The 987,306-nt window shown below is 52.0% G+C and overlaps 101 protein-coding genes and 7 long non-coding RNA genes across 259 annotated transcripts; 33 read left to right on the forward strand and 75 right to left on the reverse strand.

Annotated features, from left to right (window-relative positions):
* Positions 1–717: 717 nt before the first annotated feature.
* On the reverse strand, positions 718–3,904 carry LOC147189326 (uncharacterized). Its single transcript, XM_086139102.1, has 3 exons — positions 2,571–3,904; positions 2,453–2,499; positions 718–2,366 (listed from the first exon to the last, which is right to left on the reverse strand). Exons 2-3 carry the CDS (start codon positions 2,481–2,483, stop codon positions 1,315–1,317), a joined length of 1,083 nt encoding a protein of 360 aa, XP_085995228.1. The 5' UTR covers positions 2,484–2,499; positions 2,571–3,904; the 3' UTR covers positions 718–1,314.
* Positions 3,905–4,278: 374 nt separating this feature from the next.
* LOC147189327 (uncharacterized) lies at positions 4,279–6,070 on the reverse strand. 4 transcript variants are annotated; one of them, XR_015104142.1, is made up of 4 exons: positions 5,775–6,070; positions 4,746–5,695; positions 4,555–4,591; positions 4,279–4,441 (listed from the first exon to the last, which is right to left on the reverse strand). XR_015104142.1 is itself a non-coding variant. In XM_086139104.1 (2 exons), the coding sequence occupies exons 1-2, from the start codon at positions 5,812–5,814 to the stop codon at positions 5,304–5,306; spliced, it is 432 nt and encodes a 143-aa protein (XP_085995230.1). In that variant the 5' UTR covers positions 5,815–6,070; the 3' UTR covers positions 4,279–5,303. The 4 variants fall into 4 exon arrangements, 1 of the variants encoding a protein (XP_085995230.1); XR_015104143.1 differs by having other exon boundaries at positions 4,555–4,648; XR_015104141.1 differs by having other exon boundaries at positions 4,555–5,695.
* A 159-nt stretch (positions 6,071–6,229) lies between these two features.
* Positions 6,230–10,278, reverse strand: LOC147189328 (uncharacterized). Of its 2 annotated transcripts, XM_086139101.1 has the most exons (5): positions 10,063–10,278; positions 9,642–9,980; positions 8,670–8,915; positions 8,384–8,428; positions 6,230–8,308 (listed from the first exon to the last, which is right to left on the reverse strand). In XM_086139101.1, exons 4-5 carry the CDS (start codon positions 8,421–8,423, stop codon positions 7,002–7,004), a joined length of 1,347 nt encoding a protein of 448 aa, XP_085995227.1. In that variant the 5' UTR covers positions 8,424–8,428; positions 8,670–8,915; positions 9,642–9,980; positions 10,063–10,278; the 3' UTR covers positions 6,230–7,001. The 2 variants fall into 2 exon arrangements, with proteins under 2 accessions (XP_085995227.1, XP_085995226.1); XM_086139100.1 differs by lacking the exon at positions 8,670–8,915.
* A 1,697-nt stretch (positions 10,279–11,975) lies between these two features.
* On the reverse strand, positions 11,976–13,305 carry nog2 (noggin 2). The gene has a single exon (XM_086138481.1). The coding sequence runs from the start codon at positions 13,296–13,298 to the stop codon at positions 12,663–12,665; it is 636 nt and encodes a 211-aa protein (XP_085994607.1). The 5' UTR covers positions 13,299–13,305; the 3' UTR covers positions 11,976–12,662.
* Positions 13,306–16,361: 3,056 nt separating this feature from the next.
* Positions 16,362–63,707, reverse strand: ankfn1b (ankyrin repeat and fibronectin type III domain containing 1b). Of its 5 annotated transcripts, XR_015104051.1 has the most exons (26): positions 58,784–59,441; positions 57,029–57,210; positions 55,748–55,968; positions 40,276–40,316; positions 38,917–39,039; positions 35,899–36,115; positions 35,572–35,773; positions 33,988–34,191; positions 33,395–33,508; positions 33,175–33,272; positions 31,268–31,358; positions 29,530–29,637; positions 28,363–28,462; positions 28,131–28,263; positions 27,809–27,928; positions 27,533–27,748; positions 27,020–27,186; positions 26,787–26,928; positions 26,056–26,224; positions 25,813–25,979; positions 25,525–25,732; positions 24,841–25,364; positions 24,119–24,350; positions 20,087–20,364; positions 19,151–19,243; positions 16,362–17,498 (listed from the first exon to the last, which is right to left on the reverse strand). XR_015104051.1 is itself a non-coding variant. In XM_086138478.1 (25 exons), the coding sequence occupies exons 2-25, from the start codon at positions 60,310–60,312 to the stop codon at positions 23,743–23,745; spliced, it is 4,062 nt and encodes a 1,353-aa protein (XP_085994604.1). In that variant the 5' UTR covers positions 60,313–60,381; positions 63,532–63,707; the 3' UTR covers positions 22,944–23,742. The 5 variants fall into 5 exon arrangements, 4 of the variants coding, with proteins under 4 accessions (XP_085994604.1, XP_085994606.1, XP_085994603.1 ...); XM_086138478.1 differs by lacking the exons at positions 16,362–17,498; positions 19,151–19,243; positions 20,087–20,364; positions 58,784–59,441 and adding exons at positions 22,944–24,008; positions 60,296–60,381; positions 63,532–63,707; XM_086138480.1 differs by lacking the exons at positions 16,362–17,498; positions 19,151–19,243; positions 20,087–20,364; positions 58,784–59,441 and adding exons at positions 22,944–24,008; positions 59,764–60,015.
* A 1,527-nt stretch (positions 63,708–65,234) lies between these two features.
* On the reverse strand, positions 65,235–68,500 carry LOC147189331 (mucin-13-like). Its single transcript, XM_086099512.1, has 11 exons — positions 68,365–68,500; positions 68,151–68,273; positions 67,758–67,867; positions 67,590–67,648; positions 67,345–67,505; positions 67,038–67,169; positions 66,510–66,555; positions 66,397–66,434; positions 66,168–66,255; positions 65,627–65,909; positions 65,235–65,541 (listed from the first exon to the last, which is right to left on the reverse strand). The coding sequence occupies exons 2-11, from the start codon at positions 68,194–68,196 to the stop codon at positions 65,314–65,316; spliced, it is 1,191 nt and encodes a 396-aa protein (XP_085955638.1). The 5' UTR covers positions 68,197–68,273; positions 68,365–68,500; the 3' UTR covers positions 65,235–65,313.
* A 2,209-nt stretch (positions 68,501–70,709) lies between these two features.
* Positions 70,710–79,289, reverse strand: LOC147189332 (zinc finger protein 281-like). Of its 3 annotated transcripts, XM_086099184.1 has the most exons (9): positions 78,954–79,289; positions 77,105–77,602; positions 76,910–77,023; positions 76,609–76,732; positions 76,393–76,485; positions 76,193–76,311; positions 74,007–75,605; positions 71,446–71,508; positions 70,710–71,197 (listed from the first exon to the last, which is right to left on the reverse strand). In XM_086099184.1, exons 2-8 carry the CDS (start codon positions 77,537–77,539, stop codon positions 71,473–71,475), a joined length of 2,520 nt encoding a protein of 839 aa, XP_085955310.1. In that variant the 5' UTR covers positions 77,540–77,602; positions 78,954–79,289; the 3' UTR covers positions 70,710–71,197; positions 71,446–71,472. The 3 variants fall into 3 exon arrangements, with proteins under 3 accessions (XP_085955310.1, XP_085955308.1, XP_085955309.1); XM_086099182.1 differs by lacking the exons at positions 70,710–71,197; positions 71,446–71,508 and having other exon boundaries at positions 71,795–75,605; positions 78,954–79,287; XM_086099183.1 differs by lacking the exons at positions 70,710–71,197; positions 71,446–71,508 and having other exon boundaries at positions 71,795–75,605; positions 76,393–76,476; positions 78,954–79,286.
* Positions 79,290–81,810: 2,521 nt separating this feature from the next.
* Positions 81,811–98,660, reverse strand: LOC147189333 (supervillin-like). Of its 3 annotated transcripts, XM_086137871.1 has the most exons (30): positions 98,296–98,660; positions 95,627–95,782; positions 93,498–93,971; positions 91,368–91,402; positions 91,009–91,061; positions 90,319–90,395; positions 89,622–89,688; positions 88,707–89,083; positions 88,197–88,332; positions 86,980–87,127; positions 86,754–86,837; positions 86,605–86,691; positions 86,339–86,516; positions 86,092–86,264; positions 85,693–85,848; positions 85,466–85,602; positions 85,247–85,394; positions 85,000–85,145; positions 84,741–84,916; positions 84,515–84,650; positions 84,029–84,317; positions 83,801–83,955; positions 83,512–83,614; positions 83,213–83,420; positions 83,004–83,143; positions 82,639–82,794; positions 82,423–82,566; positions 82,224–82,336; positions 81,981–82,136; positions 81,811–81,907 (listed from the first exon to the last, which is right to left on the reverse strand). In XM_086137871.1, the coding sequence occupies exons 3-30, from the start codon at positions 93,857–93,859 to the stop codon at positions 81,821–81,823; spliced, it is 4,227 nt and encodes a 1,408-aa protein (XP_085993997.1). In that variant the 5' UTR covers positions 93,860–93,971; positions 95,627–95,782; positions 98,296–98,660; the 3' UTR covers positions 81,811–81,820. The 3 variants fall into 3 exon arrangements, with proteins under 3 accessions (XP_085993997.1, XP_085993996.1, XP_085993998.1); XM_086137870.1 differs by lacking the exon at positions 95,627–95,782; XM_086137872.1 differs by lacking the exons at positions 95,627–95,782; positions 98,296–98,660 and adding an exon at positions 95,099–95,259.
* A 4,535-nt stretch (positions 98,661–103,195) lies between these two features.
* Positions 103,196–105,353, reverse strand: LOC147189334 (glycylpeptide N-tetradecanoyltransferase 2-like). Of its 3 annotated transcripts, XM_086138266.1 has the most exons (4): positions 104,136–105,352; positions 104,034–104,060; positions 103,672–103,809; positions 103,196–103,449 (listed from the first exon to the last, which is right to left on the reverse strand). In XM_086138266.1, the coding sequence occupies exons 1-4, from the start codon at positions 104,322–104,324 to the stop codon at positions 103,426–103,428; spliced, it is 378 nt and encodes a 125-aa protein (XP_085994392.1). In that variant the 5' UTR covers positions 104,325–105,352; the 3' UTR covers positions 103,196–103,425. The 3 variants fall into 3 exon arrangements, with proteins under 3 accessions (XP_085994392.1, XP_085994391.1, XP_085994393.1); XM_086138265.1 differs by having other exon boundaries at positions 104,034–105,353; XM_086138267.1 differs by lacking the exon at positions 104,034–104,060 and having other exon boundaries at positions 104,136–105,346.
* An 837-nt stretch (positions 105,354–106,190) lies between these two features.
* Positions 106,191–133,371, forward strand: LOC147189335 (protocadherin-15-like). 12 transcript variants are annotated; one of them, XM_086138261.1, is made up of 40 exons: positions 106,571–107,238; positions 108,947–109,094; positions 110,245–110,304; positions 110,407–110,421; positions 110,537–110,602; positions 110,792–110,952; positions 111,057–111,212; positions 111,615–111,734; positions 112,058–112,168; positions 112,245–112,415; positions 112,822–112,930; positions 113,932–114,044; positions 114,332–114,538; positions 115,128–115,262; positions 115,534–115,683; positions 115,762–115,853; positions 116,153–116,254; positions 116,590–116,722; positions 116,941–117,020; positions 118,185–118,278; positions 118,444–118,572; positions 119,127–119,246; positions 119,313–119,498; positions 119,606–119,842; positions 119,917–120,033; positions 120,643–120,783; positions 121,247–121,359; positions 121,852–121,961; positions 122,195–122,335; positions 123,365–123,492; positions 123,782–123,994; positions 124,138–124,226; positions 124,465–124,641; positions 124,723–124,941; positions 126,036–126,146; positions 128,704–128,725; positions 129,109–129,147; positions 129,260–129,333; positions 130,609–130,738; positions 132,426–133,371. In XM_086138261.1, the coding sequence occupies exons 2-40, from the start codon at positions 108,962–108,964 to the stop codon at positions 133,098–133,100; spliced, it is 5,379 nt and encodes a 1,792-aa protein (XP_085994387.1). In that variant the 5' UTR covers positions 106,571–107,238; positions 108,947–108,961; the 3' UTR covers positions 133,101–133,371. The 12 variants fall into 12 exon arrangements, with proteins under 12 accessions (XP_085994383.1, XP_085994387.1, XP_085994380.1 ...); XM_086138254.1 differs by having other exon boundaries at positions 131,011–132,519; XM_086138255.1 differs by having other exon boundaries at positions 131,014–132,519.
* On the reverse strand, positions 122,296–134,643 carry LOC147189336 (uncharacterized). Its single transcript, XR_015103983.1, has 3 exons — positions 133,745–134,643; positions 128,654–128,822; positions 122,296–123,105 (listed from the first exon to the last, which is right to left on the reverse strand). It is a non-coding gene; the product is annotated as an uncharacterized LOC147189336 (long non-coding RNA).
* Positions 134,644–134,979: 336 nt separating this feature from the next.
* LOC147189337 (uncharacterized) lies at positions 134,980–136,621 on the reverse strand. The gene is made up of 2 exons (XR_015103982.1): positions 136,316–136,621; positions 134,980–135,873 (listed from the first exon to the last, which is right to left on the reverse strand). It is a non-coding gene; the product is annotated as an uncharacterized LOC147189337 (long non-coding RNA).
* A 49-nt stretch (positions 136,622–136,670) lies between these two features.
* On the reverse strand, positions 136,671–167,464 carry plce1 (phospholipase C, epsilon 1). 7 transcript variants are annotated; one of them, XM_086138246.1, is made up of 49 exons: positions 167,295–167,464; positions 166,821–166,850; positions 165,741–165,849; positions 163,688–163,842; positions 163,317–163,603; positions 162,613–162,910; positions 161,818–162,334; positions 161,304–161,624; positions 160,975–161,184; positions 155,698–155,912; positions 155,217–155,362; positions 151,133–151,287; positions 150,895–151,053; positions 149,511–149,656; positions 149,289–149,436; positions 148,969–149,079; positions 148,793–148,902; positions 148,605–148,724; positions 147,463–147,591; positions 147,161–147,297; positions 146,875–146,975; positions 146,681–146,805; positions 146,396–146,540; positions 146,124–146,288; positions 145,836–145,950; positions 145,573–145,747; positions 145,377–145,499; positions 145,083–145,219; positions 144,763–145,001; positions 144,608–144,669; positions 144,356–144,521; positions 144,121–144,228; positions 143,902–144,018; positions 143,206–143,364; positions 143,003–143,123; positions 142,798–142,839; positions 141,213–141,334; positions 140,622–140,739; positions 140,241–140,378; positions 139,769–140,059; positions 139,537–139,700; positions 138,954–139,215; positions 138,763–138,881; positions 138,527–138,655; positions 138,266–138,451; positions 137,886–138,074; positions 137,584–137,796; positions 137,287–137,479; positions 136,671–136,818 (listed from the first exon to the last, which is right to left on the reverse strand). In XM_086138246.1, the coding sequence occupies exons 7-48, from the start codon at positions 162,298–162,300 to the stop codon at positions 137,327–137,329; spliced, it is 6,774 nt and encodes a 2,257-aa protein (XP_085994372.1). In that variant the 5' UTR covers positions 162,301–162,334; positions 162,613–162,910; positions 163,317–163,603; positions 163,688–163,842; positions 165,741–165,849; positions 166,821–166,850; positions 167,295–167,464; the 3' UTR covers positions 136,671–136,818; positions 137,287–137,326. The 7 variants fall into 7 exon arrangements, with proteins under 7 accessions (XP_085994372.1, XP_085994373.1, XP_085994374.1 ...); XM_086138247.1 differs by lacking the exon at positions 167,295–167,464 and adding an exon at positions 166,983–167,121; XM_086138248.1 differs by lacking the exons at positions 165,741–165,849; positions 166,821–166,850; positions 167,295–167,464 and having other exon boundaries at positions 163,688–165,071.
* Positions 167,465–169,933: 2,469 nt separating this feature from the next.
* slc35g1 (solute carrier family 35 member G1) lies at positions 169,934–175,659 on the reverse strand. The gene is made up of 5 exons (XM_086099315.1): positions 175,194–175,659; positions 174,254–174,428; positions 173,949–174,083; positions 173,675–173,871; positions 169,934–173,038 (listed from the first exon to the last, which is right to left on the reverse strand). Exons 1-5 carry the CDS (start codon positions 175,498–175,500, stop codon positions 172,626–172,628), a joined length of 1,227 nt encoding a protein of 408 aa, XP_085955441.1. The 5' UTR covers positions 175,501–175,659; the 3' UTR covers positions 169,934–172,625.
* LOC147189340 (uncharacterized) lies at positions 175,379–176,157 on the forward strand. Its single transcript, XR_015097462.1, has 2 exons — positions 175,379–175,501; positions 175,650–176,157. It is a non-coding gene; the product is annotated as an uncharacterized LOC147189340 (long non-coding RNA).
* Positions 176,158–177,498: 1,341 nt separating this feature from the next.
* Positions 177,499–191,462, reverse strand: lgi1b (leucine-rich, glioma inactivated 1b). Of its 5 annotated transcripts, XM_086138352.1 has the most exons (15): positions 190,082–191,462; positions 189,481–189,574; positions 186,843–186,961; positions 185,507–185,619; positions 182,991–183,051; positions 180,896–181,219; positions 180,750–180,821; positions 180,160–180,231; positions 180,012–180,083; positions 179,231–179,302; positions 178,963–179,132; positions 178,716–178,880; positions 178,406–178,626; positions 178,070–178,316; positions 177,499–177,935 (listed from the first exon to the last, which is right to left on the reverse strand). In XM_086138352.1, the coding sequence occupies exons 6-15, from the start codon at positions 181,150–181,152 to the stop codon at positions 177,586–177,588; spliced, it is 1,698 nt and encodes a 565-aa protein (XP_085994478.1). In that variant the 5' UTR covers positions 181,153–181,219; positions 182,991–183,051; positions 185,507–185,619; positions 186,843–186,961; positions 189,481–189,574; positions 190,082–191,462; the 3' UTR covers positions 177,499–177,585. The 5 variants fall into 5 exon arrangements, with proteins under 5 accessions (XP_085994478.1, XP_085994479.1, XP_085994477.1 ...); XM_086138353.1 differs by lacking the exon at positions 186,843–186,961; XM_086138351.1 differs by lacking the exons at positions 189,481–189,574; positions 190,082–191,462 and having other exon boundaries at positions 186,843–187,345.
* On the forward strand, positions 182,348–193,155 carry fra10ac1 (FRA10A associated CGG repeat 1). The gene is made up of 14 exons (XM_086138356.1): positions 182,348–182,432; positions 182,764–182,846; positions 182,938–183,030; positions 183,229–183,274; positions 183,346–183,422; positions 183,489–183,572; positions 183,663–183,747; positions 184,329–184,374; positions 191,457–191,570; positions 192,026–192,068; positions 192,142–192,263; positions 192,365–192,409; positions 192,695–192,779; positions 193,031–193,155. The coding sequence occupies exons 1-14, from the start codon at positions 182,415–182,417 to the stop codon at positions 193,071–193,073; spliced, it is 984 nt and encodes a 327-aa protein (XP_085994482.1). The 5' UTR covers positions 182,348–182,414; the 3' UTR covers positions 193,074–193,155.
* Positions 193,156–194,106: 951 nt separating this feature from the next.
* Positions 194,107–201,575, reverse strand: pde6c (phosphodiesterase 6C, cGMP-specific, cone, alpha prime). Its single transcript, XM_086138151.1, has 22 exons — positions 200,951–201,575; positions 200,204–200,356; positions 200,045–200,134; positions 199,762–199,902; positions 199,620–199,694; positions 199,465–199,529; positions 198,994–199,060; positions 198,824–198,871; positions 198,398–198,547; positions 197,993–198,136; positions 197,844–197,909; positions 197,509–197,664; positions 197,278–197,385; positions 197,090–197,199; positions 196,920–197,007; positions 196,746–196,846; positions 196,442–196,549; positions 196,247–196,310; positions 195,884–195,958; positions 195,730–195,813; positions 195,343–195,496; positions 194,107–195,030 (listed from the first exon to the last, which is right to left on the reverse strand). The coding sequence occupies exons 1-22, from the start codon at positions 201,416–201,418 to the stop codon at positions 194,987–194,989; spliced, it is 2,559 nt and encodes an 852-aa protein (XP_085994277.1). The 5' UTR covers positions 201,419–201,575; the 3' UTR covers positions 194,107–194,986.
* Positions 201,576–204,252: 2,677 nt separating this feature from the next.
* On the forward strand, positions 204,253–206,189 carry rbp4 (retinol binding protein 4, plasma). Of its 2 annotated transcripts, none has more exons than XM_086138157.1 (6): positions 204,253–204,413; positions 204,532–204,634; positions 204,724–204,860; positions 204,931–205,037; positions 205,351–205,563; positions 205,670–206,189. In XM_086138157.1, exons 2-6 carry the CDS (start codon positions 204,533–204,535, stop codon positions 205,720–205,722), a joined length of 612 nt encoding a protein of 203 aa, XP_085994283.1. In that variant the 5' UTR covers positions 204,253–204,413; position 204,532; the 3' UTR covers positions 205,723–206,189. The 2 variants fall into 2 exon arrangements, with proteins under 2 accessions (XP_085994283.1, XP_085994284.1); XM_086138158.1 differs by having other exon boundaries at positions 204,312–204,413; positions 204,529–204,634.
* Positions 206,190–206,443: 254 nt separating this feature from the next.
* Positions 206,444–213,588, reverse strand: cep55l (centrosomal protein 55 like). Of its 4 annotated transcripts, none has more exons than XM_086138154.1 (13): positions 212,737–213,588; positions 212,494–212,601; positions 211,219–211,311; positions 210,898–211,116; positions 210,421–210,620; positions 210,197–210,304; positions 209,756–209,911; positions 208,939–208,992; positions 208,481–208,863; positions 208,187–208,310; positions 208,027–208,098; positions 207,402–207,527; positions 206,444–207,309 (listed from the first exon to the last, which is right to left on the reverse strand). In XM_086138154.1, the coding sequence occupies exons 5-13, from the start codon at positions 210,607–210,609 to the stop codon at positions 207,130–207,132; spliced, it is 1,392 nt and encodes a 463-aa protein (XP_085994280.1). In that variant the 5' UTR covers positions 210,610–210,620; positions 210,898–211,116; positions 211,219–211,311; positions 212,494–212,601; positions 212,737–213,588; the 3' UTR covers positions 206,444–207,129. The 4 variants fall into 4 exon arrangements, with proteins under 4 accessions (XP_085994280.1, XP_085994278.1, XP_085994279.1 ...); XM_086138152.1 differs by having other exon boundaries at positions 208,412–208,863; positions 212,737–213,579; XM_086138155.1 differs by having other exon boundaries at positions 207,159–207,309; positions 207,402–207,634; positions 208,412–208,863; positions 212,737–213,586.
* A 454-nt stretch (positions 213,589–214,042) lies between these two features.
* On the reverse strand, positions 214,043–264,332 carry nrg3b (neuregulin 3b). 2 transcript variants are annotated; one of them, XM_086138931.1, is made up of 9 exons: positions 262,326–264,332; positions 230,138–230,273; positions 224,648–224,721; positions 222,745–222,768; positions 222,092–222,194; positions 220,913–221,033; positions 219,169–219,245; positions 216,994–217,176; positions 214,043–215,003 (listed from the first exon to the last, which is right to left on the reverse strand). In XM_086138931.1, the coding sequence occupies exons 1-9, from the start codon at positions 263,119–263,121 to the stop codon at positions 214,448–214,450; spliced, it is 2,070 nt and encodes a 689-aa protein (XP_085995057.1). In that variant the 5' UTR covers positions 263,122–264,332; the 3' UTR covers positions 214,043–214,447. The 2 variants fall into 2 exon arrangements, with proteins under 2 accessions (XP_085995057.1, XP_085995056.1); XM_086138930.1 differs by having other exon boundaries at positions 222,745–222,771; positions 262,326–264,331.
* An 8,004-nt stretch (positions 264,333–272,336) lies between these two features.
* On the forward strand, positions 272,337–277,633 carry gfra1b (gdnf family receptor alpha 1b). Of its 5 annotated transcripts, XM_086137894.1 has the most exons (9): positions 272,339–273,542; positions 273,715–273,798; positions 274,660–274,838; positions 274,930–275,102; positions 275,184–275,293; positions 275,421–275,555; positions 275,747–275,937; positions 276,338–276,385; positions 276,682–276,971. In XM_086137894.1, the coding sequence occupies exons 1-9, from the start codon at positions 273,116–273,118 to the stop codon at positions 276,817–276,819; spliced, it is 1,485 nt and encodes a 494-aa protein (XP_085994020.1). In that variant the 5' UTR covers positions 272,339–273,115; the 3' UTR covers positions 276,820–276,971. The 5 variants fall into 5 exon arrangements, with proteins under 5 accessions (XP_085994018.1, XP_085994016.1, XP_085994020.1 ...); XM_086137892.1 differs by having other exon boundaries at positions 272,337–273,542; positions 274,930–275,293; XM_086137891.1 differs by having other exon boundaries at positions 275,184–275,555; positions 276,682–277,633.
* A 3,783-nt stretch (positions 277,634–281,416) lies between these two features.
* On the reverse strand, positions 281,417–313,587 carry atrnl1b (attractin-like 1b). 3 transcript variants are annotated; one of them, XM_086137875.1, is made up of 29 exons: positions 313,451–313,587; positions 308,121–308,204; positions 307,659–307,772; positions 306,844–306,972; positions 306,397–306,605; positions 306,126–306,300; positions 305,670–305,757; positions 305,337–305,598; positions 305,052–305,235; positions 304,794–304,948; positions 304,497–304,581; positions 304,210–304,424; positions 303,942–304,060; positions 303,502–303,634; positions 303,011–303,198; positions 302,094–302,307; positions 301,318–301,509; positions 299,560–299,784; positions 299,263–299,400; positions 298,442–298,535; positions 294,621–294,673; positions 293,147–293,241; positions 292,756–292,834; positions 291,115–291,272; positions 289,719–289,780; positions 287,350–287,428; positions 285,520–285,630; positions 282,827–282,941; positions 281,417–282,722 (listed from the first exon to the last, which is right to left on the reverse strand). In XM_086137875.1, exons 3-29 carry the CDS (start codon positions 307,709–307,711, stop codon positions 282,598–282,600), a joined length of 3,735 nt encoding a protein of 1,244 aa, XP_085994001.1. In that variant the 5' UTR covers positions 307,712–307,772; positions 308,121–308,204; positions 313,451–313,587; the 3' UTR covers positions 281,417–282,597. The 3 variants fall into 3 exon arrangements, with proteins under 3 accessions (XP_085994001.1, XP_085993999.1, XP_085994000.1); XM_086137873.1 differs by lacking the exon at positions 313,451–313,587 and adding an exon at positions 309,864–311,012; XM_086137874.1 differs by lacking the exons at positions 285,520–285,630; positions 313,451–313,587 and adding an exon at positions 309,864–311,024.
* On the forward strand, positions 313,536–331,638 carry afap1l2 (actin filament associated protein 1-like 2). Of its 4 annotated transcripts, none has more exons than XM_086137886.1 (20): positions 313,536–313,679; positions 319,020–319,148; positions 320,794–320,859; positions 321,582–321,673; positions 325,263–325,374; positions 325,659–325,736; positions 325,813–326,027; positions 326,197–326,376; positions 326,573–326,659; positions 326,744–326,825; positions 326,899–327,003; positions 327,079–327,290; positions 328,264–328,409; positions 328,519–328,630; positions 328,771–329,028; positions 329,106–329,355; positions 329,741–329,917; positions 330,257–330,444; positions 330,530–330,703; positions 330,889–331,638. In XM_086137886.1, the coding sequence occupies exons 1-20, from the start codon at positions 313,664–313,666 to the stop codon at positions 330,913–330,915; spliced, it is 2,706 nt and encodes a 901-aa protein (XP_085994012.1). In that variant the 5' UTR covers positions 313,536–313,663; the 3' UTR covers positions 330,916–331,638. The 4 variants fall into 4 exon arrangements, with proteins under 4 accessions (XP_085994012.1, XP_085994013.1, XP_085994014.1 ...); XM_086137887.1 differs by having other exon boundaries at positions 329,744–329,917; XM_086137888.1 differs by lacking the exon at positions 325,659–325,736.
* Positions 321,512–325,953, reverse strand: LOC147189350 (kelch repeat and BTB domain-containing protein 13). The gene is made up of 3 exons (XM_086137884.1): positions 325,806–325,953; positions 324,807–324,913; positions 321,512–323,590 (listed from the first exon to the last, which is right to left on the reverse strand). Exons 2-3 carry the CDS (start codon positions 324,861–324,863, stop codon positions 322,106–322,108), a joined length of 1,542 nt encoding a protein of 513 aa, XP_085994010.1. The 5' UTR covers positions 324,864–324,913; positions 325,806–325,953; the 3' UTR covers positions 321,512–322,105.
* Positions 330,588–339,773, reverse strand: tdrd1 (tudor domain containing 1). Of its 2 annotated transcripts, XM_086137883.1 has the most exons (23): positions 339,719–339,772; positions 338,085–338,239; positions 337,961–337,998; positions 337,792–337,846; positions 337,580–337,694; positions 337,088–337,154; positions 336,917–336,994; positions 336,664–336,843; positions 336,444–336,587; positions 335,990–336,155; positions 335,847–335,924; positions 335,572–335,748; positions 335,398–335,505; positions 335,116–335,286; positions 334,562–334,858; positions 334,174–334,290; positions 333,956–334,087; positions 333,581–333,748; positions 333,129–333,509; positions 332,939–332,982; positions 332,265–332,789; positions 331,869–332,046; positions 330,588–330,731 (listed from the first exon to the last, which is right to left on the reverse strand). In XM_086137883.1, exons 2-21 carry the CDS (start codon positions 338,224–338,226, stop codon positions 332,709–332,711), a joined length of 2,739 nt encoding a protein of 912 aa, XP_085994009.1. In that variant the 5' UTR covers positions 338,227–338,239; positions 339,719–339,772; the 3' UTR covers positions 330,588–330,731; positions 331,869–332,046; positions 332,265–332,708. The 2 variants fall into 2 exon arrangements, with proteins under 2 accessions (XP_085994009.1, XP_085994008.1); XM_086137882.1 differs by having other exon boundaries at positions 332,265–332,982; positions 339,719–339,773.
* On the forward strand, positions 339,024–348,655 carry ccdc186 (coiled-coil domain-containing protein 186). Of its 6 annotated transcripts, none has more exons than XM_086137879.1 (17): positions 339,024–339,173; positions 340,390–340,474; positions 340,556–341,273; positions 341,461–341,587; positions 341,986–342,114; positions 342,282–342,494; positions 342,600–342,719; positions 343,245–343,349; positions 343,586–343,684; positions 344,865–344,951; positions 345,024–345,166; positions 345,246–345,501; positions 345,616–345,805; positions 345,976–346,068; positions 346,218–346,434; positions 347,428–347,647; positions 347,743–348,655. In XM_086137879.1, exons 2-17 carry the CDS (start codon positions 340,411–340,413, stop codon positions 347,824–347,826), a joined length of 2,865 nt encoding a protein of 954 aa, XP_085994005.1. In that variant the 5' UTR covers positions 339,024–339,173; positions 340,390–340,410; the 3' UTR covers positions 347,827–348,655. The 6 variants fall into 6 exon arrangements, with proteins under 6 accessions (XP_085994005.1, XP_085994002.1, XP_085994004.1 ...); XM_086137880.1 differs by lacking the exon at positions 339,024–339,173 and adding an exon at positions 339,684–339,815; XM_086137876.1 differs by having other exon boundaries at positions 340,390–341,273.
* Positions 348,597–354,886, reverse strand: LOC147189353 (zinc finger protein Pegasus-like). Of its 2 annotated transcripts, XM_086137897.1 has the most exons (7): positions 354,774–354,886; positions 353,270–353,404; positions 353,131–353,195; positions 352,987–353,049; positions 352,103–352,299; positions 349,882–350,070; positions 348,597–349,808 (listed from the first exon to the last, which is right to left on the reverse strand). In XM_086137897.1, coding segments are annotated over exons 5-7 (1,038 nt in total). In that variant the 5' UTR covers positions 352,104–352,299; positions 352,987–353,049; positions 353,131–353,195; positions 353,270–353,404; positions 354,774–354,886; the 3' UTR covers positions 348,597–348,960. The 2 variants fall into 2 exon arrangements, with proteins under 2 accessions (XP_085994023.1, XP_085994022.1); XM_086137896.1 differs by lacking the exons at positions 352,103–352,299; positions 352,987–353,049; positions 353,131–353,195; positions 353,270–353,404; positions 354,774–354,886 and adding an exon at positions 350,501–351,427.
* Positions 354,887–355,554: 668 nt separating this feature from the next.
* adrb1 (adrenoceptor beta 1) lies at positions 355,555–357,721 on the reverse strand. The gene has a single exon (XM_086138243.1). The coding sequence runs from the start codon at positions 357,437–357,439 to the stop codon at positions 356,258–356,260; it is 1,182 nt and encodes a 393-aa protein (XP_085994369.1). The 5' UTR covers positions 357,440–357,721; the 3' UTR covers positions 355,555–356,257.
* An 833-nt stretch (positions 357,722–358,554) lies between these two features.
* nhlrc2 (NHL repeat containing 2) lies at positions 358,555–369,306 on the reverse strand. 2 transcript variants are annotated; one of them, XM_086138241.1, is made up of 13 exons: positions 369,207–369,306; positions 364,904–365,088; positions 364,284–364,436; positions 363,196–363,245; positions 362,675–363,080; positions 361,931–362,052; positions 361,736–361,865; positions 361,355–361,448; positions 361,051–361,282; positions 360,531–360,653; positions 360,232–360,441; positions 359,941–360,154; positions 358,555–359,497 (listed from the first exon to the last, which is right to left on the reverse strand). In XM_086138241.1, the coding sequence occupies exons 2-13, from the start codon at positions 365,064–365,066 to the stop codon at positions 359,241–359,243; spliced, it is 2,154 nt and encodes a 717-aa protein (XP_085994367.1). In that variant the 5' UTR covers positions 365,067–365,088; positions 369,207–369,306; the 3' UTR covers positions 358,555–359,240. The 2 variants fall into 2 exon arrangements, with proteins under 2 accessions (XP_085994367.1, XP_085994368.1); XM_086138242.1 differs by having other exon boundaries at positions 364,904–365,022; positions 369,207–369,290.
* Positions 364,398–369,019, forward strand: dclre1a (DNA cross-link repair 1A (PSO2 homolog, S. cerevisiae)). 8 transcript variants are annotated; one of them, XM_086138239.1, is made up of 9 exons: positions 365,082–366,121; positions 366,213–367,136; positions 367,291–367,424; positions 367,521–367,639; positions 367,761–367,904; positions 367,972–368,117; positions 368,222–368,376; positions 368,453–368,594; positions 368,753–369,019. In XM_086138239.1, the coding sequence occupies exons 1-9, from the start codon at positions 365,740–365,742 to the stop codon at positions 368,914–368,916; spliced, it is 2,310 nt and encodes a 769-aa protein (XP_085994365.1). In that variant the 5' UTR covers positions 365,082–365,739; the 3' UTR covers positions 368,917–369,019. The 8 variants fall into 8 exon arrangements, with proteins under 8 accessions (XP_085994366.1, XP_085994365.1, XP_085994362.1 ...); XM_086138240.1 differs by adding an exon at positions 364,398–364,538 and having other exon boundaries at positions 365,770–366,121; positions 367,291–367,904; XM_086138236.1 differs by having other exon boundaries at positions 367,291–367,639.
* Positions 369,307–369,863: 557 nt separating the features above from the next.
* Positions 369,864–380,120, reverse strand: casp7 (caspase 7, apoptosis-related cysteine peptidase). Of its 6 annotated transcripts, none has more exons than XR_015103911.1 (8): positions 376,038–376,150; positions 374,747–374,862; positions 372,836–372,987; positions 372,618–372,746; positions 372,151–372,326; positions 371,924–372,062; positions 371,511–371,839; positions 369,864–371,418 (listed from the first exon to the last, which is right to left on the reverse strand). XR_015103911.1 is itself a non-coding variant. In XM_086137991.1 (8 exons), the coding sequence occupies exons 2-8, from the start codon at positions 376,110–376,112 to the stop codon at positions 371,613–371,615; spliced, it is 1,014 nt and encodes a 337-aa protein (XP_085994117.1). In that variant the 5' UTR covers positions 376,113–376,123; positions 379,966–380,120; the 3' UTR covers positions 369,864–371,612. The 6 variants fall into 6 exon arrangements, 5 of the variants coding, with proteins under 5 accessions (XP_085994117.1, XP_085994119.1, XP_085994116.1 ...); XM_086137991.1 differs by adding an exon at positions 379,966–380,120 and having other exon boundaries at positions 369,864–371,839; positions 376,038–376,123; XM_086137993.1 differs by having other exon boundaries at positions 369,864–371,839; positions 376,034–379,500.
* Positions 376,173–390,228, forward strand: nrap (nebulin-related anchoring protein). 2 transcript variants are annotated; one of them, XM_086137998.1, is made up of 43 exons: positions 376,173–376,332; positions 376,601–376,695; positions 376,790–376,877; positions 377,864–377,968; positions 378,149–378,241; positions 378,410–378,505; positions 378,580–378,684; positions 378,938–379,045; positions 379,394–379,501; positions 379,719–379,826; positions 379,998–380,114; positions 380,639–380,743; positions 380,853–380,957; positions 381,137–381,241; positions 381,319–381,417; positions 381,616–381,720; positions 381,799–381,906; positions 381,976–382,083; positions 382,157–382,354; positions 382,536–382,640; positions 382,728–382,826; positions 382,897–383,001; positions 383,353–383,460; positions 383,673–383,830; positions 384,002–384,155; positions 384,235–384,339; positions 384,635–384,733; positions 384,823–384,927; positions 385,011–385,118; positions 385,210–385,323; positions 385,393–385,590; positions 385,656–385,760; positions 385,880–385,978; positions 386,045–386,149; positions 386,224–386,331; positions 386,585–386,896; positions 386,976–387,080; positions 387,450–387,548; positions 387,610–387,714; positions 387,919–388,026; positions 388,234–388,545; positions 388,702–388,857; positions 389,394–390,228. In XM_086137998.1, the coding sequence occupies exons 1-43, from the start codon at positions 376,267–376,269 to the stop codon at positions 389,670–389,672; spliced, it is 5,373 nt and encodes a 1,790-aa protein (XP_085994124.1). In that variant the 5' UTR covers positions 376,173–376,266; the 3' UTR covers positions 389,673–390,228. The 2 variants fall into 2 exon arrangements, with proteins under 2 accessions (XP_085994124.1, XP_085994126.1); XM_086138000.1 differs by lacking the exon at positions 377,864–377,968.
* A 2-nt stretch (positions 390,229–390,230) lies between these two features.
* On the reverse strand, positions 390,231–396,099 carry LOC147189359 (factor VII-activating protease-like). Of its 3 annotated transcripts, XM_086137997.1 has the most exons (11): positions 395,823–396,099; positions 395,288–395,747; positions 395,042–395,137; positions 394,050–394,162; positions 393,668–393,768; positions 393,091–393,204; positions 392,197–392,313; positions 391,765–391,939; positions 391,566–391,655; positions 390,929–391,124; positions 390,231–390,545 (listed from the first exon to the last, which is right to left on the reverse strand). In XM_086137997.1, the coding sequence occupies exons 5-11, from the start codon at positions 393,687–393,689 to the stop codon at positions 390,357–390,359; spliced, it is 903 nt and encodes a 300-aa protein (XP_085994123.1). In that variant the 5' UTR covers positions 393,690–393,768; positions 394,050–394,162; positions 395,042–395,137; positions 395,288–395,747; positions 395,823–396,099; the 3' UTR covers positions 390,231–390,356. The 3 variants fall into 3 exon arrangements, with proteins under 3 accessions (XP_085994123.1, XP_085994121.1, XP_085994122.1); XM_086137995.1 differs by lacking the exon at positions 395,288–395,747; XM_086137996.1 differs by lacking the exons at positions 393,668–393,768; positions 395,288–395,747.
* A 358-nt stretch (positions 396,100–396,457) lies between these two features.
* On the reverse strand, positions 396,458–415,947 carry dnmbp (dynamin binding protein). Of its 5 annotated transcripts, XM_086138358.1 has the most exons (18): positions 415,582–415,947; positions 413,979–414,103; positions 411,516–411,670; positions 411,232–411,354; positions 407,347–409,191; positions 401,936–402,141; positions 401,751–401,850; positions 401,480–401,627; positions 400,584–400,601; positions 399,929–400,128; positions 399,734–399,864; positions 399,531–399,635; positions 399,330–399,458; positions 398,554–398,889; positions 398,280–398,480; positions 397,857–398,059; positions 397,266–397,774; positions 396,458–397,194 (listed from the first exon to the last, which is right to left on the reverse strand). In XM_086138358.1, exons 3-18 carry the CDS (start codon positions 411,658–411,660, stop codon positions 396,938–396,940), a joined length of 4,656 nt encoding a protein of 1,551 aa, XP_085994484.1. In that variant the 5' UTR covers positions 411,661–411,670; positions 413,979–414,103; positions 415,582–415,947; the 3' UTR covers positions 396,458–396,937. The 5 variants fall into 5 exon arrangements, with proteins under 5 accessions (XP_085994484.1, XP_085994485.1, XP_085994483.1 ...); XM_086138359.1 differs by lacking the exon at positions 413,979–414,103 and having other exon boundaries at positions 415,635–415,947; XM_086138357.1 differs by lacking the exon at positions 413,979–414,103.
* Positions 415,948–418,426: 2,479 nt separating this feature from the next.
* On the reverse strand, positions 418,427–426,208 carry cpn1 (carboxypeptidase N, polypeptide 1). Of its 2 annotated transcripts, XM_086138126.1 has the most exons (14): positions 425,933–426,208; positions 425,603–425,791; positions 424,708–424,797; positions 423,329–424,523; positions 423,199–423,272; positions 422,038–422,053; positions 421,857–421,952; positions 421,454–421,609; positions 421,062–421,238; positions 420,868–420,979; positions 420,291–420,430; positions 419,195–419,294; positions 418,986–419,104; positions 418,427–418,743 (listed from the first exon to the last, which is right to left on the reverse strand). In XM_086138126.1, exons 4-14 carry the CDS (start codon positions 423,431–423,433, stop codon positions 418,633–418,635), a joined length of 1,206 nt encoding a protein of 401 aa, XP_085994252.1. In that variant the 5' UTR covers positions 423,434–424,523; positions 424,708–424,797; positions 425,603–425,791; positions 425,933–426,208; the 3' UTR covers positions 418,427–418,632. The 2 variants fall into 2 exon arrangements, with proteins under 2 accessions (XP_085994252.1, XP_085994251.1); XM_086138125.1 differs by lacking the exons at positions 424,708–424,797; positions 425,603–425,791; positions 425,933–426,208 and having other exon boundaries at positions 421,857–422,053; positions 423,199–423,588.
* Positions 426,209–427,154: 946 nt separating this feature from the next.
* Positions 427,155–431,004, reverse strand: LOC147189362 (peptidyl-prolyl cis-trans isomerase FKBP10-like). 2 transcript variants are annotated; one of them, XM_086138124.1, is made up of 10 exons: positions 430,658–431,004; positions 430,354–430,499; positions 430,011–430,200; positions 429,718–429,863; positions 429,090–429,279; positions 428,833–428,978; positions 428,257–428,446; positions 428,048–428,190; positions 427,777–427,940; positions 427,155–427,692 (listed from the first exon to the last, which is right to left on the reverse strand). In XM_086138124.1, exons 1-10 carry the CDS (start codon positions 430,849–430,851, stop codon positions 427,504–427,506), a joined length of 1,698 nt encoding a protein of 565 aa, XP_085994250.1. In that variant the 5' UTR covers positions 430,852–431,004; the 3' UTR covers positions 427,155–427,503. The 2 variants fall into 2 exon arrangements, with proteins under 2 accessions (XP_085994250.1, XP_085994248.1); XM_086138122.1 differs by having other exon boundaries at positions 429,090–429,282.
* Positions 431,005–431,277: 273 nt separating this feature from the next.
* On the reverse strand, positions 431,278–440,180 carry LOC147189363 (disintegrin and metalloproteinase domain-containing protein 11-like). Of its 2 annotated transcripts, XM_086138120.1 has the most exons (27): positions 439,798–440,180; positions 439,346–439,482; positions 439,149–439,225; positions 438,931–438,997; positions 438,022–438,104; positions 437,867–437,924; positions 437,296–437,353; positions 436,932–437,071; positions 436,623–436,697; positions 436,475–436,546; positions 435,900–436,066; positions 435,738–435,822; positions 435,585–435,675; positions 435,317–435,368; positions 435,120–435,219; positions 434,818–434,889; positions 434,640–434,732; positions 434,488–434,568; positions 434,293–434,343; positions 434,157–434,220; positions 433,984–434,089; positions 433,777–433,896; positions 433,518–433,686; positions 433,301–433,415; positions 433,102–433,192; positions 432,858–432,875; positions 431,278–432,088 (listed from the first exon to the last, which is right to left on the reverse strand). In XM_086138120.1, the coding sequence occupies exons 1-27, from the start codon at positions 440,003–440,005 to the stop codon at positions 431,842–431,844; spliced, it is 2,697 nt and encodes an 898-aa protein (XP_085994246.1). In that variant the 5' UTR covers positions 440,006–440,180; the 3' UTR covers positions 431,278–431,841. The 2 variants fall into 2 exon arrangements, with proteins under 2 accessions (XP_085994246.1, XP_085994247.1); XM_086138121.1 differs by lacking the exon at positions 431,278–432,088 and having other exon boundaries at positions 432,218–432,875.
* Positions 440,181–440,521: 341 nt separating this feature from the next.
* On the reverse strand, positions 440,522–445,994 carry dbf4b (DBF4B-CDC7 kinase regulatory subunit). Its single transcript, XM_086099553.1, has 12 exons — positions 445,897–445,994; positions 444,970–445,123; positions 444,698–444,877; positions 444,514–444,564; positions 444,371–444,440; positions 444,125–444,189; positions 443,372–443,411; positions 443,244–443,289; positions 442,518–442,637; positions 442,311–442,434; positions 442,105–442,238; positions 440,522–442,004 (listed from the first exon to the last, which is right to left on the reverse strand). Exons 2-12 carry the CDS (start codon positions 445,114–445,116, stop codon positions 440,882–440,884), a joined length of 2,100 nt encoding a protein of 699 aa, XP_085955679.1. The 5' UTR covers positions 445,117–445,123; positions 445,897–445,994; the 3' UTR covers positions 440,522–440,881.
* A 374-nt stretch (positions 445,995–446,368) lies between these two features.
* LOC147189365 (putative phosphatase phospho1) lies at positions 446,369–450,628 on the reverse strand. 2 transcript variants are annotated; one of them, XM_086099513.1, is made up of 2 exons: positions 450,499–450,628; positions 446,369–448,078 (listed from the first exon to the last, which is right to left on the reverse strand). In XM_086099513.1, the coding sequence occupies exon 2, from the start codon at positions 448,055–448,057 to the stop codon at positions 447,317–447,319; it is 741 nt and encodes a 246-aa protein (XP_085955639.1). In that variant the 5' UTR covers positions 448,058–448,078; positions 450,499–450,628; the 3' UTR covers positions 446,369–447,316. The 2 variants fall into 2 exon arrangements, with proteins under 2 accessions (XP_085955639.1, XP_085955640.1); XM_086099514.1 differs by lacking the exon at positions 450,499–450,628 and adding an exon at positions 448,206–448,395.
* An 852-nt stretch (positions 450,629–451,480) lies between these two features.
* Positions 451,481–454,856, reverse strand: LOC147189366 (NADPH-dependent quinone oxidoreductase VAT1-like). The gene is made up of 6 exons (XM_086099417.1): positions 454,361–454,856; positions 453,156–453,363; positions 452,667–452,837; positions 452,415–452,504; positions 452,004–452,239; positions 451,481–451,837 (listed from the first exon to the last, which is right to left on the reverse strand). The coding sequence occupies exons 1-6, from the start codon at positions 454,655–454,657 to the stop codon at positions 451,733–451,735; spliced, it is 1,107 nt and encodes a 368-aa protein (XP_085955543.1). The 5' UTR covers positions 454,658–454,856; the 3' UTR covers positions 451,481–451,732.
* A 1,007-nt stretch (positions 454,857–455,863) lies between these two features.
* Positions 455,864–465,793, reverse strand: LOC147189367 (uncharacterized). Of its 5 annotated transcripts, none has more exons than XM_086137969.1 (21): positions 465,647–465,793; positions 464,043–464,139; positions 463,892–463,945; positions 463,610–463,690; positions 463,377–463,465; positions 463,261–463,297; positions 463,078–463,169; positions 460,553–462,721; positions 460,340–460,413; positions 459,499–459,595; positions 459,126–459,183; positions 458,958–459,040; positions 458,756–458,883; positions 458,540–458,627; positions 458,295–458,372; positions 458,149–458,189; positions 457,777–457,860; positions 457,345–457,402; positions 457,066–457,139; positions 456,642–456,696; positions 455,864–456,073 (listed from the first exon to the last, which is right to left on the reverse strand). In XM_086137969.1, the coding sequence occupies exons 2-21, from the start codon at positions 464,114–464,116 to the stop codon at positions 455,979–455,981; spliced, it is 3,609 nt and encodes a 1,202-aa protein (XP_085994095.1). In that variant the 5' UTR covers positions 464,117–464,139; positions 465,647–465,793; the 3' UTR covers positions 455,864–455,978. The 5 variants fall into 5 exon arrangements, 3 of the variants coding, with proteins under 3 accessions (XP_085994095.1, XP_085994096.1, XP_085994098.1); XM_086137970.1 differs by lacking the exon at positions 465,647–465,793 and adding an exon at positions 464,421–464,495; XM_086137972.1 differs by lacking the exon at positions 457,777–457,860.
* Positions 465,633–468,738, forward strand: becn1 (beclin 1, autophagy related). 2 transcript variants are annotated; one of them, XM_086137974.1, is made up of 11 exons: positions 465,633–465,782; positions 466,131–466,192; positions 466,276–466,334; positions 466,477–466,570; positions 466,644–466,780; positions 466,958–467,152; positions 467,241–467,387; positions 467,465–467,614; positions 467,699–467,759; positions 467,830–467,972; positions 468,095–468,738. In XM_086137974.1, the coding sequence occupies exons 1-11, from the start codon at positions 465,656–465,658 to the stop codon at positions 468,261–468,263; spliced, it is 1,344 nt and encodes a 447-aa protein (XP_085994100.1). In that variant the 5' UTR covers positions 465,633–465,655; the 3' UTR covers positions 468,264–468,738. The 2 variants fall into 2 exon arrangements, with proteins under 2 accessions (XP_085994100.1, XP_085994101.1); XM_086137975.1 differs by having other exon boundaries at positions 466,480–466,570.
* A 312-nt stretch (positions 468,739–469,050) lies between these two features.
* On the reverse strand, positions 469,051–476,727 carry LOC147189369 (serine/threonine-protein kinase tousled-like 2). Its single transcript, XM_086137973.1, has 21 exons — positions 476,166–476,727; positions 475,046–475,140; positions 474,657–474,722; positions 474,252–474,321; positions 474,125–474,162; positions 473,909–474,004; positions 473,531–473,638; positions 473,059–473,151; positions 472,820–472,930; positions 472,475–472,611; positions 472,251–472,403; positions 472,112–472,178; positions 471,941–472,038; positions 471,783–471,864; positions 471,591–471,682; positions 471,232–471,321; positions 470,783–470,952; positions 470,555–470,693; positions 470,373–470,484; positions 469,961–470,068; positions 469,051–469,861 (listed from the first exon to the last, which is right to left on the reverse strand). Exons 2-21 carry the CDS (start codon positions 475,133–475,135, stop codon positions 469,682–469,684), a joined length of 2,100 nt encoding a protein of 699 aa, XP_085994099.1. The 5' UTR covers positions 475,136–475,140; positions 476,166–476,727; the 3' UTR covers positions 469,051–469,681.
* A 725-nt stretch (positions 476,728–477,452) lies between these two features.
* LOC147189370 (integrin beta-3-like) lies at positions 477,453–486,446 on the reverse strand. Its single transcript, XM_086099297.1, has 15 exons — positions 486,233–486,446; positions 485,756–485,841; positions 485,442–485,646; positions 485,004–485,256; positions 484,745–484,907; positions 484,276–484,437; positions 484,096–484,191; positions 483,278–483,367; positions 482,989–483,123; positions 481,750–482,182; positions 480,008–480,230; positions 479,803–479,903; positions 479,567–479,686; positions 478,551–478,717; positions 477,453–477,766 (listed from the first exon to the last, which is right to left on the reverse strand). The coding sequence occupies exons 1-15, from the start codon at positions 486,285–486,287 to the stop codon at positions 477,698–477,700; spliced, it is 2,358 nt and encodes a 785-aa protein (XP_085955423.1). The 5' UTR covers positions 486,288–486,446; the 3' UTR covers positions 477,453–477,697.
* A 584-nt stretch (positions 486,447–487,030) lies between these two features.
* Positions 487,031–497,914, reverse strand: aclyb (ATP citrate lyase b). Of its 6 annotated transcripts, none has more exons than XM_086099292.1 (30): positions 497,750–497,914; positions 495,837–496,019; positions 495,398–495,520; positions 494,836–494,898; positions 494,447–494,637; positions 494,254–494,333; positions 494,010–494,140; positions 493,618–493,736; positions 493,393–493,529; positions 493,238–493,299; positions 493,020–493,137; positions 492,730–492,884; positions 492,553–492,646; positions 492,317–492,373; positions 491,954–491,983; positions 491,051–491,192; positions 490,810–490,978; positions 490,624–490,728; positions 490,357–490,553; positions 490,190–490,271; positions 489,962–490,072; positions 489,663–489,790; positions 489,506–489,599; positions 489,281–489,435; positions 488,985–489,135; positions 488,769–488,912; positions 488,544–488,657; positions 488,320–488,402; positions 488,109–488,185; positions 487,031–488,028 (listed from the first exon to the last, which is right to left on the reverse strand). In XM_086099292.1, exons 2-30 carry the CDS (start codon positions 495,993–495,995, stop codon positions 487,934–487,936), a joined length of 3,366 nt encoding a protein of 1,121 aa, XP_085955418.1. In that variant the 5' UTR covers positions 495,996–496,019; positions 497,750–497,914; the 3' UTR covers positions 487,031–487,933. The 6 variants fall into 6 exon arrangements, 5 of the variants coding, with proteins under 5 accessions (XP_085955418.1, XP_085955419.1, XP_085955421.1 ...); XM_086099293.1 differs by lacking the exon at positions 497,750–497,914 and adding an exon at positions 496,170–496,299; XM_086099295.1 differs by lacking the exon at positions 492,317–492,373.
* A 320-nt stretch (positions 497,915–498,234) lies between these two features.
* Positions 498,235–503,679, reverse strand: LOC147189372 (dnaJ homolog subfamily C member 7-like). Its single transcript, XM_086099303.1, has 14 exons — positions 503,465–503,679; positions 502,143–502,231; positions 501,851–501,975; positions 501,637–501,750; positions 501,470–501,544; positions 501,164–501,282; positions 500,931–501,084; positions 500,699–500,863; positions 500,495–500,586; positions 500,073–500,146; positions 499,852–499,998; positions 499,613–499,768; positions 499,234–499,308; positions 498,235–499,081 (listed from the first exon to the last, which is right to left on the reverse strand). The coding sequence occupies exons 1-14, from the start codon at positions 503,533–503,535 to the stop codon at positions 499,044–499,046; spliced, it is 1,494 nt and encodes a 497-aa protein (XP_085955429.1). The 5' UTR covers positions 503,536–503,679; the 3' UTR covers positions 498,235–499,043.
* Positions 503,680–503,739: 60 nt separating this feature from the next.
* On the reverse strand, positions 503,740–520,919 carry LOC147189373 (zinc finger protein 385D-like). Of its 5 annotated transcripts, none has more exons than XM_086099298.1 (11): positions 520,802–520,919; positions 520,158–520,448; positions 519,627–519,665; positions 511,567–511,809; positions 508,930–509,081; positions 508,703–508,810; positions 507,493–507,670; positions 505,996–506,313; positions 505,534–505,742; positions 505,118–505,222; positions 503,740–504,941 (listed from the first exon to the last, which is right to left on the reverse strand). In XM_086099298.1, exons 2-11 carry the CDS (start codon positions 520,198–520,200, stop codon positions 504,711–504,713), a joined length of 1,626 nt encoding a protein of 541 aa, XP_085955424.1. In that variant the 5' UTR covers positions 520,201–520,448; positions 520,802–520,919; the 3' UTR covers positions 503,740–504,710. The 5 variants fall into 5 exon arrangements, 4 of the variants coding, with proteins under 4 accessions (XP_085955424.1, XP_085955425.1, XP_085955428.1 ...); XR_015097460.1 differs by having other exon boundaries at positions 504,793–504,941; positions 505,118–505,247; XM_086099299.1 differs by lacking the exon at positions 519,627–519,665 and having other exon boundaries at positions 520,802–520,918.
* Positions 520,920–524,132: 3,213 nt separating this feature from the next.
* LOC147189374 (ras-related protein Rab-5C-like) lies at positions 524,133–527,646 on the reverse strand. The gene is made up of 6 exons (XM_086138999.1): positions 527,485–527,646; positions 526,228–526,521; positions 525,730–525,881; positions 525,402–525,524; positions 525,224–525,317; positions 524,133–524,843 (listed from the first exon to the last, which is right to left on the reverse strand). Exons 2-6 carry the CDS (start codon positions 526,397–526,399, stop codon positions 524,701–524,703), a joined length of 684 nt encoding a protein of 227 aa, XP_085995125.1. The 5' UTR covers positions 526,400–526,521; positions 527,485–527,646; the 3' UTR covers positions 524,133–524,700.
* Positions 527,647–531,791: 4,145 nt separating this feature from the next.
* Positions 531,792–540,708, forward strand: cpxm2 (carboxypeptidase X (M14 family), member 2). The gene is made up of 14 exons (XM_086139193.1): positions 531,792–532,111; positions 533,197–533,298; positions 533,845–533,954; positions 534,082–534,221; positions 534,895–534,979; positions 535,070–535,220; positions 535,306–535,394; positions 536,556–536,679; positions 536,890–537,086; positions 537,452–537,631; positions 538,384–538,681; positions 538,848–538,987; positions 539,534–539,633; positions 540,007–540,708. Exons 1-14 carry the CDS (start codon positions 531,877–531,879, stop codon positions 540,264–540,266), a joined length of 2,211 nt encoding a protein of 736 aa, XP_085995319.1. The 5' UTR covers positions 531,792–531,876; the 3' UTR covers positions 540,267–540,708.
* A 231-nt stretch (positions 540,709–540,939) lies between these two features.
* On the reverse strand, positions 540,940–549,550 carry LOC147189376 (G protein-coupled receptor 26-like). Its single transcript, XM_086139191.1, has 6 exons — positions 549,390–549,550; positions 545,670–545,785; positions 545,478–545,597; positions 542,584–543,662; positions 541,952–542,065; positions 540,940–541,776 (listed from the first exon to the last, which is right to left on the reverse strand). The coding sequence occupies exons 4-6, from the start codon at positions 543,249–543,251 to the stop codon at positions 541,545–541,547; spliced, it is 1,014 nt and encodes a 337-aa protein (XP_085995317.1). The 5' UTR covers positions 543,252–543,662; positions 545,478–545,597; positions 545,670–545,785; positions 549,390–549,550; the 3' UTR covers positions 540,940–541,544.
* A 7,432-nt stretch (positions 549,551–556,982) lies between these two features.
* On the reverse strand, positions 556,983–560,116 carry bub3 (BUB3 mitotic checkpoint protein). The gene is made up of 7 exons (XM_086099518.1): positions 559,942–560,116; positions 559,185–559,379; positions 559,024–559,093; positions 558,678–558,829; positions 558,437–558,595; positions 557,637–557,811; positions 556,983–557,493 (listed from the first exon to the last, which is right to left on the reverse strand). Exons 1-7 carry the CDS (start codon positions 559,942–559,944, stop codon positions 557,273–557,275), a joined length of 975 nt encoding a protein of 324 aa, XP_085955644.1. The 5' UTR covers positions 559,945–560,116; the 3' UTR covers positions 556,983–557,272.
* Positions 560,117–560,640: 524 nt separating this feature from the next.
* hmx3b (H6 family homeobox 3b) lies at positions 560,641–563,763 on the reverse strand. The gene is made up of 2 exons (XM_086099187.1): positions 562,481–563,763; positions 560,641–561,458 (listed from the first exon to the last, which is right to left on the reverse strand). The coding sequence occupies exons 1-2, from the start codon at positions 562,740–562,742 to the stop codon at positions 560,890–560,892; spliced, it is 831 nt and encodes a 276-aa protein (XP_085955313.1). The 5' UTR covers positions 562,743–563,763; the 3' UTR covers positions 560,641–560,889.
* A 345-nt stretch (positions 563,764–564,108) lies between these two features.
* Positions 564,109–567,806, reverse strand: acadsb (acyl-CoA dehydrogenase short/branched chain). The gene is made up of 11 exons (XM_086099186.1): positions 567,638–567,806; positions 567,180–567,330; positions 566,779–566,879; positions 566,480–566,686; positions 566,222–566,392; positions 565,898–566,023; positions 565,713–565,805; positions 565,548–565,637; positions 564,863–565,000; positions 564,493–564,592; positions 564,109–564,418 (listed from the first exon to the last, which is right to left on the reverse strand). Exons 1-11 carry the CDS (start codon positions 567,668–567,670, stop codon positions 564,342–564,344), a joined length of 1,287 nt encoding a protein of 428 aa, XP_085955312.1. The 5' UTR covers positions 567,671–567,806; the 3' UTR covers positions 564,109–564,341.
* A 1,822-nt stretch (positions 567,807–569,628) lies between these two features.
* pstk (phosphoseryl-tRNA kinase) lies at positions 569,629–572,949 on the reverse strand. Its single transcript, XM_086138937.1, has 6 exons — positions 572,342–572,949; positions 571,334–571,586; positions 571,022–571,223; positions 570,873–570,948; positions 570,312–570,405; positions 569,629–570,050 (listed from the first exon to the last, which is right to left on the reverse strand). Exons 1-6 carry the CDS (start codon positions 572,561–572,563, stop codon positions 569,824–569,826), a joined length of 1,074 nt encoding a protein of 357 aa, XP_085995063.1. The 5' UTR covers positions 572,564–572,949; the 3' UTR covers positions 569,629–569,823.
* A 113-nt stretch (positions 572,950–573,062) lies between these two features.
* On the reverse strand, positions 573,063–580,185 carry adam9b (ADAM metallopeptidase domain 9b). 4 transcript variants are annotated; one of them, XM_086138934.1, is made up of 24 exons: positions 580,167–580,185; positions 579,068–579,199; positions 578,240–578,326; positions 578,084–578,148; positions 577,928–578,001; positions 577,771–577,846; positions 577,607–577,683; positions 577,243–577,435; positions 577,066–577,128; positions 576,885–576,956; positions 576,630–576,799; positions 576,429–576,519; positions 576,135–576,265; positions 575,886–576,057; positions 575,678–575,767; positions 575,305–575,500; positions 575,014–575,125; positions 574,737–574,917; positions 574,435–574,521; positions 574,258–574,363; positions 573,967–574,102; positions 573,784–573,874; positions 573,528–573,565; positions 573,063–573,443 (listed from the first exon to the last, which is right to left on the reverse strand). In XM_086138934.1, the coding sequence occupies exons 3-24, from the start codon at positions 578,304–578,306 to the stop codon at positions 573,320–573,322; spliced, it is 2,412 nt and encodes an 803-aa protein (XP_085995060.1). In that variant the 5' UTR covers positions 578,307–578,326; positions 579,068–579,199; positions 580,167–580,185; the 3' UTR covers positions 573,063–573,319. The 4 variants fall into 4 exon arrangements, with proteins under 4 accessions (XP_085995060.1, XP_085995059.1, XP_085995062.1 ...); XM_086138933.1 differs by lacking the exons at positions 579,068–579,199; positions 580,167–580,185 and adding an exon at positions 578,437–578,734; XM_086138935.1 differs by lacking the exons at positions 573,063–573,443; positions 573,528–573,565; positions 573,784–573,874; positions 579,068–579,199; positions 580,167–580,185 and adding an exon at positions 578,437–578,739 and having other exon boundaries at positions 574,219–574,363.
* Positions 580,186–580,584: 399 nt separating this feature from the next.
* Positions 580,585–582,578, reverse strand: LOC147189382 (uncharacterized). Its single transcript, XR_015104024.1, has 2 exons — positions 582,480–582,578; positions 580,585–581,707 (listed from the first exon to the last, which is right to left on the reverse strand). It is a non-coding gene; the product is annotated as an uncharacterized LOC147189382 (long non-coding RNA).
* On the forward strand, positions 581,443–589,998 carry LOC147189383 (cadherin-related family member 1a). 4 transcript variants are annotated; one of them, XM_086138280.1, is made up of 18 exons: positions 581,443–581,500; positions 581,712–581,714; positions 581,798–581,893; positions 582,497–582,642; positions 582,717–582,767; positions 582,841–582,930; positions 583,004–583,090; positions 583,546–583,662; positions 583,948–584,091; positions 584,156–584,234; positions 584,305–584,405; positions 584,614–584,817; positions 585,003–585,155; positions 585,272–585,436; positions 585,674–585,741; positions 586,247–586,475; positions 586,735–586,989; positions 588,134–589,998. In XM_086138280.1, exons 1-18 carry the CDS (start codon positions 581,443–581,445, stop codon positions 588,695–588,697), a joined length of 2,610 nt encoding a protein of 869 aa, XP_085994406.1. In that variant the 3' UTR covers positions 588,698–589,998. The 4 variants fall into 4 exon arrangements, with proteins under 4 accessions (XP_085994406.1, XP_085994405.1, XP_085994408.1 ...); XM_086138279.1 differs by lacking the exon at positions 581,443–581,500 and having other exon boundaries at positions 581,576–581,714; XM_086138282.1 differs by lacking the exon at positions 581,443–581,500 and having other exon boundaries at positions 581,576–581,714; positions 587,330–588,283.
* A 987-nt stretch (positions 589,999–590,985) lies between these two features.
* Positions 590,986–596,525, reverse strand: lrit1b (leucine-rich repeat, immunoglobulin-like and transmembrane domains 1b). Of its 3 annotated transcripts, XM_086138291.1 has the most exons (6): positions 596,378–596,525; positions 595,429–595,546; positions 593,905–594,365; positions 593,482–593,787; positions 591,536–593,346; positions 590,986–591,134 (listed from the first exon to the last, which is right to left on the reverse strand). In XM_086138291.1, the coding sequence occupies exons 1-5, from the start codon at positions 596,400–596,402 to the stop codon at positions 592,301–592,303; spliced, it is 1,956 nt and encodes a 651-aa protein (XP_085994417.1). In that variant the 5' UTR covers positions 596,403–596,525; the 3' UTR covers positions 590,986–591,134; positions 591,536–592,300. The 3 variants fall into 3 exon arrangements, with proteins under 3 accessions (XP_085994417.1, XP_085994419.1, XP_085994418.1); XM_086138293.1 differs by lacking the exon at positions 595,429–595,546 and having other exon boundaries at positions 596,378–596,508; XM_086138292.1 differs by lacking the exons at positions 595,429–595,546; positions 596,378–596,525 and adding an exon at positions 594,810–595,393.
* Positions 590,987–598,751, forward strand: rgrb (retinal G protein coupled receptor b). 2 transcript variants are annotated; one of them, XM_086138296.1, is made up of 9 exons: positions 590,987–591,136; positions 591,234–591,366; positions 595,907–596,434; positions 596,502–596,694; positions 597,550–597,671; positions 597,962–598,115; positions 598,197–598,314; positions 598,403–598,516; positions 598,605–598,751. In XM_086138296.1, exons 3-9 carry the CDS (start codon positions 596,359–596,361, stop codon positions 598,749–598,751), a joined length of 924 nt encoding a protein of 307 aa, XP_085994422.1. In that variant the 5' UTR covers positions 590,987–591,136; positions 591,234–591,366; positions 595,907–596,358. The 2 variants fall into 2 exon arrangements, with proteins under 2 accessions (XP_085994422.1, XP_085994423.1); XM_086138297.1 differs by having other exon boundaries at positions 591,129–591,366; positions 596,502–596,658.
* A 2,325-nt stretch (positions 598,752–601,076) lies between these two features.
* slc18a3b (solute carrier family 18 member 3b) lies at positions 601,077–603,627 on the forward strand. The gene is made up of 2 exons (XM_086138294.1): positions 601,077–601,193; positions 601,348–603,627. The coding sequence occupies exon 2, from the start codon at positions 601,430–601,432 to the stop codon at positions 603,029–603,031; it is 1,602 nt and encodes a 533-aa protein (XP_085994420.1). The 5' UTR covers positions 601,077–601,193; positions 601,348–601,429; the 3' UTR covers positions 603,032–603,627.
* A 382-nt stretch (positions 603,628–604,009) lies between these two features.
* On the forward strand, positions 604,010–611,578 carry chatb (choline O-acetyltransferase b). Of its 6 annotated transcripts, XM_086138287.1 has the most exons (16): positions 604,013–604,292; positions 604,761–604,846; positions 605,752–605,943; positions 606,457–606,567; positions 606,673–606,791; positions 607,752–607,805; positions 607,892–608,072; positions 608,676–608,853; positions 608,918–609,087; positions 609,163–609,263; positions 609,329–609,463; positions 609,530–609,652; positions 609,720–609,861; positions 609,982–610,044; positions 610,219–610,356; positions 610,464–611,578. In XM_086138287.1, exons 2-16 carry the CDS (start codon positions 604,805–604,807, stop codon positions 610,749–610,751), a joined length of 2,037 nt encoding a protein of 678 aa, XP_085994413.1. In that variant the 5' UTR covers positions 604,013–604,292; positions 604,761–604,804; the 3' UTR covers positions 610,752–611,578. The 6 variants fall into 6 exon arrangements, 5 of the variants coding, with proteins under 5 accessions (XP_085994416.1, XP_085994411.1, XP_085994413.1 ...); XR_015104022.1 differs by lacking the exon at positions 610,464–611,578 and having other exon boundaries at positions 604,010–604,292; positions 609,923–610,044; positions 610,219–610,309; XM_086138285.1 differs by having other exon boundaries at positions 604,012–604,292; positions 609,720–610,044.
* Positions 611,579–619,925: 8,347 nt separating this feature from the next.
* LOC147189388 (poly(ADP-ribose) glycohydrolase) lies at positions 619,926–634,373 on the reverse strand. Of its 2 annotated transcripts, XM_086138284.1 has the most exons (18): positions 633,918–634,373; positions 633,760–633,836; positions 633,444–633,692; positions 633,031–633,374; positions 632,650–632,766; positions 632,346–632,432; positions 632,103–632,177; positions 629,038–629,130; positions 628,018–628,172; positions 626,517–626,596; positions 626,373–626,433; positions 626,216–626,291; positions 625,025–625,172; positions 623,248–623,326; positions 622,693–622,801; positions 621,702–621,807; positions 620,645–620,773; positions 619,926–620,569 (listed from the first exon to the last, which is right to left on the reverse strand). In XM_086138284.1, exons 2-18 carry the CDS (start codon positions 633,833–633,835, stop codon positions 620,442–620,444), a joined length of 2,112 nt encoding a protein of 703 aa, XP_085994410.1. In that variant the 5' UTR covers position 633,836; positions 633,918–634,373; the 3' UTR covers positions 619,926–620,441. The 2 variants fall into 2 exon arrangements, with proteins under 2 accessions (XP_085994410.1, XP_085994409.1); XM_086138283.1 differs by having other exon boundaries at positions 633,031–633,692.
* A 115-nt stretch (positions 634,374–634,488) lies between these two features.
* Positions 634,489–637,927, reverse strand: ghitm (growth hormone inducible transmembrane protein). Its single transcript, XM_086138295.1, has 9 exons — positions 637,817–637,927; positions 637,429–637,595; positions 637,065–637,167; positions 636,677–636,788; positions 636,313–636,454; positions 636,137–636,245; positions 635,629–635,817; positions 635,390–635,561; positions 634,489–635,262 (listed from the first exon to the last, which is right to left on the reverse strand). Exons 2-9 carry the CDS (start codon positions 637,573–637,575, stop codon positions 635,178–635,180), a joined length of 1,059 nt encoding a protein of 352 aa, XP_085994421.1. The 5' UTR covers positions 637,576–637,595; positions 637,817–637,927; the 3' UTR covers positions 634,489–635,177.
* A 749-nt stretch (positions 637,928–638,676) lies between these two features.
* chst3b (carbohydrate (chondroitin 6) sulfotransferase 3b) lies at positions 638,677–642,785 on the forward strand. Its single transcript, XM_086099510.1, has 3 exons — positions 638,677–638,879; positions 640,343–640,564; positions 640,878–642,785. The coding sequence occupies exons 2-3, from the start codon at positions 640,485–640,487 to the stop codon at positions 642,085–642,087; spliced, it is 1,290 nt and encodes a 429-aa protein (XP_085955636.1). The 5' UTR covers positions 638,677–638,879; positions 640,343–640,484; the 3' UTR covers positions 642,088–642,785.
* Positions 642,786–646,073: 3,288 nt separating this feature from the next.
* fbxl15 (F-box and leucine-rich repeat protein 15) lies at positions 646,074–714,083 on the reverse strand. Of its 2 annotated transcripts, XM_086138463.1 has the most exons (9): positions 713,469–714,083; positions 712,903–713,056; positions 712,122–712,624; positions 711,130–711,307; positions 700,869–700,977; positions 690,690–690,792; positions 668,417–668,487; positions 650,352–650,514; positions 646,074–646,485 (listed from the first exon to the last, which is right to left on the reverse strand). In XM_086138463.1, exons 1-7 carry the CDS (start codon positions 713,489–713,491, stop codon positions 668,469–668,471), a joined length of 1,089 nt encoding a protein of 362 aa, XP_085994589.1. In that variant the 5' UTR covers positions 713,492–714,083; the 3' UTR covers positions 646,074–646,485; positions 650,352–650,514; positions 668,417–668,468. The 2 variants fall into 2 exon arrangements, with proteins under 2 accessions (XP_085994589.1, XP_085994590.1); XM_086138464.1 differs by lacking the exons at positions 646,074–646,485; positions 650,352–650,514; positions 668,417–668,487; positions 690,690–690,792; positions 700,869–700,977 and having other exon boundaries at positions 710,154–711,307; positions 713,469–714,078.
* Positions 679,876–696,134, forward strand: LOC147189392 (paired box protein Pax-2a-like). 2 transcript variants are annotated; one of them, XM_086138460.1, is made up of 10 exons: positions 679,876–680,312; positions 681,188–681,353; positions 681,895–682,092; positions 683,929–684,008; positions 684,118–684,237; positions 687,660–687,835; positions 690,289–690,403; positions 693,516–693,617; positions 694,374–694,460; positions 694,869–696,134. In XM_086138460.1, the coding sequence occupies exons 1-10, from the start codon at positions 680,270–680,272 to the stop codon at positions 694,943–694,945; spliced, it is 1,164 nt and encodes a 387-aa protein (XP_085994586.1). In that variant the 5' UTR covers positions 679,876–680,269; the 3' UTR covers positions 694,946–696,134. The 2 variants fall into 2 exon arrangements, with proteins under 2 accessions (XP_085994586.1, XP_085994585.1); XM_086138459.1 differs by having other exon boundaries at positions 694,888–696,134.
* Positions 714,084–715,852: 1,769 nt separating the features above from the next.
* tbx6 (T-box transcription factor 6) lies at positions 715,853–719,449 on the forward strand. Its single transcript, XM_086099240.1, has 8 exons — positions 715,853–715,922; positions 716,272–716,491; positions 716,687–716,954; positions 717,223–717,366; positions 717,474–717,544; positions 717,625–717,683; positions 717,815–718,112; positions 718,332–719,449. Exons 1-8 carry the CDS (start codon positions 715,853–715,855, stop codon positions 719,272–719,274), a joined length of 2,073 nt encoding a protein of 690 aa, XP_085955366.1. The 3' UTR covers positions 719,275–719,449.
* Positions 719,450–719,943: 494 nt separating this feature from the next.
* Positions 719,944–725,665, forward strand: prodh2 (proline dehydrogenase 2). Of its 2 annotated transcripts, XM_086138458.1 has the most exons (11): positions 719,944–720,244; positions 720,321–720,687; positions 721,386–721,576; positions 721,724–721,850; positions 722,095–722,247; positions 722,505–722,648; positions 722,724–722,890; positions 723,419–723,529; positions 723,609–723,697; positions 723,764–723,976; positions 725,448–725,665. In XM_086138458.1, the coding sequence occupies exons 2-10, from the start codon at positions 720,448–720,450 to the stop codon at positions 723,934–723,936; spliced, it is 1,395 nt and encodes a 464-aa protein (XP_085994584.1). In that variant the 5' UTR covers positions 719,944–720,244; positions 720,321–720,447; the 3' UTR covers positions 723,937–723,976; positions 725,448–725,665. The 2 variants fall into 2 exon arrangements, with proteins under 2 accessions (XP_085994584.1, XP_085994583.1); XM_086138457.1 differs by lacking the exon at positions 719,944–720,244 and having other exon boundaries at positions 720,251–720,687.
* eif3c (eukaryotic translation initiation factor 3, subunit C) lies at positions 724,391–732,405 on the reverse strand. Its single transcript, XM_086138446.1, has 23 exons — positions 732,273–732,405; positions 731,671–731,788; positions 731,532–731,597; positions 731,242–731,431; positions 730,843–730,968; positions 730,640–730,691; positions 730,340–730,458; positions 730,112–730,242; positions 729,750–729,900; positions 729,551–729,654; positions 728,682–728,823; positions 728,463–728,588; positions 728,299–728,392; positions 728,022–728,209; positions 727,670–727,894; positions 727,384–727,575; positions 726,723–726,894; positions 725,954–726,113; positions 725,806–725,871; positions 725,220–725,307; positions 724,972–725,137; positions 724,684–724,725; positions 724,391–724,614 (listed from the first exon to the last, which is right to left on the reverse strand). The coding sequence occupies exons 2-23, from the start codon at positions 731,766–731,768 to the stop codon at positions 724,532–724,534; spliced, it is 2,781 nt and encodes a 926-aa protein (XP_085994572.1). The 5' UTR covers positions 731,769–731,788; positions 732,273–732,405; the 3' UTR covers positions 724,391–724,531.
* A 261-nt stretch (positions 732,406–732,666) lies between these two features.
* Positions 732,667–737,166, reverse strand: LOC147189396 (uncharacterized). 2 transcript variants are annotated; one of them, XM_086138451.1, is made up of 9 exons: positions 737,032–737,166; positions 734,431–736,402; positions 734,289–734,334; positions 734,065–734,211; positions 733,621–733,710; positions 733,426–733,527; positions 733,239–733,331; positions 732,901–732,951; positions 732,667–732,793 (listed from the first exon to the last, which is right to left on the reverse strand). In XM_086138451.1, exons 2-9 carry the CDS (start codon positions 736,312–736,314, stop codon positions 732,759–732,761), a joined length of 2,448 nt encoding a protein of 815 aa, XP_085994577.1. In that variant the 5' UTR covers positions 736,315–736,402; positions 737,032–737,166; the 3' UTR covers positions 732,667–732,758. The 2 variants fall into 2 exon arrangements, with proteins under 2 accessions (XP_085994577.1, XP_085994576.1); XM_086138450.1 differs by lacking the exon at positions 732,667–732,793 and having other exon boundaries at positions 732,830–732,951.
* Positions 737,167–737,400: 234 nt separating this feature from the next.
* LOC147189397 (uncharacterized) lies at positions 737,401–740,430 on the reverse strand. The gene is made up of 9 exons (XM_086138470.1): positions 740,288–740,430; positions 739,454–739,745; positions 739,304–739,348; positions 739,097–739,170; positions 738,945–739,013; positions 738,265–738,433; positions 738,056–738,163; positions 737,885–737,933; positions 737,401–737,591 (listed from the first exon to the last, which is right to left on the reverse strand). The coding sequence occupies exons 2-9, from the start codon at positions 739,712–739,714 to the stop codon at positions 737,464–737,466; spliced, it is 903 nt and encodes a 300-aa protein (XP_085994596.1). The 5' UTR covers positions 739,715–739,745; positions 740,288–740,430; the 3' UTR covers positions 737,401–737,463.
* Positions 740,431–740,519: 89 nt separating this feature from the next.
* Positions 740,520–745,124, reverse strand: LOC147189398 (uncharacterized). Of its 2 annotated transcripts, none has more exons than XM_086138454.1 (7): positions 744,924–745,124; positions 744,188–744,425; positions 741,618–743,084; positions 741,317–741,486; positions 741,186–741,229; positions 740,752–740,843; positions 740,520–740,683 (listed from the first exon to the last, which is right to left on the reverse strand). In XM_086138454.1, the coding sequence occupies exons 2-7, from the start codon at positions 744,335–744,337 to the stop codon at positions 740,618–740,620; spliced, it is 1,989 nt and encodes a 662-aa protein (XP_085994580.1). In that variant the 5' UTR covers positions 744,338–744,425; positions 744,924–745,124; the 3' UTR covers positions 740,520–740,617. The 2 variants fall into 2 exon arrangements, with proteins under 2 accessions (XP_085994580.1, XP_085994578.1); XM_086138452.1 differs by having other exon boundaries at positions 741,317–741,521.
* Positions 745,125–745,253: 129 nt separating this feature from the next.
* Positions 745,254–752,085, reverse strand: LOC147189399 (uncharacterized). Of its 3 annotated transcripts, none has more exons than XM_086138447.1 (13): positions 751,479–752,070; positions 750,154–750,468; positions 749,587–749,880; positions 748,988–749,293; positions 748,557–748,667; positions 748,096–748,257; positions 747,519–747,833; positions 747,349–747,399; positions 746,843–747,097; positions 746,418–746,741; positions 745,950–746,210; positions 745,590–745,877; positions 745,254–745,478 (listed from the first exon to the last, which is right to left on the reverse strand). In XM_086138447.1, the coding sequence occupies exons 1-13, from the start codon at positions 751,528–751,530 to the stop codon at positions 745,450–745,452; spliced, it is 2,763 nt and encodes a 920-aa protein (XP_085994573.1). In that variant the 5' UTR covers positions 751,531–752,070; the 3' UTR covers positions 745,254–745,449. The 3 variants fall into 3 exon arrangements, with proteins under 3 accessions (XP_085994573.1, XP_085994574.1, XP_085994575.1); XM_086138448.1 differs by having other exon boundaries at positions 747,519–747,749; positions 751,479–752,068; XM_086138449.1 differs by lacking the exons at positions 745,254–745,478; positions 745,590–745,877 and having other exon boundaries at positions 746,174–746,741; positions 751,479–752,085.
* A 1,329-nt stretch (positions 752,086–753,414) lies between these two features.
* Positions 753,415–756,398, forward strand: LOC147189400 (chymotrypsin-like protease CTRL-1). The gene is made up of 6 exons (XM_086138469.1): positions 753,415–753,543; positions 754,184–754,201; positions 754,303–754,465; positions 754,685–754,953; positions 755,572–755,720; positions 755,806–756,398. Exons 1-6 carry the CDS (start codon positions 753,492–753,494, stop codon positions 756,106–756,108), a joined length of 954 nt encoding a protein of 317 aa, XP_085994595.1. The 5' UTR covers positions 753,415–753,491; the 3' UTR covers positions 756,109–756,398.
* A 272-nt stretch (positions 756,399–756,670) lies between these two features.
* Positions 756,671–766,996, reverse strand: aldoab (aldolase a, fructose-bisphosphate, b). The gene is made up of 11 exons (XM_086138461.1): positions 766,878–766,996; positions 766,437–766,535; positions 763,413–763,491; positions 763,005–763,110; positions 759,630–759,868; positions 758,811–758,929; positions 758,312–758,578; positions 758,060–758,220; positions 757,728–757,986; positions 757,130–757,329; positions 756,671–757,024 (listed from the first exon to the last, which is right to left on the reverse strand). Exons 6-11 carry the CDS (start codon positions 758,920–758,922, stop codon positions 756,932–756,934), a joined length of 1,092 nt encoding a protein of 363 aa, XP_085994587.1. The 5' UTR covers positions 758,923–758,929; positions 759,630–759,868; positions 763,005–763,110; positions 763,413–763,491; positions 766,437–766,535; positions 766,878–766,996; the 3' UTR covers positions 756,671–756,931.
* LOC147189402 (integrin alpha-M-like) lies at positions 761,136–770,023 on the forward strand. Its single transcript, XM_086138444.1, has 30 exons — positions 761,136–761,402; positions 761,790–761,892; positions 762,248–762,345; positions 762,446–762,516; positions 762,588–762,702; positions 763,840–763,967; positions 764,037–764,179; positions 764,255–764,405; positions 764,486–764,636; positions 764,767–764,840; positions 764,914–765,028; positions 765,258–765,394; positions 765,541–765,687; positions 765,774–765,983; positions 766,119–766,252; positions 766,464–766,606; positions 766,682–766,836; positions 766,922–767,047; positions 767,131–767,204; positions 767,266–767,407; positions 767,848–767,946; positions 768,139–768,218; positions 768,283–768,369; positions 768,443–768,512; positions 768,594–768,692; positions 768,797–768,877; positions 768,946–769,056; positions 769,153–769,266; positions 769,331–769,441; positions 769,525–770,023. The coding sequence occupies exons 1-30, from the start codon at positions 761,294–761,296 to the stop codon at positions 769,624–769,626; spliced, it is 3,480 nt and encodes a 1,159-aa protein (XP_085994570.1). The 5' UTR covers positions 761,136–761,293; the 3' UTR covers positions 769,627–770,023.
* Positions 770,024–770,040: 17 nt separating this feature from the next.
* On the reverse strand, positions 770,041–781,708 carry LOC147189403 (uncharacterized). Its single transcript, XM_086138473.1, has 30 exons — positions 780,872–781,708; positions 780,070–780,618; positions 779,530–779,550; positions 779,283–779,445; positions 778,943–779,211; positions 778,726–778,871; positions 778,364–778,652; positions 777,901–778,063; positions 777,558–777,826; positions 777,323–777,468; positions 776,985–777,240; positions 776,390–776,552; positions 776,047–776,315; positions 775,805–775,950; positions 775,274–775,728; positions 774,928–775,196; positions 774,679–774,824; positions 774,275–774,593; positions 774,004–774,166; positions 773,661–773,929; positions 773,444–773,589; positions 773,122–773,377; positions 772,721–772,883; positions 772,378–772,646; positions 772,133–772,278; positions 771,753–772,056; positions 771,495–771,666; positions 771,083–771,348; positions 770,878–770,987; positions 770,041–770,479 (listed from the first exon to the last, which is right to left on the reverse strand). The coding sequence occupies exons 2-30, from the start codon at positions 780,122–780,124 to the stop codon at positions 770,201–770,203; spliced, it is 6,087 nt and encodes a 2,028-aa protein (XP_085994599.1). The 5' UTR covers positions 780,125–780,618; positions 780,872–781,708; the 3' UTR covers positions 770,041–770,200.
* A 145-nt stretch (positions 781,709–781,853) lies between these two features.
* On the reverse strand, positions 781,854–783,709 carry vkorc1 (vitamin K epoxide reductase complex, subunit 1). Its single transcript, XM_086138472.1, has 3 exons — positions 783,453–783,709; positions 782,883–782,992; positions 781,854–782,321 (listed from the first exon to the last, which is right to left on the reverse strand). The coding sequence occupies exons 1-3, from the start codon at positions 783,632–783,634 to the stop codon at positions 782,110–782,112; spliced, it is 504 nt and encodes a 167-aa protein (XP_085994598.1). The 5' UTR covers positions 783,635–783,709; the 3' UTR covers positions 781,854–782,109.
* Positions 783,710–784,294: 585 nt separating this feature from the next.
* On the forward strand, positions 784,295–790,421 carry mapk7 (mitogen-activated protein kinase 7). Its single transcript, XM_086138445.1, has 7 exons — positions 784,295–784,584; positions 785,165–785,439; positions 786,072–786,237; positions 786,888–788,320; positions 788,522–789,594; positions 789,739–789,869; positions 790,073–790,421. The coding sequence occupies exons 2-7, from the start codon at positions 785,169–785,171 to the stop codon at positions 790,218–790,220; spliced, it is 3,222 nt and encodes a 1,073-aa protein (XP_085994571.1). The 5' UTR covers positions 784,295–784,584; positions 785,165–785,168; the 3' UTR covers positions 790,221–790,421.
* Positions 785,131–786,189, reverse strand: LOC147189406 (uncharacterized). Its single transcript, XR_015104050.1, has 4 exons — positions 786,046–786,189; positions 785,598–785,717; positions 785,341–785,418; positions 785,131–785,223 (listed from the first exon to the last, which is right to left on the reverse strand). It is a non-coding gene; the product is annotated as an uncharacterized LOC147189406 (long non-coding RNA).
* A 178-nt stretch (positions 790,422–790,599) lies between the features above and the next one.
* Positions 790,600–802,728, reverse strand: LOC147189407 (serine protease 33). Of its 2 annotated transcripts, XM_086138465.1 has the most exons (8): positions 802,611–802,728; positions 802,251–802,410; positions 797,666–797,845; positions 792,607–792,719; positions 792,353–792,429; positions 791,538–791,809; positions 791,183–791,334; positions 790,600–791,059 (listed from the first exon to the last, which is right to left on the reverse strand). In XM_086138465.1, the coding sequence occupies exons 2-8, from the start codon at positions 802,279–802,281 to the stop codon at positions 790,802–790,804; spliced, it is 1,083 nt and encodes a 360-aa protein (XP_085994591.1). In that variant the 5' UTR covers positions 802,282–802,410; positions 802,611–802,728; the 3' UTR covers positions 790,600–790,801. The 2 variants fall into 2 exon arrangements, with proteins under 2 accessions (XP_085994591.1, XP_085994592.1); XM_086138466.1 differs by lacking the exons at positions 797,666–797,845; positions 802,251–802,410; positions 802,611–802,728 and adding an exon at positions 793,219–793,579.
* On the forward strand, positions 797,450–805,174 carry pax10 (paired box 10). Its single transcript, XM_086138471.1, has 8 exons — positions 797,450–797,643; positions 798,443–798,673; positions 798,755–798,973; positions 801,084–801,166; positions 801,877–802,033; positions 802,275–802,348; positions 802,619–802,751; positions 804,026–805,174. The coding sequence occupies exons 2-8, from the start codon at positions 798,568–798,570 to the stop codon at positions 804,124–804,126; spliced, it is 873 nt and encodes a 290-aa protein (XP_085994597.1). The 5' UTR covers positions 797,450–797,643; positions 798,443–798,567; the 3' UTR covers positions 804,127–805,174.
* Positions 805,175–806,485: 1,311 nt separating this feature from the next.
* mmp25b (matrix metallopeptidase 25b) lies at positions 806,486–811,828 on the forward strand. The gene is made up of 11 exons (XM_086138456.1): positions 806,486–806,552; positions 806,626–806,708; positions 807,392–807,524; positions 807,893–808,037; positions 808,290–808,594; positions 809,028–809,210; positions 809,694–809,778; positions 809,996–810,078; positions 810,156–810,308; positions 810,444–810,737; positions 811,265–811,828. The coding sequence occupies exons 2-11, from the start codon at positions 806,634–806,636 to the stop codon at positions 811,525–811,527; spliced, it is 1,719 nt and encodes a 572-aa protein (XP_085994582.1). The 5' UTR covers positions 806,486–806,552; positions 806,626–806,633; the 3' UTR covers positions 811,528–811,828.
* Positions 811,829–812,296: 468 nt separating this feature from the next.
* LOC147189410 (carbonic anhydrase 4-like) lies at positions 812,297–815,498 on the reverse strand. Of its 2 annotated transcripts, XM_086138468.1 has the most exons (9): positions 815,333–815,498; positions 815,170–815,242; positions 814,850–814,876; positions 814,594–814,764; positions 813,515–813,663; positions 813,348–813,443; positions 813,191–813,266; positions 812,954–813,117; positions 812,297–812,872 (listed from the first exon to the last, which is right to left on the reverse strand). In XM_086138468.1, the coding sequence occupies exons 1-9, from the start codon at positions 815,372–815,374 to the stop codon at positions 812,672–812,674; spliced, it is 999 nt and encodes a 332-aa protein (XP_085994594.1). In that variant the 5' UTR covers positions 815,375–815,498; the 3' UTR covers positions 812,297–812,671. The 2 variants fall into 2 exon arrangements, with proteins under 2 accessions (XP_085994594.1, XP_085994593.1); XM_086138467.1 differs by lacking the exon at positions 815,333–815,498 and having other exon boundaries at positions 815,170–815,326.
* An 841-nt stretch (positions 815,499–816,339) lies between these two features.
* On the reverse strand, positions 816,340–824,796 carry LOC147189411 (uncharacterized). The gene is made up of 17 exons (XM_086138455.1): positions 824,334–824,796; positions 824,114–824,162; positions 823,826–823,864; positions 823,567–823,743; positions 823,322–823,473; positions 822,674–822,763; positions 822,530–822,596; positions 821,666–821,829; positions 820,282–820,387; positions 819,981–820,010; positions 819,701–819,877; positions 818,976–819,130; positions 818,808–818,897; positions 818,520–818,567; positions 818,333–818,411; positions 817,986–818,149; positions 816,340–817,270 (listed from the first exon to the last, which is right to left on the reverse strand). The coding sequence occupies exons 2-17, from the start codon at positions 824,160–824,162 to the stop codon at positions 817,115–817,117; spliced, it is 1,743 nt and encodes a 580-aa protein (XP_085994581.1). The 5' UTR covers positions 824,334–824,796; the 3' UTR covers positions 816,340–817,114.
* Positions 824,797–828,479: 3,683 nt separating this feature from the next.
* LOC147189412 (transient receptor potential cation channel subfamily M member 4-like) lies at positions 828,480–840,160 on the reverse strand. 3 transcript variants are annotated; one of them, XM_086138441.1, is made up of 28 exons: positions 839,918–840,160; positions 838,881–838,942; positions 838,627–838,804; positions 838,306–838,486; positions 838,053–838,222; positions 837,713–837,890; positions 837,140–837,204; positions 836,825–837,058; positions 835,474–835,576; positions 835,266–835,387; positions 834,872–835,153; positions 834,659–834,760; positions 833,941–834,069; positions 833,711–833,840; positions 833,403–833,548; positions 833,199–833,311; positions 832,855–832,971; positions 832,718–832,767; positions 832,405–832,643; positions 832,050–832,165; positions 831,041–831,173; positions 830,790–830,964; positions 830,510–830,675; positions 830,252–830,433; positions 830,035–830,167; positions 829,698–829,770; positions 829,026–829,119; positions 828,480–828,938 (listed from the first exon to the last, which is right to left on the reverse strand). In XM_086138441.1, the coding sequence occupies exons 1-28, from the start codon at positions 839,978–839,980 to the stop codon at positions 828,916–828,918; spliced, it is 3,759 nt and encodes a 1,252-aa protein (XP_085994567.1). In that variant the 5' UTR covers positions 839,981–840,160; the 3' UTR covers positions 828,480–828,915. The 3 variants fall into 3 exon arrangements, with proteins under 3 accessions (XP_085994567.1, XP_085994568.1, XP_085994569.1); XM_086138442.1 differs by lacking the exon at positions 839,918–840,160 and having other exon boundaries at positions 838,306–838,544; positions 838,881–839,450; XM_086138443.1 differs by lacking the exons at positions 838,881–838,942; positions 839,918–840,160 and having other exon boundaries at positions 838,306–838,544; positions 838,627–838,794.
* A 314-nt stretch (positions 840,161–840,474) lies between these two features.
* LOC147189413 (uncharacterized) lies at positions 840,475–842,198 on the reverse strand. The gene is made up of 4 exons (XM_086138888.1): positions 841,888–842,198; positions 841,726–841,807; positions 841,491–841,640; positions 840,475–840,834 (listed from the first exon to the last, which is right to left on the reverse strand). Exons 1-4 carry the CDS (start codon positions 842,099–842,101, stop codon positions 840,672–840,674), a joined length of 609 nt encoding a protein of 202 aa, XP_085995014.1. The 5' UTR covers positions 842,102–842,198; the 3' UTR covers positions 840,475–840,671.
* A 2,057-nt stretch (positions 842,199–844,255) lies between these two features.
* LOC147189414 (chaperone Ric-8A-like) lies at positions 844,256–850,074 on the forward strand. Of its 6 annotated transcripts, none has more exons than XM_086099477.1 (14): positions 844,260–844,565; positions 844,759–844,849; positions 844,925–844,972; positions 845,351–845,368; positions 845,640–845,729; positions 845,802–846,304; positions 846,391–846,526; positions 846,812–847,000; positions 847,232–847,326; positions 847,520–847,670; positions 847,873–847,968; positions 848,046–848,190; positions 848,315–848,594; positions 848,982–850,074. In XM_086099477.1, the coding sequence occupies exons 2-14, from the start codon at positions 844,760–844,762 to the stop codon at positions 849,112–849,114; spliced, it is 1,974 nt and encodes a 657-aa protein (XP_085955603.1). In that variant the 5' UTR covers positions 844,260–844,565; position 844,759; the 3' UTR covers positions 849,115–850,074. The 6 variants fall into 6 exon arrangements, with proteins under 6 accessions (XP_085955601.1, XP_085955600.1, XP_085955603.1 ...); XM_086099476.1 differs by having other exon boundaries at positions 844,262–844,565; positions 844,755–844,849; XM_086099475.1 differs by having other exon boundaries at positions 844,256–844,565; positions 844,759–844,972.
* irf3 (interferon regulatory factor 3) lies at positions 850,075–853,924 on the reverse strand. The gene is made up of 11 exons (XM_086099489.1): positions 853,756–853,924; positions 852,848–853,014; positions 852,498–852,669; positions 852,352–852,419; positions 852,215–852,263; positions 852,068–852,133; positions 851,681–851,926; positions 851,363–851,453; positions 850,624–850,913; positions 850,426–850,550; positions 850,075–850,310 (listed from the first exon to the last, which is right to left on the reverse strand). Exons 2-11 carry the CDS (start codon positions 853,010–853,012, stop codon positions 850,200–850,202), a joined length of 1,383 nt encoding a protein of 460 aa, XP_085955615.1. The 5' UTR covers positions 853,013–853,014; positions 853,756–853,924; the 3' UTR covers positions 850,075–850,199.
* A 122-nt stretch (positions 853,925–854,046) lies between these two features.
* Positions 854,047–870,389, reverse strand: prr12a (proline rich 12a). 2 transcript variants are annotated; one of them, XM_086099468.1, is made up of 16 exons: positions 870,106–870,389; positions 868,838–869,936; positions 867,188–867,345; positions 866,311–866,472; positions 861,346–866,069; positions 860,879–861,100; positions 860,067–860,727; positions 859,260–859,807; positions 858,201–858,317; positions 857,957–858,090; positions 857,406–857,824; positions 857,211–857,330; positions 856,816–856,913; positions 856,196–856,327; positions 855,445–855,540; positions 854,047–855,350 (listed from the first exon to the last, which is right to left on the reverse strand). In XM_086099468.1, exons 2-16 carry the CDS (start codon positions 868,918–868,920, stop codon positions 855,216–855,218), a joined length of 7,809 nt encoding a protein of 2,602 aa, XP_085955594.1. In that variant the 5' UTR covers positions 868,921–869,936; positions 870,106–870,389; the 3' UTR covers positions 854,047–855,215. The 2 variants fall into 2 exon arrangements, with proteins under 2 accessions (XP_085955594.1, XP_085955595.1); XM_086099469.1 differs by lacking the exon at positions 870,106–870,389 and having other exon boundaries at positions 868,838–869,991.
* Positions 870,390–870,562: 173 nt separating this feature from the next.
* On the reverse strand, positions 870,563–883,617 carry LOC147189417 (troponin T, slow skeletal muscle-like). Its single transcript, XM_086099492.1, has 16 exons — positions 883,470–883,617; positions 882,374–882,566; positions 880,686–880,715; positions 880,568–880,581; positions 880,471–880,494; positions 880,327–880,342; positions 880,068–880,128; positions 879,763–879,879; positions 879,594–879,671; positions 879,395–879,508; positions 879,048–879,157; positions 878,732–878,822; positions 878,585–878,625; positions 874,679–878,508; positions 872,724–874,094; positions 870,563–870,955 (listed from the first exon to the last, which is right to left on the reverse strand). Exons 1-14 carry the CDS (start codon positions 883,543–883,545, stop codon positions 878,463–878,465), a joined length of 1,011 nt encoding a protein of 336 aa, XP_085955618.1. The 5' UTR covers positions 883,546–883,617; the 3' UTR covers positions 870,563–870,955; positions 872,724–874,094; positions 874,679–878,462.
* syt5b (synaptotagmin Vb) lies at positions 871,197–874,253 on the forward strand. Its single transcript, XM_086099490.1, has 9 exons — positions 871,197–871,346; positions 871,922–872,107; positions 872,227–872,402; positions 872,572–872,670; positions 872,751–872,918; positions 873,015–873,182; positions 873,260–873,374; positions 873,459–873,592; positions 873,807–874,253. Exons 2-9 carry the CDS (start codon positions 871,927–871,929, stop codon positions 874,014–874,016), a joined length of 1,251 nt encoding a protein of 416 aa, XP_085955616.1. The 5' UTR covers positions 871,197–871,346; positions 871,922–871,926; the 3' UTR covers positions 874,017–874,253.
* On the forward strand, positions 874,683–878,072 carry dnaaf3l (dynein axonemal assembly factor 3 like). Of its 7 annotated transcripts, XM_086099488.1 has the most exons (10): positions 874,683–874,825; positions 875,536–875,642; positions 875,709–875,802; positions 875,877–876,031; positions 876,107–876,289; positions 876,513–876,758; positions 876,895–877,036; positions 877,125–877,239; positions 877,621–877,695; positions 877,802–878,072. In XM_086099488.1, the coding sequence occupies exons 1-10, from the start codon at positions 874,744–874,746 to the stop codon at positions 877,944–877,946; spliced, it is 1,344 nt and encodes a 447-aa protein (XP_085955614.1). In that variant the 5' UTR covers positions 874,683–874,743; the 3' UTR covers positions 877,947–878,072. The 7 variants fall into 7 exon arrangements, with proteins under 7 accessions (XP_085955614.1, XP_085955610.1, XP_085955612.1 ...); XM_086099486.1 differs by lacking the exon at positions 874,683–874,825 and having other exon boundaries at positions 875,397–875,642; XM_086099483.1 differs by lacking the exon at positions 874,683–874,825 and having other exon boundaries at positions 875,397–875,642; positions 875,877–876,289.
* On the reverse strand, positions 882,416–891,846 carry LOC147189420 (carnitine O-palmitoyltransferase 1, liver isoform). 3 transcript variants are annotated; one of them, XM_086099473.1, is made up of 19 exons: positions 891,544–891,846; positions 890,206–890,358; positions 889,597–889,736; positions 889,346–889,517; positions 888,893–888,994; positions 888,598–888,735; positions 888,389–888,466; positions 888,099–888,206; positions 887,709–887,796; positions 886,530–886,725; positions 886,247–886,435; positions 885,889–885,994; positions 885,682–885,798; positions 885,195–885,359; positions 884,996–885,124; positions 884,268–884,423; positions 884,056–884,169; positions 883,866–883,958; positions 882,416–882,566 (listed from the first exon to the last, which is right to left on the reverse strand). In XM_086099473.1, exons 2-19 carry the CDS (start codon positions 890,344–890,346, stop codon positions 882,561–882,563), a joined length of 2,238 nt encoding a protein of 745 aa, XP_085955599.1. In that variant the 5' UTR covers positions 890,347–890,358; positions 891,544–891,846; the 3' UTR covers positions 882,416–882,560. The 3 variants fall into 3 exon arrangements, with proteins under 3 accessions (XP_085955599.1, XP_085955598.1, XP_085955597.1); XM_086099472.1 differs by lacking the exons at positions 882,416–882,566; positions 887,709–887,796 and adding exons at positions 882,748–883,751; positions 887,222–887,306; XM_086099471.1 differs by lacking the exon at positions 882,416–882,566 and adding an exon at positions 882,748–883,751.
* Positions 891,847–892,555: 709 nt separating this feature from the next.
* On the reverse strand, positions 892,556–901,996 carry LOC147189421 (serine/threonine-protein kinase BRSK2-like). Its single transcript, XM_086099470.1, has 19 exons — positions 900,953–901,996; positions 900,773–900,867; positions 900,193–900,278; positions 899,748–899,888; positions 899,495–899,611; positions 899,300–899,333; positions 899,123–899,191; positions 898,890–899,036; positions 898,706–898,737; positions 898,457–898,621; positions 897,984–898,081; positions 897,700–897,847; positions 897,553–897,613; positions 896,262–896,895; positions 896,077–896,125; positions 895,866–895,989; positions 895,343–895,553; positions 895,131–895,220; positions 892,556–894,666 (listed from the first exon to the last, which is right to left on the reverse strand). Exons 1-19 carry the CDS (start codon positions 901,035–901,037, stop codon positions 894,455–894,457), a joined length of 2,598 nt encoding a protein of 865 aa, XP_085955596.1. The 5' UTR covers positions 901,038–901,996; the 3' UTR covers positions 892,556–894,454.
* Positions 901,997–902,202: 206 nt separating this feature from the next.
* On the reverse strand, positions 902,203–906,063 carry LOC147189422 (uncharacterized). Of its 4 annotated transcripts, none has more exons than XR_015103972.1 (4): positions 905,926–906,063; positions 903,441–905,382; positions 902,618–902,705; positions 902,203–902,360 (listed from the first exon to the last, which is right to left on the reverse strand). It is a non-coding gene; the product is annotated as an uncharacterized LOC147189422 (long non-coding RNA). The 4 variants fall into 4 exon arrangements; XR_015103973.1 differs by lacking the exon at positions 905,926–906,063 and adding an exon at positions 905,476–905,911; XR_015103974.1 differs by lacking the exon at positions 905,926–906,063 and having other exon boundaries at positions 903,441–903,731; positions 905,131–905,902.
* On the forward strand, positions 906,052–918,838 carry LOC147189423 (liprin-alpha-3-like). Of its 3 annotated transcripts, none has more exons than XM_086138180.1 (30): positions 906,052–906,217; positions 907,577–908,280; positions 909,578–909,679; positions 910,070–910,234; positions 910,506–910,580; positions 910,683–910,742; positions 910,942–911,070; positions 911,800–911,892; positions 912,280–912,332; positions 912,509–912,737; positions 912,939–913,022; positions 913,114–913,245; positions 913,318–913,380; positions 913,500–913,579; positions 913,778–913,922; positions 914,002–914,186; positions 914,279–914,510; positions 914,584–914,723; positions 914,815–914,963; positions 915,051–915,147; positions 915,253–915,334; positions 915,413–915,613; positions 915,690–915,752; positions 916,243–916,269; positions 916,350–916,525; positions 916,599–916,696; positions 916,777–916,952; positions 917,048–917,116; positions 917,305–917,467; positions 917,801–918,838. In XM_086138180.1, the coding sequence occupies exons 2-30, from the start codon at positions 907,936–907,938 to the stop codon at positions 917,851–917,853; spliced, it is 3,666 nt and encodes a 1,221-aa protein (XP_085994306.1). In that variant the 5' UTR covers positions 906,052–906,217; positions 907,577–907,935; the 3' UTR covers positions 917,854–918,838. The 3 variants fall into 3 exon arrangements, with proteins under 3 accessions (XP_085994306.1, XP_085994307.1, XP_085994305.1); XM_086138179.1 differs by having other exon boundaries at positions 906,053–906,217; positions 913,736–913,922; XM_086138181.1 differs by lacking the exons at positions 916,350–916,525; positions 916,599–916,696; positions 916,777–916,952; ... (1 more) ...; positions 917,305–917,467; positions 917,801–918,838 and having other exon boundaries at positions 913,736–913,922; positions 916,037–916,263.
* On the reverse strand, positions 908,197–910,948 carry LOC147189424 (uncharacterized). 3 transcript variants are annotated; one of them, XR_015103977.1, is made up of 5 exons: positions 910,360–910,948; positions 909,967–910,282; positions 908,920–908,990; positions 908,720–908,813; positions 908,197–908,342 (listed from the first exon to the last, which is right to left on the reverse strand). It is a non-coding gene; the product is annotated as an uncharacterized LOC147189424 (long non-coding RNA). The 3 variants fall into 3 exon arrangements; XR_015103976.1 differs by having other exon boundaries at positions 908,720–908,990; XR_015103975.1 differs by having other exon boundaries at positions 908,275–908,990.
* Positions 918,839–921,131: 2,293 nt separating the features above from the next.
* On the forward strand, positions 921,132–924,139 carry fgf21 (fibroblast growth factor 21). The gene is made up of 4 exons (XM_086138316.1): positions 921,132–921,273; positions 921,352–921,429; positions 922,390–922,493; positions 923,518–924,139. Exons 1-4 carry the CDS (start codon positions 921,132–921,134, stop codon positions 923,806–923,808), a joined length of 615 nt encoding a protein of 204 aa, XP_085994442.1. The 3' UTR covers positions 923,809–924,139.
* Positions 924,140–924,931: 792 nt separating this feature from the next.
* LOC147189426 (potassium voltage-gated channel subfamily A member 1-like) lies at positions 924,932–930,183 on the reverse strand. Its single transcript, XM_086138303.1, has 2 exons — positions 927,569–930,183; positions 924,932–926,209 (listed from the first exon to the last, which is right to left on the reverse strand). Exons 1-2 carry the CDS (start codon positions 928,205–928,207, stop codon positions 925,325–925,327), a joined length of 1,524 nt encoding a protein of 507 aa, XP_085994429.1. The 5' UTR covers positions 928,208–930,183; the 3' UTR covers positions 924,932–925,324.
* Positions 930,184–930,328: 145 nt separating this feature from the next.
* Positions 930,329–946,278, reverse strand: LOC147189427 (voltage-gated potassium channel KCNC1-like). Of its 3 annotated transcripts, XM_086138301.1 has the most exons (5): positions 945,570–946,278; positions 935,844–936,825; positions 935,490–935,684; positions 934,774–934,902; positions 930,329–934,489 (listed from the first exon to the last, which is right to left on the reverse strand). In XM_086138301.1, exons 1-4 carry the CDS (start codon positions 946,188–946,190, stop codon positions 934,781–934,783), a joined length of 1,920 nt encoding a protein of 639 aa, XP_085994427.1. In that variant the 5' UTR covers positions 946,191–946,278; the 3' UTR covers positions 930,329–934,489; positions 934,774–934,780. The 3 variants fall into 3 exon arrangements, with proteins under 3 accessions (XP_085994427.1, XP_085994428.1, XP_085994426.1); XM_086138302.1 differs by lacking the exon at positions 934,774–934,902; XM_086138300.1 differs by having other exon boundaries at positions 930,329–934,902.
* Positions 946,279–952,399: 6,121 nt separating this feature from the next.
* Positions 952,400–959,328, reverse strand: rexo4 (RNA exonuclease 4). 4 transcript variants are annotated; one of them, XM_086138306.1, is made up of 11 exons: positions 959,186–959,328; positions 957,027–957,102; positions 956,543–956,826; positions 956,331–956,474; positions 955,757–955,950; positions 955,562–955,650; positions 955,411–955,485; positions 955,236–955,310; positions 953,289–954,726; positions 953,001–953,159; positions 952,400–952,904 (listed from the first exon to the last, which is right to left on the reverse strand). In XM_086138306.1, the coding sequence occupies exons 1-9, from the start codon at positions 959,278–959,280 to the stop codon at positions 954,571–954,573; spliced, it is 1,188 nt and encodes a 395-aa protein (XP_085994432.1). In that variant the 5' UTR covers positions 959,281–959,328; the 3' UTR covers positions 952,400–952,904; positions 953,001–953,159; positions 953,289–954,570. The 4 variants fall into 4 exon arrangements, with proteins under 4 accessions (XP_085994432.1, XP_085994433.1, XP_085994430.1 ...); XM_086138307.1 differs by lacking the exon at positions 959,186–959,328 and adding an exon at positions 957,444–957,491 and having other exon boundaries at positions 952,401–952,904; XM_086138304.1 differs by lacking the exon at positions 959,186–959,328 and having other exon boundaries at positions 952,401–952,904; positions 957,027–957,504.
* On the forward strand, positions 957,714–959,035 carry pigp (phosphatidylinositol glycan anchor biosynthesis, class P). The gene is made up of 5 exons (XM_086138318.1): positions 957,714–957,921; positions 958,055–958,139; positions 958,238–958,310; positions 958,402–958,520; positions 958,615–959,035. The coding sequence occupies exons 1-5, from the start codon at positions 957,919–957,921 to the stop codon at positions 958,728–958,730; spliced, it is 396 nt and encodes a 131-aa protein (XP_085994444.1). The 5' UTR covers positions 957,714–957,918; the 3' UTR covers positions 958,731–959,035.
* Positions 959,329–959,448: 120 nt separating the features above from the next.
* LOC147189430 (putative nuclease HARBI1) lies at positions 959,449–961,464 on the forward strand. Its single transcript, XM_086138315.1, has 2 exons — positions 959,449–960,112; positions 960,248–961,464. The coding sequence occupies exons 1-2, from the start codon at positions 959,449–959,451 to the stop codon at positions 960,637–960,639; spliced, it is 1,056 nt and encodes a 351-aa protein (XP_085994441.1). The 3' UTR covers positions 960,640–961,464.
* On the reverse strand, positions 960,767–975,008 carry LOC147189431 (receptor-type tyrosine-protein phosphatase H). Of its 5 annotated transcripts, none has more exons than XM_086138310.1 (12): positions 974,860–975,008; positions 972,711–972,784; positions 969,328–969,401; positions 965,483–965,581; positions 962,689–962,770; positions 962,531–962,621; positions 962,381–962,451; positions 962,081–962,215; positions 961,872–961,994; positions 961,523–961,683; positions 961,220–961,355; positions 960,767–961,094 (listed from the first exon to the last, which is right to left on the reverse strand). In XM_086138310.1, the coding sequence occupies exons 3-12, from the start codon at positions 969,348–969,350 to the stop codon at positions 960,954–960,956; spliced, it is 1,062 nt and encodes a 353-aa protein (XP_085994436.1). In that variant the 5' UTR covers positions 969,351–969,401; positions 972,711–972,784; positions 974,860–975,008; the 3' UTR covers positions 960,767–960,953. The 5 variants fall into 5 exon arrangements, with proteins under 5 accessions (XP_085994436.1, XP_085994435.1, XP_085994434.1 ...); XM_086138309.1 differs by lacking the exons at positions 972,711–972,784; positions 974,860–975,008 and adding exons at positions 971,738–971,809; positions 971,932–972,072; XM_086138308.1 differs by lacking the exon at positions 972,711–972,784.
* LOC147189432 (ferritin, lower subunit) lies at positions 962,537–965,202 on the forward strand. The gene is made up of 6 exons (XM_086138317.1): positions 962,537–962,666; positions 963,645–963,706; positions 963,843–963,947; positions 964,405–964,551; positions 964,614–964,739; positions 964,838–965,202. Exons 3-6 carry the CDS (start codon positions 963,846–963,848, stop codon positions 964,985–964,987), a joined length of 525 nt encoding a protein of 174 aa, XP_085994443.1. The 5' UTR covers positions 962,537–962,666; positions 963,645–963,706; positions 963,843–963,845; the 3' UTR covers positions 964,988–965,202.
* On the forward strand, positions 966,755–979,608 carry LOC147189433 (myosin-binding protein C, fast-type-like). 2 transcript variants are annotated; one of them, XM_086138299.1, is made up of 28 exons: positions 966,755–966,888; positions 969,880–969,897; positions 971,528–971,590; positions 971,680–971,828; positions 971,920–972,037; positions 972,135–972,183; positions 972,444–972,503; positions 972,608–972,768; positions 972,891–973,023; positions 973,811–973,935; positions 974,027–974,132; positions 974,408–974,577; positions 974,657–974,822; positions 974,907–975,013; positions 975,105–975,134; positions 975,247–975,389; positions 975,908–976,067; positions 976,306–976,410; positions 976,473–976,661; positions 976,755–976,889; positions 977,121–977,288; positions 977,614–977,702; positions 977,789–977,984; positions 978,065–978,204; positions 978,292–978,451; positions 978,567–978,703; positions 978,857–979,043; positions 979,487–979,608. In XM_086138299.1, exons 1-28 carry the CDS (start codon positions 966,867–966,869, stop codon positions 979,510–979,512), a joined length of 3,312 nt encoding a protein of 1,103 aa, XP_085994425.1. In that variant the 5' UTR covers positions 966,755–966,866; the 3' UTR covers positions 979,513–979,608. The 2 variants fall into 2 exon arrangements, with proteins under 2 accessions (XP_085994425.1, XP_085994424.1); XM_086138298.1 differs by having other exon boundaries at positions 978,857–979,608.
* The last annotated feature ends 7,698 nt before the right edge of the window (positions 979,609–987,306 follow it).

The raw sequence follows: 987,306 nt of genomic DNA on the forward strand, positions 1-987,306 counted from the left end.
CTGAGAACATTTAATACAAGTCGGGGCCGGTGGAAATTCTCATCGGTCTCTCCAAGCCGTGGAGCGAAAAAAAAAAGGCGTTCGCGATCGTATGTCCGAGCGCGGGGCGGAGTCTCCAGGTACGGCCTTCATTTGTGTGGAATTCAGCGTGCAAAGCATCATTATGGCAAAGCGTTGCCAGCTGCAAGTTCTTCTTTGAACTCAACGCGCGTTCTGAAAACAGCGACGCGGCAACCTGGAACACCATCGTAAAAAGTTTGCTTTGACACGAGCGGCACCCTCCGGCTGAATGAATGAGTCAAAGCTGGAGACGCGCGCGCACCGTCAAGTTGCAAACTCCCCAAAGCCACGACAAAGCTACAAATTCAAGACACGGAAGGCCTCCCGGAAAACGCAAGCGAAAATAAGCGGCGGAAAGCGCGATCAAGCACGACGACCGCTCATCTATTTCACCCCGATTGGCTCGCATCGCCAAATTCTTTTCCACCCCAAAAGTCGCGGTCATCTCATCTGGAATATCGCCTCGCGTCTATTTTACGACGTTTCGCGTCGGAGGGGAGCCGATCATCTGGACAGAATCCGTTTGCCGAGCGGCGCGTCGACCGAGGCCAATCAATGATCAAAAACAAAAGCCAAACGAGGTCTGAATTTGACAACGCTAACGACGCCCGACGTTTTTCGTCCTCGTCAATTCACGTCACACACAAGCTTTCGGCGTGACTTTGAAATGCATTTATTTGGGCGGCGCCGTCCGTCAAGTACAGGAGACGAAGGTCGACCGCTCATTTACTTTAGTACGCACGACTATTCTTTGTAACTCTGACACTCAAAAACAACAACAAACTAATATTCAATGTCAAATGAAGCACGTTTGAAAAGAAAAACGAACCGAGCCCAAACCGACAAAGCGGCTGAGATGAACAAGAAAAGTCAAATCCAAGAAGAAAGAAAGACCCCGGGGACACACAGAAGAAAGGGATGCGTTCACTCCAACTGTCCAAGTGTCTTTGTGGCGGTGGTAATCCCAATCTTTTTTTCCAGTCTTTCATTCCCTTTCAAAGAAGCGACGAGAACCATTCGGAAGGACGCTCACGCGCCCTTTCTCAAATCGACAAAAAGTCCAATCTCGTAGGCCGAGAGCAACCGGTCGGAAAACCTTCCGGGTCAGGTACGAGGACCGCGGCTAACTCTTTCGATGGCCCCGCCCCGCCCCGCCCGCTCAATCCAGAAATCAATGAAAACTAACCCGTTGCCATCCGCGCCACGTTCTCCCACCCGCTCGGACGACGACCCCGCCGCGGATTTCCTCGGGCGTCACGCGGAGTCGGCGTCCGGTCCGTCCGCCGTCTCCGATCTCTTCCTCGGCGGTGCGAGTCTCGCGGCCGCGCCCGAGAGCGAGTCTTCGGACGTCTCGGCGTCGCATTCCGAGCGCCGACACAAGCGTTTGGTCCGCCTGGTTTCTCGGTCGAGGCCGGCCTCGTCTCTCGACCTCTTCCTGGACGGTCCGGGTAAAGGTCGCGCCTGGGCCCGGGCCTCGTCCGGACGAGGGAGCGAGCCGCCTTCCTCCCGAGCCTCTTCTTCCTCCGGCGCGTCGCGCTCGCAGTCGAGCCGGAGCGCCGCCTTCCTCTCCGGCCCGGCTTCTTGCGCGCTCTCCCGTGTCCTCTTCTCACATCGGGCGGGCGCAGGGTCTTCCTCGTCCACGTCGATGCCGACGCTCTCGGAAAAGTTGTAATCAAAGTCGCGCCACCATCGGAAGGCTTCCTCGTCAATTTCCTCCGCCTTGGATCCGACGGTCGGCGCGGGCGAAGGCGAAGGCGAAGGCGAAGGGCGCTCATCGGCGGGCTCCGAAGCCCGGTCGCCGCCGACCCGTACATCGGCCGCGTCGCGCCCGCCGCCGTCTTCGCCGTCTTCCCAGGCCGCGTTGTAGGCGCGGATGGCCAAGTCTTCCTCGCCGATTCCTTGGAATTCAAAGACAATTTCTTCAAAGACGTCAGCGCACGAGAACGGCCACACCTGCCAAACGAAGCGCAGCCACGCGTACTGGACGCGCGTATCGACAAAAAGTCGCTCGTCGTCGTCGAGCGCGGCATCGCTGTCGCTGTCCCCGAGGTGGCCGTCGCCGACGTCGCGCTCGCTGTCCTCTGCGACGGCATCGTCGTCGTCGTCGTCGTCGCGGCCGCCGCCGCCGCCGTCGGCCTCCTCGTCGACGACGTCTTCGAGATTGGCTCGGTCGTCGTCGTCATTTTCGGCTCGCCGCGGCGCCGCCTCGATGATGAAGGAAATTTCATCGCTGTGCAAGGAAATGCAAAATCGCCGAAATCGCAAATCGGCTTCCCCTCTTCCCACGGCCAGCGGAATACGGTGGCCTGCAACGGGTTCGAGATGGCGTTATAGAAGCGTGCGCTTGAAACGGAAGGCGGTTGACCTCAACGGCAAAAGAAATCTCAAGTACCGGAGTGGCGTCCGTCTCCCCGTCCTTCCATTTCGTCCAAAGGAAGCCTTGAAGGAAAAGCACAAAAGGTCACCCGGGAGGAGGTCGCGCGCAACGCTTCGCGCGCCGACCGACTCACCCGCAGCGCAGGGAAGCCGTCCGCAAAAGCTTTGCGGTTTTACTGAGCGGCCCCGAGTCGGCGACGACGATTTCCTTCGCGGGCTTCGGTTGCTTTCACGCCGACGGAAAGGTAGCGGCCGTGTCCGCGCCGAGCCGTCGGGGCCCCGTCGGGTCCGTGTCATAGCAACGGGGGACGTGAAGCGCAAACGCTTTGAACAAAGGCGCTCGCCGTCATCACACAAGATGACATCGTCGCGATGATGAGCGCATTTTGCGCCCGAGGTTTGTCCCGCCAATGAAAGATGGCTCCAAGAGTCTCTCCCCCCCCAAAGAAAACGTGGCGCTCATTCGACCTTTGACACGTACTGGCCAAATGAGAAAAGACAGCTCCCCGAATGGCGGGCTCTCTGACGGCGGCAACTGGAAGACAAAGAATGGAGCGGCCCCGTTTGCACCGAGACAGCCGCCGAGGCTTTCATGACGACTTGGCGAAGGACGAAAAGTTCACGTGCCAAAGATGCGTTTCGCTTTGCGCACGCCCCCCCCCCCCCCCCACCCGTGGCCCCATGATCAGCGGCCTTGGTTGCAAAGGCCAGTTGTCACCGGCCGAGAGTTTGCCATCAGTGAAGGCGCGTGGGCTCACTTTCCCCTCTCAAGTCTTTGGATGGGAGCGGACGGGATTTTCAGGCCCAACTCACTGCTCGTCACCGGCGTCGGCGCTCAGGGGCCGGTGCGATGGCGCCGGCTCGTCTTCTCGCTCCGAATGGGGCGCTCGCGAAGCGGTTTCCTCCCGGAAGCGGACGGCTTGCCGTTTCCCGACGGGGCCGCTTAAAGTCAGCGGCGCTCGCCGCTTCTCGTCCGGCTTGGCCCTCCGTCGCCGCGGCCGCGCCGCTTCCGAGAGGCGGAGAGACTTCCTCGCCGCGGCCCCGCCGGTCATCTCAAAGTGGCGCCCGGCCTCCTTTCTCCAGATCCGGGCCGCGGCTCTTCGCGGGAAGAAACTCCTCCTTTCCCGGCCGCGCCGCCCGTCCCGGCGTCGGATTCGGGCGCTTCGGAAAAGCCGCGGTCGGCTTCCGACGTCTCTCGCGAATCCGAGTCGTCTCGCGACCGTCGGTCGTTTCCTTCGGGACGGTCCCGGTCGGCGCTTTCCTCGGACACGCGACTCTCGCCGCCGCTTCCCCTTTCCGTCCGGCGGCCGGCCGCACCTTGGGAACGCTTCCCCGACGGAGCGAGCGCCGCCGGCTCGCGCTCCGCCTCTCCTTCGATAAAGTCCTCGGACCTCTCCTCGGAATCGGACGGCTCCCGCGCCGGATGGCGGTCGGTGACGCTTTCGCAAAGGTCGGCGGCGCGGCCCGCGGCTAATTCTGCCGGGGGTTTGGACTCCGCGTCGCCGCTTTCATCTTGCCAATCCGAGCTTCGCTTCCACGCACTAAGTAGAGGGTTGACTTCATAGAAGTCAAAGTCCGGGCTACTGTCGGAACTCTTTGGACGAATCTCGCGCCGGCGCGGGAAACGTCGGTCGGGCCTCGTTTCTTCTTCATCTCCGTCGTCATCTTCGGAGATGAAGAGCCGTCGTTCTCCGTCGGCGCGGCGCGGCCGTCCGAAACGAAACGTCCTCCGCTTCCACGTTCGGCGTCGTCGTTGACGGAAGGCTCCCTCCACCGCTCGAGCGCTTCCGTACGCCCGTCGACTTCCGCCCGCACCTCGGCCCCAAGGGCGGCGTCGCGCGGTCCGTCGTTGGCGCCTTCCGCGTCGTCGATCGGAATCGGGTGACGATTGTCGTCCGGATCCCGCGGCTCGGGATCATTGGCGAAGATGATCTCTCGATTGACAATGAAGTCGAGGATGGCGACGAACTCCACGTCGGGCTCGTCATTCGGGGGGCGGAGACCTCTGGGCGACGGCAAACGGATACCCGCACGGTCACCGCCGCCGACGTGCGCGCCGTTAGCGGGACGCTTTGCGCAAAAGGCCGTCGGACGTCAAGAGCGGAGGGAGCAACTTACCATTGGGAGCGTCGTGCCGGCCGTCGTCCATTTTGCCCTGGAAGACATCCGTCGAGCGGTTACGTGACACGTTTGTCTCGACGCTCTGCGAAGTCTCACGGGAGACCACCCGCCCGAACAAATGTCACCGAATGTACAGAACCTACTGAAACATGAACAGCAAAAACCAAAACCCCAACAAAGATGCTTACCCGTGTTGAGGGAAGCCTCGTATTGAAGAGCGGTCGGTTTGCGTCACGCCCCGGTCGCGATCGCGCCGACCCCGACCGAGCGAGTTGCAACGTCAAAGCCGACGCCGCCGTCTGGAAAGATGTCAGGCACGCACCTCAAACGTCAACGGACGGCGGATAAAGACGTCTCCGCCGGGAGAAACGACGGTGGCGCTCTTGCGTCACGGCGACACGTCTACAAACGGAAGAGGACGCGCTTTGACCAAAGCGCCCGATGACATCGCGGTGATGATCGATGTAGCGGGCGTGATGTCACTTTCCACGTCCACGGCGACGTCCGAAGAAACGCAGCTGCGTTTTCACCCGTCAGTGGAATGGCACGCGTACCGGCCCGGATGCCCCTCGGCGTAGCCCACGCGTCACGCAAAACCCCGTCCGCCTTCTCCCCTACACTCGGGCACGCTCGACAAGGAGGCACTCTCGAGCGGCCGTGCGCGCGCCGCTCCTCCTTCCGGTCCGGCTCCCGGAACGCGTCTCCCCCCCCCACCCCCTCGGAAGCTCCGCCGCCCCGGGCCGAGCTCACGAGGGGCGCGTCGGACTGCGCCTCGGCCCTTCCGCGTCGCCGACGTCCCGCTCGCCGCCGTCGGAACTGTCGCCGTCAAGCTCGTCCCACCAGCGGAAGCCGCCGCCGTCGCCGTCTCCCTCCGCGTCGCCTTTGCGGGAGCAGCCCAGCCCGGGGCGCTCTCCTTCCTCCGCGCTCGCCGCGTCTCCGATCGCCACCTCTCGCGGCCGATTCTCGTCGTCGACGATCATGTCGACGTTCTCGCCGACGTGGGCGTCGACCGGCCACGGCTCGCCCTCGTTCACAAAGATGATCTCCCGGTTGACGATCAAGTCCAGAACGGCGACGTACTCCGCGTTGGGGTCGTCGTCGGGCGGGCGATTTCCGATAATCGGCGGAATACGGAAACCTGAAATTCATCGAGACACGGAAACCGCCGTCAACGTGGAAAAAGGCCCGAAACGGCGAGGCCAAAGGGAACGACTTACTACTCGGGCCGTTGTGCCATCCGTCCCCTTGTCCTTCCATTTGGTCCGAAAGGAATCCAAAATCCGAGACGAGACGGCGCGCGCTCGGAAAACATTTGGAGGCGTCCAAATGTACGCCCCCGATTCCAAACGTTAAAAAGATGGCCCGAGACAGCCAGGGCGGATTCGAGCACGCCCACGACCTTCGTGAGGTCAAGCGCTTCGGATTAGGGATGCAATTTGGGTTTCAAAAAATAGACATGACATCAAAGAAATGCGTTTGCCTTATTCTAAAAGGCGCCTTGTATCGACATACCTTTACTCCAGGAAGCCGCTCTGAAAAACTGCCGTTGATAAGCGAGAAAAACATTCAGGTTAGTAATTTCCAGGTGAATCTTTGCGATTGGAAACAAACCAAAAGGCTCAAAACATCGGCCGAGGAAAAAAGAAGAAGAAAAGATGGCGCTCGGTGCATGCACAATAAAACAAGGGAGGCTTTAATAGTCGGTGTCATCGTCAGCTCTTTGTTACCATTCTTGGCAAATGCTTTGAACAAAGCAACGGATGTCATCGACGCACGAGCGCGCGGACACGCGCGACGTCGCTAGCCAGCGGGACCGTTTGAAACCGACACGCCCCCGTTTGCTCGGTCCGACCATCAAAGAGAAGAGTCGTCGCTTTGAACGCTCGCGGCGCCATCGGGCGGTACGACGGAAAGTCTTTGGATACCCGCCGGTCACGTCCTCGCGGATCGTAGTTGTCGGTTATCGACGATCCGAGCGCGGCCCGTCCCGGCGGAGGCGAACGCCCCCCCCCCCCCGCCGGTGCGTTTCCGCATACTCGGCCGATTCCGATCGGACGGGGACGTGCGAGAAGAAAAGGGGTGAAAAGGGGTCTCGGGCACTTTCCTTCCATTGGGAAAATGGAAAATGTGGATTTAGATATAAATCATAACCTCGCAGCAGCATGCGAGATTTCATCACCGGTCGCTCATCGAGAGCAAAGACGTGTCCGGAGTTCTCTCTCCATCCGGACGGCCGTTCAACGTCGCTACAGTTTGGATCGGCTCCGATTCGGGTCGCGGTCGTGACGTTGCGCCAACAGCGCGACGGGAGCTCAAGTCACGCTGCTCCTCTCGCGGCCGACGAGCGGGGGTGGGGGGCGGGGACCGGCTCGCCGGCGCCGCCTCCGGGCGCCGCGGAGCAGCGCGCGTCACTTTGGCCCCAACCGCTCCGAGCCGCCATCAAATCAGCCATTGCGGGCAATGGGCGGAATTCTCCCCGCCGGACTCGCGGACGGCGCGGGTGCAAAGTCTCTCGGGCCGTCCCTGGTTTCGTCCTCCGGGTCGTCTCCGGACCGCTCCGGGGGGGCCGCGGTCCTCCGGGGCTCGGGCCGGGCGTCGTCCGCGTCGCTGTCGGAGGTGTCGCCGTGTCGGAAGCGCTTCTGGTTTCTTCCCGTCTCGCACGGCGCTCCTCCCTCTCGGCGCCGCCTCTTCCTGGACGATTCCCGCTCGGCGCCGCGGTCGCTGGAGCGGCAGGCAAAGTCCTCGTCCTCAGAGTTGGATAGGAAGTTTTTCTTGCAGGTTTTCTTGCCGCCTTTGTCGTCTTGCGAATCCACGTCGTCGCTCGAGCGCCGCTCGGAGGCGCCGCGGCGGAGGCGGCGCTCCTCTTCTTCGCCGGAGTTGTCGGAAAAAGCGTCCGAATCGGACTCGTCCCACCACTGGAGTCGTTTGCCCCCGCCGGCGTCGTCTCGGTCCGGGACGGCCCTCTCCCCCGACGGTCCGGGCAGAGGATCGTCCGAGTCCCGGCGGGCCGCGGGGCCGAGCGCGTCTTGCGTCTCCTCGTCGGCGACGCTGCCGACGACGGCGCGGTCGCGGACGCTTTCGCCGTCGCGGGCGATGTCTTCAAAGCCCTCGTCGTCACGACAGTCGCCGTCTTCCAAAGCGTCGTCGCCGTCGCCGTCGTCGCTGTTGTCGTTTTCGAATCCGTCGTCGTCGACGTCGACGTTCTCCGCGTTGGCGTCGCCGTTGTGCTCTTCGTTGTTGTCGATCTCGTCAAAGTCGTCGTTGTTCACCAAACGCAACTCCAGGAAGATGTCGTCAAAGACGTCGCCGTGCTGCAGCGGCCTGACCCGGATCCGGAAGAGGAGCACGGCGTTGTCGTCGTTCAGGTGCACGTCGTTGGGGTTGTGATTGTCGGCGTGGTAGTCGGGGTGGGCGTGGCCGCGGCGGTCGTCTTCCGCGTCGCCGTCGTCGTCTTCGGCGTCGCTGTCGCCGTCTTCCGTTTCGTTCTCGTCCTCGACGTTCTCCATGTTTTCCTCCCGCTCGACGTCGTCCTCTTCCACGTCGTCCTCGATGTTTTCGTCCCGCTCGGCGTCGTCGTCCTCGTCCTCGTCGTTGTCTTCCGTGTTGCCGTCGTCGTCGGGCGGGTCGTCGTCGGGCGGCCTGATCATGGCGTGGATGGAAAAGATGATCTCCTGGTTCAAAATGAAAACCCTCAGGCCCAGGGTCTCCATATTGCGCGCGCCGTTCCCTATCGGCAGCGGGATCCGGTAGCCTGCAACAGAGGCCACACGCGCGGATGACGCCGCCGTCGGCGCGGGATCCGACGCAAACGGCGTCGAGTACTCACAATTGGGACCGTTGTGCCGTCCGTCCCCTTGTCCTTCCATTTCGCCTACAAGAGACAAAGGCCGCGGGTCAATCGAGGCGCTCTCGGCGCCGGTTGAAAACAAACCGACGAGGGCAAAAGTGCAAATTCAGATCGGATGCAGATCGCCGCGTCACGGCGGCGCGGCGCTTTCGCAGCCGCGCCTCGGACAAAAACGCTCGGCAAAGAGAAAGGGAGGACGCTCGGGCCCCGCCGCCGCGACGCGGCAAGGGAGGAGCGTTTGCCGGCGGACGTTGGAAGCGCTTACCTCGGCTTCGGGGGAGCTGCGCTCGACTAAGCTCTTTGCCCTCGGCGGTAGCAAAGGGGCTCCCTCTGCGCCGTTTTGGGCCTCGTCATGCCGATGCGGAGCGGGGGAGTCGCTGGCGCCGCCGTTCCCGCGAGGATGGCAACTTGTGAGCGGCGCTGGTGGCGGGCGGACGGGCGGGGAGCCCGGCGGTCGGCGGCGACGGCGCTTTGTTGCTCTGTGACATCGCCGCATCTTGCCGTCAAACGGCTTTGAAACAAAACACGCGGTGACGACGACATAATCGCACGCGCGAGCGCGATGTCACGTCGACAAGTCGGGTCCGGCGTCTCGGTCCGGCCGCCCGTCCTTGCGCGGGCCCGCCGGCGTCCGGAGGCGGCGACGCCCTTCGCTCGCGCCCTCCTCCCGACGTGGGAACGGGTCTCGGCGAAGCCGCCTTCGGTGGTTGGGCGTTTGCCGTTTTGTTCAACGCTCGTCAACGTTCTCGCCCGCCCGCTTCCCGAAAAGCCGCCGCCGATCGTTGGTTTCCCCTCCCTCGCCCAAAAAGCCACACGGGTGACATCGCTGTCAAGCGCAAGCCGGGCTGAAGAGGCGCCTCTTGCCACCGGGTGGCGATGTCGCTTCGCTCGGCCAATATGGCTTTGAATGCGAGCCTCCCGTTGGGCTCCGACGAGTTGACGGAAGGCTTGCGGGGGAGCGCAGCTATTTAGCCTTTGGCAGATTTTGTAGAAGTAGAAGAGAGCTTTTTTCTACGTGTATAGCAAAGCAGCACATGTCGACAGATTGTAAGACAATAGCCACAGGTGGGGGTATTCTTGATCCTTTGCGGGGGGACAATTGACTCCATTCTAATTTGGTGGCGGCTCACCAGATTAGCGGTGACTCCTCTGTTCTGATGCGCTCTGATGATATGTTCTTAAAAAGTACGTTGTTACAACATGCCTTCTTCTGACTTGGGACACACACGCAACTTACCTTTCCTTGTGGGATACAGCTGTCGCACGGTCAGCATTGTGGGCTTTGATCTCGCGGGCGTCCGCTCTTCGCCCCCCGAGGAATGCGGCCACACTTTGCCACGCGGAATCAAGGGGCTCTCGAACCGAGCGTCCGGCGGAGTCCCGGAAGCCAAGAAAGAGCGTCAGGCGTACTTGCGGCTTCATTGGCCTAAGTGGCCGGGGGCGGGGCTTTCCATTCCCATCGGCCCGCGCTCACCCGTTGTGCCGACGTCACGGCGCCAACCCCCGAAATCCGGCTCCGGTCACGGACGTGACGGATCGCGCCGGGCCCGCGCTCACCCGGATCGGCGTCGAAGCGCTGCAAGAGACGCAAAGAGGAGCTTTCGGAACACCGACAAAAGAACCCGCAGACATCAACCGGATCGCCTTTTGATGCTCACCGGGGAGCGGCCGACGCTTCTGCGGGGAAATCACCTTTGGGGGATGGCCGTTGACCAACTTTGACTTTTCCCGGTCATCTCGGTACGTTGGTCATTGGGCCTCCCAAGCGCTCTGGAATATTTGACGCTTGCGCACGCGCACACAAGGCAGCGGAAGACGATCCCCCCGACATTCCGTCAGTCACGGCACTAACTCATGTGGTCTGTGTGTGTGTGTGTGTGAGAACCCCCCCCCCCCCCCCCCGCCCTCCATCTAATACCCTGTCATCATCGATAACCTCAACTGTGCTGACTCACAGGCTTTTCCCGCCATGGGCCTTGGGCCCGAGTTGGAGCCATGCAGCCTCGCCGCCGTCTCTGTCTGCGTTTTTGTGGATGTGCGCTTTGTTTTGTTTTTGCTTGTTTTGAAGGGATGCACCAATCCAATCCCGCTTTTTTTCAGACCGAGTACAAGTTCAAGCGCTCGCCAATATGGTGCGCCGACACTCGTTGACTCCACGGGGCCCCTCCTGCCCAAAAAGGTTTACGCGAACTACCCGGCCCGCAACTCTCTTGGACCCAACTGCGCGCGTGTGCGTTTTGGCACGCGCGCATTCCGGATGATTTGCGCACGCGGGTCCACTCTGAGCCTCGGCCTCGATTCTTAACGTCTGCCGAGTGGACTCGGTTGCGCCCGAAAGACGCGGCGACGGGTTCTTTGCGAGGCCTTTGCCTCCTCCTTTTCCAAGGGTCCGCGTCAAGTCATAAATTAGGCCGCGCGGGCATGTGAAGACGGGAGTCCCTTCGTGGGAGGATGGCCTCCGTCTTCGGCTGGGACAAATTGGCCACGCGCTCCGCATCCGGCGAGCGTCGTTTTCGGTCGCCGCCGCCGGCGCGACTGTCCGTCAATTCTCAGGCTTGATCATTTCATCTTGGGAATTATTCACGGCTGAGATTCCAAAAGGTGCACCCCTCGGCGGCCCATCTTGCCTTTCACACGCTTCTAAAATGCCGAAAGGGTCGCCGTTTGCCAAAGGGCTTCATTCTGCGCGGCGGAGAGGGGGCGGCCGAGTGGCGCCGGCGAGTCACGGACGCGCTTCTGAAAAAAACGGCAAGAAAGAGGCTGACAGTCAGGAAAGCGGCCCGCCCCCACCGCCCCCTCTTGCCTCCCCCTTGGTTTCTTTCATATATTTTTTTCAACTGGCACGCTGCCGTCGCTCTTCCCAGCCTCCCCCCCCCCCATGACTCCCTGTCACAATCACCGGGCGGCAAGTGTCAAATTGAGGCCGCAAATGTGCATTTTACACGCGCGCGTGTCCCGCAGCGCCTCGAAGCTTTTCGGAGTCTATTTCAAGCCGCGATTGCGTCGCTCGCTTAGTCATTCCACATTGAGCTCGTCTCTCTTTCATGTTTCGCTGTTAGAAGGGGGGGGGGGGTGTGTGGGGGGTTGAGCAATGTTTGGCGGCTTTTGTTTGGTTTTGTTTTTTTTCTCCTCTGCCAGCACCCACCCCCTCCCGCCCCGCCCCTCCCCTCGGCGCAGGGTGGTCAGACTAGAATAGGCGCCGGTCTCCAAATACCTCAGTGGAACTTGTGTGCGCCGTCCAGAGCCTGCAGACAGACACCGTTTGAAACGTCTGCATCATATTTGAGCCATTACGTTAACACCTCAGGCGCACGGACGTCGGAGAGGCGGGACGGCTGTGAGGGGTGAGCGTGCACACCCCCCCCCCCCCGCCCCGCTTTGAGACCAACGCATGCCAGTTTTGCTTGCGGTCGTCGAGCTATGCGCGCATTACGCGGCATCGTAAACAGGGAACCTTTCTGCACTCGCTTTGGCCGCGGAGCGTCCGACAGCCAGCCCGCGCAGAAAGGCCCCCCCCGCCCCCCCTCCCCACAGGGTGGATGACCACATCGACATACACGAAAAGCACATGCAGGATGAAAACATGGACTTTATTGCTCCAAACGTGACCACAACATGTACACTGTTTTCAGCTGTTCATTTCTGCGTCCTTTTGGGGCAAATTCAAATAGACATCTCCCATCATTTTTTTTTGCTGGTATATTCCGCTAGTCTCTGTCCTTATGTTCTATACTCACAATCGTTAAAATAATAAATAAAACGTACAGATTTGTTCATTTCTAATATACTATGTATTCCTCAAAGAAAAAAAAAGCTGAGTTCACGCTTTGATATAATCTTTCACCTCAATTTCTGTTTTTTTTTTCCAACTTAATATTGATATGAATATGATACAAAAACTCTGGGCAGCATTGCAGTGAATTAACAGTCAGTTGAAAAAACAAAGTTCACCTGTTGCAGAGGTGGAGCATATGCATCGGCAATGTCTCTTCAAAAAAAAAAAAAAAAGCTCTTCCATATGAGGTGCTGCGACCCCCGCCCCCTTCCAGCCACAACGACAATAAAATATGGTCCTGGTTCAAATTGGGGGCGGAAATTCAAAGTAGCTGCATCCCTCTCGATTCAATATGTACACCGTTGGCATTTGACTTTTGAAAATGGCAGATAAAAAAATAGATTTGCTCCGGCGCCCACCTCCGTCGAGAGTTCACAGTGCAATGGGAAGCGGTCCGGTCCACGCGTCCGTCCGGTCGGAGGATCAGCACGAACACTTGCACTCGGAGATGATGGGGTACTGCACCTGTATCCACGTGCAGTACTTCTGCCTGAGAAAGCCTTGGCAGTACCAGCGCAAGAATATCTTGTTGACCGACTTGACGGGCTTGCAAGACATGCCCTCCGGGAAGGAGCAGGAGCGCTCCGAGAAGCAGTTGCCCTCCTTGATGTAGCGCGGCCAGAAGCGCAGGCCCAAGTCCTTCCAGGCGTACACCACGGGACAGTGCGTGTAGGTCCACAGCCACTGCAGGAACTTCCTGCGCGCCTTCTTGCCCACCTTGACGCGCTTGCCGTAGGGGGTCTCGCCCAGCTCCAGCCTCTTCAGCTCGTTGGGCACGGGCCCCTGCGGCCTGACGTCCGGCGCCGCCGAGTGGTTGCCCGCCGCCGGCGCGCCCACCGACATGAAGTTGGGGTCAAAGTGGCTGCCCAGCTTTTTCCTCAGGGTCCTCTCGGACAAGTCCTGCTCGCGGGGGTCGTAGTCCGGGTCGGGGTCCTCCTTGAGGTCGGACACGGGCAGGTGGTCGCTGGGGGACGGCCGCAGCCGCAGGTAGTGCTGGCACAGGCCGGCGTGCACGCACAGCAGCACGCAGAGCAGCAGCGGGGGCCGAGGGCCGCCCATGTCGCGGGGGGCGGGACTTTTGCGCGCGCGGCCGCCGACCCTCGTCACTTCATCAATTGGCGCTCGGAAGCCGACCGCGCGTGGCGCTCCGCCGCCGCCGGCCTCTTCCCTCGGGAGAAATCGCCGGACGAAGCTCGGGAGGACGCCTGGACTCCGCCGCCCGCTCGGATTCACTCGGGGGTCCTCCCGGTTGCCATGGTAACCGCTGCGACGACGACGACGACCGCTTCCGAAAAGGTGCCCGGCAATGAGGGCTACCCTGGGCCGCCGCCCCCCCCCCCCACTCCCTCTTCCCCTTTGAATTGATTTCTTTCTTCTTCTTTTTTTTCTTTTTCTCACGCACCGACGTGCCCGCCGCGCTCACTTGCTTTCCGCTCACACACGCATTCAGAAGTTGAAGTATTCCAGCCGGTCAAAAGCCCATTTCGCTCCCCCGGAGAAGGCTCCAAATATAGCTCGATCTTATTATTCCACGCACAAAGAGTTGAGCGTTGCCCTTTTCAAGGCGTCGCGCCCACGCAGGGAAGCTCCTCGTCACGCATGGCGAGAGTCCTACCAATGCGCAAGGCTGCAAGCAAAAAATCCCGCTTCTCCTTCTGCTCCGGCGGCTACCACAGAAGCTCCCCCGCTTGGCGAGTGGCGACTGCGTGCGGGAGCGCCAGAGGGAGGGAGGGAGGGAGGGAGGGCGGGAGGAAGGGAGGGAGGGAGGGAGGGAGAGAAAGAGAGAGAGAGAGAGCGAGAGCGTCGGTCGGCGCCCCTTCCTCGGAGCCGAAGCACACAGCGCGCGTGGGTGAGCGTGACTGCGAGCGAGCGGGTGCTCGGTCCCAAGTTAAATATGCCCCTCCGACGTGAGCGAGTGTCACGGGGGAGCGCCCGCCCCTGGGCCACTCTCACTGATTGACAGTCCCCCTTCGGGCCACCCCCTCGCGCCGAGCCCTCCCCTCGCAACGCGCAAAATGTCAGCCGGCCCGCGACTCGGGCGCGCTCTTCAGCTGCGTTCGCCGGAAGCTTGACTTTCAAGTCCGACTCCGGTTGGCTCGCTCTCTGTGACCACCGAGATGCACGCTAATCGTTTCAATACGCTGTCCCCATGCGCCACTCCCAGGGAGCAATGAATGGATGGATGGAGGGATGGACGGATGGGAGAAACGTTTAGGGGGTGGAGGGGGCGGGGGGCGCCTCGCATTCCACCTTTGTTCATCAGGATTTGATCTGCACAGGAATTGGCCCCGGTGAACTCGGAGGTCACAAAATAGGCGCGCAATTAAGGGCTATAAATGGCCAGCGAGACGTTTTCCCATGCTGAGCGTGCACTCAACGCGGCCCCGCTGGCGCATGCGTCGCATCGGGCCAGTAGCGACTCTAATCCAAGGTTTGCAACTCAATTTCTTGATTGCGTCTCGGATGGTCTGCTTTGGGCCGTCCCGGCCCGCCCCCGTTTAGGACTCTCTTGGGTTGGTCACTAGAGGGCGTTCATCCGGCAGGCGGAATAACATTGCCTGATGCGCTTTGGAGTGCCAGCCGCTGCCACACAATTAAAGGACGCCCTAAAATACACAACTTGTATTTTGGGGGGGGGGGGGGGGGGATAGGGAGGGGCAATGGGGACGGTCGGGCTGAGCCGCTGAACGCAGGACGGCGGGTGTCCATTATGTGGCCTCCGCGGGTGTTAGGCTGTCCGCCGAGCAAGCGACCCCCCCCCCCCCTATTCCTCAGCAAATCTCACGACGAGCCGAGGAGTGAGGGGACTGCACGGCGGAGGATCCCCGCAATATTTCACGAGTCCAAGTTCTCTCGGGAAGTGAACAATCAGGACTCCCTCCGGCTCGCCCCCGGGCACACGCCCATCCATCTTATCGCCAAACAAGATTGGGAGTCGGCGTCGGGCGCATTCCTCCAAAATCAGGAGAGCGGGGGCACGCGCGTTCAACCACCGTCGCCAAACCGTGAAAGACGCAAATGTCATTTTTTCGTGCCGTTTGGCATGGGGCGTCATCACGTCTGCGACGACAGTTGGGCCGGGACACGGAGATGAGGAGGAAGGGTGGGGGTGGGGGGGGGGGGGCGCGGGTGCGCCGAATGGCAGTTTACTGCGGCACGGCTCATCAAAGAAGCCCGCCCGGCTCGCTTTAACGAAGGCCGTCAACCTCTGACGAGCGGGGCCGGGAAGCCGGCTGGAAAATTGGGCTTGTACAACAAGGGGACTTAGCTCTTTGCTTTGCCGGCGATTGTTCACGCTCCCTCGGGTCTCAATAGGGCGCACGGCGAGGGTGCGCCGCGTTGCAATGCGGCGGCCCCGAGGCGCCGATAGGACCCCCTCCTCCCCCCTTGGGCTGTGAATGCTCGACACGCGCACGCGCACACTCGAGCCCCCCCCCCCCCCCCGACTGCACACAAAGGGCTCTAGCCAAGGTGCCGGCCGGGGCTTAGCCAGCACGGGGGCACAGCAAGGGGCGGGCCTGGCCAGACTGGCCGGCTATGCCCGCCGGGGATGGCCAAAACGGCGCACGGGAGGTGGCGGGGAGACTGACGGCTTGCGCGAGGGGTCAAAAAAAAAAACCACCCAGCATCGCTTCTCCGAAGAACGAATGCCTGACTAGAAGAGAAGGAATTCAATTGTGGAAAATTGTTGCAACGGTCACGTCGCCCCCCCCCCCCCCCCCCAATTACGCCTGCGCGGCACTCCCAAATATTTGCAACTCCAACTTCACAAACCTTTTTTTTTTTGCATTGCGGCCATTGTGGAATTCTTCATTTTTCTCCCCGTCCCACAACAATTTAAAGCGGGGGTGGGGGGGGGGGGGTCTAGGAGCACAAATCAATGTCATTCCAGCCTTGCCTGTCAATATTGCATTCTCTCTATTCCCCTGTCGCCCTTTCCATGTTGTTCAGTCCTTCACCCGTTCTCCCCCCCCTTCTCGTCTCGTAGCGTTAACCCAAAGCAGATGGCTCGGGAAGCCTGTCAAAAATCTGTCTCCCGTTAACGCTACGTTTCAAGCCGCTTCTACATTTTTGCCTCCTCCTCAAAATGATGGCTCGGTTATTTATCTCTTTTTTTTGGGGGGGGGGGGGCAAAATAGCCAGTAAACAGCATCAAAGTGTTTCTGAGGTCGACGAAAGCACTCGTCCAAGTGGTTGCGAGCCCTCCGCCAGCCTGACGCAATGGTCTCCAAAGCGTGGCAGCGTTTCGTTGAGTTTCCATGCTGTTGGAACGGAGAAAAGCTCGCGTTGCGATTCGCAGTCGTCGCGTCTTTGGCGGCTCGCTGGCCGACGGGCGCCATCGATCACGCGGGAGAGGAGCGCGTGAGCCCGTTCCAAACGGCGCCGAAACATTTCGCCAGGCGGCCGATTTCGGGGGGCACGCGCCGCGCCGTTCACCGCGGTGCGCCGAGTCAACGCCAACGCGCGCGCCGCGGTGAACGTCACGGCGAAAAACGTCCCGCCGTTTCACGGTCCACCCGCTAGAATCGTTTTAGGCCTCGCAAATCACGCCTTTTTCAGACCGGGAAGGGGGGGGGGGGGGCTTCGCCATGGAATAGCAGGTGGTTGAGGTCAAATGACTTCACGTTGTTGCTTTTCCTCGAATGGGCAATGAGCGCTCCGCTCTCGGGAAGCCATACGCGCAATCATCCCGTTTTGGCCGCGGCTCGCATCTCGCTTTTCCCGGCGCCCCCACCCTCGTCACCCCCGGCCCTGGAGCAGGGAGTGATGAGGGTGGAATTAAACTGATCGCCGCCTTCCGGAAAACAACAGGAAAAAAAAAAAAGAGCCATGGCACATTGCGACGCGCCAGGAGGGCGTTGCCGCCGGGCTTCCCTATGGCACCATGACATCATTGGCCCGCTGCCCGATTCCCATCGTTCACAATGGAGTCACTGTTGCCGGCTCCACCGGCCAAAAGGGGAAGAGCGGGCAAGACGGAGAGATAAAAAGCGGGGGGGCATTTTGGGCTTTTGTCACGCGTAGCTTGCCCGCCTTGCGCGAGAGAGAAATCAAAGAGTGGCCTGGTATCAAACTTTGCGTGAGCCACGCGCCGGCGGGCCCGTAGGCCTTCACGTCGCGTCGCGCCGACCATTTGTCGCTCGCTCACCTTTGGCCGAAGGCTCAAAACAGTCACGGAAGTGGGGGCGTTCTCTTTGACGATGTCGGCGGCGATCGACGCCATCTTGGAGAGAGCGGTCAAGCTCATTCGTGCGGCACCTGGAAAAATCGGGAAGACGCAATGAGCGGCGTGAACGAAACGTCCGACGGACAAGTGACTCTGCGCAATCGGAGCGAATCGGGGCTCTTCACGGTCTACTCTCCGAGCTAACGTAGGAGTCGGAGCCGCGCGTTCCGAGGGAACGCGTCTGTCGCCTTTTCCGGGGCGCCGGGGCTGGGAAGGAATTGCCGGGGAATGAAGAAGGACGCCGCCGGCGAACGCCGAGGGCAAGCTAGCTCAACCATTCCGTGCGACCGCTAAGCCGTTGCGCCGCCGCCGCCGCGAGTCGTCGTCGTCGAGGTGTCCAAACAAAAGCGTCCGGCCGCAGCCGCCGACCGCGACAGATGTTCCCTCGCCCGCCCGTGGCTGCGGCATGTGTGTTCTGTTGAGTCTGGAGCCAAGATACTTTGCAGACTGGCACTGGCGAACAAAAACAAAGCCAAGGAAAGTCGGCCACGGCGTCTTTGCGGCGGCTCGAGGCGCTTTTGTTTCAGGCCGGCGCGAAAGGCGTTGAATTTTTTTTTCAATTCTACACACGCGCACGCACACAGCAGCATATGCTCTGAAAGGTTGGCCGGGGGCCGGGTAGGAACGGGCGCGCCCATCCATAGTTTGTCAAAGGGAGGTCGCGGATGTCGACGCGCGTCGGCCCGCTCATCGGGAGCGGCGAGCCGCCGGCAAACACCGGCGTCTGCCTTGGATGAGGGAGGCGGGAACCACCGAAACGCCGACAGACTTCATGCGCGCTCGAGTCCACAAAACGCAGCCTCGCTCGGACATCGAGCGGCTTCCGTCTCAGTCGAGGGCGAAGGCGTCTTTTTGTTTTTTGGGATGGGAACTCGGCGGCAATGGGGAACTCCCATTCCCACCCGCCCGTCATCCTCGATGACAACGTCTCTCATTCGGTGACTTGCGTGGCGGCAAGTACCGAGTCAAGTCAACGTCAAGCAAAAATACACACGCGCGCGCGTACATATGCGTGCCGGACAGTTGATCAGATTTGACCCGGTCAATCCCCGCCGAGCCGCCGACGTGGAAACTTTCTCGGGGCAGCAGACGTACAAAAGAGACCTACGAGGCGGCCGCCGCTCGGCGCTTTGCGTGCGCGGGGCAACAGACGGCGGCCGTTAAACGCACGCGCGCTCCGCTAACTTTCACGAGCGGCGGACAGAAAGAGAGAGCGCGACTCAGAGAGAAGTTGGATCAACAAGGAGCCATTGAGAGCGGAGACTCGCGGCGGTGTCGGTCTCGGAGGCAAACAGAATCACAATTGTGGTTTGTGCCAATAACCTCGTTGACCTTCTTTCACCTGGCATTTGGCCGGTCGAGAGCTCCGACAACAAGAGCGTCCATTCACAAAAGAAAGCCGACGATGCCCGAGTGACTTTGTCCCTTCGCAAAGCGAAATGGATCAAGTACACTCGGGACCTCGGATGGCCTTTCGCCCGGCCGGTGCCGCGGGCGAGCGACAACGGCGAGCGCGTTCCGGCCAATGGGCCCAAGTCCGCGCGCGCAAAGCTTAGCGTTGAGGCGCACGCAGAACCGACGCCATCCGGAAGACGCGTTTTGACATCCGTCAAGTTCGGAGGAGGCGAAAAACACCGCCTTCGTCGGCTCATGCGGCGTGACGGGGAGACAAAGGCATACTCACCGCCGACTTGGGACGTGTGCGGCAACCCCGGTTGGCTTTCCGCCGCCGCCGGCCGGCTCTTTGAGGACGAGGACGGGCGACATTTTCCAACACCTAAAGCAATCATCACAACGGTCAAACGCCACAAAGTGAAAACAAACTAAAAGAAAAACGGGCAATGCTCTTTTGTTGTGCGGAAGTCTCAAGAGAATGATTTATGGGGCCAACTATCAGGAGTCCGCAAAGGCCTTCAAAAAACCACCAAAACAGGCGAATCAAAGATCCACACGGGTGGCTTCCTGCTTTTCAGCGCACATTCCCAAGCGGCTTCTGCGGTGGCATCAGCCCAGAAATCTTGCAATTGAAGTCAATTGAAGGCTCCTTGGAATTTTGGGCTGGAAAAATGGCCGCCGGTGACCCACCGACGGTCTCCGCGGCCTCCCGCCCACGGCATCTATCGCTCAGGTGAACGTGCTCGGCGTGCGTGCGCATTCGCGCCCCCCCCACCCAAGGGATTGATTTGAGCCCTCATTGGCAGCGGCGAGCCTGCGGCGGAGATGAAAGCATGCCTTCCCAGCGTGGCCCCAGTTTCTATAGCTATGGACACAGGCTCACACCGCTCGGGGACAATGGCGGGGGCCCCGACGCTTGCCCCTCCTCGCGCCCCCCATTCATCATCGCAATCATATTTTCAAAACAATAACACAGCCGGGGGAGGGTGGGTGGGGGGGGGGGGGGGGGGGCGAAAGTGCGCATGTGTGCGCGCGTGTTTAAACTGGCGCGGCGACGTGACAATGCGTTGTTATTTTTAGGCGCGCGTTTATTTGGGCCCGGGTGCGAACATGCTTGTTGAACTTGTGTCAGGCTGGCTGTGGGCTCCCACATTCACTTGCGAAGCAACTGTTTGCGTGTCCACTTTTGTTTTTTTCCTGTCTATGTGTGTGTGCGAGCGCTCACCGGGGCGGCTCGGCGCGGATGAAGGCGTTCGGCCTCTTGCCTTGGTCCCGTCGATCCTGCCCCGTGGTCCAAAGGCTCGCCCTGAAAAGAAAAAAAAAAAAAAAAGACCAAAGGAATACGCCCCCCCCCCCCACATGTTTCCAGAAAGACATGACATCATCTGCCGCACAAAGTGGTGAACATGGATGCGTGCTGGTGTGTGTGCGTGCGCAGTTTTCAAACCCCTCCGAATGTTGCGTTCCTCCGTTTTGTTCCGGCTAACTGACTCGCGTTGACATCTGCAAACAATCCAAACTCGTTCATTGTTAGGGAACCGACAAGTCTCATGGAAAAAAAAAAGCCCACTCCCCCTCCTCTTCTTGGAGATTTGGATTCATCGGGGATGAAATTGAACGCAACTCGGGCTTCCACTCGGGACCTTTGCGTGGTCATGTAAGCCAAACGCAGGAGTGGTCCCCAAAACCAAAAGCGCCAACCGCCAAGCAAAAACTCAAGTGGGAAAGTCGAGCACCGTTCGTCTCCGACCCTCGAAGCACTCCAAACACTTTTGTCGCACGGGTGACGTTGGAGGCAAGTCCGCAGGTATGGACGCACGCTCGCATCAGGTGGCTGCCACAAACACGCGCGCACACGCACACACACTCCTCCTGGTGGGCCTGTTTAATGGGCCGTCCCGTTTGCCAACTGTTCCTTTGAGGGGGCCGGCGCGTCGGTTTGTCGGAGCCGGGATTTGGGAGGGAGCGCCGGTGCCGGCGGATCAGACAGATGGAGGGGGGTCCGGCTCCATTCATTGAGCTCGACGAGCCCCACTTCAAACAACAAAGCGCGCAACCTGCTGGCCCCGTCGTCGTCGTCGTCGTCTGCGAACGCACGCGCAGCAGACGCAGACTCCCACGTGGCGCGGCACATGCGCGCTCGCCGCTCCTGCTTGCGCGTTCTTGAAGGCCGTCCGAAACGTTGAAAGGACACGCGGATGTCCCAATGAACCGACGGGGGCCGAGATGCGGTTGTCACACTGCCTCTCGCACGCACGCACATAGACAGAAACACACGCACGCACGCACGCACGCACAGTGGGACGTAAAAACGCAGGCTCCGCCGTGACCCCTCCCCCGATCCCGCAGCCCTTCTTTCCCCGGGACCCGCACCCGGGCCCGGCGAGCTCCCGCCCCCACCCCCTCCCGTATTCACTGGCACCTCCAGAAAGCTCGGAGGCGCCAGCGGAGCGGGGCTCATCTCTTGGGAACAATGAAGCCAGATCTTCATAAAAACTTCAAAAAGGCCTCGCCGAGTGTTTTATAGGTGCTTTAAAGGTTTATGGGCCCCGGGGAGGGGGCGAGGGAGGCTCGAGAAATGACTGATGCCGCGGTGGCAGCCTTCACTTTTCCCACCCACCGCCTTCGCATTCGCACGCACGCGCGCGCGCGCCCAAATAGGCCTCGCAAATCTGCCAGTAAGTCGCGCCGGCGGTAGGCAGGATGGCGATGCGTGCTTTGCCGCGGAGGTGGAAAGTCACGACCCGACCATCGCGGGAAAACATTCGTTTGAAAAAAGACATTCGGCGACTCCCACATGCAAATTTACACTGACTAAAGGGGGGCGGGAGAACGGAGACATTCATCACGGATATACACGGGTGGCCGAGCCAATCCGACCACCTCGCAGGCTTAACATGTGAAGCCGAGACGGCATGATTCCGGGACGCGCGCGACAACGGGCGGCGGCCTGAGGTGACACCGGAGCCATCGTCGTGCCGTCTCGCCACGCGCACCCGCGAGGTGCACGGATCATCTCGGCAAGTGCTCGCTCGTGCAGATTTTGACACAAGTCGGGGGACATTTGCACGGAAGCGGCGTACGGAGAGACCCTTCGATGGACTTTACAAGCCATTGTTGATACGCTCGCTATTGTGATGAGTCATTGAGCTCAGCGGGCTTTGCTCGACTCGCACGTATGACATTATTCCATTGGTTTGTTTTTTTTGGAAGTGGGTTTGCTCAATAGCTGCTCAGATCTATGCCAGGCAGATATATTTAACTTGGGTCCTTCGGGAGTCAGAAGGTTTAAAATTAGGAGGTGCCAGAATTCCAGTACAATTCTTAAGTTACTGTCAATAAACAGCAGAGGGCTGCTCTTAAAGGCGCAGTGTGTGGGAGGGGGGGGGGGGGGGGGGTCCGTTGACAGGGAAGCATGCGACATTTTATTTGCTCAGGAGCGCCAGCTGAAAGCGAGCTGGTCGACGCGCCAACATTTGAACGAGCGCACGCGCGGCAATCGCCTGCCGCGCACTTTCAACAACGGATTGAAAGAACGCCCGCCGCGACGAGATCCGAGCGTTCGGAGCCACCCCGGCCCCGAGCTCGCGGGCGCAACAAACGAACCCTCGAAAGCGGAGCGAATCCGCAAGGATTGCAAAGGCGGCCGCCCCCCAGGGTTCGCTTTTCAGCCGGAGCCGGCGGATTCCGCACCCCGCGCGTTGGATCGCCTTTTCCTTGCGGCCTCCCAAGGAAAAGGCGATCCAACGCGCACTTGCGTCACTTGAGACTGACACAGGAAGTGTTCACATTGCCCCCCCCCCCCCAAAAAAAAAGACTTTAACCCCGGAGAAGCCAAGAAGCCTTTACTTCTTTGGAAAATAATGAATTATCCATGAAATGGCTGCTATATGTTGACTGAACACCGAAATCGATGTTTTTTCAACGATTCAATGCTTTAATCCTAATTTGGGATCCAGCATGGAGGGCAGCATTTGAGGAGCAGAATTTGTAGGGGCCGAATTTGACCGCGTGGGTTCTCCAGGGTTCAAAAAAACTTTTGGGAGAAAGCCACGAGAAAATGGAAGAAAGTGAGCGGGATGTTTTTGCTTGGCCATCTTCATTTATTGTTGAATAAAAATCGCTTCATGACTCCACTCGGAGCCGCTTGTAAACACGGGCTCGGGCTCTCGGGCTCGTCCAGCTTCTTTTTCACAAGATACATTCAACACTTGCTCGTGGCGGCAACTTGACTATTTCAACGTCCTTTTTTCCCCTCGGCCCTCATTTCAAAAACCAAAAACAAGACCGCCACCCGAAACAACAAATGAAGCAAGGCGCCACAACGGGAGAAGAAGCCAACGTTCAAACCAAAGCCGCATTTTGAAAGCATTTTTTTTCCCTTCCACAACATACGGTAGAAGCACATGAGCACTTTTTGTTCTTCTTCCCTACCTCCCGCTCCCGCCGCTACATTTATTTTGCGCCGAGCACGGAAATGCGCGGTCGACGCTCGTTTGAACGGAATGCGAAGAATGTCAGGAGCTTTGTCGCGGTTTCTCTGCGCCTGCCTTGAAGTGACGGCGGGCCCTCCGAAAAGAAAAGCACCTTTCGAGTCCTTTGGTAGGGGAAGGAGGCGCAGCGCTCGCCGGGGCGCCGAGGCTCATATCAAAAGAGCGAGGCACTCTTTAGCACGGCCGGACACGACTGAGAAAGAGCACCGTTCTTGGAAGATGCTTTGTTCCTTGCAGAAAACAAGCAAAGAAGTATTGCTCGTTGTTTTGGAAATGCTAAGCTGCTGGTTGCTTGTTTTTTTGGGGGGGAAAATTGTACAAGAACCTAAGTTTGAGCTACAGCAGCGGGTAGAGGGCGGGGGTTCCCGGAGAGCCCTTTCCTGTCCGTTCAAGCTCGCTCGCTCTCTCTCCCTCCCTCCACTTCAACGCGCCCGATCGGAACCATCATCGCGATGGCCCGAAAACGATCACGACGATCAATAGAAGCCGGCGTGTCGGAGGAGGGGGAGATGAAAGACGTGCGGGGGAGCGGTCCCCGAGGAACCCGAGCTCCCCAACCCCGAGCTGCGGCGCGTCGACGACGCCGGGCTACGAGAGTCTTCCGGGGAAGCCGGCAGAGTTGACCGTCGCCGACGTTCCTTTCCTTCCTTTCGTCTCCGGAAGAAGAAGAAAAAAGTCTTGCAACGGGAAAGGTCACACCGCGGTGGCTCGGCCGTGTTTGAGCGCCAGCGGCGAGTAGGCCTTCATGCGCACGCACAACTTACCCCTCAGCCAGGGGTTTTGCAGCTCCAGGGGGCACAGGCCGTCCCGCAGCCACTTTTCCCGCCGGTCCACCACCAGCACCAGGCCAAAGTGCTTCATCTGTTCGGGGCCGTAGAAGGCGTCTCCGTCGGGACGGCCGCCGCCGCCGCCGAGCGTTCGCCGGGACGCCAGGTTCATCTCTTGCACCACCAGTCGGACCATCTCCCCGGCTGACGTGCGGGGGCTCACGCAAAGCTAGGAGCGAGACCGCAGGACGTCGTCATCGCCGCTCTCCGCGCCTCCCGTCCCCCCAGACCGCCGCCCATCCGTGGATGCGGACGCATCTCCGATGGGAGGCGGCCGCGGGCGCCGCCGTACTGCTCGCTCCCTCCGAGCGGTACGGCGGGGAGGCTCCGGCTTTGGTTTGCGGGAGCCTCTCGAGCGGGGACGTGCGGTCAGGGGAGGCAGGTGAGGCAGAGCCTCACCTCCGAATGCGCATCGCATTGCGCCATCATCGCAAACCGGGTCGATACGTGCAACTGGCTCGTGCCGCTTGCCGTACATCTGCACGTCACAAATATAATGTTTAGCCAATCGAATAAGCGACCCTTTGTGCTTTATATATTTGTAAATGTGACACTAAAGGAGTCAGTGCCTCACCAAGCATGAAGCTCACCGCACGCCACTGCTCTCAAGGGCCTTTTGCTTCACGGCGACATTTGCAAGGAACCCCGAGAAAAGTTACCTGGACGCTGGTCTCCTCGGGAAGTCCCGTGCGGTACTGCGGGTAGACTCGGAGCGTGGCGCGGGAGCCGGCGGCCCGCGGGGACGGGAGCCGCCGGGCGCCGCCGTCCTCCGATCGCGTCCGGGCGGGCGGGCGGCGGGCCGGCCCGCGCTCGGCCCGGCGACCGCGCTCCGCCGACGGGGGCGAGGCGCCCGGCGAAGAAGCCCGGCGGGAGCGCGGCCGGCGGGGGGCCGACGCGGGCGCGGGGAACTCCAGGCTGCTGGTGCGCACGCGGAAAGCCCGCCGCTTCTCCGTGACGTGTAACAGCTCAATCTGCCGACTGGGCAGGACGAAGTCGCCGTCGAAAAGCTCGGGCGGCCCCCGCCGCTCGCGGCCGACGTCCGCCCGCGGGACGTCGGGCGCCGAGTCGCCGCCGCCGCGGGGCTCCGGCTCGCGGGGGCTCTGGGCCCGACTGGAGTCGTAGTCGCTGTCGGTGGCGAGGAAGACCTCGGAGGAGCCCTCCTCGTCCGACGGGCCTGCAAAGTCTGAAGAGCAGAAAGGAGGGTGAGCTTTCCCCACGTCCGGAGGCGGCGAGCCATCGGGGACTCGGACGGAATCCTCGGCTCGCTCGCCCGATCCCGCGATGGCACTTTCGACGCGAGAGGGAACGGGATGGACCGGGTTCTTTCCCGAGTTGCGTCGGACCTGAGTGCTTGCGGCACGGTTCCGGCGACGGCGACGGGGAGGGCGCGAGGTCGGGCCGGGGGGAGGCGCGGGCGGGCTTGCCGGCCGTCTCTTCCTCGGAGGAGCCCATCAAGCGGCCGACGGAGATGCCTCCCGTCGGCTGCTTGTCGCGGGCGTAGCGCAAGGCCTCCGCGATCCACCGGGCGTCACGCCACACCTCCTCCGTTTGCTGGCGGCAAGCGAAAGCAAAGCAAAGCAAAACAAATCAAGACCCCGAAAGTCTCCCGGCCAAGCGCTCGTCCTCCGTACCCGAAGGTGCTCTTGAAGCCGCCGCTGCCGCTCGTTGGCGGCGGCGAGCTCGTCTTCGGAAAGAGCCTCCCGCAGGGCCTGCTGCGACAGCAGCGACTCCAGCTCCAGCAGGGCGGACACCCGGCAGTACTGGCCGATGAAAGCGGGGCGATAGGCCTCAAAGTGGACTGGGGAGAAGCGCAGACGCGGCGGTCAGCGGCTGCGCGGCCGGCGGACGCGGCTCGTCCGACGCCGCGCGCTCACCCAGCTCAAAAATCTGCAGGGGCAAGGTGAGGAAGCCGCAGCGGGGCGAGGAGGGATCGTTCTGGCCGGGGGCTACGCACACGTCGTCGCACGGTGGGAGGAGCAGAAGGAAGGACACCTGGTCCCCAAACTCCAACACTTCCCGCGTGTAGATCCGGAAGCCCCGCGCCTGGCGACCGACACAAAGGCGGCTCCCGTTTCACGGCCTCGCCCCCGTCGCCGCGCTCGTCCGGCGACGAGCGAGCGCGGGCGGGCCGGGCTTTTCCATTTCTCCGCGTCGCCGACCAAAAGCCTCGCGAGCGCGTTGGCTTTCTGCCGCTGCCTTTCGGGCGGCCGGCGGCCGCCCTTCTGTCAAATTTTCCCTCGCCGCGCCCGATTTGCGGCGCTCCTCGTTTGCGAGTTTCAGCCGCTCGGCAAAGGGCCGCGCGCGTGCTCCACCTCGGTCGCCGTCCCAAATCATCCATCCGCGGCCCAGGTGCGATTCCGCGCGCGCTTTGTTTTTACGGGCAGATTGCACCCCGTTCGGCGAAGGTACCCTCCAGCAACTTGAAGCCCCCTCCCCCGTGCCACGCCTCCCGGAGTCATAAGACGAGGCTCTATTTCGACTTCTCGCTTTTGCGAGAAATAGGAGAAGCCCGTTTGCCGGCTTTCCATTCCGCAAGCCGTGAGCGGTCCGGTCTGACCCGCAGTGAGGAATCCCGAGGACGGCGACGAGGACGCCGGGCTCCGACCTGGTCGGCGGGGACGTCGACGTGAGCCGTCAGGTCCTCGATGGCGCTACGCAGGTCGCGCAGCAGGGGCGGCGGGCCGCTCTGCCCCCCGCCCTCCGTCTCCACCGGCGAGCCTGCAGCCTGCAGCCATTGCCACTCCTCTCTGGAACACGCACGCGCACGCAAAATATTCACCGCTCCGAAAATGGACAAAACACGAAGAAACAAAAAAAAAGCCAGCGCCGAATCCCAACCTGGAGACGTTGTGGTTGTCCCTTATCTTGGTGTGACAGAGGACGTTGGGGAGCTTCTGAGGCACCAGCGCTCTGATCTGCTCCACGGAGGTGCACAGCTTCAAATATCCCAGGTACAAGCCCGGAGACAAAAGCTTCCTGCTCCGCCGGTGATAAGCGAGCTTCTCCTATGGGCGGAAGGGGGGAAGGCTTCCATCATCTTCCAATTGCACGGATGCGCTTTGGGGGGGCGGGGGGGTTGGGAAACCGCAGGGCCAAATCGACTCATGCCGGAGACGGTCGAGGATCTGCGGCACCGCCGCCGACGTTAAGAAGTTTGACGGACAAACGAAAAGCGAAGAAGGGAGCCGATCCCAAAGGCGCCCGATTGTCACGTTCGAGCAGCTTTGAAGGAGAAGGACGCAGGGGGGTACGACGACGACCGACGCGGGACTGTTACTCATTCAACAGAAAGCCGATCGGGCGGAGGAAGCCGGCCCGTCTGCCGTCCGCGGCCGCTTTTCCAACACCTACGTGCAGCGTGACGAGGAGCGCGTCCAGAGCGCTGGGCTCCTCGGGGGAAGAAAGGGACTTGCGCTGGAGCTGCAGTTTGCAAAGCCGCATCCAGCGCGCGCCGTCCGGGTTCGGGCAAGCCTCGGCGTCCTTCAGCAGCACCAGCAGGGCGTTCCCGTGCTTGTCCTTGATGGGCTCGAAATACACTTGACCCAGGTCCCGCGTTCCCAGCGCGCCCTGAGGGACGGCCGGGCGTCAGCGAGGCGGCTTCCCGGGCCGAGCGGCAGAGGCTCCTACCTGCAGATGGCCGACGGCTTGAAGCATCTTCACGCGCGTCTGCAGGGTGCAGGAACAGGCCGCCTGCGCGGGATCGAGACGCCGCTGCAACCGGGGAATCTCCTCCCACAGGTGGGACACCTGTTCGATCGGGAACGGCGCACGGGCCAAAGAAAACAAACAACCCCAAAAAATGGGAGAAAGAAAACAATCGGCGCGGCCCGATCGGAGAGACCGGCGTCCCGATTCTGGCCACTTCCGTTGGGGTCACCTCGCGCTCGCTCTCCGCTTTCTGCGCCGCCAAGATGCCTTTTTGGTCACCTCGCGCTCGCCGTACGCGTACCTTTGTAAACCAAAGGAAATCCTGCATCAGGGAGCTGGGGTAGGAATCCTCCACCTCCACGATAGGAATCTGGTCCTCGGGAGTCACCAGGACGCTGTCGTCTCGGTACAAGATGGACGTCAGATAAAGACCCCTGCAAAGGAAACAAATGCGGGCGGCTCGCGGCTCAAAACAGATCTCGACCTTCGTCCGGTGAGGATATTTTGAAAAGGGGCCGGCAAATCTCATTGACCTTTTCAAACTTTTGACAAACTTGCTGTTGGTCTGAAAGAGGTGACGCAGGCTTTTGGACACGGAATGTTTGCGGCCTTGCGCCGGAGCTTTGCACTGCTCTGCAAAGACAAGAAGATTCAATCGATCGCACTGCGCGCGTTCCGAAGCGCTCGGCGCCCGCGACCGCCGCCAATGAAGAGCCGTGTCCCGACGCGTCTCCCGGAGTGACCGGCTGTCACCTACTTGACGACAAAGCCGACACCTTGAACGGCGCGGCGCGCTCAAAGGGACACCTTTTGTTTGGTACGCCGCGGCGGCGCGCCGCCATTTGACGGCCGGCGGCGGACTACGGGCCTTAAGGGAACCGCGAGCTCTCAATTCCCAGAGGGACACTAATTGCGCGCACGCGCGTGTTTACCTGCGCATACTTTAGCCGCTGGAGCGTGGCGCACGTTGAGCTACGGCCATACGAGTGGAGCCGAGGAGCCGGAGTCATTGGTGTGTGCGCGTCTGTGCGTCTTAACCCTTCGCCGCTCGCTGACAGGGAGGTCAGTTAAGTCTGCGGGGACGTGTTTATTTTTAGTGGCTTGGAGGTGAGATGGGGAGGGAGGGAGGCGCGCGTGTGTGTGTGTGTGCGTGTGGGCGCCTGTTCGCGAGACCACGCACCTCCCAACTCACGAGACACCCCGCCCAGATTCCCTCCCCTCCTCCCAGGTGATCACGCTCTTGCCCCCGGGCCACTTGCAGTCAATAAATCCCCTCATTCTGGAGTCCGAGAGAGCTCATTTTCCCTTCAGGTGGAAACGACGAGCCCGCCGCCCCCGATTTCTCCGGGCTGCCAGCGCGCCAGGCTGCGGGCCTCGGGTCTGCGCTTGACAGCCATTAAGACGGACACGTCGGGGCGCCGGCATGAGTCGAGGCCTCTTTCGCCGTTTCATTCATTGTGTCTGGACAAATAAAACGAAGGAGTTCTCGGGCCGGGCTCGACATCAACTGTCAACCGAATGGCACCGCGACTTGGTCCGGCATCGTTCAGCCTACGTGCCCGATGCCTTCGCTCCAAAGGCGACGGCGGGTCGACGTCACGAGCCGCGAAGCGCGGCTCGGGAGAGGCCTTCCCGCGGCGGGCCGACTACATTTAAAGTCGCTTCTTAAATGGAATGCGCGGAAAGGGCTTCTCGGGTACCGTGGCAGACGCAGCTCCGATGGCCGTCTTTGATTTGGGCGAGCAGCCGGTCCAGCGCCTCCTTCGGGCCTCGTTGCCGCGGAGCGCGGCCGTCCACGTCCCGCCAACCTGCGCAAGCGAGAGAGGGGGACGCGCGGGGAGGTCGAGAAAATCAGCTTTGCCGGTTGACATTCATCCGCCCACGCGTCTTTCGAGACGCCCCAACTAAGAGCCCCGGTGATTTTCCACGCGACAGTTTGGTAAGCGGCGCGTCTCATCTGGCAGTGAGATATCATCGGCTCGTTGGCCAAATCGCTCATCCGACTGCGCCGGCACCCAACGGTGGCTTAGGTTGCCGTCGTTGGCGTCGCAAACCGACGAGCCAAAGCCTCAACATTGACGGCAAATGAGAAGAAACAAGTTTTGTTTTGTTTCGCCGTTTCCCTTTCACGCAGCGAGTTGGAGGATTCGCTTGGAAGTCTTTTGGCGGGCCCTCAAGAATAAAGGGAAAGCCGTCGCCTCGGCCTTGAGCCGCTCGCCCGACAGACGGCGCCTGGGGAGCGGCGCGCACGTGCGGCCGCCCGCGAGCCTGCGTTGCCTCCCCGAGCAATCAAAACACAAGTCGTCAAAGGACATTTCTCAACGCGTCAATGACAAGTCTGTACGTCCCGTGAAAAGAATACCGGAAATCTATTCGGCTATCTCGGCCCGCGTTGGAAATCGCACGGACAGACGCACTCTTTCTAACGACCGGCCGCTCGGCACGCAGAAAGTGATCCTTCAGCGCGCCTGGCCTCTTTGCGTCCCCCGCTCGCTCCCCGAAGGATGTGTCGGCAATAAAAGCCACCCGCCTCCTCGTACCGTCACGCGCCACCCTCGCCCCAACTCCCGCTCCCGGAGCCCCCCGGAGGGCGAGCGGCTCCCGAACACGGCGAGCTCTATTCCCGGAAAGGTGCCCGTCCAGACAGGACAAGCCGGCCCTTTAATGGCCGTCCGCGGCCCGGCATAAGGCCCCCACTGTTGGGGCCGCGCCGCCGCCGCGCGCTACGGCGCAGACATGCAAATATTTCCAGCGGTAAGGCCCAAATGGAAAAGGCAAACACGCAACGTCGAAATTAGCTCGCGCGGCGGGAGGGAGGAAGGCGGACGGCCGGGGAAAAGAAAAGAGAGACGGGAGAGCCCGGTCTCTTCCAAAAGACGGCGCGGGGCACGGCCGCCGAGGACAAAGGCCTCGCGCGTCCCCCGGGTGTGCCGCCGCGCCCAAAGAGGGGGGCCAACGCTGCCCTCAACACCTCGACTATTGCTGAACGTGACTTCGCCGCGTGTTGTTGTCCGAGAGCGAGCGTGCTCGCTAGCTAGCTAGCCAGCCGCAAGACCTTCCTCTCTTTGCTAATGTTGGAAATTAGCAAATGACAACAAGTGAAAAAATGTACCTCTGGTTTTTCTTTTTGTTTTTTTCCCCCAGATTCGACGGTGGCCGTTTTTTACACGTTGGCCACGAATCGTTTTGGTGGATTACGACCTTCAACTATTCTTGCTTCTCCAAAGAAACAAAACAAAAAGAGCCCATTTCGACGCAATAGAAAGTAGAGCTAGCGTCTCCAGCACAAGTGAAAAGTCAACAGAAAAAAAGAACTCGAGAACATTGGAGCCAAGCAAGAATTGGTACTTGTCCACGCATCACGCCAATAAACATCCCAACCGCCCGGACCGAGAGGAAGCGGAAGATTGTGTCACGTTGGGTCAAATGGAGACTTACTGGAAGGAGCGGCGGAGGCGGGCGTGGAAGCCAGCGCTGGTCCCCAGCCCTTCATGTTGTAGGCCGACACTCGGACGAAGTAGCGGGTGCCCTGAAAGGACAGCGCACCGGTCACTCAAGCCGTGGATTGCACGTGCACGCACACACAAAATGCTGCTTGGCTACTTCTGCTTTCAGATTTGCTGCTCTGTACACATGCTTTTATATCTCTACACACATACAATGATATTTATTTCTAGAGTTTTTTTGTCTTCTACTTTCTCCCTCTCCTAATTTTGCTGCTGTAAATTGGGAATTTGTCCATCGTGAGACAAATACAGTAAGGCGTAGGAAAAAAAGTAGTGTGTTTCCGGTAACATGAAATTTCAGCATCGGGTCGGTAGGTCGGACAATGTTTTTTTTTTTTCATCAAAAATTTAAACCAAATAACCATAAAACATAAAACAAGAAGACGTTGAACCCGCCGCTCCGCGGCCGGCGCCGCCGCCACCTATTTAGTTTTCTCCCCGCTTCGGACTCGGGGGGCCGGGGCGCGCCGCCGCCTCCGCCGACGTCCTCTTCCGACCTCGGTGTTTGCTGGGCCCGTGGTGTTTATCAAATAGTTTGCCGATTTTTTCATTCACATCATCGGATGCTATTTTCTTAACGTTACGGTGCGAGCATGCAACTGGAACACAGAAAACGCGGTTTAAACCGTCGTCGCAGATCGCGGCCGCCGCCATGTTGTTGACAGACGACGTCAAATGACGCACGCGCTCAACTTGAATATCGCGAGTGTTTGCACCGATATAAACCCTCTACACAAAACGGAGAGGGTCGTGCATGTATTAACAACATGTTCGTTTTGTTTTCTGTTTACTGAGAATTGTATTCTGACCTGTTCAATAAAGATTAAAAAAAATGTAGAGGGTTGTTTGAGAAAAATGACGACCGTAAAGTTTTTTTTTCGACGGAGAAATTCCCGGTCGGTCGGGTTACCGGAAACACACTAGTTTTTTTTCTACGCCTAAAGGATTTTCGTATCCTATCATTTCAATGAACAGAAACGATCAAGGTTGTTGTTGAAAAAGTCACAGCAAGTATGTTGGCGCTGTCCGCTGAAAGGGCATTGAGGCTTTTTGTCAAGCAAATCGGATGAAGATGAAAGGAGGGAATCCTTCCCGATGAGCGCACGCGTGCTCCGAAGGCGTCTTTGCCGCCATCCTTCCCTTTCTCAGCCAGACCTGACCTCGCCTTGACCCCTGCCATGTGACAGCAGTGAGTGAGTTTCGGGGGCTGGGCTCTCGGGAGGAGAAAGAATGGTCTCTCTCTCTCTGGCTCTCCCACAAACAAACGGCCGCCGGGACTGCCCGTGAGTCCGCACGGGCCCGACGTAAATCAGACGGCAGTCGACTAAGCCGCTCTTTTTAGCCTGTTGGTGGCAGGTTGGCAACCGTTGCTTCTCAAATGCTCACCAACCATCCGCGCTGCTCCCAAACTGGCCTTTCACCAATTGTGTGCTTGTGCGGGGTGTTTTTTGTTTTGTTTTGTTTTGGGGGTTTTTTTTGGGGGGGGGGGGGGTGCCAGGTCATAAGTCTTGGGTTGAATGGTTGGAGCGGTGGCGACTTCAGCGGGCCGTTTGATCGAATGGACTTTGGAGATGTTTGTGTTTAAATAATGTGGGACGCTGGCCCCTAAATTGCCGGGGGCGCGGGGGTAGTATTTCAGTGATTTTTTTCCTTTTTTGGGGAGGATTCGGCAGAGACGTCACGTGACCTGACCGATTGCAAGCTGGCGACTTGCGATGTGCCATCGCAAGTACGCGCTTCACTTTCACTTCCGTCATGGTCAAGAATCGTCCTCGCTTTTGTCATTGTGAAAACAGAGTTTCGGTTTGTCGTCGGTCGAGCACGCCGAGCGCAACTCACAGAGGTGAGTCCGGTGATGTGGTAGCGCAACGCAGCGGTGTCCTCCAGCACCGCCTCCCCCAGCACGCGGCTGAAGGACGGCGTGGTGCTCCAGCTCACTGCAAACACAAAACAAAAGCACACGTCCGCGAAAACCGTCGCGTGGGGCGGGGAAGGCATGAGTCAAAAAAAAAACAAAAAACACTGGCCGTCTGCTCGCAAAAGCGGCACGCCGCCTGACCTTTGTATTTGGTCACCACGGCCGAGTCGACGCATGGGGGTTCCTGGAAATCCAGCGTGAGACTGCCGCTGCCGCCGACAGACAAGCGCGCCGCGCCAGGAGGGTCCGGGAGCTCTAAGTGGGGGGACCAAAAAAACAAGTCGGCCAGACGGCCCATCCAGATCTTCCGCATCTTGCGCGCCAATCGACGGAGCCGCGCGGCGGCGGATGGCTTTCACGACGTCGTTTGCTCGCTCTCGTGTGAAATCGCAGCAATCGACGGTCACCATGGCAATGACAGCCGCTCGGCAGGCAAACGCAAGCGGGCGGAGATCGGCGGCGTTTGGGCATTCCGAGAAGGATTTGGGGTTTGGTTTTTTTCCTCGTGCGCAAAACAGAACAAATCAAATGAGTGGGTGCAATGATGAAGCGGGGGCATCATCACTCTCACATCAAAGCGCAAACGTGAACGCGTGCGAGCGAGTGTCTGTTTTTGCGGGGTGGCCGTCTCCCCGGTGACACGCACTCGGCATCCTAGTGGGGAAGTCACGAAGTTGGCCCGGACAAAATAGCGGAGGCCGGCAAAATGAAACGGGGGCGGTCGGCGTCCTTACTTGCGTGCCGGAAGCCCGTCAGCATGCGTCGGAAGAGCCGCAGCCGCCACTCCCAGGCCTTGAGCTGCCGCTCCCGCTCCCGCCGCTCGGCCTCCGGCTCTCCGGGCCCCGCGCCGCGCACTTGGCTCCGCAGCTCCGCCGCGCGCCGCTCGGCCTCCTGCGCCAAGGTGGCCAGGTGCAGCGCGCGGCACGCCGAGCTCACGACTGAGAAACGCACAAAATGAGGATTCGTCAATCGAGCGGCTCCAACGGTCACCTGGAAGAAATCGGCTTGAGATTCGGCAGCCGGTCATCAGCTTCCGCCCACTTGAACCATCGCAAAGAACCCGTCGAGCGCTTTCGAAAGCGGCACCTGCGGCAATTTGCCGCGACGTCGGCAAGACGCCGAGGCGGCGTTTGCCGCTTGTCCGAGAGGGAAGACGTCGGCTCGACGGGCCTCCGCTCGCCGCCGAACTCGACGAGATCACATGACTCCGCACAAATATTTGAAGGCGGCTTTCCTCGTCGAGGCCCGACAGCATCCAGACGGAGAAAAGTGAGAGTGCCGGGTGAGAAAATTGCTCTTCATGGGGAAAACAAAAAAATGCTGGCCAGCCGCATACATTTAAGTCGCCGCGTTAAGGCTTTTTTGTTTTTTTGTTTTTTTTACTCTCACCCCCCCCACCCCTCCGCAAAAGTGGTGGAACATTTTGATCTATTTAAATCATGAACCGCAGCGCCAAAGAGCCTCCACGAGAGGAATGTTTGGTCTCAGAGGGGCTGCAGCTTGACTCAAACAACGTGCACCGTCACAATCGGTTGTTTTTCGCCCCCCCCCCCCCCACCCCAAACCAATCAAGACAAAACAGCCTCGGAGGAGATGCGACACCTCATCAAAGGCGGGAAGCGCCAAGGCCCGCTTTTTATCAGTGAGCCGGCGACGCGAGCGGCTCCGAAAGGCAGAGCGCCGGCCGGCGTCGGGCCGAGGGGAGACAATAGCGGATTGTCCTCCTTTTGGCGGCCCCTCGCCCGCCAAGTATTTCGGGCTGCCGTGAGTCTGTGTTTAGTCTGCGCGGCCTGCGTTTGTTCACAGCGGATTCCGCCGTTGAGCGCGAGATTCCACTGTTGACAGAAAGTTTAAAGCTCTGTGTCAAAATGTCCATCTGGCCGTTTGATTGCGCGCGTCTCCTCGCCGGCTGCCGCGGTCGGTCGGGGCTCCGCCTCGGACTTTGATGCGAGCGTCCGCGCCGCCGGGTCGCTCAGAGCTTTGGTAAAGGCGCGCGCTTCGACTCTGCTCGCTAACGCAACAGCTGGGGGTGAGCGTGAAGGTCGGCGGGGGGGGGGGGGGGGGGGGGGGGGGGGGGGGTCAAGCCGGGACTGCCTCGTTGGAGGCCAGACTCCCAAATGCTCATTTGCAAACGCACACTTGAGCTATTGCCGCTAGCTCAAGGCTAAGCGTGAATGGAAAAGGCCTACTCGGGGCAAGCGAGCGCGTTCATGAGGGAAATTCGGCAGAGAGCAGGAGCGAGCGGACCCCGACGGCCGGTCCGAAGACGGACGGCGCTTTCCGACGACAAATTGGCGGCTCGGCGCGGGAGGACTCACAGTGGGGGCTTTCTTTGGCGCCGGCGCGGAGCAAGAGCTTGGCCACGGGCGCGTCGTTGGTCATGACGGCGATGTCGAGGGGCAGCAGGCCTTCGCCGTTGGGGGCGTTGAGGTCCAGCTCCTCCGAGCTGTGCCGGGAGAGCAGCAGTTGCACCGAGTCCGACTGCTGGTGCTCCACCGCCTCAAAGAGCGCCTCGTTGCTCTGCGACCGGGACACAAAGAGGTTCGAAGAGAATACGGGCGGTGAGGAGCCGCCGATTTGGTTGTTGTTTGCTTGTTTTGAACCCGTGATTATTCGCTTCTATTCCGACATTGGCCGGGACTCACCACGGCGCTCGTGCGCGGCCTCTCCTTGTCTCCCGACGGCACGCCGTCCTCCGAGGCGGAGGAGTGGGGGTTGGTGCTCACGCGGAACTTTCCAGACAAGTTGCGGTAGAGGCGGCGAGCGGCGCTCGGCGAGGAAAGGCCGGCGGACTTGCGGGTCGGGGTCGGCTGCTGGCCCCGCTCCCCCCTCGCGGGCTGCGTCATCTTGCTCGAATCAGCCCTGCCACGCGCAACACAGAAGAAGAAAACAACATCCATGATGCGGGCTGACCGAGACGCGCTCAGCGCAACGCTGCGATCGTCATCGTCCGCGGCCACGACCGCACAACGTCGGGGAGGGCCGGGGGGGGGCGGTGGAACCGAGAAGTGATTCGGACCCGGCCGGCCGAGTCCGGAGTCGGACGCATTTTTGGCTTTCGGCGCGAAAAAGGGGCAGCGACTTTTCGCCATCAATTGGCTTTGTCAATGATCGAATTTCCCTGACCTGACGCAAAATTCTCTCCTTCTTTGGTGTTCGGAAGCGACGCGCCCGTCCGTCCGTCCGTCCGTCCGTCCCGGGGGGCCAAACGCGTCCCGGGTGCGATGTGCGGTGCGGCGATGCGCCGCATCCTCGCGCTCGGTGGCCGCCACAGCTCCTGGGCCCGGTGGCGTCGGCGCGCCCGAGGAAATGTCAGCGGGAGCCAATCTTTCCTTTGAAGGCCACCTCGCACGGACTCAAGCCGAGAGCTCCGAGGGACGAATGAGCGGCGTCTGAGACTCGGGAAAGAAGCCGCCGCTTCGGCATTCAACGGGCACATCCACACGCAAGACGCGCGTCCAACTCCCAAGGCTCAGGAAGGAAAAGCAGACAAAAGCAAGTCTCGAATGCCCAAAATGTCTTGGCAATAAACCCGCCGGTTCTTTGCGCTCCCGCCAGGCTCAACACGGCATTCTGATGGATGAAAAACCGCTTCACTCGGATGTGGTGGGGTCGCGCCGCATCCGACGTTTTTATTTGGGGGGGGGGGGGGTCGACTTCACCTTCAAGATGGCAGACGGGTGAGGGGGCAAACCAAATAGAGCAGAGGAGGAAACCCAAAAGAGCCGTATGCCGAGACAGACCGAATCTCCACAAAGGAGGCAGGGGGGGAAATAAGAAATAAAGAAATAGCAAATTCAGACTCAAGACCGCGCCCAAAACGGACCGAGCGAATCTCGATGGAGAGCTTCGGTCTTGAATGCTGCGGCAATGTCGGCCCCAGAATGAAGGACAAGAGGCCCAATTCTTCAAGCTTAGAACAACTGCCAAGTGGAACAACCAAAAACAAAACAAACAAACAGGCGACCACCAGGGAAGCGCTCGAGTTCATTTGGACTCTTCCCAGTGTTTGATGAAAGGGAAGCCCTCATCACAAACTGAGCCGAGGCAGCGCCGCCGCGTCTTCACTGGCTTATGTTGCAGCAAACAAGAATAGCAAGGAGCAACGCGGGCATCTGTGTTTTTAACCCCCCCCGGCCCCCAACTCCCATAAAAAAATCGCCAATTTTAGGACCGGGCTCGGGCTCGGGCTCAGCCTCTTGGGTAGAATCTTCTCACGGGAGGACCAGTTCAGCTCAAATTTCAGCTGTCAACCTAATCATCCCGTGAAAACGCACCGGCCGACACCCGCAAATCCAATTGGGAGGCCAAAGTGTGCGCGGCCCCACAAGGAATCGACTTTCCCCGGTCGCAAGCCGGTCAAACACCTTGGCCGACGCCGTCGGATGAATGACAAAAGCCAGCGAAAATCGGTCAAGCGGAGCGCGTCGGGGGGAGCGGGGGTTGCTATTTCTATTCCCGCTCGGCGTCGGACGCCACAGCTGACGCCGGGCCCCGAGGCCTCGCCGCAGGCCCTTTTTCGCAGGGGTCGGTCCCATCCACCCAAAATACCCCCCCCCCCCCCCCCGTCGCCGTCCCTTCCCGCTCCGTCCCATCCATCTCCACTCCCTCCCGTAATAGACGCCTTATTTTAGAGCCCCTCGTGTTCCCGGCCGGGCCTAACCTATCGCGGCGTTCCAGATCAAGCGTGGCAGGTATTTGCAATCATTTTTCCATGGGCCTGGCCCGGAAGATAAAACGAGATCTATTTGTAACGCGTGTGCCGGTCTCCCATTTCAAAGAGAAAGCCGCTCGGAATCCGGCCCCGGGCTCATTGTTATTTGCCTGAGATGGAACAGATGACCCCCCCCCCCTCCCCCGCCCAACCTTCTGTCAGTCGGCAGGACGGTGCCCCATCGCTCTCTGACGACACCGGGGAGGACGCATGCATGCGCGCGCGCACGTGGGGTCGAATGTTCAAAGCGATGCGCCGGCCTGCATAAGAGAGTTCCCGGGAAGCGGTTCCCCGACCGAGTGAAAGAGACGCTCTCCGGTACGTGTCGCGAAAGCGGCTACCGCACGTGCGATGCTTCGCAGGCCGGGACGCGCCGCGACCCGGACTTGCAACTGACCCCCGTGACGACCTTTTGCGATTTTTGCTTGCCGTTTGACTTACGAGCAAAAACTGCAAACGGGTGGGACGGCTCCCCTCGCAGGTCGCGAGCAATTCTCAAAATGAGCGCCGCAAGAAAAGTCAAACTTAACACCCGACAAAGGCAATTACATCGAGCGCATCGAAAACAACGGCACCGGCGACGGACGAACCGACGGCACACGTCGCGCCTTTGGCCACGGAGGTCTGAACACAAACGGTGGGGCAACAAACGGACGGAAAGACAAAAATAGGACCGCCGCCTACTGACGTTTATCCGTGCGCCCGCCCCTCCGGGTGGCCATGCCGCGCACGCCGATGAATTCGGCTCGGTCCGGAAACTCCCACTTCCATACGCTCGAATGAATTCTGTTCTTACTCTAAGCTTCGAGCTAATCAAGAAGGTGATTCTAGAGTGCGAGGTTCCCGATACAAACCGTTTGGTAGGCTGCAAGGGATTCACATTTATTTCCACGGGGAAAGACCATTTGAGGTGGCCCCGCCGGACGAACGATCGGGTCTTTGCACTTACCAATCGACGCTAAGAGAGCGTCGCCTGTAGGAATGCGCTCCTTCCGACGCGGTCTTCTCGGCTTTGGCCGGACGTTCTTTGAGGGAGAGACGATGGGTAAACTTGCAGATTCCGGACTCGGACCTTGCCAAAGAAGGGGGGGGGGGGGAAGAGAGCAACGTCTGAGAAAGATTTTTTTCACTCGAGCAGAAATGAAGAAGGAGAATTCTCAAAGTGCTTTTGAAACATGTCATAGGTGTCAAAGTGTGCCCTGCGGGTTTTCCAAGCCTCCCTGTTGCAACGCACAGGATTCAAATGAACAGGTTCAATGTCAGGTTTTCAGGTTGTTCATTTGAATCAGGTGCGTTGCAACAGGGAGACTTGGAAAACGTGCGGGACGGCGGCCCTCCGGGACCGCACTTTGACACCTATGACATGTCCTCCCATCACATGTTCGACGCCATTTACGCGCCCGTGTGCGTGTTCCTTCTCAACGCTTGGGTTGGGATTGCGTTTCAAATACGCAATGTAGAATTCTTCAGTTTGCCGGTCAACTCGGAGGGGGAGCGGCATTCAAGAGTTCTTCGGAGAACCGCTTCCGAGCAGCCGAGCCGCTCTTCTTCGCCCTCCGCGCCCCCAAACTAACCAAACCCCCGGGACAATCTGCCCCCCACACACAAGCGCACCTGTTTCTGGAGGAAGAAGCTGCAATTGGCTCTGGCATCCAGATGACCTCATAGCAAGACTTCTGCCTTTGAACAACCCCAAACAGATTGGCATCAAGGAAAGGAAGCCTTGATGCCAATGTGACCGCAAAACTCCGCAAAGGACGCACGCGGCCATCCGCGCCGGGCCGACGAGCACGCGGGCACGATTCAGGAACAGAAGGCTCAAAATGTTTCACGAGGCCGACAAAAAGCCTTTCAGTGGTCCAATCATAAAAGACAGCAGCCAGGCTATGCGCGTTTTGCTAATTAGCGGGGGCTCAAAGAAAGCCTCGTTTTCCTACGTGCCATACGCTCGGCAGCTAAATGTCGCCCCCCATTTGCGACCGACGTCGGCAGGAGCCATTTCAAAGCGCGCAACTTGCGAATGGCAACGGCGCGTCGGCCGCGAGCCGGTCCGAGAAGCGCTCGGGGGAACGTGAATCTGGATCCAAGTCGCGGCCGGTTTTGGCCTCGTCGAAATCATCGGCGATCAAGAATGCGCTGCCACGAAAAACGGACTTTGCAAATGGAAAACGCTCGAGGGGCTCAAGGAAAACGCAGCGGAAAAGGTGACCCGGGCAAAGGTAATCGCACGCCCGCACGCAGATGAGGGTGGATTTCATTTGTCGCTCAAAGGCTAAAAGGAGAGTGGAGGCGAGTGGACGGGACTCACTTCTTGCGCGGATTCTCCTTGCGATCGACCGAGCCCAGGCTCTGTAAACGAGACAAAATCAACATGAGAAGCGGCAACTTTGATCTCGTCTTCTCTCAAGCGTCACGGAAGCGCGAAGAAGAGGGCGTCGGCGCGCCCGTCGTACGACGGGAGCTCCGACGGGCGTCGGTCGGAAGCTTCGGCCAACGCTCGTCTTTGTACGGCGCCCGAAAATGCGTTTCGCGCAAAGCGAGTCGTCGGGCGAGACACCTGCCCCCCGCCGCCTCATTTGGTTACTCCCCAAATAAAAGATCGTGGGCAGCATTGCAGCCCCGCTGACTCACATGTTCTGCCGCAACTTTGAGGTTTTGCTGAGCCGCCGTGACAATCCACCGGCAGACTCGGCGAGGGCGGACAACAAGTACTTGTGTGGCCCCTTCCGCGGGTTTAGGTAAGTGTGTGTGTGGGGGGGTGGGGGGGGGGGGGGACCAGCAGGCACGCTCTCGTTCAGACACACGCTAAACAAAACAAACATCATCAAAAAGGTCAAGTTTGCTTCGCCCCGCGCCACCCCCGCCTCGGCCCGCCCCCCAATAAAATGCGGCAAGCTTGAAATATTTGCGTAGGCTTCCACAAAATAAATAGCCGTCTATACGATGTCCTCCTGGGTATAGGAAAGTCAACACGCGCGTCTAAGTGTGACCTACGTGATACACTGGCTTCACAGTGACTCGGGCGACTAATGAGAAATGCGAGGGGAGGGGGAGCGAGACAAATCACGTTTCAATGCAAATGACATCACGGCGGCCGTCACGGAGGCGAACGAAAATCTGGGCTCCGAAAGCGCCTCGGCACGATGCCGCGGCTCCGGAGCGCCGGCGCGGCAAGGTCGCGCCCGAGCTCGGCCGGACGCCCGTTCTCTCCCGATGCCGATGCGATTTCTTCCGTTTGAATCCGCCGCGTTTGCTTTGGAGCGCGACACGTATGCGGTGGCGAGACATTCATAGAGTCAAAGACATGTTGAAAAAGGAGCTTGAAAACGCGCGCTCACTGTCAGCGTCTTGAGGCCGTCGCTCAGCCCGGCTCGCAGGGTGGTCCCAACACTGAGCCCTCTTTACTCGCTCGCGCGCACATTCAGGCATACATAGGACACGCACGCACGCACGCACGCAAACAAACACTCCGTAGCGTCCGTGTCACGACACGCATAAGAAAGTCGACATCGATATCTGCGCGTACAGCTGGATCTATGCCAGCGTAACGAAGCCATCCAATAACCTCGGCGCTCGCCCCTCTGCCCGCGTCAAACCAGACGGCTAAATATACCGCCGCCGGCGGCGCTACGCGGCGAGCCTTTCACGCTCGGCCCCCGAAAGGCGAGTGCCCGTGAGCGGCGCGCATCGATGAAGAATTTTCTCCAAGGCGCTAAGTGGCGTTCGCGCGGCGGCAATCGGAAGCTCCACCGAAGCCGGATGGCTCCTTGGCACTTTCGGCGGCATTTGTGCCTCGCCAAAGCAAAAGAAATCAATGGCTGAGTCGGACCGCGACGGGACTGTCGAAACGTCGGCGTCCTTTCACGAGGAAGCATTCAAAAACGGGAAGGCCGCTTTTTCAGCGTTGCCTCGCGAGCGGGCCGGCCGCCGTCAAGGTGTCGGAAGACGCCGCGAGCGCGGGTGTAAAGACACGGCGAGCCCTCATTTGAAAACGCGCGGCCTTAACCGACAAAGCGCATCGGCGGCGCTCGCTAATGACTAGCAGAAGCTGCGGGGAAAAAGCGAGGCCTCGCGCCGGATCGCGCGGGGCCCGGCCGAGCCGCGCCAAAGCGAGAGCCGCCGCCGCCGCCGCCGCAGGAATGTGCCGCAAAACTCGATGGCGTGCCGGTTGTTAACATGTCGAGAGCTGACGTTTCATGGCAGCCCTCGCTAATGAGAAGGGGAAAAAAAGCTTTTGATGTGCGAGCCACAGACCAAGTCCTCATGTCGAGAAAGCGTGCCAAACCGCCACTCCATTGAGCATATAATGTTCATCTCCAGACAACAAGCCGCAGTGTCATTGTTATTTACGAGCGCCATGTGACGTTTTTTCGACATCTCCCGCGGTCGCCTCCGACGCGCCGGTTCCAAAACGACGACGATTCCACGTCAGCCAAACAACAACGATCAGAAGAAGCGAGCCTTGGAGGTGTCGCGAAGGGGCTTTCCGTGTAAAGACAAGTTGGACGTGAAACGCCGCTTCGCCCAGTGCCTCATTCGCTCCCGAAACTTCGCTTTCAATCCGTCACTCTTTTCTCCGAGGCGCCGTTGTGTGCCTGTGGCCTGTTTACAAGGATAACTGATTCACCCTCTGCGGTTTGGCTCGGCCGACCGAGCGCGGGGGACGAGGGGGGTGGGGAATGAATTTACAAACCGCCGATTCCCGAATTTCTCCCATCACGGTTCTACCTCTCGACACGTTCCTTAAACGTCTCCGGTCACACTTTTCCACTGCGAGCGGGAGTCTGTTTGTGTAAAGCCGGAGGGGCGGCCGGCGCCGGCCAGAGGCTCATTTTTGCGGCTCGTCCAATGTGTATCCCGACAGCTCGGAGGCGTCTCGGGGGCCGGCGCTAATTCCCTCGCGCGAAAAAGAAAAAAAAAATCAAATAAAAAGCCTTTGCCACGAGGCCTCGCTTCGTCAACAACAACAACGACAACCGCAACGCAAATCTCAATGGGGTTTCACGGCCGGACTCAATTGTGACAGTATCTTTCCAAAAGCACAAATCGACGTTCTCCGGGCCTTCCCCGCGCACCGGCCGCGGTTGCCGTGGCCACCCGCGACACGACCTCGTCTGCCGGAGCGCCTCATTACGTAAACGCTAAACCGAATGGAACTCAAGGCAGCACGGCAATCTATGGTTAGCCGCAGCAGGCTTTTATTTGAAAAGTCGAGTCCATCGAAAATTGAGTCGAGTCGATGGCTGAGTTTTGCCCCCCCGACGGCCTCTCCGGTTTGGTCCGTTTTGGCCTCGGTATCCGGGTGGCGACATCCAAGATGGCAAAGGACCCCCCGCTGACATCGCAATGCCTCGCGCTGCTCAGAAAACAAACTCAAAAGCTCAGAGCCAACGCCCCCCCCCCCCCCGCCCAATTCCCTTCATGACGCCCTTTTACCACCTCCGAGCCTCTGATTTACACCGTTTGCGATATCAGTGAAGCGCCGGCTATTGCGCAAGGCGGCATCGGCGCCGGATCTCATCGGTGCAATTTGCCGCCCTCTTGGCACCCGGCGACGGGCTCAAATGTCTGAGGCGGGCCGGCAACGGCGCCTGCGAAACATTTGGCTTTGTCAAAGGTTAGGCGAGTGCTAACAGGGGGCCATTAGAGTGCAAACGTTGAAAATGTCAACGCGCGTCGGCCCGGTGGAGCAAAATTGGGGTTTGTGTTAGCAAGCCTGACATCATCGCTCGACTTTTTCTTGAAAAAAACTTGAAATGCAAGACGGACGCGTTTTTTTTTCTTCTTTTGTTGTTGTTGTTGATTTTTTGGAAGGCCTCGGCGCACTAACATCCGAAACGACTCCAAGCAGTCGTCGCGCGAGTGCAATAAATCTTCACGCCTGTGAGAGGAAGTGTATTGAGCTCGCAAAGAAAGAAAGAAAGAAGGAGCGAGGCACCGTCGGAGGAAAAGAGAGCGAGAGACGACGGGCCCGGAGATTCTGCCTTCCCTTTCCAAGGCATTTGGAAGAAGAAATACCACAGTCTGCAGCGCTACGGCTCTTGTAAATAATCCCAGTCTGGGCGCCGCCTCAGAATCCCGAGGCCGGTCTCCTGCCCGCCGGGTGCCGTGTCGGTCGAGCGCGGGGGGGCGGGGGGGGGGGGGGGGGGAAGGAAAGACTGAAGTCAGGAAAGGGTGGGAGGGAAGGGGCCGGCGGGCCCGCAATGTGCTCTCGCATCATCCCTCGACGAGATGCAGAAAGTGGCGCGTCGGCGTCGCATCGAGGACGGAGAGCTTCTCCGCTCGGAGTCAATCTCTTCTTGCAAAGCACAAAGTGTTGCAAAAGCGCTGGCTCCTTCCTCCTTCCTTCCTGCATTTTGGACAAGATGCTCTTTCATCACAAAGCCTTCGCGGCGGCATTTGGATCGGGCTTCCCTGTGGAATTTTGAGACTCCCCGCCTCCCACCTATCGCGGAGGATGCGAGCGCCGTCCGTTGCCGGCGTCCGCTTCATAAATTCCAAAATAGGGAATGTTTATGGGCTCGACAAGGGTCTAATTGAGGGCGGCCGGGAGGTCCCGCTTACCGTTAAAAAGCAGACGGCGAGAGCACGGCGCAGGCAAACGGCTTCAAGGAGGAGACGCCGATCACGTCTGGCGCGGCGCAGCTACCGGAGGTCGTGGGGTGGGGGCGGGGGGGGCATTGTACAGGAGGCCTTTTGAGAGCCCTTTGCAAACACAAAGACACTCACACGGGCCAAGAAAGCGGCACTGTCGGAGGGACGCCGCTATGTCGACTGTTCCCCAGAAATCCACAGCGGACGAAAACAAGGGAAACATTTACGTCGCGGCCGAGGCTAACAAAACAAAAAAGCAGGTCGCATTCTTCAGCTAATAAACCTTTGGAATTTGCAGCGAGCGCTTTACAAAAAGTGCGACCCGGCCCGCCGCCCTCCCACGTAGGCCAACGATGCCGAAGCTTTGCCGCAATGCAATCTAACGTAGTAGATTGCGGCGCCCCCGCCGCCACCTGGCTCTATATCTGCGCGGCTGGGCCCCTGCGTCTGTCCGCACGTGATTTTCAGAGACGGCGGCGGTGGGGGCAAAGAACGGAATGGCGCCGGATGGCCGGCTATCATGGCTCATATTCGCAGAGCATCTCAGCAACTGGCTTCCTTAGTTTGCATGGCTCGCTTTCCACGATGAGATTCTTTCTTGAGTTGTTCCGATGCAGAACGACAAATCCCACTGACGCGGGCCACGTTTTACAAAGCCACCCGCGATAGCTTCAAGACGTCGTTTCAACTCTTGACTGCAATAAAGGTTCACCTCGAGAGACACAAAAGCAACCTCCGACGTTCTATGCGCCAAAGCTTTTTTTTCCTTTGCAACTAGTCATTGATTTGCACCTCAGGAATAGTTTCGAAACAAAGACGGTTAGAAATGGTGGGGGTGGGGGGTCACTGCGCCCGCACCCGCGGCTCGCCACCAGCGGCGCAAATTGCAGCGGCATACCAAAAGCATGCCGACTCATTCTCGAGTGTGGCTCTCGGCACCCGCAGCCAACACGCAGAGCCCTCCTGATCCCGGTGCCGACTGCGGCCTCCGCACGCATGACAGATGCCCCCGCCGCTGCGCTGCGGGCATTCGGGGCATCTCCTCCACCACAAAAGGCACATGACTTTCATAAGCGGGGGGGGGGGGGATCAGGGCCCATCGCAGGAACCGAGCACGTCCGCCGGCCTCAAGCGGCTCGCGGTAAAAAAGCATCCCGAATTGAATCAATAACCGCCAGCCGCCGCCTAATCCCGGCTCGCCTCCGGCAGGCAGCCCGCCCTGCGACCGCCGCCAAAGGCCGAGTCGGCCCGCCCCGCCCCGCCCCGCCCCGCCCCGCCGCGCTCAGGTGAGGGCTCCGAGAGGCGCTCGCATCTGCAGAGCCGAGGGGGAAGCAAACGGCGCGGGCCCAGGTCATCCGCCGGCAGACGGCCCATCTTTGGGCGGGCTGCGCGACGGCTGGCAGCCGGAGAAAAGCCAACAGCTGACGCGGGTCCAGCCCGGCCGCGGCGCGCCAGACAGGATAAAGAGATATAAGCCTCCCCGCCACGCGGCCCTCCTCACAGACTCGTGTCATCCCGCAAAGCCCCTTTCATCTTGGAACCCGGCGGGCGCAAAAGCAAACGTTACACTTTGGCCCTCTGGGAGGGGGGGGGGGGGGCTGCGGCGGACGTAGACGCTGCATCGGTCCCCAACAACCGCTTCGGAGCAAAAACAGAACGACCGCCCCGTCAAGTGAGCCGCGATGCTATATTATTCAAAGCGATGCCCCCCGCCCCATTTTGGAATTTCCGAAAATGGCACGACGCAAGAGCGCATCTTACGGTAACTCGCCCTTCTAATCGTTGGACTTCTCCCGAAGCAAAAGTTCAAACATTGGGAAGTGAAGTTGCGCATCGCTGCAAACCGCACTCCAATTCTGACGTCAGTTGTCAAAACGAGGCATTTGGATTTTCATCCGATTTCATTTCGGGAGGGGGGGGGGGGGGCGAGACGCAACTGTGGAAAAGGAGGCCCATCCTCTCGGCGGGCCAACGGGCTCGAGGCAGGAATGCGGGACGGCCGCCTTCTTTTCCAGCCCGATCGCCATTCGCCTTCATTTGCCGCCGCGCCAAGCTTGAACGAGGGGGGGCAAAGGGTCAAAGTCCAAAAGGAGCGCACGAGGCGGCCGGGCGGTCAACGGGCGACGGAGGCCGACAGAAACGCAGCGAAAACGGGACAGAGGGAGGAAGATGGAGGCGAGAGCCACACACGTCCATGTGAGCGGGCAGACCAAAAGGGGCGGGGGTTAGGGGGGGGGGGGGCGCAGCAGACTTCATTAGCGAGGTCAGCGCCCCGGGCTACTTAGCGCAACACTGGAGGCCTATGCCGCCGGCTCCCCGGCCCGAGGTGGATATTGCATCTTGGCGATAACATCTCCCTCCGCGGGAGGGGGCCCCGCGTCGCGGCATAAAGACCCCTGTTTTCGGCAAGTTTGAAATAAGGCTTTGTCCCCCCCCCCCCCCCCGCCGCACCGCCAACGGCGGTGGCGACGGCACCGCCTCCTCCGAGGCTTCCCTCTTGGGTGGGCCGGAGACGCTCGCCAAAAAGAAAAAAAACGCAACAACTTGAGTCTGGGCTCAGACCAGCGTGCGTGCGTGAGCACGGGGGTGGGGGGGGGATTCTGTCAGTGGGGTCCGCTGGGCTTTCTGACAGATGCGAAGCTCAACGAGCGACCGGCGGTGCGTCTGTGACGCGGGAAGCTCACGTTTCACAACCGGAGGGGGAAAGTCAGAAAGTACAAATACTTTTGACTTGGCCTACTTTAGTCGTGGTCGTTTCTCTCTCTCTCGGGCGGCCATCGTATCGTTTGCGTTTCACGAAAGCAGATCGCCGTGCTTTCCACTCAACTCACTCTTGGAGTGATGAGATGTGTTTCGGAATAGCGTCGACACGTTTGAGGGGTGGGGGGGGGGGGGGGGAATGCGCGAAGACGGCGGCGGGACTTGTGAAGCTGCCGTTCCCGCTTGGGAGCGCCTCCTGGAAAGGCCCGCTGCGGCAAAAACTCGGCCATTGGTTTCGTCCGTTCAAATTTGGCAGCCTTGCGGACAACACGCTTCTCTGTCGCCTGGTCAAAGGTCGAAGATTGTGGGGCTTTTATCCGGTACGCGGTCCGTGGCCCTACTTCAGGACAGAGCGTGGCGTGCTTTTGCCTGGTCTGCTCGGCGCTTTTCATGTTCATTATCACTTGTTTTACGGCGGACTATTTAAGTCGCCGGGCCTCGGCACGGCTGCGGCTATAGTTAGAGAACAAAGGAGAACGCGGGGCGGGGGGGCGGGCATGCCGGAGCTTTTCCGTAAGTGTTGCGCACACACTTCATGGAAAGCCGGGCCGGGGGGGCGCGGCAGACTGAGCTAAATTCAACTCATTCCTGTATTAATGGGAGCTTATGTGGCATTGCGCCTTAGCGAAGGGGGCATGAGCCGGGCCCGGCTCAGCTCCACCTTCAAATATCTCGCTCTTTGATTCTCGCGTGCAGGTGCGCTTCGCCTTCAAGTCAGCGGGGGTGCGACGCTCGTACGGAGAGGGTGAGCGCCGAGGGCTACGCCTTGCTTTTCGACAGGAGGTCAGGCCGAGCTTCCGCTCGCGGATCCGAGTCGGCGGAGAAGAGCCCCCCAAAGCTTCTCGGGAGGGAACCGAGGTCGGCGCAACCTCAAAAGTGAATCCGAGGAAGGAGACCGATTCAGATTCCAGAAAGCGACCGGCCACAACTCCAGGGCGCGAAAGCTTGAGCGGTCCCCCCCGCCCCAAACCAACAAGCAAGATGTTTTGGTTTTCGGGGGGGGGGGGGGGGGCGGAAGAAAGGCATTTCCATTCACTCGCACGCCGAATGAAACTGGTATCTCTAGGCACCGCCGTGGGCAGTTTTCCAGGGGACGATTTCAGGCCGGGCGGGTCCCTATTTTCTTCCCTGGGATTGAAAAGACCCGAGCGAGCGTTGGGAAAGACATGCATTGTACAATACACGTGCGCGCGCGCGCGAGAGCGGCGGAACGAGGCGAGCGGTGATTAGTTGGCGGGGATAATTGGGCTCGATGTAGGTGGCATGACCTCGCTGTCTGCAACAGGAAGGCCCAGAGCTGAGCGCGACCTCCACCGCTGACCTTACAAATGCAATACAGTGACCTTTCACCCCGCCCGCATTAAAGAGAGACAGTGTTGTCTTTCTGTAGTCAGTCAGCCAATTAGGGGACGGGGCCTAAAGAATCTCGCCCTATTCTGCTTGCTCACTCATCGCTGCGGCCTTCCCCTTGTATCTCATTAAACGCGCTTTGGACTTGGCAAGGAGGGAGGCGCGTCTTGAAAATTCCCATTCTCTCCCTCTTGCTCCCACCCCACCGTCCCCGTCGCGTACCAACATTTTTTATTACAACAGTTTTTTGGGGGGTTTTTGCGGTTAGCTAATCTGTCTCACAGTTTTGGGTTCAGGGATTGAACCTCAGACTTGCCCTTTCTGTGTGGCTTTCTCCCACGTTCCAAAAACACGCACAGGCGTGAGCGAATGCTTCATGCATCATCTTCAAAACACCGAGGGCCCCAATCATTGGGGGGAAAAAACTGATTGAATAAAACCCTTTTTTTGTTTGTTTGGGACTTTTTTAGGGGGGGGGGGGGGTATTTCGCTTAGTCTGATCTGCTATCGATGTCGCCGGCAGGGCAAAACCCACAAAAAAGAAACCAAGAAAAAGATCCGGGTGAAAGGGAGTGAGAGTGTGTTGGGTTGCGCAGGGACTACTTGGATGCAATCGTGTGTTTGATTTTGGTGGCTCGTGTGCTGGGTTTGAAAGGAAGTATAACGAGAGCATATGTGGGGGGGTGAATGAGTGGAGAATGTGTACGCGTGTAACTAATGACAGGTGTGTCTGTGTCGCCAAGCGAGTGTCCAGAATGTGTACGTACATATGTACTGGGGGGGGGGGGGGGGGGGTCATTAGTGGCGCTGTAAAGGCTTGCTTGAAAATGTGCAAGAAACCAGAGCTAGTCAACAACTCACAAAGTGGCAGCCGATCCATCGCGGAGACTTCTCAAGCTAACAAAAACACAACAAAACAAACGACAACAACAACAAAAACAAAAGCCGCAGCGTGGCAAATTTCAACACGGGGGTGGGGGGCAATTTGGGAGGCGGCATATGAGCGAAAGCGGTTAGCTGAAAATCAAGAAACGCTTTCGGAGCGCCCGGTGTAGAAATCTAGGTCGGCGCCGCCGCGCGACGGCCTTCGGACGGAGCGGCACCGGGGGAGCAAGCCCGGCCCTCCTCGGCCAATCGCCGTTTGTCGCGAAATGAAGGCGGGCATTCTTGGCTTTCCCGGGGAGCTGGGTGCCTGCCAGTCCCTCGGCCACTGAGCGCCATTTCATGAAGAACAAAATGGAGCCGCTATGAAGGGAGCCTCGCGGTGAGCCCGCCCAGGTCTCACTCCGGCGCGCGCCTTAAAGAGACGGACGGGCCCGCCTGAAAAAATGAGCGAGGCGAGGCCGCGGTCTTCGGCACCAAAGAACGGCGGCGCTCGGCGAAGCGCGGACAAAATCGGACGCGCGCCGTTTGAAAGATCAAGGCTACTGATCGGACTCGATGAAAACGTCTCGGCGGAGGACGTAAACAGCCCTTCGGTGCTCACAAGTGCCGCAAATGGCGTTCCGCGTTCGCCGGCATGCGAACGCGGAACGCGGATGTGCTTCTTTGGCGCGAAAGGCGAGCGAGCTCCAAGTTGGCTGCACTTTTGCAACATATCGCACACCTTTGCAACCTGAGAGACACGCAATATTTCATGCCAAATGTTCTATTCAACAAGCAACCGCTAGGGGTCAGGAGAGCCTCCGATGATGACGAATATCCTCTCCCTCTCTGCCTTTCGCGGCAACGCGCGTGCGCACTGGTATTCTTTGTCTCTCTTTCCGTCCGACACATCATCTCACTGGCACGCGCTCGCAAAAACAGCGTCCCTCTCTCACGCGCAGTCTTGAGCGTATGGCTCACAAATGCCGGCGCGAGTTCGCAAGCTTTTACAGGCACGGGCGGTACGATGGAACCGCAGCCAACATCTGTCTTTGATATGGGGGATGGCGGGAGCCCACCAACGCCAAGGAGGGCGTCGCGTGCGCCGATTAAGTCTTCGGCGCGCATTCAGACAGACGCTTTGGCGGGCCGCCGCCGCCGCGCGCGCCGTCTTTCCGTCCGCGCGGGCGCGTGGGCGTCTACGCGGCCGGTCCGCCGAGCGCGTCTTCGTTTCTGAGCACAGCGCCGTGTTTACGTAGACATGCGAGAAGAGGGCGAGCGCCAGCCGCCCCGTAATGGAAGCCGCAGCCGCCAACCACATCAGAGGCCGCGCGGGAGACGCAACGACAAGGCCGGGAACCGGCCGGCGTCTGCCGGCAGCCACACGCACAGTCGTGCTTACGCATACACGTTCTCGAGGGGGGGTGTTACTGCAAATTTGAAAATTCTAAATGGCCCCCCCTTTTTTTTTAAACTACTGGAGAGTTATTTGTCCAAAAAAAGAGGCTTCAGGCTGTTAATTGCCACTCCCAGTTCAAGTTTAAAATCAAACATTAAAAAGACAATTCGATGTCATGTATTTAATATAAGCACAAAGTGTGCTAGCTTGGTGCTATATGTCCCAAAAACGATTTTCCGTGGTGCCGCTGTCACCGAAGAGCGCACGGGGATGAACGAAGGTGAAAATATTTGCTTGCTGGCTCGCTTTGGGCGCTGGCAGAAAAGAGAGAGGACAAAATATGGGAAAAATGCCGAGGCGCACGCCTGCGTACACTCGCGCACTCGTCACTCACACAATCAAGCACGCCGACTCTCTCCATCGTACCGCCACTCACTCACACTTCATACACAGATACGCACGCGGGCGGGGGCAGGCGGGCGGGCCCGCAAATGAGCATTCGAAGGCACTTCCTCGGTCGATGACAAGGATTCAATTTCAATTCAATTCGTTTCAACGGAGCAAGCACCGATTTCTCCCGCCGGCACGCGCGCACGCCCGAGAAAGGCGGGCCGAGCGGAGGTCAGCCGCGGGTGAGTGAAAGCTCCAAGCGCCGTTCCGCCTTGTGGCGGACGCGCATCCATTTCAAGGAAATTGCTCGCCCCATTATTGGAAAGTGTTACCGGAATGTCAATTGCGGGGGAAGGTTTTAACCTCAACAACAAATAAACAGCCTGCCCCGCTCCCCGCTTTTCTCAGCGCAGACAGAGAGTCTGCGGAGGGGAGGGGGGGGGGGGGGGGAGTCGCCGCTTTCAAAGAAACGCCTTTGCGCCCGAGACTCTGAGAAGTGCTCCCTTTGACCGGCGTCCGCTGCGTCTACTGAGGGGGGGTGTCCAAACGTTTTCGTTGGAGGGCCGCAAACAGAAGAGGGCCACTTTCAAGCTCGTCAACCGTGGGAAACCCACCCCGGCGGGGCCGAGAAACGGTCGATACCGTTTGTGGGCTTTCTGTCGAAGGTGCTCAAGAAAAGAGCCGAGGATTGTTTTTGGGGTGGCCGACAGCCCTCTCGCGGAGCAGATCCGGCTCTGCGCTCGACAGCGGCCGGAAACGCCACAAAAAGCGAGCTACGCTTGTTCGAGCACTTCCTTGAGGAACATTCGTGCGCCGTCTTGCGCAATCGGCACAAAGCGGAGGAAACCTCCAAAACGGAATGATCTTTCTTCACGACGGCGTTTTCAAGAGAACTGCTCTTTTTCTTTTCATCGTCTATCTTGGAATATGGAGAAAGGTTCCACATCCAACCTCCCGCCTCACTCTGCCCACTTTTTGACAATTCACCTTGCGGCCCATGTCAATGTCTTTTTTTTTGGGGGGGGGGGGGGGGGTGTCGGGTCATGTAGCGGGCCCGGGGTTAAAACAGCACCGGCTCGATGCCATCGGTTAGCCCGTCTATGGCGGACTAGCATCCCGCCCGGCCGAGTTACTGTACGGAAGGGCGTTTGTCCCGACTCTAAAAAGTTGGAGCGCGGCACGTCGCCGCCGCCCGCCGGCCATACTTCATCCACAAGTGGGCGCCGAAGCTCAAGAGGGTGACGCCGGAGCCGCCAGACAGAAGCCTCTAAAAGGGGAGCCGCTGCGCCCGAGCGGCTCCGCGCGGACTCAGTCGGCGAGCTCGCCGGCATGCCCAAAGCCCTCGCGCGGCGGCCTCTGGGTGGAAAAGGGCTTGCCGAGAGCCCCCTTCATCAAAAGCCACCGACAGCTGCCGAGGGCCACAAAGCGCGCATTTCACTCTTGACGGGGCGGACGCTCTATTTTTGACAAGAGGCTGGCCGAGTAAGCCCCAAAAGGTTGTCGCTTTGCCACCGACTGCATCATTTGACGCATTTATTGCCCCCCCCCCCCCCATGCTTACTGCACAAGCGCCCTCCATTGGTTCCCGAATGCCGCCCTAATGTCGAAGCGATGATTATTTAATGAAGAGGGACTTCTCGGAGAGGGTCGTTAGTGAACTCCCGACTCCGTAATCCTCCGCGTCAGCAGAAGCGACGACCGCAACAAGCGGTGGCAGAAAGCTGGAAAAAAGAGGCGGGTGGACATTGTTTCCTCCGTCGCCGACGGCAACCAAAGCGGCAGGAGAAAACGTTCCCACGCAAAGTAAAATCGCGACAATGGGGGTTGATGAATGCCTATTCCAAGAGGTCTGCAATTTGTCAGAAAGGTTTGCGGTTGAGCGCTCCAAACTTTTTACGGTCGACACGGTTCCACTCCGGTCCTTCAGATGGCAGTAAGGTGCGATACAAAAAAATGAATCATCAATCAATCAATAAAGTTTCCAATCAATTGCACATTCATCGACGCCACCGTGCAAACTCGCCTAAAAAAGGGACCGTCGAAGGAGAAACGCGACGAAAGGAATGACGCACTTCCATGAAAAACAAGGCGTACTTTGTTTCCGAAACATGGCCGGCGCTAACGCTAGCGGTTCAGGTAAAACGGTCGTGACAAATTCACAGAAAATTAGCATCGCGTTACGGGACTGACATTTGCTCATAAATCACAAATACGCACGCATAAACGCCGCAGTAACACCGCCAGTCGATACGCCGACGGGTTCCTCTTCCAAAAGGCCGAGGCGGGCGCAGCCGGATTGTTTCCTCTTGCTATGACTCAACTCAAGCGCCGCTGTCGACAAAGCGCCGGACACGGAGCAAAAAGCATTCGTACGACCGCAAACGATCACTTCCTAAGGCATAACGAAGGCGGACGGGAGAAGACGCTAAAAACATCAAGTCTCGCGCCGAGTCAAAAGCCAAAGAATAAAAATGACTTTGTCTCGCCGTGAATCCACCACGGGATGAATGAGTCGGCGGAGACGAGGCTCCGCCGCCGTTCAGGTGGCGCGGCGGAGCGCAGACACGGGCTCGCGCGGTCTGCTTTTTGACGGCCTTCTGCTGCCACGCTGTGGCCACCGATGGAAGGAGTACGCTTGCCGGATACGGGCGGCTGACTCCAAACGCACCGACGGCCCTTTCGCTAAGTGCAAGCCGTTGGGGAATTCAGTCATTCGCACTTTGGGGTGAATGACCGAGCCGTGAGACTTACATCAAGTTGGATGACGCTTCTCCACTCCTTCGCTCAACAGCGACAAAACGGGGTCTGCCCCCGACCCCCCCCCCCCCATCACCCAAAAAAATGGCATTCCCCTTTTCAAGGTGGCAACGTGATAACGCCGAGAACGTCAAAGCGTGACTGGGTAGAAAGCAAAAAATTGTCGGGGTGGTCGTTCACGTCCATGATTGCAAGACAACAATTCTGCTCTCTGTATTGGAAGTGAGGCAGCTCTCTTCTCTTTGTCATTTCATGTCAGCCGTGAGCCTTTGGGCTTGATTCGTGATCGCTACTCTCGTCTATTATACTGCAGCTGTGTAAGCTCAAAAAGCAGATTTGTTTTTGCAATTTGGACCGCACGTTACCATGCTTTTTTTTTTCAAATTAAAACTCGACTAAAATGGAGCATTTTCGAAAAAACCAACAGATACAAACGAACACGCCCGCTAAATGAAATGCAAGAAAACTCCAAATGAAAAAACCAACCATCAAACTATGATCCGGGAAGGCTGGTGCTGTGCGGGCTCCCTCTAGCGGTCAGCACGCAAACACTTTTTCAACGATGCCTTTTTTTTTCTTTTTTCTTTTAATCCAGCACTGTAGAGGAAATTTGGGAAGAGCCATTGAGAGGTCTTGAATTCATTTGCAGATCATGTTTGAGCCCTGAATTTATTAGAGGCACAATACACTGGAAGCGAATATTTCTTTCCTTCCAGTTTTGAAGCGCTCGTCACCAAAGCGTTACGGCGGATTCCAATCAAAGTTCCTTTTTAGGAACGCAAAACTGCGTCTTGGGCCGAGTACATTCTGGTGACGCTCTACTGATGGTCACGGCTTTCCGAGCGCCGCCTTCCGCGAGCGGGAAAGTCACCCTCTGCGGACGATTACAAAGAAGGCAGAAGGATGAAACGTGCGCGCGCTTCACTTTCACGCAATCCGTCGCCTCGACGCTTGGAGGGGGGAATTCGGCGACTCCGGCTTTTGAGCCAGGATTTCAACAAATGCGCCACCAATCGCAGACTGCCAAATCAGAGCGCGAGACAGAAGACGGGCGACGGCATTAGGAGCGAGGCCGCGGAGATGCGGCCGTTTCATTTTCGGAACCCGCGGCGAGCCTCGCCCCGAAACGGCCGCGGCTCGGAAGATCCGCGACGGCCGCCGTGGCCGGCGAAAAATCCCGTCCGCCGCCGAGTCCGTCCCCGAGCGGCTAAGCTACGAGATGACTTGTGGATTCGGGACGGGTCGGAGCGAGTCGCGCGGGGAAGACGGCCCACCCGAGCAAAGCCGACGCGACGCGACGCGCGCGCGGGGCTCCGGTTGCGCCCGTGACACCGGAGAAGCAATTAGCGCGCCGGGGCTGCTAACGGGGTCTCGGCTTACCCCGCACAATAGAAAGGCCCTCAATCTTTCATGCCGACCGTCCGCGCGCCGTCTGTCGCCCCCTCCGCCGACCGCGCCGAGCGAGGCGAGTCGGACGAATCCTTTGCGGCCCCCCCAAAACAGACACGGAACCGCGGGCGTTCTCCGGCCGACGGCCCGTACGGCAACGACGCGCTCGACTTTGGAGCCGGCCGAAATCTTCAGTCGCGGCGAGAAACGAAACGCGTCTCCTTGTCAAGCCGGCGCGGTGCGCGGACGCAAAAGGAAAGGGAGCGCTTTGACTCACAAATTTGCGTTTCAGCTTGGCCTTGCCGCCGCGGGCGGCCTTGTCCCCCGAGCTGTCGTCGCAGTTCATGTCCAGGTGGTTGTCGGCGGAGACGCTTTTACGCAGGTGCGCGGCGCGTGCCCGCAAGTGAGAAAAGGGCGACTGGGAGCGGGCTGCGGCTCCCCCCGGCTCCGCTTCGTCTTCGCCCTCCATGTCGTCGTCCTCCGAGCGCCACGCTTCGCCTTGAAAAATCAAATCAAATCTAAATCAACCGCAAATAATCATTCGGCTGGGAGCGATGGCCTCGCTTCCGGAGTCGGTCGGCCACATTGAATTGGACGTGCGGCAAAATTCCATTCGAGGGGTCGATGAACAACGTGGCCGTCTGCTTCTATTCGACGGGGGAAAGGGACAAGTACTCCCCGCCCCCCCCCCCTTCCACATTCACACAGACAACAAATGACGTGGCTACGATTGGCACATTTTTTGCTGCGCGACTCATGTCACGGTCGACGCGCCGAATGAAAATGGCTCTTTTAGCGACGGGGAGAGAGAGGCAGGAAGTCATTCGTTTGCCGCCTCGTCTTCCGGCGGCGAGCGTTGACGCGCGTTCGCTCGCCGGCCGCCGAGTTGACCACAAACGCCGACCTTTGTCAAATCCGCATCCGGTCGGTATCCGTTCCGAGGAGGCCCGCTCCGAACCTTCCCGAATGACACGGCGGTCGTGTCATCAAGCGTCTCGCTTTGGGAAAACGCGCACTTCAACTCGATGGCGTCCGCAATAGACTGCGGGGCCGGCCCGATCCGAACGAGACTCACGGTGCCTCGGCTTTACCGAGTGTCACGCGCGCACAAAAAGACAACGACAACAAAGTTTGAGCGGCGGCGGCGGCAAAATAATGAGCAAGAAGGGGAGACGGAAGCGCAGCGGCATTCTGGTCAATGACGGCGGTTGCTAGGCAACAAGGGGCCACCTTTCCTCTCTCCATTTGGATATTTTTACAAGAGAGCGGTGGCGGCGGGGGGGGGACAAAGACACCCGGCGTAAAATACAAGTCATTCATCAGAGGACGAAGCGCTTTTGCATAATCGCGGTCGTAGGCCAGAACGCCAGGTCGAGGCGCACCTCTGACTTTTGTCCCCTCGGGGCGGTCGTATCGCTGACTTTGGGAGAACGGGAGCTTTTCAGGAAGCCTTAAGAGCCCTTCCAACGTGGAGCGGAGCCCACGCCTACGTGCCGGAAAGCTCTTAAAGCGCACCGGAAAAGGATCGGAAGGCAACAAAAGGCGATCCGGGGCTCACCCGCGGGCGGCGGCGGCGCGCGGGCTTTTGGGCTGCCGGCGGCGGGTGGCTTCTTTCGGCGAGGGGGACTTCCGCCGATGAGGTCCAAAGGCTGGACTCTGGACGCGCGCGGGGACTGGGGGATGCTGGGTAGGGTGCGCGACTTGGCCAGGACGGGTCTCTGCAACTTCCTTTCCAGCGACCTGGTTGGGAACAGAGCAAATGGGATTGCAAACAACGATCCAGACGGAAATAAAAAAAAAAAGAAAAAAGAAATCATCAAGCACGCGGGACGGCTTCTTCCGGCCAGCCGTCAAGCGCCCCTTGCCGGCCCGGCCGGAGGAGTGGCCCGGATGGCCTTCTGGCAGAATGATTAGCAAGCGCTCGCGCGCCTTTTCCCCAGACAGCCCCCACCACCCGCCCCCGCGCAAAAGCAGTTTACTGTTAAGGAGCGACAAGAGAGCAGTTGTACAGATCAATGGCGAAATGGCTTCCACCTCGACATCATCAAGTCGGAGGCCATTTGGGAAAACAAGCAGCGGAAATTGCTTTTCTTTCATGCCACCAAAGCGCCCGGCGGGAAGCCAATCGATCGGCGTCGGCGCTCAGTCCAATCATCTGCGGATGATCGGCAGGCGCGAGACCGTTCGACTGCTCCGGCATAGAAAGCGGACCCCCGACGAATGGAGACGACCCCGCGGCCCATCCGTTTCCAGCGCACCGAGTGAAACGCGCTCAAGCGCTTGCGAGCGCCGTGGCGGCGAGCGCCGCTTTGACTGACGATGGGGCAATTACACACAAGCTGCGTTTGTCCGGGAACAGTGGGGATCGGTCGCCTTCCGTTTGCGAGACGGCCCGCACGCGCCGCGGGGCTTGTGACCTCCGCCGAGCGCGAAAAGCGGGAGGCCGTGTTTTGATGGATGAGAAGAAAAACAAAACAAAACAAGAAGACGACGTCAATTGCCGGGTGCCGCCGAGATTTGCGCAGCGGTTGAGCGGCCGTGACTCGCCGGCTTCGATTTTTGGGGATCCGCGTGGCTACTCCGTTCGGGCGAAAGAAAATCACAGATTTGCCCACGGCACCTTTTCTGAGTCACGAGTCCATTTTTGGGGGGCAGCCTGTCAATTGGAAAAGGAAAACAACACATCGGACACCGCGCCGTCAATTTCGAAATCCGGCTTCTAAGCCTCAAATGACGTCCCGATCCGTTTCTTTGACCTCGTGTCGACACAACGTGATGCGGGGTTTTGGTATGGCTACCGCCCATCGACACTGAACGGCGAAAAGTAGATGACCAGTCGCGTGAAACGAACCGTCGGCTTTGCTTTCCAAGATGGGAGCGCGCCGAATCCAAGCCAGTCACTTTCAAAGGCAGCCACGGCGTGCTACGTATTCAGATATGTGATCCGCAACGCTCGGATACGCGCGTTTCCCTCTTGCGAACGGAACGCGACGCCGCTCGAATCATCGCGGCCGACAGCATTGACCGAGCCGTGCATCCGACCGTCTTTTCTTGGAGGGATGACTTTGAGGCCCCCTCCGGTGTTCCGATTTGACGTCGGCGAGCCTCGACGGGGGCCAATACCAAGCGTCATCGATTCAAGAGCGAGCGGAGATTCGGCGCTCCGTGGAAATCACGAGGGACTCGTCGTGGCCTCGCAGTACTGAGGTTCGGGGTTCCGAGCGCGCATTCGCGTCAGCCTTCTTGGGCTCGAGCCGGCCATTCCGAAGAGCGGCGCTCGCCGAAGACGGACGCGCGCGGGCCGACGGGTTACCTGGCTTCCGCCGCCGTACAGCAGTAGCTGCCGCTCCGCCGCGAGCTCCTGCCGGCGCGCGGCTCCTCCCGAGACTTACGCCGATTAAAGTAGTCTGTGAGTTTCCCGAAAGTGGCCATGGCGGCCGGTTTCGGGGCTTTCCCGTCGCCTCGGGCCGAGCCGCCTCGCCGACCTGCCGACTCGGCGTCCGGACTCACTGGGGCCGGGATGAGGCGGCGCGGCTCGGCGACGGCCGCGACTCGGAGTCCTCCCCTCGCGCAAACCTCTGGATGTAGAGAAAAAAGAGGGAGCAAATCTCCACTCTGCCGCTCTCCTTTGCTACCGCGCACACGGCCGGTGTCTCAAAATAGTCACGTTGGGAAGTGTCTCCCGACGCAAATGGCAGGAGCGCTGCGGTGCCCCCCTGAGGAGGAGGAGGAGCGGGCGGAGGCGGCGAGAAGAAGCCAGACGGGAGGGAGGCGAGGCATCGGCGGCAGTCCTCGCGCGGCGCACTGAAGCCGAGGGGCTGCGACGCTTGCCCGCCCCAACCCCGCCGCTCTTGTTTTTCTCGTCTCCGATTCTTTCGCAGTGCCCTCCGGATGAGCGCGGGCGACGCCTCAACCAATGGGCAGAGTCTTCCGGCCGTCTGACGGCGCGCGAGCTTTTGCACAGCGGCCCCCCCCCCCTCCCCCCCGACGCTTCGCGAGGCCCCCGCCCCCGCCGAGCTGCGCGGTCTCGCTCGTTCTCTTCATCGGCACCAAATGCGCAGAGGCAGCGCTTGGCGGCGAGCGAGCGGACCCAAACGGCCGCCACCCCGGATTGCGCGTCTTCCTCGCGCGGCGGCGCCCATTCTCGACGCCGAAGCAATTCGGACGTGGCTTCGCTTGATCGGCGGCGGACGAGACGGAGGCGAGTCTGAGCAAGGCTCGGGTTCATGTTTACAAGCGACGCCGCGATTCTCAGCCCGATTTCCGGTGCGGCGTAAAAAGGGGTGAGAGGACCTTTTGGATCGAAAAGCCTGGAAAACGGCAGATGTTCACGCCGCTACGCTATGCGCCAGCGTCCCTCTCCTTACAAGCAGACGTAGCAACTAAATCGCCAAGGTGTCGCCGTCGGAGCATCAACCGCCTCCAACTTTTGACCGCAAGTAGGAAATGAAGGGCTGCGTCGCCCTCTAGCGGTCTTTTGGTGCCAACGGGCCTCGGACGCCACGCGGCCGCCCCCCCCCTCGATACGTGAAGCCGAGCGAGCTCATCGGCTTGACGATATCGCCCACACTTGAACGGGCCCGCCGCGCCGCACGGCCAGAGCTCACGGTAGCCACCGGACCAAAAAAAAAAACCCAGACCATTCTCCACTCACGGCGCCATGTCGGCGCTAAAGGACGGGCAACAGCAGCTCCAGGAAACCCCCAAATAGAGTCAGGAAGTACATCTACTAAAGCGCAACGAATACGAGCGCGGTCACAAATATGTCCACTTGTCATCCTAATGACAAGAGCGCCAACGAGCAAAGGCGTGCGATCTCACTTACGCAATGAGTTGCTCCATTCCAGCAAGCCGAGGCGGGAGTGGCCCCCCGGGTTTTTCCGCGTCCTCCTGTGAATTTGGGACCGTCACCTAAGAAAGGCACAAACGGGAGAAATGAACAACGAGAAACAACTTCAACGGTTGAATTGACAGTCCGCGACTTCTCCGGAATGTTCCCGTTCTACGCCGATCGATTTTTGCTTCAACTCGTTGAGACGCGACAGCGCACGGCAAGGAAGAACTTCTTCGCGACCGACAAAGCTTTCGGAACCGCCACCTCGATGACCTCCGGCGAGCAAATGAACGTTGGGGCTCACGATGCGGCAGCGCGGCGCTTGAGCGGGGACGCGGCACCTCTCTCGCTCGGAACCCGCGTCTTCATTAGGCGCGACATCTGGCGAGAGAGGAAACGCCGCGTCCGGTTGCGGGATGCTCCTTTCATCCGCAAGTGCGGACCGATTTCAGTTCGCGACACGCGCCGCCCCTCACTTGTTTGTGAACGAGGTGGGAGTAAATGGCAATACGTGCAACTGTCAAGTCTTAATCTGTAAATTTGGAGCAAGTCTCAAATTTCGGTGGTAAAAATCCAGTCTTGCCTTTATCTTATGTCATTTTCACAAGTCTTGCTCAACTGATCTGGGATCTAGGGGAATGCATTTGGTACGGACCCCCCCCCCCCCAAAAAAAAAGGACAGAAAGACCTTATATCTTTGCGTCGTCGAATTTGGGGAAAGGAAAACTCTGTGAACCCTTGAAAACTTTGCTTTGAATGTAATTTGAAAGGACAAGCATAAAATACATTCGAAGGAAGGTAGATGAGAATATACTACAACTATAGCACCTGGAAAACAACAACAACAAATGCCGTCCGCTTTTGCGCATTTTGGCCTCCTTGGGACACGGATGGAGTAAAGAGAAGACAAGGTGCGATTCAACACTATGACGTGACTCGTTTTTTGTGCCTTTTGAGTCGTGTCATCCTACCCGTCGAGGCGTTTGAATTCACTCCCGACGTGGATGCTAATTTGCCCTTAGCATAAGAACGGGTTCCTCCATTGACTTTGGCGTGAACGCTCGCAGTGTTTTAAAAACGAAGCGCGTTTCGTATTTCAATCATACAATCCGTGTGATTCTTTTGGTTGCGTGCTTAGTTTTAACGTAAACTCCAAATACAGTTCCATGCAACGGGCTGTGGGTGGGCGACACACCTGTTCCGCGAGTACCGTGGCGCATTCGCGGCACTTTCACAAAGTCGGAAATTCATAACGCGACGCGTCAGATGTGTAATTAACAGCGACCCAAAATGGCAAAAGCCACGAGTCGGTCGTTATTTTTGATGAAATGAGGGTTGTTGTTGTTTTTTTTTAATCCCCCAGCAGGACCCCCTGGACTTGAAAGATTTGACAACCCTAACTAGCGCTCAATCAATCCACGTCCTGGAACGTGAGGCTGCGGGAAGCTGCCCGCCTGCCCGTCCCATCAAACATGCAGAAGAAACAGATGGAACTTTGATGTCGGCCCTCGCGCGCGCGCGCTCGTGTTTACGCGCTCGTGTCAATGGGCTCAGAAGGCCCCGCGGCTGCAAACCATAACGCGGCATGCCCGGGCATGCCGCGCCGGGCAAATCATCAATGCCGTGAAATCGTGGCACGCGCGACACGCAACGTACACAAAACAATGGCGGCGTCAGGTACACGTCATGGCTTTCGAGCAACCATGGCATCTAGGACTTTTGTCTTTGTTCTGGAAAACTAATCATTTGAAAACAAACGGATGGCTAACGATACTTGGATTTCGCCTCGAAAAGCCCATTGACGTGCATCAATTTCATGCGGGCGCGGGGAGAAGATGCCAACTCCACGCAGGAAGGCCAGAGATGGAATCGAGCCCAGCATCTCTGCACGGTGAGGCCGATTTGAGATTTGACCGTATATCTAGATAGATAGAGGATGCCGATGAAAAGCGTGGCGCGGCTCATCTTCGAGCAACTTCCCTCGCACAAGAGTACAAACCGCTGTCGATCGCATGAGTCGCCCACTTGGAATGAATCGCACGCATGTCAGCAGCCGATCGATGGGCTTCGCACACGATTGCGTGCAGAAACGTTGCTAGCGGTGACATAAGCAAAGCCTCCCGATTCCCCGCATCAACATACGAATGTTGCTCACGCGAATCTTTGTTTTCCCCCGCCGTTTCCCTTGGGCAGAGAGTACAAACATTTTTGCTCCCCGTCTTCAATTCCGAGTACCGACGCTGGAGTCCAGAAAAACAAGGCTAAAAAGGAACAATGATTTATCAATTCATTGCACTCGTTAATGACGGCGCACGCCGCACGACGCACATTTGATTGGATCAAAGGCTTGTTCAAAGTGACGACAATTTGCAAGCCGCATGAAGTTGACGCAAATGATTTGCCTTCGCGGGCCGAGTCTGGCGCAAGGGCCTCGACTTTGAAACCCCGTTCCACTTTGTCCATCGTTCAAGTCCACGCGCGACGATTATTCGATGAAAAGGACAACTATGCGATTCGTTTCAGCAAGAGCCGTTTCCAAACGTTTCAAAGCCAAAGTCAAAGGATCAAAATTCTGCCAAAATGCAGACAACGCCTGAAAAAATATCGAGCTGAATTTAATTCAGTCAGAAGGTACTCCCGTTCCTTCTTTGTCATTGTGTGCCTGCTAGAAAACAGCAAAGGGCCGACTGAAAGCATCCCTTTCCTGGCCACAGCCGGGTCACAAAGTGTCTCGAATAAACACAGGACACACCTTAGTCCAACACATATTCCTCACACTGGACGACCCCCCCCCAGACCCCCTCCTCCCTCGTTTTGGACCGGAGTCCCTCCCCGTGCTCCTCTTTCCGTTTTGCCAGGAAAACAATGACCAAATCAGACTGTCGTTGCATCCACAACATCAAGCAAAGCACAGCGACTCGGTGTGTTAGTTGTGGAATGTGCACGCTTGTCGGCGGGACGTTGCTTCGGTCGAAAGAGAGATGTTTCACCGCTCAAGCTGCCGTATTTTTGTGTCTCTCCCCCCCCCCCCCCCCCGACGTTCCCTCGGCATTGTCATGACAACAACTTGCACGCGACCACACGAAAGTGCGTTTTCAAGCAACACCGGGGCACGAGTGTGCAAAGTGTCGACGGAATAGTTGCTAAGCGTCCCGGCAAAACAACAAGTGGCGTAACAAGTGTTGACCAACAAAAAAAAAAAGGCGGCGGTGCAGTCCCTTTCGTACCTTTCTTTTCGACGTTGCATTCACTCTTGAAGCGGCGTTCCGATAATATCCCACGCTCCACGGCTTCCACGAGCCGTCCGCTTTCTTTCGGCGAGACTTCTGCACCGGCGTGGACAGACGCCGAGAACCGCAGAGCAGCGCCACGCGTGGGCTCGTTGGGTGAGATTTCCCCGCCCGGGTTGGTCTCAGTTGCCGTAGGAGGATGCTTTGCCCCGCCCGCCTCACTCGCTCCTAGAATGGAAATCACGCCAACCCCGGCGCCGCGTCGTTTGCGTCTGCTGATCGATGGCCACTTTATTCTACCGGGGGTTCAAAGCTCTTCTTCTGAGAATAAATAAAATAAAAATCCGAGTCGATTATGATGAGTGATCGCACAATGGACAATTATCCTAATGAGACGTTTGAGGTTCTCCAAGGGAGCATTTGGGAATTTCGTGGCCAAACCTAATCCTTTGAATTTGACCGGTTCAAACAACCAGGCTATCACCAGCATTAAGAGATAATCCACATGTACGGAATGTTTCACATGTTAAATGACTCTATCCTAATTACATCTAAATTACACCGGGGGCGTGGGCGAAAAAAGACTCTGGGAAATCAAGCTGCATTGTGGTTTATCACAGGTAATACCAATTCCAAAATTAATTTAGACATTTTAGTGTCGCTTGAGTTCATCAAATACCTGGGACTGGACTGCAGAGCAATGATTCTAAAATCGGACTGTGTGTACCGCTCGCGGCACGAGGGCAGACTCGAGTGAGACGCCAAGGAATCGCTGGAAGAAATACGGTATCTATCAAGTTACAATCCAAAAATTATTTTATTAGCATGTTTTTGCCGTCACAGAAAAGTACGCTAATTTGCTTGAATTTTGTTAAAAATGCGCGCCCGCTGCCATCTATTAGAGTGAATGTGAAATTACATTTTATTGTTGTGTCCCCGCACCCCCAAAAAAAGCCAGGCACCAACAAATCCAACCTCCATGTTGTATTTCATCAATTGGATTACAAATTATTCCCATTGCTGATAATGATGTACAACACACACGAACAAACATTTTTCCATTTTGCTTCACAAAAGATAATGCCAGTGTTTACAATCCTAATACTTTTGTGTTACAATTTCTTTCCATATATATATATATATATTTTTTTACATACAAGATAAAATTGTGTCAATTTTTTAATTGGCTAAAAGTTGTGCTCTGTTTTTTTGTATCAATTTACATGGTTTAGTTTTTTTTATGCTTAGGTACATGACATTTCAAACGAAACATGACTTCAGTCAAGATGTTAATCGATATTTAAGACCAGTGTTGATGCTCAAACCGTGTCTCTCAGGAATACTATCCTTTTTGGAATGAAACCTCTCCTCCGCAATAGTTTTTTTTAAAAATCAAAATAGGTGCACATAACGCGACTTGAATTGAGTGGCAGCTCAGCATGTATGGTGTTAGCTTTGAATATCACCCGCAAAAAAAAAAAAAAAAGACCAAACAGAATAGGCATCTCACATTTCTGTGCGGACACAGCAATACATGAATAAATGTGCAAAATGAAAGCACAAAACATGGAAGACATTACGGGGCCAGACGACGTTTAATATCAGATTGAATGTGATTTCACTAAATGAGCTATTTCATTACATTGGCTGGTAAATGAGATTGCAGCGGTGATGAAGCCCCCCCCGCCCACCCCCTTCCCCGGAGCCGCATCTATTGCAAAATCGGAGCCGCATCTATTGCAGAATCCCGGTTTTGTCTCAGATGACAAAACTACAGGCTCAGTAGTTGAATGGCCTTTCGTTGTCATGTGAGAAGTTTGGGTTGTTCTGGCCTTGGTTCCGAGCGTAAGGGTCGGTCTGGGGCCGATCCCGAGCATACGGGTTGTTGGGGGATCGGGATTCCGAGTAAGGGTTGCTCAAGGGCCGGGTTTGGGCGTACGGGTCGGTCTGGTTGCGGGGCCGCGAGTACGGACCGCCGTTCACCTCCTCCAAGTTGTCATTGCGCCACTGTAATTGCAGAATATTGCGTTACCCGCAAATACGGGGAGGCCGTACGTCTCGCTCGGCCTTTGGAATCGACTCGAATACTCACCGAAGTTCTCCCCTGAGCCACCGAGCCGTGGCGGCTACTGCTCGGCGTCATCTCCAGGCCGGTCTCGCCGTCCCAGGCGCCGGCCGCCGTGGCCCGCGGGATCCTGGGCACCCCTGCGCCGGCAAACGGTTTGACGGCCGCGGCCGGCTCGGTCTTGGCCGCGGGTTCCCGCCCGTTGGTCGGCCGGCTCGTCACCAGGGGATCCTTATCGGAGAAGTGGATCACGTCGGGTCTCCCGGCGTCGGGATCGTTCTTCTTTCTCTTGGAGGTCTTCTTTGGAGATCTAAGAGGATCGTTGGAAGAAGGACGTCGCGTTACGGCCTTGAATAACGCCTTTGGATTTCATCCCTGGGATCAGTATGTTCCGGGAAGAGTGGCCATTTCAGCTTTTGGCGCAACGCATTCAACGCAATCGGTAACGCAGGGCGGGTCTCGGATTGGAAACGGGACCGGCCGGGTTGTTGGAATTTCTGCTCGCCAGAAATGACTCGGTCAACGGTTCATCGGCCTACGGAGGGGCTCGAGAATAAATAAAACTCACCGGGTGGACGTGACGATGAGTACGGCGACCGCGATGAGCAGCAGTCCCCCGAGCGCCGAGCCGACGATCACCAAGGCGAGCTTCCATGCTAACGACAGCAACAACAACAAAACGGTTCATGACAACCACAACAGATGGATGGCTTGCACTTCAATGGCGTTTTAGGCTCCTGCATCCACACAGCGGGCTTTTCGAGATTTTCAAAAGTTGTCCAGATGGGCATACTCACATTCGGTGCAGTTAAACCCCGAATACCCAAAGGGGCAACTGAAAAGAAGAGAAAAGAAAAGGTGATTCAAGTGTCATCATTTCAGGGCATTCCATGACAACGAAAGCACCTACTCGATACATTGCCGAGTTCCGTTGGGGGTCTGACCACTTGGACAGGCTGCGGAGGAAAAAAAAACAAACGGTCGCAAATAGATGTGACTGGACACGCACGGTTTGGCAGAGCTGACAAAAGTACTCACGCTGTGCATTTCAAAACAAGTTCAGATAGTTGTGCAAAGTAGCGACTTTCAAGTGGATGTCAAAGTTGACGCGCCTCGAATAAAAAGCCAGATAATTGTGATGGACCAAGATTTCAACAATCGCAACACTTTGCCCACGTTCTATGTGGCCCGGAGTGTGCGAAACAGAAGAGAGAGAGAGAGAGAGATAGATATGACAATGAAGCAGCCACCTTCAAATTCATGACAAGGCCAGCCAATATTTAAAGTGCAGCTGTTCTCATTTGTGGCTTTTCCCCTTGACAGTTTTTGTCTTACCGTCAGCGGTTTGATGCACCCATTTGGCCACAAATCACGACCGGAGCTGGCAAAAGTCAAACAATTGTCTTTATAAGGCCAAGGCTTGACATCTCGCACTTACCAACGCACGCTCTGCGACTGTAGTCCGTCATGACGTAAGCCTCGGAACAGCGGCAGAGGAAATTTCCATCGTCTCCCGCTGAACATGTCGCCGTTTTCTCATCGCAGGGTTGCTTCATACACAGGCTCGTGTCTTGTCGAAGCAAGAAGCAAACGGCAGGGCTCAGATGTAGCTAACTTGCTAGCTAGCGAGCTACCTAGCGAACCGAAACGATCGTCAAAAATATGGATCGTCATCGTGGGAGCCGCGCCGACTACGCCCATTCGATATCCCTATCGAGCTCCCTACGGAATTGCAGGAAACATACATGTGAATGTGGAATCCGCCAGAAGACACGCGTCGCATTCGGAGGCTTTGGCGACGACTTTCACAATGTCCCGTGTTTTGACTCGAGCCGACGTCTGGAAGACCATCTCCACGGAGGCGCCGACGCCAGCCGCGACTCGTCCTTTTGCATTTTCAAGTGACCTGCACGGGCAAAGCCGACGTGAAAAGAAGCAAAACCCGAACGGTGAAGCCAGATCCAAGGAGCCCAATTCTTTGTTGACTTACTTGAGTTCCAACACAATTGAACGCGAGTAGCCAGAACTCTCATTGAAAAGGGAACCAATCTGTGCGGTAGAGAGAAATACGTCATTGATTTATTGATCTATTTTTTTTTTTTTTTTTTTAAAGAGTTTTATCAGCCAATCCCACGTGGATGAGGAAGAGAAATCTGACCTCATCAGAAATTTGCTCCGCGGCACGTTGAAATACCAGCGATGTTTTGTTTCCCATGTCATTTTCGAATGCTATTCCAGGCACTTGCAGTTGTCCGGGAAAGACCTTGGCTGAAAAATGACAATGTATACAGTTCATCAAAACATATATATATATATATATATATACTGTATATAAATGCAATGATATCCATTTCTTGACAACGTCGATTCATTTTCTCAGAATCGGGCATCAAAAAGTGGATCGGAATGCCATTTGTGCTTGTTCACTCAATCCAGTGAACGAACCCCTTGATCGTCACGTTAAGGGCGCTGCCCAGGAACAATGTTGAAGTGTGCGAGGAGCGTCACTAGGATAAAAGTAGTCCTTTGCTGCCATTTCACCAGTACTTGCCAGTCTCACAACGCCGGCTGTCCTCGTCGTAGTAATCACCAGCCATACATAAGCAAACCCGGGTTCGATTGGCACGGGCCTCACACGTGCTTCCGGCAGGACACGGCTGCCGCACGCATATGTCTAGGCGGCAACAAACGATCAGAAAAACATGTCAGCCTTTCCAGCGGTGTTGAAATACTAAAAGCATGGATTACAGTTGTGGTCAAAGAACCTGGATTATCTGTGGGCAGAGGAATTGTGGGTGGACTGACAGAAACGGTTGAGTGCGTAGAATGGTTTTGGCCAGGTGTGGTCGATTGAGCCGGCTCGGGGGTCGTCGATTGAGCCGGGTCGGTCGGACTTGCCGACTCGGGGGTCGTCGGACTTGCCGGGTCGGTCGGACTTGCCGGCTCGGGGGTCGTCGGATGAGCCGGGTCGGTCGGACTTGCAGGCTCGGGGGTCGTCGGATTCCCTGGCTCGGATGCGGTTGGATTTGTTGGGTTCGGTACGACTCGCTGAACCGCATCTGCAAAAATATGGCAACGTCAAAAATGAGAGATTGCGTCGAATCGATTTGGTTCAAAATGCCGCCGAGGTTCCCGGTCGAGCTGTCAAAATGACCACCTGATCCAAAAGAAGGTCTCATTTACAAAAGCATACACGACCGAGCTTAAAACAACGAATGGAACTCTTTCCTGAGCTCGTGTTAGGTGAGGACCTTGTTTTGGTGTGGAGAGGAAGAAAATTGTTTTCTTTTCGCACGCGGTCATAGTTTGCCTTCAGTGGCAGTCTCAAAACACGAGCACCGAACTACACGACGACGATTTTGAGTTTAAAAGGGCGTCAATTACACAACGCGCTTTTCAAGCCCATTGAAAACTAATCAAGCCCCCCAGTCAACCAAACACGATGTCTTGCCTTAAAAAAAAGGCGAGGCTCTAACAAATGGGTCGTAAGGTAGGATTTGATTGCTCTTATCGACACACCGGTCAAATATTTACACGGTGTGCGCTTGTACGAACTCATTCGGATATGGAGTTCCCGGAGAGGGTGCGCAGACCACACCAACCCATTTATTGACTTGCAACGTTTCTTTTGCTTTCCTCTGGAAATGATCAAATTACGAAACATATTGCATCATTATATGATTTATAGAGATGTGCGTGTGTGTGTGTGTGTGTGCAGTTTTTTGTCGATTGTTTTCAGCCAGCTGTCTCACTTCTCCAACAATAAAAAAAAGGAATCGGAGTGAGCTTGAAACCGTCAAGATGAACGCAAGTCAAACATTTGAGCTTTTCTCTGCTTACTCATAAGAAAGCAAAAAAGGAAAGCAGTGGGTACATTTGATTCGATCAAAAAAATCCACCTAAGACAATTCCATTCAAAAAGAAAGGAGTAAGATTACTTACAGGTAGCAAAGAGGCAAAGGACAAAAGCAAGTTTCATTTCTGGCGCCATCAGAGACAAACAACACGTCGAGTTTGTCTCCAAACTCGAGATGATTCTCAAAGGGCCGCGAGTCGGAGAGGTGTCGACGTCCTCTCACCTTGGATGACGACGTGCTGGCCGGGCTACTCACTTTTTAATCATTTGCCACTCCTTCGAGGAGGCTGGGAATGTGTGCACATATCCTCTTTGGGTCCAGGAGACGTCACTTCCTGGATGAACGCGATGTCGCAGCGCACCTGCGCATGCTAATGACAGCCAAGGCAACATTTCACATCCACCAATCCGGTTCGCTAGCTAGCAAGTCGGCAACGGCCGATACATTATACTGTGAAATGATTTGATGCGGTTCCATTCAATGAAAACCCATGTCCCATTTCAAATTGGTTTTCGTAGCATATACACGACGGAGACGGTCTCAACGCTCAGTAAGCCGTAGTGATATTCACCGTTTGAGAATACGTCGTACGTGCCCGGGAGTATGGAGATATTGTCCGCGTCTACGAGTTTCGGAACAGTTTCCCCACATAGGACACATAACAACATAAAGCGTTTTGACCGCTATTTGGCACCGTCTGCTAGCATTACGCTAGCTGGAAAGCAAGAGTTTGCTCATACACGCCGGGGGGTGGGTGGTGGGATTGCCTTCCTTTCTTTTGTCTTTTGATGAATTTACGACAGTTCCCTCAGGTTTTCGTGAAACCCTGAGACCACGCCCTCGACAAACATGATTCACAACACTTAAACGTTGCGACTGGAACCCCTGCTGGCCATTAAGTTTGGGCTGGGACAAAGGTGCGGCAAGTGACCTTTGAGCCCTCACCATCACACTGGATTCGTCCACCCACTTTCTAATAATAAACTCATCATGTCGAGTGCGCCGTAGAGTTGGAGCCGGAACGATCCATGTCACATTTGGTCAATAAAAGTGAATTAGAGCCAAGCTGACATCCCGCCATTTGCCGTTATAATGGCATTATCTCAAAGGGGACTTTGATCCCGGACGCTCTTGTGAAGCAACGCACCCCTTAACTCGAGCCCACGTCATCGGGGAGGGAGGGCGTTGGCGGGGGGGGGGGGGGGGGGGGCGACAACCCAGACAACAAGATAAAACCTGATACACTTTAAATAAATCTGCATCATGTCATCAGGCGAGTACCAAAAGCGCAAAATTCTTTTTTTTTTGGAACCGTTGGCTTCACGTGAAGCAAATTTGCCACGTGACGGCAGCGGACTCTGTTTTTGCTTTCCTCGAACTTAAATATTTTACGAGCATGTTTTACGTCACTAGATTTGCGATAAGGGAGTCTCTTAACATCAGCCCGTGTCACGGCGCCGAGCGACTGACTGGAAGTCCAAAGTCAAAAACGGGCACGGCCTTCCTTCACCCCGCCCAGCCAGTAGAGATGGGCAAACGGCGGAAAAGCAAACGAAGGCCAACGCGCTCTTCTTACCTTGAAGACATTTGGAGCGCTTTCCCCCGCCATCACCATGTTTCCATACTTGCGTGAAGGAGGACAGGCGCTTTAGAAATGCGTCACGGTCGACAAACGGCTCCCGCATCCTGGAAAAAGAGAGCATTGCCGCAAAGACTTGCGCGGCAGCAGAGAGTTGTCGGCCTGGAACGCAAGAGACGTGACGGTTAGGCCTCGTTCGCAAAACATTGCATCGGACAGAAAATTGGGATTTCACAGGTGGTTAAAAACGACCAAGAAATGAGTTAGCGGTTTATCGGTATAGCTGTGACTAAAAAAAAACAAAAGACAATTTCATATCAACATTTTTCACGGTTCCCCACAGCAAGTCACTCGCATGATTTATTAGTATGTATTTTTTCCCCCCAAACCCTTTTCTCGATGCCACTCACCCATGTCCGTGTCCATGTCCAAAACGGTCAAGAAGGGCGTGCAAATCCAATCCTCAAGCCAAACTACGGGGTCAAAATCATGACGCCAACATCGGTCTCAGAACTGTTGATTTTTCAACCATTTAGCTACAACTTTAAAACCATGTGCAAAACATTTGAATTGAATCCTTCATTGAGATTTTCCTATTTTTAAATCTCATTGTTGTCCAAGTGAAAGACACTGGAAAAAAAAAAAGTCTCCTTTGTAGGAACACTACTTCCGTATTTTGAGATTGGCTACTATGGCGAGACAGAGTGGGAAAATATTTGTGGCACATCAATCACTCTTGGCAAATTGCATTTAAAAACGAGAAGCACGTTTTCCTTTTGTAACAAAAAAAAAAGGTTTTTATTGGCTTCTCTAATCCGTTCATCATCTCAATAACAGGTCGAGCCCGGGAAATCATGTCACGAGGGTCTAGTACTAATGAGACAAAGGAAAGGGGAGGCTTCTGCTACAACATTTGGTATTGAGGTGAGCGTCACGAAAAAAAAAAGCCATAAAAATCATGCATACTTGATAAAAATAAAAATAAAAAATCAAAAACAAACGAACCAAAAAAACCCGACACATTTTTAGTGTTTTTGTACGTTTTTGTAAACAATATCCTTCTAGGGTTCATATCAAAAACACGTGATGGCAAGTAACAAAAATAAGGGGGCTATACCATGAGAGAAAGAAAAAGTTCTACAAGGCATCTAGAATGCAACACTGCTTGGCATGGATGTTTTTACATTACAACAACAACAAAAAAAAGCAATGACAAAACATTTTTGAAATCATACCGTTTGCATTTTGACAAGTCACTTGCTCTATCATTGTAAACACGGGCAGTGTAAAAATGATGACACAACATGTCCAAGCTATCCTACAAATATTTCCACTACATACAATGAAACGCGCGTCCCTGCTTTCTTACGCTTTAGTGATATGAGGTATATTTAGTCAATCTTATCGTCTTTTTCTCTCCGTTTCCGTTCAAAGCATAGTGTGTTTGGAGGGAAGCGGCCGGTCGGTCGAGTTTTTTCATTTTTGCTTTTCCGTTTCCGCCTCGCGGCTTCCGAGTCACCGAAAACCGGCGGGGAAGTACGGCCGGGGCAAACCGGGCCGTCGAGGCCAACGGGAAATCAACTCAAACAAATATCAAGCCCGGCCGCCGGGACCGGGAGAACGGCTTGAACCGCGGAAGACAAAGAAGGCCGTCGTTCGTTCTTGGGAGTTCGGGACCGATGCATATTCCGCAGGAGTGTCGGATAAATTAACTCTTCTGCCGCGCCGGTGCTACAAAAGGTGTGTGGCGGCTCGTGGAGAATAAATACAAAAGAAAAAACTGAGCGAGAGAGAAAAGTTCCGGCACGTCAGCCGAGCTCCGGAGAAACACTTAAATACAAAGAGCTACTCTCAAAATATCGTATCACAAAATTATGGCAGATCCATTTTTTACATCACCCGACAAACCGCAAGAAAGTCGACACCCCCCCGCATCCCCAAAAAAACAAACCCCAATGCCCATGAAAATCATCAGCCCGCCCTCTCAAAACCCTCGTTCACAGTTTTCTCCTTTAAAATACGCATTATTTATTTCTACCCCAAGAGTCAAAGAAAATCCAATGGGTTATTGTTTCTGATGATACGTTCGGAGGGGGAAAAAAAGTGCTCGTTTGATTCCATTGACGAAAAAAGAAAAAAAGTGAGGCGACTGTTGCGCTTCGCTTGCTGGCTTTTGTGTTTTCAGTCACGCACGTCTCAATGCAGCTCTTTCGACATGCTGGTTTCACATTGACACGCAACAGTACCATCTTTTGGACTGAAACACGCAGGAGAGCCAAAACATCATCGCCAGGAGTAAAATTGACACAAATCAAAGCTCTGTCGTTTCAAAGTACACCTGTAAAAACTGTGCTAATTGCATCTCATCATACAAAGTCTTATCGCACAATGTTGCCTATTTCCTGAGTTCATGTTTCTTGTAACAGACAATATATACTTTTTTTTTTTTTTTTGCCATGTGAGTTCTGGGCTTTCCCTGCCACAAGTGTTGCGTGTGGTGTTTTTTTTTCTTTTTGTAATTATGAACATTATTACTTTACAAAGGTATGATGATTGGTAAAACGAGGGTTTCGAAAGCAAGAAATGCAAGTTCATCGCCACCCTCCAAAATGTTTTAAATTACATTTAAAATCTACGGTTTATGCCGCCCCACCCCAAAAAACCCCACTACATTTTCCCAACAACATGTAAGCGACAAAAATCATGTCTCATAAAAATAAGAATTAAAAACATTGCATTTGAGGCCATGGAAGACCCTCCCTGGTCATGTTTGCATGAACATTTAATGGCAGTGTTGAAAAAAAAAAAACAACAACAACATTGCTACGAGAACAAAATTGGGATGTGTGTGTGTGCGTGTGGACGGGGAGGGAGATGCAAAAACAGCCCCCCTCCCCTTCCCCACCGGGCTCACCTCATCGGACCCTTATCTGAAACTTTGGCTTGTCGGGGTTTTTGATCCCGTACTCACCGGCTCAGTGACGTCAGCTAACAAGCTGGTAAACCCTGAGAACTCTGAGACCGGCGTCCGTATTCTGTGGTCCACCTCGGCGCCGGGGTCGCCGCCGTAGCTCAGAGGGGTGCGGCGTCCCGACTTGAACTGGGAGCCGAAGGCCTGGGCGAAATTCTCAATCTGGTACGTGGCGGATTCTTTCGGAGGGTTCAGGGGGGACAGGTCCGAGTAGCCGGAAGCGGCGGCGGCGCTCCCTCCGGCCTTGGCCCGTTGCCCCTTGGAGCTTTCCGCCTGGGCGGTCAGATCCTGGGGAGGGAGGCTGAAGGCGCCGGGCGAGTGCTGCTTCTCCAGCTGCTCCGTCAGCTCCTGAGACGGCGTCAGCTGCTGGTGGCCGGCCGGCTCCAGCGTGAGGTGGAAGCCCGCTTGGGAGGGGGAGCCCACCAGCATGCCGTAGTGGGACTTGGACGAGGCGGCGGCGGCGGCAGCCGAGGAGGAGGAGGGGGCGGAGGAGGAGGCGGACGAGGGCGCGACGACGGGCAGCGGCGAGGAAACGGCGGCCGGGTAGCCGCAGTCCAGCGGGGGCGCGCCGTAGACGTGCTTGTCGGCGAACAGCGGCCCCGTGGGACTGGAGCCGCTGGACAGGAGCGGGAAGGGCCCCGCGGCGCCCAGCCCGGCGAAGGGCCCGCTGTGGCTGGTGCGCTCCAGGGCCTGCAGGAGAAACTTGGAGTACTCGCTCATCACCGCCGTTTTATCGCCCCCGGCGCCCGCGTCGTCCTCCAGCTCGGGGGTGACGGGCGCCGCCGGCTGGAGGTCCACGTGGTGCGGGTGGTCCGACAGGTCGAACGCCACGTCGTGGTGCTGCTGGTGGTGGTGGTGGTGGTGCTGGTGGTGGTGGCCCCCGTCGGGCTTGTGGCTGTAGTGGTCCAGCAGGCTTTGCAGAACCTCGTCGGGGATGCCCGACTTGTCGTGCTTGAGTTCCAGGGGGGACGCGTCCAGCATGGCCAGCGTGGGTTCGGGGCCCAGGGAAACCTGGATGACGCCGCCCCCCTGTGACGCCATGTGGAGCGCGCCCGCTCCGTAGTCGCTGTTGACGGCGTGGAGGTATCGCCGCTTTTTCACAAACTGCATAGCGTCGTCGTAGTTGCTGCCGCCGCCGCCGGGACCCAGACCCTGCTTGTTGGCCCCGCCCCCCTGGAGCAGAGCCATGTTATCCAGCCCCGAAGCATCCACGTGATCCAGGGAGCCGGCTTTTTGGCCCAAGGGCTTTTGGCCGTCGGCGCCGTCTTGGAGAGAAAGGAGGCCCTTCTCCAAAGCCTTCCGGCCGGCTTTTTTGAAGAGCAATTTGGGGGCCGAGCCCGAGGGCTGCTCCATGCCGTAGTCCTGCAGGCTCACGTCGCGCGCCGCCGCGTTCTTCTTCCTCTTGCGCTCGCCGCCCTCTCCGTTTTTGGCCCTGGCCCGCTTGCGGCCGGAGGTGCTGGCGTTTCCCTGAGTGAGTGAATAGCTGCCCTGGCCCAGCTCGGCGTCGCCGAGCTCCAGCATGTTGGGGTCCGGGCCCTTCTTTATGGCTTCTCCGCAAGTCCGCTTGTGCTTCAGTAACCGGTCGGTTCTTGAGAAAAACTGAAAGGTTGACAAAGGACGCACCAAAACAATAAGTTTTTAGCAGCCACTTTTTTTTTTGGGAGGGGAGCGGACTCCCCAGTCGTGCTGGCGGCAGAAAAGCTTTTCTTTTTCGTCGTTGTTGTTTGCTAAACCAGAACCCCGCGTCACATTGTGACTAAAGGTAGAATGTGGGTCGGTTATTGTGCATTTTGTAAAATAATGCAACTCCCGCTCCCGGAAAAAAATGTTTTGTTTGTTTTTGGGGGGGGGGGGGGTCCTGCTTCACGCTGCTTTTTTTTTTTGTTTGACAGGTGCGAGCTTACATTTCAGTCATCAACGAATCATTCGGAGACCTCGTTGAACTGACCCGTCCAAATCCCCAGAATGTCAGCCTTTGGACCGAAAACGTCCTGGTTTCCCGAGTCGAGCACAAAAGCCGACCGATTATGCAAAAACAACGGGGCTCCCTCCTAATCCCCCTCACCGTCTGAACGGATTCCCATTTGAAGCCAATCAAAGCGCAACATTCGCTTGGCCGTCTTGACCAAAAGTGCGGGAGGCGAAGAAGGTTCAAAGGAATGGAGAAACAAGGCCGTAAAACCTACTTGTTGGCATGTATCGCATCGGTACGGCTTCTCGCCGCTGTGCGTCCGTTTGTGGCGCTCCATGTGGTACTTCTGGATGAAACGCATGTTGCACTGGTCGCAGCTGAAAGGCTTCTCTCCTGCGACAAAACGCCCGGCGCCGTCCGTCATTTGCGGCCAGCCTTTCGCCCAAAAACCAAAGCAAAAATCGGTCCACTCACCGCTGTGGATCTTCTCGTGCCGCTGGAGCAGGTACTTCTGAATGAAGCTCATGTTACACTGACTGCACCGGAAAGGCCTCTCACCTGTGCGATCAAGAGTACGACCGCCCCCCCCGCAACACATTATTTATCGCTCGGCCTCATGAGACGACACCGGCGGCGGAGCATCCGAGGCGCAAAAATACAAAAGGCAAGAGAGCAGCGAAAGCCTCTCACCTGTGTGTATGAGCACGTGTCTGCGCAAGTGGTAGGAGCTGCGGAAGGCGGCGTTACAGTGCTCGCAGATGTGCGGTTTGGAGTTGGGGGACAGGCAGGCTCCGTCGGCGTCCGGCATCGTGGCCTGTCGGAGGACACGTGACAGCGGCGGGACGGTTACGCCCGGCCCCGCGCCATCCTCTCATGACATTTGCGACGGTTCGTCATTCCCCCCCCCCCCCGTTCGCAAAGTCGCCCGACGGAAAACCCCAACAAAGCCCCGCGGGTCAAAGCGGGATTCTTTTGAAGACGGCCGGCCAACCTTTGCGGCGTCGCTGCGTTTTCTCCGGGCTTTGCCTCCCTGTCCGTCCCCGTTGGTCCTCCTCCCCCTCTTGGCCGAGGCGTCTTTTGGCTCTTTCGCCGCTCGCCCCGACATCTGAGGGCCAACCGCAAGTGAGACGGGTCTCAAAGTGACACAAGAGTCTCGTCTTCCTTTGCGTTTGCGCTCGGGACTCACCGCTTCCCCGAGAGAGCGCACGTTGCTTTGGCCGAGGTCGTGCAGGAGCATGTTGTGGTGATTCTGGTGGTGGTTGCCGTACGACATGTCCGGCACGTCGCCGCCGCTCTTCCCCGCGCCGGCGCAGTTCATCGGCACGCCGCCGCCGCCGTAGAGGGGCATGCGATAGTCCAGCTCGCTGAGCCGCTCCTGCTTGATGCCCATGCTGTGGAGGAAGCCCCCCGCGCCGGCGCTCTGGTGGTCGGGGGGCGAGTCGCGCTCCTTCTTGAGGACCATCTCCTGCGGGAGGTCCCCCATGACCGACTGCGAGGTGAGCCGCGTGAAGCTGGTGACGGGCGGCAGGTGGCTGAACATGAGCATGCCGGGCGCAAAGTTGGGGTCCATGCCGCCGTTGCGCAAAAACTCATTGCCAATTTTGTCTTGGATAATACTCATGGTGGTCGCTTTGCTGTGGGCGGGCCGGGCCGATCAATCTAAAGAGGAATGCGGGAGAACGCCCTGAAAAAGAGGACAGACGTAAACACGCTTGGTAACGCATACAAAGCCAAAAGAGTCTCGTGCGGCTCCTAGTTTGGCGACGGTCATGTGACGAGAAACCTTCCGATATGTACATTTGCTGCGCTTCCCGCCCAAGTGAAGCAAATTCTCTTGCTACAAGCCTTTACAGATGGACAGCCACAGACATGGGATCATCGAGAATACAAATCTTTCTATATCAGTCCAGGGGTCTGTCAACACTTTCAGCTATGGACGCTGGCCTTTATAAAGTGATATGTACCTTGGCCCCAAAAATGGGACCATTCGACCAGTCGTTCGCACCTCGGCCTATCAAACGTTGACGCCAATAAATGGGACTGCAACACTACTAATTAGTCGGTTGGGTAGAATTGCCCAAACAAACGCGATTTAGGTCAAACGCGACTTGACATTTGAGCAACGGAACTCTTGTGCCGAAACGAGCTCGCCTGGGGTTCCCGGACTTGCTCTCGAGCCCTCGTCCCGGCGACACATCGAACAGGGAGCAGATGAGCTTTTGTCATCCGTAACAGTTAGCCAGCGAGTTAGCATAGCAGCCGACTCGCCACAATGAGCCCGACGAGGCATCATCGAGCTCGCACTCCAAACCTGAGAAAAGCAAAACGCTGAGAAAAGCATCACGAGCCGTTCGGCAAAGTCGCATTTGACGATACGGCTTGACAGAAGCGCAAAGTTAACCCCGAGTGTCCCCCGCTTGCTTGGCGTATCCATTGGCTATTTAAAAAAAAAAACGGATCCGCGATTACTCGGCATAATTGCTCATTTCAATAAAGATACGTTGATACAAACTATGCATATTGCTCCGTTCGTGGTTAAATCTGCCACGGGTGGGGTGAATGGCTCATTTCGCGAGCTTTGCCGGCCGAATTAAATGGAGCTGGCTGGCGCTCCGTTGATTGATAGCTAACTTTAGCCGTAATTACGAGCGGATAATCATGACCGAGCGTGCGCGTGGCTGGCACAACAACAAAAAAAAACCTTCTCAAGGCTATTTCGGTTCCACGTCGACTCCGGCTCCAGTGACCCAACACGGGCCATCGCGGCTAAATAAAAACCGAGCTTCGAGCTTTTTCCGCGCAGCTGTGTTTATAACAATCAAAACTAGCCGCGAGCTAGTTAGCCGGCTGCTAACGCGCTAGCAGTTAGCTCCGAGTTGGAAAAAAAAGCCGCATTACGGCCCGTGCATCACAAACAATGATGCTGCCTTTCGGTGCAGCGCCCTTCGGTCGGCGAGCCAGCGAACGCGTCGCGTGGATCTCGACAGAGTCCGGACCGAACCGCGAACCGGGAGCCGGCTTGGGTTCTCGCTCACCGACACATGACCGCAGACGGCTCGGAACGTGCCCGCGGCGCCTCCGTATTCGCAGCTTTGGAGGATTTTATTGCCAAAACACCGTCCTCCGGCAGCGGCTGCTTTCTTCCATCTTGTCGTGGCGCGGGGGATTGTGGGTGCAGGCGGACGGGTCGTGAGAGGAGACAGCCGCAGCCGCAGCCTGCCTGCTGATGCTGCTGCTGATGATGATGACGACGACGACGGCGGAGGGGACTGACTTGCATTCGCATGCGCACATCGTATCATATCATATCATATCATATCATATCATACTACTACCGCTCACGGTTGTTAAATGACTTTTGATTCCGCAACTGTCGGCATTTTCTTTCCGGGGATGGCGAAACGAACGGAGGGACAATACAAGTTAACGACCCCTTCTCAAGGTTCTACAAATTGCCACCCATGTACCCCGAGCTCACTATTTCTCCTTTTCCGAAATGCTGCGTCAAACGTTGCCCACCCACAGGGCATTCAAGTCGCCATCAAAGTCCCACCATCGCCCGGCGTCTTGTGCGGTGACGTCACACTCGCTTCCCCGCAGCAACGCTAGGGGGAACTCGATAGCTTCCAATTGACATGGGGAACGCTCGAGGACCACCGCTTTCCCCCCACCCGAGACACAGCAGGCATTGCTTTGTTAACGTGTCCCAAGACAGATAGAAAAACTGATCCTCTCCTCTTTCATCTATAACTGCTTTAAACAACAAAGAGGATGCAGAAACACAGCATGATGGAGAATTTCAAACCATCTATACTGTTCGACTCAATTGAAGAAAAAGAAAAAAAACATTCTCCAGAGGGGGAAGCAAAATATCTGAAATCATGCGATCGCAGCGTTAAAGGGGAGTCAGCACACACCTGCTGCCATTTCAACTGCCTCTGAGGAACACCATCTCAAGTTTTGACGTCCTAGTTGTCTTTTTTTTTTTTTTTTACATTACTTTGCTTTCTTGCAGGAGCCCAAAGGTTTATTTGTTGACACCGACTGTTATTGGAAAGTGCTTTTGGCTAGCCCCCGTTCTCGTAGCCTCCCTTTTTCAATTGGTTTCTCGCAGAATCCCGAAGAGTGTCACGTAGCGACGTGCTGGTGGACTCCGAAAAGCAGGCAGGAGAGAGGAGCAGGGTATATTTAAAGAAGTGTATTGATAAAACACAGAAAACTAAATCCTAAACAAACAAAGTCCAAAGCAGCAAACAAAAACCATGACTGAAGCTCAAAACGATCAATAACAGAAACATGACAGACAAACAAACAAACAAATAAACAAACATGACAGCAGCGAAAAGCACCAATGACCCGACACTGCGCGTTCGGGCAGGAGTCCTTTGATACAACTCATGATGACATAATGAGCAACAGGTGTGCGACTGCAGGGGGAGCCCAACAGTGCCACCTGTTGGTCCCAAACCATTCATTCATTCATTCATTCATCCTCCGAACCGCTTTATCCTCACTAGGGTCGCGGGGGGAGCTGGAGCCCATCCCAGCTGCCTTCGGGCAGTAGGCGGGGGACACCCCGAATTGGTTGCCAGCCAATCGCAGGGCACACAGAGACAAACAACCATGCACGTCCACACTCACACCTAGGGACAATTTAGAGCGTTCTATTTCATGTTAAGCATATCTAAATTCTATTCTGCTGTTTAATAATTGCTTAGACGTGTTTTTACGTTGATAGGTTCCGATTGGCTGTTGAAGAGAAGCAGGAAGTGATTTTAGTTCCGAGAGGTGTGTCCTCGAACGGGCTGCGGTTTTCCCTTTTAATAAAACTGCATTGAAAGGATTGCATCTCTCCTTTTGTCGTTCGTAAAGTAGAGCCATCCACTAAAAACAAGGAACCGCTCAACTTCCATATGGATCTATCACACTACGTCCAGTACGTTGGCCTACCTGAAAGGCGATGAGCCGCAGCGCGGCGTCAACGAGATCACATATCGCCGCCTGGTGGACACAGGTCAACGTTGCAGCCATCTGCACACAAAACGTCCAGCGAGTGACACACAAACCGGAGGCGGCGCATTCACAATGAGACGCGGACTTACTTGAATTCGTGAGATGGAAAGCCAAAAGAAAGGGACGGCGGAACACCGCGCTCGCGTCCTGGACCAAGGCAGATGTGGATCACGAAAACAATCCGCACGCCGCACTTCAACAGATTGTTTTCACCCGAGGGTGCCTTGCTGGATTCTGCCTCTCTTACAACATCCAAGTCCAAACGATGCATTTTTTGGACAAACATTTTATTCACGTTTGTTTTCATGTGCCAAAAATGATAAAAACTGCCATCCATCTACATACATATATTTTTTTTATACAAACATAATCATAATGCAGAAGTTAGGAAGCCATGCGACATACATGTAAAAAAATAATAAAAAAAGGCTCATGCCTTGCGGAATGTGTGATGACTCAATACACACAAACACACTTACAATGAAAATATTTTGACACAAAAAAATGTGGTCCCAAAGAAGTCGTTCAGTTCGTGAAGGTGGATGAAAATAATCCTCCATTATTTATCACCAAATGAAGCGCGTATAGCGAGAACGCCTTGAGGGCCTAAGGCATGTAACTGAATTCACTTTGCTCACCGCCGACAGTTTAAGGGGGGGGGGGGGGGGGGGGAAGAAGAACCCGCACGTTTTAACCACAAGCATTTTTTTTTTTGACAATTGGAGAGGATATTTCAAACTACGACACGATATGGGCACAAAGCGCTTAGCACAAGAGGAACACAAACAAAGATGAATTAAAAACCGCACATGATTAATTGGCTATCATTAGCATTCGAAAACACTATACACAATTGTACATTTGTTTTACAAAATGAGGTGATTTTTTTTTAGAAGAGACCCTTGCTTTTCTTCAGGTTCTTCTGCTTCCAGTTTGGCAAGGCGTTGAACTCCACCCGACTCATCTCCAGGAGTTTCTGGACAAGAAATTGCAAGAGGAATGTTACAAGCTTGTTCTGGACTCCAAAGTCGCCCCCGCTCCCCCCTTACCTTGAAGTCCTGGTCGGAGAGATAATCCTCCAGTCGGAGAGGGTCCACTCCGTCGGGCAGGGGCGACCCGGTGAGCTCCTCGAGAGAGTACTGGCGCTGACTGAGCTTGGACAGCTCCTCCTTGACTAAGGTCACTTTGTTTTTGGAGCCCTCGGTCTGAACAAACAAAAGGGGTGGGGGGGGGGGGGGGCATGTGAGGCAAGCGTAGAAAGTTGCAGTGACGGCCAAGAAAAGATTCTTCACCTTGGAGCCAATGTCGGGGTCCGTTTGCCAGTAAGGGAAGATATTGGTAAAGGTGAGAGGCTCGCAGCCCGCCGTGACCAGATACGCCTGCGGGGGGCGCCGAGAGCTCTTTTCTACAAGCGGCAAGAGGGGAAGCGCGAGAATAATTGCAGCCGGACGGACGCACGGACACACGGACGGCGACGTAAAGACGGCCGACCTCGGCAGTACTGCAGCGCCGTTTCCATGGCGCACTTCCTCTCGTTGTCCCAGCGCATCTTTGCCGAGCCCGTGCAGCGCTCCTCCTCGGGCTGCCGGCCCTGCCACAGGTACACCTCCATGCGGTTGTCCAGCAGGAAGAGAGCTGGCGCGGGCAACAGGTACGATGGGCAAAAGGCGAGGAGCGGCGTCCGCGCGGACGGACGGCGGGCCTTACCGGGCTGCCGCGCCGAGTAGAGGTTCTCCTGCAGGAAGGGCATGGCCGCGACGCCCTCCGCCACCCTGGCGGGGTACAGCTGCTCCTCGCCTTCGAAGGGGCCCGAGCCGGCGCTCAGCCGGAACAGCCGAGGGGTGTGGTTGTACTTGCCGGGGTCTGAAAGCGGCCGACGCGTTTGTTGATTATTCTTGTGCTCCGCGTGCTTGTGAGCGCCAAGCGTGGCTTTGCCGCCTCCGAAGGCCAACTTGTTTCAGGCGGCGTGGCCATTATTTGCGCACGCTTGACTGGCATGGGCAATATACGGTATATTTGGCCCTGACATTTTTCTCAACGCGTGACTGCACTTTTGGAGGAAGCGTGTAAACCTTGAAGCATGCAGTCGTAGGACTTCCTGTCCTGCAAGCCAAGAACCTTCTTGAATTCCGCAGGCTCACTCCCTTCCTCCACCTCCTCAACTTTGACACGGCCGCCGCTGCCGCCGCTCAGGCCCAACTCGGGAGGACACCTTGAAGCAGAGCGCAAACCCTCAGTCGGCCATCTCGGACCGCGCCACCCCCCACGGCGCGCGTCCTACCCTCGGCTCAGCCGGTCCACGGCCTTTTTGGCCACCCGCCTGGCACCGACATGCGCTTTACAGCCGTGCCAGACGTAGAGACGAGCTTCTGGGGCGTGGAGCAGGACGAGGACGGCCCGCGAGCGCAGGCTGGCGCCGTCGCACTCCACCTCCAACAGCGTGGCCTCCGCCTCCGCTTCGCCGCGAACGCAGAACAACCGCCAACGTTCTGGAGGGCGAGAACAAAAAGACGACGCCGGATCAGTGATCGTCAAAGTCGGGGCGCGCGGGCTCCCCCCGGTGGCCGACGAAGGATTTACCCCATCCGTTGACCGGGTCGTCTCGGCCGCCCTTGTGGATGATCAAGCCACCTTGGAAGAGCTGCAGGAAGCACGGAGGCTCTTTCCCCTGACTCACGAGCACCTGCAAACAAGCGCATTTCGGACCTTCCTTTCCTTCCGCCGCCATTGACGGAAATTGCCGCTCAAGTTCAGTGAACGACGGCGAGCACTTTGAAACGCCAACTCCTTCCGCAAAATGCAACGCGCTCCGGTTGCTCCAACGAGTGTTGGTTGCGGGCGAAAATGCGCGCGGCAGTTGAAGACCCACTTGCGAGCCCCCGAAGCTGCCCAGTTCCACCGTCTTGAGCGCCGAGGTTCCCTTCTCGCCGACGCCGGAGCGGAGGCCCTGCCAGAAAAAGCAAGCCGTCCTCTCCCTGCCCGCGGGGCCGGCGCTCAGCTCTCCGGGTTTCTGCCGCTTCCCCACTGCGGGGACAAAGGAGTGACGCTCGGGTCCCGAGTCGACGGCGGCGATGCCGAGTCTCCGCGGGGGACTCACCGAGCGCGGTGATGGAGTACTTCCATCGGATGATGTACGCGTCCCCTTGGTGGAGCTGGCCCAGGCTCTCCGCAGGCAGCTCCTCCTCGCCGTACTCCTTAATGTGCCAGGCGTCCACGGCCACCGTGGACAACTCGGCCCGCCTGCCGTCCTCCGTCCTCACCGTCCCGTGGCCCCGCTGGACGTCCACGCCCTCCAGGAAGGCGCTGACCGGCGGCGGCTCGTTGCGCAGCAGGGCGCCGGCGTCGCACGGCTGCGGGTCCGGGTCGGGCGCCGAGCGGACCGGGCTCTGAGTAGACCGATATCAACAATATGGCATCGAGCTTTTCTTCAGCCCGGGCACGTCCACGAGACCGAGGTCACGAAAGGAGGAAGTCTCCGTTCGATTCAAAAGCGCAATTAGCCAACCTCAACCTCAACCCGGCGGCTTGCGTTTTGGGGCGGATTTTCAAGAAGATTCTTGTTGAGAAGAAAATCCTCGCGCACCTTGACCTCCTCCGTCACGGCGGCCTCCTCCTTGGCCCTCTCGGCCCAGTCCAGGAACTTCTCTCTGAACAGCGACGTCTCGTTGTGCTCCGACAGGCGGCCAAACAAAGTCCAGCTGGGGCGGCCCTCCCCTCGCCTGCGAACGCCAAGCGGGCGGTTAGCCAGGTTCGCACTTGCCGGCGGGGGGGGGGGGGCCGCGTTAAATCCACTGCCGAACCCACTCAACCGTGGAACGTCGCCGTCTGCGCAGGAGGCATCCAAAGGGTTAACCCTGCAGCCGCTGTAGTCGTAGCCGCCGGCGTAGAGCTGTTTGGCCAGCTTGACCGCAACCTTTCTGTCTCCCAAAGGCACGTCCTTGCCGGTCCACACGTACACCTCGCCGCCAAAGTCAAACACCAAAACCTGAGGGGGATGAGGAAGGAGAAAAGGGAGGGTGGGATGAGAACAAAACGGAGAAGCCGATTCCATGATGACTTTGCGCGCACCTCTTTGGAATCGAGCAAGGTGACACTTGGGATGGAGGCCCACGCGTCTCGGTGAGGCACCAGTTTGTCTCCCTGCAGCCTGTAGACCCCGTTGGAGTCCAGCACGCCGCTCTCGTACAGCTCGTCCTCCTCCGGCTCCCCCGCCCCTGTGACGGCGGGAGCGGAGTGAGCAACCGGTCATGCTTTTCACTCTTTCTACCGAGAAACCCCGTTTCAACCATCTCGGACATCTTTTCCGGACATGCACCTGCATATGGGCTCTTTCCTCCCAGCAGACTCCAGAAGTCTTTGGCCCACTTGCCGTCGGCGTTGACGCCCTCCTCCAGCGCCGTCACCTGGCAGGCTTTGCAACCGAGGTCCCGCTTGGCCTGGACGAAGGACGCCATCTCCGCCGCCTGCCGCCCGCACGGCACATTCGCCAGGTGGCGGCGCCCGTCCCCCGCGCGCTCTTTCGCCGAGGCCTTACCTTGGCTTTCTCAATGACGTTGGCGAACTCGCCGCTCCACACGAAGCAATGCTTGGGCGTGATGAGAAGGAAGCAGTCGCCGCTGTTGAGGGACTTGGACGCGGGCTCCACCAGGCGCACCTGCACGTGCCTCCGACCTACGGAGGAATTGACCAAAAAATGACACCCCCCCCCCCCGCGGGAACGCCTCCCGCCTTGCCCGAGTCACGTCGTCGGCCGTCGCTGACCTTTGATGCGAATGAGCATGAGCTTGTTGAAGGGCAGCGCGCTGTTGTTGGTGACCACGTCGGTGGACTTGACGCTGCGCAGGTTGACCTTGCGGAAGTTCTCCTTGCTGGCCAGGCCCGCCAAGGCCGCGTCGGCCATGTTGGAGTGTTTGGCCACTGGGTGCACAGAAGGCAGGGATGTGGCGGGCCCCGCTTTTGGGATGCCGCAAAAGACCTTTCGGAATGGCCCGGAGTTTTCCGAGACGCTTCGCGGAAGGCGCGATCGGACTCGGCGCGACGCGTTCGATGACTGCGGGTGCGAAGGTGGCGCTTCAGTTTGAACCAAGTCGCTCCGGTCGACTCCCGCGAGGCGGCCTCGCCGTTCGCAAACCGCAATGGCGCCGCGGGCCGGTCTCTTACTGCGCTCCACTTGGATCCGCTTGCTCTCCACATTGGCGATGTTGAGCCTCTGTTCGGTGTACGCCCGGCGGATGTCGCTGCGGGCGGCCAGCGCTCTCAGAGGGTTCCTGGAGCCTCGGTACTTCCTGTAGGGTCGCACGGCGCGCCTGTGCTGGGCCACGGCCGACGTGAGCCTGAGGAAGAACGTCGCGGGTCAACGGCGGCTTTCCCCGCCGCCGTCGCCCTTCCCGCGGCCGGCCGGACCCACTTGGGCGCGTCGGCGCGGACGCGGCTCAGGTCCTCCTCGGTCACGACCGCGTCCCGGAGGGCCGAGGGCGAGGCGGACGCGAAGAAGCCGCCGAAGGTCTCGTCGTCGTCCGGGGCCATCACTTCCTTCTCGGCCTCCGCCGTCACTTCGATGGTGGACGTCGCGCTCTTGCCGGCGCCTGAGGGTGCAAACCGGGCTCTCGCAAATCGATCGGGTCCGAGGAGGAGGACCAAAAACGGAACGGAGGACACGTAGGAAGAGTGCACCTTGACTGTGAAGTTTGTCCAGGAAGGACTCCAGTTTGTCCAGCCTTTTGTCTCCTTCCACCTTGACGTCGGCGCGACTGGAGATTTCTTTGGAGCAGAGCGACGGCGTCACCGCGCGGCGGCGTTTGAGGCGCGCGGCCGTCGATTACCTTCCAGCGGCTTTGCGGGCGCGGCGTTGGACTTCTTCACGGGAGCGAGACGGGACTCGCCCTTCCCCGTTTCCGACACGAGACCTGGCGGAAGACGGCAGACCGTGAAAAGGCATACGCGGCCGCTTTGGGCGCCATCCGGATGTCGATGGGGGGGGGGGGGGGGGGGGGGCTTCTTGTCTCATAGAAACGAGGTGCTCGGCGGGCGCCACCCGGGCAGCGTCACCTCTCTTGGCCATGCGTCCGGCGACGGTGAACTGGACCGAGTCGTTGGCCGCTCCTTTGCCCTTGCTCTTCCACTGCTCCTCTTTGTCCTTGAGGATCTTCATCCTCTCAGCCAGCGACATCTTGGGCGACGCGTCCACGCTGGACTTCTGCGCAAAGAAATGGGTCGCGTCAAACCCACTTTGCGTGAGTAGAGCCCGACGGCGAAGGCGGTCACGACGGCCGAGTACATCAACGCCCCGTTGCCACCAGAGGATCAAATTCAACACGTGATCGTTCCTTTCACCGCCGGCGAAATGATTTGAGTCAACAAGCTATCGAGGCGTAATCGCATCGACGAGGGGCCGCGTCCCACATCGTTGAGTTGCGCGTACGCGACGCGCTTGCGTTGCCGTCTGGAAGTAACTGACGGTCACGAAAGATGTTTGTTGGCGTCCAACTTGCAAACCTTCCCGAGCGCAAAGGCCGGACCAGCCAAGTTAAACATCGACGGATGTCCGCCCTTTTTAAAAGTAGCTGGGGGGGAGATGCGGGGCTCCGAGGAGACAAAAAGGGCCGAGCGAAAAAGTCACCCGTGAACGTGATTTTATTTCAATGCTACGAGTGGAGCGAGCGGCGACACGCTGCGCTTTTGGTGACGGGGGCATCACAAAAACAAGAACTCGTTCGAAATGTTTTTTGGAAAAGGCGCTAGCTGGGCTTCGCCACTTTCGGGGGCGCACGACACGTGTCGTCCACTCACCTCGACGCGCGGGGAAAGGTTGACAGGCAGGATTCAAAGTCAGAGAAAGGGGGTGGAGTCTGCTGCTAGGGAGCGACAGATGTGAGGGGGGGCAGCGGGGAGGAAAGGTGGCGGGAGGAAAAAGTGGAAAAAAATTAGAATGGAACAAGTGCACGAGCGAGGAGGAGAGGAAAATCCAGGGGGGAAGGGATGCGGCCGTTCCGCAAGATTGATCGGCATCCACCCAAAGCCGGATTGGAAATCCTCCCGGGTTTGACGGCGCCCGGGGAAGAGCCGTATTTGCGCCGAGGTAACGGGAAACATCTGGAGCCACCGTGCGCGCCGAGCATCTTACATTTCCCCGCTCGCCCGCCTCTAAACCGAGGAGCAAGAAACGGGGCGGCAGAGACCACCCGCGGGCGAGGCCAAGATGCTTTCTTCAAACGCCTTGAGGTCCCGCTTTCCAATGGAACGGAAACAAAAAGCCAAAAAGGCACCTTTTTCTTCCAGGCGTCCTCGGCATCGTGGAGCTGGGTGAAGCGATCGGCGAGCGATGTCTGAATCACTTCCGACGGTTGGGGCTTCTTTGACCATTCCCTCTTTTGGCCGTCCCCGGCGCCGAACTCCGCCAGTCTGAAAGCAGAGGAAAAAAAAAAAAAAAAACGCTGAAAAGTCCAATTGCGATTGGTCTCAACGTGATTTCTAATCGTGACGCGCCATTTCCTCAGTGATGATCGGCATCCATTTGGGCCGGAGTGAGCAAATACGGTTTGGGCCAAGGGGCCCCGTCCACGTGCCGCGCCGCGCCGCGCCGCGCCGCGCCGCGCCGCGCGCCTCCTTTTCATAAACGAGCTGCGGAGGGGCGCGAACGCTCGAGGCGGAGGCGGAGACCGCCGCACCAAAGCGGCGCCGAGAAGTGAACGTCGAGGATTTTTCCCAGCCCAAATTGCTACTCGAGGCATGATGTCGGGAAAGGCCATTTTGGGTGGCCAGCGAGATTCGCAGACCTCAGTTTGCTGGAGGAGCCCCGGCTTCCGTCCAAGCTGTCCCCTTCCGACACCGAGGACGTCGCGTCCGGGCTCTCGTCCGGCGAGGGGCTGCGCATCTCCTCCGAGCCGCCGCCGCCGCCAAAGTCGCCCTCGTCCGCCACGTCGTCCGGAGACGAGTCGTCGTCTCGCCGGCGTTCCTCCTCGTCGGCGTCTTCCTCCGAGTCCGGCCGACGGCGTTCGTCCGCGTCTCGGCTCTCGGGGCCGCCGCGCGTGACGGCGCTCTGCGGGGGCGCCGCTCCCTCGCTTTGGTCGGACTCCACGCTGGTGGAGCGGCTTTTCTTCAGGATTCCCTTGATGCCTTTGGGCCCGGAGTCCTGGCGCTGCGGCGAGGGCGTCTGCGGAAAAGAAAAGACCCTTTTTACAGCCGGCCGGACGTTGAGGGAAAAGCCGCAACAATGGAGTCTCTCTCCGTCTCTCTCTCTCTCCGCTTCAGTAACTCGAGAGTTTCTGGGTCAGTGGGTTATATGAGTGAGGTGCCGGCACAGGATGGAAGGGGGGGGGGGGGGGGGTGGGATTACAACAGACCCACGGCTGCAGCGCAAATTTTGAAGCATTCTTTTTCAGATGGGATTTTTCTTTTTTTAAGATATCGAGCAAAACCCCCCCAAAAAACGGAGGAATATCGTCTGACGTCCGTTTGCGCCGCTGCCGCTCAAGCGCCGCGCTTTCGGCCCGACGCCCGCCAAATCCGTCCGACTTTCTGAATTGAGCGACTGCGAAATGGAACTTTCCCCCGATATTCGAGTCAAGAGAGCGTCCGATCTTGATGGGGGCGGTCTTCAGAGCAAACGTCAACGGGGCGCCACACAATCGGAAAGGCGATCCGCCGAGAAAAGCACGTGCCGAGACGCGCGAGGCTTCGACGAAACCCACCCTGGTTCCGTGGGGCCGCTCCCGCAACGAAGGCCCCTCGACGCCGTCTTCCTCTTCCATTTCTTGGCTGCGGAGAGACGCGAGGCACAGAAAAAGTCGTGAGCTCTCGCGCGACCCGCTTCAACGGAAACATCGCTGCCGAGACATGACGACGCATCGGAAAAGACGGCAAAGGGGGGGTCGCTTCGGCCCCCTTTTCCGCTACGGCGGCATCTGTTATTTGTTAGTACGTTCCGAGGCTTACAGAAATTCCTCGAGCTACTCGACTAATGAATCACCCCGTGCGCCGCGGGAACGGCAACGGCCGCTCGTCAATGTCGGCGCGGGACCGGGCTGACTGTAAACAGTCCAAACGAGGACAAGCGTCCCGCTGGAGTCTTTTGCAATTGCGCGAGTCATAAAAGAGAAATTCGCGGCGGGACCGGGGGGGAAAGTTGCCCCAACTACGTTCAACTGGAGCCAAACAGCCCAAAAGTCACCATCAGAACGAGAGCGGTCGTGAGGGGGGAGAGAGAGCGAGAAAAAAAAGGAAAAAAAAGGGGGGGGGGCGCAACGGATGGATGACGGTTCAAAAAGTATTTCAGAAAAGATAATACAGGACTTCCTCCATCCTTTTTTTTAATTTGTCACGCAAATGGAGGTCTCGTAGCATGCGCGCAAACTCTCCCGCAGGCTCAACAATCTTTGTCATCTTTACCGGCTCGGGGTTTCCAATCCATCGGCGTCGTCGGCTTGCCGACGCTTCACTCGGCCGCGGCTCGCGTCCTGCCGATCCTTTGGGACGAAAGACACAAAAGGTGAAAAGTGAGAAGCCCGCGGCGGCCGCTCCGAACGGCGGACGGCGGCTGTGAAAAGGCGACGCGCCCCCCCCCTCCCTCTAAAAGAAGGAGACTTCAAGCGAGGGCCCCGCCCTTTCGTCTCAGCCAGGTAGCGGGTTGGCCCCGCTGATCAGAGTTCAAAGGGCGCCCTGGGCAAAGGGATTTCGCGGCCAGATAAAGCCGTGCCGGCGCACTTTGGTTTCAGTTGTTGTCCAAAAGGTCCTCTTCTTTTTGCACGCAGGGTTTGGTGCCCAAATGTCCACGGTGCTCCAGAAGCGCACAGCCTCCTGAAGCTCCACAGCCTGTTTTAGCGCCGAGCGCGCAACGCCTCGGAATGGCTCGATTTGCTCTCTACGGAGCGGTCTCGGGTCGCGGTGGAAATGACCGTCAGGAAAATCAGCTGGCCAATTGCAAATAAGTCTTGCCGTTAACTCGCGCGCGTTCTTTTCACGTTTGCTTGATTGTCATTTACTCCACTCGATTCGCACAAAGTGCGCCACATGGGGAAAAAAATAAAAATCATCAAAAACGTGGCGCTGTGTTCACACGCCGTCCAAAAATGCGCTTACCTTTCCAGACATCTCGGCGGTAGGAGTCGGCCTGTCCCAAGTCTTGCGGTCAACTGAAAGAAATAACAGCGAGAGGGCGTTTCGTGTTCGGACGGCGCCTTCTCGTTCGAGTCCCACGTCCCGGGCCCAGGAGGGCCCGCCGGGCGTCTCGGGTGGACGTCCCCGATTTGGCTGACAAGCGGAGCCGGCCGAGACCGAACAGACTCTCCGCGGAACGGCGCGCGACCTCACATCGGAGCCCAGCAGAGCCAAAACACCTTTTCGCAAGCGCGTCAACGTATCGGGCGCGTTTGAACGAGGCAGAAGCAAGTCCAGCTGCAAAACGGGGAGAATACAAACAAACATTGTGTTCTTCTTACCCTCGGACTCGTCCGTGTCATCGGCGCCCAGATGCCTAGAAGAGAGAGAGAGAGCAAGAAGGCACGTGAGCTCCCTCAAGTGATGACAGTTCATGAGGCAGCAGTCGTAGCATCCAAACTGCACCCCCCCCCCCCCCCCAAAAATAAAAATAAAAAATAGCAGGGCATCCGACAAAGATTTTTGTCTGACTGAAGCTAGCGTCGGTCTCCATTTAACGGGCACCGTTAAATATGCACGCAGACGGCAGCTGCCTGTGGGGTGGCGGCAGTGACGTAACAGGAGGAGGGGCCGGACGCGCCCCGCTTTGAATACAATCGGCTGGGCGGGGTCAGAGGTCACAGAGACTGAGAAAAACAGACCTTCTCCAAATAATGTTTGGGCAGACATCTCCCCTTTTGCTGCTAATAAGAAAGAAAAGAAAAATCAAAGCATGTGATCGTGATGAAGGATTTCAGCCGCAGCCACTGGCGACATAACGACAATAAAGGGGGACGGGCAAGTGAGGAAAGATAAACATTGCATTCAGGGTAAGTGAGTCATCCATCAAGCACTTTCATTTCACTGCCTCCATCCTGTCCTATTTCAGATGATGTCAGCGAAAGTGGAAAGCCGCGCGAGGAAAGCGGGCCAACAGTCGCCGGAAAAAAGCGCGCAGCGGGAGTTTCGGGAGGACTTTGGAGGAATGGCTTCTCTTCTGTCCTTGTTATTGCTGGGCCATGCGACAATGAGTCAACACCACCCAAAAAAAAAGCAGCACTTGACCACGCCGGAGTGATCATGACGCGACACTGCGAGAACAAAACCAAACGTGAGTTTGGACTTCCTCGGGTGACATCCCGCCGCACCGTCGCGGCGCGCTCGGGCGGCTGGCGCGTAGCAAACAATTTAAGAAGCTCCAAATATACCGCCGAGCATCATGCAAATGCCCAATTTTAGACAAGAGCGGGAGCGGCGTTGACTGCGCGCTGCACATAGAAGGATGGCCGTTTGGCGCCGATAAAGCTGTGAACTGACAAGTTTGGATGATCGGCGGGGGAACGGAGCTCCCGTTTCCTCTGTGCTATTTTGGTCGCGCCGGCCCGCAAACATCTGGCCATACAAGGGCCAGTAATTATGCGCGTGGCTGTCATCGCGCGAGTCGACTGGGGGGTGGGCATCGCTCCACTCAATTCGATGGGCCCAAACAGTTGAACGCCGACCAAAAGCGAATTGCGCCCAAAGTGCAGCAGATGTGCCGATCACCGAGGTGTGGCTTCGCACTCGACACAGCTGAGGAAATAGCACCCATGTGAGAAGCCTCTCCTGACTGCGCTTCGTGTCGGGACCCATCTTTCTCAGATTAAGCAGAAAAAAAACAACAACAACAAAACCAAAGTCGGCGGCTCGTCAATCACGCTTCTCCTAATATGGGGCTTGATTAACCAGAGAGCGTGAAGACTTGGCACGATTGTGGTGCCACTCTCCCGGCAAGCTCCAAATGATGTCCCCCCCCCCCATCCAGAACAGACAAGTCGGAATCCGCGATTGCAGCTCAAACAGCCGCGGGGCCGTGACTCAACACGTTTCACTCCACCCAATGTGGAAAAATCTTTCAAGTCGGGACTCCTCGGGGGACATCCGAGTCCAACGGGAGGAGCTTCTGGCATGCGCGTGCGGGAAAACGCGGCGCGGCAAACTAAATAACGCTGCCGGCACATGGCCACTTTAGGAAATGCCAGCAGACGTGTTTACGCCGTTGCGCAACCTCGCATTTCCGAGGGACTCGGCGAGGCGCGCGGCCAAATGCCGAGGCGCGTTGAGCAATCACCCGAAATAATGAGCAAAGCGGCGTTATTGCGGGCGACGTCCGCTCCTTTCCTCATTCAACTTTTGGGAAACGCCACACAAACGAGTCTTGAAATGCTCACGATTGCCAAAGAGCAACGTTTGCACTTTGGCGCGGACTCCCTCACTTCTCGCGTCGGTCAGCCGCAAAGCCGTCGCCGCGCTTTGGAATCGAGATGGGCGCGGCTTTTGAGAAGAAGAGCCAAATTAGGGGGCCAATCGCAGCTCGTCATTTGCTTTTGTCATCGGCAAAAAGTATTTTGCATCCACCCCGGCCGGGCCGCTTAGAAAAGAAACAAACTCACCTCATATCGCTTGAGGTCTCCACGCGAGGCTGAACTTCGCTTTCAGAAGCCACACGGGCGCCGCGCTTCAGGAAAGTGCTTCTCTCCATCCCGCAATCGGCTTTGATATCGGCTCGACTCTCGGGGCCTCTCCTGGCGTCCGTTTGCTCCGACCCGCCGCCCTCCCGTTTTTCCTTCTCCTCGGCCGCCGTTTCGGAGGACTCCGCGATTTTCCTCTCCCGACTGCGCACGTACTTGGAGGCGAATTCGTCAGGGGCGCCGTAGCGCTCGGCCAGCTCCCGCCTGCGCTCGGCTTTGTAGCGGGCGATCCGTTCGGCTTTGGTCTCCGGGGCGGAGCTCTGCAAGGTGTCGATGGCATCCATTTGGCGCTTGGACGATGACGACGATGAAGGTCAGGCAGCGGACGCCAAGACGGCGATTGACGATTCACCAAATCAGACGGAAGCCACGTCTCACTCCATCAAAATGACAGCACTGCAAAAAAAAAAAAAAAAGAAAAAAAGAGAGACATCAATTGTCCGAGCGGGTTTTGAACAGGTGTCGCTCAAAGACTCAAGTCAGACGTTGATCGAAAACGACAGACGCTTGTCCATCGAGCGCAAGTCGGGTCAAGATGCTTTTGGGGCATCGGCGAAGTCGGATATCGCGCATCAGCCGCGTTTTGGGGGGAAAGCGTCTCAACCAGGCCTGCGCAGCGTTCGCCGTGAGAGCGGCTGAGGGAATGAGAGGTCGGCGCACGCGGGGTCGCAAAGACTCGAGCGTGCTCGTGAAGTGGAATCCGTGAGCTCCGCCCCACAACATTTTCTCTTGTGACACGAGTCGAGCTTGAAGAAATCTCACGGGCCCTCGCGCTGACTCGCGGCCACCTGCCGGGGCGGTGAGAACAAGCCAGAATCGGCTTTCGCTCTCTCCCAAGAGCAATAAAGCTGTGAAATGCGTTTCACCCCGACCTCTCGGAATCCTCCCCCACTTGACAAAACACAGCCAGGATAAAGCGCAGCCGCTTTCGCACGGACTTTGTGCAACATCCGAGAGCAACGCTAGATTTGGGATTCGCTGCGTCGCGAGCCCGCGGCCAAACGCGGAACTCAACGCGCGAGGCGGTCGAGTTCGATGACAAACAATGACAGCGAGCGGCCTTTCGACGGGCTGGAAGAGGAAGAGGCATCATCATCATATGCGGTCTCGGGGCAGGCCCGGGCGCACCCCCCTCATTTGCAGGTCAGCATCGACCGGCCAATATTTCCTAAAAAGTAAGAAAGAGGAGTGACGCTGCTACAACGGCGGTGTTGTCAATTGGGGGGCGGCTAACTTTCGCACCCCAAAGGATCCAAATCCAAAAACATGCCGAGCGGCAGTGCAAAGCGTTCGTCGGGAGCCCCGCTGCGTAAAAGCGGCTTTAGCGCAGCGGGGCCTATTTTTTTTTTTCCGTCATGATTTCACCACCAAATATGGTTTCGGCGGCGAGCTCGGCTGGCGTAGCCAAAAGGAGCAAAGCGATCTCAAATGAAGCAGACTCGTTTGGCTCGCGCCTTCCTCACATGGCACTCGTATGCCGGCCAAATGCCTTAAGGAGGCAAACAAGGCGATTTCAGGCTTACGTAAGCCACCGAAGACGACTCCCTAAAAAAGGGAGGGCACGCCAAGCGCAGGAGAGCGATGGCGGCCACAACGTCGATGGCGCTCCTCGCTTGGGGAAGGCGTGCGCCGTCATTCTTTCAAGCAGCCGCCGCCAAAAGTCAGTCATACGTTTGCGGGAATCCAAAAGCGGGACCCGCCGTTGTCGGTTGCCCGACTTGGCTCTCACAAGCGCGCCCGCCCCGCTCGCTACGCGGCCGGACCGGTTCGACCGGCAAATTGGTATTTCTGCTCCTCGAGGGCACGCGGCCTCAACGGGAAACGTCATACTCGACAAATGTCCCGAGGCCTCTTCCGAGGGGGCCGCCGAAGAGGAAATGCCAAAGGCTCGCGCGGACGTGCGCCTGGAAGCTCGACGTGAGTCGGGAAGTCCTTTCCAAAACCACTTGAGTTCCAGGCCAAGGAATGCAACGCGAAGAACGCGGCAAGACGCGACAAGAATTTCAGATGAGAGGATAAGAGGCGAGTGAAGCGCGGCGCCGTCGGGTTACTTGGGCTCAGGTGTCGATGCCGCAGGACGGGAGTTGAAAAGGGAAGGCGCGACGTGCTAACCAGCTCGGGCGGGCGCCAATCGCATCCACGGAGGCCCACCCGGCCGACAGGCCGGAAGGAATGCCGGAGACGCGCCCACTCGTAAACTCTGCTTTCTTTGGAGAAAAAAAAAAAAAACATCATCAGGGGGGGTAGATCGCCATCCCAGTTGTCGCTCCTCTCACGAGCAATGCTTGAAGAGGCCTCGTTGCCGAGCGTGGCGTTTGTGAAATGCGGCGGCCGCGTTCCGCTGCCGATAGGCGCGGCGGCAAACGAGACCTCGACGCTATTTCTTGTCAGGCCCACAAACATCTCGGGGCGTCCGAAGGATCTTCCGGCAAACCGCGTCGAGACGCGCGGCCCCGAAAAGAGAGGATGCGGTCGGGTCCCGACACATTCTTCAAACCGACGACAGTGCGTGGAGAGAGAGAGAGATGGTCGCCACTTCACTTCTGGGGCAAAAGCCATCAATTGCAGAAAGCAGAGTAAACACGAAAAGCCACCTCCCGGACAAGCTCTTCAAGCCGCGGAATGTACCGGCGGGGCGGTGGACTCATGCCGGCATGCGCTTTGCTTTCGAAAGCGACGGCTAAGCGCGTACGGCGCTCGGAGGATCCGACCTGCCGGCTTTTAATGGCGGACGTGGGCCGGAACGCTTTGGCCCCGCTGAAATGCGAGCGGCCCAATAGAATGCTTGAAAAGGCCGTTGCTCCAGATCGCGCGCAAGCACGCGACTCGGCTCTCCCCTGCCTAGGAGTGAGAGCAAAAAGCAGGCGGCGGGGCTTGCGGTGGCAGGAGGAGGGGGGGAGAAAGGGTGCGTATCGGGTCCACCCCGCGAAGGGAAAGGAGACGGGAAGCGGGCCGAAGAGAACGGGCCTTTGCGGGGGCGGATGTGACGGCTTTGCGTCTCCGGGGCGCCGTGCGGGCCGAGCGTGATGTCGCAGGACAGGAAGGTCAAAACAGGGCCCGAGACTAATCCGCCGCTCTGTACTCCCCCAAAGCCGTTTTACCAGAACTCCCGCCGAACGAAGCCGGTCAGCCGTAAGCCGGTTAACACAACGAGGCCCCCCTGCGCTCCTCGTCGAAGCGCCACTGACCTGCTTTTTTTGGGGGGGGGGGGGGGGGCAACGCGACTGCCGGCATGTGGAAAAGGTCTTTCCGCCGGTGTGGCCGCTTGAGAGCGCCTCGTTGTCGCGGGGCACCGCAACAACTCGAATCGACTTTCAAGCTCCAACATTTGGATGTCCTGTATGCGCACGGGGGAGAAACAGCCAAAGGGGTTTTCCTTTTTCCAGGTCGTAGCAGCGCCGTTTGGTTTCAGGTTTCAGCTCCCTCGCGGCATTTGACAAGTGAGAGACGGGCTGGATTTTTCGGGACTTTGATGCCTCACTCGATGTACTTTGGAATCATTCCAAGTTGAAAGGGTTGCGCCTTCAATTCCACTTGACAAAGACCACCGCAATCACCGTGCCGTGCATCACAACAACAGATGGGGGGCGCCACCTGGTATTTTCTTTCCTGGTGGAGGAACAACAATGGAGGCGAAACATCTGTCGGACAAAATACGGTCATGGCAGGTCAATGGAGCTGCGAGCGTTGTGAGCGATTTGCTCGATTTCTATACACAGACCGGCTTCTTTGTCCTCGGTTTCCGGCCTTCTGTTTGCTGCCTTGAGCGGAGCCATTTAATGTGCCCGACGGGAACACCCGCGACGCGCTGACACACAAGTCAAGAGAAGCCGGCGCAAAGGCACGCCGCTTCCGGCTCGAGGATGCAAGTATGACGAGGAGCGCTCTTCATTCCGGACCAACTCAACTGCTCCTCAACATCCTTGTTTCCGTCCGATTGTGGCGCCTGACGGCAGAGCGCTCAAACTACGAAACTCGCCGGCTCTGAACTTAAACGCGCATTCTCGTTAACGCATTCACTCCCAAAGACGATTTTAAACGTCTTTTCAGACTTGGTCCAGAATCGGTTGGTACTGAATGAGTTAACAGTCCGAGGTCTACTTTTTTTTTTTCTTCAGTCAGGCAACTTCCAGGTGAAGGTCGCACTGTATTGATTCACCTCTTCCAAAATGTCCCATCTGGAGCCCAACCTCGCCGTATCAGAACGTGGCATCACTGTCAACGGTCATACGAATGCAAACGTCTCTCAAGTCAACACGGTTTGCATTTCTAACTGCCGTGCTGAAAAAAGCCTTCTGCGAACTCTTCCTCCTTACAGGAGTTCTTTGTTTTCGCAGGTGTTTAAATAGACCGCATTCTCACAGTGTTTCAAGGACTGCCAAAAAGATTTTGCCACACGGCAACATCTTTTTCAACAGGGTGGCTTTGCAACGACCCATTAAGGATGGACAATAGGCCCAACAGACATCACCGTGAGCAAGTGGAAAGTCGGTGTCGCGTATTACACGGGAGATTACGGTAGAAGGCATCCTCCCGAGCGAACGACCGGAACGCGGAGAGAATGCCGATTAAGGAAGGAAACTGTTGCAACTGGTTGAGTCAGGGAATTGCAGCCTTTTAACGCCAATCTTCCACCGCAAGACAACAACGAAAAACAAATCCAAAGCGACGTGCCCATTACTCATTACTGTGAAGAAACAACAAATGATCGGTCACATACCTGCAATGAAGGTCGCCGCCGATGTATCCGCGGGAGCTGTCAGACAAAACACGCCGGCTGACACATTAACCGGGAGATTATGTGTTCAAAATGGAACTTTAAAAGCAAACTTTTAAAAAAAAAATGCAAACGTTGCCAAGCGAGATACTCTACGAAGGGCGGTACGTTTGGCCGCCACGCGACGGACTGACTGACTGACTGATCGAAACAATACAAATGAGAAAAACAGGCTTTGTTCAAATAAGTCGAAAAGCAACACGTTTGAGCCCCTCGCCGGAGCGGAGGTGAGTGCTCCGAGTGGTGCTGACGTCGAGAAGCGAGCGAGAGGTGGCAGACGGTCGCTCGGCAGTTTTGCGGTCATCGCCAGCAGAAATCGCTTTCTCGCTTCTGATTGGCTCACGCCGCTGGAGGGGGGCCGTGTTGCGTTCAGGAACACCCGGAAATGTTGCGAACCGGCGTCGGTCTCAAGACGATTGATTTCCTTCTCAGTACAAAACAAAAGCAACATTCAATTTTGGGGCAAACGATAACATCTGCGCATCGAGCGCAAATATGTATACAAAACATTACAAATACATGTAAATATCAAATGGAAACACACACACGGTGGGAACGTAATATTTGATTAAAAAAACAAAACAAAAAACGACACCAATTTCGAGCCTGCGCTCCATTTAACTTTTGGTCACCGTTTCTTTTTTTAGGTCGGCGTTAGCTGCCATTTCTTTCGAAATGTTTCAGGTGCTCAAAATAGTACAACTGTCCTTTTTGAATTTTAATATGAAGCCAAGCGTTACAGGCTCGCTAACTGACTGGATGCCCATCCATCCATCCATCCATCTTCTACCGCTTATCCGGGGCCGGGTCGCGGGGGCAACAGCTTTAGCAGGGAAGCCCAGACTTCCCTCTCCCTAGCTACTTCTTCCAGCTCTCCCCGGGGGATCCCGAGGCGTTCCCAGGCCAGCTGGGTGACATAGTCACTCCAGCGTGTCCTGGGTCTTCCTCGGGGTCTCCTCCCAGTGGGACATGCCCGGAACACCTCACCAGGGAGGCGTTCAGGAGGCATCCGAATCAGATGCCCAAGCCACCTCATCTGGCTCCTCTCGATGTGGAGGAGAAGCGGCTCGACTCTGAGCCCCTCCCGGATGACCGAGCTTCTCACCTTATCTCTAAGGGAGAGCCCGGACACCCTGCGGAGAAAACTCATTTCGGCCGCTTGTATCCGGGATCTCGTTCTTTCGGTCACGACCCATAGCTCGTGACCATAGATGAGGGTTGGAACGTAGATCGACCGGTAAATTGAGAGCTTCGCCCTTCGGCTCAGCTCCTTCTTCACCACGACAGACCAATACAACGTCCGCATCACAGCAGACGCTGCACCGATCCGCCTGTCGATCTCCCGCTCCCTCCTGCCCCCACTCGTGAACAAGACCCCAAGATACTTGAACTCCTCCACTTGGGGCAAGATCTCCTCCCCGACCCGGAGGGGGCACTCCACCCTTTTCCGACTGAGGACCATGGTTTCAGATTTGGAGGTGCTGATTTTCATCCCAACCGCTTCACACTCGGCTGCGAAACGCTCCAGTGAGAGTTGGAGAGCCCTGTTTGAAGGAGCCAACAGCACCACATCATCTGCAAAAAGCAGGGATGCAATACTGAGGCCACCAAAACGGACGCCCTCAACGCTTCGGCTGCGCCTAGAAATTCTGTCCATAAAGATTATGAACAGAATCGGCGACAAAGGGCAGCCTTGGCGGAGTCCTACCCTCACTGGAAACGATTCCGACTTACTGCCGGCAATGCGAACCAAACTCTGACATCGGTGGTATAGTGACCGAATAGCCCGTATCAGGGGGTTCGGTACCCCATACCCACGAAGCACCCCCCACAGAACTCCCCGAGGGACACGGTCAAACGCCTTCTCCAAGTCCACAAAACACATGTAGACTGGTTGGGCGAATTCCCACATACCCTCGAGGACCCTGCTAAGGGTGTAGAGCTGGTCCACTGTTCCACGGCCGGGACGAAAACCACACTGCTCCTCCTCAATCTGAGGCTCGACTTCCTGACGGACCCTCCTCTCCAGCACCCCTGAATAGACCTTACCAGGGAGGCTGAGGAGTGTGATCCCTCTGTAGTTGGAACACACCCTCCGGTCCCCCTTTTTAAAAAGAGGGACTACCACCCCGGTCTGCCAATCCAGAGGCACTCTCCCCGTTGACCACGCGATGTTGCAGAGGCGTGTCAACCAGGACAGCCCCACAACATCCAGAGCCCTGAGGAACTCCGGGCGGATCTCATCCACCCCTGGGGCCCTGCCACCGAGGAGCTTTTTAACCACATCGGTGACTTCAACCACAGAGATAGGAGAGCCCACCTCAGGGTCCTCAGACTCTGCTTCCTCCAAGGAAGACGTGTTGGTGGAGTTGAGGAGGTCTTCGAAGTACTCTGCCCACCGGTTCACAACGTCCCGAGTCGAAGTCAGCAGTGCCCCATCCCCACTGTACACAGTGTTAGTGGTGCACTGCTTCCCCCTCCTGAGACGTCGGATGGTGGACCAGAATTTCCTCGAAGCCGTCCGGAAGTCGGCTTCCATGGCCTCACCGAACTCTTCCCACGCTCGGGTTTTTGCCTCGGCGACCACCGAAGCTGCGTTCCGCTTGGCCAGTCGATACCCGTCAGCTGCCTCTGGGGTCCCACAGGCCATAAAGGCTCGATAGGACTCCTTCTTCAGCTTGACGGCATCCCTTACTGCTGGTGTCCACCAGCGAGTACGAGGGTTGCCGCCACGACAGGCACCAACCACTTTACGGCCACAACTCAGATTGGCCGCCTCAACAATAGAGGCACGGAACATGGTCCACTCGGACTCAATGTCCCCCGTCTCCCCCGGAACATGGGAAAAGCTCTGTCGGAGGTGGGAGTTGAAACTCCTTCTGACAGGGGATTCCGCCAGACGCTCCCAACAAACCCTCACAATACGTTTGGGTCTGCCAGGACGGACCGGCATCTTTCCCCACCATCGGAGCCTACTCACCACCAGGTGGTGATCAGTTGACAGCTCCGCCCCTCTCTTCACCCGAGTGTCCAAAACATGCGGCCGCAAATCCGATGATACAACCACAAGGTCGATCATCGAACTACGGCCCAGGGTGTCCTGGTGCCAAGTGCACATATGGACACCCTTATGTTTGAACAAGGTGTTCGTTATGGACAGTCCGTGACGAGCACAGAAGTCCAATAACAAAACACCACTCGAGTTCTGATCGGGGGGGCTGTTCCTCCCAATCACGCCCCTCCAGGTCTCACTGTCATTGCCCACGTGAGCATTGAAGTCCCCCAGCAGAACAAGGGAGTCCCCAGCAGGAGTACTCTCCAGCACACCCTCCAAGGACTCCAAAAAGGGTGGGTATGCTGAGCTGCCGTTTGGTGCATATGCACAAACAACAGTCAGGACCCGTCCCCCCACCCGAAGGCGGAGGGAAGCAACCCTCTCGTCTACCGGTGTGAACCCCAATGTACAGGCACAGAGCCGGGGTGCAATGAGTATGCCCACACCTGCTCTGCGCCTCTCACCATGAGCAACTCCAGAGTGGAAGAGAGTCCAACCCCTCTCGAGAGAACTAGTACCAGAACCCAGGCTGTGTGTGGAGGCAAGTCCGACTATATCCAGTCGGAACTTCTCTACCTCACACACCAGCTCGGGCTCCTTCCCTGCCAGAGAGGTGACATTCCATGTCCCAAGAGCTAGCTTCTGCAGCCGAGGATCGGACCGCCAGGGTCCCCGCCTTTGGCTGCCGCCCAGCTCGCATTGCACCCGACCCCTTTGACCCCTCCCACGGGTGGTGAGACTATGAGAAGGAGGACCCACGTTGCCTCTTCGGGCTGAGCCCGGCCGGGCCCCATGGGTGTAGGCCCGGCCACCAGGCGCTCGCCAACGAGCCCCACCTCCAGGCCTGGCTCCAGAGGGGGGCCCCGGTGACCCGCGTCCGGGCAAGGGAAACTGAGTGCCGTCGATTTTGTCTGTCATAAGGGGTTTTGTGAGCCGTGCTTTGTCTGGTCCCTCACCTAGGACCTGTTTGCCATGGGTGACCCTGCCAGGGGCATAAAGCCCCAGACAACTTAGCTCCTAGGATCATTGGGACACACAAACCCCTCCACCACGGTAAGGTGACGGCTCCCGGAGAGGTGGATGCCCATTATCGCTGAAATTCATCTTGCGTGTGAACGATTTACAAAATAACAACCAAAAAGAAGTGAGTGGTGGATACAAATGCTTACCTTTGCAAAGACATTTACATGACGATTTTTGAATGAAGTGTACTTGAGCCTGAGAGCGTAATTGTCGGACTCGTTTTTCAGACATACGTGACATTTGTCTGTGTCCGGTGCTATGAAAAAAAAAACAAACATGCTAAACGGGTCACGTGGCTAATGCGGCTCAGGCCGCTCGTGGAGAACAACGACAACAAAAAACCCCCAACGTTGGTTGAACGTGAGGTCACAGCGACCACTGCTGTTTTCTCTGAGGAGGTGTTTGCACGCTGCAAAAAAAGTTGCATCGCAACGTACACGCTGCACCGAGTCCAATTTTGGATTCACAAAAACTGAAATGACCTTGGTAAAAGAAATACATAAAGAAATACTGAATTCACCCGCTACGTACGGTACATTTTCAGAAACAACATTGGAATTGGTGTGCCATCATTACTTGCCTCCATGCCCCCCCCCCATCCCTGAAATTACGTTCATTTGCTTCGTGCACCATCGTTGAGACTGTGTGAAATGGGTAGGACGATTAATGATCGCGCCCTCTTATCAAATGCACGCACCGCTTGCATCAGAGATGACGCGAATTCAACCGAAGCCCACCGAGATAAACACACACGCACACAAAGAGAACTGCTTATTGTGTTTATTCAATTTGCTGCCGCGCCAATTGTAATCCTTCACTGTGCCGGGAATGCAGACGCCGACAAATAAACAATATTTCATGACAAAAAGGAATTTCACCTTTGTTTGCTTTTATGACTCGCTGCGTTTGGAGCGCAGCAGATGACACGACCGCACACGCACGTTCTTGCCTTTACAGCTTCGTATTGCTCGCTCACGATCCTCCATTCTGATCGGTTAGTTGGGTAACACCATGCCCACCTGAGGGAAAAAAACAAACAAAGAAAGAGTACATCGTTAGGAGTTTCACATTTCATGCCAAAGGATCAAATTTCGAAAAATGATACAACGCGAGACGGCACGTCATTTCCCGTCTTTTATCTGTCGTCTTCCACGGCAGGTATTTCTTTTTTCTTGTTTTTGCATTCCTGGAAACGAGGTGACGGACCATTTTCACTTCTTCCGTTTTCTTTGCAAGCATACCTTGTCCGAACTCAGTCCGGGACACCTCCGGTCGTACAAGTAGTAATGAAGCCACTTGCCGCCGGAACTGAACTTGAGCTTCTCCGGGAAACCATCGTTATCCATCGCATCGGCGGCAATGACGATGTCAAATCCTTTCTGTCGGAAGAGAGAAAAGAAAAAAGCCTTTTCAACACGACACTTCAAACAGGCGTCTCGGCAACCGACGTCAAGCGAGCCACTCGCAGATTTGAGCGGGACCGGCGCGTCCCGCGCCAGCCGGACGAGGTCGCCAGCGGCGGCTGACGTGACGTAGAAAAGGTGAGCCGCTCTCATGCTGCCGTGGAGCTGGTGGTTGAGCAGGCGATCCCGTAGAAGCTCACCACTCCGCTCGGCGCGCCGTCGTCGGCCTGCGAGCGCGAGCGAGTCCCCTCCGCGTTATGACAAATTGGGACAAATACTCCCAAAGGGTGACGCCGACAGACCTCCGCCACGTAGGTGTCAACCACATCCTCCCTGGGCAAAAGCCAGTGCGCCACGTCCTCTCGGGACCGGCCGGCCTTGAGGTGGAACTTGCCGAGGTTGGCTTGGAGAAGCCGCCGCACCCTCTCGATGTGCTCTTTGGTCATGGGACGCAAGCCTGGCGTCTGGGTGTTCTGGAAGACGATGAGCATGGCCGGGAATAGAGGCCCACCCCCCTCCAAAACTCGAAAGGCGCTTAAAAGCGGCCGCCTGCGGGGGGCGGCGTGCACCGACTTCTGGGAGGCGCTAGAATTTGAGGGCTCTCTGCGGGGGCATGTCTCCTCATTTTCAAGCTAAGACCGAGCCGTTTGCCGACACGGCTCTTATCTCGGCCGGCGGCGACTCCGCCCGGCGCGTCGAGTCGCCCGCCCCGACGTGCGCCCCGCCCCGCGCGCAGATAAGACAGCGCCAAAGCGACCGCCGGACCGCTCCGGACGCTCTTGACCAAAAACGCTCCGAGGCGCCGCCGCTTCGTTGGCCGTCTCGCGCCCACAATTGCGCCCGGCAATTGCGCGTCGCCCTCGTCGGGCGATGCGACTGGCAGTTGAGTGGGGCGTGGTTTCAGCACAAGTACAACTATGGTGAAAACGGGTGGGGACAGGGGAGGGGGGTCAATTAATAACACGCATTAGCATTTATTGTTGATTGTTTATGTGGTTGGCTCCAATCTGCATGCTTGCATCCTCCTCCTCATGCCTTTGTTTCTCTCTCTCTTTTTTTTTTTTTTTTTTTAGCGGCAAGCTCGTTCCTAAAACGGGCTTCGAAAATACATTTGTGTGACGTTAATATCTCCTGAAGAATTCAGCGAGCCATTTATATCAGTTAGCCGGCTAACTTTAAGGGGGGGGGGGGGCATTTCACGGAAAGCGGCGTCGCCGAAAAGTAACGGCAGGAAGGCAAACGTGCGCGTTGCATTTAGTGAGGAAGCGGGCGAAAAGCTTGGAGGCGCTTGGTTGTCCTGCCGCAATCAATATGAGGCTTTAATTATTAAGCGGGTGCGCGGGTGCGCATTAGCAGTCGCGGAGGTGCATCAATAATTCAGACCATTTCGACAGACCTGCGCAAATTGAAAGAGGAGAGTCAATCGCAGGAATGGAACTCATTCAAAACTACCTACCAAGTTATGAATCGAGAAATACGATAACAGTTTGGGGGGGGGGGGGGTCGAATTGTTCACCTGACTTCACCCTCTGCCGAATAAAAATGACACGGTCCGTTTGGTTACCTTTACCAGAAGGTAGCACAGCCAATCAAAAGTGATACGGCATCCAAAAAAGAATTTGTTTCCCGCGCCTTCAGGTTGACGCCGAGTTGGTCCACAAAGCCGGTGAACGGCAGACATCGAGATCTCGGCTGATGCGTGAACAAAAGGATTGGTGAAAGGAGCGAGGAAAATGGATGGAGATCAAGAAAAGACAACTGGAAAGTGGGGTGACGGATGAGGCGCAGAAGCGCAAAGAGTCTCCTTCCGCCTTGAGCCGCTCGTACTTTCCCAGTTTATTCCCGTCCACGCTCCAAAATGCGCCGCGCTTTAAGTGTCAAGGTACAGCGCGACAAATGAGGCGGAATGCCTCCCTGGTGGGATGAGAAATCCTTGTTGTCTTAATTAAAGCCGCATCTGAAAGTCGAGCTTTAGCGTGGCCCGCCGCCGACGTGCGCGACACCCCCCCCCCCCCCCACAAAAACACTTTTTAAACTAATAATGATGCTTATTGTGCTTGTTAGTCAGGAAGAGTGTGAAATTTGGAGGAGAACTATGGAAGTTAAAAACAAACCCCCCCCCCCCCCGGTCATGATCTCAAGAGAAGCCAACTGATTGGAGACGCTCGTGAGCGAAATCCAAGTCAACCGAAGCAAAAACAACGGCCTACTTTCCTTTCTTTTGAATGAGGTCATCGCCGGACGCTTTATTTACACCGATTCGAGGTTTGCCACTCTGAACTTGGCGCCACTGATCTTTTGCCGGCCGTTCCCCGCAGCTCAACGGGATTTGTGCCTAATCCCGTCGAGCAGACGGGAGCGGTCGGACGCGCGGGTCAGATCCCGGCGGCGTAGCGCGAGGGCTCTAATTGGCCCGCCCCCGAGTCAGCTGCGCTCGCTCGCCGTCTTTTCAATCAGGCATCGACCGCATCATCCGAATTCTGACGACAGAGTCGGACCGTTGGGGCAAAGGCTTCTTTGAGCTGGCGAGCCCGCGTTTCTCGCAGGCCGATGCGAGAAGGGAGCGAGCCGGGATGACGCAAAACAACGCCGGCGAGGACTTTTTGGGATAGAATGTGCAGAAAGCCTTTTCGCTTCATCTCGGCGGACGTTGCGCCGCCGCTTCCGGTCTGGCCTCCGTGGCCAAGTGGGCCGGTACGACGACAGCCCTGCGGACGCACCGTGAATTCCCACTGAAAATGGAATTGCTCGCTTTTTTCGCAGAGGAAAAGGAAGCCATCCCCGGAAGGATGCCGACATCATCCGGCCGTCTTTGCTTTGACACGCTTGAATTTGACTTCATGTCCAGCACTTTGTATTTTGAAAGTGCTCCGCATTGCGGCCGTCGGTGGCGTCGTCCATTTGCCATTAGCACGCAGCTCGTCGGGGCGTCGGGAAGGCAAAGTGCTTGATTTTCACCTGCAATCACCACGTGACTGCACATGCTTCTTGCCTGGCAGTACATTTAAGACCGACTCTGCCGCCTCTCTCGCTCTCTCGCCCCCCCCCCCCCCCCAACCCAACCCCCAACTCGCCTCCACCGGGTGCCTCCCGTCTCCGGTTGCCAAAGCAGAGGGAGAACACAAGAAGAGGTGTACCGTTACGCCGCCACAGAGCTCACGTATCTCCGCGCGCGGCCGCTTTTCCACGCAAACCCAAAGACCGCCTGTTCATCGGCGCGGCGGGAAGGCGGCACCGCTCGTCTTTTTCCTCGAGGAGTCGCGAAGCCCCCCCGTCGCCGTCGCGCAGGCGCGTCCGGATGAGTTACGTGGATGTCATTCGCCGGACCGTTTTCCCGGATGTCGCGGCGACCGAGTGCGGAAAAGTGGACGTTCGGCCCGTGGCCGCGACGCGGAGGATAACGCGGTGAGTGCGGCCGCGGCGTTAACGCGCCTTCCGAGTGCTCGCTTCCGAGACGGGAGATGTGCCAACGATCGCAGCCAAAAGTCATGCCAAGTGGGCTTCGGGGTCTGACGAGAGCTCGCCTCCAAAAAGTCAGATGACGGCAGTTGCGCTTTTCCGCTCCAATTTGGCGTATGGGGAACAAAAGACCACTCGGCGCGATTTTTTTTTTTCCCAATGGCCGCCGCGCGTGCGTTTTCAACAGGTAAGCGAGCGGGGGTGCGCCGGGCACGCCAACGCAAGCCGGTTACCTGGCGGCAGCCGGCGCCTCGGATTAGGAAGGGGGCGGGCGGGGGGGGGGGGTCATCCGATTAGCTCAATGAGGGCAAGCTGTCGCCGCCTCCTGCTGCCTCCAACAGAAGGAGAAAGTCAAAGGTTGCCGGCGGGGGGAGGGGGGAGCCCGGCGCTGGTGGGCTACGCGGAAAAAAAAACAAGGGTGTCCCGAGACGGCTCCGGAGATGGGTGGCTCGTCAATCCACTACGGGCCGGACAGAGATAGATGCTATCGATGGATGGATGAGCAAGTCCATTCATTCATATTAAGGCTTGACGCGGCGTTAGATGGCCATCGATTGGCCGATTTCAACTTCCGCACGGGTAAAAAGGCCCATAGAAGGATCAATGAACTAAGAATGTGACTTACCGATTGACTGTTAATCCATGGATTGAGAACCTATTTTAGATTCAGGCTAATTCACAAAGATTTTCCTGGCCTTTTTTCCAAATGACATTTTGTCCGCGAACGGACAGCGGCGAGCGGCGAGCGTTGCCGGCGCGCTCACTTCTCATCAGCCTTGCCACGCTCCGGCACGATGTTCAACAAGACCGAAGAGCAGCCATTAGCGAAGCTTACCGGGATGGAAAACACAAATTGCCTCATACGTCACTGACATGTTGTTAGCATCGAGCTAAGCGGACTTGGGGAATGCTTCATTTGCTTCATTGGTCTCAGTTCTTCTGCGTTTCAAAAGCTGCACTTCCACTTTCCATACAATGTTACGATCAACGTGGCGCTTTGCCACCGGTCCGGGCACCCGCTCATGAATGTGACTAACGGCAAATGAGGTCACTTTACGGTTGAAAGCGGAAATAGATGACACTGACGTGACGATTATTAGAGGGGGGGGTCACTTGGCACATTGCAGCTCAAATGCTTCCACAAACCTTTGAGGCATCAGCAGACTGAATTGCTGTTCAGCGAAAGTGCATTCAAGGCCCGGCTGCATTTTTATCTTTAACGTTCCGAATTTGGGGAAGGCGGGTTCTCCCCCCCCCCCCCCCCCCGCCCCGCAATCTGCTCCTCTCAACATTCAACGTTTGGAAAAGAAGAGCGCTCGGAGGCGGGCGCGTGGAAATGCCACAAATTGCTCAAATTATTCGGCGCCGCTTCAAGTGGCGTAAACAGTGACAAGTGTCGGCTGCGTTGACACGAAGCCGTCGCGTCGCCAATTTCGATTCCGGCTGTTGAAAATATTCCAATTATTGCCCAAGTGCGTCGAGAAGGCGAGGCGACCTCCTGGGAAATAGCCGGCAAAGTTAACCCATGAGGTATATGGAGAGGATGGAAACGCAACGGCGGCCGCCTTTTCACTTGGAGCTCAATTCCCTCGGCCACTTGTGACGTTCAAAATGGTCACCGTGGTTGCATTTTTTCTTCCTCCTCCCCGCGCAGAGGAAGGTGGTGAAGATGCTCTTCGCGGGGCCGCCGTCACGCGCCGGGGTCAAACGGCCCGGGACAATGCCGATCCGAGGCGCTTATCAGCTGCTCTCGCTGCTGCTGCTGCTGCTGCTATCAACTTGTCGGGCCCAAGACACTGACGGTAAGCGTATTTTCTGCAGACGATGGCCCTGTCCACTGAATTTAGAGAGTTGTGGCTAAATATATTGCAAATGACAACTGCCGAAAAAGAGTCGTAGCTTGGAGCGCCCGGTTGTTGGCCACAAGTGCACGGAGAGGAGGCGGAAGAAAAAAAAGATCGAGAACTCGAGAGCCCGCGCGTGGACCGGCATAAGGCCGGCGTGGCTGCTTTAGAGCGCCTCGTCGCTGTCAGCAAAGCTCGTTTCTGCGGTGCATCAAATTCCAAAATGCCTTGCCTCTTAAAGCTTGAAACCAAGGGGCCGAGCGACACGAACGAATTTGGAACCGGTCAATCTCCACAAAAAACGTTCCAAGCAGAAAAGAAGCCCTGGCTGCCGGCGGTAGGAAAGCTCAGCGCCGTCCCCGCGCGGCTTTCGGCTCCATTCGTCGGAACGTTCGGATTACGTTAAGCGTTTGGTCCTTGAGATTTATCTGCTTGGCCTTTAGCCGACACCGGTGTGCATGATACGCAGCTGAGGCCACAAAGATGAGGGCATCAAGTGCGTGGTTGGGAGCTGGGGGGCGGGGGGGTTATTTCATTCATTCCCAACTCCTCTCATTGTTGAGTGGAGCCACCTCAAGTTAGTCCCAAATGACGGGGCCTTTAAAAAAAAGGGCAGTGCGGCGCCCACTCCCACAAAACTCTCTTTCCCGAGGCCGAGCGAACTGGCTAGCTTAGCTTTTCCTGCGGCAAGAAGCCCGAAACGTTTCGGAGCGAGAGCGGCGGCGCGATAACGAAAGCAGATGGCGCGCGGCACAGGACGGAGACGCTTCCGAGCGCGGGAGACCCGAGAGTCGGCTTGCGGCTCAGAGACGCCAACGCTTGAATTGGGCTCGCAAATAAGCATCTGCGCTTTTGGAAGCGCCATTGTTTACCGCGCGCATCACTCTGCTGTCGCCGGCCGTCAATTAGCGCCGGCGCGAAGCGGAGGCGTGACTTGGATTCGCATCGCCCGCGCGCCAGACGATGCCGCCTTGCGCAAATTCTAAATTATTGGCGCCGTTAAAACCAAAAAAAGACACCAAAAACGACAAGGCGTTCCAGGTCGGGAATGTCCGGACTGCGGCTCGGCTGCAAAATAAGTTTGCGGCATTTGTCTTTTTTCCAAAAGTGCGGATGCCGCTTCTGAATTCAGGCGGAAAGAACGTCAATGTGGAATGCGCATGTTTTCGTAAGCTCAAAAGCTGTTTATTGCGAATCTTTCCTCCCCCTTTTTGGACTTTTCCTTCATCTGTCCTTTTCTCCCCCCCCCCCGGCGGGTCTCGTGCTGCAGACTGGCAATATGAGGGTGAGAACTATTTGCACTTTTCCTCCTCTCCGTCAATGTCGGCTGGTTGAAATCGTCTTTGAAGCGGAACGGGCCGCACTCATCCGAGGCTACGATCTCTTTTTGTCTCTCTCAGAATGTAAACTTTCTCGATCGGGTCCTCCCGCTACCATCGTGGCCATAGACGAGGAGAGTCCCAACGGTAAGGCCTTCTCTCGGAGTGACGGCCGCTCGCTTGGAGTTGGCGCCCCGCGATCAACAACTTTCACGACAGTCCTCGCCCCCGACGGACCTTTTCGATAGCTGCCAATGAGCAAGGCGCGCGTTAATACTCGCGAGGAGCGAGCGGATGCCTCGCCAGTCATTGCGCTTTGCCCCCCCCCCCCCCCAGGAACGTTGTTGGTGGAGAACATGCAAATCAACGGCGTGGCGGAGGGTCCGGAGCGGACCATCTCCCTGTCTCTGAGGGACAACCACAACCGCTGGGTGATTCTGGACTCTTCCAAACAAGCCCTTTACCTCAACAGCACCGGACGCGTTCTGGACAGAGACGTAAGTTGGCCAACGTCATCGATTTGGACTGCTGTGGCGTGATTGGCAAAGTGAGAAAGGAAAAAAAAAACCCCCGCCCATGGCTCTCGCCTTTTGTTTCGCAGCCTCCCTCGTACATTCAGTCCATTGTGGTTCAGGTGCAGTGTACCAACGAGCTGGTTGGCACGGTGATCCTACACGAGGTGCGAATCGTGGTGCGCGATCGCAACGACAACAAGCCGCGTTTCCGGCAGCCCAGATACTACGTGGCCGTGAGCGAGGTAACGCGGCGCGCGCCCGGCAGACCCTCGCGGCCCGTCCTCCCGCCGCACTTGCGCTACGTCCCGCCGTCGCTCTGTACATGGAGCAACTAGCGCATATACAACAACAGAGCCATCAATCGGTCACCGAGACGCTCAAACCAAGATCGAATCCGAGTCAAACGGCAACGAATACAAGGGAGCTTCGGGGCGCGCGCGGGAGAAGGTCTTTTCTCTGATCGGTCAATCCCGGATGGGCCTTAACTTGTGTGCCGGAAAGGAGCAAAAAGGGGCAAGGCCATTCGGAGAAGGGCCTTTTTCTCGGACGCGGTGTCACTCTCGCCTCGGTTTAGCACGGACCGAATTCTACGGGAATCCGATGGGCGACGACGGCCGGGTGACAAAGGCGTGTCGTGCTTGCAGTTGACTCCGGTGGGCACCACCGTCTTCTCCGGCTTTTCGGGCAACAACGGAGCCACCGACATCGACGACGGTCCGAACGGGCAGATAGAATACACCATCCGGTACAACCCCGCGGACCCGGTGAGTTCTCGACCGGGCCGTTCGTCAGCAAAAATGCGTTTCGCCAAAGGAGCCGAAAGTGACTTTGTTTGTTTGTTTGCGCCGCCTAAAGTGAAACCAAAAGTGACAATCACGCCGCAACTTTTTGAATCGACTTTTCAAAGATCCGCCGATGATTCCGACCAAGAAATTCGCCTCGCACGCCGCGTCTGTTATTTTCTCTTTCGATTTAATTTGGAGGCTCCCGAGCAAAAGTTCACGGGCCTAAACGGCCTCGAAGACGGCGGCGGACGCTTGTCGCGTCATCGGCGGAAGGTCAACGTGCGTTTTGCGTCCCCCTTCAGACGGCCAACGGAAGCTTCGACATCCCGCTGACGTTGTTCGGCGCCGTGGTGCTCAGAGAACGCCTCAACTACGAGGACAAAACGCGCTACCTGCTCGTCATACGCGCTAACGTGAGTGCCGGGGGTAACGGTGAAGGGGGTAACGGTGAAGCGTCGCGACCGATCCGGCAAATGTCGCCCACGGTAGGACCGGGCGCCCGACCCGGGCGAGCGGCGCACGGCCACCGCCACGCTGACCGTGGACGTCCTGGACGGCGACGACCTGGGGCCCGTGTTCCTGCCGTGCACGCCGGTGGGCCGCGGCCGCGACTGCAGCCCCGTCACCTACAAGTCCAACGTGCCGGAGCTGACCGAGCCGGTAAGGGACGCGACGCCGCCGCCGTCGGCCTTTTCGCCTTCGCCTTCGGAACGGGCGCCTTCGCGTCACTTTGCCGCGCCGTCCCGTTTCCCGAGCTGCCCCCGACCGCGCCGGAAGCGAAGCCCACTTTGGAAACATGACAAAGTCGCGAGGACCCGCTCGCGCTCAACAGCCGACGGTCTTTTCGCTCGGACTGGCGTTCGAGTCGCGTCGCTCCAGAACAAGCGGCACTCGCTCATGCCATTGAGCGCAATCGCAACGCATTTCGACGTGTCACGTGTTCTTTCTCCTCAGCGAGGAATTGAACCATCTATACTGTACAAACATGCCCGAACACACGCACGCACAAACCCGTCTGAATACCGTCCGGCATATCTAATCAAAGCCATTGTGCCGGTGTCTCCAGAATAAGGCGAACCCCCTCAATGTGACTCCGCCCATTCGAGCCGCGGATCAAGACCGGAACATCCAACCTCCGTCGGACAGGCCGGGAATTGTCTACTCCATCCTCATTGGTGGGTTGAAAAAACCCCCAACAACAACATCCTAGAATGGTCCGTCACGACCGCGAGAGGTCTCTCGGTTCGTATCGCGGACGTATTTGCCGTCATTGTGTTTCCGCGAAGACGCAGATGCCGATATGGCAGGTCGATTCCGCAGATGACCCGCGACAAAAGTTTGGGCTTTCCCTCCCTGCCGCCAATGCGCAAACGTCTCGACGTGGACCGGCGCGTTGCATTTCCTACAAAGCGAAACTCATCCTGGTCTGAGGCGGGATGAGGAGAGACACGGTCCCAAATACAACAACTGCTGTGATTTCAGCACGAGCGAATGAGTAAACTGAGCGCTTTTCGGGTGATCTGACGCTTCCTTCTTATCGGTAGTCAGCAGCAGGCCGCGGCCGGCCCGCCGACGCGTCAATTCAAACGTTAAAGTCATGCGGTCCATGACTTGACACAAGCGCGCGCGGCTTCATCGCCCCAAGTTTTCATTCTCGCCGACATTTGCCGTGAATTCATTTGCTATTTTTTCCTCTGACAAGACGCATCGATTTGAAACATCTCGGGGGGGGGGGAAGATGCATTAGTAACTCCTAAATGTCACTTGCGTTTGCTTCGGTGGCAGAGACGACGAGGTCAGCATGATTATTGACAGAGTTGAAATGTTTCAGAGAGGGGGGGGGGGGGGGGGGGGCTTTGCACGGTGAACAAACTTTTTTTTTTTTTTCCCCCCTTGACCAAGAAACCATTGGGGGGCGACGTCAAATAAATCCAAGCTATCGAGACGCGGCTCGAGGACGAGCGGGACGATGCGCGCGCGGCGCTTTGGCCGTCGGCGCTCCATTTCCCTGCGGAGCGATGCCGCGTACGTCTTACGAGTGTCCGCGTCCCACCCGCGGAGAGCTGCGTTCGGCGCGTCCACCCCCCGAACTCCGCCCCCCTTTAATATTCCGCGGCGAGACTTTGACATTTCTTTTTGTTGAAACCCATGACTTTTTTTCCCCCTCCCCTCGCAGGCAAACCAGAATCCTACGCAGAATATTTCAGCTTGAACAGAAGCACCGCTGAGCTCTCGCTGCGGAAGCCCGTCGACAGAGAACTGTGCCGCAAATTCGATCTGATTGTGAAGGTGAGAGATTGAACATCGGCCAAGGCTTTTGCGCATCGGAAGACCGGGACTATGCATAGCGTACGGCGTGTCCTTTTCACAAGGCTGCCAACGCTAGGGTTTGAAAGTTCAACACCCCCCGCCCCCCCAAATAAAAAGGACATCTCCTTCGAGGACGTCGTTCCAACAGGGCCACGTTGAGATCCATTCACATGAATCCCAGCGCAGCACCAAGTGGACAAGAGCGCATTTGCCATTGCCATCTGTCAATAGCCCCCCCCCCCCCCCCCCCCCGTTCTGGCTCGCAGGCCGAGCAGGACAACGGGCACCCGTTGCCGGCTTTCGCCAGCCTCCAGATCGAGGTGCTGGACGAGAACAACCGGGCGCCGTACTTCCTGGAGAGCAGTTACCACGGCTACGTGGCGGAGGGCTCGCCGGCGGGAACCAGCGTGGCCGCCGACGCCGGCCTGTCGGAGCCTTTGGCCGTCGTGGCGCTGGATAACGACGTGGAGGAGGTGAGCTTTCGTGCGCCGACGCGGCCGACGAAAAGCCTCTTTTTGTCTCCGTCACATCAAGGAGGAATGCGACGCGCTCGCAAAGAAGCCCGACGCCGAGCAAACTGGACTCGACGCCGCTCGAGTGTATTTCTCGGGCGCAACCGCCGCTCCCTCCAAAGTGCCGCGCCGGCGGCGAAAAGAATTCAGAGCCACAACAAACAAGAAAAGCAGAAAGTCATCGCAAACGAGAGGCGAAAGCACAAACAGGCCTCAACTAAAAAAGCACGCGTGGTGCCCAGTCAGGCTTTCGATCCCGCGGGGCTCCCGCGCCGTGCGCCAAAGTTGCCGTGGATCGGCCTTTCGAGAATGTTCGAGTGAAGAACGCCGCTACAGAAATCGTATTTCTTTGCTCATGCATCAAAGCAAATGGCTGCTACGTGCACATTCCCTGGAACTCCACATTGATGGCGAATCGCACGGAGCATCTCTAATCACGGCAGTCGGTCACGAGATGATTATTCGCGTCTGGTCGCCGCTTAAGTTTCTCCTCAGGAATCAAGACGGGAGCGTTTGCTCATCGTCCCCTACGTCCGCGTCCTTCTACCAGACCAGGGATCCTCAGCTGCGGCTGTCTTTGGACGGCTACTCCGACGTGTTTGCCGTGTCGCCCGGCGGAATCGCAAGATACTTGACTCTGGCGCAGCCGTTGGATCGGGAGGCGCGGGACTCGTACGCCTTCACGGTAAGTCCGATACGGTCGCCCGTCCTCCGAGATGAGTCCCTCCCTTACTTTAGCGACGACGCGAGATGACGGGTCGCATTCGACGCACGCAGATACATTCCGAGGCCCTCTACCGGCCGGCCGCCACCGAGAGTAATGCCGACGACGCGGCGTACGAATGGCTTCTTTTCGACTTGAAACGCTCCCGCGGCGTACGATCGGCCGGCGGCCCGGAGGCGCACGCGGCGATTGTTACGTCCCCGAGCCAAACGGAAGCCTTTTGTCGTCGTAGCTGCGAGCGTCGGACGGCGTCCGGCGGAGCGCTCCGGTGGCCGTGACCGTCACCGTGCTGGACGCAAACGACAACACGCCGACGTTCGCTAACGTGTCCTACCACGTCCACCTGTACACCGACGCGGCGCCCGGAGAAACGGTGCTGCAGGTGCATTTGGACGCGTCCTCGGCACTTTTGGATGCTGGAAATGGGGCGCTCGGGTCAATCCGCCGCGCTTTCTCGCAGCTGTCGGCAGTCGATGAGGACGAGGGTCCCAACGGCCGGGTCGGCTATCGGATCGTGGCGGGGGATCGGGGCCAGTTTCTGCTTGGCAACAGGTAACCGCACCTTTTTTTAATCTCGACAAGGTTTTTTTCCCCCTAATCAGCAGTAGACCGCGGCTTTGATCTCTTTTTTTGCCAATCGTTTTTGCTCACGTGACATCTAAACGATCCTTCCCCCCCCCCCCCCCCCTCTCAAATACCGACGACAATGACGATATGCTTTCAAACCGGCCCGTGCGATAGCTTCTTACAAACACACCATTAAGTAGTTGTAGTATTTGGTAGCGTGCGCATGTATGAATGGCGTTCTTTTTCTCACTTCCCGTCTCTGAAACGTTGTTTTGCGTTTGCAGCACCGGCATCCTGACCGTAGCGGCGGGCGCGGGCCTATCTGTGGGTCGGAGCTACGCGTTGACCGTGGAAGCTTCGGACAACGGGGCAGAACCTCACAGAAGGTCAAAAAAGGCTTTTGTCCGCCATTCTCGTTTTTCTTGCGCCGCGCATTCGAGTCGGACCTCCCCGCACATTGAGCTCTGGGCCGAAGCGACCTTCCCAAAGACTACGCGCCGCATAACGAAGAGAAGGGCCCCGAGCATCGTCACCTTCCGAGGGCTCCGACGCAAATGAAGGAATACGGAGACAAAAGCTTTCCCCGAGCTCGGCCAGAGCACCCAAAAGTTGCTCTCGTTGACTTGATCGATCCAACGCCGAGTGCAAAAACAACAACGGCAAAAGCAAACCCCAAAGCTCAAAGGGCCCATTTGCGGCGGTCTCGTGTCATCCTCTCAAGGTCGTCCGTTACAACGGTCTACATTGAAGTGTTGCCGCCCAACAACCAGAGTCCTCCGCGCTTCCCCCGCCAGCGCTACAGCCTGGAGATTAGCGAAGCAATGAGGACGGGGGCGTCGCTGCTTAACCTGCAGGTAAGCGCATCCGCTCCTCACTAAGTATCGGGGACGGCCACGTTTGGCCGCCGCCGCCGGGCTTCGACCGACGGTCCGCGGTGACTCTCGCTCATCGCGCCGATCAACAAAGGTCGAACTAAGATCGGCCGCCGGGAGCGCCGGCGCCCGCTTTTTGTGCCGAGCGCACAGCCGCGGGAAACAAATCCTAACGCCGCGGCCTTAAATCGTCATCTCAGGCCACCGATCGAGAGGGGGACCCCATCGTCTACAGGATCGACCGCGGGGATCGCCGTGAGCAGTTTTTACTGGAGAGCGGGTAAGCTCGCCGCCTTTGAGGCCGGCGCCTTCCGGATCAAAACGCGACACGACATATCATCAGATCCAATCATAAAGATCCCCGGAGTGCCGTCGGTTATTGGTGAAGCCGGATGGCGTGCCCTCGGGAGCGGGGTGTTACTCATCCCATCCATCCATCGTCTACTTGGGGAGGCCATCATGCGAGCGGCAGTACGAGCGAAAAAGGACAATTTTGCACGAGCGACGGGCTTCACCGAACACCGCCGGAGAGACAATAACGGCTCCAAAAGATCCTTGCGTCAACGATTGCCATCTGAGAGAGCGACATACATTAGCAAAGGCGCACCGCTCTATTTATTCATTTACATGGCGTCAAAAATGCATCGCCGCCACCGGGGAAGGTCTATTTACATTTCTCGGGGGGAGGGGGGCGGGGCAAACCCAGGGAATTATATTCACAAAGAGAAACAGAGGGATGACGTGCGGAGCTAAGAAATAAATAAATGAACAGATCAAATGATGGCCCCTAATGTTGATCGGCGGCCAGGAAGCTAAGACGCAGGATTTCGAATGGCATTGTAAAAATATGGATTCCAAAAAAAAGAAAAAAGCCCACGAAAGCAGCACTTTCATCTCCACGTTGGAGGAAGATTGGATGGGCTTTGTCACACATCGGAGAAGGACTCTTGCTGAGCTTTCGCTGCATTCTCCGATTGCGACGACAAAGGCGTGCTGACTGGCGCTTTGGCGCCAACGCCATCACGCCCTGCGGGGACAAACGTGCGCATCGGCCCATTTTGCAAAAGGGTTGGATTTCAAAAACCTAATTAGAAGATGACACAGTGTAGTCAATGCATCTTTTTTTTGGGGGGGATATAGAGTCAAGAATGACATCAGCGTGCTTCACCTCAGCCCGACAGTTTCCTCAAAAAGTATGACAAGATGCTGCCAAAGGAAGCGCGCAACAACACCATTTCCCAAATGCCGGTGGGCTACTATACCCCTCCCAACTGGACAGCAAAGCCGCTCATGAGCCAGGGTTGACGCGTCCGAGGACAAGATCGCCACGAAAAACACTCAAACGTTGCCGCTTGGCTTCTTTTCTATTTTTGCATTCATGCCCCCCCCCCCCTCCCCCCGGGGATGAATGTCGCTTGATGCATGCGCGTTCCCTCTTCCTCAGCTCGGGGTATTTGGTCCTGGCCAAACCTCTCGACAGGGAGACACTGGACCACTACACCCTGGTGGTCACGGCCTCGGACGAGCGGCCCGATGGGGTAAGAACACTCGCGTCACGTCACGTCATGGACGCTTTCAAGTATTTTCTGAAAAATGATTTGCGTTTTGTTTACATTTTGCTGATAGAGAGGTCGCAACTGAAAAAACTTTTTTTTTTACACACACGCATGTATATAAATATGTGTGTGTGTGCGCGCGCGCAGACCTCCAGCGCGACGGTGAACATTGTGGTGACCGACGTTAACGACAACGACCCGCTGTTCGATCCCTCAATGCCGGTGAATCTGACTGTGAGCGAAAAGCAGGATCACGCATTCGTCGGACAGGTCAAGGTAGCGACGAACGCACAAACACACTCGCACAACTCAATTTCATCTGCCTTTCAAACTTGACAAAGATGAAAGCAAAGGACATCGTTGCTATCGTTGGAGTCAACGCAAGCTAGGGCGGCGGTTGGCACGACTTTCTCTCCGAGCATTTTCTTTGATCGTCTCCAAAAAGAACAACCTGGATAAGGCCATTTTTTTGGGGGCCCCAACTGAGACGTCGCACATAAGTCCCGCCCGCGCGCCTCCGCCGCGACACCTCATTACAGACGCTCTGATCTACTTTCCCGCGTCTCCTCCCGCGCGAGTGCCGCCGAGACTCTCGATTAAATCGAGCCGCCGCCTTTTACGGCGAGGATGGGCGAAAGCCCGCGCAAGGTTCTAATTAGGCCCGCCGGCCGTCAGGCTCGCGTCGGTGCGCGTTTGCAGAGAGCGAGCGCTCTCCTGCGTCGGTGAACGCGGCCGCTTTGAAGTTTTTCACCGCGATGACCGCAAACGACGACGACGCAAGAATTAAACAAAGGTGTCTCGGCACGACTGCCGTCTCGGATCGACACTAGGCCGGCGATCCGGATCTGGGGGCGAGCGGCCAGGTTCACTACCGACTGGTCAACCATCAAAGGCTTTTCTCCATCGACGCCACGGGAGCCATCAGAAGCGCGCTGCCGCTGGACAGGGAGGTAGGCGCTCACGTCGCCCGCCACGCGAAAGGCAAAGCGCAAAACATGCGGGACTCTCCGCCCAAGGTGAAGGCTCACTACTTTCTGACGGTGGAGGCTTGCGACGGCGCCGCCGACCCGCGGCGCTCCAGGCTGACGCTGTCGGTCACGGTCCTCGACGTGGACGACAACAGCCCCGTGTTCGGCCAGCGGGCGTACCGGGCGGAGCTGCCGGAGAACACTCCCGAGGGCACCGTCATCCTCAGGCTGCAGGTGAGCGGGGCGCCCGCTTTCTTGGCGCCGGACCTCGAGGGGGGAAATCGTCCGAGGGGGGCGGGGCCGTCCGTCGCGCTCTCTCAGCCGCGGCGCGTCCCGCGCAGGCCACCGACGCCGATCTGGGCTCCAACCTCACCTATCGCATCCGAAGCGACGGCGCCGGCGAGGAGATCCTCGGGCTCTTTGGCGTGGACCCCGTGACGGGGGAGTTGTCCGTGCGCAAAGCGGTGGACTTTGAGGCCTTGACGCCGTCCAATTCTTCTCACACCTTCACCGTGGAGGCGGTGGACAGCGCGGGGAGCATGCCTCCGGGCGTGGCCTCCGTCACGGTCACCATCACGGTGCGTGGCTCGCCGCCGTTGATCGGAGCGCTCCTTTCTTCTTGTGCGCTGAGGCCGCCTCGCTTTCTCCGCAGGACGTCAACGACTTTGCTCCGGTCTTCGGGCGGCCCGGCTACCGCGGCGCGGTGGCCCCCGACGCCGCCAAGGGGACGGTGGTGGCCACGGTGACGGCCAACGACTCGGACCCCGCGGTGAGCCTCTCCCTCCCGCTCGCCGTTACCGGAGCGAGCCGCCCGGGAACGGCGATGTCACTCGGTCTCCCCCGGCCGCGGCTTCCTTCGCGCCGCGGTCGGCGCCGTTTATGCCGCGCTCGATTTCTACTCGCCCTCCGCTCCGTGGTTTTACTTACTCGGCGCGCGTTCGCGGCGGCTCACGTTCTCGCTCGCCGGGTGGCCCGGCCATAAAAGTCACGGCGGCCGTATGCTTCGCTTCCGGACGTTTTCAAGCGCGCAATGCGAAGCCGCTTGACGACTCGATTTAAAGCGCGTGTACGTGTCCGAAGCGGGGGCGCGTCGACTCGACAAAACGGAAGGGGAAAAAAAAGGAGCGCTTTCACACCGGGCACGGGTACTGTGGAACGGGAAGGCCGCCCCCGAGCCCCCGTAACTGTGACTTGCTTCACCCCCACTGACCTTTGAGCCATCAACGCTTCATTTCAGGTTGAGGTCAGGCGAATCTCTCCTTTGGTCGGCGGGACCGACCATTTTGTTTGATCGCCGCGGAATCCAATTCTTGCGACGACATCGCGATTCATTCTTTGCACGCGAGACACGCCCGAGCGCCGTCTGTCGCGTCCGCAGGGAACGGCGGCCGGCCTGGTGCGCTACAGAGTGGACCGGGGGGCCCGTTCGTACGCGGCCAGCATTTTTGAGGTGGAGGAACGCACGGGCAATGTCGTCACCAGAGTCAACCTCAACGAGGAGCCCAACCTCACATTCACCGTAAGTCCGCGTCGGCCGATCCCGGTCCCATTCAAACTATGCGCTGAGCGGACCACGTTTCGAAGCTTTCGAGTCCTACGCGGCCAATGTAGGACGCGCGATGCAAGTGGCCTTTTCCAAGTCGTCGTCGGTCGCGGGGCTGCGGCCGACGCAAATGCCGTCTTTTCGCTGGGCTTTAATTAACCGCAAGAGATTCAAAATCCTCTCGGCTCTTCCGAGCATTGTGCGATTGCAACTGAAAACGAGATACGAGGGCAGAAAGGCTTCCATTTTAAGAATGGGATCTTTGCTAGGACGAGCGTCCAATAGTCTGTCTGAGAAGGTCCCTCGGCCGGTGCGGCTCGATTGATCATTTCCGACGCGGACCAAACGCGCCTTCTAAACGGCTTGGAAATAACCCTTCGGCCCCAAACCGTTCAAACGAGCGGCCCCGCGACTTTTCCCTGGCGTGTGCGTTTGCCAGCTGCTGGTGGTGGCCTACGACGACGGCGAGCCGGTGAAGGAGAGCACCGCGCCGGTGGAGATCACCGTCCTTCAGCCCTCCGTCATTCCCATCTTTACCCGAGAGGAATACAGGTACGCCGAATCCAGGCGGCGATCGACGGATCGCGCTTTTGCCATTCGGACGGCCTTCGGGCGGGCGACGCGCGTCCGTAGCTTTCACGCCCGCGCGCCGTTCGGGAAGTAGCGATGGGGACATTTGGCCGCTAAGAAACGAGTTTGCAAAGGTGGACGCCGGACCCGAGAGACTAATTAGCTTCGCGCTAACGAGGACGAAGGTAGTAGCGACAACGGAGATGGATTTCAAACGGGGACCAGAGAGAACGAAGCGCTTTGGTTCCGCCGCCGGGCCGGGTACGGCGCGGGACGCTTGACGGGGGTTCGGGGACCCCCGTTTTACACCGTCTGTCGTCACGTTGCCGCTTTAAAGCGAAACGACGGGAAGGTCAACAAAGTAGCCCCCGAGGGAGCCGCGGGCCTTCAGACGAGACGTAAATCAAGTACGAGAGAGAAGGAGGGAAAACGGCGACGGATCATAAGGAATGTGCCGGACCGATGCCTTGCCAGGTTTCCGCCCGTGAGCGAGGAAGCTGCGGTGGGAACCCCCGTGGGAGTCATCCTGGCTGCCGCCGTCAATCAAAGCATCGTGTACTCCATCGTGGAGGGCAACCGAGGAGGTGAGCGCACGCCGCGGCTTGCGAGGCTTAAGCGCGGGCGCCTCGGCGACGCCTTTTGACCTTCCGCCGACGGCGACGACAAAAAGGAGCTCGCCTAACTTCTTCCGACGGAGGCGGCGATTTACACGGGGGAGCCGCATCGGTCCCCGCTCGCCGTTCGTACGGAGTAGCCCAATCGTACCAATCGTCCCTTTGATGCGGGAGCCCCTCCCGACCCGTTCTCTCCCTCGCAGGTGTGTTTGCGTTAAACAATCAAACGGGCTTAATCCGCACGGCCAAAGCGCTGGACTACGAGGCCGACTCCAGCTACGTTCTCAAGGTCCAAGCGGACACCGCCGGGGTGGTCTCCTCCGACCTCCGAGCCCCCTCCAAGAGTACGTGAGTTCCCGGAGCCCGAGGCGGGTCGGCTCGCCGCGGCCGGACGGGACGAGAATGAGCCGGCGTCCGTCGGCGCGTCAGACGGTCCGTGTCCGCGCGGCCGATTAAGGCCGACGTGCCGGCGGGCGCGGCCTCGCTTGGCAGTTCGTTACAATGACAAGGACGCCGTTCGGTACGAAGCAGACGCGGGAGGACGCGTCTTAGCCCGCTACGCCGCGCTCAAATCAATTGCATTTGCGCAGAAGCCACCGCTCGCACAATTCGCATGTTTCACCGGATGGTTGGGTCGCGCACTTTGCTCTCGATGAAACACGCAAGTGACGTACGTCCCTCTCTCTGGAACGACCTCCCGCTGAACATTGGGCGAGCCTCCTCAAAACTCACTTGCGTTCTTTGGCGTTCCACTCAGCGTGACTTTGATTTGGTCTTGCTTTTACTGTTCGGTACTTTCTAGCGTCTTTGTTACCGATTTGTTTTACTCTTTATTGTATATGTTAAATTGCTCCACGTACAGAAATTCAATTGAATTGAATCCGAGTGGACGCGTGAGCCGCTCTCGGCTAGCTGAAGCGTGACGTTGGCCTACCTTGTCCTTGCGGGATGAAGTTCCGCGCCGCCGTCGTCTCTTACTTTGCGTTGCAAAACTTGCCGCTTGCTTGACTTTCCCCCCCCTTGATCCCAAACGGCGTCATCTTCGGCGCCCGGCGAGGTGTCCGTCCCGGTAGCTTGCCAAGACAGTCGTCCTTTGTGCGTCGCGACACGGGATCTGGAGGGGAAAAGAGAGAACAAACCGTGTCAAAATCCACACGCCACACTCACATCGGCCATCAGATCACATTGACCGGGCGCTCGCGTTTTTCTCTCATCAAAAGGAGCCGCAGCCGTGACTCAAATTGCGCCGTTTGCACGCGGACGGCGCTCCGACTATGATTTCCCCACGAGCAACCGATCGGCGGCCTTGTCGCCGCGCGGCGCTGCGGTTTTCCTTCTTATTCCGAACTCGATTCAGCGCGCCTGCGTTTCAGGTAACACGGCGGCGGTGGTGATTGACGTGCGGGACGAGAACGACCACTGGCCGGTTTTCACCAGCCCTCTTTACATCGGGGGAGTGGCGGAGGACGCCAAAACGTTCACTTCCGTCTTGCAAGTGCAGGTACCGCGCCGCCGACGCTCGGATGCACCGTGACCCCGCGTCTCCCTGCCGCGATTGCGACTCGGTCGGTGCGAGAGGGGGCCGCGACGGGGTGGGAAGCGGATCTAAAATCTGGCCGGGACGAAAAGAAAAGAAAGAATTTTTTCAGAAAAATCTCCCCCGCCGTGAGCCCGCCAGAATCGTTTGATCCAAGCTACGATGACGCCACCGACCGAATTGCGACAATCGCGCTATCGACGCCGGCCGCCGCATTGCGAACGTCGCTCATTGAAGCGCGATCGTCTTGCAGGCCCTGGACCGAGACACGGGCAACTACAGCTCCGTCACGTACCGCCTCGTCGACGCCCCCCCGGCCGGGAAAGACGGCTTCGTCATCGAGTCGCTCAGCGGCGTGCTAAAAACGGCCATGGTGTACCGCAACATGCGACGGTCCTACTTCAGGTTGGGGGTGGTCGCCACGGACGACGGCGGGCGAGGGCACAGCGGCGAGGCGGAGATCGTGGCGAGTATTTTCTCCAAAGCGACGGGACGGCGGCGGCCCCGCGTGGGCAAATCGGTGTCCCCGTTGGCTACTTGGCTGCATTTCACCCGAGGTGCTCGTCGCTTCACGCTCAGGATTGTCATTTGCCTTTTTCTCACTCGCAGGTGTCGGTGGTGAACCGATTGGACATGCAGGTGGTCGTGTCAAACGTCCCGCCCGCCTATGTGGACCGAAACAAAGACAAAGTGCTCAGGTAACGACCGGCGCACAACATCTGCGCTCGCGATCTCCTTCTTTCTCGACGGGCGCTTGAGCGGGATATTTTTAGAAAGGCACCTTCCCCGCTGCGAGCAGGTGTTTTGCGGGGTTGCGCAGCAGGGGGTGTGCCCTTGCTTTCAGTATTCTAAATAGTTGAGGGGGGGGGGGGGGGCTCGCGCGTGGGCGCGCATCACCTCATCTGACACGAAAGCCGCGGGCTTTTTCCTCGCCAGGGTTTTGGAGCACTACGTTGGGGAGCAGATTCCCGGCGCTCGGGTTTTCGTGGAAGCCATCGGCCCCCGCCGTCACGGCGACGGGCTGGAGCAAGAGGACTACGCCAAATCGGACCTAACCGTTTACGCTATCGACCCGCTGACCAATAGAGCCGTCTCCACGCAGGAGCTCCGCAAGTAAGAACCGCGCCGAGCGAGAAGCGCGCTCGACGCCAGCGCCGCTTGGAAATGGGCATCTATCTGCGTGCGTTTGGCAAGGTTTCTCCACGGCAAGCTCCTCGACATCAACAAAGCCCTCCGGCCCTTCATGCCCCCCGGAGGGCGCGTTCTGGAGATCCGAACGCCGGAAGCGGCGACCGGCGCGAAGAAGGCCGCGCAGACTGTGGGCTACACGGAGGGGGCGCTGTTGGCCCTGGCGGTCATCATCATCGTCTGCTGCGTGCCCGCCATACTCATCGTGATCGTCACCTACAGGCAGTATGCGCACGCCGAGTGAAGGAATCTGTTGACCTCAACTCAGTTGCGCGCACGCGCACACTCCGGGCCCAAACGCAATCGGTGCCAATCCGTAAGACATCATTTTGATCAAACATTTTCTATGGTCTAGCCCCTCAAAGTACACTTCATTGGAATTGATTCAAACACAGTTGCTGAGCACACGTTGGCACCCTCCTCTCTCGGAGACGCGCGCGGATAACACGGCTTTGACGAAGACTCATCCAAAAGTAAACTAAAGCGGCCCGAACGTGTCGTTTGGTCTCACGGGCGCTCTCGCCTCATGCCAACAGCGAACATGAAACGCCACGATGAAGCGACCGCAAAGTAGCGTCCGGGTTGTGGTCATCCGAAGCCTTCGAACAACCGCTCCCCGAACACGCGCACGCAACAGCAACGCATACAAACACAGCAGATCCTCTTCACAAATGAAGATAATTAACCGAGAGCGGCGCTCACGTTTTGTTTTTCTTTAACAACTCCAACTTGGATATTGGTGTGATTGATGCTCGAAAGCGTCACTAATCTGTCTCCCTGTCGCTCTCTCCACGTTTCCCCACCGAACCGCTCATCGGCAGATTTAAAGAGTGAGTCCAGTTTTTCGTATGTTCACGCGAAAGCACTCGTCACGGCGGTTTTATCGCTAGCGACGAAAGATAAAGAAAGAAATAAAACCTGTCGATTTGAAATTGCATATTTGCAGGCTATCGAGTGTCTGCCGAGGCAGCGGGGGGCGCCGTAAGCCCCCTCGTGGTCATTCGCAACATGACAAATTGGGAAAAAGAATGACAATTCGCTCAAGGTGAAAACAAGCATACTCAAGTAAGGAGATGCGGCATTTGAAACGCAAAGTCGCGGTACCGCTCTTTTCCGGTTTACGGCCGTATTATCGCGAGGCAACGAGAACGGAACTTGTTGGCTGAAATCGCCATGCCGAGTGCCACAATTGTGATCACCCCCGTCGCAGCGCACCATGTCGCTAATTGCCCGCGGTCGGCATGCGGTCTTTGTCAAGGGCGCGTGTGGCGGGGGGGCGGGGGTGCCTCAGATGTCTAACTCTCTACCTTCCTCCGCAGGCGGCAAGAAGAGTGTGCCAAGACCGCCCGCCTCCAGATGGCGCTGCCGAGCGGCAAACCCGGAGGGGGCGCCGCCAACAACTTGTACGAAGAGCTGGGCGACAACGCCATGTAAGTGTGGACGAGACTTTGGGGGGGGTTCTGACTCCCATTTAATTGGGGTGTCATTTCACCGTTGACCACAAGTTCCATCATGTCTGTCATTAATAGTCGTGATCCGCTAGCTCCTTTGTAGCGCGCCGCTTTCAGCCGACAGTATTTGCCGTCGTCATCCCTTAGCCGTGACGTCAATTCCGACAGGATGCCGTCTTCTCGAGCCCCCGCGCGCCCTATCGTAACTCCCAGACTCAAATGCGGACATCCGCCCACCTTCCAAAGACTTGACGTGAATCTTGCTCCATATTCTTGTCGCGACACAATCCCCCCCCCCCCATCTTTCATTTCTACTTTTCCCTCCCCTTCGCCGGCCGCAGCGCGGGAAGTTTGGATGAAAGCGATCGGCGACGACTGATCTCCGATTTCGCCACCCGAGCCATCGCGGCCCATCGGCAGTGCGTGGCTAACGGCGGGGTGCTCAACAAACTTCCCAAGTCCGAGTCCAGCGTCACCTTTCTGTCCGACGAAAACCCCCTGACCATCAAAAATCCCATCTACCGCGAGGACGGAACCTTGAGCAGTCCCGAGACTTTCGGGCGCAGCCGGAGGATGGGGGACCTTCTCGGGCGCTTCTCCCCTTCCGGGAGGGGTCTTCGGGAGGCCTGGTCGAGGATGGGCTCCCCCGGAGGAGAGGCGGGATCCGGCGGGCACGGCGGCGGCGACGGCGGGAGGGGCTCGTGGGGCGGCCGCAGCTGGACCCTCCCTTCCAGGCTACATCGCGGGGAGACGTACGAGGCCTTGAGGAGGCAAGTGGTGATGGATCCCGTGCAGTGGCAACCGGAGCTCCCGAAGGCCCCATTCAAAGACGGCGGCGGCCCGGATTGGGGAAGCCGGCGCGGCTCGCCGCGCGATGGGATGGCGAGCCTGGGCCTCGGACCCAAGCTGACGGTCAAGCAACAGGCCCGCCAGTTTGAGCGGCAGGCCGGCCGGGAAATGAGGCAAAAGCCGGACAGAGAGCCGCCGCCGGCGTCTCCGTCACCCGACGCGCCGCCGTCCGCTTTCGCCGACTCCCCTCGCCGTGCCGAGTGCGTTTCCGACGTCCGGCCGAGTATCGTCATCACCCGAACGGACGGCGGCGCGCCTCCGCCGAGCGGCGAGCCGACCCCGCCCGCGTGGCGTCGCTTTGGGGCCGGTCCCGCGGAAAAGCAGAGTCCGGAAGACGGACTTCAGGTGGATTTCGACGCCATCCCCGATCCCCCTCGCACTCCGCCGCCGCCGCCGCCTCCCCCGTCTGCGCCCGCGCCTTCCCCGCCACCTCCTCCCTCTCCACCTCCTCTTCCTCTTCCTTCAATGCCATCTCCCTCCGGCGGCCGCCCTTTGCCCCCGCCTCCCCCTCCGCCGCCCCTCCCTCCGCCCCTGTCGCCCTCACGCGCGAGACCTTCCGCCTTTGCGCTCCCTTCGTTCTCGGAGGCGCCCGCCCTGCGACCCGTGTCCCTCCGGCCCCCGCCCCCACCCCCGGAGCCTCCCCGCAGGGAGCTGAAAGGCATCTTAAAAAACATCCAGAACATCGCAGACATCGAGAAGTCGGTCGCCAACATGTTCGGCCAGATCGATCGGAAGCGGGCCCCGCTCATAAAGGTCACGAAGAAGCGCGCGTCTAGCGATGCCGCGGACTCGCCGGACTGCTCGGACGCGTCGGCTGAAGGAGGAGCGGCGGAGGGAGAAGGGGGAGGAGAAGTCAAGCCTCCACCTCAACAGATGCGGCCCAACCCAAACATGAACTCGATCGTGGTTGAGCTTGACAAAAGATTCTCCCCTCAGTCCACGGTCCTCTAGCCTTCAGCCCTCGGACACGCCCCAACCGGCGCCGATATACTGGACAGTAAGGATCAGATATCACAGCGTGGCTTTCAAATCGTGTCAGGAGAGCATTTATTTATGATGATGATGATTTTTTTTTTTTCTTCGAATGATTACAGAGCTTCCCTTTCAGCACAACTCACACCGTCGGCCGGGGCTCATTATTTCTTCTCTTATCGCATGGCATCAAGTTATTTTCTAAACGGCGCGCTCAATGGGCCTTCGGTGTCACGTATCAAAGCAAACGTCTCTCCGACTCACGCCAACCGGATTGCTCAGGATTTGCGGAGGTTTTGAAGAAACGAATCTCATGTTTGCCAAATTGCGTTTCTGTCACACGCACGCACGCACAGCGAGTCATGGTGGAAAGGATTTCAAGAGTCAATCATTCCGTGCGTGTTTGTGACAGGAAACAGATTGTCTGCGGGCTTTTTTGCCTCCGGAGGAACTCATAATGAGGGCACAAGGATGGACTCATCTTTGACCCGATACTTTTGGGGGGAAAGAGAGGGGAAAAAAAAAAGCAGGCCTGGATCAGCAGGCACCCCCCCCCCCCCCACTCTGCGCGTGTATTTCAATGCATTTTCAAATTTCAGCCAAAGTCAAATGTCTGAATGGGAACGAAAGGCATCACGTCAAATGTGAAATCCGCATTGACTTACGGTGCGTCTCTGCTCCTCTTCCTTTTTGTCCCCTCGGCGTCGTCCCGCAGTCGCGGGTGCGGGCAACAGGAGGTAGGTGTCGGCTTGCCGTCCGCTCTCCGGCGTGGCATGGGGCTGCTTCTTGGCTTTGCTCGCTCGCATGCTGGCCTCTCTTTTCCGCTCCTTGATGCTGAAAGAAAAGAAAGAAAAAAAAAGTCGATCGTCATTGCCTTTTCCTCATCTTCGTCTTGAGCCGACTCGAACAAAGAACCCGAGGGCACGTTCCTCGTGTGCAAAGTTGACATGCGAGCACAAGCTTGCATTTTTAGCCGCCACTCGTTTTTGTTGCCACCCAAAGTGAAAACGATGACAGAGACGCGTTGAGTTTGGGGACGCGACCGCGTGAGATTTTGCGAGAGGGCGCCGCGCGTCCTCGATTCGGTTCTCATCCGCCGCTTCTTTTTCTCTTCCGGAAGACACGACAACTCCTCCGACCTTCTCTCCTCAGACCTGAGGTACTCTCGCTCGCTTTTCTTTGACCTCTTGCCGCCTCATTGCGGGAAGCGATTCGCGAGCGCGCCCGCCCGTGCGCGTCAGCGTCGTATTAACGGCCCGTCCTTCTGCCAGGAGTTATCCATGGAGTCCGGCATCGATCCGGGTCAGGACCGCTATACGCAAGAGTACTACAACTACGATCAAGGGTCAGTAATCCCGTCCTTATTGTTAATTTCGGGGACAAATTTACGGTGTCCCTCAAGGTCCGGCGCCAAGACCCATCGTGTTCCCACCGTGCCCTCGTGGGCTCCTAGATTGCGCTTTTAAGTAACGACGGTAGTTTCCGTCTGCCGCCCAGTCCAAAGTAAACTCAAACTAGTCGTCGAGGTATCGTGAAAAAGCGACATTGTCCAACAGCGTCGATGCGCGCGCGTTACTGTGAGAAACCTTCTCCGGTTATCTTTTGCCGCAGAAGCGAGGCCGGCGCATTTCTCCATGTGGAAGAGAAGCTCACCAACCGCAAGGCTCGCTCGTTAGTTCTTCAGCGTACGTACGCGCGCTGGGAAGTAGGCGCAAAGCTAATTAGGTCTAGCTAGTGGAGCGACAGCGCTAATCAGGCAGCCTGCAACGCGCGCGCGCGCATCCGCAATTGGCTCGCAGCAAAATCCACCAGCTCATTTTTGAATGTGTACATAAACGGGAGCGGCAAAATTACTGCGGGATTCACATCTAATCGCCGCGTCTGTCGCATTTGTTCGGGTTCGAGCTTTGCCGGAAGACATAGCAATCGACAAAGTTTCCGACAAACGCAGAAGGCTGGCAAAGTCCTTGACGAACAATGCGCAAAACAAAGCAAACAAAGGGGTCACGGTTTCCCTCCGTGAGAATGCGGTCATTGGAGCTGGCGCTCACCTAAGAAATCCAAACGTAATCTCCATGAAATGCAAAGAAGAGGCAACGCCAGCAGTTCCGGTTGAAGTTTATTGTGAAAAGCACACGCAAAACAAAAGACGATGAAACATCGGAGATGGAAACATTCAAATGCTCAAACGATCCATTTCATCCAACAAAAAGGCGAACCTAAATGGCCTCGGGGCAATGAGCACAGAGGTTCCGGGAATGACAAAGACGGACAGCGGCGACACGGCCAAAGGACGCGAGCGCACGGCATGACGCGCTGGACGCGCGGCCGACGCGGCGCCGGAGGAAGCGGGCAACTCTCCCTGAAGCGCACTCCGACAAAAAGAGAAAAATGGATTCCGACCAGGGATTTATTTCTTGCTTTTTGGCGAACAAAATGCCCGCTGGCTCGGAAAGGCTCCCGGCGTGATGAAATGGGGTTTTGTCAGCCGATTCCTCTCGTCTCCCAACCAAAAGCAAAGCAAATCACGTTCCTTTGGGTTTGTTTGGGCACAAATCGGGAACCCGCGGCGTCTTTGCATTTGGCTTCTCTTTGAAGAGGCTTTTGTTTGCGTCTCTAGCTACGACCTTCCTCGCTACGGCAGTCGACGAAAGCTGATCTCGCCCCGCGGCCTCTCCGATGAATACGGAGAGGTGGTCGTCGATGACGACGGCGGCTACTACTACGGCCCGCGGGGACCCGATGCGGAGGTAAGCGCGGCAGGCGAGGACCCAAGACGTCTCTTCATTAGGACCGTTCTGTCAATTTACATGGAAATGTCCCCGCTCCCAACTCCGATGTGCGTCCTGTTGAAAAAGGATGCTTAGTCTATGCGACTCACAATACAAGAGCGCCACCTAAGGCTTAGCCTGTTCGGTTGAGGTCCCTTGCTCCCTAAAAAAAAAAAAAATGTCTGCACGACCGCATGATTTCCTACTCTAAAATATTTGCTCTGTTTTTTGGGACGATGCCCCCATGGCAGCAGGTTCCAAGACAATTTCAAGGAGGCATATTAGCACCCCAGCATCCCTACGGCCGGACTCGTCCGCGGCCTCCGAACGGCACCGCAAAAACAAATCCGACCCCCCTCACGACTGGCGAAACGCAAGCGCCCGAGGACGGCTTCAATTCGGGCCCCGCGGCCAAGCTGAAGGCTCTCGCGCGCTCGCTGCTGCCCCCGGGCGTCCGCCTGCCGCGGAACAAGGCCAGAATCGAACCGGCGCAAGGTGAAGGCGGAGGGGGGTTGGAGGAAAGAGAGGGAAAGGAGTCGGAGAGAGGGGGTCCAGTAAAGAGAAATAACGCCGCCGCTAGAGGACGGGAAGAAAACGAAAGGGTTGGTATCTGGAGGGCCGCAGCGCAGACGGAAACTTGGGCGAGGACGAAGGACGGCGGAGAGGGAGCCGGGCCGGAGCGGCGGGGAGAGCTTCCTGCTTTGGTCCCTCGTGGCGGTCTCGCCATCGACGGGAGTTATCGGCGGAAACAAAAGCCCAGCGAGGCCCTGGGCCTGATCTCCCTGAACAGAAGGCTGCGAGGCCCCCCCGCAGTCTGGCGCAAAGGCGGAGATGGAGGGGGCGGGGGGGGGACGGATGACTCGGCGGTCGGCGAGATGAGCGTCTCTGCATCCGTGGCGGATGCAGAGGGGGGGAGGCGGCGGGGGCGGGGGCGCGGGCGCGGGCGGGGAAGAGGCGAGCGCAGCTCTGCACAGGGATGGCGCGCGACACCAAAACGCTTTCGCCGGCAACGCCGTCCCGACTGCAGCATTTCCACCGAGCGCGAAGAGAGCGAGTCGGACGCGGAGAACCGGTCAAAGAGTGGCGGCCGGGACGGCGAAGGGGAGGCGTCGTCAGAGAGCGGCGGGCCGCGAGACGCCGGCGCTCCAAAAGCCGCGTCCGCGAGAAAAGTAGCGCGGGGTCCCAATATAGGAGGCGGAGCCCGGGAACATCAGAAGAACGGGGCGGAAGGCGCTTCTTCCGCTTTGGAAGCGAAAACGCATGGAGACCTCTCGAACCAAGACCACAAGGAGCGGTCAGCGGCGCAGACCGTCGACCTCTCGGACACCTTGTCGCCCATTATGGAGGACGGCGAGGAGGAGACCAGCGCCTAGAGAGCAGGTCGTGATCGGGACCTTGGCCCGAGCGCGCCCGCTCTCCCTCAGGGTCCGGTTCTTTGCCATGACGTAAGATTTGGAGTGCGCCTGGCTTTTTGGCTTTCTCGCTTTGGGTTCCGTGCGTGTCGCCGACTTTCTGCGGCGCCTGTTGCTTCTTGGTCAAAAAGGAGGTTTTCCGTACTTCTGCTTTTTGGAGTCTTTCCTTGCTCCGACTCTCACTGCGTCACCTTCTTTCCTGACCTCGAAACTCAATCCCTTTCCACCGACTTGCGTTTGTGTCCATTTCGCAGCACGGCAGCCGAAAGCGTCGGATCGAGCTGGTGTCGGAGCGCGAGTACGAGACCGGTTCCAGCGGCGACGACAACGCCGCGGTCGCCCTACGCGGCCGCTCCGCCGCCACATTTAGCCGCGCCGACGTCAACGGCGGCCTCTACGCGGCCCGCAACGGCTCGGCGGTGCGCACGCGCCGCTCCGCCGCGCCCGGCGGGCCCCCGTCGCCCGCCTTCAGCTCGCGGCTGGCCGAGCATTTCAAAAAAGCGGACGAAACGGCGGCCGCGCCGGAGGAGAAATTGCCCCTGAGCAGCCACGGAGCCGCGGCGCTCGGCGTCATCGGAAGCCCGCGCGCCTTGGAGAGCTCGGGGACGGCCGGCCCCGCGAGCCTTTCGTCGGCCAACTCCGACATCCATAAGACAGTCAACGTCTTCGACGCGCGACAAAGCGGCGTTTCCTCCGAGCGCGCCGGCGACGCGGGCGCGGCCGGGGGACTGCGGAACGGCACCGGCGATGACAGAGGACCGGGAGGGGGCGAGAGAGAGTCCGGAGTGGACGGCGGTAACGGCGAGGGAGAGCGAGGCCTGCTCATGAGGGATCTCGCCGGCTGTCCCAGTGGGAGGACGCAGTCGGATGAGGACGAGCTGTGGATGGGGCCCTGGAACAACCTTCACATCCCCATGACCAAACTATGACTGACATCCATGACAACGACAATCTTCGGTGCGCGCTCAATGGCCATTCTTCAAAAAAAGCAAAGCAGCATGTCAGACCCCCCCCCCCCCTACATAGTGCAGTTCATTTTTATGCAACTTTCAGCTGAAAAAGTCATCAAACGTCGCCTTCAATTGGATCTTCCCCAGCTCATCTTGACAACTGTCTTTGCATCGACTCGTGACGTCTGCTTTGGCCTTTTCGTCAAGCTGCTTGGCAAACGGTGTCAACATTAAAATGTCATCCGATGTGCGTCCGTTTCCTTTTAATGGAGCTGAACGGATGAGAATAGCAGCCTTTAGCGAGGAAGCTCCGACTTTGCTCTCCCCGGCGACTTCTTGCAGCTCGCCAAGATTTGTCATCGCATGAGCCCGATAGCGTCTCACGACCAAGTCAAGTGACATGCCGAGTTAGCGGCACGTGAAAAAAGTTCCAACGTGAACACTCGCTCTTCCTTTCACCATATTCGGCCTGGGTGGCAACGCTTGTTTGCACGTCGTTGCAAAGACGCTTTCTTAGGTTGCCGTCAAGTAACGCGACAGTCAGTCAGCCAATATTAAAGACCAGCAAATAAAGTCATGTCCATACACTTGAGACAGAACAACGACAAAGAAAATAGCGTTACCTTGCAGCTGAGCAAAGCGGCGCATTGCTGTCCTGGACGAGGGGGGGGGGGGGGCAACGGTTCAAACCCCAGTCACAAACGATGATATTCCAATGCCAAAAATGTTGAACTTAATCCCAAAGCAGCGCGTGTGCGTTATCCAGTACGGCATCCAGGTAAACACAAACAGGGAAGCACCCGGAAGTGCATTCGGTGTGCAAAGTAGGCCAAACAACACCTGACCTGACCTGCGCCTCATTAGCCTGGAAACTCTCAGGGCTGCAGTGTCAACTTTCCACCAACAGAGGGCGCTAATTGACCTTGAAAAGGTGGTTTCGCTCGAGCCGAGTGACCACAATTTTCACAATGTTGTCAAAGTTATCTTATAGATATATTTACAGATGGGCCTTTTGGAATCGGGATCCGCAGTATATCCCATGCATCCATTTTCCGATCCGCTTTATCCTGACAAGGGTCACGGTTGGGGGGTGAGCCTATCCCAGTCGTCTTCGGACACCCGGTCGCCAGCCATTCGGGGGACAAATCTATATCCTGGCATCGGCGGGGAGGACGCCACGATCGACCTCCTCCGCTCAGTGCCGCTACACCCGGAGAAGGCCGGGAGCACTGTGAGAATCGTGTTCTTTGATTTCTCCGGTGCCTTCAACACCATCCAGCCCAATTTACTGGGAGACAAAGTGCAGAACGCCCGAGTGGACCACCACCTCACAGCATGGATTACAGACTAGCTCGCAAACCGGCCCCGCAGTACGTGAGGGTACAGAGCTGTGAGTCGGACAGGCTTCTCTGCAGCACTGGAGCGCCGCAGGGGACCGTTCTGGCTCCATTCCTGTTCATCCTCTACACCTCGGAGAGAATTACTGCTCTGAGATGGATTGAAGCAGGGATGGCAATGGCTAGTGATGAAAAAAGCGGAAAGGGGCGCGGCCTGAACGGGGCGACCAATCACAACAAGTAAGACATCATACACGTCCAATCGCAGGGCTGTTTACAATCGGAAGATGGAAATACACGGATACAGATACGGTGCCTGAACCCCCCTAGTTTTCGCAACGGATTTAGACGATTCACAAAAATGATCAATTTAAGAAATAAAACGGCGGATTTCCGCGTATCCGCGGAAAATTGCCATCCCCGAATCTGAAATTGCTCTTTTTGGGGGCTAGGCGCAACGCTACAAAGTTGGCCGTTTAGCTTACGAACATGAACACGGGCGTATCCAATACACAACGCAGTTACCATTTGGTATTTTTATTGTGATTCCACCATGCAACAAATCCACAAACATTTATCCAATGAAAAATTCAAGTCAGAAGACAACCTTTGCTGCCATCGTGGTCGACGCTCACGTGACTTCGTGGAAACGACCACTTGCAAGGTCAACAAATTGTCAGTGGAGCTATGTAGCATTAGTGAACAACGAAATCTTCGAAACTCGTGTTACTTTTGTTCAGTTCGTGGACTTATTCAAGAAAAACAATTTGAAACTCCAGAAACAACTGAAGGGGTGAATCGCCGACTTTTCAGATGAATGAAAAATGTGTCACAATTTACACCGTCAATAAAGAATCTTTTTCGATGCATTCAATTAAAAACAACAACACAACCACCAAATAACAGTTCATTGCCAACCAGGGCTTGAAATGTCAAATAAATAACATCCGTCTCAAACAATAAAACACATAATTATAATTATACATCCTGTGGGGAATAAAGAGCTGAAAACCCCCTAAGACAGAATCCCTTCCTCTTTCATGAATAAAATTTGTCTAAAAAAAAAAAGAGGCAAAATTAGAAATGGTGTGGGCCCTTGACTAAATGAACCCAACTATATTCATTCTTTGTGTCTATTCTAGAGCGGATTAAATCAGAATGATAAAACTCACTTTTGAGGAATAAAAATGTTGGAAGTTGGAATGTGAATGACTGCCGAACAACCCTCAAAGTAAAAAGAGACGACATCGCTCGTCTGCCATGAAAGCATTTAGTGTTGTTCTCTTGTCGTGTCTTCTTTTTTTCTCGGACAAAGCATCCAAAATGTGACATTTCTCCAGATCAAAAAGACTCACGTGGCCCCACCCATGTTGAAAAGTCGCTGATTAGATGACAAACATCCTCTTCATCACAATCTGTTCAAACCGAAAAGGGAAACCTTGTCAAGTCAAGCCAAATCAAACGTTTGAGGTTTGGGTACCCAAATCAAACTTTTCACCTGGGCTGAAATCCAAAGAAATAAATCGGGATGATCTTTTTGTTGTTGTTTGGACCATTCCATCACATTCAAGCCTGGGAACCACCCCCCCCCCCCCCCCCAAAAAAAGAAGCCGTTGTGCAAATCTTTGATGCTGCAGTTCTCTCAAAAACTAGCCCTAAAATTGACCGGACATATTTATACTATATTACTTTTGAAATATTTCTTATTATTGTTACAAGAAATACACGGCCATGAAATTAGGGAGAAAAATAGTCAAAAACTACAGAACAAATGCAACATTTTGAGGGCAAACAAACATTCATAGCGAATGAATCCGCTTGTCAGTAAGTGTCAAAAATATTCATTGAAAGGAGCACCTTGAATGCTGATGTTTAGGTTCCGCGTCCCGCTTGAACCTTGAAATGCGCATTTCTTGGACGTGTTTTGCCCGCCCAAAACCTCCTCCGACGGCACGATGCGCCGACGCAGTAAGACAGGAAGTAAAGAAGCCAGCTCGTCTCCAAACTTTGCGTCGGCTTCTCGCGGGCACGGCCTCCGTCGCGCTGAGCCATCCCTGAACGTCCCGGACACAAAGCCGCCGCCGCCGCCGGGTCCAACTCTGCGGCGCGCTCCTTCAAAGCGAGCGAGAAAACAGGGCCGCTAGGATGTCCCCTCCGCGACAATCTCCCTCATTTGTGGACCTTCCAGTTCTGAAGGATGTGAAGCTTCCACGGGCCGAGGGAGGAGGCGGGGATGGCGTCAGGTCTTTGCTGCCCTCCGCTGGATGAGCAGGACCGGGCCTGCGGGCGACATCCCCACCCGCCGACGACCCCTCCCTCTGCCCTCGGCGTCTTCGGCCCCGTGCTCACGCTCGCGTACCCTGCAAAGGTGACGGGTGTTGACCGCCGATGTCGCGGAGGTTCGACGGGTCGGTTAGAGTGGCGGATAAACACTGCACGGCACGGTCAGTGATGAACCCTTCCATACCGCTCATTTTCCACGCACGCATGATACGTAAAGGCTCTGGGGTGGTCACACGGACAGTTCTCGGGACTTTTTCCGAGTTTCCTCGTGACTACTGTTCCATAAAAAAAGACATAAAAAAAAAACGAGAGCTTCAAGATCGATAAATCGAAATCCGAATCCATTTCAGCATCGCAAACTGCGCGGCACTTGACCCAACATAACGAACCTCCCTGCATTTTGGATTTTGGAATGGAAAAGTCACGCCGCTTCAGAGCAAAATGTCCAACGTGAGCCGAACGGTATGTAAGGGTGATGACCTTCCCGCCCACAGCACGCCACTCGGGCCAAGGGAAGAACGTTAGGCAACAACGCGGTCCCATACCTCCGATGCGCTCCCCATGCACGGAGCAGAAGCGCCAAGCTCACTCGTGCAGCTCGCCGAGCGCCACGCAGCATGCAGCCCTCTCGTCCTTACTGTGGGCGGCGCCGTCCACCGCCGCGCCGCGACCGCGGCCGGTCAATTTCTTCAGCTCGCTGGCCAGCGACATCACCTTCCTTTTGTCCTCGCGCAGCACCTGCAGCGGCGTGCGGAGACAAGATGGTTACTCACGGCGGCGCCGCGGCGGCCGGCCGATTCCGAGCGCCGCGTTAGTGCCGAGGAGAGATGAAGCCGCACGACCTGCTCTTTCAGCTTGAGAATGAATTTCCCGGCGCCCCTCCAATGACTCTGCGCGTGATAGACGCACTCCTGATCCGGAAGCACGCGCTGGACGGGCTTGGCGGCGGACGACTTCTTGGAGCAGGCGTCCTTGGTCACCTCCTCCATGAGGACGTAGTCGCCGGGGTTGGGGTTGGACAGGATGCTGCACGAGTATTTGGCCTTGGACAGCGTCTGGTGGGGGCGCGCGGCGGGGGGGGGGGGGGGGGGGGGTCTTGAGAACGCAACGTTCCGGAAAGCAACCTCGGTGTCTGCCTCCTAACCTGCTGGATGATGTCCTGGGCGGAGCTGCAGCGCGGAGCCTTGATGACGGTGTGGGGCTGCTCCGGGGACACCTCGTGCACCTGGACTAAAAACATGTCCTCCTCCGCGACGCCTTGTCCTCCTCTCCCCCCACCAACGGTGACCACTTCCTCCTCACCCTCTGACGCCGCGTTCTTGTCGTTTAGATTCTAACAGCAGAACACGGATCGCATCAGAAGCGGCTCGGGAGCACCGGACACTTTGTTCGGCACGCCCGCGTGATGAAATGCCACCCGAAATGCCCTTTCAAATCAAAGGCGGTGCCCCTCGCGCACTCGGCGATTTGATTGTTTTTTAACTGAAGACACGCAGAAATCGCGGGGCCGATTTGCGCGCGTACCTCCTCTCTGGTCCGCAGAGCCACGCGCCTGACGTGGCCATCTTCGGCGTCCCAGCCCGAGACCGTCCGGAGCAGCGCCTCGTCGGGCGCCAGCGGGCGACGCCGAGCGCAGCCGCGCTCCTTGGACAGGGGAAGCGTCTCCTCGCACAGGAAGTAGTCGGCGAGATTCCCCTCGGAGGTCGCGATCTAGGAGGAAGGGGGGTCAACTGAAATGACGCGAAAAGGGCGCTCGTTTTCATTTCAAGGTAATGTGCCGCCGACCGTGTCTAGCAGCTGTCGGCTGGTGGTGTGCTCTGCGATTGAGAAGACGGTGAAAGGTTCCGGACCAGGAGCTCCGTGTAGCGTCACTCTGTGCTGTTGCGAGGCCTTCTTCTCCTCGGGGTCCGACGGCTGATGGAACGACGCAAGAGAAGACCCAAAACGAATTGACCGTTTCCCCCCCATCCACTCCTGGAGTCGAATGACTCTCAAGACCAAAATGCACGCATCTATCTCACCTGGGACGAAGAACACGTGGCGCCCGCTGGACTTTCTTGGACCCGTTTGCTGTAGATGAACAAAGTGGACACTTCCATGGGCTCGTTGCGTTGCGTTCTCAGCTGCACGTGTCGATAACCTGAAAAGCGGCCGGCGGCAAGCGCGGTCAGAGGACAAAGCGGCGGGCGCGCGAGTCCAACCGGCTCCTGACCTGGTTTGAGGGCCCTCAGGGGCAGCGTCCTCTGAGCGGTGGTCTGCGAGCTGTTGTTCTCCACCACGGCCAAGCGCAGGAAGCACAGCTCCTCCAAGTGCACGCTGAAGTGGAAGCGCTCGCTCCACATGGGGTTGAGCGCGTTGCGGTGGATGGGCTTGGTGCGGAAGTGGCAGCCGTCGCCCGGCGCCCCCAGCACGTCCACCTCCACGCAGGGGCTGCCCGAGCCGTTGGCCGGACACACGTTCTGGCCCGACACGATCTTGGGGAGGGGGGAGGAAGAGCCCGTACGTTCCGTTCTTAGCCACGTGCGCACGCGCGTGTTAAGAGTTGACATTTGTTTTTCGATTCAAAATTGAACGAGGCCGAACAGGCTCATTGAAAAACTCGATGAGGCTCCGGTACCGCTCGCGATGGGACTGCTCAAGTCATCCCGTTTACTTTCGCGGCTGTCAAACGAACGGCGCACCTCATCGTCCGGTTGTCCGAACGCAGCGAAACAAAGCCGACCGGAGCGCTTTGAAGGTGCCGGTGCGGCGTAGGCGGTCGAGTGGATGTCAGCGAAAACCTTTGGCGCGCTCACCGTGAGGGAATAGACGGCCGGGCCGCTCCCGTCCACGTCTCTCTCCGCGGGGCAGACGCGCCGGGCGAGAGGGCGGCTCGGCTCCCGCAGCGCGGCCGGCTTCGGGACGTACCCGCAGCCGCCGTTGGCCTCGAACAGCGCCGCGTTCAAATGCATGGGCAGGTCTGCGGCCAAAGGAGAAGGACTTCAGCGGCCGCCGTTTGTCGGCGTTTCCTCCCGGTCTTTTGCCCACCGTCCGTCTGGTAGTTGAGCGCCACCAGCTGGATGCCGTGCAGCCAGTAGAGGAGCGGATTGGGGTTGGCCGAGTCGATGCGGGTGGCCGCCGGGTAGGTCCGCAGGAGCTGGCACGCCGTGTGGCGGATGAGCCTCTGCGAGTAGCGCCGGCACAGGCGCTTGGCGGCGTTCTCGTTGACCGAGGAGATGTGGTAACACTTTGGCGTGCGGATGATGGCGCTGAGTGACGTCGGCGGCGGCGGCGGCGTCTGCTGCTGCTGCTCGTCCCAGCTCGGACGCTCGGCGCCGCCTAGAGGTGAAAAACCAAAAAGGGAATCTTCATCATTTGAAGGAACACGGCCGGCGCGACGCTTATTTGCCGTTGGCACGTCAACGGCATTTCAACACGGACGTTAGCATTAGCGCCGGCGATGTTTCTAAAACCAAACGGGTCTCGTCTCCGAAGGCCGCGCTTCTCCCGGCCGACCTACTTTTGCCGGGAGCGCGGCTCTGCGTCGAGACCTCCCCCGTCGGGCCGGGGCGCGGCGGAGCCGCGGCGAATATGGACTTCCTGCTCTTGCCGCGGTCCTTCCCCCTGGCCGAACCGGACGGAGACAGCGTGGACAGGCCTGCGTGGGGTCCCGCAAATCAGGAAGATCATCCAAAAATAATGACCGTGCCTATTTCTAATGATAAACTGCGATGGAAAAAACAACATCATTATCCCCGCTCAGTTCAAAATGGTACTTTCGACTTGGCCTGCGCAGGCACTTCGTAAAAGGTTACGAGAGGGCTGGGGGCAGAAGAGAGAGAGAGCGAGCGGTGCGGCTCGGCGCGGAAGAAAGGGGAAAATCCCCCGCAAGTCTGCTCACCTGGAAATTTGACGGCTTGGCAGTAGATGACGAGGTCCGACAGCTCCTGCGCGATTTGCCGACTCTCCTTCTTGTTCTGAGGGAGGTAGAACTCCTCGCCCAGCTCCATGTCAAACACCTGTCAGCGCAGGCAGGGAGATCAGGGGGGGACTGATCAGGAGCAATACAAAGGCGAGGCTGGGGGAGGGGGGGGGGGCTAGCCATCAAAAAAGAAAGAAACAACAATTCTGATCTCTCAAGGCTCACCAAAATGGTGTTTTTGGACCACGTACACATAGAAACGACCAAACGGAAGATGAGACAATGGCGCCCGCAAAGTTGATCAAGAGTTCTACCGTTTGAAGTCGTCGTTTTAATTCACGTGCTTGAAAAGGCCCGAAAAAGGCCGACGCTAACGTGATGGTTTGGACCGCCTCCTCTTCCCTTCTCATGCGGTGGACGATTTCAATCTCGGGGAAACAACTGGATCGACACGCTGCCGAGTTGCTTCCGATTCATTGCGTTGATTTACGGTCTCGGCGACGTGGATAACAAAGAGAATCTCTTCTCACAAGCGCACCAGGGCGTGTCCCCCGGCCAAAGTGCGCTGACCTTTCCTTTACTCGGCGTGCCGCCGCCGTCACCCTTCTTCATACGCTTGGGCACTTCGTCCACAGGCTGCTCCTCTTTGTCCGCCGGGCTCTTCCCTTCTGATTTTTCCTCCAGCAGGTTATCTGTGAACACGAACCATATACAGTATATATATATTTTTTTCCCCCGAGTAAACGCCCAATAGCCGATGTTGACGACGCTAACTCGGCAAGATCTGGATGGCGCAAAATCACACAGACTCAAATAACGGCTTTCTGTTTCAGTCCAAGTATTCAAGCGAGACCCAAAACGAACATGCAAATCCCCCCCCCCCCACCCCAAAACCCTCCAAATGACCCTCATCAGCCCCTCGCTCACTGATATGGAACAGATCCAACTGATGAGAGCAACGGGAGTTAGTTGCGCTCCGTCTTCTCAAGAGATGACCTTACGGTCCGGTTGAGGGCTGATTTTTCAAGGCTCAGTGACTGCTCAGCTGGAGTCGGTTCTTTTCGGTCGTTTTTCCACGACTCAACTGCGAAAAGCGTGCCGCCTTGAAGGCATCGCTCTGCATGAAAATGCGGATTTCTGGGATTTCCTCATTTGCTACAGAGAGCCATTTTATGCGGTGGCCCTCGCTCTCAACTGACATTGTACCCTGCTATGATGCCACGCCACCAACAGCAAGCCCACAGGATGTCACAGGGCCACGCTACGAGGTGTACTTTTCATTAAAAAAAATCAAAGAGACCGCCAGGATTTGGCGACTGGGAACAAAGATGGGAAGGGACGGTGGGAGGGGGGGAGTGTGGCATCAGGAGAGAGTTAGTGCTGAGAGTGGGATCGGGTAGTTTCCCCCGCTCCGCTGTTTAGCGTGGGGGCAGCGGAGGGCCTGAGAAACCAGATGGTTTTGTTTTGTTTCCCCGATGAGTCGAGGTCACAGACGAAAACGGTGCACGGAGGCTAGCAAGAAGGGAGGTGGGTGTGTTTGTGGAAAAAGAAGAAAGCATCCAGACAATGTAAAAAAAAAAGAAAAAAAAAGTTTGGACTGGAAACCACAGGAAACTTTTTTTTTGTTTGTTTACACCTCTATTGAGTCATAAGTTGCATGTCATTCGTAGGATTTCTTTTTTCTTTTGGAGGTCGGGGTGGAGGAAGTGAATGCAGTGAGGCAGGCAAACACACACAGCACTTCAACTACAGAATAAATCACAATCACGTCATGTGCACGCGAGCCCATAAGGATGCACGTACAAAATGCAATTCCATTCAATCCACCCCCCCCCCCGCCACCCCCTCAAAAAAAAAAAAAAAAAAGTGAAGTTAATGACAGTCATTTTGTTTCTCCCCGTAGTCAAAAACCGAATTGAAATATCTGCTGTGTGCATACGGCCATACTTTGAATGTGATCACCCCCCCCACCCCATTGAAATGACTTTGAGCCCCTCCAAAAAATAAACTGATGAATGAATACACTAAGCAATCACACTCTTCTAGCCAAATCCCCTCAAAGGCGACGATAAATAACAGCGGAAGCAAGACGCGGACGGCAGCGAGCAAGGCAAAAGTGAACGCCAAGGCCACGGTGGCGGACATCGAGGATTACCTTCCGGCCCATAGGAGGCAGTAGAGGCATTGAGGACATCAGCTAAGCGAAGAAGAGGTCAACGCAAATGGGACAGACAGGAAGGAAGATGACAACAAGAAAAATGATAACAATAAATCATATCCAAAGGAGAGGCAAACGCCAAAGAACACCAAGTGAGTCAGTCAAGGGGTGACATGACCGCAGGGCAAAAGCGGGCGCTCACCATCCGATAAGGACTCGTAGTCGTAGTCGTAGTCGTCTTCATCCTCCTCCTCCTCCTCGTTGCCGTGGCTTCCGGGCGAGCCGTTGCCGGCTTGGGCCTGCATGTGGGCCAGCTGGTGAGCCTGCAAGAAGAAAGGCAAAGTCGCCAACAAGCACGAGGGAGGGAGGGAGGGAGGGAGGGGGCGCTTGAAATCAGCGCTTCACCTTCTGCTTCAAAAGGTCCACCGGCGCCTGGTGGGCTTTCAGCTTCTTGTTTTTCAGCAGGATCCTCCCGCGAAGCTGCAGCGGCGACGGCAGGCGCGGCTCGTCGCTGAAGTCGCCCTCGAAGAGGAAGCGCGTCACCAGACGGTCCCCGAACACCGACTGGGAATCGCGACGCGGCAAATGAGGAGCCGTAAGGAAACACGTTGCCAAAAAGACGTTTGTCGGGAAGGGAACCGAGATGACTTGCGCAAGTGCGCCGCCGCGCTTTCTGATTTGGGATTTGACGAACTTTGAGGAGTTTGCATTTTAGGGTCGCAGACAGTTCTTCCCGCGACGGTAGAGTGGACGAACGCAAAAAGAAGGGAGCGCATACGCAAAGCGGGCGTGAATGAAAAGAGGGATGACCGTCACGTGGCTTCCCCGGGGTGGGGGCTCGGGGGCGGCGGAGACAGACCGCTGGGAGGGCTTTGCAAGATGAAAGCGTGCGCGCATTCCAGCAAGACACTATCTCGCGTGTGCGCTCTTGAGTAGAGAAAAAAAATAAAGAGAGGCAGGCCTCCGAGTGGAGAAAAGTCAGAAAGTTACAGACTTATCGGTTCCGGGGGAATCGCGCCGCAGGACTGGATGAAAGTGAATTTGCGGGGTTTTTTTAGGGGGGGGGGGGGGGGGTATCCTCTCTTTCTTTCACGGCCGTACCTTAAAGATGTCGGCCATCTTGCGTTGCTGCGGAAGGGAGCAGTGGTTCTCGATGGACAGGATGACCGGCATGTCCGAGTTGACAAAGGCGCTGCGGTTAATGGCTTCCACCACGTCCTGAGGAATCACGGGAGAGAGACGCGCTCCGGCTTCAGTCGTTCGGGAAGATTGCGACGCTCCTTCCGTGGAATCGGAATCCCGTTTTGTCCATTAGTGTACCTTGAAAGGAATTTTGGTGGTGAGCGTGTGTCCGTGATAGATGACCGGCATGCCGTCGTCGCCGTCCCAACAGTCCAGTTCCACACTCCTGCAGCCCTGCAGCAGCACCTTCAAAGCGGACGGCAACAAAGTCACTCGTCCTTCCGCGCCGGCCTCTCAAAGCAAAGCGCGACACGCGTCGGCGGGACGACAAGAAGGGCCGAGGCGTTGCCGCGGCGGACGGCGAGGAACCGACCTGGCTGTAAAGCTCAACGGAGGACTCTCCTTTGAGCTGGTGTCCGGTCAGGTAGGTGTTGTGAGACGACTCGATGTAGTAGTGGGACAGAGGGTAGCGCAGCTCGTCGGGGTTCGCCGGGGATTCGTCGTTCCCACAGGCCGAGTTCTCCTTGTCCATAAGGTACCTGGAGGAGAAGGCCGGGCCGGAGCTTGAACCGGCGCGGACGGATCCGCGGGTGGAAGGCCGCCGCGCCGTTTGCCGCGAGCCTACCTTGCGAAGCCTTCAAACGACATCCAGCCCATCAGCCTCATGTTGGCCGACGGCTCAAACGTCTGCAATGCAAATGCCTTCGTCAGTACGATCGATGGCCGCAAAATCCAAAGCGACCCCGACATCGCGGCTCCCGGGACGGTTGCGCTCCTCACCTGTATCATGCCGAGAATGTCGTCGTAGCTCCGGTGCTCCCTCTGACAGTTGACCAGGAAGTCGTTGAGCTGAGGGATGGCCAAGCCCAAGGCGCCCAGCGAGGCGCTCTCCACGCCCGTCCCGTTGGTCACGATGCTGGCGGCGGCGATGGCGTCCGAGATCTGCTTCTGGTCGTCCAACATTTGCCGCCTGGTCCGGACGAACAGGTTGAGGTCGGAGCCGTTCCGAGTCAGGAGGTCTGCGGGAGGAGTCGGGAGGCCTTGAGAACGGACGGACGGCGCGGACGTTCGCGTCGGCGGAAAATGCTCCCCGAGAGTACCGAGGTCCGGCTGGAGGCCCGCGTCCCCGTCGTCGATCTTCAGGCTGGTGTAGAGGGGTGCCGACTCCGCGGCGGAGCGAGCGCAAGGCACGGCGAAGGTGTCGAAGAGCTCCTTCAGGTCCTTTCTGCTGCGGATACTGGCAGAAAACATCATTCGCTCTCATCTCGAAGCCCCTCAAATGGCCGCCCGCTCTTAAGAACGACGTGTGCAGCCGGCCCCAAAAAAAAAAAGATGGAGCTACTTCAGCGCGTGCGGTCTCGGCGATGCAACTGTTAAAAATGCAAAGCGTCCACCTGAAAGACTTGAAGAGTTCCACAAACTCGCTGAAGCTCATGGTGCTGTCGGAGACGATGAGGTCCTGGAAGCCTTTGAAACAGCCTTTGCCACGCCCGTGCCAGGACCTGCTACTCCACGCCCTGTTCGCCACAAACAGAATGGCCACAGGATGGAACCTTTGGCTGAGCTCGGGCCGACTCCGCGTCAAAGTACCCCGGCTGAGCCTTGGCGCCCCCCGAAAGGAGCGGGGAGGATTGCGGGCGGGACTGGTTGGAGCTGGCCATACTGGAGGAGGACGAGCAGGAGCAGGAGCAGGAGCAGGAAGAAGAGGCGAGCGATGCGGGACTTCCTTTGGAAGCGAGGGAGAACGGTCCGGAGAAGCCATCGTCTGCGCAGGGGGACAAAGATCGAGGCCGACCGTGACTTGGGGTGGCTTCGAATCTTCATCTTAAGACGTCTTAAGATGTCCAGGTCACCTGCATCTTCCTGGTCCACGCCGTCCGACTCTGGTCCATTGCGGTAATGTCCCTCTTTACAGCTGCGCGTTTTCCTGCAAAGCATCTCGTCGTCCGTGGCATCCCCGCTGTCTCCCTGCAGTCAAACAAATGAAATCCATCGCAATCGCGGCAGCTTCCTCGTCGTCGAGATTGCAGGCGGACAAAAAATCCAAAGAAAAAGCGGGCGCGCCGTCCGAGAGGAAGGGGCCGGGGCCGGGGAACGCGAACCATCTGCCGATAAACATTCAACGGCAGAAGAGAACCGACCCGAACGAGGGCCTTCTTCTTCTTCTTGGCCTTGTCATTGATTCCCAGAGGGCTGCTTTTGGGGGCCCCCGATTTATCTCCTCCACTCGCACGCACGTTCCACCTGCGGCCGCCAAACAGCTCGACGGCTTGGGCCAGCGTCGGTCCTTCGTATCGGCCTTCCTCCTGGCAAACGGAGCGACAAAGGCGAAGGCCGGCCAACGTATCGACGCGGTTCTTGAAGGACTGACATCTTTGCGTGGACACGCGACAAAATCAGATGCCGGCCGTACCTGATATAAAGCGACATACTGCCTCCTCAGCCACTGCAGCCGCCGATCCGGAAACTTCTTCAGCTTCCTGCTTGCGTTCACTAACTCCGACAGGCCCTTGTAAAGCATTTGCGCGGTGCGCTTGGGGGCCACGAAGTGCAGTAGCCTGTTGGATGCGGCGCAGGGTCGACATATCAGTAGATGCACCGGACAGGGTGCCCCGAGAGTCGCTTTCCCAGGTAAGTCAAGCCGTGAGGTCCAGAAATGAAAGGGAACGCGCAGCGCTCGAGCCAATGGCGTCCGGACCTGTTGTCGGTGGTACCGAGGCCGTAGAGGAGGCTCAGGCCGTTCTCCTCCGCCGTCATTTGGCTCAGTTTGCTCTGCAAACAAACCGCGTGGATGTCCACTCCCTGATGGCCCAGGAATACAGCCTGGAAGCACAGACGAGCACTCGATTAGGATTCCAATAAGTAACTTCAAGTCACGAGCTGGAGACGAACCTTGACCACCGCGAGGTCCAGCAGACCTTCTGCCAGCCCCGCCACCACAGTCTGTCCCAGCGGCGGCTCCGTGGGGGGGACCCCCCCATTCTGAGCCTTACCTGCCGTACATTTAAAACATGAAATGGATAGCGGCCGCGACTCGGTCTCGACAAGCGCTCAATATATGGACCGAGTTGATATTTGACTCAACAACCGCCGTGGATTGACCTCCCCCCTCCCCCCACCAACGTTAATTGCGACCTTGAAGGCGATGCCAATGCGACACCCGGTTCACGATAATCACCCCAGGTGAGCGTGGTGTTGTCGGGCTGCAGTCTCAGGAGGCAGCGGGCCGACAGGTGGCTGTCCTGCTCGTAGTGGATGACGGTGGCGCCTTGCAGCAGGAACTGGTGAACGTCTGGTGGCAGGGACAGCACGTACCTGGGGGGGGGGAAAAAAATGGAACAGTGTGGCGTCCCGCTGTGCGCGTGCGTGCCGAGACCGGGGGTCAAGCTGATATTCAGAGCGCTTGCGTGTCTGTCCGCGGCTTGGATTTGAGGAGACGTTGAGGAGGGTCAAATTTTTTTCTTTTTCTGCGTCTCTTACCAAGGAATGAGCTCGGTGCCGTGGCAAAAGGCCCGGTGCGTCTCCTGCGTGCCCCGGAACTCCGTCGCGTTAGCCGCGGGCTCGGATGACGGGTCGCCTTCGGAATCGGACGGCTCGCCCACCGCGAACCTGAAAACGCGCAAGGGGAGAACGGAGGGGCGTCCGCGCAAGACCGGGCAAAGTCAACTCGTCTCTCGAAAAACAGCTACAAGATGGCGTCCGCACGCAACACATCAACGCCGGCGGCCAAGCAAGGCAAAAAACAAAAACAAAAAGATTGACGGCTGATTGACTTCATGCCGATGTTAGCTGGCCATGTTCATCAAGCCCAAAGCCGTTTCAAAACAAACCCCCCCCCCCCAAAAAAACCCAACCCTTACGTGACAGGTTTTGATTCTTGCATCGTCCTAAATGTTTGTGAACTGGAGTTGTTTGGGGGCCGGGAGGGGGGAACACAAATAAGATGTGAGAGAAGAGGGACCGTGTAGAAAAAAACTCTTGATAAGACAGGAAAAGAAATCCAACTCAAGTCGGCTTATCCTGTGCGCTAACATAAACAAGAACTCGGAGTCGGAGAAAAGCCTCCAGAAGCGGGGGCCATAAAGCAGGTTTCCTTTGCGCAAACGCCGGCGGCCACGTGCCGACCAAAATGTCGTCAGCCGCGTGCCGTGAAAAGGAGCAGAACTCCCTTCCTTCCTGGGCGCCGCCACTTCTTTTGCCAAAGCCATGGTCATCATCCCATTTGACGTCTCGAGAGGACCCTGGAGTCACTCAAACCAAATCGCGGCCCGCTACGACGGCACACGCAAGTTTTTACGCGTCTGTGAAACTTGGCTACAGAGCGTGAAATGAAAGTGTCGAGCGGTCGATCAACGGAGCCCATCTCGGCGGCGCAACGACGCCTTTTCAATTTTGGACTCCCTCTTCTACGATTATGAGCAAACGTGGATTTTTTTGTTATTATTTTTTTTAAGATCAAGGAGGAACACGATGCAAAGAATGCAACAATTTCTTCTGGTGTGCACCGCTTTGCCATCGGTTGTGACGGTTTGACAGCAGTGCGGGTTGGGGGGAGAGTTGCACAGCGACTGTCGGCGACGCCGTCGGCCGACACTTCCGAAACTGCGACTCAAAATACTGACCGATAGCGGCAGCGATCCCGAAGGGAGTCGTTTCTGGAAGCTGGAGCTGGCCCCGAAGGAGAAGAGGGACCGGCGGAGGCCTCCTCGGGGTCCTCGGCCTCCAAACTGCGATTGCATGACCTGGGAACCGAGAGAGACGAGCCGCTTACGATGCCGCCCGCGCCGGAGCCAAACGGCTTGCGTCCGACCTAATAATCTGCAGGATGTTGCTGACGGTGGCTTCTTTCTCCGGGACGTGAAGACCATCCGGGCCGGCGCGGGACACGAAGTCGCGCTGGCCGCGGTAGTCGGAGACAAACTGGACGGGAAGCGGAGGACGGCGGTGAAGCCCGATGCCCGCCGAGCGCGGCCGGTGGCGGAGTACCTCCAGCGAGTCGTCGGCGTTCTCGGCGGGCCTTCGAAGGCCGATGATGCTGGCGGCTCCGTCCAAGGCCTCGCTCAGCTCCTTGAGGAACACCCCGCAGAAAGGGACCACCTACGTTTGCGGAGAAAACGGCACCGAAATGCAGTCAACCGGGACAAGAGGAAAAGAGCTGGCGCGGGGCCACAGAGAACCCATCGCTCATGAAATCATTGCCTTTTCATGCTTTCAACCGCAACTACAGGCGAGCGCTCCGCCGGAAGTCGCACCAACAACCCGGGCCGGCGCCCGCCCCTCCCCGAAGCGCAACACGGTCCGCTCACTTTGCATCCTGGGATATTCAGCGCTCTGGTGACGAGCTTTTTGTACTCCCGAGAGGTCTCGTGCTGCGCCATGGCATCCTTCAGGCTCCTCATGGTCTCAATGTCCGACTGGTGCATAAACTGCCACATCTTCAGCACCTTGCGGGACCTGCGGGCGATCGCGGCCACGCCACATTTTTCCCCGCGCAACTTTTGAAGTTGCGCTGCGGTGCGGCGCCCGACCTGAGTCCCGCCAGGAATTCCATGACGCCGTTGTAGTTGCCCATGTTCCAACAGCACGTGGCCACGTGGACCAGATAGGAGAACACGTCCCGCTTCTCTTCCATGGAGCTGGCGGTCAGCACCAGCCAGGTGACCCACGAACTCACCTGCAAACAAAAACGGGAATACGCCGCTAGCTTTCCAACTCGGAGTATTGGGGAAGCGTTTTGGGAGCGGGTCGAAATCCCCGTCCACGACGACAAACGCGCCGAAACTCTGCGCGCAGATTTCACCTTGGCTTTACTTCCCGTGATCTATGACTTTCAAAAATAAAATCAATCGATGCAACTGCTAAGGCTTCCGCCAAGGCAGTTCCCAAATGAAAACATGACATCATCATCATCATCATCATCATTTATCAGCTGCATTGCTCTGACTCTCACACACACACGCCAAACTATCGGCTCTCCATCTGTCTGCTGTGTGAATGCCTTTGAGCCTCATGAATGCGCAGCCGCCTGCGCACTTGCTGACCCCCCCCGACAGGCATCGATATCTTTTACCGTTACGTAATAAGACCGCCGCAGTCTCACTTCCAAGGGGCCAAATGAAGGGACGCATGCCCCCCCCCCCCCCCCCCGTGTTCCCTACATTGAAAAATAAGATATCTACTTGACTTGAGTCTTTATTTCGGACCCAAAAGGAATCCGCATAAAAGAGTAAAAAAAAAAAAAAAAAACGACTTCTCGGACTCAGTAAGTGAAAGTGGATCATTTGCTGGAGCGCACCTGCGCTACAAAACGACATGTATCATCGCCGCCTGCTTTCCGAGAAGCGACGCATTCATCCGCGGCTTCCCGGCATGCGTGAGGGGGGGGTGGGGGGGGTGGCGCGCCTCGGCCCAAACGCTCTCTCTCTCGCTTCGACTCTCAATCAGCGGCCGGCTAGCGTTACTCTCGCCATCTCAACTCCTCTGACCGACTGCTGAAAGGGAAGCGCGCCCGCAGCGAGATCCAATGGAGCGCCGAAAAGTAATATGGGGCGGGAGATTCCTCACACGCACATATCGAGGCGAGGCACCGATTCCCCCCCCCCATGACTTTGACGCTGGGCGTCCGTCGCCGTCCGCGCACGTGTTATTTATGAGTCCGACGACAAGGGTCGGGCTCTCTTTGCGTTGCGCCTGCATCACGCGAGCGCTGAAGACGAGCGCGGTTGCAAACGCTGCGGCCATCGGGGGCCAAACAACGTTTGCCAATGTTTACGACCGGACCGGGCCTTCCTCCCTCGCTCACAACCGTTTGGAGTTCCGTTCGTCATCCGCGCCGCACCATTTGAGCCTTTTGTTTCATTGACGAAAAACGCGCTTTCAAGTTTGGTTCCGTCGTCGGCCGCAATTTCTGACCTCATTGAAGCGCGCCACCAGGTCCTCCACGGCGTTCGCGCGCCGCGCCGTCCGGGCGGGCGCCGACAGCGAGGCTTTGAGCTTGGGGTGCCCCCTGCTCCGACTCTCCGGGGTGCCCAGCTCTCGAGTCAGAAAGCGCAAGTAGTCCAAGGCAAACACCTGCGAGGAGCGGGAAAGCCCACATCAACGTCAGATCGTCATTCGGGGCGCGGGAAAGCCGGCCCGCCGAAGGTCCCACCCGCTGGTAGAGCCGCTGCTCCTGCTCAGTGAGGATGCAGGCGATCTCCTCGGGGAACTGCACCAGGTGCCGCAGCTCGGCCAGCTCCTTGCTGATGCCGCTCGCGCTGGCGGGAAGAGCGCCGCCGCTGGTCATGCTGTTGGCCAGCTGGCGCTCTGCAGAGTAGGGGGGGGGGGGGGGGATATATCAATCTAGTTGAGATATAAATACACTCAATAGTTTTTGCATTTTATGGAAAACAGAATGTACGTTTAGGCTAAAAACTATTGGGGGAGAATAGAAATCGTAAGCAAATCCAATTACTTGAAGTGGAAGTTTGTGACGCGACTTCAGTTTAGAGGCGTGGTCCATTTTGGACATTTCATATCATTTAATGACATGCGTTTGGGAATTCCAAACTCAAGTCATTTGGTTGGGGTTAAGCCAAACTTCCAACTTGAGATCCGTAGTTCCAAAAGTGCGAGGCGGCGATCATAAAAAGCAGCAAAACATACTGTGACAAAACGGTCATTCATCCTCGATATCCTGCACAGTTCTTCATCTCAAAGACGCGATTATCATCCATCAGCGCTGCGGGTTCCTGTGTTTACATTTCAAAGCTGCTTCTCCGTTTGTGAAGCACGCAGAGACGAGCGGAGCGCCGCACCAACGTCCGCCCTCCCTTCCAAACGGATGACGCCGCTATTGTCCTCGAGCGCACGTCCATTGTTCTTATTCAGATTCACCATCGGCGCTTTCTGGATGAGCGCTTTGCGCTAATGAGATGCACGTTCAAAAAAAAAAACAAAAAAACAAATGACACGCAGCGCCTTTCTGGTCATTGTCAGCCCACGGGGGCACACGTCCACAATGCAGGCGGGCACAAGTCGCCATGGCGATGGCAGCAGCGCCGCCGCTCCCCGGGAAAACCAAACTTGCTTATTGTCACGATTGTCTGTTTAGTGGATACGAGTTCCTGAAAATTCGAAAAACTTGCGCATTACATTTGTTTTTGTTTTTTTCCACGCAATCTTACTTGATAGTTTTTGGGAAGAGATTCCAGCCGCTGCCGTTCACAACTAGGACAAAATAGAGATTGCATTTTTGGTTGGGCAGATTCAGAATCCGAGCACCGGTGCGATTTGTCTCTCATCGATTCCTCCCGGCCGCAGCCATACGAGCGGCCTTTTGGAGTTGGACGAGAAGGAGAGCGATGAATTTCATCATCGATTTATTCCTTCTTGGCCTCAGGGGGACAATCGACGTCCTCAGCCAAGACGGCGACAAAACGCCGTCGAGAGGCTCAGCGGAAAGGATGAAACGCGCTCGTACATCTCATTTGTCCGAGATGCGGCTCTACTCCTTCCAGCTAATGAATAGAGAGACGCACCTGGACATTCGTATGCGCCACCCTTGACCTTTCCTGGCCAGGAAGCGCGAGCCCTTCCCATGCAAAGAACTGAGAAGAAAGCTGATGTTTATGCATCACGGCCTACCGTGCGCGCAAATACAATGAAATGGGCCCGCCTCCAAACAAGATTGCGGGCCGCTCTCATCGGGGGAACGACGCTCACGTACAAGCGAGTGCGGATATTTCAGAGGCTGTCGCCGCCGTGCGTCGACCGCGGCAGGGACTCCGGGACCCCTCCGCACTTTGCTAGTTTGGAAACGGATTCAGATGAAACTATCATTGGATGCAAAAACGCAAGATAAAGACCGAGAGGACATTTAGCAAGCAAAGCAACTGGGACACAGAGCCTTTAAAAAATAATAATAATAATCAAGCTCCGTGCTCTGGGACACACACACAGAAAAAATGTCCTTCACTAAGATGGATGCACAAATTCTGAAGAGTGAAATGGGGCCACTCATGCAACTCCTGATGGATGCCAAGTGTTTTGTCCACATTGCATATCAACACCAACCAAACACCATCAACTAATCGACTCATCGATCGGACGGGAATTGATGAACCTCGAGACTAAAACCTTGACCAAGAACGAACACGCCATCAATTCCCTGCCACCTCAACAGGTGCGGCTCCGATGCTCAAGCATCGTTGCGTATCGGATTAGCCTCAGCAGGTGGACGCACGCACGTCAGCGCGACCCCCGTCCCAACTCCAGTACCGGGAAAGCTCTCTTTTTTCATCGCAGCTCGACGTGTTGATCTGTCACAGTGTACAGTCAAGTCCTCGGAAGATAACACATGAAAGGAGTCCGCTCGCACGCGCAGCAAAGCATCAACGCAAATATGTCGAAGCGTTGCGAAGCCCCGCATTTGAGTAACGCGCCCGAGGAGAGCGGCTCGACTTACTGAACAGCTTGAGGTCGGTTCTATTTGAGGGCTTCATGAGCGCCCACCGCAGCTGACCGCGCCGCGCGCCGTCCCGCGCTGACGCTTCAGTGGCGAGGTGGCCTTGCCCACTCCAGCCGGCGCGCCGCTTTCCCCCGCGACTGCTCCGGCGCTCTCATCTCCTACGTTGCATTGCGCCTCTCCCTCTCTCTCTCTCACTCACTCGACTACATTGACTCCCTCGCTCTCTTCCCCCCACCGCCATAACCCGCCCACTAGACCCCCCCCCCACCCCCGCCACACATACTTCACAGCCGCGCGCGAGCGTTCCGCCGAGCAGACAACCAATCAAACGACACCGGGACTACGAATCAGCGCGGGCACAAGGAGGGGTCGGCAACGGGAGCATCTCATAGAAAATGGGTCGCATTTCAGGAGCCTCCCAAAAGAAGCCTGAAAGTGTTTTGGAAGAAGAAAAATCACAGTTAAGGTTAACAAGAAGTCGACTTCACCGTGTGGTGCTTTGAAGGGAAATGATGGCGCCCGTTGTAGGCAGTACATTCAAGACAACGTGACTATTATTATCCTCCGTAATGAATTGCATTTTTGAGGGCCTAAACGGAACAAAAAGCCCACCAAAGCTTGCACACGCACGCGGGCCGCACGATTTCATTCTTGGACCCTTTCTTTCATCTCTCAGTGAAGCAAACGCGTGTTTTTGGCCTCTTACGCGAGACGTTTGTCATTCCAATTGAAAAACGGAGCGCCGGACGTTCTTTCCGCATTTGGATTTGACCGACGGTGAACGTATTTGTCGCCGTATCGACGCCGTCGCCATCTTGCTTTCGACAAACGCGAGGACCAAATGAGCAATTGCTTCGCGGAAACCCATGAGACTTTCAAATGGGATATTTTTAGCTGGCGTCAACAATACGTAATCCTTGAGACTTCCCCGGACGACGACTCCCCGCCGCGTCGGCTGTCAGTGGCTCTCAAATGGCTGGCGGGCAACACAATGTCCAACGATGACAGAAGGGCAGACGGAAAAAGGAGGAGGGAAGAAAAGTCGATTGAAAGAGGGCAATATCGAGCTGAGGGAGGGATGGCGGCCCGACCGACTTCCTTTTCAGCAGTGCACTAAATTGTGTTAGCAAGGAAATGAGGCTGAAACCGCTCCCATTTCTATTGGACGGGGTGAAATCTGGGCACACGACGAGCCTAATGGCCTTTCAATGTCCCAAGAAAAGCAAGCGCCTTTACGAATGACATGCCGCCGACGTCCCCGGGTGGAAAGCGAGTCTTTGCGTGCTCATTGACGACACTCGTGTCACCAAAACACACCGTTCCGACGCCGGTATTTGTCTTCGGAGTCGTTTGCTCAGTGGGCCATCCGTCCTCCAAATCACCGCGACTCCAATCGAGTTATTCGACTTTCACGTCCGGCTCAGCTTACGTTCGAGTCATGCGTAACGTCGGCGCGGAGAGGCAGCTGAGTAACCGACTGGACGCCGAGTCACGCGGTCATTTGACTTTTGGGATTACGCGCCGACGCCGGCTTCCTCTGATGTCAGCTGGCTTTTTGGTTTCTCTCTGTCGATAGATTTGAGGCCGGAGGAAAAAGACAACCGAAATGGACACGTTGTTAAGCTACGGGGACACGCGGGGGGGGGGGGGGGGGGGGATCGCCTCCCTTTTGTCAATCAGCGAAATCCCTCTATGGCACGTCGCAGAAAGCAGACCTCAGACCATTGCTCGCTACCTACCGCCGGAACCGGCGTTGTTGTTGTCGCAAGAGCGTTTGGACACCCACCTTTCAGCACGCCGTGGCTGCTGTTGGGGGACTGGCCGAACGGGCAGGGCAAGGCGGAGCGGGCCCCGAGCGCCGCCGTGGCTTCCAGAAGGGCTCCGGTCAGCAAGGAGCAAACAGATGTCCTCCGACCACACGCGAGATAAAACCTAGAAAGAAAAAAAAAAAACCAACAACAAACAGAAAAGGAGGGAGGAACTCAGAGCGGTGACTCATCGAAAGGGAGTATTCCCTCGTAAGCGGGAACGGAAGGAGGAACAAATATCTTGGCTTCATCCGCCAAGAGACGTGACAAAGTTCTTTGATACAAACTCGAGTGAGGAATGACAGACGGGCGAGTCGCTGGCCTGTCGGAGGCGTTTTGCATTTTTGGTTAGCATGCAGCTAAGTGGACTTATGTGATTTGGTTCAATACAACGTGTGGAATTCTCTTTGCTTTTTTGACTGATTATTCACGCAAAAACTAAAATCGTCCGGTACAAACCCGGGTAGGGAAGAAGATCCCTGGCTGGGATGGGGACGGGCGATCCCAGCCGGTCCAGGTGGACGCCCGCTGACGGGGGGCAGTGGCCAGCAAGAAAGCGGCAGGCTGACGCATGCAGACCCGGGCGGCGGCGGCGGCCGCGGCAGGAGCAGGAGCAGCTTCTTGGCAGGGTGAGTCAGGTTAAGTGCAGCGGCATCTTGAACATTGTGTGCCACCTGTTCGAGGAGCACAAGCGGGTCACGTTGAACAAGGTGTCGTGCGAGTCTCCGTGTGCGGCGACTAGCAAAGTAGAGGCGAGGGGAGAAGAAAAAGCACCAATAGATGCAAAAGCGGAACATTTGGACTCTTTTAAACACGGCACTTTTTATGCTAGCAACTCTTAGCGGCTCCGGTACGTGAAAAAAAATTAAAAAAATCCTACCAAGAGCTTCTTCCAAAAGACTGCAACGAAAGACGCTTGCCAAAAAACACTGACATTGGCTTCCTGCGGGTTCATCAGCTCCCGTTGAGCTGCACTCCTCCTCATACTTTCAGCCAGTATTAAACAAACATGGTGGGCCCAACTCCAGGGATGGGCTTCCTGCACGCCGAGTCGCTCGTCCCATCAGATCTGGCGCGTCCCGAGGGGAAACGGGAGCTACCGGCGAGCACGTTTCCAGGCGGCGAGCGGCCGCATTGATGCCAGTGTGCCGTGGCGCATAAAAAATAAAAAAAAGGGGCGGGGGGACAGCGGCTTCCGTGACCATCAGAGCGTTGACCTCCGGTCCCCGAGAAACTATTCCATGCCAAATTGACACAAAGTCCACTGGCTCAACGATGCCTTTTTTTCCACATTCAAGAGATAAGTCGTGAAGCAAAATAGCGCACTTGGCCTGCATTGTGCATAGCCCGCGCGCCTTTCTGAGTCACTCGGTTCGCTGCTCACAATCGTCGCAACTTTCGATCGTCTGCCAGCTCCGACGCAACGGAGGGGCAAAATCATCCGTCGCGGGCGTCTTTGTATTTTGCTGCACAAAGGCCCCCGTGAAACTTTTGTCCCACGTCCATCAACTCACCTCAAGCTAAACGGCCATTTCACCTCAAGTGTTAGCCGGTGGCCAAGCCACGCCCCCGAAACACGGACCGGCCAATCGCAGCACGCAATGACATATTTGAAGATTTGTTTTTGCTGTTCTTGGGCGCTCGCGATGACACTACCGCGAGGAACAGGTTTGGTTTTTACTTCTGATCCAACGGAGCCAAGTAGGAGAGTGTAAGAGGAGAGGTCGGCAACAACAAAGACACCGCGGGGACCGTGTCGCCGCCCCTGACGGACAGCCGGCAGCTGCCTTCACACGCGCGCACCAACAAACATCCGTGCCCTCAAATGCGGGACATACACGCTTGCTTCGCGTCAAAATGACACTTGCGGGCAATATCGCTGCGAGCGAGCTACCAAAGGCCAGCGACGTGCTACATTCGCTGCCACCGGTTCAGATGTACAGTATTAGCAATCCGTGAGATTGCATTTTCTGCCCGGTAACGGCCATTCTGGGAGGGGATTAGCGGAGGGCGCAGTGGGGCGGCGTTCACGTGTACTGAACTTTGAGCTGCAACGCGCACATGCGAGGATGACCGCACACTAAAGGTACAAATGCAGGCTCGCAACTCGCGCCCCGTGCCGACGCGCGCCACGTAGCTCGCAAGTCGGAGCATAAAACCGAGCTCAGCCCGCGGGCCAAAAAAAGACAAGAAGAAAAAAAAAACAAAGCACTCCCGTCCCATCGAACACGCCGTACTCTCCCACCAAGCGCACATTCAAAGAAGGGCCCGCAGCCACGTCACTTCTCCTGAAAACTACTTTTAGACGACTCACGGCAGGAAGGGTGAAAGTTCGCCCCGCTCGGCGGGAGAAGGGGCGGCCATGAAACGAACTCTGTTATTCCGGTCGGCGGTCTCAGAGCCGAGGTCGCAGCGGAGACGTCAGCGCTAACCTTTGACCTCTCGCAGGAGGCCTGCCGGGCGCTCGGTGGCCACGCGCAGTCTATGGACAGACCGGCTTCGACACGTGGGGAAGCACGGTGATCCGCGGGTCCAAGTTCTTCGGATAATCCGGAGATCTTGGACGGCGCGTTTAGTTGCCGATCAGCGGATGAAGGTACGCGGACAACCAAATCAGGGGGAGGGAGACCGAGGGCGCCCACCCAAAAGTGGCTTTCAATCAAAGAGTACCGCGTCGCATTTATTTCAAAAGGCGGCAGGTGTGTTGGGCAGCTTTGGTATTTCAGGAAGCGGACGCTTCGAAGGACTGCGTGCCGACTGGCTGGGGAGGACTTCAACCCGGCGCTGCGGTGGAAATGGATTGCGTGCACCACAATCATTGTGTCAATCTGACCTCGTCTGGTGTTTTTTTTTTTTTTTTTTTTTTTACACCATGTGCTAACCAAGGACTAGCCCAGAAAGGGGAAACAGAAGGCCAGGTTGAGAGCCCAACAAGATGGAAGTCATTACCCGGGAGCAGCCGGCGGGATCCTTTCACTCTTTTACAGTTCTCATGAGGTCAGACGAGACGGAGCTGCGACATAATGGCACAGAAGACCGGTGCGACGGTCCCAGGCTAGTTCTTCCGCTCTATACGCAAGAAACTTCCACCCAAAAAAAAAACCAAAATTAGGCAGAAGTTACTCCAGTGCATCAACGTCACTGAAAAACGGAGCAGAGTCACATTCAACCGTTTTGCCGCGTGGACCTGCGAGAATGCCGAGACCAAGAGCAACGCAACTAAATGCGCAAAACTTGACGAACGCAACTGCAAAAACCGGTAGCAAGCTCCGACTTACAGGTCTGCTACGTTCGAGGACGACTCCGTCCGAATCCCCCGCTGTCTGACAAAGCTGGCCAAAGAGTCAGACTACCTCTGAAAGAGGAAAAGAAAGGGTGGAGGAGAGCAAGAAAGAGTGGGAGTGCGTGCTCTCCGCATCAACAAGGCGAGCCAAAGGGAAGACGGAACGAGAGAGAGAGAGGAGGGAAGCAAATGAGTGCGAGGGCCAAAGCGAGGAGCGGGGGAGAAAGAACAAAAAAGGGGGAGCTGATATCTCTGCCTAGGTTAACCCCCATATTAGGTTAGAATGCAACGGGCCGGCAAGATGCTATCGGTCAGCGCACTCTAAACACAAAGAAGATGGAGGGGGAGACGCCGGCGCTGTCCAGCCTGTTTCAAATCCATCCTCCTCATGTGCGCGTGTCTCACCAAAACATTTGTGTGTTTTCATGGCAAGATGAATCCTAACCGAGAACCTTCGGCTCATGTCAAGTCCCAAAAGCGAGAAATGCGAAATGTCCTGGGGGGGGGGGGGGGGGGGGGTGATGCTCGCACGGCGTGCAGCGTTGCCCTCTAGCGGATCACCAGTGACAGGTTCCTCATTTTCTGCGCACTGCTGAGTTGTCTCCCCCAGGGGGCGCCATGAGATGCCTTTCCATTGGCCACTAGCTCAGCAGCAGCAGGCAGGCGCAGTTCGGTTCAAATGACGTCACGTCATGGAACAGCCGCCTTGGCTCAATGCGGCTTTGAAAGCGGCGCCTCAGAAAGTGAAACGCCTTCAAGACGACACCACCCCACGGCCCCCCCTTGCAGTTCTCCAGTCGGCCAGGCCCCTGAGCTGCCGGCGCATGCGCGCACTGCCACCCAATGAAATTGGGGGTGGGGCCCACACTTGATGACGCAGTTTTGATCTTCCCTTGTCACCACCGTGCGTTTGGGCCAAAACAAACTGCGCGCGCCTCGCCGTTTGAGAGCATGGCAGCGGTTCACGGGGGCGAGCCGCAGTCATCGCACGCGCGCGTGCTAATCTCCGGCTAAGGCGCAACACGCAGCCGAGCGAGAAAACGGCCCGCTCGGCACATTCCTTTGTGGTGGAGAGAAGAAAGGAATGATAATATTCGTCACGAGGCACGCCCCTCGACCGGGACAATTTCCCCAGCAATGAGAAGTGAAAAGTTTTTGTGCGCTTCTTTTGCCAACTCACCGCCGCAAATACGCAGCGGAAGGAAGGTATCCGCTTTACTGGCCACCGGACGTTGGCAATGAAAAGAACGGTGACAGAAATGGCAGAGGATAAAGAATATATGACTGGGAGTATTGTTATACGGCGGGTAATCTCCGCGACTCAAATGGTCAGCACGGGGCATCACTGATGCTCTACGTTAGCGTTTAGCTCGCAGGCTTTAAAGCAGTGCAAGCAATCGCAGACAAGAGGGGATTTTCATTACGTTCCAATGAAAAGGTTGCGACTCTCTCTCAGTCGGACGGCACTTTGGCTCAACTGAAAGGATTCGACGGGGCTGCAATTGGAAATATGAAAAACCACACAAGACGCAGAAAATCAAATCCAAATATATATTGTATGATTTTCCAAACATGGCTTTTGCTCACAAAGTGTCCCGGTTTCTGACTTTTAATTGCGGAAAGGGCTTTCTCGCTGACTTTTTCCACCGCTCCTATGTCATTTTCTTTCTCTGCCGCGCTGCATTTTGCTCCCTGCTCATATTCCACCGCCATAAAATCTTGTATTCTTTGGCTCGCGTCATTAGTTGTACCGATAAACACGCGGCGGCTGCGGGATAGCCCGCAGAGGGGGAAAGCAAACAAACAAACACAAACTTTGCACGGGGAGCCGGTGCACCGAACGTTGTCGAGCGCGAGCGAAAAGGTAGCATCGCGGGGCCGAGGGTTCGCACAAAGCGGGAAATGCCGGCCGCGCCCCCTCATTTGAACGGAAGCGCGAAAGCGGCTCCGCCGGTGCCGAATTGCGGCGACCGCAAAGGCCTCGTAAAAACACTCGGCCAAAGTCAGAAACCGCGCCGCGGGCGCCGTGAATGCCGGCGTGTGTCCCAGTTGCGCGTGCCCGCCCACACGCGCACACAGGGCTCAGTCACTGGGCCCGTCAGTAATACGGGGAGAGCAGAACTAACCGGGGAATAATAAATGACTTTTCCGCAGCCTGAACAAAGAGCCTGTGTGTGCGTGCGCGTTGGTCTATTGACATACTTTGAAAAAACACGGTTCCTCTGTCAAGGCGGCGCAGGCTTTCACATGTCAACGCGCATCGGGGAAAGCAGAAGGGCTTCAAATCGGCCGAGGGCTAAACTAGCGAAAGCGCGGCCACTCTTGTGCGTTGTGCGCCGAGATGTCGGAGCGACGCAAAACACGCGGCGGGGCGTGTCTCATTCCCCATCATCCGCTGCTTTACTTCAAGAAAGAAAGAAAGAAAATCAAGAGGGACTTGGGCTCGTGTTTACCTGCCGCATCTCGGCCCGGACGAAGCGCAACAGCCCTCGGCAGACTCGCAGGTCTTCGCCCGCGCGGCGCGGCGGGATCGGCAGGACGTCCTTCTTGCCGGGTCGCCGCGTCGGGCGGCGGATGAGGTCCCGCCGGGCCTCCTCCGAGATGCGGCCCGAGGGCAGCGTGCGCACGATCGCTCGGGTCCCGGCGCACACCCACTTGGTCACCTTACGGAAAGACAAAGGAGTCCTCTCAGCCCCATTTTTGAGCGAGGCAACGGTGGGAGGCGCTCCAAGAAGACACGGCGCGCACGCGAAAAGGTTCTTCCCCAAAAAGACGGCCGTACCTTCTGATTATTCTTCAAGAAGCGTCTCACCAGGACCGTGCAACGTTCCTTGCGGTTCCGGATAAACTCCGAGTTCTCCGGGTCTTCTTCGGCCCCCCCGTCGGCGCCGCGGCTCCCGCTCGTCCCTCCCGAGGACGAGCTCTGGTCAGGCGTCGCGGATCGGAGAAACGTCTCCGCCGAGCCGGCGTTTCCGCGGAGCCGCCGGAAGACGGAGAAGCCGTCGGCGAGCGGGTGACGGAGGACGTGTCCGTTGCGGCCGGGCTGCCGGGGCGGGGGCGCCAGAGAGTCGGGCTCGCCGGACGGGCTGCGTCGGGGCGACGTCTGCGAGTGGAAAACAGACGGCGGATGAGCGGCCCGACGCGGCTTCGGCCCCACACGAGCGTTTCAGACAGTCGGCCTTTCTTTGGGCTACTACCTAGTCTCCGATCAAGTCAGGTCGGCTGCGGAACCGACCGGGCCGCCTCAGCCTTTACAATTCCAAAGCGCGCGGCCCGGAGGCGCCGCCGTTTGCTACCTGGTGGAAATCCGCCGGCGAGACGGGCAGGCCGCGGCGACGGAGACGCGGCCCCTCCGGCCGGGAGGCGCTGGAGCCGGAGCCCGAGCGGCAGGGGGGACGCCGGCGAGAGTCCGCCGCTCGCTCGCGGCCGGCGACGCCACTTCCGCCTTCTTTCGCGCCCTCAATTATAAAGTCCGGCGGGCACCGAGATCCTTGGCAAAGTCTCGCGGGCTTTGAGGCGATGGCTTCCGTTCCCTTGCCCGGCGGTCGCCCCGGAGAAGGGCCGACCTCTGGGCTGCGCTCGCGAGAGCCGTACGCCGGGCCCAAAACGGTCCGGAGCCGAGTGCCGCGCGACAACTTCCCGTCGTAAAGGAGAGCGGGGATGCTGCGCGGCTTTGGCGGCCACAACCGGACTTCCCGGCCGAGGTCGGAGCGTCCGGGTCCTCCGCCGGGCCGGACGGCGACGGACGGAGGTGCCGCGCGCTTCTCTTCGGCGGCCATCGCGGCTGCCGTCGATGAGTCTCTTCTTTACGAGCTGAAAAAAAAACCCTCAATCAATTGTCCATCTGAAATAGCTCCTCCACGACCGCCCCAACAATGCGGCGGCAACACGATTCCCGGGCCGCTTCCATTCCAATTATTGACGCCATAAAGCAGCAAAAGGAAATGAGCCGCGCGCAGGAAATGAAGTCTGCACTTTTATGATGCGTGGCGGGAGCGAGCGCACTTGCGTGGACTGATCTGGGCCGGCTCGGTGAGAAATGAGCTCTTGAGAAAAAGCGCTTCCGCTAAGATTGCCGGCGTAGTACTCACGCGGAGAATCGGATGGATCCGAGGCAGACGACCACGCACCAAAAGTTTGTTCTTCTTCCTTTACATTTGACAGCGTGTCATGGCGGGCTCGTTTGCGTCCCGCCCGCCGGTCTCCCGAGCGGCCGAGAGCGCTTCAAGCGTGCGTCGTTTGTGGAAACCAAAGTGATGGAGAAAAGCGGGGCTGACCCGGGAGGCCAGAGGAATTTCCTTGAAAGTCAGTCAGGTTCACGGTGGCGGCTTACGAGGAGGCCAAGAGGGAGATGGATCTCGACGAGGAGCAACGTCTTCACTGCAGCTCCTGAAGGGGGGGGGGGGGCAAATGGAGCAGACAAATCCCCGGTTATCAAGAACTACAGTATCTGCATTGAAAGCTGGTTGACATTTACAACTTTTTTTGTTTTGTTTTCAGCACCATGAGATAAATTGCGGATTTCTTCACACACACGTCCAAAAACTTGCTAGGTTTCGCTCACTTCCTGTCATCAGAAACTCCCTCAACGTATGCCGAGTGCAACCAAAACAACCACGGGTGGACTTTCAAACGCTTTATTGAACAAACGGTCAGGAAAAAAAACAACCGACAAACACGGAACGAGGAACTCGACACGCAGACTTTAGCCAGCGCTATGTTTCAAAAACAAATGGAGTGAACAGCCGGCCAAAATTCTCATTCAGCGCCACCCAAGTCACTTACCAAGCCTCACCTTTTAAAGCCATACGCGTTTGAGTCGACAGTTGCTCCAGTGCGAGGTGAGAATGGCGACTCTACCTCAGCGTGCGGTCCATTCGAGCAGTCAGCTAAACAATCCTCCAGTAAAAACATGACAATGAGAATCCACCGTTTGGTCTTTTTACGGAAGACTTTCTTGTAGAACGGCATCCAAACGGAAACACAACACCAATGTTTGTGCGGCATCCGATGATCCATATGAAATGAGGCTCATGTCGCAGCCCTATTTATTCTCCAGCTTATTCAACAATTCCACGGTCACTATTTGAGGAGAAATATTGACATTTGCTGATCAATAACTTGCGCAACGTACAGTAATGTGTCTGACTGCGTGGCGGTACTTACAGCTTGTGCCTGAACTTGTCCAAAGAAAGAGGATGTGATCCCACCTGTCCACTGTGCCCATTCAAAATGGCGACCCCACTGACTTTTGGGGTGCTTTTCACTACTTGCACCACTTGGGGCGCTGCACTGCACTGCACTGCATTGTCAGGCAATCACTGGGGGCAGAAGAGCAAATCTAATACCTGGCCCTCAGATGCGCATCAATCAATTACTTGCTGGGAAAATCAGGAGGATTGGAACAAGCGTAGGAAAAAAAAAATGCTAGCTCACATGAAGAAAGAATTGACTCATTCATTGCTGAGGAGTGTTCCTCGTGCATCGAAATGCACGTGGGAGGATATGTTTGACAGCAACGTTGCTACATACCTGACATAACTCCCATAATTCCTATTTGGACTAATCATTATCTGGATATGGACCCAAAAACAAAAAAACAGGCAGCGGAATCAAAGCAGGAGGCTGAGGGTGAGTGGGAATGTGGCGGAAAGATGTCAGCTGGGGGGGTTCAAAGCTCACACAAGCGCAGTATTCACCAACACTACTTCACGTTTGACAACCTTTGATGAATCACACACCGCAAAAAAATAAAATAAAAATATCAACCGAAACCAATGAACACACTAGAAGACGTTTGGATCGTCTGTGGCGGTTGCACCGTCTGGACAGGAAGCGCAGCACTTGGGAGTGTCGGTTTGGGGTTTTTTTTATTCTTGCCTGCGGCCGCGCTTCCGGGAAACCAATTAACCTCCAACAGCAGGAATTTTGCACTTGTGACGCAAACTGACGACGAGCTTTCGGTCCGACGGTAGGCGGCTCGTCACGCCGGGCTACTCAAAATCACGCCGGCGCATCCGGATGGTCAGCAGGCGCTCGCGACACACGATGAGCGAGCGCACGTCACAATGAAACGCTTATTCTCCTTCTCACGGAACGCGTGCGCGTACCGCAAAGTGCGTTGGTGCGGCCGGAGCGCAGGCGAGTCCGAGCAAAGTGCGCCAAACCAAGAATGCGCCGAGCAGCGACTTCACTTTGTCTTGACGAGGGGTCGTGACATCGCCCGAGGGCGCGGAGGACGCAAAACGCCTTTAAGTGCGAGCCGGCTCAAATAAGGGTGAGCGTTCAACAAAACGGCCGCCTATCGTGTCGCTTTCAATGCGAAATGAGTGACGGACGCACTTGCCGTCGGGCTAAAGGCCAATGTGCCCCGGGGTCAAAGGTAAGCGCTTTTGAGATGAGTTTGACAGCACTTCTACTCCCCCGCAATGATTGTAAACGCTAAGAAATGACATTTCAAGCAAGTTTTGTGTGTACAAGTCTGACTAATTTTGTGACTCCATCAAGTCGTTAAATCACCGACCGAGCTAAGTCATCCAAATATCATGACAAGAAGAAGAATAGTCCGAATCATAATTTGTCCGCTCGGCCTTTATCCAATGACGAGTATGAAGACGTACGACGGCCGCGGCTTCCTTTGGAATCGAGTCGATCCTGATTAACGGAGACCAAAAGAGCACAGAACAGCGTCCAAGCTCGGACTGAAACCACCGCAGCAATTTCGCTATCAGCTCAACTGCAACGCAGAGCAAATAAAGCAAACCAGCGCTGGGGGTAAAATCTCAGCCTGGAGCCAAGAGAGCAGACAAAACACACAAAAGCACCGCCAATCAAGTGACAGGTGCACTGAGCAAGAGACCTGGGGGGCTGGGGGGGGGGGGGGCATTAGTATCAGTGGTTGTTATCGGCAGCCAAAACATTGATGGATTTATTTTTCTAAACGATTGGGCCACGGTCGCACGCATTGTGAATCACCGCCTACGAAAGCATCACCGGCCGGCCCAAGTGGAAAAGAACATCTGCACATTTTGACGATTAGTCGGTGGGAGCACTCCAATGGAACAACATTCAACAAGTGCATTCAACTCCACGGGGAGGCGAGGCGACGTGGTGCTCGGAAGCGCTCCCAAATCTCGACAAGAGCACACAAAAAAGCCTCTTTTTTCGCCGGTGTTCATTCACATGCATCGTCTCCCGATTCATCCCAACGATGACTCACCGCCTGCGATGTTGCGATGAGGTGCCACAGTCCAAAAGAGGCCTCAATGGGATCACATTCCTTAACACTGCTTTGTGCTGCTATGCAAATAGGACCGTCGCATGTCACCCTGAATTAGTGCCCAATCATTTGAAAGTTAGTTCATTAAAAAGAAAAAGACAAAAAAGAAAGAATGTTTCGCTACACATAATATATATAATATAATACACATACCCCATTTTACGCTCAGAGATTTTGCATTGATCTTTTTTTTTATATCATTGAATGATTTGCGTTATTCGATTCATTGTTGCGGCCCGAGATTGAAACACTTTTGCAGTATCATTGGATTGACTTTAGCCTTCCTTGGATTTTTTTTGCAACTCTGATTACAAAAAGAGTTGCCTCAGAAAGTGTGGAAGTAGCCGAGGTGGACTCCGCTCAAACCAAAGCGCTGTTGTCAAACTTATGCTCCGGTGTTTTGTTTTGTTAGCCTAATAGCACCATGGCATAATAGCAAAATGCCAACGTGCTTCCTAGTACATTTGGGATTTGGATTTGGATCAACTTTATTGTCAAATGTACAAATTGTGTTTTTGTTGGTGTACATTCCAAGTCATCCATCCATAAAGCTTGAATCGAGTTTGTTGTTTGAAGACGTTAACAGAACAGAGGAGCAGGATTAAGGTCTCCGTTGACCAGATTGTTAACAAAAACAAAAACATTACTCGTATTTTGGGGGGGTAAAACAGTCATTTGAGTTGGAACGACTTTGAAATACAAGTGATTGACATTTAAGGCAACTATGTTATTTAGCACAACAATGCAAGGTTGTTTGCTCCAAAACAATTTGCTGCGTTGTTTCGGTGAACAAGACGAATTTCACGACGTCAAAAGGAAAAATGGTTTTGTTGTTTTGCCCGACTTCCAATGTTTGCCTTTGTTGTCGCCGAATGGGGATGATACATTTCGAGATGCTGATCACGTCGCGCAAACTCGTGCTTGCTCCAATATGAGCTCGAAAGTAAGCATGCAACCGTCAAATTTTAAGAGCCCATCATTGGAAACAAAACCTCAAGAAAAAGAAAAAAGGTAACTCACAAATGCAATCAAAGTTGAGTCGCTCCACATCTGAAAGCACAACAGCACGTCATGTCGTCTCAACCAAATTCCGGACTCTCCACACTCGTCAACACAAACCCAGCCAGCATGCAAAACCGACAACAGTGTCGGACTTCACAAATAAAATGAACACGGTGTCACCTTTTCAACTTTTTCAGTCCCGCATGATCATCGTTACGTTTGCCATACGTCGTCATTTATTTCAAGTCAACTTTCCCTGCGATAAACTCCCCCGAATCAGCACTCGGTGGTCAAAGGCAACTTCATCACTTAGCCGTTCAAACCAAAGCTGGCAACATGTATTCAACCGAATAAAGACACATGTCAAGTCATGCGATTCTGCCACTTTTTTCCACGAACACTCCAAACAAGCAAGTGCGACGATTAAACAAACAAACGAGGCTCCCGGAAACGTGACCGTTCATACTCGAGGACGTCGGAGCTCAAACTTACCGACGGGTGCAGAAGTTACATCCGGCACGTATTCCGTATCAAATTTGGGTCAGGTGCTCAAGAGTCCAGCGAGTGAGGCAAACCAAAGAGGCGAACGCCTGCCAGCGGCCGGCCGCGAGTTGATTGAAAGGGCTTGACTGACTCGCACCACGCCAAGCGGCAGCCCTGGCTTTCCCTGACGCGTTCAGGGACGCCTCGGGAAGCTGTGCCGCCTGCGCAACTGGCGCGACCTCTTCGTGAATAGCTGACTGCGTGATTGTGTTGCTGTTGTTGTTGTTTTTTTCTTGCTATTCTATACTTTGACGAGACGCCGAATGTTGTCATTATGCTCTGATGTGTACATCTAGTTCCATCATTTGAAGATCAGAGCGTTTTTCGGCTCCTATTTTGCGGTCCCTAAACACCTTCATAAGTACAATAATATGTCCTCCACTGCTACGCTGATGATGTCCAATTGTACACATCCACCAAATCATTTACCCCAACGACAAAAAACAGGATCTAAGAGGATCTTGAAAATGTATGGGGAGCCGGAGGAGGCGTTCTGTGCTCCCTCTTATGAGTAGCAGTCAAGAGGCGGGCGGCGGCCTTCTGGACCGGCTGAAGGCGCTTCACGCTTCACGGAGGCCCGGCTGCAGCGATGGCTGCTCCAAAGTGCTCGAGAAATACAATTGAATTGAATTTCCAATAGCCCATTTCATTTTACATCATAGGATGGTGGTTCTGCCATTCATATTATGTACGGCATTTGATTTCTGATGAATTTTTAGCTTTCTCTTTCTTTTTTACGTTGGACTCCAAATCATTTAAAATGCTTCATCTCACCCCGTAATCTGGCGGGCGGTTGGAATTCATAAAAGCTCGTTTATTTCACTTGACATCATTGGCTGACCTTTTTATTCTATCTTCGTGACAAACGGTGTTGAGGAAAACATTTTGCAAATCGAAATCGAATAAAATACTTTCCATTGAGTGATTTTGCGCCTCGTCAAACATCCGAGTGTACGCGAATGCAGCCTTTCTGTCGTTGCTAAACTGTGGACGGGAAGACAATAAGCGAGTCTGGTCTGTGTCTCAAACGTGAGCGCGCGCACGCGAGTGTGTCACCCGTTTGGAATGTCTGGCAAATGCAATTTACCCACTCGCCAATGCCAGATGTCCATTTTATGCAGTCCTATACATTAGGTGGCAATTACACCGCTGACCTTGTTGCTGGCCTTTTTGCTGCATCTGGTCTACAGCATGTTTGTATGTAGGACTCCGTTTTTTTCTTCTTCTTCTGAACTGACTGCCCACACATACACACAAGTCCTTTCAACCTGACGGCCTGCAAAGGCGCCTATTTCGACTTCATTTTCCTCTCTCCTGCGCACTGATGTGAAGCACGATGCCATTCTGCGGGAATGTGTAATCCCCCCCGGAAAGAAAAAAAATTCTCCCCATGTTTTATGCGCCCAAAATGAACTTAGACTTTAATGACTATAAAAAAACATGTTACAGAAAATTAGGCCTTTGATGCACAGTTCTACAACTGCAGTTCTACCACTGCGAATTTACATTGTTTGGAACACGGCAGAAAGAATTAGCACGTCCGTCAAGTCATTGAACCGATCAAGCGTGATGGAAATTTGTTGGGTGTATTTCATTAAGCTGACCAGTGGCTAAGTGTAAAGATGCGTTTGCATCCTTCGTAAATGAATTTAAACAATTTATATTACGAGCCAGGCAGGTGACGACGCAGCTGAGATTGGTTCGTACAGATTGGTACATTGTTCCCTCTAGTGTCAGAACTGGTGCATTACAGTCAAGTCTCAGGACCGTTTGACCTCATTTCCAAACATTGTACTGTGGTACCTCTACTTAGGAACATCTCTTCATACGAAATTTTCAAGTTACGAAACGTCTCAATAGGAAAAGATTGCCTCTTGTTCCGAAAGAAATGTCAAGATACGAGAGGTAAAAATAAAGTTCGGGCGGCGGCTCGCAGCTCCTAGTTTCCTGAACGCAACATACTTCGAGCTGCTCTGCCATTGGCAAATTACCGAGCATCATCTTGACATTCCATTGGCTAACGGGAAATTGTACCGTCTGAGATCAATAAATCGGATTGCTCTGCGTCTATGCAGCGTCCTCCTCATTAGGTGTTCCGATATCTTTACGTCGCAAATGTGAATCAACTAGAAAGTGTTCACCAATTAATTTCGTAAATCGGGGGCCCACTGTATCTATAGCCCCCCCCCCCTCCCCCCAACCGATTTGTAAGCAAACTTATTGAATGCCCCAGACCGTCACTTGAGGTGCATGTATTCCACTTCAACTGCCCTAAAGCTTAACATCGAATAGTGCTCTCGATTCAGGAAGGATAATGTGTCCATGATGTTGTGCAACCCTGCATCAATGTCTTATGGAGCAGCCCCACCAAAAAAAAAAAGGGCGCTGTTTACAGGGAAGGGGGGAGATAAACAAAGAAGCCTTTGTGCACATGTACGCACACAATGACAACAATCCATCCCAGCGGGGCATTATCCTCTCACCTGACTCAGTGGTTTATTTGACTTTAGTGCTGGGGAACAGTTTGGTTTTTTTTTTTTTTTTTAAACGAGAGAGTCTGTAAAACAACTAAGCCAGTCACATTCACATCAGGTATAATTGAACGAGGTCGTGGGGACTTTATTACTGAGTCTTGTTGGACTAAATAGAATTCATCTGTATGCAGAAATGTACACAATGGCACGACAGAAATGATGACAATCAACAGAAGCAACAGCAGTAGAGCTCTAATTTAAGATTGAAACAAAATTCTTCATTCACTTATCATTGGAAACAATGCGCAATCGGGTCGGCAGAATGACTCCAAAATAATAATGATAAATCAAGCAAGTGAGTAGATAATGTATCATCTGTAGGGCGGGGGTGCCCATTCCGTCGATCGCCATCGACCAGTAGATCAAGGACTGGTCCCAAGTCGATCCAGGGGTGTCAAGGGGGGGGGACAAACATTTGTGTCTCTGTGCATGTTAGTAATATTTTTTGGGCGTCGATGCACACCGCACCCGAATAATTCAATCAGTTTCACTTTCACAAAAAGTACTATTAAAAGAAAGCAGGTCATCTTTAACCTATGGTGACCTGTGTCACCTGAAGTTGTTTGCGCTCAGCAGTCTGCAATTGCAGCTCGTGACAAGAGTTGGTGCGCTATATCTTTTATCGTTATCATTATTCTCATTCAGACTTTGTTTTCTATAATTCACCGAGGGGACGGACAAAGAATGGCAATCTGGAGGGCCGAGAGTAGCATTTTAAAAACGGTACGCGTGAGCTGCCGTCCTGAACGAGCTGCCCAAGTGCGTCACATGCCTCAGGGTCAGGCTATTGCTCATCACGGCATGCGTGCGTGCGCGGTAACGGGTCGATGGCAGCAGGTTGGTTATCCAAAAGTAGAGCTTCGCTCCAAAAAGTTTGGGCACCCCTGCTCTAGGGCTTTAAAATCGGTCAGATTTCTGGGAAAGCGAAAAGCAAAAATATATTTTTGTGGGGTTGAAGACTGACGCTTTCATTACAGCATCGTTTTGGTGTGAATAGGAGCCAGAATCAAGATTGAAAAGGGTATCACTAAATCAAATGTCGCCAGGTCGACTTTGCTCAAGTTCGCGTGACGCCCAGGTTTCGCGAGCGCACCCAAGTTGGACTTGAAGAGACGAGAACAAAAGCGTACAGTACAGGAGCTGTCGTCCAAGTGACACGTGAATAGGTCTGAAGACTTTGCTTTGACATCGAACAATGCTCGTTTTCGCAGAAGCAGAGCGGTGCCTTGAGATACCAGCCGTCCTTCGGATGTATTTTTTTTGGGGGGGGGGGGGCTGAACTTGACTCACAACAAGCACCGTTTGGGCAGATAGCAAACAACTCCTCCCCCACCAAAAAGAGGCTTCAAGCTTTTTAATGCCACTCACGGTCGAACTGTCAAATTTCGCCTCGCTCAAGTCCGCTAGCTTAATGCTAACGCACAAAGTTAAACCGGCGAAAGATGAAACGCGTTCAGCTCATTGTCTCAAGGCACCACTTGTCGCTTTTCGCGCGTTGAGCGATCACAGCATTTTAGTCAACAACAATTCTTCCAAATGGGGGTTTGTACAAGCCTTCGGTGCAAGTGCCGGAACACATCATTCGATATTTGGACCGGACTCCTTGCTTGCTCTTTTACTCCCAGTCAAGGCACAGGTTTCATTTCGGTATCGACTTCCAGTGTATCGTCAGTCACGTGATATCATCTTTTGACAGAGCAAATCAATTCTTGCAGTCGTTCACGAAAAGCGATCCCTGAGAATCCTACTTCACTGAAACCGAGAAATGTTACAAAAATGTCCATAGTTGCTTGGAATTTTTTGGGGAGGTGTCAGGCTGGGGGTGATTGTGCGGAATTGAAGCGATTGAAACAAAATGGGGAGTGCACATTTGTTGGAATAAAAGACTATCCTAGTCTTTTCAAACATGTTTGATCATCTATTAGATTGTTTTTTTTTTGGGGGGGGGGCACAGTGTGAATGGTCCTAATGCTGGCTTTCGTGACTTCATTTAGGCTCGACGAGCTTAGGCTGTCTTTAATCAAACAGTTTCACTGTGGTGATACTCACATTCTCACTTTTTTTTTTTTTGCATTGCACATAAAGAAGAGAGAAAATAAATAAGTGTAAATACAAGTTTCACTCCACAAGACCCAAGGCAGCAGCGGCGGTCTTCACTATAGTGCGCAACAGTACAGAACGTTCCGCTTCATTCGAAAGGTCAAGAAAATGACAACTTCCTGTGACGAGGTCTCGCGCAAGCGCCCAAGTTCAACATAATCCAAATCAGTGACGGTTTGACTTCTAGCGTTGTCGTTTGAAAAACATTCAATCCGGGCTCGTGACCGTTGCCCTCTTAAAGTTTGCCTATGTTCTGAATGACGTTTCATTTGGATTTCTTGTTTTCATGTTCAAGCCGACGTGTTGCTCTGAGCAGCTCGAACCTTCCCTGTTTCAAGTTCGCCCCGTTTCTGAATGGTCGGTTGAAATTAGGCACGCGCCGATACCAAAGTACGAAATTCTCCGATACCGTAAAGACCGAGACCACATCAGTTATGAGCCCAAAGTGTGATGTGTCACCTTTGAAGTCTTTTTTTTTTTTTACGGGACTGGGTTTGAATTTTTATGTGGTTAGACTCGACTTTGGAGGCTTTTGGTTGAATGAGGTTTGATGTTCATGACAAATAGGGTACAGAAGAAATCAAGACAAAGAGTTGCGAGTGAGAGTGAAAACAATAAATAGCAATGAGAGCGAGACTACTTGCTTTCAGCTCTTGCGTGAGTTGATGTACCACTTGCGCAAGGCGACGCCGCTGGTGCTCAACACGATGCACAGGGCCCCCCCGAGGCTCCACCAGCTGGGCGCGCGGCCCAAGAAAACGAACTGGAAGAAAAAGGCCAGCACCACGTCCGCCGTCCTGGTCAGGGCCACGGGGCCGGCCTTCTCCCGCTGGAGGGCTTTGGTCAGGAAGCTTTGGCCGGCGATGCCCAGCACGGCGATCAGCATCAGCATCCAGCGGTCTTGGCCGCACAAGGGGATTTTCCACTCCCCGAGGATGCTGACGGTGATGACGCACTCGATGAAGCCAATGACGGCGTAATACCACACCGAGAGGTAGTAGTGGACGCTCTTCCCGATCTTGCGCAGGACAACCATGGTGCATGCGGCCCCGATCGCTCCTACGGAAAAAATACAAAGATCGGGATCGGGGCTGAACGCTTTTGAAAGATAATTCAATTGCAATTACTTCTTTTCTTTTTTTTTTTTCAACCAGACATTTGAATTGAACTCAATCCAAAATAAATTCTAAAATTGTTTGCAATTCAATTCAAGGAACATTTGATATTTAAAATAATTTCTAAATTGTTGTTTGAATTGAAATCAATTAAAAAAAATAAATTGCATCCATAAGTACTTGATACCTTCATGTCAGGGCAACACTGGCCCGATATTTGAAATCGGTACTACCCATGCCTAATTGTAAACATCATGGAGGGCATTTGGTGTAAAAACTGCACGCCAAAAAAATACACCAATAAAAAATGCAAACCCAGGGGCAACAGATAAAATAAAAACAGCAGGGCCCCCAAATTGGAACCCTGTGGAACAACATATGACAGAAGGGCAGAGGGGACTCGGGATAATTAAACCCTGTGATTTTTATTTTTTTTACATAAACAGGCCATTAAAAGGATATGTAATTTTTGATCGAAGATGAAATCTGGTTGAAAATAAAATAAACCAAAAATGTATCCGTTGACTGGATAACAGATTCTGTTCGGCGTTTCTGTAAACTGTTAAGAGTAAAAACTCACCCGCAAAAGCAGCGATGGTCCCCTTGATGTGGTTTGTGTAGTTTCCCTCAATGCCTTGGATACGTTGCCCAAAGAGGAACGGCGGCCGGGCGATGAGGATGACCCCGGTCAAGGTGAAGACGGTGAACACGCAGTCCCACATTGTACACTTTTCCTTGAGGAAGACCCAGGCCAGCAGCGAGGTGAAGACTGGATTACTGTTTCAAAACAACAAAAAATGTCTTGGTACATTTACCCGAATCCAGCGCGTCCGGATAGGAATGTTTCATCTCACCTGAACATGATGACGGTGGCGTCGGCCAGCGGCATCTGCTGCACAGCGTAGAAGAGCAGGATCATGGCGTTGGAGCCCAGGAAGCCCCGCAGCATCAGATATGGACGTTTGTCCCGGGGACCCAGGAAGCCTGTCCTGCAGGAGCACAGATATGAATGGAAAACAAAATGGATGGCGGGGTGGGGGGTTGTGGATGGCTGACCAGACTGTCGTGGATATACAAGGCGGCAAATATAAACACAGGGTCAATGTTATTCCACAGTCCCGCTTCGAGGGGACGAAAAACCCTTTCATGTCATGCTTACTTGTGGTAAATGAGTAAGGGCACTATGAAGAGCATCTGGAAGAAGCAGCGGATGCCGCTGATCTCGATAGCGTGCACCCCCTGGATGGTCTTCACCAAGAGTGAGATGATGGAAAAGAAGACGGTGGACACAAAGGCGTAGAACAAACCGAGGCCCGGACACCGCTTTTGTTTCCCTGTGGAAAGGAAAGACAACAAAATGGTTTCAAAAACAACTCAAGCCAAGATAACCGATTGTCAAGGTCATATTTCCGCCCTCTTTGTGATCCTGCGCAGCATGACGTCTATTTGCCATCGCTCGTATCGGATTGCTTGTTCCAACCTTTAGGCAGGAAAAAGCCTAATTGTTCACAAAGTGGTAGGAATTACAAGGTACAATGCTACGAGCAGTGTCCAATTTCCTTGTACAGTTCCAAAAAGAACTTCAATACCTTCTCGTTCATTGCAAACGTTATTGTCATTTTCTAACCTTTCCCCCACCCTCAACTCAACAACTTTTCTCCGCTACCTATACACATTTTTACAACTTAAACGGGTTATGAATAAATTACCAAGGTGTGACCCCTCTCCCAAATAATGCTCAATGGTCAGCTCGTCAAACTAGCTAAAATGATGACATCGAGTACATATAACGTAAATTCATTAACGATTTGTAGATTGCCACTGTGCGCTAAATTAAGTGGGGAGCCTCACAGTGATTTCAGTTGCTGTGAGATCGACGAAAACATAAAACATTTCAACGTCCGCGGGGGTAGTGAAACGACCAGTCACGGTTAGGTAATAGCGGTCACGTGACAAGAGCACCGTTATCGCCTGTGTGACGTCACGCGACAGTAAATCAATGCACTTTACAGGCTTTTTTTTTTTTTTTTTTTTTTTTTGCGGAAGGCAACATACAAAATAAATCATTTCAGCACATACGAATTAGAAATGAAGTGAACCTTGGCTGGCGCTCCGGTCGGTGGATGCTGGCTTCCTGGTGACGCGCGCCGCCGGCGACGGGCACAGCGTCTCCCTCTCGCCTTCCTCCGGCGACTTACAAGCGGCCGCGTCCTCTTCAGCATCGCCGTCGAGGTCCCGCCACGCTCGCGAGTGAGTCCCCTCCTTCGTCGGCTCGCCGTCCCCGCACCAGCGGCCGCCGTCGCTGCCGCGATTTTCGCCATGACTGGCAACTTTGTGGAACACCACCGTGACGTGATCGGGCGCGACTAACGCGCTCTCCGGTGGGCAGCGGTCGCGGTCAGCCATGGTAAGATGTGAGCACCGGGCGGCAGCATGCCTCGACACGGCGACTAGCCGGCCCTTGGTTCCCCAGAAGAGGCTGGAAAGGCGAAGTTAATGACTAACCTTGCCTGGCCCGGTCGCCGACTCGCATGCAATGATGACTTTCGCCACAGGGGGGAGAAGAAATGAAGCCTCCCCGTCACCTTGATGGACAACCGAAACAGTCCCCGACGTTCACGCCCCCGGCTTGCTGGAGGCGGGGGGTGGCCAGGACGACGCTCATGTCACGTTTGCACCAACACCTGACGCACAGAACGTTATTTAGGCCCATCAAACGATTGAATAAACGTACCGTTTGTCACGATGCTGACACTTGAATCCCTTAATCGGAGGTGGCAGAGCAGTCACACTCTGTACTTAACCCTCGCGTACTTTTTATTATGTTGCAGGTGACCAAGGCCATGATTATCTTCATTGTAAATGTCCACGTCACATGAAGATCTTTTTTGACTAAAGTGTCGACGATCAAAACTATCTTCTGTTGTATTACCCATTCAAAGAAAAAACAGTTGCAGGTTTCTGGGAAAATGTGGCGCAAATACAGTTTGCAGAACTCTTTCGGTCGCCCCCTTGAGCTGTTACCAATGTCCTGTAAAAACAATAATAAAAACATACACATTATTGCATGTACAGTTTCACCCATCGGGAGTTTTCCATCGCCCCCCTTGATTTAACCCACGCTGATGAATCTTCAATGCAATTTTGTACGCACAGATTAAATCTGAGCTGGAACAGTTACATTTTCTGGGGGTGGGTTGCCATCAAAATGAACCCAAAGTTAAATAAAAGTCAATGATGTCCCGAAAGATCGTAAAGGTCTATAAGGTAGTCATATTTTGAAATTGTTACATCACACTATATTGTCTTTGGTGGAGAGATGCGCACCCCTTGGAAAGGTAAAAGTACTGATTCAACGCCTGTAACGTACACATGAGATATACCCAAAAAGTAGAGAAACTTCCCCGCACACCGAAATTGGATATATATATATATATATATATATACACACACACACACAGAGTAACTGCAAAAAAAAAAGAACATCGTAATTTTCGATTTTTGTTTTAATGACACTCAACATCATACTGTCGCTAACATCACTAAGTGACAAAAAAAAACAGAGTGCGGTCATTTCTACCTCCAAACGCTGTGCGGTATAAATTGCATTATTTGTACAGTGTCATCAAAAAAATGAGTAAAAATCCTATTTGGCCAATTGTTGCGGGTAGTGTGAAGCGTTTTCAGAATTGCATTGTGATTCCCAACGTGAGGACCGCGCGAATGCACAGGTACTGCAACTCCCAACAATGCTTTTGTCAGTGAGGGCGAAAACGGGGCAAGAGTGCAGTGAAAGGGAGCGAGGCGGGTGACACAGTGGGACGCTTCTAGTGAGTCATTCATCCGAAAAGCCCCGCCGCGAGTGTCGGCATCATGCGTCGAGTCTTGCGTAAGCGACGGCCACAGAGTGGATGGAGAGAGAAGAGCTGAGTGGATTCTTCATTGCGCGCTGTGGAAGTGGTGACAAGGGAATGGGTGCCATTCTCACTTTGGAGCATGTTTTTCGGTTGCCAAATTGTAGCAGAGTCCCAATCGTTGGCCCTCCATCAAGCCACACATGGTACGGTACCGTGTGTGAATCGAGTCTGCTCAAGCTCGCGCAGTCGCTCTGACAGCGGCACATCATCCATTATGAGATGCTTGCCAAACTCCAGTGTGTTCGACGGGCCTTTTTTCGGGGTCGCAAGTGAGCTGGATTCTATCCCGGCTGAGGCGGCGTCGACCCCGGTTCAATTACAGGGCACATGGGCAAGACGACTGTTTCTGTTTCGCAGTTCCTCTAAGCCCGGACTACAGCCCCCCCCTCCCCCCCCATGTCCTGTTCTTGAATCTTCCAAGACCCGCTATCCTTATTGACGCCGGCCGCCCCCCAAGCGTTCCCCCCCCCCCCCCCCCCCAGTCATCGGCACCAGATTCCCCTAGCGCGTGCGCTGCCTGCATTCTAAACGAGTCGCAACACACGTCAGATAAACGGTGAGGGGAAGGGCGGATTTAATGGCTAAGATCGATCATGAGATGCTCGTATATCTGCGACTTCCCCTTAAAGCTGGATGCAATCAGGAAGTCCCGCCCGTCGACCGACACCAGAGAAAAGCCCCGCGGCGCCTGGATGCTCAGCTCCTGGGACGGAAGGAACTGGCCCCGCTCGGCGTCCCAGCGGTAGATCTGCGTCAGCGAATAATCACTGCCCAGGATGGCGTACTGCCAGTTGCCGACGGAGACGGGCTGGAAAACCATAGATCCGCGGGAGGGAAAGGTCTGGACCTCCTTGAACATGGCGCCGTCCCAACGCATCACTTTGGAGTCCCCGATAAATCTCGTCAGGCAAATGAACAGCTCACCTTTGGAAAAGGACAAAGGTTCAAAGGGTCGCGAAGCTCACCGCGCACCGAGAGCGGATTCTGCGAATGCGCACCCATCGAGCCGGAGTAGCTCTACCTTCTACAAAGTCGATCGATCAAACTCAAGCTCTTACTCTTGAACAGGAAGTGTCGGACGGCCAAGACGTCCTCCATCTCCGGTAAGTCGGTCCTGCGGTCAAACCTCTCGCGGGCCCTGTTCCACTGATAAACCACGGGCCTCTGGGAGCTGCTGCATAAGATCAGGTGGGGCTTGTCGGAGATCTCCAAGTATTCCACGTCCGTATCTCGGTACCACGGGTGGAGGGACTGGTGAGAGTAGAACCCGTTGCCGTTCCATTTGTAGATGGTGGTGTCGCCGGCCTACAAGAGGAGCCCAAAGTCAGAAAGGCTGGGGCGCGAAAGACCGAAAGGGAGGGAGGGAGGGAACGGGACGGGACGGGACGGGCAACCTTGGAGCTATCCGCGATGACAAAGAACGACTCCCCGTCGATCACGAAGGTCTCGATGTCGTTGGGTTTGCGGATTTTCACGATGTCGATGTCCTGGATCTTGATGAATTTGTCGGCAGAAACGTCCCGCTTGTAAATATGGGAGCCACCGAAGAGCTGCGCCACAATGACGAAAAGGTGGTCGCGGATGGCCAGGGGCTTGCAGACCACGGTGGAAGTGCCTGGAACATGTCGCGCAAGCCTTAGCGTCTCACCGCCGAGCCTCCGTTTGCACTTTGCGCTGCGCTGCGCTGCGCTCGGCCCGACTTACTTTGGATGGCGTCGAAGCTTCGGAAGGTCATCTCGACATGATCCCATTCCAGGAAGCTGCACGTGCCGGCAAACGGCTGCGCAAACACAACGTACTGGTCTTCGCCGAAGGCGAAGGCCTCAATGGAAATGGACTCAAAGTCCAGCGACTGGTAGGCGGCGAACTCTGCGAAGGACAACGTCACAGCCACTCACTCCCGGCATCCTTTTTAGCATCCGTATCAAATGTCATCTTGTCTTTTTGCTACCGGACGCGATGCAGTCAAAGGAGTGCGGCAGCAGGTCATTGATTTTCTCGCCCCGGTGGACGGGCGGCCCGCTGCAGTAGATCTGGTCCAGGGTGGCGTTGGTGTGGCGCATCCACTCGACCAGCCACTTGAGTTTGCAATCGCAGAGCAGGTTGTTGCCTCTCAGGTCCCTTCGCACAATCGCATAACGTATGAGTGCCGCGCCAGATCAAACTTTCGGGCCTTTACGAGCCGGCCGGCGGCAACGACGAAAGAAGGGAATACTCACACTTTGGTCAAAGCGTCCAGTCCCTCAAACACATCTTTCGGCAGCGTCTCAAGGTTGTTGTACGCCAGACTCCTTCAAGGGGAAAGAAGAAACATGCGCAGCGGTGACCGGAGGGACATTTGCTCTCAACCCCAAGAGGATGAAAACCAAAAAGTCAGCTTAATTCATGAGCGCTGCATTATTTATTTGGCTTTTGAGTGGCGCGTTTTTGCATGGCTGCGCTCTTTGAATGCATGATGACAGAGCGGAAAGGGGGAAGGGCTTGGTCGGGGCTGGGGGGGGGGGTGGACGACTGAGCCAGCGTGGCCAATTGAATCATGCATTTGTCAATTCTACCGCAGTTCATCTTCTGGCGTTGGTGAAATAGCCTCTGACATAATTACGCCGATAATGTTTCTGGTGCACGGCGCTCTAAATCCTCTCGGAATGACTCGTGAGAAACCTCGGGAACAGATTATAGGTCACCTGCGTCGGGGGTTATTTGAAGGCACGGTTATTTTTGGTCTCAACCGGCGGGTCGGGTCACGCTATCTTTGCGCGAGGAGGCGCGTGCGTTTGAGGAGGCTGACGGCCAATCGTGTTCAAATCGCGTCGCGGCTCGAGCATTTGCCTTTCTTCCGAATCAAATATGAGGGCAAACGCACCATTTCTCGAGAGCGTAACTTGATATTTTTAGAAGCAAACTGATCCAAAGGACACCCTCAAGCCTCACATGCTGCGGCGCTTTTCATCCCGTGCGATTAGCCATCGATGACTTGGCGTGTTGCTAAATGCTACTCACAGGTGGATCATTGATTTCAGGCCTCGGAATGCAAAGGGGGAGAGTGTCGCAATCTTGTTATTTTCAATGAATCTGAAAAAGATTGTTTGGTTGCTGGGATGCGGCGATTTCACGATACCAAAAAATATATCGACAAAGAAATAGCTACAGATATTCGAGTTGCGGCAGGCCGACGAAGGCATCGTCATCGATGAGGTCAAAGGAGTTGGCCGTGAACAACCTGTCGAGAGAAAATCAACACAAAAGGGAGAGTGAGCGAAAAACGCTGACAAAGTGACGTGGCGCCGCCGCGTGTTGCTCATTATTTATGTATGTTATTTCCATTTGTCCAAATACAAGGTGACAAAATCTAACAGCAAGATGAACCTACATGCCATCGACTGTCTTATTATTTGCACAAGTGCAACGCATCACTTGGGGTAAGGCATTTATTTATTTCTTCTTTTGTTCAAAAGCATGCCCGTAACAACAGCGACTATTGGTCGACAAACTTGACTGCACACAATATCAGCCATTTACTTGCGGGGAAAGGTCGGTCTTCTTTGGTGCGTGCGCATTTTTATAGTACTCGTACATGACACGATGCCACGGATGGGCGAGTGGCAGAAGGAACCAAGTGTCCGGTCGCTGGGTAAGGCTGTGACGATTCCATCATATCAAATGATACGATGTGGAGGGAAAGTCGGATTCACCGCGGCACAAATAAATGACAATAGTGCAAAATAGACATCGACTCACAGTAGTTGCAAGGCAGGCGTATGCACAAAGCTTCCCCCGGCGATTTCGTTGAATCCGGACTTGACAAAAGACCTGAACAGCACGGAGAATATGTGGGTTGAAAATTTGGCGCGACGCCAAGTAAAGCAAAGCAGGCGGCCACTTACAGCGAGAGCACGTCCGATGGGAAGGCGCGAGGCACGGCTCGGACGTTGTCGCACAGGGCGTTCTCTTTGGTGCAAGTACAGCCAGCGGGGCATCGGGGCTGCTTCGCTCTCCGTCCGTTTGCTGCGAGCGAGCACGCAGCGAGCGCCCAAAGCACGAGCGGCCAGCCTCGCGCTCTCCTGCCCGCCGTTGCCATTCTCCCCTCAATTGTCCCGCTTGAGACTCGCAAACACGCAACTTCTCGGTTCACAAGAAGCATGCACCTCGCGAGTCCGTTGTTGCCGTGCGCTGCTTTCGGGTCCGAGACGCCGTTCCAGTATGCGGGACTGCAAATGGGCACAGAGAACAGATTGATGTCCCCCTGCTATAGAGCAATCCCCCCCCCCCCCCCCCCCCCACCCGCTAACCTACTTCTCTCCCGCCTCCCTCCTCAAAATGTTGTCTGGTTCTTATTAGTCTGCTGCATACAAAGAAGTTGGATCCCATGAAAGGGGAGCAAGAGAAGGATGTTGGGCGGTGGGGTGGTGGTGGTGCTGCTCCAAACAAATGCGCGGGGGTGGGGTGGGGGTTCTCTGTCTTATCAGCCGCTCCAGCTTTTATTGTCAGTATTTATGCGCGCTTCGAAGCTGTACGCGGTTATTTAGGAGGCTTCTATTCATTCACGAGGCTTGAAGCAAATGCACCTGCCTCATTGAAGTGATGCCCCAATTTCCCCTTTGCTATGGTAATAAGACACATTAAATATTAATTTGGTGCACGAGACATTTTAATGGGACTCCCAAATCAATTGCATTGTTGTCTAGCTGTAATGCATGATGAAAAAAGAGGCAGAGTATGACATATTTCTTATTAAGGAGACACGTATGCTATTGCATTATTGATAAGATCTTTCAACAGTAACCACTGCCCGTTGTGTCCCACATTGGTGCCTTTGTTCTGTGTGGGTGGGGGAAAAGGGCACAAAACACAAGCCTTCTTTCTTCGCCACCTATAAAAACGGATGGCTTGAAACTTTTTCACACATAATGGCCTCTTTATATTTCAATTCAGAATTTAAACGACGACCTGGATCTCTTTTGTGCACGGAATCCTCGAAATACATCTTCCATTCATTTACTGTTGGACTTCACCAGCCTCGTTTCAGTTTTTTTAAAACATCTTTTCCATGCAGTACGTCCCCGTATGGCAAAAGTGAACATGTATGTAAATAAGAGGCTAAATAAACCAATTTAAGGTCGCCGCTCGACCTTAATGGATCTAAAGTTAGCAAAACGTACACACAATCGTGTATTTAACGCAGAAAAGTGTCATTGACCGGCACTGGTTATAGCGATGCAGATATTTATAGGAAGATTTTTACATTTTCGGGCACAATGCGGTCGTGGTTTTCAAATCTGTCCGACTCATCCGGGAAACTTTGACATCATCGAAGCGCGCTTCCACCGATTTAAGACGTCATTTTCGGGCGCCGTTCATTTGTAAACATTCTCGAGTCGCGTTTTCAGGGCGAATACATAAACCATGGATAATCTCGTCAAAGTCTGTATATTTATTTATTTGTTTATTTATTTAGTTGGGGGGGGGGGGTTGTTGCAATACCGCGTTTCGTTTAAGAATCCAAAACGTATTGATGCGAGGCGATTATCGCTACGTTAATTACATCGTAGCTAAACGAGTACATGTATAGGAAACCGATAAGGCGATTTCTTTGCAAGGCACGATGGAGTTTATCTTAAAAAATGATAAAAATGTTATCATCGCGTTTTTACAGCCTAATATTTTATTGATCTTGTAGTATGTCGTGAAGCAAATTCTTGTGCATGCCCTATTCGGCATAAAACTTACACAAACGTTGTCGTGTATTTCAAAGGTGCACGGTGCCGGTGCCAACTACGACTCAGATTTCAGTGACGATGAGAGACAAGGCGAAACCTCCGAAAGCAGACTTAAAAGGTAAAACATGAGGATATCAGTTACATTTGCCCCTTCAGGTGGATGTGGAAGAAATAAAGGGAACCAAAGTTGATATTCTTGCTAATGTCAGGAAACATGAAGAAGACATTTTACAGAAGCCGTTCCAGAAAGATCGATACTCACAGGTGGCTCACCGCACTTTTCACGCCAATGAACTGGACAGGTATGCTGCGATCAATCCCATCTGAGCACATGTACCGTATCACAAACAATTATTGAACGTGTTTTTGAAGGATGGTTAACGTCAAAATGAAAAAAAAAACGAATCGTCATTCACAATGTATGACTCATTTTAAAGTCCATTCATTTTACATTAGTTTTAAATGTTCATCTCTGCTTTTCTTTCTTTTTTTTTTTGCAGAGAGGAAGCCAGGAATAGAAGAGCCCACTTAATATCACTGACTGCTGTATCCTCTGTGTTTAATTGACCCTCATGCACAATCCATGCCTAGGTTAAGATCCTTAAGCAGCTGCCCAGTTTGAGCGCCATAAGAAGTTTGTCGGCGACTACATACTTTACTATGGAGGACATATGGCTGACTTCAAACGCTCTGTGTATGTATTTCGTCATCGGTTAAAAACAGGCCAGTTCTTCACCATCCTCAATTTACCTCCCTTCAGCGCAAATGACAAAACAGACTCGGATGTCCTACGTGAGAATCATCGCTTCCTCTGGAGGGACGAGGATGAAGAGGACATGACGTGGTAAACACCTTGCAGTCTCCTTTCGTAGATTCTACACTGCTGCATTTTCTCTGGACATTTTCACTTGCCTCTGGTGTTTTTGTTTCCGAGGGAGAAAGAACTGGCAAAGAAGTATTACGACAAGCTGTTTAAGGAGTACTGCATTGCCGATCTCAGTCGATATAAGGAAAACAAGGTGGGCTCAGTTGAAATAGAAATTGGAGCTAAAAGCAAAGTCAAAACACAAACTTTAAAATGAAACCGTACTTAAATGCAGTGTACAAAATGGAAAAAAAAATTGAAGCCATTGTAACATACAGAGTTTGAAAGTTTAATTCAGTGATTCTTTTGTGCATCCAATTAGTACGTGGACCAAACTACATTCTATGGTATCTATTTTTGTCTTTAACATGACACGCATTATCTTATAAAAATGCATTCGTACCAAGCAAGGATGCCGCAACGAAATCAACGATATACAAAGTATCGGGTCATATCCTCCCCCCCCCCGGTGAAGACGGACGGGCTCGCTCGGTGGAGCGTGAGCCGAGGAAAGAGGCCGTTCGATTTTGGGTCAGATCCATTTAACATTACAAATAAACGGATCAAAAAATAATGGCGTTCTATTCATCGACAGAGGTCCGCACTCGACAAAATGCCCTTCCCATTATCTCTGCTCGAATGTCGACGGAGCCGCACCGCATTTGGAAGCGGCGCTTTGAAAAGCAACATAAGTGAAGCGACTCATTGGGATTCTTTCCATTTCTCTTCCAACAGTTTGGATTCCGCTGGCGGACAGAGAGCGAGGTCGTCTCGGGCAAAGGTAGGCAAACGGCACTTTGGGAATATTCGGGTTTATTTGAACCCAAAAAAACGGACATCCAGATCTCCACGGTGGTAGTTGGCGCAATATTGCGGCGGTTTGACACACCGGCATATCATCTGCATCAGAAAGGCTTTTTTTTGGGGGGGGGGGGGGGGGTCATTGTTGGTGAATTTGATGTCGAAAGTATGACAGGTATTGATTGGTACTCCATATTAGTGAGTACTCAAAGAGAGATAACGGTCTGGAAAAAAAAGTGGCACGTAACATAAAAAGTAAATGGAACATTATTGTAAGGCAGCATAACATTCTGCCCCGTTTGAACATTAACACCGTGCGTCTTTAAATCGAGGAGAATAAAACCCAAAGTGCTTGCAGTAAGCGTGGCTTCTTGTGGATGCTAACTCTAAACCCAAAACAGTTCCACAAACGCACAAAAATCAATACGGAACGGAATGAGGGATCAATGAAAGTTTCGAGTTTGAACACCCAAACGTTGGAGTGAGAGTGAGCTTTCCGACCATCACCACTAGATGGTGACGGAGACGAGCCGGTGGACAGCAGCCTGCAGCTCACCCCCAAAAATTCCACTAGTGCGTCATTGGACTGCGGCCTCCGTCTTGACCAAACGGTATCGAAAAGCCATTCACAGCTCTTGACCTTTTCTTGTCAAAGCTTTTCAAACGAGAGACCTCTTCCTCCCCCACCCTTCAACTTTTGCGATGGGGCTCCCCCCGGTTCATCTGCTGGCTTCAGCCTTCGCTTTGCCACAAAAAGGGGCCTGCCGGCGCTCGGATGTTCTCACTCGCCCGCACTTAATATTCACCTGCGACGTGCACGTTTTCTTATTCAACAGCCTCGACGCGCGCGGCGCATCTGAGGAAGCTGACTAAGGCAATATATGGTTTCAGATGAAGTCGGCGTAATCCCGCTCGGTTACATTTCAACCACCAGTGACAAAAACTCGACAGGAAGCGGGATTAAACCTGACCTGAGCGGTCGTGCCTTCCTTGCACCGATTCCGCCGGGGAGCACTTTCATAAGCGCCCTGCAGCTAAATCGACCCTAATCAAATTAGGAGCGCTGCGCGGGGTTTGCAAGTTAAGGGTGGGGGGGGGGGGGATGCGCTGACCTTTTTTGTCAGGGTCGCCGCTTGATTACGAGATGAAGAGCAGTCACGGGCATCGTTGCGCCATGTCATCTTCACCTTGCTTCTGCTCTCTTTTTTTCCCCTTTCACCTTTGTCTGTTTCAGGAGAAAAGACAAAACACGTCAAGTGCGCAGCCTTTAGCTTCTTCAACAGACTCTCGTTCTTATTTTTGCGTTTGACAGAGAAGTGCCGTATTAAGAAAAAAAAGGGGGGCAGCACACACTCACCAATTTCAACAGAAATAGTTCATTGTAAGAAATGTTTGAGCCCCTATATCCCGACGAATACATTTTCGTATGCTTTGTTAAAATGGCGACAGGTCTACTGTATGCTCAATCAACTAATATTAGATTCCTGTCAACGGGCATGAATTACGATGCTTGTTCTTGCCATATTGCCATTTTAAGATCACCACTTAGTCTGATCACCTGGCAAATGGAAAATCCCCACCTCAGGCCCCGCAGAGAAGCTCCACTTTCAAGGCTTTTGATCACAGCGCGACGATCGACCTTGATTTTTAATCCCCACGATCCCCTCATTAAGGGGCAAAAAAAAGTGCAGGGGCCGAGCCGTGTGCTCATTTTAAACTGCGGCTCGAGTCTTTCGGCTAATTTGAATCCGAGCGCGGACCGGATCTATGTCACGTGTTGGAAGAAAAAAGGGAGATCCTGCTGGGTTCTATTGTGCCAGAATAAATCAGCTCTGGAGGGGAACCGGTGTGTCATTTTAGGTGAAGAACTGCTCTCTGGGCATTCCCAATTACGCTCCTTGTGCGGCAATCCTTCAAAAGGCGCAGCTCCTCCGTTTGGTTCCCGCTTCCTAAAAATGACTTTCACAATCCAGTAGAATTTTTAGAAAAATGGTGTGCATAGAGTTCATCCTCCATTATCGGATGCCTCAAAATTCAAACTAAAAAAATGTTTACGACGGATGCTAATCCCCCCCCCCCAAAAAAAAGAAAGAAATCAGTCAATTTATTAAACTGCCACTACTTGGACTCAGCCTGAAAGGGAAACTTAAAAGGCGACCGTGGCTCTACCTTTGTGGCCCTATTCACTCGTTATTGTCTGAAAAGAACCAGACTTTGAATCTTGAGGCGGCGGAGTGACGCGCAGCTCCCGCAGAGTGAGGAAGGAGGCGCACTTTCGAAAGACTTGTCAGATCGCTCAAGAGAGTTCATCGATTGTCTACTTGGTTAATACTGTGTCAAGATAAGACGACGTGGTCTGGGAGAATTTACCCGACAACGATGATTCATTTAAAAAAAACAAATGGAACCGGTGTGGCGATCGGCTGTTTTGGGTAGCCTGAACGGCACCTTTCACTGAGCCCGATGAGAACGGCCTCAAAGATCTGTCCACCCCGACGCTAATATGGCTCCCGTTTGTTGACGGCAGTTGCGTGAAACGGCCTTCGGTCCACCCCGTCAGCTGCTCTCTGCGGAGTCGATAAATGTTACAACACAGAGGCCAAGTGTTGCACACTCCGCTCAGCAGCCTGCCGGGCCTTCCTGTCAGAGGCAAAAACAAACAAACCAGCAAAATAGACCGCTTCTGCTCCACGCTGTCGATTCGCAAGGCGTAACCTCTCGCTTGGAACTTGTGTGACTGACAATATTGGAGCATCGCCGGAAAGATTATCGGGGAGGAGGTCGGCGACCCAAAGACGGTTCGTGTTAATGACTTGAGCTGTTCAAACGGCTCGTAAGATGTCCATACGAGAAATGCGCCTTTTTATTTTTTTTTGCTGGATTGTCTCCTCACGAGGTTGCCTGGCAACCGGTAAAAGACTGCCCCTGGAAACGGAGAGGCCCAGAGCAGACACGATGTAAAATGCTCATTAGCAAGCGAGGGAGGGGGGGGGGGGGTTGATTCATTGTCATCAAACCAAAAGGCTACACCCGGCAACACAATAGCCAATCGCCATGACTCGTTTTTAATACCCCAGCTGTCGACGGGCGCGCCTAATGAATGGCGTGCTCGGAGAGATGATTGAAGGTGGAATTGTGCTCTTTGGTTCACAATTGGAGAGCAAAATTTGCCACCGGCCAGTGAATTTAAGGGTCAGTTTCACGTCAAAATTCATTGGAATGCTTGCAGCCAGAGGAACATTAAGACATTAATATTCCATACGGTCTATGCAAACGTGTCTTTTTTTCAGAATCAGAATCAGAATCATCTTTATTGGCCAAGTATGTAGAACACACAAGGAATTTGTCTCCGGTATAACACGCTGCATTAGTATCATCGTAAACAACAAATCATTGAACCATTTTAGAGTAACCAGTAGCAGTATTTGTAGTACAAGAAGAGTGACTACGTCAGTGACTGTTTAAGGAGTTAATGGCTAGAGGGAAGAAGCTGTTTAAGTGTCTACTGGATTTGGCGCGCATGGATCTGTAGCGTCTGCCTGAGGGGAGTAGCCGGAAAAGGCGGTGGGCAGGGTGCGGGGGATCCAGGAGGATTTTCCGTGCCCTTGTCTTGATTCTTGCAGTGTGCAAGTCCTCAAGAGTGGGTAGGGCGGTGCCAACGATTTTTTCCGCCGTCCTAACTGTCCGTTGAAGTCGGATTTTGTCCTTTTTTGTGGCGGCCCCAAACCAAACCGTGATGGAAGAACACAGGATTGATTCGATGACTGCCGTGTAGAACTGTCGTAGCACCTCCTGTGGCGGGCCACGCTTCCTCAGCAGCCTCGGGAAGTACATCCTCCGCCGGGCCCTTTTCAGGATGGAGATGGTGTTGACTTCCCACTTCATGTCCTGGGAGACTGTGATTCCCAGGAACTTGAAGGTCTCGACGGTTGACGCGGGGCAGTTGGATAGTGTGAGGGGCAACTCACACTTTTTGTTTGTCATGAACAGCTATGTATAACTACGGGGCTTTTCCATGCAATCGAGAGCGGCCGCACCAACGCAAATTCCCGGTCTACATTGCTGGCTGGCACTATGGACTTCCTAGAAAAATAATCTTGACTTTCTCATGGACCTTTTCTCCATGATGCGTGTGCACCCATGACTTGTAGTTGTTTTTGAAGGCGCCTTTAAATGGTGACAGGTTACGGGCCCACCACAATGTCGAGATTAACTCGCACATCTGAGCCACGTGACTCTTTGTTCGACATCTCACGCTTCAAGTCCTCCAGACATGCGATAACGAGCTTCTCCCACTTGCCGACGACCTCCGCGCTGTCAATCACGAATTCACGCGCACGACGCGAAACGCCAAAGAGCATCTACGCCACTCGCTCGGGGGTCACAGCCTCCCCGCGTCACCCGGTTGAATTTTAATCACGCGGCCATCTGCCTCTCTGTGTGTTCGCCTTGATCCGCGCCCGCCGACCGGCAGGAATTAGGAGCCATTGACGTAAGAGGGACGGGAGTTTCCTCGCTTAACGGGTTTACTCGGCCACATCGGCGCCAACACTTTTACCGCCCACAGCACGTGAGGGTCACTCACACTGCGAGCCGGCGTAACAACGTGATCCTTGAGCCCTTGTACTGATGACCAAAAATGTGTTAGCGTGCGGTCAAATATTGATTTGCATCTGTGGTTCAAAAACCGGGATCCATGAGGGTTTTAATTAGCAATAAATTATGCTCTGCCCGTATCTCTATTTCAAATTCACGATCTGCTAATAATCTGTTTCAGCCTACCATAAAAAGAATCATTTGTGCATTTTTTTTTTAAAGAGCACTCATTAAATTTTATAATACAGAAATACTGGTTGACCTGACGGAGAACTTCACAACTGTTCAGTAGGCGTCAGTAATTTTAGTCGCTTTTCACAGAGGATAAATAATATACGTCTGCGAGTATTGTTATATTTCCTGTCAAATACGTCATAGTCATGAATCTTATTTGAACTTTCCCTTTCGGCAATCTCAAAGTAATACAGCGTAAAATATGTTTAAAAAAAAAAGAAAGTTGTGAGTGTGAGCAGGCTACAGCGCCTCCTACCGCACAGGGGGTTCCTTGCAGCATGTGACATGTTCTCGGGGCGATACGCTGGGCTAGCTCACCATCCGTGTCATTTGAGGAACAGGAACCTGATCTGCGTGAAACAGGACCAATTATAAATAACCACCTGCAAATCACATTTCAATCAAATCTCAGTAGTGTGCATACAGTCAAAGCTCAGATAAGCTCCAGTCTACACTCTGTACTCATTTCAGAAGTCAGAAGGCAAAGTACATTCCTCAAGTGCTAATTAAATGGCAACTGGTCATTTAAATACCCAAATGTATGTTACACATACAACAAGTTGTATCCAATCCAATCCAAATAACCAAGAGCATTAGTACACAATGACAATAGATCACAGTCATTTGGGGGCGGGGGGGGGGGTACCAAAGTAGCATCATTTATGTGTTAAACATAAATCAAAGCATCCCAGGACAATTGAGTTCTATCTCCATAATCTGGAGCTAGCGGCTAGCGGCTACAATGCTCATCCAAACAATTGCATGGACTCACGAGTTCCCTCCCCATTTTCTCGGCAGCGCGGCGAACAAAAATGACACTCGTCTGCGGTAGAGTCGCCAAGGAGTTGAGAGCATACCAGTCAGGTCCAACAAACGGGCGAAAAGAGCACTTTGGAAGCAGCCACCCGCAAAAGTTCCCAATGGGACGTCGAGCACACGTGACGTCGCCAACACGCGACGGTGTGCGGCTCGCGCTGTCATTTCACACGGCGATAGAAATGTTCACGTCAAGTATTCGACAAATTTAAGGACGCGCTACAATAAAGTATCAGAGACATACGTGGACAATTATAAAGTAAAACTAAAAATGAATTCGAAAATGATCAATTCTAACATTTCTATAATAGGCAAATTTAGAAGTAACCTGACGTAGTATCAGATTCATGTCCCGCAACACAACTAACATAAATGTGAATTTAGCGTTTCATCATCGGGGTGTGGAACTAAGACAAATGCAATTTAGTGTCATCACACTAAAGCACCAAAGCCTGGAGGGCTTTTTCATTGCTGCCCTTGCTCCTCAATGCAGTCCGGCATGTGAGGAGAAAGTCTGACCCGTGGCCCTACGCCACCATCGGTGTCCGTGGCAGGCGAGTCGAGCGAGAGCGTTGCCCTCCTGCTGTCGCGGGGTCAGGAGCATCGTTAGCCCTTGTGCCAAGTTGGGACCTGTGACGCACTCGCACCCGCTGTTGCAATCTGGAGGAAACCCGAGCTGATCAGTGCCGCCCTAAGCTCGTCTAAGGATCACGGGAGGGCCGGGCGCCGGCCGGAGGGAAGCCTGAAGGGATTGATGATGATGATGATGATGATGATGATGATGAGGCGAGGAGAAGAAAGGGCACTGAGAGCACGTTGAAGGGGGGGGGGCGAGATGGAAGGAGGCGGCTATGAACAGCTGCAGGCAATGGACATTGCTCGGAAAATTGCAACGGCTCCATTTCTCAGCTAACCTTTAGGGAGAATGAAGAAAAATACACAACATGGAGAATGTATCTGGACTGCCCTCTTTTTAAAGATTGAATCGACATGGGAATTGAACTATTCAAATAAGTCTGGAAATAACAGCCGGCGCTTACTTGTGGTGGGAGTTCCGTTTGAAAGAACCTTTCGGTTCAAGTCCTGTTGGACAAAAAGACAATCAAAAAACAACAGAAGTGGGCAAAAGAAAGGAACTCTTACCCCTCACACCTACGGGACGTGTCGTGTCGTCGTAGCCTCTTCTGACAATTTTCCTTCCTTCCTTCCACGCAGAGCATGAAAAACACATCGAGAGTTTGCATTCTCGATTTGTCTTTCTTCAAAGAGAGACGGGACATTACATCCTCGAGGAGTTCCACGTGGCTCAATCCTTTGCCCACTTCTTTCCTCCCTCAGTGTCGTTCAGTTTTGCAGATGAGATGCCGGAAAGCGAAAAGAGAAAGACCAGCTCGGTGATGTGTTGTCATCTTGTAGGTCAGTTTCTGTGCGGGAACAAACGCTGCGAGAAGCAGGACGGCCTGAAAAGCTGGGAGGTGAACTTTGCCTATGTAGAACAGGGCGAGAAGAGGAATGCATTGGTCAAACTGCGTAAGTTCCAGAGATCAATATTCATGTGTGCCCATGTGTGTGTGTTGCCTTCTCCCGAGGTTCTTTTCATAATCGTGAGCTGTTGAGGTACGATACAGCAGAAAATCCTGTTCGAACAATGACATTAACTGGACGACGCGCCGGTCCCAGACACCGCAGACACCGCGCACTCAATGACAATCTTTTCACAAGCTCATTCGTCAACCAAAACTCAAATTCAGTTCATGAAACGAAAACCATTCCCGAGCATGAATCTGATTTGCCGTACGGTTTTGTTGAATCAAAATGCCTTCCCCCCCTTTTGTAAGACCACTTTCATCTCACACAATGACATACAAGTGTGCACATGACATCGCATGACTTGGATGCATACGTCACCATATAAATCGCAACCGACTGCAAAAGGTGAACTCGGGCGTCCGATTTCTTTGCCCGCTTGGCTTTTTGTCTTCCAGGACTTTGCCCGGAATGTTCTTACAAACTCAACTACCTCCACAAGTAAGCATCGCCTTTGAGACATTCTTCAATTTTCGACCGGTCACCTTTTCAGTGACCGCGTTTCCCTTCGCAGACGCAAAGAGGCGAAAGCCAAAAAGACGACGGTGCGAGAAGAGAACCGGGAGCCATCCGGGAAGATGAAGAAAAAGACAAAGAAGAGATCGGCCTCACGCTCCAAGAAGCACAAGCGCGGGGGTAACAACTGCAAAAAATGGCCACCTTTTGCACTTTTCATTTTGTTGGCTTTTCCAAAGCGACCCCCCCGCTGATTGAGACCTACTCGCGTCTTCCCTCAGATGGATCGGCTTCCTCCGGCGGCTCGGAGGAGCGGCGGGGCAAAGGTAAAGGCGCTGGCGAGCGCATCCGCGCGGGCGTTTGTCATCTTCTCAGACAGACGGCGCATGATACGCGCCGCCGGCGGGCCTGCGGGCGCACGCCTCCGAAATTCTTTGGAGTGAAAACGGCCCGCAAAGAAGCCCTCCCGGAAAACGCCGTGCCTGCTTTTTCTCAACCGTCTCACTCCACTTTCCTATGTTGACACACTCCTGTTTCCAAGATTGTGTTTCCGTTGGCCCGCGCTCAAAGAAATGGATGCTTTAACCCTTACGCACGCATTACACTTGCAGACTCCGAAGCGGCGGACGAGCCCGAGTGCCGATCCGAGTCGGACCACTGGCGAGGACCCGCCCCGGCTGTGGAGGAAAAGTCAAGGTGAGGCGTTCGAGTTCGCGTTTAAAACGACCCCCGCTAAGCCACCGTAATCCAATCGCACAAGGCGCGGCGTGCCGAGCGGCTACGGGACCGCCCTCCAAGACGGGAAGGAACGTCTCAATGCCTTCTTGACCTTCTCTTCTTGCCCCTCTTGTTGTTTTTGCGTGTCAAGCGTCTTTTAAGTCGAGCGCTCTTTGTGAGAAGCGCCACATGAACGCGCGCTACATTTTGATGTGTTCTGTCGCCTTCAGGGAGGAAGAGTTTGACGACTACTTTGAAGACTTGTTCCTCTAAACGCCCGCGGGGCCCGCCTCCGCTGAGATTCAAGACTTTCCGTGTTGTTGACGAGTGCCGAAATAAACCCCTTTCAACGTCATCTCGGTTTTCGGTCTGGTCACCGCTATCGTTGCAGTCAAGCGACTGCGCAGATGTGCAAAACATGGAATGCATGTTAGCATCGGTCCTATTTGAGCAAGCGCAGATGCAAGAAAACCTTTGGACGGCACGCTAGCGTGACTGAGCTATTTTTAGAATGGGAACATTTCCAGCGGCCCGCTTTTTTGGCGGACTCTATCTCGGAACGACGGCAGCGTCGCCTTACGGGATGTCGAACGCGGCCAGACGGTGTTGAATCGGGCGGAGATATCAGAAGCAATCCGCCGATCCTCTTTGGCGCCAGGCTCATCCAGCTTTGGAGCGGCTAAGATCCCCGCACGATACGCGACCTAAGAAGGCACGCTTGTTTGTGCTAAGCCCCGCCGATCGTCATCGTTCTTTGTCCGACCTTGACGTGCCTCGGGGCGCGTCATGAAGTGACACCTCCAGCTCCCTCACAACGGGTCAGACACGAAAAGCGCTCGCGGGGGCGATGATGGGGAGTCATGCCATTTTGGACGCGGGCCTCTTTGGCTCCTTGAGAAGCGGGGGGGGCGCTTTCCAGGTAGGTGTAAAGCTCCCCTGATTGGATTAGGAACATTTGATCGATGTTGATTCGAGGTGAAAACATTGCGTAAGAGGAAGAGGGGGAAGCTTCGGGGAAAGTGCAGGGCGACCCGGTTACGGCATCCAGGCGGGGATTGCGCCACCGAAACCGGACTTTGACCTGATCGGTAACACGATGCGCCTGTCACATAATCAACGGGATATATCGATAAGGCGCGGCGAGTCGACCCCCCTGTCCCCCCGCGGCACCGGTCTCCAATCTTTTTGCCGTCACGGACCAACTGAGACAAGTACATGTTGTTCGCCGACCGACCGGCAAACCCTTTTTTTCCCGTTGCTTTTAAATCGCCAATTGTTAAAGCTGCGCTACTAACGACAAAGATAATTAGAGTAATGAAACATTTTATTCACATCTTTTTTCCATTCATTTCAAACAGTGTTATTCTACTGTACAACAAATGCAGAATCAAATCAAATAACAGAGAACCACTAAGAAACGGACCAATCGGGAAGAATAATGACGCCTCGCTACTTGCAAACGAGACCGCGCCGTGCCCCAAACGACACCATCGATCGCTGCCGGCTACTTAAATTGCTAACGTTTACGTGGGCGGGCTGTGCAAACTCTGCTCGCCTTTTTTTTTTTTTTTTCTTGCTTTCCACTTGAGTTTCAAATCATTCGACTCGAGCGGCGCACATTTCCGCCATGTCCGATGGAGCAAATATGCCGACAGAACAGCTCGCGGGTCCGTCGATGTGCCCGGTACCGCTGGTTGGGGACCCTCATGTTTCTAACTTTTCTTTGCTCGTGGTCAATCATACAAACGTTCATGAATGTTTTGGACACACTGACATGTTAACTGTTGTCCATTTGTTTTTGAAACGGCATATGTCCTGGCCGTATGTTAAAAAGGGGCGCATTTGTCTTCCGATTGGACGACTTTTAGTAGCAATTTGAAGCTACAAAAAAACCGAAGGCGACTCAACGTGCTAATTGGCCAGCGAGCATAAACGGGATAACGTCCATGGATGCCGTCCGAAGAAGAAGAGCTTTCTCATGAGAAAAAAATGATTCCATCGTCCGACTTGTCCTGAAAGTTCTCCTATTGTTCATCATTGTTTTTGGAAATTTGCCTCCTGGGGTTGCTAATCCGGGTGGAACTAGGTCAGACTTCAAAAAAAAAAAAAAAGTGGTCGAGACCAGACCTGCTTATAGATCCAGAGAGAAGCTCGAACCAGTCCAGCTGTAGTCCGTAATGTAGAATTTAGCAGATTGTGCATGTTTTTGACTTCCCATCACCGCCACCAGCTAGGCAGAAGAAAAGAAAAGAAAAAAAGGAAGAAAATAAGCATTTTTTTTCTTTTGAGTAACACTATCCAAGAATGTTAATGCTTTTGTGGCAAGATTCCTTGTTTTTTTTAATGCTACATTAAGGAAATGTGAATAGAATATAAAGCCAGCAGGGCGACGGAGGTCTGCATTTCCGGGTTAATTGGTGGAGCCCGGGTTTCAAAGCAAACACGGCGAGGTCACATTTAGCTGTTATATAGATATCCCGTGATCTGAACATGCTCTGTATCCTAAATATTTCTCTTGGAAAAATAGCCACGTGTACGCTACCTCTGCGGGCTTCCTCCTCCTCCAGTTTCTTCTTCTCGTCCTCGATGGCCTTCATCTTGGCGTTGTACACCTCGGCCCGCTCGTTCCAGTGGGCGCGGTTGTTGTTGAGGCCGTCAAACATGGGCGCGATCTCCTTGTGGAAGCGGGAAAACTCCTGACGACACGGACGGAGGATTGGCTTTTGAGTTTGAGTGCAGAGGCCAAATACTGTTGTGATTAACAAATGGTTGGAGTCGTTTGTTTTTTGAACAAGTGCCACCGTAGCATGGGTAAAAAGTTACAATTCTGCATTGGGTGGGAGCGACGAGGCTCCCCGCGACTTTTTTGCGCAAATCCCTTTTCCGCCTTCTCGCTACACGACGCCACCGCCGCGAATGAACTCATTACCTTGTACACAAAGGAGCACACAAAGTCAATGAAGCCGCACTGCATCTTGGGTAGCTGCTCGGCGCAGTTCCTGTCCATCATGGGCTGGAAATCACACAAAGAGCCATTTTGAGCGGGGAGCGCAAAACGTGGGCGGGGACAATTGGACGCCTACAATCGGTTGTTGATCCAAAACGGATCTCTCCAGGTCTCCTTGTTCCCAGAATTCCGCGGCGACCATCAGTGCCACCTGGAAACGCAGACAAGAGTGAGACGGGTGTCGGAAAAAACATCCTTTGCAAAATATTATCGCAAGGGGAAGCCCCGGCGCTCTCTGCACTGCGGCTGTATAGAAATGACAACAGCAGATGACACATACATCATCGGTGAGGAGGACACGTGTTTTGTCAAAGCTGCGCTGCCCGTTTTCTGTTTTTGGGACAAATGGCCTTTTTCTTCTGGGGCAAAATAGAAATCCACTTCCGGCCCCGGGATCGCATTTTATCGACACGATCGGGAGGCCGCGCAAGCCGCCCACCTTGCTTTGCACTTCCCACGGTTTGGTGATGGCGGACAGGTCGCAGCCGGTCATCATCATGGCCCTGGAGCGGCGAGAGCAGGGGGACGGATAGCCGGTCCGGATGGGGATAGGGGGGGGGGGGGGGGGGGGGGATCCAATGAAATGACACGTCAGGCGTGACAAAGACAAGCGCGGCCGCCGCATGAGCCTTACATGACGATCTCCTTTCGTGTGGGGTTGTTGGATATGAAGGCCGTGGCCTCCTTTTCATCCGTCATGGGCTCGGTGGCGTTCACGATGTTTTGGAACATGGTTCTCTTTCTGCGGGGGCGCGCGCGGTGGCAAAAGGAGCAACACTCAATATGTTGAAGACGACTCCAACGTGTCAAGAATAAAACGATTCCTGCGCCGTATCACGCTCGCCAGAAAGAAAAACGATCGCATTCAAAATGAAAGAACAACTACGGCGCCTTCCCGACATTGCGCCGAGCGACGGGCCGCTTCCCCCGTAACGCACTTGAAGTAAAGCGCCAGATCAGTGGCGATGATGCAGACGTCAAACAGGTGCTGCACCGTCTCAAACTGCCGCTTCTGAAGGTTGCAGAAGATGTTCAAACTCTGCAAAAGACGAAACAAAGCGCTGGAAAAGGAAGCGAGGAGCGACGGGATGCAGGAAGCCAACCGCTCGCACCTCCTCGCCCATGAGGGTTTTGCTGTACTCCAAGTGGTGCCTCTCCATGATGGACGAGCCGTGAAGTTTGGCCAGAGGTGATGCGCTCCTGCACGGGAGGCGGGCAATCGCAACACAGCCACTCAGAAAGGAGCGAAAAAGCGCACGCGCGGTGACAGGTTAGGACTTGCTTGGTCTGGTAGAGGTTGTTTGTGCCTCGGTGGTCGATATCGTGGCAGAAAGCGGCGGCCACCATGGCGAAGGCATCCAGGTCCGAGTAGTACTTGCGCAGCTTCCCCGTCTGCGCGAGCAGGACCGAGTGAGGTGTCATCAATCTCTGGATATCTACACGCACGCAAGCACGGGGGGGGGTCGCTACCTGGAGCAGGCAGAACATGGTGTGGCCCACGTTGAAGCCGTGCCGCCAGTTGTGGTAGGTGATGGAGCGGTAGCCCTTCCGCACCGTGTACATCCAGCGGGTCAGCGTCTGAAGGAGGACGCAAATCAAGAAGGGCTCGTTGACTCCTTCCACGCCGCCAAATGAGCACGCGCGGTGGACGGGCGGCGACGCCGAAGCATCCGCGCGACGGCGGCGGCGCTTCGGGCTCACCTCTGCGGGAACTTTGAACTTCTCCACGACGCCGAGCTCAAAGAACATGCGAATGCCGGCCTTGATGAGGTCGAACTCCGAGACGGGGAAGTCGCTGAAGGCGAACGAGTACAAGTTCTCGCCGTTGACGTTGTCGGCCGTCGGGCACGTCGCTCTCTGCGACGCCAAAGGGGACATCGGAAATCTCGGCCGCGCGTCCGAACGACGGCCCTCGGACCAAAAAGCCGGGGCGCCCCCGCTTTAGCCGTTCAAATGTCCCTCGTCATTTGAACGGCTAAAGCGGCACGCTAACATGCTAACAAGCGGCGACGACGACGTCCGGCCGGCAGTCTTACCAAGAGTTTGTACATCTCCTTCGGGTCGCAGTCCTCCGGCTCACAACTGAACTTTTCTTTGGTGTTCTGCGTGCGGGGTCGAAAGCGACACAAAAGAAAAAGTTGAAGGTTTCGGGCCTGCGCGGCGCGGCGCGGGCCGAAGCTCTTACCAGGATGGACTGCAGCTCGTCGGAGGTGCACTTGCTCTGGTACATGAGCATCTCCTGGGCGATGTCTTTCCTGTGCTCCATGTGGTTGAGTTTGTCGTAGGTGTCGCAGTTGAGCACCGACCAGCCCAGGAATTGGGTCAGCGCCTGCACGGCGCGGGACGTCAAAAAGAAAATCCCCGCCACAATACAAGACAAAGAGGAGGGAGGACCACGCCAGGGAGCTCCCTTTCCCCTCCGCGGATGAAACGGCTCGCTCGTGTGCGCCGCGCGGCAATTTCGATCCGCGCGGCCCTTTTCCGAATCGACGGTGGGAAACCAGACCGGAAATAAACGACGCCCGGCCACGCTGCCAATGAAGCTTCCCGTAATCAAAAGCAAAAGGGGCACGATTGGATGGCGACCCACCTCGGTGATCTGCTCGTCGTATTCGTCGAAGGGCTTGCCGTCTTTGCGGTTGAAGAAAGTAGCGATGCCCACGATTTCCTCCTTCTTGTTGACGATGGGCAGAGACAAGACGTTCTTGATGACGAAACCCGTCTCGTCCACCGCTTCTTTCTGGGTTTGGAGCGCACACGCGAGCGACGTTGACGCGACACAAAAACAACGGACTCGTCGCGCTGGCGCGCTACGTTCCGTACCGAGTCCTCGCCCGCATCGAAAACCAATCAAATAGAATCAAACACTCTGACGGGAAAGACCGATGAGTCACCAGTGTGTCAAACTTCCGCGGTATAGCGCCGACTACCGCCAAGGAGGACTTACTCCATGTGAGACGGTATCGGCGGCCTCCGCAAACGCCCGCTAGCTTAAAATTTCCCTCCGAATACGCACCTGAAAAGTGAAGTAGTCATCTCCGGCCACGTTCATCATGTTGCAAATCTGCCAAAAAGAAAAAAAAGATCAAATAAGACGCTCTTTCCAATCTTCCCGGCAAATAATCCAACGGTAGGTCACGTTGGCATCGGCTGCAGTTGCTCATCGATACGCGCGGCGGGACTTACAAAGCCGTTCTCCGCCACGTAGGTGGGAAGTCCGCTAAGCAAAGCCCAATGATCGGCGGGAGGACCGCTGACGGGGAAGAAGGAAACAGCAACTTAGAACAGCGGCTCGCGGCGATGGGACAACGTCGTTTTGCACCGCCGCGGCCAAATGCCACTCGAAAACGTCAACGCGTGAATTCAATTTCTCCGATTTCCCCGTAGGACGCATTCATGGCGGACGAGAACAAACGGACCTCCGTTCAAATCGGTCACCTCCGAACGGAATCCTTCAGAAATGACACCGACAAAGAAGAACTCGTTTGATTTTGCGCTCGCGACTTTGTGTTCATGCCCGACCGAATATTGCAACAAATGAAATTCCCGTTGAAACTCGGCACCAAGCGCCGCTAATTCTCCCGGGGAACGTTTGGCCTTGGAAATAGACGGACGGCCACGTGTGCGAATCTGTGTACAAAAGTCGACTCCACTCACGGTATGACTTTAATTTCCTCTTTGCCCTCCAGGAGGTAGTCAATGATCTTGTAAAAGATGATCTCCTGGGGGGGGGGGGGGGAAGCAAAGATAAATATAAGAGCATGTGGACAAAAAGCAGCGGTTTGCGTGGTGGAGAAGAGTTGGTTGGGTACCCTTCCGTCGGGCGTTTTGGGGCCTTTGTACGGCTCCACGTCTCCCAGTTTGACCGGCCATTCGTCGTAGAATTCCTAATCGGGGCGGAATTGGAGGTTACGCTCTGAAGGCGGCGTCCCGCGTGTGTTCTTCAAGACCGACCTTCTCCTTGGTCATGTCCAGGAGGCCCACGGAGTAGCGCTCGCAGTTCAGGTAGATCCTCACCGTGTAAAGGGCTTTGTGGAACTGCCTCTCAATGTCGGTCAACTCTTCAAAAACTTTACTGGCTGACCAGAGCAGCACCTGGACGGGATGGAGGAAAAAAAAGTTTTCACGTCCATCGAGTACAACTTTCTTGTCAAATGCGCAGCGCGGATGAAACGTCTTCCCCCTCAAACAGACGAGACAACAAATTCTGCGACAATCGCTCGGATGGGCGCTTTACCTGACTCCTCCTGGACTCCACGTTGAACATGTAGGCGGTGTGATGCTGCAGGGCGATGACTTGAGCGAAGGTCATGTACTTGTGGAAGAGCTGAGCGCCACGCGCCGGGACACATTAGAGCCGTCGCGCGGAAGCCGCGGAAAAATGGTTTCGCCTCACCGCTTCATCCTCGGGTGTGAAGTGAGCCGCTCCGATCTTGTTGAGTGCGACGACCACCCCCAGGCACTCTTTGTCAGCCATCAGGGGGTACGTGAGCATGCATTTGGTCTTGTAGCCCGTCTGCTTGTCCACAAAGTCGCAGAATTTTTTATTCTGGGGGGGGGGGGGGGGGGGGGGAGCGGAACATTTGACATCAGTCGTCCGTTTGCGATTTCATGAAGGACGCGACCCAATTCTCCCGCCGCCCGCTCCGCAATTCATGGCCGCGCTTCCCGAATGAATCGCCGCCGAGTCGGCACTCGACCTTGATAACGGACGACGGTGAATGACGAGCCCCGGAATTAATCGCAGCTTGGAATGACTTTTTCCGCGGAAACCGACGGCATCGCGCCCTCCGAGTGATGATGAAGCAGGCGGCGGTATTTTATCGGAGACAAACTGAGGCGTCACCTTCCATATTTGTGGCCGAAATCAACAAAACGGTCCCAAGACGCATTCGGGCGAGCCCGAGCTCCCCTTTTACGGCCCATTTCAGAGCATTAGCCGGCGGACAGAACAGGAAGCGCACACCCCCTGCGTGATACGCAAAGAGAGATGCGACATCTTTCGCAAGTCAAAACGAATCAATCAAATTCCAAGTCCCGAGGTGACCTCGACTTTTGGATCGAGACTCCAGCCTGCCTTCACGCGACATCTACACGGCGACGGCGCTCGCAACGCCGATGGCAAGGGACCGGCGCTTCTCACCTGAGAGACGTCGGCGACGTTTTGCGGCTTCTTGGAGGAGGCGGTAAAGCCCACGATGCCCATTTCCAGGGGGAAGACGATCTCGGTCTGGGGGTGCACCAGGTTGCTCTCGTATTTGGACGTCGGGGTGACGTCGAAGAGCGACGTGGCCAGCTCGGGGATTCCGTTGCGGGACCTGCACTGGTAAAAGCCGACCCTGTCGGCCTGCAGGATGAGGGCCACGCGCCGCAGCACCTTGTGCAGCGACTCCTCCACCGCGCCTTGCTTTTGCATGGCCTGCACCAGATCGAAGATGATGGCGGCCTCCTGCACCGAATCGACATCCTTGAAGGAGGCCGCGTCCTTCACTTGCACGGTGGCGGCGAAGGCGGCGCTCAGGGCCTCCGCCCGCACCTTCTTATCAAAATATTCTTTGGCAAACTGCGGGTTGTTGTCCAGATATTTCTCCACGCTGTCTTTATCTGCCATTCTCACAACTTTTGACAGCTTCTGTCTCGTCCTCCTATTGAAGCATCACCTGTGAGGGAATTTAAACCCCCACCCCCCTCCGAAAAAAAAAAAAAGTCCTAGAGGGGCCAATGCATCCTCCTCCGCGCTGCCCGACGGGAGTCACTGACGGCGTCCCGGGACGCGCCGAGGCTTAGAGGCTGAAAGGATCAACGCGGACGCTAATTAATGTGACGTCACGCCATTAAAAGCCCCGCTCTAAGCGTCCTTAACCCCGGCAAATCCCGCCACTGATCATTTTATATCTGGACGCGCAAGAGGAGAGACGGCAAAAAAAGAGCTAGCTTGCAGCTAAGCGCGTGCTATTAGCAACATGACAAAATGTCCTCAAAATGTCGGCTACCTCGGGTGGATTCATCCGCATTTCGATTCGCGTCGGTTGCCCGAAAAACTCGGAGGAAAAATAGCGCCGGGGGGAGCTGTGCGACCTGGACTTTAGTCATCAAAATTTCTTTCCTCAATTTATTTGTTACGGAGAATTTTAGAGGCCTTTGAAGCGCTCGTTCCAATTGATACCGAACGCGAACACAAAAGAAGTCATGAAATGCAGAATGAAAACGGAAGGCATGTATCAATCGAATAACAGCTGGGCATCCTTTTCAACGACAACACTCAGGAATTTACATTTGACCAAGCACTTAGCTGTGCTTTTTAAACGCTAGGCAAGCACTAAACTCTTGGTGCGTCAAAGTCTTCATGTCTATTCCCTATTTCAACAAAATGACTTCATCAATTACCAACACAAAGTGGTTTTAAATCATCTATTGAAACGGGAGACTAAAACGTTTTCCAAACAAATTGGTAGCCGAGATCTAAAGCATCAGCCGAGCCACTCATGAGCGAAGCCAAGGTGACCGAGGCCATGTTAGCGTACCGAGGCTCGATTAGCCTTCCCAAATGTTAGCTGACTTTAATAGCATTAGCATCGCCACTGAAAATTCGAGCTTGGGGGGCGGGGGTTGTTTGTTGACATACGGACCTCATTTGGTGAGCTTTCCTGAGGCGGACAACGCGAGATGCACTTTTGTTTCACTTTGCCAATCCCGACACAGAGGTTGCACAATTATGAAAACAAATCCAAGCGGAGGAATTCAGAGCTTGGAGAGCTTTCAGCAAACTGTCAGAGATGTTGAGTTATGCACACTCAAGTTGTTTTTTATTTTTACAAAGCTTGCAAGTACAGCTATGAGATTGACTAATTGCACTTGAACGAGCCAACAGACAATGTTTGCGTGTTTTGTTCTTGCAATTTTAGATGCACTTGCATGACAGGTCATGCTACAAAATGAGATGGATGAGGTTTGTTACGCTTCATAATTTGACAAGTATAACAGTGCGGAGTCTCAATGGTTGCGTCAAATATCGCCGGCGCGCTTAATCAAGGTTTAACGGCCCGGCACGTATGTAGTGTCTGCCACTGTTAATTGGCAGAGCCCGCATATAATGAAGTCGTCGCGAAAGTCCCCGTCCTCCGAGTTTAAATTGGCCAATTAAGAGGATGGCGCCGGCGCCCGAGACCTAAACAAAGACGGCCGGCTATTATTACCCGCCCCGCGGGGGCACCCGCTTAAGCGCGTTGGCCGCCTGGCAAGACAAGCGGCGGCTTTCTCTTTCTTCATTTGTTTAGCGGGCGCAGATTAAGGCGAGCTTCCCCGAGGGAGGGCTACGCGAGGTGCGGGGGCGGACGCGAGGAACGCTGCGAGTAAATCAGACGCGGAGGAATCGATGAGACAAAGATTCGCCGCAATCCTGTCGTCTGTGTCGATTTGGCTTCCGGGAGACGATCCCATTGTCGTGCCACCCCAGCCGGCCAAGTTCCATCAAAAATGTCACAGGGAATAGTTTGATCAAAATGAAGCTCCTCAACTCACTTCACTTTTTTTCCCTTGGCACCAAGATGCAACTAGATGGCCCGGGTCGATGTTGTTCGATTCAATTTCGTAACGTCTTTGCGGAGAGGGGGGGGGGGGGGCGGGTATCAACAACTGGAACACATTAATCACAATGTTGGAAACTTTACAGGGAAAAAAAAGCAACTCTCCAACGCAAAGCATGATTAACTCCCTAAAGGATGGCAGGCGGGATTCCAGCCAAGTTGATACATTGGATTGCATAAAATGACCCCCCCCCCCCCCCCCCCATTCCCCCATGAAAAGTAGAGCTCACTTCCTGGCCAACGCTTACGATTGCGAAACGCAGCCCTCGCCTTTGGACGCCTTCCAGCCGCTATTCATTTGACGGAAAATCGGCAGGGAGCCCTCGGGTCACGCGGGGAGCAGAGGTTTGTTTTTTTTTGAAGAGTTGGAAGACAGGGGGGGGGGGGATGTTGCAAAACATCCAATTGGACATGGCTTCGTCAACGAAAAACAATGTGAGCAGGAGGGCGGGGGGCAGGCACGTGGTTTCGGCGCGCTGTCCTCCGCTGTTTACGCGAGAGCGTTTGAGTGCGCGACAAGGCGATAAACGTGCCGGACGGCGAGCCCAAATCGCCGTTGCCTAATCTCGGCGTCGTCCGCTCAGACGCAAGCCGACTTTTGATTTCATCAAGTCGGCGCAACGACCGGAGTCAGTCAAAACCCGCTCGGGTCTTACGGAAGCTTTGCGCAAGCGCGCGGGGCTGTTTGTTTTTAAAAGGGGCCGCACAGGTTAATCAATATCGGACGGGACGCCCCCCCCCCCGCCCCCAGATGCGGCTGCTGGGCCCCGCCGGGTGTTTTCATAAGATGAGATAAGAGCGAAGAAGAGAAACACGTGCGGCCCAACGGGGGTCACCGCAGTGGACCGAGGCACGCGGGCGCGTCCGACTTTGCTCCAATGGAAGGCCGGCTTTGGGGATGCGCCGCCGCGCGGGGGAGGTTCGGTCTCCGCGAGTCGTTGCGCAACCGCCGCCGACAGCATAAAAGCCCCCCGGAGCACCTCGCCGGCGGGAGCTGACTTCCAAGCGCCGGCTCGCGAGGTAGGTATCGATCGCGCATGCAAACCAGTGTCACTTTTCAACTCTTTGCCGACCCCGTCTGGGATCTTCGACTCGAGTGAAGGCAAACGCCGTCGCCGTCCGTCTCGTTTCAAAGCAGAATGCTGCCATACGCGCTGTCCCTGTGTTTCCTGGCCCTGGCTTGGGCGCAGGACTGCCGAGTGTCCAACTTTCCGGTCGTGCAGAATTTCGACAGAAACAGGGTGAGGCGCCGGCCGACGGGATTCTCCCGCGACGGGGCGGGCCGCGCGGTTGACCGAGCGCGGCGCGCCGCGCCATCTTGTGTCCGCAGTACGCGGGGACTTGGTACGCCGTCGCGAAGAAGGACCCCGAAGGTTTGTTCCTGATCGACAACATCGTGGCGGAGTTCGTCGTCGCCCAAGACGGCGCCATGACCGCCACGGCTCAGGGCAGAGTCAACCTTTTCAAGTGAGCGCGTCCCGTCGTCTCGGTCGGCGCGTCCGCGACCGTGTCTAACGTCCTTCCGTCCGGACCCCAGCAACTGGGATACGTGCGCCTTCATGCACGCCACCTTCGAGGAAACCGGAGAGCCGGCTAAATTCAGGATGAGATATTGGGGCGCGGCCGCCTACCTGCAGACCGGAAGTAAGTTTCCGACCCGGACCGAAGCGATCGAGCTTTACTTTCACGCGAACGAGTGCGAAGGGCTTCGTCCGTGAAAACGGAGAGCGTCATTCCTGCCAAAGCTGCGGCCGCAACCACGATTCGATCCGATGCGATCAAAGGCCGATCGGGAGACCCCACGTAAAAGATCAACATTGCCTCGCGGGGTTCGGTCGCAAAGGACCGACGCGCGAAACAACGTCCCATTTGTCTGTCGACCCCGCGTCCGAGGGTCGCGGTTTGCGGAGCGGAGATCTTTGGCAATGACCCCGACCGCGCTCTTTGGCCCTTCCAGATGACAACCACTGGGTCATCGACACAGACTACGACAACTACGCCGTCCATTACTCGTGCCGACTGGTCGACGGGGACGGCAGCTGTCTGGACAGCTACTCCTTCATCTTCTCCAGACACATTACGGGTCTGAGGATGGAGGACCAGCCCAAGGTCACCCAGAAGAAGGGAGAACTGTGCCTGCTGGGCAAGTACAGACGCGTCCCGCACAACGGTGAGTCGGGCGCGGGGCCAAAAACCAGAGAAGCGCTTCCGGGGCGGCGTTTCACGACGGGCCGCGTTCGGGGCTTGACGCTCCCTTTTCCGTCTCCGCTTCACAGGCTTCTGCACGGCCAGCGGTCAATCTATTCCCACCCAGCAACAGGCTTATTGAAGCCCCCGCCGGAGGCGCGGCGGCTCCCTCGACTTCCTCCGTTTCGAGTCGAACCAACGACAGCCTATCGCTTGATCGATACAAAGCAGAAAATGCCACAAGTGTCGCCGTTACCCTTTTCCGACGTCCCCGGTTGTCCTTCTACGTTAGCCTCCGGTCGCACGAAGCTTCTCCTTATCGCCGACGGAGGCCGCAGTCGGGAAAACGTGTCTACTTAAAGAGAAAAGCAATGTTAGCAAACGCCGCATTTTATTGACAGAACCGCGTTTGGTTTTCAAGTCGGGCCGAGCACCCCGCGGGATGAGTCCGCCCACCATGTTTACAAGTGAAGTGCCTCGACATTTTTGCCTCCCCGTTCACAAGCGGACTTGGCTAATCATCGGGCTCGGTATTCTACAGCGTCACCGGTACGCATTTCATTCGACGTACTTGATCATAGTTTTGTGAAATAAAACATGCACACCGTTGGCCGATTCCCTTTTTATCGCGCTGAAATTGTTATTCGGGTTGCGAGGTGCAAAAAAGAATTTCCTGCCTTCGCCTCCGAACCCGATTGAAAAGTGTTCCTTTGAATGTTTAATCACAGCGCGCGGCTCGACCCGCCGGCTACTCGGTCATTGGACGCGGCATCGTCATCACTATGGAAACGAGGAGGACAAAAACAAGTCCGCATCGAATCGGAAAGGGGCCGCTTACGCAAGAAAAGCCCGCAGAGATCCGGTGAAGTTGTTTCACGTTTTTATTGCGCAGGTTGCGAGCGGTACAGTAAGGGGGAAAAAAACAGAGACATGATCAGATGACTTTCACACCAGCGGATGAATATCACCCACTCCTTAAAAAAATAAAAACCCCAACAGCCTCCAAAGTCACATTGCCAAAGGGTGGCGTGGGGTGGGGGTATCCGAGACACCTTTCCCTCGATCGAGTGGACTAAGCCGCTGCCTTAAATAGCTGAGCACAAGGAATTAACTAAACGCAATCTGGTTGCAGCCTCGCAGGGCTGCGGACATGACGAGTCGAGGTGGAATTTAAAAAAAAAACCCAACACCGCAGGTGAAGGTCGGCTGCCTGTCTATTCAGATTTCCACAGCAGCAGCGCGAATAAAAAAAAAAACCCATCCGGGTGCCGATGACGGACGAATGAGCGACTTAAAAATGACGGCGGCGGCTTGGAGTGCTGAATCCTGATGGGCGTCTTGCAATCAATCATACGTCATCACGTGACTAAATAGCTTAAAAAGATCCAAAGAAGTCATCAGCTCACTGGAAAAGAAACACCCGAAAGAATAAATAGGACTAAATAAGGCAAAAGACGCTTGAAGCGGGAAGTCCAACGAAAACAGACGCTCCTTGAAAGAGCAAAAGCGGGCTTCCTGATTTTCAAGCGCTTCCCCCCGTTCCCAAGCGTCAAGCCAAGCAGAAGTCGATGTGGGCCAGCAGGTCCCGGTGACGGCTGGTGGGGTAGTGAGCTCGGCAGCGGGGGCACTCCAGGAAGCTGTCGTCCAGGAGGCCGCCCGCTTTGGAGGGCGACGCGGGCGAGCGCCCGCCGTAGGAGCCGGGCTCGGAGAAACGGCCGTCGGGCTGCTTCTGCGCGGGCCACGGAAAGGCCGAAAGCCAGGAAAGAGAGCTGCGGCAAACGGCTCTTGGATGTTGGGCTTGAACACCCCCCCGCTACTTACGAGCGACTCCAGCTTGGCAATCTGATCGCGGGCCTTGCGGAGCTCCTTCAGGACCTTGTGAAGCTGGTGCTGCACGCTCTGACGGTCCAGCTTCTCCTTCTCAAAGTCTTGGACGGAGAGCTGGATCTTCCGGGGCGGAAAAGAGGGGAAGCCTCGCTAACTCGACTCGGACGGCCCAGCGCAAAAGGTGCGTTCCGCCGGATAGGCGGGACAGAAGGCGTCGCCTTCTCCACCTGCGGCGTCGGGCAACTTGACGGCATCCCGGCAGAGCGCGAGCGACCGAGGGGTTCGCGCGGCTCCGCGGCAACCAATGCGGAAATACGGCGCGTGCGACGACTCCATAAAAGTGCGACGCTATCGGTTGGATTGCTGCGGAGCACATCAAAGCGGGTGGAGAACGCGCGTCGTCCTGACCCCGCTTCCACCTGCTCCGCTCCAAAAGCGCCTTCTTTGCAACGGATCGTTACGCTAACCCAAATGATCAATCGGTTTAAAGCTGCCACTGTCTCTCGTTTGGCGCTCTGAATTGCAAAAACAACACGCTCCTGTTTGGGTGAGTCGTTTGTTTTTTTTCCTCCACTCATGAACCGCGGCCGTGTACGCGAACGGTTTGTTGCGACGTTACCTGCTGCTCCAGCGCCGCGATCCTCCTCTGCTCTTCATTTTGGCTCAGAAGAGACTTCTGCAGCAGGTTGACCTGTTGGATCCGAGTCCATATTTCAGCTCGCGTGCTCATTTTCGACACTGGCGTGCACGTTTGCGTGTACGGGAGAGGGTTCAATTACTTGGAGCAGAAGTTGGGCAGATCTCTCCTTCTCGTCCTCCAGTCTGAGTTCCAGGTTCTCCAGGTCGGCTCTCATCCTGTCGGCTCGCTCCGAGGACAGCCGCCGTTCTTCGGAAACGGCGTGCCTACATTGAAAAACAAGGCGGCATTTTTTTTTTTCTTTTTCAAAGCCAAAACGCCGCGGAGGACCGAACTCCTCCCGGCGCCGCGTATTCCGGCGCGGCACCTGCTGCCGAGCAGCTCCGTCTGCATCCGCAGCCTGGCTTCCTCCAGCTCTTCGGCCCTCTCCTCGTACTTGCTCTGCAGGGACGAAAGCCGGTCGCCCTCGCGGTCCAAGAGCCGGCGCAGCGCCGTCTTCTCCTCCTCCAGCCGGGCGGCGCGCTCCGTCTGGCGCTGCAGCTCGGCCTGACTTTTGAGCGCCAGCTCCTTCTGCGAGAGGAGCTCCCGCCGGGCGGCGGCCAGCTCATCTTCCCGCGAGGCCGACGCGGACCGCTCCTCGCGGCTCTCGAGCCGCGCTTCCTTGTCCGAGCCCTCGGAAGCGGCGGCGGGGGAGGCCGAGTCCCGCCCGTCGGCCCGGCTCGGCCGTCGCTCCGGCTCGCGCGAGCGGGCGAGGACCGACTGGACGAAGGCCTCTCGCTGCTGGTCGTACACCAGCCACTGCCGGTTCTTCTCCAGGGCCTGCCGGAGACAGGTCCCACTTGTACTTTTCTTTGGCCTTCGGCGCCCGCGTTGGCCAGCTCGGGGGCTACTCACGTCTCTCAGCTGATCCCGCACCAAGGCCAAGTCTGCGGAGGGCGCCGGTCCATTCTAAGCACACAAAGACAAAAAAAGAAAAGGAAAAAGTGACAGAGGCATGAAGCGTTTTCATTTTCTGATCGTCTTATTTTACATGTAGTTTGAAATCATTTCTAGCCGTTTCCACCACCCCCCCTTCAGAGAGGGGGTGTTGTGCCGTTTAAAACGCCAGCATGAGTCAGAAAGCGCACACTTGGCGCCTATTTATAACCTGACGAAAATCAAACATGACAAACACAACAAAGTGGAGACACCCGTGTGTTTTGGTGTTGCCCGGCGTTGATGTGTTGACAGACGCTCTGCAGGCTGCTGGGGGGGGGGGAAGCCCGCGTCAACGCCAGCACAGGACGAACAGTGCCGCCTTGTGGTTAGAGCTAGAAGCGCATCTGCAATTGCAGTTAAATGAATTAAGCCGGACGCTGGCATTGACAAATAGGATGTTCCTCTTCATAGCAAATTGTAAAATAAATAAATAAATAAAATACATGGGGGGGCGGGGGGGGGGGGGCACAAGAGCCAGCAGCCTGTCAGGAATTCCCATTTCCAGGAGGAATAAACACCAACACGATCTCACTTTTTTCTTTCCATATCTCTTTTACAAGCAGAGAGGATAATTAAGAGGACATGTCCCGCTGGCTGAAGCGCTGCCCGATTAGTCATCAAAATTGAATTTGCTCAAATGTAAACTCATCTTCATATTATGAATTGAAAAATACCGCACACATGTACATGACCCCCAAAAAGGATTCCTAATGTCATGAACGGATCAACATACCGCCACCTGCGTCTCCAGGGCCTGACAGCGGGTGGACACCGTGGCCAGCTTGTTCTTCAGGTTCTCCGTTTCCCGCGAGAGATTCTGGACGTGGAGGTCCCTCTGCTCCGCATCCTTGCGCCGCTGCTCCAGCTGGGACTGCAGCGCCGCCACCACCTGAGGCGGTTACATTTCACGAGGCGTCATATGAAAGATCCGTTGTATCGGGCTGCAATTAACCCGCACGGTGAGCAGATTAGTTCTTCGGGAACACTGTAGTCGTCTTCGCAAAAATGCTCCGATACTCACACAATGATACCACTTTACCAATCTAACCGATAGGCACGCGGAGTAGGAGCCGCATGGAGGTCATTTGAAGGAAATATCGATTCAGCACTTGGCACGGATGCGGGCGGACCAATTTTTTGCAATACTGCAGTGCAAGCTGCACTAGATACGTGCCTCTCCCCCTTTGGCCGCCAGCTGTTGCCTCACAGTTTCCAACTCTTGCTCCTTGACCAGCAACTGTTGATTGTTCCTCTCACGAAGAGTCTCCAGCGAAACAATCCTCTGCAAAACAGCAGCACAAAAAGGGGAGATCGAAGCAGTCGATACAGTACTGTCCCAGCACCGAGCGAATTTTGCCGATTGCTCAGACGTCCCCCCACGCGTCCCCGGTCCCTCACTTCGAGCAGCTTGCTTTTGTCCACATCGGGCGGCCTAATGTGTCGTTTGGCCAGCTCGTCAATCTTCTTCCTGAGATGGACGTTCTCCTTCCTGACTCGCTCCACTTCGGCTTCGGCTTTGGAGGCAGAGCTGCTGGATTTGAAACCCAGTTTGGCAACAAAGGTGTCCTTTGCCCCTTTGGATGTCATGGCGCTTCTCTCTTTAAGGGGATACAGTGTCAATCTGAAAATACCTTTAAAGCGTCTGCTCATCAGTCGTTTTAGCAACTGCGCATGCACCAAGCACTGTACTGTATTCCCTTTTTATTTCATTCAACGTGCGAGCCGTCCTAACAAGAAGGCATCGGTCATTAGTCAGCAACCAAACGTTGCAAGATCATGGCTTCAAATGTTCGCCTTGCACTTTGATAGTACATATGAGGTCAAACGCTGCTGCTGATTTATTAATATTTTAAACATACACACAAATAGACTCACGCAGGGGTAGAAGAGTGGCTTCTTTTCTGTGTCCGAACAGTCCTTCCGATGTCGGTTCTTTTTGTTTTTTTTAACGACTTCCTCAAACGATTTGAATTGCAGCGCCGTGGCGTCACTTCCGCAACGACGGCCGGGTGCGTTTGCTTCCTCTTCAGGGCTGACGTCAGTCGCTCAGTGCTTGCGACGCGATGCAAAAGTCGTGTCCTTTAAACGCCCATACTTTTAGATATTTAAAGAAAAATATTTTTAAATTACCTTTTTTTGTTATAAGAACGTCAACCTTGGGTCTTACTTGGTTCTAATAATGTCTAACGCCATTACCATTGAACTGGGCCGGGGTGGCGACTGCGAAGAATGAAGCGCACATAAGCCCGGGGGCGGGGGTCTTCTGACTTGATGGTCTGGTTCCTCTGGCTGTCATTCGTCGTCGTCCGAATTCCCGAATGGTCCAAAAATAGTTATTTTATGTAAAGGTCATCAATGAAGTGAACACTACAACTGATATCATGCAAATCAATAAGAAATTACAAATCAAATTAGAAAAGGGTTGTGTAGCCATATCATATGTCTTCATTCATACAAAAGAATATGTCATAGCGTAGCGCACGCCCTCTGAGTAGGTAAAAGGTCATCATTTTTGTTTGGTTTTATGCCGGCAAACTTAAAACTGTTGGCAAACAATCAATATGTACGATAGTCTGGAAGGGAGGAGAACAACAAGGCTTCGTCCTTTAATTTGGATCGTCTACTAAAGCAAGGAATGTAAAAATGTCGCCCCCCCCCCCCCCCAAGAAAAAATAATCATGCATGCGAATGAGGTGATGTACACACTCCTGGACGCGGCTCTATTGCAGTGAAAATATATTTTTTTCCCCCCACAGAAAAAAAAACAACAGCCGGCAAAACACACACAAGGAGGCAGGGAATTTGCGGCCTCATTACAGGAAGGATAAGTTCCATATGCTGTAGTCATTATTGTGCGTGGAAGAAACCACATCTGTCCAACAAATCTTTACCCATCCGAACTGACCATTTATGGCAAATGCTTTTGATTTAGCTCGGCACTCGTGGAGGCTTTTAAAGAAGGAAACGAGTCCCCCGGGAGGACTTTGTGAAGCCAGCGATGCCAAAAGATGAGCTCATAAAAGGGACTCGTGTTAGATAGGGATGAAGGGAAAGAAAATACAAAAAAGGGTATAAAAAAAAATATATATATACATATATTTTTTTCTCCAGTACTACAGGCTACACTAGTATCATCAATAACAAGCAACTACGATAAACAAGGACGTGACAAATAGGTATGGAAAGACTTTCCGTAACGTAACGTAAGGGTCCCATCGCGCAGTCGTACCGCCCAATGACTGCAAAGTATCGAGTACTTTTTGTTACAAAGTGACGCCGGAAAAGTGATTTGGCCCTCACAGGAAAAAGGTTTGGGGACCCCGGCGAAAGTTATTTAAAAAGAAAAAACATTGAGCAAATGGTGACATCGGAGGTTTTGCCTGGATGCCAGCGATATGCCATCCTTTTCTACTTTTCCATTGAGCCTCCATCATTTTCAAAGCCAGCCTAAACACGACCCAAAGCACTGACCTGTATTTCAAACTTAGCTGAAATTGCCTGCCTTTATTTCCAAGAGGCTTTTGTCTTCGTTTCGGAGCGTGCGTCTTGGCTGCACGGCCTCCGTCAACGTCCCGGCGCCTTCAGAAAGAAAAAAAAGACAACGCCGTTGAAATGTCTGGTTCTCCTCTTTACCAATCAGATTTGAGATTCAATGAAGCGTCCTGGAGTCTTTAACTAACAAGTATAACTCTGGCAAAAGTTCTGATCTCGGACCTGGAGTCCGGAGCAGGTTGGGCTCCCGGTGAAGAGCCAAGATCCCGCCAGCGAGGTCGTCCCATCCTTCTGCTCCTGCAAACAAAAGCATCCTGCCCCAAAACAGACGCTCGGCTCGCCCACTCCGACGTTTATCATGAAGCTTTCGGTTGCCTCAAGTGCCACCCCTGAAAACCGCTTGACTTTGCATACCTCCTCCTCTAGCAAACCGGCTGGCAGACCTAAATCAATGGAATCAGACAAGAAACTTGCACAAAAATTATTTTTTCTCCTCCCCTTACTCCTCAACAGACTCGCCTCATCCTGAACTCTGACGAGTATAAAAGCGTGACAGCTCGCGTATCGGGAACGTCCGATTAAAGCAGAGACCAAAGGAGCCGTCGTGTGAGGTCGTGACAAAATCCGTCTGGCTCGGCATCCCCGGAGGACGCCGGTCGGGGGGTCTTGACCCGGCAATCATAGCGGTCGCGGCGCCGACGCCTCTTGCGGGAGAGCCTCGTCAGTGTCACTCACTCTCAATCGGCGGCTCATTTGCGTCTGTTTGAAAAGGACGAGCGTGTGAAAGTGTCTCCTGAAACCTCGCGTGGGAGACGAGCTGGCGAGAAGGGTTTGCGGACATCATCACAAGTCTTGCAGCAGCGCGCGCGCACACACACGAAATCTTGCCATCCTCTTTATAATCTTCAGACCATCTGGCGAGGGGGGAGAAACCTCGCCGTCCCCCGCCGCGTTAGCATTCCTCTCAAGTCGAGCGCTGCGCTGATATGGGAGTCGACGGCGACCTGCTTTGTTGGGCCCGAATCCAACAAACTCGGCTCGTGTGGGGGTGACGAGAACGTTACATTTGGAGTCTGCTGTTCAGAGTCAACTCAACAAGCATCGTCTCTTATCGCCCTGCCTCCTAAAAGTACAATATATGTGCTCTCACACACACACACACACACACGTACAGTATATAAAACATTTGGCATTTGTTAGCAAGCGGGCTACTTTCTGGTTCAAGAGGAATGACTTGGGGTCCCTGTAAAGCGGACTTTAAATTTGACAGGCCACACAGAACAATTTCTCCTACTTTGTCGTGGCGAGCTCGTTGCCCAAACGCATCACAAAACAAGGAGGGCTGAAACGGTAAAAAGCAGGCGCACGCTATCGCTTGAGAATCGTGCACACCGCCGTTCGGTTTGTTCGCGTGTCGGAACAGATGCGCGGGATGGGACCGGCTTCTTTGGGCACGTTGCACTCCTCGGAAGAGGTTGACGTGATCTGGGTGGAAAAAGAGGACTCGAGATGTCCAAAGCTCCCCACGCTTGTTATCTTTGTCTTTATTTTGTCACAATTGGATGTCAAATATATATACGTCTATGTGACATATATTAGATGACGGATACCGTATAATTTCTTGACAATAGAGAAACAACATTGAGACACACTATTTTGGTTTCTAGGTAGAAGCTCCCTTTAAATAGTGTTTTTGTTTTTTTTTGTTGCGGTTTAGCTCCCACTGACATTATTCACAACGTGTGCTTGTTCGGGCTCGTTTGCCGTAATGATCCGACATATTTTTTTCCTTTTTCTTCTTTTGTCGTCCGTCCTTTGCAATTCAATCAGTTTATCAAACGGCCTCCGATATCGGTCCGCGTGGCCCCACAGACGGTCCCGCCGACCCAACGGCAAGAGTATCGGGACCGAATCGGTGGAAACTTGAATCCGATCAACTGGAATTTCCGTTTCCTCCGCAGATGGCCGAGGGGCCGTTTGGGCTCTCGATGGCGGTATGTGGCGTCTTCAAACCTCGCATTGCGGTGCCCGGGCGCTCTCCGGCGGTGCGGCAGCTCCTTTGTCCGGTCCCGACCTCGGTAGCACCCCCGCGGGTGACGCGAGAACCCGAGGACTCGGTCGAGGGACTAGAGGGGTTTTTCCGCTTGAATGCCCGATCGAGTTCTGCGGTCATTTCAATGGCGGAGGAAGAGGGCGTCTGAGGGCGAGCGGCGGTGGGCGGGGCGCTCTGGCAAGGAGGAGAGGAAGGGCCGCCGGCGGGGACGCGACACCCCCCCGGGTTTTGCTCAGTCGTATCCACGCGCCTCCCCTCGAGGTCGCGCGCTTGCAGCGAGGGGATGATGGGGACGCAACGGGCGCGCGGCGAGGGCGGAGGGGGGCTGCTTCCCTCATCCAGGCGAGTGCAAGGCACCTCGGTCCATCCCTTTCTCGCGGCAAAGTCGGAGGTCCTGCTGAGGAGGGCGCCGACCTTTCCCCCGCTGGCATCGCACCTTGGGGAGGGAGAGAATGAAATGGCAATCAGAGGGCCGGTCGTGACCTTGATCATCAGATTAGCGGGGGCGCGCTGAGAAAGCCGCTTCTCTTCGACAAACCACAAATGATCCTCAGTCATTTCCTCTCCTAAGTCGTCTTTGTATTTTGTGGATAGCCCGTGGCACCGCACGGAATTTTGCTTTGGCGGGGTCGCAACTCGTGATTGTCGGCGGAGATTTGGGGCGCCCATCCCGATTCTAAAGCCGTTATGATCTTGACTCCTGACCGGGAGCGATCTCACTTGCACGCGCGAGTCATCCCGCATCATCGTGAAATTATCAGGAGCAGAGAAGTCGGTTCATGCGCGGCACACTTAATGCTAACCCTAACCCCCCCCCCCCCCCCCAGCCCCCTAGAGACAGCCACTGTTATTGGCAGCCTTCAGAGACTGTTTGTAGCATAACCAAGTTTCTCTAATTGAATTACTTCGGCGGTCCCCTCGGTATTCGAAGGGGAAATGCAAGCTTGAGGTAAATCCGGCAGATCAAAAGACATCTAAAAATACACGCCGTTGCAAAGTTGCCGTCAGTTCTGTCCTTATCTGCGGCGGGTAAATATGTTTTGATGCTAGATAATAAAAGTGACAGCGCTCAGCGGGGGTTTTGTTGTCTGGAAATGGGGAAAATGTGGAGGGGCGCTTCCCCAGTTTCGAGCCCCGTCTCGTCTCTAGCCCCCCACCCCCTTTTTTTTTCGCTGCACTATCGTCACAATCTCCCCTCACTTTACCTCCCACCACTGCTATCCAGAGAGGAGACTGTGTATCCATGGCAACTGCGAAGAAGGGAGGAGTGGGGGCCGCTCCGAAGCTCGGCGTTAGTATTGCCGCTCAGTCCAGATATAGGTCACTTAATCCGGCTCGAGGGCCGGCAATCGCCGAGCGCAACTGCCCTGATGGCGAATCAGATCCAAATGTCTTCACCTCAGCAGTTGACCTTCAATGGCCTGGAGTTCATTTTGTTTCGCAGCGAGCGGACATATCGAGTAACCGGGGTTGAGTTTTGTTTTTTGTTTTTTCTAGATCCGGTCCATGAAATTTGAAGGCGGAAAGTAAGGCTGGCTTTCCAGAGCACTCGCGCAAAAGCCATCAGAAGCACGGCAGAACATGACGGCGAGTGTCGGTTGAGTGACTGATGAGAGCACATTTGGCACTAATTCTCTTTCAAATGGAGACAAAGGCCCCGACTTCCATTGGGGAGACCCAGGATGGAGAACTGCTCGGTGCCATGGAGCTTTGTTTCCAAAAAAAAAGGCTGAAAATAGGTCACGTAAAGAGTTTGTCAGCAGGCAGCGTTATCTTTGGAGTTGCCGTGATGTTCAATCAGACCGACTTGCTAACGGGAGCGTGGCGAGGGACAGCGCAGCGCACCGCCGCTCGCTTTAATGACGGCCGTCTTTGATAAAGTGGCACGGGCTGACAGCAAATTAGGCGGATTGTGAGCGACGTGCCGAAAAGCACCCCCGGCTTGCTCGGGCAACCGAGCCAAAACAATCCCCCCCTTCTGGAGTCGGTGCGTCGTGCTTCATAGGGAATTGGAATCTCGTCGCCGGTTCCAAACGCGACGGCTAGCGGGCCGATGCAAAACGAGCTAAAACAACAAAAAACAAGTAGTAGCCATTGATTTTCAGAAACTGTGCGCGCGGGTTATTTTGAAAGCTCCCACGAGACTTGGCAGATTGTCTTTCTATCTCTTCCTGATCCAACTCCAAATCAAAACACTGGCCCGGGTTTGAATCTCTGCCGGAACGTCGGCCGAGATGCCATTTGGCCGTTGAGCGTTTGGGATGGACCCGGTTGTCCCGATGAGTCGTGACAGCGAGACCTGAAGGAGGGCTCGCGAGACCAGGCCTTCGGCCTACGGGGAGGCCGTAAATCCAACCCGACCCGATCTTAATGCGTCAAGCCAACGGAAGACGTGCGGGACGGACCCAGGAAAATGCAAGTTTTACCCGCCGAAGGACTCCGCTTCAGTTGGCTCCTCCTCCCGCAGGTGCTTGTAGACGTGACGGGACGCTCGCGACGCATCCGCGGGATTGGACGGCGGCTTCGACTTTCCTCTGGAAACGGGCGGCGTCCTGAAATGACGGGCCTCCTCGCATCTTTGCGCCAGACTCGGCGACAGGGAATTGCTCCTGCGAGCGTAAGAAGGTGAAAGGTGAAGGGAAAGCGCTAGCTTTGAAAAACAAGACAGACGCTTTGCGTTGAACCACGGTAGCAGCGTGTCGCACGTTCTTTGCCTTGAGGTGAAAAACAAAACGGCAACCGCGTCATTCTTTCAGGAATGTGCCAAACTTTGCCACAATTTTGAAGGCTCCCCCCAATCAACGCGGCCCGCGCTCGGTTGGGCCATCTTTGATTGCGCATTGTGTTTCATCCCCCTTGCCGTTGTTGCAGACACCCCAGGAAGTCTGGACATGCTAAAATCGACCAAAAAGAGCACTTCCCAAAACGAGCGTCCCGATGTGACCTCTTTGCCGGCGGAGCTACGGTCATTCCGCGTGATCCGTTTTACGCGTTTTATCCAACAAACCGGAGCCAAGTGCCACGTTCCCGATAAATACGTTTGTACTCGGCCCCGAGATTAAATTTCACTTCATCGATGAACCCTCACGAGTTCTTCATAATTCAATGATGACTTTGAAATGTTGGGGCGACGCGGGGCGGAGCACCATCGACTGGCGGACGCCGCCGTGATTACGCATCGATCTCGAAAGCGTTACGTGCGGCAAACTTGGCGGGCGAAGCGGCTCGAGAGAGAGAGACGCATCGCACCTTTTGAAACGATTGATGGAGGTACTCATTGATCTGAACGTTTTCTCTGCCGGGTTATGCGTTATGAGACTGAGCGGAACTACTACTCAGCCTCGTCAGTCGCCGGTACGCACATGAGGCACTCTAAAGCGGCTGCGCCAGCATGAAGCTCCTTCAAAATAAAATAAAATAAAATCTTCCATAGCAGGGGTCCTGGAGCCAAAAAGAGGATGCTGCCACGCAGCCTAGCAACAGCTACGTGGTTGTTCTCACTCAGGTCTGGAGCAGGTACGCCCCGGGTCATCGCGACAGCTTTTTATGAGCCTTTTTCTCCGGGATGGCTCACGGCGCGCCGCGCTTTCTCGGGTCAATATCTCCAAATCATCCATCAGAGTCTAATTCGGCTCCGCCGCGTCCGACTCCGACGAGCGGAAACAAATGATTGAGTGTCGGCCGCCCGGGACGAAGCACCTGCGTGACACCGCGTCCCCCCCCGCCCCCCTCGCCGCAGCCGTCGAAGCCCGTGGAAATTTGTTGGCTGTCAGGCGGCGGTCTCCGATCACCGGCGCACCCTGCGCGTCCTTGCCTCATCACGCCCAAAGCTGCACTCATCACGCCGACTTTTAAATAAACGCCTGGCGCTTTATGCAGCGTCTTGTCTTATTTGCATCCCATTACGTGGCAGATTTACGGCCGTCTTTCCGCCGCTGCCTATAATTAGGGCGACGGCGATACATCAAGTGCAAAGCAGACATTTACCGTCACTCATTTCTGGTGATTTGCCAGCAGTGAGTGCAAGCGGCGCCCGCGGGGAGACTCGCGTCTTGCTTGCCTGACACGGATGTCACAAAGTGTCAGAGTCATCCGGCAGACACATTAGATGCTTTTTCTCTCGACTCCCCGTCACCCCCCCGCTCCCTCTTGTCCCGCTAGCTGTTTACAAAGCAGAGCCACCTCCGAGATCCTTCGTACCGAGATTTTGTTCAATATTTTGTCATAAAAAAAAGAACCGACGTTTAACACGACGTACCTTTTTCATCTTTTCCCGCAACAGGAGCATATACTTTTATTTCCGATATGTTGCTTGCTAACGATTTAGAGAGCGGAAAGAAAATCATTTTGAGGTTCTTCTCTTCATGTCAATATGGATTGATGGATGGAGAAAAGAATGCATTCATTTGACCCAAAAGACAGTTTTAAAAAACGCCGGATCCATTTCACACGTAGATATGAGCCGGCGCCCGAGCGCAAACCGCCATGCGATTTATCCGTCACAAATGTCGACATCATCTGCTTAGTGTCGCAAGGTCACGGCCGTATCGTATCGCAGGTCGATCGCTTTGCCGGCGTGAGTGATGCGCGGCCGTTTTCACCTGAGGCGTTTCCCTTTGGACCGCGCGCCGCCGAGAGCGCGCGCCGAGTCGCCGGTGCCGCGCGGGCTGCCGCCGCCCTGCGAAGGAGACACAAAGCGATGGTGGTGAATGCGCGCGCCTCGCGGCATGCCGGGGTTGACGCCGTCGCTCGGGTGACTTTGGGAAGACCGCTTTTGGGCATGGAGAGCGCAAACTAATGACACACTTGGAAAGCCCTCCCGGCTTCCATTTCAGCCAGGATTCAAGTTAACTGCACTTGAGGGAAAAAAAAAAAGAAGAAACTCGATCCATATTTGAAGTTGAAGGGTCATCGTTTCAGGGCACATTTATGAACTAATGTCACGTGTATAATTTGTGGCTTGTTGCAAATTGCTTTTTGGTCTGACTATGAGTGAAGTGCGACTTTTTTTGCCCATCGTAACATCATCCGAGGAAACTAAGCATGTTTTTGTCCAACCCACACGAAAGGCCCAAATTGCAAACAATGATGTTTGTTGCAAATTGCTTTTTGAGCGATTGTATCAAAGTGCACCTGCCAAAAGCTTTCAAAAGCAATCATTGGTTGTTTTGCCCCCCGCCCCCAATATTCAACCAAATTCCCCTCGTCATGTAGTAGTTCAAAACAAACAAAATCGAATCAAATATTTAGCAAACGAGCTTTTACGCAGCGGCTAGGAAGGGAGGGAGCCCCAGAGCACGATAAATGCTATTTTTTCCTCCAGCTCATCTCGGATCCATTTTTAGCGGCGGTCCAAAGAAAAGCATGCTGCAAGTGATGTACGGCGGTGCATCGAAGGAGCTTGAGGAGAGGGAAAGGGGGGGGGGGGGCAAATGCATCGTATGGGCTCACTTCAGAAGGTTGATGTCCGCTTTCAGGGAGAGGAAGTGCTCTCTGGCGTATCCCCCCCCGTGCTCGGGCGCCGTCTTTAATTACGCTTTACATTTTAAAGCTCAGATTAGAAGGGGACGCGCTTGTGCGTGGAGCAGCACACTGGGCCGCGCAAACAACAATGAATCCCACACAAGATTACGTTAATAGCTCCCCTGCCTCGCTCTCCATTCGTCTTTTCCCCCGCTCTTATCAAAACCAAGAACATTATCTGTCGGCAATCCCCGGGAAGCAACCGCGGCGGCGTGAAAAACCGAGCGAATTGAGAAGGGTGACGTGAGGTCTGAAATTTAGGGTGAGCGTACGGTGGAGAATATGAGCGTCATCTTTGGCTCCTGAGAAATCTCCAAAATGTCGCCGTGTCATGTTTTGTCCCCGCTCTGAATAATTCAATCACGTGACTTCATCTCCTTTCGTCCCCGAGAGTCGCTTTTGGTACTTTGGTGCACCTCGCGGTTCTTTGCATTTGCAAGCGACGGATCCATTATTCAAATGCGGTGAATAATGCAACGGCGCTTCAGCGATTGGATCGGACGAGCGTGGCCGCGTGCCCAACCGGCGATGTTGAAACCGAGGCTTCGGCCGGCGAGCGTTTCGCGCTCTTGGCCGCCTCCGCGACTCACGCCGGGAGTTTGCGCCACTATTTGTGGTTCAATCGACAAACGGGTCACAAGTTGTGGTCCGTATCGTTCATGCTCATGAGTACACTTGCATCGAACAGGATCGCGGGAGAGGGAGCGATGGAATTGTGTCAGAGGCGATTTGGCACCTGCATGTTGGAGAGTGGCCATTATTATTTTATTTTGAATTCTTTTTTGGAACAGCGACGATAAGCGATAAACGATAAGTACTTGCCTTTTGGAGGGTGGACTGCGTTCTCGAGGCGGACTTGGACATCAGAGCGGAGGCGTTGATCCCACAGTTCCTCAAGCTACGACTTTCTGACAAATGAGCCTGCAGCTTTTGCCGTTGTCTCCTGCGGACGAAAACGGAGGCAAAAATAGGTGCGAGGGCATGAGCGTCCTACGACCTCAACACAATCAGTCACTGAAGAAAATAACCTCCGAGGAAAGAGTCAGACCGCGGGCTCGCCCGTTGCCCGGTGGCGGCGTGTCATGTTTCCACATGTGAATTTGCGCAAAACGTAAATCAAAGCAAGGCATTGATCCTTTGTTTCCGACGTTATTTCCCCAACTGTGAAAGAAACGTGATCTTAATGTGAGGCCCTTCCTTCCCCTTTGGATTCAACTTTGATGGAATTAAATATGAACCGATTCTTCAAACTTTTGGATTAAATGTTAATTTCCCATTAATAGTTGATCTGTAAAAACATGAAAAACACACACAGGGCTGGCTGCTAAACTCTCGACAGTGCCGCATACTAATTACTTCCTGACTAACGGCCATGAAAACAAGACGGCGTCGAAAATGTTTTACAGTCAAAAACTGAACATTCACGACGTATGAATTTGAGGGCTTTTTTTCCTAACGAATTAACTTCCCATATAAGCTGATTAAACCCAGCAATCGAGCAAAGAAAAGGAAAACACTCAACCGACATTGTGGAGAAGATTAAATTCAAGCCGGGCGAGCCGCGCGCTCGCTCATTCTGACCGATGCCGAGGGAACCGCAGGACAGCAAATGAAACCCCAGCCTTAGTTATCAAGACACATTCAATTAAGACAATTTAGAAGCTGCATTAAGCCCGCCCCCCCCCCCCCCCCCCCCCCCGCCTTCCATCCTTCCTTCCCAGACCGCCGTTAATTCTCTTTGTCCGCATTCCTTTTCTTTGGGCTCCTGCGCATGTGAGCCACTGAGGTCGGCGGGCCGATTCTGCCGCCGTTGGGAAAATCTTTCATTTGGAAGCAATTTGCTCACTGCAAAGATTCAAAATGCGTCACCACGCCGTTATACAGTCCGGTGACCGCGCGGCAGATCTCTCTCTTCAGCGGAACCCCTTTTCAACATGGCCCGCCTCCAGCGTTTGCACCCCTACAACGTCACCGGTTTTCCACGGAGGAGCGGCCGCTTACTTGTTGCGCCGGTAGAGAGCCGTGCACGCCGCGCCGAGAAGACACATCCCCGAGGCGATGCTGAAGATGGACAACACTTGCCTCTGGTAGGTGTCGCCGCTCTCTGCGCACGGGGGGAAAGACGGGCCAGTCAGTAGCCGCAATTGACACGCAGGCTGCAATCAGATGTCGGGCGTGAAGCGGAGGCGAGTCCGTCAGTCCGTCCGCCCGTTCGAGCGGCCCCGCGGGCGGACGGACCGACGGATCGACCCGCCGGCCGCGCGCTCGTCCGCCTGGATTTTGACACGGCCGTCCAAGGCCACGGGCACTCTGCGAATGCTGGCGGGGCCTCTCGTCAAGAATCCCGCGCGGAGGCTTCGGGGTCGCGAGCGGCCGGGACCGGTCGCCGTCCGATCCCGGCGGATAGAAGACGAGGCCACCGACCAAATTGCATCTTTGTATTCCAAACGCCGATTTAGCTCACAACACGTGACCGGCTGTCTTTTTTGCACAAACGCGCCGACAAAGCGGCAACGTAGGCCTAATTCCCCGTTGCCGCGTTGCCATGGCAACTGGCCCGCATTCATTTTTCCAAGGCCAGGTTGATGACGTGCGAGACGTGGTGCGTTTTTCATGAGCGTATTGACAAACGGAGAAACGGCGAGTCGCCTTACCCATGAACTCGATCCCAAGTTCATCTGCTGTTGGATCGGAGGCCAGATGTCAGCGTCGGGAGGGGGGGGGGGGGGGAGAAAAAAAGAGAAGTGAAACGCTACAAAGACGACGACTGAAAATTCACCTTCAGGCTGGCAGATATGCGGTCCGATCCAGCGCATCCGCGCGGTTCCTTTCAATGAAAACAACCATGACGAGGAAGCTGCCAGGATTAGAGTCATGAAAATAAAAATTGTAAAATGACACAACGTAAAGCTGGATGCCACGGCTGCTGCTGCTTCGCGGGGGCTTTCTTTTCTTTCTTTTTTTTGCCAGAGGCATTGCGGTAATTGTTCCCAGTCTATCTCCCAGCGTCGCTTCTCAATACTTGATAGCTTCGAGACTTGTACTATCGCATGCGCGCACACACGCAGGCATGTCTGACACACTTTGACATACGCCCTCAAAGGGGCTAAGTCGAATCCCGGCGCTGCGGGGACTGATAAAAAGCAGCCCCGGTGTTCTCCCTCATTGCGCCGGTGCCCCTTTATTTTTTTTTTTTCCACGTGACTGAAATGCGATGGCATTGAAATGAAAATGGAGGCCCTCGGCAGTAATTGCTTTTCTGACAGAGGTGGGCCCGCTCTTCAATAGAATGCGAGCCGCTGAGCTGCCGACAGATTAGTTGCCGCTTTTGGAACCCCCCCCCCCCCCCCCCCCCAAAAAGACGGATTTTAATCGGGGAAGTCTGTCAGCGACGCGGCTGCCGGCGAGGTGAAGAAGAAGTGAGAAAACGGGATTTGGGCACTTTTGGTCACGTAACAAGTTGACAAAATGGGAGTTCAGCAGCAGGTAAGAAGGTCACGTCGCATCGATTCTTGCGACGTGCCGGGCCGTCAGTTGGGGTACGTTAGCCGGCGCCACATGCCACGACGTGAGAGAATCCTCAGGCAAGGCGCAATGCGAGTAAGCTTTACGTCTGATTTGAGTCTGCCGAGAACATGACAACGGCGGAGTCAAACGGGTGCGGGCGCGCGCGCGCCACCCGAAACGCTCACCGAGGCCGCCGCAATGGATTCCGCTGCTGGTGTGCGCATGTGCGGCGCGTTTGTCCGCCTGCGTTAAGACATGACTCGGCTTTTGAAACAGGATAATCCTCAGGACTATGGGTAATCGCGGTCAATTTACATGACTCTGTATCAACAGAGATATAAAATAGGCCGTCTTTTAAATCTCCCCGGGCACACTCGATCTGTCCCGTTACACGTTACTTTGTTCAACGGATGCACGTCAAGCTCTAAAGTAGGTCCACAGATACGGGATGGCAAACCGCGGGGAGGGATCAAGCGTGGACCGCTTTGTCACACCGACCTTTGACCCCGTAGCTGGCTCTCACCGGGCCCGCTGCTATCAAACACGGGAGGAATTAAGCTCTCGGCGCACCGTCGCATGAAAACGCCGCAAATTCACAAGGCGGCCCTCTCGGGGCTGCCTTGACGCGCTCAAGAAAAGCGCTCTCACGGTGCCCATTTCGGACGAGAGCCGACGCGCCAAAGAGCGCCGATCTGGGAAGGGACGAGCGCGCGTGTAAAAAGAACAGCTGCGACGTCCGGTCGCGGCAATTGGAAATGACCGTCATTCAAGTGTTTGGGGTCGCGGCGGGTCCGATCGTGTCGCGGCGGCGGAGCTCCGAAGAAGAATGTTGAATTGTGACTGCACTTTCATTGCAATATTAGTCACGCCGCTGGACAAACACTGACGACTCTCATTGAGCCGCAGGAGATTCCAAGACTCTGGAATGGCATTTGGAAATCCCGCTGCCAGCATGAAAATGTGAAGAATGTCGGCAATCATTTCAAACATTCGTTGCGTTTTGTCATCGTCATTTTGAGTTTGCAAATCAAGACAAAGGGACGAACGTACTCGGGTCGGACAAGATGGCGTCCGTCTTGGGGACGAACTGGTCGCAGCGGAGACCGTGGTAGCCTTCCTTACACCTGCGGGACGCACAAAAGAAAAAAAGCAAACATGATTTGTGATTAGAAACAAACAAACAAACGAAGCGACGGATTGGATCCCGAACAACGAGTTGACCGACGGGACAAGTTCGACTTGTCAGCGACGCGGGCCGCCTCAAGCGTCTCGATCATCACAAGCCGCCTCGTCTCCAGCGGCTCTCCGGCATGTCGTGAGAGCACATTTTCATCCGCACACAAACATCAAGCATCCCAGCTGGATGAACAATGACGCCCAAAGAGGTTGGAAATCTCTGCGGGGCTGCGGGCGAAAGCACACACAGCTGACGAGTCGCTGTTGGGGGGGGGGGGGGGCCGTCTCCACTTCAGATCCCGGTGCAGTCACGCCATCCATTGTCGCGCCGCCGCCATGAGAACGAGTCCCGCCTTGAACCGAGATCCTTTGAAACAGGCAAACTTTTTGAAGCGAGCGAGACACCTTTTCACGCTAATCGGCGCGTCCGTCGAGCTGCAGGGCGCTTCCGATAAAATGTTCATTTGGCGCCACGCGAATGTACGCTGGGAACTTTCAAGTGACGAAGCGCTCATTATTTCACGGTCGGTCGCACGCCACGGAGAGGAAGGAACCCCGCGTCGACGACTCGAACGGCCCACTTTTCCTCTCGAGCTTGAGGTTCCTCGTTCGCCCGCCCGGCGACATGCGAGGCGTCTGCCGTTGTGTTTCAGAGCGACATCTCCCATCCATCTTTGGACAAGCCCGGCCTTCGGCGACATGCAAACAATGCTCCGTCTGCGTGGCTGCAAACACAAAGTCAGTGGCTGGCAAACAATGCGAGATCGCGGCGCGCTCCGAGTAGCTTTTTGGCTTGCGTTCATGCTACAATAAATAAATAAATAAATAAAAAACGGGGTTGAAATTGTCAATGTGAGGGCAGATTTCGGCGTCAACAGCCTGACGAGGCGCGCAGCTGCTTTGAACACATGTCGGAGACGGCGCGCGAAGCGCACCTCCCGGTCTAGAGTGCCGCCGCCACGGGGGGAGGGAGCAGGGTAAAGCGTTACCGCATCGCTAATTGGCGTTAATTAGCACGGAGGTAAAATGGAGGTCGGCGGAGTAGGACGCCAAGACGTGAGCGCCATGGAGCCCCGTGACTTTTGCAACACACCCCAACTTCCTTCTCTTATTTGATGCCTTTCAGTAGGTCCGCTTTAAGATCGTTTTCCAGACGTGCTCAATAAATGACCAAGTGATATTTAAGAATTAATCACCATTTTATCTCTTCTCCTTTAATGGAGGGATGGTGGGGGCGCGTCATAAAATATGTAATTGTTCTCCTTTATCCTTGAAGACTCGACTGTACACACGGCGCGCTCATAACGGATGGCGGCGATTGGTTCCTTTAATGGTGCGCACAGCGAGCGGCGCTCTCAGTTCGGAAAGCATTTGCAAAGCGGGGGGAGGGGGGGGGGTTGTATTACGCTTCAATTTTTTTCTTCCGCTGCACAACGCCGTCAAGGCAAAAAGAAAAAGCGACAGCGGTTTGAAGCTCCGCAGTGCGGTGCGGCGAAGATCAACAGTGCAGAGCGGCGGAGACGGTGGAAGAAAAGCGAAGGAAATGGTGCAGGCGGGTTGCAACAGCTGGAGAAAAGTGTCAGGAGGGATTTGTGATCGAAGGGTGTCAGCTAAGGTGAAGGGAAAAGTTGACAGAACCGTTGCGAGACCAGCCATGATGCACGGTCTCGAGACACGAGCAATTCCGCCCGTCTTCCCACCAAAACGTCAACGAAAAGGAATTTGAAGGCGGAGCTTCGTTTGTGGCCAAAAGCCGGCGGCTCAGCGACAGTCGCGGCTTGAAAAAGACGGACGACGCGCGCCGAAAACCACTCAGACGCCATTTAATAAGGCACACCCGTGTGTGTGTGTGGGTACTCGTCTCCTTCTGGGACCCAAAGAGGACCAGATGATGTCATGAGTAGACTTTTAAGGCAGATACTTTTGGGGTGAACTTGAGGCTGGAAGTCACTTATTTCTCCAAGTAATGCATGGAAGTCGGTCCTCCACATGACTTTTTTCTCTCCCTCCCTACATGCGCGCGCACACAGTCAAGCGGCTGCCTCTACAAAGACGAGAATCGTGGCGTCAAATCAGAGCAAAACAACGAGGAGTCAATTTCAGGTGCGGGGGTCAACAAAATCCCTTGCAAAGAGTTTTTAGGAATAGATTTTACATTTGGAGGTGAAAAAAGAGGCAGTAGAGCAAACTTTTAATCTGGATGAAAATTGGGAGAGCGGGGGGGTAAAAACAGTCTCTCAGCAGATGTCAGCCAAATGGATTGTCTGAGTGGAAGGTGCGATCTATATTTATTCCACGCTTTGTAAGTATTCCCCATTTGTTATGATTGCTGGGATTCCATGTGAAGTGTTTTTTTTTTTTTTTTTTCCCCTTTTCCCCAACTCGTGAGACAGCTCGGTATTGGTATTGATTGCGCTCTAATTCTCTTCTCGTCATTGTTCTTTGCGAGCGAGGTACGGCGCCGTCCAAGCAGAGAGAGAAGATGGCCTCCGTGACTTGAAAGGGCCGCGCACTTTGCTTGGAAGCGTCCTAAAGATTTTGAACCTGATTTTTCCTTTTCCGCGTTTTGGTAGCGACATGCAAACGAAGGCCCGGGGCACGTATGGAGACGACAAAGCGTACGAAACCGGGCGGAACTCTCCTGCCGCAAAGACCGTCGATGGCTCAAGAATTGGCTTCACCGCAAAAGCCTTTTTGAAACATATTTCGCCTGCCGTTCAACTTGACGCGCCGTCCGGCTTTTGCACAACTTTTTCCTTCCTCGACTCGCCTCGGAACTTTGAACGTCGGGAGCGCAAATACAAACGCACGCAACGCAGCGGTTTAATTCAAGCGACGCAAAGCATCCGATTCGGGCGAAAAGGCTTCGGAAAGGAAAGCCGCATACTTTGTAAGTCCGCGCGTACGGATGCTAATTACTTTTCTGAACGCTGAGCTGATTAGCGCCGCCGCCTCGCGTGTTTGCGGGCGCGGATCCTAATCGCTTGCGTTGCCGCCGTCATGACGAGGTGTCTGCAAAAGCTGTTTAATTGCAGCCAGTAAACGATCAGTCTTTGTGAAGGCGAGCAATGGGGAAAGGACAAAAAAAACAACAACAAAAGAAACCATAAAAACAATGAAAAAAAAAAAGTTTGTATTTCAGCAATGATGACGAATGTTTGATTTTTGCTTTTGGACATTTTTCCATCCATCTTGGATGGTGATCCACATTTGATCCCTTCAGATTTTCAAACTCTTTTTTTCCCGTGAGAAATAATCGAAATGGATATTTATTTTGCCCCGATGTCTTTTCACATTTTTAAATGCCATGCTAGTATATAAAGCTTTTGGCATTTTATCAAGACAATGTTTTTTTCTTTTTTGTATTAACCACACACACAAGTTTAGATCTCAATAACTCTTTGATCGTATTACGCGGCGTCTGCTCTGGAAAATAGGTGGCCTTAATATGGTCGCGCGCGGCTGAGCGCAGAGTCAGATAATCAGTTAATGACTTGCCTAATGCTCATAGAAGGTTTAATTAAAATGTGTGTGTTGTGGGGCGGCGGGGGGTAGAATAAAAGTCGCGCGTCGGAGAAATAGACCATCACGCCGTATTACTTGGGCATTTGACGCCACAGAAGGGAAACAACATTGGACGGTGACAATAAGATCAATTTCACACAATGCTAGCGCTCGGTGGTGAGGGGGGGGGGGGGGGGGGGGGGGATCTGCAAGATACAAGGACACGTCCAGGTGAAATGACGGATTGATAGCGTGTGATGTTTGCGACACATATTGCGAGTTTTCAAGGACGGGGCCACAACGTTCCGGTCGGCGACGTGATGGATCGCGGCGGCCGCTGTAAAAGGCGCGCCGGCATTCGTTTTGCATCCCGACGCCAAAATGACTCAACCCCTCCTCGTTTTGTCTCCGAGTGAAGGCGGATGCATAATTCATCGCAAGCTTTTTGCTATCTACCTTTTGAAGCTGTTGTCAAATCATGCTTTGTTGATCCTACCTGTCGAGGTTCATCATCTCCCCCCCGTTTTGCATAGAGAATCGTGTCAAATAAATACCGGGAATTGATACCGAGAAATACAGAGAACGCGAGCACCCGAAAAAAAACTTGCTAGGTTGTCGTTGCTGGGCGACGGTGGACCCCACGAGTCAAGATCTATTCACTGTTGCGAGGACGCTGAACAACAATAACAGGAGATATTTCAATCAATCTCCGCCGGTCAGTGTTTATGTTTTCAAACGATCGCTCGGACGGCACTCGGAGAAAATCCCAACGTCTCATTCCGAATGAGCTAAATTTAGAACAGCCGTGCGCCGGTGGCCACATTTACCGAACGAGAGACAAACGGGAGAAATTCTCCAATTCTGCCTCATCGAACCTAGAGACGAATACGGATGACATCCCTCGTTTCAACTGCATGGTCTCAAACGATTTCAGCCATATGAGCAAACCTTCCATCTTGGGAGCTGCTGATGATGAGGTGGGAAAAGCCTCCGGCTCGCTTTGGACACCGAGGGACACGGGCAGGGGGAAGTCGGTGACGTCTGGTTTTAGCAAGTGAGGCTCAGAGTCATGCCAGGAAATACGGCGGCAAAAAAAAAAAAAAAAAAAAAAAAACCTCCCTTCGGTTGTTGTCATCAGAAGACGCTCGCTCTCACCCCGGTTCCCGACAATGCCCGCCAGCTATTTCAGGGAAAACACCTCAACAAATAATCTCAGCGCTCTTCAGATACGATGCCCTTGAAATGTTGAGTCAATAGACGTATTGATCAGCGTCTCCGCTGAGTGCGTTTCCCATCTTGCCTTCTGGGAAAGGCCAAATAAGACCGCAACATTGATGCTAACCATCAGCTGGCCGACGGCGTCTTGCATCGCGCGTTCGCGTTAAGTTAGCGGACGTTCCTATGCCGGAGCCCGTGTACGCAGAAGCTACCGACCGGCCAAAGGATCGCCGAGTATTTAGCTCGATGACCCCGTGACCGACAAAAACGACATACGCTAACGGAAATCTTTTTGGTGGCCGTTTAAAAGGAAAACGAAAAAAAAAAAACCTCAAGAGCAAACGGAACCTTCCCCGTTTTGAGCCCGACAGACTTTGCAGATTGGACAGACGAATGAGACGAGAGTGTTCTCGCCGCTCTCGGCCGCCATGGCGCTTTGTGTATTTGTCTCCATTTTTGGGAAGAAACACTATTTGTTGGTGTGGCTCAGCGACTGAGCGCGAGCTAATGCGGCCAAAGCATCTCTGATCCCTCAGTTAGTGGTTGAGGCGATTATGGACTTTGAGCGCGTCGTGTTTGCATGCGTTCGGTGTTGCGATTTCAGCCGGCTTACTCCGGGGAGGAAAGAACACGAGCGCTCACCTGCATTGTCGATGGACCCCGGCCACCGTTTCGATGATGGAGCACTCGCCCTCGTTGAGGCAAAAGGCCAAGTCCTTGTCTTCGACGCAAGGCTTGAAAACCTCCGACCGCAGGCTGGGCTGTGTTGGGGCCATCGCTGAGGGAAACACAAAGTCAAATTTAGAACGATGTGAGAAATGTTAGAATGTTAGAAATGAAATAACATTTCACTTCTGGGTGCTCGGGTCACACAGTAATTCAAAGGGAATCCATCTATCAAAACGTATACATCAGGAAACGTATTTGATGCGGGCCGGAGGGAAATCCGCACAAGCTCAACAGTGAGAAAAGACGTTAGAAAAAGAACACGGCGACGGGCCTCGTGACGCGCACTCAATTGCCTTCGCCGGTCTGGCCCCGAGCAGCCCTTGCAACGACCGGGTGGCATCCTTCAGCGTCGCAATGCAAAGAGCTCCGCCCGGCGATATGCGCGCAGCTGCCGAGCGAGCTGTGGCGGCAACATGTTCAAGTGTTGGGAGCTAGCGAGTGTAGCCACATGCTAGCGCGCGCCGACCCGCAGACTCCGTCATGTAATAATAATAGTAATAATAATAGATTTTATTTATAAGCGCCTTTCAAGACACCCAAGGACACTTTACAATAACAAAAAACACAAAACAATACGGGTTGAGCAGTAATCGTCTCTCGCACTGCAAATGGGATTGACTGGCATTACGCCCAATACCTCGCCATCGCAATTGGATTACACATCATTCGCCTTTCCAACCATCGACATTTTTGCAAAATCCCAGGCGCCGATACTTTCCTAATTGCCATTCTGAGCCCGCGCCCACGGCTTGGCAGACGCGCGATGGCCGCGCGCGTCCGTCGGCCGGTGGGCGCCTCTCGACAGACGCTCCAGCCAACGATCGCCGGTGGCGAAATAAAAACGCCGTAATCGGTTAGTCGTGCCCCGGTGTCTCCTTCAATCTGGGCTTTGTTTCTGGCCGTTGATCGATCAATCTGGGGGCTCATGATGCAAAGGCCCAAGGGATGATGAGAGATCAGATGGAACACAAAAAGAGAAATACGTTGCTCCGGAGAGCAAAAACTGCTGGCTGAAGGTAAACACGGCTATCTAAATACCCCTGCGGTGGACCGTGCAAAGAGATGCTTTTCATGAAATGATGCACGCAGAAGGTTTTCCTGGCGCGCATAACAGGTCTGGCGAATGCGATCCAATACAGCGGCAACTCACTACTCTAATAGTGCTCAGTGTGACGCCTAAAATTTGTTTCTTCTAGTGGCTGCAGTTGGCAAAACAAAATGGGTTTCACCGCAAATTGGACGGAAAAGAGAACCGAAGATGGAACACCGGGTGGCGCCGTGCGTGTTTTGAGCAGAAGAAGAGCAACGACAACATTGAGCTGCTCCAAATTGTGAGCCGCAACACATAAAGCGGCCGGCAAAGGACCTCGAGAGTATGTTTGGCATCGCCAATGTAATTTGCGGGACTAGATTTTGGTGATGAAAACCTGAGGGACAGCGTCTGTGACGTATGCCTGAAGACAGCAAGACAGAAGGCGGCAAATGTCTCGGAGCATGAATCCGTAGTGTTGTAGGAAGAGTACCTTACAAGCCTGCATCCGAGTCAAAATATGCTGGACACAAAATGTTTGACCATCCTACATGGCGAAGCATTAAGTGAACGGAAATTAGGGAGCAATCATAGCGGAAGAGTTTTTTTTAAAATAAGTAAATAACCTGAAATGGTCGCAGCAGCCAATGAAAGTCATTTTTCGCATCTCCATTACTCTGCTTAACTAATTGACGAAGGAAAATATGACAAAGAGCTTTCAGTTGGAGGTATCGCCGTTGCACAGCAACCTCATTTTACGAACCTAACTCGATTTCATTCAATTACCTGATGTTTTTAGCTCCTGAGCATTTGAGGGGATGGGGGAACACATTTCACAAATTCCCACAGGATAACATTTAAAAGCTTTTCTATTCCAAGACGCCGCTTCAAAAATAGAAGGCATGGTTGGTTCTCCCGTGCGCTATAGCGGTCCCCGGCAATAATTGCCATGGCGTTTTGAGTCCCTCTCAGCAGCAGCAGCAGCAGTGACCACATTAGGTATGCAAAAAACCCAACCCCAGACCCTTTAGGTCAGTGGTTTGAAGAGACGCACAACAAGGGAGGTGTTTTTTTTTTCCCACTGTCAACACTAAATAAATAAAAATGTTGATTTCAGACTGTGTTGTCTGATACATTGAGATTGGAAAAGTCAAGGCCTCCAATGAAAGACGGTGCAGCTTTCACAAGATTTCCTGTCAAAACTTTCCTACTCTTCCTTCTCAGTTGCGATTGGAAGCGTCACAAAGGGTGGCAAGGCAAGAAGTGAGCAACGAGCTCGCCGGGCTACCAGTGACGCAGCACTTTGGGAATGGATGATGATGTACGATGTCGCGTCCAAGAAAGAGAAAGAAAGAAATCGGTTTGGACTTGAAGGCACATCTTGGCAGCACTTTTTAGAGGCTCTTCAGCCACAGGGAGGGAGGCTGGCAGGTCGGCCTTAAATTCAGCCTGCGATGGCATATTCTTCCCAAGGCGCTAATCAATCAAACGTGCTGTGGTTTCAAAGACGTGATACATACCCGACCATAAATCATTTTCCCAAGACTCAAGGTAAGACAAAAAATATCTGTAAGATCGAGAGAGGGAGAGAAAATAAGAAGGACATTTCCAATGAACAGCCTGCACTGAAACATTCAAATCTGATGGTGGAGTTTGTCGATGCTGCGGAGAAACAAGTGATATTTCGATACGGTCTTGAGAAATGCTGCCTGTCAATTTTCTACGTGTTTGCATTTGATCAAAGTGACAAATAAGAAAAAGTTACGATGCCGCCGGTGCTCATTTAGAAGCGGCTGCTCCAAGACATGACAAGCACATCCGAGCTCAACGCACCTCTGATTCGAATCCAGCCGCCCCAACGTATCGGATCGGATCGGCGGTGACAGGACAGGAGTGATACGCTGGCATCAAATGTCCACATCTGCATCGTTTCAGCCTTTTTACAGTCGTTACGCTCCAACTGAAGTGCCGAGACAAATTAGAAGTGGCAAACCAGTACAGGACGCTATCGCAGGGGTCCCCAACCTTTTTTGCGCCACGGGCCGGTTTAAGTCAGACAATATTTTCAGGGACCGGCATTTAAGGTGTGGCGGATTAATACAACAAAATCATATGGTATGAAAACGGTGGTGTTTTCGAAATATAATAATAAACACAAGGAGCGTCTCATCTGGTCGCAACACTCTTATCGCTATGGTCATGTTTAATGCCTTCAAAATACGATACAACGCAAATTCAAAGTGCATGAAAATGATGACTCACCGCAGCCCCGAGCTTGGTTTTCTGCAATCAGACAGTCCCATCTCGGGGTAATAGGAGACAATGACACCTCAAGTGTGTAGTTTATGTCCAGCCTACTTCGTCATTTTGTTTTAGTCGCCGTTGCTGCAGAGACTCCCCACTTCACACAGGTAGGATGTCGGAAATGTCGTGTTATCAAATGAGGCACACGTGAGTCCAGCTGTCGTGTTAACGTGGATAACTTTTATTTAGCTTGCTTGCGTGTATTGCATCCTCTCTCTCGTCACTCTCCCGTCTCCCGCTCTAGACGCACACCATGACGTAGTCGCCCCGCGACTCCGTAGTCATGTTGTACACGATTACACCACAGGAAATAGCAACAGTGCTATTGTGGCGATCTCAGAGTATTCAGCCATAACTTGAATCCAGTTGTCTCGAACGTACTTTTAAGGCCGCCGTCATTTGCGATCTCCAGCAGTTTTTTTAACTCATTTTGCGAGCTCCAACGTTTTGTTTTTAGCGTAATCGGTCACGTGACGGAGAAGCGTGGTTTGACGTGAGTCAAGCGTGACACAGACGGATGTAACGGAGAATCCGGTAATTTTTCAAAATAAAAAAAATTCGCATTCCGAAATAAATAAAACGGAAATAAGGCAAGTTCTTTCTGTGCGGCCCGGTACCAAAAAGCGCAAACGATGCCTTGTGGAAAAAAAACGATCTGAAGGATATTCTGGGCCGGCAGCACGTGGATGTCCCGGGTTCTTCGGCGCGGGGCAAACAACACACGGGACGATTCCATTTACAATTGTAGCATTTTTTCCCCCCCCTTTCTAATGCTCTCATTAGTGTGGTCGCGCAGGGCTTTTCGTGCCACCGGAGACAGCAGAACACAGCAAAGTCCCTTTCGAACATCAACCAGAGAGAGAGCTGAAGACTGAGCGGGCGCGCTCTGGGAAGCTGCTGATTGCCGAGCTAACGTGCGCCGCCGCCTTGTGGGCAGACTCACAATCACGGATGTGTTTCGAGCCGCCGGGATGGACAGGACCCATGTTCAGAGTTAGCGAGAAAAAAAATGGGGCGAACTGGCAGGAAGATTTCGCTTTTTCTTCCCGGGCTCTTCTGCCGAAGCGGCGGAAACAGATAACTGAAAAATGAATTCTCTTGTTATTTTGCATTTTTCATCCTGCAAAAAAATCGGGCCTTGTGTGTAGACTTTTGATATCCAACCAGGGTACACACTTCCTGCGAGCGCAGTCGGAGGTGCCGTTCGGAATTCTCAAAATAACCCAACTGTAAAATGATGCGATGCTAATTTGCCTCGCATGCGGCTGGTTGCGCCGGTATGGAAATCAGCGGCCACATAAGTCGTAGTCGCTGATCGCACTCTAATCCAGTTAATACGCCACCGGGAGGGCGAAATCTCGCATCCCGCGTGAAACAAACAATTTGCTTGGCGCGTGTGTTTTTTCCGGATAGATTCGTACGCTTTTGCCCATTAGCGACGAGACTTTGGGGTATTGCTAAGCGCTAAGGCGTTACCCGAATGCCATTATCTTCGTTACTAATCGCAAACGAGCACCGAAGGAATATGTTTTGGAAAATGGCAGGATCTTTTTACAAAAAGAACCCTTTCTCTCAAATGAAGGAGTGAAAGGCGCTGGAGCTGGTGCCGTCTCCTCACTTTTTCCAAATAAATCCTCCCTCCGTCTCTCTATCTGCAGGCATGTCATTATTCAGCCTTGAGAGGAAGCGCGGCGGTGGCGGCTAAGTGCGAGACGGGAAAGACGCAAGACTCCGGAATGGAAATTTTCCAAAATGCGATAGGCAGGACGGTCCCCGCCCACTTTTGCCGCTCCTCTCTTTTTTGTTTTCCGCCTTCTCCGTGTCTTCGGGGACATCCACAATGCGGCGGCGACATTCACGACAAGCGGCTAGTTAAAGGAGCCCGCACAACGTGGAGCGCAGAGTGGCTTCCTGTCGGCACGCTTGATTAAAATTCCGAGGCGCGAGAACGCGGGGCGTGATGTACGACGAGCAGGTGGCGGCGCTTTTTAATATGCATGAGCGCACGGGCTCCTGCATCTGCAGACTGGCAGTCACTGAGCTTGTCTGTCCACTCTCTTGGCAGGTCTCTGGGCACACGGGGGGGGGGGGGGGGGGGTCTGAGAAGGCATGCATTAGCATATGACGAGAGCGAGAGAAAAATCAGCAGAGTGAGGCTGGCGTGGCTTTTTTTTTTAAAGTGTCTCACACTTGTCTGCTTAACGCAGCAAAGATGGCGGGAGAAGGCTGCCGCATCTTTTATTGATTTCACACAAAGAGAGACGGATCAAAATGGGTTCGGAAAATGTGACTGGAGCCTGGCAGGCCGACTTCTATTCAACACTTGCACGTCATTCTCATGTTTTGCTCCCCGGTGGCACAACTGGGCTGCGCATCATATCAGCGGAAACATATGTGTGTGTGTGTGCGTGTGTTTTGCACGAAATAGGATATCCTCAGATGGGAATCAGAAATAGGCTACGATAAGAATAGACGACTTGCCAAATGCAACTGCGGCATAAACAGACAAATCTGATTTGCCCCCGACAATATCAGCCTGATTTTATTCTTGAATGGAGATTGGTGACATACACACACACACACACACGAAGCAAGCTAGCAGCGGTGCGGTGCCTTAAGCGTTTGCTAAAGTCAAAATAGAAACGGGTCGCATGGCGGTGATTTTGACACATTGGATCAGCACGTTTGCAAGATTACTCAGAAATAGCAAGATACAATCATGTGCCATAAAGGAAGCTTTTTTTTTGGCGGGGGGGGGGACCTTCCCTTAATTGGTTTCTGATGGTCAAGCCAGTATTGCTCCCCAGAAACGGAAGGTCCCTGGTGCACGGGGGGCATCATTAGAGCCCGATTCTTCCCTGCAACTCCATTACAGGCTTCTGCTTTTATGTCCTTGTCTCGCACGCGCTTGTTATTTTGATGCCTTGCGCGTACGATGCCGAGAGACGGCGGGGATTCTGGGGATGGCAGCCGAGCGGCGCGCCGCAATTTTTCTGTCAACTCACGCGGCGCCTCCTGTTTGTTTTCCGCCGAGGTCGACAGAGACAGCGAGGTACACACCCACCCGAGCGTTGTTTTAATTTGACAATTGCCCGCGTCTAAAAATGGAGCATTTGGAGTTGCGGATCATGAAACGCGTACGCCGCTAGCGTTTTTCTTGATGTAGCGGCGAGATAAAAATCATACGCTACGTATCAATGTCGTCGCCACTGTTGAAACTGGCGCAAAAAGCAAAAAAAAAAAAAAGCGGGTGCCTCTTTCACATCAGAGTGACTCATTGGCATGGAACAGAATGTAGCAATAGCATCATTTCCATCGCGCTTGCACTATCCAACACATTCAAAGCAGAGAGAGGGACAGGAACCCATTTCGAACAGCATTGCGCACCCTGGCCACTATGTTGCTAGGCAACACACACACACACGCACAAGCGGAACGCAGCATCACGAGTGGTCTCGGCCGGTCGATGGGACCAGAAGTGACGGAAATAATTTGCAGCCCTCGACTGAAGTGAGCGCGGTCAAAATAAACACACGCCCTATTACTGCTGCATTTGAGGCCGCTGGGAAATTCGACACGCGACGCCATTTTGTTTTTTTTTTCCTGGACAAGTCCTGTACCGTCATTTTGTCTGTTTGTCATCAGCCCAAAGTCTGAGTCTTGAGTTGCGGGCCACTTTGGGTTGGTCAAAGCTGATCTTGGACGGGTCAAATCCTGTTCAGCCAAGCCCCCCCCCCCCCTCCCCCCTTCCTCCCACCATGGCCTCGGGACCACGTTTGACTTGTATTCCCGGCCAAATTATGAGCTGTTTAACACCCCGCCACCTGCCGCGTTTCTCTGCCTGCGTGGGAGAGGAGGAGCTTGGGTTTTTTCAAACTGCTAAATACACATGCCACCACGTCGCGGCCCCCGCCCGTCCTTCGTGAGTCGGACGACGGCTCGGAGACATTTTCTTCAGAGACAAAACGAGCGCGAGCGCGTGCAAACATCCAAAGTTTGACTCAACGGGTTCCCATCGAGCCGCCAAGCGGCTGTCGGGCCGGCGCGCGGCGCAGATGGCGGCCGTGGAGATGACAAGGCGCTCGCCGGGGAAAATAGGTCACGAAGTGACACGTTCGGCAACAAAAGCGCTCTCCTCTGACAACGTTTCCATCTCATTCAACGATTAAAGCCGCCGTGGGACCTTGATCCTAAAAGCAACATTTGTGTCTTTTTTTGGGCTACAAGGATTACTTTTGCCGTTAGATCTGTGCAACCGGGGAAGACAAGTCAGAGGATGTTTATGATCGCCGAGCAGATTTCAACTACGGTTATCCCCTTGGGAGAAGCTTTTTGTTGGAGAAAGAGGACAAGCGCAAGTCTGGTGGTCCTCACGGCCGTCGTATCATCATGGCCTTTGTTCCGAATTTTGAAATGAGACCTTCTCTGCTTTGTTGCCGCCCGCCCGGTAAAGCATGAAATGACCAGCGAGTGGGAGGAAGTCATCGGAGGTGCAAGTCGCGTCCCGAGTATTTACCTCCAAGTCCAGTCCGCACTAAATCTCAAAAACGGCGAGTTGTCGGGTGTCAAATGAGACATTAATCAAGTTACACAGTCGCATGTCAGCCATTCGCACTCATTATCTGTGCGGGCGCTATTTAGCTGTGCTAACGCATTCGGAATACATCTGCGGTATTTGAATCATTTCTCGCGTGCAAAATGAAAAAGGTGACTTTTTGTTTGGCAAAGCGACGGCGGGGCCGACGCCTGGGCAACGGCGGCGAGCGCTGCGATCCAAGAGCGCTCCCACCCAAATAATGAATGCGCTTTTGATCGACTTGGGCTCTTAATGACCTTTTGTTTCTTGCCTGCGCACGCGACGGCCGTCCCCCATCCAAATGTTCTCATTAGCCCGAGCGGTTGATGAGGCAAACGCCGGCGGAAAAGTTGTAAAAGTACGATCCATCCCGCGCTTTCATTTGGCCAAAACGACATTTTAATTAGGTGCGGCATCAATCCGGCGCCGCGTGATGAAAAACAAACATTTGTCGTCCTAAATGGCCTTTTATGATCCAATTACTTTGTGGTTTATGTTAGCTAATATACTGTATGGAGTCCGACAACGGCGCCGCGTACAATGACCGGCGGCCGCTTTGAGTGATGAGCGCGCGCGCCTCGACGCGCAAACGCATGCGGAGAGCGTCGTCGAATCAACACAAATGTTGTTTACGTCTGCCTTACGGCCCCCGTTGTAATTCAACACAAATCTGTCACACTCCAAATGACGCGGAATGCGCCCCGCAGTCTAGTGGAGGGAAGTAGCCATCAATTCACGCGAATTCATTTGCGCCGCTGCGGCCGATGCTTTAGCTCTTTGGGAGTTTGATCGCTTGGCATGTTCTCCCTCTAAGCGGGAAGGATTCTTTTCCAGGTCTTGCTGCGATCGGGCTTCTTTGGGGTTTTGTGAAGCATTTGGGCGCGCTCATCGCCACCTCGCTGAGAGCTGCGACATGACAGCCTGCGCGTCAAAGTCACTAAGGCGGAGGGGGGGGGGGGGTATAAGCTCCGCCCCCACTTTGGGCGCGTGGGAGGCAATGGGAAAAATTTGCGAGAGCAAACCAAGTTAATGAGGCCTGAAGGTGGCTTCCCCCTCCTGCGTTCGGTCGATGGCTGCGGGGGAGCACTTCGGCTAGGAAAGGAAGGAGGGCGAATGGCGGGAAAGGAGAATTCGGCCTTTTCTGTGGAGAATTTGCTCGCGACCCCAAATAACCCCAATCATCCATCCATCCATCCATTTTCCGAACCGCTTGATCCTCACTAGGGTCGCGGGGGGTGCCGGAGCCTATCCCAGCTGACTTCGGGCAGTAGGCGGGGGACACCCCGAATCGGTTGCCAGCCAATCGCAGGGCACACAGAGACGAACAACCATCCACGCTCACATTCACACCTAGGGACAATTTAGAGCGTTTAATCAGCCTGCCACGCACGTTTTTGGAATGTGGGAGGAAACCGGAGCACCCGGAGAAAACCCACGCAGGCCCGGGGAGAACATGCAAACTCCACACAGGGAGGCCGGAGCCGGAATCGAACCCGGTACCTCTGCACTGTGAAGTCGACGCGCTAACCGCTGGACTACCGGGCCGCCTCAACCCCAATCATTTCCATGCAAATTTTGGAAGAGTCTTGAAATAAGGCACAGAAATCCTTCGTAATCCTGTCCAAGAAATGGATTGTTGTCGCAACACATTTTAGAGCTCAACCCGGCAGCAAAAGTAAACGACTACTCCCCCCCCCCCAAAAAAGACAACAACCTCCCCGGAAGACATAGTTAGCCAAGTCCAGTTCTCCATCTTCTCCAGCTCGGTTTTATGAGCTACTTATTGCTCCCCGCGTGAGCAAGTCGAGCGCTCTAACGGCGCCACAGTTGTTGTCTGGCTCGCTCGGAGGAGTTTTCAAAAGTCTTTTGCCGGCCGCCGCCGAAAACGACACAACGGGAGCTCGGAGAGCCGAGCCGAGCGGTAAAGTTGCCGGCTGAACAATTAGCTGAAATTTGCCGCGGAGCCGTGCGGGGAGTTCCGGAGAGGACGACTAACCCTCCGTAGACTCGACTCCGTGTCGCGAGCCTTACATAATCACGTCGCGCGTCGTTATTTGATGTGACGTCGGAGTCGACGCGGCTCCCCCGGCGGCTTTGGAAACGATCGCTCCGCTGTTTTTCGACGCGCGTCCTGGCCCGAGTCGACAAATTGGCCGATCGGCGTTCCCCGCATCGGGATATTACGTGACCAACTCAAATAAACAAAAGATAATTACCTCAATAGGGACGCGATTGATTGGTCACCGCTTCCCGCGCATGCTGTGATTTAAGCGAGCCGTACACAAAAGCACAGCGGCAATTTTTCTGCCTTCCAACCATCATTAGCATTTTGATACGGCTAACCTTTCGAGGCCGCCGGGAAATGGCGAGATTAATTACAACCGCTGCTCACGTTGCGATTTGGATTGAAGAGGCCATCGCATGTTTCCTTCGCTTTCCGTTGGGATGCCGTCACGTCCTTAAAATGGCGTCCTCCTTTATTTCTAATGCAGCGGGAGGACGCGCCCGGCCGACCGTGCCTGAGGCCGTCAGGATATCTCGCACGACACCTGCCGTACCTCAGTCATTTCTAATCGCGCACGCTGCAAATGAACAAATTAAAGCGCCAAAAGTCTTTGGATTGGGATTCGTCTAAGCATTTTCAATGAATGCGCACTCAATCGATTCCTCCGCCGCTACTTAGCAAGCGAACTGTGACGCAACACGCAAATCCGTCCGCACGGCGAGTGAAACGTGTTCTGCTCCCACTTGCGCATCCGGAGCGGCGGTTAGCATGCAACACTGACGGTGGCTCTACGCCGCGCCGATGGCTTTTGGCGCTTCCCTATTTAGTTCGGCATGAATATTCATTCGATCGTGGGAGCCAAAATAGGCCGACAGCATAACGCCTCGGTGAGTCCAAGAGCGTGGCTTGACAAAAAATAAGACAGAAAAAAAAAGCTGCTAATTATTGTGTTGATATTTCATACAAGACAAGCTAGCAAATAGCGCCTACGGTGGAATAGCTCGGTGTTCGCTCAGACGTACAAAATAACCTGCAAGTGCTTTATTTGCTATCAGTCATGAAACATGAAATAAAACAACCCCCCCCCCCCCTTGAGTATCAACGCCTTTTCTTGCTTCTTCCCCCGACCGAGTTCAGCGACATACGGTCAAGTCGCTCGTATCTCAGGGCGTCACTGCATCAAATTAAAAACGAGCCCGTCATGGCTCAAGACGAAAAAAACAACGCGCAGCACATTTACCGCACTTGCCTGCCTGTTCGGGGGAATTGAGTCAAGGCAGCCGTCAAATTATGTTCTCGGCGGCGCTTGGAAGCTCAGTCGCACTCCCTGACTCTAGGGGGAGCCCTGGGACCAACACAACTCTCTGGATGTCATGGCTGATTGAGTCACTCGGGGTCCTGTCAGAAGGCCTCTTCGTTTGCCACATCAGCGGGCAAAGGCGCCCGAGGTCATGCCAGTACCAGCCAAGAGGTGAACTTTGCGGTGCCGGGGGTGAAATGCCCCAAAAGGTCTCTTTGGCAATGTGGCCTAGCAAGAGAAGAAGAGGACAAATGACAGGAGCCTTGAAGCAGGCCAGCAGGACTCCACAGCTTGTGAAAACACGAGCGTCCTCCGTCAACACACACACTGACATTTCGCAGCCACGTCCGCCATCAGACGCACGGCGTCGGTTGGACCGTTCTGAGCGCGAGCGCAAACACAGCACAGAGATATGGCGGCGGGAAAACAATTCGATCCGTGCGGCCACTGATTAAAAAGACCTCAAAATGAAAGAATTTCAGGGCAAGCAACCCATCTTTTCTATCACTTGATTCACTTTTCGGGTATGAAGTTGATATATTTAAAAAAAAAAAACGTCTCACAAATGGAAGTGTTGGCAGAACACGGAGCGCTATCGCTTTCATCTCCGACTCCGTTTGAATTCCCACCGAACATGATCGGGTCGGCGCACATCCTGTCTTCAGCGGCTTTCCCACATGCACGCCGCACACGCCGAAGCATCCTATCGCTTTCACCCCCAAAAAGTAGTTCCATCGCTGCATCACCGCAACTTGTTAGCGCTCAGCAGACGGCAAGTGCAACTTGCGAACAGAGGATTGGATTATTCTTCTCATTTCATGTACGATTCACCGATGGCACTGGCAAAGTCGCTCGCGGGTCGATCGCTTGCTTGAAAAGGAGCTCTTTGGCCACCCCCCGCGTTCACGACTGTTATTTTTAGGGCCTGATAAGAAGCCCTCCGCCACCATTTTGGAGCGTCAAGCCGCTTGCACGTTTGCTCCTCGTGAGCACGAAACTCGAGTCTCCAATCGGATGAATCGTTCAATCCCACGGGCGGTTGGGGAAACGGCGCGCGCGAGGCTCCTCGTCCGGCGTGCCAAGCGTAAACAAAATGACCAGTTCTAGCGCCGTCCCCGATGCAAATGATTGTTCGCTACTCCAAAGTATTTACTCTCGCCTTTCATTTCGCCAGTGCTTTCTTTTTTTGTGTCTGTGTGCGTTTTTGTTCTCACATATTCTTGCCGCTGCTGACGAGACACCGCCGGGGCCGGCCCGCTATCACGGGAGCGCGTCCTGACCAATCAAAAGGCCTCATTATTTACCTGAGAGCTGAGTGAGAAGCAGGGATCAGCACCTTCTGATGCTGCCAGAGGTATTTTTAGAGCACACTGGAGATACCACCCCCCCCGCCCCCACTCCCAAAAAAAACAAACATATTTGCAGTTGTGATTGTGACTGGTCGGACGTGGCGTTTGCTTTGCCCCGTCTCTGCGCCGAGTCGCAGAGGGAGGACGACGACTGCACCAGTTGCCCCGCGGCCACCGTCACTTCCTTCACGACGTGAAGAAACCGCCAAAGCTGCGATTTCCCCAAACAGCGCGGCTGTCGGCGTGTTAATTAGACACGCCGCTTTATCGGGGCCGGCCCGCTCGTTACCCAAGCGACCGTATTCGCACCGACGCCTTTTCTAGCGAGACGTTACGGCGCGCCATCTAAATCCGTCATCGTGCGGCTTCATTATGTTTTGCTCGGATCCAAGGGTAGATCCGCGCGGTCTGCTTTTGAAACTTCTTTGCGGTTTGCGACAGACCCGGCCGGCAGCTATTCGTATTGTTGCTGATCTGGTCATCCCGCTCAAGCGCATGAATATACAAAGGGGGCGGGGCAAGCGACAGCAGCGGTGTTTATTCACCCCGAAGACGGTCGATAGAATAATCACCTCGCACCAAAAATGAAGACCTGGGAGAGACAAAAAAAAAAAAAGTAGGGCAATGAATAATTCATGCGCTTGGAGCGCGCGTGTCACCGAGTCAGCATTTAGCTTCGGTGGAAAACTCTGCCAGGGATATTATGGTGGCCCCTTTTATCAGTCGGCGGCCATTTTGACCCAACGACAACAAATGACTAAACATTTTTCGGCGACGCGACAATTCTAGAACAGCAGCGCGGCGAGGCAATGACACCACCTGCTGAATTCACAGATCGGCGCGAATCACAAACCACGCAGGGGAAGAAATGCTGAGCCAAAACTCCTCCCGGCAGCCCCCCCCCCCGCCCCCGAGAGATATCGTCCGCCCCGCTCGCCGAGATTCGCCCGAGTGAAGCGGCGTGGAAAATGAAAGGCAAAATGAATCCCGCTTAAACGGGAGCGTAGGTAGCGGGCGCGCACGAGCGAGCGAGCGAGCCGTGTCTTCATCGATTTCCAGACGCTTTAGCTGACCGCTCCGCCCTTGAGCCCGTTATTTGCCGTGGGAGATAAAACGGGGGCGCCACGGCGCGGGGAGCGGCCCCTCGGAAATACGCGTCCGGCGCCGATGCCGACCTCAAAGAGATGCGAGGAATAGCCGCTCAATCTGGCGCCGCGGCCATTTCCAAAAGTTGCCCGGGAAGGAGGCGGCAATCGACGGACGCCAAGCATTTGCCCCCGCGAGCTGCGCCTTTCGGGAACTAAAAAGGGTGCGTCAAATTGCTCCCTTGTCGAAAAACGGATCATCCTGCCGCCAAAAGTATCGGAACCGAGTCGGCATCTGCCGTTTCCCACCCGCCGCGGGTTATCTTCAAGCGCGCAAACGCATTGGCGCTGTTCTTTGAGCAAGTTGTCAATTGGGGACCGACGCATCGGTCACACTTTGAATTCGCTCGTCCGCCGGCTCGATTTACTTTGGCCGAGCGGATCGGAGCGCGCAAAGTCACGCCGCTTTACGGCAGCCGCGAATCAAGCGTCTTTTTGGACGGCCGCTTTGAGGCGGCCGTCAATCGTCGGCGCGCGCTCGCGACTTCGGACGGACGGCGCCGCCAACGTTCCGTATCCGATGATGAGCGTCCCCCTCCCGCAGGTCGGTGCCACCGTTTCTTCTCTGTTCCCTCGTGTTCTCATTATCTCCGCTCGCATGCGCCACTTTTGCAGCTCGGCGCCAAACAACGTCCCGGCCCGGCTAATATTTCCAAAAAAAAAAAAAAGTCCTTTTGGAGGCAAAATGAAGACGGGCGCCGAGAGTTCGTCAATGACGAGCGCTTTGTTATTTCGGAGGTTTTGGCTCGGGCTCAAAGCGATTGTCGGAATCGCAGCAAGTGCGGCCCCGCTGCTTCTTTTTTTCTTTTTTTTTTCCCCGCATCACCAGCAGCCGCCCACCGCCGGTGACACCTCGTTTCTTACGTCAACTCAACTGCAGCACCCACTCCTATGCACTCCGGCGTCGGAGAAGCAAGAGCGGAGGAGCCGACTGTCCGTGGAGGTTGTGGGAAAAGAAAAAAAAAAAATGCCATCAATCACAAGAATTTTAAAGCGGGTGTTTATTTTCTAATCCCCCCCTTCGGTAGCGCAGGAGCGGACGCTCGATGATGGATGATGATTATTTACTCTGGCAAAGCTGACATTCATCTTACGGGGGCTTCATCTGGCCCGCCCGCGCCCGCCCATTCGTCAGCCGCATTCATTGACGAACGTGTGACAAGCGGCAATTAAGCGCGTTCTTCTCCTCGGCGTGCACGTGCGCGACTTGTCCAGGATGGCCGCCGTTAATGAAAAGCCTGCGAGCGGCGGGCGGCTCGACGGAAGCGGTCCCATCAACGGCGGGTGCGGCTACCCCCCGCCCCCCCCCCCCCCGCCTCCCGCAAAGTACCGGAACGGGTCAATCGCCTCATTTTGTTGGATGCATGATGTCAGAATAAAATGAGCCAAGCTGGAAGGTCTCGAAACAAGAAGGACTACGAGAAGACAATGAGGACCGCTCGGGGACTTCACACGCGGTTCGGCAACTCAAACGGCAGCTGTCGTTACATTCGGCGTCGGCTCCCGCAAGCCGGTAAATCCCCCCCGGAATGGGATGCCGAGCGAGCACTTTGAAGCGACGGAAGAGCGACGGGAAGTCCGAAGTACACTTTTCACAAAGATTTCCACTGGATGCTTCGCAAAGAACAGGAGACGGTGGCCATACGACACCGAAGGATTTTTCCTCCTCCAAATTGCAAAGTCATCCAGGCGGAAGGTTTTCGCGTGAATATGCTCGCCTTTGAACTGGGAGCACAACAAGTCAGTCGTTCTCCCGACGGTACGCGCGACGTGACGAGAGGCTCGATGAGAGGAAGAAAATGGCCGAGCGAAAGGCACCGAGCGCGAGCGGAGCGACCCGGCGGCAGCGTTAGACGGTGCCGGCGCGAAAGCAAAGGTTGCCGGCGACGACGGCGGCCGGCCCGAAGCTGCCAAAGTTGAATGGGAGCTTCCGAGGCAGAGCGAGCGATGGCCGTCGCAAACGCCGCCAGAGCTTCCCATCAGACGGCAAGCGCGCACGTTTGACGGCAAATGAACACGACGGGCGTTTATTTGCCGCTTCTCCGCGAGCGTCGGCCGGGGGGAGACTTGAACCGCGAGGGCGCGACTTCAAAATGCGCGATCGTCCGACGGATGTTTGTTTTGACGTCGAGTCCAAATCAATCGAGTCAAGGTTCCTCCGTAGGGCCGCGACGCAAGCAGACGCGTTTTGCGAACGGCGTTTCCTTCCACTTCTTTTCGCCCTGAAACACGAGCGCAAAAAAAAAAAAACGCAAGCGAAAGCTAATTTGCGAAAGACGGCGGCCCGTTTGAAAAAGGCAGCGCGGACGCGGGCCTTCGGTCGGTTGGCGGCACCGAGGCCTGGAAGTCGACGCTCCGACGAGATGACAAAGGCAGCCAAGTGCCGCATCCTCTCTGAAGGAAAACGTTTGCTTTTCGGCCTCCTCCTGTCGCGCTCCCCCGACGGGGCCGATACCTCCGAATCTGTGCCAAAACGACATCGGGGAGAGCGCCGGCGCAATGGTAAACACGAGATCTGACAAGAGATGAACAACAAAAGCAGGAATCCGGATCAAAACGCCCTCCCCTTTTTTTTTTTTTCCAAACGCATTTTATTCGGTGGTCCTCAGACAGTTTGGGCTTCTTATGAACAAAGGCGCAGGACTTTCATCCGTAGTCTCTCTTTAAAGTCGACTTTCGCTTGCCTCCAACAAATTTGGTCGGAAACGGTTTCTGTCTTTTTGTTTTTTTTCCAAAGGAGGAGGCGGCACGCGGCAAAGAACAATAAAAGGGCCTTGATTGTGAAGCTCCTCATCGAGGCTGACTAACGCTAACAGTCAGCTGACACACAACCTCGGTTAGGATAAGCCGTCTGAGATTTGGGAGCAAGAGCAACAGAACGCCGAGGTGACGCAAACGCGAACCGCGATAATTCGCGCGGTCTGTGGAAAAAACACAAAATCTTTTGACGTGCTTTCCGAACACAAAATCATTGCGATGTGGACCGTTTTGCGGTTCACAGATGATGACAAAACAATGGACCCTTTTTTTTCCCCCTGCAGCACCAAAAGCCAGCTTTTGAATCGTAAAAAGATGAGATCGATTCCTATGCCGTTATTGTCAATTCCGAGATTGTTCTTCTTGACAAATATCCTGCGTGCTACGAAAACGAATCCGACGTGGACGGAAAAGAGAAAGCAAAGAGCCTGCGGCTCAGTCGGTAGGCGACAAGACGAACGGTCGGCCGTCGGCCCCGGATCCCGACCGAGCCGTGCGGCGGAGTTCATCTCGGCAGCGGCGAGCAGACATTAATAACACTCGAGCGGGGGGTCGCTCACACACCTATTTGAAAAGCGAGAGCTACTTCTTGGGGACCCGCTCGGGTGAAGCGCCGCTCACGCTACATTCGCCTCAATGACTTTGCCGCAAATAAATGTGCATTTCCACGACCGGGATTTGAACAAAACGATTGACGAGATCTCCTTGGCGAGTGCTCAGAAAGGCGCTGCGCTGACAACGCGCTAACAAACGCAGGTTTTTGTCATTCGCTTCCGTCTAGCTAGCCGGCCGCGCGTCTGTCCGTGCGACTTGAGCGTGATCAACAGAGAGACGCTAACGCCGCGCGTACTTTCGTTTGCTTTGATAGCAAAAGCGCGTCAGACATAAGAAGCATCTCGCGCCACTTTTGCATCCCACACCACCGGCACTCTGTTGCTATGGTGACCGCATGTGGCCAACGGTGCTTCAATCTGAGGAAAGTAAACGTGTCAAGGGAAGAAAAAAAAAAAAGCACATCAGGGTTAGTAAAAAAAAATTTAAAAAAAGAAAGAGAGATTTTTATATATATTCTTGGGAAAAAAGGCTTCAAGCTGTTTAACAGCACTCAAAGTTGAAGTTTGCCGTCAAGCCAATTATAAAACCAAGGGAATTACACATTGTGTATCGAAAACAAACACACTTTGCCTTGAGGTCCACAAGCTTCACGCCGGCACATAACGGATAACGCTAAAGAGGGGCTGCAGCATCTACAGCGTCCGCTTGAAACGTCGGATATTTGAGCTCAAACTGTGCGACGCCACGTGTAGCTATACTCACGGGCATGTATTCTTTATCATCTGCAAAAAACAACAACTATTAGGGTGGCGAGCCGCGACCGTAAGCAACTGTCCCGTGCTGTGCCGCCACATGGGGTGTGCACGCAATGTACACGGCGTCTCAAAAAGTCCATGGAAGCGCCAAGCGGGGGGGAGGGGGGGGGGGGGTCTGACAGAAGAAGCCGCCGCTCAATAAGATGCGACAAGGTCGGTTCCACGGCCGCGAGCATCAAAGCGTGGAGCCGGAGAGGCGGCACGCTTGATTCTGGGCCTCCTGCCGAGCGCCGATCATCCCTCCCTCCTCCCCCCGACGCCGCCACACCGACTTCCAGGACCCGCCGCTTGGCAGCTTGTCATTTCATGCAATTACATGGCAAAAGCGCCGCTTGTTTCCTGTAAGCCCCAGTCGGGATCGGGTAAACACTTTGCTCCAACTGCATGATTATGATGATGATGATGATAATATGCGGCTATGTACTCGCACTGCTGTGGCATTTACGTCGGTCGCCAGCACAACGGGTTATGCCCCCCCCCCCCCCCCCAAAAAAACTGAGACACACGTTTAGTTTTTTTTCCCTCTCTGGCATAACTCATCTTTGGGCATTTTCGCAACAACCGCATTGGACGATGGAGAGCGCAAACATGGGACTTCCCGCCTTGTCACCGCTGCTCATTTTAGTTAGCAAGTACGCAAGTACGATTTCACGGAGTCCCGGCCGGGGAAAGACATTTTTGACTCAAGGGCAAACGCCTCGTGCAACCACCGGCGATTTATTCAAATCCTGTTTTACGAGCCCATTTTCGATGTTGTCATTCATCGCGCCATATGCTCTTTTATTGCAAGCGGCCAATGACCGTTGAAAAAAAAAAGACGACGGCTTCAGACGCCGGCAGCTCGGTGACAAACGACGCCCGGCGCGAACCACAAACAAAGCCCAGCATTCATTGAAGCCGGTCCACGGGCAAACGGTGGACCGTGACACATTGCGATGACATGACCTCCGCGCATCTCCCCTTTGGGCATCTTGCAGTGAGTACGAGCTCCCACTTACAACGGCGACGGTTCGTTTGCCCTCCCGAGAGGGACTTTATGCCATCCATCCATCCATTCGGTAGGTTGAGCAGGGAAGCCCGGACTTCCCTCTTCCTTTTGAAGTTTCATAAGATTCGTCACAGTCGATGCTAAGTGCGATGTCTTCTCATCATCATCACCATCTGCACTTTGAACTGCCAGTAAAATGCCATCCGGGACAGCGGCTCGCCGCTTCTCCGGTGTCACAGAGAAGAGTGCCTAATGATGACGGCTCTTCAAAGACTGCCGAGATCAAGTCTCGCTTTAAGTCATCCTTTTTTTTTTTTTTTTTAGTACAGCATCCCCGCAGCGAGAGAAAGTGCTCGCGCTGACGCCACAAACTGTCTCAGTATGAAGAAACGGGCCCACGGCCGCCCGCATCTACGCAGCTTGAAACATTGAACAGCGGGAGTCTATTAGAAAAACAGAAGTATATCTATCTAGAAATAAAGGAAAACTCAATGCAGCCGGCGTCGATAAAAACGTCCGCATTTGTGTCACAGTGATGTCAAAGAAGCAACTCAAACAGCAAAACCGCAATCGAGCAGCAGTTGGAAATTTTCACAAACTTCACGCGACGTTGGAGTGCGCTGAAGAAAAAAAGGACAACGCGGCACGGCACCACAACATCATTTTAAATCCGGATTACATAAAACTATGAGCTCATCCTACCTCCGGCAGCCCTTTGCCGTACACTGTACAAATAAACGGTCGCCGTAATCCTGGCGTGATGGAAGGCCGGCTATGTTTGAAGCTTCACTTTGCGCTTTTTAAGGACTTGTCATTTTCCCCACGGTCTTGCGCTCTGCAGCCACCCGACGCCGACACGGGCGGATTATTCTGCGGGAAACGATCGAGCGGGAAAATTGAAAATCATTCGTGTATGCGGCGCATTCAAAAACGGGTGGCGGGGGGCTGGCGAAACAAAGCAAAAAAAAAAAAATGCTCCGAGGGCATTTTTACAAACCGCTCCAAAAGCGTTCACGTGTTGGACAAGCGGATTCTTTTCCATTATGCATGTGTTATGTCACATTGCCTCCGAGTCACGCGTGGGAAGACTCTTGTCAAACGCCGCGCCGGTCGCAGTCATGCGGACGCTTTCACTCGTGTACATTTCAACTCGACTTGAATTCCACTCGAAACAATCACGATGAGCCCAGATCGTTTCCTTTGTTCCGCTTTATTGTCACGGCGAAATTGCGAGGTTAGACTGAATTAGTGTTCTTCCCCGCATGGTAATCTAGTATCATTCCCAATCACTAATCTAAGAGCGCTTGCGGGGACGCGGCGACCATTTTGAGCCAAAACTGGGCATCTGTTGCGTGGAGATTAAAGCAGATCAGAAGATCGCGCACGCGCACGCGCACAAACACACGTTTAATGCTGCACCCGACATGGGCAACTGGCAGCCTGGACACTCTCGACTCTCCCTGAATTAAAAAAGAAAAAAGATACACGTATAGCTGAGAAACCGCCACCAAAAAGCACCGACAAAGAACTAATCTTGATCACCGGCGGCGGCGGTCAATCTCACAGATGACCCCGGCGGCGGCGTGTCGGATGAAGGAAAACCGATTCGAAGTCATTGACGGACGCATCGTCGTCGTCACGCGCGCTCGAAGCGGTCAATGAGGCGCGGCCGTCCTCCGTCACGGGGACGTCGCCGATGAAACGTGAAAGGCAAGCAAACGAGGTGGCGCGTTGACATTTGCAACGACTTCGCGGCGTTCCACCTGAGCCGACACCCGCGCCGGCACGCTCGACGAGCCGAGATGCGGACAAAGAAGGGATGCGCGCAGGCGGTGCGCATTTATTAGCGTCTATCTCGTCTGAAGGCTAAAATAATCACTTGGACGAGATGTGTTCTACCGGCTTACAGACGTCAGAGTATTTTTTTTCAATCGGATGTACATTTTCCGTTTCAATTTCATTTGATAAACACAAAAAACGTCTTTTTCTCATTGCCGGCTTCAAGTCGTCCAATTTGCCGTCGAAAAAGACAGCGCGGAGCATCGGGCTCCCGCTTAGCCACGAAGCTCCCAAAGCCAAAGAGGTGTCGCATTATGATCACGTTGCGCGGCAACCGTGGGAATAATCGCCCGATTAGGAATGCGGCATTCATCCGACCGTCGAGCGCTCCTCGCACGATGAAGCTATCTCGAACGCTAGGCTAGGTCATCGCTCAAGTGCCAGCGACGCATCCAATTTGGAATCTCGGTCATTTGAAAGCGCGGTTGCAGCCGCGTCAGAATTGCACCCGTATCGGCGCGTTAGCGAGCCGCTTGAGGAGATAACGGCTTTCGACGGCTTTGGGAGTGCGCCGGGAAGGACGACGCGGGGCCCGCGGAGCGACGTCGGCGTTGCCGCTCATGAAATCTCAGCTCCGGCCTCAAGTGGCGCCGGCATTTGTCACGCCGGGCTTGTCCATTGCGAAGGCGTGACCTCCGCCCGAGGTGGACGCCGCAATCGGCGCCGGATTCTAAAGGCGCGATCAAAAACATCGCTTTTTCTTTTTAACGATGGCTCGGGAGCGACTTGCGCACCACGCCGCCGCGTCTTAGCTTAGCCGGGTTCCGCTGTTCTTTTTCATCCAAAAGAAATCCTCACGCCGTTGGCACGTCCGTAAGGCCGCTTTAATCGGCGAGGATTTTATCGAAGGCGCGACCGCCGGTGCCCGTACCCGCGGCTAACCGGGCCGTATGCCTTTCTAATCGTCCGTAGCGCCTGCGGATGCCGCCTCACGCCGCTTTCATTCTTTCATCAAATGGATTTCCCCCCCCCCGTGTGATCTTCATTTAGTCACAGTCTGCGATGCTCGCCATCTATCACCGGGACAGCGGCGCGAAGGGCAATCAGTCAGCGCCGGGGCTGAAATGTGCATTTTTTTGGAGTTTTATTTTCCTCCCTGCGTATTTGTTGAGGGTTCCCTCCCGCATGACAAACGCCACGTGCGGGATTCATGAATGCGGCAAACTATGGAATAAAAATGGCTTAATTGCGCACATTGATCGCAAAGCAAGAAACAAATTGCGGTGTTAGTGTAGCATTAGCTCGGAGGCAGGAGCTGATGTGCTCTCAAACTGACAAATGAGCATTAGGATTTTATAGATATTCTTTCTTTATTTTATTTCATAGCAAGAGTTGAAAAACTGCAAGCCGAGCGATCACCCCCCCCCCCCCCCGTCTCTGTTACCGATCACCTTTTAAAAGGTCAGACCGTCATCATTTAAAGGCCCATCGCTCAGCATCACATCATCACTAATTCCCTCTGCTTATTTACTACATTTCTTCCCCTCCCTCCTCCAGTTGCAGGCCCTGGGAGGGGGGGGGGGGGGGTAAATGTCAGCAAACTGCTTTTCGAGTACCTTTGCCGCTAATCAATGAAGGTGACACGAAACGTCTGTGGCTTCGAGCAAAGTCGCAGCTAAACCGGCAGCCGATTTGTGACAAGGGAGCTCGATCTGAAAGTGTGGGGGGGGCACCCTCGACACCTGCCGGAAATGTGCCGCTCGATGCCGCCATTGGTCATCGCTGCGGTTTTGGACTTTGTTGCTGGGATTGGGTCAAAAGCCGCGACGCGATGGCGGCGGATCACAGATATCCCACCCGAGTGTCGCCTTTCGCGCCAGCGAGGCGAAAGAACGGCGATCTCAATGTCGAGACAGTTGAACGACCATCAATTGATCGCGATGAACAAATCATCCATTTTGGAGCAATGGGGTGAGTCGAGACGTTTCCCGCGGCACAGCGGATGATCCGTCACCACACGCACACGCGGCACAGCGCCCGGGAAGACGGCCGAGTGTCCGTTGGCACGTTTTCAAATGGCAACACGGTGGCGGCTTCCCTCCGGCTTATGAGCAGACTTTTCACAACAGCTCGGAGGCATCGCGAGCAATCATAAATGGCGCAGGTATCTCGAGAGCACGCACGCACGCGCGCCCAAACGGCAAAGGGACACGCCAGGTCCCTTTTTGACGTCAGCCTGTGCAAATTTTCAGTCCGACGTTGCTTCAGCAACAGCCGGAGCGCCATCGTTTCACGACGTCGCGCCGCCGACTGATAAAAGCCTTCGCCATTCGAGCGCGCACACTCCCGAGTCAACGTACCCCCCTCGCCCCCACCCCCACCCCCCAAAAAAACAAGAATCCAAAATTCCAAAGATAAAATATGTCTCGTTTACCGACAAGCGCGGACGACATTTAGGAAGAGCTTGATGCTCGGAAAAGAAAAAGGCTCCATATTTGATCATCCCGTCCGCAGTGGCAAAATGCATGACGGGGCTGCCAAATTGGAGGAGCGTTTCTCTTGCCGTCAAAGCTCCCGTTAAAAAGGCGCTTTTCATTCCGAGGCCCGCCGCCAGGAGAGAGCTTCAGGACGGCGAGACGAACCGGCGGTGACAAACGACGAGTGCCGGCGCCTCGCCAAATTGTCGTCTTCAAAAACGATCGCTAGTTTGAATTGAGACATCGCTGAAAAATCCAAAAGCTCTTAAAGTAAGCTCAAAAAGAAGGTCAAATAAGATCAAGTCGAGGATATGGACCGGGCCCGCAAATGCAACCCCCCCCCCCAAAAAAAAAAAAAAAAACGCGCACCAAATTGCCCTTCTCCTTAACGGCGCCATCTTGACTGCTCATCCTTTGATTTTCAAAGCCAATCGACTCCAACGGCTTCCAACTCGACATTTGCCAGGCTAATCAACGGCGGCGTCTCTGGCGACCCGCCGGCACGACACTCGCCGTTGCGTTTGTTTAGGCGACGTCGAGCGGAAACGTCGAGACTCGGACAAGCTAATTAGCTCCCGGTTGCACATTGTTTGAGAAGAAGAGCGAAAGGAGAAGGGGCCGCATAAATAAAGCCGCCACCAAAATTTGTCACGGCTGTCGATTAAAGCCGGCGGGCCTTTTATTTATGATGACTTCATTCACTTGCAATTAAACCTTTTTAGACTAATATTGAAACACAGACTGAAAAAGACGTTCAAGTCGCCTCCGGCGCTCTGCTAAATGATGCTTTGCTTTGTTTTGTTTTGTTTTCCTCCCTTCGCCGATTGCGATTGTACAGCTTTCAGCACCGGACAGTTCCACCGAGAGGCTCGGCGCTGGTTTTCATCGGGCTCGCGGCTGACCTCGGGGTGAGGCGCGGGGGGCGCCCCGGACCGCTTCCCGGACAATCGAGCGTTCGCAAATCCCTCAAAAAGAACGAATGGCGCAACGAGCCGAGCCGGAGCCGCGTAGGCGAGTCCGACGGCGTGCATCTCTAACTCGCCGATTGCCGCGCGCGCGCTCGGGTTCCGCCCGCTGCTAAAATGATCTTCATTCGCTTTGCGCTCGGCTCATTAGCTCCACTTTCACGCCGGAACGACACGTGTCGGACCCGGGGTTTTGCTTTGCCATCACGCGTAATTGCCCGTGTGTGTTTTTACGAGATGGTGCGCGCGGGCGGGGTGGGGGGGCGCCAGGTAGGCCGTTATCACACGAGCGCACTGCGTGGCTGGCGGAGGAACCGCGCAGGGATGGTGTCAATCAACGAGTAGGAGGGACGGCGCGAAGAAGAGAAACGTGTCGTTCGTGGGCCGCGCACGTGTGCGCTTTCGGGCGGGCGACATGTGGAGAGATGGCGAGGGAGGGGGGGGAGGGCGCTCAAGCAGATTCCACCGGCAAGCCTCGGGCCAAGCGCTAGCTGGAGAATCTCAAATCAGATGCGTCGAGTCAACACCGGCGGTGCCGGCACAAGCTGCTGACTACAGAGGAGAGTGGCCCTAAGCAGGGGGCGGGGCGGGGCGGGGGGGGGGGGGGCTCTGTCCCCAAGCACCGCCTCCAGGTTTGACTGGGTACAGAGAGCGGTTCACTCTCGTTCCCCAGCAGGTCATCCGCAAGAGAATAAAGCAGAGGGAAAAGAACATGGCGGCGAATTGAGGCGAGCCAATCCGCTCGAATGCCTTTTTCGCTAGGACGGGGGCGTCGGCGGCACCCCGGGGAGCGGCAAGACAGATTAATGCAGGGGCTTTAATATTTCAGGTGGAAATGCATTCAGAGAAGCGGGCCTCTCTCACTCTCATCCCTTTCTGGCTTCAAGCATGAACGTGTTCTGCTGAAGTGGAAGATTTGCCCACCCCGAAGCTTCTCGCTCAACCGCGGCCAAAAGGAGCGCAGCAAAGTCCACCTTTTGTCCTCATCCGTTCGGGGGGGCCCAGCTTCACCGAAAGTTCCTGACCTCGCACCTGCCGGCTCCGAGTCACCTCGATTGAGACGCGCCCCTCCCCCTTTCCCGCTCTCAGGTTGTGTGCCCCCCCCCCCCGGCAAGCCAAAGCGACCTCATCACGGAGGACAAAATCCATTGTGATCACACGATCTGATCCGACGTGAGGTTGGGGGATTGGGAGCTGGCGGTAAGACTGAAGATGTCGTGTATCATATATGACAGCCTGCTGCGGGAAATCCACACTAAGAAGATTAGAGCAGAGAATGCCTCTCCGGTGCGCCATCGGGCCCACCCGCTTCCACTTGCTCCACTGCCCGTTAAGTCGTCACCATTGTCACATATCTGCCCCACTTTTAGATTGGGGGAGGGAGGAGGGGGGGGGGGGGACGCTACAACAATCAAGGCAAATGCCAAGTGTATTTATTGAAGTGGAACGGAACGGACGTTTTGGCTCTTAGCGATGTGGTGAGCCACCAAGCGCGACGCCCCCCATGATGCGTTTGGACAGCTTCACCCAGCCGTGAGCCGCGTATTGCGCAATCTCAATGGCAACAAGACAGTCCGAGCGCCGCTTCTTCACTCCCTTTCCTGCCGTTTGAACTAAATCATCTGCTGTGCATTTACATCAAGGCTCAACTTCCCAAATAAGTGTGACAATTACACACACACACACACATATGCATACGGTGCGCGGGCATACAGACTGCCGAATACATCCCCCAAGTATATCTGCGACCTATTTGAGAGTAGCAGTCGGAGTACTTCAATGAAGGACTGGAGTGTTCAAGAAATGTCAAAAGCACTTGATTCTTCACCCGCTCTCAATTTTGCCCCCCCCCCCCAACTCTCGGCTCCATCTAGGCCAGCAGCTGGACACGTGTGAGCCCCCCCCCCCCCCCGCTCTGGACTTCTTACTTTGTGGCGCGCACGCGAGCCAGCTGTCGTGGATTAGAGCTTCTCTGCGCGGCGGCGTTGCGTTGCGCTCGACGGCCGTGCCCCGGATGTGACCTAAAGCCAAGATTTATTTCCTTGTTATTCCAAACAGTTTAAGCGTCAGCGCGTGAATACGAACGCAAAGCAAATGCTCTTTATTGGCAAACGCGGCCGTGTTTTTTGCCGGCTTTGCATCGACAAAAAGCAGGCGGGGTGTTCGGGATGCCGCACCGTTTTGGCAGTTTGGCATTTCACTCGATCTCGTTTTCCGTTTCATTATTGGCCTTTCTGGGGGGGGGGGGGGGGGGGGAGTCTCATCTGGACCAACCCCCCCGGCCACAAACCCACAAAGAGGACAAAGGGATCGGTGTTTCATTCAAAAGAAGGCGAGTGTGGATGGATGGCGCCATTTCTGATACCTGGACGAGAAATAAGAAGCGCGAACCCTTGGCCGGATGAAATCAAACATGAAAAAAGACCGCGAAAAGATGGAAAGTGGAACAAACGTAGTGGGTGACAAAAAAGTGGAAGCGAATTGGCCTCACTCTGGCAATACAAATGCAGCCCCCCCCCCTCCCCCCCGGGCATGGCTTTCTCACACACGGCCATCAAATATTCCATCATATCCTGGAGCGTCCCCGACTCCAGCTGCGATCAAAGTACAGACTTGATGACGGTGCACGCAGCGCACGGGAGAGCCTCTCAAGCCGCCCTTCCGCCCCCCCCCCCCCCCCGCGCCCCCACCGCACGCGCTAAGCCCCTCATTCCCTTCCATTAAATCGAGGCCGTGAAAAATACATGATGGGCTTTGTGCTCGGCGAGTCCACATCCGCCAGCGGAGGGGGCGCATTGCGACGGGCCCGTGCGAGAAGAGTGACGCTCGTACGCTCGCAAAATGTCAAGTCGGGTGGAAACGTTAACAGACGTTCACGTTTCACACTCCTGGTCAACGACAAGCGAATGGGCGGTAAGACAAGAAGGGATCCCGACGGTCCGACTCTTCGGCGCCTTCCTCGCGGCTGAGCGACGGCTTGAACTCGAGCGGGTGACGACGGCGCCTCGTTTTCATACAAACGCCGCCTATTTTTATTTTTTATTTTTTAACCTTGAAGCGAGTGGCGCGGCGGGCTGCGCGCACCAACGCGACCCTCACGCCCGCTCAATCATCTCGCAACGAGTAATCATCGGAGCGGGAGCGCCGCGAGTCAAAAAAGGCGAGGAACAATTAAATCCGAGGACACCGTAATGTTCCGTGCCGGCGATTAGTGCGGGATTGTTTCAACAAGTCGAGCGGGTTAAGCCAAGGTTGCGCTCTAAAACCCTCAAAGTCGGCGGCGCGGGGGGAACGCCGGACCGACTCACGCGCCCTGCGGATGTCTGCAGGAAATTTTTGCAGCGCACGCCGGGAGAAGCGGATGAAATGAAGTTCACCGGGTTTTTATTTTATCGTGCGAGAGGGACCGTAACTTCAACTGCTAAAATGGAACCTTTCAAAGTAAAGTGAAACGACGGGGGACGTATAAATTGGAACCGTCCTACTAAATCGCCGCGATGGCTCTTGCGCAGCAAATCATTTGCCGTCCGCTCTCGAAGAGACAAAAATAACTGCGGCTCCTCGGGTCTCATATTCCATTTTAAAATCAGCGGCGGCATAAAAACGTCAAGCAATGGCGGACTTGCTAGCGTGACGGCTAACATGGCTAACCGGCAGCGCTAACAGCAGCTGGTTTCTGCTTTCATCGGGCTTTGGAGTGCAAATGTGTTGAAAGAAGACAACTGCATTGCATTCCAAGTGTTTCATCCGCTCAGGGATTTTCAACGCAGGCATTTTTTTAGAGAGGGGCGTGTCCACGGCACTTCTTCATTCGGACATTCGTCTTCAAGAGTAGCGCAGGCACATGTGAGGGGAAAGTCGAGACGTGGGGAAGAGAAGTGCTCAGAGAGAGAATGAGTGTTAGAAAAAAGGGGGAGTGTGGGGCGGGGTGGGGGGGGGGTCAACTACGACGCGGAGTGGCACGAGAAGTGACCTTCATTTCCACATCCTCGCCAAAAGCACACTTCCGTCAACGGGGGGGGGGGGGGGGGGGGGGGCAGCAGGTGGCGCATTGCGATGAATCAATCAGATGGCTGCGGCCTCCGCAATCCACACGCCCCCCCCCCCCCACCCAGGCTTGTCACATAACCAGATGCTAGGTGTGAATGGGGGCCAGCTGCCGATGACATTCCGCATGCTACGCCGTTCCTCGCGGCGACGCTCTGACGTCAATGACTTTACGTTACGCCAAGTTCTATTTGCGAGCAGCACGTGGGCCTCGCAGCTCTCTACATTTGTGCTCACATCGATACATTTAGAGTGAGCACAAATGACATCGCTAACATAAGCGGTGAAGCGGGCTAATCTGCCACTATCGACTTCCAAATGAGGTGATGCAGGCTAGTCACGGTGAAAGCAAAAAAAAAATAAAAATACAAATTCTTTTTTTTCTCCTACCAACACGGGTTCAACTTCAGCGGTGCCTAGAATCTTGAACAATTCACGGAAATAAGAGGCTTGAAGACGTTCCACGTCACTCCCGGGTCGCTCTCAAACGAAACATTCGCCTTGAATCGGCGAGCTGAGTGCTAATGCTAACGCAGTGAGAAATGCACAACTGACAACCAAGTGACAACATTCAAAGAAACTGGGCAGCAATACATTTCATCTATCATCGCCATGAGTGTTCACAGTCGGGTATTCTTTCTCCTCTGCGAGGAGCTGAGGCCTTTGTTCCATAGAGGCGCCCTTGTACAGGACAGTATATGGGTCCGTCTCGTGCTGCCCCTCCAGGTGGGCGAGGTTGGCAGGAAATGGGGTCGGGCGTGACGATTCTGACGAATTTAATAGAAAACATTCGATTGGATGATTAGAATGGGATAGCCGAAAAAGAGACAGACGAAACCCCCAAACAAACAGGCCGCGCCGCCTCGGCCGTCTCCCCTGCGTCGGTACAAACGGATAACGCGAGCGGCTCCCCGACTTAATCGGGGGAACGGAACGTCTCGGATCCGATTTAATGGCGGGTCATTCGCCGCGCGCCCGCCACGGCCGCGCGCGGGACTTTATTTCAGAGCGCCGCCCCTCGCCACGCCAGCCAGTGGCCGCTTCCGAAGGAATGAGTCAACCGTTTTGGATTTGCGCTTAACAAGCGGGCAAATACGCTTCCTAGAAATCAACGCGCAGCAAGCATTCCGCATCCGCGTCGGTCTTCTCATCGTCAACGGAGACGCAATTTCCAGATGTGTTCCAATTGCAGACGGAGAGGCCCCCCCGCTCTCATTGTGAGGAAACGCCGCCAATCAATAGCTGAACTCCGTTTCTTCATTCCCACAGCTAAAAACGCAGCCCGTTCTGTTATTTCAGAAAGGAAAAAAGAACTTCAAGTGGGACGTGAAACGTTAGCCGAGCGTGTACCCTCGCATCCGACAGCGTGTTCTGGCCGTTACCCCCCTCCCCCCCCCCCACTCGTGCACGGGACATCTCCTGCACTTTACAAATGGGACACGCCATCAATTATTCACGCTTCGTGCAGTACACATTCCTCGTTTCCCTTTCTGTCCATGAATATTTAAAGGGGCAGCGCGACCACCGAGGCGAGGCCGTGTACTTGACGCAACTCCTCGCTCAATCCCGCCGCGCTTTTGTCACTTCCCCGTCGGACCGTTTGTCGACACGACGCGCTGTGATTTGTAGTCGATGGTCTCGTTGTGTACCGACGCCAAGACTTGAGGACTTTGGTTCTATTTCCTCTATGGGATAAGAGTCAAGAAATGAAGGGGGGGGGGGGGGGGGAGAAAAGGCCCTCCCAGGTATACACGCAATACTTTGCAAGTTGAGTTGCGAAGGTGAACGTCAGGGTCACTGCGGAGCTTCGAAACCGCGAGAGGTAGCGGGACTCGGCAAGGGATCGGGTTTCTCATTTGGAGGGGAGGACTTGGTGCGCCGCCAATCGAGTGCCGCACTCTGTCCAAGGATGCGGACCGGAAGCGCAAAAGGGCCCCTCCCGCCTCGCCTTTCCTCATCTCGCCAAGACAGTTGGGACGAGTGCGCGCTGCCCTCCGAGCGTTTGCTCTTTCACTCCATCACGCAAAGCACGGCCCGGAAAGCGCCGCTTTTATCGGCTGATCAATGAAACTACTCATAAACCTCAAAGGGAGACCGAGCCCCTTTTTTTTTTTTGTTCCCGTCAGCCGGGGCTAATTTGTCCGCCGGCTCGCCCCGCCGACGAGGCCGACGCATTCCGCCTCGTAATCGGTGCCCATCGGGGTCAAGCGTCTCCGCCGGCTTATTAGACGTCCGAGGCCGACGGACTCTCGTGCCATCTTCAGGCATTTGCGAGAGGCCGATATGCGCGCATATTTTAACCGGGCCATGTTATGCAAATACTTTGAGATGTTTGGTTTTTTTTTTTGAACGTGTTGATAATCGGGAAGCCAAAGAGCTCCGGTTGGCACGGCGCCGTCACGAGAATTCAGAGCGCAGTGGAGCGGCACGTCCAAAGGCGGCGTTTCTTTTGCGCTTCTTGGGGCTGAGTCATTCCTGATGCATTGTCTAAAGACATTTCCACCCGCTCGATAGCCATATAATCCCCCGAGTAGATAATCAAGCTTCAACTTTCAAGTGAGCAGCACGAGGCGCGCTTTTTGGAGGCTTAGAGGATCGCTTTGGAACTACAAAGGCGGCCGCTCTCGATCTCATCGGGGGAAGTCACGGCAGGGCTTAAAGTTTGCAATCAAAAAGTAGCGGCAAAAGAACCTCGACGCGGGAGTGACGCAGGAGTGACCGAGCGTCCCACCGAACTTTGCGAGCTCGTTCCGGGGCCTCGGAGGCGCAACTTAGCAATTTCGCAAATCAATCGGCTGCGCCGACCGGAGGTGAAAAAAAAAAAAAAAAAAAAAAACACCTGGAGGCGCGTTTTGCACAGCGTTTCATCATCAGCGCAGAGCTCCTATTCTGTTGGGGGTCTTGCATTTTAAACACAGCGCGTTGCACTTAAGTAGAAGAAATGTCAGCCGTGCTTTAAAAGGGAGGCCGATTTATCAACCGTATGAGCGCGTTGGCTTCCGCAGAGGATGGAAGAAAGTTTCTTTTACGAAGAAAAATGACCCGAGGTGAAATTCTTCAGCGCTAAAATGAATCATTGAACAAGTTCATCTGAAGTACATTTAAGTCAGAGGGAATCAATGCATTCAATCAACACATCTTCAAAGGGGGGGGGGGGGCACATCAATTTAAGCAAATTTAAGCTAAATTTAAAAAAAAAAAAAAAACGTGCCAAAATGACAAACATTGTGAAGAACACAATTGCCAATTGGACGACGGCGAGGACGAAACGAAGGAAGGAATCCGAGTCGGACGCCGCTGTGGCGCGTGCGCAACAAAACGGCGTCAAAGAAGAGCACGCGGGTCAAGAGAAGCGCGGCAAAGCGGGCAAGTCAACAACTATTTCCAGACTGAGAGTGCGTTACGCTCGAGGCGAATGGCGGCAAAGCGGCGACGTTTGCCGAAAGCAGTGATGGATTGATGGATGAAAGCACAAGTGAAAGACCAAGAAAAGGGGGTTGAAAGCCCAAAGGATGTCGATCCCCTGCTATCACTTTGGCCCAGTGATTACAATTCATGTTGATTTTTCCCCATGAGGTGAACCAGCGCAAAGCTTTCCATTCTCAGAGCGGGAATCATCTTGAATCCGCTTCCCCCACGAGGAGCCCAAAACAATTGAGAGGCCGGCAGGCGGAAACGGAGGTCGAGGGCCTCCCACCGGAGGAGACGTCAAAGCAAAATCTGGCCGGCTCCGGCACGCGAGGGGTGGCCAGAAGATGTTGTCAGATGATGTCAAAGTGACGTCTCCTCCATCTCCAGCACGTCTCGGAGACGTCGCCAAAGTCGCGGACGGCGCCGCCCTCCGCGACGTCTCCGAAGCCCGCCGGAGACTCGGAAAAAGTCTCCAAAGGTCTACCGAAGGGGCGTGGCTTTTCTGTGACTCCCCGGCGAGTCCGTAGAAGACGTCGCCGAGGCCCGAGTCGGCGGCCGGTCTTCGAAACGGGCCGTTCTGTCAAGAGCGGGCACTCACGTGTTCGGAAGCGGTGCTGCGGTCGAGTCGCCGGAGCCTTCCCTTGACGCCCGTGAGTCCGGCGAGCCGTGGGCTTGGCCGGGGGGGCGGGTGGCTGAGCGGTGCTCGTCTGGACCCGAGTGCTGATCCTCACAGTGGCGGCGGCGGGAGCGCCGGAGGCGGCGGTTGCGGAGGGCGTCTGTCCCGGCTTGGAGTGGCCGGCCCCGTTGCGCCCGCCGCCGCCGCCGCTTCCCTTCCCGACCGCGCCGCGGGGGGTCGCTTCCTCGCCGCCGGGCGGCGGCGTGGGCCGGGGGGCGCGGGTGGCGGACGCCGTCCCGCCGACGCGGGTGCCGAGCCGGTTGTGGAGGTGCGGCGCTCCGGCGCCGCCGCCGTCAGCGGAGCGGTTCGCCGGCGAGCCGGATCGAGTTCTCGGCGCCGGGGCGGTCCCGTCGGCGGCCAGCGGCGTGGTGGTGGAAACGGCGGAGGCGGCGGTGGGAACGTCCGGCCCTTTGGGCGCGGCGCTGGGTTTGGAGAGGAATATGGGGTCCTGTCCCATGCTACCTTTGGGATCCACCAGGTCCGTGGGGACGTAGTCCTGGACGGAGCCCACCACGATCCATTTGAGCAGCATGAGACTGAGGCCCAGGCCCACGAAGCCCATGACCAAGGGCACGGCGCACAGCCAGGTCTGCTGGCGAGGCCAGACGGCGCAGGGGCCGCAGCGGAAGGGGCCCGGGGCCCGGGGGGACGCCTGCTCCGCCCCCGGCTCCTCCAGCGTCATGGCCGCCAGAGGGCCGGCGCCCGAGTGCCGGCTCATCGCGCTTTCCGTCTCTCGGGGGGCTTTTGGAGGTCAAACCCGTCGCCGAAAGACGGACGGGGGTCCCGAAGTAAGAAAGCGGCGCATCTCGCGGGCAGAGCGAGCCGACGTACACGTCTCAAGGCGACGATTTGGATTGACGCGCGCACGCGCGCGCCTTTTGGGCGCTACTCGAGCAGAACTAACGCGTCCGTAGTCATGAAACTCGCATGCAGACGCGAGCTACACAAGTCGCGCGCCCTCTGGTGGACGAGGAAGCAAAAGCACGCACACGCGCGCGCACACGCATCCATGCAAGAACACGCACAAGCTCACGCGCTCTGCACAGGTGAGAAGGAGGGAAGGAAGGTCGCTTGGGGGCGGGGAGGGGGCGCTGTAAACAAAGCGATGAGAAGTGCCAAGATGCTTCACTCCCTCATTGAAAACAAAGCAAAAAGAAAACGGCGGGTATTGATCCGTAGCGAGGTGGTGGAGATCAGAGCTGTAAATCCGTCCGCGCGCCACTCTTGCTTGCTTGAAGATAAGAAAAGTGCCGTTCCCTTGCTCGCTCATCCGACTTCAAGATTGCAAACCCCCCGATTGCCCCTTTTGTTGTTGTTGAGGGGGGGTTGTAGTTGGAGATAATCCACTCAGGAGGTGAAGTCCAAACACGACGATGCCGGTGCTCATCCAATTGATCCGCCAATTGCACTTTTGATTTCCTGGAGTGACAGCTGCGTAGGCTTCGATCGGTGGGCGGATGGCTGACCGTCCGACCGCCCGCAGCCCCGCCGCTCGCCTCTGCAAATGTAGCTCCGCTCCTGGCGTGAGAATCGGTGGACACCTCGACGAGCGCTTCACCTCTGCCGCATTCCCACAGTGGCGCCAGCGGCGGGATGGGAGATGAAGATGAGAGGAGGGGTTGGGAGAGGGGGGGGGGGGGAGAAAAAAAAAACGCGGCGGCGGCGGCTGTTCCGGGAGACTGAGGGACAGACGGCTGGCTCAATCCAGTGATGCGTCCCCGCGCGTCCCAGCCGCCGTCCTCAACCGCCCAAAAGTGTCGCCTGGCGATTGTCCCCTCTCCACCAGAGGAGAGGAGAAAAAAAAAAAAAAAAAAAAAGAACAAATAAGCCGAAAAAGATGACGACGATGACGGAGCCTGGTCGAGATGCGTGTTGGCTAAGCTCTGCAGCAGATGCAGATGGGAGGCGGAAAGAAGGAAGGGAGGGAGGCGGCGGCGGCGCGCGCGTGCGCACACACTCACACACACACACACACTGCATGGGGAGGAGAGGCACAGACACACCCCAGGGAGGGGAAGGATGAAGGGAGGGAGAGAGAAAATGAGGAGGAGGCGCAAAGGCTTCCGATCGGCAAAGCAAACAGCAGCATCAGAAGCCACTTGCAGTCCTACTTCAAGTTGAGACTTCAATACTTGCGAGGGACGCGAGGTTTGATGCTATGGAAATCTCATATGGGGGGGTGGGGGGGTGCCCTCAAGATGGATCTTAATACCCCATGGCAGCACGGCTCCATCCGACCGATGGGGGATGATGATTAAGTTAAGGGAAGTGACCGGCGCAGGAGGAGACCAGGCGGGGCGGGGCCTACGCCGTCATCGTCGGCCTGCGCGTCTCATGCGACTGCCGAGAGGCGAGCGAGTCGGGGGGGGAGAAGACGAGGAAGAAAGTTGGGTCAGAGAACGCAAACATTTCCAACAAACCTCGGCTTGGATCCCATCGCACGGGCCTTTCGTCAACATCCACGCTTGCGGCGACGCCTTCAAAATGCATCGTTGCGGGCGTCGTTACGGTCGACCGACTCGGTCGGCCGGACGGCGTTTGAAAAAAAGCAAACGCCGTCCGGCTGCCGATGGACGGCCGAGACGAGCTCGAGCTAACGACGCTGACGATATGGCCCTCGAGGTGGAACGGGACATCCTTGAACTATTTTCTGCTCTAATTCTTTCCTCTGGTGCCATTGTGATTTCAAGTGAAAAAAAAATACAAATAAAGTGTCGAGCATCTGAAAGGAGGCCAATTATTTATTCTGGAGATGTTCATCGCTGTGCCCTTCACGCTACAGTTGTTTGCTTTCATGCCGCCAAGAGCAGATACAGTACTTGGACTTGCTGTACTTGATGAGCTGACCGTTTAACCCCCCCCCCCCCCCCCCCCCCGCCCACACACACACACACTGAGCTGACCTCCATGGGCTTTATTTCGTTGAATTACTCAAAGGCGAGTTTCGTCGAGGGTTAGTTTAAAAAAAAAACAACAATATCGATATCCATGACCTGACCCCCCCCCCCCCCCCCCGGAGGGTTTTCTCCATACATCCGCATTCGTAGCGTTGCCGCAAAGCTTCGTTGGTTTTTCGTCCGACGTCAGCGGACTTTCTACGTATCGGGGCAAAAACGACTCACAGAAACTCGGTCGGTCTTTGAACGCTCGTAAGCCGCTCGACGCCTTTCCTGGTTTGAAAGCAGCAAAGTCTCGGCCCGCGCCTCATTAATTGGAGCCGCGGGCCGGCGCCATCCAAACACGGCCCAAGAATAATTTGGGAAACACCGGCCTCGATGCATTATTCAGCCCCTTTCTTAATAATGCATGGAGTGACTGCAGCGGTAGATAGTGACGGTGGGATGCTTGTTGTAAATTCTCCTCCTTAATTGGCCGGAGGCGGTCGACGTCTAACCGCCGTCTTATTTATACGAAACGACGTCGGCACATTAAACGATGCGGAGGCTTGTTGACGACATTTTTCCACGCACAAAACAACAAGAAAAAGAGACTGAACGCAGAGCCCGACACCAAACAAACGCCGGGTGGCTCTGCGGGTACTTGACTAGACTTGATGCGACGCGCGTTGTTAGACGGTCACTCAAATATATTTCAAGGCCGCATTAAAAAAAGACAGCCGTCATTTTGGCCGCACCCTTCGGCCCTCCGACCCGACGGTCGAGGCGGATGTCTTCTTTGACACCATTCGCTACTTTCATATTCGCGGGAGCCCCGGCTCCGTCTTCCGGCATCGTTGAGAGTTACGCGGCGCAAAAGCATGAACGGCGTATTTCATTTCACCAACCCACGATGAAACATTTACATCACGCGGCGCACGCACGGCACCGCATTTGCGCCCAAACCGAAGCAGATGGCGGCAAAGCCGACGCCTCGCTAACGACATGCGCTCGGCTGTCCAACCGGGACTGACACGAGCCCCGCCCACACCCCCCCCGTTCCGAGCCGCTAAGTGACCGGCGGCCACCGATACTTTTCCGACGACGGCACGACAACGACAACGACGCGGCCCCTCTCGTTTTGCATTTCGCCGCGGCTTGCCGGACGCTTCTCCTCGCACGCTCCGCCAACCGAAAAGACCGTCAAAAAAGCCGTCTGAGAACTAGTCAACTCGCTTCGAATGGGGAAGGACGACGAGGGGTAAGCTCGGTCGCGCAATGGATTCGACGGACGGATGCATCAGTGGTGTCCAAACGGCCGCCGCGCTCCAAAACGCTGCAACCCCCTCACAGTTCACACAAGTAGCGCCCAGGCTAAGAAGTATGCAGCGGAGAATTAGCGCACTCTGACTCACAGCTTCTCAATCGCCGGTGGCAAATTCTCTTTCGTCTTTTGGCACCCGGCGATGCATCGAGCGCGCGTTTGACTCACACGCAACGTGACCACGCGGCAAAGCGCAGAGCAAAACGGACACTTGCCAAATGTCGGCGCGCGGCCCTCGGGGGAACTTACCGGCCTTCGGCGGCGGCGGCGGCGGCGGCGCCGGAACAAGTCGGTGTTCCTCACGAGGACGCCATGATGGGATGAACTCGCATGAAGTGGCGTGAATGAGGCGGAGGTCGGCCGCATTTGTCACTCCGCTGCAGCGTCTTCGCACTAAGGAGAAAAAAAGCAAAACATAAAATCAGCACACCATCTCCAGTCTGCATCTGCACTTCAAGGGGCTCGGTGAAAAAACTCGTGACTCCAACGGCGTGTCATCCACTTGGACAAACAGAAAATTGCTTTTCTTTCATTGAAGCTTCTGCTTCATGCGCAAGAAGTTTTTTTTTGTTGTTGTTTTTTTTGTAGGAACGGTCTTGGCCAACTCACTTTTCTTGTCATTAAGATGGAAAGTAAAAAAATGAATCAAGAAAAAAAAACACGAGCTATGGCCAACGGATGCCAGCATTGGGTCTCTTTTGGATTCAATCACAGATGAAAGCAAAGCTGGACGCTTGCATGGCAGATCTCTGGAAGTGTGAGCACTCAAAGCAGGTGCGATTGATCAAGGTGTTCATTAAATTGAAAAATATAATGTCACAAAAGAGGCTTCGATGATGTCGAGGGAATGACTTCATGTACATACGGGCACCGTGCGCGCACACGCGCACACACACGACTAAATACTACTACTACATAGTGTGCCAAATGTAAAACTGTTAAAATGGCGATATTTGTAAATGATGTCGATATCAAAAGCGCATTTCCACGGTCGGATCATGTCTCGCCAACTTTCCTTTGTAAAAGATGCTCAAATTCGGCACCGTGACCAAAATGAAGATCCTGCGTCCAGTTTTTGTTTTTGTTTGCGTTCTTCCATAAGTGACACAAATCATTTCTTAGTCCTTCTCGCCATCCCTTTTTAAAACTCGCAGCACGTTCCCAGACACGATGCCTTTCTGACTCCCAAATAAAAAAGCCGGGGCGCCGTCGAGAGGAAGCAGGATTTGAATTTCAAAAATTCACAACTGCCACTTCTCTTCCGAAAGTGCGCGACCTGTGCCGGTGTCCCCAGGACTTGCGCCGGAGGTCTCCCGGCGGACGCGGACCTTCAAACCGGCCGCCGTGAAAAGAGGCCCGAGGCGTCCTCGGGCGGAGGCGGCGGGGGCCCGCGGGGACCGGAGGGCCCCGGCGGCGGCGCAACACGCCGTGGAGAATACTAAACCCGCAGCGCAAAAGAGGCAACAAAGCGGCATCGCTTGCTCTAATTACATCCCGGGCGGCTCGGAATTAATTTCGCCGCATATGCGCAGAGCTGACCCGAAGAGCCGCACAACAATATTTATGTTCGGCCAGCTTGCCGGCCACCTATTTACGCTTCGAATAAGCACAGTTGTTTTCGATCATGTATCGGAAGATATTTGCTACGACGCAAATCGCAAGATAGCCTTTTTGGGGGGTTGGGGTTCGGGGAACAACAACGTCTGCATGATTAACACATTAAAAAATCAGTGAACATTGCGCCGCTCCTTCTGGCCGCCTGGGGGCAGTATAATTCAGACTATCGAAACGGTCACAGCTCTCAAAAAGCCGCAGTCATCGGGGCCCTTTTTGAAATCAAGTCAAAGGAGTCATTTTAAGATGTGATCGTGTCCCTTACTTTCCTCCCAAACATATATACAACTTCATTTATTTACACCATAACCAAAGCGAATGCAACCCCGCCTAAAAGTACATTTCTAATCTTAATTGGATTCCCCTCAGTCTGAATAGACGGCCCAAACGCGCCAGCGGCTATCTTTATTCACTTTTTTTTTCCCCCCCTCGTTAACAGGGGGAGAAAAAAAAGTGGGCAAGTGTCAGGGGTACTTGTTGAAAGTTACAAGAACGGGTTCTCCACATCAAGTGTGTCACGGAGAAGCCGCTCTTATCTTCGGGCGGCACCACGTCCGGTGCGCTTTTTACGGCCGCGATATTTTACCTTTTGCCGACGCGTTCCGTCGGGCTGCGCTTGCCGTAAAAAGGCGTTAATTGAAATGGAATCGGGATTGATTTTCTGCGCGGTTTCATTCGGGCTGGCCTCAAATCGGACGCGGCAGCGCGCGCTTGCGATGGAAACATCGTACGCGAGGGACGGCGAGCGATTTTCATTCAACTGACCGCGGCCGCAAAGGGGGGCCGAATAAAGAATCCGAAGCCAAAAGTACAACGTCGACGTGTCGCGTGGAGGATCTGACTGAAATTCTCAAGCTCTGAAAATATTGGCTACTAGCAACTTGATTTATTCCCCGCGCAGTCCAGATGGAGACCTCAATTGATTTTTCTGTCTGAATTATGCGAAAAGGAAAAAAGAAAAAAAGGCGCGGAGCCGTCTCGCCGCTCTAACGTCGCACCTCTCAAAGCCACGAAAGAATCCATTTTTCCAGACGCGCTCTTGACTTTTGCGGGGGCGACGCCACTCAATTGTAGGCCAACGCGGCCCTCCGCGCCTCCGCAAAGTACGCGCGGGCTTCTTTTGTATTTCGAACGGCGAACGGACGCTCCTTGCGCTTCCCGTGACCGCCGCCGACAAGACCGGAGGGGAAGCGCATTCAAGCATTTGAACGGCGCCAAAACGACAACCGCGATGATGGCGTCTCGCGTGGCTCGTTCGCAGTCTGCGCGGCAAACGTCTTCAACTGGCACCAAACGGCGGAAAGCCTCTTCCGATGAATCCTTCGGCCTCTTTCGAGCGAGGTGAATTTTACCCGTTGTTGGCTGGGCGCTTAAGCTTCACCCAGAAAAATTCAAGGCTTTGATGGAACCCCCCCCGCCCCCTACCTGATCCAAAGTCCGCCGGATCAACCATCAACAGCTGAAGCCGGCTCGCAAATTGAAAGCAGCCGAGGAGATCTGCCTAAAACCCAAAAAGGCGCGACCTCCATTTTTACAAAGCGAGCCGTCGGGCCGCGACGACGGCTGCGCCCCCCCCCCTCCCTCGCTCGCTCCCTCGCATTTTTGGTCACTCGCCAATGTGTCAAGAAAATGGCTTCATCAATTATTCCCGTCGCCGGGTGCAGACATGACCAGGCTGCAAAGGGAAGAAAACAACAAGAAGAAAAACAGGCAGCCGTCACAGGCAAGCAGACAGAAGCGCCTTGCTTGTGGGGGGGGGGGGGGGGGGGGGGGGGGTTCGTATATTGGTGCGAATCCAATCACAAAGCTCAAAGAACAGGTAGCGGTTGCCATGGCGGCCACATCAGCTCGCACAAAAGACGCATTCATGTGTTCCGTCTCTGAAAGTCGGCGGCAGGGATGTCGTTCATGTGCTCAATTTCAGATTAAGGTTGCACAAATTGCAGAGCGAACCGCCCCCCCCCCCGCCCCCCCAAAGAGACACCGTAGCCCGGCTCGCGCTTCTTTTGCCAAGGCTCCTTTCTAGCGAGTGGGGACTCCGAGCTCCCCTTCTTCCACTGCTACTTTTCTCGCTTGGACTCACAGACTAATGGCTAGCGAGCATCACGCCGAGAGCCCAAACACGGCGACATCCCCCCCCCCCCCCATTCTCGACAGAGAGAGGCTGGAACGCAATTCATATTTGCACCGAATGAAGGTTGAATTGAAATTCACAACCGCAATGACGGAGAAAGGCGGAAAAATGGCGAGCGGCGGACCCGGTGGGCTTCTTGGCTTCCCGGCGTCGCGAGGAGCCGTCGATAAGCGGGAGTGACGAGATGAGTCCAGCTTGGCTTTAAAACAAACAAAGCAAAAGAGTTGGAATCACTGCCCGACTCAAGCCAGCTCATGAAAAATGCAGCCCGCCAGCTCTTACATCAGCGGCCGCCGTATTATTTAGCAGGACCGCGACCGGTGGGCCCACGGCCGCGCGCAAATGGCCGCCATGTCTGCGTTGAGATGCGGGGCGGCCTCCCACCGGCGCCAGGCGATTCCCAAGTCATCGGAGGGAAACGTGCCGTGCAAAAAGTGCCGCGTCATTCTTCCAGTCAAATGACGCCAGAGAGGCCGGCCGGCCACTTTGGCGACGCCGTATCGCGTTGTGAAAGCTCAAATGCAATTTCAACGTTCAGACATTGGCTCAAAACTTGCCGGCAAGTGTTTGGCGCAGGTCAATGAGCATTCAACAATTGGCTCGGCTCCCCCCCCCCCCCCCCCCCCCAAACACGACAGCTTTGCAACACATTCCAAAAAAGTGCAGCCTCAACAGAAGATGGCGCTCTGTATTCAGTGTAACAAGTGGAAATGATTCCTTTTGAAGACTAATATTCACGAAAAAAAAAAAAAAAAAAGTAAGACCGGGCGACCTGCCAAGAGATTATTTCCTGGGGGCAAACTTGTCGGCTGGGGCTGTCCTTTGTGGGCTTGCCACCGTCATCGAATCGGATCTTTAATCATCCGGAAAAATTTTTTGGTCTGGCTCGGTAACAATATATTTTATTTTTGAATGCGTGTGCCCAAAATGCTGTGGAAAAAAAAAACATGCCGATAAAGCGAGCATTTATATCGCACCGATCTCACTGGTCTTCCTTCCATGATGCGCGTGCTCGGCGCTTTCAAGGACAAATATTTCATTCGACTGCTGCAGGTGGATGAGAGAAAGCGACAAAAAGATCTCGACTCCCATCCACCGTGATTTGGATTCATCGTAGGATGGAATCAAAGCATTGAATGGAAACGCTCACAATTCATTCCAAAACAGCAGTGCACATGATTGTACTTGACAAGAACATGACCTTTTTTTGGGGGGGGGGCGGCAATGTGCTCTATAAGTTGACTCCATAGCCATATTTCAAGAGTGGCATCAAATGAAAAGCTTTCGATGGTTAATTTGAGGTGATTGGCGAGGCGCAAATGTCAGTGCAGCATCTGTGGCAGTCGCGGCAAACGCAGTGACGGATTCATGCGGCAACACTGACCCCTAGCGGTCGGATTTTTTTATTTGTTTGTTTGTTTGTTTTGTTTTTTAGTTTGACTTATTGCGCAATACGGACTTTCGCACCGTTTGCTGAACCCCCCCCCCCTTGCATAAGTGTTCCGAAATCTTACCGTTTTACATGTACGATTGTCATCTCGTTAAACCGAATGCGTAAGAGAAATAAACGAACACAGATTCTGAATCGGTCCAAAAAAAATATATCGTCTTGGAAAGTTGACTTGGGTCCCTCCCGAAGATCATTTTGGACGAGTGTTATTGCTTTACGACTGACTGTGCTCGCGTTCATGTCGAAATTGGGATTACAACACCGGCGAGTGACTTGGACGTGATGATATCGTCCACTTGGGGGCGCCGTTGCCTCGGCCAAGAAGGTCCACGCTTCAGGACGTCCCAAATGTTGCCCCCCCCCCCCCCCACACACACACACACACACTCAGCGAGACTGTGAGAAGCAAGAACTTTTAGTCGTAGTCGCGAGGGGGTGTGTCTAACATTTGGAAAAAATAGAGCCGATCATGAGCGCTTGAAGGCCTTCCTTTTTGAGCCCATCAAGCACCACCGCGCTCATTTTAGTCGAAAGCAAAGACGGGCGCACGGATGGCGATTTGGATATTTGCTGCCGCGAGAGTGCGACGGCTCCTAACGTGACCGCGGCCGTTTCCTCAAACTGCAGAGAGGACCGGCGATTTATCCGACGATTTGACAAAGCTGGCAAGCGTCAGTCAAAAGAAATCAATGAATACATGGCATGACCACTTTCAAGATTGCTGCCATTTTCCTTGATTGATCTCTCACACACACACACACACACACACACATCCATGTTAGTCGAGCTGCAATTGCTAGCAAGAGCACAAAAGTGACATAAAAAAAGAAATCGAATTTTACAATGCGGGCATCGCGCATGTGTGCCTAATATAGAGTCCGGAAGGAGGTGACCCCGTTTAGTGCGCAGGGAGGGGTGGACTTGATGAACGCCCTCCCTCGCCTCATCCCCAACGAAGCCACTTGGTCCTTTCCAGCCAGCAGAGTCCGGACGCGCTCGTCGCCCTTCGCCAAGCCAACAGGATTTGCGCTCGTCTGCTCGAATCTTTTTTGCGGGGGGGGGGGGATTGTCATCTTGCAAGAAACGGAAGGAGCTTGCAAAAAGGTTGCTTTGAAGAAAACCCGTCATTTTCCAATCTTTACGCGGCGTTGTCGCACGCCGCGGTGAGGACGAGGAGGTGGGGGGGGGGGGCGCGAGGGATGATCGGGGACGGTGCGAAAGGCGTGGAACGGATGCTTGACGAGGATGCCGACGCGCGATGATTTGCGTCTAATCGCCGGAGCGCCGCTTTGAAACAAGAAAAACAAAGGCACGATGATTCTAACAACTTTTGCCATCCTCTTGTCAGTCTGTTTTTGCGCTTGTTTTGAGTTTGAGTCCGGCGCGATAGTGAGTGCCAATGTTCCCCGCGCGCCAGCCGCCGACTTGGCGTCCGCCTCGAAGGGGGTCGGCGTCCAAGGCGACGGCGAAGGCGAAGGCGCCGCGCGCCTGGACTGCGTCAAGGCCAGCGAGCGGTGCCTGAGGGAGGCCCCCTGCAGCACCAAGTACCGCACCATGAGGCAGTGCGTGGCCGGCCGGCACAGCGCCGCCGCCGTCACGGCCCCGGAGGCGCGCGGCGAGTGCCGCAGCGCCATGGAGATCATCAAGCAGAACCCGCTCAACCGCTGCAGGTGCAGGAGGGGCATGAAGAAGGAGAAGAACTGCCTGCGCATCTTCTGGAGCGTTTATCAGAGTTTGCAAGGTACGGCAAGGCGCAAGCTAAGTGCTTATGTTGCGGGGGGGGCGAGTACCTCCACTTGGAGCCGGCTCACATTTTGCATCACGGCGCCAATATCGAGTGTTGACACATCGGAGCGCGCGATGCCGTGCGCGTGCGTACGCGATGCAATGACGCGCCGCCGCCTTCCCCGCAGGTAACGATTTACTGGAATATTCTCCGTACGAGCCGGTCAACAGCCGCCTTTCGGATATCTTTCGCTTGGCCCCCATCATTGCGGGTAAGACCCTCCTTTTGACATTTTTTGCTCGCTTTCACTCGGTCGGCCCACGTCGGTTCCTCGTCAGAACGGCTCCTCGGGGCCGCTATTGGCCCGCGAGCTCTATGTTGCCCCCCCCCACCCCTTTTTTTTTTTCTTTTTAGCGTTGCCTTGGTTTTCTTCACGCGCGGAGCGGGAAAAGAAATGCAATTGGTTGGGAGCTTCTCAGATAAGGCTTGAGGCTAGCCATGAATCAAAACCAAGGACGGTTTGAACGCCAAAGGAGAAAAAAACAGCTCCAAATTCCATCCATCCGTCATCGAGGCAAGCAAACTAAAGAAAGCTTTTCGGGTGTTGATTTGGGCACGCCGGCGTGGATGAAAAGCATCCCCGAGGTAGTCCGCTGAGCTGTTCTGCCAGGGTCAAAGGTCAGATTGCACATCAATGGGCGGAAACGTGAGATTCGTGTTTGGCCCTTAACTGACCGATGAAATTCGAGTCGGGGGGGGGGGGCTAAATAAATAAATAAATGTGACAATTGATATTGCGAAACGGTTGCGGAAGTCACCGGCGGCGACGCCGATTTTACATCGCGGATGACTTGGGAATTGATTTGCGTTTCCATCGAGACGGTAAAACGGAATGAGTCATGAAAGGGACAATCTGACCTCCCGGCGGACTGATTAAGAGCAGAAAATGGCGAAGCTTTTCTTCTGCCGAGGGCGAAAAGTCACTGCGAGCTCCAGCGTCACCGTCTTCGTCACAATCTGAGCTCTTGGCAACCCGCGCGCGCACACGCACGCAGACACGCGGCTTTAAGGAAGCGAAAAACGCGGAAAAGCAAGTCAATGACGGAAAGGCGCGCGCTTGTGCGGCCGTCAGCCGAGCCGGCGTCCGGCAAGGAGAACAACTGCCTGAACGCGGCCAAGGCGTGCAACCTGAACGACACGTGCAAGAAGTACCGCTCGGCCTACATCGGCCCGTGCACGGGCAGGGTGTCGGCCTCCGAGGTGTGCAACAGGCGCAAGTGTCACAAGGCCCTGCGACACTTCTTCGACAAGGTAACGGGGGGGGGGGGGGGGGGGGGGGGGGCGCCGCCGCGCTTTCGCCTCTTTCCCGACGAGCCCGCCCGGGTGCGCTTTGCTCCCGCAGGTGCCGAGCAAATACAGCTACGGCATGCTTTTCTGCTCGTGCCCGGAGGGCGACCGGAAGGCGTGCGCCGAACGCCGCCGGCAGACCATCGTGCCCGCCTGCTCCTACGAGGACAAGGACAAGGCCAACTGCCTGTCTCTGCGGAACGCCTGCAAGACCAACTACATTTGCAGGCGAGTCGAGCCCGACCGGGGCCCGCGCCGCGAACGGCCGCAAAGAAGAGAACGCAGAGCGCCGCGCTGGTTTCCTCGCAGGTCTCGCCTGGCGGATTTCATGAGCAGCTGTCAGCCGGAAGCTCGCTCGGCGTCGGGCTGCCTCCGGGAGAACTACGCCGACTGTCTGCTGGCCTACTCGGGCCTCGTCGGTGAGCGCCGGTCTCGGCTCGATGGCGAATCTCACGTGAGAGGAGGGGCCGCATTCGTTTTTTCTCGAGGAGCAAAAAGATGCGGGGGGGGGGGGTCTGCGCTTTCTGCATTTCTGTCGTGGCTCAGGTACGGTCATCACGCCCAACTACGAGCGGTCGCTGGGAATCAGCCCGTCGCCCTGGTGCGACTGCGCCGGCAGCGGCAACGACAAGCCCGAGTGCCACGGGTTTCTGGACTTGTTCGCCAACAACCGCTGCCTCCGTAAGTTGCCGACGCCGACGACGGAGATTTGACTCGAGTCAAAGTCAAAATGAGGAGAGCACACGAAATTGACTCCAAAGTCCGATTCCTCCAAAAAGTGCAGCCACCTGCGCCTCTCAAATGATTGTTATTTTGCGTGTTCTACGAGCCGCCCCCCCCCCCCCCCAATGGGTTTTTGTGCGTCGGCGCAGGGAACGCCATCCGGGCATTCGGCAACGGCACCGACGCGGGAACGTGGCAACCTCACCCCCCCGTCCGGGCCGGCGCGTCGGCGCCCGGCGCCGGGCGGCGCGGGAAGGACGCGAGCGGCGACGCGGCGGACGCGCTCACCGGCCCGATCCCGGCGGACCCGAAGGCCGACCACGTTTGCCGCACCTTCCGGGTTCGTACCTCTCGGCCATCTGCCGCATTCCGCCCGGCATCACTCCGTCAAGCCGGAAAGTTTGTCGCAGCGCGGCAGTCGGGCCGGACCGACTTACGAGACCTCCAACGGATTTCATACGAAACCGATCCGACTCGCATCTCTTCGGCTCCGTCGGCGCAAAACGCGTCCAAGCCAACACCGAATGAATAAATCCGCTTTAGCGGGTTAAGTCGATTGATTTCTTGCCCGCGGGCCCGCGCCTGCGCTTGTTTTCGGTGAGAGGTTCGGAAAAGTTCAAATGGATTTGTTGGTGTGGCCTCCGGACGAGGTGTTCAAAGCTTCGAAACGTCATTTGGCGGCCTGAACGTTGACATTGCAGATGGATTCCAAAGCAACCCAAAACATTTTCTGCTTCCAGGCCCCAAAACTGGCGTCCAATCGCACGGAGGATTCGACGCTGTGCGCGGTAAGAACGGCTCACGCGTTTTTATTTTGACGCGCAAAGCAACTTTCCTGACTCACGAGGACATCGGCAAGCAGTCATCGACTCGGTGATGTTTGTAGTTGCCATGACAACCCCGGTGTGGCCTCTATTCGGCCGTCTGTAATATCGGCATTATCGGCGGCGCGACCCGTCGCTAACTGTGGCTTCAATTGTAAAAATGGCCGGCCTATCGTCTGTACCCGACAGTCAACTTTCTCTTTTGGTCCTGAAGTACATTGGGGTAGTCTCGCCACCTGTCATTGGTTCCCCCCCCCCAGACGGGCGACTGGAACGCCATCGCGAGAAACTCACCGGCCAAACTCTCCCGTCTGCGCGCGTGGAGTCTGCTCCTGGCTCTGGCCTTGGCTTTCACGCCGGCGACGACGTTCCAGCTCGGAGGAGTCCCGCTCTCGTAGAGCCTGTCAAGGACCGCAAGTTGATCAGGACCTTCCTCTGCACACCCACCCCCATAAAGAAAAAAAAAAGGACATTTACAGATTCTGAGGGCGGACTCGTTTTGGACTTGAACGGGCACCCAATGTGGAAAAACTGTGGATGGCTTTCAAATCTCCGCCTATGTTTGTCCCGTCAATCAAAACCGCAATCGCTCAACAAGACGACAAGGCAAGTTTTGCTGTGCCCCCCCCCCATTTTTTTTTTGAAAAAGACGAGAGCAGCAAAGCGCTCAGGTATAAGGTGTTAGGGTCAGCTCCGTCATCAGAAGCCTTTGTGGGTTGAAAAGGAAGATGACGCGAATATCAAAACATTGAACCCAACTAACTGTTGCAAAACCGCAAACCTTCGATGGATGTGACGTCAAAGTGCACCGTTGGAGTTTCATCATCTCGACAAAAACATTTTTCCAGCCAGCGCTCCTGAAATGTGCGATACTTACGGGAGTGGGGGGGCGGGGGGCATGTCCTCCATTCCACATCTAAAATGTATTCACGGAAATTAACCGGAACTGTTTTGTAACATGAAAACGATGCACACTGTTCATTTCAGAAAGGGCAGTCCTTCATCAAACGATTGCAATCGTTCAAGAAAACAAAACAAATCAACAGACCGCCTCTTCTGAACAACACAGATCGTTCATTCTATGGCGATTAGACGTTGAGGGGGAGAAAAAACATTTGTGTCATTCCTGAAAATGTGTGAAAATCACTTCAATGTAAAGCGCAGCCCCCGAATAGTGTTTGACGGGTCAATTAAAAACAATGTTTGGGCAAATGCGTCGACTCGTTTTGGCGTGTAAGAATGTTCGGACGTCCGACGTGAGGCTGCTACTTTTTCACGTGGGCCTATTCGAATTGAAAACAAGACGCGTCATGACTTACAGGAGATGCCGGGGTCCGTTTTCAAAGTTCCATCTCGAACGAAGGCTTCGGCGAGGACGACGCCGGTGCTCGCACGCACCTGCTCCCGATGGCAATCCAGGAAAGAAACGCGGCCGTCCGGACGACGTGCCGGCTCGGCTCCGGCATGCATTTAGCCCCAAGTCTGCGTCTCGGGTTGTCGCTCTTCCGGTCGCACGCGACCACTCGCGGCAGAAATTCCGGAGCGGCAACAAGCGCTTTGGGGTCACGACACCGTCGCTCCCCGTCGTCGCGCGCGGACGGATGACGTCACGCCACTTTGGGCTCGGTTTCGAGTGGGACGCGACTCACGTCGAACGTCCGACGCCGTTGCGCTTCGCGATCGGTCCGCCGGGAGCGCGTCCCGGCCGGCCCGCGACCACCCCGATGCTCGCAGTGCACATTTGCAAGAAACGTTCGTGTGGAGAAAAAATACATTTGTCAAGAACCACGAAAACATTTTTTTCATTTCCTTGATGCGGCCGCACGCATTTGCGAAACGAAAGCCGGCTGCGGCGCAAACTTTTCAAACGGGTTGGCTTCGGAGTCCGGAGCGGACCGAATACGACGGCCGTTCGGCAAACAATGTCGATTCCAACTAAAAAGAATCCGCAAATGACACCGGCGTGACTTGGAACGGTCGAACTCGCGATGGCACTGCGATGGCACCTTCCGACGACAGCAGAGGGCGGTATCGTGCCAAAATGGCCACCGCCCAGGGCGCATAAAAACAGCTGGATTTTTATGCCAAATTCACATTCTGAACACGTAATACTGAACAGAAACAGCCTTGAAACGACTTTGTGTCAGGTCGAGAATTGGACAGAAAATGTTTCGCTCGACTTCTCACACATGCAACGAGAGCGCGGGGGCCGGACGCACAGGCGTGTTTTCTCTCTTTGGGCTTCATGCCTCCCGTAAAAACAGACTACGCGCTGATTATACGCACACACACACACACACACACACACAGTCTGTTCCGTGCGCTGCTGCGGCTTTTGCCGGGCATCCACAGGGAATTTCGACCATTGCCAGTCTCGTCACATCAAAACGACACAGGCGGCCAAGGACGTCGGCCTGTAGAGGACAAAGCGTGGGGAAGACAGCAAGGAGGAGGCTGTGGGAAGGTGGGGTGGGGTGTGGGGGGGGGGGGGGGCGGGGCTGTCTGCTGGGGAATATGGCCCACCTGTTTTAACACAGTGATGGACTACTCGACCAGGAGAGAGCACATAAGATTTATTAGACGCGCCAGCCGCTCCAAAAAGACACAAAATGTCCTCTACGTGTCAGGCATGGTGACAAGATGGCCGCTCGCACGAGGATGTATTTTAAGCGCGCTGCCCGTGCGTGCTGATGATAAAATCGGTCTCCTTGTCTTCAGTCAACACTCTCAAACTTGGGCCTTAAATCCAGCTTCTTTCACCTGAGACAGCTGGCCAAAGTAAAAGCTCTCCTCTCTCATCAACACTTTGAGACAGTAATTGATGCCTTTGTCACATCCCGGCTGGATGACTTTGGAGTCAGCCGGGCCTCCGCGAAGCGCCTTCGGCCGGTCCAGAAGGCCGCCGCCCGCCTCTTGACTGCTACTCGTGAGAGGGAGCGCAGAACGCCTGCTCCGGCTCCCCATACATTTTCAAGACCCTCTTATTTGTTTTCAAATCGCTAAATGACCTCTCCGAGCTCACCCGCCCCCGCGGACCAGACATGATTAGAAGGAGCAACTAAACTGAGGCTCAGAGGGGAGGGAGCCTTTTCTGTTGCCGGTCCCTCTCCCGCTCAACATTGGGCGAGCCTCCTCAAAACTCACTTGCGTTCTTTGGCATTCCACTCAGCATGACTTCGATTTGTTCTTGCTTTTACTGTTCGGTGCTTTCTAGCGTCCTTGTTACCGATTTGTCTTCCCGTTGATTGTATATGTTCAATTGCTCCGTGTACAGCCACGGAACAGCCATCGCTGCATCCAAAGTGCTCGAGAAATACAATTGAATAGAATCAAATGGCATAACGCTGACACAAAACAAATGCTCACCCATTTCAGAACCGAGAGCCACGCGGCTCTGCGTCAGCTGCTCCACACGAATGACTGAAACCTGGACCGGAGCGACTCTTGTCTGGAGGAGGAGAGCACTTTTTTATTTTTTTTTTGATGATGCAGCTATCTGCCTCTCGAGTGTGGAATCAAACATTTGGATCTCTTCAGTGGCATTCAAGAGCACAGATAAGTGATGAATAAGCCACGACTACAGTCAAAAACATTTGAAAGGACCACTTAAACCCTTCAAATAAGTCGATAAGACGATAACCTTAAAGAGAGCAGCTGGAACTTTCTTTGGATGGCTTTCCTTTCTGAAGTATTGAAACTCTTTCTGCCCGTCAAAACATTTGGGGAAGAAGCGGCCGATGGCCACTCAATCGGGGACTTGGCGCATCAGCATTTACGTCTAGATTTCGCACCAACGCCCTTCAGCTCCGACTCGGGCCGCAGGGAATTACGAACGGTTCAAAAAAACCTAATTCCCCCAAATATCCCGGACGGTCATCTGCGCCACGTCCACAAGACGAGGCGCTAACCGAGCTACGAGCGAGATGGAGGACAACGGTGCAGCACCTCCTGACGCGCGACACATCGAAGGCCCTAAAACGGATCGTTTGCAGCGCAGGCAAACAAAAGTCGGCGATAAGCGGCAGATGCCAATCGTGGCGCAGATGGAAGCCGCGGGGGCGCTTGCCACAATCCTGCAGACAGACACCAAAATCCCTAAAACAGTGGAGATGTAATTATGATATGGAAAAAGGCCCAACACAAACCGTCACATATGGTTGTTGTTGTTTTGGGGGGGGGGGGGGGCTTGTCTGGCGGTGAGTGTACGTTTTGGGAGTGTCAAAAATGATAAATTTCTGCAGCCGAAATGAGAAAGTATTGCCGCAAAGCACGATGGGAGATCTCTGCCCACCCGCTAATCATTTTTTCAGTGCGTGGCGCAAGAAAGTACAACAATCGTCCTGTTTTAACAGGACGGTGCTCACACATTTGTTGATATACAGTAGCCCGCTTTTTTTTTTTTTTTAATTAAATCAGCGATGGAAGTTAACATTTGAAATCCCAAATTGGGAATACTCGCGGTTCGGTGCAGCAACAGGTGCAATTTCTTTCTGGAAACTTGCTGTACTTGACGGCGGGTGTCGATTCTCTCCCGGGTTCTCGCTCAGGCAGGAATGCGCTTGGACGTCACGTGTTTCGTTCACCTTCTGGTTCGTGACTATTAAGACGAGTTGGAAAGGAGACGACTTAACCGCATCGCTTCCTTCCGAGCAGCAGCGCCCGCGTTTGGTTGGGACTTTTTGAAGAGACGGCACCTGAATAAGCAGAAGCCATAGGCCGGCCATGGCGCGGATCGCAATTGGCATCGATGGAAATGGCAGCGCTTGTGTGCTCCTTTTTGCGGAATTACTCAAAGGCAACTTTAGCAATAATAGCATTCCTCTTTTGCATAGAAATCAACAGACATCTTGTACGAACAGAAACACCACAGAATGTTGACATCTGTACTTATGCTTAAATTGGACTGGGCTCTAAAAAAAATAAAAAATGGGGGGGGGGGGGTCTTGAGAAGGGCGCGCATTCCACGACATAAGCAAGCAATGACAAAAAACCCCGCAGCGTTCTTCTTTTCTCTTTTTAATATTCCATCATGTCCTTCATCCTAAAAATACATCGATGATGACTGACAGGCAGCCTCTCATCTCTTGGCTTTTTTCTTTTCATTCCTTTCCTTTGTTTCCAGCGAGACCCCGATTCCTGCGTAATGACACCGGTGTCAGATGAGCGCGAGACAAACACACACGCGCGCACACACAATTAGCTTACAAACTCGGCTCTTAAGAGATGCAACACAGTGACCGTTTTCCGCGATGACAATGCCCGAGTGGTTGGGGAAAAAAAAACAAAAACACAAAGCATTAAAAAAAAAAAAAATCATTGAAACGTGCTATTACGCAGGAATCGCGTTAAATATCAAAACATCAACAGAGAAGCTCTTCTTCACAATTGTGCCGTAAATATAATAAGGGATAAATGAAAATATCTGGATTAGAAAGCGGACAAACGACAGGAAACACCAAGAGCCGAGCGCGATGTTTGTTCAAAAGCAAACACCGTACGGCTCGGAGAACTCGTCCCTCCCTCCGCTCTGGTCCGGCAATACAAAAGGTAACAACGGTGGGATAGAGTCGTAGAAAAACAAAGTCCGCCCGCAGCGGAATGTCCTTGCTTCAAGCGCGTCACGTCGCCCCGTGTCACAAAAGCCAAGCAAACCCCAACACAGGGCGGACATTTTCCAGGTTGGCGCGTTACGTGAAATGCTAAGACCAGACTTATCGGGTGCCGATGTCGCGCGCAGAGTTCCTTCGGGTGGCGAACCGCAGGAGCTTTTAGCACCGTGAAAGACATGTGGCCGTGCAAAAAGAAAAACAACCCAACAACAACAACAAACAGGCAGCACGTAACAGGCGTCGACCAGCTTTAGCTGCAAATGACCTGCATAGCGATTAGCTTCCTTGGACTCGTACCGAGCCAAAGGATGGCGGGGCCGCTGAAATACAAACGAGCGAAGCTCGAAACAAAAGTCCTCCGTTTGCGGTCGGTCCCGCGGTTCCCAAGGTCCTCGGTCGCGGGAAAAGTCAAGTCCAGATGCGCTCGGGCTTCTGCGTTTCTCCCCCCTGGAATTTGACAGTCAGGGCCCAACGGGCCGCCGTGCGCGTGGCCGTCTCTCGGCAAGGGAAGGTCGCCCGCCGGGAACCTGCGGCGGCCGGGGCCCAAGAGAGCGCAAAAGATGGCCCTCAAACGCAGGTGCCCTGATGCGTCGGCGCCGGGGCCTTTCGGTTCTTGAACGCCAGCGATTTCTCCTTGAAATCGCCCGCTTTCTGCTGGGAAACGTCGATCAGGGCGCTGGCGACGATCAGGCCTGCGCGGCGGGTGAAACATAAAAGGAGCGTCATTGCGAGAGCATTGCCCAAAACTACAAACGAGCGAAAATGCCCGTTAGCGTTAGCGTTAAAAGTCCGTTACCCGACTGGCCGGGCGGGGGCGAGTTGGCGGGTCCCGACGGCAGCCGCATGAGGACCGTCAACACGGCAGCTCTGCCTCCGGAACACGGCTCCGTGGCGACGGGTTTTGGCGCGCCCTGCGGAGGAGGTCAATCGACGACATAAGCAGACTTTTCGGGACACGCAAGCGAGCAGCAGTGCAAAATTGAGGCAGACCGCAAGAGGCTCGCCATGTGTTTCGAACGCGCGCGGAAAGAACACAAAGCCGACGTCAATGATTCACCGCTTCGGGATATGGAATTCTTTATCTGCGCGGCGAGCTCAATCCGACGCGAACATTTCTAGTTTTCTAACGGCGTGTTTTTTTTCCCGGCCGGCGAAATGCCTCGCGGCAGAGGGGCGGCGCCCCGCTCCCGGGACAAAGGCTTTAATTGGTCACACGACAAAAACACTTGTCCCCCGCCGCCCCGCCTGACAGTCGGCGCGTCGGGAAAAGCAACACTTAAGACTTGAAAGGCAGCAAAGTGCCGGCGTCTCAAGCGTGAAAAACATGTCACCCTTCCAACGAACGCGGAGGGCCATTTGGGGGAAATTGGGGAATAATAACACGTCTGACCGCAACCGACTTCTTTGCGTCTGCCGGGATCAAATTGCGATGACGGAGGCGGACCGCTCGGAAACTGCCACGCGTGCGGAGGGACTGATTGGAGACTCTTAATTGGAGCGCCTGTCCGCAAGACTCTGCGAGCTCACCGACGGAACGGTCGGCGTGCTGTTTTAGCCGTCACGGAATGTGAACACGGAGGGCGCGCGACGAGAGGAAAACGTGCGCGCGCATCCGCCCGGGCGCAACGGTGGACGGTCTGGCCGAGGGCAATCGGGTTGTCGCTCGGCTTCACGGGCACTCGGGTGATCTGCGGCTAATGAGTAGCTCCGTTCCCGCGGAAAGAAAAGCGGGCCTAAATTGTCTCGTGCTCATCAGACAATGAATGAGAATTGGCTACATTGCGTCGCTTACGTGGTTCAGTGGCGGAGGCGCGATTAAACAAACGCGGCCGCGGATTGTCAAAAGGGAGCCAGCCCGCTTTGCCTTTTCCGGGCTCGCTCGTCACGTTCATGAAAACAAAAGGCCGTTTTCAAGGTTCAACGCGAACGGCGCATATTTTGTTTCGCAAATCAAGTGAGCGGCTAAGCCTCGGCCAGACCGACTCGCTCAGTCAATGAAAAGATTGGAAATGTGCAGTCAGCGTCCTCTTTGACATCAACAAGTGTTTCCAACAGTTAAGTGACGCCGGCCGATTTGCTTCATTTGGGGGAAAAAAAACAACAATTATTGAGATGGTTCACCTTCAGCCGCTGCCAAACGATGCCATCAAATCATCGAAGTGCCCGTTTCACTTGACTCGGCGGCGGTTGCAACGAGCCACTTCCAAAGCGAAAGCGAGCGCGTCCGCGGGCTACGGGAGACGCGCGGCTCAGGTTTGAGGTTTAGCCGATCCCGTTTTATGCCGTGCGAGTCTGAAGCCGAAGAAAGGCGTCCACGTTTGTTGGCGACGCGCGGCCATCCGAGCGAAAGACACTCAGCCGTTTATTATCGGCTCACGCCGCCGCGCCTCGTGAGGGTCGGCAAACGGAGGACACGGGATTTTTCTATTTCTTCCTTTCTGCGGTTATCATTTCCACAACGGCTTGGGAATGCGTTGACCGCAATTGTCTCCAGTGGGCGCAAAGCTTTTTCCCTTAATGCGCTCTGGCAAACAAACAGCTTAGCCGGACGGACACAAACGCGTGGAACTAATTTGGCTAGAATTAATTTTACACTCACGATCAGTTTGCTGTTGTGTTTTTATTTTTCTTTTTTGGGGGGAGGGGGTGGAATTCAAATTCAGAGTGCAGCAAACGAATTGCGGTCTGAGAGCGAAGAACGGTCGTTGCGCTGCTCTCCTGTTCTTTGGGCCGCCCTTGACGAGGGCGTAATGGGCGTCGAGCGTCGCTCAGCAATCCACTAATGGCTAACGTAGTGCCTCCTCGCCGCTTGCCGCGGTGATTTTATTTCTCTCGGCGGCAAGTGACACGGGGGCGGCTTTGGCTGAGGAAACACCGTTGGCTCCTCTGATGTCAATTTGAGCACGTGGCTCCCTTTTTATTGCTTCCAGCGACGCTTTTATCCCCGGTGACATTGAGTCCGACGCTGTACTTGCTTCAAGATTTCCTCTCACTTTTCCGCCGCGTGCGCCACATAATTCAATGATTGGGAGAAAGGTCACTTTTTTTTTTTGGACTTTATATTGACCACGCCACCCCTCCAAATCTAACCATGCCAAGCTCTTGTCTCCCGAATGTACTGATGCTTTTTAATGAACCCCCCCCCCCCCCCCCCCCCTGCAAAACGGGCATGCTGACATCCTTCCTGTCCGCAAAAAAGATCAAAGTGGTAGCGGTGATGGCAGAGGACAATTCAGCTAGAGCGGGCCGATTATTATTTTTCATTTGAAGAAAAGACAATAAAAAGTCAATGTTCTTTCTTTCTAATGAATTGAAATGAATCCACTGGCTCGTCAAATCAAATGACATGAACCAATTATTGAAAGAAAAATAAACAAATGCGAATCTCATTCTTCTAACATGGCGGGGGGGACAGTCTGACCGGCGACGATCCGCAATGACTTCACGCTCTTATGAAGCGATGTCACGTAGCGAAGAAGAAAGACTTACGTCGGCCGCGGCTTGAAGCATCTCCGTTTGTTCTCTTCCCCGAGCGTCCAGCGCGACGGCAGCGGACGCAAAAGGACGACTGGCCATTTGTTGGCGCTCCCTCATCAGTTGCTGGGGAGAGAAAAAGCCGCAAAATAAAGAACGGGCCCCCCAAAAACGGTCTATTCGGTGCAGCCTACGTCGTCGTGGGGAACTTTTGAGACGAGGTGCATCCTAACTCGACTTTCATACGATGAGCAGTTGATCACGCGCTGTTCTTATTCGACACGTGGCTGCATTAAGCGCCGCAAAGGCTGTCATTTATATCCGCGACGCAATTAAAAAGGATTTCAATTTTGTTTGGCATCGAGAGCTCCGCTGATGTTATCAAAAAGAAAAGAAAAAAAAAGGGGGGGTTCGGGGTGAAACGAGGACATCTGCCGCACCGAACCCAGATTGATTTGACTCAACGCTCCTGTTGCGCGTTCAAACTTTAAGCCCCGACATTGTTGCGCTTCTCTGCTATTAAACATCTTACAGCGACATCACATCTATAAATGTAAGCGGCCGGGCTCAGCCCAAGGTCAGCAATGAGGAAATTTGCCCTTCTCGGAAAGATAAAGCAAGATGCGGGGGCCGGCAGGGCTGTTTGGCTCTTTTTTTTTCTTCTACTCCTGTTGCTGTTGTTGTTGTTGTAGTAATTTCCAACACCAAAGCTTCAAATCCAACAACATCCATCCTAAATGTCAGATAGCCGCAATGTTATTTATCACGTCGCGGGGTTAATTTAAAGCGACCGAGAGGGGAAGCAAAGTCGGCCGGCGCCGGTCTACGGCAACGCTGGCAAAAAGACCGGCGTCACAAGAACAGAAAAAGGTGCAAGAAATGAAGAACTTCAGTCAACGACAAAAGGCCAGAATCAAGTCCGTAAAAGCGCTTCCCAAGTGATTTTCGTTAGCCTTTCACCGCCGCAATAAGCTTGCGCACGCGGCGCGTTAATATGCCACCCGATTCATTTGGCAAGCGAGCGCCTAAATTATCCGCCCGGTTTGCCTCCTTTCAATGGGGCGCGAGAAAAAGGCTCGGCCCCGCCCTCTGAGCATTTGCACCACAGCAGGTCACTTTTTTGAAGAACTGAGGTGATCAAGTCGGATCCCATTGAGCAAGCTTCATTAAAACAAAGCGCCTTCAAAGTTGGAATTTACGGAATTGCTACTTGCACCTAGCTGCGTCTGCACTTTGGATTTTCCACTTGCACACTTGCAAAACACATTCGTACAGAGTAGACCGTCTCTTCCTGACCTATCCGTTTTTTTACAACCCCCCCCCCCCCCAAAAAAAAACAACAACAAATGGCCCAAGCATTTGCTCGTCCCGGGTCAGACGCTGGAACGGGCAAGGCGACCGCACCACCGCTGCGGTGGAAAGTGCAAAGATGTTGTGTCAAACACCTTTGAAGGTACGCCGGCGTCTCGCGATGCGAAATGTCGGCGCCTCGGCGTCAAAGAGGTCGGCGTGGACATGCTGCGAGACGTGGCATTTACCGTCGCCGCGTCGCCGCTCGTGATCCGAGACCGGTCGCGCGACCTCTACTCGGTGTCCTCAACACTTTGGATTCATCTCGACAAACTCGATTAAACCAACAACAACAACAAAAATGAAGCGAGCAGCATTTTCACGACGGCGGAGCAGATGCACGCATTTGTTATTTTATAGTCGCGTCTCCATTTGAGTCGGGCGGATAGTGAAACAATCAGTGCGAACTAGCATCGTTACGCGGAACGGGCCAAAGGCGAAACACTTCTTTTCCCGTCCTTGTTAATCCCTGAATTTGGATGAGGGGACACTTACTTCTCGCCGTCGCGATGCCCAGCAGGTCTGCTTGATCTTCCACACCACTGCCGCCACCAGGAGCAGTGACAGAAAACAACTGAAAGCAGACGTCCGGTGCAGGCAGGGATGAGAAGGAGCAAAGAATCATAAACCTCAAATCAGGGCTGTCCGAACCTTTTTTGTCTGAGGGCCGCGTGTGGAAAAAAATAAAATGCAAGGACGAAAGGGGCCACTTTGAAAATGGTCGACTTTTTGAAACGCGCCAAAGTCAGTCGAAAAAGCAATTCTCTCTCGCTTGTATTGTCGAGTTCATTTCATCGGCTTTCTGTCAAAGGCGTGAAGGCAAACGGGGTGGCCGACAGCCGCTATCTCACGGTTGGCCCCGGCTCTGTACTAAAAAAAAAAAAAAAGCCTTGCAACCTTGCAGCCTTAACCAACCTTGCAGCCCATTCCAAATGTCAGTTTTATTGATTTATTTTTGTCATGTCACGGGCCGCTGAAAAATGGACAGAGGGCCACAATTGGCCCCCGTGCCATAGTTTGGCGAGGTCAAATACACAAAACTCATTAGGCCAAAATAATTCTCTTTCTTCCTGTTAAAATTGCTGATAAGACAATATAGCACCCCCCCAAAAAAATCCTCTACTTAATCGACCGCAGTGTTCTGGAAAGGTTTCCCCCCCCCAACATACTGATTAGAGCACAATTGCTGAATTAGCGTGGGGTTGAGCTCATCTCGGATGTTCCACTCCCCGTCGACGACGTCCTTTAAAAATAGGCCGCTAAAGAGGGTCTTTCGGCGAGTCTCGAAATCATCAAATTCTTTTCCGAGTTTGAAGGGAACACGAGCCTGCTCCTGATGCGCGGGGACAAAGATAATCACGCCGCCGCCGCCACGTGAACAACATCCTGTAATTCGAGCAACAAGCCCTCGTCTTTGGAGTGGGTGGGTGGGGGGTCATCTGCTGATGAACCCGCAAGCATTTGTTTGACATGTAGGGCTGAGCGGGCTATCGGTTAAATAGACGGCCCGGATGGGCGCAATGGTATCAGGTGATGGCTGAGTGAAACGTGATCGGCAATGGGGGCTGAGAGAAAAGGTGAAATCCGCTGTAAGCAACGGGAAACATCAAACGGCTTGCGATCACACTTCGCAGCGTGGGAATGCTTTTGCGTTCTTAAAAAAAAAAAAAGATGGAAGAAAAAGGGACCCCCATTGCCTTTGCGCCACTGAGAAGAGGTGATGATTTCCAAATGTGGCGACAGATAGAGACCAAACACACGTGTTGGCAAAAAAAATAAAAAATAAGAATAATAATTTAAAAAACGGATTCCCAGCACAGCGGTGGGAAAAGTGCAACATGGGGAACAAATCAGGGAAGTCCAAGAGGCCTGATGTGAAAATATCGGAATGGCCCTTCCCTCGCATTGTGTGCGGGAGCAGTGAGGTGGGGAAACCCTGCGGGTAGGGGGGAGGGGAGGGTCAGGGGATGTTGTTGACATCAGCCTGATCAGATTTCCCTCTGAAATTACCACACAGGTTCAACTAAGCTCATCGGGGCCAGATGAAAATGTGGTGAGTGGCGGTTGCAGCCAAGCACAAATGTTGCCACAACCGCCCCAAGACGTGATGCGATGAATCGACCTCACGTGTTCCAAAAGTCATCCGAATCCGATGGATGCGGAAAGCTAGAAAGAAGCCAGGGTGCGACCGTTCCCAGAGTACCGTTGTTCATTCATTTCGGCAACGGCCGTCGCTACGGACTGCAAATGAACACAAGTGCGCGTTTGATTCTTTGTTTGGATGGCCATATTGGATGGTCTGCAGGTTCTCTTTGCCGGACTCCCTGAATTCAAGCGGCAATTTGAGCCGAGGCGACAGCTTAGCGGCAGGAAGGTTTTTGTGTACGAGGCAGTGATGGGCGGGTGCCTTGGGCGACGGCGGCTTTCTATTTGCGACCCTGACAGCAGCGACGCGTATCATATGCGAGGCGCTGTCAGCCCGCAAAATGAGCGCCGCAGACCCAAACAACACACCGGCCCGGGTCAGTGGCTACCACGTGACACATGGAGATTTTTTCAGCTTGAAGATAGCCCTGGAAAAGCATTTGTTGTCTCCCCCCCCCCTTTTAGCTAGCCACAAACGATTCCTGATTTCCGACCGTTTTACCGCAAAAAAAAAAAAAAAAAAAAAAAAAAAAACCGACGACTGTCAGCTGGTGAAACAAACTCAACAATACAGTAACTGCTTTCTCGACTGACTTTAGTATGTTTCAAAAAGCTCAAGCGGCCCTCCCATCCTTCCATTTTTCCGTGCGCGGCCATCAAACCAAAAAAAAAGGGTGGACGTCACCTGTCCTAAAGTGTCCAAGAAATATCAGACGCACCTGAAAAAGGTCACAAAGAACTGCACAAGGTCCATGATGCTGTTGTGTTGGGAAAAGGCAATCTAGAGGGGGAAATCACAAAACAGTCAAAAGCAAATCCACGTTTTCAAAATGACCCTTTCTTGATAGTATGTTACAAATGTACATCAAGTGAAAGTGGGGCTCAACCCCCCCCCCCAAAAAAAAACAAATAAAAAGAAGTACAATAAAATCAAGACCACCATTTGAATGAATCGGATATCTGCTGCTTGGTAAGAGTTATTCTGCATTTCTGTGGTTCCGGAATAATCTGTGCAGAGCATGTTTTTTTTTTGACAAATGCGCTGGGGAGGGCGCGTGCGTGTGCGCCAGGCCACATCACGGTGACACATCATTATCTACTGTAGACGCTTCGGAGGCATTCTGCCCCAAAATCATTTAGAGACACACACACACACACACACACACACACACACACACACACACACACACACACACACACACACACACACACACAATGTCAACAGCGGCCCGATTCCCTTCAGCGCTCAAGACAGGAGTCAACTTCAGCTTTGAAATCTTCCTAAAATTCAGCCTCCTTTCATCCTGACATTAAAAAAAAAAAAAGAAGAAGAAGAATTGAGTCAGTGGTGTGATGTGCGGCGACCTGGCTAGCAACAGGCCACAAGCGGCATGCCGTGGGAGCGAGTAGCCATAGTCATGGTGCGGCTGGATTTTCACATCTTGTAGCGGGGGCCAGGGTCAAAGTAATATGTTGAGGGTTAATTCAGTTTCAAGACATCGATGGCGGATCAATGGAATCATTTGTCAAACACTGAAAGCATTGGGGGATGGCGCCAGTTTCTTTATATCGAGCGCTCTCCGAACAACTCCACCGAAATCTCCAAGTGGCTTTGGAAAATACGGTCTGTGTTTTGCCAATTTTTTGGAAGCAATTAGTGGCTTTGGCCCTTTTGGAAAGCTCGAAATTGGACTTTCATCCAGGCACGCAAGAAAAAGAGAGACCTTATCCGACGCCTCGAGCGGCTTTAACGGCTCGAGCCGGTCGGTCCATAAATAAACTATTGTTTGCCACGGAATGGAATAGAAAACGATGATTGGAACACCTCTATAGATAGAGCTGACCCTCGACGTCCTACCCCACCACGGTCCAGCAATCCGGCGCGTGAAAGAGAGGGCCGCGACAAATACAACAATCGGAGGCAAAACGATCTGCGAAAAGAGACCGGCTGCCGTTGAAGAAATTTGAAAACCCACTTTCAACGCGAACAACGCTTCACTCGTCCGTCCTAATTTCTTTTGAAAGAGCGGACTCCAAACGAGCCCGGGGAATATCGAGGATGAAACAAACAAAAATGCGCACCGGGGATCGCGCCGAGGCCGCCGCCAAGCGTACCTGAATCTTGATGGGCCATGAGAAGTTACTGACGTAGACGTAAAAGGTGATGTTGGGGTTGCTCCTGAAGGTAAACTTCTCACAGGAGAAACTGTCTCGGTATTCCTTGATGTTGGTCTTGGACACGATGGGCACCTCCTCGCCCGAGATGGTGCCAGCTGTCGGCCCCAAAGAGCGCACGGTTACGCCGATGCGAAAGCCAGCAATTTAATATCGCACATTCAGTCCGCGGAAGTGGAAAATGGACTCGAGTCAGCGACTTTGACGGGCACGTGTTCGAAGGCCGCGTCGATGAGCCGCAGGCGTCGCCGTTTTAGTTTCCGCGCGGCAAGAGCGACGCGCCGTCGGGTGAGAATACGCTCACGGCCGCGTCCATCGCCGCGACGTGAACGCAAATGAATTGGCGCGCGCGGGCTCTGGCCGACGGCCCACTTGACGTATATGTTTAAGCGTTTGCGGTCGTTTCGTAGTCACGCCGGTGTCAATGGCCTCAAGTCATTGACATTCCAACCCACCGCCGGGAAACAAAGGAACAGAAAAGCACAGCTTGAGCGCGGCGACGTGCGTGTGTTTATCTTAATTGAAATCGCCCTCCTGCGCCGCCACCGCCGCCGCCGCCTCCACCCAAAGGCGCTCGCGGCTCTTGTCAATTGTGGAGAGGCGCCGTCGTGACTTCGGAGACGGAATATCTTTCGCGGGGAGGGGGCACCTCGCTCCAAATATTAATGACAGCACTGTGAAAAAGGTTACGGTGGCTACGGAGGAGCGTCGTGGTCTTCGGGGGGGGGGGGGGGGTCAGGCGTTAATGTGGTGACGGGCTCGGGTGGAGGAAAGAAGGAAGGGCAGGAGATAAACACAGCGGAACTGCACGGCTGCGCTGTCCTTGGCGTGCCCTTACATCGACCGGCAAGATCTGCGACACAACTCGAAAGCAAACGCAAGGTGCGTTAACCCCTCACCATCTCACTATTTTTTTGGTCGAGCTCAAGAAAACGATTCACCACGGAGAGACGCAAATATTCGCCTGTTGACGTGATTTTATTTTTGTTTGGGGCGGGGGTTGGCGTCATGTTTGCAGGGGAAGAAGACACCGGTTGATAACGGAGTAGTAGAGGTCAGCGGGACAGGCGTGGCTCCATATGGTGTTGAGGGCGGTGAAAGCAGAGCGATCAACTTCGTGAGATCGTTATTGGCAACGGTCAAAATCAACAACCGATATGCGGCGATTGGCTAGCTGGGGATGCGTTTGCGTTTATGTTTATTCCGATGGCTCTCCAAGATAAATACTGCCGCGTTGGCGTACGCATTTGGTAACTTTTGAGCGGATCGTTTGAAAAGGATTTTACATGCCGGGCTTCGAACGAGGTGACTCACACCCGATTACCTTGCGAATGAAATCAACGGAGCCGCCCGGCCGTCGGTCGCGAGCTCGCCGCGATCCGGAAATGTTTCGCATTACGTGTAAACCGCGCTTGATTAAATGTTACATTTTCGCGGCGGTTAAAAATGAGACGCATCGGCGCCACTGACCACATTTAGCAGCCCTCCTCGATGGTCGTTAAAGTTAAGAGCGCGTTTTATTGTTTTGGGAGGCGTTAAGATTGAACCGGCGAAGGTGCGCGTATGTTCGGGTTGACGTACCTGTCGATCCCACAGACCAGGTGATGTTGAGGTTGAAGTTGTTGGAGGCATTAATCGACATGTCCAAGTTCTTGTTGGCCTTTGGACAAAGAACAGCGGATATCAGGCAAAAACATGAGGCGGAAGGTTGCGCGGGGAACTTCAAAGTGCGTCATGTGTCAGCGAGCCGAGAACACCATCGGAGCCGCTCTTCGGGGGGGAAAAGAGTGAGCGAGTCATCAAGTCGTCAGCGGTGGCGTTAAATCGGGCGAGAGAGGACGCGCCATTGCTTGCGTTGATGTCACCCAGCCCGAAGGCGACCGGGCGCCCCGCATCACACGGCGGGTGGCCATGTCACGGCCGAGTCACTTCTTGAAAAGCGTGCCCGCGCAAATCGGTCGCTGTGCATTACCTGCTCAGGTGAAGCCATGAAGTTGATGGCCGTGTAGTGATTATCGTCTTCTTGGATGAGACTAAAGGTGAACTGGTAGTCGATCAGCAGGTTGTCTGTTGGAGAAATGCAGAGGACACGGCGCTAAAACTTCCAAAGCCAAACGGCGGCGACCTCTTTGCGCCGAGAAGAGTCGGCCTATGAAGCGGCAAGCCATCGGACCGCCGATACCAAAACAATGGTCCGAGCGCGAGTCCGGACGATGAGAAACGAGTCAAATCAAAACACGATTGTAATCAAATCCATTCGCTGCAATCAGTGTCCAATTTTCTCGTCGAGCCGAGTGCCAAAATGCAACTCGGGCGGCAGGCTCGAAAACCTCTTAGAATTGATTGATCACGATTGGGATCATTTTGGAACCATTTGCGACATGTTGCTGCCATTTCCACACAGGAACTGACAAAGACTCTGAAAATCACGTGCGCAGTCGAAGCTTTCGTAATGCGTTTTGTCTTTTTATTTCTTTCTTTTGTTTGTCAGTCTGACCTCTTGTGGCACTTTCAGCCAACATTCACCACGACATTTTCGGTCCCATTTACACAAGCCCACAAATTCACTCCCTACAAACCGGCATGTAACTTGCTCATTTTTCGACTTAGGAGCGTAAAAGGTAAATCCTCAAACAGAACGACGGCTTGCGTTTGAGTCACGCCGGTCGCGACAGCCATGGAGAAGACGCTGAAGAATAAGGCTCGGCGATGGGGAGAGGTTAACACAAGCTCAGGGCCCCAACCTCTCGTCTTATCATTGAGCTTGTCATCACGCGATGGCATTTCAAAAGGGGACAAAAAGCTCGGCCCAAGCTTTGTTGCCTGGCGCGGAGTGCGAGATGGCAAAAAGATATTTATTTATTTATGACGCGCTCTGAAGGGCAACGGCTCAGTCATCTCCCACTTTTTGTCTGGAACTCTCCCGTCAGACTCCGAGGCCGCTTTTGTTCCCTCCGGAGACCACCCTCAAGTGTCTCCGGGTGGTCCAAAATACCGCTGCTGGACTTGTAAGTGGTGCTCAAAAGAGGGAGCGCTGAATTAATTCTGGCCTCCCTTCACCGACTCCCCGTTGACTTCGGAGTTCATTTTATTTGTTTTTAAATCTTGCCAGACCACCGAAGTAGACTTCAGGCGTACCGTTACGCTGCCCGTGATGAAAGCAAGTGTGACGCCTCAGCTCGAAATGAGCCAAGCGGTAGGGCGGGTGACCGACTGTGCGCACGGCCCTCCGCAACCCTCTTCCCCCTCCCCCTCGATCAGCTCGGATCGCTCACTCCTCGTGATGCGCTTGACATTTGCACGTCAAGTCATTCTGTCAGGGAACGAGCGCGGCGGGTGGCAAAGCGCTAAGACGGCCCATCTGCCGCCGAGAGGGAAGCTTGAAGTCGAGAGGCCGGCCGGGACTGCGCAGACTGCGTGTGGAAGTGCGGCGCAAATGTACTCACAATAACAGGTTCCCCTGAGTGGATTGCCAAGGTAACGGTTTTCTGAGTCACACCTGCAGAGAAGCAAAAAAAGGGAGAAGAGAGAGGCGGATGAGCGTGACACACTCGCGAAGCCTCGGACGCATCGTTTTGTCAACGCGCCGACATGAAAACTTCACAACATCTGCTCTGATCGCAGAGGGAGCTTGGAGCGCCGACGCACGGAGACATCTTTTTGCAGCGCTGCGAGCGAACCGCCTTTCATCCGCCAAGTTAAGCGGCAGGGGAGAGAGAGATCTCGCGAGAGGCTTGCCAGCCCCAAAATGATTGTCAACTCCAAGAGAAATCCAAATGTCCCAGTCAAGGACATTGGCCGAACATCAGCCTCCGGAAAATAAATTGGCCTTCTTAGGTGGTGAGACCAAAATATCAATAAATGCGCTTCTGCTGCGTGGCGTCTCTCGGCGCGTTATGCAAACTCGGCTTTAAATTCAAGTTACCCCGGAAAAGCAATCAGGCAATAGTTAAGTCCGCAATTAACATATGGCCGGCGTGAAAGGACTGTAAACGGCGGGCCAATTCATCTGTGAGCGCCACTAATGAGGCTTCCGGCTCAGGGGGCTAAAAATGGGGCGTTTGCTGGATGGGCAATTACTCGCTTGCGTTCGCCTCGGAGCCATTGTTGTTATTTGACGGACGTGCCGGTTTTCGAGCCGGCGGCGTCTGCGGCATGTCCATCCGAACGGCAAAGATGGAAAGCGGCATGACTAAACGGCGTCGGGCGCGGCGCAAACAGTCACCCGGCATGCGAGCGAGACGAGGACGTGAACGATGACAGCAGCGCTTGCGAGGTTTGATTGCCACCCGAGAGAGAATGTCACATCCCTTTAATCACGCGATGAATCAGCGGCAGTTTTCAGCCTTTCTTTTGCACTGCGCTTGTGGAAGCCAACTCCGTTTCCTCGGCTTTCACTTGTGGAGGGGAGCTACCGTGTGATTTCTTGTTTTCAAGCATTTCTGTCCCCCCCCCCCCCCCCCCCCGACTTGTTTTTGTGTTGGAAATCTCGCTCAATACGCAACGCAGAGCATTTATTTCTTGGCGCACGGTGCCTCTCAAGTCACGTTGTAACATTGCTGCACTTGAACCTGGCAAACGGCTAATTATCGTCGACCGTCCACGTGCGGCGCAATGTGGTCAAAGAGACCATTTGAGCGTGCGGATATCCGTGATCACGATGCGTTTGTGCCACGGTCGTGCTATTTTATGCGGCGTCGGGACGCTAACGCGCAATCGAGGGGTCGTAGAGGAGATCGTGTGCAGGAGGGCAGGCCACCCGAGTTGAAAAGGCGACGCGGTTGTTGCACGGGAGGTGGCAGTTATGAAGCATTAAAGGGCAACTTCTGCTTTTATGCGTATTTCAGAAAGCACCGTCATCACTCAGAAGAATTATTGGCCGCATCCGAGCAGAAACCGGGTTGCGGCCAATGACTGCATCTCATGAAACGGTAACCGGTTCAAGAAGACACACATTTGAGTTTCGCATGGTGAATACAAAAAGCCTTTCAATTTGTTCCGCGTCCCGTCTAGACCGCCGGACGAGCGCCAACGTCCCTCCGGTGGCTTTTAGCAGCCAAAGGACAAACAGATTTGAACGCATGCGTGCCGCGGAACTAGATGCATGCTTTCAGAGTATTAAGTGACATGATCAGGTATCGCTTTGGCATGATATCTAAGTGGCGAATTGAAAAAGGTCACGCAAGCGTCAGCGAGTGGATCGCAGTGACGGCAGCTAACAGGCAGGCGGCGGCCGGAGTGCTCTTTTACGCCCGCGCAAAAAGACAGGGAGACAAACGCTGCCACGCACTTCTCGACCCTCACGCGGCATCACTCGCGTTTGGAGAACAGACAGACAGGCCTGCATGCGGTCCGGGGGGGGGGGTCGAATGCACACTCCTCCCTGCTGTATCTTAATTTAATCTCCGTCTGCATGGACGCGCATCTCGACGGCGGTCCGCCATCGTTACGCTGTATCTTAATTTAATCAAAACGCGCTCGGACCTGTGTGATCCGAGCTGAACGTTTGCGCCACACAAAAACGGGAGGGAATGAGGGGATGGCATCACAGAAATAAACAGAGTGCAAGATCAAGCTAACTGGAAAAGGGGGCACATTTGGTTGATTAAAATAAATGTCTCATAATTGAATCGGTCTTGACTATTGGGGTTATTTTTTTTTTTCGTCGCTTGGTTCTCGACCTCGAATATATGATCTGGTCTGCAGACCGGAGGCAGCGGGCAGGGGCGGGGGAGCTCAGAGAGGTAAGGAGGGACCATTTCAAGATTTGAAAACAAATCATTGGATGTTCCAAAGTCCTCCGAGAGCCAGTGAAGGGATGCCAGAGCAGGAGTGATGTGCTCCCGCTTACGAGGACCAGCCAAGACAAGAGCTGACAAGACCGGTTGGAGCAGCAGAGGTGGGGCGGGGGCGCGGGGGGGCTGATTACAGGCTACGAGATAGCGGGAATGACATCACCAAACAGCACACCGACTCAACTGTTGATCGATAGACCAATTTGATTAGACTCGAAACAGGTAATTACTTGAGCGCGCTCATGTTGGAAGGTGAAAACGCATTTGGATTTTGAAGATTAGAAACGTCAGCATCACTTTGCAGGGAAATAATAGAGCTTGATCGTACCGACCGTGATCTGATGAGTCAGAAACGGTTGCGTCCATGTCGTTTCTATTCCCGGCTTCATTTTAATTTGATCATCAGTAATGGGCACCAGGAAGCGTCCCAAATCTTGTGCGAGGGCAGATCCCTCCACTCAATGGCTTGCGATTGGCCCGCTGCCGTCGGCTTTCATCTTCCAGTCGCGACTGTGAGCCACCCGCTGCCCCGCGGGGTCGCTCCGCATCGCGCTACGACGGGAGGCGCACCAACATTGGGCCAAGGCGCTGTTCATTTTGCTTCCATCTTGGATTTAAATCCATGGAGGTCGGTTGGTTGAAGAGGTCAAATTGACCCTGTCGGCAGTAATCATGCTGGAGGTGCACTTTGTGACCAACACCACCGCACAACAGTTTTCGCTTTTCCAGCAGTCAGGAAAAAGAACGGGAATCCACCTTTGAAGGGTCGTGTCGGGAAGGGCGGCTGATCTCTTAAGGTCAGACAATTACCGCTTATGACAGAGCCATTAAAAAAAAAAAAGTCACAATGAGATGCAAATGTACCTCAGAGGTTATACTTGCAATACGAGTGGCGCTCTTGTCGCTTTCTACTTTGATTACGCAATGAGGAGAAAAAGGTGAGTGAAAGTCAGCGGGCCTTAATGTGATCCAAATCCCATTAATTTCCCCCTAATGTGTGTATGCTTATCTGGAGTGTCCTTCTGACTTCTCCTTGACAGCAATAATGACTCACTGGAACGCCGGCCGACAGTTGCGCAGATACACCCCGCCCCCCACCCCCGTAGTGTTTGAAAGGTGGGGTTAAGAACCCGAACTCATCTCCATTTCTGTTTTGTTTTCACGTGGCTCCATTAATGGCCGCGTCCGATTTCATCAAAAAGAGAACCGACCGGCAGACTCTCATCCAGACAAAGAAATACATGAAAGATGGCATCATTGATCACCGGGGATGAACGTTTCTGAGACGGGACACAATTTGCTTTGGAAACGCACGGCGGAATTTGCCGGAATGTTCTCGACGGCCAAATCCACCGCGCCGATCCGTCCGATCTCACTCTTTCATGATGCTTCTAAAAGCCGAATGATGTTCAGGGCAGCCATTGGAAGAGCTGAGCTGAGCCACGATTGTGTTTTGTGTGTGTGGTACTCACAGCTGGCACTGGTCCCCTTTGATGCCCTTGGTGGTGCAGAAGCACTTGCCAGTTAGCACCTGGCACATACTCGCATGGCCGTTGCACTTACAGGCTGGATGGGGACAGATGGGGAGAAGATGGAAAAGAGTGGATGGGAGACAGACATCAGCAACCACAACAACACAGAAAAGGTGCCCTTTTTCTTTCTGTATTCAGGCGAGGGGGAGGGTCGTGCCAGTCAAGCGCCCTAACATAACCGCGGCCGTGGACCTTCATTGACATACAAGATGAGGATATCCCAAGGGGGCAATCCAGCCGTCTTCTCTGAACCTGCCTTTTTACTCCGCAGCCTTCAACTCGACGTATTGACGTTTAACAGAGAAGGCTCACATTGTGGATTATTCTTTTTTTTAATGTGCGTGGGCCGTAAACATAGCTGCAGCGTCGTCCAACGTGTGAAAGACGAACGCGGCGGCGTCCTTTCGGGTTTCGTGGCTCAGGAGCCCGTTGCGCGTGCTTGGCTCCGCTTTAAAACACTGAGCAGGTGTATTACGGCGGGCTTCAGTGGGCACGGTGTCAACATTGCTGCTTGCTCGAACATCAGCTTAACATTGCGATCCCTGATATTTGCTTGTCTATTGATGACATTTGTGTGGCCATCTGCCCTTCATTGGGCCAAGAAAAAAAACGGTCCGACCCATCTAAGCGAGGTCCAACAGCGCCATCTCTTGGCTAAGACAAGCCATGACAGGAAAGGAATGATGCAGATGTTTGCTTTGTTGCCGCTCACTCAACCAATTGGCCTAACACCAAGAGCGAGGGTTTTGACAGGGACTGACCTTGGCATTTGCCGCCGTTGGTGGGGTCGCCGTGGTAACCGGCCATGCAGGTCTGACAGTGAAGACCCGTGGTCAGGTTGCGGCACTGCTCGCACACGCTGCCGTTCACGCACGTGCTGTGGCCGTTACACTGGCACGCTGTGGGGGGGGGGGGGGGGGGGGGGGGAGAAGACAGAGGTCATATCGCTTCTTCATGTTCACTCATTGTGACATTCACCATATTTGTGGCATTTGTAGACATTTCGAGTCTCGTGTTGAGACGTTCAAATTTTCCCAACGATTTTGCCGAGTTCTCACCGGGGCAATGAATGAAGGACCACTCGTAGCCTCTTTCTTTGGGGCAGATGGCCGGCTCCAGGCTCATGTCGTGGGCCTGCCCCTGCTTGGCCGGCCTCTTCATGGGCCCCCTGTACGAGCCCTCCGTGCAAAGGCCCTTGCCCGTGCTGCTGGGGTCGCCGCACCAGCCGCACTCGGGCTGCTCCAGGCACTGGCCGCACGTCCGCAGACCCGAGCAATTCTGGGCTGAAGGGCAAAAAAAAAAAAAAAAAAAAAAAGGGGGAGGGGGGTTGGGGGGGTGCAGAACAGGGGAGAATTTGAAGGTGAAAGATGTTTGAAACCACTGCGGCTGACCCTCTTTGGACTCCGTTCTAAAATGATGGGTCAAGTCCAGCCTGGCGTGAGCAGGGATTGCGCACGTTTCATTTGCAAGGTCACCTTGGCGGCAAACATCTGCATTGTGAACCCGTGCCGCAATGACAGTGTGAGAGGATTTCATCGAGTAGGATTTCTCAGCCACGGACAGATTAAGGTGCTTTAAAGTGCTTTATGCAGGGGCATTAACGCGTTATCTGTTAAGCTGTCAGAACAACAGATGTGAGAGCAGATACAAGGATAAGTCTTTGGTTTTAAAGCGGCGACGTGGACGATGAAAAAGAGAGAGAGAGAGAGAAACAAAACAAAACAAGGCACCGAATGAGGCCTGAGTGCAAAGCAGCACCCTTACCCTGCCTGAGCTACAAAAGGGCTTCGATCCACTCGCGGAGCCCACTTTGGCTCGCCGCTAAATTGCCGCAGGAGCCGCGGCGTTGCCACTTTGGCCGCCAGACGAAGCGCTCTTGGACAGAAAATGTCGCCGCCATCTTAAAGAGACAAACGCTCAGTGCTTCTTCTTTGATGTCAAGCCAATCTCCAGCTAGTCTGCTAATGGATGTGTAGCCATGACAACACGGCGGCAATCAGCCCAAAGTAAGGCCATTTAATTGCGTTGGGACAGGCGGGGTGGAGGGCTTTGAGTGGTCGACGGGCGCAGGAACGAGGCGGTCCAAGCTTGACGGATGAGGAGCCTGGGGGGGGGGGGGGGTTCCCCCCTTGCCGCGCTTAAAAAAAAAAAGATTTAAAAATACAGAACCCAACTTCAACATGGATTTTGAAGTAAATCAATTCTAGCAAGCAACTAAATGCCATGCTTGGACTGGCCCCCAAAATTGAAGGGCAAGTTTAACAAGCCTGAAGAAACCTTCGCTTACGGCACCGACACCGCTTTCAAATGCATTCGGGAGCCCAAATCTCGGAGCATGATGTTGCGGGCAAAGGTGAACTTGTGCTTCAACCGTCGAGAGTGACTCTCTATAAAATGTTTGTATTTTAAAAAGTGCAAATGACAAGCGATCCGTTTTAGAATATGGTGCGAATAAAAAGGCAAAGAAAAACCACGCGTCATTTTACTTTTGTTCAAATCGAGGTTCTGTCGCCTTTTCCTCGTTGGCGTTCATAAACTTCTCAAAGGCGGCATGTCAATTTGCGACTCGGTCAGCGGGGAAATCAAACGGCGAGAGGGGAGGCTGCGCGCTACTAATTGGCCATAACAAAGCCCCCGAAACACCTCTCGAATCCAATCACAAAACATCAACACAAGAGGTTAGTTTCCCCTTTCTTGTCTGCTGTCGTGAGCATCGACGGGCAACTTGAGGAAGCGACAGAAGGGAAAAGCGATCGCCGCCACACAGACACGGTTGGATTTGGGGGGGGGGGTTCTTTGTTTTGAGGGGCGCTCACCCAGGCAGTCTCCCGTCTGCCACTCCAGACACTGGCCGTACGGGAAGGAGATGACATAGGCGGTGGAGTCCACGCAGCGCCGCGCGCTGCTGCACCACATGCACTCCATGGCCTGGCTGGTGCAGTTGGCACACGTGGTGTGCAGCGAGCACGGCTTCTTGCAGGGGAGGCGGGAGCCCTGATTGGGGTTTCCTGCGGGGGAACAAAACGCGGCAGGGTGTTTATTTCCTGAAATTATTGTCCAGCGCTTCCTCACGTTGGCTACAGCCGCCTTCTTGATTTGCTACGTTCCGCCCCCGCCGGCCCTCTCCATGCTTTGTTTCTATTTTGGCTGCCGCTGCTCAACCCGTATTGTTTTGTGTTTTTTGTTATTGTAAAGTGTCCTTGGGTGTCTTGAAAGGCGCTTATAAATAAAATCTATTATTATTATTATTATTATTTATCAGCTGCCACCAGAGATCACATCGGTGCGTTTGGGAGAAAGCGAGACTGGATTATTCTGTCAATTATTTCATCTGATCAAAATGATTTATTTTTGCAGAGATTGTTCATGACTCAGACTGCGGCTGAAAAACATTTTCTCATCGTTCTTATGTTATGCATTCACAGTTTTCCTTTCATTGACGCGGGGTGCCTACATGACAGCTTTGGGACGATGATTATTTTATTACTGACATCTAACTTCAGTATTTGATGATTAATATGATATCGTTGTGGATTAATCAATGAATTGCGACACAATCGAAAGATGCGGCACGCGTCGCGCGGTCACTCACCCGTGGCTTTTTCGCATATGAGGCCGTGCGCGGTGGCCGTGCACGGGTTGGCCCGGAGGCCCGACACCCGCGGCTCCTCCAGGTAGGCGCAGAAACCCGAGTCGCTGGGCTCGCCGGGCAGCCAGCGCAGGCTGCTGTTGGTGAAAGGCGACATGTCCTCCCAGCCCCAGTACGACACGTTGATCTTCCTCAGGCCCACCCAGGGCGACAAACGCTAAGGGCACACAAGATATTTAAAACACGTCGATGCATATTCATAAGGCGGATAAATAAAAACACAAAGGCTGTGTTGCTCTGTTGCACCGTCCGTTTAAAAAGACGTCACATTTTAGGCTGAATAGGCCATTGAAAAAAGGGGGGCAGAGGAAATCATTTCACAGATGATTTCTTCACTTGCCTTCAGGGCTTGAATCTCAAGTGTAAAAGGGGGGAGGGAGTGTCAGGCTTGCAGACTGATAAACAACATCCCATTTTAACGGAGTTGAAATCAGCATGGGGAGATGACGGTGGGCGCGGGGGCATTCATCACAAGAATTGGGATGTTTACTTGTGCAGGATTGACCCCCCCAGGACAAAAACAGATTTAGGGGTATTTATCTGGGATACTGTCTCTGTTTTAGTGATAATGCAGACAGAGTGTAGAATGTAAAAGTGTCATGGAATATTTGGGCAAGTTATTAGTTATGTACCGAATGACGCCGTGGCTGCACGGTACCTACTCGGCTACGTTCTCCACCTGTTAACCTGCACCCAGAACTGAACAAAAGCTGCTCTTGTTAACTAGAGTAAGACAAGAAGATCAAAAAAAAAAAAAAACCTGCGGGCAGGTGCAAACGCCCAAGTGAGGCAAGGAAAAATACAAAACAACAAAAAGAAGCGGAATGCAACAGAGTGGATCATCGAAAAGGCCCGTCTACCTTGTCCTGCTGCTGCAGCTTCTTCAGCTCATCCAGAACAAAGTCCACCTGCTTGACGGAGGTGAGCGAGGCGATGTTGCCATGGAGATTTTTACAGTAGTGCTTGGCGTTGTCGTAGCTCTCGCGGCTGGAGTTGATCCGCAGGCAGGCCTCGCCCACCTGACTCCAGCCCTCGCTGCACTGCTGGGCTGCCAAATGATGATGCAAAGTATTGACACTTTTTTTTTGTACAGGACAAACAATACAATTCTGCTCAATCGGTGGGGGAAACGAGAGTGAAATTTGATTTGGGTTGAGATTTCGCAATCTCCGTAGCCCTAAAACGCCCACGGTCCGACTCTATAGGAGAGTGTATTGAAGAAAAGAAGAAGAAAAAAAAAAGATTCAAATCTATGGAGATGCTGTACAACACTGACACTTTTGAATATTCTTTGAAAAAATGCATTTCCACCAACGAGGGAGCCTCCACACACCTGCAGTTGCAATCTTACCGGGCAGAGCGTGGCACTCGGACTGGTTCTGGTCCCAGTGACAGTTGAGGTTCAGCGAGCAGCTCTTGCAGTTGGCCAGCTTGCTGCACACCCGCTCGTTGCGCACGGGGCAGGCGGTGAAGTTCCTCACGTTCTAAGGCGAACACAGGAGGGGGCACTTCTATTGAGCCGGTCCTCGATTGTTTGCTATCTACCTAAATCAAGAGTGGCCAGTAAATTGGCGGGATTCTTTGGTGTGAATGTCCCCTGTTGAAAATGTCAAAATGGACAACCTCGGAGGGATTCGCCGGACTATTCACAATAATATTATATGAATATTATTCATATACACTGTGTATTAAACGGAGGCCTAGACGTCAGAAGAAATGCACGAGATCATGAGTTGAGAAGGACCGCGAGGTGAAAAATGCTGCTCTGACGCCCCCTGTTGGCGTACTCACAAGACTACAGTTAGTGTATAACGAGATACACTTCTTGTCGTCGCACCACTGGCACCCGTTGGTGTTTGCCGTGCAGCTGGCGCAGTCGGAGAAGCGGTAGCACAGCTCATCCACGGTGCCTGAACGAAGGAGAGGAAGACGAAACGATGAGCCCGCGCGCGTATCGATTCCCGGGGGTCGATCGATGCCAGAGGAAGCGAGAGAAATATCGACGGGGACGATCACGAAAAAGATGAGGTGGACGTTTCACTATTCAAGCGGTCGCAACCTGGTTTCGGCGGGCAAAAAGGGGCGGGGCTGATGCCGCCCGCGCCGACGCCGGCCTCCCAGGGCAGGCATCGGCCTGCGCTCCAGACGCAGCGCACCCCCGGGCCGGCCTTGGCGCACCGTCCCTCCGTGGAGAAAGCGCGGCAGCTGGGCGGCCGATACAGCAGCACGTCATTGAGGAGGACGCCGGAGAAGCCGCCGAACACGAACATGGACCTGGCGAGGGCGAGGCGGTCAAACCCCCACCCCAAGACGTCTGCGGAGCACGCGCGAGGTTCCGCGACTCACCCGTTGCTGACCGCGGCCGAGTGTCCGAAGCGGTTGACGTCCCTGTGCAGGTCGGGCTTGGGCAGGACACTCCACTCGTCGCACGCTGACGAGAAACCACAAGTCAGGGAGGATGAGGCTAAAGTCACCGCGGGTCGCTCATCCGTTCTTTCGGATGAAACGTGATTGACGCCGATGCTTCCGAAGGTAAGAAGGCGACAAGGAATGAGGGAGGGAAAAGAAAATCCGCACTGGACGGCCGGCAAACGCCCTCCTCCGGTTTCCCCGCTGGCTGCCGGACGCCTCGGCGGGCCTCACCGATGTCGTACGCCAGGAAGTCCGCCGAAAAGCACTTGGCGCCGTTGCTTAGGGACGTGTCGTTGTGCGTGTTGCCGCCGAAGATCAGCAGGGTCCCGCTGAGGAGCACGGCGGAGTGGAGGTAGCGCGGGATCCCGCTTTCTCGCAGGATGAACCTACAACGACAACCGTCCCGAGCCAACAGATTGAAGGCGTGGACAAAACACGGGCTCGGCCGACTCGAAAATGAGAAATCCAGCCGCGCCTCAGCAAACCCACCACGTGCGCGTGTTGACATCGTAGCGATAGAGGTCGTCCACCAGGCCAAATTTGCTGGCCGGCAGCGCCTTGTAGCCTCCGTGGACGTAAACGCTGCCGCCGGCTGGATCGTAGGTGCTGGTGTGGCCGTAGCCTCCCTGCGGGATGGCACCTTTGGTCTCTGGCACCATCCAGGTGTTGCTTCCTGCAGGGTGCAAATCAGCCCCCCCCCCCCCCCCCCCCCAATCGGTCATCCAAATGTGAGCAAGCGGGGGCACGGCTGGCGTTCGAAGCGGGAGGACTCACTCAGATGATACTCCTGAACGTTGCTGATGTAGCTGTACAGGGGCGAGTAGCCGAAGATGACCAGCATGACCGCCTCGCCGCCGTCCAGGACCACGCAGTGCGCCGTGTGACCTTCCACCGCGTACAGCTGCACCTGGGCGGGCGAGCCCGCCACGGGGTTCTTCCGCTGCCAGGCGCGAGCGGGAATGTTGAACACCCACAGCTCGTCGGTCACGTTGGCCCAGCCGGACTCCAGCTTCCCGCCGAACATGAAGATGTCCTCCTGAGTGCGGGAGAAGACGCGCCGGGTGACGCCGGCGCTCGCTTTGGCGGTCCCGCTCAATCGAGTCTTACCTGGTAGGAGGCGAGCGAGTGGCTGTATCTGGGCGTGGGCCCGCTGTTGATCGGCACCGTGTTCCAAATGCCGCTCTCCAGGTTGTAGCTGGAAAGCAACGGCCACTTTAGCGAGCGCATAAACGGAGAACTTTTTGAAATCTAATTTGCCGGACAAAGTTGCGTTTCATGATTTGACTTGGAAATGCTCCAAATGTTTTTAAAGTCTTCTGTCAATGTCGTTGGTCATTTTAGCAAAACACTTTTCTCTTCGGTCAAATTCTTTTTGGAATGTCTGAAATGCATTTGCCTTGAAATGTTGCATTTCGAAACGCAGGCTTTTTGTGAAGCGCATCGAGTTATCCCGAGTACGAAATCGAGCCGCCTCGGGTTCCCTTTGCGAGGGCGGCGCGTTTTCTATAGGATCTCACTCGGGTACCTAAAGACGTGTCTGCCGAGTGTTCCGGCGGGGCTTACTTGAGGATCATCTGGAAGGAGGTGACGTTGAAGGTGTAGCCGCCCACCACCCACATGACCTTATCCTGCACGGCGACCCCGTGGGAGGCCCGGCCCAGCGAGGTGCCGAAGGGCTTGACGCTGGGCAACACCCAGAACGACTCGGCGGACGGCACGCCGAGGGAGCAGTCCGGGCCTGAGAGGGTTAGGAGGGTTGCGTGCCGAGTGTCATGACCGCACGCCCGCTTACGTTCTGCACTTACTACATACATGGCTGGACATACGCTCTCACCTTGCCAGCTGTCGTTGCAAACGCACAGCTTCTCGCCGGTGAGGTCGCAGTAGCCGCGGTCGGGGCTGCCGCAGTTGTTGCGACAGTACGGGATGTCGCAAGCTTCCCCCTTCCAGTACTTGTCGCACTCGCAGTACACGCGGCTGGCCGCCGAGTTGCCCGGCGTGCACTTCCCGTGGCCCGAGCAGTTGCCGGGACACGAGTTGATCCTGGACACACACGCGCAGTGGCCAACATAAACATCCAAAAACCATAAACGCCCCCACTCGGCCATTAGGGAAACAAACGTTGGAATGATTTGAATCTATTCCCTGGATGTTTCGAAACGCCACTCTCCCTTATCTAGCTGCAAGTGAGAAAGTTATCACAGCGTACGGACGACAATCGGCATCGATCAGCTTGCCTGCCGTTGTCGGAAAGGATGGAAAAGTGGAGCGGCGCACTCACGAGTAGAATATTTCAAATCCTGTCAGGTTGTAGGCGGCGTCGCTGAAGAAGTGCAGCAGCGCGTAGCCCGACATCGTCTCCACTTCGGGGACGGTCTCGTTTCCCAGCACCTCCGGTACAATGAGGCCGCTGTGAACAAAAGATGCAAATCGGCTTCATTCCCCCCCCCCCCCCCCTCCAAAATACGCAAAATGTATCACGATGGCGGTGGGGAGATTCGGGAGGAGACTGCAATGATATTTTTGCCGTGGCCGCTCGGCACTTCTGTCGCAAATGTTGTAGCGGTGAAAAAAATTTGCCAGAAGACCACCGCTACTTTTTGGTGTCTCGAGTAATCAAGTACACGGGTGAACGTTTAAAATGCACTTCCATTCGAAATGCAATCGAGAAAAACACTTAGAGAGTCAAACGTTTTTTTACTTGCATCTAAACTATGGGTAGCAGCAAAGCGGGTTTCCTTCTCTAGGAAGATGAGTACAACTTTGGGCTATGAGACAAAGTGACATCGGAACCAGACTAACGATTCTGCTGGCCACAACAGCACAGTTGAGTAAGCTGGGTTTGTTTCAATCCGAAAATGTAACGATTCGTCAGAATTGCAACTGTGCCAGGCAGTCAGCAGAAGTTGTTTTGTGCTGCGGCACGTCGCCTTGGAAGCTTTGTGGTTTCAATGTTGTAATACCGGGGCATTTTAGGAGTACAGACGTACAATAATATTGGTGCACCAGAAGAACAAAAAGTCAACGTGAAAACAAAACACGAGCTAAAATGCTTGGATTGGGAGGTTTTTTTTTTGGGGGGGGGGGGCCCCTCACCTGAAAACAGCAATGAGAGGAGCGTACACGGAGTCTCCGTCGTAAATGTACATGTGGTCCCAGCTACACTCCGTAGCAAAGTGGTTGAAGCGTAAGCGGAGCACGGCGTTCGGGCTGTTGAAGAAAAAAAACGTCGCAGATGAAGCATTTCCCTTCCATCTTTATTGATTGAATGCTGGTAGTAATTGTCAGGACATTTCGTCCGATGTTACGCCAAGAACCAAACGGCAGAAAGGTAAATGAATAGCCACCGAGGCCGGTACACCGTAGATGCAACAATCTTGATGGCAAACGGCCTTGTCCTTGCAATGACTGCGGTTGCCGTGGCAACTCGGCGGAACGCGCACGTTCAGCGATGTTAACGCCTGCGTCTCTCTGAACGGGGGCCAATTAAAAGCCGGCCGTTCAAAAGGGACACGCGCTGTCCGGCCGCACTTATGAACGTCAATCAGAGTTACTCACTAGCCCTCGATAAGCCAGGTGCATTTTGTTTTGTACTTGTAGTTGATCGGCCCGTCCGTCAGGAAGCCCGAGGGCTCGGTCAACCTGAAAAGAAAAGGCAGAAGGAGAGTAGATTAATAGCTCGCGACATTAACTCGGTAATTAGAGGTCGTGGGCGGAGTCACCGCCCGATATCGTGTGCCTGGAAAGTATTTGCAGTTTCATTATGTTGTCAAAGTGGTGTACTGTGAGTAGAATTTTGAGGGGAAAAACAAAGGAACGGGATCCGTTTTGGAATCAGGTTGGAAGGAAAACGTGAAAAGGGCTGCGAATACTTTGCCCATGCAGCGTTCGTATCTCCAGTGATGCGCTTCAATGCTGATTGGTGATAGCGTTTAGCCGCAAAATGTCCCACAGATAGGCCCGGTGCTCCACCCCACCTATCTCCAGCACTGCCGTATGCTCCGAAAAGGATTACCTTCATCCAACTACATTGTGTAAATTAAACGCACTCTAAAGGACATTTATGGTAAGACAAAGAAATAATGCCTCCAATTTGACTTTTTTTTTTTTTACCATTTAAAAAAAAAAGAGGGAAAAAAAAACAATGAAAAAGATTGAAAACAGAGTATGCCCGTTTGCATCGGGAAGGGCATCCAGCGTAAAAACTGCTGAGCCCCTGAGGGACAAAGTCCCAACAACTTGCACTGTGTTAAGCCGTTATTTGTGTTATGTACGTTTTTGGGGGGGGGGGGGGGGGGTTCTGGTATAATTACTTTTGATCTGGCAGCAAAGGACACTTTAATAAAAGTTTGACCAATTGTACACCGGCGGCTATTAGGATCATTTACTTGTCTCTGTTTTCGTCACCCAAAATGAACCCGCGGCCACAGCCAGAAGCCTGCCCAAAAGACTTTCCCCCCCAAGGGGCCGCATGTTTTGGCTTTCCTTGAATTGTGTCTTGAGGCCATGTCCAATGACAAGCCTTTCTAAGGCCAAGGGCATCCACGACTTCCTGTTTCTCAACGTAACCATACTTCCGCGCCATCGTCTTGATATAGAGCTGCCACAAAGTGGGGGTTGGATTTCTTGCCACGACAAACGTAAAATCAAAAGTCAACATAACTACTCCCTTGTGTTTTGACGTGGAGAATGGTGGTATCAGTCACGACCATGACTTGAACAATGAAGGCATTTACGGTGAGAAATTCACTATATTATGGAGCTAACAAAGTTATTTAATATGACCTTAAAAAGGCATTTGTACACACAAAAAGCATCCCACCCAATATTGACTATTGAAAAGTTTATTTTTGTGTGAAAGCAGCAACTGTCATTTAAGTTGTGACAATTTGTTTACATATAAATCCCAAAGGAATTTTTTAACACAGTGGATTTTTTCAATAAAGCTACTGATTTCGTAAAAAAAAAGGAAAAGAAAATCCAGCTGCCATTCCACCTCCCTTGGAAGCAATTTACCCCACATAACATCCTTTTTTTCCGGCTGACACTTCACACATTCAAACTAAGTGAATAAATAAGAAGGCAAAAAACAAAACAAGTCAGTTCCAGTTTTATCAATCACTCCATCTGAGGGGCTTGTTTACTAATGGTGCCATCTGGGCATGTGCCACCCGGAATTTACTACGCGTGACATCAGGGCTTTCGATTAATGGTGATTGGTGTCACCAATCCCTAGCCCGTATTAAAAAAAAAAAAAAAAAAACATGGGTTGCCAAAAACTGGTGAAGCTGAACAACTTACTTGAAGCGGCCCTGGCAATGCTGGCACTGGTCTCCCACCCATCCCGGCTCGCACACGCACGACCCGTTGAGACATTTCCCGGACAGACACGACTTGTCACAGTCTTTGGGCGGCGAAGAGTGGGCGAACACGACCAAGTGGACCAGAACCCACGCCGCCACCAAGTATCTTCCACGGGTTGGTTGATCCGAACATCTCCCGGCCGGATTCATTTTGGGGAAAAATTGCAAAAGTGTTTCAAGTGGGACTAAAAAAAAGTTCTGCATATTTAAATGGAGACTGCGTGCAAAACGTGGGTTGGGGGGGAATCGCCGCTTTCTGGTTTCCGGAGTCAGGTAGGAATTCCAAACGGGGGATGCGAGCGGGTTGAAAGTCTCGTTTAGCGGAGAGCTAACGCATCATCTGTTAGCCCGTTTAGCTTCTGCGCAGCGTCCCAGCATTGATTCATGACCGCTCTCTTTTTTCCCCCCTCGCTCTCTCTCCCTCGTCGTTCAAATCGCAGCCATTTTTAACGCGTCAACTATCCTCAAGACAGGCCACGGGGTGTCGTGCCACGCCGCGAGTCCTTCCACAAGCCGCGGCAACGGAGCCGGACGTCGTCCACGCCAGAACAAAGGCTCGGAACCCCCGGAACCAACGCGAGGGCTGCGGCCGCCAACATGGATGTGGAGGTCGTAGAGGAGGAGGAAAGGAGGAGGAGGAGGAGGAGGAGGAGGAGGAGGAGGATGAGGCTGTCCTCTCGCCGACTGGAACAGTGGAAGCGGGGTTAGGGAGCACTTGAAGCGCTCGTTTGGGCCCACTCCCGCCACGCGTCCGAACGGCGACCTGATTTTGGGTTATTTTAATCCAAGATGGCAAATCGGCGTTGTTGCTGTCTAAACAAAACAAGAACTGACAGCGAACGCGTCCCGAGTCGGCTCCTCAGGTTGGAGAAAGCTAAACACGAAATCCGCATGCGCAATGGAGAACGACTCCCATTTAAAGGGACAGGTCGTCCGTTTAGGTACACGAAACGTGATGAAACATTCTTTTGAAACGCGCCTAACATTTGATCCTCAACGTACGTTGTATATTCGTGCCCTGTATTGGGACCTGAAATTAACTCCAATAAGTGAAGGAATCAATGACTTCTTCCAACATCCGGAGAGCCCTTGTTCGGCGCATGCGCACTCGCTCCAAAACAGATTCTGTATTCTCACCAAAAGATGGCAGTGCAATGCGCTCCGATGGATGACTTACTACGGTATTTTTGAAACATTGTCTGAAGGAAAAAAAAAAAACTGCACCTCCTGTATGCACAGCGCCAATAAGAATGGAGCTGCGGTGTGTTTTGAAGATTCGAGGAAATGCACAGTCAAAGCGCAACGGTAAACTGAGCCATAAAATTCAATATTAAATGTCCACATTTACAGCTCGCCCACGATCATACTGATAAGCAGCACAAATAAAAACAACAAAAAATGCACGTGTTCAAGCCGTTTTATCCGAGTCATCATTCAATAACTCTCCGACTCATTTTAAATAAATGTATCCGTCATATTCGGAACATTATGAGCCGGCATCAACATTTTCACACACGCTTGTACCCCTCGCTATATTCCAGCAGGCTTAACGCTAAAGTAAAACCCATATTATTGCACCGTGGCTCCCTTCCCATCTCCGCAAGGTGTTTTTGCGAGTGCGCCGCGTTTCTCGGCGTTCCCCAAACAACAGGGAGGCAGCCAAAAGAGACGCTCGGCTTGCTTTTCTTTGGAAATTCCCAGACGTAACAGTCAGCCCAGGCACCAGTTTAGATGAAAACGTCTAAACGAAAGGCAGAGGAGGTTGGGAGGACCTTTTCTTTTCAATGTACCAACTTGGCTGCGGCCCAAGAATTGACGAGGGTTCAATTTGGAGTCGATTCAGTGACCTTTGACCTGTGATTCACTGGCGAAGAATGCTCTTTATGTGAATGTCGCGAGCAAAAAATCAGTAACTGACGCGCTTTGCGACTTAAAACATTCAAAGAAGGGTCCCGCTTTTCCCCTTTGCTCCCACATGGACAAACACCAGTGGATCTACAGTAAATCACTGACTGCATTAAAAAGAAAAAAAGTAACAACGCCACCCATGTAGTCCAAGCGCTTCCAAAGGTCTGCTGCACTCCAGGAATTCCCCTTGCCGGATTACTAACAAGACACTTTGTCTGCCGTGGACAGAGCGCGAGGGGGCGAGAATGGCTAAGACCACCCTCCGCTCGGAGCTCACGCCGAGACGTCGTCGTCATCATCATTCCAGTCTGTTCTCTCCTTTGCAGGGAGTGAATAGCTTCTGACAAACTGCACGCGCCGCTTCTTTTTTGTTTTGTTCCTTTTGAACTTTCAAGCGTATACCGGCGATAAACACTTGTGGCTTCAGATCCCTTCAAGTAAAGGACAATTCAACACGTCGACAGATAATGGACAATAACCAGACAAATATTCTTTATCGCCTGCAAAGCAACTGCCTATCCGTTCATATGACACTGAGCCCCGGTGGCCAAGGCGTGCACATCAAACGCAGCAGCGCAAAAATCCACAAGTAGGCTAATTTATGAAAAAGCGCCCCGAGATCATGACACGACAGCTAGGCTGGGACAAGAAGCGCCCTTTTCACGCACTTTTCTGAGCGTCAAAGCCCAAAGCTAAGCAGCTCTGATGAGTGGTACTTTGCGCTGCCTCAATTGAGTAAAAATAGAAATCGATTCTTTTACGTTGACTTTTTTTTCCCTCAACATTCTGAACGAGAAGGAGCCACGAGACTTGGCGCAAATCCGCCGGACGCACTCCTGGTCGTCACGGTAACCAGATACAGTCGGCACCGGCTACACAGGAGAGCGGGAGAGGCGAGCGGGAATTCGATCGATAAATAAAGAAATGAAGACGAATGGGCCGGCATGTCACATTGCGTATTTGTCACGTTTTGTTTGTACAAACCTTTCCAAGCACTTTAAATGCCCAAAACATCCCATCCCGTTTTTTTCCCCTTTTTTTACCATGTGCAAATAACAAAGTGGTGAACCTGAAAGGGAGCCCGTGGGAGAGCAGCGAGCGTGAGGAGGAATGGGAGGAATGCGCTGGAACATAACAAAGCCCGGTTCAAACTTGGGGGGGGGGGGGGGCGTAAAATGGCGACTAACCATAACCAAGTCACTAAAGACTAACTCAAGCAAAGTCAGCCGAACTTTATTTGGGGTTAATCGGAGGCACTTGTGTGCGGACCATTTAACAAGGGCTTGAATGTGCCACAGCTCCAGTTTAAGTGGGTGGGGCAAGCCAGTTTAGATTCAGCTGTTCAGTTTAAAGTCACATCAATACTGGCTTTTTCTTGCTCCAATTTTTGGGGATGGCACAGGGATGTGCTGTTTTTTTTTTTTTTTAATCAACTGTAAAAAACGGTCTCGATGCAAATAAGTAAAAGTACTAAGTCAAGCACATCTTTATTTTCTCATGAGACTTCCTTGGATTTAAAACTAAAAGGGAGTTTCCAAGTGGTTTTGTGTATGTGTGTGTATTCTGCAGGCAGGGAGGAGTAAGCTGGGAAGGGGGTGGGGGGGCAGCGCCACTCACCATATCGCGCAGAGCGCGAGAGGACGTGGAGAGCGGACCTGCCGCTACCCGAGCCAGTCGAGTGTTTTCAGGGGCCGAAAGTAGAGAGCGGCGGGTCCAGGGGGGCGGGCGAGACGCTGCTGGCGGCTGCCGGAGGCACACCGCTCTTGTCTGAAAACTTTTGGGATAGTCGGCTTGTATGAGTTGGAGCGGGACACCTCGGGACAAGAGGGAATGGACAAGCACAAAGGTAAGCGGATGAAGTTTCACATGCAGTCGACAGATGCCGCAGCTCGCGTCGCGTCGCGCGTCGAGGCCGAGCCGTCAAATGTGATTTTCCTGCGCGAGCCGCAACGCGGTTACGGTTTCCCACGAAGGGAAATTACAACTGCGAGGACCGTGTGAGGAAAGTCAAATTCGTGACTTGAATAGCCCCAAAATGTTGCTTCATATTTTATTTCCATACGATTCCACTTGATCTAAACATGCAGGAATATGGAATCGGATGCCACGTTCACCTTCGACGCACGGTGGGCCGCTCCGTTCTGGTGGGCCGACCGGGGGCAGTGCAAGCCGTTCACTGGACATCGTCTCAGCTCCTTTCTCAGCTTCTCAGTACGGCGGTTGTATTCATCGTTCTTGGCAGAAGATCAGGATGAGGCAATATTTCACTCTTGCCTGCGAACGGGAAGAAAAATGACAACTTCAATGTAATCTATTGAGCACGAATCACAAAGCTTGATATTTTGGGAGGGAGACGGCATCAAGCGATGTCGCGGGCCTTGACCATCACTTTTTGTGCAAACTGAAGCTACGCCGGCTGTTGATCGCACACGCTCGGTGGAGCAGTCGCTCCCGTTTTCATGTTGAAAGTAAACATTGGCTAAAGTTGTTTGCACTGTGGCTACTGATCGCTTACGTTGTTCTCAAAGCATTCCTCGCGGTTATTATTTGTCCATTTGGGATGAGCGAGGCCGCCGCTTTTTGTGCCCAGCCCAATCGCAACTCTCCCCGGATGCTTAGAGCGATGGGAAAGCCAAATCTACAACCGGGGACATGACGGCAGAAATGTTGGTTTGTTTGTTTTACTGCCGGCGGGGTGAGGGAGTTATTTTCCGATTGATGCGGTGGTTTTCCTCGTCGCCCTTTATCGGTCGAGAACAATGTCCAGCAGTCAAACTGGACTGGCAGAAGGCTTTGAAAGAAACAAGTGTCGCCGGGTCTGCGTTTCCTCCCACTCGCTGTGCGTGTGTCAATGGAGCAATGTTGGAAGATGCCAAATTCTTCATGTCTTCACGTCATTCCGTTCATGGTGGATTCAGTCCTCTGAGGTTAAATTGGGTCATCTAATGCGAGCGTTCACCGGCTTTTATTCCAAACGATTCCCCAGCAGAAGCGCACGGCGGTCCAGGATCAAAAGCGCTTGGCCGAGCCTCCTTGGCGCCAAATGGTCTTCAAAATCAAAATGCAACTCTCCCTTTTCGAGATTGTCCATCCTCATTGCAGTCGGGGCTGAGCTGGAGAGCGACTCTTGACGACTCGTCGCCATTCAGCGTCGGAGCGGCGACCGTCAACGGACTGGTCATCGGGCAACGGCGTGGCACATCAAGGCAAAGCGATGGCCTGTTTCCAAGCCAAAGAGGCAAGGTCCCACCCGCGCCACTCCAGAAGCTCGCCGGCAACGCCATTTGATCCACTCGTCTGCAGGAGCTCGACACGATTGGCTCTCGGAGAGAAGAGCGTCACTCGTTGCTCCGGCAGCCGAGAGAAACAAACGACGGGAGCTCATGTCAAGGGCAGGAAAGCCAAAGCGCACCTCGAGTTGTGTCATGAGATAATGGCTGAAACGGAAGACGGGGGAATTTTGTTTGGTTTCGTTTTGGGCAGCATGTTGCAGGATGCCGAATTGGATAACGGCGAGAGCGGCAGGCAGTTGGTGCGGGGGAAGTGGGCGGCGGGGTAATGGGGCACGGTGGGGGAAAAGTGGAAAACATTCCGATGGGAGGGAGGGAGGGAGGTGGCGTGGCAGGCAGGTGCTGGGATGACAAGGCCGGCCATTGTTTGGGACGGCAGATGGCGGCTGGCTTCTCGAAAGCTGCGGGTATCGGTGCGGAGGAGGAGGAGAAGGCAGACGTCCACCTGCAGCACGGATGTTGTTTTAGGAGGATCGGGACTTTGCCCGGCATGGAATTAACTCCGCATGCTCATCCCCGTACGTTGGGGGGGGGGGGGACTTTTTGCTCCTTTGGTCCACGAGGCTTTGATGAGGGCAACGCTTCAGGGCGTCCAGCAGATGACACTGTTTCCACTCCAACTTTTTTTTCAAGAATTATTTGGCATTTAATACAGAGCACGATTACAACAAGACAGGCTATTCCGGGGGTCACATTTCATCTCTCTCTGGTTCTGAAGCATTCAGCACAGAGACTCGATTTGCTTGACATTTCGTGCGGACTCTGCGTGCTTTAGCTTTTGACACAGTAAGTTAAGGTACTTTCTTCAAAATTATAGGTTGAGACTTCTCAGCAGAGTAGGCCACAGTCCAAAGCCTTAGCTGAAAGTATGTCAACGCTGCAATGGGTGGGGAGGGCAACGCACAGATCATTTTAAGGAAGCCGGCGCGGCCTGTAAAAATGATGAAAAAGAAGACGTCTTCCCGCTACCCGACGGCGGGTGGCGGGGGCGGGCGAGGACGCACTCCTGCCAGTTTACATGCGGTGTGTTCTTTCTCATGGGGTATTCTTTTGAAGGCGTTCAGATGGCATCCACATTGGCCCGCGGGCCCTGCCGACCACTCGTTAACCTGATAATAAGCGAGTGCGGGAGCTTTTATGCCTCCGTGTGGGTTCGAGGGGGGACGATGCTAGTTAGTTTTTATTTGGCAGCGTTGACTTCCAGTCGAAATGGCCTATTAAAAGGGCATTTTTGAGGCTACCGCTTTGGTCAATCAGACAACCACTCACTCGCGCGCGCACCAAAATGAATCAATCGGGACCTAATACACCTTAAACGGAATGGAAAAGAGTGGAATATGTTTGAGCCTACTGCATAAACTGACAGCGAAGGTCAAACGAGCGTTTCACTTTCCACCGAGCAGGTTTGTCAAGCCAGACGGGAACCGGCACGAGTCAAACAGCGAGGCTAAACTTCTTCTTCTCGGAGATGATCAAAAGCGGCACGTTGATGGCAAAACACACAGAGGACGCGAGCGTCGTGTTTCACTTCTTCTTGTTGTGCCCACTTCCCTTTGACTTTGCATTTTGCAGTTTCATCGGCAGAGTCCCAGAAAGTCACTAATTGCTGGGATCATGACTTCAGTGCAAAAGATCAAATTTTTACGATGCAGCATTTCGTTACTCCATTCCACCGTGTTGCCCATTTGCAGACAATGCAGTCGTATATGGGTCAAAAAGCAACAAAAAAAAAAAAAAATAAGACTCGCCACAAGAGGGAACCTGGCCCGGTTATGGAAACACGACTTGCAGCACCGACGTGACTTGTACCTGAACAAAACTAGGAAACCTGATGAGCAACACGGTAACGAGGCAACAAGGCACACATGGGCAAGACGCGAGCGGCTGGAAGGAGCTGAACCGTTGACACGGGGGAACGGGGCTAACGAGAACAAGTGAAAGCCTGACAAGATATTCAAAGGAACCTCAAAAAGCGTGACGTTGAAAAAGTGAAACAAAACTAAAAGCCAACAAAAACGCATCTCATGACGGGCGGTTTGGAAGCCTAAGGCATCTGGATCTGAAGTTTCCGTATCGAAAACAATCCGAATTTAGTGGGATTTTGCACCAAAAAATAAAATAAATAAAATAACAGCTACGTAAAAATGCTATTCAAAGACGCATACAATGTTTCTGCTTCCGCAAATCCCGACGACTTTCAAATAACGGTCAAATCGAACTGGATACTCTTCCAGGCATGTTTCGGGAGCGTGTTACAGTACATCCCTTTTTTTGGTCGGGTTCACCGATTGTACGATTCCCTGCAAAGTTCTGGTGAAAGGCCAAAGCGCTCAATGAAAACAGACACACTGAGGAGATTAAAAAAAGACAAAGAGGCAGTGTGGCAAGGCCAGATGTGAAAAGAGCCATTTGAGCACATCTGCTGCTATTTTTCCTCATGTGCGCGCCGCATCCTAAAATACAAGTGCGATTCATCCCCAGAGGGCATTTTGGAAGCGTCCGAAAAGCAGCAAAGCTCCTCGCCGGAACGTCTTACACGTGATTGCATCACCGCTCATCAGGAGCACATATCAGTGTGCTTGTAAGAGGCGGGGCTCGGTGCGGCTGGCACGACACGTCATGGGGAAGGACCGGGTCGTGTCCTGAATAGCGAAAAAGTCACCGTAATTGACAACCGCCGTCAAAGTTTTTGTGCTTTCCTCTTCCCGTATTTTGCGCCTCAAACGGGGCCCCGCAACACAAGTTGACCCAGCGTGAGCAGAAGTCATTAAAAACAAGCCGCTGCCGGAGGGGCTCTCGTCATCTGCAACGTGTAAAGCTCGGCATTTGACACCTGGCGCCGCAAAGGCATCTTCCCCGTTTTCTCCCTTTGAAGGCTCGGTCAGCGTGAGGCGGAAGAGCCATTAGAGGAGAGTGACACTTTGAAGAGAGAGCCTCCTTTGAGGTTCTTCTTTGGAAGGCCGGCCCTCGGCTGACTGCGCGGTTGCTTTATTTCAGGATGTCGCAACTCCCTCTCTCTCTCGCTCTCTCCGGTGCTTTCCTTTACTTTGGACTTTGGAGAAGGCGCTGCGGAGCCTTCAAGGAGACATGCATTGAGTGCAGCCACAACTGAATGTTAATGAGGGTTCGATAGGCTTTGACAGCAAACAACAGTTTGCCAAGAGTAACTCACCATTGTGGCGGTTGTTTGTCCGCACTATGTAATTATCCTCACTAGGATCCAGGCATATATTATTTATCCTCTGCGAATGACTTGTACTGCAGCTTAGTGTCATGCAAATGTGACAAGAACTGTTACATTTTTGACACAAACTATTCCTGTACGTTTTTATAAAGTGCAATATACTATCATATTTAAACGACATTATTTGTTAGCTAGACGGCATTTCCGTTCATTTCAATAAGGAAAGACGATTTGAGAGACCGGGGTTTTGAGTTCCGAGCGACTCGGTTAGATGAAATGGTTTGGTTGAACATTTTTGTGATTGTTTTTGTGTCACTTTTACAGAAAATTTGAATCGGGAATGAAAAATAACTCAACTAAGGGGTGCTTATTTGGCCAGGTACGCCGGCGCGAGTCACAAATGTTGACACCGCGGGCCTTGTGGTACAAGAGTACAAGTATATGCTCGACCTTCGCCTTTAAGAACGTCTTGCCTGCTCGCTCCCACTCTGCGGGCCTCCGCATGCTTTGCGCGAGGCCCTCAGACATACACAAAGAGCTCCCCACGCGGCCTGACCCCGAAGGACGTGCGTGGGAGGCACGTCAAGGCTGAAAAGTTGGTCTCTCCCATGCTAAATGCTGGCGTGAAATCCAGGCGCTAGCAGACAAATCCTCCCTTGCTGGTTTATTTTCCATTCCTGTCGAGCCTTCTTTGTTCTGTGCGTCCTCGCAGTGCTGGACCAGCTCCTCATGGAGCTCCACCACTTCCTGCTCATCCTCGACAAAGAGACCCTGAGCGGGAACGCCACCGTCCGCAAGGGATTGCTCTCTGACCTACTCCAGTCCTACACGGTGTCCAACGGTACGAGCAAACAACTCGAGCACATTTTCATGCATCGTTTGGAGGCTTGGCCATGGTCACGCTTGGCCTGAGGCTAAGTTTTAGTCCAAGAATGGATCACTGGCATGTCCATCCATTTCAATGGCTTAAGACGATTTGAGTCACGAGTGTTTTGATTTAAGAGCCTGGTCACAGAACACATTCAACGGATCTCCGTCTATTTTCTATTGAGTTGTCAAGACTTTGTGGACACTGTGTACTTCAAGCAAACGGGCCTTTGGCTTCAACACGAGTGCAATTTGCAATTTCTCAACTCTCGTGAGAACACGTTGAAACAATACACCCCGAAAATTCGCATGCAAACAGCCTTCCAGCCACCATAAATAACATCAGCCCACCAGCAGTTTCGTGTTTTAAGTGTCGGAGCCACGAACAAAGAAAATAAACAAGTACTGTACTACCCGGGGATGAAGTGAGATATTGTCAGCTGCGCTGGTTTTGGCGTCAAAAACGAGCGTCCGCAAACGTACTCCAAATAACTGCGATGGGTTGTCGGGGGGGGGGTTTCACCGTATTGGTAAATGACCACATCAAAGGCTGCGATTTTTTTTTTTCAGGCTGCTCAGATGGTTAGTGCGTGAGAGGCCTTCAAGTTGGCTTTTTTTTTCCAGGCCCACCTTCCAGCTCTAAAAGCAAATGAATCCCCAGGGGAACGCTTATAAAAAGCCCATCATGAATCAATCGCAAGTCCGGTATGGCCCTCTGAGGAATCAATAAAAACTCAACCGTGTCCCCTGAGGTTCCCAACGGATTTTGGGGGTTGAAAGGGTCACAGTGAGTGCCCTTCTCATGCTGCGATACCGACACACTGAAACAGTCTTCCCTTTCCATGTTCAGGTCTTGGATTTGTTCCTGTCCTGGCTCTGAGCTGTATGATTATTCCAAAGCCGCATTCATCCACTGGGGACGCTCACTTCCTTTGAGCCGCAGTTTATAAATAGCACGCCAATCTCTCCACGCACAGGCAGAAACTCTTTACTTTCCGCCCAAGCTCTCAATTTCAAAGGAATCTAACACCCAAAGCTGCCTTTGTGGGTGCCATCTTGGTCAGCAAAAATTAATTCAATTAGGAAAGCTTCTTCTGCAAGGTTATGGCGACCAGCTGCTGCACACTTTTTTTTTTTCCCTCTCTCGCTTTCTGAGAACTGCTTACGGGACATTGTCAAACCCATCTCCTCCCAACCTGCAATTCCTCCTCTACGATGACGACGAAGCCAATTGATAAAATGCTCCTAAATTTAAGGTCACGATTAGGAAACGCATGCTAGGAGGATAAAAGTACGCGCATGGACAATGATTTAAGTGTTTATTCATAGCTTTTGAAAAAGGAACAGAATGGCCAGTGCACTGATCGATCGGGAGAGCAATCCAGTGGCCCTTCTGTTTTTATTTCAAAATCTATGGCTGGAGAGATGATTATTACTTTCAGTCCAATTATTTAAAAATATGAAGACAATACTAACATTTAATTATTTTTTTAAATTATAATGAAATGTATTCAATATTAAATCAATTTCTACTTTTGTAACACATGAGAATACCTCTCATGCATTCTACTTTTGTAGTTGATCGAGTGTTTATGCTTTTTCGGTCTTTCTGGACGCAGGTGCGGATGAGGAGTACATCTACATGAATAAAGTCGTCGTCGGTAGCAAGGAAAATTCGGAGAAAGGTAAACGTTTCAAATTGTTTTATGGGAAACCCGCACTAAAAAAAAAGAAGAGTTTTGCTTCTTGCTCTTTTTTTTTTGTCATCATTTTCATTCATGATACTAATGTGATAAACGTGTAAAACAAAACAAAAAACGCAAATCAAAAACTAAAAATCATATCAGCTTATGATGGACAGCGCATGCGAGCTTCCAGTAATGATGCTCGCCGGACAATTCGTCGCAATTGGGGCGTACCGCGGCATTACATCGAGTAACTCCAGCCAGTTTAACAGAATACATCGACTCCCGATTCATGAAACGGACTCGATCAATTATTCAGCAGACTCAAATCTCACGACTCACGAAACAAAACTCCAAGAAGAACAAAGGGGGGAGAAATCGTCCCCACCTAAATTCTTTCTTGTCGTCCAAACAAAACAAGGCAGCTACAGATGGCGAGGAGCTATGAAGAAACGGACAGGAAACGCTGGTGGGGTCGGGGGGGGGGTTGGAATTTGGGTCGTCTGTGACTGTAGTTTGTGTCTGCTTTTCGCTTCAAAAGAGCAAGGTGCAATAACTCACGTTCGCCGTAACATTTGACCCACTTGGATAACCTCAACGCAGAAGCAACCGAGGAGACAAAAGACGACATTGTTCAGCTGTGATAGAATGGACTCATTTTATTTCAAAATGGCGCGCAAGATCACATGACCGTTCATTTCGATGCTACTTTTACATTGCAGATGACAGAGCAAGCATCCTGGTCAACGGAAAAGCCTCCAAACACGTCCCCGTCCCACTGAAGAACCTTCCCAATCTGCCACCCGCCAGAACAGTAAGTGACTCCCACCAAGATGTCAAACGGTGAAAATGCAGGTTGTTCTCAAAGGCTGGTCTGGGGAGCGAGGGGGTCTGGGATGAAGTCGTATCTTGCTTTCATAGGTGGAGTGGCGCACAAATACAAACCGGTCAAGCAGCGATAGGGGCAACTGGGTGTTCACCATCTTGTTGAAAGGGTTAAACAGTTGGTCCATCTTCAGGTTGAACGGTCCGACAACAATTTAGGGGCGCGCGTTCTGTTGAATTTTGGTTTCTAATGGGACCCTTTTGCCTTGTCGGGGATCTCAGGACCTAAAAGGTTTGAGAGCCCCTGCCTGACAGAAGCATTACTGATCCAAAGGAAGATTTTTCGACACGATGAAATCCTGAGAACAGACGGCGTGTGCCAATGATCGAAGGACTCCTATCGCGGTTCCCTCCAAAAACCTTAGACCGCCAGCATGTCATCGGCCGACCGCACCGTCTTGTCTTTCAAAGGCAGTTCCTTTTGGGGTACCACCGGCCCGGTCTTGGGAAGCCGAAGCAAACACGTCCGCAGCGATCCGCTCTTCGGAAAACCCTTCATCTGCCTTCGGGGCTTCCATTCACGTGCGCCGACGGCATACTCTAGCGTGAGCATGTGTTTCACCGTGAGCGCAGAGTCACCCCTGATCACGGCGGTGAACAGCGCCCCCTTGCTGTTGATGTAGTGCCCCGGCATGGCTGTCCATTGAGCCGTGGTGAGATTGTAGCAGTCCATGAGACAGCGGAGAAAGTCATCGCGGGGCCCGTTGCGCATGACGTACAGATTGTCCCCGTGGGCCACCATACAGTGGCCGTAACTCTGAGGTCTGATCATGGCGGTGGTCAGTTTCCACTGGTCATCGAGCGCCACATACTCGTAAATGTCCGTGGTATCGGGAGGCTTCCAGAAGCAAACGAACATCCGACGCCTGGCGACGGCGCAAGCGGCCGACGCGACCGGCCTCGGCGCCTGTCGTATAAAAGTCCACTCTCCCTTCGGAGGGTCATAACGCTCCGCGCTGGTGATGTGCTTTTTCCGGAACTCGCCTCCGACGGCGTAGAGTCGGCCCTCGTGCCCCAGCAGGGTGAAATCATATCTGGGTCGCTGGGGTCCCGGGAGCGCGGTCCAAACCCCCGATTCGGGGTCAAAGCGGAAGGCGCCGTCAACGGCGTCTTTTCCAGAACCGTAAACTCCCCCGACAATGTACAGGAGGTTGTCCAGCACCGCTACACCGCACATGGAAGTACTGCAGGGGGTCGGGAGGTGCGTCAGATGCTTCCACTGTCCTTCTTTCTCATCGAGGTAGCACGCGACCCGGTGGGCGTCGCCGAGCAGCTCCGTTGAAGGAGAGTGGGTACCGATTGCGACGTAAGATGCGGGGGATAACGACTGACAATACTGCAGCAGACCTTGGGGGAGCGTTGCCCGCGCCGTTTCCTTGAGGTCGTCGAAGGTGTCGCGAAGGAACAGAGCGGCGCTGCGAAAGAGGTCCTCCACCCCAAAGGTGTCGGCGGCGCGGTACAGCAAGAGGCAGTTGTCCGAATCGATGATATCACAAAGATGTCGACTCAAGCACGGCACCTGAAGGAAAGCGGCGCACTCCACGGCGTCGAGCAGCTCCTCCGGGTCGCGCAGGGTGGGAATCTCCCGCTGACAGACGGCAAGAGCGATGAGGAAACCTCTCGCACGCAGCCCTCCTTTCAGGTGCAGCTCCTCCCGTTTACTTTCTCGCATGCCGGACCGAAAGAGGGCCCGGAAGTAGTCGCTGTGGCTCGCGAGCAAGGCCCTCTCCACAACGAAGCAGCTCTCTTCCACCTTCACCCTCAGCCGACCGATCTCTCCCTCCGCCGGATCAAGGGTCGCATTCTTCTCTTGAACGAATCCCAGGCCCCCAGGCAAGGCCATGATCTGGGAAACGCGGGTCTTTGTTTTCTCACAACGGAAACCGTGTCACTCCGGTTGAAACGGACCGACCCATTTGTGCGCGACGTGCGACTGGTAAACAAACGTTTGAAGAGTTCCATTGCGTCGACGCCGCGCGCTCTGAAAATAGAGTCGTTTCTATAGATAGTCACGGTGCCGCTTTGGAAGCAACAAGCTGGGCAAATGAAAGCAGAAGTCCGCAGCGGACCGCACTCGGGCAAATGAAAGCAGAAGTCCGCAGCGGGCCGCACTCGGGCAAAAGAAATCCAGTTTGAGCGGCCGGCATTGGTTCGGGCTAACGTGATCCCACCGTACAATGCAGTCGCTCTTTTTCTACACGCACCGATTCCAAATGTTTCATCCTACGTTTGGGAGCGAGTGTCAAGGATGTTATAAAACATCTTGTTTCAAACTTCTTCCACAACACGCTCCCAGTTTCAGCCTGTTTTTTGCTGTAGCAGATTCTTGGCATGGGAACGGGGGATTTTCCATGTTCCTCTGCCTTTTCGTATTTTTCCCCAGCCCCTCCGCCACACCCCCATTCCTCCCCCGCTACCCCGTTGCTTGCTTTTGTTCATTTTGCTGCATCATGTCGAGGAGGATATCAAAGGAAGGAGTAAAAGAAAAGCAAATTTGACTCCAAAACACACCTGTGCATTTTCAACTTGGCGTCTGTGTGCATGCCGTGTCGATGTCCGCATTAGCCGACTTGCTTTTTTTTTCTTCTGCGTGCCCCTTTTGGGAATATAGCGATACGGTGGGCGTGACAGGAGGCTGCTGCTGCCTAGGAATGCCTCGTTTTAATTAATAGCAGATGCTTCCATTCCTGTGTGATTTACAGTAGAAACAAATCCACCAAATGTCTTAATAAGTTCCTATTAGGTCAAAAGACTTCCATGTTAAAGGGTCCAATATGAAGTCACGGTGCCTCGTCAACAGATTTTTCGGCAATGAAAAAAAGGGCGGACCTGCAGCAGGGTTGAAGTACCGTGTTCCCCTCCGAACCGATTGCACCACTGAGTTTCGAGCTAGGTTACGGAACAAAAATAAACTCGCCGCTGTCCTGTATTAATGTTGTGAGATCAAGTGTTGCAACGTCTTATTGACGGGAAAAACAAATCACCAAAACATTCATTCATTTTTCACATTAAAATGCATTTGGATCATCAACTTTGTAAAAGCTTCCTACTTTTCCACTCACCTCCCCCAGGGCCCGCTTCGTGTGTAACAGGCACCCTCCTCTGCTCATCCGCTCCATCTCGCATTTCTGTGATCTTGTTGGGAAATTGATGCGCCTTGGGAGAGGGCCTGAGAAAGTGGAAGATTTAACATCAGCAGCGGGACGACAATGGTTCTGAATTCAACTCGCCGAATTCTGCGGAGTTCACTTTGCTACAGTCGGGACTCAAGTGACCCGATTTCCTTCGGCGCTCGGTGGAATAGTTGCGATACCTTTTGGTGGATAGATTATCAAAGCAATCCCACATGAAAGCACTTTCATCTTCTGAATTAGAATTTGATCTATCGAAAGAAGACTCCTATCTTGGATTAGTATTCATGTAACAAAGACTTGTTGTTAGTTTGCAGGTGTGTTTCTAATATTCTGGTGATGTCTGGAAAATAATAGATCTATTGTCTTTTTTTCCGAATCCATTAGGGCACCGTGACTCGAGAACCTTTCCCCCTACCCGTGGTCCAGGCGCCGACCTGCTTGGAAGCCTCAGAGAGTTACTACGAGGAGGCTCAGCCGTACGAGGAAACCGTCAATGGTAAGAACGGGCCTTCAATCGCACCGCGCGCGATACTATTCTTCACTCTTATCACCTCATGACAACGCCTTACTTTCTTCATGGACACCTGCACAAGCAAATGAAAGAAAGATCCAAATAGAACCCTAACGTGATGTCCAAACGTGAGCCGAATGTCCCAATCTAGGCACCAAGTTGGCTTCCTTTCAGCTTTGCGGGTGTCCCTGGCCGATGCGCGGCATATCCTCACTGTACATTAACACCATTTTCCTTCTTCTCTTCTGCCGCTTGTGGCGCTTTGTCAGAGCCGCAAAGCCCCCTCTTGAGGCGTTGGCTGCGAGCGGCGAGCTCCGACGGCGTCGTCTATGCCGCTATCACCCGCGGTAGCTACCCGTCTGTCTTCCCGACTTGCTGTTCCATTCCACACGCGTTCATCGCGGTTTCACACTTACTTCCCAGATGATGGCGAGGCGGTCAGCAGCTCGTACGAGTCCTACGACGAGGAAGAAGCGGTGACCAGAGGAAAGTCGCCGTCGGCGCAGCACCAGTGGCCGTCGGCCGAGGCGTCCATTGAGCTGATGAAAGATGCGCGCATCTGTGCCTTCCTGTGGAGGAAGAAGTGGCTCGGCCAATGGGCCAAGCAACTGTGTGTCATCAAAGAGCACCGTCTACTGGTAAAAAAAGAAATCAATACAAAAATCAATGCCGTTAGAATAGCTTGAAGTTTGCTTTTGTTTTCACATCCATGATCAAACCCTTCCCTTTTTGGAGACAAGAAAGGTAGTTTTGGTGAGCAACACTGATTATTGGGAGTGTGAAAAATGCCGTCGTTGCTGCTTTCAGTGCTACAAGAGCTCCAAAGAGCAGACGCCCCTGTTGGACGTGAGCCTGCTGGGCTGCAGCGTGACCTACAAGGAGAAGCAGCTCAAGAGGAAGGAGCACAAGCTGAAGATCGTCCCAGTGGGAGGGGAGGCCATCGTGCTGGGGCTCCAGAGCAAGGAGCAGACGGAGCAGTGGCTCAGGGTAACCTTTGGCTTTTGTTTGGACATTTAACAGCGTCGTTCCACTCCACAAGCAAACTATCAACATGCCCCGATCGAGAATGCTGCATTTTGGGGGAAACCGCACCGTCGTCTTTCCTGAGCAAGTCTTATCGGAATGAACTTAACATGCCTTCAGCGCGTGACGGTGTCGGGACGTGCCGCTTTCTACACATTAGGTGATCCAGGAGATCAGTCCCAAGCCGACAGAAAACGGCGACTTGCAGCATCCTGCCTCCGACTCTCCGAGGCTCATTTGCACTAAGGTCAAAGTAAAATGAATGAATTTGGGCGATTTATCCCACACCAATGCGAGCAGAATTTTTTTAAAATGTTGTTCTTTTTGACAGGCGGACGCAGGCGAGCGACGCTCGGCGGCTTCGGAAAGCGGCAGCAGCACCGACAGTCATGCCGAGACTCCTGAGAAAGATGGTGAGCTTGCGCGCAAAACTTGAACAGAGTCGTGTGCTGATGCTTAGCGTCCTTCTCAACTTTCCTTTGACAGTCAAGAAAAAATACGGTGCCGGTTTGAAGTTCAGCAACCTGATGAACATCGGGAAAAGAAAAGCGTCGGCACTGGAGAGCGCGGAGAAATGCGTTGAAACCTCCGGTGAGTGACTCCGATTTTTATTGCACTATTTGCAATAAGTCCGATTGTGAAACGTTACCTATGCGCTCACATCAGGCTACCTCAACGTGCTGGTGAACAGCCAGTGGCGGACGTGCTGGTGCCTCATCAAGAACGGTCAGTTGTGGTTCTACCAGGACAAGAGCAAGAGCAAAGTGAGCCAACCTGCCGTGAAGCTGGGGGGTTGCCAGGTTTCGCCGGACCCCAGCCCGGAGCACCTCTACACCTTCCGCATCGACATGAGCGGCGCGCAGCTGGCAACCCTGGAGGTATTTGGCACCCACCAACCGCTTTTCATTTCAGAAGCACATGACCTGAGTGGGACATAAAGGTGAAAACAAAGATTTTTTTCAAGTGACTCGATACGGTGCGATTTCTACTAATGATACTGCATAACTTCCCACTGGACAAGCACTGCTCAGTTCATGTTTTGACACGCAACACCCGAGTCCTCTGGCAAGTTCTCATTAAAGCGTCACAAATGCGTAGCCGAAGCGACGGCTTGCGGGACTGGGTCGGGTGCTGATGATATACAAGCTGATGTCGGTCTTGGATGTACATGTATATTTGACCCAGATGAGAACTTGCGTCATACAAGGAGCTGGAATGGGAGGCCGGTGGAGGGGGTGGGGTGGTGACGTCAGCATTTTTCTAAGACAACCGGTGCATGAGGTAAATGGCATCCTGACTGGAGCAAGGGTGGTCCATGTGTTGTGTGCGTGCATCTGGTGCAGGGTGGGGATATCCTGGGATTTGCTCATGGGAAAAGCCCTTCAGCTTCTCCCCGCTGCATGTTTGAGCAGCAACGGCGGTATTTAATGTCTCATCTGTAGGCTTCTTGAGACATATTTCTCGAGGCATTCAGTGTTTGTCCAAAAAATCTCTGGAGATTGGTTTGGCAGACCACACCTAAAGACATCTCGGGGAACACAAGTTAAAAGCTGATAAATGTTCTAAGAGTTCAGACTTTGAAAAGGTCAGACCAAGACTTTCAATCGTCCAAACTGAGTCTCGACAAAAACTGTGAGGATTACTGTACAAGTCAGGACGTTGAGGGGACCAGAGTCAAGACCAAGGCTTTAAAGAAGAGTCCAGTTCAAGTTGAGACAAAAACCTTTCAGAATCCAGAAGAAAGTTAGGATCTCGACATTGGGGAGACGAGATCAGATTTTGACCAAGACTTCGGGGAATCGGGACGAATGAAGACTGCACTGATTCTTTTGCGTGTGTGCATTTGTCCAGGCCAAAACGTCGGCAGTCATGGGCCACTGGCTAGGCCTCTTGCTGTCCCAGACAGGGAGCAAGACAGACCCGGAGGAGCTAACCTACGACTACGTCAATGCCGAGAGGATCACCAGCATCGTCAACGCTGCAAAGACGTCATTCTAGTAAGTCAACGAAAGAAAAAATAAGAATTATCTGCCAAGGTGCCTGGACCCCCCCAAAAAGTCTGAAAATCAGTGTGCTAAGGTTGAAAAGGTTTATTTGTGGCTCCAGCTTGATGCAGCGGCGCTACTCCGAGCCAAACGCCTACATCGACGCCCTGCCCTCCACCCCTCAGAACCCAGATGAGCTGTACGACGACGTGGCGTCAATCGCTGATCCAGAGGTATAAATGGCTTTAGAGTCCTCGCCAGTCTTAACCTTCCCAAGAAAGAATTGTTAGCCCAACTAACAAACTATGGCTTCAGGTGGAGCACTCTACTTTCTGTTTTATTGTATTCCTACCGTTTTGTTTTTTTTCTTCAGGATATTGTTGCTGGCCGTCTTCCACAGAGTGAAGAAAAGGACCCTGACGAACACAATGAAATGTCTGCGCAAGACACAAAAGACCCGATAGCTCAGGATGAGGAACCTGAAAACAGAGTCTACCTCGACCTGGTCCCTGTGAGGTCTTTCCTGTATCCAGCGGCAGGTGGCGGAAAGGAATCCCCTACACAAGAAACATCAGGAGAATCCCCTGAACACTTAGAGGAACACAAGGACCCTTTGCACCCAAATGCAGAGGTAGCCACATACCTGGAAGTAGGTTTTGTGCAATTCCGTGATAAAAGCAGCTGATGAAACTCTGGTGCCATTTCCAGGTGACTCCAAATGACCCGCCGGGACCCGATGCAGCACCAGCTTCAAATGACTCCGGCTCCGCCGAAGCAGAGGAAGCGCACTCCACAACTGAGACACCGCAGCCGACGCCACCAAATTTCAAGACTCAAAGCCAGGAGCCCCCCAAGAGGACGTCGAGTTCCTCAGGGGTCACGAAAGCTTTGACTCTTCAAACAACCTCTGGCTTTCCTCTTAGTCCTCAACCTCTCCGACCTAAAGCGTTTAGCACAGGTGAGTGGGATCAAATGGGGTAAAATAGCACTCGCACCTTTCACCAAGTACAGTATGCAGAATTAGAAAAAAAAATTACAATTAAAAGTTGGCTCCCTCAAGTGGTGGACAAACCTCTTCTACAACAGGAACCTTCACTCACTGGACACGATTTTAGAAACACCTGCGATTTGAAAAACCCAAACTTCATGCCAAAAAAATTCTTCAAAAAAAACAACAAAATAATTACATTTATAATAATCCCTTCTATATCTATCTAAATCGACAGATTTATTTTTTCAAGGAAAACAATTGTAAATTAGTCCTTCAAAGACAATGGCAAAATGATTTTTATGCAAGCATACCTGGGGATCCCAGGCTGACTTTTGGCTCGGATGCTGATTAGCAGGCTGCCCCGGCGCCGTTGAGGGGAAGCTGGGCAAAAAACGCACAGAGGCAGACTTGTTGCGCTACAGCGACGAGCGCGAGCGGCTGGAGAGAGCGCGCGAAGACGTCAGGAGCAGCCTGGCCGGCCTGAAAAAGGAACGGAGAGAAACCAAAGAGGAGCTCAGCACCTGTCAAGGTAAATCACAACTTCTCAGAACTCGGGGTTATGCGACAGGAACAAATACAACTGGAGACGTATGAGGGATGGCTGGCTGACTCCAAAGAAAAGTGCATGTAAAACCCAGCTGAGACGCTGGAAAATTTTGACTCTTCTTCTCGGGATTACCCCAAAATTCATTCTAGAAAAATGACTTGAACGTAATGTTACGACTTTTTCAAAAATATATATTTTTAGAGGGACTTCCAAGTTTTTGTCAAAAAAAAACCCTGACTCATCCCTCTGACTTTGAGGGAGACACGCGGTAGTCACGCTGAATTGGCTGGAGGCTTGTGAAGGAGTCAGTGTTGGTTTCAGATCCCAAGCAGCAGAGCTCACTGGAAATTCGGCTGAAGCAGATTGAGGAGGCCAGTCGGGAAGCTGAGCAGCGGCGTGTGGAGGTGGAGCTGCGGCTGGTGGAAGTGAAGGAGAGTCTCAAGAAGGTGGAGGCCGGGCCCTTCACACTGGGGACCACGCTGGACAGCAACCTCCAGGAGACATATGCGGTCAGCCGCAAGGAACCTGAAAAAGTCTTCACGTACGAACGTGTGGATGAACTCACTTTTTTTTTCCCCTTTTGCTCACCCTCAGACAAAAACAGCGGCGCCGCCTGTTCCCCAAATTGCATCATCGCCACCCTCCTGCGAAGCATCCAGCGGCCCCACCGGGGCAGACGCAGCATCTCCTGTCAATTCGGCGACCGCACTTAAGAACAGGCCAGCGTCCATCATGGCCACCAAAGGCAAAGTGCTGCAGAAAGCCAAAGTGAGGCCTGCTTACGTAACTTAAGTTTCTGTGGAGGAAAAAAAAAAAAAAAATCAATACAGTCCAAAAACATGTAACACAATCTGATGGCGGCTGACTAGCAAGTTGTTTGAACCCCATGACCAATAGTGACTTGTGTTTGAAATCTAAATCATACTTAATTCAATGTTGCTTTGTCCTTACAGGAGTGGGAAAGGAAGTCCACCGCTTAAAGAAGAGAGTCCAGTGTCTTTTTCGGGTCAACCAGTTGAAGCCTGTGCGCTCATCTCTTAACCGATTCCACTAAGTGGTACAGTCCAGGTTAAGTTTGTCATGGTACGGTTGCGTACCCAAACTCATTTGTGTTCTTCCCGTTTCCACCATTGCACACTAGAGACCATTCGGTGTTGACAAGTACAATTGCGTACTGTGGCAGAGGCGTGCTGAAATGTGGCTCATGGTACCCTCCACAAACTTGCAATTTTCTTGTTTGTTTGTTTTTTTGACCGAAGCCAACTGTACTGCTGGGTGGAAACGAGGCATTTTAGTTGGGAAGTGCCGGTTTGTCAGACCAGACAATCAAATAAATCCGCATGCGATCGTCAGCCTTCGCACAAGAGCGTCCTCTCCGCAACCACTGGATACTTTCAAAGACTTGTTGTGCTCCAAATGAAGGGAGGCATTTAAATGCGGTAACATTCTGGCCAGTCGACTAATTGCTCTTGTACACTGAAAAGCGTCTCAAGTTTGAAACCACTGACCGACCGTCTTTAATTGGCTACAAATCATCCTGGAGATTGTAGCTTGGATCAACATTTATGCTGGTAGCCAAATGTAAATATATGCACGTCATTTAATCAGCCTTTTTTGTGTGTGTATGGGTGGGGGAAATCTATTGCTAGGTTAAAAAAAAAAAAAACGCACTTTTTATTCAAATAAATACATACTGTCAACAACGCTGTCCGAGTCTTTTTTATTACGTTGAATCTAATATTTTATGGACATTATGAGTTCAGTTCACTTTACTGGCAAGCTTCTGTTAACAATCAGGGAATTTACAGAAATCCACATTCATAACTTTAGGCGCACAAGCAAATGAGATCAACACATACATTTGATGATGCATTGGACACCTAACGCATTTGCCCCAGTAGCCATAATGTACCTCAAGAAACTGTCATCTGACCTTGAAGCAGCAGCAGCCTCAGAAGAAAACCAGGATGAACGTGAACGAGGAGCATGTTGGAACACCTGCAGCAACCATCCGGGATCAGTGTCAATAAAGTTTTAACTTGAGAGCTTGTAGCAGAAGGAAAATGAAACGGCATTCTTTTGTTTCTCCTTTCACTTCTGTGTCAGTTTACCTGGAAAATTGAGAAAGTACAAAAAAAAATAAAAACTCTGGCAAACAGATGTCATATTCTAATACATGGAATCAATTAATGTTTTGAATGTTAGAAGATGCCCCTCACGTGAAGTGCATTTGGCACAAGAGTGACCTACAACAGGCCATCGCCCCCCCCCCCAAAAAAAATATCGATAGTTAACTTACTTTTAAAATGACTAATTTGTCTGTACTTACCAAAGGCTCGCTTTCCATGGTGTCCTTGTGTCTTTTTTTTCCCCCACCCTCACTGCCGGCTTCACGCCCCTCTTGGCTTCCAAACTGATCGCATCCACACAAGAGAGCCGTTAGCGCGCCTCCTGGCTGTGCCCACCGTTCACTCCACCAAACCGGTGATCCTCTCAGTCCACACACGCCACTTCTTTTTCTACTTTTGCTCAAGTGACGTACTTTGAAATAACACTAAGCTAGACGGACCGGTTTGAAGTGAACTTTTATGTAAAACAAAAAGGGACCACCTGAACAGGCGATAAGAAGCTAACAAAAGGAAGCCATGGCAACACAGTGCACTGATGAAAAACATGCACCTATTAAAAGAGAACAAACGGTATTGTAGCGTAATTAAAGCACCCTAAAAAGAGAGGTGAACAGTGACAACAGCTGCTTTAAATCTGCAAGCGTTCAAGTAAACCGTGTGAGTGAGGAAAGAAGCAGCTCCACCGTGTGCTCCACACGCTCGATCATCCGCTCCAAACGCTGCATCTATACGAGGGGGGAAGGGGGAAATTGAGGTTCTGGGGATATGACTTGAATTTGGGAACTTTGTTTGAATCAACACATGCGCACAACGCAGCAGAGACGGGCTCAGATGGAGTAAGATGCTGAAATAGGTCAAGGAAAGTAGCACAGACCTCTAGCTCCAGGCTCGGGCAGCAACATGCAGAGGCCGGGGCATCTGGAATAGACGAGGGTGGTCAAATACGGAGGAATGGAACCAGGGTCAGCGAACCCTTTTCCTATGTGCAACGCGGAACTCATCATTGATCCTGAACATGACAGCGGTTCTTAAATAGCCGGAAGTACAATTCAAACTGGACCCACTCTTCTGGACCTCGGCTGCTAGGGTTTTTCTCTGCTGCGGGCTTTGGGCGGTCCGCTCGAGGCTTACAGTTTCCTCCGCTGTATTTTCCACAATCTTATTTTCGGCAGGCGTCGTTTGAGGCAGAGTAGCGCCGCTCCTCTCCATCCGCTCGGCCTCGGCGGCAGCGGACCTGCTCGGTGCGCTTGTGATTTTGTGGCTGTCCAGGGCATCGAGGATCAGAGCGCTGAGGTGGACCCCGCCCTTTTCAGCGGGCAGGCTGACGGCGAGGATGTTGCTGAAGCCGTCGAAAGACAGCGCGGTGGCGACGACGCCGTCCAGCAGCAAGCTGAGGAACATCTGCAGCACTTCTCGGGGCCACAGGGCGGGGAAATGCTCCCTGCCTGCGGAGGTAGAGATGTCGCCGGGAACGTAGAATCGAGTCGAAAAAAGCAACGTGCGACTCTCCACTCACCGGTCAGAGCACATCGGGCGATCATGAAGGGCAGCTGCAACAGGCTTTCGGGGATGGGCAGAATGCGGGAGACTGGCAAATTTTCGGTGTTGCCATAGTCTGCGTAGACGACTGCTACCTCATTGTCGCCGACCTCCACAACCACTGCACGGTACCAGGTGTCATCCGCTGGGGAAGAAAAAAAGGCATTTGGGTGAAAGTGAATGCAGCAAAATGATTTCACAGGACACTTAAACTAACAGCCATGGACAATCACATCGTTCACGCCTACATGATGGATCATTTAGAGTCTTTGATGAACCTAACAAGTGAAGACAGAGTATCCATCGCAAGACGACACACACACAGGTAAGACTTTTGACGTGTGCTTTTCACCAGTGAACCGAGCGCAACAGGCGGCCCCGGGGACGAGTTCGCTCTTGTCAGCGCATGAGGACAAAGCGGCCCGGTCGCTAATGCAGAAAGTCGCCAGCTCCTGCATCATCTCCCGGAGCTTCTGCTGATCTGCTGCAACAACGATAAGAACGGAGAGTGGCTGATCAAAGCAAGTCCGAACGCTTTGGGGTCCGAATGACAATGAAAAACGCCCCGACCCTGGCTGGGGCTGAACAGATAGAAGAGGGAAGGACTGGTAACGGCGGCGATGTCAGGCTTGAAGGATTCATCGATGGGCAACTCCACGGTCTTCCAGTGCACTGGGAAGGTCGCACCTGCAGCAGGATACCCACATTCCCATCACGTTCCTAAAGTGTCAATCATTACTACTGGGCCACAGGCAGGTCGTAAAAAAAAACGACGGTCATAAAACATTCTGAGGTGACAAATGGGTATAAATTTGCCACGTGTTTAAAAAGTGTGTTGTAATACGTTTGTGTTCTGGTTCTGTAATTCCCAAAATGTGTCTTTTTTAGTTTTACTGCGGTGTTGTTACAAGAAAGTCATTGAACAAAAGAAAGAAAGAAAGACAGAAAGGAGCCTGACCGCTGTGGCGATAGTCCACTGCATTTGTCTTAGCAGCTGGTTCTGGAGGAGCTTGCTCAGCCTGCGGGTCATTGCGGGCCTTAAGAGATCCAGCAGCGGGAACAGGTGAGGCGTACCCGGCGGAGATGAGCAGCTCGGCGATGTTGTCCTGGGGGTCGCTGGTCTCGTCAACCATGACAACCAGAGCTTTGCCCTCATGCGCCCCTTCAATCTCCACACGCAGGATTCTGTTACACACCCTCTGCTGCAGGGCCAGCAGGGACTCCTCGGACCAGCTCCCTCCGACAGGTTGTATCCCTGAATGGATCCCGAAGACGGACCTCGTTTGAGAATTGAGTGCCTCAAACGCAACACTTTCAGCAGCGGCACATTAATGACCACCGCGGAGTTCAAGAGAGATGCCCATTACAACCGATTTTTAAAAAAATAAAATCGAGCTATTTAGCGACCACTTCTCTCAAAAAGATGCGCTCAAAAAAACAGCAACTGAAGAAAATAACGTAACCTCCATCGTTTTCTGGCCAGGTTATCAAATGATGGACACAGAGACTGACCTGCGAGAACACAAGGAATGGCCTGCATGGGCAAGGTGAGCAGTGAAGGGCTGAGGGGTCTCAAGTGGCCGATATCCACTTCCTCGGAATTGCCGAAGTCAACGTAGCCCACACGGACGCGCTCCTCAGAGGGGTACGCCAGCACTTTGGCCCGGTACCACTGCTTGTCCTCTGGAAGACCGCAAGCGGTCCACGGCGAACGCACCGACAGACGCAAGATGACATTGAGGGTCACCGTGTCCAACTTCAAAGCATCAAATTCACATTGTGCGACTTTGGTACCCGAGAACTGGGCGCAGCAGATGGTGCTGGGTGCTGGTCTGAAGTCTTGAGGCGCAGACAACCGATTGCAATGCTGCCTCAAACTCAGCTTCAACTCCTGAATGACGCCTGCCAAATCAAATCTCTCAGTCTCCAAATGTCACGACTTGTTTGGCGCTTTCACGAAACACTAACCGGCATTGTCCACCTTCTGCACGATCATGTCATCGGGCGAATGGAAGTGCGTAATCACGACAGAGAAGGAGTCCCCCACGGCCTGCGTGAGAGGCTCGGGCGGCTGAGCCCAGGTGTTGTCGTCCTTCCACCGAGATTGACGCCGATAGTTTTCCGAGGAAGCGGTCAACATGGCGTCTGAGGGAGGCCCCAAAAGGATACGGACACGAGATCTTCAGGACCGCAAACCGGTGCGGAGTCGACGAAATGAGAACAAGTCAACGATGCGGGCTTACTTATGTCGTTCACTGTTGGCAAATCAACTGCTTTCTTCACAAAACCGCGATCGATCAGAAATGAGCTCAGACGCTTTCCTAAAAGAAACCTTGATGTCATCTTCATGCCGCGCAGCGCATTGTCCACTCAAGACAGACCGTACCCGTGGGAAGCTCGATGTCCACGGCGTGCGTGTGAACATTCTTCAGTGTTTCCACCAGCTTCACGGTCACGACCCCGCCAGCCAAAAGCGGTTTCACTGCTGAACAGCACTCGGCGGACCAGCTGCCATCCAGCGGTTCGACGCCGGCAACGCGACACTCCATGGCCTGAGGGGAAACGTTCCGAAAAATATGATGAGCTTTACGGCACGCCGTCGCGACACGCACACGCAGACAAGCCGCGGAGACACAGATGCCATGAACTACTTGGTCAAGAGTACATGTGCTGTTCCAGATAGGAAGGACTCGGGTACATCGGTTGAGTTTTGTTTGGTGGTGTGCAATTCGATTTTTCCAATTGTAGAATGCACTGGCTCGAGAACGCCCGGGAACCACTGCCCGACGATCGATAAGACTGTAGCTTTGTGTGTGCGCGCGCGTGTACAGTATACTAACACAAGGATGAAATGGCTCAAGGTCAGCAGGCAGGGGCCTCATTCTGTCCACGGGGACGTCTTCCTCATTTCCGTAGTCGATGTAAAGTATATGAGCAGACTTTTTGTCAGCCGCCAACTTCTGGACCAGGCCTCGGTACCAAATCTAGTCATGACGAAACGGAAGCAAAAAGCATCGTACAGCAAACGGTCGTGTTACGGTGCGAGTCGTCGCTTCTTACCAGATCGGCAGAGAACTGTGCAGCGCAGACCTCTCCGACGCCGGGGACACGAAGGGGTACTGAGGGACAGCTGGGGCTCTTCTGGAGTTGGCTGCTGATACTCTGCAGAGTCTTCAGCAGATCGGGGTTTTGGACAAGGAGAAAAAATCTTCCAGGGCTGTAGAACTCCACGACAGATGCCTAAAACCCCCCAATCAATCACGACTTGACATGAAAGCAAATTTCAATTCTTGGCATTTCAGGTTTCAAGTACCTGCACATCTTTTCCCTGATGAAGCTTAAGGGTATGCAAGTCCTTCAAATAAACCCTGTGGGGATCCACTGCATCTGCCTGCCTCATTTCACAAAAGGAGAGCCATGAGAAAGTACATACAGTATATCGCTGCTGTGCTGCATACATCTGGAAGGCCAGACGTCTAATTACCCTTGAATCCGGAAGGGTGGTGTTGTGTGCCAATGATGGCAACGCGTCTGTCTGATTCGGCTTCTCCCTTTAAGATCGAATTCAAATGGATCTTTTACTGAGGAATACACCGACCGATTCTTTAAAAAAAAAATTAAAAATTGAATGGCTGATAAGGCAATTAAAAGTTTTGGTTAACTTTTTAACAGATGCTGCTGTCCCTGGGAACCTCTGCTCACCTTTTGTTTGAAGTTAAAACAAGAAATGAAACAGTTGTTTTGAAATTTCGGAAAGTGTTATTCACTGCGCAAAATCAAGTGGAGCTCTTTACTCCAAATAGTTTTCGAAACCTTTTAAGACAATACCAATTACCCTTTGACCACCATGAAGTTTTTGTTCGAATCTTTAAAAAAAACTCACCCTCTTAAGATATTTAGATAATATTGGCTCCATAACAGTCTACCCTCTAATCTCGGATTATGAAATGTATGTTCACGGCTGTAGTTGGCTTACTTTGCAGGTTCCGGGCCAGCGGGTATGCACATATGTCTGTGCCCATCCCAATCTTTCGTCTGGCACACCACAGAGCAGTAAATTGCCTTCTTGCAACGAGTACAACGTAAATTCCCTGGCAGATGCATGAGGGAAAACATCACAATTGAGTATCTCACAACAGTGCGGGATGTTTTGAAAATAAAAAAATCACATTCATGTGGAAACGTTACCTTGCTTACCACAAAAGTGGCAGAGGGGCACAGATGATTGCATGGAACCAATTCCCTTTAGGGAGGAAATATATAAAGATATAGAACAGCTCTTTTTTTTTTTTTTTTTAAGAAATTGACAAGAAAGAACATATTATTGAGGGGGAATTATTTTACATGTAATACATACAACTGGTGTATCCCCTCTGGCCGGTGGTAAATCTGGGCCTACAACCGAGGAAACTTGGACTGAAGTTTTGACATATGTGGTTGAAAGTATTTGATTGAGTCAACAAAGTGTTGAAGGTGTTTACCGGCTCCTTGTGACAAGTCCGGCCTGACAGGGCTACCAGCCGGCAAGACGAGTCCAGGAAACGGACACATGACCAGGCTGGATGACGGCTTCCGTAAGGGCTGGTTTGGCTGCACCGAGCTCGGGGAAAATGAGTTGTTCATGGCAAATGCAGTTCTATAATTACAAAAAAAAAAAAAAAAGAACAACATCATATAAATCAACTCAATGAAGTCCTCTGCTAGCATGACGAAGCAAAATTAGCCGTTAGTTTGAGGATTAGCTATGAATTGCTACCAATTGTTAACCGTTCGTTTGGGGAAGTACCAGAGCTAATGCGATGTGACGACACAATATACAACCATACAAGTGCGTCAAATTGATAATAACTCACTAATACTCCAACTTTTTATGACGAACTCGTGCTTCCACCAACACGCACCTGATGGAAAAACCTGCGGCATGCGCGATGACCTAAGTTTCTGATTGGTCGAAAATTTCAGACGGAAATTGTCGATTTTGATTGGATAGCCTGTCACGCGAAATACGTTTACATGATTGAGATACTACTGAAATAGCTCACAAAACGTAAAAAAAACCAGACAAATACACTGCAATAACGTAAGTTTAGAGTAAGATAAAAAAAATAGACCAACATGGTGTAACGTAATTGGCCTTTTCAGGTCTGTGCTACAAAAGCTAAGTTATCATTTCAGTGCAGTGGTGGGAAACAGCGTTTACGTTTGTTATTTGCCATTTTGCCTAAAATTGATGAATAAAAATGCATGCATTATTTTTCATTAATTGGCCAAATTTAAATAAACAAGTTCAGGTATTTTCCATCCACTTTTTCTTTGTAACGCATTTTAAAAATGTTTTCGATGGAGCTACCCTGCGGCTTCCAGTCGACGTCACAGAAGCTTTGCTTTCATTGGTTCACGCCTGCTGTCCTTTCGCCCCCTGCAGTGGCCATGTTTGTTGATGTGTCATAGCAAAAAGGACTCGTTGGGCCGATCAGCTGGCAAGACACACAAGAGTCACGGCTCTAAATTCGCCATTAAATTAATCCGAGCCCAGTGAAAAAATTCCATTTATGGATTTACCACACTCGGTGGGTAAATATAGTCTCACTCTTATCTTCACGCGCTGGTTTCATTCACGGAAATGAGTCGTCATAGCTTAGCTGCCTGCTGTAGGCTAGCCCATTGCTTTCCTTTTCGCTGAAAGCCGAACTAAGCAGCTTGGCGTTACAAATGAACCATCGTCCGATGTTGCTATCTTGAAATACATTAGTCTGACGTTTGCCATTTTATCCGTATTTAATAACGACCGTGTCGGATGCGAACATGCTACGAGCAGGCTGATAACCTTGCGTGCTAATGTCTGCATAATAGGTTGTAACTCGTTTGGAATTGCCACAGTTTGGAACAAAATGCCAGTTGAGCAGCATGCTCCGGTTGGCGATCTCTACGGGATAGTACAAGGCACGGCTGCGACCAAAGCTTTCTTCCATACGGGCTCGAAAGCCGACGGTGTCGCTTGTTATTTGACGGCTGACACCTGTCAAAAGGAGCATCGACGCCTCTTGCTGCTTGAAAAGCCGAGGCTTTTTAGCTGTCTAATTCACACTCTGAAGACAAATCAAGCATTTAACACCTTTAAAATGTGCGAGAAGACTCGCATCGCACCGCGGTGCTCTGTGCCACTTGTCGGAAGTTGAATTGAATTGAAGATGACCACACCTACCTCGGAAGTAAGAGAGGGGCTTTGGGAATTGTCGGCTAGCACTCTTTTGACTCTTTATCAAATGTATTACAAGAGCAAATAAATAGACAAATCCGTGGACATTATGATCAAATGAGGATTAAATGTCAACCTTTTTTGCCTTGTGTAACATTCCTTAATAACAAGATCCCGCGCAATGAACACGAATGATTTATCTCTGGTGTGGTACGACAATAAACAGACCAGTACATCCAAATACACACCGAGTGATACAAGGGATGCAACTGGGAGCATCCCTTCCAATCAACAGGTGTGCAAATGTTTGATTTAGGAACCGACACAGACATCCCTCGTGTGATTGAAAACCTCGGTACAGAGAACAAATCTGACCATTTATTGCCGTTTTCATATCGATTTCACATTGAAAAGAGACTTTGTGGACGTCATTTGTAACGAATATTGCTGGAATTCTGTTCACAAGCCAGCCAAGCAAGTAATACTTGTTTCTTCAAGGTATTATGGGTTGAATAAATAGCCTCAAGTCACGTTTGGCACCCTTCGGTCCCTGATCGTGCTCTTCCTCGCTCTCTTTTTTATATCAGATTTGATGCACAGAAAGCGCCATGGAGCAACCCGACCCGGCCTCGGATGCACATGTGACGGAGGGATCCGACGTGGAATGGAGCGGTGAGTTTTCACCGTTGGAGCAGCTCCAGAACTGTCAATCTCAAGTAGAAAAACAAGAACCCGCGTCTGGTGATTGCGCAGGGGAGGAACGCGTGCAGACAAAAGGTGGCTTTATCAAATCAAATCCAGATGGTTTTGCAAAGACAAAGATAGCAGAAAAAGTAGGAGGGCGCCAGCCGGCCTCTGATGGCAACCGTCACGGTATTCCATGTTTTGCACAAGAGGAAAGGCCAGCACCTCTTTCAAATGAAGGATCTGGGCCGGCCCCGGGTGACGCGGTCGCGAGCCCCCCCGCCCTAGAAGCGGCCGCGACTTTGGACAAGGACGACTCCCCCAACGGCGACGAGGAGCCGTCGCCGGCGAGCCAAAATGGATGCGCCGAGAGCCCGTCGCCCCCGTCCATCCAGAGCGCTTCCAAAAACTCCCCCCCCGGCTCCACGTCCGGCCTCTCCGACGGCCCCTCCAGCCCCACCTCGGACAGCGTCGGCTCCTCGTTCGCCTCCAGCCCGCAAAGGGGCGCCGGCGCGTCGCCACCCTCCGACTCCACGTCCAGTCCGTACGACACGGAGTGCAGCCGCAAGCTGATGTCGCAGATCCGGCGGTCCCTGTCGCAGGAGTCTCTGTTGGACGAGCTGGAGTCGGAGCTGATGGCCTGTCAGCTTCCCGAAGTTGAAAGGGACGGCGGCGGGAAAGGAAGCCCCCCCGTCAACGGGGTCCCTTTGGAGCGGGAGGACTGCATGTTGGTCTTGGAGCATTGTGTCCAGCACAAGTACGCGCAACAGGAAAAGTCCATCCAGAGGTAAACTCTTCATACTTCCGAATAGTACACAAAATGAAGGATCCGTCCCAGTTTTCTCCTCAATTCCTCATTTCCACTGGAAGGCAAAAAAAAAAAAACCCACTCAAATGAGTCACAAAAGGTTCCGCAAAATGTTCAGGTCATTGTTTTTCTGGAACTATTTGTCACATTTGCATGTGTTGTGAAGGTTGCTGGAGGAAAACAAGAGGCATCAGGATCTCATCCTGGGCATCTGTTCTGAGAAGGACGACATGAAGGAGGAGCTGAAAAAGAGAGCGGAGACGCAGAAGCAGCACATGAACACCATCTCGATCGTGAGTGGCGCTTCATCTTCAAACTGCAACAAAAAATTCCATTTTCTTTGACCACAAAGTACAGTGTTGAGGGTATCATTTGCTCATCCCAAATATGGATGCCGAATTCCATTGTTGTCGTTGTGCCTTTTGATCGGCTTTTTTTTGTTTTGTTTTTTAATGGGGCACTAATGAAAAAACACACTCTCCTCTGTGATCCGCAAACGATGCGTTTCTGTTCACCGAGGACACAAGATTGCGTCAGCACAATCAGATTGACACCAATCTCATCCCCGATGCAAAAAAAGTGGAGCAATCAAGGCAGACCCGGGCCAGAATCCGATTTCCCCATCGATTCTCTGGGGTCGCAGGTTAGGCCCAACCGCGGTTTACCGTCCCGTCTGCGTTTGTGTTGTCAGCTGGAGGGCAGGGCGAAGGAGTTGCAGGGGGAGCTGAAGGGCACCCGGGACAAACTCATTCAACAGGAACAGGCGGCCAAGGCGGCCCTGGTGCAAATGCAGAAGGAGACCACCTACCGCCTGGAGCAGGTAAAAGGCAGCCCCCACGCAAAATGCTTCTCCCGTCGACGGGCGGCGCTGCTCCGCTCGTCCTTTCTTCGCCTCGCCGGTCGAAGCCGGAATGGCTTTTCTAAGACCAAGGCTTGACCGTCAAAAGCTGCCCATTTTAGGGGATGAACACTCTTCCTCTGCCGCAGGTGAACAGGAAGTGTGAGGAAGCGCGCCAAGAGAAGGAGACCATGGTGATGAAATATGTGCGCGGGGAGAAGGAGGCCCTGGACTTGAGGCGGGACAAGGAGACTTTGGAGAAGAAGCTTCGGGAGGCCGCAAAGGAAGTGGATCGCCAGGCCCTGCGAGGGAACCAGCTGGCTCAGGACAGAGGCCGCCTGCAGCAGCTGTGCGACGCCAAGGTCTCTCGTCTTTTCCCAAATTCTCACCCCGGCCAGCGACGCCGGTCGCTTGGCGTGCTTTGCTCCCGCACTCGCCGCCTTGCGTGCCATTCGCTTTGTTCTTAGGAAGGCGACGTCAGCCGGCTGACTCGCGAGGTGGAAAAGTTGAAGGAGGAGAACAACTCTCATCTCATCAAGGTCAAATGGGCCCAGAACAAACTCAAGAGTGAGGCCGATGCCCACAAGGCAAGTAGCGTTTTTTTCCGGACGCGCGCGGACATGAAAGAGTTGGTTGGCGCGTGGCCTTCCTTGATGCGCAGATGGCGCGCGAACAACGATTAGCCTCCCGCCGCGTCCCTCCAGCTGTGGTCCCCACGACTTGTGGGTTCATTCGCTCGACTCGACCGTACGTACAGGCGTTGAGAATTAGACTGCAATGAACCTCCGGGAAAGGCATTATTTAGGTTTCGGCTAGTTCGTGATCAAAACGCTTTATTTTGAACTTCCCTCAGGGTAAGGCGGTAGCGGCTTATGTGGAGCAGGGCAAACACGTCGCTCTCACCGTCTGTCTGTCTGTCGCACATCCTCCCCCAAAACTCCCAAAAGATTCCTCAGCCGTCAGATGATGAAACGAAAAATAAGCGACAAACCAAATGCTCGCCGAAGCCATCTATTCGCGTCGCAAAAGTAAATCCAATGAGAAGGAGTGTTTGGCAGAGGCCGGTGCCCGATGAATGATTCATTCGTGCTTCCATCCGTCTCTGCGCGCAGGAGTCCAAAGACAAGTTGAGGGACATCACGTCCAAATTGACGCAAGCCAAAGAAGAGACGGAGCAGATCCGCAAGAACTGCCAGGACATGATCCGAACGTACCAGGTTCTCGTCATTTCATGAATTTGGGGCGAAACGCAATCCGTTCTCTGGCGATGGGGAGGGAGGGAGGGGGGAGACATCTCCGCTGAGCTCCCTCCTATTTTGAAGATTCCTTATCGTTGGCTGGATCACGAAATCACTTTGCTGTAGTTTTGATACGCACCTTGTGGCGGTGCCAAAGAGTCGCTTTCCTCCGCGTCGCAGCGGACGAACTCTTGACTTTCCGGTTTGTCCGACAGGAATCGGAGGAGATCAAATCCAATGAGCTGGATGCCAAACTGAGGGAGACCAAAGGGGAACTGGCCAAACGCAAGCAGGAGCAAACGGACCAATTAGAGGTGACGCCATTTTGTCTTCATGTCATTTTTGGCTTAATCCAAACACAATGGCCCCTTTTGTTTTTTTTCCTTTTCCTTCATCCTCCTCCTTTCCAAGCGGAAGGACACTTTAAAAATAAATGGCCTAGAAAGAACCAAGGCGAAGCGCAGCATCCGAACGGCGGGCCCAAAAGACCTCACCCACTTCCCGCCGCCCCGCTCCTTCCCCCCAAAAGCCTCAAAAGAAAGCGCACGAGTAGCCGAAGCGCGAAGCTGCCGTTGTTTGAGCTCGCCCTCGACATTTCTATTTCACCGCCGCTTTGTCTTCCCCAACCTCGGCGTTTGAGACAAACGTGGCGTTGCTTTTCCTTGCCTTTATAGTGCCTCCGATACTGCCGCGCGCGACTGAACGAGTCATCCGAAGACCTCTGTGATTTTCTTCCTTTTCTCGTTCTTTGCCACGCTCAAGAGACACTCTTCAACGATGCAAAATAAAAGCCCATTAGCCTCGAAAGAAGTCGTGAATTAACGGAGCAAATGGGAAATACATTTTCCTCGCATCTCATTTGGCGGCAGGTTGTCGTGGATACGGCGGCCCGCTAATAGCTTCTCGGAAAAGTTGACTCTCAGCGGTCCCGTTAATGGCTTTGTTTAAAAGATGAGACAAACCATCGTGACACGCCGCTTTCACGTCGCTAACGAGCGCGCCGCGGCGCACAAACAATTTCGCAAGGAGGCGGCGCGGCCGCCAAATAAAAATACAACGGATGACGCTTTTGTCCCGAGCGCTCAAGTCAACGCAGTATTTATTGCAGCTGGAGTCGTGACTCGTTTTCCATTCCATTTTGTTTGTTTGTCGATGGATGAACGTGCGGATTATGGAAAGACGGAGGAGTGGAAATCCAATTGCAAATCAGAATAAAGTGCTATTTTAGAAGCATGATGCAATCAAACAAAATCGAAAGTAAATCTTTTGGTATGGGCACAATGTCAACCTCAATTTGGATCCGGAATCGACACATTGACGGCGTCAGAAGACATTTGGAATGTCAAATTCATCTGAATGGAAACGGACTTTTCTATCCTCCGTCAGATAAGATCATAAAACCTTCATTTGTCTCACAATGGAGAAAATGGAGATGCGATACCTCCAAAGGTCGTCGCTTCTCCCCGAGGTTGAGAGGTTTGCGGCTCGTTGCAGGTGCATCGCGTGAAGGCCAAAGAGCTGGACGACCTGAAGAGGAGTTACAAGGAGAGCATGGATGAGCTCCACACGCTTCGCACCAAGGTTTGTGTCACGCCGCCGCGCCGCGCCGCCGCCGCGCCGGGCCTCCCCCAACGCGCCTGTCGCGCTGTGCAGTTGAAGTGTCTGGAGGACGAGCGTCCGCGCTGGGAGGACGAGCTGAGCGAGTACCGGGAGATCATCAACAGGCAGAAGGCCGAGATCGGACGGCAGAGGGACGAGCTGAACAAGATGGCCGCGCTGCGGGAGCAGCATCAACGGTGGCTTACTTTCTCGGCTCGTCGGAGTAACCCGCGGCTTCCCCATGTGGATCGGCGGTGCGAATGCGGCGTATTGCAGGGACCGGGAGGAGCTGGCGTCTCGACGCGACGAGGCCGACTCCTTGAACAACCAGATGGCCGACCTGCAGCGGGACGTGCGGGGCAGCCGGGAGCGCGAGGCCGAGCTGCTGGGCTTCACCGAGAAGCTCAGCAGCAAGAACGCGCATCTGCAGTCGGAGAGCAACGCCCTGCAGGCCCAGCTGGATCAGCTGGCCGCCCGCTTCGCCGAGCAGCGGGCCAAACTGGAGGAGACCAACGGCGCCCTGGACGACAAGGTCGGTTGGCAGCGCTGGCGTCGAGCCTCGGGGGGCCCGTTTGGCGCTACGGTCTATCGGTCCCGTGGCGGATGCGGGCCGCCCTGATTTGCTCTCCGTCCCCTCATCCCGCAGTCGCGGCGGCTCAAGCGGGAGGAGGCGCTGCGGCAGCAGGAGGTGCGGGACCTGCAGGAGGAGCGCACGGCGCTGCAAGGCCACCTGAGCCGGCTCCAGACGCGAGTGGACGAGCTGAGGGACGAGCTGGCCACTCAGAAGAGGAAACAGGCGGCCAACCTCAAGGACCTGACAAAGCAGCTCACGCAAGGTCAGGAAGCCACCTTGAATCCCTGCCAAAGGAGGACGTGTCCTTTTCGCGCCATCCTTTCGGATCTGGCGACCCCTTAGGGGAGGCACGCGTGCTCGGAAGGGGGTTTGGGGTTTCTCTATTATATTAAAACATGCCCCCCCCCCCCCTGCCTTTCTGTTCTGTCTCAGCCCGGAAGCGACTGGACCAGGTTGAGAACGGAGGCTGCGACCGTGACGGCGGCAGCATGGGCAGCCGATCGAGTTCCTCAGGTGCTTCGCCTGGTTTGTTCCCAATCTTTCATCATAAGCAAAAGGAGTCGACCGCCGTTCGATACGTGACGACTGCCCTCAAAAGTCGCCCGTGCCATTTTGCGGAGCGCCCGTCGCGACGCTCGAGCCGAGCGCTGAAATGAGCCGTTACCTCCCGCAAGGCTCCTTGAACGCGCGGCACGGGGGCGCGGGCGAGGAGCGCTCGCCGGAGGGCCACTCCGCGGCGGTCGGCGCCGACAGCTTCCCGGAAGTGGACAAGGCCGTGCTGGTGGAGCGCATCGTCCGTCTGCAGAAGGCGCTGGCCCGCAAGCAGGAGAAGATCGACTTCGTGGAGGATCACATCAAGCAGCTGGTGGACGAGATCCGCAAAAAGACCAAGTGAGTGTCAACGAGAAATGGATTTGTCCCGCCGTTGCTATTATTAGCATGAGGAGGAATTTTTTTTTTTCCACTGGTGTCTCTGCTTGTTTCGAATTTGAAAATGGTGGTGCAAATACAATGATATTCATCTTAGCACTTTCTTTTGTTTTTTTTAAGATAAGATAAACCTTTATTAGTCTCGCAATGGAGAAATTCCAGATTCACAGCAGCAAAGATATGAAAGGAAGAAGTAGAACAACAAAATATAGGAGCTGCTGGAAAGGCAGCCACTCACGCGGCGCCATTTTGAAGTCAAAATAACACAACACAACACAACACATAGGACACAGATTCACCACTTTTCTGCATACACTTTGTTCTCTGAAGCAGTTATAGATGAAAGAGGAGAGGATCAAAGTGTCCTTTCACCAGTGGATCAGAGACGCCATGCTGAAATTGTGCACACGTCGGCTACAAGCTAAGTTTTGAAAGCAAACACGAAGCAGCATTGTGTAAATAAATGCAACAAATAACGTGCAGGGTTTTCTCAATCGCCTCCATTGACCTTGAAAGGACAGCATGTGCTTTGACGCATTCATGACGAATCCCCCCCTCCCCAACACGCCAAGTCAGACAATTACAAATTCTCAGCCACGCTTCCCCTGTTTTCCAAAATTCATGACAGCTATTTATAGCTCGGGCGCGGGGGTGGCGGGGGGGTCTCACCTAAGAATGAATTAGCAGGCATCTGCGGCGATTCATCCTCACGGCCGTGTGCTCGGAGAATAGAAAGCGTGTGAAGGACGTCGGCACAATCGCACCCGAGCAGGCCGCTGCCAAGACGCGGGGAAGCCGGGGGTCTCCTCCTCTCCGCTAATGGACTCTCGTAGCCATCATCTCGCACCAAGGCGTTTGGTCCTGGAGTCGACCGATAAATGTCCTGCTTCAATACTGTTGGCGTTGGCTCAACAGTATGCTGGCATGTCCGTCAAACGCCGTCTCCTCTCCCAGAATCATCCAGAGCTACGTGCTAAGGGAAGAGTCGGGGGCGCTCTCGTCGGAGGCGTCCGACTTCAACAAGGCCCACCTGAGTCGACGGGGCGGCATCATGGCGTCGCTGTACACCTCCCACCCGGCCGACAGCGGGCTCACGCTGGACTTGTCGCTGGAGATCAACAGGAAGCTGCAGGCGGTGCTGGAGGACACCCTGTTGAAGAACATCACGCTCAAGGTACGCCGGGAGCGGACGAGCTCCCGTTTTGTCTGTGGATTTCAACAATGGCGCCCGTGGGCCAAACTCACCTCGGGGGCTCCGCGTTTCTCCAGGAGAGCCTTCAGACGTTGGGCGCAGAGATCGAGAAGCTGATCAGGCAGCAGCGAGAGCCTGACGACGCGGAGAGGAGGACGTGAGGAAAGCGCCGAAGGACAATCGGCAGGGCGGTCTTCCGAGAACGGGACGCCTCGCGTCGGGCGCGCCAAAGACTGGCACGGATTGTGCCGCGAGCGCCCTTTCGGGAGACCGGCGCCTCTTTTTCTCCTCACCTTCCGACCTACTTGAATTATTCTGTCAACTTTGCACCCGTTTCGGTACAACGGATCTTCCTCGCCATGAGCCATGTTGCCGTCCCTCCGAGGACAGGCCGCCGTTCTGAATGTAGACGCGCTCTTCGGTGGAGACTCGCCACAAGGAAAATTGACCAAGTGTGCGTGCGTGTGTCGGGCCGTCGATTTTGTCTCCCTGTTCTTTGTTCAACAACGCCATCCACAGATGAAATCTCGATGCCAAATGATTTTTGCTAAGTTGAAAAGCTGCTCGCCTGTAAAAACGTAGCACTCCTCCCCGTGTGGAGCGGCAGCCATTTTGTGACGCCGTGCTCGGCAACGCGCAAGCTCTTGAAAATGGAAGGACGTCCACATGAGGCCAATTTGAATGTCATTTATTTCTTTCTCCACCACTTTTGATTTTATTTCGATCGTTCTTGCCTCTTTTTTATTTATTTATTTTTGGGGGGGTGACTTTTTTTCTTCCTGAAGATGTTTTGCAACATTTCTGTGAATTTAAATGGGAAATAATTATCGGTAGCACCAACATTTTGCTTTTCCCACTCACTCGTCACAACAAATCGGTTTCAATCACCTAAAATTTGAATTTTGATTGAAATGATTCCGTTGAAGGCGAATGACAATACCAATATATATTTTTTTTAATAAAAATCAAAAGCAACATTTTTCATCAAAACGGAAGTTTGGTTTGTTTTTCCTTCTTATATTTCCGTGGCCTCTGTCAGTGTGGAAGATTCAAACTGTGATTCAAATATCCACTCGTAGATACATTGCTAAATACTGGATGAGGTGTATGTACTGTAGGCAGCCAGTATGTATATATGTGTATATGGCCCCCCCCCCGCCCTCGCACTTTCAATCCACTACATCGTGATGCAGATTTGAATTTGCGTAATTGTTCACGCCTAAATTTCACAACGGACCAAAGTTTTTCGTGAGTAGTGGATAGTGGCTCCTGACCGATTCCGAATCGCGTCAGAGTCACTTCCTGTGCTGCCCTTGAGCAAAATGGCACGCAAAGTCGTACTTGTCGGTGCACGTGTGGCCGCAGACGTTGCAGCGGAAGGGGTGCTCGTAGACGTGGCAGCCCATGTGGATCGTGTACAGGACGTTGTCGGGGAAATGGATGTCGCAGTGCGGGCACCGCTGCGGCTCGTCGCATTCCGGGGCGTCGGCGGCGAGGGGCGTGGCGGGCCGGCTGCCCCCTGCGCACAAAGGTTCGTCGCGGGCGTCCGAACCGAGGCCGGGCGCGGAACTTCCGGGGTATTCGCTTTTGGCCGTTGAGGTCTGCACGCCGTTGGAACACGGGGTGACTCGCGCACCCGTGACTTCCTGTATCACGATGGGCTTCTCGTTGCCGCTCGGGGCCACGCGAGGGGGCTCGCCGTGGAGGTCGGCCAGCTGCTCCAGCGGGCTGTCGAAAGGGTTGGCTCCTCTGTCAAAGTCACCCTGCGGCAGCCTGGTTGGGTTCCTGTGCTCGGTCATGTTCAAATGGTGGTGATGCTTGTGAGGCATGTCGTCGGCGTAGTCCGACTTGGGCGACGGCGCGAAATTGAGGAGCAGGCGCCTGCCGAAGCCGAGCGGCCCGCTGCGCTTCTGCAGGGTGGTCAGGCCTCGCTTGCCGGCGAAGGGCGGGCGCGCCACGCGGGCGGGCAGCTGCTTGTGGCGCCGCCGGCGGTGGTGCGACAGGTTGCTGCGGTCGCTGCAGCGGAAAGCGCAAAGGTCGCACTTGTAGGGCTTCTCGCCCGTGTGAGAGCGCATGTGGGCCTCCAGGTGGCGCTCGTACGCCGAGGCGAAGGGGCACAGCTGGCAGCGGTGCGGCTTTTCTCCTGTAGGACACGCGGAAGGGAACATGAACACGCAAACTGCTTTGAGTATTTTCACGAAAGAGAGACAGTACACCTGTGTGGATGCGGATGTGCTCGATCAACCGAGCCATGCCCTTGTTGGCGTAGCTGCAGAAGCTGCACTTATATTTGCCGTCACACGTCCTTTCCAGGCCGTCCATTTGCACGTCGGAGCCTTCCTCCAAGGGCAGGCTTACCTCCACGGATGGGGCGTCCAGACCATTATGCTCACTCCTTGGTGCCACTGGTGACAAAAACACAAACAAATAGTAACTCCTCCTGGGATGTCCTGCCAATGAGAACAAAAGGGTGGATATGGATCTTGAGCTGGATATCAAATCAAATACTCAGTTGGCAGATCTCAAAGCATGTATCGATTATCCGAGTGAGGTTGAACTAGTGGTGCAAAAAAAAAGAAAAACCTTACTCGTTAGTAACAGTCGTTCTGCTAGTGGACCCTAATCATTCTACGGCTGTGCTTAATTGTCTTAGATGTACCTCAAGTTAAATATCGAGGATAATCAATAAACGCAGGTTGGGTGGTAGTGGGGGGCGGGCTTTTGTGGATCCTACTAATGCGCCGAACGATCTTCCCGTACAAGTGAGGGCAAAGTGCGTAAGCCGACATCAAGGATTGCTAATAGATGCTCAAACTGTTCGGCATGCATCCACACCTGGGTCCTTTTCCTCACAAATGGAGCCCGAGATCATGTTGACGTGCTGCGTTTGCTGTGTCAAGTACTCTTGAAATTCCCTGACAAAATCCACCGGTTCCGTCTTGATTTCTTCCATGGTGCTCGTTTAGCGCCGCGACCCAAAGAGCATCCCCCAGAAGAACCCAGACTCGGTGCGTCAAATCCAGGATGGGTTTAAAAGGGCACTTTCAACCGGTGCGGATGGTAGCAACTCGGCTAACGTTAGCACGCCATCCCGAGCCCTCGCAGCGGCCCTACCACTTCAGCGTATTCCATTAAGACTCTTTCTAGCATCTACTAAAATGTAACGTTTACTAAAATGTTTCCAAATGACGCGAATATCACAACGTTGACAGGTGAACGCTCAGCAGCTGGTGCTTGGTTTCCCACGCGTCATTGTCGTCAATCGTGGAAATGTTGCATTCAATGAAAATCGGAAATAGGAATAGCCTCTTCTGTTTCCAGAGAATGTTGATCAAATCTCAGATTCTACCTCCAATATAATGGTAACGCGACGTTCACATGTATTTATTGTCGATAGTAAAATATTTTAAAATCACCATACTCCACTCGCAAAATTGAAGTCGAGTGAGCCGCCGCTGCGATTGCAGGTGCTCTGCATTACGGTAGTGTGCCGCCAGCGAGCGGCGTTGGCCACCTTCAAAACAAAAGAGCCACCACTCATGCATAAACGTCATTTGTTCGGGTTAAAAGAAATTAATAAACGTATAAAATAAGTAATTTCTTGGCTGTCAGCACAAACAAGCATTCTCAAGTGGAGATAGAAAATAAAGTCAATGGTAATTCCACATCAATTTCATCTGATATGTTGACATTTTCGATGACCTGCGTTCCTGACAAATTGATGCGAACATGTTGACATTTTCGACCGTTTTGAAAAAATTCCTAAAACTTGAAAGTTTGTTATCCCGTGAAGGCTTTGGGTATCGGGATAACTACAGCTCTTCGGCTTTCCAACGTGACACCTCCCGTCCAAATCTGATTATGCATTTTGGAATAAGAGGCCTCTGAAATGTGGCAAGATGACCTGCGTCCCGACCAGTTGATGTGACCATGTTGACATTTTCGGCCGTTTTGAAAAAAAATCCTAAAAATCAAAAGTTTGTTATCCCGTGAGGGCTGTAGGTCCCCATGACGATAGACGTGGTGGTTTTGTTTTGGGCGGCTAAAAATACCAAACTCTACATGGTCGTTTTTTGGGGCTAAAAACGCCTTACTATACATGGTCGTTTTTTTCGGGTAAAAAATGAATTTGTCGAATTTGCTCTTTTCGCCGGCTGCCAATGACATCAAATGGAACGGGTCCGTGTGCCTTTCGGTGGACGTGGCAGATTTAGAGTCGTCGGCAAAGCTGGAGGTCACGCGGCACAGCGCCTGGTAGGATTCAAGCACGGCAAGAATTTCCTGCGGGACAAGGAGTCCACGCCCACCGATGGGCGTTCGCATGATCAACATTTGACTGAATGATTGCTTGATTGGTATTTTCCTCTGAAATCTTTGGAAAACCGAGCATGTGAAGGTGAATTGCAACATGGCGCCGCCGATGGCCTTTCATCTTACTTTTGGACGGGGGATCCTTTCTCCCTCTCTTCTTTTTTCCTCTCCAGCCGGCTGCAGGCGCAGGTTGATTCTGCGCAACCAGTTCAGGTCACCGGGAGGCTATTCTTAGCCCGCTGATAAAACTCCCCTCCCGGCTTTGCATGACCGCGCCTGCCAATGGCCAAAGCCGCCCGCCCTTCTCTTTGGGGAGGAGCTGCCTGTGGGAACAGATAACCAGCCTGATTAGTGTGCATGCATTTGCTGTGCAGTCATCCCCCACCATAACACGCTGCGTCTTTCCCGGCTTGGCTGTTTCAAGGATTGTTTTTTGCATCCTAATTGACTCAAGGGACTGTGGAACCACTGTCGGCAATCTCGGCGCTTCATCGCTAGACGGCGTGTCAAATTTCCTCCATCACAAAAGCCACCATGTCAACGAAACGTTCTCCACAGTATTTCGAAAAGCCGTCAGTTTGCAAGAAAACATATTTTGGGTTTGTTTTTTAAATGCTTGGTTGAAAAAAAAAAAAAGTTTCTTTGGTTTAATTCGATACAATATACATAATAATGGTAATATATATGTAGCCGAGTCTCTGGAAGGACTAGACTGGACACAAAATAATTTTGATGTGGGCTTTATTCCCGACTGAACAATGAGAAATTGTACAGCTTTAAGATGAAAGTCTGAGATGTAAACTGAATTTTAAAAGAGTTTGAAAAGGGATCTAAGAGATCAAAGAAAATCATCTAACAGATTAAAGACAATTACGCCACAATAGACAACAGCAGTGGCTTGCTTAATAGGGAAACGGAAATAAAAAGACATTATTTCCAAGCCACAATACTTCTTAGCGCAGAACAAATAATCATTACAACCCAATGTTTTGAGATGCAGACACACTTACTCGATATGTTCCGGTGTGTTGGGTGTGTACAAAGCACGTGGACAAACACAAATGATCTCCCCTCTAAAGAACAGATAACACAGTTCATATAACTTCACAGTCAAAAAAGACATATTTACATCTTGTAACATTGCGAACACTTACGCTGTACAGCTGTCCACACGACTCACTAGTGGTAGATTTCAAACTCCACACCACGATATTGTGCTCTACAAATACCATTCAACTAATTAATCATCTGTCCAAAATTAACACCTTACATGCGTCATAGTAAACTAGTTACCAATGTTGGAGGATGATCAAACAGGGGGAAGCGTGTTGTTGTCGACACGGCGGGATCCCTTGACCGTTCTCCACTTCCCCAGGTCCTCCGCGCGTTCGTTTGATTCGGGCTGAGTTGATGTGCAAAAGTCAGAGGCTGGAAATGGAGAAGTTCTTGCAAGATGTTTTACTGAACGTTCAGGGCACAACACGAATCGATTCGGGCTCCTGTGAGTCTCAGATATCATCAGGAAGCCCCGAGCAACTACAGTCACACGTACATATTTGTTTCGCCCGCATAAAGGATGAATCTGCCGGAGGCGGGTCTCCAGCCGATCGATGGCGGTGATGGGCGTGTTTAGGCCGCCTTTTATTGGCCCTTCCTCGGATTGAGGGGAGCAGCGCTGCGACTAGAGAGTCCTGCTCCGCCACCGTGGTCGCTGCCTCTCCCCTGCACCATCGCCAGTTCGCAAGGGGAGCGACCATCGTGCCACGGCCGCCGACGTGTGGTTGTGGAGCTAGGGACGTGGGCCCTCATCTGAGCCTGTCCCCGACACCCCGCGCCATCGCCGCCGGACTTCTTGAGGTTGGGGGATCGGGGGAGGGGGGAAACGGGTTGATGGGGCAGAGGGGAGGGGAAGAGGGGGGGGAGAATCGCCATCCTGGGGGCTATGTAGCGTGAGGGAGGGGGACGGGTCGCAACCCCACCCCCGCACTTCGACCCCGTGGCCAGGGTCCACGGCAGCGCGGTGGCCGACGGTGGTGGTCCAGGGGGTCTGCAGCACCCGAGGTTGGACCGTGGATGCGCCGGGCCCGGTGTTTTATTTTGAAGGGTGGGCATTCCTTCATAACCCATGGGGATGGTCGGCTTGGGGATCCGGTCCGACACCTTGCTAGGCGCTTAACGCCAGGACTGTGGTGGATTTGTATACCGCCGGACGCGGTCCCGCAGGATTTTGCTGACCCGAAGGTCATTACCACTTCGCACCAACTCTCCAGTGATGGAAAGTCCCGTCAATTCGGCGTGGAGGCTCCCTTACGGACTTCACTGCGATCCACTAGGAATTGGCGACGGTTTGATCCGCACCTTTGAGCCTAGGGATCGCAGATCTTTTGCGAAACAACACATACATATAGGCATAGTATGTTAATTCTATTAATTAGGGGCGGGCAGTCCTTCCCCTTATGTAAAAATCAGAAACAAAGAAAGGTCAATGTAGTTCGATCTTGGCATTTTGACAAAGTACAGACCACATCTGCTGGTCCACAAATCTTGAGATTAGGGTTCCTCTTCGAAGGCACTTGACAGCCTTCAGGGACTTTTACGAGGTGGAGGAGGCAAGAAAACCCTCGGGGGGCTGTTAATTAACCAAGTGAAAATAGAATCTAAACTTCACACTACATTCTTTGTTTCAAGTACTTCAGCAGATGTTCAGGACAGAGACTAGTGTCAAAGTCGACCTGTCTATCATACAAAGTTTTAAGCTAAACATATAACATATATAGGTGATATCTTCACCAATTACCTGAATCTCGTTACGACGACGATCATGGGTGTATCAAGTTGGGGACAAGCAGTGGGCACAGTTCTGCGACTACCCTCCTTCACGTGCATGGTCTGATTCTCACACGCTGCATCTGGTCCCGCGTGTTTTGATCTAGTGTGGCTCTTAAAGTGACAGTGCTACATTTGTTAAACAAGGAAGCCTTCACTACAAACGTCTAAGTAAGGTTCACCCGGTTACATATAAGTAAGTCGAGGGGTTCGTAGGTTTTGGATAGATTGCTCTACGTTCGGAATGGGCAAAAAGGTGAGGACGACTACGTTTGAACACAGCTCTTTTCATTTTCCAACGTCCGCCTCGTAACTGTCGAACGAACACACCTTCTTCCGGTAACGACCACACTTCCCGCTTTTCTTCGCCAATCAGGTGTAAGCAACATAAGAATATTTCAGAAAGTATTAAACAGAATATAATTTAGGTAACTAACATAAAAGAATATAATGCTCAAATACAAAATGATAATAATTAACAATTTAACAAAAGCTTACATTTGTCGCGGGGTTCTTTCTCGAAGGTAACGCCCCCTCTCGAACCATAAACGAGGGATTACCGTACTGTATTTTCAAGAGGAGAAACGTCAACAGAAGTGTGGAAGAATATCAGTCCCACTGAATTCTTTTGCCATTTGTACGCCCGGCGCGCTTCCACTTGGGGCTCCTTTCAGCGGGAATTTGGCAGCCATTCCCAAGCATCAGCCGCCAGCCGGGATTTAAATTGAGAAAACCCAAAGAGACAATGAACAGAGGTTTCTTTTGTTTTAATTGCACAGGTCACTCAAAACAGCACGGTAAGCCACATTCGACATTTTCGGGAATTGAAAACGCAACCTCACTGGCAGATATAAATTCACAGGAACAAATTTGGCTGCAATTGCACTGTGAGGTCAAACACAAGGCGGGCTTCAATACAAAAATGAGGCATGTCATTTCAGGGTAGCGGGGTCGGGCTAAATGGAGATTTTGCTTCTGTTGGATTTAAATTAAGGTCAACACCTTGGCAATTCGTTTTTCAGAACTGTTTGTTTTCAACAGTCGAGGTCAACCTTTTCAATGGAATCATGCAGTACAGTGTCTTCTTTCAACTTTTGTTTGGTGGTACGCTGTGAGCTCGTACTCGTGTAAATGATCTGCCTTGGTTTAAAGGTTGAATGACACCTAATTGATCGCTGGAAAGTTGCTCGTGACCAATGTGTCTTTGTGCCAGCAACAAGCAGAGAAAATAAATACAGTATTCGCTCAGCCATTCTCAAAAGTCTGGTACTTCACAGCCTAAGTTTAGTTGTCTTGAACTTAGCAGTTCAATCCATTTCATGTTGTTAAAATGGGCTTTTCAGCGAGCACTTGAGGCTTTGAACCACGTGAACTCCATGATCACCCTTGGGCGCTGAAAAGAAATAAAATGGGGGGGGGGGGGGGGTTGTGGGGTGTCACGTTTGGACTCGGGAGTCAGAAACGGGACTCGGAGCGAGGCGGCTTCCCGCTTCCGGCCAGGCTGCTCTCCATCCCGGCGCGGTCCGCGAGCGTCCCTCCGCTCCCGGCGGGCTCCAGCGAGGAGGCCCCCAGCAAGCCGGCCGAGTAGCGGCTCAGGTCGCAGGAGCTGACGCGCAGCGCGCGCTCCGCCCTCGGCCGCGGCCGGCAGCGCAGCAGCCTCTTGAAGGCCCTGCGGAAGTCCGGGCTCCGGCAGTAGATGACCGGGTTGAAGGCCGAGTTGGCGTAACCCAGCCAGTTGAGGGAGACGAACAGGTCCTCGTCCACCAGCTCGGGTCCGAAAACGCGCACCACGTTGACCACGAAGAAGGGCAGCCAGCAGAGGGTGAAGGTGCCCATGATGATGCCGAGCGTCTTGAGCGCCTTGTGCTCGCGCAGCGCGGCCGAGCGCGGCGGCGGCGGCGGCGGCTTCCTCCCGCAGCGCGCCCCGCCGGCGTGGACGTGGAAGCGGCCCTCGCAGCGGTCGATCTTGCGCAGCTGCTGCTTGGCTTCCCGGTAGACGCGCGCGTACACGAAGGCCATGACCACCAGGGGCAGGTAGAAGGACACGACGGACGACGAGACGGCGTAGGCGCGGTTGGTGACGAAGTCGCAGCACGCCGGGTCCTCGTAGCACGCCGCGTGCGCGCTGTCCCGGGACCAGTGCGTGAGGATGGGCAGGAAGGAGACCAGTCCCGAGACCCCCCACACGGCGCACACCGCCGCCTTGGCCCGGCCTCGGGTGAGCAAGCTCTGGTAGCGAAACGGCGCCGTGATGGCCACGTAGCGGTCCACGGCGATGACGCACAGCGTCTCGATGCTGGCCGTGACGCACAGCACGTCCGCGGAGATCCACAGCTCGCAGAAGAACGAGCCGTAGTCCCAGGCGCCGCGCAGCTGCAGCGCGGCCCCGAAGGGCACCACCAGGACGCCCATGATCAGGTCGGCGCACGCCAGCGACACCACGAACACGTTGGTGCGGGTTTGGAGACGCTGCGTCCGGGCGATGGCCACGATCACCAGCGCGTTGCCCAGCACGATGGCCAGCACGATCAGCGTCATCAGGAGGCTCATTCCCGCCATCCACTGCTCGGACGCCGACGGCCGGACGCCGCCGTCATCGTCGGACTCCGTGGCGTTGCGGGGGTCCGCGGCCCCCATGACGGGCTCCCGTCGCGAGCCAACTCCATCTGGAGCCCCGCGGCTCGAGCTCCGGAGCGCAGCAGCGAGCCGGGACGTCGATCGGCGGGGACGCTTGCGTCACGAGCGCATTGGCCAATCACGAGGCTCTCATCGCATCCCGCACAACAGTCTTTCAAAAGAGTCCGGGGCGCGCAGAGGGTTTGGGCGTCTGCTGGGGGATTGGGGGACCCAACTGATTCAGGGTGTCCCCCGCCTACTGCCCGAAGACGGCTGGGATAGGCTCCAGCACCCCCCCCCCCCCACCCCCGCGACCCTAGTGAGGATCAAGCGGTTCGGATAATGGACGGATGGATGGACGTGACACCTTTCGTCAATGGTGTGACAAGACAAGCCGAAATGAAGAAAAAGCAGTCGAGCTCGCAGTCACGCGGGCAACTTCAAAATAAAAGCTCACGAAAGCTGTCGCCTTGGCAAACAGTACATGTTTGATTTGGTATTTTTATTTTGAAGCTAGCCTTAGCTTTGGCTAAATATGTCAGCATTGTTTCAAAGTATTCAATGGCTGTACCTACCCCCATGTGTGAACAACCTCTATTTTTTTAGCTGATGCGCAGATAGAAAAAGGAAGGGCAGATTTGGGAAGCTTGCATTGAAAGGAGTCGACAAGACGATATGGTCTTGAAAGGTCACATTTGTCACAAAAAAAAAGAGATTTGAATTGATTTTACCAAGCCATATTTCTCTTCATTTCAACCCTTTGAGAGACCACCACCGTGTCCCCGCATGCGTTCTGTTGTTGTTTTGACAGACGGAGTTCTTGCATCCCAAAATCCCTCGGGAGGCGGAGGCACCAGCGTTCCGTTCCGGACTGCCTGCGCGCTTACGTCACACAAAAGATAAACGATTCGGTCGGAGGGCGTGTTGTCCCCCCTTGAGACCATCCTTGCGATTAGGGCAAATTGAAGAACACCAAATACCCACTTGGGTCTTACTTTGCCACAGCAGTGGTTGGTCAACATTTGGGGTTGGGGGAGTTAAACGCAAGGAGTCACGCTATTACCGACCTCACGTGACATTATATTCCTGCTTAATTGGCCAGCTTTGTTCCAAACAAGGAACAAATAGTCAAGAGCTTCTTGGATAAAAAACACTTTATTCTTTCTGTTACGTCGTTAAAGTGCAGTCTTGAGATGTTGAGACTTCTTGACAAAGGAGCCAATGACACAAGAAACCAAAACACCTGCCCCCCCCCCCAAAAAAAAAACATCTAGTTTTGAGCAAGAGAGAACATTCTTATTACATTTACAAAGATTATTGCCAGCTGTTTTTCAAGGCACCTTAGGGCCAAGGTCGCGTATACGCGCTAATACAGGTTAGCTGTGATGCTAACACAAAAGAAGTGCCAGTCTATTTCTTGGAAGCCCGAGTGGCAGAGACGTGATTTCTGAAGTCTTTTTCCCTGTTCCACATTTGACGTCATGTCACTCCTCATTCCACTTAATGCTTGCATACATAAAGCGTTCATATTTCAAGTTGCAGCTCTCGTTCAAGGAGAGTTTGCGCTTTGATTTGTAACAATAAACGTCCATTACGGCCGTGATGTAACGGAGTGCTTTTAGAGTGCTCTCCGAGGCTTATGAAAATCAGGTTGAGAGGCATCCCGCTTTTACCAAATGGACCAACGCCATCAGAAAGCACCTTCGACTCATTCATCAGCCGGCCGACATGAAGAGTATTTTCGTGAGTGAGTTCTTTCCCACTTGCATATTTCATTGATGGCTTTCCAAATTCTTTGTTTTGTTCTTTTTTTTTTTTTTTTTTAAAGGGAATGTGTCAGTGTGACGGTGACCTCGCCTGTTCCGGGAATGTCACTGATCTGAAGAGGCTGGTAGAAGGCCGCCGCTCTCATGGTGCAGGCGCCCCCCTCCGCCGTACAGAAGTACAGCCAGACGCTCAGCGTGAGGCCCGCGCGCGGTTGCTTCGGAGCCTCCGGAAGCTTGGTGGCCACGCGTAGCGGCTTTGACAGATCGGCGATGGCGCCGGTGACCGCCTGAGCGCCGAGGAGCCACTCGTCATCTAAGGGGAGCCAAGAAAGAAGAAAACATTCGATGCATCATATGGAGTCGGAACGAAATAAAAAGTGAACTTGGCTCATTTCACCACACTGTGTGACGCTAACAAAAGAAAAACAAAAAGAATCCGATCGGTCTCATTGAATCGGGAAGCGACGGAGCAGAGTGAACACGGATGGACGGACGGGCGAGGGAGCACTAATTCTTCCGCCGACGCCGATTGCTCAAACGGCGTTAAAAAGCCGCCGTTTCGTCCCGACTGCGTGTGTTGAAATATCGGCTGCGGGCTAACGGGATCAGCTTCAACACTGGCGTGACATAGCCCCGGGCGCTAATTATCTGAAGCGAGTCGCCGCGCTCTTATCGCGCTATCGCGCCAGCTCGCCGCTGGTCCACCGCGCACACCAAACAATAAAGCGCGAAAGAAAGGGGCAACGCGGGTCTCACCTTCGGCGGAGAGGGCCCAGCAGCTCGGCGCCTCGTCTGTGAGTTTGGCACCTTTGGGAAGCGACAGCGCGAGCGACATGACGACGGTCTGCCCGACACACACCGGCACCGGCGGCATGTCTATCCTGACGGCTCCTCGAGGCATTTTGGGGGTGGCGGCGGGAGGCTGAGCTTTGGCGGGTGCCGTGTCCGGGCAGTCCGAGGAAATCACCAACTGGGGGAGGAGGACGTAAAAGGCGGAGGTCGGCGACCGCGGGTGACGCCGGCCGAACCGCGGTCAAAGCGTTTTACCGGCGAGACGGTCTTGGAGCTCAGGTCCAGTACTTTGACTTGGTGGTTGTTGGTGTCGGCGACATAGAGGAGCCGCCCGCCGGCGCCCACGCAGATTCCGCCGGGCTCGTTGAAGCGACAGCTGACAAAATCGGGGCCCGTGGCGTCGCCCGCTTCTCCCGTGCCGGCCAGAGTACTGCACCGCTTGGTGCGGGGGTCCACCACTTTAATCTGCGGCCACGCATCCATTAAAACGCCCTCGGGGGCCTGCTGCACGCGCAGCCTCAAAAGCAAAAACCAACACGGATCAAACCTCCCACCTTGTGATTGTAGGAGTCGGCCACGTAGAGCAAGTTGCGCTGCGGCGACCAGGCCACGCCGAGCGGATGCTGCAGTTTGGCCTCCAAGGCCGTCCCGTCCACGTCCCCGAAAGCAAAGAGGTCCTGGCGCAAGTGAGGCAAAAGCGTGTCAGGCGACTTGACGCAAAACCTCCCGGGTGGCGGCTAAACCGAACGGCAGAGGGGTCTTTGTCAGACCAAGACGCCCAAAACATTCATGGGGCCCCGTGACTCCCACCCCCCCCCCCCCCCCCCCCCCCGGGGCCGGGCCTTATCAGGCGTGCCGCCGGAAAGGACGCAGTTTCGTTTCGTTTCACGGCTGCAAAGTCAAAACGCGAGCGACGGACAGAATGAGTCCATCGAGCCGTTTGACAGGCGCGAACGGTTTCATTTTGGACGCCCTGAAAATGCTTCCGACGGCACGTGGGAGCCACTCGCGGCGCGTCACAATTCCGAAAGGATCCGACAAACGGGAGTTTGGAAAGAGCTTCCTTCCGCCCACCGTGGGGTCCCTCCCGCCGCCGACCAGCGGCTTGACGGCGCCGTCCTTGAGCGCCAGCGTGCGCACGGTGCTGCTTTCGCTGTCGGCCACGAAAAGGCAGCCCCACGGCTCCTCGGGGGCGGCGGCCAAGCCCGAGGGCTGGGCGAAGCCGGCCTTGTGCGGGTAGGCGTTGTTGCGGTTCTCCTCGCTGCCGCTGCCGGCCCATCGCACGCACGTCCCCGCCTTGGACTCGCTGTCGACGTGAGAATGGCGTTATGTAGTTGCGACTCTGCGGGAAAGCCTTTTTCCCCCTCCCCCGTTTCACCTTCCTCTGGGCAGCTTCCCATCGGCAAGAAACAAGGCCCAAATCTGGTGGGTCCCCGCCATGGCCACCCACAGCACGTTGTCCTCCGCGCCACCTACACACAACCGGGACACCCCTGTCACCAAGTCCGGCTCTCGACCACATCTGCTCAATGACAAGTTGTAAAATTGCAACCCCCCCCCCCAAAAAAAGTATCCTTACTTTCCAATGAAATGGTTATACACACACACGGGAAGAGGGCCTTGAACAAAATACTGGAAATAATAATAGTGAGAACCCTGCCTGCCCCAGTTTGACCGACCGACAAGGCTTACGAGAGTCCCTTCGGATGACCGTCGCGGCTCGAAGCAATTACGTTCCGAGAGAGGCCGCCAGACTCACCGGCCGAGCCGAGCGCGACGTCCCAGGGAGAGCTGATTGGCTGCCGATCTCCCACGCGGCCGCCGGCTTTGTCCGCGCCTTGGACGCCCGAGCCGGCCAGCGTGCTCACACGCCCCTCCGACAGGTCGATCTGCGTTGACGGACGGGCGCGCTTCAGCAGGAGGCACAAAAAGGAAAGAAAAGCCAGCGTTCCACCTTTCGGATGAGGTGGTTGTCCGTGTCGGCCACGTAGACCACGTCGCCCTTCATGGCCACGCCCTGAGGGGAGTTGAAGGAGGCTTCGGACAAGGCGCCATCTCGTCTTCCGCTTTCAGGCCCTGGACACCCAAAAAAAAAAAAGACTGAATTAACCACTCATTTCATCAAACGTTTGACTCAGGTTATGTTCTTGCATTCCTTTGAAGAAGTCCATTAAGTGTTTATTTCATGAGAAGAGAAAAAAAAAAAAAGGCCCCCCTCCGCCAGCATGTGTTTGGAGAGCCCAAAGCAAACGGCAGCCACCGAATGAGTTCAGCCGACAGAAATAAAAGTCCCACTGGGCATTTTTGTCCCCGCCACGGAGGTCGGGCCTGTTCCCAGCGTGCGCGTCGGCCCGGGCGCCGCCAATTTGTGCGCCGGCCTGGGAACAGCGGCGGCGGCCGTGTGGCTCCTGCGAGACTTTTTGAAGCATGGGAATGATCTAAAAATATCCCCAAAGTGCTGCGGGGGTTGTTTTTTTTTTTTTTTTTTCTCCTCTGGAGGTTGCGATCATGGTTCCGCACTTTGCGGAAGGCGAAGCAAAACCACATCAAGCACCTTGATCTGGATGAATGTTGCGTAATGTAGATTTCACGCCTACCCAAAAGCTTGATCGCCGCTTTTTTTTCTTTTTAAAGAAGAAACTGAGCAATGTCTGTTGTATTTCTGTTGTCGATCATTGAAGGAAAGAGGGCACGTTACCTCCAACGACGTGCAAGAGCCGACAAGTCGAGGACACCACCAGGACGCGGTGATGTCCCGTGTCCGCAATGGCCAGCCTGTCGCCGGCGTGGTCCGCGCAGACCTTCCCGGGGAATGACAGGATGCTGGGGGGCAGGGAGTCCCGGTAGAGCTTGACGCCCACCGGGTGGGCCCGCAGCAGCCGCTTGTCGCCGTAGTAACGCAGGCAGACGTCGGCGAAGAGCATCAACCTGTGGCGGTGGCCCTCGCCCACCAGCGCCAAGAGCAGGTTGCCGCGCGGGCCCACCAGCGCCAGCGTGGGCCAGCAGGAGACCTCCAGCCGGTTCCAGAGAAGCGCCTCGCCGTCGTTCACCACCGGGTGGCGGAGGTCGTAGCGCAGCACGGCGCTGCGGACGTTGTCCAGGACCTCGGGAGTTGGAAGGAGAACGATGACGTTGACATTCGGAGCCCCGATGCGCGCCCAAAGTCAGCAGCGGCGAGAGTCGCATCGAAATCCGTGTCCATCGTGAGTGTTGCCTTACCTTTTCATTGGGGAATTTGGCTGAATGCACGCCAACAATAACCAGGCCATCTGAGACGACATGAAAAAAAATGATACAATGTGTTAAAAAAAAGTTTTTGTAAATGCATGAAAGGGTTGGAGTATCTTTATTTTCGTTTGCAAAAGAACCCCAACCAACGGTTTGGATCTCTGCCTGCCATTTCTTTTGTTTTGAATGACAACAAATTGCGTACTCCTGCCCAACAACAAGTTGTTGTCGTGTTCTCAATGGTTCCACAGAACTTAACGTGACGACTTCGGTCGCAGTCAAAGGAAGTTACAAATCCCTCGCGACAATTTCCCTGAAATCAGCTGATTGCTCCCATGTTACGCAACTTAATTGCTGTCGAAAACAACATGTTTCGGAACCTCGCGCCAGCCGAGCCCACTCTTGAGAACGAGAGAAGCCGAAGCCGCCAGACATTTGTTTCGAGCTAAGCTGATCCGACCAAACGGTTTTCTCGCCATCGGTACGTAATGGCTTTGTTGATCATTGAGGCGAATGGTGCCATTTTGTGGTCGACCTTCCCTCGCTTCATTCTCTGCCCAAAAACTATTGCACCCGCGATGGACAGGCGAGTGGGGCCGCTTACTGTGGGAGTGGCTGAACTGGGCGGCTCCCGCACCTCACCGAGCGCAGCGGCAGACAGAATGTACCCGAAGCCGTGCCAAAGATAAGGCCGGCGCGATAATGTGTGGCGAGTACATGCCCGCCCGCCTGCGTGCGTGCGTGCGTGCGTGCGTAGCAGCCCATGTCCGGTGGGGCCGGCAGCTGAGTTTCAAGCTCCGACATATTTTTAGGTACTCATCCACCCGCTGCACAGATGACAACGAACGTGACGGTAACACGGTGTCACATTGGGTTAAGTCAAGTTGATTGAATAACACTCTGTGTCATAACGACCGTGATGTTGAGAGCAATACTCTGGACTGTACCACATCTTCCCAAATAGGGTCATCCGTGCATGCAAATGAAAAAATAAACGGCTCACTTCGAAGAAATACACCCCGCACCCTTTTTTTTTTTGTAATAGGTGTTTGGAATGACCTTTACAATGGCATTGGTACCTTGGACTGAGTGCTTCTGCTCAAGATGGTGAAGGTCCGGCAGGATGTGCATGCAGTTGATGCAGCAATAGGTAAAGAAGTCAAGCAGCACCACTTTTCCTGCCAGCTCCCGTTCGAAAGACAGCGGGCCCTCCGTGTTCAGCCATTCCAGACCTGCGGCCAATCCACAAAGGAGAAAATCATCACGCAACTACCGATTCGAGCACGACTGTATTCCTGTGAAACGGTGAAACCACCACCCGCTGGCGTGTTGAGGTAACGCAGCATCGCACTCGCTCAACAAATAGAAAAACATTCTCTGACTTGAAGTCTTTATTTTCGACCTCTATTGCCGTCTTGAAATATCACAATGCATCCCACAGATCTATCTATAACCCTTACCTTGAACACTCGCTTGACGCGACCATAATTTTAAGACTTCATCTCGGTAGCTTGATCGAAATGGTTTGCTTGGGCATGGTCAGTTAGAATGCATTCACTCGGACCTCATCGGAAGACGAAAAACGACTTGGCACGGGAATCCCGAGAGTGAGGCGACGAACGCGTCCCGTCTCGTTCGCACACGGAGCTCTGCGAGCTAAGCCCAAACATCGGCGCGGGTGCCGGCGGCCACGGCTTACCGGTCTCAAAGTCGGGCATCTTGAGGTCTTGCCTCTCGTCCATGTCTCTGAGATAGTCGTAGACGAGAGCTTCCATCGACTCTTGCGTCGCGGCGTCATTTAAGGCGCAGTCGAGCACACTTTGAAGAGGAAACAGAGTTGACAAGCTGCACCCGGAAGCCATGTTCTCGAAACTTCAGCGAGCCCTGTCGGGTAAACGTCAACATGTAGAGCCGTACCGCTGCTTTCGACAAAATATGACTGAAATAAATGGAACTTGTCGCGCGATTAAATGGGTCTCTTTTCACATTAAAGCAAAAACAACGTTGTACTCTCCTGTTTGGATTTACAATTCGTGCAGTTGGTGGCCAAAGCGCAGGCGCGAACGCGTTTCAAGAACTGCATTTACTTAGTTATGCGGAAAGCGGTGACGGCATCGTGTCGATATACTCGGCGGCTTTCGACAAATGTATGTTAAATGTAAGTTAACATTTTAAAAATTCATGATTTTTAAAAATTATGTTGAAAAATCATTTTAAAGTACAACAATGTTTTCCTCTCCTGTTTGGATATTGCCGTCAAATTGTTTGAAAGTGCTGCTTCGTTTCAAGTTCTGCATTTACCTAATTCAACCTGGCATTGCGGCGAGAAGCGCCTGATGTCAACCTCATTCAAGCTTTTCCGATCGGCCGATTACGTCAATTTATTATTATTTCCACCTCATAATTGTTCGGGGGTCTAGTTGTCAAAATTTTATTTTTTCCTGACACTCATCTGAAGCCAAATGGTAATAGCCGTTAATTATCTTCTTATTACGAGAGCTTTGTGCACGACGTGTTGTGTTGTGTGACGCACGGATGTTTTCGCTTTTACCCCAAATGTCCCAGAAAACCGGTTCCGAAAGTGATATTTGGGAGTATAAACCCCTCGCGAAGAAAAAGAAGAGACGCGAATCGTCGTGCACTCGTCGAAATGCGGCCAGGAGAAGATGCACCACGGAGATAAAGTCATGGAACACCCGAGATAGTCCAACCACCCCGAGGGACGTCGCTTCCAATGTAAACAATGGACAATGTGATGCCAGCTCGTCGTCACTTGCAAAGGAGGCGCGAAATGTTGACAGTGAAGCCAAGGAAGCCTATTGTCCCATTTGCCAGATGCCATTCTGTATTTTATTGGTGCAGTCGCAAAGATGGCATGTTGCTGAATGTCTGGACGAGGCAAGGGACACATGCAAAGGTAGGTGTCTAATTGGAACCAAAAAAAAAAACCCAGACTGATGCGTTCAGTGCAGCGTGGGTTTCCCATGTGTGTGTTGTCCCTCTCGTAGAATGTCCTGATGGTCTCCTGTGCTCCTCCTCCATCCCAAACCACTACAAGAAGTTCAAGCACATGCAGTTGGCCAACGCTCGAGCCAACGGCCACGCTTTGCCGAACCACTCGGAGGGCCGCGAGTGCTGTAGTCCGAACCGTTCTGCCTCCGGAGACCGCATGGAGGCGCCACCCTTGCCGCCGCCATCCCAAGCCACGAACGGCCCCCCGTCGCTGCTGCTGCGCTCGCCCGGGCCAGACGACATGAAGAAGAAGAAAGGCTGGTCTTCCAGTGGCCGTTCGTCCGTTACCCCCTCGCAAGGAAATAGGACGGAGACGCCGGCGGAAAAGCAAGCGTCTCAGGACGGGGAGGATCGAATATCTTACTCTCCTCTTTCCGAGCTCCCCGCTGACAAAGACGCGGTTCACGAAGACGCATCCGAAGATGAAGACTCCATGGTTCTCTTCAGCGAAGACGAGCCGCTTCCGGATGTAACGGATCGCCCCGAAGACACCGGTAGAGTCTCGCCGATTGCTGGCGCAAGCCTTGGGTCCCCCCAGAAAATGGTATCGGAGCAATTGAGGGAAAGTCTTCGAGGCTTACCTTTCGGACCCTCCCAGTCCAGCGCGGTGCCTCATCGTAAGGGTCCGAGCGGGGGACTCAAGCAAACGGACATTGGGGTGTTTTTCGGCCTCAAAGCATTGAGGGCGGAGGAGCGAGCGGAGACTTCCGGCAGTGCGGCCGGCGGGGCTTCCTCCAGGAGGAATGGGGTGAGGAACGCGGCCGCTGATGCAGACCGAGGCGGGGACGATGGCGGTCACGGTGGCAATGCGGTGGAGGCGGGAAGGAGGCGGACCAAAGAGCGGGGAAACAAATGGCGGAGCAGAGATCACCATGCGGATGCACAACCACGGCGGTGTCCGTTTTATAAAAAGATTCCAGGTAAGTGGCCCCCTTCTCTGACCGGCACAGCACAACAGCACGATGGCTTCTTCTCCCTCAAGCTCTTTGACCAGCAACTCTTCAGATTGTTGTTGGCTTTTTTTTGTGGGGGGGTGGGGTCCAAACGTGACTTTTTAATATATCCTTTACTCAGGCACAACGTTTGCCATCGACGCCTTCCGGTATGGCGCCATTGAAGGCATCACCGCCTACTTCCTGACCCATTTCCACTCGGACCACTACGGAGGGCTCACCAGGAAGTCCACATTTCCCATCTATTGTAACAAAGTAAGCCAAGATGCCCCCCTCCCCCACCCGTTTTTTTTTTTTTTTTTCTTTTGCGGTAAGTCGCGTGTCTTCATGTTTGGAAGCGTCCGTTTCCAGATCACAGGTAACCTGGTGAAGAGTAAGTTGAAGGTGGCGGAGCAGCACGTGCACATCCTCCCCATGAACACCAGGGTGTGCGTGGAGGGGGCGCAGGTCACCCTACTCGACGCCAACCAGTACGTCAATGTCGTTTCTCGTCTTCTTTTGCGAGCATCGGCCGGCGTAGCTTCTGCCATCTGCGATTTGTGCACGCGCTCAAATTGCGAGCTCTCAAATCTTGAACGGGAATCGATCCAGTTGTCCGGGAGCGGCCATGTTGCTGTTCTTCCTGCCCAACGGACAGACCGTCCTCCACACGGGCGACTTCCGAGCCGATCCCTCCATGGAGGCGTACCCGGAGCTGCTGGCTCGCAGGGTGCACACGCTCTACCTGGACACCACGTACGCAACACTCTCGGTGCGCACCGCCCAAGAAATCGTCGGCTCGCTAACCGCCTGGTCCTCGCAGTTATTGCGGCCCGGCGTACACGTTCCCCCGGCAGCAGGAAGTCATCAACTTCGCCGCCAGCACCAGCTTCGAGTCGGTGACGCTGCACCCCCGCACCCTCGTGGTGTGCGGATCCTACTCTGTGGGGAAGGAGAAGGTCTTCCTGGGTGAGCGTCTCCTTGCTTCCAACATGTGATTGTCAGATTATTTTTTTTCTTCCCCTCTCCAGGAACAAATAAGAAACCGGTGAAATCATTTTTTTTCTCTGTAGCCGCGGCGGAGGTTTTGGGCTCCAAAGTGTGCCTCTCCCGGGACAAGTACAACACCATGTGCTGTCTGGAGTCGGAGCACATCAAGCGCCGCTTGACCACCGACTGGACGGCGGCGCGGGTCCACGTGCTTCCCATGATGCAACTCAACGTCAGAGTAGGCCAACGCGGCGGGAAGGCGTCGCGATCGTTCTTGTCGACCGCGTCTTTGACCGGAAATGATCCCTCCGCAGAAGCTGCAGGAGCACCTGGGGAGGTTCTCCGGCCAGTACGATCGTCTGGTGGCCTTCAAGCCCACCGGCTGGACCTTCGGCCGGCAGACGGCATCGCTGGAAGACATTCGACCCGTCGTCAGTGGCAACGTCTCAATCTATGGTGTGCAGCCTGTCCGGTGCCTTTCCTTGAGCCTGCAAATCTTCTCCTTCTCGGCAGCAAAGCCGACTTCGGCCTCACCTCCCCTCGTCCGTGTTTCGTCGGCATAGTTTCTTCTCCTTTCAAGCGATTGTCATGTATTTTTCTTGTTTCATCTCCAGGGATTCCGTACAGCGAGCACAGCAGCTTTGCGGAGCTGAAGCGTTTTGTCCAATGGCTGCGCCCGCAGCGGATCGTCCCCACGGTGAACAACGGCAGCTGGGCCGCCAGAAAGGCCATGGAGAAGCACTTTAGCGAATGGCTCGGCGGAAACTCAAGCACGTAAATAAACCGGAGCCGTGTTACGATACGATGCACATGTATGATGTTGCCGCAGTGTTTACGATGCACTTTTTTGTTCTCCAACAATAAATGTTTTTAACTTTCAACTCGCATGCGTTTGCCTTTGACATTAAAATTTCTTCGCGTTGTTCTTCCATTCTGTTTTCGTGGGCCGATGTATGCGAATGGGCTCATGAATGTGGTTGCGGTCAAGGCCGCTGGGGAAACGCGGTGGGAGCCATCCGAAGTAACGCGCACACGCACACACGTACAAAGACTTAAAAAAATATGTACCTTCTCTCAAGCGAATCCGATCCATGCAAAAGACAGAACGAAGGTTTTCCATCCGCTCGCGAGTCGCTTCTGTTCGACTTGAACGTCTCTCCCCCTCCGGGACGCCGAGCAAAACAAAACAAAAATATTCCAAAATTCACATCATAAATGTATCAAAACGTCGGGGAACCGACAATAAATAATGTTGATTGGAGGACGAATATTGCGGACACGCGTGCGTCTCACCTCTCCGCAGGAGGCTCGACGCTGGAGCAGCTGCTTCAATCTCAAGTGTCCTCTCAGCGGTGGGCTTTCAGAATCTAAATTCTCAAACACATTTCTTTGATGAAAGTGGATCAATGAATTCCCGACAGTCTCTTGTGTTCATCGGATAGCACCTCAAATATGAATCTCTTTTCTTTGTAACATATTGAATAGGAACTTGTCAGACTGACGGTGACTGCGCACTGACCTTGACGATGAGCCAGATGGAGGAAAAAAAAAAAAAAAGTCATTCACCTCTCCCCAAACCACTCAATATAAAATGTGTGAAATGTATATGTACAATTGTTTACTTTACACACATTACTTTTATTGACAAGAAACAACCAATGATTTAACAAAATAAATAAATGTTAGGATGTAGGTGGTATGATGTGCTACAAACTACTCTGCTCATCACAGAATTAATTCATGTTTAATACAAGAAAGTTTTGCATAAGCATTCTTCTGTTTGGATGTTCTATAATTATTCCTTTTCAACAATCTTTACAATTTAAACACTGGTTCAGATGATATTCTCTTTTTAATTCATGCATGCATCCAAATCCTTTCAAATAAATCAATGAGGACAACAGCATTTAACACCATAAAGCATTTAAAATTGAACCCCGAAATAAAAAAAAATAAAAAAATGGCACAAACACTCCTTTCCGCACAGTTTGGGCACCACGTCACTGATCAGAGATCCATGGGAGGCGAGGGATCAATACTCGGGTTTGGGTTTTAAAATGGCACGTCTGGCATTACTCAGATCAATCGCACTTTCGCCGCTGGCGCTCGGCATGGAAGTGTGTTTTCAAATTCTTAAAAGACTGATGGAAAAAGAAAAGAAATAAAAACAACACGCCGGTTTCGTTTGAGAATGAGTGCGGGAACATGGAGATTGGGTGGTTCACACTTGCCATCGTCAATAGCTGCCTCTGTGAGTGACACGACGACGTTGGGCCATAATTGTGCTATTATCAATTAAAAAATATATATTTTTTTTTCATTTCGATTTTACCTGATATGTTACATGATTTTTTTTTCATTGTGGCACCAAATTGTGCCATAACTGTGTTAATATGATCAATTAAAAATTCTATTAAATGGTTCATTTATACACCGAATGAGCTGGTCCACAGATGCCGATAAATTGCCCTTAAAAAAAAAAAAAAAAAACGACAACAAAACAAACTAACGAATGTTCAGGAGGTAGTTAAGAGTATAATCAGGAGAGACGACACCATCGCTGTGAATTTCAAATGAAGTTGTTGTTCTTCAATACAACTCCGTATGGTATTTTACTAGGTTTCATTGGAGCGCTCCAGAGAAAATCCACAGTCGCTTTGAAATGGAAAAGGATCATTTGAAAACATATCCCAGCACTCGTGTGACCCTTCGGGCCAAAGCCTCGTCCTGCGGCTGCTCATCAGAGACACTTGAAATCGCTTCATTTGGTTCGGCTTTATCCATGCTGGGAAGATCGTGTCATTTTGTTTTTTTGCTATCACCATAACTTGGCAATGGAACAGAGATGTGTCCGCTTTGGATAGCTACTCATGGCTGATCACATCAGGATTATAAACGGAGTGAGAGTTGTTTTCTTTTCTTTTTTTTTAAGTTGATGAGACTTGACCCTTTTCTTGCCATATTGGAGCAGTAAGGGAAGATTTCCTACACTACATTGACTGACTTTATAGGACATGAATGAACCTGAGGATGGTAGTTCCAACTTGAAGCTGCTGGGTTTTTTTTGGGGGGGGGGGGGGGGGGGGTTGGTCGTAAAATGTTAGCCAAGCGCATGAACAGGATTGAAAGCACACTCTCGTTGTGGTCATTTGTGGCACAAGAAAATGGCGGCGACAAGTGCGGCAACAAAAGTGAAGTGGGAGTAGAAGAACATGCATATCTCACGATGCCTGCTGGCAAAGATCCGATCAAACGTGACGCCACTGTTGTGAAGAGAAACCTGAAGAAGATGGGGGGGGGGGGGAGAAGAGGTTTCACTATCAACACGTGAAAGCGGAGTGCCAATGTAAAAAGATTCCGTTTCAGGCCCACTGGACAGGCGCTGTGAAAAGTGCAGCGCTCGTTCCCGCCGGGCCGGAACGATCCCTGAATGGTTCTCGGACTGCCGCGTGGACGGCCCCGTAGAGGCGGCGCTCAGTTGAAATAGAGCTCCTTGGTCAGCATGGAGACCACGCAGGGGATCTGCTTCTTCTCGCTGAAGCGCGGGTCCTCGGACCAGGACTCGAAGCTGGTGGCCACCATGTAGTTGACGCGCGTCAGGATCTGCATGATCTCCAGCTGCTTGCCGAACTCGTTGAGGACGTTGCACAGCGCCTGCACGAACCAGGAGCCGCGCCCGGGGTTCCTCCACGAGTAGTAGCCTGGCCGGGGGTCGGGACGACTCTTGAGAATCGCGGGCGCGGCTCTCGCGTCGGACGTCGGGCGGACGGAACGAAGGGGCTCACCTGGCACGGTGGAGTAGGCAAAGAGGAAATCGGCCTCCACGGGGATCTTATGTCTGGGATTGGCGTCCGTCTCCAGGGTGTCGTTGGGCGGACCCGAATCCGTCTGGATGCCGTCATCGAATTCGGAACCCCGGCAGGCCTGGTGCCGTCAACGCATCAGCCGGAAACTTAAGGGACGAGCGGGGAAGTGCTCCGTACGCCCCGCCCCGTCTTGCCTCGGCTCCTACCTGGATGAAGAAGAGCTTGGGCTTCCCCACCAGGCTTTTGCACATGTCCCCCCTGAAGAGCGAGGTCACGGTCTTGATGGGCATGGCGCCGTCCGTGCCGTAGATCATACCCTCTTCGCCGTGACTCAGCAGGATGCAGGCGAAACACGAGCTGTCGCTGTGGTCTTCCTCTGAAGCTAACGCACACAGACGCACTTCACTCGGATCCGTTTGGGATGGAGCCTGCGATTGCGTCAGCGCGATGGAACTCCCCCCCCCCCACCCCCCACCCCCCCAACTCTTGGTACTCGGCTGCGCATGTGCAGAGTTGCGACGACATTCATAAGGCCGTTCGCTTTTTGAATGGCAGCACGAAGACTGCTACTGCAGCAATGCACGTTTCAAATGGAGCTGGATGGCGAGCGTGCATTTCAAGTTCAATCAACGGCCCAAAGTTTGCGCGTGTTGCCGAGGAGCGCCGCGCTCACCCTCTCTGAGGAGACGCTCCATCTTCTCGCAGGTCTGATCATTGTAGATGAAGACGTTGAAGCCCAGACTCTTGAAGCACTTGAACAGCTCGCCGGCGTCACGGTCCGTCCCGTTGCGTACATTCATTCCTGCCGGCGGGAGGGGAGACACGCGGGTGTGATCGGAAGCCTGGCTTTTTTTGGGGGAGATCAAATGTGTGCTTCTTTTGCTCTTGTACCTGTCTTTTCATCAAAGTTTTTGTTGTTGATGATGATGCACTTGCCCACTCGCCCGTGGCTCATCTTATACTGGAATGTTGGTGAGACAATTCTGTAATGGCTTTCCGAAGATTGCTCCTGCTCCCGCGTCTGGCCATCCTTATTCTTCTTGCTGGAAACAGACACGGCGGGCAGACGTTTCGGTAATCCGACTCGCACGCGGCCAACACGTCGCCTCATTTCCCCTTTTCGGGGTGCTTAAGTGGCCGTCACCGTTGCAATGACGGAGGACCGCAACGCGCAACGGCGGACCGCGTCGCCGCGACACGCTGGTTTCTACATACAACAGCATTTGCTGAATTGGTTTCAAATAAATCCAGCAAAAAATAAAAACGATTGACGCTCCCCCTTGCGGGTCTCAGATTAAGTCATTCAAATGGAAGCAACCTCATTCAAAACGGATGACATCCTTCTTAAACTCGAGTCAAATGATCACTATATAAATCAGCATCTATTGTATTGTTTTGTATTTCAACACAGGAATAATAATAATTCTAAAAACAAACCGGGCAAAGTACTTACTCAGAGACCAAAAAGTACATATGCTTTGCAATAAGGCATTAACCCGATGGCCAAATTTGGTCGCCGTAATGCAGCCTAAAGCTGAATCCAAGAGTCACACATTTCAACGTGCAAAATGGTGGTCGAAGTCCGCGGTTTCGGGATGGAAAGATTAGCACAGCAGATTGAGTGAGAGCAAACGTCCCCGTGGCTATTCTGACGCGGCTGCCATGTTAGCATTCTTTGGCCGATCCATCCAGATGGGCGGCACGTTCCAGAAGGGCCTGGCCACGAGGTCAACAAAGACCTCGCGGCATAGCGCGCTCATATTCTATTAAACTTGTGATTTGACGGCCTTACGCCCCCTCCCACCTCTAAATTGCACCAACGTGCCGTACCGAACAATTGAGGGTGGGCAGCAAAGAGCGGCGGTGGGCAGGGCGCGGCGGTGAAGAGGAGGGCGCCGAGAATCACGTGGCATCCACTTACCTGGGTTCGTCATTGAGCGCTACGCCACTCTGCATCTGCAAAAGAGTTTGTTTCTCCAGCTGATTTTTGGGGGGGGCTGAGTGCTAGGATACCGACATGCTCTCTGTGCTGGATGAAGGACCTGAATGGGCCGCCGCCAGGCCACGGGCCGAGGTGTGTGTGTGTGTGGGGGGGGGGGGGGGGGGATGCTGCCGGGGGGATGGGGAGGGGGCGCGTTGTCAGCCCCCCCCCCTGAGTCAGCAACCTCACCACCGCACCAGCGCTTTCTAACAGCCTATTCAACCCGAGGGCCCCCCGAACCTCACGCCGCCGTGACCACACGTGGGGTCAACGGGGATAGGGCAGAACAATTTTCAATGTAAGCAAATACTTATTCCTGTTCTTTAAGATTTTGCGGATACCCAATAATTTGATCAAAGGTGTCCTGGCAACATGTAGCGATTTGAACCCAATTCGACAAAAAAAAAGAAAAGAGAAAAGTATCGTCCACATACATGCGCTGAAGGCAGTGGAAGGAAGAGATTCAACTGCCGGGAATCAATAAATACATTCGAATGGATAAAATATAGATTGTTGTGCCTTTTTCTGAAGCCATTCACTTTCATGACACAGCCACAGTTAATTTTTGTATTTGTATGTCCAGTCTAATTATACTGGAGGTATCTTTGAATGCATCATGAGGTGAGATGGATTTTTATAAACCTCACCAGGTTTTCTCATCACCTGCACAATTTGAATTGCCAACTTGGTGGCGACCCTTTCATGACCACATTGTTAATAATATCCCCTGCCCCTGCCCCTGCCCCCGCCCCACCCACTGTTGTCTGGAGCTGCGGAGTCACACGAGGGCAGTGAAAAAAGACGTTTTCATGCGCACTTACCCAAAGAGTAAAAACCTTCCCTTGCGGTCAGGTTTGGCGTCTGTTGTGTCCATCGACATCTCCTCTTTCTCTTCTAAATCTCCAAGTTGGGTCTTCTCTGCAGGTTCTCCAGCCATCTGTTGAGCATCATATGACCAAACTTTCACTGTTCCGCTTACATTTTTTCATGAAACGCAATTACAATGCTTCGTATCACGAACAAGGCTGATTCACATTCAGCTATTTCAGGAACGAGACAATAAGTGACTTATTAACGCGAGTGCAATTGGCAAATCTGATTCCATCTTGCTAGTCGTTTACGGAGAAAATGAGTTTTGGAACGCTTATCGAACTATTTTAGGGAAGAGTGACCACGTTATCACAAACTCACGTTGTGTTGTTATAGCGCCAAGACGCCAGGTCAGTCAAGTTGCTGTTAATAAAAATGTCGTTTGTTCACCAGCGACACGTTTTCACTTCCTCAAAAACAACAGCTGGAAACTCTTCGGTCAAGTTTGACGGGGGAATCTCCAAGGAGCGTCACGACGTCTTACGTCACGGCCCAACGTAATCTACGGCTGCCGTATGAGCGACACTTCCTTGTCGTTATACGTGTGCGTTGTTGCCATATTGGAACGGTTCTGGCCGGCATTAAAACAAGCGTTACACTATTGTAAACTATTGAAACAGGATGTTATGCCGAAAAAACAACAAATTAAACTAAATTCTACTTTTTGGGGGAGTTTTACAACGAAAAGTGTCGGGACCACAATGAAAACGAGATAAAACATACAGTAGAATAAACTAGAATTATTTTGTCATTAAAATAGAAAAGTAATTATTCATTTGACATCAATATCCTGAGAATAAAAAATATTTTACAAGAACAAAGTGTTAATATGAGTGTAACTGTCATGTAAAATGTTACATCCATACAACTGGCAATTGTTGAATCCCTTTAATCAAAATGAAGAAAAAAACTCAAATTGATAAAACTCAATTGAATTGAAACCGATTTTCATTTCCGAAGATGTTGCACTTCACAGCTTTTATTAGCTCATGGAACTGGAAGTAAATTAAAAGGAATGCGGTAAATAGAAAATTTGATGTTTTGATTATTTTTGCATTTCTGCGTATACTTGTACCAAAATGATCCGAAGCAATCCATACAGCGTTTCAAGCGATTCCCATAAACGGTGCGGTGGTCTAGTTCCTATCTATAGCTATTGTTTAACATCTAACGCTGTGTCACTCCCGATGTGTCATAACAAGGTTGACCTAATTGTCCAGCAAGGGATCATTACACACCTACATTGCCATGTCCTGCAGATAGGCAGCTGTGTAAGCCAGTGGTCTCGAATGCTTTGGCACAAGGGGGGTGGTCCATCAAGGGAAACCCTGTCAAGTAAGAGAACACAGTAGCACAGTCGCAGAACTAAGTTTACCACCAGCGGAGAAACACGCGGGAGGGACTGCTTCCTGAACTTTGTCTCGAGATTTAATTTTTGAAGGGGCGGAGGGTGAAGACAAAAGGATTTAAAATGCAGTCTTGTGCAAGGTGTGGGTTTGTGGTGTACCCGGCGGAGAAGATCAACTGCATTGATCAGGTATTCAAAGAAGGCCTCGATCGATTGTTGTTTGGCAGAAATGTTTTTGTAATGACTACATTGTTTTACCTTCATTCAAAAGGTCAGAGAAATGTTTCCAAAAAGCATAATAAATGATAATCATGTTACGCAGAGGTAAATCAAAACGGGATGCTAATGGTCAGATCTGCCCCGAAGCTGATGCTAAATTTGTGGTCCTGCCCACATGTCAAACTATGTGGTTAACACGGAGCCTCGCTGAACTAATAATGTGATTTTTCTTCGGCAGAACTGGCACAAAGCATGTTTTCACTGCGACATCTGTAAAATGGTGCTGACGGCCAATAACTTTGTCAGCCACAAGAAGAGGCCTTACTGCTCAGTGTGAGTAGTGCTCAGCCAATAGTCTCCATTTCGAGAGAAAAAAAAAAACATCAATAAAATAAAAGTCGCAACGGTGCGCATTTCCCGCCTGCAGACACAATCCGAGGAACAACACCTTTACCAGCGTGTATGAAGCACCCATCAACATCACCGCGAAAAAGCAGTGCAAGGCCAGCAGTGAGGTGAGATGCTGTCAGGATGGATTTGGGACACAAGCTACTATCTTTGCAAAGAATTTGGAACATGACACAGAGGGCGGTTACAGCACGCTTGCCTCAGGCAGGTGCTCAGAATTTGGTGGTCAGATGACTTCCTTTTTTTTTTTTTTTTTAAGCACTCCATGGCATCTTTTCCCAGAAAGATAGCTATGAGTCTATAGTGACGGCAGCCTTATGGAATGGAGAGGGGAGAGCGTGTCTACGGTTATTTCTGTGTTCTGCCCTCGTCGCCGACCAGCTTTTATGCTTCAGCCGGCTAAAATTAAACTCCACAAAAAGATCCCGGCATCGCTTCCCCTCCTCCACCTGTTCCCGTCTGTTGGATTCCGTCTGCGTCTCAGAGTCCACGCGAGACTCCCGTCTTATATTAGCAGCAGGCTAGCGAGCATATCAGCTCCTGAGAGACGCACCCAAAAAAACTGAGGTCGTCACATGATCCGAGCGTTGACTTGCGACCAACTTACTATTCTTCTTTTAACACATAACTTGTTTTCAATCATTCTTGGGCTGAGACTAAAACGTTTACTGTTGAGCTAAACAACTACTGGACTCTTGGAGAAAAGGGATTTTGTGATCCCGACCGATTGTAAACGCAATCTATATTGTGACAACATATTAGATGAGGCCTCAGTACAGCACATACAGCATCCCGAGGGACTTTACATGGAATCCGGCATCGTTAACACAAGGTTCCTAAATCCTCTTGCATCATATGACAAACACTTGGGGGCCCTAACAGATAATCTTGCATCATCAGTCTAAGTGTTTTCTCGCCGGATCTGAAACGCTCAGTCCCTAAAATCAAGCCATCCGGTCACAATGTTTGACAACAGCCAGATTCGGCAAAATGCCACGCAACCTCGGCAGAGGAGGCACATGTCCAGTGTTGCGCTTGTGCAAACGCGCGCTGGTCTTGGCTTTAACGTTTTGTCGTCTATGTGCAATTGTAGCTGAAGTATCGCGAGGATGGCGATCGTTTTATGTCCACCTTCCACTATGACATGAAGTCCAGGGAGCTGGAGAGTGCTCGTCTAGCCAATCAGATGGCCGGCCAGGTGAGCTCAAAAGGAGAGCAACTGGCCAAAAAAGGGGACTTCCCGTCAGCATTTTATTGGCTATATCTTGAACCTCAATCCTCGGGAATAGGAGACATTTTATACACCAAATCTCATCACTTGGCTTCGCTTTCGTGCCTTAAATGTCTTTTACAAATGACATTATTTGTATTCAAACAGTCCTTCAAGTTTCAGTCAGAGTTCTCCCAGCAGCAGTCTTGGTACAACCAGGAGATGGTGTCCATGTCACAAGCTCAGACAAACCTCAGTGACGTGAGTTGACTTCCTGCCTTTTTTCGGACCATTTCGTCTAAATGCTTTTTTTTTTTTTTAGAAAAAGAGTTGAATGAGTACTTCTACTTTTACCAGAGTCTTACACAATTATCTGTAATTCTACTTCAGTACGGCACGTGCGAGTACTTTTGCCACTTCTGACGGCAGGTCAAATACGACGAGTCCAAAGGCAAAGGCAGCTTCCCGGCCCTGATCACGCCGGGATACCAGGCGGCCAAAATGGCCAACACCCTGGCAAGCAACGTAAGGGAACGTTTGCCGCATTTGCCGCTTGAGTATGCGCCCATATTGAGTTTCTCGTGCTCTGTCTCGAAAAGGTTGAATACAAAAAAGGCCACGAGGAGAGAGTTTCAAAATACGCCGCCTTTGTGGACCCCCCGGAGGTGCTCCTGGCCAAGAAACAAGGGCAGATTGTCAGCGATGTGAGTCTTTTGTCAGTGACTTTCGTGTCGACTCGCACTCGGACGGATAATCATGCGAATGCTGCGGTGCCTCGAATCGAGTTACGATTCGTCATTTGGTCCGTTACTTTTTTTTTGTTTTTGATTTAAGGCTTTTTAATTCATTTCAATGGGGGAAATTGTTGCCGTATCCACCCACCTTCATAAGGGCAGATTTCTTTTCTTCAGTTCTTGCGCCCGTGAGGGCGGCCGCAGTCTAATATTCTTTTTGCAGTATGCCTACAAAGAGGAGTACGAGCAGCACAAAGGCAAAGGTAGCTTCCCCGCACATCTGACACCTGGATACAAGATGTCAAAAAAGGCCTCCGAACAGGCCAGCGACGTAAGCATAAAAATCGGTGCTGTGCCTTGAAGTATCCAAGCACGAATACTTTGTGAGCGTACTTAAGTAGATTCTCAGGTATGTGTACCTTTTTTTTTTTAATACTCCCATCATTTGAAACATTTATCTTGTTCTTTCTATTCCTCTCTTTATCAAAATTAGCGTTTTGTTGTTGTTGTTTTTTTACCTCTGCCGAATACGCCGCCTAAAAAAAATCAATGCAAATAGACCTGGACCTGACCTGAATCAGTAATTCTACTTTTCCACACAAGTATCCGTACTTCTACTTAAATACGCAGTCCGAGTACTTTTCTTCAAGTCAACTGCTGTCTCTGTGGTTTGTGGCAGATAAAGTATCGTCACGTATACGAGCAGGAGATAAAGGGCAAGGCCAGTGCCGACGCGACCTTGGCCGAAATGCTCCATGCCAGAGAGAATGCCGACAACTTCAGCCAGGTTCTTCTTTTTTTTTTTTTTTTTTTGTCATCACAGAAGTCAGCAGAATATTTGCAAGAGACGTAAAAAAGCAAATTCGTACATGCACCCTCAGCTGGATATCTTAAGTAAAACCATCTTTCCAAAGCAACTCGTGCTCATCTAAACTCCAGAATTCAAAAGGCGCGTCTCGTGAATCATCTCCAGCGGATTTAATCACGCGGTGCACTTTCTGTAGATCGCCTACACCGAAGAGTACCAGCAGCAGCGAGGAAAAGGAAGCTTCCCTGCCATGATAACGCCCGGGTACCACCTGGCTAAGAAGGCTCAGGAAAACGCAAGTGATGTGAGCGGAAAGTTCACTTTGTCTTTGGATACGGATTCTTAAAAGTTGCGTCGCTAAAAATAAAACTCGATTTCGGTGCTCGGTGTGTGTTTGGGAGGTTAGCAGAGACCACCGCTTTCAAGGAAAAAAGAAAATATACCCTCAGCTTCGCTTCATCTGTTTTTCTCGCAGCTGAAATACAGAAAAGACTTAAATAAGATGAAGGGCACGTCACATTTCCACAGCCTGACCTCGGAGGACAACCTGGCCTTGATGAACGCCCGCAAGATCAACAAGCTTGTCAGCGAGGTGAGGCGCTCGCTTGGCTTGATGCCATCACGTCTACGCGATGCCAGCAAAAAGCGATGCTCAGCATCCCTCGGCGGCGCATCCGTCCAAAATGATGTCACCGCGCGCTCGATTCTGAACGGTGAACATTTTGGTGTCTATTGCAAGTGGCTCGTGACGGACTGATCATTTTATATTGAATAAAGAGCAAGCTTCGAGATTAGTGACTAAGAGTGTGGAACGTGAAAAAAAAAAAAAAAAACGGTTTTCGAATCCGGCGCAGTACATTTGTTGGGTCCAGTTCAGTTTTGTCGAACGTTTAAGTCGCAAATATTTGCATTTAATATTTGAGAACAGATTGTTTTTGAACATTTATTTTGAGATGTTTTTTTTTTTTTTTTTTTAGTTGGTCATAATTGAAATCGTATTTTAGCAGGAACATTTCTGACTTGTTTTTGAAAATTTGGTCTCGGAGAGCTAAGTCTTTAGAAGTGAGCCGAGTGTTTTTCAGAACCACAAAGTCTATTTCCTCTCCCGGCCAACAGGTAGAGTACAAGAAAGACTTGGAGAACAGCAAAGGCCACAGCATCAATTTCTGCGAGACGCCCCAGTTTCAAAATGCTACCAAAGTAGCCAAGTTCACGAGTGATGTAAGTCCAGAGCAATGATGTTATCGTACCCTGGCGGCAATTACTATCGTACGGGAACTGTGGTGATGGCGATAACACGTGCGCTACTTTTTTCCGTGTGGCGCGCAAGAACAAATACAAGGAGAAGTACATGGACGCGAAGGGCCACTATGAAGGCTCGGGAATGGACAAGCGGACCGCGCACGCCATGAAAGCCCGGACGCTGGCCAGTGACGTAAGCCTTCTCATTTACGGACCCGTCGATTCGAGGTGGCGGTCAGTCAAACGAATGAACGCGTCACCAGTCGTCTTGCGACGAGGTCCTACCTTCCTCTTGCGTCTGGACTTCACAGCCGGCGCTTAGACGTTTGTCCTTCGGGATGAAGAAACTGCGCTCTCTCCTGTGCTCTTCAGATTTCATACAAACAAGGTCGCGAGCAAGATCAAGGCGAGTACACCTACCAAGCCACGCTGACACCAGGCTACCGCAGCCAAAGGAAGCTGGACCCACTGAAAGACGTGAGTTCTCTCGAGTCCGACGACGGCGCCGGCGGAGTCGTTGAGGGATTTGCCCGGTGAAATGTCCGCCTCCGCAGAAGAACTACAGGCAGCACATCGACCGGGTCAAGTACAGTCCAGTGAAGGACACGCCGGCGATCCTCCTGGCCAAGAAAAACGCTCGACTTATCAGCAATGTCAGTACAACGCGCGAGCTCAAAAGTGTGATGTCGAGGGGAAAATGCTCGCAATGAACCTTTTTTCATTTTACGAGAAGCCATTTCGCTCGGATTCTGCCGCACCCCCTGGAGGCTCATTCGAACGACCCTTCTTTTGCTTTGTGTTGCCAAGCAATCCCGTCGTTATGAAAAAGGGCTCTTTTTGCAATCGTTCAGCTCAACTACAAAGCAGACTACGAGAAGACCAAGCATCTGTACACACTTCGCGAGGACTTGCCACAAATCAAGAGGGCCAGAGACAATGCGGCCTTGTGCAGCGACGTAAGCGGGCCCCCCGTTTTCTCCGTCTTCGGTGACATGCGGTCTCCCGGTTACACCGCGCGCTCGCTCTCGTTCTAGATTAAATACAAGGAGGAGTGGGAGAAGACCAAATCGAAGGCGTGCGACATCGGCGCGGACGACCTCGGCGTCAAGGCGGCGAAGGCTTCCCGAGACCTCGCCAGCGATGTGAGGAAAAACGACACCGGCCGAATGATTTGGAAACGCGCGAGTCACTCTGCGTGTGATGTGCCCTAGCTCAAGTACAGAGAAAACTATCTGAAGAACAGGGAAACGGCCGTCGGCATCAACGTGAGCGACTCCAAGACTTTACATTCGCTGCGGGTGGCCAAGATGCACAGCGACGTAAGTCATTCCGAGCCGCCCCGCTCGCGCGGCTCTTCGCGAAGTCACCGGCATCGGTCGGCTTCCCCTGCAGATTGCATACAAGAAGGGCTCCGAGGAGAAGCGGGGCCAGTACAGCCTGTCCGTGGACATGGTCAACCTGAGTCACGCCAAAAAGGCCCAAGCTCTGGCCAGCGACGTGGAATATCGTACCAGGCTGCACGATTACACCGTCATGGCTGATGACGTCAAGGTCCAGCAAGCCAAGAAGGCGTACTCCCTGCAGAGTGAGGTGAGAAACGGGCACGCGAGCTTCAAATAACACTTGGACTCATGAAATCGAAGGGCGTGGCCGGTTGGGCTTGATCGAGAGGATCTCGAAAGTCTCCTCGCCTCAACGCCGTCAGACTTTTGAAGCCACCCTTTTCCAGTCGACTGACCGATGACTTTTCTTTTTTTCTTCCGCTCATCAGAACCGCTATCGCTCAGACTTAAACTGGATGAAGGGGGTGAGCTGGGAGACCGAAGGCTGCCTCAACATCACGCAGGCCAAGAAAGCCGGGGATCTGCTCAGCGACGTCAGTTCTCCGTCGCGCGTTTCATCTCCGAGCGAGCTCCGGATAGATAAACCACGCGTCGTGTCCGGCGTTGTCGCTCTTTTGCAGAATAAATATCGGCAGAAGGTGGATGGCATCAAGTTCACCCAGGTGGCGGACAATCTGTTCATCAAACACGCCAAGAAGAGCCAGGAATTGCAGAGCGACGTAAGGTCATCGCGATGAAGGCAGACGCAGCTCACCGTGGGTCACCGCTTTTGAAAATTGTGCTTTTTAGCTGGCGTACAAAGCAAACGGCGAGCAGATGATCCACCGGTGCACCATGACGAAGGATGCGCCGCTGTTCAGACAAGCCAAGGCAAACGCCGAGCTTCTCAGCGGGGTGAGTGCGCCGACCTTCCTGGATAACGGCGACGACGTGTTATGACCCCAAGACCTCGAATAAGGTCGTTCACGTACAATTAAAAAATGTTTCCTTGACTTAAGTGTTTGCTGGCCGCAAATTAAGGCCGGTGGCCTCGAAGAGCTTTTTTTTTTTTGTTGGCCAAAACTGATAGAGTGCCGCTACTTTGAAAGCAAAGGACATCGGCATAGGATTAAAAATCCTCAGAATCCGTTTGTTGAAGGGGTCATTTGAGGTGCACATTCACCTTCAAGGCAAAGACGGTCGTTCGGGGTTTGCGTTCCTGGCATGCTCAAAAGCAAACCGTCATTCCTCCGATTGTACTTTCAGAAAATCTACAAAAGCCAATGGGAGAAACAGCGGGAAAAGGGCTTTGAGCTCCGATTGGACTCGCTTTCCATTCTCACCGCGAGAGCGAAGAGAGACCTGGCCAGTGATGTGAGTTTTTTTTCCCCACGAACGGCGGACAGATTTAGAAATGAAGGCAGGACCTTTGATTTGTGTGAAATTCAAGAATGAATGGTTAGAACGGGTAAAAGCCGTGCCTCAGTAACAAAGCGACTTTCGTGCCTACCGTTTCCATCACGCATCGGTAGCTTCTGTGACCGGCCCACCTTTCGGTAACACTCCTCCGTCTTGTTCCCTGGCAGGTCAAATACAAAGAGCAATATGAGAAAAACAAAGGCAAGGTGATCGGAATCAAGTCAGTCAGCGACGACTCGCAGATGGCTCACTCGGCTCTGGCCACCAAGCTACAGAGCGGCCGCGACTACAAGAAGAACTATGAGGACACCAAGACCCAATTCAAGTTTGTGAACGCGACGTAGAACGATACACGTGCGCACAGCACATTTGACAAATTGGATTCAATTCAATTCAAATACAGCAGATTCGGTGTGTGCCGATGAAACTCTTCCTTTCCCGACATTGATATCGAGACTGCAAAACACGCCAACGTGCCAATCCATCTCCTCCCCAGTGTTTCTCTGGACATGCTAAATATCAGCCAGGCCAAGAAGGCCCAAGACTTGGCGGCAGACTACAACTACAGAACATTCCTGCACGAGTACACCACGCTGCCAACTGACATGAATGTGGCCTGGGCAAAGAAGGCCTACGGACTCCAGAGCGACGTCAGTCCCATTGACAAAGACTTTCAGAAACTTCTACGTCATCGGTCGGTCAACCGCCCGTCTATGTGTGCGTCTTTAGAAACTCTACCGATCCGATCTGGCCCGGATGAAGGGCGTCGGCTGGGAGGCCTCCAAGTCTCTGGATGTCCAGCAGGCCAAAAAAGCCGGGGAGCTGGTCAGCGAGGTAACGCCCGACCGCGTCGCGTACAAGGCGTCGAAGGTTATCCGACGCAATTGCGTGAAATGCGAACGGCAAACAGCCGCGCCGAAAAAGACCGTTGAGAAAATATACCGTCTACACAGATGAGGTGTACCGCTAAGCAACGATGGCCGACAGAAATTGATAGATGTGGTTGTGGAAAGCACGAGTGAGAGGAGAGAGACGCGGAAGAATAGAACGGGCTCTCTTAGCCAAGGCGGTTGGCCGTCAAAAGCCCAATGACATTCTCAAGTCAAGATTTCGACCCCTCCCGCTTTAGAAAAAGTATCGCCAGAATGTGAGCGCCCTGAAGTTTACCAGTGTTGAAGACACGCCAGAGATGGTTCAGGCCAAACTCAGCAACAAACTGGCCATTGACGTGAGTACTTGCGACTTCCGCGGTCATGCCTTGAATGCGATGAGCGCTTTTGCCAATGCGAAACGGCGCTCGATACGATGTCTCGTCAGAGGTTGTACAGAGAGAAGGGAGAAAACATGAAGCGCAACTACACCCTCGATGAGGAGCTGCCCGAGTTTGCGCAAGCCAAGATCAACGCCTTGAACTTGAGTGAGGTAAACGCACGCCGAAAAATCAATCCCTTCCGCCTCTGTCCGACTTTTACGAGCTAAAAAAAAAAAAAAGTATTTGATTTCAGAGTCGCTACAAGGAATCTTGGACTAAACTACGTGACGGAGGCCATAGACTGCGTCTGGATGCTATTCCTTTCCAGTCGGCCAAAGCCTCCGCCGACATACTGAGTGACGTGAGTGGCCGGAAATCTGACGTCGGAGTCCTCGGAGCCGTCATCGTCTTGCCAATCTATTCATCGCAATGCTGCGTTTGTATGGCGATAGCAAAAATACAAAGGGGAGTTTGAGAAGACCAAAGGGAAGATGACCGGACCGAAAGGGCCGCAAGACGACATGAACATGGCTCACTATGTTTACGCCAACAAGCTGCAAAGCGACGTGGGTGCTTTCCGTCTTTGGTAGGCTTTCTACCCGAATGAAAACACCTTTTCCCCTTCGGCCACCCAGATTACGTACAAGAAGGAGTCGGCCGGCCAGCGCTCCAAGCACCACCTTCCGATGGATATGTTGGAGGTGGCCCACGCCAAGAAGGCTCAGTCTTTGGTCAGCGATCACGACTACAGGCTGACCTCGCATCAGTACACCTCCCTGCCGGACGACATGAAGCTGCAGGCGGCCAAGAAAGCGTACGCTCTGCAAAGCGAGGTCAGGCACACTCAACACTTACAAGGCCTCGCGACGGCTACGTCACGCTTTTCTCCACGTTGCAGAGGCTGTATCGTTCCGATCTCAATTACCTGCGCGGCGCAGCATGGATCGCGACGGGGGCTCTGCAAATCGAAGGCTCCAGGAAAGCTGGTCACCTGATCAGTGACGTAAGACTGATGATTTACCCGACCGCCTGCCAACCGACCTACCTGGCCACAACACATTTCGATAGCGCACCGCCTCTAAACTGGAGCAAAGATGACTCGCAATCTTTGTCCCACCTCAGAAAAAGTATCGCCAGCATCCATACAACTTCAAGCACACCTCTGTGGCGGACTCCCCCGACATGATCCACGCCAAACTCAGTGGACTGATCGCGAATGAGGTGACTATATCGTTTTCCCTCGCGACGCGGTCACGGCGTTATTCGCTAAACTCGCCTCTCGCCTAGCGTCTGTACAAAGAGAAAGGGGCGAGCGACCGGCACAGCTACACCATCACGGCCCAAAGACCGGAGATCACTCAAGCAAAGATCAACGCGGCTAACTTTAGCGAGGTCAGACCGGCTCCCGCCGCCCGTCGACTTGTTGTCGCCGTCGGACATTTGAAGCCGGACGGTTGGTTCTTCAGATCCGATACAGGGACTCCTGGCACAATCTGAGGGCTCGGGGCTACAAGCTGACCATGCAGGACATACCGTTCCAGGCAGCCAAGAGCTCCGCGGGCATCGCCAGTGATGTAAGATTTCCATGACGGATACAGGCGCTCATCTAGCGACGTCATATTCCAGTTACCAACATCGCGGACACAAAACTAATCTGCGGCGTGAGCTCACGTTTTGGTTCAGAACAGAAAAAAAATTGAGCAAGCGACAGTGTGTCATTGAAAAATCTCTGAAGTCGCTGCACTAACAGTCGAGCCAAAATGAAGGTCTTTGGATTTGTGTTGGCACAATTTGAGTACCGTATATTTTGTATGTCGCTCTCTGCAGTACAAGTACAAACACGAGCACCTCGTGGAAAAAGGCAAGCACATTGGCGCCCAGAGCGTTTCGGACGACGCGTACCTGCTGCACTACATGCGGGCAAACCGGCTGGCCAGCGACCAGGAGTACCGCAAGGACGCCTCGGCGGCCAGCGGCCGCTACCACCTGACGCCCGACACGGTCCACTTCGTCACGGCCAAGAACGCTCAGGCCCTGGCCAGCGAGCAGGACTACAGGAAGAGACTTCACGAGTACACGGTGCTTCCCGACGACATGAAGGTCAACTGGGCCAAGAAAGCCTACAACCTGCAGAGCGAGGTGAGGCCGGGTGACCGAAGGATGCGCTCATCGGGTCGGGAGGTGTGACCCAAGTGATTGGAGCGCTTTTCCCGTCTAGACGCTGTACAAGTCGGACCTGAACTTCACGAAGGGCGTGGCGTGGGACGGCGTGGGAGCGCCGCAGCTGGAGTCCGCCAAGAACGCCGGGAGACTCGTTAGTGATGTAAGCGGCCACTTTCAGATGACACCGTGTTGAAAAAGAAGCAAGCCGCGTGAAAGATAAACACGGCAAGGCACTTTTGGAAGGGACGCAGAGAATGGAGAAGTAGTAAATCAGACAAAGCCCAAAGATCAGGAAGAGCTCGGCCGATGTAGCAACACAAACAAACGGACCATCTAACGATGCTCACGGACCGAGTGCATCTCGTGCCTACGATGCGGGAACGGCAACCGCTACTGCGAGTCGGTAGGGGTCCTCCTCCCGCAAACTGGAACAAAACATAAAAACGGTCACGAGGCAGGGCGGAAACGATGAGTCGCGATCTACCGAGAGAATACGACCGTAGAGCGAATGCATTTTTCCGCCATGCAGAAGCGATACCGCCAACTGCCAGACAGCCTGAAGTTCACCTCGGTGACAGACTCCCCAGATATGCTCCACGCCAAGGCCAGCTATCAGCACTGCAGCGAGGTAACGCGAAGAACACGGAAATCCGAGCGGTTTTTGGACACGATTCCGGTTCTCCATCCAGAGGCTGTACAAATCGGGTAGGAACGACGACATGAACAAGTACACCTTACATCCGGATGACCCCGACTTCGTCCGAGCCAGGATGAACGCCCGGCACATCAGCGACGTAAGACCCGCTGAAACTTGAAACGTGCACCGTACTCACACGAGGTTTTCGAGGAACATTGAACAATTTTGTCCGAGGGACCTCCTCGAACCTTTTTGCTTACGTTGATCCCGAAATTTCACTCGAAAGCTGAATATTCCGAGCCTCTCGTAAGCAACGTAGAGCGGACGCTAAGAAATGGGAGCACTAACCGTTTGGGTGCAGAAAGTATACAAGGCATCCGGAGAGCAGCTGAAGACGCTGGGCTACGACTTGCGGCTGGACGCCATCCCCTTCCGAACGGCAAAGGCCTCGAGGGAAATTGCCAGCGATGTGAGTGTTGTCTGCGCTTCTTGGAAATGAACAGAAAAGGGCCCCAAAGTCCTCCAAGCCGAAGACATTTGACAGTCTGGAGGAGTTGACATTGCTAGACGAAGAAAGATCCGTGATTAGTAGTCAATCGGTCCTAATTTACGAAGCGACGAGGTGCAATCCGATTATTTTCGGGGAATGACGCAAGACCACCTGCCCCTCGACTAGGTGCTCTACAAGGACTCTCACTTGCGGGAGAAGGGCCAGCAGGTGGGGCTGCGCTGCGTGGAGGACGACCCGAAAATGATGCACTCGCTGGCGGCCAGCAAGCTCCAGAGCAACCTGGAGTACAAGCGGCGGTCCAAGGAGGAGCGCGCCAACTACAAGATCCACGCCGACCAGCCCGAGTTCCTGCTGGCCAAGAAGAGCCGGGCGCAGGCCAGCGACCTGGCGTACCGAAGCAAGCTCCACGACTACACGTGCGACTCGGAGCAGCTCCAGGTCAAGCACGCCAAGCAGGCCTACCAGCTGCAGAGCGACGTAAGACTCACCGAGCGGTCCGCGGACATTCTGGGTCAAAGTCCACCTTTGTCAATTTCCCTTTTTGCGGACTCACGATCACCATCGTCACGACGACTGTAGTGTCGGTGTCGCCTTTGGTTGACGCTCGAGCTCCTGCCGCGACGTCTGTTGCAGGTGAACTACAAGTCGGACCTGAACCGGATGAGGGGAGCGGGCTGGACCCCTCCCGGCTCCCACAAGGTTGAGCTGGCTCGCCGGGCCGCCGAGCTGGGCTTGGCCGAGGGGGTGACCACAGATGAGGCCATCGCCAAGTACCAGCGCATGATAATGGTGAGACCGAATTGCTGCGTCCGCCTGTTCCGGGGGGAGACAACTCGGGTCCTGGAGAGCCGCACCGCAGTCCCCTTTTCCAACACACCCGATTCAAATGATCAGAATCGTTATTAGGCTTTTACACAGCTCGTTGAGGAGCCGATCGTGCGCGTCACAGAGACAAGGTGGATGATAGTCATTTATTTTTATTAACCAGACATAATAGCCAGTGTGTGGAACAAGGACTTTGTGCATGGCTAACTTTAATTTAGTGCGCCAAGAGAGGGAAACCATCTAACACGCAAAAAAAAAAAAAAAAAAAAAGTTTCCACGGGTTTCATTTGCTCATGATGTAGCCAAAATGAACAGTTCAAGAGTTTAAGTCGCAAAGGGCAAAATTTTAACCAAAGTCCTCACACGCTCTTGTGAATTTTACACATTTGCATTGACACAGATGAAACGGTTCCTGAAAAGTAGTCATTGGCCGCAAATGGCCAACATTGAGCTCAAAGGGTCAATAATCAAGCTTTCAACCAACCTTTTCCATGTTGCAGCTCCACTACCAGCAGCGGATGGAGGAGCAACAAGGGCAACAGTCGTCCGAGCAGGCGCAGAGCAGCGAGGAGATGCGGCAAGGCGTCAACATGGACGCCACGGAGGTGCTTCACGTCAACAGGAACAAGACCTACCAGACCGCGCAGAAAAAGACCACCACAAGTAGCAGCAGCGCCACCTTCAAATCCACGGAGAAGAAATCCAGCGGCGCCTCGTCGGCCGCGCGGCACAGCACGCTCAAGACATCCGGTCAGGCCAAAGCCATTAAAGATACTTAGAAGTTTGGGAGAACACGGCCACGCAGGACTGAGCTAGATGGATGATGAATGAAGGATGCAAGCATGTTGAATGAAGACGGAACTTGCTATGTTTAGCAAAAACAAAAAAAAAATCAACAGCATAGTGGTGGATTTAACAATGACAAAAAGTGAATGTGAATACAGTTTTACAACAAAGAAAGTAAATAGAACATTTACAACAAGAGTGTTGTAAATACAATTGAACCCAGGAAATGTAGGACGTGACATGAAATGATTTTAAGAGCATGAAAGATGAATGTTATGTTTGCATTTAGCAATGTATTCACAGCAGGAAGTGGCCACCCCGCCCCCCCCTCCCCACACACACACACACGCAAACAAGCACGTTTGCCGCAACTTTTAGTTTGGTGCCGATGTTTTAGCTTCGGTTTGATGATGTCGTACACGCGGAGCGAGGCATCAACTCTCAAGTCTGGCAGGTTCAGCTTTTGTGACGTGAAAACTCAAAGCTGGGCTCGGAGTGAACGCTCCATTCGACCGCATTCAAAATAAATCAATCAATCAAAAATCCCAATCTTGAACGTTTCTGTCAATTGTTTAATGGTTCAGGATTTCCTGGTTTCGTAGCTTCACATCACTTGCTATTCACTGGAGTAAAATCGAATTGGAAGCTTATCGCACGACGGTTCACCTCGCCACGGTTCAGCCGATCTCGTGTCGGATCCAGTTGACGAACTTGTAGACGTCGACGTAGACGCCGGGCTTGTTCGGGAGGCCGCAGCCATCTCCCCAACTCCGCACTCCAACCAGGTAATGTATGCCGTTGCGCCGGCACACCAGAGGGCCCCCGTTCCCGGTTCCGGGAACGGCGGGACTTTGGAGCAAGGTCTTCTTTTGGATTTGGAAAGGAATTGAAAGCGTTTCAAACTTCGGACTTATTCTTCAAGATATGACGTCAGACTTCGATTCTTGAAAATGACAACTTCCTTCCTCTCAATATGACGACTTTTTCATTGACATACAACTTTGTTCTCGGAATTTTTTTTTTTCCCCTCCAAGATACATGACGCCGCTCTCTGAAAATGGGCATCTTTTTCCCCAATGTTTTCACAAGTAAATGAGGTGGGAAAAAAAATCACTGCGTTTATGAAAATAAAAATTGTTCTTCCCGTACTAAAGTTTGCTCGGTCCTAATTTCAAGAGTATTAAAAAAATTGAAGAAAAAAAAAAGGCCAAATTTCTTGGACCAAGTAATTTCAGTTCCCGGTACCTACATGCAGTGCGCAGCCGTGATGACCCAGCAGGAGGAGAGCAGGGCACCGCCGCATTTCGGATCGAAGGCCACGTTGGGGTCTTTCGGTCGTTCTCGCAGCGACACCTGCCACGGGTGGGCACCCGGCCATGACTTGATACCCCAGAAGATCCGGTGGAACTCCTTTGGCTGGGAAATACCGCACTGGGAGAACATGGCTTGGATCGGTCGGGCAAGTAAGATGAAGGACGAGAGAGAATGGAAGAGTGAACGCAGAGTTTGTGGTTTTCTCAAAAAGAAAAAACTTTTGGGGGCGCAATACAATATTCTTGAAAACTTTTCAAGGGCACCCCCCCCCCCCCCAAAACTATTAAGACTTTTTCCTCAAACACATACGATTCTATTCTTGGAAACTTTTTTCTTAAAATACAAAAACTTAAGACTCTTTCTCCAGGTTCTTTGAATTTATTCTCTGCAAATTACAACTTTCTTGCCAAAGTTGCAGTATATGAATAAATTCTTGACTTGCTCCCGAGTCTGAGACTTTATTAAAAAAATAAATGAATCAATAAATTGAAAGACCCACGACTGTATTCTTTTTTTTCTTTTCAAGATTGAAGGCTTTCCCTTGCAAACAATGGTTGCGTGTGACTTCTCACCTCGGTGGCACGGCTTGACGTCGCCAGTAGTCCCACTCCACCTTGGCCCTTTTGACATAACACCACGGCTTGCTCTCCCCATCTGGATTCCTAACATGACAACAATCAAATACATGATAAAACATTGATCTCACACACACACGCATACCAACAAAGAATGTAATTTTATGACAAAAAAAAGTAAATGACCATTTGATACCTGCAGTGGTTGTTTTGTCCCAAGCCGCTGAAGTTTGGGTACATGTCGAAAGGACTTTGCTCTTCATTCAGCAGAATGGAGACGGAATGCCAGTTGAGACATTCCTCACTGTGTACCGTGGTACTGACCGTGCCGACGTATGACTTGCCGTTGCCCACGTAGCAGTCATTGGGGGCTACACACACACACACACACACTTTCTCAAATAGTTTCTGGACAAATGTGGTACAGTATATATTTTCAAGAAAAAAAATTGTAATCATGTGGGAACGCAGTCACACATTTTCAAGAAAAAAAAGCTGCAATCTCATGAGAAAAAAGTTGGACACATTTTTTTAGGTCAATTTATTGAAAATGCTGTTGTTTACTGTTCTCAAATCAGGATCTCAAATTGTGGACATTTTAGAGGACAATAGTGCCGATAGCGCGTACCTACTTGGCAGTAGCGTCCTCTGTATCCTTTGCGACAACTGCAATTTGCTTGCCGATTTTGCTCCATACGGACGCCTCCGTTGTGGCAAGGATTTGGACTGCAGGGAACGGCTTGCTCTGCTCGACCGAGGTTCAAAGTTGGCAAACCATACGGTCATTAAAAATCGGAATCCATTGATTTCATTCATGTCTGAGAGGTTCAAATGAATTGTTCTTTCATAATTTCATTGATGATTTATTTGTTTGCAATTCATTCATATTTTAATCATTTCCTAGATTGAATGCATGTTTATTTCATTTTGGCACAAGAAAAAAAGGAATTGCAGGAGTTGACTGGATTAGTCAGTCATTCGTGGCTTATTAATTATGAACTATAAATGATCAATTATGTTTTAGATGTTTTTAATAATTTCTTTTATGGAGTTATACCTAAGACAAAAGTTTCTAGGGCAATTATTTAAAATTATATTCCTCCCTTAACTTAGTCATTCATGCATTCATTAATTATAAATTTGCTATTCTCAGCAATTAATCCACCTTTTAATCTTTTATTTTATTGGCTATTTATTTTCCACCAATATTTTTTTGCCATTACAGTATTTCACATTAAATTCCACATATGTGATAACACCAATCCAACTTTCATATGTATATGCAATAACTATGAATGCATTTTGAGTAATACGTTTGCTTTCTAGCCATTTCATTGTTGAATTATTTCATTTTGACACAGCAACAAACATAACACTCAAAATATGCCAAATCTCTCAATCTAACTGCTGGCGGTCTGTGTAATTTGTCTGCAAGAAATAAAGTATACTTGACTACACTCTTGATGAAGTCGGTGATGCTTTTACAGAAAACAAATTTGAACCAAAATACTTGAAAACTCACGTTGGAGGCAGTTGGGTCCGAGGTAGGTGTATGTGCACTTGCACTCTGGACCTCCAGCCGAGTTCAACACGCAGTCACCAAAATGACAATTCATATCCTTGCAGACATCTTTAGCTGAATATTCAATTTAAAAAAACACAAAAACACAACAAACAAAAAAAAAACATTAGGCGAACACAGGGGTACCTTGGCTGGCAAGATTTTCAAGATACATACTGGCCGACCCCCCCCCCCCCCCCCCCTCACCTTGGCTTGTGAGCAATGATTTGAGTTACGAGTACTGGACGACGGCTGTGGTGAACTTTATAACGAGCGGCAATTTGGCAGGGAGTGAATCCTTTTTTTTTTCAGAAATGAACCCCTTAAGCCTTTTATTGGGCCGACCGGTTAAAGTTTGTTGTAAAACTAAGCCTAAATGAAAGAAAAGCCACACCACTTCTGCGAGCTCACACGATGAAAAAACGACGAAGGCTAACAAAATTAGCAAGGATTATCTGCTCGGTAGAAACGTTGAAACAACTTATGTTTGGACACAATGAGTACAACAGCGCAAGCAGACAAGGCATGAAATACTCACAGGCAGATGCTATATTCGCCATCGTCGAAAAATGACCAATATTCGGCAGGTCATTTCTTTCTCTCTCATCATCACTGTGTAATATGGATGTACACTGCCTCCTGGTGGCCAATACGGGCAAACACGAATGAGCGGCATAATGTGCCATTGAATTATGACGCACGAATTTTCTTTACATTCTATTTAATCATACTATTACGTAGTTTTTATCAAGTAGGATGACATTTTTTCTTGTTTAAAACATGTTTTATTTTTAGGGGATGGTGTTTTAGGGGGCTGGAATAGATCAATGACAATTCGAATAAATCTCGCAAATCAAGGAACCACTGCACAACAACACAATATGTAGCCAGACTACTTTGTAATATTGAAATCGACTGACCTTTTTGACACTTGTCGCCCATGAAAGGCTCACGACACGAACAGTTACTTTGTCAGACAGGACGTTGCATTGGCCGTTGTGAAAACATGGGTTTGGATCACAAAGATCAGGCTCTGAAAGGAAAACAAAACAAAACAAAACAAGAAAACCTTTCCTGGTCAACAACACAGTCGTATTGTTATCACTCCCACGCATTTTAAACACATCCAAATATATTGAAATACACTTGAACTTAATAAAACACCTTTTATTTAAACATTTTCTTTTACACGTTGTCAAGAAATGGGGAGATTATTGCGTAACGTCACTTTGAGGCAGGGGTGTCAAACTCAGGTGTCCCAGGGTTCCAAGTCTCTCTGTTGCAACACGCCTGATTCAAATGATCAGATCATCTGCAAGCTCTGCGGACGCCTGACGTTGAACCTGTTCATTTGAATCAGGTGCGTTGCAACAGGGAGACTTGGAAGACATGCACAGGACGACGGCCCTCCGGGACCGGAGTTTGACACCCCTGCTTCGAGGAGATAAAAAGAAAACCGAATACGCATGTCACGGGATGCGATTCAAGGACAGTCAATTTGAAAATGGAACAATTTGATTTGCTTCGATTCAGTGGTATTATAATTCGATTGACTGTGGCTCCGTTCAAGCCGGTAGAATGCAGCGAGTTTGTTGTCATTTTATAATATGGCAACACGTGTGAAGAAAAGAAATGGGCCATTTGTTTATAAAGGACGTGCATTTTTCCATTAAAAGACAGTTTGATCCATGGTGTATTATTATTTTAAGTGAAATGTTCTGTAAAGCGCTTTGTTACAGCTGCAGCGGTTGTGAAAGCACTCCAGTATTTAAATACAGATGATATGTCATGTAATAGGGTGCAGTATGATTCAAGAATGCCCGAGTTAAAATCTAACAATTGGATTCAGTTCCGATTCGATGCACGTGCGTAAAGTGCTCATCGAATGACTAAAGGGAAAAGAAAAACTCACCTCTGCGGAAAGTTGCTTTTTGACGCAGCCATGAGGTTAGGTTAGAAAACAAGGGCGGGAAACTTTTTGGTATGGGATGTTGTCCATAGTCAGAATCTGACAAAAACAAAGAAAACGCACACACACACAAACACGGTGACATTTCAGGATGACCCTAAAATGCACTGTTGTCACCTCGAATAGGTGAACGACCATAACAAGTGAATTCACATTTGTTTCCAAACACAGGTTTGAAGATAAAGTTACCAGCTTCGCTTGCAAGCTAGCAGCTCCCATCTTGTGGGAAATCTTCCAGCCACCACAGGGTGTAAGCGGACATATTTTCAGAGCTCAAACGTGTACATTCGTATGAGCCCGCTGGCTAGACGAACTCGGAAGCCTTTTTTATGGGCGCGGTTGTATTCGCTCGAGGTTGACAGAAGCACAGCGCAACCGCGGCATACATTTACTTCAATGAGCAAGGTGTCTTTGCGGCTTCATACTTGTCATTTGTTTTTCTATCGTTCGAACGGTGGTAGCGTTCTGAACACAAAAGTAAACAGCCGGACATGAACAGTGAAAAGCTGTTGAACTGTGAAGGTTATTTGAGGTTCATCTTGAATTTTCAAGCGGAAGCCTTTTTCAATTGGATACTTGAGAAGATTTTAGATCGATTCCTAGATGAGTGGCTCCTCACGGCCGCGGCCTATTTAATAGTGCCGTCCAGCTGAAACGCACAAAGCAACAAATGCGTCAGGGCGGATTTCTTTGTGCCGACTTTTGAAAACATCGGGAGACTCACGGATGTCCGGATTCCTCGGACTCCGAGTAGGCTCGCGCAGACAAGCGGGAGGCCCGCACACAACATGGCACGGCGGTCCGGGACAGTACGATGAGAAGCAAAAAAAAAAAAAAAAAAAACGGGCTATTTTTATAGCCCCCGGGGATTGAAGAAGTCAATCTTTAGCCCAACTCATCCACCCCGCTTGCCCAGATTTGTGTGTTTAAGCTGCATGAGGCTCAAACAAACCTTTGTTTTATTGACCCGTACTGGTTATCGCCGAATAACAACCAAAGCGAAAGGACAAATGAAAACGAAAGCATGGCGGTGTCTTGTATCGCAAGTCCTTTTTCCCATTGAAATGGACATTTCAAGATCAAGTTTCTGCCGAGAAACAGAGCATTCCATGGCCGAGGTCCCTCGTCTCTCAAATCATCAAATTGAAACGCAGTTTTTCAAAACAGCTTTCCACAAACGTGCTTGATAAAACCAAACAGTCATGTCAATTTCAATTTGCTCTTTTCACACTTTGCCCTTCACTTATGTTCATTCTGGCGCGCGTCTCGGCTGGTGACCGCATCGCCTCCCTCCAAAGTTAGTCGGACTCCATTGAGGATGAGAAAAAGGGATGAAATAAACACAATTTGTCCAAAGAGTCATTCTCACATGGTTGGTTTAATCAAAAAAGGTGAGATCGCACGCAAATATTCCATATACAACAACATGACATACAGTATGTACACAGGGAGCAAATCTGCTCTCCTTATGGAACATCATTTCACAGTGTCACTCCATCTTTAAAAAAAATAAAAAATAGGCCACTGACATGGAGAGAAGTTAAGGAGTGCAGATTTTCAAAAATAAAATAAATCACACACACACACACACACTCTCCAAGCTCACACTTTGTTGGCCACACCATTCTTATGACGCCAAATGGAGAAAGTGCAATGAACACAGTGGTCGGGTCCCCCCCCCCCAATTTAAAAAAAATGGGTCTCTTTTTAACCTTTCACAATGTGTTATTAATACTCAATGTATTATCCTCATTACTTTACAGGGTTCAATGCAAAGTACTCTTTTTTTTTTTTTTTCTTTAAATCCGGGCACGACGCTAGGAGCAAAAGTCAGTCACTTCAAAAAGAAGCCGCTCGTTTGCGGTTGCGCGGCCTCTGCGCAAACGGTCTCGGCGCCGCGTGACCGACGCTCAGGTGTACTCGGACTTCCGGATGTAATTGGACGGCACGTAGCCTCGTCGGCCGCCGGCCTCGCCGAGCCACCACTCGGCGTTGCCGTTCATATCCTGGAACTCCAGGATGCGCAGACGCTGGTTGGCCGAAATGCTCAGTTCGTTGGCGCAACGAGCGCTGAAGGAGTACAGGGCAAAGTAGATCTGAAAAAGACAATTTCCTGCTTTTCAATACGTTGCCCGGCCATACGACATTTCGCTCGGGCAAAGCTCACCTGGTGCCCGTCCGATTCGGCATCGCGCTCCGATTCGGGCTCGCCGAAGTCGTCGAGAGAGTAGGCCGATTTCTCGGGGCCGCCGTTCCTCCGCCGGTAAGAATCGGAAGCCTCGTCGCCGCGTCTCCGCCGCGAGGAAGAGGAGTCCGTCTCCGACCGGTGGGAAGACTCCGCGTCCCTTTGACCGGAGGCGGCGCGGCGCTCGGCCGACTCCCCGCGGTCGGAGGGGTTCCGCGGCGAGGAGTCGCTCGGACCGGCCGGGTCGGGGCGAAGCCCGCGAGGCGGGGCGGAGCCCGGGGCGGAGCCCGGGGCTCGCGTCGCGGAGAAGCTGACGCTCGCCGTTTCCTGGCTGAACGTTAGCGTGCTGTCGCTGTTCTGGCGGGAGAAAACGGGCGAGGAGCCGCCGTAGCCCGACTCGTTGGACGACTGGCTCTCGATGGAGACGTCCGACTGGCTCCGGCGCGGGTTGTAGGGCTTGAGGAAGGAACTGTAGACGAAGCCCTTCGTGACTGCGGAGCGAGAAGAGGAAAAGTTGAAACGGCGTCACCGGCGTTCGGTTTCTTCCGATCTCAAGCTCGCGAGCGGTCGCACCTACCGCCGTTGTCGATCAGCCAGCGATTGTTGCTACCCATCGGGTCCTGCTGCTTGATGATGCCCACCAGGTCCCCCTCCAGGACGGACACATCCAGATCCTGGGCCGCGTTGAAGTTCCTCTCGGCCCGGAAGAGTTTCCCGGGACCGTAGCGCGCCATCAGGCCGGCTCGATGCTGCTCGGTCTGCAAGATGCAGTTGGGCTGGATGGACGGGAGGGACCGGGTCCGAAGGTTAGGCCGCGCGCCGTGCCACGCACTCGCTCAGGCCCGACCAGCATTTCGACAGCGGAAACTACCCCCTTTAAGTTCTGTTTAGCGAAGACGGACGGCGACTTTGACCCTCCCTGGACACGGAAGACTTTCGGAATGCCAAACCAAATTCAAGCCCGAATGGAGTGAGGGTGCGGGCGGGGCGACTCACGGGTCCTTGGAGTTGCTTTTTGGAGCTGTGCTTCTCCAGGGTTTTCTTGCTGGGGCTAACGGTCGCGGCGGCGGCGTTGGCGGCGGCGGCGGGCAGGTTTTCAGGGCAGAAGCTGAAGCTCTGCAGAAGCTGAAGCACGCGGCCGTACTCTTCTTGGAACTGGGCCACCAAGTGGCCCTCGGTGCCGACCTTGCGAGAAAACTGGAGACAAACGCAAAGAACGTCGCTGCGAAGCCCTCGGCGGGAACGGCCGACCCGACCGAATCCGACTCACGGCTTGAAGGAGAGGTTTCAGCTCCCCGAGGGTGGTCTTCATGAAGTCTTTCTGAGCCTGAGCGAAGGCCTCGACGCAGCCGGCGAGGAGCTCCTCGGCGGCGCCGTGGAACTTTGGCAGCTCGTCCAAAAGTTGGGCGTTGAGCGCCTCGTAGTTGCTGCGCGCCGCCTGCAGCTCGTCCTGAACCCGCCGGTCCTTGAGGCGCTCGGCTCGCTCCTTGCAACTGTCGTAGTCCAGCAGCTTGTCGAAACGCTTCTGGACCAGCTTGTGAGGCCCGGCGAACATGAGCAGGAGCTGCGTGAGCGGGTTGATCACCAAAGCTTCCGTGCGCTCCTTCTGCTCAACGGAAAGCGGAAAGCGACGCGCCGTCACCGGCTGTTCTATCCCCGCGGTCCGCGGGCGACTTAAGGCGCTCGCCGCGCACGCTTCGGCCCCTCTTTGAAAAGAGGAGCTTTGGCACTTCTGCGTACCGTGACACAAGCAAACGAGGACACGAGCCTCGCTTGCCATCGATGGCGGGGTCACGTTAGCACCGTTAGCATTGCTAGCTCGCTTCAAGTCATACACCGCAGCGCTCGCTCGCGCATTCATTCTAGTCACGTTTTTTTGATGAGGCCATTACGATGCAAGTTTGTCTCCCAAAAATGCTTGAAAAACCCTGTTTTGTCAGACCACGGGGCCTATTTTGACCACTTTTCTACGCAAGTATCCGGACTTGTACGTTTGCCATCTCCGATGAATGCAGACGAGACATCCCGAGGCGGGACTTCACTTACAAATTGGGTGAACTGCTTGTCGCTGATGCATCGATGGGCTCTCTGGAAGCGCTCCGGGTCGGGGAGACTTTGCTCGGTGTAGATGTCGCAGAAGCTGATGGCCGCCAGCACCTTCACCGAGGCCGATTCCTGCCCGAGATTCAAAAGCGTCAGTAACCGCGGGCGGCCCGCGTATCGGGAGCCGCGCCAAAATGGAAGTACCCTGATATGCTGCAGGTACAAGGAAATGTCCCGGACGAAAGATTTAATGAGTCTCTCCTGCAGCCGGAACCTCCTTTCGGCCTCGTCGAACGCCTCGTCTTTAATCTGAGCCGGGACGGCAAGTTTAGAAGCGACCGCGGCCCGCCCGCGCGCGCGAGCGGCGCGCGGAATGTGGAGCGCCCGTGAGGAAGCCTCGTTTGTACCTGGGGTGAAATTCCCGTCAGGTGCTTGAGGTGACTGCTGACACGGTTGGACTTCTTGATGATGGAATGCATGCTCAGTTTGGAGATTTTGTCGATGAAGGTGTCCTCGTCGCCCTTCCTGTATTTCACCACTGGGGACGGCGGGCGGGACTGTGAGAAGAACCGTTCGCGTCGGACGCTCGATGAAATTCTCACCCAGGTCCTTCCGACGCTTGCACTCGTTGATGTTGACGTTGATTTCCTTGACGGCCTGCAGAGCCAGAGCGAGCTGGGGCCGGTCGTGGTGGCTCTCGGGCGTGGCCCCCAGCAGCTCCGCGAGCAGCAGCGGGTAGCGCATGACCCGCTGCACCGGCTTGATGAGGAAAGAGCCCAGGTTGATGTAGTTTGTTTTGCCCCTGAAACCGCCCCCCCCCACAAAAATAAATTAGAAGAAAATGGATGAGCGCAACCAAAATTAAAAATTGCCCGGCGGAAATCCGTCACGCGTTGACGGCAACAAATGAAGCCGAGGCAACATGACTGAAGCCGCACGATAAGGAACTCAACGAACGCCCTCTTAACGCCATCGAGCGGACACAAGAAGAGCTCCACTTGAAAACTAAGCAGTGAATTCTTGTTTTGGCCGTTTGAGTCCACAGGATGGCGCTAGTCTCCCACTTCCCAGTCGACGGCGCGCAGAAGCGACCCCGGCCAACGGCCCGCATGCAAAGACCACGACAATTTCCACCCGAGGAGGGCAATGAGACACACGCACACACGCACATGCAGGACACACACAAAAGTCAATCAAAGGGTGTTAGCAATCAGGATGATTGACATGCTCACGGCAACACTCTTTGTGGAGACTTACCACTCTCGATATATGGCCCTGCGGATGTGAGGGGGGGGGGGGAGAGATAACAGGATTCATGAGCCTCTGAATGCCGTTCGCCAGCCCAAAAACTTTCTCAACTATTTTCGCCTCCCTTGAACAGAAAGCCGATGAAATGAACGAGACAATACAAAGGATTTCTTGAGCGCGGACAATGAACCGCTTCAACCGGCGGCCGACGAGTTGCCGTTAGCCTCCGCGTCGAGGTCGGGCGCGGTGCCGTGTAAAGACGCACACTTTTGCCGCCGAGTATTTTTGTTGATGACTTTTCTCGGCGGAAGCGGCGCCGTTCCCGTTCGAAACCAAGCCCGCGTTTCCGACGGCTCGTCGCGTCAACTCAAGTATCGGACTCGGTGCGGGCCAAACAGGCGCAACAGGGTAGGGCGCATTCCTCGACTGTCCCACTTTGAGCTTTTGCTTGCGCTGACAAACCAAAAGCTGAGTGGGAATGCAGGAAGGCGGCTGTAGCGGGGGGGTTATTGATCCACTTTTGTGGTTCGTCTCAGGGCAAAGTCGAAACAAATCAATCGAAACTTGTCATTCATCACACAACTCGCTGGCGTGATTTAGTCCAAAAGCTATCTGGAAAAAGTGACTTCAAATAAATCAAACAAATGTCGCCATGCGGAAAATAAGGTCAATTCATCTGTTCCAGGGTCAAATTCTCCATTTTTTTAAGATGACGTCACACATGGGGACTGTGGAACTTTTGGGGCATTCGCACCAGCGCGCATCACCAATTGGGGGCGCCGACCTCCGTCAACAAAACATCTTTTCTGGCACTTTCACGTCGGACACATTTTAGTCTCGGTGCTCTTCAACAAGCACGATTTGTTTGGGGGGGGGGGGGCGGGGGTTTCCCTCCCCCTTCTTACCTCAGCCTCTCCAGACACTCCAACACATGGCGCTGGATGTTTTCGTCTTTCTCGTAGGTTTCCAGCAGCGAGATGGCGTCGTCGTGGTTCTGGCAATAGACGTTGTACGCCTCCTCCAGCTCGGCTTTAAAGTCCAGGAAGACCTTTCCTGGAGAGTCACGTGACCTTAGGCCCGGCCGACGAAGCGCGAGCGCGTCATCGAGAAAAATGGACATAGGGCGAGGGATTTTCTTCCTTCGATGGCCGACCGCGACGACGTTTTAAGGCTTACCGATGGAGTCCGTTTCCTCCAGCGTTTCAAACAGTCGCTGAGACAGATCGATCACGGAGTTGATGTTGCCAAAAAGTCCGTCAAAGTCCACGTTCTTCACCTTGGAACCAAAATGACATGACGGAAAAACTTCCACCCCCGAAGCGCCGAGTCCGAGTTCCAGGCGGAAGGAAGCGCCTCCTTACCTGCTTCTTCTTCAGAGGCTCGACGATCTCCAGCACGCACATTTGCAGGTCCTTGATGTAGTCCTGCTCCGTCTGCAGCATCTCCTCGATCACCTTGGATCGCTTCTCCAGCATCCTCAGCTCGGGGTCCTCGGCGTCGGCGGCGGCGGGCGCGGCGTCGCCGGCCGAAGCGGGCTTGGAGGGCTCCGACGACAGCCACGTCATTTCTGAGACAATCAAAAAGGAACGCTGAGCGACGCTGACGAGCTTTTCCAGAGTTCATGTAAGATGTTCATCAAAGGCCACCCCCCCCACCCTAGGGTGTCCGCTTGATTGATGCGTCTGATATCAATCTACCAACAAGGCGTCAAAGAGAATCCTTGGAATCTTTCCCACGCTTGAGCGGCGGCAGGCACGGCCGCGCCACATTCGGGGCTGACCCGCTTTCTCATCAAGCGACGCTTTTATTTGCTCCGCCGAGCGGAATCCAAAAGGGGTCGGCGGCCGCGCGCATTTGCATGTGCACAATGCGCTCGGAGACCGTCCAAGTGGGACGGCCTCCAAAAACACCCCCTCCCCCCCGCCTCACAAACTCCCACCGAATGAGCGACACAGGCAACATTTTCACCTCCTTTCCAAACGTCCCGGCACCAGAAGCCCGCCTGCGATCTCGGGCGGGAAGGAGCAGACGGCGAGCGGTCCCGCAGAAGCTCCAGTCAAACTCCAACTCGAAGGCCGACAAAACCAAAGACGCTTTGAAACGTTTCGGTCTGGGATCGGCGCACCGGGCCCCAAATCGGAACTCTTTGACACTCGTCGAAGTGAGTGAAGGAGATGAGGAAGCTTGTTTTTCCGTTGAGGAAAAAGAAACGCAATATGTAAAAGAAAAATCAAAGTTAAAGGCCAGGCAAAATGGAAGCACGCGAGCACGCTTGCCTGTGAGGCTCACGGGAGAATGGCCAGTCGCTCCGGCAACCAGGCCAGCGGGAAAGAGGGGGGGGGGGGGGGCCCTTTTCATAATATGAAGCCAAAGTTGGGGGGAGAGCAGCGAGGGAGTGACTTTTGCTTGCAGCGATCACAAAAAGGTTTCCCTTTTTTTTTTGCTTCATGATATGACACGGGAGACGCTTCAAGCCAGTTGGAGCTTGCGCTTCATTTGTCCTGAACAGGACTGGGACCAACTTCCATTCTGGCAACAGAGCGTTCAAGTATTCTGCAGCCCAACCCCACCTTTTGCTCACTTCATTCACCCCCCCCGCACAAGCCTTCGTCCGGGCCCATCCAGCCCAGCAACCAATGGCGAAGACCGCCGACAGATTAGCCAGGACAACGCGGCATATGCTGCTTGATCACAGCAGCGTGACACAATGGCCACAGACGCTCAACTCAAACACAATTGTACGCCTTGTTTGCGTCCAGGGGGGGTTTAAAAAAAAAAATGAGACCAAGATAAATCATGACGAAGCTATAATCTGACAAGTGCCATTGAATGAAAAAAATCAATTGAAATAATGTGGTTGCACAAGTGCGCACCCCCTCTTCCCACTGCAATGTGGCCGTGTTCACGATTCATATCCAAACTCATGCGAAAAATAGCGACATCTTCTTCCATTCGGTGTCGACAAAAGGTCAATGCACCTTTCAAAACAAGCCGACCCGTGTCTCGGCCACGGCGTCAAAGTCACCGCGACGCACTTTGGAGCCAATACGCGTCGTATCGGGATGGTCAAACGTTCTTTGCCGCGCAATCAAATGCAAACTCCTGACGGAGCTGAAACACTAACGGGATTAAAGGATGACAAGACGGGAAGCGTGCACGGGAGCGTTTTGAAAAATGGCGTCACCTCTCAAAGCAATCCCCCCCCCCCCCCGCCCCCGAGTGCCCGCACACACGCAGTATCAGTCTGACAGAAAAGGAGTCAGGAGCTGAGCTAGCCAGCGCCTGGCACCAGACGGACCCCCGCCATGCTGACGCGAGGGATTACTACCCGGGCTCCGGAAAGGGGGGGCCGCCTCGCAGACTGTGCGCACGTGCGTCTAGGTGACCGGGGGAGGGGGGGGGGCGCCACCTGCTTCTTCTCAGACGCAATGCACACGAGCCGGCTCTCGTTCCCTCAATTACACGCAGAGAGACTTTCAGACGGTTTAGACCAGCAAGTGGTCCCGGACCCGGATGGCTTTATTTGCTTCCATGCCCGATCAACTAACGTAATCAATCCCCCGACTTTCAGGTGCTTTGCTACATGCGGACAAACTCCATGGGCTGAGATGGAATGGGTGTCAGTTTCCCATCGGAGCAAAGTGTTACGCTTGAACCAACCAGACCGGTCAACATACGAAGACGTCTTCGGCAAAGCCGAGGGACAATGACGAGCGCAAAACTGGTCGGGCGGGTGGGCGGAGCCCAGAGCCAAATTGCTCTCTTCCTGCGCATACCGACACGCCGGCTCACGGTGCGCCGTTTACCTCGGTTCGGCCTCCTGTTGGTGGCGAAGGGGGACTTTGCCAGAGAGGCGGGAGCCGTCTTCCCGTAGGAGCCGTTGCGATCCAGAGAGCCCGCGTAAAGGGGCTCGCGGCCGTAGCCCCTCTCCCGCCCCTCGCCGGGATCCTCCAAAGAGCGCATTTGCCGCAGCGCCAGCTTCTTGTTCTGCTCTTCCACCCATTCCTCGCAATGGGTCTTGCGTCGGTGTTGCGGGTCTTCCTCGGCGCACGAATCCACAGACAAAGAGCGCAAATCCCGATATTTGTCCCCGGGTCGGCGCCGGGCAGGTCGGTAGGGTTCCCTTTCTGTCCGGCGGGGGCGCCGTTCGTCGTCGCGACCGTAGGAGTCCCGGGGCTCGGAGCGCTCATCTCTGCGGATATCGCCCGCGTCCTTGTAGCGAGAAGAGCGCTCCCCCCGTCCATGGCCGCCGCTGCTGCGCTCATCCGATTCGGAGTCCCGCCGGCCCCTTTGTCTCTTTGCGTAGTTTTCTTCACTTCTTGGGTTGTAGAGGTCCTCGTCTCCGTAAGCGCGTGCCCTGCGCTCATATTCATCTTCCGAACGCCGATCCTGGTACCGGTCCTTGTATTTTGGTTCCCCGTAACGCTCCCCCTCTCCATATGGGTCTTTTTCCCGATAGTGTTTGTCAACAGCGGAATGGTAATAGTCCGCGTCTCGGGCAGGATGACAATCGCCATATCGGAGATCGTCTCTGCGGTAGCGGTAGTCTCCGTATTGATCGCCGTAGCCGTCACGAGCGTCGCGGTAGTCTCCGTATCGACCGGCGTAGCCGTCCCGTTCGCGATGCGCCCTCTCTTCGTAATGTTCTCTGTCGTGGCGCTTTCTTGGTTGGTAATTCTCCCCGCGCTTGTATTTTTCCTCCCAATCGCACTCCTCCGATTCTCCGCGACGCCCGCGGACGTAACCGTCAGAGTTCCGTCGGCCGTCGATCCCCCTCCGGTCCGGTCTTCTCTCCTCCTGGAATTTGGCGTAGCCTTCACGGACGGCGCCGTCCTTTGCTCGCGGCACTCGGACGCGGTCCCGGTCGTCATCTTCGGGGCCTCGATAGAAGCAATGGTCGCCTTTCCATTGGGAGATCCTCACGTCGAGGTGGCCGTCCTGAGAACCCGGGTGGTAGTAGACGTCGCGTCCGTAGGGCGACTCGCGCCGTCGGTCACGTTCGCCGCCCTGCGGCCAAACGGGCCACGGAAGCGGGAACGCGCCCCCGACGGCGATCGGGCCTCCCTGCGCGGGCATCGTCGGACAACCGGGAATCGGGACGGGGTTAAGAGGCGCGGCGGCCGTCGCGGCTCGCCCCGCTCCGTAGACATACGCATACGCGAGCTGTCGCTGCCGAAGCTGCAGTTGCTGGAAATGTTGCAGATGAGCCAGTCGCTCCCTTTCCTTGGCCCATCCGGCGTCCCCCAGCTCTTCCACGCTCTTGCCCCTTCTCACCGCGGCCTCGGGAGCAAAGTTCCAGTCCGCGGGAGCAAAGGTGACGGGGTCGCCATAAACGGCGGGGCTCTCCATGCTCCTTGCCGGTTTTGGTCTTCAACGGGCTTTATTCCTTTGTCGCCGATTGTGGCGTTCCTTCAAAAAGCGCGGCCGGAGACTCCACCCGTCGGGCATTTTGGCCGGCCGCCGTCTCGCGCTTGTTTTCTCGGTCTGGTCGACATGGCCTCAGCGGGACTGCCTGGCCCGAGCACCTCCCGGCTCTCAGTGTAACAGAATCGGACCCTCCCCGCTGTCGTCTCAGCGAATTGTTGAAGGCGGAGGGCGGGGACCGAAGGAGGGGCTTCCGCGAGTTAATGATTCAGCCCAGTCACATGAGTGGAGGATTAGCCCGGGAGCCCCTCCCACTGTCTCAATTGGCTGCTCCCAGCGCTTCCAGGAAAACACCGTCCCCAGGGGGGGGGGGGGGGGGGGGGGGTTTGCAGTCTTTGACGGCAGATAGAGACAAATTCCACAATATCGCCGAGCACGAGCGCACACGATTGCACGACAACGCTCCCTCCTGCCCTCTATCCTGTTTGAAGTCAATTTCATTTCCTGCTCACTCGCTCATACAGACTGGCCAGAGTGCCTGCGCAAAAATAAAAGGGACTGTTTGACGGCTTGGACCTGGGGGGGGGGGGCTCAGTGTTTGAAACACAAAGTAAAGAAGGCAAGGAACTAAGAGGTCAGACCGCGAGCCTGAAAAAGTAGAATGAGCTGTTGTCGAACACCGCGCTCACTCTCACAACCTCAAACACGTTTGTGTGAGGAAAAGGAAAACAAAAAGGGAGGCCTACTGTATGTTCAACAACAACAACCCCCCCCGCCCTTGCTCTCAATCTCATCTCGTTTGAAGAACTACAAAGACCGGTTTGAATAGCACACAAACGGAAGCGAAAGGACCGTGTCAATTTCCCGGCCACTTCGAAACTCCCAACGGGGACAATTGAGAGGCTTGTTTTTTTCATTTGCTTTCTGTTTGGTTTTGTTTTTTCTCCCAGACAACATAAAACATCTTCAGCGAGGTGCACGATGGGATGCTTCACGTTAAAAAAAAAAACCAAGCTCCTCCTCCGATGTCCTCCCTCTACTTGCATCGGATGGTTGGAATGATCAGCCGAAGACATCTCAGCTTTCCGATCCAAATCACGACCGAAACCGCGTTTGTGCGCGCCGTGCCCTACAGCGTTCCCGCGGGGGTGTTACCTCGTGCCAATGAGGTTGTGGCAATCTCACTTGTTGTAAAAAGGCCCAATGAGGCCCGTGGAATCAGCTCATGTGTCAAACTGTCTGGCGGCTGCCATTGTTTTTTGGTCCCCGCCTCGCTGAAGCGCGGGGGGGGTCGACGAGGTGAAACAAAGTGCGCGTGAAAACAGCAGGCCGGCGACGCTGTGGCCATCGAGCGAGGAAGTCGCGACTCATCCCATTAACGGGTGTCCAAATGGAAGCAGACACTGACCTTGCAACTGCCGCTGCTCCAAAGCCAGCGTCTCCAGCGCGTAGTTGCAGAACTCCAGGTTCTGCAGGACCTGCGCGCGGGCCTCCTCCCCCTCCTCCTCCCCCTCCTCCTCCTCCTCGTCCTCCTCCAGCATGGCCCGGAGCTCCTCTGCGGTGCGCGCGTACGCCTCCATGTCGTTCTCCACCTCTCGGAGCCGCAGCGACAGTCGGTAACTCTCCTCCCGCGGCCCCCGCCCTCGGCTCTCCGGCTCCATCTCCTGATCCGTCTCGGCTTCCTGCCGGAACAGGACCTCGCGTTCCCCGCCGGCCGCCGGGTCGCCGAGATCGGCCGGACCTTCGGCCGTCGGGTCCGAGATGCTTTGAGCGGGCTCGTCGGGGGCGAAGAAGACGGCCTCGTCGTTGAGGGAGGGATGGGCGGCGGGTCTCGGGGTCGGCGGGGGGGGCCGGAGGGCGGGGCGGGCCGGTCCGCTGGCGGGTGCGGCTCGGGGGCGGGGGGGCGGCGGGCGGAGGGCCCCGCGTCTCTCCGAGGAGGAGGAGGAAGCGGAGCCGCGCCCCCCCCGGGAAGGCCGGGAGCCGCGGATGACGTCGCTCTCGTCGCCGTAGCCCACGATGGAGAAGTGTCTGGAGACGGGAGACGCCGTCAGGCTTTTCTCAAATTCAAAGAGCTGCTGGGAGAGTTTGGCCTCCAAGTCGCCGGCCGACGTCAGCCGAGCGTCCGGGGCGTCGGAGCCGGAGCGGCGCCGTCGGCTTCGGCCCCCGCCGAGGCCCGGCTTCTTCCGTTCGGGGTTCTCCGCGAGGCTCGTCGACGCTCGCCCCGGCGCGGCGCCGCCGTTCCCGGCGGGCCGAGCGGAATACGCGCCGGGAAGAGTGAGGCCGGGAGATAATTTGGCCGGAGGCGGGGCGTTCCCGCCAGCGGCGAGCGGGCCGACGTGGCTGCGCGCGGGCCGGCTGGGGCGCGGCGGCGGGAGTCGAGGCCTCGCCGGCGGCCCGCCTTTGGGTCTCTGCGGCCCGCTGCCGGAAGGGCTCTCCCTCCCGCTTTCCTCGGGGGCCGCGTCGGGCCATCTCCGCCGCTCGCTCCTCTCAAAGTAGTCCAGATCCCAGATGGTGTGATCTTCGTAAGAGGTCCCATTCGGGTCGTCGCCGTTGGGGCAGGAAGGATGGGAGCCGTTTTGGAAAGTGCTCTCCTCCTCCTCCTCCTCGGGTTGGCGGCGACCCGTTCCCTTGGCCGTTTTCAGGCCGCAGTCGTCGATTTGGATGAAACGATGCGGAAAGATGCCACGCCGCCCTCTCAGTTCGCCCTCCAGCCAGCCGTCGTCCATGGTGTCCACCACGCGGATGCGGTCGCCCACGTCAAAGTCCAACTCGGCGGGCTCCATGGCTCGGAACTCGTAGAGCGCCACTCCGTACACGGCGCCTTCCGCCTCCGCGTCGACTCGCGGGGCCGACTCTTGCCGCCGCTCCTCCGCATCTTCGTCGCCGAGACGGCGCGCCGGCTCCCGGGGCGACCGAAGAGGACTCAGGAGCTCCACGAAGCCCTCGGGAAAGACGCCCCTGCGGCCGTCCAGCTCCCCCTCAAACCAGCCCGGCTCGGGCAGCCCGGTGATGACGATGGCGTCCCCCCGGCGGAAGTCCAGCTCCTCGTTGAGCTGCGCGCGCAGACTCATGAGAGCCCGGGCCCGGCCCAGGGCGTACGCCGGCAGCTCCCAAGTCCGAGCCCGGGCCGACGGCGTCAGCTCCTTCACGCAAGACGCGGGGAAGACGCCGCGGGCCCCCCGGCCGTTGCGGCCGCAAAGCCAGGAGTCCCCCGAGGCCGCCGACTCCCCCGCTTGGCCGACCAGCACGTCGCCTGTGGAAAGGCACAACGGCCGGCGTTTATTCCAACGTCGAGCGCTCGGCTTCTTCGTGACAATTTGGAGCCGCGGCCATTTTTAGATGACCGCCGCTTGCAATTGAAGCCCCGGAATCCGCTCATCGCCGCGCTCGATAAACAGAACAGAACGTTTCCACTCTTCCTACGTGACGTGACGCAGCCAATCAAACCTCTCATTCCCACCACTTAAGGAAGGAACTTTATTTGCTGCGTTTGGTCGACTTTCATTTTTTTCCTCCGCCCCGACACTGCAGCATCGTACGTTCCGAAGCCCTTCATTGAGCAAATACAACAAAGAGTCGGAGCGAGCAAAAGCTAAAATCTCCTGCATTCTTTTGAAGAACGCCACAGGATAAATGAAATTGAGAATGCGAGCAATGTCACTTATTTTGGTGAATTTTTTTCACGACCCGTGAAAATGCTCGGGCGAGAGAGCCCCGAGCATTTTGCCTCCCGGATCAACTGACCGCGGCGAAGGCGGAGTGAACGGAAGAAACGGAAACCCTCTCATGCTTAAATACGCTCTGTTTATTTTGCGAGAGCGTCGGCGGGGTGACCGCTCAGCCTAAAGTTACGGGGGGGAGGGGGGTCACATTCCAAAGAGCCCGCGGCTCCGCCTCCCCATTGTGTCTGCGGGCAGAACTGGGACGAGGCCAAGAGGAGCGTGGAAATTCCTACTGCAAGTGAACATGCCGCAGACAGCCAGTGCAGTGCGCACCATTTCCCGGGATGCGGGAAATGTCATTTGCTGGATCTCGTTCAAACAAGGACGTGCGGCGATCCCGCGCGATCATTGGGAGGCATTTCTCGAAAAGAATGCATTTGGTGAATCGTCGTGATTCGCGATCGTTTGCAATTTTACCGGTGTGACGTATCGTCGCAAACATCGCCGTCTCTAGATGTGAGCGTGACGGTAAAAGAATGACGCGCGTACACACCCAAAGACTTGGGCTCGTGTCATCACATGAAAAGAATTCCGGGAAACTAAAAATGAAGGAAACACAACAGGTGAGTTCGCGACAGTCTCCGTGAAGCATCTGAGGACATCTAGTGGGGAATTCGGGGAAGCGGCCTGACGCAAGAGAGGATAAGAAAGTGAAGCGCAAACTGAGCATTTTCCTTCTTCGCTCGCGACAAAGTCGACAGAGGCACGATTCTCCGATGTCCCCCGGAAGACACAAAACAAAAGCAATCGCTATGCGTCTATCGCGTTGAAGGAGACTGAAGATATCACCTATGTTATATGTTTAGCTTAAAACTTTGTATCATAGACAGGTCGACTTTGACTATTAGGTCTCTGTCCTGAACATCCGCTACTTAAAACAAAGAATGTAGTGTGAAGCTGGGCTCCTATTTCCCCTTGAGTGATTAACAGCCCCCCAAGTGTTTTCTTTTGCGTCTCCCACCTTGGGAAAGTCCCTGAAGGCTGTCAAGTGCCTTCGAAGAGGAACCCTAATCTCAAGATTTGTGGACCAACAGATATGGTCTGTACTTTGTCAAAATGCCAAAATCGAACTTTGCTTGACTTTCTTTGTTTCAGATTTTTACATGAGGGGAAGGACTGCCCGCCCCTAATTAATATAATTAACATACTATGCCTATATGTACGTGTGACTGTAGTTGCTCGGGGCTTCCTGATGAAATCTTAGACTCACAGGAGCCCGAATCGATTCGTGTTGTGCCCTGAACGTTCAGTAAAACATCTTGCAAGAACTTCTCCATTTCCAGCCTCTGACTTTTGCACATCAACTCAGCCCGAATCAAACGAACACGCGGAGGACCTGGGGAAGTGGAGAACGGTCAAGGGATCCCGCCGTGTCGACAACAACACGCTTCCCCCTGTTTGATCATCCTCCAACAAGACCAAAGTGAAAAGACTCGGTCCGAACTCCATTTGCAGGCAGCTCAGCGGAAGTCATTTCACTCAACGTCCAATCGCCTTTCGATGGAGGGCATTCCTACCGTTGGGTTTCCCTCAACCACCTCGGATAACGGAGCCAAATTTCAATTCCGTACCTCTCATGAGGGAAAGGCCGTCCGGTTGCGTGGAGCAGAAATCATTGACGCACACGTAGAGGGGATCTTCAGGCTCGGAGCTGGGAATGGTCACCTCTTCCACAAAAGTGCTGGGAAACTGACCTGCAGCCAGCACACATTGGGAGGGGGGAAACCCAACTTCCTTAGTTGGCATGACCTTTAGTCATTCGGCTCATATTTTAAGCAACTCCGCGCTCATGTCTAAACATCCCCGCCGTGGCGTCGACTCGAACGCGCCGAACGTTCTCTTGACGTCCGCTTACCGGTGACGCCGTCTTTGTTGCCCAGCAACCAGAACTCGTCCACCACGCCCAGCACCTCGATGACATCGCCGGTGAAGAGGGGCAGCTCCTCGGAGACGCTGGGGAGGAACTCGAACACGGCGCGCACCAGCGTTCCCGCTTCCATGACTCATAACCTGCGCGGACAGCAAAGTCATGTCACTCTTTGGGAAGATCCCTCCACGTGACCCTCGTCCGTTTCAAAGAGAAGAAGACAACGCCGCAGAGGAAAGGCGCAAGGAGACGTCCGAGGCCGGCAGTGTGACAACAAGGGTCTTGTTCACCATTTTTTGTCATGGCGTGAAATGAAAATTGACCTTGCCTAAAAGTACTCATGGCATTGGTACTGAGTAAAGAGGGTTTTTTTTTAACTCTGGAGTCTGTTGTGGCCAAAGTCGGAAAGCCACGCCAGCTCGAGGCGGGCAAGCGTGGCGGAAAGAGCGCGCGAGGAGAACAAACGGAATCTGGCTCATCTTCCTTCACGTTACAAGAGCGGCAGCAGTCGCGAGCCAGAAGCCGTGCGCCCGCCGAAGCGTGTCTTGGCATGCGCAAACCTACACGTGAATCGTCTGCGAGTCTTCGGAACAAGACCTGCAGATGATCCCGGGAGGGCGCGATCGACAAGTTGCAACATTTACAGCTGACGTGCCGAATGGGTTTGCTGTCAAAATGTCAAGTTCAACAACACAAAGCCAGCCTATTTAGGGCGGTGCCCTCGGCTGTATTTTCCAAAAGTGCCCATTGAACCTGGAGGTGGCGTTGACCTGGACTCGCAAAGGGCCGCTGGACTGCTGCAAACGCTTTCTGCCGGCTAATCCGCAGATCTGCATGCAGCCAGACAAGCTCCTTATTGTTATTTATGGGTCTGGGTGAGTGTGTCACCGCGTTGCCTGGTGACTTTTACGCTAGGGCCAGGAAAATGACGTACGAGTCAGTGGGGGGGGGGGGGGGGGCAGCCGGGCCCGGAGTCATCTCTCCCGGTTGGAGTCCGGCGGTTTGCTCCCCCCCCCCCTCCCCGGAACTCACGGAGGGTGTCAGATGCTTCTGACTCACCAAAAGTAGCGGATGGAGGCCACTTTTGTTTGGGTTTGAAGAAAAAAATTGAGGGAAAACATGATCCTGGTTCAAAGACAAAACAATTCGTCAACTTTGCTGTGACCATTCACGCTTGGCATCTCTCATGGGTAGACCAAAACAGGTGTGTCTCCTCCTGCACGGTTTACAAGGTCCTGATAACGAATGAACTTTGCACATTCTAACATGTCCTGGTAGCTCTTTTCTTGCAACGGGGGGGGGGGGGGGGGTTAAAATAGGTGAGAACTAGCGCTGCAAGTCTTCCAGAATGGACCACAGCAGTCTCCACTCAACTGTATTTGAAGAGCACTTGAAAGCAATCGCCGCTGTGGAAAAAGTGCGACACGTGGAGCAACAAGAATTCCTATGGCAACAAACAAGAAAACACTTCATTAAGATCAAAGACAGGAGAAGGCATAAAAACAGTCAAACTAAAACTCTAGTCTCATGCAGTCAAAAGCCAAAGAATAGAAATGAGTTGGAAAGATGGGCAGCGGGGGGGCTCGCCCAACACTTGATTCCAAAGAGAGGGAGACGTTCGCAAGTAGAGGGTACCACTGTACAGTGAGAACAGCAGAGGCCCCAGACTTGAACCCTGTAGAACCCCACACGCCGATGGGGCGGTTCGTGACTCAAAGCAACGAAGGTTAACACAAAAGGTCCAGTAGGAGCCAAATGGGACCTACACTGCTCATGGGCACTACCGCCAATGTCCACCAGGTGCTGCAATTTACTGTGGCAAATGCTTCAGTGAAAGCCAATAAAAGCAGACACGCATAGCAATGAAAGTATTCCTGCAGACAGCTACGTCAACAGTTGACGCGCACACACACAAACACACGACAGCTAACAGCCGTCTACTCGGCGCTTTGAATGTGACGAGATTGGAATGAATTGAGAACGAACAGCTTGAGCTTCAGATTCAAATTCCCCTTTCCCGAGTGTGAACGCCTGCACGACATGGGCTGTTGCCGACGGTCTGCGTCCTTTATTGACCCGACGCCAACAATGTCGACGCGGCAGCTCGTGGCCCATTCGGAGCGCCACAGGGGGCAGACCGGCAGAAGCCTCTGGAGAGGGCTGGATCGGTTTGGATCCAAACTGTTGACTGCGTGGCTGGCTTCATTCACACTGCCGAGTCAGCTGGAAGTCAATACAACGCCCAAAAAACGCCAGCGGACAGTTCTGGATATCAAACAAACAAACAGAAAGAGGGCGTTCACCACGTCCGGTGTGAGCTTGATCACCTTTGGCTGTTGCCCCCTTGACCCGTCACAATTGCCTGCTTTTCTATTGCACCTTTGTATTGACGGTTTCTACGATTGCGACGGGATGGTGGTAGTAAGAGGCGGATTCAGCAAGGCCACGCACCAAATGCAGGGCCCGCCAACGGCGAGGGAACAGAGAATTCCGTCAGTCGTGACGCATCCTCGCGTTGGGTGTCTCGCGGTGAGGCCAAGAGGACGGAGGAGGAAACCCCGGCCCGGGTGCGTCCACTGGAAAAAGCCGGTGCAACACACCGTTTTCATATTTGGTGAGCAAGCGTCAGGGCATTCCACAAGAGGATGCCAGAATCTCACACACTCCTCCTCCTCTTTGTCCATGTCCTTTCCCAAGCACGTGTTGAATATAAATGACAGACGCCCACGCCGAGTGGAGCCGATCCTTTGCATAAACAGGAGAACAGCTCGGATGTCTGAGCCCACATCGCCTCGGAAACGAGGGGCTCGCGTTTGAAAAGGCAAAGGGGGTTTTTCCCACGGGAGGACCGAGGATACGCCACACCCTGAAAACACGCCGGAGGCCCAAATAGGTTGCACGTGAGCCATTACGTAACTACTCTCGTCCTCGACGGGTGTCATCACAACGAGACGGCGTCAGCCTGGATCGATCCAGGGGGAGAAACTGTGCCGACATGTAGACGGTTTCTGCTGATGGACAAACCGAAGCCAGCGTGAAACCTCAATTCACTGTACGGGCCCCTGTCAGTCACCTCCAAGTTCTCAGAGGGAAGATTGTATCTTCTTCGGTGATGTACCGATACCAATACTGGTCAAACCCCCACCCAAAAAAAAATCTGATACTTAATGCACCGATACCACATCATCAGCCTAACGTCCGGGTCGGACACGTGTCAGTTAGGTATGTGTGGCGCAGGATGGGAACTATGTAGTCAGAGGCTCGCCTACCTTCCAAGTAAACTGCTGCTACAGCTACATTATTAGAGTAAAAGCCGCACCCCCCACCTGCCCCGGGCAGGTCCTGAAAAATATTGGCTGGTCGTCCACAGGTTATTCGCCGTTTCGAGGCCTTCATCACGGGATCAAAATGCACGTAATTAGCACATTCACGCAGGATTTATTGGAAGATGTCGGGCCAAAGCCGAGCAATTTAAAGCCAAACATCTCCGGTTCCTTGCTCAATGAGGGCTCAATTGAATACAACCTGCCACTCGATTCTGCCGTATCACATCCCCTCACCTCAGTTGATGAGAGCAGACGCGGGCGGCATACGGACAACTCGAGGAGGCTTTGCACACCTATGAAAACACTCGATCAAACTTTGACGCAGAGATGAGAGACTGCAGGCGGATTATTAGCTCATGAACACTTTTGTTCAAGATCATCACCACCCAGGAGGAAAATAAAAATCACATTCACTTCAATGGCAAATTACAAATAATGTATCTTTAGTTTTCGATCTGTGTCAGCTGCATATAGTGACAGGCAGAACAAAGATACATGCTCGTCCATTCGATGGCAGAACGTACATAATTCATCTGTGCACATTATTTCACTGCCTTTTTTGAAGTCAATATGTCCAGTTTGGTAAACATTGATGTAGACTTCACAGCTTATCGTAAGCAGACGTGATTGTTGTTCTATTGAGCACGATCGCCTGTTCGTGGCAATTTACACACCAAGACAGGCGGAGTCCTCACGTTTTAAGTAAAAATCGGGAAATAAATTCTCACCTATCGGGGTGAATGAAATCCAGCGACGGCGTTCAAGATCCAAGCAGACTCACCAGAAGGCAACTCTTGCACCGCTCCGCTGATGATGTGTTCGTTGGCACGCGTGTCCCCCAGACGCAAGTTGAGCAATTACACTGCGTATCGCCGCAAAGCAATCATCACAAAGCGAGGCACCCCGCTATTTGGGTGTAAAACCATGTTGGCGCAGTCCTTCATGTGTCGCTGCCGGATCAGCTGTCATCTGGTCAGACGTCAGAGGCGTTGGAAGGCGAGCTTGCCTTTTTGCGTGTTTCCTCTCCATGCCTTTTTTTTTTCCACTCACACCACCCATTTTTTTCAGAGCTCCCGTTAGGTGCCCCACCTTGATGCCTGACTGAAAAGAAAGGGAAAGTGCTCTTTTTCCAATCAGCTGTTATAGCTGCCCCACGTTATGCCTGACCGGAAAGATCGTACCTACCGACTCTGTGCGTCGTTTCAAATCCATATTATCATTTTCTTGACGAAATAAATACTGTATTTAGTTTATTTGTACTTCATAAGACACGATTAAAATTCTGTCAAGACTGAATAAAAATACTATGAATAATACGATTTTCTAATGCTAAATAATGCTCATAAACAGCGACTTATTTTAACCAGTTGACAAAACAATATCTACATTAACAAAGGAAATTATTGCTTCAATTTGGAATTTGGACGTTTTTTTTTAAATAAAAGTTCATTCATGAAAATGTTTTCTCCAAAGATGTTCTAATTTACAGTCATGCACAATCATACCTTCGATCTTTTTTTTTGCTCCGATGATTTTCAAAAAAGGCATGTTATAATTTTATTATTTTGGAATTTATCTCTGCATCTCGCACATTACTGATGCAGTCCATGACAAGTTAGGAATGAAATGAATGAGCTCGTGAGTTTGTGAAGCGAGAAAGGCTGTATGGTATGCAGTTTTTGCTGATTCGGCATGACAGCTTCCTCATGTGATCTCGTATGTGCAAAAACAATAGCAGGAAACCGAGGCCACTCTCAAGCGCGAACGTGGAAAAGGAAGGCATTGAAGTGACACTAAAAGTCCTGTGTGGAAATATTCAGGGGTGTCTGGGGAATCTCCAAGGCCCGAACGAGCGTTTGATCCGACTTCACAGGGGCATATTGATCAATGTAAAACTGGCAGTACATCACCATTCCGGCCTCAATATCTTGCTGAAATAGTTCTTTGCATCACGTACAAAGAGGAACGTTCCACAGAACATACCACACCCATTGCACGATGGGATGGGCTTCCATTGGCGCAGGCCTGCCTTGGATCAGCGCTAATAGACAACAGATGGCCTTCTGTAGTCATTCATGTGTTTGCAAAGCGTGGCATAGAACAAAATATGCCGAAGTACTATGCCGAAACCGACCAATTGGTTTAGACATACCCTATCCACTGTGTAAGTTGAGGGCTTCGTTGTTTTAGTGGATAGCTCTACTTTACGAATGACAATATGAGAGATGGAATCCTTTAACGCAGTTTATTAAAAGAGGGGGGGGGGGGGAACATCTGCACCGCAGCACGTTCGAGAACACAACTCTCGTAACGAAAATCACTTACTGCTTCTGTTACTTTAACAGCCAATCAGAACCTATAGACATAAAAACACGTCCAAGCAATTATTAAACAACAGAATATAATTTAGGTATGCTTAACATGAAATAATATGATGCTCAAACATAAAATGATCATTAATAATATAACATAAGCTTACAACTGTATAAATGTTGATCATCTTTTCGCGGGTCACCTAATTCTCATGGTAAATGGTAGATTCCCGGTTCGTGGACGTGCTTCCGAAGAGTGTGGGAGTTGCCTGGCAGCGTAGGTCCACATGAGGGCATCCGTGACGACAACACTTTCTGTCCACAAACGCGACCCAAAGAGATTGTGTCTGCATGAAACGCCGTCTTTGTGTCTCCTCTGGCTGTGGCCACTTTCATTCAAGAGTCATTCTTTGACTTGACTTGATCGGGAGGTCCATTGTTGTCTTCTGAATATTTGGTGCACCGTAGGAGGACACAGTCCGTTTTGTTGTGGAGACGCTGTGACCAGACCGGTCCTTGGGGGGGGGGGGGGGGGGGGGGGGCTTCATAATGAAAGAGAACATGTCAACCCCCGTCTCTCAACCGCCATCATGGCCTCGCAACCACGACTCCACTTTGAAGTCCAGGTGAAAACAAATATGTTGGCCCTTAGCCACGGAGCCCTTTTAGAATGGCGCAGCCTGAAATGTCAAGTGTCCTTTTCCTCTTTCCCGTCCTTCACAGAGGAGCCATTGTTCCATTGTTTACTTTAAGGAAAGCACCGCAAAGTCAAATACTGTAGCTCTGTCACGAAATGAGTCCATTGCCTTTGGACCAAGTCGAGATTGTTCCAATTTGCAGATGGATGTCGTCCCGGTTTGAGCAAAAAGTCACCCCGCTTCGTCACGGTTAATCGTCAGAGGAGACGAGTGGGAGGTGTTTTCCTGCCACCTTGACGCGTGTCACCGTGCGATGGAATTTGAAAGCTGTCAGTTCACCGGCTTTGTCACATCTTGTCCTCTGGCGCCACCGGCTGGAAGACCTCGCGCTTCCGTCTGGCCACAGAAATGACGTTGCCATGGTTTTCATCACCCCCCCCCCCCCCCCCCCCCCCCCCCCGCAACACTTTCCAGCATGTTGGTGCTACGCTTTAGTCAAAATAGACCAGAATCTGTCTGGCTGCAAGTGAGCCAGCCCTTCTTGTGGATTCAAAACAAGGATTCCCGATCACAAAAGATGACGACATAATTAAGAACTAGTGTACAGTGATTGAGTCACGTCACAGGAGAAGAAAACGCAGTCTTTTACTTTTACTTTCAACAAATAACGTCATGGGAAATATCCCCCTCCGCACCGAAAAAAGGACAGCCATCTTCATGATCATCTATAGTGCTACATAAATACACGATTCTTGCAATAATTATTTAATACGGAGCAAAACTCGTTTAAAAAAAAAACAAACAAAACATCAGCACGTGTGCGTGCGTCTCATCTGGGGCCCAGTTTTAAGGTGGACTTGGGAGATGCCGCGTTCCTCCTGCCGTGGTGCTGCTTCGTCTTGACGTTTTGTTTTGGGGGCTTTTTCAAGTAAAAATCATGCTGTCGTGGAGAGAGAGAGAGAGAGAGAGACAGAGAGAGAGAGAGAGAGAGAGAGAGAGCACAAGTGAAAGTCAAGAATGCCCCCTCACATGAGGCACACTTTGTCATCCGCCGCTTCTCTTTGCACCACTAGAGGGAGCACGTGGGTGCCACTACCACACTAGTAATAATGACCGATGTTCCAATTTCAAAACATGACGTGACGCCTTCGAGGATGGTTTTTCGACGAGTGTCGAACCCACCTGGGTGGCTCCAGCCGGTCCCACTGTGATGGTGCTCGAGGAGACGGCGTAACCCGGGGCAGAGGCCGTCACCGCGTACGTGCCGGGCAACAGGAGTCGGAAATAGTCGCCGTGCACTCCTGGGGAGCCATGAACAATCTTTGAGACGAGCGGCGAGACGTTTCATTTCCCAGCACGAAGAGGGAAGCGTCCGAGGGAAAACAACTGACCACTGGTCACGTCGTGGTCGATGCCCGACACCGAGATCTCAGCGTTCTTGATCGGGTTGTTGTTTTCATCATACACCATGCCCTTTATCCCATGATGCACCTGGAACGGAGGGGAAGCCCGCTGTTTATGGTGCTCTCTCCGCTAATTGTAACACACTCGGATCATCATCGCTCTTGTCCGTACGCCCGCATTGAAAGAGTCGGCGACCCCTTTGTCAACCCAAAACAGCAGCCCCCACCTAAGCATGTAAGCAGGACGCAGTCTGATCTGGACTGGCGGCGGGCATTTTGATCCCATGTTTAGGTTGAGGAGAATCCCATTTCTGATGCTGCCGACGACACTCGGTAGGGTCACTTAACTGAATGCTAAATTACAACGGGAAACTCCGTAGCCGCATGGGCTAACAATTAGCATCTACGCGGCGGTGTCACTACCCATCGAGGGGCAGATACCTGAACACAAACGGTGCTGCAACACACGTAGACAAATCATCTATCAATACTCACACTCTCATGAATAAGGTTGACTTCAGAAATGGTTTTGTTGTTGTTTTTTTATGAATGGATCCATTTAGCCTTTTACATGATGTGTTTTCCTCAAGCTAGATTGAATGGCGCCCTGCTGTCCAAGATTTGCTGACTTGCTAGGACCTCCACAAAACAAACACGCACACGTTTTTTTTTTCTTCCGGGGGGGTTGCAACCGTGTTTCCCTGTGCGACCACACATTTAGCACATGCCAGAAACCGCGACTGGCTACGCCTAAAGTCGCCCCTGAAATCACTGCTGGAGAATGCAAACAAGAGCCTTTAATTTAGTAAACAAAGGCCGTATTTGACTCGAGTCTCTTATGTATAATTATAACAAAAGGCGCTCGTCTGACCCTTCTCTCGTGGCTTTCGAAAGCGTATGTTGCCATGCTGCATACTTGACTCGAGTGGGCCCCGCCGCGCCGTTGCCTCCTCACACTTGCGCGAGCTGAAAGTCATCAGCCGATTCCCAAAGCTTGCACGCTCAGTTTGAGCCGTCCGATATTTGAACGCTGCGCGGAGGGTTTCGGCCGACGTGAATTGGCCAGAAAGTAGCAGAAACCGACCTGTTCCAGAAAGGCAACCAGCGCCTCGCGATTGCCCAGCCATTCTCCGGGCAGCGAAGACTCGGGAGGGAACTTGTCGCAGCTCAGCTCCAGCGTGATCTCAAAACAGTTGGTGTGCAAATAGTTGAAGTCCTGCATGCCTGCGACACAGCCAGATTGACGCAAACGCTTTTCGAAAGCCGCAGAGTTCAAGCGTAACGTACAAATTGAGACGTCGCCTCAAACAAAGAAAACGTGACCTTGCTTGCAGAAAAAAAAAAAAAAAAAAGGAAAGAAAGAAAACAACTCGATAGCTTCAAATTCCAGACAAGGACTTTAAGCATGCCAGCAATCAGATGAATGCGGAGTCCGGAGGCTTTTTTTTTTTTTTTTTTTGCGCAAACGCCAAGAAGGATGAGGGCAGGAGGTTTAGCGCCAGTGGTGAAGCTCGAATAAAAAGTCCCCTGATTGATGATAGCCAGGAAATATTCGCTACTTCTACTCTGGATGTGACACCAAATCAATTGAAAAAGATTGAAGGAGTAAAAAACTGGCAGATGGGCTGCGTAGCAGGATTCAAATGGGTTTCTTGACTGACCCTTAGACAGAGAGTACCAGCTGGCTCCGTTGGTGATTCCCTCGTCAAAGTAGTCGCCGCAGTTCCAACCCTTGTGCATCCAGCCATGTGCGTACGAGTAAGTCCTCGCCAGCTGACATCACACACACACACACACACACCGGCCCAGCTCACGGTGACGTTTTGGAAGAGACGCGCTCGTATTGGTGGCTTACGTTTCTGAAGATTTGGTCATCCGGAGTGGCGGCGTAGGTGGTCCTCCCTCGGATGCGGGCGTCCCGCGACTTGTCGAAAGGGTAGTTGGCCACCACCGCGCCGCCATGCAGATTGGCAGACAGGACGAAATTGTAGTTTTGCATCCACTTGATGACTGCCCGGGTCTCTGGTTCCACCTGAGGATGGTATTGAAGTTAACACACACACACACACACACCCCACTTTGTCCGTTTGACCCACAGTCTTGTTCCATGACTTTTTTTTTTTTTTCATTGGCGTTGCGCAAGTTCTACGTCGCATGAAGGACGGAAAGACTTTCAAGTCGATACGGCGCTAAGTGACATCAAGCATGGAAGGCCTTGCCCCGCCCCCTCCCGCGCGCGCATCTGACCTGTTGCTCCCAGTTGTCCGGCAGCGGCAGGTGGTGGTTCCGTCCGTTGCTCTTCTCGTAGTAATACATGAGCGCGTTCAGGTCGGGAAAGTTGCGGTTCAGGTCGACTTCGCGCACGTTGCCTCGGCCAACCAGGTAGCCGTTGAACTCGGGACCCTGCTTGAAAAGCAAGCGCGTCAGAGGTGCGAGCGTTCGTTGGCATTCTTTGCATCGTCCGTCTCAAAACGACACGACAACATGTTGAATGTCACGACGTGATTTCATTGCTGGATGATTTTTTTTTAAATATCACAACTTCATTCCAAGGACATCATCCTCTTTTTCCTCATAAAACGCTGACATTTTTCTCCCCCTGGTGACCTTCGGGAATCCCTCCCGTTTTGTCTCTTCGGGCGTCCGTTACCTGTCTGGCAGCCACCTCGTAGCCGTCGGGGTTCATGGAGGGCATGATGTGGATGCGCGTGTCGTAGACGAGCCTGGCGATGCGCCGGTTTCCGGCCTGGAATTCCTCACAGAGAAATCGGGAGAACTTGATGAGCAGCTCGCGGCCGAGCACCTCGTTGCCGTGCATGTTGCCCACGTACTTGAACTCGGGTTCCACTGGGGAAGAAAAGGCACGAGGGACGGCGACGGGGGGGTCAACGAGGCAAAACGGGGGCGTTCGGGCGTCATCGCCATCGGAAGCGACGGCCGGGGCATCCGCGCGCACGCTCGCGGCACTTGACGGATATGGCCCGCGGGCTCCGTGTCGCCCACCCCGAGTTTAACGGTTCCGAGTCGACGGAGGACTCCCTGCCACAAAGGCCACGCTTGCCGTTTTGCTTCTCCTGTGGCACCTTGCGGCGGAACAGCCGCACGTCCTTCTACTCTGGAAGGAAACCTACGCAACGGGGAGTTGGGAGTTGTTGCGCCAACGCCGGCGGTTTTGCCTCGGCCGGGTGTCAAATAAACATGCGGCGGGCTCATTTTTGTGGTACCTGAAAAATCGCAACCAACCTTCTGGAAAGTGACTTGGAATGAATTGCAGATGTTTTTTTCCTCTCACCCACCCCCCCCCCCCCAAAAAAAAAACAACTCGATGCAAATCTAACATTCTTTGTTTCCTTTTTTGGACCAGGAAAAAGCAACACAGCGCTCCGTCTTGAAGAATGCGCTGGCATGCAACCCAACCCGAAGCGAGCGAGGCGTTCCCCACCCCAAAGGCGTCTCTCGCCACGACCTTGACGCGGATTGTATGTAGCGGATGTAAATAGTCTGCGCAGTCCCCGTTTCAAATGGCAGGCTTTTGTCATTTTTCCACCATTCATGTGACCTTTGACCCGTACAACTTAGCTGAATCTTTTTCGGGGGGTGGGGGGGCCGTCAAAATAAACAAGTGAAATAACGTGGTGGCGGCGCAAGCGTGCGTACCCTCTTCGGAACGAGTGTTCAGAATTGAGCAATCACATTCCCGCTCCGATGAAACCGGAGTCAACACGCAGCCAAAAAGCTAACATTGGAAACGGGGGGTGTCGAGTTTTTACACTCGCCCTCTACGCAAGCGTTTCCGTGTAAAACGTCGCATTGTCTTCCCTCAAAGTAACAAGTCATCGTTTCATCCATGTTTTCATCTTTATGTCGTCCGTTTCCAACCCCCCAAATCAGTTTACCCAACGAGAATGAGCGGGTGACCCATTATAGTGCTGCACTCCCCGCCCCCGTCTGGTGCGCGCGGTCTTAAAGCGGCGGAGCGAGGTGTTACTCACGCGCCTCGTGGATGCCCGGGTTGTCGCTGAACTCCAGCACGTAGAGGTGGCGCGCCTCCACGCTGCGGCCCACGCTGTAGATGCGCGTGATGTAAGGGCACTGGTTGTGCACGGCGAACAAAGCTCTCACCATGTCCTCGTAGCGGTGATGCTGGAACTCGGAGCCGGCCGCCAGGAACCCCGCCAGGAGCGCGGGGAGCCAGGGAAGAAGAAGAGCCCTCCCCCTGCACTGCATGATGGCTGGAGTGGAAGCCCGAGGAAGGGTGGCCTTTTTTTTTTTTTTAATTCCGCCTCTCTCTCACATGCATTCGCCTTTGCACACAGCAAACATAAAATGAGTGAGGCTCCTCTTGAGTCCCTCACTGTGCCCCCTCCCACGCCAAGGAGAGCAAGTAAGGACAGCCCCCCCCCCGTCGCTCCTTTGTCTCACTCTCCTCCTCCGACAGCTGCTTCTCCCCGTGGCTCCTTGTCAAGTACATGTTAGTGGCTGTCGGTCGCGCCGCATGGAATGCTCGGAGGCCCACCTTCGCTTCCCCCCCCCCCCACCCCCCGCACTTGTTGGGGTCTCGGCAAACAGGCAATTTTCATTTCGGGTGCCCCCCTCTCTCTTTTGTCCCCTGTGCTCCCTTCCTGGGAAAAGAGGCTTGTTTCCAAGGCGCTGCTCCCGTTCCAGCTTCCAGTCATCCATTCATTAACTCTTGAGTCAACACACAGTGGCGCTCTGTGTGCGTGTGCTGGGATGTGAATCCCAGTTCTGAAGCAACCCGCTTGCTTGCATACATTCTGCAGTGCAATATCCGCAGATGTGTTCTATCCAGATCGAACGCTGCACTTAAACTCCTGAAAGCCCCACGGCCGTGCCAAGGCTGCGCCCCCTTAGCCTTTCCATACACACACACACACACACACAAACACACAGTGTGCAAGCAAAGCTGTCAGTCAAAGCTGGAGGAGGAGGGAGTTCGGGGAACACTTTCCTCCCTGGGAATTGAGTAACTGCTGTTTGTTGGAACCCCCCCGCCCCCCACACACACACACACAAAAAAAAGACCAGGCTAAGATTTTACACAAGGTCAATTGAGCAAGAGCAAGACAAGCAGACACAAATACCGTGGGGGCGAGGTGGAGCCGTGTTGTTAAGGCTAAAAGTGGTGAGAAGATTGCGGGACGTGAACATCTACTCATTGAAAGGAGACAATTCGTCAATTCTGAGTCAAGTTTTAATCTGGACATCAAATGAGTTGAACTATGACAAGGGAAGACTGTCAATCATTGTAGAACAAATTGCAGTTGTCTGAAAAGGATCCAAAGTCTTTTGGGAAAACCTAGAAAATATTTGGAAAAGATAGAGTTGCGAAAATTTGCTTTCACCAGAATAGCGTTGCCATTTTACCAGAGTAAAAACACGATATGTTGTCACGACATTCCAAATGATAAGTCAGACAACCTTGTCTGAAGGATTGTTGACATGTGCTGTCCCGCAAGGCTCTAAACACGAACCCATTTTACCTCATTTGTTCCTTCGAAGCCTTGACACCGAGGACGTTGACCTTCTCCTGCTACCTCATCTTCTTCTACGGCGCCGCAGCAGCGGACAAACTGGAGAAAAAGTACGTCTTTGTGTAAAAGCAGAACAAGCTCGAGGGAAACAAATTACGGTCGTGGTTTGTTTACCGAGTTGTGTTAAATAAGCAGGTTATCTACCTTATTTTCCGTCAAATTATTACTGTATATATGTTTTATGTTCAATAAACAAACAAACAAATAAATAAATAAATATAAAAGGTCAGAAAAAGGCTCGTTTTCCATTCTTCAATTTCCAAGTTTGAAAGGAAAAACGGGTCTATAGGTCGTTCCCATTAATTGGAGACTGCAACACTGCCCTCCAGCGGACAAAAAAAGGGATCTCAAAGTCAGAAGAAATGCACACACCACATTAAAACACGTGAAAATTGTGCATGGATTTGGGGACCCGAAAACACGTGTGAAAATCACGAGTACATTTGTGGATATGATCAACGCGTATTTTTTTGTAATTTAGTATTTAGTTTGTGAATATCACAAATATATTTCGAAAAACAAGTGAACAAAGTCACGGGTGCATTTGTGTGAATAGTTTTGAAACGAATCTGCCCCCCCCCCCTAATGTGAAGCCATCACACTTTCACTGTGGACAGCAGCTTTGGTGTGGAAAACATACAAAATAACATTCAAGTCTAACGCTCTTATTGATTGGTTTTGGATTGACAGCTGAGGGCTAGCTAACTGGCCACCTTTGTTGATGTTGTTTTTACGATAAACAAGTGAGGACCAATAAACGTCTTAGAGGAGCAGCGTGTCGTGATTATTCTCCTAAATTGTCTACATAAACACACTTACAGTTTCAAATGTTAAAATTACTCACTGAGAACACGCCTTCTGGTCAGCGGAAAAACTTGCTTATTGAACAGGAAGTAGTACCGTTCTTCTTCTTTCACTTGGTGGTTTGGAGCTCCATATCGCCATATCGCCCCCTGCTGTCCAGGAAAGCACAAAGGCATGCGGTTCGCCGATATCGTGAGCCCAGTCGCACAGTTCCTGACGTCATTTTTGGCTGTTTTGTTTCAAAACAAAAACAAATCAAGAAACAATAAGAGTCAATTTGCCACGGTTCACCATTCATAAATAGATTGCCATGACAGAGAATTTACACACGCAGCATGCAAGAAAAATATTTTTGAAACAAATACTTTACCATGGTATTTTGTTGATCTTGTGCGAGTAGAGTGAACGCATACTTGTTTGAAAAAGAGGGTTAAATAAGTAGAACTACTCCTCCGATTCAACTCCTGTCCTGAAGTAAAAGTATACAGTCTGGAATGTATTTAAATGCAGTTTTCCACTTTAATGTTGTACGTGTCATCAAGCCAAGTCCTGCTATTTCGCCACATAACCGGACAACACCCGTTGTGATGCCTTTTACACTTCCGTTTTTTTAATTTTTACAGACAAGGCCTTCTTCGACCATCCGGCCCATTGCCACACTCACTCTTCTCTTCTTCTCTGGCGCCGTCGGACACGTGCTGGAGAAAGCGCTCCCGACGGCACGGCGTCTTCCATCCCAACATACACGTCATCGCCAACCACGGCCACTTTGACCGCGCCGCGAGTCGTCACGTGTCGTACGGCGTAGAGGTGGGTCGACCAACCAGAAAGTGGACTCAAGTTCCTTTCGAACAGGGGTAGGAGCCAGATCCTGCTCTTGAAGGGCAAACATTGGTGTCATTTCCAAAACGAACCAATGAGACAGGAGATACATCAATGAGATTTAAAAAAAAATCATCTACTCGATCACATTAAATGTGTTATAAATCCCAGTTTTATTTACAATAAGTCAATGAACAACTCTGTGGCCCGCGGACCAAACTTTGGGCACCGCGACGTAGCCTCTGATGTCTGCGTTTCCTTCAGGCGGACGCAAGGAGGGAGTCGTACGGCAACTCTTTTGACATTGTTGCGCTGGCGTCCCCAACGCCAGCCTCGAGTTTGTGCTGCCATCGGGAGACCACGGTCGAGACTGACGGGAGGACGGACGCTTCGTCGAAGGCTTTCCTCAAACCACGTTTACATTTTTAATCTCTTAAGAAATTGCAGCATGACAGCGGTGACAGGATAAACAACTCTTAGAATACCATATTGAGTGCATCTGGACATCAATTTGACATCTTCTATAACAAGTCAGAATGCAGTCGGAATGGAGAATTGAATTGGAAATGGTCCCCAAAACAGGATTCAAATTCAGAAATTGAAGGAATGGATTTGAATTCACTTTTGAGTGGAGGTGACATTCGATATCGTAACGGTGCAAAAATATCAGAACAAATGTCAAAGCTTATCCCTTCAAGGTCAAATTACCACGAGATAGTAAAGGTGTCCCTCATTGAGTGGTCGAGGCTCCAACACACTGCACTCCGCCGCTGAATGGAACAGTTGCCGTTTTATTGATCGCAAACTTGAATTACATTTGTATTGAACAAACGCAAAACCTTGAAAAACTCGTGCAAAATGTGCATCGCCAAATTGAAGTTTTGTCCATGAAGACCAAAGCATTTTTCTCCCTGCAACCTGATTGATTGTAATGCTGCATTGAGAAAAACATTTGTGTGTGTGTGTGTGTGTTGAATCCCAACAGTGCATTTCATCAGTCTGACTTGACATTTGAAGTGTGGCTGAAAAAGGAAATCTCAAGTCCGGGTCGTTGTTTTACTTGCAAAACAAGAAGGCTGTACAACACGGGCAAACAAAACTACACCAAAAAAAAATGCATCACAGCTCGTCGTGTTGCGCTCGCTCGATGTCCTCGTCCACCTTGAGCTTCAGCTCTTCGGCCGTGATGCGTCCGTCTTTGTCGCGGTCCTGATTGGCAAACATGTCGGCGATCACCTGCTCCGCGGCCATCCCGGGCCTCAGGCGACCTTTGCCCTCCGACACCTGCAGCTTGATGAAGTCGGCAAACTGCGGAAACACCGTTCACCGCACGTTCACCATTCCGCAACAGTGGAAATTTTTTTAAAAAAGCAGTAGTTCAAGTATGGCCACCTCTTCCTGGGGCACGGCCTCGTCCTTGTTGACGTCCATGGCTTGGAACAAATCTTGGGGCGTCTCCTTCAGCCACACGAAGAGGTAACCCGGCGGCACGCCCTTCTGCACGCGTACCATCTCGATGTCAAACACCAGCACGGCGCTGCTCGGCACGCCCGGGGCTGAAACCGACAAGAAGGCGTCACGCCGGAGGGATTCCCCCCCCCTGCCACTTCTTCAATAGAAGAGGGAAAGTATGCATCGGAAGTGACCACATGCAAGTACTCGCCTCCTTTTTCTCCGTGGCCAAAGTGAGGCGGCACGGTGACCATTCGCCTCTCGCCCTCGCACATGCCCCGCAAGGCCTGCTCCAGCCCGTCGATCACCTTGTCCGAGCCCAGCACCGCGTCCTGGAGGTTCTCGTAATCGTGCCTGTCACAAATCGAGCTTATTATTGCCTGCATTAAAAAAATAATAATTTTTAAAAAAAAGACTGACGAGGAGAAGAGGCGCGTGCCGTCCACCAGGGTGCAGTTGTAGTGGTAGTGGACCAGGTCGTCCACCTCGGTGGTGTGGTTGCAGGCTTCGGGCCGGTGGAGGACCTGCACGTCCACTTGGTCGCTGGGGTTGTGGAAGTCCACGACGTGGATGTCGAAGACCAGCACGGCAGACGGCGGGATCACGTCGCCTAGAAAAACAGTTTGGAGTTTCCAAAACAAAATGAAGGACGTATTCTCCTTTTAGAGGTGGACTTCATTCTTTAGTTTCTTACCTTTTACAAATTTGTTTTGACAGATTTCTAGTTTTGTTGTTGGTCAACTGTATTTTCAGATGTGGCTCGTTAGTGTTGGTTTTCGAGATTAGAGGGGTTGGGCTAAAGGTAGGGTTGCTTTCGGGGTCAGGGTTGGGTAAGGGGCTTGGATTCGGGTTGCGTGAAGGGTTGTTAGCCTTCGGCTAACTCGATTTTGAATACAGACGGTTAAATGTCAAGGCGCATCTCGGCCAGACGCGGTTTCCGCGCCATTCCGGAAACGTCGCCGTACTTTGTCACCGCTTGGACTCAATGGCAAGTACCTGCTCCGTCTTGCCCGTAGGCCAGGTGTGGCGGGATGACGACCCTCCTTCGCTCGCCCATGCAGACCCCGAGCAGGGCCTGGTCCATGCCGGCGATCACGTAGCCCATCCCGATGTAGGTGTTGTACGTGCCGTTCCTCTGGTAGCTGTCCGACACGGCAAATTTCAATGTCACGCTCATTCCCAAACCGGTACGTTGGATAGAAAGGCGCTTTCGAGATTCCCCGGTGGCTCGACAAAACAATCGCCGAGCTGACCTGGTGTCGAAGGTGACGCCGTTGAGAAAGGTTCCGTTGTAATGGTAGCGGATGTAATCGCCCGCCACCGTCCTGCGACGGCACGACTCGGGCACCGCCTGCTCCTCCACGGTGACGTTGTCTTTGGGGTTGTGGATGTCCACCAGCAGCACGTCAAACACCAAAGTGGCATGGGGGGGGACCTCCGCTCCTGCTTCAATCAAATGGCCGTCAAATCGCGGACCGTACGACCGGCCGCTAAAACCTGGAGCAAAATTGCAAACCGGCTTGACTTTTCGTCACTCGGATAGCGGCGGCATTTTCGGGGCAGGGCGGCGACGGCAGCCCTTTTCCCAACTTCACTCAACGAGTTGAACTCACGACTGTCCTCCATCTGGATTTCTAAAGGGCTTAACCGTCAATCGGTCGTGCGTATCTACTACGACGACGAGGCCGCGACACATTTGGAAGGCCAACATTAGCATTTGCTTGCAGAGGTCGTCACGCAATGACATCTCCTTGCGGCACATGAGCAGACTTGAGTCAGGAAGCCAACAAAGCGGGGGAGTGGGCCCTACTTTGCCCACCCATCGTTTCGCCTACGGTACGCCGCCCGCTGATCATCATTATCATCATCGTCATCGTCTACCTGAGCCTTTTTCTCCGTAGCCTTTGAAAGGCGGGATGACGATATTCCGGATCTCGCCCACGCACATGCCCAGCAGGCCCTCGTCCATGCCCTTGACCAGCCAGCCCTCGCCCACCAGGGAGTCGCGCGTCTGCTTCCGCACGTAGCTGCGTGGGGCTCATACAAGCCAAAAAGTCAAACACAGAACAGACAACACCCCTGCGTGACAGAGTACAGACAGCACACACAAGAGCGTCATTCGGACCCGAACGGGAAGCTCGTGGCCGACCGGGCGGGCCGACGCCGGACTTCACCTGGAGTCAAAGGTGGTGCCGTCCAGCAGGGTACCGTTGTAGTGGTAACGCACAAAGTCGCTGCGCATCACCGAACGTCTGCAGTCTTTGGGGGTGCTGATGGTTTTGGTGACCACCAGGTCGGCTTGGTTCCACAAATCCAGCAGAAGGATCTCGAAGACCAGCGTGGTGTCCGGAGGGATCGTTTCACCTGCCGGCAACAAGTCAAGGACTGGCATTTGATTTGATTTTTTTAAGTGCCGGTTGCTGATTGGTATTTACAAACTCGGTAATACACTGGGGAAGAAAAGGAATGTACCTGTACTTGTTTGAATTTTAATCATTTCATCGGAATTGATCCTACCTGCTCCGTTGCTGCCATAGGCCAAGTGCGGAGGGACGGTGAGAGTGCGTCGCTCGTTGACGCACATGCTAAGCAGTCCTTTCTCGATGCCTGCGATCAGGCGACCCTCCCCGAGAAGGCCCACCTTGGCTGCCCCTCGCTGGTGGCTAAACGGGAAGGTGGTGGTGGGGGGGGGGGGGGGGGGGGGGAATGATACGTGTCAAGTCCCAGCAGAAAATTGCTGCAACGACGCCATCTATCGCACACATTTAGAACTTGAGGAAAACTCCCCATGGCAAAGATAGAATAATGCGGATGCTCTTACCTGGAATCAAAGGTTTTCCCGTCGAGAAAAGTGGCGTTGTAGTGATAGCGAACCTGATCTCCGTCTTGGGCTTGCCGCGTACAATTTGGGGGGATGAAGTGTCTGTCCACGACGACATCGCCGAGCGGGCTGGGGTTGCACTCCGCGAAACACACTAACGCGACGAACACGGGGACGATGCAACGGGCGAACATCGTCTTGACCAAAATAAGGCTTGAAAAACAAGAACTGGGCTGTTAATTTCGAGCGGAGGCCTCGGCGCGCAGATGTGTGAGCTGCAAACGTGGACAGCCTCCAGCAGCAATTCCAAGGAAGGAATGTCGGACTTTTTTGCGGGGTGGGGGTGGGGGGTGGGGGGGGGGTAGGCAAAAGCGTCTTTAGTCAAAGCTGCGACCAAGAGAAAGCGCATCGTTTTGGGGAAAACAACTTCCGGCGTCACAACAAAGTGCCGTCATGCGGTCCGTGTCCCAATTTGGTGGTTTGACATTGACACATTGGAAAGTGACATTGAAAATAGAAAAACCCCTGGCTATTTGATTTTCCTTTTAATAGAGAAATCACCCAAACCGAAATAGAGGGCGATTTTCTCATTTGTCTCGAACGAAAAAGTCTCAGAACAGTTTGACTTTAAATATGTTTTTTTTTCGAAAACAAAAATAAATTGAATACATGGGTAGCACGAGACATAAATGGAAAAAAAAGTCTCCTATCTGCTTTGGATTCCCGGAAGTTATCACGGGCAGCATTTCTCCTATTGACCACAAGACGGCGACAAAGCCACCCGAAATTCCACGAACGCTTCATCTCGACGGGGAAAAACGCGTTGGCACCAACGAGAGCAGAAAATATAAACGAGTGATCAGAATCGATATCGTTTTATGAGCAAGCAGAAGAATAAGGGTGGCGTTGATTGGTGGACGTGACGTGTTTGTTCTCAGCTCCGTGAGCACAGGAGCAATAGTTTGTCGTAAATAAACACACTTTAGTGGTAAATGTGTGGGCAACGAGTGGGTTTCCACACGGCAGTCTTCAGCGGCCCCTTCTCGAAACTCAGCGCACCCCCCACTATCGCATCTGTTGAAGTCGCCAGTTAAATCGATCCAATTTTTCTCTTTCCCCAATGTTCAAAGATTCAGCTGAGCCATGTACCGGTCGGGCTCTACTGTGCATGGATTACATACAGACTACGCATACGATGCGCACCTAAAAGCTACATTCATACATGGATGCATATTACATCTGAGAGCAGGAGCGGCTGATGAGGTCTCTGCGCGACTTGCTGATATTTTCCAGATATTGCCATGACACGCGCGGAGGACGGGGCATCGACAGCAGTCTGGCCCAGTGACATCATCGCTTGAAAGAAGAAAAGAAAAAGAAAAGAGGGGTCCCGCAGCGGCCCTGAAAGGCAGGACGGGGCCTCCAAATGTCCTGCAAGCGGAGCAAAAGACGTGATTGAAGATCACACTCGGGAAGATCTGAGGAGGGGATGAGGAAGAGCGCAGAAGGAGAAGGAAAAAGAGAAGCAGGAAGTCATCAGAAATAACAACAACAAGAAAAAAGAAGTACACTGGTGCTTTAATGTAATGAATATGACAAGAATGCCAGTCCTGTCAAGTCTGTCAGACAGAAGGCAGCAAATTGCCATTAGATGTGTGCTATGCCCCATCCAAAAGATTCAAGCCACCAATGCTCAACGTATATTTACGGAAATAAAGCGGACAGAGCCCTGTCCCTATGCCAGCTTTTTGTCATCTGCAAAAATCAAACCAAGACTAAATCATTTCGAAAACCTTTCTACCATTAACGCCACCGATCAAGTCTACGGAAATTTTTTTTTTTTTTTTTTTTGTATTTATATTGCACTTAATTGAACGGTGTTTGGTTTTTTTTCCCTTCTTTCTACCCAAAATCTTGCTGCTGTAGAATGTAAATTATGATGTATGAAGTATGATGGTTGCGCCGTTCCAAATGCTTCCAGTATTGAAAATGAAAACAAAAGGTGGCATTGGAAGAGGCGTGCGCCGACTGGTTGTTGCCCGCTATTTTTTTTTTCCCTCGATTCATTTACGAGGTTTTTTTTATAACGTGGGAAGAGCCAAAACGTCAACATAGAAAGCTGCACTCAGGTGGAATGTTCACAAACGGCCGACTGGTGACTAACTACTTGCGCGCTCAGGACTCAAAGGCGGGGTCGTACCTTCCTCTCCGGATGTTTCTGGATCCGCAAGGACGAAGGCAACAATATGGGGGGAAGGAGGGACACACACACAAACGGGGACAGCGGTGAGGGCTCAAATAAAGCACGCCTCAAGAAGCACCTTTTCGGGCAGCCTCAGAGATGGCGAGAAGCTTTACTCGTGCTACTCGGACGATCATCGATGACAGCATTCCAGGCGCTCGCAAACACCAAAGCACATACACCAAATGGCGAGCGCTCTTACTTGAATCCCCACCCGGTGCCTCCCAGGACGACGGCCGCCAGCAGGATGGCGCCGGCCACCGAGCCGATGATGATGTTGGTGCCGCTCGGACCTGCGCAAATGCGTCCGTGTAAATATCTACGCTCTGCCGTGACACCCCAATTCTTCCTGATGCGTTCAAATCGCAACACGGAACGGACGAGAACGACGCTGAAATGACCTTGATATTTTTCCGGGCCCTCGTTCGGCGTGGGAATGGGAACGGGGTCAAACACGCTGCAGTCTTTCCCGGTGTAGTCGCGATCGCAGATACACTTCACCTCGTTGCTGCACGTCTGCAAGGGGTCAAAAGGTCAAATGCCATTCATTGTCGGGTGGCAAAAAAAAACAAAAAAAAACAACCACGCGAAACCGGAGGGCGTGTCCATCTCACTCACGCCGTGATGGGAGCAGCTGCGCGAGACGGACCAGCCGGGACAGGCGCTGAGGTTGAAGGCGGCCACCGGAAGACAGCGGCGTTCCAGGCACATCATGTTGGGCCCGCACGGCGTTCCGTCCTCCACGTAGCCCAGGTCCGAGCCGTCGTCCAGCACCGCGTGACCGCCCCTTGTATCCGGCCCCCAAAAACAAAGAAGGCTGCACCACCGATGTCTTCATTCATGGATGCGGACGACGGGGAAAGGAGGCGGTGCTCACCTGCAGTCCAGGTATCTGTTGTGATGGTGGATGGTCAAACCGGTCAGTTTGCCCCGCAGCTCGCCCAAGCTTGGCTTTTCGGTCACGTTGGTGCACAGCAGCAGACCGCACAGAACGTCCCTGCATTAGGGAGGGGGGGTGGGGGGGCATTTTGATGACTTTGTTCCAAAATGGATCCAATTCATTCTTGAATAAAGTCTCGCTCACTGCTTGTTACAATGCATCCATCCCTGGCCGCCGGGCGCCGGGCCGCAGTTCCCTTTCTCCGTGCCCTCGGAATTCAGCTTTTCGTAGCAGAACCTGTCGGCAGCGTCTGGGGACGGGGGCGGGGAGGAATGAAAAATAACTCTCGCAAATTGGAGTCTTTGCCATCTCCTTACCGTAGCCCCACAGGCTCCTGCACTGGCTGTCCCTGGTCTTGCAACGGCCTCCGTAGCAGCGGCCCTGGGGGGCGGGGTCATGATTCACGATGGCGCAAAGTGGGGGAGACGCCCGCTGAGCAGGAGGCTGACTTACCTGGCCGGCCTCGCACGTGTAGCCGTCCAGTTTGTGGACGTTGTGGGGGCACTGTCGGGCAGAGAGAGTAGAGTGGAGAGAAAAAGTCTGCACACCCCTCTTCCTGTGTCATGTCTTTGTTGTTTTTAAAAAAAAAAAAAAAAAAAAAGGAACCTAACCCTATTTGAAGATAAGAATATGGTGACATTTTCATACCTGGCTGGAATCCCCTACGCAGGTTTCTGGGATGTCACAGTCATTGACGGCCTGGCGACACGTCACCCCTCTCAGCTCGTACTGCGACGGCGACAGACAAACTCGTGGGACTCTGGATGGTGACTTCACGACAACAAAAGGAACTAACTAACCTTGCAGTCCCTGCAGCAGAGGCCGTTGCTGCACATGGCATTGTGGGTCAGCGTGCACTTCTTGCAGCAGTTCGCCCCGTCGCGGGCGCATTCCTACGAGACCCGAGAGGCAACTTTGGCGTGCGCGGACGATGACAAGAGTGCGGGCTCGCGGGGACGGAGCCAGTGCGGTAGTTACCGCCAGCGTGCCGCAGTCGCACTCCTCGCCCAGCTCCACGTGTCCGTTGCCGCACTCGGGTGGGTCCAGCAGCTGCAACGTTCCATGGCGGTTTTAGTCCCTTCACAACTTCTTTTCCGTTCCACAAGATGGCGCCAAAGGCGGGTCTAATAGAGAAACACTGCTTCGGCGCCATCTTGTGGTACCTCGCCGCCAAGGAACAACCGATCAAGTTGATCGAGGTGAGAAGTGGCGCTTCATTTTGTCAGCCTGTGCTGCGCCGCCACCATTTCACCATGATTTGAAAGAATTTTCTCTCTCACCTTGCTGGGCTTGTTGAACAAGCAGCTGCCGCCGCCTTGCTGCAGAAAGCGCAGGTATTCGTCGACGCTGCAGCGAGAGAACCTCCGGGGCAGGTAATAGCTGAGTGAACCAAAAAAAAAAAAAAAAAAACCCCAGAGCGGTTTGTACTTACACTTGTTGGGCAGAAAAGACGAGAGCTTTTTGTTTGTGTACTCACCCGGTGTCCTCCATGATGCATCCTAACCAAGGGTCTGGACACCTGCAGTCTCCTGGCCAAACAAATCAAAGCCACGTTGCTCTAAACTAGAGCGGTGAGTCAGTCCGCCTCCAATTTTTTTTTCTTATTTTAATTAACAATTCATGGAAAAAGGTGATCTACAATCCGCCGCTTTAAAAACATAATGAAGTAGATCGTACGTTGAAAGTCATCCTTCTAATCCTGCTTTTTATGCCTACAAAAAGTGACGCAAAGCCGCTGAGCTGACCTGCAGCAGGCCTGTCCTTGCTCCTCAGCATTCCGATGTTCTGGCCCAGACTCTGGCACAGCGTGATGGCCATCGGACCCACGCCGCCAAACTGAACACACGAAGCAAGTTAGCTCGGGTTTGGGACAAATAAGGACGTTGGGAAGGCGTCACCTCGTTGATGCCGCCGCCTCTGCTGAGTGAGCAGACTCCGCCGATGTAGGCGGCCTCGCTGCGGCTGCTCATGAAGGTCCTCCCGCTGCGGGGAGACACGAGGAAAGTGAGGCTCGAGCGGGAGAGGTGGGACACGATGGGGGGTCGAGCGCCAAAACCTACGAGAGGAGGTGCGCGGCGTCGCAGCGCTCGCGGACGCTTGCCCCGCGGTACTTCATGAAGTCGCGCAGGGTGAGCAGGGCGTCGTCGCCCACGGAGATGCGGTTTTCAATCGACCAGGTTTCCATGGCGACCAGTACGATGCGCGTGTTGAGCTGATCTTTGTAGATCTGCGCAGGGTTAACCACAGTCAGCATTGTCTTTCGCCATTTGCACCTCTTGTGCGCAGGCCAACGTTGAAATGAGTTGAGGAGTTTCACCGAGACATGAGCAGTGCTTTTTCGTCATCTTGTAGCATCTCAATGCAATGATGAAGCCCCCCCCCGCCCCCCCACGACTATTTATGGCAGGACCGGATCACTCCACTCAGCAATTCTTATTCTTCTAAAAGGCATCAATATATTATCGGGGTTCCGTGTGATATGTCAAGTCACACGGAAGCCGGTTGGCATGGAAACCGCTGAGCTTTCCGGCAGCGGCATCGACTTGTCATGGAGACTTGATCTTCATCTCGGGTGTGAGGTGGTATTTTTGAAACGAAGCGAGCCTTTTGCGCGCGCGCGGGAAAAGCGACTCACCGCGTCAGCCATGTTCACCACCGCCTTGGCGAAGTTCTTGGTCTGAGAGGTCGAGCGACGCTGTTGGACAAACTGCAGCGAAGAAACGGCGCGTTACAAAATGATCAACAACAATCATCTTCATTGGCGAGGCTCCAAAAGCTCTCACCAGTTGGTGATCGTTGACGACCATCAGCTCGATGTATTTGGTCTCGGTCTGCACGGTGCGCTGACCCTGACGAGCCTGCGGGGGACGAAGAGGTTTGAAAGCCGCCGCTCTTAAATTTGGGGAAGGAGGCGGAGCCGCGCAACGGAGCTGAACCATCTTGAAAAGTAATTGTCCAAAAAAGTTGCCCTCAACATTGCCATTTCATGCGTCATAACCGCCCCCTCCCAAAGTCGGCCATTCATTTGTTGCATCGGACCGAAGAGAGACGAATGAAATGAAAAAACAACTTTGAGAATATAAACGACCGACTTGTCGTTTTGCTCGTCCGCCGCCGTTGGCGAGCTTCTCCTTTGCCCCCGGCGCAGGCCGCTCGTCTCCGTCCCGCCTCTTCCCGTCTCCCCCGCCGGCGCCCGTCCGCCCTTTAGGCCGGCTGCCGTTCACGCCGCTCGCTGGGAAACGCAGACGGGATGGCGGCAGAAAGTCATCAGCCGTGTATTTTGGTTGCGCTGGCGAAATCAATAGCACGCGAGCCGCGGAAGAAGGAGGCGGGAACGGGATGGGGGGGATGCCATTGCATTCAAACTAAGGCCAATTCTCTCCGCATGGACGGCGACGGCTCCGGCCGGCCGCCGGGGGGATAACGGGCTTTCGCATTCGGCGGCTGCGGTCCTACCCGGAGGCGGAAACAGGAGGAGGTCTGCGCGAGGCACGCGATACACCACGTGGTCCGCCTGCAAGAGCAAAAGCGGGAGTTGGACTGGATTGGAGGCAAACAGCTCAAATGTTCCCCGAGCGGAAGTCCTCGAAAAGCTTCGGCGAGGCGAGCTGGGCCGATGCATAATTCATTAACCGATCACTCGGCGGCCCGCTCAGAACGGCGCAGATCACTCGCACACTGGCACACTGGAGCCGGGGATGAATACTTGATGGAACTCTGACATGTAAAGAAAGCCAAGGGCACGACTCGGAGTGGGCTGAAGAAGGCCCGCTATTGATCCGCCTCCCCGGTCGATGGGATGGAGCTCCATTACCAAAGCAAAATGGAGCTCTTGCACTCTGTCCCGCCACTTGCTTCCACTTCTCACGAGTGGGCAATCGCACCTCGCCAAAGTACAGCGAAGGACTTAAAAAAAAAAAAAGCCAGCCCTCCTCTTCCTCCTGAAATTCCCACGCCCACTGAAATGACTTCGGAAGACTTCACGCCGCCCGCGGAGCGCTCCGATGCTTATTCGATGCTAACTCACCTCGCCAGTAGCCGCAGGTTCGATAGCGTACGAGACGTTCCCGTCGGAGAACATCCCCCTGAAAGTGGAGAGGGGGTTGCGGCATGAGCATCCAAGCGCATTGTTTGATTTGTTTCTTTGGACAGAGTCCAGCGTCGGGGAGGGGGGGGTCTCACCACAGGCCGCGGCAGGTGGACACAGCCACCCAGGATCGGGGCAGCCCTCGCACGCGCCCGTGATAGTAACAGTGCTCTCCTCCCTGTAGACAAAGAAAAAAAAAAAAAACAGCATTGGTTACTCAAGAAACAAGTGGAATTTGGGCCCCCATGTAAAAATGAACTGATTTGGATCAAGAAGTGATTGATTGTTCATCGGCTTCGCAATGGTGTTCGTTTGGATTCCCCGCCTCTGGCATTTGTTGAGGACGAAAATGATTTTCATCACACAGGAGGGGAAAACGGGCGTAGGGGAGGAGGTGGGGGCAGACAGGTAGGGGGAGGGGGGGGGGGCACGCAGCACTTGGCCAGACAGAGCTAATAAGTCCGACGGTGGGATAAGGTGGCTTTCAAAGGAGGCACTGAAATTGCCCGACGCAGCACTCCTCACTGAATGTGGACAAGGAGAGGCGCGTTGTTCATCTAATGGACGCCGGCAAGGGCAGAAATACATTTCATTGTGATGCACGCTCAGCCCTCGACGCATTGTCAGTGGAGAGGACGGCCATTCCAAGTGCATTAGCATGCGGCGCAAAGAGAAAAGCAACGTAGTCGTGCTTACGTGCCTCGGGGAAGATGTTCTTTCGTCTTCATGATCATTCTACAAGTTGAAAACCTTTTTTTTGTACACCCTGAAGAGGAATGGTCAGATTTGGTGTCGCTCCGGGAAAAATGGAGTCGATTTGAATTCCCCTCACGGCAAGCAGAGCCACTGTTGCTTGCTGCCGATTACCATGACAACCGTCCACCGATTGGTCGGCTGCGCCGGGGCGAGGGGGAACACCCGGGAAGACGGCACTCTCGTTTGTTTGGGTGTCTGTTGCCCATTTGGCCACACGCCGCTTCATGCCCTTGGCGAGGGGCACTTACCTTAATCTGGGACGGCTGCCCGTCCTCTTCAAAGTGTCTCTCCACATAGTCCGTCGACAGGAGATGACTGAAGGACGAGAAGACGGGGGCCCGTGTCATTTGATTACGGCCGTCACTTAACACGCAGTTTTGGCGGCAGTGCAACGATAACGTCAATACTGGGGACACGCCGGCGCACCAAGGACACGCTGTCCAGTCGATGGAGTGACTTGACTTACTGGTTGAGTTCCAGGTCGAGTATAAACGAGCTGCCAAAGGCCTCCACCCGGAAGCTGCTCCGGGCCAAGTGCTCGGGCTGATGGGAGGGCGAGAGGAAGATGGTCAACGGCTACAAAATAGAGGCGGCCCACAAAAAAGGTGAAAGGGATAGTATGTTCCCATGTGCCTGGGGGGGGGGGGGGGGGCGCTCGCCCACCTGAGCCGCCCTGGAGGGGTTCTGGACACGGGTGTCGAGGCAGTTGTGGAGCAGCTCGCCCTGGGAGTGGATCTGCTGCAGGAGCCTCTTGGGTTGCACCAGATCTTTGGTGGGGGGCTGCCAGCCCTCCCTCAGACCTGACAGGGACATCGGTGTCTGTTATTGTTATTTTCTTACAGTGTGAAAAGTGCAGTAGCCAAAATGAAATCCAAGTTCAGAGAAAGAGGTGATAACATCGTAAGCCCTTCAACCTAACCTGCTGGGTCCCCCCCCAAAAAAATGAACCCAAGCTTGGAGAAAAGAAAGTCAATCGATTCAAAATCCACAACGACGCAGCGAGCGGCTTCGGGAAACAACGCAACGTTTTGAACGAGAGTTTGGAATTCATCCGAAACGAAGCACGTCACATCATCAAATACTGTAATGCCATCCCAAAGAAAAGCCACGCTCACCCGTCACGGAACAGCGTGCAAACACCGCGGCGAACAGCAGGCATCTCACAGCCCGCATGGTGCTCACATAGTCCCGCCGCCGTCCTCCTCGGTGGTGCGGGCGCCGTCGAGGGGGCGAGCGGGAGGCGGCGGGCCACCGGAGCGCGGTGGACGGCCGCCAGCCCGAACGAACGCGGTGGCCCGTGGACGCCGTTTGGAGCGGTCGCATCCGGCGCCACAACACTCAAGTGTTGGAGTCCCTGGCAGAAAACTGAAAAGGCTTATTTTAGCTTCGACCGCGCGCGTCCGTCACCGTGTTCAGGAGAGAGACAACGTGAGCGGAGGAAGTTACTTGGAGCTCCTTGTGGAAAGCCCACCGAGCGGCCAGCGGAGTGGCCGTTGGGTTTCGGTACTCCAGCCTCTTGGGGGCAGTAGCGAGTCGAACGCGTCTTGGTGCAGCGCAAGCGAGAAGAGGGCAGGACATGTGAAATTGCTTTCAAAAGCTTCAAATAAACACTTGAATCACAGCGTTTTCTTTTACAACCGCTGTGTTGTTATATAAAGGCAAACCTTTTGATCAAAAGCTATTAGTTGGTCTATTGTACATTTATTCATTTACATGTTTAGTTCTAGCACTTACAAAACACTGATGAGACAAAAAAATCTCGTTCAACGGCCAAAATTCATCAAGATTATTATCATTACTCCCCAGCTGAGTCAGCCATTTTTCTGCAGGTAAATCATGTCTACATTCAGTGGACATTTATTTTGAAAACAGCCGGGAAATCAGTCGTTTAAAAACTATTTATTTAAAAACAACACATGGCATTCCGAATTCCCATAAAGATCCCATCCTATCCTAGGTGCAAGTGCAAGGGGCTGCACTTTTCCAAGCGCTTAAAATGTCGGACCATCAAAACATCGACGCCAAAACACTTCAAGTAACTGAATAATGCCCCTTTCGGGGGGGGGGGGGGGTGCTTCGGTTTCCCGTGAAGCTGCTGGAAGACGGAGGTCAGCATGAGAACACTGGCAGTAGTTTCGCAGATGGCAAAAATGATTTTCAAAAAGAAATGTGCTCCGTTCCAAGTCGGTAAAAGTGCAGTCAGTGAAGTACCTCGACAATTTGCACCACTGTCCTGGAGAAAGTCGAGGGCTCCATGGCGAGGGTGGCCGGCCGCAGGGCGCTGTGCAGCCGCGACTCGTAGCCGCCGTCGCTCATCCACGCGCACGGCCTGTGAATGAAATCCGTGTCCAGGTCGGCGGCGGCGGCCGCGTCGCCCGGGCCCGAGGGCAGCTCGCGGTCCCAGTCCGATTCCGACGAGGACGGGGAGAGGCGGGCTACGTCGGGGATCAGCGCGGGGTCGATGCGCACCGAGGTGGATTGTTGTCCGGAGAAGCGCAAAGGGGTCTTTGAAGCGGGCGACCATCCCGTTTCAACGCTGTGACCCAACAGTTTGAACGGCGAGACGGGTCGTCCGTCTCGCGCGCCGACCATTTGAACAACAGAGGTCATCTCGGAAAAACGCCACTCCTCCCGGGTGAAGACGCGACTTTCCGATTCAGTGCTGTCCTCGCCATCTATTCTTTTCCTTTTGCCGCGGTTGCGGTCGCAGCTGGAACACCGACGCCGTTTGTCGGGGTTTGGGGATTGCTTCAAACAACACGGGGGCTCGGTGGAAACCGGACGGGAGCCCTTCGCTTCTTCCGGACCGGACGCAACCGCAGAAGGAAACGTGAGGAAGGAGATGGGAAGCGATTCAGACCCGCTTTGAGTGGTCTCCGTTTCACTGTCATAATATTGAGGACTGAGGACAGGAGGTTCCGAGTATAGACTTCGCGTCTCCGTGTCGTCGGGAGTGAAGACTTGCGGGCTGAGGACCGGAGGCAGGGAGTACGGGTCAAAGGCTCGATCTTGCGCAGCGGGCCGGGGGGAGGGCGGCAAAGGAGAAAGGCCTTGCGGCGCCGTGTTGAAAAGCGGGAAGGGCCCGGTTGCAGTACGGGCGAGGTCATCGGGTTTGGGGCACTGGATGTCAGCTGATGTCGGGGTCGGATTCGGGACGGGATCCGTTTTGTCGGGTGACTTCCTGGACCGAAGAGGAGAAGAATTCAGAGCTGGGATGGAGGAGGAGGATCGTCTTTTCAAGGCCCGAACTTCACGTTCCATCTCGGCGTCGGTCAGATGCACAAGTTCACAATGCTCCGGGACGGGCGGAGCATCTGGCGGCCTACAAAGGTCACATTTGGACAAATTAGCCGCCGCCTATTTTACAACGAGCTCCGGAGCCGAGGACGGATCCGCTCGGACGTCGGGGCGACACAAGGTACCTATTCGGCACTTCGTCAGCTTGCTCGGAAGAACCGAGGTCAAATGCCGGAACCATTTTGAGCACAAGATGCTCCAAGGCGCCATAATTGGAGCTCTCCGCGGCAAAGGCGCGATGCCGATCGGACCGCAAGTGCTGCGGAAGACAAAAATCGAATTACTCAAGTCTCAAGACGTCACGCCGACGTGTAGGAAACGAGTCGGTCACCTCTGCCAGGTTAGCGAAGGCCTGAAGGCAACATTCACAGTAAGAGATGTTCTTCTTGCGCGGGGGCCACGGCGACAGACTTTGAGACTTGTCCTTACTGCCGCATTCCACTTTGCTCTTTGGCCTGACGGTCGCAAACACAAGCGTCATTACGCATCCGCGGTGGGATTCATCATGAGGTAGGCGAGCAAATTTGCCGGAACCAACCCTGATCGCTGCGCCGTCTTCTCAAGGCGAGTAGGGGGCGGCGGCTCGAAGGGACTGACCCGGCCCAAGTAGCACAAGGAGGGGAAGCGCATGGACTGCACGTGCAGGGGCTTGTACTTCCTGGTTGCATGAAACAAGACCGACTTTCGTCTTGAAACCACTCGAATGACTATCGAACGATGCGGTGAGATTTCACACGACTGAAAACGGCAACTGCTAAGAGGCGCCGCCGCCTTGGTCAATGAATAGCGCCGAGTCAATCTCAATGCACATTTCATGGGAAATCAAGTCCAAATCAAGCCAAGAGTGATTTCTCTCCCTTCCGACCCGCACCGGCAAAAGCGGTCCATCTGCTGAACTATTTCCTTCGCCTCAGTGCACTCGCGTTGGACACGCGTGAGGGGAGAGCGGTTCGATTAGCACGGTCGAGAGGCGAAATGAAAAGAGTTGCGAGTGTACGCGTCCCCGGCGGGAGCACGACGAGAAACGCGATCCGGCCGTGTTCGGCGTTTCGTGGCACCCTGCCGCGGGGCGCGAGGTCGTCACGTTCCGTTCCATTCTGCTCCTTGCCAGCGGGCACACTGAGGAAAGTCGAAACCTCTCCATTCGAGCGCCGCGTGGTCTACTTTTGCACGGGAGGAGCGGCGGGGCCAACTCCTTTCATCTCAAATGGGTTTGGGACTTGCGAGGGGTCCTGTGATCACCGTATGCTCGCATCACACTCACCTGCTGACGTCTTCAATTTTGAGGAAAGGAGATCTCAGAGACGCGGCTGTCAAACGCAAAGCACAAGACATGAACGTAAATCAGATGGCGTTTGACCGCGTGAGCCTATTTAGGACAAATTCGCTGACCTTTGACACCACGGCAAGAGGGCTGCTTGCTGGAAGTCCTCTGCGAAAAAGGCGCACATTCACTTATTTACACACAGCAATCATAAGAACGATTCCCCCGACAGGTCAAGACCTCCATGTTACTCATTTACAGCCAACCGCAGCGGAAGCCGCGAAGTTGGATGGATGGAATGTTGCTTGAATTCCAAATTCCTCCTTTTGCAACTCACGCCCTTGTCACATCTCGGCGGAATGACGGTCATGCACCCGACTTTGGAGTCAGCCAGTCCTCCGTGAGGCGTCTCCAGTTGGCGCAGAACGCTGCTGCGCGCCTCACTCCTACTCCGGCATCCCTTCACTGGCTCCCCATACACTTTAGAGTTCTCGTGTACATCCGACTGTTTGATTTCAAATCTTGAAATGGCCTGGGCTGGGCTGAGCTCCTCCGTGCCCGGTGCCGATTAGCGGTACGGCGAACTAAGCGGAAGCTCAAAAGGGGTGGACCCCTTTTCCGTTGCCGGTCCTTTTCTTTGGAAGGACGTCCCGCCGAACGTTTGCAAGCCCCCCCCTCGCTGCCCCTCTGTAAAACTCGTCTTCAAACTCATTTGGATTCTTTGGCATTTGACGCCGTATGAAGCTTGAGTTTTAGTTTTACCGTCTTCATCTTTAGTGTTTGTTGTTGCTTTGAATAGTTTTTGCTCCGCGCGCAGCACTTTGTACACAGCGCCGGTTGTTTCAAAGAGCTCTAAAAATGTCTTTCACTACTTCGCTTACCTCGGCTCTGCTGGGTTTGACGAGGGCACACTCGCGGTTCAGCTTCTTCAGGTAAATGAGAACATCTACGGCAGGCGGCGTTAAGGGATACTTCATTTCAAAGGCAAATCAAACATTTCACCATCATCATCTTCGACGCCTCAATCTGGCGGATGCCTTGAAATAAGCACTCGCGAGGCGCCGTCTGCCGAAAGTCGGGTTCATTGCCACTCGCATTCATTTGCTCCGTTGCACGGCGAAGGATACCATCCGCATGAACAATGCTCACTCCCCACGAACGGGCGTTTGACAACACGTTGCTCGCCTGCGGCCGCTCCTGCAAAGTAAGAGCGCGTTTCTGTTCAGGACAAAATGGCAACGATGTAAAAGTCTGTTGATCGGCGACTGACGTTGTTGCGAATGGCTTTTTCAAGCAGGGCTTTTCCTCGGCTGCCACAGGCCTGGAGAACACAGTTGGACAATCAAAAACACTGACTGCACGGTGCTCAACACAGACTTGATCTTTTTTAACCCATACAAGTGGTGAGTGACTGGAGTTCTGTCATGAGCATGAGTAAAGAATCGCGGTCGTACCGCTGGCCGAAGAGTTCCCGGTCGGCGCTTGCCGCCGTCATCGAGACCACCTTCTCGCTGCTGGACGGGCAGCTGGGGTTCATCGCTCCTCCTGCTTCCCGCAAGCTTTTTCTCCTCCGTGCCCTCCTGACTTCCCGTAACCACAAAGCTCACATCTCTGTGGAGGAAGCTCTCCACACTCTTTGAGAAGAAGAAAAAAAGAAAGGCTCAGTCGTTTCTGGTGGTGACGGCCCTCTACGCATACGGTGAACATCGTAAGACATGTGACGTACTCCTCCAAGGACAGCGATGGCTTCCAAAAGCAGGGCTCCGAGACGTTTTTTCACATTGTCCAAATAGAAGGTCTTCCCCTCCAGCTTCTTCTCCCCAGGATGAAGTTTTCCCAAAAGTCCTGGCTGCTCTGCACACTGCTGCGGCATGATATTCCTGATGTTGCAGGGTTACGTTAGAAACATTTAACATGATACACAGGGTCATTTGTTAACCCCTGCGCCCTTCTCAAGTTGTTAAAATAATGAACACATTTTGGGGCAAGTCTGAAATTGTAAAACGGATGACGGTACTGAAAAGCGCTCAAATGGAAGACGACAGAAATCTGATCATATTCGCTGATACTGCTTGCTGCTGACAGTCGGAAGATATTCTAAGTTAATGTCTGTTACGGTTAATCGATGATTAAAAATAGCTGTCAATTGATGCGATTGTCAAAAGCTTGTCGACCTTTTGATTTGCGACGCACTTCAAATACAGAGTTACCATTGTTTACATTTTAATCCTCATTATTAGTAATAATGATCAACCGTTTATTAATGACTTGGGAGTTAAAAGAGAAAAAAAATCCTGCAAAATGCCATTCCTCGAGACAACACAGCAGCCAAAGTGGTTGTCAAGTGCTGTAAACTCATCGGACATATTAGGCAAGCAGAATATGACATCCAAGTCACGTCTGTGTGCATGTGAGGGTATTTGGATCATTTTGACGTTTAGTCTGAGATCTAATCTGTGTTAAAAATGTTTTTAAAAAGTAATGCCACGCGACAAATCCAGCCAACTCGGTGCTAGCTTGAGAGCGGCTAAGCTCGTTAGCTTCAACTTCGACAAACCAAGCCCCGTCTGTCAAATTTACAAGACGGAACCGGTCAATTTAGGACCCCGGTATATTCCGTGCCACCAGGAGAAATGAAGTCTGCGCTACTTACCTTTGCCAAGTTTGTATTTAAAGACTTTTGGTTTAGGTAAAGACCCCCCACAAAAATCGACGGACAAACGAGCTACCGCCGATTTTCAAAAAAAAAAAAAAAAACACCGGCGGAGAACGGGTCACTTCCGGCACGATGTTGCATTGGAGTGCCGCCTACAAAAAATGAATTCTCAAAACTTCGGTGACGTGGAAATACTGGATTTATTCTTTGTTGACTCCAAAAAAATATTCAAAATAATGACACAGGTTGAAGTGAATGCAGTGGAAGACTGCTACATATTTGTGACCGTAGTTTGCAGGGAGTAAAGAAAGGTCAACCTATGAATGACACACACACACACACACACACATCTATAACTACAAGTATTATATATATATATATATATACACACACGAGATGTAATAAAAAATTGTGTGTGTGCGTGTTTAGTGGCTGACAAGATGGGAATAAGCACTCAAGAGGGCGTGACTGATGATATGATGGCTTTTATATTCCTGTTACAATGTTGTGTCCCATCCATTTTTGAAATCCAAATACAGCAAGTCAAAGGAAAGGAAAAGTCGAGCAGGGGTACGCGGTGCTTCATTAAAGCCAAAGTAGTGGGGGTGGGAGAAAAAAAAAGCGTTTTCCCTTTTAGATCCAACGTATCGTATCATGCATATCATTTGCATGACTTGAAAGTCGTGTTTCAAACATTGGTCCGATGGAGCAACTTTTTTTTTTCACTCTTCTCCCTGAGAAGCTTCTAAAAGGGACGATTGTGGCGTGTCTTGAATGTAGTGAACTCATTTCAAATAAAATTCATTTGAACTCTCATCTCGAGTCTGCATTTGCAAGAAATCGAAGAAATTGGGCTAACACTGTCTGATTTGTTGTTTCAAGCGCATGACGACAAAAGGTGTTTGCGCTGATTTGCATTTTGTTTTGGGTTTTTTTTGCATTTTTGCCACCCGCTGTTGGGCCAGGTCCCAATGCCCCGTGAACAACGGGGGTCCACTGGATGTGCGTTTCACCTTTAATGTCTTACCAAATCATTTTTAGCATCATAACCAGAACTCTGAATGAAAAAAAAAATCCAAGGACTGAAAAATGTGTGTGTAAAACCAAACCGAACATTTTGAGATGCTGTCACATTTCATAAAAAAACAGAACAAAAAAAAAAAACTAAACGCTAAATTGTTTTATGTTCGTAATTTTAAATAAACATTTTAATGCTTTCTAAAATTCATTGTTTGATTCTGCCACGAGAGGTAAAATTCAAACTCAGTTGGCATATCTGCTTCCGTACATAACACTTGTTCTTGTTTCGACATAGCTTGTTGTTTTTTGTTTTCCAAACACTCTGGAGATTTCTCTCCGATCTATTGCATACGATGACAGCACCCTCGTCGTGGTTCTTCTGCCGTCACGTCCGCGATCATCTCTCCTCCGCGATTTTCTCGAGACGGTCCATGACATCTTGGCCGCTGGTCCAGGGAACCACGTTGGCCTTGAATTTGGCGCCCTCCGACTCCAGCAGCGCGTGCATCGGGTAGTCCTTCCTCGGGAAGACGGTGTCTCGGGGCCCCAGGGCCAGCGAGGGGCACACATCGTTGGCGCCGTCTCCGACGTAAAACACCTGCTGGAAGGGCGCGCCGCGCTCTTTTTGCCTCAGGGCCAGGTACTCCCTCAGAATGACCTGCTTGCACATGTTGTCGGGGCAACGGGGACACGAGTGGGCGTGGAACGGGAGCAGCGCCAGCCGGCCGCCGGCGTCGAAGCTGGCCGGGTTGGTGAAGATCTTCCGGAAGAGGTGGCGCACCCCCGCGCGCTTGAGCCAGGTGTCGATGAAGTACATGTTGGCGTCCGAGACCACCGCCAGCTCAAAGTCGCGCTGGCGGCCCTGGAGGAAGTGCAGCAGGGCGAGGGCGCCGGGCGCCGGCGGGATGCTCTCCACGGTCGAGCGGATGGCGTCGCGCGACACGCCCCGCTCGGCCATGTAGGTCAGAATCTGCCGCATGTGCTCGTTGTAGTGGCCCTCGCGGTAGCCGCTCTTCAACCAGTCGGGGAGCCGCCGGCCCGGCAGAGCCTGCAACACGGCGTCGTCGCTGTTCTCGTTCACGAGGGTCTCGTCAAAGTCGAACAGGACCAGGAAACGCGGTTGAGGCTGCGCGCTCATCTTCGCTCCGCCTTCGGCTCACTGCGAACAAAGTGTTAGCGTTAGATCGGCCGTGAATCCGGCGCTCGCGCCCGAGCGTCAATTGGCAAACGGTGGCGTTACGATGGAGGGCCGCGACTTCTCCCGTGCAACGAGCGGCCACTCAAACCTGCACAAAAAATACGGCATTCCTGGTGACTCGCGTCGCTACGTCTGTTAGCAAGCCAACGCGTAAAATCCATCGGCCGTCACGGGGGCTAAGTCTGGAGCCCCTGAATTCTGCCAAGGAACAAGCGGCCCACCGACCATGTCCAAACGTACTTTAACGGCAAAGTGGTCGATTACGGTTCCTTTGTTTGCTCAAAGAAGCCAAGATTTCATGCAGTTTCGAAATCCATTGGCCTTTGGGGAAGTTAGGACTGACCTCTGGCCTACTTCCATCACGTGTTCGGCAGAAGGGAGAAATAAAGCGATTCCGTTGTCCCGTGATGGGGTTTGCTACACGGCTAAACATTTAAATCTGCTGCGAAATTTGTTGCCCTTTGGGACAGTTATGAGCGAGCCTGACAAATTTTCCCCAGCAACACCCCCCCCCCACACACACACACCTCCCCCCAAAAGGTCTTATTCTTCCTTACTCTGCATATTAACTAGCTACAATTGTACATCTGGTGCCAAGTTCACTGGCAACCATGATAAGCCTTTTTTGGTTAGTCATGACCGAGCTCTATGAAATCTACCAGGCAACATATGTTACCGATCAAATGTTTTGACATGCCAATGGGGGGGGGGGGATCCCTTTTTACTAATGAATGCCATTTGTGTGCTTTCATAACAGCGGAATTGACTACCTAAGCAGCTGGCGCCATGTTCCTCGCAAATACAACTCACCTGAAAAGACCAGTTTTTATTAGTTCAACTCTACAACCACCAGAGGACCACACCTGGCTGAGGACACGTCAAAACATGCAAATTATATTAGAAGGAGTCGTGCTGACACAAGGGGAGGCGAAGGAAAGGAATTTATTAAGATTAATTTATTAAGTGCAATATAAATACAAAAGGGATAAATCGCAGTGCTATTTACAATTGTTTTTCACATGCATATATTTATTTATTTAATGATTATCCAGCCATAACCTCAGTGCCTGAAGAATGCTGGATATGGAATGCGTCTTCTGCCAGTACTTTGTTTTTCTAACAGAAATTAAATGTCGCGCACACCCTTACGCAAGCGGCGGCGCATGTCACAACTGACTCTAGTTTGAGAGCTGTTTTTGCAGATAAGGGGAAGAAGTGGGGCAGAAGATGGACTACATCGGGACCAGAGGGCAACATAAAAACGGGGGCAAGAGCGATAGAGTCAGGGGGTGCGGGGGGGGGGGCGTGGAGGAAAAGGCCATGGAGGGCATGAGGAAAATAATTTAACAGCCTACATATGCCACAAAATGGCGACAAACACTCTTCTCCATTAGATAGGGCTCTGGCGTGACTAAATGAAGCACCTCCCTTAACTTCAGAGTTCCTTGGTCCCAAGATGGCGCCAGAATAACATTTCTATATTAGACAAAGCTTTATTCAGAGTACAAAAACGGAATGGATGAGATTTTCAAAAATGCATATTATTATCTGGTCACTTGACACATACAACTGTAAAGATAATTAATATTAGTTAATGTCAGAACATTTGTTCGCAAGAAATGCGCTGTGGGGGGGTTGAATGACACTCTTTGTCTCATGTTGTATTGTGTTAATGCTTGGGAAAAAAATGAGCAGCACCCCCCCAAAAAAAACACAAACAGAAAAAAAACTAAAATCGGTTGATTAAAATCGGGCAGTGATGAATTGGTCGGGACCTACTTCGTGGAAATTTTGTTAGGTGCACATTCATGATATTTTTATCATTTCAAACTATTGTTGTGAATGTCATTGTAATAATGATGACAGCTCATAAAAAGCATGTTACCGCGTGGGATATGAATGGAATCTGAAAGCTCCATCTCGCTATTCAATAACCGTGATCACTTTCTCAAAGTAATACTACAAACTACTAAGTAACTAAGTATAACTAAGCGTAAGTGCAAGTAAGTAATGGAAAATAATGACGAAATTTAAAGGGTTAAAAATACCTATGGGTGACCCCCCGCCCCCAAAAAATAAAAATAAAAATAAAAATGAACAGAATTGGATGGAGCCCACCCTCGTTTTGACAACCCCTAAGTGAAGATATGATAGTCCACTCGTTCATGAATGAATGACAAGAGAGTATGTCGCGGACATATCTGCACACTCTAATTATAACACAGTGCCGCTATTTTGGCATACGGGGTCACCACTGAAAGTCATCATAAACCGAACGTTGGTCGCTCGGAGGGGGCTCATGCCTCACACACGCAAACGTGTTGGTTTGCTATGGACATTAAAAGCGGAGGCGGTAAGAGACGCGAGAGAGAGGCCCTTACCGACGAGGCAGCAGCCGCATCCCAGTGACAACAGGATCCGTTAACAGGCTCTTTGCCACCGCTGCAGCAGTTCGCTGGAGGGAGGCGGCGGCAGTTCTAAACATACACAAACATCGAGCGTGATAGAGCTCTCCACGATACGTAACTCGTCGACCATGTTGGATGTGCCCAGTCGCCCGGTGAATCGGGACCAAGACACAATTATTTCAACAGCGTTGGACAAGTTACTAGGCAGATGTAGCCAACTAAGTTAAAGGTCATTCTACATTAAATGTAGCATAACTTCAACCAAAACTACAAAGCGCTTTCAGGAAAATAAAAATCCCTTAACTCTTGACAGTGATTTGATAAAGTCACAAAATCAATACATTCTGAAGGCCAAAGGCCGTCCAAAGTAATCGAAAATCACAACTCAGTCTTACCTGTGAAAGATAACATGGTTTTGTGAAAAACGGTTATTTTATGAATGAGACAGTCCAGCGGGCCACTCGGCCACATCCAGGATGGCGGCGACGTCGACGTACGCTACTCCACCCAATGAAGAGTCGACGTAGGTACATCTATGATGACGCCGACGACTCACAGGAGGGAATTCTCTCTTAAAGGCACAGCATCAAGGTCGACGTACAACGGGAAGTCACTTCCAAAATAAAATAATTGAAACTTCCGCTATGGTCCGTAAAGAAGTGGAAACCTTTCGAGGTTACGGACAGCGAGAAATGAGTTCGGTTGCCGCACTTAGTCCCGTTATGTTATGGAAATGGGGGTCCCGCTATGATCAGAAGCATTAAATACAGTTATAGCTTGAAATCAAAATTTCGTTCTACAAAATTGGTTGCACTGGTTACAGGACGTGTATGTGTCTAGTAGATTTTCGCCACAAAGGATAAAGACGGTCGTAGGAATGTCTAAATAAGTGTCAAAATACATCTCAAAACTTTGCCGTCCCAACTGTTTGAGGAAAGGTCATCCGGGACACATATAGTCAAACAACCCTTTATTCACATGTACTGTATGGACAATTTAGGAAAAAAATTGTAGTTACTGCAACACAGTGAAGACATTCAATATGTTTTAGAAATTAAAATACAAATGCTGATAACAACATAGACATTGTGTGATAACTTGTTTTAAAAAAGGGCAAAAACTGTTAAAAGAAAATTCTTATAATTGAGTAGTTGGAGAAAGCATCGCAGGGAAATCCAATATTACCGGTATTCATCCTTCGATGATGTCATTTCTTTGCCGTCGTCTCATCATTCTGCTTTTTGGGCTCTGGGAGAAGGATGACCTTCCCGATATTTTGACGCTCGTGCATGCGCCGCATTGCATCCGTTACCTGCAGAGAAAGACCAGAAACAATAAAAATAAAAGATCTAAAAATGGAACAGATCAATCTTGCATTTCATAAACGACTCTCTTGAGTGGCTAAATTATTCCATAAATTATTGCTGGTGCACGTTTCCCGAGCGGACAAGTTTTCCCGACACTTGCGTTCAACGCACCTCCTCAAAGTGGAAGCAAGAGTCGATGCGAGGCTTGATCTTGCCCTCGGCGTAGAGCTGCAGCAGCGAGGCCATGCCCGCGTCGATGTGCCGGTCGTCCAAGTAGCTCAGGTGGAAGCCGCACACCGCCTTGTTGGTCTGCATCAGCTTCAGCGCGTTGATCGACAGCTGTTTGTACCACGTCTTCGCCAGGGCCAGCAGGCTCCTCTTTTGGCCCGTCACGCAGTTGGCGGCACCTGGCGCGCGCCATTCAATGCGGCAGGCGGTCAGTCCCCCCCGCACCCGCTCTAGTTCTCAGCAAATTGTTTTTCGTCGTCGTCATCTTTGTCAATTGGTGTCATACATGAACTTTCGGGATTGATTCGTGTCGTTGATTTTGCCGTGGCGATTCAAGCCCTTTGTTTTCCTCACCAAATACAACGAGTGAGCCCAAAGGCTTCAGCAAGTTGAAGCCCTTCTGTGTGTCGGCGCCGCCGAGCGGATCCAGGACAATGTCCACTCCTGCAAAGGAGAACACAAGTGGGCCAAAATAGGAAGAAGGCCGAAGGCGAGACGAGATCATGCGCGCCGTCTCGGCTCTTCAATAAAGCACACGCGCAGCATATTATGCAGAAACCGTTTGCAATAAACAGGACAAGAAGTCAGGAAAGGGCAGCGACTGACCTTTTGGGCTAATTTTGTGGATTTCCTCCACATAGTCTCTGGTCCGGTAGTCGATGGGGTGGGTCACGCCCGCCCGGGCGATGACGTCGTGCTTGGAGGCGGACGCCGTGCCAAAGACGGTCACGTCGGGCACCGTCCGACACAGCTGGGTGGCGGCGATGCCCACGCCACCTGCGGGCAGTATGCGAGACTTGACTTTTTACTGACCTCCGCCGGCGTGCGAACCGCGGCTCCGCGCTCATGTGCTCGCTTTCGGGTGACTCGTTGTCCGCTGCGAGCGCATGTGCGTCGGCAGTTTCGGCAGTCAGTGGACACGCCCACTTGATTTGCCACAAGCCTCATTTGATACACCTGGCGTTTCGTGACCAAGAGTCCTCGAAAACAAACATCGACATGTTAGTGTGGCCTGCCAATGATTAATCAAAGCACTATCAGTTATTGGCAGCATAAATCCAAGGCCTCGCGCTTGCGCCGGCCCGTTTGGCTCACCCGCCGCCATGTGAACCAGCACGCTCTTGCCCGGCGTGAGGTTGGCCATGCGGAAGAGCATCAAGTACGCCGTCAGGTAGTTGATGGGCAGCGCGGCGCCCTCCTCGAAGCTCATTCCCTCGGGCATGGGGAAGGCGCGGCCGGCGCTCACCACCACCAGCTGCTGCCACATGCCGCTGCGGCTCATGGCGATCACGCGCTCCCCGACCTAAAGGGTTCCGACGACAAAATACTGTTATTTTCCCCTCACCTACTACGTTTCAAGTGCCATCCGTACGGTCTCAATCGCTTCAAGACACGCGAGAGTTTCGGGGGCTTATGCAAAATAAAGTCCCCGTTTTGTTGTGGATCAGCTCAAATGCGACAGAATAACTGGACTGGCGTCGATGGCACCAAATGGAGAGCGTCTCGCTGCGAGCGCACGTATTTGCGTCTCATTTTATTACCAGAGATAAACACAGCCGTCATCGATCGACTTTGATCACACAGCACTTTTAATTCTCCTTGCCCCGTGACCTTCGTTGTGGCGAAAAGGCTCAGCTGAGGATTCGACGGGATAATAAAGTCAACGAATACAACCGGCGTAAGCAGACATTTCTTAATCCATCGTGTCCAATATTCCGTTTTGGTGATGGAACCGAAAGGAAAAGGCGGCAGACGTTCGTTTTGAAATGGGTCACCTGCCCACTCAATCGTAACACTCGAAAGCAATTCGGCTTCGTTGAAGAACACAAAACGAATCAACATTTAATTATTACACTGAATTGGAAGCAAAGGGGCACATTTATTCACAAATTTAAAATGTCACGGTGGTGTTCAGAAGTACCTTGACTTCCAAGTAGACAACTTTTTCGAACTATAAATTGTCAAGTTCCAACTTGGTCGACCCCCCCCCCCCCCCCCCCATGCAAAACCACAATTTGACTTGCGTTCGGCTCGAGTGAAGTAAAAGCAAAAGCATTTATGAAGGTACTGCAATGCCCTCACCCGTGGGAAAGGAGAGCCGCAGTCGCCGATTGTCGTCTGCCACTGATTGAACAGAAAGTGGACCCGGCTGGCAGCCAAAGCGAATGCATTGAAAAAAAATAACCCCCAAATATTTTCGAAAAGACGGGGTTGCCACCCCTCCTCACAAACATACAGTATATATCAAAAAAATGCCACGCTGTACTTAAGAATGAGCAAAGTCGCTTGTCCGTCCTCACCTTTCGGTCCCGCACCTCTTCTCCGACCGCTTCGATGATCCCGGCCCCCTCCATGCCCAGGGTGACCGGCGGGGCTGGCAGCGGCTCGTACAGGCCCTGCCTGCCCATCAGCTCGGCGAAGTTGAGCCCGCAGGCCTTGACCCGCACCAGGACCTCGTCGGGCTTCAGTCTCGGACGGCCGAGCGGCTTGACCTGCAGCTGGACTTTGTCGTAGCCCCCGTAGCCCGTGAGCACCAGGGACCGGCACGGCAGAGGCCGCTCCCCGGGGGGCGGCTGCGGAGCCTCCTGGGCAGACATGACGACTTTCGGCGATGGATTGCTCGGGCCTGCGCGCGGCTCAGCGAGAAAACATGCAATCGAACTGGTTGTCAGCTTTCGTGTGAGCTGAGGGCGGAGGAAGCGCTCGCGGAACAAAGTTGCCCATTTGAGTGTACGGCGCGTCGTCACGTCAACGTGCGCTCCCAACAAGTGGTCATTCTTCAAAGGCGAGGGGGGTTTGACACCATTTCCGGTTTTCAGAATAAAGGCTTGGTTGAAAGCTTGTCATCAAAACAAGCATCCGATCATCTATTTTCAAAACGAATGGCAACTGTAAAAACAATTTTCGTCTTTTTGAAAAATCTAATGTTAAACGTGACCAAATTCAATGGTTTAAAATGTTAATGGACAGCAACAGCTCAAATTTGAACAAGATCACCTCATTTTCCCTAAAACAAGATTCCCCACATCTTAATGTCGCTAAATTCATATCGTTTCACACAGGGAAGGTGACTTCCAATGGAAGGGGAGGAAAAGGTGGATGTTATCTATGCGACAATGAAATTTAAACAAAAACAAAGATCACCTTGATTTTCCGCATCGCTCCAACTTTTCAACTCTTCAGCTCATTCATATCACAGCGGCTATTTTCTTCCCAAAACTCCCGGCCGTTTCATTCCATTTTGGATGACAACGGTTTACAGACCGACATCCTCCTTCAACCTCCAAATGATCAGCTCAGCCAGGACACTTTGGAACAAGTCGTCAAACCGTTTTCTTCCGAGTGGCTTTCAAATGCAATCAATCCAAGAAGGCTTCAAACGCTCAAGGCAAAGCTCCAGAAGGAATATTTGCGGAGGGGAAGTGAAATGTGTCACGTTGCGCTCTTTTCTCGCCTCGGCCTTGTTTGATGGCTCGAACGCTCTCTTCTTCAGGTTGCAGCCTGTTGAGTTAAAACGTTGGCATGGCAACAGTTCACACATTGCCTTCAAGGCCATATGAATTCTTTTTGCCAGGTGATGACATCTCCTTCACTCCCGGATTGTCCGACACACTAGCAACGCATTAGCATCCTAAGAGTGAACAAAAACAACCCCAAATGATATGAAGCTGATATGATTTTTTTTTTTTGGGGGGGGGGGGGGTGCTACTAACGAATGTATTTCGTAAAAATTCTGAATGAAATTTGAATGGCTAAAAGTCAATCAACTGCACAGCCCGAGTTCCTCATGAAAAAAACTCAGACCATTTCAGTTTTTTTTTAATATAGCTTAATTTGACAGGTTTCTGGTCTTTTAGTGTGTGTGCACGTTTTTACAGAAGATGCAATGATAAAAATGTGGTCAAACATGTTGTTGATTCATATGAGGTAGTTGCCGTAACCTTGGAGGGTGTAGGTGGCCACCGTGTCCAACAACCAACCGCGACTCACCAGCGTGGCCTGCTTTGCCAGACCTGCGCAGTGGATAACAAACAAACTGGTCTCAATACAGCACATCACCGCCATCATACATCAAGCGTTCGTTCGTCTCCAGGTAGGACCCCCCCCCCCCCCCCCCCGCCTCGACTCGTTTCAACAACCATCCCCTTCGCAGACCTTCAAATCTGCCACCTCACCCCACTCGAGCTGACATTTGCTCTCTGCCATTTTTTTCCTGCCCGAATTCTTTCACACTCGCTCTGCGCGGCGAATCTTGGCGGGAAAAAGAAGGTCTGCCACCTTGTCTCTCACGCTCGGTGAGAATTTCACACTTAACGGGAACTGCGTGACGAGACTTGTGGAGAGAGCGGCAGCTTTCTTGTTTGCAAAGTATGAAAAAGAAATACGATTGCGGCGAGTGTCAAGATCAACACATGAACATCTTAACAGCAACGTAAGAGGGACAGAACCAGATACGCGCCAAAAAAATAAATTTTCAGATTTTCACTTGTTGCGGGAAGGTCTGGAAAATATCCGAGACACGTGGAGGTTCGCTGTCGTTGCCGGAATGCGCGTGTGCGCCGAGTGTGATATGAAACTTACCGCTGTACGAGCGTGGATCCGTTCCAGGCTGAACGATAAACAGCTGATTGGATTCCTGCGAGAGCAAAACAAGTGACTTTAAAAAAATGGACGCAGCTCTGATGCCGCTTGTAGCTTTCTTTAGCATCTGCACGCCCAACGCGAGACTGCGAATGAAGCCGGAGGGAGTCCTGAATAGTCATCGTAATTGCAGTGTTGGCATGGGGGGGGGGGCAAGTGCTTCACTGACGCGTACAACGTGCAGCCTTGTACTTGATTTGAATAATACACCATCCTGAACGTGAAGCATATGCGGCGATGGAATCCCGAGTGACAGAGCCACGCTCAAACCATGAAGGACATCCCATAACAGACGGGCGTCGCCAAAGTGCTTTCTTGAGTGGGACAAAATATGAGCGGCCCTTTTGGGCAACGACAGACTCACCCGTTTGCCGTCGAGCACGAGCGGGTCTTTGGCCACCGTGGCTCCGCACTGCCGCACCATCCACTCCATTTCCTCTGGGAGATGAACACAAACGGAGCAACATTCAAAGATTTGGGTGCAATGGAAGCTAACTGTGCTAGCAGGCACAAGGTTCTGAATCATCATGTCGAGCAATTCATGACATGTATCAACTTTTTAAATTCAAACGGAAGCATTCCCGGAACCCGAAAATGCGTGAAAATTGCGGTTTGAGTGGACGTGAGCGCTGAGAGTGTTTACCTGTGGTCATGTTTGCAAAAGGTCCCTGGAAGCAGATTTCGTAGCCCTTCATGAGAAGCTGCGGAGACAGAAGTCACGACGTGAAAAAAAATGCTCTTGAACCCGAATTCTGTTTCCTCCGCTTGAAAAACATAAATGCCAAACAAGCCCCCCCCCAACGAGGGCGCGCACTTTGATGCTTTGAGGGTCAACTCGCTTGACTGGAAACAGCAATGCTCAATGGCTTCCTTGAGCCATGGCGGCCACGCGAGTCCGACAGCGTGTGTGGAGGGGAAACGTGCGTGGAGAAAAAGATCCCCCCCCACCCCCAGTCATGTCGTCGGGGGCTTTGATAGTCGGATCGACGATGCCATATGAAACCACCGGAAAGGGTGACCTGATCCAATGGCGCCCGGGCTTCCATATTTCGTTGGCGCCAAGTGGCGCACTCACATTGTCGTCGGCGGTGGTGCGAGCTCTCTTCGGACCGAGGTGATCGGATCCGTTCACCACGTCTCCTCGGACTTCAAATAAGCTCTGGAGGGAAGGCAAACAACGACACACAACGAGGCAAATGGAGCGAACCGGAGAGAAAATATTGCAAGCGCGCCGCCATTCTAAGAAGGGTACGAGTCGCAAAAACACTTATTTGGTTTTCTAACGAGCACGCTGTGACGCGGCGGAGTGGTCACAGCAGATGCCGTGAATGCAAAAGCAAAAGGGGATGACAAATAACGCAGGAGGGCTATCGTGGCAAACGGCGCGGAAAGCTTCGTCAAGCGGCTTTGATTCAACACGGAAACGCGCGACGGCGCCCGAGCGTACCTCGTCCACCAGTTTCTTTTGCCTGAAGCATTCGTCAATCCCTGCAAGGAGGAAAATGAGAAGCTCGCTTATTTTGACGGGCCCAAGAAATCGCAACAAGCAGGAAGGAGGCACGGAAAAAAGAAATATATCAAGACATTACTTACACTGGAAGCTCACCACCCACTTCCTGCCCGCAATGCCAAGGAAGTACTTAAGTGTACGCTCACATACCAGTTGTTCATCTAGTGGGGGGGGGGGGGGGCAGAGGGGATGAAGGATCAGCATTTTTTTTCCTTTGGGGGAGGGGGGGTGAGTATTTATTTTGTAGGTAAGATTTCTAAATTCTAATCCCGCACACTGTCCGATGATGCGATGACGAAGCTCCGAGCGGCGGGTGCAGATGCGTTACCTGTGCGCATGACAACGTGAGTAACCTCTGCGGTCACCCGGGAAACCACACGAGCGCCGACACTCCGAGCAAACCTCCTCACCGCCATCTGCGAGAAGGACAGGTCTGAATGGCGCACGTCACGCGTCCCTCCACCACCCCCCCCCCCCCACTTATGCCCTCGGGCTGGATCATTGCGCTCTCGCGGAATCAACGCACGCACGCGCGCACGCACACCTGCTCGGCGGGCGCCAACCCAGACGAGACCAGCATCATTTTAGCTCTGGCGCCGTCTCTCTCGGGAGTCGTGTTCTCTTTGTCCTTTGAATGGCCGCAGCTTTTTCCAGCTGGTCCCGCGTGCGGCGCTGAGTGGAAGAACGAAGAAATCATTCAGTCAAATAATGGGCAGCGGAGCGAATGAGAGGGCGATACAACTTACGCGTCTCGACGGCGGGCTGAGACGAGCGTTCTCCATCACGGAGACGCTTCCCGAGATCCTCTGCGCTTCTCCCAAGGTCTTCCCTGCAAAACAACGGTGCGACGCGAGGATACTCGGCAACGTTGGGACGCGCGCCGTTGATCTTCCAAAGCGGCCCGCGTGACCAACCTGTCTGGATCGCAGCTTGCATTTGGGTCACGTGGATCCGATTTCGGCGCATCGGAGCCTAACGCAAGCCACAAACGACAACTCATTAAGAAACAAAATACAGTTAAGAGAGAGAGAACAAGTATTTGGTGTAAAAACATCTGGAAAAGCTTCACTAAAGGCATCTACAGAGCATGTGACATGACGCATCGGTCTACCACCGTCTACAGTACAGTACAGGTCAACTTTATTGTCAAATATTGTTCAGAACAAGGTTGGCGAGACGGGGGAAGAAGCGAAGAGAAAGTCCGCCGGTGGACAATTCCAGCGCCGAAGCCCTTCTGCTTCTATTTAGCGTCTCATTCCGACATGTGAAGCGGCGCGATCTGCTTACACACAGCGGAGTTGGCCTCCTTCTCCTGGAGGACCTCGGTCACCAGCGCCATCAATTTCTCCAGCCTCAGCAGCTCCTTCTGCATCTCCAGCTTTTGCTGGCCAAGGAAGGGACAACAAGAGGAGCCTTTACTATTGATTGAACGGCGGAGAAGGGAAAAGCTCGGAATGCAACCTCGATTTCACGCACGCGCAAGAGTGAGCGTCAATCAGCGGTGGGCGGGAAGGAAACTCGGCTACTCCAAATGTCTTTGTGGCTGTTTTGTTTGGGCTTTTTCCTCTACTGTGTCAGAAAGGAAAAGTGGCATTTATGCAAGATTTGCAGTCGAGTGAGATTTGAAGATCAATTTAGTGAGGCGTGACACTGGAGAGATAAAAGGGAGAACGCAGGATGGATGAGAAGGACAACAAGCATCATCTCCTCTGCGGCCCATGTAAATAAAATGCAATTTAAAACTTGCCGAGAGGGATTTTTAAATTTTTTTTTAAACAAAGCAAAATCATCAGTCATTCTGGAGATGACGGCGCCACTGAGGAAGCCGCGCTCCGTGGGACGGAGGCGGCAATGCACGCAGAGAAGCTGCCAGCGGACACTATTTTGAGTCCCCGGAGAGATAAATAAGAGGAAAAGCCGCGTCATTCAATTTCCATTTTATTTATTAGTCGAGAAAGCCATTTTTTGATCCTTGAGCCTCCTCATTATGGAAAATGCACGCAATAAAACCGACACACACATACTTCCAAAAAATACACTACCTGGAAGACTTGTGGAGTTACACTGTGCTGTTTTAAGTGTTCCCTTCATTTTAGTGAGCAATTGATCTCTACTTGAACATATTTACCTGCGTAACGAGAACCTCGCTTGCGAATTGCGACGACTCAGCAGACACGCTTGCATCGTTCACGGATACGTCACCTGCAAAAAAAAAAGTCACCAAAAAGAAACTGGACTCACTAAATTCGAACTCCGAATGAAGTCTTTTTGCAACCGTTGAAAAAAAAATGACAGAGCAGCTCTAAAAACAAATGTGAACTGTTCTCAGCCTGCTTCTTACATTTTTCCGGAGAGTCAAACAAGTCGACGGACGCCTGGCTGGCGGTAATGCAGTCTGGACTCTCACACGGCACGGCGACATCATCGGCGTTGCGTCGGTGAGCTTCGGCGTCGGCGCGGTGGCCGTGCGGCTGGGCGGCGGCCCCGTGGAAGATCGGCGGCAAAGTGGATGGCGTGTCTCGGGAGCTGCTCAACGACTCCGACGAGTGCCGCGGCCTCCGGGTCCTCCTCCGCGTCCTGCGGCTCGGGTCGCTGCGGGCGGACGAGCGCAGGCTCATTTGGGTTCCGCGGGGCGGCCGGCTCGGCTGAACTCCGAGGCCGTCCGGAGTCAAGGAACAGTCGGCGTTGACGACATGTTGGGATGTGCTTGCTGAACGGTTTCCAGCGGCGGCGGGGTCAAACGGACTCTCTGGAATCTCCTGGCGCTCGTGAAAACGGACGCCGGAATCCACCACCTGAGGCACCATGGATGCGAGAGGACTTTCCGTGTCGCGCGTTGTCACTTTGTTTGGACTGAGGGCACTGCTGAGAGAACTTGAGAGTAGAACGGGGGCGGCCACCGCGTTAGCATCCATTTTCCTCGCGGGCAAATTTGTTGGGGGGAGCAAATCGCTGCAGGTTGATGGGTCAGTGAGGTCCGAACTCTGCGTCGTCTGCTGCTGCTGCTGCTTGGAACGCTGGACTGCCAGTCGAGTAAGGCAGCTCTTTCTCGAGCTGTGCGCAAGCTCCTCATCCTGGCTCCGACTCATCTTCCCACTTTGGCGGGCGAGGCGGAATGACTTCCTTTTGGTGTCCTTGAAGCTCCTTACGATTTGAGAGGTGTCCATCTCACTGTCGTGACAGTCCTCCTTTTCCGCCCGGGCACTCTGCATCGACCGCGGAGCTGCCCCCAAAAGACCCGCACAACGTGGAATCAAGGGGGGCTCACGATCTGCGCCTGCTTCGCTTTCAGAGGGACGAAGGCCCTGAACCGGAGTTTCCAGATGGGAGATGTCCATGTTTTCGATTGCACAGACGTCTTTGTCATATACGCATCCGTTACTTTCGCGGGCCTTTGCGGCCGCAAGATCCGATGTGCCGCCGTCTTTGACGGCCTTCCCGAGTGCTCTCGCCCCCCGGCGAGTCGCATCTTTTTGGGGAGCCGCCCGCCGAACGTTCTGGGAAGACAAGTGAAGTCTCCCGGATCTCCCGGTGCCCGTGGTGACTGCGGCGTCCTGGTCCTCGCTGCTCGGGTAGTTCTCGATATGAACCTGAGCCGCCTCCGATGGAAGCTTACTCTTAGCGTCGCCGCCTCCATCTTGAACTCCGACAAGAACCAGAGGTTGCACAGCTCTGGCCGACTTGCCTCTCTCCGAGGGGCCTCGCCGCCTGTCTGCTTTTTTGGGAGCCGAACTTTCCGCCTCCGCTTTGGCCTGTAAATCAGAGTCGACCTGCTGCAAGGCGCTACGCGACCTCTTTGTTGGCTTGCGTTCCAGTTGAAGGGCTCCGAGGATTGTCATCTCGTCGTTTTCTGGAGGTTTGTCCAGCTCCGTCTTCGGAGTCTCACAATTTCCTGGTTCTACAGAGATGTCCGTGGTTGCGGGCGCTTCCAGATGGACAAGTTTGTCTTCGGTGCCGGTCATCTTCTTTCTTTTCTCGGACGGCTTCTCTGAGGAGTGCGATCGGGATTTGTTGCTGGCTCTTTGGTTACCTCTTTGCTTTCGCGTGTAGGTGACCCCAAAAACGTGCTCCTCGAGCGTTTTGGCGACCTGCTCCTTCTTGCCCAGCGTCTGGAGGTCCAGCGTGGAAGCGGAGCTGTCGGAATCGTCGAAAGCTTGGGCAACCTCTGCGGGCTGCGCCAGCTCGAGGCTCCCCTCGGCGGGAGCCCTCATGAGCCACTCCGCCACCTTCTGCTTACTTTTCTTCTTCCTGTTCTCAAAGATCTGCTCAGGCCCCTCATCCTTTTTCTGCTTTTGCCTGGAGATTCGCGTTAGAGGTTGAATTTCCGAGACAACCGGCACAACTTGGTCCTTTCGCCTTTTCCCACGAGTTGCGAGTCTTGATGCATTGGCTGTTGCCTCCATCGATTTAATGGATTGTGATGTTTGAACAGAGCCATCTTGAACTTCGCCTTCTGTTGCCACAGGATCGGAATCTCCAAACCCCATCACTCTTGCAAATCCATTGAGAGCTAAAAAAATTTAAAAAATGAGTACAAATTGCAACGGTTTTCCAATTTGGAGCAAAAAATACTTCCAGAATGAGCTGATCCATACACTACAAGGATAGTAGTGGCCAAAATCAAACGAACAAATCAACGAGGGCTTGAGATGGACCCCTTGTGTCTCTTTGAATCTGAGATTCCCTCTAATTGTTTATTTGACGCCGATATTTCCAACTTTGTGCAAACAGTTTGGGGAACAGCTATTATTTCTTCTAACTCAGACCTCAAGCAAGGTCCATTCGCTTCCCGTAGGTGCCGCGGCACTTTTGTCCATCTACTTTCATGTGAACAGGACCGACGTTTATCAACTGCCAAGCTTTTACCTGCTATAGTTGATGTGTGAGAACTCGGAGGAGCCTTTTCAACGTCCTCCACATTGTCGGGTGTCCCATCCACCAGTTTGTCATCGTTGAGCCTGCCGGGAAGAAAATGAATCAACGGCAGTCAAAGGTCAAGTGCCAATTGAAAGCAATTGGATTCACAACATGGCGATGGAGCACACTCACCCAGCTCGCCTTCTTTCCTGGGCCAGTCCAGTCAAGTCTGAATGTAGAAATGAAAAAGCATTCAGGTCTCTGCGTTTCTCTTGAGCCACCGAAGAAAAGGACTGCACGGTACTTACAATTTGTGCCGGTGTCATGTTCATATGCCTGGATCATGTCTTGCAGTCCTGTGACGAGTCTCTGAAAACCCGGACTCTCCTGCAAGCTTCTGTGCGGACGAAAAAGGAATGTTTTGAGAGACTTTGAGAGGCCAGGTCTGCCTGTCTAAGTCTCAGGCTTAATCACAGACCTTCCTATTATGAATATTTTTGCAGCGTCTCTCAAAGTTGCTGCTATTGTGAATATGACCAACCTCTTCGTTATCTTTTCTTTACACACCGGGCAGTCGGCTCTGCTCTGCTTGGCGTTGTCCAACAGCTTCAGCATACAAAACCTAAATTGGTGGACAAAAAGTGCTGACTAAAACAATAACAACATGCACGTGTAGAAGTACGGACTACATAGCATTTGAAAGGTAATAAGGGATTAACCTAACTAAATTCCAAACCTAAACATTGAACAAAGTTAATTGAAGGTGCCCCCCTCCCACACACACAACGTCTTTGGAGTGAAAATGACATGAAATGATACTTACTTGCAAAACTGATGGTCACACTTGGTAGAAACTGGTTTAGTCAACAAATCCAAACTATTTATGGAAAGGAAATAAAAAATATGAGCAATATGGTCGAAATCGGCTTTTCTACGCAATGTAATGCCTAAATTAGCTCTTTAATGCCAATTACCATATGGGGCACTGCAGAGTCTCCCACAGGACTGCGATTCCTTTTTTCACCTCGGTGTGTTTGGGTGGTGCCATGAAGTCGTTTTTTGCTTTTTAATCTAAGCGTAACAAAACAAACAGTTACTAAGTTTCTACAACACGTCAGTAGCATTTGAATAAATGAGGACTAATTTCACCAAGCGATGCCGTCACTGTTGTAGTTAAGCGTTATGACATCAGCCACTGCGATTTAGTAAGAGTGTGGCGTTAGCCTGAGGACTTTAACGACACATACTATGTCGGAATTACACGGACGACGCCGATTTAACAAAATGTCAACACAGAATGACGGAAAAACTCGGCGTTTTACAGATATAAATACACTTGGGAACCATTTTACCAGCTTTTCTTGCACTCTTCCGCTGTCACTGTCTTCGCTTTTCCCGCAAACTTTCTTCTTCTGTTATTTGTTGAACAGTAGCTTTCTGTGTGGGATAGCGCCTCCCACTTACTGGTGGGTTGGTGAAACTACAGCGTTTAATCATCAAGGCAAGCGTCGGCTATTTTGACTGTGTATCAAAAATGTTTTTTTTTTCAAATACTGGTAGTCGTAGTACAGTAGTAGAATTTTTTGAGCCAGTTCACAGAAAAGACCACGAAAACAAGTTTGGAACACGGCTCGGTTACAGATACGTTTCGTTCGTTCGGAGGTGCAGACGTTGGAAAAAAAATACAGCAATTGCCGTCTCAATGTTCTGTTTTTCGTCTTACAAAGAATCGACGTTTGCTTTGATGAGGGAACGCCGTAGTTTTCTACCAGAACGTCGTAAAATAAATACAAGATTACGACTTTACTACAATGCAAACAAAACGACTTAACTTACGTTGGATATTTTCGCCACGCAACTAATTATCGAAGGGCGAAAATTAAACACTACCACGGAAAGGCCAAATCATTTTTTTTCTGTATCGGCACAATGCATCGCGGGTTCTGCTTTGCTTTTCTACTGACCATCGGGTGGTCAATGCATCACCTACTACTGTACTTCATTCCTCCCTTCTTTCCTTCCTGTACTGTAGTAACAACCAACTTTATCTCTTTCATTGCTTTGTCCTTCCTTTCGTCCAACCTCGGTTCCTTCCATCCTGACTCAAATAAAATGATTTTAAAAGTCTTTGCCTACTTTTAGAGCACCAATTACAATAAAATCTTTCTTTATTGCTTGTCATCTTGAATCTGTATTATTTCACCAATCTATAGAGGGCGCACTTAAGTTTTCTACGAGTTTTAGGACACGAGGTACAGAACGTAAATAACAACACGGAAGTGGAAAAAGGAAGCGCAAACGTCACGCGCATCGGTTTTATGTTTATTTGTATTTCTTATTCCAACAGCGTGACCGTCGAACCTATCCAGCGATTACGACAGGGGAATAATATTTATACGAGTATAAATCGCTTTAAGGTAACCGCACATCTTTATTGACTGATCTAGCATGTCTTCCTGAGCCACAAGATAACTTTAGCATGGGTTTGGGATTAAAACGCAGCGTCAAAATGATATTTCGGATTGTGGCATTTTGTGATTTTGGCAGGGTTCGATATTTTTCCCCCCCTTCTTTGTACTTGTGAGTGATGGAGGGCTCCAAGACGTCGAGCACGACGATGCAGGTTAGCTTCGTTTGTCAGCGGTGCTGCCAGCCTCTCAAGCTGGACACGTCCTTCAATGCACTGGACCGGGTCACCGTCCACGAACTGACTGGTATGGATTGTCAAACACAAAGATGTAACGCAGAGTTCGTCAAGCATTTCACATCAAGTAACACCTTAAAAAAATACTCAACCATACTGACCAAAATATTTTAACAAGTGCAAGGAAGACACGTCAGCCAAACCACAACAAAATAGCTGTTTTAAGACGTAATTTATTTTATAGTTGTAATGGAAATCGGTCAAAGAGGAGGTTTAAAAGGGCCATTTTAAGTAGATGATGCTCAAGAGCTATTTTGGTGCTTTGTGTGTGCATATACATACACTGCATCTCCAATTCTGTAATGACTCATACGTGACCTTCGATGGCAATGTGCTGCTTCTGCATGACTCCCCGCAGCTCCGTTGGTGACAGTCACGCCCAGCAAACAAGCGGATTGTGGCGGAGACACAACAACAGAAGTAATATAAATGCACATTTAATTAAATGCACTCAACTATGCTGCACTAATTTTAATCTAAAAAAAAATTCAAATGAATTTCAGGAGACCTTTGTAGAAAACAAGCAAGACGGTGTGTCAAGGAAATACATCCCCCCAGCACGGTGAGCATGTTGTCGTAAAAAAATATGAAATATTTTCAATTGAATATTGTTTACATTCTTTAAGTGTCTTTTTTGTATATTTTTAATGCGGACTTTTGATATCCACAGTAGATAAATATGGCCCTCACTGTTTCCTTGTCAGCAGAATGATGTCCACAGAGAGCGCCAACAGCTTCACACTGATCGGAGACGCTTCGGACGGAGGCACCATGGAAAATCTAAGCCGCAGACTCAAGGTGACGGGCCCGCAACATCGCCGCACGGTATGCGATCCGTGCTGCTTTTAAACCATTGTGTTTGTCGTGGCAGGTGACGAGTGACCTGTTTGACATCATGTCCGGTCAGACGGATGTGGATCACCCGCTGTGCGAGGAGTGTACAGACACCCTGTTGGACCACCTGGACACACAGCTCAACATCACTGAGAATGAATGTCAGAATTACAAGTGAGTGACGGCAAAGCGATGATGAGAGGCCAACAAGATACTTTGTGATTTCAATGTAACTATGGAATAATGATCCATACTATTGAAGTTTTAATTGAGTTCGTGTCGGACGAAAAAAAATGTAATGAGAAAAGAAAAAAAAAAACCCTTTGGGTTTATTTTGCGCGGGATGTTCAGGCAGTGCCTGGAGCTCCTGTCGCAGCTGCAGGTTGAGGACGAGGAGACGCTGCTGGGCGAGCTGGAGCATCTGAAGGAGGAGGAGGCGGCGCTGGTGCAGCAGCTGGAGGCCGTGGAGGAGCAGCGGGCCGCCGTGGCCCAGGAGCTGACGCAGAGCCGCGGGCAGGCCCAGCAGCTGGAAAAGGAAGAGCTACAGTGAGTGGCCGTTTGAAGCCAGTGGTAGTACTCGGCGCTCCATTTTGTTTTCAAGCGGGAGCTTGACTAGTGTATTTTGTGTGTCAAGGTACCAGAAGGAGTACAGCGAGTTCAAACGTCAACAGCTGGAGCTGGACGATGAGCTGAAGAGTGTCGACAACCAGATGCGTTACTGCCAGATCCAACTGGATCGACTCAAGAAGACCAACGTCTTCAACGCCACTTTTCACATCTGGTAGGTCCAACGTACGCCGCATGACGTGTCGTGTCCGCTCCGTGTTTCAACGTCGGGAGGGTTCTGGCCCCGCCCAGGCACAGCGGCCAGTTTGGCACCATCAACAACTTCCGTCTGGGTCGACTTCCGAGCGTGCCCGTGGAATGGAACGAGATCAATGCGGCCTGGGGGCAGACGGTGCTGCTGCTGCACGCGCTGGCCAACAAGATGGGGCTGCGCTTCCAGAGGTGAGGCTCGACTGACGAGAGTGCAAATTGTTTAGATCACTCTTTTTCTTTCTTATTGAGAAATCTTATCGTTTCTCTACTTAGGTATCGCCTCGTGCCCTATGGAAATCATTCTTACCTGGAGTCCCTTACAGACAAGTCGAAGGTAATCGGCACTCTGTCAAATTTTCTCCAGGTTCACGCTCTTCACTTTTTGTGGGCGTGTTGTGTTCCAGGAACTTCCATTGTACTGTTCGGGTGGCCTGAGGTTCTTCTGGGACAATAAGTTTGACCACGCCATGGTGGCCTTCCTGGACTGTGTGCAGCAATTCAAAGACGAGGTGGAAAAAGGCGACACCGGCTTCTGCCTTCCGTACAGGTTAGATGATCATCTCTGCCGCATCATAAACTTAACACAAGCAAACCAAAACACCAGCGCGACGTCTCTTCGACTTGAGTAACTACATACTCGGACAATGTGACGGTTGTGCTTGGTGTCAGGATGGACGTGGAGAAGGGCAAGATCGAGGACACGGGCGGCAGCGGCGGCTCGTACTCCATCAAGACTCAGTTCAACTCGGAGGAGCAGTGGACCAAGGCGCTCAAGTTCATGCTCACCAACCTCAAGTGGGGGCTGGCCTGGGTCACCTCGCAGTTCTACAACAGATAAAAAATTAAAAAAGAAACAACAAAGAAACATGGTGATGCAACAGTGTTGGAGAAGGCCTACCTTATGGTGTGGGCTGTGAGACTTGATTGTAAAAATTCCTGAATCATGTTTCTTCATGGGGCACTTCAATGTACATCCTCTCCTGCTATTGGCTGAAAACCATTTTTTTCCACGAGTGTGTAACGTCTATTTTTGCTTAAATGAGCGAGCTTCGGATATCTTGACGCTCGAGCGAAGTGAGGAAAAATTGGAGTCATTAGTACGGAAATGCCGCGCCACGTGGGCAAGGAGACAACGAAAAGCATCCATGAACCGACTCATGTGCAATGTGTCATAATAAGACACATTGCACTGAGAGCTGATACTCGTAACTTTCTAAATATTCTCTGGAAAGAGCTGCTGTCACATGAATAAAAGACACACACATACATAGACTTGATCAAAAATACAACCAATAAAAATCGCGTGAAAATGACAGTGCCTTTGACTGCCCTCCTTTTGGTGAATCCTCAAAATGACACCCTTACTCTGTGCCACTGGCCCAAAATTTAAAAAAAAAAGAGTTTGGCAATACCGTGTCGAATATTTCCAAGCTGGTCAGCGAGCAGGACCGTGAGATTTGTGGAAGTCCTGAAAATACATGAATGTTGAGATCAGGACACACAAACTGTGAGCTTTCAGGTCATCATTCGGAAAGTAAAAAGAAAAAAAAAAAAGCAGTGATCCCAAAAAGCCTGATTTCCACGAATCTGTTTTCAGAGCCATTCCTGTATCAAAACAGTCCAAGTGGGGTAACCAAATATTTCTTTTAATGGTTACATACTATCATTCTGAGAATATTTGCGCTCTGCACAACACTCATACGACCCCCCCCCCCCCCCTCTTTCTTAAAAGCATGATTTGAAGCAGGAGTAGCTTGGTGGGATATTTCATATTCACATCAGCTGACGGCATCCGGTTGAATTGAAATTGAAAATAATCTGCCCCCCGCCACCCCGTTGTCGTCTACTTTGGTCTTCAGTCACTGCTTTGGGAGCCCTTTCAATAAAAGTCAATGGGGCGGCGGGGTAAATACTTGCAACGTCTTCTTAAGATTTGACCTCGTCCTCCTTCCACAGTGCAGATGCGTCGCACTTGAGCAAATTTGGGGGTGCTTTCGAGCAGCGATTCCCACTGGAAACCGTCTCCAAATAACATCTTTGTTCGTCGATCTATGCCAGCGATGTATCGTGACAGGGACAACAATCAAAGGCTCTTCCTTTTTACTTGGTGGCAATGCGGGAGATTTGCCTACTGCAAAATATGTTCCATGGCCCACTAAAAATCGTGAGATGCTGCTTTGCGAAGCCCCTGAAAGTGAGTCGGAGCATCAGTACGAGCGACGCTGGATGCCATCGCCCTCTGTCAAATGTGTGACTTCAGTTAGAAGCGCTGTTTCCGTAGACGCCGGAGGTGGAGGGGAAAGGGGGGGCGCCGGGGGGGGCGGCGCCGCCGCCGAGGGTCTTTCGGATGGCGGGCATCAGGTAAGGTTCCCGCGCTAACTGGAGCACGTCCGCGCGGTCCTCCTTGTGATAAGCGAGGCAGCGACGGATGAACGTCTGCGAAGGCAGAAAATAAAGCCACTGCATCCGAGGGATCGCTGGATGGCTCGACGCGGGTTGGGGAAACACCGCCTCCATCTTATTTGAGCGGCATACCTTCGCTTCCGGGGTGACAACAGGTTTTGGGGGGAACTGCACCTCGGTAGCTTTGAGGATGGTGTTCTCTTGGAGGATGTCCTGCTGGGATTGGTTGTGACCAAATGGCTGGAGGAAAGAAAAACAAACGGCGAACAAAAATCTTGCATTTCTTGCAAAACCTAACATACATTTCTTGAAGAAGAAAAAAAAAGAAAGAATGTTGCGTAATATTTTGGGATATGACGAGTGAGTTTTTCCTTGCCCTCCCGGGGGTTAAGGTCAAGGGATGTCGGGAATATTTGTCAACTGTGGGCGTCCGAAGCCCTCCGAGACCGTCTGAGAAATCTTACTCCTCCGAAATAAACTTTCTTAATATTAACCAGATAAAATCATTGCATGAAAAACAGGATCTCTTGAATATTTGTGTTACCTTGCGTCCGTATAAGCTCTGATAGAAGATGACCCCAAGCGACCAAACGTCCACTTTGTTGGATATCTTCGGAGGCTCCTTGCCGACCGCGAAGCACTCCGGCGGAAGGTACCTGGAGGTCACACGGCACCTCTCTTTGAATACGAGCGGCCGCGTTGCCGCCTGTGGCGAGTGCAAAGTACCAATAGGTGCCCGCCCCCTGCGAGGTCAGCTCCGCGCCCTCGGATGAACCGCGGCCGTCTTCGTCCATGATCTTGGACAGGCCAAAGTCGGCGATCTTAATCTCGCCGCAAGCGGAGCCGTTCACCAACAGGATGTTTCCTGAAACGGTACGCGATGAGCGGCTGTAGCAGAAAAGAAGAAGAAGAAGAACGCACGCGTCGCCGTGCTTTCACGTGGAGACCGAATACCCGGCTTGAGGTCGTAGTGGATGACGGGCGGGCGGATCTGATTGAGGTACTTGAGCGCGTTGACGATTTGCATGACGACGGAGCGGCCCTCCTTCTCTGTCATCAGCTTGTTTTGCTTCAAGTAGAAGTCCAGGTCATTGCCCTCGCAGAACTCCAGCACAGTGCAGAACCTGCAAAACTCACAACCGTTGGTACATTTCAAACGCTGTATCAGACATGATCAGAATTGAGTATTCCGCAGGTGATCGAATCAATTATGACAGGTGCAGGTATTTTTTTTGCCCGTTTGGGGTCGCCATCGATGCCGGATCATATTCATGACCGTATTTGTTATTTCTTTGGGTTGTTTACAGTACAACATGTCGGCAACAAACGTTCAATCGAGGAATCCATCCATTTAAAAAAAAAAAAACAGAATGCCATCACGAATGTGCCGCGAAAGCACTTACGAGTCCGTGTCGACCGAGAAGTAGTCGTACAGTTTGACTATCCGAGGGTGATCCAGTTCTTTGTGGATTCTGTACTCTCGGCAGGCGTGCCTGGAAAAAAAACAAAAAGATGTCCTTTTTTTTTGATTTTGGTTTTAAATGATGGTTACCAGGAAAGTAGTCATTGGTGTTTTTGCAAAAGGTACTCCAACTATGTGTAAAAAGGTTGACAACCACTGATATTAAACAAGCAATTATTTGTACAGAAGAGGCCGCCCCCATTGATTAGGGCGGGGCTGTGAGAAATTTGTTTAGCAGTTGACCGAAATAAAGAGCCAATCACACATGAGGGATCTCCAAAATGGCGGCTTTTTACTCACTTGTGGTAGTTCTGCTTCTTCTCCTCCCGCCAGCTCTTGTTCAGCTGGTGGATTTTAACGGCCACATACCTTTGCTCGGTTAAATCAAAAGCCTGGGGAGGACAAAAAAATAAAAAAAAAGGAAATCATGTCAAGATTAAACAAGAAAAATCTGATGTCATGGAATAAATAGTAAAGTGCTTCCGCTCCCACCTTGTAAACTTCACTGAAGCCCCCTCTTCCAAGTAGATGTAACAGCAGATATCTGTCATTCAGCGTCGGGTGGTCTTTAAATCTACAGCCAGAGCGCTTTTGCGTTAGAAACGTGCGCCTAAAGTGATGGCCGTCCACTCGAGAGACGGGACACGTACTGCGAATTGTCCTCGTTGTGAATTCTCTTCAGCTCCCGGATGTGCAGATTGCGCAGTCGCTCCAGCCGCTCCAGCTCCGTCTGGATCTCCGCCTCTTCCTGCAAAGACGTCATGGATTTGACTTGTGTTTTGGCCTTTGATTGGGTTTTTTTTTTTCTTTTTTAATTCGACCTTTTTTAGATGACCGATCCGGAGTTTGAATATCTCCTCTTGCTCATGATACTCGGCGAGTGACAGCCTGCGGGGGAAAATGTGGAGTCAGATTGAGAGAAAGAAAAAATTTGATGTTCCGTCGTCACATCAGCCTTACGCTTCACTCTCCTGGCCGTTGCTCCTGCCCTTTCGTCTGTTGTGCTCGGCGCCGGGCGGCTGCACGGGAGCCGCGGGCGGCGGCTTTCTTTTCCCCAGCAGCTTCCTCTGCCTCTCGATGTCCTCGCGCTGCGAGTTGATGCGCTCTTGTTGCCTGAAAAGTGCCCAAATCGCATCAGCCCGATGCGCCAAACCGGACCGCGGCGTCGGCGGGCGCGCGCTGACTTGATGAGGTTCTGAAAGGCGATTCCGTCGGCCCACTGCTCGGCGAAGGAGGCGCCGCGGCGAACCGTCGTGAAGTGGCCCAGGCGCAGACGATCCTGCGTGCTCTTGTCCCGCCGGGTCCTCTTCTCGTGCTTTGACTGACATTTGGAGGGAACAAAAGAAGCCCGCGTCAGGAAAGAGGGCTCGGCTCCAAGTGACAGCGGAAACAGCGGTCAAACCAAAAGCAAGTCTCATGCCGAGGGATGAAAATGAGTTTGAAGACGCGTTTGGGGGGGGGGGGGGTTGCCTCCCTTTGAAAGTTGGACTGCTCGGAAGTCAAGGCATCACCACGTGTGCCCCACAAACCTTTTCAACGAGGAGCTTCTTGCTCACGGTGACGCACTTGTAGAGACGCTCCTTGAAGCGCTCCAACATCTTCTGCTGCTCTTCCACCTGCCGCCGCAGGTCGCCGTTCGCCTGCAACGTCAGCAGCTATTCATTCAACCGGGTCTGCCGCGAGAACTGCTACAAAGAATCGGACTCAACTCCATCGCCGACTCGATCGGACCGCAACAACTGCGCGTCGGCCCGAGGCGCCGGCTTACCCTCAGCAGGTCGTCTATCCGCCCCTCTTTCTTCTCCAGGTCGGAGTTCTTGTTCCTCTCCAGCGCCGTCAACTTCAGCAGTGTCAGCTCAGACTTTGGCCGGGACAGCAAAAACACGTCGGTCGCGTTCGGTTCGGTTCAGTCATTCTAGATTCTTGACATGGCCCCGTCGCGTCAGCGGTCTTATTTTAATGCGCCATAAGACCCGTGAGAAGAATGGCATTCGTATTTCAGCTCACTCAAATTTGACTGTCATCATGCGCTGCGGTGCGGAGACGTTTGTGGGAAAATCAATCAATGAGTCCATTTGGCAAGAAGGCCGTAACGTAACCTAATGTGGGAAAAGGCAAAGCGCCGCGAACGCTTCCCGGCCGTAGTCTCACAATCGTAATCCTTTAAAAAGCGGACGAAAAGGTCAAGGTCGTCACCGTCGCATCTTTTGGGGTGAAAATGCGACAGGTGGTCTTGTTACCTGGGTGGCTTTGTGGGAGCTAAAGTGCGCGGGGGCCATCTTGACGGAGCCGCGCGACGACGAGTCGGTGTGGGCCGAGCCCGCCGACGAAGGACTGCTCTGCTGCAACTGGAAAAGGCAAAGACAGAAAATATGAACAAAACATGGATGATTTCAAAATATTGCCATGAAAAAATATTCTGCGATATTCGAGCAGACCCTCTGGAGAAGAGGAGTCCTACACGGAACAAAATACCAAGTCGATGAGTCTAAAGTACAGATGGGAAGTGGAGCATATTCCAGGAAAGGAGGGCGGAAATGTGGAGTCAAAGAAATGAAAAAAGAAAACTCTGCTTGTTGCTCAAAGCGCCCGATCCGAGGGGCAAAGCAGAGTCTCACCGAGGGATAGGACGGCGAGCGCCGGGAAAAGCAGCAGCGCACCAGCACGGGGACGCCGCGGGCCGGACTGGTGCCCGAACCGCCGCTGCCGGCAAACTGGCCGCACGGCGGGCGCGAGGTTTCCAGTCAGAAAGAAAGAAAAAGGGAAGAAAGAAGGCAGGAAGACTTGCGCCTTTAGCGTTGGAAGCTACGAGCGAGACTCGTATTTTGGCTCACCTCAAAATAATCACTCGTCTTGTGTCCTCGTCCCTTTCCTGCAAAGCAAACAAGAAGGGATGTATGAACGTCATGAAAGCTCATCTCGTGTCCGGGTGCGACTGGTTTACTCGCAGATTCCGTTCACCTTGACCGTTGGCGTCACAGGCGTCTGCTTTTCTCTTCCTGCTTCTGTGCTCGGCCTTCTTCTCCGGCAGCTGAAAACGGACATTGGCAATGCGCGCAAAGTGGTTCAAAACGGCCATTTTGTTATTTTACATCACATACAAATTATTGATTGCAATAAAACACATCAAAATATGTGAAGAATTTCCGTTCGTATCGTAATGTAATAATTGTTGGAATAAGCGATTCAGAAAACGTTTGATTGCTGCCGCCATCCTTTCTGTACGCGTCTCGTGTTTTGGCTCTCGCTGGATTGTCCGCGTGTACCCAAACAACGCGGTCATCGCACCTAATTTACGACCGAAGAATGAGCGACAACATGTCTATCTGAAAGTGATCGTCTGCCATCCTACAGGAGCAAACCAACCTCCACTTCCTTGTCGCTAAGGGAGCCCAGGCTGCAAAGAGACTGGCTGGATGATTCACTGTTGATCTGGAAAGCAGAACACAGGACAAGACATTCGATCCCTGCGTCATCTGTCATTTATATTTAGAACACAACAGATGTGCGCCATTCTATTTGCTGTAGTTCTGCTTCTATATGTGACTTCATTGCATCCCTCTGGTGTAGCTCCAAAAACAACAAAAAAAAAAGAAAAAGGGAAGCCAAAACATGATGAGAAAGACACTTCTGAAGTCAGTGCTTGGATCGGGGTGCGTGTTGAAATGTGTAAAAGGAGAGTTTTGAGGCATATACTGTTAGCTGGAGAATGTCCGTTGGCATTGTTCATTTTCGCATGGATTGAGTCCACTGACCCTGGTCACCCCAACTCCAGTGAAGCGAGCTTCGAGCAATTCTTGCCTGCGAGGGTCCAAGCTTAGAGCTTGGCCGTGAAGTCCTTCCATCGCGCCTTGAGAAAAGAAGCCAAAACAAACAAATCGATTAGCCTTTCAAGTTCAGCAACTTGCTCAACTTGTCCGTCCTGTGCAGTCTGACCAACAGTGTTCCCAATTACGTAACTTTCTAATTGGATGCCAATTGCTCGAAATAGAAATTGTGAATTGAGAGCGGCGCCAATTTCCAAAGAATGAGAAAAACTTCAGCTCTTTATTTCAAATGTGACATGATGAACACATTTATTGTACTATGCATAAATAGGTGAAGCAGTCGAGAAAATGGACGAATGATGCGTATGAACAGATGTTTGAGAGTGTTGTATAATTCATCTAAATTGTGATACATCACTCTCAATTATATTATACTGACCACTTGGCACCAAGTACACTCTCCTCTCTGTCTACAATGGATACAAAAGGTCTACACCCCCCCGTTCAAATGACAGGAACGGGCATTGGTATGATTTATATGGGTCTCTTTATTTTTATACTCCTATTTCAAATATTAACCTGGAACTTAGTTTCCGTCTTTCTAATTTTACTTCGCAATGACCATTGGATGAACGAACTAACGAACGAAAAACACAACCCTGGATGACGACATATCAGCTGGTGAACCGATTAGGTTTTAATGAATGACATTTAATCAGACGACGACAGCTTCAGTACAGTATTATGAGCCAACGAGCCAGAAACACTTGCGTGACATACCCTGGCTTCAAACTTTCAAAACACGTTTGAGCCCCTTTTAATGACGCAGGTTGTTTTCACACCCACTATGACATTGCTAACAAACTCGCCGAGGAGGACGTTCGCCAGTGTACAGTGCACAAGTACAGTTACGCAATTTAGCATGCTAATTTACATCTTATGAATTGACAACAAGCTGAAAAACAAGTGTCCGTGCATTGACGAACACTTAGCGGAAAGTTGAACAAGTGTTCGTACGGTCCGTGGGTACGAAAGTCTCCGTTTAGTATCATTATCGAGGTAAACCCTCACTAGTCCGTGTTAGCATTCGCCGTCCAGTTGGTCTCACCTGGGGAGCGTTTAGCTCTTTAAACTGTCAATCACGGCCCGAAGCAGAGGAGCTCCGCGGCTTCCATCCGGCGGCCAAAAGAACCCCCTAACAAGTCCCGCACACTCGCTGCAATGAAAAAAAAAATCCAACAATTCATTTGCTACATTTCTTGCCACTCCTTGGAAGACATTGGTTAGCTTAGCGGACGCTAGCTGAGTCTGGCCGGTGGCCGCCGGTGTCCCGGGCAAGAGGCCGTGATCCTCGGGGTTTCCTCCAGGTCTCGGTGCCTCCGCACGGGTGTCCGGAGACCCCCGAGTCTCGACCATTGATGGCCCTGATCCACCACCACCTCCGACCCCCTACTTCTCCTCCTCCTGTTCGGTGGCACTCGTCACATCACCGCGCTGTCCTTTGAATGTCTCGTCTATCGCAATTTAAAGCCGTCTTCCACAAGGAGTAAAGTTCTCTGTTCTCAGATTCTCTGTGATTCTCAAACTCTTGACACCAATCACCTAAACTAAAACAAAACATACAAACGCCCTCTGTCATGACCAACAGTGTTACTTCAAAACCTTACAGAGGTTTTATTCCTTAAAAGTATGTGTGTATCCATTTTAAACATTAGCAAAGAACTTTATTCAAAGTCGAGACCTCTATAGGATGGAATAAAGCCTTAGTCCTGTAAATTCCTGGAGAAAAGTGAAACGTTCAAAATGTACAAAAAAAACCCGATTTTAAGCTTTAAATTTACTTACAATTCAAATGTGACAGAGGAAAAATGTCACTCCAAAATTATGTTTTAAACAGTAAAATACAGTTGCCCGAATTTCTATTATAATATTTAAAAAACTGCATGAATTAGATTGTTGATAACCGGACTACGGTGCAGTAGCGCTTTATGGCTAGCAGGTGGCAGTCGAGTGTTAAGATTTGTGTTCCGTGTAAATTAACGTGACAGCACAATAGCACAATTGCCTCGGGAATTTTTAGTTTACCGTCACAATTTTACCCCCCACCCCCAAAAGAAAAACTTTTTTTTTCCTGTGTCCATGCCAAAGTAATCTGTAAACGTTAAATCGAGGCAACGGGACTGTGTTTTTGAAAAATGACTGAGGCAATTATGCTATCAGGCTAACGAGGCTGTAGGCACACATTTAAGATGATAAAAACCTTACTGCACAGCACCAGATATGTCAAAAAGATGGCTACACCGGTCAAATATGTACCCTCTTCCATCTCATGGAAGACCTTCAAGAAGCCAGTCACTAAGCCACTGTCAAAGTGAAACGAACAAAGGCGCATGCATTATTTGTAGTACTTTTTTTAATGAACTTTCAATATGTAACTCATTGACAAACACTCACCAAAAACAACCTTTCTAAAAGCCAGAGGGTCGTTTTGTGATCAAGTGCCACACAAGTGGTTTTGACGTATTTACAACATAACAATCATTCTTATTTGTTGCTTTGTGACAGTAGAGACCTGCACATGATTTTGTGCCTTCCCACAGTGGGAGTCCATTTCAACCTTGAAATGTTTCCAAGCCAGCGTCAGTCTTTTCCTCTGTATGTGATGTTTGTGAAGGTGGACGTGGCCCCTTTGTAAAGAGGATTGTGTCCCTGTAAGTGAAACACACACACACAGAAACAAATTCACAGTTAATTCTCCTTGCAGCCTTTGTTCAAGACTTTTTGGGTCTTGTGAAATCAGATTTCAGCCTCTGTGATGCCATGTCAGGGTATTTCTGGCTGGATATGCAATGGAAATCCCTTTTTAAAGAATGTTTCTAAGATCTACGCATGTATGTGTGCTGTTATATTGGGCTTCTGTATGATACGAGTAGTTTCGAGAACTGCGGGATGACAGTGGCGTATTAACTTGGGCGAGTCCGCGCTGAAGGCCCAAGTATCAAATGCACAGCCTGTCGGGGTGGTGGTGGTGGTGGGGGGTCGGGGGGGGGGCTTTAACTGGCGAATGTGTGGCAACTTACCAAGGGAGCGCCTCGAGATGAATTGTTGCCGTTTGGTTGGAGCCACACAGCAGGAAAAGCCACTTAACGTGAGCTCATTTATAGCCAAGCCTTCCGCTGGCTGCCTTTTGTAGCGCTGCGGCGGCTAACAGCAGGGCACCCAAATAATAAAAAGACACCAAGCTACAGCGTGTGCGTGTGCCCCCCCCCCACATGCCGACATTTTTCTCCTTTTCACCTGTTACTACGTGAAGGTTCACCGTGAGCTCATTGAAGGCTGTCATGACCCACAAATGTCCACCCTGTCAGCGAGCTCACAGATTTTGAATGGGGAAGTCAGAAAATATTGCATTGATAAAGGGTGGTGTGGGGGGAGGGGTTGCATCATATGCCTCCTTTTAAGCCTGTCTGCAGTCAAACAACAAAACACCCACCGTGTCCCACTTGGCCCTCGCCCGCTCTTCCTCAAATTTGGCAAACTCCCGCCTGTCGTGAATGGTGATCAGCAGCTTCCAGATGAGCAGCGCCGCCAAGCCCAGGAACAAGACGGCCCCCGCCACCGACAGCAGCGCCACCAAAACGTCCGGTCCCTCGGGACAATCTGACGCGGGTGGTGGGAGATAAAGGAAAGATGGGCCGGGCCAATTGTAGATGAAACGAAGATGGCATTACAAAACGGTTAACATCGAGTCAAATCACAACACGGACTTTGCCCTCATACGCTTTGTTGTTTGAAGTCAGTTTCTCACTCGTGTGCCTTCATGGCGCTGAGCTCGCCCTCTTAATGCGGAGTCAGCGCGTCTCAGAGGAGCCGGAGCGGGATGTTTTACGAGCTCGGCGGGGCGCAAGCGCGTTGGAGGTAAACGTAAGCGCCTTTCCCTGCTCCAAATGCCGAGTCTAAATCAGACGCGTACATTCATTAGAGGCGAGAGATTTCTCTGCGGGCCATTGGGGCCCATTAAACGAGCCCCTTTGCCGCTCCATCACCTCACCACCCAACTAGCAGGATGACTTGAAAGAAGACAAAATGGAGAGTGGCCAAAGTTCGAGGACACTTCGTTGGGATTGAACGATATTCATTCTAATACATGTTTGAAAATGTGTTTCTCATTCGACTCTTCATTTAGGAGATGAATGAAGAAATAGGAGTCCATACATCTGATCGCTATACACCCCCCCGCCATTTTTTTTGAAGTTGTTGTTTGTTTCGATGCTTTTAAAATATTTTTTGAAGAGGCGCTAACCTGGGTTGTCGATATTTGTCCGACGCTACGTGTCTCGCAACAACGCTCACGTGCCACTTTGGTTGTGAACGAAAGTCATTGAACACAAAAAGTCTTCATTGTCTTCATTCATGCTCGTCTTTGTCAATTGTTTGATTTCGAATGAACTTCGTTCTCATGAATGAACCGATTATTTGACGATGAATCAACGGCATTCGGTGAATTACCTGGCTCCTTGACCACAAACAAGATGGACTTGCCGCCGGCGTCCTCGTAGTACTGGAAACGCTGCACGCAGTCGTCCTCGTCCTTGTAGGTGCAGTTGACGGCGTTTGTATCGTGAAGCGCTGGCCGCAACGTCAAAATGCCGCTCGTTAAGGCCTTTTTTAAATGCTCGTCGTTTTCTGATCCACGTGGACTTCCGCCTTGGTCCCGAAGCCCGCACCCGGCGAGGGGTCCTCACCTAATTCCTCCACGAGCACAATCTCGTCCTTGCAGATGCGAGCGCAGGTGTTGTCCTCTGACAGCTTGCCTCTCTTGAAATGTTTACACTCCACGCATTCCCTGTCACGACAACAGACGCGCGCGCACGCGCACCCCCTCCCCCCAATGAGTAAATCAGCCAGGTCGGATCCCAAAGTGTGAATGGAGCGAACGTTGCCGTGTACTTTTTCATGGTGCAGGCGTCGGGGCAGGTGGGACACTTGTCACAGGTGGCCCCGTAGGCGCCGGGCTGGGTGCACTCGCAGGCGCCGCACACGCACTGGCCGCGCCCGCCGCACAGCAAGCCCAGGTGCGACATGCAGGTATCGGTGCGCGTGGAACAGTTGCAGCTCTCCCCCCGCCAGTCGGGGGCGCACTGGCAGAAGCCGCAGTTGCAAACGCCGTGCCCTGCGAGGAGGAGAGGAAGAATTGACAATGCCGTCAGACATCGGCGGCTCCCAAAGGGCTCCCTCTAGCGACAGGATCGAGAATTACAATCAAAGTAGGCTTGCGTTACCGTCAACAAAACAAACAAACCAAAAACAAAGCCTGAAATTAAACAGCCAAGTGAATTTTGAGCTCTTTGCCTTTCTATGAGAATGTGTCGGTTGGAACTGTTGAAAATGGTGACAATACGATCCGTCCATGTTCCTTTCATGGGCAGAGACAATCCTGCTCAAAGGGCCAAAACCAAAGGTTACCACTTTTTTTTTGATGTATTCTCATTTGGTTTTGTCGTTTCACATTCCAGCCCTCAAGAAAAACATCTGTGGCTCCGTGCCGCTTTTATTTTGGCCATCTGTCTCCGCAATAGAGTGACAGTGCAGCGAGCATTGCGGCCACGGTCGCCATAACCCCAACAAGCAACGAACGATCTGGACGAGTCGCCGCTGCACCAAAGAGCCAACCACTGGAAAGACGCTTCCTCTTCTTCAGACAGCAACATTTCCACCAAATCTGCCGCCCCTTTTTCGGCCCAAACACGGCTTTATTTTTAGCGTCGCACCATGAGTAAGCACCAAGGTATTTCGGTGTTGATCTGTCCACTTTTGGGGGGGGGGGGGGGGGATACAGAGCGTCTGGGGAGCCAGGCTAAACATACCATTGAGGTGTCGAGATGCAAATCGCAAAGACCACGGCGACACTAACGCCTCGCATGTGAGCGCAAAACCGCCCTGAGAAGTGGGACCCGTCTTCATTTGGCATTCAAAGACCAAAATACAGCGACGCTGCCGATTCGCCGACCAACTGCCTAACGAGCAGCTGTTCCCTGAAAAACGAATACTGAATACTTGAAACTTGAATACTTTTAGTCCATGTTCCACCTTCTGGCCAATTTCTCACGTGAGAATGTTGTTGGGAGCGGGGAAAATGACCGACGGCATCTCGGAACAGGCCAAAATCCCCCGTTTACTGACTCATCCATGAGGCATGACGTCACGGTGTGGTTTTTTTTTTTCACGCCACTTTTCTGTTCGCGCCGCCTTGAAAAGGGAACCCTGGCGTTCCAAAACTCATCGTGCAGTGCGGGCGAATGCTCGGAGGCCTCGCAGTGAGTGCGGCTGGTGGTTCTTGGGACTGGAGCCCGTGTCCCGGGGCTGAGAAGAGAGAACTGTTTTGGGTTGTAATTCTTACCAGATGAGCTGCGCGGCAAGTTCGCATGCCGTAAGGACGGCTGCCAAGAGACGCACGAGTGCGCGCGTGCGTGCACGCCGTCGTCATTCGGCGTTAACCGTTGCTGGGAATTCCAAATTCCGGGAGCGGATTTTGATCAAATATTATTATTTTTTTTTAAACACACTGGTCGTCATCTTTCGGCTAAATCATCCATTGGCGCGAATGCTCGTTTGTCTATTCCTCTCGGCCAAAGTCAGCCGCGACCCCGTCGAGGACAAGCGCAACGGCAAACGGATAAAAATGCACATACCGGAGCAGAGTTCTCCCTTGTAGCGAAGGCAGTTGAAGTCGTCGCACTCGCACAGCTTCCCCCACACTTTGCCGAAGTCGCTGGCGTGGCACACGCACTGGCCGCACACGCAGTCCCCGCGGCCGCCGCACACGTCCGAGCCGCCGGACGCGGCGCAGCGGTCGCGCTCGTCCGGCCCGTAGTCGCCCTCGGCGCACTCGCAGCGCGGGCCCAGCCGCCCCGGGTGGCAGTCGCAGATGCCGCACCGAAAGGTGCCGTTGCCGTGGTGACACTTGGGGCTGTTCGGCCGAGCCTTGCTCTGGCACTTGCAGTCGCATTCGATGGTGACGGCGACGGACAGCGCGTCCTTGAAGCCGACGGGCTTGATGACGAAGGTCTTTTTTTTCTTCTGTTCGGGGCAGGCTCGCGCTCGCGCCTCCACGCTGAAAGACACCTGCGGCGAGAGCGCAACGGGGGTCACTCGACCCCCGAGTTGGTTTCATTTCAACGACGCTGCGCCGGTCGTCATTTTCAACGGGATTTGTGCTTCGGTAAAAAAAAATAAAAATAAATTGACAGGCCCTCGAAAAGGGGTTTGGGATTGCCTTCAGATGCCACAAGGCAAAGCACGGCAGGGCCCGGTATCTTGAAAGGAAAGACAAAAGCCAAGAATCCAGGGGGTGTACTGGTTTTCATTGAGCGGGTGGGCGGCACAGCATGTCGACGGTATCGCTTTTCCTCAATTAAAACCCCGCAGATGTTTCGTCATTCCTTTTTGTTTGGATGGAATGAAAAGGGTCGATGTAACTTCAAGACCGATGGGCTACGTCGTCAACGACGTCACACGCAGGAATGCCTCCAGACGCACGCGCCTCAATATTTATTCGGCATGACATCCAACTTTGGCACGGGCCCCGAAGCAGGCAAAGACGGCGCGGGGGGGGGGGGGGGGGTCGACCATATAAGGAGAAAATGAAACCCTGAGACAATCCACAAGGGCAGGCCCAAAATTGTCACCTGGGGTGGGAGGAAGAAGCAGCCAAGACAAAAAGAGGAAGAAACAAAAGACAGACCGCAAATAGATACAAGGAAGGTTGCAAACAAGGGGGGGGGGGGGAACTCTTCAAGATCTAATCGTATTCAGGAGACAATCGCTCATTGCTTAGCTTCTCACCACGTGGACATTTGATATCATGCTAACAGATTGTGGATGACTACGTTGCCCAAAGTCACTTTTAGCGCCGCCTCGGACTCGCTCACCGTGTCTCCTATCTTGAGTCCGGAGCAGGACTTGAGGCCCGGGATGACTTCTCCATTCAAGCACGTGGCGTTGAAGGAGAGGGACAGCTCCTCCGGGACGCCCAGAACTTCCAGTTCCACCTTGGAGCGGATTTTCTGCAGCGACACAAGATGGAACAAATCTTTTCACACACACACCTCCCTCCCTGAATCCCCACCGATGCCCCGTGACGGAATTCGGGTCAAGGATCGGCGCCGTGCGCCCCCCCCCCCCCCCCCCCCCGAGCCACAAAGGTGTGGTAACACTTACGGCGTAGGCCTTCAAAATGAGCTGAATGACATTGCCGGAGTCGTTGGACAGCGTTCCCACCGTGGTGCCCGGAATCAGCTCGCTGTAGTTCTACAAACATACAAACGCAAGGGCCGGCAGATTGCTCATGCGATCGAGTCCACGCAACAAATGCCGCAAAACAAAAACCATCAACTATGTCATCGGGTAGAGTTTGGAGCGCACCGCGCCTACACCACTGTACGGTATTTGAACTCACTTTTTTTTTTTAGCAAGTTGCATTTGTACCGTTCCCTTTGATCCCGTCTTGCGCCATTCGTTCGCTTTTGTCTCAAATTGCAACTCGCCGAGTCAGAACACTGCGCGCGGGTGATCAATTTGAGAATTTCCATTCCTCCGGACTGCGCGTTCAAAAATGTCGTTGAAAAGCCAGTGAGGTTTGGAAGCCTCGAGGAAGGCGCCGCATGTTTGGGATTAAGTCAGAACCGACCGGTCAGAGCAGCGATTTGATTTGATTTGATTTTTTTTTTGCCCAGGACTGCCGCTCTCCAGTTTGCAGAAACTTTCCACAACGCTTTCAACTTTGCTCCCGCATCTGCGCCGCGTGCGTGTTGCAAATGACCAAAAAAAAAAAAAACGGCGTTGACACCGAAGAGGCAAAATGACAGACCAAATCGAATTGCGAGGACGTTATTTGATGCGGAGAGACGCGCGACAGCCTCCGGTTGCGATCTCACCAGACAACGGCCGTGACTCGATGGCTTTTCCGTCCATCGTTTCGCCGTAAAATGGCTAAATGTGTCCGGCGCTTTCCGACAACAATCCAAGTGTTGGCTGACCTGGTACAAGGAAACCACGGGGTTGGTGACCGCAAAGATGAGGTTGATGTTGTTCTCGGACATCTTCTCCGTGATGAGAGCGAGAGATGGGTAATCCTGTTGAAAGGAAGCACGGTGACTTGCCTACACGCAAACACACTCCCGCCAAGCGCGAGCGACAAACACACACCGCGCGCTAACCATGGTGGTAGACATGCCGTACAGGTTGGCCGAGTTGAGGTGGCAGCGGCCGTCGTTGGGCCGCACGATGCCGGCGAGGCGCCCGTCCAGCGCCACGTGCGTCTTGGCGTCCGAGGTGAAGATGAGGAGGTGGGAAGCGCCGGGACGCCAGCCGATCTGCTCCTGGTTGAACGGCCAATCGCAGCGTACGAGTCAAAATGGGCACTTGACCATTTGTTGAAAAAAATGTTGTGATGAAATCCAGTCTCTGGCTACACTCTGGCCTTGTTATTTTGCGTCCTTAACCCGGTTAGGGACGATGAAAGGCACGGACGAAAGCCCACCTCTGTCCTTGAAAAAAATAAAACATTCTCATCCTCCATCCCCCAAACCTCCGCGAAGGGAGTGGGATCGACGTGACGAGATGTCCCGCTCACTTCGGAGCTTTGAATTTGCCCTCGGCTAGGTGGGGGAGGAGAAATGCGGGTACCTTGCAGACGGCCGCCTGGAGGATGGCGTCGAAGCCTCCCTCGGGGGCGTCCCGGTTCCTGGACACCATCTGCTTCCTCACTTCTTCGGTGAAGCGGCCGACTTTATCCGTCAGCGACAGAACGTGCTTGTAGCCAAACTGGGGCCGGCAGGTGGCGTTGACGCTGTCCGTCAAAAGCGCAACTGGGTTACGACGGAAGCGGAGGCGTTCGGCCGGATTTCCCGCTCGGCTCGCCTGCGCTCAGTCACCGCCGACGTACCTGTAGCAAGGGTTCCTGATGGCCTCCTTGGGGGAGGTGTACATGTAAGGGGAGATGGGCTTGTCCACAAAGGCGCCAAAGCCCATGCGCAGGTTGCCGGTGGTGCGGTTCATGGCCTCGGCCAGGCCCTTGCCCAGCGTCCTCAGGCGGTACAGGTCGTCGTTCATGGAGTAGGAGAGGTCCATGAGGTAGTACAGGTCCACGGGGTAGTCCTCCACCTGCCGCACCTTGACCGTGAAGCGCTTGGCGTCGTCTAAGAGAGAGACGTACATACGGGAAGAGCCTGGTTGCCATTTCCATTGCGACCCCTCCAAACCGATCCCGGAGGGAGCGACCCAAAAGAGTCGACGACATAGCAACCCATGAAGCAAACGAGCCACACGCTAAATGCGCCGACCGCTCGGGAGTGGTTTCCCTCGAGCATCTCTGCCGGCTCACCGGGCCTGAGGGTGATGTGGAGGCTCTGGGGCTTGATCTGGGTCACCTCCTGCGTGGCCCCCGCCGCCTTCCTGCTGAGCGGCCGGTCCTCGATCACCTGCAGCCTGCTGTGCGGGGACTCCACCGCCGAAGCGGCGCAGCCCGCCGCCACCAGGTTGGCTTTTAGGTCGCAGCGGGACCAGCTGGCCTCGCCGCGACCGAATTCCTGACAGGAAGAGGAGGCGGCGGCGGCATCATCGTTCCGAGTCTAGAATTTTGTCTTCATATTTGACAACACCGGTTCCATTGGGGAAAGGGAACTTCGAGCCACCCACCTCTTGGACGCACCACGCGCAGCTGGGGTGCACAGCCAGACACTGCTTACATGTGCTCGCACCCCTGGAGGTGCACACATTTGAACCTGCAGCGGCAAAACGTCATTAGAAACTCCCAAGTATAATATCGTGACAACTTGTTATAAAAAGGAAAACTCATATCCTCCAATAATTGGACAAGCGTTACACATTTGTTGATGCAAGTATTTCAACGAGATGTAATGATACAAAACCCCGTTCGGAAGATTCCTACGGATAAGGTTACATGAAGTGTGATGTCAGCACAATGTTTGCGATAGACTTTCGACATACAGACGTAGTTTCGTGTAAAACGCATGACAAGAGGGTCACCGTTGCATCAAGAAACACACCAAAACACCATGTTGACAGGCAAATCGAATAGGAATTCACAATCGTAACGCGTGCCTCTTCACTGCATTTCGAGTCAAGTCAAAAGCTGACAAAATCGCCTCCTACCATTCGTTCCAGACAACCCCAAAATGATCCAAAGGCACATCCAAATCGCGTCCATGCTTCTGCCTTCGTGCGTGCACTCCGGGGAGACCCAGCCGAGTGCAAAGACTAATGAGCCCCCCCCCCGACCCCGGCAAAGAAAAAAAAAAACTAATGCAAGAAAAACGTCCACACTCGAGACCAAATGTTTCGAAGCCTCCCCCAAGTCCCACCATCAAGAACAGGGGAGGTGGGGGTGGGCTTGAAACCTCCCGATTGAGTCCCTTTACTCCTCAAGTGCACACTGCCCTCTAGCGGATGTTAAGCGGAGGTGCAACGAGAACCTCGGTGACAGGAGAGATGGACGTCTTCCAAAAACAAGAAAGCCTCCCTTCAACTCAGACAATGCGCTCAGTTGGTGATGGCCAGGCTCCCTCTCGCGGTTATTTACTCGTATCGCACTGAAGAAGACCAGAAGACCGACAGTGAAAGCTTGTCCGTCATGCCACAAAGCTGCAAACAATCGGCACGAAAATGTGGACATCCGTGCACACACCCACTTCAACCGCTGCAATTGTCATACCGTTCATTGGAATATTTCGAATTCTATGACCGTTAAGAGGTTTCCTCATCAAGTTTAGTGAGGGTCCGTGTAGAGAAAAATATATATACCGTCCGATATACCGTACCCGTTTCCGAATGCAAGATGTAAAATACATGCCAACGAATAAAATAAAAGGTACTCAAGAATATCACATTGATAAAAAAAATACATTCAGGTTAAATTGAATCCAGTACTGTATGATTAACACATGAGCCCAATTGGAAAGTAAACCAATAAGGTCTTTATTAAACCACTACGATAGCATGTTACAAAACAAACAAAAAACAGGGGTTTCACAGTAAAATAAAAGCAACACAAGGATCACGCTATGCGAGCTGCCTAAGCACCTCAGGGTTATGGCAACATTTTAAAGTTAAAAGTTTGGGAATCATTCTCCTATGCTGCAATTCATGGTTTTTCTTCCTTCTTTTTTTTGCAAGATTACAGGACCGGTAGTCTACTTTGTCTTCACTTGGCTCATGATTTTGACAAACCGGAGGGAGGTTGGAACTCGGAAGGCGTTTTGAAGCGAGTGTATGAACTAGACCGGTGGTTTTCCAAGTCTTAAGTATTTCCAATTTATGAACGGCCAACACTGTAACAAGGCCCTACGTCGTAGTTCAAAAGAAGAATATTCTTGCAAGTCAGCGTGAATGTTAACGCTGCGCCTAAATCTCGGAAAATCGTACCAAAAACTGAAACGACTGAACTGTACCTGGCCCGTGATTCTTTCAAGGAGCACCAGAGTGAGCCCCGACAAACACTTTGAGAATCGCTGAAGTAAACCTGAAAGGAAGGTAGAAAAGGCGTAGACGGAGCGTCCGGACCAAGGCCTAAACCACCATTTGAATAAATAAGGCGTCATGATAAATAGAAACTAAACTTCACCCGGTACCGTGCGCTCCAAATACAGAAGCGATCCAAATCCCGTTTCTTTGTGCTCTGGCCACAACTGCTAGTCTAAGAGTATACTTCCCCTTTTCATCCAGTCAAAACGAGACCGAATGCTTCGACTCTGAACCGTCAATCAGGATGTACCGTACTTCTTCGTCCGCCAACTTTTCCCAAGGCAGCGAGTGAGCGAGAGAGTAAACGCGGGGTGAGTGAAACGCGCACGTGTGTCACATGGACATGTGTTCGGGGAGCACGTAGGAGATGTCGTCCCAGGGGTGTCTGTACAAGCCCTGCTTGAGCCTCTTCTGGTCCAGGTAGTGGCCTGGAAGGATGACAAAAGCCAAAGGCGAGCCCGTCAAGTCTCCCCACCCAAAAACGAGGACCCGTACAGCGACGACTCACCAATGAAGCCCATACTCCGGCCGAGGACAAAGATGCCATTGAGCGCGCCGATCTCCACAAATTCGTCAGCCTCGCCGCTGCAAGTCACAGGACAAACAATACTCGCCGGTGTGCTCACAAAGCTCCCGTTTGGCGTGGATGTGGCAACTCCTCCGCAGCACCGGGTGGCGCCATTCCAGTCGCGCTTTACGCTTTGCTTATCTGCTCTTACCGCGTGAAGCCGCCGCACGTCCTGAGCAGGTCCACGAAGGCCACGCCGATAAAACCGTCGACGTTAAGGATGAGATTGGGTTTCTAGGATTGGGGGGGACAACAATAAAAGCAAAAATGCAAAATGCAGCCTTTGCGATTTTCAAATAACAGCCAACTACAAGACAAACGTCGTTGAGGATCCGCTTCAATGGTTTGGCCCGACTTGGCGGCAGCCGGTCGTACCTTCGAGGTGGTGATCTTCTCCACATCTAAAGCGTAGTCCAGCAGCTGAGTGGAAGGGAAATGCTGCTTCACAAAGTCCTTCAGAATCTCCACCCGCATGTCCGGATTGTTGATCTGGGACGACAGGCCGACTCGAATGCTTCGCTATGCTCCGTTTCCACTAAGTTGGGATCTCATCTTGAATTGAATTTTTTTTTTTTGCTCAAATAAAGCCACCGCACTTACCGATTTGACACGGTGTCCAATGCCCATGATGAGCTTGCCGTCTTTCTTCATCTTGTTGACAAACTCCATCGGCAGCGTGCCGCTGTCAAAGGCTTTGCTGAACTGCTTGGCGGCGGCGTCCAGGGCGCCTCCAAAACGGTCCCCCTGGAACGCACGAGCACCGGCTTCAAACGGCGGGCTCGACCGACGGAGGGGAGACGCGTGGCGGGTACCGACAATGGTGAGCAGGCCGGACGTGAGGCTGGAGATCAGGTCCTTGCCGGCTCGCGCGCACACGATGGTGTTGTGAGCGCCGGAGACGGCGGGCCCGTGGTCGGCCGTCACCATCAGGCACATTTCGATGAAGTGGCAGGCGTAGCGGGGCAACCTGGAAGCCAAGAAAACATTCCTTGGAAATCACAACGTGCAATCACGGGTAAAGCCGTTTTTAGTATAGGCGCACGAGCTACGCATGTGGTCCTTGGGGGCTACCCGCACACGTTTTTTTAAAGGTCTGTAAAACATCAGCCAACCTGCGCTGGAACCAAAGAAGTCCCAGCACCCCCCCTAAGCCCATCTCCTCTTTGAAGACTTCGGTGATGGGCATGCCGGCGTAGATGAGCTCCTGGCCTCGCTCGTCACAGATGCTGGTCATGAAGGAGGCGGGTTTACGGATCAGGCCCAATTCCTGGACAAAAGGACCGCGGTAAGGCGCTGCAGATCTCAAACTAGGTTACGCCATCCGACGGCGTTCTTACCCTGGCCCACGAGTAATCCATCGGTACCGTCGGGGGCGGAACCTCTTGGGCAGGAACAATTGTGCCACTGGCCACCAGTTCATCAAACACGGTCCTGTTTTTCAGGAACAGTCAGAGAGAGATCCACACTTGGGAGATCTGGAGAGGGTGTTCTCACCTGATGACATCGCCCAGCTCGTCAAAGCTTTTGGGTACATATGCTCCGGCGTCCCTCAGGGCCTGGTTTTTGGCCACCGCCGTTTCGGACGCCTGATTGGCGCATGCCCCGGCATGGCCAAACTGGACCTAATGAGCACGTGGAAAGACCAAAGACCGGGTGGGCTTAAAAACAAGAATCAAGAATAAGAAGGCGATTTGACAAGGAGACGAGGAATAAATGACTCAAGACTCGGTTTTGCCGCCCTGTCGTGTTGAAAGCCAGTGCGGCGATTGACCGAGGCAGCCAACTTACTGTACCTCCGATGCAAACAGGGTGGCGCAGGTTCCGATACACCAGCACACCAGCGGTTTGGTGATCCGGCCCTCCTCGATGCCCCGACAGATCTTGTACTCCTCCGTGCCACCAATCTAAATGAAGGCAGGAAATAGTTCAAGCATTACCCCGACACGGTCATCCGACTCCACCAATTCAGATGGTTGCAATCGCGCAAACGCATCTGGAGAAAATGCCGCGTTTCCTCCCACCTCTCCCAACACCACAATCATTTTAATGCCTGGAGTGTCCTGGTAGCGAAGAACGTGGTCCATAAACGTGGAGCCGGGGTATCTAAACAGAAGGGGGACGGACGGACACCGTGTGAAGGAAGCGCAGCTCTCTGGGGGCGGGGCGCGCGGGAGGAGAGCGAGCGGACCTGTCTCCTCCGATGGCCACGCCTTCGTAGACGCCGTCCGTCGCGCGCGAGATGATGTTGTTGAGCTCGTTGGACATGCCCCCGGAACGCGACACGTACGCCACGCTGCCGGGCCGATAGAGCTTGGAGGCCAGGATGTTGTCCAGCATGCCGCCGGTGTTGCCGATCTTGAAACAGCCCGGCTTAATACCGCCAACCTGGAGGAGAGACGAGAAGAATTCATTGCTCGCCGACTTCGGAAAAGACGCCCCGACCCGAGTCGATTACCGTCGCCGGCCCGATGATGGTGACGCCTTTCTCGTCGGCCATCTTGATCAGCCTCCTGGTCAGCGCTTCGGGGATGCCCTCTGCGATGATGGCGATGGTGTGAATCTGACGGCGGCACGCGGGGGAAAGGCGCTGAGGCGCGGCGCTCGTCGGACCGGCCCGTCCGACGAAGCCCGCTCGCTATACCTGCGGGTGCCGCATGGCCTCCGCCGTGCTGTCGAAGGCCGAGCGCAGCGACGCGAAGCTGATGAGCACGTCCACTTCGGGGTGCTTCTTCATGGCGTCGGCCACGCTCTTGTAGACCGGCACCAGGATCTCCTTGTGTCCCCAGTAGAACTTCTGCTTGTGATCGCCACTGTCCAATCCATCGACATCCAGTCAGACAGCCGGCAGCGACAAGTTAGCCTTTGCGCGGTGAGGAACGCACGTGAAGGGGTAAACCATGGCGGTCACCGAGGGCTCGTCGCGGGAGCACACGTAGTCAAAGTCCAGCATCCCTTGCACGGCTCGCGTCTGCATGCCCCACACCACGGCCTTGGTGCGCTTGCTGAAGAGTGTGGTCGCTTTGGCTGAAAAAGCACACGCGGTACAGAGATTTGCTTTGGGGTTTTTTTTCCCTCTCCGTACTCAGTCATAGAAGGAAGCTTGAAAGGGAAGGGGGGTCTGCTTAGAAGCCACAACACAGCACGGAGGAACGTCACTCTGCAGACAGTTTGGCGACATCGGAAGGGAGGGGTGGGGGTGGGGGGGGGGGGATAATTCATCACAGGAGCCACATTTTGCCTTCCGTGCAACACGATGCACTTTGGATTTTTACACTGCACAAAGGCAAAGAACCACTCCTTGGCGACTCATCTTTTGTTTTATTTTTCTTTTAAATGTGACGCGCACCGAGTTAACTTGCGTGTGAGATGCGCGATATTAAAAAATAAATAAATAAATAGCTGCCTGGACTTATGTCAAAAATGCGCATGAAGAAATGGAATAATCATCATCACTATTGCGTAGCATCTATTTGCTTCAGATTTGTTCCGTTTTAGTTGAGCTAACAAATATTGATGCTGGACTGCTCCCGCTGAAGCATATATTGCATTTTCAAATAATTTCGATGGTTTCCATAAATGCGAGGTAACAATGGTGGATTCGGTCTATAGATAGCCCACCGCTGCTTCGGAGGAACACGAGTCCACCATGTTAGTAATACAAAGTAACACGCCGTCGTCATAAGCCACACTAAAAGGAGAAGGCCGAGGACAAGAAAAAAAAAAAGACAAGGCAGACACGGAAAAGGTGGAATGAACATGAACAGGATTGTCACCCCCTTTCATACCTCCGCCGCAGCCCGATGAGGCCTGCACTTCTACGAGCCCACGGGACCCGACATCAAAAATGAACGGCCACAAAAACAAACAAACAAACAAAAAAAACAATGAGTGCAACTTGAAAACTATTTTCTCCACATTTGACAGCAACGGGACGCGGCAGATGTGAGAGCATGCAAAGCTCAGCGTGGCTGGGCTGAGTGCAACCTTTCAGATTTCCCTTCCAAAAAGCGCAGCTCGAACGGCGCCACAGACAACCAAGCAGCGCGAGAGGCACCGCGATGATGCAATCGCGCCTCTGCCGTGTCAAGTGGAGCGCGTGTGCAGAAACGGCGCAGCTCGGCGCGGGCGGGGGCGCACCCAAAACTTACCTTTCCAACCACCTGTGACCACATTCTTCAGAGGCCACAGTAATGAATGAAGAGGGTCTTAAGAGAAACAAGCACGGAAAAAAAAAAAAGGGGCCAGGGTGAGTGAGTGGACAGTTTGTGCAGCGTGCACACGCACACACAAAAAAAAAAAAAAGGAAGGAAGGAAAAGTGGAAGAGAGACATCGAGGAAGGAAAGCAGACACGAGAGCCAGACGAGACGCAGGCACTTTTAATACCTGCCGAGAGACCCGCTTTGGACTTTTTGCTCGGTGTGACGTCATCGCGCGGCCTGTCTTCCGAGAAGGAGGCTGTCCTCGTGCCGGCCGGCGTCTGGCGCGCCACAGCAAAGACACGTGACACAACTTAACGACACAAATTGACCCCCGAGCTCCCTCTTAGCGTGCTGAAATTACCTTCGTGTCGTTGCTTGAATTTAGCAGGAAGTTAGCGGTATGAGCGTCCATCGGTGGCTGATTGGGGATGGGTTTGTGTCCCAGTGCCATGCCCACTATGGCTGTCATGTGCGTCTCTGTGCCAAACACGTGGATGGGAATACCCGTGGTCTTCCCTGGAGAGAGAAATAAGACAATGAGCGAATGGCTTTTCCACTTGTTAGGATTTACACAAAGGTGACTCGGGTGCATCCGTTTTTTTTTTACATTTATAATTGTAAAGCATCCAAATCAAATCAATAAAAACTCACCCACTTCCCCCATGACCCTGAGACCCTCCTGATAGTTGGGCCCACCCCGTCGAACAAAGATGGTAACCTCGTTTTCCTTGAGAGGACCCCGGTAGTCCCCGATGGCCCTGACGATGCCCTGAGTGAAGATGCAGCAAAGCAAAAGCTCAGAAAGGCGAAAGTCGCAATCCGCGGCGCGTTCCTCCCGTCGGGCCCGGTGTCCCGTGGACCCGGTTCACCTTGAAGGTGGCCGCTACATTGGTGAAGTTGGCGATGCTTCCTCCGATGATCAGCACCTTTCCTGCGGGAGCAACGCAAGATGAAGGCGGCGTCAAGCGGCGTCAAGCGAGCGGCACCGAGTCGCTCGCTCGCCGGCTCCAGACGAGGAACGCACCTTGAGGGTGCTTCTCGCGGGTCATGAGCGAGAGGATGGTTTTGGCGTAGTCGTACGTCTGCTGCTCGCTGGGCGCGCCGGAGTACTCGCCGTAGTTTGCCAGCTCGTCCACGCCGCCCAGGTCGCAGATGGTGTCGCTGGACGGGCAGGACACAGATGTCGACCGCGGCGCCCGATTCATTCTCCTCGGGCCGCAAGTAAAGGAGACATTCTTTCAAAGTCTACCTATAAACCACAGAGGCTCCGCCCCCTGCCACCATCGTCCAGATCCTGCCACGAGGGTTCAGTAACGTCAGCTTCAGACTGGCACCGCTCTTGGCATCCAGATCAGCGATGTAGGCCTCCTGGAAGAGACGCACCACACAAGAACAAACTTTCTTCGTACCACGATCAAACTTTCCTTCATATTCCGGCTCCTGACGCGCCGTAGCTCAGTTGTTTTTTGCTTCTATCGTGACGGCGCCGCTTTATTTTGCCAAGTAAATTGACATTGTTTTAAGGCAAACCGGACACTTCCCATTTAGCGTCACACAGAGAAGCTCACGGTAACTGTGCAAGTCAACCCCACGATAGCTAAAATGATTTTTAAAAGAAAAGGTCACTTTCCACCTTCTCACCTCCGGATAAGCTTCCCTGCCGAAAGGTGGCGGGAAGTCAACGTCGCCCCACTTGGCCTTGCAGATGTAATCGGCCGTGGCGTCGATCTTGGCCGCCATGTCCAGGACGCAGACGCCATCTTGGGTGACGACTGGTGCAAAACGCGATCCAATTCACTCACATGATTATGACGTGAGCGAGCAACTTTTTTTTTTTTTTTTGCATTCGTGAAAAGTCACGGGCAGGCCATCGGGAGACAATTACCTAAAGGGTTGATCTCCAGGTAGGTGAAATACAGATCCTCGTAGACTTTGAAGAGCCCCAGGATAAAGCTGGCCAGGATTCTACAAGGACAACATCAATCTGATGAAAAAAAATACATCAGCTGAGAGGCAAGCAAACTCAGCCAATGACGGCGCTTCAAATGCCGCTTGTCAAAGCGCAGCTCAGTACGCACTCTTTCTTCTCGCGAGGAACGTGCGTGAGCAGCTGCTTGGTCACTCGTTCGCGGCGGAGCTCCTCGTCGACGGCCACCATCAGTCGCTGCGCTTCGGCGTCCACGTCGCCCACCTCCACGCCGCCCCGGTGGTGGAAGAGCACGTGGTCGCCCTCGCGCGTGGCGTACACGCACACGTAAAACTCCTCCTCCTGCGGCAAACGACGAGGACACAGAGGCTTTTCCCGATGCTTGCGTGTGACCCTCCGGCCCAAAAGAGATCGCTCGGCTCAAATTTGAGAAAGTGAGAAAGGGCGCAGTTGTACACCTTTCACTTTTCATGATGGTAACAGCTTGACTGAGCAATATTTCCGAAAGAGGAGAAAAAATAAAGGGTGTGATTTAATGACCTGTTTGTGCGGAACAAAAGGCTCGATGAGGAATTTCTTCAGCACGCCCTTTGCCTTGCCCACCTATTGAAAACAAAGACTTCATATCAACAAACCGTTGCGTCGCTTTCACCTCGCTTGCGTGACCAAATCCCGCCGCGCGCCCGCGCATGTCGACGCGTCAAGGGCAGACACGCTTTGTCCCGCGCTGCTTTCATGCGGCAGAGCACGTTTGCATGTATAGAGGACCGGAATAGACCAGCCTCCTCTACTCATATTACATAACAGGTGACCCGGTGTATGCACACTCGTGCCTGGGGCTGCACGATGAATGCGGTTTGTTTGACCGGAGAGAATTGAACTGAGAAATGACATTTTATTCCCGAACCCAGCAAACCCAAAGGTCAAAAGTTATCGCAGCAACGCAAACCGAGGGTTTGCTCCGGATGAACATCATCCAATACGACTTCAGAATCGGTACTTTCGTCGGATTCTCCCAAATCCCTTCGGATGAGCTTTGGTACAAGAGAGCGCGGATGGAAAAACTCGGGACGGGAATCGAGGAAGGCTGCGGTCGACTCACGGTGGTTTCTCTCATCAGGTGACTTTGGAGCCACTCGCGAACGCCTGCCAGGTCCAAATTGATGCCCACCAGTCCCAGCTTCCCGCGCCGCTTGATCAGCTGGTCCGGCTTCACCACCAATCTCTGTGGCCAGACAGACGAGGGCAAACAATGAAAAGGTCTCCGCAGCAATATTCCAAAATGGATTTTTTTGGGGGGGAATTAGAAACTGCCGTTTTGGGGTAAACCAACCCATTTTGTACGGCTGAGTACTCCAAAACAGAAAAGGCTAGGAACAAACGTTTTTTTTTTTCTCCTGACGAAAGAATATTGATATTGTCACAGACCGCAGTATTTGACGGGATTTGAAAAATCTGGCAAGATGGGGTAGGATAGGTCCACCCGCGTTCCAGGTTCATCCTGCAATTTGTTGCCAACTTTTTGCGCGGACTTTCCTTACCTCTGTGAGCAGCCAAGGGTGCTCCTGTGTCAGGCGAGCCCAGTCGGTCTCGGCGGTAACGCCGGCGTAGCGGAAGCGGTTCTGCACAGCCGCCGAGGGGCAGATGGACTTGAATAAGAGCTCCTTGGCGGTCTGTTCCGAGATGGCCTTCGCCGACATGGCGGCGGTGGATCGCAGAGGAGCCTTTGAGAGATGCCAAATTGTCATTCACATCGTCAAGCCCCCCCGGTACTCCCTCCCAATTTCCAAACAATATTGCCGCGATCGCGTTCTTCGCCAGACTCCCGATTTCCAAGGCACTTACGACATTAGAAAAAAAATCTCCCGACTCACCGCCAAACAAAAAGATCACAGCAAGTACGCCGAAATAATGATCATCACTTCTATTACTACTACTACAACTACTATAAAGAGTGGCCTGACAATCCAGTTTTCAGCGATTCTGCCTGAATGCAGTCAGACCTGCTCAGCCTCTGCCCAACTTCTTCAAGTGTTTGAGCTCTTGTCTGGGAGGAAGCGCAAGAAGCTGAAGGCCGGTGAAACTCGTCTGCGCAACTGTCTCGACTGGCCTCGGACCAACTTTCGCAAGGACGACAAACAAACAGATAAACGCAGCCCGCTAAGCCCGATCCACATATTTGACGACAGAGAAACATTTTTTGCGACTGAACGAACCTCAGGACGCATGTAAAAGATTCACTCAACATTGTTGGAAGGGTTCTTTGCACCGGTGATGAACTAAAGTAAAAGTGGAAATTGATCTTTGGCCAACACAGGAACCTGTTTGACTGCACGACATCAACTCCCATCAAAATGTCCATTTCGTGCAGACGTTTTACCACGAGTTAGTTAGAAGACGCCTCCAAGTTATTTCTTTTCTGTTCTCTGGCCTTGGCGTGTGCTTCGAGCGTCTTCAAAGAGCGAAAAGGTGACTTGATTTTAAATTTACACTAAATGTTAAAAAACATTCCAGGCAAAGTTAAACTGCAACTGTCTTATTGACGCCACGTTGCTTTATTTTTCTGGCTGACTTTGAGGTTGCACTGTTTGTCAACTCATGGATTTGAGTGGACTTAAAGGCAGATGCTCCAGAACTTGGCCAGTTGAGCCCACTGTTTGTGGAGTTATGCAGGCGTAAAATGCATGACGCTGTGGATGAAGGCGACGGGATGAAAAGGGAGCAAAAGGAGGGAGGTTCGGGCATTAACATGGCCTGAACATACAACAGCGCCGTGTGAGCTAATTATTAATAGATGCAATCTTTAGAGGAGGACGTCCATTATTCACCCATTTTTGTTTTTCCTGTCAATGCTTGGTTCCCAACACCCTCAGTTCGAGTCGTTTCACCTGATTACAAAGACGCACAGAGTGAAATGCAAATCATTTGCACGATTTGACTTTATCATTTGAGTATTTTTGAATAGACATGAGATAGGAATTGGCCTAATGAAACCTGTTCCTTCCTATGCCTCCCACCCCATTTTTCCATTCTAATTTATACAGATGCACCAACATGATTGAGATACCTGAACAAACTATAAACGAGTGAGAAGGAACACTGTAAAACTGTCAGCACGGAGCAATTTTAAGTGACTGCGGGAACTATTCTAGCTCCTGTACCTAAGTTTGAGAACCCCGAGAGCGGACGTATATGCCGGGTCCATAATTCGCCTCAAGTTAGGATCTTTTCGGGACTTGCACTCAATGCTGAACAAAGGGAAAATCCAAACGAAAGGGGCTTTGAACGCAATCTTTTTGTGGCTTATAGTAGGATGACATGAATCATAAGGTGCATCCCTGACGTCACGCGAACGCCCGCCCGCTAACCTCGAGCTGTCTCAAAAGCTAACAAGCTAACGTCAACCGACTACCACGAAGCGCGTCGCCAATAGCTTCGGTGTGCGCGCACTTACCTCGACGACCAAGTCAGCTGCTTTTCCCGAGCTAAAACGAAGCCACCCGTTGGGGAGACGACACGGCTCGAGAAAGGCGACTTGTGCTCGTTGACAACCAGCCAGCAGCCGCCAAACTCGCCCGTTGTCTCACCATAATCTGGCGAGTTGAGTTCGACGACATGCGACCTCCCGATTGGCTCGATTGTGGTCACGTGCGGTTTGCCGACCGCGCCCACACTGTCTCTCACGGGACATGCTGAAAAGGCAACCTCGTAATGGACATTTTGAAGTGGACTTTTGGCACTTTCGATGATAAACTGAATTCATGTCACGTCCGTTCTAAATTATACACAATGAGGCGGGCACGTAGATCTCGGATTTAGCACGTCTCACTGTTGAGATTCCGGGTTCAAAGCCACATTCCAAAAGCAGGCATATTAGATACATGATCGATTTTTAAAGATCCATAACGTCCTCAAAAACATTGACACATTCAGCATGACTATAAACGATGAGTTTTTATTTATCAGAACAACATGAACCTTGATAGCATGCAAAAAAAATAAAAGATTCAAAGCGCCAACGGAATTGGGACTTTTTCCACTCACGGTATGAGTGGGCCTTTGAACTGGTGGAAAGAAAAAGTGGTACTTTTCGTTTTCCTGCTATGCGTGTCATCTAGGATATTTGATCATGGTCTACTTTCCCCCCATAGATTTAGTACGACCTTTGAGCAGAAGACACCAAGACAGTCCCCCTCGCTCGTAACCGGCTGTTGAGTAACCTGGTCGCATCACTTCCTTCTGGTAGGGAGCCATTCCAAAAAAGTGAGTTCTTGGGTCACTGTCAAATGACGAACTGAAGAGGAGCCCCCAACCCTTGCCAGAAAAAACGTGGACAGATCCAATCCAAACTCAAGTGGTTAATGAAGAACGGTAAATATAAACAGGCCACATGAAGGACATAGGGAGAGAAAAGAAATATTTATGGACTTTACATTCAGGCGAAATACACATTGCAGCATGATGGAGGAGGAGAGGAAGAAGCCTGAATAGATTTGCACGAGACCTTTTGTTAGGATCTACCGAGGTCTGGTAGTGACAGCTCATTTCACTGGCACACCCCATTTAAAAAAAACAAAAAAAAACGTAACATCTAAAACTAAACAAAATGTTTCCATTTCATGTTATCGAGCACAACAATGTAATGAGGTGTTTTGAGAACAGCGGGAGAGTTTTCAAGTGACTGTGGATCCATCTCGAGGCTGTTCACTGAAGAGCTGTGTTTTGAAATCCTGTGCTCCCTTATGTCTTTAGCCAAACTGGAAGAACATATTCCCAGGTCCAGAATCTTGGGGGGAGGCATGAGGAAAACGTTAGTCTCGAGTGTGCAATTTAAATGTTGAGAACGCACAAAGGAGTGTGAGGGCCACAAAGAAATTATAATAGAAAAAGAATGCCATTGAAGTTATAACGTAACTCTCAAAGAATTTTTTTTTTTACCTGCATTGGAATCAAAAGTAAATCCTCCAGCATGGCCGCCGAAGAAAGCCCTGAAAATGTTGTTGGCGTCGACATCTAAGCAGAAAAACAAAATGGAAAAACAAACAAGTATATTTTTAGCATTCCAACTAGGAAAAGACCCCTGATGACAACAATACCCAAGAGCTGCCTCAAAAATTATACCTTTACAAACAGCACAGTCTGACAGGTAACAACATTTCACATGATATCAGGTCCATTTTTAAAAATGGAAACGTTGGTCCAAAAAAAAAAAAAAAAAAAAAAAAAAAAAGACTCGTGGCGCCATCCAGTGGTTCGCTTTCACAAGAACAGCAAGTCCGAGATGTGAATAAAATGAACACGGAGAGAGAGCACTCGCCTCCGCCGTCGAAGGTGCCGTCGTCACCCAGATCGTGCCCGTTGTCATATCGGGTTTTCTTTTTGGGGTCGGAGAGAACGGTGAAGGCCTCGCCCACTTCCTTGAATTTCTTCTCCTCTTCCTTTTGCACCTCCGGGGTGGCTGCGCTGTGGCGGTCTGCCGAATGCAGAGAGAAGGTGGGCTCGGTGAAAACAAGGGACGGGGCGACCCCCCGCGTTGATCAACGGCCATCGCCGTACCCGGGTGGTGCAACAGGGCACGTTTGCGGTAGGCTTTTTTGATCTCGTCGTCGGTGGCGTTCTTGCCGACACCCAGCACCTTGTAGTAATCTTTCCTCTTGCTCTTCTTCAGCTCCAGCTTGGCCGTCTTCAGCAGATGCTTGTGGTCTGGATGCGGACAGGAAGCTGTATGTAGTCAGTGGCCCCGCGGGTCGACCGCTAAAAGACGGCCAAAGTCTTACCGGACGTTTTTTCGGTCTGATACACTTTCTCGTAGTCTCGGACAGCCTCTTCGTACTGCTCTGTGTTCATGAAACTAAAGCCAGGCAAAGAGTGTGTCAGAAAAGCGCCAATGCGCACGTTGCCTGTAAAAGACGGCGGCATTTCTCTCAATCTGTCGTCATGTTGCGAGACTAACGCCACATTTTGGGGCCGGGTAACCCCCCCCCCCCCAAAAAAAACTGGAACGTTTCAAGAATATCAAATTTAGCGAAGAGTAAAGTATTTTTGGGCGGATAAAAAAATTGAATTTACAGACTAAATTCGCATTTTTGGAGGATGGGGGAAAAAAAGAAAAAAGAAAATAAATGGGACTATGGCGACCAGGTCTTGTGAAGGCTATTTGACGAATTCTCCGTTTAAAAGGGCGGACGATCCAACGTACCACTGTGCTCTTCTCAAGTAGGCCTTGGTGTAAGTGTCATCCAGCTTGATGGCACTGGTGCAGTCTTCAATGGCCTGATCGGGTTTATTCATCTATGGTGGAGCAGGAAGTCAATGAGGACAACAAGGAAGAGGACACAAGAAATCCATTGCTCTGTTCCATTTACCCGCTGCGGCGGGAATCGAGGTTATCTGTAAGTGATACCTTGGCTCCTGCTGCGGCTCTGTTGCAGTAGAGTTTGGCGTTGGTCTTGATGTTGTTGGGGTCTATCCTGAGGGCTTCGCTATACAGCTGATAGGCGGCTTCGTAGCTGTTGTTCTTAAAGGTCAGATTTCCTTCCTCCTTCTTGGCTTTTAAGGCTTTGGCATTCTGAAACAGACGTCGGTCTTGAAGCCGCTCTCGAGACGGCCAACGCACGCCGACGGCAAAAACCCACTCTGCAGGCAAGCCGGGCCTTTTCGTGATCCGGCGCCATGCGCAGCGCCTGCACGAAGAACTGCACGGCCTTATCGATGCAGTCCTCGTAGTAAAGACACAATCCTCGCACGTAGAGCGCATCCGCGTTTGTGGAGTCCATTCTCAAGATATCGCTGCGGAAAAGGAAAGCCAAAGTCACGTGATCCTCGTCAATGTACGGACTTTGCCAACATAATGATGAGAAGTGCCCACCTGGCGACAGACTGAGCTTCGGGGTAGCGTCCTAAGAGAGCCAAACATTCGGCCTTGAGGATTTTGAAGCGATGGCAGGCAGAGGCCAAGGCCAGGGCCCGGTCCATGCAATACACCACCTGGCTCAAGATGACCCAACTTTCACTTTCGGTATATCGTCGTGGTGGAATCAGACAACGTTATTGTGGAGGAAGCAGTAAGCCGAGGATAAAGAATATATGCCCGTGGTTGTATTCAATGCGAATGTGCTATCCTCCATCTACAGTTATGCGTTGTGCTACGAGTTTTGAACCGAGTATAAACGACCTTTCTGAAGTCTCGCTTTTCAAAGCCAAAATCCGCCAGTCGCTCAAACTCCAGCAGAGTTTCGGCATTCTTGTTCTGTCATGAGAGAGGAAAAGCGGATGAGCAACGGCGTACAAAATGTGCCCGGCGTGATTTAATTTAAAAAAAAAAAGCTGATGCTTTCCCACCTCTTGCTGCGCCTCTCGGTTGCTGGGTTCCAGATCCAGAACCTTCTGGAAGCAGCGGGCGGCAGCCATGCCGTTCCCCAGAGACAGGTGGCACTTGCCCTCGCGTAAATGACCCTTGTGGGAGGAAAGAAGGAGGCCACCTCGTTAAAAAAAAAAAAAAAAAACTTGCGCGGTTGAGATTGCGAGTGGGAGGAGGGCGATTGGATAATCCCACCTTCATGAAACAGTCGTCCAGGCGCACGGCCTGCTGGGAATCTTCCAGTGCTTCCCGAAAGCGGCAGAGCATCATGAGGGTGGCCGCCCTGTTGCCGTAATAGCTGGCGTTTTTGGGACATGCATCTCCACGGGAGACGAAAGACAGAATTAGACGGACGATCTGACGCACGCCACTGGACAAATGTTTGGGAACACCCCTACGTTCGATAACATGACAAGGTATCCCTGAACTTCAAATAACTCCTGTCAGTTTCAGTGAAAGTGGTTTGTGATGAATGAAGTCCACTTACCGATGGCCTTGGTGTAGTAATTGAAGGCCTCCGAGTAGTCTTTCTTGCTGTAGAACACATTGCCCTGCTCTTTGAAGCCTTCGGCCTGACTGAGAGGGGAAAGCGGAAGAGCAAAAGTCAAGGAGGAGGTCTTGGCAGGTTCCTTCACCACGAGAATACCGATCACAAATCCAAGAGTGCCAAGTGGCTGCTTTCTAAACTTAGAGGGGCCGACACGCACTTCCTGTAATCCGCGTCACGGGAGTCAAGTGTTAAGTGGCAACAATGTGGACCGACACCCTGCAGGAACTACCTGCTATGCTGCTCCCTAAAATATCACATTATCGTACACTCTCACTCAATCGGGACAGGCCTTGGTTATAACCCTTTAAGCAACCGATCTACGAACATAAAAGGCGCTACAGCACGTAGACAAACAATAAATAACCCCGAAGGGTATATATTCTTTGTACTCTGCGAAGAACAACCGTTGCGCCATCCAATCCTACTGCTCCCGGTGGCCAAGGTATGCACAGAAACGCGCAGGCCATAATGCAAGCATGAAATCATGGCACGAAAATTGGTTACGTCTTATATTCGTTCGTGCTTTTACTGTACACTTTTAAGAACAGAAAGGCACAGTGTTGTTTTTCTTATCAAAAATCAATTCCAAAAAATTGTGGGGGTTGTTATATATATATATATGGAACACGGGCGGTTCACTTTCATGACGATTTGGGTTCATACACATTGTAGGTCAGGGGTGGCCATTATACACGAATGAAAACCATGTCACAAGTACTGTATAAATGTTAATCATTTTGTATTCTAATCAATTGCGGGTTAAATGGTTTGGGGATTTTGCGAGCACGTTCGACGCGCTATTCTGCGGGCTCCTCACTAGCTGCTGAACGAGTATGACGACTGTTGAGTTCCGGTACGTGTATTGAATAACGATTCAATGCTGATATTTGCTTACTGTTAATTTCATTCTAGAACGATGACTGTAACGGACTCAATTACTCTTCAGTCAGCGCGTGATTGTTCTTGTGTAGAACGAAACAAACACGCGATCACAAAACTTGGTGAATCGAGAGAGGGGATAGACTTCCGATTCTGAGTGTACAGTATAGTTACACTTTTACTATAACATGTAAATGCAACGAGTCTGTCGTTGAATACCAAACCAACGCGGTGAACACGTTATTTCAAATCCTGGGACGCGCTGGTGAGGTTAGCATCGAAGATAGCACTGTTGTGGCCAATACTTCTAACTCGGGTTATTATCAACACTATTATTAATATTTGAAGCGCAGTTAAAGCCCAATCATTTCCCATCTCACCGTTCCAGGTCGCCGGCATTGTGAAGCTGGGACTCGGCATCCACCGGCACGTCGATGTCAACAGCAGCCATTTTTTTCCCTCTGGAAAGGACGACGGTGTCGTGACGTCATTTCCGAGTACAAGCCGCCGTTTAAAAAAAGTTTTCACGTGAAACGAGGACAAATTCGGATGCTCACTATAAAAGGGATTGAACGATAATACGCGTCGTATTTTGTTGAGCTAAACACACAAAACATAAAATGAAATAGGTTCATATTCACTGGGTCGAAAAGAATGATAAATAAGAATATTTTAATTTTGATTGTTTCAATGCAGGGAAAATAAACGCAACCATAACTGGGTAATAACAGTACTACAGAAAGATGAATACATTATGCACACTTGAACACATTTATCACATTGTAGCCTACATTATTGCACTTGATGGATAGTTACGCCAAGATGGAAAAGGTACTTAAAAAAACATTTGACAGATACAGTAGAACACAGATCATGAAATTGGATTTTTCTCATCTTGTGTCTCGATATTGTGCAAAAAGCATAACAGGAAAGTATTTGAAGAATTTGGAAAAAGGTTCCCCACCCCTCCTTTAATGGCTCATGTCAAATATAGTTTACACTCTTATTAAATGAAATAAAAAATGCATTTATCAAGTATGGTGAAAGTTCTTGGCTTTGTATTACGGCAGAGAAAGACAGACAGACAAACAGAACTTACCGGTATGTATTTGATGATGACGACCCTACAATGCAAAGTGACTCAGCTATTTTTTATTAATTTCTTTTGCTTTGTAAGACGTGTGATCGATATACGGAGTCTAATCCAGGATTCATACTGTTTTCCCAGAGTACAACTAGAAATCTCTCAAATTTGGCAACAGAAGTATAATTGGTGCACACTCTTGTGTCACGGCAGATTGTTCTGGTAAATAAAACAAAGTAGATTCACTATTATGGCTTCCAATAGGGTCAGACCCCAGGGAACATGCACTCAAACAGTTGAGTGATGGTCCTTCACCTTCACCTTGGCTTAGGAGCTCCATTTTCTCATATATGAAATGAGATTTCCCCCATTGAAATTAGGTCTCAACGTTTGATCAAATTGAAATAGACATTGCAATGTGGTAGAATGCAATTTTCTACTTGTCAATTGGGACACCCATAAGTCAAAGACGCACTGTATTGAGTTGGCGCGTGTGCAGACTGCATTGACGATGTGTCAAATGTGGCATTTTGTCCTCATCGTCAATAAGGAGAGAAAATAATGGACGGGTGTGTGGGCCTGAGGGGTCCCGGAGCAGGCCTAAAAAGGGCGGGGCTTATCAAGGGATTGTGGATGATGGCCGTGGGGCCCTGCGGAAGTCGTAGTGCCAGCGGTGAGGATGCCAAAGTGCACAGGGCAGCGGGATTGAGGCTGCTGCTCAAGAACCCTGCCGGCAGGGCCTTGGACAGCTGCTTCTGCAAGGCCAGCTTCGTCTGCAACACAAAGGTCGTCGTTCAAAATGGACAGCAGAGGGCAGTGGTTGTCTAGATTTTGGACACCAAGTCCCGCGGGGAGAGGGGGGGGGGGGGGGACTTGTCATATCAAAAAATCAAAAACAAAACACAACATATATATGTATGCATGTACAGTATGTATGGGCAATTCTTACCGCTAATGCAGTGCTGGACTGCAGTTTATTATAGGGTGTGATTTTGGCCTTCACCCTCACAGGCTTCCCGGCCAAATGCTCTTTATGTCTCCTGCTGTTCATGTGCTGTGAAACACATATTGAAGACATTCTAAAAAAAAACACGTCCGTGATTTATGACGGGTGAAAAGGACATTTTCTTTCACTACTTACAAAAAGCTAGGGACATTGGGCAGTCCGGTGCGATTTCAGGATGAACCAGATTTGCTGTATAAGCACTGTATAACTTCATTTAACAGTCCAGAAAATGTGGAATGTACATCCAAGCGTCAGTCTTGCAGAACTTTTCGCACAAATCGCTGTTCTCTAATAAGAGCACCCTTTTTGTGAGTAGTGTTTTTTGATGCATTTTGCTGAAAACTCTCGGCGCCATTGACCTGTTTGAGCTGTGACTCCGAGTTGACGGCCACCTGGCACAGTTGACAGTGAAAACGCTGGCCGGCGAAGCCCGTCGCCGCCCCGGCCCGGTTGGTGCCCATCCGCTGCTTAATTATTCGGCAGGGAAGTCTCGGCGAGGGCACCCTCTTCGCCCTGCGGTGCGACTGGCTGCTGTTGGGACTGTGCAGCATCTGCTTGTGTTTGGAGCCTGGTGAGAAGAGACACAAAGGGCATGCAGGACCAGAGTCATGCCCACACGAATGAAATGTAGCATCGGACTCTCTCCGACCCGTCCCAGTTAAGAAAACCCAAAAAACAAACGCAACTCTACTCGTATACTTGTCAATGGAGGAGTTAAAGTGAGACTCGAGTCAGAATTTTGAAAAAGTGAAATGGCCCACAATCGGAGAAAGATTCCCCACCCTTGTGTTGGACGTGTCCAGTCCAGATGTAATACACACCACTGCAGTGAGCTTCCAGTTGGGAGCTGGAGTTCACCGTCACTTTGCATGTGGGACAGTGGAGCTGTCTTTTGTGGGCCTCCTTCTCCTCCACCTCCTTATTCTCTTCCTTGCCAGCAGGAGGCCCCCGAGGGTCGGGCTGCGCCGCCGAAGCGGCAGCCGTTCTGCAGCCTTCCATCGGTGTCTCCTCTCGCGTCGAACGGGGAAGCGGAGGGGACGGCTGAGGAGAGTGGTTTGCAGAAGTGTCTGGACTGGAGAGAGCGGGGTCCGGGGAACGCCCATGACTCTTTTCCGCTCGTGGCGTTACGCTTCGTAAGTCTGAAAACATATACACACACGCACAAGCATAACAAAGAGTCCACCCCGGGTGTATTTGATACGATAAAAAACCAAGAACCGACTGATGCGACTTTTTTTTCCCCACAACCCATCAGTTATATTGTTCTCTCTCTGATTCTTGATGAGTGTGTTTTCAGCTCATCCATCATTCCTGACGTCTGCGTCGTTCATTTACGCTGTTTGGCCAACGGCACATCGATCAAGCGCCATGGCAACCGAGGGAGCTCACCATTATGCGGACGTCGGGAAATGAACGACATTAAAAAAAAATGTGGAGAAAGTTGTAGTCGTGCAGCGTGAAGAACAACGGCGAACCGCTGTGCACGGTGCACTACAAATTAAAAATTAATGATAGAAAACAAAATAAACAACGTTATTATCGAGATCCTGAGGGACATATTTGAGAGATTTTTCTGTTATATTCCTTCCTTTTCATTTATTTAATGTGTTTTCAGATTTACTTCTGACATTTAGATTTGCATCCAAATATTTATCCAAACGTAGCGGTATTTGAGGTGTAGATTTAATACAAACAACTGCATTTAAATCATGAACACAGTACTATTTTCTTGCATTATGTGTGTATTTCTGTTGTTATTCATTCTGATCCCTCGTTGCTTTCAATGTTGATATGGACGCGGCGCAGGAGCGGACAAAAGGCGCGCTTCATTTCAGGATTGTATTCAAACAGCTTTTGCTTGACATATCAAAAAATGTCAAGTTTTTCTTTGAGTTTCAATGTACTCGGCGTTGACACAAGTACCGAATGTAAAATCGGCAATGAACATTTTTAAAAAGCCACATTCGCACCCCGTCGCAAAATCAAAAGCAGATGCGCCAGCGATGAAAGCTAAAAGCGGCCGGCCAGGCTTTCCAGGTGCTCTTTGCGTGCGCTCTAACCCTTCTTTGCAGGGCAGGGCGTCTGTGCCGGATGGGGGCAATTAGCCATGCGACAGAGGCTATGATTGCAGGGCAGGTAATAACTGCTAATCAGTCAGCGGTGGCAGCGACAAGACTTGGCATCTCATCGTCGTCTGCCTCAATTACCTAAAGGAGGGAGAGTGGGTTCTTTCAAAATATGGATATTAGCTTGGGCAGGTGCATGTAATCCGGTTCGCCCTTCAAACCCAAAGTCTGTGTGTGTGTGTACTGTAGTACCTGTTTTGTCGTCTGAATTCAAGCCTGATGGTGTTCCACTTGCTCCCGCCGGCCCCTTCTCCTTTTCCTTTTCCGCTGCGGATGGGTTGCGCTTGTTCTTCTGCCGGTTCCTCTGGTTCTCGATGGCCTTCAGCTTGCGAATGTGTTTGTGACCCTTGTAGTGGGCCTCAGCCTGGTTCTGGTCATGCCACGCACGCACAGACACATTTCAGAGATAGCAAAAGTATGACATTAAGTACAAGTACAGATGTGTGAAAACAATTAGGTATAAATAGGAGTCGTAAGAGTAGGAAAGTACCGACTGAATTAATTGTACAGTTGTTTTTTTTTACCCGTTTATGTTAATTGGACGCTACTTCGCGGATTTTCATTTATCGCGGGTGGTTTTGGTCCCCATTAACCGCGATAAACGAGGGATTACTGTACTTTGTTACTTCCCACCAGTGAGACATACACGCAACAGCAGAGCAAACGTACGCGGGGGTGACTTCGTTGGCCAGGGGCAGCCTGAAATCAGTTAAGTGCAATGGCTCCATCTGCTCCATCTCGTCGGCAAGCCGGGAGACAAATAATAAAAGTCGGCGCTTGAGCGCGAGGGAGCCTCCGCGTGGTCGTCCTGAACATCAACGTCCTCGCAAACGAACCCCCCCCCCGTTGGGCGTCGTGGCATCTCCCGACCGTGCTCGCGAGCTCATCTCTCCACTGATTGGGTGTGACACAAATTGCCTTCACGTCCGTCAACACTCACGTGACCCTCTGAGCTCATCTCGGCGCACGGGCTGGAGCGAAAGCCCGTTTCTCGGTCGCAAGAATGAAAAGATGGAAAAATTCAATCGAAAGGAGGCAGCGCCTCAAAATGCTTCTTCAATATGGATATTTAGGTGACGTTTTCACGCACTTTAGAATACAAAAAAAAAAAAAAGGAGGCAAATGAGGACATCATCGCAAATGTGTCCCCGCTCCTCGCTAAAAAAAGAAGAGGGGCCTTTGTTGGGCGAGCTAACAATATAAATGCAAATATGGATGAAAAAAAATGAACCGTGCTGAATTCACGTGAAGAGGAAGGTGCGATAAGGAGAGGGAAGAGGAACACGCCGATTGGTTTCTTCTCAGAAGCCAGAAAAAGGGAAGAAAGATAAGGAAAGGCTGCCTCAGGAATATTTTTGCGACAGACCGTAGGAGATGCGCAAAAGAGGAGCTGGGCGCTTACAGCCGAGTTAAAGCGCAGGTGACAAATATTACAGGAGATGGCCGTTCTCCTCTTGGGTGGGGCGATGCCGAAGGTGTGGTTGATCACCGCTCTTTGCACCGGATCCATCTGTGGAAAGACATTTTCGGTTGGACTCGTTGAGTATGGGGCGTGGGGGGGCCGACCCCATCGGCGGCCACGTTATTGCCATCTTGCTTCTTACGATTGCACGGGCGACTGAATCTCACCGCGTTGAAATTTGGGAAAAAGCTGAGGGGCGATGAGGCGCCGATCCTGAGGGGCAAGAACTGCTCCAGGCGGTTGTGCGGCCGGAGGCTCGCTCGGCCCGACGGCGGCGGGGAACCCAGCAGCGGGTGGACTTGGTGGTGGGACACAGCACCTGCAAACAAGCACACATCAGCCCGTCGCCGTCGAGCCGGTCCAAAGCGACGCGCGCTCGTCCCGCTGGGCAAACGCGCGCACGGAATCAATGCAAAAGAGCGGCAAAGGATCGGTCCTTCCGCCTGACCGGCTCGTCGCACTTCGCTGGCCTGAGCGCTATTCGATGCTTCATAATTTACACGCGCCGTGACCTTTGTCTCAACTCAAAGCAAACATTCGAGCGCTGACATTTACACAGGGTGGTGTGATACAAAGGTGTGTGTGTGTGTGTGTGGGGGGGGGGGCGAGTCAACATTTTGCATGTTACAAAACGCAATGATCTTCGAGTTGTCGCAGAATAACCGAGGCGTTCATTCGGTGCAGACAAAAGAGAGCGCGCCGCCGATCCAGTCTCAGCGAGTGTGCGGCCTGAAGTGAAAGATGGCTCCGCTCGCACGGATCTCGTCAATGTGACATTGGGTGGGGCGGGGGGTTGACGCATTCTGGAAGACTTTACAACGGTTAATGTATAGAAATATACCAAAGCGATAACTAACCACGAATCTGCATTTGCTCCCTTTTTCGATCCAGGAAGGATCCATTTCCCAGCGTTTAGGTCACAGTGGCCAGCTTTCTCATTTCGAGTGGGTATAAAAGATTATGTGGAAAATAAAGTGCAGTGAAGGGGAGGGGAGGGGAGGGGGGAGGAAAAAAAACAGCACGTAAGGTTTAGTCTCGATTATTTCCAAGATTAGTCTCTGGGTGACTCAACACCACAGAGGGAAAGATGGAGGAAATGAGAAGCTTTGATGGCGGCAGAAATGGCACCCGAGGAAATGGCAGCTTTGCTTCTTTTCACGGCGATCGTCCGTCCGAGTCCGCTTCCCCGTCGGCACTCTCACGGTGGCTCTCGTTTGCCCATCGACTTTTTGTGACTTGCTTTTCAGCATGCGGAGAATTGAAGAACCTAGATCGGGTCGCATGTGACGCGGTGGTGCAAAGCAAGCAAGACCAAATATTTGTTGGTGCACTTGAGTCGACCTTTCGGGGATCTGTGGTTGACTTGACAAGTGCAAGTCACATGACAGAAAATAAGGTCATTGGGCCGACTTTGGACATTTACACGAAGCGGCTTTCCTCACTTTTGTTGCCGTTAATGACCGCGTGTCGAGTTATTTGAAGGGGCCGAATGAGCAACAAGTTTTTTGGGGGTGCAAAAGGGGTATCGGTGGGGCCCAGGTTTCAAAGCAAACACGGTGAAGCGCCATTTGGCTGTTATGCTGCAAGCAAATGGAAAAACGAGTGAAGTCAGCCCCAAGTATAAACGCTTTTCGATCCTGCCGTTGTCAATGCAAGTAATTGAAATAGTTTGAGACCCTCGAAAAAAAATTCGCTTCAATACTTTGCATCTAAATCTGAAGTATGCGGTTTAAAGTTAAGTTTGCCAAAGTAAGCCAGTTCTGAATAGAAAAAGTCCAAATATAATCAGCATTCCATTCCAATTGCTGGCAAAACATACAAATGAATGAGTAATCGCCCCCCCCCCCCCATGCTGCTTTCATCTTTAACAGGCTTCAATTATGCGAGCTAATCTGGCCATATTTCCTCAGGGAGGCATTGGCATAATTGGCAGCAGTCTGCTCTGACAATGACGTGTTTTTTTTTTTTCTTGCCTTGAAATGATGCGACGCATTCGGGGAACGGCATTGTGGGGTCGCCCCCCCCCCACTAGCCCCCGATAAGAGGGGCCAATTAGTCCGAGAAACGGGCCTCAACGGCGCGGCGGAAAAGCAGGCGCTGGCAAGGAAAGCGATGGAAGCGAATAGGCAAAGCGAGCACATTTTTCATGGGGCAGTTGTCCCATCGCTGCCAAGCGCCGCATTCCAGTGAGCTTACCGAAGAGCATCTCCGCTTGTTTTGGGATTCTTCCGCTGGTCACTCAACCTCTGTCATTCGAAGTGCCACCAGGAAGTTTGGGCAAATCCCGAGCTGGTCTACGTGTCTTTGCAGCGTCGCGGGGTGAAATGGCAGTCCTTCCTCATTGTGGCGGGCGCAACCGCGTGGCAATTAAAAAGAGCCATGCTCTGTTGGTCCCCATGACCCCCCCCCCCCCCCAGCTTTTTTTTTTTTTTTTCCACTTAGGGAAAGTGGGATGCTGCGTGTGCGTGAACAGCAAGTGTGTCCTCTTCCCCGTGTGTGAGAACTTAAGAGCGCAAAAGATGGAGCATAGTGAGTGAGAAAGGGGGAAGAGAGAGAGAGAGAGAGAGAGAGAGAGAGAAACATCCTTCATCTCCTCTTTCTCCCCTTCCTGCCAGCGCCGATTTCTATTCAGAATTCCCACCTGCACGCTCCCCTGAGGACACTTGACTAGAATGTCTTTCCTTCCTAGAATTACTCAAAAACAATGCGAATGATTTGCCCGTGTTCTTTTTTTTCTTAGCAGGCCAGCTATGATGTTTTGCCGAATGACGCACAAATATTTGAGAAATGCAAGCAAGGCCTACCCGTGCCGACCACCTTGGCCAGTCTGCGCAGTCTCCTCTGGTGCGTCTTGCCCTTGTAGTGGATCTGGGCCTGGGCCCCGGAGTTGAGACGGATGCTGCACACCTGGCACACGGTGGCACTGGCGCCGCCTTGACGCCGTTCTCGCTTCGCCCTCGGCGCCAGCCTCTTCCCGACTTCCTTTTCCTCTTCTTCGTCTTCCTTCTCCTCCTGACTCTTGGCAGGAAGGCGGGGACACTTTCCATCTGAAGAAAAAAAAAAAAAAAAGGGTGCAATCGAAATAAGACGGTCTGCGTCGCTCAAACGTTCCGCAGCCGAGATTTAGAACTGATAAAGCCTTTTCAAGTGAAAATGCTTTCCAAAACCAACAAGAGTCCCGTCGCCCGGATGACCATCTCCACAGACGAGGCGCGTGTGCGTGTGCGGGTGGTATGTGGCTCAAGTCTCCACAGGGGGGCAACGTGACTCCGCGGGATCGGCGGCATTACCGTGACGGTGGTTCTTTTCCCAAACAGAGATATCACACCGGAGTGATTGCTTCAGCCTTCGATTTATCTGCTAATAATCTGCGGTCGGCACCACCACGTGAACCATCGGGCCAGTAGAGTGAGCTGGACATTAAGAGCTAATAACAGTATCTCCGCCACGTATTCAGGGCAATATATCAGAGACGGTGGTAGGCCAGCTCCAAGAGCTTGTCAAGTTTGGAGTTGGACAAAAAAATGTTCAGGGGGAAGAAAAAAAAAATCTCTCCCTATCTAGCAATATAGATAGCTGCCATATGCTTGAAAAATCAACCTCAAATGGATACATGCACAGTAGGAGATGGCAGTTTTCAAATATTTGGAGAGAGAAAAAAAACCCATTTTGGTTGGTCGCTAGTTGCTATATATTTCTATATAGGGTGGTTTGAAGCCCCAGCATCTGCTGTTCGTGTGCGAACGTTGCTCCAAGTGGAACTCAATTATTTCTTTTCGCCCTCGCCATGCCATAATAGCCGCAATTACAATCCCCAGCGTATTTGATATTTCTCCCCACATCTCCCTTCATTTGCAACTGCCCCCCCCCAACCCTTCTTCCCCCAAAAATCTGTTTGCAGAAATTTCAATTTGTCCGCTGGAGAGATGAAAGCAGAATGGAAATTTGTTTGGGCAGGAATTTATCTGCCTCCGAGCAGCGAGGCGGACTTCAAAGCCAGACATCCGTCACCAAGATTAATTTGAGCGATGGATGCCGCGTCCTGCCGTCCTGCAAGCTGCTTCACAAAGATGGGGACGGAGTCATGGTTGGTAGTCCCGAGCGAGCGGGTGAACATTCACACAGAGGGACAACTTGAAGTCTTCATTTCAGATCATATGCAATATTGAACTCCCCCCATAAAAAAAATATACAGTCACAACAATTAAAATAGAAGGGAAAAAAAAATGGAACACACACACACACAAAGAACATTTGGGAATTGAATTTTGCCTTGTGGTATGAAGGCAAACGTCACTGATTGACACAAAGAATCCACTTGGCACACAGAGGGCTCTTACTTCCACCAGCATCCAGACCCTCCTCAAACCCGACAGTCAGAGCGAATACTGAGAAGCTTGATTAACGCAGAATGACAGGTGGACTATAATTAAAGTTGTCGCTAGGCAACCGGGCGGCTTTTGTGAGAGCACGAGTTTGAAACCCTCGTCGCACACAAACGGCGGCTCCATTACGCTGTAATTTGAGCACAAAAGGCCAAGAAATGGGACGGTTTCGGGCGAACGCGACTTCCCGTGGCCGCTCTCAATACGAGACGTGTGCAGTGCTGGAAAATGGAAAACTTGTTTCGTTTCACACCGGGTGAAAGAAAAAAAAAAACAATTAAATATAACTAGCTTAGAGCTAACACGCAATGCAAAACACCATTGAGGGGCAAACAAAAGTAGCATTGATGTCGAAACCGCGAAATACTTTAAGAGTTTCTACCTGAATTCCGAACACAAGCAGCGGCTGACTCCAGTCACAGTCGTCAATCTCAAGTGGAGAGAATAGAATTGTTAATCCCATCTGTGGCACGACGCATGATATGTTAGCATGAAGATTGTTGACGTTGAACGTAGCCCCCCCCCGCAACAAAGTTGCGGTGACTGGATTTGAATGCTGTTGTACAACGAAGAACGTTACTTAAAACGTGGGCCGTGCAGTGAACAGAGGTTGCAGGATGGCGACAGACTCAAACGCAGCAGTGATTCACACTGTTAGGTCAGCGAGTGGGAGTTGTTAAGTGGATGCGTATTTTTAGTCGCTCCGTTTCCACTGGGACTCTCACCGTTGCGGAAACGCTGCCAAAGAACTCGTTTCTGCCGATAGCGCGAGAGACGGGGGGGGGGGGGGGGCACCCTTCTTGAAGACGCGAGGCTCAACCGTATCGGCGGTGTCCTGGCTCGACATGCATCTGGCGGACACCCCGCGGTCATCGGCAGATAAGGCGCAGCACTGTGCAGCTGCAGATTAGCTGCGGTGTCAAACAAAGAGCCTGAGCAGGTTCGGGACATGCCGGCTCTTTAATTAGACCCCTGCTATCGGACAACATTCACTCACGCACGTGTGTAAAGCCACTCGGGCATGGCAGAGGCCACTATTTTACGATCTATGTGGTAGACTTAATTTGGCTCCTCTCTTACTCCAAACCAAAACTCGCAAGTCGGGTCACTCGCATGTCAAGGCGGCGCTCGCGGTGTATTTTCCAATTCTTTTGGTGCGTCGTTCAAATGTTACTCATTCCCTGTCTGATGCGGCCGCGGCTAAATAGCAAGAGAGGCGTTGCCGTCATGCCGGCTACCCGCCGGTAACGGGATGCACAGCGGGGGGTTAAGCGAGCGGACGCCTCACGGTGGCAAAAACCCCTTGGCGAGCGTCCAGCTGAGTAAAGGACGTGCGACGGAGCCAAGGACAAGAGCGGCGCGACGGCCGAGGGGAGATAAGAGGCTGGCTGGGCAAAGGCGACCAACGCCAAGACGACAATGGCTTTGTGACGAGGGGAAAATACTCGCACAAAGAAGATGATTTATACCGCAATGCAAATAGTGTCTGGAGTGGGCCGGACACACAATGGCTGATTGGTCAGAGATCATTTGAGTAAAAAAAAAAAAAAAACAGGAAAGGGAAAAAGGTGCATGAAAAAGTGGAACGTTGGAGAGGAAGTTTTGTTTGTTTTTAACCGCAGGGAGGGACTGCACTCCGACCAAGGACAACAGCAATTGTGGGCATCTGTCACCGACCATCTGGGCGGACCCCAAGGCCGCTAAAGGGATGTGACCTCTGTTTCAAGTGGAACACGCACACACACACGCGCACACACACACATAGTCCTTCAACTCTCACAAGCCACAACATTAGGAACACCGATACCAGCGCTGAATCAGACAATTTCGCTTTGACAAATTTGTCCTGATCACGGACTCCGGTGAAATCTTGCATCGTTGCATGTTCGCCCGAGTATTTTGGGAACCCAAATGAAGGAAATGCCTCGCAGCTGAATCTTAGCCTCCGCCTATCGAGCGGGATGGAGACGGGCGGCCGTATCGCCGTCAACGCGTCGCACCCGAGACGCGCTCTCCGTTCTCAGCGCGGCACCGTTGCCGTCGCGGGAGCTGTCGAGGTGCGCGGACGAGGCGGGAAGCGTCATAGCCCTGCTCTGCCCTCGGATTGTTTCCAAATGTAAACGCGCGTTCACACCCCGTGTATCGCTGCCAAGAACACTCGACTCCTTCCGCGGGTGGCTTTTTATAGCCAACTCTCTCTGGGATTTACATATTCAGAACTAATAACGGAGCCGGTGTCTATTGACTGCTCGGTATTGACATTGAGCGGCGCGATGGTTGGAGCGTTAATGTGTCCGCTATTAATAATAGGACGGGGACTCACCGGCCACAATATTAGGTACAGGTACGTCTGTATTTGGAGTGCGCAAGGAAGGCAAGAAGGAAGGAAGAGGCGGACGAATGCCGATCGCCTTGAACAGCTGGCCAAAAACAAGCGCCTTGCTCTAATTCCACGGTGCGGCAAACGATACGCGAGGCTTTATCGCCGCCCGAGGCGTTCGTGCGCGCCATACTGAATATCAGAGGTCAAAGGGCATGTCCTCATGAGTCATGTCAGAAGGAGCGCAATTTGGGTTGGCCTTTGAGTCGGCATGCGCGTCTCCGTTGTCGTTTTGAAAACGGATGAAATATTCTTGGAGGATGCCTGAATGAACGTGACTCTAAATGATAAACGTACGGCATATATGTCCAGGCCGTGTTGTTCTCAGCCACCCATTAATTATCCCAAAGATGAAATGACCTTCGCCTTCGGCAAAAAACGCATCGCAAAGGTGAAAAGATCCGATCCAGTCATTTGTTTTCCAGCCCAAATCGTCACAACGCGAGATAAAAATCGCAGGCGTTGCCAGAAAGCCATCCATCCTGCCAGCGTCTTTATCTATGCCGTCTCCTGACGGGCTAAATTGAAGAGATTTTATTGAATTAGGTCCCTCTCTGAGTAAATGGACGCAATTGTCTGAATGATCACGCCGGCTCCATAAGGCGGTTTGGCTTGGGGACAATAAAGCGTTGCTGCCCCGCGACACAAAGCAGTCGCGTTGAATCCAATTCTTATCTGGGCCGAGCAGATTCTTCTCATTAAAAGGCAGGTCCGGCCTCGGCGGCTATTCTGCTTGCGTTTTATCCACACTAAGACCAGCCGGTTTGACTGGTGTACCGACAACAGGCGAGGAAAGACGTCACAGATTAATGTGAGCAAATACACAAAGAGCCCAAACGCAAGACGAACGATTGGCAATTTTGTCGACGGGGTTCAAATTGGCGGCAAAATCTCAAAGGATGAGCTTGTTTGACAGGACCCCTGGAAATAGCCAAGACGAGCCGAAAATGGCTGCTTCACAGCAAAATGGCCGACTTCAGGAGCTTATCAATCATCGCTCTGTGTTTTGACAAAATGCCGGAAGATGGAACGGGTGGGGTCATATTTGTCTTCTTTCCGTCACGCTATTGTTTACGTCGGTGTTGTCACCGCTCGATGTTTTGAAGGTTTAGCCTTGTTTCACGTGCTCGGTCGGTTGAATGGAAACAAAACACGGTGATGGGAATGTAAGTCCTCTCTCCGTATCAAAATTGTTTGCAAAGCCACCAAGTAAATCGGACTTGGTTACTTTGACCCGCAATGTAAATTCAGCCTCGTGATGGGAAGTGGCCATTTCACAAAATTGCCTCCCGACAGAAGCTCCCTCAGCGTGTTTCAGTCACGACCGGGGGGGGGGACATCACAAAAATCAGTCGAGCGGCGAATGCCATAATGGCTCCCTAATTTAACGGCCATTTAATTTGGTCTTCGGGGCGAGTCTTTTGTGTCGGGCGGGCATGGCTTTTAGAAAGGCAATGGAACTCGACGATTAATGACAAAATGAGTTGACAATAGAGGGCACCTGTCAATTTTTCTCTCAATGCCGCGCGCCTACTTTTATCGGGATATTTGGGGGTGATCTTTTTTCGTCCAAACAACAGACAATAATGGTGCAATTTCTGATGTTGGGGAGGGAACGCTCGCATTTGCCGCGCCTCATTTTTCCACCCTGGGTTTCAGCCGGCAGCAGAGGTTTGTTTGGGGGCGGGGGCGGGGTCCCGACACCCCCCACCCCTATCTTTGCTTGTGAGAAGCAGAATAAAGATCACAGTTATCAGTGCGCAGGCAGGCTGTCATGTGACTTGTAATGACACAGTCCAAAGACGAGCCATTACAATCTCTGAAGGGAGCCTCCACGCAAAAATCCATTTGGCCGTGTCTGAGGTGGGGGTGCGCAAGTCTGTCGCGATAAGCCGACGCGCCGTCTCCGTTTGTAATTTCGCGACTCACACACTCCAGTTGAAATGTCGTTTTTGAGATCACAAAGACGAAGGTGGATTTGATTTTTTGGTCTTCATTTTGATAACGACGCCTTTTTTTCTTTTTTTTTTTTTAACCATCAAGACATCCGAGCGGCGGGAGGGCTCGATTCGCAAAGCTGGCCGGCGGCGAAGCACACGCCATGACAGAAAATGGCTGCTCCAGGCACACGGGTGGATGCACAATTCCATCATGGCGTTTCTCCCACGCAAATGTATCCGTGTCGAGCCTTTGTTTGCGTCAGTTCGACAAAATGCCCAATACGCGTCAGAATCGACGTCTGACAACATCTGAGGTTTTGCACAGAAAGCGATCAGATCGGGCAGCGAGTCCATACGTGCGCCGACCGGGGATGAAGGAGCGGCAAGAATGAGCGGGGGTTGACCGCGGCTCAAGCTGCTCCCGTCGCAATCCCGTTCCACTTGGTTAGTCTCAATTTCACAGATGATGTTCCTCACCGAGACCGAGGCTGGAAGTCAAACGGCAAAGTGCCGAGGAGCCGCGGGGAAAATTCAACTTCATCACAACCGCTTGGCTTCGAAGTCATCGGCGAATGTCACCTTTCGGTCGGGGCGGGGCTGCGAGGAATGCGGCGCTCCGCGGCGAAGACAAAGCAAGGACTCGGCCCTGACGCCGACAGACAACTCATTATGTGGTTAAGATTTTTGACCGAATAAATTACATTGAAAGATCCCCCCCACAAAAATGGACATTTGTGCATTTATATTGTATATATCAATTCAGGTGCCACGATATCTATTTGGGGGAAACACAAAAGATCTTATTTTCGATGACAATAAAACAAGATTTGTACTAGTAAAGGTTTATATTCCTTACCCATATGAAATAATATACCGCATTACTTAAATTAGGCATTGTTACGTATTTATGGAAAATGATTGGTTTCATTTAGTCAATAATAGTGTTTTAATCTAAGTCCATGTTATACAACCATGAGCCAAAAGGTTAAATTAAATACCACTTTTTTTTTTTACAGGTTATTCATCCTAATCTTTTTTTCGTTATCACTAAAACGACAGACGTACTCTTCAATAACTGTGTTTCAACACAATCTCCAACACACACACGCGCACACACACGATACAATTAGCAGCCGTGAATTTCTCACGCACATTTTCACAAACCCATTTTGACACAAATGAGCTGGGAAAAGCCCTGCACCAGGACTCACGGATATATTTATGATTTCTGAACGGCAGCAAGTATTAAATCCACAGAGGGGGTATTCATTTGTGAATAAACTCCCAGCGCTATGCTCAAGCTCCAATTGTCACAGCAAAACATAAGAAGAGATTCTGTGCTTTGAGGGGGGGAAAAAATATCTGTACTGTATGTGTCATCTTCAAGTGTTGGGGAGAGAGGCCCTTGTGTGTGCGCACCTACGCCCCAAAAGACGAGCGGCGCGCAGGTGAAGCAGCTGGTGGAAATGACAACATCGCTCGGACGAGTGGGCAGCGGGAGGTGCGGGATTTGATGAATCAAGAACCTTTTGTTCAGTGAACACGGACAGGCGTCGTTTGGAGCCATTTAGCCAAAGCGGAGGAGGACGGGGGGACTGGAAGGTTATTTAAAAGAGGGAAGATGATGATGATGATGTCAATTGTGAGCTCACAGTAATCATAACCACACGACATATATGGAAAAAATCCAGTCTGTTGTTGAGATGATGTATATTTTGGGGTTAAATATTTAAGGCCTTTTCTCACATTTGCTTTTAGAATCAACCGCTCTCATGGTGGCCCACAAGCCTTGCATTGTTCGCCACAGCTCTACGCAAAGCTTGGATTAAAAACATACTCGTCTTACACACACATATACAGTATATATATATATACACACACACACATATACAGTATATATATATATATATATATATATATACATATACACCCACACACACACACACACACATATATACGCACACACACACACACACACCACTTACATATTAGTGTTTTTTTTTTTAATTTAGCTGCAACAACAAAACAAAAAAAGCGCCTATTCCATCTTAAATTGATCATTTTTGTTTGGTAGAATGTAATGGCAAGAAAAGTAATAAAGCAATACACCAAACATGTAATGTTTAGGGAAAAAAAACCTGACAAAAATAGACACGCACCTTCAACGACGACAATTCGGGCCCGACTTTTGCTTTCACCTGCCAAGGCACATTTTCGACACACACGAAAAACAAATGTGTTACCTGACGTAGAAAATAAAATGTGCTCAAATATTAGTAATACTTCTCCATTTTAAACCAATACACGTCTTTACAAGAGAGAACTAGAAAAAACACGTTGTTAATTAAAAAGCTCTCGGTTTGTCAATTAAAAGAACTAACTGAAAACATGAAAACAAGCACTACCATTAACGCCGTTTTTCAGGAAAAAAGTGTCTAGACCAAGTTATCTGACACTGGTAATGTGCACGTAAATTGTATTTTAAATGTAATTCAAATAATTCAGGATTCAGTCAACTAAAAATAAGGTTGTGTTGATTAGTTTGTCGCAGTACCATCAGTCTGTGTTTTTTGTGCTAGTTTTGAGACAATTTCCGCTCCATAAGACCAACTACCGCCGCTCTGGAAATATACTTGCCCCAAAATAAATATAGCCAGTAAGAGAGTATAAATGTGAAAAGTGTCTCCTACCTGGGGGAGGTGGCCCCTCGGCGTCCCCGCTGCTGATGTCCATTTCCTGCCTCTCGACCCGACTGAGTCCGCCGCTCAGCTGCCTCCTCCCGACTCTCTCCCGCTCTCCCTTTCTCGCTCTCGTTGCCACATCCAATATGGCGATGACGTCAACGTGAGATATCGCGCTCCACGCACTCACTAGACATGATTATCGATGTTTTCGACCCACGCCATGAGCGAGTTGGTGTGTGGCTGCGATACGACTGCAAGTCTGCCATTTTGGATGTGTCATATCCGCCCCGTTAAGTACTGGAAACGGACAGAACATATTTGTCCACACAAACTAACACATTTAAGGAAACACATAGGCGCCCCAAAAAGGTATTTCCGTTTGAATCTCAATATTGCAAATATTTACTTCTGTGTATCGGTAGATAGGTGTAAAACAATACTGAGGGGGGCCGTGGTACAGCTGGATGGCAGAAAAATGAATGACATCTGCTGACCTGAATGAAAACGATGACAAAACTTGCCAGATTTACCCCAAAATGTTCTACCCCCAAATCACTGCTGTTATGCCGCACTAATAGAAACCACATGTACCCAATGCAAAAATTTAATCTGACAGCATGCCACAGTGCCACGTTTAGAACCATACTCACCGAAGATGCGGATTCTGATGTATTCACGTGTGCAGATTCCAACACGTTCTTTGCTAGTTGAATTTAGGCGGGACATGCTCTCCTGTCATCAACCAGTCCCAGGATGGGAAAAACGCTGATGTCATCGAGGCCCAGCACTCTGGCCCTGTGAGGATGAATTTGAGATTGGATTGATGAAAGAAACACTCGCTCTGCTCACAGAGTAGTGCATAATTGAAGGTACATTCGTCAGCACTCGTGATTTTGAAGATTTGGGCGGATTAGGGTGACACGGCAATGTTCTCATCGACGTACGCGAAGCAGCGGAGCAGAGAGAAATGCTACGAAATGAAGAGAAAAGACGCTAGGAACAAATATTCCGATTTACTTTGTAAATGTAGGTCAGCAGAAAAGCCAGAGTGTCCACCATTGGATCCTTTCGCCCACCTGGGCAGTTATGTTAACTGGCCTACCAACAATGCCCTGACTTAGGATCAATTAGCTGAGAGGCCAAAGGCAAAAGTCGTGCGACGCTGACGCGTCAAATCCATCGCAGCTGTCAGTCCTATTGTCTGCCTCGGCAAGGCCTGCCAACCAGTCTTCCTGGGCTGATCCCGCCCACTTGAACACCCTCATCCCTCCTCCATTAACAGTGCTGGGCTGTGTTCAAAAGGCACATGCCTGCAGATTAATACAGGAATTAAACTGCCTCGGTGTGCCGCGGCTCAGCTGTCAGACGTTTGCTGATGGATGAGCAGTGGAAACATACTTGGACTTTGAGCTATGTCCTTCTTTGTTGACGTCAGCACATGACCCCGGCGTTCGGCAGCTTACCCTAAAAATAAAGGCCAACGTGTGCTTGTGCAGGCCTGCGAGCGCAGACAAGGGTCTCCGTTTGGTTATATACTGTACATAGAAAAAAAGTCATATTACAATGCTTGCGTGCAGCTCCCCCCACCCACCCCCGCTAAGTCCATTTCAAGAAAGGCAATCAGCGCACTCTTAGCATTGAATTTAGCAAGAGCACTTGGCGCCAACATTAGCATAAGTGCTCTTGCTAAAGGACATTTTTGTTCTTCAAGTTCCGCATGAGTAGCAGGCCCACGACACATTTCAATTAAGCCCGTCGCTGTAGCAACCGTTGCTTCCGCTTTAACAGATGTCGTGGCTGGCCGATAAACACCTCACCTCAAATGAATGCCTCCATTTCTCCTTTGGACAAAACCAAAATTTTTTGCATCAGGTGCCCCCCCCCCCACCCTAAATATTTTACATTCAATCATTTCAATGCAGTTGCACCAATCCAATTTTATCCCGACATAATGACAACTTTTCATTACAATATATATTTACGACATATTATCAGGATCATTATTTATTTCAGGAAAAATACATACAATTATCAGACAAATGCTGCTGGACTTGAAGAAAGGCCTCACCTGGAAATAATCAAATTAATGGTGACCACCGTTTGAGGAAATGCAGTAGCAAGAAAAAAAATCAAATAAACACCTAACCCCATAGCGATGTCCGGTATCAATGTGATGGAGAATATCTACACAATGCAATTTGCACTGAAATATAATTATAATTCCAACACATATCAGATTTGTATTGATTTGAAAACGCATGAGTCTTTACAGAGGCAGCTGCCAAATAAAGGCCTGACTTCAGATGATGGCTGGTATTCTCCGCAGTATATATTAGATTGTGGCATCATGAGGAAAGAGACTTCCCACAAAGAGGAAGGGCTATTCGGCTTTCGGGTGACATTTCAGGGTCAGCCCCAAACGTGCTCGAACAACGTTTTGTACAACTTTCTGTGACTCTGACAGTCTCTCCGTGTATTTTCAATTGAGCAGCTCTTGGGTATATCATTATGAACTGCAATTGTGCAAATAAAGTCGTCTTGGTGGTACTTCCCGCAGTCGAGCAGAAAAATGCCACGAGACGGTAGTTCCCAAGCAAAATGACGATGCGATCATTTGTGTTTCTTGGGCATTTTCCAAGCGCGTCGGTCGTTTGGCGGCGAGGCGAGACGATCTTTCATGATGGATAAGAGACAATTATCGGAGCGCGCTGCCGATGGGAGCGTTATCTGAGCAGGCCGCCGAGTGAGGTGCGCATGCGTGCAATCCAAACGCAGCGTCCTCGTGCCCTTGCTATCCTCACACGGAGCACACAAGGAGGTAAAAGGGGCGCGCGGGTACTCTTCCGCCGCTGCCATTCACACCGGCCAAGCATGAAATGAGTTCCTCTTCCATGACGCATGGTGATTGACAGCGCCGCAAATGAGAAATTATTTACTGTGAACAGAGCCGCATGCTCTTTGGCAGCAAGGCCGCAATATCTTGGAGGCGGGTGATGATGAGGATGCATCATCACAACCACTGCAGTCCAGCGGAGGAGGGAGGGGGTGGGGGGGGCATTCGCAGTCCCATTCCCATGGAGACACGACTTGATTTTGGGTGATGGACATGTGAAGCATTTCCAGGCTTTTTATGAAACTGGTCAACACAATCAGGATTGGGACAGCAACTTGCCACTGCATTTTGAAGGTATTTAAATTATGCAATTCTTAGATACTATATATATATATATATATATATATATATATATATATATATAATTTTTTTTTTTTTACAATCATTCAAAATTGTCATGAACTATAACGCTGAGTTTAAATAAACGCACATCACAAAACACGGTTTAATTATGTGTAATTCAAAATGCAAGAGAAATAAAATAAAAAGAACATTTCAATCACAGCATATTGCTGTGATGAGCATGAATTTGACATTCCGGGGCAATAAAAATCAACATTGACAAGATACATAGTCTTCAATAATTTAAATAAAAATAAAGCTGCTTGGATTTATTCCATACGCGGTTTCCCTGAAACGAATGTATTTTTCAGTACCTAATGGAAGCAACATTTTACTCTCAATCTATTCGAAGAGTGCTACAAAAGCTCGCGGATTGCAATGAGATGGCGCCCCCTAGTGGTCAACGATGGATTCAAGTGCATGTTTGTTTTGTATGTTGTTATGTATGTATGTTACACATACAGTACATTTGACAATAAAGTTGTATCCAATCCAATCCAAAGTGGTTCAAGACTCATTCCGAAAAGACTTCTTTTCAAAAGGTGAATTAAAAATTAGCAAATGAGTGTGGCGCACAATTGAGTTGCACAGGTTACGGGCCACATTATCGGTGGAAACGGTATTAAAATGATTTATCTTGGTCCTATTTTTCCCACGTCACAAAATCAGAGCATTTGAACAGGAGCGTGTTGACTTGTTCTATCCACTGCTAACATAGCAGGAGAAAAAGAACAACCCCAAATAAATGATCTTGCATGAGCTTTATTATATTTCACGTGCACGTCTTATTTCCACCACGCTCAAATCAATGACGATGCCGTCAACCTTCATTAGACTAACTCTCCGTGGAAACAAAATGTCTATTTTTCTGGTGATTGCGGAAGAGGGAAGGCAATGGCAGCTAGGACACACGATATGTAGACATGATATCATATATAGAGTATTCATGTGTGTATATAAATATAGATATACTGTGTTTTTATATACACATAAACATACATATACACACAAAATAGCTATCCACCCCCAAAAAAAAATAAAATTAAAAAATCATTCAAGACAGTTTTGAAACAGGAAGTGATGAAGATGAAGAGGGAGGTAGATAGATGGAAGAAGGAGACCAGTCAGAAGTGATCAGCCCACTTAGCCTGTGATTCTTGTCTTTAAAAAAAAAAAAAAAAAAAGGATCCAGATCTCATCTCAAATATCAGTTTTAGAGCAGAGGAGAAGGAGGAGGGGAAAGAGTAGGGGGGGTGGGGGGGTCTGCCTGTCCTCCAGTGTTACTTTTTCGGAAGTGTTGTCCTCACCCAGGCTCTAGTTGCCGCCGCCACCGCCGGCGCCGCTGCAGCACCGGCCGCTGCGGCTCTGAGAGGCCGTGTCGTGCAGATTCACTCCGGCGCCGGTCCGGCCCGCTTGGCCGCTGCCTGTCTGGGGATCATTCTTTGGTAGCTTGTTGGCTGAGCGGATAAAAGGAGATGCCGTTTACAAAAAAAAGTGCAGAAAACAGCGGTTTGTCAACAGAAATAACGGCGCAACACTCGCCATTCGCCAACTTGCACGTTTGATTGCGGAAGTAAAAATATGAATGAATTCTTCTGAAGCAGCAGTAACAGCAAAATGGAGCGCAGTGGAAGAAAAATTCAACACGAGTTGATGATGTAACGTGGATCGATGATTGCCTCCTTGTTACTGGCTCGGTGTCGATGCTTTATGATCATTTGCTTTTCGTGCTTTGCCGTCATCTTATTTGCAAACTTTTGTTCAGTCTTGATGCCTCGCTGCGAGCAAAGATTCAAGCCCCCCCCCCCCCCACTTATGACAGAAATAAAACGCTTACCAATAGCCATAAAAATATCGTTGACATTGAGAGCGGTCTTGGCTGATGTTTCCATGAAGAGGAGCCCGTTTTCATCAGCGTATTCTTGTGCCTCCTGAAGACAAAAGGTTGTCGGCGTCAACTGAAGGGAAGGCGAGAGCGGCAGATGCTCAGATGTACGGCCCCTCCCTCCTCATACCTGATGCTCCACCGCTCTCTTGTCTGCAATGTCCGCCTTGTTGCCGGCCAGAGCGATCACAATGTTGGGGTTGGCTTGTCTTTGCAACTCCTTCACCCAGTTTTTTGCGCGCACAAACGTGTCCTGAGGAAACCGAAATTGATTTCTTGGGGCAGAGTAAAATTCTGTGAGTCATCAACCTAATCAATAAAAAAATAAAATAAACCACCACCAGCCACAACAACAACTGAATAAAAAAATATATATCTACATTTCCTGGTCAATTCCCATTTCGAAATGAACTAAAATGACTTTGATTGCAGTCTCCAATGCGGCAAGTGCGACTCACGGTGTTGGTGATATCGTAGACCACGATGGCGGCCTGAGCGCCTCGGTAGTACATGGGCGCCAGGCTGTGGTAGCGCTCCTGGCCAGCCGTGTCCCAGATCTCAAACTTGACCGTGACGTCGTCCAGGCTGACCGTCTGAGTCAGGAAGGCCGCTAGCAGAACCGAGTACACACGTCACCGTGTCAACAACATCAAATCCTATTTCATGTCAGATCTATGCAAAAAAAACGTCTGGCCATCATAGGAACTTGGTTGATCTGTAATGTAGCGTTAGCCCGAGCACAGGTGATTAACCTAAATCGACGAACAAATGAATTGATTATTTTAACAATCGATTGTTTTGTGAACAAAAAGACTAAAAACTAGCAAAGTCACTCTAAAAACAAAAGAAAATGAACTACATTTAAAGCAGAAACAGAATTCCCTAAAATGTAAAATCCCAAATGATTATGACCCTGATCTGGACACCCCGCAAAAACAAAGCACTTGGGATCTTACCTCCGATGGTGCTCTCCTGGAATTCATGGAATTGGCCTTTGACAAAGCGCAGCACCAGGCTGGACTTGCCCACCGCCGACTCGCCCAAAAGCACCAGCTTGAACTGGAAGTTCTTATTGGCCGCCGCCGCGCCGTTGGGCCTGCTCGCGCCGCCACCGCCGCGTGCCGCCATTGACACCGAGGGATGAGGCTGTTTACGGAAGGGGTGGCCCCGGGCTTCGATGAAACCAGACTGGCCACTCAGGCACCGGTGGTGAGCAAAGGTCGTCGATCAGACACCAGAAGCTGCGGCACCTTTAACACACAGGAGGAAAAAGAAGAGAAATAAATGAAGATGGAAAGATTTATACTTAAGATTTACAGCTCATAGCTTGAAAAACTCATCTATTGAGGGCCAACTAAATTCTATCCGTGTCATCTGAGTTTGGATTCCTACCAATCATGACAACAAAAACACGCCTTTCTTCAAAAATAAAATACGTACAAAACATTGCATTGAACAGTTGGGGCGCGGGGGGGGGGGGGGGGGGGGGTATCCATGTAAGTTGACCTTTGGGTGCCAGGAAGCTATGGTTCACATGAGGAGCTGAGCGCAACTTGATTGGTTGGAATTTGGATGACTTATGGACCGAGTTGCTTCTTGCTGGTTACCTGGATGTTGATCAAGAAGTATTTCCAGTTTTGGAGTTTGAATTTAAATATCAGACGCCCCCCCCCCCCCCCCCCCACGATGTCGAATTGCTGTGCACTACATTATTTGAAATGTGAAGTCGTTTTTAAACAAATTGACGATTTTGAATTGTTTAACACTGACTGGGGAGGGGGCGGGGGTGGGTTATTGTTTTTCACAGAATGTCTGACATGATCATTTACTTCAACGTTAAAAGTTTTACTTTGTGTACGAGTAATTCAAACTGCACAGATAACCCGAGCGCATTAACGAAGGCCCAGGTTTCCCCAAAGTGTTGTTCTTCCGCCCTAGTGTAAGCAATTTATTTCCTCAATCTTTTTGGAAAGGACGCTTCGACTACTGCTGCGTAAAAATAGCATTCCGGTCATATAAAAACACAAACGTGACCAAATAAAGGCATTTCCATCGTGAACCTGTCTGGTATTTACCCTGTGTTCAGTCCAGGTCGTGTCTAAACAACAGCGTCAAATAGCCGCGAGGCTAAATCCTGTTAGCAGCCCTACTACCTGTCGTCTGACACGAAAAGTTCACCCCACATCAAACTATCAACGCGCCAAAGGTCTTACCAGTAAAGGAAGCTCGGTCAAAATTCAACAACGGCCATGTCAGTCATCGGTGGCAACAGTTGTTCTCGTTTTATCCGTCTCTTGTGGTCAGCCAAGTGTTGACAGCCACAACAATAGCGTTGCACTTCCGCCTTGTGTAATTTCTTCCTTTGCGTCGACTCTATTTACCCGCATTGTGCGCCCACTGTACGCTACTGTCTCCAACTGGTGAATTTGGGCATTGCAAATCCGTCGCTCCTGATTTTATGTCATCAAATGAAGTACTGTAACTTAAAAGTACCAAAATTAAGCCAGTTCGTTACAATTTAATGACAAATCGTCTCAATTCAGCCCTCAACCCCTGCTCATCAAACAATCGAATTGTACAGAAAAGTTGAAAGCTCATCTCTTTACTTCAACGGGCGAACTCCATTGCCAGAGAAATAAACACCTTTGTCTTATGTACTACCGTAACAGGTTCAACAGCCTTAAAACAAAGACCTCTAGCTTCAGCCCCACCCTTTTTTTCACCACTGGGTAGCAATACATGAATAGAAAATGGAAAACGTTCCAATCCAACAGTATACTTATGCTGGGTAAAGCAAAAATGCATACAGTATAAGGCCATCGTCATTATAATTATTTATTTTAGTTCGGTTTGTGCAAAAACTAGCTACTTATTTGTTAGCCTCCTATTTTTATTTATTTATTTTTTTGCCACCAGGTGGCAATACACGGCCAGGAAATATTCCAATCCAGTTACTGCAGAGTACTTGAAAGCGTGGACATAAGAAGTAAATACTCGAGTAGCAACAGTGTGTTTAAAACTAATAATTGTTTCATTTCATTCGGACCAGGTTTGTGTCTAATTACTACAAGTAGAGATGCGGCCACTTTTTCGGCCTGGAGCTCAGGGAAGCTTACCCAGACCAGGGGCCCGGGTCCCAGAAAAAAAAAAAAAAAGTCATTTTGTCTGGTCTACATCTGCCGCAAAGTCTACCACTGCCTTCAAAGTGTCTACGAGAGATTTCTGGCTCAGGAGGCCTGGGAAAAACGTCCACATCTTAAATCCAAATTTTTTGCATATTTTGCGACGTGGACGACTTTTATGCCTTGGAACTCATGAACGCTCTGACGATATCTTTTCTCATCATTCAGCAATGGACATGAATCTGGACCAATGCTATTTGTGTGGCCGGTGTCGAATGTCGGTTGTTAAAACGACAATCGAATTTGACGCCGCTGGGCTTTAACCTCCTCCTACCCATCAGACCAGCGGAGACTTTGTACAGGGGGGGAGCTAGGAATATGAATAGAGTTCCCCTTGGGGGTGGAGGGGAGGACTTTGATTTTGGAGCCACCGGGCCGGATGCACGCGGAGGCCGAGCTTCTGAAATGCCACGGAGGCACAAGTGGGAGGGTGACGCAACGCCAGAGCAAAGATCACGCTGGATCCTGGCGTGAATATCACTCAGCGGGCCTCCGTTTGCATGACAACCTCGCGGCGGTCCTTTTCTTCATCGTGGAAACATGGACGCTCGGCGCATTGTTGTGGTTGCGGTTTGCTGTGAGGCAGAATTACACAAAAAAAAAAAGTCTACACACCCCCGTTCAAATGCCAGATTTTCTGTCCTCTTCCCTAAAGAGGAGACCAAACTAACTCATTCCAAAACTTCCTCTTATGCAACTCGATTAAAAATTTGCTTTCCATCTTTTTGAGAGCTGAAGTAAAAATAAACAACTGAGATCACGCGGTTGCACATGTGCGCACACCCTCTTACAATTGCGCATTCACAACCAACTGATCACATTCCAATTCATGTTCAATGGGAGTCAGCACAAAACGGCCACCGCTGAGAGTGCCTCGAGAGTCAACCCCAAATCAAACTCGGCTCTTCTAATAGGCTTTTCCTGACACTGCTTTCACACACACACGATGGTAATATACAGGCGGGGGGGGGGGGGGGGGGGTGGAGGACAATACGCAAAGTCCCATTCACGAGATTGCTTTTGCGATGACAAAGCAAGTGAGGAATGCTGGCAACTCATGAAAAGTAAACGAGAATTGGATAACACTTGCATTCGGCCTTTACTCATTGCATGTTTTATGCAAACTCGGTTTTTAATAAGCGGCGTGTCCGTCTCGGTTTTGACACATGTGCGTTGTATTAAAAGCAGTCAGCGCCAAACACGTGATGCCGTTTTTATGCATCTTGGAGACGTACGGTACTGAAAGGCCAGTCGGTGCGTGCGTGTCAGTGGCCGTAAACGGTTGGAATCCATTCAACGAATACAAACATTCACGCTCAATGAGTTCACCGATTCATATCGTTGCTTCTCATCCAGTTCCGCTCACGCTAACGAAGAGCGCGACAAATCAGACGCGATCTCCAAAATCGAGTGTTGATGCGGTGGGAATTTTAAGCCTTCAAACATCTGTTCGTGCCGCAACGCACATCTGTCATAGCGGCGCATTCCACAATGCTCGCAGTAAACCTATTTTTCTCCGCTCTGTGGGAAGAATGACTCTTTATGTTAGCGACCGCAGTCTTAGTTGGGGGGCCTCGACTGCCTCATCTTTGCATCCGTGATGCAAATCTGGACGTGCGACCGTTTGTAAGTAGTACAACGATCCACGATATAGCGGTGGAACGCGATGCATCCCGCCCTCACTGCATTTGCGCGCATCTTTCGGATCCGACATCTGTTTCCCTTCTTTCTTTTTGAACTGCAGTCCAAGCGCACGGCACCAATGCGGACACGCGATTACAAAAGCAGGTGTTGGAAGGGGGGGGGGGGCGTGGGCGGCCGTTGACGGACGCCGTTACTGCAGCGACCTGCAGCCGCGGTGTCCACATCAATCAAGTCCAAGCGTGTGATGAAGAAGTCAACAGATAGTTGGGTGGGGCCTTCTCAGTGGGGGCATCCTAAAAAATAAAAAATAAAAAACCCCGGCAACCAAGTTTCACACGGTTTTATATCTTCGACACACGTGTGAGCAAAAAGTACCTGAATTTATACGAGTGGCGTAACCAACATGAAAACCAAAGCGCTGCCCACCGGTGAGAAAAACACAACAATCGTGGAAAAGAAATCAGAGTCATTGCAAATATATTTGTGAGAACAAGCATGCACTCTGGGAGTGTGCCAGAGAAGAAAGAAATAAGACATGGGGGGTGTGGGGGGGGGGGCTGTTTCTCTGCATTGTTGAAACAAATAACAGCAGCAGGCCACGTGTCTCCCGCTTGAAGCTTTATATTGGAAATAAATTGGAACATGATGCACGCTCATCCCCGATGAAAGGAACTGCTGGGAATGTTGACCTCGAAGGAGGCACGGGATCACAATTCTTTGCTTGCGCTTGCACTTTGATGAAAAAGAGCGGAAATCGGCCGCGGAAATCGAGACGATCCGGCATTCTTTTTGGTTTGGGATGTGGCTCGGCGCGGCCCCATTTGAGACTTCAGTGAGCCAACGAGTGCGCCAGTCCGCCCGCTGGCCAATCCGGCGCTTGATCACCTTCGACTTTCAGATGGATTGTTTACTTACTTTGACAAATCATTGCGCGGCAGTTAGGTGCAACGGAAGCAGCGCATTTCATTTCAAGTGAGTCGCGAGCTCTTTGACTCGGGGGCGAGTCGGTCTCGTTTCAGCTCGATGAAGTGTCAAAAGCTACACCCGTTAGTTGGCGAGCTCCTCGCGAGCTCCTCTACGCCCGAGGACGGACGTTCCCTCCGCGTCCAGATAAACGCTCGACAGACACCGATTTGGAGGGATGCAAAACTTTTTGCTTTTGCCAGCTTGTCGGGTGCTCGCCTTCCCAAAAGGAGAGAGAGGAAACATTCCCAGGCTTCGAGCGAGATGGGAAAGGAAAAGCGGCTCTTGAACACTTCCCAGACTCGCGCGTGTGTGTGTAGCCCGCCTGGGGAGAAACGCACGCGCGTGCACACACAAAAGCCTTCTTTTGGAGTCACCTGCCAGCGTCCAAAGTCAAAGCTCTTTCCCTGCTTCTTCTCCCTTTTGCGCCGCTCCCTCCCTCTCTGCATTTTTCACAGTCTGAGGCATCCATGGACCCTCTGGCTCCGCCGCTCTCCTCAGCGACTCGGAAAGCCGGGAGAACTTTGTGAACCGCGCTGAAGAGAAAGCATTGGATGGGACGGCGGCGGCGGCAGCGGCCTAACTCGGGAACGATCTCCAATCGGTGTCGGCTGTGCCTTCGGGCGACAAACAGTTCCCAATCGCTACCCGCCAAGCGGCTTTGGAAGCAACTTTCAGGCCCAGTTGGAGGTTGCTCAACAACAATAACAACAAGCGGCGGCGGCGGCAGAGACGGGAGGCTTCTCGGGAGTCACCGGCGGGACCTTTGAGTGGAGATTCACCCTCCCGCCCCGCCCGCCCCTCCCGGGTGGCGCGATGTGGGGTCGGCGATCCCCCGGCCTCCTCTTCCCCCTGGCTCTGCTGGGACTCCTGGCGGGGCTGGCCCACCTCAGCGCGGGCTCAGCCGGCGATGACGAGGACTACTACATGCAGGAGCTGCTGACGAGGGAGCGGTACGCCCGGGTCCAGATGCCGCAGGGGCCCGACCGGCCGCCCGCACAATACGGCAAGAAGGCGGCCAAAGGCAAGGGAGAGGCCGGCAGGCAGGCGGGTAGGTGAAAAGCGCACCCCGCGCGCTTTGTCGACTGACAGTCACGTTTCGGGTGCGGTGCATTTGCCGCAGTTGGAGGTGGTGGTGGTGGGGGGGGGGGGGGTTCGGGTACGGGGTCAGGCTGAGTTTCGTGGCATGGCTCAGTCGGGAGGGCGCTCGTCTCCTAACCCGGAGGTCACGGCTTCAATCCCGAGGACCACGTCGAGGTGCTCTCGAGCGAGATGCCGAACCTCCGCTCGCTCTCGACGCCGAGTCGTCGGCGGTGTCGAAGCGCTTCGGCTTCCGAGGCCGCGCGCTTTCTGCGCCAAAACAGAGGCAACGGGAGCAGAGCCAAGTCCACTTGGGCTTCTGTTGAAATGACCGCGAATAGCAAGAAGGGGGGGGGGGGGGCTTTGAAGAGCTTCTCTTCCGGCGCGCCGCGACACACGGTAGCGCAAAGAGCTGCCGGCGCGTCCGCTGACGGGCGTCTGGTCATCGAGAGCAGCTGTGCGGCACAACCCGCCCGTCCGCTTCTTCCTTCCGACCTGGTCAACGTCCGTATTGCGGATGCTTGGCCACTTGAATGCAAACATTTCCCGCCAACGATCTTACCCCGCGGACCCCCCCCCCCCCCCCCCCCCCCACCCCCCTCGAACACGTCAATCCAAGAACCGTATCGCCTCCGCGCATCTGGAAGCTGCCAAGCTTAACTTTCTGAATGCGCTTTTGCGGCAGCCGCCGATGACCTGATGCGTTCCTCCGTGCGTGAGTCGGAGGATAAACACTTTCAGATGTCGCTAATCGCATGAGTTTGCTCTTGACGTTTGGCTGAATGAAAGGAGGGGGGGGGGGGAAGAAAAATGTTCCCCTCATTCCATCTTCAGTGGAATGCGACTCCCCGGCCCGGCCGTGCCTCTCGTTTGACGGATGGGCGATGGGCTTGAGGCCGCGAGTAAAATATCTCTGGTCAGTCTCGGGCTCAAGCACGTTCGGCCCATCGCGAGCGTTTCCTTTCTCACGGCCAGAATTCGGTCCCTCAAACGTTCAACCGAAGATAAAAGCCAAAGCAAATGTGCTCACGTGCCAATCTGCATTTTTTCCCTTAGACAAATCGTCCAACAAAAAAGCGGAGAACAACAAGAAGGCGAACCCGAAAAGCCCAAACGGAAGCTCGCAAGGGGGCGGACAGCCGACAGCGTTTAAAGGCGGTAAGAAATGATTCCGGAGGCCAATCCGGATTTCCAACCACGTCCAGACGACAAAGGAGAAAATCCCTCGATGCTAAAATGGCTGCTTCAAGCCAAAATGGGAGACTCCGTGAACGGTCTTTTCTTTGCTTGGCCGCACGCACAAAGCATCTTCTCGGATGTTTCGTCACTCTTGAGCGGGTAAAGCAAGGGGAGAGCCGGGGGGGGGGGGGGGGGAGCGTTGGGCCCAAGCCACAGGGCATTCCGGTGCCCAAAAGCCCATCCGATCTTTCGCTTCTTTTTGGCTTTCTCGTCGCCTCTGCGAGCACTTAATGGCCGACGTCCGCTCCAAACTCCACTTCCAGCTGCAAAATGAAAACATTCCTGCGTGATGTGCAGGTTTTTTTTTTTTCCCCCTCCCCCTCGGATATTTTATGGCGGCTCGAGTTTTCCAAAGCAAATGCATCCAGCGCGCTGCCTCGATCGATGTCGAAAACGACAATACGAACAAACGAACAGGCCCGTTTCTGAGACGGGCGCGCGTCTTCCTCGTGCTACTTTACCCAGAGTGCCCTCCCATGGGACTGGAGACGTTGAAGATCGACGACTTCCAGCTCCACGCCTCCACCACCAAACGCTACGGCCTGGGAGCGCACAGAGGTCGTCTCAACATTCAGGTGAGGCTTGCGACAGAAAGAAAAGAAAGACGTGAGAGGTCGGGCCTTTCGGACGGGCTCGACGCGAGCGCGAGGGGGCGAAACCGCTTCGCTCGAAACGGCTAGCCCATCTGCCTGCGCGCCGCAGGCCGGCCTCTACGAGGACGACCTCTACGACGGGGCCTGGTGCGCCGGCAGGGACGACCCGCTGCAGTGGCTGGAGGTGGACGCCAGGAGGCTGACCAAGTTCACGGGGGTCATCACGCAAGGCCGCAGCTCCCACTGGTCGTGAGTACGCGCGCACGCCGAGCCGCAGATGGTCACGCCGCGAGGATCAAACGTGTCCGCTCGCGCGTGCTTGCTTTAAAGGTGCGCGTGGGTGGGTGAAGGGGGGGGGCTTTTCGAAGACGTACCAGACGAACATCATCCGCGTCTGCATCCGCCGCGGCCGCCGTGACACGGGCGGCGACAATCTCGCTGGACGGTTGTCGGATGATCCGTAACGGCCCCCCCTGCAATATCACAGCAAAGACAAATAGCTGGTTAGCGCCACTATTTCGACCGTTGCTGCGCTCAACGGGAAAAGAATAAAGAACGGAATGGGCCGCCTGCGGCTCGCAGGCCGTACTTTGCCCACCGCCGGAATCCTGCTCTTCAACAATTAACAGCGACGAGGCCCTTTGCTTTGGAGAAGAAGCGCAAGAGACCGAATCTCCCTAGCAATCAGCTCTGCGCTCCGCGTAGCCGTCCGAGCTCGCGCCTTCGTTAGCCGAGCCCGGAATTCTTTATGGGGGGGGGGGGGGGGGGCAGGAATCCCCGCCGAGCTCCGGCTCGCACGTCGACGACAGCATTCCGACGGAGGCGCGACGGGACATCAGATTCTCCGCGCTCTGAATTTGTCCGCGTTTTAGCGCGTCGCGTCGCGCTTTGAAACGGGCGCGCGCTCGGTGTTGTTGAACAGGAGCGACTGGGTGACGTCCTACAAAGTCATGGTGAGCAACGACAGTCACACGTGGGTGACGGTGAAGAACGGCACGGAGGACATGGTGAGGAGCGCGACCGCCATGAAAAGGCTTCCCCGGCGGGACCGAAGGCGCCGAACGCGTCCTGACTCGGCATCTCCTTTGCCTCAGTAGATCTTCAGAGGAAACAGAGAAAAGGAGATCCCGGTGCGCAACATTTTGCCCACCGCGCTGGTGGCTCGCTACATCCGAGTCAACCCTCAGTCCTGGTTCAGCAAAGGCAGCATCTGCATGAGGGCCGAGATACTCGGATGCCCCTTGCCAGGTCAGCCGCCATCGCCGTACGACGTGTCGCCGGAGGCCTGTCGCTCGTCGGCTTTTGAACGGCCATTTTCTCGGGACCCCCGCAGACCCAAATAATTATTACCGCCGGCGCAACGAGGTCATAACCACTGACGAGTTGGACTTCACGCTTCACAGTTACAAGGAGATGAGGCAGGTCAGTCAAAAAGCTCACCGATGACATTTCTTCCCAGGCTCGGTCATTCGACTCCATCGGGCGTAGTTCTCGTGAACCGCCGCGTGCGGGTTTTTCCAAATTGACAACGGCCTCCGTTCGGTGATGCGCTACCCTCCCTAAAAAACAAAATCCACGTGTCAGAATTTAGAAATGCCCTCTCTCACTGCTCGGGTACACCACCCGAATTGTAAACCTCCCGTTCAACCTTTGCTTACCTCCAAAATGATTTATTTTTAATTTTTTAATCCATGTGACAGTTTGAATCCAGCACTTGAAAGCGGACAACAGCTGCGTAGGTCACCGTGCATACACAATGCGAGTGATTGAGAAACACAAGTGCGCCTGAGGTGCTCACAGCGTCCCCAACGGCTGTCGTGGACGACGCTTTACCGCCAGTCGCTTCCTCGCTTTTTTTTTTTCTTTCCGTTTTTGATGTGGCGCCTTGAAACACTCCAGCGGAAGCCATCAAAGGGCAGCGAAATGGACCGCCTCCTTCTTGAATCTGCGGCTTCAAGGGGAGGCCCTGGCAAAAGAAAGCAGGCGCTATTTTTAAACACCCCCCCACCACCACGCCCCCACCGCCACCACCACCTTTCCACCACCTCTTCCCCGCCCAGCCCCTTTGACATTTCTTTTGAGCGCGCAGGTCGCTGATAGCGCGCCTGGCCGCCAAGCTTGCCGCTCGATCTGGCCCATCGTGGCTTCTCCGATGGAGAGCACCCCCCCCCCCCCCCCCGCGCCGGAGTCAAAGATGAGACATGACGTCTTTTGCTGAGCAGGCAGAATAAGAATGTGCTCGGGTGCTTCAACATGAAGGTCCTTCAAGGAAAAAAAAAAAGTGGTGGTGGTGGTGGAGGTCAGGGCCAGCAAGGCCTCTTGTGCAGGGCAAAATTCAAATACTTGCGAAATGAAATGCTACAAATAGAAACGGTCTACTGTCTTTCTTTGAGAGCATTTCTCTTGGCTGCATTGATTCCATAGTTGTTTTTTTTTTTTTTTTAAATCCAATCAGATTTCAGCCGATAAGTTGTCATCTGCTCGGCATTGCCAGCCGACCAACTTGATGAGTCCGTTTTATGCGACACCCGCTTTCATGCAACATGACAGTTTGGGCTTTTTCTTTTTTTGGGGGCCGCACAGCTGATGAAGGTGGTGAACGAAATGTGCCCCAACATCACTCACATCTACAACATCGGCAAAAGCCACGGCGGCCTCAAACTGTACGCCATCGAGATTTCCGACAAGCCGGGGGAGCACGAAGCGGGTGAGTTTCTTTGCACCCGTTTTCCAAGCTGCTCCAAGGGCCATCGAATCGTCGGTGCCAACGCAAAAGCTTCAGGCTTCAGCTAGCGAGCAAAATGAAGAGAGGGGGGGGGAAAAAAAAAGTCAAGGAAACGCCAGTTGGAACTTGCAACTTGAGGTTAAGACCCGAGACTTACTTGCGCCTCCGCCGTCTTTTTTTTTTCCTCTCCAGGTGAGCCCGAGTTCCGCTACACGGCCGGTTCCCACGGCAACGAGGTGCTGGGTCGCGAGCTGCTCCTCCTGCTGATGCAGTTCATGTGTCTGGAGTACCTGTCGGGCAACCGGCGGGTCCGACACCTGGTGGACGAGACCCGCATCCACCTGCTGCCGTCCGTCAACCCCGACGGGTACGAGAAAGCCTTTGAAGCGGTAGGTCCGCCGCGCTGTCGGCCGGGTGGGACGGCGGGGGCTGCGGCCTGTCGCCTGTCATCAAGCAAACGACCGCAACGCGCAATCAAGGCAGCAACTTCAAGCTCAAGCTCGGTTAGGGGGGCGGGCAAAGCGCGGCCCGCGGCGGCCTTTCATCTGGCCCGACTGGCATTGACGTGATCAAGACCCCTGTATTTGTTTCACTCGTGGAGAAGAGGGGCTGGCGGGGGGTGGGGGGGGGGGGTTCTAAATCACAAATGAAAATGCATTTCTTCATTTCATCTGATGAAATCAGTGGTTGGTTATTTTTACATGCGGCCGAGAGTCACGCCGAGCCTTTTGTCGTTGCCCCCATGAAACCGGAGGGTTCCGAGCTGAGCGGCTGGTCTCTGGGCCGGTGGAGCAACGACGGCATCGACATCCACCACAACTTCCCCGACCTCAACTCCATCTTGTGGGAGGCCGAGGCCAAAAAGTGGGTCCCTCGCCGGATGGCCAACCACTACGTGGCCGTTCCCGATTGGTACCGATCCCAAAACGCCTCGGTGAGTCCGGCTTCGACTGGCCGCTTCCTCCGGCCATTAATTGATGGTGGTTTAGTCGAGTTTGCTCGAGAGCATCGCCACGGAATGTGAACTTGCACCGTTCGGCCACTTTTCAACGACAGCGGATCCGGCCAACTGAACACGTTTTTGCTTCCGAAAATGGGGCCTTTCCTTTCAATGGGCGCATTTTCCATCCAATTGGCTGCGACTGAAAAGGATGGAGACATTTTCCTCATTCGGCCCATCGATTCAGACCATTCCAACTGCAGACATCTTTGCAACTCATTTCCCACCAGTTCTTTATGACTCAAGAGTCCCGAGTCAGCCCCTCCCTCCAATTTGGCCGATCCCACAGCAAGCCCGGAGAGGATTTCCAAGTAGAAGAGGGGGGGAAAAAAAAAAAGACGCAGGTGGGCGTCGAAGCGCCGTCTATTTCAGGAGCAGCAGCAGCGTCGTCTGACAGTGACAAGTGGAAGTAGAATCCGGGCGTCGATAAAAAGCTCGTTGGCAGTGACGCGACGTTGTCTGGTGTGAGTCACGCACTTGGGGGGGGGGGGGGGGGGGGGGTGCAAGGATCCCGGCCCAGAGGCATCAGGATCATCGTGCTCTCATCAGAAGGGTGCTTCATGGGGAAAAAAAGTTTCATATGGATCAAAAATGCCAAGAAAGGCCCCACAGCATCACACTTTGTGGTAAAATCCCCCCCCCCTGAATGCTTTCCTAAAAGCCCACCTTCACATCCCCCGCCGCAGGTCGCCGTGGAGACGCGGGCTTTGATCGGCTGGATGGAGAAGGTCCCCTTCGTGCTGGGCGGCAACCTCCAGGGGGGCGAGCTGGTGGTGACCTTCCCTTACGACAAGACCCGCTCGCAGGGCGCCACCCGGGAGCAGACGCCCACGCCGGACGACCACGTCTTCCGCTGGCTGTCCTTCGCCTACGCCTCCACCCACCGCCTCATGACGGCCGCCAATCGGCGGGTGTGTCACAGGGAGGACTTCGCCAAGGAGGACGGGACCATCAACGGCGCGTCCTGGCATACGGCGGCAGGAAGTTAGTCAGCGCAGCCAAATGCGCAAAAAGTATCGGGACACCAGCCGCCGAAAGGGACGTCGCCAACCAGCCGTTCATGCACGAGCAATGTGTCCCGATACTTTTGGTCCGTGTAAGGATGACGCCGTCATGGAGACTGTGTGTGTGTGTGTGTGTGTGTTGGCAGGCATGAACGACTTCAGCTATTTACACACCAACTGCTTTGAGCTGTCCATGTACGTGGGCTGTGACAAATTCCCTCACGAGAGCGAGCTGCCGGAGGAGTGGGAGAACAACCGCGAGTCTCTTCTCGTCTTCATGGAACAGGCAAAACACACACATGCACACGCAAACAAAAAACAAAAACAAAAGACAAACGCACCCGTCTGTGAGGCACGTCGGACGGAGGTTTCTTTTTGCGCGTCTGCCTTCACGTGTGCCTGGCCAGGACACGTCGTTGTCCAGCTCGCGAGGACGACGAGCGTGCTCATACACGGACCAAAGACGACGATCAAGGATATCGAAGAAATGCTCAAGCGGCTTTAAGGAAGGCAGATTGAGCATTTATTCCATGTCAAGGGTATCCATCTTAGTTTTGTACCAGGAGGCCTAAAGTGGCCCTATTAGCGAAATAAATAAGAGTGCCCCCTTCCGCCCCACCAAGCCACCCCCACGCTAACGCCGACTTTGAAGCTAGGTGTGGAAAGAGAAAACAAAGAATAAAAAACATACTGGACAACATACGGTGTAAAAGAAACATCGGAATTGTTAGCTTGCATGAAAGTAGAAAGGGTCGCCAAGGTTGGTGTCTTCTCAAGCCTGGATGGATGTTCGCGAGCTCAAATGGCACTTGTTGTTGCGTCCACGCCACAGGTGCATCGTGGGATCAAAGGCATGGTGAGGGACCTGCAAGGCAACGGAATAGCCAACGCCACCATCGCCGTGGAAGGCATCAGCCACGACGTTCGCACAGGTACGCAAGCGCTGCTCAACTTGTGTTTTTCTTCATCACACCGTCTTTTTTTTTTTTTTTTAGGACAACGCCTAGAAATAAACGCGGCCTTCACTGCCAAAATGCGCTAACATGAGCCATTTTTATTCTGGAAAACATCGCGTTGGAGGCGACGCACTTGCAAGCAGCCACTTCTTATTTCCGATTTTTTGGGGGCATATTGCTGCATGGGGGGAAAAAAAAAATGTCAGTCTGTATTTCATATCTGGAAACGAGACACATTCCGGAGATCCATTCCCGCCTGCGGCATTCGCACCAAGATTGAATTTGGTGCACATTCACGCGGGCACAGCCGTCCCGAGCGCTTTGATCATTTGTGACCGTTGCGCTCCAGCCGCAGACGGCGACTACTGGCGCCTGCTGAACCCGGGCGAGTACCGCGTGACGGCGCGGGCCGAGGGCTACGGCATGGTGAGCAAGAAGTGCGAAGTGGGCTACGAGATGGGGGCCACCCGCTGCGACTTCACGCTGGGCCGCACCAACCTGTCTCGCATCCGGGAGATCGTGGAGAGATTCAACAAGCGAGGCGGCGGCAAAGCGCCCGTCGGGCCGCCGCACGCCCGGCGCTCCCGCGACAGACCATCGGGGACTTAATGGCGGCCGGAAAAGTGGGCGACGTTTGGAACTCGGAGCCGTTTGTCGGTCCCAGGCGACTTTTACTGTCAAACGGACACATCAGACAAAAGAGAATTCAACATTGTGGAGAGCAAAATCATTTCATTGACCAAAAATCCGCTCACTTACGCTAAGAAGAGCAAACGCCGCAGACGGGCTAACGAATATGAGCACGGACGTTGCGTATAGCGAGAAGCCAATGTTAAAGCGCGACGTGGCGGGGGAAGGACGTATGGGACGTACTCGTCACGTTTCCGAAAGCTTTGCTCTTTTCTGTAAATAATAAAAGAGCCAACGGATCGCCTGCCTGACCTCACCTCATGTATGTACATAGAGGGCCCGTTAAGTTATGTAAACCGCGACAGAGGCAATGCAAGCGATAGGCGCGTTGCTTCGCATGAAATAAAGTCCCAAAACTCCACTTCAGATGCTATTTGGCTTTTCATTTCCTCGCAAACGAGTCCAGTGTCGAGGTTGGCGGCGTTCGCGAAATAGAGAAGAAAGCGACTCTTCTAACGTTGGCGGAATCGTTCGTTTTCTTCATTTGATGGAAAGGAATCGCAGCCACCGTCTTACGTGGGACGGCTGGCCAGCATGAAATTTTCCTTCGTTGCAAAAGAGAGAAAAAATAAAACTCTTTCACGCGATGAAGTCGGAAAAGGAATGGCTTTTTATTGAGGTTTTCTTTCTCACGACAACGACCGTCACCAGCTTTTTGGGCGAGTGAAGTTGGACACACACTTCCGAGACAGCCAACTCGCCGTTTGTCAACAATAACGAACGAACAGGACAGGAAGCGGACAAACGTCGGTCTAGAAATCTCTTCATCGCAAATTCAAATGTTCTTGCGGTTCGTCCTTCTTGAGAAGAGAAATAAATAAACAAAGAAATGCTTTTTTTTTTTTTTTTTTAAATAGCATCGAGTCGTCTCCCTGAGGGCCCAGAACGGATCCAATCAGCCCGTCGCAAAGCACAATCAGTGGAGGCAGAAAAAAAAGAAAAAGAAAAAAATCAGATTCGGCATTTTTCCATCCACTTGTAGAGGAAGAAAAATCCTCGTGGCTACCTGCAATCATCTGGATTAAGATGCACTCCAGTCCAATCAAGGGACCTGCTCCGGAGCGTCCAGTGCTCCGTAGCACTCTTCAGGACGGAAGTGACGTGGCGGAAGATTCGGTATAGCTACCCTGGACTCCATGAGGCTCTTGTGAACTTCATCCGCGGCGGTCCTCCGACAACCGCGGCTCCAACCGGGGGTCACCGCGCCCCGGGTAAGGCGGCGCCTCGGCCCTCCGGGCCCGGGCCCGACTCGTCGGAGGAGCGGCAGCGTTTGAGCAGCCGGTCGGCGATGTCGCCGCAGGTCTTGCGGTACTGGTGGCGCAGGAGCGAGTAGACGAAGGGGTCGCAAGCCGCCTTGCTGTACGCCAAGCACTTGGACAGCGCCCCCCAGTGGGGGCTGATGGGCACCCCCGGGAACAACTCCACGATCCTGCGGGCGGCAGACGCAAGGCCGATCGCGAGCACGTCCCGCTTAGAAAATAATGTGACGACTCGCCGAGCGACGCGCTCGCTCACCGACCGGGACTTATTTACGTGCGTTCTTTCACGCTGCCGAGTGCCGGGGGGGACGGACGAGGGGCTCTCCCAAAAGTGTCCTCGCTCACCTTGTGATGACGTAGGGAGCGAAGCAGAGCATGAAGGTGCCGATGAAGGTGCTGATCTTCCTGGTGGCTCGCTGCCGCCGCCGCCTCTGCTCCTCCAGGCAGCGCTGTCGAACGCTGCAAAAACAAACATTTGCTAAGGGCCGAGCGCTCCATCTCGCTAAGGAATAAACGTTGCGCATGGTCACGCGCGTTCTTTGCGTGGAACGGAAACTCCTCGGTGGAGGTAACAAAACAGAAAGGACTGCCGTCACGAAACGGCTCAGTTAACTTCCTTGGTGGCGCGAGCAAAAAAGTCAAAAGGAGCGTCAACATCATTTGCATGATGAAAAACGACACTGTAAAAAAAAAAAAAATCGATTTGGGGGCCTTTGGGGAGGGTGCCATCACAGCAATTTAGGATGGAACAATGTTCAAATATTTCCTTGGCAGAGGCAAACTAAAAAAGTATCAATGTTATTATTTGCGTGCGAGGGGCTTCTTGGCGAGGTAAAGACTTTGTACCATAGAAGGTCCTCTGCCGACTGTCGGCAACGGCTGACGGGACAGAGTTCACCACCACCATCACCAACAACCCCCCCCCCCCCAAAAAAAAGACTCGGGGCGCTATTTGGCGGAGGGCGATGAGCTCGTACCTGGGATGGATGTCCACCAGCAGCACCAGCGTTTGCATGGTGATGACGTCGATCCTCCTGCAGTGGAAGCGGGCCACTTTGAGCACTTTGAAGTAGGCCACGCACAGCACGACGAGGGACAGCAGGAAGGTGAAGGAGTGGAAGAGGACGCTGAAGACGGCAAACTGCGCGCGGCCGCGCGGCGGCGCGCCCAGCGTGCAGGCGGCGTAGAGGCGGTGGTAGCCCAGCCACGAGAGGCCGGCGGCGGCCGCCGAGAAGCCCAGCGAGTGCGCCCAGGTGTAGCCCAGCACCAGGGCGGCGTCGCGGCGCCGCATCTTGGAGTGGTAGCGCAGCGGGAAGACCACGGCGAGCCAGCGGTCCACGCTGAGCGCCGCCATGCTCAGCATGGCGTTGGTGGACAGCAGGGTCTCCAGGAAGCCCGCCGCCCGGCACAGGGCGTCGCCGCCGGGCTGCGCGCGGCTCGCCAGGGCGCCCAGCGTCAGCGGCATGTTGGCCACGGTCAGCAACAGGTTGCACAAGGTCAGGTTGGCGTTCAGGAGCCCCGGAGCCTGCTTGCGGATCTCGGGGCTGTACGCGAAGCAGATCAGCACCAGCGCGTTGGACAGCAGCGACACCACGATGACCGCCAGCACCGAGGCGAACACCAACGCCTCGGCGGCGTCCATCATCCTCCGAAGCCGCGCCGCAAATATATATATATATTTTTTTTAAAAAGAAAAAAGGAGGGGGAGCGCGAGAAGGGGCGACACTCAGCGGCCGCGGTCGACTGCGCGCACCCGCCACGCTCCCCCCGGGTGCGAGGAGAAGCCCCCTGCTCTCCTCGCCGCTACATTGCTTCAAAGACGAGTGAGCGAGCGCGAGAGAGAGAGAGAGAGAGAGAGAGAGAAAGAGAGAGAAGGCTTCCCTGCGTTTTGCTGTTTGTCGTTTGTTTGGGTGAAGAGTCAAGCGAACGCCGCGTCTGGCGGAGGGCTTCTGCGGACCTGTGATGCGCTTCTCCGCTCACTGTGTGGGCTTAGTCCAGCAAAGACTCTCAGACGCAGATGCACACTTTGGCATAGGAGGGTGAAAGCTTTGATGCTCTGTTTTGGCACAAAATGCACAAAGAGGTCATTTATCAGCGAAGAAACGACAAAAAATGTGAATAATCCTCGGTAATGCAACTCTCCCTCGATGCGCAGTGCTTTTGACATCCGTTTGAGGCTAATTCCTCGTGTCAGATGAGTGAAGGAGCGCACTGACTTGACAGCGCGCGAGAGGGCCCGCAGCTCTCCTCCCTTTTCGCCACGCCGGCGTCCGTTTGAACGGGCTGCCGCTTCCCATCCCACACTTGATTTCCCGCCGACCGACGGGCCCGCGCCAACCGGCTGAACGTGAGCCGCGGGCTACGCTCGCCTTTTGAACGTGAGCTCGGGGTTCCCCTCTTGGAGAACGTCGACGACGTTTGCGAAGGTTCGTTTCGAAAGGTGGGGAAAGTGTCTTGACACTTTTATGGGGGAACTGGAAGGAGGAATCAAAGCGTTGACAGTCAGAAGAACCAACAAATGCGACCAAACGAGCGTCAGCCTCTGCGACGTTGTGCAATGTTTGAACAATGAATTTAGTGATTCTTTGGCGTACCACTGTGGGGAACCCGTCCCCTCTCACGGACCGCAGAAGAAAATGTGGGCACAACATACCACATGTTATGAGACTAGACAAGTCAAATCCGATAAACGTAACTTCAACATACAGAAACATTTTCATTCTATGTATTTGTTGTATTTTATCTGCGCGTACGGAGATCCCATTCGACACCGAGATGATTCAATGTACGATTGCATTTATTTTCGGTACCGGTCTTCCCCCTTGATGTTATTTAGCCAGTCAGCATTGCATACGATGATGCCGAATAATTACAATAACTACGCTCGTGTTCCTTATTTTATCAGTTGAGGACTAGCTAACGCATTAAATGCATGATAGACCATTAGACCGCACAGGTTGAATCCATTTTCTCAGGAAGTTTAGGTAATATCAACATAAAGCTATTGTTTATGGACACAAAATGAAGCCCCAAATCAGCCAACATAATACGGTCATAAATGGGTCAATGAAAACGTTACGGTATGATACAAATGACTATTAGTAACATATCACGGGGTTACTAGAGCTTTTTCTGAATTTAATGATGTAAACGGAATGTCCTGTGAAATGACAACTTTTAGCATTTTGACAAAACGGAACATTTTATCATCAGTTCAATAAATATTTTTGAATTCGGTGAATGGTTAGGAAATACACCGCATGTCCTCCAACTCCCTAAACATTTAATGGCAAAACGTAATGTTTGTGGACAGATGTACAGTCGTGGGATTGTCTAATCGGGTCACGTGCTCAAATCGGGTCATTCAATCGCTGTCGCCCTCTCGCGAGGCATTGCGGCATTACCAGCATGAGCAATAAAAAATATATATATACATATATAAAAAAAGACTTCCTGAGAAGAATTTAATCTCTGGCGCACTCTTGTGGCGCACTCGAGTGTCTTAAAAAAACTCGAAACAAATTCGTCTCGAATGCAGTAAGAAGCTTTTTTCTGTAGGTGGCAATATATATTTACAATTACTGGATATGAATGGTCGTTTCTTTCCTCTTCTTTGGCCATAAAACATGCATTCATTCATTTTTCTTTTTAAAAAGAAAGGTGACGTCTCCCAGTCCAAACCTAAGTAAGCATGAACAAACTTGTTTCATGATCAAACCGTGAAGAAAACATTTCCGAAAAACACTCCCGTACTCGAGCCCCTTTTTAATGGTGCCCAAGTCTGTTGTTTGGTTCGAAACGAGAACACGAAGCAGCGCTCACAACTGTGAAGCTTTCATCTAAGTGAAGGCGTTTCAAAACATCTCCTTACTTGTTTAAAAGGTGCTGGTCGGGCATCGTCGTATCTTGTCATCAGTTCAGCAACTTGCATCGCTTCAACAGCAACTCTTCATTTTCCACCCCCATGGACCGTACACTATGTTCCATCCATCTGAGGTTGTCTGAAAGTTAGCAAAGCTCAAAGCAACAACAAAATTAAAAAAAAAAAAAAAAAAAAAACTACCTTGTGATGTGTGGATTTTATGTCACCTCAAAGACAAAGCGTCCGCTTGGACATTTCACTGCCACAGCCTCAGGTTTGGCGTTTTGTTGTTGTTGTTGCAGGAACCGAGTGGTTTTCTAGAAAAGGAGGAATTTCCGTAAATATTTGTGAGCAAGGTCTATGCCGGGGGTGTCCGAAGTCGGTCCTCGCGGGCCGCCGTCCTGCCTGTTTTCCAGGCCTCCCAGGAGCAACACGCCCGATTCAAATCATCAGGATCGTTGGAATGCCGCTTCAGAGGTGGCTGTGAAGCTGATCGTCTGAATCGGGTGTGTTGCAAAACAGGGGGGACGGTGGCCCCCGCGGGCCCGCAGCTGGACACGCCCGGTCCGCGCGAGCACCTCTGTCCAATGGAGTGACATTGACTTCTGCTGTCCTGTACTGCCATTTTGGACTTGCATATCGCACTCTCCCGCCTGCAAGCGGAGGGTGTGTTTTTTGTCCTAAAAATCAACCCGAAACCTCGCGGTCCATTTCATGAGCAAACTCAGGAAATTAGAAAGCGGCGATAAGAGGCCGACAACCTGAGGCGTAGCGGAAGGCATGACCATCCGATTATGAGCCACGTTCATTGTGAATATATTTAGCAAATTAATGGCCAGGAGGGGGGGGGGGGGGGGGTAAAAAATAAAAAATGGAGACGGAAGACCTGATTCATTTGTGGCTTTTTCTGCTAAGAAGTGGATTTGTCAAGTCAAGAATCCCCAAAGGCTGCGGTCTTTTCCGACCACTCTCTTCCCTCCGCTGACATGAAAGGGTCCTTGAAAGTGCAGGTGATTGCGACCCGCTGACAATTTCAGGCCATTTGCTGGAGGTGGCCCGGCCAGCTGCCGACCTCCTCTTACACCTCCCTGACGACTCACGTTTGATTGGGCCGGTGAAGTTCTTTCTTTTTCCTCGCTGTAAATTCAGCCCCGGGGGGTGCCCCCCCCCCCCTCGTGTTAATAATTGAAGGAGTCCAGCGGTAAATGAATGGCGCTATTAGCCCACTTTGCCAAATGAGACACTTGGTTTCAAAGGATGGTTTAAAAATGGAAATGGCGGATTCAACAAGGCGAGACGCCGAGTGTTGGATACAGAAATCCATACGCCTATTATTGTATCAACTATATTCATTCGGTACACTCGCTCCGCTGGCCGCAACATTTATCGGTCCACCAGACCCGCCTACTCTGACGAAGGATGCGAAAAATGCTGCCGCCTTTTTTGGGGTGAGCATCAAGCGTGACCTCTTGTTGTGAGTTTATGTTCAACGTATGCAAATGTTCTGGAACGGATAAGTCAAATCCAACCGAACTGTGGTTAGGAAGTCATACTTTCACGTACCACCCACACTTTGAGATGCTCCAAATAAACAACAATGGTAATTAGTCAGTCCGCCTCTTTTCTCTCTCTCTAATGGTTCGTTACAGCACTGAATCAGTCACGCATTCTAAAATGAACTTCGCATCGTTTGCGCGACTCGAACAAACCGACAAATGCGGCCGCAAATAGCAAAATGATTCCAAAAGGTGTCAATGGCGGACAATATGAAAGCACAGCGCCGCTTTGGTGGTGCACCTCTGGGCCGCTATCGCTTCTGCTTTAATTTAATCTCTCTTTATCTCCCTCCATTGTTTGTCTTTTATTGAGGTTGCGGCTGCATTGCGTTATCGCCGCCGATCTCCAAGATGAATCTTCAAAAGTGAAGGTCAGGAGGAGCAGAGTGGCCTCTTGTTTATTGGCTTGCATTCAGCCCCACGCGCGGCAGCTGATTTGGCTATCTGCTCTCATATTAAGCTCTTTCACGCCCGTATTTGGGGCCGCGCGGATATTGTTTGTAAGCGCATGGAGATACTTGCGGCCGCGAGCGGATTCAAATACGCCACCCTCGCTTTTGTAATATCCTCTCGGCAAGGATGCGAGAATGCTGTTGATCTTTCTGTTGACGAGCAAGTTCAGGCGGGAAGAAGTCAATCTCCTTCTTCATCTCGGCCCCCAAAATATATATTACATTGTAAATGCGAGTCCGTACCAGGGGATTTGTATTGATATTATTTGTCACGAGCCGAGAACAAACAAACGGGAGACCTGCCTGTAAATGCTTTTATGTCCAGGTTGAAAAAAAAAAATGCTCCCGCCCACCTTATAGGGTGTTTGAAGCACTTTGAAATGAATTCATTTCACAGTGTGGTCTTTTCATAATTTTAGAAAGCTCATTTTATTCCGTTACTTCACAAAAACAATGCTCGGTTCTCTCTCTCGATTTTGTCAACGGGACCGACGCCGCCTTCAAGTCAGCGATTTGACGCCTCCATCCACATCCATTTTGGGAGCCAGTCCATTGGCATTTTACTCTTCCCTTAGGTTTCTGTTCGACAGTGACAACATCAAATTAAACAAGCGACAACAACAACGACAAAAACTATTCTAAACTGCATTCTAAAGAGCAAGCCATTTTCAATACTTTGGGGAAGTCGGTCATTTGTTCAAAAACAAATCACGGCGGCGATCCACCCTCTCAATTCTCACCCTTGTCCTCTTTTCAGGCGGCCGGGGCAACCCCGCTTCTCCCTTGTCGCGGCTCAATTAAATCACTGCATTTGTGGACCCACAAGAGTACGCCAGGAGATAGTTTTTTGTCGCACTGACTCGAGGGAGGCAAAGTGATCGAATTTCAAGTTTGATCCGTGCATTCTGCCCTCCCTCCTACCAAGGCAAAGGAATCTTCTGCATCGACATCAAAGCGTGGCGAGGTCTGGTGTCGGCTCACGACCAAAAGTGGCACTTTCAAGTGAAAGAAAAGGATCAGAACTTGAGCAACACCCGCATCGAACAATTTGAAACGACCCTCTCAAGGCCATCACAGTAAAAAAAAAAAAGAACTTTTCAAATAGCTCGTGTCAAACGGGCACACTCGTGTCCGAGGTCCAACCGATTGTCCGGCCAATGGTTTTCATCCAAAGCGCAGGCGGGGTTAAGAGAGTCACCAGGGCAATTTACATGCAAATTTCCAACACTTGTCGGGGCTTCCGAAACTTGCCGAGTGGCTGCTCTTCAATAGAAAGGCCGCAATTATGTTCGCGTTGGGGGGGGGGAAGAGGACAGGTGCCGAAAAACACAGCTGGCTCCTCGTGTGACCCGCTTCATCGACGGAGAGCTTCGCTTCAATCTCCCAACACACATGCAACGTGGGGGGGAAATTGTTTGGAGGAGCCCCTTTAACTTGATTGGTTTACACAAAGTGACGCTAATCGTATGCGGCAATTGTAGATTGTGTAAAATGAGGTGGGGGCGGGGGGGGGGGGGGGTGTTGAGGCATTTCCAATCAAGGATCGTTGCACACCGAATACAGAAAGCGACCAAATTCAACCCCTTCAAAGCAGAATTTCACCAAAGGTGAGCGATACCACTTCAGATTTGCACCGAACATCGGCTGCGCTTTCCATACCATACCATCCATAAATCTGACTATCAACGTACAAGTTGGCATCAAAGTGCTCTCTGGTGAGAGGAGAACGTCATCAAACTTTTTGAACTGAAAGGATGAGTACGGTGGTGTCCAAACTATGGCCCGGGGCCACTTGCCACCCACCAAGAGTTTTCCCAAAATGTACTTTTGACCGCCTGTCCGTAACGTGGCCCCTGAGCACCAAAGTTTGCTGCGTTGAACGGTGACCGAGAGAGTGAAGGTGACGCGCTCACCTCGTGCGTTCGCAGGTCATCTGTCTGGCAGCAGGTCTTGAGGCGCTCGGGGACGTGGGATTCCATGCGGCTTCACGAGGGGTGCGGCTACATTGCGCTGGACCGCAGCCAGACGGGCACGCTGGAGTTCTCCACGCTCAAGACCATGCGGGGGGCTGCTGGAACACACCCCTCAGGTCGGTTCGCCGTGCGGGTTCGACCGAGGGCAGCGCCAGTCACGACAGCAGATAGGCCCGTCGATGGCAAAAGAAGAAGCGATTGTCATTAAAAGGCTTTCGGTAATTCGATTTTCCGGATGAATGCCACGGTGGAAGTAATGTGCCCAAAAGACCAGCAGCGGGGAGGAGCACGTGAAGCCTGGCTTGGTTTGGGAGTGACTGCTGAATTTCTTTCAGGTCACGCTGCAATTCAGATTTTTTTAAAACTTTTGTGGATGTTTTTGCGTGGCGCAAATTAAACATGATGGAAAGAGACAAAAGAAAAAAATGCCGCGAACTGGATGCCTTCAGATTGGAATCGGGCCTCTTCCGAAACCCCGTTATGTCTCACATACGTGGCATTGAGAGTCAAGCGTGAACGCGGTGTTGGAAAATGGCTGAATAAGAAGCATTGGCGCGTTTTGTTTTGTTGGCAAGCTGAAGGGAAACGGTCATTTTGTTGGTGAACTTGTAAAAGGTTAAACAAAGGTCAGCAGCCTTGTTGACGCTCAACTCGGGGCTTTCTTCGCCCTTTAGCCACTTGTGTTGTTGCTCTATGACCCAACGGATCATTCAATGCTCGCCCACGGGGCAAGCACTGACACCAAAAATCGATGACTCCCGAAGAAATATGTGTCAGTGGAAGCGGGTTTTATCCATCTCGTCTTAAGTCGCTCAGAGTAGGACCGAGCATATTTTCGAGCGCAAGGGCCACCTTGGGTTTTGCACAGGTCTTGTGTCGAGGACTACATAGATATCATACATACAAACAAGTCGCCACAGTTCGTTTCCCTTAATGCAGCTGTCTTGAGATACCCGATTTTTAATTTTGTTTTACAAGCCAAAAAATGAGTTGTTATTGCAGCTCGCTGACAAGTTCGGACCTTCTCAAGTCTGTGTGATGCCGCCCCCGGGTGGCCAAGGCGCACACACCAGAAGGAACAGCCCAACGTTCAGTCATCTTGCTTATGCTGCACAAGCTGCCAAAGGGGAGCTGGAGGGCTTTTGCGATTTGGGGTTGGGGGGGGGGGGGGGGGGTCAGTTCTGGAGTCAAAGGAAACCAGATACCTCCCCGAGGCGCATTTTGGAGAGCCCGGGAATAAAGCCTCCTTTTGATTTGTGACTTGTAAACAAACAGGCCGCAAGATGTGCGATACGAGCCCCCTCGCTCGCTCACTCAGCCGTCACTCTGTGTGTGTGTGTGTGTGTGTGGGCTCAAGGTGCGTTTGCAGGGGCGCAGTCAATTACTCTGTGGAGGAGAAAGGGTTGTCTACCCCCTCCCCCAAGTCGCCCAAAGTGGAGAATGATTGAGTAGAGAGGCTGTAATTTATTAATTATGGTCTATATTCTTAGACCACAGCTCTGGCTTCATTCAATTTGAATAGATTGAGCGGTAATTACTGTCTGTGCGCGCGCATGTAAGAGTGTTCGGAATGAGTCAACTGCAGGTTACGTACAGTGTGTTTGTCGTCTCCTATGTCACGTTGTTCAATGGGAAGATTTTGAGAAAAGCGAGCGGATACGTGCTTGCTGTTGGTCTGTGGTTTTATCCTGCGCAGTTCTAGAGAGACAGTGGTGGTGTCTCAAATAAGAGGCGAGTGGAGCTACAAGGGCTATTCTGGCCAATTAATTGGGATTGCTTCTCACGAAGGAAGCAGAAGGCTGATGAAATAAGTTTTGGGTGGGGGAAAAAAGCACTCCAACCGAGTTGATGGATGTCAACATACAACGCTGACAAAAAAAGTTTAGACACTTTCGGATAGGTCTTTAATGAATGCGCTTTGGCTACAAACACATTATTGTAAGGCTGCAACGATGATTCACGAGAGTAATCTGATTATCAACAAAAAAAAAAATCAAAACCCGGAAACAAAATCTCCGCCTTGCATCCCCGTGACTATACCATGTGTGAGACATATCTGCCTTTCGAGTCAAAGCAATGTAACTCTTTCATTCGCTGCAACCGAACGGTCGGCTCTCTCCGCGCCATGAAATTAGCCTCTATTAGCCAAACGGGTTTGCTTAACAAAAATAAATAAATGGAAATTGCGGCCAAAAGTGAGCACGATGCTCAGCTTTGTGTAATTGCAGCGTCGCTCTCGACGGGGAATTGGAAATAATAATTGGAAATAATTTCCCAGCGCGTGTAGGAAGCCAGAGAAGGGCGGCGATCTGCGCAATTACACGCCGCGAAGACGCCGGATGAAGCCGCCAACGAGCCGCTCGAGTGTCCCGGCGTCTGCTCGCGCGCCGATGACTCAATGCTGCTACCGTACGCCTTGCTAGTTGATGCCAGAGGGCCCTTGTGGCTCACTTTTGCTAATTTATGGACACGCGACGTGGTGAGGGTTCATGTTTTGACACATTACTGCTTCACTCGGGTTAAAGAAAACATTAATATTCATTGGGAAATAATTTATTTGACTATGGAATGAAGTGCATTGTGTCAAGACTTCCCCGTTTGAAATCATTGTGGGGGAATCATAACAAAGCGCCCACTCAGAGACAGTGTAGCCAACTAATTTTTAGGATGTTGCTAAAGTGTTGAACTATTTATTTGTTACAGCTGCAGCTGTTGTGAAAGTGCTATATAAATCAGGATGTATTGTATTGTATTTAAACGCCACAGCCTCCCCGCAAGCAGCTGAGTTTGTCTGAAAAGTTGCTCATTTCGGCCACAAGTGCCAGCTTGGCACCTAGATATGCTGTGACAGGCCCACGGGGTACTTTTGGTTAAGAGTGCTCAAGACTGCAGAACCAACTGACTATTTACAACAATGCAGTCAAAGTGCGTTCCCCGTTTGAATTTTGCGTGTTTTCATAGAGCGGAAGCTGCGCGAGATAAGGCTGCGGCCGCGAGATACGATCAATAGGCGGCTATGAATAATGCAGAGGCCGAGCGCGGCAGACACTTAATTACACTTTGGAGAAGCCATTCTGGCTAATTGAGGAGAATAAAGATGGCTCAAGTGGATGAACGCTGAATGCAAACTGAATTTGGTTCTGTCCTCCAAGAGAGGCCTTCTGCTTTATGAGAGCAAATTGTCATTTGTCATTCTGCAATTTGACATTTTCAAATTTGAGTTGGTCCTATGTGCCTCAAGTCATTTCCTCTGACCCGAGTATTGTTCTTTTAATGTAAAGGATAATTGCCGCGCATCCAGACAGTGCCGTGTGCCTGCCATCTGTTACAGTTGGGCGAAATTAGCGCTAAACTACTTAGCAGACACTTTGGCCCATTGTCTGCTGTTGTCATAATCACCCCGAATCACGGGCGGCATCAGTACGGTCTTGAAACCCGATTTGGCAGTTAATGGAGTCGGTTCGGGAGGGGGCGGGCGGGAGCGTGCTTTGTGGTTAACGCTGTTAGAGATGTTGACAGAGAGCAAATTAAATCAGTCATAGATTGAGCCCTCTACACGCAGCCAGACAACCAGAGCCCCCACCCCCCCCCCCCCCCCGCCTCTGTCCCCCTCTCACAGGTTATGGAAATGAAAGTCTGGATGACAGTGGTCATTGAGTCTAATGCGCTTCCTGTCATCCGGGGAAGCAGACGCTATGACACGATTCCGAACTTGGCCTGCCCTCAAGATGCGGTCATGGCTTGGGGCAAGCGCACTTGGTGACAGCTGACGCGGACGCCCGTGTCACCAAGTAAAGTTCGGCCATCTTGAGGTCTCTCAAAACCGGAGTTGATATATGTCTTTAGCGGACCAGGTGATTAATAATGGGAGGCTTCACACCTCGAGCAACATTTTTTCTTTCCATGGATGCTCTTTAGACCGCCTCTTCAAACGCAGGTCATGTAAGTTTGACTGCTGGGGTCAGTTAAACTCAAGTCCTCCCTAATGGTAAGAGCAGCAGTGTTGCGTACCCCGAAGCACACTAAACATAGTCCCTTGTTCTCCTTGGAGCTAAATCGTAGATCATGACGATGGCCAAAAGGCACCGAGACTTCTCAATCACTGAATCAATCCATCAGGTGGATTCCTCTCAGTTTCCTTTTCATTCTCAAAGAATGAAAGTGAAATAACCTGGCCGGTGCTGGCGTTAAGTCAGTCAAAGTCCCTTTGGAATGGGGTCAGTCTTCCCAGAAGAGAACAAGTTACAGCTGCCCAATCGGCTGGCCGGTTCAATCGGTGGGATGCTAGTTCCACGTCGTCAAAATGACAATTTGTCCGAATTCCATCTTCCGCAGTGGGCCACTTTAATATCCAGATGGAATTGACCCAAAAAAGAAAAAATGGGTGCACGCACGCTTTCAATCCAATAGTTGTGCGTCCCAACAAAAAAAACATGCAAGCAGAGTTTTCTGACGGCAAAGTTGACAGTCAACCAGGGGCAAGATTTATGAGCAGCAGCAGAAGGTAAACAAGAGGACGTCTCCTCGCACCGCCAAGATAGATGGCGATGCTCGTCCAGCCGTCGCTTCGAGTCAGAGGTGGACTTGGGCCGGACTGGGGTCACGCAGACCACTCGGTCTCCACCTTGCCCCGCGGGGGTTCGATTCCATTCTCGACCGTGACGGGTGGCCTTCAAGGCGCGCTGGTATCACCTCTCGTGGGCTTCGGCGCGTCGGACTTATGCAGAAGGCAGTCCGGGCGCACGGGGAGGCCGTCGGTTAACATATAAAACAGCCCAACTTTTGGGATTTCAAGAGAAATGGTCCTTTGGGTCATGACATGCCTCAATAGCTTCAAGATGCAATTATTTGATGATGCCGCCGAGCACGTTGTACCAAAAGCGGGCCCTCGGGCAAATGTGGAAGGACTCCACTTTGGTGCCACTCATTACTAATTGTCAACGTCTTTCGCACAAGGCGGCGATCCACGACAACAATGTCTTTGTGCGACTGCGCGCTCCTCTCTGCGAACAGCTGTCATTATTTATAGATTTCTTTCCCGGCCTAGCAAATTAACACACAATGGCCGACCTCTCGAGCGCGCGATTGTCTCCTCTCCGGCTCGCCTCCCTTTCTATTGAACGCTCACTAACAAGTAAATGGTGGGAAAAGGTGTGCACGTGAAATGGTCGCGGCCTTTGTGGCGAGTAATTAGTCACGGCGAGAGGCGTGCAGGCGTCGTGCCAGGGCGCCACGTTGGCCGAGCTTTCCCGACGATTAAAGTGATCACTTTCAATAGCGGACAAAAGGGAAGAGGGAGCATATCTAGCGGCGGGTACGTTCGCCACCTCTAATGCTTTATCTGCCTTTTGATGTGGCGCTCATAAAAGGCCTATTGGGCTCCCACAATGACCCACAAAATGGACGGGGGCCGGCAGCGCGAGCTGCGATCGTCGCCGCCATTAACTAAAAGGCCCGGACATTATCAGACAGACCGGCGGATGAAAGGACATGGAGGGGAGAAAACGAAGAAGAAAAAGAAAAAAAACCAATAATTGAAAAATTGCCTAATGCTAAAGTGAAAGAAAATGGAGCTGTGAAAAGGCACCGTGATAGTCCGTTATCTCCGGTAAATGCGGACAAACAAGACGACGCGGCCAGACATTCTGTTTGAAATGGATATGCTTCAATTACCTGCACGTCTAAATCTAGCCAGGCCGGGCATTGTCCGCAGCTTGGATGGGGTGTCGAAGCGAATTACACCCTGCAACCCTCTCCAAAAACTCCACACACGCAGCCCCCCCTCCCTCAAAAAAGCGCTGCGAACGAGGCTACAAGGCCCGTGAACAATGGTTAGCTCAGATTTAACGTCGCTTTGGGGCTTTTCTTGAAGGAAATATAATTCCGCAAAGTACAGTCTGTTTTGTACGATTAAAAGGTGGATAAAAATCGGGTTGTTTGCGCGGAATGGATTGGATTGGCAGGTTGGCTGGTGAAAGTGTTTAGTCTCGTAACTTCAATTGAGTACCTTTTTTTGTAGGTAGGGGGAAAAAAAAAAGCTTTTACCAATAACTTTAAAATGCTCTCTCTCCACTAATTCCGTTTTTCTTTTAAGTAAGAAAAAAAAATGAAACTGCAAAACCACTCATGACATTGTACTCACTGTTCAGGAGGGACACGCTGACGCTGTTCAGGTCTGTGAAAATAACACGAGTTAGTCCTTTGCACACCCTTGGGATTGAGATGATTACTGTACACCGCTTTTGTTTACTTACCTCAGATTGAGCGTTTTCTACCCCAAACCGCACTTTGATGTTTCTTCATAGTTTTGTAAGGATTGTAGTCCTTTGGGTTGGTTAGTTGCTGTAGTAATGGCTGGTGGGTGCATGCAAGTGTTTGTACTTTTGTGGAGTCATGATACAAATCATTTAAATCACTCCTGAGGGTTTTTTTTTTTTTTTGGGTGACAAAGTGTTTCGGGGCGCCACGGTGTACACATCCAACACAAGTCATCTTTTGTGTCATCTCCTGGACAGGAAATGGACGAGATGAGACCAAGCGCAAGGTTTGACAAGCTAACAAGGTAAAAGTCAAGCCGACTGCTGCTTGTCCTTGTGGAATCGATGAAGGTCAACTTAAATGGGATATGAATCAGCTTGAAGTGAAACGTATGGTGCAATGTCATTAGCAGTGAGCATGCGCAGATCCACAAACAAGCTGTTATGCGGCGAAAAAGCCAAAAGAATAAAAAGTCAATACAGCTTTTCCCGTTTTCTTTATTGCAAGTGGCAACAGCTGACCAGGTTTAGCGGAACACATGTACCAATTGCTCTCCAAGCCGCGGCCCGCAGTGACTTCCTTCAAGCCAATCGGGTCCAAGCTGCAATTGGCCATTCCCAGGTGGTTGCAATTACCTTTCTTGAAACAAACAAAATTTCTGCCATCCCGAGAATATATGACATCGTATTCATGAGTCTAACACATGAGCCCTTTCATGACCGGTGACATCTTAGGATACAATAAATTTGAACAACACTTGGTCAAGAGGTAATCCGTGATCCGTACAATTTGGTGTCCCGAATAAAGGGCAGCGGTGGAAATGGCATTTCATATTAGCCGTCCGCAACCATGGGAATTGACCGACGCGAAAGCCAGCTAATCGTTTCCAGGATGCGGCGGAGGCCCACTGAGCCATTACCCCTGAAATAGAATCACTGACTGTATATCTCCATCTTCTCTGCTGCTTTGGCTGAAGGGCCTCACAAATTCGATTAGGCGCAATTGAAAATCCAAACTGAAGGAGGAAGAAATTGGCTGCCGTACCCATTTTGTTCCGTATCTCGATGATCTGGAATGAAGCATCGTCATCATTTTTGGTGCGAGTTGCTCTGCTAGCCGGCCTACCGGACGCAGACCGCCGCGATTACTTCCTCGCCAATAAAGCGGGATCTGGTTTAGTCCGCCGCCATCTTATCTGAGTCGGGCCACCGTCTGGGTGAAGCGGAGGGAGCACTACACATACCAGAGAGGAGACCTCAAAGTAACCCACGGAAAACGTATTCAAAATGTTTTTAATGAAGATGACGACAGTCGAACAAACAACAGAAGATCACAATAGTCTAACAACCGCGTGACAGAAATACAAAGACGTGGAATAAAAGTTAGACTGGATGCCGGTGGGCAAAGGCTTTGAAACGCGGAGGCGACCGAACAAAGTTAAACTCGACGGGAGGGGGTTTGTGCGCGGCCGGTCACCTTAGTCATACGGCTGAACGATTTCCAGCCGTCTGTCATCCTGGACATATGACGGCAGAGAGGAGCGTCGCCAAAAAGGTGGCAAGGACTCACTTGGGCTTGGTCTCGGCGTCGGTGACCTGGCGGATGTAGACGGCGTCTTCCGGGTGGCTGATGTCGCCCATCTCGTGCATGTAGGAAGCGGCGATGGCGATCAGGCCGCCGTCGCTGTTGAAGGCCAAAGACGCGATGCTGGTCGGATAGCGGTGGAACTGGCACAGGCGCTTCTTGTTGAACGGGTCCCAAATGTTAACAAAGCCGTCAGAGCCGCCTGGAAGGAAAGAAGGGAGAAGGATTGATCGACATCGTTATTATTTGGGCTGTCGAAGCCTTTCACGCACAACTCAAGGCACATGAAAGAGGGCTGTCAGTTTAGAAGCCGAGTCTTGCCCAGAGCCGACCGGGGCGACGTACCCGTTGCAAAGGTGTTGTGCACGCTGTGAAAGGAGATGGCGTTGACGGGGTAGACTTGCTCGACGACGTCCTTCAGCCGGTGGCACTTGAAGGCGTACTTCTTCTTCTGGACCTCCACGCTCGGGTCCAGGTACTCCACGGCCACGCGGCCCTCGATGGAGCTCAAGACGTAGCCCTGCAGGCGGGGAGAAAAGTTGGCGACAGCAATGCGAGCTACGGTTTGGAACATTCGAAATTGCTCTCTTCGGATGGCCACCTTGGCTGCTGCGTTCAAATCAGCTGTGGTCGGCCCTCTTTGTGAAGGAGATCAATTTAGATCTTGACAACTATCAAACTTAACGTTTTTAAGCAAAATGTTGGAAGGGGAAAAAAAATAAAGAAGCTTTTGATTAACTCAATGATTTTTTTTTGACAATTGTAATATTTGTGAAAAGTATCAGTCCATTAAAAAAAAAAAAAAAAAAAAAAGACTGCCCTTGTCAAGATTTTAAAGCAATCTCGTGTCGGTACTGCAGGGTCTAAGATCAGGTTTTGATTTGGTAGACCGCAGCATTCTTTTAAATAGAAGAAAATATCTGGTGCTGCACACAAAACGATTTTTTTCCCAAGCTCACCAAGAGACGTTTTATTCTAAATTTAGTTCCATGCTTCTTCCATATCTACTTGCACCGCTACCGTTTCTTCTGTGTATTTTCCGGCAAATTGCCTTGCGGCACCATTCCGTCTCTCACACGTCAGTCTTGGCACTACGACAGACCGAGACGCGAGTCGAAGGTTTCCCTTGTTTTCCTGGGCCATACCTGCTTGTTGGGGAAGGCTCGTATGCAGCGGGTCTGAAACTTGAGACTGGACTCACGCCTTTGCTGGACGTAGCCCATGTTTCTCAGGTCCCAAACCAGCACACGTCTGCCCGCCGTGCCGACAATCAGCCGGTCGCCCGCTACAGACATGGTGTACACCTTTGAAGAACACGAGCGAATCCAGAGTCAGACACACTGGGGCACTTTTTGGGAACACCTGAAGAATCCCAAGACGACATACCCTATCTGGTTGCGTGAAGGTGCCGGCGTTGCAGGGCGCCCTGGGATCCCAGAGTCGGACTGACCTGTCCCAGCTCCCCGTCACCATGACGTTCACCTCCGGACAGTGTTCTACACAACGGATGGCGGCGTCGTGCTTTCCCACTATGGTGTCTGCAACCAAATTAGAAACCACATTATAAACTTCGACAACCTACATTGCCGGCGTTACAAAAAAACCTTCGGGTATCTTCTCGGGGAAAAAAAACGTCAGGAAAATCCGACGAGAACATCTGAAGTTTTGGGTGGTCGAGAAATTATTCATCTGAAAAAAATCCCAAACAATTACCACCTTGGTTATCACATACCTTGATCCGTGTTCAAGTCATGCATTTTCAAATTTGTATCCAAATCTCCACTCCATGCATGTGTCGGGTCCTGATGGGGCAGAGGGCAAAAATGGACATTGTGTTCTTATGGCAACACGTTAAAACGCAAACATTTAAATGACACAGAGCCTGCTACGTACATAAAAAGCACAATCCAGAACGGGAGCCGTGTGTTGATACTTCATGCGCATGGTGTTGGCCACCACGTCGTAGAGGCGGACGGTGCAGTCCCAGGAGGACACCAGCAGGAAGTGGGCGGTGCTGGGGCTGAACTTGACCGCGGTGATTCCATCTTCTGGGCCCTGGTTCAGTTTGTACTCACTCGTGACCATGCTCTGCAAAACACAAACTCGGGTGACACACTTCAAATACTGATTCTTTTGTCAGCATGATTTAGTTTCATAACCTCTAAGATAATGTTTTTTTTTCAGACCTGACAGTTAGTATACAGCATTGTTACCGTAAGAGTAAAAATACTTAACAGTATTTCGGGCCGGTGTTCACTGGGTAAGGCGGAAAAGAGTGTTTTGTTACCGTGTTGTCGTGAATCAAATCTACGAAGGGCGTTATATGCCATTGTCTTTCTCAAGAAGTGAATAATGAGAGGGGGAAAAGAGTACTTAGTTTATGTTATCGCCGAGCACGACAACAGTTAACATGATACACACACAACTCGCTTAACCCCAAAATTATTCGGTTAAGTACAAAGCAAGGCAGTTACAGTAAATTCAGCTGACAAATATGAGCGTACTGCATCTTAAATGAAGCGATATTTATCTTTCGGAGAACTCGCCCATTCCAGTAAAGCGCATTCGGGAATTAGCCTTAGCCAGGAGCAAACCGACTGTTGTAAATGCTAAAGCTAGTAGCAGTGGTGAGTCGTCACTATGGACTTACCATTTATCCTGGGGGAGGGGGTCCACAGCTAATACAATATTTTATTATCAACTCGAGTCGAGTTTTTTTTTAATATGTCGCAAACAAACATACAAATATTCGTCGAACTGAACGCACTAACCGCATCGGTGAGTGAAGCGGTCCAGCGATTGTTAAGTCGCTGTTGATTGGCCGAAACGAAATGCCCACGTTTCCCGCCTGCTTGTTGATTGGTTGATTTGTTTCGGAGAGTACTTCCGGCCTCTCCACGTGGGTCATGTGACATCGGACGGGAAAATGGTGGTTGGGTTCCCTCGGGTTTGCGCATGCTCATTAGGTCTGTATAGTCTACAGAAATGACCTTTGGCAGATTTAATATGTCGTTCGTCGAGTTGGGAAGTGACTGTATAAATTAGGCACACGAGGGCAAAACATGAACGATGATATGACTGTTGGCATTCGGTGAATTAAAAGAAATTGGTGATCATATTCCTGCACGTTTTTAAAAAAAAATATCACGACTACAGTACTGTACATTCAATTTACCTTTTTCATCTTTACTGGGAACTCGTACGAGATTTCAGTAACAAATCATATTTGGCTCCGTAGTTGGTTTAATTGTCCACAATGTTTTTTAGCTTTGTTGTTGGTTTTTGGACATCATGAGACTTGTAAACAGCTGCACAAGTAAGGTCATGTCAAAACGTTTAATCCCACAATTTTAGAGCGCCACAAGCACAATTAAGAGTCTTCAGAATACGTTATGTCCAACCTTGCACATGAAAATATATGCACTTACACTTTGAGGCAATTGAGGACAATTATGGAGATTGTGCCGAAAACAAATAAAGTAAACGCACGGGATGTGATGGGAGCACAAAGGAATACGTCAAATTTCCAAAATTTAGATTGAAAAATATACAAATGTATTTTTCAAGTCCTACAACATATTCAAGGTGTGCTCAGGGGCTAAACAGGCCTCAGCAAGGGAACCGCGTGTGGGTAGTACATGTGATGAGAAAAGGCCAGGATTGACGCCTGGCCACCGGGCGAGGTCCCCCCCGCACTCCCGCCGCTCTCCGAAGCTCCGCTGTCGTGGTAGAGGATGGGTACCCTCACGATCCTCTGCGCCGCGGCGTGGTTCAGGTTGGCCGCTTCCAGCTCGGCGGCCAGCTGCCTCTTCCACTTGTTCCTTCGGTTCTGGAACCAAATCTTCACCTGAGTCTCGGTCAGGCGCAAGGAGGCGGCCAGGCCGGCGCGCTCCGAGCTGCTCAGGTAGCGCTTGATGTCGAAGGTGGACTCCAGCTGGAACACCTGGCTCCTGGAGAACACGGTGCGGGTCTTCTTTTTCCTGCAGGGCTTCCCGTCAGAGTGGTCGGGTTTCTTTTTCCAGCGGTCCTCTGCGGACTCGGAGTCCTTCTTTGCCTCCTCTGGCTCACTCTCGTCCTCTTCTGCACTTTCTTCTTTGGGGTCCGGCTCACTTTTGGGTCGGTCGGGTGAAGGTCTGTCGCGCGCCAACGCTTGATCCTTCCCCGAAGCTGCAAAAGTAACACAATAAATCGAATTGAATTGAATACAACTTTATTGTCAAATGAGCTGTATGTATGTGTCACATACAGCACGGATGAAATTTCTTCCCTCTCAACATAAAACAAGTTGCACCACCACCTCGTTATGATCATGCAAGACTGAAACTGCTTTAAAATGTTGCGGTATTCGTATTGCGTCTTCACGTGTAGTTTTGTGTGCAATATTGCACATTGTTATTTTTAAGCGACGGAAGGCGGTCACATATTTGCATCTTTACATTTGATTTGTTTCTTCATACAAGCCATTTCATTCTCATCGCACTAAATCGGTCACATGTCGTAGGTAAGACTTTTGAAATTTATCGCAGACATACGTACACATTCAACAGAGCCATATATGCCGTCTTGCATTTTTCTTAATTTTGCAATTTGGATTACGGATATAAAAGCGAAAATATATCCACCTGATCCAATATTAATATATGACTAATATAGGAAGTCAAGACTTCATTTGTCACAGCTGAAGTGCTTCTGATTCCGTTGTCGTCGTCGTCAATGATTTATATTTCATCAAAATAAATGGTATTCTGTCCAAAAAATATTTGGAAATAGACATTAACCTGTTTTTCTTCTTAGCAAATGCATACATTGATGCTCGATACATTTTAAGATATTTACACTTGTAAAATCTGACATTATTGAACGATTCTTTTGTAGGGGAACAACATGCAATAGATGTGTCAATGTTTCCTTATTTTATAATCTCATAAGCAGTGCACTGTAATCCAGCAATAAATAACGGTGCCTCAGTATATCACCATTGTCATGCCGGGCAACTGTCAGAAGGTGATATTTTATAGATAGATGTGCCAAATAGAAGCCAAAGGGGGTTCCGTCTCCCGTGTGCACAGGCAAAAAAACAAAAACAAAAAAAAAACACATTTGGGTTCCACATGTGGAAAGTTTAGTTATTCCGGTTTTTTTTTTTTTTTTTGGAATGAATTCACAATTCAATGAAATATGATGGATACCTTCAGTTTTGAGATGAACACCGAGCGTGTAGGGATGCCACCAAGGGGACGCTGAGGACACAGCAAGCCGCTGTGAGGGCAACTCCAGGCAGGGTAGGGACAAATCGGCAAGCCGGGAGAAGAAGGTGCCCTCCAGGAAGCTTCTGGGCCCGGCGGGCTTTTTGGGATGGTCGTCGATGCTGAGCAGGTTCTTGATGGAAAACTTGATGATGGAGTCTTTGGCGGACTGGCGCGTCTCTTGTTGCGCGTCAGAGTCTGCCATCACCTTTTAGTTCCACACCATCAAATACTATAATTGAAAGTTGAAGAAAACAGCGGTGACCTTGGGGTCGGGGGGGGAGGGGGGGCAGAGTATCCAAAAAGATGTGCTTTCAGTGGTTCTGCAGAGAGAAATAAACGTGCTGGCTTGGTTCTTTATGGAGATGTAATGATGACATAAAAATGACAGCCCAGTTAAAACACACTGGGTCCTTGTGATTGGCCAGAGCGGGGAGCAAATGGGCGTCGAGTCTGCAATCGGACAAGAATAGAGCTCAAAACAAATAGAAAAGGCTCCCCCCCCCCCCCATTCAGGGGGGACAGAAGCCACTTATCCAGTCAGAGCAGAGGTGAGCAACCTAAGGCCCGTGGGCCACATGCAGCCTTCAAGAGGTTTTGATCAAGCCAGTCTTGCAATTCTGAGACAAAATTGAGCTGTGGCAAGACAAACGCCTTAACAGCATCGATAAATCAGAAACAGCGCTCCATCATATTCTAATCAAAGCAAATTGCTCTGATCAACACCGATTTGACAGCCGGCTCATGATATTGCGATCAAGTGCTGTGATATTTATAAAGCAGTCGTTTATAAGAAGTGTAACCATCCTTAAAACGTGCAGATAACGGCCCGAGTGTGAATTAACTTGAACACAATGAGCTTTTTAATCGACTTTTCTTTTGAGTTGCGGAGCACCAGCCAAAGATGAGTTTGGCACGTCGCCCCTTGGAGGCGACGGGTCGCGCTCGGCGTCCGCCGCGACTTTCAAGTGAACCGAGAGGATGATGCTGCCACCTAGTGACACGAAGGAGACAGACCTTCAGACAGGGAGCGGAAAACCTTTTCCCTGCCGGGGCCTGGTTTCTTTTTTTTACTTTTTCCAAGCTCTCTCACCACATTTTGCTCCTTGCTCGCCCCTTCCCGACTCAAGTGTGCAGGAGAAGAAAAGGGGGTCGTCCGTTGCCTCGGATAGGGATCACTTGAAACGATGATTAAGAAAGTTTGACGTGTTTTGGAGTGAACTGAATTCAAGACGAAAGCAATCACATTTGCTTGAAACCAAGGAACACTTTAATAATGGGTTCCCATCGGACCCCACGCAATGGTAAATCTGCCTGCCCCTTGCCGCTTCTGCTCCTTACTTGCCCATTTCAACTCACACTGACATCACTGAACAATTTAGCCTTTTGTAACAGCCACTCCCCCCCCCCCCCCGACTTGTTAGAACAGAATAAAGTCTCATGCGTGCTCGCTCCATATAGACTGCTTGAATTGCAATCTTTGAAAGAAACCGCAAATGAACAGCTACTTACGTGACTGAGCTTGGGGCACGGGACAAAGGCACTGAAACACTCAAATGAAGACACTCAACTAGCTGGGGAGATGGCGGACATTTACGGGTGATCATAATTGCAAAATCCGTACAAAGTGACAAAACAGCACTGCAAGAAAAGGGACATTACAAGTGACAAAGTAACAGTCAGTTGCGGTGCGACTGGACCGTCCTTTGTGGCAAGGTCATGCGACAGACGCAAGAATTGATATCGGGAGTGTAACGTGGCGGTCTCTTGAGTGCAATCTGTCCGGCTCCACTTCGGTATGATATTAAACGTCATACTCCTTATCGATGAATTTGGCCATGGTGGACAGCTGGATGTTTGTCGTGCCCTCGTAGATGCTACCTGCAGAAGAATTCCACTTTGGTTGTACTGTGCGCGCCTCAAATTTTGCGCAGCGTTATAGTGCACGCACGTACCAATTTTACAGTCCCGGTAGTATTTCTCAATGGGGTAGTCTTTGGTGAAGCCCACCCCTCCCATCCATTCGATGCATTTCGACGTGGTCAGCGTTGCCACCTGAGGGAGACAAAAACAACAGTCGACCATTTTGGCCCAAATTCAGTGGCCACACCGAACCCTCAAAACGGTGGCGGAGAAATGGAACTAAAATGAACACGACGGGAAATGATGCAGTGCAAGAGGGAGCACAGCGGCACGCTGGAGGGATCGACATCATTTCCAATGGCCACAGTTCACACTGCGGGTTCCGCTATAGGACGCTCTGATATAACAATAGTTTAAAAAAAACCAACAACAACTAATGTTCTGAGGTGTATGCGGCGTCACCTCTGCAGCAAAGTATTTGGCCATGCAGGCCTCCTTGATGAAGGCTCTGCCGGCTTCCTTCAGACGAGCGGCGTTGTACGTCAGCAGGCGCGCGGCTTCGATCTGCGTCGCCACGTGGGCGATTTGGTGCTGCATCCCCTGGACCGCAAAAGGACCAACAGACGCAGATTTTGTTCAGCCACTCGCCCTTCCAAAGGTTTCTACGGGCTTACTGATTATGATTCCCCTCCCCCTCAATAATTGGGATGTCATATGTTTTTCCAATATCCTTTCACAAATAGAAGCAATACATGATGTGCATTGCAATAAACAAGAGAGGATTGATGACATCTCAGCTGGATTGCTACTTGGAGTCAACCAGTCCTCCCACGAGCGTCTCTAGTTGGTCCAAACCGCTGCTGTGAGTAGGTGCAAGGCCCCCCCTCTGTCTATTTTTAAAACTTGTCTTTCATACACATTTTTATTCGACGACTTTTGACGGCTGCCTCCATGAGTTACAAAGCTTTTCCCGATGAGAGGACGACCTGTACAGTGTACTCATAATTGTTAACACTCGGAAGAAAGTGTGTCTGAGATGTTATTAAGACAACTGGGAACCGTTGTAAATTGTGGGGGGAAATGCACAATATGTCTCCTTGAATATTTTGCTCAGGGGAAAAAGAAGTCTGCTAGGTGTTTGATTTACCTGGAAGTCAAAGACACGTTTTCCAAACTGCATTCTCTGTCTTGTGTAAGGAACTGCGTGGTCAAAGCAGCCTTGCGCAAGCCCCAGCATCTGTCGGAAAATCCATGTTCGATGCAATTCTTTTTCAATGCGTGTGTGTGTGTGAGAGCCTTTTTTTTTTTTAACCTGCGCCGCAATTCCTATCCTGCCTTCATTCAGCATTCCGATAGCGTACTTGTACCCGTGACCTACTTGGCCCAAGATGTTCTTCTCGGGCACCTGCGCAACACACATTAGCAAAGCACGAATGAGCAAAAGTCACGAGATTCATTGGCAAGCCCCCCCCCCCCCCCCACCCCCCGAGTTCGGACCTTGACGTTGTCAAAGTTGAGCGGGCAGGTGGAGGACGCGCGCAGTCCGAGCTTGTTTTCCTTCTTGCCGATGGCCAGGCCTTCCGTTTCCCGGTCGACAATGAAGCACGTGATGCCTCTGTAACCCTGTCGTTCGCAAATCACAAGAGGCGGTGAGCGGTCAAGGCCAGGAAGGCCTTCTCCAACTGGTCTTGACGTGATCAGAAGCCCCCACTTCCATTGACAAATCAAATTTTCCTTGACATTGTGAAAGCGCTCCATCGATAACCATGTTTTGCACTGTACAGTATGAGGTGGCATTTGAGGGAAAACGGCGCCACTCACGGCCGAGGGGTCGACGTTGGCCATCACCAGGAACACACCGGCATTCTCCGCATTGCTGATCCACATCTTGGATCCGTTGATGACGTAGTAATCCTCGTGTTTTTCCGCACGCGTCTTCAGCGCAAAGGCGTCACTGCCCGACTCGGCCTCGGACAGACAGAAGCTGCCGATCTGCGCGTGAAACGTAGCCTTGTAACCGGACCTCGGAATGTGCGGGCTTCGGACGGGGCGTTCCGTTTTGAATGTCAAACCTCCCACCGTGTCCGTGCACAGCCTGCCGAGGTACCGCTCCTTCTGAGCGGCCGTTCCCAGCTGCATCAAGAGCGTGTTGATCAGAGTATTCTGGATGTCGCACAGCACGGCCACAGAGGGGTCCACCTTCGCCAGCTCCTCGATGACCAGGATGGAGGAGAAGAACGTCGAGCCGGTACCGCCGTATTCCGCGTCAATCTCAATGCCCATAAGCTGCACGTGGATGAGGTCATTAGCACAAGAGCGTTAGCCAACCGCACAATTCCTCACTTCAGGAACATTGTTGGGGCAAAGACAGCTCTTACCCCCTGTTCAAAGAGAGATTTGATCACCGCTTCATCCATAAATGAGTGCTCATCCATCTTCGCCACAAGGGGAGCTATACGTTCTTGTGCGTACCTTTTCACTGGGAAGGAAACATTTGAATGAGCGGAAATCCCACGAATCCCTTCCAGCCGCCACCGACAACAACAAAAAAATCGAATATGTTTTTCAAGAAAAAAAAGTAGCACTCAAAAACATTGTACTTTACAAAAACGTACAGTAATGGTTGCAAAGAGTTCAACGGGCTTTGCTGCACTTTTTGATCCACGTCGATGGACAATCAAAAGACCCCAGTTTGAGAACCACCGCTGCGAAGTACGGCTAGAAAAATAATGTTCAACTGATGCATTAGTCCAAGTGTCCGCAAGCAACAGCCACTCACCTGATTCCCTCATCATGCTCTCCTCCTCTGAATACGACTGCAAGGGAGGGAAATTCAACACCCCGGCCGCTTGGATGGAGTTCACATCTAGGGCAGACTTGGTGGACCTGCTCCTCCATCCTGGCTGGCATCCAACCCACGGCCGAGTGAGCTATTAAAACAGAAAAAAAGACACATCGCGAAGGTCATCTTTTGTCAATGTTGTAGCAGCTCTCTCTCTTTATATATATATGTGAATATATACTGTATATCAATTCATATTATGTGATAAGGAATGCGTGAATAATTCCGAACGCAGCCTGTGATTCTCAATGCCAGCTGTTAGCAGCCACCGTGCTAATAACGTTAGCAACGTGGCTATCGTAAGGGCGTGCATTTTCAACGACCAACATGATCAAGACAACAAAATCGGACAAATTTAACGGGCAGTGACATTGTGTCGCCGATCCCGGGTTTACCTTCGACAAAGCCCTCACGAACACGGAAGCCATGATTTGTTATACAATGTTTACATGGGTACTCCGGAGGGTGACGTTGCGTCGAAGAGCGTCTGATATTCCACTGCGGTCAAGCCAGCCTCCACTCGCAAAATCGAAGTCAAGTGAGCCGTCACTGCGATTGTCAATACAGTGCATTACGGTAATCTGTCGCCTGCGAGCGGCGTTGGCCACCTTCAAAATAAAAGAGCCACCACTCATGCATAAACGTCATTTGTTCGGGTTAAAAGAAATTAATAAACGTATAAAATAAGTAATTTCTTGGCTGTCAGCACAAAAAAAGCATTCTCAAGTGGAGATAGAAAATAAAGTCAATGGTAATTCCACATCAATTTCATCTGATATGTTGACATTTTCGACCGTTTTGAAAAAATTCCTAAAACTGATATATATATATATATATTCATATATATATATATATATATATATATAGAGAGAGAGAGAGAGAGCTGCTACAACATTGACAAAAGATGACCTTCGCGATGTGTCTTTTTTTCTGTTTTAATAGTCTTGCAGACAGCTCACTCGGCCGTGGGTTGGATGCCAGCCAGGATGGAGGAGCAGGTCCACCAAGTCTGCCCTAGATGTGAACTCCATCCAAGCGGCCGGGGTGTTGAATTTCCCTCCCTTGCAGTCATATTCAGAGGAGGAGAGCATGATGAGGGAATCAGGTGAGTGGCTGTTGCTTGCGGACACTTGGACTAATGTATCAGTTGAACATTATTTTTCTAGCCGTACTTCGCAGCGGTGGTTCTCAAACTGGGGTCTTTTGATTGTCCATCGACGTGGATCAAAAAGTGCAGCAAAGCCCGTTGAACTCTTTGCAACCATTACTGTACGTTTTTGTAAACTTCGACTCATCGTTCACTTCAAAGAGCCGAAATCCTCAGGCCCGCTCATGAATTATTTAAATTTTTGCAACATTTGTTTATAATTGTATGTATATATTTCAATAGTTCGAGCGTGTTTTTTTCTCCCCCTCTCCCTCCCTTGTGGTTTCTTTTTGACTTCCGGGTTGAGTGAACGCTGGCGCGTTTTGGCTGCCGCTGCTCAACCCGTATTGTTTTGTGTTTTTGGTTATTGTAAAGTGTCCTTGGGTGTCTTGAAAGGCGCTTATAAATAAAATGTATTATTATTATTATTATATGTTGTTGTTTGTGTTATTATCATATGCAATTGAATAAGTAGACCACTTCAGAATTTGAAATTTGGAACTCTCTCAATGCATAATGGGACTCATACTTTTCTGATCAGCGAGTCCCTGGGACTCGCTGCCGGTAAACTTTAAAATGATCACTGCAGAGATGACCGCTTTTTCTGCACTCGGTGATTGACTTCTATGCAAAGTCATTTCTCAACTTGTCTTCCGTGCCATGTCATGCCTGCGGAGTGTTGATTTACTTCACATTAAGAAACGACTGCACTAAAACATTAATTCATAAATGTATATCATATGCTTTTTTGTTTTTCTCAGTATAAATAACACGTACCCCGACTGTTCTACTCTTTGAATAAAAACACTTCATTCCAGCGTTAGAGAGTGCAAGGGGTTATGATGAAGGGGTGTTGCAAATCATGAAGACCTGCCAAGTGGTATCATAGCATTGTTTTATACATGTCCCCGACTAGGCCTGAGCTTCAAAATCAGTCCTTGGCTCGGAAAATTTTCCAAGTCCTTGGCCTTGGCTTGCCGGTCCTTGGACACAACACTGATATACATATATATATATATATATATAGTGTATATGGAGAGGACCTTTAAGATGCCAAAAACTGTCGGCAGTTAAGCACATCAACACTCCTGGTCACTATTTTGAGGAAGGATGTTTGTACTTCTTTGAAGGAATGTAGTTTGGCAAAGGCAGCTGCAGATGAAATTAAACACAGATAAACAGTATTTTACGTAGTTTTTTTTGGAACACCTTGGCTGAATTAGCTTGACACACCAACAGTGCCTGTATCATTGTATCATTTTATTTTTTACATCATGTACAGTATATACTGTAAATTGTAATATGACTTCGGAGTTGTTCTTTTATTTTTACTGTCTGCTTGTTTTATAACTGAAGCAGTATAAAGGTGACCTTAATTGAAACCACCGGTTGGAGGTGGATTTGTTTTTGTTTCTTTTATAACGGACTCAGCGGCTAAAAGTTGGAATGGTGCTGGACTACTTTTAAGAGGATTTCTTGCTTTTCACAGTCAAAACGCATCACCGCCGTCTTCACCACATGATCCACGTCCATGTCGTCCCCTCCCCGACTCAAGTTCAGGTCTTGAACAAAGTGTCTGCGCAGATCTTGGAGGACTCGCTTTTTGGATTGGCTAAGCTGAGTGGCTAAGGACCTCGTGTGTCGAGAGGATACACCGGTTTCTGAAAAATGACAAATGGATCGGAAAAGTGCACAAGCGGAGATGCAAAACCGTGCAATAGCGCGACCTAGCGGATAGGATACGTTATCCTTCTTTTTGGATTTAAACAAACAAACAAAAAAAAAGGCAGAAGTTGGAAGACTTTGAGCCAATGTGAAAATCTAAATTACTGTTACAACATAAAATGTGAAGACGTTCAAACTAAAACAACACGAATTAACACCCCGAAATAAAAGCTCGACCAATGGAGCGGACAACTGACCTCTGGCTTTCTTCATGGCCTCGGAGATGAGACGGCGACAGGCCCGGTCAGCCCGGTGAACCGCGCTTGTGGCGCATCTTTGGCGGTCTGCCTCCTTCAAGGTTGAAGTTCACTACTTCAGTGCTGGACTTTTAAAGTTTGCTCAATACAACGGGACTATTATGAAGGAACGCAGAGAAATGGCAAGGACCGGGAGCTCACGGGGGCTGAGCAGCCGCAATGTTTTTGAAATGTCGGTTTGAACAACAAACAATAGAATGGGAATTTAGGTAATCCCACACAACCTATACAACACCGGTATTAGAAAAAGGCAAAGTCGGCGCCTCGTGCTCCAGCCACATACTTTTAGTTGATAAAGAAACACGGGTCCTGCCGAGAACTCTCGTGGGATGCAAAATAATGCCGCTGGCATAGACGGATTTGTAGAAAAATCATTTGTGTTTTGGCGTAACAATTTGTTTATATTTTTGGGTGTGCTTTTGCACACCTAACAGTCACTCTTAGCAAAAATAGAGTAAGGTGTAAATAAAAGTCATCCTTCACAATCCGTCTTTCAGAAACCTTTTGTTCGACGTCGTCCTCAAATGGGCTCAAAGGGTCGCCGAGTGCGCAGGAGATCAACGCCATCACCCTCTGACTGAAAGGAAAATGAAAACAAGACCGAAACGTTAAAAGACGGAGGACAAAAACAGCTCACGCGCTCATCTTACATGTCGCACTCTGACAAATCGTCCGCCGCGTCCACCGCGATGCTCTTTGCCTCCCACGGGTTTTTCGTTGGGTTCGGAGACTCCAGACGCTTCGCCATCTCCGCAATCACCTCAGCGGGGACGGGACGAGGCCGGCTCTCATTCCGGCTGAAGCACAGATCCAAGCGGCATTGCACGTACACCTGGCAAAACCCCAGCGAATCTGCAACGGTGGCGTGTCGAGGGCGACGGATTTAATCGCATTTCAGACTACCGCGGAATGACGAAGCTGTATTTCTTCAGTTGTCATTAGTCGGTCCAAAATATGCCTACACTTCCGAGCCAGCCGGAAGACCTCATATCTCATGCTCGGGTAGTAGAAGTTGTCATCCAGCAGAATCAAAAGCGGCGCCGCATCGGCCCGGGCGGGGTCGAGAGGCGGCGTCAGTAGAGCGCGGGCGCAGCGTTCCCACGCGGGCCCGTCGATGCCGCTGTCGCCCGGACGCTCGATGGGCATTTCCCGTTTCACCAGGAACTCCTCCAGGCAACGCAACACTGCATTTCGGTGGATCTTCCATTCTGTGCGCTGGAAAAGGTCAAATGGAAACTCAGGCCAAATACGTTCAACAGAAACTTTATTCGGACGGCTGCACGATAGTGTTGCAGAGAGGGGTTTTTTTTTTTACAGCTGGTCATTGTTGAATAGATGTTTTTAACCCTACTTTTAATGTAATGCTCTCATATGTGGCTTGACTTTTCAGCCGTTTATTGAACCCTAACGCTAAGTCTATACTGGACTGACACGGGAGCTGCCGTCAGCCTCAGCTTACACCCTAGACACTCACGCCAAGTAATCAGACATTCACTACACATTCAAACGATTCCAAAATGGCACTCTCACGACGTTACGGATCACACAAAAGCCGGACAAGCAGATTCAGTGACACTTTTTTTCCTAGAGCCATTACTGCAATAAATAACCACAGAAAATAATCAAAGCTACTGCATTTTAAAGCTAAACTCACTTACCTCACTTGTGCAATAATGAGCAATATCTGAGCCATTTCATTTTATGTGCAATATGTGTCCTGCGTGCAATATAAGCCTCTGTTGTTGAGTTTTGCATTTTATTTTTTTACGAAATGCACTAAGGAGTGGCACCCAAATTTCGTATACAATAACAATAAGGCGATTCTGATTCTGATACAGTGCCCCATTCTAGGGCCTAAACACAAATCGATTCGCGTGTTTCACTGCATTCAAGTGACATACACCGGGACAACAAGAAGAGAAGTGGTGAGCTGGAATTGGAAAAACACAAGAGGCCATTTGAAAGCTTACCGCTTCTTGTGACGTAGCGTCGTCGTCTGGCTCTCTGTTTTGAAAAGCCTGGTCGGGGATCAGCCGGTCGTACTGCACCACGGCGGCTCTCCAGCCGCGCCTTCTCGCGGCGAGACAGACGCTGCGGGACAGCGAGGACTTCCCCGCAGCGGGAAGACCGCAGAGGACGCACAGACAGGCCCGAGCTCGGTCCGCGTGCTCGGGCTCGATTGCGGCCGCCATACGTCTGCGGCCAAACTTGAAAGCCGTTCACAATGTTTGCCCCGTGCGGCTTACTTCCGCATTCGCACGAGACCCGCCCACATCCGGTTGTATTTTTATTCGTTTATTTTGCCGCTTACGTCACGTGAAGGTAAAGTTACGCTCTGCGCTTATTAATTGATGATATAGAAACTGCTACATCGCAATTTTCCATTCGTTGAATAAACAATGATTTTAGCGTACGTGTTAGAAACTTTTGACCCGATGTGCGCGCGTGGAAGCCTGCCAACATTTGGCCAAGGATGAATTGATCGACCTGCACAAGTCTCCTTGAGAAAAGAATGTGAAAGTTGGAGCGGGTGCGGCTTGCTCTTCAATTGACTGCCGAGATTATTTTAAGGAAATATTTTGTGGGGGAAGGGAAAAAAGTGTATGAGTATATATATAACATTTTATTTTAAAGCCATATCACCCACTCGCGTATTCCCATATCACTTAAGACTCAACCGTCAAGCGCATATTACAATAGAAGTTTCCTTTAATTCCCCAAAGCATTAAAATCGTTTGGTAAATATACAAATATATACAGTATATCTGATTCAATTCAATGACATACATCGCAGTAATATTCCAATAAACATGATGCCATTTTCCATGATAGAATGATCAGTTTCAAGACTTCAGAGTGCATTTTTTTTTCGTTTGTCCTCAGCTGCAAATAACATTTAACCATCAGCATAACAGAAGAATATACCACCGCAAAAAACAAAACTGAATTTAGTTTGGTGGATGTGGGGCGGGAATCGATTTGGGGACCCCAGGGCCCTGACTGGGAGCTTGGGGACGTGCAGAGGTAGTGTTTGGATCTGTGTTCCAATAATCAAGCTCTCCATACCTGAAACTGAAAGTATGTGGGCGGGGGTGGGGGGTGGTTGTGTAAGAAAACCGTAAGAAATGGGAATGAGTAATAAAACGGAGTCGTTACCCTGATATTGGAGCTGAAGCAGCCGGTGGATATGAAAGCTAAAATGACAGAAAACACACGCCACGTTTCAGGGACTGTATATGACATGGGGGGGGGGGGGGGGGGGAATGACAACACCCCTATTCACCCCTCAACCTACATCCTGAATCTTATTTGCAGACAGAATTCAGCTGTAAATCAAGACCGGTTGTACCTGCTGCTGAATACGTAGCTGATCAAATGCCCTGAGGCTATGAGAATTGAGCAGAATAGTTACCCTCTGTGGGGGGGCTTCTGTTGGACTACGAGAGGTAGCGTGCGTCTCAGTATTGCGGTCCGAGTGTCCGTTGGCGCTGCCGTGATGTGGCCTGGCAAAGTTCAAATATGCGCACTTGCGTATTGCCTTCATACTGAGGGTAGAGTTTTGTTTTTTAACATCATACAGTAAGATTGCGTGTACCTGAAACGGCGAACTTGTCTGAGGCAGGGGTTGAGCGCATCTCTCCGGAAGAGGAACAGCAGCACCAGGATGAGAAGAACAAGCAGTGGAACGACGAGCAGGAAGAAGATCAACAGGCCGTCCCTGAGGGAGTAGTCTTGAGGCGCACCGTGTACATTTGACGAGGGTCCGCAAAAAAGCAAAAAATTAAGTAAATAAATCAACGTCGTTTCCAGAAAATGGTCATTCTCGTCTCGTTTGCGGTTCAAGTACCGGTACACTAAATGCTCAATGTCAAAACGTAGCGTGCACCTATCTTGGGGGGGCCACTGTCAATGCTGCCGCCTATCCCTGCCCGGTTGCAGTTCGGTGGGCTCCACCCGTCGTCGCAGTGGCAGTGCCCTTGGTCGTTGCACACCTGGAGACGGCAAGCGACACGAGTCAGTCTTGAGGCGGGTGTGGGAGATGGGCGGAAAGCGCCGCGCTGACCCCGCGGCCGTTGCACGTCCGAGCGTTGTCGCAGTCCAAGCTGGGCCGCAGGGACGAGGCGTTCACACACTTGAAATCCAGACAGGTCTTCAAAAGAAGAAGATGACAATGACACGTGAGAACCCACATTCGAGACGGGCCATCTTCACCAAAGTTCACTAAAAAGAAGCTAGAACAGAGCAAATTTGCTCGCTTGGTCGACGTCAGGGGCGTCCAAATTATTCTTTTTTTCAGGGGCGCGCAGAACAAAAACGTTTGGGCGCCGGCGGTCTGTGTGAAAATGTTTCCGCGGCGGTCCTTACTTTTCCTTCAGCGCACGGACTCCCGGGGTTGACATAGGCGGGATCCAGCACATCCGGCCCCAAGTTGAAGTCGGCGTTGACGCACGTGGACCCGTTGATGATCTGGATACTGACGTGCGCACCCGGAGGCGGTTGGTTGACGTCCACGTTGGTGCACTGCACCTTCCCGCACATGGCGTCCCTAAAATATTCACACTCACTTGAGCTTTCCAACCCCACCCGCGCACACACCGATTCATATTTCAAGTTTACGGCAGCAGATGACAACGACACTCACGCCAAAGCACATTTGATATGATCTCCGGTGCTGGTGATCCCGCAGTTCCCAAATAGGTTTCCCTGCATGTTGGCATGCAGAAAGCAAACATCTGCCGCCTTCGTTGCCGGATCTGACAACATGAGGGGAGAACACTCGGAAATCGGAAAACTTTCTGCCCGACGCCGCAAGCGCAAGGTCGCCGTAGCAACCAGTCAGACGACCCAAACGCGCAGCATCAAGGCACACCGGCGCGCTTACGGGTAAGGTAACCGACGGGCAACCCCGATTGGCCGCCGGCGAAAAACAGACCTGGTGCAAAGAGGGCTCGACACTGCGAGTCGTACGTCTGGCATCGGCCCTCGTAGCAGTACGCCGCCTTGTCCCGACAGGGCTGGCCATCCATGATGTAGAAGTCGTCGGGGCAGAAGGCGCCGGTGCCGTTACAGAACTCGGGAAGGTCACACGCGTCGGCGGAGCCCCTGCAGGGCGTCCCGGCCACTCTGAGCTAAGAGCGGGACCGAGTGACAATCGCGGTTGAAAAAAAAAAAAAAAACGGAGCTCGGCAAAAAGGCGGCGGCCGCTTTTGGAAAATAAATAAATAAATAAATAAATAAGGATCACAACAACACTGTGCGCTTGTCACGCTAACACGCATCCAACGGGAATAGGACAACGTGCCCACCTGACAGTCACTGCAGCAGCTCCCATGAGCACAAGCCGAGCCGGAGGTGAGTTTGCAAGTGGCGGCGTCACAGCATTTATTCTGGCATTCCTGTGGAACACACGCACACACACACACTTTATTTTCAAATTCAGTCCAGTTCTAAAAAGCGTTGAAATCGGCACGTGGCATCAAATGTTTGTCAAGTGTGGCGGGCGCGCAACGCTACCTCCGGCGTGCCGCAGTCGCACTCCTCGCTTTCTTCCAACAAGCCGTTACCGCACTCGGCGGTGCCGACCACGTCCGAGAGGGAGGGCTGGTTTATCAGACACACCCCTCTTCCGCTGACGACGAGCGCCTGGAAATCTTCGCCGCTACAGCGGCTGAAGCTTGTGGCGCCGCTGACGCATCGCATGTGTAAATAAGACCGTTAGTGGCGAAATACGCAAACTCTTTTGTTGTTGTTGTTGTTTTTAACCTGGCAGTGGCCGCCATGATGCAACTTTTCCCATCGCAGCTGCAGCGGTTGTCGTCGTGATTCATGCCCAGGTTATGACCAATCTCGTGGGCCACAACGCTGGAGGCGTAGATCAGCTCGTCGTCGCCAAACTGGAGAATCGCAATCGACGACCAGATCACGGAGGCAAAGTTTTCCCCAAACATGTCCAATTGTGAAGGGCCGAAAGAAAACGCAGCGATGTATGAAAAGTGACACCAAGCACCGTCTTCGGAGTCAAATCAACCTTGGTGATGCGTTTGGCGTCAAACTAACCACGGCGATTCCCCCGGAGGTGGCGGCCGAGCACGCCGTGCCAACGAAAGCCATCCCCAGCACGCCTCCCGGGTACGAATTGGGCCGACCGCTGAAAGAAAACAAACAACGGCGACGACGACGACGACGACGACGGGAGCGCAAGCGCCATCAGCTGCGGATCGCGCGTCTCGGACGTCGCCTGGGCGGCTGATCACTCACACCACGAGTTGAGCGATGTCGTGCCGGTTCCTCGGCAACAGCTCGGACTTCCTCCACTTCACGAAGCTGCGTAGCACGTTGCCCGCCGAGTCCTCCACTTGGAACGGGTTGGGCTGGCTAAAAATCTCCAGGCCCACGAGCACCACGCGGATGTTCAGCTGCTTGTAATACTACAAGGGCGCAGAAAGGATCATGAAAGAAGTATGGGAACAAACAAAGAATTTTATTTTTCTCCCATCTTTTCAGATGTCTTACCCCATCCAGCAGGTTGGCCATTTCCATCATCTCCTCGAGTATCGCCGTCTCATTTCCTTGCTTGAACTGATACTGTCAAGTCAAAGGAACACAGTGAAGCCCAGCATATTCGCCCTCGGCTCTCCACTAATTCACGATGGACATTTTTTGCCCCGTTCTCTTGCCATTCATTTCGACTCACCCTGAGATAATCCACAACCAAGACCAGCTCCACGTATCTGGTCTGAGGTAAATTGCGTTTCTTCTAGAGAAACAACGGGAAGAAGAAGAAAAAAAAAAGGGACACTTGGGATCCCCTCCTCCCGTTGACACAGCAAGATCACATCGCGAACGGACGGTAAACGTGAGCATCCCGGACCCGCAGCAGAGCAGAGATGGCCTGCGTGGGCTCAAAGGCTTCACGCTTCGGAGCGGCCGCGTCCTCGGGGACCACGCCGCAGGTGACGGGTTCGGTCCGAACGTCGGCCAGTCGGTACAGAAGGTGGTCGTTGGTGGGGGACAGCGGCACAGGCTCCAGTCCATAGCTGTCGTTTGCCAAAAGGATCACGCCCCTGGACAGGAATCACGAGTAAATCCACGCAAAGCAAAAATGACCCCAGTTGTCATTTGGGGCCCTTCACGGGTGGCGGGTTGTCATCCGCGCAATTTCTTTTTAATCGATTTTTTTTTGTTCAATAATCCCGCCAAAATGATCACTAATCTAGGTCGGTCAAGATCCACACCTCAATCCGTAGCACGTGCTGAGCGCAACCACCGAATTCTCGTCGCCTTCCACCTCTCCGTGATAATAACAATGCACCTGTGGGGGGGAAAAAAAAAAATCAAAGCAACCATATTGAGTAACGTTGCCGAAGGACAAAACGTTTCCGGTCAGCCATTCACTTACAGATTTCGGACGTGTTGCCGTGTGATGATCAGCCAAGTTAAAATTATTTCGAACAAAATCCGGATGTAAAAAGTCTCTGAGGAATCAGGAAAAGAACACGATGAGTCACATCAACTGCAGCATTTTAGATGAGGTGAATTGCGAAGTGGTGAAAAACCTGTTTCTCTTCAGATGAAGGATGTGAGGACGATTGCCGATTTTTAGGATATACGATTTATACTCCTCAGATTTCTGAAATTTTGAGGGGGGAAAAAAAAATACTTAAAAGTTCGAGGACTCGTTTTACCTCCTGACACGCTTGACCACCACTTGCCTGTTCGGGAAGCAGCCGAGGTTGCACAATGGAATACTTAGTAAGTTTTAACCCATGATTAATCTCTGGAAGGGAAACGAAAGGGTGACATAGGTGTTGAATTCATTTTTACACATTTCTTAATACCTGACGTAACATCAAACAAACACGACTCACCTTTGCCGTCTACTCCGGAAATGCCAAATAGCAATAAAACAGCGACGATGTGGTATTCTTCGATCATGTTCTCACGACATGTGCCAACTACGCCAAGAGAAACATTTTTAGTGAGTCTTACTTTAATTGAACGGAGCTTCGAACCTCGGTTTCCTTCTACTGAACAGGTGCGTCATGGTGGGCGCGGCTGGACACACCTTTCACTTCTTTGAATACTTTTCTTCTGTTGGATTTGGCAAATGACATCTTCTTCAAACCATACAAGTTGTCATATTTTCAGTCTCTTATTTTTAGTCGAAGGAATATGGTAGAACAATGCGCTAACAATTAGCATGAAGTAATTATTACAAATATAATTAGATAAAGCACGTATTTTTCTTCCCTTGGCGGTATTATTGTTGAAAAATCTCTTAAAATCAGAATTGAAATATGAAAAAGTCAATATTAATGGAATTGAAATTGATTATGTAAAAAATATAATTTCGGTATTTAAATGTCGCGACAACATACGAGATCTCGGTCCGTCCTTTCCGCTTATGCGGCGGTACAAGCGGAAGTGACATCATGGCGGCTGCCGCAATATGCGCTTATCCTTAAATAAAAAACAATAGTAATCTTTATCATAAGGAAAAAGAAAAAAGTACACAACAGTATGTCAAGTTCCTGAACTTATTCAAAACATGAAATAACAGAAAACTAGTGTGCAAAATAGAGAGAAAAAACTCCAACAATGCCAGGGGTTGCATATATATATACTGTATACAGGTGTCAAATAAATTGAAATTTCCTTCACCTTATTACTGAGCAAATGCCCATTTTTGTACATACCAGATCTTCTTCCAGCAGATATCAGTTCCAATGTGACGCAACACGCGGAATGGAGACACAGAGAACGAATCTTCTTGTTCCAATTTGTTTTGTTGTAGCATCAAACAAATACTATCCATCTCCGTCTGTAACCTATCCGGGAGAGAAACAGGATACTGTAGTGCAATAATGCAACAAGTCAAAAGGTGTTTGCAGAGCAACACTGCCGTCTAGTGGTGTATTAACATTGAGACTCCTTTTGCAATAATGCTCATTCATCTTATATTGGAGCAGTATGCATTATTACCAACAAAAATGTTGACTCCCAAAACAATTTCCACCCTTCTGTGCATTTTTAGATTTATTTTTGGTGTTTATAAAGTCAACTCAAAGTACTGATTGCCTTAAACTAAATGTACCAAACATGAAGGGTGTGAGGCCCCCAGAAGAGGTCTTCTTTTGCAACACACAGCCACACGCACGCAGACGTACACCGCGGTGTGTGGTGGAGCAGCAGATGACAAAGGCTTAGAGCACCCACTAATCCTCTTGTCCACCATCTGGTTGCTCCGCTCAAATTAAAGCCTCCCGACCCAGCAAGGACTTTCACAGCAGATGCCCGCATCTGCATGCCATGTTTTGACATCAGCTTCACAATGACGGCATCCACGCGTGACTCTTCACCACCCATTTGCACCCGTTCAAAGAAAAGAAAAAAATGTTTTACTATCAGGATAAACAGCATAAAAACGTATGTGAACACACCATCCAATACAACATCCAAACTACAAAATGAAATCGTACCGATAAAAACTGCATTAAAAAACGACAACATGCAATGAAGTTAGGTAGTCTTTTGTGTGTCTCTAATGCAATCTTTCGAAGCATATCATGCTCTGCGTTGTCTGTTTCCTATCCCGCAGTGATTGGCTGACGTCATCGAGCGTCAAATGCTATTTTTGTTCCGCGCTTGCAAAGTGTCAAACCTGCCTGCCACCAATTTCACATGTTAACACCGTGCCAAGGCTGTAAAACGGTGCACACGCCATCAAGATTTGCCTGCAAGTGAGACCCGTGAATGGGACTTGAATCAAGAAAGTGGAAATTCGTGTCACGTTACCTTGCTTATTTTTCTGTCTGCACCCCCCACGAGTAGATTTTCTTTTTGTCCACTTGTGATCGATGGCTAAGTGAGGGATTGGTTATCAATTTTCTCGACGCCGATACACTTTGTGCGCAGAAGGTCGGCCGGGCTCGAATAGGAAAAGAAAGTAAACATTGGCAAAAGGTTGGCTGGAAAACTTTGGCGTCTTAAGGCGGAATGTGGCCGTTGGACGGCAACTCCAATCTGCCGGCACAGCACCCAACAAAAGTGTCGTCAAAGCACGTGACATACTTCCACGGGAGGGGATCTCCTCTTCACCGACTCTGAATCCGGGCCAGTTTTGTAAATAAAGAAGCATTCACACTCACATTTACACCGATGGACAACGGAGAGTGTTAAACTAACCTCAGAATCATGTTTCTGGAAGGTTCAGTTCAGTTGTATTTAACTTTTATTTTCAACACATTTGCATATCGGTGGGGCGGCCCGGTAATCCAGCGGTTAGCGCGTCGACTTCACAGTGCAGAGGTACCGGGTTCGATTCCAGCTCCGGCCTCCCTGTGTGGAGTTTGCATGTTCTCCCCGGGCCTGCGTGGGTTTTCTCCGGGTGCTCCGGTTTCCTCCCACATTCCAAAAACGTGCGTGGCAGGCTGATTGAACGCTCTAAATTGTCCCTAGGTGTGAGTGCGGGCGTGGATGGTTGTTCGTCTCTGTGTGCCCTGCGATTGGCTGGCAACCGATTCAGGGTGTCCCCCGCCTACTGCCCGAAGACGGCTGGGATAGGCTCCGGCACCCCCCGCGACCCTAGTGAGGATCAAGCGGTTCGGAAAATGGATGGATGGATGGATGCATATCGGTGGTCCTAAGTTTAAGAACCGCCGTTCTGTACATTTTATGCTTGTCGTTTTTTTTTTTTTTTTGCGTGAAACAATAGGTCGAGGCAAAGACGTGTCAAAATCAATCGATGAATTAACAACTGATCCATTATCCAAAAAATCAAACGATTTTCCAAAAAGATGCTTCTTTGTAAAGTGCGGATTTTCACTGTCCGTCCACATTTCCCGCAGTGTAAGAAAAGTGTCATTGACTTTTCTCGATGGCGAGCAACGGCGCGTGCCGCTAGTGGGAAAATGCGCGCGGAGCGAAGGGATGCGTCACCGGATTAGCGCCTTGTGAGTCCCACCCCCTCCCCTTCGCATCTTGAGCTGCTTTGAAGAAGGTCACACGGCTCGCCGCCCGCCCGACGAGAAGCCTTCCACATGAGCCAGCCGGGCCTCGTCGCCCCACCAGGATGAAGAAAGAGAAGAAGTCGGTTTTCACGCTGGTCCTCCTCCTGCACTTCGGCTGGGGTAGGGTTTGTTTTCTTGGACAGGTCTTTGCGCGTGCTTCAGACTTCCTCGGCGCTTCAATGCCTGCGGCCGGGGATGCTCCGTCTCGAGCGCGCCGCCCTTGCATACGTGAAAGAGCTTTTGCTTGCGTTCGCGTGGCATCCTTTCAGACTGAGGAATAATCCCCAATGTTTTTCCTCCCCACTGCGTCCACCTCCTGCCTCGATCCTAGCAAGTAAGTGACAGTTTGAGACAGAAGAAAAAACATTCTCGCTCAACTTGTTGCCGATTCGATGCTCATGTGGCTTTCCGCTGAAGGACAATCGGACTACGCTCCGTATTTCTACGACAATGGACCCGGCAGTACCAACGGGAACATGGCTTTGTTCAGCATCTCTGAGGACACGGCAGTCGGTAGGAGCTTGGAGCTTTCTTCCCATTACAGCCTACCGAAGCTGCAGCGACTGGCTGAAATAACAGCATATGAATTGTGACACTCTGTGACGAGAGATTTTCCTCAATAATGTGACAAAAGTCAAGTTGACGTCGATATTTTTTCCGGGGCGGGCCGACCGCGGGCCAGTCTTTTTTTTTTTTGACTCACCGGCAGGGCAACAAATCCATCTCACCATTACGCTGAATGTAGTTGTAAAAAAAAAAAAAAAAAAAAACCCAAAAAGGGGCCCCATTTGTCCGTTTCTTCATTCCCAATTGACTTGTGCTTTTCGTGTATTTCAGGTTAGGCATTTTTTCAAACAATCATCTCATTTCTGTTAAAGCAATTGTGGCAAAGTATCGCCGTACGTGTACCGGAACCAGCGTTAGGAAGTGAGGAACGAATATTAGCCGGCGATGGCGTTCTCACGGACGAACGCTACGGGCGAGCGGCCCGCAGCGGCGCGGCGAGGCTCTCGTTCACCCGCCGCGCCGATGAGGATGAGCGGTCTAGAGAACGGACGGACGGATGAATCGCGGCGTTGCGCGCGCGCGGACGTCTTACCTGGTTTTCCCACGCAGGAACCCAGATCTATGTCCTCAACGGCAGCGATCCCGAGGGCGATCCCATACGATACGGTCTGACCTTCCAAATGGGCTCCCGAGAGTATTTCAGGGTTGATCCCAAATCCGGAAACGTCACCCTCGTTCTGGAGCTGGATCGAGAGGCGAGTCCTCCGCTGGCGACGTCGTCTCGCGGGAAGTCTGCCGCGACTGACATTTCTTCAAATTCTTTTTGTAGAAACAAGATGAGATTTCCGCGCTCGTGAGCATCACGGACGGGCGTAATAAAGTACGGGAGCAACGGCGGCCTAGCGCTCGCCCGGAAGCCGTCGGCTTGCAGCAGTCTTGCCTTTTCTTTTCAGGTGGTTGAAAACGTGAGAGTGTTTGTCACCGACGCCAACGACGAACCGCCAGAGTTTCAAAACCTTCCTTTTATCGTCAATATCGCGGAGGTGAGGCTCGACCGAAACCATGACGGATGCCGGAAATGCCGTCCAAAGCGGACCTCGTTTTGCTTTTGTCCAGGATGTGGCGGCAGGCAGCAGCATCTACAGGGTGCGGGCGCGGGATAAAGATTTGGGCTCAGGAGGAAGCGTCTCCTATTCCCTGCAGGTGAAGCTCCGGCTTTCGGCGGCGCGCGGGCGACGCGGCGTTCCGTTTGGGCCCCCGGCTGGATCGTTGTTATCGATATTGTGATATCGAGCGCTTCTACGTTGTTGCGCATGTAGAAGCGCTCGATATCCCAAAAATCTTTTCAACGCATGACAAACATTTACCATCTGGAAGCGTTTGCCCAAATGACCGCGTGAAGTGACCGAGCGGGCCGCCAACGGAACGGGGGTGGAAAAAAAGGTCATTTCGCTGATGGAATAGCGTGTCGAGGGAAACCGTTCATCTCATCCCAAACAAATGTGTGACTTGAGTGGATTAAATTTGAAGCGAGGCGCGGGGAGCTTAATAAGGGCTTACGTCGGCTCCGCTCCGGCGAGACAAACGCCCGCCGCCGTCGCCGCCGCCGATCGGAGTAACGGCGACGCGAAGCCCCGGTGTGACGTCTCTGCCATCAGCCGACGGCGGCGTCCAAGTTCACCGTGGACGCCCACGGCGGGATCCTGAGGGTGAAAGCGGGCGAGTGGCTGGACTACGAGAGCGCGCCCGCGCACTTTGTGACGGTGCTCGCCAAGGTGAGAGAGCCCCAAGGTTCACGCACACAAGCCCGATGCCGCCGCCGCGGTGATCCGGGCTCACCTTTTGACATTTGGTCGCATCGTCGAGACGGGCACATCTGCGTCCCGGTTTTTAGGTTTGGGGTTAGAATCTGGGCTGGGATCTTCCTCTGTGCACTTTGCATCTTGCGCGCGCGCGCGGGTTTTCTTCCAAAAGACACGCCCGGGAGGTCAAGTGGAGAACTGGAAATGATCAATCGAACTAGAAGGTGTCCTTCTCTCGCACGCGGCTGTCTTGCTCAGGATGGAGGCGGGAAATACAAGGGCAAACATCAGGTTTTGACCTCCACAGCCACCGTGACGGTTCACGTCCTGGATGCCCAAGACACGCCCCCGTCTTTCGTGGGAAGGCCTTACTTCGGTTACGTCTACGAGGTTTCCGTTCCCGTAAGTTGCCCGCGCCGTCCCGTAAAAGCACGGGCGCCGCTTTGATCCGACGTTTGTCATCTAGGGCTCGGAGATTCTCACCGTGTACGCCAGAGACGGCGATCGAGGCAATCCCAACCCCATCTATTATTCCATCGTTGGCGGTGAGGGCAACGGAAGAGCGCCGGATGGCGCGGATGTCCGGGCCGCGATGACGCCGGCTTTCTCTTCCAGGGGGTGACGGCGTCTTTGACATCAACGGCACCAGCGGGTGCGTCACCCTGACAACGCCGCCCTCCCTGCTGAAAAAGGAACTCTACGAAATTCAAGTCAAGGTAGCGCTTTTTGCCCTCGGGTATCTTCGCTCGGCGTTGCGCCGATATCGACCGGTCGCCGGTTCCGGCGTTGGTCTGGATACGGCCCATCGATTGGCGACCGGTCAAAGGCGGAGCCCGGCCGCAAAGTCGAGGAGGACGAGCGCTCGTGAAAAGCTGACGGGCGGTCGATTTGGGTCTCACGTACCCGTGTGGCGTCGCCGACCAGGCATCTGAGGTGGGAGCCGACGGTCTGCCGCGGGACCACGACACGGCCGTGGTGACGGTACGAGTGGTGGATCTCAACAACCACCCGCCCACCTTCTACGGCGAGAACGGGCCGCAGAGCGAGTTCCGGGTCACCGTGTCCGAGCATCCTCCCTCCGGCGAGATCCTGCGGGGATTCAAGATCACCGTCAACGATTCTGATCAAGTACGTTGGCGCTGGCGTAGCCCTCGGAGTTGCGCGCTCCTCCGCTTTCTTGCATTTTTGTTTTTCGCAGATAGATGGACAGAGAGGCTGACCGATAGAGCGAAGTTATAGATCATAAACACCCTTCCGAAAGGAGGCCTCGATTTTAAAACGGCACCCGATTCACAATCCTCCCTATTTCCAAGGGAGCTAACGCGAAGTTCAAGCTGAGGCTGGTGGGGCCCGGCCGAGTTCTCCGAGTGGTCCCTCAGACGGTCCTGAACGAAGCCCAGGTGACCGTCATCGTGGAGGACACGTCGGGCATCGACTACGAAAAGGGACCCACGCTCTCGTTTAAGGTCGGGACCGAAAGGATGATATCGCGAGCACTTTTATTCGATGCGATTTTCCGTCTTGGCGTTTGGGTCACGACGTCGCAGTTGTCACCGAATAAAAGGAGCGATTATTATTACAGCTGTTGGCGGTAGAGCTCGACACCCCCGAGCGCTTCAGCGCCACGGCAGACATCGTGATCGACCTCCTGGACACCAACGACAACACTCCCAAATTCACGTCGGACTATTACATCGCCAGGGTTGCCGAGAACTCGCCCGGGGGCACCGGCGTTTTTACGGTTGCGGTGAGTCGGCCGAGCGACACGTTTGTCGCCTTTTTGTCCGCTTCGGCGCGTCGGTCCAATCTGCCCGCGGCTCGCGGAATCCGCGCCGTGACTTTGACTATATCCGCAACTTCAAATTGCTCCCCTCAACGGCGCCTAATTGGCCGGTCTGAGCGAAGCGCAAGTTGCAAACTTGAAACGCCTCCGCGACAGCCTTTGTGGCCTCTGACCGCCAGTTTGTCCCGCTTCCTCCGCCAGGCCGACGATCCCGATTCGGGGCCCTGGGGCCAAGTCAAATACAGCATTTATGGACCGGGATCAGATCTGTGAGTAAACCTCCCGCAGCGGCGCGCGTCGAGATCCGCGAGCGAAGACGGCAGAAATCGGCCAGCGCGCTCCACAAACGGGCCTCGCCCTTAAGATGGCGGCTTATTATCATCGCGGCTTATCTCCTAATTGGATCGGAGGGTTAAAAATAGCTGGCGGGGGCCCATCTTGCGTCGGAAGAGCCAATTAACACGGAGGGTGACAGCTGCAGCCCGAGACGTCGCGGCGAGGCGAGGTGAGAACGCGCGCGCGCGGCCGAGGGAAAGTGCAAATTTATGCGCCTCCGCAGGCGCTCGCCGGAGTTAATTGTGTGAAAGTTGGCGGTCTGCGAGGAACTTGCGAGTTATCGCCGTGAATAAAATGCCAGCGAGCGCGGCGTCCACACAAATACACCGCGGGGAAGTATTTCGGCCTGATTTTTCTTCTTCGCGCCGTCGCATTTTTCAGCAACTGCGGACAAAATCCCAATTGCGAGCGGATGAAAAAGTCGTCCCGATTCCGCAGGTTTTCCATCGGGCCGTCGACGGGCCTCATTTCCACGCGGCCGTGGACGTCGCTGGACGCCGAAGTCCGCTCCAAGTTTAACTTTTACGTCAAGGCGCAGGACTCGGAGGGAAAGTACGGACTGGCCGAGGTCTTCGTCACCGTGCTGGACGTGAACGACCACTCGCCCGAATTCGATGACCCGCCGCTGGAGAAGACGATGGTCATCGGAACGCCCATCAAAGTGGAGGTGCGTGACGTACGAGACGCGGCTTACGGCTATTCGGTCACGCCGGGACAAAAAGGGAAGCGAGCGAGCCCTCGCTTGATGAATTTTCTTACGCTTCCTTCCGAAAATTACGGGTGACTCTTTTTTTTTTTCTCATGGTTTCCAGTTGTGTTCAGTGGTAGCGCGTGACTTTTCGGAAACTAGCCGGTTCGTCGCCGAGACGAGAGTCGCTTTGTCGCGTGACACGTTAGCGCGCCGCCTGAAGCCACTTACCTCGCAGGCGGTGGACGAGGACGCGGAGTCTCCCAACAACGTGGTGGAGTACCGCATCATGTCGGCGGATCCCGACGACGCCTTTGAGATGGACGCCCGGACGGGCGAGATCCAGCTGAAGCCGTACATCAAGTCGATGGAGATCGTGCGCAACATCACACTGCAGAAGGGCTGCAAGTGGTCACTGGTGGTGCAGGCGCGAGACCGCGGCTCTCCGTCCTTCAGCGCCACCGCCGTGGTCAACGTCGACATCACCGAGGCGGTAAGGCGTCCACCTGCGCCGTAGACAAATTGCGGCTCATTCCGACGCCAAGACAGACGCGCGGTGAACCCCTTCGCTCTTTGCCCGGGCAAAAAAGGACCGATCGTAGGCAAACTCCGATCAGAAGCGCCGACCGTCGTCTTTAAAAGTGGGACCAATTCCATCCCAGGCGTCGAATCGCTCAATTTCATTTCTAAAAATGAGGCAAATGGCAAAGTGGCGGGGGTTTCACATTTCGCTCGATTTGCACGCAAGCCGATCTGTTTTTTTTTTTTCATCGCGTCGCTCGGCACGTTGACGACTGTTTGTGGTCTTGTGTGTTGTGCATCGTGCTTTCCAGGTCAAGGGACGTATCGTTTCCTATTTCCTGGGCCTCAGCGAGCGTCCGCTGACCGTTTTTGGAATTTGTTTCAGCCTTGTCGTTACCTTCCTTTTGCTCACTGTCTGCATCTCCACAACGCTGTACTGTAACGCGGTGAAAAAGTCCAGAATCAACCCGGACAGTAACTATGTCAAAGTGGTCCGCAGACCCAAGTGAGGGGAGGGATGCCTCCGTGTCACCTTGTGTTTGTTTCTTGCCGGGCCTTGTGAAAGAGGAGCGAGGAGGACTCGTTCGCGTTGCCAAGGGTGAACAAAATCTTATCCTCACAAAATAGCTCGCTCGCGCAGTACCGCGGCACAATTTGTAGGGGCGCATTCGTTGGTGAATTTGGATTCGCAAAAGTTCGGAAGGAGGACCGGTGCGAATCGCATCCGCGGAACAAACTCTGCGCGACGGAACCTTTTTCCCTCTGGCCCGACGCACGTCAAACACGAGACGCGCTCCCGGCCTCCGATTGGCACGTGACGCGGCTTCTCTGATCAGACGATTGCGTGCGGAGCAGGGCCGTCAAACTCTTTTGGAGTTCGGGAGCCACATGCGACCGCCAAATTCGAGGCGAAGGCGCGGAAGCGGTAAATCGGGACGCGTCATGGCACAAATAAGCCCGCTTTTGACCTTTTGGCCGTCCGCTTGACCCCTCCGGTCCGGAGAACGCGGCGGCGTTGTCGTTTGGGCCGCCCCCCCGCCGGTGCTTCGCCGATCGATCTATCGCACGCCGGGAATGACGCTCGCATGCTTCCAATTGTGTGTGCTCTTTTGCAGACTCCTCTCAAGGGGCCTGTGGCGGCCTTTTTAATGAGGAGTCGGGACAACCCCATGAAAGCGTTAGGCGTGCTTACCTTCATTATTAGCTTGTTGGTAGGAGCGACCGTTCTCATCTCCACGGCCATCTACATGCGCAACGCCAAGTCCCAAAACAGGGTGACACCTGCGCGCCGCGTCATCAAGAGGCGACCCGGGCGCCGGCAGCCTCGGACCTTCGACCTGCTCGCCTTCAAATTCGGCAAGCCCTCCGAGAAGTTCCTCGCGCAAGATCCGGAGGGGAGCCCCGAGCAGGAGAGCGGCACCCCGAGAACGAGGCGGCCGCCGCCGCTGCCGCCGCCGCCGCCCCGCGCCCCGCGCCCGCCCCCGCCGGCCCCGACCGCCACCGGAGCCCCCGAGAGGTCCCGCGCTGTCCCCACCATATCGGGAGTCTTGGCCTCCAAAGGCTCCAGGAAAGGCAAGCGGGGCGGTCGCAAAGAGGGCAACGTGAGCTCGGCGCTGGTTTCAGAGTTGAAGATGAGGCTGGAGCAGAAAATGAGAGAAAACAACCAAGGTTACTTTTAGCCGGATGAGGCAAAAGAGTACAAGCACGCAGACTCGTGTCGAAAAACAGACTCCCCATTCATTCACTCGGGTCCCAAAAAAATTACAGACTGAAATCAACGTCATTACAAATGGAAAAAAATGGATCCCTTTAGATGACCGGGGCGTGAAAAATCAAATCGGTCCAAAGTTGAATTAGCCGGTAGAATTTTACCGCTCTCTATTTGCATCTTTTTGAACTTGACCTCATCATCCCTGGAGGTCAAAGCCAGCCAAAAGCCTATTTGGACAGGGCCTAGAAAGGACAGATCAATGTTTTTAAAATATGTAGTGTCAAAGCGAAACCTCCTCAGAAAAATCCAAATAAAAGAAAGAATGCGCCAAAGAGCAGAAGAGCATTACCACACTGCCATCTCGAGGAGGATCCCATCATCTTAACCGCGGAGGTTTGGGGGGTCTGGAAAGAATCGCCTCGGCTCTTACGCTGCTCTGGAGTAAAAAATAAATGAATAAAATGACCCCGTATGAGCAAATCCGGTCATAACGAGGACTGACCCAATCATTAATAACATTGTACATTCGACAGTTGTTTAAAAAAAAAAAAAACACCCATAAAAATCAGCTTGTGATGAAGTGCTAATGTTACTCACCGCTTAAAAGCTAGCACAGGTTCTCATCAAATATTTACTTTGGCGCAGCCGTTTCCTTTTTTGACGACTTGTTTTTTTGAGCGCAATGAACGTAGAAGTTTACATGAGCATGTCAGAGCCTTGATTTAGCCTCAACTGAGTTTCTCACGAGAACATGCCCAAAGCTTGCTCTTTTTGTACCATTACCATGTGCCGCGGTCGCATCGCGCTCGAACAAGCTCGCTCGCAAGGTTGCTTTGGTGTAGCTGTGTTAAAAAAAAACATGCTTTTACAAGATGGGGTTTTTTTCCCTCCATGTGTGGATAAAACAGTGTTCCCAGTGTCGGGGCGTATCAACTAGAACGCTTGTAACTCCGGCGTCAAATTGACATATGTGCTGGGCACGTTGGGATTTCAACCGCACCTACGTTTCCTTTTTGGAGGTACTCAACAGCAATTCAATCAACATCAAAATATTGAAGATTTATGCGCATTCCCGTGTTTCTCATTCATGCCTTCAAATGCGGGCAATTTAGAGGTCATGTAATTATCGTAGTGGAATGTATTTGCTCGACTTTGTAAAATACATGGGGATAAATGGCAGATACGATAAAAGACACCGCCTGGTCTTTGCATGTTACATATTTGTACCGTCTTTGTATTTGATTTTGAATAAATATCTCAACGGAATAAGGCCTCTGGTACTTTTGTGCGAGTGTGCGCGCAGAGGCTGCAGTCGATCGGATTATTAGATTAATGCGAAGCCTTAAACGTCAGCTGTGACACAACGGGATTATGACAAAGGACTCATTCGATCGGGGAGAGGCAAAGAAATATCGATTTTTCTTTCCATTGATGCAATAAGTTAGCATCAGCACAGCAGTGATGGCATAAACATTGCGCTCGTTCGGGATGTTAGCACGGGCTACTAATTAGTGCTTTAATTCGCTGAACTGGTCACGCGTCGTTCAAATATGCACAGAGCACAGAACAGGACAGAACAGATCGATGGCGGTCAATGGAGAGCATCCAAATATGGATTTGTGCGTAACAGCTTTTTCAATCAAATTTGAAAGCATCGGTCAAATTCGGAGGTGTCGAATCCAAATCCCGTCACGGTTTGGCTTTGGCCACACGTGACGATACTCAACGGCTACGGGGGAGCTCCGAGCTCCGTTCACCGGCAAACTGCGGCGGGGTTTTGACCTTCTGGTAACATGACAATATTAAAAAGGAAAAAAAAAAACCACATGGAGAGGATGTTTAAATGGATTTGCCTTCGAAATCAATGCGCAGAACGCGGGCAATGGCACTCGTCATTAAATGGAAATATCATGTCCCGCTGAGGGTGGAGAGAGAAAATCACTCTAATCTGCTTAGCAGTGTATGGATAAAATGCACGGGAATATAGCGCTTATGTAACAAATCCTCTAAGTGATTGTGCAAAAAAAAAACAAAAAAAAAACCTCAACACTTGTGTGGCTTTCTCATTTTAATCCATGAACGATACACACTCAACATTGTTCAGAGGGAAAAAAATCCTAATCCAGTGCTCAACATTCTGTATCAAAATGAAATGACAATCATTCTGTACATTGAAAAGTAAATACAAACCCTTCTTACAATAAGGAAGAATTGAATTTGAATCGAATACAACTTTGTCATCTGTGCTGTATGAAATTTCTTCCCTCTCAACATAAAAGGGTCTCTCTCTCTCTCACACACACACACACACAAATTGTTGGCCAAGCAGGTGTCGAGTCCTCCGTTGGCTCGATGCAGCGCCAGAGCGGAGTTGACAGTCTCCTCGTCCATGGCAGTGACTGGAGCTGTACGGAGAAAATGCAAAACTTGTTCAAGGCGTTTGACGAGCGTTTGCTTGAATTCCGGTTTTGGGACATGGATTTCAGCCCGCTTTTCCCCCACAGCAACAGATGGGTGAAATGGAACAACAAGCTTCGAACTTTACGGAGCAAACATCATTTTGAGCGGTGACGCCGTCTCGAACTGCTCTTGCGCGATTCTGCTGTCCACCGTTTGGTGTTCTGCGGCTGACATACGGTAAGTAGCTTCCTGCCGACCCATCACCCACTGGAAATACAAACCGGACGCTCGTGACGTCAAACTGAACTACACCACTAGCTAGAAATGTGGTTTGAGTGCTCCGACAGTCGATTGACAACGCCGTGTGTGTGTGTGTATATACTGTATGTATCAAAGAAAATCTTACCGGGAAATCCTTTTATAATCCTGCGACTGTACATCCACTCAATGGTTGGGTCCAGCCTGGCCCGGACTAAGCATGAGAGCGTCCCATTTGCACCGGGAGGCGCGCCGATGTTGGCGTCCGGGGCGGAAGCCACAGGCTTTGTGCATGTTTTCAACTGGATCTTGCCGAAAAAAAAGAAGATCCGCTTTAAAAGGGAGGGCCCGAACACATCAAATAAGAGTTCACGAGAACGACGGCCAGGGCCCGTCGTGTAGCGCTAAAACCACATTGGAGGCTAACGGGGTCGATTCCCAAACACATCTTTGGACATAACGCCGAGACGGTGGAAGGATAAATCCAAGTGGGTAAGCAGAGCTAAGTGTTTCAGGGAACGTTGTGGCAGGACAATCGAAATGATTGTATTTCAAGTCCGGAATTTGGAGTTTGGGCGCGTCCCGGAAGGAAAGTCCACGGAACCGAAGACGGCTTGCGACAAGCTGCCGTCGGTCTTTCTAAATGTCATCGATTCATGTCCACGGAGGTTACGCTGGTCGAGGTTGAAAAGATGAACCGCGAGGTCCCAAAAGACATTTGCACGAACGTCGACAACACGCGCACGCCCTTTTTGCAAGACTTGGGATTCCTTCCGCAAGGTCGTTGGGTGATGTCATCCGGCGGCAATTGAGCCGTCGGCGTCCTTCGGAGAGCCCTCAAAGAGGCATCCGGATTCACCGCTCCAGTCCCAAAGTGCATCTGCGGGAAGCGGAGGCCAACGTCGGTCGGGTTCTAACAGAAATACTCGTTCGGCGGCCCCTCGGTCCTCGCCACGGCCTCGGAATCGACGCTCGATCTCGCAGAGAGCAGCCGGTTGGACTCGTCGGGGTTCAAGCGCGTCAGGTACTCGCCTTCCGCGCCTTTGGCTTTGGCCCCGGGGCCCAGAGTCTCAAAGGTGACGTAGGAGTCTTGCATTTCCTTGGAGGGCCGGCCGAGGAGCTTTTGGCAGCGCTTCTTGATGGCGCCGCAGCACACGATCAGAGTGAGGGGCACGGCGATGACGCAGGCGACCGTGATGACCACCACGTTGATGAGTTTCTGGGTGCCGCTGGCGCTGGCCGCCTCGTCGGTGGAGAAGATGACGCACTGCTCCTTTTTCGGGATCAGGCCCTTGACGCAAACGCAAGCGATGTACTTTGTTTTGGGCACCAGGCCGTCAATGGTGATGCGATTTTTGCCCGCTCCCACGTTGATCCGCCGCATGTCGCGTTCGCCGAAGACGGCGTAGAGGACGCTGAACTCGGTGACGTTTGTGGCCGTCGGGGCTCGCCAGTTCAACGACACCGTGTGGTCGGTGTCGCCGATCACCTTCACCGAACGCACGATCCTTTTCTCGGGGGCCTGCTGCAAGGACGAGGCGTTGCCCCAAGCGACCCGCTCCGGCTTTCGAAGGCTCGATCCCCGGCCTCGTCCTCGCGAGCCCGAGGAGACGCCGTAGCTCTCCGCCTCGTACTTCCCGGTGACGCCTTTGCCATCGAGGGCTTCCGCGGGGGGCTCGCCCGCCGAGGCGGTCGGCGGGGGGACGTACCCGGCGACCGGCTTTTCTTGATACGCGGCCCTCCCCACACTCGCGGGCTTCTTCCCTCTGGGCCTCTTGGCGACCGCGCCGCCGGCCTCTTCGGAGCGAAAGCCGTCCGTGATCACCAAGGAGATGACGGCGTCCGCGCTGCCCACAAAGTTGCTGGCCTTGCACGCGTACTTTCCCGAATCCCGGTAGGAGACTGCGGGCACGCTCAAAATGGACCAAATGATGCCTTCCCTCGAGATCTCCTGCTGAACTGAAAATAGAGGAAAAGGTCGGTCGGGTTAAGCAGATCGGCACAAAGAGACCACCTTTAATCCCGCCGACACTCGCTCGGAAATAGGTGCCCTTCTAATCTTAGCGCCTCCGTATTTGGTTCAGGGGAACTCACTAGTGCCGTTGATTTTCTTGCCATCGGCGCGGTTCCAAGACAGCTCGGGGACGGGAACGCCGACGGTGCCGCAACGAAGCAGGACGTTGTTGCCCAGCGAGCTGCGGACGCGCGCGACGGCCGTGTGCACCCGGGGGCCCTGGCACCTCTGCACCTCCGCTTCCGTGAAGAAAACCCCGGACAGGCTCTCCGGGTCCGCGCACCGCAGCCCGGGGTCGATCAGAGCGACCGATGACCGTGGCGATTTCTGGAACTGGACCAAATCATAAAGCCGGCAGTCGCACAACCAGGGGTTGTCATGGAGACCTGAAAACCAGAGACCATGTCGCATGTGAGCTTACGTTAATCACGCGCACAACTACTAAAATGAGATGAATCCACCCCAAATATGGCGACGGAGAAATAAAGGAACAAGAAACTCACCGAGAATAAATTTGGAAGAATCGGCACGCTGAGGCGGTTTCACGCCGAGCCAAAGCGAGAGGACGTTGGCGGGGACGGTGCCGAGAGCGTTGCTGGATAAATCCAGATAGGTGATGTTTTTGAGGTACGCGAGGGCCTCGGCGGGCACGCCGGAGATCTTGTTGTTGTGCAGGTCGAGCAGCCTCAGATTGGGCGTGGAGCTCAGAGACTCCCACGGGAAGCGGGTGAGGGCGTTCCCGTCCAATCTCAGCTCGTTCAGGTTGGCGAGACCCCGGAAACTCCCCGGGCCGAGAGAGCTCAGGGCATTGAAAGACATCCACAGAAACTCCATGCTGCCCAGGTAGCCAAAGTCGCCGCTCGCGATCCGCGCGACGGCCGTCTTCTCGATGCGTATCTTGGAGGTGTCCGGGGGGAAATTTGTCGGAATGACGCTGATCTTGGGATCATTGCACAGGACGCTTCTGCGGGATGAAAGAGCGCAACCGTCGGAATCCCGATGACAACGTAGCCAAAAGATGAGAAATATGGCTCAAGAGAGTGCAATTTGCTAGCGCTGGAACAACCTTCCGCACATTTTGTGGATAACCCAAAAATCAATCAAAATGCAATCGGCAATGAGCTCCGCAGCATTATTTAATGTGCAGTCTTTCTATAAAATGCATCACGCTTTACAAACTGTCAACATGTAAGAGCTTAAAAATAACTTTTATTTGAAATCAGCCAAAATAGTGGCCCATTGTCCCGGAACAAGAAAAGCAGATTAAAGAGCAACTGCAGGTTAATCCTTCACTACTGAATTGATGAAAGCACCGATGGCTCGCCGTTTCTTTTTTTGTGCGCACACACACACACGATACCAACAAGCGAATCAGGAAATCGAGCAAACTATAAAGACTCATCTTTACCTGGCTTTGGAACCGTCGCTTAGTTTGTGGAAGAAGCAGCTGCACTGTGAAGGGCAGGAAGCGGTCATGAGGGGGAAAACCACCAAAGCCACGCAGAAAGCGCAAGACAAACGTCGGCTCATTTTGCTTCCCGCGAGGCTCCGAAATGCTTCGCGCTACTTCGCTGCGGAACACGAGTCCGAAAAGGAGTTGCGGTTTAAGCGGACGCGGGATGCGTGGCGGCCCGTCGGCTCCATTCTGCTCCGCCCGCTGTCAATCCTCGGCTCAAAAGGATGCGCCGGGATTAAAGGAGCGGGGGCGGGGGGGAGGGGGGGAGTTTACTTTGTGGTTATTTCCATTCACACGATTCCACCGGGGCGATCCCGGATGCCGATAGGCTGCACACTTGTCACTCTCATTTTCTTCCCGACGTCGACGCGCAAACGAGGCCCGCAGGACGTCACAAAATTCAAATCATTTGAATTGGGATTTGATCATTGCCGACAGAGGTCGGAGGAAAGCAACCACTGACTGATATTTGCGCGACTTTGTACGTGGGAAAGTTTCGACCACGTCTTTGGTGCGATAAATCTCATCGTGACGGAGTCAAGAATTGACACAATCTTCATGTTTCACTGACCTGCTTTGAATATGTAACGGGCGCCTTTCTTTCCCAGGTGCATTTTTGATCGACGCAAAGAGAAAAAAATCCTTTAATCCAGTCATCTGTGTCTTTTCGTGCCCTTGAACTGTTATCCCTGCAAATACAAGAGGAGTGTTTTGAGAGCATTTGCGCCGAATCGCATGTCTAGAATCTACAATGATGAAAACATCAACCACATTTGATAGTGTTCTTAAGGAGCAGCTGTGACAATGTCTCCTATTTTTATGTATTATATTTATTGAGAATTCCGGGCTAGTGGTCACCAGCATGTGATGCTGCTATACCCCCCCCCCCCCCCAACACACAAGTCATCTGCCGGGAAATGGAATTAATTCATTTGTTGATGAGTTGGTGCTAATCCGTGAACACATTAATGCAATCAGACTCTCGCCGCACAATTTCAAAATAGGTTCCAACTTCCCATCGCAGCCATCCATTTTCGTGTCCTCATTAGGGCCACGGGGGAGTTGGACCCTTTCCCAGCTGACTCTGTGAGAGAAGCGGGATACATCCTGTACCGGATGCCACCCAGTATTGATGGATGGAAGAACTGAAAGATGGAACTTTTGGAATTCTTAATGACAAGGTGACACCGTCGATTCTAGAACTTCATGAAAGTCATGAGAGACGAAGACCCCCACATTTCCGGCTAACTAAAAGCAAAGCCTTCTTGTTCGGACATTCTTGGGGGGATTGGAGCAGCACCGAGTAACAAATCTTAAGCTCATTGTTCTCTTTTTACACCCTCCCCTTCATGTGGCAAGAGAGCAACACAAAGCTTCACTTTTGAAGGGGGGAGGTCAGAGCCAGAAAGGTTGTATTGATTTCGCCTCGGCGAAGTTTGAGGGGGGGAAAAAAGGTTTGAGGGGAAAAGTCCACAGGTTGTTGTGGTCTTCGGTCAACAACATGGCGGGTTACACCTTACCTGAGGGCTTCGGCGACTTCGACATGTTCTTGTTCGGCTCGGCGCTCTTTGTCGGCGGTAAGTCGAAACGAGGAACTCGGTCGGTCCCGTCGGTCGGTCGGTCTCACCCGTGGTCCGTCGACAGGCGTCCTCGGGTTCCTCCTCAACGCCGTCACCGTGGTCTCCTTCCTGCGCGTCCGGGAGCTGAGGACCCCCAGCAACTCCCTGGTCTTCAACTTGGCCCTGGCCGACCTGAGCCTCAACGTCAACGGACTCACGGCAGCCTACGCCAGCTACATCCGGTCCGGCAACCCCCAACACCAACACCTGATCGAACAGTTTGGTCTTAATTTGTACAAGTGATGTTTCTTAACTAGACTAGTTCGGCGGACAAGCCTCTACAACAACAACAACAACAAATCTAGTTAGCTACTACCACCTTCGAGGTTGACTTTTTTTCGGGATTCCCACGGGATGGGAGGCAAACTTGACCTTTAATCACGTGATTGGGAGAATCAGGAAGCAGCCGCGTGCGGGACTATCCCGTGCGCGAATCAACTATTACAAATATCAACAAATCAACAAATAGTTTGCACAACTCTGCGCTTTAAAATGGCTAAAGAAACAAACTCATCCAATTGAAATGTTTTGAACTCAAAAATAAAGACAAAATCTTCTTCATTTTGTAAACTAAAAGACACACCGCAGGGGATGTACTGCATTTGTTCAACTTGGATGTACTGTATCCATAAATCTTTGCAGCAGCGCTTTGACAGCCGGCAGCAAAGCACTTTTCAAAACGTTGAACATGAAATAACAATGATACAGTGGGACACATTTTTTAACGATTACTCCATATAATTTGAAGGTGCTTTCCAATCATGTCCATGAAGACATTTCCGACAACAACCTGGACTATGATTAAATGCCACTTAAACCAGGACACGTCATTTTAGGCTTTCTTATATTACGTTGAAAGCAAGTTGTGTGTAAGATCCCGATGCCAGAAAAACAAAGCAAAACAATGTGATCCAATCACTTCAGCGGATAAAATGAAGTGTTACTTGAAGTCTGCACTCGGGAATATCAATCTAAAATTCTGCAAGAAGATTAGCGGAGAAAATATGTTCAGTTATGTCCATTTCCTGATATGTTTGGATGCGTGCGTCTTTGTCTGCCCTCCCCGCTCGTAGATATTGGCCTTTTGGCCAGAACGGATGCGCCTATCACGGCTTCCAGGGCATGATTGCCGTCCTGGCGTCCATCAGCTTCATGGCGGCCATCGCTTGGGACCGATATCACCAGTATTGCACCAGTGAGTTTCAACTTGAAAAATGAACGCATCAACATGAAGACAGTCGGACGAGATTCAACACGAGAGCTGATCCAAAAGAATCAAAAGTGGACATTTTTGATGCAGCTCTTGTATTGATCTAATATGTGTGTGTGTGTGTGGGGGGGGGGGGTTGTTCTTTAGGTCACCAATATACTAGTAACGGAAATCTCACTCATGCAATGAGAAAAAAATGCAAACGATATTCAGACACGCTTTTGTAGTTACCTTGGCAAAGACGGCCATTTTTGTCCCGCTTCGTCACCACGCAGGACAAAAGCTCTTCTGGAGCACGTCCATCGCGATGAGCGCCATCATCTGGGTCCTGTCCATCTTCTGGGCTGCCGTCCCACTCATGGGCTGGGGCGTGTACGACTTTGAGCCCATGAGGACCTGCTGCACTCTGGACTACACCAGGGGTGACCGGTAGGAGAGACACACTTAGCAAAATGGAACAGCGAGAGAGAGAGAGAGCATGAGGAAAAGGCGATGATCTTCTCTCGTTAGGGACTTTGTCACCTTCATGCTCACCCTGGTGCTGCTCTACTTGACCTTCCCGGCGCTCACCATGCTGTCGTGCTACAGCGCCATCAACAAATACTTCAAGAAGGTCCATCGCCACCGGGTAAACACGCCCGAAAGCGACAGTACGCACTTTGAAATGCGGTTGCGCGACGGACCGTCAATTCCAATTTGGACTTGTTGCTTTTCAGTTCAACACCAGTTTGCCTTTGAGGGTGATGCTCATGTGCTGGGGTCCTTACGTCCTCATGTGCATCTACGCCTGCTTCCAAAACGTCAAGATTATATCCCCTAAGCTGCGAATGGTGAGCCAATCGAATCCTCAAAGCTGACGGGCGGACATTCCGGCGGCCCTGATAAAACGCGCGCGGGTTGCGCTTTCTTCCTCTCGAGGTGCTTCCGGTGGTGGCCAAGACCAACCCCATCTTCAACGCGCTGCTCTACTCCTTCGGCAACGAGTTCTACCGCGGAGGCGTGTGGTACTTCCTCACCGGGCAGAAGATAGCCGAGCCGGATCCCAAGAAGGCCAAGTTGAAATAGGCGGAAAAGTTGACCTTTTTTTTTGGGGGGGGGGGGGGGGGGGGGGTAATTGCTCAATTTAAATGGTCATGTTAATCCATAAATAAATACTGTACATGAAATCGTGTGATTCATTGTAAGTTAAACGACTGCTACCAACAACCAAACGGTCCCCGTTTGGTTTTATTGCTTTTTGTTTTGCTTTCACAAGTGAGAGGTTCCTGAATGCACCTGGCTGATCAGCTTACCTAAGCAGGTCCAGAAACAAGCCACTAGCCAGCCGGTCGTCATACGAGCCAGAAAGCAACAGCGCCAGTGGAGAGGATGCCGCTTCAGGAACCTTTTGGTCTGAAATGAGAACAAAATCACTCCAATTTTCGAATCTAAAGCGATTGTGCGCCTCTGTGATTCCCAACCCGTGTGATGTGACGTTAGGACGTTAGGTGCCGCGCCAGATCAAAGGTTTCTGCTTATGCATCTATGCCGGCGTGCATGCAAAATGGCGTGGCTGTCTCGTGTACCTAATTAAGTGGCCTTCAAATCCAAATCCAAAAGCAGCCTTCGAGAGTGATTGTGCAAAACGTTTCAATTAGGAACGCTCCAAAAAGCCCGCAGAACAGCTTTCAAATATGACATTAGCGCTAAAATAATCCTCGTAGGGAGTTGGCCCGGCGCGCGGTGAGATTAGCGTGTGGCATTCTTGGAACACTTTCGCAAAGCGAGCGGCTGAACTTGTGATCCAATTCGGTCCCGAGCCCGGGTTAGAAGCAGCGCTTAAGAACGCAACGAGGAATCAAAGGAGGACACCTTGTCATGGACAGATATAGCCAGGCTGCAAACACGTACCTGTCGAGTACGCGGACGGATGACGGTACAACACAAGACTACACGAATAATCGCAAAACCAGAGACGGTACTGTAATTACGTCTCACCCAAGTCTCTGAGCGTCATGCTACAGGGAACAAAAAGGTGTCAAAGGTCAAATGACGTCAGCGTCTGCAGGTTGGATCGGTTGACCAGAGATTACGCAACTCTGCTGCTCCCGGAGTCACCGTGGGGACTTTTCTTGAAAGCCTTTGCAAAACGGCTGAGGGGACAAAGGGATTCGACGTCGGTCATGCGTCAGCGGGTCGCGGCCCCTGAAATATCGGTTCAAACCTTCCCCCGCGAATCCTTTTAATGCCACATGGCCTGATGGAACGGGTGCTGGGCCTCTAGTCATTCCATTCCATTTGATTCTATTCTGCCTGGTCTCTTGGATGCTCCCGTTGCCTTGTATGAACTCGTCAGTTGAACACATTCCACTCCTACGTACCTATAGAATGTTTTGTACAATGCGGTCCATCAAATTCCTGTTTATTATTGCTTTCGTCTCAAATTAAAAATCCATCAATATAAACATTTGGAACATCGCCTTGCCTTGCTTGCAAAAATGATGGAACGTTTTGAGTACAGCGCCGTGAGTTTCCACGTCAGGTCTTTGCTTCCCTCTACTGGCTTAAAACGAGTTCTTTCTAACTACGATGGGCATCTGCCATTTTATGCCACAAGGTGGCGCCAGTGTCACGTTCGGGAAATGTAATTTGCCCGGAAAGGTCGGGCTTGCGTTCTCTTTTGGATGGGAGACGAGATCTTCGTGGCATTTCAGTTTGAGTCAAACGGATCCTCGACCCGCTCCTTATTGAAAATGGCACATTTTATATTCAGCTCGTCATACTTTTCAGCGATATAAAAAGGCCGATCGCTCGCTCGGATTTTCACGGCGGCGCACGGTCTTCCGATTTCACGTTGTAAAGGACACGACAGGATCATTCGCAATGGAAAAAAAATAGATCACATTTTTACTTTCGTACAATTCAAAGTCTACTTTTTGGTTTTACTTACGGAGTAGAATCGAAACTTTTTGGAGACACGAGTAGGCCTACCGTACTGAAGACAGATGCGTTCATCATCAGATGGTTGGCGTTAACTGCAGAGTGTGATGAATCACTGGAGAGAAAAAAAAATGTTGGGTGAACTCAACATTCAAAGGCAACACACATTTCAAGTCGGGTGAATCAAAAGACGTTTTGCCGTTGGGCAAATTGGGTTACATAGTTGTCATCAACGTCAAGAATTACTACCCCCCCCCCATCCCAAAATACAACTTGTGATCTTTACAGTGTACTAAATATTTTCCCTTTCCCGGGGCGATATGGGATGATGCCCCCGCATCGCGTCTCTCATTGGCTGAAGTGAGCGCCGCCAGGATAGGAAATTAGCATAAAGGGGGCAAAGTGCTGACCGGGTCCACTAGGCGCAGGTTTTCGAGGCTGATGTCACATTGGTGTGAGGAAGAGGAGGAACAGGGGGTGGGAGAAGGGTGAGGAAGGGGACAAAAAAAAAAAGCGGGTTAACGCGCACCAATGGCCACGGAGGAGGCAGCAGCGACGCCGTCAGAGCCGAGCGCTCAAGTGCCACAGGTGAGGATGGAAGACTCGACGCGTCCTCGGCGGCGCCAGCAAGCTGCAGCCAAGTCGGCAGCGTGAACGGGGGTGGGGGGACGGCGGAACGGGGGAAACGGGCACCGAGAAGCATGGAGGGGTGTGCGTAAATTTCCTCCCCTTTGACGCACAGGCGAGGGGGGCTCGGCGTTGCGCGCCGATGAGAGACTCGCGCACAGTTTGAGCCCAAGAGTCGAAGAAAGCGGCACGTCGCGATGAACGCCGAGGGCGGATCGTCCGGGCTGGCCAGGTCGGCCGCGGTCAAGCTGTCCGAGATGGGCGCGCGCACCAAGCAGCTGGGCACGGCCATGCGGGACCCGCAGCGGCAGCGGCGCGTCATCCTGGTGATCGTGTGCGTGGCGCTGCTGCTGGACAACATGCTTTACATGGTGATCGTGCCCATCATCCCGGACTACCTGGCCGACCTGGAGAACGAGCAGTCGGAGCGCGCCGGCGCCGCGCCGCAGCCCAACGGCAGCGCGTACGGAGGCGGCAGCGGCAACGGCACGGGCGGCAGGGCCGCGAACCTGGACATGCAAATCGGGGTCCTGTTCGCGTCCAAAGCCATCCTGCAGCTGCTGGTCAACCCCCTGAGCGGCACCTTCATCGACCGCGTGGGCTACGACATCCCGCTGCTCATCGGGCTGAGCGTCATGTTCCTCTCCACGTGCATCTTCGCCTTCGGCGAGAACTACGCCACGCTGTTCGCCGCCAGGAGCTTGCAGGGCCTGGGCTCGGCGTTCGCCGACACGTCGGGCCTGGCCATGATCGCCGACAAGTACACGGAGGAGGCCGAGCGCAGCCGGGCGCTGGGCATCGCGCTGGCCTTCATCTCCTTCGGCAGCCTGGTGGCGCCTCCCTTCGGCGGGGTCCTGTACGAGTTCGCCGGCAAGCGGGTGCCCTTCCTGGTGCTCGCCTTCGTGTGCCTGGCGGACGGCTTCCTCTTCCTCACCGTGCTGCGGCCCTTCTCCAACAGGACTCGAGAGAACATGCCGGCGGGCACGCCCATCTACCGGCTCATGGTCGACCCGTACATCGCGGTGGTGGCCGGCGCGCTGACGGTGTGCAACATCCCGCTGGCCTTCCTGGAGCCCACCATCGCCAACTGGATGGAGAGCACCATGCACTCCACGCAGTGGCAGGTGGGCCTGACGTGGCTGCCCGCCTTCTTCCCGCACGTCCTCGGCGTCTACGTCACCGTGCGGCTGGCGGCGCGTCACCCCAACCTGCAGTGGTTCTACGGCGCGCTGGGCATGGTCATCATCGGCGCCAGCTCGTGCACGGTGCCGGCCTGCAAGAGCTTCGGCCAGCTGGTGGCCCCGCTGTGCGGCATCTGCTTCGGCATCGCGCTGGTGGACACGGCGCTGCTGCCCACGCTCGCCTTCCTGGTGGACGTGCGCCACGTCTCCGTCTACGGCAGCGTGTACGCCATCGCGGACATCTCCTACTCGGTGGCGTACGCCATGGGCCCCGTGGTGGCGGGCCAGATCGTGCACAGCCGGGGCTTCGTCCAGCTCAACCTGGGCATGGGCCTGGTCAACGTGCTGTACGCGCCCGCGCTGCTCCTGCTGCGCAACGTCTGCCGGATGAGGCCGTCCTACTCGGAGAGGGACACCCTGCTGGACGAGCCTCCGCAGGGGCTGTACGACGCCATCCGCCTGGAGGAGAGGCGGGCCGACAAGAGCAAGAAGCGCAACAAGAAAAAGGGCGACGGCGACGAGGGGGGCTGCGGCCCGCCGGCCAACTGCCTGCCCGCGGACGAGAACGGCTTCGACGCCTTCGAAGCGCGGCGCTCGCAGTCAGACGAGTTCACTTGAACTCGTCGGACTGAGCTTCGCCGCACCCCCCTCAGCCCCCCCCCCCCCCCCGCTTCCCCGTGTCTCAGTCAAAGTCATGTGCAATATCAAAAAACAAACAAAAAAAAAACAAACAAACCCACCCAATCACCATAATTACAATTGTGTGCGTGTGACCGTTTTTTCTTTCATCATCTTTGTAATTTCATTCCGTTTGATTCTCGTGGGGGGGGGGGGAACTATTGCTAATTGTGGGACCAAATATAAACAGCACACGTCCACGAGCACAAAAAAGCCCATCTATTTTTATGTGTTTTTACTCGAAAGGGTCCGATTTGAGTACATTGTTGGTGAGATTTAATTTTTCATTTCATTTCTTCCTTGTCGTTGGGAAATTCAATGTATCAGCACAACTGGATTTGTACAAATGTGGATAAAATGAGATGCACAAGGTTAAAAAAAAATACACGAGCACAAAAAAAAAAAAAAGCTCAAGTGGCTGTGAGTGTGTGTCAGTCTGGAGCATTTTGTCAAGACGAGTCCGATCTCCTGAAGACAAGTACATCTGTGTGTTCATTTATTGACTGTGGGTTTAATAAATCTGTTTGGATGTGTGAGACCAGCTGTGGCGTCTTTTCTTATCGATTCATAGTTGGGTAATTTTTTGATCCAATTGCTTTATTAGCCTTCTCTCAATGAAAGATGCACGCGGGAAAACTTTGCGTAGACATTGCTTGGTCGCTAACCCATTTTTAATGAGAGGTGGAGGCGTGCAGAAGATAACATTTGTGCAATGTTATTGTTGTATTGTATTGTTGTATTGTGCAATGTAAAAATTCCGATCTCGTTTTTGTTTCCTTTTTTTTTTTTTTTTTAATGAACACATATGCATGGCGCAAGCAAAAGGGTGCGGCTATCGTACCTCGCATTCATATGAGAATTTAACCGTCGGATGTTGAGGAGGGAGATGAATTTGGGATGGTGGGGGCTAAGATAATCTGCCTCACAAATAGATTTCGATGGGAGGAGTTTCATGCCTCCGGTACGGAGGGTGGAGAGAGGGTATAGGTGGAGTCCTGCGGCACACCTTCCTTCGGCATCTTTTTCCACGTGGAGCCTCACAGGACCAGCGTGCACAAGGACGCGGAGAAGCCCGGGTCCCTCCGCCCCACTTTTGCCCTCTCCTCCTCATCTCCCTCCACTTCCAAGCAGGGGACTTGTCTTGATATGGGATACGGCGGCATGGATGCGGGGGTCTCGCTGATCTCGCTCCCCTGAACAGGTAGGGTCACTTTTGATTATGTTCAGAGAAACGACTGCCCCCCCCCCCCCACCCCAATTTCAGTTTTATAAAGTACAATTTTTAAGGTGTTTCCCCCACAACGACATTTCTTTGGATGACTATCGAATTTGCATGATGGGCCCAATTAAACACTCTTGTGGTCCATCTATGACCCACGAGCCAAAGGTTTTCTGCAACGGTCTAAAGTGGATGGCGCATGCAAATGATTTCCTTTTGAAGTGCATTTATTTGTCGTAAGAAACTAGAAGGAAGCTGCCTTTTTAGGTCATCAACATACATCTCATTGTTGCAAAAAAAAAAAAAAAAATCCAAGAAAAGTCAAATCAGAGCGAGAAGGAGAGATGATGACTGCATGCCGTAAATGCCCGACTGACGATGAACCCAAGGTGCATGCTCTCACCATCTTTCGACATGTTACTCTCTTTTGCCTTTGCACGCCGCGCACAGCCGACGGCCTCAACGTTTGCCCCGACCGCTCCTGACGGTCGAAGATGTCTCGTTCGGAGAGCGACGCGGCCACAGCGGGCCCGCAGGTATGCTTAAATTGGACAATTGGATTCCTTTTCCATTTTAAGTTTCACGTGTCGCACGCCGCAGAAACGTCAGCGCTCGGGAGAGCGCCTGCAACCCATCATACAAATAATTAGTACACCTGCACAGTCGCATGCAGTCATTCCCAACAAGCATGTGCGGAGAGCTCATTGGGAACGGCTCACTTTCACTTTAATTGGCCCCCAAAATGATTTGTTTGCAATGTACAGTAACTTCGTTCTGCTGTCGAAGCCTGCGACGGGTAACAACAAGCAGGGCAATCGAAACTGTGCTTTTAATTTTTCCCCATATAAAATAAGTTCCGGGGCTCAATTTAATTCTCTCTCTGTAAAACATCTTTCTCATGCTAAATAAACTATTGCTGAGAAACAAAATCATACCTTGAAAACATTCAAACTAAGCATTATTATCTTTGGAAAAAGCAGACTTCTTGTTTTGGAGGGTGCAAGTGTACCTAATGATTTGACCAGTGGTCGTCTGGCGCACTCTCATGCTGGTTGCTTGGTTAATAAGGGGGGGGAAGCACCAATTTAACTTGAGGAATTCAACGCAAGGGTCAGGCTTAACAGCTGGTCGCCCACGGCAACCGCATGCAAATGATCAAACATCAGACAGAAAAGATCATTCATTTGCATTTGGGGGTTTTTTTTTTAAAGACCATATTCGTATTCCCTATAGGGTGTCGGAATTTATCGCCTAATGGGCCTCGAGGCATTAAGAATGAATTATTAAGTGTCTAATAATGAAGGCGTAAACCGCGCCTCTCTTCCTCATCCGTCTCAGTAATGAAGACTCGCTACAAGAAGGGTCTGGGAGGGTGATGACATTGCGCAGCTGTTCGACTGTCATCAAAGCGGCGGTGCTTTTCCCGTACGATTTTGATCAGGGCTTGCCCAAGGTTCCCGTGCCCCCCCTGAAGCAAACGCTGGACACCTACCTCAAGTGCGTCCGGCATCTGGTGAAGCACGAGCAGTTCCGCAAGACCGAGGCCATCGTGGAGAAGTTTGGAGCGCCCGGTGGCGTTGGCCAAGTTCTGCAGAAGAAGCTCCTGGAGAGGAGGGACAAGACGGAAAATTGGGTATGCAATGAGGGATGGGACAAAATGGAGAAATCACAATGGAGAGCTCTGTTGGTTTTTTTTGGGTTTAATGATACAGTCGCATCATGACAGATGGCCACTTACTCGGGGTGAACTTAAAACAGATGAAATCTGCAACATTGATCATGTTTGCTCCGGCCACCGGTGTTATGCTTTTGTACCCTTTGACGCTTGACTTTTCGGTCCTGGAAACACAAGAAACATTTCATCTGAAAAATTAACCAATGACAGAGATGGACTCTCACCGTACCGGTTTGAGTTTGAATTTCGGCATCCGCTGAAGAGTTAACGTTCACCTTTGCGTTCGTCCGTAGCAGCCGGCCTCCCGTTTTGAAGTTCTCCATTTCGTAGATGAGCCAGGGGCCGTTTTGCATCAACGAGTTGAACACGCTCTCCCTAATTGTGGGCCAAAATGAGAGATACATGTAATGAGACTGAAAAAGGACAAGTAAGTACGATTTATTTGTTGTTGCTGCCTCGATCTCTCTTCAGAGACTCCGGGTGACAGGTCGCAACTCAGCCTTCTCAGTGATATCCATCACGGCGCCTACTCTGGCCGGGCAGCAGCACCCACGCTCTTTTCACATCCAGCAGAAATGCCCCGTAATGGGCTTTTTACTCCACTGCACTTTAACTTCCACTCTGAACGTAATCCCTCAAGTCCCCCTATCATCTTTTCCATTCTTTTTTTTTTTTTAAATCCCGCAGGTGTATGACTACTGGCTGGAGGACATGTACCTGAGCAACAGGTTGGCCCTGCCGGTCAACTCCAGTCCCGCCATGGTGTTTCCTAAGCAGACGTTTAAAGATCAGAAGGATGCTTTGAGGTAGGCGACGCAGCTTTGTTTCCACCTTTTGGCCCCATAAAACCACTTTCAAAACATCCAAAAAGACAATACTCTTGGCAATCCGTCGCCGTCGTTTGTCTCAAAGACTCGCATCGACAGATTTCAACCAAAGTGCTAATTCCTTGCAGCGCAGAAAAGTACCCGACGGCATTCATGGATCCGCAATCCAGTCCAAAGACATCCCGCACCACACTGTTCTTGAAATTGTCATACGCACACAAAAAAGAAGCAAGTTAGAGCTCGAAAGCTGTGACCTGGCACAGTTTACAACACGGTGTGCTTTGTCATCGGCTTAGGGGGCAAATTTGGCGAGAGCACTCGGGCGCCGTTTGAGGGATAAGGTCCATTTGACACTTTGGGGTACAGGACATTGTGCACACGGGCGACAACAAACTGTGGAGAATGAGGTCCCAAATCATGTGCGGCAGCAAGAGCCGAGTGTGGATTTCAAAGCCCGAGCAATGGAAAACCCCATTTGGTCGACAAAAGGCTCGCCAGTGGACTTTCGACAGCTTTGATGCACTAAGTGAATATTTCCAGAGCACCGCGAGCGGCCGGTAGCATCCACCGCCGCAGACGCTCATTTAATTGGGAGTGACACGGCCAAGCTCCCCATCGAGCCCGCCGGTCAGGCCTCATTGAGGGGCGTGGCGCTCAGCGGACGCCCCCCTTCGCACCGATCGGTCTTTGCAACGCAATCACAGCCAAGACGAATGGCTTGCGGGATGGTGGCTGACAAGGCCGCGTGTTTCCCCCGGTTGCCTGTGTCGCCCACTCGCATCAACGCAGATGCGCACACGTGCGCTCTGCTCTCTCTGTGCAGCCCGGTAATTTGCACTAACGTGATTACCGGCGGCCCTTAAAGAGGCGGCAGTGCACCTCGCTCGCATCAAGACTGTTGGCCAGAACCCTAAACGCTCTCATTCGGACTCATTTCAGATATGCTGCACGCCTCGTCGGAGGCGTGTTGGAGTACAAGGCCCTCATTGATACGTGAGTCACCCAGAACGCTGTGAGGAAACGATCGAGTCGGCCTCAAGACGAGTGCTTGCTACTCTCCCTCTCTCTCTCGCTCTCAGGCAGGCGCTCCCTGTGGAGTTCGCCCGAGGCCAGCTGGCCGGGACCCCTCTGTGCATGGAGCAGTACCGCCGCCTGTTTACCTCGTATCGCTACCCGGGTCTGAAGACAGACGCGCTGGCGGTCCGCACGAACGCGGCCCCCGCGGCATCGGAGCACATCATCATGGCGTGCAAGAACCAGGTCAGGGTGCCGACAGTCACGGCTCCGGTTGGCACGAGACAAACGGCGCGACCCTGGGATGCATCAACGTGCACCCACACGTAAAACCCGACATCGGAACGCCCGAACACAGCGGAGGGACAGGAGGAGGCTCTTGTACACAACAGATCAACCCCCCCCCCCCCAGGGAGGTTGAACGATTGAGAATGATCTTTCAAAAGGAACACAACGTTGGCGCGTCATGGCTGGCTGCGGAGCTAATGAATTCATTACACCCTCAACGTTGCTCCTCGCGTTAACTGGGCGCCATTAAACGAGTTTCGATTCTCGCTTGTGAGTGGGGGAAGTGAGCCTTTCTCGACAAATTGTGCCGAGTCAGCCGGTTCTCCCTCGTAAAGTTGGGGTGCCCCGACTCTTTGAGATGAGAGCAAATTTCTCCTCAGAATCAGAATCGCTCAATTGCCAGCGAGTCCATCTGCGGCTTTGTCCGAGCGCTCGCTTGAGTCACGTTGTGGCCCAGGACGTAGACCGACGCATCTCCTTTGGCTGTCCTTGAAGTACGAGGCGACAAAGTGAGATGGCTCAGAACGGCTTGATTTCTGTCGTCCATGTTTGTGGTGGCAGTTTTTCGCACTGGATGTCGTCACCGACAGCAAGCCGCTGAGCGAGGCGGACATCTTATCCCAACTGGAGAAAACCGCGACAATGGCGGGGAACGCCGAAGAGTGGTTTCCGCCTTTTGGTCTCTTGACATCGGATGGCCGAACAGAATGGGCACGAGCCCGGGACATTCTGGCAAAAGGTGCACATCCCCCCCCGGTTCAGCGCCATTGAGACACGAGATAACCAACGCATCTCTCTTCCAGATCAAACCAACATGGACTCTCTGGCCCTGATAGAAAGCTGCCTGTGCGTGTTATGCCTGGATGAGGCCAGCGGGACCGGGGCCACAGACACCGAGCGGGCCCTGCTGATGCTGCACGGCGGCGGGTGGGAAAAGAACGGCGCCAACCGCTGGTATGACAAGTCAATGCAGGTCAGGCCAACGACACCCGCGCCGTCCGCCGACGTCGTTTACAAGCCGGGCTCAAGGCTGTGCCCCGCGTTGTAGTTTGTCGTAGGAATGGACGGAATATGCGGAGTGGTGTGCGAGCATTCCGCCTTTGAGGGGGTCGTTCTGGTCCAATGTTCAGAGCACCTGACTAAACACATGTAAGCGAAATATCGCTACTGCGCCAAATCTGGAGAAGAAATCGAGGTTTCGCTCTCGTCAACAGAGCCGCCGGGACCACCGCGGAGGCTGTGAAGCCGCCGGCCAGTGGCCGAAAGCTTCCGGCCCCAAGGAGACTCCGCTGGAAATGTAACGCCCAAATCCAGGGACTCTTTGCGGGATCCAGAGAGCGACTGCAGAGGTAACATCTCAGTGAAGCTTCTGTGTCCACAGGTTTGGCACAGCGTGTCTTGTGGTTTTCCTCCAGGCTGGTGAAGAATCTGGACATGGACGTTTTCACCTTCAAAGGTTACGGAAAAGAATTTATCAAGAAGCAAAAAATGAGTCCGGACGCATTTGTACAAGTGGCCCTCCAGCTTGCATTTTTCAAGTAAGGAATTCCCCTGCGCAATTAGCCGCCGCCGACATTGCGACGGCTGCGCGCATCTTGTGCTCAGGTGCAGCGGAAAGCTGGTTTCCACCTACGAGAGCGCCTCCATCAGGCGTTTCCGGGACGGCCGGGTGGATAACATTCGCTCGGCAACCGCTGAAGCTTTGGCTTTTGTCAAGTCCATGACGGATGAGAGGAGCCCTCACACAGTGAGCCCCCCCACCCTTTTTTTCCTCCCAGATGTTTGCTCATCAAGCCCTCTCTTCACAGCCAACCAAACCGATGAGAAGATACCCGTGACTGGACTTTGTTTTCCGATTTCCTCGCAGGAAACGGAAAAAATGAAACGACTGAGGGATGCAATAAGTGCCCATACCAAGTACACAATTGCAGTAAGTGAGACAACGCTAAAAACTGTCACGAAATCACAGGCTGCGTTCGGAATCTTGGCACGGAGTTCCCAACGCTGCCGTCATGGAGTGACGCGAGGAAAAAGAGAAATCTCGGGTTCCAGATTGACACCGAAGACTCTGCCTTGATTTGAAACTTCACAATCTGTTGTTAAGGCGATTACAGGAATGGCAATCGACAATCATCTCCTGGGACTGCTGAAGAGCGCCGAGGGACTCAACATGGAGCCTCCGGAGATCTTTTGCGACGAAACGTACCTGGCTAGTAACCGATTCATCCTGTCCACCAGTCAGGTATGGTTCTCTCTTTGCGTCCAAAAAATAAGGTGGAATATTTTCAGGGTCGAGTGTACGTCAACGCAAGCGCTTCACTTACCCGTCTCGACTCTTGTGGTCTTCAGGTCCCGACCGCGGTGGAAATGTTCTGTTGTTACGGTCCGGTGGTGCCCAACGGCTACGGCGCCTGCTACAACCCACAGCCGGACCACATCGTCTTCTGCGTGTCCAGTTTCTGGGAAAGCACGCAGACCAGCTCGGCTGTTTTTGTCAAAGCCCTGAACGAGGGCCTGCTGGAAATCGGGGACCTGTGCGATGCTTCCGCAACCGCCGCCGCCACCAAGATGGCGGCCGGTGGCCAGGGAGGGCAGCGAGCCTCACGGATGGGGGGCGTGGCTATGTCGCTCAAGTGATGTCTAAAAACAAAACAAAGACATTTTAGCCTTGTCAGGATGGATCTTGGTTTTCTGTGCAATCGAGCTCATTTCACCCCAAAATGCAAGGCATGAGCATCACCACAGTATATGTTCTTTGACTGCTCGACTTGGCAGATGAAGCAGTCGGCGCAAGCCATTTACTCTGGTGGATTGTCCAGCCACAGTCTTAGCATAGTCGTGTTGTATGTACAGTAGCGGTGGCCATCTCTGCCTTTTCAGGCACCGACCTTGTTTTTGTGCATACAATGTAGATGATTGCTATTTATATACCAATCAATGAAAACTAAAAGGCATGCCGATTCCAATAGAGGAGCCGCCGTTTTTAGGTCCGAAGCTTCTAATGTGCAACTAAATATATTATTGTACGAGTATGCAGGAAAAAAAAAATGGCGCCTTAAGTGATGCAAAATGTACTTTACAATATCTTCCGGCTACACCGCATAAACATATTGAGAGTTTGACATGTGCTGCTTTATTCGAAGCGACGAAAACTAAAGAATGTCCTGTTTGTGTTGGTGTGTAGTGCATCGAGAAAATAACAATCCAAAAGTTTGATGTTGCAACGTATAGGAACAGAGCACTATATCGAGCCAGTATCCAACGTGCGATGACAGGTCACGAGTCATTCCTTCAATGTTATGTCAGAAAATGTGACAGAACACGTGAATATTTTAGTCAGACAAGAAATATACAATTATCTGTGAGCAAGGTGCATTGTCTTGTCGCGAACGTTCGTGGGCTTGTCGCCCGCGTGCACTCTTCCCCCATTGTGGACAAATAAAGGATAATGATATGGTCAACTACACGGGACAATTGCATTCTACCAGAGCCGGCACACCAAACGCTGCACGGTTAGGGTTTCACAACACCGCTAAAAGAAAATTCGACCGCAAAGATAAATCCCCGAGATGATCACCTTGCAAATCCAACGGGAAGAGGATGCAACGCGTTGTCCGCGTTTAATTGCCGAATTTGGCTCCCAAAAAGTCCACAACCATCAGGTTCCATCATCCCAATGGATTAATTCAACAACTCGGCGTGTTAATTGTCGTCGTCATCACAGCGCACGCCGTCTTTCATCACTCAAGCCATAAAACAAACACCAAAAGCGGGCTGGTTGAAAGTGGATTTGCATCAAAGTACCCGATTCATCAGTGCGCCGCTGCCACCCGCCAATCTGATTTGCATGCTCACATGAGAGAGCGAACACAACGCGCAGTCCAACGCTTCGAAGACGCCGTTGCATTTCGCAGGGGACAAATGACTCCATCGTACACTTGGCGAGCATTCAAGCGCCTATTTCCCGGCGCCTGCTTGGGGGGGGGGGGTGGCGTGACAGCACCCTCGGCTTCCGTGGGGGACGCAAAAGAAAGACTTCATGTCTGATCATGCAGAAAACCTCCCGCAGAAAAGAAGGCATCAAAAAGAGATCCTTGGCTTGAATGACTTCCGCGGTCGACGTTTGCTTCGGGTGGACTTCCTCTTTTGGTCACCAACAAATTGTTGATTGAACCTTGGGAGTCTCGTCCGGTCCGAGCGTCATTATATTGAAGGGACCCGAGGGGTAAACATTGTCCGGCTGTGCACCTTTTGAGTTTATTGACAGAGCGTCGGCCAAGCTCCTCGAAAGCCAACGCCAACGGTGACAACGGGGCAGTGGCGCTTGACGTCCGGATCAATGGCGGATGCCCACCTGGAGACCCTTGACGCCAAGCGGCGCAGGTGGAGCCTTGAACGCTGACCACTATTGACTGAAAAGGCCCCCTCGAGACCTGTTTGCGTCCAGGAAAAAAAGGACTGCGCTTCAACCTCCTAAAGAGGTGGCAGAAAAGGAACAGGTGGCCAAAATGAGTGGCGGCCTTGCATGAGAAGCAAACCCCAACATGGTCACTTTAACACCTTGAAATGGACAGAACTGGAATTTGCCAAATATGCATCTCAACAAGCCGCAAAGGATGGGGGGGGGGGGGGGGGGGGATGTCTTCTGGACCGGTGAGACAGAATGGGAGGCATCCTGGAGCCAAGTCCATGTGTCAGAAAATTAATTCACAGCTACCCCCCCACCCCCCCACGACACACATTAAACATATCAATATAAATGGCTAAGAATAAAACGGAATCATTTCGGAGACAAGTGCTGCGTTGTCCTTCTTTTACAAAGGGTACAAGCAATTTTATCCCCTTGTTTCAGAAAGAGATGACCAGACAACTTCTCGACGAGGAACTTAAAATTCAGACGAGAAAAGTAATGAGGCCAAGAGAAAGGCAAAAAGTTAAACGAAGAAATTTCCCCCACCCCCCCTAGCCTTAATGATATCCAGAAGCAGCCGATTCAGAAGAGGCCAGTGAGCGACGACACGGCTCCCTTTTGAAAAGTTGACATTTTGCCTCCCAAAATGTCCTCCTTGTCTTGTTTCTCCAATATTGACATTTAGGAGGGAATTCATTGCAAGCGCCGCCGCTCTCATTGTTGCAAGCATTCAATTAGGGCCGAATCTACCGTATATTATTAGGATGACTGTTTTCACTCACAAAGGAATTCTGATAATAGCCACCCTGGCATTTGTCGGGCGGGGGGAGGGCTCCATTTAGAAAATATCTTGAAAACTAATTGGGGGAGAAGCGGGGCCCCCATTAAAGGAGAGGTGAGAGCAGAAATTGGACCGATGGACTCCGTTCCAATTCAGCATCGTCTCCATCCAAATGACATTTTCCACTTCTGCAAATAAAACTCTTGCAATGACTCAATGGCAAGATGTTGAGAACACCTGCAGACGAAGCCAACTTCAAACTCTTGGGCCGGCTGTCAGCATTTGCAGCTGTTCGGATTTGTTCTGAGGAGGCTCCGGATGACAACGTGACACTCATCTATCTCAAAGTAGACCCCGCCCCCCCGACTCACTCCCTGAAAGCGTGATACTTTTTGTGCCTCTAAACAACAATCCATCGCTGATGCAAGAGGTGCCGCACTACTGTAAACGGAGCAACTTGTTGGCACCCCAATGATTCATTCTGTAATCGGTGGATCAATAACCAATTTTAAGATGAGGATCCAGATTGCGGTGGCCATATTTCGCCACGCGGCGTAAATCTCGACCGCGACGTGCCGGGCTGCCACAGCCGCCGCTCTCGGGAATGATTTATGGCCCCGCGGTCACGCGACACGTCACGCCTTGCCAGGGCTCTCATCAAACGGACCTCGGGCTCATTTAACTGGCCCCGTGAAAACAGGTTACCTAGGGAAAAGTGAGGGTGTGGAAGCGAGCGGGCCAAGGTGTGATGTCAACATCATAATCACTTGTATTGATGTCTTGCCCATCACCGCAAGCAAAGATGAGTAGAGGGAGGTCAGGCCCAAGTGTAGATCGGACAATTTAAACGGTTGTGCCAGGCATTCATCTCTGACATTAGAGTCAATCATGCACAAAAGCACCACGCAGAGGCAGGAGCATCAACGTTCTCTTCGCATCAGCGTAACGACCGCGAAAACGACCGACTGCCTCCCCGGCTAGCGTTGGGGCCTGCTCGCATCCACGGTGAGTGGATGAGAGGCGACAGTCGGGAGAAAAAGTGAGACGGAATGAATCGGTCGGGAGTGCCGCGCTCTCCTCACAGAACCCGTCTCGGATAACGGCGGGAAAAATTCACGCGCTGGCCGTGGCTTGTGAAGGGACGTCTTATCGGGCTTGACAAGTGAAAAGCGCCACCGGGCGGCTAATGGCGCCGCTTGTCACGGGCTAAATAAGAAGGCCCGAGTTTGCAGCCATTCATATTTGTCGGTGCCAGACGCTTTTCCAGAAGCAGCGTGGCGTGAGTGTTGCCGTTCGGAAAGGAAAGAGGCGCGCTTCAACAAACACTTGCTCCCGAGAGGCCATTTGTCCTCGCATCGGCGGCCCTGCCGAATGCCGTTTTCAGGACGAGAGGTGACAAAACTGACATTTTGCGGCGACTCCTCCCGGAAAATCCAGGCGCTTTCCGCGGAGCCATGTCCGTTTGCCGGCTGTGCCAATTAAATTACGGATCTGCCGGTCTGGTCGATGGAAGAGCAGAGGTGCGCTATGTCGCTTGTTTGGCAAAAGCAAACCTTTTCGTGCCTCAATGTCAGAAAAGACACACGCACGCTTTCTGTCCCCGCGCAACAGACTTAACTTTCAGACTTTATCCAAAAGCGTGAGCGTTCAGAATACAAGACAAAATAAGAAGGCGGTGCCAGGGCACGGCGTGAACGCAACCTTTCAGAATTTTGGTCAAAAGCTCTCCCGATGATGTGGAAAAAGGAAAAAATTCAAGGGAAGCCGTCATTAAACGGAACCCGAGCACGTGGCGGTAAAACGGGAGAGATATGATGAGACAGATTAGGAAGGTAATGAAGCACAGAGCCAAAGTCAAATCCTTCACAGGTTTGGCCCAGGTGCCGCCTGCTCATTCCTGAGCTCATTTATGTTTATTTACTTCCAGGGGGCCGTCAAGGCAGACCGAGCGGCGGCGGCGGCGAGAAGCGAGCCGTGCCCAAAGTAATGGTTGCCATCTTTAATGAGCGGCCGGGGAGCGCAATATCCGGTGACGGAGAGGATCCCTCGGCTCAGACTCTTGTCACGGAGGAGCGGCGGGTCCTAAATCTTGCCATTATGGCTACAGGCGGCGTGACAATCTCTCACTCGGGAGACGCAACTTCAGCTTTTTACGGGCGCTCGGGTAATTGAACAGCTGGAGTGTCTAATCCACTTCTCCGTAAAGAAAGCGTATCCTAATGAAATGATGGGCGAGCCCTCCTTAACCCCTCCCGCTCGGCTTTCCCTCTCCGTTTGTCACCAGGATCCGTGTGCCGACCAGCGGCGCTTGCCTCGAGAAAGATGGCCCTTTCAAGGAAACGTGTGTCCCGGCGTAAATGAGCCTGTCCGATTAGACTCGGGTTCATACATAACCGCAGACAGGTTTGACGCGTTCTCAATTTCCACTTTTCAGAAAAAGCGGCTCGGCCGACAGCTCTCGGAGAAAGACAAAACAACGTATCGCCGAGGGACAAATAGCCTTGTGAGCCGCAAAATAGACTGGACGGGGAGGCCTCCCGCAACTCCAGTTTAACTTCTCACAAATAACGTGACAAATATGACGGTGTATGTGGATGATAAACACGAACTTTTGAAGGACCCGCGTCTGGCCGCTCAGTAAGTGTGAAATGGTTCGGTGCATATTTACCCCAAAAAAATCTCCAGAAGAAGCCACCAGCATTGGCGCTGCTTTTCAGCAGGTCCAACCATCAAATGGTTCCTTTCACTGTGAAATCTGTCAAGAGGCACAGGGCAAGAGCATCTCATTTACTTGTGCCCTTTTGCCGTTATTGGCTGCAAATACATCCCCCTCTAACATGTTAGGAAATAAGGAGGGGGGGGGGGGGGGTCGGCGGCATGAGGGGCGTTGACATTGGGTGCTGTCACCCTAAGCGTGACAGCTCCATAACAACCTCGATGCGAGGTTGAGCCTGGAGGTCCACACTGCCAGAGCACTCATGAGACATTGACAGCTCTCCGCTGAATGGAGACTCGCAAACTGACTGGCCTTTTCCCTGGCCCTGCTTTTTGATATTCATATTGTACTACTGAGCAAAGCAAGGAGGAAAAAAAGCATTTATTCTGATGAATGTCCATGGAGACTCATCTTTGCACAAGCCAGGTACAATGACGCTTCAAATTCCGAAAATCCCAATGTCTCAAATATCGCAATTCACCCCCCCACCCCAAACAAAAAACATTGCAGCAGAGCACTTTGCACAAACTCACAAGACCCGAGCATCCCACAATTCAGCCAGCAACACATTAATGACTTGCGTGATGTCCAATGCGAGCATTCGCAGCCAGCGCGAGCCGCTAAATCGACTGCCAAGTTACAATCCGCTGCCCAGCCAGCATCGGTTTTTAAAGACGGACATTTTCACAAATTTAATGTTGAACTCGGCGCACAATAACGTGGGCAGGAATCGCAGCGTGAAGGGATTATTCACATTGATTCCTATGGGAGGGAAATCGATACATTCTGGAGGTCGAGCAGCAGACCGGAAAGGATTCTATCACAGATGGCGGAATCCAATTCAAGTTTTGCGATTCAGAAAAGCAAAGTTGACGAGGTTTTTACCTTAGCTTGGGAACGCAGCCATGTGTTGGCGCTAATCACCTCGCCATCGGCGCCAAAAGGCTGTAAAATGTGGCCTTTGAAATGAGCGTGAAACATCTGCCTCTGAGCTTCTCCCCGACATCTGCTTGAACACCGCGTGTCAAACGCAATGCCGCCGTCAATGTTTGCATTCACCGCCACTATCCCTACTATTCCTCAAATATTTACAAGCCGCGTCTCTTTGACACACAGCGAGAAGAAAACTTTGAAGTGGGTGCCAAGGAGCAGCATCTATTTTTCTCTTTTTCTAAATCGAGCCGGGTCTTGCGCGGACACCGAGCAGATGGTGTTATCTGCGGCAACTCCGCGTGTGCGAGGAGCAACACGTGTGCAATTAGACGCCCAAGGAGATGCCTGCAGTTCAAAAACAGGAAGCGTCCACCAATCCGCCGTGTGCTGCAAACATCAAGCGTTAATTTCTGGTGAACCGGGAGAAATTCTGACATGCGGGATGCTAATGTGGGCTACGAGGAAATCGGCACGGACGCTAATAATGTGGCCAGCACCATGCGCTATTGTTTCGAAATGACAATAAGTGGCACCGCAGCAACATGCTGATGTCGCCCAATATCCAAATCAAAGAATCGGAAAAGCTTGCAGTCAGGTTGGCCGCCGTAGGGATCGGGCTCCACCTCTCTGTCGGCCTTGTTCCATCTTTCATTCGGGGCGAGTCAGTATCAATCTCACCACGCCGCAATGATAGATCGGCAACCAAGTGATGCCGGGAACAAAAATAACTTCCCTCACTCAATCCTTGACCTTACAGAGACGGCAGTCAGTTTGGTTAAAAGCTACGGCTATCACATAAAAATGGATTTCCCCCCCTTCGGATCAATTGCTGTGGAAGCACTGAAAAAAAAATGGCCATAGCTGTCCCTGATAAATAATGGCTGGTGTGGAGGATTTATACTAAGAACCCCCCCCCACCCTGCAATCCAAGAAGCCGATACTGAAGCGCGTTTTTGACTACAGGGCATTCATGCCGCACACGCCAAAAACAACGCAAGCAAGTTTTTGTGGCTGCGAAGCGAAGCGCCTTCGGATGAGGAAGCATCTCAGCACGCATTAAAGCCACGGGAGGAGACGCAATTACCATCAAATGTTCGTGGCACTGCCTCTGCGGCGCCGCGCTCACAGAAAGTGGACGAGCGTTTAGGGTTCGGACACGCGGGGCAGGGGAGGACACTCCGTTTCCTTCACTGCACCGTGACAATGCAAAACAAAACGCTAAAGTTGAACAGAGAAATTTTAGAGGTTATTTGGAGAGTGATGACCATGAAACGGAATCTGCCGGTGCAGGCGACAGCGTACTGAGGATATCACCGCAAATTAGAACATGGCCTTCCCCGTTATCGGCGGACAAAAAATACTCAACCAAGAGTGTTAAAATGCAAAGAGATTCCGATCGATATATTCTAATTCGCTGGAAGCCTGCAAGACAAAGTGAAAAGAACCTGGAAGACAATCATTCTGTCGAGGAACTCGCTAAATAATTTGTTCATCAGCAGGCTCATGGCTGCAAATCCTATTTTCATCTTTCAGGCCAAAACACATGTAAACCACGGCTCGCAGGGGTTCATCAAGCATATCAATATTCATCCGATAATGCCTTTAATCTGTGGCCAGGAGGTTCTTGGCTACGGGGGGACTTTACGCTAATGACTTTTTTTTTTTTTTTTTTTTTAACAAAGAAGGCCTTCATATTCATAAAGTTGCAGTAGCATAGGTGACCTTCTTGGATGGTGAAGCGAGAAGCTTCAAAAAGACTTAATGTATGTTATTCTCGTCTGCCGTTCATGAATAAGCAATAGGGCATAGCGTACACGCAAGTGAAGAAAGATTGAAAATAATACGACAAGGAGAAGACTCAGCGCAGGTGCGCTACACTGATTCAAAGTTGGTCAAAACGGGATCAAAAGCCGGCGTTGTGTGCAAGACTGCGGGCGACAAACAAAGGTCAAAGACGCACCGGACTCACAGATCAATGCGCAGGGATGCCACCGACGGCGAGTTTTGAACTCAACTGGCTACAAAGACACAGATGCAGCCCTCATCACCATGCGCCCCCTCCCAATGAGAGCCCATGCCGGCAAACATCCCACGGAGCTCATTTACTCCCACCCGGGCTCAACCCACGGTGTCCTTTTGGCACACGCTGCCGACATCGTGGATCACCTTTGGCAAATATGAGTCAAGCAAAGCGCACCTGTCAATTGACACAACTGCTGAATTTGGGACTTAAGAGGCGGCGCATGGAGAGAGGAAGCGCAAACTGTTGGTGGTGTGTCAAATCATCGTGGGCTTCAATATTTGTGGCGGATGGTCAACAGTGACGATTACTCACCACATAAAACGGGACAATGTTGATTGTTGTCGTCGCAGTGGGATGAGACACCCGCGTGGTGGCAGAACTTCACAGCAAGCAGCAGTTTGGAAGATGGTGAACAATTGGTCAAAAAAAAAAAAAGAGGCGTGGCGCTGATTCGCAGCTGCGAAGGATCGATTCTAACGGCCATCAACTAACCTGAACGCCGGATGGTTGAAGGGTGGATCCACGATTCATCCGAGCCCGGTGATGGTTAACGCTGCGCCCTCGGGGTTGCCTCAGTTTCCTTTCGGGGCTTCAGAGCTGCTCCTCGGCTCCCAAAAGCACAACAGAGTCAACCGCTGCCAATGTGTCAACTTGGAACACTTTGCGTCCGCACTGACCTCGACGGCTGGTTTCCCTTTTCCGAATGCTTCTCCGTCATCCATGCGCATCGCAACTTTCCGTTCACCTTTTACAAATTCTGCAACATTTCTCAAGTGTCAAGTCTACGTGGCTCAATCAAGCCGTGTAACTCTCGCTGCTTCGCACTTACCTTTGAGCGGCTCCTCCATGATCCGTTCTTCTCTTAACGAGGTGTCATGTACAGTTTTTAAAAAAGGGGGATGACCTTATTAAGGGATAAACGGCGAGGAAGCACACTTGCCAGCCCACAGAGGCAACCTGTCATTTATTCATGAAATGTGTCAACTTCAAACGCAAGCAGTACAGTTGTGGAAAGGAAGAATTGATCCCGGATTTGTGTACAATCTTCAGTGCATGAACATATTCTCCGCTTTTTGTTTTTCTCTTCGGCCAGCGATGACTCCCAAGCTTTCCGATGCTTGCTCTAGTTAGCCTGGAATGAGATTTCTGACAGCCAATTCAATTAGGTTGCAATCGTGCGGCTGGAACAAGACAAGGCAAACTGACGGGAGACGGACGGCAACCTACGCTTCAAAAATCACACTTGTTGTACTGGCAAATAAACACCGTCAAGTTCGTTGGCATTCATCTGCTGCCGGGGGTCGGCATTTTTGTGAATGACCGTTCTCAACCGAATGCCTTCGAAAGGCAAATTGAGAAGGGGTTTCAATGGTGGATGTGTGTTTCGTAATTTCCAAGGCACAGTGACTCGCGGGTCACCTGACACTAAGAGTCATCCGCAGGGACGCGTCGTCCGGCGGGAGTCACTGGGTGGGCGGGGAGGAGCCCACCTGTCTGTAGATGAAGGAGTAGAGGCTGACGTCGGGGCGCCGATTGCCGCAGCCCTTGCAAATGTCGCTGTGGTACTGCACCATCAGATCGTACACCTCCCCTGCGATGGAAACAAATGTTTTTCTTTTTTTTTTTTTAAAGCAAAAAGTTGCATCTAAACAAGTTGAGCCCTCACCGACAGTGATGCGCCTCTGCGTGAGGAACGAGTGCATGCTGTGGACATCTGTCATGAGCTGGCTGTCTCCGAAGGTGAAATAAGCCAGGTCGCGTCCCGCCTCGGCAGCTGCCAGCATCTGGAGCAGCGCTGGGTCGGGAAGAAAGGAAGTCGGCGTTACAGCTCGGCGCGCCGCAAATTGTTGCGTCAAGAAACTTTAAAACGACTGCCGGCATCTATCGACAAGTACCGTTGTCTGACTTAGTAAATTGGTCATGAATACTTCAGTTGCGTTACCACTAAATTAAAAGGCAACAGGAATTTTTTTTTTGGGGGGGGGGGGGGGATAAACTGGGGAATGGTTTGAACCCCCACTGTGATGTGAATATTTAAAGAGACTGAAAAATACACTCATCAGCCAAATCATGAGCTATGTTACCTTCTTCTTGTTTATTATCGTAGCCCGCAATGTGAAGCAGTAGAAATCGACGCCAAGGTAGATTGCAGCCACAATGATACATTGTTAAATTAATACTGCCACTCTCTGACAATGTCAGTTCGGGGTCTTCATCAATTAGGCACGTCCAATTTATCGTCAAGTGAGTGTTTGGCTGAAACCCCACGCAAAACAAAACAAATCTCACGACCGAGCTCTTTTCCTTCAATTATCACCCAACCAGATTATACGACAGGAAAGCACGGAAGGGGAGAGGAACCGCTATCGCAATTCCAAAGATTTCTTCGGGAGGCGTATCACGGAGCGGACCGTAGTTGAGCGGCCCGTCGCCGCACATAATTAACAAAGATGCACGGAGGTGCGCGCGCACGACGGCAGCTTCCAGCATCGGCTCCCCTCATGGCGGAAAGCTGAGGCAGAAGAGCAAGTAGCGGATTGATGGACTAGCGCTGGCGATCAATTCCACGATTAATGAACCGTATTAGCTCCGTCACTTGATCAATAGGAGGAAGGCGACGAATAGGCCATAAGTAAATGAATGTATTCCCCGAAGACAAACGAGTGCACTCGCGCGCTGGTGCCGCTCGTCCTGACATTTACTGCCTCAGCGTCACCACTTGCCTTTGAGGCGGGCGTCGCCACCAAAAACCCCGCAGCCCCAGTTTCCCGTGGCCACCGCGGAAAGGTTGTCTCTGTGTTCACCTGGGCGGTCAAAGCCGCAGTAGGCCTGCGACAGAGAAAAAAAAAGGGTGGACATATTCAAAGACACAACACCCAATTGAATATGTCGACTAAAATCACACATTTCATGAGCTGCCATATCATCAGCCTAACTGCACGAGTCTATCTTATTCTGGGCTCCGGCCTTCCCGTGTGGAGTTTGCATGCTCTCCCCCGTGCCTGCGTGCGTTTTCTCCGGGTACAGAATGCAGCAATTCTTCAAAATAAAGGAACAAATAAAATCATTCTACTTGCCCGCAGGCTCTCGCTCGAAAAGTCATTCAACGCATGAGCACATATGCAGGTTTGGTCAGGCCGGCTTAACATACATTCAGATCATCTATCAAGAGTGCGTCGGTCCACTTCCACGGCCACGGATGGCAGCACCGTGAGCGGGTCGCGCGGCCCGTTGCTAATAGCAGGCTGACCTCGGCGCGTTTGTTGGCAAGCTGGACTTTTACGCTAATAGACAACATGGACCGCTCATAAATCCGGCAGGCATCTATCCGGACAATCTAGTCGTGCAAAGGGGAGTGATCCTTATGCTGGTGCGTTCCTCACAGAGCTGTCAAAACACCTCCCGAGCAGTCTGAAGGCAGACTCGGATATCGCCGATGTCTTCATTTCCCGTTGCAAGTGGATGCTTCTACTTGGAAAGACTGCTGCGCTCACAAACAAGGTTTCTTTTTTTTTTTTTTTTAACTGAACTCAAAATCCAGACATTTAGTAGACTGCTCAATGATGGGCTGCAGTATCATCTGGACACATGTTACGGGCCCATCTGAGAGCCATAAACATGAGGCAGTGTGCTGGTAGTGCTGCCGCACACACACGCTACTACTAATATTATGTAGAGCAGCACTGGTCCAATATTGAATGAAGGAAAAAGGACCTTATTGAGCTCCCGCTCGATTCCCTCTGGATGAAACTGTTCCAGGTAGTTGCTGAACGGCAGAGCGTCGATCGCCACAATCTCAGTGCATCTTCTTTGCCAGTCGTCTCTGAAACAAATACGTTTGTGACATATCACATCAATGAAAATGTGGGAAAATAGGCAGCAATCATCATCTAGAAGTTTAGAAATCGCTTGTATATTTAAGAACCCCACACCCCCAAGTCATTACAGTATACATGAAGGAAACTAACTCCTTTCCATTTTTGGTACAATGTCATTTCTTAATGTTATGAAAATGAAATGCTGCTAGCTCATAGCTGTTTTGAGATAACATCCATTTCAGTGGCAAAAATTGTACGAGTGTCACAAAGAAATGCCTCGTGGCGAAAACCTAAATCAATGAAGGTGCCTTTTTTTTTTCAGTCTACGCCAAGGTCATACGGATGCACCTAAATCACAGAAATGTACATTGCTCGTGTGTCACATCGTGTCTGAGGTGCAAGGGCTAAAGATTGTGCTTAGAGGGTCCTGACGGGCTTTGGTCAAAAATACCTGGGAGTGGTGTCTTGATGGCTGCCGCCGAATTTGTACGTCTGCGCGTATCCCGTGTATTTACTGTACTGCTGTGTACCTGCAAAGCAAAAGCAGACATGCATTCAGAGTGGCGCTCATCATCGAGAGCTTTTCTTTTTTTTTGGTTAATGCGATCGAGTCAACGACAGTTCCCAGTTGACCTGAGTAATAAAGATGACGGACAAATAGAAATGCTATCTGAAGCCGTCATGGTTAAAACATAAGGGCTGAGTTCTCATTAGAGCTCATTAGGACGCTGGCCGTCGAGAGCACTCGCTGAGACGCCGCACACACTGCAGTGGATAAAGCAAGTGATTAGCAGCGGGGGCTTCATCTGCAAGGGGAGCGGGTCGGGGAGGGGGAGCCAATCTTTCGAGCACAAGGCCCGTGGGACACATTGAGCCGGCCACGTTCGCGTGGTCTGCAAAATGAGCCGAGAGGCATTAAAAACGACGAAGGAGGTTGACAGCAAGTTGAATCCGATACACACTGCCCCCCAAAAATCACGGAGTACTAACATAAAGAAAATGGAAAGACTGTGTGTGTCACGATTGAATTTTTTTTTTTTATCCACTGTATCACCTGCATCGTTTCTGCGATCGAGAGAATCACACGGCTTCTCCTCGGTTACTGCTTCTATGTTTGACCGCCCCGGTGTCGGCCAGTAATCTTCATCAATTTAATTAGAGCTGCAGATTTCATTGAAGCAGTAAGATCCATGACATTGCCCTCCTATGCGTGCCAAAAAAGCATCACGGGGTAATATGATTTAGTGCGCTGCCACAGCGTTAGCTACGGCTCGCATGCCGTAACTGCGACAAGAGACGGGTTTTAATCAAACTGATGGAATGGAAGAGTCCATTAGCGGAGCGGGTCTTGGGCAGCTCTTCCAGATATATTTGATTCCGGGCTGCGGTAATCAAGTTAAGTGGGGGCCGGAGAGCAAGCGCGAGCAGGAGAAACTAGAAAGTCGACTTCCTGAGGGAAACGCCGCGGCCTCAACGCTTTCTGTGACGGTGACGCCTCTGGTGCTTACGCTCGCTGTTTCAGTCAGCACACAATTCCTGATTTTGCTTGGACTTGGCTTTCGAAATTCACCGTTTACTGGCAGAGTGAGGGCCTCGAGTTCTTTACGCCCGTTTTGGTCCCGCCAACTTGCAAAAGCGTTACTCTTCTTTCTGTGACTTGGGTTTCTGGCTGACAGTTGACGCATTATTGGACGAATTGACGTCATTCATCACAGCAGTAGCAGTTTTTTTTTGGGAGGGGGGGGGGTACAATCTTCAAGATTGACAAATATCGATGGCGTCCATCTTTTCGTGGACGCTACAGAGCAGCCGCCAAAGTCTGAATGTGTCACTGACCGACAGCAGCCATAGCGAGCCGGAGGCTTGGGGAGTCCCGGCGCGAGATCGTCAGCCTCCTGCTGAGACTCCAATTTTTGTTTACTCTGTTGTTAATTTGTCCCGAGCCCTGCTCGCCATGTTGCCGCCACTCAATCCTCAAGGACATTCAGTGGGAATGACGCAGCACGACAATCAGGTGAGCTCGATCTTCCCCCCGCCAATCAGCCTCGCCGCAGACAATCAAGAGTAGGCGCGAGACGAAAAAACAGGCAGATGGGGTCAACAGAAGGCCCGAACAAAGTTTCTTCACTCATTAGACGGACGACAACGGTGTGCCTCAATCATCAGGATTAACCGATCCTTTTTTTTCGACGGGTGGATGCCACCGTTCTAGTTCTAGGAGGACTCACCCGTGATGATCAGACACTCGTCGTGATCCAGAGCTTCGGTAAAGAGGCGGGACACGATCAGCTCGGGGTTGATGAGGAAACGGATCTCCTCTTGAACCAGGCCTGAACTGGTGACTCCTCCACCCACGAATTGATTGGCAAAATCGACCTGAAACCCAAAAGGTGACACTTTTGCTTTTTATTTTGCGTATGACATTGACCCTTTTGCGACAAATCACCCGACGAGCCAATCCAGAAGGCCCGATTTATCCTGAGAAAGCCGCTGCCGAGTGGATTATTTGACATCTTTTATAATAATAATAATACATTTTATTTATAAGCGCCTTTCAAGACACCCAAGGACACTTTACAATAACTTTTGTCATGTTTCGAGGAGGACCAGCTCGAGGGGCCATCGTTTCTGCTCAGGCACAGACAAGTCAGAGCAACCCCCGTCACTACTCCTGGAAGGAAGACGTTTTGGGGCCGATGCCCCCAAACTGGTCACTCAACTCGGAGGACAGTCTGCCAGACCGGCAAAGTCAATTTTGACAGGCTGTCAGCCTCACAAGAAACCGCGCCTCCCCTCCGTGCCGCTCCCCCGCCTCACCCCGGCGGAGCGGACATCAATCTGGGCCGCGGCGTTCCCGAGGGCGGCCGGTCATGAGCGCTCGTCAGCTGTCAGCCGGTGGCGACTGAAGGCAAACAAAAGGTGAAAGGCAGAGCGGGCCATCCTGACAAGAGAGCAGGAAGTGCGGCTGATGTGCAAAGCCGAGCGGGCTCCGAGGCCTCGACCCCGGTCCCGACGCGCCCTCTCCGAGGCCTTTTCAGCAGCAGTAAGCATTTTGGATGAAAAAGCTACAGAATGTGGCGACTTTTGCCTGAGATCCCACAAACGTGCCGCATCAGATCTGCAGCAGATGTTTACTGTTGGTGTGAGCCGATGAAACTTTAGGCACAGTTTTAGCATTTTAACATGGGGACCGAAATAATGATTAAAATCAAATGTATCACACATTTTGGGGGGGGGGGGGGGCTGTGATGTCATTTACAGTCAACAGTAGATGGCAAAATGCCCCCCGCCCACCCCGTCTGGATCAGACAGCTTCAACATCTAATTTGGTGATTCTCAAGAAAGAGCTGGCGTACCGCCGGTGCCAGACGCGCCACGCTTTGACAAGCCCCGTTCGAAAATAAGGCCTCCTTGCTTACCTGCAGCATTCCGTAACCATCATCTTCAATGGTCCCTTCGGATGCAATGTAGAGCTTTGTGAGCAGAGTCTCTGAGCTAAAAGGGAGAGGGGGAAAAAAGTTGTCTTAGGAAAGAAAAAAAAAAGATGTTAAAATGATCCAAATCAATGAACGACACCTTTCCCAATCTGGAAGATGATCCAGGCTTTTTCGAGTAAACGTGACCAGGCCAGTCGGCTCTGAAAAGCATCAAATGGAGGGAACACATTTGTTTTCATGTATCGTTCGGCATATCGCTCGTGGACAGAAAAGAAAAACTTACGATGCTCAGTGACGCTTTTGAAGTAGCACATAAGAGTTTTTAACTTCTCAATCTTCCTGGACGAGGACCCTTCAAACAGCCTGCAGGCAAAATGATGGCCTGTCAGATTTTGTTGTATTTGTAAACGTAAAAAAGAAATATTTTAAATATATTGTTTTTTTTGGAAGATATTATGCAAACTAACATTGTCAATCTTTGACATGGTTTTTTGCGTTGCATGCCATTCGACGTGTTTATTTACTCCAACAAAAAGCCTTTTTTTGTTCAACGCGGGGGTTTGCGATATTGCAAATCCACACAATACGCGGGGATGAGTCGTCCACGTGAGTTCAGTCGTGCTTCAACGCTTGACATGAATTCGTCGGCCCCTCGCTCGGCCTCCCTTTCAGTCACCCGCGGATGATGCAGGATCTCCTCCGCCGTGGCCACAATTGAATCGCTTCGGGCTCATTTTGTAGCACTCTCTGACACACAAAAAGCACTAGCTGGGGCTTGGGCCTTTTCCTTGGGGATACATTAAAATGTCGTCCTGCGTCGCTTTGAAAGCAAGGAAGCGTGAGGTCAAGCCTGGTATACACAATGCCGCGAGTGGCAAAGTTCTGAATGCGCATTATAGACGCCATCTCACTCCTGAGCGTCTTGTAAGACTTTTCACAGAGGGGGTGAAATGACAAAAGCTTGATGCTCTGAAAGCCCCTCGGAGGCAGGGTGGTGGAGAGTCTCATTCATCAGAGTCGCATTTTGCGTTCCCACCAGAGGCCCGCAGCAACAACTCTGCATCGTACATTCCTGAGGGTAACGTGTCTTTTGACTCTACTTGTTGGCGAGAGCAGGCTTTTAAGTGATGGCGGAAGGCATCAGGGGAATGTACAATTCATATCGGATGATATAGAGAGGAACTTGGAAAACGTGTGCAATTTGGAATTCAACCAAAATTGCCCGGAAAAAGGGAGGCCTCAAAAGTCAAGCAAAACCATTATGGTGCGTGACTGCAGCTCAATGAATATAAGAGAATAAAAAGATGATGACAACTGGTGCAAGTGTGATGACAACGGCAGCGCTGGAAAAGCGAGATCAAAAGCGTTCCGGTTGGTCTGTAAATAAAAGCTGTTGTTCGGTTGTTTTCCTGCTTTGAATTACAAAACAGAAATTTCAAACAAGTGCTGTATGGTGGCACTCAACTTCACTTGAAGGGCGCCAAGGGAATGCAAACACATCATGGGAAACACCATACGCAGGGTAACAGTAGCCCTATAAGCAACGGATATTGGGAAACAAAAGGTGGAGCAACACAAGTAGACTGGTCACATTACAATACTCAGACCCATAGATATAGGTATAGGCATATTTTCTTTAGTCTAACAACTAATATTACTGCACACATATCAAGAAGGAACCCCCCCTCCCCCCAACCACCATTAAGGCAAACGCCATCAGAGATTGGGGGGCGGGGATTATTTTGCACGACATCTTGCAACCAGCTATTAGGCCTGAGCGTTACCTAAAGAAGTTGATGTCCGGGTAGTTGCCGTACTCGCTGCGTCGGGAGTTGCGGCGCGGGAAGGTGCAAAAGAAGGCGTTGGCCAGCAAGCAGGCCACCTGCTCCTGCGACATGCTGATGGAGTGGCTGCTGCCCCTCTTGAGGAGCGGGATGGGCTGCAAAAAAAGGAGCGGCACGACAGAGGAAGGTCAAGATCGTCTGTTTTGTGCATTTGCCAAATGAGACGCTGAAGGACGCCGCGCACGAGGACCCATTTGGCGCCACTTGCGCACGCCTCTTGAATCACGGTTGAACTGTTTCTAAAAACAATTTATGTGCCGTTTGTTTTCCTCAATATTGCGACTGCGATCAAATTTGCAAATAAGGTGCTCTTCCTGTGCCCTTTTTAAAAGAAAATAATATAAACACAAGTAATAATCGGTATGCCAACAAACATTTTCAGATTGGAACGGATCTAGACACAATGTCAAATAAATAAAACAGATATCCAGAAAAAAATGAATCCTCCTGCCCAACCTGAAAGGAAGCCGTTCTGTTTTGGCTTTTTCCCCCCACAAAGTCGATTTGAATTTAATAAACTGCCCTTCGCGGTAGGATGGTCAATAAAAGCAGCAAGATTTGTATGGGATATTGCGGGTATTGCGCGCTTTCCCAGAGTGTGAAAGGACACCGCTGCCAGCCTATTGCGCATCTGTGCTGCTTCTACGGAGGAGTGGGAACAGATAGTAAAATGCCATCTTGTGCTGGCCGAGCAAAAGGGGCCATTTGATGACAGTTTGACTGTTTCATCAACCCAGCCAGAAACACATTTATGTCAATTTAATTAAGGAATTATCAGCTTCAAATCCCTTCAGGTTAACAAAACGCGACCACAGTGCCCATGAAAGGCGCCAACACGGGAGCGTCGACAGCTCGGCTCTGCAACCTCACGCTTGGACTGCCATTTGGGATTATTGCTGGATGCGCGGCGTGGATGCAGGCCTCGGTCAAGCCGATTCGCCGGTCGGCGACGGTCGTTACCTTGGTGCACAGCTCAGACGCCCTCAGCGCTAATTGCACCAGGTTTGGCAGCAGGGAGCCAAACAGATGCTCGGCGGCGGCAGGCTCCAGGACCTGGTGGAGGAAAAAGAGAGAGCGCAGAAGAGACAAGACGTGGTTTTCTTTGCAGCCTTGCCACTAAAGGCACGTTTGACTTTACAAGCGAGTTGGGGGTGAAATGACTCCGTTCGTGCCAAAAAGGTCTCCTCCAAGCCTGGAAGGTCACTTTAAGTCTACCCGTGTTTCAAAGGATTCCTGACCTTTTCACAGGGGACGGTATTAAGTTATTAAGAAAAACACAAAACAACAAAAAAAAAAAACACCGCAAATGATATTCGTCTCAGATTTTTTCCAAGCGATGCAAATGACCGTTTTCAAGACATCAACCAAGAATCATTCCAGTGCTTTTGAATAAACCTCAAACATGCAAACAAATTGAAAGGCAGTTTTCCAAATCTTTGGGCACAACGCTTCAAGACATTTCACAGGTTGTAAAGAACTGACAACGGTGATGATATTTGGTGAATTTCTTGAAAGCAAAAGCTATTTCAAGCCAAAATATCTTCACAGGTTGAGTCCCATTTCAAAATGGCGCCGCTTGGTCGAATGCTGCATGACAATTCTCCCACCCGTTCAATTTCAGGGAGAGTTTTTCTGACCGTTCTTGGGTGTTTAAATGGAAAATCTCCATGAAACGAGAGCGGAGCCAAGTCTCATTGCACGGCTGTCTGCAGAGAACGCGGCCACCTGTTTGACACGCGCACCAATGTCCAAAAGATCAATCACGGAGCGATCTCGTCAGCGGTGCCACGCCGAGCCAAGTCATTGGAGACTCTTGCGAGTGGTGGGGGTGTGACTGCAAATGGCCAAGGACGGCGGCAAAGGAAGCCTGACCAAACGCTCTCCTACGTAATGAGCTCGGTGTGATGAATGAGGGCACTTGGCGAGGGCGAGGCGGCGCCGAGCCGGTACGAGGCCCGGCCCTTTTAAATCGGCGCCATGCCGTGCATCAAATCAGCTCAACTAACTGTGCAGGCCTTTACATCACGGCAAACTGACAACATAGTCAAGGGAGTTGCGTGCACGAGAGTGTGTGTGTGTGTGTGCGTGTGCACGTGCCTTCTGTTTCTATTCCCCACAGGTCCGGGCAGTAAAACAATCTGCTTGACTGCCTCGGCAAATAACACACGCACGCACACACACACATACACACACGCACCAGCTCGTAAATACGGCCGAGAAAAACTGTCCGTCAACAGCTTTTGTTATGCGTGAAGAGTGCGCGCGCAGAGATGAATATTCAAGCGATGCGCCGGGCCCGTCACTCTGTGCCATTCGTGTCTACTTGCCTCTGACACTCAAACGTTTGCTGCTTCGCTGTCTCCTGGAGTGTGGGAAACCAAACTTGAGAGAAGATACTTCCTGATTATACTCCATGCTATTGATACAGATAATTGTCAACGTTTTTTTGCAAATTTTGAGGAAGTCTAGAAGGAAATGAAGCAGTTGGCGGAGCCAACAAGGCGTCCAGATCTCAGCCTCAATGTGCTGCCATGTCAATCTCATCTGCCCGGGGTCTTCAGAATCAGTCGTGCTGGCCAACGTTACTTAAACTACAGCGGGTATAAAAAGTCGACACACTCGGGCTGCACAATAGATTGAAAAATTTGCATCAGCACGATCACGGCAAAAAGTCGTGTAATCAACTAATGCGGTGGGATTGTTTGCTTCCATCTGCCTTGGCCTAATCAGATGTCATTTTAAATGGGGCATCTTGGGGCACAACTAATACTCAATTGAAAACAAAACAAGCCTGCTTGTTGTGGTGAATCAAACAAATGTATTTATTTCATTATGCCTCTGATTAAGCCCCAATTGACTTCAGCTGTTCTAGTAGGCTGTCTCACATCTAAGGCCCCAGCTCCACCACCATGTTTTAAGATAACCTTTATTTGTCCCAAATTTGCAGTCTACAGCAGCAAATTTGGGGGGAGAAAATTTAAAATATTTCATTGCATTACTGTATTATATTACTATACGGATTTAGTTTGCAGTAAAACACCATTTGGAATTTTGGCCCCAAAATTCGGTCCATCACACGTTTTCCCATGTGTTCAGGAGATTTATACATGTCATCGATTAAGCAAAGCAGATGGCATCACAAATCAAATGAACGTTTACAAATTTTTCATAGCCCCCTCCCCCATCTAACATGATTTACGACATGTGTGCGACGCCCGATTGATTCAACACTAAAAAGGGGGCGGAGTAAAGCGTTTCCTAATGTCAGCCATTTTCCTTCCTGACAACTTACCAAACGTGACCTTTTGGGCAAGAGATTAAATTCCTGCTTCACACACCCACTTTGCTTGTGAAGGGTGGCAACAGTCTTCTCGTGCAAAATCCATTATAGTCCCCCCCCACCCCCTGAGATTGACAGTAACACATTTTTTCATCACCGCATCCATGCGAGGGTATTAAAAAAAAAAAACCCTATCCCTATATATGTATTTTTTCAGCATGTGATGTAGTCTTGATATTTGGGCAGGCGGCCTACTTGTGAATGCCCTCTCTCTCTTAGAGAAAATAAGATTTCTCACGTATACAAGCTCAGAAGAGATTTCTCCCACAGTATGACCGAATATTAATGCACAAAGCCGGTCTGACTGAAAAAATTTAATATTCCCACCACCTTCTCAGTCAGTACTGGTTATCTACACACAATGACGTGGGGACAAATAGGACGGGTGTGTGTGTGTGGGGGCGGGGGTAGGCCTGGTGGAACATCAAACCCTCACATGATGAGTGGCCTTTAATAGGGGTTCGGAAAAAAACACTGTGATGGATTTCACATATTTTGTCGGTCAATCCGTTGCGAGTGGCCTTATATTTACCTTCACAAAAAAAATATTGCATTGGATGACATGCGAGGTACAGTGTATATTAAGGATCAACTGCAGCCAATATTATGCCTTGATGAAGATCATTTTGCTCATTTTTAGAGATTTTTATGTCATGGGCAACAAATACTGTACGATCTTGTTTACCTTCGTGCAGTACAAATGTAATGCAGTGAAGTCCCACTTCTTGGCAGTAGAAGCGCAGTATTTCAATATGGCATTCTGTAACGCGTAAAAAAAATTAATCACTCAACTTGAGCAAAAAAGAGCACCCAACAAATGGAAATCCATTTTATCAGAAATGCCGGGTCAGTCTCGTTTTGTAGAGTACGGCCGCCACCTAAAGGCGTAATTTTGTCATGACAACAACAGCGCGGCCATGAAGCCTACCTTCAGTTCAGGAGTGCTTCGAATTCTTCTCTTCAACGTCTGCTTAATCAGCTCCCACCGACTCTTGTTCTGGAGTTCTCGAGTTTCCTGTGGACATGGAAGCTTGGTTAGATGTGTCTCATGACAAGAATACATTTCATTTCGAAGAACCTCGCAATATCAGTCAATCAAGTACAGATTGTCCATCCATTTTGTAGTGTGAGAGAAAGCTCGAGTACCCAGAAAAAGGCGTTTTGTCTCGTTTGCTTGGATTTCCCATGTGTAGCACGCGATAAGAAAAAGTGGGACATTAGTGGGACATTACCTCGTCTTGTACGGGAAATAGATTTCTGCTTGAACAGGGCATTTTGACATGAATGTCATCCCAGGTATCATCAAATGTGGCAGGATACGGTACAGTTGCGTGACCAACAAGGTCTGTCTGTCAACAAGAGCGAAAGGAAACATGTAGGAAAAAAACAATAGTAACTATACAAGCAACTCACAAAAATTGTGGGATATTCAGCTTTTGGGCAAAATGCATGAAGCTTAATGGGGTAACAACTGAGAGACAGGAACAGAGAAATCACGTGAAATGTTTTGTGCCTTTGAGGTCCCTCCTGAAATCTCACCCAAAAGCTGAATAGCCCAAACTATTTACGAGTCGGAATATGTTTCAACGGTGTGATGAAGTAGCATCTCGAACCCTGATCATCACAGTGTGGACGCCGGGAACGTTCTTTAGCGGAGGAAGTGGTCTGCCGCACTGGGGCATCCGCCGTAGCTCACCGACCGTTGTCCCGAGCCACGTGGCTTCGGGTTCATCTTCCTCATCAGTGTCTTGCTTGTCACGGCGCTTATCATGCTTCTCTCGCCTTGAGCCTGCTGACGAAGCTCCTGAAAAGAAGTCTGTTATTTTGGCTTTGAGAAAGCAGCCTGAACTTGTGGAGCCTGACGCCACTTCCCGTTTCTCGGAACTGCCAGCATGGAGCATGCGTTGACTTTCTGAATCCACTGACATAGCGGGGACAAGGCCGCTGCGGTCCAGGTCTTGAGGGGACAGAGGTTGTGTGTCTTCATCAGAGTCGGAGATAGCACTGCAACCATCGTGAGAGCCACCTTGGGGGCTTCGAGGGTCATCTTGAACCATTGCTTCAGAACTGCTTGGATTTGGAGTGGACTTCAATAACCATCTTTCCAGAGTGCTTCTGGATAGCTGCTGCCTGGAGCCGATCCTGCGATGGGAGGTTTTCGTCCTGACGCCTCGCAAACCATCCATGTCAGCCTTTGTCCTCGAATTCATCTTTTCGCTGGTCTTTTCTCGATCTAATGTCCCATTATTATTGTTGCTGTTGCATAATGTTGAGCCTGTGGCAGAGAAATACAGTACACGTTGTGTTTGAAATGCAAACGAGCGGCTTCTTTGAAAATGTACCTCGGTGGGACGGTTTTGATGGAGACGTTGAGGGTTCAAGCCGGGCTCTCTTTACCTCAGGTTCAAAGTCTGTCATTCTGTCAAATGAGCACAGTAAAAAAAAAACACGTTTCAAACTCACGAAATACGACCCGCCCCGCGTAAGGATTTGTACTCACAAGGAAACTTCACGATGACCAGTTGCTTGGTTTCCAGCCGAATGAACGGTTTACAAAACGCTTGTGTGAGCCGCATTGCTAGGCTCCTCGGACATTTTGTTGACTTCGTCTACGAAATGGTACAATAGCATTGTTCGGCCTGAAGAATGAGGCAGGTTGAGTTGGAGGTTTTTTTTTTCTTCTAGGTGAGAAAACAGCCGAGACGTTGATGTCAGGTGAGCGAACCGAGCTCGCAAGCTATTCTCAAAGCTAGCTTTTCAACAAAGTCACACAGTGAACGCCTGGTTTGGAAGAGACACACGTCAGGTGGAAACTTTATGAAAGACTCTACGCTTTCCGCTCAGACGAGAGCTATTAAGTTGAAACGGAAAGAAAGACCGGGAACACTGCTCGACGTCAGAATCGGAGCAGGCGCATTTTGCGACAGCGACGGATGTCGCGGCAGACGCGCGTCATTTCCGCTTATGCCGCGATCAGTCGAAGCATCAACTCATTTTTATTTTCCTTAGATCCAAGATCTTGTGCCGGAGTTTCCATCTCAGCTCCTAAAATATTACGAAAAATTCCGATGTCAATCAGAGCCATTTATTGAGCGATTCCCGGGTCAAAATAACATATTTCCCTTACAAACTCCGAACATGTCAGTAGTGAACAATAAATACGAAATGTAAATCACAGACAACTGACAATCAGAAAATAAAGAAACCCTCAAAGGGATACTTGACTAATTTTGCCATTTTCAGCAGTACCAAGTTAATATTTTGCCAATCATGAATCCGATAGCCGCATTCTTTTACATGTACAATTAACACCACTCGCTGTCGACTGAAAACGACATCACGTGCACAAGGCTCAGGTATGGACCACTCGCGGCTCAGCTTCTCAACTTCGCATGCGCCGTGATTGGTTGCTCCCTGAGCACATGCGATGTCATTTTCAGTCAAGGGCGAGCGGCAAAATGAGAATTTAGAGCACGGGTGCCCAAGTCCGGTTCTGGAGAGCCCCCATCCCGCCTGCTCGCAATGTCTCCCTCCTCCTTCAAATGATCAGGATCATTGCATCAGGTTTCCGTAAAGCTTGCTGATGATTTGATCATTCGAATCAGGAGTGTTTAGAATCGGACTCGGTCACGCCCGGGTTTCGAGGCTGGTTGTAATGAAGAGCCTAACGCCGTGTTTGTTGCAAACCTATTAGGATAGCATTTAGCATTGTGGAAAGGTTTGAAAAAACAAAGCAAAAACATCCTTCCAGCCTGGTTGTTCACTTCCTTCTGCCACCACCATTTGCCAGGATCATCACCAGTCTGGTGAAGATGTTCAGCGTGTCCATGTAAATGCCCATACAGCTGGTAAAGACAGAAAAACCACTGTTGGTGCGAGTGACAACTTTGACTTTCTTTTTAACGAGCATCAGTTCAAGACGTTCAACGAACAGGAGACAAATCAGTCAGTCATCATTTGGCCTGGACTCACGCGTTAATGGGGTCGTATTTTTGCACCCCGTAGAGCGGCTGCGTCTCGGCCCTCTTGATGACCTTCTGCGTGTCGTAGAGCAGGAACATGCTGAAGAGGACCAGGCCACCGTAGATGGCCACCGAGTACAGGCCGGCTCCGAACGCCGAGGTGGGCGGCAGGAACATGGACCCTGCCGACCAAGGTGGACGTCACCTCCCCGTTTCGAGCGGCCGCCTCAAGCGTTCAATTGTGCTTACCAATAGAGGAAGCAAAGACCACCCCGAAGCCGACAGCCAGGGGTCCGCCCATGTTGAGGAACTTCTCGCTGGGGGCGCACATGGCCACAGTGGACAGGCCGCCCACGATGCCCGCCGTGTACCAGGCGGCCCGGATCATCAGGGGTCCTCCCAGGAGAGTGAGGGGGGCCACCACAGCGCCCATCACACCTTAGACATGGAAATAGGCACACCTTAGACCAGTTTCGCTGGGGAAGCACGTCTGGGAGTTTTTTTTATTAACGTTTTCTGCCATATTTGTTTGATGGTGTGATGTGCGCTTTTTCTCATGTAAAAGATGCGCAGTGGCTCAATAATGGTTGGGAAACTCGCCACGTCATTTTATGTGGCCCACGAAAGGTAATCATTTGTTGCTAAAATCTGTACCGAAATGTCAAATTGTCACGTGTCATAAATAACCTTGAAAAATGAGTTTGAGACCCCTGCTTTAGACCCGACATGGCTGCTCTGTAGCGTCGCATGCACATACCTGCATGCAGCATCCAGGCCAGGTGCTTGGGCACCGGGCTGTGCTCGTACGAGATGGACCGAACCAACATGCCGGCCCCGATCATGGCGGCAAATGTAGCTCCGATAGCCTGGGGGGCAAAGTCTCGATGAGTCCATTTATGCTGATACTATTACTTCCCCTGCAGTGATCCTCACCATCCAGGAGCCTCTCATCATGAGTCCCATGAGCGCCGGGGTTCTGCTCACGGCGACTGCCGACAGAGCCGTCAGCCCGACACTGCCCGCAAAGTACATATAAGTGGAGTGGATTCTGTCCTTCACATACTGAGGCCAGATCCTGTTCACAAGAAGGGGGGGGGGGGGGGGACGGACACACAACAAAGTTATGCACAGAGCTAGGGAAAGCAGTCAACAACATGCTATAAATTATTGAAGGAATGAAAGGAGTGTGTTGGATAATTCTCAGTGTAACGAGGAAGTTAAGGTGAAATCCATTCCACGGAAATCAAAGTACTACACTTTTGACTCTGGGGCATATCAAGAAGCGCCGTAGACTCACATCGCTTTCTCAATGGCACCAATCTCATTGGACATCCCCATGCCGTAGTAGCATAAAGCTCCCAGGCCCACTGCAGCACCTCCAGCGAGAATCATTCTTCCCATGCTGTCAACTGAGAACATATCACATTGTGCAGATGCGGTGAATAACGATAAGAGGAGACGGATGCAACTCATGTCTCGTTTACTCTCCACCCAACACTGACTGTTAAACAGCAAGCAGCAAGCTACTCTCTTTCAACCCTTTGCACTCAGAAACATGTCAACTCCAGCATCTCTCCCTTGTGGGTCACCGCAACATTGGAATTACTGGATGATCCCATTTCTTTTTTTTTTACTTTTCCTTTAATTTATTAATTTTTTGGGCGTGTGTCAATATGCACACTTACTTCTTAATGCCGTGCCTGTGGCTGGCTCGAAAGCCGCCTCCTTGAGTTGATCTCTGGTCGTCCTCGCCCGGCGGAAACCAAATCTGGCCTTTGAGGACAAACCCTAACAAAAACAAAAACAGAAATGAATTAAGATGGTGCAGAAAACACATTTTTAACTGTTTGAAGGTGGAATGGGTGACTTTTTCCAAGGCGAACCTGTAGTATTAGAATGATTTCTTGTCAAGTTATTGTCATCGGGAGTATATCCTGCCTTGCATCAAGGTGTCATTTATGATAAAATGCTGCCACGCTATCAGTCGCTACGCTAACATTCTTTTTCCGTATCCCCCCCCCAGGGATTACAAGCCATCTTCATGAGTACCTTCTGCGGAGTGAAGACGGTCTGGCATGGCTTCAGGTTGAGGGTGGATGACCTCAAGGCGGCGGAGCCGTTGGTCAGCGCGGGACGGAGCCCGGCGGCGAGCGAGGGGATGCTGCTCCTCAGGCATGTCAGCCTTGCCACGAGCATGGTCTCGTTTGTGTCTCAGCCTTGAACGACAACACCCCGCACCATCATTTTGTCACATCATGAACCAAACTACAGTTGAAGCTTCGGCTAACAGGCATTAGCCGACGTTCATTTGCGTAACAGACCTTACGTTGATCCGAACACCACCGATACCATATTCACATTCACCGTAACCATCAAGACATGGTCTGAATACATCAACGGAGTGCTCATTTAAGTTACTTATTCATGACATAGTTACCTGCGGTAATGTGCGTAGCTGCTCAGCCGGACAAGACGCTAACCCAGAAAGATCTTGCGCGAACTTCTGACGCAATTGTTTTGCAAGCGTCCTGACGCTTTATGACGTCATCACGACGCGACGTCGTCGCTGGGAAATGTAGTGCAATAAAGTCGAGGCGATTAAGAACAGGACCAATTAAAAACATTTTAAATGTTCACTTTAGCGAGTTAGTCAATTGAAACCTAACTACCTTTGAGTTCCGTATGTCTTGGATAAAAATACGTAATGCCACTTTTACCATCATGTTCATACAAACTCAAATATCACGTGCCGCCCATTACACTACCGGTGCTTAAAAACGTATAAAAAGTTAAATAAATATTGTTCGACGGATTTTCCCGGGCCAAATTTTGTCCCTTGTCGTAGGTTTTTGTAATAATTTGATGACATGAGAGTGGGCATCGTACCATTGTCAAAGCATGAAAAATACGACTGTTTCATGACATTAAATCGGTTACATTTGGAAAGGTACTTGCTGCTTGCATTAAATCTAATTCGATCGTGCACCATTTCTCCCCGTGCGAGAATTGCAAAACATGAACCACTAGACGGAGCCAATCCGCTTTTGTTGCGATGATGCATCAATGCGAATTAAACGGCTATAAAACTTCAATTTAAGACATGCATTGTGGCACGTTTTGTTAATGGGCATTTTTAATTAGCATAATAATTCTGGTGGCATGTTTACGTACGGTTTATTCATCCTTTTTTGGGACTCATTCATTAATCAATGGGAGGTCTTTTACTACGTCATCCAGCCAGAGGCAAACAGTTGGTCCGAAACCCTTTTTTCATTCAGACCGATGTACAGTCCGACCTGCACCGACCCCGTTGGAAATACGGAACTCCTCGTATATGTCCCCTATTGGAGTCCGAGACAACTTTTTTTGTGCGCGCGCGTGTGTGTGTGAGTGTGTGTGTGTGTGTGCGCGCGCGTGCGTGGTGAGGAAATCATGGGATTAATAATCCGAGTTGGACGCTCTGAATTTGAAGGATTAAACATCGTGGGCACTTCAGCATGGTGGGTACACGACTAACGGAGACCTGATCAAATTGTCGTCGTCAGAATGAAAAATTCAGCCCCATCAAGTTGGTGAAATGCAGTGAGGCGCTCACCACGGGACTCGGTTGCGAGAAGGAGTGACTTCTAATTTAGGATTCTTTATTAGTGTGGCATGACTGCAGTGCGAATCCAATTCTTGATTTATTTGCTTTATTAACCGATCATGTTTCACAAACTGAAAAATGTCCAGTCACAGTTGAAATCAAGATACAACATGTATGCATGGCGTGTTTTAACAAGATGCAAAAGACATTTAATCTACAAAAAAGGTGTATTCACGTATGTACATAACATTAAAAGCCTCAAAGGCTCGGCCTATAAACAGTCAATCTGGAACAAAAATGTGTATGATATAAAATGAATGTTGCATTGTCCTAAAAATGTACATACTATAAAATCTATGAAAATATTTAAATGGCTAAAAAGGCATAAAACAGTCAAATACACCATCCTGTCTTTAAGAGGTACATAATATCAAGTAAATCAAGAGAAAAAAATTTGACAGTTTTACAAAGTTATATTTTTAGATGCTACCTGCCAACTTAGTCAAACTAAATGTGGCAGCAACATTTAATAAAGAGGAAGCATGCATTGCAACAGGGAACTCATGAGTGAACATAACATTTCAATGTACGTTTAACTCATTCAGTACCAGCCAATTCTGGACCATGTCTGAAAAGACGTTTTGAAACGTCTTTGGGAGTGAATGAGTTAAAGAAAAAAAAAGAAGCAGACTGTGACTTGTTCTCACAACGTGTACAGGAAAATACCAAAAGAAGAGCCGTGTCAATTTTGCAGGCTCCCTGCGTGCTTGACTTTTTCTGGCATCTCAAGACCCGAGAGGAAGCTGCGGTCTGGTCACATCTTGACGTGCGAATGACCCCGTGGCGTCTGCCGTTTTGTGGGGGTCACTCCCGCGTGAAAAGGCCTTTTGTGGTCCTGGCATGCGGCAGAGTGGTGCAAGGTGGAGCCGAAAACGTACCCCGCCCAGGACGGTCACACCGGCGATTCCCAATTTGTGTGTATTTATACCTTTGTTCTTTGATCTATCGACGGCAGCGACATATCATGACAGGCCGGACAACGAAATGCTCTCCGTTTGGACGGCAGAAGCTACAGGACATAACAGACGGGTGGATTCACTCTTTGCGAGGTTTTCTTCATAGCGCCGAAGCGCCTCGGCTCATCGAAGGCTGGGAAACGCGTCTCGGAGAATTTCACAAGCGCTGCTCGCGCAGGCCGAGTGTTTAGACTACGTGCAGTCATTTAGAATAAATGCAAACGAAATCCCGGCCGCGGTAATCAGGAAAGGATGCGAGATGCGCTACGTGGAAATCAAGGCGGGATCGATCCGGCCTATTTGCAACGTCTTCGATGCGCGAAATGTCTAACGGCCAGTTTGGCGTTGGTTTCATTCACAGGTTGAGAGATCGCAAGAGTCAGTCTGCTGCAAAGGGCAATTCCGATAAGTGGCAGGCTCTTTAAGGCAACCTTGGCGGCGGGGGCGAGGAGATTGGCCCAACCCATTCCGAGGCAAAGCCGGGCGCCGCCGCAGCCAAGAGGATGAGGATCAAATACAGCCTACCCATCGTCTTCTTTGTGGCGCTGGTGATCATTGAGAAGGAGAACAACATCATCTCCAGGTGACACTCTCAAGTGATACTTTTCCACCTCGTCGTCAAATGGCAAATGGGGGGGGGGGGGGTTAGAATCTGGAGCTATCTGAAAATGCACGTGACAGAGAGGTGTCTCCCCACTTCCCACATGCTTCCAACCCATTTCAAGTGTTTAAAACGCACTTTGTAGAAGTGGTCCTTTGAGTGGCGAGTGGCGTCCTTCGTCCTTCGTCGAAGGACGAAGGACGCCACTCGTCTCCGGACGTTCTCCGCCTTGACTTCTTGCCCTCAGCCTCCTCACTGACACGATGTCGTTGTGCTTCCGTTTCCGCCGTCTCAGGGTGTCGGGTAAACTGGCCTTGAAGCAGACCCCCCAGACCCCGATCCGACCCAGCCGATCCACCGAGCGCGACGTTTCCGTCCCCTCGGCGGGCAAGCTGAGCTCGGCTTTCGCGCCGATGAAGCGGCGCCTGGAGAACTACAGCGACGAGCAGCCGGCGGCGGCGGCGAGCCGCGGGAAAGACATCCTCCTTCTGGCCACCACCAGGACCGGTTCTTCCTTCGTGGGCGAGTTTTTTAACCAGCGGGCGGACAACGTGTTCTATCTGTACGAGCCGCTGTGGCACGTGGAAAAGATGCTGACGCTGGAGACGGGCGGCACCAACGCCACAGCCGCCGCCGGGGCGTACCGCGACGTGCTTCGGCAGCTCTTCCTGTGCGACTTCTCCCTGCTGGAGAGCTTCATCGACCCGCTCCCCGTGGATCACGTCACCGCCTCGCTCTTCCGCAGGGAATCCAGCAGCTCCCTGTGCGGGGAGGCGGTCTGCGGCCCCTTCGTCAAAGGGGTCTTTGAGCGCTACCGCTGCAGGAACAGGCGCTGCGGGCCCCTCAACCTGACGGCGGCGTCCGAGGCCTGCCTGCGCAAGGAGCACCGGGCCATCAAGTCGGTGCGGGTGCGCCAACTGGAAACGCTCCGCCCTCTGGCCGAGGACCCGCGCCTGGACGTGAAATTCATCCAGCTGGTCCGGGATCCTCGGGCGGTGCTGGCCTCCCGCATGGTGGCCTTCGCCGCCAAGTACAGCAACTGGAAGCAGTGGGCCAAGAACCGCGACGTGCCCATCGACGACGACGACGAGGTGAAGAAGCTGAAGAGCAACTGCAACAGCATCAGGACGTCGGCGGAGGTGGGCCTCCGGCGGCCGGCGTGGCTGCGCGGCCGCTACATGCTGGTTCGCTACGAGGACGTGGCGCGCTCCCCCGTCAGGAAGGCGGCCCAGATGTACCGCTTCGCCGGGATCCCCTTCGCGCCGCAGGTCAAAGCCTGGATCCTCAAGAGCACGCGGGCCTCCGAGGAGACCGCCGGCATTTACTCCACGCGGAAAAACTCCAGCCAGCAAGTGGAGAAGTGGCGCTTCAGGTTGCCCTTTGAGATCGTGCAGGTGGTCCAGAAGGTCTGCGGGCCCACCCTCAAACTCTTCGGCTACAAATTGGTCACAAGTGAAGAGATGCTCACGGACAAGTCCGTCAGCTTGATAGAAGATTTTTGGTAGGTCCCGACGGGCACCGGCTAATATTTATTCGCCCCCTTTTCTCGTTGTTATTCTGATATTTAACGCGTTTGTACTTTGTTGGATTATTTAATAGCCAGAGGAGAGATGAATTGAGTCTCGTTCACAAATTGCATCTTTCAAAGCAAGCCCCCGGCCTGTGAAAAGCTTGCCTTCGTAACGCCAACGCCAGCGGACTCGAATTTCTGAGCAAACAGGAGCATTGCGAAAAGAGAAAGTTTAGGGCGAGGGGAGGCGGGGGCTGGCGAGTAAACGCAAACGAGCGGGCTCTGGGAACCTCCAGCGACTGTTTACAGCTCCCGAGTTGGAAACCAAAGAAGCTCCAACGGAAGCGGCAGCCTTGTAGAAATAAAGACCGAGGAGGAAAGTAGTTCCATCTGTATCGAGTCAGTCCGTGGTTGTCGACAGGTTGACGTCCCCGCGGATTGCTGACCGCTCGGGGCGCTACGAGCGACTTTCGGGGTCTGCCGGCGAGCGGCCGTTCGCATTGCTGTCCAAACGCAAACGTCGCGGACCCTGCAGCCGGTTTGCAGATCGGTTCGACGTTCGTTTGCGAGTCTCGCGGCCGCTTGACACGAGCCTCGAGAAGGAGACGGAGGCCTCCGTTCTGCGGTCGGCGCCGCCCGACCGGTCGGGTTGTTTCTTTCAACGTTGCTGGCAATAAAGACGCTTTGACGGCGTCTCGTGAGTCTACTTATTGCGGCGAGGGCGCCGAGTTAGCGCCGCGCCGTTCTGTAGGTTTATGACCTTGTTTGGAAGAGTTTGGCTTCTCTCGCTCACCGAGCGGCGGGCAACGACGACGTACAAGGAACTGCGCAAACACCGTCCGAGAGGCGGGGCTGGCGACAAAACGCCTTCACTGGCAGTCTGACGCCTTCATCCACATCATTGCCCGAACAGGATGGCTTTTAACTGCGCTCTTCAGAGCAAACTTTGTGGAACCACATCGGGCAGAAAGCCTGCCGCAGACGTGCCGATGCTATTTGCTCATCCTAAAATGAGTCGATTGTTTTAGTCACGCTATAATGAGCCGATTGAATTACGGTGTCCACAATGAGGACAAACTCTTGCTTTTGGGTCGATCCGATCGTTAGCGATCATGCTACGCTACTGCCTGGCGCAAACATCACGGCCATCTGAACAGATGTGAGGAGGTTTGTGTTGGATTGGACGAAATGGCATCCTGCGGAGGTGCAACCTTCCGCTGGCGCTCGTAAAAAAAAAAAAAAAAAACGTCCTCAAAAATGTCCGCGTAGCAATGAAGCGCTCTCTTCTTTGCACACTGGCTGCTTTGTGCGGCCAAGGAAGGGACGCTGCCTGGGCGCACTCTGTGTTTAGCGCCGCGGCCTCGGCTATTTCAGTTACTCAAGGTTGCAATTAGCCCGACTTTACATATCATGCGGTCGGCTCGGGTCCTTTTGACCCGCCCTGTCGCACGCCCACCATATCGTTTTCCGACTCACTCCCTTTACTCATTCATCCATTTAAAAAAAAAAAGTAGATGTCATACTTCAATAAAAGAAGTTAAGCTTGTCCAAACTGTGTTTGGAATCGCTCGCTCTCCACTTGAAAGGGACTTTGCTACATATAGCTCACAAGGTTCAAACATAAGCTTCATGTGGAGGCAAGGTGGAGTCACTCCAAATATCAAATAAAAGCATTCACCATTTCCACCCCCCCAACCTAAAAAAAAAAAAAAAAAAAGCACATGAAGTGACCCCACCCTCCTGCTTCATCACCACATCAACCAGCGTGACCCAAAACAGCATATGACTGTGCTGCGCAGTCATTGTGGGAAGGCTGCGCTCAATGATTAAGCCACTGGCGGGGGGGGGGTTGTGTTTTTTTTTTGACCCAGTCCACTGAAGGCGTGGCCCCGTCACAAAATGCATCCAACATATTTTGGACGTTTGCCATGAAAAGGAACACACGATGCCACGAGTGGGCAAAGTATCGCCAAATTCCTCCAGTGATCAAGACTCCCGTCGTATTTGTGGCAATGCAAACAAGTTAGTTGTCAGTTGTCACGTTTTCAGCCAAAAGAGGAACCGGTCGTTTGCGTACGGCCGTTTCCCCTTTCCGCGCTCGCACGACGCTTCCAAACTCGGATGAAACGACGCATTGAAAGTGACGGCGCGCTTCAAGTCAACGCCCGATCTTGGAACGGAGAGTTTCTGGGCCGCGGGTTCCCTGTCTGTGATGTCATCTTTGAGAAGGTTTTATAAATCAATCGAGAAATAAATATATTATTGTTGTGCTTATGACCTCATTCGAATTTGCCCCGGGCTGCCCACGGCTTGTTGGGACTTTATTTTATTTTATTTTATTTTTTAAATTGTAGTTTGCGGGACTGGCCGGTGGCGAACGTGACAAACGAAAAGCCGCGGGGGTGTTCAACCCAGACGCTCAAGCCACAATGTATTTTCTGCTATTAATGCCGACCGTGACGCCCGGTGATGATTAGGATTTAAAAAGATCCGGTCAGTCTTCAAGCGCAGACGGCGCAGCAAGCCACCAAGTGTGGAAAGACATCTGCTGCGGCCGCGAAACGACCGCCGCCACCGTGACGGACCCAAAGCAGTTTGAGCCCAAATCATCTGTCGTCACGGAAACCGCTCGCCGACCGATGACGTCGCACGTGTGATTTCGGCCACCGAGGCTCACCCGGACTGCCGTTACGCGGTCGAAAAGTCAGCGGCTTTATCGGCTTTTCCGAAAGGCGCCGAGAATTGGGAGTTCCTTTGCGCTCGGCCTCTCGAAGAGAGAAAGCGGCGCCATTTTGGGGCTCGCGGAGGAGCGGCACAAAAAAAAAGCTTCAGTCTTTGCTCGCATCAATAGCTCCTTTTGTCGACGCTGCTCAAAAGAATCGGGGGTGGCAACCCCCGCCCCCCCGCCACACATTTCGAGGCACCGAATGGACGTTTCCCATTGACGGCGCGCTTGCTGTGCTCCAAGCGGCGTGTCGGAGTGACACGTTGACACAAAAAAAGAACGCGGCTTCGACCGCCATCTTGCCCTCTGCTTGCTCCGCGCGGGTGTGGGAAAGTGCTTTGGACGCGCTCGCCTCAACAAACAATTGCCCCTCGCGTTCCCATTCGCTCGTCCCGCTTGCGAAGCCGACCCGGTGACTTTTTTTTTCTTCCCCTTCTTGCGCGCCAACGTTTATTTTGAAGGTGGCCTGTTGCGAAAGGCCGCCGGCTCTTGTTTGAAGCCGTCATGGAGGAAATGTTGGGGGCGTTATCGTTTCAGGATGTTCGATTTCAAACTCACGGCTGAGTAAAATAAACAAACAAACCCGAGAGTGGCGATTGCCGTCTTAGTGTTGTGTGTCCACTGGGACGCGCGTCTCTCAAATAAGACAGAGCGGCCCAGCGCACACGCGCGCACTGGAATGAGCCCGCTTAGACGTTTGACGGCAAGAAAAAGGTCCGACGGTTTACGTTTGGTGACGGCGACTCCACACGGATGGTGATCTCGCCCAAGCGGGAGCAAAGCTCTTCCGCTTTGCTCCCGCCCTTTCATTTCCTTTTCTTGTCTTTGGCCTCATGATCGCCCCTCCTGCCCTCTTTCTCTTTTCCCATCCGGACATTTTCCTTTTTCTGGGCAAAGCCTTTCTTTCTCCTTCCTTTTCACTTTCTCCCCGGATTCTATTTTTTTTTTAAATTCTTTTTTGCCCCCTTCCCCCCCTCCTGATCCTTCTTGTCCTTTCCCCTTCCCGCCCCTCCTCATGGTCTTATTTTCCTTTTGGTCGCGATCTGGGGATTGGCGTAGGGAAACGGAGGGAACGTGTCGATACAGTCGACACAAAGCCGCTCTCTCTGCGTGCGCACGGCATCAACACACAGCAGCGGGCCAACGCCTCGCGCAGGCCAACGTTTCTTGTCAGCTCAAAGGCCCCCCCCCCCCGGGCAAGATCCGACTCGAAACTAAAGACCGCACTTCAACGTGAAATCAAGGTCACGGTCATCTTTGTTGTCAAATATGCTTTATGTATGACATGCAGCATAGATGAAATGTCTTCCTCTCCATCCTCAGTGCAAACATGCTGTGCATGAAACACACACACAGCTAAGACAAGTTAGCAGCTACACTGTATAGAAGACATCATCTGTCATCTGAACAGTATCAACGGTTTCGACAATGTAAACGGCATAAACAATGCCACTTGTGGGTCAAGTGAGGTCGTGCATTGCGAAATTGCGCAAGACGCAGATGTCAGAGGATGAGGGGAGGAAATGCAGAAGTGCGAGTGAAGCGCACTTACGCAGTGAGCCTTTCCACCGTTTGATGTCACGCCCTCCCCATTGATCGATGGCCACTTCGATGGCAGTTTCATTCAACAGCAGGTGGCGGCGCAGGCCATAACGGCAGCTCCCTCAACTGGATGAAAACAAAACAAACAAACGGATGTGTTATTTTAGAAGGGGAACCAAAAAATTGTTGGGTAGACTCAACGCTTCAAGACAAGAAAACGCAAACTACATCTCCGAAAAAGTTCCTCGCAAAAAAATAAGAAAGAATCAGAAGAGCGCGTGTCGGTGTGATCATGCTGAAGGGGGGGGGGGGGGGGGGGGGGTGCGAGCATGTCAGCCATCGAGTGCGTATTAGCGCCGCGGGCTGCCTTCGCTGCCCTCGGACGTCCGGGTAAGCGATGGCGCCCGGAAGCGTGCGCGAGGAGGAGAGCCGGAGAGCAAAGCCCCGAGGCTCTTTTGGGCCGCCGGGCCGGCTTCTTTTCAGCCTCCTCCGGCAATTAGCGGCCGGAGACGCCCCGGTGCCCAGCTGGAATGTTCAAAGGCATCCAACTCCACATGCGGCCAGAGCGGGAGGGGGGGGAAGGTCACTTCAATTCCGGAGGGCGCCGGAAACCAGTTGTTTCTGTTCCGTGTGTGCGCGTGAACAATGCCTGCGCACCGTGTTAATAATTCAAAAGCAAAGATCATTCCTCCAACACGCCGATTGCTCATTTCCAGATGTTTTTGTTCTCCTGTTGCAACATTAATGCAAACACCCGCGGTTATTGAATTTCCTTTTTTTTTTTTTGAAGCCGATGCTTTCCCAAACGGAGTTAAGAGAAGGTCAAAGTAAAATTGCTCCACTTTTAATTCCTTTCGGGGCATGATTCATAATTTAAAGGCATTCAGCGTCTTGTGATGACGTGAAATGATGTGGAAAGTGGGAGGGCGTGAACCTGTGGCACGTGTCTCTGATGATCGGATTGAAGACGGAGATTCTCCCCCCCGCCCGAGACATTTTATTCATTTACATGTTTTGATAAGATGCTTGCAATAACAATCGCGAATAAAATGCATGAGTAATGGGGGATCCTTGCTGTAAAATCTTGCACTACCACTGGCGGCTGCGACCAAAGCGCATTTTAAGCTTTGATACAAATTGAGGCCCAGTTAAGTTACTTTTTCATGACATTGTAGATTGCAGAACCACCCCCCACCCGCCATCATCACGACTGCCACCCCCCACCACTATTCCATCCGTCAATTGTCGCCACTCTCGGGGGCATTTAGCATTTGACAGTTGCAGATCAGGCAGTTATTTTCCCGCAGCGAGTACAAGCTGTCGACAAATGTGCTGCTCTGACCCCGCGTCTCTTTGAGGGCACCCCCCCCCCCCCCCCCCCGCTTGCGATCAGCCGAGGGAGAATGGAGTCCTGCAAATAAATGCAAGATCCGGACTTCGGACACTTGGACACAAGCCAAAGACGAGTCGCGCGGAAAGCCTGCAATCTGTCTTTTTCCCACTAGAGGGCAGCAGAAGACCAGTTGAGACTTGGGGGGGGGGGCCAATTTCGGTTCGAGCATCGCCCGCCGAGAAAGACGTCTCTTAAAAAGAAATTAAGGATTTAAGATTGCAATTATTTTTTTAGAATGGAGTCCTAATTTTATATATATATGAATCCAGGGTGAGGATGATGTCAGTCTGAGCTTGGTTCTGTCATCAGATCAAAAAAAAAAAGAAAAAAGAATGGGGGTGGTAAGATGGCCCTCCCGTGGCTGTCAGCACATTTTAATGATCGCCCAAGCCAGGTCCACCCCACCCCGCCCCACCATCCAGTCCCGTCGCAACTTTCCCATGCAAACGTTATTGTTGAAGAAAAAAAGGGCAGTTCGTGCAGAATTTTGTCAACACGGTTCACATAAAAAGTGACTTTCTGCTCATAAACGGCCCTCTTCTCGCTTGTGATTTCAGAGGCCAACTCGATGGCATATGTTTTCATCACGAATATCGAAAAGGATCCAAACAACAAAACAAACTTTAAAAAGGTCCGTTTTGATGAACTCGCCTTCCTTTTTGTCGGAAATTGGACGAAACGTCTAAGCGTTTTGGAGCAAATTGTCGTCCGAGACGGACGACTGTTGCTGTCAAACGTAAAAAAGGAAGTCCGACGAAATGCTGCTATCTTTTGCGTTCTCTCCATTGGTCCAATTTCCAGATGAAAGACTCAAGCGTCAAGTCCTGCTTTGGGCCTCCCCTGCGTGGAGTCGGGTGACCTTCAACCAAAATGAGCCCATCGGGACTCCCGAGCATTTGGAGCGCCATTTTCAAGCGCATGAGCAAATGCCAACGGATCCCTCCGAACGCCAACGTTGGACTGACGAGGGCTCGCCGAGACCGAGCGCCGTGAAAAGAAGGCCCGAGGCCATGATTGGGGGCGTGGCCATATCTCCAGCACATCACATCACGGCGGGCGTCATGTTGCCGCCTGCGTTGGACGGCGAAGATCAATGGCACCTGCCTTCCCTTCTACCTCAAGACCAAAATGGAGTCTTGCTCTCATTTTTGGGAGGGACGCGTCGCGTGGCGTCGCAGCGCCCGCGGTCGTGCAAGGAAGTGGTCGGCCGGCAGCACAAAAGGCAGTTCCCTCCCCTGCTGCTGCTGCTCCTTTTCTGCGCTCAACGGCGAAAGCGTTGCTTCCGCACGTTGAAGCTGAGAAAAGAGCCCCGTCCAATCTCAGTTGCGCTGGAAATGACTCCGAAGCGGAGCTCCCGCGCCGTGTTATGACACCAGGCGGCGGGTGTCCTTTGATACCGTCACGGCCCCTTTTGCCTCATTAGTTAAACACACTTTCTTCGTTTTGAACAATACCGTAGCTTGGCGTCTCCCTCGGCCCCCCCCACCCCCCCCCCCCTCCTCCCTTCTGCGCGGATGCTCGCAGGGCCTGCAGCGGAGTCGCAGAGAGGCCCCCCTCTGGTCCTAACAGCTTTAATACTTGTAATTATCTCTTGCTGGGGGAGGCTGGAAATTGGATTAGGATGGTGAGTCTCAGCTGAATGAATTACCTCCATCTCCCCACTTGGTGGGCCGCACACTGATAAAGTGCAGCGGGGTTGGGGGCGGGGGGGCAACGGGATTTTGGATTGAGCCTTAGCATTCATGGCTTCCTTGTGGAAAAATGACATTTTCCAAGAGAAGGCAGCGGCGTGCCGGCGGTATCTGCCCGACACATGTTTCATCTGCTCCCGCTCTCCTGGAAAGGCAATTACCGGCGGCGTTATCGCCCCCCAAATGGTGACGACTTTGGCAGCGCGGCAGGCCAAGCGTCGCAGCCGCCGTGTTTTAGCGGCGCCGCGCCTTCACTTTTCTTTCCAAAAGTTCAAATCCGACATCACCGTTTCAAAGCGGAACTCTGGCAAATAACAAATCGGAATGCAAAGTGTACGCTTTCCATCGTTTGGGAGCGCCAAATCTGACACGTGCAAGCTAACCGAGCTAAGAAGCTAATGTCTTGCCTTAGCCGTAGCAAAGCCCCGCGCTCGTCATCAAGAGCGCCGCGCAAACCGATGCCTCAATTTTGGGATTGATTGGCCGCCATTTTTTTTTTTCTTTTCATCCCTTCTTGCCAAAGTTGCATAGCGACAGGCGGAACAAGTAAATGTCGCTTCCGCTTGCGGGTCTGCCAGATGACGCGAAGGCAGCCCCGCATTGATCTCAACGGAGCATGAGAAAGATGAGCATGTTGCCCACGAGGGCTTTTGAATGGATTTTCTCCGCAGGCCACGTCGCTCGACACTGAAAAGCCTCGCCGGCGCAGCGCTGCGAGTCTGCGTACGTTTTGCGGGCTAACTGCTTTGAAATGAGCATTTTATTTGAGATCGTCAAACACGGACGGCCCCCTTTAAATGAAACCAAAACGACCTCAACTAAGCTGAACTAAAGAGACGTTGCCCTCGGCGGGGCCGTTAAAGACCCTCATTTCATTTGGAACGGCGCCAATGTTGCTTTGCACTTACTTTCTTTCTTTCTCTCTTTATTTAAGGGCGCCGTTCCTTTGGAATTGGAAGTTCCCGCTGTGCCGTGGCGAGAACGGAGGGCAAACTAGGCCCGGCGCGGGCGCTCAGACACCCCCTCGTCTTTTCCACTTCCCATTCCTTTAACCCCCCACCGAGGACAATCCTGGAAGGTAGATAAAAAGAACAACAAAAGATAATTAAATGGGGGGCGGGGGGGAAGGGAGGGAAACAGTCGGGGTTGGATTTGGGCACAGTGAGGGTTTGGGCTCAGCCCTCCAAACATTTACACTCCGCATTTGGACCGTCTTATCACAATAAAAGACGCTCTCATTTGCATTTGTCCAATTGCAAAAGCGGCCCCCTTTTTTTTTTCTGCCTCTCTTAACATTTACGACGGGATTATCACTTTATCGCTCGGACGCGCCCTGTTGACAAAATCTGAAATTAGAATACAGTCATGGCTCACGTCGACGGCGCTGCAGCTATTTAGACTCGCCGGGATTTAATATTCATTGCTTTTGCAGCTTGGTTGGTTTTAGGGCGCTATCACCCTTATCCACCCTCCTCCCGACCCCGCCCACTCGCGCACCCGCCACCGCCTTCTATGACTGGGACAGCGGCCCGCTGCAGCCCCCCCCCCCCCATGGTCCCCGAAAAACATCCCCCCCCCCTTGCGCGCTGTCCCCAATCACTCTCCCCGTCCTTGTTTTTGATCTTCAAACGCCGGTCGGTATAATGACTACAAATCAGGGATGAAGGTGAGTGATCACAACGTGGCCCACCCATCCCAGCTGGCCTTTTTACTCCCCTCCCATGATGCACGGCGCCCCGCTCTTCCCCGGAGTGAGCGAGAGCAAGAGAGAGAGAGAGAGAGAAACGGCTCCAAAGCGGGAATGAACTTGAAAACATGAATGGCAACAACACGCACTCATCAAGAGGCCAAGACGGCGAGGAATATTTTGGGGGGGGATCTTGACAATATGCGGGTCGGCGTTCGAAGCCGAGTCTCATCACACATTCCCGAAACGCGCGTTCATCAAAGATGCGCACGCGAGCGGCGGTTTGCGGACGTGTGGCGCGCGTGAAAACGGGCAAGCTCGCCCGGACCGCCGTCGTCCAGCTATTCCGCGGTCAAACAAACACGCCGGCAAAGTTCGGTCTTGTCGTGCGGACGTTTTCGAGAGTTGTCCAAAGTTGGCGGGTTTAACGGCCGTGCAGGTTGCAAGAATTAAAAAGTGTCCCGGGCACGCTGCGCCGGCGTCCTTTCACATCATAACTTCCTAATGGCTTGTTTAGATGATCGACGCCAATCAAACATCTGTTCGGCACGGCGCTTTATCAAGAGGAGCGCCTGCCGACCTCCGACTGACCTCCACGGCGGCCGCTATGTTTTGAAGCCCAGCATAAGCGAGAGTTACTTTTATGAGGACCGTTTACCTTGGTGGAGGTCTGGCCTGTCGCCACTTCTTTCTCCTTAAAGTGCCCGGCAAGAAAAAATGTTTCGCTAGGGAGCGGGGGGGTGACATTTTTTTCTCCTCCAAATGGATGGCAATTTCCCACCATTTAGCACCTGAAGGTAATTAGCTAGAAGAGATTGCGGAGTGAGAAACACGTTCACGGCACATTAACTCTCGTACATTCTCCAGTTGCAGCGAATTAATAGGAAAGATTAAAGTTTAAAGAGAGCAAATGCCATTAGCGCAGGCGCGCGCCCAACCGCCCCGCGCCGTCCTCCGCCTTTTTTACGAGAAGTCTGGATCTTTGCGCGGCGGCGGCGGCCCGGCGGTACGACGGCAGAGGGTAATAAGTGGCGCAAATGAGAGCGAGGCGCGGCTCGGCAAAGCGCGGCCATGAAGAGCTCCCGCGGGCCGGGCCGGCATTTTTCATCGCCCGCCGACGCGCCGTTAAGCCGAGCCCGCGTCGGCTTTCCCTTCGACCGACCCACGCGCAATTCTATTTCCGTTGACGTGAAATGAAAAGCCATCCGTCCGGCCGTTCAAGCGCCCCCCCCCCCCCTCGTCTTTCAAGAAACAAAGACCGGCCCAACCAGAAAGGGCCCCGTGGGTGACATCAGACTTTGATGTCGTCTGCGTGTGAGCGCGAGCCGTGGCCGACAGCAGCCGCTCGTAATCGCGCTCATTTTCTCCGTGTGTCCCGTTCAATAAAGGGCCGAGCGTGCTCAGCGGCGGCCTGCAAAAACACGGCCGGTGGGTAAACAAGGCGCGGCCTCGGCTATGGCGAGCGTCGTTTCCTCAGAAGAAGGCGGACGACAGTATGCATGTTGCGCTTTGTTCTATCCTCGTGAATTGAAATTCTGCGTTTATTCTGTGCGCGCAAATTCCACGTGAGGAAAAAGTTTGCCACATCGTAACGACGGCCTGCGTTACAGTGCCCCCCCCCCCCGCTTTTTTTTTTTAAATTCTGAGATCTGCAGCAAATTTTGCTGGGGGATCCTATAGGCCGTTAAGCATGGAGTAATTTTATCCTAGTTTCCTTAATGACGCCATAATGGCGAGTGAATTTCTTAACTAAAGAGCAGAGAACATTGTGAAGGTCAACTTCATCTGTCGACTCCCTCATGCGCTTCTCCCGGAGATTGGAAAAGTCGGGCGTTTTTGGAGGCGTCATTAATAACGCTAAAGCTGAAGGCCTATTTGCGTCCTGGCTTTCTACCTTTTAATGGCGCTCTGTCGCTCGCGCTCTCTTTTGCGCAGGCCTCTCATGCAGAGAGAATGAAGAAAGAGAGGCAGGAAATGGCAGCTCGCTGACATATAGATCGCAGACGCGGCGCCGCACTGATTTCGACGCCATGCCTTCATCGTCACTTTCATCATTTCGCCTTAGTGCTTTTATTTCGCCAATGGATGAAACACTTGACGGGACAAAATGCCAACTGGAACCCCCCCGCCCCCCTTCTCACAGTCTAATGAGAATTACCATCTTGCCGAGCCTTGAAATGCTCGCCGCTTTGTCCCGATCGCCTTACGTATTGTTCCGAGTCAGTCATTTGTCACAGCCGGGCATGGCGGCGCGCTAATCAACGCCGCGCGCTCTGCGGGCGACTCCTTTCTTTCCTATGCTGCCATGGCAACTCCGGCCCGAGAAAGGTTGCAGGCCGCGGGACGGCGCCGCTGGCACCGAGCACTCGGGCGTCTTCTGAAAGCTCTTCATTCAATCTGATTTATTTGGGGGAATCCCGATAACTTTGAACCACAATCGATGTCGCTGGAGTTGAAAAGTCTCAAATAGTCATCTCATGCGGTCCCAAACTGATCTTTGTCAACCCGCCTCGGGTCTCATAGCGAAGGGCGGGTTTCGAGGAAGACAAGGTGAAGCGGCATTTCGCCGCTCTGCTGAGCGCCAAATGGAATACGTTCCCGAGAGAGGTGAAGCCAATCCGGGTTGAAAGCCAAGCTTCTCTTCAGTTTTTTTCCATCGAGGCTTTTGCGCATTTTGAAAGTCAATTTCAATCTCCGCGGTCTCTTGGCCATTCCAAAAAGCGACTTTTGCTGGCCATCTTTCGGTTGGAAAAGACGCCGTTAAGAGGATAGAATCGCAATTTAGGAGATTAAAGTGAACGAGGCAAAAATAAATAAAAATCATAATAATTATGATTAACCCCCCCCCCCCACACACACACAATCACAATATTAAAAGAGACGTTACGAGAACTAAGAGGGAATATTTGTGCTGGTATCGGTTTGTAAAAACAAAACAAAAATAAAAGTGCTATCCAACATCCCTCGTCGCGACAATGCAAAAAAAGTGAGAGTAAAATCGGACCGCTTTCAGAGTCTCATTTCTTCCAGATGAAATGCGAATAACAATCCACGCAGAGGGCTATTTAGGCAGCAATTCTTTGGAGTGCCACCAGAGGGAGCCTGCGCACCACTCATCCTCGGCGAAGCGCACTTTGACGATCACTGACCTCCAGCGTTTCATTGACTGACACAGACGGAATTGATCCCGCGCACGCCAAACAAGTCACTCTCTGAAGTGTTTTTTTTTTTTTGCATTGGAATACGGAGGCATCCTTGCGCCATTATTGATGGTTGCGTTACGCAGCGTACGGACCGGCTCGACGCCGACTAAAGCGTCGTCTCGGCTTTTCTTTGCCCTCTCTTTTTGTCACCGCTTGCCGCAAAGGTGAGGCAATTTGTTTCCATCTAAAAAGCGGCGGACGCCGACCGTTCGCACTCCGATTGCCGTTGAACTCTTTTAACGAGCCGCTGATGTGACAACATCGGGCCCGATCGGACCCGGCGAGTGAACTTTAACTGGGAGCGCTTCGCCGAGCGGTTTCACTGAGATATCCGAGCGGACCGAAAAAAAACTGGCCGGTGTATCCTCCCGGCTGGGGACGGAAGGGAGCGGGGGGAAAAAAAAAAAGTGAGGCGTGCTGAGGCATGTGCACGCTTGAGTGCATTCAAATCTCCCCAAAGTCTCCGCTTGACAGTGATCAATGTTACAATATGCTAAATGCACGCCGCCGTCACGTATACGTTTCTATTCCGGCGCCGTGCGTGAGACAGTCGCGGTTCTGAGGGGGGGGGGCAGCGGGGGCCAGTGCCCCTGTAGCACCGATTCTGGCCCCCCCTGTGGCCCCCCCTCCGAGCGCAGATTACGCAGTCGTGCCGAGTCGCCGACGCGAAAGGTGGAACCAAAGTGCGTGATTTAACATTCTAGTCGGACCCTTTAGTGCGCTGCGCCATTTAAAAATGAGCGGGAAAATGAGAAGCAGTCCGCAGAGAAGGAAATTACCACCACATGAGTGCTATTTGCGTGTGCGTGTGTGCGCGCGCGCGCGCGTGTGTGTGTGCGCGTGTGTGTAACTTTTTTAGTCTCCCTTTTTATTTAACAGGATCAATATATAAGGCATTGCCTTTTAAAAATTGGATAATTATATGCATGTAAAACATCGAGCTTCAGTGTATTTGCAATTTTTGTCCCCGGCAGGCTGGTACCATATCATCCCCTGGCTTGAATATTCTCAACAGACGTCTTGTTACGCTTGCAGACATTTTAGCCCTCCTAATACTGTTTTTTTCTCATCACTGTAATGTTATGACTACAATTTCAAAGTCTGAAGAAATAAAAAGTCAAATAAGATTTCGAATCTGTCTTTTTAGCCCTGGGGTGAATGCGCCCCCCCCCATCAAAACCCCTGGCCCCAGCCCGGCCCCCTCAGTGAAATTGATCCAGAACCGCCCCTGGCGTGAGACGCAGCTCGAAAGCTGCGACCCCGGAATAAGACCGGCGCGGAGAAACTTTGGGTTTGCCTCACGCATCCCTTTTGGACTAAAAGCTTTGAAGATGGCGGACAGCGCGCCAGCGTGCGTTGGGCGTGGCTCGCGCTACTATCGAGTGCGGCACCTGACTTGACATGGACGCAAACGGCACTCGGGGCCATTCATGATCACCTCTACGCACTGCAAATGCCTTGGTGAGCGCGCGCGGGAGACGGCATAGTGGCATGTAAGCAGCGAGGTCGAGCGATTAGCCGCTTCATGCATAATAAAATCAGCTGGGGCGAGGGCGCCACCGGCATCATGTCGAGAACTCCAAGTCAACGACCCCCTTTTATGACCTTGATGCCGATATAAACGGCGCGACGCTCGTGTAAATACAATTAAAACGGTGACTGCACAGTTAAGTGCGTCGGTGGAGCAAAGTTTTGCTGACTGTAAGCCGTCACAGGCATCAATTCGGGTTTTTTTTTTGGGGGGGGGGGGTTAGGAATGCAAGTCTCGGCATCGCTAACACCGTGAGCGGCGAGTGTATCGGTGAAGCAGATGTCTCTCGGCTGACGCGGAGCTTCTTTGGTTTTATGAGCCGAGGCAGGCAAGGCGATGACGCAAGGACAGGCCGACAAATGTCAACAGCGAGCGGAGAGGATTGACGGCCCCCGTGGAGGCAGAGCGCAACCTGCGGACCGTCAGCCAAATGCGGCCCGCCGGACAATTGGAAAAACCGGCAAATCGTTCGACCCAAGTCCCTCAAACACCGACGGTGAGAACCGAGTCCTCAATCATCCCTTAGGACCCAAAGCTTGAACGCAGATCCTTAAAAGTAAGCCGTTGCGACATCACCGACTTTGATCGACTCCACTCGCATCACATTGTGAGCGAGGAGGGAAGTGGCGCTTCCACTGCGAGCAGTCTTGCCTTGGCGCAAGGAGCAACTCGTGCCGCCTCTGCCCATTGCCCGTGCCGGGGGCGGGTTCCTCCAACTGCTTGAAAGCGCTCATTTTTCAGCCCCCCCCCCCCCCCCCACCACCAATCGGACGGCTGCTTTTCGACAGGATCTTTGCTCATTCGACCTGATCCGCCGTTGCTTTGGCCATCCCTCATCATTTTTGGGCCTCATTGACTATTTTTTCCCCGAGAAGATATGAAGCATTCAGACCTCATTTACATCCTTATTTTTCAATTTGCTGCCGCACTAGTTTAATTTATTCCATATAATTTCTCCTTGTGAGAGGGACATTAATCATTGCCTGTTCCTTTTCGTGCCTCTGGGATTTCCCCCCCCCCCCCTCCCCTCGAAATCAATAAAATAAAGGCTCTTCCTCTGCTGAATATGATAAAACAGTTTTGCCAAGGGATAGCGCTGTCCTAGCACCAACCGCACCCCCCCCCCCCCCCCCGCCCGGGCCCCCTCCTTGTTTTATTCATTTGGACTTCCGCGCTTGTTTATGTGTCTCTCTGTGCTTGTCGCTAACAAAGGAAAAGAGCTGCGACCGTCCGTCCGTCCGTCCGCCCGGCGCAGCCATTCGTTTTATCATCTGCTCACCAGTGGCCTTCTTCTTCATCATCTCCATAAGACGCCTTTTTTTTTATTTTTTACATTTTATCTTTTAATGGCCGACGTGAGATCATCAGGTGTGAAGAAAGGGGAGGTTGTTCTAGAAATTTAACTGTCCTTTGCAAATTGATTCACACTCGAGCGGCGCACAAGGTCCAGTAGGTAAATTAGCGGGAGGGACGCGGTCTTCATCCTCGTGTCTTTTGCGGCCTTAAAATGGACGCTTGCTTTACGAAGAACATTTCCCGATCTTACTTTTAGTGGCGGCCTTGCTCATTACCACGGGGCGTTAATCTATATTAAATTATTACCGAGGGGGGGGGGAAGGTCTCCAAGAAGAGTTCAAGTGCCCGACATCAACTCTTAATGACATCATTCTTCTGCTGTCATTAAGGATATTAAAAATGCATTAAAGAGGAAAAAGTACTGCTGAGTGGCGACAAATCGGCTCGCGTTCGCCCCTCAAGATTTCCGACGACAAAAGTACTCCCATTGTCTTTTTTTTTTGGAAACCCTCACACACTTTTTCTGCAGTTTGGGAAACGGTGCCCAAAGATTGATGCTCGGGCTTTTTTTGGGACTTTTATGGGCCCCCGGGCCCCGCAAGCGGCTTTTCTAATGCTCTGGGCTTCCAAAAGTGAAGATTGCTCACACGGGCTCTGCTTTCCGGTGTTTTATAAGCTACGAGCTGCCCTTCGTGTTCGTTGCACTTTACATCCTGCCACTACTTAACGTTCGCACTCCATTTTGTCGCTCGGTCAAGGCCCAGTGACCACGTACAACAATTTCATTTGCGCGAGAGGTGTTTGAATGGCTTCTGGTTGGATGGTTGGAAATCGAAGCATCCGAGCACGCATTTGATCGACGTCGGCCCACGTTCGGCGCCCTCGCGGCCCATTGCTCTCCCGCATTTGCCACCGAGTTGTTGTCGTCGCTTGTTCAATTCATCTGAAACGCGAGGCCTTAGGCGACCCCGTGTAGCTTCGCGGCGCATCTTGTTGCGGCCGCTTTACCCCCAAATAGGCTCCAAAAGTTGCCAGAAACGAGTCGGGGATGTTTTTTATTGAGCACACAAGAGCATTGCACCTACTGAAAATGAGTTTTTTTTTTTTTTTTTTTTTTAGCACCGAGTCCTGTTATTTCTCGATACAATGGAATGAATGTTCCAATGGCGAGTCGATTTGATGAAAAATGCGGCCGAAAAATCGTGGAATGGAACCGGTACGCTTTGCAAACTCCCCTCCCTCCCCCCCAAGCGCTCGGCATCGGTCGGGCCGGTGGGAAATGAAAAGGAGGAGCGCTAATGGCGACGCGCGACGGCGGAGGCCCGCCCGGCTCAACGGGACACCCGCGGCCGGGCCGGCCGGGCCCGGCGCTCGTAAAACTGATGAGGTCTTAGCGGGGCGATCGGATTCTAATGTGAATCCGAGTGAAAGGGAGCTCCCTGCCAAGGCTCTCCCACTCTGGACAATCCAAGATGACATCCCCCGCCACGGCGGCTAATAATCATCGCAGAGGGAGGGGTCTTTTATGGCGGCGGGCCCCATCAAGAAAGGCGGCAATTCTGCCTTTTGCTTAATGCTCATCTCTTGGGAGCGCCACGCGATCAGACTTTCCCGGCATTCTCTTTGCGGGTTGTTGACAAAGGATGTGCAAAGAAATACGGAGGGATGACAAGCTTGGGATGAGGAGGAGGAGGCCCGCTCCACAACTCTTTCTGAACCTCGCTAGCGCCGTGCGCCAAGGGGACAAAAGCCAGCGCTCATCGGCGCTGGGTCAAAGCTGCTCTCGAAACCAACCAAGCGCGGTTCTCCCCCCTGAAAGAACGGCAAGACATTATTCGGCTTCCTACTTGTGATCTCGAGGCCGCGAGAAAGCGCGCAAAGCCGCGGCTGACCGCTTCGAGCGGGAAGAAAGACTAAAGGAGGGACACAATGCGCTCTTGCGGTGGGCCTGCGGGTCCCGAGGCCGACAAACGGGGTCGCCGGGGCGACGCTTCCACCGCGGCGGCCTGTGACCCCCATCACACACTCACGAGCCTTCAACCCGAAGCCTTTCCAAAGTCGGGTGCTCAAAAGAAGTAAAAATGGAGGAATCCAGCTAAAGGAACTGGATGAGTTATCGGCCCGCTCCCTTTTGGGAAGTGATTTTGCGTGCTGTTTCGGGAAAAAAAATAATAATACAAGAGAGGAAAAAAAAAAAAAAGAATCAAATATTGTTCATATTTAAAAAAAATGAACGAAAGCTGCCCTGCCGTGCCTCACCAAGGGCAGCTTTTTGAAACTCGACGAGCTGCAACGCAATTTCTACGACGTTTGACTAAAATGAAGACTAAAACTAGACCCAAAATAGCCAAGCTAAAAGGTTGTACCAAATACGAAATCGAAATAAATTGTTCCATCAAAACGTGAGCACTTCAATGAAGAGGTCTTGGTCATAATACAAGGGGAAAAAGTGGCATGGGAAAATCAACCCCCCCCCCCCCAAAAAAAAGGGCATCATTTTTTTTCTAGAGTTCTTCCTGGCAGCGAATGTTAAACGGCCGTGAGCCGCGTGGTATTGCCCCCCCTCCCCCGTTAGCCCTATTTGGCCACTCTGGCTCACGCTCATAATGGAGCGCCTCCTGCTGGGATTAGAAATGAGCCCGCAATCAATAGCGATGGAAAGGAAGAAAAGAGAGCGGCGCGGCGAGCGCCGCTGGCCTCGCTTGGGGGGCAAACGATAGCGTTTGAGGGAGAGAAAAAAAAAGCGCTTTTCACTGTGACAACGTTGTAATTGTCCCTCGGGGGAGCGCCGGCGCGCTTGTTATTCCAAAACAAACTCTCCCCGTTGGCCACTTGTGTCGAACGGCGACTACGCGCGCACGCGCGGCGTCAGGAAGTAACGCTCCACAGAGGCGCACATCAATGAATACGATGGACTTTTTTTGCTCCGGATGGACTGCGGATCAAAAAAACAAACAAACAAAAAAAAAAAAAAACAAACTCGAATGGCAGCAGGTGCGCGTTGACTGCGAGTTTGAATGCGACCGGCTCTTTTTGACCACAGCCTCATTTCAATGAGGAGAGGCTGAGCGCATCTGATTTTTCGCTCCAAACGACGCACCGCTCGGTTTTGGAAAGACTTTGACTTGGTCTCCTTTTCTTTCCGCCTGGCATTTGAGCAGCGGTGTGTAGACTTTGGATCGGTCCGCGCGAGTCGAGTTGGTGACACGAGCGAGACAACGGGGCCGGTCGGCCGTATGGGGAACAGAAGGACGTCCCGTCGGGCGATCGCTCGGAGGTTGGCCCTTTTTAGCATAACAAGCGAGGCACAAGGGGGGGGGCGTCGTCGATGCGCGCGACGCGACGTAAGGAGCGGGAGATTGATGGCCTTTGAACAAAAGTCAACACGCCAAGCGAGGCTGACGGGCGAGTTAATGGCGCCGCGTCGTGTTCATCAAATCAACATTATGTCAGCGGGCCTCCCGGGGCCGCCGCGTCACGCTCGCATTCGTCTTCCCGGACGCGCAATGGAGCCGCGCGACGCCGTCCCGCACTTGCAGGCGCTGCGGAAAAACCAAAGCGCCAGCAAATATCATCTGGACGTCAAGGCTGATGGGCAGTGCGCCCGATGCTCGCTTTACATCCACAAATGCTCTTTTTTTTTTTTTTGCGGGTCTGGCCCTCCGCCCGAACACGGCGCAAAACAAAACACGTCAGAGACCATTTGCATCGCGCAACACTCCGAAGAAGGCGAAAAAAAGATGAATTCCAAAAACAAAGCTGCAAAAGGGAGCGGTCGCAGGTGTGTTGCGCCTCAAGTCAGGCGGGGCTCTCCTTGCAGAAGATGGAAGTCGCCCCCCCCCCCCCCCTTTTCCCCGCTGGCAATTTTGACATGTTATCATTGAAGTCAATGAGCCAATCGGCAATTGACGGCGGCGAGAGCGGGATGAGTGTATTGAGAACGCGGTCACACAGCCAATCTCCCGCTAAAGAGCGGCGATAATGTAATAACGCCGGCCGAACGGCTCCCATTCATCCCGACGCCACCTGATCATTGCTTGAATGGAATCGCGCCTGACGAGGCCGCAAACGGACGCAAACCTCCGGCAATATCGCCGGGATGTGCTTTTTTTTTTTGCTTATTGTTCCACGTTGCTGTCGGCGAGTCATAAAAGGCGGAGGCGTCGGGACCCAAATGGCAAAAGAGATTGAAGCCCCCTTCTCGCCCGCGCTTCCGAAGGCTGTTTGGAAACGCCGCCAAACAACAGCGCGGCCCTTGCCAGCGCAAAGCGCTTTGGATCGCTCACCCCAAATCACACTTTGCCGTCCGTCCGTCAATCGAATGCGCTTAAATGGCCGCCAGCCGTCGACGGTGGAGAAATGACTCGTCCGCCTTCCATCCCCCCCGCTCGCCCCCCTCCCACCTCAAAGATGCCATAAGAAGGGAGCCCGGCAGTTAAGGACGTGGGAAATACGTGAGGGTGCAAACAAAGCTGAACGCTAATTGAGAAAAGAGAGCGACGCCAAGAGGTGCCGTCCGCCATTAACCTTCTGCAAGGGGGGGGGGGGGGCCGTTTTGGACGTCAACGTCGGCCGCTGCGACGAGAATAAGCGCCAAAGAGAAGAAAGGCCTTTTGGGCGGCCGCGGAGAAAGTTCTGCGGGCGACGAGGCGCGCGCGCCTGCCGCGGCATTTGGGAGGCGGGAGCATCTACTTGACCACGCCGGCCACGTTCGGGCAAGAGGAGACCGATAAAACGGCTTCGACCGTTTGCTCACCGACACCAAAAGTGCCGTCAATTCTGGAGATCTGCCATTAAGGTGGCGCGGGAAACAAATGAGGCCAATTTCCACTCCAATGTCCCAACTGATATGTCAATAAAAAGGCCCTGCGGCCGCAGGATGCTCGCAGATGGATTTTTCCCTCACTGGGAGACAATCTGGTGAAGGGAGGAAGGGGGGGGGGGCGGGGGAGATTGCTCGGACCAGCCAATGTCTGGTTTCTCATTCGCGCAGCCTGCAAAAGCCCAAACTCGCTGCTTTCCCTCCCGTTCTTTATCGGCTCGCCTGGAAAAATACGGCCCATGCGATGCACTGAAAAATGATTGCAACCCTCACGGGGAATAAACGATTGACGGAGAGAAATGAGAGTCAATCCCAATCAGAGGCCGAGATTACGAGCTCACGCGCGCACTTGCCGGCCGCGATGCTTGCGCATAGAATTATGGCGTCATCTGCCGTCGATGGGGGCTCGTTAAGAACGCCGCTCATAAAGTCGCGCGTTTTCCGATAAATATCAGCCGCAACGAGGCTCGGAGACGCGCCGCGCGGGCCCGGCGACCGATGGCGATCTCGCTCGATTCTTTTGGCTCTCGGCCGCGGATGATAAATCGCCTCGGCTATTTTTTTTTTTTTACGTTCATCAAAACGCTCGCCACACGCGCGACGATGATCGGACCGCGGGCGGAAAAGCCTTAATCGATGGCAAACGGGCGTTTCGGGCACGGCGGCGGCCATTCCGACAGCCGCTCGTCGTGTTCCGCATGCCGCGCGCAAACCAGCGGGACAAATGACAAAGGATTTTTCCCTTTGACAAAACAAGTGCGCCGGCGCGCAAGACCCAAACGATTCTGGCCAAAACAGCAAAAACACGTCCGTATAATACTGATGAGTTGGTTTTTGTTTTTTTTTTTTTTAGGTGACATGACGGTGGCGGCGTTTCACGGCGGATTGAGTCGAGTTAGCCCCACGTGGCAAATACACGCGCTGCCCCCCCCCCCCCACACCCCCGTCTTAAATTTTCAAGGTTGCACCCAACGTCCCCGTCGGACGTCCTTGACTGGAGCCAGAGCAGACGTGAGTCGAGAACGGAGCGTTTGGCTAACAATGTCATGGTTATGGCCGCCGTCGCCTCAATTAGCGGGCCGGCGCTAAAACACCAGAGCTTTAAAACGGTGACATGGCCGTTAACGCGGGACACGGCGCCATTCTCCTTCGGCGAGGTGAAATCTTGTTGGCCAGCGCGTTCCGGACGGATTCGTAAAGTAGCTCCCAAATGAAAGCCAAGCGCTCATTTTTCTCGCGTTGTTTTTTTTTTTCGCCCTCCCCTTCGCTATGGAAGTGACCTCATCCAGACAGACCAAGAGCGCGAACGGCGGCGGAATAAAACCCGGCGCGAACATTAGAGCGGCTCGCCGCCATCGTCTGCGCTATCAGCGGCGCACGGCGAGATTCCGGCGGGGCTCGAAAAATACGTGGCCCGGACCGCATGCGGCTCGCGCATCATCTCTAATGTCTTTTTGCCGCTCGCCAAACAATCGAGTGAGACAAGTCGCGCGTCCATTTAGAACGCGTCGGCAAATGATCGATGACGGACGTCTCGATCGTCCGGTCGATTGCCGCCGCGACTCGCCCAAATGCAAAAAAGGCGGCTCCGTCGGAATTCCCGATCGGACGGATCGACGTCTTAGGTGGAGCCGCGAGGACGGCGTTTGGATGGCGGCGCAAATATCCATCATGAAATGTTGACGCTTCATTTTTTTTTCCCCGACGCAAAGTAAGAAAAATGCGGCCCGGAATTGAGCAGTTTGCGGCCATTTGCGCCGGCGGCTACTGCCGGGGGTGGGGGGCAAACGGTGAACTTTACAGACATGACAAATGGGGCGACGGAGGACAAGTAGCGCACGTTCTGCTACCTTCCGATGTCTTGATTGTAATGGCGCAACGAATTATTTCAGCATTTGTTGAATTACGGTTTTACCGGAAGATTTTTCTGATCTTACGACCCTCGTGCTTCACTCTATTTTACGATTGGCTTTTACTGTTGCATTCTTTTCATCATTCTCGCTCATATTGCTTTTGATTCAACTCTTCCTTTTTTTTTTACATTTCATTTTTATTGAACCATTTAACAGTTTTTGGCAGATCATCTTTTTCACACATTTATCGATTTGGCTCTCCCGGGAAACTCCAGGAGTACCTAATGTAGCGTCCACCGACTCCCGTAATAGATAATACGCCCCCCCCCCCCCCCCCCCATCACCCTCTCGCGCGCGCGCCTCGCCTCCCTCCATAGATTCTGTTTGCTTTGCTATCGATTGCGAGCAGGGGAGCCCATCATTCACCGGGCTTCAATCCATTTACATTTAAGCACAGCTCGCCGGGACTCGGCCTAATTAGCTCCACGGCTCCATTAGTCTACATTCTGCCGCGATCCATTCGTCACTTGCAAAGCGCGATCTCGGACGATCACTCGGGCGCCAATCCAGCAGCCGCGAACGGGCCTAAAACAAAGGAGCGGCGGAAGACACGCGATGGCTAACCCGGAAGCGGGCGCGGCGATCCGAGCGTCGCCTTGGCTGCGTCGCGAAGCGCTTGCAAACAGAATTTGACCAAAGCGCGCCGTTTTTGATCTGCATCGCGCGTTCAAAGCGTTTTGTTCCACTCGGCCGTCAATCAGTTCTCATCACGAGAAATGAAATCCAACCCGGAGCAAATGTGGGGCAGCAACATTTATTTGGCACTTCCCAGATAATTTGCTGGCGAGCCCGCTGGCCTCTCTCTCGCTTCCTTTTCAACAGGAATTCTCCATTTCCCTATAAAATGAAAATTCATCTGGAATTACATCTTATGTCATCATTATGTTTATTAAGCGTGGATGATGTATATGAACGGCGCCGGCTTGCCGCCGAGCGCTTAATGATGCATAAGATTAAGCCGAGGCTCTCGGCTGCGCCGCGACTCCCCTCCGCGACGCCGGGAGTCGGCGCGCCCGACGGCCATCGGGTGAACGCCAGCCACCGCCGCCGCCTCCCGCCGCCTACGACGCGCGACTTCCTATCCGAGCCCTTACCCGGTTCCTCTGACCAAAAAAAAAAAACAACAACAACAACAACCCCCCCCCCCCCCCCCCCCGGAACTTTCTTCCGCGCCACGCCGGATTCAAATCGTCAGTCTCCCACAAACGTCCGCGAGCAAAGAGGCTGAAATATGAAGGCAGAAATTGCCGCGGAAAGACGCCGGCAGAGGCTTTCGCCAAACTTCGCAGTAAACAACTACGTGGGAAACGAAGGCGGCCTCCGCGAGTCCCCCATATCGACGAGAAATACGGCCAGCGTCGGCCCGACACCAAAGAACTCGAGGAAGAAAGCGAATCATCGGTCAACGTCAAAGTCATCTTAAATGGTCATTGACCCACTTTCACACCGCTTTGAGCGTGTCGCGTTGATCAATAGAGGCTGTTTTGGGGAATATTGCGGGGAACAGAGTCATTGGATTTGCGTCTGGAATGGATTGAGGGGGGGGGGGAAGCGAGATTTCGCCGTCATCACGTGGTGAGCGCGAAAACCATCGCCGACCTTCACCGGAGAACAAGTGACAAAGGTCAGCCGCCAAGCAGGCCCGCCCCGGGTCTCCAACCGCATTGCGGGTCTTCGGAGCCTCACTCGCCCCCCCAAAAGCGAGACGCGGGTTGATCCGGGTACGTTGGGGGGGGGGGGGCGGCCTCCGTCCATACCTCCGCAAACTATCGACACGCATGATCGCGCTCGCCGCTCAAGAACAATCTCCGTCGGGCGACAGCTTGATGAATGCGCGGCGTCCGACGGGAAGCCGCGGCCTCAAATAAAGAGGCATGTTCCAACAAGTCCTGTCCAAACGCCATCGATCCAATCATCCCGAGAGACGCACGCGCGGCCGTCCGGCGTCGCGTGCCGACTCAGCCGGGACGGAGGCTGCCGCCGCCCCTCCTCGGCTCATTTTTCTCCTCCGCCCCGCGTTGGGATCACATGCTGCCACCGGGAAAAAGGCCCAGCCTAGGCCGTCCTGCGACTTCAAGTACGCGAAGCGCGCGGGAGCGGGAAATGCCGCACGCGAGGACCGAGCTCAAAATCAAACGGTGGCCGTCCGGCGCGTGTGGCGGCCTCGCGACAAAATGCGCACCCAACTGAATCGCGTCGCTCGACTTATTCCCTCGTCGGAGCCGTCAAATGTTTTTCAGCGCGGCATCCCAAGAAAAGCCGCATGCGACCGCAAAGAGCGAGCGCGTGGGCGCGCTGAGCGGGTGCGCACGCGGGGCGCCAGCCTCCCGTTTTCGCCCGCAATCGTCGTCATGTAGAAGGTGAAAGAGACAATTACGAGTAGCCCCTGCGCAGCCCCATCTGAGCAGTGATGAGGTGAGCGTCCCCCCCCAACCCCCCTTTCATGGCAAGAAGACGCAGAGAGAGAAAGCGAGCGAGAGAGGATGCCGTCCGCGGTGACCCGACCTTGACACGCGCGAGCACAACGGCTGCCGAGGCTAATACCTCATCATCTCCACTTTGACTTTGAGCTTGCACGCGCTTTGCCGCCATAAAACAAAGGAGAGCAGTGCGGACAAACACTCGTAAACTACGACAATGAACATAGGCGCCCCCCCCCCCCCCACCATCGCCCCCGCCCCGAGAAGGAAAGCGTGTGGTTTGTTCCGCTCTGAAAATGGAATTGTAAATCCAAAGCTAAAGCTGCAGCGCGCGATTTTTTTTCTTCCGAGCCCCCGCAAAACGGGCGCCTGAGGGGAAGATCTGGAACGGTACCAAGCAGTGGGGTGGATGCATGCATATAGATAAATATAGATATGCTCAAAATAATCGAGAAAAAAAAGTACACTTTGGTGGGGTGGGACGTTAAAAAAAAAATTAAAATTAAAAAGTGAGCTCGAAGCATAAACGGCAACCATTTTCAAAAAGTGTCACAGAGAAGTCGGCAAATGCTTCGAAAGATGGAAAGAGGGCAGTTAGCGCCTGGATCAAAAAGCGCCAAGAGCAAGTTAGTGGAAACGGGAAGCTGGGCAAGCGGCGCCGGCAGCGCAAGCGGCGCCGGCAGCGCAAGCGGCGCCGGCAGCGCAACCGGCGAGTCGCGACTCCGACAAAAAGGACAGCGCAAGTCAGTGAGCAGAGCAGGAACTGAAAACTGCAAACGTGTCGCCGGCGGGAAAGTTGGCGACTTTTTTTACGTCGCCGACTATCGCAAAAGAAGCCGAAATGCAAAGTGAGAGACTGCGCTCCAAACAGGAAGTTGGTCAACATAAACTATGAAGTTGGTCAACTAAAAAAACCCCGTTCGTGACCATATCCAAAAGCGCTTGCGGAAAGTTCCACCAAAGTGGACTAAAGTACAACGAAACTCTGAAGGCCGTCGGAACGTTAATCACGAAGACGTGCGCGGGAGCCGTCAGGCTAATGAGCAGCGGCGGCATATTAATGGCGCCGCACGTACCATCCGTTCAGCCTAAATGGCGCTTTGTGACAAGGCCTTTTAATTACAGCTCGCGCAGAAGAAGCCGAAAGGAGCGCGCGGCCTTCGTGGCGCCAACGTCGCCATCTGGCCCTTTCCGCCCCTTCTCGTCCTCACCTCCCGTTTTGCTACCAAAGAGCTTTGGATTGACGGGGCCTTCCGCGGCCCACTCGGTACGGAAAACAGACCGGACGTACGAACGCAAGCGCCGGCGAACGTTTCGTTTATTCGCTCGGGCCGTCGCACTCGCCGAACCTTGGCCGTCCGTCGCCGTCAACGATGAGCGACGGACTTTGCGTTTCGCGGCCCGCCGACGCCTCTCCGGTTTTCATGTCAGCTCCTCCTCTAACCGGTATAAATGGCGTCTTGAAAGCCAAAGCGAGTCGAAGCATTCGCTCCTACCGCCGCTCTGCGGGATGACGGAAAGCGATAAATCTCAACCGATGCCGACGCCGAAACGCGACACCGACGGAACGCGGCGGACTCACGGGGAAATCGAGAGCCTTTGCCAAGCGTGACCTTTATTGTGCGCGCGTGTGCGCGTCCAGTAACGTGAATCATCCGTTAGGTGTGGTTAAGACGAGGTTCCCTCAAGGCGGAGTGGAGGATCAAGACAAATCCTCCCTTCTTCTCCATCGACTCTGAGATGAAATATAAATCGAGATGGTGGGGCGGGTGGTGACTGGGAGTAGAACGTTGCGGGGGCGCGCGCGCGCGTGATCGAATTGCGCTCAGGGCCGAGGGCTAACGCTAGCGTCGCGCGGACAAGGTCGCAGTCGTATGGGGGGGAAGTGGCCCGGGCACATCATCCCGCAGTTCCCGAGCGAGGCTGCCGCAAAATGCATCGAAAGTTGCTTGGGGACTAAAAGCGTGGCGAGACGGATCCGCTCGGCAAAAAAGTTCCCCCTCGCCATGGCGGCGACGACTGGTTTGAAAATAGCTATCTCAACTCTCTCTCTTTTTTTGGAAACGGTAGGCAGGCAAATCCGAATGCGGTCGTTACTCACCTTGAGCGTCATCAGGCAGGAGCATGAAAATGAGGCAGAGAAGGTCCCCAACTCAACTCCGGTGGACATTCCTGCAAGGCAGAAAGGAAAATGGCTTCAGAATCAACAAATCCCATTCGCACTCATGTGATGATTTGGATCAATAGTCACAAAATGCTGCGCTTGGCTGCACGTGAATATTTGATCAATGTTGATCGGGAGCTTCTTTCAGAACCCCCCCGGCCGAAGTTATTTGCACACATTGTTTCCTTTTGATCATGCGTTAATGACGCGAGCGTGCTTTGGAGGAGGTCATTCTTTCCATTTGTTATGTTTGGACAAATCATTAACATGATCATTTGTTATCATTAAGCACTATTTTTTTCCTTGGGGGAGGAAAGGGAGGGGGGGGGGGCGGTCATTTTCTCCCGCATCGCTTTGGATGGAAACTAATGCGGACCCGCTAATGCATCAGCTGAATATTACAGCTCGAAAACTTGTCTTCACCGAGGGTGGGAGGGGGCGGGGGGACAGGCTGCATCGTAACGGTTCCAAATGATTGCAAAGTTTTCAGGATGAAGATGAGCGAAAAACAACATTCCTCATTGCGATCAATTACACACCAAAATAACGCGAGCTCAAAAGAGGTTCGTAATCCCGGCGGCCCTCTGGAAGAACCAAGAAACATTTTTTTTTCTCCCCGCTTTCAAACGTCCTCCTTGGAGAAGCCTTCGCTGCCATTTGCGCCACGATTGATATTTGGGTAATTGATTATCCCTTTGCGAGCGGCGCGTGGCACCTCAATCCTATTTTGGCGGCCATCTGGGCTCGGCAAATTGCTCCCCGGAGAGGCCGGAGTTGATAGGAAGTAATTATTCCCAAGTCATTTTGCTTTGCAGGTGCTCAGCATTGACCTGCCCCCCCCCCCCCAAATAAATAAATCAAAATCTCTCTACTGTAGACAGAGCCGGTCACCTTTAGAACACAACGGCTTTTATTTCGACTGAAACTCCAAGTTGGTTTCTTTTCTCCCCCCGCCCAACCCCCCTTCGGTGCTTTCACTCAGCCCCTTGCTGCGAAGCACTTCGTCAAATTGATGATCCAGTCAACTAATTCCCAGTCTATGTTTAGCCAAAGTATGATAGACTGATTGGATCCCCGGGGGTGCGATTCTCTCGCTTGTGTCCGGGAGGAAGCACTGATGTCAGACCGACTGGAGCCCGTCAACAAAAGAGGGCCGTCGGGGCGGCGTTCAGCAACCCGGGAGACTCGCGGGTCCCTTTTGGGGGGGGGGGGGGGCACTCCGACTCTGTCCCGCTTTTTCCAAAATGCTCCTCTTCGGGCCACGCCGCATGGATGTGAAAATAGGATGGCGGCGTTAAGCTAATAGATGACGAGGGACGCTTTCTATTCGGAACCAACGCAAGTTCCTTAAAAAAAAACATATCCAATTATCGGCCGGCGTGGAATTCTGCAATCGACCTGGAATTTGGTGGGCGTGTCTATCACAATTGGATGCAGGGGAAAAAGGAAGAAAAAGAAAAAAGCTGTCATTTTGCTTTGCGGCACCTTTTTCGCTGAGCAAAAGCTTTCAATTTGGGAATTTTTACCCAGAGTTTATGTTCATTCCGCAAGCCTCCAGACACAAGGCTTGCGCGCTTTGGAATAATTGTTGCTCCGAGGAGGGTAAATCTCAGGAGGTGAGGGGGAAAAAAAAAAAAGATTTGAGTCAATGACTGTGTCAGTTTCTATTTATTTGCCGCAGGCGGCACTCGTAGACGGCCATTAGCGGGCGGCGCAATAAAGACGAGCGCACGTTAGCCGAAAAAGTTATCACTGGAGCGCTCCCCGCGGAGGGGCGGGGGGGGGGGGGGGGGCACGACGGGGGAACCAATTACCGCGCCTCGGCAGAGGGACGCGCCATAAAGTGCCACGACGGTCGGCCGCGGTGGCCGTAGATCAGTCCTTATGGAGGCGCGCGCGCCGCGTGCCATTAACGCAAACGGCCTTTCTTACATGAAGGCCGTACGCTAAAAAGCGCCGAGCGTGACAAAACACTAACAAAGTTCTAAACAAAAACGAGCAAGTGGCTAATTTGATGGCGTCGTGCGGCGAAGCTTCCCGCTTTCCTTCCGAGTCAACTCGTCGCGGAAACAACCGAAGAATTCTTTTGAAAGCCACAGCGGTCGTTGTCAAACGCGGTGCGGTGCGCCTTGGAAGGAGCGCTCGGGCCGCACCTGAACGTCGACAACAACAAAAATCTTTGCAAATGCCGAATCGAAACAACGCGTACTAACCAGGAAGTCACCGTGCGATTTCAAAAAGATTGTCGCTCTCTGTTAAGTGCTATTTTTTCATTGTATCCATTTAGTTTGAAAGAAGAGCAACACGGTTTCTCCCCGGCGAGCTATTTTTAGAACAGCCCCCCCCCCCCCCAGCACCGTCAACATCCCAGACGGAGTTTCGCAAGCGCCGACGCCGAGCCGAGCGTCTCCGAAGCAATGAATACGTGCAAGTCATCATCCGCTATTTTAATCCCCAGATAGCCACTCAAACAGAGGGGGTGGGGGGGGGGGGGCGACTTTCCCGCTTTCAATCTGGGATTAAAGCCGCTGCAGCTCCGACAATGCACAGGAAGCGGGGATGAAAAGCGTTCGGGAGGCGCCGGGCAAAAGGCTACTGCGGCGCGGACAAGGCGAGGGAGGAGAGCCTGCCAAAGAAACGGCGCGGGGGGGAAGAGATTATCACGGCTTCTATGTCGGTCAAACACGGCCAACACAAAGAAGGGGGACGGGGGGGGCCGGGGGGCCAGGGGGCGGGCACCCTTCCGAGGGCCGCGAGGACCTCTCCGCGGTAACTGCGGCCCTGTTGAAGAATGTCTGTAATCCGCCAGCCTTTCAAACAATTTCTGCGGGGGGGGGGTTGCCATGTTTTGCTCACCCACTTTTTCCAGCTAATGAGAGCCGGCTGCCATTGTCCGAAAATGACAATTGCACTTTTCTGATCTTTTGTGCACTCTTGTTGACAGTGCTACTTGACTAAGCAGTCGGACATGGAGAGGATATGACACCCCCCCCCCCCCCCCTCAGTGCCCCTTTTCGTGTATGTTCAAAGGGAGGAGGAAGCGGGTCCCAGGTTTACATGGAGAATTAGACTTAAAAGGGCTTCGAGAGAGGCGACGACCTTAGAGGAAAGTTCCAAGAAGAAGGAAAGCTCGATTTTGGTTTCCACCCCCCACCCCTCTCTTTTTCTTCCGCCCCTGGCCGACAGATGCTCGGGGCAGATGGCCTTGAAATTAGCCCAAAATGGCCAAAGGAGAAATGAGCGCACATACGAGAGGTCTGGGGAGGATGAACGCGGTGAAATAAAGATTAAAAATGCCACGGCGGACGAGGGCTTCGGGCGCGAGCGGCGGGAGGTCCGCGGCGTCGCCTCGCCAACGCAACGCGACAAAAGGACCCCGGCGTGCCATCGAAACAACTTATTCATAAATCGACCGGGTCCGTCCGTCCGGCGGGAGCCAAACGGGGAGGCCAGGCGGGAATTTGGCTCCAGCAAAATAATGCGGGCATTTTGTGTGCATTTTGACACGGCGGCTTTTTGTTTGAGTTGTGGTTTGAATCTCTTGTGTCTTTTAACATGCGCGGGCAGAAAAATGAGTCAAATCAACAAGCTGCTCAAAAAACCCCCCAAAAGGCTGAATCGTCATGATTTCAGGTTTCCATTGCAGTTACAATTGAAATGATAGTCGTGGTAGACATCTAAAAAAAAGAACGAAAGAGTGCAAGATTACCAGCGGCAATCGTCTGCGTCTGCTGGATTTATCGGTGGCGGGCTGCCAGCGAGCGCGCACTCGTCAAAGTCAGCATCTCAAGTGCTGCAAGGGGGGAAAAAATGGCGGCGTTTACATTTTGCTATCATTGCCCCCCCCCCCCCCCGCCACCTTTGCCCATAAGGAATATGGATAACAAATGAAATATTCCACCACCCCGGTCTGATTTATTTCTGGCATTATCTGCAACTATCACCCTGGCAATTTAAAGGATAGCTGGCCTCGTTCGAGAAAGGAGGAGGGAGGGGGGGGGGCTTCTCTCGCCGGGGGCCTGACAGCCTATCATCATCTTCGGCGCTCGGCATAAACAGGTCAGGACTGAGAGAGGGTCTTCCGGATCCTTTAAGGATTGCGGCCCGCAGAATTTCTAAATAGGAATCCGAGGCCGAAAAGGCAAAGAGAAAAAAGAAAAAAACGGGGACAATCCTTTCGGCGACGCCGCCCCAAGAAAGGAGAAAGCGGCGGCAATTGAGAGCGCCGCATCCAAACGTTCTCCGAGTTGAAGTAACAACACGACATCGGACACCGACCGCCGCAATCCCATTTCTGTCTGGATTGTCGGGGAAGCCGTGACCACAGGACACACACATGAGGCGAAATAGTTGTATTAGCTAAACTCTACTGTCGGGGGTGGTCCATTATAGAATTCTCCAAAAAAATAATAATAATTTTGTACGGCCGCACACATTTGCTGAGATGTGTCAATTCAGAGAAAATGTGTTTTTGTCATACACGCTAACTCCGTCACGTCGGTGCCACATTTAGAAAGTTGCCATCCACACTTTTTTTTTTTTTTTTTTTTTTTTTATCGTTGCAAAGCAAAGATGGTTGTTGTGGTCCCCCGAGGGCCCCGGCCCCGCCCCCGCGCCGACGCAGCGGTTCCGAGTACCTAAAAGGGGAATTGAGCGGCGAGGGAGGGAGCGAGCCGGGAGGGAGGATGACGGGGCCGCTTGCTTGCAAATGTTGGGGACCGAGAAAAAAATAAAAAATAAAAAAATCACCTTAAATCAAGATAAAAGACTGAAATGGAAACTAAGAGCGGCCACAACCCCGTGGACCACCGCGGGGGCCCCTAATGGAAACACATGGCTGACACTTGCTGGTGTTGTCAGCAGACAGTGGGACAGGCTTTTTGGGCCCCCCCCCCCCCCCCCCGCTTTTTAATCATTTGAAATGAGAACGGAGCATATGTGGTGACAAAGACGCACCATCTTTCTCCATTTCAGGTACGGTGGTGGGGGAGAAAAAAATCGCCAGATTGTATGGCCGGGAAATTCCATTTAAAAAGAAGTGGCGCTAACCTATTACACTTCAATTCCCTTTTAGGAATATTCTCCCTGGGGAAAAGCGGCGGCATCGCCGGGGGGGGGGGGGCAGACAAGATAGAAATTTAAAAAAGATAAATAGCGTCATTAATCTGCAACGTTTCTCTTCCATTATCCCTGAAAATGAGCATTTTGTTTTTTGTTTTTTTTTGCTCGTCGTCGTCTTTCCTCTCCATCCATAATTAGCTCCTTCCGCACGATTCGCAAGCTGGAAAATGGCCGCGTTTGGAAAATCCAAAGCGCGTCATTAAGTGGGATTTGGCATCATATCATTTATCTTTATATACAGGAACGGCGGCCTCTGGATCTTGATTGCGTTTTTTGTTTCGCCAGCAGGAGGAAGAAGAGGAGGAGGAGGAGGAGGGGGGGGGGGAGAGCTCGAACGCCGACTGCGTGAGCAGGAAAAGTCTTGGCTCTTACTCATGCCGCGGTCATTTCGAGCAATTTGTCTCCCAGTGACAAAAGGAGCGTTCTTTGTGACGTGGCGCTATTACGGCTACTTTGCTGCTAAAGTGGCAACGGCGATTCTGACAGAAAAACAAATCATTGAGACGCTACAGGAAATGATGCCGCTAAGCTTTCAAATGTCTTTCACTTTAATTTCGCATTCTTCTCATCGCATTCACAGCAACGGGTTGACGGCGACCCAGAAACGGTGCATTGCTTTGCACTGCCATTCTCATCATCATCCTCATCATCATCCTGCTTTAGTAGGGGGGGGGGGGGGGTCGAACTCGGCCGTGAGCGCTTTAGCATAAAAATGCCATTTTGCCGGCAAAGCGCAGCGAGCACTTTTGGACACGGGCCATGACGGGAGCGCACGATCAAAGCCGGCGAGCATCCAAGATGGAGCCCATCCCGCTGAGCCGCGCGACAATCCGACGGCGGCGAGCAGAAGGCGGCAAGGAGGCACGCGACTGGGATTGCAGGGGGGGGGGGGGGGTCTCGTTCGACACCATTCAGGGCCAATTTGTAAGGCCGGCTGTTGAAGACGGGCCAAAGAGCGGCGAACAGCTGGAGCCCCGCCGTGATTGATCAGCGCGGGCCTCCGAGAACTTCATTTGGAGATGAATGCAGACAAAACGTCGGTGTTGAGCGCAAGCGCCATTGAGCGCCGACAAACGACCTCACCTCGAGCTGACGCCCAAAGGGAGGTCCTCGCCTCCCGCTCATTAGCATTTTTATGACAAAATTATCCTCGACTGTATTTATGTCAACAACGTGCCATTGAGGTGGCGGGGACTCAGCCTGGCAAAGGCGTTGTTGATTTTGGTTGCCGAGCGAGGACATCATATGCATGCCGGGCCACTAGGTGACAGTGTCACGTTGAAAACAAACGCGAAGCGCATGCGCCATAAATATCGGCCTGGGGCGTTCCGACAAGGCTGGCGTGTAATCGGAGGCACCGATGGGTCGGCGATAAGGCCTTTATATAAAAAAAAAAAGCCATAAAAATCTTATTTCCACTTTTAATCAAGTTTTGACGCGGCGCCACCTAATGGTGCGTTTGAAAACCGAAGCCCCTCTGCTTTGGACAAGCACTGATCAAACGAGACGGCTGCCCGTTTGTCACGCTAATGGCGCGGCAACAGGCCCGTTTTCGACACATGCCGACAAGCGGTTTGGCGGCGTCCCCGTCACGGGGCTCTGCCGGTGTCGCCGACGCACGCCCGCGTCTGACGCGGGTCAGTGACGAGGCGGAAGGTGGCCGGCCGCCTCTGACCGGCCGCCGGAGATGACCTCATCACCGTTGGTGGGAAATTTCGTCGGCGCGGTTTGAGGTTTTTGTTGTTGTTGTTTTGGGAGGGGGGAGGTGGGGGCTGCTTTATTGTTTTTGATGATGCACGGGCACCTTTTATCAACACGACGCCGTCACCTAAACGAAGGTCACAAAAGGCCGAGCGGTGCGACCAAGGCTGGCCGCTGCGGACCCCAAAACAGCCGAGATACTCCAAGCATGGGCGATCTGAATCATGAAGAATAATGTTTAGCCGGGCACATGATTACAATGTCTTTTGTTTTTGTTTTTTTGGTGGGGGGTGGGGGGGGGGGGGATTGCAGAGACTGGCATTTTTTGTGGCTTTTGGCAGCCCGAGTCCGGGCGCTCGGGCTCCATTTGCTAGCACGCTGTGTTTAATTTTACAATAGACAGAAGAAAAAAAAATCGGGGAAAAAAAATACCCAACGCCAGATTGATATGACACAGATGTAAATATGCCCCCCCCGTCCCAGCCCCCCCCCTTCCTGCCTCCTTTCCATCTGGCAGACAATACTTGAAAATTCTTAATCCATGAGCAGCCACCAAACATCACAAATGAAACATGCTTTACTGTCTCTCCCCCCCCCCCCCCCCTCTCATTGCCGTTTTCTTGGGATGGCGCCTTCGCTCAAACGACGCGCTCGCTTCCCACCTCGCGTTCATTAGCCGCCCCGGCACCATACGACACAGTCATCATTTGGTAATTAAACCTTTGCTCGTTTGAATATGAAAAGCTGGCGAGGGGGCCGTCATAAAAAAAAAAAAATCCTTTTTTCCTGCCGCACCGCACGTCGAGAAAAATGAGAAATCGAGTGGAGGGGCAAAACAACAACAACAACAACTTGTGGGGAAGGCTTCACTCGTGCCAAACGAACGCCGCTGTGGATTGTCAAATTCCAAGCCGGCAGATAAGCCAAGAAATCATGTCACTTTTTTCACACCGTGCAGTGATTACATCGCAAAATAATTTCCTTTTTTTTTTGGGGGGGGGGGATGATTTCCTCCGTTTGCTGTATGAAATTTGCGCGGCCATCCTATTTTCGTGGTTGACGGGCCCATTCGTTGGTTTGGGATGGAAGATCGAGAAAGAGCGGCACGGAATGCCGTCGGAAACGAGAGATGTTTTTTATGGCCTCGGCCCTTTCGAGCGCAGAAGTAAGCAACGACAATAAAGCAGGAACGGACATCGAGAGGTGGCGATAACATGGCAGTGGCGCGGAGGGGATTTTTTTAAAGTTCAACCTGACGTGATAAGCGCGGCGCATCACATCGGCGTCTGCGTGCACTAAACACTCTTATGGGGCTGCCAGACAACGGGGTCGGCTCGCTCGCCCGCCCGCCCCAGGACAAGGAAGCGCAAACGCACACACGCAGCCGAGAGCAGAGCGTCATTCCAAAGTAGTGGCTTCTTCTTTACGAGCACTAAACAATCCGGCGACGTCGCCCTCACAGTGAAGAAAAGCATCGATAGGCTCAAGCATTCTTGAGATTCATAAGTGCCTTTTATGAAGAACTAATAACATGAATGTGAAGACTAATGATTGCGCGCGGTAATCGGGAAACAAACGTCAAGACGCAAGACCGGCATTTCCAGAAATCCCTTCCATCCTTGATCACTTATATTTGGGATGGCGCGAGCGGGACTCAGGCTCCCTCTAGTGGCACGTGAAAGAATCGCCGAATGAAATCTTCAAACTGTCGCTTGTTCTTTTGAAACTGGTACAGTACGTGCGCCGAGTACGGCTCAGTTGGGGCTCACTCGTCAATGCGTTTCCATGCGACCCATTTAGAAATGTTTCAACATTTAGCTCCAACTTTGATTTGAACTTCTAAAAATGTTTGCAATTTCCCCACATTGAAGCACACACAGTGGCGATGTCCAAGCTGTGCGTGACGCCACCGTGGCTCAGCAGAGACAAAGGAAGGTTCGCAATAGCGGGGACGAGTGGGAACATGAAGTGGGTTGGGAGCCCCCCCGGGTCTTTATTATGCGCCCACATGGACACGAGCCGCGCTTCCCATATTGCCGCCGTGTGACTGGAAGCTGTTGGCTGTCTGCTCGGGACGCGGGCGGCGGGCCGGGACGGCCCCTCGGGCTCGTCCGCGGCGGGACGCCATTCCGACCTGCCGTTGGGGGGCGGCCGCAGCCCCGCTGCCTCCGCGTATTTCCCTTCTTACCAGGGCAAAATGGAGACGTTCCGAGCGGGTGTGACATTGAAACGAAAAAAAAGAAAAGAAGGGGGTGGGGGGAACGATAACAAAGCGGCGCACAAGGCGAAAGTATCCACGTGGAAACGGGGGTTGACCTTCTGTTCCCGGCAGTACCATCACTCCTACTGCACGTAAAGAAGTTTTTGACGGCCTAGTTTGAATCCAGCACTGCAGGGCACGTTTCATAATTAGCCGCAAATCTGCATAACGAATGACTGATTTCCAGTCTTCGGGTGCTCTTCGCTCCTTTCAGGGGAGTGCTGGGACTTGGTCCCGCGATTGCATGTTGATCTGACAGGGACATTCGCCGAGACTTGCGCGACGTGTGTTTTACGTCGAGGCTCATGTCGGTGTCGCAAATGAGGGCGTTGTACCCGGGGGGGGATCCCAAACTCCACAAGTGTGCTCAGGGTGCCAATCATAACAATAATATCAAATGAAACATTTTTCTTGTCTCACCCAAAAACATTGGTGTCAAAGTCAGGTCCCGGAGGGCCGCTGTGCTGCATGTTTTCCAAGTCTCGCTGTTGCAACGCACCTGATTCAAATGAACAGCTCATCAGCAAGCTCTGCGCAAGCCTGACATTGAACCTGTTTACTTGAATCAGGTGTGTCGCAACAGGGAGACTTGGAAGACATGCAGGACAGCGGCCCCCCAGGACCTGAGCTTGACACCTATGCAAAAAGCACATTTTATGGGGGCCCAAGAAGGGGTGGGGTGGGGGTTGCTACAAGAGAAGGGGGCCCTTTAGGATGGGGGGGGGGGGAGTTTGAATAATTTTAAAAAAAAAAGGGGGGGTTGCTTTAAGGGAAATGTGCAACCAGTCGTGAAATTACAGCCTATAGTGCAACATATTGTAGCACAAGCTCTGTCCAAAAACACTAACAATGAAATCATCATTAAAAAAAAAATAAATACATCCCCCAACCTCCCCAGGAGGCGGCAATTACAGGCTCTCACCCCGGCCAATATGAAAATATGAAGGTTAAACTATCCGACAACGTCAGTGTTATTTCCACATCGGGCGGGGAGATTTTCTTTTTTTTTTTTTTTCGGCCGTTGCATTCCTCCCCCATTTGCATGCGCACCTTGGCGCCAAAGTGCAGCCCGATCAGCGCCTCAGCTCCGGGCCTAACGTCCAGTTGCAATTGCTCTCGGGAGCGAATCAAGCGGCGCCGAGTTGGGACCGGAGTGAGCGACGGCGCCATCTGCAGGCCAAGGACGGCGCTGCGGCGAGAGCCTCGCTCCTCGCGCAAGAGTCGGCCGGGTGGTCTTTCACGACCATTGCAAGATTTCGGGAATGCACCGAGACGCTATTTTTCACGCTCCGTTTTCGTTTCGATGGAGGGTTTATTCTGGCGAGGTTTGCGACGTGCTTTTTTTTTTCCAGCTTTTGCAACGCTCGTCATTGGGAGGATTTATTGATGTCGTGTTAAGAGAATTTCTCTCACGTGAAATGGAGCCATTCAAATACGAGCTGAAATTTTTTGGCGAGATTCATTTTGCAAAGTTTCCTTGCCCACTGGCAATATTTGGGGGGATGATGCTGTCATTTTTTTTTTTTGGAAATCTTGATGATAAAAATACTTAATTTTAATTACAGGTGATTTTTGCGCGCGTGTGTGTGTGTGGGGGGGGGGGGTTATATTTACATGACAAGCATATTTTATTTTCGGGCTCTATACCATGAGCGTAAAAGACGAAAAAAAGGAGCATTGGTGATAAATATACAAAGATTTAACAAGTCAATTTCCAGAAAAATGTCTGCTTGATGGCCAATATGATCTTTTGCCCCCGCGTGCCCCCGCCACCAAATGACACATTGAACCCATTTCGGCTCTATTTGGGACCTCCTCCTGTTCGACGACAAATACAGAAAGAAAAGTGATTTTAAAATGCATCATTGATGGAGCTTTTGAACTCCAAATATTTTCTCATCAACGGCCTTCGATTGAGTTGAAGAAAATGTTGCGCCTAATTGGCAGAGAGCAATTTGGCCCTGAATATTTTTTTCTTTCCAAACATTCCCACGTTTCATTTCGATGTTTGGAACGCTGGCCGAGGTTCCTTATTTGGACATGCACTTCCTGGAAGAGTCAGACCTCCTCATCTGGACTTTTTTTTTTCCGGTCTGCGAGTGTGCGTGTGTGCGTGTGTCGGGATGTACAGCCTTTGTCTGACAAGTCAAGCATGGGGGGAGTGCGGGGGGGGGGGGGATGTACAGGGAAGGTGGGTGTGGGGTACTCGTCTTGTGTGTGTGTCGGTTTGTCGCTTTTAGAAGCACACACACACCGACACGGGCTTCATTCCCGGTGCAAACCCTCCACGGAAGCACACCACAACTGCACTGGGAGGGGGGTGGGGGCGGCCGCCGCGTACGGATCGTGGGGAGCTACAACCGAACCGAGCCTAGCCGAGCCGAGCTTCCCAACGCACGCCGGAGCCCCTTTTTCGCCCTCCCGCGATGAGCTTCCCGCTCGTTCTGCGGTGCTGAACCCCAAAGGGGGCAGGGGGGGGGGGCGGTGGCGACGCACCTGCCAGCCCCTGGAGCGGACTGCACCCCGGCAGCGGGGCAACTTTCATCCCGAGGACTGGGGCGGGGGTGCAAAGTTGGCCCTCATCTGTGCTCCTGTGGCCGACGAAAGCATCGTCATTTCATTTCTTTTTTTTTTTGTGTATTCGGCGACATTGGTAAGCAGGCGACACGGCGGCTTGGGTTGATTTGTTTTCTTTCCTTTGCTATCCGATGGATATTCACTGCAAGGCGGACCCCTTCGCCGCCATGCACCGTAAGTAGCCCAACGCCGCTTTGGCCGATTCTTCGTAGCATCGCGACGATGATGATGATGATGATGATTATTATTATTATCGTGCAGGGAAACGCTGCAGCAAAGTGCATTTTTTTAAGTTGCATGGAGCACGCAAGCTTTGAGCGTGCACGGGGAAAAATTCGGGGCTGTGTTGGAGTCAAATGAACGACCATTTGGATGTGCAACATTTACGACTCTGCTCGCACGTGCACCTCCATCCCATTTAACTGGAGTGAATAACGGATGCTTTTGGGGTGCCCCCCTCCCCCCTTTTCTGCAAAATAATCTGCGCTGTAGGTTGAGTTCTTCAAGATGCATCATTCTTGAACGTTAAAACGTGAAAGGGAATCGAAGCTGTTGCGTGTGGACGGGAAAGTTGTTTTTTGGGGAGAAAAAAAATGGAATGAAAAGAGAAGTCACTTGACTTGGATTTCTTTTCGTGGTCGGAGGTCCGAAAATAGGAAGCCCTTTTAATCAATTGCAATTATAGGAAGAGAGACTGGCCTTTCGCAGACGATTTTTGTCAACAATGGTTGGGGGTTTTTTTTTGTTTGTTTGTTTGTTTGTTTTGTCGGGGGGGGGGGGGGTACTTGGGGACACGTGGCCTTCTTCCAAATTGTGAATGAATTTAATGAGTCATTCATAATGAGCGCGAAGCTTTCATCAAAAACCGCTTGGCTTCTCGTGCTATTTTCGACTCACATGGTCACGCAAATTTAGATGTAAAAAATTTAATTAATAAAAAATGTGCATTTGGTGGCGGGGGGGGGGGGGTGTCGCATCTCTGACGGCTTTTATGTAATGTTAGGCCGCCGGTGTGTGCGCGCGTGTTGCTGCTGTCGTCTCCCACGTAGGGCACGGGGGTGTGAACCAGCTCGGCGGGGTGTTCGTCAACGGAAGACCCCTCCCGGACGTGGTGCGCCAGCGCATCGTGGAGCTGGCCCACCAGGGGGTTCGACCGTGCGACATCTCCCGGCAGCTGCGCGTCAGCCACGGCTGCGTCAGCAAGATCCTCGGCAGGTACGCCGAAAAATGCACTCTCTTTTTTTTTTTTTCTCGAATCGGTTCGGGTTTTTTTCTCCAAAAAGCCCGCTGCAATTGCGTGGGCTCCCGAAAACGAATCCGTGTCGTCAAGTCCGTTTTTAATCTTCAAGCGGCACTCGTGTGCGCGCGTCGGTCAGGAAAACAATAAAAGGCGGCTTTTGTGTGGCCGCATGACTTCAACGTCAACGGTTGATGGAAATCGTTGGGCATTTGCACGAATTTGCACGTTCGTCATCGAATTGATTAATGTCGGATTTTATTTTATTTTTGTTTGAAATAATGTTTTGACCAAGCTATTGCCGCCGCAGCTTTTTTTTTCCCCCTCGTCAATTCTGCTCCGAAAACAAAGGCGCGAAATCAACACCCGCTATGAGTCAAAACATTTCTCGCTGTGGTTCTATTTGATTAGATTCGATTTTTCTCCGTCTCCAATTGTTTCCGGCCGATCTGCGGTCACATCATTTGCGCGTGAGAACGGCCATCAAGGCGAGTCCTATTTTGTGCGCCGCGCGCGCAGGTACTACGAGACGGGCAGCATCAAACCGGGCGTGATCGGAGGCTCCAAGCCCAAAGTGGCCACGCCGAAGGTGGTGGACAAGATCGCGGACTACAAGAGGCAGAACCCCACCATGTTCGCGTGGGAGATCCGCGACAGGCTGCTGGCGGAGGGCATCTGCGACAACGACACCGTGCCCAGCGTCTCCTCCATTAACCGGTAAGAGCGAGCAATTTGGCCCGCGGCCTACATTCTTCTCGATTTATTCATAAATAGATCTCGATATATATATTTTTTTGACCGCGTGGCAAAATTGCGATCGTTAATCGGAAATGATGGCCGTGAGATGCACGGCCAGTGGAAACCTTTAACAGGACTAAAATTGGCTGACCGTTGGTGTTTCTAATATTTTGACCCTGCGGCTTCGCAACCTCAATCGGCTCACAATGCCCAGTTTTGGATGAACGTAGTCATTCAATTTATTCTGGTGGTTTTCAACCCTGAGAGGTGCTTCGAACGTTTTCTAGAAAACATGAGCAAAGGAACGCAAACGTCTACGCGCGAGTTTTTCGAATCTGTTCTTGGCCTTATCTGGCAACACCGGAGGCGAGGCGAGGCTCAGCAAATGAGGAAGGGCCCGAGTACAACGCAAACGCAATAAACAGAGCTCAAATGAGGGGGGGGGGGGGGGGGGGGGGTAGGTATGGCGAGCTTGATTTACTCTCAAAAAACGAGGCCTGGAATGGGCCACAAGAGGGGAGGGGAGGGGAGGGGGGGTCAATACCGCTACGAAAATAGATGACTATTTTACATCAATCTAATGTGCAACATACAATTGTCCCCATGTAAATAAGTAGGAATAGTGTCTCGCAAACTGATGTATTTTCCTCACGCACACCCCCCCCCCCCCCCCCTAGTGATGAACTTTGCTGAAGACGCACTGTTCCATAGAGGCATTACATTTTAATGAGCTGATGGGCGAGTGCGCACGCACACAAGCAGGTCTTTTAAATAAGAAAGGGCGGAAGAAAATTCATTTCATGCTCCGTGCTCACTTAAAAAGGCGACAGACACGTGCACGCGCGATAAATGAAAAATGTATGTATTAATGGCACGAACCAAAAGACGAATAAAAAGATTCTTTACTCTCCTTTTTCAATTCCAATTAAAGGCGTCTAGTTGGGGGTCTCTTTATGTTTTAGGTGGGAAATTGAATCGAGAAGAGTTTTCATTCCATCCGTGGCTTTCAGCTTTTATCGGGGTGGCCGGCTCCAACGGTGGAATTCATTTGGAGGTATCGCCGGGTCAAGGTTTCACGTCGTTTGAATAAAAACAGAGCGCTAGCCCAACAGCGGAATTGCCGATGCCATTTTGGACGGTTTCCAGAAAACCCAACCATCACTCGACAAACAAAGAGAGTCCACTTGCGTCCCTACCATTCTTGCAACTTCCTGTGGCTTGGATGATTGAGAATCAATAGAGCAAGAAAGAACACTTTTTTTTTTCCACCCAGAAAATATGTAGAGTATATATAGCAATAATAGTACATCATAGGAGGTCTGCCTGTCTGAAATGATCCAAACGATGCGTTCAGCAAAATTCAGTGCCTCAAGTTGTGTTCGAGGTCACAAGAAAGCAAAGCAAAGTCCAGAAGAAGAAGAAGAAGCGTTTCCAAATGACGTTGACGGGCCACCTTCTCTCGCCAGGGCTGCCACTCAGACGGAACAAATCTAAGGGCAGCTCGCGCGGAAGAAGGGGCCAAATAGCAACTATTGCTTTCCTGTCACGTGTCATTTATAGCAGCGCATTTGCATCTCTTTGCCTATCGATGAGGCCTCACCCGCGTTGGCGTGCTGGGAGGTCGGGGGGGGGGGGGGGGGGGCGGCGCCGGAGGGGGATGCTCGTCCTGCGGAGGGTGGAGGCTCACCTCTAAAGTCGGGGAAAAGGCCTCGTCCCCGAGGACTGGCGAGATAGAAAATGGACGCATGCAAATCTCGCTCCTTCCAAATTCACGTTTTCAGCGAGGGGGGGGGGCGGTCCAACTTCCTTTTGCAGGATCATCCGAACAAAAGTGCAGCAGCCCTTCCATCCGTCGCCCGACGGGACGTCCCTGTCGACGGCGGGCCATACCTTAGGTAGGCAGCGCGGCCGCCACCGTGACCGTTTTCATCAGCGGCGTCAGCGGGAGCTTGAAATGGACTCGCAGCGGGTCTTGATGAGCTTTTTTTTTTTTCTCCCTCTCAGTGCCAAACACAGCGTCTCCACCAGTAACCAGCGCCTCCAATGACCCCGCGGGGTCCTACTCCATTAACGGCATTCTGGGTATTCCGCGATCCAACGGTGAAAAGAGGAAAAGAGATGAAGGTAGGCTAAGTTTACTGAAAGAAAAAAAAAAAAAAAAGCTGTCAAGGCTCACCAGTGGGGGCGTCTGACATTTTCACAACTTGGTTTGGCCGAGGGCGGCCCGGTAGTCCAGTGGTTAGCACGTCAGCTTCACAGTGCAGAGGTACCGGGTTCGATTCCAGCTCCGGCCTCCCTGTGTGGAGTTTGCATGTTCTCCCCGGGCCTGCGTGGGTTTTCTCCGGGTGCTCCGGTTTCCTCCCACATTCCAAAAACATGCATGGCAGGCTGATTGGACGCTCTAAATTGTCCCTAGGTGTGAGTGTGGGCGTGAATGGTTGTTCGTCTCTGTGTGCCCTGCGATTGGCTGGCAACTGATTCAGGGTGTCCCCCGCCTACTGCCCGAAGACGGCTGGGATAGGATCCAGCACCCCCGCGACCCTAGTGAGGATCAAGCGGTTCGGAAAATGGATGGATGGATGGATGGTTTGGCCGACAGCTCGGTGTCTCCTCCTGTAGGCCGACGGCGAGATGACGGGCATTTTTCACTTTTGCACCCCGGGGGTGTCGCTGGCGCGGTGTCCTCAGAGGTTCCGCTTTTGATCCCTTGATACGGTCATCTCGGTCTCGCGCCGGTCGGCCACCTCCAAGTGGAGCGCATTGTCCCCGCGGGGGTGCGTCGGGTCGGACGAGTTTTGAGAGAGGAATCCGCCCGCGATGCGATGCCCGGCGGCGGGGGGTCGGACATTCCGAGATCCCTTGGCCTGTGACTGGGGTGGAACCCCCGACGCTTGTGCTTCGGGTGCCCGGACATTTCCGGCTCGGTCTTGATACGCGGCTTGCGAAACCTTCTGCGACCAAGTGGTTCTGTCCCCCGCGAGACTACACTTTGGCGCCGTTTTGAGGACTCTGCTTGATTCTGATCCATTGGCCCCAAAAGGGTGCGGTAGGCGAGCGGTTGTCCCGTTGGAGATTTGAGGGGTGCCAATGGATGGCGGCACAATCCGTTTCTCCCAAAGAAAGCTGAAAGATTCCAATTTGCGGCTGGGTCATGCTCAGCCTCGGTCCCAAGAAGCCTTCGGGTGTCCACGAGTCCACCTCCATTGGTCTATATTTCAGGGACTCCTCCCGCAGAGCGATTCCCAACGGCGCAGAACTGGTCCGTGCCACCCCCCCCCCCCAAAAAAAAAAAGTGAGCATCATTCTTTCCGCGCCGTGCTGAAGTTGCAACTCCAGCTGGAACAGGCGCCAGCGTTGCAGGCGATGACCCTTCATAAACCCCCCCGAACTCGGCCGCGCCGCTGTGTCAATCCGCCAGGGAGTCTTTTTGATTTGAAGGCGCGACCTCTGCTCTTGTCTGCCGCAATTAATCTTTATGGAAGCGATTAAAGGCCTTTAGATAATTACGTGTCAAGATGATGTAGCCGACCACCCAGGTCAGTCAAGAAATGCGCGACAGCTCTGGGGTTGTTTTTTTTTTTGTTTTTACTTCACCCCCCCCCCCCCTTTCCTCCCCCTGTAACAAAAGTGCCTTCAATGGCGGCAAGAAGGCCCGGGGGCCTTGAATAGATGATCGCTTCCGTAAGCAAGAGACTTCCCGAGTGCCGCTCCGCACGCGAGCGGCTGATGACAACGGCTGAAGAGATGCGAGCTGCGTTTGGGAACGGCGCAAAATGCCTCCTTTCCAGAGCGAGCGCGCCTTGACGTCGCGCCGTCTTTGTTTTCTGCGATGCCGAGGGAGGAATTGATGTTTTGATGCGTGCGCGCGCGAGGCGGCTTGAGGAGGCGGGGATGACTAATGAGCCGTCAGAGGTAGATTTCCTGGCAGAGATATCAAAGCCAGCATGACGTGGGCACGGCAAACGACATCATCAAGGCAACGAGAGGCGGCGGCGGCGGCGGCGAGGGCATCGTGCGAACGGCCACTGCTTTCCGGAGTTCATTGGCAGCGGCCCTCATATTCAGCGCAACGTCTCCGATGACGGAAGGTGCACGTTTTCGCGCCGATGGCTCCTGAAGGGCGCAAGCCTCTTAGAGGGCACAGAGAGGAAGCCGGCGCCATTGTTTTTAGTCGGCCAACAACATACAAGGCGCCACTTTTCGGAGGACAACACGCCCAAAACCTTAAAGATGGCAAATTTTTGTTCCATTTCGGTGTCAAAGCACTCAATCATCCCGATACGAGTCCTCATTTTTTTTTGCCTCCGCCGATCAGTCGTAATCGGCGGCACTGAATGAATGGCGCGTTGAAGCAAATTCTCATCAAGCGCCGCCGCTCTCGGCTAATGTCTCTGCGTGGCCTCGTTTGCGATTCGTACATATTTATTTGTGCACCGCTCGCTAGGCTGTAGTCCACAGTCGGTAAATGCCGCCAGCGCATTTCCTCGCAGCGAGGCCTCATTTAACGCGGTAAGCCGCGTCATGATTATGGCGAAAGTCATTATCAAGCACCGAGGAGGGAGGGAAAAACACACGCACGCACACACACACACAAGGCAACCGAGTATTTGCTCCCGCGGCGCTCTGCCAAGTACGTTTCCTAGTCGGCGGTGCCCTTAAAACGAAATGTCCCAAATGACGGCGGCCATGTGCAGATCATGCGCGGCGACGCGCGTTTATGTACGCCGGGGCCGGGCCGGAGGTGTCGCGATAAAGCGACGCGGATTAGAATGCGCGGCGCCGCCGAGAAGAGCTATTCGCGGCTGGCTTTGAATCCTCGATACTCGCTCGAACGGTTTCTAAAAGCGCAGAACCACGCGCGAAGTCGACTTCGCCCGCCGCCGCCGGCCTGCGTTTGCGCAGTTAGCTCGTTAGCGTACTTATCTGAGCGTCCGATATGAGAAGCTGCCTGCCAAAAAGGCAAATTTTGGCTCATGAAAAATGTCGGGGCAGACGATTCATCTCTTACTCATCCCTTCCAAATGACTATCGGTGCAGAACAAACAAAGGATTCAATTAGGGTGGGTGGGGGGGGGGGGGTTGTAATCTGATTCAAATGAGTTTTGATTGGATTTTCCTTTTGGGGAAAGGACAACAATATATCAGGGGTAGGCGAGCATATGCGCGTTGACATGTTATTTAAACAAGGATCAAAGCCTTCATCCGAGGGCAGGGGTCGCGACCTTCAAGCGTGACGACTCCCGTTTGATTGTGTCGACACTTTTAGGAGGAAATTGTGAGGGAAAGGAGCACCTCTCGCTGGGTTTGGGCAGGACTTTGGGAAACTTTGGGCGGGACGCAGCGCTCGGCTCGGAAGCTCCCGCCGTGGGTCACGCCGGTCAGGCCTGCGCGCCGAGGGAGGCGGGGCGTACGACCATTCTCCCAACCCGCGATGAGTCGACTCGACAAACACGCTTGCGGGAAGGACGGTTTTGACAAAGGCGTCGGGGTGAGGCGCTCGCGTTCGCGGGGGCAAGCGTGTCGACTGTCGCTCTCTCTCCTTGTAGATGGCTCAGACGGTTCTGGCCCAAACAGTGATTCTCAGGGTAGCGTGGAGAGTTTACGGAAACACCTGAGGGCCGACGCCTTCACCCAGCAGCAGCTGGAAGCGCTGGACCGTGTCTTTGAACGCCCCCCGTACCCGGACGTCTTCCCGACGTCGGAGCACGTCAAACCGGAACAGGTTAGTGGAGCCGTTTCCTCTTTGCTCGCACGTCTGCACTCGCGCTAATTCAAGAGACGGGGAAACGCGGCGGAGGATTCCTGCCGGGGAAACTCCCGCGCGGTCTTGATTTTGACACGAAAAAACACATTCCTGGCATCGTCGTGAACCGACACTAACGGCATGGCAACGGCGACGTCTTGCCTTCACGCGCCGGCAAAATTTCAAGTGATGACGCGGCAAAATTCCGCTCGCTTATTCCTTCGTGATTCATTTGCTGAGCGGATGATGGGCAAGCCGAGCGCTTTCTTCTGATTTACGGCGACATGAATGTCCTTCCCAAAAGCTACTCAGAAAAATAGAAAGTTGCCATTTTAACACAAAAATGGCCCCGCCGTCTCGTCGAGAAAGAAGGTGGCGAGAATACAACAAAAAAAAAATGAAAGCAGTGACGGGAATGAAAAAATCAAATCCAAATTTCCAAAAGAAAGGTTGTCACGGACCAAAGGCGCGGACGGCATCACCGTTTCCGCCGCTACAGGCTGCCGGGACGCATTTTCAACTAAATGCTCGTCACCGGGTGGTCTGCCTCGCTCGCCTCCATCCTCTCAAAGCGAGGACGCGTTTTGGAAACGGTGGCGTGGTCACCGCGGCTAGCCTTCCTTTACATCCCCGACGCAACGAGAGACGATCCGCGTTCAAACTCCGCGTCGGCGCCATAAAAAGCGGCGGCCTAATTGAGTGCATTTTCATTTCTCTCCAATCGCGCCGAATTAGGCGGGCGATAAATCAGTGGGACAGGCCTCACCTCCAGAAGAGGGCCTAATTTGCAGCTAATTACAAAACTGATTTCTACTGGAAGATCAATACCAAAACCAATTGGAAATGACTCACAATCACAAAGAGCGTCAGGGGGAGGATTAAAAGGCTCGGCGCGAAGGCACCGAGGGGGGACGCTGGTTGCACTTCAAAAAAAAAAGGAACCGTTCAGAAAAATCCGTTTTAATTTAACGCAATATTAATCAGAGCGCTTCCCCTTTCATGGGGGGCCTCCTCCGACCCCCCCCCCTCCTCCCCGTGCAAAACGCGGCCCTATTAGCCAAGTGTCTGTGCGCTGTAGTGACGCATTAAAAAGCCATTGTGGCGACGGAGCCCTCCCACACTTCTGCCTGCCATGTGGTCGTCCCCTTTTCACGCCGCGGCCTCCCATCTGCATGAGAAAACGTCTGCCCGACAGAGCCAAACAGCCCACCTTGTGCCAGCCAACAGTTTTGAGTTTAGCGGAGATAGGAGCCGACAAGGGGGGGGGGGGGGGGGTCACGGGCGTAGAGCCCCCTCAGGGGATCGGGGCCCACAGAGACACAACCGGGCCTCGGACAAGCTTTGTCCCACTCCGGAAGTCTCATCTCATTAAGGAGGGAGGGGGGAAAAAAAAAAAAACACGCCAGCAGCTGCTATCACAACAAAGTCATTCTTTTGTGCTGGATTTAGGATCTCAATGGAAAACAACGTGAAAGCAATCAAGAGATATATCTTTTAAATATTGGGCTGAACCCCCCCCCCCCCCCCCCATAATTTTAAACCTTTTAGAATTTGACTCCAAAAATAGTGCGGCAAAAAAACATAAGACTTTCTTCTTATCACATCATAACAAATCTTAATTTTCAGTGGGGCCCCGATATGGTCCAACACTTTTTTTTTTTTCTCACGGAATTCACCGTCTCCTCGTCCTCGGAAATGAAAGCACAGAGCAAAAGCAAACATGAAGTTCCACCCCAAAAAACAAAACAAAAAAAAAAAAGCATAATCGGCCCACAGACAAAAACTTTGGACTCATTCAACGGACGCAAGAGCGAAGCTCAGCCGTGACTTCCTCTCTAGGTTGCTTTGCTTTGACTTTTTTGCTGGGTGGGGCATTTGCGTCCAATTCTGAAACGCGCATTATTTTTTGGGAGCTGCCATCGCACCACCTAACTTTGTCTCATGTCAAGTTCTTCCTCGATTTGGGTTCAGAAGGAAAGCAAAACCTCCGACGTGGCCCTCAACGGGCAAACCCGGAAACCAGCCGAGCCATGACTGCGAAACGGCCGGCTTTCTTTGCCAACTCCCTACTCCGCAAGGACATTATTATTGTCATGTTTTGATTTTTTTTTTTTTTTTTTTTTTTTTTTTGCCGGTCATTTCGCTGAAAAACTCAATTGTCGCCGCGCAACAAACGGGTTGTGCAAACTCCCCCTTAAAAGGCATGACCAAAGCATTAAAAATGCGGGTCATCGGGAGGGCAGTCTAATATTTTTAAAAGGCGGGCGGGCGACACGCGCGCTCCCTCGAGACGAAGAGCGGCCGAGGCCCGGGCTCGCCCTCGGACGAGACGCAAATCCGGTGGCGATACGCTTCGGCGGCGGCCTCGATCCGGCATGGAGGTATTGTCTGGTTGCGTAACCCCTCCGTTGTGCGCCCCCCCCCCCCCTCAGGCTAATGAGTACGCGCCGCCCGGCCTCAATTCCAGCCTGGACGAAGTCAAGCCCAGTTTGTCGGCCAACGCCAACCCGGAGCTGGGCCCCAGCGTGTCGCAAAGCTTCGCCGTAGGTAAGATCGAGCCCCGCCGTATGGCAACGCGTCAACATTCCAAAGCCAAACAATCAAGTCATGGGGAAAGGCCGCCCCCACACCCACCCCCTCGGAGCTTTGGCGCCGGCCCTCGGAGGGTGCCGTGGCTTCGTTCTGCCGCTGGTTGGCTGCCCGTGCGATTTGCTCACTTTGCCGCCTAGAGGCGGAAAACGGGCAACGCGCCTCGCGAAATACGCCGCGGCACTTGGGCCGCCTCGCTCTAACAGCGGCATCGTTTAGTTGACGAGCGCGGCCGTCAGCTCACCTCTCTCCTTGTCGCGGTCTTGGAAATCCTGTTTTCTCGCGGCCGGTTGAGCTTGGCTCCGAGGTGACGACGACTCCTTTGCCGGTCACCGCGCCGCGATGGGCTGAAATAAAAGATTTGCAGTTACGAGGCCGTAACTCTTCGAGCAGCTTGGAATGAGCTTGGCTTCTAAATAGGAGGGGGGCATGAAACCCAGAATTTGCGTGTCTGAGTCCCTGCCCCTTTCATGACATCCGAAAGACGGCAAATGAAAAGGCGACGCTGGCGCTGACAGTTTTAATGCACAGGTTTTTCTTGTCTTGTCGAAAAAAGTGAACATTTGGACGTCAAAGTTGGCGGGCTGCCGTCGTGCCAAATCTGAAGAAGGTCTCGGGTGGCTTTGCGTTACTCACCAGAGATTTGGTCCAAGCCAACTCGATGAGGCGCGGATATTCCGGCCGGGATGCGATTTGTGCATTAACGAGGAGGAGGAAAACTTGCGATTTCACATCCCACATTGGAATGTGAGGCGCGCGGATGGAATTTGCATCATCTATCGGGCCGGATTCACGAAGTCACGGCCGGAGTTCGGGATGGTGACGCCAGCCATAGAAATCTTTTGTGTCCTGCGCCGATCCTATTAGGCGCTTGAAAAGCGGCAGGCGCCGCGAAGAAAGGAGTGAAGGCCATTGTGCCCAGCATCGAAATTCAGAGGCCAGGTCTTCTCCCCCCCCCCCTTTTTTTTGCTCCACAGTCGCTGCTAAATAGTCCCGCTTACCCTGAGAAAACTCCACCGAGGATAATTGCATATTGTCGGGTCATTTCTATTGTTGAGATGGGAAGACATTTTATTTGATGAATCTCGGCTGAGGTGCGCCGTCTTCCGCTTCAAATTCAAATGGGCTCCATTTGTGAAGGACCTTTTTTTTTTTTTTTTCTTCCCCAAGTAGTCAATGGCGAGATGGCTTCGATACGGCCGATTGTCCGCGCCTTCTGTTGCGAGTTCCTGAGCTGAGCTGTTTTTCTTCTCGCCGATCAAGGGGAAGTTTGGAACTTCTCGAACGATGCAAAGTGAGGGGGGGGGGGGGTGCCGTCCTTCCCCGCCGAAAGGCCGTAGCCGCGGGTGCGAATGACACGAACCGCAATCCTTTGACTTCAAATTTTTTCGTCTGCAAACGACGCGACCGAAAGTGACGTGCAACAAAGTTGATCGTTGAACGTTTGATCATGAGCGACTTTCAGCCGGCGTTTGGGGATTTCAAGTCATTTGGCGAGCCAAACATTCTTTACTCCCTTGTAATTAATTAGGAGCCCCCCCCCCCCGCCCCCCGTTTTCTGGCTTGCGAACGCCTCAAAGATGGAGGTCAAAGATTTGCGGTTGTTGCGGCGAACATGAAGGTGTCCCCGACACGCTCGACTGGCCGGCGCTAAAGAGGCAGGCGCTAATGGCCTTGCGCCGCTGCCAAATGAAGATGAAGTTTTGCCGCTGCGCTCGTTGTCGTCATGCTCAAAAACTTCCCGCGATTGTTTCGTCTTTGCCAAAGCGTTGCGATTGCGAGTCCAAAACGGAGCTCCGCGCCGGAGGGGGGAACGGCCCCCATTTGTAGGGAGCTCAACTCCTGACCGTGTTTTAGGGATCATTTGCAGTCGCCGAGGACCGTCCGTCTCGGCGGCGCGCGCGGGAGGTTGGGACGAGGGCCGAGATGATTGCAATTTCTCTTGCTTTGATATTGTGTCCGGTTCCTCCGCAGAGACGAAGAGCCGGCTTTGCAAAAGTTGCCCGCCGCCCGATCGGCTTTGTGAGGTCATACGACTTTAAGACGATTTGAGGTTTTCGGATGCGACGTGAGCACTTGGGAAACTTGACGTTTTCATCACCTGAAAAGCGGGACAATCGCCAAAACGGGATTCTTTCAATCAATCAAAAGTATCGCTGCATTTCACAAGTCGTGTTGAGCTACGCATCTACTCGCTCAATGATTTCAAATGTTCTTCAACGCCGAGGCTTCATACAGAGATGAGCCTTTTTTTTTTTTTTTCTTGAATGGCATCCTGTCCTCATTAAAGTTCCATGGAGAGAGTCTTCCCCCCCCCCCCCACAACCCCTTTCTCGTTACCCCTTTTGGAGCCCTCGCCGCCACAATCTAGCGGGGCCACCGGTCCACAATGGCGCCTGTGCAGATTGAGGTTACGCGCCGCGCTCCCAAAAACCTCCCCCGCGGGCCAGCCAGGACGACCCGAACCGTCACTCTCAATTACCGAGCTGAATATGCGCGCTCGGCAGAGGGGGCCCGCGGCCGGGCTCGATCCCCCGAAAGGCCGAAAGCCGCAGCGGAGCCGAATCGGCAAAGAGTGCAACGGACGAAACGGCGTTCGCAAAATTGTCCTGACGCGGAGCACTTTTTTGCAGTGGTATTGAACATGTGAATCTGTTCTCGGGCACTTGTGCTTGTTCAAGGCGTGATCATTTCATTCGTTCTGGGGTTGTTGTTGTTTTTTTCATTTTTACTTCCTTTAGTTTCCTAAAAAAAAAAAAAAAAAAAGATAGCATTCGTTTTGTTGTGATTCCGATCAATGTTTGACAAGCAACATATGAAAAAAGAAATGCTCATAGAAAGACTATTTGTCCATCTTTTGCAAAAAACACTCCAGTTATCATGCCCCCCACCCCTGCCCTCCTCCAAAAAAAAAAAAAAAATAGTTTGTAGCCTCAAGTAGCTCCCGGCCTGGGAAGAAAAAAACCAAACACGCTCCGGTATGGTTTTCCAGATTTCAAACTTTCTGGCTACGTCCCGACGTACTAACGAGGCGGATGTCGTTCTTTTGTGTCGTTTCTGTTGTGCTCAGGTCGCGACATGGCCAACACAACGTTACCCGGGTATCCCCCTCACGTTCCACCCGCAGGCCAGGGCAGTTACCCGACTTCCACGCTGGCTGGAATGGTTCCTGGTAAGTCACGATGGCAAAACGGACTCGCGCTCCATTTTCTGTCCCTTTTATGCCGACTTTTCATTTTTCGCCATTCAGTCCGTGCAAAAACAACCGCGCTGTCGCCCGGGAAGTAGCAACGTCCTGAATTGGATTTGCGGGACTTTGACGAATAAAATGCAGCCAACGCACTCCCCTCCAGCACCCCAAAGACAAACGCACCTCAACATTGTCGCCGCGCTCCGGTTGTCGCGCGACGTTCCGGCTCGTTCACCCCGCACGCAAGGAAGGAGATTTAGCGTCGGGCGCCAAACACTGTTAAAGCAAAGCCATTCCTCAGCGGCTCCGTATAAACGACGGCCTTTATTGTCTCGTAAAGGAAGCCGAGGTGTCGACGCGTCGCTCGCCGCGGCGCTCGCCTTTCTCCCGTGAAATTCTGCGCTGAAAAGGCGCACGGCGAGATTGATGGCACCGAATCCAAAATGTACGCGCGAAACGGTTTATTAATAACGCCGGGCGTTTATTAGCGGACTGGCTCGGAATTAAAAACGAGGCAAGAAGAATGGGGAGATGGCCATAAAGGGGACGCGCAAAGGCGGCCTGGGCGTCGCCTCCCGTGTTGTTCGCCGTTGCGTAACTTCAAGCAAAGGAAAAAGAAAGACATGAGGCGCCCGAACGCTCTCACGTCGACGGCTATCGACGGCCCTCCGCCTCGGCCGTGAGAAATGGCGAAAAAAAAAAGGAAACGCTAATGGATTCGCGCTGATGTTTTTGCAGGGAGTGAGTTTTCGGGGAACCCCTACAGTCATCCGCAGTACACCGCCTACAACGAAGCTTGGCGATTCGGCAATCCGGCCTTACTAAGTGAGTACCGCGGACAGCTCGGCGCGCCGAGTCGCTTACGGCTCGCTGCGCATTCTTTTCGGCGAGTGGCAGGCGACTGTGTAACGGAAAGCCTTAAGGACTGACCGCTCGATGTTGAAGGCATCCGCCGCACTTCCAACGACAACAATAGGTTGACAAATGTATCGCACGCATATTGCAAAATCTTATACATCTTTAGATTGAGATGAGCCGCTAACAAGATTGCTCAGCTCGTGCTTCACCCAAAAAACATTATTCAGAAAACTATTCATGATGGCAAAAAGTTCATTTTGGTCCTTGGCAGTCTCGCAAAAAACAAACAAAAAAAAGACATTTTTTTTAAAGCCCCCAAAACAACGTTGCTGTCACTCCTTGTTTGAAATGGTGCGTTCTTCTGTTAACTTTCAGGTTCCCCTTATTATTATAGTGCCGCGTCGAGAGGCTCCGTCCCACCCGCCGCCGCCGCCGCCTATGACCGCCCCTAGTTACCATGGAAACCAAATCAGCCTGCAGCACCGCCGCCTCAGCCTCCAGATTTGAGCACGGCGAACTCACACCACGAGGCCACTTTTTTGGGCCGTTCTGCTTTGTTCTATTTTTAGATCGTCTTCGACTTGCCGAACAGTCGAGGCTTGCAGAGAAGTGAGAGGAAAAAAAAAAAAAATTGGAATCCGCCATCGTGGACCAATACTGTACATTCCTTTGCTTGGCAGCTCTCAGCGGGACTGTTTGGGGCTACAAAATGGAGCGGCGGCCTTTCCTTTTTTGTTTTTTTCCTATTTCTCCTCTCTTAAAATGCGAACGCCGCGAGATGAGCCGGCCGCATAGTCATTATTCATCCATCATCCGGCATGGCGGAATGCCGTGAGAAGATTACGACTGTGATACACAATCAACGTGTTTTTAAAAAAAAAAAGTGCAGTGCATTGCCACGGAAGCAAGTGGATGTCTTCCCATTGATATATGATTTTTTTTTTTTCAATCACTAAAGTGCTGCGTCAGGATTTGAAAGGTAACATTTTGTGTCCTTTTTCTTACGTTTGCCGTTGATTTTGCACTATTTTCAGAGGTTTTCTAACACTGGAGCGTTGTTGGATCTGCGGGAATCCTTAAATGCGTACGTGCGTTCGGTTTGGCACTTAAAGCGACACGTCTCGACAACATGCACTAAAAACACACTCGTAAGGAATGACGAAAAAGTCGGCGCTCGCGGCGAGAGTCAAAAAGCGGGCCGTCCATGCCTTAAAAACAAATTCGAAAGCTTCTGCGTCAACAGGTCTTGTTTTTTTTCATTTTCTTTTGACTGAATGTAGTTTACGTTCGCCAAAGACTTCTCGTTTATTTTTATTTCCGGGCCGCCTATCGCCGAGATTGGCGTCGGGAACGTGATGCCGATTATTTTCATGGTTATGATGATTCATATTTTTAGGGACAAGCCACACGCTTCCAAGGAAGGCCAAATGTATACGTTCTATGCAGCGCAGACGGTCGTCATATGCATATGAAGCTGTTCAAGGTACAGTGGGTGGAGTTGATGTCATGTTCATTCGTGCGAGTGTGCGCGCGCGCGTGCGAAAACACTGTAAATACAGGAAGGACTGTCTTTCATGTTCATGGGTATTTTGTCTTTCATTCATGCTGGTCACACTTGTATAATAATAATAAAAAAGTGTCTGAAATCTTTTACCTAAAACATGGTTGTTATTTAATAAATTATGATTTTCTAGTTTTAGGCATAAATATATATTTGTATGTATGTATATACACACACACACACAGAGGCCCTCCAAAGTAAATAATATTGGGCGGTTTTAGACAATTTAAATTATTATCTTGACCATTATTTTGACACATCTGTAATGTATTTCCAAGCAAATGCTCCATTTTACTTGACATTGTCTCGAACAAAATCCCTTTCTGATGTTTTGGTGCTTTTTCTAACCGTTCCTCTATGGTTCGTAGAATGTCACGTGAGGCCGCATCAGATGCTCTGACGGTCCAGATTTTGCCCACGCGCCGTAGGTTGCCGAACCCCGAATTAGAAGGCCAAAAGGCAGATGTGGCGATCTATTCTGCGCTCCTTCGGAGTATCAATCCGTTTTGAAAATGTCTGCGCCTAACGAGCCTGTTTGGAGACAAACGAAGCGACTTCTCAGGTGTAAGCGCCATCACGCGCCTCAGAGGCGGGAGCCGTGGAATGTTTTCTCCGACGCGGATCAGCAAGCAGCGAATCAAGTGTTTAACCTCTCTCTCTCACCGCTTTTTTGTAAAGCCGAATTAATTTTTTTTCCTCTCTCTCGTCGCCTCGGAATTCAATTTGCGCTTCGGTTGCAGCCGCGAGATTTATGCGCGAAATCCTTCCATGACCAACCCCCTCCCCTCTTCCTCTCCCTCCCTCTCTCTCTCTCTCTGGAAGCTTATTTTCACTCTTTTCTTCTCACCGTAATCCCCGCGCCTGGTATGACTTAGTTACGTCCTTATTGATTTACAGCCGGCGGACAGCGTCTCGATTAGCCGCGAGCAATAGGCGAAGGATTTGGGCAGGCGATAAAGCGCACGGCGTACATGTAACGGCACGTCGGGGCCGCTAATGGGACATTTCCTGCGTCGTTGGAAAATAAGTGGACAATGGACGAGTCCATTTTCTCGCCCTCAAAAGCACACGCGGGGCGAAGCGACCCATTGCCAATTCCCACCGGCGCCTTCGTTACCGACGCTCAGGCCAAAACCGGTACGGCCTTTCGATAGCAGCGTAACGTTTGGCATTTTGGTTCGTGCCGCTACGCTAACGCTACACGTACAAAAGCTCTTCATTTTTGACCGATTCAACGAAAAATGCTTTGTATGGCGATACAATCTCCTTTTGCTTCGTGTTGCCGGGAGGTAGACGCCACAAGCACGGAAGGAAGTCGGGGACGACGGCGGAACCGCTGTTGACCTTTCGAACCGCTGACTGCACACGCCGCGTGGACGACAGTGCGCTCTGAAGATGCTGCCGCGGCCAAATGCTAATTTGGTTAGTGGCGTGTCAAATGCACAATAAATCCTCGAGCTGTTATCTCTTTTTTTTTTTTCTCTTCCCTCTCTTAGCGCCCATGACACGGCGAGATGGCGGCGTGGAACTATGAAAATGCATTTCACATCTTTTCATATTCCTCGAGCGGCCGTTGGGTGGGAAGGGCGGAATGGATGTGCCGCTTTAAGCGCCGTATCTAATCGGAGGTGGCAAAATGTCACACCATTCTCCGCCATCCATCAATCGGCGCCTTCGACCCGTTTGTGCCGACGGGGCGGCCGAGCTTGTTTATGAGATTCTTTCACCTGTCATAAAATCCAAGGAAATACGAAAAGAAAAAGGATGCCTTTTTCATCAGGTCGAGGTCAGGCGAACCCCAAGATCACGAATAACCAGCCTAATGGCATCATGGCTTGCGACGGGGCGCATTTAAGGCCTCGCTTGATTCCGCGCTTACGACCTGACGGGCTAGCAGATGAAGTCGCGGGGGAGGGGGGGGGGGGGGGGGGGTAGTCTCCAAAACAGAGAGGGCCGGCCCTCTAATCGGCTGTCAGCCCCGGCGTTAGGCCCTGGCAAGCGAGGGGGGGGGGGGGGGCAGCCGGGGAAAACATTACGAGAGGAGAGACACTGCCCGCGGTAAGCGCAGACTTGCACCTTCCTCCGCCGCGCTCGCTGTGGAGTCAAAGGCATGATGAATTGCCCTGTCAACGCAATTCATTCGGGGAGCAATTAATTGGGCAGAAATGAACTTGAGCCATCAGTCGCTGCAAAACGGGCGGCGAGGCGTCTCTCGTCAGAAAGAAAGCTGCGATACGGGCGCGTGGGCACGTGGTGGTGGGTTGGGGGGGTTGATCTGAGAAGGAATTGGTCATTTAATGCTTTAGCGCACCGGAGTCCTAAGAGGAAGCCATGACAGGACTCCCCTGGTACTTTATTTATGAGTTATCCAAAGCGGCGAGGGGCCATTTAACTGCCTCGCTCGGGGCCCGTCAACTCGACTTCTTGTCATGGAGTCTCCGCAAACAGGTCCTCCAGGCAGCAAGCGCGGTCCAAGCGGGAAAAGACAAATATTTTGGTTTGCAATCACTTGTCACGCCGGCGCTTGCCAAAACAACTCGACGGGCTGTCGCGTCGCCTCTCATTGGACCGTTGCCTTGAAAACTGCATTTTACAAACACCCCGCCAGCATCCCCTCGCACTCCCACTGCCAATTTTTTTTAGGGGTCACTTAAGAAATCCTCTTCGAGCTGGCGATTTTTTTTTTTCTTTCAAAAATAAGCTCATTTCCAAGTGACCCCTCCCCCTCTTTTTTTAACATCGGCCTAACGCTTGGTCCCGTCCCTCGCGCGGCTGTACCTAATGAAGTGGCCTTTCCTCCAAAGTCCTCGCCGGCGATCAGACGAGGCGCATCGTTAATTAAACGCGACTAATTGGGAACATGAGAGCAGGTGCCAGGCTACGGGCTGACAGCGCAGACAACAGGAGGGAGGAGCGGAACGTGACAAGCGGCGCAGACAAAGCAACTTTCAAGTGCTTTGTCGCACGAACCCTCCGAGGAATTGACGTGACGGAGCAAGAGTAGGCCGGGGCAGCGTGGAAGAAAGGCTGGGGTGGGGGGGTTATTTTGCAGTGAGGAGGGGGTGATGGCGCTCCTCTTGTCGGAGACCCCAGTTTCCCCAATTTGACGCCGATGCCGACAAGCGACTTTTCTCCTCATTATGCGCGCGAGTCGGGTGCACCTCGTGAGCGAGTGAACTCCGGGTCACCATGTGATGTTTTTTCTTTCTTTTTTTTTTTTTTAAATATTGATCTTTTGTATTGCGGTGACTTAGGATCAAGTGGAATGTATTGCCACACACACACACACACACACACACAACTCCAAAGCTGATAACGCTCATAGTCAATTACTCAAAATGTGTATCGGACCATCTGGGCGCCTTCATTTTTTGACGTTGTCGTTTTATCGAACTGAAACTCCTCATTTGATGAAGAGGACCGAAAGTAAGTTTGGAAGCATAGAAATAAATGGCATTTTTGCTAATAGCACGTTGACCCCAAACACATGACAGCGATTGTATTTTAAAAAGCATCAGAAAACGGAGCTTTCTTTCTACTTTCTTGTGGCCTGCAGAGGAACTGACTGAGGCAACTTGCTGCGGACTATTCCCCAAACTTTCAATATGCGGATGATGATGTCGCAAATGGGCGCGGGATGAACCCCTTCGCGATGCAACGTGTGCATTTTATACGACAAGAAATGTGTTGATGAGCGAGCGCACCTGCCCGAACCCCCAAAACAAGGATGTCAGGTTGGCATCATCAATAACAAGTGACAGGAAATGGATTTTGGAAGAGGTTCACCTAATTTCCCAGCTCACAACACCACCAGTAATTTAAAGGAACTAAGTGACTCGATTTGTTCTCCTGCACGACTGTTAATTTGCTACCCGCCCCCCCCCCAAAAAAAAACAAACACTAATACCGAAGAAGAGATGGAGCCCTGGTTTAATTATCAGGGGATGACTCTGACTGTGCATCATCATTAGTTTGACTAAATGGTGGCGGTCAGCGACTCAAGTGCTGGTAAATGGCACAATTAGCGGGCCGGGCGGGGGAGAGCTCCGTTCAATTTGAAAGCCGCCTTTCCTAATCCATCTCCGGTGATCACCAGAAATCCCGAGCGGTGCGTTTCCACGCCGGCCGCCGACATTCATCAGTAAAATGTCAACGTTGTCATGGAGGAGGAGCAGGCGAGGGCAAAACGCACGCCCGACTCTCAACCGACGGCGGGCTTTTTGTTCTCCGCCGCACACCGTTTCCAAATCCACCCGATTCACTGAGATTTTGCCGCGCCTCCTTCACACCGGGCCTGGCACTCCCGCCCTCTTTACCCCCCCCCCCCCCCGCTGCCCCTGCGCTTAATCCCTAAGCGCACTCGCCGGGTAACCCCGCCAGGTGCGGCGGGAGTCCATAAACACAGCTGGTGCGCCTCAGCGCCGGAACGCCGGGAGCGAGCTTCACCTCGCAACCTCACTCGGGCCGGTCTTTACGGGAAAACCGCACATAACGTGAGACGCGAGTCTTTTTTTCTTCTTCTTCCCCACACACAGTTGTATCTTTGAGTTTCACAAATGGCCTATAGAAGAAGGCGGGGTTTTGCGAAAGCCAAGCCCTTTGCGATTGGCGGCTTCACTCATCTGCGTGGACGACGAGGCTTCGCAATGTTTCGCAAAGATGCTGAGCCGGAACATGGCCGCTTGCGGACCGACCGAGAAGCGCAACTCGAATTTCTGGCTAAACGTGGGCAATAAAACCATTTTGTACGACTGAAAGATACCGTGACCCGACGACGGCATTCCGATGCGCTGCAGTGGTCACGTTGAGCTTACCTTCCCGTAAGATCTCGTCCGAGGCCTCCGGTGGAGCGGCGGCGACTCCGCGTTCACGCGTCTGCCGCCGTACGTCTCGATTGGCCGGGAAATCCACCGCCTCCCGTCCCTGATGAAAGTGGGCACAGGTTAGAACAGCTCCATTAAAAGAGACGAGCAGCCTTTGATCCAAACATTCCCGCCAACAGTGGGTTGCAAAACGTCCCGTCGGGAATTTGGGCTTTTAAATCAGACCTGATGAAAGCTGACGCGGGAAAACTTTGGCCGACTTGGGCGGAACGCAAACACGGGGTGGAGTTTGTCGCATTGTAACTGAAATGCTAAACATGTGGCAATTTCGGCCTTCTTGGTGTTGAGGGACCTCTCTTTTTTTTTTTTTTTACCGTACGCAGCTGTCATTCAAATCCGCACGACACCGTGCAGAAGCGCGGCAACAGACTTTGCTGATCAAGATCAGTGAGCGGACTCGTGTCTGCAGATGTCTGCTTGCGCGTCAGGAGGAAAAACGTCTCGCTGGGAAACCGCGAGGCGCTTTCACCAAAGCGACGTTGGCATCCGAATGGCGGCGGGGGGAGGGACCCGCGAACGACTCCTTCAGGTGAAGTCAAAGCCGAAAGGTTTTCCATCGGCGTGTCGGTGCCCGAAAAAGGAGACTTTTCAGAGACTGCGTTGACGCGAGCCAACGCGCACACAATTGGAGAAAGATTACAGTGGTGCTTAAATATTCCCGATCAGTTCAATTACACTCCCCGCAGAATTTATTTAGTGGAGCAAGCTAATGTTAATCAGCATTGTATTGGGGTTAATCTAGCCGGTTATTACCAATTTGCTCGGCGCGACCGATGCGACCGTGACGAAAAGAAAAAGGCGCTAAAGGGGGAGCCATCATTTCCCCGATCACGAGCGCGATGGCTGATAGACACGAAATGTTTGAGAGCAAAGCATTTTCTCTCCAGCTGGCCTCTTTATAGATCATCATGAAAATATACGACTTAAATCAAAGGGGGACACGCAATGGCGGCCCTGCTGTTCAATAACGACTTTTGTATTGGAGATCATCGACCGAGGCCATCCGTCTTGTCGAGCATCCTCCACTCTGGAGGCCAAAGCACTGACATATAAACTCCCCCCCTGCGCCCCCTCCTCGGTATTTTTCCCTAATACGTACAAACGGCGGCGTCTCACTTGGCACTAAAGTGAGTCGATGGGGCAAATTGTTGCAAATTCACCGTCGGGCATTTTCGCGGAGGCGGAAATGTACAATCGACCCCGTCCGCCTCGCCGGGAACGCCGCGCCATTCCGACCCGAGGCGACGTGTTGTCATCCAAATGAGATGAGTTTATTTCCCGCCACCCGGCCGGCGTCCGTCCCATCGCTCGGGAGGCCATCGAGCTGGAAAGGAGCGGCGGCGGCGGCGGCGGCGGTCCAGGTTCCACACGTGCGCTCGGGAAAGCTTGGCCGCCGCCCAAACGTCTGGCCCTGCCTTCTGTGCAGGCGCAGGCTTGGAAAGCGGGAGGTGGACAATATTGCGCGACAAATTTCCTCTAATCGCGGCGCGATGGTCGACAGGCTCCAGAGGGAAGGCGAACCGCCGCCAACGCTCGGCAAGACGGATGCGACGGCAGCCGGCGGCGGGACGGTTGGCGGGAGCGCGGGGGACGTTTGGAGGGATCGGGGCGGAGCGCTCGCGCGCGCTCTCGGCCCGCCGCCCGCTTGCACCGCATTGACCTTTCTGGCCAACGGCCGTTCGGTAACCGGCGCCGGCGCGCGACTGCAACGATTTGCCTTCGCGCTAACGCGGTTTCCCGGTTTGCAAGTAGCGGGTGCAATGAAAAGATCAAAAAGATGAAGACGTTCATGAGAGCAATTACTTTGACTTAATGCCCATTTTTCACGGGGGCTTACGGTCATGAGCGTAAAAGAGCCTCCGACTCATCCGCCCGGGAGATGCGCTCCGATGCGGCGGCCTTGCGGCTCGAGCAATTTCAACATTCAGCGCATACTTGATGTCTTGCCATGATCCTTTCATTACGCCGCCCCAAATTTGAGTGGGGAGCCGAGACTCACGGGTCGCAAGGAGAACGCCAACGCAAAGCTTTAAAGATTTCAAGGTTGGAGAAAGTCCAAAATTTGCTTTTGTGTTTTTTGGGTTTTAATGAGCGCAATTGTCAATTGACCGCCACACACGAATACCATCACCCTTCACCCATCGGCCCAGTGAAAAGCCAATCCCGAAAAACGAGGTCGCATGCAAGCGACTCCAAGCTGCCGTTTGGTGGAAGCGAGCGCAGAATATCCCAAAAGAATAGCCAACTCGAGTTCTCGTTGTGAGCGCACTGTTACCCAAACAGTCTTTTTCATTTTCTTTTCCCGGTTGTTAGGCATGGCACCGGAGCCCATTCTAGGAAATGTTCCAGCTCCAAATCCGAGCTAAGCGTGTGAGTACACCCGGAGCCATTTTCCGTGCACTCTGAAACGGGGCAGAACAACACCCAAGTTGACGCCTTAACACGGAAAAGAAGCCAGCGGGGAGGACTTGTATGGTCTCAAATGAGCAGTTGGGGGGCATTTGCAAGAGGAGGAGGAGGAGGAGGGATTGGGGGGGGGGATCCATAGCAACAGTCAAGTCCCCAGCTGTCATGTTTGGGCTGAGATGGGTGCCGCGAGCCCAGGGACCACTTAACCTCGACTGCACTTCAACTCGGGAAGTGAAGATGCCGCACTGCGCCTCACTTAAAATGCAAACTTTATGTGCCCCCCCCCCCCCACCCCGACCCCCTGCACAAGGGAAACACTTTTGGGGGGAATTAACCCGAGGAGCTCGGCAAAGAAGTCTCTGAGAAATAATTAACCATCAAAGCTGTCGTTTGGAAAAAAAAAAAAATGATGATGACGCCATCAAGCGAAGCATCCGAACACAAACTGGAATGTCAGAATAAAAGCCTACTTTGTAACCGTTTCTACAAAACAGTGAAATAAAGTGCTTGGAACTTCCACGGCACATTTGAAAGAACTCTTTCGAGCCAATTCCAGTTTACTCGAAGCTGCCGTGCAGCCAGAGAGAGAAACGTTCTTCCGAAATGTCAAGCTAATTTTTAAAGCGTGTAACACGGCGAGCCCGCTAATTGGGGTGCTGGATTCTTCAGAACTTGCGAAACTTCATGAAGTGCGCTTGCACAATCCAAATTAGGTTTAAATCCAGATTGCACGTTCTGATTGCGTCTGAAAAATTGCCACTCTTATGTTCAGAGCTTCCGATCGTGTCCAAGCGAGCGAAACCTCGGGGTCTGGCCTACTCTCAGTTGAGGCTGCGTCTTTCCCAATTTGGACCGGCTCCGACGAGACGCTCCCTCACGTTGCGGCGGGTGGGAAAAGTGGACGGATGAAGTCTCAAATCCAAATTGGAATGCCCAGGCCCCGGTCGGGCAGATTACGGGTCCCTGCGCGTAGCCCCCCCGATTCCTCTCCACGGGCCGAGCAAAACGACGCCTGCCGTTTTGCGATGGAAACCGCGGCATTGTCCCCGCACGGCGGGTCCCCTTCTGGCCGTCTAATCAAGCTCCCGCTTTCACTGCAGCTGCTTTACGGCGAGCGGCGACGCTGACCTCTGAGGGGGCCCCGCCTTCCAACCCCCACCCCCGCATCCCTCTGGTCCTTTGGGACCCTTCAACAAGCTTTAGAGGCCAAATGAGGTGTAAGTCTATTAAAAGGGAGTTTGTGTGCGGATCACACTCCCTCTGGGGGCGGCACGGTTTTTTTTGCCTCGTCATTCAGGTGCGGCTCATTTCCGTCTGCTCGGCGAGGCCTCGCCCACCCTCAAACCAGGGCCCGCCGCTCCGATTTCAAATGGCCAGCGTCTCTGCGCAGGAGGAGGAGGAGACAGCTGATTTATTATTACGGCGCAAAGGGATGCGGTTTTAATTTCATGGCGCGGATTCTTATTCCATTCCGCGCCGCGGTGCCATGCTCGCCGATTCATTGACGAGACAATAAATATGGCCGCATGCAAATGAGTCGGGCGGGCACTTTAAGGAGTCCCTTTAAGAATCCAAGACTGGACTGCCGGTCCCATCAGTTGGAGCAATTCTGTGACCTAGCTTGCAATTGGTGGGCCTCATTTTTCTCGATCTCTCTTTTGAGCTGAGGAGCATCGTTTCCCCATCAAGCGGTGACAGAGTTTGTCAGAAGGGGAACGGTGTCAGCGGTGCAGCATTAACCTCGGGGAGGCCATCTCTTTGTGCGGTGCATTAGTCACACTGGGGACGGGGGGGGGGGGGGGGGGTTGCTTCGTCATAGATTATTGACTGGCAGGCAGAGGCCTGCGCCGCACCGTGTGGACCTAAACCTGCACGGACCAGGGAGAGGCCCGTCCACCCGTAGAAAAGCCACGGAAATGCACGAAACATTTCCATGGTAAACAGTGCTTACGTGTGTCTGTGTTATCAAGACGATAAAAAGAAAAAAGAAGAATATTCACGAATGCTATAAAATTGGCAGTCGCGGGCTCATCAAACGGAAAGTGCTGAGGGGGGGAGAAAAAAAAAAAAACAATTGCTTCCACCAACTTAGACGAGCTAATTAAAAAGGCAGGCAATTTCTCTCCAACAGTCACACTCAGGATCTTTAATTGAAATCAAAATGAATGGCGCTCGGAAGGAAAACGGCGAGCGGGGTGGCGGAGGAGGAACGCGGAGGTGGCGCCATTTTACCGGTCTCGCCTGGAAATGGTGTTTGATGATCATTCGATCGGGTTTGGCTTTTTCTTGTGAAGGCAAAAGCAAGAGATGCGTGGGCATGTTACAGCGACCACAAAAGTCAAGGCCTTGCGTACTTTGGGTTCCAGGTCCACACTGGGTCTAGTTCTGGAACAAAATGCGAAACATACTGGAGGAGAATCCGAGCTCTCATCAACGATGGGTACGAGTGCAAGAAAAACGAGCGGTGTGCTGAACCTGCCATCAGAGAACTACTTTCGTGTTCTTCAAGACGCCACCGACTTGTCAAGATGCGGCCAGAAGGGAATACGAGGATATCGGCGGGCCGTACGCCACGATGAGTCGAGTGGAGTGGAGTGGAGGTCTTTGCTGTTCAAGTGGGGAGCTGCCCCGCTGAGGCTTTTCCCTCCTCGAAGAGCGCTAAGTGGCGGTGATGAGACACCCCCCCCCCCCCCACCCTTGCCTCCTTCGGCTGCCGTTCCCTTCAAATTGAAACGCAGCCACATTCCGAGGCGCTTATGTTGTTATGTGCTGAAGGGAGAGGGCCGCGCGGGGGGGGGTCGGCGGGCGTTCATTTCTCTTTCTATGTTGCGCAGTAAGTTGAGCCGCTGCGGTCAAAAGCATCAAATTCCGCAACGTAGAGCGAGTCGTGATCAACGTGCGTTGGTTTTACTCCCTGCTCATTAGCTTTAAATGGCATCCCTCTTGAAGATTAATGCAAAGCGGGATAAGAGAGGATGGCTCCCAAGTGCGTCCCGCCGTTTGTTATTCCCGCCGCCCTCTGCAAAAAGAAAACATTTTTAAAAAACGGTCACGGTAAATTCTCAGAGTTGTTGTTCAACTGGCGGCATTACCATATGTGTGCCATTTCCATCGAGTGACATCCAGCCCAACAACCCCCCCCCCCCCCCCCAGATCAAATGGGGACTATTGATCCCGCAGCACTCCATTTCAAGTTAATTGTGCTTGAAATGAGGCGCACATACTCAAGTCTACCTGCGCCTGGAAGCTTTTATTTATTTATATTTGTCAGGGAAGCCCCCGTGACAAATAAACACAAAATACTCCATTCACTCTCCCGCCAAAAAGGAAAAAAAAAAAAAACACAGAAGCCAATTAGTCGACATCTGGATCCAACTTTTAAGTTGGCTCATACATAGATGACTGGATTTTTTTTAACCAACACCCCCATATAGAGCTCTCTGGTGGCTACACCAAGGATAAACGTCCAGTACTATTTCCAATTCTGAAGAACCAAAGTGGTAGCAATGCGCAAGTTGGCTTCAATATTTGTGCGTAGCGATGTCGGGTGTGTGGCAGCACCACTTCAAACATTTGGGAACAAGCTGCCCCCAATGAACGCCTGCTCCGAGGAGCCATATTTCAAGGGAAGAAAACGCTTGCAAGGCCGCATATATCAGAGCGCAAACCCCTCCCCTCTGTTTGGTTTTAAGATGATTCTTTTCGAATAGTATATATATATAAATAAGCGGAAACGCCTTAATGGATCGCATAAACTGGCGGGACACGCACACACAAACGCACTCGTGCGCGCGGAGGCAGGATTTAATTTGCATGGCAGATTAGCTTGCTCTCGGGTCGGGCCGGCGCCTCAGGGTTGCTTGTTCATTAATAGGATCTAGTCTCTTTATATGCATTAAGTCAATTGAGCCCATACATAATCTGATTTCAGCAACGCTGTGTAAATGTTGAAGCGCGCTCCCTTAAGTGCACCGCTGGTGTTATTTGGAGTGGGAGAGGAGCTTATCTAAGCACTCATAAATAAAGACAGCATAATACCATGGGGAAGGCTTGTGTCTTTCTTTCAAACATTTACTTAAACAAAAAGAAGACCATTCGCATCATTGTAAAGGTGGCTTCTTTTTTTTTTTGGTTCCCTTTTAAGACGAGTTGACGGGTGTTTATCTGGGTGGCAGCTAGCATTCACCGCCAACCACGAGAAACCAGGAAAGTTTGATCTTTTTGTTTCACTTCAGATGGGAAAAGTGTATTGGGGTGCCACTAAATGTGCATTTTGACCGGCAAATACAAGGCCATAAAAGTCGGGCTGCAAACACGAGTGCATGTTAAATGTTACCGCCGGCAAATTACATTTAACGGTTGAGCTCACTGCCTCGACTTTTGACCCAAAGTCTGAAATTCATCGCTCCAGCCTGAGAAAAACGTGCAGATTTGTTTTATCACGTGGGAGATTCAAAAATCAATGAAAGAGGGTAAAAAATAGATGTAAGAATAACAACAACAATACACGTTGTTTGAATGAGTCAAGGCCGCCGAAAACGCTTGGCTGCAGAGGGGAAAAAAAATTGAAAAGACAAAAAGGATGCAAATGCCTCAACAAACAGACAAGTGAAGTTCAGGCTTGAAAAGGGTTCCTCGAGGGAATTTGAATATCATTTGTCACTTCTGCCGCAAGGTCTTTCCAAAACACACAAGTGAAGGAAAATTCAATCCCTTGTGGCGGATTTGGACAGCGATATAATCCCCCAAATAAATGTTGCTCTCTCGCCAAAGCTCGGCGCCCTCCCTTCCGTTTCCAGGACTCTCAAAGCTCCAACACTCAAGTGTGTTGCACGCCACGGCAGCCGGCCTCATGACTGCAGAAGAGCCTCTTTTACTTTCTGCCCGACTGCGTACGGCATAATGGGCGAGAGGGGGGGTCGGCGGGCTTCGAGCGGCGCACGCCGTCTTGACAAAGCCCCGGCGGCCTGCCGGGGAGCCCGCGGCGCATCCGAGAAGGCTGCCGCGAGAAACTCATTTTCAAGAGCACTCGGCATGCTCTTAAAGCCGTCGAGTGGAAGTGGAGACGCAGGCTGGACGTAAAAAGCGCCAGCAAGTTTCCGCCGGTGCAATTTGGTGAGCAAGCTTTTTTTTGTTTCCCACAATGAAAAATGGGACCGCGGCACGTGCATGGGGATCACTCGGCAGAGGTGCCCTGCCCCGGTCGCGGGACCACCTCACCTGCCACGAGATGGGCTATTATACCTTCTAGCCGACAGTGCTTCCTCCATACTCGCCTGACTGTGGAAAATCATAACGCAGGGCTTCATGATGGAGCCCGTGCGTATCAAGCCTCCAAAAGTATGCGAAACACGCCGAGGAACAAAAGGCCGCCTCTGGGCCCCGGGAGAGGGCCCGGAGGATGTCTTTCGGCAGCCGCAGATTGCCCTGTGTCTTCTTAATTGACAGACTCTGAGCACGTTGGCAGGGGGCCCAAGCTCCTTACAGGTGGACCGCCTCGCAGCGGGAAAACCATCCGCAATAGAGTTCGCTTCGTGGAGGTCTTTTAGTCTGGGTCACGATGGGGTTCGGCTCGTTCCAAATTACATTCCTAATCCACCTGCATTGGGGGGTGGGGGGGGGGGCACCCTCCCCCTCCTTTTCATCTGCTTTCCAGATCTAGTATCGACAGTCAAGAATCCAAAGCCTAGCTTGGAGAATGACGCCCCGGGTCCAGCCCTCTGTGATATGACGCACATATCGTAGATCAGGCTATCGAGCCGGGCACACGGTCGGGTGAGAAGTGAGCAACACCCGAAAATATTCCCACAGAGAAAGCACATCCTCGATGCGGCAGTGCATCCTTGCATTGCAAGAGTCAAGTCAAGTCTGTGGGATGGAGCTGTTCGTTCACTGCTCAAGGCTTCCACCCTGCACCACCTCAGATAGCCAAGACCAGACACAGACGACGACGTCCTGCGCCGCAAACGGCCGCACAAAACCGAGACGCCCGTATCTCAAGTCCCGGTGATCCACTCGGTCTTATCTGCTGTCCAATGTTGGTCAAGGGCTTTCGGGAGCTCAAGGCTGTGGATGGCGGCTGACCCCCCCCCCCCCCCCCCCCCCCCCGTGGATCCGAGCAGACTGTCGAGGGAACGCCATCGCAGACAGCTCATTCCGTGAGCCGATGAGCGGGATATTGCGCTTCGACCGAGAATCTCCTCTAATCCGGAGGTAGCAAAAACGCTCCTAATCAGGAAGATCTTTTGGGCCCCGCTGCCATTCCGCATCGGAAACTTTCTCTAGAAAGCATGATGGGAGGGGTCAGAACCTCCCACCCATGGGCTAAAGCCGCTCGGTTCATGAAACAACAACAAATTGGGCCGAGAACGAATTTGGACCGGCGTCAGCCTGTGGGGATGCGTTACATTTTGTGTGATCAGCGACACCGTTGGGCGGCTTTACGCACGGACGCCTCCGTCTCACCCTCTCAAAGTGTTCATGGAAACTTTGAGGTTCAGTCTAAAAATTCCATACTCAATTGCAATTGACTATCAGACACTGAACTGTAAAGAACTATGTTTGAGAGCAAGCTTGTCCTTTACAAGATGTGATCTGTCATTATGGCTCTACGCTGACCTCTGCTGGTAGCGAGACACCAGTTCACCAACTCTGGATTTAGCAGGACTTGGTACAAAATCAAAGGCAGATGATTTTGTGCTCATTGCGCTGCTGTGTGACAAATGCAGCCTGGAAGGTTTTCAAGTCGGCAACTCCTTTCTTGAGAGTGACGAATTAAAAAAAAAAAAAAAAAAGAGAAGTCTCAAAGCAATTCTTTGCAATTTATTGTTTGTGAAGAATGCATGTGCATCAAAACGACCTTGTACAATTTGGTCATTGGTAAGCTTAACTTTCACAAAAAGCCCATCGAATGGGTTCATCCTATTTGCCAAAACATTGTTTTCGCGAAGAGCGAGTGCAATCTCAACAGTGTTACACACACAGACACACAAAATAAAATCATTCTTGAAAAGTCAGAGAGTATATCCATGAATGGAAAAAATTGTGTCCAATGCAAAAGACAGAGACACTCTTTTCTTCAATGTGATGACTGTAAACTAAGCTCTTCTCCCAAGTTTTCTATGAAGAAATATATTGATCTGATCATGATTGTCGTTCCATCTATTCCCTCCTGCTCTGCTGCTCATTTAGTTGCCGCCGATCTCAGCTAACACTGGGCGAGAGGCAGGGTACAACCTGGATTTCCCCTCCCGCGTTTTCTGTCTACTGAATGTTGATTCACGTTTTTGGGAAATTTTTTTGAGTTTAAATGTTTTTTTATTTCACGCCCAACCTCCCCAATGCATTTCAACATGCTTCCATTTAACGCTAATTTTGGCTATTGGACAGTAAATAAATAATTCGGGATCAGTGACCGGTTATTATAAATATATATACCGGTATATATATATATATATATATATAATTTCTTTTAAACTCACTGATTGATCAACAGTCTCGGCACGCAAAAAGCACATCGGTGGTCAAAGTAACTTCCAAAAGCCATTTTAGAATCAGAGGTTAGGAGGAAGTCATTTGTAGAAAGGTGGAGTCACAGTGAAATGAACCTTTACGTGTCAACAAAACTAAATACGATCGCATCTGCTCATGATATGACCTTTTTTTTTGCAATGGTTTTGACACGTTTACATTTTCAATGAGTTTGAATGTGAAAGATGTCGGTGAAAGGCCAAACACAAACGAGCATCAAATATTCCTTAAACGGTGTGGACGTGGCTTATACCTGGATATTGACATAAGGACCAGAGCGCACGGCGAGGGAAAGCCGCTCCCTTCCCAGCGGCGGATGAACGTCCATGAGCACGTTGCGCTTGCGCAGCAGCTCCAGGCTGGACTCGGTCACACGGTGGCAGTGTTTCACCTTCAAGGACTGCAGCTTGGGGCAGTATTCGGCAACCGTCCTGCGAACGGCAGAGGACTTTCAGATTACGGAGGCATCCGGCATTGAGGGGCAACCAGTTCATATCCGCATTTGTCAATGTATTCATCTTTTCATTCAATATGGTCAGACTCTCAACTTGAATTCACCTTAAGAGACTTGTTTTTCAGCGCATTCCTTTGGTATGCGCTTCTGTTTTGGTTCGCGACAGATGGCACGTCAATTATCTTGTTTAATGCTTTGTAAGGGACCTAGTTCATAACAGAGATTTATGACTGTTACTGGTGTATTTCTTTGAGGGAGTTTATTGTTGACGAAGTAGATGAAAAGAAGTTTGGTACCTAAAGTGGAGGTCATGACTTGCTCCCAGTGCACGGGTAGGGAACTCGGTTGCTCGAGAGCCATACGCTGCCTGTTTTTGATCCCCCCACCCCTACTCCAATACACCAGGATTCAATTGTTCATGATCGCGTCAGGCCTCTTCCGAGCTTGCTGATGAGCTGATCGTTTCAATCAGGTGTGTTGGGAGAAGGGAGGGATCGAAAACAGGCAGGGCGTGGCTCTCGAGCAACCGCCAATGTCGAATGGCTATGCGTTTAAATACACAGGCCCACCCGGGTACGTTTGTGAGCAGACATCCTCATTCCAGTATACACTTATTACTTTTTTTTTTTGTTTGGTGCTGTGAGATGTTTGATCCGAAACAAGGCAACAGGGAAACACTGACGTCCTGAAACATCCAAGAACATTTACCATTCTACTCCTTGAGTTTTCAAAGATGATGTGTGTGTTTTTGTTGTTTGTTTGTTTTTAACTCAAAACAAAAGATGCAATACCTAATGGCCTGGTCCCTGACCCGCAGACAGCAACTGAGGTCCAGATGCTCGAGGCCCCTGCAGTTCTTGGCCACCTCCTCCACTGACTCACTTGTGATATTTTCATTTACAGCCAAAGACAGAAACGTTAACCGCGTGCACTTCTTGGCCAGGTAGCAGATGGCGTCGTCCTTCAGCCGGCAGCATCCGCTGAGGTCGAGCGAGCGCAGCGCCCCGCAGTGGTCGGCCAGGCTGCGCAGGGACAGACCGTCCGCGAGGACGCAACGGGCCACGGCGAGCTGACGCAGGTGTACGCAGGTCAAAGACAAGGCCACCAGCGAGTGGCGAGTAAGGCCCACGCAGCCACTCATGTCCACTGTCATCAGACGCTGGTTCCGGCTGACCAGGGGCAGCAGGTCCTCATCCGTCAGCCAGGAGGAGCAGCTCTCAAGTGACAGCTTGCGGAGAACCGCATTGTCCTTCACCAGCGAGCAAAAGGCCTCCTTTGGAACACGCAATCCAACCTGTGCGTAGTCAACAGATTTGGAGAGTTATTATTGTTTGAACAATACAGTACTATATTGCAAGACCCGACTGATAAGTCTACCAAGAAATTAGCTCTTTCGAGCTTCTCAAAAATAAACGTTTTACGTGTTATTGAAAAAAAATTATTGCAAAAAATGTTTCAAGAATGCATGATTTATGTCTACTGAGAGAAAGTATTGTCCACGCACGACTTTGTACAGCCCAGCTGGACAGTCACGGAGAGGAAAACAAAATCACAGCGTGGTTTAATACTCACTGCCTCAAAACTCGTGCATTTGGCAAAGAAGAGTCGGATGAGCGTGCGGAATCGCTTGCTCACTCGTTGCAAGGCGACAAGCTGTCTCAAAGGTAACTGGCATAAAATATGTGAAACCAGTACGTCCTCCCACGGTAACGTCAACAGGCGACACCTGCTGGAGAACACCATATTAGGGCAGGACAGTCCAGGATTGTACTTTAAAACTTTGAACTCCATGCAATGAGTTTTCAGTAGTGGGGAGTAACTCCTTACAAATACTTCGTTACAAGGATAATTACTTTGATACTGTGGTTAAGGTTTATTTTTTCAAATGTGCTTTATGCGAATATTCATTGGGCTGACTACTTTTTTACGTTTACTCCTTACATTTAAAAACAGACGTGTATATATTTTTTTTCACGTTTGTACTTCCATTTCAGAGTCTGCACATATTTTCCGTAGCTACTTGGGAGGATTTGCTTCAGTGCGTCCAAGTTTACCAGTCTTCAATGTATGTAAACGGGACCGACAGATTGGGCGACGTGCTCGGAAGCTTCCCAAAGTATAAATGAATCATTTCTTACGTTACTTCCGCCCCGTCCTCCATGCCAAGCTGAATGGCTTTTTTTAAAAAAAAAAATCCAGTTTCAGAGAACGGACAAAATCACTTCCTTAACGTCACCGCCATTTTCTTCTTCGGTCATTAGCATCCTGATTATTGTGCTTGCGCCGCCTGCAGTTGGGCTCCCGCGACCGCCACCCCTCGACTTTGAATCAGCGTTTCAGAAATTCATTTTTTCTTTTCAAATTATTCCACGGTGTCCGTTTGCACAGCTCCAAAGACATTTAACAAATTCACCGAAACCATTTAAATTCAATTAAGCCACCCCCCCATCTCACATTCAACATTTCTTTCATTTAGTTTGTTTTCTGACGCCACAAAAATTGCACTTTTGGTAACACTATTGCTTATCATTACTTTACGAGTAGTGATGGGATTTAAATTTATTTATTTATCCCTGACAGAGAGAGAGAGAGCTACATAGTTCACCATAAAAAGTGACTTTGGATTTTCAGACCGAGTTTGACGATGTATGATTCCACTGATTCACAGAGCTGTGTGTTTTTAGTCTGACTGATGACCCTTCGACCTCAATAATGAAACAAAGATTCACTTCAAACAACTTAGCACTTCATCGTCAAGGAGCAGGATAGTGCCAATGATGAATGCACTGAAATCCCCCCCCCCCCCCCAAGCTCTTTTCTCTCTCTATGCAAGCAGCATTAAGACAACAACGCAAGTTGCAACCACATTCATTACTGGCCGTTACAGGGATCCACCTGTTAGTTTGTAAAAGCATGAGTAAAATACACTTAACACCTCAACTTCCCCTCAAGCCTTTAAACACACACACAAATGGACAAAGAAAACAACAACTAGAACAACACTGACTCTGTTGGCTGTTACCCGACTCCAGTTGTCACCGGTGCACAAAGCAACAAGTTTGATGGACTTTGCTTTCCTGAAAATTAATCACTGGTCATACAATGTTTTACACGGCGTTATCCCAGGAAGCAGCTGTGAACCTTCTAGTTTGAAGACCCGGTGTGGGGTATCTGAAGAAAACAAATCTGGCAAGTTGAATATAAACCTTCACATCCAGCAGAATATACATAAGAAGATCTAACCGGAGTTAACACATTCGCTTCAGTGACAGAAGCAAAGCAAATAAAACCAGAGATGCATTTGGTGATGAAGAAGGCACACATTCATGAGGTACATCGGCAAAATCGAAAACAAGACATTCCTTCACAAGTATGACAATGACCGTGACTGTTTGACACAAAACATTGCAGTGAAGTGGCTTTAAAAAGTCCAAGCACCCTTGTTCAAAGGCTCGATTTATATGATAAAAAGAAAATAACAATTATTATAATCAGATTTGTTCAAGACTGAGTTTGCCGTTGCTGATTGAAAATATTCCTAAAAGCTAAGTTTGACGTGGTTCTCGCGAGCGTGCACACCAGTCCGATTAGAATGTGATGCCAAACTTTGAGTCTCATTGTAAGAATTCAAACGTCGCCCATCAACTTTTCAACGCTGTTGTTTGTGTGGCCAAATTGTCAGTCAGCTGGCCAATTGGCTTCCTCGCCGACTAACATCCTCAGACTCCCCACTGACCGAGGACTCAACAGGCACACAGCTGAGAGGAAGAGACGTGTCATCGGGCCATCAGTGAGTTGCAGGGGATCTGCTTGTAAATGAGCTCCCGCCCCCCATCAGCTGTCCTGCGTCTTCAAAACAGCACCAGGGGGCATTACGAGTATTTTTGTATTTCGCAATTGCAGCTTGGATTGTTTTGAACCCGCCGCTCGCAGACTGTATTGCAATACCCGTAAAGGGGAAGTCAACCCAAAAAATATTCTACAATGGTACGTTCCGTGTGCCTCCACGAGTCTAAAGAAGGCATTCTGATGAATGAAGTTGCTCGCGGCTCAGGTATTTGCCAATTGTGACTCGGCTTCAGAGAACGGGGGATTTTGCTGCTTAGCTCATGGAAATGTTTGATCATGTCACAAAGAATCTGAGGAACTTCCGCGAAAAAAGACAATTTGCTAATAGTTGTTTGATATTAGATCGTCATTGATCCCAAAGGACGAGAGGCCTTCATGTCCAATTAATCAGTTATTGAATGAATTGATTGGGGTAGATGGACACAATAGATGGATAGGGTGCAGGGTGTCAAGAAGGTTGGTGTGAAAATGTGACCATTTGGCCTCCACGCGTTAACAGCCACACACCTATTTAGTCGAGCGCAGGCAGGTTGGAGGCAGTGACTGAAGACCGGGCCAGCAGACGAACTGGAGCGGAAGCAAAAAGGAAGAATTAGTCAAAGGAAAAGAGCAGCGGGTAGAGGTACGACGACGGCTTCGACTTTTCCCCAGCTGAAGAGCGCCGAGCCACAGTATGCTTGGAGTGGACGTGTACCCCGGTTTGGCTGTGGGCCCTCAGCGAATCGGAGACCGCTTCTACAGAGGTGAGAGGATCTGCACATTCAAAATTTACGGATATAAAACTCAAACGTCAGACAATTAACAATAGAAAAAAAACAACCTCTTCGGCTTCGACCTCCAAGAGCAATTGGTCAGCTGAACGGAGGTGCAGGGTCGAAAGTGTACGGATGGAGCAGCTCAGTGAGGCGAGGCGAGACCATTCAGAGATTTGAAAACAAAACAAAATCTTAATATCACCTTGAAAGCAGCCAGCGGACAGGGGCCAGAATATGAGTTACCTCGTTTACGCTCCAGTTTCGAGGCGACCAGCACTTTTTTTTTTTTTTTTTTTAATGTCAGCTCATTGCCAACGTTTCTCCGCAATTCGCCAAGATCGAGAGCCCGCCGCCCACATGCCGCTGTTCCCTTCTACGTGTGACGGGGGGGCCAAAGCCCTGCCCCCCGCGAGGCTTTTGGCGCCCCCAGCCGTCATCCGCGGCGAGCCGACGTCCCAAGTGCAAAAAGACGACGTGAAGATGGACCTGGAGAACTCATCCCTGTGGAAGCAGTTCAGCACAGTGGGAACGGAGATGATTATCACCAAAAAGGGCAGGTGAGTGGAGTAAGGAGCTGACGATTCACACCGTCGTCGGACACCGATCTTCTTGTAGTGCGGCAGGACCGCGGTATGACTACCTCCGCGCGTCCGGTTAGATACATTCTGCATCCGTTCCCGTGTATTTGTGACGTGTGAATCAACCCTCATCTCAAGCCGGACCTAACATGGCACCTTCCTCTCCCTACCTAGACGGATGTTTCCCGGTCTGAAGTTGAAGCTGTCGGGCCTGAACCCGTGCCTACGCTACATCCTCCTCCTGGACATCATCCCGATGGACAACTCGCGCTATCGCTTCCAAGGAGGTGGATGGCAGGCTGTGGGCGGGGCCGAAGCCAGGCTGCCGGACCGCGTGTTCATCCACCCGGATTCCCCCGCCACCGGTGCTCACTGGCAGAGCCGCGCCATTTCCTTTCACTATGCCAAGCTCACCAACAACACACTGGACACGCAGGGACACGTAGGTAGCGCACAAGACTCCACAGAGCACTCGGTCGGTAGGGAGATTGCGCAAGATAGGTAGGTAGCGATAGACCGGTGGGTGGGCGAATTGATAGAATGCTGGGGACAGACAGCGAGCCGTTGAAGCGGCCCTATTTGCCATGTAGGTAGATGGGACTCGCGCGATGTCCGGGAAGCGTTTATCTCAGCGACAATGGAGGGTTGCGATACCAAAGCATCGTAAATGGAAAACAATGTCACATTCCAACCTTTCTTCTTCTTTCCAGATCATCCTCCACTCACTTCATCGCTACCAGCCTCGAGTGCACGTGATCGAGGCCAGGGACATGCTGAGTTGGGGCGGAGGGCAGCACTCCTTTGTCTTCCCCGAGACCCAGTTTGTCACCGTCACTGCCTACCAGAACAGCAAAGTACTTGCACACAATGCGCTCGCCATCACCTTTTATTTGCTTCCTCAAACTATTCATCAAAATATGATTGATGGTTAGATCTCGAATTGCTTTCTTTTTGTTTGCAGATCACAGAGATGAAGATCAACTCCAACCCCTTTGCCAAAGGATTCCGGGAGGAAGGCATGAATAGCAAAAAGTAATTGACGATCGGGGCACACTTGCGCGCGCTCTGTTTCAAATTCTTCCCAAAATGTTTTTCCCCCCCTCCCTCGACAGACAAAGAGAAGCAAGACATAAGCGAAAACTAGCGGACATGCCGGAAACCGTGGCTATAGGTCAGTGGGATTTGTCTCAAACCTTTTGGCTCCAGACCCCCCTGAGAAAGCAGATATTTGAGACATTCTGAGCAAATCCAATACCCCGCCCCCTTTTGTCATATGTCAAGCGTGGCCCATGTCCTCCACAGGGAACTGCGACGCATGTGACTCCACTCAGCACCTTCCCACTGTCCCCGCCGCCACCCCCAACATGAGCGGAGCAGACCTGCAGGCCCTGGCTTTGGCCGCTCTGCACCCCCTGCCCGCTGACCCCTCGTGCGGCTTTACCCCAGAGGACGGCGCCTTCCAGGACAGTCTCGTCCCAGAGCCGCCTCTGGACCTCGACGAGGCCTTCATGGCCTCCCAGATTCCAGACATAAGTCTCTCCATGAGTGCCGGGATGCAAAACACGGCAGGAAGTGAGGTCACAAATACACTCGTTGAAAGGTAAGATAAGATAAGATATCCTTTATTTGTCCCACACTGGGGAAATTTACAGCCTCCAGCAGCAAGAATGTAGGCAGAAAGAAGAAGAAAAAACAAACAAACACCATTCAATTAAGTGCAATATTAATATTAAGCCTTTGAGGAAGCAAAAAGTTGGGTATTGCTCCTGATTAAGCCCATGTCAGACAATGTCATCTGTTACGCGTGCTCTCCCCACAGTTGCGACTCCTTGAGTGAGACGGCATTCACCTCCACCTTCCGCGCATCTCAGGCCAGCTCGCCCGCGTTCGTTGCGCTCCCTCAGCCCTCCACCTTCGCCTCAAACCCACCTGAGCCTCCCATGGACTACCCCGCCGTCCTTTCCTCCTCCCCCACCCTCTCCGCCACCGCCTCGCCCTCTTTGCAGCAGAGCGCCTTCACCTTCCCCACTCCACCCGAATCCTCCTCCTCCTCCTCCTCTTCACCCTCCTATCACACCGAATCGCCATCCAAGCCGGAACCCGACACCTCTCTTTCCTCATGTCAGTCCCAGCGCCAAATGTCCCTGCTGATGCAGCAAGATGACAGCCTTTCCAGTGGCCACAGTCCCCCCCCCTCTCAGCAAACTTCAGAAGCCTTCATTTATCCAAACGGCCTGCCTCCAAACCCAGAGCTGCAGCCCCCACCGGGTGCCCCCCCAGCACCATTCGCTTTACCACCACCCGCGCAGATGCAGAGCCTGTCCTTCCCGAGCCATTTCTCCAATATGAGCCCACCACATCAAGCCTCCGGCCTCTCCGGCGCCTTCCCCCGTCCATCTTGCGCCCTGCCTTTCCCACCTTCCTCTTGCTTCGCTTCCACTCCTCACCCTCCAAACCTGAACAATGGGACCCCCTCACACGCCTCGGTGGAGCTGGGCGCCATCCCCCAGTACCCCGCCGCCGGCCCCTACCGCTCGGACATGCTGCTGCACCACCCCTCCCTGTTGCCCCAGCTGGAGCCACCCCTCCCCATCCCAGCTGCCGCCCCAACCATGTACCCGGGGGCCTTTTCCTCCTACCCGATCCGGCTACGGCAGGACCCTCACCCATCTCTCACCATCCCCCTCAGGCCACTCTACAGACACCAGCACGCCCACGCCCAAGGGTCCTTCCTGGATGTGAGCAGCAGGGCTGTGTTCTAAAACAAAAATGGATGTTTTAGTGATCAATTGCATTTTGGCTTCATGGCGCTTCGAGAGGGGAAATTAGCAATGTGTAGCATTGACAAAGTTCGTCGTGATCTTTAAGTGTGTGTTCTCAGACAAATTAACTTGTAAATAGTGCTTCGGCTGAACTAGCCATTGCAATGGAGGAAATAAAAAAAAATATATACGATTCCCATCTTGTACATCATGCTTCGGAACATTGAGTAAGTCCCTTTGCAGACGTGACGAAGCTACACGGTTAATCATTTCCTCGGCAAACTTACTGATTGTCTCTCTCTCTCTCTCACTCACTCTCTCAATATGTAACTCAACCCAAAAACGGTGTGTTGAGAATTAACCCCAAATTTTAGGTCTTAACAAGTTTAGAGAAGTTAAGCAGATGGACGCCTTACGCAACAGCTAACCTAATTTAACAGCACAGGTAATTACAAAAAAAATGACTTTGTATCGGCAATGGTTAAAATGTCAGAAGTGATATAGAAGTTCTTGAACCCAAATTAGATTTGAATTCTAAAATAACATTTTTGTGGGAAGCCAAAAAAGTTCAAATTGACTGTTGTTTTTACGTCTCCATGAAGATGTCCAATTCCAGTTGAATACAATTTACTTGTGTGACTGAACGCCCTCCCAAAAGTGCATTTTAATGGATCTTTTGTTTAATTCGCTCCAGACTTCTCCGAGGAATCCAGTTCGCTCGGTGCAAAGGGTTAAAATGTGAAATTTGGAACTATTCTAATCATTCTGGTCTACATTTTGAGCGAATGTTACAGAGGGTACGCTTTTTGGTCGATGCCAAGGGTCAACGTGGGTGGTTGCTCTAATTTCCACAGTCACTCATTAACCAGTAGGTGGGCGCAAAGATGACCTTTTTTTATTCTTTGGGGGCGGTGTTGCGATTCTACAAAACCAAGAGTTGCACAGCTATCCGAATTTACATGAACCACAGGTAAGGTGGCCCGAGGCGAAGTGAATTAATCATCAGTCTTACTCACTGCAAAGACACAACTCTCTTTTTCTGACAGGACCGGTTCTGACAAAGCGCATACTTTTTTGGAGCCCGCCTGCGTGTTGCCATTGGAACACACCTAAAATTCTGTAAACAAGCAACACTCACTTGAGGAATCCTTACGTGAACTTCACACAGCGAAGATGACGTGCACTCGCATGTGCTCCTCGCGCCTCTACCTGCTCTCCACGAGGCTCATGTCCACCGCTGCCCCCAGAATCGTGCAGGCTGCGGCCGCAGGCAAGCCGCCCGACCACCTGGCTGCCTCTTTGACCTTCGAGGATCCCAGCGCATTCCGGGTGAAGAGCCTGAGAGAGTTGTGTCGCGCCTTGGCCGTGTTCCGATTTTGCTCCTTCCCCGTGCTTGTCAACAACTGCAACAAGGTGAGGCAAACAATCAATTATTTTTTCCCCCCCAAATGTTTATTTAGCGACGGATCGGTTCAACTCACGTGTTCACCGTTCTCAAAATGTCAAGTACTAAAGACAGTGGCAAAAAAAAGAGGTCACGTTCAATAGGTTCACTTCATTTAAAATATGTTAGGATGAAAGCCCCCCAAAAAAAGGAAGCATGACCACAAATATCATGCATTACTATTTGAGATTTATCTGACGGAGTGCCGTTATTACCTCGTGCGGTGGAAAAGGCAAATTTACTCAAGAAGATATTTTTCATGCAAGCCTTTGTACTTCAAACTACAAACTAAAAGGCAATGGATACAAGAAGTCCACACACCCCTGTTGAAAGGGCGTTTTTTTCAGATTAAAAAAAAAAAAAAAAAGATATATGAATAAATAAATGACTGAAATTGTGTCTATGGGGGTGTCTCTTCCACCTGCGGAAGTGGCTGTTTCCAGAAAACCCCCGTTAAAACGGGAGCCAGCGCGCACTTGGCCACCATTTCAAGCGCCTCTGTGATGAAATGCTTCACACGTTATCGGTGAGCTGTGCCTGGGGGAATATTTGGGCCACGAGCCTTCCGTTCCAATTCTCCTAACCTAAAACTAAAAGCCACCTTGTATCAGATTGACCTTAGGAACTTGGAAGGTGAGCATAACCCGGTCATGCGTCTCTTTGGCAGCTGATGCCAGCGGCCCGCAGCATTCTGGGCAGGCGCGTGTTCTCCTCGCTGATGAGATCCACGGTCTACGCTCAGTTTGTGGCCGGCGAGAACGAGAAGGAGATTTCGGAGTCCATGGAGAAGATGAGCACGCTGGGACTGAGGCCCATGCTGGCGGTTCCCATCGAGGAAGACCTGGGGGAGAGCACGGGGTCAGAAGCACCTTTTTTTTCAGCTCTTAGCTCATCATCTGTCACATACAAAATATCCCAGAAGAAACAATGACCAGGAGGAACGATTTCCTTGGCGATTAAGAGCCGGCACCAATGATTCTCAGCCAATACGTGTGTGCCACCTAGAGAGAAGAGATACGACCAGAACATGGACGCCATGTTGGAATGCGTGCGAATGTCCCACAGCAACGCTTGGAGCAAAGATCCCATGATGCAACTGAAGGTCACGGCCCTGCTCAGTCCTGAGCTCTGTGTAAGTGTGGCTGGTTCGCCTCAAGACCTTTCGTGCCCTACGATAGCCACAAATGAGCATTTATCTGTACCTGTGACATAGATTGACAGGCAAAACAATGAAATGTTCTTCCACTAGATAGCAGAATTAACCAATCTGAAGAGATTTCGCATGTGCTTTTATGCGTTGCTCACCAAGGAGGGGGAAAAAAAAAAAAAAAAAAAAGAACGGTTATTGAAAGACGTGATTTGTTGTGTCCATCAAGGTCAAACTCACCAAGGTCATTTCGAAACAAGCGTATGACTTGGACCTCCTGGTCCGAGCCATGGACGGCGAGGAGGTGAAGTTCCCCAGTTTGGAGGAGAGCGAGGCGACGCATTTCCGCTGCAGCCTGCGGAGACTCAACAGGATAGCCGAGGTAGCCGCCGGGAGCACTGAGGCGTGCGCGCTCGGTCAACGATGATCAATCCAATTTGGACAGTCTTTCTTATTTCACGCTCAAGATTCTTTTGCCAACTCGAGCTGTACTCAAGGTCTCCCCAAGGCATAAGCCAACGAGGCACCGGCTAGAGTAGATTGAGAGCATTGGGAAAGAACAGACCAACATCATCAACGTTAAACAAGCGGTAGTCCTCGTTGAAAAGGCGGTCAAGCGCAGTGGCTCGTGTCCCTCAGGCTAGCGTGAACAAAGTGCGGGTGCTGGTCGATGCCGAGTACACCTACATGAACCCTGCGCTGTCCCTCGTTACCATGGCAATGATGAAGAAGTTCAACAAAGACGGCGTCTGGATCTGGTACACGTTCCAGTGTTACCTGAAGGTAAAAAAAATAAAAAAAATCAATGCTCCGAATACTTGATGTGCCGGCAAAAGGAAATCAAATACTCGCTTTCAGGAGACCAGGACGCTCCTGCTGGAGGCGATCAGTCGATCTCGGGAAGGAGGGTTCTGTCTGGGGGTCAAGCTGGTGCGAGGAGCTTACATGGACAAAGAGAGGAAGCTGGCGGCGAAGGAGGGCCGGCCGGACCCCGTCCAAGACCGCTGGGAGGACACAAATGACAAGTTAAGACATTTGTGACCTCCGCCAGGGAGCCCGTTTGCATCCAATTGTACATTTTCACTTGTCGTTCATCCGGTGGCTTGCTTTTTTTCAGCTAAATCGCCAATACCGCACAAATGCGGACGGCCGTCGCGCCACCGCCGGAGGACTGTAGTTGAGAATTAATCATCTGATCACGTGACAGCACTTGAAAATTTTTGAATAAAACACGTAACACTCACCAGAGGAGCTGATTAGGAATGTGCACAGGCAGGTTTGGCTCATAACCCCTTTTGAATTTCTCCAACCAATCTCAGGATGGCAGAAGGAAGCCGCACTGCGTGCGAGTTAGACTGAGGTGGCAACAATGAGGTTGAAATCTGACTGGACAAATAACAACAACAATAATGCATCTTTCTGCACTTGTCTTGGGTTCCAAAATATTTCTCAACTTTGAACCTCTTTTGGTGTGCTGTACTAGACTGTCGCGGTTCACTTAGAAAGTCCCTAGTGCATATATCGTCTCATTTCATGAATCCTCCCCGAGACAGTTATAACAGCTTGCTGGAGGTGCTGCTGAGGCACATCGCCGAGGACCCGCAAAGCTACAGGATCATCGTCGCCACACACAACGAAGAGTCTGTCAGGCGGGCGGCCGAATGGTGAGTCTGCTGAGATGTCCAAAGTGCGAGTCATGTTGCGCGCTGGCTCAACGTATGCCTTACTTTTTCTCACCGCCAGGGTTGAGGAACTGGGCATCGACAAAGCATGCGGCTCCGTGTGCTTTGGTCAGCTCCTGGGGATGTGTGATCACGTTTCTCTCACTTTAGGTGAGATGCCGCCGTCCAAATCTGCGGTTGTCATCGCAACCGATTCCCCATGCCTCTCCTCCGCAGCCAAGGAGGGTTACGCCGTGTACAAGTCGGTCCCGTACGGCTCCGTGGACGACACCCTGCCCTACCTGGTGCGCAGGGCCCAGGAGAACCAAACGGTGCTGAAGGGCATCCGCAAGGAGAGGGACCTGCTCAGGAAGGAGCTCCACAGGAGACTCATGTTAAGAGGGCGCTAGACGCGTCTCGAGTTAAGCGGCGTGGCCCAGGGACAAACGCGTGAGCTTATTTTCTTTTCACTCACATTTGTACACACCCGAATCCAAACAAAATACACGAGCCATTGCCAACAAATGCGTCTATTTTGGGGACATTGCGGAATTGGCAAAAGGAGCGATTCGCGGGAAAAATCTGAACACGCCGGCCCTTTGGGCACTTCAACTTCTCAGCATTTTTCTGTGCCACTTTTCAATCGAGACTCTCATCTCGAGGCAGTCATTCGACAACACTGCGCCATGAGAAGTCATCAGCTGTTCCGTTGGAAATGATCTCATTTCGCTTCATCGTACTTTTCGTACTATTCTTCTTTGTGCCGTGATGTGATTTGTTTTGATTTTTTTCTTCTCGTGCCAATTGTGCGTCGTTGCGACCCTGCTATTGAAGAGCGCCAAAAACAATAGGAAGATAAGTAAGCACGATGGAAGAATGTTTATTATAACTGATCAGACAGGACAGGCTCACTTCAAACAAATGAATTGATATAGGATCAGGCTATAGAGGCTCTTGCAGCCCAGAGGGTGCTTATTGTCAAAACGGAATGTAACCTTTTCAAAATCAATAGTTGCCTTGGTTCTGATTCCTGTAGCCTCCTCGCTGGTAGCCGCCCTGCTTGGATTGGTAACCGCCCTTGCCTCCGTCTGCGTCAGGGGCACATGATCAACGATTATTCGGGAACAAACGAAAAGCTCATTTGCGCGACAACATACCTCTCTGGTACGACTGTTTCTGGTGATATCCGCCTTTCTGATCTGTAATGCAAGGGGCAGCCAATGAGCAGAACAGTCAACAGCACCACAACTGAAATGTGACATTCGATCTCTAAAACGAAGGCATAATAATACGCCTTTTTTTTTGGTTTTGTCCGCCGAGATACTTCTTCCCGTGGAAAACGCATGACTGAAGGAAACGTGTTTGTTTCTCGTTTTTAAATCGAATGGGAAGTCAACGTTCCACAATTGAGTCTTTTACGCTAGCTCGAGAGCGGCCGAGCTGACCTCTATTGAAGTATCCGCCGTAGACGCCCTGCTTGAGGTCGAAGACGCGCTCGTTGTTCTCCACCAGGCTGCCCAGTTTCTCGGCCAGCTGCAGCGCCATGTTCTGCAGGGAGGTGGGCTCCGTGCGGTGCATCACCACCGTCTGCGTGGGCTGGTCCAGAGAGGCCTGGCAGCGGGCGGATGCCGATATTCATAAATACCTCCCCAAAACAAATTCCAAGGAATCTTCCTACGCCGTGCAGCGTTACCATGAGCTCCTCGTTGATGATCATTTTGCTGATGATGCTATGAACTGTTGCTATCTCCAACTCAAACATGTCAGACAGTGTCGCCATGCTAGGAAAAAAAAAGAGGATTTGGATGAAAAGCTTTCACAGGGTGGGTTGCAGAAAAAAGCATTCTAGTAAATACTTGCTTACTCGCTATTCATTGATTTTTTTTAAAAATGTGCATTTTGTGTGGTTTCTGTTCCTAAGGTACCACTAGATGGTGCCAAAGCGACAGCTGATAAAGCAGAAACTGATGTCGAGGAAGTACACCTGAAATTTCGGACGTTCCAATGTTTTTTGTTTTTTTTGGACGCCATCAATTACTTGTTGGCCCCTATTATGTTAGATAAATGAACTGTCTAATTGTGTAGCGGTTTATATTTTGTGAGGCTGAGAATAAAATTGACTTTAGTCGTCAGAAGTGAGATGGAATGTGTACAGAATTGCGCATTCATGTGTCAAACGACAACTTTGAGTATGTATTCCGGGATGCTTGAAAGAAATATTTTGGCATTTCTAAACCGCGAAATCACACGCGGCCGGCGACATCAATAAAACGACTGACCTGATGGAGTCATACACGCTGCTGTAAGTGAAGAGGTACGTCCTCAGCGACTCCTCTTGGATCTTCCTACTCAAAGCAACGTATCACAGTCACCAAGCGAACAGCGGCAGAACGGTGGATGACCAACATGCGGACTTCTGAAGCCAACCTGACGAGCATCTCGCGCACTCGCTGCGTCTCGGGGAAGAGGTCCCACACTTTGCTGTTCATTTTCTCGTTGATGATGAAGGAGTGGCAGGTGCGCCAGTCGCCCATCTTCATGGCCTTGCTGGCCGCCACCACGTGCTCGCGCATGCTTTCCGGGGGGCCTGGGCGGAACGTGAAGATACTTCTACGTGTCTGCGTATTTCGAATGCACAGATGGTGTGAAGCCATCTTTGTTGAGCGCGTGTAGCAGGGATGGCAATGGCTAGTGATGAAAAAAGCGGAAAGGGGCGTGGCCTGGACGGGGCGACCAATCACAACAAGTAAGACATCATACACGTCCAATCGCAGGGCTGTTTACAATCGGAAGATGTGGAAAGACTGATCGGGAGAGCTCGTGAAAACTCGACAATAAGGTACCTGACCCCCCCCTAAAATTTTCTCAACGGATGTAGACGATTCACAAAAATGATCAATTTAAGAAATAAAACGGCGGATTTTCGCGTATCCGCGGAAAATTGCCATCCCTGGTGTAGCGCCCCACTCGATGTGAAAAAGTCAATTCTCGCCGAGATACAATTCAGGTAGCCCACTAGCCTATTGCGATGCGGCCAAATTATTACTCAAGTGGCTGTGTGTTAGCGCACCAATGGAATCGATCCAATTTCATTTGCATTGAACACAAATGCATCTTTGGACATCTCTCCATACCAGCAGCGTACGTACGTGCTCTCTGACTCGACGCAATAAATAGTAAATGGTTGTCGACTTACCAAGTAGCGGCTGCCGCTCCCCCACTCGCAGCTGATGGTGGAACTGCTTGCTGATCATGCGGCGGCGGGCGTCAAACTCGTGGGCGGCCATGTAGGGGATTTCCAGCAACATGGCCGACACCAGGTACACGCACTCCAGCAGCTCGAGGTTGATGTGCATGTGGAAGGGCACCTGTGATGGGCACACAACTGATGACGAGCACACGATGGAATTCCGCCGCGTCGCCATATTTTTGCCGACATTTCCTCGCACAAAAAATGATTTCAAAAAGCTGGGAATTTCCTGTCTGTCTGGCTTTTTCATGCGTTACTCGAGTTTGCTTTTACTTTTAAACTAAATCAGTTGTAATTAGTTTTAGAGCAAGTTTGTCCGTTTTTTTTAATGCCTTTATTTATTTTTCAAGACATGGAGTGTTTGTCATGTGCAAGATCAAAAAGCAACTAGTTGACTCACGAAGCGTCGTGTTATCACGCAAAAGACAATCCTCAAACAACTGATGTTCCTTCTCCTTGAGTCACACCAAAATAAATGTATCCAAAATGAAAAACAAAACCTTTTTGCGATGATTAGGTACTTTTCATTTATAAACGAGATGATTTTTTCCCCCTTAATTTTGGTTAACTATGACCACCGTGAGGGGTGCACACTGTGCTGACTGACTTGTCTTCGCTTCTCGATCTTCTCCTGCTCGGCGTTCCTCTCCTGCATGTTCCTCATGAGTAAACCCTGACCCAGCAGCTCCTTGGCACGGCCCGAGGACTGGATGTCCAACAAGGCGTTGTGGGCGTCTTTGATCATGCCTTGGCGGAAGGCACAGATGCCCAGTTGGACCATGGTTCTGTTGTAGAGGATCTGGGAGGAAGGAAAGCAAACACCGGACGTCGAGTCATCACGTCGCCGGCTTTGGACCGAGCGTCGCTGGGGTCCGAGGGACTTGCGTGTTCACCTGAACGGGTGGGTCGGCGTGCTGGATGTTGTCCTGCAGGTGGCTCATGAGCATCAGGTCGCGGGCCTGGTACCAACGCGAATGCAGCGCGTGGTGGTAGATGTGGCAGAGGATGGCGCACGTACGGATGCGGTCGGTGCGGTCCTTGGCGTAGATGAACTTGCAGAGGCGGTCCATGATGATGGCGCTGTCCTCTGCCTCGCTCTCCTCCTGGTCCTGCTGGGACTGCACGACGACGGCAAGCGGAAGCACTTGTAAGAGCCTCCGTCAAGCTTGTCCGACGGCGTACGGCGGTGGCGAAGCATCGGCCAATTTTGCGCGCCGTAGCCCGCTTTCACACGACTCTTCTCACCTTTGTTTCCGCCTGCATGGCCAGGCTATTCCGGTGAGCCTTGTAATCAAACTTGTAGTAGGTGTGCATGATTCGACGCAGATAGATGCGGCAAATCTCCTCTGTGGTGCCCTTGTTCTCCAAGTAGGTGAGCAGGCGGTCCATGATGCCGCAAACGCGCTCCTCGTCTTTGAGATTATCCACGTATTCTGCAGGCCGAGGTTGGACCGTTATGACAGTCCTTGCGTATTTGTGATTCGGGTTTGCCATATCATTTCTCAAACTGTGGTAAACTTACCTTGTGAATGAGGATCTGTGTTCTGCATGATCTTGGTGAACTCTTCGTCCATCCTCTCCACCAAAGTTAAAATGCAGCCGCGCACTCTGAAAGGCTGAAACGGTCAAGGGAAATAGTCAAGGCTTGGGTTCTCTCTTAAAAAGGTTAGAAGAGAGATCAGATACCTGATCTGAGATGGCCAAGTTCTCACTGTCCTCTGCGATGTTCTCCCCGATGAACATATTGCTGTTGTCATACAGGACGTTCTGCAGCTCATCTATGCAGTCCAGACACTTCTTCCACATATCCGGCTGAAGAGGGTTAAAAAAAAAAAAAAAATAGGCGGGGCAAGTGAAGTATCAGCCAAATCGAGAGCATCCTTGCTGTATAAAGGACTATCCTACCTTCATAAAGGTTGCCATGTTAGGATTGTAGTCGTACAGCGATGCAATGATGTTGAATTTAATTTTCACCAGGACGCCCTCACCCAGGTTATGCTCTGCGGAGATGGCAGTGAGGGCATGGAGCAGCTCAATCTGGCCAGTCCTGCAAACGAACAACTTACATTTATGACTGAGCATACAATGCAAACTCTTATTTTTTGGGATTTATCAGATTTTTTAAAAATTTTTTTTATTAATCATAGGATTGTGCATGTGTACCTAATGTTGTGTGCCATTACTTCAATTCGGCCAATTCTAATACTGTACACATGGCTTTGGCAAAGCATCATGTCCCGGGTTGCAGCGAGTGAGTATTTTTAGATGATGATCATTCCATCCGTTGATTAGATTAAAAAATAAAAATAAAAAAATAACCACCACCGGCAACACATTAACCCTAACAAAATGCATTTTAGTCCACTGGTGGACCGTACAAGCAAGTGTGCGCTTAATACATTAATATTTCTTTTGTTCAAGATGATTGAAAGTGCACCGGTGCTCGGTCTGTCCTTGACAACTTGCACAGGCATTAAAATACGCTCCGACTCGAGGTGGGAGGCTACATTAAATTAACTAGCAATACGTCACCCTGCATATTGTTACACAAACTGGTATGTGCGACTGCAGCCATCTTAGTGCATGTGGGAAGAAAAATGATTCCAGCGAAGCTTTGAGGCAGATATTGCGGACCTTCCCCACCCCCCCTTTTTAATTGGAATTATGGCAGTTCTTCAATTCATCGTTGCAGCCTTGTCACCGCAGAATGAATTCTGGGATGTTGACCGGTGGAGACCGAGCGCACAATTCTTGAAGATGCCGAGTGTGAATACCGGTCGGTGCCCTTTTTGCCTCTGGCTTGCAGGATCTCGTGGAGCTTCTTGACCACCACAGCCGTGTTGATCTCGGTACCCTTGGCAAACATCTTGGGCTTCTCCTGATGGTTTCAATCAAAGGGAAAAGGAAAAGCCTGTGTTTTATGCCTTTCTTGCAGCACATCTTAGAAGGTGGCTGTATCCATCTTTTCCTTACCTTGACGAGAGGGACGCCTCCCCTCACCTTCTCCCAGCCTCCCTCGACCTCCTCACCTCCCTCTTCCTCAGCCTCTTCGTCCAGCTTCTCTTTCTTCTTCAGCTTCTTCTTCTTCCCCACCTTTTCGGAGCTCTTGTCAGGTGCATGGGCCCTGAACGCATCGTGACACGGTTTAACTCATTTCATGCCAAAACGTAAAATTAACTTTGCAAAAACCCGATCGTGTAGTGCCAAAATCTAAAATTATGTTTTTTTTTATTGTAAAAAAATTATAAATGAATGAAGGGCTTTGCGCAGCTCCCCAGTAAATATCAGGGTACGGTGCGAGGTACAGAATTAACTGCGGATTGGCGGCAACTCACTTCTTGAGGAAGACCATGGCGAGAGACGCACTCTTCCCCTCTCCGTCGTCAGAGCTGTCACTGCCGGTGTCCACAGTGTCCGAGCCCCAGTCTTCGTCGTCTTCGTCATCGTCACTGGAGGATGACTCATCCTGTCAAAAGGGACAAAATTAAAAGTGTGAATGCAGTCCGACCACAGCCGTTGACATAATTACTAACAACCAATGAAACATCCTTCCGGCTCCTTACCCCGGATCCTTTGGCGGACTTGAGGAACTTGCTCGCATCTGGCGCGGCCTCTGGTTTTTTCTTCAAGAAGGACTTAGCGGACACACCGTCATCATCCCCATCGCTGTCAGAGGATGAACCTGATGACAAAAAGAATGGCTCGTATTAATCACCGTCTCTTGTACATGTGACTTTCTCACAGGAGTCAAACTTTAGCTTGTCACATGACAACTTGTCCAAAATATTGAGAAGAAGTGTCAAAAAACAAAAAAAAAACAAAAAAAAAAAAACCCACTCCACACAAAAAGTGGTTTCCAGTACCCGAATCATCTGGGCCCTTGTCCTCCTCTTCATCTGCAGACTCTTGGGGATTCTATAACATTTATATTGAGAGGTTAATGTCCTCCTCTCGTGAGACAAGAACACCAACATTCACAGCTGATGCTATTCACGTAAAAGTACAAATGTGAGTGGTAGATCATCATTTAAAGATGAATGTGTGGCAATGTGTGTCATTTCATCACCTCCTTGTAAGCAGTGATTTCTGTCTCGTAATCCCGGTTGTACTTGCGGATCTTCTGGCGCAATGTGCTGAGGGCTTTTGCGTTGTTCTTGTTCATCTTCTTCTTCCCCTCTTTGTCCTCCCATAGCTGGAACATCATCCAGTAGAAAACATGACATGAATTTTATATTTCGTTTTTTTAAAAAAAGGCTGCGAATAAAAGTTAGTTAGTTTTCACGACCGCAGCGGGAGTACAAATGACTGCACAGCCTACTCACTCGCACGGACATGCCGTCTGTATCGAAAGACTAAGTTTTACTCTCAAACACTACCTGTAATTGAAGCACATTTCAAACCCTGAAAATTCAACCTAGATTGAAGCATGAAATAATTTCAGGCAGAGGGAAATGAAAGGACTGACCTGATTCAAGTAGTCCTCCAGGTCTGCCAAAAGACGGATGTAGAAAGGTGGAACGCCCTCTTTGTCCACTATATTCTTGCTTTTGAGGAACGCTCGACACAACTGCTCAAACTCCTCCAGACACTTGGCCATGTCGCGGATCTTCATGGCATTGCGGATAGTCTTGATGAGATTGGTCAACTCCTCAAACCTATGACACAGGACACATTCAAGCAACACGGTTAATGCATGAAGCCGAGAGGACCAAAGTCAAGTTTACCTTGACATTTATATATGGGGGGGGGACGAACCGTTTGTCTTTGGCACTGCGCACAACTCTCTTGGTGTCCTCCTCATCATCACTGAGCAGCAGCGACCTGTGGGATCAGACACACGTGTGAGATGGCTTCAACTTAAAATGCAACGCTATAATTCATTCATTGCACTGACTGCTTGAGCGTGGTCCCGGGTGCTTTGGGTGCAATCTCATCTGCTGACGAGGACTCCTCTGACTCGCTGTCAGACCCGGTGGCAAAGAAACGAGACATTGCTGAAAAAAGGGCTCAACCTAAAAAAAAATAAAAATCACAACAATAAAATTAAAAATACAGACAATTACAATCACACAACCTTAGCCACATTGCCGTGTGTGTAAGTGTGTTTCAATATTGACCGTGTGAAGCCCTTTGCGAGTGCGATCTTTGAAAAGCGCTACATACAGTATAAAATTTCACTTTGCTAAGATGGATAACTGTCGTGGGGGAACCTAAAAGAGCGTTAGCAGATGCTTATCATCTTAGTTAAGATGTTTAGAAATACACCGCGTATGTAAACGATAAATGGTTGCGAGGTGATTTCTAGTTTGACACAGCATATGTCGTCGTCCCAAAGTTGTCTGAATCATCAACTACACCGTTGGCATCCAAACAGGATGCGAGCTAACGTGTCCCGGGGCTAATGCTAAGGAAAGCTTCCGCTAGCATTCGGGCCTCACAGGGCAAAAAGGAACAAGAGTCGACCGGTGAGAAACGTTATTACGACCTGAAACTCACCTACGTCCTTGTGAAATGAGCTCTGTGGTGCTTCTGTGTTGTTTCAATGTTTACAAAATCCAGTTTTGCTGTTGAGGTGACACGGAGAGAACGTGCGACGGTCCGTGCGGATCACTCGCGCCGGGAAAGGAAGTGACGCACAAATCGGAGTTTTGGGCGAGCCACCGCTACAGCGCCCTTTACCGTCGAAATTCGGTATTTTTTTTATTTATTTATTATTTTTTTTGGTGTTCCAAGTTTAAGATAAGAAAACCTTTATTATCTTAAGTTTTTGTGTTTTTAATATATGGAGTGAGAGTTTTGGTGAGCGGCCCGGTGATTGACTTCGGCACCTTATTCTCAGAATGAGGTCAGGCGGATTAACCCCCCCCCCCCCAAGAACTCAGCTCCGAAATGCAACGTCACACCAATTTTATTATTGTACATAGTGTTTAAAATACATTAACATTTACAGTGGGACAATGACAAGTTTATTTCAGTGCATTTTCACACATCCTTTTCTTCCTTGCGCCTCTGTAGTTCTGGAAGAAAACGGGGTATGATTAGCAGGATAGACAGAATAATACTGTCCTGGAGATTGTGATCATATTTTATGTATGCACGTTGTCCCAGACATAGACAGTCATACCCTCTTTCAGTCGCTGTATTTCAGCTTCCAGCACCACACATTTAGCACAACCTGTAATGTAACAAAGGAATCAACATCGTGTTTGACTTTATACTGTGCGAAACACTCCGAATGGCCCTCACCAAAACCAATTCAAAAATCAACAACTGCAGTGAGCAGCGAGCATTTGACTGAGGAACAGCACAGATCTTCAACCGTACCTGGACAAAATCTGGTTGCTTTCGTCGCAAGTAAGAGCCAACCCACAAATGTGAAAATGTCTCATGACAAGTTTCCGACATTGAGCATTCCCGAAAGCCGAACTGTATTGCGCCGACATCTTAGTAACCAACCCGAACCTTTGGCCAAGTGAGTTCTCTGACTCTTCACCGGTGGTTTTAGGATTGTGGTTCTGCTGGCAGAATTTCTAGCTGCTGATGACACTGCAGCATCTGAAGGAGGAGGAAGGGAAAAAAATCATATCAAGGGGCCAGTAAGGCGATGAAGTTGTGCATGATCCCGCCATTTCAATTGATTCCAACCAACCGTCTTTTGCCGTTTTCGACGTCGGCCTCAAGCTTTTCACGGCGCTTGACGCATCGACGGGGGGCTTCGGCGCTACAATGGCGCTGGACGCTGCGGGGACGTCTGAAATAGCACACGGGAGCAGCCACGCGGGCCTTCGTCAAAGGCGTCTGTTGTGCCGTGTGAGGAACTGACCTTTTTTTCCCCCATTTTTACCCGTCTTTGCCTTCTTCTTCACAACTAATTGCGCATCTCTGCTCAAGTTGCGCTTCCTGGTTTGGAGAACGGGAACTGCAGAGTTAGACGCTAAGGAGGAAAACAATGCGTTCGTTTATCTATTTTATTTTATTTTTTTAAATGTCATGATTCTAAACATGACCAACAGAAAGAGCCTTTGTGGAACGATGAGTTTGATGACCCTACTCTCAAAAGTTGGGGCTAATCGGTTTTTGGGTTGGCATTTCAGGATGAACCTAAAATGCACAAGATTCTTCACAGCGGAACCTTCTCCAAATTTAATCACGGTGCCTGACCAACTCCTGAATGATTTTCTAACCAAGAGTTAAATGGCAAATCCATCAAAGTTTCACCCCGAACCCGTGGCCACATACGAGTCTTCTACTTTCGAATGATGCCAGCGTCCCGCATCCTCGTAATTACGTTTGTCATCAGCACTTGAAGCCAGCGCGCTGCTTCTGGTCGATGGCGGCTGGAGAAGTGAGGGCCCTTTGGGGATGCCCGATGGTCTTGCGGTTATCTGTGGCTTCTCCGCTGCCGTCTTTGGCTGCTGCGCGGCTGGCCTCAATCCTGGCGTCGCATGCCCAGATGAGCTTTTGGCATCCAGCTATCAGCGTCACACCGCTAGAAGAATCGAGTCTACTTACCTGTGGTTGTGGATCGCAGCTTGTATGAGCTGGACACTGCTGAGCTCTGGAGGGGGGGGGGGGGGGGGGGGGGGGGGCGACAAACAAACAGAAAAAGCAAAAGTCATTCTTGAACGGGGTTCTTCCAATGGACCCATTTTACCTCCTGAAGCGTGCGAGGCGCCAAACTTGGTTTTGGCAAACGGAGACCCGATGGCGGCATGGCGCCTCGTCTTGGAAGCAACGTCGACGGCTTGAACTTCTGCAGCAGCGATGGCGCTTTGGAGAAAGGCGGCAGCGATTTGGTGGCCGCCAATAGTTTTGGAGTACAGATTTCTGATGCAACGTCGGGTGTCGCCTGTACTTCTGGCCTACCGACGGTCTCCCCGTCAGGTTTTTGGTCAGACACCGGCAATTTGCCCTCATCTGGCGAGGCGCAGAAGGTCATTTTACAATTGGTCAACGGCGTCGACGTGATGAAATTTCCGCGCCTTAAATCGAGCGTGTCGTCAAAATGAAAGCCTCTGCTGTTATCGGGATCCAAGCTTTGGTCGTGGGTCGGCAACGTGGAATGATGCTCGGCTTCACGTTGCCCCGCCCTGGATGCCGACGCTTCGCCTTGAGGCGGCTCGACCGCCCCGGCGTCTGCCCGGGCATCAAGTGGTTTGCGCTGGCCGTCACTTGAGTAGCTTTCTGACATGGTGAAGGTGCCGTGGGACTTGGCAAGTTGAGCGTCAAAGGTGTTTTGATGGCCTTGACTTGAGCCGCTTTCCAGCATGGTGATGGTGCCGCTGGACTGAGAGGGAGGCTTCGCATCGTCCTGAGAGTGCGGGTTTGTCTCCGGGGCGCCATTTGAGGTTCTGTCGGGCAAGGCCGTCGCGCGACTGGATCGAGGCGCTTCCGCATCGCAGGTATCACGGCAACAGTCGTTCGGGCCCGGTTCGAACATCGAAAACGTGCTCGTCGACTGAGAGGGAGGATTTCCATCCGGGGTATCCCGAGAGCCGCTTTTGCCCCCGTTGCAGTGAGATGGCGGTTGCACATCAAAGGTGTTGTGGTGACCGTTACTCAAACTGCTTTCCGGAGGCGTTACGGTTCCACTGGACGCAGACGGAAGCTTGGCGTCAAAGGTCTCGTGGTGGCGGTCAGCGGAAGCGCTGTCCGACAACGTTATCGTTCCGCCGGCCCAACGGGGAGGTTTCGCGTCAAAGGTGTTGTGCCGAATGCCGCTGGCGTTGCTTTCTGACGGAGCTCCGTTCGCCTGAGAGGGAGGAGTCTCCACGACACCTTTGACGCAAACCTCAAAGGTGTCGTGGTGGCCGCGGTCCGTCGAGCGAGAAATTGTGCCGGTATCTCCCGTCGCGCTGGTCGGACGCTCGGCCGTGTTGCCAGAGGCCAGGCCGTCCTGTTCCGCAGGTCCTCTCCCCAGGGAGGGATCTTTATCCTGGGATGTCGACGCATCGCATTCGTCGCTTTGCGTGAAGCTGAGCTGCGATGCGGCTAAGGGGGAAGGCTTGGACGATTCATCAAGAGTTGCCGCCCTTGCTGAATTCGACTCAACGCTCGCCTTCGGTGCACCGTTGCAAAGCAATTCAATGTCGGGAGATGCGCCGATGGAGAAGTTTACACTCTGCCCAATGAAGGAATCAAATGAGTAATCGGTACAGTCCGGTAAGCTCTCATTGCACACCCAGAAGATGGAAGCATTTGTCTGCGGTTTGCGTGCTTGGCTGCCGCTCGCGTTTCCCTCCAACCTTGGCGTCTGGAAGGAAGCCAATTTAGAGCGGTTGTTCATGAATTCCACGATCGTACCAGGCTTTCTGAACAATGTCCTTGAAATCAGAGGCGTTGCCGGCAGGTCTTTAAGTCGCGAGATCTCCTCCATTGTGCGATGAAGCATGTCGTCAGTGAGTTCAAGGAGAGTGATATCTGGGAAGTCGTGCTCGTCCAAATAGTGCCTCTTAGCTGAGGGAATGTTTTCTTTCGTTTCATACACTTCTGGACTATCCGCAAAAGATGAGGAACACCCCGTCGTCAGATCAGCCATCGTCGACGTCTTGCCGTCGTAATTAGACTTCAATTGGGCCCGACGGGACTGAGCGACGGGCAGATACTTCTCCTCAAATATCTGCAGCCTGCAGATGAAAAGCACAATGCTTCATTTTAATTTATATGCCACAATTATAACGACAGGTAGCGCTTAAAAAAAAAAAGGAAAAAAAAGAATCAGGTGTGTTGCAGCAGGCAGCCATGGAAAACATGCAGGTCACCGGCCGCCGAGGACCGGACTTGACAGCGGTGCTGAGTCCAGTCAAATGTTGGTGATAACAGTCAAGTTATTCCTGCGGACATCCCCACAGTGACAACTCAAGGCCAAGCAAACTTTTGCGAGTGTTTGGTAGATTATGGAAGAATGCACTGGCATTTTTTCACGATACATGTGTATTTCTATTTGCCGAGGCATTATATTTTTTATTTCTCTCAACAGTGTCTGTGAGCCATAATCATACATTGGCTAAGACTAGAGGCCTTAAATAGGAATATTTCATTCTGGATGGAGTCACATGGGTTTCACATTATGAAATCAGTTTCGAAAAAGATTTTTCCACGTTATTTTTAGATGCCGGCTGTATCGCGCGCACACGCACTCACAAATGAAGATGTACGTGTCTCAAAAGATAACAAGTGGAAACGTTTGTTGTCAGAACCGTGACAACCGTTAAAAGATGTCTTTGGGACGTCCGTTGTCAGAAAAAACACGTACCCAACACAATTGACGCCTCGAGGTTGATCTTCGACTCGCTGACTCGTCAAGGATGCAAAACATCTGTACGGGTACAGCCTGACATCCACAAAAGAAAAAACCCAAGTGGCTTTGGGCTCGCTGAAACTTTTAACAGGAAATCATCAACGTTCCTCGCGTTTGAAACGACTTTCAATAAGTTTCCAACCAATCACAGCAGCGAGTATCTTCTTCGCGTACGTGAGATCAGTTTGCCTACACCGCCCTCGTTCGCCTTGGTGGGTAAACTGCACAAATGCGTCGAAAAATGTGACAAAGGCGCCCCTCAGTGGACTGATTGGGAGCATGTTTGCGCGGAAGCATTTTCGCGCTGAAATGAGGGTTCCGATGTTTTATTGGAAAATTTTATTGAATCTTGAAGAAACGGAATGAAGGACCCCAGAAGGTGTCTGCTTAAAGCATCAACTCCAGCATCACTCGAAGCTGCTTTTGGTGTTTGGCGCCCCTGTGATGACTTTCCTGCTTGATTGCGTGCGTCGCATCGCTCGTCACGTCCGGGCTTGAGGCCTGCCAAGTGTCCTCTAAGGGTGATCAAACAACACAAATAGAAAGGAGAATTCACTTGTGCTCCGTCTTCTACCGTTGTTCCCGATACAAAATACAGGATCATTTGTGCCGTGGTAGTCTTCCAGAATATTTCGATTTCCATTCATATCGATCGATGGCGCGGCCCTCCATCAAAGCGCAAGTACGTGCTCGCCTCTTTTCTCGGTTGGTCGTGTGACGTTTGCAAAGCGAGTCCGAGGGCACGCTTCTGTCCGTTTCAGTCGACAGCAGAGGGGGGTGAGATTGCACATTTCACACAATGTCTTACCTTGACCTTTGCCATGAACTTTGACCCTTTGCCTCTTTCGCTTCTTCCCCTGAAACACACACACAAGTTAAGTGTGCTTTGTTTGTGATCCCTCCAAATATTTGTTCTTCGTTACTTGCCGCCAGCGGTGCTCGGGAGGCGTGGCGGGGCGCCGCGGTCACGTCGACTTACGTAGTTTTCAGTGCAGGACCAATCGGGATGCTGCTGGCTGTGGAGGAGTTTGGCAGCGTCGGCGAGCTCGTAGTATTTCCTCTGCTGCTTTTTGCTCAGCGACTTCCACTGCGCACGTGCGACAGACATCATCACTCGGTGGCGCGTCGGCCGCGCGAGCGCATTTGCGCCCCTCGGCGGGATTTCGGGAGCTCGTGTCGCACACTCACCATCTGTCCGACCACTTTGTTGACATCGGCGCTGTTTCGAATGTTGAGCAAAGCGACGACCTTTGGCCTCTGCTCCTGCCGGAACAGCATGAAGGCGTTGAGCGGCTTCTTGATGTAGCCTCCTCCCTTTTTCTTTTCATCCCGTTGCTCTTCGCCCTCCGCTCCCCGACTAGAGCGGTTCAGGCAGGGGGGTGGGGGGGGGGGGGGTGAAACGCAGCAACTTAAGACTTCAATCTCAATCGACCGTCGTCATCCCTTGTAGGATTTGCGGTTCACGATTTTTTCTGAACCACCTCGCCCAATGGCATTTTGTACTCTTCCTAGAACGTTCTGAGGTGCCACCAGATAGCGCCTCAGCCCGTCCAATTCAACCAACTTAATGCCGTGTTGTCGAAGCCGCGTTCGCTCCCACATTCCGACAATGGAATGAGTTGATAAGACGACCCCGGGGTTGCGGGTTCGATTCCCTGGCCTATCCGACTACGTCGGAGTGTCCTTGAGCGAGATGCTGTCAGCGCGCAGCGCTTGAAGCTCCTCGTACGTGGAAAAAGCGAGAAGCAGCCGAAAGCCCACTTGGGCGAGAGCTCGAACTCATGAAAACTCTTTTGTTTGCAAAATTATAGTTCAACGGCGACATTCAACTTTTCGAAGGGGGTGCCTGTGGACTAAGTAGTACTTACAGTGCTGCGGAGGAGTTGGATGAGGCGGCGGCACAAGGCAACGCACTTCTTGGTGGGATATTTCTGTTTCTATTTTGGGAAGAGACGCATTGGGTGAATAGCCAACACAATAAGCAGAGGATGCAGACGGTGGCACTTTTTTTTGAACCTACACATGCCCTGCGGCGGTCAAGCTCTCCGCCCCCGGTTGCATCATCATCATCATCATCATGGCTGGCTCTTCTCCCTGAAGAGTTGCAGATGGGAGAAATGAGGCCAACATAATAGGAATATTCGACCTGGAAACATTTCTGAAAACAAGTCGACATCACGAGTTAGCTAGCCTCAAATAAAATGGAAAACAAAACACCGTCTCTTACCAGTTGAGAGTCAAAGGGATTTGCGTACCATTCATAGGGAAGAGACTGGAGGAAGAAGAGCAGAGCCGACAAAGCACACTCGAGTCATTTTTTTAATTTCTCAGAGGTAGCATTGTATCAACATTGGGGGTTTTCTCCCCCGCCCCCCACCAGGCCTTGGCCGGAAGGCAGCATCAAACCCGGAGGAGAGTACAGCGGGTCCAAGGCGGGAATCATCGTCATCATCGGAGCCGGGACCTCCAGCATCTTCCCGAGGGGGAACCAGACACCCGAGCCGTCCACCTCGCCTTCGACCGTCCGAAGCTCCGCGTAGACGCTTCCTGCCGGCGCCTCGCAGAGCGAAGGAAGATTTGGGCACGGGGACAAGTTGGGCCTGGCCCGGGGCCGCTCCGAGAGCTGGTCTCGATCCATTGGACGGCGCCGACGTTTGATGAAGAAAAGCCTGCGCGAGAGTCCCCCCCGATCCCCTTTTCAGAAGGCCAACAATGGACTTTTCCTTGATATTCAACTTTTTGGGGGACGCGACTAAATCCAACGTGCGTTACGTCAACAGTGACGGATTCATGAATTCAATCGACCTTCATCGAACGTCAATACTTCGAAAGAGGCTTTATCCCGCAGTGCATTTTTCTCGAGAGGTTATTGCTCGGGCTCGTCCTTAAACCGAACACCAAATTAAATTCATAAGTCAGACAACGAAACATGCCGAAATATAACTTGAAGACGTGAAATCTTGACCTTATGCGACGCTCGCTACTTTCATTCCCTTCTTTACCTTACCATGTAAAAAAAAAAAAAGTAAAATACTTCAATATGGAGCTTGGATTAAACGCCTGCATTCTTAAAACATGGAGAAAAAAAAAAGTCCTTGGCATTGAGTGAGTTGAATTGGGTGCAAAGACGTATCAACTTCGCAACCATTAAATTCTCTGAGCGTTGAGCATTTTTACAAGGAAGCTTTCCAGACAAATTTTTCATACTTACTCCGCAAAGTTGTGCTGTGAATGAGCCGTCGCCTGAAGACTTTGCTAGCACATGTTGAAGCAACCCGCCTCGCTGGTGTCTTTCATCCCTTTGGTCTCTTTGTGACATCATTAGCTGCCACGACAATCACCGTGGCAGCGACAACAACTTTTCTTTTTTTTTTTTAAACTCGGATTTTTAGGGCGCTTCTGCGCCCGAATTTTGGCCTCTTACTCCAAAAGAAAAGTGTCAGTTAAGAGCTTGCTTTTGACTTTATTACAATCAGAATAATAATGGCGATATTCATCTTGGCACAAACGTAATCTCCGGATATTCACCGGAAATTTGAGTTCATCTCAGTTTTTGGTGGCTTTCTTCAATTTGGTCTTGAGCTCCGACATGAATGGATTTCCCAATCTAAAAACAACACCAAATGTCAACCACTGCACCGCGTTGAAAGAAAAACAACAAGACTTCGGATTCACCCCGCTTGTCTCGGCGGCATCCGTTTTGGTTGAGGCGGCCCGGCGGCTCGTTTGGCGGCGTCGGCCTTCGGCGGCGCTTTGAGCTCGGCTTCCTGTTGGCGCGACGCCCCTCAATGAGTCCACGGCAAACATTTCAAGCTCAAATCAACCCGGCTGAATTTTCAGAGCGCTTGAAAACAAGCGGCGTCGTACGCGGAGCGCAAATCATTCAGCCAACGACAAATTCATCGCCAAGACGGTAGAACGCGCAAGAAGAGTCCAACGGAAAATCAAGTCTCAAAAGCGGAGTTTGAAAGACGGCCAGCGAAGGGGCCTCGCTCGACCCTCCACGGAGGACCGGCAGACTCCGAATCCGAGCGCGTGACAGTCGTTCGGCAGAGATGCGACGAAGCGTTTCAACAATGGTCCCAAAACTCCGCTTCAGCGTCACTTACCATCTTTGGCGACTTTTTTGCGACAGGAAACGCTGCACCAAGCCCTAAAAACACCGACAACGCGACGACCTTTAAGCGACTGTCGAAAATCAACCCAAACAGGCGGGCGTCATCCATGGCGCGAAACCTACCGGGCAGTTGGATTCCGAACCTGAAACCTCCCAACACGTGAACGCCGACGGGGATTTTGGATGGCGGCTGGGGCGGCGGAGAGCTTCCGGCAGGCGCCGAGGGCCTTTGGAGAAGCGAGCGGCGATCTTTCGGTGGCCTGACGCGGGGGTTCTTCACAGCCATCCTTGACCTTTGGGGGGCAAAGTTCAGCACCGAGCCGCTCACCTGCAATGAAAATAGCGGGGCTTCCGGTCGCTCTGCTATTTTAAGGCAGGTGGAAAACAAACAAAAGAAATCAAACGTTGCCGAATCATCTCGTACCTCAAGTTGACACTCGGGCTTGTCCGCCGATTGCGCGATCGTCTTCTTGCCGGAAAAGCTGGCCGGTTCCTCCTCGGAATCGCTCTTCGGGATTTCCAAGGACTTCATCTCAAGAACTTCTTGAGCGGCGGCTCGCTCGACCGCAAAAGCGGCCGTGCGGGACTCGCCGAAGGAGCGGTCCGAGAAGCCCGACTCGGGGGACGATATTATGGTGAAGCTTTCTGCGTCGTAGCGAGACTCATTTGAGAAGTCGTCTCGTTTGGAGTCAAAGTGGCCTTCCGGGCGAGCGGTCGGCATCCCCGTATCGAGAACGGCCTCTCGACGTCGGCCGTCTGAGCGGAGCGTCGTTTCCTCGGTTCTCGTCGTCGTCGTCCGGAGATCCGAAGCGGTCGTGGTCTCATTCGGCCCCCGGTTGACCTCGGGCGCAAGCGGATCCTTTCCGTATTTTGTGACCTCCTCTGACCTCTGGTCCCTCACGGCGCAGCTTTCGGGTTTCATCTCTCCTCCGGCCGGCGACCGTCCGCCGAGGCCGCCCCCCGCCCCCATCCGCTCTTCGTCACGGGAGAATCCGAGCGTTTCCCCCCCGGTCTCGTCGTCGTGCGACCGGCGAGCGCGTTCCGGCGCAAGCGCTTCCATGTCCTCCTGAAGGTCTTCCGCGTCGCCGGCAGTCGGGCTGCGAGGCGCGCCCGATTCCCCCTCCGGGAGTTTGACTCCCATCTTTGAAGTGGCGCGAGCGGCCTCGGTTTCTCCGGCAAGGATGACGGGGCCTTTCGCTCGGCTCTCCGCCTCTTCGCGTGAATCCCGCCGGGGCAGGTTTTCCTGCGACTTCTCGACTGGCGGGGGGCCTTGCATTTTATTTCCCCGTGCGAAAGCCTCACCGTCGTGCTCGGGAAGCGGCTCCTCGCGGGTCGGAGGATGCGGCCGCCGTGACACCTCGCAGACACGGGAGGGCAGATTTCTGAAGGCTTTGCCGATTTCCCGCGCCGGCTCGGCCTCCGCTTCTTCCTCGTAAGCGTCTTCGTCCGCCCCAACTTGTTCGCCCGTCACCGCGTCGGACCGTCCGTTGACGTTTGTTGATTTGATTTGCCTCTCGCTACCATAAGCGCGGCGGTTCAGGTCGACCGCGATGGTCGCCGTGTCCATCTCGGTCGCGTGCGTTGGCGCGTCGTCTTCTCCGTCGACGTCCGACGTGGTTATTCTTGCGCGGTGCTCATCTGTTGGTCGATGGTCTGCGGACAAGTTCTCTTCGCCCTCCATTGCAGCGTTTTGGGTTTTTTCACCGGCCCGAGCGGGCAGCGGTGCGCTCGGCTCACGTGCCGCCTCGTCAGACTGATCCTGACAGAGGCCCGCGGCGTGACCGTCGCCACCGAAGCCACTTTCAGCCACGGATTCTTGGAGCAGATCATGACTGGTGATGTTAAAAGGTACCGGCCTGAGGAATCGGTTGACCGCTCCGGCTAAATAGTACTGACGAGCAGGCACACAGATAAAACAAAGTCATAATTTTGTTCATTTCAGACTTTTTTTTTTTCTCTATCGGGAACAAGTCGCACAAAGTCCAAATCTACTGGGACAAAAAGCAAAATCACCAATACTCTGCAGAGAACTCCATTACAACTTCAGGTAAGGCTAGACAATTGACCCAAATTCATTTTGAACGCGTAAATAAGCCCCAAAACGATGCCCAAATACGTTGACGTGACTTCAAATCCATCTCGCGTTACCTTTCAAAATGATCCATGATCTCAACTAAGTGATTAAGACGTTTGCACGAAGAGGCCGGAAGAAGCTAATTTTTGCCCGGGTTGTTGACAGAGTATTGTAGTCATCCAAAAATAAAAATAATTAGAACAAACTTGGACAAGGACTGGACAAGGGTAATGGAAGTTTTAAATATAGTAAAACATTTTATGATCATAGCTTGTGCCATATTTGTACAATGAAACATTAAAGGGCATGTCAATTATTCGCAGTGTTGTTTCGATTGTTTCAACATATGATCTTTTTCATGTCAGAACCGCACACCGCGAGAAGGAAAACGAAACGGCGCAATCCCACGAATAGCATGCAAAGACGCCACCTCGTGTCCGCGTCGAAAACGAAGCGACAATGAGCACATCAAAGTACAGATTTGTTTTAGTAAGCGCAACAGACAACGGGGCGCGCTTTATTCGCTGAGTTTCTTCTTTTTAGCGTCTTATTTTGAAACTTCCTGTGGCGGCGGAAGTTACATTCGGTCGGGATGCGGAAAAGAAAACGGCTGACTTGACGGCAAAGTGACTTCACGCAAATAGCATGAAGGTTAAAAAAAAAAGTGTGTACGCATGTAAATATTTCTGCTTGTGATCGATCATTCATGACACCTTATTTTTATGGAGATAAGTGCTAAAAATTCAAAACAAATGAATGTTTTTTTGTTTTGTTTTGTGATCGTGAAAATCACAAAATTCACTGTGTGAAAAGAGAATAAAAACCATTAAAAAAAACGCGTTGCTTCCATCCTTTCAAGTGATCCAGCAGCGGTAACCCAAATGCGAACGAACACGCCCGAGTGCATCGCGGCCGCTCACCAAAACATTCCACAGCGTCCCCGCGACTCTGGCTGGATCCATCGGCAAAAACCACAACTTTTCCAGCGAAAGAAACTTTCTCGCTCGTTTCAACGAGTCGTAATGCAAGCACAAATGTTCTCCCGGCTGGCCACAGGTCGGCATCGGCATCAAAAAAGTTGCTTCTCCTCACCACGGCCTGGGTTCCTCATAATGCAAACAAAGCCTTCCGGCCAACGAGGAGCGTGATTAGACGCAGCTGAGAAGGAGAAAAAAAAAAAAAACAATTTCGACGGACTTTCTCTTGATTGTCCATCACGAGTCTTTTATTCAAGAATCAACCTTTTCCCATCGAAATGAAAGATCCAGAATGAATGCAAAGACCAATTATGATCATAGTTTGGCAAGGTTTCCAAATCCAAGCACGCCGGGCCACGTGCAGTCTTCCAAGACGATTTATGTCGGTCATCAAATCGATGGGATGTTGGAACAAAACCCAGTGTATGGAAATGTGTGCATACATGTCCACATTTTAATGTATCGATCGAACCTCATGATAAAATGTATTTTTCAAAAAGGTGTATCTGAAATCGTTTTTAATATTTGACAACAAATCAACGTGTTAAGACTCATCACTAGGTGAATTAAAAAAAGAAAAAAAGGGGGGAAAGCAAATCTTACTCAAAAAGTGATTGCAATGACCTGTAGGAAATAGTTTCAAATTGGAACTCCACCGCATGCGATGAGCCCAAAATACTTTTTAGAGCTTTTCAACCTCGAGCGCCGCTCACGCGGCGGCCGGCGAGTTTGTTCGGAGAGAACGCCGATAGCTGCGACCGCATCCTCGTAACGCTCGGCATTGCGTTGCGCAGCCGGCCGTCCTTTGGGCAAGAGGAACGTCGACCGACATCCTGTCTTTCGATCGCTGCGAAAGGACGGCGCCGCTTCGATGCGTTCGAATGACATCAACAAATACAAAGAGAGAAGTCGAATTGGAGAAATGGGGAAGGGCTCGCCGGCCGACGTCATTTTCGCAGGGCGGCTTATTTCCGCTTTTTCAAAACCGCCGCAGAAAACAGTCGGAGACTTCATGCGGCCCCGAGCCGAAAGCAGACATATTTTATTTGATGAACTTGATGGGATTTGATCATTTGCCAACGACCGAGCGGCCGAAAGAAACATCCGAATAAATAAAGGCCCCAAAGTGGCGGAAGGCAAACGCCTTTCTCAACGAGCGGTAGAAAAACGCTGACATCTTGGAATTGGATGACGCTTCTTGAATTTCACATGAAAGACGTCTCCTCGTTAGGCTCTGAAAGAAAGGACCAAGTGACCAAAATAAGAAGACCTCTCTTGGCGTGACGTGCCACAAAAGCCCCGCCCCCCACGCCCAAACTCTTGTCGACGGCCCGTGTTGTCTTGCCTGTCCAGCTCCTGTAAACGGGCAGCGCGAGCGCCGGGTGCGTGAGCTCCACCAGGACTCGGAGGCGAGCTCTCTCGCTTTCCCCGCTCCCCGTCGTCAAATGAACTCTGTTGATGTACAAGGCTCCGGAGTCGTCCTCTCGTTCGTCGTCGTCGTCGCCGCTGCCCTCGTCCCCGTCCGACGACTTGCTTTCTTCGCATTTCTCTCGGTTGTCGTTCTCTCGGTCCGTTTTCTCGTCGATGTACGCCATCCCTTCGGCGTCCGGGTACGCGACGGCCGCTTCGGTTTCTGGAAGGGAAACGTCAAGCTGAGAGCGGACGGCGGCGCAGGGCGGAAGGGGGTCGGCGGATGCGCCGTTACTTGTCGGGCGGGCCTTCCTCCGTTCGCGGCTCCGCCCGGGCGCTCGCTCGGACCTCTCGAGGGCGCACACGCTTTTCAGCTCCCTCCGCCCGTCATCTCCGATCTCCTCCGTCTCATCGGACCGGAGCGGCGAGAGGGTGGCCCCGCCCGCCGTCCACAGTAACTTGACCTTGGGGTGACCCCCCTTCAACAGCAGCGAGAACACGCCCACTCCTTCGCTGCTCCAACACACCGAAATGGAGGCGGGGACGGCGGGAGCAACTGCACAAAATGCCAAACGTTCGCCATTGCCGTCTTGGCGCCAAGTGGCCGAGACGGATGACGGCTGATTCTGCCGTTTCTTTCTTTCTTTAAAGTGTCGACACCTCGCATACCGCGTTCAGCGATTGTTGGAATGCGGCGGGCCCTCCTTGTATACAGAAAAGGCCGAGAGGAAACATAAAGAGCCGGCCGGCGATTCGTTCTTACCGATGTCAACATTCCTCCAAAGTCTCTCGATGGGTTCTTGCAGGGACAGGTGCTGGACTCGGCATTTAATCCCTCCCCCCCGCCGTCGTTCGGCGGCGGTCAAGGTGGCCGTGGCCCGATAGAGTCTGGGGCGAATCTCCACGGGGCCCCACAGCCGGCCCCCCTCCATCACCTCGTCCTCGCTGTCGTCCCGCTCGCCGCCTCTCACCCTCAGCCAAGTGACCGTCACCTCGGGCGGGTAGAAATCGCTGATCTGGCAGCCCAGCGTCAGCGACCGGTCGGCCGCGCGCGAGATGTCGGACACGCGGGGCTGCTTGATGAAGCCTGCGGGGGGGGGGGGGGGGGGGGGACGAGTCACGTGACTCGCGACTCGTCGGACTCATTGGCTCGACTCGCTTGAAATCTCAACGGCGACGGGCTCCGACCTCTGGTCTCTCGAGTGACGGGCTGCTTGAGGGCGACGTGATGGACGCTGACCCACACTCTGGTGCCTCCCTGTTCCAATTCCGTCCGGGGCAGTTTGCACTGACTGGAGGCCGAAAAAAAGCCCTCGCCGTCGGGTCGGGGGCAGGTGGAGGCCTGCGAAGCCACCGGGCTCAGCTCCCCCCCTTGACAGAACCAGCGGAAAGTGATGACGTCCGGGTGGAAATGGGAGGCGCGCACCGTCATGCTGATGACCTCTGCAAAAGAAGCGAAGGCGACGCGGAAACATTTTGAGGCTAAAAGCTAAGATATCTGTTTTTTTAGGATTATCAAGGACATCTAAAGCGGTGGCGGGCAACCCAAACGGAGCAGGCCGTACATGCGAAGCTAATACGTGTAAATGTTGTCCCCGCTCATTCAAAAGAGCTGAATTGAGCGCGTCGCGGCAGATTTGAAAAGGATTCCGGCCTTGCCGGCATGAACACGTTTTGTTTAAGGTCCGCCTCACCCGAGTTGTTCGGTGTTTCCGCCAGCTGAATTTCGGAAACCTCTGGTGCAGCTGAAAGCAACAACAACAACAACAACAACAAAAATTTTGTGCAGATGTCTTCCGTCGACCCCGAAACCCGACACGCGCATCTCTCAGCATTGACGCGCCGATGAATCCAAAGTCCTTACAAAGAACGGTGAACCTCTCGGAGACTCTCTCCATCACGATCTTGTCCTTGCCCGCGTAGGACACCTGACACTTGAACACGGCCCCCTTGTGGACGGAGATCTGCGGGATGAACGTCAGCGACGAGACCAGCTGCTGGACGCCGCTCCCCGTCGAGTGCAGGGGGCCCTGCGAATGCAGCTTGTAGTAACACGTCTCTCCTCTGGAGGGCAGCAAAGGGCCTTTCTCCGGAGCTGGCGGGGGGAGAGGGAGGCCGGAGGGCAGATGGGGGCCGGTTAGTCGGTTGGAGAGGCGCGCCGAGGTCGCTCCGGAGGCGCCTCCAGTCGGACGATGTTTGAGGAATGGCAACAGAGCAAAGAGCAGAGAGCAGAGAGTCGGTGATGCTGAGCCAGACAAAAACGGCAGTCCTCTCCATTTCCCATAACGGGGGGGGCTGCCTTTTTCTTCTTCTTTTTTTAATCCAGGTACGCTCGATTGAGTCCAGATTGTCATTTGCAATGCCAAACAATCAGCAAAAGTAAAGCGAAAGACGCGGACAGCAAATATTCGCTCGACACAAACGGGGCCTGACTTTGCTACCTGTGAGGGAGGTGTCGGAGATGGGCGCGTCGTTGAGGAACCACGCCGTCTGGACTCGCTCCACCCGCCTTCCTTCGATGCTCACGCTCACCCTGCCCTTTTGACCCACGACGATGCGAGGGGGGAGGAGGATTCCCGACACCGCCAAAGACTTTTGCTTCTCTGACAAAATGGAAATGGGGACGTACGTCAGTCAAAACACAACACGTCTTTTTGTTGATGAATCATTGAGGAAAGGTAAAAAAAATAAAAAAAATCTTTGGAACATCCTGGCCTCTTTTCTGACATGTTGGGGACCAAACTGGTAACCGAAGGAACATTTATGCCAATGGCCCATTTTTGAAGAAAGGTATTGGGAATGAAAAGGGGTTTTATTCAAAATAGGCTTCATCTGGGGAAAACCTCATGGACCGCCCGAAGGCGGTCTCTCGATTCGTCTGTAGAACGAAGGCCGCCCTCACCGTCTCTTCGCCTCCAGGAAAAGCCAAAGCACAAGAGGAAGACGAGCACCAGGGAGATACACATCATCGCCACGGATGCCTTCGCGGATTTCGTCAGAACCGGTTCCTCATCTGGAGAACGAAAAATAATACAGATCATCATCCGATAACGTGAGACGAGGTGAGATAAAAGCCGCGTTTTGATGGACGCGCACAGACAGAAGTCATGCGAGGTGCTTTTTTTTTTTGTCGTTTCTTTGTTTGCTCAAACGCCCTCTTGTGAACTCGGCCTTGTGCGACCCGGCCCGGAATGTTGTGCCATCCTAAGTTGCGCAAAAAGGACGGAACGTGTTTTGTCGTCAGTCGCCGACCTGCGTGGACGCCACGCCAAAAAAAAAAAAAAGCGCGATTCCCCGAAAGGATGCTCCCGGACGGCCAACGGCGAGCGTCACCTCGTGGATCCAGTTCTCGCAGGTGCGCGGCGGCCCGGGCGGGCGGCGCCGCCCCGGGCTGCCGAACCGCACACTCCACTTCCCCGCCTCGCCGGCGCTGCTGGCGGCTCAGCGTGAAGTAGCGCGTGCTTCGGAAGCTCCCGTCCGGGTTGCGCTCGGGGTCCGGCGGCTCGGGCAGGGCCGTGCCGTTTTGCAGCCAGGAGACGGACGTCTCCTCCGGGAAGAAGCTTTCCAGGTGGCAGCAGAGGGTGAGCGGACCGTCGGGCGTCGGCGACGGGATGGCTGAGAGTCTGACGGCGGGGGTGTCTGAAGGGGGCACACGTCAACTCGTCGCTCTTCGGAATAAAACCGTGAAATGATGTTCGGCAATGGTCTACGCTCCAGGGCCAAATATGACGCTGGAATTGAGCAGACGTCATATAAGTGCACGTTTGCGCATGAAACGCGAGGTTTTGACTCGCCCGGCTGTCAACCGTCAATCAAACGGTCCCGCGACAACCCGGAAAAAGGGCATCTTTCTTCGGCCCGCCCCTAACAAACATGGCCGCTCCGAGCCGTCGGGGCTTTTCCTCGGAAAAATCGAAAAAGGGGGCACTCACGGGTGATGTTGAGTTGAAACTTGAGCTCCTGGTCGACGCCGTTGTGACTCACTCGGCAGCCGAACGTCGCGTTCCGGTCCCATCGACTCGGGTAGTAGGTGAGGTTGGCCGCCGCTCTGTAGAAGCCGTCGGCCGTCCTCTCCCCATCCAGCCGGGCGGCGGAGCGAATGACCTGGCCGTCTCTGGTCCAGGCGAAGGCCACGGGCGGAGGGTAGAAGCCGTCCGCGCGGCATTCCAGCTGGCTCGCCGCCCCCAACGCCGTCCAATGTTGAGGTGCCGACACAGTGGGCGGGGCTTGGGAGACCAAAAAGAAGGGACGCAAAAGCAACCGCTTGACATTTGCCTCGCTCCCCTCCGATTTCCACAGCAATGGGAAACGTGCCATCTCCGATGCCAAATCATTTCAAAAGGCTTTTCTTCATTCCCGTGACCTACGACCTGTCCGACTCAATCGAGAGAGAATGGCGACGGACACGTTTGTCATCCGCGCAAAATCTGCCCTTTGGTTCCGTTTGCGCTGTCGCCTGTGGAAAAAAGAAAAGAAAAGAACAAGCGGCGCCAACATACCAATGACCCTGAGCGTCACCGCGCTCGCGTGCAGCGTCGACGAGTTGCGGCGGACGGTGCATCGGTACAGCCCCTGCAGGCTCAGGCCCACCCCGACGACGGTCACCGAAAAGTCTCCGGCGAGGAAACGGCCCGTGGTCCAAAAGAAGCCGTCTTTTGTCCGAGCGGTGGCGTTCCTGAACGAGGCCACGGCGGAGCCGTTGCGCAGCCAGTCGACTTCCAGCAGCGCCTCGTCGGCTTCGTCCAACTTGAGGCTGGCGTTGCAAGGGAGGCTGGCGTTCGCATCGGGGCCGGCTCGTATTTCGCCGCAGGACGCTAAGACCGAGGCCGTTTGGGGTCGAGGGAAGACGCAAAAGAGAAAGAGAGAGCACTTCACACTTTTCTGACGAAAGACTGCCGCCCACGTGGAAAGAACAACATCGTGTTCCAAACATCTTGGAGGGCGCGCTGCGTAAACACGCGCCAAGAGCGCGGATGGCGTTCTTTCAGAAATTCTTTCTTTTGAAGTGGCTGCAACGAGTGCCCGTTCTTGAGGGGAACATAAAGCCGTTCGGTCGAGCCTTTTCGCCCGACGGGCTTAATTAGTAACCGGCGCAATAAATACCTGTCAGCAAACATAAAAGCGTGCCGTGGAAAAGTTTGCGTGTCCCCTGACCTCATCGTTTGCCAGCCACAAAGCGAGCGAGTGACGGCTGACACCTTGGAGGCCAATGTTGTTGAACTTTTAAAAGGCCGCGCCCGCGCGAGGTGTGGGGGGGCGTCGACCGTCCGAGCGATCCTTCCGTTACTCCTTAAACATGCCGATATATGGATATAGTTGGATATATTTAACCGCTGACGGTGGTAGTTTACCATCAAAGTAAACATAAAACTAAGAGAACGTTATAGTTTGAAAGGCACGGCATGGTTTTGCCTTCAGATAAAGTCCGTTGACATGTCGTGCTGTCATGTTCATGAAACTAAGTGTCAATTTTTAATCGGGGAAGAATCAAAATGTCGCTCGACATTCAGCATCAAGCACACGCGGCCACTCGCGAGATGATTCAAAGCGGCGCCGCAGCATCTCAACATCGATTAGCCCGACGCTAAGAACCCCGATCGGGACATGAGCGCACCAAAGACTGATCACAGCATTTCTAGCGGGAACAAAAACACACACAAACGCGCACACGCGGCCGAGTGCCAGAGACTCGGCATCAAACGTGCCTCCTGAACAGAAAAGGCCATCTTCTGATGTCAGACGCTACCTGCTCACTTCACTGGAATTTGGCGGCATAAAATCAAGCGACGCGGCAGGCTTTGCGCCAGGAGGACACGATACTCACCCTTGTTTATGAGGTGCAAGGAGAGCAGGAAGGCAAGGACTTTACACCGCATGGCCGGGCCGGTCTCGAGAAGGGCTTCTTACGGCGGGGCCCTCTTGCGCTCTTATATAGGGAGCCGCTAGGCGACGGGGCGTGGGCTGCACTTGCCGCACGGGAAAGAAGAAGTACGTATAGTCCCCCCGGGCAGCAAAACGTGAAATGCGGAGCCGTCCCCGGCGGAGTGAGAAGGAGCTGGATGAACTGGGAGGGACAAGCCGAGTGGCCAAAGCGCTCACTTAAAATTCAAAGTGGCGCGGGGCCAAGGTTGCGGGCCTACTTGCCATTGGCGCGGCGTTGCCGTCAACAAAAGGGAATCCCGCTGAGCTTCAGTGGCCGATCGCTCTTGTGAGACTGCAACTCCTTCCGACCTGCTCTTACGGTTCAGATTCTTTTCTCAGGCACTCTACGTATGGCTCAGAAACTATTTTCGGAAAAAACAAATCCCTGAAGCCGGTCTTCTTGGGGAACGTCAAATGCGGTGTCAGTAAGTTTGCATTTTTGGCGAGAGCGCTTTTAGCTTGCGTTAGTTTGTTAGTTGCCTGAACTATTCGGGCCTTGTGCCCGTCATGAGAACGTGTGGAAAATGTCGATTGCATGGCGCCCCCCCCCCCCCCCCCCCAGCTCAGCTTGACTTGAAAAAACACCCAAAAGTGAAACTACACGCTAGGCACCAAAAACAAACCATCTTTCCAAAACTAATTAGTCTGAGCTGATGGTTAGTTTTTTTTTTTCATGCATGGCGGTTCACTTGTTCCACTTGACTTTGAAGGGCCGCACCTCGAAGCAGTTTCAGGGGGCACTTGTGTTTCGCACGATTGTTTGCGCTTGCTATCTTGAGCTGGCATGCCAAGCTGCCACGCAATCTCTTTGTCTTTCCTCCTCCTTTCTTTGTCTGAAAAATCTTGCTCCTTTCAAAGGCTCGATCGTGAGTCAACATGCAGAGCGGAAAGGATTCCCGCTAACTGCATTTTGTCACTTGTCAAGATCTTGATGGGACACCTATTTACAGTCAACAGGAGATGGAAAGAAAGAAAGACCAATCCTAAATCGTAATAAATATGAACAAATACCGAACCAAAAAAAAACAGGCAATATGCAAATCCGCAAGTTCCGAACCTCAAGAAGACGGGCTTCCAACTAACAGGCCTATTGAATTGCCGACATGAGTCATTTCAAGCAAAAAGATGTCCCAAAATTTTGATCCTTTAGCCTTTTTCAGACAGTCAGCCAATAGCTTTTCGCTGTTCGCGCCACCCGTGAAAGAGCCCGAGCGAGAGATGTCAAAGTACGACGGACGCACACGCACGCAGGCCCATTTCAAAAACAAAAGTCATTTCACAATACGTGACGGATGCGGGACAACTTTGAGTGAGCCACACTGAATGCGGGCATGTGTGCATTGGAAAAGGCGGTTGAGTGTTTTACAGAGAAAACCAAGATAAGATTGTCTCGCGAGGCCCGATAAAAGGTGCCCGTACAAAGATCCGTCGCAGGAAAAAATAAATAAAAAATCATGTTGACTCCCGCATGTACCGAAGGGTGCTTTGACTTGAACTTAGCGCATGGCTATTTCTACTTCTCACCAGAGTGTCTTCGTTCGAAAGAGAGCGCGGATCCTTTTTTTTTTTTTCTTCCCGTCTCCGCCGGCAACGTGGAGAGAACAGAGAACCGCAATGATGACAGAGCACATTGTCGCGACGTGATTGGGGACAGACAGTCGAGACCGGTCGGAGCGCATTCCAAAGTTGGGCCATTGACATCGGATTGATTACAAAAGTCCTTAAACGCATCGCTGGAAAAACACGACCCGTTCAGATGATGTGCCATTGTGCTCGGCGCAAATATCGCACGGCGTGACAACGCACGTCGGGGTAACACAAACCGGTTTCGCAGGAGTGGCTATTGTATAAATAGACGCGGGAGGGCCAGCAAATAAAACGGCAAGCGAGCTTCCTCCTGCACTTGAACGACACGATGCTGCGGACAACGCGGGCTCTCCTCTGGGCTCTGCTACTCACAATTCACGGTGGGCGCACGCGCGGCCGCGGGGGGTCTCTCGGTTTCCGTTCCGAAAGGTCATTGGGAGAAAGCGGGTGCTCGCAATGGTCCGAGATCAGCTTGCCCGGGAAATATTGGATGACTCTTTTAAAAATGATTCGGCGCAGGGATCGCACACCGTGTCCCAAAATTCAAAGGGGAGCAAAAACGTCGCTTGACCGGGAATTTGTAGTCATTCTTCAGGTTAAAAAGAAAAAAAGAATCTGCTCCGATTTTATGGGTCAACTTTTCCTTGAAGCGTGGATGCGCTCTAATTTTGTCCAAAATTCGGGGTTCACGTTCAATTTTTTTTGGGGGGGGGGGGGGCAAAATAAAGCGACATCACTTGTTTTGAAGAATGAGGGCAACGGTTGGTGTCTGTTAAGGTTTTTTTGGTCTTTTCCTGGTCTTCACTGTTGTTTTCCTTTCGAGTCCAAGGTCTAGGGGGCACTAAAGAGCCAACCGCCAGGCTTCCCGTTCGGTCTCCCTCTGTTGGTCGTTTCCTTGTCATTTTTGTTTCAATTGGTCCGAACGTTGGACAAGCCGTCCGACGTCAAATGAACGCCGTCAAACGTGCCCCGAAAAGTGAATCGTGCCACTGACTCACTTTGTTGTTCTCTTTCCAATAGGTGGCTCAAAAGCTCAAGGTAGGTTGCGCATCGCGCTCGGCCCCCCCTCCTCCCCTCCCGCAAGTTCCGGCCATCGCCGAATCCCAGAGCCACCAATGCCCCCGCCCCCGCTGCCCTAGAGTGCGGAACGGCGCCGCTCAACCCGAGGATCGTGGGAGGCGAGGATGCCCCGGCGGGCTCGTGGCCCTGGCAGGTCAGCTTGCACGTCAACGGGAGTCACACTTGCGGAGGGAGCGTGATCAGCGAGGAATGGGTGCTCACCGCGGCCCACTGCATTTCCACGTAAGGCCCCCCCCCCCCCGGCAGAGCGGAGTCACAGGTGGCTGGCTGGCAAACGCGCTCCCGCGGGCCCTCTCCGGAATGAGCTCAAGTTCAAGTCAAGTCACGACTGACATCATTTCATATTCCGTCCATTCAAATTCTTTGTTGCACGAGACTGCGCAAGTGCACAATAAATGGCGAATTGACCCTTTCCCCCTCCACCCCCCTTCTCAAACTTAGCACGGACCTTCGACTTTGGCGCCTGTTCTTTGGAAAACAGAATCAAAGCACCACGGGTCCGAACGAGGTCAGCCGAACGTTGGCCCGAATCATCGTTCACCCGGACTACAACGATGACAACTTTCAAAACGACATTGCGCTGATGAGGCTGAGCAGCCCCGTCACGTACAGCGACTTCATCAGGCCCATCTGCATGGCGAGCAACTCCAGCCGGTTCCACAACGGCACCAGGTGCTGGGGCACCGGATGGGGCAGACTGAGCAGTGACGGCGAGTATTACCGTCACACTTTCCTTCAACATTCACTCGCATTGACCGGAATCGCTCACCAGAGTTCAAAAAGGCAGCGAGCAATAATCGACTCAAAAACAACCGTCTGGGGAGCACTTTTTCAGAAACGCAAAAAGGCTCCCACCCTTTCTCTCCAGGACATGTGTGCACTCACAGCCAACAATAAGGCAAGCACCCAAGCCTGGGGGGCAGGGGGCATTTATTGAGAGGACGCCGGAGCAATGGCACCAACAAAAATGTACTAATCCCTCCCTTTGTTGATTTGCCCCATTACAATCGTCATCAATAATGAAGGCCAAACATGAACTTGCAGCCATTGCTTCCTATCGGGGTACAAAGCAGCATTGAAGATTTGCCATCCAATAATCCTCAGCAAAAGCGAGGACGAGGCGAAATACTCTACTTGCTCTTTTTAGGCCGGTTCTTTCAAACGGAGTGTCCCACAAAAACCAGCATGCCGCCATCTGGTGCTCGACAGTGGAATTGCTTTGAAAGCAAATCAAGGCGAGGCTCCGGAGCAAAAGGGCGGTCCCGAGTCATCGGTGTCGGGTATTGGCGTCCCGTCGATGGCCGAAATGACTTTTCCTTCTCCCGCAGAGCCACTCGTGGCCTTTGAAAGGCTGCAAGAGGTTGAAATTCCCATCATTGGAAACGGGCAGTGCAGCTGCGTCTACAGCCTGGTGGAAAACGTAGACGTCACCAGCAATATGATCTGCGCAGGGGAGCGGGACAGAGGAATCTGCCAGGTTTCTGTCTTATGACGCGGCCGGCTCTGACCGGTTTGATGGCTCGCTCTCGGCGTCGCGGCTCAGCCGCGAAATGTGCTTTCAGGGCGATTCGGGCGGCCCGGTGCAGTGCAAGCAAGGCTCGGTGTGGATCCAGGCGGGTCTGGCCAGTTTCGGCGTCCCCTGCGCCACGGGGCTTTTCCCCGAGGTCTTCGCTCGCTTGTCCTTTTACCAAGACTGGATTACGGCGCAAGTGGCGGGGGCCACCGTTAGTTTTGTCACCTACACCTCCACCGGCGTGGACCAGGACGCCGGCTTTGTGTGCCCGCTCGACACCGGCAGCTCCTCGGCCGCGGCGACTCTTTCCAGCCTCGGCGTCTTGCCCTTGCTGCTGGCCATTTGGATCTAACTGCATCGGAAGGATAGCTGCGGGTTTTGTTTTTTTTTCCTCCGTCTTGAAATATGGATTCTTCAATCGCATCCCATGAAATTTCTTTCCACGTGCTTTGCGTCCAGCGATTGAGCTTTGCCGTTGCGACGACGGCGTGCGGGCGCTTCGCCTTCCTGTTTTACATTTCTTATTTTATCACGAGTGTGGAATGCATCGAACGTGACTCCTTGTGCAAAAGCCACAATTGCGCTCTGCCATCTGTTTGATTTGATTCACGGGCTTGAAATAAAGAACGGGTGATTCAAGGATGAAGTCGACGTTCATTTGCTCAATGATGGGGAATTTCTCGGAACGATGACGCTGAAAACAAGGGATGGCCGCGTCGCGACAGCGCGGACTGTTTCGGGACGATATTTCGAGGTTTCGGGTACCCATGAAGGATACTTAACATATCGGTACTTCTCTGCATATTTCCAGGTTCCCCCCCCCCCACATTGTGTAAAAAAAAAAGGCACTCTGACATTTGATTTTGAAATGACTAAATCCATGCACTTCTTCAAGAAGGATGTCAAACAGGACAGAAGGGTAAACGCTTTATTCCATTGAACCGCTATCAAGGACAGGACTGCGCTTGATGGGATGGATCCGATGAAAAGTAGGGCAACTTGTGGAGGGGGGGGGAAAAAAAAAAAAAAAAAAAAAAAAGAAACAGCGTGGAAATATTCACCTGAGAAAAGGTGTCGAATCATCGGCGCACGGTCTAGGGAACGGAGGCGAATGGAGGAGCCTCGAGGCCAGCGGTGAGGTGACGAAAGGGCGGCGTGGCCGTGGCGCAAGCGCCTTAATAAGCGTGATTTGCCACAAACAGGGACTCTCCGCCGGCGGCGCTGGCTGCAGAGGAACTGTATTTGCCCTGGCACGCTTGGCTGTTGGCCTGCCAGAGGAAAAAAAAAACACCACCCAACCGGGACGGAGGTGCTGCTCAGCAACACTCGACGGCTATTTTGACATTTGCACCCAGGCGCCGACAGCCACGCACCAGAGCTCTCTTGATGAACTCCTCCTGGCACGCCTTTGCGTTCTCCGGTTTGCCGCCCCAGGCCTTGAGCGCCGACGCCTGCAGGGCACGTCCGTACGAGAAGGTCAGGGCCCAGGGCCTGTGCAGGGGGCACTGGTTCATGGCGTTCAGGTTGACCGAGGCCTCCTCCTCGCTCTGACCGCCGGACAGGAAGGTGATGCCTGAGCGGGGGGGGGGTCACAAACAACCGTTTCAGTCGCGGCGACGCACCCGTGTCAGACCCCGCAAACGTATTTGTAACAGAGTCGCACCCATTTTTGCAAGACCCCCACCCCTGACACGGCCACCCCGCGCACCCCCACGTGAAACGACGAGAACGACCGAGAGAATGAAGTCCTGGACCCAACCCAAAAAGTCATCTCCACGCACGTTTTGGCGGGAGGAAAAGTACAACGGTCACCTCGCGAGGAGAATAAATAAACGTGGGGTCGATTCTCCTCACGTGGCGACTTTTCCGCTTGAAAACGAGGCCTTCGGCGGACGCGCAAATACCGTCATGTACCGCAAAAGCACAGCGGGTCGGCGCCTTTGGGAGGAAAAGGGGAGGCGTATGTCGCACCGGGGACGGCGGGGGGCACGGCGCGGCGCAGGGCGGTCACGGTGGCCATGGCGATCTCCTGGTTGCTGAACTTCACCGAGCAGGAGTGGCCGGCGGTGACCATGTTGGGCTTGAGCAGCGTGCCCTCCAGGTAGACGTGGTGGTCCGACAGAGCCTTGTAAACGGCGGCCAGGACCTTCTCCGTCACGTACTGGCAGCGCTTCAAGTCGTGGTCGCCGTCGGGGAGGATCTCGGGCTCCACGATGGGCACGATGCCGTGCTGAGAAAAGGCGGCGGCGTTAAAGCCGCGTCGGTTCGGAGCCCGGCGGGAGCGGGAGCGAGGTCGGCCGTACCATTTGGCAGATGCTGGCGTAGCGGGCCAGGACGTTGGCGTTCTCCACGATGGCCAGTCTGGAGGGAGTGGTGGGGGTGATCTTCAGCACGCAGCGCCACTTGGCAAAGTCGGCGCCGTCCTTCTTGTACTGGGCGCAGCGCTCGTACAGCCCGTCCAGACCTGGAGCGAAGGAAGAAGAGACATTTTTTAAAATGAGCTACCCCGCAAGAACAAACGAGCCGACGTTGGCCCACTGCGGTTGGGGGCTCACCCTGAGTGGTGGTCTCGCCGTTGGTTCCCGCCAGGGGGACCACCCCTTTGTCGACCTTGATGCCCACCACCATGCCTCTCTCCTTGAGGTGCCGGGGGAAGGGCACGCCGCCGTCCGTCTTCTGGTACATGGTCTCGTGGAAGAGGATGACGCCGCCGATGCAGGGGGCGGCGCGATCGTCGGCGGTGAACAGGAGCTGGCGGTACAGCCTCCGGTTCTCCTCCGTGTTCTCGGCGTTGATGCTCTGGAAGCGCTTGGCGACGCTACCTGCACAGGACCCCGTTGACAAATGACCCTCGGCATTTCCGGGGGGGAGTTTTGGACTTTTGATTCCGATTCGTTTTCTGCCAAATTGGCTGACGGTTTTACGACATTCACTCGTTGCTCAAAGGCCTTCGGAAAAGACTTGGTTCGAGGATGACGCGTTGACGCTCGTTTGCGTCCGATTCCAAAGAAAATACCTGCGCGGGGTGTGTAAGGACGCGTCGGTCATCTTTACCGGTAGACTCGTCGGCGGCCAGGATTCCCTTGCCGGGAGCGACGATCCTGTGAGCGATATCGCTGAGCTCCTTCTTCTGCTCAGGAGTGAGGAAGGGGTACGCGTGAGGCATCTTGACTCTGCTCAGGGAGAGCACAGACGGAGCACATTTAAATGCCGAGGGAGCGCCGACGCCTCGTCGAGGCGCAACACATCCTGCCCGGGCGACAAACGGCGCTCGGCTTGTTCATTCTTCTGGAAGCCCCCCCCCCCCCCCCCCCCACCCCACCCCACCCCGCGCATGCGCAACAACCACAAGCAGGCCTCTGACCGATTGCGTTTCCTTTCCCCGGAGCCGTGACCTTTCGTGCGCCTGCCTGGGTCGGTCTGGCCTGGCTTCCCCCTGCCGCCCCCCCCGACAACACCACACCGCTCTAAATATAGACAGCGGCAGCCATGGGCGCATTCTGACTTAGCACCTGAGTGAGTGTGACACGGTGCATGCAACTGGAGGTGGGAAAACCATTGACTCGATACAAGACAGGAAAGCAGCAACCAAGGTACCACGCGGTTGACAGTCAGGGCTTACATGAACGACTCATAGACGAGAAATCTTGCACTCGAGTCAATATTGGCGGTCGCCGTCGAAAACCGAGAGATGCACCTCACCAACTAGCCTGCTTGCGTCGGAACGATTCAGGCAGCGAGACGTGCATAAAAGAGGTTTGGCTTTGGGAGTGAGTGCGTGGGAGGTAAAAAATGAGCTGACGTGGCAAGTGGAACGCAAAAGTACTGAAAAACGGACACAAAAGACAGAAAAGTGACTCCGTCCACCTTTACCTTGGAGGTGAGAAGGAGAGCTGGGAGAAGAACGCGGGAGGTAGAGAAGCGGCCTTCGTCTGCGACAGCCTCTGGGCTGGCTGCCCCCTCGTATTTATCCTCCCGGCGTCGTGACCCTTCACATTTCAGCTGCCGGGCTATAAAAAGAACGGGACGCAACCGGAGATGGCTCGTGACATTCAGCGCGTCTCGGGGTGGAGCGCGGCGGTGGCCAAAGCTCGGGTGAGGGCGAGACGGCACTGGTGGAAAGGAGCAAAAGGAAGGTCATATTTTGGACAAGGAGCTTCTCGGCGTTTGGGTCAGACGACAGGGACCCCCCCCCCCCACAGCCCCACTCAAACAGAACTGCCGGGCGTACGGCACAATCCCATCGATTCAATGGCTACTGGGACTGCTACGCGGGCTCCCTCTAGTGGCACGAGAAAGAAGCGCCATCACAGCAACATAGTTGCATTTCGTCTTTCAATGGGCCAAAAGCTTTGCGATCGGTCGATACGGCAAAGACACGCAAGTGGCAGACGAGCTTTGAGTACGCGTCGTCGACTGCGAGAGGCGCGGCGGCACCTCATTGACGAAGCGGCGAGCTCGCGTTACGTGCGAGACGCTCCATGTTCCTTTTGTAATCCTAACCCGCTTGCGGAGCCAGCTGACCCTTGACCTTTCCGTGCCCTTTCCCCATCGTCCTTTTTCGGCGGGAAGAAGTCGGGGTCAGCTGCCGCGCACGGTAAAGGTCACGCTCGCGCCCCCATCCAGTTGAGGGAGCTTCAATCGGCCAGTCGCCGAGCAGAACGCTGCACGTGAAGATTTGCAACACGGACATGGCCGTTCTGTTAGTTTGTTTTTTTTTTTTATTCTCCCCCCCCCACCCCCCGACGTGTTACATGCTTTTACGGGCGGAAGAAAAAGTACAATATTATGGTGACGGCAGGGATGGGGAAAAATGTGCGCGTGCCTCACTTTCGCAGAAAAGATAGCAAGCCCTACTTGACAAAATGTCGCTGTGGTTTTGACCAGAGAGCGTGCGCAGCTCTGATCATTTCCAGGACAACCACCACAAGCCAATTTCCTCTCTGACATTTCACTTGACATTTTCCATCGGGTCAGCCCCTAGTGGACATTTGTTGCGGCCACCCCCGTTTGAAGGACCTTTCACAGCCACAGATCAGGCATGAGTGCAATAACGCATCGTTGTGTCCTCAAATTCTGTGGCGGGGAGGGAAAGGGAAAGAAATGGGGGGGGGGTGGTCTGCACATCACCACGCATCATCGATGGGCCTACAAGGGAGGTCCGTACCGTTTGAAATAAGTCACGAGAAAATGACTAGGGGGGATCTTGCACAAGCGTCTGCCCTACGCGCAGCTGGCGCAACGCGTGACTTCTCGCTCCCACAGCGGAATGAGACCACGCAGGGGAAGTAAAAGCAAAAAGGAGAAACGAAGCGAGTCATTTTGCTATTTTTGGTGATGAATGAAACAATCATGAGTCAGTTTCAATCTTTTTCTGGCAACGCTCTATCAGCGAGATCAAACGCTGAATGTTGAAAACAAAACAAAACAAAAACAAGAGCAGAAGCGGCAGGTTGATTTCAGAGAGTTCTCACGAAGCGGTTGCCGAGCGACGACGGCGGCGGCCGTGAGAGTTCCCCTTCGCGCCTCTTGTGGCGATGATGGCATGTTTTGCCTTGGACACCTTCCTGTCTTGTTGTTGCCTCACAGCGTTTCGGTGCAGTCACACGATGGACTGGCTCACTTTGACGGCAATTTTCATGACGGGTAAGAGAAGTGTCTCCTTATTTGAATGCACAGAAACTTGCTGGCTGTTTTGAGATGTATATACCCCCCCCCCCCCCCCCCCGACCCCCTCTTATGGCACATACTGGTCGTGAGCTATTGGCAATGATGCGGAGACCACCAGCAGAAGTTGTTTCTTCTGTTACATGCAGATTCGAAACAATATCGATCCATCTCGAGTATTTGTCTCTCTGGCTGTCGTATCTGTCAGACTGTGGTATGGACATGATGGTCGCTACTATCCATCCGCCCGTCCGTGATTCTTATCTTTTCAACAGTTTCTCTTGCCGGTGGCAGGAGCCTTCACCACACCATATATGGAGCGATGTGCAGCAACGACACAATTGGTTCTTGTTTTCTTCTCCGCAGTGTTGAAAAGTACACTTGGTTTCAATATTGACCCCGTGGCTTGGAAGACCCTGAGGAACCCTGCGGAAAGTTTCGGATACCAGATCGTGCAAAGACAAGCCGAGTGAGTGAAGCAATTGGATCCAAACGTCTTCTCCTTTTGATGCGTTGCCATCTCGCTCGCGCGGTCCGTCGGCTTGCTGCTCTTGTTGACTTATCGCCGTCTCATCAATGCGTTTCCTATGTGCGGAGTCCTTTGTATTGATTGATTTCTTTTTCCAGTCATGTCATAGTCATCGCTCTGTGGGTACCCGCTTGGGGTTGGAGTACCGCAGTAGCTCATTTGCAAGAGGGCTGGCATGAAATAGCAGACGCGCCGCTCCCTTTCCTGCAAAAACGGACTTTTGTTGCCAATTTGCTCTTGCCTGAAACTAGAAAAAAAAAAACCTGAGAATGAATGGTTCTACGTATTTGAACAGCTTGCTGGTCAGCGCACCCCTTGATCAGTATTCACAAGACAGAAGAGGGAAAATCTGGAAATGCTCCACGGAGTCCTGCACCGCGCTGCCAATTTCAGGTGAGCGAGCCCCGCAACGTGGGGCCGTTCGATCCGAGACCGCCCATCAGTGCTGCCTTCACATAGCGTAGCTCTGAACTCATGACTCCCTTCCTCACAGTGCCCGCTTATGCCGTCAACATGTCTCTCGGTTTGACCGTGACGCTGGATCCGTCCACGGGAGCCGCCATGGTGAGCACGTCGGCGCCCGTGTATTTGTCCTTTTTCCGCCCGATGGAGCCACTGATCCGGTCCCCTCGCAGGCATGCGGTCCGACCATCCCCAAAGACTGCGGAAGCATCACCATGTACAACGGCGCGTGCTTGCAGATCGACCGTATGGATGGCGTCGGAGCTCCCCTGCCGCCTTCTCTGGACGGTGCTTGACTTTTTGCTCAAATGGCTCGCGAGCATTTGGAAGGGGGGCCTCACTTGACTCATCCCTGTCTCGGACCAAAGCCGCCCCCTCGATAAGACGAGCAAGCATCCATGTCAAACATGGCCGTTTGCAGAGAAACCTTTGACAATTGCGCTGCTGGCAAGAGCACTAGAAACAAGCCATCGGTAGCCGATTGGCACAGGAGTTGCTACAACGCCAAATGTTATCCGTTTCAAGTTTTCTTTTTGGGAAACCTGCTAAAATCATCCAAAAAAATAATAAAAAAAGCAGCGATAATGTACCCGTTGAGCTAATTGCGCGTCACTGCCGAATCCTCTTTGGCCGTCTGAGGTCCCTTCGGGCTGAGACGTGCTCGTGCGGTGAATTTGATCAGGTGCCCTCTTCGTCCTGGAAAAGATGACGGCCGGATGTTGAAAAGGGCAACGAAAGACCCCGTTCACGTTGGCTAAAAATGATTTGATCTCGATCAAGCCTTGCATTCAAAACCCTTCTGGCATGAGAGCCACCTCGCTAGTGTTTGATCTTTGCCGAACGGCCTTTCGAGTCCTGTCCCTGCTCATATACGAGCCATAAATGTTTATGACATCAACTCAAGGAGTGCGCTAGATATGTTTAGTTTACGACGACAACACTTGAGCATTTTAACACACAGTGGCTACAGACTAGTGCTCAATATATGAACGATTTACCTCACGAATCCAATGCCCAGTTGTTGGCACACCAGGGAGGGGTTTCCCTGAATATTCCAAATTATGTTCAGCAAAGCTCCTGAAACCCAAGAAAAAGGAACCGGTCAGCGCGAGGTGGTTTGGCACCTCGTTCGTCACGCCCCCGCTGCCCTGGATCAGGTCGTCTTTCCTTTGGTACAGCGGTTTCTTGCAAATTCTATTTGAGGCACAAGAGGGTGCTAGAGAGGGAGTCGTTCCGCCACCCCACAGATCATTCCACCAATGCATCCCGATGACAAAAGCCATTTTGGGGAAACAAATAAAGGAAATCGATTGTTGGGTGGACCCCGCCCGCCCCGTTCGGATTCATTTGAAGACCAAACGTGGAGTCGAATGCTACGGTTTTTCAGTGTGATTCTAAACGAGCGTTGTTCTTTTTCTTGACAAGCGTGCCAAAATCAAGCAGACATCGCATTTCTCCTGGACGGCTCGGGGAGTGTGGCCGCGGAAAGTTTTAGACAAATGAAGACGTTTGTCAGTAATCTCATCGGCTCCTTTTTGGGCAAAGATTCCCAGGTGAGAGACGCTTTGGTTATTTTGGGATGGATATGTTTTCATTGATGTCTTTTTTTTTCTCCTCCCAAGTTTGCTGTCGTCCAATTCTCCAACAATCCCACCATCCATAATTATTTTTATAACTTCAACGTGAACAGCTGGAGAAATGACATTAATGGAATCAAACAGATCAGCGGAGGGACAAACACAGCCCGAGCCATCAAAAGCGTTGTGTATGTTTGTTGTTGAGTGTTTCTCTCCATTGCAAAGGAATCTTTCTTGAAAGGTGCTATTCGTGTTGGTTACAGGGACCACGTATTTGTGGCAAGCGGAGGTTCCAGGCCCAACGTGAAGAAGATTCTGATCGTCATTACAGACGGAGAATCTGGCGACCGTGAGAACTTGCGGTCGGCGCTAACTGCAGCCGAAAGGAAAAACATCGGTCGATTTGCCATCGGAGTGAGTTGGATTTCACACGTGACGACTGTTGGTTCAAATGCTGCCACATTATTGACATTTTGTTTGATTTTTTGGGTAAGGTGGGCCGCGCGTTTAAGAAGGAGAAGGCGAAGCAGGAGCTGAACGCCATCGCATCTTCTCCCTCAGCAAAGCATGTCTTTCAAGTGGAGAACTTTGCCGCGCTCGACGCAATACGGGAGACTTTGCAGGACAGCATCTTCGCTATTGAAGGTACCGACGGAAATTTTGCATCGCGGCATGTTTTGTTTTTTCCTTCCGTTCCACGACCTGGGCGGCTATCTGTCCTCCGGACGATGCAATGTTGAAAGGACAAGATGCCACGTTGATGTCATTCCGGCAGGCTCTCAATCGAGCGGCGAGACCCTCAAACTGGAGATGGCTCAGGAGGGATTCAGCGCCACCTACGTGCCCGGGGTACGACAAAGCCGGCCCGCGCGCGACGCTCAATGGCTTCGGGCCTTTCCGACCATTTCCGCGGCCTTTGCAGGGAATGCAGATCGCGGCTGTCGGGGCCAACGAATGGAGAGGAGGCTTCCGAACGTACACCGACCAGGGAGCGAGCGCCTATTTGCCCACGAGCATTGCGCCGGACAGCTATCTCGGTACGAACGGGAGAAGATTTTTTGAAGCTGGATTCATTGCGCCGCCGTTTAAATTGCTGGCAACATTCTTTCGACTTGCCCGCTTCTCGCTGAGCAAAGTTCACGGTGCGACTCGACATGCACTTTAGATTTGGAGCCGTGTTTACATCTCTTCACCACTCGGTACGAGCTATTAAGCAAGAGCAAAATGATCACGGCACCGTCTGCCGGATCCTGGTCTCAATTTCAGGCTATTCGCTAACAGTCGCCCAAACGCGCAACGCGAGGTTGACGGTCGTCGGTGCTCCGAGGTATCGACACAGAGGAGTTGTGATGGTGATTTCCCAAAACAGGCTTGAACAAACGATAGACCCCTTCAAATGGCAGGTAAGGTACACTCACGGCGTTCTCTGATGCCGGCGACAGAAAAAGAAAAAGAGTTCGGCTCACCGACGAATCGAAAAAAAATGATTCGATGACTTCAAAGAGCGCGCACATGCGCCGTATGACAACAGTCGGCGTTGTCGCTGCAGTATCAGATCGGAGAATATTTCGGGGCGGTGGTCTGCGCCATGGACGTGAACGGGGACGCACGCACGGATGTCATCCTCATCTCTGCCCCCATGTTTGCGGAGGAGGACCGAGAGGGGAGGGTTTACGCTTGCACCATGATTGGTTTGGTGAGCCACCTCCACGTGCTCTTATTTGGCACCCGCCCTCGAAAATCAATCCCGGCGATCCCGACTCATCTTCCGGTATCGAGCAGAAAGTTGAATGTCGCTTCGACTCTCCGGTCGTCCTCCGAGGAGTGCGGTCCCCCAGAGCGCGTTTTGGCTCCTCCCTCGCCATACTGCCCGACCTTAACTCGGACGGACTCAACGACTTGGCGGTCGGGGCGCCGTTGGAGGATGACGGTCGAGGCGCCGTCTACGTATTTCATAGCGAGCGAACGGGGATCTCGACGACTTTCTCACAGGTGAATGACAAAGTCCATCGATGATTTGTTTTTCCTAGGGCACTTGGTCAAAGTGCTGGCACTCTGCGCCCCGTCCGTGTCTTTGGAATGATGACCAAAAAATAAAAAACGCTTTTCACTTTTGCACTCAACTAGAGGATCGCCGGCTCAGAGTTGAAGTCGGGACTCAGGTTCTTCGGCATGTCCATTAGCCAGTCCTCCGCGGACCTCAGCGGGGACAACCTGCCCGACTTTGCCGTGGGTTCGAAAGGAACCGTCACCTTACTCAGGTACGGGATTCTCCTTTGTCGCTTCCATGTTTTACGGTAGCGGCTTCTGGGCAAGTTATGAATCGCAGCGTTGATTTAATGTGACGCGTTCAAGTGCGCGCATGAGAGACCCCCCACCCCCATTTCCCACCGAGCTGAGGCCGGAAGCGGGGACATGATCACACCGCGAAGCAGACCTACTCACCCTCGGCTCACCGGACCGCCCATACAGATCCAAGCCCATCGTAACGGTGGAAAGCATGCTGTCCTACGCGCCGAAACAGGTCTCGACGAAAAACGCAGACTGTAACAAGCCAAAGAACTTTGTGGCAGAGATCTGCTTTGTGATGATCGCACTCTCCAGCGTGCCAACAGGTGCCTAATTCTCCGGTCTCGGTCAGACCGCTCGCGCGCGCATCACGTTAACGTTTCAACTCCAAAATGTCACAGCCGAGGCCAGAGTTAATTACACTCTAACGCTGGATGCGACCCGCAAGGCGCCCAACAACCGAGCTTACATCAGCGAGGAGAAACGAGAAAAGTGCGGGACCCTCACTCTGGATTTGGCAGCGGCAAATTGTTTCAGTGTCAACTTCTTCATCGAGGTGAGTTGTCGGACGGCGGCGACGGCTCGTTGAAAGCTCACCCGCCTCTCGCCGGTCTCTCTGCTCACGGCGCCGGCGTCCGCAGCCCTGCCCGGAAGACGCCTTGAATCCTCTCGACAATGAGCTCCGATTCACTTTTGAAGGCTTGCCCGCCGCCAACGCCCTGAGCCCCAGTCTGGCCGGCCAGGCCCAGACGGTCAACATTCATCCGGTGAGTCGCCTCGTTTCGTCCGTGCCTTACCGGCTTTGCGGATCCCATGCGCGCTTTTTCACCCGCCGTCCGCTATCTTCCAGTTGGCCTTTGAGATCGACTGCGGCCTCGACAAAACATGTGTGGATAACCTCCAGCTGGACTTCAATTTTAGCAGGTGAGATGCTCGTTGTGAGTTCTGCTTCTGCCGTGCTGGAACCTCTCTCATCGCGGAGCAGATCGTCGGAGGTCCGAGTGGGCATTGACGAGCTCTTGAACGTCACCGTATCTGTGGAGAACCTGGGTGAAGACGCGTACAACGCCCTCGTTGTTCTCACGTACCCGGCAGAGTTCTCCTTCAGGAAGTTTGGCGTCTTGCAGGTAGGCGTCGACATCAGCTTGACTTCTTCCGCTCCGGCTCCTTGCGATTGTAGATTTTTCGCAAAACGGAAGCGCTTTTGCTTGGGGGAAGATTGCGGAGCTCCAATCCAAAGCGGCTTCTTCGGTTCTAAATTTTGAGTGAGGCGTAACTGCGGCCGTGCCTTTGGAGGGTGCGTTCACCTGGGAGTCGTTGCTCTTGCGGTCGCCCGGCGTGACTGCTGAACGGCCGTCGTGGCGCATCTGCCTGCTGGAGAAAGAGCCCGCTGGTCTTTCGTCATCCCCGGCATTTGGACAGCATTGCGCCTTCTTAAAATCTGCAACTGAAGAAGCCTTTTCGATCAATGATCAAATGATCAACAAAGGGGAAGACTCTCTTCTACCTTTGAGACGGCCCACGACCCGGGTGACTGGGAATCCACACATTTCTTTTCTCCACAAAGGGCCGAATTGAGTGCAACTCCTTGGACAGCGACAGTGGCCTATTTCGGGGAAAGACAGACTGCACCGTTGACAAGCCCATTCTCAGAAGCAACGCAACGGTGAGTTCGGTGCCATGTAAAAATGTCGAGGCGACCCCGCGTTGCGTAGCGCACGCCTTTCGAAATGACGACAACATGGATGAATGTAGCTGCCCCCGTTCTTCTAATGGCCGATGGTACTCTCTGCGAGAACCATACGTGGCGGTATTCGAAATGCTCCAAACAAATCGCTCTTATCCGCTGACATTTCAGGCCGTCTTTGTGGTGTCGTACGGCATCGAAACCAACAGCCAGCTGGACACCAGAATTTTGGTCACAGCAAATGCAACAAGGTGGAGTTCCTCAACCCGTGCGCATGTTCTATGTTGCGCGATTCAACTGTTGTCTCCCTTACAGTGGGAACCAGCGGCACTCGGCTTTAAGCCAACTTTACAAAGCCAAAGACATTGGCGTCAAGTACAGCATTTTTGTCACGATGGAAAGGTGCGTATTTGGACGGTCGTGACAAGCGGAGAGGATTCCTTGAGCGTACCACTCATCAGACATTTCTTTTCAGTTCCCTAAGCTACGTCAATTTCACCTTTGGAAAGAGTGAAGTGCAGAAAACGGTCGAGCAAACCGTTCTGGTACCGTAATTATCGAAGGGCTTTTGGGGGGTGGGGGGCGAGGGGCGGCTTTGAGTTGATTTCTTACTTGGTTTGTGTTAGGTTTCCAACAACGTCCGAGCCTTTCAGGTCACAGTGGTGATCAGGGTGCCCGTGAAGCTTGGCGAAAAGGACATCTGGGCCAATCTGAGCTCTTTGCAGGTCGCACGTCGCATTGCTACTCCAAAGAGGGCTGTTTGCGCTGATCCTTCACTTTCAAGGGTGAGCACTTTTGGTTGACGTGACATCAACTGTCTTCACTTCAGGTTCAAGACTGTCAGTACAGCAACGACGAACAAGCCAATGTCTCCGATTGGCGTGGTAACCTGCAAAAAAATAAGATTTTGGTAAGACAAACGGCGCGACCCTTGATTTTGGGCACCCGGTTCGAATGGTGTGCTTGAATGTCCCGCAGGACTGCTCGGTGGCCACATGCAGGGTGTTCAAGTGTCCTCGCTTTATGGGAAGGCTGGAGGGCAAACGGTACAAAATATCAGCCAATATGAGTTCGGCTTGGATCCAGCAGGTAGCGCCTTAGCGTGGGGGGGGGGGGGGGGGTCAATCAAGGCACGCAAAGCCCTTTCATGGCACCGCCCATCTGTCTGCTCTGCTGCTCAAACAGATCGGACTCGACAGGGCCAAGTTCATCTTGACCACCACAGCCAGTCTGGAGTATGACGAAAACCAGTATATCTTCTTTTCGCCATCATCTCATAACGACCCTCCGGCGCGCAAGGTAATTTTACGCCAAGAACGGAACGGCTCCGATGTATGGACGCAAATGCTATTGGGAATTTCAGATTGAGACAGAGGTGGAAGTGTACCCTCAACCGGACTTCACCAAAGAGATTGTTGGCGGTTCCTTAGGCGGGCTGGCTATACTGGTTCTCCTCTCAGTCGTCCTTTATAAGGTGAGAAAATAAGGCCATGAAAAGAAATGGCTATCATCTCACAAATACACCCTGATAATATTCCAATCTTTTTGTATTCATAGGCTGGATTTTTCAAAAGTAAATACAAGGAAATGATTAACGATGCCGACGGCGCAGACACAGGTGGCCCGGTGCATGACGAGGCCGCACTCACTCAGTACTAACAAAATTGCTGCCCTTTTTTTGGGGGGAGGAGGGAGGGGTTTTTTTTTTTTTTGTACAGGCTTTTGCTTGAAGCGGCCCAAAACACTGAGATCATTCGTCCTGTCGGCGATGCCCAAACGACACGTTCAAGAGAATTTCATGAGAACACACAGAATGACATTTGTACACTATTTTGTGTTGAAGAGCTGAAACAAATGGCTGCATTTATATTTGGATTGGACACAACTTTATTGTCAAATGTGCTGTATGTGCAAGATACAGCACAGATGAAATATGACATCAAGAACATATTTGTTCAAGCAAAGTCTTGAAAATATGTCGAGTATGTTTTTCATACGTTAAGGATGCATTTTATTTCATTGTTAAAACGAGCCACAATAAAACAATTCAAAGGTACTTGAATTACTTTGGCTTGACAACACGTTTCCACAAAGCAGTTTGGGACTCCAGAGGAGCCAAATTGTCTCATAACGCTTTTTTTTAGCACACTTGAAGCTCCAAGTCATGACCTGATCAGCGCAGTAAGTGCTTTTGCGTGGCGACATTGTATACTAAGAGCAGCAATGAAAAGTTTCAAGCTGCTCCATGACACACGCGTAAGGCCAGGCAGACGGAGGTCCAAGCCACAGAGACGGAAAGGAACGAGCGCCCGTAGGAACTCGGAGCTCCTGCCGAGGAGGGAGCCGCAGGAGACGGCAGCTCGCCGACCGTTTCCCTCAAGAAGCATCCAAAACGCACCATTTTGGAAAAGACCTGAATGTCGGCGAGGGGGGGTCGACCACTTGTTGCAACGACGGCTGCCAGGAACCAAGATGAGTCTGCCTTGCAGATCAGAGGGCCACCAACATCCCCCTAACAAAGAGGATCACGCCAGGGAAGGGCATCATACATGCAATCCAAACGTGCGTAAAAAACGTAAATTCACAGTTTTTTCACAGTACACTTGATGGGAAATGAGCTCATCAGAAGTAAAGCCCAGACGGGAGAGTTAGCGGAGAAAGCCAGAGAGGCCACGCTGAGCTGGTTTGGACATTTTCAGAGGAGCAACGTTTGCTCGAAATGCTGCCACCGGGTAGGAAGCAAAGAGGAGATGATGACTGCAGACGGGGAAGGCTTGCAGACAGTTGGACCAAGAGCAGAAGATGCTGAGGACAAGCCCGGCCCGAAGGGGAATATTTGTCGCTGCGATCCCTGGATCGGGTTTAGCCCAAAGCGAAAGAAGGCCGGAAAAGGGGACAAAAGGAATGCACCTGTTGAAGGTCCAAAGAAGAGGTACAAATGTTCTCCTGATCGGAAGCGGCACTCCCGCAACTGACGACCGCAGTTTCACGTTCTCTTAGACTGGCAGATTTCTCAACGCCTGCAGAGAGGACACAAGCTCGCGTGGATATATTTCGGGCCATTTTGAGAGAATCCAAGCCCCGTACAAATTTTGCACGCCAACGGCGTCCTCACTCGGATATTGGTTTGCCTGCCCCCAGCCAGCCGTCCAGCACCGGGTTCCGAAAGGGAAGAATATGGCGCTGCTGATGTCCAAACACGCAGGCTGCAGGTAATCGCCGAAGCGGACGTCTTCCCTTAGCTGCAGCACGGCCACGTTGGAACCTTGCAGTTCGCTTACAGCGATACTGACAATCGCTGAAAAGACTTGGAACTCCTCCACGCCGTTGACAACTTTTTGTCCCAGATATGCGGTCCAGTCACTGGCATTTGGAGCGGGGCTGTACGCAGCGCATAAAGCCGTAGAACAAAAGCATTCCAGCGCAAACCCTCCGAATTTGAACAGATCGCGAAACGCGGCACCTCTGTTTTCAAGTCAACTATGTCACTCAGAGAGTCCACTACTTTGCTCAAAGGCAGCACGTACTTGGAGAAGCACTCGGCAGAAGTGAGGACGAAGCTCCAAGAGATGAGAGTTCCCGCACAGGTGTACGCCCCGTTTTTGCGGAGACTGACGAGCCAAGGCCACGTTCCGCCCGCCACCAATCCACGGTCACTTTTTACGCGATTGTTCAAAGGTGCAGTGCCGCACACGTGACCTAAATGAGACAAACGAAGAGTGAATGAATGTCACGGGTAGTGAGGAAAGACCACAAGTGTGGCATATACGGGAAAAGATGTTCACCGGTGGGACTTGGTAGTGTTGGGCTTGGCGTTTTTGAGATGGGATCCGGTTCTTCTGAAGGAGCAACCTCAGGAGCAGGTGGGGGGCAAGCGGAGTTGCTGTCAACGTCCGGCCCGCCGGAGTTGAAGCGCACAAAGCCCGGCTCGTCCGAGCCGATGTGGGAGCTGATCCACGACTGGTAGCGGGACACTCTGGAGTAGACTGCGGGCAGATCGGGCCGAGCGCAGCCAAGGCCAAAACTGCCGATTCCAGATTGGATCCAGACACCGCCCTGCTCGTTCACCATTGGACCTCCTGAGTTGCCCTGAAGGAATCGTGTTACTTTTGAAACGTGCAAAACCGCTTCCAGAGCCAAGAGGGAATGAGAATAAGTAGTCTACCCGACAAAAGTCTCTCCCTTGTTTCAGGACCCCCACACAGATCATATTGTCTGTGACCGAGCTGCCTTCAGTCCGGCAATTACACTGTCTATTTCCCAGAACCGGGACTTGCACTTCTTGGAGCCTTATAGGGAAGGGGAGGGACTCTACAAAGTACAGTGGCAGTAGATTAGACACATCTGACAAAGGTCATCCTCGCGTCTTATTTGAGAAAATATTACTTTATTGTCCGTGACATGCCTTACCTCCTTCCTGAACTCTTCCCCAACCAGTGACCCAGCTGTCGGTGCCACTGTTGAACACACTGCCATTGGCTGCCAGGCACACAGGTCTGATGTAATCTGTGAATGTGACTGCTGAGGAGAGCCTGAGAAGAGCGATGTCATTGTCATGGCTGGAGCGGTTGTGGTTTGGATGCAAAACGATGGTGGCGACAGTCTTGGTCACGTCGTTTGGGTTGCTTGCTCGCAGGTTCTGACGACCGAGAGAAACTTCCCATCCAAAGGTACTTGTGCTGCAGGGAGAGTGTCAAAGGTTAGCTGGCCAAAGCGGAAGAAATGTGTGTGCATTCACATTAGGATGACCCACCTGGTGAAGCAGTGGGCGGCAGACATCACCCACTCTCTGTTAATGAGTGAACCGCCACAAACGTGGTGACCAAAAGCCTGCAGGCTAGCCTGCCAGGGCCAATTTCCCTCTTGGGCATCTTCACCACCGACAATCTTTGCGCTGAGCGCCGGGCTGCCGCACACTGCCAAACGATAACTCATGAGAATCAGACAGAGAAAATTTTCAACCACACTGACGAAATGCTGCGTGTCCTACAGTGGGAATGAGACCAGGATTGATTGACCATTCCCAGTTGTAGCACGGGGGCAGGGTTCAATTCTTACTCTTGGCACTTTGGGTGCCACATCAAGTAAATAAAACTCATGTGTTCTTGTCATGTTAACCTCGATTGCAATGTATGCGGTTGCTGCGGAACGCACATTCAGCACTGGGCACGACAACGGGAGGTGGTAGAGGACAAGAGTAGTTGCTGTCAGCGTCCGGTCCACTGGAGTTGAACTGCACAAAGCCCGGCTTATCGGAGCCCACGTGAGAGTTGATCCACGACTGGTAGCGGGACACTCTCGCATTTACCCCTGGGTCATTTGGCCCAGCGCAGCCAGATCCAACTCTGATGATTCCAGACTGGATCCAGATGCCATCCTGCTTGCTCACCATCGGGCCTCCCGAGTCTCCCTGAGAGAAAATGTCTGTCAAAAAATATATTTTGAACAAACAAATCGGAAAGGATAAGCAGTCTACCAGACAAGTGTCTTTCTTTCCATCTGGAAAACCAGCGCAGATAATATTGTCGGTGACCAAATCCACTCCGATTAGGCAGCTACACTGTCTGTTTCCCAGAACTGGGACTTCCACTTCTTGTAACGCTCCAGGGAAAGGAATAGGCACTAAACAAGACAATGGCAGTGCATCAGGAATACATTTGATTCCAAATTTGATCTAAGGCACAGCGCCTCACCTCCTCCCTGGACTGTGCCCCAACCAGTGACCCAGCTGCGAGTAGCGTTGTTGAACACGCTGCCGTTGGCAGCCAGGCACACGGGCCTGACGTAGTCTGAGAAGGCGACTGGCGAGGAGAGTCTGAGCAGAGCGATGTCATTGTCCAGGGTGAAAATGTTGAAGCCCGGATGCAAAACGATGGTGGCGACAGTCTTGGTCACTTCGTTTGAGTCGTCTCCTTGCAGGTTCCGACGACCGAGAGAAACCGACCATCCGAAGGTACTTGCGCTGCAGAGAGAGTGTCAAAGGTTAGCTGGCCAAAGCAGAAGAAATGCGCGTGCATTCACATGAGGATGACCCACCTGGAGAAGCAGTGGGCGGCAGACATCACCCACTCCCTGTTAATGAGTGAACCGCCACAAACATGAGCAGCAAAAATTTGCACGCTGGCCTGCCAGGGCCAAACCCCTTCAGAAGCATTTAGACCTCCGACTATCTTTGAGTTCACCGTTTGGTTGCCGCACACTGCAAAACACACGACCGCATGAGAACCCAAGACCATTTCTGTGTGGAATATTCCGAAAATGTCCCATTCGTGTGTGCACGCGTGATGCAGTGGGGATTGAGACGCACGTTCAGCACTTGACATGACGGACACCGTATCTTCGGTGACGGCTGCAGCTGTTGTGAAAGTGCTCAACGGTCCTTCCGTAACAGGACGAGTCAGACCGGGACAAGTGTAGTTGCTGTCAGCGTCCATCCCACTGAAGTTGAACTGCACAAAGCCCGGCTTATCGGAGCCCAGGTGAGAGTTGATCCACGACTGGTAGCGGGACACTCTGGTATGAACCCCTGGGTTGTTGGGCCGAGCACAGCCAAATCCAAAACTGACGATTCCAGACTGGATCCAGATGGAATCCTGCTCACTCACCATCGGACCCCCTGAGTCGCCCTGGGAACAGGAAAAAGAAATGCCTGTCAAAACGGATTTCAACATTTGATCACTGAGTGGGGGGGGGAATGATAAAGTACTCTACCAGACAGGTGTCTTTCCCTCCTTCTAGAAAACCAGCACAGATCATATTGTCCGTGACTAAACCAACTCCGTTCAGGCAGTTACATTGCCTGTTTCCCAGAACCGGGACTTGCACTTCTTGCAGTATTCCGCGGAAGGAGGGGGACACTAAATAATACAATGTCGGTGTATCAGGTACGTTTCAGAAATGAGTGCGCTACATGACACAATGGTTGAGAAAGTATGTCGTCTTACAAGGATAGTGCCTCACCTCTGCGCTGAACGGTTCCCCAACCAGTCACCCAGCTGCGAGTACCATTGTTGAACACGCTGCTGTTGGCAGCCAGGCACACTGGTCTGACGTACTCCGAGAACGTCACTGGCGAGGAGAGTCTGAGCAGAGCGATGTCATTGTCCAAGCTGAAGATGTCGAAGCCAGGATGTAAAATGATGGTGTGCACATTTCTGGACACTTTGTTTGAATCGTTTCCCTTCAGGTTCTGCAGACCAAGAGAAGCCGACCATCCGAGGACACTTGTGCTACGGAGAGAATCCCAATGTGTGTTAAATGGTGAAAGTAGAAGACATGAGGTGTTTTCAATGTTCTGCTGATGCACCTGGAGAAGCACTGGGCAGCAGAGAGTACCCACTCTCTGTTTATGAGTGAACCACCGCAAACATGGGTACCAAAATTCTGCAGACTCGCCTGCCAGGGCCAACTTCCTTCTTGAGCAGCTCCACCCCTGACAATCTTTGTCTTCGGGAGCGGGATGCCACACCCAACACTTGATATGCTGGGCACGGCCTCTGTGGTTGTCGCGGGACCTTCAGTAACAGGAGGAGGTAGACCAGGACAAGTGTAGTCGCTATCAGCGTCCCTTCCGCTGGAGTCGATGCGCACAAAGCCCGGCTTATCAGAGCCGATGTGGGCGTTGATCCACGACTGGTAGCGGGACACTCGCACATAAACGCCTGGATTGTTTGGCCGCGCGCAGCCAAAGCCAAAACTCACGATTCCAGACTGGATCCAGACGTCATCATGCCGACTCACCATCGGACCTCCCGAGTCCCCCTGAGGATATCGAGAGGAATCGTCTGTCATCGCGTCATTGCCGTCTTTCAGCAGGAAAGCGGCGGGGGCGGCCTACCTGACAAGCGTCTTTCCCTCCTTCTGGAAAACCAGCACAGATCATATTGTCGGTGATCAAACCCACTCCGTTTAAGCAGTTACACTGCCCGTTTCCTACGACTGGGACGTTGACTTCTTGTAGCGTTGCAGGGAAGGGAAGAAGCACTGAACAAGACATTGGCAGCGTATTAGTTCTACCCTCATTTTGTTCCAATCTTTTATGAAAGAAAATGGAATTTCGCCGCAGGTTCAGTGACTCACCTCCGCTCTGGATGGTTCCCCAACCAGTGACCCAGCTGTGAGTGCCAGTGTTGATTGCACTGCCGTTGGCAGCCAGACACACGGGCCGGATGTAGTCTGAGAAGGTGACAGGCGAGGAGAGTCTGAGCAGAGCGATGTCATTGTCCAGGGTGAAAATGTTGAAGCCCGGATGCAAAACGATGGTGGCGACAGTCTTGGTCACTTCGTTTGGGTTGCTTGCTCGCAGGTTCTGACGACCGAGAGAAACTTCCCATCCAAAGGTACTTGTGCTGCAGGGAGAAGGTTAAAGGTTAACTGGCCAAAGCAGAAGAAATGCGTGTGCATTCACATTAGGATGACCCACCTGGAGAAGCAGTGGGCGGCAGACATCACCCACTCTCTGTTAATGAGTGAACCGCCACAAACATGAGTCGCAAAAATCTGCACGCTGGCCTGCCAGGGCCAACTTCCCTCTTGAGCATCTTCGCCACCGACAATCTTTGTGCTGAGCGCCGGGCTGCCGCACACTGCCGAACGATAACTCATGAGAATACAAGAATGCAGTTCCACGTTGTTGAGAAACAGTTTGACCGGACGCAGGTAATGCCACACTTTGGACAAACACAAATGTCTTTTTGACGACAGAATAGCTGCTTCCGACTCAAAGAGTAGTTGAGCTCTGTACATTACATTTGAGAAATCTTCACAACATTGGCCATCTTTCGGAAGCGGGCCGTTGGCGGAGGAAGCACAGTGGCACCGGTGCGTGCCTAAAGGATCTTGCTCCGTAAATACCGAAATGCTGCATGCTTCACAGTGGAAACGAGATCGGGATTTACCCTCGCCAACTGTACCACAGGGGCTGGCTTGAACGCACACGCTTGGCGGTTTCGGTGTCATGTCGAGTACAGAAAATTCATGTGTGCTTGTCATGTTGTTGTGGTTACGGTGGAACGCACATTCAGCACTGGACAGATCCTCAGGAGGCGGTCGAGGACAAGAGTAGTTGCTGTCAGCGTCGGGCCCTCTGGAGTCAAAGTGCACAAAGCCCGGCTTATCGGAGCCGATGCGAGAGGCGATCCACGGCTGGTAGCGGGACACTCTGGTGTAAACCCCTGGGTTGTTCTGCTGAGCACAGCCGAATCCAAAACTCACGATTCCGGACTGGACCCAGATGCCGTCCTGCTCACTCATCATTGGACCTCCTGAGTCTCCCTGAGGGCGTGGTGGTGAGGACTCGTCTGTCAAAACGTCGTTTCACATTGAAAAACTAAAGAGAAAATGAGAAGTGGTCTACCTGACAAGTATCTTTTCCTCCTCCGAGAAAACCAGCACAGATCATATTGTCCGTGACTACACCTTCTCCGTTGAGGCAGTTACACTGTCTGTTTCCCAGAACTGGAACTTGCACTTCTCGTAGCGTTTGAGGGGAGGGGAGGGGCACTAAAACATCCAGCAAAAGCAGAAAAGGGACATTCAACCAACATCATTGCAAGTTTTTGCTTTCCGCTACTACATAAGAAGTACCTCACCTCCCTGCTGCACTGATCCCCAACCGGTGACCCAGCTCTCTGTACCGTTGTTAAACACGCTGGTGTTGGCCGCCAGACACACAGGTCTGACGTAGGCGTTGAACTCGACCGCAGACGAGAGTCTGAGCAGAGCAATGTCATTGTCGAAAATTTGATTGTCAAATAAAGGATGCGGAATGATTTCGGCAACAGGCAGGGCCACTTCGTTTGGTTCAATGCCCTCCAGGTTCCTACGGCCGAGAGAAACTGACCACCCAGTGGTACTTGTGCTGTTGAGGGAATGCCAGAGGTTAGATGGTCAAATTCGAGGCAATTGGTATGTTTTCATGTTGGGGTGACCCACCTGGTGAAGCAATGGGCAGCGGACAGCACCCACTCACTGTTGATGAGAGTACCACCACAAACATGGCTACCAAACGTCTGCAGACTAGCTTGCCAAGGCCAACTTCCGGCTGCAACAACATCTCCCCCAACTATCTTGTTCCTCTGTGATGGTATTCCACACACTGTAAACACGGCACTTCATGATAATCCGGGAGGACTGGTCCGTCACTAAGAAAATGTCAGACTTTTCTCATTGCTTTACAACGCCAGCCGCATCAAAAGTGTGTCTTAAAACAACGCAATTTTTTTTGTTGTCGTTAGTTTCCTGCACCATTTGTTGCTAGCCTAACCTTGAGGTTGGAACCACATCGATAGCATATTTCAAAAGGCTGAGAATAGATGTATTCTGGACGTTTTAAGTGTTGTAAGGTTTGCTTGAAACTCCGACTCTATTTGCCAGTGGGATGGTGACCGTGACGCACGTTCGGCACTTGATAGGCTGGGCACGAGATCTTCGGCTTCAGCCGGTCCTTGGGTGGACGGTGGACCACGGCAAGTGAAGTCACTGTCCGCATCCAGCCCGCTGGAGTTGAACTGCACAAAGCCCGGCTTATCGGAGCCCACGTGAGAGTTGATCCACGACTGGTAGCGGGACACTCTGGTATGAACCCCTGGGTTGTTGGGCCGAGCACAGCCAAATCCAAATCTGACGATTCCAGACTGGATCCAGATGGAATCCTGCTCACTCACCATCGGACCTCCCGCGTCGCCCTGAGGATGCCGCGACAAATTGTCTGTCATCGCGTCATTGCCATCTTTAAGCGGGAAAGCAGCAGCAGCCTACCTGACAAGCGTCTTTGCCTCCCTCTGGAAAACCAGCGCAGATGATATTGTCGGTGACCAAATCCACTCCGATTAGGCAGCTACACTGTCTGTTTCCCAGAACTGAAACTTCCACTTCTCGTAATGTTCCAGGGAACGGGACAGGCACTAAACAAGGCAATGGCAGTGCATCAGGGATACATTTGATTCCAAATTTGATCTAAGGCACAGCGCCTCACCTCCTCCCTGGACTGTGCCCCAACCAGTGACCCAGCTGCGAGTAGCGTTGTTGAACACGCTGCCGTTGGCAGCCAGGCACACGGGCCTGACGTAGTCTGAGAAGGCGACTGGCGAGGAGAGTCTGAGCAGAGCGATGTCATTGTCCAGGGTGAAAATGTTGAAGCCTGGATGCAAAATGATGGTGGCGACAGTCTTGGTCACTTCGTTTGAATTGTTTCCTTGCAGGTTCTGACGACCGAGGGAAACCGACCATCCGTAGGCACTTGTGCTGTGGAGTAAAATTGCCCAAGGTTAGACGGTGGAAACAGAAGAAACGTCTCGGATGTTCGGGCGACCTACCCATAAAAACAGTGGGCCGCAGACAAAATCCATTCCTTGTTGATGAGGGAACCACCACAAACATGGCTGCCAAAATTCTGCAGACTAGCCTGCCAGGGCCAACTTCCTTCCTGGGCATCTCCGCCACCGACAAGCTTGCTGTTCAGTGGTGGGCTGCCACACACTGGGAAAAACAGGTTACGATGAATCCACGAAGAGAGTGTTGAACGGGCTCAGACAAATCTTTGTATTTACACCGAGAGCTTACCATCCGGCTGAGCATGAGACGCTGGGGAAACACACAAACACAAAATTCATTCCTTATCCCAAACAGGTCGGTTGACATGAAATAGCTCAACACGCACTCCTATGAGTGACTTCCTTTTCTGAAAATTTCATCAGCAGGTCACCCCTACCAAAAAATCTAAACTTTGACGATGGCAAAAACGTCATCTTTGCCAATATTAAACAAATGGCCTCTATAGATTGGTGTGTGGTCTCTCATACAGAAATGAAACTAGAGTGAAAATTACGTATACTTATACTTATTTTCACCAAAAATGAATTTATAAAATTCATCATGCAGTACTAGAAAAAAAAAACTATCGCAAAATGTTGGATTAAACGATTGTGTATGAGTAGAATCGGCACTTGCGCATAAATTACACGAAACGCAACCTCGGCTTGCTTCGTCTACTTGAAAGTACTCCAACGTCACCCGATCATCAAATTGACCATATTTTGGGTGACTTTTGAATATTTCGAAGCAGAACAGCATACACAAGTTCAGAATTTCAGGGCGACTTACTTGCCGTGAAAAAGCCGAGCAGAGCCAATATGTTGAGCTGTTGCTTCCGAGCCATTGTGGATAATGCACAAATCTTACACGGTTCGCCGTAATTAAGCTTGAGTGGGCCCCGTCACCTGTTAGGAGGCGAGCCCCTCCCACATGCACAACCACCCCCCACAATTATCATCACTTGCCTTACGATCACCGCTTCCTATGAAGTGAATACTGCAAATACTTGAAATCTCAGACAGTTGACAAACAACATTTTTCAAAAGTGACGTTTCTGCCCAGAAAGAGGCAATCCTAGAGGCCTTTTGAAAAGTGCAGTGATTGACTGACTACCTGCTACTGACATACCACATCAGACTTCTTTTTGCTTCCCCTCGCTATTCCGCCTTCTCTCCATGATGGGTGTACACTCAGGGCCGACCCACGAGGCACTCTGAATTTGGCCCCTCCAGCATGAAGCCCTGCTGCTCACACACTGGCTGTCAAGTTAGACGGTCTCCCGTCTGCACACTCTTCCGACTTTCTCTGCGGGGCCTTTCCATGCCACGATGAGGAACTCTAAAGTCAAGTCAAAATGTTTTGCATATCCATTTGTCACAAAAGCGTCTCAAATACATTTTACTACATCTTGAATGAGTTTCACAAGCATGCCGTAATTACATTTTCACTTTACATTTGACTTTTTCTATTCAGCCGCCTTCTCCTCGGTTAGGCACTGCGAAAATAACTATGTTGATGTGCAAATAGGGTGTGAGGAAGCAACCGGTTTGGTGTAAACACTATTAAAGCTGGGAGGAAAATGCAGACAGACCTCTCCAAGTTCCTTTTCAGCCAAGTCAAGGTGTGCTGAAAAGAATGCATATTCTTTTTCACTCAGTGGCAGGGGAGCTTTGGAGCCAGGAGAGCATCGGATACGGCCGGCCAAGCAATTCTGTTGGCAAATACAAAGCAGAAGAAGCCCCAAAACATTGTACACACAAAAGCTCATCACCTACAACATGCTCATTTTATATTTATTGGATCACATCGTTTTTCTTTCCCCTCATACATTCAGTATGGCCCTTGAGGAGTAACTGAAATGGTCTCCATGTAAGAAAAGATTTCCCCACTTGTATTTTGAGGATCATAATGGCAGGTCATTTAAGGCACCATTTTCTTTTGGATGACAATTAACTTCATATTTGGTCATGCGTTGAATATAAACAGAACAATGAAAGGCATGAAGGCTTTGTACAACACTGTCAGTGGATGCAGCAGAAACTCACACAAAAAGTTGTCTGGGTGCATTCAAGTGATAAATCTTTGCAACCCCCCCCCCCCCCCCCCATTATTGCAAGTGCTCTGATTCATAATTGGTCATCTTATTCCTTGCTTTTAGGGCCATGGGTTGGATCAATTCCTGCTGTTTTGAACATGGAAACGTTTTTCATTCTCAATTTTAAAAAATCTAATAACCCAATTTCTAAATAACGCTCTCATAAATAGCCCTGATCTCCCCGATAGACGTAAAAGTTAGTTGCTAAAGTCTACTTGCATACAAATAACCGTATAAGACAGCCTTCATCCCAAAACGACCTTTAGGGATTTGTCGCCGTCTTGTGGGGCCTTTGCGAAAGTGCCACAAAATATAGCGAGGGGGAAAAAAGTGTGTGCGTGCGTGTGTGTTTGCATCAGCTTCCTGGTTAGACTCCACAAGAGAAAAAACAAGTTTTAGCGAAATTTTCATTACCTTTCATCTGCTGTGATTTTTATGATTAGTTTTGTTTAAGATTAGTTTTGAGTCTTCTCACAAATCACAGTAACATCTGTCAACTTTATTATTCACCACTATATTATCAATCGTACGAGGACAGGCAACAATTATGTTAAAAACAGCTAACTGAATAATGAAAAAGTGAGACGAATCCTGTTTTTTGTAAAAAAAAAAAAAAAAAAAGCAGCAGGGGTAAACAAAGCAGTCACGTCGGAGTTGCTGCTTCGGGTCAGGAGGGAAGGAGAGGGAGGGTGGGGGGCGGGGTGTAGAATGACACTTGTTTTTTGGAATGATTATTATCCTGCCTTCTCCTTCTTCCCTTTGATGGCGCTCCTTCGCTTGAGGTTGGTGTAGAGCAAGGCAAAGTTCACGATGTATGTTGACACGCAGACCATGCAAAAATCTCCCAGGACAAAAGCCAGAATGGAGGCGAGGTAGAGCGAGCCGGCCAACGACACCCAGGAGGACAACACCAAGAACAGAGCGGCCTTTTTGGACAGGGTTAGACCTGTGAGAAAAACAGACACACAACTAAGTGAGAGCAATTTTTTGTGTGTTTGTGTCTCACATAAATAATTTTCATAATTAAGTCCATTCCAGCACTACTATAAAACAAAAAGAAACCAAAGACTCCTCCCTACCTTAGATTTGAGCCAATTAAAAGCTCGGATATGATTGTGATGCATCATCACCGAAATCTGACATCACTAGATGAATAAAGTTGGACCTTTTTTTAAGACAAAAAGTTGTATTATGACAGAAATAGAGTCCTATCCCCCCACAGCCCCTAGAACAAAATTAGTATTTTGGGGAGAAAGCTTCTACCGTGGTGATACATTTGTTTGTACCTTTCACAGCTACAGCACAAAGCCAATGACAAAAAAAAAATACCCCCCCACAAAAAAGAAATTGTCGGGTATAAGATTCTCTTGCATCCAAACTATTGTGCAGTGAATTTGGGTGGAATGCAGACCAACATTCCGGCTTTCGCTTTTTGTTGTTGCTGCTGCTGCTTACAACCAACCGCACACAGTATTTGCAAACTGTCATTAGGAGAAGGCAAACTAACCCAGGACAAGCTGCAACGTGTAAAATAGGATTCCAAGAACACTGTTGGGCTGGTTCAGAGGGCTATCTTGGGCAACAAAGAACTGGACCAAGCCAAAACCACGTCCCCATCTGCAAAAAGATAAAATGAAGACTGTACATATAAATACTGGAGGCAAAATACCGTCTAGTGAAAAAATGTTTGACATCGGTCAAACATTCTCAGGAAGCGAAGTCGCATTTCACAATTTGGGGTCAACGACTCCAACTCTCTGTCACCAAATGCAAAAATGACGCGCGCGCACACACAGGCGCGCACACACACGCACACGACATGATTGCCCCCTTAAAATCTTGCAGACGCTAATGATGGAATTTCGGTGGTGGTGACCCGAGATAAGCACGCATGATTTGAATTTAGGCGAGAAGCCGTCCACGAGAACGGGGGCTGTAAAACGTGGCAGAAAAAGAGGGGTGGGTGGATTCCGGCCACGAGGACCAACCGAGTTAAACCTCCAACACGGCATCACAGTGGCCCGTGGGCCACTTCTTTAAATGAGTGGCAAAGTACAATAAAAACAACGAACACCACCTGGATGTAAAAACTTTGGAGCAGCTGACAGACTCTCCCAAGTCGCACATCGCTCTGTAGTCTGGGTCGTGCTCGCGGGACAATTCCACGTGAAGCGCGTAAACTGACAAAATCAAACCGAAGACGCACAAAAGCACGCGCACTGTCCTCTCCCACTTGGGCATGCCTTCTGCCGATGCCATGTCTGTATCCTCGCAAATAAACCACGTCCAAACTTTCCCCCAGTGAGGAAGAAAACGACGATGAGCGGCCGTCACGGGCCGGGACGAAAGCGTCAACGCATTTCGCTTGTTAATTGGCTCGTGGGGTTGTAGCCCCGCCTTTTCGCTTGTTGATTGGCTCTGGGTTTCTCAGCCCCTCCTTCGCCAGATTGTGAAGCAGACCAGGGAACAACAGTGGCGTCATTCTATTGATTTTGCGAGTTCGAATAAGAAAATATGTCCAAGCAAAAGTCATGAATTTTCAGACTCTCTAATGATCACTCCAATAAGCAGTTTTGTGTGCAGCGTTCACCACTTGGTGTCAAAATAGCTACCCAAATGAATGCATTAAGAGTCAGTGTGCTCCAACTCAACCGTGAAATAAATACATCATAATAAAGTTATAGTCTCATGGTTGATCATTAAATTGTAAATTAAAAATAGAGCAAAAGACAATCTAGTATAACAGAATGATTATCCCGCCTCCTATATTCCTATTGGACAGACTAACGTGTCATCACATACCATTTGATTGGCTAGTCACAGGCCAATCACAATGCCACGTGCAGTATTTTTTTCCCGTTAAGAGACCTCCCCGACACGCACAAATTCTGCCTCCGACTTGATGCGATGCTTCGAAAAAGAACTCCTCAACTTTTTCGGCCATTTGCTGCAGTAACAAAAAAGCGACTACAAATCAGGCCGGACTGTTGTCGCTTCCGCCGTAAACTCGCCCGTGTCGCAAAACGATGCGAACGCCTCAAACTCGCGAGTGTATTTTTGTCCGACAGAGGGCGGTCGTGCAAGTTGGTGGCTGGCAACCGCCGTGAAAGGACACAGTCGAAGAAGACAAAGACAAGGAAACGCCAGACAAAAACAAGACGCTGACATGCTACCGAGGGGTTGAAAAGACCCAATTGACGGACGTTTAGGTGAGTTCGCAAGGTGAACGTCCGTTACGTGACGCTGAAACATACCCGCACGGTTGGTTACGTTACGTCAAAAATGACAGCGACTTACATTATTTGTCGTTGACAAGGCTACGCCCCTGCCATGAGAGATGGGGAAATAATGTAGTGTAGGACGACGCAGTACGATGCATTCTTTGGCTTGTTGCTCAGCATTGCAATTGTACCTCACTTGCTTGTACGGGAATTTCAGTTCAGAGAGTGCGTCGTATGTCAAGGTGTCTCCCTCACTACTGTCAACGAATACCCGATTATTTCATCATCTATCGGTCATTTAAATGATCACGGTTGCTTAGCTTGTTATTGAATGAGCCAAGGAGGGCCCGGAGATACATATTTTACATTTGGAAACATCTAACCACAAACCACCCAAACCAAAATGTCACAAAGTATACATTCTGAAATGATGATCTAGTCTGAATTTACTCACAAATCCACTTGGTGTGCAAGAAGGAATTTCTGCCCAAAGCAACAATTAAATCATCCAAAACGTTGCAATTTGTATTTTACCTTTGCTCATAATGCATCCCTCCCATTTCCACAGAGAGATGTCATCTGAAGAGCATGGGGATGGTCAAAAGTGTCAACCTGCGGCCGTGGCGCCTGCAAGAATGACAGCGGGAAAAGGCGATGAGAACCAGCACGCGGTCAGATTGATGAGCGGCAGTACGAACACCAGTACAACTGCCAAAAACTTGGCTTTGCTTAAAAAGCACTCACTGGATGTGAAGTTTGATGTGGGCGAGGAGTACGATGTCATTGAAACCATCGGCACCGGTGCCTACGGCGTCGTGTCATCTGCCAGGAGACGAGATAATGGTGCGGCTTATTTGACATGAAATCAACCTATTTTTTCTGCACAGCAAACACCCCATTTATTGCAGTTGATGGGTTTCAGACCTACCCGTGATGTGTTTTGGTCAAGGTGGTCAAGACCATACATGTGTTAAAACACATTTCAACTTATAACCACTCACTTTTTAAGTTTTCCTTGAGTCTGGTCTGCATTTACTCTTTGACTCGCACAGTTCCACAAATGAGAGGAGAAGCCTGCTTGCTTCAAGCCGTTTGTCACTCAGTGGCAGATTACTGTCAAACTGGCACATCAAGCAAATGAATCAATCTTTGTATCCACAAACATTCCAATGTTCAACTAAACCATAGCACACAAAATTTATCTCTCATAAGCTATTCTCTCTGGGAACAATGACTGTTACTAAAACCTCTGTCTCCCGTCACAGCGCGTCTACATCCAGGATGTTGCAGCCTGACGTACGAGACTCAATGCGCGCAACTCTAAATTTACACTTACCTGTATGCTCTAAAAATCCACTCATTAAAAATCAGCGAGAGCTCAACTTCATTCACCACAAGCTCATTGTCATTGTCATGCTTTTCGGAGAAGATGTGCAAGACTGTACTCACGCTTTCATGTGCTTGATGGAACTCAGGCCAACAGGTGGCGATAAAGAAGATCTCCAATGCCTTTGAAGTGGTGACAAACGCCAAACGCACCTTGAGGGAACTGAAAATTCTCAAGCACTTCAAACATGACAACATCATCGCCATCAAAGACATCCTGCAGCCTAACCTTCCTCACTCGGCCTTCAAGTCTGTGTATGTGCTGTTATTTAATAATAATAATAATAATAGATTTTATTTATAAGCGCCTTTCAAGACACCCAAGGACACTTTACAATAACAAAAAACACAAAACAATACGGGTTGAGCAGCGGCAGCCAAAACGCGCCAGCGTTCACTCAACCCGAAAGTCAGAAAGAAACAAGGGAGGGAGAGGGGGAGAAAAAAACCCACGCTCGAACTACCCTCATTTGAGGATAATTTGAGTGAGGCAAAAAACTCCTGCACAAGCATTTAGACGCAAATGCATGAAAATGCAATGACAAAAAAGGTTGGAAATTAGTAGAGATGGCACAAGTACTCGCACTCATAAGGAAAAGTACGAGATGTAAAATGGTAACATTTGTGAAGGCCCATTCCTTTGTTCTTGTTACAATTATTAGCAGAGACTGAACTCCTTTACCTAAAAAGACTGAAACGTACTTAAATACAGACGTTAAAAAAAATCAATGCTTACTCTTAATGATATAAAATAGCAGTTTTCAAAACTTTCCTTACCTGTCATACTGCTTGTACCACAGTCTTTAATGCCGTGAGCTAAATAACAAAAACAAACAAACAAAAAAAAAAAGCTGGCATTGTATCAACTGGCTCCGGTTCACTTTCTCTTCTTCGTCCCTTTGCAGGTATGTGGTGCTGGACCTCATGGAGAGCGACTTGCACCAGATCATCCACTCGGCCCAAGCGCTCACGCCGGAGCACACGCGCTACTTCCTGTACCAGCTTCTCCGCGGTCTTAAGTACGTGCACTCCGCCAACGTCATCCACCGCGACCTCAAGCCCTCCAACTTGCTGGTGAATGAGAACTGCGAGCTAAAAATCGGCGACTTTGGCATGGCCAGGGGTCTGAGCTCCCACCCCGAGGAATCGCACTCCTTCATGACTGAATACGTGGCGACCCGATGGTACCGAGCTCCCGAGCTGCTCCTGTCCCTGAATCACTACACGTTGGCCATCGACATGTGGTCCGTGGGCTGCATCTTTGCCGAAATGTTGGGGCGTAAGCAGCTTTTTCCCGGCAAGCACTACGTCCACCAGCTCCAGCTCATCTTGTCTGTACTGGGCACCCCTCCCAAGGGACTAATTGGTGCTATTAGAGCCGACAGGGTGCGCTCCTATGTTCAGAGTCTTCCGTCCCAATCGGCAGTGCCCTTAGCCAAACTGTATCCCCAAGCTGAGCCGGGGGCTTTGGACCTGCTCGCGTCCATGCTCCGCTTTGACCCACGTGAGCGAATCGGTGTGACTCAAGCATTGGAACATGCGTACCTGGCCAAGTACCACGATCCCGACGACGAGCCCATCTGCGTGCCGGCGTTTGACTTTGAATTTGACAAGCTTCCCATGAGCAAGGAGCAGATCAAAGAGGAAATTCTCATGGAGATCCAGGACTTTCATCGGAACAAGCAGGGCTCGCGTCAGAGGCTTCAGTTCAGGCCCTTGGTGAAAGCGAATGGCGGGGGCGACAGAGGAGCCGCGACGCAAAGCAGCCAGCGTGTCGCTCGGGTTTCCTCGACCAGTCTGAGCGAATCCACGCAGGTTCCTGGCGAACACAACCAGAAAACCTCACAAACGAGAGACACCGAGTCAACGTGGCAACGAGGGCCAGCCGAGGTGAACCAGACGTTCACCAATCAAATGGACACGTGTGGCAAGGATGACGTCAATTTGCCTCGCCTGACAAAAAGCGAAAGCGGCCCGGTCGACGTGGACATGCCCAGCGCCAACTCGGACAGCGGCCAGCCAGAGACCATCGATCTAACCACACCCGTGTCCGGTCACGATGCTGAACCAATGCGGGGCAGTGAAGGGCAGGAAAGGCGGCCTCCGCCCAGCCAGGGCCGGCCTTCGTCCTCCATGACACCTCAAGCCAGTACCGTGCCTTCCCTTTCGCTGTCAGCTGCCCAAGCGCAGTCACTGTCCCACAGCCTCTCGCAGTCCCTGGCAACAAACCAGAAGCCGCCCCACGGTGCCTCCGAGGGGCCCAGGAAAGATGGGGCCATATCAGAAGACACCAAAGCAGCTCTGAAAGCAGCTTTATTCCGAAATAAAGCCAGGGGCGGTACGTTTGTGTGTTTGTTGTTTAATTGTGGCTCCAAAATGATTTTCTTGTAACATTCAACTTTGGTTATTTTGAAACAAATATTCTTTCAACATTCGTTACTTTTAATGCGGGCTGGATTTTATTTAATTTAGAAAATGTAGCAGGCGACAAACGACTTGGATCTCGGTCGTAATTTCATTTCTACGATTTCCATTGCAGATGGAGTTGTCGCTGCACTAGGGACAGAGGTGGCCACCGGAGGAGGAGGAACATCGTCGGCCGTTTCCACTCCAGAGTCGCGACGCCCCGTCACTGCTCAGGAGCGCCAGCGAGAGCGTGAGGAGAAGAGGAGGAAGAGGCAGGAACGAGCCAGAGAGAGGGAGAAGAAACTGAAGGAGAAGGAGAAGCGAGAGGGGAGGCGCGGGGACTCGCTGGGCGGGGTCCTGCTGAGTGACAACGACAAGAGCCTCTTGCAGCGCTGGACAAAGATGATGGACAGCCGCAATGACAAATCCCACACGTCTAACAGTGAGGGAGGGAGGACTCGAGACTTTAATGTGAACGCCGCTACGGGTGACAACACTCAAGGGTCAGCCAATAACGCACCTGAAAAGGAAACAAAGTTTCCATCTCACGGGCAGCTAATCTCTCAAGTCCGAGCCAGTCCGTCCGGTTTGCTCCAGCCTCCCGGCAAAAGCCAACAGTTGCTCTTTTCAATGAGTCAGAAGAAACCGGCAGATATTGTCCTTGCCGTAAACGGCTGCGTGGACCTGATGGCCGTCTCTGGAAGTTTTGTGAAGAACAACACGCTCAAAGCTCAAGACGAGAGCGGCGGCCCGAGCGGGTTCAACTGCTTCGATAATTGGAGCGGACAGCAATTAGAGAGCAGGCCATCACAACATGCAAAATCGCACAAGACACCGCCACAGCAGAACTTTCTCCCGACACAAAGTCAAGCTTTGGCCGACTCTCGGACGCAGCTGCTCCCGCTGGAGACTTTTTTAACCCAAGGTCAGACCACACTAAGCACCAGCGAAGCCAACGGGGAAATCGGCGGCCACGATCACCTCAACCATCACGTCACGCCCTCGGCCGCTAAGGCCGGGCCCGTGGAGAAGCCGTGTTCCGCCGGTGGGGGCAGATTAGGGCCGCAGGCCACAAACTCCCTCTGCGAGGCCTTAGGACTCCCCTCGCGAGTTCATCCCAGTTTGGTGTTCACAGATACAGGAGAGCAGGGCCCCTCCATCGCCCCCGACATCCACACAGTAACACTCCAGCTCTCCAAGTCTCAGGTGCGTCAAAGTGCGGGGGTTTCTTCGGGTGACTGCTGTGGCCAATTGATTTAAGTCCGACCTAGAAGGGGTCATTGAGGTGTGTGGGCGGGGGGCAGCTCGGCATGACAAAGGTGGGTTCAATTTTGTGTTCTTCCGTCTCAGGTTGAGGACGTGTTGCCCCCGGTGTTCTCCGTCACCCCCAAAGGCAGCGGGGCGGGCTATGGCGTGGGCTTCGACCTGGACGATCTTCTCACGCAGTCGCTCACAGAGCTGCAACACTGCGACCGAGACAGGTGAGTCCTTGTTGAATGCTACTGACCAAATGTTTGGGATTTGGAGCTTTTGAGTAAATTGGCAGACTTGACCGAAAAATGCCACTCGGCTCTGAAAATATCCCGTTGAACTCCATTTTCACCTGTTCAGGTTATCCTGCACTTGTAAATTCATATTGTTTCATTTTTCAATATCAATTCAACTTTTTGTTTGCCCTCAACAGTTACGACTCGGCCCCGCTCTCGGCCTCGCTCTTATCCGATTGGAGCGAAGTTCACCGAATGACTCCGGCCGACCTGGAATCACTGCAACAGGAGCTCCAGCTCGGGTCTCCCATGATCCTCACGGATTCCATTCCACCTGACACCTGACTGAGTGCCCGCGCTTGTCTCAATGTCCAAATCGGTAATTTCTGACTGAATTAATTTAAGAGTCGCCTCAGTTTTTTGAACTGCATTACTAAGCATCTTATTTTTACATCGGTCTCTTTGACCTAACAACACAAAATCAACTGCCAGACTGTGAATGTTAATGATTAAAATACAAGTTCTTTTTCATAGAAAAGTGTTGGGTTTTTTCAAAGCACCATACACAAAATTAGTTTGTCTCCTAGCTAAGGCATTATGAGAATCAAACAGTATTTGAAATATGTGTAATGATCAAAAACATTATGAGCATTTGTGGCTCAAAGGTTTTTAACTTTAGACCACAGTTCCTTTGAAAAATTGTTTTAGCCCACGAGCCGTTGGCTCACAGTATTGAAATTACATTTATTACAAAAACCAAACTCTCACAGTTGCCATTTAAAGTACAAATGTATCAAAAACATTTTAAATCAAACGTCATTCCTTGACTACACATTTAAAAATTATATTACGTTTCTTGGTGCTTCATGATTTGCAAGCAGAGAGAATTTCTTCATTTGGCCCGGTTTTACCTTCCCGAAGCTTACTTACAGCCAACGCAGGACCAGAATGGCAGACAAACAGCAAAGCAGCGCCGCCGCAGCCCCCTCTAACCGGTGGCGCTGAGCTCGGCCGTACAGTCTGACCTCTGGTATGTTGTCGCGAATGAAACTGGAGTAGCTGGTGAGCCTGGCGTACACACCTGGCTGGTTGGCCTCAGCGCAGCCCAGCCCGAAACTCACCACACCCGCCTGTACCCAGGTGCCGTTCACCATCTGGCAGACGAGGGGCCCTCCCGAGTCGCCCTGATGGCAGAGGTACGAGTGAAAACAAATACAACTCAGGGCACTTGTCATTCAAGGTATCACCGTAGCCGAGAGTGTACGTGCAGCTAATTGTGTCAACGTAAAGTGCGAATCCAACAGTACCTGGCACGAGTCCCTGCCGCCCTCCTGGTAGCCGGCACAGATCATGTCATACAAAATGTCCACCTCCTCCATCTGGTACATCTCACGACATATACCCTCCGAGATGATTGGCACCTGCACCTCCTGCAGAGGCCCCGCCCCTGGCAGCGGGACTGCGCAGAGAGGCACATGAGGAACTTTGTTTTTGACAACAGTGGAGTATTCACCTAAGTTGTCAGTACGGCATTTCTCCTTTAACCTACATTTTCTTTTTCCTATTTGTTTGCACCTTAGAATGTCCTTAGCATGCAACATTGCAAATGCTCCCCGCCCCCACAAAATTAATCCATACAAAAAAATACGAAGCGAGCCTCACCGCTGTTGCGGATGTCCCCCCAGCCGGTGACGTAGCACAGCATGCCACCAGGAAAAAGGGTGCCAGAGGCAGGCAGGCAAACGGGACGGATCCAATCCGACCAGGTCAGGGGGGTGGCGAGGCGCACCAGGGCTACATCCTTACCACTGTGAGGCTCCACATATCCGGACGGGATCACCACGTAGTTGACGCGGTGCACCGACTGGTGCGGGTTGAAACTGTTCAGGAAGTACCAGCCGGCGTAGATGGTGTACGAGCTCACGTCGGATGGACTGAAAGGAGATTAGCAATGTGCACTCAGTGTGCAGCTCTTAAAATGTAATCAATAAGAGAACTGTGTCCAACATGGTGCCTTTATCAAGCGACAAGCCCTTTTTAACTGACCTTTAACATTTATCGAGCAAAGAACCTCACAGCACACAGCCAAAAGGAGGTCATTTTATGAACACTGTATATTGCTCATCAATAGACAACGTGAGGCTGTATTTCACAGACTTACCTTGTTAGCCGTGTACGTTGTACAAGTATATTGACAGACGCTTTAAATTGTCGTCTGGTGAACATCAGTGCCCACTAGCTAAACTTGTTAGGGGATAAATCAATAAACTGCCTATGATTAAATAAATGTTCTTCTCATCCAAAAGGGACATCAACGCATTGCCACGGATGCAATTTGAAGATCTCGGGTGACTACGTATTTTGAACTGTCAAAATTGCATATTTTCTCCAGACGAAGAGGGAAAATGGATGAAATGAAATTCCATACTTTCCAGGAACTTGGACAAATAAGTTTGTGTGCATGCGTGCGTTCTTACTTGGGGATACAGTGAGCCGCTGATAGGATCCAGTACTCTGTGATAATGGACCCGCCGCAGACGTGACCATTATCTTTCTGGAGGCCAAAGAGGAAATTGTAAAAACTCATCCACACAGTGAGTCACGTCAGCATCACAAGCGGATGCGTCCAATCACTACAATACTTTCACACCACTTGGAAAGGCACACACGATAAGAGAGCGCGGGGGATAGGTGGAAGAGGATCACCTGTGGCTAGTCTACTGGGACCCACCTGTACAGATACCTGCCACGGCCACACCCCATCCGAGGCGTCCATCCCTCCAACAATCCTGTTCTCCTGCAGTGTCGGTCTCCCGCATTCTTCGGCGTACGAGAACAAGAAACCTACACGGCCATACCAAGGATAGTTTAGTTGTTGTTGTGGTTTTTTTTATTTATTAGGAAAATCAAGAACTCTTACTTCCCTCTGTACAAGACAAACACGACAAGATATCGATAAATACAGAGACAGATCACCTTCAGGATGTAACAACCTGTATTGTAGCTATGTTAATCAATGACACATCACACTACCCATTGCATTTTATGAATGTGTTTCTGAAACGGTGACTTATACATTGGAAAATGAAATGGGTTAATTCATGTCAGGAAAAAGCATAATAATAATAGTACTCTTTCGTGGGCTACTGAGTGGCTGTCTTAGTCATAGTAGGCGTCTTTCCTCGTTCAATTTCACTTGTATTTTCATACAACTTACAACCAAACCCCATAATTCTCATTCAATGGTAAAAATGCCCCGTTTCTGTTTTTAAACAGCAGATATGGAGAGGGACAAAGAAAGTGACATGGCGACGACCAGGAAGATGCGGAGGGGTGCACTCACCTGTTACGCCCAGAAAAGTGGCAATCAAACAGGACTTTAGTGACATTTTCCACGTGTTTTTCGTGTCACGGGTCGTAGTTCAGCCCAGACAGAAGCGAACCTCTAACAGCACAGGCGTCGAAAAAAATAAAAACGTGGCAAATGGCGTTCATGTACGACGACCTTCCCGCCCGGCGACCGATCAACGAGCAATTGAGGACAGTCGTTCTTTGAAAGAAAATAATAATAAAGAATGAACGCTAACTCCCGGTTCCGTTGATGTTGTTTAGTAGTGTTGTAACATCGAGTAACGGGGGCCAGACTGAATCGGTTTCGGCCACATTCCACAGTAAAACGTTAGCGCTCAATCGTCAAGCTACCTGCTTGAGCGACGGACGGACCAATAAAAAGTCGCCTTCAGAGTCCACCTGAGCCAATGGAATTCGAGGAATGCGAGCGGAAGCCCCGCCCCCGGAAAACATCAAGGGGCAGTGTGGTATTTGGGTCAAAATAAAGCTATAAAGTGTCCTCATCTCACCCAATTACAGTCTGTGTGATAAGCGCTTGATTGGGGGGGGGGGGGGGGGGGAATCCACGTCATTTGGTTTTATTGTCCACAAAAAGTTGAGTGGACGCTGGCGCGTCTGGCTGCAGCTGCTCACCTGCAATTTTTTAGTGTCTTTTACGGTTGACCGTTTACTGTCTTCATACATGAATCTTTACACTCCAATCCCCAATCCATTTTTGATTTTAAACCATCAATCGTCATACGACTGTTTTCAATTGCTTTGTCCTGTGCGGAGGAGGAAGGCCCAAGCCAGAATCGAACCCTGTACCTCTGCACTGTGAGGCCGACGTGCTAACCAAGTGACAGCCGGGCTGCCTGTGTAATGATTTAATTAGATTAAATCAAAACCGAGTTTCCAATTTAACGATCCTAACAAAAAAGAATCCCCCCCCCCCATATACATGGAACGGATAAACGCAATTCAAGCTTGCAAGTCACCGTCTCACTGTTGCATCCTAAATCTCCCTCGGTGGGCTTTTGCGAAGGAAGATGACATATTGACGATTTTGCTCTGCGGGTCACTTCCTTTATTCACATGACACCAAATGCGTATTCATTGTGTCTGTCTTTAAAGCTGTCTCTCTCTCTCTGTCTCTCTCTCCCTCCCTTTCTTTTGCTCTCCTGCCCTGCTCCGTCGCTCGGCGGCTCTCTCGTGCCCCCAGGCAGTGTGTCTAGTTTCACAGAGCAATTGAAGGTGACAGGGACAGAGAGAGAGGGAGGGAGGGAGGGAGGGACAGAGGGAGGACACATCACACTGTGGCCTGCGGCTACACAACAGTAGCGGAAGAGCAAGAGATGGAGGTGGGTGGGATGGTGGTTGAGGGGGGTGGGGGGGGGGGCACCAAAGGAAACGAGCGTCCTCATCGGGAATTCCATAGGCAGGTAAATAACACAACAAGTTGGAATTAGTGTGCCACGTGGCCACAGGTGAGCCGTGATTGCATCAACACACGCGGGCGTCCTACTTGCTCCTCTTACTCATTTAAATGTGACTGCATTACAGGAGCCGGCAATTATAATGCACTCCCGTTTGTTTTTATTTTAACGTCTTGATGAATATTTGTCGTGGCATTGTAACCATGGCGACTGCCTCCACACGCACACGTCGTCCTCCCCCCAACCCCCGCCCCTTCCGCATCCCCCCTTCAGCGCCGAAAAAGCAAGGGATGGTGAGGGAGAGAGAGAGGTGACAGGAATGAACTAACAAGATGCACTAAAAAAAAAAAAAAAAAAAAAGCATGTCCCGGAGCTACATGAATCTTTGCAGCGAAGCACGCGCCGTCACACACACTCACACGCTCACACATTATTGCACTCAGCACATAGGGATCACATAGGTTAGGCCACATTCCAACAACTGGAACACAATAGGATGCTGCAATGAGTTGAGAAGAAAGGAAAAGGTTGAGCTACTCAACCTCTCTTTACTTTTGGAACAAAGTCGATTTCATTAATTGTCCGCTGTGGAGGAGTTTGGCTTTCTCGCTCTGTTCAATAGCTTGCGATTGAATCAACAAAACCACCGCTGCCATCCAATATCGCATTCCTCTGCTTTTCCTGCAAATGTGGGTAGGACGCGGACCTCCGCCAAGGCCGAACGGTCCTAATTGGGATCAGCACCTCCTGCGTATGCCTCAATGTTGTCGTCATCATTCCTTGTTTAGTGAGGAAGTTCAGGAAAAAAGTTACAAAAGCAAATTGAAATGTTGGTCCTGCACTTTGATCCTGATATCATGTTCTTATTTTTGGGTGGGGTGCAGACTCCCACAAAGATCCATGGCTAATTATGTTACGGGGATATTCCCAATTTGGAAAAGTCGCCGATCCCCATCTGAATTCTCTGCGGCTGTGTTTTTGTGTTCAAACTGCAGATGGTTACATTGTGTACACATTCAAGGAATAAAACGACCCCGTTACTGCATCGTTGATGTCGTCATGATGGTGGTCATTTTGAGGCGGCATTTGGTGTAAAAGGTTTGACAACCACCGGCCTGCTGGACGGAAGGCCTTGGCAGAGATGACATGACTCGATCACGCCATGCAAAATACTGGCCAGCTCCAACAATATCTTCTGGTGGTTTTTTTTCCCTTTGTTTGGAGAATGTTCTATAATTTGGAAGTGATTTAAGTGAGTGAGAAAGAGGTAGAAGAGAGCAACGTGGCTGGGCGGAGGCGGCCAAAGAATAGGCGAGCATGAAAGAGAGAGGGAGCGACAGAGAGAAAGGGAGCGCAAAGTCTTGTCAACCGGAAATAAAACAAGCTGGCATCCTCCCCATCCCTGAGCCCCCGCACCCACCCCAAAGTCACATACTTCCTCTTCACTCCCTCCATCTTCCAGCAAAGAGATATATTTAAACCAGGCTTCCACGCCGCTTCCTGCTGCATACAAACCGTCATACCTGCGTCATGAGGCGCACCTCGTGTCAGGCCTTCGCCTGGGCCTTTCTGCGTGCGCGTGCGTGTACCAATGAAGCAAAAATAACGTGAAGGGCCTTTAAGAAAAATGTCTAAAAATCACAGTAAACTCCAAGTCCCCTGATTGCTGGCTCGCCGCGTTGGCGTGCGTGTGGCCCGGTGTCCGTGGCGTGCGCTTCATTTCGGGCTAACATGTTTTTATTTCTCTTCACCGTCGGCTATCAACTGAGCCCTAACAGGGCTTTTTAAGACGAAAAAAAATGTTTTCAATGTTCACGCAGACTTCACCTGCACTTCAAAGGCATCTTTCATTGCTGTGCTTGAATGACGTCACACCGCATCGAAGAGGCCCAAACGGGACCGGCACAAGGGCCTCGTACCGCATCTGTTAGTTGTGGTTATTGTGCAATTCGATCACTTTCGGAGTCATTCACCGAATAGCGTCGCTCGACTTGCTGGTCAATTTATCCAAATATGTTAGTTGCTAACGATTGACTGTGTTTGCCTTCTCTTGTGGGCACGGTATAATCGTAGATTTGACAAAATGAATCATCACCTTGATGTCATTTGACACTCACTCAGGAGAATGTGCGATTCTCACCATCGGGACTAAATAATGGCCGATGATGAAACACGAAGTTGCAGGTTTATTTCTCGATTTTTACTCCGCTCATTGCAATCAAATTCAAGTCGCGCGCTTGCGTATACTCGCGCTGCACACCGCACGGCAAAGTGAACCACATCTTGCACGCGTGCATTTTGTTTCTTTGACGATCAGGCTCGTCACGTTGGTGAATCGGCCGGAATGAAATTAAAGTGATACGCTGTTTGTTAATCCTGTAAATTTGGAGAGACCGTAACAATCCCACTGCTCGTGTCATCCATCGTAATCGTTTGCCCTTCTAATGACTGGATGGATCCCGCTGAATCGGTATTGTCAATATTTTCAGTGCCGACCTGCCCTCAGTCAAGCAAAAAGCGTCGTCTCCTCGGTCAATATTGACACGGCTTTTTCATGTGGAAATTGGGCTTCCTCGTCATGTATTTCTCCTCATCTGCGTCCCTCCATTCTGTGCGCCTCATGCTGGACTCTGGATGCGCGCGCCTCCCCTCCTCCTCTCCCTGGCATTAAGTTCAAACTTGACACTGATGTTGACTCACTTTGTCACCCCTCGGTGGCCCTCTACCTCCTTTCCCCTCCTCTCTCTCGCTCGCTCTCTCTCTCTCGCCATCGCTCCGAGGACAAGAGCGCCCGCAGACGCATTTCTCTCCAGAGCACACCCCCCTCATGTCACCCCCTCCCATACACACCACCTCTTTCTCTCCGTCGCTCCCTCCATCTCTCCTCCACTCTCGCCTTTACGCACACAGTATTGTCAACAAAGCTGGAGAACAAGGGACGAGGAGGCAACAGGGGAATCAAAGTACACGGGACCCCCGGCGTCGACCCACCTTGATGCTGTGTAAGTTGAAAACTTGACTTACTTTTTTGGGGAGGTGTGGGGTCGTTTTCCCCCCGAATGGCTGTCGTTTGGAGATGGGACGATGCGTTGGAAATATAACGTCGGTTCTCGAAGGGCTCGGCGTAGGGATGGGTGACCTGTGACCTTTTGCCGTTGTGGGCACTTGGTTGTTGTGGTGCAAAGTCAGTTCTTGTGAAATCTCCTAAAAACGAGGGAAAGGAAAAAAAAAAAGAAATGAGGGCAAACAATTGAATGGATGCATAGGCTGCCGCACTTTCTGCTCTTCTTGAAGAGGTTTCATCAAAAATGGACATTTATTTAGCGATTGCAGTCAAGATTTCCAGACCGAACTGGATTCATTCGGCCATTAATTGTTGAAGGACAAACTTCAGCTCTTTGTTGTCCTTTCATGCGCTTCAAGAGAAGCGCCGTGCCTGTGCGCGTCAGCGTCCAAATTCAGCATCTTTCCGTGTACTTGTGTGTGTGTGCGCGCGCGCGCGCGCATACATGCTGGGCGTTATCAGCGAAGCTAAAAGCGTGTAGCATAATAAATGTCATGGCTCTCCGAGTGGCTTCTAATGTACCTTGGTTCCCAAAGGTATACCAGCATTCCAATGTATAACACACACAGACACACACACGCACACACACACACACAACGACAGCCGGCATGTAACTAACTCCATTTCTGTCTGTCATGGTGAGGCTAATTCGCCACAATGCCGGCCATGTGTGAACTCATGCGATATGAACCCCTCCTTCTTTCGCTCCTCCTCCTCCTCTTCGCTTCTTCCCTTAGGAGGAAGAGGTGGTAGGATCGAAGGACAGCGCGAGGAGCCCAAAGTGACAGGAAAAGGGGGCAAGCACGCACGCACACAGCAGGACCGCTGCCTTGGTCTTCATGGTGCTTGGGACACTTGGAGTATGTATGAAAAGTTAACCATGCTGAACCTGCAGAGCGGTTCCAACTGGAGCGGGCCCAACAACTGGTACCACGACCCCACTGGTGTACAAACTCAACACAGCACAGGTGAGAGTTAAAAAAAAACAACCAAAAATCCACATTCGATTTCCTCGCGACCGACTTTCCGTGGCTCTCGCCGCACCTCAGTGTCCGAGGGCTGCCTGCTGGATGCGGAGGGCGGCATGGTAGGCGACGCGGTTGTCGGAGGCCGAGGAGGAGGAGGAGGAGGAGGCGCGGGCCGAGGGGGAGGCGTGCCCGCGGATAGGGACGAGAGCGAGGAGTCTCAGCTGAGGCTGCAGCTCAAGAGGAAGCTGCAGAGGAACCGCACCAGCTTCACGCAGGAGCAGATCGAGGCGCTGGAGAAAGGTCAGGGCACGCCTGCGTGCCAACCAAACGCCGGCATTGTTTTACGGCCAGTCACAGGACGACACGCAGTGCCGAATGATCGGTGGCCTGGATACAGCCTGCATTTTTTTTTTGTTTTTAACCCCAATTTTAACCGAAACGTTTGACATTTCTGGGAGTAATGTTAGCACCACGTGGCCAATGCGTTGTATTGCGATGACACAGAATATAAAATGGCGCTCAACACATTTATGTGAGCACCACATAATGATCGTGTTCATTCGGCCCAACAACTGCCCAATTCAAAACACTGGGAAACACTCAAGTCAGACTTGATGTTTCCACAATGGTCAATACACCAGTGGGCAGAAGCGCTTAAACTCAAATGATTATTTTTTTAAATGCATTAATATAATCCATCCATCCATTTTCTGAACCGCTTTATTCTCACAAGGGTCGCGGGGCATGCTGGAGCCTATCCCAGCTGTTTTCGGGCAGTAGGCGGGGGACACCCTGAACCGGTTGCCAGCCAATTGCAGCATTAATATCATTCCGCATGGATTTTCATGCATGGATCCAATCAAAATAGCATATCCCGTTGTGATTTCTTACTTTACATAAAGTCTCTATTCAAAAAGTCTTTTTGTCGCTCAGAAAAAAGTGAGCGCAATCAGCTTTACGCCAGAAGAGCCCCGAAAGTATTGTCATTCGATTGTACTGGTGTAGCTAATAAAGGGTCCGGGGAGTGTGTTTTCCCTCCGTTTGCAGCAATGAGCCCTGATTGCTGAACACAGATGATGAGATCAAATTAAGACCGCAACTATATCCTCCAAAATGGCCTCTGGCCGCATAAACAGGGGAGTTTTGATCATGCATCATTACTGTGCATGCGTTATGCAGTCAGATAAGTCAGCTGTGCACACGCGCAGGCACGCACACACACACACACGCGCGCACACAAACACACGCCGGCATCACAACGCCACTCTTGACTGGATATGGCTGCAGCGGGCCCTTGAGCGAAATAAGGACGCAATGTCCACTGCGCAGCCGAGTGGAAGTGTATCACTGTGGTCACTCTGCGCAAATGACATTAATGAGGTACACTGACCTCAGCGCATGGCCACGGCACAATAACAATCATGTGTTGACACAGATGCCAATTAGAGCAATTTGCCAGACAGGTTTAATTCGTGCGGTCCGTGTTGCTATCTTGTGCAATATGGATCTGCGAAGGACGCGTTAAACGGCCAACCCAGCGATGGGCAACGCACAAGTACTGACCTCATTTTAATGAAATAGTGTCGTATTCAAGAGATAACCGGGAGAACAAAACTGGACGGTATGATGCGGTATTCATTCGGCAATACAGCGGAGCCTCGGTTTAGGTGCGACTCCGTTCACGGCAACTTCGACGAATAAACTCCATTCTCCGGCTCGCATTTTAACGCGCTGTCTTTAAGCACGCAACCTTAGATACAACTCGGCAAAAAAATTGCGCCACATCCCACAATGCAATGCGGTTAGTTTTTGTATCCACTTTTTTCACATGCATCTCTGATTTTGAGTGCGCCTCTGAACCTACCGATGTGACCCTGATGGCAGCAAACCTGAAACTTCTTTAGAATTAGCGAGGCTGTCCCTTTGGATTTGCCAATTCGGAATTTGATGAAGTCACCGAGGAGAAAACATGTTTGATGCGAGAGGAAAGGTTTCGGACCACCGAATGTCATTGCTGGTATGCGGGGTCCTGACTTTGGTGAATAAGACTTGACAAAACTCGAACCTGTGGGGATTTGCCAAGTCGGCCTACTTTGAAATCAAAAATGCTTAGGCAGCTTCTCAACACGAATCCTTTCGTTTGAACTTTCGGCGTGTTCCATCACCATCAATAATTCAGATAAAGTGCAACGGATAAATATTTCAAAAATGGTTGTAAGGATACATCGCTCCGCCTCCTTGATTTGCGTTTCCCATGGAAAGTTGAATTAGTCAACACCAATACGACGCGGGGAATTCAAAAAGATGCAGTGCGGATGGCAGCTGACTGATTACAATTTCACGTATTACCTTTGAGACGCATCCATAGTTTTTCCTAAAACACCCACGAGATGTTCCATTTCCTCCACAGAATTTGAAAGGACGCATTACCCGGACGTCTTTGCGAGGGAGAGACTGGCCAATAAGATTGACTTACCGGAGGCCAGGATACAGGTGAGCAGACCGGAACCTTCCCTTTCATGACAACGAGGCTGTCAAAACAAGTGCTGAGTGCCACTTTGTCATTCTTCAACTAACACTTGAATTCAGCTTTTATTTGTTTATTGTTTATTTGTTGTCGTTATTTGAAAACAAATGCTACGTCACTGCTTTTTGTTGAAGTGATGAGGCAAATAGCTGATGCTTTTGGGGTGGGCAGTAGCCCCCGCACTCCCCTACAATCGATCGGCCCAATCTATTGCATTGAAGAGGATCCACGGTTCATGTCAAAGTTTGATTGTGGGTTCTGGGTTAAGATTTTCATCATTAATACATCACTAAAGTAGACAGCAGAAATGAATGAAGTAAAATTCACTCATCATTAGCTATCTACATAGGTAATGTCCTGCTCATCTAATGACAGTACTTATGTCATTTGTCGGAAATGGAAAAAAAAAAAAGGGTCACCGTGTTTAGGAATCGTCACTCTATGTAAAGCCTATTTATTATTTTGAAAAGGAGTTATAGTCGGACGTGTTGTCACCACGGGGCTGTGGATGTTGCTTTTCTTTTGTCCGAAATAGCAGGTAAAAATGTTTTTTATATTAAAACAATCATAATAATAATTTTTAAAAAAACAAGGCAGCGTTCTGTCGCTTCTTTACGGTCATCATCAACATCATAGATGTGATCTCGTGATGAGATGACCCCTCTGCTCGGCCAAGGTGTGGTTCTCCAACCGGAGAGCCAAGTGGAGGCGGGAGGAGAAGCTGCGCAACCAAAGGAGGTCGGGAGGAGTGACTTCCTGTTCGCAGAGTCAAGCCCCCCTAACCACTTCCTTTAACACGTCCGTCTACCATCAGCAGCACGGCAGCAGTTCGGGTAAGCTTAATTCACTTGGTGTTCAAAACAAATAAAACAATTTTTTTAAAAAACAATGCTACCTTGACTTGTGTTTGGCTGGGCCAAGTACAGTCAGATATGGCCCTAGCTTGAATGGCGCCCGAGCAAAGCCCCCTTTGGGCTCTGGCCCATTTGTGCAGATTTTCAAAGACTCCTGAGTGTGTGTGTGTGTGTGTGTGCGTTTGCGTGCACTCACTCTTTGGTTTCTCTTCTCCTGCAGGGTCCATGTTGAGTCAGGCCGAGTCGTCGCTACCAAGCTACAGCTCGCTGTCAGTCTTCTCATCTGGAGTCCAGGTTAGTCCTGACAACTGCATCAGCACGACTTCATCCAAGAGCATACCTGGATAGATCGACAGCTAGACAGATGGACAGATAGACAGATATACAATCAGGAAAACTACAATTTGCCCTTCCTATCTCCTCCTCCTAAATTAAAACATTCAAGGTAAATTGGATCATTTCCCACGAGCAGGCAATTATTCAAATAAACAAGACTGATTTCTCTCTGACCGACAGTAATTGACCGGTCTTCTCCTCCTCTCCCTCTGCCGTTTACCTTCTCAGTCCATCCCTCCGCAGTCGGCCTCCTCGTACTCTTGCATGTTGCCTCCATCTCCATCTGCCCCACGCAGCTTTGACTCTTCAGCATATTCCTCCCCTCACCTCCAGACTGCACCTTCGGCCAACTCCAACACCGGTGAGTACTTCTGATTGATTGGCAGAGCCGGGCCACGCTTTCATGGGGCCTAAGTGAAATCAAATCATTGGTACACGCTATTCCTGCCAATAATATTGATTATTGACAACATATACGCCGAATATATACTCGATTGTGCAGCACTGTCAGTTTTTGACAGTTCCCTCGAGTGGTACACATGCGCCCTCTAGTGGCATACGAAAGAATAACTGCCGAAATTCAGTTCAGTTCATTTGCATTATCTGTATGAACTGTTTGTTTCTTGACGTACAGTAAGGTTCATAATCATCTTGGTAACTGGCAGGATGAGGATTTTTAAGAATGGTACTTGATAGATCTCAGCCGACGAAATAAAAAAATAAAGCAGGCCAAACTTTATGTATTGGCTGTAAAATTGTCCTCTGGTTTGTTACTTTGGGTTTAAAAGACCGCGATTGCCATTTGCAAAACTCTCGTGTGGCAATGTAGTGAGTGAATACAGTCTATTAAAAAACCCCAATAAACAAGTACATACAAAGCAAATACTGAAATAAGATGTGTCTGAACAGAAGGTCCTAAAAGTTGACCAAAATATTTTCATAAAACAAATATAAAGTTGAATTATTAAAACTGTGTACAAATGTAGAAAGGTTGAGTTAAAAAGAGAGAGCGAGAGAAAATTAACTACCTAAATCCAGACATTTAAAGGGGGCGTTAGCAGTTTTAAAACACCTAAGCCATTCGTAAGACTGAGTTACCATTACCACTGTAGACAGGCCAAAGTTAGCCAACGCTGCTACGTTGATTAAGACAGACTACTACATTTAAACGGTCGGGTTTAAGTTTAATTCTTCTAAATGTACAATCAATTACAATTCAAAAAGAGGTGATAAACTTACCTGTGGAGCAGAAATGTCGCCAATTCCGCATTGCTTCTGAATCCTCTCGGCAATCGTAGGTCCGTTTGCTGTGTTCTGGTGGCTAGTCTGATAAACAGGCGGACATTTTCTTTAGTTTCCACAGGTATTTATTCCAAAATGGTTTCCTAAAAGCCCCTGACAAACTCCCGCTTTATTTTTAGTGGTAATATTATTATAATTCGTATGATTGTTTTATGCTGCGCTGCACTGTTAATTGCTCTTGCAGGCCCCCTGGTGGTCAGATTTTTAGTTGGTTATGCCTTGGGCCGTCTCTATTGATGTGGTATTAGTGGGCATGCCTCACACAGACCCCCGACACACACACACTCACACGCATTGAGGTCATGCACACTGACTCCATCTTTTTCCCACTAGGCCTCATATCACCCGGCGTCTCGGTGCCGGTGCAAGTTCCAGGAACCGACCCGCAGGGCATGAGCCAGAACCTGGGCCAGTACTGGGCCAGATTACAGTGAACGACAACCATCGTAGGAGAAGTACAAAAAAAGAAGACAGAAGAGAAATAAAGGATAACACAGGACTGAGCTTCCCAAAATAAGCTGAAGAAACCTGATATGCATCAAATGTTTACAAACGTATCCAAGAACAGCTTTGGTTACACACGACGATACTCTACTGCTATTTGCATTGTATTTACTTGCCCGGCAGAGTCGGATTAAAACTAGTGTAGGATTAGATTTCAATCGAGGTGCGGACAATTTCACTGGATGATTCAAGTAAATGCCAGCAAATGTTTGTAGTGTATTGTGAAGTCGAATCACAGTTCCTTGTTCCAAAAGTGGTAGAAACTACATGCCCATTTGGCTTCAGGTCAATTGAAAACCATTAAAAAAACCAAACAGACACACACACATATACAAAACGAAGGTTCTTTTTGCTCAGAATGTGTGTTTCTGTACATGCATCTGCATGTGATGACGTGGACTTTTGTCAGATGTTGCCGGAGAGATGAATGTAGCATTTTATGCTAATATCTTCATCCAAAATGAACTATATGGCAAAACACGCAGATACCTGACAGGGATTTCTAGACCAAAAAAAAAAAAAAAAAATCTGACAAATGGAAAAAATAACGTTTTTATATCACTAGTGAAGCTTCTATGAGCTGCTGACAATCAAAGCTGCCTGCGTCTACTTCAGGCGGACAATCAAAGTGGGGCAGAGAGGAAATACTGTGAAATCATACCGCAACACTGCGATGGCAACATGAGAAACCGTGCATGACCAAACGTAACCATGAGACAATCAGCCACATTGTTTCCGTGCAAAATGCGTCGCTCACTCTCCTCTGACCGCTGGTTTTCGGGGATGTAACTCAGTTTGAGCTTCTTGGCGCCAATGTCTCTGTTTGCAATTATTTATTTGTCTTTTCACTTCACAGGTCCTCATGTAGTTTCCGTTGCTGTGTGTATTGTGTTAGTGCCGTTTAGCTGCCAAGAGTCAACCCTTTTCGTGAAGGCCTTGGATCCCTTTAATCAAAATAAAACTGCGTCATCCATGCAAGTTCAGCACTCCTCATTTGTGACACGATGGGTGATGAGGATTTGAAGTATTTTCAGAAAAAAAGATTCACACTTATTTAGTAGCGTCTCACTAAGGTGCTTGCTCAAAGAAAATGCAAATAAATTGTCATGACATCAAAAAGTATGTTGGTGGATGGGAGGAGTGGGGAATGACAAAGGAGGGCCTCGCGCAGGGTGCCCCCTCCAAACTAGGACCGCCGCTGGGCATACATTCACATTTAATACAGACATGACGCAAACTGGCGCACCATTAGTAGGATGGCGTCGTACGCCGATGGTATGCATGACTCACACGAGGCCCTGAGGAATTAAAGATGAGGAAGAAGGCGGGGGGATGGAGGAAGATAACACAGCGCTGGGGCACACTAGCATACGGTAATGGACTTCTGAGAAGGGAACGTGAGTGGCCTGAGCTGTGCTACTTCATGCAGCATCATCAATTTAGCTTAGTCAATGTATGGACAGAAATAGTGGGACACTAATATGAATTAAAAATACAAGGAAATACGCAGTCTCCCTGCCCGTGTAAGAAAAAAAACCCCACACAAACGCAGGAAGGAGGTGGTGCTCTTTTTTTCAACTAAATTGTAGTTTTGAAGAACACAAGTCCCAATGTTACAACAGAAAATACTTTAAGTGGAGCATCATGAGAAAATAATTGTGAAAAAATGCTTTCGAAAATTCTGCATAATTTTAGTGATGTCAGTCGACACAACTGTCACATTGCATATTTTGTCACGGCTATGTCCAAACTTCACAAACGTTGCAATTTTACAATATGAATACCTCTTGGTAAAAGATTGAACGCAGTGCGAAGCGAGCTCTTCTTTGCTCCCCTTCATGGGATCCCGTCCACAGCTGCATACACCTTGAGACCACCAACGGGCCACTGGTGGAACTGCAGGCGGCCAACAGAAGAACTGTGACAGATTAGGTTGGCACAAGACACAGCAGAGGTGTTGCGGGGCTTTGCATTTCAAAAAGCGTATTTCAACCAAAATCACAATCATCTATATGATTATTATTCTGGTCAGGTTTTATTCCTTTTATGCTGAGCACTGTCAGAGAAGTGCCGTATAATTAGCAACGTTTTTATCATTCTGCTTGTAGTTTGCAGCGGTTTTGTACTTTCATGCTGAGAGCTGTTTCTAATGAGTCTGAATGATCAAAACTTGGGTGGAGTGTGTTGTGGTCGTGAGCTGGGTTGTCCCAGCCCAGATGAATTTGAGTCAGACAGGGGTGGGGGGGAAGAGAGAGAGAGAGAGAGAGAGAGAGAGAGAGAGAGAGAGACGCTTTATTGATTAGCCCATCCTAGTCTCAGGAGAGCCGACTGAAGCTTCAGAGGAGACCCCACGCGGGTGAGCGTGTCTGTTTGCTTTTTGTTGGCTTTTGTGGGATGTTTATTTATTCCTTTGTTTATTTGCATTGCAGCCAGTGTGATGGGAGTGATTTGGATGGTTTTGACTTTGGCCGCGTGCACATCAGCAATGCCCGAGCAGTACAGCAGAGCAGTGGTGAGTCTTGATCAAATTTGTGAATGGGACCGAGATGTACCATCAATTCCGTTGGTACAATGATACCGCCGCTTCTTTTTTATAGACAGAATTCATGTGCAAAGTCCGTCTGATACTTTGGTGAAATCAAGTCACCAAAGTATCCTCAAGGTAAACTGTTTTGCCCACAACAAAGAGAGCTTGTAAACCGCTGCATCTGACAACTGAAACAAATATCATGTCCCTGAACATTGTGGCATTGTCGAAAAGGGGTCATTTGTAACAACGCCTTTGCGGTTGACGGCTTCCTCTCAACTATACGCTGGTGGCGGAACCGCGCGGGGAAGGGCTCCTTTCGAAATCGCTTCTAAGAGATGCACATCTTTCCTGTTTTGACAGAGATTCATGAACACATCGCACCAAATCAGTTTATTTCGGCCGGCGTTTCGCTTATGGTGACGGCCCAACGCCACAGCAATTCAACAACCCGCTCAACAGGCACACGATCGTGCGATATTAATCCGTGCCGAGAACATGGTTCAATCACATGTGGGAAAGGAAGTTGAAATCATGCGCCGAGGACGGAATCACATATTGTTGTTTTTCCATGTAACTATGTTCTGCTGCGCTAATCATGTTTGGAGGAAACCACGTATCACCGCAAGTTCCTCTTTTCTGCCTCTTCTCGGTTTTGCCCGCTTCAGGACTGGTTGAGCAGGTATGGCTACCTCCCTCCGCCCGACCCCCGGACGAGCAAGCTGCAGACCAAGGAGGGCATCGAGAAGGCCATACGGGTCATGCAGAGATTCGGCGGCGTGCGAGAAACCGGCGTGCTTGGTAAAATGCTGCTCACGTCAGGCCTCTGACTTCCTGTTAGCTTCTGTCCCTCGGCGCAACGCCGCTTCATGCGGGATGGGACGCAAAACAATCCTACTTCCCACTCGATGCGAATATTGACATCACCGGTTCATGATTTTCATGATTAAAAAAAAAAACATGTGACCCACCGGGTCGTCATGGGACTTTTCCACACCGCCACAACCGGCCGTAACGCGCGTGAGCGCACGCTGGCTGTTAAGTCGCCCTATAACCACGCGCGACAAGTTCGGCACTCAAGTTCTTTTGGCGCGGAAGGGCGACCTGCAAAATGTACGAAAGCTACGACGCCAGTACCCGCAGCTGTGTTCCTTCCTACCAACCTGTAGACGGAGAAACGCTGAAGCTCATGTCCACGCCACGATGCTCCCTTCCCGATATCGTCGGGAGTGAGGACATGTTGAAGAAGAGGAGGAGGAGAAGAAGATACGCACTGTCAGGACTTAAGTGGCACAAGAGCGATCTCACGTGGAGGTGTGTTACAGTTAATTCAATTGCAAAATCAATGCTCACCGGTCAGCGAGTCTCATTCGGAGTCCTTTTCTGAGTCCGCCGCCTGTGGGCTTCCTCCCCGAAGGCAAGTCGCCGTCGGCCCTTTGTTTCAAACGGAGAGATGAAATTGAATTTTACATGGGCATGAAACCGCAATGCCCTCCGCCGGACCTGGCGGGGCACTGTCCAACTTGCCCCCGAACCTGAACTCACCAGTCAGTTTCCCCTTTGCAGCGTCCACAGCTATCCGTCGCCGTCGCTCTCCCCCGGCCTGCCGTCCACCACGGTGGACGGCATCCTGACGCATGCCTTCAAAGCCTGGAGTGACGCGGCCCCTTTGACTTTCCGCCAGCAGCCGGGCGGCGGCGGGAGCGCGCCGAGCGGCGGCGACATCAGGGTGTCCTTCAACAGCTTGCTGCACGATGACGGCTACCCCTTTGACGGGCCGGGGGGCACCTTAGCCCACGCCTTCTTTCCCGGCAGGGATGACGTGTCCGGAGACACGCATTTTGATGACCATGAGAGGTGGAGCTACGGAGGTACGGGTGTGGCGGACGGCGATATCACGCTTCACTGTAGGACAGCTTTTTGCGCAACATGCAGCAGAAATTCCGGGGATTGTTTTGAATGAGCTCGCGAAGCCTTCTCAGATGCGAGGCATTACGTCTCATGAACTACGAACCCGGTAGAACACCGAGATCCGCACACTCGGGTCAATTTGTGCAGCCCGGAGTTCAAAACAAATACGGTGAAGCAGCCTTGCGCTGCTGTGCTGCACACAAACGCAATGAGGGGTCAACAAAAGTGAAGCAAGCCCCAAAGTGTGAATGATTTGAAATCCAGGTTCAAAACGACGTTTTTCTTCTCATTCCGTGAACTCAGGTCTCGTAAAGCATTTCATGGCGCTTTGTTTAAGCCGCAGCTGTTGTGAAAGCGCTACGTTGACAAAGTCCCGTACGATTCCAACCGCAGGGGAGAGCAGCGGCACCACCGACTTGTTCACGGTGGCAGTGCACGAGTTTGGCCACGCACTGGGCCTGTCGCATTCCTCGTCGGACCCGTCCATTATGAGGCCGTATTACCAGGGTCCCGTGGGAGACATTCGCAACTACCGGCTGGCGCTGGATGACAGACTGGCCATTCAGCAGCTTTATGGTGAGTCACCAAGGCCAACTGCTCTTAGAAAAGAAAAAGCCAAAAAAGATGAAAAGAGAAATCTCTCTCTCGACGATGTCATGATTTGAGGATGCTGATCTCCAGTGAGTTCCGCTGAGTCATCCAATGATGAAGAGGCCCAGTCTAGACGCGCACGGGCTGCCGCGGGCGTCGCAGGTGTCGGGCAGCCCGCGGCGGTCCGCGGTTCACGGCCGTTCTTTGTACTTTCGGCATTCGTCTTGGTTTCCCACGATGATTCACTGGCCCCCTTTGGAAAAGTCGTCCTGAACCGGCTACAATTATTTGCTCACGCGGTGTGTTCCTTTCATGACTTCGTGGTTGCAGAAAACACATCCCGCGAATATGTTGGAAACTGTTCAAGTGAAACTCCGGAAACGTACAAAGCGCAGACATTGACAGCATTTGCTTTTGACATGACGAGGCGTCCGCATCCTGTGTGATAACGCCTTGTTCTTTTTACAGGCAGCAAGGGGGGGCAACAACCAGGAGGTGTTGACCCCAACCTCCCTCGTTTGCCCAGCCCTCCTCCGACCAAACCGACAAAGCCGTGAGTTCGCCTACACCGACGTACAAACTACTGCTTTGCATTTGGGAAAGATAGAGAGATGGATGGATGGATGGATGGATGGATGGATGGAGTCGCACTCAATTCTTTGAGTGATGGAGAAAAAGGCTCATGTGGCGCCCTCTTGCGGATGTCTTTCAAACTCCTCCCAATGCAACACGGCAAGCTGAGCAGCTGGTTTTGGCCTCTCCTCTCCCAGGTCCGACCCTTCCGTCCACGACCGTTGTCACGGGGGATTTGACGCTGTGGCAAACATCAGAGGGGAAGTCTTCTTCTTTAAAGGTAAAGGAAAAAAAAACTCTCCAACGTGACGCCCACGTCCGACTTCTAACGCTGCATCTGTGGTCTTCTGAGAAAAGGTGCTCATTTCTGGAGGACCACGCGAGACGGCTCCCTGGTGTCGCTTAATCCAGCTCAGATCCAAAACTTTTGGATGGGATTTCCTCCGCGGACGAATAAGATCGACGCCGTGTATGAGCGCAAGAGCGACAGCGGCATCATCTTCTTTGTCGGTGAGAAACCTGGCCAGAATTGAAGATGAGGGCCGGGGCCAAAATTCCACTTGTACTTCTTCCCGCCTTTGTGAATGGGCAGCAGGCGTCGATGGCTTGAGGCACATCCTTGACTCGTAGTCTACCCTCCAACAGGATCTCAGTACTGGGTCTTCAAGGACACGGTGGCCATGAGCGGCTATCCTCGCCCGCTCTCTGAATGGGGGATGAAGAGGAAGAGCGGCGCGCTCGTGGACAGAGTGGACGCCGCCTTCATCTGGGCCCATAACGGCAAGACCTACCTGTTCAGCCAGGGCGAGTTCTGGAGGTTCGACGAGAGTCGAAAAGGCCAGCGCGGGACCCCGCGGCCGGAGCCGGGCTATCCGCGTGACAACGGCCTTTGGACCGGAGTTCCCTCCCGCATGGATGACATCATCAGCTGGGGCGAAGGTACCGTTCAACTCACGATGCGGCCTCGCTCGTCCGGATGTGGTACTCATCGGATTAATCTTGCGTCTGTGGAACGTGAGTCAAGCGGCAAAATCCGCCTGTTTTGATTCATCTCGGGCGGGGGCGGCCATTTTGACATCATACCGCCCCCTGCTGTCGACTGAAAACGACAACGCAGTGGCGGACGGGCTCGGGCAACGAGCGATGGCGGCTCACCTCTTTGCCGGGTTCCGTCACGTGACGATGAGCCCCGAGGCACTGTGATGTCATTTTCAGTCGGCGGCAGAGGACGCTCTCATCTCAAAATGGTCCCGGATGACTCCCAGCAGGTGGATTTTGCTGCGGGCAACATTCATCATGTTTAGACAAGTGAGGCCGCATCGAAGAAAGATATCATTGTGAAGACAATGTCGGACTTTGTGTGGTGAACTTACGCATTGATATGGGGCCTCGTTTCCCGGAAGCGCTTTTACCTCCACGCATCCAGTTTTGCGAGGGCAATCACGGGGCTTCTTCTTTCTCTTTAGGCGACGCCCATTTCTTTAAGGACAACCACTATTGGGTGCTCAAGAGCGGAGGCATGAACCAAGACGCGGTGGAGCCAAAATCCATCGGCGTGGACTGGCTCCGTTGTCCCGTTCCGCCGTCCACCTCGGCTCCGGCCAATCCCGACGACCCACGCCGATGCCGCTGCGACCTCACAGACGCGTCTTCATCTCTCGCCAGCAACTACCTCCTGGTGTCTCTTTTACTGGCCGTGAGGGAATTGGTGGATAAAATAGCAAGTTGAGTTTTTCCGCGGTTTGCCGTGTGTGTGTGTGTGTGTGTGTGTGTGTGTGCGCTCCATATTTGCGTGAATCCTCACAATGTTCAACTATTTTAGACATTGACTTTATATTTGTCCTAATGATCTACCATAAAAGTATTAGCACCTGTATAGTTTGCATACACAGCGTCGTTGAAAACAAACAAACAAACAAAGAACCCCTGCGACATTGCCAATCGAAACTGAGCCATGTTTTCTTGTTCAGCGATTGTTTTGGGAAGTCATCCCGGTATGCAAATGTTGTCTTTAAAGTGTATGGAACAAGTTTTAAATTGCGCTTTATTGAGTAACATCTTCGGTTACAACCAACCAAAGAATTTATCGCGTGTCATCAGTGCGGGATATTGGCAAGGGACGCTTCCTTAATCGCAGGGTGGGTAGGAGCACCGCCCCGAATAATATGGTAAGCCCGAACGAGCACATTAAGGACTTTACGAAAGAGGAACTAGATGACAACCGAAACAGCGTGGGCCGGCTCCTCCCATCCCTAAATGACTTTGTGGGACGGGAGGAGCTCGCTGCAGTTCAAGCCTTCATTTCAGAAACAAATCCACAACAAAAACACCCTTTTCTGTGCGATCAACCCAAAAACACACCGGTCGTCTTTTTTTTTCTTTTCTCACAAAATATGAGCGCACCATTTTTTAATGGACGGTTGACATACGATCAACCTGACAGAAAAACAAAAAGTTGCAGTCAACATCGCAATGGGACCTCCGAGCGAACAGCTGGCTCCTTCATCAAGTTTTTATTAACCTTCATGATTTCCGGTATTCCTGCATCAGAGAACACATTCACATCGACTTAAGATCATAAATAGTAGGTTAGGTCTCGGTGGCAGCTGCCGTTAAAAAGCTTAAATTATACATTGTGTGTGTGTGTGTGTGTGTATGCGTGCGTACACACACACACACACACACACCCCGCATCAAAAAATGCAGAATTTACAAGACAGAATGTTGCATTCATTCATTACCGTCGATTCGGTTACTCGCACATATTGGGGTAGGGGCAGAAAAAACAAACCAAAACAGCCGGGGATGATTACGCGCCGGCGAAGGCAGGCCACTTTGGCAGGCCACTTTGGCAAACTGGTTTCACAACCGGGTTAGCAACTGCTCCCCAGGAACAAGCTGACAGCCAGCAGGCCCAGGGACACGCAAGAGCCGATGGCGCCGCTGGATCCGCCGGAGCCCGAATTGGACAAACGAGTGGTGACGGGCTGTGCGGTCTGGACGCCCCTGAAGACGTTGACCATGATTTCCGATGTTTGGTTTCCGATACGCAGCATTGTGCTGAACATGTCGATCTAGGGAGGAAGGCAGGCATTGGCAAGTTTGCAGCTTGGAGGAATGGGTTTTCTCTCTCTCGCTCATCCCGCAAAGCTCACCAAGTCTTCGCTGACTTTAATGGAGTCCTTAAACACAGTCCAGACCACGGCTTCGAAGCACTTGGGTGTCGTGAGCGAGCCCAGATAGCGATAATATTGGCTGCGATCCACTCCATCCAGCAAATCATTCAGGGAGAGTCCTTGCATCATATTGACAATGTCACCTGAAGACAAATGTCGCTCATTGGACAGGGAACACCCAGAACGTCATCAAGTTGGGGTCGGGCATCGCCTTACCACCCAACGTGATGTTCTGCAGGTGGTTGGTGAGCGTCTTCCAGCTGGCAGGCTGGCCCGTCGTGTTTGGCAGTACCTGCGGCGTACGTGTTTTGGTTTCGTTTGACATCAAATGGAATCTCGAGGACACCGTCGTAAACGCATGACAATATCTCACCTCGATGAAGAAGCCGAGAGCGGCGACTCCCATGGGGTCATTGACGGCTGGGGTCGTGTTCCCGTTGAAGCTGGACTTGATGTTGACAATGTGCAACTGCGGGCGGAGTCAAAACTTGACACGCATGCGTGGTTGGAGACGTGTGCGGCAAAAAATGTCCAGCTCACCTCCATGGGGTAGCGGACTCCATTCACGGTGTGCTCGGAGCCAGGTACGTTGCTGCGGTTGCCCCAGTGCAAGTGGAACTGCAGGCTGTCGTAGGTCTCGGAGAGACCTCCGCCGGAAACCTGCACCCCTGATTTGAAGTTCACTTTCACTGAAAGGCAGCGGGGGAGGAAACGGGTCAAAGGCTGGCAGCCCATCGTCTGGGAGGCCGCTCAGCTCAATCCACCAGTTAATGCCACGACTATCACACTGCCCCCTTACCCCCCCCCCCAAATAACGCAATGTAACAGTAATGGCATATTTCAAGAATGAATAAAAAGAATGAAACCGTTTTTGTCATGCTCCATCAATTGTACGGCCATCGGGCTGCTCCCTCCACCTTGGCCAACTGGAGGCATCATACAATTGTGCTCATGGAGACGTCTCTACTACTCTCAGCTTATCAGTACGGCACTAATATAGGTTTTTCAAGACAGAGGCTAACGACCATCTGTCTTAGTACCGACACTGTATATTGTCGATCTACATGTGTTGCTGCAGCGCTTACGATCAATCCCTGCTTTAAAGCGCGCCACAACATTGATACGTTAGCGTGAAGCTTGCGGACTGAAAGGCTCGGATATGTATTTATTTATTTAGGTTTAATGCACGAGGAGTAAATGTTTTCATTTGGTTTGACTTGTCTCAAAAAAAAACCATTAAGAATTAAGTATATTTTCTCAGGCACCGGCGTATTTGTGCAGAAAGCAACAGGCGTGTTTCACTGAAGTTGGCTGTAACCAGTTTTGCTCTAGGCAGTCAATCAGAGGGCTGTCAAATGCCGATGTCAATTTGAAATATGACACAAAGTGGCCCGGTGCTAATGCAGTTTAAGTTACATCAATCAACACGGACAGCGCAAAGGCTGGAATCTGATTCCCCCCCCCCCCCCCCCCAAAAAAAATCAAACACACATCCTGCTGAGAGAGAGAGAGAGGGAAAAAAAGACGAAAGAAAGAAAATCGACCTTCGGGAATGAAATGTTACCATTTTGTGGAGGCAATATTCCAATTTAAGACGGAAATGAGGGTCAGGTCCTCACCAGTTTTGCCAGTGTTGGTGATATTGTCCAGCATGTTCGTATTGCCGAAGTTTGTGAAGGCGAAATCATTCAGGCTTTCATTGACTGTGACCGCCGAGGTCACAATATTAATGGGCGATTGTCTGCTCCCGTTGCAAAATTCCGCGGAAATTGTTGGCCATTGGGGGTAATCTGTGAGGAGAAACGAGAGGTTGAGGGTTCCCACCGAAGAGCAATGACAAAGCAAAGATCAGCGGAGATAACGCTGGCTACTTACTGCACGATGGGAGGTGGTAACACCAAGCTGGTCCAAAGGTGAAAAGGAAATAGACAGACTTAAGTTAGCGACTCGGTCATGGAACGTAGGTGTCGCCGGCGGTTCCTTCTCTCTGGTGCTAAAAGTTGCATTTGTGTGATGATGACAGAACATGACGTCGTATTTGTTTGTTGCCGTTTAGTGCGGGGAAAGCCAATTTACACAGCAGCAAAAGAGACAACTCTTGAAGTGAATGAACTTTGTTGCCTTGAATGCAACCATTCAATCGCGGAGATGTGTTCGGACCGAAGAGGACTGCAAAAAGGTCAAGAAATTCTTACCAATTGTGTCGTCGGCACAGTAGACATCCGCCACGAAGCCGCAAGCAGCAAAGGCAACGACGAGCCACCTCATCTTCAAAACAATCAAATGAAGTGAACAAACGGCGACACGCGACATAGCGTAATAGTGCCCCCCGCCCCCTTGACGGTAGTTGTGTCTCACATTGAAGGAAACCGTGTGCGCGCAGCAGAAGACTTGTGCCATTCATCATTCCTTCCTCGCATTTTATACGCGTGGCGTGCCAGTCTCTATTATCATCTCTCCACCACCAAGCCCGTCCCACAAGTTTGTCTTCGATACCAGCGCATTCTTTTCTGGCTTGACATCACATGCAGATTCCTGAGCAAGAGATACACATCTGCGGTCTGCTTTCAATGTCGCTGTTCAAATGTGATAGATTAGGAAGCCAACCTGTCGTTTGTTAGGTGAACAAAAAAAAAAGAGATGTACCACAAAAGCAGATTATTATCATACTTTTCTTCCCGTCATTTACATAAAAGAGGTTATTGAGATCACTTGGAACAACAGCAACAACAGACCTCTCCGATGGTGTAGCGGTCCACTCACCTGACTGCCCACTGAGTGATGGTGCGGATACGGGCGGGAATGCTTCTTGCCTCTACACGTGGCCTGCGACTGACTGGCGACCAGTTCAGGGTGTAGTCCGCCTGAAGGCCGTGTAGTCGGCCTGAGGCTCCGGGAACAGCCCCGCCCCCCCACACTTCTCACACGATACAAGAACTCCCGTAAGCGGTTTTCTTCTGCACACGAGCTAGCGCCTTTTGTCTTACCGCGCAAGGAAACTAAAGGCCGCGTGCGTTGCAAAAGAAGGTCTGCAGTCGGGTTTTGGGAGTCCGACATTGTCATTAAGATTCAAAGCGCCGAGTCAAAGCAATCAGCGGTGACCGAGTTGGCTCAGGCGTACGTCATGACAAGTCCTTCTCATCTCAGCTGTATTTATAGAGCACTTGAAAACAACCGTGGGAGAAAATAAACTACCGTATAGCTTAGCGAGATGCCAACCATGATGTCGAAAGTGCCGATCCTCACAATTGGCAACAATGGTGTCTCCATTCGAATCGAATCTTCTTAGCCCTCGTCCTCTGCGAGGGACTTTGAAACGTAATCCGTTTGGCCCGTTTGGGAATTGGAAGACAATTGAAGCACCGTCGCTTTTTGAGAACGGAACCTTTATTTTATCCATTTTATTCATTCAACAGTCATTTGCTTTGATTTGTCCAGCTCATCTACCAACCGCACACGATTATTAGAGAGAGAGATATTTTGCCATCGGTGGGCACCTAAAAAACATTCCCATTTCAAAAAGATCGCTGAATAAATCCTTTCCAACTCAATAAAGAAAGTTAGATTGGATTTGAATTTTAGTTTTACTCCAACTACAGCTGCTGGTTTGGCGATCATGCTCATTTTTTAGCTTAGCGACAAATAAAATGCATGTGGAGAGATTCACCCTGGATGAAAAAGAAGGCGGTTTACCGGGGAGTTGGGGCAGCACAATCAGAAGCGAGCTAGAAAGAATTTGTTTGCTGACTTGAGCCATTTTTAAGCGACGTTGTGCATGAATATTGATTCCGAAGGCCCCGAGCAGACGACACTGGCGCGGCAAGGCTGAAATCTGATCGGGCCGAGAACGCATCTTGGAAGCGGTGCAAGTCAAAGAGAAAGGTGACCAAATGAAAAGTATCTGAAACGTTGCCCTACCCTGCACTATATTTCAATCATTGCATACGATTTTATGAATCGTGGCCCATCACACCCGCGGAAGATTTGTCAGCATCCGTAACAATCGCAGGTCTTGATGCGATCGACCGATCGAGTGCGCAAACGGTCCCGATAATTCACCCGCTATCCTGACGCTGACTGCCGCGAGCCGCGAAGACCCTCGCGATACTCTACGTGGGGGAAGTACACGGGAGTTTGCGATCACAGGAGAAAGCCACAGAGTTGGACCAGCGTCAGAAAGAAGACTGCGGGTGCGAGGGCGCCGCCCGTCGCCGTGGTGTAAATTTCCCTGCCGCGAAGACTCTGCGGGGGCCGGAAGACGTCGCCAAAGCCGCTGCGGTTCGGGAACATGGTCAGCTGGAGGCGGGCGTGACAGACAGCGAGAGAGAGAGACGGGGGGGGGTGGTCAAGGCAAACGCGGTCTCCGACTTCATCGGTTGGATTGAGTCCAACACGAGCTTCCGCCGGGCGTTGCGGGAAGAACAAAGCGTTTGCCATTTTGGACCCAAGTTTGTCACTTGCGAGGACGGCCTTTTGCAATGGGCCAAATCGGCTCTTTGGACCGCGGAATGCGTCGCGAATGTTTTGGATTCGCCTTCGCGTGTAGCTCAGGCACATACTCGGCCGTTCGATAGCAGGTCGGCAGGCGCTTGCGAGGGAACGTCGGTCGTAGGAGCCGGTCGGAGTACATTAGCACTTGTCCGTACTGCACATATTTTGCAATTACTTTGGAGGCGTTGCTTTGGAAGGCTTCACGTGGGGCAGAAGCGACTCGACTTACCCGTCAGACCTGAGAGGAGCTACAAAATATGCCCGCTCGCACTTTGCCCAACGGCCCACGGACGGAGCTTTGCCGTCAGCGGGCGGTTTTTGCGTCCGAGAATTTCACTTGCTGCCCCTTCCAAATCTTTTTCAAAAACTTTTCGGACCGGCGACGGAGAATTATTTGACATATTTGATCAACACGCGCGCTGGAAGGCAGGCATCATTTTTAATCCGATAATTGGGCCAATTGTTTCCGAGTCACATCTCGCACTCACGCCCACATGCACTCCCTTCGTGACGATCTTACCAGGCTGCGTTCCACCTTAACCGAATCTTTAAAGACGCTCCAGATCACCGCTTGGTTGCAGGAGGGGGTGGTTAAGGAGCCGTTGTAGCGGTAGTAAGAGGCCAGGTCCACGTCGCCGAGGAGCCCGGCGAGAGACAGCTCCTCCGTCACCTCCACCCGGGAGCCTGTATCGCGGCAAAAAACAGGCGCTTCGGTCTCGTCCGTTCCTTTTCCATTTCCCGAGAGGACGGAAAATCATTTTGCGTCGGGAGTACAAAGATGTAAAGTCGTACAAAGACGTTTTTACTCAGAGGCCACACACACACACACACACACGCACCCAAATACAAGGAAATAGTTGTACGCACCGATGCTTTGTATCTCTGCCAGGTAGCTGCTCAGTGTTTTCCAGGAGCCGGTCACCGACTCATCAGAGGAGTCATGGGACTATATTGAAAATTGTTGGGGGGGTTTTTTAATCCGAGACATCAACATTATTTGAACAATTCAGTGGCTTGCAGTATGGCGGAGAAACATTTTTTTTTCTGGACTCACATCTTCATGTTGCTCAGCAGCATCCCGACTTTTGGGAATTGTTGCAGCCTAGAAAGAAAATGCACGTAACTGATTCTGTAGCATACAATGAATAAGTACCCCCCAAAAATGGGGGGGGGGGGGACACAACCAAAACCTTTGCAATGTATAGAAGGAAAATAGCACTTGAGCAAAAAAAATATGGTGGGAAAATAACTGATCAGAATTTGGAAAGTTTCACTTGGGGTCAAGTGGGGTGTGCTCGCTTTTGTGTGATTGTCCCGCCCCCTTCCGATCGTCACGCGTTACCTCAATAAAGAATCCCAACACCGCCAGGCCAGTTGTGGTGTTTACCGCCTCCTCCAGAGTTAAATCCTTCCTCTTGTTCACTATGTGCACCTTCCAAAAAAAAAGAGAGAGAGAGCTGTCAGAAAACAACAAATGTCAGTCAACGTTTGGGATGAGATTTCGAAGCACCTCCATGGGGAATCTTTTGGAATCGAGCGTGTGCTCGGAGCCTTCCGAGTTGGGGGTTGAGGAACCCCAGTGGAAGTGGAACTGGAGAGCGGAGTAGACGTGACCCAGGCCTCCGCCGGACACCTCCATCGCCCCCTCCTTCAGTACCAACTTGACTGAAAAGGGAAACGACACGCATTGTTACAACATTGCGAATGAACATGACAAAAGCGACAGCCGTAGCACGTGGAGCGGAATCGTCGCGGCGCTGAATCGAATCGTTGCATTTTAAAACGGTGGACGCGAGAACCTCATGCAGTGGTCTTTTGCGAAGAGATGCACGCCTTTATTTTGCTCGTCTTACTTTGTACGAGCGTTACGGAAAGAAATGTTTGGTTATGTCCGGCTTCATCCGTTTCTGTGGGCAACATGTTGATGAGTGTATCATTGCATTGGGGGGATAGCATTCATTTGCAAGCAAATACAACCGCACCTAATGTTACGGACGACGAGTGAACGCTCATCAAGATTGATAGCGTGCTTTCCACGAAAAAAAAAAAAAAAAGAACATGACGAGAGCAACGGCAATAGGTGTGACAGGACAACCACAACCATTAAACCTCAATAAATTCTGATTCTTGTCGAGGCAGATGTTTTTTTTTTCTTCCCGTAATGTCGCCAATTACTTTTCGCACTTCCAAACCATCCTCACAAGTTTCAGATGAGTGGGAGGAGCATTTTGCAACCTGTATGGCCTGTATTTGTGATGTACTCGACGACATGTTTGTCGTCAAACTTGGTGAAGGCGAAGCCGTCGAGGCGCTCGTCCTTCACGGCTTTCTTTGCTTCGATGTTGACCGGCGACTGGCGCTCGCCGTCGCATTGCGAGTTGGGCAGAAGGTGCCACTTGGAAGGACTGAACTCTGGGGACATGGGGGGGGGGGGGTGATGAGCCTTCCCACTTGGGCTAAATAACCATCCTGCGCTCGGCACACGCAGATTCGGGCGACTTTGATGACGTCTTACCGCAGTTGTCGTCGTAGCACCAAACGTGACCTGAGGAAGGAGAAAGCAGGGCAACGCATTCAGCTCTTTGATGAATGTAAACTTGAAGCATTGTCTCGCGAAAGGTTGGGAAACGCTGAAATATCAGAAACGCTCTCTCCGAAGGGAGCGCGACCAAGTTCAAGGCCCCGTGAAGCGAAAGTCAATGTCTTGGGAGATTTGACACGCCCTTCTAAAGCCTTCTGCTCTTGGGAAAACATTAGCAAAGAGGTTGGGAAGCGCCGCGTTGAAATGTCATTTTATCTTCCGCGTTCCAACTCACTGGGCGGTAGAAGAAGAGCGGCGGAAGAAAATACTTGGCGTCCGTGGAGGTCTTGCGCCGGGCGGTAGACATCGGTGAGGCCCGTCTTGAGCGGAAACTGTTGGAGCTGAAAGCAGATCGGGAGGAACAAATGGAAAGGGAATTGGCGTCAGCATCGCACAACAGCCGTCACCATCCATCGAGCCGCGTGTCACTCACACGTTCGCCGTTGACTTTGGCGAACGAGAGGGAAACCTACGTGAAGAATCGGGTGCTTGGGCGTGCGCGATAGTTTAGCCATTGACTCGACCGCTACAGAGGCTTCACACGTGTATGCCCCCCCCCCCCCCCCCATACACGTGTGAGGACGGCTGTCGCCATCAGAGGATGACACGGATGGCACGAGGATCTTATCTTTTTGTTTTTACCCGCATCTTCACACGGAGTCGATCCACCGAGATGGTTCTGAAGCATTGTCGAAAGGTGACATGAACTCAGCACCTGTGCGTGCAAAATATTTGGAGAATTCTCTCGAGGCGGCATCGCGACGCCTGTGAAAAGCGCAAAATCTGCACAGTCACGGCTTCCGAGGTCAAATCTGGGCTAGTCTTCCTACGTGGCCCAATTTTGCCCCTTCCCAGCTTACGCTACCTTCGCCATCAATTTTGTTTTTCGGAAAAGACAATTGGGAGATTCCACTTGAGTTTTTCAAATTCCTCTAACAGGTAAAACAGACGAGAGAAACTCCCACAAAGGTCAAAAGTTGCAGTTGTTGACACAAGTTGTCATTGAGCTGCGATAGCGAGACAAGCGCAACGCGGCCTCTGGCTTATCACCAACTTGTGTCAATGCCCAAAATAAGAGAGGTTGTACCTGCTGGGAATGACGCACGGCGATCAGCATTCGCGTGCAAATGAAAGTGCAGGACACTGCAAAAACTGGAATGGAGCCAAGATGAAATGACATCTGCCAGGTCGGTTTTTGTGCAAGAGCATTTTACTCGCTTTAATCACCCCGAGACAATTGACACATCGCGAAATTAGTGTAACATTTGTTTTGAAAAAGCTACGCGGACCATCTTTTGGATTTTCCACTGAGTGATTATTCCAAAATAGTCAGACTTCAAAGCCGTCCGGCTTAGCGTCGGACCGACGCCCCCGTTCGAGAAGGCGTCGCAGCCGCGGCGAACGTGCCGTCGTTTCTTGCCAGCGCTGCAATTTTGATGCGAGCTCTCGAGCCACTTTCAAAATTGCAGGCAACTGCGAACGTTCATGTCGGTGAGCGGCACGAGTTCCGATACTTGAAAGAAGGCCCGTGGAAATGAGGCCACGTTCAAATCTTGCCGGTGGCCCGCCATGAGCGGGATACTCATTCGGAGCCCGACTTGTCAGTCTTCCCGACTCACCAGAATTTTATTCACGCCGATAGGCTCCTGAAATACCGTCCAGGCTACCACTTGATGGCAGGAGGGCGTGGTCAGCGAGCCCATGTAGCGGAAGTATTTGGTCAGATTCACATCCCCGATGAGGTCGTCGATGGAGATGGCGTGCGTCACGTTGACTTCGGTGCCTGTGGGGAAAGGCAAAATACCCCGACGTCAGGTTGCCACGACAACGCTCCTCGATCAAATTCTTCTTTTGTTTTGATCTGGCAATATCGGTTAAAAAGAGTCTTTCAAGAGCTTTGGGTGCGATTCGGCGGCGCAGCCCGTGCCGACCGGCACGCTTCTTTCTGCAACAAAGCATGACGGCCGCTCTCAAATGTATCTCGTCAAAGTGTTTTCACTCGATACCGTCTCAAAGCAAAACAGCCAAACACTTATCTTGTGGTGGCATAATGAGGAACTGATTGAGTCATACGACAACTGAAGCGCCCAAGGGAGTTACTTGGGTTGCTCTCAAGTTATTTTCAGCGCTTGAACTTGGTTGCCAATGCATACGAAGAACAGCTCACATCGGGACAGTCCAATAGAAGCGATACAAATCGAATCGAGGCGTTTTGCTTGATCGCTCGTCTGCATTTCAAGAACGTTGTGCGTCTTCCAAATTCTTTCGGGAGATATCAACTTCACAGGTTGGCTTTTGAAAATGCTTTCAGATGAATTTGCTGCGACGGCAAAGGGCCGAACTTCAATCCCAGTGACGGCTTTTCGAAAAATGTGCAGCGCCTCACGATGGCCACGGTAGGGTCAAATGATTGACACCTTGCAAACATAATAACCCGTACAAGTTTGGTTCTTTCTTTCTTTCTTTCAAGCCACTTGCCGCACCTGTGTTTTTCAGAAGGTAAGAGGTCAAGGCACTCCAAGGATTTGACAAGTTTTCATCTTCGGTCGCCTAGGAGGGACAGTCATCATCAGCAAGTTGAGTGAGTCGGGAGGCTTTTGGGAAAATTGCTGCTTAGCTGCACAAACCCCGATGAAGAAGCCAAGAACGGCGATGCCGGCTGAATCTTGCAGGGCTTGCGCCACTGACAGACCTTTCTTCAGACTCACAATGTGCATCTGGGAGGGGAAAAAGGATCATTTTCGCTCCAAAGTCGCGCCATCGGCAAAAGCGCTTTAAATTCCTTCAAAAGGACCTCCCTTGAGAGAGAGTTGCTGGACCGCATTTCACTGGTCAATGTTGTTCGGCAGCATTTGCAAGTTGGGGAGTGACCGTTTGAGACGGAGATCCAATTCGGGGCCGGGGAGTGGGGGGGTGTTGATTTATGATGAAATGCGTTTCATTTGACAACGTGAATGAACTCGTCAGTGCGGCAGACGCGGCGTAGCGCCCACATATTAGATAGCTATTATATACACTCACGCGTACAGTCCGTCGATCAATCGATTCAATGAATCTTGCACAGGACAAGAAGAAACACCGTGTATTCCAAAAGAAAACGAAAAAAGACTCAACTGATTTGAAGCATAGTTAGGGGGGAAAACCCCCCAAAAAAGAATGAAAAACTAACTCCAAACACACACACACACACAAAGAAAAATCTGGAGTGACCCTTTGGATGTTTTTGAAGCCAATTGGATGTCATTTAAACGAGGAGCCACGCACGCAGAGGGCACCTCCATTGAGTGTCTGTGGCCGTCGACGGTGTGCTCTGAGCCGGGATGGTGCTCGGTGTCGCCCCAGTGGAAATGGAGTTGGATGGTGGAATAGGTGCCGTTGAGTCCACCCCCGCTCAGTTCCACCTCATTGTCCTTCAGTAAGAATTTGGCTGAGCAAAAGAAGCGGAAGGCGAGACGCATCACTTGCGGAAGGAACCGGTGACCGATTGAAAGGGGCGACGTCAGCGGAGCTCCGATTGTACCTGTATGTCCGGTGTTGACGACTGCCTTGAAGGCATTCCGAGACGAGAAGTTCACAAAAGAGAAGCTGCCGAGCGTCGCGTCCCTCTCGACGTGGCCGCTCAGGATGTTGACGGGGGACTGCCTTTGACCGCCGCAGAAAGAGCCGTCCAGATCTTGCCAGTGGTCGGGCGTGCGCTCTGTTCAGAAGGGGGCGGCCGGGATAACGTTCAAAGCCGTTCGCCGTTGCCCCTTTTCGACACTCGGTCACAACTTACTCACCGCAGCCCGTGTAGCACCAGCTATCTGCGCTTGTAGCAGCTGATTGGGGCGGGGGGGGATGGAAAAATACAATGACCCTCTGGTGACAGTCCTCTCAAGAAAAAAACTCAACACCGTGCACACCGTCAATAGAAAGCGCGCGTACGATGAGGCTCATCTCATTTCTAAATAAGGGCCACTTCAGAAGAAGCCATTGCAAATTGCATTCGTTGGACGAGAAAAGCCAAAATCCGATCACAGTCGATTTTGTCGATTGTTGACCCTGAAACGATGATGAAATTCACTCACCGTGGTTGATGATCACATTCAGGCACAGCGCAATCAGGGAGCGACGCATCTTCGCGGAGAAAGAAACAAGTTTAGTGTGCCGTCCCCTGCGGCCTTGGTGGTCACGCGCCCCCAATGCGGATGAAATCACAAAGCCCCATGGCGACTCGATGAACATCCCATCGTTCTATTTCACAAAATCCAGTTGGCAAATGCTGACCCGGAGGAGCGAGCATCTTACCTCGGCAATCGGGCCTCCAGCCCCGATGTTGGGAAACAAGGATATATCGCCCACGCGGATCTATTCGGGAACGCGAACGCAGGCCCAAATGGAAAACGTGTGGCGATCCGGCGATGCGATCGAGAGTAGGAGGGATGTTGAAGGGAGGGGTCCCTCAACTGTGTACAATGACAACATTTAACCTGGATGGGGGAGACGCGAAACCTGACCAGGGCTTTTTAGTTGCTTTTTTTCCTTCGGGCAGAGCTTTGCTGTCACAATAAAGTTGGGGAGGTGGAGGGGGGGTTGCTTTGTTTTGAAGTGAGACAATGACCCAAGCTGGAATTGGACTCTGTCGTCGAACAACATCCGATAACAACGCTCATTCCGATCACGCCGTCAAACTTGATTGGGAGAGTGCTTTTTGCACACCAGCTGCAACGCAAAGTGCATGACGTGACTCAAAAATCAAGCAAACACGCCCAAAACAAAACGATTCCGTCTGAAATTGAAAGTGAACGTTTGGGCCGTCGTGACCAAGTTTGGCTTCAAACCAAGAACGGCATCGGCGGCGCTTGCGGCCGCAAGTGTTGCTTCGGCGACGGGACGCATTTGCCCTTTTGCCTTCTCTTTTGAAAGGCACTTTTTTACACGGCGCGCGGAGGTTGCGTTTGGCGCATTCGGGCCACGCGGGCGGACCTCGTGCTTGGACAAGCGTGTTAACCACTCACTTGACCGGTTCGGCTTTGATGGTCTCGCACAAATGACGGCAAAGCCTTTTTCAAGCGCAATAAAGCCAGCGCCGTCTCGCGCTTCCTTTGAGGCGAGCGCGAGCAATAGGCCGCACAAACAACCGTGAAATCCCGCTAAAGCCGCGTCTTCCAGCGCACCGGACCGTGTTCAAACACAAAACTACTCTTTAAGTTCTTTCGTAAACTGACACCCGAGAAGCCAAACGATACTCTCGGGATTACGCCCGGGCCCAACAACAGGACGGACGTGGCTTGCGAAAAGGGGACGCGTTGCATAGCGTGTCATGCTGATATTTCTCCGCTGAGCTGTATTTCTAAAACAAGCGCCACTCTCTCCGACGTGCTGTACATGGAGCAAAGCCAAGTCGCTCAACGACAAACAATAAAACGCCAGTCCCATGCCGAGTCCGAAGGAGTGATGCGCTCCCTCTTACGAACACCAGTCAACTGAGGAAAACCATCACTGATTTTGTCGCAGGTATTCATCCCGGATGGCCACCTCCATAATTGGAACTTTTTGGGAGGACAGTCTTTGAACTCAGCCACGTTAAACGCCACGTATCTGACGTTGAGGCGGTATTCAGTGGAACCTCCCTCTGCTCTCCACAACAAGTCGTTCTGGTTCGTTTGTTAGTTAGTTAGTTAGTTAGTTCCGCCCGCTCCTATTTGGAACATCGGGCGACGAGCCTCCTCCATTTGTTCCGGTCACTGGCGACCTTTCTTGCTCCATGCCAGCTGACACCCATCTCACTGAGGTCTTCTTTGGCAGTCTGTCTCCACGTCTTCTTTGGCCTACCTCTCTTCCTCTTTCCACCCTCCGGCATCCAGTCCATGGCCACACTTGCCGGTCTCTCTCTTGGCAGCCGGAGTACGTGGCCGATCATTTTCCTTCTCCTTTCAGAGACAATGTCTGACAGTTCAGCCACTCCTGCCCTCTTCATCACCTCCTCGTTGGTGATGTGGTCTCTCCATGAGATCCTCAGGATGGATCTCAGGCAACGCCGATGAAAGACATCTAACTTGTTGGTAATGTTGGCTGTCTTCATCCATGTCTCACAGGCGTAAATCGCTGTTGGGATAACCACTGACATATAGAGGCGTAGCTTGGTGGTCGTAGTGATGGCTTTCGATGACCAGATGTTGCGGAGGCGTTGGAACACTCCCGCAGCTTTACCAAGTCTACTGTTGACGTCTTTCTCCACACCACCTGTATTTGAGATGTTACTCCCAAGATATGTGAAGCTGTCAATGTACTCTATGTCATGTTGGTGTAGAGTGAGTGGTTGAAGGTGTTGGTGCTGTCCGACGGCCATGGCCTTGGTCTTTTCCCGGCTAAAGGTTCGTTTGTACAAACTCCAAAACTTCAACATCAGATTAGCGAGCTTTCGGAGCGCACATCCGAATTGGTCAGCACTTCTGGGCAGCCGCCGACAAAACATTTTAAGCATCACACACACACGCACGCAAACATAACCGGAGGACGGCGAAAACTTGACGTGGCCACAAACGGAGGGCGTTGTGACCGGCCAGGCCGCTCATTTCCATTGTGCGACGCATTCCATTGATGGCGAGGATTAAGTGACGCCTCGGTGCCAGCGTCTCGACACGCTCTGACATCAAGACGGATACAACAAAACCGGTTTGCGAAGCACGCGTGGCACCTGCTAGCCACATTTTCAACTCAAAAGGTCAATTCATGAAGCGCGACGGGAACTTCTTTGGGCCCAATAAAATCACCCGAAGTCGGAATCGGCCGGGGCGCGCAAAAAGCAGAAACGGATGCCTCCGTTTTCAACAAAAGGGGACTTACCCGTCCGTCCGTGTTCTTTTTCCTTTCCTATAGAAACAAAACAGGAGGAGAGGCATTAGATGCTGACAGAGAAGCGTTAGAGAAGAACGGAAAAGAAAAACATCAGTCATAACGTTGCAGGAATAAAGTGAAATCACGTGTTCTGATCATAAAGTCCTTATTTCAAAAAGTTACAAATCCCACAAATGTCAATGTAACACCGCCAGTTTTCAGAAATGCTTCTTCCTGTATGATTGACATTAGATTTTTTTTTCCTTCTACCATCTAAAATCATTGTGCTGCAACATCAAATACAAGCAGTGTTTTTTTTATTGGCATTGTCACGCCGTCGAGCTCTTCAATATAGAAATATTCAATCCTCATCGCACCCCCCAACCCCACCCTTTTGCAAAGTGTGCCTGATCTCACCACAGGGTGGAGTGACATGTCCGAGTCAAAACGCCGCCCGGCTGCGCTGACAGCAAAGAGGCCGCGGTCCTGAAAAGCAACAAAGAGAGCTTCGGTCCCGAGCGGGGATTTGCATTGAATCAACAGGAGAAGCGAGTTGATTTACGTACACAGCCGTTTGTTTTTGCACGGAAGCCATTAGAAGAAGGAGCGGCAAGCTCATCCACAAGACCACCTCGAAAGAACAAAACAGGAGGAGGGGATTCAATTCTTACAGAGTGTTTGTTTGTTTGGAATCTAGAAAGTCTACACACCCCTCTTCAATTGCCACGTATTTGTGGTCGAGATCAATGAAAGCAACAGACATCATTTCCTCACCCACCATTTCCGCCAGCTTATTCTCATTTTCAGCGGCTTCTCCGGCTCGATGTTAAGGGCGGTCAGAGAACATCTGGTCATGAGGGCCCGTCACAAGGTGACGCATTACAACCTGACGACAGTCACACCAGCAGAACGCCATTCGAGCCAATGCAAGAGTTGCATCGTAAATGCTATCTTCACAACACGAGCGCAACAAACAGTGATGACAGAGGATGAGTAGTATGACTTCAAAAGCTATTCCAGAAAGACTTGATTGCTTGGGGATACACACGCGCACACACACACTCTCATCAGTTTGTCGAGTTTGCATTCCCCCAAAGCCTGGCCTGAGAAGCCCCTTAAAGTGACATTCACTGGCCACAACATTAGGTACACCTGTGCAGTCCATCCATCCATCCATCCTAATGCGGCTCTCTTCACGAGGGTCGTGGGCTTTGTTATTGTCCGTTATACTTTTATTCTGAATTCATTTTATTGTTGTTCATTGCATAATTGTGCAGCACTTTGGAAACAGCGGCGGTTGTTTTCAAGTGCCCTATAAATACAGTTGAGTTGAGATCGTGCCGAGAGACAATTTAGAAGGCTACATTGACCTGCCATGCGTGTTTTGGGAACGAGGGAGGAAACCAGAGAACCTGGGGGGAAAAAAAAAGAAAAAAAAGGAACATGCAAACTCCACACGGCAAGGCCCGAGCCAGAATCGAACCTTGCACTTCTGCACTGTGATGCCGGTGATGGTAGACCATTCTCAAAAGGGTTTATGATTCTGACAAATAATGTGTCTTTGTTGATCTATGGCAGCCGCGGTGAGACGAACAGGTCCAAATTCCACACCAATAAATTGTGATAGCTTTTATTCTAAAACAACTGCGCCTCACATGGTAAAAACCAAAAAGGTTTTCCTCAAGTCGTGTGACTCGATGGACAATATAAAAGTGACAACAAATAGTACACGCTCAGCATCAAAAGTGAATTAACATGCAGTACGTTTAGCCCCCCCCCCCCCATCAGATTTGGATCGGTATTAATTCTATCCATTATCCAGTTGCAGACTATAAAATAGGATTTGCCATTTGAACGGCAAACATTGCACTTTAAAAAGAGGAACAAGTCCAACATTCGATACTGGAGCAACGTCGCGATGGCCGAGTTTCCTCCCCCTACCGAGGCCGCTCATAATCCGGGTCTGGCAGGCCGTTGGCATGGCAACAGCCAAGGTGAAGCCGTTTTGTCGTGCCCCCCCCGCTTCACCCGAGGCCTCATCAAAGCCGCATCAAGAACAAGATGTGAACGAATCTGTTTAAAAAAAAAATAGATAGATAGCAATATGAAAGGGAGGTGAAATACCGTCAGCAGTATAACCGGTGCAATTTTAGGACGTACCTCTCAGGTTTGGGGGAGGGCGAGGTGGCTTAAATGAGCTGCCTTGCGCCAAAGTATCGACGATCCAGCTGAGTGCGCTGGAGCAATATTCCATCTGCGAGATAGTCATGTTCATCGTGACAATCGCACCAATCGCCGCTCGAGATAATTCCGATCAGAACATTGCGAGGATGAGCTTCACAGGCATCACGACCTTGAACGTGGACTTCATTTGACTCATGGGTTCAGTGCTTCTTGCGCAACTTGCTGTTCTCCAACAAGGTGCCGAACGCTAAAATCCCCCTCGCCCCCTGCGGCCTCAATTTTACTCCTGGATTCTGGAATTTCGGAAATTTGGGGAGATTGGGAAATTTGGATCGATTTCTGTCAGCAAAGAGGTGTCGCCGTGCCGGGGGTCCCCGACTAGCCTGCACGAGGAAATGGAACTGGCAATTAGGTGCAACGCTGCTTGTAATAAGAACAGCAAATTGTGCAAACAAGTCCTCAAACGTTCCAGAGTTGGAAAAGTGCCTTCCAAAGTTTTGACGGAGTCAAATGAAGTTCAGCCCAACACCCTTGGAACTGGTGGTCTCCACGCACACATTCAGACATGAGCTTCTAAGCTTGTATTCATGACAGGTACAACTTGTATATGTGTGTGTGTGTTGGGGTGGGGGGGGGGGGCAGTTTTACCTCACTCTCCAAAGTCCTGAGCCTGTGGTCAAAGTCTCTGTTTTCACTCAGATGTTTGATCACACCGTCCACCCTACAAAAGAAGCCATTTGACTTCATCTTCAGCATACGAAAAAAAAGCAAATCGGCACTGACGTGATCTAATCCAAGACTTGGATCTCGCCATCTGCTTTGACGTGCAGTGATTGAACATGTCAAACGGCGACGACAAAAGGGAAAAGGTCCAAATTGTGTCAAGATTTTGGGGTGGCCGCCGTGATGGGATCGGATCCGTTCTAAGCCTACGCGGGTTTCCTCGGGAGCATTTCGGTCGAGCGAATCAAAAGGCCGTCCTCACTTGGCCGACATGCGCTTGAGCCTCTCCGAGTCGCTGCTCTTCTGGATTTTGTTCTGAGCGGTGAGGAAGTCCTCCTTCTGAATGGTTTCCCACGTCATGAGTCTGTTTGCCGCCTTGCCTTTGAGCTGCAACACTGGCGAGACGCAAACACAGGCGGCCGCTCACCCTCGCCGACTTTGCAAGGACCGGACGTCGGCGGAAAGGGACAAAGACTGACCGAAGTGGTGGATCTTGACGGAGGACACCTTGCGGATGTTCCTCTTGATGAAGAGGTTGAGGTGAGAGAGGATGATGAAGGGCGGCGCCAACGAGGGCCGCGAGTGGTACTGGACGACGAGGTTGTAGCGCTGGAACTTCCAGTAAATGTCGCTGTTGGCCTGCACCTCGGAGAAGGTGTAACTGCAAAAACGATGAAGAGTCTCGGAAGGGGGGCCGTGAAGTTTGAGAAGCCCCGATTCGGGGCACACGCATCTACCTGAACATGGCGATGAGAAGATTGATGAGCAGGATGTTGGTGACCAGCAGATAAATCATCAGCAGGATGACGACCAGCCAGTTGCTGTACGTAACTCGACACGGCTCTGCGCCGCCATCGATCAGCGTCACGTTGCTGGTGCAGGCCATGTCCCAGTGCTTCCCCACTGACAAGAATGCAGACAAGAGACAATTCCTTTCAGGTCCAGAATTGCAACGTCTTCTCACAGTCGGTAAGACCTGTACTCGGGCGCGCCCCCCGCCCCCCCCACAGCCCCTACCGTCCATTTCTTCGACGGGGATCTGTCCAAAAATGTGCAAATATGGCCTGTAGAAAACCCGGCGGAAGATGCGATCCAGTCGCGGGTCGTAGGAATACAGCAAAGCCTGGTTGGCCACGCCGTAGGCCATGAGCCAGACCCCCAGGAAGAAGAGGAAGAAGAAGACATCCTTCATCTGAACAACATTGAAAAAAAAAATATGTGAAAGCTGGTCATTCATAGATTGTTCCTTGTCATCTTTTTTTGCACACCATCTTTCCCACGATGATGATTTTGGGTCCCAGCTGTTTGTGAATGGCGAAGATGTGAATGAGGCGCAGCGTGAAGACCATGTAGTCCACGCACATCACGTCTCGGCCAAATTCGTAGGACGCGTTGAACATCCTGAAACAGCAGCAGACCGGATTGCAAGTGATAAGCAACCGCCAGGCCGCGTGTGGTGGAAAATTGGCCAGATTTAATTGACTTAATTAGCACTAGAAATGCAAGCATCATGGCCAACATTAGAATCCAACGGCAAAGGCTCGAGTGCTCGTCAAAAACGAGCCATTTCCTGAAAGTGCATTTCGTATAATTGTCAGCCATCATAACAGTATGCAGACTTTCAAAAGTAACACCGCGCCAATTTAAAAAAAAACAACAAAAAAAAACTCACAACTCAACACCATGATTACAACAATGAACCTGTAAGTTCAATAAAAATTGTAACTAAATAAATATTTTGACACAAAAAGTTCTTTGTGATGAAATGCAAATCCTGTATCTTGTACCAAGCGAGTGTGTGAGCGGGGTGTGGACTTGTTTTGTTTTTCTGTGGCGATGTTATTTTGATTTCGATGAGCAAGCCGTGGACACGTTATCGTCTCACCCGGAAAGCCATTGTTTGCTCAGATGTGGACCTGTCATGTTAGCATGTCACGGCTGTTATTCTAACCTCACAAGCAGAAGTGACGTGATGACTGCTGTTGTCTGAACTCTTGAATTAGAAAAATGCGGCATACAATTATGTCTGCTTGTCTTTATCCTTGATTGAAAAAAACATTTAAAAAGTCACACCCATTTAAGAGGGTGTCACAAAGGCATCCAGGTGCAAAGCCAAGATGGAACAGATCCAAGTATGAAAATGAGTCAACATCAAGGATGCCAAAAACTGGTGTGGCCGGGACTTGAGAAAGAGTGACGAGAGAGAGCGCCTTAGTACAGGTGGAAAGGATCACGATTTTAACAAACTGCGGTGCAAAGGCATGAATGAGCCATTACCTGCAAATCAGGCCAATGACAAAGAGGATGATGGCGGTGAGGTCGCACTTGTTCCACACATCCTGAATGTAGACCCTGACTCTCTGGCGCAAAGTCATCGTCCCTAAAAAGAAGGTCTGGGAAAGAGAAATTGCATCAAAGTCACTGTGGACATTGTAATGGTATACCTTGGCGTGTCCAAAGTTGTTTGACTGAGGGCCACAAAAAAAAAAAAAAATCATAATTTTATTCACTTCAATAAAAAAAAGAATATTGTGTTGTGTAGTATAAATGGGGATTTTACTAAAAGATGTATCAGACAGGCAACAAAAAAAAAGATGTAAATGGCCACCGGAGCAAACTCGACATCATTTACCTCTCGTATCTCCTCGCAGACAATGGTGAAGACCCAGAAATAGAGCACCAGCTCAGTAATGGCGGGGCCCGCGGGGGGCGGCGGCTTGAAATCCACCAGCAGCACGTAGGCGAAAAGCAGCAGGAAGAGGAAGTACATGAGGACGTTGCCCAAGAAGGCCGTGACTGGGGCGAACCAGAACTGACGCCATCTCGACACGATGAACGGCCGCTCGGGAGGTTTCGGCGAGAGGGGCCGGCCTGAACAAAACGTCGGCTCGCATCCTCAATCGGCATTTGGGGCCGCGTTGACCCGATGATGGGCGGTGACTCACCTTTGATGGTGGCAGTCCTGGGAGTGTACACTCCTTGGGAATCTGCTTCACTGGGGGTGGGAGCACAACGCCAGTTCAGTGCGGTGAAACTCGCCATCAAGACCAATGTCAAATGAGGAACGAGGAAGACCGATTACATGTGCTTAATGTCGGAGAAGGAAAAGATGGTGGTGCCATAGAGGCTGTCGCTGTCCCGGCCCACGGTGTCCTCGGTGGGCTTCGCATCTTTCTCCTGCTGGTGCTCCTCCGGTACCCTGCAAGATGGGGGAAGAGACGCCGACACGTGAGTAAGTAGTGTGACATCATACCAACCTAGCAATGCATTCAATTCTGATGACTATCGCGGTTCTGGATTGTTGTCCTTTGCGGACAACAATCCCAGGTTTTGGGGCGGGCGGCCGATAATTTGGAATTTTGAGCGTCCGCCGGCTAGGGAAGACCGATCCTGTAGTTCGAAACGAGAATGTTGACTTGATGTTACCTGAAGGAGATCAAGTTGGTGTAGCAGAGGACAGGGCAGAAGAAGGTGAGCAACAATTTCCACACCTCTGTGTTCCTCTTCATGTCGCCCCACCAGATCTGGGACAACAGAGACTGGGGGGGACGGGACAAAAAGAGTCCCTTCACCACTCACCAAGTGATATGCTCGTTCGGAATTGAGCTCCGCGGAAACAAAGCGAGCCACCTGAACGCCATCGTGGCTGAAGAAAAGGCGCGCGTCGGCACTCATTCCCATTTGGAGGCAAGTGGTCCCGCCCCAGACCGGCGACTTGCGAATCAGCAAGGTGAACGACCGACTTTCGTTGCTACGGTAACAAGAACTGAAGACATCTGAAAGTCAGAAAGCAAACGAGAAGGCTAAGGTATATAAAAGACAGGAGACAATCATCGCAAAAAAATAAGCTACTCGGCTTTCGGGTCAACCTTCATGAGAGAAGGTCAAAGTTCAGCTGTAGCGCATCAGTCCGGTAGGACCGGATTCCTGCTTTTTACCATGTGCCAGGTTCTCAAACTTCTGGGCCAACTCTTTCATGGAGAGTTTGGTTTCGGTCTCAACTTCCAGTTTGGAAAGTTCCCTGAGCATCTTGCAGCCACTCAGCGCGCTCAGCACCGACTCTCCTGCCTGGAAACAAGTAGAAAAGTCCTTCCGATTCAACGCCCAGAGTGTTTTGCGCATCAAACGAGTCCATCTTCCGAACTTCAATCTTTTTTTCTTGAGCTACCATCTCCCAGAAGAAAGTGGCCATCTCGCTGCGGTTCTGGAGGACGGCCCAGATGAAGAGCGAAGCCCAGGGGAAAAGGCAGCGCTTCTCTCGATACAGACAGTCTCCACGCAGCAGCTTACTGGCGCGCTGGCGAGAGAGAAATCGGCTTGGCGATCAAATCGAGGAGACGGGCCCTTCCCACAGCCTTAGCGCATTCAAATGCATCGGAAACATATTCGGACACACCAACATTTCCAAGCATTTGTACAATGAAAATTTGTACAGGACTGTACTGCCGAGCGCCGTGTGCTACGAGTTCCGCTAGATGGCAGTCCTGCCCGAGGTGCGGCGTTCCACAGTGGTGTGTGTCGGCAGGAATGCAAACAACGTGCTCGCAACTCAACAGCCGGAAGCCGCTTTACGGATAGTTACAAGTTGGACTCGTTTTAATGACTAAAACAATGTGGGAAGTTGTCACAGTGTTTAATTTCAAGGACGTCGTCTTAAAAGCCCACTCAAAAGGCTTCTGTCCCAAAAATGTGCAATGTCGTTGCCGACCGTGTGTGACGTTACCACTCAGAGCCCAAATGAATGGAAATCCCGCAGAAGCGTTTCAATGTTCATGATTATACTGAGACAAGGACTCCTACTGCAGTGTAAGGTGTACGCTTTCAGTTCTGCGCAGTATTCCCGCTCACGTATAAAGCCAGCAGAAAATGGGAGAGTTGGAGAGTACCCTCATTGCCCTCCTTTTGGACGTGATCTGTTCCAAATCCAATGGGGAATAGTAGAATGGCTGGCAGACGTCACCCATTAGCAGTTCGAGCACTCTTGACACCTGTGTTGGGGGTACGGGGGGGGGGGGGGTGGACGAGGACCAAATAACAGTCAATTTAAAACAATGACGATCGACACACGTTCCAGAAGGAGTGACAGGTAAATCAATCACCTCGAAAAGACTGAGCTCAGCCACCGGCCCACTGTGAATTTTCCCAGCCATGCCTTTGCCGGGGGTCTCCTGCAGGGGCGACGGCGTACCGAGTCTCTCCAGCAGGCGGCGCTGGAGTAGCTGGTAGAGAAGCGTCCCGTCGGCCACCGATCTGTAGAGGCTTTCCAGGCGGCCGTAGGTCAGGTAGTCCAGGATGTTGAGGCCGTTCTCGGTGAAGAGGCGCACAAATTGAGGCTTGTCGTTGACCAGGGCGTCGGTCATGGAGTCCTCCAGTTCTTCATACTGTCGGAAGGACGCGCAACTTTAGGGCTTGGCTAAAACTCGGGAAAGACTCAACTTGACTTTGAAGGTGGCGTTGACCTCGTCTATGGAGAAGTAGTGCATCTCTACTCACCCTCCACTGGATGTCTCCGTTGAAGAGTTCGCTCTTGGCAATGTCGACCCTGTTCCACGTGACCGCCAGCTTCAGCTCTTCGTTGTACGGGCTGTGGTCGGCGGACACGCGCTGCTTGGACGCTGTGAAGTGGCACAGCATTTTAAATTCGCTTGCCACCCGCAACACGTCCGACGTCTTCCTCGAGGACTGCGGATTTGGACTCTACCTCCCACCAGAGCTTTGAGCAGCACCGTGTCAAAGTCGTTGGGGCCCTCCTGCTCGCCGTGGTAAACGGTGATCAAGTCTTTGTTCTGGTAGATGCTCAGAGCCTGCGGAGGTCCACAAAGAGGCGGGCGGACACGCGGCGTCAGCGAGATTCGGTGGAGGATAAACTATAGACGGTACATGTTTAAAAGACAGACGAGAGATGATGTGCTCAGCGGCGAGAAATAACGACAGTTTGGGAAAAGCGTACGATTTTCACATTGCTCCGAAGGGCACATCGCTTTGGAGACAGACACACACACACAAAAAAAATAAAAAACAGTCAGTACTGCAGCACTCTTTGGCACCCTTTAATAATAACTAAGGGACAATTGTACCGCGTGATATCTTGTGAGCGTGGATGCCCTCTGCAAATTACTTGGCAAGGCTCCACAACCGTTATGAAATATCCCGTCTGTGCTGCGATGGAATTTTGAGCCCAGCGGCATGAGAAGAAAGATCAAGCAAAACCCCGAGACCAACTGTTGTAAGCACAGGCGGTTACACCGCTGGGAAACGGCAAAACTTTGGCGCTCATGGATCCCAATCAATATATATCAGAGGACAGATGTATATAGATAGAATTTAAATGTGAAAAAAATAATAATTTCAATAAGACAATAACAATTGATGCTCATTGTTTTTGCATCACTGAATATTTTCAAATAAAATTAAGATTAAGATACCCTTTATTTGTCCCCCATTAATGAGCTAATTAGCTATTTAACAAAGAAAAAGATATTTTACTCATATGTATGTGTTTTATGTACAATTGTTTTATTTTGATAATAATCAAAATCCATTTTTTATTGGATTTATATCAATAAACTAACTAAATTCTCAATAAATGACATGTTATTAAAATGAACACATTTTTAATTTTATGTAAAATACTAAACTAGTAAAATTATTGTACTTTATTTCATGAATCTGTTATTTCGTTTCATTATAAAGTGATCATCGTTTTTTTTTACTATTTTATGATCTTTATAAAATCATTGAGATTTTCTATTCCTAAATATTTCAATGACAACCGGGTTTAATGTTACTTTATTTTTTTTATTTTTTTACAAAAACCTGTTTATTCAATAATAAACATGATAAAAAAAAATGCATACACCTTCCAAGTTTCGGGGGGAAAAAAAAGCGGCTACAAATATTACTCTGGGTAATATAAATGCTTGGTGCTCCAAATGAAGGAATGCGTGTAGTATTTGGGCCATGAGCCATATTTGGCCCACTTCTGGGATGCGTCCATGACAGCAAACAAAAACAACAACAACAAAACACACACACGTAGGTGTTGATCTTACATGCTCAACAAGTTTGTCCGTCTCGGCTTCTGACGGAAAGTATTTGCGAACCCGTTCTGCCACTCTGTCTTTCAGGTCCACGCTGGGCCCCGCCTCACCGTCGCACTCGCCGGAAGAGGGGACGACCGGCGCCGACGACACGTTCTTCACGATGTCACTCAGGAAGTCGGCCGTGCCTCCCGAGCCCGCCAGCACCAACCAGGGCATGGAGCTCTTCAGAGAGAGATCCACCCTCTGGGACCAAAGGGAAGAGGGACACAAGTCTTGAGGGTCCCTCGTTGTTTGGACACGCTCACGAAAGTGACAAAGCTTTACCTCCAGTAGACTGGCGTCCCCGGAGACCAGCATGCAAAGAACTGGGATGTCGATACTGCCGCTGCCTAAAAAGAGGGAATTATGGAGAGAGGGGGGGAAAAAAAAAAAAAAATCGCTCCGACTCTTACAACAGCCTGCGTCTATCTTATGGGTCCTGTATGTCAATGATGCATTTTTCTTTGTCAGACAAGAGTTGAAGCAGTTGAGGCATCTCGTTCTTTACATGTCGAGAAGCAACGTGTTCAATGCATGCATGGGCATGCAGCGGCTGCCGGTAGATACCAAAGGATCATCGAATGCCTTCAGTTGAAGAATCGACGCAACAGAGTTCAACAGCGCTCAGCCGATGCTGCAGAACATGTTATGATAGTGAGGTTGATTCATGAGGGAGTTCATACTTTCTTTTCATTCAGGTTGTTTCGTTTTGAAAAATACTTGCAATCATAATAGCGTGGGGGAGGGGGTGGAACTACAAACAATGGAGGCAGCCGACCTTCAGCTCACCGATTGTTAAAAAAATAAAAATAAAAATCAGCCCACACAATGGGTCGGCTTTAAGAGCAAAGCAGTTACCCCAAATGCCTGTGCGCTGGTGGGAGATGTAGTCCTCCAGTTTGGCCCTGAAGCCCGTCTCGCCCCCTCTACGCCCCATGCTGCCGTCATCCACCAGCAGGAAAGCCTGGTAGTTGTTATCCAGGCAGCACGAGTCCCGGGTTGTGTTGTGGACGTAATACTTGGCAGGGAAACTGCCCTGCAAGAAGAAGAATGACGGGAAAACTTTGCGGCGGCTGTTCTTTGATTAAAGGTCAAGAAACTCTGTTTTGTCGATCCCAAGATAGATAACAAGGACACAAGTATGGGGACAGCTCCAGAAGGTGAAAATTGTCTGCGTGCCATGCGGCGAGAGGCCAACCTGTTCATTGACCAGCTGCTGCCGGTTGTGGACCAGGCCCCAGGGGGCGACGCCCAGAGCCACCACCTTGTTGAGAGAGACCGAAGAAGCCGCAGTGGCGTGATCCCTCACCGCCTCTCCGACGCACCTGCTGACCCCTTCGCGCAAGCCCGCTGTCAAAATCCAAGCTCCTGAAGAGGCACGAAAACGTTGCTCCACGCACTCGCCATTAGCAACGGACGGCAATTTGCATTTTGCAGAATGACGATGTTACCTGTGCTTTGGGAGGCTTTGACCAGACCCTGCCTGAGGACCTCCCGCACCCACGTCTTCACCTTGGTCCTGCCTTCGCCGCCCACCACGGACACCACCAGGTTAGGTGCGGGCAGACCCCAGTGGGCGGTCATCAGGGTGTAGACCATCGACGGCGGCGTGTCCCACGACAGCCGCAAGAACTGCAGTCGCCGTGAGGGATCCAAATAACAATACAGGTGAAAGGCGGCGGTTCCTAAACTGCCGGACCACAGGGGGCAGGGCGGGGGACACCCATTGATCCAGTAATAGTCATCCATCAGAATGATGGAAAGTGACCTACGTAGCTGTGCCTCTTGCTGGCGCCGGCAAACTGCAGCTCCCCGAAGGCATCCGTCGGGTACTCGGAGGAGTGCTGGCCGCTGTCCCAGTGATTGACAATGGCCGTGCTGAAATAGTCGCCGAGGGCCACGGAGGCGTGGGTATCTCTGGTCCCCCCGCACTGGCACAAGGCGCCATTGCTAAGAGAAACGGAGGAATTCAAGTCAATCAAAGCGCACGGGTTACCAACTGGGGGCTGTGCCAATGTCACAGTACCTTAAAGAATCTTCCACAAAGGTGCTGCAAATTCTTTTCTTGAAGATTTTGGGGATCCAGCTCTGGAATCAGACTCAGAATCATCTTGATTGGCCCAGTATGTAGAACGCACAAGGAATTGGTCTCCGGTAGACAGTATAGGCTCCACTCGTATTGCAAGAACAAGCAAAATCATTTCAGACTATTTCCGACTGAGCATGTTGGCGATGGAAACTCAAACCTTGGCACCTTGGCTTCAGTTCTTTGAAAATAGCTGCCGTTACGCTGGTGAGGCATGCAGAGGTAAAGCACTTGACTGTGACTTATGGCAAGGTGCTGTGCAGTTTGGCCCAGTGTGTGGATGTGAAGACGGTGTGAAGGTTTGAGACGTGTGAAGGTTAAACGCGTTATAAATTGCAAAATGGACCTCTTCTTCGCTCGAAAGTTACAAACTATGATCATAGGAGTGCGAAGAACGCATTGTTCCATTTAGTTGTTTCAACTAGTCCAACCGGGCGACACCAGTGCACTGCATCTGAGCAACGAGCCTAACAAAGCAACATGGAACGCGGCAACCGTGTTGATACACTCCCGTACTGAAGCGAACCGCTTACTTTAGTGTTCGAAGAACACGGCGTCACGTTTTTCGCGTAGTTGAACCTGTTGCCGATTCAAGACTACAAGTCGGGTCACGTTTGGCGGAAAAAAACTCACGCGGCGCTGAAAGCAGTTGACGGGTTAAAATGACCAAAAAGCACCTCCGTTCCGAGTAAATACCGATAGCCGCTATTGTTAAGCTAGCACGTGACGCTATCCGGTCGCTAACTCCTGCCGCTTTACACGACACGCGAAAATCGGAAGCGCGCTGGCGCGTGGCCAGCGTTTAGCCGAATATATTTTACGATGAAATTGCCCTCGTGTTTGATAAGGAAGACGTAATTGTGCGAGTGGAATGGTTTGCTGGATGCTAGCGAGGCGTGGACGACGCGTCGTTGTGACTCACTTTCACGTCTGCCAACTTTCACAACTCCACAACAATTGCAAAACTCCCCCCTCACCTGGTCCTTTTCAGATTTGTTGTTTTTGTGTCCGCCTTCTGCCGCGTCTCCGGTGTCTCTCATGCTTCCTTTTTTTTTTACTCCCTCGATTCAAAGGAAGATGCCAGTAGAAACACTCAATTCCGCGTCTTTTCTGACCATGATTCACTGACTAGTTCCCCTTCCGAGTGTATCCTAGTTTCTCAGTCGGTCCAGATGGAGGAAGGAAGGAAGGAAGGAAGGAAGGAAGGTGCAGAGCAAGAAAAACTCTCAGGTGAGGGTGTGGCTGGAAGAGGCAAATACTGTCCCTCCTCCAAACTCTAAATAGGAGTGGTGACTGCCTGCCACACAAACGTCACTTGGTCCTGGATCTCGGGGAGATCAGTTTCATGTCGAGCACCACTGATGTTCGCCCTTATGAAACGCTCTCCCGGTGAACGTCTTGGAGCAAAAATGCCACCGATCTATGCTGACAAACGTTTGAACAGCAAGAAGACTCTTGCACAAGAATAAAAATATCACAGCCACAGCTTAGGTTGCATGCAGAGGGAGGGACAATCACTTAGCGGCAGAAGATGTCATGTTTTGGCATGAATTTAATCTCAACGTAAATATATTACTGTAAATACAATTAAATAATACAATATTTCTTTGAAACCATGATTAAAATATACTTGCAGATAGCATACATAACAAGTACCAGACAATCAGTACACACAGGTGTTTGAAACATAACAGAGGAGTTTGGTATGTCCCCCTCCGCACCCCCCAACGTCTATCTGCCGTATCCCTGGGGGTCATTCGCATTCTTGGATTTTTCTTTTCCGCTCGTTTTGCTCATGTGGTATAAAGTGTTGGCCAAGTTGTGGACGTGGCAGGTTCCCAACTTGCATCCGGCCTGGGGCGCGCGCCTCTGACGAAGTTGTCGCACTGCCCGGCTGTTGGCGAAAAGGGGGAAAGCCATTCATATCATGTAAGACTAAAAGAAAGATTTCAACTGGCAATGTGTGGTGGTGGGCAAGCGGACCACCTCACCCGTATTCTGGTGGGATACATTGACATTGAAGTGAGCATATTTGAATACTGTACTGTGCAAAAGGCATCCTTCGAGCGGTGCGCCAGCATAATTCAAAATGAATAATAATAACAGTCAAAAACAGCTGGCTGAAGTGACGAGTGAACTTGTCTCGCACGAAACCTCTGTGTCGGCCGAGTACAGAATGAAAGAAAATGCAGCCGTTGTTGCTGCCGACACCTGCGACATGACAATGACGATGAAGTAACTCGGATGAGGACACAAAACTGTTGCGCAGTCCTGAACAGCGGTTCTCAGACTTTTTACACCGACTGAAAAAAAAAAAAGGCTCGGCTCTCCCAAGTACCGACCATCATCACGGCAACGTAGTAGGCGCTAAATTGTACTTCCCCCCAAAAAAAAACAACAACAAAAAAGTTCTAGAAATACAAGCGAACTGTCCTGGATGAAAACGAAATGAAGGCCGCCTCACGTGACGTAACGTTATGCACAGTTGCGAATGTGGTGCCGAACGGCCGCGCCGGAGCAGAGCAGCAAAGCTTCCTATTGATTGAATACCTTTGTTTGCTTGCGTCCATGTCTAGATGTTGGCCCGTTGTGCCGAAAGGGACAATCTTCAGGAACGGAAGGCGCCGCTGCTCCCGTGCCTCCTCTGACCTTCCCAAGCCAGACGCCTTGACCACTGCGACCGAGGTGTCTTTGTCGAAGCTGGGATTCAGACAAAATGAGGTATGCGTTCAATTGAAGAAGAAAAAAAAGCACATCACGAGTGTGCAGGCGTCTTTTTAGTCACCTGGGAGCGGGTCCAAGTGGCGAGGTCGCGGTCAAAGGTACAGTCAGTAGCAGCAGAACAGCTATCTCCATACCGCAGTGCTCTGCGCTTGAGAAAGCATCGAGTGAAGCCGTGCCCGGGAAGTATTTTGCAAAAGTCCACCGACCGCGGGATGAAACGTACCACAGAGAAAATGGCGAAATCCGCTCTTGCTTTTGGAGTCAACGAATCGATCCGGCGTCGGCGTTGTCGTCGCTGTTTGATTGCCAAGTGGCTCCCGTCTGTCATGCTTTGGCCCCTTCGGGCCTTTTATAGGATGTGAGGGCAAAGGAGGCGTGTCCGGGCTCTGGACCGGAGTCACGTTCACTCGAGGCCACGCAACTCCCGTGCTCGTCATCCGTTGACATTCTCATTTCTCGCGCGGCTCCACGTCAACAACATTGCACCAGATGATACTCAAATTGACCTTGTAGCTTTTTTGATGTTTACATTGATTGTAATGCCGCCCCCCCCCCTCCCCCGTTTCCCCGCTGCGCACCTCCCCTCCCCCCTTTTCCGCCACATCCTCCTCCATCCCACCTCTCACGGTCCACTTGCTGCTGAGCAATTGTTCCGCAGATCTTTCTTTCTTTTCCTTCACCTGCAGGAAGCGCGCCCAAAATAACGCCGATTCTGAGCTGCGGCCTTTTCTTTATCGCCCCATTTTTCCTGTGCCTTTTCCCCTTGAGTCACATTTGCCGTCAAGCGTGTTTATTTCTGAAACGTCCTTCGCTCCCAGCGATCCCCAAAGAGGAGCGTGAGGAAAAACAACCGACGGCCGCTTTGCGGCTTTTCCAAGCGTCTGATTGACTCGCCCGCGACCCGCCAATCGACCTTGGAATCAAACAGTTGCGTCCACGACTGCAGTTTAGCGCCGGTTTGAGAAGCCTCAATGCTTACTCTTCTTTCGCACAAAGAATGCCCGTCGATGACAGGAGGTGACTCGAGCTGGGCTCTTGTATCGCTGGAACTTCGCGCTTGCCACTTCTCAGAGCTTCCGCAAACTCATAGCGACACCTCCTTGAAAAAAAAAACCAAGCCCAATTTGGATGACGCTATTGCGCCTGGAAGCAGTCCAGCATTTTCCCTCGGGCGCTTTTCCCTTCGGGAATGGATTGTTTACCTCCACGGCAAGTAGCATCTGGTCGGGCCGTGTCGTCATTGCGAGGTAGCGTGATTGGCTCGTATGGCGTGATGAAGAAGGAGTGACGTGTGGTTTTGATGACACTCTTGTCGTTTCCTCGTTGACTCGCTGACACATCGGGGCAAGGGAAAGGACTACGTGCCGTACGAAAGCAAACCCTCTTCGGCCGACCGGCTCCTGAACTGCGCTCCCGCTCCCGCCGGCCGTTCAGAAAGGGGAGCCATTTTGCTTGAAAGGTGCCCCGTGGTCAGCCGTCTCTTTTGAACTCGCTTGATATCCAGCCTCAAAGTGTCCCGTTCATTTTCAAGAACGATATGTTGGGAGCACTTGGTGGGGACCCTTCTCCCACCCCCCCCCCCCCTCCCCACACACATTTCTCCCCCTGTCATCTTGCACATCCTGTTGTTGTCAGGCCGTAGCCGCCGCTCGGACACTTAAGAGCCTCTCGGCCTGGCTTCCTCTCGCCAGCGGGCACAAGTGTGAGCATCCTGCCAGGAAAGCCCGTCATTCCCTCTCACATGATGATCTTCTTTTAGGAACTCTCAAGACACCTCGGTGAGCGCGCGTGTAAACATCCTCTTCATTGCGCCAATCCCATCGGAAATGAGTTGATCAAGTCCCATCGCTTTTGAAGCCATCGTCGAGCGGGCTTTCTCGGGGGCCCCGGCTTTTGTCTTCGTTTGTCTCACGAAGTAACTGCTTCATGGCACTTCTGAAAATGCATCATTTTGCTTCGTTCGATGCCCATCCATCTATCCATCCATTTTCTTTCCGCTCAAGTCTCACCCAGCTGACGTCAGGTGACGTCGGTCTGTCGTAGCGGTTGACCTCGTGGCATCATTTGCTGTCACAATCACTAAAAAAAAAAAAAAAAAAAAAAAAAAAAGACCGATGTGCTCGTTAGAAATGGCGTGTTTCCCAAAAATGAACAAAATCCTGCTCTCTGAGCTCAGGTCAGCGGACACACACACTTGCTCGCATTGTTTCAAAGCATGAGCCAGCGTTTTTCGGTGTGGAATTGTCCAAACGTGGATTTGCTATTTTGCGAAAATAGCGCCATCTGCTGGGGGTCAACATGGTAAAAAGCAAAAACAGGACAAGCACGGCCCTTGGTAGGGCCCATCCAAACTCGCTCACATGTCTCAGGGCAGTTGGCCAAGTTTAGGAACATCCAGACTCCGTTCAGCAAGGCCGAAGCCCGGATTCGAACCGAGAACCTCGGCGCCGTCAGGCGGATGTACCAACCACGAGTGGAACGTGCCGCTCCGTTTCGGCATCCTTTGCGTCCTAATGTTTTTTTTTTTTGTTATTCTTTGTCTTTTCTTTCTGACACATTTAGCCCTGGTTACGCGAGTTCCATGATGCAACAGGTCGTTTGGGAGCGAGCGATTTGGAGCCCGCAAAAACCTCGAAAAGGTCAGCCGCTCATCACAGAGATACAAACTCGGGAGTCCATTAGTGGATTATCAACCCCGCGGCCCCTTCATCTCTCTCGGCTTAACGGGAGAGAGAGTGAGAAAGAGTGAGCGGGGAAGCGCAGCGCCGCCGCAACTGTGCGCAACCCATCACAACTCTGCACGCCGCGCACGACGTACGAGGGGCTCAGAAACGCCGAAGCTTCCGCTACCGCGACGACGCGCCTTCAAACGATCGTCCCGTCCGTTTAAAAAGAAAACAGGTAGGTTAAAGGTCAGGGGTCGGTCCAAGCGAACTCCATCTGCGGGGTCTGAACGCGCACCGGCAGCGATTTGGGCTTTCCATTGGGGGATTGCACGGCAGCCCTTTGTCAATCCATCGGCGCGTCATCTCCGCCTCTCCTTGCGATTATTGTGTAACGTCCATTTGAACGATGGCTGTGCGCCGGCAGGAAGCATGGTCGTGGACGTGGAGGGGATTATCCGCTCGATCGGGCGCGGGGATGTGAGCGGCGTTCAGAGCCGGCTGCAGGAATTCAACGCCGAGGTACTCGAAAGGCGCTGGCGTTGCTCATTTTGCGGCCTGTGTGACGAGGGGCCGCGTGTGGCCGTCTTCCAACAGTACGCCCGCTGTTTCTTCTTTGACGCGGAGGAGAGGGACAGGAGGAACGTAAGCATCTTTGCGCTCGGTCTCCGCATCCACCGGCTGAACGTCACCCCCCCCCCCCCCGCCCCCCGCCCTTCTCTTTCCTGTACGTCACCCGGCCTTCTCCCTCAACCCGTTTGCGGCCGCTCTCCTCCGCAGTCCGTCTCCGATTAGTAATTCTGCTGTATCAGTCGTCCCTGATCCTGTGTTTGCACGCTCAGGCAGATTGCACCCCGCCACATAAGCGGCGTCCTGGAGCCCGATCATCTTTTCCGCACTCACTCGCAGCCTCTGAGTAGCACTCTGCGTGAAGAGCTCTCTTTTGTTTGTGCGCTGATCTTGTTTTCTTTGTTCTGTCCTCTGCTTTTCTTTTCTTTTCTTCTTGTTTTTGCTCGCCTAAAGCAAAGAAAACTGGAAGAGGTACAGACGTGTTACGTTCAAGAATCGCTTGTCGCGCTCTGATATTTTTCTCATGTGCAATATCAGCCTCGGCTCCAAAACGGTTGGGAAACACGATGCCCCCCCCCCCCCCCGCCCCCCGTCACTTTCATTGTCTGTAAATTGCTCTTGAAAGAGAAATTGGAAGTCTTGCAGAGCGCAGTTTATCGGTGGTTTTCCTGGCGCGTTGTGGAAACGCCGTTGGTTGCAATCGTGACCATCAGCTGTTTTCATCTTTGCCTTGTTCTCCCAGTTCAGGAAGAATAAAGTGAGGGAGAGCAGCGATTCCAATTCCGACGGCGACGAGAGTGACCGGGAAGACCGAGGTCTGCTCCTCAGACGGGTACGGGCCGCACGTTCGTCGGGTCATTCGTGAACGGCCCGGATGCGACCGTGCGCACGGCTTTGTCTTCAGAGTTTGGCTGCGGTGCTGGTGAGGTTCATAGGAACGGGAATCCCGTGTCATCTGCTGCAAGTGGCTCTGCGAAGCCTGCGGATCCTCTCCCGCGATAAGAGGGTCCTGGGCCCCTTGGTGACCGACGACGCTCTCCTCACTCTGGCCCAAGCGGCCGGGTTGAGCGCGACCCGGCCAAACGACGACGGCGCCGGCGAACCCGACTCGGATTTCTACGGCGACGTCATCTCTTCCGTCGCCCGGGACGCCGACGACCCGAGCCCAGAGCGCTCCGTCTTTGACGACGATGCCGACCGGGCGGACCTCGGCGGCGATTCGCACAGAGGCAGCATCCACCACAAGGAGCTGGAGCAAGGGAGGAAGGACCGCCGAGAAAGCAAAATGGAAGGCGAGGAGGAGGACGGTGTGCCGGGCGAGGAGGTGCAGAGGAAGGAGGCTTTGAAGGTGTTGTGTAACGTGGTGTACAACAGCACCTGGGCGCAGGAGCGCTTCAGCGCCCTCAGGTGGGACTCCTCATTTCTCGCGAGTCAGAGATGGCAAAGCGAAGGTGGGTCACGCAGCTCCCCTCTTGTCGACTTCCTTGTTTCAGGCTGATCTGCGGCCTCCGAGAGCGTCTCTCCTCCAGCGCCGCTTCCTCGGCTCCCTCCGGTGTTCACTTCTACCAATTACGACTCACCTTCCTCGTGACTGCATTGCGGCCCGAGCTCAGCGCTCAGCTTCAGCAGGTGACCCGAGCTTTTCCTTAGAAAGACCGGCCCCTAAGACAAACTAAGGATTTAGGAATAAAATATGCTTTGGGATGAACGCGTGTGCCTACTATGTGACTGTATTTGGATGTCGGTCATGAGGTTGATAGCAGAAAAGCGACACCAAGCATTTTTGAGGCCGGTTTAAAGGGTGGAAAAACCACTGCTCGAAAACAACAAGGAGACAGGAGTTACTTTACATGACGGTACATCACCAGGAGTTGACTTGTTCCACTTTTAGCAGTCTCTCGATTCCTCCCTCAGGACGGCGGCGTCTCCGTCCTCTCGGCCGCTCTGCAGGGCTGCCTGGAGGTGCGGTGGAAGGAGCAGTACGAGTGCGTGCTGGACCCTGCGGCGCCACCCGTTTCTCTGGAGGCCTCCCAGCGCGTCGTCGAGATCCTCAAAATCCTTTTCAACATCACGCACAGATCCCACAGGCAGGCGCCCACTGAGGTGAATTGGAAGCTTGTCTGGGAATTCGTGTGCTATTCATTATTGTTTTGGGTACTCTCGCTCTGTTCTTACTGTAATTCCTTGAGCAAAAGAATGTTATTTTCTTGCGGAACTGCGCTAAGAAGTACAAATGCAGGTGTGAAAGCCAAAAAAAGGGGGCCTTCCAAAAATGTATTATTATTATTATTATTATCAGCGTAACTTACTCATCAGTGTTGGTGCCTTCTTCAGGTTGACGCAGATCTCTACCGCCACCTTGTGGCAATTCTGCGTCTCTGCCTGATGCGGAAATGCGTGACGCCTGAGGACACTGATGAACTGCAAGGGTAACCCCCCCCCTTCCCTTCCCCCCTCTTTCATCTCTTCTCACAATCAACTAGATTCACATGGCTACTGTTGTGATAATCACGCTCCGTTCTACAGTCCGGCCCAACGAGGATTTGGACTATCAAGTCTATGTGACTGTACTCTTATCCAAATGTTCCCCAACTTTTTTTTGGTTTTGTTTTTGTCGCATAGTCACACAGTCAACCTGTTGTCAGCGCTGCCTCTCCAGTGTCTGGATGTTCTCCTGACGGTGCCTTTGGAGCCCGACTCGGAGCAGTGCCGCGGCGTCAACATGGACTGCGTCCAAATCCTGCTGCTGTTTATGGAGAGGCGCCTGGAATCGGTAGTCTGTTCGTAGTCGATTGAATACAAGGGAGCGTGCGATCACAATTCTGCCGGTTCTTCGGGGTGTTTAGATACGGCACTGGTGCTTTTTGGTTTTTAGGCTAGCTCTGGTTAAATTAGCATAAAAAAAATCTTACCCAAAAGGCCCGAGTTTTGTAGTGTGGAGGGCGGTCACGTGACAGTGCTTTTCTTCTCCAAAGGGGGATAAAATCAAAGAGAAAGTGACGCCAATCCTCAATCTGCTGACTGAGAGCTGCCGGGCACACAAAGAAACGCGCCACTTCATCAGGACATACGTAATGAGCGTGACGAAATCATGCTAACATCGACCAAAGCGGCCAAATTCTTTGGCAAATGACTTGGACCTCTGCAGGTTCTGCCTCCTCTGAGAGATGTTTCCCAGAGGCCGGAGGAAGGCCGCACCGTCAAGAGCCGTCTGATCCGTCTCATGACTCACCTGGACACGGACCTTAAACACTGTGCCGCCGACCTCATTTTTGTCCTCTGCAAGGAAAATGGTAACTATTGTCACTGTGGAAAAACACAGCGTGTGCCACTCTGAAAAATGCAAGCCTGGATTGTCTGAAAGTTCACATCTTGTAAAATGCCAGAAAAGTCCCGTTTATAACTTTTCTCTTGCAGTCAGGCGTTTTGTCAAGTACACAGGCTACGGCAATGCGGCGGGGCTGCTGGCCACCAGGGGTCTTTTGGGTGGCCCGACAGCCAGAACCTCCTGCGGCGAGACGCCCTACTCCAGCGACTCGGACTCCGATACCGAGGAATACCGTCGCGTTAAAGACAGAGTCAATCCGGTGACCGGGCGGGTCGAAGCGCAGCTGCCGGACCCCATGGAGGGCATGACGGAGGAGGAGAAGGAGGAGGAGGCCAAGAGGCTCATTAAAATCTTCAACAAGCTTTCCAGGTCTGCGCACAGTACAGCAATCCCCCCCCCCCTCAATAATTCAAAGCGGATCGGGACGATGGATTTGGCCTGACGAAGAGAAGCTGGTTCACTCACTTCAATCTGATTCCTTTGCACCGATAGGCCACAAAATGACGCCAAAGCACTACATTACTACTATATGTGGCAGGGCTTTGGCACCACCTTGTGGTATTTGCGGGAATTTCAGAAACAGCAAATAGCGGTTGGTTATTTACGCATTTGTGGCTTTGAGACATTTTTTGTTGTTGCTAATTTCAACCCGTTCGGTACTGCTAAGATGCCACGAGACCAAGGGCGGATTACAGTCGATCTTCAGGGCAGTTTCACTGTCTGCATGCACCATTAAATCATGTCAAACGACTGCAGGGATAACATCATTCAGCCAATGGGAGTGGACGCGGACGGGAAGCTGGTCCCGATGGCAGGACTGCGGGACGAAAGCCTTACTGAAGAATCGGCCTCAGACAGTGACACCGCTGAACTTGAGGAGAATCAATGAAGTACGGTACTCCATTCTTTCATTCGGATGTCCTTTTACTGCAGCGCTTCTCAAAGTCAGGGCCGGGGATCCTTCACAACATCATTTTCAATCAACTATTATGAACTCGAAAAAGTACTCGCCAACATGCGGGGATCAGCACGCGAGTAGAAGAAATCCAATCACGCAAACACCGCTTAGCTTAGCCTGGGGCCAATTCAAAGCTCAGACACACACGTGACGTCGTCGCATCAATTTGAACGAAAGGCAAAATGTAACCAGACTAAAGTTGTACTTTTGAAATTCGCTTGTGAACATTGTATATCCTGAATAATATGACGATTTTTTATCTTGGAACGCTTTGACTTTCCCGTAATATCTCGACTTTTTATCACGACAAAATTCATTCTTATAAAAATGTTTCCTTTAAATCATCATCATAGCGCAAATAATTCTAAAACCATTTCACAACTTTTCCCCCTTGGAAAATGGGAGTTTGTCCTCGGAAGCGTTTACTCCTTTCTTTGCCATTTATTCGAACACGTCTTGGCGTTATGAAAGGGAAAAATATTTCTCCCCTGTGAGGGGCCCCCGGTCCCCCCAAATTTGAGAAGGCCCGTTTTCAAAAGGTTTAACGCTGACACCCGAGAGGCAACGGTAGTTTTGAGACGTTTTCCTCCCCTTTAGAAGCACGAACCTTGATCTTTTTTTTCTGAACTTCCCATCACATTAGGCATGTATACCCCCCGCCCCCCCAAAAAAAAAAAAAGATCTCACGGCACACACACGAGACACCGAATTGGCGATTTCATCTTACTCTGTTCGATGACAACTGGAGGTGAGACGAGAGCACAGCCGTTGTGACTTGCGCGGACGCGCCTTCAACACCCGACGCTCGTTGAGCGTCGTGCGCTCGTGGATTGCCAGTCAGTCCTCACCTGAAATGTGCTGATAGCGATTAAAGAAATGATGACAATGGGATGACTGGCGGTCTTCTTTATTGCGCTTGCGCACAAAGCCGTTATTTGCGGAGGCGCGAGGAAAGCCAAGGGGAAAAAAATGCCAGCCGAGAGCACGCGTGGAGCGCGGAAGAGCAAAGCCCGGCGTCAGCCGATGACCATCTCTTCCAGCGACAATTGCAGGTCGACGGACCTCAAGGAGGACGCGCCGCCCTCCGTGGCCATATTCTTCAAGAGCTCCAAAGACGTGAGCACCACCTGAAGGAAAACGAAGGAGCGATCACGACAAAGGCCATACTTCCTTGACACCGGTCCCACTTAGACGGGGCCTCGGAGCGCGGCGGATGCCTGTTCATGTCACGGTGGAGCTCACCTCCACGATGATGAGTTTCTTGGTCCAAGGCCAGTTTTGCGGGTCGGGCCACTTCTCACCCAGGCACAGGAAAAGGGAGCAGGGGCCGCACTCTTTGCTTTCAAGTGTTATAAAGTCCAGTATCCCTGGAGGAGACGGACGGCACTCTCAATCCAACCCTCGAGGCAAATAGCAGATGAGAAAGAAACCAAACCGTACCGTGGATAAAGTCCCGGAAGGGGTAAAGCGGCTGCGGCCGCTGTTTGGAGATTTCCTGCGGGCGTCCGCTGAGGTCAAACTTGGAGAAGCTCCAAAAAGCTTTGATTTCTCCTCGTCTCTGGCTGTAGACCACATCGCCCGACACGCCGACGTCCAAGCCCTCGCCCAGCTTGTCCAGGATGCACTGGGTCAGCTTGGCTTGTTTTTGATCCTTGATGGTGACGGGACTTGGCAGGGAGACCAAAGACAGGCCCGACTCCCGGTCCAAGACGGCCTCCGCCTGCTCGGGCCTGAAGTGGAGACAATCGTTTTCATTCTTGTGCTCTTCGGGGGCATTTTTGTCCCTTTTTGACGTTTTGGAGCGTAGCTTCCCTTCGCTCGTCAACCGAAAATACTCATCGCAGAAAAAAAACACACTAAATTCTTTTGACATCAAAAGTGAGGCTAATACTTGGAATAAATAGTTGAGAGAAAAAAAGCAGTCTGAAAAACAAAAAAGGCATTATTCTTTCAAATTGGGGGGGTGGGGACATAAAGTCAACATGACCAGAATTGAAGTAGATCAATGAGGAGCTTTACTCAACTACTCTTAAGTGGCTCATCTGCAGTAACAGAAAAAAAAATGGCCGGTCGTGAATACCGTTGTTGCGGTGTTGGACACGGCCACGTCGATGCTATTCGTTAGCCGTCTGTGGCCATTCACATGCTACGTTAGCCCCAAGCTCTCTTTTCAAGTTACCTGTAAATTAAGCGGAATCCAGCTTCGTTGGCAACCAGCTGCTCCGACACCTTCCGCCCTCTGTAGTGCACAATTATCCGGAATTCGGTCTCTGAACATGCAAGGGAAACGGTGCATCGATTCACTCAATATTCATCGTTGCTTTAACAGGAAATCATCTACATTGATGTCTAAATTGTCATCATAGCAAATACATTTAACGACACCGCGCGCTACACACCTACGAATATACACCACGTGTGTGAGACGCATACTTGGAGATACCGCGCAACCAATTTTGTCATCATCAGTGCAATGTTTCAATTGAATTCCACTCACTGAAATGATTTCCATCCTTGGTCTTATGAATGTTGTCTAGAAACTGCTTGGCTAATTGGCCCCCGCACGCCTCACCGACGGCTCCCTCCATCGGGTGCGCCGGTTGCCCCGGCGACCCGGCTCCGCCGACTTCATCCTCGGCCGCGACTGGATGCGGCTGTTGCCACGGCAACGTTTGGCCGCCAATCACGATCGGATGCCGGCGCTCCCGTCGCTCGGGAGGAAACTCGAAGGCCGCCGCTTCTTCTGCGGAGGGAAAAAGTTGGCAGGGATTAAAAAAAGTCGACGGCGCAAAGGTGCCTGAACTTGATGCGTCACGTGATAATTTTTCACCCCCATTCGGTCATTTTAAGACGGCGGTTTTAAGGGTGAATGAATTCTGGGTACCTGCTTGAGGCCCAATGTTGAGCTGCTTCAGACAGGTTTGCAGAAGGTCCTCGTTGGGGGAGGATTCTGTCAGCGGATTTGGAGTTGAGAAGCAAGGAAGCAAATCTCTTCTCACAAGCTGCCATATGAAATATTAGCGATGTTCACCTTGGATAGGACAGTAGAGACACTCGTCCACGAATGGGACAACGTAGCTCTAAAAGGTGGACGGGCACAACGTGAACATTTGGGTGCGTCTGTCGAGAAGGCAAACACACATTTGCGCACGCGACACGGGCACGTACTTCTTGTATGGGAGGGCTTTCGTGGCAATCCGGCTCATGTTGGCCGGGTGGTGTAGCGGAAGAGTTCTCTTGGAAAGAAAAATAAAAAGAGGTCACTTCGCGAACGTCATCCATCAGGAATAGTGCCGCGCGTGAGCACGGCTCACCTCCTGGCGTCGACTCATCTGGCCAGCGGTAGACTTTGTGAGGGTTTGCCGTGTCGTTCTTCTTGTCTGCTATCACTTGGAACTTTTTGGCTCGCAGCGCGCATCGGAAGTTCCTCTTCCACACGGAGGGCTCTCCCTGGATGCGGCCATTGCCGCTCACCTTTGCCCAGGCCTGGAGTGCACCAAGAGAAAACAAAACGGCGCCGTGACACCGGAACGACTATTCACGGCGAGGGTGAGGCAGCTCCAGCGGGAGAAAAAGAGCCCCGAAGCATGACACTTGGAAGTTTCAGTTTTGTTATTCTTTTTTTTAATTTATTTTTTTTGGGGGGGGGGGGGCTGGGGGGTACCTTGAAGATGAGAATGTCAGAATCAGAAGAGTCTTGTCTCAAAGCGTGTTTCCAAGGGATGCAAAATTCCGTTTGCTGCTGGTTGGTCCACTGAACACCGGGAAACGCGCCGCTGTCAATTTGAGCCCGAAGCCACTGGACGAGCAGAGGTTTGGAATGAGCCATCTCTAAAGGAGCCAGGAAACAACATTTTAAAAGCAAACATGGACAGCATACACCTCGCTTTTAGTGGAGTTCCAATAGTTTGAATTACAACTGAAAACCGCGATGGTTTTGACTTTACTTAAGCCTCTGCCATAAATAGTAAAATAGTTTTTTTTGTTTTTTTTTAAACGAGAGCTCGATTGGTAAACTGAAGATATAAAATCTGCACTCCCCTGCTCAAGAGATATTTTGGAGGGGTGGTACAAAAAATATCAAAACAACAAATTCATTCTAAACCTTTTACACCATCTATTGACCGTATCTTCCCTTTTTCCCCCACTTCCTCACTTTACAACATTATCTATTGTGACCCCTAGAGGGCAGCATTGTATCATAGACGTGAAAATGTCTTTAAAACAATCAATGAAGAATAATTAAAAAGGAAAATCCCCGTGTACGTGCAGCAGTTCGAAGTTCACAATCGTAAACTTTTGTGAGCAAACAGTCATATGACAACTGCAATTGTACATTCCCGCGCAACAAGCAGATAGTCGTGAAACTCTTTCCGTTTTCTTCGTTTGAAAATGTAATCGAGCCGTCTTCGAAAAGCGAACGTGGAAAATCGCACGTACCGGTACTCGATTAGACGAACGGGTGTTCGATTCAATCTTGCGAACTCGAAAACAATTGTGGCTTTAACAAAGAAGCGCACGTCAGCAACTACCGATGCATGCATAGACGACGTAGGTTTTAGTTTACAGTACCCGGAAAAGTGTTCCGACCCGTGGTTGCGTTGAGTTGCCGTCGTTCTCCGAGTGCCGACGGGAGCTGCTGAAGTGTCAGTGGCAGCACAGAGTGGGCAGTGCCGCTGTTTCGTTTACTCGAAACAGCCTGGGAATTTACTTTCGTTTTCCAAACGCGGTTGGGAGTTTCGAGTTCCCAGTTCTCGAGCCCTCCTGCGCGCAGCTGGACGCCGACACTCACGGTGACGAGAATGAAATTCGGATTCGGGTTGACCCAAGAGGGTCACTCACAGGGAAGCGAACCACGCAGTGTGATCTTTGCAGTTTTTATTTGTTTCTCAAATACAGGAGAGTTAAATGTACAGAATGACAAAGAATATCATCAAGAACTGTACAATATTTACACGCCTTATGTCCTTTTTTTAAAATGGAAAATTAGATTGTTTTCAAAATAAGTATGCACATACATCAAAATGATAAAAATGACATGACTATTTCCTCTTTAAATATCACTTATTTATACTCCTTCTTCCCACACAGGAAATGGACAGTTTACTTTTTTCTTTGCATTTCCATGAGTGATGATTGAACTGAAGCACAACAATGTAAAGTTTCAAATATCCCGCGCCCCCCCACGCTTTTCTTTCTTAACATTATTTTACACCCACTGTATTTGATACATAATGTCGGTCTTAATGTTGTCTGTTCTTCAGTGGAGAGAGGAAGACAGCTTGAATATGCGGGTCACGGTTGGATACTGAAGGTATGGACGATAAAAAGTAGTTCAAATGTTAGGGCAGCAATCCAGCGCTTGTTAAGTTAAAAACCTCATATAAATAATAAAAATGTGTTTATATATTATCACACCGCTGAGTCGCGCTGCCCTTCATGTCGTACAGGATGAGAGAGAGAGAGCATTGATGAACACATCGATTGGTTCGAGTCCATGTTTACGCTGCCCACGGCACACTCCACGCGCAGTTTAAAAAGCATTCGCGCCCTCTTTCGGTCTTTCCCGAAGCCAACGGCTGATGTTAGTCTTTTCAAAAAAATAATTTATGTAAAAACTAAGCGGTAATCGTTTCTCTTTGAGCTATTGTCTTAGTGACGCACAGTTAACGAGATGTTAGTGGCTCCTCTGAGGACTTGGCGTTCTCCTCACTTTCCAACCTGACGCGGGTGGTCAAATTCCTCTTGACCCGCTCGTGACCCCTAATCCGGTGGGGTCCCACCCCTCACAATGAAACATGTTTCTTTAGTCATTGATCAAGAAGAAGAAGAAGAAGAACAAAAAAAAAAAAGGTGGCCATTGTTGGCGCCCCGCCCCTCAAGTTCACAATGGGCCGTGAAAATACATCCTCAGATCTTTGAGATTTGAAGAAAATTGACGGTTTGGCGGAAAGGGGCTCTGTACAGTGGGATCCACGGTGTTCCTTATTTTTCTTTTTCATATCCCCTGACTTGAATTCATCTCATCCATCTCAGGCTTTGGTGCTGAGCGTGAGCAGCTCGATGAAGGAGCCGAAGAGCGTGTCCAGCCAACCCTGGTTGGCCATGCATTGCTGCACCACTTCCTCCTGGCCCGGGTCCTCAGCCGCCTGCTCGATCGTGTTGGTCTGCAAAAAAAAAAAAAAAAAAGGAGGGGGGGGGGGCTGAGACTCAAGTACGTGGGCAGGTTAGCTCCGCAAGATACGAGACGTCTGAGCTTACCTCTTTCTTGCACTGTAAGAAGGTGTGGTATTTATAGTGATGCAGGGAGTGGTACAGACTGTAGATCCGATAGGAGTCGGATGACAGCTTAAGGTCCTGGAGAAAAAGCAAAGTCGGATTAAGATGGTGCGGATTTGAACGATGTTCCATCGAGTCAAGTATTATTTCTTATTATTGTGAGCCGCTGTAAAGTTAAGCAGTTCGAACATGAGCACTGCCCTGAAATACAGAATTAAATAAATCAAATTAAAATAAATACTTGACTCACGATTCAAATGAAATGTATTGCAAAAAAAAAAATAAATAAAAAAACCCATTAAAATTCTTACAAACAAACCAATCTGAAAGATTCAATGTTCATTGATTGAACTGAAAAGCTTTCGAAGTGAAGTGCACTTTGAGAATCACTGGAAGAGCAAAATCTGACAGGTCATGATCAGTTCTGCTTTCTGCTGTGAAGATTTTTTTTTTTTGGGGAGGAGGAGCACTTTTGTTCCTTTTGCAAGACAGGGAGAAGAAGAATATCTCGAGAATGTCATTTTGCGCATGACTGCAGAAGCGCTAAAGGGGAAGTAAAATTCTGAGGCATCGATTAAACGCTCGCAATAATGGGCGTGAGACCCGACGTGGGAATGGTTTGAAACTCTGGGTCCACGTCCTTCGGCGCCCCGTAAATGTCAACGAATTTGTGTGTTCAGTACAAAAATGGCAATGTCGGCACCTTTTCATAGCCTAAAACTTGAAAAGACACCTGTGGTTTAGGCAGGGTTTTCTTGACTCTGTTGAGGGTCTTGCGGTTGTAGGCGTCGCCGCTGAGCCGCACCCTCACCGCTCCCGAGTCCAAGGGGTCCACGATGATCTGGGGGTATGCGTGCACAACCTCCTGAGGAAGAGGACGCGCCAAAAATCAGGAGTCGCGAGACACATTTTCATCAACTGCTCCCACGCTTCCGCAGACGCGAGTTAAGACGATTCGATTTTTCAGTGCTGTTTGACAGCACCCCTATTAATCGGAAATCGCAGCCAATCACGTCATTTTCACATGAAGGGTCTCGGCTGAAAAAGAGGTTTGGGTTACAAAACCGCGACATAATTCTGAGGTGAAAAGATTTTGCCAAATGAAGTAGCAATCGCTTCGTGGTGTGCTTTGTATTAAACAACAACTTTTTTTTTTTTTGGGGGGGGGGCGTCAGTCAGGCATGTCAGCGCCCTATACAGCGGGGGAAAAAAAGCACATTGTCAGGTGACAGCATTTTGGTTGCACAGCTAAGAATTAGACAGTTACATTTTTTTTTTTTTTAAAAAGTTTTTCCCAGACAGACGGGGACGACGACGTCAAGTAGACCACGAGAGCAGTGGGGCGCAGATTACCTGATGCTGAGAGCTCATGCTGACTCTCCTCAGCAACCTCCGCTTCTGTTCGCTGAGGATGCTGTCGATCTTCCTCATGGGGGGGAGGTAAAGCTCATCTGCCGGCCGGTCAAGGTAGAGCGGCTGTCATTAGTCATCCTACGCCAGAGCTGCCGCTCGCTTTCATAACACGCGCAGATTCTATTTCCGTCTCACGCGTAGAACCGCTCCTCCGCCAAGGAGATGATGCGGTTGTCTTGTCGTCGGCGTTGGCTTGTTAGTCAGCGGGATTGCACAAAAAAAAAACCTCGGCGGAGCGTAAATGCTTGACCGAGTGCCGATGTGCGGATTCCGTTGCCTCGTGATAATATTCCACCGCGATGACATGTCGGGAGGCGGCGAGCGGGCATTCTTACCGTCCGTGTCCTCCAAGGCCTGGATCATGTCGGGGTCCAGAGCGGTGCTGACGAGCATTTCCACGTAGCTGCGGAACATTTCCCTCATGGCTCGGTTGTTCACGCCGCCTTTCACGGGCACTGAGAACAGGAGGCGGAAGGAGGTGAACGCGGAGCGTGACGGCGGCGCTAAGCCGCTACAAGCTAAGGCCTTACTTTCATTCTCGCTGGCGGCGTCGTCCGACGAGTCCGAGTCGGAAGAGGAGGGAGCTTCCTTCAGCCACTTCTTGCGCTTCTTGGGGGGAGGCTCCGCCTTCACCCTGGCCGCTTTGGACTTTGGCGGGCGCTCGGTTTTCTCCTTCCTCTCCGGCGCTTTCTTCTCGTCCTTGGGCCTCCCACGCTCGGCGGCGCGCCGCTCCGCCGCTTGCGCTCGCTTGTCTTTGTCCGCCTCCGGCTCTTTCTCCTTGGCCTTGGCCGGGGCCTCCTTTTTCTCCCGCTGTTCTTTCAGAGCCGGCGGGGTTGTTCGCCATTTCTCCTTCTGCTCCTTCTCACGCTGGCTGGACGGAGTCAATCGCTCCTCCTTGGGTTGAGCTTGGTTAGCGGGAGGAGAAGCCATTCTGGGGAAGGACTGGCGCCTGTGACATGTCGACAAATTGCACCGAAAGGCCCGAAAATGAGCCATCTCGATTCTACAAGAGCTTGCTTAGATTAAGACCGTAAGAAGGAAGTCAAGGTGGCCGAATCGTCACGATGAGCAAGTTGGGTACCTGAGGGCGGGCGTGGCCCTGCGCCACGGCCTTCGAGAGCAGACTCTGACGTAGTCCTTCTTGTTGACGTTCTCCAAAAACTTGACGTAGATGCGCTGGTAACGTCTTTTGGCATCTCCAAAGTAGCCCAGGTACTGAGGGGGAGGAGGGGGCACATGTGACATCAGGCAAAGGGCTTCCGCACCGCTGGACAAACAGCAAGACGGTCACGCGATGAGAGCGCGCCTTCCTGAGGCCAACTCACGTTGCTCGTGGCGCAGAACTGTCTCTGTCCATCTTTGATCTCCGGGCTGAACTTCTGCAGCAGGGCTTTCTGCACCCTCCAGATGGGCGGAGGCTCCCGGCCCGTCTGCAAGGCCAGCTGGAGCGAAAACACACGAGCCCACTTAGTAGCTCGCAAAGTCAGTCTGCGTCGGACAAAGGTTCAGATCTCGAGAGGGCATTCCGGAAGACGGGATGCAAACGAGCATCAAGCCCCCGGTCTACCTGCGACGTGCTGTCACAGACGCTCCCTACGCGTTTGTCTTCTGACTTCCTCATTTCTTTTATTTTGGCGGTGCGCTTTCCGGGGACTTTGTGTCTGCTTGCACTCATGATCAGGCTGAGCCGGAAGGCGCCGCCGCGCTTTTCCCAGTGCCCCCCCCCCCCACCCCCCCAGGGCCCATGTGATCCCACAATTATCCTGCTTCCCCTTCGCTCTTGGATCCACTGCCGCCTTGACCTCTGCTGTACCTTAACACGACCTGCCTATCTTAAGTTTCAACGGTAAATAGAGCAGAGGCCCTGACCGGTCAACACTTGAATATCTTTTCCAAGTCATCTTTCCCATAGCCGTAAAAAGAAAGCGCTTTGAGATGATTTGATCGTCGAGTGCGCTCAACAGGGGCATGTGGCGAAGACTCGTAACTTTCCCGAACAACCCGAGCTGAACTTCGCTCCACCCGGGCACACAAAGGTCTTTGTCTCCCGCTTCAAGATGCTTCCTTGCGCCAATGACTTTCCTTTTAGTGGGTGCTTTGGCACCATCTTGTGGCGTCTTGGAGCATTGAAGAAAGAGCCAGAAAGAAATCAAAAGAAAATGAGCTGTAAAATACTGAATGGAATCTGTCCGAGTGACACAAATACACCCTCCTTTTGTAGTGCTTCGATGATGTCAGGTGCGAGCTTGTGCCCTCTGTGAAGGAGGAGACACTCAAAGACGTGTGCAGACGGAGTGCTCTCCGCACAGCGCGGAAGTTGCACCGCCACAGACCACGACACAAAATTCACGAGGCGCGACGAGCCGGGTCACCACTGCACCCACCTTGAGTGTTCCGATGTCCTCCACCCTCACGACAAACTCATCCCTCTCCCTGAAGATGCCCTCCCCGCCGCTCTCACTGTCGTCCTCCTCACTCTCGCCCGCGACGGCCGCGTCCTCCTGCTTCTGCGCCAGGTGCAAGTTGGTGTTCTTTGGGGGCGGTCGCTCTTCTTCAGGAGAGGGGGCAGACTCGGGGGAGGGTGTTGGAGACTCCTTTTGAGGAGAAGCTTGAGCAGGAGGAGGTGGGCTTGAAGAGGTGGGAGGAGGAGAAGGAGGAGGAGGAGGAGGAGTGTCAGGCGGCGGCAGAGTAGCAGTCAGGGGAGGCGGCGGCGTCTGAGATTTGGCGGCAACGGGGCTCGAGGGCTTCGAGGCCTCCCGTTGTTCCTCTGGGGGCGGAGGAGGAAGAGGCGAGGGCAGTGAGAGCGGCGGAAGCGGGGAGGGAGGAGGGGAGGAGGAGGAAGAGGATGAGGAAGAGGAGGCAGGAGAGGGAGGGACCGAGGGAGGGAGGGGACTTGTTGCTTCAGCAGGAGCGGGAAGCTCCGGCAGGGACACTGCAAAAAAAAAAAAAAAAAAAAAAGAGATCAAGCCTGAGAACCATTTGACAGACCGATGGAAAACTGTTCTTCAAACCAACACCGGCAGAATTGGACCGCGTCTTTAACTGTGATGTAACCGTGTGCCGAGTCTTGATGAAAATGTATGCCAAACAGATACCCGTTCTTTCTCTCTCTCTTCTTTTTTTTCCCCCAAATCCAAAGATGACACCCCCAACATGAAAAAACAGCACCCGCAGCTCGAGTTTGGCCGTACCTTCAAGCTTCGGGGCACCCAGTGTCTCCAGCTGCGGTTCTCTGTCCTCCATCATCTCAGTCTCCTCATCCCCCGCGGTCCTCCTCTCCCGGTCATTCTCCTCATCCACGTTTTCGTCCTCCGGCTGGAGGACGCAGGGCTCATTGGGCGGGGGTTGCGCGTGGGGCGCGTGAATGTCCGTCTGAGGGCTAAGGGTGGGGGGCTGCAACGGGGGCGTCAGAGGGGAGTGACAAGGCTGCGGCTGAGGAGGCGGCAACGCGTGATGGATGTTAGCGGTCAGCTGAGGAGTGTCGTACAGGGCGGAAATGGCCGAGGAGATGCTCTTCTGGAGGTCCTGGTTCTTTCCGACCGAGTCCTCCTCATCCGAGGAGAACGAGGGCAGGGTCTCCAGGTTTCTCTTGAGCTCGTCCTCCAAGCGCTTGGGGCTGGGGCAGCCGCCCAGGGCGAGAGTGCCGTTACCTTCGCCGTCCCCGAACGGGGGCGGGGGCGGAGGAGGCGCCGGGGAGAGCGGCCGCAAGCCGGATTTACACGGGGAGCTTTCGCCGTTGTCCGCTTCCATTCCGGGGGAAATGTCCAAGCTTGGAGGTCTCTTCCCTGTCTTGAGGAAGTCCAAGAAAGAAGCAACCAGGCCAGCTTTGGACTCTGGGTCCTTCTCATCACCCTAGGAGAGTCACATCGAGCAAATTGGAGATGAGATCAATTCATGGGGAAATTACTCGAAAGCGCCGCTGGCCAAAAAAAAAAAAAAAAAAAAAAACGCGACGCAAATGTGCTTCAATGCAATCGAGCGGCCATTGACCAGGACCTCTTACCCTTTCCTCGAGGCCGTCCCCATCTATTCCTTCGTTGGCCATCTGGCTTTTCTGCTTGTTTTTGTCCTGCGCCCTGGCGCTCTCAGTGCCGCAAGGACCAGGACTGAGACCAAGTGAAGGGGCCGAGCCTACTGAGCCATCAGACAAAGCAGGGTCTGTGCCAGACAGAGAGTCTGCCCTCAGCAAGGCATCGGAGGACGACATGGGAATTGGCAACTTGATCTATTTCAAAGAAATAGAGAACAAATATGATTCGGGGCGTACGTCAGACAGGAAAGCATCAAATTGTGGAACGATTCTCTTATCGTTTAGGTTTGTTAGCGTCACCAATGGATCTGAATTAACTTTTCGAGCCGTGAACCGGGAGTCCACGACAACGTTTGAAATCGGTGCCTACGTACCGTGAATGTGGCATACCGATTGGTCAACTATACGAATCCTTGGGGGACTGATGTCGAGCTACTCACCTTCAATGGTGGAATGGGTTCATGCTGTTGCGACTGATGATGGAGTTGCTGCTGCTGCTGCTGATGGTGGTGTTGGTGTTGGTGTTGGTGATGGTGATGCATCTGCTCCTGCTCCTTCCCGCTCATTTCCATGTACATGTCCTCTCTCCGACCTCCTCTTCCTCTGCTCCCGCGGCCTCGGCCCCTGCCTCGCCCCTCCACGCTGAATCCCCCTGCGCCGCCGCCAACCGTCCCGCCCATTTCGCCCATCATTCCTCGTGGCGTGTAAGGTTCGGGCATGGGGCGAATGCGAGGCCTGCCTCTGGGTCGAGGGGGGCCCTCTCTCTTGGGCCGCGTAGGCTTCCGGCCTCTCTTCTTCGGGCCGTCCTGAGGCAAAAGAGAGTGCGCGCCCATTGATGGGTAGCCGGAGGCGTGGTAGAAGTCAATGTCACTCATTAAAGGGCTGAGAGAGCCGCTTCCTCCTCCTCCTCCTCCTTTCCTGCAGCTGGACACCAAATCTGGCAGGAGATCCGGAAGCCTCCGACTGTTCAACCTGATGTCAGCAGGCTGGTCAGCTTTATCCTCATCGTCTTCAAACTCGTACTCCTGAGCGTAACTTTTCTTCGGCAGCGTGTTCGGGTCTCTGCGCTCCTTCAAGAGGTGAAATGAGCTCGACTTGAGGAGCTTTTTGGGACGAGACGAGCAGAAAATTGGCGATTGGAGGCCTCCCGAAGCTGCCCCCGCGCTCGTTCCTCCGGGTCCGGAGGACATCTTTGCAGCGGAGTTGTTAGCTCCGGTGTTATTGGAGCTCATACCCAGCGCTGGGTTCTGGGACTGAATTAAACCGAGCTGTTCGGTGTTCACCGTGGAGGGCAGCTCGTGGCTTTTAAGGGAGTCAAGATCCAGAGTCATCGTATTGTTGCCGGGCTCTTCCAAGCTGTGACAATAAGGCTCGTAACCCTGATCTCCATGGTGACCCATCATATCATAGCCAGCGCCGCTGCCGGCCCCCCCGGGTCCGCCGCCACTCTGTCCGGCTTTCATGGAGCCCATTGCCTCTTGCCCAGTATGGCTTTCATTCATCGCCTCCTGCCCTGGTCCGGCAGCACCGGCGCAACTCGACTTGTAGTCCTCTGCGCAAAACATGTCCTCCATGCCTGGAAAAAAGGAGCGGTCCTCATCCTGGAGAAGGGAGTCGGGAAAGCAGATGGATGTCAGGGGAACAAAGCGATTACTCTGTTGGCTTTGGTCTGCTTTCTCCACCGGGCTGACCGTGTCAAACTGGTGCTGCTCTGAGCGCTGTTGGTCTAACTGGCTCTGCTGGGGGGTGAGCTGGGACGACAGTGGCTGCTGCGGATCGGGCTGAGATTGGGGGTGGGCCGGGGCAGACGCCGGGGGCATGTGGTGAGGGTGGTGAGAATGGGCTTGCTGGTGTTGAGAGCTGGGGTGCTGCTGCTGCTGCTGGGGGTGGTGCTGCGAAAGGTGGTGCATGTGGGAAGGGGCGGGCATGGCGATTTCAGGCTCCGAGAGGAAAGAGTGGAGTTCAGGGGCCGAGTGCGGTTGTGGGTGATGGTGAGACGGGTGCTGCCTCTGCTGCTGTTGCTGCTGCTGCTCCTGCTGTTGCTGTCGGTGGCGCTCGCCGCTTCCTCCGCTGCGTCCGCCGCGTCCGTCCTCTGCGATCGCCACATCGGTGCTGGAGGTCTGGGAAAGAGAGCGCTCCAGCATGTCCAAAGATGAAGCCACCGAGCTTTGTTTGACTTGGCCTTGTTCGTGCGGGTGCGACGAGGGGCCGTGGTTGTAATGAGCCGCCGCCACCTCTAAAGCCTGCGACTGCAGTTGGAGCTGGAGCTGGCTGGTCTGCGACTGAGCTTGAGCTGGATGTTTAGTCGAGCCCAGTCGTCCGCCGGCACTCTCCATCGCAGCTTGTTGTTGACCCATGGCGCGCTGCTGCTGCTGCTGCTGTTGGGGGTGAGAGTCCATCTTGTGGTGCTGCTGATGGTGGGAGTCCATTTTTGGGTGCTGCTGATGTGATTGGTGGGAGTCCATTTTATGGTGCTGTTGGTGTTGCCGATGCGTTTCCATTTTGTGGTGTTGCTGCGGATGTTGTGGGTGCGTGTCCATCTTGTGGTGCTGCGTATGAGCCTCCAGTTTGTTCCGGGTCGTGTGGGACAACACGGACTGCAGGAGGTGCGGCGGCTGGTGCGACTGATCGCTGGGGGAGTCCATAAGGGACGCGGCGCTTTGAGACTGAGAATGTTGTGGCTGGACCTCCGGCGTTTTACGAGGATAGGGGATTTCGGCGCGCTCTTTTTTCTGCAGCTCCATCTGGGCGTGGGGTGCTATCTGCGAATGTGACGACACGTGCTGATTATGGGAGGAGTGTTGGGGAGCGAGGGAGTGCTGCGTGTACGGGTCCCCTCGTCCGTAGTGGACTACTGAGCCCAAGTTGTCATGGTGAAGAAGGTGCGAGTGCACCTGTTCGGCACTGCCTCGTCCCCCACTACTCCTGCTGCTCCCCGCAGGCCTTTCGTTCCTTTGCTGTTGTTGGTGATGGTGCTGCTGCTGCTGCTGCTGTTGATGATGATGTTGCTGCTGTTTCTTTAATGACATCTCCAGCTGGCTGTCCAGGCCAGAGATTGACCCTCCAGAGTTTGGATTTCCGACCCCAGAAGAGGATGTGGCAGTGTGGGTGCGTATGACGCTTTGGGGGTGGTACCTTTCTTCAGAGGACTTTCCCATTTCATAGCCGAGCCCTTTGCCAGAATCAGAGGTCGGCGGCGCCGACTGAGACTGAGGCTGGCTTTGCTGGGGTGTCTGTTGGGGCTGCTGTTGGGAATGGTGATGAGAAGCCTGGGGAGCGGGACTCGCTTGCGCCTGCAGCAAGTGCTGGATCAAGAACTCGTCGTCGTCGTCGACTTCCTCTTGGGATCTCTGCGAAGCAACTCCGAGCATTGACGTGTCCGCCTTTGTTTTGGAGGGGGCGGCGTGATAAGACTGAGGTTGGGAGCTCGGACCTCTGGTGTCAGGGTAGCCCTGCGGGGAGCTGAGGAAAGTGGGAGAGAGAACAGACGAGATGTATTTATTGGTACCCGCGCCCCCGGGGGATTGCGTGGGGCACGCCGGCACCGGGGAGTGCAGCCCTGGGCGGATAATGCCCGAGTTTCCGGATGGGGAGGGGCTAGAATCGGGAATATGATAAGACGCTCCTCCGCTACCTCCTCCACCTCTCTCGCTGGCCATGCCATTTCCTGCCGCTCCTCCTGACGAAGAGTTTCCACTCGCCGGACCGCTGCCGCTTCCTCCGCCAGATGCTCCGCTACCCGATGAACCACTTGATCTTAAAAGCGCAGGGGAATGGCCCGGGGCACCGTAACCCAGTGATGGGCTTCCGGCCCCACCTAGAGAAGGGGGAAGCGATCCGTAAGCGGAATCGGCCCCGTACAGATCGGTGGGGTATGACTGACTCCGCCCTCCTAGGCTCCCGTAGCCTTTTCCACCGGTACCTGAGCTCAGGTCCTGGGCTTGCGGGGAACTGAAGCCGCCATAGGATTGAGCGAGGTGAGAAGTAGGGGGCTGATTTGGAGAATATGACTGTGCCTGCTGCTGGGGCGGAGTCTGACCAGTAAGAGCGGAGGTGGGGGTTTTGACGGGCGGCACGGGAGAACCGTAGCCAGAGAGGCAGGATTTGGGAAGGGATTGAGGTGTCGAAGTGGAAGTGGGAGGGGGCTGTTGCTGCTGAGGGGCCGGGGCCGGTGGGGCTGGTTGAGTGGGGGGTTGCTGCCTGGAGGGGGCCGCGCCGGAGTTCGAAGTGGGGACCGAGTTGGGAGGGTGAGCGGCAGAAGAGGAGGACGAGGAGGAGGAGGACGACGACGAGGTGGAGGAGGTAGAGGATGCAGAAGGAGGTGTGAGAGGAGTTCTTGAGGACGATGCTGAACTCGCAGAGGAGTAGCCACTGCTGGAGCTACCTTTGGTACCTTTCCCGGCAGAGGAGGAAGAGGAGGAGGAAGATGAAGAATACGGGGGCTGGATGATGGGCCGATATTGCTCCGTACGAGAGGAGGCTTTGTGGTCCGACGAAGGGCTCTGGTCACCCAGCGGGCTGCAGGAAAGGCCAGCGTGCCTGTGATGGCTGGCTATTTGTTGATAGCCCGCCCCTCCGCAGCTGAGGTAGTGCTGTAGGGAGTGGGCGGCCGAGGACGAGAGCTGCGGCTGCGACGCCGTGGGCCGCTGGTAGTGCTTGATGACGCTGTCCTGTCTGGGCACGGCCCGCTCCTGAGCAGAGTTGGACTGGGACTGGGACTGAGCTTGCGGCTGGGCCGAGGAGAATACCGAGGCGTTATACAGCTGGGACGACTGGTCTTGGAGCTGTGACGACAGCAGGTTAAATTGGTGAGACTGCAGGTGTCGAGCAGAGGACGCCTGGGCTGATGAGGCACCTGTAGGGTCTTGGCTGCCCCGATAGGCGGCCGCTGCAGCCCCTTGCGACGACAGGAGTCTGTCGAAACCCAGGCTGGACTGGGAGGGGGCTTTGATGTGTAGTAAGGGGTCGTGCGGGGACAGCAGACCGTTGGACGTGGGGCTGAACGTGGGCGTGTCCTGGAGCGAAAGTGAGGCACCGGGAAAGGAGCGGCTGGAAAAGGAAGCTGGGTGCTGATAGGCTGAGAGAGCGGAGGAGGAGGGGAAGGAGCCCGAGCCAGGAAGAGCTCCAGAAATGAATAATTCCGCAGGAGCAGGCGTGTGCATCGCTGTTCAGCAGGGGGACAAAAAAAAGAATGGCAAATGACTTTCGTCGTCCATTTCATGCAAATCGGAACCCTGACCTATCAACCTTTGCTTTGTTCTTCACATTAAAAAACAACAACAATGACATCCAACACAACGCAAGCAGAATGATACTAGAACCGACCGCAGGTTATTTCAACGTCATATTGACAGCAGGCCACGTTTGAATGTCAACACATAAGGGAAGAGCAAACGCAGTCCTACCTGTCTGCCAAGATGGTGTGCGGAACTGGGAGAGTAAGGAAGAGGCCGAGGGGGGGGCCTGAGGACCCCGAGACTCCAATGCCGAAATCAGATTCATGACTGAGGCGTCGGGGGCCGAGGGGCTGGCGTGGTGCAGGCCAGTGTCAAACAGCCCCGACAGACCTTTTAGAAAGAAATACGCAGCCATGAAAAATGCTGCCAAAGGCACTTGCATATTTTGATCATGTATCAACAAATAATAATTACCGGTGCCTCGGCTTGACAACTTTGCTAGAGCGAAGAGTGAGCGTAACAACAAAAGCCCAAGATATGATATGTTGTTAATACTTGGCTCAGGTTACTCTACGGTACCGTGTGTTGAAATTCTGCCTACTTAAACAACAAAGTGATATTGCAAGGTAGCGGGCGGTAAATATAGTCCTCAGACTCCATCCATCTTGGGTTGAATATTTTTAACTATCAGCACTTGTCATGCCAGTGCTTCAGTAATGGATTTCACCCCCCACTTGTAGCCTGCAAACTAATTCAGCGACAGTGAATTATTTTCACTCTTTGATTTGTAGCTCACGACAAAGTGACGTAATATCACAGAAAATCACATTTGCAACATAACTTTCCCCTCGGAGGACAAACTCAGCGCTCGGGCTTTTAATTGCGTTTACAGGAAATGACAAAAATTGCGTAGATAATACTCCCGTGGTCTTCAAGTGAAGAAGTGTACCGCTGTTTGATTTTTATTTATTTTTTTAATCCCAACTGAATTTATTCAGGTTGCGCGCATTGTTCACGCACACGTCTAGACTAGGACTTACATGGCCATAATTCATTCCTGCGGCCCCTAATGTTGGGGACACGGGAGGTATGACATTTATCTCACCCAAACTCCGTCCAGCTGCTCCCCAAGCCCCGCCTTGGCCGGAGCTCCCTGGGTGGTGATTGGTGGCATAGCCCTGCAGAGGGTGTGGGGTGGCGTAGGCTTGGCGGTGGAGGAGCTCAGAATCAGGGTGGGATGATCTGGAACTCCCATAGACAAGACTAGGAGGAGGAGGAGGAACGATGAAGTGTCATTAATTTCTGAGTACATTTGCATAAACATCAGCTGGAAACTAAAAAAAAGGTGACAGCCGCTTTCCAGAATCCCATCCCATTTAAGTGAGTTAAAAACTCAAATCTTCCCACGATGAAAGTCATCGACACTTGATTTCGTTGCAACTACGACAGTCATTCAATGTCAGCATCAAAATGAAACTCAAGAATGGGATTTACATGAGACATGTCATGTTTTTATAGAAAATGAATCGTGATGATGCCGGAGTACTGCAACAAAAATGCACACGTGACTAATATGACATGCCTGAGGTGAACATGCAATGGTTGGCTTGCTGGCCGTTGGTGAACATGTTAGCAATTTGTGCCGGCTTGCGGGGAGCTCTCCACAGCAGCGATGAGCGCAAAGCACACACGCGGCCTTATGTGTGTGCAAGGTCAACATTTTGGGGTGAAAAGAAACCACATTTGTGCAGTGCTGTACATCACAACTACCTCGTACAATTGAAGGGACGAGCTGTTCAATGATTACGTCGACGAGGCTCACAACCGGGCGCTACTCATCGACGTATGGAGAGTGACAAATATCAGCACCGATGCCATCATTTGGACATGGCATCGCGTCTAAAACGAGACACCAAAACGTTTCGTGTTCGAGTAGCGGGGTGGGAAAATGTGCTAGAAGCGGCTAGGTAAGTGATGCTAGCAGGCCGCAATTGACTTCCTTGCAAAGCTAGCTCGCGTGCTAACGCAAAAGGTAACAGGTCTCGTGAATGATTCCGGCTTTTTTCACATTATAAGCACGTCAGCATCAAACTTATCATTCTTAGCATCAAATCATGATGTCTCCTTGCCCTTGCTATTTTTACCGAAACAACTGAATGTGGTTCGAATGGTCGCATTTCATTATGCAAATGAGGCTGCAAGAAGCCCACCGCAAATCATCTCCAATCATGTCTGGGGCCAAATGCTGCAAAAATTTGGAATATTTTCATTGCAATCGAACTAACCCCCCCACCCACCCACCCCTTTAACGATGGCTCCACCAATGCACCTCCAATTTTAGTTGATGTCTGTCAGGAGGGGGCTGCTGTGGAGCTTTTTAGCACCATTCGAACCCATTTATTTATCAGAGCATGCCCAAGCCTGCAAAGTGAAAAAAAAAGCCCGTGGAGACGCCACCACCACTTCCCATCCACCATCTCCAACATCCACGTCTAGCTAAAAAAAAAACACCGTCTGTCAATCGCATTCAATTCAACCCCCCCCCCCCCGCACCCCGCCCACCCCCACGACACGCACACCGCTCCATTGCTGTTGATAATGTTATTACTATGCAACTCTTTGGGATGACAATGCATCGGCGTAGCGAGTGCGTGTGTGGAGCGCGAAGCCAATGGCGACAATGTGTTTACACGGGTCAATGTAAGCACTGATGCATGCATGCGTGCATGCACATTGTCTGGCTTGTGCCGATTACCTTGCTTTGGCCGATCTCTCGTAACTCCATCCTGCTCCAGCGCCCAAATCGCCGAACCCTGTTCCCGGGTAATTTCTATCCATCTATGTGGAGGGGGGCGCATGCGAAAGCGACGTCGCAAGGCGGGGGAGGAAAAAAATCCAGTCTTTCCCGAGCTCCGTTTCAGGCAATTTTCCCCGGTTTCATAAGCCAGTCCTCCGGAGTGGAAAACAGCATATTGAAAGAGAAATGGAGGGGAGGAGGAAAAAACTGGATGAAAAAAGAGGGGGGTCTACGGGTTTATAATCCAACCAGCTCGATAAAAGACACTCTTCCTCATTTTCCTCCTTCCACGTTTATCATTTCCACGAAGGTAGTCCGAATTCAGTCCGGCTCATGATGAAGATGTCGCGGATTTGGCCGCCAATGGGCGAAACGCTGATGAACATTTGATTTCCAACGCGTCCCCTCTTTTTCCTCTCTCTCTCTCACTCTCTGTCTCTCTCTCTCTGTCTCTCTCTCTCTCCGTGGTGCCTCCTCCCCTTTCTTTGGGCTAGTTTTTTAGGCTACGCAGCCTAGCGCCATATAAAAATATGGCAAAGGACAGGAGACATCCACGTTGGTAGCGAGCGTTCTCACTATACACACGCGCACACCACAAGCGGAGAAATCCCTAATTTGAATGTTTGTCCTTTTCATGCAAATGTCCACGGCCATGAAGCACCCCTCCTCCTCCTCTGTCAGGATGCTAACAGCTAGCCGCATAAGAATAAAGGGGGTGTTATTTCGCCCTCAGTGCATGCCAACTGCGTACGTTCACGCCTTCTGGTATTCAATTAAAAAGCGCCCACATATAGAGGAAGTGGTTATAAAGTACAAAGCGAGCGAGGAAGATTAACCAAAAAAGCAGGCCGCGTTTAAAAAAAAACAAACATCTTTACTCATTTTCATCGGGGACGCCATTTTTGAAGGCGGCTCTCTCTTCGTCCTCCCCTTTCCTTTCGTCGTCTCTCCTCGCTGCAACACTCCGCTCCGCGTTCGAGCTGGCCTCCCCTCCGTTCGCCAACTCGTCTGCTAACCAGCTCGGCATGCTTTTCCACATTTCCAGCTCATTGTTAGGCTAATGATGCGAAAGAGACAAAACGGGACAACACACGGCAACTCGATATGAGGTGTTGTGCTAAATATTTGGACTCGGACAAATCTGTGCCATTGCGCAGACAATTTTGTAAACAGTTCTTAACACAAGAAGTCGAATGTATGCAACGATTGGTCCATTTAATACATACAGTGGTCATAAATGGCAAAGTATGCCGAAGCATCATCTCACGGGGGACTGCTGACTACTGTACCGTATTTCTCCCGATACTACATGCAATTCAGGCATACGTCAGTAGACGGCACACTTGAGAACGATCAAGGTGCTGTACGAACGGGACAAAACAATAGGAACACCTGCAAGACCTATGAGACCCAAAACAAGAGCCGTCATTTCCGCCAGTGGATGACAACTACATATTTATATTAACGCATACGACTATTGCTCTACTTAAGTGGTAAGAAGCACTGACCAACATTTATTGTTTCCGCCGAAGGCCCAGGTACCAAATACACTGCTCACCACTGCCAGAATACGTTGATATCGATGAGCCGGAGGCTATAAGTACAATATTTCTGTACTACATTGAATCAATAGTATTTTTTGTCACACGGCGCCTGGGAAAAAACACAATCTTAATGCAAAAATATACTTAAGATAAAATAACCTTTATTTGTCCCACACTGGGGAAATTTGCAATCCACAGCAGCAAAATGGGATCTCCACGTTAGCCTGCAAGCTATTTTTGAGAATCCACTTTTATTACCGGTGAAGAGTAAACACTACTGTAGTTGATCGAGAAGTGAATGGCTAACAGAGTGTGATTGTCAACTCATGTTAGGAACCTGAAAAAAACTATCCATCCATTTTCCGATCTGCTTATCCACCCACGTTTCTCTCGATTGTTGGCGATCAAAGGGGGTGAGAGCGGACGCATGAAAAACTGACCAATCGAACTCGGCGAGGCAATCTGGCCAACCGCATCCAGCGGTGAACTGTCTGGCTGTCAAAATCGAGCAGGAGAGAAGCCTCTTCGACGCCTTGTGGTTGAATGATGGAGGAAGGAAAAACAAAACGCACATTGTTCAGCATGGGTGATGTCGTTCACGTGCAAAAAGCAGAGAGTTCCCTCGTCTCGTGTGTGTGTTCACATTCGGCTAAACAGAAAGCAACAGATGTGTGGTCGGCGTATTAATATGACAAGGAGGGGGAAGTGGTGATGGCGATGGGGGTGGGGGGGGGGGGATTAAGTCCCAATGTTGCTCTAGTGATTTGCCAGGGCTTTAGCTTTGATGGAAACGGGCACAGGGAGTCTGCCAGTCGTGTCGAGGGAATGACGGCCATCTGACGCCTTCCGGGTGCAAAACCAAAGAAAAAGTGGCTCGCAAACTTGTGACATCAGGGGAATAAAGCAAGGATCCCATCTGCAAGGTAAGATTGATTGGGTTTCGTCGAGATGGAGTTCATCCCCAAAAGGGCGAAGAAAGAGTGGCTTCCGCATGACGTAAAGAAACACTTTGAAAATGGCTTGCATACGTTAAATACAAGTGAACCGCACCGGTGGTTGATGGTTGCAAGGATGCTTGCTTTGCTTGTCGGGGACATGTTGACTAGTGATGTCACATCCCGACAAAAAGCCACTTGCCTCATCGGTTTACATGATTTGTCAAATTGTGCCGCGGGAGCATCCAATGATGGAGGAAGCCATTTCATCTTAAATTTTCAGGGATCCGCCGTCCGGATTCATTTTGTCCAGTTACTGGAATTCCAAAGACACCTGCGTGCAGAGGGTGCGCAAAAAGCAGAGAGTTGGGGGGAGGGGGGGGGGAGTGAGTGTGTGGATTGGTTGGTAGCAAACAGAGGGATTAGGGTCAGCCATGTCGAGCTTGGAGCTTAGAGATGTTCTCCGCTCCTCCGCTGCGGTGCAACAAGCGGATGCGAGGGATTACAGCGGCGGCGCACGTACGCAGCCCGCAGCTGCGCCGTATACTTTCTGTATTTGGCAGCCGACATGCGGCCGGTCAGGAGCGGCGGCGGCTTTCGGGTCCGAAGGGCCGCCGAGCTGCCCCATAAGGAGTCCGAGGAGGAGGTCCGCCACCAGCACCCCCCCGCGGAAGACCACGGCCGCTCCGAGCATCACGACTACAACCGCGTGAAGGACAAGTTCATGAACGAGCTTGACCGGCTACCTGGTGAGTGAGCATCTCCCCAAGTCGCTGCTCTCAGTTAGGCAAAGAAAGAAAAAAAAAGCGCATGAACCGGAGGACCCGAAATGTATTCCTCACGCTTTTCTTTTTGAATCGTACGGCAGTTCCCGTGTGGGCGGTGGGCGCCATTGTGGTGGTGATCTTGCTGTTGGTGGCGTGCTTCGTCTTTTGCCTTTTCAAAAAATGCTTGGGGAAGAAGAAAAAGCCAATGAAAGTGAGAGAGAGGAAGACGGGGCGGCGCAGGAAGGCCAAGGAAGGCCAAGGCGAGACGGGAGACAAGGTACGAGAGCGTGCGCTCAGTCCTTTGGTTTTTCATTCAACCGGCAAATATCCCCGTCGAGATTGACAACGGAGAGTCGACGCCCTGAAGGAAAGAGCTGCTACTTGGCGGTAAATAAGAGTCTGGAGGGCGACTCGCCGCGATGATGATGATGATGTCGTCCTGGTAGGAAGGGGAGGTGAAGAAGGAAGGCGAGGAAGCGGAGAAAGAGCAGGAGAAGTTGGGCAAATTGGAGTTCTCTCTGGACTACAACTTCACAGATTCCCAGGTGGCTCCCCTGCGACACAAAGCGGTACGAGTCAAACGCAACACGTCACTCACCCGCTGATTGTTCTCCTTCCCGTGAAGCTCATCGTGGGAATCCTTCAGGCTCAGGATCTGGCTGCGATGGACATGGGGGGCACCTCGGACCCTTACGTCAAAGTCTTCCTGCTGCCTGACAAAAAGAAGAAGTACGAAACCAAGGTTCAGCGCAAGAATTTGTGTCCGGTTTTTAACGAGACTTTCTTCTTCAAGGTACACACAGGCAGGGTGGGATTCATTTGGTGCTGGGGGGGGGGGGGGGGGGGTTGCCCCTCTTGTCCCCGGCGGTGATCATTCGGTTCTCTCTAGATCCCCTACGCGGAGTTGGGCGGAAAAACGTTGGTGCTTCAGGTCTTCGATTTCGATCGTTTCTCCAAGCACGACATGATCGGCGATATCAAGATCCCGATGAACAGCGTCGATTTGGGTCAACCCATCCAACAGTGGAGGGACTTGGAGAGCGCGGAGAAGGAAGAGGTACATTCTCATGTCCTTCCGCACGCCTTCGTCCTCATTCTGGCGAGCCTCGTTTTCACACGGGCTTCTCTCGGCAGGAGAAACTGGGCGACGTCTGCATCTCTCTGAGATACGTGCCCACTGCCGGGAAACTGACGGTGAACATCATGGAGGCAAAGAATTTGAAGAAAATGGATGTCGGCGGCTTATCGGGTAACGCGCGAGGGACTCCCGCCGCCGAAAGAGGGAATTGACCGAATTGACTGTTGACATCTGGCTCCGTCCTTCCTTTTCAAGATCCCTACGTGAAGATCGTCCTCCAGCAAAACGGAAAACGTATCAAGAAGAAGAAGACGACGGTCAAGAAAAACACGCTCAATCCTTACTTCAACGAGAGTTTCAGCTTCGAAGTCCCCTTTGAACAGATACAGGTCAGCTTCCACCGTCCCGGCAAAAAGGGAATCCACGTAGCCTGAGCCATGACAAGAGAGGTAGAGCGGGCGCACAAAGCGCCGACTCGTGGCCAAGAAATGGGTCAAACGTACACGCAAATTTGCAATCCAACCGAATTGCCGCAAAGGATGTTTTATGGGGGTCGAAGAGGATGGAACAAATAAATGGGACCGTTTGTCTTTCCCGATTCAGAAAGTGCAGGTGGTGATCACAGTGTACGACTACGATAAACTGGGCAGCAACGACCCCATCGGAAAGACCTTCATGGGTTACGGAGCGACGGGCGTGGGCCTGCGCCACTGGTCGGACATGCTGGCCAATCCCAGACGTCCGGTAGCCCAGTGGCACACGCTGTTGCCCGAGGAGGAAGTTGATGCGGCGGTCAAAGCCAAACCTCGCTGAAGACGACGTGCTGGGTTGTGGGCAGTGGTGGGTTTTTGTTTTTTTTCCCCTTTGGTGTGTGTCTCTGTTGTGTTTTCACTGCAAAAAACAAAATCGAATCAGCATCAAATGCTTTGTTGATATGATTTTATTTTGATGCATTTGCTGACTGTGCTGTTTTCCATGCGTAATGTTTCCTTTGATACACTTTGAACAAGCGTAGATGTCAAATACAGATTAAAAAAAAAAGACATTTCAGACTTTTTTTTTTTTACCCTTGTATGTCACTCAAGTTAAAACAAATGTCATGTGCTGTGTATATGCGCTGTGTGCAACTCTATAAATTTGAATAGCGTGGAGAATGTTCTTTATCGCCATGATTCAAACAGTCAAACGCGTATACAGACCTCTTTTTTATAATTTCTTGTTTTATATATCTTTTTGAATGTCCAGCTACTTTGCAGCAAATATAAACCAATCTTCCAACGGCAGAAATACTTCGTGGACACCGTTTCCGATTTAAAGGTGAAAACGCGACGCAAAACGGACACGTTGAAACATTTGACGCCTTCGTGCGCATGTGTACAAAACAGAGTCGCCGTTGCCTAGCAACAAAAGCACAACTCAAGTTGCGCTCGCTTGTAGGCTAACTTGTGCCTTAAAACTCGCTCCAAGACACTCACGGTTGTTTGTTTGGCGAGGAGCTTCTCCTCTCACCGAGCCTCCACCGAAGTCCTCCCGGGACACGATGAGCGCCGGACGGCCGTCAGAAGGCGCGGGCTGCATCAACTGGTGGGGCTTCAGCCCAGCTCGAGACCTCATCGGTGCAGGTGAGCACAGTTGCACGATTGCCTGCAACGGCTTTGAAAACGTTCCGACGTTCATACGTTACCCAGTTTTATTTTATTTTTTTCCCCCTCCTCTCGGGTATTTGAACAAGCTCACTTGAACGAAAGAAAAGAGCGACGGTACGTATGTCTGTAATCAATTGCGACCAGTTCTCACGAGAAGGGGAAACTAAAAGCTTGCTGGCGACTGGAGCTGTGAACTCTCGCGAGACCGTGACAATTAAAGATGGAGAACGTGTATGATTAAAGTCAATACATTTTTGAAGAGCCAGACGACCAACAACAACTCAAAAAAGTGGCATTCAAAGAACAGAATACAATCAAATAAGTACCGGTATGTAAAAATCATGTGGAAAAGGCCATACTGACGAGTTTAAAACATTTATGATAACCACTAATAAAACAAGTAAAGCATGGACAGGACTAGATTTAGTTTTGGAGCCTTTTAAAAAATGTAATATTTGATTGTCAATGACTAATAAGAGTCAGTAAAACTAGAATTACAAAAGGAAATAAAATCATGTGAAAAACGGCAGTTTGAGATCATCAATTCATGAAGTGCTTTATACAATTAAAAATAAATTTGCCGAAAGACTTCATCAAATACAATAGAGTAAGACAAGTGAACGGAAAGTGTCCCTCGCAATACATTTGTCATTCTAGTGGATACTTGCAGTCTCTATCGTCATCAGGCCCCGTGAGACACGAAGGGGAAGTCAACGTCTTACTGGTCGGCAGCGGAGACCCGAGACATGTCCTGAAGACCTTGTCGGGTCTGAAGGACGAGGACATCCTGAACGTGAGCCTAACGTCTTCTAACCCCCCCCCCAAACGATGTGCGGCAAACATGTCTGCTCCACTGCAGGTATGGCTGTTTGAAAACAGCATGGAGGTGGTCGCCAGACAGATGCTGCTGCTTTACATGGCGCTGACCCCCCAAGAAAGGATGGGACTTAACGGTGCGCGTGTCTTTTGCACATTCAGCCAAAGTATAGAAGGGGGTGCTGACCGTGGCGTTTCCGCCCTCTCTTAGAAAAGACCGAGCTGTTCCTGGAGGTGTTCGGCAACAGCGTGATCCGCAGTCAGACGGCCGAGACCCTGAAACGCGCGGCATCGCAGCTTTTGCTCCACGTCAGCGACATCCCAGAGTCCGACGCGCACCCCTGCCTCAACGTGTCTCTTCTTAAGGTGCGCACGTCAGCGGAGCTGATGTCACACATCCCATCCTGCCCACAAAAGGCTGACTTGTCACAATGCGTCCAGTTTAAGGAGCGGGACGAGCTGGCCGGGATTTTTAAATCCTGGATGCGGCGCTCTTCCTCGGCTGCTCCCGTCTCCATTTCCAAAGCTTGGGATTACCGGGTCAGGCAGCACCTTGGGACGCGCTACGACTCCAAGAAAGGCTGTTTTGACTGGGACCTGACTATGAAGCTACATGAGAAGGGGGTAACGCGCGCGCACACACACGTACTACTTTGTGCTGGCCATTTGTGGCCACCTTAACATTAATGCAAACGTAATGAAACTCCAGATGTTTGAATGTATCAAGAACACTGGTCAATATATCAATTTTTTTTTTTTTTGCGCCGATTCAGAATCTGCCTGTTTTTTTTTCTCTCTTACACGTCCGTTTTTTTTGGTTTGGCTTCTTCTTCTACCGTATCTACAGTGCAGCGTCATTAACAAGCATCAGTATGTCCGGTGGAGGGAGTGCGGCCTGGCCTTTGAGCTGAGGGAAGGCGTCTACCAAATAAGCAACCCCAGCTTGCTGTCCTCTCGGGTTTTCAATCAGAGAGGCGACAGAGTGGCGCTCAGGGGCTACTGGGGGGACATTGTGTCCAGTCCTTACCTGGCCTTCGGCATCGAGACTCAAGACAAGAGCTTGCTCAAGACACAGAACGGCCACCACATGAAGGTAAAAAGGAAGCAACGCCATCATTTCGGATTCAGGTGGCGAAAGTACTCGCACTTCAGTCAAAGTGTGCAACCCCCCCACCCCCTCCCTCAAACGAAATCAGATCGTTATTTGGGGTTCCTTTTTCTATCCGCAGACGGCACAGGACATTTCCTTTGCAAACGTGCAGGAGTTGGTCCAATCTCTGTCCAGGAGACAAGAATGCCACGAGACTCGTCAGTCAAGCACAGAGGAGGAACACGCAGCCACAACTCTTGAGCACTCTGTGCCAGTCAATGGTAGGCGCAGTCTTGGGCTGGTTGAGCGAGTCAACGGGCTGGCGACAATGTGCTTTTTTTTGGGGGGGGGGGGGGGTGTCTTTTGCAGACCTGATGCGTCTCAAAGGGGTCTCCGTCAACTTTCTGCCTCTGGATTCCCTCCAGAAGTTGCCAGAAAAAGAGAAATATGCCAATTTCTACCACATCATCCACTTCTCGGCCAGGTGACAAAACAACAACAAATACCGCACGCGCCCAAGAAACCTCAGCAGAACCGAAAACATTAGATTCCCAAGAAGGTCATCCAATGATTATTACGCTGAATTATATGGACAGCCGATTGCAATATTTCTATCCCATGAGCAAAAGGGTGATTTTTGATCTGACGAATTAGCAAAAGATGCTAACTGAGGAATAAGATACACCTCGCCTCCGCGTTGTCGCCAAACGAGATTTGCGATTGCGGCGCCAATATTGGGCCCCGCTAGATCGCGAAGGGGCGGGGAGGGCATCGTGTCATCCGTCTTAATTCACCACGCCAGCATTTGAACAGCCGTATGTCGCTGACCATGTTTTTGGGCTTTCTTCCGTGAAACGCCGTCAAGCTGCGTGCACCGTTTGGGCCCGAATATCCGGCAGATTACCACGCCGGACGCCGTGCTCATCGTGGAGTTGGCCAAGTGAGTTTTTTTTTCCCTCTGGGTGTTGTCATCGAGGCTTGTTACCATGGTGACAACATTGTCGAATGCAGCGCCGCAGCTTGAGCAGCCCTTTCTGCCCCCTCAGGTACATATTGGACCTGACTAAAGAGCAAGAAGCTGCTTTTGCCGAGCGAGTGTCCGGCTTGTGCCTGGAAGCTGGATTTCTCCCATTGTCTGGAGCAAAGACTGATGACATTCACGCTCTTTTTCAAGCTCGTCAGGACAAGTGACGCCGTTTTGTACTCGGTCGTACTTGGTCTGGGGTTGTTTTGTCGCCTCACCCCGTTCCCTCAGTGATGTTTTATCTTTTCTTTTCATTTGTGAAAATGGGGCGCGATAAAAGGAGTTTTGCATCACCCGGTTGCTCAATATTTTTCGACGTCTCTTCGGCAGGTAGTGTCTTTTCCATTTGTTGCCCCGTAATAATACAAGGACAAGAAAGCGATTCTGAGTCAAATGGGGTTTTTTTTGGGAGGGGGGAATGATTGAATCTCATTGTCATTTGTTGCAATGAGTTGCATTTGTTTTTGCCACTTTTCAAAGAGTCAACCTGGTTGGATTAAATGGCCAGCCACTGAAATCGGTGGGGCCCTCGTACGACACGGTCTATGAAAAATTCAACCGCAGATTTTTAACATGCAACACAGCAATTTATTCTTGTCGGTTTCCACTGCAATTTTTTCCCCCCCACTTCCAACAAGACCATTGCCACCTTCGTTTTTTTGGGGTCACTTGAGGGTGTTGACTCACTTCCAGCGTCCTCCGACCTTCCCCTTGCCGTGGCCCTTTTTGCTGCTCCAAGACAAGAGAAGATCTTTGAGCATTTTGCCGCCGGTCGCACGTACACCGCCGCGTGCCATCAACTCACAACTTTTGAGCATGTTGGATTCTGTTCAGCAGGACGGTGATCTGGAGTTGGCAACGGGGGGGGGGGAAAAAGTCACAATTTTAACAGGTGACACCTTGCCATTAGCTGAAATGTAGTCTTGCTCGTATTGGGCGAAAGGGCTCACACCTCATACTTTTGTCTCTTCATCTTCTCAGCCAGGTCAAATTTCTCAGACTCCAGCTGGTAGATGCATTGCCACATTTCCCCGGCTCTTTTTCTAAAAAAGACAATTGAATGGACCGTTGACAGGATGTTGAAAAAGTAAAATGTGCATTAGGCAGGCTTGGACCAAAGATGATAATACACAGCTTGATTGGTCAAATATCTTCTGTAGTTTGCAGTGCAATGGAGGGCCAAATCGGACGATATGGGCAAAATTGGAGGGACTGTAGTTCGTCTCGGTCCAAGAGCACAGAATGGCCAAATGATGTTCGAAAGTGACCTGAGGGCGTCCTCTCTCAGGTCGTCAATGGCTAGCGGCTGCTTCCTCTCCGACAGCGTCTTCTTCTTGATCTCCCTGCCCGTTTGTTTCTTGCCCCGCCTCTGCTCCACCTGCACCCATCAAGAAGCCAGCCGGCATCACGTTCTCCGCTGGCTTTTAACTTGTCACCCTGGGAATCGTTGCCAAGACTCAAGCGCAGGTTAAGAAAAATGGAAGTTCTTCCCAAATCGCCTTTGAAAGCATCAACTGAGGATAAACGATTGCATAAAATACATCCACGCACCCGCCCATGACGTCTTTTGAGAAAAGAGCAACATTATTGATAGCTTGTCTCCAGCACGACTGACCTTGGCCAGGAATCCTCCAAAGTGAGCCCCCATGTTGGAGAGCACTTTCTTCTTCTTGGCCTCATCTTCCGCCCTCTTCTTGGCCTCCTCGTCCTCCTTCCTCTGCCTCTCCTCCTGCGGACGCCACCGCCAAAAGTTCACCGCCCGGGGGTTTTTCGATACGGCGACGTGTCGTTCAAAGCTCATGCCGGGACATCACCGCAATCCTGGACTGTCGGTCACGCTCTTTTTCCGCTCTCACGCGCTGCTGCTCAGCTCTTTCTGCCCGGCGACTCTCCTGAGGTACAAAAAGACAGTTATCTGGGATTCTGATGGTGTATTTTCTATCCCGCATAACAGTTGCAAAAAAAAAAAAAAAAAAGTATTACAATCCTTGACTTGAGGCCAATGAGCTCCTCCTCTTCTTTTTTCCTCTGCTCAAAGTGCACATCAATCAAAGTTTGAAGCTCCAGGAGGTCTTTCTCCATCCGCTTTCTGTGGATGTCCTGATGGCAAACCGACGAAAGCACTTTTATTCTCACACCCCCTGCCCCCTCCTCACAGGAATACCAAAGCTCAGACTCCCAACTGAATCAAACTCAAACGAACCGCAGAACTGCCAGGCCGACGTCTTTGTCACTTTATCACAATGCTGCAATGACTTCAAATGGAAAAGAAAATGAGGGGAACGTACGTCAAAGTCCACTCTTTCGCCTTCTGGGATCTTTGGGGGTGCGAGCTGCGTGGCCAACGGCCTGCGAAACATAGATATGAATTTTTGAAGCGCCGTGTCACGGCTCACTTCGTTAGGCACACCGGCCAATACGCCGCAGCTCAATAATGGGAGGCTAACACTGTCCAAAACATTGCCAAATCAGGACGCATCTTAAGCTGAAAATCAAATGCGAGACTTCTGCTGAGGACTGAACGTGATGCAAATGGGTGATACTCACTTGTGCTTGGGCCGTTCTTCCACGCGTTCAGTTCAAAACAGCGGAAGATGTCAATGAATAACCAAATACAGTCAAGTCGAATCGCAGCACACCGCGAAAATCAACATTTGACACGAACAAAGAAATCCCCACACACATCCTTACCTCCTTCTCCTTGCTCATCTTCCTCTGTGGAGGAAAAGGGCCTCGACGGTGACAAAAAGGATTTCTTTATTTCTTTCTTTGAATTGACGTGACTTACCCTCGTGATGCACTCTAGATAGGAAAGAAAAGTACAAATACATCGCAGCAGATGCATTTAAAGGTGGAAGATCACGCTTGGTGAAAATTTGTCGGGAGAGATGAGGCAATTTACTCACCCATGATCTTCTAAGTCAGACATTGTGACACTGAAACAGAAATAAGAAACGAAATACTGATCGGAGTGAAAAACGGAGCACCTCCAAACATTCTCATTGCAAGTCTTTTTTTTTTTTCTTTTAACAGTAGATGCAAAACTTTTTTTTAATGATGTCCAGAAAATCAAATCAAGATAAAGCATTTCAACACCCCCATTCATTTGGCTGCCGATGACATACTTTTGAACATGGATGTGTCAAATTTTTATTTCCAATTTATATGGTCTCAAAAGGTCTTTAACATTCGCCCGCATACACATGAAAATCTGCAAAATAGACCGAAGGCCATCATTAGGCAGCAACGGACCGGCGTGACATGTCGTGATGCCGCCTTTGTTCAAAGGCAACGCAGCAAGTCAAAATAGCATTTGTCGTTAATGATCTCGGAATAGAAGAGAGGCCGCGGATGAGTCGCGTCTCCCAGGATAAAAGCGAGGTATTACACGGCCCGTCATTCTTGTTTAATTTGATTTACTCCAAAGGAACGCGCGGCGGAGGGCTTAGAAGCGGTCGTCGGGCAGCTCTTAACACCCGTCGGCTCCCCAATTACCGTCTAATCTACTTGACCATCTCACACTTTCAACATTTGGGGAAAGGAGTCGAAATGCTCACGGAGCTCACACACAAACTATGCAGAAATGTTGACACAGCTCTTGAATTGGATTGGACAGAGTTTGTCTCCCAAAATGCAATGATTAAAAAAAAACAAAAAACAAACAGCACTCTTTTGTTCTCACATACTAGATGTTGACTGCGGTCACCTAAACAATAACAGGGACGTATCCGGACACGAGTGCATTACACATGATGGATGGAGGCCCCGCACGGTTCGGACCGCGCCGACGGGAATAAACGTGGCAAAAGGCCAGCACGCGACGGATCGGCCACGGAATTCCTCACGTCGCTCCCTTGTTATGATTGATGGGGCCGAATAGTCAGCGCAGCGGTTGGAGAACGGAGCCTCGACTAAGGGGTCGATTTCACTTCCTCTCCACCACCCCAAATCAGCTTTTCCCATTGAAATGAATGGAAATGACGTGAATCTGTTCAACACCCACATAAAAAGAGGAACACGCCCCCCCACCCCCCAATTTGTTTTTAGTAAGATAAACACCACAATGTGGTCTTGTGCTGTAGAAAACATCAGTGTTGACAACATTGATGACAAATTTGCAGAATAACAGAGTTTGTGCCTCACGGTCATGCTTCAGTGCCCATTGATGTCTAGTCCCATCACTCCTCAATGGAGGTAGCGCCGTGGAGCCCTCAATAGCGATACTTGTCGTAGCTCGGGGGGTCCGCAAAACAACTTCTAATAAATGCGCTGTCCAAAAAAGTGCAGACCCACGTCGAGTGTGGCTAAATGCGGCCAATAGAACAACAACCCGTTCCTCTCACGCAAGTGCATTTTCCCTGAAGCGAAACAGTTTGACAATCTACTCTTTAACGAGACCTTGTAAGCACCAACTGATTGATCCAAGTCCAATTAACCCCCTCTTTTTGTTTGACTGCATAGCCCCCACCCCACACTTCATTCTGATTACTTGCCATTTAAAGAGGAAAAGGATGTAATACATGAGGCGGTTCGTGCAAAAGGATTCCAAAAAGTACCGGTAAACACACCGATGTGTATAAGTCATCGTTCTTACCGGTTTGGCGGACGTTGAGGTGGAATAAGCGGACTGCCTGGGGCTCTGGCTCTTTTATAAAAGGCTCCGGTGGGGTGACACGAAGGGGACGCGGAATAAAAATGAGCGAGCGGATTATTGGCGGCTTTTGGGAGCTGAAGCCCGAGTCTGGCAGAGCGGCTCGTGAGCGAGCGCCTCGTTGCTGAGCTCACAGCTGAAATGAGAAGACAAAAAAAGACAGGTGGTGACAGCGCGGAACAAAAGAACCATTTCATTTTTTTCCCCTTTGAACATTTGAATCCAGAGATTGCCTCCGTCCCCTCGGGCACGGTGCTCGGTCACCATCGGTTTTGGTGCAGTGGAACACACATTTTTAAAAAGCACACGACAAGCACTTCTTTCTTCGACAATGTCTTTATGTTAACTTCAGGTTAAAAGTTTGGATTAAAGTCATGTGACACAGTCTGAGCAGGACCTGTGGTGAAAACAGAACAACATCAATCAAGGAGCTTCTGTCCGGGTTGGCCTTGACCACAACTGCTTGAACCAAAAAGTCCACATTTGACCTGCACATGTTCAAAAACATATGTTGCATTGCTTTGGTGCTTTTCAAGAACTGGACAGATGAAAAGAAAAGAAAAGAAAACCCAAACAAGCATAGGGATGGATACAAGGAGTGAACGTGCTTCACCATCATTTCAAATGCCTGAATGCACTCGAAAGTCAAAAGCCTTTGGCACATAAAGAAGAAGCACATTTTACTCGAGAGCAAAGCAAAATGTTTTAAGTGAAGGAATGTTTCAGGCGCCTTCCTGGTTATATATCTTAATGTGTGTGTGTGTGTGTGTACGCGCGTGTACATTTGTGTCTTTGCGTGCACGTTGTCACTGCACAATGCCCAAGCAAACACAAGCGCAAATACTTGAGCATTCAATTGTATCAAAACAAACATGCCCCTGTGCAAAAATCAAAACAAAAAAACTTTGTATCCACCGTGGGAATAAATACACATTTAAAAAAGAAAAAAGGAGTATTAATTCCTAGTGGGACTGAATGACACGTTCTTCTGTGAACAACCCCGGCAAATATATAAAGGCAGGTAAAAACATCAGCTCACTTGGACTGGTTTCCCTCAACTGAGCGGTCTTTTGATCTGGCTGCTTCGATTCTTGTCTGATTTCTTTTCTTCTCATGTCCACACTGCCCTCAATCTGTAACGCTGCTTAAAACACCTTCCCTTCAACGATCCCTTTTCTCCCTGCGGCGAAAGCATCTACAAGTTCTTCTTGAGCTCGGGCCGACCCTCCTCGGTTTTGCTGGGCTCTTTCTGGCCGGGGCTCATCAGCTCCAGCAGGTCGTGCAAGGCTTTTGTGATCTGAGTACCAAACTTATGGGCATCCTTGAAGGGACATAAAAAAAAATTTTAAAAAATCAATAAAGGCGATGGTGCGGGGCGGGGGGTAATTTTACCAACTCGATAACACGTGGCTCCCATGAAAGGTTGCGAACTCACAGTATCAGGACAAGAGTGCTTGCAGGAGATGTGGAAGTTGATCAGGCTGTCTCCCACAATGTAGTAGGACACCCCGTAGCCATCATCAGCCACCTGAAAAGACAACTCTCATCTTTTTAAACTCTTCCCAAAGGTGAAGCTCAAACGCACGACATCCACCTCTGCACCCGCCAGACAAAGTTGGACTAACCGGACCAAAGCCTCCCCCGCAGGAAATGTACTCTGGGTGGTTCACGAGGTCAAACAGCTCCACCTGCTGGATGGATGTCTGACTGGTGGACAGTCTCCAGGGCTCTGATAAAACCTGAAGGGACCCAACACACTCTTGGATCCAAATAACTGAAGAGACTGATTGCGACGATGTCATGTGAGCGTTTCAAAAAAAAAAAAAAAAAAAAGGACCTCTTTCAAGAAAGGCGATTCCACTCCGAGGTACTGGGACACGACGTAGAGGCAAAAGAGGTGTCTGTCGATGCCGGCGCCGGTCATCGCCATGCGGTAAAGGTTCTGGTGCGTTTCGGATGTCGCGCGGAACAGGCGCCTGCAGACGTCTGCCGACTGATGGAAGGAAAAAACAGCTGCTTTTGGTTTTGTGTGCAAAATAGGGCTGAATGATTTGTGTGGGGGGGGGGGGGACCGCTGTTTTTTTTCCCTCCACGGTATTGCAATTGCAAATGAAGGTGTGATTATTATATGATTGTATGGATCTAAATTAAGCCTACCGACTGCCTTAAATCAATGAGATTTTTTTCTCCCCTCCCCAAACTGCCGAATTTTTTAGGTGCACTCTATTGCCGGCACATTGTGATGTCAATTTGAATTTGAATTCATTGCTCAGCCCTTCTGGGAATTCAAAGGCGGGGACTCAAGTCGCATGACTTGAATGAAGTCGCCAGTCTGAGGACATTTAGAAATGTCAAGTGGCACCCTAAAACACACCGCAAACTCGAGATGCACGATAAATATTGGAATGACGACGTCTTGTCAACAACGTGTTTATTTATTTATTTTTTAAAGGGCCGACGGTCATGGGTACGACGGCTTTCTGAAGGCCAACAAAGAAGGAAACCCCCCCCGCTGCTTGTCAGGACAAGTTAAGCATTCCGTCGACAGAAAGCGGACAATCTCACCTCACCACCCACGAGCGCTTTGACAAAGGCACTGCTCTCGTTGGTGCAGGAGCGAACCGTCTCGGTCCTGCCTTCCCTGAACAGACGAGTCATGGAGGCCTCGTAGGTCAGGCAAAACGTTTTCCGATTCTGGAACGTCACAAGAAGAACTGCAGCCAAAGTCCACGGCAGTAAAGCACCGAGAGGCATCAAGGCTCACCCTGAAGTAGGCCAACTGAAGAGCCACCTGGATGAAGGCGTCTGGACTGACTCGACACTTCTTGATCTTTCCCTTGCCGAAATCTCGGAACGATATCACGTGGAAGTCGATGTCGTCGGCTAGGGCTTGGGCCACTGCCAGGGACTGAGAGATCCGCTCCTCGCACTGCGACACGCGGGGTTCAACGTCAACTCGGTCCCAAAAAACTTTTGTGCTCCAAATAGAGCATCATTGTTCACGTATCTACGCTCGTGACAAAGAGTCAAGGGCAGAACACGGCAATGCTTCTTCACTTTCATCGATTTTTTTTGACTTAACAGAGAGGACGGCATCATTTTTTTCAGTGAGCACTGATTATCACCGGAATTACAATCCAGACACACCACCGAGTTATGAGTGCTTTTTGTGACATTTTGGTGGTATACTGAGAGATATTTTTAAGCCATAGAACTGCATTGCACTCAATCCCTTGACTAGACCGACTAACCTCAGGCGGAATTTTCCATGTGAGCTTCTGAGGTTCTGCGAGTGATGGGTCCACATCACCTTTGCAGTGACCTTCACTGTTGTAACCCAGCTGGAAACAGTCTGTGGCCACGACGTACTGAAAAAAATACATATATTTTTAAATGTCAAAGGCGTCGGGATTCGTCGAGGGCCGAGCGGCTCTCGGATGATCCCCCCCCCCCCTCACCTCCCACAGGTGCGCGATCACCGGTGCGTCGGCCCACGAGTGCTCCGCGTTGATTCCGTTCTTCCCGTTCTTGAAGATGACCACTGAGAAAGACTTATCGAACCACCTGCATGACAGAGAAAAGACGGATGTTGTGAGAGGGGGAAAATAAGAAAGGCGACATTAGGGGTGTCCAAAGTATAACCGGTCGACTGCTGGCTTCTCGCTCCAAAGAGAATTTGGACGTTCTGTATCTTTACCCACACTGATGGACAGGCGTCCGTGTTTAGTAAGAGATGCACCGTTTTTCCCCCCATACCTTTATACGCGCCTCGGCTACACGGTTGTCAAGGCAGAGTTCACTTTGGACGAGAATTACCTGTCGTAACACTTCCCGTGCAACAGGCACTTAGCGTAGCGGTCCAGAGTCCCCGCCGGGTCGTAGTCCATCATGCCCTGCACGTCGTCATCCAGGGTTACGAAAAACGCGGCTTTCTCGATGCAGTCCAGCGAGCGCTTGTTGAGCCCGCTGCTGAAGTACTTGCTCCTGGCTTGCGCCCACGGAATTCTGGGTTGAAAAGCGAGCGACATTTGAAAACCAATCCACTTTCCCTCACATTGCCTTCGATACAAAAATAAAAGAGCGGTCGCTTCTCACAGACCTATCGCCGGCGGTCAGAGCGCCAAGTTTGGCTTCTCCCGTGCAGGGTGCCGAAGGGTCATCGAGGATCCTCTGAATCTGGAATTCGATCTCCCTCGGGGAAAGGAGTCTGCCCGCCTGGTACGCCCTCAGCCGAAAGTAGCGTCCTCTGTGGTACACGGCCACGTAGTCGCTGTCCTGCCAGTGCTGAACGGTGTCTTCAAGAGGCAAAACGGGCATGCATTTTGGACTTGAAGCGGCTCGAGCATATCCGGTGCTGTTGGTTGTGTTGGCAATGTTCCGTTTGGTATCAGGACCCGTCTATTTAGGGCCGCGTTCCCCATGGCGGACTTGATTCAGCCCACCGAGCTATTGGGAAATCCCACATTAACAGCTGGCGTTTGCCAAAGCCACCAAAATAATTTACGGGGAAACTCGCCCGTGACTACATGTGAAGGCCAGTCTGGAATTTCTGCCTGAGGAGACGGAGGAGCGAAGCCATAAGTAACGGGCCTGAGTGAAAGAATGCGACGTGTGCTTTTGGTTTCAAATTCCAAATGAATGACGAGAGTAAAACGGACGGGCCACTTTTAGTTGTCTGCTAAAGTGATACGAGGGAATAACTATGGCAGCGAGGGGTCGTGTTCTACATCTACAGCTCTAAAATGAGGGACGATCTGGCTTGAAAGAAAAAAAAAAAAGCATCAATACTACCTGTTCGCGTTCCAGGGATTCGACATGTGTCAAACATCCTCTCAAACTGATAGGAGCAGCAAGGAACCGCAGACCTCAACAACCACTGAGTCAGAGGAAGAAGACAACAACGAAGTACGGACCGCAGAAACACCAGTGAGCAGAACGGTAGAAAACCCAAAACCAATATGGATGGAAAAAGAAACCGAGGAGAGATGAGAGAAGGTGATGTGCAGGCAGAAAAGAAAAAAAGACGTTAGTCAAGTCAACGGCCTGGCTCACAAAAACAGACGCAGCTCAACGGGACGAAAGGTGACAGGCGAGGGATGACAGGACTCGCACACAACTTGAGATGCTCAACAGTGACTAACTTTTTTTTCCCCCCGACCCCAGCATTGTGGATCAGCCATGTGGACAAGCGGCCATTTTGAGGGGATGTTGACGCAATATGTGCGTACCTATGTGGAAGAGTGTATGCGTGCGTGTGTGTCCATGTCTTTCTCTTTACCCGTCTCCTCTCCAGGAGTGCGTGTGGTGTTGAACATCCTCTCACACTGAGCCGCACACAGAGGAATGACAGTGCCGGGTATACGACTCTGAGAGGTGAGGAGGGGGGGAAGACATATTGTAAAGCAAATAGAGTAAGAGTGGCGTGTGTGTGTGTGTGTGTGTGTGTGTGTGGGGGGACACAAGCGTGGTATGAGAACACGAGGGTCTTAAGGAGATGCACATCACATGTAATAAAACTCCACAGATTGATGGATGTTTATGTGATGGATTACAAAAAAAAAAAAAAAAGACAGATATGGTGCCTCAAATATTGACAGATTGCATTTCAAGGGACCGCAGTCGTTATTGGCGCGACTCTTGTTGCCGAGGCAACAGTGGCTAAACTCACGGGTTTGAGCTCTTCTCTGTTGAGCTTGCGGCGGTACAGGAACATTGCGTGGATGGTGTTACCGGCTCGGGCTGCCTGGATGGGTGTGGGGGTCACATAGAGGAAGTCCTTGCGGCAGAGAAAAGGGAGAGACGGGAAATCAGGAGATTCACACAACTTGAGAGAGACGATAAAAACCACGAAAACAAAACTATGCCGAGCAGATAATCTGGAGCAGTACTGAATCGTTATTGTTCTAATAACAAGTCACCGACGAAGTCAAATAGAGTTGCACCAAAAGGGGTAAATACCATGCCGTAATAGTTACTGTTGACCATAATGGGGCTCCTTCCTCGCAAATACACGTATTCCTCCCACCAGTCGCTGACCTAAAACACATGAAAAACATGATAGAGAGGAGGGGGGAAAAAAAGCCAAGCGCTTAAATCACCTCAGAAACACAGAAACATTGCTCATGCCATTTTCCCTAAGTGCAAGTTTTTGAAATGTGGTGACTCACGTAGTTGGCGGCCCAGAGCGATTTAAGTTTGAGGTACCACTGCAGGCGATTTCCAAGGCGGCTCTCAAATTCGCCGGCCAGTTTGGTCATCCGCTCGTACTGGGTGTCATCCATCAGCGGGCGCACTGACTCCAAGTACTGAACAGGACAGACAGGCCGGATAACAGGAAACGCGCGTCAGAGTCGACAAGCCAGTCTTATATGTGGAACACAATTGAGTATAGATGCAGGACCAAAAATAAATAAATAAAAACACCTAAAATGATGACCACGCGATCTACAGGTGGCAACCTACCCTCTTGAGCGTGTCCTTGATGGCCGGCACAGGCAGGTTTGGCAAGGAGCCCTGGTAACTGTAGAGCAGAGGCTTTCTGCCGGAGAAGATGCGCACCAGCGCCTGGCATACGGACACATTCATGTGGTTAACGGCGTTCAAGTCACTTGGGGAATTTTAATTTAGAGTTTTTAGTTTTGAAATGGAGTGATTCACCAATAGTTTTGCGGAGCTGCTTTGTTCGTTTTTATTTGGGTCTTTTTTGTTTTACTTTAGATTTTATGTACCAGTACCAATCACAACAGAAATATTATTCTAAAAACAACCATCCCCAAACCAAATGCAGGTACTGTATAACAATGCACAGACTTTGCAGTACAAAATGTGGCGTGCAAAACACCGCTTCTAAAGTGAGCTTGGTTGGTCTCACGTTCCCTCCCTTGGTGTGCTATGGGGCAGGAAACAAGCACTGACCACCCAGACTTTCGTGGTGGTGGACATCTTGCCGTGCTGCTCGAAGATCCAGCGGTGATAGGAGAGGAGCTGCTTGAGGCACAGGCGCATGGTGAAGATGAGCAGGAGCCACAGCAAAGTGCTGAAGAGCACTGCCGAAACCACCGTCTGACATTGGCTGCTCATGGACTGGCTGCGCGAGAAGCGCAGGAAAAATATTTCGCTCAATGACTGCTCGGAGCAGATTGTCCGCCGAGTGCGCTTTTTCTTACCTGACGGGCAGATGCTCTTGTATCTTGGCTATGAGTCCCATGGAGGGGTCGGAGCGAGTGTACATGGTGGCCAGGATGGCGATGACCACAAAGAGCCAGGAGGACGGGCTGGCGGGATACACTCCCGTGATCACGCTGTTCTATTTGTCAGGAAGGGAGGGGGGAATTGTTTCCATTCATCCGATTCCATCCGCTTTTCCGTGCCACATGCGTACATGATTTACAGAATGAGGAACTACAACGCAACATTATCCATACACTGCTGGGTAAGAGTGAGCTGCGCTTATTGATCCTTTATTCATGCAGGGGGGTCATATTGATATCGGCTTTTAATGGGCCAAAAGCCATGCTTTCTTGTGGCCCATTACGTAAGTATGCTCTTTTTCCACCGATGATACAACATAACTGATTGTAAATGAGTTTACCCACTCCCCACCCCCAAGCGTAACCACGGCTTTATTGATTGACCGTGTCCAAAAATGGCACGCGCTAGCAAGCCATCTGCTGTGAAGCGTTCATATTGAGTATCCACTGATTAACTTATGAAGTGAGCCCGCACGGCCGAATCACCGAACAAGCGATGACCCAAAATCACGGAGGCGGACATACCTTGAGTCGAATGATACGTTTCTTCCAGGAGCGAAGGCCCGAGCGGTAGATCTCTGTGAGGGCCTGATGGGACAGCTGCAGATCGATGCCTTCCGGGGTGACGGTGAACTGGAAGGCCACTGCCTGGTGGGCCTCCGCCATGACGGCTGTGCGCTGGGCAAAAGAAGAGAGGAGCTTGGGGTGACGGGTCAATGTCGCGATTGCGATACAATGTGCAATTCTTTTTTTTTTTTCACCATCGTCTTCCCACAATTTTTTTTTTAAACAAACACAAGCAATACATGAATCTGGATTACAATAATCAATGTCAGATTTGTTTTACAAATACATTTTGGTGTGATAGGCTGGGCTTTCCCGAAAATAAACCGTGAATTCATATGAAAGACAGTTTCTCGACTTGCAGTCTTTGACGCGTTCACTACCGTAACTTCACCTCTATTGCATCGACTTACACATGCAAGTCTCTTGCAGGTTTCAAGTTATTGCGGAGTACCTCAACATACAATTAATATCATTTGATTGGTACATGGCCAACAGGGAATTCAGGTTTTGTCAGGTGTTGAGATGAACCGGAGTCCAACTCCAACGACATCCCGGTGTACGTCTCTTCCTCAAACACAACACAGATTCAAATGCCAGCGGTTACTGTAAACATTTAAAGGCAATGATTTTCTTTCACAGGTACCATTTAGATTATGTCAGATCAAATGGAGAATATGCGTAAAACCCATTAGGTTTATGTGTGTGTCTGTGTATATACATACATACATATACACACACACACACACATTTATTTTTATACACACATATGCACAGACCACAACTTGAAGTTAGTGTCGACGTTGAGCATAGCGAGGTAGCGTATGATTTTAAACGCAAAAGCACACAAAACTAAATTTGAAGTCGTCGCGAACAACGAGTGACGAAAAAGACTGAGTAATGGAGGTTTTCAGGGACTTGCATAACATCGCTGCTGGGAAACTCGTTTTTTGTAACGGTAAACATTCAAAACGTGTTTGTTTGCAACATGTTATGCAAGTACCACACTGGCGTTAACACGTTTTAAGACATTTGACGCTAGCTTAAAGCTAGTTCCTGTTTGGCACTTTGGAATTTCTTTCTTCTTCACATCAAGATTTTCTCTTTTTCAATCATTATATTGGCGTATTTTGCCAGGAATTGGTGGGCAACGTAAGTGAGCTAAATGGAGAAAACCCCTGCAATCGTCATTGGTCCACGCCACTCGAACTGGAACTAGCCGCATTATTGTCACGTTAGCCACAGTCGTCACGTCAGCCTCATCGTGACACATTTCACGCCACGCCCGTGCCGTCATACCTGCTGTTGGCCTTTACGGGGTACAAAACGGAGTTGCTGGATCAAGTGTTTCACTTAGAACATCGACAAAAGCCGTCGGCGTGGTCCGGTCGGCCCTCCTCGGTGGTAAATTGTACAACCGAACCGTTGCCCTCCGGAATAGACTTGATGATGCCTTCACAGACTGTCGGAAACATCAACATCATGTGAAGGGTTAGGGAGTTCACCGTTGCAAGTCGCAATCACAACTTGGTTAGAACAGTGAAACATTTATTTAATTGCTCAAAAGTAAAACTGATAGTAATTTAGTTATGTGACATTGACATTATTTTAATCAATATGATTATCAAAGCGCAAGTGAATTATTCTGTACTGTACATACTGCGCCGAACAGATTCATGCACAAATTGAGACAATAAAAAAATGTTCGTATCAAACACCGTCAAAAATATACTTCGCGAGTTGCACTAATTCGCTTTTTTTGAATGCATTTTATTTACAACTGCACACCACCAAAGCATAATTTTCACCCAAAGTATATACTGTACATACAGTATACAGTAAGTTGTGAATCATTTCATTTTATTCTCAAATGTGATATTTGAGCCTGGATGGCTGAAAGCAAAGCTATTTATTCTGTTGTATGAGCGACAAGTGGGTACAGGCTCATCTTCTGCCATCTAGTAGAAGAGCATCTCATCGTTCCGCTTGTCACGCCACAGAAATCAGCACTGGTGTCACGGAACACTCACCTGACTTCAGTGCAGGGTAGCAAGGGTTCAGTTCCCACCTTAGTGAGGGTGTAAATGCGAACGGCCTTTTGTCCCTGTGTTTCCTGGGATTGACTGGACCAGTCTAGGTTGGACTGTGCCTTCTCCTAAAGTCAGCTGGGATACACTGAACGGGGTTAAGCACGACCCAAAAAGACAATACGACCGGGCCTCAGAAATGCGAGGAGCCACGTACACAGATTTAGGGTTTATTATTGTAACTATAACAAGAAAGTGGATCGCTCTTTATTTTTGACCCTCAATTCAATTGTAATTCTTTTTTTATTTTTTTTAAATCACAGGCAATAGTTATAAGAGTGCACTTTTCATATTTAAATTATGATACAGACATTTTTTTGAACACCTTTTTCTACTGACCCTTGATGGATGGAGGATAGTTTACAATCTTGGCCACAGTTGGGTCAATGACAGTGAACGTGGCGTATAGAAGAGAAAGATGAATCGGATGGCGGCGAGCAACCATAAAGCGAGTGCAGAGAGTGAAGCGAACGACGGTTTCTCGCACGGCACGTGAGGGGGCGGACAAACGGGTCAGAGTGACCCGGGGAGGAAATGAAAAGTTGGAGTAAATTGGCACGTGTGGGCTGGCGGAGGAATGGGCAAAATGCCTGTTCTGGTTTGGTGGTTTGGTTGCGTATCTGTCAAGTTACTCTGCCATCAAGCACCACTCTCCCACGCATACCGGCGCCAAGCCTAATGAATTCAACCTCAGATAAACTGAGCTCACGCTGTACTGCCATTGACTGTTCACGTGATGGAAAAAGTTAATCTGCGGACAACCAATCGTGAAAATAAGTGAAAGATGAACAAATGGCTGCGTGCTTGAATAAATAGGTTAAAAAAAAAAGGCAGAAATGAGCACTGTCCTGCACGTTTGTTGCATATTGTGCCGCATGGAAGACTGGTGATGCGCATCAGCTAGTCTATTCGAGAACTGGAGTAACACTACGACATGACTGTGTGCGGGGCAGGATGAGAGGATCTGCTTACTTCCCCTTTCCAAAGTCCAGCTCAACCGGGAATCTGACACAGAGAGCCGCGAAACCATGAACGTGTGCCTTTTGTGTGTCCGTCTGGTCGGAATACTCTGGCGAGAGTTTGACAAGTAAAGGAGGCTGCGGTCTGAAGCGTCGCAGGCCAGGAATGTCATTCTCTGACAATGTGGGACAAACAGCTGTGATGAGATTCATGGACATATTAACATGTCGGTTTTTTTCCTCTCTTTCTCTCTCTCTTTTCATCGAGTAACGTTGCTATTTCTGTCGAAATCAAACAATAATTTCCCTCAGAGTAACGGGAGTCCAAAGACATGAGTTCATCTCGTTCGTCTCTGAAGAGAAATGAAAAAAGAAGGAAAAGAAAGAGGCAGCTTCCTCTCCCCAGCACTGCCACGTATGTTGTCCTTGCCGCTACCGCCGCGCGTCCTCAAAGGAAAATAAATAAGGACCAAATAAAAAAATAATTTCTCACATTCACTGACATAGCTTACTTTGTTGGTTTTCTTTGAGTCGGAGTAGGACGCTGCCTTCCTGAGAAGATCAGGCCCGCTTTTTTTTTTTCTCAGCTCGCTCCCACTCAGCGAGGAGGATGCTTCAGGTTTAATCCGCCTCCGACATACACGATGTCGCGAGCCGACGAGCCGTCCGCACATCACCCGAGAGTGACGTGGAAGACGCAGCGGTTCGTTTTCCATCCAAGCTCGAGAGCCGTCGCGGCGCGCCTAATTCTTTTTGGTATCAGATCTTGTAGTACGATGCTTACGGAGGACGAGCTATCGGGTTTCGTCGGCATCCTTGAGCAGGCTTATTTGCTAACCGGCATGCACATGAGCACTTCAAAATTCCTACTCTTGATTTTGAGAAACTGCAGCCACGGCGGGAGACCAAACTACTCATTCATGTGTTATGTTGTCACCAAAGGGCCATTCCGTCGCTCTCGTTTAAGGGTTGCAGTCCGGGTCGGCCGAAGGATCCAGACAATTGTTAAAAAGCAAGATGGGGGAAGGCTCAATTCTTGCTCTGATCAAAGCATCTCCGACTTAGTCGAGAGAGGAGCTTGTGTTTTGCGGGGACGCTCGAAGATGGAAGTCAAAGAATGCGGAAGCCGCTGCGGCATCCCGTGGCGCGGCGTCTCGTTTCAACCTACGGTTGCGATTGTGTTCCGTTGGTGGACAGAATTCGGGTTCTCTCCTTCGCCGAGCCCCTGCGCTGCAGAACTCCCCCGCTGCCTCCGAGGCCGCCGCCATCTGCTCGCTCGCCCCACTCGCACCTGTCGCCCCCACCTTCTGAGCGCCTGGAATTTTGCCGGGTGGGGGTCCGGTGGGGTCGGCCGTTCTTCTCATCTGGGAAAGGATCTGGAGACGAGAACGGGAAAGTCACTGACTGTCGTTAGCAGGAGAGAGAATAATTGATTTTTGAGGATGACATTAGACACTGTCAGTCTAAACCAAGTCAGCTTCTTGCGATGTTTGTGTTGATACTAAATAGCCAAATGGTTGGAAAACAAAAACAAAAAACAAGCGTACAGGACATTTGATCAAAATCACAGCAGGGTTTTTTTTTCTACAGACACTCCACTCTCGTGCATTTTCTCTATTGTTGCCAAGTTGCCAGCTACTTTTATAGAAGGGAAGAATGATGGACAGAATGCAGCTTTTAAAAAAAGTGTGTGTGTGTGTGTGTGTGTATACAGTGTGTAACCTCAAAAAGTTAGACAGCGGTACCGTTGTAAACCCAGGATCCCCGGTCATTTTTTTTCCTCGACTTGTCTGCCCCCCCGCCATTGAGAACTCAAGTTTGCACGAGACCTGGATCTCACCAGATAGGGCTTGCACCAGGGGTTGATCATGGGAGCTGAGAAGCTGGGCTTGAATCGTTTCCACCACTCGTCTGAACCTGCGACTCGGACCTAAGGAAGCGCGACGGAAACGGCGGCGGTTATCGTCGCTCCGTCACCACTGTCCTCAAAGAACGGCCGTTGCGATTCAGCGCCGATGCGTTCCAATCCATGGATGCGACCAACCAACTTGCCTGATATGAGGGTGAAGGTCACGCTGTAGATTCCCGTCTCCCTCCTGCCGTCCCTCTCGGCCCTCTCCCTGTCCCGCTCCTTCTCGGCCTCGGAGAAGGCAATATCCACCTGAAACTTGACGGGCTTCTGGAAGACGGAGGGGCCGCCGGAGGACTTGTATTCGGCCCTGAAGCTTGTCTGCGAGATGACGCTGTGACTGAGCGACGGGATCTGTGCGGGGGGGAGACAGAGAAGAAGCAGAGAGACCGACAGACTTACGAGGCGGGAGAGGTACGGGGGATCCGACGTGAGTGCGGGGGAGACAAAAGGTGAGGGCGAGGGTGTGGAGAGGAGAGAAAGAGTGAGCCACGGGCCAAAGCAAAGGCATTCATCCAATGTGCCGCCGGCGAGCAGAACTGAACCGAAAGAAAGAGGACGGAAATGACGTACGCACCTCAAAAGAGTCCGAGTTTGAACACGCGCCTCGAAAACAGGCCCGCCGCCTCTGAGAGGCGGGGCGGACAGCGCACGCGGCATACTTACAGACAGGAAGGCGTGGACGATGTCGGCTTTGACGGAGCTCAGAGGTTTGTCTCTGATCACCACAAAGATCTGCTCCTCTTTCTCCAGGCCGATGAAGTTCCCAAACCACGACTTCTTGGCCAGCCTGCCACGGCGCAAGGCCAGACACTCAGGAGGCGAGCCTTGGGATTTCGCCACGCGTACTCTTGTTCGTGCGCAAATGAGGACTTACTCAGGGCTGGATTCCGGTGTTAAACTGGACATGTCCTCCGACGTGGGCACTAAAAGAGACCGCTACTCGGTTAGTCTGGCGGGACACATCGCTGGCAGAATGTGACTTTTCTCAGGTCGGCCACATTCCATCGATCGACTCGATTTGAGACGCGTGAATCTCAACGTCGCCGACCACTCGCTCACCTTGCAGTTTGCGCCGATGGAACCGAGGTGAGCCCAGCAGGTTGTTCTTGAAAGAATTGAGGCGAGTCCTCCAGTGGGCGGAGCCGCTGGCCGCCATCCCGCTTCCCCCTGCGGGGCTGGAGGGCGGGGTGAGCGACAGGGAGCCCACCCCGCCCCCTCCCTCGGCCCGCGAGGAGGAGGAGGACGAGGAGGAGGAGGGCGGGGTGGAGGAGGGGTGCTGAGGGTGGTGGACGGGGGTGCCCAAGGGCGTGGGCAAAGGAGAGCCCTGGGGAGTGACCTGCGGCACAGAGCGGGCAGAGTTTGGGTACATGCTCTTGGTCACGGACTTTAGGACAGAGGACGACGGGAAGAAGAAACGGGGGACGGGCGAGAGCAGGGGCGAGGGAGAGGGCGAGCGGGAGGATGGGTTGTGCAGAGGCAGGGATTTGACGGGCTGGAGGTGAAGCCGTTCGGCGGGTCCCTTGGTGGGCAGGGTCTGGGTCTTTGGATGGGGGGGAGCTTTGGGCCTGTCGTGAGCCCGCGCTGGGCGAGGTGTCGTGGCGCATCCCTGTTTGGGCTCCTTTGTTTGGGGGGACGCGGCGGCGGCGGAGGTGACGTCTGATTGGCTGAAAGTGAAAATGGGACTTTGATAGGACTGGGGAGCAGGGGGGGGGGGGGGGGGGGGGCGTATGGAAAAACAAGAAAGAGAAGGGATGGAACACGGAGAAAGAAGGATGGAAATGAATATCATGCTTCATGACAAGAGACTGCATCTTGTGAGGTACGTGAACGTGTGCAGCTGAGATGTGCCCAAACGGCCCCAACTTCCAGCGAGAGGCTTCGTGAACGCTGTGACGAGACGCAAGCGCAATGATTCCAATTCTTTCCTGCATATTCATGTACACATTTATTGGCTCATGCAGGATGTGGACGAGAAGTGGACAATAGAAAAGTGGAAATGGCACACAAACCTGCCGCGTGAGGTGAACTCGGAGGAGCTTGATTTGTGGTAATGTTCCAAAAAAAACAAAAAATGATTAGAGGAGACGGACAAAAGGATATTTGTGGGAGTTATGGCTGGTGGTTTGGGACTGAGATTTTAGAGAACGTCTTGGAATTTAGGATCGAGCCTACTGCAAAACACACACCAATTTAGTGTTCTTTTTGTCCCTAAAACAAATGAACAGTTGACTTTAATGGGAATAATAACAATCACGAGTACATGATCCCGGTGCGGGTCATCAATGGAATCTGCAGTCACGGTGAGCGATATCGTGTTCAGCCATTGCCAGTAACTACAGCAGCAACTTACCCTGGGACTACTGAGAGGGCTGGAGGAGAGACCGGTGGAAGCTCCGCTCACCGAGCGAGACCTGACAAAGGAGCAAAAATGGCACTCGCCAACATGATCGTCACAGCCCACAGACAATCCCAAGCGAGTCCGCTTGAGTTGACGCACCTCTGGCTGTGTGCGGCGTCCAGAGCCCGGCGAGGAGGCGTGGGAGAGCCCTGTTCCGTCACGCTCAGCACCTCCAGGCTCTTCCTCTCGGGACGGCAGCGACCGTGACGCGTCAGCATGGGTGAGTCCACGCGCTTCCGGGGAGGATCTGCACACCGGGGGTGGAAAATGTGGCGAGTTGAGCTACCGACCGTGTCCGATGTCAAGGTTTTTAAAAAAAACCCGCAAGCTTCAACTGCAGCCTTCCTTGAGTGAAGAACTAACGCTGCCACCTAAGGACTGACCGGCGTCGTTGCGCTGAGGCAAGTACTCGTCCTCGAAGCTGGGGTACCGCTCTTTCCTGTCCAACAGCAGGTAATAAATCATCTTTTCCTGGTTTTCCCTGAGCAACGTAAGATCAACACAAGGAGCACAGCGGATGCGGAGTTAAGGTAGGGAAAGGCAACAAAGAAAGGAGTACATTAGAAAGCCCAAAATCAAAGACCAACCGTGAAGTGCGAATTATCATTATGATTTTTAATTTTTTTTTTTTTTTTTTTTTATCACGTGGCCCGGGAGCACTCAGAAGACACCAATGGCACCAACAGTTGTGCCATCACACTCTAACGTGCAACCTGAAATTCTTCAATCCTCTCAAACACGAGTGCAACTTAAAGCATCCTAAAACATGACATAAGGTCTGATGGGACCTGAAGAAACATATTTGTCTTTTATGGGGTAAGGGAATTAAAAAAAGAAAGGAAAAAAAAAGGCTTACTCTTCACATTGCAAATCTCGCGTGAGCTTGACGCGGTCTCTGAAACAGCCCAGTGAGTGCATGCTGTCCAACACATCCGGGTCCAGCTCAGTCAGGGATAAGATTCGCCTCACGCACACTCTTCTAGGAGGGGGCTGCTCAGGACAAGGCTCGTTGCGCCCACCCCTGCAAACGCACGCACAAAAGGTATCGATAATAAATGTGACGAAATAAGATGTGGCGTCGTACTCCACAGACGAGTATACTCACAAATACCAGGCATGTTTCTGAATGGTCTCCAGCTGTAGGAGAGACAAGAAGTAAGGTCGGTTTACGGTCTTGGACAAGTGAAAACTGAGTTTTGTCACTTATTCAGTGAAGCGCTGATGGGCACCAGTGACGATACAGAGCCAATGTAGAAAACATGGATGTCGGCAAGAGAGCAATCGTGTACCGTGAGACGCTTTTCGGGGTTGACCTCAATCATGCCCTTCAGCAGGGACTGGCAGTCCGGGGGGATGAAGTGCGGCATGTGGAACACGCCGCTCTTCACTTTTTCCAGTAGCTGGCGTAAATTGTCATGGTCGAATGGCAGGGCGCCCTGGCAAAGAAGGAGACGTATTAAAAAAAAAAAAGGTCAAAAAGAAGGACAAAGAGTCGTCATCCTCGTCGGTCAGATGTATTTACCACGAGCAGAGCAAAAAGAATGACCCCACAGCTCCACACGTCTGCTCTCCTTCCATCATACTTCTCCCCCTACCAAAAACAGAATCCCAAAGGTCCCAGAAAATCAACACCGACTGTGAAAACAAAACATCACCTGGCTCATCGAACATCAACGTCAATGTCTGAGTGGTGACTTACCCGTATGACCTCAGGGCACGCATAATGCGGTGACCTGAAATAAGATAATTGTATGACATGCATTCGTACGACTGGCAGCTTTGAGGACTCTGCACTGAAACTGTGTAACCTGTAATCAGCTAATCTTTCAAAAGAAAAAAAAAATATAACCATCCGATGTGTGTTTATGGGCAAATTGAAGACACAGGCACTCACCCGCAGCTGGTCTCTAACAGGCTGTCACCCACCTGGAGTGATGCCATACCAAAGTCAGCGATACGGATGTTGTTCTTCTCATCCAGCAGCAGGTTCTCCGGCTTCAAGTCCCTGTGGCTGCACCAATGCAGGAGGGATGTTCGTTGAGCGCATCCACAGGACGCCATCAGAGGGAATATGGCGTCAGTGATCAACTGTACAAATGACTCGAACCCAAGAGTGCAAGAATGAGCACTTGGATGTCAGAACCAACCAGATGGAGTGACTGTGGCAGAAATCCAATGCGGAAATGATCTGCCTGAAGAACTTCCTGGCTTCTTTGGGAGTCAAACGGCCTTTCTTTACCAGGTAATCGAAGAGCTCTCCTCCTGACACGTGCTCCAATACCAGGTATCTATCGATGGACAGAGATCTGACCTCACCAACTCCAATACGCGAGGGCACCTTTGTAAACTAATGAGAGCCAACACAAGAGCTCGATGCAAACGCTGCCTTGAAATGAAGGCAAATAGTCACGTGGCCAAGGTATCAGGATCCATTCACATTCTTGAATAAATCTTTGGGAGCATTATTAATTTGAACCTAGCGTCGAGGCGGAACTTTTATATCTTCTTGTGTCAGAGCTCATTCGGTTTGGCGGGCGTTCCTTGGATCGAGCATACATCGATGCCGATCGTGCCAACGGCATCGGAACTCACAGGTACTTGTTGTTCTCGTATACATCGTGCAGCTTCAACACGTGCGGATGCTCGATGAGTTTCAGGATGGCGATCTCCCTCTCGACCTGTTCAGAGCGAAACGAAAGAATGGCCATGAGTTGAAAATGAAGCGCACAACAGCGCAGCACCGTATACGGTTGAGGCACCCGACTCATGGAGGCTAATCAGGTCATCAGAATATCAGAACCGGTTGTCAATAGTATACGCTGCACTGCGGTTGGTGCATCACTTTGGTTTTGTTATTCCGTGGAGCCGCCAATGTCAAATACCCCCAAAGTGGGACATTTTCGCCAGCCAATCGCAGGTCGCGTGTCGCAGAGCAACCTCTCTCGCTAACATTCACTCCAAAGGACAGTTTAGAATCTTCGTTGAACCGCACATGCACGTTTTAAGAAAGCGTTAACGGTGGACCGTGTGCAAACTGTGCGCCGGGAAGTCTGAGCTGCGATGTATATCACGGCAGTGCTCAGAAGTATGAGGCACTGTGCTGTAAATTGGGCTGCCTTGACGTCATTTCCAATGGCAAAGAGTTTCGAAATGGACGAGAAAGTCAGCATACCTTCATTAACACCGATTCAGACAGCTTCTCCCTGTTGACGATTTTGATGGCGACCTTCTGACCGGTGATGCAGTGGACGCCAAGCTTGACCAGTCCTAAAAGGGGGCCAAGAGGAACAACTTTTGTTCAGTCATTTGGACGTAAAATTGTGATGTGAAGCTTCCGTTATCCTCTACTCACCCGTCTGTCCCTTTCCCAGTGTTTTTTCCAGCCGAAAGGGTCCGACATACTGAGCGGACTGACTCAAAGGCAGTTCCTTACTCATACTGCTGTTACTTGGGGAACACTGGACTACAAGTGCGGCAATTATTGCAATTACTGTACTATTCTACAGCTTATGCGGGTGTTATTGTGGCACACACAGCACTCACACTTGAAGACACTCAACACACGGGGAGGGTAGTCAGTCAAAGCCTCCATTTAAACCTGACTAATTAGTGATTTCTTTTTGTTATTTTTGGGGGGATTTACGAAACAGGTCATTGGTGCTAAAGAAAAGCAATAAACATGGCAAACTCATCAATTCAAGCGTATTTGCATAACATCTTGTCACATATTTGACGAGAGCGACATGACGGCTATTCAAAGACGAGTGTGAGGAAAAAAATTACAGAGAAAGGTGCGGAGTGAATCTGAATGTTATTTCTCTCGCTGTCGGGCCTCAGGGGTGTAGCGACATGCTAAACGTAGCCTCGCCGCCGCTCTCCCACACAGCAGCGAGGCTAGCTTGTAGCTTTAGCTTCGGCGCCTTGAACCAGCGGCGGGTCCTGTCAAAATAAGCCCCGCCGCCTCGACTCGTCGGCCACCGAGAAACGCTTGGTACACTGCTCCGACGGGCGCCTCATTCTCTCGACAGGTGGATGGATGCTGCGCGTAGCCGGCGTCGGCTCGAAGTCCTTCCCCCGCCTGTCCTGTCCTCCCTTCGGCCAGCGCTCGGCTCTACATCCCTGCGAGGAGGCAGCCGATATCACAGCAGCATCTTCTCCGAAGCAGGTGCAAAAAAAAAAAAAAAGCGACACAGTCTATGCCCTGTTTAGCGCAACCTCCCCACGGGTGCCTCTTTAGCTGTCGGTGATAGTTGGCGCAGGGTTAATAGGCCCCGTTGTATTACACTGCATTCGCTTTTCTTGCCGTAAACCGATCTTTTTTCTTCTCCCTCTCTTGTTTCGCATCAGTCGCATCAGCATCCGGGTCCTTCTCCATCCTCGAGTTTCGCTCCGCCGCCCCGCCCTCCTCCCCTTCCTCTTCCTCCCCCTCCTCCGGCATCCAGGCCAGAAACAGCCCCGACAAGCCGGAGGGGGGGGGGGGGGGGGGCGGGGGGGGGGGGCTGTTACTCTTTCAATGTAAAAACGCCAGTTACACTGCACTACACTAAACCAAGTCTGATCCGGACAGACTCAGTGAACACAAAACAATAATAGAGGCTGGAGTTTAAGTTATTTGAGTTTATTATAAAAAATAGGCCCACACAAAGACTACATTGCCAACTTTCACAAACCACGGCTGGCATTGACAAGTTAATTGTGCAGACATGTCTCCTCTTCTCCGGTTTTTGAGATGATTCAGTCCATGCACTTCCGGCTGGAAACTGTTAGGGGGAAAAAAAATGAAGGAAAAAAACCCCAATAAACATCAAATGAAACAATTAAAATAACAATAAGAAATATTCACCTGTATGATGAACATTGAGACTGACAATTTATTTGTGGGGAACACATTTTTAGTTCAACACAAGTTCACTAGTTAGTTGCTTTGTGACAAAAAAAGGTTAATGCACTTTACTTTGGAGTCCAGCCCACCTATTTTTTTTAAACTTTCATATTAAAGATACTGTACTATACCCACATGTCACGATCCTTCAGACAGGGTCTTTGCACAGGCATGAAAGGCGTCTACAAGGTCTTTGCACTCCGCTGCGTCCTTCTCTCTGACACTGAAACACAAATCCAGATGACAGATGAAATCACATTTTAAATCATTTATACAATGTGTTGCATGTCTCACTCTGTAATAACGCACACCAAAAGCACCACAAACACTGCATGGGATCATCTCTAAAGTGAGGCAAAATCAGCACCAAGGATTATTCCAACCGTCCCACTGTACTTTGATGTGTGCTGAGTGATTACACGTGAGTTAACAGTACACCACGAATCACCTCAGCATGTGCAACAAATGTCTCTGGCCCCATATGTTTACGTACCGTAACACGAACCGGCAGCCTCGAATGCGCGGGCCAGGTCATAAGCGTCAAAGGCTATTTTAAACCTTTTAATACCTCTCAAGACATTTTTGTTACATAACAGTCCGGTGTAAACAAGTGAGTGTGTGAATGGAAGGGACGCTTACGCTCCAGTCTTAATTTACCGCTGGGAAAAAGAAACCAAAACAAAAGACAAAAAACAACTATCCACTCTCTGCGAGATGAGGTATACAGTGTATGTGTTAGCAGATGTTTGAAAATTAAATTTCCCTCACGGGATGAATCTTTGAGTGTATCTATTTGGCTACTCTTGAATATGACAACAACGTACATTGGTTTGCGACGACGACCTAGGATGTGATGGAACTCTGAACATACTGACTCCCAACTCACAAAAGACTCATCAAACGTGACAACAACGATGCATTTGTATGAACATTTCCAGCAGTCGTTATCAAAACTCACCACTTGCCAACGTTCGCTTTTATAAGCTGACACGGTGCCGGCGCAGCTTCGTCAGAGCTCGGCATGTTGACAGGACAGCTGCGCTGCGTCGAGAGCGTGCTCCTGCAGGAGGTTGCGGTCAAGTGCACATCTGCTATGCAAAGACACGAAGAAGGGAGCCGCCGCATGGACTGGGCGGGGAGAGGGAAGGCAGACCCTTCTGAAGCATGATGGTCTCATGTACTGGCAGCTTAGTGGTGGGGAAAATCCAGTGCATCTAAAAAGTCTCCACCCCGGTGTTCAAATGCCAGACTTTTGTGTGAGGAAAGAAATAAGACAGATCCAGCATCTGTACGAGAACAACTGAACTTTATTCTGCAGTTAACCTGAGGCACTTGAAATGGCGGCAGGTGCGCGCCGCCTCCCATTTAACGTGAGTTTAAATGTGATTGGTCGGTTCTGAACGCAGCCACCGTTTCCAGTTAAAAAAGGGTGGGCAGACTTGTGCAAGCACATTACCACAGTTTTTTATTTTTGCGGACCCTCTCAAAAAGATGTCTGCCATTTTTAGTTGTTTGCTTTTTTTCCAGTTGAGTTGTGCAGGTTCTAGCTTTGGAAAAAGTTTCAAAAATATTTCCATTAATATTATATACTCTTTTTTTTTTTAATACAAAAACCTGACATTTGAACAGGGTGTGTAGACTTTATATTATACCCACTGTAGTTCGACAAGGGTTGTTAAATACTTTGATTCTCCTTTCTTTTGTTTTGGGAGTCTTCCTAATGAATATTCAGAGAATAGACCTTTTGAGGCAAATATTGTGCATTATAAAGGGCCCTTAATGCAGCTCAAATACCCTCCGTTTTTTTTTTTGCTGAGACGACTGGAGATTCCTGATTTTGTGTCTCAGTGGTTTTGTTGGCTTTAGAAGTTTCAGCATTTGTTCAAGCAACAATATTGTATTGTCATTGAATCTGACATTACAACTGACGCACCATCTTTACGAAAGACACATCTTAGTTTTTTTTCATCCCCCTCCTACTTTCCGAAGACGGCTGGAATAGGCTCCAGCACCCCCCGCGACCAACAAAAACCTGCAAGTATCCACTAGAATGACAAATGTATTGCGAGGGACACTTTCCGTTCACTTGTCTTACTCTATTGTATTTGATGAAGTCTTTCGGCGAATTTATTTTTAATTGTATAAAGCACTTCATGAATTGATGAAGATCTCAAACTGCCGTTTTTCACATGATTTTATTTCCTTTTGTAATTCTAGTTTTACTGACTCTTATTAGTCATTGACAATCAAATATTACATTTTTTAAAAGGCTCCAAAACTAAATCTAGTCCTGTCCATGCTTTACTTGTTTTATGCATGGTTATCATAAAATTACATATCATAAATGTTTTAAACTCGTCAGTATAGCCTTTTCCACATGATTTTTACATACTTATTTGATTGTATTCTGTTCTTTAAATGTCACTTTTTTGAGTTGTTGTTGGTCGTCTGGCTCTTCAAAAATGTATTGACTTTAATCATACACGTTCTCCATCTTTAATTGCTCTTTCCCAAAGGCCCAAAGTCAGCATTTTCAGCACCGGTTTGTAAAAAGAGCCGTCGGATTTGTCCAAGGCAAATGGAAGAAAGATGAGGTTCCTCATCCCAAATGTCGAGGTCTCGATTGGTTTCAGCGACGCCACACTCACCTGACTTCAGGTCAAGGTGGCGTGGATTTTGTTCTCCGAGTCACTGATGCGAATTGTTCTCGTCACACTTCCAGCATCCACGTCAAGTCGCCGGATGGATGTCATTGTTAGAAACTTCCTTGTGGATCAAGTGGCTGTGTTCCACACGCAAGCCACCCGAGCTTATTATAAGTCTTCCGTTTTGGGTTTTTTTCCTGAAAAGGCGTCCCAGAGTGCAGCTGTTGCTCCCTGAAAAGACCTGACCGTGTGCCGCTGAGAAGAAAAAGCAGAAAGAAAAAACACCTTTGTCACTTTAAATCCTTGCCGAGTCTTCGGCGATGACATCATTGTCTGTGAGCACATTACATCATCCCTTCCCAGGCTCGCTCTCTTAAAGACGACGCCGCTTCTGTTTCCCCGAGCCGCACACGTCACGTCTCACAAAAAATGATGGGTGCCGGGTTATTATTAGACGGGATGCGTCATTTTTCTTTCTGGACAGAGTACCCACTGTAATGTGACAATGAAAAAAAATGACGATGCAAGGACACCATTCAAACTTCTTGGCAAGTTAAGAGTGAATATTCCGGTTCTCGTTCGAATTGGGCCTGCAGCGGTTTGTTATTCACATCTTACAAGCCCCCTCCTCCTCCCACTCCCAGTGTTGTAATGGTGGCGTGCACAAGGCACCTCACTGGAATGCATTCTCGCCTGTCTTGCAAATAAAATGTCTGTCACTCGCTTTGCCGCTTCAGCACCGGCGTGGACGCGCGTAAATCACAGAGATGCAGAGAATGTTTCTTTAAGAACCATTACCTTCCAATTCCGCTGGAGGGGGAGGGGGCTGTGCTTAGGTGCCGTAACGTCACTCTCCCTCCCTCCCCGCTCCTCTTCCTTGCCGTCGTTTACATGTGTGTGTGTGTGTGGGGGGAGGGGAAGCGGGGGGGGGGGGGGTGTTGTCTCTCACACACGCACAGGCGCGCGCCCATACACACACACACACACTCAAGGAAGAGTGGGGCTTTTCTCGGATCGGATGAGGGGCGCCGACCCACGCAGAAATGGACTCGAGGACTATTTAACGGCAAACATATCCACGACGGCTATGGTAAGGATGCAACTTTGCTGCGGGAGACAAAACAAAGGTTGCATGCACACACTTAAAAAAAAAACAAAAACAAGCAAAGGCAGCAAGGCTATCGCGAGCGAGCAAGCGTGCGTGTTTGGGTGTGATGCGACCAAACCACCGACTGACAGGTGTGCTGCGCTGCGTGCACGCTTTCTTCACCGTGTGTCGGCTCCAGCCTTCGGCGACTTCGACGATAACCGCCTAATCTCGAGCAATTGCACTCGGCATAGTTGCCAGCGCTTGCGGCGTTCGAGGCTTGGCGGTCCTGTTCGCGAGACAGTCAAAGGAAATCGGGGCCTTTAGCAAAATTTAATTGAATGCATGGGGGCGGGGGGGTATGCATTTTTTTCCGTCCAACTCGTGACGTGCGCTGCGCATGTATCGCGTGTATGGGTTTGCCTTTTTTTTTTATTGCGATGCCCCCCCCCCCCCCACGCGACACACACGCCCGCGCTGGACGTTTTACTGTAAGAATGTCTTCAAGGGCTGCTTTCTCCATCCTCGACCTGCCATCTCGTCATTCTCTCCATCAGTGCCCGCACGCAATCGTGGATTCTCGCGGAAAATGTGTGGACGAGAAAAAGAAAAAGGCGCGCTTGGTTCGGTTCCGGGTGTTTTCATCTCCGCATAGCAGCTGCCGACAGTCACTTATCGATTCCGATGATGCGTTTCTTCACTCTTGGGTGGAAGGAGCGGGGGTGGAGTGAGTGGGTGGGGGCGTTTCATGGCATTAGAAGTGGACCAAAGGTGGTGTCCGTCCTAGTTTTTGCTCTTTTAAGTTTCATCGAGTTGCGGGTGTCGTTGGCTGTAGAGGATTGGCAACCGCCGCCACCAGCAGCACCCCGCTGTTTACTCAGCCCCACTGTACGGGCGCACTCCACTACATCATCATTTTCACTGTGGGTGACACGAGATCACCCATTTAACAACTACAACTTGAAATGGAGTTGTATGCAGCAGCCCCCCCACCCCCGCCCCGAAAAAAAAGTAGAGAACAGATGGGCTTTTCAGGACTTTGTGTTTTGGGGTTTAGTTCTAACAGTGGACGCCTGCAAGTCATTTTTGTTCAGCACTGCCTGGATCTTCCGCCTCGCTGCTTTTTGGGGTCCAAAACATGACAGAAATGAATAATGCGCGACTAAAAATGAGCAGCGTTAGAGTGATGAACTCCAGACAAAGTGAACATGTTTCCAAAAATATGACTCACCACTGAGAAGAGGTTTGCCGGCGCAGCACCTCCCCCCCCCCCCCCCCCCCCCACAACAAACAAAAAGTTTGCATCTTCTCATTGCAGCAGGTTGGTCCTCGTGTCAGACTGACATGTTCTTTCTTTCGCAGCGTGCTGTGAAAAGTGCTTCCTTGCGGACACAGCCAAGGAGCGCAAGTCCAAGATTTCTCCACAGACTCTCGCCCTCGGCCCGGCGCAACCACCCGCAGAACGGCCTCCGTGTAGGAAGCGGCCGGTCCCGCGCCCTCCCGGCTCATTCGGACCACTGAGCATGCCGAGACCTGAAAGGGGAATCTGAAGCAAGAAAAACAGGAAAACAATGGTCACCAAAGGGATTATATTTCTTCAGAAATGTAAACTTTTACATTTCCCTCATCGTATGCTCATTGTCATCTCGTAAAAAGCCAAGACTTTTTCCCCCCGGGGGGTTTGAAAAGCCTCCTGTCGTTGACCCACACTCGGCAGTCTCATGATGATGTGCGAGGTGATGCCCACCATTTCCGAGGACGGGAGAAGCGGCACCGCCGGCGGGGGGTCCTCCTCCCCCGCCGGGGGCGGGGCGGGAGGCCCCGGCGGTGCCGCGGGAGCCGGAGCAGGAGGAGCGGGAGCCTTGGGCGGGGCGGGGGGCGGAGACGAAGGAGGCAGCACGGGCAACCTGGAGTCTCTGATGGTCAACATGCTGACGGAGAGGGAGAGGCTGCTGGACAACCTGAGGGAGACGCAGGAGAGTCTGGCCACGGCGCAGCTGCGCCTGCGAGAGCTCAGCCACGAGAAGGAGTCTCTTCAGAGGCAACTCTCCATCGCCCTGCCGCAGGTGCGGCGCCACGCCAGCCACACTTTACAAAACGGCCGCCGGCCATCCAAATCCACGTCGCACTGTAGTAGAAGGCCATTTGCAAACATTTAGTAGCATTGGCAAACAAGACGTGCGGAAGGTGAAGAGACGGGTGGGCCGTGGGCTTTTCTTTTCTTTTTATACATATTTACAGTACCTGTAAATGAACAGTTGATTCAGTTCTACAGTAACAAGATAAGCTGAGCGCTTAAGAAGTATGTTTCCTTCAACATCCGTAAAACTTTGAGAGGATTTGTTTGTGTTCTTGTTGGCATTGACCTGATGACCGGCCTTGTGTAAATGCCACACTCGAATTTTGTCAAGTCAAATCGATTCGTAGTAGTTGGGGGGTGGAAACACAATCGGTTTTTCAAATTAATTGACCATTCATTGGCCTTTACTTTCGCGCAAGACTTACCCGAAACAGTTCAGTTCATGAGAGTGAGTGAGAAGTAAAATCCCCCTTGCTCATTTCTGCGATTTACACAAACGGAGTAGTGGATTGATTCCGTCTGAGTTTGGGTGAAATGGAAAAAGACAAAAAAGAACCAGGAATGCCAACTGAGAATCTGAGCGTGATCCAACCCAGAAACAATCCCATCGGTCCCAGAGACCCACTGTGTCGCCATCTGCAGCCACCTCTCTTTGGCTCCTTTCTCTTCTCTCGTTGAGCCATCGCGTCTGTCCATCTTTGCAAGCACAAAAACATCAGATGTCACACGTAGCGCATTGCTTTTTGGTTTTGGCATCGCCGTGCAGCGAGACTCGTGAATCAACTGCATTGCTGACGCACGCGTGCGCTACGGCTTGCAGTGGGAGATAAGACGCGGCGTCGTGCCCTGCTTCAAAGCTGCAAATGCATCCTCGGTGGCGTTGTCAAGTGACACGTCGACGCGGCGTTGGTCGGGTTTGTATTGGGTTGGGTGGGGGGGGGGGGGTTCTCTTGTGCATTCCGGTGTAGGCCCATTGTGTAACTGTGTGATGTAATGCTCCCATGTGTTCACAAGACCAGTGGCGGAAAGTGTGTCAGCGATTTACATGACAGTGAAGGATGTCGTCGTACATCCTGGACTTCCTCGCGGTCGCGGCCGGCCTTTGTTCCCCATTGTGTGCCTGTATCGCTGCGTACGTCGTAAACTCTATGAAATTTCTATTTTTATCTTTGGCCTGCCTTGTTTTTACCCCACCCAAAACACACACGCAAGCTCCGAAAGGACGCACCGTTGAGACAGTTTGTTTGTACTCGGCCCCTGAAAGCATCTCTTGTGATCTGCAGGAGTTTGCCGTGTTGACAAAAGAGCTCAACGTTTGCCGGGAGCAGCTTCTGGAGAGGGAGGAGGAGATTGCCGAGCTCAAGGCGGAGAGAAACAACACGCGTGTAAGATGTCAAGGAGCCCTTGGGCTTTCACTCTCAAAACGGTTGGGTCAAAACTAACCCCGTCTGCCTTCATTTGAACACCAATGACTGGGTCACCGATGCACACTTGGGTCAATTGGAAGCACCCGTTGGGTTCTTCCTTTGACCCGACCGCCCAATGTACGCTTGAAGTTTTTCAGATGCGCGCATGAACTCAAAAAGGGGACTCAAGACTAACCCAAGAACCGGGTTGATAAATAACCCGGCTGTTTTTTGGCAGCGTTTTAGCACAGTGTCATCTTTCTCACCTGTTGTGGTTGGGACACCGATGGGCTTGGTCGCTCCGTGTCCTTTTTCTGCGCCGTCCTTCATCTGTTTGGCTTTTCCCTCATCTTCTCCTCACTCCGACAGTTGTTGCTGGAGCACCTGGAATGCTTAGTGTCACGGCACGAGCGCAGTTTGAGGATGACGGTGGTCAAGAGGCAAGCCCAGTCGCCAGCGGGGGTCTCCAGTGAGGTGGAAGTCCTCAAGGCCCTCAAGTCTCTCTTTGAGCACCACAAGGCTTTGGATGAGAAGGTACCTCAAAACAGCGAAGCTCTGACATTGAGACTGACAGCACTTTGACTGAAAAAGAAAGCAGAAGCAAACATAACACGTGGAAAAGACGCTCGTGGTCTCACGTGCAAGGATTTGTCGGTCACCTCGGTATTCGGATCGGGTCCAAAGTTTGGGCGTCCGCCGTCCCACAATTCCTTTTTTGCCCGCCAGTCTTCTCATCCACGAGAAAAGCAAATGAATGACCCCAAATGAAGACCGAAGCCGACGCCACCCCTGTCCTCTCCTGCAGGTTCGAGAGCGTCTCCGAGTGGCCCTCGAGAGGGTGTCCATGTTGGAGGATCAACTCGCGGCGTCTTCTCAAGAGGTAAAGTCACATCAATTTGCCTCCCTCCCTGATACGTTCGCTCCTTGTGACAATCTAACGTTGACAGTTGTCCGCTGGCCTGCTTTGTGTCCTCCTTTCTAGGTAATCTCTTTAAGAGACCAAATTAAAAGGCGTCAACAAGGGGTGGACGGCGGGAAAGATGTAAGGGAGGGTTTTATGGATGTCGGTTCCAGTTTTTCTGTTTTGTCTCTGTACACGTGTTAGTGACCCAAAGTCAAGTAGAAAAGTCGTTGCACAGTCTGGGTACCATGCGTGTGACGACTTGTGACTTCTCAGCGAATATTGCATTCCCAGCACCGTGCTCACTCTCGTTTTTGGGTTGCTGTTTTGGCCACATCAGCGACTGCCCAACGGACCCGCGTCGGGCCTGGAGGACGGCGAGCTGGAGAGGCAGCGGGAGGTCGAAATCGAGCGTCAGAGAGCCGAACTGTCCCAGCTAAGAGAGAGGCTGGCCCTCATGTGCCGGCAGGTGAGCGGACGCAGATGGCTGAGATTCCGATCTTCATCTCTTTTGACGCTGAGAGGCCACTTTTCTTGCTTGCCATCGCGGAATTTCAAGTTGGATACGCTCCACTTTGACTTCCGTGAAAAGTGTAGTCCTCCATCACCCAAGCACTCGATGGCGGTCAAACAATTTACGTCCCGGTCGCATGTTAGCATCGCTGTGTCTTCCCATACAGTCTCTTACCGTGCCGACTTGGCAGCGACTCCGCAACATGTTTAGCCGTGCTAGCGAGCCAGCCGAAGCTCGCTGCGAGCCAGCCGGTGTGGCGTAAATAGCACCGAGCTGGCCTCGACCTCCTACTCCATGCACCGAGGTGACGGAAGCGCGTTGCACTCCATTAGTGCGCGTGCGTCAAAAGCAGACAGCTTTTTGGGACCGCCGTACCGTTATTGGAAAAAAAAAAGTACAAATCGGTGAGTCTCAATTTTGCGAGTCAGTGTGTTTTGATGAGGCGCAAAAAGCCAATTTCAACTTGCAAAACCGCTTAGTTGGAGCCTTTCGGTCACACCGAGGAATGGCTACTTGGTCGGGGCTTGAATTTGCACGCGGTGGATGTGAAAGGTCTCGCCAACGCTATCGAGTGACGCGCTCTCGGAATGAGCGTCTTGGTGGTGCGACCTGCTCAAGTCGGCGTGTGTCGACGGTTGACTCACCTCGGTTATCGCGCCGTGGCCATTTGTGGCGTCTCGCCAGGTTGGGGAAATAGAGGAGCAGCTCGCGGGCGCCAGGAGGGAAGTGACCAAGTCGGAGGAGGCCAATCAGAAGCTCCAACGGGAAGTCAAAGAGGTGTGTTGAACTCCTTTCACTGCAGGGGTTCCCAGTGTATAGCCTAACAGGATGGGCAGACGTTTGAGGTTACATCACTCTTTGCAAGGAGACATACTGTGCATTTTGCTCACAGCTAAAAAGATTCGCCGTAAGCGCGAACGCATCTGCGACATGCTTCGATCAGAATACCTCAAGGATCACGAATGACATGAATCTTATTGTGTGTCAAATTTTCGGTTTAATGGCTTGACCACACACACGCACACACAATCTCTTAGCTGTCTGTTTCTGAAATCACGTGGGTGGGAATTCTGTGACGCGAGACAAACTCGGAAAACGGTCCACTGCCACCAGAACCTGGCATACTGTACCAGCATGTGTTCCGTACATCTCTTCCTCTTTCAGGCCCTTTGCCAAAGGGAAGACATGGAGGAAAGGATTACCACACTGGAACGCAGGTAACCGGTATTGACATTCGCTTTCACGGGCAGCCCCACAAAATTGGAAGCACAGAATTGTACAAAGTGTTTTGCTAAGATCCAGATCGAGCCTCTCATTGAAGAATTCGATAGGAGCCCCGCTACTTTGCTCCACGTGACGCGGTTACATTCGTGTCTGTCGCGGTGGTGCGCAGGTACCTGAGTGCCCAAAGGGAGGCCACTTCCCTCCACGACATCAAGGACAAGCTGGAAAACGAGCTGGCCAGCAAGGAGTCCCTCCATAGGCAAAGTGAAGAGAAGAACCGACAACTGCAGGAGCGTCTCGATGAAGCCAAACAGAAGCTCCAGCAAACCCTGCAAAGAGCCGAGACCTTGCCCGAGATCGAAGCGCAGCTCGCGCAGAGGGTCGCTGCGCTCAATAAGGTAGGGAGGAGCAATCTTGACGCTGGAACCGCTCTTAGACTTTACTCATAGCTTTTGTCGGATGATCGAACTCTGGCAGGGGGGACAAAAAATAAATAAAAAAGCCTCGTCACTGGGGTTATCGCCTCAATGCGGACAATTTAGTCCCTTTGAGAGCAGATCAAACGCACAAGCGATTTTCTGACTGAAGCCTTCTTTTAGGCGGAGGAGCGCCACGGGAACTTTGAGGAGCGACTACGGCAAATGGAAGCTCACCTCGAAGAGAAGAACCAAGAGCTACAAAGAGTATATACATCGTGTTGCCGCATCAAGACCGTCAGACGATCAAAACGGGTTTGCTGTCCAGTCACACGCAGCTTCTGCTTGGTCCAATCAGGCGAGGCAGAGGGAAAAAATGAACGACGAACACAACAAACGGCTCTCAGATACCGTCGACAAACTTCTCTCCGAGTCCAACGAGAGACTGCAGCTGCATCTGAAAGAGAGGATGGCAGCGCTGGAAGAAAAGGTAATCCAACGGACGCTTTGGCGGCACCAACAAGCACGTACCGAGGATGTATTTCCTTTGCGCGCCTTCTAGAATGCTCTCTCGGAAGAACTGGCCAATATGAAGAAAATCCAGGATGACCTTCTGGCGAATAAGGTATTCAGCTGTCATGTTTAGGGTGTTTTGCGAATCCGAACTGGACGCTCAACATTCTTGCTGAGAAACACGGGAATCTCCAAGAGTATGCGTCTGCAACTCCCTCCTTTGCGTTCCAGGAGCAGCTCCTTGCTGAGCTGGAGCGGATCCAACTGGAACTGGACCAGCTGAGGGGCCGGCCTGGCTCATCTTATTCCAGGTTCGTCGTCATGATCCCCGGAGAGAAAAAGAAAAAGGGCGTGACAGCATCGATTTCGCCCACAATCAGCCTAAGCTAGAAGATAACGTATCGCCTGGACGCATTCGAAGCGAGGAGTACAATGAAATGACAGGAGAATTCTGGCTCTCACTGTAGGGCGGGCAGCGTGAGCTCACTTCCATCCACCTTGTTTCGAAGATCTCTTCCGGGGAGCGCCTCGGAGCTGCGCTACCCCCAGGGCGGGGGCTCCCTGCCGGCCGGCTACAGCAGCTCCTCCGGCGGGGCGGTGGTCAGGCGCACTCACCGTGGCCGCTGGGGGCAAGCGAGGGACGACTGTAACAAGGTGGTCGCCTCACGTTGAGATGACACGTCGGTTCTTTGCGCTCCTCACTTCCTATCCTTCGCCGCTTCTCTCCTTGCAGTACGGCGAATGGGACGGCGGCACCGCGATGGGTCCGGGCTTTGAGGGCGTGGGCTCTGATGACGAAGACGACAGGGAGACTCTCTTTGGCTCGGAGCTGCTATCGCCGAGCGGCGGGCAGACAGATGTCCAGACTTTGGCCATTATGCTCCAGGAGCAACTGGAGGCCATCAACAAGGAGATCAAGTACGCGGCTTCCAACCGCCCCCGATCGGGGACCGATGGCGACATGCCGGCGGCATCCCGGAGACGCCGTCTCATTGCGATGGTCCTCTCAGGCTCATCCAGGAGGAGAAGGAGAGCACCGAGTTGAGGGCGGAGGAGATCGAGAGTCGGGTGAGCAGCGTGGCCCTAGACGCTCCCTCTTCACTCGGAGGACGGGACGGTGTCGGTCGGGGATACATGACGCCCTCCATCACATCCTCCACGCTGGCGTCTCCCTCACCGCCGAGCTCTGGCCGCTCCACTCCCTGCCTGCCGCATTCTCCCGCCAGGGAGAACGAGCGACAGGTACAAAGAAAAAGCTGGCTCCGTCGTCGCGAGGACCGACGTTCCCAATGCAACGAACTCTTCCCTCGTGCAGAACAGCAAAGAGGGCGAAGAATGCCGAGCGCTAGCCGTGATCGATTCCCACCCTCCCGCCGTCCCTCGAGCCCTGCGACTGGAGCGAATGACGCACACTCACCCGGGAGCGGGCCTCGACGATCACCGGGAATTTCGCAGGTAAGAAACGCGGACTCCTCGACACGCTTGCCTCCCGAGAAACAGAAGGCGTTGCGCTGACTTCAGCGCCGTCTTTCTTCGATACTTGAAGTCTATCGGCCGATGGGGCCATCACCGCCAGCCAGGATTCCCTCCACAAAGCCAGCAAAAAGAAAAGCATCAAGTCCTCCATCGGCCGTCTCTTTGGGAAAAAGGAAAAGGGGAGGATGGGTGCGCCTGGACGCGAGTCGACCTCTCTGGGTGGGTGTCTTCGCGGACAACGTTGCGCCCGTGAGTTTCTTTTGCTTCGGTCTTGGCCACTGAACATTCTATCTGCAAACAATCCAGCCTCAACACCGTCAGACGACTTGGGCCCAGCAGACCCGTTGGCACTGGCTAAACTCGGTACTGGGACAGTCGAAAAAGACCGTCGAAGCAAAAAGAAGTGAGGTTTTTTTTTTCTCCCTTCCCACCACCAAATCACCTTCTCTTCTAAAATTGGCAGAGAACTTTTCGATGTTCCACTTTTAACGTTGCACTCCCTTGCCAGGCATGACCTGCTCGAGGAGGCTTGTCGTCAGGGTTTGCCTTTTGCCTCATGGGATGGTCCAACGGTTGTCACGTGGCTTGAGGTATGCTTCTTGGGGGGGGGGGTCGTTAGTTTCCCGATAGTTTGTATGGCCGAGCCAACGTTTGTGTGGTTTACGCAGTTGTGGGTAGGAATGCCGGCATGGTACGTCGCGGCGTGCCGCGCCAACGTGAAGAGCGGCGCCATCATGGCCAACCTATCGGACACGGAGATCCAGCGGGAGATTGGCATCAGCAACCCACTGCACAGGCTCAAACTCCGCCTGGCCATCCAGGAAATGGTTTCCCTCACCAGCCCGTCTGCGCCGGCGAGCACGCGCTCCGTAAGACTTCCGCAAACTACCTCAAACGTGAAGTCGCTGTCAAGAGAGCGAAGGGCTTATTTGGAATTCATTGCAGTCGACCAGCAATATCTGGATGACACATGCAGAGATGGAGTCACTCGCTGCTGCCACCAAGCCAGTAAGACTGATTTTACGTCGATGTCAAGTTCCGAGCAAACGCTTGCGATCCAACAAATGAGGTTGCTCCAGTCTGAATCAGGCCCTCCTCCAACGGGCCTGATTCAAATGATCGGCAAGTTCTGATTCGATGAATCGGGTCTGTTAGAGGAGGAAAACATGCAGGCTGGTGCCCCTCCCCCGGGACCGGAGTTGGACACCATTCTGCCAGAATATCGTTGGAGTTTCATCAAGTTGACTTTTTTTTTTTTGCCTCCCCCCCCTCCCCCTCTTGTCTTGTATTAGGCCTGTTTGGCTCCACCTTCCTTTTCCCGGTCCCTTCAAATCTGTGCTGATGTCGTGTTTTGTTCCAACTAATTCTCACTAACAAAAACGTTTCCTTCTTCTGCCTTCCCTCTCCTCAAATGTTTTTCACCCTAACGCGCACTCTTCCTCCGTGCACCTTTCCATCTCTCTTCTCTTTTCCTACTTCCCCGTCTCGAACCGCCAAGGAGCAGAAAGAGTTCAGCTGGGATCAGGTGAGTTCAAGATCTCAACGTGGAGAAGGTGCCATTCTTTCAGTCTCGTAGGTGTGGTTATTGCCGTTTGCCATCTCCAGATCCTGGCTTACGGTGATATGAACCACGAATGGGTAGGAAATGAGTGGCTGCCCAGTTTAGGTTTGCCCCAGTATCGCTCCTACTTCATGGAGTCACTGGTGGACGCCCGGATGCTCGATCACCTCACCAAGAAGGAGTTGAGGGGCCAGCTCAAGATGGTGGACAGTTTCCACAGGTGAATTCTTGGCCGGTCTCCGGAGGCTTCTCGGCCCGTTTGTTCTTCACCCGCGCACTCTGAATTTGCCCAGGGTGAGCCTTCACTATGGAATCATGTGCCTGAAGCGCTTGAACTACGACCGCAAGGAGCTGGAGAGGCGGAGGGAGGAGAGTCAGCATCGGCACCAAGGTGACGAGGGCGCGCTTCTCTGGCCGCAATGCGCTTTTCGTACGCCGCGCGCGTCCATCTGAGCCTGTGCCCCTCCTCAGACGTGATGGTGTGGTCCAACGAGCGTGTGATGTGCTGGGTGCAGTCCATCGGCCTCAAAGAGTTTGCAGACAACCTGTTAGAAAGCGGAGTTCACGGGGCCCTGCTGGCTCTCGACGACACCTTTGACTACACCGACTTGGCCCTTCTCCTCCAGATACCCAATCAGAACACGCAGGTATGCTCTTCTCCGCCTCAGAGCGCATCCATTTTAGTCCGTGAGAAACGGGCTCTCCTTCAAGGGCGACGTCATCTCATGGCCTCGGTTTGCAGGCAAGGCAGCTCTTGGAAAAGGAGTACAATGCTCTCATCTCCATGGGAACGGAGAGGAGGCCAGAGGAGGTACTGCCCCTAGCAGACTCACGTGAGATGACGCGTTGATTTTCCCTCCCTCCGTTCCGCTCGCGGCGTGTCGAGTCAAAGCGCCCACGGCGCATTGACGCAACAGACGGCACCCGATCCGCCCTCCCCATGCGACGGGGGAGGCCGCGACAGTTCATGACTGCCATTACCACAGCGTGTCTTCGTAGGACGGCACCAAATCTTTCACGCGCTCACCCTCGTGGAGAAAGATGTTCCGGGAGAAAGACCTCCGAGGCGTGACCTCAGACTCTTCGGAAACGCTCCCGGCCAACTTCCGCGCCTCCGCGATCTCCACCCCTTCGGTCACCCTGAGGAAAGTCCAGAGTGAAGGTGAGGAAAGGGCCTGAAAACGTCACCATCTCAAATGACTTGGTCAATGAACCGACGGAGTCACGTTTTCAGGATTGCCGACAGGGTTTACAGTCGCGTAGACCGGCGATCGATAAACGTGGGGTGGGGGGGGGGGGGGGGGGGGGGCTGAATCTTTTTGTTGACCTTACTGAAGTATCTGAGATGGTAGACATTAAGAAGCGAGATGCGGTGCAATTCAAGTTTGCCGAACGCGTCAGGCCACGCCGGTGTTTCAAGCTTTCAGCTTAAATCACAGCAAAGCGAGACGTGCCGGATAGTTGAGAAATAACGTCTTTACCTTCTCGCCGACAGTGAACTCGGGTCAAAGAGGGGAGTCGGCCTCGGTGAGGACATATTCCTGCTGAGGACAAAAGCACATGATCATCATCGTCATCCCCGACGGAGGCCAAGCTTACGCTGCGGCGCGTCCCCAGCCCATCATTTTGCAGACCTCCACCACCATCCCGACCTGAGGAAAGAGACACAAAGCGGCGGTGGACGACATCCGAGTCGTCGGACATCTCCGAGACGCTCGAGCGAGCGGGCTCAAAAGATCATTCTTGCGAACGGATGGATGCCTTCGTAGTCATCGCGTCTTTCTCTCTTCAATCCATTGTTGTGGCATGATGCTGATGTTAAATTCTGTCGAAAGCGACCAACGCCTGTTGTGACTTCCACTTCTGTTTTTTTGGAGTGTGCAATGGCAACACTGACACACTGAACTCATCATTTTGTGCGGGAAAATCCACTCACATTCTTTTGGGCGAATTGCAGAACAATTTGATCAACGAGAAGCAACTGTTAGGAAGTTCACAGTGTAGTGCGGGGTTTTTTTTCTTCATTTTTTTGGCTGGTAAAACGTATGTTCCGAAGCCATAAAATATCGGCAAGAGGCACAAATGTGAGCGGGACAGACAAATCATGAGCAAAGTGCTTTTTGACCCATGTCAAGCGGAAAATAAGAGGTGACGCATTTGTGTTCGTATGCATGCCAAAATCAACCATTTTAGAGTTTGTCATCTAATGATGTGGAAGCTTGGATGTAAGAACTTTGTAAAACGTGTGCATTTTTTTTTAATGACAATTGCTATTGTATGTATGTACAGTTGTGTGCGTATAAACCGATATGTTCATTTCATACTTTTCAGATGGATGGTAACTTCATTTGAGTTTCAAAACATAGCGTTTTAAAATGATGGACAGTCAAGATATGCTACTTGTATGTGTACATTTTGGAAAAACAAATTGTCTTATAGGTTTTACTGGAGAATAGTTATGGTAATTGAATATTACATGAAACAAATCATGAACATGATTGTAAAAGCTGGAATTAAAACAAACAAAAATGTACGAGGCTTCTGAAAGTGATTTGACTGCCTCTTAATTTCCGGCTGGAGTTAGCTACCAGGAAGAGTCCGTTTTAGAGCCACTTCCAGGTTAATTCGCCATCGCGTTAAGAAATCTACTTGTGGCAATGGGTAGACGTTTAATGTCAGTTTTGTTTTTTAAAGTCAAGCTTATGAGAGAAACAGCGTCAGCGCAGACAAAACAACCTTGCCACTCATAGGCAAGAAGGGGCCATTGCGCTCGTTTTGGGTGGAACGTGGAACCGAGTGAACAAACGCAAGCGGACACGGAGCCAGCCGGAGACGATACTCAGTTATCAATGGGATGTAAACGGCCATCAATATTTGGGACACTTTTATTGGGCGCAACCTGAGTATATAGCCCCGGGAGGGCAGAATGGGTCTTAAAACTGCCTCCCAAACTCTTTGGTGATCTCTGCTATGTCGTCTTTGGAACGTAACGTTTTAATGATAACCTAACGTCATGCACTAGTCACTCTTCCTTCTCGGAACCAGGCTCCACATTCGCAATGTATCAACAACTCCCCAAGCCCTTCAAGAGCTAAAAAATTTTAAGAACTCAATTTAAAAAAAAAAAAAAAAAAAAAAAAACATTTGGTGGAAAAAATGTTCTCTTTTTTCATGCATGACTTCTGAAATAACGCAGACAAAAATGCTGTCTGCGGCAAAAGGTAAGATCCAATCATTGAAGAGAGCACTCTCAAATCGGGACAGAATTTTTTTTAAATCAAAACAAACATTGTCATCTATGGAACACTGCATTTCATGATACAGTGCATTATTTTAGCACCATCTAAAACTTGACGGCATGGACTTTTTTCCCTTGTTGTTTTACTACTTTTGGCTGGATGCCCTCAAACTTTGAACACCAAACGCAGCCTCAACAAATACCGAGAAGTCATTCTTCATGTCCCACGATGATGACCAACAGTAAAATACATTGGCGTCGTGGACCTGAATGTTAACGACGAGGAGAGGATTTTAATTTTGTTTTTTTTTCATGACTATTCCTAAAAAGTACAACTCCAATCAAAAGTTTGGAGACAAAAGTGCAAGACAACTGAAGCTTCGCCAGTGATTCTCAAATATACCACAAGAGGGAGCCCATGTGGCACCAGCGGTACTCGTTTTGTTTCAGCGTGCTTTAAGAATCACCGCCTAAGGGCCACCTGGTCTGAAGTGCCAAGATAATAACCCCGAATCGACATGGCGCAGAATGAAATTTGGTTTGGGTTACAGCACGCTAGACTAATTAGACGCCCAAAGAAATGTTTGGTTGGACGACGCAACGATGAGTCCTTTGGAATGGTTTTCAAATCCTCGCGCGCCAAGGCGCGTCCCTGTCTTTTATGCTCTTTGGCGTTTGAATGGAGGTGACGGTTTACAAGAAGGTCCATTTACCGGCAGACCTGCAAGTCATTGCACAGCTGCGCTCACGTAAACACTGTTTGCTCTCGTGCTCATGAATCCTTTCGCCCACTCTTCCTCTTTAAAACAAACAGCCATCAAACTAAGATAAACACGCGCCACGTTAAAAACACCATTGGACGTCTCGTAATTGATGCAGAGGATGACGCAGTGGGATGCGTTTGTTTTGTCCATTTTGGGGGGAGTGGGGGGGGGGGGGATACAGCGAACACAATGCGGTCTACAGTAAATGAGGTGGCTTGTGACAAAGGAAAAATAGGTAACGCTTAGACTCGATTCATTTGATTAAGAGACCGGCACCGATGTACTAGTCAAGTGCGGGCGGGACAGGAACTGTTGCAAAAGATTTGATTTAATTCCTTTCATTCATCATAGCCAAATGTCAGATTGCATTCTTTTGAAGGAATGTTAGAAATTGTCCAAATAGCAAACATTCCAAAGTTTCATTTCATTCTGCTTCAGAAAATGTGGGAGGAAAGAATGAAAACCCAGTGTGACGTCACTGGCAATTCGACTTTTTTGAACGCATTGCATTAAAGAGAAAGGAAGAAACAAGGAAGAGGGCCATATATAGTCGGAGAAGTTCCACTGACACTTTAAATGTCTGAGTCACGAAGACAACCCTCCTTCCCCGGCTCCTTTATAAACGGCGCCAACTTCTTTCGAATTAGGACAACGCAACTTGCTTGACAGGAGCCTGAATAGTTCTTATTTAAGTTCACTCATTTTTGCAGGCTTTTTTTCCCTTTGGAATTTATTTATTTGTTATTTTTGTATTTATTGGCATCATTGTATTCATCAGGTACCCGTCTAAAATATCTGGAACATTATTTTGTTGTTGTCTCCAAATGTTTTGGTTAGCAAACAAGACTTTGGGGTGTTTTTTCCTCCTGGCAATCCTCCTTCCTGCCTCTCTGTCTTTCTACCTTGCCGACTCCAACCCACTTTTAGCCTTTCACAGCCAAGTCAGGGAGGGCCATCTTTACACAGGTGCGGTCGTTCAAATGAGATCCTCGGGTTCAATTGAAGACCCAACGTGGTATGTTGACCGATATTTTTCTTTTACAGAAAATCACAGACGAGGGATGTACCTGCAGATCAGCCAGGATGGAAGCGTGTCCGGAAGCGACGTGCAGACCCCTTTCAGTGAGTGTTGGGTTTGGGTTTTTTGCCGAGAATCTTCATAGGCAAGCACAGTGTAGGTAGTGGCTGGCACTTCTGCCTCACAGCTCAGCGGTTCAGGGTTGGAATCTCTGCTCCGGCCCTTCTTGGTGGGCACGGCATGTTCTTCCCATGCTCTGCCAGTTAAGCTTGCTGGCTTCCAATTCCCAAAAACATGCACGTTCCGTTCAAACTTGTTGGGTGCTCTGCTGTAAACAAACCAAAATAAATAAATAAATGCAGAAATAAAATCAAAAACCATAAAGTGTATTTGTTTAGGCTAAAAGACTCATTTGCATCAGAACAACTTCAAAATACAAATGACAGTGTTGGCAAGCAAAAATTTTTTCTGACTTGTTTGTACTTTCTTTTTCAATAACTCTAAGTTGGGGGACCATATGGAAGACAATTTGTTCTGTCAACTCATATATCTTTGTCGTGAAATGCTGGAAAGACATTTTTTTTTTTTACAACAGCAAAACTATAAAACAAATGAAACAAAATATTTTGTTCAATTGCTCAACTTACAATTTGGAGTTCATCCAACTTTTGATTTTATGGAGTACAACAGTGAATTAAAATGCTACATTCTTAAATTAAATTTACACAACGTTTGTGTCCAAAACGTCAACGAGCTTCACCCTATCAACCCAAAATAATGAACACAACATTAGGTACAAATAAGCAGATCTGCTCAAAAACCACAGCGGAGGGTTGGCAAAACAAACAAGCACTTTTAGTGCGGAGAAATTCCAAGACAAGGGTGGAAATGAAAACGGCAGTGCAAAAAAAAAAAAAAAAACTCTATGCAATACTTTACTTAGCATCTGTCTTTCATTAAAAAAATTAAATAAAAATTGTGAAATCATGGCAAAAAACTAGATGACTGGATGAATTGTAATCATTCAAGGCCTTCATGTTCATAGTGTGGTTGAATATTTCCAGGTGTGCTGCAGTTACAGTCGGTGCAAGCCGGCCACATCGCCATCAAAGGTCAGAGGTCGTCTCTGTTTCTGTGCACCGACAGTGGGGGCTCCCTGAGGGGGCAGGTAAGCAGAGTGTGTCTGGCTGGACAAGAATCATCTGTCAAGAAACATCAAAAGTGAATCAAGACAACGGGAATCCAAAAGAATTTTCCAAATTTGAGCTGTGGAGTCCGCTCATTTGTGCCTCTGGTGCTTGTATTCCCCCGGGCAGTGTCCATTTTGCAGACCAAAACCTCATTGACATGCTTGTGGAGGGTGTGGGATGGGGGAGTTGTGACCACTTTTCTCTATTCTGTATGAGGTGTGGAAGGGAACGTCAAACTAGAAAGGGAATCTCGAAACAGAAAAGTTTTGGTGTTCATTAATGTGTACTGTCCCGAGGAAATCAATTCCAACAAACAAACATAAATGAGAGCCCTTAAAAGCATGTAAAGAGTAATTTAACACAACTTCAAAGGGACGCGAGAAAATGTTAGCTCGTACCGAAAGCTAGCAACACCACAGGATAACTAACGAGAGGCTACCATTAGCGAAACCGCAAAAGTAAAGAACACAACATACAAAACACTTTTCGATGGCGAAGTCACATCATAGGAAATAATAAAGAAACAACGTAAATACTTTGTTTCCAGCCAGGTGCTTGCATCAAGGAATAAATTCGTTAGCTCGAACGGCAACTACGTACAACGCCGTCTCAATCAACGTCACGTTAGACCGCCAATTTTTTGGGGTGGGTGGGGGGGGGGGGGGGATACGAAGTGTCTCCAAGTCAAGAGATCTTGAGTGTGGGTCGGCACTTCCTAAACTACCGGAAAAGCGCCAAAATAAAATCCCACTGGAGAAACATCCAATACAAAAATAAAGCACGCCAAGAGGATTTTAACAGTAGAAAAGAAAAACTTCGCCCGAATAGACAGATGACCATTTATGTGAGTACTTTACAGGGGACACCCACCCACCAGAAACATAAATAGGGGGACTCTGCACCGAAAATATAGAAGCTAAGAAGCGTTTGGGATTGTGCCTACAACAATCAACAGTTTATCAGCTTGCCTCGTTCTTACCCGACGCCTTGTCTCTCCCGTAGACGCGCTTCTCAGGGGACGACTGCACCTTCCGAGAGTTACTGCTGGCGGACGGCTACACCCGCTTCTTGTCCGTGTGGCACGGATTTCCCGTGTCGCTGGCTTCCAGGCGTTCCCCGGACCAGCGCGCCGTGCCCTTCACTCGATTCCTGCCGCTCAAGGACAGCCTGCCGAGGATGGCCGCGTCCCAGCCGGCGCCGCTCAGGCTCACATTCTTCAACCTGGACTCCGATGACCCGCTGAGAATGTCTCAGGATTCCGTGCTCAGTCCTCAGTTCGCGGTGGAAAAGTGAAGGCGACGGGATGCACTGAACAATGAATTGTTTTCATGGAGAAAAAAAAAAATCCAAAATGTTCGCTTTTGCCGGACTTGAAATAAGCAGGAAAATGAATGCCTCGATGGGTTAGAAATCGTGAAGCGTTTGATTGTAACGGACCCATTTTCCAGTCGGAATGTAAATATTATTTTACTTTATTTATTTCAGTGAGTGTGTCTTGGGAAAAATGTGTGCGTTGAAGTGTGACCGTGTGTTTTTGAGTAATAAAGATGACACAATGAGGTGTTTGTCCCTCGCAGGCATTTTGTCAGACTGGAAACACTTGAATGAAAATAAACTATTTTGGTACGTTTGTTTTTTTCCTCCTCAGTCTTTTTTTAGCATTATCTTTGGAATCAGTGTTACTCTGGTCGATAGAAATGAGAGATCAGTCCCGATAATTGAGTGGCACTTTGTATCGTGGTACCTTGAGATCGCACTTTAGCCACGTTTGTAGCTTGCAAATGTTGTGATTTCATGTGAGAAAATTCGACCATGTTGTAATAGCAGCTCCTTCTGGCGTGTGCGCGACTTGACCACCGGGTGACAGTATAACACGTTCTTGCCGTCAAATAAAGACCACTTTTCTCAACGACAGTACACCGTTTTGTTTTTTGTTTTTTTTTGGGGGGGGGGGGGTGAAGAATATATGCCTTGTTGCATTGTCTATCAACGTGTGTTGCTGCCCCCCCCCCCTTCCCTCCAATTGATAAGCGGTTCAGCTCATGGATGGATGAATGGGCTGTTTTCAGAAAAAGTGAAAAACTGACCATGAGCTACACGTTGAATGTATTTTTTGAAACTGACGTGTGCAGCACGCTATTCCGTGCGCGACAGTGACACCAACACAGAGCAGCATGTGTACGCATGCCTTCCGTGGGTCATCACTCTCATGCTATGGAAAGAAAGGCTTCGGTGTTCCAGGAACACGGAGGATAAAAACAGCTTGTAGCGTAGCACCGCAGCTATGCAAAAGGCCGGTCCTAAAGGTGTCACTTGCGGCGTAACTAAGCGGCCGATCAACGTGCGATGTGTTATTTCACAAATAAGCACTGCTCCATTCTACAAACGTAGCAAAATAGAGAATTTATTAAACCGGTGGAAGAGTAGCATTCACGTCCTGAACAAATCACAAAATCACGGTCGCTTGCTCTCTCAATAGACGGCACGATGAGGTCACCAAGCGGCGCCGCCCCGAGCACCGCGATCTTTCGGTCAAAGATCGCCAAGGATGTCGGCTTTGGTTGACGGGAGGTTCGCAACACGAGCTTTTCAACATGCGGAGCGTCTCAATGTTTCCGGGGGTGAACATGCGCAAAGTGGCAAAGTAAGACGTCATAGTGTCAGCGCACGCACATTGTCAAAAGTCCAGCGTAAAATGAAAGGCTTGTTTGGATGAGTGAACTTGAGAATATACAAATTCTCCAAGTTCTGTAAGACCCTTTACCAAATGATCCAGTCAACATTTTTTTAATCTGGAAGAACCTCCTTTTCACACCTGGGTGACCAGTGGTTCCCTTCCTTCGAACTCAGCACTCCGCCCCTCGTCACCCAGAAGAGTCCCATTGAGATTATTATAGGCGCCTCCGACAGCATAATAATCCCCCTCGGGGTCCAGGTTGCCCTCTTGCGCCTCTTCCCCCCCCGGGTCCTCGTCCTCCCAAGGCAAGCTCGCGATATGCTTGTAATGGGATCGATCCTCACATTCCGTCTCCCGGCGGTAGAAGTAGCTGAAGTTGGACACGATGACGGGCACCGGTAGCGAAATGGTGAGCACGCCGGCGATGGCGCACATGGAGCCCACCAGTTTACCCCACACCGTCTCCGGGTGCATGTCTCCGTAGCCCACCGTTGTCATGGTGACCACAGCCCACCAGAAAGCGTGCGGTATGCTGACAAAGGCCGTGTCGTTGTGGTCGGCCTCGGCGAAGTAGATGGCGCTGGAGAAAAGGATGACGCCGATGAAAAGGAAAAAAATGAGGAGGCCGAGCTCACGCATGCTCGCCCTCAGCGTTTGACCCAGGATCTGGAGACCTTTGGAGTGACGAGACAGCTTGAAGATCCTGAACACCCTGACGAGCCGGATGACTCGGATGATGGCCAAGGAGGTGGCCGGGCTGGTTTCGCTTTCCTTGGCCAGCTCCGTTCCCAGAGTGACGAAATAGGGCAAAATGGCGCTAAAGTCGATGATATTCATGACGTCTTTGAAGAAGCCCATCTTGCTGGGACAGCAACCAAAGCGCACGATGAGCTCAAAAGAGAACCAGAAGATACACACGGTTTCCACCACGAAGAAGGGGTCGTGGAAAACGTGGGCCGGCGGAGCCACGGTGCCCGACGTGTTCTTTCCTTGGGCGCGGTGCTTGGCAAAGTAGTCCTGAGCGGACGACAAAACCACAGATCAGAACATTGTGTGCACATTTTCCAATCGACCTTAATCGCGACCTCGCAAATGAGCAGGATCCATTCAACAAATAGCCAAACACATCAATAAATGACCTCCCAACTCATGTTATGGTGGATAAAGAAAAATGGCAGGTTAAAGGTTTCAATTGTTTTTGCGATGAAACTTAACGAAAGATGCGAAAATGGCCACTGTTCACCGTCAACACGCCCTTTCCTAGCCTCAGTTCAGACAACACGAGACGAGCTGCAGCGCAAGGTCACCTTCTCGTCTGACTCATTCCCAGAAGTCGAATCAACATGTTTGGCAAACGTAGCAATCGCTTTCAAAAGCCGGGCTATATTTCACGCGCATCTCCCGCCATCCCGTTCTCTCAGTATTGTGACGACCACGACTTCAGTATGTTCGCCATCTCATTGGCCGTCACTTTCGGCAGTTGACATTTGCGGCATGACATATCAATCCTAGCTGGCCCCGATCCCTCTCGCGCTGCACCTGTCTTTCCATTTTGCCTGACGGTTAGCGTCGCATTCGCGGACGGTGGCGATTTGCATTGAAGAAGACGGCGTGAAAACGGACGGGGGGGGGGGGGGGGGGGGGATTTCATCCCAGCCAGACGGGTTAAGCGCTCGCTCCGACGTCGAGGCGCAATTCGCACGGGCGTTTTTCCCAAATGGCATTCCGTCGTCGGTCAGCGACTGCGTTTCCCGACCAAAGATGTGCATTTGGTCCGCGATCATCGGCGCCGAGGGCTCTCCTCAAGCTAAATATAACCTTGCGAGATGTCTGAAGAGAAATCCGAGAGCGTCTCGCTATCGCGCTTCCCCTCCATCTCCGTATTCATGGGCAGCCCGTCGCCCAGACCGCCGTCGCGGTTTAGCGGGGCTGCGACTGGGACCGGACAGAGTTACTGTACTTCCCGAAAGCAGAGGCGAGCGGCCCGGCGCCGTCGCCCCGAAAGAACGCTTGAACACGACCCCGTGCATTCCACTTGTCGGGCGAGCCCTTTTCGTCTTCTGTTCTAAGACGGCAGAAGACTTTGGTCACGGCGCGCGACCTTTTCGCTCCGAGCCGCACCCTTTTCTCCTTTTACACGTTACGAAATTCGGGGCACGGCAAATGTAACACGGCCGAGGTCCGGGGGACGAGCGTCACTATTTTCCTCGCTTGGAGAGTCGACGTAAGCAACGAGACGTTCCCAAATGCGATCGGCGGTTGCACAACTTTAGCTAGCGCATAGTAGCGCTCCCATCCAAAGCGACGGGAAAGGCATCACTCGAGCCGAACGTCATCGGCACCGGGCCGCATCCCATTTCCGCTCGCATCGCGTACCTGCGTCGTCTCTTTCTCAACGCGGAAGTCCGGCAGCGTCTCCAGGCAGAAGATGAGGATGGACACCACAATCACCACGACGCTGACGATGGCTACGATGCGAGCGGCGGACGAGGACTCCGGGTGCTCAAACAGCATCCACAGTCTTTTCTGCATTTGGTTGGAGGGCAAGGGCCTCTCTTCCTCTTTGGAAAAGCCTTCGTCGTCCTTGAAGCGGTTCACGATGTCCTCTCCCAGCTCGTAGAAGCGGAGCTCGTCCATGAAGATGTCCAGGGGGATGTTGGCGGGCCTCCGAAGTCTGCCGCCTGACTGGTAAAAGTAGAGGATGGCGTCAAAGCAGGCCCGGTTGCGGTCCAAGAAGAGCTCCTTTCGCATGGGGTCAAAGTAGGGCGACCTTCTCTGGGGGTCGCCCAGCAGGGAGTCCGGGAACTGGGCTAAGGTGCGAAGTTGGGTTTCGTAGCGCATCCCCGAGACGTTGATGGCCAGTCTCTCGCTCAGTGCCCCGCCCCGCCGCGTCCTCTTCTCTCCGTCTGTTTTTTTCATCTCCGCCGCACCTCTTTCCACGCCGCCCGGCTGCTTTTCGGTCTCTTTGTGCTTCGGCGCTCCTTTTTCCTCGTCCCGTGGGTCGCTGCTGTCCATCGCCTTCGGTGTCCCCAGGGTCGGGCTGCGCCTCTCTCCCGAGGACCTGCTGAACAGCCAGACTAAATTGCCTGAAACCAGAGTGACGTCCCATGAGGGGCTCGATTAGCGGCGCTCGTGGCTTTAGGAGGAGAAAAGGTGAGAGCGGATGGGGGGGAGGGACCAAACCAAAAACAATCCACGCAATTGATCCCAGTCAGAAAAAGTGGATTCAACTCACCGAAAGCCAACTGCAACTATCTCATTGTTGCTCTCCCGTCGCTGAGCGAGCTCTCCGTCGGTGGCGCCGTCATGGCCGTTGGTGGATCTGTCCCGGACGGAGACTCCCCCCCCCTCGCTGTCAGTCTGCTGAAGGCGGAGCAGGTCGCGCACCGACTCCAGCTCCGCTCGTGTGCTCAGGGAACATCAACAATCTTGTTCGCCCGTCTTGCCTCGTGTTTGTCCAGTCTCAAAATTTTTCGGGAATGCTGTTCTGAGGAAATCCAATCTCAGTCCGGCCCCCCGCCCCCCTCCTCCGCACACACACACCTCCCATTTTAGCGATGGGGCAACACGACCTCCAGTCTCAGCTATCGAATGTCACGTCTGCATGGGAGCCCTTTGGCGTTGGCTTGACTAACAAGCTCAATACCTTGGCCGGAGTCCCTCACAGCCCTCCTACGGGATCCGCTGCGGAGGGGTCCCTGGCACTTGATTGGCGCTCAACTCCACGACATGCCCCCCCGCCCCCAACGTGCTTTCTTCAACCTCAACCTCAAAGAGCACCAAGCGTCCTATGTCTGTGGTTGTGAAGACGCCGTGCCTTCTATCAGTTCACTGACGTCATCGACCGCAAATAAACAACACGGCGATACGTTGAACTCGGTCAGTCCGTTTCAAGCAAGGGTGTGGTGTCGTCATACATGAAAAAAACCCAAACGGAGTCAACTTGGCGCCGGTACGTTGAGCACACCTGCGCGCCAGTTCCCCCCCTTGGACTCACTTCGGCTCGCAGATAGTTGTTCATATTTGCCCACTAGATGGAGATGATGTTGTTTCAGACCGCAACAGAAAGAATCTCTGCCAACATTTGCTGCATTTCGTGGGGGGGGGGGGGCAAAACGGGCCGTTCCGTTTTGTCGTCCGTGTTCACACATTTGAAAGAATGTGCTTACTGAGTTGGAGGGATGGAGGGCAGAAGCTGCAACTGTCTGCTTCAAAATGGCTCTTCGGGTTGGAAGAATGAAGTGAATGAGAAGCAATCACGACATATTGTGCCTTCCCTCGAGAAACGATGCCGTGTCATCTTAGCAGGGACATAAAACAGTCACGGAGAGGGATCGATGTCATTGTGTCACGTAGCAAGGTGGTGGTGGACCCCAAAAAGCAGGCAGGAGGGAGGAGCGGGGTGAACTTGACGAATTAAATTGAATAAAACAGAGAAAACTGAATCCAAAACAAACAAAGTGCTAACAACCAAAACTAATCCAAAGAAGCAAAACAAAAGCATGACCGTGGCAAAAAACGAACAGGAACAGAACCATGACAGAAACAAACAAAACGCAACGAAGAAACATGACGGTAGCCAAGAGCGACAATGAGCGGTCGGGCTGGGAGTCCTTTTAAAGCACTAATTACCTAATGACCAACAGGTGTGCAGCTGCAGGGGGAGCCCTACATCGCCACCTGTTGGTCCCAACCCGAATCATGACACATTGTTTCTGATCAACCCCAAATAAAGTTCAGATATTCCGGGAGGAGTCCCAACCACTGAGAATTGCTTCAACACAGCCACGTCCATCTACGAGGCGTGTGCACACTTTTGCAACCGCGTGTTTTTTTTTAACTTCCCCTCTTTGCGAAGCTTAAAAAGACACCTCAGTCGAGTCGCACGGGCTATGGGGTCACATTGGGTCCCAACGTGTCAAGACCTGGGCCGTGTCGGCAAAGATTCCGCGTCGGTTTTAAAATGTCCGACCGAAACGGTAACCGGCATCCGGCGTCCGTCCGCGGTGGCGCTTGCTTGACTTGATCTTTCTCGGATATCGCCGGTCCCGTTCTTTCCTTTCATTCGATTCGGCGGAGACATTTGGGAACGAGACTTTGGCAGCGGGTCACGAACAAAGGAAGACAGAGGTCAGCCAATTTTCTCCCCCATTTTATTGAAGTTCATCGCATCGAAGCAATTTTCAACGTCTCTGGGAGGAAAAAAACAAACAAACGAAAAGCATCTCATGACTTCCAACCAGTTAATTCGTTCAAGCTGCTATGGAGATTGGTTTCACATTAGTTCGTATTGACATTCATACATTTTAAGTCTCAGTAGTAGAAATCTGTTCAACGATGACACTTTTCTTGATATGTTTCTATTTTCTCTCTCTCTTCAAAATATAAAAAGATAGATCGCAAACGTCCTGTTGAAACATACTCTGTACAGTTCTGGATGAGTTAGCGCCTTTGAAAAATAAAATGCGGAAACCCCGGCGTCCACTTTATCGTCCCGTTCGTCCGCCGCGCAGTCCGGTGAGATCGACTGAACAATGAACAAACATCTTTGATCTTTGGAAAAACTTGCGTGGATGCATGACGTCGGTCGGCAAGATGTGATGGAAAACAATCTGACGACGGGGCGTCTTTCCGACACGCTCCCCCAAAACGGTCGGTGTCAATCGGAGGCATCGCACGATCAAACGGGCAACCGGACAAAAACTGGATTTGTGTTTTGGTTTCTTTTTTTTGCATGACACATTACACCCCGAAGTTCGCTGTAAAGCATCCAGGAAAGAAAAAGAACCCGTGATTCGAATTGAGAAAAGAAAAAGGACGTACGGCGGACAGGGGGCAGTAGTACACACTAAAAACGGAGACATCTTTTCTTTTTTTTTCCCCAGGACCTGAACGACGATAATGATGCGGCCAAAATGTGACGATTAAACGACAAAGGAACAAGTCTTGGCCTTAAACACACACACACACACACAGACGTGGGTGAGGAGTTTCCGTATGCAGCGTTTTGACCCCGTGACCGCCGCAGCTCTGTCTTTCCAGATGAAAACTGTGTTGAAATAAAAACCCAAGCAATCAGTGCCGCTTACAGAGTGCTGTCCAGGAGGCCCAATTGAGGCTTTTTGTTTCAATCAGAGCCAAGGCGGACGAGGTCGACGAGGGAGCCTTAACGGTGAGCGTCGCACACCCCCGGCCGGCCTCCCGGCTTGCAACCGGAGCGCCGCGAGCCCCGAACCAGCGGGGCTTCCACGCGGAGAAGAAGGCGGCTTCGTTCGGGACTCAATCGATCACCAAACAGCCATTTGCCATCTCGACATCGTTTTCGGAAGCTCCGACTCCCTCTCGACTGCGCTGCGCGGACCGATGAAGTCGCTCGGGATGCTGGATGCGTCGCGGCCGATGCTGGCTAGACCATCTCCCCAAAAAGACGACGGTACTAAATAAGACAAGCTACCTTGGCACACTCCAAGTGTCTTGCCATTTGCCTCTGGGAAGGAAGACGTTTTTGCCCGACGACACGGCACAGTGGTCAGTGTTTTGTTGCGGAGTCTTCAACCAACAGCGGCGGCCAAGAGGCTTTGTCAAAACTCTGCTCTTGCCCCCTCCCGCCTTGATTGACATGAGGCATGCGCTGAGTTTTGTTTTGTTTTTTTTGTTCGTTTTCTCTCCACATCACTGTTGGGTCTTCATGACTTCAGTTGATCAGAAATAAAAGCGCTGAACACCGACCGCGCGGCCACACATGCCATCAACACAACCTGAGTCCTTTAAAAACAAACTTTGGAATGACAGTTGCTTCCATGCAAACCTGAAATCTCGCCTGACATCACTTTTGATTAAACTGCGAGATGAGATATATATAGATATAGCTATCTATCTATATATATATAGATGTGTGTGTATATAGATATAGATATATAGATAGATAGCTATAGATATATGTTGCACAAACAATGAACCCCAAAGGCCAAAGAATTCTGACACCAATGACAACGTTCGGAAAAAAAAAACAGAAGCATGAAGAGAAAGGAATGGAATCGGGAAAGCTACTCCGCCCGCTTGGCCCTGCAACAGTCAGCTCTCAACTTCTCTTGTATTATTGCCAAAGGGGGGGGGGGAAAGAGAGAAGTAATGCAGTGAAAGAGTCTTACTGAAGCAGACAACGTACGGAGAGCTTTTTTTTGTTTTTGAATTGCTGCTGCTGCTGCTGCTACGGTCACCGCGCAAACTTTGCACGCAAGCTCACGGTCGGCAAAGTCTGGGATGATGACGACGGGTGATGAGATTCTCAACTCAACTGTATTTATAGAGCACTTCCAAACAGATGTTTGCATTTCCAACCACGTCGCTCTGGATGCCAAACTGCGGAATGAGGACGGGAGGGCAGCAGAAGCGGAGAGATTTCATTCGACAAAACAGTTCCGGGCGTACGTTGCAACCACACACACACACACACACACGTTTCAAGATTCACATTTTTTTTTTCACCTTTTCAAAACAAAATATATCTTCTCTTTCATTAGAATCTCTCTTTTTTTTAAACATGAATTGCATATAACATTTTCTTTTCAACTCATTTTGTATATATCTATGTTCTTGTATCTCTAGCACCCTTGTCTTCAACGAAGGGCTTGCAGAAAAGACAGTCATGCAAAGGAGTCATGCTGGTAAACAAAGTTAGAAAAATGCACCACCCCCCCACGCCACCGCCGCCCCTCGTTTGTTGAAGTCAGGGTGGTGGTGGGGGGGGGGGGTATATCCCTTGCCATCCATGCATGAGGATGTCTTTGCTGTGCCTCGGAGCCAACTTTAGTCAGCCGAAACTTGTCCTTTTTTTCCCGGCCCCCCAGGATTTTTGTTTTGTTTTGTTTTTTTCATGGCAAATTTTCACATTGTGCATCCGTTAAGACTTTTTCTCTCATTCCGTCCAATGCCATAGCTAGATGTGTTTTATCAAAATATATATATTTGTTCTGTCTCTCCCTCTTTTTATTTTATTTTTTTTGGGGGGGGGGGGGGGGAGACGCTAGATTTAGACTCTGTCCACTTCTGCTTGTTGCATGACATCGACTCGCCAGTGAAGTGGCCCGCTGGCGGCAAGAGGGACCACAGGGACATTCTGGGCAGTATTCATCTGCGGCTTCTTGTGCCTTGTTGGCAGTGTAGGCCTTTGTGTGCGCTGGCGGCGGGGCTTGGTCAGATTGGTTCCTTTAATCATTAAAAAAAATAATAAAATATCCTTGTGGCGGGGGGGGGGGGGGGGGGCTGAGGAGGGGTGGGGGTGTGATGTCCATTCCTCCTCCTCATCATACTTGAAGCAGACTTGCGATCGGACCAAAGACCGACGAGAGTCGTCCGGAGCTCCTCGAGTGCATTTTCCGCTCCGGCGGGAAAAAGTTCTCCTTTCGCTTCTGTGTGCTTGATTTGAAGAGGCGAGCGGATGCGAGCGGCTCCTTTCTGGATGACGTGGCGAGAAGGCGGTCGGGCGGGAGCCTCCCTCCTCCTCCACCCCCGTTTAGAGTGCATGAGCGGAAAACGTCAGGAGGGGCTCAAGGTCAAACGGCGTGGAATGCGGATGCTGCTACATGGGCTTCGGTGAGTTACGCTAGCTTTTCAATCGCCGCCTTTTTGAGGAGGGAATGGAAGACAACGTTTCAGTGGCGAGTGCTAAACTCCATCCTGATGCGGCTCGTCGGCTCGAAGGTGAAGACGTCGGTCTCTCGTGGACCGTCGAGGTGTTTTACTCAGGAACGGAAGGTCACGACCTCCACACTGTCCAAACGTCTCGCTCTTCCGTCAGCTCAAGTCGTTTCCCGGCCAAGTGATGCTACGGCGTTAGCAGAGATGCTACATTGCTCATTCAGTCCCTTGTGAGGACAAGTTTGTTTTGGTTCCGGAAACATGTCCATGGTGATGTTTTCCGAGCGACGTCATCTGGAATGTGTCGTGAGGGAGTCCCCCCCCCCCCCCCACCCCCCTGTCCCAAAGTGTGTCAGTGCAATGTGCAGTCAATCGGCCCAAAAGGGGTGGAAGAAAAAAAAAAAATGCGGTCAGCGGAGTTCCGAGAGGCTACTTTGGTAACGACGTGAGCAGGAGCAGAGCGTGTGAATTTTGGGAAGTGGTGCTTTAAAGGTGAGGCCTCTCCCTCTCTCTCCCTCTCTCTGGTCACCCAAAGAGCTCCTTTCAAAACGTCCATCCACGTCACGCTCGCCGCTTATGTGGCTCCCGCCGCAAATATGTGTGAACGGCTTAAGGGCTCCTCGTTACACGGAGAAGGCCAACGCTAGAAACTTAACACTGTGAAGACAAGAGCGGAAAGTCGTGAATAATCCCACTCCTCTGACAATCAATTAATCACTCAATCCAAGCGGAACGCGAGACGATCCGATTTGGTGGCTCGCTTGATGCCGCAAGCAAGTTGCGCGTGCGCATTTTGCGTTCGAGCGGCGCCGCGCCGTAGCGCAACGGCGCGCTAACGTGATGGGAGAGCCAGATGGAGTTGAATGGAGAGCGGAAGCCGAACCCGGAGCGTGGGGCTCTTTTGGCTTTTGCTTTTGACGGGTTTGCTTTTGCACGGTTACCTCTGCTCTACGGTTTGATCCAGGAGGAGGTGGAGTTTGCATTGAGGTCCTGCTGTAACAGAGACCCTTCCATCTTATACCAGTCCTCCGTCAGAGGGGAGTCTGGGCTGGGCGCCAGGGCTGCTGCCTCTAGTTTGTTGTCAACAAGGGGAGGGGCAGGGGAGGGGGTGTTGAAAAGTTTGGAGGGAGTGTTTGGGTGTAGGTTGGCGGCAGCGGTGGTTTGATTGCCACGATGGATGGGTGAAGGCGTCGGGTTGCCGTGGGCACAAAGAGGATGGCAGAAATTAAACGGGGGGAGGAGGGGTTCATGTGGCACAAAGGAGAAAAGGGGGATGCGATATGGGGGCGTGGATTCATGCCAGGGAAGGAGGGGGGAAGGAAATGACCAAATAAGGGGGAAGGGGGGGGAGAGAGAAGTGACGAGAAGTAAATTAATGCATGGTCAACTGTCTGAGTCCAGAAGACAGAGAAAGACCGTTCATGAGCATGGATGGATGCCGCGCTACGGACAACCAAACGCACGGACGCCGATGGGAAAATGGAGCCGCCATCAAACGAGGAACAAAGCGAGGAGACGCGCCGAAAGCTTCGCCGGCCGCAAGGCGGCGCCAACAAACGAGAGCGGCGCCCGAGAGCCCACCGAGTGCGCGCGCGAGGCCGCCGCGCCGTCCTTTCCGCCGAGCGACCGAAAGCAAAACGGCGGTTTCCGCACGTACCTTTCCGCACGTTCCCGTCGGTGGCTCGGAATTCCCTGGTGTTGAGCAGGAAGCAGGCGCGGTCCTGCTGGTAGCGCTCCCGGGTGGGACCCCGCCCGATGGGGCTCCTCTCGTCGGGGCTCAGCACCTGGTCGATGGCGGGGCAGTCTTCGTTGGCCAGCGCGGCCGAGGCCGCGTCGCCGTTCTGCTTGGAATCTGTGCGGGGAGGGGCGGCGGGGAACGGTGAAAACACCGCGCCAAAACGGAAACTATCCGGGGCGCGCGCGCGCGAGCAAGACTCGACGGGAAGACTCGCAAAGGCGGGCCAGATTTTGCCAAAGGGGGGCTGGCGTTGACAAAAGCCAAGGAGCTCACCTCTGTTGATCTCGATAATTTCTTCCTGGGCGAGAGGACAGTCGCCCCCCGGGCCTCCGGAGCCCATCACTCCGCCGAGGACGTTTCCCAGGAGCCTTTGCGGCGAGGCGGTGGCCATGGCCAGGGCGTCGGGCTTGCAGTAGTTGGGCGAGCCCGGCTGAGGCGCTCGGGGAATGTGTTTGTTCTTCTTTTTGGGCAACTTCTGCTTGGCCATGGCCAGCGAGTAGTACATGCCGAAGTTGTTGACGATGACGGGGACGGGCATGGCGATGGTCAGCACGCCGGCCAGGGCGCACAGGGCCCCCACCAGCATCCCGGACCAGGTCTCCGGGTACATGTCGCCGTAGCCCAGCGTGGTCATGGTCACCACGGCCCACCAGAAGCCGATGGGGATGTTCTTGAAGTTGGTGTGGGCGTTGGCCGCCGGGTCGTCGGGGTGGGCGCCGATCCTCTCGGCGTAGTAGATCATGGTGGCGAAGATGAGCACGCCCAGCGCCAGGAAGATGATGAGCAGGAGGAATTCGTTGGTGCTGGCGCGCAGGGTGTGGCCCAGCACGCGCAGACCCACAAAGTGGCGGGTCAGCTTGAAAATTCGCAGGATGCGCACGAAGCGCACCACCCGCAGGAATCCCAGGACGTCCTTGGCGGCTTTGGAGGAGAGCCCGCTCAGGCCCACCTCCAGGTAGAAGGGCAGGATGGCCACAAAGTCGATGATGTTGAGGGTGCTCTTGAAGAACTCCACCTTGTCGGGGCAGAAGATGACTCGCAGCAGGACCTCGATGGTGAACCAGATGACGCACACGCCCTCCACGTACGTCAGCCAGCTGTCCGTCACCACCTCGTAGACGATCTCCTCGCGCGTGGTGCTGCCCACCGTCACGTTCTCCGTCTTGTTGAGGATGGTGTTGAAGGCCTCGTGCGTCTCCATGCAGAAGGTGGAGATGGAGATGAGGATGAAGAAGAGCGAGCCGAACGCCACGTACTGCAAAGAGGAACCGGCGGGGCGTCAGTCGGAAGATGCCGCTCGGCCCGACCGCGTTCCCGCGTTCGATTAGCCTCCGTCGAGTTCCTTTCTGCGGGCACGCAGACTTCCGCCGTGACCGCCGAAGGCAAATTTTCTGCGTCAACTGCGAGCGCACTTCCGACGTGCGCCCGAGCAATGGCCGATGAATCGATTTCGTCGTGCGCGCGGTCAGCGCGCCATCTTTCCCCCGGTGCAGTCCGTTTCCGGTGGGGCCGCGGCGTGCGTGCGTGCGTGTGTATTTATAGATGCGCTATACTTTGTGCTTCATCAAATAAATAATAAAAGAGACGTGGCCCGCAGCGCAAAAAGAGAAAGGTAATTCCGACTTAAGTGCAGCCCATATATCCCGTTCGGGAGCCTGAGTGCCTTCCGCGTATTGTGCGGGCCACCGCGTCCTTCAAAGAGCCCGAAGCCATTTGGGCGGCGTCCACGGGAAACGCCATCGACGTTTCTTCATAGAAGCCCCGAGCTAACGGCGAGCCCAAAAAAGAGTCCCGCAGTCACGGGTGTCCCGCAGGCGCATACGGAGGAGGCCGCATTAAAATCCTCCACTTTTGTCAGCCAAAGAATTCTGCTTTCCTTATTGCCTCTCCGTCTCTTTTCCTGTAGCTCTTTTTCTCCTCTGCCATGTCTGACCTACTTTCTCAGATTGCTGCAGTGCCCCCCCCACCCCCTCCTCAATCGCCCAAACACACACACATGCAGGCAGAGCTTCTCAATCGGCCTCCTCCCACCGCTACCCCCCGTGCCGGCGTGTCTCGGGGAAGCGAGCGGGATAGCACCGGCCCGGACCCGCCGCTCATTGCGCATCCTCGTCGGCTGCGAATGACACGCGTGCAAGTGAGGGCGCGCAGAAGGAAAAGAAGAACAAGTATGACCCGCCGGCGCCGCATCGCGGCATCTTCCGGGCGATGGAAGCCGGACAGCCGCGTGTGGCACAAACAATAGGGACGTTGACTGACCACTTCCTACCACATTTTTGTCTTTTTGTCCGCTAAAGGTTGGACGCGGTTGCCGTCGGGCAAAAAGAATCCCTTTTTTTTTTTCATAAATGGAACATGATGGATCGGCGCCAATGTTGTGGAACTCATTCAAGGTGTTGAAAATAGCTTCCAAAGCAATCCGTCAATTGTTCTCTTGTGACTTTCCGTGCCAAGTTGTAAAACGCCGCCGGCCCGTTCAACCGCTCGGTCAGCCGGGAGCTCCAAGACCCGCTTGGCGAGATGATCGCGTCTTTTCAAACACGGCCGCGGCGCCACATCAGTCCAGATGCGTTGCTGTGACTTTGGAGCCTCATCTTTTAGCTCACCGTTGATTCGCTGATCTCTCGGCGGTACAACGACCCCCCCCCCCCCTGCCCTGTTGCGTTTGCGTCCGAATTTTGCAGAAAATGACACAAACGAGAAAAAGAGCCAAGCGCTTGAACGGCAACGCGCGCGTGACCGCGTCTGCGTCAACTCTTGCCTCGGACACCGGCGCCGCCGATGCTATTAATATCCGGACAAATACAACAAAAAGAAGCGCCCGAAATAACACAGCGTTCTGCTTGTGACAGAGAGTTACTTTTTTGTCCCGAATCCCACTGAATTCTCAGGAGGGCAGGCTCAACGCAAGCACAAAGGAGAGGAGGGGGGGGGGGGAAGAAAAGAAAAAGCAGCGGCCAAGCTACAGAAACACACAAAAGAGAACCGCGTGGCAAGGCTACAGTAGCATCTTCTCTGTCGGCTATGCGGGTGGAGGTGTGGGGGGGGGGGGGCAGGTGAGACCGGACCACGCTTTTGTGCAGATGCGTGAAGGTCAAAGTTGACGGGGACAAAACGCGTGATGAGAAGGGAATGGAACCCTGCCTCCAAAAATGTCAACGTGCAAACTCAAGGCTTGGGAGGACGGCGAAGGCCGCGCCAAGTCGAGTGGCTTTGGTTTCTTTGAACCGAAGGCGCTCGAGATCAACGCTACCGCCATCGAGGCTGCGTTCGTTTTCGTTTTCAAACGGCCGTGGCGTTCAGCTTGGGTGGGAATTTTGGCCAACACGGTGGCCAACTTGAGCCCGGTTTGACTTGCCACGGCGTCGACTGTTTGCGGCGGTCGTTCGGTTGGACGTTTTCAGCAAAAAAGTCAGAATGCAACGGCTGGAGTGGAGCGAAGCACCACGTCGACAACATGTCACGCGGAACCGGTCGTTTCTTCTGAATGAACACCGGAAAGGAGGCAGGCACGTTTTAAAGTGGGATTTGATTCGAAACGGTTTTCGTGTCGCCGGACGTGATCACAAACGTGGACGGAACGGAGGCGCCGCTGCAGCGGAGGACGTGCACGCTCACCTCGGCGACAGAAACAAAGTCATCTCCCGAACAAAACGCCAGCCAGACAAACAGTCGAGCGGTCAAACCCCCCCCCCCCTTCTCTTTCTCTCACACACACACACACACACACACACACACACCGTGCCGCATTGAGGGGATGTCGACAAAATAATTTTGGAGGACGACGATAAAAAGGAGGAGTTGCAATGTGTCATACTTATTTATCTCCTATGTGGGGCCCCCTTCCATCCGCTCCCCCCGCGCGCATCATGAGTGTGTGCATGTGCTGCTGCGAATATACGATCCGCTGGTGCGCCGCTGAAGCCTATCATGCGCTCCATTCTCTCCAGTCAAGCCCGACGCGTGTGACACCTGCAGCCAGAATGACCTTCAAGGCCCGACGGAGTCTCCCTCGCGCGCTCCACTCTCAAATTAGATTCCAGGAGATCATCAACATACATTTCAAAAGGTTGAGAGTCAGAGAGAAAATGAGTGTGAGAGAGAGAGAGAGAGAGAGACGGCAAAAGTGAACGAGTGAAGGGGAGGGGGGGGAGGTTTGAGGACAACAAAAGGGGGGTAAGCGGCGGACAGGGTGTACGCGATGCATTCGCGCACGTGGAGACGGCGGCGGCGCCAGGCTCCTCCTTCACGGGACCCTTGCGGTGCTGCGTTGACTGCGGCAGCATCCAGAAGAGCTTTATCATTACAGTATTACACACAGAACCCCCGAGCCCCTCCTTCTCCCATCCCCACCCCCAGCCTGGCTCCCGGTCGCCATGGCAACCGCTGCGTTAGCCTCCGCTTTCAGGCACCAAGGACAGAACTGAGCCAAATAGCGTTCGGCAAATGAGGAGCCGCTCCGAACGCGTCCGGAGCCGGTGACCTTGACAAAGATGCGCCTCGGCGTCCAAATAACACCGAAGGGACCGGGACAAGTCACCATCCGCAATCTTCCCCAAACGTCAAGTCACGTGGCGGAAACGAGCCACTTTCAGTGAACTGTGAGCAGATGCCGGTGACGTCTCGCGCTGGGCAGAGCAATTTCATGCGCCTCGACTTCCCCTCGCCAAGCAAGATCGAGATCAAGATCAAACGGGAACAATCAACATGCTCCAAACAGTCCAAGCGGTTGTGAGCCGAGAGGAAATTAGCAGCCGGGAGAGGGGGGACATTTGACATAAACGCAATCAAACACGGCGAACCGAAAAAGAGTGTCCCGTTGTCTCCCCTTTTCGACTTACTTTCCCAACGGCAATAAAAACACGCGCTTGCTGCGTTTCTCCGACTTTCCGAAAACCTTCACGTACGACTTAGCCGACGACGCTATTTGGCTAACGACGTTTCAAGCTAAGGATGAAAGAACGAAATGCTTGAAGCGAGCGAAAAACCTCCGAAGCAAAAAAACATTTCTTGTCTGCGTCTAAAGCGTAACACACGCGGAAGACCGAGATTGAAATCGTTGGGCAAATGAAAAGGGGACGAGTGAAATTTCAAAAGGGAGACGGACGGCTTCCTTCAGGACGTAGCGTACCGAGCGGAGCACTTTTGGGCATCCCCGGCCGCTTTCCTTGAAGGGAGCATTTGCCCGGGCGGTAACGAGCGCATTCAACCGCCATTAGATTTGTCCAAATGACTTTGCTGACAGATCGCGTTGGCACTGCCCCCCCCCCCCCCCCCTGCTTTTTTGGCTCAACTCCACCGCATGCCAAGATGCCTTTGCCTCGTGCATGCGGCTTTGTTTGGACTCCGGATCCCAGAATGCTGCCAGATCACGTGTCATGATCACCGCGCTCTATCTAATGCCCGCCCCCCCCCCTACCCCCCAAAAAAGGGAGTCGTTCTAAAGTGGCAGCTGAATGACGATTCGCCAGTACGTCTCCGTTGTTGGAGGAGCGGAAAGACAAAGAGTCGTTCGTTGACGTTCAGAGATTCCCTGAATGACTCGACTCCTCGCTGGCTCTCTCCCCTGCGCGCGCACGCATACATGCCAGTGGATAACGTCACAGCCTTATCGGCGCTGCAGTATTCGCAAGCCGTCCTCCCCCCGCCGCCGCCGTTGCATTTGCACTGCAGTCCTGTCAAAACGTTTGCGAGGACAAGCAAATAGTAGCAGTGAGCTGCATGTGTCCTTTCTGTCTCTCTCATCTGCTTTGTATTCAGCGCAATTACTGCAGCATATTATGTGCACTTGTCCTTGCGACGCAGCCCCCCCCCCACATCCCCCCCTCCTCTTTCTCAACCAATCCCTCCTTTTCTTTTCGAGCTCCATCTCTGGCGCTCACTCGCTCTGCACCGTTTGTCGTGTCCGACACACGCCAAAAGTCATGGTATCGCTGCAATGGCTGCCGTTTGAGGAGGCTGCTGGACTGCGACAAGAAGATCTTTGAGCCTGGGGTGGGAGCAGAAGTTACGGAGAGGCTTTGTTGCCAGCGAGTCGTCTGTCGGCCGGTTATTTTCACCGAGACGTTGGAAGATCAAATGAAAAATTGGGGGGTGGGGGGCTCATAGTATGTGGGCCACGCTTTCAAATGCAAATAGAGGCCGGTCCAAACAAGATCGGCCACCCCCGATCCGCCGTCACCCGGGATAGGCCCCCAAGAGGATAAACGCTTTGTCAAATGACATTTGACAAAGTAAGGCGCGAAAAGTAAAGCGACCTATTTTCTAACGGGAGCGCGATCAAAAACGACGTCAGAAAAGCGCCGATCCCTCAACAATCTCCCAAAGTACAATCAAGTATTTGTACTTGCAACCGCTTCCTGCCAGCCTCCAAACGATGGATCGACTTTGGTGCCGGCCAAGCATTCGTTCGCTTTCCGTTTGGCTTCATTATTCATGAATTATTCCCAAGCGGTGCGAGTTAAGGCCGATTTGCGACAGAAAACCTCAAGATCGGATGCGCGGGGGTCCAAAGCGGTGAGTCATCGGTGGCCGCCGCGGCTCCGACAGGAGGCGCGATGGAGAGAAAGCAGATGGCCGCACAGGAACCGACACATGGCCGTCCTCCGAGCGACCGAGCGCCAACGCGCCCGATCGCCGGCTTTATTTGACTTCGGATGGCAATCTGGAATCAGGTTTGGCTACTCCTAGAAAGACACTCTCAAAGTCGAACGAATGTGCAACGTATGCGGGCGCCTTTTGTCACGCAAGTGCATCGTGGCGGTCAAGTGACACGGTGGGCCGCGCACTCCTCCTGAATCATTCATTGAAGCTGCCATGGAACCAAAACCAAGTTTGGTTGCGCAGCAGTCAGTCAAATTGAAGCAGCACGTCTACCCCAAAGATGTCAGAGGGATGAGGACTGTGTCTCTTTTCGAGAAGAAATTTCAAAATATATCGATTGGAGTTTAGGCGCGAGTCAGCCGATCATTTTGTTTGCAAAGGACCGATTTGGAGGCCTCGCACCCCCGCAAGCCGCCGTTGCTTGTCCGGGTCCCGAGAAGGAGAGCTCCGAAGTGACTGGAAGCAGAAGGCTGACTCAGCACTTAACCAGCAAGGCCAACTTGATCTCGGTGCAGAGGAGGAGGAGGAAAGTACGTCCAGATGACATGAGCGATACTTTGCCTTGTTATTATTGTTTCTTTTGCTTTTTTTTTTTGAACATAAAAGGTTTGAAAAAGTTTTTTGGATGAAATGCAAATGTATATCGCTTCAGCTCAATACAACTCAACTGTACTCTTCCACATTTATCGCATGTAACTTCATAATAATAATAAAAATACTAAATGCATGACCGCAAGCGCTCCCACTACGAATAACATTAATGGCAATAATAATGTTATTTTCGACACAAAATTTTGGGATTTTGTTTTTTCCGCATGCTTTTCACCGGACGCCGACATTGTGTCGATTCGGACTTTGAGCTTGTATTACACGCGTCAAACCCGGCAATGCTTTTGCCGACTGAGACAGAAATGTAAGCTCGCCCCCCCCCCCCCCCCCACCCCACCCCTTCCTTTTTGCTGTGTTCAGAAGCGGCCCACGGAGAGTGGAGCACGCATGGGAGTGGGAGGCAGTGTTGACGAGCCGGGCTTTTCCGGCAGCCGCAACTGGGAACGCAAATACAAGCAAAAGGAACCGCCGTTTCATTCCACAACGCTTGAGCGCACGTCATCGCGGGGACACTTGAGAGCGAGAAAGAAAGCCACGTTTGCACTCCAAGAAGACGAAGCCTTGCTTTTTAGGGTCACGAGGGCTGTTTGCCTGCAGTGCAGCGGGGACACGCGCGGATCCACAAAGCAATAAAGATCGCACGACGTTTAGCCCGTGCACGGACTGGATATGAACGACAACCCGAATGCTGATTTTTTTGTTTTGTTTTGTTTGTTGAACGGCAAAATAGACGCTTCGGCATAAAAGGAGATTTGATTGGTTAACTCCATGGACGGGGAAGCCCCTTTTGGGAGTTTTAACCCCCCTTCAATAAATGACCGAAAAGTGCATCGTGACGGCGGCTCTCCTTTCCCTCACGCAAGTACAGGTAGCGGTACGCAGAGTATACGGGATATATATTGATGCTCGTTTCGAATCAACAACATAGCGTGGGCGCGATTGATGAACAACAACGACGACGACGACAACGGCAGCTGCTACCGGCGCTCTCATTTGCTCATGCGGACGTCACTCGCCGGGCCAGGCGCCGCCTTTCAAAGCCGCACACATTCACCGTCACGGACGCGACAGTGGAGATGGCGAGGACGGTGACCCCAAGTGGACAAAAAGAATACCCGCGCCTCAGCTGCGGATCGCCGTTCAACCCTGCAACATTTGCAGAAAGGCCTTTTGGGGTCGCCAGCGGTTTTCGATGGCCAAAGGAAGCGCGGCTTACGGCTCGCCGTCCCGTGAAGGGAGCCTGGCGCCGCAAGCGCATGAAAACAAGTTCACGACTGCTCCGAAGGGAAAGTGACAAACATTCGCCGGCCGATCAGCTCAATGACACCGAGGAGCTATTATATATTATATTACTATTCAAGACGGCGCTTTCGGATGGAAATGCCGTCGTCCTTTTAAAAATTGCACGTCCGTCCGTCGTCGCCGTTAAAATAAGTCAAAGTATTTGCCGGCCTTTCGACTCTCCCCACTCCACAGAAGATAATCATTAAAAGAGCAATCGATGAGCTCGGGCATGAGATTGGATGGCTGAAGCCTTCAAAGATAATCAGAGGTGCAAAGACGAGCCCCCCTTCTCCCGCCCCCAGTCACGTGTGTCACATCCTCCTTTGCCCCCCCCCCCCCGCACTCCATTTTCCCATGCACCATCTCTCTCCGCTCTCTCACCCCTTCTCCATTTCCCTCTCGGCTGCCTATCTGTGCGCCCCCCCCCCCCCACCCGCTGCCACCCCAGCAGCAGCAGCAGTAGCACCCTCTGCACACCCCCCCCCCCACCCCCCGGCATTGACTGCAGCAGAAAAGCCAGCATAAGACGTGTGCGTGTGTGTGTATGCGCGTTGCTACGGTACACTGACAACACATGAATCTAATTTGTGTGTGGATGTGCGCACGTTTCTCTCAAATGAAGACATTGATTGGTTTGATTCCTCCCCCTACAATGTCCCTCCTCGCGTCTCCCTCTGCTTGTCATCTGCCACTTGGAACATCTCCGGCATCTCCTCGTGTCGTTTGTATCTCGCAGAGGGTTCGGGGGGGGGGGGGGGGTCAATTGAAAGCCAAAAAACCAACGTGAGAGAACTGGATCACGTCGCCGTTTGAGGCCGACGGCTCGGAGCCGGGACAAAACGCAGAAATGCATCTCGGCCACAATACCCGCCGTTGCACTCTGCAGAATCACCCACACGCACACGCACGCGCACGCACGCGACTTCAAGAGGGAATGGCCAGTATTGCACCCGCCACGTGGAACCACGACCCGAGCCCGCCGTCCGAAACCCAAATTGGAATTGTGCCGCCGGCGTCTCCGGCTTTCGTTCGTGCTTTGAGCTCTTCCGAAGTCACGGGCCGCGACATTTCGCGAGAGCGGAGGACGACCGTTGAGACAACGAAGTTGCACGAGCCGCCGTCCTAACTGGCCTCGGAGGCTTGAGGTGAGACCGCCGCCGCCTTAAGCGGGATGGAATCCGCGGGAGGAGACGCCACGCTTGGATTTGGGTGAGCAAATCCCCACGCCGGCAATCGAGGAGGCGCTAAACTCGACCGCAGCGGATGACCGCCCGCGCGATGCGCCTTCTGTTCTTACTAAAAACGGCACCGCGCGCAACAAAAACGTCACGCGGCGTCGAAACGGACGACGCGGAGGCCGTCAAAACAAAAAACATACCAACGAGCCACCCGCCCGAATGAGCGGCTATCGCGGAAACTCCAAGCGGGAGTCGGGTGTAGCGACGGCGGCGGCGACGGCGGTTTGTTTTGTTTTTGTTGGGAAAGTCGCGAGGGTCAACTCACCCGGGCGTACTTGGACGAGTAGGGGTCCTCGAAGAGCGCCCAGATCTTGGGCTGCCAGGTCTTCCACCAGCCCGCCCTCCTGGCGTCCTCCTGCAGGCAGAGTCTCTTCAGGTCGCCGTCGGCGCCGCCCAGGGCCGGGTCGTCGTCGGGCGCGTCGGGCTCGGGCGTCTCGAAGCTGTCCAGCGCCTCCTCGGCGTCCCGGTGCTGGCGGTAGTTCATCCAGCAGCAGGCCTCCACGTCCGTCTCGTCGATGCCCCAGAAGGCCAGCTCCTCCTCGAACAGCGGCCCGCACACGTCGTTGGGGCAGTGCAGCTTGCCCGTGCGGTAGTAGTTGAGGATGAACGAGAAGACGGACGGGTGGCGGTCGAAGAAGAACTCGTCCAATTTGGGGTCGTAGTCAAAGTTGCTGAAGGCGTCCGGCTCGGTGAGCCACGACAGCCGCGTGCCGGGCAAGGTCTTCAGCGTGCTCCGGTACGTCTCGTGGCGCACCCCGCCGCAGTTGATGACGATTTTCTCGCTTTCCGACGGGCAAGTCATGTCGGCGCTGTAACATGCTTTGTTGGACGACTTGTTCCCACCCTTGCGCCCTTTGAAAGACGAGACGCACACCGAACTGAGCATAGAGGACCGGAGGGGGGCGGCGGCGGAGGAGGGCGGGAGAAGATGAGAGCGACCGGAGGGAGGTGGAGGAGGAGTCTGCGGGAAAGACAGAGAGGAGGGGGGAGGGGAGGAGGGGAGGGGAGGGGGGGGGGGGGCAGAAAAGGGAAACGCTTTAGCGCAACGTGCGGGATTCTCCGCCGTGTCAACGAGCACGTCAAAAATGGAAAAAAGGTCACCGAATAACCTTGGGATGCCCACTGGCTGATGAAGAAAAAAAAAAGAAAGCCCTCACTCTATTATCAGGGCTGCGCGAGGCTGATGCATGACCAAAAAAAACAACAACTGAAAACTCAGCATACAAGAGCACTTTTCATCACAGTCAAAGACGCCTGCTGGCTATCAAAAGCCATCGACACCCCTGGCCACATTTTTGCACAATGCCAAATCATTTTCCCACCAACAATCTGACATCTATTGAAAACATCCATCCATCCGTTTTCCCATGCGCGTTATCCTCACAAGGGTCGCAGGGTCGCAGTAGGCGGGGACACCCTGAACCGCTCGCCAGCCAATCGCAGGGCACACCGCGCCGAACAACCATCCGCGCTTACACTCGCACCTCGCGAAAATTTTGAGTGTTCCATGAACCTGCCATGCATGTTTTTGTCACGTGGGAAGAAACCGGAGTACCCGGAGAAAACCCACGCAGGCACGGGGAGAACATGCAAACGCCACACAGGGAGGCCGGAGCTCGGATCGAACCCTGCACTGCTGCACTGTGAAGTCTGCAAAATATGGTGAAAACGACACAGCAAAAACATTTCACAGAAAGTCTGCTTGCATAAGTGCGCACACCCTAAATCAGAATCAAGCTCGTGTTAAAAAGATCGATTAAAAAAAAAAAAAAAAAGATCTACACTTGGAGGTCGATTGCACCCTGCAGTGCTGGCTGCACACTCCCGCTTCAGCATGATTTCGAATGTAATGAGAGGGTGTGAACACTTGCGCAACCCCATTATGGTGAATTCATGCATGCACTTGAATCGCCAACTTTCGGGGCGTAATGCAACAAATATCGCACAAGTCCTGATTGTGTGCTGTCATTCTTCGGTGGGCCAGCGTCAAGAAGGCCCCTCGGCCTGGACAAGTATACAGCCCGCCCCCTTCGCTATACTTGTCCCCTCCTTGTTTGATGATGAAGGCACTTGATTGTCCGACACCATTATGCCCCCCCCCACACACACACACTCATGGCGCAATCTCTAAATTGATCCGACTGATGCTCGAGTCGGTGCTCCTTCAAATCCGAGCCCTAATTAGGCCACCGTGCACCGTGCAAATGCGCGGACACACTCTTGTGAGTGAGCGAGTGAGAGAGAAGAGTGCAAAACTGGTGAGGAAAGGGAGGCGCGCGCGCACGCACGCACACACCTTTGGCTCCGGATCCCAAACCCATCCGTGACGTCAGGTGCCGCAGCACCGGGCACGCATGCGGATGTGCGTGTGCGTTAATTGGCTCCCAGGAGTGTGGCGTGTCCGTGCTTACGTTACACACACTTTCGATTCATGCCATGCACAATTAGGTCGCGTTCTGTCACGCGGCGGTGTGTTACCAACAAGATGAAAAAAATAATCAGACTCATTCCATTTGGATACAGTCTGGACGGACGGCAAAAGAAGAAGGGCGAAGGGGAGCAAAAGGGAGACAGTGAATGCACCATCGTGGACGTCTTCGGTCATGGAGGGAAGACGCGGAAGGGGAGCGCGCCATAAAAGTCAATGAATCGGGCCAGGCAGAGTGAGGTGAAAGCTCTCAGCCGCAAGAGCCCTTCACAGAGCACATGCGCGTGTGCATCCGCGTTAAGCGCCACGAGAGTCAAAGTTTAAAAAAAAGAAAAAGAAAAGAACCCCCCCTTTGAACGCCCTCGCCACCCCTGCTTCCTTTCTCTCTCTGTCTCTCCTGCACTTTCCCTTCCACGCTCGCTCTCACGCTCCGCATCAAGGAAATCACCTTGAAGGAGAGACAGTCGAGACTTTGGTCAAAAGAGTCTCAAGTTTCCAATGAGCTCGGTCAGGAAGTCCGCTGCGCGCTTTTGCCCAACTTGGCGTCGCGGCGGAGGGAGGGCTGGAGTTCAGCACCGCGGAGAGTTCCTCTCCGGCTTCAGTTGGGAATCGAATCGAGGGCGGACTTGAAGGCTTTTGGTTGATTTGGGGTTTTGGGTTTTTTTCGCTGGCAATTTGGGCTGCGAACGAGTTTGCCCTAAGCGAGCCGCTGCACTTGAATGCCGAGGAGGGAGGACAGGTGTGGGCTGCAGGAAGCGCACAAAAGGGAGGCGGAGCGGCTCTTCGACGCATTGCAAACTGGCGCAAACCGGGGGGTGATTTTTTTTTCCCTCTCTCCCCTTCTCTTTAGCTCGCCCTCTCTCCTTCTCCTGCAGCATTTCCTGACTTGGCCACCGTGTACTGCGCCACCCCCCCCCCGCCCCCTCGCCAACCCAAGCACCCCCCTCACCCACTTCCGACCGAGTGGCACGCTCACCTGGCCCAACGTGGCAAGAAACGCAGCCTGGGGAGGGGAAGTGTGTGCGTGTGTGGAGGGGGGGGGGGGGCAAGAAAACGCTTCGCCGGAGGAGTGCAAACACTGCGGCGAGAAAAGAGGAATGGGTTGGTGCAGATAGGGTGGGCAGCGCGGGATTATGGGATGCATTGACTGCAAGGGGGAGGGGAGAGGAATTCGGAGGAGTGCTGACTATGCGGAACTAACCTGGCTGTTGGCAGGAAAAGCCCCAAAGAAAAATCACGGAGGGAAGGGACAGGATGACAGGGGGGGGGGGTGAGAAGGAGGAAAAGACATTAGGGGACAATTGTGTAAAGGGGGCAGCTATGAATGATTGTTAAGTGGTTAGAGAGGAAGGAAAACAAGCATCTGGGGTGTCAATGCAGGAAATAGTCGTTGTCATGCATGCATGCACGCGTGCAATTGATTTGTGTTTCCATGCGCCCCCCCCTTCTCCGCCACCCGCTCCCTCATCAAAGGATGTAACCACAAGGCGTCATGCTGTTCCATCCAGATCACTTCTCTCGCTCCTCTCTTCTCCTCTCCTCTGCGACACCATTTTCGGTGCGCAGGAGCCCTCTGCGGGCGAAACTGAGGAAGTGCAGCCAAGCACTGCGGTCAACTCCATCCCTCAATGCGCCCCGCCTCAAGTGTCTCTTTTGAACCTTCCTCATGAACGTTCCTTCATCATTTGAGATGGAGGATGCATGCAAAACGCATTTCAAAACGGCACTCGGTGGAGAACAAAAAAAAAAAAAAAAAACAAGGCGTTGCTCATCCGAAGAAAGCTCGCCCCGTGGCCAGTTGCCACCACATGAATGAAATAAAAAGGCAATCAATTAGCTAAGCTATTAATTTCTTATCAACATGACAGAAACACAAAAAATTGATTTTGCCAACTGTGGCAAAAACATTTCATTCATCCATTATGCACCAGACATAATTTTTGTTTTTAAAAGGTCTACACACCCCTAGCCAAGTGACATGTATCTGTGTAAAACCTTTCAGACCTTGGTCCACCATGAATGTGACCTTCAATTAAATTGCAAAAAAAAAATAGCGCTCTCTCGCTCTCTACATATACTGTACATATATCCTTTTTTTAAAAAATGGGGGTCAGGTGTACGCTGAATCCCATTCGACATGCGCGTGACTGTCCTTTGTTGATTCTGAACACATGAAGAGGGCGTGCGCACCATCATGCAGCCACAGGGCTTTGCTTTTGCCTCCCCGCACCAATATCTCCATTTTTTTGTTTGTTTGTTCTCAATTGTGCCGTACGGCTCAACGGTCGCATTCATAGTTGGGAAAAGTTCTGAAATGAGTTAATGCGGTCACCTGAACAGGGGTGTGGAGACTTTTAGAGCAATTGTGCATCAATGGTTTCTTTCTTTATGGTTGCCATCCTCAAATTTTGTGATTATCTTCGAAACATTCGACTGTTTCATCAACAATCTATTGGATTTTGAGAGCCAGGGAGCTTTTTTTTTTTGTCCTTCTCATCCAGTCATTGGCCCGAGATATTACATGAGTGTAGAGAACACCTTCAGGGCTCCAAATGGACTGGTAACGTAGCCCATTTCAGCCCCTCAAGCCAAAACCGAGGGGCGGGAGAGAGAGAGAGAGAGAGACGAGCCAACGGGGGATATAAAGGGGGACTTGAGAAGGAAGCAACGGTGGACTGGATGAAAGGTTAACGTCAAGGTCAAGGTCTCGCGGGTTTTCAAAGGAGCCGTTCGGACGCCACAGCAACACGCCAACATCCGCCTCCAAAATTCAGTCATCTGCCTCGAAAACACATTCATTTTCTCACTCTCCCTCGCGCGTCCTTTACAGCCACGGCATATCGACTGCCAGGTGGGCTCATTTTGGGTGGAAGCGAGTGGAGGATGGGGGATGTGGTGGGGGGGGGGGGGTGTTTCTGGGTTACCCTCAGCCTAAAAATAGCACCAGCTGTAGATTTATAATGCAGGACCAGTGAGTGAGCGTGCGAGTACGAGAGTGAAGGGGTGGGGAGCAAATGGAGGAAAGCGAGTCGAGAGCGTTACGGGAAAAAGAGGACGACGGAGCCAGTTGGCAGGCAGGAAGTGACGGGAGGAAGCGAGCGAGCGGCGTTATGAAACCAGAGACTTGACGTGAATGCGTGTGTGACATGATGCTGCGGAATGCAGAAGATGGAGCAAGTTGGCAGAGGTGATGCCGTGTATGTGTGAGAGAGAGAGGAAGCGGAGACATTCAACTGCCAAACCGAGACTTCCTGAATGAGGTCCGAGCCAATGATGGACACTCAATCCATCCTTGCCCATGTGTGTGCGCGCTCTGATATCATTCCCCTGTCAAACGTTTCCTCCCGGGCCTTGACACCAAAACGTGCAGACTGCAGAGTGCAGGAAGCATGGCCAACTGCAGCCTACAGCACATGGGGGAAACACCCGCCACTCAAATATACCGTTTATATATATGCACGCGCACACCCTAGGCGCCGTGCAACAGTGTGGGGGGTGGGGGGGGGGGGGTGGGGGGGGTCGTGTGAATCGAGCAGCGGCAAGGACAAAACGCGACTTGTTGAATGTGCCTCGCTGCTGCCAAATGGAGGCTGCAATCCGAACGCCGCCGCTGCTAATGACACGAACGCTCCTAAATCAATCGCAGGCATGCACGCTCGATTAGCGGACACGGTTAATACTCACTTGGCTCGTGCGGGTTGCGTGCGCCAAACCCGGAGAGAGAGAGGGGGGGGGGGGGGTTTCTTTGTTGGCGGAGGATTTCACACCGTATCCAGTTGCTCGCACGACGTCAGATCAATCTTTTTGGTGGGGGGGGGGGGTGAGGGCGGGGATTTTTTCCCCCACAATTTTTGGAGAGGGTGTCCCAGTGAATGCAGAAAAGCAGGTTGGTTACTTAGATGGAAATGAAGCGAGGGGGGGGGGGCTGCCGCTCTTGTCTATTTGGAGTATTTTTGTGTTCGTCGGCAGCCAGCATCAGTCTGTCCGTCTTCTTGGCCAATGTTTCAATGGAGATGCAGCCGGGCTCCGTTCGCCTTGCGCCTCTTCGTGTGTTCCTTGGGAGGAGCGTCACCTCCCGCACGAGTTCCCCTCCCTCAGACGACACATGTGGGCGGATTAGAGCCAAGACGGGAAGGGTGGCGGGCGGCGGGCGCTCAGACTCTCAACTTCGGCAAATGACGCCAATTGAGCCCGAAATGAAATTGGGAAAGGGGGGGGGGGGGCGAGAGCGCCGCGTAGGGGTTGCGCCGATGGATTGCCACGCTGCTTTCTTTCTCTCGCTCCCTTGGACGGATGCACAAACACCATTTTGTCGAGCGACAGCCAGGCAGCAAAAAGCGACATCCACTGGGCTCTTCGAATACTCCCGTTGCCTCGAGCAATTCTTTTTTTTTGGGGGGGGCGCTAATAAATACAGGTACAGTATTACATTTAGATAATTGCTCCCAACCACTGGCGCATATGATGCGCGAGCTTCCTAATAACTGGCTTCATTCAACATTACTTCGCCACATGAAAAAAATCGGGTGGGGGAAGACTATGACAAATATTCACTGACATCGATATGACATTTTACACACACGCACACCTCCAAGAAGATGACTTTTCAGGAGATGCCAGAAACGGCATATTTGTGCAAGCATGAAGAGCGCATCATCAAGGAACACAAGCCATTTATTGATTTCACCTTTGGTCAATCATTTGCACAAATGCCGCCTCCACATTGACGAATTGGATCAACTTTGTCAAATGTACTGTATGTGTAACATACAGCATAGATGACATTTCTTCCCTACGGTGACATGGGGGCTCGGGGCCTGACAGCAGCAATACCAAATGAGAGCCAGCTTGTGAGGAGTCCAAGGGTCAGCGGGGCCGCTAATGCACTTCTCGACAGGACACTCCAAGAGTGAGCGCTTCATATCATCTCATGAAAATTGCAGTAGTTGTAAAAGGACAAAAGGGCTAGCGAGCGCTCGCGTGCGCGGCCGCAAGTGCACGCGGGGCAAAGATGAGCCGGGGAAACTCGACCAGCCAGAGGAGTTGTGTGGCGACGATGGGGGGGGGGGGGGCCCCCGAGCAGCTTGCGTTATTGTTCAGTGAGGCTTCGGCAGCTCGCTTGTACTCGTCGAGCCTACAGAGGAAGCTCATTAGGGAAGGGAACGGGGAGGGCTGCAAAAACAGTTTGCCGTCGCTCAGCGAGTGCAGAAACGCAAAACGGAACGGGTCAAATGAGGCGAATCACTGTTTTTGTTTCAGCGCGCATACCTTGAACCTCATGGCGACCACCGACATCAGGGAGGTCAAGGGCTGGAGCAAGGGGGACACTCCTTGGCGCCGGGCAAGCACCAAGGCCCGGCGCCTCAGGAACCTCCAGAACCGGAGCCCCACCGCCGCCAATCAGATCAAGGAGGAAGCTGACCACCCCTGTTGCAGTGAGGCAAGCTTTAAAAATTCGGACATTTCAAATGTACACATCTACCTAAGAGCAGATGCTAGATCTTGTGGATTTGAATTGATGCTTTAAAACCCAAAACAACATGCAAATCAACCTACGAGATGGCAGCTTGACTTGTCCCTCGTTTGTGGCGTTTGCACGCGTCTCCATTCTGAAGACGTCCAGTTTCGGGAGCTGGACCTGCTCCTGCAGTCGGTTCCAGTCTACGGTTCACCTTTTCAAGTCAGCTCAAAGATTTTCTTGTCATTATGTATCATTTTATAGACTGAAAGAACCATAAATATTCACAGGAATCAAATAAGCATTTTCTCACAAACATAAATTTACTGTCATTAAAAAAAAAAAAAAAATTCCAGACGGGAATAAAAAGTGTCAAGTGAGCACAGCGACTTCCCTGGCAAAAAAAAAAAAAGTGGTCAGCGTCGCCTGAAGGCTCTGGAGATCCTCCGGGCGTTGGGCTCCTCGTAGCGGTTGTAGAGCGGCTCCAGGCGCTGCCGAGGCGCGTCGGCTCGAACACCTTGAAGAAAGCGGGCGCAAACTCCACCAGCCGGCGCGGGTCGATGGTGGTCACCTGGCGCATGTACTCCTCGGTGGTCAGCACCAACTCGTGGTAGACGACCCCGAGGACGAAAAGGGAATATTACAGATGTCCAATCGAGGCAAAACATGTTTATGAAAAAAAGCTCAGAAAGAAAAAAAAGCTGAGAATTTTATCTTGAAAAAAGTGACATTAAAAAGATGTGTAGCACGTAAATGAGGGAAGTCAACTGCAGTCGTTTTTTATTATTCCGAATATGTATGAGATGCCATCAAATAAAACACAAAACCGGAAAATATAAGCAATATAAAAATGCAAACAATTTTTTTTCCATACAACAGTTTCCAATTTCCATAAGAGGAAATGAATCACATTTCATATTTGTTTTGGAAAATCGAAATAGTCTCGTTTTAAAATACCTGACAAATATTTCAGAGAAAAAAAACTATTTGAACCCTCTCGCCGCCTCCCTCCGCTCACCATTCGGGCTGGCGATTGAACAAAGCACTGGAAGGGCGGATGTAGACCGCCTGCTGGTCAATGAGGGTCCTGTCGCCCTCCTGAGGGTCCTTCTTGGCGGCGTTGCGAAAGAAACCATCACCTTCCTTTCTTTAGTTTTAAGGGAAGGGAGGTGGCTTCGCGACAAAAAAATGTGTCATTCTGTGCTCTCTGCTCACTTGTGTTGCCGAGCTGCAACTCGAGTGAGTTGCTTCGTTGGCGTTCTTTTTTTATCCTTCTTTGTTTGGGGGTCTTTCCCCTCATAAGCCCATCGGGAAAAATGTCCTCAGTCACGACTCGGTTTCAGGATCAAGCAACACAGACCATGGCGGGTCCTTTTCACCTTAAGACGAAGAACCTGCGCCAGGCCGCTTTTTGCCGTTCTCGGGAGCCTTGGGCTTGCGCTTTTGGCATCTCTCCGCCGCGCTCCCCTTGATGTCGGCTTCCCACCGTTTCTTCACCAGCGTGTACAGCCTCATGGCGGCCTGCGCATCCTGGACCTGCAACGTGGCAACAACGGACACCTTAGAGCGGGACTCGTGCGCGGCGGGCACTTCTGGAGGGACTGCGCGCCACGATGCATGGATAATAACGCTGACAGTTATTGCGCGGCAGGTTACGTTCTTGTGTGCCTTTATTATTCTTTTTTTGACTAACTAACAAACAAGAGGACCTTGACAAAAATAAAAGCACATTCATTTGATTCACTTCTCAGCCCGAATGGAAGCATGAGCTCCATTTTGAAGCCACCGTGGTCGATATGGAATTGGTCAAAAGCAGGAACTTGGGGCAATGTGAGGTGAACATTTGGACATCTGTAAAGAAATGGATTCATGGAAAACAGCCAAAGTTGGTAGAAGGATGACCCAAAATAAAAGAAACAAAGGAAGGAAGGAAGAAAAAAAAAAGACAGAACAAACGAATGAACTTTGGTGCATCACATGACACGGGAGTGATTTTTGGCATTCAGACCTTGCGGCCCCTTATCGTGCAGACGTTGACAACTCACCGAGGAATGTTCACCTTGTTGGACCTTGACATTGAGAACTGCTTCACAAAGCGCACGAAGGGAGGGCCGCTTTGTCTGAAAGGAGCAATCATCATCATCATCCTCCTCCTCCTCTTCAATTGCTAACTTTCTGTCTGACAATGACGACAAGATTGCGTTTGACTTTGTACGGCACCTTGGTCATTTTCTTGAAAGGTTTATACTTCTGAGTGTCTCGGATTTTCTTTTTGGGGTGATCCAGGAGCAAGACCTGAAAGACATGACGAGGAGATGTCACCAGAGCACAGCAAAGCATTTGCTGGTAGATTTCGGAGCTATCCGGGTACCTTGAAGTCATTGTGTATCGCGTGGCCCACCACGATTCTCCCGTGCAGGATGTCAGCAACTTCCTTGCGCACGGTCGCGACATCCTCGCCTGGAATTCAGAGACAAATACTTTGACATTTACAATGGGGTTTTTTTTTCTTTCGGGGAGTGGGGCGCCTTTTGACCGAACGAGCAAAACTCGCGCGTGGCCTCACCCTCTGCGATGTCTTTCGGCCGGATGCCGCTGACGGCCGTGCGGTAGTCGGTCACAAACTCGCTGGGCTTCACGTACTTGTCGTAGATGCACTTGCCAAAGTGGTTAACCAGGGACACGCGTGCCAAGATGCTGTCCTCCCCGTCGGGACCCACGCCGACCATCTCGCAGTCGATGGCGACCACCTTGGTGAGGCTGAGGGCAAACACAAATAAACGTCTTTTCCAGCCAATGCGATCAACAATACTGATGGCTTCTACAAATACTTGCCAGTCGCAGCCCGGGCAAACATCTCTCATCAGCAATGTATTCAATCGTAAATATGGTGAGAGTGTGTTTCACGGGCATGTTCTTGTCAAATGTTTGCAGTTTGGCAAACGCGATGGCAGCGTGGACCAGAATAGCAAATCCAAACACTTTGGGTATCAAATAGACACCATACACTCTCTGTTGAGTTTTTTTTTTTTGTCTGAGATATTGAATCCTTGTGTCGAATATCTGCAGCATTTAAACACGCATCTTTGCGGCCAAGGTTCCAAATTAGCGAATGACAGGATCTTGCGCTGGTCACTCACCCCTCGAAAGAGTTCTCCTTGACCAACATGTTCGCCGTCGCTTTCTTGCAAACGCCCTGCCTCTTCCTCATGATCTCCGCCGCCTCTGCCCCCATCGTGGCCTCAATGTCATCGGGGTCCACGTCGTCGAACCAAATGTCCACTCTGCAAGAGCGCAAAACAATCACATCATGTTTGCATTTCGAGTACGACAAGCACACTGTTACACGCACTCTGTAGGTTTGGACTCTTTTGCCTCCACTTTCCGCTTCTTGGCCGCTTGCTTGCCGTTTGCTTTCAGCCGGCTTTTCCTTTCAGCCGCGACGGGCTGCTTTGCGTCCGCCGCAACGGGTCTTTTAGCCTTGGGGTCAACGGTTCTGTGTTTGGCTTTTGGTCCTGAATCAGTCTTAGCTTTGGAGACACTGCTCTGATGTGCGTTTTGGGATGCTTTGTCTTTCCGTTCTTGTGAAGGGCCGTTCGGTTCTTGCTTATTTGTCATCTGACTGGACTTGAAAGTCTGTGGATGAGATGGTAGTGGTGAACATGACAGATGGTATGTTCACACTTTCGAAATGTTCTTTTTCATGCACACGGTATTTTTCGATGTCAAACGTGGAAATTGTTTAAGCGCTCTCTTAAACACCGTTACCACTGACCAGAGGAGGAAAAAAAACTCAAACAAAAAAACATTTATGGCATGTACTCAACAAGGCTTACCTTTTGTAATGCTTTCCAGTTGGCAGAAAAGCGTTCGCCATCGTTTGGAGGTATTGTGAGGTTCTCGGGGGGGAGGCTAAGGAGGAAGGTTTTCTTGAATAAATTCGATTGTATGTTATTTTCTTTTCTTATCTTTTTCAAAGAATTGTATCTTCCAGCTTCGGAGGGGGTTCGCTTTTTTTCCTTCGGCTTCATCTTAGATATTGCGACCACTTGAAGTTGAACACTGTCAATCAAATTCGGTGTGAGAAGTAAATTCTCATCCACGCGGCTACTGTCGTCTCGAAGTCATGGATAGATTTCTATGACACGCTCATAAAATGGCTTCGCTCGTGCAAAATTGGTGAGTAAACGGGTCAAAAGCGGATAAATTGTTCAAATAAGCGTGTTATGTTCGCGGAGAAACGCTCACATTACCTCGTTTGCTAACCCATGCGTCAAAACCACGCAGAAAGTGACTTCCGGTTAGTGTAACAGTCAAATGTGTTTGACAGAAACACAAATTTGAACTTTGCTTCGACAAACACGCCTCCAACGGTGGATGGCAGATAATAGCTACTCACGGATGTTTGTAAAAAAATACGTATTTGTATTTATTATGAGTTTGTGGGACCAAAAAATTAGAACGTTTTGTATTTTTATCAAACATTTAAACGGGCAAGCTTTTCGCTTCATGTTTCCAGCCGTGTCGAGTATTACAGGCACAAAACTAGGCTAAAGCAATCGAATGACACTATTCCTGTAAACAAAATGACAAATATGTAAAAGAAGACAGGCCTTGTTTTTTTTTCACATTAGTAGGATTTGGTGTAAAAAAAATCCTTTTTGCGTCGCCTTAAAGGATTCGTTCACTTGAGTGCGTCAAGTGTCACGTTATGATCGATCGATATTGATGGTAATGTATCGTTTCTGACGAGGCGTATCGAAGCCTCTTGAAATCAAATGTTTGTTGTTTTTTGTTAAACCCGTCGTATTACAATTTCACGATATTTAGTTACTTCCGTTAGTGATCTTTATGTCTGTTTCAGATAATGGTGGAAAACACTCCCTCTCCTCTGCCTGAGAGGGCCATCTGTGGCTTTGTTTTATTCCTCGGCTCGCAGTTTGGCTTCTGTAAGTTGTTTCCATGTTATAGTGGAGCAGATCATCAAATTGTGTTGCTGATGTCTCTGTGTGTCATGACTTATTTTTTTCTGAATTTCCACCCAAAGTTTTATATTGTGTGTGGGCATACATACCAGAGGAGTGGCTTCATTCAGTCGGACTCACTTACTGGCCTCAAAAGTAAACAGATATTCAGTCGTTTTAATGAAGTTTCCCCCTCGTGCTACATGAATTGATGTTCTTTTTTTGCAATTTGTATCACGTCTTGTAGATATTGGGCCCTTGCTGCGCCAATCTATTTGCTGGTGGCAATAACCGTCTCTGTGGTATTGCTATTTGGAATTAATATGTACAATACAGCTCCACTCGACTCTGTGGACAACATTACAGGTATGCACCTTTGGAGAGTTTTTTTTTCTTTTTTCACGATGAGTTAAAGAGTGAAATGACACCTTCTCTCTTTTCCCACGGGGTAATATTTCAGATGGGTTTGCGCAAAGCCAGTTGAGTGAAGTCGCCAAGAAGGGTCAAATTCCAAGACTAAAGGATGTTCCTATCAGTGACGTCAACAAAATGTTCCACTTGTCAACAAAGTTGTAACTAACAATCTGTTTTGGGGGTTGTTTTGTGTTTGTGACTCTAACTGAATACTGATAATTGGGGCATTGTTTGGTTCTGTGTCAGTGAACCCAACATGGATGTGTTTGGAATGTGGGAGGAGAAAATCCCAACAAGCACAATGGAACTTGAGAAATGACATTTAAATAATCGTATATGTGTTGAGTCTGTCATGCATTGTACAGATACATTTGATGATAACGTGACTGGTTCCTGCTCAAAGTGCACCTGATTAAGTTGAGGAATGGATACAAATTACAATAGAAATGCATTTGCACTCACGACAAGTCAGTTTGTCCTTTTTTCAGTCCTTATTTTATGGGAGTGTTGAATAGCTGTACTTCTGCTTGTTACAGGGTGTGAGTAGGAAGAATAACAACAGTTATAATGAAATTGCCTTGACAAACCTTTCAGTTTTTTAAAAAACTTTTACGTACCGTAGTAACGTGGTTGAATTAGCGCATATTGTTTTAGTATCCGGCCTTCCGCTTCCTCGCAAACGGTGCTTTTGGCACCTCTGTTCAGACTCCATCCACGAGGCGGCGGAATCGAGCAGTTATAGTCGTCGACGAGGAAGAATGTAAACACCGCTGCCATTCGGAACTTGACGCTCCTGTAAACATCACGGAACAGACAGATACTAGGAGCATCCCGATGTGCCTTTGGAGTTTGTTTTGGGCGTTCTGTTAGCGGCGAAGAGATGTCGGACCCTCTGCCGGTGTGGTTCGCGGTGCAGGCGGAGCTGCTGGGCCACGAGGAGGAGCTGGACTCGCAGTCTCGGAGCTGTTTCGACTGTTACGACGACGCCACTTTGTTCGAGTTGTTCCACCTCACGCGCGCTTGCGTCGAGTTCGTGGCCGACATCGTGCGCGGCCGCATGAAGAAATTCCTGCTCACCTCGTTGTCCTTGGACGCGATGATCATGACGACGCTCAACTTTTACGCGCGCGGCTCTCATTCCACCGCCCTGAAGAAGCGCTTCGACCTCAAGACGGACTGCGACGACGTCGTGTTCACCGTGTCTGAGGTGGTCGCCGCCATGTCCGATCAGTTCATCTCCTTCCCGCAGACGCGCAAAGCCAAAATCGACATGGCCCACATGGTGGAGGACTTCTGCGGGATCCCGGACGTGCTGGGCTTGCTGGCCCCGGCTCACTTCAAGATCACCCAAGGACCGCTGGACTTGCACTTCAACTCGCTGGGCTACGCGTCCGTGGTGTGCCAGATGATTTGCGACCTGGACGGAAACATCCTGAGCGTGGAGCAGTGTTGCGCGGGCGGCACGCGCGAGCAAGATTTGTGGGGCACGTCCATTAGGGGACGAGAGATCGAGGAAGAACTCTATGGACAATACTGGGTCATAGGTAAGGATGCTGAATGTGTGCTCCCCAACATCTCAGTATATTGTTGTTCTCTGCGCCGATTGTCAGGTAACGCCCTGAATCGTTAATCCTCTTTTGTCCTCGGATGCCCAATCGTCTCCCATTATTTCTTGACAGGAGGGGACGGCTACGACTTAAGCAAACGCGTCCTGACCCCCGTGCCTGAACCTCAAGACGAGGCGCAGAGGAACTTCAACGTGGCCCACGCCAAGATCCACGCCGCGGCCCAGAGCACGCTGCGCTCCCTGAAATGGCGTTTCAGGTGCTTAACGCAACTTGGCTTCGAGCAGCACAAGTTGACCAACATCATCAAGGCCTGCTGCGTCTTGCACAACATTGCCAAGAAGTTCTCGGTCCCCCTGCCGCTGGGAGAGGACCAATTTGAGGACCCCCAGCCGAGGAACCCGCGCAGCGATTCGGCCGGGATTTGCCCAGACGTTCTGAGGGCTCGACAGGAACTCATCGATTATCACTTCTCCGTGATAGCTTGTCAAGAGGAACTAGAATGATGACGCCGCATTGAAGGAAAATGTTTTTTTCCCCCCCCAATGTGGGAAGGACATTTACGTCATTCTTATGACACCAGAAGGATTTCTGGCGCATCTTACGCCAGGCAATTCATTAGGTCCACCAAGATCCAGTAGAGGAATCGATTTATTTTCTCTTTGTAAAAATGAATTTCTTGTCTTGGATTTCAGGTTGAGGTGAGACAGTTTTATGCTGATCTAGCTTCTCCCCAAGTGGAAAAATGTTTCCAAAGCTCATGTCATTGTCAATAGAAGATTTGGAAACGCTCTTTGGTGTGTCATTACACATCCAAGTGCTATCCTGTTTCAGAGTGCCGTTTTGTGAAACTCTCGCGGTTGGCATAAATGACATCCACGTTCTGGGAGATGTTTTCATCGCTCTCCCCTCGAGACTGCAGACAGTCCACGATGCACCGGTGCAGGAAAACATACTGGGACTGCAAAGAGAGCAGACCGAGAATCCGTTGGAAACAAGCGCTCTCCCACATTTTTGCACCACGGACTGGGTGAACATGAAGACGGGAACGTGAAAACGGGCGCTGCGGCCGAGGACCGGCCTTACCTCGGTCTGCACCATGTGCGGCCGCCGCAGTCTCATGTTGTGTACGAAGGCGTTGATACCAACTTCCTTGTCTCTGTGCAGCTGCTGAAGCAGAACATCCAAGGCAATAATGGTGCCGGTCCTGCCCACGCCCGCACTAAAAGACAAATACTGGATGTGTCATCTCGTTGACACCCCATCCGCCCCCACCCCACCCTTGTGTGTTCCACATCGATGGCCAATAAAGATTCCGATTCAAGTCACAATTTGGCGTGCCTGTATTTTTGCCCTCACGTCATGTCTCTTTTTTGACAAGCGTCATACCTGCAGTGAACCACAGTCGGAGCTCCGGTCCCGTTGGCTTCTATGTGCTGCCGAACGAGCCCCCTGAACTGGACCAGGACGTCCGTACACTGAGGGACTCCGTGGTCGGGCCAGGCGGTGAAGTGGAAATGTTTCACCGTCCTCTCGCCGGTGCCGTTTTTCTATCAAACGTCACAATCAGAGGCGTCGGAGTGGATTGGAATGGGAAAAGCAAACCGGAGCTGGAAGCGCACGGCCATCGATGACCACATTCGGCAAAAATGATCTCGTGCGTTGCTATCACTACCGCTAATTCAGTTCCGTGGGCATTATGCGCACATTTGAGAGCCTGGCATAAAGTATCGTGTACATGTTTGACTCGGAATTCCCTTAACGTCCAGTCGGTGTGTTGCCGTTCCGAGGCGGTGGTGATGGTCAGCCCTCTCTGGAGACAAGTCTCTCCCCGCGCGGGCCAGTAATGTTCGCATTTAGTCTGCAAAGACGTGAAAACGTGCAGTCGGGAATGAGGTTGTGAAAAAGGCTCACCTGCGTGCCCCTTTTTTGCCTGACGGAACCTACCCATCTTCCTTCCGTGCAGTTGGTTACCATCACAACGGCGGTGACTCTCAGCTCCCAGATCATTCTCCAGAAGTCGCTGACCGTGGAGGGCAGAGGACCCTGAGCGGCGACGTACTCTCGGCTCTTGCTGTAACCCTGTCAGGAATATCGGATCATTGTGCAGATGTTCCTTGCGTTAGAGCGCATATAACACCCCCCCCCCACCTGTTTCCACGTGTGCGCAAGTCTATTCCAGTCGTTTTGTCGCGCGTCTTCCATTCGGGTGGTGGCTGCGTGCTGAGGTTTTTCGGCAGGACTTACCGGCATGTAAGAGGCGTTGATGTAGTCCGAGTTCCCGTTTGTAGTCTGTAGCTTGACTCGGCTCCAGTCATCTGGCCCAGTGAGAAAGAAAGACGTGAAAGGAAGGCCCATAGAGGGAAGCTTTTGCTGAGCGGCGGTCACGCAACTTACACGGCAGGACGTCGGTGAAGCGATTTTTCTCCATGTTTTCAGGCACCAGAGCGGCATTCTGAGTGTGCCCGATGCCGACAACAGCGAGGCCCTGCATGACAAGCTCGGACGCTTACACTCGACATACGCATTCCGGGTGGGTTGTAAATTGTCAGCACCTCGTATTCCTCGCTGAAACCTCTGTTCTTATCCATACTCAATGTGGAGAAGTGGCCAGGGAAATCTGCAAGAGAAACATCTCTGGAAGCAGAGCAGAACAAGCATTTCACCCGACCGTTTCCAAGACAGGAGTAAACCGATCCCATGCATCGGTGCTTAGTGCCTTGCGCTGATCGCAACAATCGCCGCCTCACCCTTTGGGCTTTGAGCGGTAATATCAGAGCAATGTCAGAGGGCGGGGCTTTGAGGTGATGTCATGACATCATTGCTTTTCCGTCCATGAGCTCACGTTTGATGATGAGGGAAAATCCCACCTTTTAATCAACGGGTGTCTTTTGAATCGAGAAGCCATAAAAACACGGAAAGCAAAATGTGCCACAATGACATTTCTGTTTAGTTTGACAGTAAACTGAAAGATGGCTTTTGAAAAACTTGGGGCTCACTGGTTTCCCAAGGCAACGCTGTCCACAAAAATGTCTCTTAGCCTGGCAATAACATGCTCAAACCTTTGCTCCCAATCTCAGAAGAGGAATTTGGAAGATATTTGGCTGGTTTGCAATTTTAGGGGGGGGAAACAAATGCTTGCTTGGATTTTTTTTAGTTGAGATGGTCCTGCCTCCAACTAATGACTTTTTCTTCCTTAAAACTATTTACGAATCAATCGCTTGATTGACTGGATAGTTTCAACGATTTGACACATGTTTGCTGTGTAATTAAGTGCAGTGGACCAGTTAAGAGTTTATTCGATTGGATAAACGAGTGACAATGCTCAACGAAAAGTCTTCAGAGTCATCTTTTCAGAAGGTCGCGCAACGGATTGCAATGAGCCCTAACGACGACAGGCGGCGGTAGAGATCGACGCACGAGAGCCCCAAGCTAACCAGCCAATGCTAGGTGCGGAAGGCTAACTAGTCCTTTCCTCCCCCCCCCCTCTTTTGCTCTTTTTTCAAAAAAGGGGCAGTCAGTCACACGGCGGACGCGACGCACGGAACAACTCCAAGCTAAAAGAATTGAGGAGTAAGTGTGAAAAACGATCGCAAGTTTTTAAGTGAGCGCGCTTAGCCTTTTCGCTCCTCTCTCTATTGACCTTAACATACGCGCGTCTACGCTAACGTCATCGGATGCGCATTGTCTATGTTTGAAATGTCTTTAGGAAATGCAGTCGGTGGTCCGGCAAAACCTCCACGCCGAGTGTGAAGGCGACATCAACAAACTCATCAACCTCAAGCTAAATGCGTCCTACACTTATCTTTCTTTGGTAACTTTGCCATTGCACTGACGGTTTGCCTTTGGAAAATCGAGAAATGTGCGACTTTTGCCTGAAATTAAAAAAAATATATATATGCGTGACAACCTTTGACAGGTGAACTTTGACCTTTTCGGTGCGCGTGTTGTTGTTCAAAGACTGTGCTTCTTGCCCAACTTGCTGTTACAAAAAACAAGAAGCTGAACGGCCAAAATAGACAACGTGGGAAAGTTCGATGCCGCAAATCAATTTAAATTCACCTGAAAAGGTTCACGTGCTCTTTAGGTTATTTTTAAAAAAACAATATTAATCATTAAATTTGGGGGTGGGGGGAGTGGTGTCGTACTGACGAGCCTGAACTTAGATCACGAACCACTCCTGTTATTATTAAGATTTATTGATTACATTGAGACAGTGCACCTTCATCAACACAAGAATAAACAGTTAATAAACATGTTGTCTCCTACAGGGCACGTACTTTGACAGGGATGATGTTGCCCTGAAGAAATTTTCCAGTTTTTTCTTGGAGCTCTCTCAAAAGGAACAAGAGCACGCCGAGAAGCTGCTCGAGTATCAGAACATGCGAGGGGGTCGCATTTTGCTGCAGACTATCACTGTAAGTTTGCATTTTGTGGCGATGTAGCCCAGTGACGTTTATGCAAGCATGACATGCTGCAGAAACCAACTCGGGAGGATTGGAGAGGTGGCTTGGATGCAATGTCTTTCTCGCTGGACTACCAGAAGGCAATGAACACTTGTATTCTGGACGTACACCGCCAGGCTGACACCCATAATGACCCCAATGTAAGTATGAAAGATGAAGCAAAGCGGACTCGAAATTCAGTTTGAAATGCGCATCTGACAGCGCACTCTCTTTGGCCCGATTTTCTGTTTGTTGGTAGTTTTGCGACTTCCTCGAGCAGAACTTCCTCAACGACAGCCACGACACCATCAAGAAGTTGGGCGACCACGTGGGCAGCCTGAAACGCATGGCGGCGCCGGAAAGCAACGGCTCCATGGGAGAATACCTCTTTGACAAGCACACCTTGTAAAGACCTCGCTCGTCAAAGCGGCGCCGTCTCCTGCATTCGTTCCGTCAAGAAAGCGCAACCGCGTTGTCCCGGTTGAAGGCAATCTAGCGTACTGCGGGAGCCGAGTCTTCAGGAATACCTCACACTAGCTCTGGTGCTCGCAAGTAGCGTTTTCCTGCTCTCGCGTTTTCTACATTCCTACGAGTCAGACATTGAATAAAGCACACTTGATGCCAGCACCTGCGTTTCTGTTCTGATGGCATTTTTACACCTGTGCGACAGAGGAAAGAGAACGAGCGAGATTTTGCTTTGTCACCATCGAGTGGCCGCTTCAAGTTGGACGTTGGGCCGGCAGCTCTGCAAATTCTCCAAAACCACGTGTTTCAGCAAAGATAAGGGCGGATACAAGGGCCTTCGCGGCCGCACCTTGTAATCTCGTCGTGCAAGTGCACAAGTATTTAAAAACACACGCAGATAGACATATACATATATATCCTCGTCCAAGCAGGGGTTTACCTCAAGCCAATGTGGCGCCCCCTTCCGTCGGCGACTTCCATTACGCTTCCACCAGAAATGGAGTGCCACCGTTTTCCCCGTTGCCTCTTGTCGTCCAATCTAAAACAGAAAAATAACATTTTGACATCATTTCAAATACAAAACTGCCAAAGCTCATTGATTGACGCCGTCTCCCGTGCTTGCATAACATGCAACCTCTACTCTATCTGCAGCCAGGTCGGCATGGCAAATCAAGGTGACTTAAGAAATATGCAACTTCATTGGCGCCACTTTGAAATGTTGAGGAGCAGACGCAAAGAAAAGGTGACACTGAACTTTAATACGGCCCTCCGCTACTAGAGGAGGCCCCAACTGAGGTGTCCAGATGTGGCAGGTGCCAGTGGATTACATCCCACACTTGTTAAAATGTGCGCCGCCTGCTGCAGCGGCAGCAGCAGCTGCATGGGACGCTCCGAATGAAACTTGTTGCTGGATTGGAGCGAGACCTCTTGCGAAGCGTCGCTGAGGAGATGAGCGGAGGCTTGGGTGCACTCCGAGTGGTCAGTCTAACGGATAAACGCAGGTATTTGTCAAGCACGGCAATTTCTCGCGCAGCCTCAATAAGGCCGATAAGACTTGGGGTCAGTTTGACCCCAGAGAAGCGGGTTGCTCTATTTTCTGCATTCATTTCTTTTTTTTTAACCAAGAGCGGGTTATTTTTGAGCCGGCAGTTTTAAGAGTGTATATTTGGTTACACGGGATGATGCCCTCCCTGACACAAGCCACCCATTTGACACCAACATTTTCTACACGCGTTACACTGCCGGGTCAAAATTTGGGTTTAAATGACAGAAGACCAATTCACAACTTGGGTCAACCGAACCCCATTTACTGGCTGATTTTGTTTGTGCACAAGCCATTTTTATTTACTTTTTTTTTTTTTTTGGTGTTGGACAAAACAATCCAGAAAGTGATGTGAAATTGACCCAAGCGGTGGCTGGTTGCTTTTTGGGACCCAAATTGGGCGATGTTTGAAAGGGCAAGAACATTCAATGACTCGAACGTAGAAACTGCAAGAAGATTGGGCTCGTCAAGCCCGCTGGATCAAACGGATGAACGATTCTGAGAGCCCAGAGCCTCGCAAGACTTTGCTCGAGCACCGCCCCCACACTTTAATTTTTTTTTTGGGGGGTGGGGGGGCACCTTTCTTGTGCTCTCAGTCTGACTTGAAAGTGCTTTCGGGTGACAGCAGCCTCCTCGCTTCTCGCTTACGGCGCGGGGTGTGGGTAACTCGAGTGCCACGAGAGCTTCGAATAACAGCGTGCGAGGGGACAAATAAAGGGGAATACGCGACCCACCCGCGAACAGTCTTCCGGCAGCGAAGAGAAGACACAGGAATTAAAGCATGGCTAAGCCGGTCCCTGCAGGTACGCCGATGCGCAAGAGATTTGGTTGCATGTCGGGGAAGTTGGAAACTTCAAATATTGCTGGAAATACGGTTGGATATCGCTGTCATTTTTGTGTATTTATACATTTTTGGGAAATCGGGACAATCATGACATGAACTTCTCAAAAACGAGCTGCTGTGATAGAAGGAATGAGAGTTTCCTAAACTTGGGCTTAGGTTTTTTTTAAACTGGCTGTCCCTCTACTTGAAAATCTATCTGGAACCAGAGGATTTTATTGTGTGCGACCACCTGACAAAATAAAATTGAGTAAAAGCAACACAGCAGGGTTTTTTTTTTCAGCTGTTCATGCTATGGAAGCCATAGTTGATCATGTGACCCGTCACGATGACATCATTGGGGTCACTTTGTGCTATCTCGTAAAGATGATCGAGATCAACAGGAAGTGAATCCAAATGGAAATGTGATTGATTTTTTTTTTGGTCTCTGATATTATCGTGACGGAATGGGGTACACAATCGGTGATGCAACAACTTCCTTGGACAAGTGCCAGTCAGCTGTTGTCACAGTGGCCACCGGCACTTTGACCCAAAGGGGTTCGAAGTCATTAAATATGAGAAATGGTCATGTGGGATGACTCCAGCTTGACAGGCCAGGGTTGCGTTCAAACTGTTGGGCCCCCCCAGCATCCCGCATCTAATCCTTCCAACATGCGCTCTACTATGAACATAAAACATTATATCACCCACGTACCGACTTTTCGGTCATGTCCATTATAATCGCGTCTGAAATCTAACCGCATGCTTCCGTACCATATGAGGCCAAACGAGTTTTGAATGTAGCCGACTGGACATCTGCACCACCTGCCGTAACTGAGCCAAGTTCAACTGCCAAGCTGACAAAGGATCAGCCGCCAATCTTTGATTCCCGCGTGACACCATTGGATGTTTGCCACGTGCGCTAAATGTGATATTGAACCAAAAGATTAGCTCATTAGCATGAGAATGCTATCATGTTTTTTTTTAAATCATCCATCACGCTTCCTTCCTTTTACAGCCAGCTGCAACCCTCAAGGCGCAGCCAAAAATAATCCCCAGTAAGGTGTGACCTTTTTGTCTTTTTTTCCCCCCTCACCATCCCCTTTAGTTGAGAGAGTTTCACACGCGCAGAGTATTTAGCAACTGTAACACTTGCGCACTCACGGCGGAGCTCAATTGGGATGTAAAATGGCATTCTCGGCTCCAAAGGTTCCCATCAAGCTCAGCGAGCCTTTGATTCATCTCCATTTCAATAATTGGTCCACTTTGGGGTCATCAATGCGTACGTTTGACGTGCGCGAGACATCAAAGCGTGCAGAGGGCGGTTCCACTTCACCAAGTTGAACATACAGGAGCATCGAAACGCTTTCCCCGCTTGCCTGACCGAGCCCGGCGGTGGACGTCAATCTATATTTAGATGATTAAGAAGATCATTTTAAGCGAAATTCATTTTCTCACATTAAGCCCCACAATGTCAAATTGCATTAGTGCCTTCGTTTGTTTCGTCCGCAAAGGGTCGCCCGCAGCTGAGCTGCGTACTTCAAAGCGATGCACAAATAGAAAGGCAATTAACTCCTATTTAATCATTTCCGCGAACAATCGGCAGGTCCAGTTGCACTCAACTGGCCGCGATTACGCTGCAAGTAACGTCGGTTCCGACGCGCGTTGACACCATTTCTATTTTTGCAGATTTGTGCGAATGGTTTTTGGAAGAGGAGAATTGCGTAGTTTGAACAAGTGGATGGTGGTTCAGATTTTGATTTCAGAGTGGGGGATTAACAACCCTGCCGCAAAAATGATGAGACTGAAAAACGTCCACTGTTGTTAATTCTTACACGAAGGCCGCAGCGTCAGTTGATACCCCGAAGGAGAACATTTTTCCATCCGCGTGTCAAGCAGCTGTTTCACCTCAAATAAACATCACGGTCGCCAATGGGAATCGTTGGAATAGACTGATGTCCATTTGCAACCGCAAAGGCTTCAATTGATACATGAGGTCAAATGTGTGCGGCTATTTAAGGAAAGCCGCCCCCCCCGCAACCCCCCAAAAAAGTAAGACATGCAAGCTCATCTTCAGGAAAGTCATGAGACACCGTCGCTGGCCTTTACGAGCGCAAGTCCTCAAACCCTGGGAGGGAAGTTTGCTATTTCATATGTTTCCATTTGCAGCTTACTTCAGCTTCGACAGTCAGTCGCGCCCAGCGTGGTGAATTGGACTATGAAACCTTTCATGAATAGCGCCCAAATCCCCAAGTCACAGCACTGCAGCTCACGACGAGCCGTCATATGGTCTCGTGTCACAGGTTAAGGCAATAAAAAAGGTGCACATTTTCTCGAATGTCCGCTGGGTTTACGAGCAGATACAATGTCGGAGTTCACTCGAGCGTCGTGTTATTCAAGACAAGAGATGAACATGTCTCACCTTGCGAAAGCGACGGACCCCATCTAGGATCGGATGAGGTCTTCTGGATCGAACGCAGCAAAACGCCACCAGATCTGCGTTAGCATAAGCAATTCCAATATTTGACATTTCAACAGTCGAAAAACAACAACAAACAACAACTATAAACAGTGAGCCACCGAATATTGGACATTTGGCATTTGCAAATTTGTTTGCTGACCCGTTAGCTTTTTTATTTGGTATGTGTTCAGGCCAAAGCCATGTCTGATGTAAAAATTCTGCCTTGGTCTCATTTTGAGGTGAGGAGCTTGATGTCATCAGGCTAAAGCCTGATGCAAGAGAAAAGTTGCTCTGGCGCCATCTTGTGGCATTTATAGGCAATTACAAATCACTTTGGGTGGGAGGAAATGACGGACTTTGGTGATTTGGTCCCTATTCAGTATTCAGGTAGCGTGGTTTCAGTGGATACTTGAAAATGATTTGCAGAGCTTTCTTGGGCTATTTGCGCAATATTAGGAAGCATAAGAACGGCATCCTAATCACGTGCTGCCGCCTGTGTTTCTCCTCCTGCAGCGACAGTGGAGGTGCAGGGTAAGTCAGCCGCACGCCGCCATTTACCTTCTGACCTTTTGTGTGCGCCTTTCATTATCACCTCGTCACTCGATAATCGCTCGTGCCTTTTCACTTTTGCACTTGGGCCGCGTCGGGCCACGCGCCGGCTCCGGTCGGTGGCTCTCTGACCGCGTTAATTGACTGCCGCCAGTCTTGTTTATTTGCCAGCTCGTCAGCGACTTATCCCTTCTATTCGGTGAATCTGTCAGACTTCAAATCCATAATAAGAGCCATCAGGTGGTAGGAGCGCACAGAAGGTCGACGACACAAATGGTGCTAAGGCTCGTGTGATACTTGGCGAGACGTTCTACTCATTTCTTGTGTGTGTGCGTGTTCCTCTTTGAACTCTATTTGTTCAGCTGTTGAAGCCTCTTGACTTGTGTTTATCGCATTGCACGTTGCATTACATTTGCTTTGCAGTGTTCGCTAGAAAAAAAACAAATCAGCTAATTCGAGAGCCAAATCGGGTGAGGGCCAGTTATTTTTATTTTTTTCTTTTTCCTGTAGAACATGAGTGAGGAGTGTTCATATTAGAGATGCACCGCGTGTTCCAAAAAGCATTTGTACTTATGAGTCACGGTAATTATTTGAATAATGCCAACAACATGTGGAGTAAATTACAGAGTGAAGAGGAAGAGGCAAAGGTCAATGATTTCCTTTGCCGCCAATGACAGGCAGAATGCAGTGACCAAGTCACTTTGCTTGCGCATGTTTGCATTTGTTTGAGCGACGGCCGCTTGCATGATTTCAGTTCCTATCCCTTTGTGTTGAGTTACCTTCACCTTGCATAGATTACTCCTTACGTTTTTTTATTTTTATTTTTAACTCAACTCGACTCTCAGCTGTATTTTTGGGGTCCTTGAAAACAACCACCGCTGTTTACCAAGTGCTGGAGATGGAGCAAAAAGAATTCATACGACAGCAAACAAATGAATAATGAAGACGGTAGGAAAGCACAAGAACAGTCCCAAAAAAAATCAAGTCACAACGCTGAGTCAAAAGTCAAAGAATAGAAATGAGCTTTAAGACTAGTTTGAAAGATGGGCAGTGAGAGGACTTGCCCAACGTTCGTTCAAAAGACAGGGAGCGGCGACAGAAAAGGCTCGGTCCCCTCGCTTAGTTCTCAGTCCCTCTAATAGTGTCTGGTCGGCAGACCTGAGGCGGTGGGGAGGCGCATAGGGGCTCAGAGAGGTACGGTGGGGCCAGGCCATTCAAAGATTGCCAGCGAAGGGATGCCAGAGTAGGAGTGAGGCGCTCCCTCCGACCAGGACCAGTCAAGAGGCGAGCGGCGGCATTTTGGAGCAACTGGAATGGAGGATTGGCCGACTCCATGGTAACATGCGTCACAGCCATCCAGCCGGGATGTGACGAAGGCAGAGAAAGGGGAGGCTTCACAAAGACGTCGAAATCACCATCTGTGTGGCGTTTCTTTCTCGGTCACTCATGTCACCGTGTGCTGCATTCACTCCTAAAATGTCACACTTGCTCTTAGCGCCGAGACCGCTGCAAATTGTTTCTCTCATTTTAAGATTGATTTTTGCAGACAGTGTGGCCAAGGTCAGTGATCACCTCAAAATCAAAGGCCTGGACTTTTTTGGTTTTGTTTCAGAGGTGACAGAGCTCACCGGGCTCTTCTTGGAGAAGCCGCCAGATCATGTGACCACTGTCACAGGTTAGGCCTGCAAACGGATGCGCAGAAGCCACTGCGGTCGTGCGCGCGTTCACATCCTGACACTCCTGACTGCTGTTTGTCGACGACAGGCAAGGATTTGATCCTCGTCGCTAAGGTCGACTCGAGCGCCCTGGTAAAGAAACCCACCATGAAATGGATGAAGGGAAAGTGGCTGGACTTGAGCAGCAAGGCTGGCGCACACATGCAGTTCAAAGAAACCTATGACAGGAATTCAAAGGTGTGTCAAAAACTCGAAACGGGGAATGGGTTCGGTTGTATCTGCACAAAAGCGTGCCGATCGAGCCTTCCCATCGTCTTCATCTGAAAAGATCTACACTTACGAGATGATGATCCACAAAGTGGTCCTGGGAGACGCCGGCGCATACAGGTGCGAGGTGACGTCCAAAGACAAATGTGACAGCTCCAGCTTTGGGATCTCCGTGGAGGGTGAGCGAAAGCCGAGCCTGCCGCGCATTCCACGCGCGCCGAGGTTTTGCTTCGATCCGGCTCTCATGTGCCATCTCGGCGACTTCTCTCATTTCAGCCGCCCAGCAAGACCAGCATGTGGACATTTTGTCTGCCTTCAAGAGAACGCAAGTGCATTTCATACGTGTTTCTCTCAACGTGCCCAGGGCATGTGTTTGAGCTTTGTGCCTTTGCCGGAGTTTAGAGCGAGTCATGTTTGTTCAAGTCAGAAGGCTCAGATCTTAAACTTCAAGTCTGGAGCAAGCCCCAAGTTAGCAACAGCCCAGTCTCATGAATACTAAGTTCAAGTCGAGTTTGAGCCGAGTGCGAAAATAGGCGCCTCAATCGAGTCTCCTGCTGACTGAGAGTGCGTTTTCCTTTCACACAGCGATGCCGGCGAGGACGAGGGTGATCTGGATTTCAGCGCTCTTCTCAAAGCTGCCAAGAAGTGAGAACATCTTTGCTTACACGAGCGAGCATATCCTCACACTCTGTATAATCGTTTCATTCAAATGCCTTTTTGGCCCCCCCCCCCCCGCCCCCGACTGACAGGAAACCGGAGAAGGTGGAGGAGGAGGTGGACGTATGGGAATTGCTGAAGAACGCCCACCCGAGCGAATATGAGAAAATCGCTTTCAAGTACGGCATTACCGACCTGAGGGGCATGCTGAGGCGTCTGAAAAAGATGAAGGTGGAGCCCAAGCACAGCGAGGGTGAGTCAGGTGGAGGCTGAAAAGGCAATAGAAGAGCGTCCGAAATGAGCGCAATCAGACCAAGGACAGCCGGAGGAGAAGCAAGACAATTGAACCCCCCCCCCCCCCCCCCCCATTCCTAGCTTTCCTGACAAAGCTGGAATCGTGCTACACAGTGGACAAAGGCAAGAGAATTATTCTCAAGTGTGAGGTGATGGATCCCAACGCCCAGGTCAAATGGTTGAAGAATGGCCAAGAGATCAAACCCTCTGCCAAGTAAAGAGCTTTTTTTATTTTATTTTATTTTTTAAAAGACTGCGCCTGGTAAACTACCAGCGGGAAATATACTCAGAGACGGATGGCAAAATTAGGTTGTAAATTAGCCACTGAGCTCGGATGATAGGCGGCGAGTGAAAAATGCGCAGCTAAAATTATCGACACCGCAAAGTCAAACTTTGGACCGTTGCTGCCATCCACACATTTTATTTTTAGGCCGTCGTAAGAAGCCTCCGAGAGGGCTCAATAAGTCAAACTGCCAACACATAATGTAGGTTAATGCTGTTAAAATAAGGCCCGTAATTCAACCATGAGCCTTGAATGTGTGAAGAAACGCAAGCGACGAGAAATGTTCGAGTCACCGCCGTGGACGATCAGTGGCTCCCAATAAAATTCTACGGTTTGATTTATGGCCGTAAATTAAGCGCGTATGACAACTGTTTTCTAATAGTATAGTGTCATTCATACCGTGAGCTCCCATGCTTGCGCTACCTGCCACAAAACACGACACTTTCACCACAATTCTTTTTCATAGACAGCCAACAATTATTTTGGATTAGGATGTTCGTTATCTTGCTACAAGAATCGCGTTCCGTCAAGTAAGAGATTTCTGTGTTTCAAACACAGAAAGTGGCGGGACAAGCAAACAGTCAAATTAGAAACGGACACTTGAAAAATCAGCTAAAGTAGAGCGACGTTTTAATTTTTTTTGGTTTGTTTTTTAACTTTGTTGCTTGCTCGCATTGCGTATAACGCACTGACCGGCTTCTCGTGTGCTATTTTCTAGATATTTGATGGAGACAAATGGGAACATCAGAACGCTCACCATCAACAAGACCACCCTGGCTGACGACGCCGCATACGAGTGTGTGGTCGGCGAAGACAAGTGTTTCACTGAGGTTTTTGTTAAAGGTACGTCAGACTTGCCTCGACGACGCCCCGGGAAAAAGGCAATCCGCGGTCAGATTGCAAAGCTCCTCCCCAATGTCTCGTCCACCCCCAGAGCCTCCCGTGACCATCACAAAGCTTATGGATGACTACCACGTGGTGGTAGGGGAAAGAGTGGAGTTTGAGGTCGAGGTGTCCGAGGAGGGCGGCCATGTAATGTGGTCAGTACGACTCCCGTCTCAGTCAAGTTTGATACGGGCTGCAATGTAGAATGGAATTGAAGCAATTTGATTCGGCAAAACCGTGTGATGACGTGTAAAAGACCGTAAGCCACTCATATTAATATTAATCTGCATATTATTAATTAATTAATTATTCATGTGCATATTAATGTTTCGACAAATAGCTCCTAAATGTGTGTGACATTATTAAATATTTACCCCAAACGCGACTGATTGAAATAATACCATTACATGTGCGCGTTATGTCCTTCCAGGTTTTATGAGGATCAGGAAATTGTAAAAGACACCGCCTCCACAAAATATCGCTTCAAGAAAGAAGGGAAGAAGCACACGCTCATTATCCAGGAAGCGACACTGGACGACATCGGAATGTACCACGCTTGGACAAATGGGGGCCATACCAAGGGAGAGCTGGAGGTGGAAGGTACTGCTGGGAACATTTTCACTTGATTTCTTTCAAAGGGACTCACACGTGGAGGGTCAACCTTTTCCACTGCGTCCAGAAAAACAACTGCAGGTGTTGCAGGACATTGCTGATCTAACAGTGAAGGCAAGCGAGCAGGCTTTGTTCAAGTGTGAGGTGTCCGATGACAAGGTCACCGGCAAGTGGTACAAGGACGGAGTGGAAGTGATGCCCAGCGAGCGCATCAAAATTACGCACGAAGGAAGGTAGAGAGGATAGAAATGCGGGGGGGAAGAAGCACACCTTCACGAATCGTCCTTTCATCAGAGCGTCTCCGCCACTCCTTCCAGGTTTCACCGTCTGATCATTAACGATGTGAGGCCGGGGGATGCCGGAGACTACACTTTCGTTCCTGACGGTTACGCTCTGTCACTTTCGGCCAAGCTCAACTTCCTGGGTGAGGGAAACGGAAACATTACTGGGGTGAAGTGGGTGCATTCATCATCAGCAAGCAGCATTAAACCTTCTCTTTTTCTCCCCCGATACAGAAATCAAGATCGACTATGTGCCCAGACAGGGTAAATACACTCACCTCAAATCAGAGGAAAAAGCTTTTGATGACTCTTACACGTAGATCCTAATTATGGAGGTGAAAAAAAAGATTTGCCTTCTCCAAACAAACCTTTTAAGATCCTCCGAAGATCCACCTGGACACCACCGGAAACATGGTGTCCCGAAACACCATCATTTTGGTGGCTGGCAACAAGCTGAGACTGGACGTGCCGATCACTGGAGAACCGGCACCCACGGTGGTCTGGTCCAAAGGAGGCCAGGTGAGGATGTCACGGCTCACCCGCTACAAAAACCACTGGGAGAAAATAATGCTTGTTTTCCACCGACGCCGTCATTTACCCGAGCGATGAGATTGAAAAAATAAGGAGCTCTGCAAGTAATCATTTCCCCCCGCATCGCTCTGGACTGAAGCTCTACAGCATGTTGGCGCACTAGCATTAAGCCAAGAGGCAGGAGATCTAACTAACGTTCCACAACAACATATCTACGGTGGCGAACACAAGGTATCAATGCTAGCTAATAGTGCTGCAGCACACTAACACCCCCACCAGTAGTCAAAAAACAAGATGGAAATAGCGTCAGGGACAAACATGAGCTGGGCTTCTCACCTTACGAATGGCATTTTCACCCGTGGCCCTCCGAGACTTGCAGCACGACAACAGCGTTCAACGTCTGTGGGCGCCGCATACCACGGAGGCCGTTCGATGAAAACAAAAGCAACCGTACCCTCGTACTCACAAGTCGATGGAATCAACATCAGCGATTTGCTGTGCGTTAGCCAATCACAGAGACGTCGGGGCGCGTGAGGGTGGAGAGCAGGAAGGACTTGAGCTGCTTCGTCATCGAGGGTGCGGAGCGGGAAGATGAGGGCAACTACACCATTGTTGTGACCAACCCCGCCGGAGAAGACAAGGCCGTGCTGAACGTGAAGGTGGTCGGTACGTCAAAGCCATATTGGCTGCTGGGGTGGCAAAAAGCAGTCACCCCACTTACTATCAAAACAACTTTTGCTGCTGTTGGAAGGCAAATTTCTCAACCCCGTTCAATCGAAAGATTGACAGGATCTCTGCACATTGCCAAAAATGCCACTTTTTTTTTTTTTTTTTTTTGCAATCAAGTTCCCAACGTCAAAAGGGCAGTGTCTAGTAGCAAACCTTGTTGGCCCTTGAATTCCAGATGTGCCCGATGCTCCCGAGCACGTCAAGTGCACGTCAGTGGGAGAGGACTGCGCCACTATCACTTGGGAGCCTCCCAAATTCGACGGCGGCGCACAAATCAAGGGTAAAGGACTCGAAACACGCAGGCGCGCTGCGTCTCGTCTCTTCACGCTGTGAATCCACCAGGCTATCTGATGGAGAGAAAGAAGAAAGGTTCATCCAGATGGACAAAGCTGAACTTCGACGTGTACGAATCAACCACGTACGAGGCCAAGAGGATGATCGAAGGCGTCGTGTACGAGATGCACGTGTTTGCCGTCAACAGCATCGGCCTGTCCCCGCCAAGTCTCACCTCCAAGCCCTTCATGCCTATCGGTAGGCGTCACGGCCGACCCGCTTCCTTTCCTCAGGGGGCCCCCCGCCCCCGTCCCCGGCCACTCACTGGCTCTTTCTTTCTGTGACGCTCAGCTCCGACGAGCGCGCCGATGCGCCTGACGGTGAACGACGTGACGGACAGCACGTGCACCCTGAAGTGGCTGGCCCCGGAGAGAGTCGGAGCCGGGGGCCTGGATGGCTACGTCATTGAATACTGCAAAGACGGAGGTGCTCTCTAAGATTATGCACGACTCACAAAAACTTTGGGATTTTGGGCTGTGGGCTTCGATCTGGGCTCTGCACCACTATGACGCTCTAAACTCAGCTCACGTCGCTTTGACGTCGTCCGCAAATTCCACCCGAAAACCCCGACTGATGATTTCAAAAGGAAGAGATTACAATTCAAATTCAGTTGCTTTGTTATCCCCCCCCCCCCCCCCCCCACAACTCCCTTTCCAGATACTGAGTGGGTGACAGCCAACGAAGACCTGTGTGAAAGGCAGACCTTTGTGGTGCGCGGCCTACCCGTGGGGGAGAAGATCAACTTCAGGGTGGTGGCCGTGAACATCGCCGGGCGCAGTCCTCCCGCCGTCATGTCGCAGCCCGTCACCATCCGTGAGGTCATGGGTGAGTCATCATTCGGTCCCTTCAAGACGTGTACTTATGAACACAACACGGCACACTTACTAGTACTCCGCAAGGGTCGGATGGCTAAAGACGATGATGAGATTCAAAGTCCGGCCCAAGTCGATGACAAAACTGGTAGTTCTTTTCAGCAGTCGACGAGTTGACTTATCCATCGTTTGGACCGCAGTCCACCGGTCTCTAAAAACAAATCATTGCAAAGTCTATTTTCTTTGGATAGAGCTGGTCGATTTGCAGTGTAATGTTGTGGCGCTTACTCGATAATCCAAGAACGGTATCAACTTTTCAATGGCTTTACCTTCATTAGAGCATCCTAAGATCCGCCTCCCTCGGCACCTTAGGACAAAGTACATCAGGAAAGTGGGAGAAAAGATCAACCTGACCATCCCCTTCCAGGTCTGGGGAAAAAAAAAACTAACAAAAACAACAACCTCTCCGATTATAAATTCCAACATCCAACATCCTCACTTCTTGTCCGATAGGGTAAACCCCGTCCTGTCGCAAGCTGGTTCAAGGACGGAGTACCCGTTGACCCAAAAGTGATCAATGTCCGTACCACCAACGCGGACAGCGTCTTCTTCATCCGCTCGGCGGAACGAGAGCACTCCGGAACGTACGAGCTGGTTCTAAAGATTGAGAACATGGAGGACAGGAGCAGTTTCCAACTCAGAGTTGTGGGTAAGTCCCCTCGGTCCGCGTCCAGGGGTCACGCCCGTACAAGCGCCGATGGCGTGACCGTTGCCGTGAAACCCAATCAGAAAAGCCCGCGCCGCCTCTAAACGTGAGGGTGACCGATGTGTGGGGCTTCAACGCCGCGCTGGAGTGGGCTCCCCCCACTGACGACGGCAACTGCGAGATCAGCGGATACACCATCCAGAAGGCGGACATGAAGACGAAGGTGAGGCAAAGACGGAGGAGGAGACCGAGGCGGACCGCGGCATCACCGGATCACATCGTATGTGAGGGAAACGTTGCCTTTCTTTAGGAATGGTTCACCGTTTATGAACACAACAAACGGACGCACTGCACCGTGTCCGACCTCATCATGGGCAACGAGTACATGTTCCGCGTCTACAGCGAGAATATGTGCGGCCTGAGCGAGGAGCCTCGCAACAGCAAGAACACGGCCGCCATCGCCAAGACAGGTGCCAAGTACACATATATTACACGCAAAGATTTGTCGCCTCTGCCGCCCAATAAAAGGATACGATCACATCCCGTCTGACCTGCCCCCGCGTTGCTGACTCTTGCCCTCAAAAGGTCTGCAGCTGAAGCAAGCCCCCTACCAGGAGAAGGACATGTCCTGCGTCCCCAAGTTCACTCAGCCTCTCGTGGACAGAACTGTGGTGGCCGGGTACAGCACTGCCATCAGCTGTGCCGTCAGAGGCTTCCCGAAGGTACGGAGCGCGGTTTCGGAGTCTCACCTCGGCATCGCCGCCATTCCTCACTTGCAAAGTGAAGCCCCCGTCGGGAGGGCGACCTTTCGTAGGAAAGGGCAGCGGCTGGCCCGTCTGTTCTGAGACCTTTCGTCCCATTGTTTCGCTCCTCAGCCCAAGATCGTGTGGATGAAGAACAAGATGATCATCGGCGACGACCCCAAGTACCTGATGCAGAACAACCAAGGCGTGGTGACCCTCAACATTCGCAAGCCGAGCACCTTTGACGGAGGCAAATACACCTGCGTGGCCATCAACGAGCTGGGCCGAGATGAGGTGGAGTGCAAGCTGAACATTCGAGGTTGGCCGCCGGAACTCACCGTCCTCATTCTTGATGCTATTAGAGATGGCGCAACAAAACATGCTGACGTTGAGCACGCGTATGGTATGCGGGTGCTAAACTCAAACACGCTGAAGTGAAGCCATGGAGTGGGGTTTAATCCGGTTACATGCCGGCTGCAGTTCCATCCCCGTCATGATTTCCGAGCATATCCATAGCGGCTCGCGTCATCTTGTTCGCTGCCAGCGCCATGGCTAACGTTGCTGCAAGTGCAGAACACACAAAAGGGGCGGCCACCGAGACGCTTTGGGCCTTTGATGGCATATGTGAGGACATTTGAAGAAGCTCGCACGCTACAAACAGGGCTGAACAGTCACTCTCCTCCGGTGCTTTCTCATGACCTGATCAAGTTCCCGGATTTCACTTTTGGATAAATGCCAATCAACTGTTCTGCTTCCCGACAGTTGCCGTGGATCCAAACCGGGTTTAGGAACCGAAGCGTGCGGCGCCAACTCTGGACGGCGAATGTCAGAGTTTGTCATGAAGAAAACAAGCAAATAAATCAGCGTGATTTGTGTGTGCTGGATTTTGGTTGTCCTTCATTTGCAAACATTTCTTCCGCTTCTAGTTATTTCGATTCCTCTTTCTTTTTCTCCACAGAGAATGATCCTCAGCCGTACAGCAAAGTAGAGGTTTCTATTCTGAAAAGCAATTATGATCACAAAACTAGAACGGTGTCAGTGTCGCGATAAAGCCCCTTTGGTGTCCACTCAATCATCATGAAAGTGCTGTCGAAGTACAAACCTCTGACGTGGACAATGATAAATCTCTTCAGTGCGATTGATGCATTGGTTTCAGCTTGTTCCTACAAAAGAAAAAAAAATGAGGACATTATTGAATATTTTGCCCTTGGCCTGGGCACAGCACAAAAGCGGACTGAGCATCAGCGCCACCGCAAGGAGGCCTCCTGCCACTGCAAAAACGCTGCTCACACCTGTGGATCAAAAGCGCAAAAAGCGTGACACGACCTCTAATCCTGCTCCCCTTCCCCCCTCCACCCTCACCTTCAGGGTATCCACGACGTCTTTGGTGGTCCAGCGTGGGAGGGTCATGTTGTGGTTCCTCCGCACAAGCCCATTAGCATCGGCGGTTCCGCTAGTAATCACATTACACGACACGACCGGCAGAGAAAGGGGGGAAGCGCCCGTGTGGGTTGGAGGCTCATAAATGGCTGTGATTCTTTGTTTCGAGCATTCCGGCTATTTTCAGAGCTGCTCGGAAGATAACAGATGCTCGTTTTGCATGTGTGAAGGAGAGCATTCAACCTGGACTGGAATCCATCTCGCAACAGCTAGTGCTGCATGGAAAAAAAGCTTGATTAAACGCTTAAACACTTTAATTAACTTTTGGGGGGGGGGGCGGTTGGGTGGAGGGCAGAGCAATTTGAAATAGTTGCAAGTTTAACCTTCCTGTAACTAACTATTGTGCTTCCAGCAGAGGGTGTTAAATATTCAACACAGGAAGGTGGCCATGTTCCTTCATAGGCGGCGCACGGGACTCCGTTTAATTAAAAGCTTTTCGTTGTACTTGTGACTCTCATCCAATCCTATCATTAATTAGCATCACTGAATATATGCACCAGTGGGGGGGGGGGGGGGGGGTGCTGAAATCAGACAGGACATCATGTCTGGTGCTACTCATTTTGGCACTGATAAGTAGAGAAGAAAAGGTGCTGTCAAGCATTCCTCATTCATCAGTGGTCAACATCTTGGACAATTTGGGCTTCCGGACATGTGAGAATCTTCCACAATCTCCTACAACACTGGAAAAGTTACAAGATTATTACTGGACACGCACAGTATTTCTCCGTGCCATAAACATGGGATAGGTTTTTTTTTTGGTCTTATGAGATGAGCTTATAAGCATTTTCTCACAGCCCCTGGGGACAGTGTTGAAATGGGCCGCCGCGGTGACTGCGGCATGATGGGAAACGGTCACATGACTTGACACAAGGAACAGTTTGGGGATTTGCTTGGTTAAAACTGATCAAAAGCTCCTTTTGAGTTTGACATGATGTTCATCAGACTGAACTTGACTTGGTTTCAAACTTAACCGAAACACAAAAGAGGGAGCACCTACTCCCAAGTACAGAGCCGGGTTTCGAAGGCACCTAATGTTGCTCTCACGTCGAGGGTCGCCAAGGTTAATTCAAGGTGGCAAATGTTTGGGAAACCGTGTCTCTCTATTTGTGTGTGTGTAAGACTTGACTGAACACAAAATAAGTTTTAAGTGGGCTTTATTCCTGACAGCACAAAGATACTCAATTGGATTCTAACAGATCAAAGAAAGGTATGCGACAAAAGTACTCGCTTGCATAATAGGGAAACTGATTTTTTTCCCCCCCCAAGCCCCAACACTCCTTGTGACTTAAAAGTGCAACGCGACCGAACATTACGGTCCAATGTGGTGAGAGGCGGATACACTTACTGAACACTTTCAGGCGTGTTGGATGCACACGAGACAGGCTTCTGCACAACAACCAATCTCCCCTGTAAAGAAAACACAAAACACAGAATGAAATTTCACAGTTAGCTGAACACATAGAGTATTTCCATCTTGTTCAGACGAGAACACTTCGCTACACGGCTGTCGCACGACCCACCACGCGGCAGCGCTCAAATTCCCAAACCACGATATTCACGATACTCGACAAATATCACCCAATTAATTAATCGTCAGTCAAAACAATCAATCTGCTTCATGGCAAAATAGTTTACTGATTACAGTACCTGTATATCGCCCGAATGACAATGACGATTGGAGGTATTTCGAGTTGGAGAAAGTAGCATGCATGGCTCCCAGGCCGTCACCTTTCGCGGGCATTTCGTCCACCCTTCACTTCCGGGTCTGAGTCTCACTCGCGCGACGTGTTCCCGCGGGACCTTACCTGCCGCTATGCTAAAAGTGACAGTGCTACATTCATTTCACGAGGGCAGAGGGCAACATTCATGAGATGATTCAAAGTATGGTTCACATGGTTACATATTCATATACAGTGTGTGATATTTTATATATATATATATATTACACACACACTCACACACACTGTATATATAGTATGCTTTTATTTGCTGCATTCATATATTAGACAAGATTAAAATTAAACTTTAATAATGAGTCTTGCGGCGCATATATTGCTAATAAATTGGTGCTACGGTCTTCTTCCAAAGAAGTTTTGTCTCTGTGCTTTTATAGAAAATAAACTGGGAGAGAGAGAGAAAGACAAGAGCCAGCAGGGCCGCATTTGCATGAATGCACATTATTCACTTTCTTATTTATTCCGCAAATAAATGCAGAGCAAAGCAAGCGGATTGTTCTCTTGCCGCCATGACAAGAGGAGGGAAGATGTGCCTCGTCGTGATCTCCTGCGACATCAGCCTTCGCTAGCCTTGACGGCTCTCTGTCGCACGTTCTGTCACTTTTTTGAAATCCCTCTGATAAGATTTGCTGTTTCTGTGGTGCTGAGAAGGCTTCTCTTTTTTTCCTTCTCTGCCTTACACTTTGTCAAATGAAAAGACAACACGAGCACACGAGTTGACGGAGGGCCGGGAGACAAATCGGCGGTGACAGGTGCGAAGCAGAGATGTTATTTTGGGTGGTAACGGCGTAAGATTTAGGGAGGTGACAGGAGAGAGATGACAATGAGCGGGTCAGAGAGGAAGGAAGAAGAAATCGGCTCCTCGCGAGTTGGCGTGCGGCCTGGCGGGCACACGGACGCAACACGCATGTCGCCAAGTGGATTGCACGCGGAGCCCGCGGCCAGCGTTTCCTTCCTTGTTGCAGCTCATTACGAGGCCCGGGCAGCGGCGAGTCGCGCTCATTAACTGGCTTGGGTCACTACCGGGCCTTCGGCTTGTTCTCCAGACTATTCAATATAAATAAATAAATAAAAATCAATTGCATCTATGACTTTAGTTTAAAACAAAACAAAATATATATTTAAAAATAAACACGACCCAACATATTAGCAGTTAAGTACCCCCCCCCCCGCCAACTATTTTTGCCATGGCGTTGAGACGCACTGGCAAAGAGGGTTACACACAAAGCTGTCGTGTCTGCGAGAGATACACCGCTGCAGTTGGGGCTCACAGTAATCCTTTGTCACGTACAATGTGCAAACATAATAACGCTCACGTGGCTCTCGAGTACGGTATCATCAGCACCGCCGTCGCATCGCATCAGGAACATGATACCAGATAAGACGCCAAAAGCTCCATATGCCTTCAATCCTCTTAAAAGGTCCCCCTTTAGCAGTTGTGTTTTGGATTTTTTTCAGAATCTTTGATCGCCTTTTAGGAGCTTTGCCAGATCATTTGGGTTGGAAATGAGGAGGCCGCACTTTTTCCAAGCCGAATGTTGATCGTCAGGGGTGGACGTGCGGAGGACGCCGATTCCCGCGAGGCGTCGATGCGCGCGCTCTCAAGGCCAGAAGGACTCATTATGATGCACCGAGTCATCTGCTGTGGGTTTGGCTTGAGATTTACAAAGCCCGGGAGTGTTTTCCCCGACTTGGCACATATCTAAGTATGTGTTCGTATCAAAGCAGCTTTCTGGGGTGCAACGGGATGATTGACTGCGAAGACGGCTAGCTGACATCTTGTTTCATATGATACGATCTCCAATGTCGCGTGGCCTCGCGAGGCCAAAGCGGAAAATGGCCGACGTCTCATTTGTCCCACTGCGTTTCCGGCTTTGGGCCATTCCCGTGACCTCAGAAAGAGAATTCTCCCAAAATCTCTTCAAGAACCATCCATAACCGCTAACGTTAGCCTCTGCTTTTAGCTTCCGAGTTGATACCCGATACCCCATTTGCTGTGCCTGACCGCTCACCACTGCTGTAAATAATGGGCATACTGATTGGTCTTGAAGCAATCACCAGATGTGACCACCCCCCCCCCACACACACACACACACGCAAACAAACAGCATGCAACAGTAGCGTTCGATACCCAGCAGTTCACTGAAGGGTTACTTACAACACAGCGCGGTTGCCTGTCACTCAAATAAACACGCGCACACACAATGACACAGACACACACACGCGCTCGCATCCCTGTGGGCTCGAGTGTTTTTGCTTTGTTGGAAATTATAGCGGCGATTTGCAAGCGCGTCGCCGTGGCAACAGCTGTTTTGATACATGTCGACAGAACGTGGTGCGCCATGGAGATAAGATGTGGGCGGAGCTATGATAGCGGGATGGAGGTGTGGGGCCAGAGGGGGCTTGTGGTGGGTTCCGTGTGCCCGAGTCCATCTGATGAATGGAGACGAGGGGGGGGCGCTTGAGATGTCTCATCCCGATAAAAGGTGGCCCGAAGATCTGGGATGAACCGTTATCGGTGCACTGTGAACCGATAGAGGGCGAGAGAGACAGAGAGAGGGGGGGGGGGCAGGAGAGTGTGCTGCTATTTTCGTCTGGGCGTTGTCATGGAAACTGCAGCCTCACTCCAAATGGAGACGTCCAGAACACACGTATCGCCGGAAAAATGACGCGTAGGGCCCAGCGCGCTACTCGGACATGGACGCACAGAGCTTCCTGCCATCCGTCGGAGACCCTACACTACGCCCCTCGCCGGCCCCCCTCCCCCTCATTAGAATCAGCAGGAGGGTGTCGGGTTATGTTTTTTTTGTTTTGTTTTAATGTCACCACTTTTCACACAAACATCCTCATCCGCTCTCCTTCCCTCCGTCTCCTGCGCTCTGAAGGACGGAGGTATTCCCACATTTCTCTGTTGCTACAGCAACACCGCAGCGAGAACGGGAAGGAAGGGACGCAGGGAAGAAAGGAGAGGGGAAGGCGGGGGAGGGGGGAGTGCAGAAAGAGGCCTAAAGATAAGCGGATGTGTGAACAATGCTAATTTCCAACGTGATGGTGAACTCCCCGCTCGAGTCGCACCGCACAATGCGCAGCCTCCAAATTTGCATAATAGCCTGTGGGAATATATTAGCGTGCTCAAATAATTCTTTTCTTAGTTGAAATGTCATCAAGCTCAAACCCGCGCGCGTTCGTATAAGTCCGAGCGTTTCCGTCTCATACGTTCAACGATCACACGGCGATGTCAAAGCAGCCATGAGACAAGAAGATGCATCTCTCTGGAAGCCAGATTGCAGCCGGGGGAAGGCCAAAGCTATTTCGCATCAATGTCATCATCCCATTCGATCAGGATGGAACACATTTGTATTATTGCTTCATATCCACACACACACACACAGTACAAGGCCCAAGAAGAAAGCAGCGTTGCATCATGTAAAGATGCATCCCTGCGCCGCAGAGGAGGCGAGCACCTTTCTCCGTCGGCGAACACGTGTTTGAGCAAAACTCGATAGATGCGTATCATATCTTATATTGTGTCATTGGTGCCCGATTCTTTCATGCCGTTTGGTCCACGGAGCAGTCTGCTGCATGTCAACTGTCTCGCTTGTCCTCTCCCAGGAATCAATAACTCATCTCTCCACGTCAATATTCCTCTGGCCCATGGGACTCAAATGTCCTTCTTTAGGACAGAAGGAGAATTGGCAAGATGGCAGCGGCGGGATGGGAAGCGGCCAAAGTGGAGCGTCGTCACGCTTTTCTCGTGTTTTGGGGAGCGTTTCCGCCGAGTGGGATCATCAAGCTTGGGTCGGCTACGTCACGGCGTGTATATTTCATCAAGAACGTGCTTTGACATTTCCCATTGAATTCGCAAGAGGGCAAACAAATGACCTCGGAGGCCGAGCTCCGATAAGCCGCCCGAAAACCCCGCGCGCTCCTCGGCTACGCGGGGGCTACGCAAGTGTTCCGACGTCGTGCGCAGCGCCGACAAAAGCCAAAAGCATCGCCTCCAACAGACGTTACGGTCAATCAAAAATCAATTAAGTATCAGCTAATAATGGCATCCGCGCCGAGCCCCCCGCGCGCGCGCTTGTGCGTGTGGGCGCGTATCCGCCGGGGAACGTTTTGCGACACGCTGTACATTCCTGCAGTAATTACTCCGCGGTGTCTGCTCGCCGCGTTTGCCGCAAACTACATTATGCACGGGGCGCTCTCGCTGTCATTCCATCACGTAGACTACAGAGGATGAAGGCATTCCGAGACAAGTGCTACTCGACGTACAGAAATATATGCAACGGCAGGAAAAAACAAAAACTCTTTCACCGGCCGTCCGTCAGAAAGCACATTTCCCTCGTTTAGATGAGAGCCGTTCAGTTCTGTGTGGGGTTTTATTTTTTGTGTGACACCAGCAAAGTCGCGCGGTCGTCACGCGGCGCAAGCGTGACCTTTACGCACACATCAGCGACATTTGTGCGCTTGCACAAACACGCAGCTTTTTTTTTCTCGCTCCGTAGGTTACATGCCTTGTTGGTCAGGCCGATCGTTTGTGGCGAGAAACCATATTGTCACATATTGGCTAAATAGTGACGCCTGTTCACTCGAGCGACGCGGCCACTGGACGGAACTCTGAGGCCGCTCGTCACGTCGATACGTTTTATGACGGGCACGCAAAAAAAAAAAAAAAAGGGCAGTTATCTGGGATCTTTCTCACGTGATGAAACACATGGGCTCACCCTCACGACAGTCCACATCATGACGCACGTCTCGGGGTGATCCACAAGTCGAGGAGTCGTCCGCCCGAAGCCATCGTCTACGGTGAGGTACAAGTTTCTTCAATATTACAGTCTCAACGTTGGAGTTCCATTTCACGGAGCTCGCGCCATTGGCACAAGCAGCTTAACGTATTGATTTCATTATGGTGAGAGGGCCTTGAAATTGTCGTATTGTGGGAGGGGGCAAAAATAAATGGCAATTACATTGCCACCCCCCCAAAAAAAAAATTAAATTAGATTAAAAAAAAAAGGTGGGCTGTCGTACGCTCTTTGAAAAAAATGAGCGAGCGGATGCCAAACGGATCCCATCAAGGGAGAGGCCAAATGCTACGTCTTGAGCCTTCGTTTATATTCCGAGTGGGTCCAGTTCGGTTTGCTCGATGCCTCTGTCGGGGCGACGCTCACGTTTACCGCGATATACGTCGGCGTTTGAATGGGATGCGCAAAAAAAACCAAAAAAAAAAAACCAGCCGGTCGGAGTACCAGGCCGGCCGCGTTTGAGACCATCTAACTCACTTGATCGATCGCTCCACTTGTGAGATGACACTGCGGGGCAAAGCAGATTCACTGTTAAGCATTGATAAAGACCTGCCGTTTGTCGGGCAAGAGAGATGTCGCTTTCGGAACGGACGCCCGTCTCATA

Source organism: Hippocampus guttulatus, chromosome 19 (genome assembly GCF_054856545.1).
Source record: "Hippocampus guttulatus isolate MCC_2025c chromosome 19, RoL_Hgut_1.0, whole genome shotgun sequence".
Lineage (NCBI taxonomy): Eukaryota > Metazoa > Chordata > Actinopteri > Syngnathiformes > Syngnathidae > Hippocampus > Hippocampus guttulatus.

Bases quoted from the DNA above. Each gene is read 5' to 3' on its own strand.
- LOC147189326 (XM_086139102.1), bottom strand. From the start codon at position 2,483: ATGGAAGGACGGGGAGACGGACGCCACTCCG. The intron at 2,367-2,452 runs GTACTTGAGATT...AACCCGTTGCAG, and splicing joins GGGAGACGGACGCCACTCCG to GCCACCGTATTCCGCTGGCC.
- LOC147189327 (XM_086139104.1), bottom strand. From the start codon at position 5,814: ATGGAAGGACAAGGGGACGGATGGCACAACGGCCCGAGTA. The intron at 5,696-5,774 runs GTAAGTCGTTCC...GATGAATTTCAG, and splicing joins ATGGCACAACGGCCCGAGTA to GTTTCCGTATTCCGCCGATT.
- LOC147189328 (XM_086139100.1), bottom strand. From the start codon at position 9,678: ATGCTGACCGTGCGACAGCTGTATCCCACAAGGAAAG. The intron at 8,429-9,641 runs GTAAGTTGCGTG...TGTCTCTTGTAG, and splicing joins GCTGTATCCCACAAGGAAAG to GCGAAATGGAAGGACAAGGG. The intron at 8,309-8,383 runs GTGAGTACTCGA...CCTCTGTTGCAG, and splicing joins ACGGCACAACGGTCCCAATT to GCTACCGGATCCCGCTGCCG.
- nog2 (XM_086138481.1), bottom strand. From the start codon at position 13,298: ATGGGCGGCCCTCGGCCCCCGCTGCTGCTCTGCGTGCTGCTGTGCGTG.
- ankfn1b (XM_086138477.1), bottom strand. From the start codon at position 58,902: ATGGCCACTTTCGGGAAACTCACAGACTACTTTAATCGGCGTAAGTCT. The intron at 27,749-27,808 runs GTAGGAGCCTCT...GCCGTCCCTCAG, and splicing joins AAGCCGTCGGCCATCTGCAG to GGCGCGCTGGGAACGCGGGA. The intron at 26,929-27,019 runs GTTGGGATTCGG...TGCGTGTTCCAG, and splicing joins GACAACCACAACGTCTCCAG to AGAGGAGTGGCAATGGCTGC.
- LOC147189331 (XM_086099512.1), bottom strand. From the start codon at position 68,196: ATGGCTGGTGATTACTACGACGAGGACAGCCGGCGTTGTGAGACTG. The intron at 67,649-67,757 runs GTCAGATTTCTC...TCTACCGCACAG, and splicing joins CGGAGCAAATTTCTGATGAG to ATTGGTTCCCTTTTCAATGA. The intron at 66,256-66,396 runs GTGAGTATGCCC...TGCTGTCGTTAG, and splicing joins GGGGTTTAACTGCACCGAAT to CATGGAAGCTCGCCTTGGTG.
- LOC147189332 (XM_086099182.1), bottom strand. From the start codon at position 77,539: ATGAGTATTATCCAAGACAAAATTGGCAATGAGTTTTTGCGCAACGGC. The intron at 77,024-77,104 runs GTGAGTCCCGAG...GTTGGCCCTCAG, and splicing joins TGCGCTCTCTCGGGGAAGCG to ATGTCGGGGCGAGCGGCGAA. The intron at 76,312-76,392 runs GTGAGTGGACCG...GTTTTGTCGCAG, and splicing joins GCACGAGAAGATCCACAGCG to GAGAGAAGCCTTTCAGCTGC.
- LOC147189333 (XM_086137870.1), bottom strand. From the start codon at position 93,859: ATGGATGCCATCGACACCTTGCAGAGCTCCGCCCCGGAGACCAAAGCC. The intron at 89,084-89,621 runs GTGGGTTTCGTC...TCTTTTCCGCAG, and splicing joins AGCGGCCCCACGGAACCAGG to ACGCCCTCGCCGCAGCGCCA. The intron at 85,849-86,091 runs GTAAGAGACCGG...CTGTGCACCCAG, and splicing joins GCGGATCCAAGTGGAGCGCA to TGGCCAAACACTCCAACATG.
- LOC147189334 (XM_086138265.1), bottom strand. From the start codon at position 104,324: ATGCTCATCGTCTTCCAGAACACCCAGACGCCAGGCTTGCGTCCCATG. The intron at 103,810-104,033 runs GTGAGCTTCTAC...CTCTTCCGACAG, and splicing joins ACGGCGCGCCGAGCGGAGTG to AAAGGATTTGACATCGTCAT. The intron at 103,450-103,671 runs GTATGCTTGCAA...TTTTTCCCTCAG, and splicing joins CCGGACTGAGTTCGGACAAG to GTGGGCATGGTGTTACCCAA.
- LOC147189335 (XM_086138257.1), top strand. From the start codon at position 108,962: ATGCTCTTCGCGGGGCCGCCGTCACGCGCCGGGGTCAAACGGCCCGGG. The intron at 110,953-111,056 runs GTAAGTTGGCCA...TTTGTTTCGCAG, and splicing joins GACGCGTTCTGGACAGAGAC to CCTCCCTCGTACATTCAGTC. The intron at 120,034-120,642 runs GTGAGCCTCTCC...TCGCGTCCGCAG, and splicing joins CCAACGACTCGGACCCCGCG to GGAACGGCGGCCGGCCTGGT.
- plce1 (XM_086138245.1), bottom strand. From the start codon at position 162,300: ATGGCCGCCGAAGAGAAGCGCGCGGCACCTCCGTCCGTCGCCGTCCGG. The intron at 144,019-144,120 runs GTACACTAATGG...GTGATTCCTCAG, and splicing joins CCACCAAAATTCCTTTCAAG to GACGTGGTGGAAGCCATTAA. The intron at 138,656-138,762 runs GTGAGATAGATG...TCGTTCCATCAG, and splicing joins CCACGTGTTCTTCGTCCCAG to CCGTCGGACCCCGAGGAGAA.
- slc35g1 (XM_086099315.1), bottom strand. From the start codon at position 175,500: ATGGCTGACCGCGACCGCTGCCCACCGGAGAGCGCGTTAGTCGCGCCC. The intron at 174,429-175,193 runs GTTCACTTCATT...TCCTTTCCACAG, and splicing joins CGACCGGAGCGCCAGCCAAG to GGAAACAAAAGCGGTGTCCG. The intron at 174,084-174,253 runs GTAAGCATGACA...GTGCTCCTGCAG, and splicing joins CCCTTACTCATTTACCACAA to GACAGGCTTCCTGGGTCCCC.
- fra10ac1 (XM_086138356.1), top strand. The intron at 191,571-192,025 runs GTAAGTTCCAGA...TTTGTCTTCCAG, and splicing joins GAATGCATTGGTCAAACTGC to GACTTTGCCCGGAATGTTCT. The intron at 192,780-193,030 runs GTGAGGCGTTCG...TGTCGCCTTCAG, and splicing joins GCTGTGGAGGAAAAGTCAAG to GGAGGAAGAGTTTGACGACT.
- lgi1b (XM_086138350.1), bottom strand. From the start codon at position 183,061: ATGTGCTCAGATGGGATTGATCGCAGCATACCTGTCCAGTTCATTGGC. The intron at 181,220-182,990 runs GTGAGTATCGAT...GCCCATTTGCAG, and splicing joins AAAAGTGCGGTGAGCCACCT to TCCCGCATACTGGAACGGCG. The intron at 177,936-178,069 runs GTAAGAGCTTGA...CCTTTTCCAAAG, and splicing joins CCGACACTTCCTGTTCAAGA to GTGAGCTGTTCATTTGCCTG.
- pde6c (XM_086138151.1), bottom strand. From the start codon at position 201,418: ATGGCAGATAAAGACAGCGTGGAGAAATATCTGGACAACAACCCGCAG. The intron at 199,530-199,619 runs GTACCCAACCAA...CCCCCCCCCCAG, and splicing joins CCAAAACGCCCGACGGAAGG to GAGATCATCTTTTACAAGAT. The intron at 198,137-198,397 runs GTGGGTCGCCAT...CGCGCCGTGCAG, and splicing joins ACGACGAGCAGATCACCGAG to GCGCTGACCCAATTCCTGGG.
- rbp4 (XM_086138157.1), top strand. From the start codon at position 204,533: ATGCTGCCATACGCGCTGTCCCTGTGTTTCCTGGCCCTGGCTTGGGCG. The intron at 204,635-204,723 runs GTGAGGCGCCGG...TTGTGTCCGCAG, and splicing joins AGAATTTCGACAGAAACAGG to TACGCGGGGACTTGGTACGC. The intron at 205,564-205,669 runs GTGAGTCGGGCG...TCCGCTTCACAG, and splicing joins CAGACGCGTCCCGCACAACG to GCTTCTGCACGGCCAGCGGT.
- cep55l (XM_086138152.1), bottom strand. From the start codon at position 210,609: ATGACATCCAAAGGGGCAAAGGACACCTTTGTTGCCAAACTGGGTTTC. The intron at 208,993-209,755 runs GTATGTTGATCC...TTGTGTGCTTAG, and splicing joins CCCTGGAGACGCAGGTGGCG to AATGGACCGGCGCCCTCCGC. The intron at 208,311-208,411 runs GTGCCGCGCCGG...TTTTCAATGTAG, and splicing joins ACGGAGCTGCTCGGCAGCAG to GCACGCCGTTTCCGAAGAAC.
- nrg3b (XM_086138930.1), bottom strand. From the start codon at position 263,121: ATGAGCCGGCACTCGGGCGCCGGCCCTCTGGCGGCCATGACGCTGGAG. The intron at 230,274-262,325 runs GTGAGTGCCCGC...TGTTTCCCTCAG, and splicing joins GCAGCACCGCTTCCGAACAC to CGATGGCCCCAACACAGCCC. The intron at 215,004-216,993 runs GTAAAACTTGCA...TCCCTCCCCAAG, and splicing joins GAAGCGGAGTCCTTCGGCGG to GTGCGATGCCAGCGGGGGAA.
- gfra1b (XM_086137890.1), top strand. From the start codon at position 273,116: ATGATTCTAACAACTTTTGCCATCCTCTTGTCAGTCTGTTTTTGCGCT. The intron at 273,543-273,714 runs GTACGGCAAGGC...CCTTCCCCGCAG, and splicing joins CGTTTATCAGAGTTTGCAAG to GTAACGATTTACTGGAATAT. The intron at 275,938-276,337 runs GTTCGTACCTCT...TTCTGCTTCCAG, and splicing joins ACGTTTGCCGCACCTTCCGG to GCCCCAAAACTGGCGTCCAA.
- atrnl1b (XM_086137873.1), bottom strand. From the start codon at position 310,129: ATGCAGAACTTTTTTTTAGTCCCACTTGAAACACTTTTGCAATTTTTC. The intron at 304,949-305,051 runs GTGGGTTTGCTG...TTGTCGTTGTAG, and splicing joins GATGTCAACACGCGCACGTG to GTTCATCCTGCGAGAAAGCG. The intron at 302,308-303,010 runs GTAGACGGGCCT...GTGTGCCCTTAG, and splicing joins AGCTGCAGCAGCAGGACAAG to CGTTTGTCGCCCTGGGTGGG.
- afap1l2 (XM_086137886.1), top strand. The intron at 320,860-321,581 runs GTAAACGTTTCA...TTTACATTGCAG, and splicing joins CAAGGAAAATTCGGAGAAAG to ATGACAGAGCAAGCATCCTG. The intron at 327,291-328,263 runs GTATTTGGCACC...GCATTTGTCCAG, and splicing joins CGCAGCTGGCAACCCTGGAG to GCCAAAACGTCGGCAGTCAT.
- LOC147189350 (XM_086137884.1), bottom strand. From the start codon at position 324,863: ATGGAGCGGATGAGCAGAGGAGGGTGCCTGTTACACACGAAGCGGGCC. The intron at 323,591-324,806 runs GTGAGTGGAAAA...CGCGTTTCCCAG, and splicing joins CGAAGCGGGCCCTGGGGGAG to ATCATGGCCTTGCCTGGGGG.
- tdrd1 (XM_086137882.1), bottom strand. From the start codon at position 338,226: ATGAACAACTCATTTTCCCCGAGCTCGGTGCAGCCAAACCAGCCCTTA. The intron at 335,506-335,571 runs GTTAGTGTTTCG...TTGATTTGGCAG, and splicing joins GCAGAAGGTGGACAATGCCG to GCGTCATTCAGGAGTTGAAG. The intron at 333,510-333,580 runs GTGAGTGGAGAG...CTACCTCCGCAG, and splicing joins CGCCCGATGTGCTCTGACCG to GCAGGGAGCATTTCCCCGCC.
- ccdc186 (XM_086137876.1), top strand. From the start codon at position 340,411: ATGGAGCAACCCGACCCGGCCTCGGATGCACATGTGACGGAGGGATCC. The intron at 342,495-342,599 runs GTCTCTCGTCTT...CTTTGTTCTTAG, and splicing joins AGCAGCTGTGCGACGCCAAG to GAAGGCGACGTCAGCCGGCT. The intron at 346,435-347,427 runs GTGAGTGTCAAC...CTCCTCTCCCAG, and splicing joins GAGATCCGCAAAAAGACCAA to AATCATCCAGAGCTACGTGC.
- LOC147189353 (XM_086137896.1), bottom strand. From the start codon at position 350,618: ATGGAAGAAATCAAGACGGAACCGGTGGATTTTGTCAGGGAATTTCAA. The intron at 350,071-350,500 runs GTGTGGATGCAT...TTTTGTCACCAG, and splicing joins TTGTGAGGAAAAGGACCCAG to TGGCACCAAGGAGTGAGCAT. The intron at 349,809-349,881 runs GTGTACTGTCTC...CGTGTCCTACAG, and splicing joins GCACATCCGCATCCACACAG to GAGAAAAGCCGCACCGCTGC.
- adrb1 (XM_086138243.1), bottom strand. From the start codon at position 357,439: ATGGGGGCCGCGGACCCCCGCAACGCCACGGAGTCCGACGATGACGGC.
- nhlrc2 (XM_086138241.1), bottom strand. From the start codon at position 365,066: ATGGCTTCCGGGTGCAGCTTGTCAACTCTGTTTCCTCTTCAAAGTGTG. The intron at 364,437-364,903 runs GTAAGCCGTGGC...GATTGGCCGCAG, and splicing joins GATGCCCGACTTTGAGACCG to GTCTGGAATGGCTGAACACG. The intron at 361,866-361,930 runs GTGGAACGCTGG...CCGTCAACGCAG, and splicing joins ACAACCACCTCATCCGAAAG to ATCGACCTGTCGGAGGGGCG.
- dclre1a (XM_086138232.1), top strand. From the start codon at position 365,740: ATGTTTTCGCTTTTACCCCAAATGTCCCAGAAAACCGGTTCCGAAAGT. The intron at 367,137-367,290 runs GTAAGTGGCCCC...TCCTTTACTCAG, and splicing joins GTTTTATAAAAAGATTCCAG to GCACAACGTTTGCCATCGAC. The intron at 368,118-368,221 runs GTGAGCGTCTCC...TTTTCTCTGTAG, and splicing joins GAAGGAGAAGGTCTTCCTGG to CCGCGGCGGAGGTTTTGGGC.
- casp7 (XM_086137991.1), bottom strand. From the start codon at position 376,112: ATGGACCACCCCCCTTGTGCCAAAGCATTCGAGACCACTGGCTTACAC. The intron at 372,747-372,835 runs GTACAAGAGCAA...TCCCGCCGGCAG, and splicing joins AAACTTTGATGAAAAGACAG to GAATGAATGTACGCAACGGG. The intron at 372,063-372,150 runs GTAGGAGCCGAG...TGACGGCACCAG, and splicing joins CCAAGCTCTTCTTCATCCAG to GCCTGCCGGGGTTCCGAATT.
- nrap (XM_086137998.1), top strand. From the start codon at position 376,267: ATGCAGTCTTGTGCAAGGTGTGGGTTTGTGGTGTACCCGGCGGAGAAG. The intron at 379,502-379,718 runs GTTCTTCTTTTT...CACTTTCTGTAG, and splicing joins ATGCCGACAACTTCAGCCAG to ATCGCCTACACCGAAGAGTA. The intron at 387,549-387,609 runs GTAACGCGAAGA...TTCTCCATCCAG, and splicing joins GCTATCAGCACTGCAGCGAG to AGGCTGTACAAATCGGGTAG.
- LOC147189359 (XM_086137996.1), bottom strand. From the start codon at position 394,071: ATGGGCGACAAGTGTCAAAAAG. The intron at 391,656-391,764 runs GTATCAAATGGT...TTGTCATGTTAG, and splicing joins GGACAAAACAACCACTGCAG to GAATCCAGATGGGGAGAGCA. The intron at 391,125-391,565 runs GTGAGAAGTCAC...GACCGATCCAAG, and splicing joins CGTCAAGCCGTGCCACCGAG to CCATGTTCTCCCAGTGCGGT.
- dnmbp (XM_086138359.1), bottom strand. From the start codon at position 411,660: ATGGAAGCGGGAACGCTGGTGCGCGCCGTGTTCGAGTTCCTCCCCAGC. The intron at 409,192-411,231 runs GTACGGAATTGA...GCCTTTCCACAG, and splicing joins CGGCCTTTCCCTCATGAGAG to GCGACGTGCTGGTCGGCCAA. The intron at 398,481-398,553 runs GTGAGTCGGATT...GTTTGTCTCCAG, and splicing joins TGAAACCTCTCCTTCAAGCC to TTTTCTCGCAAGGTCGGCAC.
- cpn1 (XM_086138125.1), bottom strand. From the start codon at position 423,433: ATGCAGTGCAGGGGGAGGGCTCTTCTTCTTCCCTGGCTCCCCGCGCTC. The intron at 421,239-421,453 runs GTCAGATGCGCG...TACCATCCTCAG, and splicing joins CGGACAACTGGGAGCAACAG to GTGGAACCAGAGACCCGGGC. The intron at 420,431-420,867 runs GTCAGTCAAGAA...GCTGTGTCGCAG, and splicing joins CTGGTACTCTCTGTCTAAGG to GCATGCAGGACTTCAACTAT.
- LOC147189362 (XM_086138122.1), bottom strand. From the start codon at position 430,851: ATGTTCGCCCGTTGCATCGTCCCCGTGTTCGTCGCGTTAGTGTGTTTC. The intron at 430,500-430,657 runs GTAAGAGCATCC...CTTCCCGTTTAG, and splicing joins GGGAAAACCTTTGATTCCAG to CCACCAGCGAGGGGCAGCCA. The intron at 429,864-430,010 runs GTGAAGTCCGGC...AGCCCCACGCAG, and splicing joins GGCACCACCTTTGACTCCAG to CTACGTGCGGAAGCAGACGC.
- LOC147189363 (XM_086138120.1), bottom strand. From the start codon at position 440,005: ATGCGACCGCTCCAAACGGCGTCCACGGGCCACCGCGTTCGTTCGGGC. The intron at 437,925-438,021 runs GTGAGACCCCCC...CTCCACTTTCAG, and splicing joins TCCACCTGCCGCGGCCTGTG to GGGGATGTTCTCCGACGGGA. The intron at 437,354-437,866 runs GTGAGTTAGCAT...TTGCTCTTGCAG, and splicing joins AACCTGCGGCTACTGGCGAG to GCGGACCACGTGGTGTATCG.
- dbf4b (XM_086099553.1), bottom strand. From the start codon at position 445,116: ATGCCGCAGCAGTGTGCAGAGCAGCCAGGACTTTTGGGAAAACTTCAT. The intron at 444,441-444,513 runs GTCAGTCGCCGA...CTTACTTTGCAG, and splicing joins AAAAAGCCATTCGCAACAAC to GAGCGGCCGCAGGCGAGCAA. The intron at 442,435-442,517 runs GTTGGTTCCGGC...TGCGACCGTCAG, and splicing joins AAGACGGCGCAGCGATCAGG to GCCAAAGAGCAAAGTGGAAT.
- LOC147189365 (XM_086099513.1), bottom strand. From the start codon at position 448,057: ATGAGCGCGCAGCCTCAACCGCGTTTCCTGGTCCTGTTCGACTTTGAC.
- LOC147189366 (XM_086099417.1), bottom strand. From the start codon at position 454,657: ATGTCTGCCCAGGAGGCTCCGCAGCCGCCCCCCGGGGAGCGGCCTCTG. The intron at 453,364-454,360 runs GTGAGGACGGAC...GGAACCCTTTAG, and splicing joins AAGAGGTGCGGGACCGAAAG to GTCGGGGAGCGCGTGATCGC. The intron at 452,838-453,155 runs GTGAGCCAAACG...TACTGCCCGCAG, and splicing joins GCTGGTTCACATGGCGGCGG to GTGGCGTGGGCATCGCCGCC.
- LOC147189367 (XM_086137969.1), bottom strand. From the start codon at position 464,116: ATGGCACCACCCAAACACACCGAGGTGAAAAAAGGAATCGCAGTCCTG. The intron at 463,691-463,891 runs GTAAGTATCATT...CCACCAATTTAG, and splicing joins TGTGACCATCAGTTTTGCAA to GTTTTGTATGCTGAAGCTGT. The intron at 459,041-459,125 runs GTTGGTCACGCG...GTTGTTTTGCAG, and splicing joins GCAAGCTGCGATCCAGACAG to GGAAGACCTTGGGAGAAGCG.
- becn1 (XM_086137974.1), top strand. From the start codon at position 465,656: ATGGAGGGCTCCAAGACGTCGAGCACGACGATGCAGGTTAGCTTCGTT. The intron at 467,615-467,698 runs GTGAGGCTCGAC...TTCTCTACTTAG, and splicing joins ATGGGGCTGCGCTTCCAGAG to GTATCGCCTCGTGCCCTATG. The intron at 467,760-467,829 runs GTAATCGGCACT...GTTGTGTTCCAG, and splicing joins CCCTTACAGACAAGTCGAAG to GAACTTCCATTGTACTGTTC.
- LOC147189369 (XM_086137973.1), bottom strand. From the start codon at position 475,135: ATGGAAGGACTTCACGGCCAAGCTCTAAGCTTGGACCCTCGCAGGCAA. The intron at 474,163-474,251 runs GTGAACGGAATC...TTTGCTTTGCAG, and splicing joins CTGTGACGCCAACGGTCAAG to GAAAGGGACGAGGACACAAG. The intron at 470,485-470,554 runs GTACTTTGCACT...TGTGACCTCCAG, and splicing joins CAGGGGGCGGGCACCTATTG to GTACCTTCCGCCGGAGTGCT.
- LOC147189370 (XM_086099297.1), bottom strand. From the start codon at position 486,287: ATGGACGCGATTTGGATGTGCCTTTGGATCATTTTGGGGTTGTCTGGA. The intron at 485,842-486,232 runs GTAGGAGGCGAT...TTGCCGCTGCAG, and splicing joins GGGGTTGTCTGGAACGAATG to GTTCAAATGTGTGCACCTCC. The intron at 483,124-483,277 runs GTAAGTGTTACC...GTGTCGCTGCAG, and splicing joins TCATTTTGAAGGCCTACGCC to AAAATCCGCTCCAAGGTGGA.
- aclyb (XM_086099292.1), bottom strand. From the start codon at position 495,995: ATGTCGGCGAAGGCCATCTCGGAACAGACCGCCAAGGAGCTCTTATTC. The intron at 495,521-495,836 runs GTAAGGAAAGTC...GTCTGGCCACAG, and splicing joins ACCCTTGGCTGCTCACAGAG to AGATTGGTGGTGAAGCCGGA. The intron at 491,193-491,953 runs GTATGAAAGGGG...GTGCTTTTTCAG, and splicing joins CTCATCGGGCTGCGGCGGAG to CCAAAGCGACCACACTCTTC.
- LOC147189372 (XM_086099303.1), bottom strand. From the start codon at position 503,535: ATGGCTGCTGTTGACATCGACGTGCCGGTGGATGCCGAGTCCCAGCTT. The intron at 501,545-501,636 runs GTGGGAAAGCAT...CTCTCATGACAG, and splicing joins ACCGAGAGGCGCAGCAAGAG to AACAAGAATGCCGAAACTCT. The intron at 499,309-499,612 runs GCGAGTGCTCTC...TTTTCTGCTTAG, and splicing joins CGGCACCTTCGACGGCGGAG to ATGTCGACGCCAACAACATT.
- LOC147189373 (XM_086099298.1), bottom strand. From the start codon at position 520,200: ATGGACATCAGCAGCGGGGACGCCGAGGGGCCACCTCCCCCAG. The intron at 519,666-520,157 runs GTAGGAGACACT...GTGCCTTGGCAG, and splicing joins CGAGGGGCCACCTCCCCCAG to GTGAAAGCAAAAGTCGGGCC. The intron at 508,811-508,929 runs GTGAGATTCAGT...GTCTTTCCACAG, and splicing joins TTTTCCCAAATTTCAACGCG to ATGGATCCGGTGCAAAGAGC.
- LOC147189374 (XM_086138999.1), bottom strand. From the start codon at position 526,399: ATGGCGGCACGCGGCGGTGGCGGCGCGAGCAGGCCCAACGGCGCGGCG. The intron at 525,882-526,227 runs GTAAGATCCCAA...CGGTTCTGCTAG, and splicing joins CCAGGAGAGCACCATCGGAG to CGGCCTTCCTGACTCAGACG. The intron at 525,525-525,729 runs GTGAGTCGCACT...CGGTTTCCTCAG, and splicing joins TCTACGATATCACCAACACC to GACACGTTTGTGCGCGCAAA.
- cpxm2 (XM_086139193.1), top strand. From the start codon at position 531,877: ATGTGGGGTCGGCGATCCCCCGGCCTCCTCTTCCCCCTGGCTCTGCTG. The intron at 535,221-535,305 runs GTCAGCCGCCAT...GGACCCCCGCAG, and splicing joins ACTCGGATGCCCCTTGCCAG to ACCCAAATAATTATTACCGC. The intron at 539,634-540,006 runs GTACGCAAGCGC...GTTGCGCTCCAG, and splicing joins CAGCCACGACGTTCGCACAG to CCGCAGACGGCGACTACTGG.
- LOC147189376 (XM_086139191.1), bottom strand. From the start codon at position 543,251: ATGATGGACGCCGCCGAGGCGTTGGTGTTCGCCTCGGTGCTGGCGGTC. The intron at 542,066-542,583 runs GTACGAGCTCAT...TTGTTTTTGCAG, and splicing joins CTGGTGGACATCCATCCCAG to CGTTCGACAGCGCTGCCTGG. The intron at 541,777-541,951 runs GTGAGCGAGGAC...TGCCGCCCGCAG, and splicing joins GCTCCCTACGTCATCACAAG to GATCGTGGAGTTGTTCCCGG.
- bub3 (XM_086099518.1), bottom strand. The intron at 559,094-559,184 runs GTACGTAGCAGG...CTGCCCCATCAG, and splicing joins TTCTGGATTGTGCTTTTTAT to GACCCGACACATGCATGGAG. The intron at 557,494-557,636 runs GTACGTCGCCCC...CTTTCCTTCCAG, and splicing joins GCACAACACCTTTGCAACGG to GCGGCTCTGACGGCTTTGTT.
- hmx3b (XM_086099187.1), bottom strand. From the start codon at position 562,742: ATGGCAGACTCTGACGCGCAACAAGAGACGCGCCAGTCCGCCAAAGAC. The intron at 561,459-562,480 runs GTATCCATCATA...TTACTTTTGCAG, and splicing joins TGTTCATCTCAAAACTGAAG to CTTCGGGGAAGGATCAAGCG.
- acadsb (XM_086099186.1), bottom strand. From the start codon at position 567,670: ATGGCTTCCGTGTTCGTGAGGGCTTTGTCGAAG. The intron at 566,024-566,221 runs GTGAGTGGCGCC...TGCGAACGACAG, and splicing joins CCAACGTCGACCCCTCGGCC to GGTTACAGAGGCATCACGTG. The intron at 564,419-564,492 runs GTACGTGCGTGC...ATTCTTCTGCAG, and splicing joins CTACCGGGACTGTAAAATTG to GTAGCATCTACGAGGGCACG.
- pstk (XM_086138937.1), bottom strand. From the start codon at position 572,563: ATGGCGGCCGCAATCGAGCCCGAGCACGCGGACCGAGCTCGGGCCTGT. The intron at 571,224-571,333 runs GTAGGCATATTT...CCACCGTTGCAG, and splicing joins CTTCCGGCTGGCTCGGAAGT to ATTCGCTGGGGTTTTGCCAG. The intron at 570,949-571,021 runs GTAAGATGAGCG...TTTTCCTTTCAG, and splicing joins GATTTGTCAGAGTGCGACAT to TCAGAGGGTGATGGCGTTGA.
- adam9b (XM_086138933.1), bottom strand. From the start codon at position 578,485: ATGTCATTTGCCAAATCCAACAGAAGAAAAGTATTCAAAGAAGTGAAA. The intron at 574,103-574,257 runs GTGCACGCTACG...GTGCGCCTCAAG, and splicing joins CAGTGGCCCCCCCAAGATAG to ACTACTCCCTCAGGGACGGC. The intron at 573,444-573,527 runs GTAACGACTCCG...ACATACTTTCAG, and splicing joins GCTTCAGCTCCAATATCAGG to TTTCAGGTATGGAGAGCTTG.
- LOC147189383 (XM_086138279.1), top strand. From the start codon at position 581,576: ATGCTCCGTCTCGAGCGCGCCGCCCTTGCATACGTGAAAGAGCTTTTG. The intron at 583,091-583,545 runs GTGAAGCTCCGG...CTCTGCCATCAG, and splicing joins GCGTCTCCTATTCCCTGCAG to CCGACGGCGGCGTCCAAGTT. The intron at 584,235-584,304 runs GTGAGGGCAACG...TTTCTCTTCCAG, and splicing joins CTATTATTCCATCGTTGGCG to GGGGTGACGGCGTCTTTGAC.
- rgrb (XM_086138296.1), top strand. From the start codon at position 596,359: ATGGCGGGTTACACCTTACCTGAGGGCTTCGGCGACTTCGACATGTTC. The intron at 597,672-597,961 runs GTGAGTTTCAAC...GTCACCACGCAG, and splicing joins ATATCACCAGTATTGCACCA to GACAAAAGCTCTTCTGGAGC. The intron at 598,517-598,604 runs GTGAGCCAATCG...CTTCCTCTCGAG, and splicing joins TATCCCCTAAGCTGCGAATG to GTGCTTCCGGTGGTGGCCAA.
- lrit1b (XM_086138291.1), bottom strand. From the start codon at position 596,402: ATGTCGAAGTCGCCGAAGCCCTCAG. The intron at 595,547-596,377 runs GTAAGGTGTAAC...TTGTATTTGCAG, and splicing joins GAAGTCGCCGAAGCCCTCAG to GGATAACAGTTCAAGGGCAC. The intron at 594,366-595,428 runs GTCAGTGAAACA...TTCATCCCGCAG, and splicing joins CCGTTACATATTCAAAGCAG to AAGCGTCCTGTGCAATGATC.
- slc18a3b (XM_086138294.1), top strand. From the start codon at position 601,430: ATGAACGCCGAGGGCGGATCGTCCGGGCTGGCCAGGTCGGCCGCGGTC.
- chatb (XM_086138285.1), top strand. From the start codon at position 604,805: ATGTCTCGTTCGGAGAGCGACGCGGCCACAGCGGGCCCGCAG. The intron at 606,792-607,751 runs GTAGGCGACGCA...GACTCATTTCAG, and splicing joins GATCAGAAGGATGCTTTGAG to ATATGCTGCACGCCTCGTCG. The intron at 609,464-609,529 runs GTAACATCTCAG...GTTTTCCTCCAG, and splicing joins TCCAGAGAGCGACTGCAGAG to GCTGGTGAAGAATCTGGACA.
- LOC147189388 (XM_086138283.1), bottom strand. From the start codon at position 633,835: ATGACAGACTTTGAACCTGAGGTAAAGAGAGCCCGGCTTGAACCCTCA. The intron at 628,173-629,037 runs GTAACGACCGTC...CTTTTTTTGCAG, and splicing joins CGTCTGAGCTGTGCACCAAG to CCCATCCCGCTCCTCAAGAG. The intron at 620,570-620,644 runs GTGAGGGCTCAA...TTTCCATCGCAG, and splicing joins GCAGAGGCGCATCACTGTCG to GGGAGGTGTACGATCTGATG.
- ghitm (XM_086138295.1), bottom strand. From the start codon at position 637,575: ATGCTCGTGGCAAGGCTGACATGCCTGAGGAGCAGCATCCCCTCGCTC. The intron at 637,168-637,428 runs GTACTCATGAAG...TGTTTTTGTTAG, and splicing joins CCGTCTTCACTCCGCAGAAG to GGTTTGTCCTCAAAGGCCAG. The intron at 636,455-636,676 runs GTGAGTCTACGG...TCTTGTGAACAG, and splicing joins GGTGCCATTGAGAAAGCGAT to GATCTGGCCTCAGTATGTGA.
- chst3b (XM_086099510.1), top strand. From the start codon at position 640,485: ATGAGGATCAAATACAGCCTACCCATCGTCTTCTTTGTGGCGCTGGTG. The intron at 640,565-640,877 runs GTGACACTCTCA...CCGCCGTCTCAG, and splicing joins GAGAACAACATCATCTCCAG to GGTGTCGGGTAAACTGGCCT.
- LOC147189392 (XM_086138459.1), top strand. From the start codon at position 680,270: ATGGATATTCACTGCAAGGCGGACCCCTTCGCCGCCATGCACC. The intron at 680,313-681,187 runs GTAAGTAGCCCA...TCTCCCACGTAG, and splicing joins CCCCTTCGCCGCCATGCACC to GGCACGGGGGTGTGAACCAG. The intron at 694,461-694,887 runs GTGAGTACCGCG...TTATTATTATAG, and splicing joins CGGCAATCCGGCCTTACTAA to TGCCGCGTCGAGAGGCTCCG.
- fbxl15 (XM_086138463.1), bottom strand. From the start codon at position 713,491: ATGGAGGACGGGGCGGAAGTAAC. The intron at 700,978-711,129 runs GTATAAGCCACG...CACTTTCATCAG, and splicing joins GTCCTTATGTCAATATCCAG to GGACGGGAGGCGGTGGATTT. The intron at 690,793-700,868 runs GTAAGCTCAACG...CTTTTATTTCAG, and splicing joins GGACGAGATCTTACGGGAAG to CCCATCGCGGCGCGGTGACC.
- tbx6 (XM_086099240.1), top strand. From the start codon at position 715,853: ATGCTTGGAGTGGACGTGTACCCCGGTTTGGCTGTGGGCCCTCAGCGA. The intron at 716,955-717,222 runs GTAGGTAGCGCA...TCTTCTTTCCAG, and splicing joins CACTGGACACGCAGGGACAC to ATCATCCTCCACTCACTTCA. The intron at 718,113-718,331 runs GTAAGATAAGAT...CTCTCCCCACAG, and splicing joins ACAAATACACTCGTTGAAAG to TTGCGACTCCTTGAGTGAGA.
- prodh2 (XM_086138458.1), top strand. From the start codon at position 720,448: ATGACGTGCACTCGCATGTGCTCCTCGCGCCTCTACCTGCTCTCCACG. The intron at 722,649-722,723 runs GTAAAAAAAATA...ACTCGCTTTCAG, and splicing joins CGTTCCAGTGTTACCTGAAG to GAGACCAGGACGCTCCTGCT. The intron at 722,891-723,418 runs GTTAAGACATTT...TCCCCGAGACAG, and splicing joins TGGGAGGACACAAATGACAA to TTATAACAGCTTGCTGGAGG.
- eif3c (XM_086138446.1), bottom strand. From the start codon at position 731,768: ATGTCTCGTTTCTTTGCCACCGGGTCTGACAGCGAGTCAGAGGAGTCC. The intron at 729,901-730,111 runs GTGAGTTGCCGC...CGATGCGTTCAG, and splicing joins GCCATGGTCTTCCTCAAGAA to GGCCCATGCACCTGACAAGA. The intron at 728,210-728,298 runs GTAAGTTTACCA...CTCGGCCTGCAG, and splicing joins CACAGATCCTCATTCACAAG to AATACGTGGATAATCTCAAA.
- LOC147189396 (XM_086138450.1), bottom strand. From the start codon at position 736,314: ATGGCTGATCTGACGACGGGGTGTTCCTCATCTTTTGCGGATAGTCCA. The intron at 733,711-734,064 runs GTAATTACGAGG...TTTCCTCCTTAG, and splicing joins TTCAAGTGCTGATGACAAAC to CGTCTAACTCTGCAGTTCCC. The intron at 733,332-733,425 runs GTTGGTTGGAAT...CTCCTCCTTCAG, and splicing joins GTCGAAAACGGCAAAAGACG to ATGCTGCAGTGTCATCAGCA.
- LOC147189397 (XM_086138470.1), bottom strand. From the start codon at position 739,714: ATGGATCGAGACCAGCTCTCGGAGCGGCCCCGGGCCAGGCCCAACTTG. The intron at 738,164-738,264 runs GTGAGTGTGCGA...GCACGTGCGCAG, and splicing joins ACAAAGTGGTCGGACAGATG to TGGAAGTCGCTGAGCAAAAA. The intron at 737,934-738,055 runs GTAAGTCGACGT...TGTGTGTTTCAG, and splicing joins GGTCCTGCACTGAAAACTAC to GGGAAGAAGCGAAAGAGGCA.
- LOC147189398 (XM_086138452.1), bottom strand. From the start codon at position 744,337: ATGCCGATGCCGACCTGTGGCCAGCCGGGAGAACATTTGTGCTTGCAT. The intron at 743,085-744,187 runs GTGAGCGGCCGC...CCTGCTCGTCAG, and splicing joins GGACGCTGTGGAATGTTTTG to TACTATTTAGCCGGAGCGGT. The intron at 741,522-741,617 runs GTACGAGATGAT...TTTTCATTGCAG, and splicing joins AGCCCGAGTGTCAACTTGAG to GTGAGCGGCTCGGTGCTGAA.
- LOC147189399 (XM_086138447.1), bottom strand. From the start codon at position 751,530: ATGCGGTGTAAAGTCCTTGCCTTCCTGCTCTCCTTGCACCTCATAAAC. The intron at 749,294-749,586 runs GTGAGTGCCCCC...TGCCCCCTTCAG, and splicing joins GTTTCAACTCAACATCACCC to ACACCCCCGCCGTCAGACTC. The intron at 746,211-746,417 runs GTAAGAACGAAT...CATTTTGTGCAG, and splicing joins TTGGAGGAATGTTGACATCG to TTGCTCCCGCCGTCCCCGCC.
- LOC147189400 (XM_086138469.1), top strand. From the start codon at position 753,492: ATGCTGCGGACAACGCGGGCTCTCCTCTGGGCTCTGCTACTCACAATT. The intron at 754,466-754,684 runs GTAAGGCCCCCC...TCTCAAACTTAG, and splicing joins GCGGCCCACTGCATTTCCAC to CACGGACCTTCGACTTTGGC. The intron at 754,954-755,571 runs GCGAGTATTACC...CTTCTCCCGCAG, and splicing joins GGGCAGACTGAGCAGTGACG to AGCCACTCGTGGCCTTTGAA.
- aldoab (XM_086138461.1), bottom strand. From the start codon at position 758,922: ATGCCTCACGCGTACCCCTTCCTCACTCCTGAGCAGAAGAAGGAGCTC. The intron at 758,579-758,810 runs GTAAAGATGACC...GGTCCTGTGCAG, and splicing joins GGCCGCCGACGAGTCTACCG to GTAGCGTCGCCAAGCGCTTC. The intron at 758,221-758,311 runs GTGAGCCCCCAA...CCTTCGCTCCAG, and splicing joins CGGCGAGACCACCACTCAGG to GTCTGGACGGGCTGTACGAG.
- LOC147189402 (XM_086138444.1), top strand. From the start codon at position 761,294: ATGATGGCATGTTTTGCCTTGGACACCTTCCTGTCTTGTTGTTGCCTC. The intron at 769,057-769,152 runs GTAGCGCCTTAG...CTGCTCAAACAG, and splicing joins GTTCGGCTTGGATCCAGCAG to ATCGGACTCGACAGGGCCAA. The intron at 769,267-769,330 runs GTAATTTTACGC...TGGGAATTTCAG, and splicing joins ACGACCCTCCGGCGCGCAAG to ATTGAGACAGAGGTGGAAGT.
- LOC147189403 (XM_086138473.1), bottom strand. From the start codon at position 780,124: ATGGCTCGGAAGCAACAGCTCAACATATTGGCTCTGCTCGGCTTTTTC. The intron at 779,551-780,069 runs GTAAGTCGCCCT...GTGTTTCCCCAG, and splicing joins GCTCGGCTTTTTCACGGCAA to CGTCTCATGCTCAGCCGGAT. The intron at 770,988-771,082 runs GTGAGGACGCCG...TCCTCTCTGCAG, and splicing joins GCAGGCAAACCAATATCCGA to GCGTTGAGAAATCTGCCAGT.
- vkorc1 (XM_086138472.1), bottom strand. From the start codon at position 783,634: ATGGCATCGGCAGAAGGCATGCCCAAGTGGGAGAGGACAGTGCGCGTG. The intron at 782,993-783,452 runs GTGGTGTTCGTT...ATCTTTTTGCAG, and splicing joins TCCAAAGTTTTTACATCCAG to ATGGGGACGTGGTTTTGGCT. The intron at 782,322-782,882 runs GTTAGTTTGCCT...TTTTTCTCACAG, and splicing joins CACGTTGCAGCTTGTCCTGG to GTCTAACCCTGTCCAAAAAG.
- mapk7 (XM_086138445.1), top strand. From the start codon at position 785,169: ATGTCATCTGAAGAGCATGGGGATGGTCAAAAGTGTCAACCTGCGGCC. The intron at 785,440-786,071 runs GTGCGGCTTATT...GATGGAACTCAG, and splicing joins TGCCAGGAGACGAGATAATG to GCCAACAGGTGGCGATAAAG. The intron at 789,595-789,738 runs GTGCGTCAAAGT...CTTCCGTCTCAG, and splicing joins TCCAGCTCTCCAAGTCTCAG to GTTGAGGACGTGTTGCCCCC.
- pax10 (XM_086138471.1), top strand. From the start codon at position 798,568: ATGTATGAAAAGTTAACCATGCTGAACCTGCAGAGCGGTTCCAACTGG. The intron at 802,349-802,618 runs GTTAGTCCTGAC...TTACCTTCTCAG, and splicing joins TCTTCTCATCTGGAGTCCAG to TCCATCCCTCCGCAGTCGGC. The intron at 802,752-804,025 runs GTGAGTACTTCT...TTTTCCCACTAG, and splicing joins TTCGGCCAACTCCAACACCG to GCCTCATATCACCCGGCGTC.
- LOC147189407 (XM_086138465.1), bottom strand. From the start codon at position 802,281: ATGGACCCTGCAGGAGAAGAGAAACCAAAGA. The intron at 792,720-797,665 runs GTAAGTCAAGTT...ATGGCCGTGTAG, and splicing joins CCCCACACCTCCCCAAAAAA to GTTTCTTGTTCTCGTACGCC. The intron at 791,060-791,182 runs GTACTGTTGGAT...CTCTGCCATCAG, and splicing joins GCGGCAGGGACTCGTGCCAG to GGCGACTCGGGAGGGCCCCT.
- mmp25b (XM_086138456.1), top strand. From the start codon at position 806,634: ATGGGAGTGATTTGGATGGTTTTGACTTTGGCCGCGTGCACATCAGCA. The intron at 806,709-807,391 runs GTGAGTCTTGAT...TGCCCGCTTCAG, and splicing joins AGCAGTACAGCAGAGCAGTG to GACTGGTTGAGCAGGTATGG. The intron at 810,738-811,264 runs GTACCGTTCAAC...CTTTCTCTTTAG, and splicing joins CATCATCAGCTGGGGCGAAG to GCGACGCCCATTTCTTTAAG.
- LOC147189410 (XM_086138467.1), bottom strand. From the start codon at position 815,287: ATGTCGCGTGTCGCCGTTTGTTCACTTCATTTGATTGTTTTGAAGATG. The intron at 814,765-814,849 runs GTAAGTAGCCAG...TTCTCCTCACAG, and splicing joins TTACCACCTCCCATCGTGCA to ATTACCCCCAATGGCCAACA. The intron at 812,873-812,953 runs GTGAGCTTTGCG...CTTCCTCCCTAG, and splicing joins TTAAAGTCAGCGAAGACTTG to ATCGACATGTTCAGCACAAT.
- LOC147189411 (XM_086138455.1), bottom strand. From the start codon at position 824,162: ATGCGTCGCTCCCTGATTGCGCTGTGCCTGAATGTGATCATCAACCAC. The intron at 820,011-820,281 runs GTGAGTTGGAAC...CTCCTTCCTCAG, and splicing joins CGCTCTTCTTCTACCGCCCA to GTCACGTTTGGTGCTACGAC. The intron at 818,150-818,332 runs GTGCGTACAACT...GCCGCGATACAG, and splicing joins GGCAGAGATACAAAGCATCG to GCTCCCGGGTGGAGGTGACG.
- LOC147189412 (XM_086138441.1), bottom strand. From the start codon at position 839,980: ATGAGAGACACCGGAGACGCGGCAGAAGGCGGACACAAAAACAACAAA. The intron at 838,487-838,626 runs GTAGGTCACTTT...CGGCGACTGCAG, and splicing joins CCAGCAAGAGGCACAGCTAC to TTCTTGCGGCTGTCGTGGGA. The intron at 837,891-838,052 runs GTTGGCCTCTCG...TTCTTCTTGCAG, and splicing joins AGCAGCTGGTCAATGAACAG to GGCAGTTTCCCTGCCAAGTA.
- LOC147189413 (XM_086138888.1), bottom strand. From the start codon at position 842,101: ATGACGAGCACGGGAGTTGCGTGGCCTCGAGTGAACGTGACTCCGGTC. The intron at 841,808-841,887 runs GTACGTTTCATC...TCTCAAGCGCAG, and splicing joins ATTTCGCCATTTTCTCTGTG to AGCACTGCGGTATGGAGATA. The intron at 841,641-841,725 runs GTGACTAAAAAG...TCTGAATCCCAG, and splicing joins CCACTTGGACCCGCTCCCAG to CTTCGACAAAGACACCTCGG.
- LOC147189414 (XM_086099475.1), top strand. From the start codon at position 844,760: ATGGTCGTGGACGTGGAGGGGATTATCCGCTCGATCGGGCGCGGGGAT. The intron at 846,305-846,390 runs GTGGGACTCCTC...TCCTTGTTTCAG, and splicing joins GAGCGCTTCAGCGCCCTCAG to GCTGATCTGCGGCCTCCGAG. The intron at 847,001-847,231 runs GTGAATTGGAAG...TGCCTTCTTCAG, and splicing joins ACAGGCAGGCGCCCACTGAG to GTTGACGCAGATCTCTACCG.
- irf3 (XM_086099489.1), bottom strand. From the start codon at position 853,012: ATGGCTCATTCCAAACCTCTGCTCGTCCAGTGGCTTCGGGCTCAAATT. The intron at 852,134-852,214 runs GTGAACATCGCT...ATCCGCTGACAG, and splicing joins TCTCTACTGTCCTATCCAAG to AATCCTCCCCCAACGAGGAC. The intron at 851,927-852,067 runs GTACCCAGAATT...TTCCCTCCGCAG, and splicing joins CAACATTGGGCCTCAAGCAG to AAGAAGCGGCGGCCTTCGAG.
- prr12a (XM_086099468.1), bottom strand. From the start codon at position 868,920: ATGGATAGAAATTACCCGGGAACAGGGTTCGGCGATTTGGGCGCTGGA. The intron at 867,346-868,837 runs GTAATCGGCACA...TCCTCCTCCTAG, and splicing joins GAGAGATCGGCCAAAGCAAG to TCTTGTCTATGGGAGTTCCA. The intron at 855,351-855,444 runs GTAAGCTCAGAC...TTTTTTTTGCAG, and splicing joins TCTTACAGTGCAAGAAAGAG to ACCAACACGATCGAGCAGGC.
- syt5b (XM_086099490.1), top strand. From the start codon at position 871,927: ATGCGGCCGGTCAGGAGCGGCGGCGGCTTTCGGGTCCGAAGGGCCGCC. The intron at 872,671-872,750 runs GTGGCTCCCCTG...CTTCCCGTGAAG, and splicing joins ACAACTTCACAGATTCCCAG to CTCATCGTGGGAATCCTTCA. The intron at 873,375-873,458 runs GTAACGCGCGAG...TTCCTTTTCAAG, and splicing joins GGATGTCGGCGGCTTATCGG to ATCCCTACGTGAAGATCGTC.
- dnaaf3l (XM_086099480.1), top strand. From the start codon at position 875,397: ATGAAGTGCTTTATACAATTAAAAATAAATTTGCCGAAAGACTTCATC. The intron at 875,803-875,876 runs GTGCGCGTGTCT...GCCCTCTCTTAG, and splicing joins AGAAAGGATGGGACTTAACG to AAAAGACCGAGCTGTTCCTG. The intron at 876,759-876,894 runs GTAAAAAGGAAG...TTCTATCCGCAG, and splicing joins AGAACGGCCACCACATGAAG to ACGGCACAGGACATTTCCTT.
- LOC147189417 (XM_086099492.1), bottom strand. From the start codon at position 883,545: ATGAGAAGAAAAGAAATCAGACAAGAATCGAAGCAGCCAGATCAAAAG. The intron at 879,158-879,394 runs GTCAGTCGTGCT...TGATGGGTGCAG, and splicing joins TTGGAGGATTCCTGGCCAAG to GTGGAGCAGAGGCGGGGCAA. The intron at 878,823-879,047 runs GTCACTTTCGAA...TGTCTTTTTTAG, and splicing joins CTGAGAGAGGACGCCCTCAG to AAAAAGAGCCGGGGAAATGT.
- LOC147189420 (XM_086099471.1), bottom strand. From the start codon at position 890,346: ATGGCGGAGGCCCACCAGGCAGTGGCCTTCCAGTTCACCGTCACCCCG. The intron at 885,360-885,681 runs GTTAGTCGGTCT...CGCGTGTCGCAG, and splicing joins CATGGAAAATTCCGCCTGAG to TGCGAGGAGCGGATCTCTCA. The intron at 884,170-884,267 runs GTCCTTTTTTTT...GGGTCCCTTCAG, and splicing joins AATCGCCTTTCTTGAAAGAG to GTTTTATCAGAGCCCTGGAG.
- LOC147189421 (XM_086099470.1), bottom strand. From the start codon at position 901,037: ATGAGTAAGGAACTGCCTTTGAGTCAGTCCGCTCAGTATGTCGGACCC. The intron at 900,868-900,952 runs GTGAGTAGAGGA...GCCCCCTTTTAG, and splicing joins ACTGGGAAAGGGACAGACGG to GACTGGTCAAGCTTGGCGTC. The intron at 895,990-896,076 runs GTAAGTCCTCAT...GCGCCGTGGCAG, and splicing joins ACACCGGAATCCAGCCCTGA to GCTGGCCAAGAAGTCGTGGT.
- LOC147189423 (XM_086138179.1), top strand. From the start codon at position 907,936: ATGATGATGTGCGAGGTGATGCCCACCATTTCCGAGGACGGGAGAAGC. The intron at 908,281-909,577 runs GTGCGGCGCCAC...TGTGATCTGCAG, and splicing joins TCTCCATCGCCCTGCCGCAG to GAGTTTGCCGTGTTGACAAA. The intron at 914,511-914,583 runs GTACAAAGAAAA...TCCCTCGTGCAG, and splicing joins CCAGGGAGAACGAGCGACAG to AACAGCAAAGAGGGCGAAGA.
- fgf21 (XM_086138316.1), top strand. From the start codon at position 921,132: ATGTTTTGGTTAGCAAACAAGACTTTGGGGTGTTTTTTCCTCCTGGCA. The intron at 921,274-921,351 runs GTGCGGTCGTTC...TTTCTTTTACAG, and splicing joins GGAGGGCCATCTTTACACAG to AAAATCACAGACGAGGGATG. The intron at 922,494-923,517 runs GTAAGCAGAGTG...TCTCTCCCGTAG, and splicing joins GGGGCTCCCTGAGGGGGCAG to ACGCGCTTCTCAGGGGACGA.
- LOC147189426 (XM_086138303.1), bottom strand. From the start codon at position 928,207: ATGGACAGCAGCGACCCACGGGACGAGGAAAAAGGAGCGCCGAAGCAC. The intron at 926,210-927,568 runs GTACGCGATGCG...TCGTCCGCTCAG, and splicing joins TTGAGAAAGAGACGACGCAG to GACTACTTTGCCAAGCACCG.
- LOC147189427 (XM_086138301.1), bottom strand. From the start codon at position 946,190: ATGCTCAGTTCGGTGTGCGTCTCGTCTTTCAAAGGGCGCAAGGGTGGG. The intron at 936,826-945,569 runs GTGAGTTGACCC...TCCTCTTTGCAG, and splicing joins ACTCGTCCAAGTACGCCCGG to TACGTGGCGTTCGGCTCGCT. The intron at 935,685-935,843 runs GTGAGCTCCTTG...CTCCCCGCACAG, and splicing joins AATTATCGAGATCAACAGAG to ATTCCAAGCAGAACGGCGAC.
- rexo4 (XM_086138304.1), bottom strand. From the start codon at position 957,221: ATGAAGCCGAAGGAAAAAAAGCGAACCCCCTCCGAAGCTGGAAGATAC. The intron at 955,311-955,410 runs GTGCCGTACAAA...TGCTCCTTTCAG, and splicing joins CTTTCAAGAAAATGACCAAG to ACAAAGCGGCCCTCCCTTCG. The intron at 954,727-955,235 runs GTGAGTTGTCAA...GCCACGTTGCAG, and splicing joins AACAAGGTGAACATTCCTCG to GTCCAGGATGCGCAGGCCGC.
- pigp (XM_086138318.1), top strand. The intron at 958,140-958,237 runs GTAAGTTGTTTC...TTCCACCCAAAG, and splicing joins CGGCTCGCAGTTTGGCTTCT to TTTTATATTGTGTGTGGGCA. The intron at 958,311-958,401 runs GTAAACAGATAT...CACGTCTTGTAG, and splicing joins CTCACTTACTGGCCTCAAAA to ATATTGGGCCCTTGCTGCGC.
- LOC147189430 (XM_086138315.1), top strand. From the start codon at position 959,449: ATGTCGGACCCTCTGCCGGTGTGGTTCGCGGTGCAGGCGGAGCTGCTG. The intron at 960,113-960,247 runs GTAAGGATGCTG...ATTTCTTGACAG, and splicing joins TGGACAATACTGGGTCATAG to GAGGGGACGGCTACGACTTA.
- LOC147189432 (XM_086138317.1), top strand. From the start codon at position 963,846: ATGCAGTCGGTGGTCCGGCAAAACCTCCACGCCGAGTGTGAAGGCGAC. The intron at 963,948-964,404 runs GTAACTTTGCCA...TGTCTCCTACAG, and splicing joins CCTACACTTATCTTTCTTTG to GGCACGTACTTTGACAGGGA. The intron at 964,552-964,613 runs GTAAGTTTGCAT...GACATGCTGCAG, and splicing joins TTTTGCTGCAGACTATCACT to AAACCAACTCGGGAGGATTG.
- LOC147189433 (XM_086138298.1), top strand. From the start codon at position 966,867: ATGGCTAAGCCGGTCCCTGCAG. The intron at 975,135-975,246 runs GTAAATACACTC...AAACCTTTTAAG, and splicing joins CGACTATGTGCCCAGACAGG to ATCCTCCGAAGATCCACCTG. The intron at 977,703-977,788 runs GTCTGGGGAAAA...CTTGTCCGATAG, and splicing joins ACCTGACCATCCCCTTCCAG to GGTAAACCCCGTCCTGTCGC.
- LOC147189431 (XM_086138308.1), bottom strand. From the start codon at position 969,350: ATGGGGTCCGTCGCTTTCGCAAG. The intron at 965,582-969,327 runs GTGAGACATGTT...TTTCTGTTTTAG, and splicing joins GGGTCCGTCGCTTTCGCAAG to ATTGGACGACAAGAGGCAAC. The intron at 962,771-965,482 runs GTAAACCCCTGC...CTCTGCTTCCAG, and splicing joins GGGCGCCACATTGGCTTGAG to AGATGTTTCTCTTGCAGATT.